Here is a 1153433-nt window from a genome sequence, read left to right on the forward strand (position 1 = left end):
AGTTGCACTGCAGGCAGTCCACCCACGAACCAAAAGTTTGCAGGCAGACAACCCATATCCTCATCTTCTACTTATGTGAGCCATTTGGAAAATGTTGTCCATTCCTTGAGATAGCCATCATTTGCAGTCTGTATTACCACTACTGGTACTGACAGGAGTGCTTGTGCTTTGCACCCAATCATTCCTTCGACCCATTCTATTGTAATAAATACCTGCTCATACATTATTAACTGTGGTCTCTCCCAGTATCCTGATACCCCAGGTGTCTTTTTCTGTATGACATTTGGGCATTGTAAGACTTTTTGATCTACTGTTTTAGTGTCTCCTTTATTTGGGCTGTTCAATATGTATTGTATCATCTTATTTTTAATCTTTGGGTCATCCACCATAGCCTTTGTTTTTATGTAACTATCCTCCCTCATAGGGAAATGTCTTCTGTGAGATGCATCGTAAAGTGGCCCATCTTCCTTCAAATTTCCCCCTAGGTGTGCAGAGAGTGCTATGTGAGTTAGGCAATGTGTATCATGTAGAGGCATGTCTGTGACCACAAATGTTCTGGCAGCACTCATGGAATAGGGAATAAGGGAGTACACATAGGAGGTCTCATCAGATGTCCCTCTCCCCAACCCGGGTCACGTGCTGATAGCACATATTATTTGCAACCTGGGCAGAATTAGTTATGTAAGCATTTATATGCTGGAAATCATCTACAGCATTTCTTTTCAGCTGTTCATCTTCTTTCAAGTGTTGTGTTATTGCTTTATCTAACATACGAATGGGAGTCACATTCTTATATATTGGCTTGGGTACATTATAGAGGACCAATTCTTGCAATGCCAAAAGGATAAAGAAATGGAGGCAGCAGAGCGTGAAAAATGTTGCTACAAGCATTACTGCTAATGTGTACACATGTGGCAAAGGACTACGTGCGTTAGGTGGCCTGTGGGCCAAAAGTGTATATAAATGTAAACAGGCCCATTGTTCTCTTTTTCACTGGAGCTTTCAGGTTGTTTTGAAAATGTTCGTTTCTACAAGAAAAACTGTACAAGTATGGCCCGAAGAAGTCTTTCAAAAATAAGCCTAGTCTTTGGCTCCACCAAGAAGGTGGCAAGCGTTACGTTGCTAGTTCTCAAAGCACAATAACTATCTACTATGTAAGAGAATATTGCAAATAGTATCACCTTTAATGGCAACATTGAATGACAGTATTTTTTTGTTACTTGCGAAAGCGCTTATCTTTTTATTTATGCAGGTAAAATCCTTGAGGGAAAAGGTTGACTTGATTCTGTTCATTTACGGATTACAGACAGTTTGTCTGTTTTTCTTGTGGCTGATCGGGTCTACATCTGCGTCACCTCTTCTTCACTTTCAGATTCAGGGAGTTGCAGCAGGGATGTCTCACCTCTGTAGGTCTTGACATCACAGAGGTGGAGCCAGGCTTGTCTTCCTTGTACGTGAACAGCAGTGGGTGAGGCCTCTTCAACAAGGTGTGGGCCTTCGAAGCGCAGTTTGTGCCAGCGCCTCATGAACTGTTCAATTAACACTTCTTCAACTGGATACAGGACAGGGGGTATAAAGCAAAGTCACGGGATACATTTGTTTCATGTCTTCCTCATTCTTCTTTGACCTTTCCTGCTGATCTTGCAGCTGTTGAGACATAAAAGCAACATTCGTCATCATAGCAGCTAAGTATTAATGGATTTCAGAAGCAAGCACATCAGCAGTATTATGGTGTCAGTTCACTATCAAGTGGGAGGAGCAAGAGATACATGCATACAGCGTCCCATCGCCAGCTTGGGAGGTGTCAGGCGATGGTCTAAGCAAGACTGGTTGCATAATGCAAATAGGGCTAAGTGTAGGCAATAGTGCTGTCCTTTTTTCAGGGTCATTTTAGTTTAGCAATTTGCTCTTTGAGAATGCTGTTGAGGCACACACAATCCTTTTTGCCTGCAGGTGATAAGTGGAGGAGGATTTATGCTTAATACCCAGTAGGAGTGTGACATGTTCAAAGATTTAATTAACAAAATGTGGTCCATTGCCAGACCGAAGGACTTCGCCCATCTCGGAAGACCTCAGGTACGAGGAAGTTTGCAGCACATGTGGCATCAGGATGTGTTCATGGACCGGCCTTGATCAATCGCGAGAAAGGATATAGGACTACTAGCATTTATCTGTAGCTGTTACAAACTTGAAGCATATCCACATAGTCAATATGCAAATGCTGCAAGGGTCAATTAGACTGGGTATTGCTCCTCTAACTGTTCACAGTGTTTGCCCTGCGATAAACCTCTGGCAATTTATAATGAAAGCAGTAACTTGTGCCGTTAATTTGGGCACAAATCATTCTTCCGATATCAGGGCTTCAAGGCTCTCTCCTGTTTGCGTTGGGTAGTGAAGTTGCTCAAATGCTACTTTAAGTAATCCAAGGGGCATACCTGGTTTGACAGTGCTGTCCTGCCACTACAGTGCATCTGTGGGGGACAATAAGCAGACCCTATGTTTCCACAAATCCTGCTCTTCTGGTGGCGTGCATCTCTGCAATTCAGTGTTCTGTGCTATGGGCAAGAAATTAACGCCTTCTTTCATGACCATGCTACGTGCTTGTGTGTATTTATTAGGCGCTGTGTCGAATTGAGATATTTCAGGAAGATGCACCTCTTTTTTGCGTCTGTCTTGGTGGCTTTGTTGCCACAGGAGATTAAATCTGCACTTTTAGTGTGGGCTACGCACTTCACCACGGCAATGACCAATGGGAGCTGTAGTGCATCTCTGAGTCTATCTAATAGTGCTGCATATTGCACTGGCATGTCGCATGTGCGCAGGAAGCCCTGCCTCTTCCAGTGTGACAGTCCTGCATGTACTGTTGACGTCACATACACTGTTAGTTCCTCATCCTCAGGTATTTCAAGTGCCACAATAAACACTACTAATTCTGCTTCTTGCGCTGAAAAATATGAAGGCAATCTTGCACTCACCACTGTCTCAAAGTTACCATCCTGTTTTACCTTTAACACTGCAGTCCCAGTGTGTCTGTCTATTTAATTCTGTTCGATCATCGAGGAACTGCCACTAAAGAGTACTTTCCCCCGCCTAAGGCATTTTCTCTTACATGGGGTATATCGTCATAATACTCACTATATTTGGTTCAATTGTGCACTTGATCCCCTTTCTCCACTGATTCTGCTATGAATGTTGCTGGGTTCACTACTCTGCATCTGACAATATTAATTGCTGGGTTTGAGATGATCGCCTCGTACCCAGATGCTCTCTGTGTGGTCAATGTGCTTTTGGGCTTCTCAAGAATGGTGAACAGGGCATGCGCCACATATAACATTAGCCTGCTACCAGTGATTGTTCACAGGGATAGTGGCCTCTCATCACTGGATCTAGATTTCCACTCTAATATGCTAGAGGTTTGTGCCCTAGGGTAGTCTTCTCTGTGAGCACTGCTGTCATTATTACTCCATTTGAATGAGAGAATAGGAACAAATCTGAGCTGTAATCAGGAGTCCTTATAACAGGTACTGTGCTTATTGCTTTTTTAATTCACAGAATGCTGCCCAAGGCTTTGTCACTGTTATCCTTCTGAGCTTCCATAAGTCCTTTTAAGAGGGGTCTGACGTATGTTCTGTAATCAAAGACTCATGCCCTGGAGTAGTTGCAAAGTCCCATAAATTGTTGCTTCTCCCCCACTGTCTTTGGTTGAGGTCTTTTCATGATTGCTTCTGCTCTTTCAGGGGTAACTTTTCTTCATTCTCGAGATATCAACTGCCCTATGTACAAGACCTATTCCTGGTAACATTGTAATTTTTCCTTGTCTACTTTGTACTCTTTTTCTGCCAAGACTGTCATCAATGGTATTGAGTCTTTTCTGTATTCTTCTGTCTCGCTGCATATTAGAATGTCATCTACATACTGGCTCCGTACCCTGTCAAGGTGTACATTCCCTAGGTCCATCTGGAGGACCCGATTGAATATTGAAGGAGACTCAGAGTATCCTTGTGGCACATGAGTGTTTTTCCACTTTTGATGTCTGTATGAGAATGAAGTCAGGCCTTGTTACGTCTCATAAAGGGGAATTGAAAAAAAAAAGCTTTTTTAGATTGGGCACTGTAAAATATTTGGCTTTGGATGGAATATAGCACACATTATCATGGCTGGATTCAGGCCCAATGGATATTCTGCTTCAACAATATTGCTTTTTTTCACTGGGTGCACTGGGTACACCGCTGTGTTACATGGAGATTCTGATGGCAGTTATATTCCCTGTTGCACTAAAGTGGATATAATATCATGAATGCCCTCATCTGCTTCCTTTGACATCGGATATTGCCTTACTCATGGCAAAATTGCTCCTGGCTTCAATTTGATTTTAACTGCACCTACTCCTTTCAGTAAACCAATGTCATATGGACTGCTTGTCCTGTGTGCTTGATGCCTGTGCCAAATCTTCTCGATAAAATGTCATTTTTACATCAAATAGTGATGCAAGTCTACAGTTTCATTCGAGTCTTCTATGTTTTGATTTATGTCAGACACTTTACTGTGCACCTCAAGGTGCGTTAAATAAGAAACTATGTGACATCACTGTTGCCTATAACCATTCACTGAGATACTCCACCTTGCGACCTGTATGTGTTTTACGTTATATATACCCCCTTAAGTAAGAGGGGATGATATGTTAAACAAAAACACTAATTTGCTGCATTTGATGTTTTGTTTTATTTGTCTTATACTATACTACTATGGGAATATTGAATACAAAGATTAACACCTATGCAGCAATGGGATGCAATATTCATGTTTAGAAAGTAAAAGATACTAAATTATATTGGAAGAAGAAGATTTCCAAAGTCCATGTCCATTAAGTAATGAATACAGAGCGACAAGCATTCCCGACCATAGCAGCTGGGTGAAAAGTTAGTGGGCTATCGATCAAACCGTGAATATTACACATCTGTTTTTATAGGTACAGACGCTTGACTCACTGTTATTGAAAAAATGAAATCCGATGGTAAGTGCTCCTCAAGTTATTTATGTTACTGAGGTGTACTAAATTAATGGACAACAGCAGTAATTGTAGCTGTTTTTGCACTGTCCTGTAGGTGATTCTACACTGTAGGACTTAAGAATTGATTTCTACTCTCTATTGTCAAGAGCATATGATGAAAAGAAAGAAAATATTCTTTGAGAACTATTTCTATGTTAAGATATTCTAGTACTCTGAAGAAGTTCTGTTATCTGAATACATGAAGAAGAATGAAACGTGTTGGGTTATTGCTCACTGCATTGTTTATCAGTAATACCAATCTAACATCCATGTTTATATGAGCCACATGTCAGTTACTCTGGTATCATAAGACCTTCTAAGGATAGTATGATTTAGAACTGTTACGTGCTGCCTTTTTCAATTTTGACATTTAAGGCAGTTCGTTATTACTAGCCTGAGTTCTCTGCTTTTAGGGTTTTTATATGCATGTACTTATTGATATTGTTTAAAACTAGCCACTTTAACTGTAAGCACATGTGACTTTGGATTAATAAATTAGTTTTTATTGATTTTATGATAACAAATATTAATAAAATCCCCTTCCTTAATCTGTTGTGCTCAGTGGGTTTAATACCTAATGTACTCATTCATTAGGCTCACAGTTGTGTTATTAATTTGATACCAGTTGAACAAAATCTATATTTTGTTTACCAATACAGTACAGAGTTGTAGGGGTCACTATTGTATGTTGTTGTCTTTTTTTATCAGTGCCATCCTCTGTGGCACTTCCCTGCTCTCAATTTCCACCTAAAACGTGAGGTTTATGAAGTACACCACCTCATCATCTGAATCATCATCTCTAAACAGTTCCTAATTTGTCAAATCCATCAGTCTGTGTCCTTCGTCAAGCGCTATCACTGCGTGCCATATTTTTCCTTTGTCATCAGTCCTGTGAATGACTGCCCTCTCTTCTCTCACTAAGACTGCTTCTAATTCTAGTGGAAACATGTGCCCTTCTTCCTCATCCATATGTATTTCTGGTCTAAACAAACATTCTGCAGCTAGTTGCAAAATATTACCCCTTATCCCAGGAAACCATGCTAACAAAAGCTGTACCCCATAATGAAATACCCTGGGATCCACTGGCACACCTCGCTATGCTCTTTGGCCAACAAATGCTGATATGAATTCTTGTGCGTTTACATAGTGAATCCATAGAGTGGAGCACACTATCCACTGGTCAGTGAAATATATGGTCATGTTGAGTCTGCTCATCAAATGCCTTCACATTATATGAACTGGCATCTTGCTGGAGTACAATAGTGGCATGGAAAGAAATGCTCCACTACAGTGATAGGTAAGTCGTCAGTGAACAGAACCAAACCCGTGGCACCAGTAAAAGCCTGGGCATGCATGGCAGTGCCTGGAATTGGGTATTTCCCCACCCTAACATAGAGCCTGGTCACCTCCATATCTAGAAGGAAGGATAATGTCTTGTCACCTATTGTCACTCCAACCCGTGGTTCCTCTTGTGGGTCTGGTGTAACGGATAGTATTGAACACATCAAGTCAGTCTGTGGGGTGTCCTATTGTGGGTACAGGTTCATGCCTGTCCCAGTGAAAGGATCTCTCCCACTATGGTCACACTCCCTGTTCTGGGTGTAGGCGTCTGTAATCCTGCACCTGTGTTCCGTGTTGCCAGAGTATTCAGTTGTACTAGTGCTTGTGGTTGTATCTGTGTTTGCTGCATCTGCATGTGGCTTGCTGTGCTTGCATTGGTGCCTATTGTACAGGCTACATCTGTGCTGCTTATGTCTGATACTGTGTGTGATCTTGGGCATAATATTCAGGTGGCTCTGTACTGTTTGGTGTGGGTATGAATCTGCAACATAATTGCCAGGATTCAAGAGGGGTATGCTATCTCCCCTCTTGAATCCTGCTAATTCTGTTGCATCCTTTCCTGCTTCGTCATACTCGAGAGATGTGCCCCATTTTTTAACATGTCCAATACTGTTGAGATTGTCTTCTGAATCTAGGCTGTCCCCCATTGAACCCTCCTTCTTGTGGTGCTTGAAATCCAACCTCTCTTCCCCTGAGGGTACTCCCTCTTCCCCATTGCCAGTAATTATAACTCCCCTTCCTGCAAAATTCCCTCCAGCAAATGGCTGTGCTTGCTGTGTGTCTTGTGCGACCACTCCCTCTCCACTCGTCAAAACAGCTCCTTCCACCGAAAACTTCTATAACTTTATCTGAACTAACTTTGCTTCCTTCAATTTCTTTCCTCAAGTTTCTCTCTGGCCGCCTTCTGCAATAATCGACAATGATGAACTATAGTCAATTGGATCTCTGACCATGGTTTTGCTCCCATTCCCACTAATTTTGGCAACTTTCTCAGCACCGGCTCGGGTAACCCCTGACACAATATGTGACAAATGATGGCTATTATCTTATCCCACAGTTCCCTCTTCTCAAGATGCCACCTCTCTTAAATCTCTTGAATATAAGCAACTGGGTCTTCATCATCATGCATTTTGTGTGTCATGTTCACACTCATGTCTGAAGAATTGGGATATTGCACTCTAAGTGCTCTCCACACACTGCAGTTGTTAAATGCTGCTCCATCATGAGTTGTGTTCTGAGCTGTCACCCTGGACTACCCTGCTCACTTCCAAATGTTGTCAGGTCTCTCCTCAATGGTGGCCGCAAGAAAGCATTTTACGTCACCCACTGCTAACGTTATCCTGCAGTCATTCTTTCTAACTCATAAATCCACTTGCATGCTCCTGATGTCAAAGTTGGCAATTTACACCTCCAAGTATCCTTAAGCATTTGCAGCCATTGTTATATATAGCGGACGTCCTCCCCCTTTTTCTAACAATGTGAATTGCATAAAATCTGCCCCACATTCAAATCCAGCTACGCTCTTCATTTTTATGATGGTGTCGGTCATACTTGCTTTTTTTGCCCTGGTAGTGTTCTCAACCTGTCTACATATGGGATTATTTCTTCCACACTATGTGATCTTCCTTTTGGATGTTTGGGGTATGGTATAGGTTATGGCCTTTTCCCTTCTAGTTCTTCCAGGTCAGACCATGCTATCTCTTTCCCTGGCCTGTAGAGAGGACTTGGGTTGTCTCTTCCCCTTCCTTATTTTCACTTTCTTGACTCTCCTCATCTGAAAACTTTGTGTCCCCACTTTCATCACTTCCTTCGTCTTCTCTATCTTCAAAATCTAATTTCCTCAATAGGAGTGTTCTATCCAGCCCGCTGGTTTCTTCCTCCAATACACTTCCTTTCCCCTTTGTGGAGATCCTGCTACACTGTGAGAACCACTATCTCTCCTGCTCTTGTACAAATTACCAATCCTCATTTTGCATGGCTTTCCCTTGCTCTTCATCTGGAAGGGTACCATTTTTGATTATGTTCTCCATTTCCTTAGTGTGTCTCTCTAATCTCCTCTCTTTTTCTTTGCTCCTGTTCCTGCTGTCTCTCTTCCTCTTGGAGCATGCACCCTCGAAGGATCTCATCAATTTCTTTTTGTAACTTTTCTCTGTTCAATGTCATCTCTCTTTCTATTTCCTTGTCTCTTTTTCCCTCAATTTTCCTTTGTCTTTCTTTTTCTTCTCTTAGTTTCCTTATTCTCTGTTTTTCTTATTCTCTCGGTTTTTCCATTTTTCCTCTAGTTCCTTTCTTTTCCTCTCCTTCCATCTATCTACTTCACATTTCCTTTCCCATTCCTCCTCTTCCTCAATTAATCTGGCCCATTATTGCTCCTCATGCTTCCTTTTCTGTATTGCATTTTCTTCTTTTCTTTCCTCTTCCTCTTCTTTTTCTTGCCTCTCTTTACTGTCCCTCTCTGTCTTTAACATCGTCCATATTTCTTCTGTACTCTTTGGATCTCTTCCATAGTCTCTGTTAGCTTCGCCGACAGCTTGCAGCGCTTGTTATATTCATTGCACATGGACACTGGCTTTTGTTTATTTAATTTGGCTTCATTTATAGCGTCTTCACAGATGTAAGTGGGGGACCAATATACGGGTTAGTGTATCATGCTGCTTTTTTCAGTTCTTTCAATGGGTAGAATCCCTCCCCTGCGTCTGGCGGATGATGCTCTGGGGAGGAGGACCTGAGGACGCTGTGCCTTCCCCTTCATGCTGATTAAGCATCTACTCCCTCACGGGTTTGTCCTCAATCTTGTCCCCACAAATCTTCCATAACACTAAAATGTCAAATTATTCTCCCTTTGTATATGGCATTTAAATATATATATATATATATATTCAGTAAAAAACTTTGTTAAAGGGACGTTATGGTTAAGTTGCGCTACTAAAAACCTATGAAATTCAGTAAAAAAACGTTGTTAAAGGGAATTAAAAAATGTTACCCATATATGTAACACACTAACCATTCATGTAAATACAATATGTTTTAAAATGGAATATACCAAAAGAAGATAAAGTGGCTTCCACCATAATTACCTCACAGACGCTCCACAACCAACAGCAAGACCAGACGTATACACTACTGATTACATATCTCTCCAGACATAGTAAGTGCACTTCCTTTTACTATATTTATAAACTTTCTATATTAGAAAAAAAAAACATATTACTTTTTTCTTTTCTCACAGAAATGTGTACTACTCTCGACTGGCTAGAGGAGCATTTCCCACGAGAGGAAATGTTAGAAAATAGTCCACCTAATGGTACACACTTTACTATATAAACCAATTAATAAATATTATTCTGTATACATTTAACATATACATTTTTTTTATTACAGACCATACAAAAATTCCAAGCATCTCACAACAACAATCAGATGATATCACTCTACAGCAGATTAATCAAAAAATGGACAACCTTATGCAAAATTTTATGGATTTGAAAAACTTATTATGTGAAACCCCCAACAGCACACCATTGTCCAACCTGCACTTGTCCCCCCTCACCCTATCCCACGCAGTTAACCCCAAACCCTGTCTATGGACCAAAGCGTTTTGATGAGCTTTCCTTCCCTTCTTCACCTGATCCCAGTTATCTAGAAATCCCTAATTCTCCTGTTTTTGTTTCCGTTTCTGCCCCACCTTCCCAGTCATAATTGTATATATATATGAAATAAAGTTACTTTTCTTATATTGTGTTCTAATTACTTTCAGTTCCTTGTGATGAAACCAATTGAGGTGCCCACGGACACCGCGGTTGTTCGGAAATGTTCGTAAAGAAACGAAAATGTGACTGTCCTGAGGACACTACATCTGTCCGTAATGTTCTCATGCAAGTTGAAAATGTTCTAAGAACACTCGTAGTGTCCTGAAATGTTCGTAAATAAACGAAAATGGAGGTGTCCTTAAGAACACTATGCCTATTCATAGTGTTCGATAGCAAACAGAAACTGTTCTAAGAACACTCGTGGTGTCCTGAATTGTTCGTAAATAAACGAAAATGGAGGTGTGCTTGAAACGCTATGTCTGTCCGTATTGTTAGCAAATAAATTAAACTGTGCTAAGAACAAACGACTCTCCGTAACTGTTCGTTTTACATGTGACGCACTTTTAATTAGTTCAGGACCCGAACACTGTCCGCAGAACATCAAAACGTATGCGCAAAACAATGTCCGTACATTGGGTGTCCTGCGGACGACCACTACCTTAGCGAACATGCTCACAAAACAATCATGTGACCGCGCCCAAGCTCATCTCGTGCTCTAAATGCGGACACTGTTCGTGTCCCCGACCAGTTTAAAAGTACATTTCCAAGTAATCCACAATATTTCTCATTAAAAAAATCACCATACCACAAATCCCACATACTAATCCTAACTTTCCACATAGTTTTTGTGACTTTTTGAACCTTTTTTGATATTCAATCTGTCTTGCGGACGGCGCGCATGTCCGCGACCCGCGCAAAAGCACCCGATATAAGACCATGCCCTAGAGCGCATTCTCATTGTGCTTCTGACTATTCCACAGAGCACACTGTATTTTGCTGCATACTTTGCAGATTTTGAGATTTCCATCTCCAAGCCTATGACATCCATGGCTCGACTATTACCACATGGTGCTACATCTGCCTCAGCACCACCCCCACCCCCTCCACCACCACCATTTCCGCAAGGGCCTGAAGAGGGGAACAGGAGTGAGAATACAGAGGAGGAAGAAGAGGATGACGAGAATGAGTTAGAGGAAATCCCTACTACCCGCCCTCGGCGTGAATCTTGGGTGTGGCGATTGTTTACCGTTCATGGAAATGGTCCTAAGTCTCATGCGAACCGTGTCACCTGTAATGAGTGCAAAATGGTACTCAGTCGCGGGAAGCATGGTTCGTATAGCTTTGGGACCACTACCATGAAGCGACACCTGCGCTCATTCCACACTGGGGCCATTTGCAAGGTTGTACCTTGCGAGAAGTGTAGTAGGTTGATTGCCTCTACTTCATCCTCCGTTCCTGATCCTGTCACCACAAGGAACACCTCTGTGGGACAGCGTCTTCCTCAAGCTGCCTCACAGGCCATACAGAATTCCGATGACCCTTACCTTTCGAGGGTCACAGTTTTATGTGTGTACTGTGACACAGTACTCTGCAGGGGGGAGCGACTTCGGAGTGCTTTTGAGACGATTGTCTCAGAGCACCAGAAGACCTGCTCACTACCCAAATAAAATCCACTCTACATCTTCCTCTCTCAGCTTGCCCTTTCTTATCCCTGTGGTTGGTGTCCCCCTCCCTTTACCCTCCTTTCCCTCCTCTCCTAGTGTGTCGTGTATAAAAAAGAACAAAAAAAATACAAAATAACAAAAATCAAAAAAAAAAATAAGGCTCTTTTCAGAGCCACCTTTCACAGTTAAAAAAATAGAAGTGAAGATACATAAAGCATAGCCATTTCCATTTCGTGAAAGTCTGCGTACGGTCCACGAACAGAAAAACAATTGCATTGCTACCCTATTGAAACCAATGCATTTTTCTCTAACAGGAAGTGGTGGCTCTGAAAAGAGCCTTTGGGAGGTGTTTGAATGTAAAACATTTTAACTACGTAAAACGTACTTCAAAACGAATGCTGTATTTGTAAAAAAAGGTCGCAATGCATTTTGTACATTTCTCAGAAAAATCTGATTGCCAGCATAAGTAAGATGGACTCCATCTTTGCGAAAATGTATGTACTACGAAACAAAATATTTTCATTGTTAAAAGAGTACATGCCAAAATCTCATGAGAAAGAACGAAGCCACACTTGTCTTTGCGCAATCCGTGAAAAAATTATTTTAGAGTTTGGAAATATGTCCATTATCTTCTGAAGTCCTTCTTTCATTGCAAATTGCAAAGAAATTCCAGACACATGTCCTAAACTGTTCACTCCACAATGAATTACAATTATGTCTGGATGTTCCTCTATCTTCAAAGTTGCACAGAGAGGTAGCAAGTCCAACCACTTCATTCCACGCACTCCATGCCAGTGCACTTCCACATGTGGGAATCCAAGATCTATAGATACTCCACAGCTTTCTGCATGCACCTTCAACCAATGAATCCATGAGTCTCCCAAAATCCATACAATCTGTGTTTTGAAACACTCAGCCATAGCTATCTGTTCTTCTCTCTGCAAAAACAATATCTGAGAAAACCTCTCCTAGCACAACACACTCACTAAACTTTACTGACCAATCCCTTGCTTCATCCAATCTCATTTCTATACCTCCCCTCCCCAAATTCCCAGGATGTAATACGCGGTGTCCTAGAACTACCGCCATGTCCGCGAACGTATCGTAACATGTACAGCCCTTCTACCATTTCGATTTCAATCTCTGTGCCATTCCCTCATTGGATGTAGCTAAGCAATCACATGACCATCCACCAATCAAATCCAATAACTCTACATGTAACTGCATCATCATAGAGCAGCACTACAAATGTACAGTGTATCTCTCGGAGTACAAGTCTCATACCATTGACAACCACGATCTACGAGAAATACTATACAAATCTCCAATATTTCTACTTGCAGCTTGGTCCATATCCATATACATGAACAGAAAGTACAAGTATGCATATTTTCTACACAGTACATGAACACATTTTCTAACCGACTTTTACCTTCTATAATCTGAAAAATGAATGGACGGTCATTGTTTCATTGTCCTAAAATGACCTGTCACTTACAAACCTTTATATCGTTTAATTTCTTCATACACACACACACATGCAAATACTATTAAACTAACATTTTCGAAATAAATATATACACAACATATAATCACACAAAATAACATACACACTCTATGATCAAATCTCAAACAATATTTGTACAAAGACATAATTGGTTTTAATTTTTTTCGTTTATATAAGTACTTACATACATTTATATAGGACAAGCAGACTATGACATTCACTCACTGTTACGTGCAAAAACAGGCTATGACAATGACTCACTATTACGTGGAAAAGCTTAGTTACAAGAATAGTGGTATACGTTGGTAGATTATGAATTCCACAAACCATAGTAAAGATATTTTCTTTCCTACTCTTAGTCATAATATAGTTTTAATGGTTTTCAGGAAGAGGCTGAGCATTTCAATTTAAAAAAATCTATGTCTAAAATGAAAACAGTGCTATATAGCAACCAAATTACAAATTTCTTTCTTTTACAATTGCAGTGAAGCCCATTCTCCTGAATAGAAGCAGCCGATTTTGATTTACAAAGAACTAAGAAGCAAACTACTCCTTTTTGAAAAAAAAGTAAGTAGATTGTTATCATAATATTTGGTTTATAACTCACACGCACTGTACGGTGCATTCATGGTATTTCTGTGCCAAAAAATTGAGATTCTGCACCATTCTGACCAAAAATCCCCCCCCCCGTCTTAAACAGTGATCTCCTGTCAGAATGGCCCTCAAATTCCTATTTTTCGGCACACAATTTACCCAACTCAGCCGCTAGAATGTAGATGTTGTAGAACAAACAACTGTTTTAATTGTATAGCTTTACCTATATTATTTATTCTTCTCCACACCACCGGCTTACTTTTTTCTGTCATCTGAACCCCAGTTTAGTAAACACATTAATTGAAGAATACCCATCCCTGGTAGTTCAACTTCCCAATTCACAATCACACACCATTACATACATCTTTATCATCTTACTCAAACAATCATGCACACAACACACATGCATTGCAGAAAACCCCAACCCATACCTTCTGTATTTTTTTCAACAGACGCTACAGAATGCCCACCAAAAAGCAACTCCGTAGAAAGGGACGCAGAAGTAGAGCAAATGAAAAGAAAAGTCTCCAACATAAACACCCATCTATAGCAGAATTTGTAAAGAAATGTTGAAACTCAACAGCTAATACAGTCATGTTGTGAAACAGAAGAAGTTACTAGTGCAAAATCTTTGCCTCCTCTATCACAAAGTAAAACGACCCAAAAAACTATTAACAGAAAATCAACCATCACTACAAATAAAACGTCTTCTATAAATCTTGATATAGTACAAAGTAAGCATACCAAGAAAAGTATATTAGCCAAAATGTTCCGTCACAAAGTCCTTCAAAATCTGATAAAAACAGGAGAGAAACCAAGTTCAACACTTCAAACCTATCGTAGGAAAGTAATCTTAGAAGTGTTGATAGACAGTGCAATTCTTCTCAAAAGAAACTTATTTATTGTTGTGTTAAACAGAATTAAACCACTAACAAAACTAATAACTAAACTTCAAAAAAGACTTCTCAATAAACGTAATGTGAACAGAAATAACTTCTTAAATATCTGTGGAGGTGAATGGAGTCACACTACAAGCACAGAACCATACTTTAATGAAGAAGCGTACAAACAAAAGCAAACAAATACAATTGCCATACATAGCAGTGGTCGAGGTTATGAAAAAGTTAATAATACCATAATGGAACAAGAAGTACTCCTTACAAAAATATGCCCTGAAAACTTAGATTAACCCCTCCATTCGACTGAATCAGAACATCTAATTTACACATGGCCATGCACGTCAATGTGTAACATTCCCAAAAAAATGTTCCAATCTTTACGCCTATTCCTCAATCACTATGTGAAAATCAAAGAAAAAATCAAAATTAAAATACTGCAAAGTATGGATGCTTGTCCAGTACGTAAGCACACTGGACTGCAAGGACATTCGTTGGCCTGCATATCAGGAGCTACTTGCAAAACAACCTTCCATGATATCAAAAGGATATCAACACATCATGCAAGTATAAGAAATCTAGTTTATAAACTGTACTATGCAAAAAGTCCTGCTTTAGCACTAGCCAATTTAAATAAAATTCTTCTACATGGTACACCAAAAGACCTACTAGAAGAAATCGAGTATATACAGAAAAAATATTTTGGATATGAAAGCCACTTACAAGATGAAATAGCTGTCAACCAACTTCATAACAAATCTGCACATGGCAACCTTTCACTACACACATACAAAAAAGGAATACTAAAATTTCAAAGCACTTCAGCTGAAGTACCAAACCACGTGTGTGTATGTTGCCGCAGAACGTGTTATAAAAGTAACACAAAAACTATAGACCTTTCATACAAAATAGAAGACAATGAAGATTGTAATAGTTTGAATTAGCTCTCTACCTTATAGCAGAAAACAAATACGAAATAACTGACCCCATAATACTTTGCAGTTACTGCACTACCAAACTTGACAACAACCAAACTCCTTCACGTGCTATCTCAAATAACTTGGAATTACATCCACTAACAAAACTCCTTCAACAACTTAATTTATATGAGAGCATCATAATTCAAACAGTTCATCCATTTCAAGCAATAATACGCCTTCAACCAAAAACTGCAAAATTACCTCCCTCTGAATTAGTGAAAGGTATTTGTGGAAAAGTAGTGTATTTGCCATTAGATCTAAAAGAAAATGTGCACACTCTAGGAGTGCAACGTCCAATGCAACAATCTTTAATCATCTTGGTAAATGGAGTACCTACAAAAGACAAAAAAGTTTGGCAACAACTGGTAGATTTACATAAAGTTAGAGAAGCCCTGCAATATCTCAAAGAGAATAATGATTATTACAAAGAAATTAATATCGAAGAAAACTTGAAAGATACAACTGAAATAATTCAAGAGACACAAGAAACTGGTCAATTTGAGCTCCTAGATCCTGCTACAATAGCAAACACTTAAGACCATTATACAATTCACCCATTGCACTCTAATGACACCATAGAAGATGCACTGGAAACGTACCAAATGCGTCAAACAAAAGGATCACCAATCAGCATATGGGAAAAGAGTATAGAAGCACGTGCTTTTCCCTCTACTCTTTCCTACTGGCAAAGGAGGAAGATACGATGATAGACCTGTTCAAATATCAGCATCAGAATATCGTTCATTACGAATGTATTCTGAAGATCCCAGATTTCGACAAAATGTGGAATACATATTCCACCTACTCTTTGAAAGTGAACTAGCAACTTTATGTTACGGAGTTGCACACATATTAAAATCAGGATCACACTTTCAAAATATGACAGCCACACAATTATTACAAAAAGTTCAACAAATAGATGAGGTTTTACAGACAAATTTTACAAATCTATTAGCAAATATGCGAGGTACTAAAGAGTACTGGTTTCGACGCCATGGAGATGTACGTTGTATGATCAGAAACCTTGGCCCACCCACTTGGTTTGTTACATTAAGTTGTGCAGAATATGCATGGGAAGATTTACATGCTTTCCTACGCATATCAAACGAAAACAAAACAAACATAGATATACTAACACCTGGAGAACTTTGTTCTCAGGATCCTGTTAATGTTTCTAGATATTTTCACCATCGCTTCATTGCTATGCTACATTTTATTTGTAATAAAACTGTTCCTCCCCTTGGAGAAGTGCAACACTTCTGGAGAAAAGAATACCAAGCCAAAGGAGCGCCACATGTCCACATGCTTTTATGGATTAAAGATGCTCCTAAATTTGGTCAAGACAGTGATGCCACTGTTTTACAGTTGATTGAAAAATATGTCACTTGTGAAATTCCATCAGAATCCACAAATAGTGATCTTCATGCAAAAATTTACAATTCCAAAGACACAAATGTGGCAAATATTGTCGTTGCAAATACAAAAACAAAGTGAAATACTACACCAAATGCCAATTTGGTTTCCCTAGACCAGTTAAAAATACAGGTCAAGTGAACAACCTCATGTCTTCAGTTAGACATAGTGTTAAAGGTAAGTCACCTAAAAATACATATTGCATAAAAAGAAAAGAAGAAGAAAAATATATCAATGATTACAATGCAATCATTGCCCACTTGTGGAATGCAAACATAGATGTGCAGTACATTGCAGACAATTCTACTGCAGTTGCACGATATGTCACAGCATACTTAACCAAATCAGAAAAGACAGAGCTCCAAGACCTCAGGAATGACCTGTCATCAGATAAAACAGTGTCTCAGAAATTATACAGCTTGGGCATAAAAATGCTGTCCCATAGAGAATGTGGATCCTATAAAGCAGCTGATCGATTAACTGGTACTGCATTGTATGGTAAATCTGCAAATATAGTATGGCTAAGTCTTGGTCCAGCTAAATCTAGATAAAGAGTTCTAAAATCATACGAAGATATAGAAACAATAGCCAAACATGATCCCAACAGCCAAGACATTTTAAAAAACAATTTATTGGACACATACTACCCAAACAGGAGTACCACTTTGGAAACCATGTGTCTATACCACATAGCCCAAAACTACACATACAAAAATAATATAAAACCTGATGAGCAAAACCGTAAATACAAAGTGACAAACTGTGATGGCAGCTTAGTAAAACTCACCAAACCAAATTTAATTAATCATATCAAATTGTCATTAAAGACTCCTCAACATAAAGAAATATATTACATGTCCCTGCTACAACTCTTCAAACCATGGAGAAAAAAAGAAGAAATACTAGATACCTATGACTCATATGAAGACGCTTTCAAAGCCAATGAAAGCAGTATAACTGATGTAAACTTTGCACAGTACAAAACAATGTTGCACAATGAACAGCAACACGAAGAGGAACTCCAGGCCCAACTAGATAAGGACACTCCTGACAGTAGTCAACCATCTGTCACAGGAAGCCAAGAACCACTGGGAGAACCACTAATAACAAATGAGGCAGAATTAGCTATGATAGAAATAGAAAACACCATGTGTCACTATGAAGATAAAGAAGACTTAACTACACTACAATCAAAACTAAACAAAGAGCAAAGTAGCATTTTTCAAGAAATAACAAAAGAAATTGCACATGGTGTGTAACATGAAAACAAAGAATGCACCTGCCAAAATTACAAACCTATAATATTGTATGTCAGTGGTGAAAACATTCCTAATCAAAATCATCAGTAAGTTCCTTCAATAATTGACAAACAACAAACTGTCAGCTGTTGTCACTGCCCCCACAGGTTTAGCTGTCTACAACATAGGTGGTGTCGGTTTAGCTGTCTACAACATAGGTGGTGTCACTTTACACCGATTACTACTCCTGCCAGTAGAACACCAAAACAAGTTAGATTATTACAAACTTTCTGCAGAAGCTGCAATGGAAGTATGCAGAGTATTGAAACAAATGAAAATGCTACTAATAGATGAAGTGAGCCTGGTGTCCAACCTAATGTTGGCTTTGATTCACCTCAGATTACAAGAAGTACTCAAAACAAACTATGAAGAGCTATGTGCAGGAAAACACATCATTGTTTTCGGAGATCTTCTTCAATTGACACCTGTAAAAGGTGAGCCTATTTTTAAAACATTAGGACACAAACTCTGCCGTAAAACTGTTGGCAGCATTGGAAATGTCAACCTTTGGCAACATTTCCAATACAGAGAATTAACAGAAAACATGCGCCAATCTGCAGATCTCACTTATGCCAACATCTTAAAAAGTATCAGAGTTGGTATACTTTCTAGAGAAGCAGAAGCAATATTGAAAACCCGGCACATTCATGCACTTTATGGTGATAATGCATGTGCTACAGATGTTATGGAACAATTAGCCCACAAAAATGTCAATTGTATGGCCTTAATGCCAACTCTTGCAAGCTGTTTCAAATTCAATGAAATAATGTTAAGCAAAGAAATGCAACCAATTATGGAAATTAGCACCACAGACAAACTAGATGTACATGGAATGACACTACCCATGTGTGACCTAGCCACAGCAAGACTAAATAGTTTAGAAAAATCATTCTCAAACACAGCAGGCTTGGAAAAGATATTACAATTATCCTTAAATTGCAGAGTAATGCTTAAACGTAACCTTGATGTGGACCAAGGACTAGTTAATGGAGCACTGGGTACAGCTGTTGGCTTTCAAACATACCCACGTGACAACAAAATTCAGTTTGTCAATATTCTCTTTGACAAACTTTCAGAAGTAAAAAGAATAGGACGCTCAACAGCTCGATTCCTTCTCTTCAAAGACATGTATGTACACAGAGAACAATTTTCTCTAACTCTTACATACGCAGTCACCATTCATAAATCACAAGGTCTTACTCTAGACAAAGCAATGATAGACATTGTTAACACAGTCTTTAACGAAGGCATGAGCTACGTAGCACTGTCACGCCTACGTACAATTGACGGTCTATTTCTAATAAACTTTGATGCAAGTAAAGTAAACGCTGATATTCCTTGCATTTTAGAATACAATAGACTTTGTTCACTATACACCCCCCATCTACAAACATATCCTGTTCCACAAAAAGGAACATTTTCTAAAAGAAAACTAAATCAAACAGAAATGCAACAGGATGTCACTGCAAATCCTCCAAAGAGACTAAAAGAAACTAAAACTTCATCAAGTACCACAAGCAAAAAAGAATCAATTAGGGAAAGTAAACCAGGTACTTCTTTAAAGAAGGAAGACAAACTCCAAAAAAAGCAGTTAGATACAGAACTACCTGGACCATTTAAATTCTCAAATATAGTTGGTGTAAGTTGCTACGCAAATGTAGCAATGAATATTCTATTTCAATTACCACCAATTGTTGACAACATTTACTTACACAGTACAGACCCATTGTGTTTGCAAATGTTAGTACTTCACAGAAATGCAGCAAACAATCCTGACAACACGTATAGTGTTTTTGGAATAAAACGACAATTGGACTACTGTGCTGGAATGGTGAAATTCACTATAAACTCACAGGAAGTTCCACAAGAATTTCTAATGTACTTACTATTAGTACTGGAAAACAAAAACATACCTATAAATGAAATCTTCCAGATTTCATACATGTGGAAACATACATGCACTCTCTGCAACAATGTGACACAAGAACAAATCCCCAATGAGCGCTTTGTCTATGTATCAATACCTAATTGTGAATCCGTTCCATTTCAGCAACTTGTACAAAATGCAAACCACGGTAGATTATGTTCTACCTGCAATTCGGATAATCGCTCCACGTTACTAATACAAACACATAATAAATACGTAATGCTAATGCTTCTACGTTACAATGCAGATGGTACGAAAAACAACTGCAAGCTGACTGGATTCACACATGGTCAAATTTCACTTGGTAAGAAAACCTTCACAACAATAGGTATAATCTACCACGCAGGAGCCACAACCAACTCAGGGCACTACACTGCATATATAAAAAAAAATGTGGATGGTTTGAATGTAATGATAGTACCGTTACTCTAAAGCAGAGATTACCAGCTAATCTTACAAACGCGTATTTAATGTTCTTAAAACCAAAATTTGATAACTGAACTGTACTTAAACCTTAAGTACACTTGTAGTAAAAAAATATAAACTGTCACAATATTTCAAAACCTATCTAACTGCCCAAAGATTCTACAAAAATTAATCAGATAAATTAATACCACTCAAATAGAGCAAAAAAAAGACAGTTAGAATACGCCAATTGGTATCTAACTGTCCCAAAATTTACAAATATGCAAACAGATAAATCAATACCACGAAATTATATCAAAACATAAACAGTTAGAATACGCATACTGGTATCTAACTGGGCCAAAATTTTACAATATCCAAACAAATACCTAATATCTTACTGCTCACAAAAACTGGAACAATCCAATGCATAAATCATAAGGCAGAAAGAACAAGTAAACGCGGAAAACAAACAAATAAATAAACTGTAGCATAACAGAAAAAGGTTTTTTTTTTAATCCAACATGGATTTTTTTTCTCCCACAGACCCAATGATTTTAGCAACAAACACAGAAACTTTGCACATTGCACAGTACTCTGGTTTGTAATCTACTAAATATTAGGGTCAATAAAAAGAAGAAAATGTTGATTGTACAATATAATAAGTCATTATAAAATACTAATACTAACATGCTATTTTCTTTTATTACAGAAATGAACAAGAAAAACATGGACTCCCGTTACTAAACCAAATAGTACGTATAACAAGATAAATACAACCATTGCAGCATATCACACCCATACAAGCTTATAACATTGTTCCTTATAAATTAGTTTTTGACCTAAAGTTAAAAGCCACTATGGGTGTGATATGCTGGGGTGGTTGTGGCCAGGGCATACACTCTTGGGTGCATGGCCAAATGGCCATGCACCCAACATTCTATACCCTGGCCACAACCACCCCAGCATATCACACTCATAGATGCAAACATTGCAACCATTGTTATGTCCGCGGACAGGGGGAAGGTCCTAGGACACATTCAACTTGCCAGAGGACAATACAAACAGCGTCCTCAGGACACCCCCATTTTCTTTATGTACGAACATTTGTGGACACCGCGATTGTTCTTAAAACATTTTCACCTTGCCAACGAACAATACAGACAACGTCTCCAGGACACCCCCTGAAAACATTCCAAGACCCCACGAGTGTTCTTAGAACACTTTCAAGTTGACACCAAATCCATTCTGTTTATTTACGAACATTCCAGAACAGCAGTGTTGTCCGCAGACAAAGCGAACACAACAAAAGCGTCTAGCACATAAATAAAATACAACTTTGAACCTATCTCATACTCCCACATCGTCCCAAAGACTTCTACACACCAACACACTCTACTAAATACACATTTTGAACAAACTTTCACCGCGCTGTCCGCGGACGTCCGCAAATGCAAGATGGCGGGCGCGACAGAAAATCTGACGCGCATTCACGCACCGCGCCGCCCAATCAGCGAACACGTCGCATGTCCGCGGACATGACGCAAGCCGCTGGGCCAATCGGGGTGCTGTCCACGGAGCGAACAGGGAAGTCCGTCTGCGAAGCGAACACAGATATCACTAATTTTTTTGCCTTACATTTTGGTCATTTTTTAAAAAACTACTGGACGGATTTACACCAAATCTGCAAAAGCACGCTTTCGGGACCAGGCTGCCGCTCCTGGTGCAAATTTGGTGTAAATACATCCAGCGGTTTGGGCTGTAGCCGTGCGCAAAGTTTTTTCCCATTCAGTCTATGGGAAAAAAAAAGGTTTTGGGACCCCCCTATAACTTTTCCCCCCCTGGACGAATCCTCACCAAACTTTGCAAAGAAATTCAGAGTGGGCCATATACTTTTTTTTGGCAAAGTTTGGTGAGGATTCGTCCAGGGGGAGCGAAGTTATAAGCCGCCCAAAAAGTGCTCTTCCTATGGAAACACCAACTTAACCATAACTACATGGCCGCTACTGAGGCCATGTAATATATAAATTGTCATATTTCTGCGGAAAAAAAACATAAAAACATAATATTCAACATTTCTCACGAACAATATTAAAACATACAAAATGACATAATAACATTTCTTAAGTCTCACAATGTATAAGCTTTGCATGAAATTAAGATAAGATATAAAAACGTTTTTAAAATATTCTTTTGAAAAAAGTGCTTTACAGTTATCAAACTAAGTGTTAATGGCAACATACGCTGTACAATTTAACCACTGAGCTCCCTCCTGATCAGTTCCTCTATTTTACTTGCCTCTACTCCATCAGAGATCAGGTTTGCATACCCCCACCAGATCCGCTACTGCTCAGAGTTATGATAGCATACTAACCTACTATTCTTAGATAAACCAGGGTCGTCTGGCATTGGTAAAAAAGTATTAAACAATGCCAACTGGAAAACATCACAATCTACAAGACGGCTCTGTTCTTAACCCTAGACCCCTTTCAAATTTTCCTGTAGTAAGATAAATTTTGTCCCTTAAGTGCCAAACACTGTAAATATACTGAGAGGTGGCATAGACCACATGCGGACGGGATGTAGATTGACAGAGCTCCAATACCTCTATGGTTTTCCTAAGACCCTCTGATAGGAACAGTGGATGTAAGTAAGTGCGCCTGAGTCTAGGAGTCACAAAACAAATGAAAATATACTTTTGTTTCCTTTGAGTCAGCACAAAATGGACAGACGTCGCTTACAGTCAGTTTCCACCTCTTCATGACAGGTGCCAGAGGTAGAGTTCACAACCTAAACCTTAAGTACAAGCTCCTCTCACAGAGGGTACAGATTTGGTAGAGACAAAAATCAAAGCCAACTGACTGTTTATGAGCAAGGTACTAGGGTCCCAGCTGGAGGACATTCGCTTCTCCGACTAAGTCGCTTCTTGTTTGAGCTTTTAACATATATTTTGCTTCAGTGCGCACTTTGTTATTAATTCGTTCGGTACTTCCCACAATGTTACTCCTAGGAAGTTAGTGAATCCTTCACATGAGGCACTCATTTGAGGCCTTTCCCACCTTCCAGGCACATAAAATGAATCAACCCTTCCCTCTGTGTTTTAGACCCTGTGCTTGCCGTAACCTAAGGGGTGTAAATATGTTGTCACGTGTTGCAGCACTGATTTCGAATGAGTCCCCTCTTGGGGCCAAGGCATAAACATTTTATCTGCTGTGCCCTAAACCCACTGGGTATTATATTTACATATCTTTTTATCTAGGCAGCGACTTACATAAATGCATAAGGGGAGTGTCTCCCATGATGGCACATCACACTGTTGACTGCCGATACTTACCGGACCTTAATAATCCTTTAAACTGCCTACCTCTTCTATTCCTCCTTCACAATCCCTTGTCAACTTCCTTCTATTTCTGACACTTTCTACGTCTCCTCCCAACCTTCTCAGCTACAACAACTATTCGGGCAAGCACCAAAAACGCTGCCCACACTCAGGATCATGCCCTCTGGGTCCAAACCACAGTTCCACATGCTCTACGATATAGACCAATAACCACAAAGCTTCGAATTTCACCATTCAAACTACTTCTCACCTTCGCAATGGCTCCAGCAATCACTATCCATGTGGGTGTATCCTCAAGATAACACAACAAAACTCCAATCCTACGGCCGTCTTCCTGTCCTCTTGGACAAGGTATCCTTTTATCGCTTAATGTGTGACACACTCTTCCTTGGCCTTGTTGCTGGAAATCTCTTTATTTTTAATAACTTAATACCTTGTCGTGAGATTTACTGCGTCTCTTTCCATAACCTTGTGTGAGGGGTCAGAAATGTGAGGCAGGCATATTTGTGAAGGTTTTTCAAAATATGCCATTTCATTAACTCAAAAGGTTGGATAAACACCTCACTATCGCTATCCTGATGAGGATTTTGAGCCTATCAAAATATACTAAAGGAATCACTCTAACAAAAGGCTTCTGTCTCTCACACCTGTACATATAACAACTTAAACAATGCAATATATGGCCATTCAAATATACCAGAAATAACAGTTATGCTCAAAACCTGATCATTGTTTCTCCTTATAACCTGGGTGAGGTCGCCATTCCCAGATTCAAACAGGATCTCAATCAACAGTTCCAAAAGGATAAAGAAATCCCGTCTTACAGCAAAGTTCCAATACAATTCTTTTTCAATTTGAACTCAACCAACAGTTCATAAAATATTCCATAAGCTTTCACCTTTCCACTTGTGACAAAGAGTACAAAGCAACTTCTTCTCATAAACCAAGAATACTTCCATAATTTGTTAGGATTAACAAAATATTTCTTTGTCAGGATGGTTCTGCAACAGTCCACAAAATACGTTGGGCCTGATTCACAGAATGTTTTCCTATGCGACTGCACCATTATAAAGCGCTTCTGTGAATCGGGCCCTTTATTGGTTCTGCCACTTCTTCTTTAATACTTTCAACGTCACCACAGTAATTCAGTGATTTCCCCCGGTCCACTAACCTGCCAAGGTTTACCACTACAAGGTGTCTTTGTCCTGGCGTAGTCTCCTTCCAGGACTAATGAAACTATTAACTACTACAAGTACTTCTGTGGTAAAGGTTTCCTTCAAACAGTTTAGCATTTTTTTTTGCTTTTCTACAACAATTTTGTTACTTCTTCTGGGAAGACAAGAAACACATTGGTGCTGTTTGGTACACTCTCGGAATTGGGACACACAATTCAAGTTATGCTCTTCTCCTGGATATCTTCTGTCAGAAGGGCAGCTTTCCCGCCACTCTTGTTTCCCCACTACTGTGTTGATCAAATGTTGATAATGGTTTCCTCTTACTCTTACGCCTCTTTGGCAATGTGGGTTTAAGCCAGTTCTTCTTATTGCTTCTTTTACACTCTGGCAATGGGGTTTACAAACACTCTGGGGGTTATTCCGAGTTTGGAGGCAGCCATGGTACTATTAGCTATTATCACCATGGCTGCCTCCAAACTTGTGTCCGGGTCCGGTCTCACTGAATGGGGACTTACCGGGACATTCCGACCTATGCGGACCCAGTAAGTCCCCATTTCGAAAACCATTCCCCATTTCCATTTGAGCCCTCATCGGGCTCAATGGGAATGGGGAAGGAGTTAATAATGGGCCAGCAAATTGCGGACCCGTTATTAGCTCCATGGTCCCTTAACGGGTCCCGCTAACGGTGGCTAGTAAAACCAGCCGGCCCTAGTGGTACCCGCTAAGGGACCTCGGAATGTGGCAGTAGGGGGGGTAACGGCACCGGCATCCTTACCGGTGCCGTTAATCCCCTACCGCCATACTCGGAATGACCCACCTCTCTCAGCTTGCCCTTTCTTATCCCTGTGGTTGGTGTCCCCCTCCCTTTACCCTCCTTTCCCTCCTCTCCTAGTGTGTCGTGTATAAAAAAGAACAAAAAAAATACAAAATAACAAAAATCAAAAAAAAAAATAAGGCTCTTTTCAGAGCCACCTTTCACAGTTAAAAAAATAGAAGTGAAGATACATAAAGCATAGCCATTTCCATTTCGTGAAAGTCTGCGTACGGTCCACGAACAGAAAAACAATTGCATTGCTACCCTATTGAAACCAATGCATTTTTCTCTAACAGGAAGTGGTGGCTCTGAAAAGAGCCTTTGGGAGGTGTTTGAATGTAAAACATTTTAACTACGTAAGACGTACTTCAAAACGAATGCTGTATTTGTAAAAAAAGGTCGCAATGCATTTTGTACATTTCTCAGAAAAATCTGATTGCCAGCATAAGTAAGATGGACTCCATCTTTGCGAAAATGTATGTACTACGAAACAAAATATTTTCATTGTTAAAAGAGTACATGCCAAAATCTCATGAGAAAGAACGAAGCCACACTTGTCTCTGCGCAATCCGTGAAAAAATTATTTTAGAGTTTGGAAATATGTCCATTATCTTCTGAAGTCCTTCTTTCATTGCAAATTGCAAAGAAATTCCAGACACATGTCCTAAACTGTTCACTCCACAATGAATTACAATTATGTCTGGATGTTCCTCTATCTTCAAAGTTGCACAGAGAGGTAGCAAGTCCAACCACTTCATTCCACGCACTCCATGCCAGTGCACTTCCACATGTGGGAATCCAAGATCTATAGATACTCCACAGCTTTCTGCATGCACCTTCAACCAATGAATCCATGAGTCTCCCAAAATCCATACAATCTGTGTTTTGAAACACTCAGCCATAGCTATCTGTTCTTCTCTCTGCAAAAACAATATCTGAGAAAACCTCTCCTAGCACAACACACTCACTAAACTTTACTGACCAATCCCTTGCTTCATCCAATCTCATTTCCATACCTCCCCTCCCCAAATTCCCAGGATGTAATACGCGGTGTCCTAGAACTACCGCCATGTCCGCGAACGTATCGTAACATGTACAGCCCTTCTACCATTTCGATTTCAATCTCTGTGCCATTCCCTCATTGGATGTAGCTAAGCAATCACATGACCATCCACCAATCAAATCCAATAACTCTACATGTAACTGCATCATCATAGAGCAACACTACAAATGTACAGTGTATCTCTCGGAGTACAAGTCTCATACCATTGACAACCACGATCTACGAGAAAAACTATACAAATCTCCAATATTTCTACTTGCAGCTTGGTCCATATCCATATACATGAACAGAAAGTACAAGTATGCATATTTTCTACACAGTACATGAACACATTTTCTAACTGACTTTTACCTTCTATAATCTGAAAAATGAATGGACGGTCATTGTTTCATTGTCCTAAAATGACCTGTCACTTACAAACCTTTATATCGTTTAATTTCTTCATACACACACACACATGCAAATACTATTAAACTAACATTTTCGTAATAAATATATACACGACATATAATCACACAAAATAACATACACACTCTATGATCAAATCTCAAACAATATTTGTACAAAGACATAATTGGTTTTAATTTTTTTCGTTTATATAAGTACTTACATACATTTATATAGGACAAGCAGACTATGACATTCACTCACTGTTACGTGCAAAAACAGGCTATGACAATGACTCACTATTACGTGGAAAAGCTTAGTTACAAGAATAGTGGTATACATTGGTAGATTATGAATTCCACAAACCATAGTAAAGATATTTTCTTTCCTACTCTTAGTCATAATATAGTTTTAATGGTTTTCAGGAAGAGGCTGAGCATTTCAATTTAAAAAAATCTATGTCTAAAATGAAAACAGTGGTATATAGCAACCAAATTACAAATTTCTTTCTTTTACAATTGCAGTGAAGCCCATTCTCCTGAATAGAAGCAGCCGATTTTGATTTACAAAGAACTAAGAAGCAAACTACTCCTTTTTGAAAAAAAAGTAAGTAGATTGTTACCATAATATTTGGTTTATAACTCACACGCACTGTACGGTGCATTCATGGTATTTCTGTGCCTAAAAATAGAGATTCTGCACCATTCTGACCAAAAATCCCCCCCGTCTTAAACAGTGATCTCCTGTCAGAATGGCCCTCAAATTCCTATTTTTCGGCACACAAATTACCCAACTCAGCCGCTAGAATGCAGATGTTGTAGAACAAACAACTGTTTTAATTGTATAGCTTTACCTATATTATTTATTCTTCTCCACACCACCGGCTTACTTTTTTCTGTCATCTGAACCCCAGTTTAGTAAACACATTAATTGAAGAATACCCATCCCTGGTAGTTCAACTTCCCAATTCACAATCACACACCATTACATACATCTTTATCATCTTACTCAAACAATCATGCACACAACACACATGCATTGCAGAAAACCCCAACCCATACCTTCTGTATTTTTTTCAACAGACGCTACAGAATGCCCACCAAAAAGCAACTCCGTAGAAAGGGACGCAGAAGTAGAGCAAATGAAAAGAAAAGTCTCCAACATAAACACCCATCTATAGCAGAATTTGTAAAAAAATGTTGAAACTCAACAGCTAATACAGTCATGTTGTGAAACAGAAGAAGTTTCTAGTGCGAAATCTTTGCCTCCTCTATCACAAAGTAAAACGACCCAAAAAACTATTATCAGAAAATCAACCATCACTACAAATAAAACGTCTTCTATAAATCTTGAGATAGTACAAAGTAAGCATACCAAGAAAAGTATATTAGCCAAAATGTTCCGTCACAAAGTCCTTCAAAATCTGATAAAAACAGGAGAGAAACCAAGTTCAACACTTCAAACCTATCGTAGGAAAGTAATCTTAGAAGTGTTGATAGACAGTGCCATTCTTCTCAAAAGAAACTTATTTATTGTTGTGTTAAACAGAATTAAACCACTAACAAAACTAATAACTAAACTTCAAAAAAGACTTCTCAATAAACGAAATGTGAACAGAAATAACTTCTTAAATATCTGTGGAGGTGAATGGAGTCACACTACAAGCACAGAACCATACTTTAATGAAGAAGCGTACAAACAAAAGCAAACAAATACAATTGCCATACATAGCAGTGGTCGAGGTTATGAAAAAGTTAATAATACCATAATGGAACAAGAAGTACTCCTTACAAAAATATGCCCTGAAAACTTAGATTTACCCCTCCATTCGACTGAATCAGAACATCTAATTTACACATGGCCATGCACGTCAATGTGTAACATTCCCAAAAAAATGTTCCAATCTTTACGCCTATTCCTCAATCACTATGTGAAAATCAAAGAAAAAATCAAAATTAAAATACTGCAAAGTATGGATGCTTGTCCAGTACGTAAGCACACTGGACTGCAAGGACATTCGTTGGCCTGCATATCAGGAGCTACTTGCAAAACAACCTTCCATGATATCAAAAGGATATCAACACATCATGCAAGTATAAGAAATCTAGTTTATAAACTGTATTATGCAAAAAGTCCTGCTTTAGCACTAGCCAATTTAAATAAAATTCTTCTACATGGTACACCAAAAGACCTACTAGAAGAAATCGAGTATATACAGAAAAAATATTTTGGATATGAAAGCCACTTACAAGATGAAATAGCTGTCAACCAACTTCATAACAAATCTGCACATGGCAACCTTTCACTACACACATACAAAAAAGGAATACTAAAATTTCAAAGCACTTCAGCTGAAGTACCAAACCACGTGTGTGTATGTTGCCGCAGAACGTGTTATAAAAGTAACACAAAAACTATAGACCTTTCATACAAAATAGAAGACAATGAAGATTGTAATAGTTTGAATTAGCTCTCTACCTTATAGCAGAAAACAAATACGAAATAACTGACCCCATAATACTTTGCAGTTACTGCACTACCAAACTTGACAACAACCAAACTCCTTCACGTGCTATCTCAAATAACTTGGAATTACAGCCACTAACAAAACTCCTTCAACAACTTAATTTATATGAGAGCATCATAATTCAAACAGTTCATCCATTTCAAGCAATAATACGCCTTCAACCAAAAACTGCAAAATTACCTCCCTCTGAATTAGTGAAAGGTATTTGTGGAAAAGTAGTGTATTTGCCATTAGATCTAAAAGAAAATGTGCACACTCTAGGAGTGCAACGTCCAATGCAACAATCTTTAATCATCTTGGTAAATGGAGTACCTACAAAAGACAAAAAAGTTTGGCAACAACTGGTAGATTTACATAAAGTTAGAGAAGCCCTGCAATATCTCAAAGAGAATAATGATTATTACAAAGAAATTAATATCGAAGAAAACTTGAAAGATACAACTGAAATAATTCAAGAGACACAAGAAACTGGTCAATTTGAGCTCCTAGATCCTGCTACAATAGCAAACACTTAAGACCATTATACAATTCACCCATTGCACTCTAATGACACCATAGAAGATGCACTGGAAACGTACCAAATGCGTCAAACAAAAGGATCACCAATCAGCATATGGGAAAAGAGTATAGAAGCACGTGCTTTTCCCTCTACTCTTTCCTACTGGCAAAGGAGGAAGATACGATGATAGACCTGTTCAAATATCAGCATCAGAATATCGTTCATTACGAATGTATTCTGAAGATCCCAGATTTCGACAAAATGTGGAATACATATTCCACCTACTCTTTGAAAGTGAACTAGCAACTTTATGTTACGGAGTTGCACACATATTAAAATCAGGATCACACTTTCAAAATATGACAGCCACACAATTATTACAAAAAGTTCAACAAATAGATGAGGTTTTACAGACAAATTTTACAAATCTATTAGCAAATATGCGAGGTACTAAAGAGTACTGGTTTCGACGCCATGGAGATGTACGTTGTATGATCAGAAACCTTGGCCCACCCACTTGGTTTGTTACATTAAGTTGTGCAGAATATGCATGGGAAGATTTACATGCTTTCCTACGCATATCAAACGAAAACAAAACAAACATAGATATACTAACACCTGGAGAACTTTGTTCTCAGGATCCTGTTAATGTTTCTAGATATTTTCACCATCGCTTCATTGCTATGCTACATTTTATTTGTAATAAAACTGTTCCTCCCCTTGGAGAAGTGCAACACTTCTTCTGGAGAAAAGAATACCAAGCCAGAGGAGCGCCACATGTCCACATGCTTTTATGGATAAAAGATGCTCCTAAATTTGGTCAAGACAGTGATGCCACTGTTTTACAGTTGATTGAAAAATATGTCACTTGTGAAATTCCATCAGAATCCACAAATAGTGATCTTCATGCAAAAATCTTACAATTCCAAAGACACAAATGTGGAAAATATTGTCGTCGCAAATACAAAAACAAAGGGAAATACTACACCAAATGCCGATTTGGTTTCCCTAGACCAGTTAAAAATACAGGTCAAGTGAACAACCTCATGTCTTCAGTTAGACATAGTGTTAAAGGTAAGTCACCTAAAAATACATATTGCATAAAAAGAAAAGAAGAAGAAAAATATATCAATGATTACAATGCAATCATTGCCCACTTGTGGAATGCAAACATAGATGTGCAGTACATTGCAGACAATTCTACTGCAGTTGCACGATATGTCACAGCATACTTAACCAAATCAGAAAAGACAGAGCTCCGAGACCTCAGGAATGACCTGTCATCAGATAAAACAGTGTCTCAGAATGACTCAGTAGAACAAATGAGGCAGAATTAGCTATGATAGAAATAGAAAACACCATGTGTCACTATGAAGATAAAGAAGACTTAACTACACTACAATCAAAACTAAACAAAGAGCAACGTAGCATTTTTCAAGAAATAACAAAAGAAATTGCACATGGTGTGTAACATGAAAACAAAGAATGCACCTGCCAAAATTACAAACCTATACTATTGTATGTCAGTGGTGAAAACATTCCTAATCAAAATCATCAGTAAGTTCCTTCAACAATTGACAAACAACAAACTGTCAGCTGTTGTCACTGCCCCCACAGGTTTAGCTGTCTACAACATAGGTGGTGTCACTTTACACCGATTACTACTCCTGCCAGTAGAACACCAAAACAAGTTAGATTATTACAAACTTTCTGCAGAAGCTGCAATGGAAGTATGCAGAGTATTGAAACAAATGAAAATGCTACTAATAGATGAAGTGAGCCTGGTGTCCAACCTAATGTTGGCTTTGATTCACCTCAGATTACAAGAAGTACTCAAAACAAACTATGAAGAGCTATTTGCAGGAAAACACATCATTGTTTTCGGAGATCTTCTTCAATTGACACCTGTAAAAGGTGAGCCTATTTTTAAAACATTAGGACACAAACTCTGCCGTAAAACTGTTGGCAGCATTGGAAATGTCAACCTTTGGCAACATTTCCAATACAGAGAATTAACAGAAAACATGCGCCAATCTGCAGATCTCACTTATGCCAACATCTTAAAAAGTATCAGAGTTGGTATACTTTCTAGAGAAGCAGAAGCAATATTGAAAACCCGGCACATTCATGCACTTTATGGTGATAATGCATGTGCTACAGATGTTATGGAACAATTAGCCCACAAAAATGTCAATTGTATGGCCTTAATGCCAACTCTTGCAAGCTGTTTCAAATTCAATGAAATAATGTTAAGCAAATAAATGCAACCAATTATGGAAATTAGCGCCACAGACAAACTAGATGTACATGGAATGACACTACCCATGTGTGACCAAGCCACAGCAAGACTAAATAGTTTAGAAAAATCATTCTCAAACACAGCAGGCTTGGAAAAGATATTACAATTATCCTTAAATTGCAGAGTAATGCTTAAACGTAACCTTGATGTGGACCAAGGACTAGTTAATGGAGCACTGGGTACAGTTGTTGGCTTTCAAACATACCCACGTGACAACAAAATTCAGTTTGTCAATATTCTCTTTGACAAACTTTCAGAAGTAAAAAGAATAGGACGCTCAACAGCTCGATTCCTTCTCTTCAAAGACATGTATGTACACAGAGAACAATTTTCTCTAACTCTTGCATACGCAGTCACCATTCATAAATCACAAGGTCTTACTCTAGACAAAGCAATGATAGACATTGTTAACACAGTCTTTAACGAAGGCATGAGCTACGTAGCACTGTCACGCCTACGTACAATTGACGGTCTATTTCTAATAAACTTTGATGCAAGTAAAGTAAACGCTGATATTCCTTGCATTTTAGAATACAATAGACTTTGTTCACTATACACCCCCCATCTACAAACATATCCTGTTCCACAAAAAGGAACATTTTCTAAAAGAAAACTAAATCAAACAGAAATGCAACAGGATGTCACTGCAAATCCTCCAAAGAGACTAAAAGAAACTAAAACTTCATCAAGTACCACAAGCAAAAAAGAATCAATTAGGGAAAGTAAACCAGGTACTTCTTTAAAGAAGGAAGACAAACTCCAAAAAAAGCAGTTAGATACAGAACTACCTGGACCATTTAAATTCTCAAATATAGTTGGTGTAAGTTGCTACGCAAATGTAGCAATGAATATTCTATTTCAATTACCACCAATTGTTGACAACATTTACTTACACAGTACAGACCCATTGTGTTTGCAAATGTTAGTACTTCACAGAAATGCAGCAAACAATCCTGACAACACGTATAGTGTTTTTGGAATAAAACGACAATTGGACTACTGTGCTGGAATGGTGAAATTCACTATAAACTCACAGGAAGTTCCACAAGAATTTCTAATGTACTTACTATTAGTACTGGAAAACAAAAACATACCTATAAATGAAATCTTCCAGATTTCATACATGTGGAAACATACATGCACTCTCTGCAACAATGTGACACAAGAACAAATCCCCAATGAGCGCTTTGTCTATATATCAATACCTAATTGTGAATCTGTTCCATTTCAGCAACTTGTACAAAATGCAAACCACGGTAGATTATGTTCTACCTGCAATTCGGATAATCGCTCCACGTTACTAATACAAACACATAATAAATACGTAATACTAATGCTTCTACGTTACAATGCAGATGGTACGAAACAACTGCAAGCTGACTGGATTCACACATGGTCAAATTTCACTTGGTAAGAAAACCTTCACAACAATAGGTATGATCTACCACGCAGGAGCCACAACCAACTCAGGGCACTACACTGCATATATAAAAAAAAATGTGGATGGTTTGAATGTAATGATAGTACCGTTACTCTAAAGCAGAGATTACCAGCTAATCTTACAAACGCGTATTTAATGTTCTTAAAACCAAAATTTGATAACTGAACTGTACTTAAACCTTAAGTACACTTGTAGTAAAAAAATATAAACTGTCACAATATTTCAAAACCTATCTAACTGCCCAAAGATTCTACAAAAACTAATCAGATAAATTAATACCACTCAAATAGAGCAAAAAAAAGACAGTTAGAATACACCAATTGGTATCTAACTGTCCCAAAATTTACAAATATGCAAACAGATAAATCAATACCACGAAATTATATCAAAACATAAACAGTTAGAATACGCCTACTGGTATCTAACTGGGCCAAAATTTTACAATATCCAAACAAATACCTAATATCTTACTGCTCACAAAAACTGGAACAATCCAATGCATAAATCATTAGGCAGAAAGAACAAGTAAACGCGGAAAACAAACAAATAAATAAACTGTAGCATAACAGAAAAAGGTTTTTTTTTTAATCCAACATGGATTTTTTTTCTCCCACAGACCCAATGATTTTAGCAACAAACACAGAAACTTTGCACATTGCACAGTACTCTGGTTTGTAATCTACTAAATATTAGGGTCAATAAAAAGAAGAAAATGTTGATTGTACAATATAATAAGTCATTATAAAATACTAATACTAACATGCTATTTTCTTTTATTACAGAAAAGAACAAGAAAAACATGGACTCCCGTTACTAAACCAAATAGTACGTATAACAAGATAAATACAACCATTGCAGCATATCACACCCATACAAGCTTATAACATTGTTCCTTATAAATTAGTTTTTGACCTAAAGTTAAAAGCCACTATGGGTGTGATATGCTGGCCATGCACCCAACATTCTATACCCTGGCCACAACCACCCCAGCATATCACACTCATAGATGCAAACATTGCAACCATTGTTATGTCCGCGGACAGGGGGAAGGTCCTAGGACACATTCAACTTGCCAGAGGACAATACAAACAGCGTCCTCAGGACACCCCCATTTTCTTTATGTACGAACATTTGTGGACACCGCGATTGTTCTTAAAACATTTTCACCTTGCCAACGAACAATACAGACAACGTCTCCAGGACACCCCCTGAAAACATTCCAAGACCCCACGAGTGTTCTTAGAACACTTTCAAGTTGACACCAAATCCATTCTGTTTATTTACTAACATTCCAGAACAGCAGTGTTGTCCGCAGACAAATCGAACACAACAAAAGTGTCTAGCACATAAATAAAATACAACTTTGAACCTATCTCATACTCCCACATCTTCCCAAAGACTTCTACACACCAACACACTCTACTAAATACACATTTTGAACAAACTTTCACCGCGCTGTCCGCGGACGTCCGCAAATGCAAGATGGCGGGCGCGATAGAAAATCTGACGCGCATTCACGCACCGCACCGCCCAATCAGCGAACACGTCGCATGTCCGCGGACATGACGCAAGCCGCTGGGCCAATCGGGGTGCTGTCCGCGGAGCGAACAGGGAAGTCTGTCCGCGAAGCGAACACAGATATCACTAATTTTTTTGCCTTACATTTTGGTCATTTTTTAAAAAACTACTGGACGGATTTACACCAAATCTGCAAAAGCACGCTTTCGGGACCAGGCTGCCACTCCTGGTGCAAATTTGGTGTAAATACATCCAGCGGTTTGGGCTGTAGCCGTGCGCAAAGTTTCTTCCCATTCAGTCTATGGGGAAAAAAAAGGTTTTGGGACCCCCCCTATAACTTTTCCCCCCCTGGACGAATCCTCACCAAACTTTGCAAAGAAATTCAGAGTGGGCCATATACTTTTTTTTGCAAAGTTTGGTGAGGATTCGTCCAGGGGGAGCGAAGTTATAAGCCGCCCAAAAAGTGCTCTTCCTATGGAAACACCAACTTAACCATAACAACATGGCCGCTCCCGCGGCCATGTAATATATAAATTGTCATATTTCTGCGGAAAAAAAACATAAAAACATAATATTCAACATTTCTCATGAACAATATTAAAACATACAAAATGACATAATAACATTTCTTAAGTCTCACAATGTATAAGCTTTGCATGAAATTAAGATAAGATATAAAAACGTTTTAAAAAAATTCTTTTGAAAAAAGTGCTTTACAGTTATCAAACTAAGTGTTAATGGCAACATACGCTGTACAATTTAACCACTGAGCTCCCTCCTGATCAGTTCCTCTATTTTACTTGCCTCTACTCCATCAGAGATCAGGTTTGCATACCCCCACCAGATCCGCTACTGCTCAGAGTTATGATAGCATACTAACCTACTATTCTTAGATAAACCAGGGTCGTCTGGCATTGGTAAAAAAGTATTAAACAATGCCAACTGGAAAACATCACAATCTACAAGACGGCTCTGTTCTTAACCCTAGACCCCTTTCAAATTTTCCTGTAGTAAGATGAATTTTGTCCCTTAAGTGCCAAACACTGTAAATATACTGAGAGGTGGCATAGACCACATGCGGACGGGATGTAGATTGACAGAGCTCCAATACCTCTATGGTTTTCCTAAGACCCTCTGATAGGAACAGTGGATGTAAGTAAGTGCGCCTGAGTCTAGGAGTCACAAAACAAATGAAAATGTACTTTTGTTTCCTTTGAGTCAGCACAAAATGGACAGACGTCGCTTACAGTCAGTTTCCACCTCTTCATGACAGGTGCCAGAGGTAGAGTTCACAACCTAAACCTTAAGTACAAGCTCCTCTCACAGAGGGTACAGATTTGGTAGAGACAAAACTCAAAGCCAACTGACTGTTTATGAGCAAGGTACTAGGGTCCCAGCTGGAGGACATTCGCTTCTCCGACTAAGTCGCTTCTTGTTTGAGCTTTTAACATATATTTTGCTTCAGTGCGCACTTTGTTATTAATTCGTTCGGTACTTCCCACAATGTTACTCCTAGGAAGTTAGTGAATCCTTCACATGAGGCACTCATTTGAGGCCTTTCCCACCTTCCAGGCACATAAAATGAATCAACCCTTCCCTCTGTGTTTTAGACCCTGTGCTTGCCGTAACCTAAGGGGTGTAAATATGTTGTCACGTGTTGCAGCACTGATTTCGAATGAGTCCCCTCTTGGGGCCAAGGCATAAACATTTTATCTGCTGTGCCCTAAACCCACTGGGTATTATATTTACATATCTTTTTATCTAGGCAGCGACTTACATAAATGCATAAGGGGAGTGTCTCCCATGATGGCACATCACACTGTTGACTGCCGATACTTACCGGACCTTAATAATCCTTTAAACTGCCTACCTCTTCTATTCCTCCTTCACAATCTCTTGTCAACTTCCTTCTATTTCTGACACTTTCTACGTCTCCTCCCAACCTTCTCAGCTACAACAACTATTCGGGCAAGCACCAAAAACGCTGCCCACACTCAGGATCATGCCCTCTGGGTCCAAACCACAGTTCCACATGCTCTACGATATAGACCAATAACCACAAAGCTTCGAATTTCACCATTCAAACTACTTCTCACCTTCGCAATGGCTCCAGCAATCACTATCCATGTGGGTGTATCCTCAAGATAACACAACAAAACTCCAATCCTACGGCCGTCTTCCTGTCCTCTTGGACAAGGTATCCTTTTATCTCTTAATGTGTGACACACTCTTCCTTGGCCTTGTTGCTGGAAATCTCTTTATTTTTAATAACTTAATACCTTGTTGTGAGATTTACTGCGTCTCTTTCCATAACCTTGTGTGAGGGGTCAGAAATGTGAGGCAGGCATATTTGTGAAGGTTTTTCAAAATATGCCATTTCATTAACTCAAAAGGTTGGATAAACACCTCACTATCGCTATCCTGATGAGGATTTTGAGCCTATCAAAATATACTAAAGGAATCACTCTAACAAAAGGCTTCTGTCTCTCACACCTGTACATACAACAACTTAACAATGCAATATATGGCCATTCAAATATACCAGAAATAACAGATATGTTCAAAACCTGATCATTGTTTCTCCTTATAACCTGGGTGAGGTCGCCATTTCCAGATTCAAACAGGATCTCAATCAACAGTTCCAAAAGGATAAAGAAATCCCGTCTTACAGCAAAGTTCCAATACAATTCTTTTTCAATTTGAACTCAACCAACAGTTCATAAAATATTCCATAAGCTTTCACCTTTCCACTTGTGACAAAGAGTACAAAGCAACTTCTTCTCATAAACCAAGAATACTTCCATAATTTGTTAGGATTAACAAAATATTTCTTTGTCAGGATGGTTCTGCAACAGTCCACAAAATACGTTGGGCCTGATTCACAGAATGTTTTCCTATGCGACTGCACCATTATAAAGCGCTTCTGTGAATCGGGCCCTTTATTGGTTCTGCCACTTCTTCTTTAATACTTTCAACGTCACCACAGTAATTCAGTGATTTCCCCCGGTCCACTAACCTGCCAAGGTTTACCACTACAAGGTGTCTTTGTCCTGGCGTAGTCTCCTTCCAGGACTAATGAAACTATTAACTACTACAAGTACTTCTGTGGTAAAGGTTTCCTTCAAACAGTTTAGCATTTTTTTTTGCTTTTCTACAACAATTTTGTTACTTCTTCTGGGAAGACAAGAAACCCATTGGTGCTGTTTGGTACACTCTCGGAATTGGGACACACAATTCAAGTTATGCTCTTCTCCTGGATATCTTCTGTCAGAAGGGCAGCTTTCCCGCCACTCTTGTTTCCCCACTACTGTGTTGATCAAATGTTGATAATGGTTTCCTCTTACTCTTACGCCTCTTTGGCAATGTGGGTTTAAGCCAGTTCTTCTTATTGCTTCTTTTACACTCTGGCAATGGGGTTTACAAACACTCTGGGGGTTATTCCGAGTTTGGAGGCAGCCATGGTACTATTAGCTATTATCATCATGGCTGCCTCCAAACTTGTGTCCGGGTCCAGTCTCACTGAATGGGGACTTACCGGGACATTCCGACCTATGCGGACCCAGTAAGTCCCCATTTCGAAAACCATTCCCCATTTCCATTTGAGCCCTCATCGGGCTCAATGGGAATGGGGAAGGAGTTAATAATGGGCCAGCAAATTGCGGACCCGTTATTAGCTCCATGGTCCCTTAACGGGTCCCGCTAACGGTGGCTGGTAAAACCAGCCGGCCCTAGTGGTACCCGCTAAGGGACCTCGGAATGTGGCAGTAGGGGGGGTATTGGCACCGGCATCCTTACCGGTGCCGTTAATCCCCTACCGCCATACTCGGAATGACCCACCTCTCTCAGCTTGCCCTTTCTTATCCCTGTGGTTGGTGTCCCCCTCCCTTTACCCTCCTTTCCCTCCTCTCCTAGTGTGTCGTGTATAAAAAAGAACAAAAAAAATACAAAATAACAAAAATCAAAAAAAAAAATAAGGCTCTTTTCAGAGCCACCTTTCACAGTTAAAAACATAGAAGTGAAGATACATAAAGCATAGCCATTTCCATTTCGTGAAAGTCTGCGTACGGTCCACGAACAGAAAAACAATTGCATTGCTACCCTATTGAAAACAATGCATTTTTCTCTAACAGGAAGTGGTGGCTCTGAAAAGAGCCTTTGGGAGGTGTTTGAATGTAAAACATTTTAACTACGTAAGACGTACTTCAAAACGAATGCTGTATTTGTAAAAAAAGGTCGCAATGCATTTTGTACATTTCTCAGAAAAATCTGATTGCCAGCATAAGTAAGATGGACTCCATCTTTGCGAAAATGTATGTACTACGAAACAAAATATTTTCATTGTTAAAATAGTACATGCCAAAATCTCATGAGAAAGAACGAAGCCACACTTGTCTCTGCGCAATCCGTGAAAAAATTATTTTAGAGTTTGGAAATATGTCCATTATCTTCTGAAGTCCTTCTTTCATTGCAAATTGCAAAGAAATTCCAGACACATGTCCTAAACTGTTCACTCCACAATGAATTACAATTATGTCTGGATGTTCCTCTATCTTCAAAGTTGCACAGAGAGGTAGCAAGTCCAACCACTTCATTCCACGCACTCCATGCCAGTGCACTTCCACATGTGGGAATCCAAGATCTATAGATACTCCACAGCTTTCTGCATGCACCTACAACCAATGAATCCATGAGTCTCCCAAAATCCATACAATCTGTGTTTTGAAACACTCAGCCATAGCTATCTGTTCTTCTCTCTGCAAAAACAATATCTGAGAAAACCTCTCCTAGCACAACACACTCACTAAACTTTACTGACCAATCCTTTGCTTCATCCAATCTCATTTCCATACCTCCCCTCCCCAAATTCCCAGGATGTAATACGCGGTGTCCTAGAACTACCGCCATGTCCGCGAACGTATCGTAACATGTACAGCCCTTCTACCATTTCGATTTCAATCTCTGTGCCATTCCCTCATTGGATGTAGCTAAGCAATCACATGACCATCCACCAATCAAATCCAATAACTCTACATGTAACTGCATCATCATAGAGCAGCACTACAAATGTACAGTGTATCTCTCGGAGTACAAGTCTCATACCATTGACAACCACGATCTACGAGAAATACTACACAAATCTCCAATATTTCTACTTGCAGCTTGGTCCATATCCATATACATGAACAGAAAGTACAAGTATGCATATTTTCTACACAGTACATGAACACATTTTCTAACCGACTTTTACCTTCTATAATCTGAAAAATGAATGGACGGTCATTGTTTCATTGTCCTAAAATGACCTGTCACTTACAAACCTTTATATCGTTTAATTTCTTCATACACACACACACATGCAAATACTATTAAACTAACATTTTCGAAATAAATATATACACGACATATAATCACACAAAATAACATACACACTCTATGATCAAATCTCAAACAATATTTGTACAAACACATAATTGGTTTTAATTTTTTTCGTTTATATAAGTACTTACATACATTTATATAGGACAAGCAGACTATGACATTCACTCACTGTTACGTGCAAAAACAGGCTATGACAATGACTCACTATTACGTGGAAAAGCTTAGTTACAAGAATAGTGGTATACGTTGGTAGATTATGAATTCCACAAACCATAGTAAAGATATTTTCTTTCCTACTCTTAGTCATAATATAGTTTTAATGGTTTTCAGGAAGAGGCTGAGCATTTCAATTTTAAAAAATCTATGTCTAAAATGAAAACAGTGCTATATAGCAACCAAATTACAAATTGCTTTCTTTTACAATTGCAGTGAAGCCCATTCTCCTGAATAGAAGCAGCCGATTTTGATTTACAAAGAACTAAGAAGCAAACTACTCCTTTTTGAAAAAAAAGTAAGTAGATTGTTACCATAATATTTGGTTTATAACTCACACACACTGTACGGTGCATTCATGGTATTTCTGTGCCTAAAAATAGAGATTCTGCACCATTCTGACCAAAAATCCCCCCGTCTTAAACAGTGATCTCCTGTCAGAATGGCCCTCAAATTCCTATTTTACGGCACACAAATTACCCAACTCAGCCGCTAGAATGTAGATGTTGTAGAACAAACAACAGTTTTAATTGTATAGCTTTACCTATATTATTTATTCTTCTCCACACCACCGGCTTACTTTTTTCTGTCATCTGAACCCCAGTTTAGTAAACACATTAATTGAAGAATACCCATCCCTGGTAGTTCAACTTCCCAATTCACAATCACACACCATTACATACATCTTTATCATCTTACTCAAACAATCATGCACACAACACACATGCATTGCAGAAAACCCCAACCCATACCTTCTGTATTTTTTTCAACAGACGCTACAGAATGCCCACCAAAAAGCAACTCCGTAGAAAGGGACGCAGAAGTAGAGCAAATGAAAAGAAAAGTCTCCAACATAAACACCCATCTATAGCAGAATTTGTAAAAAAATGTTGAAACTCAACAGCTAATACAGTCATGTTGTGAAACAGAAGAAGTTTCTAGTGCAAAATCTTTGCCTCCTCTATCACAAAGTAAAACGACCCAAAAAACTATTAACAGAAAATCAACCATCACTACAAATAAAACGTCTTCTATAAATCTTGATATAGTACAAAGTAAGCATACCAAGAAAAGTATATTAGCCAAAATGTTCCGTCACAAAGTCCTTCAAAATCTGATAAAAACAGGAGAGAAACCAAGTTCAACACTTCAAACCTATCGTAGGAAAGTAATCTTAGAAGTGTTGATAGACAGTGCAATTCTTCTCAAAAGAAACTTATTTATTGTTGTGTTAAACAGAATTAAACCACTAACAAAACTAATAACTAAACTTCAAAAAAGACTTCTCAATAAACGAAATGTGAACAGAAATAACTTCTTAAATATCTGTGGAGGTGAATGGAGTCACACTACAAGCACAGAACCATACTTTAATGAAGAAGCGTACAAACAAAAGCAAACAAATACAATTGCCATACATAGCAGTGGTCGAGGTTATGAAAAAGTTAATAATACCATAATGGAACAAGAAGTACTCCTTACAAAAATATGCCCTGAAAACTTAGATTTACCCCTCCATTCGACTGAATCAGAACATCTAATTTACACATGGCCATGCACGTCAATGTGTAACATTCCCAAAAAAATGTTCCAATCTTTACGCCTATTCCTCAATCACTATGTGAAAATCAAAGAAAAAATCAAAATTAAAATACTGCAAAGTATGGATGCTTGTCCAGTACGTAAGCACACTGGACTGCAAGGACATTCGTTGGCCTGCATATCAGGAGCTACTTGCAAAACAACCTTCCATGATATCAAAAGGATATCAACACATCATGCAAGTATAAGAAATCTAGTTTATAAACTGTATTATGCAAAAAGTCCTGCTTTAGCACTAGCCAATTTAAATAAAATTCTTCTACATGGTACACCAAAAGACCTACTAGAAGAAATCGAGTATATACAGAAAAAATATTTTGGATATGAAAGCCACTTACAAGATGAAATAGCTGTCAACCAACTTCATAACAAATCTGCACATGGCAACCTTTCACTACACACATACAAAAAAGGAATACTAAAATTTCAAAGCACTTCAGCTGAAGTACCAAACCACGTGTGTGTATGTTGCCGCAGAACGTGTTATAAAAGTAACAGAAAAACTATAGACCTTTCATACAAAATAGAAGACAATGAAGATTGTAATAGTTTGAATTAGCTCTCTACCTTATAGCAGAAAACAAATACGAAATAACTGACCCCATAATACTTTGCAGTTACTGCACTACCAAACTTGACAACAACCAAACTCCTTCACGTGCTATCTCAAATAACTTGGAATTACAGCCACTAACAAAACTCCTTCAACAACTTAATTTATATGAGAGCATCATAATTCAAACAGTTCATCCATTTCAAGCAATAATACGCCTTCAACCAAAAACTGCAAAATTACCTCCCTCTGAATTAGTGAAAGGTATTTGTGGAAAAGTAGTGTATTTGCCATTAGATCTAAAAGAAAATGTGCACACTCTAGGAGTGCAACGTCCAATGCAACAATCTTTAATCATCTTGGTAAATGGAGTACCTACAAAAGACAAAAAAGTTTGGCAACAACTGGTAGATTTACATAAAGTTAGAGAAGCCCTGCAATATCTCAAAGAGAATAATGATTATTACAAAGAAATTAATATCGAAGAAAACTTGAAAGATACAACTGAAATAATTCAAGAGACACAAGAAACTGGTCAATTTGAGCTCCTAGATCCTGCTACAATAGCAAACACTTAAGACCATTATACAATTCACCCATTGCACTCTAATGACACCATAGAAGATGCACTGGAAACGTACCAAATGCGTCAAACAAAAGGATCACCAATCAGCATATGGGAAAAGAGTATAGAAGCACGTGCTTTTCCCTCTACTCTTTCCTACTGGCAAAGGAGGAAGATACGATGATAGACCTGTTCAAATATCAGCATCAGAATATCGTTCATTACGAATGTATTCTGAAGATCCCAGATTTCGACAAAATGTGGAATACATATTCCACCTACTCTTTGAAAGTGAACTAGCAACTTTATGTTACGGAGTTGCACACATATTAAAATCAGGATCACACTTTCAAAATATGACAGCCACACAATTATTACAAAAAGTTCAACAAATAGATGAGGTTTTACAGACAAATTTTACAAATCTATTAGCAAATATGCGAGGTACTAAAGAGTACTGGTTTCGACGCCATGGAGATGTACGTTGTATGATCAGAAACCTTGGCCCACCCACTTGGTTTGTTACATTAAGTTGTGCAGAATATGCATGGGAAGATTTACATGCTTTCCTACGCATATCAAACGAAAACAAAACAAACATAGATATACTAACACCTGGAGAACTTTGTTCTCAGGATCCTGTTAATGTTTCTAGATATTTTCACCATCGCTTCATTGCTATGCTACATTTTATTTGTAATAAAACTGTTCCTCCCCTTGGAGAAGTGCAACACTTCTTCTGGAGAAAAGAATACCAAGCCAGAGGAGCGCCACATGTCCACATGCTTTTATGGATAAAAGATGCTCCTAAATTTGGTCAAGACAGTGATGCCACTGTTTTACAGTTGATTGAAAAATATGTCACTTGTGAAATTCCATCAGAATCCACAAATAGTGATCTTCATGCAAAAATCTTACAATTCCAAAGACACAAATGTGGAAAATATTGTCGTCGCAAATACAAAAACAAAGGGAAATACTACACCAAATGCCGATTTGGTTTCCCTAGACCAGTTAAAAATACAGGTCAAGTGAACAACCTCATGTCTTCAGTTAGACATAGTGTTAAAGGTAAGTCACCTAAAAATACATATTGCATAAAAAGAAAAGAAGAAGAAAAATATATCAATGATTACAATGCAATCATTGCCCACTTGTGGAATGCAAACATAGATGTGCAGTACATTGCAGACAATTCTACTGCAGTTGCACGATATGTCACAGCATACTTAACCAAATCAGAAAAGACAGAGCTCCGAGACCTCAGGAATGACCTGTCATCAGATAAAACAGTGTCTCAGAATGACTCAGTAGAACAAATGAGGCAGAATTAGCTATGATAGAAATAGAAAACACCATGTGTCACTATGAAGATAAAGAAGACTTAACTACACTACAATCAAAACTAAACCAAGAGCAACGTAGCATTTTTCAAGAAATAACAAAAGAAATTGCACATGGTGTGTAACATGAAAACAAAGAATGCACCTGCCAAAATTACAAACCTATACTATTGTATGTCAGTGGTGAAAACATTCCTAATCAAAATCATCAGTAAGTTCCTTCAACAATTGACAAACAACAAACTGTCAGCTGTTGTCACTGCCCCCACAGGTTTAGCTGTCTACAACATAGGTGGTGTCACTTTACACCGATTACTACTCCTGCCAGTAGAACACCAAAACAAGTTAGATTATTACAAACTTTCTGCAGAAGCTGCAATGGAAGTATGCAGAGTATTGAAACAAATGAAAATGCTACTAATAGATGAAGTGAGCCTGGTGTCCAACCTAATGTTGGCTTTGATTCACCTCAGATTACAAGAAGTACTCAAAACAAACTATGAAGAGCTATTTGCAGGAAAACACATCATTGTTTTCGGAGATCTTCTTCAATTGACACCTGTAAAAGGTGAGCCTATTTTTAAAACATTAGGACACAAACTCTGCCGTAAAACTGTTGGCAGCATTGGAAATGTCAACCTTTGGCAACATTTCCAATACAGAGAATTAACAGAAAACATGCGCCAATCTGCGGATCTCACTTATGCCAACATCTTAAAAAGTATCAGAGTTGGTATACTTTCTAGAGAAGCAGAAGCAATATTGAAAACCCGGCACATTCATGCACTTTATGGTGATAATGCATGTGCTACAGATGTTATGGAACAATTAGCCCACAAAAATGTCAATTGTATGGCCTTAATGCCAACTCTTGCAAGCTGTTTCAAATTCAATGAAATAATGTTAAGCAAATAAATGCAACCAATTATGGAAATTAGCGCCACAGACAAACTAGATGTACATGGAATGACACTACCCATGTGTGACCAAGCCACAGCAAGACTAAATAGTTTAGAAAAATCATTCTCAAACACAGCAGGCTTGGAAAAGATATTACAATTATCCTTAAATTGCAGAGTAATGCTTAAACGTAACCTTGATGTGGACCAAGGACTAGTTAATGGAGCACTGGGTACAGTTGTTGGCTTTCAAACATACCCACGTGACAACAAAATTCAGTTTGTCAATATTCTCTTTGACAAACTTTCAGAAGTAAAAAGAATAGGACGCTCAACAGCTCGATTCCTTCTCTTCAAAGACATGTATGTACACAGAGAACAATTTTCTCTAACTCTTGCATACGCAGTCACCATTCATAAATCACAAGGTCTTACTCTAGACAAAGCAATGATAGACATTGTTAACACAGTCTTTAACGAAGGCATGAGCTACGTAGCACTGTCACGCCTACGTACAATTGACGGTCTATTTCTAATAAACTTTGATGCAAGTAAAGTAAACGCTGATATTCCTTGCATTTTAGAATACAATAGACTTTGTTCACTATACACCCCCCATCTACAAACATATCCTGTTCCACAAAAAGGAACATTTTCTAAAAGAAAACTAAATCAAACAGAAATGCAACAGGATGTCACTGCAAATCCTCCAAAGAGACTAAAAGAAACTAAAACTTCATCAAGTACCACAAGCAAAAAAGAATCAATTAGGGAAAGTAAACCAGGTACTTCTTTAAAGAAGGAAGACAAACTCCAAAAAAAGCAGTTAGATACAGAACTACCTGGACCATTTAAATTCTCAAATATAGTTGGTGTAAGTTGCTACGCAAATGTAGCAATGAATATTCTATTTCAATTACCACCAATTGTTGACAACATTTACTTACACAGTACAGACCCATTGTGTTTGCAAATGTTAGTACTTCACAGAAATGCAGCAAACAATCCTGACAACACGTATAGTGTTTTTGGAATAAAACGACAATTGGACTACTGTGCTGGAATGGTGAAATTCACTATAAACTCACAGGAAGTTCCACAAGAATTTCTAATGTACTTACTATTAGTACTGGAAAACAAAAACATACCTATAAATGAAATCTTCCAGATTTCATACATGTGGAAACATACATGCACTCTCTGCAACAATGTGACACAAGAACAAATCCCCAATGAGCGCTTTGTCTATATATCAATACCTAATTGTGAATCTGTTCCATTTCAGCAACTTGTACAAAATGCAAACCACGGTAGATTATGTTCTACCTGCAATTCGGATAATCGCTCCACGTTACTAATACAAACACATAATAAATACGTAATACTAATGCTTCTACGTTACAATGCAGATGGTACGAAACAACTGCAAGCTGACTGGATTCACACATGGTCAAATTTCACTTGGTAAGAAAACCTTCACAACAATAGGTATGATCTACCACGCAGGAGCCACAACCAACTCAGGGCACTACACTGCATATATAAAAAAAAATGTGGATGGTTTGAATGTAATGATAGTACCGTTACTCTAAAGCAGAGATTACCAGCTAATCTTACAAACGCGTATTTAATGTTCTTAAAACCAAAATTTGATAACTGAACTGTACTTAAACCTTAAGTACACTTGTAGTAAAAAAATATAAACTGTCACAATATTTCAAAACCTATCTAACTGCCCAAAGATTCTACAAAAACTAATCAGATAAATTAATACCACTCAAATAGAGCAAAAAAAAGACAGTTAGAATACACCAATTGGTATCTAACTGTCCCAAAATTTACAAATATGCAAACAGATAAATCAATACCACGAAATTATATCAAAACATAAACAGTTAGAATACGCCTACTGGTATCTAACTGGGCCAAAATTTTACAATATCCAAACAAATACCTAATATCTTACTGCTCACAAAAACTGGAACAATCCAATGCATAAATCATTAGGCAGAAAGAACAAGTAAACGCGGAAAACAAACAAATAAATAAACTGTAGCATAACAGAAAAAGGTTTTTTTTTTAATCCAACATGGATTTTTTTTCTCCCACAGACCCAATGATTTTAGCAACAAACACAGAAACTTTGCACATTGCACAGTACTCTGGTTTGTAATCTACTAAATATTAGGGTCAATAAAAAGAAGAAAATGTTGATTGTACAATATAATAAGTCATTATAAAATACTAATACTAACATGCTATTTTCTTTTATTACAGAAAAGAACAAGAAAAACATGGACTCCCGTTACTAAACCAAATAGTACGTATAACAAGATAAATACAACCATTGCAGCATATCACACCCATACAAGCTTATAACATTGTTCCTTATAAATTAGTTTTTGACCTAAAGTTAAAAGCCACTATGGGTGTGATATGCTGGCCATGCACCCAACATTCTATACCCTGGCCACAACCACCCCAGCATATCACACTCATAGATGCAAACATTGCAACCATTGTTATGTCCGCGGACAGGGGGAAGGTCCTAGGACACATTCAACTTGCCAGAGGACAATACAAACAGCGTCCTCAGGACACCCCCATTTTCTTTATGTACGAACATTTGTGGACACCGCGATTGTTCTTAAAACATTTTCACCTTGCCAACGAACAATACAGACAACGTCTCCAGGACACCCCCTGAAAACATTCCAAGACCCCACGAGTGTTCTTAGAACACTTTCAAGTTGACACCAAATCCATTCTGTTTATTTACTAACATTCCAGAACAGCAGTGTTGTCCGCAGACAAATCGAACACAACAAAAGTGTCTAGCACATAAATAAAATACAACTTTGAACCTATCTCATACTCCCACATCTTCCCAAAGACTTCTACACACCAACACACTCTACTAAATACACATTTTGAACAAACTTTCACCGCGCTGTCCGCGGACGTCCGCAAATGCAAGATGGCGGGCGCGATAGAAAATCTGACGCGCATTCACGCACCGCACCGCCCAATCAGCGAACACGTCGCATGTCCGCGGACATGACGCAAGCCGCTGGGCCAATCGGGGTGCTGTCCGCGGAGCGAACAGGGAAGTCTGTCCGCGAAGCGAACACAGATATCACTAATTTTTTTGCCTTACATTTTGGTCATTTTTTAAAAAACTACTGGACGGATTTACACCAAATCTGCAAAAGCACGCTTTCGGGACCAGGCTGCCACTCCTGGTGCAAATTTGGTGTAAATACATCCAGCGGTTTGGGCTGTAGCCGTGCGCAAAGTTTCTTCCCATTCAGTCTATGGGGAAAAAAAAGGTTTTGGGACCCCCCCTATAACTTTTCCCCCCCTGGACGAATCCTCACCAAACTTTGCAAAGAAATTCAGAGTGGGCCATATACTTTTTTTTGCAAAGTTTGGTGAGGATTCGTCCAGGGGGAGCGAAGTTATAAGCCGCCCAAAAAGTGCTCTTCCTATGGAAACACCAACTTAACCATAACAACATGGCCGCTCCCGCGGCCATGTAATATATAAATTGTCATATTTCTGCGGAAAAAAAACATAAAAACATAATATTCAACATTTCTCATGAACAATATTAAAACATACAAAATGACATAATAACATTTCTTAAGTCTCACAATGTATAAGCTTTGCATGAAATTAAGATAAGATATAAAAACGTTTTAAAAAAATTCTTTTGAAAAAAGTGCTTTACAGTTATCAAACTAAGTGTTAATGGCAACATACGCTGTACAATTTAACCACTGAGCTCCCTCCTGATCAGTTCCTCTATTTTACTTGCCTCTACTCCATCAGAGATCAGGTTTGCATACCCCCACCAGATCCGCTACTGCTCAGAGTTATGATAGCATACTAACCTACTATTCTTAGATAAACCAGGGTCGTCTGGCATTGGTAAAAAAGTATTAAACAATGCCAACTGGAAAACATCACAATCTACAAGACGGCTCTGTTCTTAACCCTAGACCCCTTTCAAATTTTCCTGTAGTAAGATGAATTTTGTCCCTTAAGTGCCAAACACTGTAAATATACTGAGAGGTGGCATAGACCACATGCGGACGGGATGTAGATTGACAGAGCTCCAATACCTCTATGGTTTTCCTAAGACCCTCTGATAGGAACAGTGGATGTAAGTAAGTGCGCCTGAGTCTAGGAGTCACAAAACAAATGAAAATGTACTTTTGTTTCCTTTGAGTCAGCACAAAATGGACAGACGTCGCTTACAGTCAGTTTCCACCTCTTCATGACAGGTGCCAGAGGTAGAGTTCACAACCTAAACCTTAAGTACAAGCTCCTCTCACAGAGGGTACAGATTTGGTAGAGACAAAACTCAAAGCCAACTGACTGTTTATGAGCAAGGTACTAGGGTCCCAGCTGGAGGACATTCGCTTCTCCGACTAAGTCGCTTCTTGTTTGAGCTTTTAACATATATTTTGCTTCAGTGCGCACTTTGTTATTAATTCGTTCGGTACTTCCCACAATGTTACTCCTAGGAAGTTAGTGAATCCTTCACATGAGGCACTCATTTGAGGCCTTTCCCACCTTCCAGGCACATAAAATGAATCAACCCTTCCCTCTGTGTTTTAGACCCTGTGCTTGCCGTAACCTAAGGGGTGTAAATATGTTGTCACGTGTTGCAGCACTGATTTCGAATGAGTCCCCTCTTGGGGCCAAGGCATAAACATTTTATCTGCTGTGCCCTAAACCCACTGGGTATTATATTTACATATCTTTTTATCTAGGCAGCGACTTACATAAATGCATAAGGGGAGTGTCTCCCATGATGGCACATCACACTGTTGACTGCCGATACTTACCGGACCTTAATAATCCTTTAAACTGCCTACCTCTTCTATTCCTCCTTCACAATCTCTTGTCAACTTCCTTCTATTTCTGACACTTTCTACGTCTCCTCCCAACCTTCTCAGCTACAACAACTATTCGGGCAAGCACCAAAAACGCTGCCCACACTCAGGATCATGCCCTCTGGGTCCAAACCACAGTTCCACATGCTCTACGATATAGACCAATAACCACAAAGCTTCGAATTTCACCATTCAAACTACTTCTCACCTTCGCAATGGCTCCAGCAATCACTATCCATGTGGGTGTATCCTCAAGATAACACAACAAAACTCCAATCCTACGGCCGTCTTCCTGTCCTCTTGGACAAGGTATCCTTTTATCTCTTAATGTGTGACACACTCTTCCTTGGCCTTGTTGCTGGAAATCTCTTTATTTTTAATAACTTAATACCTTGTTGTGAGATTTACTGCGTCTCTTTCCATAACCTTGTGTGAGGGGTCAGAAATGTGAGGCAGGCATATTTGTGAAGGTTTTTCAAAATATGCCATTTCATTAACTCAAAAGGTTGGATAAACACCTCACTATCGCTATCCTGATGAGGATTTTGAGCCTATCAAAATATACTAAAGGAATCACTCTAACAAAAGGCTTCTGTCTCTCACACCTGTACATACAACAACTTAACAATGCAATATATGGCCATTCAAATATACCAGAAATAACAGATATGCTCAAAACCTGATCATTGTTTCTCCTTATAACCTGGGTGAGGTCGCCATTTCCAGATTCAAACAGGATCTCAATCAACAGTTCCAAAAGGATAAAGAAATCCCGTCTTACAGCAAAGTTCCAATACAATTCTTTTTCAATTTGAACTCAACCAACAGTTCATAAAATATTCCATAAGCTTTCACCTTTCCACTTGTGACAAAGAGTACAAAGCAACTTCTTCTCATAAACCAAGAATACTTCCATAATTTGTTAGGATTAACAAAATATTTCTTTGTCAGGATGGTTCTGCAACAGTCCACAAAATACGTTGGGCCTGATTCACAGAATGTTTTCCTATGCGACTGCACCATTATAAAGCGCTTCTGTGAATCGGGCCCTTTATTGGTTCTGCCACTTCTTCTTTAATACTTTCAACGTCACCACAGTAATTCAGTGATTTCCCCCGGTCCACTAACCTGCCAAGGTTTACCACTACAAGGTGTCTTTGTCCTGGCGTAGTCTCCTTCCAGGACTAATGAAACTATTAACTACTACAAGTACTTCTGTGGTAAAGGTTTCCTTCAAACAGTTTAGCATTTTTTTTTGCTTTTCTACAACAATTTTGTTACTTCTTCTGGGAAGACAAGAAACCCATTGGTGCTGTTTGGTACACTCTCGGAATTGGGACACACAATTCAAGTTATGCTCTTCTCCTGGATATCTTCTGTCAGAAGGGCAGCTTTCCCGCCACTCTTGTTTCCCCACTACTGTGTTGATCAAATGTTGATAATGGTTTCCTCTTACTCTTACGCCTCTTTGGCAATGTGGGTTTAAGCCAGTTCTTCTTATTGCTTCTTTTACACTCTGGCAATGGGGTTTACAAACACTCTGGGGGTTATTCCGAGTTTGGAGGCAGCCATGGTACTATTAGCTATTATCATCATGGCTGCCTCCAAACTTGTGTCCGGGTCCAGTCTCACTGAATGGGGACTTACCGGGACATTCCGACCTATGCGGACCCAGTAAGTCCCCATTTCGAAAACCATTCCCCATTTCCATTTGAGCCCTCATCGGGCTCAATGGGAATGGGGAAGGAGTTAATAATGGGCCAGCAAATTGCGGACCCGTTATTAGCTCCATGGTCCCTTAACGGGTCCCGCTAACGGTGGCTGGTAAAACCAGCCGGCCCTAGTGGTACCCGCTAAGGGACCTCGGAATGTGGCAGTAGGGGGGGTATTGGCACCGGCATCCTTACCGGTGCCGTTAATCCCCTACCGCCATACTCGGAATGACCCACCTCTCTCAGCTTGCCCTTTCTTATCCCTGTGGTTGGTGTCCCCCTCCCTTTACCCTCCTTTCCCTCCTCTCCTAGTGTGTCGTGTATAAAAAAGAACAAAAAAAATACAAAATAACAAAAATCAAAAAAAAAAATAAGGCTCTTTTCAGAGCCACCTTTCACAGTTAAAAACATAGAAGTGAAGATACATAAAGCATAGCCATTTCCATTTCGTGAAAGTCTGCGTACGGTCCACGAACAGAAAAACAATTGCATTGCTACCCTATTGAAAACAATGCATTTTTCTCTAACAGGAAGTGGTGGCTCTGAAAAGAGCCTTTGGGAGGTGTTTGAATGTAAAACATTTTAACTACGTAAGACGTACTTCAAAACGAATGCTGTATTTGTAAAAAAAGGTCGCAATGCATTTTGTACATTTCTCAGAAAAATCTGATTGCCAGCATAAGTAAGATGGACTCCATCTTTGCGAAAATGTATGTACTACGAAACAAAATATTTTCATTGTTAAAATAGTACATGCCAAAATCTCATGAGAAAGAACGAAGCCACACTTGTCTCTGCGCAATCCGTGAAAAAATTATTTTAGAGTTTGGAAATATGTCCATTATCTTCTGAAGTCCTTCTTTCATTGCAAATTGCAAAGAAATTCCAGACACATGTCCTAAACTGTTCACTCCACAATGAATTACAATTATGTCTGGATGTTCCTCTATCTTCAAAGTTGCACAGAGAGGTAGCAAGTCCAACCACTTCATTCCACGCACTCCATGCCAGTGCACTTCCACATGTGGGAATCCAAGATCTATAGATACTCCACAGCTTTCTGCATGCACCTACAACCAATGAATCCATGAGTCTCCCAAAATCCATACAATCTGTGTTTTGAAACACTCAGCCATAGCTATCTGTTCTTCTCTCTGCAAAAACAATATCTGAGAAAACCTCTCCTAGCACAACACACTCACTAAACTTTACTGACCAATCCTTTGCTTCATCCAATCTCATTTCCATACCTCCCCTCCCCAAATTCCCAGGATGTAATACGCGGTGTCCTAGAACTACCGCCATGTCCGCGAACGTATCGTAACATGTACAGCCCTTCTACCATTTCGATTTCAATCTCTGTGCCATTCCCTCATTGGATGTAGCTAAGCAATCACATGACCATCCACCAATCAAATCCAATAACTCTACATGTAACTGCATCATCATAGAGCAGCACTACAAATGTACAGTGTATCTCTCGGAGTACAAGTCTCATACCATTGACAACCACGATCTACGAGAAATACTACACAAATCTCCAATATTTCTACTTGCAGCTTGGTCCATATCCATATACATGAACAGAAAGTACAAGTATGCATATTTTCTACACAGTACATGAACACATTTTCTAACCGACTTTTACCTTCTATAATCTGAAAAATGAATGGACGGTCATTGTTTCATTGTCCTAAAATGACCTGTCACTTACAAACCTTTATATCGTTTAATTTCTTCATACACACACACACATGCAAATACTATTAAACTAACATTTTCGAAATAAATATATACACGACATATAATCACACAAAATAACATACACACTCTATGATCAAATCTCAAACAATATTTGTACAAACACATAATTGGTTTTAATTTTTTTCGTTTATATAAGTACTTACATACATTTATATAGGACAAGCAGACTATGACATTCACTCACTGTTACGTGCAAAAACAGGCTATGACAATGACTCACTATTACGTGGAAAAGCTTAGTTACAAGAATAGTGGTATACGTTGGTAGATTATGAATTCCACAAACCATAGTAAAGATATTTTCTTTCCTACTCTTAGTCATAATATAGTTTTAATGGTTTTCAGGAAGAGGCTGAGCATTTCAATTTTAAAAAATCTATGTCTAAAATGAAAACAGTGCTATATAGCAACCAAATTACAAATTGCTTTCTTTTACAATTGCAGTGAAGCCCATTCTCCTGAATAGAAGCAGCCGATTTTGATTTACAAAGAACTAAGAAGCAAACTACTCCTTTTTGAAAAAAAAGTAAGTAGATTGTTACCATAATATTTGGTTTATAACTCACACACACTGTACGGTGCATTCATGGTATTTCTGTGCCTAAAAATAGAGATTCTGCACCATTCTGACCAAAAATCCCCCCGTCTTAAACAGTGATCTCCTGTCAGAATGGCCCTCAAATTCCTATTTTACGGCACACAAATTACCCAACTCAGCCGCTAGAATGTAGATGTTGTAGAACAAACAACAGTTTTAATTGTATAGCTTTACCTATATTATTTATTCTTCTCCACACCACCGGCTTACTTTTTTCTGTCATCTGAACCCCAGTTTAGTAAACACATTAATTGAAGAATACCCATCCCTGGTAGTTCAACTTCCCAATTCACAATCACACACCATTACATACATCTTTATCATCTTACTCAAACAATCATGCACACAACACACATGCATTGCAGAAAACCCCAACCCATACCTTCTGTATTTTTTTCAACAGACGCTACAGAATGCCCACCAAAAAGCAACTCCGTAGAAAGGGACGCAGAAGTAGAGCAAATGAAAAGAAAAGTCTCCAACATAAACACCCATCTATAGCAGAATTTGTAAAAAAATGTTGAAACTCAACAGCTAATACAGTCATGTTGTGAAACAGAAGAAGTTTCTAGTGCAAAATCTTTGCCTCCTCTATCACAAAGTAAAACGACCCAAAAAACTATTAACAGAAAATCAACCATCACTACAAATAAAACGTCTTCTATAAATCTTGATATAGTACAAAGTAAGCATACCAAGAAAAGTATATTAGCCAAAATGTTCCGTCACAAAGTCCTTCAAAATCTGATAAAAACAGGAGAGAAACCAAGTTCAACACTTCAAACCTATCGTAGGAAAGTAATCTTAGAAGTGTTGATAGACAGTGCAATTCTTCTCAAAAGAAACTTATTTATTGTTGTGTTAGACAGAATTAAACCACTAACAAAACTAATAACTAAACTTCAAAAAAGACTTCTCAATAAACGAAATGTGAACAGAAATAACTTCTTAAATATCTGTGGAGGTGAATGGAGTCACACTACAAGCACAGAACCATACTTTAATGAAGAAGCGTACAAACAAAAGCAAACAAATACAATTGCCATACATAGCAGTGGTCGAGGTTATGAAAAAGTTAATAATACCATAATGGAACAAGAAGTACTCCTTACAAAAATATGCCCTGAAAACTTAGATTTACCCCTCCATTCGACTGAATCAGAACATCTAATTTACACATGGCCATGCACGTCAATGTGTAACATTCCCAAAAAAATGTTCCAATCTTTACGCCTATTCCTCAATCACTATGTGAAAATCAAAGAAAAAATCAAAATTAAAATACTGCAAAGTATGGATGCTTGTCCAGTACGTAAGCACACTGGACTGCAAGGACATTCGTTGGCCTGCATATCAGGAGCTACTTGCAAAACAACCTTCCATGATATCAAAAGGATATCAACACATCATGCAAGTATAAGAAATCTAGTTTATAAACTGTATTATGCAAAAAGTCCTGCTTTAGCACTAGCCAATTTAAATAAAATTCTTCTACATGGTACACCAAAAGACCTACTAGAAGAAATCGAGTATATACAGAAAAAATATTTTGGATATGAAAGCCACTTACAAGATGAAATAGCTGTCAACCAACTTCATAACAAATCTGCACATGGCAACCTTTCACTACACACATACAAAAAAGGAATACTAAAATTTCAAAGCACTTCAGCTGAAGTACCAAACCACGTGTGTGTATGTTGCCGCAGAACGTGTTATAAAAGTAACAGAAAAACTATAGACCTTTCATACAAAATAGAAGACAATGAAGATTGTAATAGTTTGAATTAGCTCTCTACCTTATAGCAGAAAACAAATACGAAATAACTGACCCCATAATACTTTGCAGTTACTGCACTACCAAACTTGACAACAACCAAACTCCTTCACGTGCTATCTCAAATAACTTGGAATTACAGCCACTAACAAAACTCCTTCAACAACTTAATTTATATGAGAGCATCATAATTCAAACAGTTCATCCATTTCAAGCAATAATACGCCTTCAACCAAAAACTGCAAAATTACCTCCCTCTGAATTAGTGAAAGGTATTTGTGGAAAAGTAGTGTATTTGCCATTAGATCTAAAAGAAAATGTGCACACTCTAGGAGTGCAACGTCCAATGCAACAATCTTTAATCATCTTGGTAAATGGAGTACCTACAAAAGACAAAAAAGTTTGGCAACAACTGGTAGATTTACATAAAGTTAGAGAAGCCCTGCAATATCTCAAAGAGAATAATGATTATTACAAAGAAATTAATATCGAAGAAAACTTGAAAGATACAACTGAAATAATTCAAGAGACACAAGAAACTGGTCAATTTGAGCTCCTAGATCCTGCTACAATAGCAAACACTTAAGACCATTATACAATTCACCCATTGCACTCTAATGACACCATAGAAGATGCACTGGAAACGTACCAAATGCGTCAAACAAAAGGATCACCAATCAGCATATGGGAAAAGAGTATAGAAGCACGTGCTTTTCCCTCTACTCTTTCCTACTGGCAAAGGAGGAAGATACGATGATAGACCTGTTCAAATATCAGCATCAGAATATCGTTCATTACGAATGTATTCTGAAGATCCCAGATTTCGACAAAATGTGGAATACATATTCCACCTACTCTTTGAAAGTGAACTAGCAACTTTATGTTACGGAGTTGCACACATATTAAAATCAGGATCACACTTTCAAAATATGACAGCCACACAATTATTACAAAAAGTTCAACAAATAGATGAGGTTTTACAGACAAATTTTACAAATCTATTAGCAAATATGCGAGGTACTAAAGAGTACTGGTTTCGACGCCATGGAGATGTACGTTGTATGATCAGAAACCTTGGCCCACCCACTTGGTTTGTTACATTAAGTTGTGCAGAATATGCATGGGAAGATTTACATGCTTTCCTACGCATATCAAACGAAAACAAAACAAACATAGATATACTAACACCTGGAGAACTTTGTTCTCAGGATCCTGTTAATGTTTCTAGATATTTTCACCATCGCTTCATTGCTATGCTACATTTTATTTGTAATAAAACTGTTCCTCCCCTTGGAGAAGTGCAACACTTCTTCTGGAGAAAAGAATACCAAGCCAGAGGAGCGCCACATGTCCACATGCTTTTATGGATAAAAGATGCTCCTAAATTTGGTCAAGACAGTGATGCCACTGTTTTACAGTTGATTGAAAAATATGTCACTTGTGAAATTCCATCAGAATCCACAAATAGTGATCTTCATGCAAAAATCTTACAATTCCAAAGACACAAATGTGGAAAATATTGTCGTCGCAAATACAAAAACAAAGGGAAATACTACACCAAATGCCGATTTGGTTTCCCTAGACCAGTTAAAAATACAGGTCAAGTGAACAACCTCATGTCTTCAGTTAGACATAGTGTTAAAGGTAAGTCACCTAAAAATACATATTGCATAAAAAGAAAAGAAGAAGAAAAATATATCAATGATTACAATGCAATCATTGCCCACTTGTGGAATGCAAACATAGATGTGCAGTACATTGCAGACAATTCTACTGCAGTTGCACGATATGTCACAGCATACTTAACCAAATCAGAAAAGACAGAGCTCCGAGACCTCAGGAATGACCTGTCATCAGATAAAACAGTGTCTCAGAATGACTCAGTAGAACAAATGAGGCAGAATTAGCTATGATAGAAATAGAAAACACCATGTGTCACTATGAAGATAAAGAAGACTTAACTACACTACAATCAAAACTAAACCAAGAGCAACGTAGCATTTTTCAAGAAATAACAAAAGAAATTGCACATGGTGTGTAACATGAAAACAAAGAATGCACCTGCCAAAATTACAAACCTATACTATTGTATGTCAGTGGTGAAAACATTCCTAATCAAAATCATCAGTAAGTTCCTTCAACAATTGACAAACAACAAACTGTCAGCTGTTGTCACTGCCCCCACAGGTTTAGCTGTCTACAACATAGGTGGTGTCACTTTACACCGATTACTACTCCTGCCAGTAGAACACCAAAACAAGTTAGATTATTACAAACTTTCTGCAGAAGCTGCAATGGAAGTATGCAGAGTATTGAAACAAATGAAAATGCTACTAATAGATGAAGTGAGCCTGGTGTCCAACCTAATGTTGGCTTTGATTCACCTCAGATTACAAGAAGTACTCAAAACAAACTATGAAGAGCTATTTGCAGGAAAACACATCATTGTTTTCGGAGATCTTCTTCAATTGACACCTGTAAAAGGTGAGCCTATTTTTAAAACATTAGGACACAAACTCTGCCGTAAAACTGTTGGCAGCATTGGAAATGTCAACCTTTGGCAACATTTCCAATACAGAGAATTAACAGAAAACATGCGCCAATCTGCGGATCTCACTTATGCCAACATCTTAAAAAGTATCAGAGTTGGTATACTTTCTAGAGAAGCAGAAGCAATATTGAAAACCCGGCACATTCATGCACTTTATGGTGATAATGCATGTGCTACAGATGTTATGGAACAATTAGCCCACAAAAATGTCAATTGTATAGCCTTAATGCCAACTCTTGCAAGCTGTTTCAAATTCAATGAAATAATGTTAAGCAAATAAATGCAACCAATTATGGAAATTAGCGCCACAGACAAACTAGATGTACATGGAATGACACTACCCATGTGTGACCAAGCCACAGCAAGACTAAATAGTTTAGAAAAATCATTCTCAAACACAGCAGGCTTGGAAAAGATATTACAATTATCCTTAAATTGCAGAGTAATGCTTAAACGTAACCTTGATGTGGACCAAGGACTAGTTAATGGAGCACTGGGTACAGTTGTTGGCTTTCAAACATACCCACGTGACAACAAAATTCAGTTTGTCAATATTCTCTTTGACAAACTTTCAGAAGTAAAAAGAATAGGACGCTCAACAGCTCGATTCCTTCTCTTCAAAGACATGTATGTACACAGAGAACAATTTTCTCTAACTCTTGCATACGCAGTCACCATTCATAAATCACAAGGTCTTACTCTAGACAAAGCAATGATAGACATTGTTAACACAGTCTTTAACGAAGGCATGAGCTACGTAGCACTGTCACGCCTACGTACAATTGACGGTCTATTTCTAATAAACTTTGATGCAAGTAAAGTAAACGCTGATATTCCTTGCATTTTAGAATACAATAGACTTTGTTCACTATACACCCCCCATCTACAAACATATCCTGTTCCACAAAAAGGAACATTTTCTAAAAGAAAACTAAATCAAACAGAAATGCAACAGGATGTCACTGCAAATCCTCCAAAGAGACTAAAAGAAACTAAAACTTCATCAAGTACCACAAGCAAAAAAGAATCAATTAGGGAAAGTAAACCAGGTACTTCTTTAAAGAAGGAAGACAAACTCCAAAAAAAGCAGTTAGATACAGAACTACCTGGACCATTTAAATTCTCAAATATAGTTGGTGTAAGTTGCTACGCAAATGTAGCAATGAATATTCTATTTCAATTACCACCAATTGTTGACAACATTTACTTACACAGTACAGACCCATTGTGTTTGCAAATGTTAGTACTTCACAGAAATGCAGCAAACAATCCTGACAACACGTATAGTGTTTTTGGAATAAAACGACAATTGGACTACTGTGCTGGAATGGTGAAATTCACTATAAACTCACAGGAAGTTCCACAAGAATTTCTAATGTACTTACTATTAGTACTGGAAAACAAAAACATACCTATAAATGAAATCTTCCAGATTTCATACATGTGGAAACATACATGCACTCTCTGCAACAATGTGACACAAGAACAAATCCCCAATGAGCGCTTTGTCTATATATCAATACCTAATTGTGAATCTGTTCCATTTCAGCAACTTGTACAAAATGCAAACCACGGTAGATTATGTTCTACCTGCAATTCGGATAATCGCTCCACGTTACTAATACAAACACATAATAAATACGTAATACTAATGCTTCTACGTTACAATGCAGATGGTACGAAACAACTGCAAGCTGACTGGATTCACACATGGTCAAATTTCACTTGGTAAGAAAACCTTCACAACAATAGGTATGATCTACCACGCAGGAGCCACAACCAACTCAGGGCACTACACTGCATATATAAAAAAAAATGTGGATGGTTTGAATGTAATGATAGTACCGTTACTCTAAAGCAGAGATTACCAGCTAATCTTACAAACGCGTATTTAATGTTCTTAAAACCAAAATTTGATAACTGAACTGTACTTAAACCTTAAGTACACTTGTAGTAAAAAAATATAAACTGTCACAATATTTCAAAACCTATCTAACTGCCCAAAGATTCTACAAAAACTAATCAGATAAATTAATACCACTCAAATAGAGCAAAAAAAAGACAGTTAGAATACACCAATTGGTATCTAACTGTCCCAAAATTTACAAATATGCAAACAGATAAATCAATACCACGAAATTATATCAAAACATAAACAGTTAGAATACGCCTACTGGTATCTAACTGGGCCAAAATTTTACAATATCCAAACAAATACCTAATATCTTACTGCTCACAAAAACTGGAACAATCCAATGCATAAATCATTAGGCAGAAAGAACAAGTAAACGCGGAAAACAAACAAATAAATAAACTGTAGCATAACAGAAAAAGGTTTTTTTTTTAATCCAACATGGATTTTTTTTCTCCCACAGACCCAATGATTTTAGCAACAAACACAGAAACTTTGCACATTGCACAGTACTCTGGTTTGTAATCTACTAAATATTAGGGTCAATAAAAAGAAGAAAATGTTGATTGTACAATATAATAAGTCATTATAAAATACTAATACTAACATGCTATTTTCTTTTATTACAGAAAAGAACAAGAAAAACATGGACTCCCGTTACTAAACCAAATAGTACGTATAACAAGATAAATACAACCATTGCAGCATATCACACCCATACAAGCTCATAAGATTGTTCCTTATAAATTAGTTTTTGACCTAAAGTTAAAAGCCACTATGGGTGTGATATGCTGGCCATGCACCCAACATTCTATACCCTGGCCACAACCACCCCAGCATATCACACTCATAGATGCAAACATTGCAACCATTGTTATGTCCGCGGACAGGGGGAAGGTCCTAGGACACATTCAACTTGCCAGAGGACAATACAAACAGCGTCCTCAGGACACCCCCATTTTCTTTATGTACGAACATTTGTGGACACCGCGATTGTTCTTAAAACATTTTCACCTTGCCAACGAACAATACAGACAACGTCTCCAGGACACCCCCTGAAAACATTCCAAGACCCCACGAGTGTTCTTAGAACACTTTCAAGTTGACACCAAATCCATTCTGTTTATTTACGAACATTCCAGAACAGCAGTGTTGTCCGCAGACAAATCGAACACAACAAAAGTGTCTAGCACATAAATAAAATACAACTTTGAACCTATCTCATACTCCCACATCTTCCCAAAGACTTCTACACACCAACACACTCTACTAAATACACATTTTGAACAAACTTTCACCGCGCTGTCCGCGGACGTCCGCAAATGCAAGATGGCGGGCGCGACAGAAAATCTGACGCGCATTCACGCACCGCACCGCCCAATCAGCGAACACGTCGCATGTCCGCGGACATGACGCAAGCCGCTGGGCCAATCGGGGTGCTGTCCGCGGAGCGAACAGGGAAGTCTGTCCGCGAAGCGAACACAGATATCACTAATTTTTTTGCCTTACATTTTGGTCATTTTTTAAAAAACTACTGGACGGATTTACACCAAATCTGCAAAAGCACGCTTTCGGGACCAGGCTGCCACTCCTGGTGCAAATTTGGTGTAAATACATCCAGCGGTTTGGGCTGTAGCCGTGCGCAAAGTTTCTTCCCATTCAGTCTATGGGGAAAAAAAAGGTTTTGGGACCCCCCCTATAACTTTTCCCCCCCTGGACGAATCCTCACCAAACTTTGCAAAGAAATTCAGAGTGGGCCATATACTTTTTTTTGCAAAGTTTGGTGAGGATTCGTCCAGGGGGAGCGAAGTTATAAGCCGCCCAAAAAGTGCTCTTCCTATGGAAACACCAACTTAACCATAACAACATGGCCGCTCCCGCGGCCATGTAATATATAAATTGTCATATTTCTGCGGAAAAAAAACATAAAAACATAATATTCAACATTTCTCATGAACAATATTAAAACATACAAAATGACATAATAACATTTCTTAAGTCTCACAATGTATAAGCTTTGCATGAAATTAAGATAAGATATAAAAACGTTTTAAAAAAATTCTTTTGAAAAAAGTGCTTTACAGTTATCAAACTAAGTGTTAATGGCAACATACGCTGTACAATTTAACCACTGAGCTCCCTCCTGATCAGTTCCTCTATTTTACTTGCCTCTACTCCATCAGAGATCAGGTTTGCATACCCCCACCAGATCCGCTACTGCTCAGAGTTATGATAGCATACTAACCTACTATTCTTAGATAAACCAGGGTCGTCTGGCATTGGTAAAAAAGTATTAAACAATGCCAACTGGAAAACATCACAATCTACAAGACGGCTCTGTTCTTAACCCTAGACCCCTTTCAAATTTTCCTGTAGTAAGATGAATTTTGTCCCTTAAGTGCCAAACACTGTAAATATACTGAGAGGTGGCATAGACCACATGCGGACGGGATGTAGATTGACAGAGCTCCAATACCTCTATGGTTTTCCTAAGACCCTCTGATAGGAACAGTGGATGTAAGTAAGTGCGCCTGAGTCTAGGAGTCACAAAACAAATGAAAATGTACTTTTGTTTCCTTTGAGTCAGCACAAAATGGACAGACGTCGCTTACAGTCAGTTTCCACCTCTTCATGACAGGTGCCAGAGGTAGAGTTCACAACCTAAACCTTAAGTACAAGCTCCTCTCACAGAGGGTACAGATTTGGTAGAGACAAAACTCAAAGCCAACTGACTGTTTATGAGCAAGGTACTAGGGTCCCAGCTGGAGGACATTCGCTTCTCCGACTAAGTCGCTTCTTGTTTGAGCTTTTAACATATATTTTGCTTCAGTGCGCACTTTGTTATTAATTCGTTCGGTACTTCCCACAATGTTACTCCTAGGAAGTTAGTGAATCCTTCACATGAGGCACTCATTTGAGGCCTTTCCCACCTTCCAGGCACATAAAATGAATCAACCCTTCCCTCTGTGTTTTAGACCCTGTGCTTGCCGTAACCTAAGGGGTGTAAATATGTTGTCACGTGTTGCAGCACTGATTTCGAATGAGTCCCCTCTTGGGGCCAAGGCATAAACATTTTATCTGCTGTGCCCTAAACCCACTGGGTATTATATTTACATATCTTTTTATCTAGGCAGCGACTTACATAAATGCATAAGGGGAGTGTCTCCCATGATGGCACATCACACTGTTGACTGCCGATACTTACCGGACCTTAATAATCCTTTAAACTGCCTACCTCTTCTATTCCTCCTTCACAATCTCTTGTCAACTTCCTTCTATTTCTGACACTTTCTACGTCTCCTCCCAACCTTCTCAGCTACAACAACTATTCGGGCAAGCACCAAAAACGCTGCCCACACTCAGGATCATGCCCTCTGGGTCCAAACCACAGTTCCACATGCTCTACGATATAGACCAATAACCACAAAGCTTCGAATTTCACCATTCAAACTACTTCTCACCTTCGCAATGGCTCCAGCAATCACTATCCATGTGGGTGTATCCTCAAGATAACACAACAAAACTCCAATCCTACGGCCGTCTTCCTGTCCTCTTGGACAAGGTATCCTTTTATCTCTTAATGTGTGACACACTCTTCCTTGGCCTTGTTGCTGGAAATCTCTTTATTTTTAATAACTTAATACCTTGTTGTGAGATTTACTGCGTCTCTTTCCATAACCTTGTGTGAGGGGTCAGAAATGTGAGGCAGGCATATTTGTGAAGGTTTTTCAAAATATGCCATTTCATTAACTCAAAAGGTTGGATAAACACCTCACTATCGCTATCCTGATGAGGATTTTGAGCCTATCAAAATATACTAAAGGAATCACTCTAACAAAAGGCTTCTGTCTCTCACACCTGTACATACAACAACTTAACAATGCAATATATGGCCATTCAAATATACCAGAAATAACAGATATGCTCAAAACCTGATCATTGTTTCTCCTTATAACCTGGGTGAGGTCGCCATTTCCAGATTCAAACAGGATCTCAATCAACAGTTCCAAAAGGATAAAGAAATCCCGTCTTACAGCAAAGTTCCAATACAATTCTTTTTCAATTTGAACTCAACCAACAGTTCATAAAATATTCCATAAGCTTTCACCTTTCCACTTGTGACAAAGAGTACAAAGCAACTTCTTCTCATAAACCAAGAATACTTCCATAATTTGTTAGGATTAACAAAATATTTCTTTGTCAGGATGGTTCTGCAACAGTCCACAAAATACGTTGGGCCTGATTCACAGAATGTTTTCCTATGCGACTGCACCATTATAAAGCGCTTCTGTGAATCGGGCCCTTTATTGGTTCTGCCACTTCTTCTTTAATACTTTCAACGTCACCACAGTAATTCAGTGATTTCCCCCGGTCCACTAACCTGCCAAGGTTTACCACTACAAGGTGTCTTTGTCCTGGCGTAGTCTCCTTCCAGGACTAATGAAACTATTAACTACTACAAGTACTTCTGTGGTAAAGGTTTCCTTCAAACAGTTTAGCATTTTTTTTTGCTTTTCTACAACAATTTTGTTACTTCTTCTGGGAAGACAAGAAACCCATTGGTGCTGTTTGGTACACTCTCGGAATTGGGACACACAATTCAAGTTATGCTCTTCTCCTGGATATCTTCTGTCAGAAGGGCAGCTTTCCCGCCACTCTTGTTTCCCCACTACTGTGTTGATCAAATGTTGATAATGGTTTCCTCTTACTCTTACGCCTCTTTGGCAATGTGGGTTTAAGCCAGTTCTTCTTATTGCTTCTTTTACACTCTGGCAATGGGGTTTACAAACACTCTGGGGGTTATTCCGAGTTTGGAGGCAGCCATGGTACTATTAGCTATTATCATCATGGCTGCCTCCAAACTTGTGTCCGGGTCCGGTCTCACTGAATGGGGACTTACCGGGACATTCCGACCTATGCGGACCCAGTAAGTCCCCATTTCGAAAACCATTCCCCATTTCCATTTGAGCCCTCATCGGGCTCAATGGGAATGGGGAAGGAGTTAATAATGGGCCAGCAAATTGCGGACCCGTTATTAGCTCCATGGTCCCTTAACGGGTCCCGCTAACGGTGGCTGGTAAAACCAGCCGGCCCTAGTGGTACCCGCTAAGGGACCTCGGAATGTGGCAGTAGGGGGGGTATTGGCACCGGCATCCTTACCGGTGCCGTTAATCCCCTACCGCCATACTCGGAATGACCCACCTCTCTCAGCTTGCCCTTTCTTATCCCTGTGGTTGGTGTCCCCCTCCCTTTACCCTCCTTTCCCTCCTCTCCTAGTGTGTCGTGTATAAAAAAGAACAAAAAAAATACAAAATAACAAAAATCAAAAAAAAAAATAAGGCTCTTTTCAGAGCCACCTTTCACAGTTAAAAACATAGAAGTGAAGATACATAAAGCATAGCCATTTCCATTTCGTGAAAGTCTGCGTACGGTCCACGAACAGAAAAACAATTGCATTGCTACCCTATTGAAAACAATGCATTTTTCTCTAACAGGAAGTGGTGGCTCTGAAAAGAGCCTTTGGGAGGTGTTTGAATGTAAAACATTTTAACTACGTAAGACGTACTTCAAAACGAATGCTGTATTTGTAAAAAAAGGTCGCAATGCATTTTGTACATTTCTCAGAAAAATCTGATTGCCAGCATAAGTAAGATGGACTCCATCTTTGCGAAAATGTATGTACTACGAAACAAAATATTTTCATTGTTAAAATAGTACATGCCAAAATCTCATGAGAAAGAACGAAGCCACACTTGTCTCTGCGCAATCCGTGAAAAAATTATTTTAGAGTTTGGAAATATGTCCATTATCTTCTGAAGTCCTTCTTTCATTGCAAATTGCAAAGAAATTCCAGACACATGTCCTAAACTGTTCACTCCACAATGAATTACAATTATGTCTGGATGTTCCTCTATCTTCAAAGTTGCACAGAGAGGTAGCAAATCCAACCACTTCATTCCACGCACTCCATGCCAGTGCACTTCCACATGTGGGAATCCAAGATCTATAGATACTCCACAGCTTTCTGCATGCACCTACAACCAATGAATCCATGAGTCTCCCAAAATCCATACAATCTGTGTTTTGAAACACTCAGCCATAGCTATCTGTTCTTCTCTCTGCAAAAACAATATCTGAGAAAACCTCTCCTAGCACAACACACTCACTAAACTTTACTGACCAATCCTTTGCTTCATCCAATCTCATTTCCATACCTCCCCTCCCCAAATTCCCAGGATGTAATACGCGGTGTCCTAGAACTACCGCCATGTCCGCGAACGTATCGTAACATGTACAGCCCTTCTACCATTTCGATTTCAATCTCTGTGCCATTCCCTCATTGGATGTAGCTAAGCAATCACATGACCATCCACCAATCAAATCCAATAACTCTACATGTAACTGCATCATCATAGAGCAGCACTACAAATGTACAGTGTATCTCTCGGAGTACAAGTCTCATACCATTGACAACCACGATCTACGAGAAATACTACACAAATCTCCAATATTTCTACTTGCAGCTTGGTCCATATCCATATACATGAACAGAAAGTACAAGTATGCATATTTTCTACACAGTACATGAACACATTTTCTAACCGACTTTTACCTTCTATAATCTGAAAAATGAATGGACGGTCATTGTTTCATTGTCCTAAAATGACCTGTCACTTACAAACCTTTATATCGTTTAATTTCTTCATACACACACACACATGCAAATACTATTAAACTAACATTTTCGAAATAAATATATACACGACATATAATCACACAAAATAACATACACACTCTATGATCAAATCTCAAACAATATTTGTACAAACACATAATTGGTTTTAATTTTTTTCGTTTATATAAGTACTTACATACATTTATATAGGACAAGCAGACTATGACATTCACTCACTGTTACGTGCAAAAACAGGCTATGACAATGACTCACTATTACGTGGAAAAGCTTAGTTACAAGAATAGTGGTATACGTTGGTAGATTATGAATTCCACAAACCATAGTAAAGATATTTTCTTTCCTACTCTTAGTCATAATATAGTTTTAATGGTTTTCAGGAAGAGGCTGAGCATTTCAATTTTAAAAAATCTATGTCTAAAATGAAAACAGTGCTATATAGCAACCAAATTACAAATTGCTTTCTTTTACAATTGCAGTGAAGCCCATTCTCCTGAATAGAAGCAGCCGATTTTGATTTACAAAGAACTAAGAAGCAAACTACTCCTTTTTGAAAAAAAAGTAAGTAGATTGTTACCATAATATTTGGTTTATAACTCACACGCACTGTACGGTGCATTCATGGTATTTCTGTGCCTAAAAATAGAGATTCTGCACCATTCTGACCAAAAATCCCCCCCGTCTTAAACAGTGATCTCCTGTCAGAATGGCCCTCAAATTCCTATTTTACGGCACACAAATTACCCAACTCAGCCGCTAGAATGTAGATGTTGTAGAACAAACAACAGTTTTAATTGTATAGCTTTACCTATATTATTTATTCTTCTCCACACCACCGGCTTACTTTTTTCTGTCATCTGAACCCCAGTTTAGTAAACACATTAATTGAAGAATACCCATCCCTGGTAGTTCAACTTCCCAATTCACAATCACACACCATTACATACATCTTTATCATCTTACTCAAACAATCATGCACACAACACACATGCATTGCAGAAAACCCCAACCCATACCTTCTGTATTTTTTTCAACAGACGCTACAGAATGCCCACCAAAAAGCAACTCCGTAGAAAGGGACGCAGAAGTAGAGCAAATGAAAAGAAAAGTCTCCAACATAAACACCCATCTATAGCAGAATTTGTAAAAAAATGTTGAAACTCAACAGCTAATACAGTCATGTTGTGAAACAGAAGAAGTTTCTAGTGCAAAATCTTTGCCTCCTCTATCACAAAGTAAAACGACCCAAAAAACTATTAACAGAAAATCAACCATCACTACAAATAAAACGTCTTCTATAAATCTTGATATAGTACAAAGTAAGCATACCAAGAAAAGTATATTAGCCAAAATGTTCCGTCACAAAGTCCTTCAAAATCTGATAAAAACAGGAGAGAAACCAAGTTCAACACTTCAAACCTATCGTAGGAAAGTAATCTTAGAAGTGTTGATAGACAGTGCAATTCTTCTCAAAAGAAACTTATTTATTGTTGTGTTAAACAGAATTAAACCACTAACAAAACTAATAACTAAACTTCAAAAAAGACTTCTCAATAAACGAAATGTGAACAGAAATAACTTCTTAAATATCTGTGGAGGTGAATGGAGTCACACTACAAGCACAGAACCATACTTTAATGAAGAAGCGTACAAACAAAAGCAAACAAATACAATTGCCATACATAGCAGTGGTCGAGGTTATGAAAAAGTTAATAATACCATAATGGAACAAGAAGTACTCCTTACAAAAATATGCCCTGAAAACTTAGATTTACCCCTCCATTCGAGTGAATCAGAACATCTAATTTACACATGGCCATGCACGTCAATGTGTAACATTCCCAAAAAAATGTTCCAATCTTTACGCCTATTCCTCAATCACTATGTGAAAATCAAAGAAAAAATCAAAATTAAAATACTGCAAAGTATGGATGCTTGTCCAGTACGTAAGCACACTGGACTGCAAGGACATTCGTTGGCCTGCATATCAGGAGCTACTTGCAAAACAACCTTCCATGATATCAAAAGGATATCAACACATCATGCAAGTATAAGAAATCTAGTTTATAAACTGTATTATGCAAAAAGTCCTGCTTTAGCACTAGCCAATTTAAATAAAATTCTTCTACATGGTACACCAAAAGACCTACTAGAAGAAATCGAGTATATACAGAAAAAATATTTTGGATATGAAAGCCACTTACAAGATGAAATAGCTGTCAACCAACTTCATAACAAATCTGCACATGGCAACCTTTCACTACACACATACAAAAAAGAAATACTAAAATTTCAAAGCACTTCAGCTGAAGTACCAAACCACGTGTGTGTATGTTGCCGCAGAACGTGTTATAAAAGTAACAGAAAAACTATAGACCTTTCATACAAAATAGAAGACAATGAAGATTGTAATAGTTTGAATTAGCTCTCTACCTTATAGCAGAAAACAAATACGAAATAACTGACCCCATAATACTTTAAAGTTACTGCACTACCAAACTTGACAACAACCAAACTCCTTCACGTGCTATCTCAAATAACTTGGAATTACATCCACTAACAAAACTCCTTCAACAACTTAATTTATATGAGAGCATCATAATTCAAACAGTTCATCCATTTCAAGCAATAATACGCCTTCAACCAAAAACTGCAAAATTACCTCCCTCTGAATTAGTGAAAGGTATTTGTGGAAAAGCAGTGTATTTGCCATTAGATCTAAAAGAAAATGTGCACACTCTAGGAGTGCAACGTCCAATGCAACAATCTTTAATCATCTTGGTAAATGGAGTACCTACAAAAGACAAAAAAGTTTGGCAACAACTGGTAGATTTACATAAAGTTAGAGAAGCCCTGCAATATCTCAAAGAGAATAATGATTATTACAAAGAAATTAATATCGAAGAAAACTTGAAAGATACAACTGAAATAATTCAAGAGACACAAGAAACTGGTCAATTTGAGCTCCTAGATCCTGCTACAATAGCAAACACTTTAGACCATTATACAATTCACCCATTGCACTCTAATGACACCATAGAAGATGCACTGGAAACGTACCAAATGCGTCAAACAAAAGGATCACCAATCAGCATATGGGAAAAGAGTATAGAAGCACGTGCTTTTCCCTCTACTCTTTCCTACTGGCAAAGGAGGAAGATACGATGATAGACCTGTTCAAATATCAGCATCAGAATATCGTTCATTAAGGAATGTATTCTGAAGATCCCAGATTTCGACAAAATGTGGAATACATATTCCACCTACTCTTTGAAAGTGAACTAGCAACTTTATGTTACGGAGTTGCACACATATTAAAATCAGGATCACACTTTCAAAATATGACAGCCACACAATTATTACAAAAAGTTCAACAAATAGATGAGGTTTTACAGACAAATTTTACAAATCTATTAGCAAATATGCGAGGTACTAAAGAGTACTGGTTTCGACGCCATGGAGATGTACGTTGTATGATCAGAAACCTTGGCCCACCCACTTGGTTTGTTACATTAAGTTGTGCAGAATATGCATGGGAAGATTTACATGCTTTCCTACGCATATCAAACGAAAACAAAACAAACATAGATATACTAACACCTGGAGAACTTTGTTCTCAGGATCCTGTTAATGTTTCTAGATATTTTCACCATCGCTTCATTGCTATGCTACATTTTATTTGTAATAAAACTGTTCCTCCCCTTGGAGAAGTGCAACACTTCTTCTGGAGAAAAGAATATCAAGCCAGAGGAGCGCCACATGTCCACATGCTTTTATGGATTAAAGATGCTCCTAAATTTGGTCAAGACAGTGATGCCACTGTTTTACAGTTGATTGAAAAATATGTCACTTGTGAAATTCCATCAGAATCCACAAATAGTGATCTTCATGCAAAAATCTTACAATTCCAAAGACACAAATGTGGCAAATATTGTCGTCGCAAATACAAAAACAAAGGGAAATACTACACCAAATGCCGATTTGGTTTCCCTAGACCAGTTAAAAATACAGGTCAAGTGAACAACCTCATGTCTTCAGTTAGACATAGTGTTAAAGGTAAGTCACCTAAAAATACATATTGCATAAAAAGAAAAGAAGAAGAAAAATATATCAATGATTACAATGCAATCATTGCCCACTTGTGGAATGCAAACATAGATGTGCAGTACATTGCAGACAATTCTACTGCAGTTGCACGATATGTCACAGCATACTTAACCAAATCAGAAAAGACAGAGCTCCAAGACCTCAGGAATGACCTGTCATCAGATAAAACAGTGTCTCAGAAATTATACAACTTGGGCATAAAAATGCTGTCCCATAGAGAATGTGGATCCTATAAAGCAGCTGATCGATTAACTGGTACTGCATTGTATGGTAAATCTGCAAATATAGTATGGCTAAGTCTTGGTCCAGCTAAATCTAGAAAAAGGGTTCTAAAATCATACGAAGATATAGAAACAATAGCCAAACATAATCCCAACAGCCAAGACATTTTAAAAAACAATTTATTGGACACATACTACCCAAACAGGAGTACCACTTTGGAAACCATGTGTCTATACCACATAGCCCAAAACTACACATACAAAAATAATATAAAACCTGATGAGCAAAACCGTAAATACAAAGTGACAAACTGTGATGGCAGCTTAGTAAAACTCACCAAACCAAATTTAATTAATCATATCAAATTGTCATTAAAGACTCCTCAACATAAAGAAATATATTACATGTCCCTGCTACAACTCTTCAAACCATGGAGAAAAAAAGAAGAAATACTAGATACCTATGACTCATATGAAGACGCTTTCAAAGCCAATGAAAGCAGTATAACTGATGTAAACTTTGCACAGTACAAAACAATGTTGCACAATGAACAGCAACACGAAGAGGAACTCCAGGCCCAACTAGATAAGGACACTCCTGACAGTAGTCAACCTTCTGTCACAGGAAGCCAAGAACCACTGGGAGAACCACTAATAACAAATGAGGCAGAATTAGCTATGATAGAAATAGAAAACACCATGTGTCACTATGAAGATAAAGAAGACTTAACTACACTACAATCAAAACTAAACAAAGAGCAACGTAGCATTTTTCAAGAAATAACAAAAGAAATTGCACATGGTGTGTAACATGAAAACAAAGAATGCACCTGCCAAAATTACAAACCTATACTATTGTATGTCAGTGGTGAAAACATTCCTAATCAAAATCATCAGTAAGTTCCTTCAACAATTGACAAACAACAAACTGTCAGCTGTTGTCACTGCCCCCACAGGTTTAGCTGTCTACAACATAGGTGGTGTCGGTTTAGCTGTCTACAACATAGGTGGTGTCACTTTACACCGATTACTACTCCTGGCAGTAGAACACCAAAACAAGTTAGATTATTACAAACTTTCTGCAGAAGCTGCAATGGAAGTATGCAGAGTATTGAAACAAATGAAAATGCTACTAATAGATGAAGTGAGCCTGGTGTCCAACCTAATGTTGGCTTTGATTCACCTCAGATTACAAGAAGTACTCAAAACAAACTATGAAGAGCTATTTGCAGGAAAACACATCATTGTTTTCGGAGATCTTCTTCAATTGACACCTGTAAAAGGTGAGCCTATTTTTAAAACATTAGGACACAAACTCTGCCGTAAAACTGTTGGCAGCATTGGAAATGTCAACCTTTGGCAACATTTCCAATACAGAGAATTAACAGAAAACATGCGCCAATCTGCAGATCTCACTTATGCCAACATCTTAAAAAGTATCAGAGTTGGTATACTTTCTAGAGAAGCAGAAGCAATATTGAAAACCCGGCACATTCATGCACTTTATGGTGATAATGCATGTGCTACAGATGTTATGGAACAATTAGCCCACAAAAATGTCAATTGTATGGCCTTAATGCCAACTCTTGCAAGCTGTTTCAAATTCAATGAAATAATGTTAAGCAAAGAAATGCAACCAATTATGGAAATTAGCGCCACAGACAAACTAGATGTACATGGAATGACACTACCCATGTGTGACCAAGCCACAGCAAGACTAAATAGTTTAGAAAAATCATTCTCAAACACAGCAGGCTTGGAAAAGATATTACAATTATCCTTAAATTGCAGAGTAATGCTTAAACGTAACCTTGATGTGGACCAAGGACTAGTTAATGGAGCACTGGGTACAGTTGTTGGCTTTCAAACATACCCACGTGACAACAAAATTCAGTTTGTCAATATTCTCTTTGACAAACTTTCAGAAGTAAAAAGAATAGGACGCTCAACAGCTCGATTCCTTCCCTTCAAAGACATGTATGTACACAGAGAACAATTTTCTCTAACTCTTGCATACGCAGTCACCATTCATAAATCACAAGGTCTTACTCTAGACAAAGCAATGATAGACATTGTTAACACAGTCTTTAACGAAGGCATGAGCTACGTAGCACTGTCACGCCTACGTACAATTGACGGTCTATTTCTAATAAACTTTGATGCAAGTAAAGTAAACGCTGATATTCCTTGCATTTTAGAATACAATAGACTTTGTTCACTATACACCCCCCCATCTACAAACATATCCTGTTCCACAAAAAGGAACATTTTCTAAAAGAAAACTAAATCAAACAGAAATGCAACAGGATGTCACTGCAAATCCTCCAAAGAGACTAAAAGAAATTGAAACTTCATAAAGTACCACAAGCAAAAAAGAATCAATTAGGGAAAGTAAACCAGGTACTTCTTTAAAGAAGGAAGACAAACTCCAAAAAAAGCAGTTAGATACAGAACTACCTGGACCATTTAAATTCTCAAATATAGTTGGTGTAAGTTGCTACGCAAATGTAGCAATGAATATTCTATTTCAATTACCACCAATTGTTGACAACATTTACTTACACAGTACAGACCCATTGTGTTTGCAAATGTTAATACTTCACAGAAATGCAGCAAACAATCCTGACAACACGTATAGTGTTTTTGGAATAAAACGACAATTGGACTACTGTGCTGGAATGGTGAAATTCACTATAAACTCACAGGAAGTTCCACAAGAATTTCTAATGTATTTACTATTAGTACTGGAAAACAAAAACATACCTATAAATGAAATCTTCCAGATTTCATACATGTGGAAACATACATGCACTCTCTGCAACAATGTGGCACAAGAACAAATCCCCAATGAGCGCTTTGTCTATATATCAATACCTAATTGTGAATCCGTTCCATTTCAGCAACTTGTACAAAATGCAAACCACGGTAGATTATGTTCTACCTGCAATTCGGATAATCGCTCCACGTTACTAATACAAACACATAATAAATACGTAATACTAATGCTTCTACGTTACAATGCAGATGGTACGAAACAACTGCAAGCTGACTGGATTCACACATGGTCAAATTTCACTTGGTAAGAAAACCTTCACAACAATAGGTATGATCTACCACGCAGGAGCCACAACCAACTCAGGGCACTACACTGCATATATAAAAAAAAATGTGGATGGTTTGAATGTAATGATAGTACCGTTACTCTAAAGCAGAGATTACCAGCTAATCTTACAAACGCGTATTTAATGTTCTTAAAACCAAAATTTGATAACTGAACTGTACTTAAACCTTAAGTACACTTGTAGTAAAAAAATATAAACTGTCACAATATTTCAAAACCTATATAACTGCCCAAAGATTCTACAAAAACTAATCAGATAAATTAATACCACTCAAATAGAGCAAAAAGAAAGACAGTTAGAATACGCCAATTGGTATCTAACTGTCCCAAAATTTACAAATATGCAAACAGATAAATCAATACCACGAAATTATATCAAAACATAAACAGTTAGAATACGCCTACTGGTATCTAACTGGGACAAAATTTTACAATATCCAAACAAATACCTAATATCTTACTGCTCACAAAAACTGGAACAATCCAATGCATAAATCATTAGGCAGAAAGAACAAGTAAACGCGGAAAACAAACAAATAAATAAACTGTAGCATAACAGAAAAAGGTTTTTTTTTTAATCCAACATGGATTTTCTTTCTCCCACAGACCCAATGATTTTAGCAACAAACACAGAAACTTTGCACATTGCACAGTACTCTGGTTTGTAATCTACTAAATATTAGGGTCAATAAAAAGAAGAAAATGTTGATTGTACAATATAATAAGTCATTATAAAATACTAATACTAACATGCTATTTTCTTTTATTACAGAAATGAACAAGAAAAACATGGACTCCCGTTACTAAACCAAATAGTACGTATAACAAGATAAATACAACCATTGCAGCATATCACACCCATACAAGCTTATAACATTGTTCCTTATAAATTAGTTTTTGACCTAAAGTTAAAAGCCACTATGGGTGTGATATGCTGGCCATGCACCCAACATTCTATACCCTGGCCACAACCACCCCAGCATATCACACTCATAGATGCAAACATTGCAACCATTGTTATGTCCGCGGACAGGGGGAAGGTCCTAGGACACATTCAACTTGCCAGAGGACAATACAAACAGCGTCCTCAGGACACCCCCATTTTCTTTATGTACGAACATTTGTGGACACCGCGATTGTTCTTAAAACATTTTCACCTTGCCAACGAACAATACAGACAACGTCTCCAGGACACCCCCTGAAAACATTCCAAGACCCCACGAGTGTTCTTAGAACACTTTCAAGTTGACACCAAATCCATTCTGTTTATTTACGAACATTCCAGAACAGCAGTGTTGTCCGCAGACAAATCGAACACAACAAAAGCGTCTAGCACATAAATAAAATACAACTTTGAACCTATCTCATACTCCCACATCTTCCCAAAGACTTCTACACACCAACACACTCTACTAAATACACATTTTGAACAAACTTTCACCGCGCTGTCCGCGGACGTCCGCAAATGCAAGATGGCGGGCGCGACAGAAAATCTGACGCGCATTCACGCACCGCACCGCCCAATCAGCGAACACGTCGCATGTCCGCGGACATGACGCAAGCCGCTGGGCCAATCGGGGTGCTGTCCGCGGAGCGAACAGGGAAGTCTGTCCGCGAAGCGAACACAGATATCACTAATTTTTTTGCCTTACATTTTGGTCATTTTTTAAAAAACTACTGGACGGATTTACACCAAATCTGCAAAAGCACGCTTTCGGGACCAGGCTGCCACTCCTGGTGCAAATTTGGTGTAAATACATCCAGCGGTTTGGGCTGTAGCCGTGCGCAAAGTTTCTTCCCATTCAGTCTATGGGGAAAAAAAAGGTTTTGGGACCCCCCCTATAACTTTTCCCCCCCTGGACGAATCCTCACCAAACTTTGCAAAGAAATTCAGAGTGGGCCATATACTTTTTTTTGCAAAGTTTGGTGAGGATTCGTCCAGGGGGAGCGAAGTTATAAGCCGCCCAAAAAGTGCTCTTCCTATGGAAACACCAACTTAACCATAACAACATGGCCGCTCCCGCGGCCATGTAATATATAAATTGTCATATTTCTGCGGAAAAAAAACATAAAAACATAATATTCAACATTTCTCATGAACAATATTAAAACATACAAAATGACATAATAACATTTCTTAAGTCTCACAATGTATAAGCTTTGCATGAAATTAAGATAAGATATAAAAACGTTTTAAAAAAATTCTTTTGAAAAAAGTGCTTTACAGTTATCAAACTAAGTGTTAATGGCAACATACGCTGTAAAATTTAACCACTGAGCTCCCTCCTGATCAGTTCCTCTATTTTACTTGCCTCTACTCCATCAGAGATCAGGTTTGCATACCCCCACCAGATCCGCTACTGCTCAGAGTTATGATAGCATACTAACCTACTATTCTTAGATAAACCAGGGTCGTCTGGCATTGGTAAAAAAGTATTAAACAATGCCAACTGGAAAACATCACAATCTACAAGACGGCTCTGTTCTTAACCCTAGACCCCTTTCAAATTTTCCTGTACTAAGATGAATTTTGTCCCTTAAGTGCCAAACACTGTAAATATACTGAGAGGTGGCATAGACCACATGCGGACGGGATGTAGATTGACAGAGCTCCAATACCTCTATGGTTTTCCTAAGACCCTCTGATAGGAACAGTGGATGTAAGTAAGTGCGCCTGAGTCTAGGAGTCACAAAACAAATGAAAATGTACTTTTGTTTCCTTTGAGTCAGCACAAAATGGACAGACGTCGCTTACAGTCAGTTTCCACCTCTTCATGACAGGTGCCAGAGGTAGAGTTCACAACCTAAACCTTAAGTACAAGCTCCTCTCACCGAGGGTACAGATTTGGTAGAGACAAAACTCAAAGCCAACTGACTGTTTATGAGCAAGGTACTAGGGTCCCAGCTGGAGGACATTCGCTTCTCCGACTAAGTCGCTTCTTGTTTGAGCTTTTAACATATATTTTGCTTCAGTGCGCACTTTGTTATTAATTCGTTCGGTACTTCCCACAATGTTACTCCTAGGAAGTTAGTGAATCCTTCACATGAGGCACTCATTTGAGGCCTTTCCCACCTTCCAGGCACATAAAATGAATCAACCCTTCCCTCTGTGTTTTAGACCATGTGCTTGCCGTAACCTAAGGGGTGTAAATATGTTGTCACGTGTTGCAGCATTGATTTCGAATGAGTCCCCTCTTGGGGCCAAGGCATAAACATTTTATCTGCTGTGCCCTAAACCCACTGGGTATTATATTTACATATCTTTTTATCTAGGCAGCGACTTACATAAATGCATAAGGGGAGTGTCTCCCATGATGGCACATCACACTGTTGACTGCCGATACTTACCGGACCTTAATAATCCTTTAAACTGCCTACCTCTTCTATTCCTCCTTCACAATCTCTTGTCAACTTCCTTCTATTTCTGACACTTTCTACGTCTCCTCCCAACCTTCTCAGCTACAACAACTATTCGGGCAAGCACCAAAAACGCTGCCCACACTCAGGATCATGCCCTCTGGGTCCAAACCACAGTTCCACATGCTCTACGATATAGACCAATATCCACAAAGCTTCGAATGTCACCATTCAAACTACTTCTCACCTTCGCAATGGCTCCAGCAATCACTATCCATGTGGGTGTATCCTCAAGATAACACAACAAAACTCCAATCCTACGGCCGTCTTCCTGTCCTCTTGGACAAGGTATCCTTTTATCTCTTAATGTGTGACACACTCTTCCTTGGCCTTGTTGCTGGAAATCTCTTTATTTTTAATAACTTAATACCTTGTCGTGAGATTTACTGCGTCTCTTTCCATAACCTTGTGTGAGGGGTCAGAAATGTGAGGCAGGCATATTTGTGAAGGTTTTTCAAAATATGCCATTTCATTAACTCAAAAGGTTGGATAAACACCTCACTATCGCTATCCTGATGAGGATTTTGAGCCTATCAAAATATACTAAAGGAATCACTCTAACAAAAGGCTTCTGTCTCTCACACCTGTACATACAACAACTTAACAATGCAATATATGGCCATTCAAATATACCAGAAATAACAGTTATGCTCAAAACCTGATCATTGTTTCTCCTTATAACCTGGGTGAGGTCGCCATTCCCAGATTCAAACAGGATCTCAATCAACAGTTCCAAAAGGATAAAGAAATCCCGTCTTACAGCAAAGTTCCAATACAATTCTTTTTCAATTTGAACTCAACCAACAGTTCATAAAATATTCCATAAGCTTTCACCTTTCCACTTGTGAAAAGAGTACAAAGCAACTTCTTCTCATAAACCAAGAATACTTCCATAATTTGTTAGGATTACCAAAATTTTTCTTTGTCAGGATGATTCTGCAACAGTCCACAAAATACGTTGGGCCTGATTCACAGAATGTTTTCCTATGCGACTGCACCATTATAAAGCGCTTCTGTGAATCGGGCCCTTTATTGGTTCTGCCACTTCTTCTTTAATACTTTCAACGTCACCACAGTAATTCAGTGATTTCCCCCGGTCCACTAACCTGCCAAGGTTTACCACTACAAGGTGTCTTTGTCCTGGCGTAGTCTCCTTCCAGGACTAATGAAACTATTAACTACTACAAGTACTTCTGTGGTAAAGGTTTCCTTCAAACAGTTTAGCAATTTTGTTTTCTTTTCTACAACAATTTTGTTACTTCTTCTGGGAAGACAAGAAACACATTGGTGCTGTTTGGTACACTCTCGGAATTGGGACACACAATTCAAGTTATGCTCTTCTCCTGGATATCTTCTGTCAGAAGGGCAGCTTTCCCGCCACTCTTGTTTCCCCACTACTGTGTTGATCAAATGTTGATAATGGTTTCCTCTTACTCTTACGCTTCTTTGGCAATGTGGGTTTAAGTCAGTTCTTCTTATTGCTTCTTTTACACTCCGGCAATGGGGTTTACAAACACTCTGGGGGTTATTCCGAATTTGGAGGCAGCCATGGTACTATTAGCTATTATCACCATGGCTGCCTCCAAACTTGTGTCCGGGTCCAGTCTCACTGAATGGGGACTTACCGGGACATTCCGACCTATGCGGACCCAGTAAGTCCCCATTTCGAAAACCATTCCCCATTTCCATTTGAGCCCTCATCGGGCTCAATGGGAATGGGGAAGGAGGTAATAATGGGCCAGCAAATTGCAGACCCGTTATTAGCTCCATGGTCCCTTAACGGGTCCCGCTAACGGTGGCTGGTAAAACCAGCCAGCCCTAGTGGTACCCGCTAAGGGACCTCGGAATGTGGCAGTAGGGGGGGTAACGGCACCGGCATCCTTACCGGTGCCGTTAATCCCATACCGCCATACTCGGAATGACCCACTTTAATTCTTAATTGCCCTCTCTTGGCTTTGTTAATGTTGGTTCTCTCTCACTTGCCTTGATATTACTCTCTTTTGGCTTTGGCAATAATTGTTTGTATTGAGTTCTGGTAATGGCCTTTCTCAATGCTGTCAATTATTGTGACCCACACAAATACAATGACACCTTTCTTGTCTCTTTTTCAAGTTCTTATTCTGCCACCTTCTCCTCAGCTTGGTTTTCAACAAATTATAACTCTGTTTTACATCAGTTTGGTATTCAAAGTTCTGCCATTTCACTTTCTTTATATCTGTTCTGTATTTAATGTACCAAGGCTTGGACAGCAGGCGATCGCAGAGCAGTCCTTTGTCACAATACTCTAGTGAACTCACCTGGTCTGCCATGCGCGTCCGTTCTCTCTGCTGCCTTTAGGTCTTCTGCTGCTCTGCGCGTCCTGGCAACCTGATTTACTCAGTTCCCTGTGACCTGCACCAGTCGGAGAAATGAGCATTCCTCGCTGTAAAGGCTCTATAGTGCCCGACTGTCACTGGAGCCTGACTTACTAAGGGGAAAGCTTTCAATCTTCATGCTTCAACCCACGCGGCCTTCACAGCTACGGTCTTCAGGGTGAAGGCTTCCAAATACTACACTTTCCGCTGAGTGACCTGTGCAATCAAGGTCTCTGAAGGAAGAGACCCTATAAGAACCAGCACCCATTTGGCAGACGATGGTGAGCCCGGCATCTCCTTTCTCATCCAGCTTCTACTTCTACTGCAACATGGAGCCACAGCAAACACTCCACCTCCTACTATTGCTTTCTATGGCCTGAACCTGAGGGTGCCTTTTATGCCTCCCTTTCTCTATCAGGTCTGGTTCATTAACCCAATTAGGCTGCAACTTGCAGTCTCGTGCCTCTGCAATCCTCTTCTTCTTCGCAGTACTTTGAGATTTGTGAGACTTCAAGTCCACTATGTTCAAGTCATCTTTTTTTTATGGCAATATTACCAAATACATTTCTATTCTTTATTATATTTCCTTGTAAAGGAGCAGATGGATGCTTCTTCTCTAGTCCCCACTCCTTCACAACTGTCTTATTGGCGTAGAAGACTGAGCTACAATTGGGACCCCATGCACGATTTTATGCAAAATGTCCATACCACGTTGATTGTATGAGAGAGAATATGCACTCAGACAGCCATTCAGAAGATACCCTCATGTTGAGACAGTGGAAGGAAGTTACCAAGAAGGATGCTGCCAAAGTACCCGAATGTGGCTAGAGGAATTATGGATGAACACGAAGTAAAAGTCTGACGACAACAATGTCATTAAGATGTATAAACCTATGTTGAAACAATATGAAACTACTTAAGACTGATGAAGTAACTAAAGCACGACGAGAAACATGTACCTAAAAAGGGTTCTACGTTATTTAATCGCGGGACTTTTCATCGCAGGGTTTTTTACCGCGAATTTTGTTTTGGAAAAAAACCCATAGAATTTTTTTTTTTTTTGGGTGGGTTACCCCCCCCCAAACCTCCCGTTCTCTTAATTTATTTTTTTATTCCCTTACACACATTTTTTTAATTTTTACGTGTTAAAGAATACACCCAGCTACCTCAAAATACGAGCCTAGGATTGCAAATTGAATATTTCATGAAGAAGCTGTTTTCCTGTGACGAATAACGGAGTATGTTGGCCTGAAGTCAAGGAGGCTATTTCAAGAGATGGGTGCAAGGCACAAAGTGAGTTGAATGAACAGACCGTGTGCAGCAGATATATTTCTGCTAAAATTAGGAGAGACAAGGACATTTGCATATGCCAAGTGTTGGACAAATACGAAGGCAAAAGCCTATGTGAGGTGGAGTGAGCAACTCTCTAAAGGCTAGAAGGCATAATGACACCCTGTTTAATAAAATCAAATAGCAGTAATTGAGAGGCTGAAATGGACAAAATCCTGGTCTCCTAAGATGTGATAAAGAACTAAAAACAAAGGCTATTCATTAGAGCTTGAGTTAAGATAGTGGTGTACTCACACTCCCTCGAATGTCCCAGAGCAGTGAGCAGACTACGAGGTCAACTGCAAACGATGGACCTTGGCTAAGGATCAGGATAATGAAATGCAATGGAATAATCGGGACAACAAAGAATAACTTGACGCAGCTTGAACATCTAGGTTTCATTCCGTTTATGTGCTGCCATGGAGCCGAAAGTCCAAGGTTGGATGGGGTTGCCAACCAATGAAAAGAACTACGATACACTTTCATATACAATGTTGCAGGTATTAAAACGCTGCCATATTCTCTGCTATAATCAAGATGTGACGTACATAGAAGTAATTTAGGGCGTGTCCTACAGACAAGGGGCAGCCAATGAGATATTAACCTGTATATAATTCTATAAGTAGATATGTTCTCCTAATCCAATCCCTCCTGGCAATAGGTTTTATGAAATGCAGCGTAGGATGATGTCATAAAGGACATATGTGAAAGTATATAAACTCTCTACAAGAAAAATGATGTGTGAACATTGATCATCTACTTTGATAGCTGTCATATCGCCCTGCTTTCTTTCTTTGAGATTAAAGCAGTGTTTTACCATCTTCCTTTGGTCGGTCCGGTTATTTGGTCTGTGATATTTACTGATAATTCCATCTAGCACATAGAAGATACCTTAAGGTGTTAGAGCACACCCTAAAGGAGTATTATAAGGATTTAATAAAAGTTTATGCTTTACAGGGGAATTGAAATCTTCAGAATCCAGATGGTTAATATTTAGAGATGTATATTTAATGTTCCTCAGAGGGTCATAGGAGCTTTCACCTCTATAAATGTAAGTGAATTTGAAAGGGGTTTTCTTACTCCCAATACATGACTGGCTTTTATATTCTTCACCAACATTAAGATAGTTAGCTTTGGGAGATAAAAGCTCTTTCTGACAGAAATGCCATTACATATTCCGGTATCACTGATATCACTGATATTATTTTCTTTGAGGAAGACAAATACTGCGTCTCATCCAATGAAGTCCTCCTTTTCCCCTGGGGCCCTTCTCCTCCCATGTGATCCTCCTGGGTAATACTACCGCTAGGGCCAGGATCAGAAAAGCAGCTGCTTTACCTTGGCCACCTTGGAGGAGACTTTAGGTAGGGTCTTGGTGTGGACCCTGCAGGATTCATCAGACTTGTTACAAGTATCCTCTCATAAATAAAATACTTTATCACCTCACAATTCTCCAATATATTCAGATCAATCCCTCTTTCGTTTGCCGATTCAATACTCTATACTTACATCCGTGGATTGACTGAGGCTTCAGTATCAATCCTCCCTCAATCGGAGACTCGCCCTTGAACTGCGGGGTGCCTGTGGGCACGGGCAGGATTTTCTCCTAGGGGGCTACTGTCGACCGTCTGTTCACGCTGGATTCACCGTTCTCCACAGGTCACCATGCAGCCTTCAGGCCAGCAGCTGGGGGCAAAGACAATCTGAGGGTCCGGACTTAACCATCGGAACCTCTACCATATGTAAACCGACACCGCAAAGTCCCAGTGCTAGCAGAACAGACAGGCCAGGAAGTCCTGCGCCAATGAGGGAAATTGCCAAGGTAAATGGCCAAGGCCTGTTTTATTAACAATCCACATAAAACAGGGACAGCAGTAAGCACCCAGGTCTCCAAAGCTCTCATTCGTCTCAAGCATAACAGGTTAAACACAAAAAATACGTCATCATTGACATCTCATTACAATCTTGGTTACAAAACCCTACAGTAAACGGGGATTGGTTACAGGAATTGTCTACATATAGTGTATATACGAGTTAGCATTTTCATTGGACACAACTATCTCATGTCCCCACCTTGGACCACCCTTAAATTGATAATGGTAAAAAAGACATCATCCTAGCAACAAATAATTGGCTAATGGAACAAGGCAGCATCATTTGAGAGTTTTGATTGGCATTGGCTTTACCAACCTTCAGCATTTGGCAGGTCATCAGCACATGAGCAAAAATGGTGGTAGGGGGAGCAACATCAAGGGACTGCATCTTCCAGTTGAATAAGAAACCATCCCTGATTTCCTAGGCCAGATGCCAGGATATCTAGCATTGAACGTGGCCTTGTCTGGCACCATTTGCTCTGGGCATCTATGGAGAGTCGAGGCAGGTGTCTATCTGTCTGGTGCTTGATGAATGGACACTGTTCTCCAATCATAGGTCACATGTGGGGGGACCACGTTAGGATTTTAGATCATATTATTGCAGGTGTCTTTTCACTCTCTGGCCACTGGAGACTTGTTCGAGCTACTCTTCTTTCAGTATTAAGCTTCTAAAGAATCGACACTTGGCATTGAAGGCTGTTTATTCATTTGCTTAATCTAAAAATAATATGCCTAACGCTTGGGAATTATTATCTTCTGTTCTCTTTGGAGCGATCCAAACCTCTCTTTTCGCAGTAACATTGGAGGGGGCTGTGCAGCCACTGTCTGGTCTGCACGGATCTGTATTGTCAGCAAATTCAGCAAATCGAATCTCCTCTTGTTTCTATGATATGGCGGTGGAGGAGGGGCCTACGCTATGAACAATGCATCCATCTGACTCTCGACATTTACACGAACAATCAAGCTGACGGCCCTGTGCTTCACTGTCTGCCAGTGAGCAATTCCTTTCTTCAAGATCAGCTTGAACATTGGGAGTAGTCATCATATCAAACTAAGGACACTTACCTACAGAGCCATGGTAGAACAAAACAGGAAACTCCTGTCCGGCCATGGTCTGTAGGTCAGCCAGGTAGAGTAGACATAGCCCAATTTGGCAGCAATAGAGAGAGAGAGGAAACATTTAGAGCGAGGGAATGTGGGGCGGTAAAAGGACGCACAGAAGGGGACAGTAAAATTGAAGTATAGGGATGCAGCAGGAGAAGAGAAGGTGTGTGGAAACAGGCAGAAACCTGTTGGAAAGAAGAAGAAGAAGAAAGAGAGAGAGAGATGGAGAGAAAAAAGATCAGATGTACTTGTCTGTTGCAGGTTCAGCTGGTTGAGGCGAACGCTTAACTAACTCCCTGTTTGCATCGATCAGTTGAAACTGCAACAGCAAAGTCAGCGGCAGCTGGCAGTCACTTACCTTGTCATGGCTGTGGCATCTCACGTCTCTGTGTTAGGTGCAGGCAGGCACTCCGACTCTGGTGGAGCAGCCCGCAGGTGAGTTGAGACCAGTCCAAAATGGCACACCATGCACCCTTTTATCAGGGCTGGCTGCCTGGACTTGCAACTTCCTCTCATGACCCCTCGTGAAGTTTGAGCCTCGTGAGCAGTTGGGAGAAGAAGTTGCTGTGACTGGCACTTCCTGCCACGAAACTGTGGTTGGCACTGCTGTGACTGACAGAAGTGCCAGCCACAGCATCTCGCCAACTGCTTACTCTTGCGGTCCTCATGGGATGAAGTAACAGTTTGTGTGATGCTGTGGCTGGCACTTCTGTCAGCTTGCGGGGATGTTTCCTTACGGTGGTGGGATAAAGTCCTGTCCCTGCTGTAGCAGGATGATGTCCCGTTGTGTGTGTTGGAACTGGGAAACCCCGGCTGAGCCACAATTTCTGGAGACTGCTGGGTCTTGGCCCCTGCCAGCCCCGGCCATCCGCTACATGTGTGGCAGTGACCATGAACCCAATCTTATACGCGTCATTTTGAAGCCCCTCTTCTTCTGAGTGCGCCTGAATAGGAGCGAGGAGCTCGTTTTCCGGCAAAGAACACTACGGCCAGTGGCATTCCATTGAATGGACAGCAATTGGTTGTCATTTGTAAAAACATATGCTGTCTCTACTCAGTCTTATTTATTCATGGCATTAGTCTGAGATTCTGTATCAGCACCACAATGCCCACGGACTGTTTGTGTGCTATATGATATGATGTGGCATTTATAATGTGCCTATACACAAGAGTTTCAAGGCGCGACGAGGCAAGGGAGGGGGAACAGAGGGAAGACATTCAGCGATCCTTCTAAGCCAGGTGACATTCAGATCGTGAAAGTGCATGGGAAGGGGAAAGTGCAAGGGGGAGGGGAAAGTGCAGTACATGGGGATAATAGAATAACAATAAGTAAAGTACGGCCAGCTGGCGGCAAGTGCAAGGGTAAATTCATTTCTTAAATTCTATGGACATAGGCGCTAAAGCCAGTTAATAACTGGAAATTAAAAAATAACCGAGGATTTGAAAAGCTTCTAACCCAATCATATTGACAAGGTTCCATCTGGACGTACTTCCTAGCAGTTTGTCCCTGTAAAGGCTCCCACGGGAGATTTTGTCCATATTGCCAGGGCGTGGCTGAAACAGTTGGTCATTTCATATTTTATTGCCTCTCTCCATTCATCGCCAAAAGAAAAAATTCATGAGAGACCGCAGCTTTAGAAATATGGCACAAGACAGACGGAGGAGGCACTGAGTTTTTTTAAACGCTCGCAATATCAAAGAAACGAGCCTTGCATTAGCTAACTTTCTTCGTACCGCATTTTTAATTTCAGAAAATGTTTTTAATTAAACGCTGGTGAGACTGTTTTTTTTGTTTGTTTTTCACCTCCCCGTAAAGTGTATTCGGTCGCCGTGGAGCGTGTACAAAAGGATTGCTGCGCAGGTCAAAGGGAACTGTGCAGTACGTATGATTGTAATCTTATATTTAACCGATTCATTCAGTTGTTTTTATATTTATTTATAGTAATGCATTGTTTTTAGAATGCAATTATTTTTCTAGTTGCTTCCATTTAATTTTCAATGGCAGGGGTGAAATGGACTGTACTTTTAGCATGTTTTTATTGCTATTTGCACTTTGATGTCTTTTCTTTTTACAAATAAAGTTATTATAATTATAATTATTTGTGCCCCCGTGCAGATTGTGCTTTGCCCACTGGGCACAGGTGCAACATGCAGGCTTTTTCAGGGCCGCGGCCTGTGGCTACCACGACTTGAATAGATTGGCCGCTCTTGCTCCAGCTGTTGTCCACGCTGAGATAAACGCACTGCCTCAAAAGCAGACAGTTGGACGCTATTTTTTAGACTGAAAATTATTAGCCGCCTTATTTTTCTTTACTCACATAATGTACTAATATCAAATGTACACAGTGTACTAATGTTGCCAGCCGGAAGTCGAGTGTGTCAAGTTTCTCTGGGCTGCTTTACCACTGCTGGAAACAAGACTATCAAAAGAGTTCACTGTGGGCACACCTGCATTTACCCAAATGTATCATCTGCTCCTGAATGGACAAAGCCCCAATTCTCGCTGAACTCAAGTCAGTTTCCCTGTTGAATTTCACAGTGGATCGCACTCAACTGTGTATAATTGCATCACCGCGACCTCCCTGAAAGATCGCTACGAAGCTCATAAGGGTAAAGCACGTTTATCACCACAGAGCTGCCTGAAAAGTACATGAAAATCGAGAATTTCATGGCGATATGTACCCTCTTTCCTCTGAAATAATCTGTTTCTGATTGCGGGCTGTCAAAATCATTACGACCATTTTGTGAAGGTATACAGGTGTGGACTGGTAGCTTCTGGCCTGCGCGCAGGCATAATGTTATAGCCTGTAGTGCAGTGGTCGAAGCCCACAATGCTACGCCCCCAACTTCCAGAACAACTAAACTCAATACCAACCTCTCCCCCAGCTACAGATTCTAAAGTATATGAGGTATTCAGTGAACTACTTTTACGCAACATATGTTTCAATTATGTTTCTGTTCCATAGAGACCTCCAACCCCAGGATATCTCCCGCCACACACCAAACCTGGTTAAATGATTTCACAAGGATAATATTGCCTCAATCCCAGCTTTTCCATTTCTCCGAAATATGTTTCCTTGTGTTACAGTTTATTTTACAGCAGGCTCCATCCCTTCCGTTCTTTAGTTTTACATTAATGTAAAGAGGCGCGGAAGCTAGATCGGGAGAAGCATTGGCTTAAGTTGGAATAGATGAACTGCTCAAAATGGATGATTAACATCCTTAAAATCCTCAATGTGAATAATGGAGGTCAAGTGAAGTTAGATGACTCTGGTACCTTATCATTGTGGTACCTTGTCATCGCGAGTACCTATTAATAGGGGGGCCAAACAGGGATGTGGGTTGCCCCCCCAGTTGTTCAACATGTATCTGCCATACTTTCCCCTCTGCTTTCATGCTGAGACTGGACGCTGCCCGAATGTTGGGAAGGGTGACCATACCATGCCTCCTCTATGTGGATGATTTGGTGATGCTGAACCATACGATTAGAGGAGCTAAGGCCATGTTTGAGGAGCTAGTTGAGTATGTAGAAAAGAATGCTCATAAACATGGATAAAACTAAGATAATGGTGGTAGTGGGCTAGAAAGGGCAGCCGACCTAGGTTCAAAACTAGTTTGGGAGTACTGGAATATGTTGAAACGTACCCTTATTTGGGCCTATATGTTAGTGCTTCTAGGAATTACACTCATATGATAGTGGCAAAAACCAGGAAGGCTCGCATACAGACACTAATGATAGAGAAATTCACAGAACGCACTGCAGGATATTCTATGGAGGGTATAATTGCCCTTTATAAGCAAAGGCTTTGTCCCGCGATTCTTTATGGTATGGATGCTATTGTTATGTATGATTTGGAGTCACTGGACAGGTTAGAAGGTCGCTTCTGGAAACGTATACTGAAACTGGCGACCTTGACACCATCCAATACCTGTGTCTGGAATTGGGTTTGATGTCATTGAAGGGTCAGCTACTAGAGAGGAGAGGGGGATTGTTTCTAAAAGCTGTATCCCACCCAAAATGTCAGCTTCTAGAAGCAACTGGTAGAGACTGTCAGAATAATTCACATATGACTGTGTGTGAATTCACTGGACTGAACGACAGAGTATTTAGAAAAATTGGCTTGCACCATAAAAAATATATCTATGCCACTCTAAAGGCTTCCTTTGGACAGTGCATAAGAAGATGTGATTGGAAAAGTAACTATGTACATTTGGCAGTATTACGATCTTAGTTATGTCTCCCATTCAACCCATCGATATCTGAGAGCCCAATCATATCAATATCAATGCCCAACCCCGTCGGTGCATCATTTTATAATCGGGTTGTGAACTAATCAGCTGCCTTTGTTAATATCCAAAGTGACTTTATTAAAAATTCCCCAAAAAGATTGGATTTGCAGAATCTGCAAAATGGAGGAAAATCTTGAAACCCCAAGACACGTATTTACTGAATGCACTGTGTTAAAATCACTCCATCAGCGAACCCTTGGGAGTGCCTGTATACAACGCAATCAATACATTCGAATTTTGGTTGGTTTGCCTCAATGCGGAGACGGTGAGCTTTCAGATCGACCTATGTTGGCTACGGTGCTCTATTTTGAGGCTCCTAGTGGATGAGCCCCTGGGAAGAGAAAGCAGGCAGATCTGAGGACCTGTGAACCAATTGTATTTTATGAACTATAAAGGTGGGTTTTTATATTGGTTTTACCTGTTTTTTATATGTGGGATGTCTGATTGATTGAGGTTTAATCGAAATTTTAAAAGTATGTTAATTGATATGGAATCTGTAATGTTTGGAGATATGAATATGTGGAACATTTAATTGTTTTATTATGGTTTTAATGTATGTATGATTATGTATGCAAATCATTTTTTCATTTTGTGAAGGTTCTTTTAGAACCAAAAACCAAAAAACAATAGTACATCAGTGTTGGTGCAGAGTCTTTGGAGGAAGCGAGGTGTGCAGTGCTTTTGTGTTTCTTCGGATCCGTTTGTGGAACCCTTTCCACCATTTCAACCTTGTCAGGAGGAGGAGTGAGACTCTTAAGCAGCTCGACCCCGCAGAGTGGCGCAGAGTCAGAGGCTCTGGTGTCTGGCGTCTGGCCTCCCAGTGAACTTTCCGGGAACTTGGGATTGTTCGTTCTCTCTTTTTTTTGGCCAAGCCGCCCAAAGCCGTACCCTGCCATGGACGTGGAACAGCAATTGAACACATTTTCCTCGCCTGCAGCAGTCTTCTCAGCAACCCTCACAACCGCTGACCCGGTCTCATTTGAAAAGACGGGCGATCTAGGAGCTGTTCTGCCCATGCAGCCGAAGCAGAGAGCAGAGCGATTCGCACATCAAGTAAGCAACTCTGTCAGCTGTGTGGTGAGCTTGCTAATGGGCATGATGCCCGATACAATTGTGTTAATGACACAGACAGTAGGGGATATTCTACTGGCAAGGCGATTGTAACACCCGTAAAGAAGTGCCTAATAGCTTGATCCAAACATTGAAGTATAGTCTGGACTGCAAATGGACTAAGCGAGTTGCTCCCCCTCACAGTAGGAGCTTCTCTCGCTCCTTCATCCCTGTCAAATTCACTTTTGCAACCAGCGATTGCATCGCTCTGGGTGCTGGCTTGGCATGCTAAACAAAGCAGGACGAACCTGCAACGTGATCATGATGTGACATTATGTTTGGCATTTAATAATATTGACAAAGCCCCAGTGCAAGTCGCCACCTGCTCCTCAACTAACTGTCAATGTGTAGTGAAAGTCTGTAGAAATGATGACGAATCCACTACTCCGTCGACTTCATTATTGAATCCAACTAGGGACTTCACAGAGGTCTTTGATCCCACTGTTGTGAACAAGGTTTTTCACATTAATGAAAATGAGAGTGAAGCTGATTCTAACATTTCAACATCAAAAGGGGAGACGCCAGTCCTTGGTAGTGTCTGGTAAACTAATCCTAGACTTAATGCAATTGAACAAAGACTTGAACAAAACAAATGGCAAGAAACCTAGAAGAAACAAATGCCTCGAAGCTGGAAGCAGTTTGGTAGGAACCACGGCTCCTTTGCCACATGACATGGATATTGAGTCAACTGAGCACAAAAGAGCGCACAAATGAAGACGTCTAGACACAAGCTCTTCCCCCACACTAATTTGCTCTCAAAAGCGATATAGCCAATGTAATAGTTGTGTGGAACCTACTATAATTAACCATCAAAAATCTCCCTCCTAATTTCAAAGAGCTACTGGGGTCAAATTAAAAAAGCTTGCAAATGTGGCTGAGGTGACTGGAACCAGTGAAACATCCTCTGATGAGTCCACAATGGACTCTTCTTTCATTGAGCGTCCTTTTCCTAACATTAGATGCACTGGATACAAATGTAGGATGTCCAAACTTGATTAAAAAACAACTGCATTGGAAATAGCTAAGCTAATTACACAAGATCTACAGCCCATACTTATGTCAAGTGTGACTATTGCGGTGGCTCCGTACCTCAAAATGTACGAACATCTGAACGAAAGTACTAAAGACTTATCTATGCTGACCGCTCTAATGAATTTGAAATTGGTAAATGTGGAATGTGAACTGAATTCGAACAAAACAAAATTCCTGAATGATCTTAAACAAATTGATTGCAATTTAAAAAACCTAATGGAACTTGGTCAAAACAACAATGAAGATAAAAAAAATGATTCGTTCAAGTGGCTCGTGAAGCAATGGGACAACTCAAACACCATCAGAATGTGCATATCGCTCCCCAATCAGAGCATCAGTAATTGTGATAACATAACTCAAACTTTGCGTGACCCTGAAGAAAATAGAGATGGGATCAATTAGAGAATCGTAAAGGAACCGTTCCTTCGAGCACCATCAATTTGAGCGTCTGCAATTGAGATAGTACATCTCAAACCTCGAGTGATCCAGAAAGAGACATGGATGGTAAAAATCCAAGGCTTTTGCAAGATGCCCTCCCTCGAGTAATAAGTGAAAGCCGTCAAAAAGAGCCAGACACACTTGAGAATTCTGAGTCAACAGAGTGTGGAGATAACTTGAACCAACCTATCTTTGTGGAGGAAAATCAATCCTTACCCTCCACATTGGCTAATGGTGAAGGACTAATCGGAAATCCTGACTGTGTGACATCTAATGATACCCTTGCAAACAATCCTAAAGAAGGTGTTTCCTCCATCTTTACATCAAAGTCTAATGCTCAGAAATGTCCTTCAAGTAATCATCTTCACATCAAAAAATCAAATGAAGAAGAGAAACAGATTAACAAAAAAAACTTGCGCACATTTTTGAGACATTTTAAAACTGTAAATCTCACAGTTAATGCTAAGGGCCTGTGTAAGTCAATGAGGGAGCCAAAGGAGGATAAAGCAACAGACATCCCTGCTGAGAAGATTATCAGTATAGATTTATCCACCAAGGGACGAGGCTGCATCAGTCGATCTAACAAATCTTTCCACCTATGGAGATGAGGAGGAATTTGAATCTGAGAGTCCTCAAACTGCAAATAACGTGCACCACGACAGTGGAGAGATCATAGAGGTGGATCGAGAGACAGACTGTGGTCCTAAGACAGTGTCTCAAGTTCCTTTAGTCGTGTGTGCCATCTCATACTTCCTAGAGAACCCGTAAAGGCAAAATCTTTGAACACCTTTTCTTACCATGGACGGAAAACGTCAAAGAATCACGGGTCAGGTGACATACAATCGTCCACAGTATGTGAAAACAGTTGCTCAAGAACAGTCTCCGCTCATGCTAGAAATTAAAAAGTTGACCAATCCATCAAGCTCTGCTGAAGGGAACAAAAATGTGAAGCTGGCATCAAAAAATCCAGGGACCATTCAGTTAAAAAAAATAGTTCCATTGAAAGAAAAACAACTGCCGAATAATACAAATTTGGATGGCTCTCAAAAACGGATGTCGAAATATCATTTAGTAGTGGAGAGGATTTTACCTATCCAAGATGTGTTAATCTTGAAAAGAAACAATGTCTTGCGTTTGATAGATCACGTACCTTCCCTAAGAACAATCGAATCTGCGGATATTAAGACTGTTGAATTCCTAGAGGAACATCGCTATGATAAAATATGTTTACATCCTGACTCAAGGCTTATTTGTGATTTACTATTAGGTGCCGCTTCTATTCTACAGCCCTATGGCTTTGATATTTATGAGACTAGAGTTGACTCTCTTCAGCAACAAAGACCATAGTGGCAAGAATGATAAAAACCCAGAGTCTAGACACTCAGCGAAAGAAAAGTATTCGATGCAACAAGTTCTAGAAACTGATGGCTGGTTATGTGAAAATGAATACATCCCTGGCCTCTCCCAACTAGATAACCACCTTTTAGAAGCGCAGGTGGGTGAACGATTAAACATTCCAGTGGAGCACAAATCTCAACACCCACCACTGGTTAGCAACACCATCAATCAAGAGATCAATGGAAAGCAACTTAAAAAATCAAATTGGGACTGGCTAGCCACAATCCCAGAATCTGAAGTGAAAACCTTGGGCTAGGCACATGGAATACCAGAAGCCATTCACACTTATTTAATACTGATTCTGAATGGTCAAAGCCTCTTCAAATCATGTGCCTCCAAGAAATGTGGGTTGAGACCTGCCCCATGACAGACGAGTTTGAAGTCGCTGTGAACCCAGCAATCAAAAAAACCAAAGGACGTCCTGTAGCTGGACTGTTAACGCATATTCAAAAACGCTCGGGATTTGAAATTTGTGAAACTAAAAACATCTCTCCATACATACAAGTAACAGTGATAGAATCTACAAAAAAACCTTTACTGGCAGCACAAAGCTGCAGGTACCATTAGCTTTGTAGATAAGGTGATGGAAATCATCGATGAAATCATGGTAGATGGACCGAGTGTCAACATCTGTTTGTGTGGTGATTTAAATATGAATTGTATAAAAGATGAAGAGCCGAGATTCACAAACGAACAGCACCTTGCAAAACTATGGAATGATGAGATGGAAGTGAGAGACATGGTAATGAATCACTCTGGGGGACATACCACCTCATCCAACGTGGAAGAGACATCTTTTCTGTTCAGTGCTTGACTACATCTATCTATAGGGAAACTTGCCGAGTAACATTGTGTCACTGCAAGTTCAACAAATGTCGGAGAGTGACCACAACTTAATAAAGGTCCTAATTGAGGCCCCGACAAGAATAAAAACTCAACAATGAAAATATTCGGTGGCGGTTGACTCAAGTAGAGGAAGACTCCGACTCAAATCTGATAATGTCAACACCTTAACTGAAGGTTATCATAATAACATGAATGACAACAGTGTGGAACATGTTCATCTGCTGGAACAGTTTGAGGAGCATTCTCACTGCCTACGTAAGCCTGCGTTTAAGCACAAGCACGTCTACGACATTCATATTGCCAGAAGGAAGCGAGAAATGCGTAGAGAGCTGAGACAAATTAGTACTTTAAGCAGTACATCCTACTCGGCAGAAAGGAAAAAAATCAGGCAAAAATGTAAAACTGGTTAATTGCACCGAACGTGCTATTGAACAACAAGATGCAGAACATATGGTAAGGTGCCTGTCCAATCAAATCTGAGCTGAATTTTGGAAGACCATTAATCAAGATAGAAACATGCAAAAGGCTTTACAAACAAATATGGTCACTGAGAAACAATGCATAACTCACTTTGGCAAGCTGTACAAAAAAAGAAGTGAAATGAAAGAACCATCCCTGCTAAGTCATAGATCATTGGCTGATTGAATTTGAAAAAGATGACATCTTAGATACCATCAAAAAGATTAGCTCATCGAAAAATCCGGAGGCCTGAGCAGAGTACTTTTTTCTTTGGTTCACAAAGATAGCCTTCGACCGCTCAACACCGGCCTCGTGGATAGTTGTGCCTATTTTCAAGAAAGGCAGCAGAGCGTACCCGATGGATTATTGTCCAATTTCATTACTTGATGTTTTAGATAAAATCTATGCAATCCAGTTGCAACATCATCTTACCACATGGATAACAAGAAGCCAACATTTTGATCTTGGTTAGTCGGGCTTTGTTCGTGGTGTGGGATGTGGCTTAAACCTATTCCTTATTAACTGCTTTAAAATGGAAGCAATAAGAAAAGCAATGAAATGTATATCGCATTCATAGACCTATCACATGCGCTTGACAGTGTTGATCGTGAAATACTCTGGTCTAAACTTGTGAAATGGAACAGTCTGCCTAGTCTGCTTCTGGCAATAAGAGATTTACATCTCAACACCGAAATTCAGGTCTGACTAGATGGCACCGGAAACCTATCCGCACCCGTAGAGGAGGTCCCAAATATGGCCTGCACTCCAGCCACCCATGTTGAGATGCCAGAAGCATACTCGCCAAGATATGTGACGTATAAGGAGCAAATGAACCAATAGAGAGCCACGGTGAGGCTCTGTCCAATACCCATCAGAAGGACATGCATACCTATTGAAGCACCGATCACCAGACAACCATGGGCTGCAAGGCACCCATTGAGACAGCCATACCAGCAGCTGATACAAAACGAAGATTACTTACAAACAGTCCCCGAAGAGGGACACAGAGCCTTAATGGAAGGAAAATGGTGACGACATAAGAGCCCAAACAGACGTGACGTATATAAAACAATGAGCAAAAGATGATTCACAAGGACAAAATGTAAAGAATAATGATGTGATAGGCGTATAAGAAGATACAACGTTGCAGCACAAGGAACGTAACCAGGATCAAAGTGTGCAACTGACTGAATGCATGTAAATAGGCTCGGAACGCAAGAAGCTAAGTAACCGGTACTGCTTGCAATGCTTAGTAGAAGAACAGAGCGGCATGCGCCAAGTATATATCTACCTCAATGAAGCACGCTATACAAGTGCGACTCCATTTTGTGAAGCAGAATTAAGCCCATATTGCAAAGGACTAACAAGTCCAAGATTCATATTCCAGCCAAAGCCAAAGGAAAGCGCGGAATCGAAACTCAGTAAGAAGTTGCTCATTACTGGGAATTCGAGGTTAACCTAAGGAAGGGAGGAGAGCAGCAACCTCGGAGAATCAAAACTCCAGAACATACCAGCCAGCCAGTGAAGGTCGCGATAAGGAGGCCCCAGGCAGGTGGTGAGGCTATGGAAGAATTAAATACATGAAAAGAGGGAAAATGAAGCAGATTCACGGTGAACAGACACGTGACCAGCCAAGGGCAAAGAGGTACCAATGTCTGATGTCACCCAAAACCAGAGGATGCCATAACTTTTCCTGATAAGAACTACAGTTTCGAGGCCATCCTCAGCCAACTAATTGACACATAGCCCTAGAGGTACTGATTGATGGAAGGGAGTCAGGGTGAATCTTGGGGCACTCTGCATCTGGGTGTCCATTCTGCAGGCTGCTAATTAAAGTGGAGATTTATGCCTAGGGGTGTAACCCACCCAATCACAATGGACCAAATAATCTAGGGTCCTTTAGCTTGAAGAACCAATAAGACGTCGTAGTTGTAGTGACGTCTATCACAAGTGATGTAGTGAGATGGGCGTAGACACCCACCCGATAAGAGTTATCCAATCCGCATGCTCTGTTACCATATAAAGATATAGCACCTATACTTAAGTTACCTTTCCGACCAATAGCATTGCATGACAAACATATGAGTTTTGCACGTCAAATGATGATGAGTTTTGCCCATAAAAGTTGCTGTCTGAATTAAGAATTTGGGAGTTGAAGCGAGACAGGCGATCGCGACTCTGTTGATTACCATTTGTTTCCCTGTTTTTTGTACTTGTCATTAAACAGACTTCCCTTTGCCAAACTATTGAGTTGTCCTTATTGAAGTGTGTCAGAGTAAGTGAATCCTGCACCCTAACCTCCTCAAAGTGCAGCTATCTTGTTTTACAGATACTAGAGGGTGAGCTCTGACCTATGGGCCTGTCAGAGGACACTCCACCCTCCTGTACACTTGGTAGCGTGAGGATGGTTCGACCATCAACTATTGATTAATTAATACTAAGACACCCATAGACCGACAGCACGAAGTAACTCTAGGCCGTCAGCAATATCACAAATCCTTCGCCATTTGGCTGAGTAGACTGAGAAGCTTCCCGTGGACAATAATAGAAGTAAGTCCATCAAATCTGCAGTACGTCTGAAGGAACCTGCCTTTCCGAGCATAACCCTTCTCATTCCCACGGGCAGCGGAATGGACGAAAAGACTGCAAGAGGTGGGAAAAAGGAGGGGCGGTGATCCCGAAGTTCCAGAGAGGAAAAGATGCGAGCGGTGAGTGAAACAATAAACTCATTACTTTGGCAAATGTCTTGTAGGCATTATAACAAGTAAGGGAAAGGTAACGGAGGGTGGCAGAGAAAAATAAAAATAGTCAGAAGTAGAGAAGACGGTATATATATAAGGGGTAAATGACTCGAGTATGAATTGATAAAAAGTGGTTACCGGGATAGACACCCGAGATAAAAAGTAGAGGTTATCGGGAGGACACCCGAGAGGTAAAAAGTAGAGGATACCGGGAGGACACCCGAGAGGAAAAAGTAGAGCATACCGGGAGGGCACTCGAGAAAAAAGTAAAGAGGATTCACCTTGTTCCTGCACTTTAATAAATATAGCAGTCATAAGAAACGTGAACTCGGAGCCCACATAATGGGGGACGATTAGACTACGGTGACGATTAAAGACGGCACTAAAGGGGTTCGTTTAAACCCCATGTTGGGGTATTGATTAGAAGGCAGGTATATGTGTGTCCAGCTGGTGTCCGTCTAGTCTGTCAAATGTCTGTAATGCGTGCCCTGTTACATGTCAATATGTGAAGAACTGTATCATTGATTGTTTGAAATAAAGTTTGGGCTTTATGCAATTCCGTATCTAAGAGGGAATCGGTGATCCCGAAGTTCCAGAGAGGAAAAGATGCGAGCGGTGAGTGAAACAATAAACTCATTACTTTGGCAAATGTCTTGTAGGCATTATAACAAGTAAGGGAAAGGTAACGGAGGGTGGCAGAGAAAAATAAAAATAGTCAGAAGTAGAGAAGACGGTATATATATAAGGGGTAAATGACTCGAGTATGAATTGATAAAAAGTGGTTACCGGGATAGACACCCGAGATAAAAAGTAGAGGTTATCGGGAGGACACCCGAGAGGTAAAAAGTAGAGGATACCGGGAGGACACCCGAGAGGAAAAAGTAGAGCATACCGGGAGGGCACTCGAGAAAAAAGTAAAGAGGATTCACCTTGTTCCTGCACTTTAATAAATATAGCAGTCATAAGAAACGTGAACTCGGAGCCCACATAATGGGGGACGATTAGACTACGGTGACGATTAAAGACGGCACTAAAGGGGTTCGTTTAAACCCCATGTTGGGGTATTGATTAGAAGGCAGGTATATGTGTGTCCAGCTGGTGTCCGTCTAGTCTGTCAAATGTCTGTAATGCGTGCCCTGTTACATGTCAATATGTGAAGAACTGTATCATTGATTGTTTGAAATAAAGTTTGGGCTTTATGCAATTCCGTATCTAAGAGGGAATCGCCAATGAAGTGATGGTCTTGAGTAAACTGATGATATAGAATTTTGGCGAGAAAGAGTGGATTGGAGCTTGCGTATTTGGTGCTCGCTCATACTGTTGGACGCGTGAAAAAAAAAAAGCATAAAATATTGTTGGTAACGAAAGTTGAGAATCGAGGAGGTTACCCTACTTGCCCATTTGTGCAATCAATTGCCCAAACACGCACCATTAAGAAGTATAGTGCAGAGTGGGTTAAGGGTGCCGCCCACAAAATGTTTATGCCGTGGCCACAGAACGGGTCTTTATCTAAAGCTGTTACAACATATGACGACTTATCTACAAGCCACATAAACAGGCAAGAAACTAGAGAAATGTCTTTCTGTTCTAGAACTGTTGAAAATGTTCTAACAGCCAAAGGAGGAAGAGCCTCCTGCAGACTGGATACTAAATGTATGCACAGAGGGGGGTGAGATGCCTACCGCGCCACCAGCCCTGCCTGAGCCAGAGATTGAGGGGAGTAAGTCGGAGGGACTCTACCCGTTAAGAGAGCTTAAGGCAGCTACGGGGTACAGTAACCCCGCATATGAATCACCTACGTACAGTAGTGACGAAATCAAGGAGAAGGAGCAAATTAATCTTACCTCGCAGTCCCGAGGGACCAGGAGAGATGCCATGATGAAAAGAGGGATCAGGCACAGACAAGTGCACCCCTTAATAAAGATAGAGAGGGAATGGGATGGAAAGGAAATAAAGATAAAGCTGATGAGATTGCATTCGCAAAAGACGAATGGATGGGAGGACAGATATTGTTGAAACTTGATGGTAAAGGAAGTGATGATATGAGGCCAAGAGAGAAGTCTGATGAGGCATAGAGAAGGGAAAAAGAGGAGGAAAAGGAAATAAGGGACGAGAGAATAAGAAAGAGAGATAGGCTGAGGCGAGAACAGCTTTATCGCGAGGAGCAAGAAAAACGGCTCGATCGCAAACAGTAGGCAGCCCATGACCAGTACAGACAGAATCAGCAAAGGTTGGAAGAAGAGCAAAGAGTACATGAAAAGAGAGTAAAGAGACGGGAAGATGAGGAAGTTAGAAGGGCAAAGGAGCGGAGAAATGAAAGAAGGGAAGACTAGAGAAGAAGCGAGGAAGTGCAAGTAAGTCGATGATATAGAACGCAAGCGTAGACAGAGAGCACACGATCTCGAATATCTGGAGCGGGACGTTAAGAAACCCGGTCCTGTTGTAGAATGGGAAGACTTTGAAGAATTCTTCCCTGCCAACGAGTCAGTGTCAGGCACGGATGGGGTTAATATCAAAGATGACTTCGATACCAGGAGCATCGGAGAAACGATCGATAAGATATATGATGAGATGGGGTTAGAATGAACATCTCAAGGGGGAAGGGAAGACGAGCGCTTGGAATGCACTCAACTATGTGACACTGAGGATGTCACTCGAAGTAGTGGGAGCAGGGGACTTACCCTGGACAGACTAGAAATTAGTAAGAATGAACAAGATGCAAGGAGTTGCGTGAACTGGGAATAATCAGCGTCCGACTCCGGTGAGGAGATGGAGGAGGAGACACACGAAGAAGGGAGATGACGCGAGAAGCGGCTCCCAAGGGACCAAGGGGTATGGTGGTCAGACGCCAGAGAGTCCGCACCTAGTGCATCAGAGTCTGCCGCGCAGCCTGACAGACATGAGGGAACACCCCGCGGTCAGAGGGGGGTGCCAACACCTACCTATGTAGACAGATTGAGGACATTGCCAGGTAGACGCCAATGCGGGAATGTTACCCCAGTGATAGACAGGAGAGCTATGGGGAAAGAGAAGGAAGACTGCGCATTTGAATTTCCGCTGCTAGAAAAGGGGGGCGCAAGACCACAATATATTCCATGGCCACACATGGATCGAGAGAACCTGAAAAACAAGCTTCCAATGCTGATCTCAGGAGCCGGGAAGTGGATACACGAATTAGAAAAAATTACAGGGGTGTCACATTAGCTATAGGGGACATTAAGGGTCTCCTGATTGCCATACTTGGTGAGAGAGCCAACGATGTGTGGAAGCGGGCTGGGTACCCTGGGGTAACTATAATTAACACTACCCATGACGGAGCACCATTCATTAATTGTAGACAAGCAGTGTGGAAAGCGCTACGAGTGCTGTTCCCAGACACTTCTGATATGGGAGCTATGACTAGAAAAATGAAAGAGTCAGAGGATCCGTTGATTTATATCCAGAATTTTCAAGACGCGTGGGTGCTGGAAACGCACAAATCTTGGTCAAAATCTATCCCTGTATTCTACCATATATTGTGACAAGGGTTGCCTGAACCAGTGCAGAAACAGCTCAAGAAATTGGTAGGAGTAGAAGCTAAACCATGGGCCGAAATACAGTTGACAATTGCACACTACTGTAGATTGTTGCAAGAAAAGAATTTTAAAAAAGAGGCAACTCGTAAGGGTGAGGAAGCAGAGCTGGTGCAAAAGAAGTTATCAAAGTATGCTCTCGAAGGAGCTATGCTGACCAGCCCAGCTGAATGAAGCATACAACAGACGACTAACCTGCCGCAGAACAACAGGGTAACGCAGGATTTTATCCAAGGGGAAGGGGATTCAGAGGAAGAGGATGGCAGAATAATCAGGGAGGGTTTCAAGATAATGCGGGAGGTTTTCAGAATAATCAAGGGGGGCTTCAAAACATACAGATGGGCAGTCCAGATATGCCAAATGGACAGATGGCCCGACCACTGCCAGTGTCATGATGCATACCCCCGGGCATCCAGACCACGTCCATCAGCCCCGGGAGCAGGCATCATGTTGCCTTGAGAAAACCCAGCAACCCCTGTTAGGGGCTGTCTGGGTTCAATCCTGGTGCCTATGGCGCCAGGCTCATTTGGGACATCAGTCCTGGTGCCATAGGCACCAGGCTCATAGGTGCACACTTACCTGATGCAGACCATGCTGCAAGAAGATCCAAACCCATGTGAGGCCTAGAAGGGACTACTTTACCTTAGGGACTATTTTGTTACTCGGGTGTGGTCGGGGAGGAATACCTACCTGGGACTACTTTGGAGGCTATTTAAACCACGCCCAAAGAGCAGCACATGCTTCGCGTTATTCTGCATCCAGCAGCGTAACGTTCACCGTGCCAGCAGCAGCATCCAGCCTTCTGCCACACCCACCTCGAACCTGGAAAGAAGGAAAGAAGCAAAGGTTAGAAGCAGAGTATTACCTGATTTCTTACCTGATTCCGGATTCATCGCATCTTCAAACCAGAGGAAAGACTTTGTTTTAAACATGTCGCATCGCAGCAGCAGCGCTGCGCCATACTCACCGTTCCACGCAGCATTTCTTTGATCCGGCGCTGTCTCCATCTTTACATCGTCGAATCCCGGCACCTAAGGGGGACAAGAAACAACAAGGTGAGCAGAGAGAACAGACAGAGACAATCTCTTTAGCCGCCATATGCTTACCTGATTTTACCGCCGGAGGTATTATTCATCAGCACGCCACATCTTCTTATGCTGCACCTGTAAGAAAAGGAGAAAGCAGCAAATTTAACCCTTGGCATTATTTACCGGACAGTGTTGGGTAACATAGACTTTTACCGGAGCGCTGTCAGCAGTTAATCTTCTTATTGGCTCAAAGTTGCAAGATAAAAGAGGAATTGGGGAGGAGTGAATTCCAGACATTTTGAAGTCTTACGAACTATATACTTACGGCTCTTCACTAGGACCTTTTGGAGTCAGGATTCGTCTACAACTCTTCCAATATCTTCAGGCCATTGAAGTAACTGGTCATCAACGCGCCCCTGCGTGCTTCGCAGGATGGAGGGCTCATCCTTCAAGAATATAAGGTGAGATTGCTGAGAGGGCACAGAGGTGATTAGTGGGAAGGACAGTGGGGGAGCTATCACTTGAATCAACAAGTGGCTAAATCCATCTCTCCACTTGTAGGAGAATATTTCTACGGGTCAAGCAGACAAGATTAGGAGGGCAGATCCAATCAGTCATCGCTGCACTACGCATCACGTGGGTGGAGGCCGCAGCAGTCCGGATCCGACCGACGCCACTGTGGGAGCCAGGTGAGCGTAACAGCCAGTGTGTTGGCTGTGTGGAATAACAGGACATGTGGCACGTGTGTGCAGAAGGCAAGGCGCGTGGCAAAATGGACAAGGAATGGGAAAAGGCATGGTGAACCAGCCTGCCTTCCCGCAACAGGGTGGTGCGAGATTCACACAGTGCAGCAGCAAGCATCGACCATGTAGCAAGGTGCGCAGGAAGGGGTTCAACCCTCGAACATGGGAACTTGCCACAGGGGCAATCCCAACAGGCACCGCCGCAAATATCACAGGGAACAAACTCTGGAGGGGGAGTCAACCCTGGAAATGGAGGAAATCCACAAGTATACAGTGGACCGAACTTATACATGAAATAGGACAGCTCGCTGGGAACCCTGATGTGTTCTATCTTATCAGTGACACAGACCCTAACAGGGAACCTAGGGTAAATGTCGTCATAGGGGGGAAAGAATATTCCTTCTTAGTTGACACCAGTGCTACATGCTCGTGCATACGAGAAGGCACGTTTTCCTTGTCCGGCCAGGCCATAGATACTCATAGATTTACAGGAGCTCACAGCAGAGTTGCCTTTACGGACAATCTCCCAGTCTATGTGGGGGATTACGAAATGAATGTACGCCTGTTATATTCATGCCAGACCCCAGTAAACATTTTGGGTCGAGATTTAATGACAAAGTTGAATATGACTGTATCATTCACAGAGGAGGGCATAGTATGCTCCACTCCAGGAATGCATTATTCTAATGTGTGTGACATGATCAGAGCATACTCACAATGCATAGCCATGAGAGCTATACCATTAGAACCGGAAGTCTTCGCATATGGCGTGCGTGTGCTTATGGGGGGATTGCCTGGCCTCACAGATAGAACTATGGGAACCCCTGATGAGTTTCTATTCAGACCAAGAATAACTATGTATGAAGAAGAGGGACAAGTATTTCCCTTATCGTTGCATATTGCAGCAGTACGAGGGAAGGTAGTAATGATCAAAGAGTTCGACGATGAAGGCAGTCAATGGTGTGCAATTATCGCCATTGAAGTAGGGTACAGAGTGACTGACATCACCGATGATGATCTGTTCGAAGAACACCCTGACTTAGAAGAGACCAGGGTGGAAGTAAGTCTCATATTCTGGGTCAAAATGATCAAACGAGAAGTGCCTCAGAGAATGATGTTGGCACTGATCCGCCCTGCATACTTTGACGACGATATGGTCTAGGTGCCTGTTTCAGTATGGACTACAGGACCCTATGACGTAGGCCTCCTGAAAGGGGCAGGAGAAGTGAAAATTAAACCGAAACCAGGAACAATTTCACCAAGAGTGCGACAATATCCCATGTCCAGAGAAGCAGATGAAGGGATCGCAAAGACAATTTTCGCTATGATGGAACAGGGCATCTTAGTGATGTCAGAATCACCCTGTAATACGGTGATATATCCCGTCAAGAAATCAAAGGGAGGGTCTTGGCGTTTAATCCAAGATTTAAGAGCATTAAACGATATTGTTGAAGTCGAGTTCCCTCTAGTCCCTAATCCATCTACAATCCTATGCAACATACCCACTGAGGCAAAATATTTCACTGTGATTGATTTGAAAAATGCTTTTTTCTCAATCCCCCTGCACCATGACTCACCAGATCTGACGTCCTTCACGTTCAGACAAATGCGCCTAAAAGGTATGAGGTTGCCGCAGGGGTACTGTGAGTCCCCATCCATTTTCAACAGAGTCTTGCAAATGGACCTAGGCAATATTACAGTAGACAGTGTTGTTTTGCAGTACGTGGATGACATTCTGATCGGCAGCACCACTGAAGAACAATGCAGTCATGATTCTATCAAGCTACTGACTATATTGGCTGAGAAAGGATATAAGATTGACAAAGAAAAGTTACAATACGGTCAACAAGAGGTGCTGTACATAGGCCAGCTAATCTCCTCCTTTAGGGAAAAAAGGTCACCCCAGAAAGGGCTGAAGCTATCATGAACACGGCTAAGCCGCTCACGATAAAACAAATGCAGAGCTTCTTAGGCCTGTGCAATTATGTTAGAGCATGGGTCTTCGATTATAGCTCATATAGCAAGCCCTTGCTCCAGGCCTTGAAGGCACAAGCGACAAAAGAAACAATTGAATGGACTGAAACGATGGAAGAGGGGTTCACAGAACTCAAGAAAGCAATGTGCGTGGCTCCAGTTCTCGGAATTCCCAATTATGCAGAGGAATTCTACCTGTTCTCGCACACGAATGGCAGCGTTATGACGGCAGTGCACGCTCAAAAAACCTCATTGGGGTACAAGCCCCAGGCATATTACATTGGGAATCTCGACCCAGTAATAAGAGGCCAGTTCCCATGCGAACAAAGGTTAGCTGCCGCAGCATTTGCCATAGAGAAGGCAACAACCATTGTAATGGGATGCTCCATGACATTATTTATACGTCAAGCACTCATCATTTGCCATATCAGAAAAACCAAAAGACACATTGACATCTCAAAGGGCATCTGCCTATGAAGTGATTATATCTAATCCATTGATCAAAATAGATCAATGTAAAACAGTAAACCCAGCTATGTTCATAGCTGAGCCAGTCACTGAAGGAGAGCCGATATGTGACTGTGCAAACTATGAAGAATTCTATGATGAAATCAACAGGCTAAAAGAAAATGCCCTGACGGGAGGGGAGTTCGTTTTCATTGATGGCTCTTCAAGAATCGACCAAGAAGACAGACAAAGATATACGGGCGTTGCCGTAATAAAACACATAGCAAATGGAGAATTTCAAGTACTTGTTAGTGCACGAATACCATCTCATTATTCAGCACAGGCTGCAGAGTTATTGGTGTTGATACTCGCCATTGAGAATCATGCAGACCAGGAAGTAACGGTATACAGTGACTCAGCCTATGTGACGTCCACAGTGCACGCTGGAATAGCGTGCTGGAAGAGGAGGGGCTACCTCCGAGCAGACGGCACGCCAGTGCAGCACACAGCCTTATTGGACAGACTGATCAAGGCACTACATCTCCCAGTCGGCATAGCGGTCGTGAAATGCGCCGCCCATACTCACGGGACAGATTTCGTGTCACGTGGAAATCACGCAGCAGACACGGAAGCCAAGCGTATGGCATCCAAAAATTAGACCATCATGGAAGTAGAAGTGGCACGCACCCATAAACATATGACGATAGCTCAGGCCACACCAGAAGCCTATAGTAATATGGGGCAAACCCAATTGATGGAGCTACGAGGGGTGGCACCACAGGACGAAAAGAACCTGTGGAAGCATAGAGGGTGTTCTTTAAACACCTCAGATTGATTGTGGAGGCAAGACAGCACTGGTAAACCAGTAATGCCTGTAGCCCTACTAAGGATAGCATTGGGGCAATTGCATTACTCCTTCCATATGACAAAAGAAAATCTAGCTGCGATGCTCGCAGAAGACTGGTTCATACCGAAATTAGCAGAGCAAGTTGCATTCTTTATAGTGAACTGCATAATCTGCCAGCAGTTCACAGCTGGGCACACATTAAAACTAGTGAGAGGAGTCAAACCCCAGACAAATGGGCCATTTTATCACTTGCACGTCTATTATGTCGAGGTGATTCAAGTATGTAATGGGTACAGGTACTTGATTGTAGTGGTGTGTCCATTCTCTAGATGGATAGAAGCAGGTCCCTGTACACACCCAGACTCAACCTGTGCTGCCAAATTCCTGGTGAGGGAAGTGTTCCCTAGATGGGGGGTGTGTGAGGTGATGTCAGATAATGGGGCTCATTTTGTAAATGCAATTTTTGAACAGATTAGCTTGTTGCTTGGTATAAAGCACAAGTTCTCATCGGCGTATCATCCAGAGGGAAATGGTATATCTGAGAGGCTCAACGGCTTGGTAAAGGAAAGGATAGCCAAGTTGAAGCTTACTCTAAAGAAGGGATGGCTGCACTGTCAACCACTGGCATTGTATGCTCTTCGGAACCAACCAGGCTCCAACCATCATCTTACGCCGCACGAGAAAGTCACGGGAAGGAGAATGCAGACCCCCTTGGCCCTAGAGATAGAGCTAGATGTGATGCCCAGTCCACCCGAGAGGTCCTGGGAACCGAGTTGTCAGAATATCTGAACTGCATGACATCAAGCCTCGCTGTCATTTCAGACCAACTACAGCGACGACGAAAAGGGTACAGCACAAGACCAGACCCAGAGGGAGATGCTGAAGCAGACACAGTTCAAGGTCTACGTGCGCCACTCATCTTCCCTGGTGACACAGTACTGGTGAGAAATCGCACAAAGAAAAGGTGGGACGAGCCAAGATTCAACGGCCCGTTCATCGTAGAGGACTGCACTCCCTCAGCCGTGAAACTGCAAGGCAGGAGAGCTTGGATCTTCCTAAATGACATTAAACCTTATATTGGTGTGATGCCTTTAGCTGCACCCCACCGCGAAGAACCTACAGACAACAGGGAAGAACCTCAGCATGTGCAGATGAGAGCTATGACGAGGAAGGACGCATGAGCAGGAGAACCAAGACAAAAAACCCGGATGCAAGTTGTGGCTTAAAACTGGACAGTTCCTCCAAGCAAAGGACGATAAAGGACATAACAAACACTCTGTGCACTCTAGTTGCAGGGTGAAGAAGAGAATCGCACATCTAAGCCACAACACACTGATAATATGAACTTTTGAATCAGGCCATATCCCAGCATTATTGGTAAACGAGACTTTGGCAGACTAAGAGCAAACGTTAAGAACATCACACAGTCACCTGAATCAACCAACACCCAGACTTTGTTTTGCAGAACTTATAACATCCCCCAAAAGGAATATTACAAGAGATGTGCTGTCCTTTTTTCAGTTAGTACTAGAGACATATCCATCGCTTGTAGGGAGAGCTACCAGTATCAGACTGTGTCCGAAATCCTGCCAAGAAAATAATCTGGCAACTACTGACTGTCATCGCGGAAGCCTTTATTGTACTGCCCGAGTACAGTGATGAGGACACAGATGCTTCCACCACAAGTGATCATTGATGAACTGACATACACGCTTTTCTTTCGCATCATAGATGAGGGCCCAGGACTCATCGGGAGAACCACAGATACACTGATGTACATCAGAGATCCAAGAAACAATGAATATCTGAACCAACTGTGGATCAAGCTAAACTACGTGGTCGCAATCCACAGCAGGAAAGTGCAGAGACTGTTCATGTCAAAGGAAAGGCCTGTAATCCAGAAACCAGCCAAGTAGGACAAATGTTCCTGTCACCCTAGGACAGCAGGCTGGCACATAATGTCCTGTTTCGTCTAGTCACTGACTATCGAGAAATGGTGGGAAGGCCTGCAGAGGTTGACGTCATCACCTTCCTCAGAGATCCAGCTAACACGGCACACATGGGAACACTCCTCCATGGTATCATGCTGCAGGTGGAGCTGTCCAACGTTCAGCGACAGTACCTGAGGAGATTCCAGTGAAACATACCGCCGTGGGACAGATCAAGGAGACAGAGGCACAGTTCTTCATCTGACCACCGTGGGACAGATCGAGAAGTAGCTAACTACAAAAAGACATTAAGAATCAAGAGGAACCCACATGAAGACAACAATGAACTGAACGATTACCTGGACAGCACAGCACATCTAGGAAATAACATTTGGTACCAACACATGAAAGAGGTCGGAAGAAGAAAAGCTGAAGGAGAATGCTACGTCTGCGCACTCCTACCGTACAGCATGGGAAAATCCAAGATCTTTGTGGCTGTAGAATTTGATGCCCCAACAGCACACTGTTTGTCACATGTAGCAATGTGCAACACCAGAGGACAATTCATGGGGAGAGATGCCTCACTGATATGGGCAACACAGATAGCATAACCTGATGAAGATGACTATATCCAAGACATCAAGACAAGAAACAGAGCTCACACCAGGAATCACGTGATTAGGTATTCAAAGCCAGAAGCACCAGGAGCAGGTACAAGGTGGGAGATAAACCCGAGACTGAACATCCAAGGAAAAACTCCAGAAGAAGCCCAAATTTGGAAGAATAGAGGCCAGATGCAGATTTGGGGAACAGTGCTTTCTCCAAACGAATGGGAAGAAGGAGTTGTAATCTGCCGAGCGTGGATGGTCCTTGGAGCCTGCATGGAAGCAATAGAGAACTCTGAGAGATTATGCAAACCTCTATGGCTGAAGTTGGTAAAGGTGCTGACATGGGTCGAAGACAGAGGAGGACCCTTGCAGATAGTACCGCTGGAAAGCCCGAAACTGTGCTTCAGAAACAATGGCACAAGGAAGATGGGAGAGAATCAAAACTGCGGACAAATCTTTGAAGCTCTGGGAATGACGCAAGGGACTGCAGTAATCATGGACCATTACTGGCCGTGTGGATCCAAGACATATATAAGACTACCGAAAAAATTGGGGCGGCTTATGCACACTAGTGAACATCCACGTTCCTGCACTAGTGATCCTGAAAAATGACCCGAGTATTGACAGTTTCCCGAAAGCAGATGCTTATCTAAGGAAGAGGAGATCTGTGGAATTGGTATCCCGGATGAAGAGAGAAAATTACTTTTCTGCCAAATCAGAAGAAGCATTCTATGAAATACCATATGAACACAGGCTGTTTAGCCTCACCTCATCAGTATTCACAACACTGCTCTTGCCCCACATCCAATTTGGAGTAAATACGAAATGGTTGCAGATAACCAGGTGGGAATTATTGCAGACCATCAACACCACCATAAAAGGATTCAACACAATCAAAGAAGAATTAAGAGCAATCCGATTGATGACCCTCCAGAACAGATATGTACTCGACATGATCACTGCGATGGATGGAGGTGTTTTCATGAAAATCGGAGAATCATGTTTCACATGTATACCTTCACATGATGAAGAAAATGAAACCTTAACAGAAGCCATACGTATGCTGACAAACTGCAGAATCAGATGGTCAATGAAACTGACGAAGTTGATGATGACAGCTGGTTCGGAACACTGTTTTTATGGGTCCCACAATGAATGGCAGACATATTCAAAATTCTGGGAGCCCTGCTAGTAATTATACTACTAGGATTTTGTGTTATCAAGATAATCGTAACACAATGCCAGAAAACTGCGAAGAAAGCCATTGGGATGAAAATTATGGTCGATGTTGACCCAGGATGGAAACCCAGAGACCTAACTGATGAAGAAATAATAAACTCTGTGAAGGCCAGCGAATTTGCGCCAGAAGGAACAAAGTTTGCATTCCCCAGAAAACGAAGAAGGTATGAAGGGAAATGGATTTTACTGCAGCCCAAATGGGCAATGCCAGCTAATGTCCTGGAGCAAAGACGAACACGTTAAAACAGAAGTCTGAAAGGAGTGATAAAAATATGGACTCCAAAGATGTACACGTTCACACCAACATATACAAACCCAGAAGACGAAAAATTGGATATAGAAGAACCAAGCAAGAATAATCTAAAGGAAGAAGAAAAGGTGGTCGATAAACCGACCAGAGGGGTGTGTATAGAGGAGGCCCCAAATATGGCCTGCACTCCAGCCACCCATGTTGAGATGCCAGAAGCATACTCTCCAAGATATGTGACGTATAAGGAGCAAATGAATCAACAGAGGGCGACAGTGGGGCTCTGTCCAATACCCATCAGAAGGACATGCATACCTATTGAAGCACCTATCACCAGACAACCGTGGGCTGCAAGGTACCCATTGAGGCAGCCATACCAGCAGCTCATACGAAACGAAGATTACTTACAAACGGTCCCCGAAGAGGTACACAGAGCCTTAATGGAAGGCAAATGGTGATGACATAAGAGCCCAAACAGATGTGACATATATAAAACAACAAGCAAAAGATGATACACAAGGACGAAAATGTAAAGAATAATGATGTGATAGACGTATAAGAAGATACAGCATTGCAGCACAAGGAACGTAACCAGGATCGAAGTGTGCAACTGACTTGAATGCATGTAAATAGGTTCGGAACGCAAGAAGCTAAGTAACCGGTACTGCTTGCAGTGCTTAGTAGAAGAATAGAGCGGCATGCGCCAAGTATATATCTACCTCAATGAAGCACGCTATACAAGTGAGACTCCATTTTGTGAAGGAGAATTAAGCCCATATTGCAAAGGACTAACAAGGCCAAGATTCATATTCCAGCCAAAGCCAAAGGAAAGCATGGAATCTGTTAAGCGGCTTCACTTCAACACGACAGCTAAGTCAATGCCTAGTCTGGGATGCTGAGGGAAACCCTTATTGATAAATTTCTAGGTCCAGTTCATGTACTCTGGATGACAACCCTTATATAACACCCCTCTCTTAGAATCCCCCTGACCCCACTGAGCCAAGAAGTAGGTCGGTTTTGCAAATTTAAAAGGTTTATTTGAGAAATATAACAATATATATCTATCACACTTTTATAATAAATTAATATTGGATATCACACTTAAAATATGACAGTGATCAACAATGGATAATGTTCTACTGGTAAACTGATTTGGTTACTTAGAAGTAGTATAGAGGATTAGGTAGCTGAAATGCTTTATGGTTTCAAGGAAATGCAAGGTGGAATAAATGCAGTCCGGAAAATAAACTGATATGGTTTCACAAGAGATATGTTCACTTTTCCCCTGGTGGCAATTCATCCCCCCCCCCCCCCATATACAATGCAAGGAGATGGAAGTAGCACACACAGTCTTCAGGAATACAATCAAATACAATACGGAATTCAGTTCCCCCCCCCCCCAGCAAGCTTAGACAACAGGTATGCTTTTTAAAACACAGGCAAGAGTGCTTTGTAATGTGGTGGCAAGGAAGTGAAAAATGATAAAATTGCTTTTAATTCCCAGGTTCAGGGTGAGTGGTAGACACTTTAAATCGGTTCAGGTCAGCCCTAACAATGGTTCAGGGATGGTTATTAGGTTGCAAACGAATTTTAGCAGTTCAGGCAAAAGCGGCTATCTTTTTACAGATGACGAAATCAGGCCAAATCGCAAATCGCGGTAAATTTTGCGAGTGCGTAAATCTCGATTGCGGTAAACATATTAAGTCGGTTCTAGGCTTGTTGGAAAGCTTAGATTCTAAGCTTTCAGAGGAAAGTTAAATCCCGTCCCTAGGACAAACGGTTCCAGCGATACGGATGATTTAATAAAGGTAGATTTTCAGATTTAAAGTAAAACTCAAAATGACAGGTGACAGTTTGCAGCTTTAGAATGACAGATGACAGCTCGCAGCTTCAGAATGACAGATGACAGGATTACTAGGAGGCAGTTCTACTTAGGTTAAAATAGTTTGGATTAGATTATTTTAACTAAGAGATTGGGTTCTGCACAGTTCTGGCGGATACTCACTCCTAATTTTGAAATGAATGGGCCTCGTCACGGATCTGGTCAACACATCCATCGGCCGTTCTCTCTGCTCAGCGGGTCAATCAGGCACCGGTTCTGCTCACAGCGATCCAGATCTCTGGTTCTGCTCACAGCGGTCTGGATCTGGTCTGCGGTTCCGGCAAAAGTTCTTGGCAAAGAATTCAAACAGCTCGCCCGGCTGTTGAATAGTTTGGTTAGGTTTGCTGGATTCTGAAGGCCTGCTGAGAATACTTTTGCTTGCAGTTGGCCTTCTTGGTTCAAAGTGCTGTAGTCTCTGTTTAGCTTGGAAGTCTAAGTGTTGGATTGAATGTCTCTACCTGTCCCAGCAGTCTCTTTTTATGTGTTTTAAAAAGTGGGTGGAGAGGCTAGCATCACTAAGCCTACCCCTCTCTTGATTTGATAGGTCAATCGATTCTTTTGTCCCTGATTTGGGAAGGGATAGCGTGTCAGAGTGATGTCATTTTTATGACCTGCAGAAATGACACTGCCCTGGTCAATGTGCACACAAATCTATTCCTGATCCAAATACATATTTCCCAGGTACACAGTTGTTTGACATCACATACACACATCATATATTACTAAAGATAGTCCCTGTCCCGACTCTGGCGTTTCTAGGAGCTTGCATTCAAAAATGGCAACTTATTTTCGATTTTAGTGGGTTTTGCAACATTGGTTTTTCATCAAAAATTATACAAAGGTACATTTCCCTTCCACATATATCCCAGTAACTTTCCATGTCTCTAGCTTAAATACAGTGTCTAAAATATTCATAATTAGCAGGGTTTTGCCCCAGAACATGGTACAAATCGGAGTTTGGACTCAAATTGTGAGGGCATTTTCCATACTAAGACTCTCAAAGTTGTACATTCCTGTCATTTGGTTACAATAAGTTATCACAGTTTCTATAAAATATATATTTGTTGCAATTCAACTCCCCAAAGTGTTTGGGTCCGCTTCCAGAAGTCTGGGTGGGTCAGTGATCACATGTCTCTCTTTGCTGGCAGAGGGCTGTTGACAGGAAACACTCAAAATTAACAAACCCTATTCAACTGAAAGGGGCTATTGTCTCTCTCCTCCAGGCTGAAGGGGAAACCCCCTCCCTCTCACTCAGAAGGGCCATGTGATATCCTGCCTCCTGTTGTGAGTCTCTGGGGAGTTAAGAGTTCTCAGCCTCTTGGCCTCTGGGAACAGCAGGTGGCTAAGATTTTCAATTAACCAACACGCTTTGAAGTCCCTGCCACTCTTGCAACTCCTAAATACAGTTTCCCTGTCAGAGTTTAGACCGCTAGCGCCGCTTTGGGGAATTTGTCGGTACTGCATCCATTTTTGAGTTGTCTTGAATTTGACAGGAGATTTTTGCTATTTTTTTGATAGGCATCCTTACATTAGAGTGATGATGTGGAACCCCACACTGGATTCTGGCGTGAATGTCGGCGGCGACAGCTCATCCCCACATCCACCCAGTCTATTGATTTAGTTTGTTCTGGGATGGAATAATGGGCGGCGACAGCTCATCCCCACATCTACCCAGTCTAAGGATTCAACATGGGTCAAAACCCTTGACAAAACAACCCGCCCGACTGCGCTTTGATTCGAGTCGAGGGGAAGTCGGGTGCCAAGGATGTGTTGAGCCCTGTGCTGGTATGTCCGCATTATGTTCTTCCAATTCTGTAGATGGCACAGTTCAGCATCTTTTCCTCCACCCAGTTGGATCGATCGGTTCTCCTCGCCGGTCCTGATGGGAATATTGGGCGGTAGCCCGGGCCCCTCGGGTCTCTGCTCCCGGTCCCCGGTCGTCCTCCTTGGCCAGTCTCCATGGTTTCCTCTCTCCTAGGATGATAAAGCAAAAGCGGCAATACACATTCCTAGACATTTTTCCACCACTATTAATGGTGTGGCGAACATGTACATTTTATAAATCAGAAGATATGAACATATACATTTTCTTTTTTAAATTAGGAGACAAGAACACACATATATATATATATATATATATATATATACAAGAATCACAGAATTTTATCTGCTATATGTGGAATATTTTAGGGTTGGAACTGAATTAATCTGGAGCGGTCCCCTCTTGTATTGCAGAGGACTCCTCCAGTTGCTGCAGAGTGTGCCTGGGATGGCAACACTTTAGCTGATTTATATGTACCCACTTGTCTTTCCCTTCCGCCAGACTACCTTTGGGGATGCGGATCTTATACGCTACCGGGGAGATCTTGTCTATAATTTCAAACGGTCCCTTCCATGTAGGCAAACATTTTTGCTGTTTGGCCTGGTTCCTTTGGAAATTGTATAGATAGACCCGGTCCCCCACAGTATATTCCTTCCTGGTGGTCTTCAGGTCGTAGTGGGTTTTCATGCTATCAGCTGATCTTTTTAGATTCCGCTGAGCATAGGCAAAAGCGTGTTGGAGGTGTTTCCTTAAATGCCTCCACATACTCATGAGTTGTGGAGGCATTTATCAGTGTCTGCTCTTGGGTCCTGTAGAGCAAATGCTGAGGAAGCACCATCTTGCGTCCGGACATCAACTCAAATGGTGACATTTTAGTTGCAGATGAAGGGGTAGATCTGATGGCCATTAGGACCAGAGGTAATCGGATATCCCAACTTGGCCCAGAATCTGCCACAAACCTTTTTAATATGCTCACAATGGTTCGGTTGTATCTCTCCACTGCTCCAGAAGAAGCTGGCCTGTAAGCAATATGTAGGTTCCTTTTGACCCCCAGTATCTCCCACATCTTTGTCATTACTTCACTGGTGAAGTGGCTACCCCTGTCTGACTCAATCCTTTGAGGTAGACCAAAACGGGAAAAGATGTGGTTAATCATCAGGGCAGCTGCTGTTTCTGCCTTGCAGTTTGGGGCTGGGAGACATTCCACCCACTTGGTAAACAATCATGTAACGGTCAACATGTACTTGTTTCCTCTAGACGAGCGGATTACAGGGCCTAGAAAGTCGATTTGCAAATCTGACCATGGCAGTGTCATCCCCCTCTTTTGGAGAGGCGCACGGTGTGTGAGGGATGATGGCTGAAATTGTGCACACACAAGACACCCCTTCAAGTATTGGTCGAGGTCTTGCCCCATGTGTGGCCAGTATGCAACCTCTCTTAAGATTTCCAGTGTTGTGTGAAACCCCCTATGACCGGCGGTGGCCGCATCATGGGCGTGACTTAACATCAGGGTTCGGAATGAGATAGGAACCACCCACTGATCATGGCCAGCTTGGGATTTCCTTACCAACAAACCATCTTGGATTCGGAACATTTTTGGACATTTCATCAACACTCTAAGGTCCTCCTTCCCAATGTAATCGGTATCCGTCAGGGGAAAGTTCTCAGGGTCCTCAATGTGTTGGTAAAACTTACCAATTATTGGATCCCCCTTCTGAGCTGTTATCAAATCAGCATCAGGGGTCTCCTTACTCCATTGTGCAGTTGAAAGATCTTTGTGAGCATTTGTCTGGGACCTAGTGATAGCAGTGACCTGGATTTCCCCCAATAGGGACTCTATTTCTATTAGCTCCCCTTGGATGGCCCCGGTTTTGGCCAGCTGATCAGCTAAATCATTTCCAGTTTTGTCTGGTCCCTCTACTTTGGAATGACCCTTGATCTTTTTCCAGTAGATGGTCATCCCATTCGATGTGACCAGATCATCAATATTTTGGATTAGCTCCCCATGTTTCAGGGGTTTGTTATTAGCACATAACATGCCTCTGGTTTTCCAATTTACCAGGTGCTCCACGAACCCGTTCCGTACATAATCCGAATCTGTGATTATGACCAGTTTGTGGAGTTGATGCTGGACAGCAGTGAGGATGGCCTGATGCACAGCCATCAATTCTGCCACCTGACTACTTCGGGGACCAATTTTGTATCCAGCTGAGGGTTCTGGAAACTCCTTCACCCATGCATTCCCTACACCGGCCACCAGTTCTTTCTCCCCGTTGTTGTCAACATGGTAAGAGCATCCATCCACATAGACAGTGGGCATTCCCTCACACTTGTCTTCTTCAAAGACTTTGTGTGGGGAATTGAGGTATGCCTCCATGTTGTCCTTGATTTTTAGACTTTTGTCATTGAGACAGTTTTTTTTGGCACAATCATGCAAGTCAGCCAGACCTTGCGCGAGAGAACTCTTCTTGTTTTGGCCATATCTGACCTCCACAGGAAAGCCTTGCATTGACAGAATCCAGGAAGTAATTCTGGAATTACTCACATTTCCGGCCCGGATTCTGTCACTTTGGAGGTATTGCAGAGGCTGGTGTGGAGTCTCCACTATGATGTGTTCCCCCTGGATAAACGGGCGGTAATTCTTCAATGCTCACACCGTTGCCAGGAGTGCCTTCTCACAATCGTTGAATTTTTCCTCCACAGAGGATAAAGTTTTGCTCGCATAGGAGATTACTTTATTGACCTTGTCATGCTTTTGGTACAATACTGCCCTCAAGCACGTATTAGAGAACCCTGTCTCCAGGAAGAACTCCTTGTTTCTGACAGGGTAAGCTAGGCACGGCGCTTGTGAGAGGCTTTTCTTGAGTTGTCTTACTGCCTCGGATAGTTCCGGACCCCATTCCCACTTGACCCCCCCTTCATGAAATGAATCAGGGGTCTGGTGATCTCTGCGCAGCCCTCAATGAAATTTCTGCTCTAATTAGTCAGTCTAAGGAGGCTCCTTAGTTTCCGCAGAGTTGTGGGATCCTTCAGTTTCTGGAGTGCTTCCACTTTCTTTTCTTGGGGACAGAGACCCTGAGGAGTAATCTCATGCCCCAAGAAATTAACACGGGTTCTACACCACTGTGCTTTCTGAAAGGAAAGTTTTGCTCCGGCGGCCCTCAACTGTGTCAGAACATAACGGATCTCTGCTATGTGTTCCTCCACAGATGAACCTTTGATGAGGACATCATCTACATAAACCAGGTTACCCCTCGCACCCAGGTCGGGTATGGCCTTATGTAGGAAAATGTTGAATTCATTGCCGGAGTTGAGGTATTCGAAGGGAGTCCGGGTCCATGTGTACTGCTGGCCCCCAAAGGTAAAAGCCAGTTTGTATTGGTCCTCCCTACTGACAGGCACGGTCCAGTATCCATTGGTCAGGTCTATTGCTGTGAATACCTGTGACCCCTGAATCTGGGCCAGTCCTTGGTCAATGTAGGGCAGAGGCCATTGGGAAGTATGGACCCGTTTGTTGAGCTCCCTAAAGTCGGCGCAGAGTCTCCACTGGCCGTTTGGCTTCAATATTCCCAGCACCGGATTATTGAAAGTGCTGTGGACTGGACGGATTATTCCCCGGGACTCAAGGTTCTTAATTATTTCAGTAAGGGACTCCATGGATGCGAGAGGCAAGAGATATTGCTTCACAAACACTGGAGTCATGCGAGGGTCCGTGGGAATTGTTGTGGTGTGGATGTCAGTGCGACCACAGTCATATGAGTCTACCGCAAAGAGATCTTGGAAATCCAAGAAAACTTGTTTCAACTTTTGCTTCTGTTCCAGAGTCACACAGGCATCAGCTAGGTTGACTTTCTCTTCCACCATCTGCCTGAAGCCGATAAAGACTTCTGGTTTGGCTATCTCAGCGGCCTCCTCCAGCTGGGTGGAGAAGTCCCTGGTCAGAGTGCTGATTTGGACTGGAGGCTTCAGGTGGGAAAGGCAGCCCTCATGGACCTGGAAAATCTCCTCATCCTTCCTGAAGTCACAAGTCACATCTTCCTTACCATAAGGGCAAGAAGTGTACACCAGGAAGTTCCCCCCATGCCGGGTGAAGATCCTGTCTGGTGTTGTATTGTCATCGCTGTCACTGTCAAAACAGTCCTTGGGGATCGGTCCTAACAGTTCATTCCCTAAATCAATGGAAAAATGTCGGTCATCAACCGCCATTCCGATAATGGTGCCTGCGGCTAGAGTAATACTCTTTAAGTCGATGTTATCCACCTCTATTGGAATGGTGTCATGTTCTAGGTTGACTAATGGTGTTGGGTTTACCCATAACCCTTGCTGTTGGAGAGAAGCATTTAGATGAATATAAGCATCAGGGTTTTTCAATTGTTGTCCTCTTTTAACTTTCACTTCCAGGGAGAATTGTCGGGTCCTTTCTGGGATGGTGACTTCCTCTTTAATCTGAATTTCAACTGCATAAGGTAGCAATTGAGCTGACCTAAATGCTTTTTCTGGATCATCAAAGCCCATGGGATTATCCGCTAATCGGGACCAAGCTTTGAAGTTTATTAGGTCCAAACTAATGGCGAAGCAATTGAGAATGTCATTGCCTAAATAAAAGGCGGCAGTGACGTCTCGCACGACCCAACAATTATGGACTATGCTCTTGTTGCCAATGGAGATTTTGAGCATACACCTACTTGGCAGGAGATGTTTGGAATTGGGTGCTTCCAGGTCCATTTCCCATTTGTCTATCAGTTTGAATGTGGGAATGGTTGGATCTTTTGGGAGTTGGCGGAACATGGCTTCGCTGATGAAGCTCTTACCGTTGTTTACACACACTCGAGCGGGAACAGAGTCCTTCCCATCATTTAACTGAACAGGGATGAACAACTGCTCTCCAATTTGCTGAATATCAGCCAGACTCTGAGCTGATTTCACATCTTTCTGGACTATAGGAGTGGGAGTGTCTGATTGTGGATTGGTAAAGAATTTCAGAGTGTTTCTTCCAGTGTGGAATACCACCTTAAACTCGAAGGAAGGTTGATTTTCAGAAATAGAGAGGACACCCCATCACCAGTCTGTTGTCCTACTGCTATTACTGTCACGTCTGGAATTTGGTTGTTCTGGAAGTGAAATTCTACTTGGTCAGATTTTTGTTCAACCATGTAGCAGGTGCCATTTAAACTAACATGGTTGACACTCTGTTTTAATTTTATTGGTTGGCTAGTGTTGGTCCAGAGGACCTTGTTTACGCAATCTATTAGGGGTGACAACCTTCTCAGGAGGTCATTCCCTAGTAAACAAGGGGTGCCCTCTGGAGTCACTACTAAGACTTGTGTTTCAACTTGTGTCGCCCAATTTTGATGTCCAAATCTGCAGTCCCCTCGACAGGAATTTCCTTCCCGTCAAAGTTCTGCAGTTGTCCAGGAAGAGAGGTGAGAGGAATACGGTAATTCTCCCCCCTTCCTGCATTCAGTTCATCAAAGGCCCTTCTGGACAGAAGGGTAGCTTGAGATCCAGTGTCCGCCAGCGCCAAAATTGTACCCTGCCCCTGTACTTGTACCGGGGCATAATATCTTCCCTCCTTCTCCTCAAGGGGGCACAGATAATGCACATTTTTGGACAACTGGTGGGCTAATTTTCTGGTTTTGGACATGGCGAGAGAAGAGATTTGGGCAGAATTCTGTGGAGAGTCTTGGGAATCTGAAAGAAAAAGTTGGCAACTGGAGATCAGAGCCATTGTGGGTTCCCCTGGTTCCAGTTCTGGGCCGCCCCCCCCTTTTTGGAGGCAGTCACCAGGATGGGTTTGAACCATGGTATTTTGGTATTGTCGGTTCTGGGATGAGATGATGGGCGGCGGTAGCTCAGTCTCCACATCTCCCCAGTCTGAATTGGCATCCCTTGGGACCCATTTTTCCTTGGGAGGAGTTCCCCCATCTCTGAAGGAGAAGATCCTTTTCCCAGGATCTTCTGAGGATCCCTCTCCCTCAAATTGGAAGACCTGTACCTCCTCCACAAAGTGGGTCTGTTTGGGTCCTTTGTTTCTCCTAACCCCCCTCTGCTCCTTGGGAGGCAGGCTTTCAGGGGCAGGAGATTTTGTTTCCGGTTCCTGGTTTTCCAGGGGCTGTTTACAAGTTGGGAAGGAAGGTTCCTCCAAGGCTTTACACCCCCCTTCCCCATGTGCTTCCTCCCTGGGAACCGGTGGGTCATCGGGGTGCTGCCCCCGTCATTGTTCTGGAGCACCAGGTCCAGAGTTTGGGGCATTCTGCGGTGGCATGCTCATCTGAGGGTTCTGTTGAGCCCTCAGTATGTGACCCAGATCTCGTGCCATATTTTGGACCTGGCGCTCAAGTTGTGAAACCCGCTCAGGCTGATACGGGGCTCTATTTTCTCCCCTGGGCTGATCCCGTGAAGGGTAGCTATCCCTTCTCTGGTAATACCCCGGATTGGGAAGATTTGGGTACCCCTCCACCCTTGGCCTCCCCTCTCCCGGATTAGGTTTTCTGGGCTCAGGGAATTGGGGAAAAAAGGATGGATGATTTTGGGACTGGAAATTGGGTGGATACCTGGGGAAAAAGTTCTGCCCAGTGTTTGGGGAATTTCTGCCCTCCTGTGGGAAGTTGGGAGGGAAGTTCCCTGGGTCAGGTGCTTGGCTGGATCCCCCCCTTTGGGCTGGAGGAGTCCACACATAACCCAGGATTGGTCGGTTTCCCTTGTAGCGGGGACTTACATAATCAGGGGAGCGAGGGACCCCATTTGTGGGACTACCTCCCCGACTCCCTGACTGTGACTGGACCGAGGGCCTTCTGGGCTGTGAATTATTTGGTGCAGGCAGGTTTTTAGGCCCCCCCATCTCCAAATCTAAAACAGGGGTGACCTTTACCTCTGCCACCTTGGCAACAGCAGGGGTGCTGTTGGTTTTGGGGTTTTTCTGCGCATTATTTTTATTTTCTATGGGCTTCTGCACCTCATAGATCCGGGTAGCCTGTTCAATGACCCAGTCTAAAGATCTTTTCTCATGAAAATCTCTCATGAGCTGGGTCATTATGTATTTGGGTAAGGCATGGAAAAACGTATTGATAAATTCTCTGCTATCCGTGCGCACCCTTCTGGTGGTCTGCGCAAAAGCACGCTTTAATTCTTGCACAAACTCTTGTGGGGCCTGATCCTCACCACATTGCAAATTGTAGGCTGCCTTGCGAGCCTCTTGAGGATTTCTATGAACAGAAAAATGTTTCAAGATGGCCGCCCTATATGCGGACCATCTTGAATGGTTTTGGTCCTCCAGCCCTGCAACGAAACTGGAGTATTCTGGGGAGAATTTCCATTTGACGTACTGGATGCAGCTACTGCTGTCCTTCAAATGGAAAGTCTCCATCATTTGCTCATAGAGCTCCAAGTGTTCCCAAACAGAATACTTGGCGTTCTTATGATAAGGCGTGATGACACTCCTTATTGCCTTTATTTGTTTCAATGGGTCCTTAAGCAAGGCCCTTTTTGCCTTATTGGCCTTTTTGGTTCGGGTAACCCTGGTCCATTCATCCTCTGACTCAGAAGCACTGCTCCCAGAGGTGCCCGTCTGATCTTCCAGGTTTTCCCGGATTCTGCGAGCCTGGGAATGGCTGGCAGAATGTGGGGACCTGGTCTCCTGTGTCCTGTAATGCTCAGAGGAGTCTTCAGATCCCTCCTTGCTGCCAGGATATGATGGGTACCCCCCCCACTGACCTAACTGGGCAGAGGTTTTCAGGATGCCCTTGATGGGCCTACTCTCCTGGGGTTCCCCACTAAATTGCACTGTGCTTGTGTGCCCATACCCGGATGCCCGCCCATCCATTCCTGGGAGGTACTGGCCTATGAGCCCCATACTTCTAGCTGGATAGTAATCTGCCATCCCCGTGGCCCTGGGCTCATGTGCACGAGGGGACATGGGGTGGCAGAGTCCAGGGACTCGGAGAGATGAAGGCCTCTGGTACTAGGGCTCCTGAGGTTATGCTCAGGAGTTTCTCTTTCCCAGCGAACCTCATCTCTATCCGCCCCTGTTCCCTGTTGCAATGCAAGAGCCTGCACTTTCAGTTCCTCAGTTAAGGCCTTAATAGACTCTATCAACCTCTCCTGCATCGCTACCTGTTGCTGGAGCCTATCATTGTGCTGGCAGAGAGCCTCATTCTCTCTCTGTGCCTCCTGATTGGTCCTGGAATACTGGGCCAGTCTTTGCTGCAGGAGGGTTACCTCCTGAGCTGTGTCCCTATTGGCCTGCTCCTTTCTTGCCAGAGCATCCATCCTCTGGTGTGCTCTAACAAGTTCTGGTGTTCTTTTTGGAGGTCACCCAGTCCCTGGAGGGCCAGGTGATTTTCTTCCATTTTCCTTTTTAAGTGGCAGACTTCCTGGCCTAAGGTATCCCTTTCCTGACTAAGAGCCTGCATCTTTGCCGCCATGTCGTCCCTTTGCCTTTGGAAGGCACCAGCTTTCTGGCACTCCTGGTTAAACTCTGCCTGGGTATCCATGTCTTTCAAAATCAGTTTATTGCTCTCTGCCTTCTCCCTATCTAGGTGGCTTTGCAGGTTGACTACCTGCTCAGCACATGCCCTATTGAAGTCTAACTGTTGCTCCAGCTTTTTCTGGCTCTGCAGGAGGGAGTCCAAACCTTCTTGGTACTCCTTCTGCAAGGCCAGAAATCTGGTATCCTGGTCAGCCTTTTCCTGTTGCAGTACATCCATATCCTCCTTTATTTTAGTGATGTACTGTCTGCTGTCCTTTTCGGACTCCTGGTTCCTGGGCAGCCTCTGCTCAGAAGAGTCCAAATCAGATTGGGCCTTCTCTAACGCCATCTGTTGCCTACTTGCCAGATCTTGGCCTTCAGCACATTTGTCCTGCATGGCTCCCATATATAGGTACAAATATGCCGCTATCCTGGCAATCTTATTATGTTCATCTTTGGCTTTAGGGGCCATATATAGTTCACTCAGGGCCACATGTAGGGGACCCTAATCTCTCCATTTATCTGACCCTGTTTCAGTGACCTGTTGCGCGATTGCCTGCAACCAGTCCGTTTGGTCGTGATGAGTCCACTCACCTCTCACAAATAGCTTATGTAAGAAGTGCTCTCTGGCTATTTTGATGACTACCAGTGTCGTCATTCTGGAATTTGAGTTCCTTCCTGACTTACAGAAGTTTGTATTTTATTTTTGCGAAACAGACCGTTTCCTTAGAGCGTTCCTTTGAGGAGTGCTTTACAGCGTAACACAGCGTGGTGATCCGACCGGATGTATGTCTCCTGTCAGTTAGCACACTGTATTAATCTGCACAAGTGATAGATCTAACCCAGATCTAACCTAGGATCCCGGATGAGCCCCCACTTTGTTAAGCGGCTTCACTTCAACACGACAATGCCTAGTCTGGGGTGCTGAGGGAAACCCTTATTGATATATTTTTAGGTCCAGTTCATGTACTGTGGATGACAACCCTTATATAACACCCCTCTCTTAGAATCCCCCTGTTCCCACTGAGCCAAGAAGTAGGTCGGTTTTGCAAATTTAAAAGGTTTATTTGAGAAATATAACAATATATATCTATCACACTTTTATAATAAATTAATATTGGATATCACACTTAAAATATGACAGTGATCAACAATGGATAATGTTCTACTGGTAAACTGATTTGGTTACTTAGAAGTAGTATAGAGGATGAGGTAGCTGAAATGCTTTATGGTTTCAAGGAAATGCAAGGTGGAATAAATGCAGTACGGAAAATAAACTGATATGGTTTCACAAGAGATAATATGTTCACTTTTCCCCTGGTGGCAATTCACCCCCCCCGCCCCTATATGCAATGCAAGGAGATGGAAGTAGCACACAGTCTTCAGGAATACAATCAAATACAATACGGAATTCAGTTCCCCCCCCAGCAAGCTTAGACAACAGGTATGCTTTTTAAAACACAGGCAAGCGTGCTTTGTAATGTGGTGGGCAAGGAAGTGAAAAATGCTAAAATTGCTTTTAATTCCCTATAGGAGGTTCAGGGTGAGTGGTAGACACTTTAAATCGGTTCAGGTCCGCCCTAACAATGGTTCAGGGATGGTTATTAGGTTGCAAACGAATTTTAGCAGTTCAGGCAAAAGCGGCTATCTTTTTACAGATGACAAAATCAGGCCAAATCGCAAATCGCGGTAAATTTTGCGAGTGGGTAAATCTCGATTGCGGTAAACATATTAAGTCGGTTCTAGGCTTGTTGGAAAGCTTAGATTCTTAGCTTTCAGAGGAAAGTTCAATCTCGTCCCTAGGACAAACGGTTCCAGAGATACGGACGATTTAATAAAGGTAGATTTTCGGATTTAAAGTAAAACTCAAAATGACAGGTGACAGTTTGCAGCTTTAGAATGACAGATGACAGCTCGCAGCTTCAGAATGACAGATGACAGGATTACTAGGAGGCAGTTCTACTTAGGTTAAAATAGTTTGGATTAGATTATTTTAACTAAGAGATTGGGTTCTGCACAGTTCTGGCGGATACTCACTCCTAATTTTGAAATGAATGGGCCTCGTCACGGATCTGGTCAACATGTCCAGCGGCGGTTCTCTCTGCTCGGCGGGTCAATCAGGCACCGGTTCTGCTCACAGCGATCCAGATCTCTGGTTCTGCTCACAGCGGTCTGGATCTGGTCTGCGGTTCCGGCAAAAGTTCTTGGCAAAGAATTCAAACAGCTCGCCCGGCTGTTGAATAGTTTGGTTAGGTTTGCTGGATTCTGAAGGCCTGCCGAGAATACTTTTGCTTGCAGTGGGCCTTCTTGGTTCAAAGTTCTGTAGTCTCTGTTTAGCTTGGAAGTCTAAGTGTTGGATCTCTGGATGTAAAGTCGTCGGTCAGCACGCTCCACAGCAAATGGAATTGAATGTTTCTACCTGTCCCAGCAGTCTCTTTTTATGTGTTTTAAAAAGTGCGTGGAGAGGCTAGCATCACTAAGCCTGCCCCTCTCTTGATTTGATAGGTCAATAGATTCTTTGGTCCCTGATTTGGGAAGGGATAGTGTCATTTTTATGACCTGCAGAAATGACACTCCCCTTGTCAATGTGCACACAAATCTATTCCTGATCCAAATACATATTTCCCAGGTACACAGTTGTTTGACATCACATACACACATCATATATTACTAAAGATAGTCCCTGTCCCGACTCTGGCGTTTCTAGGAGCTTGCATTAAAAAATGGTAACTTATTTTCGATTTTAGTGGGTTTTGCAACATTGGTTTTTCATCAAAAATTATACAAAGGTACATTTCCCTTCCACATATATCCCAATAATTTTCCATGTCTCTAGCTTAAATACAGTGTCTACAATATTTTGCCCCAGAACATGGTACAAATCGGAGTTTGGACTCAAATCGTGAGGACATTTTCCATACTAAGACTCTCAAAGTTGTACATTCCTGTCATTTGGTTACAATAAGTTATCACTGTTTCTATAAAATATGTATTTGTTGCAATTCAACTCCCCAAAGTGTTTGGGTCTGCCTCCAGAAGTCTGGGTGGGTCAGTGATCACATGTCTCTCTTTGCTGGCAGAGGGCTGTTGACAGGAAACACTCAAAATTAACGTACCCCATTCAACTGAAAGGGGCTATTGTCTCTCTCCTCCAGGCTGAAGGGGAAACCCCCTCCCTCTCACTCAGAAGGGCCATGTGATAGCCTGCCTCCTGTTGTGAGTCTCTGGGGTGTTAAGAGTTCTCAGCCTCTTGGCCTCTGGGAACAGCAGGTGGCTAAGATTTTCAATTAACCAACAAGCTTTGAAGTCCCTGCCACTCTTGCAACTCCTAAATACAGTTTCCCTGTCAGAGTTTAGACTGCTAGCGCCGCCTTGGGGAATTTGTCGGTACTGCATCCATTTTTGAGTTGTCTTGAATTTGACAGGAGATTTTTGCTATTATTTTGATAGGCATCCTTACATTAGAGTGGTGATGTGGAACCCCCCACAAGAATGTTGTATCTTTGGAGTGGTCTTGTGCCAACTGCGCAGTTCTCCTGGATTCTGGCGTGAATGTGGGCGGCGACAGCTCATCCCCACATCCACCCAGTCTATTGATTTAGTTTGTTCTGGGATAGAATAATGGGCGGCGACAGCTCATCCCCACATCTACCCAGTCTAAGGATTCAACATGGGTCAAAACCCTTGACAAATCGAAACTCAGTAAGAAGTAGCTCATGCCTGGGAATTCAAGGTCAAACTAAGGAAGGGAGGAGAGCAGCAACCTCGGAGAATCAAAACTTCAGAGCATGCCAGCCAGCCAGTGAAGGTCGAGATAAGGAGGCCCCAGGCAGGTGGCGAGGTTATGGAAGAATTAAATACACGAAAAGAGGGAAAATTAAGCAGATTCACTGTGAAAAGACACAGGACTAGCCAAGGGCAAAGAGGTACCAATGTCTGATGTCACCCAAAACCCGAGGATGCCATAACTTTTCCTGATCAGAACTACATTTTCGAGGCCACCCTCAGCCAACTAATTGACACATAGCCCTAGAGGTACTGATTGATGGAAGGGAGGCAGGGTGAATCTTGGGGCACTCTGCATCTGGGTGTCCATTCTGCATGCTGCTAATTAAAATGGAGATTTATGCCTAGGGGTGTAACCCACCCAATCACAATGGACAAAATAATCTAGGGTCCTATAGCTTGTAGAACCAATAAGACGTTGTAGTTGTAGTGACGTCTATCATGAGTGATGTAGTGGGATGGGCATAGACGCCCACCTGTTAAGAGTTATCCAATCCGCATGCTCTGTTACCATATACAGATATAGCACCTATACTTAAGTTACCTTTATAACCAATAGAATTGCATGACAAACATATGAGTTTTGCACGACAAATGATGACGAGTTTTGCCAATAAAAGTTGTTGTCTGAATGAAGAATTTGGGAGTTGAAGTGAGACAGGCAAAAGCTACTCTGTTGATTACCATTTGTTTCCCCGTTTTTTGTACTTGTCATTAAACGGACTTCCCTTTGCCAAACTATTGAGTTGTCCTTATTGAAGTGTGTCGGAGTAAGTGAATCCTGCACCCTAACCTCCTCAAGGTGCAGCTATCTTGTTTTACAGGTACTAGAGGGTGAGCTCTGACCTATGGGCCCATCAGAGGACGCTCTGCCCTCCTGTATGCACCCATTAAAACCTTGCGAGGGGTTAAACAGGGTTGCCCTTTAGCATCAGTGATATTTAATCTATTTCTATCTGATATTGGAGAAATCTTTTAAAGTTTGACATCTTTCCCACCTAAAATACACGGTTCTCATGTGAATTGGCTATTATTCGCAGATGACCTTTTTCTGGCGGATGTGACACCAATAGGCCTGCAGCATAAATTAACCGCACCCTTTCTACCCCTTAAAACCCTCCACAACATAAGGCCCTTATTTGGCACCCTGATTCCCCACCATTATGCATTATATAAATGGTTAATACTGTAATTATTTTATGGAGTAACACTATAGGTTATACATATAAATTAGTGAGATATTTCCTACAGACAGTTAAGGAAAATAAGGCACAGTGATGAGAAATGATTTGCTCAAGGTCACTTATGTGAAGTGTCAAAGGCGGGCATTTGAGCCCTGGCTTCCTGGTTACACAGTTTCCAATTTAAACAGCAGGAGAGACTTCATCTTCTCCTATTCCATCTTCAGTATTAAAACCAAGAAAACACATTCTGCAGGGCTAAACTATTACCCTATTCAATACATATGGGTTTAAAAGCACTAAAGTCAAATGATAAAGCAACCTGCCAAAATAGACTTAAATGAAACAAATGTTCATAAGGCAAGTATGCATCACTTTGTCAGAAAAAAGTAAGGGATCAAGCCAGTCCCACAATCAGGATGTAGTGGCATTCAAGGCAGGCACAGATCTGAGCAACAGTTGCTCAATCTACAGACCTACATCACAAATATAATTTAATTCCTAAAATAATATTATTATAAAACGTAATCCTGCTTTATGATTATTAACATTATCAAACTGGCAATTACTTCTAGGAGAATACAGGTTGAGCATCATATCCAGATAAACAATTTAAACATACCTCATATCAGGTTAGAACTACTAGTTCCTTGCCAAAATGTTAAATAGCAAATGTTTCATGAAATTCGTATTTTCTCTTTACAAGCCGGATTCTTGGGCTCAGCACTTCCCAAAGAAGGCACACCTTCCTTTTACTAATTGAAAGATAACTAAACATCATTATAAAATGTTAGTCTGGCTTATGTAAGAGTATTCTTCCTTAAAAACCGAACTAATTATTGTTACCGGCAATTACAATAGTGAGGACCCAATAAAATGAAATGTAATATGGCAATCACCCCTGCATCAGGGGGTGGACATGGCTAGCGATGGCGCGCCAGACTGCAAATGGTTTATTTATTTTTTTCTGCAACACCGATTTCTCCCACCCCCTAAAAAAATGGCCACCCCCATGGTGTGACTAAGTTCGGGTCTGGCAGGTAAATTGGGTGGGACAGAGGGGTTGGGGAAGGTGTATGTTGGGGAGAATGGGGAGGCAACAGGGAGACCCTCCCCACAATCAAGATGGCACCACCTGCGGAAGGGCCTCTGGTGGCTGGTAAGAGCGGGCGGTATATAGTGTATTGCCGCCCACTCTTCCAGCCACCTGATTGGCCGAGTGCCCTTCCTCGAGTGCGAATAACATTTCAGGGGCGGAGTTATCACAGAAATGTGTTCAATTTCTGGTTTTCCCCATCATTTTACAATAGAAAGGAGAATCAAATAAAATGAAAATCCAGTGAACAGAATTTGTGATTGAAAATTGTAGACCCATTCCAGATACTCTTCGTGCAGCATGATTCATCAGAAATGTCTGCAAAGTTTTCAAACAGTAGCTCATAGTTCAGTAAAACAGTCTGTTTCCATTGTAGGCCATTGACGAGTGATAGGACAGTGACCAGTGTGTCATTAAATAATAACAGACCCGGAAGAGGGTGGATAGCGGGAAATGTACAAAAATAACAAACACAAAATGCTGAATGCGCGTTTTGTGCGCATTAGGCATGGACGAAAATTCCGAATTCGATGATGCCGACATGGGGATCTGGGGTTGCAGGGGAGTCCCCAGCTTCCCTTGATCAGCATTATGGTATTAAGGGGTTGCGGGTGGGGGGGGGCTGCTTCCATTACATGGAAAGCAGGGACAATTGACGGTTGTCATGCAGTCTGCATTTTCCGGATACAAACATTTCTGCTCTGCTTACAATTTCAACGTAGATCCGGATAGAGGCTTTGCCATCCAATTGGAACTTCAGCACTAGTCTTCTGACAAAGTAAATGGCATTGGTCCTGGCTCCGAGCGTTTCTCCCCATCTGTACCATGGTTCCTGGCAATGGTAGTGGGTATGCAAAATAGATTCAATAAAAACTGGGCATTTGTGTACTGCATGTATGTGTTAAAATGCAAAGCAAACTGTAGCTCCAATTATGCCTCGTGTCGTCTTTCCATGTCATGCCGTTGTCCACATCTTCTTGGACACCCCCTTCCTGATTCTTTGAACCAATGTGTCCTTCGAGCCATTGCCTACTCTGTCTCCCATAACCTCTTTACTACAATGCAGAAGTATCACATGTTCCTGGGCTGTACTCCTGCCTCATGACACGAATCCAAGTGATTTGCCCGCGGCTGAAAGTACAGCGGGCAAATCGTTCGCATGAGAAAGGTGCGAACTACCAAAAGTTTGTGCCTTTCTCATGCGAACACACATACATTCTCACACCCACACACAACACACCCACAACACACCCCCCACCCACACCCTCAGCACACGCCCACCCACACCGCCAACATAAACAAACCCCACTTACCTTCATCTTCACGCTGGTTCCCTGCAGCACCAGTTCCCGTTCACTTCCGTGATCGGGAACTGGCGCAGCAGGGTCTTTTTTATTTTCTTTAACGGAAGGCTGCAGGGGTGTCCCCTGCAACCCCCGCTCACTATACCAACTTTTGGTGTTCGAACCTTTGGTGGTAGCATTTTTAGAACAAATGGTCATTGCGACCATTTGTTTTCGGGAAAATCGTCCTAAACCCATGACACTGTGCTTCAGCCCCTCGTCAGTCTCCAACAAGTCTTAGCTGATCTGCAGAAGTAGACCTGGAATTCTGAGACAACAGAATGGGAATATGGTATATTCTAGCGTCATTCTCACTCTCTCCCTCTCCTTCGCCCTGATCCACAGTCCATGAGTCCTGGGCAAGCTCTTTCTCACAAGCCCATATAGTCAAGTGACAACTAGGAAGTCGGGCTATAGTTACAACCACAGCGGTGTTCATGCTGGATAATATTTGTATGCAAAGTGAAGTTGTGCCCTATGTATAGCAACCAAAACAACGCTAAATGTTCTGCATGCAATTAAATGCAACACTCTAGAATACACATCCCAATAACAATCACATTCCATTATGAAAAACATGTTGTTAATGCTGATCAGGTTTAAAGAATGAAAACAAGAAATATAAAACTAATGTCAGTAATTCATGAACAAAGAGAAAGCCTATTATTAAAAAGAATTGGAAATAATCCTAATAACAGTCATGTTTCATTTTAAGAAATGCAGATGAAATTAGGAAAATGAAGAGAAAAATTATAAATCCAATGTAAACAGTTTATTCCCAGGGAGAAAGCATATCATTAGAGATATTTAGAAATCTAACAGTACAAAGACTTTGCAACATCTAAATACAGTAACAGGCACAAAATTCATGTAACACAGGGTCCCAGTTGAATATGCAGATTTTCAAAGTAAATTATAAACACAATATTCTTGTAACGTAGAGTCTTAATTAGATAAGCAAGTTTCGAAGGTAGTTATGAAGAAATGAAAGGGATGTACTGATTCCGAAAACAAACACAGTATTGGTTATAGGTTCAATGATCCTCAATTCATTATTCAGCTCTGACCAGGCCTGCACTTGTCACTAGGGCTGGCAGGGGCATAACTATCATTGGGGCAACCCATGAGCCTGCACCAGGGCTCGCCCCAGAGCTCAGGAGGCTGCCTAGTACAAATCACCCAGCAAATGCTCATGGCACTGCAGGGTTATTTGGCAACATTTCTCAGCAGCATCCTGTGCTTGTGGCAGCCCATTCGGCCAAAAATAAACTGTGAATAAATCCCACAAGGTGCGTCTTTATTTTACGATATTGGACATTTGTATGGTGCCTGTACACATGTATTTCCAGGTGCCACAAGATAATTTTGGGGTGGGGGCGGCGGGAGATAAGAAAGAAAATAACAATAACGGTTATATTGGCCTTGTGACAATTCTACCATGCAAGTGCAAGACAAAGGTGATAAGTGCGGGGAGGGCGAAAGGGAGAAGTGCAGGAGAGGGAAGGAGGGCGAGCAAGTGCTGGGGGGGCCAAGACAGCAAGTGCCAGGGGAAAAAGAGTGGGAAGGGAGGATAAGTGCGATGGACAGGGGGACCAGGTTGGGCTAGTCCGGGAAGGGTGCCAAAGTGCAAGTGCAAGTGCGGTTAAGGGATGCTGGGAGGACTGGTAGGGGTGGTGGTCTGGCCCCTGTATGACTCGGTATCTGTCACAATTTTGAATTAAAAAAAATGAGTGGACAAATGACCACATTTGTTTGACAGAAAAAGCGAAAATTACTTTTTGCTTTTTCTACTTTTCGTTTTTTAATAATGCAGTGGAGACCCCCCTGCACCTCCACACCTCTTACCCCCTACACTAACTTATACCCTTATAACAATTATAATTATACCCCACCTATCATTTACTATATATATATACATATATATATACAAAAATACCTACAATTTTCAGTCAAAAAAATGTGGTAGTTTCGCCTTGTTTTTTTTGTATTAGTCTTTTTCTACAGATTCCATATGACTCAACCAGGACCAGGCCCCAGTCGCAGCGGCAAGGGGATGTTAGCACGGGAGGTGGAGAGGAAAAGAAGAGCAGAAAAGGAAGGTCTTGAGAAGTTTCCGGAACTTCAGAAGAGCCAGCTCATGTCTGAGGGGGGAAGTGATGCTGTTTTAGAGGGAGGACCCTGCTGAGGAAAGGGATCTACCTCCCACTCTCTGCTTGGGCAAACGTTTGATCATAAGAGAGTTTGAGCCAAAGGCCCAAAGAACTCCTACTAGGAAGGTATGTAGAGAGGGAACGCTGGATGTAGAGAGGTCCCAGGCCCCAGACAGCCTTGTGGATGAAGCAAAGGGTCTTGAATTTGATCCTGATGACTTTAGGGCAGGAGAGATAGAGATGCGGTCCCTGGGCTTCAGGCCAAGGATACGTCTTGCAGTCCTATTCTGGATTAGTTGAAGGAGGAAAAGGGAGGGAAGGGGTAGAATGAGGAAGAGGCTGTTGCAGTAGTCCAGCATAGAAGGAACCAGGGCTCCGGATACATTGAGCTTCTGGGGGAAGATGAGAAAAGGTAGACTGCTTCTGAGGAGGTGGTGTTGAAAGTTGGACTTCTTGGCAAGGTCTGCGATGTGTAGAGAGAAAGAGAGAGGAGTCAAAGATAACACCAAGGTTTTTTGTCTCGCTTTTTACTTTGGCCAAACAAACCAAATGTTACCTTCTAACAACTCCCCTTCCCCTACTTAACTGTTTGCTCACTGCCGCCGCTTTTCCTGCACCACTGCAGCGTCAGATCTGTCCCTCTAACACGGTCGGATCTGATGCTGCAGAGTCCCTTTTTCTTCTTTTGCTTTTTTTGGGTTCCCTCATTCCATTGGCAAGGAAGCGGGGGACACCCCTGCACTCCACAAACCCCAAACATACCAAACATGTGGAGCAGGGGACACCCCTGCATCCCCCCTCCACATGTTCAGTAGTTTAAAAATCGATCAATTGGTACTTTCTGAAATCGGTCAAATGTACCATTCGATCGACTTTTATCGATCAGATTCTGTAAATTCCAATACTGGAGGAGCAGGGGGGCACCTGTTTAAAGGAAACTTTCATAGAGAGGTCACTCTAGAGATCTTGTCAGGTGCAATGGGAGAGAAGGAGGAGAGTGTGGGGGGGGCAAGAGGGAGGCCAAGGGAGTCATGAGAAGGGGATGGAGTGGGAGCAGATGACAGAGAGGACAAAATATCCCATGTTTTGGAGGAGAAATGTGCAGCCAGTGCAGTGCAGAGGGGCTGGGAGGGAGGAGGAGAGGATGAGACTGCAGTAGGATTGGCAAGTTCCTTACAGATTTTAAAGAGCTCAGCCGTGTTATTGGTGGCTTCAGAGATGCAGACTTGGACAAGAGCCTTCTTCTTCTGTAAGGAACTTGCCAATCCTACTGCAGTCTCATCCTCTCCTCCTCCCTCCCAGTCCCTCTGCACTGCACTGGCTGCCCACTTCTCCTCTAAATCACTGGATATGGTGCGATGGTATTGTCTTTGGAGTAGGCAACAGGCCAGTTCTCAGAGGATGAGCTGGATGCCTGCCACTTCTACTCTGCAGCCTTGCACTTGTGCATCAGAGCTGCCAAGTCGCAATCATACCAAGAGATGGATTTGGAGGCAAGTTTCATGTGGATCCTCATGATGTTCAAGGTGTTAGAGATCGAGAGATGGAGGGTAGCAAGAACAGAGTCGGAAGTAGAGTCAAGGGGGGTGGGTGAAAGCAAGCAAATGCAGCAACTGACACACACTTCATTGGTCGAATGACGGAGGAGCAGGCTGGCAGTGTGGATGAAGGCATCATCGGGGAACAAGGGAGGTCAAGTTGGGAAGAGAGGAGAGAGTGGTCAGACCAGGAGAGAGGGGTATTGAGAGGGTTGGAGAGTGGGATGTCTGTTGAGATGAGAGCATCCAAGGTGTGTCCGGCAGAGTGTGTTGGGACAGAGGGAAGGATAGTGAGGGAAAGAGGGTTGCAGGGGTTGCAAAAGAGAACAGTAGCCACACCTGGAGGGTCAAGATGGATGTGAAAGTCCCCAAGGAAGATAGGTTTGGGGGGGGGAGCAGGCAGGAAGAGTGAATTTCAGGTCTGTGCATTCTGAAAGGAAAAGGGAAGTTGATCCGGGGGACCTGTAGATAGTAGTAAGAGTAATAGAAAAGGTAGGAGAGACAGAAAGCTTGCAGACTAGGCTTTCAAAGGATGAGTAGGGATGATGGAGGTAGACACCCACTCAGGGAAGATCAGAGCCACTCCCCCACCAGGGATTGGACTGAGTCTTGTAGCCCTCGGGGAGAAGAGTGCCAAAGCAGTTGCGGAGCCGGCCTTGAACCATGTCTCAGTGGGATGTCAAGGGCAAGGTCTTCAAGGAGGAGACAGATGTCAGAGGCATGTTTGACAGCGGAGAGAGAGTTGAGGTTAGCTAAGTGAAGCTGGTTCCCCCTTAAATGTTTTTCAAGGGGGGGTGCAGGGGTGCTACCACTGGAGAGAGAGGGAGGATGGGAGAAGGAGGGGTAGAGAGAGAGAGAGAGAGAGAGAGAAAGAGAGAAAGAGAGAAAGAGAAAAAGAGAAAAAAAGAAATGGAAGACGCCTGTCAAGAAGGAGAATGTTGGGCTGGCAGCCCTGGGCCATGATTGTGCCATTGTGATAGATATTAATGGTGCATTTGGAAGATGCAAAGTGAGCCAAGAACACTTCCCATCTGGTGCCACCAGTACTGGTAGAGGAAGAGAAAGGAGAGAGGACAGAAACCCTGTGGGGAGTCCATAGGTCAGGGGAAGGAACAGCATAGAGAATGTCAGTGATAGTCTGGAGGAATAATTGACGTAGGTGTCTGCAATGTGCAGACCGGTGTTGGAATTTAGGTGTGACTTTTTAAATTGCTTCTTACTAGACTTCGTGATAGAGGACTTCATGTAGAATTTAAGTTTATTATTTTTGCTACATTTGTTCTTAATTGAGAGCCTGAGACTGAGTTGGACCCCAGTTGTGCTCCTAGAGAATAGATTATCAGGTCAGGTCATTCAGATTTTTCAGACTTTAATTTCACTTTCAAAGAGTGTCACCAGCACGATAGCAAGTATAGGTTGCTTGGTTACCAAACCTTCCATCAGTTTGTTAAAGTATTATTACATTTTCAAAAATGCCCTTTTTTTTAGCTTAACTTTTACTCTCCAGTCCTGCCTGCACACGCTCTGATTTGATCCTTGCCGATGGGTACATGCTGCAATGATAAAAAGAAAGCCAGCTGCACTTCACACTGGTTTACAGTTGTTCAATTCATTCTGCCAGTTCTCAGCTGGTACTTTTAAGTACTTATTTTTAGAAATCGTTTCCTTTCCAGTTTCAAAAAAGAACTCCATTTTTACCTTCACATAAATTAGAATCAGTGGATTCTAAGCATGCATCTTTTTTTCGTTTTGCACTGTTTTTATTTCTTCATAATTGTGGAGTGCAGCAGAGTGTGTTGCTGTGTGTGTATCACTGCTCTGGAGTCTTTTTTTCTGGCCATCACTGGAGGCTGTCCTTATTGGTCAAAACACCAGCACCCAACCAGAGCGTGGCAGAGTGCGGTAGAGTGTGTTGCCCTGTGTGGACCACTGCTGTGGAGTCTTTTTTTTCTGGCTATCACTGGAGGCTGTCCTTATTGCTCAAAACACCAGCACCCAGGCGGAGCGTGGCAGAGTGCGGCAGAGTGTGTTGCCGTGTGTGGACCACTGCTTTGGTGTCTTTTCTTTCTGGCTATCACTGAAGGCTGTCCTTTTGCTCAAAACACCAGCACCCCAGTGGGGCGTGGCAGAGTGTGGCAGACTGTGTTGTCGTGTTCCTGTGCCTCCCACGCTGAACCTGGTAGCGGTGTAGGCAGAAATCTGCTGCTGAGGGGGGTGTTAGTGAGGGTGAATAACGTTCAAAGAGTTTCCATCTGAATTTACGGGCATTCATCGGGAAGTCTGTGATTTACAGCACATGTCAGCGCTACTACCTTGACTAATGGGAATAAGCCGGAAAAGTAACGGTAAGGAGGAAACCCACTAACAGTCCATATCAAATTGTGTGAGTGGCAACTGTAGGAGTATCCCTTTGAGCCACTCAACTCCAAACTCTTCGTTTGTGCAACTTGCACTTTAAACTAAATAACTAATTCAAATCACAATAAGGAGGAAACTCCCTGACAGTCCTTACAACATTGTGCGAGTGGTGACTGCAGGGTATCCCTTTGAGCCACTCAATTTTAACTATTAAGGCGTACAACCTGCACTTTTAAACTAAATAATTAAGTCAACCTACTGGTGGGAGAGTACCGGAAAGTTCCCGATGAGCATTTGACCTTTTCCTCCTACTAACGTTCTGGGCAAACTATTGGTTGCATCTGTGACGCCTAATTAAAGTGAACATTGCACCTGTATTCCAGGATGAGTGAAAATAAGTCACACCATCTTCCTTAGTATAAGGCAACCCCGTGCAAGGCACCAAAGCCGACATTTGGTGGAAGCAAGCAAAAAAACTATAAACCAAATGTCTAAATCCTCTGACACTCTCTCCTTTCCTTCCAAGATGGATGAACTGATTTGGAAAGATGCAAATTTATGGAAGAAGGACTCACTTCTAGGCACTGAATGTGAAAATGTATCTAAATCCATGAAAGCTAAGAAACCTCCCAAAAGGCAGAAAGCAGCCTTGAGTACTGCTGTCAAATGCAACATTTCTAAGACACTAGCTATCAAGGATTGCCAACTCCCTGATGTTTCAATAACAAATGACTTAAATGACCTGACTGAAGCTGAAAGGTTAGAAGGCGCTGGCGCGGTAGTCGTGGCAGGTACTCCTATTGACTGCACTAAATCCAAAAATACGGCTAAATCCAAGCAATGCATAGAGCCCAATAACTGCCCACATGATCATGCGATGGAATTTGACATGAAAAAAATAATTTCTATGAAGAAAGAAAACATTCTTCAAAGTGAATGCTCGACCTCGTCTTCAATTCGAGATGGAATCAAAGGACTTAATGAATGTGGCCTAAGCATAAATCTCTTGTGCCCAACCAACAACGTAATTATGCCTCTTAAACATACTAACTGTCCCTAAAAAGGAGTGATGTCACTTATGAACAGATATCTTCAAACCTTCCCAAGAAATGCTTGTAACTCAAGGAGAACCTTAATCAGTTCATAGATCCAAATAAACCTGGAAAGGTCAAAGAATGACAACCTCTCCAAATTGATTTTTTAAAAGAAATGGTACTTTCTCCAATGACTCTGTATTGCAGGAACCGAAGTCTTCAAATTTGGAAGGTCACTCGGGTTCGATATTCTTTGCTGCAGTTAACCATGGAGAGGCAGTACTCTAAAATGTCATCACTGCAACATGACATCTTCTCTCCAAAAAAGCTGAGAGATCCCATGAATCCTCTTAACTCAACAAGCTTTCAGGCACATTGTAGCCTTTCATCAACAATCTCTTAGGCATTAGCTCAGTTTATGACTCTGCACGACATCCTGAATGAAATCATTAATGAGCAAGCCACACTGCTGGCTATGATTCACACTAACCTCATATATAGAAAATCCTTTATACCCTCACTGCAAACAAGGGTAGACAATGAGGCAGCAACACGGATCTATCTACAATAGAGCTGCAGGACTCGCTGGAACAAGAGTGTCTGGACAACAAGAATATTCGAGCCTCTCTGCTGGAGTTGTGTCAAAGCAAGAAAATCAAAATCGGCATGGAATCAGCACTAAGGGAAAAAAGACACAACCACAAAGCTATAATGAAAGCACCATCATTGGAAATGCTTCCTGAAAAATTGGTGCAGCTTACGTTCGGGGGCGAGAATCATAATAAAGAAATAAAAGGAAAACATTCTGAAATCCTAGTCCAGCTCCCCGCAAGTGGTAAAACCTATACTGATCAATCTGAGACCCCTATGCTAGAGACAAGGATTAGGCATAATATCAAGGTTTCTGATAGGCCAATCCTCCCCAAAATATTAAAAGCAGAAGAAATGACAAGGGCCATGGAGATTGACGCACAAACTGCGTGACCAACCAAAGACATAACATCATTGGCGTCGAGCCCTTTCACGATTTTCCAAAAAAGGAAAAAAGACACATTGGAATTAGGGGCGAAAAGGAATATCTGCAACTGAAAAAAACAAAAAAACATAAAGATGCCCCTAAACTGAAATCCAATGAGCGTAATAAATGCCAAGAACTAACTGCTGTTAAATAGAGTAATGGAAACATCAACATAGGTTAAATATCACCGACCTGTCCTGCTGCCCAATCATGTAGATAATGGAATTCCCCTGATACACTCCTCTCTCTTCCTTTGCTAGAAGTGGCCAGAAGGAGAGAAGTGTTACAGGGAAACCCTCTGGGGGAGAAAACCCTGTCAGGTCCGGAGTGTTCTTCAATCCCTAATGTTGTGAAGAGCTTGAGCGTGATCCCAATGTGTTCCAGGAATACGGGCTCTAGTAAGAGAGTAATGAGATAAGGAGATGGTTAAATAAATGAGAAAGAAGTAGTAATCGGTTAGAGTAGAAAGAAGGAAAAACGTTGGAATAGCCTCCACATGTCTAGCCTGGTGATACTGTGGTTATATTCTTGTAAGTAAGGTTCTGGGCTTAGGGAGCTGAAGCAAAAAATGAAATGTGATCAGAAACAGAATAAGAACAGAATGGCCTTTGGAAACTTCCAGGAGTTATTCTGGAGACAATCAATAACCTTATGTCGTGGCTTGCTCTACTGGAGTAGGAATATGGGTGTTCCACATCAGCAAGAAAGCCTGCTACCCGCTGCACACTGTTGCGGAACTAAAGGAGATCAGGTAAGTTAGTATGTGGAATAGGTATCCTAGCTGGATACCGTAATGAGATTATGCCCACATACCGATCAGGAATCGCCCCGTTATAGATGCGGGAAGGATCAGAGCCGCGAGGAGGAAAGCGGATCGATGTGGGAGGGTGAGAGAGAGCCGACGCAGCTCAGAAGGGATTGTGAGTCGCGCACTCCCGGGCTTCTTGGGAAGCGTTCTGAGTCATGTCAATAGAAGGAGCAGGATTCTGAAAAGAGGTAGGAAACAATTATACATCGGAAAGGAAGGTTTGAGATAGAGATTTGGAAACTTCCAATGACCAGTCAAACATTCAAGGGCTGTTAAATCTGTCTACCTATATGGTAGTGAATTGAACAGAGGAAATCCAATCTCCTGAATCAGAGAGGATGCCCAAATTGACTATGGACAAAGATAACTGGGAGATTATCATGGATGACCTGGATCTGTGTATGCCTCCCTTTCTCACAGAGACAAATAAGGGTTCAGAACCGATCTATTGACCCGACGGACATAATTGAAGTCCTCGAATGTTGGAATCCCAACGATCCAAATAAGAGAGAAACATTTGTACGGCTACCATCAGGGGCCCGAAATCCTCAAGTACATCACTCTACAAAACAATCTGCGTAGTTCCAGATAGAAGATTTGATTTACCCTCTCTCCTTCTTGAACTGTTCCTTTCAGAAAAACATGGTTTAATCTTAAACCGCTCTAACATCCTCCTAACATCCTCTAACATCCTCAAGTTGCTCCATCACATACCTAAACTCAGATTCCTTTCGACAGAGGACATCAAGATCATCAAATTTGTATTTGAAATTTGTGGGGACAGTGTGATTTTACATTTAGCCTCTAACATAATAAAAAACACTCTGATGGAGGCAGCTAATTCTTTGTTACCTTTGGGATTTGATCTCTCAGAACTCTTGAATAACGATACTTGAAATCCATTAAAAATCTTGACAAATAACCCTGACAAATTCCAGGATGAGACTTCTCTGGATCGATGGCAAAACCATAAACGATGTACTCTCCTGAGAGGGCCACTATCTAGTGCCACAGTCTCTGGGAACATCTTGAGGAATATGGCGAAAAGTAAATCCACCTGAGAAATTGGAGAGAAGAATATTCTTCACAGAGCCCTTCACCTATAATTTTTGAAAGACATGATGTGGATAGCTTGGAGGATAGCTCAACGGCAACAGGCTCACCTTGGAAGCAAGACAACATGAAGTAACATGGGTTTGATCCCCGGGTCCGCACTTAGAAACCTTTGGGTATTAAGCACATTTTAAATAACCTATCATATCAAGGGCAATATAACCAGTTGGATGCATGCAATTAGCCTTTATCACTGCCCCGGAAGGCTGATCACTCAAAGGTTAATACTTCCCTTAAAATTACCTTTAGTTCCAGTAACCAACAGCCTTGGTCAGTGACTGATCAATCACTTATAAACCAGAAATTGTATCCAGCTAATACTGCTCCAACAACAAACTTCTACAAACCTGCTCAGCAGAAATAACAAATAAAGGGTAGAAATGACGCCAAGTGGAGGATTGGCTCCTGGAACACCAGGGCATACCAACATCTGTTTGACAAAATTGACATTTTCTTGGGAGAATTTGATATATTGTGCCTTCCTGGTCGAATGGAGTAGCATCAAGAGTCCTGGACTATATATTTGTATCTAGAAATATTCTGAGAAAGGTCAAATCATTAAGAATAATACCTAAAAAGAATAGCAATCATCAGTTGATAAAAATGTCATGGTATTAAGTGTCAAAATAAGACACCAGGGTATGGCCAGTAAAATTAAATGCTTTACAAGTCGGCAACTGTCTCCGTATGGAGCTGATGGAAATAAATAGGTTGATGAGCGGATATATCAAGAAGGTTCAAACTAATGCAAAAGATGTACATTATATCCCTCTCCTACGAGAATTCATGGTGAAACCCAGCAAGATCTTAAAGTCCAGCGGGCCCCCTAGCCATACATACTATAAGCAGATCATGATAGAAAAAAACTACAAAAGGATCTCTGTATATTAAAGAAATCCAATAACAATGCAAACTGTGAGTTAATTAGGAAAAGAAAAGAAAAATACAAAAATTGGCTTTAGGCACACAAGGCTGCTTTGATAGAAGCTGAAACGATGCTTCAAGCAATGAGGTAAAAAGATTCTAGATCCCTTTGGAACCTAATTAACAACCATGCTATCTTCCAAGGCGCAGCTTTGACCAACATGGTGACAGAAGTCGCATGGGTTACATTTCATGAAAACCTTTATGCTAAACTTGGAAGGGGGATCTGACTTCATATAAATCAAAAACTCTTGGGCATTTAAATTTGATCATCTCAACATAGGATTGATAAGGAAAGCCAATTCAACTAGGGCTACAGGACCTGATGGCCTGACCAATGATATGATAAAGAAGTACCTGGAAATCTGAAGTCAATTCATGGTCAATCTATGTATTCGAATAATGAATCGAAGGGTAGTCCCTGATTCTTGGAGAAATGCCATTATAGTTCCTATATTTAAAAGAGGCGATAGAACCAATCTAGCAAATTATCGCCTGATAGCACTTCTAGATGTATTAGGGAAACTATTTGCAGCCTTGCTTTTAACCCATCTCCAAATCTGGGGTAATGCTACTAAACGATTCGACCCTTGACAAACGGGCTTTGTCAAAGGTGTAGGAACTGAACTTAACCTACTACTACTCAACGCTTTGAAAGATAGAGTCTTCAAAATCGAAACCAATTTGTCCTTTATAGACCTAAAAAAGGCATTTGATAGCATAAACAGAAAGCTTCTATGGGCAAAGCTAAAAGCTGGAACATGCCCGCTAGATTTATTATCGGCAATGAAATCTTTATACGCAGATACTACCATTCAAAGAAGACTCACTTCCCAGTGCCTTCTGATTACGAATATATTCACATTTAAGGGCCTGAAGCAAGCTGTCCGCTGGCTGACCGTTTGCAACTTATTTTTGTCGGACCTGGTGCCCCATATGAATTCTACTAGATCACTCCCCCCAACAATGGGCGAACAAAAATTAGCATGGATGCTTTGTGTGGATTATCTGACCAGACTCCCATAGGCCTCCAACGTAGTTTGACTGCTCTAAATGAGTATATGAATAAAAACTGTCTGGAGATAAATGGTGCCAAAATGGATGTTCGGGTTTGGAAATCAATTTAAGGGATCAAAATCTAACCCATATAAATGGTACTTAGGAAGCCAGAGGTTGATCGAGGAGTCTTTGATATGATACCCATGGGCCCACATAAATTGTAGTGTGAACGATGCTTTCCGCTGCTGAGAACTGCACAGGAAAATGAAGAGTCTTGCAATGCAAGGATCCCTGATTCAAAAATAATACGGGAAATGTTCAGTCTTCCCGGTATTAAACTTTTTCAAATAAAAGATGATCCCTATAACAACTTATGCTGCAGAGGCTTTTCTTTTCACTCATTGGATGATTTGGTCTGCCTTGGATAGTATCTTTTGGAGAAGGATTTTGCGTTTACCATCTGGCTTCCCAATAGGCTTGATAAGATATGAACTGGTCCTAACTTCATTGTATACAAGAACTGCATGGAAAACCTTGGTTCTTTATAAAAAATGTTCAATCTCCCCTCCGGCCACTCCATATCTGATTGTATCTAACGGAATGAATGGAAGAAGCTCTCAGCTGTTAAATACCTGGAAGGAACAATGTATGATTCTCTTAAACAGTTTGGGAGTCGGCAAAGAAACCTTATTAGAGAATCCAAACTATGTGAAAAAGAAACTGTGGGAACATGATTGGACCCAGACAGTGGAAAGAAAAAAGTAACATTGACTGTATGCAGATCCTGGAATAGCTCTCAAAGCGCTGACCATCATACCTAAATACCTTCTAAAGTTTCTGTGTCAAAAGATGATCAATCGCTTTGAGATGCCGCCTAAACATATATCATACAAAACACATCATATTGACCTACAAGAAGGGTGATGGAAACCACTTCTGCAGGTTCTGTCAGAATTTTGACGTGGTAGAGACCTTAAAACATATTACATTGTATTGCCTGAGCTTAATTAATAAGCAAACCTCCTACATATGCTAATTCATTGACAGATACCCTTCCTATCAATCAGATGATTGGTGGAGATTGTTTTTGGCGGGCAAAAATGCACAGATCACATTCACCCTGATGAAATCCTTGGGGCAATGTTATAAACTAACTAAATCTGGACATATTAGAAAAGTGGCAAGCATTTGAAGGATTCTATGATGAAATGCTTGTAATTGTGAGGAATTGTAATGAGTTTCAGAGAATATGAATGTTTTTAGTAGATGTGAATTTTCTTTTGGAGTACGTGGAGGCCTTCTTATTTTGTTTGCACTGTATATGAAGACAGAGGTTTGTAATAAACCAATTGTCTATAAAAACGAAATAAAGAAATAATTGAATTCTCACAAATATGTGGCTGCCTCTCAGCCTCCTATGATGGAGGCTTTCAATGAAAGCTATTTGTTTGATACACATCAGGCTTCTTTGCCACTTACTGAACCCAATGCCTGCAGCAGGTTTTCAGGTTTCTCACTGTGAGCAAGAGTTACTGTAAGCTATGTTGCATTTTAAATGTGTGTTTAAAACGTTTTCATCTACATGTCTTTACTCAGAAAAAGTCCATTATGCATAGCATATAACAACATTATTAATGTCTAAGATGAAACCTCATATTCATCAAAGAAAATGTAAACATTTTTGCAGAGTGGTGAAACTTAGTCAGATAGACATTAAAATGCCTGATGATTAATACACTTCCCTCAGATGCGGCGAGCTTTGAGAAGATAATGTTCAGAAGCAAATTGCATTTTCTATATGGCTGCAGATTTACAAAGACTGTGTGCCTTTTTAACAGACCTAACTTTGAACTCTTCTAACAAGGCGTAAAACCCTGTTTTCTCAACATATCATTATTATTAAGAAAAAAAAAGTGTAATACTCTCTTGATGGCACCGGGTTTATAGCCCCACATCGTAGGTGGAAGTGAGACCAAAGAAATATCGAGGCTTAGTACCATCAATATGAAATGCGCCAATCACTAGTTCAGAAATACATGTATTATTTATTTCTGTACAAAATAGGTATCTGGCTCCCAACACCTTGCAGTGTGTACCAGCAGAAACCGTGAGGGGAGATAGTGCTGGGCATTACAAAGCATGCCTCTTTTATACACAATCCCGGTTACATCGTCCATCCCTTCTCCAAGTTAACAATTTACTACGGTTCATACCCAAACCAAGAAAACACATTCTGCAGGGCTAAACTATTACCCTATTCAATACATATGGGTTTAAAAGCACTAAAGTCAAATGATAAAGCAACCTGCCAAAATAGACTTAAATGAAACAAATGTTCATAAGGCAAGTATGCATCACTTTGTCAGAAAAAAGTAAGGGATCAAGCCAGTCCCACAATCAAGATGTAGTGGCATTCAAGGCAGGCACAGATCTGAGCAACAGTTGCTCAATCTACAGACCTACATCGCAAATATAATTTAATTCCTAAAATAATATTATTATAAAACGTAATCCTGCTTTATGATTATTAACATTATCAAACTGGCAATTACTTCTAGGAGAATACAGGTTGAGCATCATATCCAGATAAACAATTTAAACATACCTCATATCAGGTTAGAACTACTAGTTCCTTGCCAAAATGTTAAATAGCAAATGTTTCATGAAATTCGTATTTTCTCTTTACAAGCTGGATTCTTGGGCTCAGCACTTCCCAAAGAAGGCACACCTTCCTTTTACTAATTGAAAGATAACTAAACATCATTATAAAATGTTAGTCTGGCTTATGTAAGAGTATTCTTCCTTAAAAACCGAACTAATTATTGTTACCGGCAATTACAATAGTGAGGACCCAATAAAATGAAATGTAATATGGCAATCACCCCTGCGTCAGGGGGTGGACATGGCTAGCGATGGCGTGCCAGACTGCAAATGGTTTATTTATTTTTTTCTGCAACACCGATTTCTCCGACCCCCTAAAAAAAGGGCCACCCCCATGGTGGGACTAAGTTCGGGTCTGGCAGGTAAATTGGGTGGGACAGAGGGGTTGGGGAAGGTGTATGTTGGGGAGAATGGGGAGGCAACAGGAAGACCCTCCCCACTATCAAGATGGCACCACCTGCGGAAGGGCCTCTGGTGGCTGGTAAGAGCGGGCGGTATATAGTGTATTGCTGCCCACTCTTCCAGCCACCTGATTGGCCGAGTGCCCTTCCTCGAGTGCGAATAGCATTTCAGGGGCGGAGTTATCACAGAAATGTGTTCAATTTCTGGTTTTCCCCATCATTTTACAATAGAAAGGAGAGTCAAATAAAATGAAAATCCAGTGAACAGAATTTGTGATTGAAAATTGTAGACCCATTCCAGATACTCTTTGTGCAGCATGATTCATCAGAAATGTCTGCGAAGTTTTCAAACAGTAGCTCATAGTTCTGTAAAACAGTCTGTTCCCATTGTAGGCCATTGACGAGTGATAGGACAGTGACCAGTGTGTCATTAAATAATAACAGACCCAGAAGAGGGTGGATAGCGGGAAATGTACAAAAATAACAAACACAAAATGCTGAATGCGCGTTTTGTGCACATTAGGCATGGACGAAAATTCCGAATTCGATAATGCCGACATGGGGATCTGGGGTTGCAGGGGAGTCCCCAGCTGCCCTTGATCAGCATTATGGTATTCAGGGGTTGCGGGGGGGGGGGGCTGCTTCCATTACATGGAAAGCAGGGACAATTGACGGTTGTCATGCAGTCTGCATTTTCCCGATACAAACATTTCTGCTCTGCTTACAATTTCAACGTAGATCCGGATAGAGGCTTTGCCATCCAATTGGAACTTCAGCACTAGTCTTCTGACAAAGTAAATGGCGTTGGTCCTGGCTCCGAGCGTTTCTCCCCATCTGTACCATGTTTCCTGGCAATGGTAGTGGGTATGCAAAATAGATTCAATAAAAACTGGGCATTTGTGTACTGCATGTATGTGTTAAAATGCAAAGCAAACTGTAGCTCCAATTATGCCTCGTGTCGTCTTTCCATGTCATGCCGTTGTCCACATCTTCTTGGACACCCCCTTCCTGATTCTTTGAACCAATGTGTCCTTCGAGCCATTGCCTACTCTGTCTCCCATAACCTCTTTACTACACTGCAGAAGTATCACATGTTCCTGGGCTGTACTCCTGCCTCATGACACAAATCCAAGTGATTTGCCCGCGGCTGAAAGTACAGCGGGCAAATCGTTCGCATGAGAAAGGTGCGAACTACCAAAAGTTTGTGCCTTTCTCATGCGAACACACATACATTCTCACACCCACACACAACACACCCACAACACACCCCCCACCCACACCCTCAGCACACGCCCACCCACACCGCCAACATAAACAAACCCCACTTACCTTCATCTTCACGCTGGTTCCCTGCAGCACCAGTTCCCGTTCACTTCCGTGATCGGGAACTGGCGCAGCAGGGTCTTTTTTATTTTCTTTAACGGAAGGCTGCGGGGGTGTCCCCTGCAACCCCCGCTCACTATACCAACTTTTGGTGTTCGAACCTTTGGTGGTAGCATTTTTAGAACAAATGGTCATTGCGACCATTTGTTTTCGGGAAAATCGTCCTAAACCCATGACACTGTGCTTCAGCCCCTCTTCAGTCTCCAACAAGTCTTAGCTGATCTGCAGAAGTAGACCTGTAATTCTGAGACAACAGAATGGGAATATGGTATATTCTAGCGTCATTCTCACTCTCTCCCTCTCCTTCGCCCTTATCCACAGTCCATGAGTCCTGGGCAAGCTCTTTCTCACAAGCCCATATAGTCAAGTGACAACTAGGAAGTCGGGCTATAGTTACAACCACAGCGGTGTTCATGCTGGATAATATTTGTATGCAAAGTGAAGTTGTGCCCTATGTATAGCAACCAAAACAACGCTAAATTTTCTGCATGCAATTAAATGCAACACTCTAGAATACACATCCCAATAACAATCACATTCCATTATGAAAAACATGTTGTTAATGCTGATCAAGTTTAAAGAATGAAAACAAGAAATATAAAACTAATGTCAGTAATTCATGAACAAAGAGAAAGCCTATTATTAAAAAGAATTGGAAATAATCCTAATAACAGTCATGTTTCATTTTAAGAAATGCAGATGAAATTAGGAAAATGAAGAGAAAAATTATAAATCCCATGTAAACAGTTTATTCCCAGGGAGAAAGCATATCATTAGAGATATTTAGAAATCTAACAGTACAAAGACTTTGCAACATCTAAATACAGTAACAGGCACAAAATTCATGTAACACAGGGTCCCAGTTGAATATGCAGATTTTCAAAGTAAATTATAAACACAATATTCTTGTAACGTAGAGTCTTAATTAGATAAGCAAGTTTCGAAGGTAGTTATGAAGAAATGAAAGGGATGTACTGATTCCGAAAACAAACACAGTATTGGTTAATGATCCTCAATTCATTATTCAGCTCTGACCAGGCCTGCACTTGTCACTAGGGCTGGCAGGGGCATAACTATCATTGGGGCAACCCATGAGCCTGCACCAGGGCTCGCCCCAGAGCTCAGGAGGCTGCCTAGTACAAATCACCCAGCAAATGCTCATGGCACTGCAGGGTTATTTGGCAACATTTCTCAGCAGCATCCTGTGCTTGTGGCAGCCCATTCGGCCAAAAATAAACTGTGAATAAATCCCACAAGGTGCGTCTTTATTTTACGATATTGGACATTTGTATGGTGCCTGTACACATGTATTTCCAGGTGCCACAAGATAATTTTGGGGTGGGGGCGGCGGGAGATAAGAAAGAAAATAACAATAACGGTTATATTGGCCTTGTGACAATTCTACCATGCAAGTGCAAGACAAAGGTGATAAGTGCGGGGAGGGCGAAAGGGAGAAGTGCAGGAGAGGGAAGGAGGGCGAGCAAGTGCTGGGGGGGCCAAGACAGCAAGTGCCAGGGGAAAAAGAGTGGGAAGGGAGGATAAGTGCGATGGACAGGGGGACCAGGTTGGGCTAGTCCGGGAAGGGTGCCAAAGTGCAAGTGCAAGTGCGGTTAAGGGATGCTGGGAGGACTGGTAGGGGTGGTGGTCTGGCCCCTGTATGACTCGGTATCTGTCACAATTTTGAATTAAAAAAAATGAGTGGACAAATGACCACATTTGTTTGACAGAAAAAGCGAAAATTACTTTTTGCTTTTTCTACTTTTCGTTTTTTAATAATGCAGTGGAGACCCCCCTGCACCTCCACACCTCTTACCCCCTACACTAACTTATACCCTTATAACAATTATAATTATACCCCACCTATCATTTACTATATATATATACATATATATATACAAAAATACCTACAATTTTCAGTCAAAAAAATGTGGTAGTTTCGCCTTGTTTTTTTTGTATTAGTCTTTTTCTACAGATTCCATATGACTCAACCAGGACCAGGCCCCAGTCGCAGCGGCAAGGGGATGTTAGCACGGGAGGTGGAGAGGAAAAGAAGAGCAGAAAAGGAAGGTCTTGAGAAGTTTCCGGAACTTCAGAAGAGCCAGCTCATGTCTGAGGGGGGAAGTGATGCTGTTTTAGAGGGAGGACCCTGCTGAGGAAAGGGATCTACCTCCCACTCTCTGCTTGGACAAACGTTTGATCATAAGAGAGTTTGAGCCAAAGGCCCAAAGAACTCCTACTAGGAAGGTATGTAGAGAGGGAACGCTGGATGTAGAGAGGTCCCAGGCCCCAGACAGCCTTGTGGATGAAGCAAAGGGTCTTGAATTTGATCCTGATGACTTTAGGGCACGAGAGATAGAGATGCGGTCCCTGGGCTTCAGGCCAAGGATACGTCTTGCAGTCCTATTCTGGATTAGTTGAAGGAGGAAAAGGGAGGGAAGGGGTAGAATGAGGAAGAGGCTGTTGCAGTAGTCCAGCATAGAAGGAACCAGGGCTCCGGATACATTGAGCTTCTGGGGGAAGATGAGAAAAGGTAGACTGCTTCTGAGGAGGTGGTGTTGAAAGTTGGACTTCTTGGCAAGGTCTGCGATGTGTAGAGAGAAAGAGAGAGGAGTCAAAGATAACACCAAGGTTTTTTGTCTCGCTTTTTACTTTGGCCAAACAAACCAAATGTTACCTTCCAACAACTCCCCTTCCCCTACTTAACTGTTTGCTCACTGCCGCCGCTTTTCCTGCACCACTGCAGCGTCAGATCTGTCCCTCTAACACGGTCGGATCTGATGCTGCAGAGTCCCTTTTTCTTCTTTTGCTTTTTTTGGGTTCCCTCATTCCATTGGCAAGGAAGCGGGGGACACCCCTGCACTCCACAAACCCCAAAAATACCAGACATGTGGAGCAGGGGACACCCCTGCATCCCCCCTCCACATGTTCAGTAGTTTAAAAATCGATCAATTGGTACTTTCTGAAATCGGTCAAATGTACCATTCGATCGACTTTTATCGATCAGATTCTGTAAATTCCAATACTGGAGGAGCAGGGGGGCACCTGTTTAAAGGAAACTTTCATAGAGCGGTCACTCTAGAGATCTTGTCAGGTGCAATGGGAGAGAAGGAGGAGAGTGTGGGGGGCAAGAGGGAGGCCAAGGGAGTCATGAGAAGGGGATGGAGTGGAAGCAGATGACAGAGAGGACAGAATTTCCTGTGTTTTGGAGGAGAAATGTGCAGCCAGTGCAGTGCAGAGGGGCTGGGAGGGAGGTGGAGAGGATGAGACTGCAGTAGGATTGGCAAGTTCCTTACAGATTTTAAAGAGCTCAGCCGTGTTATTGGTGGCTTCAGAGATGCAGACTTGGACAAGAGCCCTCTTCTCTGTAAGGAACTTGCCAATCCTACTGCAGTCTCATCCTCTCCTCCTCCCTCCCAGCCCCTCTGCACTGCACTGGCTGCCCACTTCTCCTCTAAATCACTGGATATGGTGCGATGGTATTGTCTTTGGAGTAGGCAACAGGCCAGTTCTCAGAGGATGAGCTGGATGCCTGCCACTTCTACTCTGCAGCCTTGCACTTGTGCATCAGAGCTGCCAAGTCGCAATCATACCAAGAGATGGATTTGGAGGCAAGTTTCATGTGGATCCTCATGATGTTCAAGGTGTTAGAGATCGAGAGATGGAGGTTAGCAAGAACAGAGTCGGAAGTAGAGTCAAAGGGGGTGGGTGAAAGCAAGCAAATGCAGCAACTGACACACACTTCATTGGTTGAAGGTGAAGGCATCATCGGGGAACAAGGGAGGTCAAGTTGGGAAGAGAGGAGAGGGTGGTCAGACCAGGAGAGAGGGGTATTGAGAGGGTTGGAGAGTGGGATGTCTGTTGAGATGAGAGCATCCAAGGTGTGTCCGGCAGAGTGAGTTGGGACAGAGGGAAGGATAGTGAGGGAAAGAGGGTTGCAGAGGTTGCAAAAGAGTACAGTAGCCACACCTGGAGGGTCAAGATGGATGTGAAAGTCCCCAAGGAAGATAGGTTTGGGGGGGAGCAGGCAGGAAGAGTGGATTTCAGGTCTGTGCATTCTGAAAGGAAAAGGGAAGTTGATCCGGGGGACCTGTACATAGTAGTAAGAGTAATAGAAGAGGTAGGAGAGACAGATAGCTTGCAGACTAGGCTTTCAAAGGATGAGTAGGGATGATGGAGGCAGACACCCACTCAGGGAAGATCAGAGCCACTCCCCCACCAGGGATTGGACTGAGTCTTGTAGCCCTCGGGGAGAAGAGTGCCAAAGCAGTTGCGGAGCCGGCCTTGAACCATGTCTCAGTGGGATGTCAAGGGCAAGGTCTTCAAGGAGGAGACAGATGTCAGAGGCATGTTTGACAGCGGAGCGAGAGTTGAGGTTAGCTAAGTGAAGCTGGTTCCCCCTTAAATGTTTTTCAAGGGGGGGTGCAGGGGTGCTACCACTGGAGAGAGAGGGAGGATGGAAGAAGGAGGGGTAGAGAGAGAGAGAGAGAGGGAGAGAGAGAGAGAGAGAAAGAGAGAAAGAGAGAAAGAGAAAAAAAGAAATGGAAGACGCCTGTCAAGAAGGAGAATGTTGGGCTGGCAGCCCTGGGCCATGATTGTGCCATTGTGATAGATATTAATGGTGCATTTGGAAGATGCAAATGGAGCCAAGACCACTTCCCATCTGGTGCCACCAGTACTGGTAGAGGAAGAGAAAGGAGAGAGGACAGAAACCCTGTGGGGAGTCCATAGGTCAGGGGAAGGAACAGCATAGAGAATGTCAGTGATAGTCTGGAGGAATAATTGACGTAGGTGTCTGCAATGTGCAGACCGGTGTTGGAATTTAGGTGTGACTTTTTAAATTGCTTCTTACTAGACTTCGTGATAGAGGACTTCATGTAGAATTTTAAGTTTATTATTTTTGCTACATTTTTCTTAATTGAGAGCCTGAGACTGAGTTGGACCCCAGTTGTGCTCCTAGAGAATAGATTATCAGGTCAGGTCATTCAGATTTTTCAGACTTTAATTTCACTTTCAAAGAGTGTCACCAGCACGATAGCAAGTATAGGTTGCTTGGTTACCAAACTTTCCATCAGTTTGTTAAAGTATTATTACATTTTCAAAAATGCCCTTTTTTTTAGCTTAACTTTTACTCTCCAGTCCTGCCTGCACACGCTCTGATTTGATCCTTGCCGATGGGTACATGCTGCAATGATAAAAAGAAAGCCAGCTGCACTTCACACTGGTTTACAGTTGTTCAATTCATCCTGCCAGTTCTCAGCTGGTACTTTTAAGTACTTATTTTTAGAAATCATTTCCTTTCCAGTTTCAAAAAAGAACTCCATTTTTACCTTCACATACATTAGAATCAGTGGATTCTAAGCGTGCATCTTTTTTTCGTTTTGCACTGTTTTTATTTCTTCATAATTGTGGAGTGCAGCAGAGTGTGTTGCTGTGTGTGGATCACTGCTCTGGAGTCTTTTTTTCTGGCCATCACTGGAGGCTGTCCTTATTGCTCAAAACACCAGCACCCAACCAGACCGTGGCAGAGTGCGGTAGAGTGTGTTGCCGTGTGTGGACCACTGCTGTGGAGTCTTTTTTTTCTGGCTATCACTGGAGGCTGTCCTTATTGCTCAAAACACCAGCACCCAGGCGGAGAGTGGCAGAGTGCGGCAGAGTGTGTTGCCGTGTGTGGACCACTGCTTTGGTGTCTTTTCTTTCTGGCTATCACTGAAGGCTGTCCTTTTGCTCAAAACACCAGCACCCCAGTGGGGCGTGGCAGAGTGTGGCAGACTGTGTTGTCGTGTTCCTGTGCCTCCCACGCTGAACCTGGTAGCGGTTTAGGCAGAAATCTGCTGCTGAGGGGGGGTGTTAGTGAGGGTGAATAACGTTCAAAGAGTTTCCATCTGAATTTACGGGCATTCATCGGGAAGTCTGTGATTGACAGCACATGTCAGCGCTACTACCTTGACTAATGGGAATAAGCCGGAAAAGTAACGGTAAGGAGGAAACCCACTAACAGTCCATATCAAATTGTGTGAGTGGCAACTGCAGGAGTATCCCTTTGAGCCACTCAACTCCAAACTCTTCGTTTGTGCAACTTGCACTTTAAACTAAATAACTAATTCAAATCACAATAAGGAGGAAACTCCCTGACAGTCCTTACAACATTGTGCGAGTGGTGACTGCAGGGTATCCCTTTGAGCCACTCAATTTTAACTATTAAGGCGTACAACCTGCACTTTTAAACTAAATAATTAAGTCAACCTACTGGTGGGAGAGCACCGGAAAGTTCCCGATGAGCATTTGACCTTTTCCTCCTACTAACGTTCTGGGCAAACTATTGGTTGCATCTGTGACGCCTAATTAAAGTGAACATTGCACCTGTATTCCAGGATGAGTGAAAATAAGTCACACCATCTTCCTTAGTATAAGGCAACCCCGTGCAAGGCACCAAAGCCGACATTTGGTGGAAGCAAGCAAAAAAACTATAAACCAAATGTCTAAATCCTCTGACACTCTCTCCTTTCCTTCCAAGATGGATGAACTGATTTGGAAAGATGCAAATTTATGGAAGAAGGACTCACTTCTAGGCACTGAATGTGAAAATGTATCTAAATCCATGAAAGCTAAGAAAACTCCCAAAAGGCAGAAAGCAGCCTTGAGTACTGCTGTCAAATGCAACATTTCTAAGACACTAGCTATCAAGGATTGCCAACTCCCTGATGTTTCAATAACAAATGACTTAAATGACCTGACTGAAGCTGAAAGGTTAGAAGGCGCTGGCGCGGTAGTCGTGGCAGGTACTCCTATTGACTGCACTAAATCCAAAAATACGGCTAAATCCAAGCAATGCATAGAGCCCAATAACTGCCCACATGATCATGCGATGGAATTTGACATGAAAAAAATAATTTCTATGAAGAAAGAAAACATTCTTCAAAGTGAATGCTCGACCTCGTCTCCAATTCGAGATGGAATCAAAGGACTTAATGAATGTGGCCTAAGCATAAATCTCTTGTGCCCAACCAACAACGTAATTATGCCTCTTAAACATACTAACTGTCCCTAAAAAGGAGTGATGTCACTTATGAACAGATATCTTCAAACCTTCCCAAGAAATGCTTGTAACTCAAGGAGAACCTTAATCAGTTCATAGATCCAAATAAACCTGGAAAGGTCAAAGAATGACAACCTCTCCAAATTGATTTTTTAAAAGAAATGGTACTTTCTCCAATGACTCTGTATTGCAGGAACCGAAGTCTTCAAATTTGGAAGGTCACTCGGGTTCGATATTCTTTGCTGCAGTTAACCATGGAGAGGCAGTACTCTAAAATGTCATCACTGCAACATGACATCTTCTCTCCAAAAAAGCTGAGAGATCCCATGAATCCTCTTAACTCAACAAGCTTTCAGGCACATTGTAGCCTTTCATCAACAATCTCTTAGGCATTAGCTCAGTTTATGACTCTGCACGACATCCTGAATGAAATCATTAATGAGCAAGCCACACTGCTGGCTATGATTCACACTAACCTCATATATAGAAAATCCTTTATACCCTCACTGCAAACAAGGGTAGACAATGAGGCAGCAACACGGATCTATCTACAATAGAGCTGCAGGACTCGCTGGAACAAGAGTGTCTGGACAACAAGAATATTCGAGCCTCTCTGCTGGAGTTGTGTCAAAGCAAGAAAATCAAAATCGGCATGGAATCAGCACTAAGGGAAAAAAGACACAACCACAAAGCTATAATGAAAGCACCATCATTGGAAATGCTTCCTGAAAAATTGGTGCAGCTTACGTTCGGGGGCGAGAATCATAATAAAGAAATAAAAGGAAAACATTCTGAAATCCTAGTCCAGCTCCCCGCAAGTGGTAAGACCTATACTGATCAATCTGAGACCCCTATGCTAGAGACAAGGATTAGGCATAATATCAAGGTTTCTGATAGGCCAATCCTCCCCAAAATATTAAAAGCAGAAGAAATGACAAGGGCCATGGAGATTGACGCACAAACTGCGTGACCAACCAAAGACATAACATCATTGGCGTCGAGCCCTTTCACGATTTTCCAAAAAAGGAAAAAAGACACATTGGAATTAGGGACGAAAAGGAATATCTGCAACTGAAAAAAACAAAAAAACATAAAGATGCCCCTAAACTGAAATCCAATGAGCGTAATAAATGCCAAGAACTAACTGCTGTTAAATAGAGTAATGGAAACATCAACATAGGTTAAATATCACCGACCTGTCCTGCTGCCCAATCATGTAGATAATGGAATTCCCCTGATACACTCCTCTCTCTTCCTTTGCTAGAAGTGGCCAGAAGGAGAGAAGTGTTACAGGGAAACCCTCTGGGGGAGAAAACCCTGTCAGGTCCGGAGTGTTCTTCAATCCCTAATGTTGTGAAGAGCTTGAGCGTGATCCCAATGTGTTCCAGGAATACGGGCTCTAGTAAGAGAGTAATGAGATAAGGAGATGGTTAAATAAATGAGAAAGAAGTAGTAATCGGTTAGAGTAGAAAGAAGGAAAAACGTTGGAATACCCTCCACATGTCTAGCCTGGTGATACTGTGGTTATATTCTTGTAAGTAAGGTTCTGGGCTTAGGGAGCTGAAGCAAAAAATGAAATGTGATCAGAAACAGAATAAGAACAGAATGGCCTTTGGAAACTTCCAGGAGTTATTCTGGAGACAATCAATAACCTTATGTCGTGGCTTGCTCTACTGGAGTAGGAATATGGGTGTTCCACATCAGCAAGAAAGCCTGCTACCCGCTGCACACTGTTGCGGAACTAAAGGAGATCAGGTAAGTTAGTATGTGGAATAGGTATCCTAGCTGGATACCGTAATGAGATTATGCCCACATACCGATCAGGAATCGCCCCGTTATAGATGCGGGAAGGATCAGAGCCGCGAGGAGGAAAGCGGATCGATGTGGGAGGGTGAGAGAGAGCCGACGCAGCTCAGAAGGGATTGTGAGTCGCGCACTCCCGGGCTTCTTGGGAAGCGTTCTGAGTCATGTCAATAGAAGGAGCAGGATTCTGAAAAGAGGTAGGAAACAATTATACATCGGAAAGGAAGGTTTGAGATAGAGATTTGGAAACTTCCAATGACCAGTCAAACATTCAAGGGCTGTTAAATCTGTCTACCTATATGGTAGTGAATTGAACAGAGGAAATCCAATCTCCTGAATCAGAGAGGATGCCCAAATTGACTATGGACAAAGATAACTGGGAGATTATCATGGATGACCTGGATCTGTGTATGCCTCCCTTTCTCACAGAGACAAATAAGGGTTCAGAACCGATCTATTGACCCGACGGACATAATTGAAGTCCTCGAATGTTGGAATCCCAACGATCCAAATAAGAGAGAAACATTTGTACGGCTACCATCAGGGGCCCGAAATCCTCAAGTACATCACTCTACAAAACAATCTCCGTAGTTCCAGATAGAAGATTTGATTTACCCTCTCTCCTTCTTGAACTGTTCCTTTCAGAAAAACATGGTTTAATCTTAAACCGCTCTAACATCCTCCTAACATCCTCTAACATCCTCAAGTTGCTCCATCACATACCTAAACTCAGATTCCTTTCGACAGAGGACACCAAGATCATCAAATTTGTATTTGAACTTTGTGGGGACAGTGTGATTTTACATTTAGCCTCTAACATAATAAAAAACACTCTGATGGAGGCAGCTAATTCTTTGTTACCTTTGGGATTTGATCTCTCAGAACTCTTGAATAACGATACTTGAAATCCATTAAAAATCTTGACAAATAACCCTGACAAATTCCAGGATGAGACTTCTTTGGATCGATGGCAAAACCATAAACGATGTACTCTCCTGAGAGGGCCACTATCTAGTGCCACAGTCTCTGGGAACATCTTGAGGAATATGGCGAAAAGTAAATCCACCTGAGAAATTGGAGAGAAGAATATTCTTCACAGAGCCCTTCACCTATAATTTTTGAAAGACATGATGTGGATAGCTGGGAGGATAGCTCAACGGCAACAGGCTCACCTTGGAAGCAAGACAACATGAAGTAACATGGGTTTGATCCCCGGGTCCGCACTTAGAAACCTTTGGGTATTAAGCACATTTTAAATAACCTATCATATCAAGGGCAATATAACCAGTTGGATGCATGCAATTAGCCTTTATCACTGCCCCGGAAGGCTGATCACTCAAAGGTTAATACTTCCCTTAAAATTACCTTTAGTTCCAGTAACCAACAGCCTTGGTCAGTGACTGATGAATCACTTATAAACCAGAAATTGTATCCAGCTAATACTGCTCCAACAACAAACTTCTACAAACCTGCTCAGCAGAAATAACAAATAAAGGGTAGAAATGACGCCAAGTGGAGGATTGGCTCCTGGAACACCAGGGCATACCAACATCTGTTTGACAAAATTGACATTTTCTTGGGAGAATTTGATATATTGTGCCTTCCTGGTCGAATGGAGTAGCATCAAGAGTCCTGGACTATATATTTGTATCTAGAAATATTCTGAGAAAGGTCAAATCATTAAGAATAATACCTAAAAAGAATAGCAATCATCAGTTGATAAAAATGTCATGGTATTAAGTGTCAAAATAAGACACCATGGTATGGCCAGTAAAATTAAATGCTTTACAAGCCGGCAACTGTATCCGTATGGAGCTGATGGAAATAAATAGGTTGATGAGCGGATATATCAAGAAGGTTCAAACTAATGCAAAAGATGTACATTATATCCCTCTCCTACGAGAATTCATGGTGAAACCCAGCAAGATCTTAAAGTCCAGCGGGCCCCCTAGCCATACATACTATAAGCAGATCATGATAGAAAAAAACTACAAAAGGATCTCTGTATATTAAAGAAATCCAATAACAATGCAAACTGTGAGTTAATTAGGAAAAGAAAAGAAAAATACAAAAATTGGCTTTAGGCACACAAGGCTGCTTTGATAGAAGCTGAAACGATGCTTCAAGCAATGGGGTAAAAAGATTCTAGATCCCTTTGGAACCTAATTAACAACCATGCTATCTCCCAAGGCGCAGCTTTGACCAACATGGTGACAGAAGTCGCATGGGTTACATTTCATGGAAACCTTTATGCTAAACTTGGAAGGGGGAATGACTCTGACTTCATATGAATCAAAAACTCTTGGGCATTTAAATTTGATCATCTCAACATAGGATTGATAAGGAAAGCCAATTCAACTAGGGCTACAGGACCTGATGGCCTGACCAATGATATGATAAAGAAGTACCTGGAAATCTGAAGTCCATTCATGGTCAATCTATGTATTCGAATAATGAATCGAAGGGTAGTCCCTGATTCTTGGAGAAATGCCATTATAGTTCCTATATTTAAAAGAGGCGATAGAACCAATCTAGCAAATTATCGCCTGATAGCACTTCTAGATGTATTAGGGAAACTATTTGCAGCCTTGCTTTTAACCCATCTCCAAATCTGGGGTAATGCTACTAAACGATTCGACCCTTGACAAACGGGCTTTGTCAAAGGTGTAGGAACTGAACTTAACCTACTACTACTCAACGCTTTGAAAGATAGAGTCTTCAAAATCGAAACCAATTTGTCCTTTATAGACCTAAAAAAGGCATTTGATAGCATAAACAGAAAGCTTCTATGGGCAAAGCTAAAAGCTGGAACATGCCCGCTAGATTTATTATCGGCAATGAAATCTTTATACGCAGATACTACCATTCAAAGAAGACTCACTTCCCAGTGCCTTCTGATTACGAATATATTCACATTTAAGGGCCTGAAGCAAGCTGTCCGCTGGCTGACCATTTGCAACTTATTTTTGTCGGACCTGGTGCCCCATATGAATTCTACTAGATCACTCCCCCCAACAATGGGCGAACAAAAATTAGCATGGATGCTTTGTGTGGATTATCTGACCAGACTCCCATAGGCCTCCAACGTAGTTTGACTGCTCTAAATGAGTATATGAATAAAAACTGTCTGGAGATAAATGGTGCCAAAATGGATGTTCGGGTTTGGAAATCAATTTAAGGGATCAAAATCTAACCCATATAAATGGTACTTAGGAAGCCAGAGGTTGATCGAGGAGTCTTTGATATGATACCCATGGGCCCACATAAATTGTAGTGTGAACGATGCTTTCCGCTGCTGAGAACTGCACAGGAAAATGAAGAGTCTTGCAATGCAAGGATCCCTGATTCAAAAATAATACGGGAAATGTTCAGTCTTCCCGGTATTAAACTTTTTCAAATAAAAGATGATCCCTATAACAACTTATGCTGCAGAGGCTTTTCTTTTCACTCATTGGATGATTTGGTCTGCCTTGGATAGTATCTTTTGGAGAAGGATTTTGCGTTTACCTTCTGGCTTCCCAATAGGCTTGATAAGATATGAACTGGTCCTAACTTCATTGTATACAAGAACTGCATGGAAAACCTTGGTTCTTTATAAAAAATGTTCAATCTCCCCTCCGGCCACTCCATATCTGATTGTATCTAACGGAATGAATGGAAGAAGCTCTCAGCTGTTAAATACCTGGAAGGAACAATGTATGATTCTCTTAAACAGTTTGGGAGTCGGCAAAGAAACCTTATTAGAGAATCCAAACTATGTGAAAAAGAAACTGTGGGAATATGATTGGACCCAGACAGTGGAAAGAAAAAAGTAACATTGACTGTATGCAGATCCTGGAATAGCTCTCAAAGCGCTGACCATCATACCTAAATACCTTCTAAAGTTTCTGTGTCAAAAGATGATCAATCGCTTTGAGATGCCGCCTAAACATATATCATACAAAACACATCATATTGACCTACAAGAAGGGTGATGGAAACCACTTCTGCAGGTTCTGTCAGAATTTTGACGTGGTAGAGACCTTAAAACATATTGCATTGTATTGCCTGAGCTTAATTAATAAGCAAACCTCCTACATATGCTAATTCATTGACAGATACCCTTCCTATCAATAAGATGATTGGTGGAGATTGTTTTTGGCGGGCAAAAATGCACAGATCACATTCACCCTGATGAAATCCTTGGGGCAATGTTATAAACTAACTAAATCTGGACATATTAGAAAAGTGGCAAGCATTTGAAGGATTCTATGATGAAATGTTTGTAATTGTGAGGAATTGTAATGAGTTTCAGAGAATATGAATGTTTTTAGTAGATGTGAATTTTCTTTTGGAGTACGTGGAGGCCTTCTTATTTTGTTTGCACTGTATATGAAGACAGAGGTTTGTAATAAACCAATTGTCTATAAAAACGAAATAAAGAAATAATTGAATTCTCACAAATATGTGGCTGCCTCTCAGCCTCCTATGATGGAGGCTTTCAATGAAAGCTATTTGTTTGATACACATCAGGCTTCTTTGCCACTTACTGAACCCAATGCCTGCAGCAGGTTTTCAGGTTTCTCACTGTGAGCAAGAGTTACTGTAAGCTATGTTGCATTTTAAATGTGTGTTTAAAACGTTTTCATCTACATGTCTTTACTCAGAAAAAGTCCATTATGCATAGCATATAACAACATTATTAATGTCTAAGATGAAACCTCATATTCATCAAAGAAAATGTTAACATTTTTGCAGAGTGGTGAAACTTAGTCAGATAGACATTAAAATGCCTGATGATTAATACACTTCCCTCAGATGCGGCGAGCTTTGAGAAGATAATGTTCAGAAGCAAATTGCATTTTCTATATGGCTGCAGATTTACAAAGACTGTGTGCCTTTTTAACAGACCTAACTTTGAACTCTTCTAACAAGGCGTAAAACCCTGTTTTCTCAACATATCATTATTATTAAGAAAAAAAAAGTGTAATACTCTCTTGATGGCACCGGGTTTATAGCCCCACATCGTAGGTGGAAGTGAGACCAAAGAAATATCGAGGCTTAGTACCATCAATATGAAATGCGCCAATCACTAGTTCAGAAATACATGTATTATTTATTTCTGTACAAAATAGGTATCTGGCTCCCAACACCTTGCAGTGTGTACCAGCAGAAACCGTGAGGGGAGATAGTGCTGGGCATTACAAAGCATGCCTCTTTTATACACAATCCCGGTTACATCGTCCATCCCTTCTCCAAGTTAACAATTTACTACGGTTCATACCCAAACCAAGAAAACACATTCTGCAGGGCTAAACTATTACCCTATTCAATACATATGGGTTTAAAAGCACTAAAGTCAAATGATAAAGCAACCTGCCAAAATAGACTTAAATGAAACAAATGTTCATAAGGCAAGTATGCATCACTTTGTCAGAAAAAAGTAAGGGATCAAGCCAGTCCCACAATCAAGATGTAGTGGCATTCAAGGCAGGCACAGATCTGAGCAACAGTTGCTCAATCTACAGACCTACATCGCAAATATAATTTAATTCCTAAAATAATATTATTATAAAACGTAATCCTGCTTTATGATTATTAACATTATCAAACTGGCAATTACTTCTAGGAGAATACAGGTTGAGCATCATATCCAGATAAACAATTTAAACATACCTCATATCAGGTTAGAACTACTAGTTCCTTGCCAAAATGTTAAATAGCAAATGTTTCATGAAATTCGTATTTTCTCTTTACAAGCTGGATTCTTGGGCTCAGCACTTCCCAAAGAAGGCACACCTTCCTTTTACTAATTGAAAGATAACTAAACATCATTATAAAATGTTAGTCTGGCTTATGTAAGAGTATTCTTCCTTAAAAACCGAACTAATTATTGTTACCGGCAATTACAATAGTGAGGACCCAATAAAATGAAATGTAATATGGCAATCACCCCTGCGTCAGGGGGTGGACATGGCTAGCGATGGCGTGCCAGACTGCAAATGGTTTATTTATTTTTTTCTGCAACACCGATTTCTCCGACCCCCTAAAAAAATGGCCACCCCCATGGTGGGACTAAGTTCGGGTCTGGCAGGTAAATTGGGTGGGACAGAGGGGTTGGGGAAGGTGTATGTTGGGGAGAATGGGGAGGCAACAGGAAGACCCTCCCCACTATCAAGATGGCACCACCTGCGGAAGGGCCTCTGGTGGCTGGTAAGAGCGGGCGGTATATAGTGTATTGCTGCCCACTCTTCCAGCCACCTGATTGGCCGAGTGCCCTTCCTCGAGTGCGAATAGCATTTCAGGGGCGGAGTTATCACAGAAATGTGTTCAATTTCTGGTTTTCCCCATCATTTTACAATAGAAAGGAGAGTCAAATAAAATGAAAATCCAGTGAACAGAATTTGTGATTGAAAATTGTAGACCCTTTCCAGATACTCTTTGTGCAGCATGATTCATCAGAAATGTCTGCGAAGTTTTCAAACAGTAGCTCATAGTTCTGTAAAACAGTCTGTTCCCATTGTAGGCCATTGACGAGTGATAGGACAGTGACCAGTGTGTCATTAAATAATAACAGACCCAGAAGAGGGTGGATAGCGGGAAATGTACAAAAATAACAAACACAAAATGCTGAATGCGCGTTTTGTGCACATTAGGCATGGACGAAAATTCCGAATTCGATAATGCCGACATGGGGATCTGGGGTTGCAGGGGAGTCCCCAGCTGCCCTTGATCAGCATTATGGTATTCAGGGGTTGCGGGGGGGGGGGGGGCTGCTTCCATTACATGGAAAGCAGGGACAATTGACGGTTGTCATGCAGTCTGCATTTTCCCGATACAAACATTTCTGCTCTGCTTACAATTTCAACGTAGATCCGGATAGAGGCTTTGCCATCCAATTGGAACTTCAGCACTAGTCTTCTGACAAAGTAAATGGCGTTGGTCCTGGCTCCGAGCGTTTCTCCCCATCTGTACCATGTTTCCTGGCAATGGTAGTGGGTATGCAAAATAGATTCAATAAAAACTGGGCATTTGTGTACTGCATGTATGTGTTAAAATGCAAAGCAAACTGTAGCTCCAATTATGCCTCGTGTCGTCTTTCCATGTCATGCCGTTGTCCACATCTTCTTGGACACCCCCTTCCTGATTCTTTGAACCAATGTGTCCTTCGAGCCATTGCCTACTCTGTCTCCCATAACCTCTTTACTACACTGCAGAAGTATCACATGTTCCTGGGCTGTACTCCTGCCTCATGACACGAATCCAAGTGATTTGCCCGCGGCTGAAAGTACAGCGGGCAAATCGTTCGCATGAGAAAGGTGCGAACTACCAAAAGTTTGTGCCTTTCTCATGCGAACACACATACATTCTCACACCCACACACAACACACCCACAACACACCCCCCACCCACACCCTCAGCACACGCCCACCCACACCGCCAACATAAACAAACCCCACTTACCTTCATCTTCACGCTGGTTCCCTGCAGCACCAGTTCCCGTTCACTTCCGTGATCGGGAACTGGCGCAGCAGGGTCTTTTTTATTTTCTTTAACGGAAGGCTGCGGGGGTGTCCCCTGCAACCCCCGCTCACTATACCAACTTTTGGTGTTCGAACCTTTGGTGGTAGCATTTTTAGAACAAATGGTCATTGCGACCATTTGTTTTCGGGAAAATCGTCCTAAACCCATGACACTGTGCTTCAGCCCCTCTTCAGTCTCCAACAAGTCTTAGCTGATCTGCAGAAGTAGACCTGTAATTCTGAGACAACAGAATGGGAATATGGTATATTCTAGCGTCATTCTCACTCTCTCCCTCTCCTTCGCCCTTATCCACAGTCCATGAGTCCTGGGCAAGCTCTTTCTCACAAGCCCATATAGTCAAGTGACAACTAGGATGTCGGGCTATAGTTACAACCACAGCGGTGTTCATGCTGGATAATATTTGTATGCAAAGTGAAGTTGTGCCCTATGTATAGCAACCAAAACAACGCTAAATGTTCTGCATGCAATTAAATGCAACACTCTAGAATACACATCCCAATAACAATCACATTCCATTATGAAAAACATGTTGTTAATGCTGATCAAGTTTAAAGAATGAAAACAAGAAATATAAAACTAATGTCAGTAATTCATGAACAAAGAGAAAGCCTATTATTAAAAAGAATTGGAAATAATCCTAATAACAGTCATGTTTCATTTTAAGAAATGCAGATGAAATTAGGAAAATGAAGAGAAAAATTATAAATCCCATGTAAACAGTTTATTCCCAGGGAGAAAGCATATCATTAGAGATATTTAGAAATCTAACAGTACAAAGACTTTGCAACATCTAAATACAGTAACAGGCACAAAATTCATGTAACACAGGGTCCCAGTTGAATATGCAGATTTTCAAAGTAAATTATAAACACAATATTCTTGTAACGTAGAGTCTTAATTAGATACGCAAGTTTCGAAGGTAGTTATGAAGAAATGAAAGGGATGTACTGATTCCGAAAACAAACACAGTATTGGTTATAGGTTCAATGATCCTCAATTCATTATTCAGCTCTGACCAGGCCTGCACTTGTCACTAGGGCTGGCAGGGGCATAACTATCATTGGGGCAACCCATGAGCCTGCACCAGGGCTCGCCCCAGAGCTCAGGAGGCTGCCTAGTACAAATCACCCAGCAAATGCTCATGGCACTGCAGGGTTATTTGTCAATATTTCTCAGCAGCATCCTGTGCTTGTGGCAGCCCATTCGGCCAAAAATAAACTGTGAATAAATCCCACAAGGTGCGTCTTTATTTTACGATATTGGACATTTGTATGGTGCCTATACACATGTATTTCCAGGTGCCACAAGATAATTTTGGGGTGGGGGCGGCGGGAGATAAGAAAGAAAATAACAATAACGGTTATATTGGCCTTGTGACAATTCTACCATGCAAGTGCAAGACAAAGGTGATAAGTGCGGGGAGGGCGAAAGGGAGAAGTGCAGGAGAGGGAAGGAGGGCGAGCAAGTGCTGGGGGGGCCAAGACAGCAAGTGCCAGGGGAAAAAGAGTGGGAAGGGAGGATAAGTGCGATGGACAGGGGGACCAGGTTGGGCTAGTCCGGGAAGGGTGCCAAAGTGCAAGTGCAAGTGCGGTTAAGGGATGCTGGGAGGACTGGTAGGGGTGGTGGTCTGGCCCCTGTATGACTCGGTATCTGTCACAATTTTGAATAAAAAAAGATGAGTGGACAAATGACCACATTTGTTTGGCAGAAAAAGCGAAAATTACTTTTTGCTTTTTCTACTTTTCGTTTTTTAATAATGCAGTGGAGACCCCCCTGTACCTCCACACCTCTTACCCCCTACACTAACTTATACCCTTATAACACCCCCCACCTATCATTTACTATATATATATATATATATATATATATATACAAAAATACCTACAATTTTCAGTCAAAAAAATGTGGTAGTTTCGCCTTGTTTTTTTTGTATTAGTCTTTTTCTACAGATTCCATATGACTCAACCAGGACCAGGCCCCAGTCGCAGCGGCAAGGGGATGTTAGCACGGGAGGTGGAGAGGAAAAGAAGAGCAGAAAAGGAAGGTCTTGAGAAGTTTCCGGAACTTCAGAAGAGCCGGCTCATGTCTGAGGGGGGAAGTGAGGCTGTTTTAGAGGGAGGACCCTGCTGAGGAAAGGGATCTACCTCCCACTCTCTGCTTGGACAAACGTTTGATCATAAGAGAGTTTCAGCAAAAGGCCCAAAGAACTCCTACTAGGAAGGTATGTAGAGAGGGAACGCTGGATGTAGAGAGGTCCCAGGCCCCAGACAGCCTTGTGGATGAAGCAAAGGGTCTTGAATTTGATCCTGATGACTTTAGGGCAGGAGAGATAGAGATGCGGTCCCTGGGCTTCAGGCCAAGGATACGTCTTGCAGTCCTATTCTGGATTAGTTGAAGGAGGAAAAGGGAGGGAAGGGGTAGAATGAGGAAGAGGCTGTTGCAGTATTCCAGCATAGAAGGAACCAGGGCTCCGGATACATTGAGCTTCTGGGGGAAGATGAGAAAAGGTAGACTGCTTCTGAGGAGGTGGTGTTGAAAGTTGGACTTCGTGGCAAGGTCTGCGATGTGTAGAGAGAGAGAGAGAGGAGTCAAAGATAACACCAAGGTTTTTTGTCTCGCTTTTTACTTTGGCCAAACAAACCAAATGTTACCTTCCAACAACTCCCCTTTCCCTACTTACTTGCTCACTGCCGCCGCTTTTCCTGCACCACTGCAGCGTCAGATCTGTCCCTCGAACACGGTCGGATCTGATGCTGCAGAGTCCCTTTTTCTTCTTTTGCTTTTTTTGGGTTCCCTCATTCCATTGGCAAGGAAGCGGGGGACACCCCTGCACTCCACAAACCCCAATAATACCAAACATGTGGAGCAGGGGACACCCCTGCATCCCCCTCCACATGTTCAGTAGTTTAAAAATCGATCAATTGGTACTTTCTGAAATCGGTCAAATGTACCATTCGATCGACTTTTATCGATCAGATTCTGTAAATTCCAATACTGGAGGAGCAGGGGGGCACCTGTTTAAAGGAAACTTTCATAGAGCGGTCACTCTAGAGATCTTGTCAGGTGCAATGGGAGAGAAGGAGGAGAGTGTGGGGGGGCAAGAGGGAGGCCAAGGGAGTCATGAGAAGGGGATGGAGTGGGAGCAGATGACAGAGAGGACAGAATATCCCGTGTTTTGGAGGAGAAATGTGCAGCCAGTGCAGTGCAGAGGGGCTGGGAGGGAGGAGGAGAGGATGAGACTGCAGTAGGAATGGCAAGTTCCTTACAGATTTTAAAGAGCTCAGCCGTGTTATTGGTGGCTTCAGAGATGCAGACTTGGACAAGAGCCCTCTTCTTCTGTAAGGAACTCCCCCACCAGGGATTGGACTGAGTCTTGTAGCCCTCGGGGAGAAGAGTGCCAAAGCAGTTGCGGAGCCGGCCTTGAACCATGTCTCAGTGGGATGTCAAGGGCAAGGTCTTCAAGGAGGAGACAGATGTCAGAGGCATGTTTGACAGCGGAGTGAGAGTTGAGGTTAGCTAAGTGAAGCTGGTTCCCCCTTAAATGTTTTTCAAGGGGGGTGCAGGGGTGCTACCACTGGAGAGAGACGGAGGATGGGAGAAGGAGGGGTAGAGAGAGAGAGAGAGAGAGAGAGAGAAAGAGAGAAAGAGAGAAAGAGAGAAAGAGAAAAAAAGAAATGGAATACGCCTGTCAAGAGCCCTGGGCCATGATTGTGCCATTGTGATAGATATTAATGGTGCATTTGGAAGATGCAAAGTGAGCCAAGAACACTTCCCATCTGGTGCCACCAGTACTGGTAGAGGAAGAGAAAGGAGAGAGGACAGAAACCCTGTGGGGAGTCCATAGGTCAGGGGAAGGAACAGCATAGAGAATGTCAGTGATAGTCTGGAGGAATAATTGACGTAGGTGTCTGCAATGTGCAGACCGGTGTTGGAATTTAGGTGTGACTTTTTAAATTGCTTCTTACTAGACTTCGTGATAGAGGACTTCATGTAGAATTTTAAGTTTATTATTTTTGCTACATTTGTTCTTAATTGAGAGCCTGAGACTGAGTTGGACCCCAGTTGTGCTCCTAGAGAATAGATTATCAGGTCAGGTCATTCAGATTTTTCAGACTTTAATTTCACTTTCAAAGAGTGTCACCAGCACGATAGCAAGTATAGGTTGCTTGGTTACCAAACTTTCCATCAGTTTGTTAAAGTATTATTACATTTTCAAAAATGCCCTTTTTTTTTAGCTTAACTTTTACTCTCCAGTCCTGCCTGCACACGCTCTGATTTGATCCTTGCCGATGGGTATATGCTGCAATGATAAAAAGAAAGCCAGCTGCACTTCACACTGGTTTACAGTTGTTCAATTCATTCTGCCAGTTCTCAGCTGGTACTTTTAAGTACTTATTTTTAGAAATCGTTTCCTTTCCAGTTTAAAAAAAGACCTCCATTTTTACCTTCACATACATTAGAATCAGTGGATTCTAAGCGTGCATCTTTTTTTCGTTTTGCACTGTTTTTATTTCTTCATAATTGTGGAGTGCAGCAGAGTGTGTTGCTGTGTGTGGATCACTGCTCTGGAGTCTTTTTTTCTGGCCATCACTGGAGGCTGTCCTTATTGCTCAAAACACCAGCACCCAACCAGAGCGTGGCAGAGTGCGGTAGAGTGTGTTGCCGTGTGTGGACCACTGCTGTGGAGTCTTTTTTTTCTGGCTATCACTGGAGGCTGTCCTTATTGCTCAAAACACCAGCACCCAGGCGGAGCGTGGCAGAGTGCGGCAGAGTGTGTTGCCGTGTGTGGACCACTGCTTTGGTGTCTTTTCTTTCTGGCTATCACTGAAGGCTGTCCTTTTGCTCAAAACACCAGCACCCCAGTGGGGCGTGGCAGAGTGTGGCAGACTGTGTTGTCGTGTTCCTGTGCCTCCCACGCTGAACCTGGTAGCGGTGTAGGCAGAAATCTGCTGCTGAGGGGGGGTGTTAGTGAGGGTGAATAACGTTCAAAGAGTTTCCATCTGAATTTACGGGCATTCATCGGGACGTCTGTGATTGACAGCACATGTCAGCGCTACTACCTTGACTAATGGGAATAAGCCGGAAAAGTAACGGTAAGGAGGAAACCCACTAACAGTCCATATCAAATTGTGTGAGTGGCAACTGCAGGAGTATCCCTTTGAGCCACTCAACTCCAAACTCTTCGTTTGTGCAACTTGCACTTTAAACTAAATAACTAATTCAAATCACAAGAAGGAGGAAACTCCCTGACAGTCCTTACAACATTGTGCGAGTGGTGACTGCAGGGTATCCCTTTGAGCCACTCAATTTTAACTATTAAGGCGTACAACCTGCACTTTTAAACTAAATAATTAAGTCAACCTACTGGTGGGAGAGCACCGGCAGGTTCCCGATGAGCATTTGACCTTTTCCTCCTACTAACGTTCTGGGCAAACTATTGGTTGCATCTGTGACGCCTAGTTAAAGTGAACATTGCACCTGTATTCCAGGCTGAGTGAAAATAAGTCACACCATCTTCCTTAGTATAAGGCAACCCTGTGCAAGGCACCAAACCCGACATTTGGTGGAAGCAAGCAAAAAAACTATAAACCAAATGTCTAAATCCTCTGATATTCTCTCCTTTCCTTCCAAGATGGATGAACTGATTTGGAAAGATGCAAATTTATGGAAGAAGGACTCACTTCTAGGCACTGAATGTGAAAATGTATCTAAATCCATGAAAGCGAAGAAACCTCCCAAAAGGCAGAAAGCAGCTTTGAGTACTGCTGTCAAATGCAACATTTCTAAGACACTAACTATCAAGGATTGCCAACTCCCTGATGTTTCAATAACAAATGACTTAAATGACCTGACTGAAGCTGAAAGGTTAGAAGGCGCTGGCGCGGTAGTCGTGGCAGTTACGCCTATTGACTGCACTAAATCCAAAAATATGGCTAAATCTAAACAATGCATAGAGCCCAATAACTGCCCACATGATCATGCGATGGAATTTGACATGAAAAAAATAATTTCTATGAAGAAAGAAAACATTCTTCAAAGTGAATGCTCGACCTCGTCTCCAATTCGAGATGGAATCAAAGGACTTAATGAATGTGGCCTAAGCATAAATCTCTTGTGCCCAACCAACAACGTAATTATGCCTCTTAAACATACTAACTGTCCCTAAAAAGGAGTGATGTCACTTATGAACAGATATCTTCAAACCTTCCCAAGAAATGCTTGTAACTCAAGGAGAACCTTAATCAGTCCATAGGTCCAAATAAACCTGGAAAGGTCAAAGAATGACAACCTCTCCAAATTGATTTTTTAAAAGAAATGGTACTTTCTCCAATGACTCTGTATTGCAGGAACGGAAGTCTTCAAATTTGAAAGGTCACTCGGGTTCGATATTCTTTGCTGCAGTTAACCATGGAGAGGCAGTACTCTAAAATGTCATCACTGCAACATGACATCTTCTCTCCAAAAAAGCTGAGCGATCCCATGAATCCTCTTAACTCAACAAGCTTTCAGGCACATTGTAGCCTTTCATCAACAATCTCTTAGGCATTAGCTCAGTTTATGACTCTGCACGACATCCTGAATGAAATCATTAATGAGCAAGCCACACTGCTGGCTATGATTCACCCTAACCTCATATATAGAAAATCCTTTATACCCTCACTGCAAACAAGGGTAGATAATAATAATTCTTGAATGTGATATAGTAAGAAAATAAATTCAAACTTTACACATATATCAAAATCAAAAAGTTATACATATAAAAATCATACCTAAAAGTAAAAACTCATAAGATCATCAAGCATTAGTCACTAAAATAGCATCTAAAGCAAAATACACAATCTAAGTTCGAAGAAACTAACTAACTTCCTTCTTTACTGATATTTACAACTACTTTCACTAATTAGCCAATGAGCCTACGCCACTTTATGCTAATTGGTAATGGGGTAAGCTAAAATTCCCAATCCAGGTTCTATCTGTTGCCAGACGTTATAAAGGGCTATGAATAGGTGCATATTGGATGTATTTGTACAATACAGCCAAAATGAAAATTTAGGTATAGTACAAGGATCATGCACGAATTCAGCCAAGAACTTAACAATAATCATCTTAAGTGCAGTGCATTGAGTTAAAACGTGTCTGGCAGTTTCAGGGTACAAGGGAGATTTACACATGCGACAGGTTCGCTCTGCAGTCGGAATGTTTTCCCTAGCTCCTGTGATCGACAGGGTAGGTAGTTGACCTAGACGGAATAGGATAATGAATCGGCGGAGTCTTCTGGTGGGACAGAGAAAAAGGTAGTCCTGCGGTTTCATGAACTTGAATGTTCTATGGTTCACAAAACGATAAGATTTAAGAGTATCCAGATGGGCGAAATTCTCCAGCCAATCCCATAGGTCCACCTTTTTCCCTAGGGCATTTAACATTTCCTTGGTCACCGTAGACCCTTTGTGGATCCAGCCAATTTCATTAAGGAATTTTCCCATGACTTTGTGCAGAGATGAGGAAGTAAATTTTTTACTAAATTCCTGCTGTAAGACTGCCAAGAGAGGATTGACCGATCCACTTGTCATTTTCAGGTAGAACCCAGTTCTTCTTTTCAATACCATGGCCTTCAATGATGGCAGGCCCAATTCTAATCTTATCAGGGCCATCGGCACCCCCGGGGGAAGCCCCAAAATGCGTCGCCAAAACTTTCCCTCTAGCACTTGGAGCCATGCCAGGTTCATCGTCAACAGAGATTCTAGTCCATAGATGACCATTGGTGCAAAGACTTGCATGTAAAGATGACGTGTTCCCCACAGAGTAAAACCCCCTTGTTTGCTAGTGAAAGATGCAATAAGTGAGATCACTTGGAGGGCCCTGGTGGTACGGCCCTGTTTACATAGTTCATAATCACCTAGGGGCTCTATTTCCACACCTAGGTAGCGATAGGACGGAACGTACATAATTATATGTTCGAGTACTGTTAGATTCACACGGGTCACCCTTTTCCTGGTGAAACGCAGGACATTAGTTTTCTCTAGGTTAATGGTCAGGCCATTGGTCTTTGCATATTCCCAGAGGGCATGGGCAGAACGCCTGAGGCCACCGATGGTGTTATCAAGGACTACTAGGTCGTCTGCATACGCCAAGACCGCACATAACATATCCCCTATTTTTGGAGGACAGTTGTTAACCTCCGCTAGAGTCGCCGGGATGTCGTGTACATACAGGTTATAGATGAGAGGCGCTGTAACGCAGCCCTGCTTTACCCCTCTATTTTGTAGTATATTTTGAGTCGATTGGCCCTCCTGATTAAGACGAAGGCGCACTGAGGTATCACAGTGCAAAAGTCTGAGGTAATACAGCAAACCCGGGGGGCACCCCAATGCTTCAAGCTTGTTCCAAAGCCTTGCTCTTGGGATCGAGTCAAATGCGGCCTTAAAGTCAATAAATAGTGCATAAAGAGGGGGCTGATCCCTACTAAGTGCCCTCGTACGCAGTACGTCCATTACAAGGAGATTATGCATTGTTGAGAAGTCCCGCCTAAAACCGCACTGGAATGGACTGAGGATTTGCTTATCATTCACCCATTTTTGCATTTCACTTAGCAGAAGTGAGGCGAAGAGTTTCCCAGTGACGTCCAACATGGATAGGAGTCTGTAATTATTTGGATCTGTGCGATTGCCTTTTTTAAACACCGGGATCAAAATAGCAGTTTGCCAAGTTCGAGGAATGTCCCCCGATGCAAAGACCTTATTGAAAAGTATGGAGAGTAACTCTGCCCAGAAGGGCGGGTTGCTTTTTATCACCACATTGGCTAGCCCATTGGGGCCCGGGGCTCTAGACGACTTAAGGATAGCAATTTTGTTGAGAATAGCCCCCGGGGAAATATCAAAAGGTTGTAAAATAGGGGGCTTCCCCATGGTACAGCTTGTAGATCCATCCTCTTCCATATTGCGATTTAGGAGGAATAGTTCCCAGATTTTCTCATTGATAGGATTGCCAATAGTACTTTTGCCCTTGGTTCTATTCTCATTTAAGAGTCCCCAAATGCTACGCGAGTTTTTAGAGCAGATAGTTTTGACAAGTAGCTGGTAACAATTGTTCTTCTCAGTTCTCCTGATGCTCTTCACCTCTGCTCTATAACGACTTTTAATCGTTCTTAATTTCTCAAGATATAAAGCTCCTGTGAAATTCTGGTATTTTAGGCTGCGTATCCCTTTTCTAAGTCCTCTCTTGGCATCCCGGATTTGCCCGTTATATCGAGGGGGGACGGTTCCGTCTTTTATGAGATATCCCTTTTTGATAGCTGCATGGTGACCTGAGAATCCCAATATCCACTCTTCTATTTCATTGGCAGTCATAGCCAGAAAATCATTACCGCCCTCTACTGTATCCAATTTAAGAGCTTCTGCGGCAGCTCTGACATTCTTCTCCGACCAAACTATTCTAGTTCCTGGGCTATTAGATTAGTTGAAATATTTCCAATGTTCAACTTCGGAGTGTCAGGTAATAAGGTCAGGAGTGAGCATATAACTGCCGCATGATCACTCCAGCTGTTAGGCTTGACCCACAGGTCCTCCACTCTAGTTCGCATCAAGGGGCACATGAATATATAGTCCAATGTGCTCTGAGACGATCCATTGGACCAGGTATGTTTCCCCGGCCTATCACCCAGAGTTCGGCCGTTGATCATTTCCAAGTCCCATGATTCAAACAGTTGCAGCCACCCCAGCCCTTCCTTCTCTCTCTTTTTATGTGTCATCGTACAACTGGTACTGAGGCCCGGATTGGAGGAAATAGAGGTTTCGTCGGTCATGTGACAGTTAAAATCTCCGACAACCACAGCTGCAGTATTACTAGATCCCAATGACCAGGAAGATAATAAATTCTGTAAAGCCTCTTGGAGAGAATCTCTTGCAATTGCTCCGGGGGGGTTATATAGGTTAATAAGAAGAAACTTAGTATTTCCCTGATCTTGGGGGTAAGCAACTTCTACTGCCAGTAGTAGGTCCTCAGCTCCACATTGAATTTTACGCGACATCAGGGAATTATCGATCCCCGTAAGAAGGCCGCCAAATGGGCGTCCTTTGGGTCCACGTCGTGCCGGAGACTGGTGTACAACATAGCCATCCATAAAAAGAGGATCCAACGCCCAAGTCTCTTGTAGACAGAAACAATTCTGCTGGAGTAGAAGATCAGCCGAACCCTCCTCTCTCAGAAGATGGGAGGAGCCTCTGCAATTCCAGGATAATAATGATAAGCTTCAATGCTTCTGTATCAACTGGGGAAGGGACTCCAGTAGGGATTTGATTGCCTGTTGCACTTCATACAATAGGGGATTCTCCCCTAAAACTGACTTGTTTACAATTTCCAAGTCCGGTGTAATCTCTGGGGACTCGGGGATTGTTGAAAGGTCAATTTCTTGCAAATCCACATCAATGGCGATATCCACTGCTCTCAGCTCTTCTTTATGGTCTCTAAGTAATTGCGCTGTATTCAGAAACACACAGTGTAACGCAGATACATTCGGGTTTGGCCCCGATAGTGGCTCAAGAAACAGAAAGTCATCTGATTTTAGCACTCGGAGTTGCGGGATATGGTAGAGCCTGGTCAATAGCTCTGAGCGTGCCAGCCAGGAATGGTTATCCCTAGTATATAGGTTTTTTATGAGACAGATGCGGTTGGTATGATTTTCCTGTGCATCCCTCGTTCTCTCTGGTAATAGCGGCACCGAAATGTCACACAATGGGTGTCCCTCATATACAGGCTCTGCCGGGATAAGCAGGCTTAATTCCCCCTCTGATTCCGAAACCTCCCCCTTATTGGAATCCAGGTCCACCTCGCTTTCCTTTTCTTTAGGCATCAGCCATCCGGTAAGAGGGCCTTTTTTTCCTGCCGCCCGGGCTGCTGCTCTCATCATCCTTTTCCGGGCTTTTTTTGAGCGGGTTTCTATAGCAGGGCCACTTCCTATAGAGGACGGTAGGGGGCCCGTTTTTGGAGGTATGTTTTTAAGAGCCTTTTTCGCACGTCTCCTTTGCTTCCGTGTGCAGGGGCTCCACGGCCTGAGATTCAACTCAAGGTCTACTTCCTCGTTGGGAGCCTCTAGAATCGAGATGTAAGTCTCCCGTACCTCTTGGGCCCCGCTCTCCTCCCTCTCGGCTGCCTTTTCTTCCATCTCTTTGGCAATTCGGAGTGCATCTGATAAGTTTTCTTCCGTCTCCTCTTGCAGTGTGTTCTTCATATCCAGTGCTAGTGCAATGGCACTGGAATTTGCCAGGATGCGCCCTGTCATCTGAAGCAATATTTTTAGAGCAAATTGTAGAGCTCCGACAGATGTTTGTAATTCTGCCAATTGAGTGGAGCTAGCTACTGATCCCGTGCCCTCGTTTGTCTCCTGATCCGGCTCATCCTCCATCGAAACCATTACCAGATTTGGAGATGCAGAGAGACGATCGCGGTATCCTGCCGCAATATGCTCCTCAACTACATCATTCAGGCTGATATCTTTCTGAATCGGTAAACCACTTACAGTGGGTTGTAAGGTATCCGGCTGCATTCCTCTCTTTATTGACAGGCACAGGTCCAGAAGGGAATTGTTATCGATGTCCTCATAGTTGGAAGAAATGATGGACTGGCAATCCCTGGGTGCTTGTACTGACCCTTCTGGCCCTTCATCGATTATGGTAGAGTTAGTCTCGGGAGGAGGGTTCGCCGGAAAAAACTTGGTAATGGCACCTTGTACTACGGGGAGAACGTGTTTGGCGTTTTTCCTACGTTTAATCCCCTTTCTGTTGGACTCCTTTTGCTCTTTCGCAGCAGGCGGCTTGTTGTTCCTCAGGTTGTATATAGAGTGCGGGGCTCTCTTCCCCCGCTGCATCTCTACACTACTGCTGCCTTACTAAGCTCGGTAGGGTTCAAGGGCTCCTACAAATCACTTAACCAACTCCGTAGGGTCCACAATCTGTGCGCAGACAAAGTACCCCGGGCCACACAGACACAGAAAGTCAGCAGGCACCCTGGGCAAGTCAGACACTGGAGTTCATCCCAGGCCAACCTTGGCGAAACCCTAGGGCACAGCCGAAGCCCACTGCCCCCTTGGCCCCTCCACTTACTTGTCCACAGTCGAGGAGCCGCCTTGGAGCTGCCGTCCTAGCCCCTCCGGCTGCTCTGGTGCACACGGAGGCGATCCCAGCACAGACACGCACGCCACAGGTATAATAAATAATGGGGGGAAGCACAGCTTTCCTTGTACTGCTGTCTCGCCTTCCCAAGGCACCTCCGTGTCACACCAGGGGGGGGCTCCGTTATCTGGTTTACTCCAAACAGCGCCTCGCCCTGCGCGGGCACTGCTGCCGCTAGCGTCGCTAGCTCCACTCGCCTCTAGCTATCGGGTCCCGTGCTAGAGGAAAGGACCTGCCGGCGCTTGCTGATCACGTACCGACGGCGCGTACCGTGTCAAGCCGCACCTCACACTCGTCACGTCTCTCCTGAGGCTGCTTCCGACACCAATTACAATTTCCAGTGAAAACAATGAGACAATGAGGCAGCAACAAGGATCTATCTACAATAGAGCTGCAGGACTCGCTGGAACAAGAGTGTCTGGACAACAAGAATATTCGAGCCTCTCTGCTGGAGTTGTGTCAAAGCAAGAAAATCAAAATCGGCATGGAATCAGCACTAAGGGAAAAAAGACACAACCACAAAGCTATAATGAAAGCACCATCATTGGAAATGCTTCCTGAAAAATTGGTGCAGCTTATGTTCGGGGGCGAGAATCATAATAAAGAAATAAAAGGAAAACATTCTGAAATCCTAGTCCAGCTCCCCGCAAGTGGTAGGACCTATACTGATCAATCTGAGACCCCTATGCTAGAGACAAGGATCAGGCATAATATCAAGGTTTCTGATAGGCCAATCCTCCCCAAAATATTAAAAGCAGAAGAAATGACAAGGGCCATGGAGATTGACGCACAAACTGCGTGACCAACCAAAGACATAACATCATTGGCGTCGAGCCCTTTCACGATTTTCCAAAAAAGGAAAAAAGACACATTGGAATTAGGGACGAAAAGGAATATCTGTAACTGAAAAAAACAAAAAAACATAAAGATGCCCCTAAACTGAAATCCAATGAGCGTAATAAATGCCAAGTACTAACTGCTGTTAAATAGAGTAATGGAAACATCAACATAGGTTAAATATCACCGACCTGTCCTGCTGCCCAATCATGTAGATAATGGAATTCCCCTGATACACTCCTCTCTCTTCCTTTGCTAGAAGTGGCCAGAAGGAGAGAAGTGTTACAGGGAAACCCTCTGGGGGAGAAAACCCTGTCAGGTCCGGAGTGTTCTTCAATCCCTAATGTTGTGAAGAGCTTGAGCGTGATCCCAATGTGTTCCAGGAATACGGGCTCTAGTAAGAGAGTAATGAGATAAGGAGATGGTTAAATAAATGAGAAAGAAGTAGTAATCGGTTAGAGTAGAAAGAAGGAAAAACGTTGGAATACCCTCCACATGTCTAGCCTGGTGATACTGTGGTTATATTCTTGTAAGTAAGGTTCTGGGCTTAGGGAGCTGAAGCAAAAAATGAAATGTGATCAGAAACAGAATAAGAACAGAATGGCCTTTGGAAACTTCCAGGAGTTATTCTGGAGACAATCAATAACCTTATGTCGTGGCTTGCTCTACTGGAGTAGGAATATGGGTGTTCCACATCAGCAAGAAAGCCTGCTACCCGCTGCACACTGTTGCGGAACTAAAGGAGATCAGGTAAGTTAGTATGTGGAATAGGTATCCTAGCTGGATACCGTAATGAGATTATGCCCACATACCGATCAGGAATCGCCCCGTTATAGATGCGGGAAGGATCAGAGCCGCGAGGAGGAAAGCGGATCGATGTGGGAGGGTGAGAGAGAGCCGACGCAGCTCAGAAGGGATTGTGAGTCGCGCACTCCCGGGCTTCTTGGGAAGCGTTCTGAGTCATGTCAATAGAAGGAGCAGGATTCTGAAAAGAGGTAGGAAACAATTATACATCGGAAAGGAAGGTTTGAGATAGAGGTTTGGAAACTTCCAATGACCAGTCAAACATTCAAGGGCTGTTAAATCTGTCTACCTATATGGTAGTGAATTGAACAGAGGAAATCCAATCTCCTGAATCAGAGAGGATGCCCAAATTGACTATGGACAAAGATAACTGGGAGATTATCATGGCTGACCTGGATCTGTGTATGCCTCCCTTTCTCACAGAGACAAATAAGGGTTCAGAACCGATCTATTGACCCGATGGACATAATTGAAGTCCTCGAATGTTGGAATCCCAACGATCCAAATAAGAGAGAAACATTTGTACGGCTACCATCAGGGGCCCGAAATCCTCAAGTACATCACTCTACAAAACAATCTGCGTAGTTCCAGATAGAAGATTTTATTTACCCTCTCTCCTTCTTGAACTGTTCCTTTCAGAAAAACATGGTTTAATCTTAAACCGCTCTAACGTCCTCCTAACATCTTCTAACATCCTCAAGTTGCTCCATCACATACCTAAACTCAGATTCCTTTCGACAGAGGACATCAAGATCATCAAATTTGTATTTGAACTTTGTGGGGACAGTGTGATTTTACATTTAGCCTCTAACATAATAAAAATCACTCTGATGGAGGCAGCTAATTCTTTGTTACCTTTGGGATTTGATCTCTCAGAACTCTTGAATAACGATACTTGAAATCCATTAAAAATCTTGACAAATAACCCTGACAAATTCCAGGATGAGACTTCTCTGGATCGATGGCAAAACCATAAACGATGTACTCTCCTGAGAGGGCCACTATCTAGTGCCACAGTCTCTGGGAACATCTTGAGGAATATGGCGAAAAGTAAATCCACCTGAGAAATTGGAGAGAAGAATATTCTTCACAGAGCCCTTCACCTATAATTTTTGAAAGACATGATGTGGATAGCTGGGAGGATAGCTCAACGGCAACAGGCTCACCTTGGAAGCAAGACAACATGAAGTAACATGGGTTTGATCCCCGGGTCCGCACTTAGAAACCTTTGGGTATTAAGCACATTTTAAATAACCTATCATATCAAGGGCAATATAACCAGTTGGATGCATGCAATCAGCCTTTATCACTGCCCCGGAAGGCTGATCACTCAAAGGTTAATACTTCCCTTAAAATTACCTTTAGTTCCAGTAACCAACAGCCTTGGTCAGTGACTGATGAATCACTTATAAACCAGAAATTGTATCCAGCTATTACTGCTCCAACAACAAACTTCTACAAACCTGCTCAGCAGAAATAACAAATAAAGGGTAGAAATGACGCCAAGTGGAGGATTGGCTCCTGGAACACCAGGGCATACCAACATCTGTTTGACAAAATTGACATTTTCTTGGGAGAATTTGATATATTGTGCCTTCCTGGTCGAATGGAGTAACATCAAGAGTCCTGGACTATATATTTGTATCTAGAAATATTCTGAGAAAGGTCAAATCATTAAGAATAATACCTAAAAAGAATAGCAATCATCAGTTGATAAAAATGTCATGGTATTAAGTGTCAAAATAAGACACCAGGGTATGGCCAGTAAAATTAAATGCTTTACAAGCCAGCAACTGTCTCCGTATGGAGCTGATGGAAATAAATAGGTTGATGAGCGGATATATCAAGAAGGTTCAAACTAATGCAAAAGATGTACATTATATCCCTCTCCTACGAGAATTCATGGTGAAACCCAGCAAGATCTTAAAGTCAAGCGGGCCCCCTAGCCATACATACTATAAGCAGATCATGATAGAAAAAAACTACAAAAGGATCTCTGTATATTAAAGAAATCCAATAACAATGCAAACTGTGAGTTAATTAGGAAAAGAAAAGAAAAATACAAAAATTGGCTTTAGGCACACAAGGCTGCTTTGATACAAGCTGAAACGATGCTTCAAGCAATGGGGTAAAAAGATTCTAGATCCCTTTGGAACCTAATTAACAACCATGCTATCTTCCAAGGCGCAGCTTTGACCAACATGGTGACAGAAGTCGCATGGGTTACATTTCATGGAAACCTTTATGCTAAACTTGGAAGGGGGAATGACTCCGACTTCATATAAATCAAAAACTCTTAGGCATTTAAATTTGATCATCTCAACATAGGATTGATAAGGAAAGCCAATTCAACTAGGGCTACAGGACCTGATGGCCTGACCAATGATATGATAAAGAAGTACCTGGAAATCTGAAGTCCATTCATGGTCAATCTATGTATTCAGATAATGAATCGAGGGGAAGTCCCTGATTCTTGGAGAAATGCCATTATAGTTCCTATATTTAAAAGAGGCGATAGAACCAATCTAGCAAATTATCGCCTGATAGCACTTCTAGATGTATTGGGGAAACTATTTGCAGCCTTGCTTTTAACCCATCTCCAAATCTGCGGTAATGCTACTAAACGATTCGACCCTTGACAAACGGGCTTTGTCAAAGGTGTAGGAACTGAACTTAACCTACTACTACTCAACGCTTTGAAAGATAGAGTCTTGAAAACCGAAACCAATTTGTCCTTTATAGACCTAAAAAAGGCATTTGATAGCATAAACAGAAATCTTCTATCGGCAAAGCTAAAAGCTAGAACATGCCCGCTAGATTTATTATCGGCAATGAAATCTTTATACGCAGATACTACCATTCAAAGAAGACTCACTTCCGAGTGCCTTCTGATTAAGAATATATTCACATTTAAGGGCCTGAAGCAAGCTGTCCGCTGGCTGACCGTTTGCAACTTATTTTTGTCGGACCTGGTGCCCCATATGAATTCTACTAGATCACTCCCCCCAACAATGGGTGAACAAAAATTAGCATGGATGCTTTGTGTGGATTATCTGACCAGACTCCCATAGGCCTCCAACGTAGTTTGACTGCTCTAAATGAGTATATGAATAAAAACTGTCTGGAGATAAATGGTGCCAAAATGGATGTTCGGGTTTGGAAATCAATTTAAGGGATCAAAATCTAACCCATATAAATGGTACTTAGGAAGCCAGAGGTTGATCGAGGAGTCTTTGATATGATACCCAGGGGCCCACATAAATTGTAGTGTGAACGATGCTTTCCGCTGCTGAGAACTGCAAAGGAAAATGAAGAGTCTTGCAATTCAAGGATCCCTGATTCAAAAATAATACGGGAAATGTTCAGTCTTCCCTGTATTAAACTTTTTCAAATAAAAGATGATCCCTATAACAACTTATGCTGCAGAGGCTTTTCTTTTCACTCATTGGATGATTTGCTCTGCCTTGGATAGTGTCTTTTGGAGAAGGATTTTGCGTTTACCTTCTGGCTTCCCAATAGGCTTGATAAGATATGAACTGGTCCTAACTTCATTGTATACAAGAACTGCATGGAAAACCTTGGTTCTTTATAAAAAATGTTCAATCTCCCCTCCAGCCACTCCATATCTGATTGTATCTAACGGAATGAATGGAAGAAGCTCTCAGCTGTTAAATACCTGGAAGGAACAATGTATGATTCTCTTAAACAGTTTGGGAGTCGGTAAAGAAACCTTATTAGAGAATCCAAACTATGTGAAAAAGAAACTGTGGGAACATAATTGGACCCAGACAGTGCAAAGAAAAAAGTAACATTGACTGTATGCAGATCCTGGAATAGCTCTCAAAGCGCTGACCATCATACCTAAATACATTCTAAAGTTTCTGTGTCAAAAGATGATCAATCGCTTTGAGATGCCGCCTAAACATATATCATACAAAACAAATCATATTGACCTACAAGAAGGGTGATGGAAACCACTTCTGCAGGTTCTGTCAGAATTTTGAAGTGGTAGAGACCTTAAAACATATCACATTGTATTGCCTGAGCTTAATTAATAAGCAAACCTCCTACATAGGCTAATTCATTGACAGATACCCTTCCTATCAATCAGATGATTGGTGGAGATTGTTTTTGGCGGGCAAAAATGCACAGATAACATTCACCCTGATGAAATCCTTGGGGAAATGTTATAAACTAACTAAATCTGGACATATTAGAAAAGTAGCAAGCATTTGAAGGATTCTATGATGAAATGCTTGTAATTGTGAGGAATTGTAATGAGTTTCAGAGAATATGAATGTTTTTAGTAGATGTGAATTTTCTTTTGGAGTACGTGGAGGCCTTCTTATTTCGTTTGCACTGTATATGAAGACAGAGGTTTGTAATAAACCAATTGTCTATAAATACTAAATAAAGAAATAATTGAATTCTCACAAATATGTGGCTGCCTCTCAGCCTCCTATGATGGAGGCTTTCAATGAAAGCTATTTGTTTGATACACACCAGGCTTCTTTGCCACTTACTGAACCCAATGCCTGCAGCAGGTTTTCAGGTTTCTCACTGTGAGCAAGAGTTACTGTAAGCTATGTTGCATTTTAAATGTGTGTTTAAAACGTTTTCATCTACATGTCTTTACTCAGAAAAAGTCCATTATGCATAGCATATAACAACATTATTAATGTCTAAGATGAAACCTCATATTCATCAAAGAAAATGTAAAAATTTTTGCAGAGTGGTGAAACTTAGTCAGATAGACATTAAAATGCCTGATGATTAATACACTTCCCTCAGATGCGGCGAGCTTTGAGAAGATAATGTTCACAAGCAAATTGCATTTTCTATATGGCTGCAGATTTACAAAGACTGTGTGCCTTTTTAACAGACCTAACTTTGAACTCTTCTAACAAGGCGTAAAACCCTGTTTTCTCAACATATCATTATTATTAAGAAAAAAAAAGTGTAATACTCTCTTGATGGCACCGGGTTTATAGCCCCACATCGTAGGTGGAAGTGAGACCAAAGAAATATCGAGGCTTAGTACCATCAAAATGAAATGCGCCAATCACTAGTTCAGAAATACATGTATTATTTATTTCTGTACAAATAGCTATCTGGCTCCCAACACCTTGCAGTGTGTACCAGCAGAAACCGTGAGGGGAGATAGTGCTGGGCATTACAAAGCATGCCTCTTTTATACACAATCCCGGTTACATCGTCCATCCCTTCTCCAAGTTAACAATTTACTACGGTTCATACCCAGTTCACATGACAAATACAGCAATGTTGTCTTCAAACACTTGAGGTGTTTTTCTATACACAAAATAGAATGGTAACATTGGTTCTCCAACTTAAAGTAAGTCCAGTTTCAAGAAACGGACACAATGGGTTTCTGCAAAGGTTCACGGTTTTAGTTGTTCAGCATTCAGTTCCACTGTTTGAACAAGGATGAAGCTATTGTTGCAGACAATATCTAAATTGCAGTTCAGTTCAGCTCCAAGGTTTCTTAGTGCAGGACAAACATTCTGCTTCAGCAGCCTCAACATGTTGACACAGTGCAAAGTTCATCTTTCCCTGCTGCAGCCGAAAACACAGTTTAACATGAGACAGAAACAGTAGTTAAACAAAATGGCGGATGATTCTAAAATGGTGGCATAGTGAGCCTCATTCAGGTTCATTCGAACGTGGTTTCAGTGCAATGCGAATGTGCTTAGGCCAATGTTCATTATCAGGCACTATTATGTGAAATATGGTTTCAAACCCTCCTTTTGGCCTAAGCCAAGAGCATAACTCAAACATTTTCACTATACAAAGACCATGTATCATTATCAAAGCAACCTGATTCACTGGTTTCAGAGATATAAATCGCCATTAACTCCTTGATGGTAATATCCTGCATTACTAAGACATTGGTAGCTTTTTCAGGCATATGTATCTTAGGACCTAGTATACCTATGGCTTGTGCACAACATCCTCCTATCATAGAACAAATGATAGGCAGGCATTGTATACAACAACAGCCGAACAGAAAAATGCCAAGGATTACCATTAAAACTGCAAAGTCCCAGAACCATGTGCTAATATTACAGTTTCCCTCTGGGACACGTACTTCAGTACTTAAGGTATGTAGATTCTGAATTGCCTTAAATATGGTGGGAGAGGAATTGGGTACAAAAACACAGCATACAGATCCCACCATTTTGCATAATCCACCATGCACAGCTAAAATGATGTCTAGCACCATCCTATTTTGGAGAGCCACTAATCTAATTGCCTTATGTTCTAACATCATGTTATACAAAATGTCAGTGGTCTTAGTGGTGGTTTTCTCCAGTACTCTTTCCAATATCTTCAGAATTCATTATCTGTCCCCAGAATGGCACAAAGGATTTGGCAACATCACTCCAGACTTGTGAAGGAGTATCACCATTCTCATCTCGCCTGGGATGAGCTTTAGATACATCAGCAGTGGTGTCGACATATACTCCTGGCAGCAATATACCCAAATAAGAAGTACCCTCCCAATCTCTGGGTAACCACGGATAGGCCTCATTGCCGTAAACAAATTAAACAGGGTCTCCTACATACAAAGGTCTATCCTCACTGGTTAGAATTACAATTTTAGTACAACTCTCGAATGTACCCATTGGTTGAGAACCTTCTTTGTATGCAGAATGGAATGGAATTGGGACTATGATTGATAGTATAGGAAGGAGGCATGGCATCCCTATTGCCTACGGGAGCCATCTTGAAGGAAATCAATGATTACACATGTCTAGAGAGTCTGACAGAATGCCTAATACAATCAACATTTAGCCTGCTTCTATTTGCAAACAAAGAACATCATAAATGTATTAAAACTCACTTTTAAAATTCATTAAGATTAGTCCCATCAAAATTCCCGGTGACACTATCATTCCAACAGCCAAAGAATAATGCCCTAAGCAAAGCATAGCAAGCAGTAGTTAAAGGGAGTGGATGAACATACCAGCCCAGTCCCTTTTCCGCATGTTGTGGCAAATGCAAACACACCCAGCAATTTGTTTTGTTTAGAATGGCATGGGTTGCATTCATAATCATTAAAAGACTGCTATTATGATAACTCCCTCTGTGTTGGAGGCCTCGAGGAGGAAGAGTGTGCAGATGCACATAAGGTGGAGATACAGTGGAGGTACTTGCAGCCGGTAACAAGACATCAAGCGGATGCACATTTTCTAGATACCAGAACCCAAATGTCAATCTAATCATAAAAATTGCTGCTATTGTAACCAGTAACCATTTGGTTCTCAAAGACCATGACCTTTGACTAGCAGATTCATCATCAAACAAGTGACCAACATCCTTTTTAGTACAAGTGGCTTTTACAATGGGCATTGTTTCTCAGTGTCTGTTAAGAAGCCTCACTGTTAGGCTTTTTTTTTTTCATCCGGTGGTGGCTCAATGTCCATTGAAGTTAACTTTGCCTGTCCCCGCCTCTTATTTGTATTCACCAGAGGATAGCGAGGGACTGGCTCAACGGTGGTTTCTTCTGAGCACAGCCTATGCTGCACTTTAAGTTCGATTCCGTGGTTTCAGATCGTACCTTGAGACTCCAGTTATGGTGTGATCCGTGAACAAAGTGTCGTCATTTCCTGAAGACAATGAGGAAGCAGAAGCAAGATCGCTCAATGGGGAAGAAGAATTTGAAGAAGAACTTGAAGAAGCAACAATCTCCCCAGGCTCCACGGGTTCAGCAAGGACTTTCGTAGACAAATCAGCAGTCTGCCCAGGCCCCACGGGCTCAGGAAGGATTTCCGTGACACCCTTGGTGTCGATTAGAGCAGGCTTGTTGTTAGCATCAAGATCAGCAATCCCCTTCTCCTCTCCTTTGTCATAGTTCAGAGGAAAAGGACTCCTCTTCACATGCGTCGCGTGGATCGAATGCTTCTTTCCTGCCACTTGTACGGTGGTCTGCGTGGCCAAAAGAACTTGGTGCAGTCCCTTCCAGCGAGGTGCAAGACAGGAGCCCCTCTCAAAGTTCTTGAGTAGGATCCACTGGCCAGGTCGGAGTCAATGACCTGGGCCCTCGTATTTTACTGGGAGGGCTTCTCGCACCTGTTGATGAATCAAATACAAGTTTTGAATTAACTGGTCACAGTAGTCAAAAAGAAGCAGGTGTTCGACATTTTTCAACAATTTGGTTTTTGGTATATTCGATATATTGGCTGGCCTCCCCATGATGATTTTGTAAGGGGAGAGCCCCGTCTTTGATTGTGCGGTCGTCCGCATTGATAATAAAGCTATTGTTAAGGCGTTAGGCCATTTCAAATTACTATGCGCGCAAACTTTTGCTATCTTGTTCAATATACCGTTATGGGTTTCTACAAGTCCGGCACCCAGAGTGTGCCTGGCCAAATGGAACCGTTTATCGATCTGTAATCCTGCGTATACTTGCAGGATGACAGCAGCGATAAAATGTGGACCATTATCAGACCAAATGACTCTCGGCAAGACCAACCTAGGAAAATATTCCTTAAGAATGGCTTTCGCCGTTGACATTGCTGTGGCATCTTTTAGAGGAAAAGCTTCAACCCATTTACTGATGGCGCAGATGACTACTAAAACATACCTATAGTTCTGACAGCGCTCCATCTCAATAAAATCGAAGTGTATAACCTCAAAAGGCATGGCATGGAGGGGGGACCAAAACTACCCTTTGGTGTTGGTGTTCCTTTTCCAATATAATGCTGCAAGCATATCATGCAACTTTTGACACATCTATCAGCAGTCTTCTGAATATTAGTATTGTACCAGACAAGATCTAAGTTTGCAAATCTTTTTGACACATATATGCGTTGGACCATGAGCCACTGTCATCATAGCAGTAACATAGGCATTGGGTAGCATCCATCTTTGCTTTTCATTATCCACCCAACAACCCTCCTCATCCAAACCTGCTGAACCCTCAGCCCACTGTTTAATTTCATCTGGAGTAGCATCAGCCTGAATTTCTTTTATCCAACCAATTCCTTCATCTATCATACAGGTATCAGTGACCCCTTTTGTTGGATCTAACACGTACATCTTTGAATGTAAATTAGTGGCTGTCTGTTTAGCTATACTGTCAGCAAAAGCGTTTCCTTTTCCTACATCATCCGTCACCTTCTGGTGGGTGGCACACTTCGTTATTGCTAACTGTGTAGGAAGCGCAAGTGCTGAAAGTAACCACACTATTAATGTGCCATGTTGAATCTTTGTTCCATGCAAGGTCAAGAAACCTCTCTCAGCCCATAGTCGACCAAAGTTGTGAACTACCCTGAAGGCATATTGGCTGTCTGTGAATATATTTACACTGAGCTCTTCAGATATTTCACAAGCTCTAGTTAACGCAATAATCTCAGCGTCCTGCGCAGAATTATGCGGAATTCGTTTGGTTTCCACAATAGTGATTAATGTGGTGATTGTGTAAGCACCAGTGGATGTACCATCCGGGAGTTTAAAGCAGGAGCCATCACAAAACAGCTCCCCTTGTGGATTCTTTAGAGGTGTATCACTTAAATCAATTCTGCCCTTAGTTTCTTGTTCAGTGATATAGAGGCAGTCATGTGATATCTTGTCACTACAATCAGTTTCTTGCAGAAGTGGCAAAAGTTGGTCGGATTTAATGAGCAACTTTTTTAATTTGTATACGTGGAGCAAATATAATCAGCTCATACCTTGTTAGTCGTGCTGATGTAAGATGCTGCGTCTGCGTTCTGTTTAATAGAACTTCTACGGAGTGGGGTACCATCGTGGTTAAAGAGTGACCTAAAACCATACCCTCACTTTGTTTTACAGATTCAGTGGGAGCAGCTACAGCTCTCAAACATCTTGGCAAAGCGCATGCAACAGGATCTAATGCGGAGGAAAAATAACCACATGGTCTATTCTTGCACCCATGTTCCTGCGTTAAAACAACCAAAGCGCATCCATCACATTCATGTACATACAACACAAAGATCTTTTCATAATTTGGCGTGCCCAAAACTGGTGCCGAGCACAACACAGCCTTGAGAACATCAAAAGCATTCTAGCAATCCATGTTCCACGGTAAAGGCAAAGAAATGCCCTTCTTTGTCAGTGCCAACATAGGTTTTTATCATTACTGAAAAATGTGGGATCACTGTCTATAGTATGAAGCCATCCCTATTAAAGCTCTGACCTCTTTCTGTGTTTTTGGGACAAACATGCTAGAGATGCTTTGTATCCGTTCAGGTGTCGGTCTTCTTCCCTCCTTCGACAGGAGATAGCCTAAATAGGCGACCTTCTGTTGACAATACTGAAACTTTTTTAATCAAGCCTGATGCCCATGTTCTGCTAAATGAATAAGCAGAAACACAGTGCCCTCCTTGCAAGCAGCTTCAGAATCTGCAGCTAGAAGCAAATTGTCTACATACTGCAACAATGTGCAAGTAGAAGGTAACTCAAGCGTATCAAGTTGTTCTTTCTATGCTGTACTATAGATGCTTGGACTCTCAGTGTACCCTTGTGCCACACTAGTGAATGTAAACTGGCGTCCCTAGGGTGAACGCAAACAAATATCTGCTTTCAACGTGTACAGGAATACTGAAAAAAACATTTTTCAAATCCACAACACTAAAATGTGTAGCTGTGGCTGGAATCATTGTCAATATTGTAGTAACATCAGGTACAACTGGAAACTGTGGAGCAACAACCTTATTAATGGCACGCAAATCAATAATGAACTGAAAAGGAATCGCATTATCCCCTTTTTTTATAAACTGGTAGAATCAGACCATTACACACGATCCCTGCAATTTTCTCAATCAGACCAATATGTACAAAATCAGAAATAATACTCTTCAAAGCCTGTTCACCTTCAACCGAAATCTTATACTGCGGAATATGTGGCAATATAACACCTGGTTTCAACACAATTTTCACTGGTTCAATTTGTAAAATGCCAACGTCATTGTCATTAACTGCCCATAGACATGTCGGAACCTTATTCAATTCAGGCGGTAAAGATCTAGACAAAAATTGTGGAACTGAAGTTCAAATTAGTTAAATGCACTCCATCCAGAGAACAGTAAATGACAGCATTCATGACAGCATTAAATTCTTTTAATAAATTTAATCCCAACACATTTTCCCCACAATTTGTCATCAAAAGAAATGGACATGAATCAGCGAACGGCCCCAGTGAAATCAGTACTGAGAGACCGGACTAACCACTGGTGTACCAGAGAACCCTACAGAAATGTTGCTCTGCCCTGACAGTGGAATATCTGGAACCTGTGAATGATCAATCAAACACTTTTGTGCTCCTTTATCTATCAAAAATAGATGCTCCCTTTTCCCCACCTTCATTTCAACGCAGGGCCCTTTCTGAACGACGGGAATAGGTACCGGTTCCAGACTCTGCTTAGGGCTGTGCTAGCGGAACAATATATCATCAAATGCAAGCTCCTCAAAAAAATTGACAGTCGAAGGATTATCTGTGGATTCTGTGCAAACTGACTTCTACCAGGAACCCCCACCCCCAGACGGCCTGGATAGTCTACCCATGGCACCATATGTACTATTCGATCTCTGCTGAAGGATTAGGCATTGTGCTCGCCAATGGACTTCCTGTCTACAATATGCACATTGGTTCATGTGTACAGGACCCAGTTGTGCATTACTCTGTGTTGTAAATTGACCTCTAAACTGTGCATTCCCACCTCTGGCTCCTCTAGCAATCTGCTGCAACAATACTCTAGTTTTCAAGTCTCCCTTCTTCTTTTCCACTCTCTCCCTCTCTGTAGTAACTCTATTTTCATAGTACTGAGCCATATGTTATACTTCAGATTGTGATTTTGTTTGCCAAGCGCTTTCAGAAGTCATAATCTGTGATTGGATTTCAGGCAACAATCCACACACAAACTGGTTTACAAATAGACTTTTTCCTGACTCTGTACTCAAGTCTTGACCTCTAAAATATGAAAATACTTGTTCAAATCTATTAAAATATTCAGTTGCACCCTCTGACTTCAATTGTATGGAAGCCGTAAGTTTATCCCGTATGATTCTTTTCTCAGGAACCAGAGTTTTCAATTTAGCTACTATTCTGTCTGGCAACCTCAGTAGCACTTGTGGCGGTTTCTCATCAGCCTTCCTTTCCCCATCTATTCGTACTAAGTTATCCCATGTATCACCCCTCCCAGCCTGATCATCTACAATTCTAATCTGCTTCCATAAATCAGCAGGAAGGATCACAGCAAACAGCAAATCTATATCACCCAGTGTGAAAACTGACAAATGCAAAACAGATTTCATTTCTTTATAACATTCTGGTGGATTCTTCCTAATATCTGGAATTGGTTGTCTAATGGTATTCACTTCCTGTCTAGAAAATGGGACATGAACAAACTGAGACATAATATGCTTTAATAGTAGTAGCAGGTGTTCCTGCTGCAGCATCAGCTGGAATTTCTACTTTCGGAACAAATGTGGGGGGAACTCCCTCATTGGCAATTGAAAAATAGACAAATCTTAATGTTTATTAAGCAACAAAGCTAAATTGAGTGACAAAGTAGTTAAAGCAGTATCGGGCGAAAATGCTTTCCAATAAATGACCATCAAATCTGAGGGACAAGAAACATTTCTTTTCATAAACTCATTTTGTAGATACTCTACCATCACCTGTAACACTTTCCTTTGCATTGCCGGAGCATACTGACTAAACGTGTCATGCACTTCAATGGGAGAAATTGAAACATCCGAAATCCATCTAAGAGAGTCTCTTGTGCAGATGCACATTCCTTCACTAATTGGTTTCAATGGAAGAAGAAATCATTTCTGCACATATGAGGCTTCCCATCCATTACCATCCAATTCATCTTTCTGTAACAAATCTAGCTCCCTTTTAAACTCAAATACCTTCTCAACATGCTCATGTACTTTCTCCACAGTGTCCCTTGAGCCGGCTAGGACATTCAAATCCCTCAACCCCTGTGGGACATTCATGTCCGTCAAATCACTCCATATATCAGCTAAATGAGTTCCCATTTGTTCTAATACTTTCTTGGACAGAAATTGCAACTAAAACAGCTGATTTGTCGCCCTCCTCTATATATTTTTTAGCCCATGTATGCAATTCTCTTTTTTTAGCTTTAGATACTGTACCACAAGTCACTATTCTTGAATCCGCTCCCATCCCTTCAACTACTATAAGTGGAGGAGAACCACTTGGTAAGGAAAGTTCAGACAAATCTTGCTCAATAGGGAGCGGAGACACTACCGCTGGCGGTGGAGACGGAATTAAGGGGACAGCAACTGTCGGTAAGCATGGAGGTGCATGAGGAGGAGCAACAACATGAAGAGGAACAACAACAGGAAGAGGAGGAACTACAACAGGAGGAGGCACATAAGGAGGAGGTTCCGTTGCAACAGTTCTAAGTTAATTCAACAATTTGTTAATTAGTTCATGTGATGTATACAAATCCTGAGACCGATATATCTTCTGCACATTAAGTGAGAAAGCCCTATCCATACTTCTGATAGATTCTGACTGTTTCTGCTGATCATGCAATAATGCTTTTTCAGTATTCGTCATGTGTCTACGTGCATGCTTTTCTTTACTTTTAAGTTGCTGCATAGCTTCCTTTCTCCATTCTTTAATTGCATCAAATGCTGCAGGCCTAGCCTTTTTCTTCAACAATATCGATTCTAAATACTCTAGGCGGGCAATTTCAAAACTGCCATAAACTGGCCACTGAAGTTCAGAAACATGTCTATTTTGTCTGTGCCAAAAATCATTAAATACGATAACTCCTAGGCCATACTGTCATGATCTCTGCTTCCAAAAGGTCAGGGTTTTCCCAACTCCCTTGGAAGCAGATCCATAACCCAGGTTCCGAGTGCCAACCAGTCCCAATTGGGACCTTTTGGACCCAGTCCTGGCGCCAGTGGCACCAGGCTCATAAATATGCCCAGTCCCAGCGCTGGAAGCGCTGGGCTCATAATGCTTGGGTGGACTTACCTGCAGCAGACCATGCTGCTTACTTGCCTGCCAGTTGAGCCTCTGATCCTCTTCTGCTTGGAACTACTTTTCCTGTTGGGTGGGGCAGGAGCCACTCCCTAGGTTCAGAACACTGGAACTCTTCTGGAAAGCAGGAACTCTTTTCTTACCTAGGCGTGGCTGTGGAAGGAGACACCTAAGCACTACAGGAGGCTATTTAAACCACACCCGATGGATGAATCTTGCTTTGCGTTATTCTGCATCCTCTGCAGCAGAACGCTCATCGTGTCTTCTGCATCTGATCCTGGGCCTAAGGAAAAAGGCTTACCATCCTGAATCCAGTCTTCAGCAACACCTATAAAGACAAGAAAGAACAGGTTAGCATTACGGTCTTCAGTGACAGCGCTTCACTTACCTGGTCCATCGGCTGTCATCAACGCCTCGCGCTGCATTCCGGCATCTGAAAGACAAAGGCTTACCTACTCTTCGTGCGCTCCGGAGGTCTTCGCACTGCATTCCGGCATCTGAAAGACAAAAGCTTACCAACTCTTCACACGCTCCGGAGGCCTTCGGCGCTGCATCCCGCATCTGAAAGACAAAACAAGGTGCGTTTAAAGACATTGGGGAACTTTAATACTCACGTGCCATTACTCCTTTCCACATCTTACCCAGTGGGTATTCCGGCACCCTGCAGCCGCCCCGAACTTGTACCTGCAAAATAAAAAGACAGTTAGAGCGCATCGTGAAGCAGGCAACAAGCGCTTACTTATGTGCTTCCAGGCGCTTCTATTCATCACACGGGCTCCATCTTCAACTCACTTCAGCCCGTCATCCGCCATCGCCGGAACCCTGCAAAACAAGAGACATCATTACTAAAGACTTTTAAAGACATTAGAATTACTCGAAACTTACCGTTCGTGCAGTAAACGACGGACAGCAGTCCTCTGAAGTCAAGAGGCCTGCTCCCCTTATCCAGTGAAGAAACTGGTTACAGCACCCTGCCCCGAGGCAGATGGAGAGCACGGCGTTCACTTACCTAAGGTGAGAGCGTTAACCTTTCGGGTTCTACAGGAGAAGACAAAGGGAAGAAGAGAGAGACATTCAATAACCCAGTTCATTAATCCCATATTTTCTATCTGCAGACATCTTACCCTTCGAGTCAGACATACAGTGCACAGAGGTCCAGCCCAAAGAACCAGCCGTGTGTTACACATCACCTTTGAAGATACGGTATACGCCCAGTCAAGACCGGCGCCTCTACGGGAATCAGGTGAGCGTTACAGAACGCAAAGCCTACCGCAAAACTCCCGTCCAGGCGCTATGGAAACCTCGGATACCGACCAGCTAGCCCAGTTACTTGGGGAACTAAGGGCAGAAGTGCATGCAGCCCGTCAGGAAACGAACGCTCTAAGAATGGAACTGATTATTTCCAAGGAGCGAACAGATGATCTCGCTAGACAATTGCTACAGTCACAAGCCGGACAGACCCCGTTACCCGCATCTGGGGGAAATCTTCCTTCTACATCCTCTATGAATCCAGTGCAGATCAACCTACCTGGGAATGTACCTCTGGCTCCGCCCGAACGATTTTCTGGTGACCCAAAGAGGTTTGCAGTATTTATCAATCAGTGCCGGTTGCATTTCTTATGCCGGCCAGCAGCCTTTCCAACTGATCAAGCTAAAGTAGCTTTCGTGCTTTCGTACCTTAGTGGCAATGCGGCAGACTGGTCGATCCCTCTAGTAAATCAAGATGATCCGGTCCTCCATGATTTTCAAGCTTTTCAGCTCAGTATGGAAAAACTGTTCGCAAGACATTCACAGGGGCAGGCCTTGGACAATGAGCTTCTTTCGTTGAGACAAGGTAATCAAGACCTTTTGGCTTATATTGCGTCTTTCAACAGACTGATAGTGGAAACTCAATGGCCTGAGGACAAAAGGATTACGCTGTTTTATAGAGGTCTACGTGGAGAGCTCAAAGATGTGTTAGCCCAAGTAGTGAATCCCCCACAAGATTGTTCGGACTATATAGACTTAGTCGTTCAAATAGATCACAGACTGCAGAACAGGAAGGCCGATCGTTCCAAGTTTGATGCTCGAGTATTTTCCAAACCGCCAACTCCTTCCAAAGGAGTAGACTCCGGGGAACCCATGCAAATAGGGGGCCTGAAAGGTCCTCTAACACAAAAGGAGCGGGAAAGGAGAAAACAGTTGCAATTATGTCTCTATTGCGGAAACTCAGGGCACTTTCTTCGAGACTGTCCGGTGAAACCTGCCAAGAAGGCAGTAGGAGCTGCAGTTACCAAAGTTACAAACTCTGAGCAGGGAAACGACCTCGCCCGACAAGAATAGAGGTCCTCTTGCCGAGCGTGAAAACCAGTTCCGTGACCTCGCATTTCGTGATACCTATGGTCCTCATTAGCCCTGATAATCCGGATCGATTACATGCAATTGAAGCGTACGTCGACAGCGGTGCCATCGGCAATTATGTGGATCATGAAATGGTTTTGAGGATGAATCTAACTCTTTGTCCCAAGGCTGTAAAGGACGTCATTACTACGGTGGATGGAACGGAGTTAGCCTCCGGACCAGTAACGCATACCACTCAAGAAGTGACGCTAGTAAGTCAAGATGGACACCATGAGAAGATCGTGTTCGATGTGATCAAGGCTCCTCAGTTTCAGATTATTCTAGGAATACCTTGGTTAGAGAAACACAATCCTCTGATCGATTGGCAAGCAAGAACGGTCCAGTTTCCAGAATGTGTCTCTACTTGTCACCCTCCACCTGGTGTTGCACTGGCAGCAATTTCTTCAGAGACTCCCCAGTTACCTCCCGAATACCTAGAATACCAAGATGTTTTCCGGAAGGATCAGGCTAACTCTCTACCTCCTCATAGGTCTTATGACTGCCAGATAGACCTGATACCTGGATCTACTCCTCCTTGTAGTAGAATTTATGCCCTCACCGAGCCTGAGAACCTTCACCTTCGACAATACCTGGATCAATACCTGGCAAATGGGTTTATTCGTCCTTCCAAGTCCCCTGCTTCTTCAGCTTTGTTCTTCGTTCCAAAAAAGGAAGGAGACCTTAGAACTTGCATAGATTATCGCTCCCTGAACCAGATCACCGTCAAGAATAGATATCCGTTACCTTTGATCCCTGAACTCCTGGACCAAGTCAGAAAAGCATGCATATATACAAAGCTGGATCTTAGAGGAGCCTACCACTTGGTACGAGTAAAAGAGGGCGATGAATGGAAGACGGCCTTCCGCACCAAATATGGGCTATTTGAATATCAGGTCATGCCCTTCGGACTTTGCAATGCCCCGGCCGCCTTTCAATATTTTATGAACGATGTCCTCAGAGAGCTCATAGATGTGTGTGTTGTTGTTTACATTGACGACATCCTCGTTTATTCTTCATCGGAATCTGAACATCGGAAACACGTGAAAATGGTCCTCGAAAGATTGCGTCAACACAAACTTTTCGCTAAGTTGGAAAAATGTGTTTTCAACGTGACTGAAGTTGAATTCTTGGGATTCATATTATCACCTAGCGGAGTGCGTATGGATTCAAAGAAGGTCGATGCAGTTCTCAAAAGGCCATCACCATCCTCCGTAAAAGGTGTGCAAAGCATGTTAGGCTTCGCTAACTTTTACCGCAGGTTTATCCCCGAATTTTTTCGAATAGTCCAGCCCATCACTGCCTTGTTAAAGAAAAACAAACGTTTTGAATGGTCTACCGAGGCGGAACAAGCTTTCCAGGATTTGAAGACTAAATGTATCTCTGCACCAATCTTAAAACACCCTCGCCCCGAACTCCCCTACATCGTGGAAACTGATGCTTCAAGCCTTGCCATGGGGGCAGTTCTATCACAAAACGACCCGGTAACCAATCAGTTGCATCCCGTGGCATTTTGGACCCGCAAATTCTCGCCTCCTGAAATCAATTACACGATTACTGACAAGGAACTTCTGGCTATCAAGTCTGCCTTTAAGGCTTGGCGGCATTATCTGCTGGGGGCCCGACACACCGTTACTGTGATTACGGATCACCGAAACCTGCAATATTTGAAAACCGCGAAAGCCCAATCCTCTAGACAACTCCATTGGGCATTATTCTTTGCCGAGTTTTACTTCATAATTACCTATCGACCTGGTACAAAAAACGGTAAAGCTGATGCCCTTTCTCGGATGGGAGTGGAAGAACACTTGATCAACCCTAAACCTGTACCAATCATTCCCGAACAAAGAATTCTGGGTGTAATCGCCACACAATCCATAGAGGAAGTTAAGGATAAAGCCAGGCAACTTGTAACTCCAGCAGACATACAGAATTGGCATCTGCAGGGAAAGGACTTTGCAGTAAAGGACAACTTATTGTATTTCCAAGAACGATTATACCTGCCCAGCACAGATTTACAGAAAAAAGTAATCTCTTGTTATCACGATTCTTTAATGGAAGGACATACCGGTATGGCCAAGACCTCAGAAAAGATCAAGCGCTACTTCTGGTGGCCGTCTTGGAAAAAAGATATCAGAGACTTTATAATGTCCTGTGGAGTATGCGCCCAAAACAAGAGTCAAAAGGAAAGACCAGCAGGCCTCTTACGCCCTATTGACATCCCACCTCGCCCTTGGCATACGCTTTCTATGGACTTCATCACCGATCTACCTCCATGCTCCGGATACAATACGATTCTAGTAATCGTGGACTTATTCTCCGAGATGGCGCATTTCATTCCGCTCAAAGGCTTGCCAACAGCAGCAACTCTGGCCGGAGAATTTCTCGAAAACATCGTCCGACTGCACGGTTTTCCTTCGGTTCTAATTTCGGATCGAGGTAGTCAATTTATTTCTCATTTTTGGCGAAGTTGCTGTCGGTCGGCTCAAATTGATGTGAGACTATCGACCAGTCACCACCCTCAGACCGACGGACAAACCGAGAAGACCAATCAAACTCTGGAACAGTATTTACGCTGCATGCTGCAACAAACTGAAGAAACTTGGAAAGACATCCTTTGGATAGCCGAATATGCCTACAATAACTCTGTCCATTCGGGAACTGGGAAAACCCCGTTTTTTCTTTTATACGGCAGTCACCCTCGAACCTCGGAGTTGGATCCCCTCCAAGATCTTGAAACACCAGCAGTAGACTACCTGCATTCTACAATCACCCAAGCCTTTAAGGAAGCTGTTTCTCACCTTCAAAGTGCTAAAGAACAATACAAGAAAGGAGCAGATCAACATCGGAAGGAAGCCCCTCAATATCAAGTAGGGGATCAAGTCTGGTTATCCACCAAATATCTACCTCTAAAAGGGCCACGCACATTCAACCCAAGATACCTTGGTCCCTATTCCATCACTACCATAGTAAACCCAGTAGCGGTCAAGTTGGACTTGCCCCCGCACATGAAGATACATCCGGTCTTCCACGTCTCTCTATTAAAACCCGTGCAACCTCAAACCCGACTAACTAAATCTCCAAAACCCATCCTAGTTGATGGAGAACTCGAGTTTGAAGTCAAAAGCATTCTGGACTCCAAGATCTCCAAATCTAAACTATTTTACCTAATTGACTGGAAAGGCTACAGCCCCCAAGAGAGATCCTGGGAACCTGCTGAATATGTCCACGCTCCTCGCCTAATCAAAAGATTTCACCGAACATTTCCTGACAAGCCAAAACCCCCGGAGAAGCCCGGTTTGGGAGGGGCCTTGAGGGGGGGTACTGTCATGATCTCTGCTTCCAAAAGGTCAGGGTTTTCCCAACTCCCTTGGAAGCAGATCCATAACCCAGGTTCCGAGTGCCAACCAGTCCCAATTGGGACCTTTTGGACCCAGTCCTGGCACCAGTGGCACCAGGCTCATAAATATGCCCAGTCCCAGCGCTGGAAGCGCCGGGCTCATAATGCTTGGGTGGACTTACCTGCAGCAGACCATGCTGCTTACTTGCCTGCCAGTTGAGCCTCTGATCCTCTTCTGTTTGGAACTACTTTTCCTGTTGGGTGGGGCAGGAGCCACTCCCTAGGTTCAGAACACTGGAACTCTTCTGGAAAGCAGGAACTCTTTTCTTACCTAGGCGTGGCTGTGGAAGGAGACACCTAAGCACTACAGGAGGCTATTTAAACCACACCCGATGGATGAATCTTGCTTTGCGTTATTCTGCATCCTCTGCAGCAGAACGCTCATCGTGTCTTCTGCATCTGATCCTGGGCCTAAGGAAAAAGGCTTACCATCCTGAATCCAGTCTTCAGCAACACCTATAAAGACAAGAAAGAACAGGTTAGCATTACGGTCTTCAGTGACAGCGCTTCACTTACCTGGTCCATCGGCTGTCATCAACGCCTCGCGCTGCATTCCGGCATCTGAAAGACAAAGGCTTACCTACTCTTCGTGTGCTCCGGAGGTCTTCGCACTGCATTCCGGCATCTGAAAGACAAAAGCTTACCAACTCTTCGCACGCTCCGGAGGCCTTCGGCGCTGCATCCCGCATCTGAAAGACAAAACAAGGTGCGTTTAAAGACATTGGGGAACTTTAATACTCCCGTGCCATTACTCCTTTCCACATCTAACCCAGTGGGTATTCCGGCACCCTGCAGCCGCTCCGAACTTGTACCTGCAAAATAAAAAGACAGTTAGAGCGCATCGTGAAGCAGGCAACAAGCGCTTACTTACGTGCTTCCAGGCGCTTCTATTCATCACACGGGCTCCATCTTCAACTCACTTCAGCCCGTCATCCGCCATCGCCGGAACCCTGCAAAACAAGAGACATCATTACTAAAGACTTTTAAAGACATTAGATTTACTCGAAACTTACCGTTCGTGCAGTAAACGACGGACAGCAGTCCTCTGAAGTCAAGAGGCCTGCTCCCCTTATCCAGTGAAGAAACTGGTTACAGCACCCTGCCCCGAGGCAGATGGAGAGCATGGCGTTCACTTACCTAAGGTGAGAGCGTTAACCTTTCGGGTTCTACAGGAGAAGACAAAGGGAAGAAGAGAGAGACATTCAATAACCCAGTTCATTAATCCCATATTTTCTATCTGCAGACATCTTACCCTTCGAGTCAGACATACAGTGCACAGAGGTCCAGCCCAAAGAACCAGCCGTGTGTTACACATCACCTTTGAAGATACGGTATACGCCCAGTCAAGACCGGCGCCTCTACGGGAATCAGGTGAGCGTTACAGAACTTACAGTACATTAAACAAGCCAGTGACCCAACGGGTGGCGCCAGTTGGCCTTGTCCCAAAAATTGTCTATCTCTGTGGAATATTACCCTGAAACAGGATGACAATTTCCCAGGCATGTCAGATTACTGGTGTTACCTGGTGTTGTTTGTATTCGCAATTACAAAACTGAAACCAATATCAGGACTCTTAGAAATCGGGGCACGACTCACCTGATTGCAAAGATACTAAGGGTCCGATCGGATTTCAAAGGATTGTCGTGGCCGGCGAGTTCGGCAAAGAGCCGACCCTCATCAAGATGTCCTCCTGAACCGCTTGCTCACCGTCCAGGGATCGAATAGTGCAATCTGCTGAGGAGTCGTGTCTCCCTTTGCAGGGGCCCCTTCAATCTCTGATCCCAGTCTGGTAGCCGCGTCTCTTTTTCAGCGATGTGACATCAATCTTGAGGGTCCCTATTTGGGTGCCATCTGAAAGACCAAAGAAAAATCGAGGCTTCGTATCACCAAAATTAAATACGCCAATCATGAGTTCAGAGATACCTGTATTTATTTCTGTACAGATAGCTATCTGGCTACCAACACCTCGCATTGTGTACCAACAGACACTGTGAGGGGAGAGAGTGCTGGACATTACAAAGCATGCATCGTTCATACACAATCCCGGTTACATCGTCCAGCCCTTCTCCAAGTTAACAATTTACTAGGGTTCATACACATTTCACATGACAAATACAGCAATGTTGTCTTCAAACACTTGAGATGTTTTTCCATATACAAAATAGAATGGTAACGTTGGTTTTCCAGCTTAAAGTAAGTCCAGTTTCAAGAAACAAACACAATGGGTTTCTGCAAAGGCACACAGTTTTAGTTGTTCAGCATTCAGGCCCACTGTTTGAACAAGGATGAAGCTATTGGTGCAGACATCTAAATTGCAGTTCAGTTCAGCTCAAACGTTTCGTTGTGCGGGACAAACATTCTGCTTCAGCAGCCTCAACATGTTGACACAGTGCAAAGTTCACCTTTCCCTGCTGCAGCCGAAAACACAGTTTGACATGAGACAGAAACAGGAGTTAAACAAAATGGCGAATGATTCTAAAATTGCGGTGTAGTCAGCCTCATTCAGGTTCATTCGAATGCAGTTTTCAGTGCGATGCCAATGTGCTTAGGGCAATGTTCATTATCAGGCGCATTATTTGAAATATGGTTTTACAGAAGATGCCAACTTAAATGAGCTGTGTTTTTCACTCCATTAATCAAATTCAGCATTGAAGCATAAGGGAAATAGTGCAAGCACAAATGATGACATCAATCCAATTTAGAGACATGTATTTGTGTGCAACAAACGAGAGCAGCATATACGTGTTTACACCTAAAAAGTCTTTCGCAAGGCCTTATGCAATTTCTTCAAAATACTTGGTGTAACATTTTCTCAATTTTGGAAAGCTTTTATATATTAAAAATGACCTTTTATCCTTTAATTAAATCCTTACTCGCATGATAAAATGTTCCATTATCAGACTTAATCCACAGCTGTAATCAAATTGCTTACATTGCTACTGGGCTCCCTTGTCACGAGAGGGCTGATTCATGACGACTTAATTAAGTTCATGTGTAAGGTGTTTGCTCATCGAAACCTGTGTTTCGGGTGCATCAGATAACGTAGGTAATGAATGTTGGATATGATGTCAAGTGGCATCTGTAATATTCCACTGCCCCTTGTCCTAGTGACTGACATGAATGCAATTACTAGTCAAAGCGTTTGGAGGTGGGTCAGAGACACGTGGTCAGTGCCGGCAGGATAGAGGGAGGAGTTGCCATTGCTTCTACTGCGGTGGAGGCCATCCTTGTTACACCCCTGAGGGATGGAGATGTGTAGTGTTGGAAGAGGAGGAGGTGTTACACATCCCAGAAGCGGGTCCAGTATCTCGAACACATATCAGTCATCAACAGTGAAAATGAACTTCCTGGCTGACAGCAGTGTGTGGTGTTGAGTGGCGAGAGAAAGGTACGTTTTCTTTCTTTTGCAAACAAGAAACAAAAAAACATTAGCATCCGTGTAAGTATCTACAAGGGGGCTAATGGCAATATGCTCCTCAGTGGCGGGCCCACCTTGTAGGTAAAGGCCCACCACCCTCAATCAACTCTGAACTTTCTTTAATCGTGACTGATGGTCAGCCCCAGTGCACACCTGGTGCCTGCTAGTGACCTGGCAATATGAAGCATCAGGCGGTTTGCATCGAGTAGACCATTGAAGAAGGGTCTGGATTGGGGTAATACTGAACCCGTTGAGCACCATCCCAAAAATCCTACAATCATGGCTGCTGACAGGATTGGAAGGAAGTCCATGGCATTGGAGCTGTCCAAGTTGCATCTATTTATTTATTCAGATTTGTAAAGCGCGCAGCAGCCCAGGGGCATCGTGGCGCTTAGGAAGTAGACAATAGAATGCAAAGTTCTTTACCATTCAGCCATTCAGTATTAAGCGCGTTGTAAATAATTAATTATAATTATAATGCTTCTCCTCACTGCAATACTGCCATGAGGAAAGGAACCAGAAGGGAACATTGCACGCAGCATGCCAAAGGTGACTCCTAACTGGACACCAGATTTTCGCAGAGGTTTGAAACCTCATATAGATGCTCTCCGACTGACTAATTAAGTCTGACATTTTGGACTCATTAATCACAACAGTGGCCCTCCATAGAGACAACAAGGGGTCCATACTACGCCTATGTTACAGAATTTGACAAGAGCTAAAAACATGTTGTAAGCCTTGAGAACGACTGGGGGTCGAAACACATGTCAGCTAATCTCAACCAATGAGAAAACACAACCAATAAATACCTTATATTGGAATATTAATGCGATTTTATTTATATATTTAATTTAAGAGAAGCGCCTAACCCAGAAAGCATACAAATTCTAAAGGAGCCTCAAGAAGTGCTATCCTTTCAAAACTATAAGCCCAGGCATCAATACTTTGCAAGACTTTTTTTTTACAGAACCTATGCCCAAGGATAAAAATATACCAAGAACTATGTTCGCTAAACAACAACAGCCTGTCACTTGAACATATAAGGGAGACCATCCATGTATAAAAACAGATCTTTGTTCTCTGACGTATAAGAAAGACTATTTTTGCAGAATTGCAGATTAAATCAAAGAGAGCCCATGGGAATATCACTGTAAAATAAAAGATATATTTGCAGCACTAGCGGCATGATTATTCTTGCAGACATAGCGCCCCGCAGCATCGACATTAATAGAGTATGCTGCTCTTACAAAATCCTGAAAGTAAAGAAGTAGGCTAAGGCAACACTGTAGAGATACTATACTGAAATTGATGTGGGCCCTAATTCACAAAACTTTTTTTGAAATGGGATTTTCATATTGAAAAAACACTTTGTGAATCAGGTCCATAGTATCCTAACCAAAGCGAACATGAGCGTGCATGCACACACATGCACACAACCACCCACCGACCACAGAGTAGTAGAAATAGACATCAGACCCACATATGTGGGAGAAGGAGGAGCCGCAGCGCTGCAGGGCTCCTGTTCCCTGAAACAGAACAAGTGTTCAGATACTGCAATTCTCTTGTTATCTTGTGTTGTCTTATACCGCGCACCGTTACCACCACTGGAGCAGTCTCCAGGTGCTCAGAATGAGAGGATAGGTTCAGAACCAGGAGAAACTGGCATCTGTGTGTGTTGGCTCGGTGTGGGGGTTGATTGCATGCACTGGCTTGTTGTATCCATATGGGTGAGGCCCAATGCCTGGGTTGTTTGTTGTATGGGAGTATTTGTTGCATAGAGAAAGGATACATATAAGTGCCAGAACTGACAGCAAGTGTGAAAGAGCCAAGAAAAACGCCCACTCAATTGCCCTCACACACACAAATTGAGTGCCCAAAAGGCCGTTCTTGCCATGATCGGTTGTACTAATATTGGAAAGCAGACTACAAATAAATGACTCCACAAGTCATGGTAATCCAGAGATATCAAAACTTGTGAAACTTAAGGTTATTTTAAGTGTTTGACTTTAACTTCAGGTCACTGCAGGCAAGAATCTCCGCTTTTCTCTAGTAACAGATGAATGTAGCATGCCCAGAGCTCTGCGTCACTTGGCGCCAACCCGCTTCAAGCATGCATGCTTCACAGCTCATGCATTTTTTATACAACACATTCCTTTTGAGAGCATATCGCAGATCCCAAAGGCTGGAGTCATCGCTGAGCAGCGAGATGCCCCTTTCAACTGAAATCAATTGATGCGGCAGGTTCTTTTTTTAGCCTTAGATAAAGCAATGGAGTTTGCAGGAGGGAAAGCACCAACGTATTGTCCACTAGTCATTTCAAAGCATGACCACAAATGGCTGTACCTTTTGCAGAAGAAGCTTCGACTTGCCTTGCTTTGTACACAACATTTTCAACACACTGTAAGATTCTATTTTAAACAAGCACCATTCAGCAAGTTTTAATTCTTGCCCTTTGAGGCTGATCTGTCTTTGTAAAATGAAGCATTCAACTGTATTGAAGTGGTAGACTTGCTCCCTGTCATGGGCTAGTGCGTGCCCAGTGAGTTAGCCGCTCTATGGTTAGCATTCCACTGGTAGTCAATTCTCTTAGAAGGTCTGTGCATTGGGAACTGAGCTGGTGCATAGCCATACCTACCCTGAGATCTGCATACAATTCTGTGCATGGAAAGGAAGCATTGTCTCCCGTCTGCCCATGGACCCCAGTAGAGTGATGCCACGGTTGTTCGGCCCCTGACCACCGGCTGGCTTCCACTCTGGACCAGAGTGACACATGGAGTGATCATTCACCTGCACACGGGCAAGGTGTGGTCCTGATGTGCGCAGTGAAAAACACTGATGATGGAGCATAACATCCAAATACTAAGGCTGTCTGAATCAGCATACATGGTTCAAAGTAGCAAAGATTTTATTGCAAGGGTGAGTGTTGTGAGCAATAAAATGAGCACCGGGCCCAGTGTGCATTATGTACTTAGTGATTCAAACTTACAACTCTTTTCTCATAGACATATTTATCAAATATAAAGGTCTGTTGTCAATCTTATATTTCCAAAATGCTCTTTGATTTTATGCAGAGCAGGCTGGAATCCTCACTGGTGTTTGTTCCCTTCTCTTTTTTTGTCAAATAGGGATATTTTAAAAGAAAGAGTGCAATAGGACTGTACCATTCGGCCCACTTTGGAATACAACCTTCTCTCAAAAGGTAACGTATACGGATATTATAAGTTTTGATAATGTGTTTTGCTAAGGAAGACAAGTTTAACATTCTTTTTATGACTAAAATATATAATGAAAGTGATAATAACAAAAGTATATTGTACAATTTTAAAAAGAGACAGTTTACAATGTCCATGAAAGAAAGAGAATCACTTTAAAATCTATTTGCTGCATGAAGAGTAGTCATGGAATTCTGTCATTTAACAAAATACCATTAAATCTGGGATTCGTAGACACACAAAAGTACTCACTTTTGGTGATGTGCACCATTTAATAGAAAACACCAGTAAATATGTTGTCACCTGTCACCATGGGACAGGTACTTTTCTCTTAAGTCGAGTATGTAAACTAAGGAATTTGTCCTGCAGGTCTAGTGGGATTTTTAAGACATTACAAGGCCTGATTACGTCCCAGGACTAAGGGCTTTTCTTTTTAAATCAGCTCAGTCCCCTCCCATTACAACGTGAGGTAGCCCCACCAACAGACAATGCCGATGCATGTTGCATTCTCTGGCTCATAGCTGAACTGGTATGACTTTCAAGATGGGGAATATTTGGCAGTTATCCCGGCAGGAATCTGACATCAGTGAAAATTAAAATAAAGGCTGGAGAGGCTGACTGAAGAAGTGGGTCTTGAGTACAATATGACTAAGGGGTAAGGGTTCAGAAACACACTGATGGCGCGGGGTAACAAGGAGTAGATTTTGTTATGCACCGAGAGGGTGAGGGTTTCCACATATCCCCAACGACCCCCTCATTTGTGCTCAAAGAAGGTGAGGGCTTCCTCAGACCCCCAACTCCTCCCTAATAATTTGTGTCATGGAGTGTGAGGGTTTTCACAGAACCAGGAGGCATAGCCACATTGTTCATGCTCTAGACGGCTGATTGCTTCTTTAAGACCCACAAGGCATCCTCTAATTCTTTGTGTTCATGGAGCGTGAGGGTTTCCACAGACCCTCATATTTGTATGCAAGGAGGGTAAGGGTTCCCACAGATCACCCATAGCATCCTTTCATTGCCTTTCGGTTATCTGGGTGAGTAGTCTGGATGCTTCTTAAACCCCCTGCCCTTATCTATTTATTAATGCTGTGCATTTGGACCAATCTGTGATAGTGTGGGTCCATGTGCCCTCTTTCCAGGTTTAATGTTAGACAAAGGGATGCCCCGCGGGACCTTATTGTTTAGTTCAATATTTGACATATTAACAGTTAAATCACCCGTGGTCCCATGTGTCACTGTGCCCCACCACTAGGTGCTACACAGGTGCCATCAATGAATGTGTGACAGTCTTATTGAGGTACCCGGTGATGGCCAATGCCTGTCAGATTTTGTGTCATGCCCCTTAGTACCGTAAACCACCATGCGGGGCAGCGGGTGTTCCGTATTATACTTGGAAGTCCGCCCCAGCTGGTTTTCCCTGTGAGGAACCCAGGTGAGCGCTGATTCTGGAGTATACTTCTGATGCTGTACATTAACTTAAAAGCTCTGATTATTTTTTGACTGCAACCTATTTTACAGTTGTGGAATATTTTCTTGAAATTATGACCTGAATTCCCATTTTAATAAAAAGAAAGGACTAGTGAGACACAGACGAAGTCTGTCTGTCATCCCGCTGGGGAGCTTGCAAACATTTGCTGTATTTCACCCTTACTCTGTGTTATGAATGATTATTGGCCCTGGGTTTCAGGAGGCCAGTTAGTGTGTTCCTGCAGCCTCTAAGCACGTGGTAGTTGCAGGCATATTTTCACAGGCTATTTACATCCATAAAAAATTACCATGGGTTTATGGCCGTGCATGCATCCTCTCTGAAGAGTCATGTGACTTATGACGTGCCCTCTCCTGATTGGGGGCAGGTTAGCAACATGGCTTTCCCGCATTTCCTGAGGGGCTAAACGGTAGTAAATAAATGGGTTACAAAAAGAAAAATCAAGCACTACAGTTACCAGCATTCTCACTGTGACACGAGGCTTCAAGAAGACGCCCAGGCATCGGATAGGACGGGTGACGGGAAAATAGGTTTAGTAGCATGAAGATATGGGGACAATGTCAGAACCATGTAAGGACCACTGGAAGGGTTGAATGTCTTCACAAGACACATCTGATGCTTATAATAATAATTAGAATATAATAATGATTTATATAATAAATATTAATAATTTATAATAAATAGGTTATTTATAACACGCTTTATACCCAGAGGTTTCTAAGCGCGGACCCGGGGATCGAACCTGTGTTGCTCCACGTCATCGTAATTCCAAGGCGAGCGGGTTGCTCCTGAGCTATCCTCCCATGAGACATTGACTAGAAGTCTGAGTTTAAAATAGCGGTTGACAAGTGCTGCAACAGCAGCCTCAGGAATGAGCAGGAATCTGTGCCACATTTCATGGGGTTGATTGGCCTCCCTAGGAACAGGGATGGTTCAAGAACGTATAAATACATTGAGCGCCGCAGGTCCTGCTTGGCAAACAGAGGTTACTCACTAAAGAAGAAACTACCTCGGTCAAACTATAAAAGTAATATTGAGATGCGGCCCTCCAGCAAGTATGACTTAGCTGCCCCCGATTCCTCCCCAGCTGCTAAAATGCGCACCATACTGTGACACTGTCTTATGCTGCATGTCTTCTGCAACGGTACTAGCACAGTGATACCTCCGGGTCGCGGGCGCGGCAAACAAATGCATAAACAAACAAGTACATTATCACACATGTATTAATTACTTTGTGCTCACTTCTACTTTATTTTAGAAAAAAGTTCTATAGACAGTCATAAAATCACACCCCACCATCTATGTGCCATAGTTATACAAACACAGCACACCTTGAACAAACATGCTATATCCCATAGGCCAATACTTATGGTCTCAAGGGGAGAGGGGGATAGTGGGGGGTCTACATTTTATCAGAATGAGAAAAAAAATGTACAGAGAGAAAAAAAGACATGCACGTCACACAAACACTACGGGCCTGATTCACAGATGCATTTTACAATGCCGCAATCCCATAGGAAAGCTCGCTGTGAATCAGGCCCGAAAGCTACATTTCTTAATCTTGGCACAATAATGAAGAAATCATACAAGGCCCACAATATTGCAAGAATAGGAACTTCTTAGAAAATTCATACAATTATACTGACATTCTGATCATCATTAATCACACAAGGGAAAACCTAAAGAGGCATCACTTTTTTGGGGAAGTGAAGAGATGGATATATGATTCAGAACACCACCATTTTTCACGAATACCGCAGGATCACCTTCGGAAATTAAAAACACATTTTAGGACTTTGCCTGATACCTTACAATTAGTCTTTGTACACTTTCGAAGAACAATAAGATAAGGCCACAGTCATTCGCTAGTTTTCTCATTCTTAGATCCTCACCAATGCTGAAATAAAACAGTCCTTTACCATTGGGTTGAAGGCATCCCATAGCTGCTTTCTTCCATAATGTTATTCTAGAAGACAGCTCTGGTTTCATCTTTTATCCCAACAAGTACAGCTGAAAGGCTCATCGCACAGGTTGCGAACCTCCAAATACGAGCCTACTGTTTCTTTTGCATGATGGCCAGCATAGCCCTCGCCTGTGCATGATCAGCAAAGGCGACACAACCAACAGCGGATCTCTGGCTGCTCCGAGATAATGTGGCACTTAGGAATATAGGATCCAATCTAGAGCACGGGTCTGCAAACTGCGGCTCTCCAGATGTGTTGCACTCCTGTGATCCCCCAACATTGACTATGCTGGATAATGGGTTTTCTAGTGCAACCGATCTGGATAGTGAAAAGTTGCAGACCCCAGCTCTAGAGTATTTTCGATACGCGTGGGAGAAGAATAGAAGTTCCTTCACCCTTGGATTTTCTCTTCAAGACTGCCTTACTCCCCTTCTTCCTAGGCATCAGTTTGGGTTGTTTCTGTGGAATTGGACTTTAAATTCAGACTTCAGGCTGACATTAATCTTAGTGTCACAGAACTCAGCAAACACTGAGAAGTTATTCTTGTGGCTCCAACCATTTCCCCAAAGACTTTGAAAATATTTTTTCCTAGACATTGCCACAGACTTTTACAGCCCAGTCCATTTATTTTCTCCCAATGGCTTCTATGTACAAAGAATTTTCAGAGACGGCCTGTGTTTCTTGAAATTTGCCAATAGCTAGGATTTCCATGAACTCTTGGTAAGACCTCCAAAACAAAAATACTTTGTTTCACTTTTGGAAGTCGGCGGAAGAGTTCAGTTCTATGGATACTTTACTTTAATACCTTGAAGTCTCTGACCTGACAACTGGGTTTAATCTCCTGTTGTTCATTTCTACTAATAATGAACAATATTCTGTTTGTGATAATGGTTCAGGTTATCCAGAAAGAAAATACACTCTACAATATTTGTATTGTGCTAGTCTTTTATACACCAACAGCATCAAAGAAAATATCAGATTTACCGACAAAATAAGAATTTGAAGCTCACGTTACAAATTTCTTGCAAAAGAGCGCAATGAGCGATGTAGAAGAGACAGTGTCAGCTCGGATTTCAGGAGCGGTTTGGTAACAGGGGCTTGATCAGGAGTACCACGGTGTCACAGGAAACTCCAAACAGAATCCAGAAAGGACAGGGAGTCCATGGAAAGGAGTTCAGGAAAGACAGAAGAAGGGAAAATACAGGGTACAAGGCAAAGAATATCAGAGGAACAAGAATACATACGTCGGGCTTCGTCAGGGAAGCATTGTGATGCAATGGAGACCAGCTCCCAGCGGTGATATGTAGTGGCACCCACCATCTTGAATGACGCTATGCCTCCGTGACGTCCTGGGGAACTGCTAGACCGCTAACGCCACCTGTGCAAAACAGTATAGTGGTTTGAAAGTAAGCAACGATTTTGCGATCCAACAATTACAAATGTACTTTAATAAGTGTAATGCATTATCTGGGACCTGCACTCAATTATTTAAATATCAACAGTTTGGTCATCTTCATATCCCTTAATGCCAGATTCCTCCAACTTGTACGTGCTGTAGTATTTGGTGTCACTATTATTACACCACAGTTGATACCCAGTTTACCAACTTTGGGAGGATGAATGGCTCATATAGCCGCACTTGATTAATACACCCACTACACACTCATTGCCTTACTTCCAAGGCAAGCATGTTGCACTTGAGCTATCCTCTTAGCCAGTTTAGCAAACAAGCTAAGTAAATACCTGGATTTGTGGATTGGCTGGAGAAAGCCATGCAGCTATGCATTGATGTTCATACATTGATCTAGCTCTTTGTCCCAAAAAGGTTTATACCAGTTGCCTTTATTTGGTCTCTCTTTAACTATGCAGTTCACTAGGCCCCTTCTTCAAATTTGGATCTCATTTTCAGAAATGAACAGGTGTGAAAACAGCTATTGATTAATGCTGATTGTGCTTTCTTTTTCCTCTTTCTGCCCTCTAAAATGATTCCTCTGCATGTTTTGGGTGCCTATGAGGTATTTTATCTCAAGAACACTAGTAATAGTATGATGCAAGGGCAAGGTAATTTTCTGCTTTCTTTTATGACCACCATGAATGCAAAAGTGAGTACTCATTAACACCAAGATATATTCAAATAACCAGCAAATGCCCCTGAGAGAAAAAGCTTTTCTTGAACGAGTTTCACCATCTTGTGCCAAAGCTAGCTATTGTAAATGAGGCATACCTATGATGTGCTTAGAATGAGCAAGTAGGGTCACACCCACATAAGACAAGCTAGGAGAACAAAGGATTATTATTAGTAACATGGAATAGTAAATGTTCCGCCTTGACTCTAACTGCCCAATTCACACAAACCTGCACTGCACTGCACTGGAGGAAATGAAGAGAAGCCGATGGCATCTCTGATTTGCACCTGCTGCCTGAATTCTCTAAGACTTAAACTAGAGAAAACCTGGAAATGCCTGCGCTGTCTCTAAGACAACCATGAGCACATAATTTGGCATTTATAGCACATAATATTTACATCTTTGTGAAACATCTTTTCATGAAAGCATCTTAAAGAAACTGCAGCAGGGCTTGCAAAATCAGTTGCATAGATGAAGAGATTGTATGAAACATGAGGACCAATTGCATGGTCCACACCCTTTGTGGCGAGTACAGGGATGTTGGAAGCTTTAATTTTGTATTTACTGCAAAAAATGTTCTTTGCTGTAAAAGCAAATAAATGTTTCATTGTGTGTGGTGTGATGAATCAGTGATGATTCCCCCCCAAAACCTGGCCTGGATCCTTCTCATGTAGCCAGGGAAAGGCAGACACTTTCTGATCCTGTCCCTGGAGTTGGTGTTCTGCTGGAGGATCACACGAGGGGGAGCAGGTCAGGAGGAATGGGAAACCCCCTTGTTTAACTTCTCCCGAGGCCCCAACCTTCTAATGGCTTATTGCAAAACAGAACAAGTTAGAAAAACTAACTTTTTCATCAGGGACTTTAAGTCCCATAATTCCTGAAGAACTGGGACGAAGAAGATGGCTAAAAGGGAACAAAACTGTAGAAGTAGTCAGCTTGTTAGTGGAAATTACTCACACCTTTGGTAGATTGGGGGGCTTAAAAGGTCCCCTCAGGTGCAGGCCATTGGTGAGAAGGGAGAGAGGTGTGAGCAGTCGGAGCAGCAGAAGCAGTACCTGGAGGAGGGAGAAGACGCCGGGACCACTGTTGAGCAGAGAACAGTAGCCGGTCCTGAGAGGGCCTTTTCGTCCAGAAGGCTTGATTGCAGAGGTTGTGCAGTGAGAAGCATGAAAGAGAGAAGCTTACCCTCTGAAGACCTGTTTTGCAGAGACTGCACAGTGGGAAGTGAAAGTGTGGATAGGTTTTTTCCCCACAGGGCAGTCTCCGGTGGCCGGCGAGCACCAGAGAGCCTCCAGAGCTAATTAAGCTCCTTCTACAAGTGGTGCGTGCGGTGGTGAACCAAATGCAGCAGATTGCCTGGTTGCGAGGAGCCACTGAAGCAGAGTACCTGTGAGCAACGAGGGAATCGAATGTGCACGCCTACCCAGTGAGTTCACCAGCTGATAGTGATTCCCGAGTGCTCAGAGACCACTCGCGTGCTCGATAAGGCATTCTCAGAGTAAAAAACACATGTGTGAGTGAAAGTAATACTAAAGGCAATTTTGAATACCGAACTATTAGAAACCAGCAAAACTGTATTTTTTCAAAGCCAAATGAGTGTGTCTTGGTGCAATACTATTAGAGACTAATGCTGACAACCCTTGCCCAAGCCTAAAGAAAGCCAAAGCAAGGCAATTGAAAACCAACTTATATTGCCAAAGGCAGGTGGGGGTTAATGAGAGTTACGAAGGTTGTAAAGCTTATTGCCCATATTTTAATTTGAAGAAGCATACAACAAGAGCTGCTTTAAAACCACATTGCCAAAGCCAAGGAAGAAGCAGGATAAAACCGTATCCTTGTCAGTATTTGGTTGATAACACAATGTGGAAACAAGAGTGGCAAGAAGGCTGTCCTTCTGGAAAAGGTTGTTCAGAGGGAGAGGAACATAACTTGCAGAGGTTTCGAAAAGTGCAAAAGAGTACCAAAGTACGAAAGATCACTAATATGAATCTTGCTTTCCCTGAAGAGTTGCCTTAAGTCTGATTTTGTAAAGTAATGAACACTGCAAAGCTGCTGTAACCACAGAGGCACTTGTTATTTGTGAATTACTGGTCGGGCAGGGGAGTACACCCGATCAGCAAACCTTTGAAGTAGTAAGTCTGGCATGGAAGTAAACCAAGTGTGATTGAATCTGTAGGCCTGGCATTAGTGTAAACCTGGTAGAGGTTGATGAAGTGCTGTGAAGTGGTGCTAAAAAATCATTGACAAATTTTCATTGCTGAAGCAAGAACTGTATACAACTGCTGCAGAAGAGTTATTTATCTCCAGAAATAATACGTTGTTGCAAAGCATCATGAAGAAGCCAATTTATATTGCTATTGATGAACTGAGGAAATATTCTTTGTTTATGTGATTGAGATCGTTTTGAATCTTACTATTGTGAGAGGAAGAGAAAGAAGCTTTTTGTTGAACCACTGGTGTGTTGAACATTCTTTTGTCAAGTTGGAGTCACAAAGAACTGTGCTGGAACTTTGTTACAAACCAGGATTTTCTTGTTTCTTTTGGGGAACTGTGGAGCAGAATCCTGCTTGAATCTGGGGAAGGGGAATTCTCTCAGATTGTAAGGAGAGACTGTTGTCATATTAAGAATGTAACTATCATAACTGTGTTGCCTTTGGGCTGCCATGCATTGCCTTAAGGAAGTAGTGTATGTATAAGTGTGAGAGACAGATATCCTTTGTTGGAGTGATTCGTTTAGTTTAGTTTAGTTTAGGTAGGGAAATCCTCGCCAGGGTAGGGATAGTGAGGCGTTTATCCAAACTTTTAATTGAATAAAATGGCATCTTTTGAAAAATCACAACGGTGTCTGCCCCACATTTCTGACCCCTCACAGTGGCTGCCTTTAGTTGGCAGAATTGCGCCAAATATGAAATTTGTTAATGGTGAAATACACCATTGAGCAAATGAAATGTAATTCTTTGTAAAACATGTGTTATGGGGCTAGGGTATTTTTTGTGGGAAAGTAGGTAAAGTAAGTCACCAGATCTGTAGGCTAGTGTTATTTTTAAGAATTTGCATTGCCTGTGCAGGCATCTCCAGCTCTGCTCCGGTTTTAGGCTCAGTAAATGTGGTGCACCGTAGCAGGTGCACATCTGTGCTGCTCACACTGGCACTTCTTTATTTGCCTGAGTACAAACCTTTGGGACTCAAGACCGGCTTTACCATGTGTGGTGATATGCAGATATAAAAAAGTACATTTTTCATGTTGATTATTGTGGTACCATGTATCACGTATCTGTCCATTGTTTTGATTTTTCATTAAAAAATACAATTCTAAAAATAACTTTAAAACATGTGATCACTTCTTTTTAAACCATTTTGAAAAGGCCAGCTGATCCTACATCATAGCAATTGAAAAGCATGACCCCCTACTGATCACTTGTGTGTCAGTGTTATCACAGCACTTGGAATGTTCACTTAGCATCGTCACTGGAATACCTGTGGGCTACACAAACCAGTCCAAGGCTTCCAGCAGTGCCACAGGTTACAGCTTTCCAGAATCCACACATGGGCTGTCCAGTGCGTTATGACGTGTAAACCTTATTAACACCCCATAGGGACACCCGCACACTCCCAGCCAATCAAAGAGCTCGGAATGCAGGCTTTACTTCATAGTAATTCCAACGTTCCGAGCTCCCTGAGCATCATGAGGCTTTACGTTGCTTGGGCCCGTAACTCACCCCAGGGCATTACCTAACCCGTTAATGCCCGCCTCCCATCAGGGTGCTTTACTAAATTAAATGTCTTTACTGTGCTCCGGCTTTTAACTCAGTCTTCAGGGCAGAAAGTTCCTAGTAGGGCCCTCGGACTGGGTCTATACAGCATGACTCGTCTTCTCAATTTACTGAATACACAGTAAAAAATGTGTATATTTCAGGAGAGTTAAATCACATAAAAGTACATTAAAGAAACAATAAAGCATCATAGAGCATTCATTTACTTAATTCTATCGTTTAACCTCCTCTATTTCTTCTCTTATTTCATTTCTTTTTGATAGTAACTTCTGTACATCTGAACGCCTATAATCCATATGATTTTTACAGACAGGGTTTGTCACAGTGACATGTCTTTTCACAAGTGTATATTTCCCAGAAATGTTGTAATGCGCATATTCAAAAATTGGCAACTCCAAATCAGTGAAGTGTTATAAAAGAAGATGCAAAAGCGGGAAGGGGGTTTAGAAAGGAGGGACACAAATCCAGGATGGGGGGTACCCACTGTTAAAAAAAAAAAAAGGGAAAATCTTTGTGCACCGCGAGAAAGTTCACTGAAGTATAACAGGCTGCAAACGTATGTGATCCCTCCGCCATTCTGTGTTGAAAACATCACTAACTTAAGCTATGTAATGTGCATGGATTATTGATCCAGCCCACACCATCTCTCCCGGTTCTTCAGTAATATCTGATTTCATTCCTCGATGTATTGGTCCACATTTCCGTCTCCTTTAGTCCAGTTGCTGGGATTTCGAGCTGCAACGTGTTGCTTGCACAGAGATCTCCAAGTCTGCACCAGGCGTCCAGGACCCCGAGCTATTGTGCCAGCAGAAGAAATGATTCTGACATTTCAATTTGCAATCAAAATGCTCAATCATTTTCTTGATTAAGGATTTAAGAAGGCTTTTGGGCATGAAGCAGGCAGGATTTTCAGCTTTAAGGACAAAGTACATTTAAGGCCTCATTGGCCAACACTGACTTTCTCCCAACACTAATTGCATTTCTGATGTTAGCATGTTAACACAATATGTGGCCAATGAAACATAACCCACGTGCTCGGAAAGTCGTATTTGGAAAAAACCATGATTTTGAAAAGTGCTAATTAACATTTACCAGATGGTGGCATGCACACTAGTTTGCTTGAGGGGACATCTAAGAAGGTTCATTTGCTTATTCTGGTATTTATGCACTTGAGGCCTTCATTCATGTCCAAATTAATTTTCTGCAGACCTTTCTTTTATCGGAAAATTGTGCATAATCCATTTTATTTTGCTTAATGGACCAGCGTTTGTACAATATATTAATAAAGTTCCATTGTGATTGATGCAGCAAAGTCATATTAGCGGGTTTTATTTCCGGCAAGTATGGGGAAATCACACTTACATCTTCTCTGAGAGAGAGAGAGAGAGAGAGAGAGAGAGAGAGAGAGAGAGAGAGAGAGAGAGAGAGAGAGAGAGAGAGAGAGAGAGAGAGAGAGAGAGAGAGAGAGAGAGAGAGAGAGAGAGAGAGAGAGAGAGAGAGAGAGAGAGAGAGAGAGAGAGAGAGAGAGAGAGAGAGAGAGAGAGAGAGAGAGAGAGAGAGAGAGAGAGAGAGACACTAGCTACCTGCTTCCAAGGGTGACGTACTATGTGTGCCACTACAGGATAGATTAGATTTTGTGCCTGGAATCTTCGCGAGGATTTACGTAGCATCCCGTTGATTTCCTCTCTGGTGAATCGGGATAGTGGTAACCTCCTCAAGCCATGGTGGGAGATTCCTTACGGAGAGTCAAGTAGGACCCCCATGGCACACAGTCTGGTTTCATGCTCGGGCAAGCTAGAGAACCAAATGGAGGAGTGGTTGTAACCATGACACAGACGGGTGCTTCCTGGTTGCCAGTTGGGACCGGCAAGGCAAGGAACAACAGTATGCAATAGCCAAAAAGAACAATAGTCACATGAGCACCATGAACATTGCAAGGGAACCAGTCACCAGATTCAGGGATCAGGTGTTAGTAAGGAAGCGTCATCCAAAATGGTAGATGAGCTTGTGGTTCGAGAAGTTCCCCTCACTCGGCAAAACGGGCAGGTGATCATGGTTGAAGACGCCAATGACTAAAAGAACATCCCTGGTAGGGGGCCCCACATAAGAAGTGCCAGTGACTGAGAGTGGGCAGGAGTTTGTGGAGGCATGCAGGAAGAGCCTGGGAGAGCATGATGTTGAAAAAGGAATATAAAAGCATGGGAAGACCCAACAGATGAAGCTGCACCGGGAACCGTGGTGGACATCTCATTCACCGCAGATACGAGGAATTATCGAAATTCAAAACAAACTTAAAAACCTCATTGCCATTTAATTCAAGTTGATCTCTATGACTCTATGACCTGAGTCTCTAAGACAACATGGAACAAACCTCCACTTCGCTTTGCACACCTCTGCTGCAAGTAGTTCCTCCATTTTTTTTTAATAATGGTAAGTGTTGAGTCCACACAGAGTGGAACATCTGCCTGCGGATCTCCTGGAAGCTTGATTCCTATGTTGTGTAGCGGCAGAGATGCTTTGATCATTGTGTAATGTAGGCCTCTTTGTGTGTGTCACTTATTTCTTTCCTTCATATCACAATCACCAACCATTTTCATAGCCTTTCCCACACCAATAAGCCATCAACACCCTATTCTGATTCTTTGACAAATTATGCTATTGATATGCAAATGTATACACATAACTACTATTCTGTGATCTCTTCTCATGAGTGAGGGCCCAGGTGAGGGCTGCATTGGCTTGGTCCGGTGTCCACTTGCGCATAAGTCATATATTTTATATATAGTGCTCAAGTGTGGGTCCCTGAAGCATATCAGCAAAAGGTGTGGTTATTACCCAAGTCTATCCACCTCAGATGGCTGTATCCACCCAGTGGAATTCGAACCCGTGACTATTCTTTGCCCACTGATAACTAAAGTGAGAACTCAACTCGCCAGGCTACTTACGGACTGTATGCACTCACCTTCCACGCAGTCTTATGGCATGGGTCATTTCCAGGCAATCCAAACCGATCGACCTCTTCATGAAGCTTTCATAGTGTCATGTTGGACGTTCATGGCGAACGTCCACCAGTGGCAAAAGCACAACAATTATTTTCTGACCTTGTTTTGGTTTTTATCCTTAGCTCTACTTTTCACAAGTTACTACTGTTTTGGATTACATCCCTGTTGTGAGTTTTAACACATAGATCTTTCATTCTTCACGCAATGCACTGACGCTTGGCATTTTTGACACTTGGAGAACACATTGTCCTGTTTCCCAAAGAGCTTGCATTTATTCTTCATGACATCCTTGCCAAAGTTGTCAGGTTCAGCATCAGTCATCCTCTTTTCTCTCTCTGGCAAGCTCAGAGGTGGCAGAGTCTCTGAGGTAGCTCTTGCTTGTCTCTGGTACAGTGGCCCGTCTACCTGGATCTACAGTTTAGTGCTTCTCTCACAGGAGGTTGTCTGAGGTCTGGCCATCCAGTGTTCTGTCTACTAGCCCCTCTCATCAGCTGTCTCTGGTACAGTGGCCCGTCTACCTGGATCCACAGTTTAGTGCTTCTCTCACAGGAGGTTGTCTGAGGTCTGGTCATCCAGTGTTCTGTCTACAAGGCCCTCTCATCAGCTGTCTCTCTGAGGCCATAGGTTCAGTCAGACAGACAAGTCATAGGCTGTGGTCCGCTTTCTGCATCTGCTGCCACTTTCACCCCACACCGTCAATTCCACTGAAAGTTGCCGTACGGTTATATTTGCCAGCCGCTATCACTAGTGATTTACTATGATTGTGAGCTATCACCAGTAATTCACTATGATTGTGAATATTTGCTTAAGCTCTTTTAGAGACCCTTTTCCTTTGTGCAATTGGTGCTGCACCACATGATTTGTTTTACTTGCGTTAGAATTGTACAGTACACAATAAGATTGTGCCTATGGCCCTTTATGGGGGGGCTACAGCATAATAGAAGAGTGACAGCTGGAAGGCTTTGAATGAATCGTAACCTCTGGCATTGCCTCGGGCACCCGTCATTAATAAACAATCGGAAGGTTTGACTTCTTTATAATGCAGTTTTCAACTTAAACGTAATTGATGAACACGCAAGAGCTGCCATAACAATAGTATCTATTACTCAAATCACATTGCGCAAACCTTTGAACGTTACTTAAAGGGATACAAGGAAAAGGTTCCATGATTTATTTAATTATTTATTTATTTGCTTTGACCAAAATCTGTTTTTTCAAATCTTTCTAATAAACGTACAACACAGAATGCACTTACAATTTACAAATCATGATTAAAACATACAAATGCACATATAGTACATTCAAAGAGAAATAAAATAAAATCATCTGAGAAGAGAACAGTCAGCATTCATAAAACCACTTTTTTTTCCATATGTGTGACTAAAATTACCAATATCTTCCAGCATCCTCAATAGTTCTGTAGTTAAAAAGGTTTCCCTTCCAGTAGTTAACCTTTCCCACACATGATCTGGAGAAGAAAAAACACTCCTTACTAAAAAACGGCACAAATATTTTGTTTGAATATCAATAAAGACAGAACATTCAACCAATATACACCATAGTGTTTGCACAATATCCGCTTTTTTACAGAACCTACATAGAGTTTGGTCATAATTATAATCAGAAGATCAAACTGAAAAAACCTCCCCAGCTTGAAACAAGTTTAGGCAAAATAGGAGAAATTGTTCTGGGAAATAACACCACCAATGCTTTATCGCCAATTGAGAATGTGGAATGTAGCTGAAAGCTTTTCGTCTTATCCACTGTTTCGAATCAGTAAATTTAATTCAACCACATTTTCACCCATTATGGTTTAAAGTTGAGATCCTGCCTATTTCTTCCACTTTTAGACAAACTGATTTCAACGTTTTGGTCGATGCAGTTCATGAAATTAGAAGACTTACTGGTTGAGACATTAAGCAAATCCTCTTATACAGAGCCAGACATGGGAGTAATTATTTTAGCATAGAGTGTTGGTAACTGCCAGTAGAACCAGGGTTGATGTGATAGCAAGCCCAGCTTAAAACGTCGCGATGACATAGGGACAGATAGAGGAAGATTTAGTGTCCACTTCCAAATTTTACCCAAAATATCTTATAACAAACTGGTTCTATTTCAGAGCCATACGGAATCAATGGTACCACTTTTGCTATGTAAAATTTTTATCAAAGGCTTTATTGAGAACTTGCAATACTTGTTGTATATCTTCCATAGACCTGAGAGTCAACTTTTTTCAAGATTACCTACTATAAGGGAAACATTAGGTTGCGCATGCATCAAGAAACCAAGATATGTATCTTCACTTATTGGGGGGATTTGGATATTGTCAATTGTCCATTTAAAACTACCCCCTCATGTACAAGATTTAGCAAGATGGATCACACTTGATTTTTTTGGTTGAAAATCAATTCATTATAATTATCATATTCCCCTAAGGTGGTCAACAAGCAAGGCGATATCATAAGCGTATGTCATCCAACTGATGCCTTGACCTCCAAGTTTAGGATTGATCAAAGCTGCCTTTTTTAACACAGCATCTAAATCGGCCAAGTACACATTAAAATGACAGGGTGCCAATATGCATCCTTGTCTTAAACCTCTAATTGTTCTTATTGCATCAGTCAAATGTCCCTCCACATCCATATTAACTTGCATTCTGGTGTCCTCATGTATATACTCCAATATAGCCTGCAATTGAGGTGAAATTCCCCAGCGCCTTAACCTTTGCCACACTTTTTCAGGATTAACAGTATCGAAGAGCTTGGAGAAGTCCACCATCGAGACATATAGAGAGGAGCCTCTAGTGACACACACTTATCCCTCAGAATTGTCACGATAAGCCAATTTTGACTAGTGCCTAAGCCTTTCTGGAAGCCTATTTGGACTTTCTGCAAGATCCTTTTTATCAACTATCCAGTCCTCCAATGTTTCCAAGACCAAGGAGGCAAAGATCTTACTATTGGTAAGTAAAGGGTGATCAAGCTGTAATTCGCTGGATCCGACCAATCACCCTTTTTGAATATAGGAATAATAGACTATTTCCATGATTCAGGCATAGCACAAGACCGCAAAATTTTCAGAAAAAAAGCAATGTAAGCAGAACAGCCCACAATTCCTTATTAGTTTTCAAGATCATGTTAGTCAATCCATTTGGTTCAGCCGCCTTTGAATTAGAAGCGTTTGCTATTGTGCGTTCAACATCAACGGTTTCAAAGAAAATATCCCACAAAGAGAAGATGTTTTTATACTATCAACAGTACTATGCATTGTTTCCCAATGAGCCCGCCAGCTGTACTCACTCACTGCACTACACTGCAGTTGGCTTTGCTTGCAATTGGCCTAATTAATTAATAACCAACAAGTATGAGAATTCTTCGATATCTGTGCATTTAACATCCTTTCACCATCAGCCTGTGCCAAGCCAAACTTATGAAGACGTAACCAATTTATTTACTCCTGCGTCAATTGTCTTTTCCTAAACTGATAGGTCTCACTATCAACTACACCCAACCTTTGTTGGTGCAGCTGTTGCCTATATATCTTTTTCTTGACCCGAATTGTTCTGTCAACCTGATGGATATGTGAGGAATTGCTCTGGCATGGCCCCTTCGGTTCCTCCCGCTCCCATAAGAATTTCTTAAAACTCCTGGGTAGTGCAGACCAATTCCAACTCATCAATGGAACTTTCTTGTACATACTTTTTCACTTCCTTCATTAATGTGCTTCCACCTTTCTCAAATGTCCTAATACGATTACCAGCATTAGTGACATGGAGATTTGTACTTACATCTGTTGAGACAGATTGAGTTCCCAAATTCATATTAACTATCATCTTATGATCACTCAATTTCGTTTATTTTATCTCAAAGGAAGAACAAAAAAATCAAACACAGAACTTGTTAATAACACATAATCAATTGTGAATCATTTCATGCCACTATTCCATGCTGCTTGAGGCTGTAGATCTCCTGATATGTTTCTGTTTATCAAGATTAACATCCCACCCTAAGGTCCATTTACTACCATTAATATTACTACTTTTATTTTTAGAACAAGCTTTTTGGAGACAATAAGAATTAAAATCTGCAGATACAATCACATTTGCATCGTGCGTGGACAGCCAAACTCCCAAGATTTCCGTTAGTTATTCAATGATATCATCGGTCATCGACGTCCAATACAGATTTATTTTGAGTATTTTCATACTTTTACTCTGTGAACTAACCACCATTTCCACAGCCAATATTCCTGGTATATTCTACGAGATAATAACCATATTTCTAATTCTTGAATTCTTAGTAGCAACTAATAAGCCCCAGATGGCCTGCCTCATTATGTTTTGTGGTCATTTGCTATTAACCCTCCTCCTTCCTTTCACCTGTAATAAACTGGACATACTTCATTCATTTGTATTAATGGCGTCATGATTGTATTAATCAGAAATGCTAATTGCACTAATTTCGTTTTTGTCCATTTTTGAAAATGTTTCCTTCCTAAAATGGATAGCCCCCAACGTCCATGGCTACCTGAGTCTCCCCATGCCCCTTTCTTTCCTTTTGCACACCCCTCACGTTCTCTGTTTTGCAGTGGGCAGCAGACAGTTCAGAATCAATATTTGCACAGACCAAAAAGTGCAAAATGTGGCTCTTGCTCTTGTCAATACCAAAAGGTGATGGCTGGAAGGTTTTGAACCAATCATAAACACTGGCACAGCTCTTGGCAACCCTCCAGACTATCGTATTTCAGCCTGCCAGCCCATTACAAAGGAGGAAAGACCATATGTAAATCAGGCTTTGTCTCACCCCAAAAGGGACAGTCCAGACGGAACTGCTAGGTCACATCCCTTCTGCACAAGACCACAACTATCCGGAGGCATGTTTTGGCCTTGTTAGGCGTCATCAGTGAGGAGTAGCTTGGGTCTCTAGGCCCTTGTCAGTCAGCTCAGATTGCCTTTCTCTGCTGATCATTCTGTTTCATGCCATTTCATCAGTGGTAATTCGATGCAAATGTCAGTGCAAAATTGCTCGTCAGCTGGGCAAAAGTGCTCATCATCCAATAGCATGCGACTGTGCACTTGGCAATCTCGGCGTTGATGTTCTTACCAATGCCACCTCCTCCACTTAGCTTTTTTCCTTTGCTCCTACCCCTTACAGGCTCCTCATCTCCCCTCTGAGCCTCGGTACACAGTTTCCTCTGTGCAGCTAGATTCACCTCTTAGGCTCTCCTCAGGGACGTCTTGTCCATAGTGGGCTACGGGGCACCTCCCCTCACATTCAGAGGCCCAGGGGCAGTGAGTGGAATGGGCATCAGATCAACTGTGCATGTCCAAGAACCTTGAAGCCTTCACTGCTTCCAGGAGCTGAAGGGACATTATAGGAGATGCCCTGAAGTGGCATTTGAAGCCGGACAGTGGCTGCAAGTAATAAAAAAAATGTATGCGCATGTGCGCATGCAGAGGTTTGTGTCTATACATGTTTGTGTCAATAAGATAAGAGTGTATGTTGTCTGGGTGTGCATGTATATGAGAGAGTGTATGTTTGGGTGTGTGAATGAATGAAAGTATTTTGTGTGGGTGCACTTGTGAATGAGAGAGTGTATCATTATAATTGTTCTTTTATAACGCGCTTAATACCAGAGATTAGTTTCTAAGCAGGGGATCGGGATTCGCACATGTGTTGCGCTGCCTTATGTTGCTTCCAAGACAAACGCATTGCACCTGAGCTATCCCACTCACTGTTGTATAGGTGCATATGTGTACAAGTGTTATTTACTTTATGAATGTGTGTGCTTATTTGTGTGCCAGTAAAGGAGCAAGACTCTGATTAGAGGAGTTGCCTACATTGGTGCAGCAACAATGTTTACCAGAATCAATGGAGAACCCAATATGATGAGTGTTCTTATGTGGCCATACTGGCCTACATCAGTGCAGCCTGTCTGGAAATGTTTTCTTACAGTGGCAATGGCATTTCTTAACTGGCACTGACGATAAAACCAACATGATGAGTTTTCTTACATGCCCTCCCTTGCCTAATTGGGAGAGTCAGTTTGGACTGATTTTTTCATTTGTTACAGTGGAATATAATGTTTTACAGGCATCAAGGGAAAAGGCAAACATGATGAGTGTTCTTATGTGAAACAAAAACAATTGGGGGTTCACAGTAATTAAAACAAACTATAAATAATTTCCAAAGACATCAATTAATTTAAATACTTCAGGTGTGAATGGGATGTACTAATCAGGCTATAATTGGTACTATTATCCAAATCGAAATAAAAAGTTCCCCTTTCAAAAAAGGAGTATCCCAGACGCACTCCACTCGGGTATATTGCCCTTCCGATTATTAAGCATCCAAAAATTGGGTAATCACATGCATTATTGTGTTACAACAAAAGTAAGTATCAAAACAGTTTTAGTCAAGTTCTTAATGTCATTATAAACAAAGAGTTTTTTTATGAAAAAAAAATTATGATGATAATATACAGAGCATAGATTCACAGGGTTACACCAATCATCAGAGTATTATAGCGAGCATAGATTCGCAGGGTTACACCAATCATCAGAGTACTATATCGAGCATAGATTCACAGGGTTACGCCAATCATCAGAGTATTATAGCGAGCATAGATTCACAGGGTTACACCAATCATCAGAGTACTATATCGAGCATAGATTCACAGGGTTACGCCAATCATCAGAGTATTATAGCGAGCATAGATTCGCAGGGTTACACCAATCATCAGAGTACTATATCGAGCATAGATTCACAGGGTTACGCCAATCATCAGAGTATTATAGCGAGCATAGATTCGCAGGGTTACGCCAATCATCAGAGTACTATATCGAGCATAGATTCACAGGGTTACGCCAATCATCAGAGTATTATAGCGAGCATAGATTCGCAGGGTTACACCAATCATCAGAGTACTATATCGAGCATAGATTCACAGGGTTACACCAATCATCAGAGTACTATATCGAGCATAGATTCACAGGGTTACACCAATCATCAGAGTATTATATCGAGCATAGATTCACACGGTTACGCCAATCAGCAGAGTATTATACTGAGCATAAATTCACAGGGTTTCACCAATCAGAGGTTTTGAATGTCAAAAATCCATATAATACATGAAAGATACTTGCTTCAAAATTATCAAAAACCTCATATAATCCTCATAACAGTTCGTCAGCAAAAGAAAATGAATTGCATGAATACTTCCAATAATTAATTTTGCATGGTATGGATAAAAGATACAAGCCAAGAATTCAGTTTCTCGACAAAAAGTGGTATTCCCATTCAAAACAGTGTCCAGATCTTGTTCCACAATATTTGGGGACTCTTTGTGCGTTTAAGGACATGAGCCCCATCTTAAGGAGAGGCTGGACTGCCTTCCCAACAAACAATACACAAAGAATAGTTAATTAACCTATAAAAACACCATATTTTCAAAGGTACCTCCATTGTCCTTAGATACATTCAATGCCAGTGCCACTAATCTGTTGGAATCCTTCATGAAAAGCTAATTCTCTATATGAATATGCACACACTCTTCTCATTTCCGGATACTATTTTCCTGCAAAATACAAACCTAAAATAATTAACCTGCTGGTCATTCTTCTTTCACCATAATGTATCCACATGATGCCACCATTCTTACCTCCACAAGAGGAATGCCAATAATATCACTGATTCATGCTCTCAATCCCTTCTTCTGAATCTCCCAAGTCACCAATGTAACTATCCAATAAAGATAAAGATCCATCCGTTTCCACAATAATAACAAAACGAAACTCATCAAGACCCTTAAAAAACCTCCAAGAAGCAAACCATGCCAAAGGAATTCATCAGTAAACCAAAATCCATCGCTCCAAAAACATAGTTTGCTAATCTCCAGACCCAAACAACTCACTGGCCATCCGTGCCTTACCTCCTTCCTAGTGCCGAATCGATCCTGAATGGTAAGCGTCCAAACCTCACCATACCATTATAACTGTGTTTATACATCTTAACATGGCTGCCAAACGTACAGTGGAACGTATTGATGTCACACATGTGACGTCACAGGGGTCAGGAAACAAAACGTAATTCCTATTAGCTCGTGACGATCACTGGGTCTAAAGCCCTATACAGTACTGGGATATTAACTCACAATACCACAACTGATAAGGGTATTAAGACATAGTCCACATCCATCCTAGTTAGTGGAAATACCCGTTCATTAAGATCACACTGCATTAATTCACACAAAGAAAGTACAACATCTTCCTAAGTAACAGTCACAACTCTGGTGCATGTCTGTTATTACCTGATTTTCATGTAGATCCCTGCAATCAGATCACATGTCACAACCACGTAAACGCTCACTATGCCGACTTGTGATAGTGACTAAGCACCAACAGTAAACTACTTGGTCTGCATTACTCCGAATTCTCCAATCATACTGCTACCACTAACGATAGTCATTTTAGGATGCTTTCATGTTTAGGCCCCACCATTAACAAGACCGATTTCTAATAAAACACATTATACACTGTCCTAAGATACAAAATCTTCTTAATTAACAGCCTAATCATCGGTACACAGCTGCAACTTCAACATCCTCCCACCTTTGTGACACTAAATGGTAGAGACATTCAGTTTTGTGTCTACTCCGAACCACTATTTCCAACTTGCCAGTGCTGTGACATGCCCAATCAGTCTAGCGGCAAAGCCTATTTAAGAACCCAAGTATGGAGTTAAGTCACATTCCACATTCATGCCTCTAGGGGCCAATGTGTCAAATTTCCTGATCCAAAAGATCTCTTTCTTCAAGAGCAATGTCAGCAAGTCACCGCCTCTTGGTGGCAACTTCACCTGTTCCAGAATGATAAACCTCATCTGAGCAACAGTATGTCTCGCCTCTAGGAAATGTTTAGCCACTGGGGACCTCTCACTCTTCGTCCTCACATTCGGCTTATGCTCGGTCCATCAGACCTTTACCTTTCTCATAACCATACCCATCTAAAACAAGCAACAAGGACAGCGAATGCCGTAAACCACTTCCTTAGAGTCACACTCGTATGTTGCAAAGTAATTTGTGTTCCAGTGTATGGATGATTCAATGTGTTGGCCCTAGAATATTATTGCAATGTTGGAAATGACCAGATGGTTGAATACCTTTCCAATTGTGTATCCTATTACCTTTGTCCTTAATCTCTGCCTTTACTAAGGGGTTTCTTAATGAGTCACTCTTTTTTATAGACGAAAATGATTAGATATTGGAAAAGTCTATCAAGAACAGGGTCCAATCTAAGACTGCCAATTTTCGAGGAAAATCTGTTCAATCGTCTTACTCTGTAGTGAATGGGTTGTAACATACACCAAACCTGGTTCCCGATGTTTCTCTTTAGCGTCCAATAAATCATCTCTACTCATCTGTTGCACTGTCTGATAAGAGGCATCCAGTACATCAATTGGATATTTACATGTTAAGAATTTCTCCTTTAAAACCTGACTTTTCTGTCTTAACTCATCTTCTGTTGAAATAATTATCCTGTAACACATAAACAGACTGAAAGGTATACACTATAAAGTCTTCTTTGGGTGAAAGCTATTAGCAAGCATTAGGCTATTCCTACCAGTCAATTTAGAGTGAGTGGTTGTTTCTAATGCATTACTAGTTTTATAAATTTCAACATCAAGAAATGGAATTCTCTCCTTGGTTACACAGGTCATAAATTAAATCATTGGATATAATGAACTCATGTAGTAAATAAAACCACACAATTCACTCCAGTTCATCTCGTGGAAGCAGGAGAGGGCAGGAGCCCTCCCCATCCCACAGCTGCAGGAGCAGTCTGCTGGAACCCCCCGCCTCCCACCTCCCACCTCCCACACGATGACCACACTGCACAGAATACAGCATCCGAGGCATCCGGATACTAAAGGTACCCCTTGACCCTGGCCGTACATGCAGCCTGCTTCTGCTGCATCTATTCTTGTTTCCCGCATTCCATCTTGAAATAATTTGAATTGGTTCGGCATCGACGCCTGACCACAAAATGGCCGGCGCAATGCGGCGTCAAAACGAGGCTGAACCTCGTTGTTAGGCTACAGGAAGCTTCTTTATCCAATCGGCGCCACCTGACAGGTGGAAGCCGGCCTGCGGAGGAAGGCCGTGGATAAAGGCTTCTGTTTGCCGCTGTGTCGACATCACTCCAGTTCATCTCGTGGAAGCAGGAGAGGGCAGGAGCCCTCCTCATCCCACAGCTGCAGGAGCAGTCTGCTGGAACCCCCCGCCTCCCACCTCCCACACGACAACCACACTGCACAGAATACAGCATCCAAGGCATCTGGATACTAACGGTACCCCTTGACCCTGGCCGTACCTGCAGCCTGCTTCTGCTGCATCTATTCTTGTTTCCCGCATTCCATCTTGAAATAATTTGAATTGGTTCGGCATCGTTGCCTGACCACAAAATGGCCGGCACAATGCGGCGTCAAAACGAGGCTGAACCTCGTTGCTAGGCTACAGGAAGCTTCTTTATCCAATCGGCGCCACCGACAGGCGGAAGCCGGCCTGGGGAGGAAGGCCGTGGATAAAGGCTTCTGTTTGCCGCTGTGTCGACCTCACTCCAGTTCATCTCGTGGAAGCAGGAGAGGGCAGGAGCCCTCCTCATCCCACAGCTGCAGGAGCAGTCTGCTGGAACCCCCCGCCTCCCGCCTCCCATCTCCTACACGACAACCACACTGCACAGAATACAGCATCCGAGGCATCTGGATACTAAAGCTACCCCTTGACCCTGGCCGTACCTGCAGCTTGCTTCTGCAGCATCTATTCTTGTTTCCCACATTCCATCTTGAAATAATTTGAATTGGTTCGGCATTGTCGCATGACCACAAAATGGCCGGCGCAATGCGGCGTCAAAACGAGGCTGAACCTCGTTGCTAGGCTACAGGAAGCTTCTTTATCCAATCGGCGCCACCGACAGGCGGAAGCCGGCCTGCGGAGGAAGGCCGTGGATAAAGGCTTCTGTTTGCCGCTGAGAGTGGCGGCCCCCTAACCAATTTGGGTAAGCTTAATCGCCTTCATTATCACGGCTGCAACGTTTGTTAAATCCTTCCCTACGTTTGTGCTCCACATCCACAATTTACTGTATGTGGGCCAGCAGCGTCCGTAGGAGCAGGAGCTCCTTTCCCCTTGCTACCGGAGCAGCCCACCACCAACTTCCTGCAGTCCCGCATCCCGTTACCCACAGTTAGGCAGGAGATCTTTTACCGCTACCGAGGGTAACTCTTTCACTCCTGATGCTAAGACACTTGTGTTGCCCGCATTGCTGAATGCATGACTCCCCTCTGCCGCACACCTAATCATTCTACTGCCGTTTTGTGTGTACAAAGAGTACACAACTACAAGATGGCCGCCGCCTGATTGCACCTCGGACTTGATGATCAGCGCTGCCCTATTTGGTCCACCCAGCCAGCCTATCTACCCCACCTACCTTAGGGGACCTGCAGGCGGGAGCCGGACCCACGCCTGTTAGCCTAACTCTCTGGTAAGGAGTACCTGCTCATACCACATGCAGCTCCAGCACCACTTCCCCATCCTTGTAGACTCATTATTACACAATGAATGATGCTCACCCTGCCTAAACATCAGACTCACATATACGCTGCACCATCTGCATAATTGCCCGCCTTGAGTGCCCCATGCTACCAGTGCATAGCGACTCAGTAGTCCATTGTTTTATGCTATAAATGTTTAGGCACTCGCCCATCTTTAGGTGAACCCCCACTGTTGAAATTGCACCTGCCTGTTTGCACATTGCATTTTTTGCCTACCAGTGCTTCGACTCAGTATGCTAGTATCCTCAATGTTTAGAGTGTTTTTGTAAACTTTCACCAAAATCAATTTTAGCTGCCATGACATTTTAGACTCAGCACGCTAGTATCCTCAATGTTTAGAGTGTTTTTGTAAACTTGCACCAAAATCGATTTTAGCTGCCATGACATTTTAGACTTAGCATGCTAGTCTCCTCAATGTTTAGAGTGTTTTTGTAAACCTGCACCAAAATCGAATTTAGCTGCCATGACATTTCAGACCAAAATCGAATTTAGCTACCATGACATTTTAGACTTAGCATGCTAGTATCCTCAATATTTAGTGTGTTTCTGCTAGCTCATCAACTACCAATTGTTGTGCCTGACTTGATATTGCCCTATACTAACTGGCACCAGACTACTATTTCTGCTGCCACAGTAGCCGCCAGACCCTACCTGATGCTAGTCGCTGTACCCTCCCACTATCACTGTAGCCAGAACAGCCCTACCATATAATAGCCGCACCACACTACTGTTGATTATCCCTAATCAAAATCGTACAATGTACCTAGGCAAGAGCCAAACAGCCACCCCCTGTACCTCCTCATACCTTTAGTACGAAGCACCTCCCAGCAACCAAGCTAAAGCAACCAACCCACTAGGCCCGAATCCCTTCAGGTTCACAAAATACCTATCCCAGAAAGAGTTATAGCCTCACTTAAACCATCAAACTGCGAAGGCGACAACTGCCCTCCCCAAATAATCAAGAATGCGGCCAGGGACCTAGCCCCTTTTATAACCAAACTGATCAACGCATCCTTCTACTCCAAAACCATACCAAGTAACCTCAAAGAATCTTGGGTCCTGCCTCGCCTCAAGAAGCAAACCCTAGACCCTGCTATTCCCACCAATTACAGGCCCATCACCACGGTGCCGTTCCTGTTAAAGATAATAGACAGAGTAGCGTACCTGCAAATTCAGCAATATCTTGAAACTCACAAACTACTAGGCGCTCGTCAATCGGGCTTCAGACCACAGCACAGTACTGAGACAGCCCTAATCGATCTTAAAACCCAGATCAACGAGATTAACGACAAAGGGAACACCGCCATGCTATTCCTCCTCGACCTGTCGGCAGCGTTCGACCTGGTGGATCACGGAGTCCTGTGCGAACACCTGGCCTCAGCTGCCCACTTCTCAAAAGAGGCCATAGCCTGGATCCAATCATTTTTGGACAATCGAACTATGAGGGTCTTCTCCACTCTAGCCTCAGCAGACCCCATCAAAATAACATGCGGGGTACCCCAGGGCTCCTGCATCTCTCCCACCCTCTACAACATCTTTACCAAGCCCCTATTTGACAAGTTGGACAGACTGGGTGTCTCTTACACAAATTATGCAGATGACACCCAGATCCTCATACCCCTTTCGGGCAACTTCGACTCAGATACGGCCCTGGTAAACAAAATATATCTCATCATTCAGGCATGGATGGCCACACACGGCTTATGCCTGAATGATGAGAAAACCGAAATCCTGCTCCTCGGATCCAACACCAATATAAAAAAATTCAGCCCCAAATATAAGGCCTTCAACATTGATGGCAACACCATCACAGTGGCCAAAACAGTGAAAACCTTAGGCTTTCACCTAGATACAACCATGTCACTAAAAAAACAAGTCAACTCACTAGCACCCTCTACTGCCTACACATGCAAGCTAATCAGGGCAAGCAGAGCCTTCCTCACCCAAGCTAGCTGCATCATCATCGCCAATGCCCTAATACTATCCAGACTCAACTATTGTAATGCCATGTACCTAGGAGCCAACAAATGCATAATCAACAAACTACAGACATTACAAAACAACGCACTCAGAACAGCCCTTAACCTACCATCCAAGGAACACATCTCCAACAAAAGGAGAGAAAGCAAATGGCTCAAAATCTCCGACCGCATCTCTCTCAAAACAGCATCACTCATTTTCAAATGTTTAAACAAAGCAGCCCCCCCCCCTATCTCGCAGCCAGTATAGCTGAAAAAACCTCCACCCGCCCCACCAGATCGATTAACTCCCACTGCCTGCAGGTACCCGAATTCAGACAAAAGAAAACCGGTGGCAGTAGTTTCCCTGTCTTGGCAGCCAAACACTGGAATGCCCTCCCACTCAACAGTAGGACAACACTGGAATGCCCTCCCACTCAACATTAGGACAGACCAATCCTACTACTGCTTCAGGAGAAACACCCTCACCTGGTTACGGTCCAATGATCCCCATGACTAAGCCCTCCCACATGCCTATGCCCTCAATCAAACCTGACCGCCTCTATGCACAGCATCAAATATGTAAATATGTAAGCAATTTATTTTCTATATGTATATATGTACAGTCCACACAATGTAATGTTATGCCTCTTATTCATGTATGCCTTATCTTGTAACCAAGTTTTTATGTAATCTTACCTTCCTGTTCTCTGTCTGCGCCCTGTTACCTCTGGGTTTTGTGCGCCATACTAAATAAATAAACAAACAAACAAACAAACAATTGTTATTTTGTCCCATAACAAATTCCAAATATATCATCAATATATCTAAGGTACTCTTTCAAGTGACATCTCCATTTTCCTTTCTCCAGAGCATTACCTGTCTCAAAGTACAACATTAATGTATTGGCGTAAAGTGGGGCCATTGCTGACTCCATTCATGTCCTCAATGTCTGTATAAGAAACTGCTCACCAAAACAGATGAAATTGTTCATGAGTACAACTTTCAACACGCTCAATACAAACAACTTATTGGCCTGACATTCATCACTCTTCAACAGAGGCCACTCCATGGCTTCCAGACCCCATCTGTGTGGGATGTTGGTATAAAGACTAACCACGTCCATCCTGAACAATAAGTCTTCATTTCAATTATCACCAGACAGGGGGGAGGCAGCCACTCAGGTGGCTAGGAACGCAGGCTTGAACGCTGGTGTAAGCCTGTGATCTAAGCCGCCTGAAGGCCAGCTCACCCTGCCGCCATCTCCCCACCCAGTCCCCTTTTTTCATTTTGAATCCCCCCTATCCCCCAAACTTACCTTATTGCAGCTGCAGCGGCACTTGCTGCTGCAGCCGCACCTTCCTCTCTGCTCACAACGGCTGCCATGGAAAGGGAAGAGGGGCTCCGTATGGAGCCCGTCTTCCCTTTCCATGGCGGCAATGTTGGTAAAGGTTTTTCCGTCCTACAACGGGATGCATGCAGCGTCCTGTTGTAGGAAGGTAAAACCTTTTTGTTTAGCACCCCGGGTTTGCCGCTTTCGTAACCCGGGTGCTAATGGCCTTAACACCCGATCCAGCCCGCTGGATCAGGTGTTAATGACACATTAAGTTCAACCTCTTTCACTCTACTCAAATCTTCTCAAAAAATGACTGCCACTGACGGTAAAATCAACATGATGAGTTTTCTTAAATGTCCATACTGGCCTAATTGGTGCAGACAGTTTGGACTGCTTTCTTTTACTGTGGAACATGATGAGTATTCTTATGAGACCATACTGACCTACATTGATGCAGCCAGCCAACATGTTTTAAACATGTCCAGACTGGCCGCACCAAAGTAATTCAGTATGGCCCCGGGAGAAAACTTTCTTACTGAGGCATGGGGCCTCATTACGACCCAGGCGGTAAGTTACCGCCTGGGTCGTACCTTTACCACCATGGCGTAAACTAAGTTTACGCCATGGTGGTTGGCAGACTTACCGCCCCATTCCGAGGTCGGCGGGGCGGTCCCAATCCCCATTTACCCTTCCCCATTCCCATTTTTGCCCCATAGGGCATAATGGGAGTGGGGAAGGCGTTAATTACGCCACCGTAAATTACGGTGGCGTAATTAACAACATGGTCCCTTAGCGCCATGGATTTTAACACCTGCAGGTGTTAAATCCGCCATGGCGCTAAGGGACCTCGGAATCAGGCGGTAAGGGTCGGCGCTGTTTACGCTGCCGTAAACCCCTTACCGCCTGAGTCGTAATGAGGCCCATGGTCTTTTGTCCTAGCATCAAGGGTACATCTCCCAGCACGGCCCAGATCCGGTAGCTCACAGGGCCAATGCTCGCTTTGAGTTTGACAGATAGGGGACGCCTGATAGTTTATCGTTGGATTCTTACTGTAGTATACCTACATTGCATTATCTATGAGCATTTCTGTTTCCTTCTGGGTCCCTCTAAATTGGCGTAGAATAAACCACAACGCAAGATTACATTCTTATCTTATTCGATGCACATAATGTTTCGATTCCTTATGGATGATGCTCTAAAAAGCTAAACCGATTTTGATAGTATGCACTAGAGGGAGCTGTTGGGCTTAATACGTGCTGTTACTCTAGAATGCACGGCTCCCTGAGCCTATTTATAGTGATATAAATATACGAAGGTTAGGTAGTTCCTGCCTTTGGAAATCGCAGTTTTATAACTCAGGTGCGTGTGCCACTACCCTAAACTCCCCAGTCTGAACGTAAGAATCTAATTAGTACTTTACCTCGGTTGGGCGTGAACGTTTTGCACCTTGGTGCCCTGGCTCCTTAGTCATATAACGGTGGATGAAAATACGCGCAGCAAAATGTCAACGCACAGACTCTAGGCTACGCAGGCCGCCACGTGACTAAGCGCGGTGCATTATTGCCAGCAGGTCAGCAGGCTCGCAGTGCACATTCCCATGAATCACATCACGGAGAGCATAATCACTGGTTAGGCCCAATCTGCTGATTGGCCACTCTTTGTTAAGGTTGTACAGCTTGCAAGTGTTCGGTTGATGAAGCGCAGGTGATACAGCGACCTTTAAAGTTGGGTTTTAGAATTTAGTCGTGCTTTATCCATAGCTCTCAACCATTTGTGTCGCAAAGGCGGGTGAAAACACCCGATTTTATTTTTGGCGGGTGAGAGGCCCATTGAAACGAATGGGCGTGCAGGAGGCTTGGCGGGTGAGTCAGCTGTTTACAAGGCGGGTGATACCCGCCAAAAGCGTGTGAGTGGAGAGCTATGTTTATCTGGATGGTGACAGGATAACTCTTACAGCTCCACCCGTTTTTTGGTGGCTGGGGGTTGTTGGCTATTACATGCCACTGAAAAGCACCACCCATAATCCCAAACTATTGCATTAGAGTACAGCTAGGGGAAAATGGCATATGATGAGGGGTACAAAGCTTGTAGGTGTTGTTTGGTTATTTACCCACCCATTGACGTCCCTTGGTCATGCTCAGGGGAGCCGACTTATGAATTTCCCGGGGGGGGGGGGGGGGGGGGGTGCCCAAGTATAGGAAGTGACATCACCAGCAATTATATGACCGCATTTGCACGTAGTCACCAACTTGGTGTGAGGGAGTGGGGGGGCGCAGAACAGTGGAAACATTGGCTAGCATGTACTGCATATACTAAAGTCAAGTAAGAAGAAGGAGGTTTAAGCCTTCCAGTTGCATACCAGTAGGCCAGCACTGCCCCTACTCCACCCCTTTATAATCATCCAGGTTGTAGTGTCAAAAGGCAGAGCAACACAACTAGGATGGGAGAAGGAAATGCCATCCCATCCTGCGAGTGTGCCAAACCTCAGAGCAAAGACTGTGCGTGTGCCTCCTACCTTGGAGCACAATCTCACTAATTTGGTGCAAATCTTGCAAGTGGGTGCATGGGAATCCCATGCGTGTGTGTGGGCTGCAGACCCCGGATCACATGCTCACTTCTTCAGTGTGCAACTCTGGCCAAGGCTCTTTGGGAAAGCATTCAGGATGGGTCTCACCTTTAAACGGTGTGATATATTGAGTGGGCACCTCACTCCTTGGAGCATAGTATACCCGTTGCTGATAATCTCACAAGTGAACGTACGGTTTCACTCTTGGTCATCTCAGTGACTCCATGTATATTAATGGAGTCAGTCTGCCATCTGGGAAGACAATTATATTTCTGTTAAAATACTCTGAATTCTCACTCCAATTTTCTCGATCTATAGATCCATACCATATTCATTCATTATGCGTGCAGGGGTGATAACTTGTGTCTGAGAGAGCTCTTTCTTTCATTCAGGAGAGATAAAGGGGTAACAACCACTTGTATGTGGGATCAGGCTCATTTTGCCCCATGGCCCGTCACTCCAGAATGAGTGAGCAGGTTTTAAGACCCTGCTGATTCTGCTATCCTACAGGCTCAAGCCTTCTATCCCTTGCCCCTTCACGGCTTCCAACATTCTGAGCGGCAGCTTATGTACAGCAGGCAGCTCGGGACATGCCTGTTGCCAATTGAATGTAGCCAGATCTACTATTTAGACACGGGGAGAGTGCCATGAACCCACATTGGTGGTGAAGAAGCACTCAATATACAGAACATAATGGTATAGTGTTGCAGTCCTGCTGAGAAATGACAATTTGGTCTGTTTAAATGTAAAGCAGAGCGGCTGAGAAACACACGCACTGTGCCATTAAAAATAAAGCAGCTGTGGTGGGTGGAAGTGCTGCTTCAGTGGCATCAAGAATATGCAATTCCCTGTGGGGTAATGTTGGTCATTTCCTATTGAAGTAAAGCAGCCCTATTGAGAAGTGCCATTAAAAGTGAAGCTGTCCAGTGGGCTGGATCAGTGCTGCCCCATAAAAGGTGTAGAAGCCTCTGTGAGAAGTGGCAGTACTGTCGCAATGGTGAGAAGTGTAGTATTTTCACATTAACTATGCTTAAGCACTTTGGGTTATTGAATGGTGCTGCTATATTCTGAGTAATACCATCCCTTTAAATATATTGGCTCTTGTATAACCACAACAGTGTTGAGTTATTCTGATGATGATGAAGATGATGTTAGACTTGCTCAATAGTTCTGGTTCTGTATCATTAAATGTACTTCAGATCTTCAGAGTCTCGGGAGGATAGCGCAGGGGCACCGTGCTCGCCTTGAAAGCAAGATGACACGGAGCAACACAGGTTCGATCCCTCAGTCTGCGCAACACAGGTTCGATCCCTCAGACCACGCAACACAGGTTCGATCCCTCAGTCCGCGCTTAGCAACCTATGGGTATTACGTGCATTTTAAATAACCAATAAAAATAAATAAATCTGGTGAAAAGTGCTGGGGCCTTGTCAATAAGAGTGCAGCGGCTCAACTGAGAAGTGCTGATGTTGTGCCGTCGTAGCCCCACTAACATGAACTAGCATTGCCTCAACAATAGCATAGCATTACAATTATAGAAGCCCTGCTTAGCAAGCCAACTGAGGAGTTCCACCATTGCCTCATTTCAAATATGGCAGTTCTAGTAGAAAAGAGATTACACAGTCCTGCTGAGAAGTGCTGTTACCCTTAGGCCCTGCAAGCACTGTCCCATTGAATGCTACTACACTGAACAAGGTGAACAGTATGGCAAGGTCCATACTGGGTTCTATGTGATAATTATGCATTTTGAAGAACAAATACAAAAAAGATCGATATATGTGGTCTTCAAAAGGCCGAATTATCACATTCTACTGCCCTCCCAGCCCGCTAACCCCCCAAGAAGGTGATCCCACCTCACCCCCACACTCCCACCCTCTCCCACCCTGTTGCCTTCCTTAGAAATCAGGGGAGTTACCTCCCTCAACGCCTCCATTCCCTGCCCATAGCATAGCATTCACCCACACCACGTACAGACTCAGAGACATGCAAACAGTCTCATTTGCCCTCTTCCTGCCACCTCCCTTCGCAGATGCAATGCAAGAGGGGTGCGCAGGTGTACAAATACATCCAACCCAAAAAGAATTTTAGAAATTGAGGGACAGGCTTGCTTTGCATCTGTGCCTCCATTTCTAAAAAAAATCGTTTTGGGTTGGGTGTACCTCTACATCTGTGCACCCCTCTTTCCAAGAGGGGTGCACAGATGTACAAATACATCCAACCCAAAAAGAATTTTAGAAATTGAGGGACAGACGTCGTTTTGGGTTTGGGTTGGGTGTACCTCTACATCAGTTTACCCGGGTGCACAGATGTAGAGGTACACCCAAACCAAAAGGATTTTTAGAAATTGAGGGACGGATGCAAAGCAAGAGCCTCTTGCTATGCATCTGTCCCTCAATTCTAAACATAGTTTTTTTTACCCGGCTTTTACCCGGGCCACCAAAGAGAGACACAGTATGGATGTAACAAAGGGCCATCCATACTGCGTCTCTTCTTTCCGGCCCGGTGGGGGGGGCTCAGTCCCGACTTCATTCTGCCGGCGGGTGCCCAGGCCCCAGAGCACCCGCGTACTCGGCGCCCCTGGTCATGCTAATCCCTTTCGCCATTCCCATCCTCTTCCTGCCCCTCCCCGCACGAAACACATCTTCGTGGCATCTCTTTGAGCTAGCTTTATCAAGCCTTACCATTGAACGTTGTGCTCAAAGTGCCCGCCAGTGTTTTCTCAAAGCAGTCTTCTGCGAGTTAATTACTTAATTGGAGTTGTAAACCCGCTGATGTAATGTAAATGTCTTAACCAGGTCTGCCTTCAGCCACTCGATTTATAAGCACTCTGCATTTCCTTCACTGAAGTCCTGTTAAAAACTAGCATTGGCAAAGCCAACAGGTTTGGCTTGTGTATAAGTGTTAGGCATTTGTTATTATATGCTCAGGAACTTGCATAATTTTGCAGCTGCTACCGCTGATGGCCAGTTAAAAGCACTACGGCAGTGCCTGGCAAATGCCATTGCCATGCCTTCACAAAATCCCAAACTGTTGGCATATCAGAATGAGCTTTGCCAATGCTATTGTTGATATATTTTTCTTTTCCTGTTGAAGTGTGTGGTAAGTGCTGTGGGCATGGGCCTGTACCGGAAACAGCACCAACATCACTGTTTCTACTTCTGAAACCGCCTCGCACCCAAACACCCGGGCACTCAATACACGTATGGGGCACTTGGACACAAACAGTAACTATTGCTACTGCCCTGCTGCATTTCAAAATGCAGGATGGTAACCATGGCAACCGCTGGGCGAACACGCTGGATCTATGCTTGATTGACGAAGATGAATTTGAAGAACTCAACTTCACAAAACAGTCTCGTTTTCTCTTCCTTTTCCTCCATTGTTTTCCCCTACCTGCTTCTCTTGCTTCGGCCCCCTCCGTTTGTTTTTGTTTTTCATTTTTATTAACAAATTGCATTTTCTTGCACATGTGATTTAAAAATTAAATCCGTTATTTTTTGGGTGAAATCTGCATAATCGCAAACCAATTCTTAAAAAATGACCAGCACATTTCAGTGGACCGGCAAAATTCACCGCAATGCACAAGTTGACCAAAATGCAAATTTCAGTGGACCAGCAAATTTCAGTCTACTGGTGTAAAGTTTGGGTACAGGTTAGAGATCAGAAATATTTAGCACATATCGTACCAAATAGGCCCCCATCGTGTGTCATTTACCCTAATTAATTTCTAATGTGTAAAATGTTCCAAGTCACTGGACAAGCAAGTGCTCCATTCCACCTACCCTTCAAAATTGCAATATGTTTTCCCTGTTAACCTACACAAATATTTAAAGGCCCAGTAGAACATTTTGAGTCCAACAGAGTATGCCGCAGACACGGTGTCGCTGTGTGTCCTGAGAAATAGCATGAGTTTTGAATAATGTGGCAGAACGTAGAATTGTTATCACTGAGCCATTGGCAGCAAGCAACCCAGAAAACCTAATTCCATCGAAATGACTATTCTACTGCACCTTCCCCTTTCTAGCCCCCAGACTCCTGTTCAGCAATACCTACTCTGGACTGGATGGCTCTAATATCTCAGAATGTTTAATTGCATGCCACTCTCTACTCAGTGGCTGCTGCTTTACTGCTTTACATGTATACAATCACCTCTCAGCCCCCTCCCCCCACCTCTCTCACTGATTACCAACCTCTTCTCTCCCTGTCAGTCTCTTTTCTCATCAGGGCTTTCTGCTCTCTGTGAACTTTCATCGCTGCCTTTCTCTTTCTACCTAATATTTCCAGTTTTATTGTTGGCAGTTCTTGTTCCACTGCTTTTCCTTCTCTAAAAACCCTCCTATTGTAGATGTTTTAGCATCCCACCCTTCCAAATCTGGGACTAAGTTGTAACAAGCCTCTTCTCTTGCCCTGCCCCCTTTTATTCAGGTTCCTCTGTAAGCTACATTATGACACGTGCATTCGTGTTCAATTTCCACCAACTATGGCCCTCATTACGACAGAGGCGTTGGACCATGGTGCTAATAGCACCATGGTCCATGCCGGTAACTTACCAACCCCGCCCTGGCGGAATGGGGAATTACCGCCCCATTCCGAAGTTGGCAGGGCGGTAATTCCCCATGCCGCCATGGCCCTTCCCCATTCCCATTTTTGCCCCATAGGGCTCAATGGGACTGGGGAAGGCGCTAATTACGGCACCGTAAATTACGGTGCCGTAATTAGCTCCTAGGTCCCTTTGCGGGTTGGTTTTTTAACGCCTGCTAAAAGCAGGCATTAAAGTGCCACCCGCAAAGGGACCTCGTAATCGGGCGTTAAGGGTATAACGGCGCCGCCACCTTTTACGGCGCCGTTAACCCCTTAACGCCTGGGTTGTAATGAGGGCCTATGTATTGCGGAATCTAGAAAGTGAGGACATGGGTTGTTATCTGGCTGATATTTCAATTAATCTTTATATAAATGACTTGTTTGAAGCTGAGCAAGTCATTCTGAAGTATTCCTTTTTTAAAACTGTGCTGAAATTACTACTGCTCTGCAGGAGTACAGGGAGGAGTAATGTCAAAAGTGCCTACTCAGCGCCACACAACTACTAAACCAGTAGTGATCTGAATCATAAAGGTGAAACCGGCTGTAGAAGAGCAGGTAGGCACATCATCCCTAGCTCCCACCCCATCACCTCGATCATATTGGAACAGCAGGAGAAAAGCCATATGTGGGACACCAGGTATTGTCCCAATACCCCATTGAGTGTTTGAGAGATGATATGCACTCAGACAACCGTATCGAATGTGCCCCCGCACTGAAAGGGTGGAAGGATGTCTTCACATACCATTGGACATCGAAGAGCTATAAGTGAAATCTGACGAGAGCAGAGTGCCGTCATGAGAGAAAGATATATATATATATATATATATACGAAGACTCCTGAAATGATATGAAAACACATAAAGGATAAAAGATGTAATTGGAGAGATAGGAGAAACATGTAATCGAATACGAAGAAATCATATGCACCAAAGAAATAAGGGAGGACAGATGAAGTGAGTGTATGTACGCAGAAACGCAAGGTAGCTGAGACACATAGAAGCGTGCTGCAGAAGAAAACATAACGTGTCTAAGGTGGCCATGATGGAAAGATGGACCTCATACTCTTGTTGATACCAATCAAGCTTCCTCAGAGACAGACCAGGACTGCAGAGTCATGAGATGCTGGGAAAACAGCTTTGTGTGAGGAATAAAAAGGAGTCTGTTGGCTTGGGATCAAGGATACCACCTCAAGGAATAATTGCAAGGCAGAAAGAGAGTCAAGAGGATAAGCCATGTACGTATGGCATATTTCTCTTAGATTAAGCAAAGAAGAAAACATCTGCAAGCAAGTATTGGACAGTCAAAGATGCGATATGCCTATGCAAGGTGGAGTGAGCAAGTCTCCAGAGGTCAAGAGGAGTAATGACACCCAGCTTAATTAAATCAAATAACAGTAAATATAAGGTTGAAATGGACACAATCATGGTCTCCTCAGACATGATTCAGAAGTCGAAAACAAGGGAATGAGTGAGCAGGTTTTAAGACCCTGCTGATTCTGCTATCCTACAGGCTCAAGCCTTCTATCCCTTGCCCCTTCACGGCTTCCAACATTCTGAGCGGCAGCTTATGTACAGCAGGCAGCTCGGGACATGCCTGTTGCCAATTGAATGTAGCCAGATCTACTATTTAGACACGGGGAGAGTGCCATGAACCCACATTGGTGGTGAAGAAGCACTCAATATACAGAACATAATGGTATAGTGTTGCAGTCCTGCTGAGAAATGACAATTTGGTCTGTTTAAATGTAAAGCAGAGCGGCTGAGAAACACACGCACTGTGCCATTAAAAATAAAGCAGCTGTGGTGGGTGGAAGTGCTGCTTCAGTGGCATCAAGAATATGCAATTCCCTGTGGGGTAATGTTGGTCATTTCCTATTGAAGTAAAGCAGCCCTATTGAGAAGTGCCATTAAAAGTGAAGCTGTCCAGTGGGCTGGATCAGTGCTGCCCCATAAAAGGTGTAGAAGCCTCTGTGAGAAGTGGCAGTACTGTCGCAATGGTGAGAAGTGTAGTATTTTCACATTAACTATGCTTAAGCACTTTGGGTTATTGAATGGTGCTGCTATATTCTGAGTAATACCATCCCTTTAAATATATTGGCTCTTGTATAACCACAACAGTGTTGAGTTATTCTGATGATGATGAAGATGATGTTAGACTTGCTCAATAGTTCTGGTTCTGTATCATTAAATGTACTTCAGATCTTCAGAGTCTCGGGAGGATAGCGCAGGGGCACCGTGCTCGCCTTGAAAGCAAGATGACACGGAGCAACACAGGTTCGATCCCTCAGTCTGCGCAACACAGGTTCGATCCCTCAGTCCACGCAACACAGGTTCGATCCCTCAGTCCGCGCTTAGCAACCTATGGGTATTACGTGCATTTTAAATAACCAATAAAAATAAAAATAAATAAATCTGGTGAAAAGTGCTGGGGCCTTGTCAATAAGAGTGCAGCGGCTCAACTGAGAAGTGCTGATGTTGTGCCGTCGTAGCCCCACTAACATGAACTAGCATTGCCTCAACAATAGCATAGCATTACAATTATAGAAGCCCTGCTTAGCAAGCCAACTGAGGAGTTCCACCATTGCCTCATTTCAAATATGGCAGTTCTAGTAGAAAAGAGATTACACAGTCCTGCTGAGAAGTGCTGTTACTGTCTCTTCAAATGTATAGAAGCCCATTATCTCTGCACCCTTAGGCCCTGCAAGCACTGTCCCATTGAATGCTACTACACTGAACAAGGTGAACAGTATGGCAAGGTCCATACTGGGTTCTATGTGATAATTATGCATTTTGAAGAACAAATACAAAAAAGATCGATATATGTGGTCTTCAAAAGGCCGAATTATCACATTCTACTGCCCTCCCAGCCCGCTAACCCCCCAAGAAGGTGATCCCACCTCACCCCCACACTCCCACCCTCTCCCACCCTGTTGCCTTCCTTAGAAATCAGGGGAGTTACCTCCCTCAACGCCTCCATTCCCTGCCCATAGCATAGCATTCACCCACACCACGTACAGACTCAGAGACATGCAAACAGTCTCATTTGCCCTCTTCCTGCCACCTCCCTTCGCAGATGCAATGCAAGAGGGGTGCGCAGGTGTACAAATACATCCAACCCAAAAAGAATTTTAGAAATTGAGGGACAGGCTTGCTTTGCATCTGTGCCTCCATTTCTAAAAAAAATCGTTTTGGGTTGGGTGTACCTCTACATCTGTGCACCCCTCTTTCCAAGAGGGGTGCACAGATGTACAAATACATCCAACCCAAAAAGAATTTTAGAAATTGAGGGACAGACGTCGTTTTGGGTTTGGGTTGGGTGTACCTCTACATCAGTTTACCCGGGTGCACAGATGTAGAGGTACACCCAAACCAAAAGGATTTTTAGAAATTGAGGGACGGATGCAAAGCAAGAGCCTCTTGCTATGCATCTGTCCCTCAATTCTAAACATAGTTTTTTTTACCCGGCTTTTACCCGGGCCACCAAAGAGAGACACAGTATGGATGTAACAAAGGGCCATCCATACTGCGTCTCTTCTTTCCGGCCCGGTGGGGGGGGCTCAGTCCCGACTTCATTCTGCCGGCGGGTGCCCAGGCCCCAGAGCACCCGCGTACTCGGCGCCCCTGGTCATGCTAATCCCTTTCGCCATTCCCATCCTCTTCCTGCCCCTCCCCGCACGAAACACATCTTCGTGGCATCTCTTTGAGCTAGCTTTATCAAGCCTTACCATTGAACGTTGTGCTCAAAGTGCCCGCCAGTGTTTTCTCAAAGCAGTCTTCTGCGAGTTAATTACTTAATTGGAGTTGTAAACCCGCTGCTGATGTAATGTAAATGTCTTAACCAGGTCTGCCTTCAGCCACTCGATTTATAAGCACTCTGCATTTCCTTCACTGAAGTCCTGTTAAAAACTAGCATTGGCAAAGCCAACAGGTTTGGCTTGTGTATAAGTGTTAGGCATTTGTTATTATATGCTCAGGAACTTGCATAATTTTGCAGCTGCTACCGCTGATGGCCAGTTAAAAGCACTACGGCAGTGCCTGGCAAATGCCATTGCCATGCCTTCACAAAATCCCAAACTGTTGGCATATCAGAATGAGCTTTGCCAATGCTATTGTTGATATATTTTTCTTTTCCTGTTGAAGTGTGTGGTAAGTGCTGTGGGCATGGGCCTGTACCGGAAACAGCACCAACATCACTGTTTCTACTTCTGAAACCGCCTCGCACCCAAACACCCGGACACTCAATACACGTATGGGGCACTTGGACACAAACAGTAACTATTGCTACTGCCCTGCTGCATTTCAAAATGCAGGATGGTAACCATGGCAACCGCTGGGCGAACACGCTGGATCTATGCTTGATTGACGAAGATGAATTTGAAGAACTCAACTTCACAAAACAGTCTCGTTTTCTCTTACTTTTCCTCCATTGTTTTCCCCTACCTGCTTCTCTTGCTTCGGCCCCCTCCGTTTGTTTTTGTTTTTCATTTTTATTAACAAATTGCATTTTCTTGCACATGTGATTTAAAAATTAAATCCGTTATTTTTTGGGTGAAATCTGCATAATCGCAAACCAATTCTTAAAAAATGACCAGCACATTTCAGTGGACCGGCAAAATTCACCGCAATGCACAAGTTGACCAAAATGCAAATTTCAGTGGACCAGCAAATTTCAGTCTACTGGTGTAAAGTTTGGGTACAGGTTAGAGATCAGAAATATTTAGCACATATCGTACCAAATAGGCCCCCATCGTGTGTCATTTACCCTAATTAATTTCTAATGTGTAAAATGTTCCAAGTCACTGGACAAGCAAGTGCTCCATTCCACCTACCCTTCAAAATTGCAATATGTTTTCCCTGTTAACCTACACAAATATTTAAAGGCCCAGTAGAACATTTTGAGTCCAACAGAGTATGCCGCAGACACGGTGTCGCTGTGTGTCCTGAGAAATAGCATGAGTTTTGAATAATGTGGCAGAACGTAGAATTGTTATCACTGAGCCATTGGCAGCAAGCAACCCAGAAAACCTAATTCCATCGAAATGACTATTCTACTGCACCTTCCCCTTTCTAGCCCCCAGACTCCTGTTCAGCAATACCTACTCTGGACTGGATGGCTCTAATATCTCAGAATGTTTAATTGCATGCCACTCTCTACTCAGTGGCTGCTGCTTTACTGCTTTACATGTATACAATCACCTCTCAGCCCCCTCCCCCCACCTCTCTCACTGATTACCAACCTCTTCTCTCCCTGTCAGTCTCTTTTCTCATCAGGGCTTTCTGCTCTCTGTGAACTTTCATCGCTGCCTTTCTCTTTCTACCTAATATTTCCAGTTTTATTGTTGGCAGTTCTTGTTCCACTGCTTTTCCTTCTCTAAAAACCCTCCTATTGTAGATGTTTTAGCATCCCACCCTTCCAAATCTGGGACTAAGTTGTAACAAGCCTCTTCTCTTGCCCTGCCCCCTTTTATTCAGGTTCCTCTGTAAGCTACATTATGACACGTGCATTCGTGTTCAATTTCCACCAACTATGGCCCTCATTACGACAGAGGCGTTGGACCATGGTGCTAATAGCACCATGGTCCATGCCGGTAACTTACCGACCCCGCCATGGCGGAATGGGGAATTACCGCCCCATTCCGAAGTTGGCAGGGCGGTAATTCCCCATGCCGCCATGGCCCTTCCCCATTCCCATTTTTGCCCCATAGGGCTCAATGGGAGTGGGGAAGGCGCTAATTACGGCACCGTAAATTACGGTGCCGTAATTAGCTCCTAGGTCCCTTTGCGGGTTGGTTTTTTAACGCCTGCTAAAAGCAGGCATTAAAGTGCCACCCGCAAAGGGACCTCGTAATCGGGCGTTAAGGGTATAACGGTGCCGCCACCTTTTACGGCGCCGTTAACCCCTTAACGCCTGGGTTGTAATGAGGGCCTATGTATTGCGGAATCTAGAAAGTGAGGACATGGGTTGTTATCTGGCTGATATTTCAATTAATCTTTATATAAATGACTTGTTTGAAGCTGAGCAAGTCATTCTGAAGTATTCCTTTTTTAAAACTGTGCTGAAATTACTACTGCTCTGCAGGAGTACAGGGAGGAGTAATGTCAAAAGTGCCTACTCAGCGCCACACAACTACTAAACCAGTAGTGATCTGAATCATAAAGGTGAAACCGGCTGTAGAAGAGCAGGTAGGCACATCATCCCTAGCTCCCACCCCATCACCTCGATCATATTGGAACAGCAGGAGAAAAGCCATATGTGGGACACCAGGTATTGTCCCAATACCCCATTGAGTGTTTGAGAGATGATATGCACTCAGACAACCGTATCGAATGTGCCCCCGCACTGAAAGGGTGGAAGGATGTCTTCACATACCATTGGACATCGAAGAGCTATAAGTGAAATCTGACGAGAGCAGAGTGCCGTCATGAGAGAAAGATATATATATATATATATATATATATACGAAGACTCCTGAAATGATATGAAAACACATAAAGGATAAAAGATGTAATTGGAGAGATAGGAGAAACATGTAATCGAATACGAAGAAATCATATGCACCAAAGAAATAAGGGAGGACAGATGAAGTGAGTGTATGTACGCAGAAACGCAAGGTAGCTGAGACACATAGAAGCGTGCTGCAGAAGAAAACATAACGTGTCTAAGGTGGCCATGATGGAAAGATGGACCTCATACTCTTGTTGATACCAATCAAGCTTCCTCAGAGACAGACCAGGACTGCAGAGTCATGAGATGCTGGGAAAACAGCTTTGTGTGAGGAATAAAAAGGAGTCTGTTGGCTTGGGATCAAGGATACCACCTCAAGGAATAATTGCAAGGCAGAAAGAGAGTCAAGAGGATAAGCCATGTACGTATGGCATATTTCTCTTAGATTAAGCAAAGAAGAAAACATCTGCAAGCAAGTATTGGACAGTCAAAGATGCGATATGCCTATGCAAGGTGGAGTGAGCAAGTCTCCAGAGGTCAAGAGGAGTAATGACACCCAGCTTAATTAAATCAAATAACAGTAAATATAAGGTTGAAATGGACACAATCATGGTCTCCTCAGACATGATTCAGAAGTCGAAAACAAGGGAATGAGTGAGCAGGTTTTAAGACCCTGCTGATTCTGCTATCCTACAGGCTCAAGCCTTCTATCCCTTGCCCCTTCACGGCTTCCAACATTCTGAGCGGCAGCTTATGTACAGCAGGCAGCTCGGGACATGCCTGTTGCCAATTGAATGTAGCCAGATCTACTATTTAGACACGGGGAGAGTGCCATGAACCCACATTGGTGGTGAAGAAGCACTCAATATACAGAACATAATGGTATAGTGTTGCAGTCCTGCTGAGAAATGACAATTTGGTCTGTTTAAATGTAAAGCAGAGCGGCTGAGAAACACACGCACTGTGCCATTAAAAATAAAGCAGCTGTGGTGGGTGGAAGTGCTGCTTCAGTGGCATCAAGAATATGCAATTCCCTGTGGGGTAATGTTGGTCATTTCCTATTGAAGTAAAGCAGCCCTATTGAGAAGTGCCATTAAAAGTGAAGCTGTCCAGTGGGCTGGATCAGTGCTGCCCCATAAAAGGTGTAGAAGCCTCTGTGAGAAGTGGCAGTACTGTCGCAATGGTGAGAAGTGTAGTATTTTCACATTAACTATGCTTAAGCACTTTGGGTTATTGAATGGTGCTGCTATATTCTGAGTAATACCATCCCTTTAAATATATTGGCTCTTGTATAACCACAACAGTGTTGAGTTATTCTGATGATGATGAAGATGATGTTAGACTTGCTCAATAGTTCTGGTTCTGTATCATTAAATGTACTTCAGATCTTCAGAGTCTCGGGAGGATAGCGCAGGGGCACCGTGCTCGCCTTGAAAGCAAGATGACACGGAGCAACACAGGTTCGATCCCTCAGTCTGCGCAACACAGGTTCGATCCCTCAGTCCACGCAACACAGGTTCGATCCCTCAGTCCGCGCTTAGCAACCTATGGGTATTACGTGCATTTTAAATAACCAATAAAAATAAAAATAAATAAATCTGGTGAAAAGTGCTGGGGCCTTGTCAATAAGAGTGCAGCGGCTCAACTGAGAAGTGCTGATGTTGTGCCGTCGTAGCCCCACTAACATGAACTAGCATTGCCTCAACAATAGCATAGCATTACAATTATAGAAGCCCTGCTTAGCAAGCCAACTGAGGAGTTCCACCATTGCCTCATTTCAAATATGGCAGTTCTAGTAGAAAAGAGATTACACAGTCCTGCTGAGAAGTGCTGTTACTGTCTCTTCAAATGTATAGAAGCCCATTATCTCTGCACCCTTAGGCCCTGCAAGCACTGTCCCATTGAATGCTACTACACTGAACAAGGTGAACAGTATGGCAAGGTCCATACTGGGTTCTATGTGATAATTATGCATTTTGAAGAACAAATACAAAAAAGATCGATATATGTGGTCTTCAAAAGGCCGAATTATCACATTCTACTGCCCTCCCAGCCCGCTAACCCCCCAAGAAGGTGATCCCACCTCACCCCCACACTCCCACCCTCTCCCACCCTGTTGCCTTCCTTAGAAATCAGGGGAGTTACCTCCCTCAACGCCTCCATTCCCTGCCCATAGCATAGCATTCACCCACACCACGTACAGACTCAGAGACATGCAAACAGTCTCATTTGCCCTCTTCCTGCCACCTCCCTTCGCAGATGCAATGCAAGAGGGGTGCGCAGGTGTACAAATACATCCAACCCAAAAAGAATTTTAGAAATTGAGGGACAGGCTTGCTTTGCATCTGTGCCTCCATTTCTAAAAAAAATCGTTTTGGGTTGGGTGTACCTCTACATCTGTGCACCCCTCTTTCCAAGAGGGGTGCACAGATGTACAAATACATCCAACCCAAAAAGAATTTTAGAAATTGAGGGACAGACGTCGTTTTGGGTTTGGGTTGGGTGTACCTCTACATCAGTTTACCCGGGTGCACAGATGTAGAGGTACACCCAAACCAAAAGGATTTTTAGAAATTGAGGGACGGATGCAAAGCAAGAGCCTCTTGCTATGCATCTGTCCCTCAATTCTAAACATAGTTTTTTTTACCCGGCTTTTACCCGGGCCACCAAAGAGAGACACAGTATGGATGTAACAAAGGGCCATCCATACTGCGTCTCTTCTTTCCGGCCCGGTGGGGGGGGCTCAGTCCCGACTTCATTCTGCCGGCGGGTGCCCAGGCCCCAGAGCACCCGCGTACTCGGCGCCCCTGGTCATGCTAATCCCTTTCGCCATTCCCATCCTCTTCCTGCCCCTCCCCGCACGAAACACATCTTCGTGGCATCTCTTTGAGCTAGCTTTATCAAGCCTTACCATTGAACGTTGTGCTCAAAGTGCCCGCCAGTGTTTTCTCAAAGCAGTCTTCTGCGAGTTAATTACTTAATTGGAGTTGTAAACCCGCTGCTGATGTAATGTAAATGTCTTAACCAGGTCTGCCTTCAGCCACTCGATTTATAAGCACTCTGCATTTCCTTCACTGAAGTCCTGTTAAAAACTAGCATTGGCAAAGCCAACAGGTTTGGCTTGTGTATAAGTGTTAGGCATTTGTTATTATATGCTCAGGAACTTGCATAATTTTGCAGCTGCTACCGCTGATGGCCAGTTAAAAGCACTACGGCAGTGCCTGGCAAATGCCATTGCCATGCCTTCACAAAATCCCAAACTGTTGGCATATCAGAATGAGCTTTGCCAATGCTATTGTTGATATATTTTTCTTTTCCTGTTGAAGTGTGTGGTAAGTGCTGTGGGCATGGGCCTGTACCGGAAACAGCACCAACATCACTGTTTCTACTTCTGAAACCGCCTCGCACCCAAACACCCGGACACTCAATACACGTATGGGGCACTTGGACACAAACAGTAACTATTGCTACTGCCCTGCTGCATTTCAAAATGCAGGATGGTAACCATGGCAACCGCTGGGCGAACACGCTGGATCTATGCTTGATTGACGAAGATGAATTTGAAGAACTCAACTTCACAAAACAGTCTCGTTTTCTCTTACTTTTCCTCCATTGTTTTCCCCTACCTGCTTCTCTTGCTTCGGCCCCCTCCGTTTGTTTTTGTTTTTCATTTTTATTAACAAATTGCATTTTCTTGCACATGTGATTTAAAAATTAAATCCGTTATTTTTTGGGTGAAATCTGCATAATCGCAAACCAATTCTTAAAAAATGACCAGCACATTTCAGTGGACCGGCAAAATTCACCGCAATGCACAAGTTGACCAAAATGCAAATTTCAGTGGACCAGCAAATTTCAGTCTACTGGTGTAAAGTTTGGGTACAGGTTAGAGATCAGAAATATTTAGCACATATCGTACCAAATAGGCCCCCATCGTGTGTCATTTACCCTAATTAATTTCTAATGTGTAAAATGTTCCAAGTCACTGGACAAGCAAGTGCTCCATTCCACCTACCCTTCAAAATTGCAATATGTTTTCCCTGTTAACCTACACAAATATTTAAAGGCCCAGTAGAACATTTTGAGTCCAACAGAGTATGCCGCAGACACGGTGTCGCTGTGTGTCCTGAGAAATAGCATGAGTTTTGAATAATGTGGCAGAACGTAGAATTGTTATCACTGAGCCATTGGCAGCAAGCAACCCAGAAAACCTAATTCCATCGAAATGACTATTCTACTGCACCTTCCCCTTTCTAGCCCCCAGACTCCTGTTCAGCAATACCTACTCTGGACTGGATGGCTCTAATATCTCAGAATGTTTAATTGCATGCCACTCTCTACTCAGTGGCTGCTGCTTTACTGCTTTACATGTATACAATCACCTCTCAGCCCCCTCCCCCCACCTCTCTCACTGATTACCAACCTCTTCTCTCCCTGTCAGTCTCTTTTCTCATCAGGGCTTTCTGCTCTCTGTGAACTTTCATCGCTGCCTTTCTCTTTCTACCTAATATTTCCAGTTTTATTGTTGGCAGTTCTTGTTCCACTGCTTTTCCTTCTCTAAAAACCCTCCTATTGTAGATGTTTTAGCATCCCACCCTTCCAAATCTGGGACTAAGTTGTAACAAGCCTCTTCTCTTGCCCTGCCCCCTTTTATTCAGGTTCCTCTGTAAGCTACATTATGACACGTGCATTCGTGTTCAATTTCCACCAACTATGGCCCTCATTACGACAGAGGCGTTGGACCATGGTGCTAATAGCACCATGGTCCATGCCGGTAACTTACCGACCCCGCCATGGCGGAATGGGGAATTACCGCCCCATTCCGAAGTTGGCAGGGCGGTAATTCCCCATGCCGCCATGGCCCTTCCCCATTCCCATTTTTGCCCCATAGGGCTCAATGGGAGTGGGGAAGGCGCTAATTACGGCACCGTAAATTACGGTGCCGTAATTAGCTCCTAGGTCCCTTTGCGGGTTGGTTTTTTAACGCCTGCTAAAAGCAGGCATTAAAGTGCCACCCGCAAAGGGACCTCGTAATCGGGCGTTAAGGGTATAACGGTGCCGCCACCTTTTACGGCGCCGTTAACCCCTTAACGCCTGGGTTGTAATGAGGGCCTATGTATTGCGGAATCTAGAAAGTGAGGACATGGGTTGTTATCTGGCTGATATTTCAATTAATCTTTATATAAATGACTTGTTTGAAGCTGAGCAAGTCATTCTGAAGTATTCCTTTTTTAAAACTGTGCTGAAATTACTACTGCTCTGCAGGAGTACAGGGAGGAGTAATGTCAAAAGTGCCTACTCAGCGCCACACAACTACTAAACCAGTAGTGATCTGAATCATAAAGGTGAAACCGGCTGTAGAAGAGCAGGTAGGCACATCATCCCTAGCTCCCACCCCATCACCTCGATCATATTGGAACAGCAGGAGAAAAGCCATATGTGGGACACCAGGTATTGTCCCAATACCCCATTGAGTGTTTGAGAGATGATATGCACTCAGACAACCGTATCGAATGTGCCCCCGCACTGAAAGGGTGGAAGGATGTCTTCACATACCATTGGACATCGAAGAGCTATAAGTGAAATCTGACGAGAGCAGAGTGCCGTCATGAGAGAAAGATATATATATATATATATATATATACGAAGACTCCTGAAATGATATGAAAACACATAAAGGATAAAAGATGTAATTGGAGAGATAGGAGAAACATGTAATCGAATACGAAGAAATCATATGCACCAAAGAAATAAGGGAGGACAGATGAAGTGAGTGTATGTACGCAGAAACGCAAGGTAGCTGAGACACATAGAAGCGTGCTGCAGAAGAAAACATAACGTGTCTAAGGTGGCCATGATGGAAAGATGGACCTCATACTCTTGTTGATACCAATCAAGCTTCCTCAGAGACAGACCAGGACTGCAGAGTCATGAGATGCTGGGAAAACAGCTTTGTGTGAGGAATAAAAAGGAGTCTGTTGGCTTGGGATCAAGGATACCACCTCAAGGAATAATTGCAAGGCAGAAAGAGAGTCAAGAGGATAAGCCATGTACGTATGGCATATTTCTCTTAGATTAAGCAAAGAAGAAAACATCTGCAAGCAAGTATTGGACAGTCAAAGATGCGATATGCCTATGCAAGGTGGAGTGAGCAAGTCTCCAGAGGTCAAGAGGAGTAATGACACCCAGCTTAATTAAATCAAATAACAGTAAATATAAGGTTGAAATGGACACAATCATGGTCTCCTCAGACATGATTCAGTAGTCGAAAACAAGGGCTATTCATTAAGCTCTAGACGGAGATAATGGTGTACCAACACTCCCCTGAAAGTCCCAGAACAGAAAACAGGCTACAAGGTCAACCATAAAGAAGAAGCCTTGGGTTAGGGCCTGACCTATAAGACATGATGGACCAATTGGGCAAGTGGGTAGTGGTCTGATGTTGCTCTCTGCACCTGAGTTTTGTTTTTCTTACCTGTTGCTAACAAGCCGAAAGCCCAATGTTGGGAGAGGATGCCAACCAATCAGAGGATCTATGTAGCATGTTATACAGTGTTGCAGAGGCCACTCACTTCTGTTATTCTTCTATAGTCTGTATTGTATGTATTTAGAGGTGGTTCAAGGCGTGCCTATTAGGTAAGGGTCATCCAGTGATATTACTAATACTTATATGATATATAGGCATATATGTTCCTTTAACCAATCCCTAGCTTCAAAAGGTTTTACAATTTGCTACGTAGGATAACATCATAGCTGACGTACATTGAGGTATAAACCTTTGTGTAATCAAGATTCAAGGGGGAGTTCATGGACTACATTTTGTTGTTCGCCATATTGCCCTACTTTATTCGAGCTGACAATAAAGTAGTACGTTGCCATATTTTTTGTGTCTGTCAGGTTATTTGGGTCTAAGATAATTATTGGTAATTCCATCTAGCACATGAGACACTTCATGGTGCTAGAGCACATTTGGCAGCCATGGATGCCATGGTTCTGGTCCAGTCAACCTGTGCCCAGATCTGGACTCTCAGACAATCATCGAATTTCATCATTAGCCGGAAGATCGTGGAGCTTCCTGTGCAGAGCGGCACGCAATACACATTTGTGAAAAGAAGTGGTCCACAGGTGCCCCTTTTAAGAAATTCCTGTCCGGTCCCCGCAGGTGCCCAACAGACTGAAGGAAAACTGGTTGATTGGGGACGAGTCGATGCTGAGGCACTCGAGCTGAGCCATGGATTTAAGTAAAGCATCAAAAGTGGGGAAATGTAGGGGTAAGGACTGTATTGGAAATGTATGTTTACAAGTAACAGGAGTTTTGGGGATTAGAAAGAATAGAAATAGATACATTGATTCCTGGTTCCAAGAGGGGCAGAAGCATACGCACAAAAACTCCAAGTGGGGGCCTTATTTAAGGATTCCTAAGGCAAGGCCAAAAAGAAGAGTGCGTATCAAACTCCAAAATGGGGTAAAAAGTGAGATAAGATATATTTACCAGAGATAGTAAAGGAAGGCGTACACAAAAAAATTAAAAGTGCACAGGTGTGGAGTTATACTTTTTTTTTTTTGCTGACAATGTTGATTAAATTTTACATAATTCAACAAATACAACACACAGAGCAACAGGCTCAACTACAATAACCACTCTCCCCTCTATAACTACCCCCTATACCTTGCCCCACCCACCTCCCCCTAGCCTGCACGTCAGTCTTTAATCAATCACTATTGTTGCATCACCCTCCTCCCTCTGTTCCGTGTTGCCCTTGTTTTCCATACAACAGCGTTACAGTTAGCGCTATCCATCTCTGTAAGCCTATCCCAGATTCCTTTGCTTGCGCTCTGAGTGCCTTCTGCCATACCCCTTTTTCCACTGTGCACCACTTCTCCAAATCTCTCGACCATCTGCCTGTGCATGGTGCTTTCATGTCTTTCCATCCCATAGCTATGCTACGCTTGGTCGTAATCTATATCAAATCCCTCAATTTATTCAGCGGCTTGTCTTTCATATTCTTTTTATATCGTCCCAGCATGCAGGCTTCTGGAGTTTCGGTATCTACACCTATACCGCCTTTAGCTATTTTAGTTGACACTTTCTCCCAGAAATCTCGTATGACTGGTCATCCCCAAAACAGGTGTGTGAGCCCCGCCTCCACTTCTTTACATTTCGGGCATACTTGTTTCTCAGCCCCCCTAAATATGGAGACCACAGCCGGGGTAAGGTATGCCATGTGCACAATATATAGCTGTATGAGCTGCAGTCTGGCATTTCTGGAGACCGTCTTGTGGTATCGCATAATCCCCCCCATTCCCTCTCCTCCAATTCCTTCTACCATTTACTTTTGCAATGCAGCACACCTTGTGCAGTACAAGCCAGCAGGACTTCCTCAATTCTGGACACCTCATGTCCACCTTCTGCCGCTGTAGGTAGTATCTCAACATCCTCATTCACATTCTGCCCCTCCGTGGCGTGAGGCCATCTTTCTCTACACAGTAGTCTCATGACCGTGATGTGGAGCAAGAACTGCCACGCCTGCATCCCAGACTCGTCCCGCAGTTCCTCAAAGGTTTTCCACCTCCCCTCCTCCCTCAAATCACCAACCATAGCGACCCCCTGTCTCCCATCTTGCCTATGTTCTGGAGGAGGGGAATTCGCTGACGGGCCCATTGGCCAGCACTCACCCTCTAGAACTTGTAAGACAAGATAGCTGCACCATGTGAGGACAGGGGGTGCAGGATTCACTTACTCCGACATGACTCAATAACGAGGACTCAATAGGTTTGCAAAGGGAAGTCTGTTTAATGACAAGTACATCAAACAGGGAAACAAACAGGAATCAGCTGTAGTGCGATCACCTGTCTCACTCCGACTTCCTTGAACTTCAGTCGGACAGCACTACTTATAGGCAAAAATCGTCATTACTGACGTCTTATTTCTATAAAAAATCATCATGCAATATAATCGGTTAGGAAAGGTAACTTAAGTATAGGTGTTATATCTGTATATGATAATAGGGCATGAGGATTGGATAACTCTTATTGGGTGGGCGTCTACGCCCATCCCTCTACATCACGTGTGATAGACGTCACTACAACTACGACATCCTATTGGTTACAATATCTATAGGACTCCAGATAACTTGGTCCATTGTGATTGGGCAGGTTACACCCCTAGACATAAATTTCCACTTTTAATTAGCAGCATGCAGAATGGACACCCCTGTGCCTGGTGTCCCAAGTTTCACCCTGCCTCCCTTCCATCAATCAGTGTTTTAGGGCGACGTGTCAATTAGTTGGCTAAGGATGGCCTCGAAACTGTAGTCTCTTATCGGGAAAAGTTATGGCATCCTCGGGTCCTGGATGACATCAGGCGATGGTACTTCTTCGCGCCTGGCTGGTCACGTGTTAGTTCACCATGAATCTGCTTAAGTTTCCAGCTTTTAGTGCATTTAATTCAGTGTCGGCCTAGCCACCTGCATGGGCCCCCCTTATCTTGACGTTCATGAGGCAGGCTTGTATGCTCTGAAGTTGGATTCTTGTGGGCTGACACTCTCCTCCCTTTCTCTGGTTGACCTCGATTTCCTAGGCATGAGCCGCTCTTTTTTGAGTTTCGATTCCGCTCCTTTTCTTGCCTTTAGCTGGATTTCAAAACTTGGCCTGTAAGGCCTCTGGCCACCTGGATACCTTTCTGCTTTTACAAAATGGAGTCGCACTTGTATAATGTGTCTTATTGAGGTAGATATATGGTTGGCGCTTGCCACTCTATCTTCTACTAAGAATTGCAAGCAGTATCGATTTCTTAGCATCTTGCGTTTCAAGCCTATTTACACAAGTTTAACAGGACGGTTGCTTCCATCTTGTCTCGTAACACTGTTTCCTCACGTTGTAACATTGTCTCCTCTCTGTGCCTATTCCATTCAATTTCGTAGTTACTCGCACTGGTGTGTTATCTCCGATAGCTGCGCTTGTTCATTCTCGGATCTATTCAGGCCCTTGTGTCATTTCCACTGGCCTTCCATTAAGGCTTTTGGGGTCTATTCGTGGAGCGTGTGTAGGTACTCCTCATTTCGTATCTGTGGCTGGTATGGCTGTCTGATAGGGTACCGTGCTGCCCACGGTTGTCTGGTTATGGGTGCTTCAACCGGTATGGATCTTCTGATTTATACTGGGCAGAGTCCCAGTGCAGCTCTTTGTAGGTTCATTTGCTCCTCATACGTCACATACCTTGGCGAGTACGCTCCCTGTACCTCGAAATGAGGGGAAGGGGTGCAGGCCATGTCTGGGACCTCCTCTTCACTCCCCCCTCTGGCCGGTTCATCGACCACTTCTGCAATCTCCTTTGCATTCATTTCTTTTGCTTCTTCAGTGTCATGCTCATCGTCCTCTGCGTTGGTACATGATGGTCTGAATGTGTGAGCCTTTGGAGTCCATATTTTTATCACTCCCTTCAAACTCCCAGCTGTCTTCACATGTTCATCTTTGTTCCATGTCATTAGCTGACATTGTCCATTTGGGCTGCAGTAGATCCATTTTCCTTCATACCTTCTTCGTTTCTTGGGGAATGTGAACTTTGTTCCCTCTGGCGCAAGTTTGCTGGCTTTCACAAAGTCTCTTATTTCTTCATCAGTCAGGACTCTGGGCTTCCATCCTGGTTCAACATCAATCATTATTTGCATCCCTATGGCTTTCTTTGCAGTTTTCTGGCACTGTGTAATGATTATCTTGGTAACACAGAATCCTAGCAATACCATTGCTAGTAGAGCTCCCAGAAACTTGAATATATCTGCCATCCATTGTGGGACCCACGAGAATAGGTCTCCAAACCAGCTGTCATCGTCTACTTCATCACTTTCATCGATCAACCCTATGTTAGGGTTCCATTTTCTTCATCGTGCGATGGTACAAATGTGCAACATGATTCTCCGATTTTTGCACAAACACCTCCATCCATTGCAGTGATCATGTCAAGCACATATCTGTTTAGGAGGGCCATCAGTCTGATTGCTCTCAGCTCTTCTTTGCTCACGTTGAATCCTTTTATAGTGGTATTGATGGTCTGCAACAACTCCCATCTGGTTATCTGCAACCATTTAGCATTCACTGGATGTGGGGCAGGAGTAGTGTTGTGAATACTGTTGAAGTGAGCCTGAACAGCCTGTGTTTGTATGGGATTGCATGGAATGCCTCTTCTGATTTGGGAGAAAAGTAATTTTCCCTCTTCATCCTGGATACCAGTTCCACAGATCTTCTTCTTCTGAGATGAGCATCTGCTTTCGGGAAACTGTCCAACTTTAGGTCATTCTTAGGGATCACTAGTGCGGGAACGTGGACGTTCACTAGTGTGCATATGCCTCCCCAGTTTTTCGGCAGCCTTATGTATGCCTTGGATCCACACGCCCAGTAATGGTCCATAATAACTGCGGTTCCTTGTGTCATTCCCAGAGTTTCAAAGATTCGTCCGCAGTTTTGGTTCTCTCCCATTTCCTTGTGCGATTGTTTCTGAAGCATAGTCTTGGGCTCTCCAGTGGTACTATCTGTAGGGGTCCCCCTCTATCTTCGGCCCATGTTAGCAACTTTACTAGCTTTGGCCACAGAGGTTTGCATAACCTCTGCGAATTCTCTATTGCTTTCTTGCAGGCTCCAAGGACCATACACGCTCGGCAGATTACTACTCCGTCTTCCCATCCATCTGGGGAGACCACTGACCCCCAGATCTGCAGTTGGCCTCTTTTCTTCCGGATTTGAGCCTCCTCTCCAGTTTTTCCTTGAACGTTCAGTCTTGGGTTTATTTCCCATCTTATCCCTGCTCCTTTGACGCCAGGGTTCTCATACCTGATCACATGATTTCTGGTGTACGCTCGGTTTCTTGTTTTAATGTCCTGGACGTAGCCATCTTCATCCGGGTAATCCTTTTCGTTAGCCCATATCAACGAGGCGTCTCTTCCCATAAATTGTCCTCTGGTGTTGCACATTGCTACATGTGACATACAGTGTGCTGTAGGGACATCGATTTCTACAGCCACGAAGATCTTGGATTTTACCATGCTGTATGGTAGGAGTGCACAGACGAAGCATTCTCCTTCTGACTGCCTTCGTCCTACTTCCTTCATGTGCTGGTACCATATGTTGTTTCCGAGATGGGCAGTGCTGTCGAGGTAATCATTAAGTTCATTGTTATCTTCATGAGGGCTTCTCTTGATTCTCAGCGTTCTTCTGTAGTTTGCTATGACTACGTCTCTGAATGCATCTGTGCTACTTTTCCACTTCGGGTATCTCGATGGAGCAGGCTGCCTCAACTGCATCGCTGTGGTAGGAGGAGGATTTGTGCTTCCTTTCCTTCCCTTTTGTAGTCTGCCATAAACGTCCCGTAACCACCATTTGTTCACCAACCTCCCCACTCGTGGCTGTGTTGCAGGCCTAAGGCTTGTTCCTTGCGTTGGAGAAGGTGTGCTTGCTGTTATAGTTTCTAGAGTTCTGTTTTTCAGCTCCTCGTGTAGTTTCTTTACTTGGACTATGAATGGGAACAAATACTCTATTAGCATGTGTGTCTTCTCAGTGAGTTCTTTCGTGGCCACTTCTGTTCTTTTGAGGGATTTTGCTATTTCCTCTGTCTTTGATAATTCACTTGGATTTTCTTGGTTATCTCCACTATTCTCTGCAATTGAATGTTCGGCAGGCAGTCTTTCCTTCTCTGCTGCCTTCGTTGGAGGTCTTGTAGCCATTGACACTTGCCCTTGTCTGTGTGCATCCTGTGTGTGGGTGCGTGCAGTGGTCAGTGCAACGTTTTCATTCATTCCGTGCTGACCCTGTCTCCAGCTTTTTTTCTCATTCATTACCTCAAGTGTATACGTATCACTGCTAATTACATTTGCTTCATCATTAGCTTTTCTTGGAACTGGAATCACTATGTAGGGTCTGGGTGGTTTTGTGGGATTCATATGTTCATTATCTGGTAGGTGCACTGAAATTGGGGCATTCCTGCACCCGTGGAGAGAGCAGTTCTGATAGTCAATGACAGAAAGACAATGATGATCACAAAGCATATACACATGATAGATTTGTAAGACATCTGGCAGCATTTTCTCCCAGGGAAGCGGGGCCACCCTTCTGTTGGGGGTAAAACCAAGTTACTGTTCTGGGCCCCCATTTCGAATGAGTTCATAGTCAGTTATTTATTCCTTCTTTTGCTCTGGTCTCGTATTTCGAGAGTTTGTTACTATTAGTGGGACGAGTGCTTCTCCAAATGTCCCCCCTCACGTGATTGACGACGGTAGTCTCTGGGTCCTCAGTACAGTTCCTGTGCTAGACTAAGGAAAAGGGTTAAGCTAGCAGTTCTGATACATCACATTTATTTATGCGTATCTGAAGTAGGTGAGGTCCCAGTGGATGCCTCGAATTTGCCTTGGTCCTGAGGACATGCTTGTGACAGTTCATTGCGAAAGAAGAAACTGAAAGGACTGCTACAAATTACCCAAAAATGGAATGCTGAAAAAATAAAAATAAAAATAAAAGTGAACGTGTGGCAAAAATAGGAAAAAATGAGCTAATCGTACAAAAATAAAGTTGTAAAAATAGGAACAAAAATAAAACAAAAATGAACATATGGAAAAATAGAAAACGAGTCAAAATCGCAAAAATAGGATGTTGTACAAACAGGAACAAAAATAAAAGCAGAAGTCAATATATAAAAAAATAGAAAAAGTGAGAAGGATGCAGGAAAGGAAAAATAAGATGGCGAAGTTCTTGTGTCTGCTCCTTTCGTTCGGTCTCTCGGCGACAAGTTGAAGAACAGTGTCTCTTTTCTCTATCTGAACTAATGACGACAAAGTTCTATTTTGGATTTTCTCCTTCTAAGGCTCTCCTCAGCAGTGGATGTCCATAATTGCTTCTTAGTTGCGCTATGATAGTCCTCAGGAGCCTGTTTAATTGCATGTTTTTTGCTGGATCTCTGAGGAATGTGGGTATGTCAACATTGCTGGGTCTACCCACTAGTTCTGGAATGTTTTCAATGAGGTGGAAGAAAACACGGTATGCACATTGGCTGTCTTCTAGTGTTAATGACATTTGCTCTGATTTTGTAGCTTCTATATCACAGGCCTTTCTTGCAGCGTGAACAGTCTTTGCCTCCTCGATCTGTCCCTCGGCGAAAGGTCTCACTGGAATCTCCTTAGGAATTCTCGCTGGAAGTTGGACAGTTCCACTTAGAGCATTATGCTATGGAGAAGTGTGCCCATGTGTGGGGCGTTGGCCGGATCTCTAAGGAAAGTGATGATGTCAACATCTGCAGGCCTTCCTACCATTTCAGGATAGTCTGTGACTAGTCTGAGCATGACATTGTGGGCCAGTTGGGTATCTGTGGGAGTCAGGGACATCTGCCTTGTTTGTTGGGTCCTGATCACAATCCTTTCTTTTGACGTGAACAGATTTTACACTTTCCTGCTGCGTGGATTGCAACCACTTAATTTAATTTCTACCACACTTGGTTTAGGAATTCGTTGTTTCTTGGTTCTCTGATGAATGTTAGGGTATCCGTGGTTCTCCCTACAAGTCCTGGGCATTCCTCTATGATGCGGAAAAAATAGGGTATATGTAAGTTGATCAATGATCACTTGTGGTGGAAGCATCTGTACCCTTATCACCGTACTCTGATAGTACATTGAAGGCTTCCGTGATGACAGTCAGTAGTTGCCAGATTATTTTCTTGACGGCCGGATCTTGGATAAAGTCTGTGACACTGGCTCCTCTCCCTATGAATGATGGGTATGATAGCACCACAAGTTGAAAATAGGTTAGCACATCCCACTTGAGACTTGTGCCGGAAGGTACCATAAGTTCTATGAACAAAGTCCCGAACACTGATTGCTTCAGGATACTGTGTTACGCTCTCAGGCAATGTCTTATTTGCAGTCTATCAGAGTCTTTATTCTTTGTACTAATTGAGTATGTCGTGCTTTCGAATGCTCATTTTATCAATGTTGGTGTGGCTTAGGATGTGCTTCTCTTTACCCTGCAACTGGGATGTACAGAGTGTTCGTTAAGTCTTTATTTCCCCTTGCTTGGGGAACCTGTCCCATTCTATGCCACACTTTGCATCCAGGTTCTTTGTCTTGGTTTTCTGCTCATGCGTCCTTCTTCTTCACCATGGATCTTGTTGCATGTGCTGATGATCTTCCCCGTTGTCTATTTGCAGTCGTTGTCCGTGGTCTCTTTGCAGTCAGATGCAGCAGGAGGGCTTTCCCCTATGAAGGGCTTAATGTCATTTATGAAGATCCATGCCCTTCTGCCCTGGAGCTTGACGGCGGAGGGGGTGCAGTGCTCTACAGTGAACGGGCCATTAAAACTTGGCTCGTCCCACCTTTTCCTGGTAAAGTTCTTCACCAAAACGCTGTCACCAGGGAGGACGAGGGCGCATGTACACCTTGCTCGGTGTCTGCTTCAGCACTTCCTGCTGTGTTTTGTGCTGCGCCACCCCCTCTTCTCCGTCGCTGCAGTTGGTCTGAAATGACAGAGGCACTGGATGTCAAACAGTTTAGGTACCTTTGCATCTCTGTTCCCAGAACCTCCCTAGTCGGCTGGGCATCACAACTAGCTCTATCTCTGGTGTTAAGAGGGGTCCTCATCCTTCTGCCTGTAACTATCTCGTGCGGCGTGAGGTGATGGTCGGAGCCTTGTTGGTTCCGAAGTGCGTACAATGTCAATGGTAGACAGTGCAGCCATCCCTTCTTTAATGTGAGCTTCAACTTGGCTATGCTCTCCTTAAGCAAGCCGTTGATCTGTTCACATATCCCATTCCCCTCTGGATGATACGCTGACGAGAACTTGTGCTTTATACCAAGCAATTAACTAATCTGTTCGAACACTTTATTTACTAAGTGGGCCCCATTATCTGATCTCATTACCTCACACACTCCCCATCTAGGGAACACTTCCCTCACCAGGAACTTAGCAGCACAGGCAGTGTTGGGGTGTGTACAGGGACCTGATTCTATCCGTCTAGAAAATGGACACACCCCCACAATTAAATACCTGTACCCATTGCACACTTGAATCATGTCGACGTAGTTGATATGTAAGTGCTGGAATGGTCCGTTTGGTCTGGGAATGATTCCTCTCACTACTTTCAATGTGTGCCCAGCAGTGAATTGCTGGCAGATAATGCAGTTCATCATGGAAAATGCAACATGCTCTGCCAAATTCGGTGCAAACCAGTTTTCTGCGAGCGTTGCAGCAAGATTTTCTTTTGTCAAGTGGATGGGGTAGTGCAGTTGTTCTAATGCTACCTTTAGGAGAGCGACAGGCATTACTGGTTTACCAGTACTGTCTTGCCTCCACAACCCGTCAGAGGGGTTTAAGGAACACCCTTGACGCTTCCATAAATTCTTCTCCTCCTGTGGTGCCTCCAACTGGAGCTCAATTAGCTGAGTCTGCCCCATATTACTATAGGCTTCCGGTGTGGCTCGCGCTACCATCATTCGCTCATGGGTACATGCCATCTCCACGTCCATGATTGTTTCATTCTTGGATGCCATGCACTTGGCTTCCATGTCTGCTTCATGATTTCCACGAGACACGAAATCTGTCCTCTGGGTATGAGCGGCACATTTAATGACCGCTATGCCCACTGGGAGCTGTAGTGCTTTTATCAGCCTGTCCAATAAGGCTGCATGTTGCACTGGCGTGTCGTCTGCTCGGAGGTAGCCCCTCCTTTTCCAGAGCGCTAAGCCTGCCTGCACTGTGGACGTCACATAGGCGGAGTCACTGTACACCGTTACTTCCTGGGCTGCATGATTCTCAATGGCGTGTATCAATGCCAATAGTTCTGCAGCCTGTGCCGAATAATGGGATGGTATTCGTGCACTAACGAGTACTTTAAACTCTCCATGCGCTAGGTGCTTCACCACGGCCACACCTATATACCTTTCTCCATCTTCTTGGTCAATTATCGAAGACCCGTCAATAAAGACGATCTCTCCACCTGCCAGGGCATTTTCTTTTACCCTTGGGTATTTCATCATAGAATTCCTCATAGTTCGCACAGTCGTGTATGGGTTTTCCCTCTGTGACTGGCTCAGCTATTAACGTAGCAGGGTTTACAGTTTTACATTGCACTATTTTGATCGATGGATTAGAGATAATCACCTCATAGGCGGATGCTCTTTGAGATGCCAATGTGCCCTTTGGCCTCTCTAATATGGCGAGCAGCGAGTACTCAACATGCAATGTCATGGAGCACCCCATCACAATGGATGACGCCTTCTCGATGGCGAATGCGGCAGCAGCTAGATTTTGTTTGCATGGGAAGTGGCCCTTCAGGACCGGGTCCAGACTCCCGCTGTTATATGCTAGGGGCTTGTACCCCAGCAAGGTTCGCTGCACAAGCACTGCTGTCATACAATTGCCATCGGCATGTGAGAACAAGTAGAATTCCTCTGCGTAATTAGGAATCCCGAGAACTGGAGCCTTACAAATTGCCCCCTTTCTCCATTGCCTCATTCCATTCAATTCCTTCTTTTGTTGCCTGGGCATTTTTAAGGGGCTGTAGCAAGGGCTTGGTATACAAACTACAGTCAAAGACCCATGCTCTGACATAATTGCACAGGCCTAGGAAGCTTTGCATTTGTTTTATCGTGCGCGGCTTGGCCGTGTTCATGATAGCTTCAGCCCTTTCTGGGGTTACCTTCTTCCCCTCATGTGAGATCAGTTGCCCTATGTACAGCACCCCCTGTTGACAGTACTGCAACTTATCCTTGTCTACTTTGTATCCCTTCTCAGCCAGTATAGTCAATAGCTGGACAGAATCGTGCCTGCATTGCTCTTCAGTGGTGCTGCAGATCAGAATGTCATCTACATACTGCAAAACAACACTGTCCACCGCAATATTGCTTAGGTCCATCTGCAGGACTCTGTTGAAAATGGATGGAGACTCATAGTACCCCTGTGGCAACCTCTTACTTTTCAGGCACATTTGTCTGAAAGTAAATGACGTCAGGTCTTGAGAGTCACGGAGCAACAGGATTGAGACGAACACATTTTTCAAATCAATCACCGTGAAATATTTTACCTCAGTGGGTTTGTTGCACAGAATTGTGGATGGATTAGGGACTAGAGGAAATTCGGCTTCAACTATATCATTTAATGCTCGTAAATCTTGGATTAAACGCCAAGACCCTCCCTTTGATTTTTTGACAGGGTAAATCACTGTGTTGCAAGGTGATTCTGAAGTCACTAGGATGCCCTGCTCCATCATGGCGGAGATTGTCTTCGCTATTCCTTAATCTGCCTCTCAGAACATGGGATATGGTCGCGCTCGTGGTAAAATTGCTCCTGGTTTCAGTTTGATTTTCACTTCACCCGCCCCTTTCAGGAGACCTACATCATAGGGCCCTGTAGTCCATACTGCGGCAGGCACTTGGGCCATGTCGTCCTCAAAGTATTTCGGGCGTACCAGTGCCAACATCATTCTCTGTGGCACTTCCCGTTTGATCATTTTGACCCAAAATATGTGACTCACCTCCACTCTTGTCTCTTCTAGGTCAGGGTGTTCTTCTAACAGATCGTCATCGGGGACGTCAGTCACTCGATACCCTTCTTCAATGGCAATAATCGCACACCATTGTCTGCCTCCATCGTCATACCCTTCAACCAGTACCACTTTTCCTCGCACTACGGCAGATTGTATCATTAAGGGAAATACTTGTCCCTCCTCTTCGTGCATGGGTATTCTTGGTCTGAATAGAAACTCATCAGTGTTTCTCATAGTTTTGTCTGCGAGGCCTGGCAATCCCGCCATGAGCACCCGCACGCCATATTCAAAGACTTCTGGTTCTAACGGTATAGCTTTCATAGCTATACGTCCTGTGTATGCTCTGATCATTTCGTACACGTTTGAATAATGCATTCCTGGGGTGGAGCATACTATATCATTCTCGGTAAACGAGATGGTCATGTTTAATTTAGTCATCAGGTCCCAACCCAGAATATTTACTGGGGTCTGGCGTGAATATAATAGAGGTACATTCATTTTGCGCTCTTCCACTGAGACTGGGAGTGCATCTGTAAAGGGAACTCTACTATGAGCTCCAGTGAAACTCTGGGTATCTACGGCCTCACCGGACAAGGAAAATGTGCCTTCTTGTATGCACAAACGCGTTGCACCCGTGTCAACTAGCAAGGAATATTCTTTACCCCCTATGGTGACATTCACCCTAGGTTCCCTATTAGGGTCTTGTGTCACTGATAATATAGAACACATCAGAGTCTCCCGTGAGCTGTCCTATTTTATATATAGGTTCGGTCCACTGTACACTTGTGGGTTTCCCCCATTTCCAGGGTTAATTACCCCATCGGGATTATTGCCCTGAGTCATCTGCGGCGGTGCCTGCTGGGGTAGTCCCTGTGGCAAGTTCCCCATGTTCGGTGGTTGAACCACTTGCTGTGCACCTTGCTGCAAGCCTGCCGCCTGCTGCTGCACAGTGTAATTCTGTGCACCGCCCTTTTGCGGGATGGCAGGTTGATTTGCCATGCCTGCTCCCATCCCTTGGTTATTTTGCCACATGCAATGACTTCTGCACATGCGCGCCACGTGTCCAGTCATTCCACACAGCCAACATACTGGCAGTGGTCAGACCATCTGGCGTAGCTGGATTGCCCATCTGTGTGTTCTGGAAGCCACCTTGAACATTTTGAAAACCTCCTTGGTTACCTCGAAACCCTCACTGATTATTTTGCCAACCTCTTCCTCCAAAACCTCTTCCTCTTGGGTAAAATCCTGTGTTACCCTGATTATTCTGTGATGAGTTAGTCACGTGTTGTGCACTTGCTGTGCTGGGCTGGTGAGCATGGCTCCCTCGAGAGCAAACTTCGAGAGTTTCCTTTGCACTAGCTTCGCCTCCTCTCCCTTACGAGTTGCCTCCTTTTTCCAATTCTTTTCTTGCAACAATCTACAATAGTGTGCAATTGTCAACTGTATTTTGGCCCATGGGTTAGCTTTGATTCCTACCAATTTCTTGAGCTGTTTTTGCACCGGTTCTGGTAACCCTTGGCACAATATATGGTAGAATACAGGGATGGATTTTGTCCAAGATTCATGAGTTTCGAGCACCCACGCATCCTGAAAATTCTGGATATAAAGCAACAGATCCTCTGACTCTTTCATTTTTCGAGTCATTATAGCTCCCATATCAGACGTGTCTGGATATAGCATATGCAGCGCTTTCCACACTGCTGCTCTACAGTTATTAAATGGCGCTCCGTCATGGGAGGTTTCAGTTATGGTTACCCTAGGGAAGCCCGCCCTTTTCCACACGTCGTCTGCTCTTTCACTAGGTATAGCAATTAGGAGCCCCTTAATGTCCCCTATGGCTAGGGTGACACCCCCCGCCATTTTCTCTAATTCATATATCCACTTTCCGGCTCCCGAGGTCAGCATTGGAAGATTATTTTTAAGGTTCTCCCGGTCCATGTGTGGCCATGGAATATATTGCGGTCTTGTTCCCCCCTTTTCTAGCAATGGGAATTGGAAAGCACAGTCCACCTTCTCCTTCCCCATACCTCTCTGGTCTTTTGCCGGGGTGGCGTTCCTGCCTTGCCGTCTACCTGGCAATGCCCTTAACCTGTCCACATAGGCAGGTGCTATCGCCTGCCTCTGACTGTGGGGTGTTTCTTCATGTCGGCTGGACCGTCCAGCGGACTTCAGTGTCCTGCTTGTGGACCCGCTAGCATCTGACCATCGTACCTTTCGGTCCCTTGGGAGCTGTTTTTTGCACCGTCTCCCTTCGTCATATGCCACTTCCTCCGTTTCCCCACCGGAGTCAGACTCTGAATACTCCCAGTTTACGCAACTTCTTGCATCTTCTTCGTTCTGCCCAATCTCTAGCCTGTCTAGGGACAGTCCCCTGCTCCCACTACTTCGGGTGACCTCCTCTGTGTCATATAGCTGAGTGCTCTCTAAGCGCTCATTCTCCCTTCCCCCTTGGGAAATTAGTTCCAGCCCCATTTCATCATAGATTTTATCAATCGTTTCCTCAATGCTTCACGTGTCGAAGTTATCTTCATTATTTGTCCCGCTTGTACCTGGTACCACATCGCTTGCAGGAAAGAATTCTTCTATGTCTTCCCATTCTACAACAGGATTGGGTTTTTTAACTTCCCGTTGCAAATATTCTAAATCTCGTGCCCTCTGTCTGCACTTACGTTCTGCTTCCTCATCTATTTTTTGTTGCTTCTTCGCTTCTTCTCTAGCCTTATCTACTTCCCTCATCCGTTCATTTCTACGTTCTTTTGCCCTTCTACTTTCCTCGTCTTCCCGCTTCTTTACTTTCCTTTCTTGCACTCTCCTTTCTTCCTCTAACTTTAGCATGTTCTGCCTGTACCTTTCGTAGGCTGCGTATTGTGTGCGACTGAGCGGTATTCCTTGGTCTTCGCGATATAGTTCTCGCCTCAACCTATCCTTCTTTCTTACCCTCTCATCTCTCATGTCCTTTTCTTTCTCTTTTTCCTTTCTCTGCGCCCCATCGGACCGTTCACTCGGCCTTACGTCATCATTTCCTTTTCCATCTAATTTCAATAGTATCTGTCCTCCCATCCATTCGTCCTTTGCGAATGTTAACTCATCATCCCCTTTCTGCTTTTTTCCCTCTCTCTCTTTCTCGAGAGATGTTCTATTCTGTGCCTGATCCTTTCCTCATCGCTGCGTCTCTCCTTGTCCCTCAGGACTACGGAGGCAAGATTACTTTCCTGTTCCTTTTCTTTGATGTCGTCACTACTGTATGTAGGCGACTCATATGCCGGGTTGCTGTATCCCATGGCTGCCTTAAGTTCTCTTAACGGATAAATACCCTCCCTTCAATTACTGGCTCAGGCGGGGAAGGTGGCGCGTAGACGTCTCACCCCTCTCTATACATACATTTAATATCCAATCTGCGGGTGGTTCTTCCACCTTCGTTTCTTCAAACATTTTCCACAATTCAAGAACAGCAAGACGTTTCTCTAGCTTCTTGCCTGAATATGTGGCGTGTAGGAAGGTGGTCATGTGCTGTAAAACAGCCTTAGAAAGCCACCCCTTCTGGGGCCACGGCATAAACATCTTATTAGCGGTACCCTTAACCCAATCCTGGCTATTGTTTCTTCAGTTTTATTGCATGCTTGGGCAGTTGCTTGCATAAATACGCAAGCGGGGTAACTTCCTCCATTCCTTCTTACGTCACCACAGCGATTATACAATTCCATGACCCTTCAATAGTATGAGCGAGCACCAAATACGCAAGCTCCAATCCAATCTTTTCCCGTCAAATTTTATACCAGCAATTTACTCAAAACTCATCAATTCAGTGGCCATTCCCTCTTAGTTACGAAATCGCGTAAAGCCAAAATGCATTTCAATCAACTCATCAATACAGTAATTTCACATTTAACATACACAGGACTTATATGACAGACGCTTGACAGACTAGACGGACGCCAGCTTGTCACACATATACCTGCCTTCGAATCAATAACCCACCAAGGGATGTGAACGAACCCCTTTGTGCCCCCCGGGTATTCCTTACGTTTTATTCTTCTCTGGTGCCTCCCCGGTATTCCTTACGTTTTATTTCAGGTGCCCCCTTGCTATTCCTTACGTTTTATTTCAGGTGCCCCCCTGATATTATTTACATTTTATTTCTTATTTTCTTATGCTCGAGTCATTACCCCCTATATATATATATATATATATATATATATATATATATATATATATATATATATATATATATATATATATATACAGTCTTATCTACTTCTAACTATTTTATTGTTTCTCCTCCACCCTCCGTTACCTTTCCCTGACTTACTCTAATGCCTACACGACATTTGCCAAAGTAACGAGTCTGTTGTTTTACTCACCGATCGCATCTTTTTCCTCTCTGGAGTTTCAGGTTCACCACCCCTTACTCTTCCTGCTTTTAAGATTTTCGTCCGATCGGCTGCCGGTGGGAATGAGAAGGGTTATGCTTGGATAGGCGGGTTCCTTCAGACCCACTGCAGATTTTTGAATTATTACTCTATCATTGTCCACGGGGAGCTTCTCATTCTACTCAGCCGAAATGGCGAAAGGACTTGTGATTATACCGAAGGCCTGGAGTTACTTTTTTGCCGTCGGTTTAAAGGTGTCTTATAACTATCAATCGATAATCAATAATCAAAACCATCTTCACGCTACCAAGTGTTCTGGAGGAGAGGAATTCGCTGACGGGCCCATTGGCCAGCACTCACCCTCTAGAACTTGTAAGACAAGATAGCTGCACCATGTGAGGACAGGGGGTGCAGGATTCACTTACTCCGACACGACTCAATAACAAGGACTCAATAGGTTGGCAAAGGGAAGTCTTTTGCAATGCAGCACACCCCGTGCAGTACAACCCAGCAGGACTTCATCAATTCTGGATACCTCATGCCCACCTTCTGCCGCTGTAGGTAGCATCTCAACATTCTCATTCACATTCTGCCCCTCTGTGGCGTGAGGCCATCTTTCTCTACACAGTAGTCTCATGACCGTGATGTGGAGCAAGAACTGCCCCGCCTGCATCCCAGACTCGTCCCGCAGTTCCTCAAAGGTTTTCCACCTCCCCTCCTCCCTCAAATCACCAACCATAGCGACCCCCTATCTCCCATCTTGCCTATGTTCTGGAGGAGGGGAATTCGCTGACGGGCCCATTGGCCAGCACTCACCCTCTAGAACTTGTAAGACAAGATAGCTGCACCATGTGAGGACAGGGGGGTGCAGGATTCACTTACTCCGACACAACTCAATAACGAGGACTCAATAGGTTGGCAAAGGGAAGTCTCTTTAATGACAAGTACATCAAACAGGCAAACAAACAGGAATCAGCTGTAGTGTGATCATCTGTCTCACTCTGACTTCCTCGAACTTCAGTCGGACAGCACTTCTTCTAGGCAAAAATCATGATTACGGACGTCTACTTTCTATGAAAAATAATCATGCAATATAATTGGCTAGAAAAGGTAACTTAAGAATAAGTGTTATATCTGTATATGATAATAGGGCATGAGGATTGGATAACTCTTATCGGGTGGGCGTCTACGCCCATCCCTCTACATCACGTGTGCTAGACGTCACTACAACTACGATGTCCTATTGGTTACAATATCTGTAGGGCTCCAGATAACTTGGTCCATTGTGATTGGGCAGGTTACGCCCCTAGACATAAATTTCCACTTTTAATTAGCAGCATGCAGAATGGACACCCCTGTGCCTGGTGTCCCAAGTTTCACCCTGCCTCCCTTCCATCAATCAGTGTTTTAGGGCGACGTGTCAATTAGTTGGCTAAGGATGGCCTTGAAACTGTAGTCTCTTATCGGGAAAAGTTATGGCATCCTCGGGTCCTGGATGACATCAGGCGATGGTACTTCTTCACGCCTGGCTGGTCACGTGTTAGTTCACCATGAATCTGCTTCAGTTTACAGCTTTTAGTGCATTTAATTCTTTGTCGGCCTAGCCACCTGCATGGGCCCCCCTTATCTTGACCTTCATGAGGCAGGCTGGTATGCTCTGAAGTTGGAATCTTATGGGCTGACGCTCTCCTCCCCTTCTCTCGTTGACCTCGATTTTCTAGGCATGAGCCGCTCTTTGTTGAGTTTCGATTCCGCTCCTTTTCTTGCCTTTTGCTGGGTTTCGAAACAAACTTGACCTGTGAAGCCTCTGGGCCGCCTGGGTACCTTTCTGCTTTTACAAAATGGAGTCGCACTTGTATAATGTGTCTTATTGAGGTAGATAATATGGTTGACGCTTGCCACTCTATCTTCTACTAAGCATTGCAAGCAGTATCGATTTCTCAGCATCTTGCGTTTCAAGCCTATTTACACACGTTTAACAGGACGGTTGCTTCCATCTTGTCTCGTAACACTGTTTCCTTACGTTGTAACATTGTCTCTCCTCTGTGCCTATTCCATTCAATTTCGTAGTTACTCGCACTGGCGTGTTATCTCCGATAGCTGCTCTTGTTCATTCTCGGATCTGTTCAGGCCCTTGTGTCATTTCCACTGGCCTTCCATTAAGGATTTTGGGGTCTCTTCGTGGACCGTGGTAGGTACTCCTCATTTCGTATCTGCGTGCTGCCCAGGGTTGTCTGGTTATGGGTGCTTCAACCGGTATGGATCTTCTGATGTATACTGGGCAGAGTACCAGTGCAGCTCTTTGTAGATTCATTTGCTCTTTATACGTCACATACCTTGGCGAGTACGCTCCCGGTACCTCGAAATGAGGGGAAGGGGTGCAGGCCATGTCTGGGACCTCCTCTACACCTCTATCATAGTTCGGTCACTCTCCATGTTCCCAACCACTGCCACTATCCGTATGTGCGGGGAGAGCAAGTCAGTTATTCCCATCACCCTACAGGCTCTGTGCCAAATCCGCATTCCCAGTTTCACCAGGTAGCAGCCTGACGTCCGTCCCCCCGCAGGGGTCCATTGGAGGTCTCTCAGGTAGTGTCCCTTTAATGTGGGCTGCAGTTGAGCTGTCTCTATTGTAGGTTCATCAGCCATCCATTTCACCACATGTCTCAGTTGGCACGCTAGGAAATAAAGCTCGAAAGTTCGGCACTCGCAGCCCTCCCTGAGCATACACCCTCTGTAATGTGTCCAAAGCTACCCTAAGGTGTCCTTCCTGCCATAAGGACCCTCTGCATAGCTTCCCTCACTCCCTGAAGAAGCGCCTCTGTATATCATATGGGATGTTGCCAAAGCAGTGCATACGTGGCGGCAGTGCCACCATTTTTAACATCACCGACAAGGGCAGCTTGCTCCAGAATCCCATTGAAGCCAATAGGCTTGCCTTGGCACGCGACGTGTTGTATTTGTGCTCCTGGGAGGGTCTCGGTGGATGTTGATACCCAGATATCTAAATGTAGTTCTGCACCAGGGCAGGGAGAGAGCCGGCAGCTTTTTTTTCCTCCAAGAGAGCAGTGGCTGCTATTGGGAACAGGCACAATTTCTTCTTGTTTACTTTGATACCCGTGAGCTTGCTAGAGTTATCCAGCACCTCCAATATATATGGCAAGTTCGCCTCAGGGTCCCGTACATATAGCAACATGTCGTCCGCATACATTGATACCACGTGTCTACTCCCATCTATATCAATGCCTACATCCCCAGATTCCTTCCTCAAATGTGTTGCCATGGGACTCCGCAGCCAGTATGTATAACATCGGGGACAGCGGACACCCCTGTCTAGTGCCCCTGTACAGCTGCCAAGCTGCAGAGTACCTCTTGCCTGTCCTGGCCATCGGTTCCGTGTATACAAGCCGCACCCACCTCATATACTGCGGGCCAATAGCCATTTTTTCCATGGTGGCATACAACCAGTCCCAATGCACTGAGTCGAATGCCTTCACAGCATCTAAAGAGGCCACCGCTCCATGCATAGGCCTCTCTGCCTTGCTGTAGATAACGTGATGGAGTCACCTCAGGTACTCTGATATACTCCTACCTGGCACATACCCCATCTCATCCGGGTGGATCAGCGCATGTATCACCTTCCGGAGTCTGCTCGCCAGGACTGTCGTTAAGATTTTGCTATCCCGATTCAGTAAGGACAGTGGCCTATAGGATCCGCAGTCCGTGCCATCTTTGCCTGGTTTGAGTAGAGGCACTATCAGGGCTTCTCTCATACTTACGGGCAGTATCTTGGCCTCAAATGATTTGTTGTACACCTTAGCCAGGTGCTGCACCAAAATGTTGCATATGCTTTGTAAAACTCACCTCTGAGTCCATCCGCCCTCAGTGCCTTTCTTGCCAGCAGGGATCTGATAATGGCCGCTACCTCCTCTGGTGTTATGGGGGCCTCCAGTGACTCTGCCTGGGAGTCCTCTAGCCTTGGTAAATCAATCTGGTCTAGCACATCTTGTATTTCTTCGTCTGTACAACCCTGGTGTGCCGCATATAATGCTTTATAGTAGTCCGAAAACACCTTGTTTATCCCATCCTGCGTGCCTACTTCCTCCCCCATCTTGTTTCTGACTGTGCAGATAGGAGACCTGACAGTCTCACGCCTACACAACCACGCCAGCAACTTACCTGGTTTATCTCCTTGCGCATGGCTGCTCTACATGTATTTAGCATAATTACACTTCCCCAGCCTTTACCATTGTGAAAGGCCCTTTGTCATAGAGCGATCATCTCTTCCAGCTGATGCTGTCCCACTAGGGCCTCCCCCTCCTGGTCCTTCAATTTCCTCTCAGTCGCCTCCATTTCCCTCAACAGTACCTTTTGAACCCCCCCCTATTTCGGCTATCATAACTCCCCTGATTACCACTTTGTATGCTTCCCAAACCGAGCTCACTTTGTCAACGCTCCCCTCGTTCACTTCTATGTATTCAGTGTTTTTTTTTCTGAACGTGTTCGGTAAATATGGAATCTTGCAGCGCCTCACTCCTCAGCCTCCACGTGGGGAATGGTGGTCACAAGCAGTGAGTGGTCCGAGAGTATTCTATCTAGGTACTCCGTCTCTGAGAAATCGGGTCCGTTCTCCCCACCTGTGAACATATTATCTATTCTGGTGTACACCTTATGTGGCGCCGAGTAATGGGAGTACCCTCTCATTTCTCCATGCTCTGCTCTCCAGAACTCCCGCAGATTAAAGTGTTCTACTATTGATTTCAGTACCTTGACCCGGGGGATGGCCTCTTATGCCTGGAATCTGACCTGTCAAGTGCTGGGTCCAGCGTACAATTAAAGTCCCCACCCCAAATCAAGGTGCCACATCTGTACAGCCCCAATCTCGCATGTAGCGATCTAAAGAACACTGTGGTGTCATGATTAGGGGAATATGTATTCACCACACAAACCTCTTGGTTTTCAAATATCCCATTCACCATCCTCCCCTCATTGTCAGATTTCACCGCCAGTACTTTAAATGGTATGTCCCGAGCTATCCAAATAAGGACCCCTCTCGCATACGTTGAGTATGAAGAGCCCACCAGCACCCCTCCCCATGCCCTCTCCAGGTTCTTCTGCTTCTGTCTATCCAGGTGTGTCTCTTGCAATAACACTATTCCCACCTTATGGCGCCGGATATACATTCTCACTCTCTTACGCTTCACATAGTAATTCAGCCCCCTTACATTCCAGGTCATGATCCTTATCGTGTTAGCCATTATTGCATGTATTGGAAAGTATATGAGGCCAACGGCCTATGGTTGGCTTGGGGAGGAGTTCAATGCAATTTACTATCATTCGTGACAGGCCCCCCATTACCCCTCCCACCCCTTACCTCCCCCCTGTACCCAACCACCACCCCAACAACTATTACTAACTGAACTAGTCCCGCTATGCCTTGCATGCTGGGATAATCCTGTTCTCGCTCCATTCCACTCCGTCGTATGACAAGTTTCATGGTACTAAGGGCGGACCTTAATAACTCAGTCCTTAACTACTCTAAGGGGGTGGTGTTGGGTTCACGTTGGCGTCCCCGCAACCAGACCTCCTCAATACCTTAACATTCCTGCACCATTAATATATCAGTATTGGTTATAGCGTTCTATTTGCACATTTTGCGATAGTTCAAAGGTCTGTATCACTGCACTGGGTTATCTGCTTATACTTGAGACCCGCTTTCCGCAATCTGGTCTTCGTGGTGATAAAATCGGCCCTCCTCTTCTGGACTTGAAATGTATAGTCAGGGTACACAGCAACCTTAGCTGAGTCCCTTTGAACCCTCCCTCCGGCTCTGGAGAAGGCTAGTATCTTTTCTCGGTCTCTGTAGTTAAGCACTTTGGCTATAATTGGCCTGGGTGGCGCACCCGCGGGTGGTCTCCTAGCAATGGAGCAGTGCGCCCTTTCAATCGTAAATCCCTGAGAGAGTTCTCCCGCCCCAATTTCCTGCAGCAGTAAGTTCTCCACATACGGGCCCTCCCTTCTGCCTCCTCTGCTCTGTCTTCCAGCAACTTTACTCTTTGCATCAGAACATCCACGTCTTTCGTTGTCTGTGCTCGTATTTCAGTGTTTTCTTTCACATGCTCTTCCAGCTTGCTCATGCGTTCAGTAATTGTGCGAACATCCTGGCTCAACAGTGCCAGATCAATTGCCACCGCGTCAATCTTGCCCTCCAATTTGGTCTGCAGTACCCCAATCGCACCCAATATCTGCTGATTGCTGAGTTCTGGGTTGGCCTGGGATGTAGGGTGCTAGTTGACCCATCTGCTACATACTGCATCTGAAGTGTCTGACTCGTCGTAAATGTCCCTAGTGTCGACTGTTCATTCTTCATCTTTGCGCCTTTAGATGACATTTTGCCACTGGTCACCTGGGGTTTTTCCCCACTCCAGGCGCCGTAGAGGTTTGGTTATTCTCACCCAGTTGGTTGCAACTACCGCTTAGCTGCCACCACATGGGCGCCCAGCTCGACAGCGGCAGCACTATGTTGTCTTGGGCAGGTCCCACAGTGTTGCTTTCCTTCCCTGAGACCCCTGCAGGCGTCCCCCCTATCCCTTTATTGCTAGGGCTCCAGATGCATCCCACCACTGGTCTTGGGCAGTGCCGTAGTGCGCCTTTGTCATGAGCCCGCAGCAGGCCTCAATCCAGAAGGCCTCACACCACCATCCCAGGTGGATCAGTACTGCCTAGCATCCACTGCGTGTGATGCAGCACGCCGTCTGTTCCCAATTTGGGTGCCTTTCGTCACCACTCTGTGGTATCCTCTGTGTTTTCTGGGCAGTGCTCTGTGTATCAGGCCACAGCTCCAAAGTGCACCAAGAGTGATCCAGGGGCCCCTTACAATTCCAAGGAGTGGCACGGGAGGCAAGCCCTCATTATTAGTGAGTCTAGTGCACCCACAACAGTGCCCCCTATCCCCCCTCGCTCCTTACCTCTGCTGCCGCCGGTATGTCTTCCCTACGGCCTCCCGTGCACCGCAGCACGCAATCTCACCCTACTACTTGGGCTCCCTTCAGTTTACTCCTCCTGCGGCCACACACCCTCTTACCCGACTGGCCTGTTGCAAGAGTTGGTCCCGCCATGGGTGGGGGATGGAGGGTGCCCTCACGCCATTCCCTGGTGCCACTAGGAGTGGGGGACGCATTCCATCTCAACAAGCACCTCCTCTCCGCACCGTAAGCACACAGCAGCTGTTGTGCAACTCAGCAAGCAAGCTCTGCTTGTTTCTCTGTTAAGACACCCTTCCAGGGCTGGCGCCTCCACGTATGTCAGTCCGTCTCCCCTTAGGGGGGGGGACGATGCCTGTGTAGCGCTGCTCGTCCCGTCCGTCCCAGTGCCCAGCGACCAGGATGCCTCAAGCGGCGTAAGGTCCCCCCCACCTCCACATGTACATTGCTGTGGGGGCTGGAAGTCACCCACAAGCCTTGTCAGGTTTGCCGCACGCAGACCGCCTCCCAGTGCCAGCGTCCGGCTTCCAGGGCACTGTCCCTCTGGGTCTCGCGACTTCCCACTTTGCTCCGTTCCGTCTAGGAGAGCCTCCACTCCTTCTTTCCCGCAGTCCTCCATCACCTTTGTGTAGCAGTGGCTATTCGGGTCCCACGCCCGTATCAAGGGCGCTGTGTTTGTTACCCTTGCGGTGCACCTCCCACCTCGCTACATTGTCACAGAACGTTTTCCTTTGTTCTTCTGTCCGCCATTTTGCCGTACAGCGAGGGTCGAGCTCTGCAAGATTACAAATGCTCAAGGTATGTTCGGCATCTGGTGAAACACTCCTTGCTGCTGCTTATTCAGTGGTCATGATATTCATACACCTCTGGATACGTTTGTAGGCATGCATAGCGAATTTAGATTACAATTTTTCTCCGAATCGGTAAAGGATCTGCAGGAGTGTTCAGGAGACCTGTGCTATCCCACAGCCATGTAGCTACGCCCCCATGGGGTTATACATATGTCAGTATAACACTTTTATTGTGTCTAGATTAAGAGATATAAAACGATAGTAAAAATGAAGGTGATCTACAGATTTTTAAATCAAGAGATTGATGTCAATCAGGAGAATAAGAATCAAAGGAGAATAAATAAATGAATAAGAGATTCTTAAAGTGTCAATGATAAAACAACAAGGCAGCAAGAATTGATAAAAAGCATAAACGAAGGAATACAAAGAACACCATTGCAAAGATTTTTCAAATTGGTTAAAAGACGTGTTTTTTTGGTAAGGTGCAGCGATTGATGGTGCTTATTCAAATTTATCAATGTGGTATACTTGATATAGTCAATAAATGAATAAAAGATCTGGTAAGTATTGGCAGTCAAAATCAACTTGTCATCATGGGGGACACTCACCTTTTACACCTATGTAGGACACTGCCAAGCTATACACCCAAGATAAGGCAGTATCACGTGGGTGAGGGTCACGACTAATAAAACACTGATGCCATGGCCCCAAGATGGTTCACTGTCAAAAACAAATTGTGACATATGACAACATACTTGCATGTTACATATAAGGGGATGAAGTTATAGAAAAGGTTGGCCGTTTTAGAGTTATGGAAGATGTATCAGAGTGAGAAAGAAGAACTGGCCAAGAAGGAGTGGATGCTTAGTCAGCATAAAGGGGAGGATATAACATCTTCGGCTTTTTACCATTCTGAAAACAAGAGCGCAAATACTGAGAATCAGGGATTTCATCCTTTAAATAAATTGAAAGCAGCAGCGGGGTATGTTAATCCGACATACGAGCCTCCCTGATTATAACAGGGAGGACAATATGGAAGAGAGCAAAAGTAGAGGATGGAAATATATGTCAACACGCGAGAAAGTAAACAGCGTGATGAGAGAAAGGACAGACAGACATATAGAGATAGAGGAAGAAGCAAAGAGACAAAGAAAACTGAAGGACAAGACGGAGGGAGTGGCGCTAGTAAAGAATGAATAGATGGGAGGACAGATATTACTCACACTAGATGACAAGGGCATTGATGGGGTTAGAGAAAGAGAAGAGCGGGAAGAGAAAGAAAGCGAACAAGGAAAAGCATACAAGGAAGAGAAGGAAAAAGAGGGGAAGCAAAAGGACGTACAAAGAAAGTACCGAGCAAAGAAAGAAAAGGAGAGACTAGAATAGAAGAAATGAGAGGAGATAAAAACACAGATTGAAAGTACGTAGATTACAAAGAAGGCAAGAGGAAGAGGAGATGAGCGGGATGAGCAAAAGGGAAGAAGAGATAAACAAAAGTAGGGGTCTAAGAGATGATTAAATAGATCATCTATTCAATAGAAGCATGGTGCCTATCGAAGCACGAGAACAATCTGAGGACCAGAGAGGTTCACAACAGCCCAGTGGAGAGTTGCAAGGGATACCGAGAATACAAACATGGGCTGACGAGCAGGAAGCAGAGAAAATAGGGAAAAGGTTTGGGGATTTATATAGGAAAATAAGGGATAAAGATGGGTGTAAAACCAAAGAGAATTTTGAAGGATCTTTATTGAGGGAAACAGGAGGTAGGTCAGATGACGTACTAACAGACAAACATAGAATGCTGTCTTTAAGTAGACTAGATCTTGATGATGTAGAAAGGGACGAAAGCCATACAAGCTGTGGCATAATGATGTCAGACGATGAAAGGGCACAAAACGAGAAAGAGAAAGTGCAAAGAGAGGGCGCATGCTGTTTTTCAAAAGAATCAAGTGTTAGAAAAAGGGGAAAAATTGTAAGACTTAGAGGACCCTAAAGAAAAAACACCAGAGCCGACACCATATACTGAGCGACCATAAGCACGATCATGCAGTACATGGGATATATCCCTGCCTTATGTAGGCAGATTAAGGTCACTGCCAGGACAGAGACAAATGGGCAAGACTAGCCCCTCCTGGAAAACAAGAAGTGTAGCTGGGTATGCTTATGGATCAGCATTTTCACAATTCCCATTATTAGAGAAAGGAGGAGGAAGACCACAATATATACTGTGGCCACAAATGGATAAGGATAATTTGAAGTGTAAATTACCTAGTTTGACTTCAGGTGCAGGAAAATGGATTTATGAGTTAGAGAAAATGACATCAGGAATGACGTTAGCAATAGGTGACAATAAAGACCCGCTAGCAGCCATTCTAGAGGAGAGGCTAACGACATTTGGGAACGAGCAGGATTTGCGTGTGTGACTGCACAAAACGCGACACACGATGGAGCGCCATTTAATAATTGCAGAGCAGGTGTGTGGCAGGCGCTCAGGGTCCAATATCCTGATACATCAGACATGGGTGCGATTATGACTAGGAAAATAGGTGTGGATGAAGACATTGGTGTCTTTATTCAAGATATTCAAGAGCGATGGCGTCTCGAGACGAGTGAACCATGGGATAAAACGGTGTCATTATTTTACCACATTTTATGCCATGGATTGCCGGAGCCAGTGCAGTGGCAGGTGAAGAAACAGGTAGGGATTGAAGCAAAGCCATGGGCAGAAATACAATTGACTATTATGCATCATTGCCATAGAGGGAGCGGTATTGACGAGTAGTGAAGGTGTGACGACACAAGAGATGTGACCAGTGACCAAAGTAATGCAGTGTACCCTATGGATCAGAGTGGGTACAATTTGTGGCCAAGAGGGAGCGGCAACAGACCTAGGGGAGGACAAGGTGGATTTCAAAACCCTCAGGGAAGAGGAGGATTTAATGTCAGACAGCTCCAACTGTGTTGCAATTGTGAGAGGATGGGACAGATAGCCAGAACATGTAGAAGTTGAGGGGGCATGCAGCAAAACTGGCTAACTCCAAGAGGGGGGATGCGCTATGTTCTACAATATAATACAGAACCATAGGTGTATTATGCTCAAGATCACACGCAGAATCAGACACGTGCGCGGCAAACCCAACAAGCTCCATAACAAATGCAATCGCCACACAGGCAATAGCAGCAAGTGTCTAGGAAAACACAACATATACAAACACCGCAATGGTAGACACAACATGCCATGGTACCACAATGGAAAATGAATGCTGGAGTCCCACAAGCACTGACACCTAGAATAGGTAGTGTGACCTTGGTAGGAGGCAGTCCTTTCACACGTACAGGGATGAATTTATAGCCACAATAGGACAGCCCATAGAACGACCTGATGTGTTCAGTACTATCAGTGACACCGGATCCCCAAGGTTCAAGGTAACGGTAAGAGGCAAGACATTTTATTTCTAGTAGGCACTGGAGGATTTCATTCCTGTATCCATGAGGGAAAATACGCAATGTCAGGCATTGCAATGAATGCGCAGGGACTCTCTGGGGTGATGAGCTTAGTTCCTTTTACAGCCGAATTACCAATCTTTATGGGAGAACACAACGTGCCTATGCCACTATTATATTCTCATAGATAACTAGAGGGGAGCCCCTATATGGAAGAACTGAGGGCTGGAAGTTTAAAGATATGAAACACAGAGTGTATGGCCACTTATTAGTTTAACATACAATCATTAGTGTATGAAATGATTCTCAGAAGCAATGGCTGGAATGAGTCAGCCTTACAAACCCTTCAAAGGCCTGGTTCTAGGTTCATAGTGTTGTTCAGGTAATAATATTCTCTACAACAGACTTTTGCAAACCAACCTTCTATAATAGGCCAAATCAGTTTTGTTCCTGCTTAGAAATACTGATACATTGATTTGCTGCTTTTTTCATTTTAGGCAGTTTCTCACTTAATGCTATTTTACCAATTTTTCACAGTTTTTCAATTGTTTTTCCTTTTGTGTTAGTGCATTCAAGACAAAACAATAAAATAAAACAATGGTGTGTAATATAATGTGTGAACAACATACATTTTTAGAACGACAGTGCTTATGAACGCTACTTGAAATAAATCAGATAATTTAACATACTAAACATAGAGCAACAATTCAACATCATTATTGAGTCTATGTGGGTATCCTAATCTATGACCTAGCATAGGTTTGGCTGCAGACAAGAAGTGCCTAATCCTGGGTCTACATCAGGTTTTTTTTCCCTCTGTGTTGTATGGACTGTACGGGTAGGTGATTGTTGGGTCCATGGATGTTTCAGCTGTAAATGGGGACGACTTCTTCTGGGTCTTGGATCGTGTCTCTCTAAGGAAAGAGCACACATTTGTACCCAGTGTGGTGAAACTTAAAAGGCAAACGTAAGTGTTCGCTATTGAAGGATAGGCAAATAGATAAATACATAAAATTGAGGAAAGCATTGTTTCCTACTAGGGCTCTGCTGACCTTGTGAGTCCTCCCCTGGGGTTAGTGGGCAATTCTGTTTGGTATTGTGGGCTGTCAAGGAGCCATTGTTGCTGTGCGTGGGGGTGTCACTGCTGGGTCGATACACAAGCAGTCCTGATAGGTGTGTGGAAAGCTTGGTCCTGGGATGCTCTCTGTGGGGAAAGAGGGGAAACTTATGTAGTAAAGTGGAGCCTGAGTGCCTGTAATCTGTGAATTTACAAATGGTCGCTAAGGGCTGGTGAGAGCTCCCTGCGGTATAGGCTGTATCAGGGTTACTGTTAGTGACCGTGTTCTTGGATGCTTGTGTAGCACGCTAGAGGTGATCCTGTGCCTATGCCACTATTATATTCTGTGCAGACACCAGTTAACATATTAGGGTGTGACTTGATGGCAAACCTTAATATGCTGATATCTTTTACTGCCGAAGGAATAGTGTGCTCCAATCCAGGGATACATTATATGAATATGAAAGAGTTTATATTAGCCTTTACAGGCCAGAAGGCATTACGAGGAGTTTCTTTGGACCCAGATGTTTTTTTTTGTATGGTGTGACTGTTTTAATTATCGTGGTTACCCAGGTTGGTAGGTAAAATGTGGAGAATATGTGAAGAGTTTTTGTATAGACCAGAAATCCCAATAAATGATGAAAAAGCACAAGTTATCCCCTTAGAATTAGAAGCAGCAGTGGTCAGAAAAGAAAGGGTGGTTGTCCATCGTACAGATGTTGATGAAATAGGATGGAGAGCAGTAATAGCCCTCAGTGAAGGATATAGGTTGACAGACTTGACAGATGAGGAGCTTTTTAGGGATGATTATTCAGATGATGAATTAATATTTTTCATATGTTTCACTTATTGGATTAAAGTATAGAACAGAGAAATATCGCAGAGAATGGCAATGGTAAAAAAGAAACTGTCATTTTTCCACGAAGATTTAGAAAGAGTGCCAAATATTTGATGGACTAAGAGTCTATATGGCGTGCATTTATTGAAAGAAGCAGGAGCAGTTAAAATAAAGCTTGAACCGGGAGAAATTCTGCCACAAGCAAAGTTATATCCCATGTCCATAGAAATGGGTGAGGGTATTTTTGAGATCAGATTTCTGATGATGTGCCCATAAGTGTGCCAGACACTCCAAAAGATATACGCGTAATTGTATATTTCAATGAGTGCACCAAGATTTGAAACTTAAATACAGTTGGACATTTTATTGTTCCTAAATACCGATTGTTTAAATGCTCATATGTGACACATGTTTCGGGCTTACTTGGGCCTTTTTCAAAACTGGGCTATATCTTTCAACCAAATCACATAACATTAATGTGTTACATCATCCTGATTGTTGGACCATATCGGTACCATTAATACATAAGGCCCTGATTCATGGAATTATTTGCGTGTAAAACAGGGATTTGCGTGCCATTCTGCCGCAAATTCCTGCTTGACGAATTGGGATTTGTGGGCAGAATGGCACGCAGATCCCTGTTTCAGATGCAAATAATTCCATGAATCAGGGCCTAAAGGTCGGATTATAAATTGACAAAACTATAAAAGATAATAGAGATTATAATGTCAATTGAACAATGAGGAATTAAGGGGGTAATTCATAGAATTCAGCACAGAAGTAGCGCACGCTGCCAGCACAGAGAGGGTGCGTGCGCCAGCTGTGTGCGCCAAACAGCATTCTGGCGCACCACATATTCATGGATTTCCCAAGCCATTTGCAGCTGTGGCGCAGCGAACAACCAGCAGCGTCAGTTACGCCCCCAAGAACGCCCCTTGCACAAGAAAAAGCCATAGAAATCCCCAATATGGTGCAAAGGGCCGAGCTAACCCTGGACCAGCTTACAGGACCCCTACACTGTAATCGCGTGAAAAGCTACACGTACCCCACTCGCAGCAGCCAAACCGCGTGAAAATCTTCTCGCGCACCCCCTTCAATACGCATACCCACTCGCGGCATCCAAAACGTGCGAAAATGTCCCCACACAACCCCTTCAATACACGTACCCTGCTTGCGGCAGCCAAAACGCGTAAAAATCTACTCGCGCACCTCCTTGAATACGCGTACCCCACCTGCGCCAGGCAAATTGCATGGGAAAAGTCCCCCCTGTGGTGTGGGCTGCCTGTGGGTCATGGTCAGGGGTGATGGGCTGCCTGCGGGACATGGTCAGGGGTGTAGGGTGGTCCCCTGTGGTGTGGGCTGGCTGTGGGTCATGGTCAGGGTGGATGGGCTGCCTGCGGGGCATGGTCAGGTGTTGTAGGGGTGTCCCCTGTGGTGTGGGCTGCCTGCAGCCATGATCAGGGTGGATGGGCTGGCTGCGGGGCATGGTCAGGGGTGTAGGGTGGTCCCCTGTGGCCTGGGCTGCCTGCCGGGCATGGTCAGGGTGGATAGGCTGCCCGCGGGGCATGGTCAGGGCTGTAGGGTGGTCACCTGTGGTGTGGGATGCCTGCAGGGCATGGTCAGGGTGTATGGGCTGCCTGCAGGGTATGGTCAGGGATTGTAGGGGTGTCCCCTGTGGTGTGGGCTGCCTGCGGGTCATGGTCAGGGTGGATGGACTGCCTGCACCCCTGAGCATGACCCGCAGGCAGCCCATCACCCCTGACCATGACCCGCAGGCAGGCCTCATGGCACCATGCACTTGTGAGCCCCAACTCATGTACCCCCACCACCAGTGATGGGCACCTGCCAGCAGGCCCCGACTCATGTCCCCCCACCAGTGATGGGCACCTGCCAGCAGGCCCTGACTCATGTCCCCCCACCAGTGATGGGCACCTGCCAGCAGGCCCGACTCATGCCCCCCCACCTCACAACACAGGGCCATGTTACAAATGCCAACCCAAATCCCACCCTACGCCGCACCACCCCAGTTCAAACACAGAACCATCCATTGTACCCACTCCTCAGTAAAAGGCCCATGCCATGACATTCCCAAAAGCACATGAATGCACCCAAAAACATGTCCAACAGAGCCACACAGCAGTGACACATGACTGAGCCAATGCCAACTGACACATGCACAAAACTAATGAGAGTATTCCACACCAATATTGAACATTATGGAAATGAATTGAAATAAATGCAAAATGACCAAATGAAAATAAAACATGAAAATGAGAAAGTAATGAAAGTTCAAAGAAAAAATAATGCAAACTGCAAGAAAAATGTAAATCCAAAGAAATTAAAACTGAAAAGTGGTCCATGTCCAAAGTCCAATAAACGAAATCCAAAATGAAAACCATAAAAAACCATTCCTTCATGGGATTTAAAAAAAAAATAAAGTATGTGCATGACCAGAACTATTTACACTGAAAGTCTAAAGGGTCCATGATCCCAAAACAAAATGAACCCTACAAAAAACCCTATGTAGTACAGAACTATATACAAAAAGTGGAGCAAAGTCCGTGGACTCCAAATCATTAAAAAAACACGAAATGAAACCTAACCCTAAATAACTATATACAAAGGCGGCGGGCTAGTCCGACAGCTCACTTCTTGATGTTCCGGGCTAGGGCATCATCAAACTCCACGTCGATGTCCCGGAGGTGGGCCTGTTCCGTGGCCTCGAGGGCTCACAGGGATCTTGCCATAGACTCCTCCAACTCCCTGCAAGTTTCCACGAGGCACTCATCCCGCCTCAAAGCCCGGTGCATGGAGTTCTCCTCCCTGACCATCGTGAGCCGTGCCCTCTCCGCCTGCCCCTGCTCTGCATCGATTTGCTGACCCAACTGCTGCCACACGGAAGACACTCCCAGTCCTGGGTCCTCCTGCCCGTCGGCTGATGCCTGCCCCCCGGGATGTTGTTGGCCCCGAGTGATGACGCCTCCCACGCCGAGCCTGCTGCTACCTCAATGCCAAATTCCTCTGCCACCACGACGGCCTCCGGGATGATGGTATTCCCCGGCGCTGTCATGCATGTGCCCTGCTCGATGATGCCTGCACATCCACCTTTTGCTGGGGTCCAGTTGGTGGTGTGTCCACCCCTGTTGGACCTCCGACTCCTGACTGTGGCAGGGATGTGTTCTCCACCAGCCTGGCCGTGGGCTCAGGGGCAGCTCCACAGGCGGCCCAGGTGATACATGGGCGGAAAGACAGCTCACAGGACGACTGGCGCATAGGGAGTGCAGTTGAGGAGGGGGTGGCAAGAGCGTCCAGCACATAGAGGAACCCTGTGCCGGTGACCGGTCCTAGCAAGTCGAGGCGGCCACACAGGTATGCGAAATGATGTGCAATGTCCTGCATGTCATCCCGAATACCACGTGTGCACAAGGCGACACCGGCTAGGACAGGCTGAACACGGTCACGGATTGCCACGTCCGCAGGGAGAGGAAGGCCAGTTGTTGTAGACGGATCCCCTCTCTGCCAACTGGTCTGGACTTAGGCATCCCTGCTTGTGCAGGATGATGCAGTCACAGGATCAGGGACAGGATTACACACAGGCACCTCCACGGCGTCCTGTGCTGCCTCCTGCCCCTGGACTGCACCACTTGCACCAGTGGAACCACCCCCTCCAGGCCCCGTGCGTGGGGCTGATAAAGCCTCCTCCTCCTCAACCACACCCCCCACCAACCTGTATGACTCCATGCCGTCTTCCTCAGTACACCACTGTGGGGGCTCAGCTGCCCCTTCTGCTGCCGAGGAGTCCACCTCCAACCTTGGCCTCTTGGACCTCCCCTCAGCAGCTGCGACCATGGACGTGGTACCAGACTCCTCACTCCTGGAAGATATTATAACCTGGGAGGGGAGCTGGGCCCTGCGTCTCTGGCTGGAGGTGGCAACCCTGCCACTGGGCTCCACAGCACCGGCTCCGCCCTCTTCATCAGTCGACGCTGCCGACAGGGAGAGACAGAACACAGGCATCAGGGCACCGTACAATGGTCTGCTACACACATAACAGTTGCACATGAGGGTCAGTGTCAGACATCACAGATGGCATCCCACTCCCCAACACTCATGTCATTTGAACCCACACACATACACAAATAAACTGGGATCGTGCTACAGGCATCTTCATCCATTCACATGAACGTGCATGTACATCCCAAGGGTGACAAGAAGTTGCAAGCATCATGGGGCATGACAATCACATGCACACATACCACCACACAGATATGCCTTTGGCCATCTCCGCCTCCTGTCACAGTGCAATGGTCACCAACTGTCTTACACCAGCCAATCGGGCACCCTGATGTCACTTGCATCCATGGCGTCTCACAGTCACACACATACTAAACAGACACACGCACATGCACATCATGCAAGTAGATGAAGGTGGGAAGGGCATCCGTGTGTCACACAACAAACATGGCATAGTACACACCCAGACATGCAAACAAGCGTGCATCAACACATGCAGTTGTGCATCATGCATCGGAATATATACATCACAGATGTGCACCACACATGACTTGGCACATGACTCTGCCTCTCTACTGGGGCTTGCCAGTGATCCCAGATGGAGTTTGCCCCAACATGGTAACCCCTGAGGCAGGTGTGGGTGGGCAACTGGGTCCTCGGGCTGGGCTGTGGAGCGATGGAGCACCAGTCGGGAGTCTTCTGTTCCAGCAGGAGTGGTCACAGCAACTGGACCCCTGCAGATGGCTGATGTGCAGGCACCAAATAGCAGGGCACGTGGGCTGCAGGCAGGCAGGCAGGCAGCAGCAGATGGCTAGTGAGAGGCTGCTCGGGGCTCTGAGGGGCAGGAAAATGGTCTTCTGCGTGTTGTCGCGTCGCCAGCTTGATGCAGAGTGATTCGCCACGTGAAAAATCAGCACGTGTGCGTGTAATTTGAGGAAAGGCCCTTAGCACATAAGCGCTGAGTGACGTGGCACGCGTAGGCGTTGCTATGCGCATGGGTTAAAGGTCCACGTAGGACGCCATTTTCATGTACAGGCTTTTTTTGGAGAGCGAGCATGTGATTCTTGTACTTCTTGGGGGTTGACAAGCGATTACTTCATAACGGTTGCAGTGCATACTCCTTGTTTACTGCGGCAGAGTTCACTTCTTCTTTGTGGGTGTTGCCAACGCGCACAGGCGCATGTTTTTTCTGTTCATTTTCCAGGCAGACAGTAAGTCGTGCACGTATTTTTCCACTGTGGTTGCCCCCGTCTGTCGCGTACCCATTCAGAGGACATTGTAGCCTGTGTGTACCGCGCTGTTTGTGTTTCTGGGTGCCACAGCATACTGCGGGTCCTTAATTCCATTTACGTGGGCTACCGAGGGGTCACGTGCACATTTGTTTTTGTTTTTGGGGTGCCTGAGTGATGCGTGACCCGTCATTTTTCCCCAGGGGTCACAGACAGCCTTGCAGGAGCACAGAGGTACCTATTCCATCTAGTACCCTGCCCCCTTCAGCCCAATTGCCCAGGTCAATTGTTTTCTGCAGCTCCCATTCGCACAAGTACATCAGTGCCATGGTTGGGAGGCAACCAAGTGGTAAGGGAGGCAAAGGTGGCCGACCTCCAAGAGGTGTCCGTGGTGGGGGACGTGGCCAGGATGAGGAGGGTGGCCAAGGTGGCAGCGGTGGGCAACTTGGGCAGGGTGGCCCAAGAGGGCAGTGTGTCCAGGACCAATCAGGGACGCGTATGCCCCCCCCGCCCAGTGGGTCAGGGAGATGCAGCTGACACCATCCCAGTTCAGGCCCTGCTAGCCTGGCCCGGATTGGTCACCGAACAGACACGGGATGACTCACAGGCCGACTTCCGTGTCACGAATTCCAAGCCACGTGTGGTGGTGAAAGTTGCTGTCACCAGGCCGTGTGGATCTGGGGCAGCAATGTCATCTGCTGACCCGAGTAGCCAGAGTGAGGAGGCTGCAGTCACCCAGCCGGGACAGTGTTGGTCCCGGCCCCTCACACCAAGGCAGTTGTGCCGCTTGGTCCTGGCAACAGCACCCAGCAGCCAATGCCTGCAGTGAGACCTTTGGTCATCGTGCCATTGCCTGCTTCCAGTGGCCAGTCCACCTGTGCTTCAGCCACTACAGACCGGAGCAGCGTAAGCCACTCAGGGTCCGCACCACCTCTTAAGAGGAAGAAGTGTGCTCTTGCGGAACAGGCTGGGACCCCAGACACGGCTCGCCCCTCCGGCACGTCAAGGAAGCGGAGTTTCAATAATGTGGAACTAGATGCACTTGTGGGATATGTGTCGGAACATGGCTTTGACATGCTGGTGACGGCAGGGTGCAAGACTATGCCTGCTCAGCGTAGGGCCCACTGGCAGTGCATCGCAGACCACATTAGTTCCTTGGGATTTGTGAAGCGCATAGCCCAAAGCGTTGGAATTACCTCAAATGCCGAGCAAAAAACAAGCTGGCTTCTAATTATGTCTCTACTCTGGTGACAGGCAGTGGGTTACCACGAGAGGAGGATGAACTCACAGAACATGAGGCAATCGCTGGCGGGTTCATCTCAGAGGATCAGATTCAAGGTGTGGAAGACCTACCAGATCTTGAGACAATGTCCGGTGAGTGCCCATGTGTGCGTGTCCAGACTATGTGTATGTTGCTTGGGTGATGTGTTCTGATCGAGTGCCAGGTCAGGCTGTGTAGTCCTAACTGCCATATGTGACCCATGTAGTGCCTCCAAGCCATCCCCTGCCCTTGGGTTTGGGGTTCACTGTATCCCTACTGACCACTGCAAACACTTTGCACATGATGACTACACTTGCCCTTAAGCTGCCATCATGCCGCAACATTGTTATTACCGTTTTCTCTCTTTATTCGCCTGATTCATGGAATCATTTGCATGAAAAACGTAGATTTGTGTGCCTTTCTGCCTGAAAATCACCATACTTCAGACAGGGATTTTTGGCCAGAAAGGCACACAAATGTGCGCTTTTCACGCAAATTATTCCATCAATCAGGCTGATTGACTGCTGCGCACCTACACATGTACTGCACCCACTCACTTCTGAGCCCTGTTTGAACCTTCAACATGACAATTCACTTGTGTCATGTCCAAGTGACCTACCATTTATGTATCCATGTGCCTCCCATCACTGTATTTGAACACACTGGTGTTGTTGTAGCGTGTGACATATGTGTGTTTTGTCCCACTATTTTGCAAGTTCTGTTTGATGATATGTGTTTTACATGGATGGGGGACAGTAGTGATTAACTCCCATCTGGGGGACCTTGTCGGTTCTGCCATGGCTATGCTATGTGCCATCTGTGTGCTGGCATGTGTCATGTTTGTGGATGGTCGATGCCACTCACAGGCTTATGTGTGATGCAGGTGCTATGCACCATGCAGCACATGTTTTGCTTTTCCATTTTGGAGTCATCGGTGTCTGCTTTCAGGGTCCCCTTCCACTTCAATGCCACTGGATGCATGGCTGAGTTTGTGTCATGTGTGGCATGTCCAATTAATGTATTGGATGCGTACATTGTGATGCCTATGTGTGTCGGCTATGCTGTTCATGCGTGTCTTCATGCCTTCTCCTTTCATTTTGTGCAGGTGATGAGGCACTAGATGCTGTGGAGGAGGAGGAGATGGCGCAGGGGCAGGAGTACTCAGAGCCCCAACCAAGCACCAGTGGAGGATGTGGGGTGGTGGTGCAGGAAAATCCATTAGTCCTACAGACCATCCTGTCCACGGGTGTCTCTGGGTACACCTCCAAGGATCTCTATGGCTCAGGTGCTGACTCAGACATTGACACAAATGTCCCTCGCAGGTGAGTGTTTCTGGCAGGGATGCTGTTCTGTCCAACACACCTGCACTGGGGGTAGACCCCTCAATGGCCTATTTAGTGTTGGAATGTCCTCCTTTGGTGGTTACGGATGCAGGGTCACACTCCACACTATTTGCTCCTGTTCCGGGGGCAGCAGATCAAAGGAGGAATGAGGTCCTGCAGCCTCAGGCAGCGCCAGCACAGCAAGCTGCACATCACCTTGAGGTGTTGTGTCCGGAAAAGCGGTGGCCGTGCGCCACCAGGCAATACTCTGTGGGAGAACTCCATGTATGCAATTGCACACCAGGGGGCATCATGTGAGATGTTGGCTTAGGCCGTGGATAGGGTGGCCACTTCCATTCTCCCCCCGAAAAGGCAGGTGGAGCTCCAGCAGCAGGCAACGCAGTCCACCTGCCGCTCACACAGGCAGGACATTTTGGCCGCCAACAGGGACCGACGGGCTGAAGTGGGGGCTCTGCGCACAGCCATATCTGCAGAGGCACAGACCCGCAGGGATGCCCTGAGGTAAGATAACACCTCCCTCAGAGCTACTCTGGGTGCACTTGAGGTGTCCCGGAGTAGACGGTCAGAACAGCAGCTGGGGCAGCTAACACGCACAATCTCAGCTGAGCTCCAGGCAACCCGTGAGGAGATCCGTGCAACACTTGAGGCCTTGCAGGCAGAACTCTGTGCTACTTGTGACGTGCTGCATGGGTACCTCTGGACCATCATCCTGCAGAACCAAACCTTTCAAACCCGCATGGTTGCTGCCATGGAGGAGTGCGTGGTCTGCCTCCCATACCACGCATACCTTCTCATGTAGCACCAGAGGGTGATGACAGCGACAGCAGTTCTCCCACTATCGGGTAGCCGTGCAGGCCATGAGCCCATGGAGGGATTTATTTTTTTTCTCAACATCCACGCATGTGGGCGTTGGGGTGCAGCCTGCACCTCCTCCCTCCTGGGTGGTCTCCCCCCCGGTCACTCATGGCCATTTATTTTTATTTTTGTTTTTTCTTTTTTAATTTTAATTTTTCCTCTTTTTTTGTCTATTGTCCATTCATGTTACAGTGTGTTGCTTTGTGTGGCTCCAGTAGGCATCCACTGTGTGTTACAGCTGGGCCCATACAGGCTTGTCTTGTGTTTGTGTTTGAGGCTTGGGGTCCAGACACATATGCCACTCCTGCTTCCCCTTTCCATGGGCTCACAAGGGTGGCACCGTGTGACAGTAACTTACACAGAGGCATTGGGATTCTATCAGTTGTATGGCCTGTCTGTAGTCCAAACTGTGTATACACCCCTAGTGGGGATTAGTGATGGTTTCTCCACTGCATGGTTGATTTGTATATTGTATTTGATATTGCTCATTATGCATATTTACATGTAGCTTCTTCATGTGTTACCTTGCCTGTCTCCATTGCAGGTGCAGTTCATGCTGTATGCAGTACTCTGGCACATTTACCTGCCAGCAACACACTGAAGATGGGAGGGGTCAATGTGCGGCCTTTGTCAGATTGTCACACTTGGACTATTGTGATTGGTCACTGTCAGACGTTGCCACTTTTGGGCCCTGTATTCATGTTTTGTCATGCTGGTAAATATATGTTCATGTGTGCAGTTTCTTTTTTACACGTGAGAGGGAATTGTCTGTGGCCTGTTTCCATTTGTGACGGTGCACTTTGTGACAGTTGTGTCATGTGTTGTGCATTTATTTGGTTGCTTTCACATTGCATGCCATGCCATGGTGTCTCGGGCGGGTGACATGGGGTTTGGGAGGGTTTGGGTGACATACCAGTATTTGGGTGTGCTGTTTTGCAAGGGGGTAGTCCTTTTTGCAGCATGAATGTGTGCCTTTTACTGACACAGTGTTGGCTCTCTTTAAGTAGCTAGGGATACACACAATGTAGCTCTTCCAGGGAAACAATCTCAGGGTGGTAGGGTTGTGACAGTTGTCTGTCCCTTTGTCATCATCGATTGTCACCTGGTATGTGCCAGGCCTGTGTGCACTCTGCAGGGGTGGGATTTTGCGGGAAAAATGTTGCCACAAGCTGGGTACAGGCTGCCTCACCACGTGCCCTTTCTCCTCCCATGCACAGCACCCATGCATGTGGTTGGGGATGTGGGAGCACCACCATGTTCACCGGCATACCCCACCGGGTTGCAACGTTGTGCAGGACACATGCTGCAACAATGATCCTGTACATTAGTAGGGGCGCATATAGCAGCTGGCCACCAGAGCGGTCAAGGGAGTGGAAACATGGCTTCATAACTCTGAATGTGCACTCCACTATGCCCCGGGTTGCAATATGGGCTGCATTGTATCTTACCTCGGGTGGTGTGGTGGGGTTCCGTATTGGCGTCATCATGTAGGTGCTCAGAGGGTAGGCACTGTCCCTGGGGAGGTGATAATGGTTGTGATTAGTTGGGTTTTGCCATTTCTCTGTGTGTGTGACATGCATGAATGTGCACAGGCATTTGTACTCACCAATGAGCCATGTGTCGCCATGCCTCCCAGCTTCCAGGTCTCGGTTTAGGGGTGACATTCTGAATATGGAACTATCATGGGTTGCCCCTGGATAGTTTGCGTAGACAGAAGTGATTATTCCCTTGGCATCACATACCACCTACACGTTGATGGAATGCCAGTGCTTGCGGTTGCGATAGATGTGCTCAGTGGCCCTAGGAGGACGTAGAGCCACATGGGTGCAATCAATGGCACTGAGCACTTTGGGGAAGTGTGCCACCCTGTAAAAGTCCTGGACCACGGCCTGCCTTTCTGCGGGTGTTCTGGGCATGTATATGTGCCTGCGGACTGATGGGCATGCAGTCATGATTGCCAACACCTGGTGTAGGCAGCGTGACTGCGTGGGTTGTGAGACACCCCCAACTATGGCACTTGTCTGCTGAAATGACCCAGTGGCCAAGAAATGCAGTACATTGAGCACCTTTTCCAAGGGGCTCAGTGCTTGGGAGCACAGGGTGGGTGATGTGAGGTCATCCTCCCACTCAGTGACCAGGTCTAGGATGATATGGGATGGAAACCTGTACCTGCCATAGACCTGGTCATCAGGCATCCCAAAAAGCTGCTCCTGGGAAAAACAATGTGGGGCCTGGCTATCCTTCTCCTCCTGCGGTGTCCCACGACCACTGCTGCGAGGAACGGTACATTCATCGTAGTGGTATGAGCTCGTTTGTTGTTTGCGCGCACTTTTATGCTGCGCGGGGGCGCTTACGCCAGCTTTCGCCTGGCATACATGTTTCCGGCTTATCGCGTCTTTTGTGGCGCGCGGGTTTCCCTTGATCGATTCCATGAATATGTGTTGTTAGCGCGCGTGTGGGCGTTGCGAGGATTTGGCAGCGGTACCTCCCCCGTAACGCCCACATTTTCATGTGTTCCCCATTCCGTGTGTTGCGCCCCCTTTTTATGTCTGTGCACTGGGCTCTACTTCTCTCTCTCCCTAACTATCCTCCCTATGCCAACCCTATGTTATCTGTGTATAATGTGATGCTCTTATTCATTTATATTTCCTTTTATGAAACAATGTTCTATTTAATTTAATTTGTCACTGCTCAATTGACATTAAGACCTCGATTATCGGTTATCATTTGTCTATTTATGATCTAACATTTATCCTTTAATCGTGCTGATACAGTCCAACAATCATGATGATGTAACACATTGCTTTTATGTGATTTGGTTGATAGATATAGCCCAGTTTGAAAAAGGCCCAAGTAAGGCCATACCATGTGTCGCATATGGGCATTTAGACAATGGGCATTTAGGAACAACAAATTGTCCACTCGTATTTAAGTTTCAAATCGGGGCATATTCATTGAAATGTACAATTACACGTATAACTTTTGGAGTGTGGGAGCACTTTTGGGGCACATCATCACAAACTTTATCACTTCTAAGGGTTGGGTATAACTTAAGATACCCATAAGGAGCAACAGGCAACTTGAATATTCTTCAGATTTCGAGGCTCACAGTGACATATCATACCAAAGTCTTTTTTGATTACTATATTTGAGACTATTTCTGCTTTAATGAAGCTGGGAATATTGGTGCCATCTGAGTCCCCATGTAACACGCCGGTGTACCCAGTGAAGAAATAAACTGGGGCAGACATGGAGATTTATTTAGGATCTCCATCCCCTAAACAATATTGTTGAAGCAGTTTCCTTTAGTTCCAAATCCCATTACAAATTCTGCAACATCCCATCTAATGCCAAATATTTTACAGTCATAGATTTAAAAAAACAAGTTTTTCTCAATTCCCCTTCAAGAGAACTCACAAGATTTTACTTAATTTGCATATCGAAATATCAACCCTAGACATACTCGTTTACCTCAGGGGTACTGTGATTCACCCACAATCTTTAACAGGGTCCTCCATATGGACCCAGGTTATGTACACCTTGAGAGTGCAATAGTTCAGTTCATAGATTACATATTACTGTGCAGTGAGACAGAGGAAAGATGCACAGAAGACTCAGTTGAACTCATAACCATACAAAGTAGAAAAATAAAAGTTACAATATTGTCAGGAAGAGGTCCTGTGTATAGGACATTTAATCTCCCAAGAAGGGAGACAATTGACACCTGAAAGAGCAGAAGCAATGATGAAGACTTCAGAAACTAAAGGGAAATTGAACAATTTTTGGGCCTATGTAACTACTGCAGGGCCTCGGTTTTCAATTACAGCACATATATTCGCCCACTTTTAAAAGGACTTAAAGAAGCACGGGTAGACAAAAGTAATATAACATGGACAGATGAAATGACTGAAGGATTTGAAGAATTAAAAATGGCAATCAGTATAGCTCCTTTCTTAGGAATTTCAGATCATCATGAACAATTGTACTTCTTTTCCCATTCAAATTGAGAAGTCATGAGAGCAGTCCTCGCACAGAAAACGACATGAGGACATGGACACAAACCATTGGCTTACTATAGTGGGACTTTAGATCCAGTAGTAAAGGGCATTACCCTTGCAAACAAGGGCTAGCTGCTGCTGCATTTGCTATTGAAAAAGCTTCAAGTATTTCAATGGGGTGTTCAGTGACATTATTTGTCGAGTATGCATTATTTGCTGTTTTAGAGAAATCTAAAAGTACATTGACTACACAAAGAGCATCAGGATACAAGGTAATATTTAAAATCGTGTGATTAAAATTGTTAGATGTAGAACAGTGAACCCAGCAACATTCATAACAGAACCAGTGGGAAAAGATGACTATTTACATGCTTTTAGAGGGGGGGGGATTATTTTAATTGACGGTTCTTCACAAATTGATCAAACGACTTGCAAAAGGCATACTGGATCAGCAGTAGTAAAGCTGAACTGTGAGGGTGAATTTGAAGTAGTAACGAGTGTGAGATTGCCTTTGCATTGTTCAGCACAGGCTTCAGAATTAGTGGTGCTTATCGCAGCACTTCAAAGATATGAGGATGATGAAGTAACAGTGTACTCTGACTCCACCTATGTGACGTCCACTGTACATGCAGGTATATCACACTGGAAAAGGAAGGGCTTCCTCCGCACAGACGGCACATCAGTGCAACAAGCATCCCTGTTTGATAAGCTTATTGAGGCACTACGACTCCCATTGGCTATTACAGTCATGAAATGCACAGCCCACACTAAAAGAACAGACATGATTTCTCGCTGTAACAAAGCTGCAGATCTAGAAGCCAAAAAGGCAGCATATTTCCCAAACATTTCTGATTTTGAAGTAAAAAGTGTTAAACAGTTGCCAGGGTGGTATGATGGTAAAGGAAGGTTTTAACATGTTCTCTATTGTTCAGTTAATTGAGTTAAAAGGTCAAGCTTCACAAGAAGAGCAAGATTTTTGGAGAACGCAAGGGTGTTCTTTATGAGCCAATATGGAGGCAAGATAGCACTAGAAAGACAGTTATGCCTCTATCATTATTGAGGGTAGCGCTGGAGCAGCTCCGATACCCCACGCATAGGACTCGAGAGAGTCTTGCTGCTACAATTGCAGAAGATTGGTTTTCACCAAATGTATTAGAACATGAGGCACAGTTTATTGTAAATTGCATCATGTGCCAGAAATTCACAGCAGTACACACTTTGTGGATAATGAGAGGAGCAACCCCTAGACCCAATGGCCTGTTTCAGCATCTACATATAGATTATGAGGATATGTTGCAGACGTGCAATGGCTATAGGTACATGCTGGTTGTGGTATGTCCCTTTCCAGAAGGATTGAGGCAGGTCCATGCACACATCCCAATGTCACATGCACTGTCAAGTTCCTCGTGCATGAGGTGTTTTGAAGATGGGGTGTGTATGACGTCCTGAGGTCTGACAATGGACCACATTTTGTAAATGAACTATTTGAGCAGGTTACTCTTTTATTCGATATAAAACACACATTCTCTTCTGCCTATCACCCAGAGGCAAATGGAATTTTTGAATGTTTAAATGGACTCCTTAAAGAGAAGATCTCAAAATTCAAAGATCACTTTAAAAAGGGGTGGTTACTTTGCCTACCCCTTGCACTGCAAAATCAGCCTGGCTCAGATCACCACCTAACTCCTCCTGAGTTGGTGACTGGATGTCATAGAAGAATACCTCTTGTTCCTCCAATTTAGAAACTGATGCGCACAGCGTAGCGAAGACATTAGGTGATGAGATGCATGATTATTTGGCAACTATGACTGTTAGTGTCTCTTTTATTTCTCAACAGATCAAGAACCGAAGGGAGGGGTCAAAGAGGATTGAAGAAGACAGCCGACCAATTGATCCTGACAATCTATTGAAGCAACCTGTACAAGGTGGAAGAAGTTACTTCCACAACTGTCAAGCTACAAGGAAGATATGATATGATATTTATAACGCGCCTATACAAAAGTGGTTCAAGGCGCGACGAGGCAAGGGGGGGACAAGGGAGGACAGACAACGATCCTACTAGGCCAGGTGTCATTCAGATCGCGCAAGTGCATGGGATTGGGGAAAGGAAAAATGCACTGGGGAAGGGAGAGGGGAAATTGCAGTACATGGGAAAGTGGAATAAATAAGATTAAAAAAAGACAAATAGACAGCCAGTTAGTGGCACGTGCAAGGAAGTGCAGACATAAGGGCTGGTAGGGGGACTGAAGGGATACAGAAAAACGGTCCCCAACTGCAGGGGTAGCCAGGGAGACAGTGCAGGTGGGCAATTGATGGGGCCAGGGCCAGAGATCAGAAGAGAGTGGCCAGGTAACCAGTGCAATTTCAGTCAGGAATGCCGCAAGGGAGGGGAGGAAAGAAAGTAGAAGCAAAGAGGAAGGTTTTGAGGTGTTTCCGGAACCAGAGATGGTTCTCCGCTGTGCAGGTGCAGCCAGATGAGTCTGGCTGCACCTGCACAACATCAAACTGTACGAAGGAGAGACCTCGACCTCGACCCCTCCTGCATCTGCTGCCAGTGAAGCAAGAGAAGAAGTTCAGCGAATGCAGACCAGATTGGTTACCAAAAGCAAGGATAAAGAATTTATGCAATGCAAAAACACTTTGAAATAAAAATGTACATTTCTTAAATCTAAATAAGGAATGAATCATATTGCAGCTATTCTCAAACTATTTTAGATGGTACAAGAGACAATGGGCCTTATTATAAGTTTGCCGGTCAGAAAACTACGGTACTGGTAAGCATGCCGGTACCGTAGTTTCCGGACCGGCAAACTACGAGATGTGCTCACGGGTGCCTTTCTGCCCACCAGGTCGGACCTGCGGGGCAGAAAGGCACCCGCGGGCACAGCATGCCAGATGCACCGGCACCATTATAAACAGTGCCGGTGCATCTGACCGCCCCATTCCCATTGAGCCCTATGAAGGAAGATGGGCAACCCTACGATGGCGATCAAGGAGAACATTTCCATATGAAGATGCTAATGAGAAAACACAAAAGATGGAAAAAGATATAGGATGAATGAGCAAAAAGCTTATAAACTCATCCCTAACTGGAGAATGAGTAAAGGTTGTTGAAATGAAGAAGATGGTATGTTCAGACATAGGGGAAAAATCAGGAGTACAAGGATGCTTGGAGAGACCTCAGCTATTGGTGAGTTGCCACCAGTACAGGGTGGGAAGAAGGAATGCTATCCTACACTACACACATATTGAATAAGGAACCAGTAAGCATAATGAAAATAGTTAATGCCATGTGCCTAAAGTCATGGGCCAACTATTCTAAGCTACTAACATGAGTTGACAATGAAGCAGGACTAGTGTCCATAATACCAATAAAAATGCCACAGCATGCTTCAGGAACATAGGCCTTGTTCTGGTTGGAAAAATAAAGGATGTAAACAGATACTCGAAGGACCGTGAATTAATGGAGGGACTGCCGTGCTGATGGATCGATATTGGGCCTGTGGATCCAGAGCTTATATGCAGCTGCCTAAAAATTGGGGAGGAATATGCTCTATTGCAGTCACACACAGTCCTGCATTAGTAATTCCCCAAAGCGACCTTCATATTGAAGAGTTTCCACAAATGAATGAATACCAGAGAAAGAAGAGGTCGCTCATCCTCTGTCGGCTGAAGAGGGGGCGGATTATTTCTCATCAAAGTCAATAGCAGCCCATGATGATATTCCAGCTGAGCACAGACTATTCAGCTGACGGCAATGATAGTTACATCTATATTTATGCCAGGACTCCAGACTGCAGTGAATGCCAGGTGGCTGCAGATCACCAGATGGGAGCTGCTACAATAGATTAACGTGACAATAAAAGGATGTAATGCTATCAAGGAAGAACTGAGATCCATCAGGCTTATGACCCTCCAGAACAGTTATATCCTGAAATTACAGCAATGGAAGGCGGCGTAAGTGCCAAGATCAGGCCTTCTTGCTCTGCCTTCATACCGTCCCATGATGGAGAAAATGGAACCCTGATAGAAGCAATATCTATGTTGACAACCCTACACGTGAAGATGGAGGATGAAGTTAATGAGCCAGAAGATGACTGGTTTTCGTTTCTGTTTTCATGGATTCCAAATTGGCTAGTGAATGCCTTCAAGTTCCTTAGAGCAGTACCAGTGTTGGTATTGCAAGGATTCTGTCTTATAAGTATCATTATAGGACAATGCAAGAGGACTGCAAAGAAAGATATTGGGATTAAGATAATGATCAATGTGTATGGGGACCATACACCACAGATGGAGGACGCCACCCATCGGAACATAAAGAAGAGTTTGCTGGCACACCCAGTGATGAAGTTTTATTACCCAAAGGATTATAAGAACTATATTGGACGTTGGGTATTCTGTCAGCCAACTGGATAATGCAGTCATATGACCTGGAGTGTGGATGATCATAGAAGGAATGCAGGTGGCCTGAAGGTGGCGACAAAAGTATGGATACCAAAGAAACCAAAATATAAAGAGAAGATGAAGAAGATTTCAGAAGAGGTGATCGAGGACTCGACCAGAGTGGAGAATGTAGAAGAGCAGGTAGACACGTCATCCCTAGCTCCTGAGAAAAGCACTATGTGGGACCCCAGGTATTACCCCAATACCGCATCGAGTGTATGGAAGATGATATGCACTCAGACAACTGTATCCAATATGCCCCCACACTGAAAAGGTGGAAGGATGTCTGCAGACACTATTTGACATTGAAGAGCTATAAGTGAAATCTGATGAGAGCAGAGTGACGTCATGAGGGAAAGATACGAAGACACACTGAAATGATATCAAAATATTTAAAAGATAAAAGCTGTAATTGGAAAGATGAGAGAAACATGTAATCGAATATGAAGAATTCATATGCACCAAAGAAATAAGTGAGGAGAGATAAAGTGAGTGTATTCAGGCGGAAACGCAAGGTACCTGAGACACATAGAAGCTTGCTGCAGAAGAAAACATAACATGGCTAAGGCGCCCATGATGGAAAGATGGATGTCGAACTTGTGTTGAAACCAATCAAGCTACCTCAGTCACAGACCACGGCTGCATAATCGGGAGACACTGGAAAACAGCTTTATGTGAGGAATAAAGAGGAGTCTATGGGCCTGGGATCAAGGATGCCCCATCAAGGAATAATTGCAAGGCACAAAGGGAGTTAAGAGGATGGGCCATGTACGTAAGACATATTTCTCTTAGATTAAGCAAAGAAGAAAACATCTGCAAGCGCCAAGTAAAGACAGTCACAGATGCAAAAATCCTATGCAAGTTGGAGTGAGCAAGTCTCCAGAGGTCAAGAGGAGTAATGACACCCAGCTGAATCAAATCAAATAGCAGTAAATAAAAGGTAAAAATTGACAAAATCGTGGTCTCCTCGCACGTCATTCAGAAGAAGAAAACAAGAGCTATTCATTATGCTCCAGACAGAGATAGTGGTGTAAATACACTCTCTTGAAGAAGGCTTGCCTAGGGGCCTGATCGATGAGAGTTGATGGACTAATTGGGCAAGTGGGTAGTAGTCTGATGCTCTCTGTATCTGAGTTTCGTTTTGCTTACGTGCTGCTAACAGCCAAAAGTCCAAGGTTGGGAGAGAATGCCAACCAATCAGAGGGTCTATTTAGCAAGATGCTATACAATGATGCACAGGCCAACCCGCTGCTGTTATTCTGCTATAATCTGTATCATACATATTTAGAGGTGGTTCAAGGCGTGCCTATTAGATAAGAGGCACCCAGTGATGTTACTGATATGATATATAGGCATACATGTTGCCTTAAACATCCCTCCCTTCAATAGGTTTTACAATTTGCCACATAGGATGACGTCGTAGCTGAAGTACATGTGGTATAAAACCTTTGTGCAATCAAAACTGAAGGGTGAGTGAGTGGACTGCAGTTAGTTGTTAGTCATATTGCCCTAATTTATTCGTGTGGACAATGAAGTAATACTTTGCCATATTCTTTGAGTCTTTTCGGTAATTTGGGTCTGAGATCATTATTGGTAATTCCATTTAGCACATGAGACGCTTCAAGGTGCTAGAGCATGAGGTACAGCCCGAAACATTTACCTTCTTCACTGTTTAGGGAAGCAGAGGCCGAGGACAAGCAGTATTCTTCAGAAGCAGTGTGAGCTGGCAGAGAAGCACTTCAAATATCAATAACACAGGATACCAAAATACAAGAATCTCCAACCAACTTTCTATAAAAAATAGGATCTTTAATTAAAGTAACACGAATTTACACAAGTGATAAAGACACCACTGGCCCACCCTTATAAGGGACAACACAGAGAAAGCAGACTTTAAAATAAAAGGGCATTCTGGGTTTGTAAACACAGGTGCTCAGGAAAAAGATCTCAGCAGCAAAAGGTCAATGTTTTTGGATTATGCTTTTAAAAAGATCAAGGAGGTTGCTTAAATGTTGATTGGGTCCTTTAAGGCAGAGTGGGGGGACAGAGCCATTTCAAATACCTTTAATTCTTGACTTTTGGGGCACAACAGCATCAAGCAAGGCTTTTGGGTATCAAAATGGGAGTGTGGGTGCTTTCGGCATTGCGCCGGTTTTGAGTCCGGAGTGCATAGACCGGTTCCAACAATGTGGTGCTATTCGGCAGCAGGAATGGCTTGCGAGTTGAAGATGCTAGGTACAGCAGGTGGTGTCAGGTCGGCACTGCAAGCATCAGCAGCCTTGGGTGTGGAGATGTGGGGACTTGGCTTCAGCGGTGAGCAGACTCTAATGCTCAACACAGCATCCCGTCTCGAGCGGATAGCTCATGGGCAACCTACTTGCCTTGGAAGCAAGACGACATGGAGCAACACAGGTTTGATTCCTGGGTTGAGGCTTAGAAACCTCTGGGTATTAAGCATGTTATAAATAACCTATCACAAGATTCATAAGATTCATCCCAGTAGTGTAGTGATGATGGTTTAGAACTCAAAGAAGCTGGTAACCAGGAAGGGGGAGTCATGTCAGGGATGCAAGAAGACTCCACAGGTCTCAGATTCAGAGACAGCAGAGGTTCTGCACTGAACAAAACTCAAATTTCTGGATGAAGTTGAGCGTCCAAGTCCAAGAAGACTCTGAAAGTTCCCTTGCAGCAGCTTGGATAGTGTGGAAAGTGTCCAAACCAGTGTCAATGCAGTTTTGAGATGCAGGGAGAACTAGTGGTCACTTCCTATGCTCTTTTGGCCCTGGGAGATTCAGTTCAGGGTCTCGGGAGCAAAGTAATTCCTTTCTTCTGCCCTTCCCAATCAAAAAGCTGTGTAGAGAACACTTGCATGGTTCTGTCACCTCTAGTAAGCATTGTCCTGTGTATCAGTGTCTCGGTTGCAGTAGGCCTTGTAGGATCATCTGGCCATCCCAAATAGGCCCTTGAGATGACTAGAGAGCCAATAGTTCCTTTTTCTTGGAGCTCCTCATCTTCATCTCTCTGGCAGAGGAGTTTGAAGTAGACTATACTCCTAATCAGATTCGAATGAATTCTTCAAGTCCAAAGAAGAATCAACTAAGGGAATGGTTTTCCCCATTATATAGGCAGAAGGCCACAGCAGATTGATTAAGTGCAAACCTGATGTTAAGGGTCCAATCCAGGCTGCTGTAAGAAATGTCCTTTGCCTTCTTGTGTTCTATGCAGGACTTAAGGAAGGGGGCAGGGAGTTTGGGAGCCGTAACAAAATCCATCCCTGGCTGCTTACATTAAATGGACTCCAGTAATCATCACCCTTGTGTGAGGTTACAATTGTAATGACAGGACCATGTTTGAAGCACCAGTTCCCAGAGGACCTCCCAGGGAGTTTACCTGTTCCCTGAAGGAGGTGACAACCCTTCTGACGGGTATCAAAGAGAGGCTTTCTGGGTGGGACCCAACATGGTTGTTGTGAGTTTACTCAGGCCAGACATTTGGATACACACCAGGCCCTGCCATTAATGAGTTACTGTCCAACAAACAGACAATAATGACATCAAATGTGTGTGGCTGTATAATTGTGTAATCTCAGTAGCTACCATATAAAAACCAGACATCAGTTATAGTTATCTTTACCCATTGCCAACAGAAGTAAACAATTAAGATATTTTGAAACAGAGGTTCAATCAATCAAACAGCTGCCTCTGTCTAGTGAAAGTTTGGGTTCCAGGAGCTGCGTTCAGAAATGTACTGGTGACCTTTCAACTTGTCCTGTTGCCTCTGAAGAGCAGTTGGTGGGGATGGCAGTAGACTGTCACAGTCGCAGCAAGGTGCATGTTTGCAGTATACCTTTTGGAATAAAGCATTATGAAAGTGGGGGCTGCCTGGAAGAGCTCACTTGCAGAAACTGAATTATAAGTGGCATTTCATTGCTAAAAATAAAAAAAGGCTCAGGCTCTCTCACCTTCAAAGATGGCATTTCATCTCAGGGAGAGCATACACATTTTTTCCTGGTGTGTCTCCAGAACCTGATGTGTTTTCGCCAATAGTGGAAGCCAGAAGTGCTTTGAAGTGACATTCTTGGCTCTCTTTTTGTAAAGTAATCTAGGAGGTAATTAAAGTGGTTTGGCTTGGAGCAGTGGCTGTACAGCAATAGGGCATACACACATTATAGCAGTTGTGAATATGTTTCTTTAATTATTTTTTAATTACAGCCTAATATCGCAGACGAGACTTTCTTTAAACAATGCTTGGAGCTTTACTCTATGTGGGAGCAGAGCGCATTGTGTGCTCTGCTGCTGGCCAGGCATGCTCCTATGATGATGGATATAGCGAGGGCGTGCAATCTGTCCGCGTCCCTACACATTTCTCAAAAGCCCCCTCCAACTAAAGCCCCCTCCCACTAATATGTTATAGAAATATAAACCCTTCACTTCCCGGAGACCAAACAATAACATATTGTAAACTGGTAAGAGGAAATATGTATGGTTTATAGTGAAAGGTTCGAATACAAAAGGATCGAACGCAATATTTGCAAATCAAAAGGATCTAAAAAAAATAATCGAATGAATGTTTTTTTTTTGTTTGTTTTTGGGGGGTTCCCCCCCACCCCAAACCCCTGTTATTTGGCGAAAAACTAGTATTTTTTCCTATACGAAGGCAAAAAAAAATACATTTAAAAAAAGGCATTCAGATTTTTTTTTTCGGTCCTTTTGTTTCGAAACTATTGCAGTTTGAAACAATGTATTTGACCCTTTGACTGGACACCACTTGGGAGAAGTGGTCGGAAACACATTACACTGTAGATATCATTTGCAATTTTACAAGTTGGATAGAATGTGCATGCAGTGGCTATGGCAGGAAAGCGGAAGGTGGGTGAGGGACAGGCGACTGCTGAGCACCTTGCACACGAGCCATGTGCAGTGACGCTTTCATAATTGCTTCCTTAAATGTCAGAGCCTTTTTAAAGAGCATTGGCTTTGCAAAACCAATTGGGCTGTGACAGAAAATTATGCAATTTTGAATATGGTTAAAGTACTTAAATAAATCACGTGCGCTTAGCCTTAAAATCCATCTATAAGGGTTTGTTAGACAACAATAAATAAGATGCAGGCCCCCCTTTTATGCACCATTGTTTGTATAAACTATTTGTCATCGCAGGGCTCAATGACTTTGGTTAATGTCAATGTTTTCCATCTCTTCTGAAGCACATTGGACCATCCATCTTCACTGCAAGCCCTATCTGTTGCTCAGGAAATGGGTGCCCACGTCCTCAAAGTTCCCGCTTTCACGGTGGGTGTTACAGTTCAGCTGTTATTAAAAGACTGCAGTTATTAAGCCATTAAAATAGCAGCTGAAGGATCATATCTGCAAATTCTCGCCAGTACCACCAGCATAATAGCTCAGCGGGATAAGTGCCCACCTCACATCTCTGTGTGCAACATGCTGTCACAGGTTTGGTTCTTGCAGGTCTTGCCGTCTGACAGTGGTCCTGGTGGAAAAAAACATGTTGGTCCACCATCAACCAACATCCGGCTCCTCGCACACTCAGTGCACCCCCTCACTTGTGTTTGTGCAAATTCTGCCTCACGTCGCCGATTCCGTATCAAATTTGCGTGGGAAATAGGGGACTTGTGGGCCAAATGCACAGTACTTTTTTGGGACGTGCCTGGAGATTGTACAGGCCTGGAACGTCCGTGTTAGCCGCTGAGCATCTTGCGCGAGACACCATGCAATGCGTGGGCGTGGCTTGCACAGAGGCCTGGGAAGGGGCAGAATTCAGAAAATGGGGAAGAATATGCAGGAAAAGTGGGCGTTACGCGGGTCAGCTCACAATCCGTCCCTAAAGTGGGCGTTACGCGGGTCAGCTCACAATCCGTCCCTCACACGCCCTTGCATGCCCACATTTGCACCAAATGACACGTATTCATGGAAACACCCACACACTCGGCATAGGAATGGCCACACAAATCCCTTGATCACTACGCCACTCGAAGCCACGAGTAAGTACACTTGCGCATAGGAGTCGCAGCGCGGAGGTGGGTTTGCATGTCGGATTTAGGGGTGCGTGTACGCAACCAGGGTTCTGATCTAACTTAGGGGCTTGTGTAAGTAGTGTAGCGAGGTGCAGGGACGGTTTATGGGGGTTCGCACACAGTTTTTCTGAGCTTAGACCGAGTTACGATTTTTCATACGCATGTTGTCGGGGCGCTGGCAACAGTTATGGGGAATCCTGCGCAAGGTCCCCGTATCCAGGCGGACTTGCGGGGGACCCCACGCACTGTTTGAAGGGTGCATGTATTCACACCCAGAGGAGCGCGTAAAGTTAGCTATTCTGGCTGTTGATGATTTGCGTGTGGGCGTGTCGGCTGCGTTCTGGGCGCGACTTGCAAATACGGTTATTTTGTGCAGTAATTTCCATGAATTCTGCACTCAGGCTCGTGCAGTGTCCTTCTCGTCACGGGGCCCTTGCTGGATTGCTGCACACATTTCCATGAATCGGGTTTAGGGTTTACCTGATCGAGCATACTGTTACTGACATTTTCACCCAGAATTCCGCTTTGTAGTTATGTTTTGTCTGATAGGGCCGTGGCCATTGCTGGATTACAAACCTAGACATCGATTAAATACTTCTGATCGAAATTAATCACTCCCCCTCAGGGTGCCCACGCCACCTTTTCTGGATGGTCTTGGGTGCCCTTAGCCTCCCGTGGCCAGGCCATGGGTTTCCCTGCTATCCATCTTCCCAAACTGGAGATTTGTGTGTGCCTGCCCCCATTTCCCTGGTCATGTTGTGGGCGTCCTACTCCCAACCCCTTTTTAATCCTTCTCTCCCTATGCCTGCTTTGATTTTATATAATACATCACCAACGACTTCCCTTTGGTTACTGTTCCTTTATAACCCCACTACTTCTTCCAAGTTTAAGGTACCCAGAAATGTGACTGCTACCACAGTACTGAGGTGAGCTTGCAGTGCTTGGAGGCCATTGATTAATGATTATTCTAGTGAAAGTAGGGATGCCTTGAAGCTGGTAAGGGAGCACTATTTTCGAGCCAAGGTTTGGCGAGATTGGAGGCTGTAGGCCGGGGACTGTCAGAGGGAAGAAGGTGATGCAAGAAGTCCAGGAATGTGGGGCCAGCACTGATATAGTGGTGCATAGGGGATGCTATGGGATACTGAGTGGGGTGGGTTTGAGTGCGAGGGTCTTAAAGGGACATTACTGGGGAAGTCAAGACACAGAAACTGGCAGGCGAGGATTCAATAGAATTTGCTGGTTGCTTTGTAATTTAGCCTCAACTCCCAGCCCATGAAATTAATAGAATTTCACAACTTTTCGCTGAAAAGATTTGCAAATAATAATTTCCCCTGAAATTCAATGTAAGTCTCTCTTCTTTTTTTCTTTTTTCTTTTTTTTTTTATCATTCGCTCTGATCCTGGTTTATCCAGAATGTAATGCATTACAATGACTGAGCTTGAAAAAAGATGACTAAACTCCTTGGACTCCCGCACCCTAAGGATTCGCCACAGTTGGTCAGCAATATGCACAGCTGTCTTTTTAACCCCAGATGTCCATGAAACGGATACATATCTCAAACCATCAGGTAAAAAGCGTTGCACAATTACCCGGCTTCCTTGACCTTGAGGTGTTTGCAAAAATTAGGATTTGATCTCAAAATCTGCATAAAATTGTTGGGAGCGGATCAGATGTGCATGATGCATGTGACATGATGTGCCCGTATACAAGTGTTTCTAGGGGCGACAAGCCAAGGAGGGGGAAACAAAAGGGAGGACAAAACAGCGATCTTACTACGACTTGTGTCATTCAGATCACGCAAGAGCAGGGAAGGGTGGAGGGGAGAAGTGCACATGGTAAGGGGAGGATGGAGAAGTGCGGGACAAAGGAGAAAAAACAAGAGTGCAGCGAAAAGTGGCAAGTGCGTGTACTCATAAGTGCAGCCAATGGGTGGCAAATAAGTGTAGGAGAGGGGACTGTAGGGTTACAGATAAAGACCACAAGTGCAGGGGAGCCAAGAGGCAGTGCAGGATTGCAGCTGGACAGGCAGAGACCTGGGCCAGAGTTCAGTGGGTGACCAGTGCATGGAAGAGGCAGGTGTTAAGCAAGGGAGAGGAAGAGAGAAGGCAGAAGCAAAGAGAAAGGTCTTGAGTTGCTTCCGGAACCGGAGATGGTTCTGCTCGAGTTTCAGAGAGGCAAGGAGGCCCCAGCCAAATGAAAGAGATCTACCCCCAACTCTTTGCTTAGATAAGGGACTGACCCTCAGAGAGTTGGAGGTGGAAGAGTGGAGTGCTCGAAAAGGCAGATATTTAGGAAGAGAGAGTTGGAGGTACAGTGGTCCCAGGCCCCAGAAAGCCTTGTGGACAATGCAGAGATTATTGAACTTGATCCTTGCTGCCACTGGGAGCCAGTGAAGGGATTTCAGAGCAGGAGAGATACTAGTCCTGGGCGTGAGGCCAAGGACAAGTCTCACACTCCTGCTCTGAATGAGTTGTAGAGGACGGAGAGTAGAGGCAGGAACATTTAGAAAGAGTCTGTTGCAGTAGTCCAGCCTAGAGAGAACCAGAGCTCTGGAGATAGTGAGCTTCTGGGGGAAGTGAGGAAGGGAAGAATATCTCTGAGGCTGTGCAGCTGGTAGTTTGACTTCTTAGAGAAGTCGGAGATGTGAGGAGAGAAGGAGAGTGTGGAGTTGAATATGACTACAAGGGAGGAGAAGGAAGAGGGCCCAGGGTTGGTAGCCAGAGAGTGAGAGGAAAGGAGGGAGCTGGCGTTCTGATGAGGAGAATCTCAGTCTTACTGGCATTGAAGTAGAGATCATTGGCGACACATCACTTCTGAATTGCAGAGAGAAAGTCAGGAATGAGAGAAGGAGTAGAGGTGGCTGAGGAGAGCCTGAAGGAGAGCTGAGGATCATCTGCATAACACTGAAGTTGGAAGAGAGGGCGGCTATGCAGTTGGCAAGAGGTGCCAGGTATTGGTTGAAGAGCCAGGGAGAAAGATTAGACCCCTGGGGAGCGAGGGTGTCAATGTGGTCCTTGATGGTTTTAGAAGAACAGGGAAGGACCTGTTTTTATGAGATTTTCATAGATCGGACTTGTCTAGAAATGTCATCAGGGGTGAACAAAGGAAAGGAAGAGAAGGGAGGAGGAGAGGCGGCCACAGGAGAGCCAGGAAAGGAGGAGGAGGATGGAAAGGCGGAAAGGGCCGACAGAATGTCCTGGGTTTTAGTGATGAAATCAGAAGCCAGGGTCGTGCAGAGGGCCTGGGAGGGGACAGGAGCAGTAGAGACTGCAGCAGGATTGGCCAGCCCCTTGCATATTTTATAGAGTTTGGATGAGTTGTTAGATGCCGCATAGATGCAGGCTTGGATGTGCGCTCTCTTCTTAGCAAGGACAGAGAGTCTATATTGCCTTTGGAGAAGCCGCCAGGCCAGTTTGTCAGTGGGTGTACCTGTTGCCCTCCACTTCCTCTCAGCCACCCTACACTTACGTTTAAGGGTGACGAGATCTGAGTCGTACCAAGAGTTGCGGTTGGATTTGGGCTTCAGGCGGATCCTCATGACAGGGGCAAGTACATCAAGCGTGTCAGAGATAGAGCAGTGAAGGTTAGAAAGTGCTGTGTCAGGGTATGGGCCAGCCAAAGGTACAGAAGGAGGAGAGAAAGTGGTGGCAAAAACCTCAACTGACACACGCTTCTTGGGTTGGATGACCGAGAAGGAGATATGATATGATATGATAGGTTTTTTATAACGCGCTTAATACCCAGAGGTTTCTATGCGCGGACTCCAGGATCGAACCTCTGTTGATCTGTGTGGTCTTGCTTCCAAGGCGAGCATGTTGCCCCTGTGCTATCCTCCGGAGACCTTTTTAGATACGTGATATGATAAATAGGAATGATAGAGGCAGGGATCCACTCCGGGAAGATCAAGGCTACACCCCTACCAGGACGGTTGGTTCTGGGCGGGGAAAGGACCCTATAGCCATCAGGGAGGATAATGTCAAAACTCATGACAGATTTGGCCATGAACCACGTCTCGGTCAGACCGAGAACTTCCAGGTCGAGTTCTTCAAGGAGATGGCAGGTATCAGAGGAGTGTTTGACAGAGGATAGAACCTGCTCTCTTTGAAATTATGGGCCCCTAGACAGAAGTCTCCCCGATTCTGATTTAAACCACCAAAATATTTTGCAAATAGCAAAATGACAGCCCCGCCTGCAAAGTATTAGCCCCACCCGAAGTTCAGTGGCTCTTCTGGAATGGAATTCACTCACCAGCAGGGAATGAATGCTGCTAGTGCACTGTTTTACAAAGATCAGATATGCATAAAAAGAGATGTTTTATTAAGGGGCTTAATAATAATGGTAATAACTGAAATCTGCATAGTTATGTATTGGATTTCCAAACTGAGACAGTCTCTTTTCCTGATGAAAGCTGTTATTTATAAAAGCAAAAGTGTGAATTATTGACTTTTTGGCATCTATTTTTCTAAAGCCTTGTGGTGACACTCTCCTTTGTACAAATGGACTTCTTGCATTTATTTACATTCTGGAAGAATTAATAGTATTGTTTGTTAATTCCATGGAATTAATCATTAATACTAATGGCGATAAAGGCATGTTGAGCCTGCATGTGGGAGGATCTATTTGGCAGTGTTTTGATCCCCAGTAAAGTGATAAAGTAGTGTATGAGGTTGGGAAAATAATGTTTGTTGCATGCTGGTGGCTCTTAAGCATGTTGTTATATTGAATGTGCTGCTTGTGTATTAGCATGAAGGTTTTATGCATTGTGGTTAGGTAAAATGTGCCTTTTTTATTTTTGTATTGTTTTGTACTATTTATTTTATTAAATTGATATTCCCAAATTACGTGTGTTCTTTTTATAATCACTTGTCCGCACTTTGTATATAGTTATTGTTTGTATAATTGATTTCTTCATAGTTAGGACTGTGTACATTGGCTTTGTGTACCTTAGTTCTTTACTTTGTATGCTATCCATTTGAACATTTATACATGTACTAACTGCCTTGAGACCAGAATACAATGGAGAGAAAAAAGTTCAATCTAAAATCACCCATCCCTCTATTTTTGATGACCTGCTGTAATGTGTAATCATCTGGGCTACATTAGCAAAAAAACATTCTTTAAATGATGACCATTTATACAGCTCATTTTCACTTTGTATGTAAACCTGAAAACCCAGAGGGATACCAAATCGTTTTATATTGCATGTCACTCACTGCAGGGGTGAACGAGGAACTAAAGGAGGCCCTGGAAATAATATTGGAAGTGGCCACATATTTCACATTTGCAGCAAGCCCAATGAGAACATTTGGAAATAAAATAGGTTGGCCCACAAAAGAGGCCCAGGGTGCAAAGGCCTACCAGGAAATCCCCAGAGGTCCCTATACGCCAGTCCACCCCAGACACACTGCCATTGGTAGTGAGGAGTATGGAGGCCATTAATAAACCTGATGATCCTTGCTTTTACTTCTTCACCATTTGGGGACCGAATCTCCAGACTTGCTGATGGGGCTATGGACTTGTTGTTAGCAAATAATAATAAACTGAAAATAACAACTTTTACTAACAATAATTTTAATATTGCCTTTTGTGCTGAGGACTATTTATTAAGACTCAACAGCTTGTTTTGCTATTTGAAGGATCAATGACTTGGAGCACTGCACATATTCAAATCTACAGCAACCTCACAATACACAGAGCTGCATCCTACCAGTCATGGGGTTTGATCAGAGCTACTTTATGCAACCATTTCTGCCTCTAGTCAAGACCAAGAGCGAGCCTCATACTAGTTATTGGAAGTGACAAAGTGCATGCCAATGAGGGAGTAATTAACAAGAATGACCTGAGTGTGAGGCTTCTTGTGTTGACATTGCTATGCAACCCTCCTGTGTTGGCGACCCGTGCCATTGCTCAACTTTCCTATTATTAATGGCGGCCCAGATTCCTGACACAAATATCTCATGCCTTCATTCTTCTAAGGGCCATACGCGTATAGCTATAACATTTGTTTTTATTTTTTATTGAGTATTTATAAACCACCTGTACAGCAAATATTATTTCAAGGTGCCAAAAGACAAGAAGGGGGACAGAGAAGAAAAATAACAATAATGGTCCTACCAGGCCTTGTGTCATTCGGATGGTGCAAGTGCAGTAACACAAAGTGCAGGGAGCATGGGGAGTGCAGCGAGGTGCTGGTCTGGAGGAAGGGATAATGCTAGGGTGGTAAGGGAAGTACAGGCAGTGAGGAGACATACAATCACAAGGGGGTTGAGGGGAGGGGGAGACATGCCCCTGGGGCTAGGCTAGTGCTAAGGGGTGGCCAGTTGGGCAAGTGAAAGGGGATGCATGGAGTGCAGGGAGTGAGGTCCACATACTAAGTGTGTGGACAGGCGTGGAACAGACTCTGTAGGGATGCACACCCTGCCAGGCTAGTCAGGAGAAGGGGACCCAGAAGGGAAACTACAGGGTTAGGGGAGGGGTGTCAGACAGACTGGGGTGCTGGGGTAGACTGGACGAGGTGGGGCTGGTGCTCTGTAGGACTTAGAAGGAACCAGACAGCCAGTCAATATTGCACAGGGGGGCATTAGCAGGGGAGGGGGAGAGGGAAGGTAGAAGAGAAAAGGAGTGTAGGAGTAGCTGTAAGAGCTCTGAATTATAGCAATTAGACTCTACATTTCTGCTTCATCATTTAAGCATGCACATGTTAGTGTGGGATTGAACTGCAATAGGGGCTCAGGTGGTGAAACTCATTTCTGGACTTGAGGGTGTGAGTCTCAGTCAGAATTAAATTAATGCCAATGCACAGAGCACATGCTTAAAATTGCAATTGCATGTTACTTCAGGATGATATTTCAATAGACTGAGCTGAATTAAACCTAATACTATTACAAATTAGCATACTATCCCAACCCCAGTAACGTGTAATTGAATCCCTTAATAACATTTAGTGCAAATTAGTCTATACGGAAATAGCCTGAAGGCCGATTTGGAAAATGCATGATGCTCTTTAAAATGGGATATTAAACATGCAAGCTGAATTTGCGCTGGGTGATAACAAATGTGAAGGTCCGTTTCATTGAAAACAGGTCATTGTATGAAGCAGGAAGCAAGGAGAGATGCATCTTTTCCTCTCCAGCAATGAAATCACGTGCCATTTTCAGTGGAATGATCTGCTCAAGGGGAGGTATTTCCCTTGAGTGACAGGGAGATCTAATAAAAAGGGCTTTGAATGAGGGAGTAGGTCAGACATCTTTGGGCACCGGGAGACGAGGTGAAGGAGGCTGACCAGGCAGACCGAGGTCAGTGCTGGAGGCCATCAGATGCTGGAGCAGTTCTTATCTGAGCGATCCTGGGTGAGACAGGCGGAAAGACTGATGAAGATTTCCATGCCAAACTGAATTAGAAACATTGCCAACATTCTAGGTAGATAAGAGTTAAGTGAGAAGCTTCTGTGTTGAATGGGATCAGTTAGTCAAGGCTAAGTAGAACATTTCATATCAGGCGCTGTTTTTTATATGCATGTAATCCTGCATTTATGCTGAATACCATTGCTGTGATTTTTTTCTTTTTCTCAAAGTGTATTTCTCTTGCCAAGTTCCACGTTACCAAGGGCAGTTAGTAAGCCTGGGCACAGCTAATCACATAAAGTTACTGAAATATATTCACACTGTGAATCACAAAGTGGGCATAGCTGCTATTCTGTCTAAATTGCATATTTATATTTCACGATAAAAATAACACATTTCAAAGCAACTTGTAGTTTTAGTGCATTTTTGCTGCAGTCAGTCATTTTATTCGATCTGCACAAAGAGACGGGTGCGCAATAAGAAATAGCTCAAAGTGAAGTGACTGCTGTGAACTGTTAGCTAGAGAGTCTGAATGAATATGCAATATTTCAGTTTCCTGCTGTATAAGTGTTGAAACGCAGCCAAAAGGGTGTATTGTACATAAGATACCACAAGGAAGCATGAATCATTCATCCAGAGTGTACCAAGTCCAGTATTTTGTTTGTTGTTAGTGACCCTGGTAAAAACAATTATCAGGCAATAGTCTCAAAATTAGTCTCACTACTATAAGTAATAGGTATAATCCCAAAACATATCCAACATATTTGGTACGTTGGCCGGAAAACTTTAAAACAGTTACTGGGTGTGGCCTTACATTCTAAAGCATAACCATATTATGCAATCATTAATTGAATTAGCGCTGCGATGTAGTGCAGTACTGTGTGCTCATTTGACTGATGCAATTGTGTCACCATAGGTAAAATGAAAGGCATTTGAAATTGTTTTTTAAGGAGGAAGCATTCTGCAGGTGTCCCTTCTGAGGCTATTCCAAGCTCCAGAATGCAAGGAGGAGAAAAACTGTATCAGAGTACGCGCAAAGTTCTGGTTTTTGCTACATAGGTTCATAAGGATGCAAGGGAATGACAGTGAAGTTATTAGCAAGTTACAATGCAGTTTGGACATTGAATGTGATCAGGTTCAGCGGTTAAAAGCAGAATTAACACAGAGGGAACTAGACACAGAATTACAAGCTAAATGCATCAATATGCTACTCAATTGACTCAGAGAGAGAAACAATTCAATGAGAGTGAGCAAGAATTGACCCACTTAAAAGTTATTTTAGATGAAATAAGACAAAACAAAGATGTTGCTATTTTGGAAATACAAACCCTTAGAGAAGATAACATGGAGAAAGACAGAGAATTCCATGCAATGGAACAGGGGATATGCAAATTACTGGAAGAAAATGACAAACAGGACAAAGCGCTTAATCAGTGTCAGGCACAAATTAGTGAATTGCAAGCAATAATCTGTAAGGTCAGGGATGACAAATCTGATCTCTGTATGGAGGCAGAACAGCTTCATGGACAATGCAAGTACAGCAAATAATTAGTGTCAAATCTCAGGAACGATGACACGGTACTACATTCAATGGAACTGAACTCAGTCACAGCTCTGGCCAAGGAAACAATGTACCAACAACTGTTCCTGTGGCCAGACCTGGTTACAATCCAATGTAGGGTCTGAATCACAGGCAAATATTCACAATCATTCCAGACCACAAGAGAACAGAAATGAGCAACAGAATGACACACACCAGAATGCATTGTGTAGTCCTATCAAAATTATGAAATCTATCAAGACTTTGATTAAACCATTCAAAGAGGGAGACGGTTGTTGAACGGAAGACCATTTGGAAACCATTCACAACATATTTAAAGTCCCCCAGATGCCTAGGGAACAATGTAGACATTATTTTCACCTAACCCTAGATTCAGCAACCACTAATGTTATTCGTGGTCTCAATGAACAGGAAAATGTGTCATGGGTGGACTTTAAGAAAGAGGTTAGACATCAGTTCTCACCATATCAGTCTATACAGGATGCCAAAAAAGCAGCTTATAGTATGACGGTGAAGCCTGATGTGTCCCCTCATCAATACCTACAAAATTTGAAAAGAGCATTTTCACACTTTGATGTGGCCTTTAACCCTAACTCTATAGAATTTAAGACTGCATACTTTTATGCACTCCAAAAATAAATTGTATCCCAGTTAATTCATGAATTTGCTAGGGAAAAACCCAAACTATATGAAGTGATATTTGGTCAGAGAGAGGAAGACCTAAGAGGAAGGAGACAAAACCAAAGTCTACAGATTTTACCTCCAAAATCACTGGCGCTGGTTCTTTAAAGATGCCACTTGAATCAGCCCAGACTCAGGCAGGAAACAACATAACACCTAGCCAAAGGAGCATACCTCCACAGAAGACATCACCCCAAACTCCTATGTCCCAATCCATTGATCCCCGCAATAGGGAGTCTTACATTAGTCCTAGATATTTGGGATTTTTCCACGACATGTCAGGCCTAAATAACAACTAGCTACATTAGAGCCATGGTGTCCTCGTTTTTAAGGACCTGTGTGGATGAGGACTGGGAAAGCAAACTAACAGAATATCCCACAAAACAGCTTCCTACCATCACACCCTGAGGTTGTTTCAGATATCCACCTGACTGTCACAAACAGATATACCATATTAATTGGACTGAAGGTACATGGGTTTCAAAAAATACATATTTTAATCTTTATAAAACACAATCATTGCATACACACCCTTAAAAAAAGGCACAGAAATTATCTGAAGATAAATCAGTCATCTTCTGCACGAAATGTGCCTAAAAAAGAACTCAATTCATCCAGGTCTAATCAGATGACAAAATAATCAATATTGCCAACCAACGAAAACAGGTCAATCAATCACTTGATCAGTTATCTTTGCCAGTGTCCTTTCAGACGAAAATTGTTACAGTTGTATGAAACATTGTGTCAACACCCAAAATGTGTTTCTAGAACCAGTTTGTAATTAACAAAATGCAATTGAATTAATCCTATTCGAATATCCCATTGGTTCTGTCTTAAGGACACTCCTTGTTTTCATCACGTTGTGACATTTGACGTGTTGGTCAAAGGATGGTCACTCAGCATTCTCCGCCTCCTGTGTCACAGGAATTCAGAGGTAACACAAATAGAAATCAATCACCTGAGAGGTACCAGAATAGGCCTAATCAGGGTGAGTTTAATTGCTACTGAACCAGGTCACAAAGAGAAGAATTCAGAGGCATGGACAGGTTACAATGCTTAGAGGCCCAAGTTAAAATGTTGTCTGAACAGATAGTAAAATTATGTGCAGTTCAAAAGCGACAGACAAAGTGAAGGCGCAGAATGTCATAGGAGTGATCTTGTGCGTTCTGACAATAAGTGACTAGTTAATAATCTCTGCACTGATGAAAACACAGATGACTGTGAATCACCTTTGAATAACAGTTCTGTATTGCTTACTGATTTAGAAATAAGAAAACAAATTAAAGAAAGTGAGACAGGGAATTTCCACACACACAAAACAGGAGTGTGGTTCAATTTAGAGTTGAACCAGACTATTGAGGTGTGTGACAATGAAGAACAAAAGGGGGAAGTGAACAAGAAAAATCCAAATAACAGAGAAATAGATTTATAAAGAGCATCCAATGTGAAAATAAAACATAAGGTGAAGAGGTAGGATTTACAGATAGATTATCCTCATTTGATAGTCAGAATACTGTTGATACCCATACAGAGGAAACAATAGCCCAAAAGGTGGGTGCATGTCAGTCACCTGAGGAGTATTTTGAACCACAGGTATTCCAGTGGACAGAAATGACAGCCTCCATGCAAAACTTAAGTGTCATGCGCCAGAAGTTCACAGGCTGCCACATGACACTTGTGAAAATATCCAGTGAAAAGGTTGCAATGTAGAGGATCGAGATAATGAGAAAAGTACAATAAGAAATTGGGGTGTGAACACTAGTGGTCTCAAGTCAGAGGGGCAGTCAGTGGCTACACTCCAAATGGGTTTTGAGCCCAGGCGAATAGACAAATAAATTCAAAATGAAGTGGGTAAAAAGGAAGGAAAGATGTCATTTTATATGCCCATTTGCTTTGCGAAGAGTAAATAAGAGATAAGGAAAGTAAGTCCTGAAATCAGCAAAAATTCACACTTTTTATGTGTCCTAGAAGAGGTTGAAGATAGGTACTATGTTCTTATTACTATTGAAGAAAAATGTAATGCATTTGCAATGATTGATACAGGTGCCCAAGCAACAATAATGTCAAAGGAACTAGTGAAAAGCATAATTGAAGGAAGATCTCCACCAAATCATATAAGGTTAGGCAAAATGAAGTCCCTGTGCACAATTTAAATGGGGAAGAAATATCTATCAAAAGTGTCCCAGAGGTTGACGTAAAGATAGGGAAGCAACGGATGAGACAGGAAATTTTTATCACATCCATCAATGAAATACCTTTTCTCATAGGGAAGAATTGCCTGAAGAGGTTGTTGCCCCTCATTGATGGGGAAAATGAAGTATTGTGGTCCTCAGCAAAAAAGACATGGAGACCTAAGAAAATAATATCACAAAGCAACACTGTAAAAGAATGCCACACCGTTGCTAAATTAGACAGTGCAAAGGAAGTATATCTTTAGAATGGCTCTGTGCCCAGCATCACTGTCATTCTCATGGGTCAGGATGAAATGCGAGGAGAAAAATAGAAGCAGTCTTTGGAGATTTATTTGGACCGCAAGAAAAAATGGCAAACAGTAATTGATGAAAACACATTGCATTTTTATCTAAATGAAGAAAAACGCAAACCAAATGTCACTCCAGGGATAAATAAAGAAAAGCGCATTTCAACCATCTCAGAAATACGCATGGGAGATGGGCAGCCATGGATTTCTATCCATGTGAATGAGCATCCTGAAATGATTGAAGTCACTTTAGCATGTGAGCATAAAAGGAGTGTTATTAATGAAAAGGTACTCCAGCAAATAATTGATGGGGAAGAGATCCTAAAGTTCAGAATAAAAAATCAACACATTTTTTGGCCTAGATGACCCCAAGTTGGGACAAAGAATTGTAGGAAGATGCATGTTAAAGATTACAATTGGTCCTAGGAGTATCCATCACAATGTGTGGATCTTGAGTGGGACAAAAAATACATTTTATTTGGGAAATGGTATCGTGCACAGGATGTGTATGGTATTAGACTTTCTAAATCATAAGGTTTGATCCAAGTTGGGTGGAGCCGCACCTGAATTTGACAAAAGACAAGCTTACCATTACGTCCAGCTGACACCATATGCAGTTGAACTGCAACTCAAATCCAGATTGATGGAACGGATGGACAGGGGTCTTGCATCTATGCTCATGCTCTTGGATCGTTCTGCTGCCTTTGGCCTGGTAGACCATACCATTCTGGTCGACAGGTTGAAGGCAGTAGCCAATTTCTCACCCATGGCTACACAATGGGTTGCTTCATTCTTGAAGAATCGTGTTAGCAGAGTTTTCTCAGGAGAGGCAGAGGCTCCCCTGTCCCTATCGCATTCAGTGTACCCCAGGGTGCTAGTGTGTCCCCTTGTTTATATAATGTGTTCATGGTCCCCTTTTTTGCTTTACTTGAGCAAGAGGGGATCATGTTCATGAATTATGCCGATGATGCCCAATGCATCGTCCCCATGGTGGGCACCCACTCAGTTGATGAGGGAGAACTGAATCGTGTCTATGCAATTATTGAGAGCTGGATGTTGAGCAACAATCTTGCTCTGAACAAGAATAAGACATACTTTCTGCTTGTAGCCTTGCTCACCTTAGCACACAAGCTGGCCTTGGCCTATAATAGGTTTCTTCTTGGCGAGACTACCCTCTCTCCCCGTAAAAAAGTCAAAACTTTGGGGGTAGTATTAGACCAACAATTATCCATGAAGGCTCAAGTAATCAATCTTGTTTCTGGTGCAGCTTTTTATATAAAACTCCTTACCCCGCTCAGGCCTTTCACTAGTCAAGCCAATGCTGAAACAATTGCCCGTGCAATTGTAGGAGCGAAAATTGACTATTGTTGTAGCTTATTGGCTGACCTTAATAAATCAGACATGAATAGACTCTAAGTCATTCAGAATGGGGCTGTGCGAGTTGTCTCGGGGCTCCGGCGGTAGGATCACGTCTCAGCTGCAAGAAGGGGCCTGCATTGGCTACCAGTGGCAGTGCGAATACAATATCGGCTTATGGTGATTACCTATAAGTGCGTCAATGGCACTATGCTTGATTATTTAAGGCAATTCATTTCAGAAAGAACGCAAAGTCGCTCTCTGAGATCAAATAATCATAAAGTTCTGAGCATTCCTAGAAGTCGGACCAAAAAGGTAGAAAAAGGAGCTTTCTATCAATTAGCCCCCAAGGCCTGGAACAACCTTCCTCTTGATCTCAGAGACCAACCTGACATGGAATCTTTCAAGAAGAAATAGAAAACCCTGTTGTTTCTCTGATTGGTGGTCTAACCCCCTCTTCCTCACTGGCTTTCTTCCTGTATGAGTTTATGTTCTGTCTCGCGCCTTTATGCCTATGGGTTCATGACTGCGCTATATACATTTTGTAAACTAAACTAAAACTAGGTGAAAAGGGATGTTACCATTACTGCATTTACCAGACAAGTTACAGTAGCGTTAAAATACAGAAAAGGACGATGCATTTGTATGCCTAAAGGAATCCATGAGGCAACATGGGTTAGAATGCGAATATACACTACTGATCGAAATTGGGAATGAACCCATTCAAATCCTGGTGGACAAGAAAGGATGTCAAGACATTCATTTGGAAGAGAATTCAGCAATAGGAATGGAAATACAGAATTCTCACTACACTGCTGTTAGGGAGAATTCTCATAAATGGCTAATTTCCCTTACATACCAACAGGGTAATTCATAGAATTTCGCAGAAAAGTGTCGCAAGCGGCTGGCGCAGAGTGTCCGCGTGCGATTGTCTGCGCCAGGCACGTGCGCTAAAACCGATTTCCGCGCACAGCGTATTCATGGATTTTAGGCTCCCAAACCAGCCGTGGCGCAGAGTATCGCAGCGACCCTGCAGCAGCGCCAGTAACGCCCCCAAGAACGCCCTCGCGCAAGGAAAAGCCATCAAAATCGCTAAATCATCGCAAAGGGCTGCGCTAACCCTGGACCAGTTTACAGGGCTGCCAAACAAGGAACGCAAAGCGGGTAACTTGCATATCAGGGGTACGCGTGAAGTTATACACGCGATTAGCCAGGGTGCCAGGGTACGTGTATTTCAGGGGTGCGCGGGAAGTTCAACACGCGATAGTCCAGGGAACGTGTATTACAGGGGTACGCGGGAAGTTCAACACGCGATAGTCCAGGGAACGTGAATTACAGGGGTACGCGGGAAGTTCAACACGCGATTGTCCAGGGAACGTGTATTACAGGGGTACGCGGGAAGTTCAACACGCGATTGTCCAGGGAACGTGTATTACAGGGGTACGCGGGAAGTCTTACATGCGATTAGCCAGGGCACGTGTAATACAGGGGTACGCGGGAATTATCACACGCGATTTGGCAGGGTACGTGAATTACAGGGGTGCGTGGGAATTATCACACGCCAATTTGCTGGGTACGTGTATTACAGGGGTGCGTGGGAATTATCACACGCGATTAGGCTGGCTGGGTCCTCACAGGTGTTCCCTGTACACCCTCCACGGCCCCTGCAGGCAGCCCACAAAACAGGGGACTACCCTGCACACCTGCTCATGTCCCCCTGCACCCCCACCCCCCAGCCACCAGGGGCACCCACCACCAGGCCCCCACCCATGTCTCCTACCACCCCCACCCCCCAGCAGTGCAGGGGCAGCCTCCACCAGGCCCCCACTCATGCCCGACTCATGTCTCCCACCACCCCCACCCCCCAGCACTGTGGGGCACCTGCCAGCAGGCCCCAACCCATGTCACCCACCACCCCCACCCCCCAGCAGTGCAGGGGCATCCTCCACCAGGCCCACACTCATGTCCCCTATCACCCCCACCCCCCCCCGCCACCAGGGGCACCCTCCACCAGGCCCCTACTCATGTCTCCCAGCGTGCTACGTGTATTTCAGGGGTGCGCGGGAAGTCCCACTCGCGAATAGCCTGGGCGCGTGTATTTCAGGGGTGCGCGGGAAGTTCCACTCGCGAATAGCCTGGGCGCGTGTATTTCAGGGGTGCGCGGGAAGTTCCACACGCGAATAGCCTGGGCGCATGCATTTCAGGGGTGCGCGGGAAGTTTTACACGCGACTTCAGCAGGCTACGTGTATTTCAGGGGTGCGCGGGAAGTCCCACTCGCGAATAGCCTGGGCACGTGTATTTCAGGGGTGCGCGGGAAGTTCCACTCGCGAATAGGCTGGGCGCGTGTATTTCAGGGGTGCGCGGGAAGTTCCACACGCGAATAGCCTGGGCGCATGCATTTCAGGGGTGCGCGGGAAGTTTTACACGCGACTTCAGCAGGGTACGTGTATTTCAGGGGTGCGCGGGAATTCTCACACGCGATTTGGCTTGGTACGTGTATTACAGGGGTGCGTGGGAAGTTACACACGCGATTAGGCTGGGTGGGTCCTCACAGGTGTTCCCTGTACACCCTCCACGGCCCCTGCAGGCAGCCCACAAAACAGGGGACTACCCTGCACACCTGCTCATGTCACCCACCAGCCCCACCCCCCACCATCCAGGGGCACCCTCCACCAGGCCCCCACCCATGTCTCCCACCACCCCCACCCCCCCAGTCACCAGGGGCAGCCTCCACCAGGCCCCCACTCATGTCTCCCACCACCCCCACCCCCCCAGTCACCAGGGGCAGCCTCCACCAGGCACCCACTCATGTCCCCTATCACCCCCACCCCCCCAGTCACCAGGGGCAGCCCCCACCAGGCCCCCACTCATGTCCCCTATCACCCCCACCCCCCCAGTCACCAGGGGCAGCCCCCACCAGGCCCCCACTCATGTCCCCTATCACCCCCACCCCCCCAGTCACCAGGGGCACCCTCCACCACGCCCCCACTCATGTCTCCCACCACCCCCACCCCCCCAGTCACCAGGGGCAGCCTCCACCAGGCCCCCACTCATGTCCCCTATCACCCCCCCACCCAGTCACCAGGGGCAGCCTCCACCAGGCCCCCACCCATGTCTCCCACCACCCCCACCCCCCAGCAGTGCAGGGGCAGCCCCCACCAGGCCCCCACTCATGTCCCCTATCACCCCCACCCCCCCAGTCACCAGGGGCACCCTCCACCAGGCCCCGACTCATGTCTCCCACCACCCCCATCCCCCCGTCACCAGGGGCAGCCTCCACCAGGCCCCACTCATGTCTCCCACCACCCCCACCCCCCAGTCACTAGGGGCAGCCCCCACCAGGCCCCCACTCATGTCCCCTACCACCCCCACCCCCCAGTCACCAGGGGCAGCCCCCACCAGGCCCCCACTCATGTCCCCTATCACCCCCACCCCCCCAGTCACCAGGGGCACCCTCCACCAGGCTCCCACTCATGTCTCCCACCACCCCCACCCCCCCAGTCACCAGGGGCAGCCTCAACCAGGCCCCCACTCATGTCCCCTATCACCCCCACCCCCCCAGTCACCAGGGGCAGCCTCCACCAGGCCCCCACCCATGTCTCCCACCACCCCCACCCCCCCAGCAGTGCAGGGGCAGCCCCCACCAGGCCCCCACTCATGTCCCCTATCACCCCCACCCCCCCAGTCACCAGGGGCACCTTCCACCAGGCCCCCACTCATGTCTCCCACCACCCCCACTCCCCCAGTCACCAGGGGCAGCCTCCACCAGGCCCCCACTCATGTCTCCCACCACCCCCACCCCCCCAGTCACCAGGGGCAGCCCCCACCAGGCCCCCACTCATGTCCCCTATCACCCCCACCCCCCAGTCACCAGGGGCAGCCCCCACCAGGCCCCCACTCATGTCCCCTATCACCCCCACCCCCCCAGTCACCAGGGGCAGCCCCCACCAGGCCCCCACTCATGTCCCCTATCACCCCCACCCCCCCAGTCACCAGGGGCAGCCCCCACCAGGCCCCCACTCATGTCCCCTATCACCCATACCCCCCAGTCACCAGGGGCAGCCCCCACCAGGCCCCCACTCATGTCCCCTATCACCCCCACCCCCCCAGTCACCAGGGGCACCCTCCACCAGGCCCCCACTCATGTCTCCCACCACCCCCACCCCCCAGCAGTGCAGGGGCAGCCTCCACCAGGCCCCCACCCATGTCTCCCACCACCCCCACCCCCCAGCAGTGCAGGGGCAGCCTCCACCAGGCCCCCACTCATGTCTCCCACCACCCCCACCCCCCCAGTCACCAGGGGCAGCCCCCACCAGGCCCCCACTCATGTCCCCTATCACCCCCACCCCCCAGTCACCAGGGGCAGCCCCCACCAGGCCCCCACTCATGTCCCCTATCACCCCCACCCCCCCAGTCACCAGGGGCAGCCCCCACCAGGCCCCCACTCATGTCCCCTATCACCCCCACCCCCCCAGTCACCAGGGGCAGCCCCCACCAGGCCCCCACTCATGTCCCCTATCACCCATACCCCCCAGTCACCAGGGGCAGCCCCCACCAGGCCCCCACTCATGTCCCCTATCACCCCCACCCCCCCAGTCACCAGGGGCACCCTCCACCAGGCCCCCACTCATGTCTCCCACCACCCCCACCCCCCAGCAGTGCAGGGGCAGCCTCCACCAGGCCCCCACCCATGTCTCCCACCACCCCCACCCCCCAGCAGTGCAGGGGTAGCCTCCACCAGGCCCCCACCCATGTCTCCCACCACCTCCACCCCCCAGCAGTGCAGGGGCAGCAGGCAGTCAGGCAGCAGCAGGTGGGAGCGTGCTCGGGTTCTGGGGGGCAGTAGTTCGGCCTTCCGGGCAGGAGCGTGGTATTCCGTGTGTGTACGCGTGGCCAGCTTGGTACGGAGTGATTTTGCACGTGAAAATCCTGCACGTCAGCGTGAAAACTGAGGAAAGGCCCAAAGCGCGTAAGCGTGTCTGTGACGTGACCCGCACAGGTGTTTCCCACACAGCACGTGATGACAGAGCACACGTGGAAAGACTGCACATCAGAGTGTAATCGCGTGTGATTGGTGGAAATGGCCCTACACGCAGAAGTGACAAAGCGCGTGATTGGTGGAAATGGCCCTACACGCAGAAGTGACAAAGCGTGTAATTGGTGGAAATGGCCCTACACGCAGAAGTGACAAAGCATGTAATAGGTGGAAATGGCCCTAGCGCGTACACGCCGCGTAAGTGACGCTGGACGTGTGGGCCTGTATAAAAGGTACGTGTAGAACACGTTGTCCTTGTACGTGCTTTTCGTGGAGAGTGAGTGGGTGAATTCTGTACTTCTTGTCGTTTCACACGCGATTTACTTCACGGCGTTTCAAGTTCGTATTCCCTGTTACCTCTGACAGCTTTTTCTCTTTTTTCTCTTTTACTGGTTTACCTGGGCCTGTTCCCTCAAACAGTGTTCCCTTCTACTGTTGTCCTGTCTCCTCAGACAGCGTACAAATCTTCTTTTGGCGGGGGTGTTGCCAACCAAACGTGCTCCTTTTACACGCTCGTTTACCAGGCAGACGGTGAGTCACGCACGTATCTAACATCTGTGCTTGCCCCGTGTGTAGCCTACCCCTTCAGAGGTCATTCTAGGCTGCGTGTGACACGCATACGTTCATTCTTGTGTTACTGGGTGCCACAGCGTAGTGCAGGTTTTTCTTTCTGCACACGTGGTCTAGGAGGGGTTGCGTGCACGTCATCTCCCTTTTTTGGGCCTCCTGTGCGTTGCGTGACCCGTCATCTTTCCCCAGGGGTTACATTCAGCCTTGCTAGAGCACTAGGGTACAATTACCATCTGGTACCCAACCCCTTTGACCCCCAATTGCCCAGGACAATAGTCTACATCCACTCCCATACGCACATTAACATCAGTGCCATGGCTGGGAGGCGAGGATTCCGTAAGGATGGCAAAGGTGGAAGAGCCACAAGTGGTGGCCGTGGTGGATCCGGTAGGGGACGTGGTCGTAACTTGCAGGGTGAGCCTGTCCCCCCATGTGTGGAGGACCAGTCACGGGCACCCATAATCCCCCTCCTCCCCCCCTCCCATTGAGGCTGATGTGGCTGATACCATCCGTGCTCAGCCCTTGTTGGACCAGCCCATTGTGGCACCAGACCTGGCTGACTCCATGGCTGACTTCCAGGTCAGCAGGGCTACGACACATGCGCTGGTGCACGTAGATGCCATCATGCCACGTGGATCTGGGGCAGCAAGGTCATCTGCTGCACCAAGGAGGAAGGGCGGAGAGGCTGCAGGGGCAGCTGCGGCTCCATCCACCCCAGCCCTCACACACCCAGCCAGGACAGTGTCGGTCCTAGTCCATGCTGCTGACATTCCCCCTGACACCATCACACTAGAGCCAATGCCTGCACCAACTCCCATGCTGAGTGTGCAATCCCACACTCCTGATACAGAGTCCACCAGGGCTCCTGCCCCTATGTCCAGAGCGGCGCAGGACACTCAGGATCACCACCACCTTCCAAGCGGAAGAGGAAGAGTGCTCGTCCGGCACAGGCTGATGCCCCAGACACGGCTACACAGTCCGGCCCGTCCAGGAAGCCCAGCTTCACGGATGATGAACTGAATGCACTTGTCGAGTATGTGTCCGGACATGACAACGAGATGGTCATTGTTGCAGGATCCAAGACCACACCTGCACAACGCCAGGCACACTGGCAGACCGTTGCGGACATCGTAAGTGCCCTTGGAATCGTGAGGCGAACAGCCAATGATTGCTATAAGCGCTGGAATGACCTAAAGCGCAGGGCAAAGAGTAAGCTGGCCTCAAGTCATGCCGCAACTCTAGTGACTGGAGGTGGGTCTCCAGTAGTAGACATGGAACTCACTCCACATGAGTCAGTCGCTGGGACCTACGTCACGGAGGAACAGATCCAAGGCGTGGGAGATCTGGCTGATTACGAGGCATTGTCCGGTGAGTGCACATGCATGTGTGTGTCATCCATGTGCATGGTGTGTGTGTGAGGGCTTCTGTTTGTGTGCCAGGTGAGAGTGTGTGCGCCTGAGTCGTATGGGTCAGCCATGTGCTTCATGCAATCCTTCCTGCGCAGCTGCATTTGGCCATAGCAGTATCCCTTCTGCCAACAGTAGACATCTAGCCCAACTGCACGCCAGTTGCCCTTGAAGTGTCACCTTGCCACAACATATTTGCTTATTTTTCACTGTTCATTCAGTCAGTTTGTTTGCATTCCACCACTTTCACTAGGCATGTCGCTGTCCACTAGTCACATGTCTGACATGGGTATGGTAAAGTGGAGTGACTTTGTTACATGGATATCATTTGTACACACATGTCCCTGTGCAATTGGACCATTTCAGACTGGCAGCTCCAGGTGAAAAATCTGACCTGTTAGAATTAGAAAAGCAATTACATGCGGGAACTGGACTGAATGAATAGGTGCTGCCCTCCTCTCCATCTTCACTCAATAGCAATGGTACATGCCATCTGTGTGATGGCATGTGTGTTTCACCTGGCAATCATAGGCCAATATGTGATGCCACTGCCAGGCAGCATGCAGAAAATGTGTCCATCTTCCATCTTGGTGTCATCAGTGTGTGCCATTTGCCTGCACTTCATACGCAGTGAGGGTGCATGCATGGGAGGGTTTTAGTCATGTGGGACTAGTGTCAATCAAGTACTGGTTCTCTTGCTTCTCAGCCCTCATTGTGTGCCATGGTGCTAATGCCTGTTTCCATTTCTTTGTTTTCATGTCTTTGCAGCGGAAGACGCACCTGATACTGCTGGGGTTGTGGAGATGGTGCAGACCCAGGAGGGGTCCGAGGGCCGACCAACCACCAGTGAGGGACGTGGTGTGGTGGTGGGGGAGAACCCACAAGTGCTGCAGGTCGTGCTCTCAAGGGGTGTCTCTGGCTGTACCTCCCCCGAGCTGTACTCAGGTGTTGATTCGGATGAGACCTACGTGCCGTCGCAGGTGAGTGTTCCAGGGAGGGATTCTGTTCTGTCTCACCCACCTGCACCAGGGTCAGAACCCTCCATGGGGATGTCAGTGTTGGCAGCTACGCCTTCGGTGGTTACGGATGCAGGGTCACACTCCGCGACATCTGATCCTGTTCCTGGGCCAGCAGATCAGAGGGGGAATGCAGTCCTGCAGCCTCAGGCAGTGCCGGCACAGCAAGGCGCAGTTCGCCTTGCCCCAGACAGGTGTGGTGCCCGCCGACGTGGTGGCCGTACGCCACCCGGCAATACCGCATGGGAGCAATCCATTTACGGTATGGCAACCCAACAGGCTGCATCATCCGAGATGATGGCTCAGGCCATGGATAGGGTGGCCACTTCCATTGTCCCCCCAGAAAGGCTGATGGAGCGACTAGAGCAGGCAACCGACTCCATCTGCCAGTCACACAGGGAGGACATGTTGGGGTCCAACAGGGACAGGCGGGCGGCACTGGCGACTCTGCAGGAGGCCATCTCCATTGAGTCCCAGGGCCACAGGGAAGCCCTGAGGCAGGAGCTCCTTCACCTCAGGACGACTCTTGTTGAGCTTGAGGCTTCAACACACCAAAGGACAGAACAGCAGCTGGAGCGTCTCACCCGTACGCTCTCAGCTGAGATGCAGGCAACGAGGGCGGAGGTCCGGGCATCCCGTGAGTTGTTGCATGGGGACCTCCGCACACTCATCCTCCAGAACCAGACCTACCACACCCGCATGCTTGCAGCCATGGAGGAGCAGACTAGGGCCTTGTGTGGGCTGCCTCCCATAGTGCAACCATCTCCGGATGCAGCTGCACAGGGTGATAATAGCGACAGCAGTGATACTCCCACAATAGGGTAGCCGTGTGGGCCATGAGCCCATGGAGGTGTTTTATCTTCCCAGGATCCACGCAGGTGGGTTCTGGTGTGCATCCTGTCCTCGGACCTCCTGGGTGGCCTCCCCAACCCCCCCGGGCCCATCAATGGCCATTTTTGATTGTTTCTTATTTTTATTTTTATTTTGATTTCTTTTATTCCCAATTTTTTTGGGACGATCTGTTGGCTTCCGTGGTTCCTGTGGGCATACGCTGCATTGTGGCTGGGCACATGCAGGCTTGTAATGTATTTGGTTCAGATGCTTGGGTTTGAGTCACACACACCCCTCCTGCTTCCCGTTTCCATGGGCTTGCAAAGGGTGTGCCCAAGTGACAGTGAATTACACAGTGACGTTGGACTCCCATGAGCTGTGTGGGCAGTCTGTAGTCAATACTGTGTATACATTCCTAGTGCATATTGCTGTTGTGTTGTACACTGCATGTTGCATTGATGTGTAACTCTTCTTCTGTGTCTACCTCCCAATTTGCAGGTCCCTTCCTCATGTCCACACAAGGACCTCTAGTCTGGAGATGGGGTCCATGTTGGCAGCAGTGCACCTACAACTCTACATGGCGCCAACACTGCACAGTTGGTAGTGGTGGGAGTGCAGGCATTTCCAGGTGGTGAGACTACTAATATGTAACATTTGTGATGTCATGTTAATGGTAGTACGTGCTCAAGTATGTTGTTGGTCCGGCATTGCTGTGAGCATTTCAGGTGTTGCAGGTTTCTAATAGGGACACTGTACATAGTGAGACTGATGTCATGTTGTGGGGATTACTTTGTTTACCTGCAATTAGCATGACATGGCACGGTGTGTCGTGTGGCGGTGCTGGGGTTGGGTTGGCTGACATGGCACTGTCCTCTTGTTGCATTTTGCAAGTGGGTATTCATTTTAGCTGCTTCAATGTGTAACTTCACAAAACTGCATTGGTGGTGTCTGTGTGGGTAGGGATGCACACATTGTGACACTTCCAGGTGAACAATCTCAGGCTGATATGGTATTCACGGTTCATTCTCCAGACATTCAGGATCAGTGTCAGGTTGAGTCATCATTGATTGTCAGATGGAATGTGCCAGGGCAGTGTGCACTCCACAGGGGTGTGATTTCTATGTGAAGTAATTAGCCACTAGCTGTGTACGGGCTGCCTCCCCCCGTGCCCTTTCCCCTCCCATGCGCAGCGGCTGTGCATGTGGTTGGGGATGTGGGGCCACCACCATGTCCACGGCCAGGCCCCGGCGTGTTGCAACGTTGTGCAGGACACATGCTGCCACTATGATCCTGCACACTACTGGGGGAGCGTATAACAGCTGCCCGCCAGAACGGTCAAGGGAGCGAAAGCGTTACTTTAGCACTCCGAATGTGCGCTCCACTATGCCCCTGGTTGTAATGTGGGCTGTATTATATCTTACCTGGGGTGGCGTGGTGGGGTTCCGAATTGGCGTCATCATGTGGGGGCTGAGAGGGTAGGCACTGTCCCCTGTGGAGGTGGTGATTGGTATCATTGGTGGGGTTGTGACCTTGCTCAGTATCCAACATGCATGCATGTGCAGTGGCATACATACTCACCAAGCAGCCATGTATCGCCATGCCGCCCAGCTTCTAGTTTCCGGCTTAGGGTGGACATTCGGTAAATGAAGCTGTCGTGGGTGGAGCCGGGATAGTTGGCATATACTGAGGTGATGATTCCCTTGGCATTACATGCTACCTGCACGTTGATGGAATGCCAGTGCTTGCGGTTCCTATAGATGTGCTCAGATGCCCTGGGGGGACGTAGAGCCACATGGGTGCAGTCGATGGCACCTAGCACTTTGGGGAATCGTGCCACAGCGTAAAAATCCAGGGCGGCAGCATGCCTTTCTGCAGGTGTTCTGGGCAGGTATATGTGCCTGCGGACTGATGAGCGTGCAGTGATGATGTTCAAGACCTGGTGTAGGCAGCGTGACTGGGTGGCCTGTGACACCCCACCCACTATGGCACTTGTCCGCTGAAATGATCCAGTGGCTAAGAAGTGCAGTACATTGAGGACCTTCTCCAGGGGGCTGAGTGCTTGGGAGCACAGGGTGGGTGATGTGAGGTCATCCTCCCACTCACTCACCAGGTCCAGTATAATGTGTGGTGGAAACCTGTACCTCCCATACACCTGGTCATCAGGCATCCCGAAAAGGCTGGTTCTGGGTGTGAATATTCTGGCCCTGACTATCCTCCTCCTCCTCCTTTGGTAGCCCACTGCCACTGCTGCTAGGAACGGTATGTTCATCCTGGCGTCTGAGCTTGTTATTGTTAAAGTCCGCAAATGTATGCTTTGCGCGTGTTCTAGGCGAGCGTGTGACCCGCGCACCCCAGGAATCCAGTTCCCAGTCGAATAGCGTGTGGAAATTCACACGCACCACGGGATACAGGTTCGCTGACGTACTTGTGTGTGTAAGTGCCCGCGCACCCATTAAATACACGTACATAGGCCAATCGCGTGTACGCGCACTTTTGTCCAATTACACGCGATGACACTCTGACGTGCAGTATTTCCACGTGTGCCCCGTCATCACGTGCTGAGTGGGGAACACCCGTGCGGGTCACGTCACATACGCGCTTACGCGCTGAGGGACTCTGGTCCAATAGAATCGCGTATGCGTGCTGACGCGCTTACGCGCTAAGGGCCTTTCCTCGGATTTCACGCTGACGTGCAGGATTTTCACGTGCCAAATCACTCCGTATCAAGTTGGCCACGCGAAAACACACGGAAGACCACGCTCCTGCCCAGAAGGCCGAGTTACTGCCCCCCAGTGCCCCGAGCAGCCTCCCACTTGCCATCTGCTGCTGCCTGCCTGCCTGCCTGCCTGCTGCCACCGTGCCCTGCCATTTGGTGCCTGCACATCAGCCATCTGCAGAGGTCCAGTTGCTGTGTCCACACCTGCTGGAACTGAAGACTCCCGACTGGGATTACATCGCTCAACAGCCCAGCCCAGGACCCAGTTGCCCACCCACACCTGCCTCTGTGGTTGCCATGTCGGGCACTTCCACATCTGACACCAGTGGCAACCACAGGCCAGAGGGGCAGAGGGGCACCAGCTTCACTGCCACCGAAGTTGGTGTCCTGGTGGAGCATGTCCTGGGGCAGTATGATGCCCTCTTTGGATCGTCCCGCGCCAGCAAGGAAGGACGGCAGAGGATCTGGGCCGACTGTGTGGTTGCCATCAACGCGGAGGGGGTGGCAACCCGCGACGTCCTGAAGATCAAGAAGCGCTGGGAGGACTTAAGGTCCAGGACCCTTGTGAAGGCCTGGCGCCTCGTGGAGGGGGGCCGGGGCCGCATGAGTTCCATCCAGATGAGGGTCCTGGAACGCGTACGCCCAGCGCTCCACGCCCAGATCCTTGAGAGGGAGGCCCGTCTGGAGTTGAGCGGTAAGTGTCCAAGCATTACTGTGTGAGACAGGGCATGTTGCGGTGTGCTGGTTCTATGATACTTGCCTGTATGTGTGCCATAGGCCATGTATGTGTGCAGGGACATCATGGTAATGCATGTGCGACCAGTGATGTGTGACCCACATGGTTGTTGCATGCGTTCAAATGCTGCATGGGGAGCCCTATGCAGATTTTGAACATGAGAGCATGCCAGTCTCTGTACCTGGACATGGGTGGGGGTGAGGGATGGGTGCTGATGCCAGGTACATATATGGTAGCCATGTCTGTGTGCCTGACCTGCGTGTCTGTGACTTGTGCATGCCATGGATGCATGAGACATGTGTGTGACAATGCACAGATTCAGTGAAGCAGCCAAATTACCCTTGTATCCGCTGTGTTTGGTGTGTTTGGGGCCAGATGGATGTGACTGAGGTGAAGTGTGTGCATGCGATAGGCATGAGCCATGATGCATGTGAGTTACATATCATTGAATGTTTCAAGAGTCCATTGGACATGCATGTAAATGTCCATGGCATGCACCATGCCTGTTACTGTGTGTGTTTTGCCTGGACTGACCCATGTGTTGTGGAGGGACATGATGGAAGTGTACTTTGACAGTGGTGCTCATCTGCTATTGCTTCCTGTCTAGGGGACCATTGTACAGTGCCCTGATGCTTGTGTTCTTTGTCTCCCTCTACGCAGCGGCTAGTGAAGAAGAGGGCGGAGACGGCGCTGTGGAGCAAGGCAGCGGGGATGCCCCCACGGCTGCAGCGGAAGGGGTGGGTGAGCCCCCACAGGGGCCTGCTACGGTGGGAGACGGTGAGGAGCCATCCAGGTTGGTGGTTTGCACAGAGGAGGAGGAGGCCGCCACTGGGGCACACATGGGGCCTGGTGGGGGCATCCCTGCTGGTGCAAATGGTGCAGTCCAGGGCCAGGGGCAGGAGGCAGCACAGGTCACCGTGGAGGGGCCTGTGCATGTCGCTGTCCCTGACCCTGTGAGTGCACCACCATGCACCAGCAGGGATGCCCCGTTCCAGGCCCGTCCGCAGGTAGAGGGGATGTCCATGTCACCTGACTCCCCTCCACCTGCGGACGTGGGAACCCCTGGCCGTGCGGAGAAGGTCCTGATTGGGGTCGCGATGCGCACGGCTGTGATTCGTGATGCCGTGCGTGCTTCCCGGGAGGAGCACGCACGTCATCACGAAGTGCACCGTGCCGACGTGGCCCAATTGGGATCGGCCATGTTCGGGGGTTTCCTGCATGTGTTGGCCAATGTGGCGGCCCTCTCCTCCTCTGTGCAGGCTATCCACCAGTCGTTCTCCTTGCCGTCTTCCAGCCCAGATGCCACCAGGGCCCCCTGTGGAGCTGCCCCGACCAATGCAGCCAGCTCGGTGGGGATCCTATCCCTGCCACAGTTGGGAGTCGGAGGTCCAGCAGGGGTGGACAACACAGCAACTGGACCCCAGCAGGTGGAAGATGTGACAGCATCATCAGGCAGGGCACGTGCACGACGGCGTCGGTGGTTTCCATCAGCCTGGATGCCGTCGTGCTGGCAGAGGCAGTGGCGTCGGAGGCAGCAGCAGGCTCGACGTGGGAGGCATCATGGCTCGGGGCCTTCAAGATCAGAGGGGCAGGCATCGGCCGGAGGGCAGGGCAACCCTGGGATGGTGGTGTCTTCCGTGTGGGAGCAGTTGGTCCAGCGGATAGGTGCGGAGCGGCAGCGGGCGGAAGAGGAGCGGCTCACCATGGTCAGGGCGGAGTTCTCCATGCGTCGGGCGTTGAGGCGGGCTGAGTGCCTCGAGGAAGCTCGCAGGGAGTTTGAGCTGGACATGGGGTTATCCCTGCGAGACCTCGGGGCCAGGACAGAGTCCCGCCTCCAGGACATCGACATGGAGTTCGATGATGCCCTGGCCAGCAACATCACCGAGTGAGCCGCAGGACTTGCCCGCTGCCTTTGTATATAGTTATTTAGTTATTTAGTGTTAGGTTTCCTTTATTAATTTTTTTTTTTTGGACCGCTCGGACAATGGCCACTTTTTTGTATATATTATTTTCATTAGGTAGTAGTAGGTTTCATTTATGGTGTTGGGCTCATGGACCCTGGAATTTTCGTGTATATAGTTTGCTTTTTGAAGAAATTTTTTTTTTATTAATTATTGTGTTCACCATGAGGAAATGGTTTTTCATTATTTTACTTCCACATGATTTTGCTTTGGACAACATTTGTTTTTGGATTACTTTGTTTATTTTATTTTTACATTTGTTCTCGGACATGGACCATTTATTTTGTTATCGCCATTGTTGTATGTTTGATTTTTTTACTTATTTTTCATCTTTAATACATGTTCTTTTTAACTTTCACTTGTGGTATTTTCTCATTGGTTTCATACATGTCATGATATGGGTTTTGACATTGACTTGCACCCATTGTGTATGTGTGTGTGACGGACATGTGTTCATTTACAGACTTGCCATTGGGGTTGTATCATGTAATTGCATTCACTATGTGGGTGGATGCAATCCTTGCCTGGGTGTTTGTGCTGGGTATGCTGCCCATTACTGCCATAATTGAGTATCGTCAGGACCTGGGGGCAGGGGGACATGTGTGGGTGCCTGGTGGATGCTGCCCCTGCACTGCTGGGGTGTGGGGGTGGTGGGAGACATGAGTGGGGCCTGGTGGAGGGTGCCCCTGCACTGCTGGGGTGTGGGGGTGGTGGGAGACATGAGTGGGGGCCTGGTGGAGGGTGACCCTGGTGGCTGTGGGGTGGGGGTGGTGGGTGACATGAGTGGGGGCCTGGTGGAGGGTGCCCCTGGTGGCTGGGGTGTGAGGGTGGTGGGTGACATGAGTGGGGGCCTGGTGGAGGCTGCCCCTGCACTGCTGGGGTGTGGGGGTGGTGGGAGACATGAGTGGGGGCCTGGTGGAGGGTGCCCCTGCACTGCTGGGGTGTGGGGGTGGTGGGAGACATGAGTGGGGGCCTGGTGGAGGGTGCCCCTGCACTGCTGGGGGGTGGGGGTGGTGGGAGACATGAGTGGGGGCCTGGTGGAGGGTGCCCCTGGTGGCTGGGGGGTGGGGGTGGTGGGAGACATGAGTGGGGGCCTGGTGGAGGGTGCCCCTGCACTGCTGGGGTGTGGGGGTGGTGGGAGACATGAGTGGGGCCCTGGTGGAGGGTGCCCCTGGTGGCTGGGGGGTGGGGGTGGTGGGTGACATGAGTGGGGGCCTGGTGGAGGGTGCCCCTGCACTGCTGGGGTGTGGGGGTGGTGGGAGACATGAGTGGGGGCCTGGTGGAGGGTGCCCCTGCACTGCTGGGGTGTGGGGGTGGTGGGAGACATGAGTGGGGGCCTGGTGGAGGGTGCCCCTGGTGGCTGGGGGGTGGGGGTGGTGGGAGACATGAGTGGGGGCCTGGTGGAGGGTGCCCCTAAACTGCTGGGGTGTGGGGGTGGTGGGAGACATGAGTGGGGGCCTGGTGGAGGGTGCCCCTGGTGGCTGGGGGGTGAGGGGGGGTGGGTGACATGAGTGGGGGCCTGGTGGAGGCTGCCCCTGCACTGCTGGGGTGTGGGGGTGGTGGGAGACATGAGTGGGGGCCTGGTGGAGGGTGACCCTGCACTGCTGGGGTGTGGGGGTGGTGGGAGACATGAGTGGGGGCCTGGTGGAGGCTGCCCCTGCACTGCTGGGGTGTGGGGGTGGTGGGAGACATGAGTGGGGGCCTGGTGGAGGGTGCCCCTGGTCGCTGGGGGGTGGGGGTGGTGGGTGACATGAGTGGGGGCATGGTGGTGGCTGCCCCTGCACTGCTGGGGTGTGGGGGTGGTGGGAGACATGAGTGGGGGCCTGGTGGAGGGTGCCCCTGCACTGCTGGGGTGTGGGGGTGGTGGGAGACATGAGTGGGGCCCTGGTGGAGGGTGCCCCTGGTGGCTGGGGGGTGGGGGTGGTGGGTGACATGAGTGGGGACCTGGTGGAGGCTGCCCCTGCACTGCTGGGGTGAGGGGGTGGTGGGAGACATGAGTGGGGGCCTGGTGGAGGGTGCCCCTGCACTGCTGGGGTGTGGGGGTGGTGGGAGACATGAGTGGGGGCCTGGTGGAGGGTGCCCCTGCACTGCTGGGGTGTGGGGGTGGTGGGAGACATGAGTGGGGCCTGGTGGAGGGTGCCCCTGCACTGCTGGGGTGTGGGGGTGGTGGTAGACATGAGTGGGGGCCTGGTGGAGGGTGCCCCTGCACTGCTGGGGTGTGGGGGTGGTGGGAGACATGAGTGGGGGCCTGGTGGAGGGTGCCCCTGCACTGCTGGGGTGTGGGGGTGGTGGGAGACATGAGTGGGGCCTGGTGGAGGGTGCCCCTGCACTGCTGGGGTGTGGGGGTGGTGGTAGACATGAGTGGGGGCCTGGTGGAGGGTGCCCCTGCACTGCTGGGGTGTGGGGGTGGTGGGAGACATGAGTGGGGGCCTGGTGGAGGGTGCCCCTGCACTGCTGGGGTGTGGGGGTGGTGGGAGACATGAGTGGGGGCCTGGTGGAGGGTGACCCTGGTGGCTGGGGGGTGGGGGTGGTGGGTGACATGAGTGGGGGCCTGTGGAGGGTGCCCCTGGTGGCTGGGGGTCGGGGGTGATAGGGGACATGGGTGGGGGCCTGGTGGAGGGTGACCCTGGTGGCTGGGGGGTGGGGGTGGTGGGAGACATGAGTTGGACATGGGTGGGGGCCTACTGGCAGGTGCCCCACAGTGCTGGGGGGTGGGGGTGGTGGGGGACATGAGTTGGACATGGGTGGGGGCCTGCTGGCAGGTTCCCCACAGTGCTGGGGGGTGGGGGTGCAAGGGGACATGTGTTGGTGTTCATTAGTTCAAGGAGACATGTGCCTTTGCTGGGGGCATGCCCATGTTGGGTGGGCTGCCTGCGGGACATGACCAGGGATGCAGGGTAGTCCCCTGTGGGGTGGGCTGCCTGCAGGCGCCGTGGAGGGTGTACAGGGTACACCTGGGAGGACCCACACTGTCAAATCACATGTGGGACTCCCCGGCACCCCTGAAATACACGTACCGTGCAGAAATCGCGTGTAAAACTTCCAGCGCACCCCTGAAATACACGCGCCCAGGCTATTCGCGTGTAAAACTTCCCGCGCACCCCTGAAATACACGCGCCCAGGCTATTCGCGTGTGGAACTTCCCGCGCACCCCTGTAATACACGTAGCCCGCTCCCCCAGGCCCGATCGCGTGAGGAACTTCACGCGAACCCCTGTAATACACGTAGCCCGCTCCCCCAGGCCCGATCGCGTGAGGAACTTCACGCGAACCCCTGAAATACACGTAGCCCGCTCCCCCAGGCCCGATCGCGTGAGGAACTTCACGCGAACCCCTGTAATACACATAGCCCGCTCCCCCAGGCCCAATCGCGTGTGAAACTTCACGCGAACCCCTGAAATACACGTAGCACGCTCCCCCAGGCCCGATCGCGTGAGGAACTTCACGCGAACCCCTGTAATACACGTAGCCCGCTCCCCCAGGCCCGATCGCGTGAGGAACTTCACGCGAACCCCTGTAATACACGTAGCCCGCTCCCCCAGGCCCGATCGCGTGAATAACTTCACGCGAACCCCTGTGATGCACGTACCCTGCAAATCGCGTGTGACACTTCCCGCGCACCCCGGTATACATGCACACGTATTTTTTGTCAGCGGGTGTCCGTGTTTGTGGGTACCCCTTTGCACGTCATTTTTCCTGGAGGGCCACAGTATGGGACATTCATCATGGCAGTATATAGGTGCTATTTGTTGGCGCACCTTTTGGCGCACATTTCTTACAGCCGCAGAGACGCTACCGCCTCCTTTCTTGTGGCGGTCGTGTTTGTGCCTGTGCGCTGGTTTGAGCGTGCGCTTTTTTCCCCTATTCTATTCCATGAATACGTGTTGTAGGCGAGCGTGTGGGCGTTCCGCGCACTTGTGCCCTGTACTTCCCCCGTGACGCCCTCGTTTTGGCAAGTTGTTCCCCATTCCGAGTGTTACGCCCGTGTTCCGCCTACTTTTGTTGCGTGCGCCGCACTATGTGCGAATTTCGCTGTGGCCTGTGCGATTTTCGCTGTGACCTGGCGCACGCTGTTAGATAGCCTGTGCGCCAACGTGCGCCAACGTGCGCCGCGCACTTTTTTATCGCACATCCGCTGGTTTTCTTGCGCACGGCCTTCCATGAATCGACGTGCGCTGCTTTTCGTGCGATTTTCGCACTTGCACTGCGATTTTCGCTATTCCACTGCGATTCGCACGTTTTTGCCCACTTGCGCCGCGCTAACTATTCCATGAATCGGCCTGCAAGTCCCTCAGCAGCTTTGCTAGATTTCTAGGGTTTATTTTTTTTTCACCTGGTAAGAGTGTGAGCCTTTTTCCCACTCTTACATGTGCTTTGCTGTGTGTGTTTTTACCATTTGTGGGATCTTGGGCTCTGGAGCCTCACCTACTCCATGAGCATCAGTTTTGTGTGTGTTACACAGCAACTTCAGTGCAGTGACACAGGGTTGTCTTTTAGACTTCCCACTGACTCAATTTTTCTGGGACTGACTACTGTCTCCCAGAAACATGGAAAGTTGCCATTAACTTTACGTAGTCTCTGCAAATCACAGACACAGTACACCCCATCTTACATGGAGTACTGGAAAGGGTACATTCTTATCCCTTGTTGTCTGTTTCTCTTGGAGCACTGTTTCGCGCCCTTTTCATCAAGACTTGGCTGGTGGCAGTGGTAACTACGCTATTTTTTATACCGCGGTTATCTTAAATAACCATGGTATTGTTTTAGGCTATTTTTAGTAGCCTCGAACAAAAACCCACTTGACCAAATATATTTTATTTCTGCTCCGGCTGGGTTTATTCGCCATTTCTTGTTGTAAAAGTCTTTCTCATGTTTTACTCTGTGCGCCAAACCAAGTTTGGTCCCTTTGTTCACCTCCTTTCGCAGGCTTCTGCACAGAAGCCCTCCTTTAGGAGCCTGAAAGTCTGGGTAGGCAGGATCTGAGTGAGGGGTCATATGACCGCTGCCATGGGTTCCTTTGGTAACCCAAGTTGCACTCCTGTTTGATTGGCTGGGTGACTGTCCTTGCCAGGACAGCCACCCTGCTGTGTGATTTACAGCCAGGCTGTGTGAATGGGGAAAACTGCATAAAAAACAGGTCTCTGGGACTGGAAATGCAGAGTCGCCATTGGAATAAAAGAACCGATGAGGAGCTGATGGAAGAAGACCCCTACCATGACTGAACCGCCCGGTGAAGCCCTGCTGCAGGTCCGAATCCTCAAACTCCAATGACAGAGAAGATCCTCCAGGAATCTTCTTCCCTTGAGCTGGTGGGACCAACCAGTTCACTCAAACTTCAAGCCAGGACCCCTCCTCTGGTCGAATTTGCTGTACAGAATTACAGTGGGCTGGATAGCCAGGAAAGTCAGACCCTGCTTGGGTTTTAAGGAGCGCACCTTTTATTTGTTGCTTTGCTCTGCTGCTGGTTTCTTCCCTGGGTGCTGCAGGACCCTCCAGTCTTCCTACTTCGTGTCAGTTCCACAGTCACTTCAGGAAACGTGAGCCTGCTGGAACTACCAGGAACGTCCGCCTCAGCTACAGCTTCCTCTCCGTTTTAAGGTACTGTGCACACCCGGTTGTTCATTTCGTTCAGCTGCTGGGAAAGTGTGTGAAATCTTTCTCCAATCTGAGGGCTTCTCCTTCTCTTCTCTTTGAACTAACTTTTCTGCCAACCAACCTCGTCCGGAACCCGTGGCGTGAAATTTACTGCGAACTACCCTGAACCGTGTGATCTTGGGAAAATACTTTTGACCTATTGACTTTGGCCTTAAGCCTTTTTACCCTGATTCTATCACTGTAGATCCTCTTGCTCAATTGCCCCCAGTACTTAACTGTTGGTGTGGTTCAATTTCTGCCTAACTTTGTCTTTCCCTCCCTTTTGAATTTGCCATTTTGCTCCCACTTCATTTTGTGAGATTAACTTGTCTGGAACTTATTGGGAGTGGTGTGGTGTATTAAGAGTGTGATTTTTAAACTGCTTTACTTTAGTGAAATGTTATATAACTGATGTGTAAATACATGTATATTCTTTTACTCAGAAACCTTGAGTCAGTGTTTGTTTGAATCATAGTAATTGCTGTCCTTTGTGTAACTATTGATACTGCTCACTTGCTCTTGAGATAAGTCAGGCTGCTCAGCCATCGCTACCACTTTACTGTGTAGTATAGGTTTGTACCAAAGGTGAATTTGTACTGTCACTTGTAGTCTTATTTGTGTGTGGTGTTCCCAAAGGGTACTGCATATAATTCTGCCTAACAACTGCCGATTTCAGTAACGTAGTGATTGGGAACATTCCTGAAAGCTATGTGACTGCACAGCGTGAGTTGCCAGAATACTTGGATTCTAAGCCTAAGGGAATCTTTAAAGTTCAGTCTGTGTACCTTTATGAGTCAAGTGAAATAGTGTGCTGTCATCAAGTTAATTGTATTCTGTTTGAATTAAGTGAATCTAAAAGAGAAAAGCATCATATTGAAATGGAGGTCAATATTACAAAATATTTAAGTGTAGCGACCCTCCAAAGACCCTCCTGCCACATCAATAGAGGAAAGTACAGAGGTTCCTCCTTTTGGAGGACTTCCCAGAGTTTTCTAAAATGGTTGAGGAGCAAATTGAAGCTGCAGTTGCTTTCACAAGTGAAAAAGATAAAGGCCAATTGAGAAACATATTTATGGAATTCAAACAGGTTTTTGCCAAAGTTGCATATGATTGTGGGTTAACTGATATAAACGTTGTCACACTACCAGAAGGACATGGTAGGGAGCCAGTATTTGTGCAACAATATAGGTAACCCCTGGCATGTTTGGAATCACTAGCTGAAATAATAAAACAGTTAGAATATAGAGGAATCATTAGGCCTATTCATAGTACATCAAATACCCCTTTATTAGGTATGCTAAAACCTAATGGCCAATGGCGCTTGTGTGCAGATCTATGGGAATTAAACAAAAAGGTACCTATTTCAATGTGGCCCCTTCCATTTATTGACCAGGGCTTTGCACAGGTTCACAGGTCAAAGCTGTTTACCACATTAGACCTTACAGCTGGATACTGGTGTGTGCCACTAGCTGAAAATATTCAACATTTGTTTGTGTTTTCTATTGAAATGTTACAGTATGCGTGGTCCCGGACACCTTTTGGGTATGTCAATAGTGGGAGTAAGTTTAGGATATTCCTGAGCAAGGCACTCCCGAATGTAGCTGAAAGGGGAACAAAAGTTTAAGTGAATGATGTGCTAATCAGAAATGAAGATCTGAAAAGCCACTTCAATGAGATTAGACATGTGCTCAGTCAGCTACAGAAAGCTGGGGCAAAACTATCTTTACAGAAAGCAAAGCGGTGTAAAGAAAGGGTAAACTTCCTAGGTCATGAAATCACAGGGCATGGATTAACCGACAAAAGATAAAGGTGGAGGTGATTCATAAACTAAAAGACCCCACTAATTTGAAAAGTTTAAAGAGCTTGTTAAGTATGACAAGTTACAACAGGACATTTATTGAGAATTATGCAGAGATTACACAACCTTTAATGAGATTAGTGAAGCAGGGTGTAACCTGGAAATGGGTAAAAAATAAAATGAGGCAGTAGCCAGGCTAAAAGAGTGTATAATGAAGGCACCATGTTTAGCACATCCAATAAAAAACAGGATTTCCTTGTAGAAATAGGATTCACTGATCAATGCATGTCAGCAGTGTTATATCAAAACATGATGTGAATAACAAAACTATTGCATATGATAGCAAAGCATTGTCACAGGTAGAGACCATATTTAGTGACTTTCGAAAAAGCGCTTTTGACCTTGTCTGGGAGTTAGAACATTTCTTCCTCATAATTCAAGGGGAGCGGGTGATTGTTGAAACAAATCACCAACCTTGGCAATTTTTGCAAAGAGGATCAGATTTGGGAATTTGGCCCATTCGAGAATTACTTCCTGGACATTAGCACTTCTGGGATTTCCTGTAGAAGTGGAATATGGACAAAATAAAAAGTGCCCAGTTGCTCAAGGTCTAGCAGAGGTGCATGATTGTGCAGCTTTATGTGCACCTTATGACACAGAGCTAGAAACAAGTTTGAATGAATTTGAGCAATCCCCACACAAAGCATTCAACAAAGAAACATGTAAGGATTTACCAACTGTGCATGTAGATGGATGCGCATAGCATGTAGAAAATGATCCAGAAAAAGAGCTAGTAGCAGGAATAGGAAACATATGGTTTAAATGTGACAACATTCCAAGAGTAAGCATGAGGATGCGTCTCAGAAGTAGTCAAGTGGCAGAATTGGCTGCTATTTATAAGGCAATATCTACAGCGGTAGAAAATAAACACAAATAAATAGTTCTAGTAACTGATTCTGATTATGCGTGAAATAGCTTTGTATAGTATTTACCTGCCTGTAAGGTGAAAGGCATGATAACCTATAACAAGAAGCCACTTAAACATAGCAAGATGATTTAAGCCATAGACAAGTTTGATGAGGCAGATCGATTAGCCAAAATTGGAGCTGTAATTGGGGAGTTATTTCCTATTGAACACCTGCTTGGTGAAATACAGGTAGATGCGATTACACGCTCCAAGACTCCAAAAGCAGTTGAGCATCCTGTGGCACAATGGAGTTTTTATACTCCAGATCAGGACCTCATCAAAGCGCGAAAGGAATACCTTTTATTAGGCTTATTTTATAACCATTTGCTAGACACAAAATACAATCCTCTGACTGAAGAGGATTGCAAAGGGAAAGAGGAATTGAGAGTGTTATTAAAAAACAAAAAGAAATTTAGATTAGAGGATGCACTAATGATTAGAGAATCAGTGACAGATCAAATATAAAGGGTAGTGCCTTTGTCATTTCGGGGATTGATGTTACATCATGCCCTCAATACCATAACTGCAGGACACAGAGGTTCACAAAAAAACGTTGGACATTTTAAAAGATTAAGCTTATTGGACACACCTGTCCCAAGATGTTGAGCTATACACAAGAGGGTGTTTAGTGTGTGCACAGCTTCAACCTGCATTACCTGCTCATTGAGCACCATTGATGAAAAGGGGCTTGACACTCCCATGGTCTGCTTTACAAATCGACTATGTGGGCCCGTAAGAAGATCCGCAAGGGGAAACATGTGAATATTGACAGTAACTTGTCTAATGTCCAAATAACTGGGGTGCATTCCAGCTCCAGACTGCAGTGCGCAAACGGCGGCCACTTTACTTGTAAATCATATTTTTTCAAGATTTGGTTTACCTCAAAGAACAGTCAGACCTTGGAAGTCATTTCACTAGTGCATTTATGACAAAAATATGGCAAATCCTGGGTGTGAAGAGAACGCTACACATTTCTTACCGGCCCTCTTCTTCAGGGGGAGTGAAACAGTGTAACAGATCAATGGTTGATATGTTGAAAAAGTTTGTAGCTGAAGCAGGTTGTAGTTGGAATTTGAGGATTCCATTGGTACTGATGGCTATCAGGTCGACGCCCTCTAAATAAACTAATCTCAGCCCCCATGATATATTGACAGGAAGGAAAATGGTTCTGCCACAGCACTTGTTTTACAGAATAAATGAACAGGTGCTTGTAAATGCATCCACAATTTATGAATATGTGGAAGAATTGAAAAAGCACTTGCAACATGCATTTGCATTTGTGCAGCAAAATTTTGAAAAGGCTTCTTGATGGTGCAAAGACATATTATGATAGAAAGGCATCAGTGGGAGAATATGAATTAGGAGACCAGGTTTATAAATGTAAATTCTGGAAGGGTAAACATACAAACTCAAAATTTCTTGCAGCATGGCAAGGACCATATAGAATTGTAGATAAGATTTCACCTGAAATTAAACCCTTTCACCCGAAACATGAAGTGAAAAGATTAGAGCGAGTTGAAACTAACAGGGAATTAAGAAAATATCATTAGAATTTCCATAGGAAGTGATTAGGCGAAAATAGTTAGTGGGAAAATGTCTTGGCTACATGGCATGTTATTTCTATAATTTGTATTTGGGTGCATAACTATTGATACTTAAGGTGTTTTTTCTTTTTACTCTAGTGTAGAGGAGACCCCAGACGTGGCCTGCACTCTTTCCCCTCGCTTCGAGGTGCCAGTAAAGTACTCGCAAAGTTATAGGACGTATGAGGAGCAGCTAAACCAACAAAGGGTTGCAATGGCCCTATGCCCTGTGTACATTAGAAGATCAATACCTGTTGAAATGCCCATAACCAGGCAACCCTGGGCAGCACGGTACCCAATCAGACAACCATACCAGCCGTTGATACGGAACGAGGAGGAATGCCTACACACGGTCCATGAAGAGACTCCAAAAGCCATAATGGAAGGCCAGTGGAGATGAAACAAGGACCAGAGCAGCTCCAAGAACGAACTGAAGGAGTACTGAAAGCATGCATGCCAGTACTGACAACTGGGAGGATAATTGTAAAGGACAAAGGGGAGAGACACTGTGAAAAACGTCTGAGAATGGTGCCATGAGACAAGATGGAAGCAACCGCCTTATTGAACATGTATAAATAAGCTTGAAATGCGAGATGCTAAGTAATCGATTCTGCTTGCAACGCTTAGTAGAAGTTAGAGCGGGAAGCGCCAACTATATACATCTACCTCAATACAACACAATGTACACGTGCGACTCCATTTTGTATAAACAGAAGTAATTCCAGGCAGCCAAGGCCTGACTGGCCAAGTTTCATATCCAGGCCCAAGCTGAAGAAAGGAGCGGGATCGAAACTTAACAAAGGATGGCTCATGCCGAGGAAATCGAGGTCAACAAGAGAAGGGGAGGCTCCAACTTCAGAGCATGCCAGCCCGCCCGTGAAGGTCAAGATAAGAGAGGTCCATGCAGGTGGCTAAGCGCATACAGAATTAAATGCACAAAAGGTTGGAAACTGAAGCAGATTCACAGTGGACCAACACGTGACCAGTCAGGCGCGAAGATGTACCACCGTCTGATGTCATCCAGAACCAGAGGGTGCCATAACTTTTCCTGATAAGAGACTACAGATCCGAGGCCATACCCAGCCAACTAATTGACACATAGCCCTAAACCACTGATTGATGGAAGGGAGGCAGGGGGAATCTTGGGACACTAGGCACCTGGGTGTCTATTCTACATGCTGCTAATTAAAATGGAGATTTATGTTTAGGGGTGTAACTTGCCCAATCACAAGGGACCATGTAATCTAGGGTCTTATAGACATTTTAACCAATGAGAATTTGTACTTGTAGTGACGTCAATCATGTGTGGTGTAGAGGGAAGGGCGTAGACGCCCACCCGATAAGAATTATCCAATCCACTTGCATTATTTCCATATACAGTTATAGCACCTATACTTAAGTTACCTTTCCCAACCAATTGTATTGCATGATGATTTTTGGAGAATTAGATGTCAATAATGACGGATTTTGCCCATAAAAGAGGCTGTTGGACTAATGTTCGAGGATGTCGGGGTGAGGCAGGTGTTCGTGATGCTGCTGAGTTCCATAAGCTGATGTATGTATCATTAAACGGACTTCCCTTTGCCAATTTACTGAGTCCTGATTATTGATCCTTGCCGGAGTATGTGAATCCTGCACTCTGTCCTCGCATGGTGCAGCTATCTTGTATTACTCATTTTCAGGGGTGAGTGCTGACCAATGGGCCCGTCAGTAATTACCTCTCCTCTTCAACACTTGGTAGCAGAGGATGGTTACGGCCATTGATTATTGATAATCGATTAATATAGTTATAAGACACCTTTAAACCGACGGCACAAAGTAACTCTGGGCCTTCGGTTACATCACGAGTCCTTTCGCCATTCCGGCTGAGTAGGCTGAGAAGCTCCCCGTGGACAATGATAGTGTAATCATTCCCAAAAAATATGCAGTGGGTCTGAAGGAACCTGCCTTTCCAAGCATAACCCTTCTCATTCCCACGGGCAGCAGATCGGACGAAAAATCTTAAAAGCAGGAAGAGGAAGGGGCGGTGATCCTGAAGTTCCAGAGAGGAAAAGAGTCGATTGGTGAGTGAAACAATGAAACTTGTTATCCTGGCAAAGGTCTTATAGGCCTTAGAGTAATAAGGGAAAGGTAACAGTGGGTGCCGGAGAAAAAAAATAATACAGCTAGAAGCAGAAAAGACTGTACAAATATATAGGGGGTAAAGACCTAGGCACTTGATAACAAAACTGTAAAGAATACCAGGGGGGCACCCGAGAGAAAAACGGTAAGGGATACCGGGAGGCCACCCGAGACTAAAAACTGTAAGGAATACCGGGAGGGCACCCAAGACTAAAAACTGTAAGGAATACCGGGGGGGCACCCGAGAGAAAAACTGTAAAATGTTCCATGTTCCTGCGCTTTAAAGCGTGGTCAGAAGGAACTTGAACCCAGAGCCCACAGAGAGGGAGACGCAAGGCTACGATGACGTTTAAAGACGTCATAAAGGGGTAGTTCAAATCCCATGTCGGGGTATTAATTAGAAGGCAGGTATATGTATGACCAGCTGGTGTCTGTCTAGTCTGTCAAGCGTCTGTCATATATGTCCTGTGTATGCAGAATGTGGAATTATTGTGATATTAAATGATGGCAATGCATTTTGGTTTTCGCGATTCTGTAAATGAGAGGGAATCGCCACTGAATTGATGTGGTTCGAGTAAAACTGTTGGTGTAAAAAGTTTGCGGAAAAGTTGGATTGGAGCTTGCGTATGTGGTGCTCGCTCATAATAGTGTAAAGTTGAAACACTGTGTGATCATTGTTGGTGACAAAATTAAGAATGGAAGAAGTTACCCCACTTGCACATTTGTGCAAGCAATTGCCAAAACATACAGCCAGGAGTGGGTTAAGGGCACCGCAAATAAAATGTTTATGCCGTGGCCCCAGAATGGGTCATTGTCTAAGGCTGTCTTACAAGAAGCTTGAGAAACGCCTTGCTGTTCTCGAGCTATGGAAAATGTTTGAACAAGTGAAGGAAGAAGAGCCCCCCGCAGATTGGATATTAAACGTATGTACAGAGGTGGGTGTTAAGATGGATTTCTGAACTCTGTCCTGGAGGGGCAGAGGTTCAGAAGGCCAGCCTAGTTTCTTGGAACAGGGTAACCTGTGGACAAGCCAGACCAATCAGGGTAGGTCAAGACTAGGTTTCAAGAGGGGTGAGGGTGACTGAAAGTCCGCAATGAGCACACAAAGCAAGGACACATACAAATTACTCCAAGCAGGTGTTATATTAAAAATATATACACATTTATTACAAGGCCTTTGTAACATTGACCGTAGCGAGAAATCACAATAAAACTCAAGTAAACCAACACATACCGAACCAATACAATATATATACAAATACAAACGAGTCTAACAAGTTAGATGCACGAAATGTGTAGACCACCTAGATGGGGAAGAAAACAGGCAGTGCGAATAAGAATTAGACCCAGTCCGCCTTCAGAGGCACCTAACTAAAAGGAAGTCCAAGCCCTACGAAGAGTGGAGCCTTGTGCTCAAAAACCCCTGCACACGCTGGTGCCATTGGGCAAAAAGGGGAGTCTCTTCGAGGGAATCAGGCAGTTTAGTTTGGTGAACAAATGAAGATGAACAGAGCTCCGCGACTCAAGCGCAGCTTCCACTGTGGGCAGAAGCAGAGCGCGAGTATGGAAAGGCGTGCTGTTAGACACAGCGGGGAAAAGTTATGGGCTCCTGCAGGAGGGCAACGAGTTCCTAGCGATGCTACTCACTGGTCACCGATGCAAGCAGACCCAGGCTTCTCCGCGTCAGTTTCAGTGCTGGCAGGTTCAGATAGGAGCAGGGGACGTCTCGTCATCGTGTAGATTCCGCAGCAGCAGAAGTTGAGTTGAGGACGTCCCAAACGCAGTGAACCCGCACAGTTGGTTACCACAGCAGGGCAACGGAGCGGCCGTGTGTATTTTAGCCAAATGTACATTACTCACTTCAGACCTGGGAATGCCAAGTGTACGAATCGTGTGAGAGTGACAAGGACTCGTGATACAACACAACCTGATGGCGGTTACAGAGCAAGACTCCTGGGTAGGCTGGTCAGTCTGCTGGATGGCCCAGAGACACTTCAGAAGGCTTACGTGCAGGAGATGGTGAAGATGCCGAGAATAGTTTTTCCCACTATTCCAAGGGTCGAAGTACCAGGACAGGCCTTCTCGTTCGATTCGGGGTAAAAAAGGTTTCACAAGGCAACAGCAGTGCAGAGGAGCAGTCCTTCAGCGGGTCACCAGCAATTCCTTGGTTCAGCCTCGTGGTTGCGGGATACTTGGCTCCTGTATTCCTTTGTTCATGAGAACTCAGGAGATCGACATGGTAGTGGCGTTTCCAGCCCCCTCTTATCCACGGTTCCCTTCGTGCCAAAACGGAGGGGACCCAATGGGAGATCCGCTCATAAAACACTCACACCATATGTGGACCTAGCACGGACCACGGGGGTCCCAGGCATTCACACCACCCTAGACTCTCTGGCGCCCAGGATGTGTATTGGGACCAGACATCCCAGCCCCCATCCTGGAAGCACACACAAGGCCTGTAGAAGCCCGCGAAAGCATCTGTGTTTCGCGGGAAAGTACATGCCCAAATAAGGAAAGCCCCGGTTGGCTCGACCTGGGGGAGGTGAAGGGGGCAAGACGGTCAGCGGATAGGACAAAGAGCCTCGTGGTCTAGTGATTTTGGGAGCCAGGCCACCATTTTGGGCTAAGAGCGAGAAACGCGCTTAAAACGCCAAAAGGAGCTCAAAAACACAAGAAAAGATCGCTCCCACCAATCCCGTCTGTGATTCACTTGCACCATTCATTTACAATCCAAAGAGAGTATCTAGGGCCTGTAGAAGACTAGAGACCCAAGAGAGCAGTAACTTAGCTTACAGTGCCCTCTTGTGCCATGTTGCGCGAAAGCTGCAACATGATAAAGAAACTACGGAAAAAAATGTTTCCCGGTACTGACTGTCTTAAGGGCATGTCAGTTTCCCTGTAAGAATGGAGCGAAAGGCCAGAGGAGTGCGGCAGAAGGCTGCACTTCTCTGGCAAAGTCTAGATCATGGTGAAAACAACAGCAAAAAGTTTAGGGGTTGCCACATGGAAGGAAAATTACCCACAATTAAGAAATCTTTCCTAACACTGGGTGAGACACCTACCGCGCCACCTGATCCGCCAGAACCAGTTACTGAAGAAAGTAAGTCAGAGGGTCTGTACCCACTAAGAGAACTGAAGGCAGCCACAGGGTATAGCAACCCTGCATATGAGTCACCTGCGTGTAGCAGTGACGAGACAAAAGAGAAGGAACAGGATATTGACTTGGCCTCCACGATCCCGTGGGACAAAGAGAGGCGAGATGAAGAAAGAAAGGGCCAGGCACAAACGAGTGCACCTCTCGATAGAGAGAGAGAGGGAAAGAAGCGGAAAGGAACCAATGAGGTAACATTTGCAAAGGACGAATGGATGGGAGGGCAGATACTATTGAAATTAGATGGAAAAGGAAGTGATGATGCAAGGCCGAGTGAACGGTCTGTTGAGGCGCAAAGTAAGGAAAAGAAGAAAGAAATGGCTATGAGAGACGAGAGGGCAAGAAAAAAGGATAGCTTGAGGTGAGACCAAACATATCGCGATGAGCAAGGAATACCTCTCAGTCGCACACAATGCGCTGCCTATGAAAAGTACAGGCAGAACATGCTAAAGTTAGAGGAAGAGAAGAGAATGCACGAAAGAAAGGTAAAAAAGCGAGAAGATGAGGAAGATAGAAGGGCAAAGGAATGTAGACATAAACGAATAAGGGAAGTAGACAAGGCTAGAGAGGAAGCGAAAAAGCAAAGAGAAATGGATGAGGAAGAAGAGCGTAAACACAGGCAAAGGGTGCGAGATTTAGAATATTTGCAACGGGAAGTGGAAAAACCCAATCCTGTAGTAGGCTCGGAAGACAAAGACATAGAGGAATTCTTTCCTGCAAACGATGTGGTACCAGGTACAAGTGGGACAGGTATTGATGATGACTTCGACACCAGAAGCATCGGGGAAGTGATTGATAAAATATATGATGAGATGGGCCTGGAACAAATCTCCCAAGAGGGAAGGGAAGATGAGCGCTTGGAGAGCACCCAGCTATATGACACTGAGGATGTCACCCAAAGTAGTGGGAGTAGGGGACATTCCCTAGATAGACTCGAAGTCGAGCAGAACAAAGATGATACAAGAAGCTGTGTGAACTGGGAGTATTCAGAGTCAGGCTCCGAAGGGGAAATGGAAGAAACAGTGTATGACGAAGGGAGACGGTGCGAAAAGCAGCATCCAGGGAACCGAGAGGTACGATGGTCAGATGCTAACAGGTCCACAAGTAGGACACCGAAGTCCGCTGGACAGTCCAGCCGACATAAAGAGACACCCCACGGTAAGAGGGGGGCGTCAGTCCCTGCCTATGCGGACAGGCTAAGAGCATTACCAGGCAGGCGGCAAGGCGGAAACGCCACCCTGGCAAAAGACGAGAAAGATAGAGAGGACTGCGCATTCCAATTCCCGCTATTAGAGAAAGGGGGAGCAAGACCACAGTATATTCCTTGGCTGCACATGGACTGGTAGAATCTTAAAAATAAACTTCCCATGCTGACATCGGGGCCTGGGAAGTGGATACATGAGTTAGATAAAATGACAGGGGGTGTCACTCAAGCCATAGGGGACATTAAGGGACTCCTAATTGCCATACTTTGCGAAAGAGCAGATGATGTGTGGAAAAGGGCAGGTTACCCTGGGGTGACCATAACTAATACCACTCATGACGGAGCACCATTTAATAACTGTAGGGCAGCAGTGTGGAAAGCGCTGCGTATATTATATCCGGACACATCAGATATGGGAGCTATATTGACTCGTAAAATGAAAGAGTCAGAGGATCCATTGCTTTATATCCGAAATTTTCAGGATGCGTGGGTACTCGAAACGCATGAATCTTAGACGAAATCTATCCCTGTATTCTACCATATATTGTGCCAAGGGTTACCAGAACCCGTGCAAAAACAGCTAAAATAATTGGTAGGAGTAGAAGCTAAACCATGGGTCGAAATCCAGTTGACGATTGCACATTATTGTAGATTGTTGCAAGAAAAGAATCGGAAGAAAGAGGCAACACGTAAGGGAGAGGAGGCGAAGCTAGTGCAAAGGAAGCTCTCAAAATACGCTCTCGAGGGAGCCATGTTGACAAGCCCAGTCGATTTGAGTGCGCAATGTGCCACTAACCCGCCGCAAAACAATCAGGGTAATGTGGGATATTATCCGAGAGGAAGGGGATTTGGAGGAAGAGGATGGCAGGGTAATCAGGGAGGCTTTAGAGGTAACAAAGGAGGTTTTCAAAATGTTTAAGGTGGTATCCAGAGCACACCAATGGGCAGTCCAGCTATGCCAGATGGACAGATGGCCTGACCACCACCAGTGTGCTGGCTGTGTGGAGTGACAGGACATGTGGCACGCATGTGCAGAAGACAAGGCATGTGGCAGAACAGTCAAGGGATGGGGGCAGGCACGGTGAATCAACCTTCTACCCTACAACAGGGCAATGCCCAAAACTATACCGTGCAACAGCAGGCAGCTGGCTTGCAGCAAGGTGCACAGCAAGTGGTCCAACCACTGAACATGGGGAATGTACCACAGGGACAAGCCCAGCAGACACTGACGCAAGTGGCACAGAGCACTAACACTAGTGGGGGAAACCCACAGGTATACAGTGGACCGAACCTATACATGAAATAGGACGGCTCACAGGGATCTCTGATGTGTTCTATCCTATCAGTGACAACAGACCATAACAGGGAACCTAGGGTAAATGTCACCATAGGGTGGGAAGAATATTCCATTTTAGTTGACACGGGTGCAACACGCTCGTGCATACGAGAAGGCAAGTTCTCCTTGTCTGGTAAGGCAATAGACACCCAGAGTTTTACTGCAGCTCATAGCAGAGTTCCCTTTACTGATGCACTCCCAGTCTCAGTGGGAGAGTGCGACATGAATGTACGTTTATTGTATTCGCGTCAGTCCCCGGTGAATATCATGGGTCGGAATTTGATGACGAAGTTAAATATGACCATCTCGTTCACTGAGGGTGGCATAGTGTGCTTCACCCCAGGAATGCATTATTGAAACTTATGTGAAATGATCAGAGCATACTCTGGACGTGCAGCCATGAGAGCTGTACTGTTGGAACCAGACGTTTTCGCATATGGAGTACGAGTGCTAATGGCAGAATTGCCAGGCCTCGCAGACAAGACTATGAGAACCCCTGATGAGTTTCTATTCAGGCCAAGAATACCCACGCACAAAGAGGAGGGACAGGTGTTTCCCTTAATGACACAATCCGCCGTGGTGCGAGGAAAGGTAGTATTGGTTGAAGGATGTGACAACGAGGGTAGACCTTGGTGTGGGATTGTTGCCATCGAAGAAGTGTATCGAGTGACTGATGTCACCGATGACGATCTGTTCGAAGAACACTCTGACCTAGAAGAGACACGGGTGCAAGTGAGTCTCATATTTTGGGTCAAAATGATCAGGTGAGAGGTACCACAGAGGATGATGTTAGCGTTAGTACGCCCAGAGTACTTTGATAACGACATGGCCCTAGTGCCGGCCAAAGTATGGACTACAGGGCCCTATGAGGTAGGTCTCCTGAAGGGAGCCGGCAAAGTAAAAATTAAATTGAAACCAGGAGGAATTCTGCCACGGGCATGACAATATCCCATGTCCAGAGAAGCAGATGAAGGGATTGCAAAGACAATCTCTGCCATGATGGAGCAGGGCATTCTAGTGACATTCTAGTGACATTGGAATCACCCTGCAACATGGTGATTTATCCTGTCAAGAAATCAAAGGGAGGGTCCTGGCATTAAATTCAGGATTTACAAGCCCTAAAAGACATAGTCGAAGCCGAGTTCCCTTTAGTCCCGAATCCATCCACAATTTCTGCAACATACCCACTGAGGCAAAATGCATTCTTTTCGATTCCATTGCACTGTGACTCACAAGACCTGACGTCATTTACTTTCAGACAAATGCGCCTGAATAATTACCAGGCTGCCACAGGGGTATTGCGAGTCTCCATCTATTTTCAACAGATGGAAATAGCATTTTAGGTCCTGCAAATGGACCTAAGCAATATTGCGGTGGACAGTTTGTTTTACAGTATATAGATGACATTCTAATCTGCAGCATCACTGAAGAGCAATGCCGACATGACTCAGTCCAGCTATTAACTATACTGGCTGAGAAGGGATACAAAGTGGACAAGGACAAGTCGCAGTACTGCCAACGGGAGGTGTTGTACATAGGGCAACTGATCTCACATGAGGGGAAAAAAGGTAACCCCAGAAAGGGCCGAGGTTATCTTGAACACAGCCAAGCAGCGCACAATAAAACAAATGCAAAGTTTCTTAGGCCTGTGCAACTATGTCAGAGCATGGTTCTTCGACTACAGCTCATATACCAAGCCCTTGTTGCAGGCCCTAAAAAAGGCCCAGGCGACGAGGGAAGAAATTGAATGGAATGAAGATATGGAGAAGGGGTTTACCGAACTCAAGGGGGCAATTTGTAAGGCCCCAGTTCTCGGGATTTCTAATTATGCTGAGGAATTCTATTTGTTTTCTCATACTGATGGCAACTTTATGACGGCAGTGCTCGCGCAGCGAACCCTCATTGGGATATAAACCCCTAGCATATTACAGCGGGAGTTTGGACCCGGTAATGAAGGGCCACTTCCCATGCGAACAAAACCTAGCTGCTGCCGCGTTCGCCATTGAGAAGGCGTCATCCATTGTGATGGGGTGCTCCATGACATTACATGTTGAGCACTCGCTATTTGCCATGCTGGAAAAGCCAAAGGGCACGCTGACTTCTCAGAGAGCATCAGCCTACGAGGTGATTATCTCTAATCCATCGATCAAAATAGTGCGATGCAAAACTGTGAACCCAGCCATGTTTATAGCTGAGCCAGTCACAGAGGGAGAACCTGTGCATGACTGTGCAAACTATGAGGAATTATATGATGAAATCCCCAGGGTAAAGGAAAATGCCCTGGCAGGTGGAGAGATCATCTTTATTGACGGGTCTTCTAGAATCGACCAAGAAGACGGACAAAGATATACAGGCGTGGCTGTGATCAAACACATAGTGAGTGGAGAGTTCCGAGTACTTGTCAGTGCACGAATACCATTCCATTATTCGGCACATGCTGCAGAGCTAGTGGCGCTGATACTCGCCATTGAGAACCATGCTGACCAGGAAGTAACAATATACAGTGACTCTGCCTATGTGACGTGAACAGTGCACGCAGGATTAGCGCGCTGGAAAAGGAGGGGTTACCTCCGAGCAGACAGCACGCCAGTGCAACACGCAGCCTTATTGGAAAGGCTGATAAAAGCACTACAGGTCCCAGTGGGCATAGCAGTCGTGAAATGCACCGCTCATACCAAAGGGACAGATTTTGTGTCACATGGAAATCACGAAGCAGACACGGAAGCCAAACGTATGGCATCCAAAACTGAAACAATCATGGATGTGGAGGTGGCAAGTACCCATGAAAGAATAATGGTAACACGAGCCACACCAGAAGCTTATAGCAATATGGGGCAGTCACAGTTAATGGAGCTCCAGGGGGAGGCACCTCATGACCAGAAAAATCCTCAGACGGATTGTGGAGGCAAGACAGCACTGGTAAACCAATAATGCCTGTCGCCCTCCTAAAAATAGCTCTAGAACAGCTCCATTACCCAATGCATATGACTAAGGAAAATCTTGCCGCAACACTTGCCGAAGACTGGTTTACACCGACTTTAGCAGAGCATGTTGCATTCTTTATGGTAAACTGTATTATCTGCCAGCAATTTACTTCTGGGCACACATTGAAAGTAGTGAGAGGAGTCATCCCCAGACCGAATGGACCTTTCTAGCACCTGCATATTGATTATGTCGATATGATCCAGGTGTGTAATGGGTACAGGTATTTACTTGTGTTGGTGTGTCCCTTCTCCAGGTGGGTAGAAGCAGGTCCCTGTACACACCCCAATGCTGCCTGTGCTGCTAAATTCCTGGTGAGGGAGGTCTTCCCTAGATGGGGGGTGTGTGAGGTTATGAGATCAGACAATGGGCCTCATTTCGTGAACACAGTGTTCGAACAGATTAGCTTGTTGCTTGGTATAAAGCACAAGTTCTCGTCGGCGTATCACCCAGAGGGAAATGGGATATGTGAACGAATCAACGGCTTGCTTAAGGAAAGGATTGCCAAGTTGAAACTCACATTAAGAAAGGGATGGATGCACTGCCTACCACTGGCATTGTATGCGCTTCGGAACCAACCAGGCTCCGACCATCATCTTACGCCGCACAAAATAGTCACTGGGAGAAGAATGAGGACCCCTCTTACCCCCGAGACAGAGCTAGATGTGATGCCCAGTCAACTATGGAGGTTCTGGGAGATGAGATGAAAGCATACCTAGACTGTCTCATAGCCAGCACCTCTATCATTTCAGGCCAGCTGGCACGACGGCGGAAAGGGGACAGCACAGCACAAACCACAACAGACAATGCTGATGCAGGCGCAGCTCTCAGCCTTGGCGCACCCCTTGTCTTCCCGGGGGACAGAGTTCTAGTGAAGAACTTTATGAGAAAGAAATGGGACAAACCAAGGTTTAACGGCCCCTTCATCGTAGAGGACTGCACCCCGTCTGCTGTCAAGCTCGGGGGCCGAAGAGCCTGGATTTTCATGAACGACATCAAGCTATTCATAGGAGAGGGCACTCCTGCTGCACCCAGCGATGAAGAACCTACTGATAAGGAGGGAGAACCTCAGCATGTGCAGACAAGATCTATGGGAAGGAAGAAGGACGCATGAGTGTTACTCACCAGCCGGCGAGTGGTTCGGGCAAGCGACCAGGAAGGTTGTACTGGATGTTGCTTGAAGAGCTCGAGATGGAGCCTCCACCTGAGCCTCCTCTCTGTTGAGGAATAAGCTCTTTTTGATGATATGACTCTCAGCTGCACTAAATTACAGACTGAGAGACCGATCACCCTAAAGAGCGGGGAGAACACACCGCCGTGGACCCAGATAAAAGGAAAAGACAATTGGTAAATATTTGGGAAGAGCAAAGATCATCACAAGAAAAAAGCCTCTCAAAAGCAGAAAGTACCTGGGTCACCCACTCCCCTTGTAATCGAAAAAAAGGAACAGAAATGGAATTTCCCCTGTAAGTACAGAAAAGAAATTAACTTCTATTTTGAGGATTCAGATAGGAATTAATTAAGAAAGTTAAGGAAGTCTTACCAGAACGGGAATTTGAAATAACCTAAACAATCCAGGTTAGAACAAAGGAGGTACAAAACAATAAACAGGAAGTTTAGTAGGGATACTATACCCAGGCGGCATGAGGGGCGCACTAGACACGGGTAGGTGCACACTTCTCAGCAAGGCGTCCCTGTGTGCACTTTCAGAAATGAGTCTTTGTGTATACTCAGCAAAGCGTCCTTGCGTACACTTGAGGGAGCAAATCCAAAACAGCGGGATGGAGTCGGAATCCACAAAAGAACACTGGAATTGAAGAAGGAAACAGTACCCAGTACTTGAGTCAGCTGGGAAGGTGAGGAAAACCAGTTGAAGGCGGTGGTAGGTAAATCAGGACAGAAGGAAGGCAATCCAGTAAACAGGCAGTGAGATCTGGTACACAGGCGGGCTAAGGACGTTACAGAATCAGGAAGTAAGCAAACCGTAGAGCAGGCAAAGGTCCGGTACACAGGAAGTCAGAAGAATTGATTGGGAAGGCACAGAAGACGAAACTTCGGATGCCGGGTGCAACTTTAATCAGAAGCAGCGTCCTTCCCGCTGCAGTGCCTAATATACCCAGGAGGCGGAGCGCCGTAAGCCTGTCAGAGCTCACGTTCCTAATAGTCGGAACTACATGCAAACGGTAGGTTTCCTGGGCGTTGTAGGCAAATGCTGGGTTGTCGATACCTTTGATGTTGTTGAGCCCAATCTCCAGGGTAACCGCTACCGAGAGAAGTAAGGGGCTGAGAAACATCGGATACTGTGGCGAAGCTTCACGACTTTGGTAGGTACCTTGAAATTGGTCTGTTTCACCTGGCGTGATGAGGAGACGCGCGATTTCACCTGGCGTGATGAGGAGGCGCGCGGGTCATTCAGACCCCGATGTGTGACAATGAGCAGACAAGTAACGAGAACGTTAGGAAAGTGAGACTCGTAAAACAAGACATTTCCTCGAACCAAGTGAAACGTGTCAAAAGAACAATTACACAAACAAGTCAGTATAGCCAACAAAAGAACTATTGTGAAAACTGTCCTTGCGACTGAACTTTTTTGTATACACTAAAAGAGACAATAGTAAGCGAGCAAACACTCTGTGCAGCCAAAGGTGCAGGGTAAAGGAAGAAAATCACGTACTCATATCAGCAAAAGTGTTAATCTCATGAACATTTAAAACCGCACGAAGCATTCATAAGCCTAAGTCTCTGGTAAGCAACAGAACCGGACATTCCTGAGAACTGAAACTGTTATCCTGAAGGACCCAGCATAAAGACTTTGTTCACAATCACATGGTTCCTCCCAGCAGAAGCCTCAAGTGGGATGTGCTCACCTATTTTCAACTAGTTGTATTGTCCTACCCGTCACTTATAGGCAGAGATGCCAGCGTTACTGAATTCATTCAAGACCCTGCAAACAAGAAGGTAATCTGACAACTATTGACTGTCATCGCAGAGGTCTTCGCGGAGCTGCCCGAGCGCAGTGACTCAAAGACCAATGCTCCCGCCTCAAGTAATCATTGACGAGATCACATATACTTTGTTCTTCCGCATCATCGAAGAATGTCCAGGACTTATCGGGAGAACTACAGATACATTGACATCCATTAGAGATCTAAAAAACAATTACTTCCTCAACCAAGTGTGGTACAAGCTGAACCACGTGGTTGCAACTCATGCAGCAGGAAAGTACAAAACTTGTTCGCATCAAAAGAAGGGACTGTGATTAGGACCCAGCAAACGAGGCAAATGTCCCTATCTCCTGAGGATACACGGCTGGCACACAACGTTTTATTTCGATTAGTCACAGACTATCCGGAAATGGTGGTGAGACCTGCAGATGTTGACGTCATGACCTTTCTTAAGAATCCGGCCAATGCCCCACACATGGGCGCACTCCTCCAATGCATCATGCTCCAGGTGGAGCTGTCCAATATACAGCGAGAATTCCTGAGTAGATTTCAGTGAGACTAGCCGAGGAGGGACAGATCAAAGAGGAAAAAAAAAAGAAAAAAACCACTGAAAGCACACTGCGAGAGAAGGCCTGTGACTCTAGAGCCAAATAACCAGACAAATGTCATTAACACCGGAAGACAGTTGGTATGCTTTTCGTGTTTTCTTTCATCTCATTGAAAACTTTCCAGAACTAGTGGGCAGACCGCGCAACATTGATGTGCCCACTTTTCTTAATGATCCAGCAAAGAATGCCCAACTAAACAGGCTCCTAAGAGCTATTGCATCACAATTAAGAAGCAATTATGGACATCCGATGCTGAGGCGATCCTTAGAAAGGAGAGATTCAAGATAAAACCCTTTAGAGTCCCTAGCCGGGGGCAGAGCAAGGAAACAAAGACACAGTTCTTCACGCTTCCAACATAGAATGAATAGAAAGGGGATAACTACATCTTGAACTTCTTTTCCTATTTTTCTTATTTTTCCCTATTTTATGCATTATCATTCCGCAGTGGAGTAAATGGGGAAGAGAGAGACTGTTCCTCAACTCGACCAAGTGAAAGGAACAGCGACATGAACTTCACTGCCGTGCTTACCTTTTTCAAACTTTTTCTTATTTTTTCCTACCTCCTCATATGTTCACTTTTATTTTTGTTTTTATTTTTTCAATGGTTTATCTATGCGTGATGTGTAACAAATCCATTTTTATGGTGTCACTGCGAACAAATTCCTGCATGTCCTCAGGGCCAAGACGAATTGGGAAGCTGCCCTGGGAATGCGTTGTATACACAAATGCAGGAAGAATGTGATGTGCTAAAAACGGTAGTCTAACCTTTTTCCATAGTCTAGCAAAGGATCTGTACTCCATAACTAGAGACTCGTCACTCGCAAGAGGGGGGACATTGAACTGCACCTGTCACTTTAGTGTTTGCTGAACTTTTTAAGTAATGAAATCAAGATAAGAAAAGAAATAAACTATTGACTATAGACTTGTTCGAGATGGGGGCCCAAAACAATAATTTAGTTGTGCCACCAGTGGATGGGCACCCCCGCTTTCCTGGAAGGAGGTGCTGCAAACTGTCCTTCAAGGCAATCATATGTATATGTATAGTGATTATTGTAGTATTTTTGTCGTTAATCAGAACTGCATTTTTTTATTGGTGCACGAAGCATCCCAATGTCCGTGCATCCACCAGGTAATGAGCGTCTGGGCCCCACAAAGGCACCCAGACCTTATATTGTCATCCCTGTGCCAAGAAAAATTGATGATAAATCAAATGATTTACAGTTGAATTTAACTAGCAGTGATATGGATGCACCTGAAATTATGAATGACGAGAAAAGCTGGAGACAGGGTCAGCACGGAATGAATCTTAGCATAGCACTGTCCACAGCACGCACCCACACACTGAGTGCACACAAGCAAGGGCAAGTGTCAATGGCTGTGAGACCCCAGGCCGAACTGACAGAAAACAAAGAGATACCTGTGAAACGAACAGCTGCAGAGAACAGAGAACCAAGCGAGCAACAAGACAGAGATGGCATGACAAAATCCCTCAAGAGGACAGAGGAGGCCACAAAAGAACTCATGGGGAAGACACATGCGGTAGTCAAGTATGTGTGTCTGCTCATACTAAGAGCAAAGAAACTACATGAGGAGCTGAGCAAGAAAACTGCACCAACTGTGATAACGAGCACACCTGCTCCAACACCAGAAATAACGACCAAGCTTACGACTCCACCACATGTTGGAAGGATGATGAGCCACATGTGGAAGGAGGTCTACGAAAGAATGCACGAGGGAAGAAGAAGAAAGACAAGAACTCCCCATAGTACTGCAGGGCAGGAAATGAAACCTGCCCCTCCAAAGATAATACACGAGAGCCTGCCGGAACGGAAGAGAAGTACAGATGCATTCAGAGACATAGTGATAGCTAACTACAGAAAAACACTAAGTATCAAGAGAGGTTCATATGAAACCGATAATGAGCTAAACGATTACTTGGACAGCACAGCCCATCTCGGAAACAACATATGGTTCCAGCACATGAAGGAAGTATGACATGGGCAGTCAGAAGGAGAATGCTTCGTCTGTACGTTACTGCCATACAGCATGGGAACATCCAAGATCTTCATGGCTGTAGAAGTAGATGTCCCCACAGCACACTGTATGTCACACGTAGCTATGTGCAACACCAGAGGACAATTCATGGGAAGAGATGCCTCATTGATATGGACCAACGAAAAGGACTACCCTGATGAAGACGGGTTTGTCCAGGACATCAAAACAAGAAACCGGGCGCACACCAAGAATCACGTTATTAGATATGAAAACCCTGACGTCAAAGGATCAGGAATAAGGTTGGAAATAAACTCAAAACTGAACGTCCAAGGAAAAACAGCAGAAGAAGCTCAAAGATGGAGGAACCGGGGACAAATGCAGATCTGGGGATCAGTAGTTTCCCCTAACGGATGGGAGGAAGGAGTCGTAATCTGCCGAGCTTGGATGGTCCTTTGAGCCTGCAAGGAAGCAATAGAAAACTCACAGAGGTTATGTGAACCTCTATGGCCGAAGTTGGTGAAGCTGTTAACATGGGTCGAAGACAGGGGAGGGCCCCTGCAAATAGTACTGTTGGAGAACCCGCAACTGTGCTTCAGAAGTAACGGCACAAGGAAAATGGGGGAGAATCAAAACTGTGGACGTATATATGAGGCACCAGGAATGGCACAAGGAACCGCAGTCCTGATGGACCTCTATTGGGTGTGTGGATCCAATCATACATAAGACTGCCAAAAAATTGGGGGGGCATATGTACATTGGTCAATGTCCATGTTCTGGCACTGGTGATTCCAAAATATGATCTGAATCTGGACAGCTTCCCTAAAGCAGATGCTCATCTGAGAAGGAGGAGATCCGCAGAGCTGATATCCAGAATGAAGAGAGAAAACTACTTTTCTGCCAAATCAGAAGAAGCATTATATGCGATTCCATACGAACACAGGCTGTTCAGCCTCACTTCAACAGTATTCATCACAATGCTCCTGCCACACATCCAAATTGGAGTGAATGCTAAATGGTTGCAGTTAACCAGATGGGAGTTACTGCAGACCATCAACACCACAATAAAAGGATTCAATGCAATCAAAGAAGAGCTGAGAGTGGTTAGACTGATGACCCTCTAGAACAGATATGTGCTTGACATGATCACAGCAATGGATGGAGATGTTTGTGCAAAAATCGGAGAATCATGTTGCACATTTACACCATTGCATGATGAGGAAAATGGAACCCTCACAGAGGCCATAAGCATGTTGACAACTTTAAAAAACCAGATGACTGATGAAACGGACGAAGTGGATGATGACAGTTGGTTTGGGAACCTATTCTCATGGGTCCCGCAAGGGATGGTCGATATATTCAAGTTTCTGGGAGCCTTGCTAGCAATGGTGCTGCTAGGATTCTGTGTTATTAAGATAATCATCACACAGTGCCAGAAAACTGCAAAGAAGGCCATCGGGATGAAAACTATGGTCGATGTTGAACCAGGCTGGAAGCCCAGAGACCTGACAGAATCTTGTGTAAACCCAGGAGACGATGAGCAAGAAGCTGAGGAATCAAAGAAACTGAATACAAAGGAGGAAGCAGGAGTGGTTGATGAACCGACCAGAGGGGGGAGTGTAGAGGAGACCCCAGATGTGGCCTGCACCCTTGCCTCTCGCTTCGAGGTGCCAGTAAAGTACTCGCCAAGGTATGTGACGTACGAGGAGCAGCTGAACCAACAAAGGGTTGCAATGGGCCTCTGCCCTGTGTACATTAGAAGATCAATACCTGTTGAAATGCCCATAACCAGGCAACCCTGGGCAGCACGGTACCCAATCAGACAACCATACCAGCCGTTGGTACGGAACGAGGAGGAATGCCTACACACGGTCCATGAAGAGACTCCAAAAGCCATAATGGAAGGCCAGTGGAGATGAAACAAGGACCAGAGCAGCTCCAAGAACAAACTGAAGGAGTACTGAAGGCATGCATGCCAGTACTGACAACTGCGAGGATAATTGTAAAGGACAAAGGGGAGAGACACTGTGAAAAACGTATGAGAATGGTGCCATGAGACAAGATGGAAGCAACCGCCTTATTGAACATGTATAAATAAGCTTGAAATGCAAGATGCTAAGTAATCGATTCTGCTTGCAATGCTTAGTAGAAGTTAGAGCGGCAAGCGCCGACTGTATACATCTACCTCAATACAGCACAATGTACACGTGCAACTCCATTTTGTATAAACAGAAGTAATCCCAGGCGGCCAATGCCTGACTGTCCAAGTTTCATATCCAGGCCCAAGCTGAGGAAAGGAGCGTGATCGAAACTTAACAAATGATGGCTCATGCCGGGGAAATCGAGGTCCACCAGAGAAGGGGAGGTGAGCATGAGCTCACGAGGCTCCAACTTCAGAGCATGCCAGCCCACCCGTGAAGGTCAAGATAAGAGAGGCCCATGCAGGTAGCTAAGTGCATACAGAATTAAATTCACAAAAGGTTGGACACTGAAGCAGATTCGCGGTGGACCAACACGTGACCAGACAGGCGCGAAGATGTACCACCGCCTGATGTCATCCAGAACCAGAGGGTGCCATAACTTTTCCTGATAAGAGACTACAGATCCGAGGCCATACCCAGCCAACTAATTGACACATAGCCCTGAACCACTGATTGATGGAAGGGAGGCAGGGTGAATCTTGGGACACTAGGCACCTTGGTGTCTATTCTGCATGCTGCTAATTAAAATGGAGATTTATGTTTAGGGGTGTAACTTGCCCAATCACAAGGGACCATGTAATCTAGGGTCCTATAGACATTGTAACCAATGGGACGTCGTACTTGTAGTGACGTCAATCACGTGTGGTGTAGAGGGAAGGCCGTAGACGCCCACCCGATAAGAATTATCCAATCCACTTAATTATTTCCATATACAGTAATAGCACCTATACTTAAGTTACCTTTCCCAACCAATTGCATTGCATGATGATTTTTGTAGAATTAGACAGCAATGATGCCGGATTTTGCCCATAAAAGAGGCTGTTGGACTACTGTTCGAGGAAGTCGGGGTGAGGCAGGTGTTCATGATGCTGCTGATTTCCATAAGCTGATGTATGTATCATTAAACGGACTTCCCTTTGCCAATTTACTGAGTCCTGATTATTGATCCTTGCTGGAGTATGTGAATCCTGCATTCGGTCCTCGCATGTTGCAGCTATCTTGTATTACTCATTTTCGAGGGTGAGTGCTGACCAATGGGCCCGTCAGTAATTACCTCTCCTCGTCAACATTAGAAAAATAATTGTTTTTGTCGCAAGTGCTGGATTCTTGGAGCGCCGGATCCCTGGAGGATACTACTGGATTTGAGAGCCCTGGAAAGCCCTCTCGACCGAAGAAGAGTGTAAAGATGGTGACCCCAAAAGATGTGGAGATGATGACCCTGAAAGAGGTTCCATGAAGTCCTGGACTGGAGGAGTTCCACCAAGGACGGGTTCCTGTGTGATTTTTTTTTAATCACAAACTTTTACTTACAAAGTCTATTTCTATTAGACTATTTGTACTATTTTTATTACAGAGTTTTTTTTATTACAGGCTCTTTTTACAAAGACTATTTTTTATCACAGATATGTTTATTACAAATTGATTGTTATCACAAACTGATTTTGTTTTTCTTTTTACTAGTTTTTGTATTTGACTGAAGCCAATGACACAGTTGTGTTGAATGCATGTTTTCTGAAAATAATAATGATTTGATTTGAAATAAACATTTTTTCAATTGTTTTCCTTAAAGATATTGTTTTTTTTGTTGTTTGAATCAGGACCCATAATGTGTTGCTCAAAGCTGGAAATGTATACATAATGTTTCTCGTATATAGATTTTTATCATTTACATGTTATTTATTCTCGACTGATAAGAGGATATTCAGTTGGGATAAGCACATGTGTTTTATACCATCTGGATTTGTTTTTCCTGCAGTGATTTCGGGTTGTATCCCAACAGTAAAAAAGGAAGGAGTGTAGGAGCTCTGAATTTTAGTGATGAGACTCTAGACTCAGCTTCATAATTTTAGCATGCACATGTTAGCGTGGGTTTGAACTGCAATAGGGACTCAGGGATGAAACTCATTTGTGTACTCGAGGGTGTGAGTCTCAGGCAGAATTCAATAAATGCCAATGCACATAGCACATGTTTAAAATTGCATGTTACTTCAGGATGATATTTCAATTGACAGGGCTGCATTTGACAGGGCTGCGTTCAACCTAATACTAATATAAATTAACATACTAACCCAACCCCAGTAACATGTAACTGAATCCCTTAATAACATTTAGTGCAAATTAGTCTATGTGGAAATACCCTGAAGGCAGATTTGGAAAATGCATGATGCTCTTTAAAATGGGAAATTAAACGTGCAAGCTGAATTTGCGCTGGGTGATACAAAATGTGAAGGTCCGTTTCACTGAAAACAGGCCATTGTATGAAGCAGGAAGCAAGGAGAGATGTATCTTTTCCTCTCCAGCAATGAACTCACATGCCATTTTCCATGGAATGACCTGCTCATGGGGAGGTATTTCCCTTGAGTGACAGGGAGATCTAATAAAAAGAGATTTGAATGAGAGAGTAGGTCAGAAATCTTTGGGCACTGGGATACGAGTCAACGGAGGCTGACCAGGCAGACGGAGGTCAGTGCTGGAGGCCATCTGATACTGGAAGAAATATCTTAAAGTGAAGTAACTGCTGTGGCCTGTTTAGCTAGAGAGTCTGAATGAATGGGCGGTATTTCAATTGCCTGCTTTCCAAGTGTTGAAACTCAGCCAAAAGGGCGTATTGTGGTATTGTACATAAAATACCATGAGGAAGCATGAATCATTCATCCAGAGTGTACCAAGTCCAGTATTTTGTTTGTTGTTAGTGACCTTGGTAAAAACAATTAGGCAACATTCTAAAATTAATCTCACCACTATAAACAATACCCCAACAAGCTACCACAATATACTACCATTATAAAAATACCACCCAATATGACCATCAGAAAGAAAATACCACGAAGTAATAGGTATAATCCCAAAAAATATCCAACAGGAGGTTCTTAAGAAGCTTCCGGAACTTAACGAGATCTGGCTCAAGCCTGAGAGAGGCAGGGAGCCCATTCCAGAGGGCGGCTCCTACCGAAGAGAGAGATCTACCACCCACTTTCTGCTTGAAGAAGCATTTGATCTGCAGAGAGTTTGGGCTAGAAGACCAAAGGGCTATAAGAGGGAGGTGTTTATGGAGAGAGAGCTTGATGTAGTGGGGTCCTAGAAGGCTTTGTGGAGGATGCAGAGGGTCTTGTATTTGATCCTGGCAGCCACCAGCAGCTAGTGGAGAGAATTTAGGGTTGGAGAGATGCAGTCCCTGTGCTTTTGGCCAAGGATAAGTCTTGCAGTCCAATTCTGGATTAGTTGAAAGGGGCGAAGGGAGGATAAAGGCAGGTTGAGATAGAGGATGTTGCAGTAGTCCATCCTAGAGAGGGTCAGAGCTCTGGGGGAAGGTGAGTAAAGGGAGAATGCCTCTGAGGAGGTGCAGCTGAAAGTGGGCCTTCTTGGCAAGGTCCACCATGTGAGAAGAGCAGGAGACAGAGGAGTCGAAGATGATGCCAAATTTTTTAGCCTCACAAGAGTGTGAGGGAAGGGGATCCATGGAGGTCAGCCAGAGAGTAGGAGGGAAGAAAGGGAGCAGGGGTCCCAATGAGAATGATCTCTGTCTAACTGGCTTTAAGGCAGAGATCGTTAGCAGCACACTTTACCTGAATATCAGTCAGACAGTCAAGAATGAGGGAGGAAGAAGATGAGGCAGTGGAGGAAAGCTTCAAGGAGAGCTGCATGTCATCTGCATAACACTGGAATTGAAGAGAGAAGGTGGAGTTCAAGTGAGCCAGAGAGGCAATGTGGATGTTGAAGAGTCAAAGCAAGAGGATAGAGCCCTGGGGGATGCTACAGGTGGAGAGTGTGGCGGAGGAGAGAAAAGGGTCCAGTTGAACGTGGGGAGGTCCGTCAGAGAGGAAGGAGTTCAACCAATCCAGTGCAAGGTCTGTGATGCCAGGGGTATCACAGAGCCGATTTATAAGGGTGGCATGATTGACCTTATCAAAGGCAGAGGGAAGATCAAGATGGATGAAGATGGAAGGAGAATTAGAGTTGAAATTTGAGAGCAAGTCTTCACGGGTGTTCATGAGAGCAGTTGCCATGCCTCTGGCTGCTCTGAAACCAGACTGGTGATCGTGGAGACAACCAACAGATTCACTGTGGCAGATCAGTTGGGAGATGACCAGACACTCCAAAGTTTGCCCAGGAAGGGGGTAATGGAGGTAGGGCGGTAGTTGACCAGGCAGGAAGGATCAACAGAAGGCTTTTTGAGGCGAGGGTGCACAAGGGAGTCATTGAGGGGTAGTGGGAAGCAGCCAGTGGCAAAGGAGTGATTGCCGAAATCAGCCAGGGCAGGAGCAAGGGAGGCAATGTTATCTTTGATAGTTCTGGAGAAGCAGGGGATTACCTGTTTGGAGGAAACTTTCATAGAGAGGACTTGTTTAGAGAACTCATCCGGTGCTATGGGTGAAAAGGAGGAGAGTAGGTGTGAAGGGAACAGGGGGGTTAGGGGAGGCCTGCAGGAGGGTAATAGAGGAGGGGGGAGTAGAGGAGAGTGAGGACAAGATGTCCTGAGTTTTGGTTGGGAAGTCAGAGGCCAGTGCAGTGCAGAAGGCCAGTGATGACAGAGGAGAAGTGGAGATTGCAGTGGGATTGGCGAGTTCCTTGCAGATTTTGAACAGTTCACACGTGTTGTTGGTGGCCTCAGAGATGTGGGCTTGGATATGGGCCCTCTTTTCCGAGCAGATGGAGAGTTTGTATTACCTTTGGAGCAGGCACCAGGCCAGTCCGTCAGTGGATGTGCTTGAAGCCTGCCACTCTTGTTCAGCAACTCTGCACTTGCGTTTCAGAGCGGCTGGATCAGAGTAATTCCAGTTGTTATGCTTGGAGGCAGGCTTCATGCAGATCCTCATGACAGGCGCTAGGATGTCCAGGGTGTTGGAGATGGAGAGGTGAAGGTTAGTAAGGGCTGTTGGTGTGAGAGTCAGTGGCTGGAATGAGAGGGTCAATGAAAATGGCAGCAAAAGCAGCAAATGACACTCGCTTCATCAGTTGAATGGCAGAGAAGGAGACTGGCAGTGCTAGCAGAGGCTTAGCTGGGGGATCCAAGAGATCCAAGTGAGAGGACAGGAGAGCATGGTCAGACCAGGAGAGAGGCATGGTCAGAAGGTTAGAGATGGGGATGTCAGCTGAGATGAGAGCATCCAAGGTGTGTCCAGCTGAGTGTGTTGGAACAGAGGGAGGAATGGTAAGGGTAAGAGAGTCATAGATGCCTCAGATGAATCCATTGGCCACATCAGGAGAGACAAGGTGCATATTAAAGTCTCTGAGGAGGGGAATCTTGGAGGTAGAGGCCAGGATAGAAGAGATAAAGTCAATCCACTCTGGCAGGAAGACGGAAACTGGAACAGGGGTCCTGTAGTTGGTGACAAGAATCAGCAAGAGGATAGGAGAGACACCCAGCTTGCAGATGAGGCATATGAAGGAAGAGTAGGATTGAGTGGGTATGACAGTAGCAGGGACCCATTCAAAGAAGATCAGGGCCACTCCACCACCAGACTGGTTAGGCCTGGACTTAGAGAGGATCTTGTAGCCAAACCAGTGACAGAACAGGCAGTGAACCATGTCTCAGTGAGCGCCAGGATGACAAGGTCAAAGTCTTCAAGAAGGTGACAGATGTCAGAGGAGTGTTTAACAGCAGAGCGAGAGTTGATGGTAGCTAAGTGAAGCTGGTTGCCACCTTTGAATGTCTTTCGAGGAGGGGCATAAGGATGTGGTACACCGTTCGCTAGTGACAAAGGGGCCGTGAGCTAACAGAAGGAGGAGTGGCAAGGGAAGAGTGGAAGTTGATGAGAGATGAAAGATGCCTATCGAGAAGGAGGAGGTTGGGATGAGAGCCCTCAGCCAACTAAACATTAGTTTATTCTTACAGATATTATTACAGTACTTCGAAGTGGGAAAACTAGCATCACATATGATATACAACATAATATTTTTAAACCCAAATTTTGAGCAGTATAAAATATGGCTGTTCTATTCTAGCCATGACATCATGGCAACTCTGATTTTATTGCTATTGCTAGCTTATTGTATTACCATTAGAACATGTCTATTTTATCATTTTATTTAAACTTGTATACAGATCTGACCCTATCCTTGGAGCACCCTACAAAGCCCAAAAGGGCAGAGATGTAAAAGAAGTTGCAATATTTTCATAGCATCGTAGAGAGATTAGGATGGGGAGGTGGTCTTGCTGGTTAGGTGTGCGGAGAGAGGTACGCTTTGAGGATTTTTTGGAAGGTGATGATGGATGGTGCGGCACAGATGTTGGATGGGAGTGTCTTAGAAGCTCTTGGTGGCTATTGGGTGAAGGCTTGTTTTTGTATGCAGTTTTTCATCCACAGTGGAATGTGAAGAAGATTCTGGTTGGCTTGTCTGATGTTCGTGCAGGTGATGAGTTTCAGTTTGTTATGAAGGTAGATTGGGGTTTTGAGGTGGATGGTCTTGTATAAGCGGCAGTCCTTTCAAAGTCATTCTCTGGGGTATTGATAGCCAGTGGAGCTGGGAGAGAGCTGGAGCACTGTGTGATTGTTCGTGTAGTTGGAGAATGAGTCATGCTGCTGTGTTCTGTATGGCTTGCAGGGAAGTGAGAGTGTTGTTGTGGAGTCCAGTGAGGATTGTGTTTCTGTATGCCAGCTTCGAGAGCACAAGTGCGTGGAGTGTGGTATGGAAGTCATCAAGGGGAAGGATGAATTGTATCATGCGTAGGAAGTGTACCTGTATATTGCATGGCTTAGAGGTGGTGGATGTGTTGTGTTTGGAGGATAGATGGAGTTGATGTTGTAGCTTAGGGACTTGATTGGTGTGGTTAGTAATGTGTGGGTTGTGGGGTAGGACAGAAGAAGGAGACCGACCAGGGCTTGTCATTTCAATAGATGTTTATTTAAAATCATAATAAAATGCCAGACGTTCCCTTTTCTAAGCGTTTTGCTACCTAACACAACTAAACTAGGGTGCTTGTTATCCATTCTTAAATCCAAAGTAAAAGTCTGTCCTCTGTCCAAAGCTAAACTGCACTGACTCTACCATTTAGCCAAAAAACGAAAGACCAAGAGAATGACTCCCTTCTCCTGGGATTGCTTTCCAGAAAGTAATTTTTAGTATTGGATCTTCAAATAGCCCTTAGCTATTTCTTGTACTAGTTAATTCAGTTCCCTTAGGGAACTTCTCCATGCCCCTTTCTTAATGTCTCCTTGGTTCCTCAAGTTCCTTTCTGTAGGTGCTCTGGCACCTGAATATACTTTTACTCTGTTCCTTTCAAGGATAGTTGACAGTTTTTCTGTTGCTGACACCAGTTTCACCAGTTGTACACCTTCTCTTTTATCTCTTATTATGATCTGCTGTCTTCTTGTCCATTCACTGGGATCTGTGGGAAGTCCCCAGTGACTAGTCTCCTTACTTTTATGATTCTTCTATTCACTGGGACGAGTAGGCTGAGTGTTAGAAGGGTGTAGAGGTGCACTCAATTTTAATAGGTATTTTTACAATTGATCACAGGCTGAAGTCAATAAGTAAATTAACTTCCAGGTGCTCCTTGTTAAATCCGTGTTACCAGATATAATCAATGAAAAAAATGATATCAAAATAGTTAATGAGGGATTTTCCTCTTAATAACGTTAATCGCATTCCAAAATACACAGATCTAGATATCCAGCGCACGGAGACCAGTTACCAGGAAGAGCACTCGTAGGAAGTCAAAGATGTTATGTCCCTAATATTAGCAATCAAAAAAATTGAGACAATGTTGACACCTAAATATAGAAGTTATGCTATCTGCTCGACAAGTCACTGACTCGAGTGCTCAATTTATTAAATGCAGGTATCCAGCCTATAAAATGATCAAACCATTAGACCAACGTCTCCTACATGAATCAGAATAATAGTACAGAGTAAAAATACGACCAACGACATCAAGGATAATTGTGTGATCACAAGCTACATTAACAGGTATGTCACAGAATATAATGAGATGACAATTAATGCAACTCAATTGCCAATTATTCAAGTTCTATCAATTATTGCTAAGACACTCTAAATTAATATTCTTTAAGCAAATCCAACGGTATGTCCAGTGACCTGGACGACTTATTAAAGACAACTGGTATCCTCCAAATTACTTGTGTTTGACTCACATAACAGACGCTAGGTGAGTGAACACCCATTAATGAATGCAGTTATAAAAGGAGATTATTTGAATGTAGGTTGCCTCCTAGTGGGACACAGTTCAATTTAAGCGACTTGTTCCACTGGAGACCACACTCTATGTGATACTCAACCCCGTAGTAATTGAGCGCTTCTATTCACAGAGATCGTAAATGATAACAATCAGAAGATTGAAGAGCAATGTCAATAGACAGGCTCACCTACAGGTTAGTGCAGAAATACTGATCAGTCCTTTCCAAAAATGCAAACAAATCCAACTTGGCTTATTTCACTAAAATATTATTTATCTCTCTTAAATTTACAGAACCAAACTTTTCCAGATATCTATACCTGAATAAGAGCTAATGAGCCCGGAATGCGTAGTAGCAGGTAGGTGGACATTTAGTCCTCAAACACTAGTTGAATTTCTATCAAGATATCAGGATGTCTATTGCTTAATATATTTATACTTTTGAAAATTCAAATGTATTGCTAAGAGAATCCTTTGTTTTTGAATCTTGCAATCAGATTTATTCATTAATGGTTTACAGAGTAATGCTATGAATTGCTATGTATTTTGAAAAATGCTTCCAGTATCAATTTGAATTTTTTTTAGTATTGTGTGATCTATGTATTCATACAAAAACTTTCTATGGAAAATGAATTCATGTTTGTGAATATTTAAAAACTACTTGTCAGTTGTAACGTGTGCCCTTGTTTGTACGTCATGGTCTTACGAGCAGGCTGAGTCATTGAATGCTTCTCTCTCTTCTCAATATTTTGCCATTCACTTGGACAAGTTGGCTGACTCCAATTGTTATATTTGTTTCTCTTACTATAGCGAATATGATTGTACCACTATTTATGTGTGGCTCGCTTCCCGGGTCTTCCGCTCTCCCCGTTACATGAAATGCAATGGGGCTGCGTCACTGAGTCGGCACTCACCTTCCTAGTTTCTCCATGGTTCGTCGGGATGGCTCTCATGCTCACTCCTTCGCTTTCTACTGACGCGCTTCAGTGTTGTTCTCTCTTTGTGGTCTTGGCATCAGAAGGGTTTTCGACTCTTTCTCCTTTCCAGCCACCACTTTTCTGTGGCAATTCTCTCCTGGGACCTCCATCAGGCAGGTAGGCTATCCCGGTTACTTGCGGTAGCTTGGGCACTTCCCAGCCACGCTTTCCTTCGGCCTCACCTGGATGCCCCTCCTGGAACTGTTATTTAACTTGCAGACTTCCTGTGTGAACAGTGCAACTCTGGCATTTCCTTCTTCCAGTTGTTTGCCTGCGTGGAACACAGCATTTTCTCTTGGTTCCCAGCTCCCCTTCTCCAGCTGGTTCAAAACTCCTGGATCTCTCTAGCTCGTTCTTTCGCTCCTCCCATTTTTAAGCTGATGCTCTCGGGCTTCCCCAGTTTCTCAGGCTAGTCCTTTCTTTGTGTTGGAGATGTACTCGTTATACCTCCTTTGGGTTTCTTCGTCCCAGTAGCTAACAGGTACTTATTCTTTATCACACTTGGACTTGTACTCGTCTCAGTGTTAGGCAAGTATTTACCTTCTGCAAATATATCACAAAAACAGATGTAGGAGGATTCTGGTTTTCTGTCATCTGGTATGTTTTATTAGAGTTCTGAGTGAGATGAAAAGGGAGTTCCTCAGAACAGGAGTCTTGTCCCCAGGAAGGAGTCTCTCCCTGTGAGTTCCCACTTGCTGCCACCCCTTGGGGAAATGTTGCATAGTGGGCTCATCACCCTAGTCTCATAAGGAAAGGTTCCCCCGTAGGGAGAAGTGACTGAATCCTGCGATTCATCACAGTTGTGAGTGATGAGTCTTATGATCCAGGGGTGCGGTATGGTTTGTGCCTGGGGGGACACAGATGAGGAGGTATTCTGTTTTGGATGGGTTGAGTTTGACTCGGTGGGCACTCAGGTTGTGATGATGGAGAGACAGTGTCTGAAAGTGTGGACTTGTGATTGGGCCGAGATTTGGAAGTATTTCTTTGAGACATCTTCATATTGGTGAAAGAGGATGTTGTGGCAGTAAAATTCTATGGCGATCTGAGTAAGTATTGTAAGTTTCAGGTCCAGTGTCTGGTGTGTTCCTTAATAACTGAAAATACAATTAGGGGGAAATCGGGTATAACTAGGATTTGCGGGGGGCAAACCTGACATGTCTGAATCAAAAACAGAAAGAAGCTCCCACGCTGGTAGTAGGTTTTAAGCACACAACTGGCTGGATACTATTGGGAATCTCACACTTTTGAGAACAGTTCAAGCAGAGGCAAGTGGAAGTTCTATGAGAATACAACCTGACTTAACCAATAATCCTGTTAAAATTAATAGATTTTAATAAAAATTGTAATTGCATAAAAACAAATACATGAAAACTAACATCTAAAAACTGACAAAAGTGACAGGTGCTTCAAAAAGTGCTAAGTGCTAGTCATTGAATAACTGACAATGTGCAAAGTTTGCAAATGATCTGTATCTCTTCTCTGAGATACTATAGTGACATCAAGTGTGCATGTAAACATATAAACAATTTCAGGTACTTGTAACCTTAACTCTTTGTAAAACAGCAAACCACACAATATGTAGAATCAAAGACCATCATTATATAATGACTCTGATTTAGATGCATGAGTCAACATATACCTAAAGTGCATATGTTATGATTAGTACTTGTCAAGATACTTCTCAGTAGTATCTGTGAATACCCTACATGTTTCGTTTCTTTAGCCCTTCAAAATAGTAATAGGAACTTCTTCAGGGGAGCGTTAATAAAACATGCCAACCTCCCTACAGATCAGATCAGGTCAAGGCAATTTCCATCATCTTGAATTTAGGGGGTGATGCCATTGCCTGGCATACCGTAGTACTCAGCACAGACAACACTATACATTTGCATTATGCCACTTTTAGTATGGCCTTCAAGTTTGAGCACTGTTAGATCACTCAAGCCAGGGAAGAGGAAGTGCTGACACTAAAGTGGGGTATTATTATTTGGCACCTCCATCAGAGAGTAGACAGTGAAATCAGAGAATTATCACAGAGGTTCGCTGCTCCAAAGAGTTGCAACAAACAGTCTTTCAATATGGTCAAGATGAAGAATTGTAGGATGCTTTAGTCCAGGTTTACCCACAACTGGTGACCCTCAAGGTTAGGATCAACGTTACTCTGGTTTTGGGCAAGAGTATCCAGGGTTGGGAATCCAGCCAAATATGGACAGCAGGTCCACTAGGGTTCGTACCTAGTCATGTAGGAAACTACACGCCCACCAAGATGAGAGCCCCAGATCGATGACAGCCAGAAACCATGGAGATATACATAGTCCATGGACCCCTTACATCAGATGATTGCTCTGGTGAAGACAAGATAATGTATTCATGTACTGAAGCGACAAAGAACACATTGTATGTTCTTGCTGTGTCTTCCGATAGGGAAATGGGGATGCTCAGAAATGAAGGGAAGTCTCTTCTGAGCATAGATAACTCCTCCTGAAGTTCACGGGAAACAAATCTGGATGGGAAGGGGCCTGTTCTCGCTCATGTGTATCAATCCACACAATTATTCGGAACTGACCAACCACTCTGCGTCACCGCTGTAGTTGATTCCATGGCCTTGGGAAATTATCTGGAAATTCATTATCTACAATGCTCCATTCCTATACTCCTAAAAAGCAGAACCAAAACTATTCATTATGTGGATGGTGCCACCATAGATTTATGGATGTGAATCTAGGAACATCAGCAATCCATTAATTTTTATTTGATTCTTGGATCCCCCAACTCCCAGTGATTTTTGGAATGGCCTGGCTCGCTCGACATAAAACTGTCATCGATTGCGTGTTGCACACAGTCCATCTGCTCCATGAATACTGCCAACAAGTATGTTGAATGGAAGCCTATCAGAGTTCCCAGCCATTGGATCAGTTGCATAACATGGGATTGCCACTGAGGATCAGATCCCAGGAGACTACCAGGATTTCACTGCTGTATTATCACCAATGGAGCTTAACACACTCCTGCCACATTGCCCAAATGATTCTCCCCTCAACCTCATTCCAGAGAAGCGGATTCTGTGCGCACTGATTTATTCTCTCACAATACAGAAGGAACCAATCCTGAAAGAATACATATTCTGTCCTCTACTTTCCCTGCTAGTGCACCAATCTTCTTAGTGAAGGAGAAACCTGTGGATCTCTGCCTGTACCTAGAGTAGCAAGAATTAAATCTCATCACAATAAAGAACTTGTATCTACTGCCATTGATTCAAGATCTCATAATGCAAGTCTGAAATTCCAATTGGTTCACCAAGTCCGGCTACGGGGCGCTTATAAACTAGCACGCATAAGAGCAGGGGTCGAGTGGAAATCCGCTTTTAAAACCAAATTTGGCCACGTTAAATATACTGTCATGCTCTTTGTTCTGGCAACACTGCGGCAAGCTTCGAGCAATTCATAATGGATGTATTTCGGGCATCTGTGGACTGTATATGGCGGTATATCGGAATGATATCCTTTTGTACTCACACGCCATTCATGATCATGCACAACACGTATGGGAGGTCCTACAAGGATTGTGAATGAATTCTCTATACGCTAAACGTGGAAACTGACTGTCAGATCTATTAGTGTAAGTTGTGTGTGTGAAGACTGTCATGAGACAATGACCTGGGATAGAGCCTTGCATGTATTCATTTGTTCATCTTTGAGTTTTATATAGTGCAATTGCAAGGGGCAAAGGAAACACTCAGCTACTAACACCGAAAAAAGGCCAACAGAACATACTGTTGAAAACTATTTCAAAGAAGTGGAACGTATTGGAAATGGGTATTTGTGAATGGACAATAAGCGGAGAAAACCCTCATAAATTGAAGTGCGGGTGAATTGTTCCTTTAAGATCTAAACACAACACCTGACTAGGATTGCATGGTTTGGCTTACGTTGGGTACATGCGTGTGATATAGCAGGGAACCCTTGCGAGCATTCTTGCTACCTTCTACTCACTTGGTATCTATTCAGTGGTGACTTGTGGAATGTTGAACTGGAGGAGTGCAAATGTATGTGACTAATATACGGGAATAACAGAGTTCAACGAGGGAGCCTAAACCAAAAAAGGGGTGTTTGAAGTGGTTTTCCTCCAGAGAAAATGTTTAAAATAATGGGTTAAAGTTGTGCATTTTCCAGCACTTTCTGTGAAAAATTGCATAAAAGGACACACACTTTGCAATCAATTTTGTATGGTAGCACATGGAAAACCCAACAGGTGCAAGTCACCAACAGTGCACAGGACAATTTACCAATTAATATCATTATGCATTTGCCCATAACATATGCCAGTATATAAAATATATTCATGCTGGCTGTACCCATACATGTTAATGCATACTGCACCAATATTTGCCATTATTACCATATAAGGACCTACAGCCAGTCAAAAATGGCATGCCACAGAAAGATAGTATATCAAGACTGGTTATAACAAGATAGGCCAGTCTAATATGCAATCACAGCTATGTTTGCTTTTCCCTTGATACACATTAACTGTGCATCAAGGGTAAAGCAAACATGATAAGTGTTCTTACCTGGCTAGACTGGCCTACATTGAATGTAGACCTAGGTCAACACTTGTCACGTTTGCTTTATCCTTGCACAATAACTGTGCATCAAGGGTAAAGCAACCATAAGTGTTATTACTTGGTTAAACTGGCCTACAGTGGATGTAGGTCGATCTAGTCAGGTAATAACACTTATCATATTTGCTTTAACATTCATGCACAGAAACTGTGCATGAAGGGTAAAGCAAAGATAAGTGTTATCACATGGCTTGACTGGCCTACATTCAATGTAAGACAGTCTAGCCACGTAATAACATGTGTCATGTTTGCTTTATCCTTGATGCATGGTACTGTGCTTCAAGGGTAAAGTAAAAAGGAATGCCATGCCCCCACCCCTAGATTTTCTAAATGTAGGGGTGGGAGATGACACACACACACACACACACACACACTCTCTCTCTCTCTCGCTCTCTCTCTCTCTCTCTCTCTCTCTCTCTCTTTCTCTCTCCTCTCTCTCTCTCTCTCTGTTTCTCTCTCTCTCTCTCTCTCTCTCTCTCACACTTTCACCTGGGCATTCCTTGCATGCACGCATTCATAAAAGCAAACACCTACATACATACAAATCATACATTCAGAAAAGACTGGAAGTGTATTTTTCCTTCAATAGCATTAGGAATCTATTTCCTTTAACGAAATGGCAGATTTCTCTACAGCCCTTATGGTGCAGTTAAGTGCCAGCTGCCTCGATATTAATCTGGAACTCTTTTGAAACATTGAGCACGCGTCCACAATGTGCTGGAGAAACCGGAGCAGTTGGGGGACCTTTCCGGATTCAACTACTTCTATGCACGATTGGCCATGAGTACCAACAAGGACAACCAGTCCTGAAGAAAACATTCCCTAAACGGGAGAGGTGTTGAAACTAGGAGGAATGGGAATTCAGTTACACCCTTCGGAGAGCTCCTTCAGAATCCGAGTGGGTCCCGCAGCTGTCTCACCTAGTAGCCTTTTAGATTGTTTTTATGTGTGACACTTATGTATAGGTGCTCTGACTGTGGGTGATTTAGTAATATTGACCTACACCTTAGAGTGGCAGAGGTATTTGTTCCCCCATTTACTTTTTCTTTCCATACATTCTTCCCGTGAGGATATTTTGGTGGATATCAGCAATCCATTACAATCAATAGCACATTGCACATTGCACATAAAGAGGTTTTGTTTATATGTATGTATATTGTGATGTTTTTCAAATTATGCTTTTATTTTGTGAATAATGTGTTGTCAATATAATTACAAGCCAGCTATGGCGGCTCCTAAAAAAGAAAAATAATGCTTGAATAGATAGTTATCCTGTATTCAAATGACATCCTCATTCTGATTTTGTACAATACATACATACACATTACATTAAAAAAACACTTACCCTACCTGCATGCACCCTCAACATGTGCCACCACAGAAAGAACCATATGGCCCTCCCGTCCACTGCGCAACGTAAACACGCTGATTAACTGTTGAGGAATCCTTTCCTGTCAGATTGTTTTCAGATGGAGGGTCTTCACAGCTCCGCAATGTAAACACTCTTACTGACAGGCGATAATGATAATGATGTGTTTATTTATGTAACCCCTTAATCCAAAGCGCTTTACAGAGCACATATTTGCATACAGTATCACCCAACCGAAAATGCCACTCAAGGGAAGGGGCAGCCGGGCACTCAGGCGAGGGTGTGGCACCCCCAACCCACAGTGGCAGAGAGCCACTGTATCTACTTCCAGTACATAAGTCTCCCTTGACTTGTTACAATTTTGAGACTTGGGATAGACCCAGAGGGTGCCCTTCAAAGTTCGGTATGTTTGCTACCTCCAACTTAATACAAACTTCCCTACAGTACCTTGGTCCTTTGTACAAAAGCAAGGACTACGGAATCCAACCAGACTCCGCCATTCCCTTGCTCAGACTGGGTGAATTTTTCAGGTGCAAGGAAAGGATGTCCCAATTTCCAGTTTCCAAAGCCCAAGTCTCTTCTCCATTCTCAAGGCAACCCAGGCCTTCCCTCGTGAATTTGGCAAATCCTGCTGACCATGTGCCACCACTTAGGTCTATCAGTGAAATTGACCAGATTCCAAAGCGTATGTTATCAATGCATTTTTGTCCCAGGGCAATGCTTCCCTGGTGCAAACAGGGCATACTATTACCATTAGGGCAAACACTGCTTGACTGCAAAAATGAAGTGAAAGAATATGTATTTTCACTAGGGCAATTTTTGTCCTTGCGTTAATACCATGCAAAATTGACGGGTTCGAAGTTTTATGAGAACCCCTATAATACTGCTGAGAGTGACTTGCAAAACATCTCATACCTTTAAACAATGAGGAGTGTCAGAGCCTGGCCTTTTGGGCAGACAAGGTTTTGGAATCATTTTATGCGCTCGTCAATGTTGCACAGCACAACCCTTCCTGTGGTTCACAGTGGACTGCATGTCCAGAGACGGTGAAGGGGTTCAGCTGCTGCATGAAGGCAGGGCAAGGGGGAGTGGCATGCAGAGGAAGCTAGTGAAAGATGCAGGTTGTATGGAGTGATGGGGACAGAGAGAACAGATGCAGAGGGAAGGGGAGTGGGCCAGTTGAAGCTGCGTCTGAGTTTGTGGGGGCACATTTTAAAATGTTTGGGAAAATCCATCTGAGGTAGCTGTGAGGTGCATAGATTATAATGGAGATATGTGCATAACGTCAACTACTTCCAGCTTCCTTCAGTGGCAAAATCCTTGGTAATGCAATAGAGGGAAGGCATTAGCATAATTGACCTAAAACATTTGACCGAAAACATTTGATCGAATTTATTTGACCTTTTATTCGGTCAAATTTAATTACATTTATATATGGGGGTGGGTAAGGGTATAGATTAGGTTGCGGGGAAGTGGGAGAGGAGGTTGCGGGGGTCTCCCCCCGTATTTTTGACTGAAAAAAAGTTCAAATACATTTGATCAAATGTGATTAGGTCAAATTTTGTAGGTCAAATAGACCCAGACTAGAGGGAAGTGGTGAGTAGCTGCAGATTATCACGTGACAGGTTTATTGGCCTTTGCGCAGCAGAATGAAAAAGCAGCAAGCAGTGTGCTGAAGCCCTACTAACTAATGATCAGTCAGCCAGTTGCTAATGTAGTTGAAACCCGGAGTAGAAAGGCAAGAAGGTGACAAGCAACAGCATTTTGCTGGCTACTGCAAGGCTGTGGTGGGTGGCCTGAGGCTGCCAGCAAAAGTGCAGCCTCTAACGAGTGCACTGTACAACACTCATTTCATTTACTGATGAAATAAGTTATCTTGCTTTATGATAAGCCTGCCAACATTGGGACAGCAGCTCTGGGCCCACTGAGGCTTGAGGCACATTTCAAATGTAAAGGTTTAAAGGCCCTTGGCCATCCCTGGAAGTGGAGATTGGGTTGGATGAGAAGTGAAGAGAAAGAGGGAAAGTGATGTATCGTGTCTCCTGCAGGATCTACCCTGGGCCAGTAACAGCAAGGGGCAGGACCCAGGCTGACCCAGGTATGTATAAATGGAACACGTTTTCTTGTCTTAGTTACAGGTTCAGATCAGAAAGTAGGAGAGATAAGATCATTAGCTTCTACCCTGGTTCCCTGCCCAGCTCCAAGTCCGCAACCGTCAGTTGTGGAACTTCCAGGTGCCCCCAACACTCCAAGCTCCACTAGATCATTCTGCAAGGCCCCTGCACTCACACAGACATCCTTAATCACATATCGGATACTACACATCCTCCCCCTTTAACAAGCACAAAAGCGCAACAATCTCACAACCATGCCTCATCCTCCTCCCCTAAAGAAAACATGAAAAAGGAATGAAAAATCTAGAAAAGAGACATACGAAACAAAGATCACAAAAATACAAAACGCAACCATGATACCGTGGTTGCGTTTTGTATTTTTGTGATCTTTGCGTCGTATGTCTCTTTTCTAGATTTTTCATTCCTTTTCATTCCATGATACCGTGGTTGCGTTTTGTATTTTTGTGATCTTTGTGTCGTATGTCTCTTTTCTAGATTTTTCATTCCTTTTCATTCCACGATACTGTGGTTGCATTTTGTATTTTTGTGATCTTTGTGTCGTATGTCTCTTTTCTAGATTTTTCATTCCTTTTTCATGTTTTCTCTAGGGGAGGAGGATGAGGCATGGTTGTTGGGATATTTGTTAGAGTGCATGGGATCATTGTTGGCATGTTTAGGACTATCTGTTTTGGCCATTGTGTACGTTTTCTAGATTTGTGGCTACACTATTTTGGCAGGTGAGTTAGCCTCGGTCGGGGTGTTGGGTTTGTGCTCAAGTGTGGCAGACTTGAGGCCAGGAGTAGCAGGCCTGGCGGAAGGTGTTTTAGTTTGGTGGGTTTTGGTTTGTAGTTTTGGTTTTTGTTTGTCCATTGTGGCAAGGTTGTGCTTGGTGGTAGCAGCACGGAGACCCTGGTGTGGCAGGCCAGGGTAGAAGGAGTAGTAGAAATGTTGTGGTTGTTAATCATAGCATGGTTGTGTGTTTGTGCATTTTCTTTTGATTGTAAATGGGGGGGGGATGTGTTGTATACTGCATATGTATGAATGAGGTCTGAGTCAGTGTAAGAGCTGTCTTGGAATGCTAGGGGAGCTTGGATTGTGGGGGGGCCTGAGGATTGAGGACTTGGAGCTGGGCAGGGAACCAGGGAAGAAGCTAATGATGATCTCTCTCTGCTATATGCAATACTGAACCTGTAACCAAGAGAATAAAGCGTGTTTCCTTTTTCTACATACCTGAGTCAGCGTGGTTCCGGCTCCTTGTTATTACTGGCTCAGGGTAGTTCCTGCAGGAGGCAGAATACTTCAGAAAGTCCAAGATTTAGAACGAGAGAGTGAAAGAGGGGAGCAAGTGGGAAAAGAGAGATTGAGAGGGGTAGAGAGAGAAGGCAGTGAAAGAGTGAGACATATGGGAAAGAGAAGAGACAAAGAGTGAGGGGCCAACAGAGAAGACAGGGCTAGGCAGTTAAAGAAGTTGAACAAAAAAGCGAAAGGTACAAAGACAGACAAAGGTGGAGAAAGCCGAAAATGAGAGCGATGAGGGCGAGTTAATGAAAGAAGGAGAGAGGAGAGGGAGATAGTCAATGAGACAGGAGGTGGGCAAGAGAGAGAGAGTGAAAGAGAAAATGGAGCTAAAGAAGGAGAGGAAACTGGAGTTAAATGTTCAGTTAGACAAGAGGAAAGAAATTGACAGGGTGTGACAGATTTCCATCTGCTAAAGGGAATCTCACAGATGTTTCACAATTATCGGAGGTGTAGTAATGGCTTCTGCCCTGAACGTTAGATCTGCCAAACAGTCTCACTTTCAGACAAAACACAGTGCTTTACAAACTAGTGTAGGTGTGTTTGTAACCAAATGGGCCTGCTGGTCATTGGGTGCATCATTGAATGTACCAACATCCACATATAAGGCACCAACCGGAAATGCCTGCTGCTGGGAATGAGTAATTGTTTGTTTATTTTTTGTTTATTTTACTTCTAAAGCGGTTGCACCTAAGCGTTGTACATAGACCAATGACTTGGTGCAATCAAAGTTATGTTGACCAGTTAAACAACTGAACAGAATAAAAAGGAAACAAGATGAACAATGAGCCATGATATGATAAGATATAAAAGACGAAATGTAAAGGTGAACCAGAGGTACAGTAGACTTGAAAGTCTAGCAAAGAAGGCAATTGCAAGACAACGCCTCATTATGAGCCTGGCCGTTCGGAAATATATAGCAGCGTACCAGCACCCTTTCTGGACCGCCAGACTACATGTTTGCCTGCAGGGGCCGTTGCTCCCGGCAGGTCTGACCTGCTAAGGGCACCGGCCTCTGCAGGCATGGTTTTCCCAGAAACACAGACACTGTTAGAACCGGTGCTGGTGCTTCCTTGTCCCCATTCCCACGGGGGCTTAAACTTTCTGCTACCTGACATCCCGGGCCGCCAGGACTTGTACTGTCCCGGTCGCACCGGGATATCAGGCAGCGGAACGGTGTTGCGAGTTCGGCGCATCCTGCCAGTAGCACCGGCGGGTTACCGCTGAACATGTAATGGGGCTCAATATTAGAATAAAATCAAAAACAAAAACTAAAAAGGAGGATAACAGAGGAGACTTCTGAGTTGAGGACAGGGAGTTTGGTAGGTACGTGGAAGCCTCTTTACACTTTTCAGAGTCTCCCGCTGGTGTTGAGAAAATCAAGCAAACCCATCCATTTAACACCCTTCCCTTGCTTGGTGGGTGAAACCTTGATTGGGGAGACCTTTCCTACATGGTCTCCAACAAACACTCGCAGGACGCAGCTATCCCAGGTAAGAGCACTAACATTTCTGCCTTTGCGTTCAGAAGAAACAAAAAATTGCGATCTTGGTTTAACTCAGAGACCACAACGTAGCTATGTCTGGTAGCCCCAGCAACATCTTCCTCATGGAGGCAGCAGGCGACGCAGGAAATGGTACCCTCCTTACGTGCAAGGATCAGCCTCTGTTTCCAGCCTTCTTTTTGGGTGAGGTTGAGTCCACCATGTGAACTGCCCAGAGCCAGCCATTTTCTAGACTCTGATATACACGCGCACTTCAGTCTTTGAGAAGTCAACCGGAGGGCGGACAGTAATGGATCGAGAGACTCAAACTCTGCCAAGACATGGCTGAAGGCATCTGAGATCAACGCAAACGAGGTCATGAAAAATCCAAAAATGGAGGCAGTGCATCTGGCTCAAGTGTCTATCTTATCACACCGTGCGTGGCTACCTTGGAGCATGGTGGGACGCGGTGGCGCACAGTGAGTAGTTAATGTGAGAAAGACCCAGGATCTCTTGGGCTATTACTGACAGGCATGACAGCAGTAATTGGCATGCCAGAAGTATGTATAGCTGCAATGGGGCTTCACTTTTATAATGTTTCAACTGGTTTGTTCACTTAAAAGTGCAAACTGGAATTTGGTTGCAAAATCTCATACCAAACTGGTAGAAGACTACAATTTGGAGGGACCATTCATGGCGACCTTAAGAAAATGCCATTCTAGATGGCATGCATTTAATTCAAGTTATTCTAATTTTCAGATTGGATTTTTTTGTAATAAAGATGGAAATACCTTTGAAAACCAACAGCAGTTTTAAATATATATACTTGTAGGAGCCCAGAAGTCTGATGACAGGTTAATATCTAATATAAACCATATCTGGTTTTGACCTGGTGACTGTTGGAATTCCAAACGGTGAAATGGCCCGGGCCGGGCATTTCTAGTGAAAGCAGCTCAGAAATGGAACAGCATACCGACGCAGCTAAGACAAGAAAAGAACGACTCAACGTTTAGGAAAGCCCTGAAAACAAACTTGTTTAGGTGAAGGAAGCCTACCTAGAGGTTACGTACCATGATTTAGGTAGAAAATGATGTCCTGTCTTTTATGTAAGTCCGAGGCGATTTGTGTGCGCCCTGATGCCTGTGGGCTTTCGCCGCAAGATAAATAAATAAATAAATGTATATAGCCAGAAGCCAGTGATGCAATTTATCACTTGGGTACTTGAGACCTTCCTGGTCCAATGGTTGTGTGAATTCACTGCATCGGACTGAGTTTCACCTAAAACAAGCCATGTGCGTTCAACCCCAACAGCAGCCTTTGTCTTCCCTGGAAAAGGGTTGTCAACTTCCGGAAAGGCAGGACTACCGCAGGGGGCAGGGAGAGGTCTATGCGTCAGAAAGCAGCCAAGGGAAGTCACACCAGTGTATTAATTGAGAAAGACTTTTGATGTAGGCAGAAAGAGGAATGGGTGGAGTCAGAGCAGCTCAGGAATGTATTGCAGTCCAGACAGAGGACCCACCATCTTGAATTTTCCTAGGGCTCCCAACATTCATGTCCCTCTCCCAATTACCTGCAGACAAAGAACTCTGGATATGACATCACCAGGGAAGAAGATTCTGAAAGAGCAGTCAGAATTGAGCCCCTTAGAGGACGCAAGAAGTGAACCAATCTGCTGTGGGCTTTTAGCTGCTCTATAAGTGGGGAGACCCTCTCATCAGTGGATTCACCTTTGGAGGATGCTTGAAGAAGGATTCATTGGAATCTAATCGGGAGTACAGTCTACTCCAACGTCCTCTTCCAGAGCGGGGAAGTCGATGAGCTCCAAGGAAGAGGACATCTCTTCTCCCTAATCATCTCAACAGTGTATTAGGGATGACCTTCTAGCTAGAAAAGGCCTACTGCTACTAAGACACTGGCACCCAGGACCCTGCTCACTGGAGGTGATAGAACCCTGCAAGTGCGTTCTACAGACCTTCCTCGTTGGGAAAGGGAGAAGAAAGGATTCACTTTGCCTCTGAGACCAGACCCTGAAATAGGTCTCACAGCACCCAAAGAGCCGAGCAAGCGACGGCTGTCTCTCCTGAATCTCTGAGCCGCATTGACACCGGTTTCAGCTCCATCACTGCCATCCAAGCTGCTGCAAGGGAACGGCTGGACTCAATATCGATTTCGATGCACGACAGACTCTGCGTCTTTGATTTTTGCTCAATGCTGAAGCTCCGCTGTTTCTGCAACGCCAAGTCTTTTAGAGTCCCCAACTCAACATTGCATGCCTGGTTACCATTCTCGTGGAGTTCGAAGCAGTTGCCACTGCACTACCCCGACAACGTTTTGAGCCCCCTCACTGCCGAAGGCCAGACTTCTCTTCTCCACACCAGCGGCCGCCGAGTTTTCCAGCAATGCCGACTCGACATTGCCGGTCATCCTTAGCGTCTTTAAACCGACAATCATTTGCCACTGCCGAACAGCACCATATCCTTGGAACCCCTTGCTGCCACTCTCTAACCCGGCCAGCACCGAAATCACCAGTTCAACGCCAGAAAGCCTGACTCAACGCTGTTGATCGTTAAAGGGCACTACCGATGCCTCTTCTTTTTAAAGACATATTCATTTAACTGGAATATTTGATGCTGAAAGGATTGCCTGTCTGCACCGGTCTTCAAACTCAGAGTGGCCCTTTATTCCAAAGTCTGCTTTCGCTGTGATTTCCCCTACAGGGGTGCCTTCATTTGTTTGTTTATTAGTTGTGTGGATTTTTAATTTAAATAAAGTTTCGTATTTTTACAGAACCTTGATTAGACATTTAATTTACTTTGCTGCCATAGTACTAAGTTGGTTGTGAACCTTCCGTGCTAGCTTACATCCCTTCGAAAAAGAGTGCAGTGTGCCCTCAGGCTGCGCCACCCAAAAATGTGATGAGGCATTGGAGTAACTTTGCTGAAAATGTTGGGGGGGACATGACATCTGAAGAAAAGGTGCCCCTGCCAAATGAATGGGGACAAAATGGTGTGCCATGAAAGTTGGGGGGGACACACCCCCCCACGCCCTCTAAATTAGGCCCATGGAAGGAGGTACGCCATTTCCGTTGTGTCTTGTTTCACCTTCGTGAGTGGGCTCTTGGTTCAGTAGTATTGAGGGGCTGAGTAGGTGCTTTAGTCACTACTCATCCTGTACTCCTGCAGAGCCACAGTCATTTCGTCACACAGGGACACAGATATGAGGCATACAATAGCGAGGAGGGGGGTGGAAAGCGAATGGGCATAGCACGGTACGGGGGCAGCGTAAGGAAAGAACGGGGGATAGGTGGGAGAGAAAGAGGTATTGAAACTAGCAGAGAGGGAGACGGTGACGGTGACGGTTTGCCTGTTAGAGAGGGAGCGTATGTCTAGTCTGCTCGAAAGAGAAGGGGAGGGGGGTGTTGTGGGGAGGAGGGCGGGCAGCTGATAGGGGAGGTTGGAGGGGGCGGGGCTCGGCAAAGAGCAGCATTTCACTTTTAGCACTCGTCCTCGCCCCGCACGATATGGACTTGCATTTCTTGGCCAGAGGAGCAGCCTGTGTCCCGCCTTCTCCGGATTGTCTCAAGCTGCACGGGCGGCTGGGCAGAGGTGCTGGAAGAGAGCCCCGCCTGCCGTTGCCGGCTGCTCGCCTGCCTGCACGCGGGAGCTCCGCCTGAGCCACCTCTCGCTGGGAGCGGGGATCCCCCCCAGCCTGTGCACCCCCGTCACTGGCGCGCTCGCGGGGGATACGCGCCTCCAGCTGCCCTTGCACAGTAGCCTTGGAGCAGAAGCACCCTCACGCAGACCGCTGGCTTCGTTTTATTTATAAGACGGACAGTGCTCCATCTCAGAGCTTTTTCCATTGAACAGCAATAGAGAGACCTCTGGATATTTCATATCAGACAATGGGAATTCGGTTCATGTATTGCTGCTTTCTTATTGCTTCATGGATCCATGGTAAGCCTTCCTTCCTTCCTTCCTTCCTTCCTTCCTTCCTTCCTTCCTTCCTTCCTTCCTTCCTTCCTTCCTTCCTTCCTTCCTTCCTTCCTTCCTTCCTTCCTTCCTTCCTTCCTTCCTTTCTTTTTGCCACCATTCCTTCCTTCCTTCCTCACCTTCCTTCCTTCCTTCCTTCCTTCCTTCCTTCCTCCCTTTAGCTCCTTCCTTCCTTTCTTTTTGCCACCCTTTAGCTCTTCCTTCCTTCCTTCCTTCCTTCCTTTAGCTCCTTCCTTCCTTCCACCCTTCCTTCCTTCCTTCCTTCCTTCCTTCCTTTCTTTTTGCCACCCTTCCTTCCTTTCTTTCTTTTTGCCACCCTTTAGTTCCTTCCTTCCTTCCTTCCTTTCTTTTTGCCACCCTTTAGCTCCTTCCTTCCTTCCTTCCTTCCTTCCTTCCTTCCTTCCTTCCTTCCTTCCTTCCTTCCTTCCTTCCTTCCTTCCTTCCTTCCTTCCTTCCTTCCTTCCTTCCTTCCTTCCTTCCTTCCTTCCTTCCTTCCTTCCTTGTCTCACTCCCTTCTTTCCCTGTACCATCACTATTTTCCTATTGACCTTTACTTTACTGTAGCTTTTCACAGTTCGACATAAACAAATTAGGCCACAAGAAGTACAAACTAACAGAAATCCACGTGACCCCCGAGTGGAGCTGTCAAAGTGAAATGAGCTTTTCTGAGGGCAGTGCCAACCCGCCCACGTGAAGCAGCCCCGCTTTGGCCCTCCTGGATTTCCTATCCTTAGCCCGCTGCTGATCATCCTTTTCTTTATTTCTGCTCTTCAAGTGTCCCTGCAAGGCGAGTACCAGAGGAGGCTGTACAAGGAACTGCTGAAGAACTACAACCCCCTGGAGAGACCCGTGGCCAATGACTCCCATCCTCTCACAGTGACCTTTGGCCTCAGCCTGATGCAGATCATGGACGTGGTAAAAACAACCTTTCTTTCCAACACTTGGGTGCGGAGGTGGGGGATGGGGGTGGAAAGTCATTTCTCCAATTGAGTAGTTCATTTAATCCACATGCTGAAAGTGTGAGTAGCATCGAGTTGAAGAATCCTTGGAATCAGATTAAGATCAGTTGTTCAGTTGTTCAGAGTTTCTGCCTAGAATGTTTCCTGGGTTATTGTGGGCTCTCGTTGTGGCTGGTGACCATACTTTTAACCCCTAGTCTTGGAGCAACCCAGCCACTTAAAAAAAAGCTTTTGAAAAGAAATTGTTGAACACTGTTATTTATTTTTGGAAACTGTTCAAATTCAGTATCAGACAATTATATATTCAATGTCGGACTGGGGCTCAAAGTTGTCTTGAGCACCAATGAAAAAGAGGCCCACAGTCGCAAATGGCAATTAATTCCTTTTGTAACAGACCTTTTGAGAAGTGCCCAAGGAGGAATTTAGTTGATAAAATGTGATGCAAGTTGTGCATTTTAAAGAATATTTATTCAGTAGCACTGGTCAAAACTACTAGCCACATAGTGAAGTAACTTATCACCCTGGCCCACACTAGCCCTTTGCGTTTTTGGTTCGGGCATTGCCCTATTGGTCTATAGGCCAGCCCTAGCCTGTATAAAGGGCCCGATTCATGGATTTTTTTTTTTTGCACGGTTCAAAGTGACTTTGCACTGCTGAAAAGTGACTTTGCATGGCCGACACAAACCCTGATTCATGGAACCCCGTGCAAAGTGTATTTTTGCAATGCAAAGACAGTCCAAAGTCATGTTGTACTGACTTTGCCCTGCAAAAATATACTTTGCACAGGGTTTCATAAATCAGCTTTTGTGTCCTCAGTGCAAAGTGACTTTTCAGCAGTGCAGAGTCACTTTGTACAGTGCAAAAAATTCCATGGATCCGGCCCATAGTGTTTAACTCAAGTTCTCTGTTACAAGTCCCTCAACATTCAGGGGACCGTCGCCAACCCCTGACCCACACTGTGGCCTGAAAGCCATACGGCCATTTAAAAACTCCAGCGATAAAAAACAACAAGGTTATTTTCTGTGATTCCACTTTTTAAACTCCATAAAGTCGAAAGATGTTACTGTGCATTTGCCAAAGGGGCCTGTGTGTGTACTCTCGAAAGTTCACGTTCATAAGCGATTAGCTGTTCTTTTGGATAATGAAACCTATTTGATACAGCCTATGTCATATAGAAGTATTTTTTTGTTGATACAGCTGCACACAATATTTAAAACCCGATATGACATTCCTTTCATAGCTTCTAGTTTAGCAGTCTGCCTTGGTCGGCATAAACTGTATGTTGTTGTCCAACGCTTTTGCAGTCCCACATCATGGACATGTAAAATCGGCGCATTCTTGAATTCAGTGGCCTGGCTTTATAGACCCTGGGGTCGTGTAAACCCGAGGAAATGATTGGAGACGGCTACTTAAAACCTCAGTGCTTCCTTTGTATTGATTGGCGCGTTTGATTAGTGCCTGGAGCCCAGTAAAGTGTGTGGGCAATGATTGACTGTTCCCCAGGTGGCTTTGATGAGCTAGGATTTGGGGGGGGGGGTGGTTTCTTCATTCAGAGGAGTCCTTGATCTAGCAAAAGGCTGTGATATGGGACTGCCACTTTATTTGTTTATTTTATTTTATTGTTTTTTTATAACGCGCCTAATACCATACCTCCGACCTGATCTGCACAGGTGAGTGGAGGCGGACAGGATCGGATGGACTTGTCCACCAAGGACCCACTCTCTACAGCAGGTGGTAGGGGTGGGGATCAGCGCCTTAACTCATCAGATCACAGGGACACCGACCGCAGGCCCGCAAGAGCACGCCTTAAGCCTGCTGCGAGGCGCTCCCCACCTCCGCTATTGTCCCATCTTTCACGGCAATGGACTTGCTATAGTTGTGCATTGCATGGGGGATGTGGCAGATCACCGAACACATGAACACGCTTTAGCACTGCTGGGTTCCTACCATACAAGCCAGAGGTGTAGACAGGCTAGGGCACTCAGCAGCGATGTGTGGGCATTTACAGATGTGAATGTCACTGCAGTAAGCCCAACTACATTAGCTTCAGGCCCCACGTGTTAGACAATCCCTCTCAGGATCACTCAGAGTAATTCCAGACGGGCAACTTGCTGGGTGCGGTGTAAACTCATTATTACACCTAGTCAACAATCTATGTTTTGATTGGTCTAATACATGAATGTATGGCGTTTTCTGTAGCTTAAACCTAGTGGGAAGTCATGAAACACTCTGCATCGGCAATCATTTCCACTTTGAATTCTCTGTCCGGGTACCTTTATTTATTTATTTATTGCATTTATGTAAAGCCCAGACCCTGAGGCGTCTCAGCGTTTGTACACACCCTGGGGGAGGGAAGAGGACCAGACGGAGATAAAGAACGAATATACAGTGCATCACGGTGATGATGAAGCAGAATCGGTCATGGTCGGGGCTTCTGACCGGTTGCGCCTGATCGTTCTTTCTGCATCTAGCACCTTGATGTCTTCTCAAGGCGAGTGTGGGCTCTATGAGTACTTGTTGCCATACCATACTGATTGCATGGAGAGTCTGGCGGCATGTTTAGGCTTCTTGTTTGCCGGATCCCAGGGCAATGGCAATTCTTCATTCCCATCCTGAAGTGCGCAGGTGAGGAGGCCCACCTGGTGTGTGTTCTGATGTTGTTCCAAACCTTTCTCCCATCCAACCATTCACCAGCGCTTACCTTTCACCTTAAATCAGTCTCTGCTGTTCTAAGCCCTTCCTTCTGCTGAAAGGCAACCCGAATATTTTACACTCTGAGTGCCTATTGTGTTGATTTCATGTGACATAGGTGCCTCTATTGTGCGCACTTTAGGAACTGGTCCATTTTAAGGCGTGACAATTCTGCCTATTATTCACTGTTCACCTGGTCGCTCACTTCATGCAGAGACGTGGCCCCTCTCAATGTCAGAACAAGGAGGTTTCTTGGGCGTTAATATAGGAGTTCAGTACTTCCACGGTTTTCATCTGGGAAAAGTTTCCAGAATCTTTGGACAGACCCTGATCAGCGCCAGCCTGTGGGTTTCTTGGAGCTATAGTGGGTGGTTTTGTTATAGATCAGGTGGTGGCAGAGGTGTGTGGATATGGCAGGTGGGCATAGAGAAGGGAATTGTAGAGTGCTGAAATGTGTGTGTTCAACAGGGAGCACGCAGACCCACATCATGGGCACAGTGGTGTCTCATTTTTGGTTTTGGCTATTAGGTGGAACTGTTAGCCTATAAGCCAAACCTATTGGCATGGGACTTGAAGATAGGATAGGAATAATAGGATGTGAGGAAAGAGACACAGCCTGTGGGTGTTGTTTGCCATTTTACCCACCCATTGACTGCCCCTGCCCCTGCTAGTCTCTATTGCCAATCTCTCCCCACCCAAAATGCAACCCCCTGGGATTTCTATGAGGTAGCTCTGTGCTTTTACTGGGAGGACACTGGTATTGCTAAACAGTCTCACAAACTGTAATGGCTCAAATACTGCTATAAACCAGCTCCAGTGTAATAAAAATGTCATAAGAATGTAAGCTTTTAGCAATTTGATTAATGGGGAATATGTGCATCCTCACATCTGCTCTCTGAACAGAATTTCTGTAAAAAATAAGCATTGGAAAGAACAACAGTATTGGCTCTTAAAAAGCAATAGATAGGTATCTGCCAGTCACAGCTATAATATTCCCAAGTAGTGAAGCATTTGTCGCTATTGCCAACTTATGGGCAGATAGGACCTGAAAACGCCTACACAAAAGCAAAATTGTTGGCTTTGCCAGTGCTGCTTTTTTGGGATGTCTACTATAACTTTAAATACAGTACAGTCATGTGGATCAGCAGAGTCAATTGCTACCTTCTACCTGTTTAACAAAGAAACCGCTACCCCTGAGCGCTACTCCTGAGCAGAGGGGGGGAAACAGTGACTTGGCTCCTAGTCTAGACAACGTGCAATAATACATTCATGATTTCACATAAACACTTGCAACAATGTATTGAGCCATTGCTGTATTATCTGGAAACTTGCCTCAAGGAGTCAGACAGATAGTGATTCTAGACTTGAGGTGTGTGCATTGATTTAGGTAATTCTGCTTTGTAGAGCAATCACGTGGCACTTGGAGCACCTGGCAATTGTCTCAAAATGTAGACCGTAAACCCCAAGCAAGGTTATTTATTTCTAATAATGTTTGGAGGCAGTCAGGCTGATCTGAAACCTTTCTCTCAAACATGAGGTTTGTGTGTGAGGAGGCTTGAGGGGAAGCAAGCAAGTGAAGTTTCTCCCTGAGACATTTTGTAAAATAATAGGTGCATTTTACAGCCCTTTCTGGGGAAAAAAATTGATCTAAAGCCACACTTTACAATCAATTGTTTATGGTAGCATATAAAACAAATGTGTATGGTAGCACATACAAAAAAACACTAGATGCAAGTTACCAATAGTGCAGAATACAGTTTTTAATGCATTTTCATTATGCCTTTGCCCACAATATATGGTGCACCAATATATACCAGTATTACCATATAGGGGCAACCAGCCAGAAAAAAATGGCATGCCCCAGGAAGATAGTATATTGTCAGGTGTCTTGACCCACGTTTGAATCATTATGCTACAACATTTGGTGCCGTGGGCTTAGAAAATCCAAGATGGCCGAAAAGCCCACATTTGCGCCAGAATCCAGGAAAACCGCGCAGTTCTTGCGCACACCAAAATGGTTGTCTGACCTGCCACCCACCAGTACGAGCGTGAGGGCCAGTAGCGCCATGACTGAAACGTGGTGCCAAAGGAAAAACAGCAGTGCCTGTTAGCTCAAAAAGCGCTTTGAAATCACATTTGTTTCTCTGAAATGCAAGCTCAAAATGCCTATTTCAAACATTGCAAGATATTCAAAAATCTTACTGAACACCAGCAGACGTCTGGTAGAATGAAGTCTTGTGTGAATACCAAATCCGGAAAGAGGAAGAGCCTAAAATAATGTTCATAACAAAACTGGCTGAGCTGTGGATGTCAGCATCTTAAGTGAATTGGACTTAAAGCCACTAAAATCGAAATGTTTAAAATAAATGAGTGATTTACTTTGGAGTGTCACATAGGTTGCAACTGTTTAAATGTCATAGTTTTGAACTTAGAATCAGCATTCTAGCTGCATGTGTCAAAATTGTAAGTTTGATTTGATTGAAGAAAAACTGGAACAAAAGTGACATTTGGTTGAAGCCTGGCTTAAAGAGATTGAATTCTGCCCGGCAACTACCCCCGACAGCAGTTGAAACTTGCCCAGCAACTGCATTCACAGGCCTGGCTGCCTTCTGCTGTTCCCACCAAAAGGAGATCACACCTCTTTGATTGAATTAGGGGAGGAATACCTGGGACTGCAGGAAACAGAACAATGAACTTTCCTTGGCTCAGGCAAATGCTAAATCAGGGGGTCGTAAATGACTTCCTCTTGGAAGAAACTGGTAGGAGCCCTGCCCCTGTGAGCCAGCTGAGCTTGGAGGCGGGGACAGACAGAAATTCCCCCATGTGCTTTGGGACCTAAACCACACCCATCTGGGCCAGAGCATAATTTTAGAAAGATGGATAATTTATAGAACATAATCGTCAAAATTATATCAATAATATCATTATTCCTGTGATTTTTCTGTGCACATTTTAAGAGGTGTTAGGACTCTGTGGTATGTTCTGGGGGGTAGTAGCAGAAAATAAGGTATTACTCCAAATGTCTGTATGTTAAAAATATGACACTTCATCATCTGATGCCCATATTCCTTGCGCACATTTGTGTAAATTCTGGAAAGGTTTAGAGGTTGTGTTCTGGATGAAAAGGGCAGAATCCTGTCAGAAGTGGACACGACATCTTACAAAGACAGGGATCGGATGGTTTGGCGCTACAGAAAATATGTTAACTGGACATAGATAAATATGCATTTAAGTCAAAAAGTGATTTGTGTGCAAATTGACAAGGGGAGTGTTCTTTCTGCATGCCAAAAAAAGGTTGCTGGATGACTCACAACTCTGTTCCCCAGTCAGGCGACAAAGAATTTGCTAGCCTATCAGGATCCTCAGAGGGTTGGGCATAGAAAGTCAGCCTTCCCACCTACTTTCAAAAGACATAAAAAGAGCCACTGAGACCCAGGTAGAGACATTCACTTTCCACTTCAAACTGATTTCCTGCGAAGCGCTTTGCCAGAAGACTCCAGAACCAGAACTTAGAATCCAGACTTCAAATCCAGAAGACTCCAGAACCAGAATTTAGAATCCAGACTTCAGAACTTGTAGCAGAGAGGCCTAGTCCACAAGCTGAATCCTTCAGAGGCCTCAGAATCCAGCAACCTAACCAAACTATTCAACAGCCGGGCGAGCTGTTTGATTCTGGCCTAGAACCCTGTGCCAGAACCCAGAAAGCAGAGCTGTATCCAGACCGCCGTGCAGTGCCGATAGAAGACCAGACCCAGACCAGACCGCTGTGCAGTGCCAGAACTTTTGCCAAAACCAGAGACCCAGACCAGATCTCTGTGAGCAGAACCGGTACCAGAGACCGTCCGTGGTGAGTGAAGCCTAAACATGACCAGATCTTGACGGCCTATTTCAAAATTAGGAGTGAGTATCCAGCCAGAGCTGTGCAAACCAATCTCTTAGTTTAAAATAATCTAATTCAAACCATTTCCACCTATTTAAAACTGCATCATAGAAATTGTGTGTCCATTCTGTGATTTCAAACCTGTGAAAGTGTCCTTTGTCATTCTGAGCTTTATTTCATTTCTGAAATCTACCTCCACAAAATCGTCCTTAACTTTTGAACCGCGTGTGCTAGGAACAAGACTTAACTTTCATTTTAAAGCTAAGATCCTCAGCTTTCCAACAAGCCCTAAACTACTAATCACGCTCGACGCACTCGGAAAAAGTGCAGCGAATTGCAATTTGAATCAAATTTCTCCACCTGTCAAAAATCGCTGTTTTTTGCTTGCAACTGCAGAAATCCGTTTTCAACCTGATAATCCCTCATGAATCACTTATAGTGTTGACCTGAACCAATCTTAAGTAGCTATCACCTACCTTGAATCTCCTATAGGGAATTAAAATCATTTTTAGCATATTTTCACTTCATTGTAAATCACATTAAAAGTATTTTGGCATGTTTTAAAAAGCATACCGGTTGCTCCAAGCTTGCTAGGGGGGAACTGAATTGGTATTGAATTTGATTGTATTCCTGAAAACAAGCTTGCTAGGGGGGAACTGAATTGGTATTGCATTTGATTGTATTCCTGAAAATTGTGTGCTCTTCTTCCATCTCTTTATATTGCATAGGGGGGGGAGTGAATTGTCAAAAGAAAAAGTGATCATATTATCTCTTGTTGAAACCATATCAGTTTATTTCTGTGCTGTATTCTTTTCCATCATTGCATTCCCTTGAAATCGTACACGTATTCTGAGCTACCTTATCCTTTCTATACCAACTCCTAAGTAATTGAGAATTGTGCTACTGTGAGATTATCCATTGTTGATCACTGTCATATTCATAAGTGTGCTATCAAATATTAATTTATTCATAAAAGTGTGATATATATTGTTTAATTTTTCAAATAAATATTTTAATTTGCAAAACAAACCTACTTCTTGGCTCAGTGAGGTCAGGGGGATTCAAAGAGAGGGGCGTTATACAAGGGTTTATCATCCAGATCTATGAACTTGTCATAAAAATATATAAATAAGGGCTTAAGGGCTTGGGCATCCCAGACTCGGCATTGACTTAGTTGGAGTGCTGAATTGAGGTCACTTAACAATATCCACATTGGCTATGCTGAGATAGGCTAGTGTACCAATTAATAACACTTCTTGTGTTTGCTTTACCCTTGATTTATATTTACTGTGCATGAAGGGTAAAGTAAACATGGTAAGTGTTAATATTACCTGGCTAGACTGGTCTACAATGGATGCAAGCCAATGACAACATTTGTTGCACAGTTACTTGATGCAAAGTAACTGTTTGTGCATCAAAGGTAAAGCAAAGACAAGTGTTATTATGTGGATAGACTAGCCTAAAATCAATGAAGGCCAGTCAGCCAAGTCATATTTGTTTTACCCTTGATGCACAGTAACTATGCATGATGGGTAAAGAAGAGATAACTGTTATGCGCAAATGTTGTGCAACGTGAACTATCTGACTGACAGGAGAGGCCTTCTCTTCTGTCAGGCAGGGTGTCTACGCTGCTGGTGTAATAATGAGAGCCAGCCCGGGCCAGTCTTCTGATGTCTCCCATTATTCACCCATTGGCTCAGCAAAACAAATATTTTAAAAAGCGTGCCCTTTCTAAGAGGCAGACAGCACAGTCCTGATGCAAATAAAGCACACAGAGGACTGTGCTGCCTGTCATTCACGAGAGGTGGAGGGCTGCCACTCATGGTAGCGGGCCGCCATCGGCTGGGCTGATTCATTATTTGCTTGTTATGCTATGTCATAGCATGCTTTTGCTATGTGACTTTGCTATGCTACCCTATGCTTTCTTTGCTACGCTCTGCCATACTTTTCTCTGTTAGGGTTTTCTGCACCATGTCATATGTAAGCTGCAGGAGCCTGTTGTGAAATGTTGCTCTGTTAGGATCTATCTGTCTCGTTCCCAAATTCAGTTTTGCCAGAAAGGATACATTGATTTGTACTTTTGATGTATATCTTTAAGGCCAGTACCGCGCCCTACATACACCCCTGTTTGGGTTGTCACCTCCTGCCTCACTGCATATAAACCTAGCCTTGTGTGATTTCTTTTTTTTTTAATTCTTCCTTCCCAATTGCGACCTTGCAAATCTGAATTTTTAGCTTTTATGGGAAATTTGCTAATTTTTCATTTTTATATTTGATAAATTCCTGCATTTTTTTTTTTGGCATGATTCTGGTTTTGTTACACTAACTGAATATGCTAAGTTTTGTCATGTAATTTCACATAAATGTCAAGCACTTCAAAGCAGCCATAAAATGGCAGGGAACACTCAAGAAAACATGCAAATAAATAAATAATACACATTAGCAGCAGCCAGTTCTGGAAAAGTGTCATAATGCCCAACGTAGACACTGTACATATTAGCTGATAATCAGAATCTACACCTCTCTTCGACCTAGACCCCATGCTGGCCTCTATTTACAGGACAACTGTACTGTTTATAGTGGGTTGGGAAGGGTAGACAAGGCTGGATTATGCAAATTACCTGCAAGAAAAGTCCAGCCTCAGCCCACGAGGAATCCTGCTTCCCACACAACTATACCCATCACCTTGAAGTTCCTAGCAGGCGTCAAGAACTCAGAGGAAACCCAGTCCAGGGCGTTGTTCTCAGAGGAGTCACAGTTTAAAGCACAAACTCATTTAAAAGTGCCTGTAGTTCCTCTAAGCTTTCTTGTATGTAGAAACTCCTGTATGTGGCCTTTTGAGCAAGTAGAAAGTTGTGTGCTCTCCTGTTTCAATATGCATGGTGTCAGTACACCCAGGCCCAGCTAAAGATGTGTGCAGGGCCCATTTCAACATGATGATTGGGGGCCCCCTTACTTAGATCGGAAAGCAGTCTGAGGCATCCGTGGGGGGGCATACATTATAATGGAGATAAAGGTAAGGTTAATAGCCACCAATTATTACTAGACAGCTAGCTAGCAGGGAGCTGAAACACTGAATGCCCGCTGAATAGCAATAAATCCTTCTTTGTATGCAAGTGGCTGACTTGGAGGAACCAGGTTTGAAAGGCAATGAGGTACTAACACTTCTGTTTGCCCCAATGGAAGTGACGGCCAGACAGGCTCCAACAAAATAAGCTTGTGAGATGAGCGCTGCAAAGTACACATTGTAAGCCCCACAACGTAAGTAATATTCAAATGAAAATGTTGCTGTATTATTAGACTGCTGTCTGGCAATATGGGGGCAGTTGCTGGGTGGCCCCCTGAAGTTAGTGGCCCCTTTTATTGAAAAGGTTGAAAGGCCCTGATGCCGTCCCTGAGTACATCCAGGCTCACAATGACACCCTTGTGTTGTGCAAAGCTTAAAAGCCTCAGTCAAAGGCATAATAACATCATCATTTCACACAAAGGTTTGCCAGAGACTGTCACTACATGCGGAAGGACAGAGAACTGGTGCTTCGCTCCCTACCTACCATTTTGTCATACATCAACAACCGTCTTTGATACAGTCTAACGCTGGGTACATTTTCTCATTATAGGTGGTTACCTATCGCTATACCTCGATAGCCTTCTCCCAAGTAAGGACCAAACTATGTCAGTGTTCTAAAATAAAGTCTAGCATGGCATGACATGGGACACACTCTTAAGAGTAACCTTTTTCACATCAATGTGCCAGGCGTTTTCAATTTTACTGAACTAGTTTGACCTCTCCTTTCCCTTACCTTCTGCTACCAACAGCATTCTTCTTCATCCAAAGTCGGTACGTGACTAGACGACACTTGTTTGTGACATGGATGTCCCGGAATTCACCGTCTGGAGTTTGACCAGGGGTGCCACATATAGAAGTGCCCGGGCACATAAGCCACCTAACTTCCAGGATTGCCTGGGGACACTGTCAGGCCCATCACGAACCCCTGTGCACTAACTTACAGTTCTCTAAACCTGAATAGGAAATACAAGCCATGTGTCACAATACTCAAGGGCACAGTCTCTTCCTCTCTTTTGCAGAACTGTGCTGCTCCCCATAACAGGTCGGACGTGCCCCCTTCTTACCACACAACTTTCTTCCCCGGTTCCATGCCCATTCCCTTTGTGTGTTGCATCTATTTCCTGCGTCCGCATCCTCTTATTTTCCCCATATTCTTTTATTTTTTTTCCCTCCTGCAGACTGAAGTCTGGGTATACCTGTGGAGGCACAGCTCGCCACTACACGGACAAACTTAGGTGCTTTGTAACTACTATGTGGGTGATTTGGCACAGTGCAAAAGCCTATTAGCAGAACATAACATAGTTACAACTAGCACCATCCCTAGTCGGCGTAGTCAGAGCTGAGGGATCATAGGAGTCACAGTCCTAAACATCTGGAGAGCTGTGCATTGCAAACCTCTGGCTTACAGATGTGTACCCCATTACATTTTCAGTAGTTGGTCAGATCTCCTCAGCTAACTTTCCATGTGACATAAGTAACCATGCCTGGCTCGAATGCAGACAGGGCTTCCAGCCGGAAATGCGTGAAATTACAGAGTTGAAAAGTCCGACCACCAAAAGTCTGTTTTATTTTTTGTTTTTTCTCTCACTTTTTTCGTATTTATATATGTGGGGGCAGACCCCCCACAACCCCCTCACCTTACACCTATACATTTTTATTAACTTTACCCCCCAACATATACATATTCAAATAAATGGGGGTAGACTTTTGGTGATAGGACTTTTCTACTTAGGCAATTTCATCCTAACTCTTCCAGCCACCTGGCACGCCAATGAAGAAACACCCTTCCACCACAACTACACTGCCTCCTGCATGTCACATCTTCATGCATTGGCCCCTTTCTGCACTTTGCCACTGTGACCGTCTCACGTGCCTTCTGCTTCATCCCTGCGTCTAATAGCAAAATGCAGATAGGAAGTAGAATGCAGTGACATCATCCTTTCAGTTTCATCCAACAGCAATGTATTCCTGCCCATTAAACGTTTGACTCATTAATCCTATCTCCATTTTAACTCGTCCAGTTTCAATAAGGGTGGGCTGAGGGACTCTCAGGGCCTGACTAATGGAAGTGTTTTATAATGGTGCAGTCCCATAGGACAACGTTCCATGAATCAGGAGGAAACCGGTATTGCCACGTATTCACGTTATCAAGAGATGATGGCGGATGTTGATGTGGAGTCAATGGAGAACGTGAAGTCTGAAGCCGACACGAAGGTCATCCCTGCCATTAGCCTAGCTCTGGGAAATTAACAAAATCAAAGAGAGACAACATGGGCCTCATTAGGACTCCGGCGCTAAACCATGGTGCTATTAGCACCATGGTCCATGCCGGAGTCCGCCATGGCAGAATGGGGAATTACCACCCCATTCCAAGGTTGGTGGGGCGGTAATTCCCCATGCCGCCATGGCCCTTCCCCATTCCCATTTTTGCCCCATAGGGCTCAATGGGAATGGAGAAGGCGCTAATTACGGCACCGTAAATTACGGTGCCGTAATTAGCTCCTAGGTCCCTTTGTGGGTTGGTTTTTAAACGCCTGCTAAAAGCAGGCGTTAAAATGGTAATCAGGGGTTAAGGGTTAACGGCGCCGACGGCGCCGTTAAACCCTTATTGCCTGGGTTGTAATGAGGCCCATTTTCTTCTGCCAATTTGGTGCGGCCTTCAATATTCCAAAATCTCACGATTTCGTTTTTTTTTTACCCATGATCCCCCCACTCATACTGTCAATCCCACCCACCTGCCCTCTCTTGTGTGGCAATGTCTAATAAATAGGGGGGGTTTCACCCTCTTAAACTCCCCCATCACCCACTCGGCTAGTCCCATTCCCCCCGCATGCAGTCCTCTTTCATCCCTCCACCCCAAACACATACACATGCAAGCACACACGCTTACTCGCCCCCCATTCACCCAAACATTTCCCAGCAACACATATTTACAACGCACAGACACACACACTATTTCACTTCCATCTTCCGTTCCTGCCCTCTCGTTCCTGCCTGACCCTGCGCGCTCTCGTGTGCAGCCAGGGGAGTGACAGGTCGCTTTAGAAAGACCGCTCCTTTTATTTTCGCTAAAGTGGAAAAGGGATTTTTCCTTCATACCGTGAAATGGGCGACGGCCAAACTCTTCTAACGAGTACGATTCCGGCCCGCCCGCATGAATCTCCCATAGTCGACACCTTTACAAATATACGGTTCTCTCGAAAGAACATCCCGTGTCCATCAAACAAGAAACAAAGCCACTTTCCAGGCCATTGGAGGTGTCATCCTTTGCTTCCCATGAATCCGAACTACGTGTAACATCAGCCGTCTGTAGACTTGATAAGTGTTGCCACCAGAATGTGGATTTTTCCATCATGTTCACCACTTGCTAAAAATAAGAAGGCAGTCACGACAAGCTAGCGCGTTGAAACTGAATGCTCTGCTATATGTCTGTGTCAATACATTTAACTGCTAATACTTCAATCCCACCTTTACAATTTATAGAAAAAGAGCTGAAATCCAATTTCTTTACCCCATACGTGTCAAAGATGTTGTGCACCGATAATACTGGCATGTAATGAAAAAATAGGCCCTTGTAGGTAGGATAGCTCAGCGGGTTGAGGGCTCGTTTCTGCGTTCTATGTGTGATCTTCAGGTCGCAGGTTCCAATCCCGGCAAGGCCAACTCAGCCTTTCATCCTTCTGACGTCGATACAGGAGTACTAACTTGGGTTGGGGTGGTTAACGTATGTAAATATGTTCTATGTACAGTGCTGAGGTGTAAGTGCTACATGAAATAATAACAAATCTTCATCATCTTGTAAAGGACACGGTAGAAGGTGGGAAGAGGGAGTGGGGGGAAAAGGGGCTGCCAAGTTGTAAATCTTATGTTATTTTACTGGGATTTATACCATGCACCACTGCCATTTGCATGGCCTGTAGGTGCTGTGCCGGTCTAGCTCCATTTTTTTCAAATACCCTAATATACAATCTGTGCTGGTTATTGTCCCAAGACAGCATCTTTGGATTTTAGGCTGCTTTTGATATCACACCTGGGAACTCATTTCAGAAATGTCTCTTCGGTGGTAGTGCCATTTTCCACACTGTTAGCTCAGGGGCAGACATTGCCATAGTCATTTATGTATTAGGGGGCTAAAACAGGGGACATATTAGCCTCCTGTTTATATAACCTTCATGTTTCATATATGACAAATGAGATTTGTAAAGCTTGCATTTTTCTTCCTAAATTGGGGTTGCATCAGATAGCATGGCAAGCCCATGCAGGGGATTGTATAACAATTGCTCAAACACCCATTGGAGTGAAACGGTCTCTCTGTGTTGTGGGGAAGCATTCAAATTACAATAGTTTGGAAAACATTTTTTTTAGATTATTTATTTATTTATTGTGTGAATTAGTTGAAACAAACCTTACTCACAAGCAAACAATCAAAATACCGGATAAAAACATATCTGAGACAAGTTAATTTCATACAATGTTAAAAGTAATTTCAATAAATACATTACAGTAATTATCAGCCTATCAGTTGTATTATTTAATAAATTCCACCACAAGTCTAATTTGGAAATCAATACTTTGAAATGTATAATAATAAGATTCACAAATGTTATGTTAAAGGTACTTATATAGCGCACCTTCACCAACAGAATTGGTCCCCAGGTGCTCTGGCGGATCTGTAAACAGGAAGGATGGGTATGGTTAGTCTGGAGGAGGAGAGCAGGAGAATGGGAGAAGTGATGTGCTGTTGGCAGCTCCAGCTCGGTATACACTGAGTGCTGGGCTTTAGTGCTAGTATCAGATTGGGCGAGATGTCGAGTGCTGTAGGTGATGTTTATGTGTTGTTGATGCCGTGTGGTAAAGTGTGTGCGGATTGCTGGGAGAGAGATGCTTGTGTGGCTTTGTGTGGTTTAAGTGTGCAGAAGATTGAGGGTTGGGTTAGTGGGTTCTGTATCCTGATTCGGGTACTTCTGATTCCGTTAGAGTTGTATCTCTGTGAGTTGGGTTGATGCTGGTTCGTCGTGGGCCGGCTCGCTTTGTTGGTGCTGCGCTGACCCCGCTGTTTCATAGTGAGTATTGTTTGGATTGATAGGTGTGTCTGAACTTTTTGTTCGGTTGTGCGACTGGGTTGGTAATATCTATTCTCCTGTTATCTAGTGAAATGAAAAAAAAAGATTTTAGGTAGAAAACGTATAACCAAGAATTCCAGGAAATTACTTGTTTGAGATTTAAGATCATCAACAGGAAATGGGATGACAAGTTTTATAGGAGATGAAAACATAAAATAACTCCTAGGGTTATAAAGTTAAAGCATGGGACCAATAGTTTGGGGGTACCTCCTTAAAACCATTGATATGGGTTGATAACTATAACATTGGGCCTCATTGCAACTGTGCTGGTCCGGAAACAACGGTGCCGATAAGCTTACCGGCACCGTTGTTTCCGGACTGGCACAGTACAAGTCTGCCTGCCGGAGCCGCTGTGCCCGACAGGTCTGACCCTGCCGGTCACAGCGGCCACGGTAGGCAGACCGTCACGGAAGCAATGGCACTGTTATTAATGGTGCCGGTGCTTCTGTGGTCCCCACTGTCATGGGAATGCGGCACAACGTTTTACCGGCGCCTGACTTCCCGGACCGGCGGGGTAGGAATCACCTGATGTTACCAGCTAGCCAGGCGTTGGTAAACTTTACCTGCACGGTTACCGCCAGACTTGTAATGAGGCCCATTGTCTTATTGATTCTGCATGGAATCAAATGTTACTGTGTAAATACATGGAAATGTTTGTCATCATCAGAAGGTTCTATTGGGTGGAATTTTCCTTCATTGCCATAAGTGGGCCTGTGTGTGCTCTTGGAGTGGAATTGGGCTTCACCCCTTTTGATCACCATAGCCACGCTTAGACAAACGTCTTTCCTTACATAGAATAAGGAGGTGAGCAACACCTTGCAGCTTTTTAACATTAACAAAGAAGCAAGAGTCAGTGATAAAGTGCTGTTTTGGGAAAAATTAATTTACTCTCTACTTTGGAAATAATAAGTTCTCAGAAGTGTATTTTACAAAGGAGTCAAGTTGGCGGGTTTTGATATCGATTGATGGAAGCAATTAGACACTTGTGCATAACAAGCCCTAGTACCGGGCACTTGAGACTCCACTGTTGTCAGGTTTCTTCACACTTTTTTTAAGATTAACGACTGACACATTTTGGACAAAGATGCTTTTAGGATCACATATTTCTTTAATTATCACAGTAGTTAACTTTATTAGAAAGCTAATGATTTTATTGCAGGTGTTATAAATAATAACTTTATGTCATGTATTACTGCTTACATTATGTATTTTATGGGTATTGTCAAAGGTTTCATTTTTTGATCAGAAGAGCAGCCATCACATTGCATGTCTACATCAGCTCAACAGATTTACAAATCTAATTTTTCCTCTTGAAATCTTTTTCATGCCTTCTTTTATAACCCTCAACACCCACCCCTGTATCCCCTCCGACCCCACGCACTTCCCTTATAACAAACCATACATAAAGATCGACAGCATACCTAAATCTGCATTGTAGTCGTGCCTACACAGGGAGTTAAAGCCTGTATTATATGCCTATCTAGTCCGTCGTCCCATTTCTCGTGAGCCATCATCTGGGCTTTTTTGAAGTTTTTAATTAAATGAATGACTGTAAACAAACCTCAGGAAAAAGGGGAGTGCTAATCCATGCACATTTTCCTATGCTCATAGCATGACAAATGCGTAGACCTGTGTACTCTGGGTGGACACAGCCTACAGGCACAGTCCGCCCTGTCATATTTAGTTGGGATATGACAGCAGGAGTACACACATGATGCATTTACAGAAGCGATAGGACCAACCCTTCACCCTGCCATGGCCAGCCTGATTAACTAACAAAGGCTCCATGCATCCGCCTTGCTCTTTTGTTGGGCTCTGCAGCTGATGGCAGTGATTCATAGACCAACTAGATGGTAATTCAAACAAGCCCACGTTTGGGCTGGCTGCAGAGGTTAACAAAGTAGACGGGAAATACCAACAACCTTTCATATGCAAATTTGTCAACCTGAAGCCAGCTCCAGCCCTCAGTATCGATGGCAGGGAACTGTCATGTCTGGGACTGCATGTTTACAGTAGTTCACCCCACAGGGGACCCCCTTCAAAAGGTATGAGAATGTGGTTTGCAAGCGCCAGAGAGTCTGGTCCCACTGCAGCTTTGATGGAGATCTGCTGCTTTAATCAGGAACCACAGAGAACTCCATTAACCCTTTGATCCACAACAGACAGGAAGATGCAACTTAGTATCACATATTTTCACCTGATTACCTTTCCTGTTGCAAATCACTGTGGTTATGACCACACACATACAGGAGATTGTTGGTAGGAACCCCAGGATTGGTTTATTAACTTGGGCTTAGCCTACACCAATCACTGTGGCCGCCATATAGCTTTAAAAAAACGCATGAGACCCTCTTTTGGCAGATCATATGAAGACTTTGCAAGGAGTAGCAAGAAGAACTCCGCATTGGACCCTGGCTCAAGGTACAATCTGCCTTAGATCTTCCGCAAGTGAAGGAAGGCCAAGACCTCCAAAGAGGGATGCAAGACCCCTCCCCTAAACATCTTCCAGGCAATATAGGGAGATACTGAATCCAGAGGATCCTCTAGTTCCTGACCCCTGCCGCCATTCGTCCAGCTTTGCTCGCCAAACTGTTTTGCCACCTGATACCGGCAGCAGAATCCCATCTTGAACTGTGTCACAGAAGCCTGCAAAGCGATCCACAACCTTTCAGAGATAAGCCTTTTGTTCCGTCTACGTTACCCAAATTGGACAAGAAGGTTTATAATTTGCTTCTGTCTCAAATCTTTTCGGATCACTTTGGGTGTACTAGAGGCGTGGGGATGATTGATGGTTTAGAAACCGATATTCATCCATGAACCTTAAGCCCTGCTATGAAGCCCTGCGTACCTGTTGCCTGGATAAACCCCGTCTCAAACTCTGTCCGTTCCCTCCCAAGATTGTTCCCCCATCTAGGATTTCTAACCTTTCCAGTGTCATGAATCTGCCCTCCTCCCATATCTGTCCCGCTCTACTGACACCCACCTTGTACCTTGATTGAAACTGAAGTGGTTCCACTATATAGTTTATCACCAGGGGAGCCCATAAACAACGAAGGGGCGAGGGCCATGTTGTCAGCCATTGGGTGCCTTCCTTTAAAGGTTTGTTTTTTAAATCTAGCACAATAATGTATATATCTCCAGTTTCACTTCCCCCTGCCCCACTTAACACAGTGTACCATTTAGACCTTAAAGATAGCAATGTGTGGGGGAGTTGAACATCTGATATATACCTTTCTGAGCAAAACTACGAATCAGGTACAGACAGGCACGTATAACGTCATTTCTGCAGGAGGGGCTATGTAAGCTGTAATGCTGTGATGTTTTGCAAATGCTTCATTTTATCATCTGCGAACAGGCAATTACCGGGCTATTCCGGCGCAACAGTTCTACCATCATGTTCTGCTCGCGGGTGCTGGTACGACCACCAGGTCAGACCAGGTGGCTGCAAGGGCAGCCGCGAGCAGGACTCCTAGTATGGATATATTGTAGCAACGGTGCCGGTAGCGATACCGGCGCTGTTGTTGCTTTACCGCCATATTTGTAATGAGGCCCTATGTAATCCCTCGCTTCACCAGGGTGATGTGAGTTCTAGACAATGGGGATAGATTGAGGCTTCTCTGGAAAGTGCAAGAGCACACAATGTCTGCATGGAAAAGCACTTTATTGCACAATAGAAACAGTTTTTTTGAGGAAGTGTCAAGGACACAAGCAAAGCTACACAGACGCTATGAATCTACAATCTAGCAACTCTCAGACAAACCATCGGCAAATGCACTGGGTGGATGAGGGGGGAATTCCTAATTGGAGAGGACCCCAAGCTCTGGAAGTCTGTAAACTAATATTTTCAAAAACAGTATGATCAGCAGATGTTTGAAAAGCTCTTAAAGCCAGTTTTTGGGAAAATAGCATTCAAAAGTTGTCTTAGACTCAGGGATAAGGAAACCCAATAATCCCTCATAAGAGACACAACCCGCATCCTGGCCAGACTGAAGCTGCCCTGAACTTTTCCTTCCTCTCTACCACCAAATGCCCCCTCACATAAGAACTCCGAACCACCACCCTTCTTCTGCCGCGACCACTGGCAGTCTGTTCTTCCCTGAGGGATGCACACTGTTCATGATATTCCAACTCATTATGCTTCCTTCTGCAACCTACGTTCATCCACCAACCCTATGCTTAAATCAGGGAGTATATTATATCTTATTACTGTCTCACGTATAGCACATATCCGCCGTTGGAGTGGCCTTATGGCGCTTTGGGCGGACTGGAATGGGTATGTACCATATGCGTGGCTCTGTACATAACTGCACTGCAAAGTGGCTTCAAGGCCACACGATCGGCGCTATGATATGATAGGTTATTTATAACGCGCTTAATACCCAGAGGTTTCTAAGCGCGGACCCAGGGATCGAACCTGTGTTGTTCTGTGTTGCCTTGCTTCCAAGGTGAGCACGTTGCCACTGAGCTATCCTCCCGTGACGCCATATGAGCGACTCAAACGGTATTTTACAAACATTGTAAGCACCCCTGGAAAAGTATACAAAAGAATACACGTGTTTTCAAGGACAAGTCTTCTTGCGGATTTCAGTGACCTGTTGCACTGCCTCACCTGTTTCTCTAATAACTGCTAAGGTCAAGTATGCTCATGCTGAATAATAATTTATTTATTTATTTGGCATTTGAAAAAGTGATATAGCAAATCATTGTAAGCCCCGCCCATCAGACCCCGAGGACACCTTGGAATCCTATTATATGTGTATGCGAGTGTTTGTGATTATGTTATGTGTTTGTACCCCTATTAGGGCCAGCGCCCTTACGTCCTGGGGCCCCTCAGCGCTTTACAAATAAATAAAATAAAATAGTGCACTTCAGAAAAATGCGTGTATCCAAAGGAGGCACTTATAGAAAGAATACTGTGCCCAATAGGACGCTTTAATTGGGACTATGAGCAGACCTTTCTGCCGGAGTCTTTGCAAGAGCACACTGTGACTTCTCTATGGACCCCTGCAGGCACAGCTTGACACACATAGCACTTTCAGTGCCAAGAACGAGTACGCTCGTCCTTTTTGCATAGACTTGCATAATAGCCTGGCACTTAAAGGAAGTCTGTTACAGGTAGACACGCAAGACAATGCAATGCTCTATCCAAACCAGCTGTATTCAAACCAATGAACATAGCACATTTCTAAGCAGTTATTGTTACAGAATTGAAACTGGCGGTGTTTTCAGTCGGAGAAAGATCAACGTCTGAGTCGAGCCTTGTACGGAGACGGTTAATGCACGCGCTTCTCTGGAGGAGCGTGCCCCCTGTCACACTTTATGAGCAAGTCCTGGGCGCAAAGAGTGTAACAGAGCCTGTAACAGAAATCAAATCAATTGTCTTATGTCGATAACAGAATCAATTTCCACGAATTACAAATCACATAAGGCTGCAAATCAACATTCCTTTCAATGACGCGTTGCTCCTTTTTTAAATGATTGGTTCATAGAGGTGTCGCTCACCACGTGTGTGAAACAGTTGGTGTGGAAAGTAACTGTGAAACTGGCATATTTGTTCTGGCATTTCTGGAGGAATACATATGCACCAGTAGCAGGACCAGTGGCACATTGTATGTTATTATCTACATTTCTGACACATTAAAGAGATTTAAAATAGCAATTTTTGCGTGCAAAAAAAGATTTCTGAGAGGTCACTGGGTTACCAATTGTACCCCCCAGAAACATTTGATTTCCAGGCAATATAACATCCCATCAAACAGTTCTGAATTAAACAGTTCCTTGCATACATTTACTTTAAGTTAACGACTAGTGGTATATATATATTTTTTATTTGGTTTATTCAACCTTTTTACCATTCGTCACTTTACGGTGCACATCCATAAAAACACATAGGCCCTCATTACAACTCTGGCAGTAGCTGTGCCATTAAAAACGGCACGGCTGCCGCTGGAGTTGAATTTTTTCCTGCACCCGTGACTGGACAAGAACCAGGTCATGCCGAGTTAGGCGGACCCGGTACTTGCCCATTTTCGGGTCCCGGAATCAAGGGCCTCCCCATCCCCATTCTGCCCCTTAGGGCTGAATGGGGATGGGGACGTCGGATGCACCGGCACATTCAGAGTTGTGCCGGTGCATCCGACGTGCTCTGCTCGCGGGTGCCGTTACCTCCGCCAGGAAAAACCTGGCGGGTGAACCGTTTCCCGCGAGCAGAGCTATAGTATGGCGGTCCGGGAAGTACGGTACCGGCATGCTGACCGGTAACGTACTTCCCAGACCGCCATGCTCATAATGAGGGCCATAATATATTGTATAAAAACCTATAAGAACACAGTTCTTTACTAAATATTAAAATACCTATATCACAGCTAATATTTCACTGTTCTGTGTCTACAATGCAATTCATCAGTCATCAAAGAGCTCCACTAAAACCAATCCCACCCAGATCCCACAAATCTGGATCAGCACCAATCCCAACCAATCCCACCCAGTTACCACCAATCCGAACCCTCTACACATCAATAGAAATTGCAATCCTCCAAAATGCGCACAACTTTTTTTCCAAAATATCGTAAAAAAGACAATACAGGGAACGTGGTTACCCGCCATAATCATTGACCAGAGGGCCTGCCCATTATTGGTACACCCCAAGCCTGCTGCCATGAGGGCCCTAAGCCTAAGCACGTCTAGAGCTTCACAGCCAATTAGCAAAAATTTGGTGGACTCGAGTTGGTTGTTGCCACACAGTCCACACAATCGTAAAGACCGTGTAATATCATTCCAGGCACCCCTCATTTCCCAAGTCTTTACTGAGTTTGTTTTAAGTTTGAGGTTCTCCCAAACCAAGGGGTTACCCAAGAACTGTTCGATATATTTCGGAACGTGCTCCCGGTTTATAACATACTCAACAAATAGGCAGCTGTTGGAGTTAGTAGCAAGATCCACTATGCACTGCTCATCATAACAAGAGTGTGCACTTCCTCTCATAACAGCCCTATAGTGCAAAAGCGTCCATCCAACTCAGGGGGTCATCCAGGGCCAAAGCCAACCATCGAGCAGCAACGGCACTGCCAAGAAGCAAACGTGGGCTACTTTATTTGGTCCCTGGGAGTATTGTTGGTTCTAGTGTGGTCCCGCCTGGTCTGAAAGCAAGTAGTTTAATTGAACACAGATGAACTTACCAATGGCCGACTCTTAAAATAGGTAAGATCCAGTCCTACAGTTCAGGGGTCTGCGCCCTTTGTCTGTTTTGGACTACAACTACCATTAGCCCTACCCAGCATAGTCAATAGTGAGGGATCATTGGAGCCATAGTCCAAAACATTTGGGGGCGTGCATGTTGTAGGCCCCTGTTTTAGCTGAATGCCTGATTCCTTATTCAGGAAAGCTGAGTTTTCAAGGCAAAGGCAGGTGTGGCACTAGATGCCAGCCAATCACAGGGTGTGTTATGTCATTGCCCTTTATACATGGCAAGGCAGCTGCCAGAATGATTACTTCCTATCAATAAGTATATAACACACTCCCAGTACAGCCCATCAATTAATGGGAGAACAGAGGGGGCTTGAGTGTGTTCCTGAATATTAGCACAGAGGTCGTGTTTTCCTCTGCTTAGGTACCAGCCCTGAAAGCGCCCCCGGCAGTCAAACCTGTTGCTGTAGATTCGAGGTTCAGGTACAGGCGAAAAAAGCAAGAGCAAATTGGTCGAGAAGGATTGTGTTACTGTATTTGCAAATCTTATTGTGTGAGAAAACAGGCCGGGGTTCTCCGCGCAAAAACCTGACATCTACTCACTCTTGACTGAACTGGGAGCCAATGAAAGGAGGTCAGTGAACCTCCACTATCTGATAGGGTAACAAGACGTATGAGCTGCCAATCAGAGGCTGCAATGCTTTGGATGCCACTGTGGACTGCACTGGCCAGGCTTCTGCATGAGCGGATGTGTGAATATCACACGCAAAAAGCTAGGGCACCGCTCATTAAGCAATGGCTGTTCCACATTTTATTTTTATTTATTTATTTATTTATTTTTAGTTTTTCTACTGTGTATATTAGTTCAAAAGAAAACTTTTACACAACATGCATAAAATATATTAAAAAAATAGCAAAAACTACGTCAATACAATCAATATAATTTGAATATTAAAATGATGAACTAGGCCTCACACATTAAAACATTCACCTAAAATCCAAGAAGCTAGGGCACTGCTCATTAGGTAATGTGGCTGTTCCACATTGTGCCGGTGCACTGTCTCCGCGGAGCAGGTGCTATGCACAGAAGTTTGCGATGCTGCGGTCAATGGCAATCTCATCCATCCTACTGGGACCTAGGAACTCGGAGGATTCACTCCAGTTCACTAATTAGCTTCTGTGGTAATCAATGCCTGCTTCAAAGGGGCGTTGGTGCATAGTGACATTGCGGTGCACTGCTTTTTGGTGTGTGGAGCAAAGTGTCGCCACATCTGGAGAGGAGGGATTTTCCATTGACCATTTTGCTGGTTAGTTTTATGTTCTGCGTCCCTGTGCTGGTGACGCTATCAGAATGTAAATGCCTTCGTACATTGCAGGGCGTTCTGTGTTTTTAGACTGGAGGCCTTGGCAGAGAAAATACCTGGAGAATGCAGCCTTTAATTTCAAGAGGGCCTTGGGGCACGCATCGACCAGGGCTGGTCTGGAATCCTCAAAACCGCCGCCCTTTTTAACAGGGACTTCCTAAACTCAACAGCGTTCGTTTGCTAATCCAATTAGCACACATAGAACTATATATCTCTTTGCATCGAAAGGACGGATTTGTGGGGATAGTCATGAGACTGTGGTATGGCTTCACATGACCGGGGCTCACCCCTGGCAGTCTCAAAAATGTCCCTTCGGTGTGCAGTCTTTATAACGAATGAATAAATAACCAGTGTTTTCAATATTTTCATTATTTTAATTAAATGCACTATCCAACACTTTCCCCAAATATTATAGGACTGGAGTTAGTATATACAATTACTCCAGTCCTAAAATATATTGGGGAGGGTGTTTGGTGCATTTAAGTAAAATAATGAAAATATCGAAAACACTGTTGTTATTTTTTCATTCGTTATATAAACACATGGAACTGTCCCTTCAGTCACAGCTCTAACAAGGCTCCCCGAAATGAGCTTCCAAAAATAAGTTCCCCCAACTTAATTTACCAGTGCACTAAAGTAAATGAAAAGATAATGAGTGACGTGTCTGGTCTGAGTCTGTGGGTGGAGGGGCTCACGGGCACGCGTGGGGGCACCCAGAGACCCCCAACAGTGGCGACGAAGGTGGGATAAGGCCAGTGGCATATGCCAGCAAAGCCCTCTCCGAGACCGAACAGAGATACTCGCAGATCGAACGCGAGGCCCTGGCTGTCTTGTGGGGCTGTCGGAATTTTCGGCTTTATGTGCTGGGGAGACCCGTGACAGTGGTAACGGACCACAAGCCGCTGCTTCCGATCATGGCCGGATCATCTTCAAAACCACCTGCCAGAATCGAGAGGTGGATGTTGGCCCTTCTGGAGTATAGCGTCACCCTGATCTACCGGCCGGGTACCAACAATGCGGCTGACTACCTGTCCAGGCACCCAGTGGGCGGTGGAGGACCCGCACAAGACTCGTGTGCTGAGGAAGCCGATGACCACGTCAGGATGGTGGTAGAGGGTGCCACCCCCAACGCAATGCCGCTACCCGAACTGGAGAGTGCTGCGGCCAACAACGAGTGTTTCTGCATCTTGAGGAGCTCGATGCGGTCGGGGTCCTGGAAGTCCGTGCTGGAGTTGGTGGCAGGGCGCACTCAAGAAGCTAAAGTGACCCTCAAGCAACTCTGGAAGGTAAAGGACGAACTGTCCTTCACGGAGTCGGGCCTGCTGCTGCGGGGCGATCGCCTGGTGGTGCCGGGCTCCAAGATCCATGAAGTCATCAACCTGGCACACCAGGGACACCAAGGGGCCGCCAAGACGAAGGCGAGACTGAGGCTGAAGGTGTGGTTTCCCGAGCTAGAAAAAAAAGTGGACGACTTCGTAGCGGCCTGTGTGTGGTGCCAGGCGGCCTCCCCAGTCCAGCGGGAGCCTGAAATCGAAGTAATGCCACGAGGGACCCGGCCGTGGGAGGTCGTACATGCGGATTTCGGATCCACGGCCGTAGGCACTCACTTCCTGGCCATTGTGGATGAGTACTCCCGATACCCTGAGGTGGAATTCGTCGAGTCGGTGGCATTTGAGCACGTGGTGGGCGCTGTGGAGAAAATCTTTGCCACCCATGGGTTTCCCGTGACTCTGTGCTCGGATAATGGGTCCCCATTCCAGAGCGCTAGGTTCTCGGAGTTTCTGGAGAGCTGTGGAGTGGCGCACCGGAAGGTGTCCCCGCTGTGGCCCCGCGCGAACGGGGACGCGGAGAGGCTGATGAGGACATTGAACAAAACATTCCGGATAGCCCAGGGACAGGGCCAGCCCCTCCAGCGGGCGCTATACCAGTTCTTGAGAGTGTACCGCACCACCCCACACGCCTCAACGGGGGTGGCCCCGGCTGAAGTCCTGTTCCGAAGGTGCCCCCGAGGTCTCCTCCCGGAGGTACATGAAAAGGAACCCGGCGTAATAGATGACCAACGGGTGGAAGCGGAGCGACAGGCAAGGACACATCAAGAGAACATACGGCGGGGTCTTCGTCCGCAGCGGCTGGAACCGGGCGACGAAGTGCTGATCAGGAATCGGCATCCCCATGGAAAACTCTCGCTCCCATATGAACCGGAGCCGCTGGACGTGGTGGCAGTAAAGGGGTCGATGGTAACGGCCTCGGACGGGAAGTCGGCTGTCACTCGGAATGTGAGCTTCTTTAAGAAACTGGGGGACTCTCGAGCTGAGCTCCCGCCTGACCCGGATGAGACTGTCCTCCCGGATGAAGATACCCCCCGGGGGGAACTCGTGGGGTCGCCAGAACGAGGCACTGGAGCAGCTGGGACTCCTGCGGCTGAGGTAGGCGGGAGGTACCCCCAGAGGGCTGGGCGAGGGAGACCTGCCTATCTCGGAGACTATGTGCTGGGGCCGATTGACTGTGTTCCGGAGTAAGGGGAATCGGGACGCTGACATTAAAGGGGCATGGGCTCTGAGTTTGTAATTGTTATGTTGTGTGCAGTGTAATTTTTGGAAGTGTCTATTGTTGTTGTTCCTCCCGGAAAAAGGAGGAGTGTGGCGTTGCCCCGTGAGGGAGACGCGCACACGGCGACGTGACGTTGCACGTCGCCGCGTGCGTCTTAAATAAACGGGGCGTTCCCGGCCGCGGGAGAGCGACCGGGGAGCCCGAAGCACACAGACGTGTCTGGTCTGAGTCTGTGGGTGGAGGGGCTCACGGGCACGCGTGGGGGCACCCAGAGACCCCCAACAACTACCAGCCTTGTTTTGAATCACATCATCAGTGACACACATTTGGAATTAGATTACGTGTTTTCTAAAAGTGAAGGGAAGTGGAGTTTATTATACAGAATACATTATTAGATTTTTTGCAACATATATTGAAGTCTTGCCATTAGAATGAGCTGATAAAATTAATAGACAAGACTCATGAATTTCGTCCGCACTGACCTGGTCAGATTTTGATTTTATATTTGCCTATCTTTATTTTAGCTCACTCTTTGACTGCACATGAATTACATTTAACACACCTTTACTGACTTTCATTTCAGTTGCAAGAAATCCACCTCAGCTGTTAGGCCACTCCTCCAGTTACATGGACCACACGTGTTTTAAATGTTCTCTGCCCACAAATATTGTTTCACACAGGTTAGAACCGCACCCTCCCCACCCCCCTGATTTCTTTCAATGCATTGACCTTGGTCTTTCTAATTATAATGTACAATTTAGGGACAGCCTGAAATTCAGAGAAATAATTTGCTAATCCATGGTAGAAAGGGCAAATGTGTGGCTCTTCCAATGAACCTTTGTGCTAATACATTTTATCCTAAGCTGGACCCATTGAGGCATTGCACGTAATATAAAGAGTGGTGTATATGAACCCCCTTATGTCCACCATAGTGGGGTTCATGCAGCCTGTGAGTGTCGTCGTTCTGCTTTTGTGTGTTTACAAGAAAAAACAGGACTGTTTTGATGGATAAGGTTGTTTTTTTGTGCATCTGGTTACAATATTTTAGTGATTTATATAGCACTTAATGCCAATGTTAACCAGATTCTAAGCACTGCATTAATCAATGTCACCATTATTACTTGCTTGTGGTGGTCAATTCATCGTCCTTGGGTTAGGTGGTGAGATGGGATGGGAAGGTTGAGTCTGCACAACTGTGGTATTGAACCACTGGTGTGGAAGGGGCACCCACAGCCCCCATGGTGTGGGGGCCCCCAGATTAGGTCTGGGGGGGCGGCCCTGCGCTCACCCATCAGGGCAAAGGCTGGGCCAGGGTTTGCAGCGTGAGAAGGAGGCGTGCAGCGGGGTTTTGTAGCTGACCATGACATGTGGCACGTGTCACATGCCACGTTCAGCTCCAACCCGTTCTCCTTCTGCTTCCTCGCAGCTCATATACAGGAAACATGAAGATCTCCCAGCTTACTGGTTCCTGTCTGTGAGCAGCACAGATGAGCTGAGGGTGGCCTGGAGTGACGGACAGAAGCTGGAAAGACAGGTAAGAAGGCTTTTTGTATCTGATATGTATTTTACTTGTGTGAAGTTCGTGTCACATGTGTGTATGTGCTATGGGTCAGTGCGTGGTGGGTGAATGAGAAGAAAGGTGATAGTGTGTGTATGCCTGAATGTTCTGGGTGGGTTTGTGTGTTTTTGTACAGAATGCAGTGAGGGTGGATGTAAGAGAAGGTGTATGAGTGAGTTACTGGTGGGTGAATGAACATGAATGTGACCCTGTGATTTTGATTATTCCGGTCGAGTCAGTGAGTTTGTGTGTGCCTGTGTGGAGAATGCGGTCAGAGTGGACGCGGGAGAAGGCGTATGAGTGAGTGACCGGTGAGTGACTGGTGGGTGAATGAGTAGGAATGTGATGGTGTGTGTTTGAATGTTCTCGGTGAGTGAGTGTCTGTGTAGAGAATGGAGTGTGAGTGGATGCGAGAGAAGGTTTATGAGTGAGTGGCTGGTGGGTGAATGAGTGGGAATGTGATGGTGTGTGTTTGTTCTGGGTGGGTGCGTTCCTGTGTGGAGAATGCAGTGTGAGTGGTTTTGAGAGAAGGTGTATGAGTGAGTGACTGGTGGTTGAATGAGTAGGAATGTGATAGTGTGTGTTTTAATGTTCTGGGTGGCTTCGTGCCTGTGTGGATAATGCTGTGTGGGTGGATGTGAGAGAAGGTGTATGAGTTAGTGACATGTGGGTGAATGAGTACGAATGTGATAGTGTGTTTGAATGTTCTGGATGAGTATGTGCCTAGGCAGAGAATGCAGTGTGAGTGGATGCGAGAGAAGGTGCATGGGTCAGTGAGTGGTGGGTGAATGAGTAGGACTGTGATGGTGTGTGTTCGAATGTTCTGGGTGGGTGGGTGTGTTCCTGTGTGGAGAATGCACTGCAAGTGGATGTGTGAGGTTTGTGGGTGGGTGAGTGAGTATGAATGTGAGTTTGTGTGTGTGTGTGTGTATGTACGTGTGTGTGTGAATGTTCTGGGTGGGTGCCAGTGTAAGGGTATGTAAGAGAAGGTATATGGATGAGTGACTGGTGGGTGAGTGGGTATGAATGTGATTTTGTTTGTGAATGTTCTTGTTTGGTTGCGGGTGGGTGCATGCCTGTGTGGTAAAGGCAGTGTGAAAGAATGTGAGAGGAGATGTATGGATGAGTGATCGGTGGGTGAAAGGAGATTTGCGCACGTGTGTGTGTGTGTGTGTAGGGCCCTGGGAGACTGGGATCACTAGAGCATTTTAGTCACAACCTTTATTGACTATGAATGTTTTACAGGTATTTTCCGGCAAAGCCAAGTTCATGTGCGTCATTGCCTGGCTAGACTCACATTTTGGTGTAGTCTGTCTAGCCATTGCTTACTGTGGCATGACATTTAATACTCAACATCTTTGCTAAAGCAAGCATGATAAGTAGACTTACCTTGCTAGACTGCTGTTTTGGTGTAGCGGCCTGTATATTTCTTACCATAGCATAACCTTTTATTAACTGAGCATCTATGATGAAGCATGTGTTCTAATGAGGCTATACTATATTGGAACATGTCACTTTTAATGGCCAAACCCACTGGAATATGTTCTTAGATAGGAGTACGGGCATATATTGGCAGAGCCAGATTTGTGACTATTGCCAGTTACAATGCTATAAAAAACATCTCAAAGCGAACATGAATATGTTCTTACATGGGAATACTAGCATATGTTGGTGGAGCCAGCATGGAAATGTCTGGGCTTAGCCAGCAAGAAAATGTTTTTATATTGGCATACATTGCAGTGACCAGCATGACAATGCATTGGGAAATGTGCCTCTGCACTTTTGGTGACTTGCATCGATTCTACGGAACTACAGCCTACAAAAACCAAGTGCAAGCGGTCTGGCCTTTTACCCACATTTTCACAGAGAGTGTGCTGTGTAATGCATCATTTTAACCCATTATTCAAACATTTTCTCTGGGGAGCGGGAAGAATCCCCCCGACCCACCCCAAACTCTTTTTGGTTAGTTTTGTCTCCCTGGCTACGCTGGTGGCAAATATTTTCACCCTCCAGTAAAGCAGCTCAGCACTGGTAGCTGGTATATATGGGGTTCAGCGCCGCCCCCTTCTTTCTACACTAAGTGGAACATTAAAGCTTTGATTAAAAAGCAAATAATTACTCCTTTCACTTGGAGTAGTGCATGTCTTTGCAGCGGCATAATCATCATGGTCATTGCGTGTTGGGAAGTGGCGTGCTCTTTGCTTTGTTGAAGAGGTGAAGAGGGGGCTCAGCATGGCTCACAGGGGGGGTCCCACATTTTGTGCTATGCCCCTGTATTGAACCCATGCTGCACAGCATTCTGTTGTCTCCAAAGCACGTGCATTTTCACTGGAGCTGTCCTCCATTGGCAATGCAGGTGTGTTCATGGACGTTCCACTCAAAAGCGCATGGATGCAACATTCACTAAGACATTACAAAGAGGCCTACAGACATTCCAATCAAAAGACATATTGTTGTCCCCAAAATATGTCTTTTGATGCTCCCTGTTCCAAGAGACGAGTTAGTGACAGCAACTAAGCCAACTTTTCGTTGAAGGCAATACTCCAAGTAAGGCCTGATGCTCATCAAGAACCCTTACAGCCAGATCCACACACCCTCCTCTCGCCACCCTCCCGGAGACGGGCTGATCTGCTCGCCACTGTTTCCTCTCCTGGGTGCTCGTAGATCCCTTGCTGCCAAATTGCCCACCGTCCCCTCCCCTGTGGTTAGCTCCCCACTACCTTGTCTCTCCCCTCCCCTCGCCATGTTGGTCCTCCCATGATTGCAAAGCGCTCCATTGCTTCCTGAAGCCAGGTCTGCACTCAATAAATAGTGATTATCATAATAAAAGAACCCCAGCTATGGAACATGCTGCCTGTAAATAGCCGTGCCAAGACATCACCCCCTTTTTCAGAATAAAATTCAGATCACCTTTTCCAAATGCTCACAAAACGAAGTTGTACTTTCCCAAAAGTGCCTTGAGGCGGTTCACTTTTCAGAAGCTGAACAAAACCCCAGAATGTCAGCCGTGTGCCATCATGTCGGGTGCAGAGATTCCTTCGCCCCCCGTTTTCCCTCCCCTATTTCTGATCATTTTTCCTATATTACTCTGCAGATTAACATTTTATTCAGAAAATGACCCATTAACACAGTTAATAAATCAAAACCACAATTAATAACAAGGACATCCCATAATAACTTATCCTAAAAAAAATGCACATTGCCTTCTAACATCTTCTTTACTCTAATTATTCTAGGTTTACAATACAATAACATTTGCATATGCACTTCATGCCAGAATCATCCTGCTTCCAACCACTGTAATACTACGTGTAATAATGACCTAATTTAATGGTACTCATTTTGTCCACCTCAGAAGGATGAAAGGCAGAGTGGACCCCACCGAGATGCAATACTGTGTCCAGCAGGCTGTATAAAGGTGGCACACAGTGCTTTCTCCTTCCTCGCCGCCAGACATTTGCTGGCAGTGTTTTCTTTTGGGGTGCTCCCACTTGTTTCCTCATTACTGGAAGTGCTGGAATTAAAATCCAACTCACATAATTTAAGATCGAATAACACCAGCCAACTAAACATTCCAGGCTGTCGCAAGTAAAAAAAAGGGCCCCTTCTATGTGGAATACAATTCCTTTGAACCTTAGAGAGAAAATCGCAACACCCGTGTTTAGGAAGAAACTAAAGACATTCCTGTTTAGTTAGGTCTTTCTCTTCAAATCTGCCTAGGCCCCTCTGGTGATAGCGGACTTTCTGCCCTGCTTTCTTCGTCTTGTCTGGATGTATTGTTCTGTCTTTGTTCTTTGTTGGCACCCATAAGCCTCTGGGTCAGTGGTGCGCGATACAAATTAATAAATTAAAGTACTCCAATATAGCTGGCTGAGGTTTTAAGTCGCAGTTAGGAACGCATCTTTGTCTGCGATACATTACTAAGCAGGTGGGGTAGTTGTTGGATAGTCTAGAACAGGGGTGTTGCTAGGTCTGGAAAAGATCTGGGGCTATGCTAGTGCCCAGACTATCGGGACTCGGGGCTGGCTAGCCTTTTGGTTGTAGCCCCTGAACTTCTATCCAGGGCTACAACCAAAAGACCCAGAGCTATAGCCCCCTTAGCCCCCCCAGGCAAAGCTTCTGGTCTAGAATAAATAGTAAGTGCTTGAGCGATATCTGTGCTCCAAGAGAAGCAATCCTGAAAGAGCACTTGCGCTGAATGCATGGGTCAGAAGTAGGTAGTGCAGTACCCGACTGCCAGCAGAATCCCACCCATCTGAAATACGGGGCACCTCATCTAAGGTGGGAACAGCAGATTCACATCTGCCGCTGCATCCTTCTGCCGCAACCTCTCAGACGGAGGTCCTGTGGTTAGCCTCGGCCCAGAGGCGTATCCGGGAGTGTGGGTGGGGGATATAGCCCCGGGCCTTTTGGTTTTAGCCCTGGATAAAAGCTCAGGGGCTACAAGCAAAAGGCTGGCTAGCCCCGAGAACCGACAGTCCCGACATTAGCGTAGCCCCGGATCTTTTCCAGACCTAGCAACACCCCTGAGCCTTGCAATGACCGCACAGTGCACGGGCTGCCACTCACTCTGTGCCTTTCATATTCTTGTGTAAAGAAATCATTACCTTGCTTTCTGCAGCTAATTTTGCAGTGGCAATTTTAAAATAAGGTAAGGGACCAAGGAGGAGGGGGTGGGGGACTCATAAAGTCCAGCCTTACGGGCCGGATTCTCAGGGTGTCAGGCTGCGACCACTTTCTCTAAATTAGGCAGACTGCCTCCTAGATACATAATGTGACTGGGCCTTCTTACCACGTAGCTTCTGGCACTTGCAAAGGTGGCTGTTTGCCTGTGTGGGAGTCCGTTATTTGGCATTGCGTGTGAGCAGGAGAGCGTGTGCGGTGAGTTTTCGTTGGGTGTTGGCTTACAGCCGGCCCGTGTGCCGGAAATAGCAATGTGCGTGGTGTGTCGCCATGTTGTCATTGGGCATAGGTGTCCTGAGTGCTGGTTAGTCTAGGCAGCCAGGTGATGTGTTGCCAGACGATGGTAGGTATCACAAGATGTCATTGTTGCATGAGTACTTGATTTGTGTGATGATATGATTGTTTATTTATAACGCGTTTAACCCAGAGGTTTCTCAGCGTGGACCCGGGGATCGATCCTGTATTGTCGTCTTGCTTCCAAGGTGAGCACATTGCTCCTGAGCTATCCTCCCGAGACGAATGCATGTTGCATGAAGACAAGATGGCAGGTAATAGGTGCTGGTGGAGAGTGGTGTGGTTATCTTTTAGGATGAAAGGATGATAGATGTTAGTCATGGGCTAATGTTGCATACTTTGCGTAACAAGACATGGTTCTGTAACATTGTTAACATTTCTCGAACCAACAGTCTTCAGCCACTTCAGATGCCCTGAAAACACAGAAATCAGTTTGGCGGCTAAGTATGACGGTACAACGGTGTTACATCGGCAGGTTTTTTTCAGAGAGTTTTTTGCCGAAAATGTTCAACTGAAAACACTTCTCGAAAAATATGGGGCAGGAGGGTGGGCAAGGGGATATATGTGGTAGGGGGTTGTGGGGAATAGGGACTAGATAATAGAGAAGGGTGGCTTGGGGGGAACGCCCCCCCCAAATAAAAAAATAAAAAATCACGAAAGAAAACTTCACAATCTTAGAACGTAGAACCAAGTATGACACGGCAGACAACAGCAGCCCACAACATGTGGCATTTATGAAGCGCAATGTCTGCTATTTACACGCCACTTCCCATTAATGCGTGTCAGGCGATGGTGGCAGATGGCCATCTGCAGGCTACTAGTTTGCTTCCTACAGGAGATTTGCGAGATGCTCAAGGAACAGCAAGCAGGGTCGGATTGGCCCCTCGGCCTTTCGGCCCGTAGCCGGGCCGAAATCATCCCTAGGGAGTGGTGGCCGGTTTCTGGCCATGCCTGTGCCGGCTTGGAAGAAAAAAAAATTGAAAAAAATAAATAAATGTTTTTCAATTTTTTTTTTTTTTTTCAAAAAGTCTTTCATCCTTCCAAGGCCAATAAATGAGTGCCAACACAGGTTGGGTGATATTGTATGCATATTTGTTCAATAAAAAAGAGCTAAGTGTAACTGTTAAACAATAACATATTATCATTTGGCCTTGGGCGTCTGCTTGGTTTCACAGTAATTTAGGGGTGAAAGGTCGTGCTTCATCGCTTCCTGGGATGTCACTTTGCGGTGGGGTCAAATGACATCACTCCCGGGATGTCATCAGAGGTCAAGGGTCGTGAGGCGAGGGGTGGGACACTTTTTTTTGGGTGACCAGGCATATTTCTTGTCCCAGTCCGATACTGCCAGCAAGCTGTCCTGCAGTCTCTAAAAACATCTCAAACTGAACCGAGCCAAGCGCTGAAACAGACCTGAACTACCCTCCAAAAGGGTTGCAATGCTGCCGACGATGGTAAGTATTAAAAAGCGCAGGTGGCAGAGGGATGTCGCGTAACAATGATGTCATCTTGGGAAAGTGATCTTTTCCAGAAAGTTCTTGACAGTGGTATTTTACCGTCGATTTTCTGCAGGTGGCCTCATCTGTGCCAGCAGCACAAACCTCAGAGCAACTCAAAATGCCAAAAAGCAAGTGTGCAGCTGCGACCATTGTTAGTCAGTTTACACAGGGTGGTATTTACCACCAGCAGTAATTCCATACCACCAAAGGTAATGCAGAACATCAATACCAGTCATAAGGCTGGGAAGATAGCCCAGGGACAATGAGCTCATATTGGGAACAAGACCCCACCGTGCAATATGCACCTGTTCCCCCGTCTGGCACGTCAAAGCTGGCGGAGTCTGGCATTAAGTACGATATAAATCACCAATAAATAAATAAATAAGTAAAATGAGAGCAGTGCTCTGCCGATTGCTGCACTGCTTCTGGGGCGAGGCCCCTAAATAATTGCCAACCAACACTGAAAATTACCTACTGCCCCTGATCCACAAGGAGAAGAGGTGCTGCGTTGCAGTGCATGCATTTGGGTAATACAAGCAGGTGGCCGACGAGTGAGAATCTCAGTGGACACTGCAGAAAGGCTTGACATCTGCTAGTGCCAGGAGGTATGCTGCGTTGGTCTACCCCATATAAGATTAAGTTCACAGAGGCATGGAGTCCAAATACTCTGCTCATTCATTCTTCCGCGTATTAATTCCCTCTTGAGGGCACAGGCAGCCTCAATCTGGACTTCCAGTTAATAGGCTATGCTTAAAAAGGGAGAACAGGACATAAGGAAGTCTGTTTTACGTCTGCTATCCTAATCTATCCTAATCGGGCTGTCTGGACAATCCAAAGCTGTTCCTAACACATTTACTACAGTAGACATAAAAATATGACTGGGTGAATGAACATATACTCTGAATGCTAAGTCTGCCCACACATCATTGATAGCTGGTCAGATAGCAAGTGAGCTAAGCGCTCACCCCTGATTTCTGTGCGCAGCCTGCGGTGGCACGTTTGAATACTGGTGAAGCCAACTCAGCCTTTCATCCTTCTAAGGTCGATAAATTGAGTACCCCCGTCTCGTGGGATAATAATGTACCTCAGTGCTCTGAGACCTATGGGTGTGCAGCGCTATATAAGAAATAAATTATTATAGTTTCTCAGTGCACATTTTCTGAATAATCATGTGACATTTAATGGTTCCATAATGGATCTCAGCCCTCTGCTCATCTAAGAAGAAGCAGCCAGGCATTATATGAGAGGCTACAAGGATGCTTCTAATTGTCCCGGTCCCGGTGATCAGGCCCACTTCCCTATTTAATTCCTGATCTCTAAACATTTATCTTTCTTTGTCACCGCTTGGCTATTGGCAGGAAGCGGCATAATAAGGTGGAACAGATAACACCCTGAACCTAATCAGAACTGACTCCACCGACACCGGCCTCTGTTCCAGTGATTAAATGGGTCTTAGATCAATCATGCAAAAGGCACTCACTGGAAGAAATTAACTTCTTCCCGATCTACAGCCAACCTATAGGATTTCAGAAAGGTTTCTTGTAGATTTGTTGGTGTTTGCACTACCGCATATAAATGACTTCATAGATTTTCTGTCTCATTTGGCCATTAGTCGGCCATTTTGTTTTCTTTCACGCCATTTACTAGATTTCACATTCTGCCAACAAAACCAAGGAGCTACAAGACTAAAGGGTAACAAATCCCTTTGTTAAAATGAAACAGTAACACGTGTTAGCAACGATACCAGATGCAAACACTTGACATAGAGAGACTGAATACAAAGATTTTTGAGTAATTCATTTCAAAGGCCTCCATTTCTTAAGCCCTCTAGGGTCCCACCAAAAGAAATATAGGACTAAACAGTGAACACTGGTCACTACATGCTTCTTATATAATCGTTTAGGTCTCCCTAGGGCCCATGCTAAGAATGTCTGCCTGCCGACTAGTGTCGGGAGGATAGCTCAGCGGCAACGTGCTCGCCTTGTAAGCAAGACGACGCGAGCAACACAGGTTAGATCCCCGGGTCTGTGCTTAGAAACCTCTGGGTATTAAGCGTGTTATAAATAACCCATCATATCATATCATAACCCTCTTTGTTGTTCACATACAGGCACGGGGAATGCTGTGCTTGTCGTCATTTGGGAGAAAACACCTTTTGAAAGGGAACAAGACTATATCTCTGCTTGCCAACCATTATGTCTATGTAACTATGTATTTCTCTGATAAGTGGTATTTCTATCTTCCTGGAGGCCGTTTTAAGACTTTTTACCCACCCTTATATCTGTGCAACTATGTATCTCTGCAACAATCTGACCGCCTTTCTTTCTGTCTTCCTTGAGGCCTCTTTTCCTTCCATTATGTCTGTGTAACTATGCATCTCTCTAACAATCTGCCCAACTTTCTTTCTGCCTTCTTGGAAGCCTTTTTAACCACCATTATTTATCTATATAACAATCTGACCGCCTTTCTTTCTGTCTTCCTTGAGGCCTCTTTTCCTTCCATTATGTCTGTGTAACTATGCATCTCTCTAACAATCTGCCCAACTTTCTTTCTGCCTTCTTGGAAGCCTTTTTAACCACCATTATTTATCTATATAACAATCTGACTGCCCTTCTTTCTTTCTTCTTGGAGACCTTTTTACCTACCAATATGTCTGTGTAACTGTGTATCTCTCTAACAATCTGACCGCCCTTCTTTCTTTCTTCTTGGAGACCTTTTTACCTACCAATATGTCTGTGTAAATGTGTATCTCTCTGACACTCTGAACGCCTTTCTTTCTGTCTTTCGTGTAGGCCTTTTTACCCACCATTATGTATCTCTCTACCAATCTGACTGCCTTTTTTCTGTCTTTCTGGAGGCCTTTTTACCTATCATTATGTCGATGTAACTATGTATCTCTTTATCTCTCTGACCTTTTTTCTTTCTGTTTGTCTGGATGCCTTTTTACATACCATTATGTTTGTTTAACTAACTCTGTATCTCTCTAACAATCTGACTACCTTTCTTTTCGGTCTTCGTGGATGGAGGCTTTTTACCTACCATCATGTCTTTGTAGCTATGTATCTCTCTACCTCTATGTTTTCCATCTATCTCACAATCTGACTGCCTGTCTCTCTATCTAACATGTCTACTGTCTGATCGTCTCTTTCTGTTAAATCCACTGTTGTTCACCCCAATCGCCGATTGTAGCATGCCACGTTTTGCACACATTAGTTTTCCACGTTAATGATACAATGGAGTTCTCAAAAGAAGAGTTTTTCAAATGCTGGTGCAGCAGCTCAGTGGGTTAGCGCACCTTCAGTTGTGATCTCTGTAACCAGACAGTAATAGGTGCTGACCCATAGAGGTTGAAACCAGCCTTTCATCCTTCTTGCCTCAATTAGATGGATATACTGCAGTTGGCTAATAACGATATCTCAAAGGTACGGAACTGAGTGTCAGTGGCCCCTAAGCACTGTATTGTAACACTTCACTGTCTACGTTGCAGATTGAAGGTTTTGACACCTTCAGCACACAGATGGCAAAAGCTAACATTTGTTTCCTGCTATGTTAATAAGATTTCTAGTTTGCTTGCAGGCAAGTGGCCTCTTGCTTCTGGGATGAGCCAAGCCCTTGTGTGGTTCTTTCGGAATGAGTAGCCATTACATAAAAAGCCACAACTTGTAGTGTCTTCTAAAGCTGCAGTGATTTCCAATTCATGTGATTGGAAGGGGAATGGGATTCCACTACCATGGCCTTTGGGCCGAAAAGGAACGTCTCCATTCTGGGCTTTTCTGAAGTGGGGTGACACTAGTTATTAGGCTTAAATCCACACCTTGACTGGCCATAACAGATGATAATGACATGCACCCCGTATTAACACGCCCGAGCAAAGAGAAGGCCTTTAACTAGGGTTACAGGCTATTACCACACGAGTATTGGCATTGCCACCTTTGCATAATGTTTTGGTGCTGATGGCTTTTTAAACATTTTTTTAAATTTATTCTTGTTTCAATTGAAATGTAAACCATTTTTACAAGAGTTTTTCCTGTGTGTCCTTCCGTTGAGTACAAAGTCTGTCCGAAATCCAAGCTCCACGTCTTAAATACTCAGACGTTGAGTACAAAGTCTGTCCGAAATCCAAGCTCCACAACCCCAGACACCGACTCACGTGTCTGGGGTTGCTGTTGGTACTCTTGTTCAGAGGAGAATTGCCTAGCATTTCGGTGCTGGACTGCCCCAGGGCAGGACAAAGACTGATATGTTTGGGATATTTCTTCTCTGTGAAAGATAGTGAGCTAAAGACTCTGGGTAAGGCTCTTGTAACCAGGACTCATGTCTGGCAGAGAGTCTCCCAGGACCCCCCTTGTTATTTGCATATCTCAAGTAACTTTGGGTCTCACCCTAAATTACTAGGGGAATCCAGACGTGGACCCCTTGCTCACTATTCTTAGAGAGGCACAGCTACACCCTACTGATGAGGTTCAACCAGACCGAAACACGTGTCTGGGGTTGCTGTTGGTACTCTTGTTCAGAGGAGAATTGCCTAGCATTTCGGTGCTGGACTGCCCCAGGGCAGGACAAAGACTGATATGTTTGGGATATTTCTTCTCTGTGAAAGATAGTGAGCTAAAGACTCTGGGTAAGGCTCTTGTAACCAGGACTCATGTCTGGCAGAGAGTCTCCCAGGACCCCCCTTGTTATTTGCATATCTCAAGTAACTTTGGGTCTCACCCTAAGTTACTAGGGGAATCCAGACGTGGACCCCTTGCTCACTATTCTTAGAGAGGCACAGCTACACCCTACTGATGAGGTTCAACCAGACCGAAACACGTGTCTGGGGTTGCTGTTGGTACTCTTGTTCAGAGGAGAATTGCCTAGCATTTCGGTGCTGGACTGCCCCAGGGCAGGACAAAGACTGATATGTTTGGGATATTTCTTCTCTGTGAAAGATAGTGAGCTAAAGACTCTGGGTAAGGCTCTTGTAACCAGGACTCATGTCTGGCAGAGAGTCTCCCAGGACCCCCCTTGTTATTTGCATACCTCATGTAACTTTGGGTCTCACCCTAAGTTACTAGGGGAATCCAGACGTGGACCCCTTGCTCACTATTCTTAGAGAGGCACAGCTACACCCTACTGATGAGGTTCAACCAGACCGAAACACGTGTCTGGGGTTGCTGTTGGTACTCTTGTTCAGAGGAGAATTGCCTAGCATTTCGGTGCTGGACTGCCCCAGGGCAGGACAAAGACTGATATGTTTGGGATATTTCTTCTCTGTGAAAGATAGTGAGCTAAAGACTCTGGGTAAGGCTCTTGTAACCAGGACTCATGTCTGGCAGAGAGTCTCCCAGGACCCCCCTTGTTATTTGCATATCTCAAGTAACTTTGGGTCTCACCCTAAGTTACTAGGGGAATCCAGACGTGGACCCCTTGCTCACTATTCTTAGAGAGGCACAGCTACACCCTACTGATGAGGTTCAACCAGACCGAAACACGTGTCTGGGGTTGCTGTTGGTACTCTTGTTCAGAGGAGAATTGCCTAGCATTTCGGTGCTGGACTGCCCCAGGGCAGGACAAAGACTGATATGTTTGGGATATTTCTTCTCTGTGAAAGATAGTGAGCTAAAGACTCTGGGTAAGGCTCTTGTAACCAGGACTCATGTCTGGCAGAGAGTCTCCCAGGACCCCCCTTGTTATTTGCATATCTCAAGTAACTTTGGGTCTCACCGTAAGTTACTAGGGGAATCCAGACGTGGACCCCTTGCTCACTATTCTTAGAGAGGCCCAGCTACACCCTACTGATGAGGTTCAACCAGACCGAAACACGTGTCTGGGGTTGCTGTTGGTACTCTTGTTCAGAGGAGAATTGCCTAGCATTTCGGTGCTGGACTGCCCCAGGGCAGGACAAAGACTGATATGTTTGGGATATTTCTTCTCTGTGAAAGATAGTGAGCTAAAGACTCTGGGTAAGGCTCTTGTAACCAGGACTCATGTCTGGCAGAGAGTCTCCCAGGACCCCCCTTGTTATTTGCATATCTCAAGTAACTTTGGGTCTCACCCTAAGTTACTAGGGGAATCCAGACGTGGACCCCTTGCTCACTATTCTTAGAGAGGCACAGCTACACCCTACTGATGAGGTTCAACCAGACCGAAACACGTGTCTGGGGTTGCTGTTGGTACTCTTGTTCAGAGGAGAATTGCCTAGCATTTCGGTGCTGGACTGCCCCAGGGCAGGACAAAGACTGATATGTTTGGGATATTTCTTCTCTGTGAAAGATAGTGAGCTAAAGACTCTGGGTAAGGCTCTTGTAACCAGGACTCATGTCTGGCAGAGAGTCTCCCAGGACCCCCCTTGTTATTTGCATATCTCAAGTAACTTTGGGTCTCACCCTAAGTTACTAGGGGAATCCAGACGTGGACCCCTTGCTCACTATTCTTAGAGAGGCACAGCTACACCCTACTGATGAGGTTCAACCAGACCGAAACACGTGTCTGGGGTTGCTGTTGGTACTCTTGTTCAGAGGAGAATTGCCTAGCATTTCGGTGCTGGACTGCCCCAGGGCAGGACAAAGACTGATATGTTTGGGATATTTCTTCTCTGTGAAAGATAGTGAGCTAAAGACTCTGGGTAAGGCTCTTGTAACCAGGACTCATGTCTGGCAGAGAGTCTCCCAGGACCCCCCTTGTTATTTGCATATCTCAAGTAACTTTGGGTCTCACCCTAAGTTACTAGGGGAATCCAGACGTGGACCCCTTGCTCACTATTCTTAGAGAGGCACAGCTACACCCTACTGATGAGGTTCAACCAGACCGAAACACGTGTCTGGGGTTGCTGTTGGTACTCTTGTTCAGAGGAGAATTGCCTAGCATTTCGGTGCTGGACTGCCCCAGGGCAGGACAAAGACTGATATGTTTGGGATATTTCTTCTCTGTGAAAGATAGTGAGCTAAAGACTCTGGGTAAGGCTCTTGTAACCAGGACTCATGTCTGGCAGAGAGTCTCCCAGGACCCCCCTTGTTATTTGCATATCTCAAGTAACTTTGGGTCTCACCCTAAGTTACTAGGGGAATCCAGACGTGGACCCCTTGCTCACTATTCTTAGAGAGGCACAGCTACACCCTACTGATGAGGTTCAACCAGACCGAAACACGTGTCTGGGGTTGCTGTTGGTACTCTTGTTCAGAGGAGAATTGCCTAGCATTTCGGTGCTGGACTGCCCCAGGGCAGGACAAAGACTGATATGTTTGGGATATTTCTTCTCTGTGAAAGATAGTGAGCTAAAGACTCTGGGTAAGGCTCTTGTAACCAGGACTCATGTCTGGCAGAGAGTCTCCCAGGACCCCCCTTGTTATTTGCATATCTCAAGTAACTTTGGGTCTCACCCTAAGTTACTAGGGGAATCCAGACGTGGACCCCTTGCTCACTATTCTTAGAGAGGCACAGCTACACCCTACTGATGAGGTTCAACCAGACCGAAACACGTGTCTGGGGTTGCTGTTGGTACTCTTGTTCAGAGGAGAATTGCCTAGCATTTCGGTGCTGGACTGCCCCAGGGCAGGACAAAGACTGATATGTTTGGGATATTTCTTCTCTGTGAAAGATAGTGAGCTAAAGACTCTGGGTAAGGCTCTTGTAACCAGGACTCATGTCTGGCAGAGAGTCTCCCAGGACCCCCCTTGTTATTTGCATATCTCAAGTAACTTTGGGTCTCACCCTAAGTTACTAGGGGAATCCAGACGTGGACCCCTTGCTCACTATTCTTAGAGAGGCACAGCTACACCCTACTGATGAGGTTCAACCAGACCGAAACACGTGTCTGGGGTTGCTGTTGGTACTCTTGTTCAGAGGAGAATTGCCTAGCATTTCGGTGCTGGACTGCCCCAGGGCAGGACAAAGACTGATATGTTTGGGATATTTCTTCTCTGTGAAAGATAGTGAGCTAAAGACTCTGGGTAAGGCTCTTGTAACCAGGACTCATGTCTGGCAGAGAGTCTCCCAGTACCCCCCTTGTTATTTGCATATCTCAAGTAACTTTGGGTCTCACCCTAAGTTACTAGGGGAATCCAGACGTGGACCCCTTGCTCACTATTCTTAGAGAGGCACAGCTACACCCTACTGATGAGGTTCAACCAGACCGAAACACGTGTCTGGGGTTGCTGTTGGTACTCTTGTTCAGAGGAGAATTGCCTAGCATTTCGGTGCTGGACTGCCCCAGGGCAGGACAAAGACTGATATGTTTGGGATATTTCTTCTCTGTGAAAGATAGTGAGCTAAAGACTCTGGGTAAGGCTCTTGTAACCAGGACTCATGTCTGGCAGAGAGTCTCCCAGGACCCCCCTTGTTATTTGCATATCTCAAGTAACTTTGGGTCTCACCCTAAGTTACTAGGGGAATCCAGACGTGGACCCCTTGCTCACTATTCTTAGAGAGGCACAGCTACACCCTACTGATGAGGTTCAACCAGACCGAAACACGTGTCTGGGGTTGCTGTTGGTACTCTTGTTCAGAGGAGAATTGCCTAGCATTTCGGTGCTGGACTGCCCCAGGGCAGGACAAAGACTGATATGTTTGGGATATTTCTTCTCTGTGAAAGATAGTGAGCTAAAGACTCTGGGAAAGGCTCTTGTAACCAGGACTCATGTCTGGCAGAGAGTCTCCTAGGACCCCTCTTGTTATTTAAATACTCCTGGTGCCTGGAGTTCCATTATGCTCCAGGGAGAATGGGTGGTTATTTGTCTCCTTGGACGTTAGGCGTTTCAATATTGCCTCGAGTGAGCAGTCCGGATTCTTTGAAAAAAGCCCACTGCCGCAATAACCAAAGAGGTTTTATCCCTGCTCATCAGCCGGCTCCCCCACTCATCTTCATCATAGAATTGCACGTTTTTGAATAAGAGGCCCAGGTGACGTGAGCGTGCGGCGGTCAGCCCCCGACAGTTCAGAATGAGATGTTTAGTAGTTTCTTTCATGTCCTTCTGTGTGCAGAAACGGCAGGCTGCTGTGTCGCTCAGTTTTCATCTTGCTAAAGTTTCATTAGTATGCTTGATGTTAAAGCAAATTCTCATAAAATGTTCTCGAAGCTTCCTATCGGGGCTTTTTGCCAGGTAGGTGCGAGTTTCGTTGACCTTTCTTAAGTTTTAATTTTATCTCCATCGATGACTTGAGTTGGCTCGTTTCTTCCAGCGTTTGGATCCAGTCATTTTCCAGGATCCGTTTTTTTACCTTTTCTGGATTGTAAATGAATTCTGCTTCCGTGTATTGTCCTTCCAACTTTGGCCACAGTTTAACTGGAATGTAAAGCATTGCTTCCATTCCAAATGTGAAGCTAGGAGTTACTTTCGATTTATAGAAAGTCAGGAGCAGGGATATTGTGAAGCGTCCGTATTTCCTATTGATGGCAATGGATTGGGTTGTTAGGAGACGTGTCTTTGCCATCCGACTAACTTGCATCGGAGCTTCGTTGCTGCTTTTATTCAGGGTTACTCCCAAGTATTTGAAGTCTTCCACAAGCTCTACAGGCTGGTTGGCGATCAACCACGTAAAGATCTTCTTTTTGGTCTTGTGGTTTTCCAGGATCATGATCTTTGTTTTTTCTCTGTTCATCTGTAGGTGTGTGGTTCATGAGTATAATATCGCATGCAAACAGCAGACGCAATATCTTTTAGTCGCAGAGTGTCGGGGGGGGGAAGGATCTGACTCTGTTCTCAAACTCCCCGTAATCAGCGATATAGGCATTATACAATGCCGGGGCCAGTGGGCAGCCTTGTTTGACTCCCCGGCCTGTTGTAATCCGTGTGGAAAGCAGGCCAGTTTGATTGAGCCATACGCACATGGAAGTACCTGTGTATAGAGCCTTGATGGGGTTCAGGATTTGAGGCGGGCAAGCCTGATGTTCAAGTTTTTCTCAAAGCACTGCTCGGTTGATCTGGTCAAATGCTTGAACCAGATCGATGGATGCAATGTAAATTTTCGGACGACCTTCCAGGACCTTAGCTTTGAGTATGCTCAAGGCGAGAATGTTAGCTGTCATGCCCAGGTTTTTTACAAAGCCAGCTTGGAGCGGGTCCGTCGTTTTCGAGATTTTGGTCCAGCGTTGAAAGTTGTCCAATAACAGGGATCCAAATAGTTACCCTATTGAATCGAGAAGGGCAATGGGGCGATAGTGATTCGGGTTGTCCCTAGCCCCTTTTTTAAAAATTAGGACCACGATTGCCTGTTTCCATGAGGGGGGGGGGATTGTTGTCGTCTCCACACATTTTTTGAATACTTCCATAAAGGAAAGGCTCCAAGGAGCTATATGTTGTTTTATTTCAAAATTGGTTATTCCATCTGGGCCAGCAGCCCGCGAGTTGTTGAGTTTTCTTATTTTCGTTAGGATCGTGTCCTGATCCGCTGAAATGTCCCATCTGATGGTTGTCCGGGGTCGAGCTTTTGCTTCTACTGCGTGGGCTGTACAAGCTTTCAAAGTGATTTATCCAGGCTGAGTCGCTCACTGAGTTCATCTAGAGCCATTTAGAGCTGTCAGTGCTGTCCTTAATTAGGGACCAAAAGTCTCTTGAGTTCTTGCTGCAGATCGCGCATAGCATTTGCTCCACATCGCCCTGATATCGTAGATGTTTGGTGTTTCGCAGCCACATTCTGTAACTGTTCGTAGCAAGCTTGGCTTCTTCCCATAAGGAGGCGCTTTGTGACTTTTTTGCTATGCGTCGCAGTTTCCTTATGGCTTTCCTTTTCTCCACTACTTGTGCATTGTACACTTGAGCGGTCGGTTTAGTATGCGTGAAAGTCTTTCTCTTTTGCAGGATTAGTGCTTTCAGAAATGAAGAATAGTCTGCAGTGGTAGCGAGAGTTGTGTTATTTGCTCTCGTTGGGCCAGTGTAGTTCTTTTTGAGTAGAGTGATGGCTTTATCTGACAGTCTTACCCTGTTACCGCAGTTTTTTATATCCAGTGCGGCACTCGAATAACTCACTGGAGGTTTCTCACAGAGCCAGACTGCGATCAAGATGTATGGTCGCTGTGCTTAGTGCGGACCACTTCGAAGGAGTCTAGTGGCGTCAGGAGTCTTTGAGAGATGTGTATGTAGTCGATGGTTGCTGCTTGACCATTTCTTTCCCATGACAGTATCTGCGGGGCGGTCACCGCTACTGCATGCTCAAGATTGTGTAAATCTCTCGAGTCCATGAGCTTGGTCCATAAATGGGCGCGCCCGGTGGAATAATTCAAGCGCATAGACAAGTCCACGTTAAGGTCACCCATGATGATGATATGAGTGGGCTTCTGACTAGCCATGGTATTGTCAATCAGAGCTTCAATGTGGTCCAGAAGATTGACAGTCTTCACTCTGGCTGGATTCCAGTAAACGTTAAGTAGTAAGATCTCCCTCGGCAAGATGGGTTTGTCTGGGGAGTGAACTCTGGACCATTCAATAGTCGTGGCCAGGATGAATTCTGTCGCCATTAACACTTGTTTTAGTAGCAGTCCGCTACCCATTTTTATTGCAGTTATTAGCCTGGATCTGAGCTTGCCCTTGTGGCCTTGTAATGCAGGAGAGTGGGCTAGCTTGAGCCACGTTTCTTGAAGGCAGAACACAGAAAAATCTGCCAAGACGACATCAGATTTTCCAATTAAATGGGAAAAGCCCCTTGTGTTCCACGAGCCCATTTTCAACTTTGTGGTCAAGACATTCACCCTATCCCTGGGCTCCTGGGGACGGACCGTTGTTCTTTCGACTAATGGCTAAGTTCTTCTCTTTAAGGCCCAAAGGGGTGCTGGCCGTTCATTGCCAGCTTCCATTGGCCTTGGAGATCCAGACTTGTCTCTTCTGTCTCTGGACATTACCTCGTGGTTTCTCCTGTCTTCAAAGAGGGCTGTTTGCCGTCGAGAGCGCGGTCCCTTTGGGATTCTTTCTTTTTCCGCCGTCGTGGGACGGGAAGCATATCTTTGATTTTCCTTGTATGGTCTGTTGGTGCTTTCTTCCTCATGTGCTGATGGGTCCTAGATGCCATGATTTATCTTTGGAACTCTGGGGGCCGCGCTCGAAGGTTGATGGAGATGTTGCGAGGAGGTCTTGCGATGAGGAGTTGCCCTTAAGGGATTACCTTGAGGTTTATTCCTGGATCTTGTTTCTGTTTTATAAGGCGACTTTTGACTGAGTGACGCGCCCTGTAAGGGATGAGACATCCTGAAAGGTGAAGTGTCTTGCGCGGCGCTTAGATCAAACCCCAGCCTGGTTAATTTATCCTTGCCGTTCCACAACCTATCCTGAGTGGCGCACGAGGAGATGTGTAAAAAGGAGCTATCTTTCCTCCCATTGGGGTTTGGTTCAAGTATATTTATATCCTCGATAAGGTAGCTTTGAAGTGAGTTCACTCGTTGGAATAATTTAGATAGCGCCCTATGGTTCAGAGTCCAGTTATCTTTCCCCTCGCAAGATTTTTGTAGTGTAAAGGTTCTCGTGGATCTGTGCTTTTGGATCAAAGGTTTGCGAAGGAGTGACGGAGAGCGTGGGGATGGTCTTCTCGCTCTTCCTGTGCACACGTTTTGTAGTGAATTGTGGCGAGAGGAGGGGACCACCCTTTTCTCCACCTGCTGGTGGTTTGGTCTTCATGCGCTTGCTCTCGTGTCTCTCGCCTAGTGCCCATGTCATAGGACTCATATCGTATTGAAGGATTTTGGTGAGGCAGGCTATGAAGAGAGAAGCGTCTCCCACGTCGTGGGGTTGCCTTGCCTTGCATCTGATGGTCTAGTGCTCTGTTTATGCGATGGAGTTTCCGGATCTTGCTACTAGACTTGGGTCTAGGCGAGGGAGTGTCGACTATTATAATTTTCATTTTAGGTTCATCAACGAGCCTTTGCTCTTGTGATTCGGATCTCTTCCTTTTTTGCTGAATGATGTCCAAGAGATCAGACACTGAGTCTTCAACGGTGTAAAGGCTCATGTTCATTAAGTCTACTGCAATTGCAGAGCTGTCATCTTCAGTTGGATTACTTCCTGAAGGCCATTGCTGCTCCTTATCTGGGCTTGTTTGTCGAGTGTGCCTTGGTGCTTGTTTCGCGGGGGCTTGCGCCTTGCCGTCTGTGGTATTGGTTTTGTTTCCCAGGGTCACTCAATTGTATTGTATCCGACCTTGGGAGTTGGTTTTCCCTCCCTTCTCCTGGGGGGCCCTTTTAATGTTCTGGTAGTGGGTCCCCCTTTGGGTAAATATTCCACACGCCTGATTGTTCATAGCCGTTGTGCTGATTCTGAATTGCTGAGTGGAAAGAGTGGTTATGGTATTAGGCATATTTCACAATACTCAGCCGTTGGTTTTGACAGTTTGATTCCTCAACAGCTTTTTGTTCGGTGCTGGCTCTTCATGCCTTGGCTGGTGTTCTTTGGTCTTGACAATGAGTCCTGTGTCTTTAGCGGTGAGGTCCACCTTAACACTGTGAGGCACTTCGTTGATGGTTTGAGAGCCAGCATTGGTGTGGGTAGGTGGTGTCGAAGCCACCGTCTGTGTTTCTTTCGACGATTCTGTGCGTGAGTCTCCTGTCCATGTGCTCTGGCTCCTGCGGTGGTCGTGTGAGCTTGTCTGGGTCTTTTTGCATTGGGTGTTCTAGGTCAGTGTGGTTATCCTGTGGTTTGGCTTGGACATAGCCCTCCAGGTAAGCGAGCTTCGTATGCATGTAGGCTATTAGCGTATTTTGATCTTTTAGAGAGTCATTCAGAGATTCATAGAGTTTCCCAAACGGTACCAGGGCAATGGTTCTAGTGTCGACGGCAGATTACCAAAGTGCCATTTTACAGAACCAGAATTCAGCGTGAGTGGAAGAGTGGGTTGTGACAAGTCTAAAGGAGGGGAAAACCCCCTCAAAGGCATCTGGATACTTGTCCGGTGGATGGCTGTGTCTTCCACTATGGCCAGGAGTTCAGCATCTGAGAGGTCATGTTGGCGGAGGCCTTCCCGCAGTTTTTTTTTTTCCAAAAAATTCTCCTAACGTTGACATTGATGTTGAGGAGTTGGAAGGTTGGGAGCGTTTCAGAGTCTTAGGCCCTCTCTTCTAAGGGACCTTTTGGTGTGCTGTTCGTTTGGAAGTCATTTTATGGGTGTTTACACGCACCATTTTCACAATAGATTTTTTTTGTATTTTCTACTTCTCCCTCCCTGTGATTGGTGTTCTGATGACTGGGGGGAGTCGCTTCCACAGTGCTTTCACTCGCCTGCTCGAGGAGAGAGGGGCAATCTCCCACGTGGGAGGGGCTGCCACTCTCGGCCAGCTGCAGGGAAATAGACGCCACCACGGCTGAGGCCTGGGTGAAGGGGGCCTCGGCAGGGCTGAGACTGCGTACCTCGTTGCTCTGGCGAGTCACAGGTAAGTGGGCAGTGCGTAACTGCTCCAACTCTATTATCTCCCCCAAGGGGGGCGCCAAGTCTCCTTCATCCTTATGTGTGTGGATTAGGGCTTTGATATGGGTGGAGGCTTTGTTAACAGCAGGGGTGGACTGGGAACTAAAAGAGGCCCTGGAAATAATTACTGAGGACTAAAAGAGGCCCTGGAAATAATTACTGAGGACCAAAAGAGGCCCTGGAAATAATTTTCAAAGTGGCCCCATATGACACATTTTCAGCAAGCTCAATGCTTTTCCTATGGGAACATTTGGAAATACCACACAAAAGAGGCCCAGGGTGCAGAGGCCCACCGGGAAATCTCCAGAGTTCCCCATAGGCCAGTCCACCCCTGGTTAACGGCTGAAGCAGGGTGAGGATTATGACCCATGTGTTAGTTCAAATGATCGTTAATATGTTCGTTCAAATGTGAGGCGGGTGCGGCGGGCTCCAGCACTGCAGGCGGCTCATCCTCGGTGGGTGCCATTTCCTCTTTGGACGACAGCTCGCCTTGTGAAGCCTCGCGCCCCCCTACAGCAGACGCCTCCACCCATTGCGCCTGTCCCAGTGCTATCCCCTGTTCAGGCGAGGGGCCATGCGCAGCTGTTTGCAAGAAGCTTGCGGGGGCATCAGGCTCCGCCGTGTCTAAGCCTGGTGCTGACACAGATGGGTTTGCTGAAGGGTGTGCGGGTGAACTGCAGGATGAAGATTCAATGGGAGGAAACTGAAAAGGCGTAATCAGGGGAGATGGTAAAGATGAAGGCCACAGTGTTGTGGGTGATGTTTGAAAATCTCTGTGGCTTACCCGATCTAGTACCCCAGGGTAGGGAGCTTCCATGGAGCGCTTAGGTGTAGATGCCAGTATAGAATGCTCATGAGAGCGGGCCTTGGTGCTTCGCAGTAGCCTTCCAGCGCCGCCATCCCCAGCACTTGCTATTCGCCCTGCCGTCGCTGCCATAGACTGCAGAGACTGCTCTGACTCTGCAGTGGCTCTGCGGCCACTCCGCGGCCTTGAAGGGCTTTAAAGTCCTCCTCCTTAGTAGAAACAAAGGAAGTACTCTGGAAATACTCTGGCACTGTAGAGTGGACCAGAAGGAGTGTTCACTGCAGAGACTGCTCTGACTCTGCGACGGCTCTGCAGCATTGAAGGGGTTTTAAAGTCCTCCCCCTTATTAGAAACAAAGGAAGTACTCTGGAAATACTCTGGCACTGTAGAATGGAGATGAAGGAGTGTTCACTGCAAAGACGCTCTGACTCTGCGATAACATTTTTTTTAAGCAGCTTGCCATAAAACTTAGAGACATTTCTTTTGTTATAAAAATACAATCAATGCTAGGTGAACCCAGCGTATCGTATGGCGATCTGGCATGCAAGCTCTCTCTCTCTCTCTCTCTCTCTCTCTCTCTCTCTCTCTCTCTCTCTCTCTTTCTCTCTGTCTGTCTCCCCCTCTCTCTCTCTCTCTTCTCTCTCTCTCCCTCTCTCTCTCTCTTGCCTTCTCTCTCTCTCTCTCTGTCTCTCACTCTCGCTCTCCTTCTCTCTCTGTCTGTCTCTCTTTCTCTCCTTATCTCTCTCTGTCTCTCTCTCCCTCTCCTCTCACTCTCTCTCCTTCTCTCTCTCTCTGTCTCTTTCACTCTTTCTCTCCCCTCTCTATCCTTCTCTTTCTATCTCTGTCTCTTTCTCTATCTCTCTCTCTCTCTCTCTCTCTCTCTTTCTCTCCCATCTCCCTCCTTCTCTTTCTCTCTCTCTCTCTTTCTCTCTTCTCTCTCTCTCTCCCTCTCTCTCTCTCCTTCTCTCTCTCTCTTTCCTTCTCTCTCCCTCTCTCTGCCTCTGACTCTCCTCTCTCTCTGTCTGTCTCTCTCTTTCTCTCCTTATCTCTCTCTGTCTTTCTCTCCCTCCATCTCTCTCTCTCTCTCTCTCTCTCTCTCTCTCTCTCTCTCTTTTTCTCTCTCTCCCTCTCTCTCCCTCTCCTCTCTCTCTCTCCTTCTCTCTCTCTCTCTGTCTCTTTCACTCTGTCTTTCTCTCCCCTCTCTCTCCTTCTCTTTCTATCTGTCTCTTTCTCTCTCTCAGTCTCTCTCTCTCTTTCTCTCTCATCTCTCTCCTTCTCTTTCTCTCTCGCTCTCTCTCTCATTCTATCTGTTTCTTTCTCTCTCTCTCTTTCTCTCTATCTGTCTCTTTTCTCTCTGTCTCTTTCTCTCTACCTCTTTCTCTCTCTCTCTCTGTCTCTTTCTCTCTCCTCTCTCTCCTTCTCTTTCGCTCTCTCTCTCACACTCCCTCTCTCTCTCTCTCATAGGTCACTGCCTCATAGTTAAGGTGAACACTGTGTATTTAGACTTTCCCCAAAATTCTGGTACAAATACTTTTTTGATTCGCTGGATGGATTTTGAGGAAATGTTTCAAAAACAAATTTAGTCCCAGCCCCTCTGCCCCACAAACTTGAAAGTTTGGGAACAAATGTGTTAAAACTTTTAAAAGTTATTCAGAAAATAAAAAAACGCTGTTTTCAGCCTACGTCTATTCATTTTTCCATGATGAAAAATTGCATTGATTGAACACCCATGGAACGAAAACTGCTGAAACCATGCTTGCAAATCTCAATTCCTGCTCTCCTGCTGTTTTCATTCTCCTTGATGTCTCCTCCGCCTTTGACACAGTCAGCCACTCCATCCTCATAAAACGACTCTGTGACACCCTCGGCATCACTGACCGGGCACTGTACTGGCTGACCTCTTTCCTCAGTATCACCCTTCCCAGCTGCAATTGGGTCCTTTCTCCTCCTCCACCACCCTCTGTGCCTGTGGTGTCCCCCAGGGCTCTGTCCTATCGCCTTGGCTCTTCAATATCTATCTTGCCACTCTTGCTCATCTGATCTCCTCCTTCTTTCCTCATTTCCAGTGTTATGCCGATGACACACAACTTTCCTTTAAACTTCCCTCTACTTCCTCCTCTTCCTCCTCTCTCATCCCCGACTGTCCGCCATTCAGACATGGTGTTCAGCGAACAATCTCTGTCTCAGTGCCAGTACGACAGAGATCCTCCTCATCAGGATACCTGTGCCCCCCTTTCCTCTAACCATCTGTTTCCTCCCACCCTCTGGCCACCCTTTTTGGGACCTCTACACCCATCATCTTGTGAGGCCAAAAACCCCTGGCTCATCTTCAACTCCACTCTCTCTCCTTCACCCCTCACATCATGGATCTTACCAAAAAATCCCACTTCCAGCTTCACCTCCACAGAGGCATTCTTCCTTTTCTCACCTCAATGTCTCAAGAGCTCTGGTCCTTTCCAACCTGGATTACTGCAACAACCTTTTTCTCAATCACCCTCTGTCCTCTCTTCATCACGTCCAGCTAATCCAGAATAAGGCTGCAAGACTTATCCTTGGCCTCAATCCAGTGACCGTATCTCTCCAGCCCTTAAATCTCTCCACTGGCTCCCGGTGGCTGCAAGGCTCAGATTCAAGACCCTCTGCATCATCCACAAGGCCTTCTGGGGGCGGGGCCCACACTATCTCCAAGTTTCCCTCCCTGCTCGACCCCTACGCTCCTCTATTTCCAACTCTCTGTCAAACATTTCTCTAAGCAGAGAGTGGGGGGCAGATCTCCCTCCACGGCTGGTGCCTCCCTTTGGGACAGCCTCCCTGTCCCTCTTAGATTTGAGCCAGACCCCTTAAATTCCAGAAAGTTGATTGTGTTTGTGATTTGGATATACAGGTGAGAGAGTAGCAGATATGGTACACTATCATTCAGTGAGGAGGAAGGCACCTGTATTGCCTGCCAGGGTTCTATACATATGCACAGATTGACATTGTGTAGGGCAAGGGTGTGCATGAGTAACAGTTGTCCACCTGTGCTAGAGTGTTGATCTGGGAGTGTTTAAGTCGATTAATGAGTGATATGATTAGAGTTGAGGAAGCACATACAAATCTGAAGTGTTACTATTCAATGAGTGGATTAGGTCCTCTGTTTGATCAGCCTTGGGTGTCAGCGTTCACAATTTGGGTGAATCGCAAGGTGTCCACAGCAGTCATCAATTTCTTGGGTTCCTTGTTTATTTTTGCATCCAGAGAGAAATTGAATTAATCTATGTGGTAAAGTTTTGTTAAGAGGTGTAACAGAACATTGACATATTGGAGCTCTATTTAAGGATGCCGTGGAGTCGCCTAATCTGACGCATTGATGCATAAAGCTAAAACATGGAGTTGGTGGAGGAGCATTGGGCGGGTAGAAGTTCAAAGGATGTGTAAGCAACACTTAGGATTTTCACACAAAGTATGGCATTTGAGTGGGCTATTGCTCGTATTTTGAGTTCTCTCCATTTGTATGTGAGCTTATGGTTAGGTGGGAGAAGTTCATCAAGGATGAGGGCAGAGTTCACAATGAGCCATGACTGCCCCAAACTCAGGGCAGAGCAGCCTTGTTCTTTCAGGAGGTTATATATAGCTGGGGTATTCTTCATTGCTCAGTGCGCATTGATCAGGCAGCCTTTATGGAGGGTTGTAGTTAGTAAATTCCTCTTTAGCATCAATGCACACTGGCTTAAGTTCATGTACAATCTAAAATAATGATTAAAATAATACCAACCGGAAACGTAAAAAAATCCAATAAAAAAATGTATCCCCACGTACGAATCACCCTTGATCTTCGTAACCATGCCGTGTACAAATATTTAGCAACATAATAAGACAAATGTAACTCTCCAGTATTTATACAGAGGTCCACTGCATCTGCAGCCCTCCGGGTGCCCTTCGGTCTAAAGGCAGGTTTTAGGTACATGGATCTTAGTTCAAAATAGGCAGGGCAAGACAGCATGAAATGAAGAACCGATTTTAAGAGGGCCCCACATACCAGCCATTGAACACTATTTCGTTTGCTCCAGTTCTTTTTAAAAGCCGATATTCGCAAGGTACCTGTTCTCAAATCATACAAAAGTGACCAAGCTTAGTTTGGTGATGTAACGTCCAGATATTGTTCCTAGCCGAAATCTTGCTTGATCTGGAGGATAGCACAGGCGCAACGCACTGGTCTTGGAAGCAAGACCATGCAGAGCAACAGAGGTTTGAATCCTAGATCCGCAGTTAGAAACCGAACTTAGGTATTAGGTGCGTTATAAAAAACAATTAAAATAAATAAAAAATCCTCAGATACTGTTGGCCACAAGATAGCCTGGAGCAAGCAGCCTCCATTGACCTTCTATATCCCAGTATACCAGCCAATGTAACAAGTTCCATGGAGCCAACCTCCATGGCAGATGGCTGGTCCCACAAGACACTAAGACTCAATCTGTTGCATCAAAATTTAACGTTACCATGGAATTTGTCGACTACCTTCTAGTGCCATGAAATGTATCAGTAGTTCTTTAAACCTGAATAAGCTTGGTACCATTCTAAGGCACACCCAGAACAAGAGCAGATTTAGGGGGATCAATTGTTCAATGGGAAAGAAATCCCAATCGAGATGTAATATGGTGTTGGGCGCACTGGTTGGCCAAAGCAAGAACAACATCAAAAATGTATTTTCAGCCATACCCAGTGCAACTATTTTTGAAAACCCCCAGATCTCTGCTCCATACAAGGAAGCCGCGACAGCCTGCAGCTTATATAGATGGAAGCCCAGAGTCAGCTCCCCCACCCCCATGGGACTGTGAACATTGCTTAAACCCCTGCTATATTTGATCAAGGTTGCAGTAGCTTTCATTACTTGTTCAGACCAAGAGCCATTCTCAGCAAAGCACAAACCCAAGTAAACATATGCAGTTACCTGCTCAAAATGTACATCTTCTGCTTTGATGTCAACAGTGATATGTATTGCCAATCTGTGTCTAAAGACAAGTGATTTATTTTTTATTTTGAGTCTTCTCCAGGCAGTGTTCTCTGCATTTCTTTATAATATGGCCAGGGTTTGCTTTTTGCCCATCAGGGTTCTTAATAGTGACACCATGTCGTCCGTAAAAAACAACGCCGGATAGTGCACAGAACCTACCCTGGGCAACCCAGTGCTGTTGGCCACCAACTCCTGTACTAGCCTATTTATATAAAGGCAAAAGAGGAGTGGGACCAACACACAACCCTGTCTTAGCACACGCTGGACCTCAAATTTCTCGGTACACTCGCCGCTCAGCCCCCATTGCACAGAAGCCCTGGTTTTAGAATATAATGCTTGTGATTGTTGAATATATGGCTGCTGAACTCTGATGAGAGTGCTGGAGCAGAGTCTCATACCTTTTATCCATGACTTCTTTTGGGTGTTGGGGCCTTTGAGATGGTAGATAGGAATGTGAGTGACTCGTGACTCGTGTCCTTGCATATCTGTTTGTCTACAAGTCTTTTAGTCCATTAGTTGTTGTCTTTTGTTTTGGTGAACATTGTGGTGGCTCTCATGGCTGGTGCCAGGTGCAGCTATCAACAAAGCACAAATGACCGCAAGTGTGATCTTTCTACAAGTATTTATTTGTATGGTCAGTATCATTTGCAAGAAAACGATCTACTAGGCTTTGAGATGTACTACAAATCAAACTCATGTTACTCCTCTCAATGTTCTGATGTTGATACATAGCGAACTAGGGAACTTAATTAAGCAACAGGCTACGAGTAGTGGAGGAATTACTAGTTCAGGTAATGCCCCGAGGCCCATAGGCACAGGCCTGAGCAAAGCGAGGGTCTTAACGAAGGCCCCAGGACATTACCTGAAGTGGTAATTCCCCCCTGTGAGGCGCCTATTGCTATTAGTCCCCCTGCCCATAAAACGGGTTACTAGGAGCATTTTTCTTCTGTTCCGACACGCTCGGCGTATCGGAGCAGAAAAAAAAATATGTCAACAAAATGCCCACCGGGGAAGGGAAAACAAAGTCCGTTTTCCCTTTCCATGGCAGCAATTGAAAATTAAAGTGAAAAAGTAAACAGACAAAATGGCCATCATGGAAAGGGAGCAGGGACTACAAGTAGTACCCCTCTCTTTCCTTGGCGGCCATTCAAAAATAAGGAAAAATGTAAACAAATAACATGCCCACCATGTAAAGGAAGAAGGGACTACATGTAGTCCCTTCTTCCTTTCCATGATGGCCTGTCACGGATCGGGAGCAGACGAGCTGGGGACAGACGTGTTCCCAGCGCGTCTGCTCCCGAAAAGGACAAAAAAGAAGGTAAGTGGAGTTGGGAGGGCGGGGAGGGGATTATTTGGATGAGGGGGCGGGAACAACACTTACCTTGATCCCCGGCGGGGGAAGATGGCAGCATCCAGCTGTGTGGTGGATCAGAGCGGGGATTATGCCATTCCGAGTCTCCTCATTGGCTGAGTGGCTGCCACACCACCCCCGCTGGGGAAAAAAGGGAAGGAACGTTGTGGGGGTGAGGGATTCCAGGATGCTGAACAACCAGGCGAGGGCAAATGAGCTTGCTTGTAACAAGCTCATTGACCCTCACTGGGTACTAATAAGGCATGGAAAATACCAAGTCTCCCAGGGATCCGGAACAATGCTAGCTTTTCTATCAATCACAATATAGTGCCCACCCTCCTTCTTGTTATTCACGACTCATAACATACAGGCACCAAGCTAGTGGGGTTAGTAAAGAAAAGGAGATAAGTGGGAGGAGGCTTACGGGAAGTGAGGGACAGATAGGCTGCAGAGGCATGAGGAGTGGAGATTCAGGTTGGAGGTCTAGAGCTATACAGGTGGCAAAACAGTGGGAAGGGGTAAGACTGTGGATGGGTTTAAAGATGAGGAGCAGGAATTTGAATAGAGAAAATGTTTTCATTGCAAACCATCAAGCATGAAATGTCTGTGGATAGTCAGGAGTAGGTTGAAAAATGTTTGAGTCTCAAATTTGCACATTTTGTTGAGTGGAACTAAAGAGTAGAGTGAAAGACCAAGGAGTAGGCATGCCCAGTAGTCAAGTTTGCTGAGCACCAGAGTACAGTATAGAATATGATTAGAATGATGGGTGAGGTGCTTGCAATGTTTTCTGATTTTAAAGAGGTTGAGCCTGGCTGTGTTGAAGTTGCTGTGATGACCTGGAAGTGAGTTTGGTCACTAAGAGAGAGATCTCCAACTTTGCGAGTTATGGGTGAGGGGTTGAGGATCTCTGGAGGAAAGGAGATAAGAGAAGTGAAAGTAGTTTTGGCATTGGAGGCAGGGAGGAAGATGATTCCTATTTTAGTAAAAAGCATGATGTGGTGCAGAGCCATTCAGTGGTAAATGGTGGTCAGGCAGCTGTTTATTCAATCAAAGATTGCAGGGTTCAAGGAGTGAAAAGAGAAGATGATCTGGGTGTCGTCAGTGAAGAAGAGATAGTTAAATACGAAGGAAAAAATGAGTTTATCCAGCGAGGCGGTGCAAAGGGTTAAGAGGAGCAGGCCAAGTACTAATTCGTAAGGAACACCTACCTAGAGGGAACTGCGAGTGGTGGTGTTAGACTTTCACGAGATAGAGAAAGAACGTTTGGCGAGATAGGAAGATATCCAGTCAAGTACGGTATGGGGAAGCCCAGGAAGGAAAGCGTTTGAGGAAGGGTGGGGTAATCAACAGTGTTAAAGTTGCTGAAATGCCTAGTAGAATGTGGATGGAGGGGAGGCAAGTGTGGTGGGTATTGGTTAAGAAGATGGAGTTTTAAGTGAGAGCAGACCATGTGGATGTTTTGACCCCAGATTCAGTTTGGAAGGGGCCACCGGGGGCGTATACTTTAGAGATAGTGAACTATGCAATTGAAGCCTGCCCATTGAGGATTTTTGAGTAGTCGCATAGGAGACAGGCAGGTCACAGACTGAAGGAATTTTGGGGTCTGCAGTAGGTTTTTAAATAGAGGTATAATTGTGGGAGTTTTGTAGCAGGCCAGGAAGATGCCAATAGATAAAGAGGGGTTGAATAGGACCGAGATGTGGGCAGAGGTGACAAGTGCAAGTTCCTTGATAGTTTCATGTGAAAAGTGATCAACTGATGTGCAAGATGGGTTGAGCGAGCGGAGGATGGATAGAAGTTCTGTAGGCGAGATGGGGGAAAGTGGGATAGTGGTGAGAGTGTAGGGGGTTTGGGAGGTGAAGCATAGAAGGAAGAGGAATGGAGTGATGGACAAGAGGACAATGTGTCACATATTCTGCTGATTTTAGAGAAGAAGCAGGCAAAATAATGAGCATAATGAGAGGAGGATATAGAGCTGTACCTGGAGGAAGCATGGGCTGGAGTGTCATGGATAGTTTTTGCGGGTTGATCCCAGTGAGACGCGGGTTGATCCCAGTGAGGAAATCAGGGCACTGTAGTTGGAGAATCTAGCTATGTTAGGAACCATAGTAAGGGCAAGAAGAACGTCTTTGAGGGCTGACCAGAGAGAAGGGATTTTACACCAGTTTTGTAGGTAGTAATGCGTGGCTTTCCTCGGCAGTTGGATGACTCAGGAGATCCTTGGTTGTCGTCCGAGAGGGGTGAAGAAGTGGGCATCATATTGATCATTAAAAGTGGTGGATGGTGCAGAGTTCAATAAGATGAAAGACAGTTCTATGTAGCGAGTCAGTGGAGGAGAGAGCGATTGGAGCAAGAGCTTTACGTAGCCTCCGGGGGACCACGGAGTTGGGCTTAATTTACGTTTGGTGGTCGATGAGGGAGGGAAGGGCGAGTGTAAATGGAGGTGAAACAAATGATGAAGTGAACGCATGAGTGGTGAGAGGAGTAGGGTTTAATTGTGGAGACCAGTGAGGATGATAGAAAAATGAGATACAGGGAGTTGGATTAGTTATGGGCGTGAAGGTTTTGGAGGCTGCCCAGTGAATTGCCAGATAAAGTCTAGTCAAGTTGGAGCTGAAGGGCATTGTCATATTGCAGGTAATGCTACGAACTGACCCTTATTGCAGGGATCCAATTGCTCCCCCATCAGTCTCTGATATAAAGTTACTAGCATGCTTCTTTACTTCTCATTCTCAGGGATATAGCTCCCAGCATGCTTCTTTACTTCTCACTCTCAGGGATATAGCTCCCATCATGCTTCTTTACTTCTCACTCTCAGGGATATAGCCCCCAGCATGCTTCTTTACTTCTCATTCTCAGGGATATAGCCCCCAGCATGCTTCTTTACTTCTCATTCTCAGGGATATAGCCCCCAGCATGCTTCTTTACTTCCCATTCTCAGGGATATAGCTCCCAGCATGCTCCTTTATGCTTCTTGCGTTTGCCAGTCTCAGGAAAGTGATGATGGTGTGTTATTTATATAGCGTTTTTGCCAAAGCACAGGGATATAGCTCCCAGCATGCTTCTTTACTTCTCATTCTCAGGGATATAGCTCCCAGCACGCTTCTTTACTTCTCCTTCTCAGGGATATAGCTCCCAGCATGCTTCTTTACTTCTCACTCTCAGGGATATAGCCCCCAGCATGCGTCGTTACTTCTCATTCTCAGTGATATAGCCCCCAGCATGCTTCTTTACTTCTCATTCTCAGGGATATAGCCCCATCATGCTTCTTTACTTCTCACTCTCAGGGATATTGCCCCCAGCATGCTTCTTTACTTCTCATTCTCAGGGATATAGCCCCCAGCATGCTTCTTTACTTCTCATTCTCAGGGATATAGCCCCCAGCATGCTTCTTTACTTCTCATTCTCAGGGATATAGCCCCCAGCATGCTTCTTTACTTCTCACTCTCAGGGATATAGCTCCCAGCATGCTTCTTTATGCTTCTTGCGTTTGCCAGTCTCAGGAAAGTGATGCTGGTGTGTTATTTATATAGCGTTTTCGCCAAAGCACTTTAGATAGAGCATCTTATAGCACACAGCATGCCTCTATTCTTCTCAGTCTCAGAGATATAACGTCCAGCAAAGTTGCTTTCTCCCTTGTTTCCGGTCTCCGTCTTGTAGCCAGCATGCCTCTTGGCTTCACAGTCTCGAAGGGAAGTAGGTCCCAGCAGACTTCTTTACTCTGCATCCAGGGATATATTAGCCCAGCTCACACTGCATCGAGAGATATAGTTCCAAGCGGGCTCTGCATCCAGAGATTAGTTTCCAGCTCACTCTATCTACTCTGCCTCCAGAGCAGTGGAGCAACGCCATTGGGCAAATCAGGCTTTAGACCGACCCCTCTCTAAATGTTGGGCTATGTTGACTTGACCTTGTTGACCTGAGCAGTGGCAGGAGAGGACAGGACACAGATAATAAATAGTGCCAGTGGCTGCAGTTACTAATGCTAAACGTTTGTTAGCACCTGCATTTCTATGCACACATTTTTAGGCAATTGAAATCCCGATGGGGGGTTACTACTTGCATGTCAGATGAATGTTTGCAAAAGGCGGGGGCAGGAGACTGCTGATTCTCATAGTAGTCCTTAAGTGTGCAGTCTAACATTGAGGCTGCACGAGGATAGTCTATTTAGAATGTGTTAGGAAGATGCCCCCACACAAGTAAGCTTGTCCCTCCCCCGTAGTATCTGATGTTAGTGCCTCTTCCAAAATTTAAAGGGATAGCCCCCCCACGAAATTTTAGTCTACATGCATCCCTGATCCGGAGATATAGTGCCAAGCTCAACCTCTGCACGTCTCCCACAGTATCATCAGGGATGTGACTCCTAGCTTATTTTGCACCTGACTTTGAATCTCCAGGAATACAATGTTCATTTCTTTTTATTTTTTATTTGTTTATTTTATTTTATTGGTATATAGTTTGCAACAAACCTTTACCAAATACAATTCAACTCATGAAGATAAGCAGAATATAAAAGCCAAAAACAAAAGGACAAAGCATTAAAAAAAAAGAAGAGGAAAAAAAGAAGGAACCGCCACATGATAAATTGACGTCACAACATTTCATAATCTTTTTAAAAATTAGTACATGATCCATTTGTTTAGCCTTTAAATTGCTTTGTCTCTGGTAAAATATCTGTTATGAAATTTACTAGACCAAAAATTAATTTTAAATCATTTCCACAGTAGAAACGCTCCCACCTCTCTACAACATCAATCCATGTGGTGTTTGATATTATCTGTCCCAGATGTTTTGTTATTTGTGTTTTCACAGCCTCACAGCTCAGGAGAAGATGTTTCAACGTTTCTATGTGTATGCCGCAAAATCTGCATATTGAATAAAAAATTATTTCCTGTTTTGTTGCATGAGAACTTAATTTCCGTACGCTGATTTCGCACAGCGCCTTCATGAATTGACATCTAGCGGATTCTCTTCAGGAAGGTGGCATCAATATTGTCCTGTATCTTACTCTGTTTCTCTAGGGATATGATATGATGATATGATGGGTTATTTATAACGCGCCTGTACACAAGTGTTTCTAGGCGTGACAAGACAAGACAAGGTAGGGAGACATAGGGAGGACGAAACAACGATCTTACTAGGCCGTGTGTCATTCAGATCGTGCAAGTGCAGTGATATAGCACCCCGCCCACAAAGGCTTCTTGCACCCTGGTTTCAAGGATATAGTGGCCATCTCACTATGCAGGTCTCAGTGCCTTGGAGCGATAGTAACTTGCGCGGTGACTTCAGGGATAAAGCAAGCCCTTATTATGCGCCTGCCAACAGTGTCGTGAACTATATAGCCTTGTGAACGGTTGAATCTAGAGCCTACAGAATGGCACGCGGAGGCCCACACTGATTGCCTCTCTCGCCAACTCTCCTCAATTGGTACATGCAAACATTGGCCAGATTATTGCATGGGCAAAGAATTTGGTTATATGCCTATGCCACTGATGTACATCCGGCTTATATACCAACAGTTTCTTACGTAGAAAAGTTGTGTTCTTTATATAAACTGACCTGTGGGCTAGGCATGCCCATTGAGAGACTACTGACTATTTCATTAGAAACCAACGCAGCAGCCTCATGGCTGGCATTGTGGATGCTCTCCGTGGTGGTTTAGGCAGTGCCAAGGATTCTCTGCAGACATGCAGTGGAATATGGTGGCAGACAAAGATACGCTGTATAACAGTAATCGGTTGCAGAGGGTAACATAGCATTGACTAATGTAGTTTGATGGCAACAGGAGAACAAAGGGAGAAGCCATTTTAGTGTTTCTAGAGGAAAATGGCAATGTCGGTGTGTTTTTATTTAGGGCCAGTACATTTGCTTGAAGGTCAAAGCCAAAATCCAGGTTGCTAACCCGCAACATTGGCTGTGGGCAGGGGGCACATTTTTATGGCCATAATGTACGGTTCCAAGTAACAGGAGTTGGAGCAAGAGCTCGGATCTTTGATGTAGACCTTACGTCTGCTACTATTCGTCCTATTTTTTACCTTTGTAATGCACCTGATGAACCCTTCTCAAGTCTTATTCTGATTACCGTCTATGCGACGCAGTACTAGGCCCATTAAACCAATATACAACTTCTGGTGAGGGTAATGGGAAGGCAGGAGTCCTCCATTGGCGCAGGACTGCTGCGGCTCATCCTAGGTGAGTGTTTCTGTTCCCACTGGAGGATTTGAGTAGGAATGAGACACATGCATGGATTTCAAATAGTCTAGCTGTTTTTTATTTAACTGTTAGCACTCTTTATAATCGTTTCTATCATCCCTGATAGAGCCCTTGTTTTTTCATAGATTGCCTGAGGAACACACCACTGCCCTCTGGCAGGGTGGTGTATGTATCTGTCTGTTTTTGAGCTGAGCAGCCTCTCGTGACATGCTAGATACTGACAGGCCGATTCATGGAATTAATGTGCGCAGAATATCTCAGTGCAAGCGTGAAAATCGCAGCGCAAGCGTGCCAAAGCCGCGCACATCGATTCATGGAAGTCAGTGCGCGTGTAAATCCTGGGATGTGTGCTAAAATCGTGGGTGGCGCACGTGGGCGCACATGTCATCAAACGGCGTGCTCTACGTGCACAGAGAAAGCGCACATAGCGCAACGCACACAACAAAAGTGGGCGTAACACGGGGCGTAACACGCGGAATGGGGAACAACATGTGAAAATATGGGTGTTATGGGGGAAGTACAGGAGGTAAATGCTCGCAACGCCCACACGCGCGCCTACAACACGTATTCATGGAATCGAACAGGGGAAACGCGTGCGCCAAAAAAGACGCGCTAATCCGGAAACATGTTCGCCAGCAGGAAGCAGGCGCACGAGGCCCCGCGCAGCATAAAAGTGCACGCAAACAACAAACAAGCTCAAACGCTATGATGAATATACCGTTCCTCGCAGCAGTGGTCATGGGACACCACAGGAGGAGGAGGATAGCCAGGCCCCGAATTTTTACACCCAGGACCAGCCTTTCTGGGATGCCTGATGACCAGGTGTATGGGAGGTACAGGTTTGCACCACACATAATACTCGACCTGGTGAGTGAGTGGGAGGATGACCTCACATCACCCACCCTGTGCTCCCAAGCACTGTGCCCCTTGGAAAAGGTGCTCAATGTACTGCACTTCTTGGCCACTGGTTCATTTCAGCGGACAAGTGCCATAGTGGGGGGGTGTCACGCAGTCACACTGCCTACACCAGGTGTTGGCCATCATGAATGCACGCTCCTCAGTCCGCAGGCACGTATACATGCCCAGAACACTTGCAGAAAGGCAGGCTGCCGTCCTGAACTTTTACGGGGTGGCACACTTCCCCAAAGTGCTAGGTGCCATTGATTGCACCCATGTGGCTCTACGTCCACCCAGGGCAACTGAGCACATCTATAGAAACCGCAAGCACTGGCATTCCATCAACATGCAGGTAGTATGTGATGCCAAGGGAATCATCACCTCAGTATATGTCAACTATCCAGGGTCTACCATTGATAGTTTCATTTTCAGAATGTCACCCCTAAACCGGGGCCTAGAAGCTGGGCGGCATGGCGATACATGGCTGCTGGGTGAGTATAAATGCCTCTGCACATGCATGCATGTCAGATACTGAGTAATGTCACAACCCCACTAATGATACCCATCATCACCTCCCCAGGGGACAGTGCCTACCCTCTGAGCACCCACATGATGACGCCAATTTGGAACCCCACCACACCACCTGAGGTAAGATACAGCAAAGCCCATATTGCAACCCGGGGCATAGTGGAGTGAACATTCGGAGTACTCAAGTCAAACTTTCGCTCCCTTGACCGCTCTGGTGGGCAGCTGCTATACGCGCCCCCAGTAGTGTGCAGGATCATAGTGGCAGCATGTGTACTGCACAACATTGCAACCCGCCGGGGCCTGCCGGTGGACATGGTGGTGCCCGCACATCCCCAACCACATGCACGGCCACTGCGCATGGGAGGTGAAAGGGCACGTGGTGAGGCAGCCCGTACACAGCTCGTGGCTAATTACTTCACCTAAAATCCTACCCCTGTGGAGTGCACACAGCCCTGGCACATACCAGCTGACAATCAATGATGATGACATAAGGGACAGTCAACTGTCACAACCATACCAGCCTGAGATTGGTCACCTGGAAGTGTTACATTTTGTGCATCCCTACCTACTTAAATACAACCAATGCCGTGTGACAAAAAGACACACATTCATGCTGCATGAATGGCTACCCCCTTTAAAAATACAACATGAAAATAGTGCCATGTCACCCAACCCCTCCCCATCTCAGCTACCCAACACACCATGGCATGTTATGCAATGTGAACGCAATAAAATGAATGCACAACACATGACACAAGTGTCACAAAGTGCACTGTTCCAAATGTAAACAGGCCACAGACAATATGCTGCCAGTAATCAATAAGAAACAGCACACATGAACAAATACTTACCAGCAACACAGAACAGCAACACAGGATGAAACAGTGTTAAAATACGACAGTACAAAATCAAAATAGTGCAAGTCTCACAACCTGACTAAGCCAGCACATTGACCCCTTCCAACTGCAGAGTGTTGCTGTCAGGCAAATGTTTCAGTGTACTGCATACAACATGAACTGCATCTGCAAAGGAGACGGCCTTGTGAAGACATGAAGAAGGTACATGTGAATAAGGAGAAAGACATTGATGTACAAGCACATATCAATACACCATGCAGTGTTCAATCCAACAACAATCCCCACTAGGGATGTACACACAGTTTTGACTACAGACTGCCCACACAGCTCATGGGAGCCCAATGTCACTGTGTAAGTTACTGTCACTTGGTCACACCCTTTGCAAGCCCATGGAAAGGGGAAGCAGGAGGGGTGTGTGTGTCAGGAACCCAAGCATCTAACCCAAAGACAGGACAAGCCTGCATGTGGCCAGCTGGAATACACAGTGGATGCCCACAGGAGCCACACAAGGCAACACACTGTAAAAAGAAAATTAAAAAAAAATATCAAAAATGCCCTTGTGTGGACCGGGGTGGGAGGCCACCCAGGGGGTTCAAGGACAGGGTGCACCCCAACACCCACATGCGCAGATGTTGCGAGAAAAAAAAAATACCTCCATGGGCTCATGGCCTGCACAGCTACGCTATTGTGGGAGAACTGCTGTTGCTCTCTTCACCCTCTGCTGCTACATCAGGAGGTGGGCGTGCTATGGGAAGCAGCACACGCAAAGCCCTGGTATGGTCCTCCATGGCAGCAAGCATGCGGGCGTGGAAGTTTTCGTTCTGGAGGATGATGGTGTGGAGATCCCCATGCAGCACCTCACGGGTAGCCCGCATTTCTACCTGCATGGCCTCGCGTGATGCCCGATCTCCACACGGGTTGCCTGGAGCTCTGCTGAGAGTGAACGTGTGAGCTTCTCCAGCTGCTGTTCTGACCTACAATTTCGGGAAGCCTCAAGTTCACCAAGTGTCTCCCTAAGGAAATGGAGTTCTAACCTCAGGGCTTCCCTGTGGCCCTGTGACTCTACAGATATGGCTTCGCGCAGAGTCTCCAGTGCCACCCGTCGGTCCGTGTTGGATGCCAACATGTCATCCCTGTGTCATTGGCAAATGGAGTTTGTTGCCTGCTGTAGTAGCTCCATCTGCCTTTCAGGGGGGAGAATGGAAGTGGCCACCCTATCCATTGCCTGAGCCATCATTTCAACCGATGCTCCCTCTTGTGCTGCTATACTGTACAAGGAGTTTTCCCCAACACAGGTAAGTACACTTGCACACCAATTTGAATGTAATTTAGTTAGGTTTAAACAGAATGGTAATCTTTAGTAAATGATTCGAGGTGCGGGGGAGAAAGACACAGCCTTGGTACCTAGGCTGGTTATATACAAAAAACAAAGATGAAATCCAATGTGGATAGCCACGTCTCCTGCACACTTTCTAGACGGCCAAGATAGGCCTTTTGAACATTTTTTGTAAATTTTTTAAAATACAATATTGATAACTTTCAATCAATTCTGTAGAAAATGTCCATAAATGATTCAGTTGAAACTTTCTGTTTTATAAAAAACAATTTTTGCTTTTTATTTGTCTTTTGTTGAGCCCAACGCGTTTTGAGTATAAAAAACTCTTCATCAGGGGTGGCATTTTTCAACAAATTAAAGTCTACAAAAGAAAATACATATATACTTCAATTAGTTTGAACTTAAAGCAGTTTTTACACAATTTTGAAAAACATCATATCAAACTTTTAGATCAATTTTAACAAATAAATTGTTTACAAGGCAGTCAGCCTAGTCTATAGGGCAACATCCCATTTTTCAGTACTCATTTTAAATCCATCTCCCATAGGGCTACAAGCTATAGGATTTCCTCAAAAACCAACAATTAAGGTTGATATGCAAATGACCTAAGTCTAATATGGGTGTATAGTTTCTTATTAAATTTCGAATGTGGGGTAATGTGCCTTTTGTATCCATAGTTGTGGTACACAGAATAAGAGAACGTGGTATAATATTTTAAGCAACTGTGAGTATACGGAGGAAGTGATGAGAGAAACAGGCTAGGAGAGGTGGGTCAAATAGTAGCATTCGGAATGTGAAAAAATGGGCAACCATCTTACCCAGGAACATATATTAGGCTCATGGAATGATCCAAGATTAGCAGAGCTGATCCAGGTGTCAAGCGGACACTATGTAGTGCATCTCACGGAAAGAAGACTTTGGTGAAGCCTTGATGGATATGGATATCTAAATGTGATAATGGTATAACCAAGCGGTTATTAAATTAGCTCAGCGGAATAATAAGTGCAAACGAGAGGGTCCAGCCTCTAACTCAAAAGGAACTTACAAGTTCAGTATCCATCTGCGTCCAGGAGTAGTCCGAGTACGATCGGGAACCGCACCAGAGTTATGTATTCACTCGGCGTCCCTGTTTATACACTGAAAAGAGGCTGTGAGGTCATCGCGCGCAAGTGTGTGCAACGTCACGAAAAGCGTGACGTCACCCGCGCACACGCGCCAAGACCTAAACAAACCAAGTAAATACGTTTTAGGGGACCGGGTTGGATTTGAGCCATAAAAGAATAATGAGTGATAAGGATGGTCATGAAGTTGAACAGTATTTGTAAAGACTAGGTGATGTAAATCACGATCAGAAGGTATGTAAAAAAGCAAGAGTTAGGCACATAACGAACAATTAAAAACAATGTTATTAGTCCCATAGATTATTGGGTGTGCTTTCTGGTGTTCGTCTAAATGGCAAAAAAATGTGTCTGGCAAGGGAATTATCAGAATGCAGACAGTTTAGATAAATCTAGATAATGTCATTTACATTTCAATTTGAAAACAGAATATGTACACAAATCTCGAGATGCCAACAGTATAGATATCCTATTTATACAGACTAGTGCATGTAGGAATAATTTATGTTTAGAAAATGGGGTAGCATATAATACACAATATCAGTCACAAATTTCACAATATTAGTCCCAAATTACAATTGTTGTGAGTTTACATGACATGAGTAAACTGTACATTTATATTTTATACAAAAACCGGGTACAGGTGATCCCTTGTCTAGACAAACAGGTGCTAAAAGTGAATAATGTTTTAAGGAGTGTCAGGCCAAATCTTGAATTTTGATATTTGAGCTCCTATCATGGAATGAGATTTTTGGGCTCAAAATATCCCCTACAGTATTGGCAGGTGGCGCAACCGCGTCGGAGGGCACCACACCTGTTTGGGGCAAGGCAATCTGCACCTTGCTGTGCTGGCACTACCTGAGGCTGCAGGACTGCATTCCCCCCAGATCTGCTGGCCCAGGAACAGGATCAGATGCTGTGGAGTGTGACCTTGCATCCGTAACCGCCAAAGGCGGAGTTACCAACACTGACATCCCCATAGAGGGGTCTACCCCCGGTGCAGGTGGGTTGGACAGGACAGCATCCCTCCCAGTAACACTCACCTGCAACGCCACATATGTCTCACTGTCCGATTCAGCACCTGAATCTTACAGGTCTGAGGAGGTGCACCTGGAGACACCCGTGGACAGTATGGTCTGCAGGAGGATTGGGTTTTCACCCATCACCACCACCCCACGTCCACCACTGGTGCCCGGTTGTGGCTGAGATTGCTCCTGGGTCTGCACATCTCCTCAACCTCAACAGCATCAAGTGCGTCATCACCTGCAAAAACATGAAAGACAACAAATGGAAACAGTCATGCGCACCATAGCACACACATAGGCCTGACAAGCCAGAGATCCAGTACATGAATAACACATGTCCCACATGACTATAACCCTGCCATGCATGCACTGTCAATGAGTTTGAAGGGGAGGCAAAAAGCAGACAGTGAGGACTCCAAGATGGAAAAGCAACACGTTTGCTGCATGCTGGATAGCACTGGCATCACACATTAGCCTGTGAGTGCCATGCCCAATACACATACATGACACATGCCAGCACACAGATGGCACGTAGCATAGCCATGGTACATTTGACAAGTACAACCATATTTTAGTGAATGAGTATAGTCACCCATCCATGTGAGATGGACATGATGAGATGAAAAAATGCAAAATAGTGTGACAAAATATGCATGTGCCACACACAGCAACACATCCAGTGTACAATCATACACTGATGGCAGGCAGATGGACACATCAATGGTTGGTCACTTCAACATGACAGGAAACAATAGTCATGTTCCACATTCAAACAGGCACCAAAAATTAATGTGAGCAGGCCCTTACTCAATCAGCCTGAATGGACAAATCATTCCCATTACAAGGTAATAAATGTGGGCCCTTGTGGGGTGTAATCTATGACAGATGCATGTCACATATGTGGCATTAGGGCAGAAAAATGGGTTGCAAAAATGGGAGGATTAAACAATAAGACTGAATGAACACTGAAAATTCAGAACAATGTTGTTGCAAGATGACAGTTCAAGGGCAACTGCAGTAATGTGGTGCTAATTGGCTACTGTGGTCAGAAGGGATACTGTCATACCCAAATCCAAGGCCGGTGAATGGTTTGGAGGAAGCACATGGGTGACCCATACCACTCAGGAGTACACACCCTCACCTGGCACTCAATCAGAACACATCACCCAAGCAACATACACATGGATTACACACACATGCATGGGCACTCACCGGATAATGCTTCGTAATCTGGTAGGTCTCCCACGCCTTGGATCTGTACCTCTGTGACAAAGGTTCCAGGAACAGACTCATGTTCCGTGAGTTGGTCATCCTCTGGCGGAGACCCACCGCCAGTCACCAGAGTAGAGGCATGATTGGAAGCCAGCTTGTTCTTTGCTCTGCGTTTCAGGTCATTCCACCGCTTGTAGCAATCATCAGCTGTGCGCCTCACAAATCCAAGGGCACTAATGTGGTCCGCGATGGTCTGCCAGTGGGCCCTACGTTGAGCAGGCGTAGTCTTGCAGCCTGCAGTCACCACCATTACTCGGCTATGTGCCAACACATAGGCCACAAGTGCATCAAGTTCGGCGTCATTGAAGCTAGGCTTCCTTGACGTGCCGGAGTGTGTAGCCGTGTCTGGGGTCTCAGCCTGTAGTGCAAGAGCACCCTTCTTCTTCTTCTTCTTCTTGTAAGGTGGTGCGGATCCTGTGTGGCTTATGCCGCTTTGGTCAGTAGGGGCAGAAGTGCAGGTGAACTGGGCACTTGAAGTTTGTTAATGCACAATGACCAAAGGTCTTGGTGCAGGCATTGGCTGCAGGGTGATGTTGGCAGGGCCAATGTCGATGTGATGGACCTGGACCGACACTGTCCCGGCTGGGAGACTCGGAGCTGGGGTGGATTGAGCTGCAGCTGCCCCTGCAGCCTTCTCACTCTGGCTACTTGGGGCAGCAGATGACATTGCTGCCCCAGATCCACGTGGCCTGATGACAGCAACTTTCACCGCCACACGTGGCTTAGACTTGGTGACCTGGAAGTCAGCCTGGGAGTCATCCTGTGCCTGTTCAGTTGACAAAATGGGCCGGTCCAACAAGGGCTGAGCTGGGATGGTGTCAGCTACAATTCCCACAACCATGGGGGGGGGGTATAGGTGGCACGGATTGGTCCTCCACACACTGGGCTCTAGGGACACCCTGCAAATCCTGGCCACGTCCCCTACTGCGCCCACCACACCCACATCTTTGAGCTCGGCCACCTTTGCCTCCCTTACTGCTTGGTCGCCTCCCGACCATGGCGCTGATGTTGTTGTGCGTATGGGAGTTGCAATAAACGATTGTCCTGGGCAATTGGGGTGAAAGGGGTAGGATACTAGATGGAATTCATACCCTAGTACTCTAGCAAGGCTGTCTATGACCGCTGGGGGAAGATGACGGATCACGCAATGCACAGGCACCCCAAATACAAAAGTACATGTGCACACAACCCCTGGTAGACCAAGTGCGTCGGAAAATGAACACGCACTACGCTGTGGCACCCAGAAACACAAAAATAAGCGTACGCGTGTTACACGCAGCCTACAATGACCTCTGAAGGGGTGTGCGACACACGGGGCAACCACAGTTGGAAAATACGTGCGCGACTCACCGTCTGCCTTGAAAAAGAATGTGAAAGATGCGCGTGTGCGCGTTGGCAACACCCCCGCCAAAAGAAGAAAAGAACGCAGTCTGAGGAAACAGGGAGTACGAACTGGAAACGTTGTGAAGTAATCGCGTTTGAACCGACAAGAAGTACAAGAATCACCCGCTCGCTCTCCACAAAAAGCACGTACAAGAAAATAGCGTCATACTCGTACCTTTTAAGCCAGCCCAAACGTGCAACGTCACTTACGCACTAAGGCCCTTTCCTCCAATAGCACAGTGATGTGCAGTTTTCTCACGTGCTGTTTCACCATGCACCCATGTTGTGGGGAACGCCCGCGCGCGTAACGTCACTTACGCGCTAAGGGCCTTTCCTCGAATTACACGCTGACGTGCACTTTTTTCACGTGCCAAATCACTCCGTATCAAGCTGGCCACGCGAAAACACACGGAAGATCACACTCCTGCCCAAAAGGCCATTTTCCGGCCCCCAAGAGCTCTGAGCATGCTCCCACCAGCCATCTGCTGCTGCCTGCCTGCTTCCCATGTGCCCTGCTATTTGGTGCCTGCACGTCAGCCATCTGCAGGGGTCCAGTTGCTGTGTCCACCCCTGCTGGAACAGAAGACTCCCGACTGGGATACCATCGTTCCACAGCCCAGCCCCAGGACCCAGTTGCCCACCTGCGCCTGCCTCAGGGGTCGCCTTGTCGGGGCAAACACCATCTGAGACCACTGGTGACCCCCAGCCAGAGAGGCAGAGGGCCACCAGCTTCAGTGAGAAGGAAGTTGGTGTCCTGGTGGAGCTTGTCCTGGGGCATTATGATGCCCTCTTCGGAACATCACGCGCCAACAAGGAAGGACGGGAGAGGATCTGGGAGGACGTAGTGGTTGCCAGCAACGCGGAGGGTGTTTAGTTTAGTTTAGTTTATTTATTTGTACCGCGTGCCGAACCCTGGGGTAACTGGGCGCCGGAGACTTAGAGACAGTTACAACATGGCAAAAATATACAATACAGACTGTGATAAAACAATAATAGGTGTAGCAGACCGGGTTACAAGGTGGTCAACAGAGACATGCGGAGAGGAAGTACATTAAGCAGCGTTTTTGTTGGAAAGCCATGTTTTTGTTTTGTCTCTGAAAGTCCAAAATGAGGGTTCTGCTCTATGGTTTGGTGGCATAGCGTTCCATAGTTTGGCAGCTAGGACCGGGAAGCTGGCGCCACCTGCTTTTTTTAGGGAGAATTTGGGAACGGAAAGGCAATGTGAGTATGGCGTTCTAGTTGGTCTAGTTGAGGTGTGATTGTGGAACTTGTCTGCCAGGTATTTGGGTGCGTCATTGGAGCAGCATTTATGGACGGTGACGAGGGATCTGAGAGTGATTCTGTCTCGTACCGGGAGCCAGTGAGCATCTTGTTTGATGATGGAGATGTGGGCGTTTCATGGGATACTGAGGGCGGCTCTGATGGCATTATTTTGAAGCACCTGTAGTTTGTTCAGGTTGCGTTCTGATGAGCCGAGAAAGAGGGTATTGCAGTAGTCAATTTTTGAGAGCACTAACGCTCTGGCTAGTGTAATGCAGCTGGAAGGTGATAGGAAAGGTTTGCAGGCGTTGATGAGCTTATTGGTGTAAGCTGTGGATGAGGCTGTGGCGTTCACCTGTCTTTTGAGCGAGAGAGTAGAGTCTAGATAAACCCCAAGGGTTTTAATTTCTTTGGCTATTGTGATTAGGTTACCGTCTATGTTGATGGACGCGTAACGGGGGTCTAGTTTGTTTAGCCGTGGTTGGGAGCCGACAAGAAGGAGCTCAGTTTTCTCGTCGTTGAGGCATAGACCGTGCTCTGCCATCCAGGCTTGGATTTCCAAATAAAGGTTGTTGATTCTGGTGGAGTCCTCATGGTAGCTCCTTGATAGGGTGATGAGAACCTGGGTATCATCAGCATAGTTTGTGTATGTGACACCCAGGTTATCTAGGCGGTCAAACAATAGCTTAGTGAAGATATTGTATAGGGTCGGCGAGACGCACGAGCCTTGAGGAACGCCGCAGGTGATGGGGACAGGGAATGCTGATGCCCCTGGGGAGAAGACCCGGGTGGTTCGGTTGGATAGGAAGGACTGGATCCAGGCAGTCGCCTGGTTAGAGAAGGCCGCTGAGGTCATCAGATGTTCCGTGAGGATCTGATGGCCGACGAGGTCAAAGGCAGCTGATAGATCTAGCAGTAGGAGAATGGCTAGATTACCCTTGTCCTTTGCCTCGTCCATCTGGATTTTTAGGTCCAGTAGGGCTGACTCTGTTCCATGCCTTGGCCTGAAGCCGAATTGTCTGAGACCCAGGAGGTTGTTGTCTTCCAGGTGCTTCTGTATTTGCAGGTAGGCCACTCTGTCTAAGATCTTTTGGATGTAGGGAACGGTGGTGATTGGCCTGTAATTAGTTGGGTTATTGGGGTCTAGATTAGGTTTTTTTAGAAGTGGCATGACCCAGGCCTCCTTGAGGCTGCTAGGCACTGAGCTTGATTTGAAGGATGCGTTGATGAGGGCTGTTATGAAGGGGGCCAGAATGTTGGCACCTTCTTGGATGATGGGAGCTGGGCATGAGTCCCCTTGGCATCTAGAGGGCTTGAGGCCCTTAATGATGCTTTCTACTTCTTTAGTGGAAACTGGTGAGAAGGAGAAGGGGGGGCAGGTGGGTGTTTTGGGGGTGGTTGACGGTGGATGGTTTGTTTTTTTGGCTAGGCTGAGCTTTTTCTGTTCGATTTTGGATTGTAACATGGTGATTTTGTCTGCTAGGGCTTTTTGAATCCTCTCACACCAATCTGCATCTTTCACGCAGGTTTCAGCCAGTGTAGGGGGGGATTCGAGTTCCCTGAGGATATTGAAAAGCTCTTTTGTTTTGGATTTGGCGCTCTCAATTATGTTATCATATGTCTCTTTTTTGGCCTTGAGGATAGCAGTTTTGTAGGTGGTGGCTGCTATCGAGAGTTGAGTTTTGTTGGAGAGGTTGGGCGTTTTTCTCCAGGTGGCTTCTGCGGCTCGTTTGGAGTTTCGGAGGATTTTTAGCTCTGGTGTAAACCATTTGTTCATGTGGGCTGCCGGTTTGGCTTTGGTGGGTTTGAGTGGAGCGATGGTGTCTACTGCTGATTCTATCGTTTTGTTGTAGAGGTCAGCAAGTTTCTCCGCATCTAGGTTGGCGTAGTTTGTAGGGGTACAGATATTGTCTATAAGTGGGTGGAGGTTTTGTAAGGTAATGTTGCGGTTATTTCTGGTGAGGGTTTGGGGGATAGTAGGGGTTGGAGTGTTTGGTTGTGATTTCCCTTGGATGGAGAAGGAGACGGCGTGGTGGTCAGACCATGCAGTTTGCTCGTTTTTTTGTGATGGCCGTAGAGCAGTTGAGATCCGCTAGCCAGTCCAAGGTCCTGCCTTTGTTGTGGGTAGGGTCTGTGATTCTGAGCTTGAACCCTAGTTGGGAGATGGTGCTTTCCAGGGGGAGCGCATTGGTATCGTTTGGGTCGCCGAGACCGAGGTTGAGGTCACCAAGTAGGATAATTTGAGATCCTGTTTTGGTGTTGGTGGTCAAGAGGTCAGATATCTCTTCCTCAAATGTGGTGATGGGGCCTGGGGATCTGTAAAGGAGGTGTAATAGTATGGTTTGTGTAGCAGAGAATTGAAGCTTGGCTGACAGAAGTTCTGCAGATCGGAAGCTGGGCGGAGGGGTTAATCTAAGTCCAAGGGATGTTTTAGCGATGAAGGCTACTCCTCCTCCTTTACCTATGTCCCGGTCTTTCCTTAGTATTGAATAACCTTCTGGGATGGCGAGGGATAGGGCTGGGCCTGCTGCTTGATGCAACCAGGTTTCCGTGATAGCGAGGAAGTGTAGGTTGTTGACAGAGATGAAGTCTGCGATATCTAGCGCATGGGCGACCAGGGAGCGGGCATTGACGAGGGCGCCCTTGATTAGTGGCTGTTCAGATGTGCTCAAGGGGGCTGTTTGGGTGATGTTCAAAATTTGAGCGGTGTTCGCTTGAATGTGTGGGATGAGAGGAGTGTCTTTTGGCGAGTGTCTTGGGGGTTATGAACCTAAAGCCGAGTCTCAGGTTTCTGTCTATCAATGTGCATGGGTTCCAAGGAGTGTGCGGAGCAGCAAATCGACGGATCCATTCTATGGGACTGAGGGCATCAGGCTGGTCAATATGTTGGGCCTCCAAAAAACCCATAGTCGAGGTGTATGAGGGATGTTGGGTTGGGAGTGATTGCGGACGGGGTTTGTTGCGGGTGGTGTTGTTGTGGTGGAGCAAGGCGAGTGTAGCCGTTAAGGTGAGAGTGGCTAAGTAGAGGTTTGCCATGGGTGGTCAGAGTAAGACCAGGATGTAGTTGGGTGAGGTTGACTAGATGGTAATAGAGTAGTTTGAGGTGAAGCGGGAGCCGACTGGGTCGGGATAGGCAGGAAGGCAAGTAGTCAAGATCAGAATAGGTACAATGGGCAGGCACAGTGGTCAATAGACCAGGCACATAGGCTAGCAGATAGGCACATTCACAGTGGTCAACAGACTAAGGCACAGTGGCAACCCGCAACATCAAGCACATCCGGAAGCGCTCGGAGGACTTCGGGTCCAGGACCCTCAACAAGGCTCGGCGCCTTGTGAAGGCAGAGGATGCAGAGGGGTGCCGGGTCAGCATGAGCAGCATCTAGATGAGGGTCCTGGAATGCATAGGCCCAGCGCTCCATGCCCGGATCCTTCAGAGGCAGATCCGTCTGGAGTTTAGCGGTAAGTGGCCAAGCATTGCTGTGTGAGACAGGCATGTTGCAGTGTACTGGTAGTCTGATACTTGCCTGTATGTGTGACATAGGCCATGTATGGATGTGTGTGTGAAGGGACATCATGGTCATGCATGTGAGACCAGTAATGTGTGAACCACATGGATGGTGCATGTGTTCCAATGCAACATGGGGAGCTGTATGCGGAATGCACACATGAATGCATGCCAGTCTGTTCTTGGACATGGAGGGTGGTGATTGATGGGTACTGCTCTCATGTATATGTATGGTGCACATGTGTGTGTGTCTGAGAAGTGTGTGTGTGACTTTGAAACGCCATGGATGCATGACACATGTCCGTGACGATGTGTAGATTCACTCATGCAATGCAGTCACTGTTGTATCCACTGTGTCTGTGGTGTACGAGCCATGATGCATGACCCTCCGGTGATGTGTGTGCATGGGATCAGTATGAGCCATGATGCATGTGAGTTTTAAGGCAACATTTTGGTTAACAGAGGCCCTTGTACATGGATGCTGATGTTGATTGCATGTGCCGTGCCTGTTTCCGTATGTGTGTTGCGTGCATTCACCCATGTGTTGTGGAGGGACAGGATGGAAGTAACGTTTGACAGTGCCACTCATGTATTACTGCTTCCTGTCTATGGGACTATTGTACAGTACCCTGATGCTTGTGTTCTATGTCTCCGTCTACCCAGCATCGAGTGAAGAAGAGGGCAGAGACGGCGCTGTGGAGCTAAGCGGCGGGGATGCCTCCACCGGGCAGTGACGCAAGGCCCAGCCACCCTCCCAGGAATTGCCATCATTCGGGAGAGAGGGGACTGGTGCCGCGTCTGCCACTACGGCTGTAGTGGAAGGGCTGGGTGAGCCCCCACAGGGGCTTGCAATGGCAGAAGATGGTGCAGAGACATCCAGGTTGGTGGTCTCCACAGAGGAGGAAGAGCCCACTACTGAGCCGCACATCGGGCCTGGTGGGAGTAGTATCACTCGTGCGGGTGGTGCAGTCCAGGGCCAGGAGGCAGCACAGGTCGCCACAGAGGGGACTGTGCATGTCGCTGTCCCTGACCCTGTGACTGCACCACCATGCACCAGCAGGGATGCCCCGTCCCAGGCCCATCCGCAGTTAGGGGGGAGGCCCACGTCATCTGTCTCTCCACTACCTGCGGACGAGGAGTCCCATGACCGTATGGGCTCCGTCCTGATTGGTGTCGCGTTGCGCACACGCGTCATTCGTGATGATGTGCGTGCTTCCTAGGCAGAGCACACATGCCATCAGGAAGAGCAGCATCGTGACGTGGCACAGTTGGGAGGGGCCCTGGTTGGTGGGTTCCTACATGTGTCATGCACTCTGGCGGACCTCTCCTCCTCTGTGGAGACTATGCGCCAGTCGTTCTCCCTGCCGTCTTCCGGCCAGATTCCACCAGGGCCCCCTGTGGACCTGGCCCGACCAACACAGCCAGCTTGGTGGAGATCCCATCCCTGCCACAGTTGGGAGTCAGCGGTCCAGCAGGGGTGGACACCCCAACAACTGGAGACCAGCAGATGGAGGATGTGCAGGCATCATCGGACAGGGCACATGGACAGCAGCAGCAGGCTCTAGGTGGGAGCAATGATGGCTCGGTGCCGTCAACATCAGAGGGGCAGGCATCGGCCAGAGGGCAGGAGGACCCTGGAATGGGTGCGTCTTCTGTGTGGCTGTGGTTGGGACAGCGTATAGATGCGGAGCGGCGGCGGGCGGAAGAGTCACGGCTCACAATGGTCCGGGTGGAGAACTCCATGCGGAGGGCACTGAGGCGGGCCGAGTGCCTCGAGACTATTCGCAGGGAGTTGGAGTCCAACATGGCATCGTCCCTGCGAACCCTCGGGCCATGGAAGAGGACCGCCTCCATGACATTGAGCAGGAGTTCGATGATGCCCTGGCCCGGGACATCGGAAAGTGAGCCGTCGGACTAGCCTGCCGCAATTGTAAATAGTTTTTAGTGTTAGGTTTAAATTTAATTTTCATTTCTTTTGGGGTGATTGGACTATGTCCCACACTTTTATATATAGTTATTTCTTAGGTAGTTTCTTAGATAGGTTTCAGTTCTTTTGTTGGGCTCATGGACCCTTTGAAAATTGCTTGTACATAGTTGGACATTGGATTTATGTGTACATTTTCTTTGGATTTCACCATGGAGCAATGGAATTTGATTTTATGTTTCCTTTGGATTTGTATTGGTGGACAGAGAATTTGGACCATTTTTCTTTAGGATTTATTTGGATTGGATCTACATTTCATTTTTCATATTTTTGGACATGCATTTCATTTCATGTTTGTATTATTTTTTTTGCTTTCATTTCATTACATTGATTTTGTTAATAATACATTTTGATATTTTAATTCCATGTGTGGGATTCGCTCATTGGGTTCATGCATGTCAAAATGTGGTTTTATACAATCTATGGCAAACAGTGTGTGTGTGTGACGGACATGTGTTTATGTACATGGTTGACTTTTGATTTGTGTCCTGACATAGGCATGTCAGTGTGGGGTGGATTGGTGAAATCATTGCATGTCAAGACTGGGGTGGCGTGCTGTGGTATTTTGGGGCACATGAGGCCCATGATTGTGCAGCTTCCTTTCGTGTTGCAGGGGGACATGAGTCGGGGCCTGCTGGCAGGTGCCCCTCACTGCTGGGTGGATGGGGGTGCTGGGGGACATGAGTCGGGGCCTGCTGGAAGGTGCCCCTCACTGCTGGGTGGATGAGGGTGCTGGGGGACATGAGTCGGGGCCTGCTGGCAGGTGCCTCTCAATGCTGGGTGGATGGGGGTGCTGGGGGACATGAGTCAGTGCTCACTTGTGCATGGTGACATGTGGGCTGGCTGGGGGGCTTCGCCAGGGTGGATGGCTGCCTGTGGGGCATGGCAAGGGGTGCAGTGTGTACCCCTGTGTTGGGGTCTGCCTGCAGGCCCTGGGGAGGGGGGAGAGGGCACACCTGGGAGGACACACACTGCCAATTTGTTGGGGCACCCCCGAAATACACGTACCCCGCTCGCACAGGGCCAATCGCATGTAAAACTTCCTGCACACCCCCGAATTACATGTACCCCGCGCGCACAGGGCCAATCGCGTGTGAAACTTCCCGCGCACCCCCGAAATACACGTACCCCTGCTCGCACAGGGCCAATCACATGTGAAACTTCCCGCACACCCCTGAAATACACGTACCCCGGTCGCACAGGGCCAATCGTGTGTGAAACTTCCCGCACACCCCTGAAATACACGTACCCCACTCGCACAGAGCCAATCGCGTGTGAAACTTCCCGTGTACCCCCGAAATACACGTACCCCTGCTCGCACAGGGCCAATCACATGTGAAACTTCCCGCACACCCCCGAAAATTCACGTACCCCGGTCGCACAGGGCCAATCGCGTGTGAAACTTCCCGCACACCCCTGAAATACACGTACCCCACTCGCACAGGGCCAATCGCGTGTGAAACTTCCCGCACACCCCTGAAATACACGTACCCCACTCGCACAGGGCCAATCGTGTGTGAAACTTCCTGCGCACCCCTGAAATACACGTACCTTGCTCGCACAGGGCCAATCGCGTGTAAAACTTACCGCGCACCCCCGAAATACACGTACCCCGCTAGGGCCAATCGCGTGTAACACTTCCCATGCAGCGGGGTACGTGTATTCGGAGGGGTGCGTGGAGATTTTTACAGACGTTTTCGTGGTTGGGGGGCTGTATGCTGGTCCACTGGCCTGTGCGCCATTTATGGGATTTGTGTGCTGTTCATGCCGCACGGGGAGGGGTTGGGGGCGTAACTGGCGCTGCTGTAGGGTCGCTGTGCTACTCTGAGCCACGGCTGGTTATGGATGTTAAAATCCATGAATACGCTGTGCACGGAAATGGATTTTGGCACGCGCGGCTGGCACAGACTGCCACACGCACACACTGTGCGCCAGCCGCGTGTGCCACTTATGCGCTGATTTCTATGAATTACCCCCTGAATCGCATCTGGGCCAAGGTGTTTTGGGCAGCATGCGGAACTACACCCATTTTTCCTGAGGTTACACTTTCCGGCACTACCTTGAGGTACACTGGCCTCAGTTGAGGAAGCAGATTCGAGAGGTGCTTCTGGATGAGGCCCCTCGAAGTGGACCTTGAGGTGCCTCCAAGTGGAGGTTCCTTGAGCGCCCTGACCACACCAGGTTTTCTGAATAAGGACCTAATTAGCTGTCACTTAGATATCCTGTATGGAAAAACGTTACGTGCGGCTATCCAGAAAACATGGAGTGGATTTGCCTCTCTCGTACTGGGATTGGAGACCACTGTCTAGCTGTTGACTTCTATTGAATGTGGTAAGTGATGGGATCTGGGGGTGTGTAAGAAAGCCGACTCTCAGAAGAAAAGGGCAGATATGCCTGAAAAGCAGAGATTGAGACAAACGAGGCCCCTCTCCACAGCCCATTTCACTGCACACACTGAAATGCACACACTGAAATGTGACTTCGGAGCTTTATGGCCGTTGGACTCTTTACCTGAGGGTGTCGTCTTTTGTATATGGTTTAAATGAGCGTTTATAGTTTTGGCTGTTAGGTGGCACTTCAGCGCCACCTCTGAGCTGATACTATTACATTAGAGTGCAGCTTGGAAGGAATGGCATTGGAGGATGGGAGGATTGGATTTTGTAGGTGTTGTTTGGTTATTTAACCACCCATTGACTGCTCATAGCAATACTAATCGCATGGCCACTCCCACCCAGTTCCTGCTCTTCCCCTTACAAAACACTTCCCCATGGGAACTCTTTGATCTCACTTTAATCAAGCTTAGCATACATCTTTGTGCTTGAATTGCCTGCCACTCTTTTTTCAAAGCAATTTTCTGAGAGGTAATTACTTAATTGGGGTTGTAAACCCGCTGCTGATGTAATGTAAATGTCTTAACCAGGTCTGCCTTCAGCCACTCGCTGTATAAGCACTCTGTATGTCCTTCACTGAAGTCCTGTTAAAAACAAACATTGGTAAAGCCAACAGTTTTGACTTGTGTATAACTATTAAGCATTTGCCATGTGCTGCTATTATATGCCCAGGTGCTCGCACCATTTTACACCAGCTACCATCAATGGCCACTTAATGCCACTACAGCAGTGCCTAGCAAGTGCATTTCCCATGCCTACACAAAAGCCCAAACTTTTGGCATAGCCAATGCTTGTTGTATAGTGCACCAAGTGTCACAGACGTAGACGCACGGATCGAACTGTGCATGTAGACCGCAGATCTCTGGGGAGAATGGAGATAAATAAAGGAATTGTATTTACTTATTTATTTAGTTTGTGTGTGCTACACACCCTTTACAGTAGAGAAGTTGTGAACAACCAGCTGCACTCCAGATATTTTGGCCTACAAATCCCATCAGTCCTAGCCAGCATTTTCAATAATGAGTGAGCATGGAAGTCGTAGGCCAAAACATCTGCAGGGTGGCACTTGCCTATAACAGCATTAAAGTGCTTTTTGGTGGTGGAGGTGGCTTTGAGGGTTGGGGAAGTTGGCGTGTGGGTAAAAGTAAGCTGCATACTGGTGAAGTCTACCAGTACCTTGTGTTTCTGTAAGACTCCATGCCCCCACTGCCGGGATAGGAAGTTGCTGCATTGAAAGTTTGATAGTGTGTGGCAGACCGGCCTCCCAGAGGAATTTGTTAAAAAGTGCCTGGATGTGATGATGTCCAGGCGCTAGAGATACACCAATGTTCATGCTGCAAACAAAGCATGCAAATCTAAGTAAGAAATGCAGGCTTGAATAGAGGCATTTTCAACAAGTTGTTGGCTTTTAGACGGGGAATGCGCTATCTGGTTCCTTTGTAAGTGTTCTTTTATTTTTCTTCAAAGAAACATCATGAAATCAATGTTCATGTTCATTTTACAACACACCTCTCTGTTCACAGCTGACGTGGTCGATAAAATCACTTTGCAAAACTCAACTCAAAAACCATGTCAGTGGCCGGCTCTTAAAGATAAAATCTTGCGGCAAAACACACCACTTTCCCTACCCCCACAATTCCTGCATTCCTGGGGCCTTTTGTATTAGGTTCTTAGGCATTGCCTTACGGTGCTGAACGCAGGCTCTCGGCCGCCTTGAGTACGAGATCACCGGATTTCTTAGTTTGTTCTTCATTAAAAGAGGTTGGAAGTCATTTGTTAAGCTCTCATTTTTAAAACACCAAAGAGTAGGGAAAGTCCGACGGGCCTTCCATTTCCTTTCGGAGGGCACTTCAAGTAAGATCAGTTTCCATATTGTTCCATTTCTGAAACAATTTGAGGCTGTGATGCAATATCTTGGGCAAATGCTGCCCCTCAGTGATGAGGCCCAATGAGGCCGAATTATGTCTGGGGATGCTCTCGTCAAAAGGTATGTGACTTAGCTGTTCGGGATGGACTGCCCCTTTGGGGGTAGGACCAAGCCTGATTTGCATATGGTCCTTCCCCTTCTGTAATGCTTTGGCAGGCGAAGACCTATGGTCTGCAGGGTGGCCCAGAGCTATGCCAGAGGTTAAGATTAATGTTTATCGTGCAGCCATCACCTCTTTTTGTTTGCTTTAACACCCCTACTGGGAAGTAATCCCAGATATGGGTCCCATGCTTGCTGGGCCTAGAGTCGCAAGCTACACCTCACTGATGAAGCCCAACGAGGCTGAAACATGCTTGGGGATGCTTGTGGATTTGTACAGAAGGTATGTGATTTAGCTGTTCGGGATGGACTGCCCTGTTTGCGCTAGGACCAAGCCTGGTTTGCATATGGTCTTTCCTCTTCTGTAATGGATTGGCAGGCGAAGAACGATGGTCCGAAGGGTTTCCCCGAGCAATGGCAGAGGTTAAGATTAATTCTAAACCTTCCAGCCATCACCTCTTTGTTTTCGCTTTATGAGCACTATGGATGTCCTTCACTGAAGTCCGGTTAAAAACAAGCATGGGCAAAGCCAACCATTTTGGCTTGTGTATAAGTATTAGGTTTGCCAGGCAATGCTATTAAATTCCCAGGTACTCACACCATTTTGCAGCTGCTACCATCAATAACCAGTTAATACCACTATGACACGGACTGGCAAATGCCCTTTTCAGTTTTGGGTCGATTTTACTGTAAAACAAATGGTTGTAATGATCAAAAGGTCTAAAAATGCTACCACCAAAGGTTCGAACACCAAAAGTTCGTACCTTTGGTGGTTGCATTGCAGGTAAGTATAATAATTAAAAAAAAGATGGCAGGGGCTGCGGGGGTGCCCCCCCAAAACACCCTGCTCACTATACTGTGTGGTATAGTGAGTGGGGTGTTACCAGGGACACCCCAGCAGCACACCTGTTAAAAAAAAAAAAATAAAATAAATAAATAAAAACGGGGGCAGCGGGGGTGTCCCCCGCAACACCCCGCTCACTATACTACCCAGAGGTTTCTAAGCGCGGACCCGGGGATCGAACCTGTGTTGCTTCAATAAACTCTGGCAGTTAATTATACATAGGAACCACCATGGACAGACAAGAGAGATGCCCTAGACCAGGGGTCTGCAATCTTTGGCTCGTCAGATGTTTAGGACAACAACTCCCATGATCCCTCATCATTGACTTTGCTGGGATGGGCCAATGGGAGCTGTAGTCCAGAAAATCTGACGAACCAAAGGTTTGCAGACTTTTGCCCTAAACCAAACTCTCCCTGGAGTAGGTCCACAAGGCAATCACAGGATTTATGTTCCCACCCTAAAGTGTATGGGAAGAGGGTTCCAAAGCGTGGAGCCATGGCAGTAGTGAGCACTCACTGCAAACCATTTATACAAGAAACAGTTTGCTTGGTTTAAGTCCTGATTCAAACCGATTTCATCATGGGGCGCTAGAATAATGTTGAAGGAATTGCGATATCGAAAGTTGAATGTCAACATTTATTGAACGTTCAAAAGATCCAAACTAAGCGTTGAGTGGCTTGAGCAGATAAGGATATTTTTGCGGTCGTCCCTTCTGAAACTATTTTGTAACTTTTTTGGTTTTTACTTCATTTCTTTTATTTTCATTTTGTTTTAATTTGGGGTTTCATTGATGTCTGTTGTATATGATTCTGATATTAGGTCTTAGTTTGGGGCCTAACTAATTTAAATCTGATTCCACAAATATGTGCCTATGATTTAAATTGTTCAAATATGGTTGGACCACAAATACAGTGAAACCTGTACGCAACGACTCACTTGATGTTCCGATCGAGTCAGCTCCATGGGGGATTAGCTGATTCAATCAGAATCAACCCGTGATTTTGAAGATTCAAATCCTAATTCCCATGGATATGATGTGATAGGTTATTTATAACGCGCTTAATACCCAGAGGTTTCTAAGCGCGAACCCAGGGATCGAACCTGTGTTGCTCCATGTCGCCTTGCTTCCAAGGCGAGCATGTTGCCCCTGAGATATCCCCCAGAGCATTTTAAGGCTGGCCTGGCCTAGTTTATTCCTCACATGGGGAATAGCTAGCAGGTTCAGTCAATGCTTTGGCTGGATCATGCTGGATTTTTTATTTCTCCTCCCGTGACCAATGGGGCATGGTCACAAAGATGAAATTGTGTGAGTAGTGGTTCTGCAGTTCTGCATGGCTTCCTCTAAAAGGTTAGCAGTAGGTGGGGTCCCTTCGTTGCTCGGTCTGCATAGTGCCCTTGCTCAGTAAATTATCAGTAGCCCGTGGGCCTGCAGTGCAATGCCTGCTTCCATCATTGGCTCTGCAATTTATTTATTTATGTATTTATTGTGCATTTGTAAGACAAATATACAGCACGTAAATTGTGTTTCAAAGCGCCCACAGGGCAACAGGAAGGGGACATGGGAATGAAATGCAAATATAACAATGAAAGATAGAGGCGGTCCTACTAGGCCTTGTAAGCATTCAGGATGTGCAAGTGTAGAGAGAGCGAAGGGATGAGGAGGGAGTTAAGTGCAAAGAGTGCCACGGGTGAAGTGCTAGGGGGTAAGCAGCTGTTAAGTGGTCCAAAGACCTACCCTTACTCATGAAACCCGTTCCACCCGGAGGATAATAAACCATCAAGGCCCTTCCTTCCGGTATCGGTTGGTTGGAGGTTCATCACTGAAGAGTTACACGCATATTGTCGATACAGCAGTGGGCAAATGTCCACTGATTCAGAATGTTTCTCATCTAGAAATTGAGGTCCTTTGCATGCACCCTGTGCCGCCGTCGGCCAATGCTTCTTATTTGAGAAGTTTGTTTTGGACATTCTCCATCCAAATATCTTCGATGTATCCAGGATGACTAGTATCCAGATGTAATCAGGCTATTCTCTTTGCCTGGGAGCACACCCTGGCATGGTCTCCAGCATTCTATAATGATTGGAAAATAAGAACAATAACCATTTACTCATCTAGAGCTTCCACCAAAGTGCCTTACTTAAAAAAAAAAGAAATGTATATGCAATTATTATTAACCAACTGAAGCTGGAACTCAGAGACCTCAGAGGGATGGAAGACTAAGCTGGCATTGCTGGGAATTGAACCTACGGCTTGCGACCCGCGGAGCACACACAGATGTCATCAGTAAGATCGCCTGGACTTTTGCCAGAATGTAACTATTTTCTCTTTCACAGCATGAAGATACACAGCGTGTAAAATGCTGGGCTTCATGCTTAGAGCTTGGCAGCCATGTTGGGCTAGGCGTGCAGTGAATGATGCTCCTCCATAGTAGAGACCGTAGGGTCTGAGGGTCCAGCCATTTCTGGGAGTCCATGAGCCTACATGCAGAAAGTCATTTCCAACAGGTTGGGCATCATCTCTGCTATCATGTGACAGAATACCCACTCATAATGTGAATGAGCTGCCAGTCAGGCACACATGTCACATGGTCAGAAATGTAGCTGGCCTGTTAAAAATGAATATACTTTTTTGCTATGGCTTTATATACAGGGGTTAGAAAAAGATGTTGTCACTGGTTGTCCGCCATTTTTTTTAACGAGTGAGAGAGTCAGGGGGAGGTAGAACGTGCCTGCTTTATTAGGCAGCGGGCGGCCCAGTCAAAAATAAACTGCATGTAGGAATATCACCGCCATTTTAGTTTGTTACATACTGTTGTGATGTGAAACATGGCTGGCCCACCTTAAGGAGAGAACCACCTTAAGGGCAGGAGAGAAAGCCACGGACACAGGGAAGGAGGGGAGGAAGTGGAGGGGCTAACTGGAAAGGGAATCAAGGATGGTTCACTGGTTCCATGGCTCCATGTGTCTTTGTGTATAGTGTGCGGAGTCCAGGGGAGTGAGACCCAGTCGAGGAATGGTACACCAGACATAACACATACATAAGAGAAAATGCAGACAGTTTGCTCATAGTGGTTCACGACTGACATATCTATGAGTGTTTCTGTTCACTGTGTTTCGTTAGGTTTCCCTCTGTGTCCATTCGATGAAAGTCCTCCATGTGAGCCGTGGTTCCGAAATGCAAGAGTTCACCCTCTTAGTTTCCCGTATTCTTGAGAGGACGCACACTAAGCAGTGAGATTTGAAAGCATAGCTGTGCATCACAGAGCACTTACTGTAAAGTCAGTGACCCTGGCTTTTTAGAGTACCTGTGAGACAGACACGTGACAACTAGATTGGCCTGGTAGCCCTCTACACAGGGAACAGGTAGCTTTGCATCCTCTATTTTGGACAGTCAGGGACACCGTCGTCGGCCTTTCAACTTCTTCAGTTGAAAGGGGTCTCTATCCTCAGGTAGGCCCCACCAACTTCCACCATGTTGCCAGTCAGCAGTCTTATAACACAGCACCATATTACTTTTGTTCTGAGGCTTAAAATGTGCGCTTTACAGCACTCTTTTTACAAGCTGTGTTTGCTTGAGCACTTCCGCTGCCACGTCCCTCAGAGTTTACAGAAGTGTTATCATCTCTTTGCCTTTTAACACAGGTTCCCCCACATCAGCCACTTGCAGCCAAAGTAGCATTTATAGCTTTTCAGTGGGCATTTCATTTTTCCGCTCCCTAATGGCTGGCCGTCTTGTGCGGCGGCTATTATGTATGCACCCTACGGGTGCCTCAGACTGATTTCTGTTCTAAGCAAGGGGTCCCCCAACCATCATGTTGAAATAGGCCCCCACACATGATATGATATGATATGATATGATAAGGCATTTGTAACGCGCCTATACACAAGTGTTTCAAGGCGCGACGAGGCAGGGGGGGGAACAAGGGGAGACAGACAACGATCTTACTAGGCCAGGTGTCATTCAGATCGCGCAAGTGCAAGGGTAGAGGGGAACGGAAAAGTGCATGGGGGAAAGGGAGAGGGGAAAGTGCAGTACAGGGTTATTAGCATACAGCATACAGGATAAATAACAAGGGCCAGCTGGTGGCAAGTGCGAGGTAAGTGCAGACAAGTGCTGGGAAGGGGGGCTGTATGGATACAGACACAGTCCCGTAGTGCAGGGGTTGCCGTGGAGGCAGTGCAGGGGAGAGTGGCTGGGCCGAGAACGGTGAATGGCCCAGTTGCAGATTCAGTGCAGTTTCAGTAATATTAGCAGGGGAGAGGGGGAGAGAAAGCGGAGGCAAAGAGGAAGGTTTTGAGGTGCTTCCGGAACCGGAGGTGGTTCTCCTCAAGTTTCAGGGAGGTAGGAAGGCTGTTCCAGAGGGAGGCCCCTGCAGTGGAAAGAGATCTGCCCCCAACTCGTTGTTTGGAGAAGCGGCTGACCCTGAGGGAGTTGGAGGCGGATGAGCGAAGAGCTCGAGAAGGAAGATATTTAGGAAGAGAGAGTTGAAGGTATTTTGGCCCAAGGCCCCAGACGGCCTTGTGGACAATGCAGAGGGTTTTGAACTTGATCCTCGCAGTCACTGGGAGCCAGTGTAGTGATTTCAATCCTGGAGAGATACGGTCCCTGGGCTTGAGGCCAAGGACAAGTCTTGCAGTCCTGTTCTGGATGAGTTGCAAAGGGCGGAGAGTAGAGGCGGGCAGATTAAGATAGAGGCTGTTACAGTAGTCCAGCTTAGAGAGAACCAGGGCTCTAGAGACAGTGAGCTTCTGGGGGAAGGAGAGGAAAGGAAGGATACCTCTGAGGAGGTGTAGCTGGTAGTGTGACTTCTTAGATACGTCGGATATGTGAGCAGAGAAGGAGAGTGTGGAGTCGAAGATGACCCCAAGGTTTTTTGCCTTGCATGTAGGAGCAGGAAGAGGGCCCAGAGAGGCCGGCCAGAGAGCAGCAGGGAAGGAGGGAGTGGGAGTGCCGATGAGTAGAATCTCAGTCTTACTGGCATTAAGGCAGAGGTCGTTGGCGGCACACCATTCCTGGATAGCAGAAAGACAGTCAGAGATGAGGGAAGGAGAAGAGGAGGCCGAGGGTAGCCTGACCTGTGTGAGGTCCTTTTGTTTTTGTCTGGTGGTAAATTGGAGGGGATGCACGCTTTACATAGTGTTACATAAAATGCGCCTTGAAACACTTGTGTATAGGCGAGTTATAAATGCCATATCATATCATAACATTTATATTGGTTTTCCACAAATGTATTTTTGCAGAGGTCATTTAAATTAGTCGCACACAAAATTCCAATCACTGCCAACTACGCCACAATTGATCGAGGATCTGCCGAGGGCAACACTGAGGACCCAGGTACTGGCCCGGACCCTGTACTAGATTGAACCTTTCTTTCCATCACTCTTAATGACAGAAAGGAGATGAAAGGGAAGAAAGACTTAAGAGGAAAGGATATTGAACCAAAGTCAGATGGAATGAAGAGGGAAATAAAGGAAACAATGATGCAAAGAATTGAATAGAAATGAAGAAGGAAATAAAGAAAAGACTGCTTCTTTCTCGGGTGCAGCGCTAAGTCTGTGGTCCAGGCTCGATCTAAGTAACAAGCCATACTGTTTAGAAACAAATAGACCCTTCCGCCCGCCTTATGCGAACACTGCTGTAAACAGGCACATAATTCTGTACGAGCAAACGTTTTGTAAGATGTGTAATGGTGCTAATATATTGGCCGAGTGTGTGCTAATTAACCCTGTTGTCTGTGCAGATTCCTAAGTTGGCTTTTAGAAAGCGTGTTTATTTTAATTCTCAGTTGCCTGCAGTGTTGCTGCCTCTGATGTTCTAAGAAGATTAAACACCATACGCATAAACTCAGTTACTTTAATTGTGTATCCCGCCCTCATTTTTCAGGTGTTAATGTTAGCAAACGGATTCATTAGTTTCAAGAGTAATATGCTGTATTCATGCACGGGAAAGCTCTGCTGATATTTTCTATTTCAGCCTGTTTATCTCCCATCCCCTCAACACGTTTCCCTCTACAGCCGTGCCGCTGAATTGTGTTCAGATACTCTGGCGAGTGTTTTGCAAAGTGTGGGCCTCTACCCACTGCACCACTACGCATATATGTTTTCATGATGCCCTTGGGCGACCGTGCGCGTTAGAAATGTTGATAACATAACAATGTACCAATAATTGATTCTCAGAGGAATGTCTCCGGTAGGTCATGTGGAAGGAGAGTTTGTTCAAATGAAATGAGCATGTAGGAGAGCTCTGTTAGACTATTGCATGGCTGCACATCAATTCTTATGAACATGATTGGCTTTGATTTGCCAGAAAACTCAGTGAGTTACGCACTTGCGACCGTGTTCTGTGTGTGTGACCAGCAAGTCGCAATGATGAAACTCTGGCAGGGCTGACTTAGCTTTTCAGCTTAAAATAAGTGGCTTGTCTTTGGGAAGTAGCAACATCGGATATTTAAAGACAGCACTGCACTATACAAAAACAGTCATTGTGCAACTAATATGTTTGGTCTTGAGTAGTGCATGTGCTTGTTAGTTGGGTGGCAAAGGGGAGGGGAGGACGGCAGAGATTTGACGTGGACAAAAAGAATAACAGGGGAAAGTGTACAGGGGGTGTTAGAAGATATGCCTGCATAGTAAATTGTTGTTCGTCATCTGGGTGATAGAATTAAATGCCTCCATTTAATTCCCATTCCCATTGAGCCCTATAGGGCTCAATGGGAATGGGGATGTACCGGTTCCGGCACTCGCAAAAGGACAATTACCAGGTCTGGAGGTGCCGGAATACCCTCGTAATTACCCATTCGTGGGTGCCGGACCCGGTTACGAGTTTGTAGGTAGCCTTGCCCGTTTTACCTCCAACCTCTTAATGAGGCCCAATGATTTGGTTTACAAAAGTGCTCATCCATTGACCCTTCCGTCATGCGTCTCTCTTGATGCTTGGCCAGTGGAGATTCATGAGCTTATCTAGTTGTTGGCCAGTTTCCCCTATATAATGCAGTCCCCTCCGGCATTTGTGTTTTCTCATTCAAATTTTTATTCATCAAAAGAAGGAAAAGAACAAAAGCCGGTCAAACATACCAGACATCCTTGTCTGCAAATTCCAAAACGTAAGCCAGCAAAATTGAACCTGTTACAGCCTGCGACAAAATAAGCTGAAGGAAAAGAAAAAGAGAAAGAATGGAAAGAAAAATCCAAGAACAGAAAAAGGAGAATGAAAAAAATATAATCAGAATAGCACATATTCTTGAGCACTGGGGATTAACAGACGAAAAACATTATTGGTGGGCGACTCCTAAATATCATAATAACGTAAAAGACGCCAGATCATGTGGCTTATAATACAGTCTGGGATTGTCGCTCTGGGTTATAAACTGAATAAAAATTTCACATTCCTCAAGAAATGTTGACATTTCGCCTTTAAGGGTGGCCTCTATCTTGCTCATAGCCACAAGAAACCATAATTTAACCCACCATTCCCGTACGTCAGGCGTGGTAGGAGGACCTCAAGTTGCGTGCCAGCACTACCCTGGCAGCGACCAGGAAATGCGTAGTAATCTATCTGATTTTGCTGTCAGCTTGTAGTGCCCCGCCAGGTCTTCGTCCACCAACAGTGACACTAAAGCTTCCATCACAAGCTCTATCACACTAATCTTGTTAATCTGTGCTAACATTTCTTTCCAGTAGGATTGGATCAGCTCACAAGACCACCATTCATGAAAGATTGTCTCTGGGGCCTGTGCACACCACCAGCATCGGTCCGAAATAGCAGGGTCCATCGCATGGAGTCATACAGGGGTGAGATACCACCGGAATAGCAATTTATAACTACTGTCCTTTAGCGGCACACACCTGGACGACTGACCAGCCCTAGTCCAAACATTATACCATGCATGGTCCCCTATAGGGACATTCAAATCCTCCTCTCGCTTCAACATATGAGCATGCAGAAGTTTTAAACGACAGGCATTAAGAACCTGATAAAGCGAAGAAACCTTACCCTGTGGGTGAAATGATCGCAGTACTGTGCAGTGTGACCTGATATTGATGCACTGTGTTCGTGGCGTGCAAGCACAATTTCAAATGTAATAACATAGCATAGCACAGTTTTCTATTGTTTTGTTTATTATAAGGAATTCAGTTGTTTTTGTTTTCATACTGGGCAGACACACAGGCACTCATTACGAGGTGGGCGGTAAGGGTTAACGGGCACCGGTAAGGAGACCGGTGCCGGTAAACCCTTACCGCCCTATTCCGAGGTCCCTTAGCGGGAGCGCTAAGGGACCGGGTAGCTAATAAGGGGCCCGCTATTAGCGGGCCCCTTATTAGCTCCATCCCCATTCCCATTGAGCCCTATGGGGGCTCGAATGGGAATGGGGAATGGTTCTTGCAATGGGGATTTATCGGGTCCTCCAAGGATGGAATGACCCGGTAAGTCCCTATTTCGAGAACCCGGACCCGGAATGCGGTAAGGGGGTAGCCATGGTGATAACAGCACCATGGCTACCTCCTACCTCATAATGAGGCCCACAGAGCCAAATCTCAAAGTGTGTTTCAGGACGTGGTGCGGTCTTACGCACACCTGTGTGGGATCAAATAATTCACCAAGAAAAAAAAAAACACTTTTAGGTGTATTTAGGATACTAACCGGGTTAGTAAGTGTTTGCCGTTAACAGAAAACCAAGTGTAATTTCAAATACCACCTGTTTTAATGCCCACCAAATTATATGGCATGTGCAATTCCCGTGAATTCGGCATACGGTACATAACACATGATTATTACTTGGAAATCCTCGACGAATTTCCTCATTTTTTTTTTTACTACCAATCAAAAAGAAGAGATAAAAATCGCACAACAGACCCGGAAGTAAACCTCAAATTAGTGTCCTTCATGTGAAGGCCTGCACGAGCACATGTCTTCAAGATAAGTTGCAAAACGTTGCTGGGAGATCGCCAAAGGCGGTGAAAAGGTGGAGAGGAATGCTGTCTTTACCTCGAATAAGTTAACGAATGTCCTGATAATTATTAAATCTGTTAACAATAACAGAAAAATCTAAACTAATGGGCGGGTTTGCGGGGGCAGGAGGGGGAGGGGGTGTGTCAGGGAAGTCGAGTGGAAAAAACCTAGGGTTAAGGAGGGGGGAAAGCGGGCGGGTTTTGAATCACGCAGTCAGATTCAGCTCAGATGGCCATCATGTTTTGTTCACCCCCCCGCCCCCCTTCTTTGCATTGCATTATTGTACGTACTGCAGACATAGTATACACTACTGTACACAATCCATGCCCAGCCTCCACACAGTGACACAAATGTATTTTTAAAAAAATAAAAAAATACACGCTGAAGATTTTCTGAAATGCAGTACCAAGGGCGGCTTTTCACAAAGTACACCTCGGTCACCAACCTACTAGTGGCATTGCCATAATCAGATGGCATCCCAATATTTCTGCATGGGGCACCCTTAACTATCACAAAAGGGCTTAAGCAAGAAATCCTAGGAATGATTTAACAATATTGTGGCACGTGGTCTTTTTTTGTAACTCATCAGGCAGGTCAAGTTGTTGAAAAGTAAGGTCACATCATAACAGCCTTTAAAGAACAGGCTTTTGACTGGACTTTAGGACTTCAAATCCCTATATCTTTCTTACAGCAAAGTGAATTACTCCCTGAGGATTCACTTCGATTCAATTTCTTTGTGGAGAAGTCATTTAGATAGGTATGTTTGGGGGTAAGGGGAAAAAAGGGGGTGCGAAGGATAGGGGTTGGTGGGAGGTTGGTACGGAGGAAACCCCATAGTAAAAAAATAAACAAAAAAATACAAGGTGATTGCATCGAAGTTAAATTACCACAAAATCATCCACTTCGATGAAACAACGTGCATCCATCGATTCCTAAGAAAAGCCATTATACATGTATTTATTTATGCATTTTATTGCTGCCTTATATATAGTCAACAGATCGGACAAGTGCTTCAAGGTGCCAAAGTCATTTGGTCGTTGCCAGGATGTAAAAGCATGTACAGACCATTGACATGTAATTAGAGCTAGTAAACAAATACTTTTAAGATGCAAGAGAGTACGTTTCAGAATTGCTAAGGTAACCTCATTACGAGGTGGCCGATAGTCCGCCAGTAGCACCGGTAACCTCGGCTTACCGTTTCTGCTGCCCTATATCCTGGTAATACCGGGATATTACGGGCGGTGGCGGTACGGTAAATTCCCATTCCCGTGGACTGGGAACATTGACGCACCGGCACCATTGTTAACGGTGCTTGTGCTTCAGTGATTTATCTGCCAGTAGGTTCCTGAACTACCGGCAGGTCAGGCCTGCGGGTAGTTCATGGCCCCTACCGGCAGACTCAGAGTGAGCCGGTCCAGAAAAGGTGCTGGTAGCGTTGTTAGCGGCACCTTTTTTCCAGACCGGATCACTCGTAATGAGGGCCATAGAGGAGGGAGGGGGTGTAGGTGGGCAGGGAGAAGAGCGATGAAGGGAGGGTAGGATTGGAATAAAAGTAAGTGCAGCTAACTGAAGTGTTATGGGGTCTGAAAGTGCATATCAGGTAAGTGCTATTGTGGTAAAATACAGATGGAAGGCTGGGAAGAAGGGGTGGCAGGGGAAATGTTAACCAAGGTGAAGGATAGAGATTGGGGAGCGGGTGTCTGAAGTGTTTAAGTGCTTATATAGTTGAAAAAGCAGATTTACACATGAAGGAGGGAGTTGAGTCATACGGGTGAAGTGTTAGGTGTATGAAGTTTAAAGCAGGTGGTGTGTCAGGTTGGTGATTGTAGGTTGGCAGTGTAGAATCTTTGGGTAGTTTATTGAAGGTGCTGAATTTATGTTCTTGTGAGATGTGGTTTGGTAGTTCAATAGGATGGGGGCAATGGTTTCGGGAGGATAGCTCAGTGGCAACGTGCTCGCCTTGGAAGCTAGATGACACAGAGCAACACAGGTTCGATCCCCGGGTCTTTGCTTAGAAACCTCTGAGTGCCGAAGGAAGTGCGTAGAAGTTAGGGGGATTCAAGGGTGACTGACAATCCAGAGAAGAGCCACACCAGTGTGGGGGTTTCCAAGTAGGGACCGCAAGAGCCAAATTCATTCCATGTTTCCAGGATATCAATGCACGTGATAACAGTGAAACTAAATGGGAGCATATTTACACAGGGTTTACCCTAAAACCCTGGTATGGTTGGTGGCCTCAGACTCCGGAACTTTCACCATCAGTGACACAGAACAGGTATGTCTTCTGTGCGCCGGTGAATGTTAGATGATACAGTTGCAGGTGTAGTAGAGGTGGAAGCTTATTCCTGAGGGAGGAGCATTGGTAGTGAATGGACTGCCCTCAAACCCCATCTATTGCATTCTGGCTGGCAGGTGGCCATCAGGTTCTGGGAGTCTGCACTAGGGTGGTTTGTCTCAAGGCCTTGGAAAACCTTTGGTTTCTCTAGGGCAACCTCAAGTTGATTCGTTCATTTGTGGGCAATCGATACAGAATCTTCATGAAGCAGAAATGGGATAGGGTGGTTTTATCGAAGTTCACGCAGGTGACGTGGTTCCATACCTATTGTGCAATGTGCAATGGCTTAGCAGGGTGCCCATAATAGATGCCATTATATCAAGATGGAGGTCAAATTCAGATCGACCTTGAAAGGGGAGTGGATTTTGCTCCACGGGTGTGAGGCCCTCATTTTTGTATGGTTTAGGCAGAAGCTGTTGGAATAGTCAAGAGGCCCTCAGTGACCCGTTGACAATCCACACCCTTCTTCTGCATCATCAAGTGTATGTGATTGCCAATAGCGACTCGTTGGGTGGTGGCAATGTATAATGGAGGCAAAGAATTGCTTACATTTACAGTGAACCGAGACCATGTTATTTTCCATGCCTCTATTAGGTCCATCTATTAAAGTCATGCCTCAGGTCCAGTAGCAGAGGCAGCTTTTGGTGCCAGAGGAGGCGGGTGATAGAGTGGCAGTGGGAGGCTGGAGGGAGCACTGGTCACAAGGGGAAGCCGGTGGGGGGGGAGATGGCCTCCCCTGCCCCCCACGATCCCCTCGCTCTGCCACTGCTCCGCTCTACTAAGCCAAACATTGGTCTCTCCCTTGGTCAAGCTGAAAGTGCTGTATACATATACACGTATTCACGCTCCACCTCCTCTGCACAGTTGCTCACAGACACATTTCTGATACTTAATGTAGCCCCCTTCAGAATTCCTTTCTTGTGAAAGATAGCCTGAGCCCCAGATAGTCTCTTTTTCCTCAATGGGCTTGCATAGATCAGAAAATTCAAGGAATGCAGAAACAAGCCTATTGGAATATATATTGTTTCAGATTCATGAAGATGATTTCACTTGAGAGGGTTAAGAACTTGCCGCAGGTACCTACGGATAAACTTCAGTTAGTGTAATGAGAACATTCAGCTCGTTAATAGTAACTCATGTTATATCCAGTCCTATGAAATAGCTAGAACATTATTACTATGCTGTCCTTACCGCAGAATGTAGAAAGGAGACCATTCTCATAACCCAGATACACATACGAGCATCACAGACATGTAAATAATATATATGGAAAGTCAGAAAACCATCCGAAAACCATACAGAATGCCGCACAGAATGCTCACGTTTATTTATTTATTTATGGGATATTTATAATGCGCCTATACAGCAAATGGTGTTTCAAGGCACCACAAGACAAAAGAGGGAGGTGAGGGGGGTATGGATGAAGAATAACATTTAAAAAAGGTCCTATTAGGGCTTGTGTCATTCAGATTGTGCAAGTGCAGTAACAAGAAGTGCCGAGGGGGGGGGAGTGCCGGTCAAAGCGGGATGGGATAGCGATATTTTCAGAGTTGTAATGAATACCATAGTGCAGGGGTCTGAACCTTTGGCTCTCCAGATGTTTTGGACTTCAATTCCCATGTTGCCATGCCATTGACTATGCAGGCTTGGGATAGTGGGAGTTGTAGTCCAAAACATCTGGAGAGCTAAAGGTTGCGGACCCCTGCCATAGCTGGTATGCCAGAGTTCTACATATTGCAGTGATGGTTCCACTGCGGAGGTTTGTTTTTTCTTTGCTCCACCTGGATTAAGCTAATTAGTCATGGAGGGATTAATTAATCAGGAATATAAAATGCTCCTAAAAAGTTCATATATAACACCCTTCTGCTCGCTATTACAAATATTCTGTTGTACCTTAAAAGAAAAGGGAGTACTCTGTTATGCGTAGAATGGCTGATTAATATGTGGTGCGTCGTGCTTTTACCTTCCCGTTATCCTGGTTCTAGGTGGAAACTGGCTGGAATACATCTTGGGAATATCAGTCACTTGGTCATGGTTGAGTGTGAATGGCGAATGCACCTGTTCACATTTTTGTATCACTGGCCCATTGTTTCGGTTGTATTGATTGTATCAAGTTCCGCTGAGTGCTGTTTTATGTTAGGACATAAAGGGCCTTCCTTATTCGAGGAATTTTTAGCGCAGTGCAAAGTTACTTTTTTTGCACCGCAAAAATACATTTTGCACCGCTCTGTGAATCAGGATGTTTGCTGGCAGTGCAAAGTCACTTTGCACTGCACTTATAATTCAATGAATCCGGCCCAAAGTGTGTTAATGAAATTATCATTAGTCTCTTTTTTTCTGATAAGTAACTCATTTGATCTGTTTTTAAGGATGAACAATTTTAATGAAAATGTTTTTATTGCATTGTTGATATGATTGCATGTCTAGGATAATGAATAGTTACCAGGTCATTTGTAAGAAAGTGAAGTTTTGAGCTGTAAATCACCCTTCCTTAGCTGAAATGCTTGGCTTACAGGCCAAAGCTGAAGACCTGTGATGGTTTCACTTTACGCTGTAATCAAAGAAACACTGTCTAACATTAGCCATGAGAACACTGATCCCCTGTTGGACAGCATCATTAATGCTGCTGTAGTGCGAGGATCTGAGAGTTCTGGATCCACCCACTAATTCTTCATGGGCCCCACAGAGAATAACCTACAGAGGGGGTTACAGGGGTGTCCACAAACATCAGCTTGACATGTTCAAAACTATTTATCAAAGCCCCAAATGCATATGTCCTGCCATACAGAAGGCGCCATGGACATGTCCACAGGAACAGGTCAGCCGTACATGTGTAGTTAACATATTCCAGGAGCATCTTCATATGCCCAGGTTCAGTTCTACATGTTCTCTACAGTCAACATATGCAAGGAATGCCTTCATATGCCAAAGCCTGGGTACAACTTCATTGGTCCAAGTTCAACCTCACATTCCCATGTCTGTAATAGCAGCCCAAGCTCAGCCTTTATAGTCCTCAATGTTATTGTCATTTATCCGTATACTGCCACCTGCTGTCAAATCTCCAGCTACAGCCTCACGGCTACTGCCTCACATGCCTGCAGGCTACTTTATTTACAAAGAACAGTACATATGGACAGGATCAAATTCACATACACATTGTAACCTCACATGCACAGGTACACTTTCATTTGGCCATGCAGTGACTGATATTCCATACCTCGTGGGATTGATCGCTTCATTGAAATATGCAGTATAAGGTATTGAAACCTTAAGAACGTTGTATCTCAGAATTGCTCAACGCACATTTTTTTACTGAATTTGTCGGCAAGGAAACAGAAGTAGAACCAGAATATCTTATGCACATGGATTGAGGGATAACCAATACAGCATTGGATCTATGCACATTTGTTATGGAAGATAGAGGATCAGAGATAATCTATTAGATCTGAATAAAGTGTGAAGACAATCGGACAATTAACAGGCAGATTGGGCTGAAATTGGATGAGTTTACTGCATTTACTTGCAACAGGGATACAGACCGATGGGAGAATTTGCCTTGAGGACGACTGATGGGTCGAAACACGGGTCGGCTGTGATCGATACCTTATTAAAATTGGTTGTACATAGATGGCATTTGGAGAAATTCAGTTGTGTACATTGAAGGACATGAATGACTATTGTCAGAGCGCTGTTTGTCAGCATCACATTTTATGAAGTCTGTAAACTGATTAGGAAGGTTAGGGCTTCTTCCCGATGCTGCTGCATAGGACACATTTATAGATTTAGGAGTGCAGCGCACTCCATCCAGGTTACACCCCATCCTTGCCCTTAATATTACATAACTAGCTTCATATGTTCGGTTTCCACATTGCTATACGGACAAAGAACAGTTTGTCCAGGTTCAACTTCACATGCACACTATAACCTCACATGCACAGCAATATATGGTTCACTTACACTCAATGATCAGTCCACATATTGTGCCTGCCATTTGGACATAGTTTGGGTCAAAGCGTTTTTCATTGCACTGCCGTTGATTGTAATAACTCATTTTTCAGAACTCCTATTTAACTCCCAGATTAAAAATACATTACACTGAAGCAAATGGCGATGTGACCCAGATATTCTGATATTGTCTGATCTGAGGTCCTCACTCCATTCTTCTCCCATACCTGCATGGCTAATTATGCAGGCACTGTTCACATGTACCCCATAGTGCTGGCTTTGGTGAAGGTCAATGTACTCTTTTCCAAATCCATGCTTGCCGTTTTCACACTCATTTTTATATGTACGAGATAGCTACAAGATGTGGTCCTTGAATAACTTTCTACTGCTCCCTAACCTTTATCACTGTTGATGGAATTATACAATGATGTCACACCCGTTGTAGTCAACCATATGACCTCACTCTGTGTCCTCTGCATTATATATACGTGGTACATTTGACATTTAACAGAAGATGTATTGCATGGAGGCAAAATGATGAAGTCACACATTAAGAGATGTGTTTCCGTGATGATTCAATTGAACTGATACTAGGCCTTCCTGGAATATTGTATTTACCTTTAATGTTTATTTTAGGCACAAAGTAGTTGGTAACGATCACTGGACATGTTCCATATAAGTAGCTAACTTCCTCTTGGCATAGTTAATCTTGATTATACTAAAGCTGTGGTTTGTCATACGCCATTTCTTCTACGTGGTTAATGGGATCTGATTCTAGATTCCAATGACATTCTTTATGATTAAGATGTTTGTATGGTTTTTGGCAAAAGAGTTTTTTAATCTTGACACCTTCATCTAATTGTTTAGCTATTTTGCGTCCTTTACCTCGGATAGTTTGTAATGCTTTTTGTTGTTAGCTAGGGATGTTTAAGCATTTTATCATGCACCAATTATTATTTTTGAATGATTTAATCTTTTATGTTAAAAACGGGGACTGGTCTCTAAGCACAGGATCGGGACTAGAACCTTTGTTGCTTTGCATTGTCTTGCTTCCAGGACAAACGTTGACCCTGAGCTATCCTTCCGGTCAACACGACAACCCGTTTTCAAATATTTTAAAGACATTTATGGGGTCCCTCAGTTTACCTGGCATTTCTATTTTTTCTTTATACCTCTCTACTGTCCTATATCTGCATTGACAACCCAACAGCATGACCTACCCAAGTTAATGTCCTCTTAACTGAGGATGTGAATATACTTCATGTCCTTGTTTCGTCACAGCCTGACGTGTGCTCCTCAGTGATCTGTATCATCCCAGGTCCCCTTTGTAAGGATTCTGCAAACATTCTCGTTTTCATAAATTTTCTCAGAAACCCACATGAGTTTACCTTGACATTCACAGATCATCCTAGGCCTAATTTCAATACAAAGACTGCATACTTGATCGTGCATTGCTTTCAAAGATTAGAGAGACTTGTGATTCTTCTACGTGTTCGCTGTCCTTTTGCTCTTTGCACATATTTCATTTCTGAGCATGTGGTCACTCTGTCCCATGATCCATCCTTACTCCCATTTCCTCTCTTTCCCCTGTTCATGGACTGCATGCAGCAGAACCTCTTTTTCTTCTGCCTCCTCTTTGTTGATTAGATGATTGAGGCATTATGGGAACCTTGAAATGAAATGTTATATTATCATATATGGCATTTTTATAGTGTCTACTGTCATTGATGTGGCCTCAAAACGCTGTGGGGTGAGTGCCCTTGGAAGACCAAAGTCTGAGGTATAAGAATTGAAGGAGGATTTTGGAATGCGTGTGTGCATTTTAGCCAGCATGAGGTAGGGAGGGCGTCTAAGTCCCTGTTAGCGACCCATGGAGATTTGGCTAGTAGACAGGTGATGTGATAGACTGTCAAGAGGGTAGGCGCGACAAGGAGACTGATTATATGCCCACATGGACCACATTTCTTCATGGGACTGAGCTGCATTCTAATGGCAGAGGTGATGTGCTTTACGAAGTCAAGTAGCAAAAGGACTGAGGACGTATAACAGATAGTCTTGACAAAGCACTTCCTTTGCTCAGTTTAGACATGTAATTGGCAAATAAACACACATTTGTTAAAATAACCTGAGGCTGGTGATATATATGTTTCTTTCCTTTTCAATAAAAAACTCATCTGTCAAGCTGCAAACCTGAAGCAAGGCAGAACCCAAGGATTTAGTTTTCTATATCTAAAGGTTTTCTGGTATCTGGTTCACCTCATATTTCTCTACCACCTCTGTAATCTTGGTAGCATTGTCCCAGGCAATGTCTGTGTCATTTCAATGAAATAAATGACTTTGTGGTAATTTACTTTGTGAAAACAACAGAAGACCGTCCCTGACTGGCTTATGGTCCAAAATAGGGCTCACAGGCCTCTTACATTGCACCCAACCTATGCAAACTACATTGGCTTCCACTCCAAGCCAGGATACTGTTCATGACTACATGTATCATCTACAAAACAGTCACGAGTAGCACACCAGCATACCTGGTGGCTAAGCACCACATATCTGGTGGCGCACGCTCCTCGCGCAGCAAATCGACCAACTGACTTGAATCACAATTCGCCCACAAAGAGAGGACCCGCCCACAATCCTTCTCTTGTCATGCACCCACACACTTGTGTTAGCTCAGAATTCCCCCACAATTCTCCAGTTTTGCAAATCTCTCAAAACATGGCTTTTTCAACAACACCTGACCAAGGACTAATTCCAATCGATGTTCATGCCGACACACATGCCGGCACACAGATATTGTACTTGACTGCTATTGCACTGCTATGCAGAACAGTACTGCACTACTATTAAGATGGCAGCCCAAATGCTGGCTACCCACACTCTGTACAACGTTTTGCTGCTCTCAAACTAGGTTGGCGCTTTAAACAATACCATAAAAAATACAAAATAAAAATATTGCCAATTAATTCATAAACACAATAATTAGAGGAGGAAACCAATAAAAGATTAAAGTCAATACAATATTAAGAACTGCACACTGGCGATTTCACCCATGCAAATTAGAAGACAGTAACACATTTTCTGTAGGAAAGACAAGTAGCAAAATGCCACTTTGTACCTGAGTACTGTAGACAAAAATGCTAATTTGTAATGTGTATAAATGGTTCCACCTAATGCACAAGTTAGACAGATTTATAAAGCATTTCAAGCGAAACAAAATTGCCACTATAAGTACCAACTTCCAGCGACACATTATTTGACACCACGGACACCAGCGTCCCTTGCAGCACTTAAGGAAGCTGCAAACACATTAAATTAAATAAATAAAAGTGAACACCCCAAACCATCTTGTCTGTCTTGTCTTCACCTGTCCTCAATAGAGCGGCTCTGCCAATGAAGGAAGGCGCACTGAGGGTCATCTGCTTCCTAACCGCTGAAATCTTGGCAAGGATAAAACCAGGGAAACTCATGGTACTCCCTTTCCCCCAGAAATAGGGGCCACTCTAATGGTGCCTGAGAAGACGCCAGGAAGGGGACTCTCCTTATCAGAGTGCACCAAAGCAGGAAAATAACAGAGAGGCGATACTCTCCAATGCATTCTCTTGCAGAATGAAGGACTTCAATGCAAAGCTACCAGGACACAGGGACCAAAGTGGGCAAGTCTCGGGAGGATAGCTCAGCGGCAACGTGCGTGCCTTGGAAACAAGACGACACAGAGCAACACAGGTTCGATCCCCGGTCCGCGCTTAGAAACCTCTCGGTATTAAGCACGTCATAAATAACCAATCATCTCATATCAAGTTGGGGGATCTGCTGTGCTAATGAGACAGCCCTCCCACTATGCACAGGAGCAAAGCGAGACCTCTGTGTTCAGCCCACTGCCTAGCATAATCCATATGGCACTAATTAAGAAATATAAATATCAATACGGAAATATACCAAAATGTCACCTCCAGAACTCCAACCCGCTTTACACCACATATATATGTGGGAGGGTGTATAGGATATAATACAAGTATGGGGGGGGGGGTTCAGGGGGTCTCCCCCTGCATATGTATGTGGTGTAAAGGGGGTTGACAAATAAAATCAGCATTTTCGGCTGTCGGACTTCTGGGGGTCGCAGTAATGACATAGATCTATCAGTACTACGCAGTAATAATGCAGGACTTGCATTGCACTTGTGCGTTCTGAATACTCACAGTGCGTAGTAGGTTTGTCTTCCCCTCCCCATTGTCTCTTCTTATTTTGTTGTATTTAGTTAGTTAACATTGTTGTAATTCCATTGTCTATCATCCCCTGTCCCCTCCCTGTTGCCCCGTGGGTGCTTGGAAACAGTAGTTGCTTCCTGTATAAGCGCCTAACAAGTGAACAATAAATAAATAAATAAATAAACAAACAAATACTATAAATGCCCTTCGCCCCCCAATAGGATCCTAACATATGTTTCGATGCCTACTTCCGTTTGTAAATGCTGCATTCAGACCTAGTAAAGCCCACCGATGATCATTGTGCGGCGGGAACCCACTGCCTGTGGCATGCACAACAGAAGAGGTGTGCTTCCCAGGATTCATTCCGGTCTCAGACTGGCCTATAGGGCAATAGGGCAATGCCTGAACCAAAAACACAAAATGCTAGTGTGGGCCAGCTTTTTGGGTCAAATTGGGCCTCTTTTTTGGCCAATGTGGGCCAGTTTGATGAGTTCATTAACGATGCAGCTAGTAGTTTTGACCATTGTTGCTGAGTAAATATTCTTTAAATTGCACAATTTGCATCACACGTTATCAAACAACCCCCCCTTGGTTACTATTCAACAGTCTGACACAAAAGGACTGAATTTCTTTTTGCAGTTGTGTGCCACGTTCTCATTGGTGCCCGTGACAATTTGATGACCCAGTCCAACCCTCATTCATGCCGCAAAGTGGAGTGCTATTGTGACTGCTACCACATTTACTAGGCACATTGGTTGCCTTGAATAAGAATTACAGCGTGGACGCTGAGCGTGCACCGAAGTGTTCAGTTCAAATGATCGCACAATGCACTCGCCACTTAGGAACGCGGTGGGTGCTTAACATGCACTGCATTGTTTAAGAGTATTTGCCCATTAAAATTGGAATGGGAAGCTGCTGTGAGCATTTCATTCACTGTGGCTACTGCCATAGTGTAACTGCTTCTTAGATGACTTATTGAAGGCATATTAACTCTTTCCACTGTAGCATGTTGCGGACCGAAAATATGGACAGTAAACAAACCAGGAAATGATATGGACAAGAGGCTGGACTTTAAAATGCTTTCATAAGTGAAAAGCATTGGTAATGCCAACAGTTTGAACCTTTGTGTAGGCATGCCGTATTAGCATTACTATACCATTGATGGTAGCACGTTCAAAATGATGCAAGTACCTGGGAATCTAATAGCAGTGTCTGGGAAATGCCTAAAACATGTACACAAGCCAAGACTGTTGCCTTTACCAGTGGAGGACATGACACGTTTAGTGCTTATAAATCGAGTGCCTGAAGGCAGATCTGGTTAAGATATTTTCATTATATCAGTAGCTGTTTCACAACTCAAATCCAGTCATTAACTCTCATAAGACTGCTTTGAAAAAAACACTGGCAAGCACTTCGAGTGCAGGGCTTCATGGTAAGGCTTCATTAAAGTGTTATGGCAGGGTGGCAAATTCAAGCCCTTCGGCAGACCAGGTAGGCCAGGAAACACTAAACCCAAATACACAGAAGAGCCAAAGTAAAGGACAAAGGCCTGTTTTTCTATTAATTATAAAACAGGGTCAGCCATAAGTAACAGATTCTCAGAGCTCTCAGCTTCTTCAATGCAGGTAACAAGTTTTTAAACACCAAATGCGTCATCATTATCATGGTATGATGAACTTAGTCACAAAAACCTCTGATGGTAAGGGATTGATTAGAAGGACTGTCTACGTATATGATATACAGGGGTTAGTACCCTTATTGGCCAGACCATATCTGGTAGCTCCACCCGGAACTTCCTCTAAATTGATAATATTGTCTACATGTCATTTCTCTACCTTTGGATTGGCTGGCACCTTAATTATGAGATATCATGAATTGAGGCTAGGGATTGGTTGCTTGAACCTCACCAACCTTGATTATTTGGTGGTTCATCAACACATGAGTAACTGTGCTGGTAGTGGGAGAGGCATCAAAGTTCGCTTTCCCAATTAAAACTTACCATCTCTAACTCTCTAGGCCATGAGCCAGGGCCTCTAGCTTTGAACTTAACCATGTCCTGTATCGTAGTTCTGAGAACTTTGAAGGAGTTGCTGCAGGTGCATTCCTGTATCTAGCATTAATGAATAGGCACTGTTTTCAACTCTAGGTCACGCGTACCGAGACCACATAATGCGCTACTCTGCTCGTCTTTTACTGGGATTTTACTTTATTTGGACGTGCATGTCCTTACCCTTTCTGTCTTCTGGAGACTTGGTTGAGCTACTTTTCTTCAATATTGTGTCTTACTTAATGAGCTCCTGGGTTTTAATGAGTTGGTTCGTCCCTCGACTTAATCTACGAGAAATGTGTTTTACCCCTGGGCATTATCTTCTTTTGTTCTCCTCTGTGCCGGCTCAAGGCTCCCCTTCCTACTGAAACCTTGGCGGGAGTTGGGCAGCTTGCTTCTGTGTTGCTTGGCCCTGTGATTTCAACTAATTTCATCAGGCCTGTTCACCTTGCAGGCCTTGTGCCTTTTCTAATGCCTTCCACTTATTCAACTGTGATGGCATCGCCCATCTTGTTTTACATGGCCACTCATACTTGTCTCTATTTTGCATTAAGCAGGCTTTATGTGTATTTCTTGTTTGTCTTGTGTTTCAGCGTATCTAGAGTGTATGTTTTCTTTTTTTTCAAATTAAACTTTGTCATTTTCCTATAAACAATGCACATTATGTCAAATATCTATGTCAAGTCAATATGATTCATATAACGATGGCTCCCAACAAACTCTCCCCTTTACCACAGACATCCTCCCCATACCTCCCTCCCAGCTCGTGCTGTCACTACCACCTGACTCCATAAAGCCTCCTCTGGGTATTAGTTTGCCCAAATCATTCCACTTTCCAGTCCATTACCTCTTCAGTGTCTTGTGTCATCAACCACCACACCTCCTACACATTTGTAACCCCCACCCTTCTTACCGTCCCCTCAACCCAGCCATCTTCCTCCAACTCAGCTCTTCAATGTCAAATATCTTCGCCTGAATTCCCCCCATTCCATCACAGCCCCTGTCCCTCTACATGTATGGCTGCTGTAATCCTCTCTATCACATATATATTTTTCCCAACATTTATCCATTCCTTCTTCCCCCGGGAGCAACAACCTCTTCCAATAGATCGCCAAGCATGCCCTCCTCGCCAATAATAGAAAGTGTGGTAGTCGTAGGAGCCTGTAATATTCTCCTTCACTGCCCTCCAGTCCAAATAGTACCAATAATGGTGTCTTTGTCTGAGGGACACCCTCCAATTCCTTAATCCATCCCAGCACCCCATCCCATTATACGTGGACCCTCTTGCAGCTCCACTACATGTGCCAATAGTCAGCCCGCTCCCCACATTTGTGCCGCAGAGAGGACTTGCTTCTGGGAACATCTTGCAGAGATATACTGGGTCATATTGCTACCTACAGAGTAGTTTAATTGTGTGCAGTTTATATTGGCAGGCAATGGAACCCCTGTATGCTCTGCGACAGATCTGGCCACATAAGTAATCATGCACTTCCATCCCCAAGCTACCCTGCCATTTTCTACAAAACTTCTCTGAACTACTCCTGCTCACTTCCAACAGCCCCAGATAAAAAGATGAAATTAAGCCTCTCATTTCTCCTTTCGTGTCCAGGACCTTCTCCGGGGAGGGCTCCCTTTGTATCATATCCTTCCAGGATTCCGCCTAATCAACCGTTTTAGTTGAAGGTACGAGAAAATTGAGTTTCCCTGTTCCCAGCGCTCCTTCTAGCTTTGCCAACGAGATAAAGCGGCCAGCCCTCCACAGTTGGCCAATCCTTGTTAGCCCCACCTCAAAGCAAGTTTGGGACCTGTCAAGGTTTGGGATCTCATCCCTCACCACGGTGCCCATAGGTGGTTCATCGGTGAAGGCCACATCCTCACACCCCACATCTCCGGGCCCTGGTTCCAAATGTTCCAGATGACCCCCAGGATAGGATGTTCCATAATCCTTCAAAGGATGCGGTCCCTCTGCACCCATATCTATCCCCCCACTGTTCCTTGACTAAGATAAAAGTTATCCAACTCCACCTATTGGGGGTTCCACCATTCCCTCCGATGTGGAACAAGGACCCTGAGCTGTGCCCATTTGTAGCAAAGGTGAATGTCCGGGCAACTTAACCCCCTGCCTGCCCCTCTCTATCCTTTGGGAGAACCAATATTTCCTGCCACTGGAACTGCAGGAGCCAATCCATAACATCTCTAAAGAATTAGTCCAGGATGTGAATCGGGAGCATCTGGAATAAATATAGCATTCTGGGAAGAAAGTTCATCTTTGTGTTGTTCACTCGTCCGAGACAGGAGATCATCAGTTTGCCCCATCTTTCCAGGTCGTCGAGTAACCTTGCTAACAGAGTGGAGAAATTTGCCTCATACAGACCCCCCCCCATTTCCCTTGTGACATTTATCCCCAGGTACTGCAGCTTATCTGCCTCAATCTTCATCCCCAGTGCGGCCACAGTCTGCCTATCGTCATCTCCCTCTGGGTCTAATGGAAAGAGGATAGACTTTCTCTTCTTGATTTTAAAGCCCGCAAACACCCCATATTGCTCCACTATTTCCACTGCCGCTGGGACAGAGGACGCTGGGTTACTAAGGTGCAATAAAATATCATCAGGTATATACCCAACTTGTTTTCAACTCCTCCCACGATAACACCTTCCATGTGGAGGTCATTCCACAACCTCTGAGCCAGGGGCTCCAAGGACAGAACAAAAAAGCAGCAGTGAGAGGGGACACCCCTGTCTGGTGCCCCAACCCAGTCCAAACCACCTTGAAAAATTCCCATTTGCAACCACATGGTTCGGAATATAATGCCATACTTCCTCGCAACAACCTTTTCCCTATCCCAAACTTAGAAAGGACTGCCCTCAGGAACTCCCAGTCGACATCGACTGATAAGAGCATGGGGTTACCTCCCCCGCCTCTGGCCCCTATGATCAAGTGCAAGGTTTTACGCATTTTGTCTACCCCTTTTCGACCCCTAATGAAACCCACTTGGTCTGCGTGCACCAGCCGTGGCATATGGGCGTCTAATCCTGTCGCCAACACCCATGTAAATAGCTTTGCATTCAAGTTAAGAAGCGAAATCGGACAATATGAGCTACACAGCCGAGGATCCCTACCCTCTTTAGGTATCACTGGGATAAGCTCCTGTACAAAGGATCTCTGGTCCATCCAGTTTCCAATATGCTATTGAACAGTTTAACTCGATGTGGGACAAAGGTGCCCGCAAATGTCTTGTAAAACACTGCAGTGTACTTGTCTTCCCCATGTGCCTTACCCAAGTGCAATTTCCGTATGGCCTGCATAATCTCATCCCCTCTGATGAGGTTGTCTATTTGTATTTGTTTATTTGCATAGCGCCTCCAGCCCTGAGGCAACTGAGAGCTGTTCTTACAATTTATACATTTGATACATTATAAATATTTTACAATAGACAGATATTTATATACAGTAACATGAAGATAAACAAAACCGTAATAGGAGTGGAGTAACATTGCTAGGATTATAGGATGGGTCAGTTGTGTCCTGTAACCAGGTTTTTAGCTTGTTATGGAAGACCATGAAGGATGGTTCAGCTCTAATATAGATAGGAAGTGTGTTCCATTTTTTGGCAGCCATGACTGGGAAGCTGACCCCGCCAGCCCGTTGTTGGTTATAGCGAGGTATGTTGATGCATTGTGATTGGGCAGATCTGCTGGGACGTATTGATGCGTGGCGTACAAAGGTGTCACAGAGGTAGAGTGGTGCCTGATTATAAAGGCACTTGTGTGTTAGTGAGAGTGATTTGAGATTGATCCTTTGCTTAATATTCAGCCATATTAAATTCTGTCTGGCTGTTGTGATATGCTGTCTTATTGCAAGCTGATCTAACTGCATTATTTTGGAGAACTTGCATTTTATTGATGTTCTGTGCTGATGTACCTAAGAAGAGAGCATTACAATAGTCAAGCTTAGATAATACTAGTACTCTTGCTACTGTGATACAGTTTGTGGTGGAAAGGTATGGGTGGCAGGCTGTGATAAGTTTGCAGGTGTATGATGTTGTAGATGCTAGGGCGTTAGTTTGTCTCGTAAGAGATAAAGTGGAGTCAATATAAATACAGAGAGTTTTTACATTGTCTGCTACTTCAATAATATTACCATCGATATTGAAAGCTTTGAAGGAGGTTCCTAGTTTGTTACGTTTGGCTGTGGAACCTAGTAAAGGCAGTTCGGTTTTATCATCGTTTAGAAATAAACCGTGGTTCGCCATCCAAGTTTGTATGGTACTATATATGTCATTCCATTTTTTGCTATCTATAGCATAGTCACCTGTGATAGGAATGAGTATCTGGGTGTCATCCGCATAGTTAGAACATGTGGCACCCAGATGATCAATTATATCAAACAAAGGCTTGGTGAAAACGTTATAGAGCTTGGGTGACACACAAGATCCCTGTGGGATGACACACAAGATCCCTGTGGGACACCACAGGAGACAGATGGGGGGGGGGGCTGATGCGTTTGGTGCAAAGACCCTCATGGATCGGTTCGAGAGGAAGTATTTAATCCATGAATTTGCTTGGTCGGAGAAGTGTGCAGCCATTGACAGATGTTTGCAGAGGATTTCGTGGTTCACTAAATCAAATGCCACAGACAAGTCAAGTAGCAAAAGGATGGAGGATTTTCCGTTGTCTTTTAGTGTCTAGATTTGTGTCTTTAAATCAGTGAGTGCAGTTTCAGTCCTGTGTCTCGGTCTGAAACCTGACTGTCTTAGTCCTAGACGGTTATTGGTTTCCAGATACTGCTGGATCTGAATGTATGTGGCGCGATCTAGTATTTTCAGCAGGAACGGTACTGTAGTAATAGGTCTATAATTAGACGGATTGTTAAGGTCCAAAGTGGGTTTCTTCAGAAGAGGGACTACCCAGGCATCTTTCAAGTTCGTGGGAACAGACTGGTTTCAAATGAAGCATTAATGAACGCAGTGATAAAAGGGGCAAGTGTAGTGGCAGCCTCCTTTATGAGCGTAGCCGGGCAGAAGTCTCCCTTGCAGTTGGACAGTTTGAGTTTAGTTATTATATTCTCTACTTCTTTGGTGGATAAAGGTTTGAAGCTAAATTGTGGGAGATCAAAGCTAGAGGTGGATGACGTGTCTTGTGGAGTGGCATTGTCAATAAGATTTTTCTTAATGGATATTTTGTTAAGCAGTAGCGTGATTTTGTCTTGTAAGACATTCTGAATATTAGAGCACCATATGGTGTCCTTAGTACAGGAGTCTGGTATGGTTGTAGGTGATTCCAACTCTTTTAGTATATTGAACAGTTCCTTAGTACTGGAGTTAGCCTTAGTTATTCGGTCATTATAGTTATCTTTTTGCCTGGACAATGGCTATTTTATAGTTATATGATGCTGCAATGAATAGGTCTTTATTTTGTTTTGAAGGGGACTTTTTCCAGGTGGTTTCAGCTGAGTGTTTCTCTTCCCTTAGAGTTTTAAATTGTGGTGTATACCATTTGTTGATATGGGTACAAGGTTTTGACTTCTGTAGTTTGAGTGGAACTATTTTATTAATAGTGTTAAAGATGATGTCATTGTAGAGATTCACTAGATCCGATGGGTCACATGACGTAGTAGTGGGGTGCATAAAAGGACATAATAGTGGTAGCAGGTTTTCTAATGTGAGATTACGTTTACATCTTGTCATAGATGCTTGAGCTTGGCTATGTGTAAATTGTGGTGTAGCTATTTCTATGGTGAAGGTGATTAGGTGGTGGTCTGTCCATGTGAGTGGTGTATTAGCCAGCACCTTGATATTACAATTAAGATCTGCTAACCAATCAAGCATACAGCCTTTGTTGTGGGTTGGGCTGGTGATAGGATGTGTAAACCCTAAATCAGAAATGGTGTCCTTAAGGGTAGATGCTTTAGCATCTTTAGGGTCATCACGACTAAGGATAAAGTCACCTAACATTATGATCTGTGACTTACATTTAGTATTGGACAAAAGTAGGTGTGAGATGTCCTCTTCAAAGGTAGTAGTATTCCCAGGAGGTTGGTAGATCAAATGCATGGTAATGGTGGATGTGGCAGATGTAGCTAGTTTAACTGTGAGCAATTCAGTCGATGGTAGGTGCTGATTATTAGTCATTCTTAACTCTAATACAGTTTTGTAGATACATGCAACTTCTCCTCCTTTAGCTGACCGAACGTAAGATGGAGTAGTTATCTGGGACGGCTAAAGATAGTGAGGGACCTGAGGATAAGTTCGCCCAGGTTTCAGTGGTAGCGATGATATAGAAGTCATTGAAGGATACAATGTCCAGTATGTCTAGCGCGTGTGCCAGAATTGATCTAGCATTGATTAGCCCTACTTTTATAGTGTTAGTGGTGTTGCTGAGTGAGGCTAGTTGTGTTTTGATACAGTTGTCAATTTTTGTAGATTCAGAGGTGCCTATGTTTTTACTTCTGGTAATTGTGTTATTGATGTTGGTTTTTCGTATGTATTGTTGGGGAAGCCTGGAGCAAAGTCTAAGGTTTCTCAATGTAATGGGGCATGGTAGTGTTGTCTAGTTTCTTAGTGGCTGACTGGGTGTTATATGTCCGAAGGCAGGGTTAACAGAAGTGCAGTGGGGGGGTCAAGTTTTCTAGAAAAGGGCGCAATCTTAACTGTTGAGGTTGAATTATCTTTTAGAGGAAATAAAGGCGGGAGCCTGGAAGGAGCATGATGATGCGTGTTGATGCAAGGTTTGAGGAATGTAGGTGGTTGTATGTCATTTGGTAATGGTAAGTTTGTTGTCATTACTAGGTTTATAGTAATCTTGCGCAAGTGGGGGTCCCAGACAAGGTCAGATAAAGTTGGCATATTCAATACTATAAGGAGCCTAAGAATAACAGTAACTGTGAGATCCTCCTTAACTTAGTATCTAACTGTACTAGTAGCACAATGGTCTAATTTCAGATATCAATGAAGCAATTGTAGCCCAATTATCTATCTCGCACTATATTTCTATGCAGTCACTGTGATACATTAGGCACGTTTAGATGCAGCGCTATGAGTTAATAAAACTATAGCCGCTACTGGTACAAAAAGCAAATTATCAAATGATGGCAGATATGGCAGCAGTTATTAAGCAACGGGTTAAGCAAAGTGAGCTAGTTTGCAAATCCATACAGGTATTGTGTTGCAATGAGTTAAAAGCAGCTCTAGGAAGTGATGAAGGCCAAATTGGCTATTTCATACAGTTTTCAAATTGCACATATCTAGATCAAAAAGGCAAAGCATGGATTTATGACTCATTGGTTCTACATACCAATGTAACAGTTGATATGCAGTAAGCTAGTTTGATTGCAGCGCAGGAAGGGAGTAAAGGCTAGTTCATCTGATTCTTGCAGATGACGCTTTGTTATAAAGCTGTTTCCTATAGTAACCGCAAAGTGGCACATATTGCACGGTAAGCTGAATCGTGTATTTGTCACAAATATGTTAGGCAGTCATGCATATTGCACTAAGGCAAGCTAAATGACGATACGGTGCAAGCAGCGAAAATAGGTTTTTACAACGGTAATATTACAGTGCATTAGATCGTTATACTGTTCATAGAGTTTGTTAAAGTCGTTTATATGCAGGCCGATTGTTGTCTAGCTGCAGATTAATCAGGTCATATATGGTTAAAGGAAGTTGTGTATACTGCATTTCCAACAGATAGGATACAACAAACCAAGGATTATATGGTATGTCAAAAGGGTCAGTGGTTCACTCAAGTACAGAGAGCGGATGATGCACACGGCCATGCTACTCGTGTAATCTAGTAGATCAAGGAGTGCCGATCAATTAGCCGGGTGCTTAGAAGATGTGTGCGAGTTACAATGAATAGGAGTAGTGAAGCAAATTTAGATAAAAATCAGAATAACGTCACTTACAGTTACGTCTCGCCTCCATTCGCGGACAGGCGCAGACAGGTGGCACCCTTAATGAGCGCCCTTAGTGGAGTGCCAGCTCACACCTTCCGGTGACCTGGCATCACGGAAGTAGAGCACAGAGCCAATGGGCTAACGAGCTGTTGCTAGGCAACATGTCAATAAATGACCTTACCTCCTCCTGAGTCAGTGCCAGTCGGAACACCTCCTCCAAATAAGGTGTCATCCTGTCTCCAGGGGGCTGGTTCCTTCCTTTGTACAGCCCCTCATAAATGTTGGCGAGACCCTCGACTATTTCCCCAGGTGAAGTTATTCGGGTCCCCTCTGGCTCCTCCAAATCTGATAACCAGCTTTCCACCCTTTGGCCACGTAGGCATGCTGCCAGGAGGGCATCCTCATTGTCCCCTTTTTCATAGTACTTTTGCTCTGGAAACTGGAGCTTCCAAACTACCCTGCCTTCCTCTAATAAGCAGAGTTCCTCTCTCTTTCCCCGCACTTCCTCTACCCACTCCCTGCCCCCCTTTTCTGTTGCTCGTATTCTTTCCTTCAATATCCCAATCTCCCCATGCAGCCGATTTTCCAACACGGTCTGCTTCCTCTTTTTTGCATGCCTCCTCCCTGATCAGAAGACCCCTCCATGTCGCCTTGCCTGTGACTTAAACTGTTGCCTGTTCCACCTCTCTTGTATTGTTCAGGAGAAAATACTCCTCCATCGCTTCTTCAAACTCCTTCCTAAAGACTGTGTCCTTCCATAGGGATTTATTACACCTCCATGTTCATTTCCTGGCCCCAGTTCAAACCAAGACAGATCTAGAGACACAATAACATGATCCGACCAGGCAAACGGGTGGATTTCAGAGCCCGATGTCACCTCATTAAGCTCTCTCGGCATACACAAATAAGCTATCCAAGTATATGTCCCATGGGGCATGGAGTAGAACGTAAATCCCCTTTGCTGGGGGTGAAATAAGCAGCATGTGTCCCACAAACAATATGAGTCCAGACAACCCTGTAGTCTACCCCTCAACATACGTGGGCCCTGTCGTAGCCATTTCCATTGGCCTCCTATCCCACTGCATATCAGCCCACATGTTAAAGTGCCCCCCCACTACCAGGTGTCCAGTCCCCTCCTTCAGAATTCTCGCTATCATGGGTTTGAGAAAACATAGCTGACCCTGATTGGTAGCATGCAATGCCATCAAAGTAAAACTGACCCCTTGTATGAGACCCGACAATAACACCGCCCTTCCCTCTGGATACCTCCATACCCTTTCCACTTTCATTTTCTATTGCTTGTGTATTAGTATACCAACACCCCCCTTTCTTGAAACCCCAAACTCAAATATTTCTGTCCCACAAGGCTGCAGGGAATTCTCCTCTCCTCCCCCTTGGAGAACCGCGTCTCCTGGAGAAAGAGGACATCAATCCCAGATCTCTGAAATTCTCTGGCCACTACGGACCTCTTGGTCGGTGGATTAACTCCCTTAACATTCAATGTGCAGACCTGCAAGCAATCACTCCTCTCCCCCTTATTCAGGTCTACCATCTCCCCACCTTTAACACATCTCTCTGGACAGAGCACCTAAAGTGCAGAGTAATTTCAGTGTGGATCGTGACAGCACATAATAGATTTACCTCCTCTTAGTCCTCCCACTCTCTCCAACAATAACCCTTCAATCCCCACCCCCTTGCGACACCCGGTTTCTGCCAGTTACCATCATGGGATGAACCCCGCATCACCAATAGGACCCGAACCCCGGGCCGACAACTAAAATACCACAAGAACCATGAGCCCCTGTTTCACTCATGAAACTTCAACATTTTAACTTTTTAACTCCCCGCCAAGATTCCCCACCGGACCCCTCCGGTTTAAACACCTTGCTTCAGAACGAAATTCAATAACTAAGCCCCTCTGCAGGCTCCAATTGAGGGACCATCTCGTGCCCTTTAGCAGTGCTCCAAGCCTTTGTCACCCTCCTCCTCCAAAGTACCTCAGGTAATTTTCCCCTTACACCATTGACCATCGCAAAAGAACAAATTCTGGAACAGGTGGGCCCCCAGAAGTGTCTCCTGCTGGCGGAGTGTTACATTTCCTTAATTTCCTTGAGCCCGGCACCCTGTGTCTCTTAGGCCGTTGTAAGTGCCATCTCCTGTCCTTAGGCCCCTTTGACCCTCCTTCTGATGCAGACACAGCTTCCCCCATCAGCTCCCTGGTGACCCTGTGTATATTGTCCTCCATGACCAGTTTGAAGTCGTATTAGTCCACCTGGAAAGAGATGGAAAAAAGGGAATCCCCATCGGTATCGTATCACCTTCTCGTTCACCCATTTTGTGAGAGGTGCACATAAACGTTTGCCAGTGTGAGTGAGGACAGGTCTTGAAAGATTGCAACTTTTGCGTTACCCAGCATCACCTTGCCTTTCACATTCGCCCTTTACAGTATTTTCTGTGTATTGGGGTAGTTATGGAAGCGAGCCAACACAGATCTCAGATCTCGGACCTCTGCCTGCTCCACCTGCTCTGTGCACCCTATGGATTTTGGGCTCGCCGATGGTCTCTTCTCCAAACAATACTTTTGTCATTTCATGGATGAACCTGCTGAGGTCTCTTCCCATTTCACCCTCCTTCTCGGGTACCCTAAAGAATCGCAGTTTGTTCCTCCTTTCTCAATTCTTAAAATCATCTATTTTAAGTGTAATTTCCCTCTCCGTCCTCTCAAGTTCTGCCATTCTCATATCTATCTGAGTCTCTAATGTTTCAAGGGAGGACTGATGGTTTTCCACTGCTTGCAACCTCTCATCTATTGCATCAAACCGGACGGTAATCTTGTCCACTTTACCACCAATGTCTGCTCTCATTTTTCAGATCTCCTCTAGTAATGAGGCAATGTCCCTCTTTGTGCACATGGTGTCCTCCCCCTCCTGCATCTTCCTTTCCTTGGTAGTGTTCTGTTCCCGTCGGTATTCAAACCGTTCTAGTTTCCCTCTCCAATCCATAGGGGACCTGGATCCCTCGATTCAGGGCAGGGGGTCTCCTTCTCCCCCCAGTCACAACTGCACTCTCAGTAATGGCCTTTTTAAGCTTCTCTGAAGAACTTATCCTCATTGCTTGTGGCCCCCAACAGTCCACTTGTGTGCTCTAGGCAGCCCGCCCCACTCCTCTCAAAGAATGGCACCTGGGGTCTGCCTGCAGGTCTCTGCTTCTTAGATGCTTCAACCGTTCCGGTAGGTGGACACATGCCCCTGGCTGTGGCATGGGGAAACACACCTTCTTGTGCTAGGGCTACCCGGATTCTGCTGCCGTTCAGGGGCCCTTCCAACGTCCAATGTCTGCACTCCTCTTTTTGCTCCTACCTTCCAATCCAGCCCGTGCCAAGTGGCCACACTTGTCCCACGTGGGGGACAAACCTCAGTGGGACCCTTTGGTCTGGGCAAGCACGTGTGCTCAAAGGGGGCAGTCAGGACTCCTTTGGCCTTCCCTGAGGCTTGTAAGTCCCTCCTCTATGGGTACTTCAGGTGAGGTGGCCACACGCCCTGGTCCAATCCAGGGGGCCAAAGCCCTCCTCACTGCTCCAGACTCAAGACCTGCACCTCCAACTAGTCTCTCAGGGGCGCTCCTCCCCAGATTTCCAGGAGGGGGGGTTGCCTTGACCAACCTCGACTTGGAATCCAACTTCACACCTGGTGGGCAACTTCCCCTGCTCCTCTCTCACCTCGAAGGCCCAGATTGGGGGGGGGTCTGCATCCGGCCGTGTTCCACCGGGGCTCTATTACTGGCTCCTCCACACCTCCTGTCACCGTGTGTTGTTCCAGCACCTCACCGGCCGAGGCGGGTCAGTGGGGTCCGAGCCCCTAGATGCAGGTCCTCATTGCCCCCAATACCAGTCTCCTCAGAGCCGTCTTATCAATGAGGGCTGTCAGGGTGGGGGCCCTATGCTGTCACTGTCACCTTCGAGCTCCCTGCGCCATGTCACCCTCTTACTATAGCCCTTGGACTCACTCTAGTTCCTCAATTTACTGGGCCCACGGTGAGAGCAGCTGTGGAGCGCTGTGTCAGGGAAACCACTTTTGCTTTCCCACTGTGTTTGCAGCCCGCCGTATCTCCGTAATCTGGAACCAATCTGCTTGGTTTTTGGAGCTCATGAACAGGGAGGTCCAAGATTCTATCTGCCTGGGGGCCGGGGAGGGGGTTCTAAGTGGGGGCTCATGCCACTTTTCAGCGTGTCGGGCCGGGAGTGAAACGCTCAGGCTGCTACCATGAGCACGCCTCCTGCTGGCTTCCGAGTATATGTTTTCTAACCTATTTGTTGCAAACATATTCTTCATGGCTAACTGCCGTTTGACCTATTGTCTGTGTACCTTTGTGGAGGATGGGTAGCTGCTTTGTGTCTAATGCGTATACGTGTGTCAGTTCCAACAGTGATGTCATTTGTTTTGGCACCCTGGTCACAACAGGTTCAGTTCTTCTTGATTCTGCATGTTCACTTCCTCTTTTCGATTACTTCAGGACAAGGCCAGTAGGGTTGTCTGAGCGAATACCGTCTTTTACTTCCATGATATGGCAGCAGAGAGGGCAAAGGTTCCATGAATGGTGCTCTCACCTCGTTCCTTTAGATATAAAGGCGGGGGCGGGGCGATGCTATAGGTGACGTATTCATCTGTCTCCTGTCAGAAGCAAGGTGAGAGAGTTCCCATGTTTAGAAGGTGTTTTGAGCAGGGAGGGGCAGGAACTGGGTGGCAACCGCCACAGGGATTAACATGGCCATGGGCAGTCAATGGGTGGGCAAATAACCAAACAACACATACAATATTTGTGTCCCTCCTCATATGGCATTTCTCTCTATCTATACTCTAACACAATCGCTTTGGCTTGTAGGTGGCAATAAAGCGCCACCAAATAGCCCAAACTAAAAATGGGAAAGTTTACATCGGTTATATGTGCTGTTACCAAAGGTAAAATCAGAGTGGTAAATTTCAGAGTAGTCAAAATACCGAAAAAATACTGAATTGTGTTTTTATTTTTTTATTTGGGCGGTCCCTCCCAAAATCCCCAATTGTTGTATCCTTTTAACCCCATCTCAACCTCATCCCCACCCATTTTAACCCCTTACACCACTAACATATATATATTTAATTCAAGCGTTCAGTATTTCTTTCAGTATTTTGGCTTTCGGTAAAACGTACCACTCTGATTTATTTTCGGTAAAATGACTGGGTACCTTTTACGTCTACTGTGCTGAAAGGATCGAATCCTACCACGCTAGAGACCAGCCTGTACAAGATGCACGAGATGAGGACTCCGTGAGGACTTGGAACAAAGGGTCCCACATCTTCCATCACTGTTGCCGCTTCGCTCTGTGCGGATAGTCCCAAAAGTCCTCAATACAAGCTTGTCGCAGAGTTCAAATAACACTTATACTAATATCTGGAGCACCTGTACACTCAACAACCTCTGACCTTTTATGCAACACTCCTGAAAATGTGTATACCTTTGCTACTTTTTTTAATACCAGAAACTTCAAAAACTTACTCGATTCAGGCTTAGGAATAACAAAAAAGTCCTCATTACTTAAGAAATACTGTTGCCCCTCAACTAAGACGACAGCTCTGTCAATTGATTACGGCGGTGGCCATCCAATAACATATGGCGGTCAATGGTATGGCATTACCGCCAGTGGAAATGTCTAACCACTGTAAAAATGTATCAGGACAACACATATTTTCCTGAATTTACTATATTTTCCTGTAGGAAATTGAAGGAATTTTGTAAATGGAATATCGCTTTTTTTGGTTTAATTGGGATGAGTTCAGTTGGTAAAGTAGCGGAAAAGTAAATTCCAGCAGGATTTAAAACTTAATGGCGGCAGTGAAATATTCCTCCAGATTGAACCGATTTATCGAACCGCGAGCTTTCGGAGAAGATGGCGCGGGAGCTCTCATTGTTGCATTTCATAGTCCTATTTAGAACCTAGAGGAGCCCTCTCACAGACAGACTTTCTTCTCCCTTTCACCCGTCCGCACACATCCCCCGGACACAGTCTCTCTCAGCTAATAGTCACCAATTCTACTTAAAAAGTCAGACCACCATTTTATTCTCATCCTGGAGTCATGCATCATAACATAATTTAACTTGTACCCCCAAAACTGGATTCCTAGAGGGCAATCATTGTTCGGAGATGCCGAATGTTATGAGAGGCCAATAGATTCAGTTAGGGTCAAGTGAAAAGTGAAATAACCCCCCAAACGACTAAATCTCTGGTCGCAACATAAACTTTTACACACACTTAAGGTCTCATTATGAATATGATGAGGTACATAATAGTGTGTGATAACTCTTAATAACTCCATTATGACCACAAATAGACCATACAATCCCAACTCATAATTTGGTGGTATTTGGTACTGTCTACACCATACTCACAACTTTGCCAAAACAAGCAACATTATACATTCCAGATGGAACTGCGAACTGTATTTTCTGGTTACTCGAGAGACTTGTAATACAGATTATTAGGCCTTGGCAGGAGATCTGCAGGGGTGCAGTGTTAGGACAGTCACGCTGAGGGTCGTCCCTGCTAGAGCATACCCGGACAGCGGGGAGTCGCAGGAACCCACATCCACAGATGACAAGACAAAACACTGTGCTGGGAAGCTGGGCTGCCACAACGGAGCAGCCCCATGGAGGCTAAGCACATAGGATAGACACTGGGTACTACTGGCGACCCCTACCTCAACACTCGGTGACAGTGGCTGTCAGGAACACCTATTTTGGAGGTAAACAGGCTGCACTTAATTACAGAAAATTCTCACAGGTCCTGTCGAAACCCATGAATCTTATACGTCAACTATAATCGGTTACGATGACCTGCCGACCCGCTAGCTACCGGTTTGGATTACTAGCTGTCTGAGCTGTCCCAGAGTTAATTGTAGAATTCAATGTCAGCCAGACAGTCCACCACCCAAGACTGAGCTACATTTCCACCCAATGGTCAACCCGAGGGGCCACACCCACCATCCACGACGGCTTGGCCTATTGGACGCGAGTGGACCCCTCAGCCCACAAACCGTGTAGCAAAATTCTAGTTCATCTTAGTTCAACATTTGGGGCATGGTCAACATTTTCATAATCCATTGTGTAGGTTCCCATCAACAGCGCCACAGAGCTGATTGGGCTACTGCCCGACCTCCCTCCCCTCCCCTAGTGCTAGGGTATAGGCACCCATGAATACCTCCAAGCAAATCGTGAATGAAAACATGAACCCCTTCTTCTAAGAGATGGACACCATCCCTGTGGAAAATGTCATGGGAGGAGAGTCTTAGTTATCCATTCCTAAAGCTGTGTAGCCTAGGACTGCCCATGAACTTTGCCCATTCCTTTTTCAGCTTCTTTACTGACACGTTCATAGATGCGGGGTGCACCCCCTTCTCCCAATCTTGCCTCAGGATCATCTCAGATCACACTAAGACCATGTCCCCAAAGTGATGCGGCAAGAACGGAAACATGTCCAACATAAATTCCCTAACATGCTGCCTGCCCCTCAGTGACATGGCATTGCCTCCTATATGTATCACTAAAACCTCTGCGTACAGAGCATCCAACAAAACTTTACGAAGCTGTTGCAGCCGCAGGTCCCAAATGAATGGCCACATGCCCATGCTACTTTTGGTATGGGCCGCACTCCTGCAAGAAAAATGCAGGGTTAGCACAAAGCTTCCTTAATGCTGCACCTTTTGCCTTAACCCTGGCCTGACATAGCATTGGAAACATTCAAACCTATCCGCTGAAGCGCTTCTGGGGGTAATCCCACACATGCCGCTTTGGTGGCAGCCCCAATGTGAAAGGAGTGGGAAAGGAGTGGGAAGAGAAACCCGCGGTAGGCAGACCCAACACCTGGCATGCATTCTGCATTACCCTTGTAAATTGGAATTGGGTTAAGGGGTCCCCCTTGTAAGAACTAGCAAGTTCTGATGACCCGCCCCCGGTCTCCTATTCAAATATCACCCTAAAAGATCCCCAGGACATCACGCCTGGTCAAGGGGCTGCAAACAGTGTGACCCACATCCCCGGGCTAGTACGTCTTAGACTTAGGAACATACAACTTCACATGCTAAGGCAACAGATGTGTGTGAGCCCATTTCATCCCCCTTGACTGATCTGCTCTAGAAGATGCAACCAGTTCACTTAATTTAAATGCACTAAAAAATGCTAGACTGTCCGCAGCTGAAAACAGTACTGCCTCATACGTCGACTCACAAACTCCCCCGGAGAACCCCCGAAAGACTCTGTAGGAGGGCTAGAGTAATCAGCTTGCGTGAATCCGGGGGAACCGGGGCCAAATTAGCTCATCCTTAAAATGCTTTCTTTACCGTGAAATGGGCTGAAAAGTAACCCCCTCCACCCCCCTGTAATTTGGAGAAAAAGGAACTAGCTGACACCTGTTTCTTTGCAAAAGCCAAAGAATGGCCCTCGTCCCTCAATGCCTGTAGACAGGATTTTATGTATTTATTGAACACTTGTGTGGCGCCTATACAGCAGAAAGTGTTTCTAGGTGCCACATTATACCAGTTGCCCATCTCCCCCAACTGGTGATCAATGCAAAAACCAGAATAAGCCCAAACCGCTGCTTCATGTGCCTTCTTCATAGACTTGGTAACCTCCCGCAGAATATTTAGTATACCTTGGAAGTAACAGGTATAATGTCTTTGTATCTGTAAAGACCCACCCTGGTTCATTACCTACGGTTTTACGTTTTATTTGTGTTTCTTTAACTACAATTAATGAAGCAATTGTTCAGATCTCATATCATGTTATTGCAAATTGGTATGGTAACTAATTGAATTATGTTTCCAATCTATTTTTGCTTTGTTTCTATTTGAATATGTTTGCAAAATAAGTGGGCATGTGTTGTTCATATAAAACTATTAAATGTTATGGTTGATTAAATTCATTCCATTCTTTGTCTTTGACATTTAGTTGAACTAAGTAGCCTAAAAGTCAATTTCATCACCTTATGTGTATTTATTTCTCGTTTAATTATGAGCTTACAAACTTGTTGATACTTAGTATGTCAAATGAAGTTTATCTCTGCAGTAAATAAGGAATGCAGGAATCTTTTGATGTAAATAAATGTGGTAGGACGCCCTTCCTCTTGTTCTCATGTGCCTTCTTCGTCTTCCCATATTGCAAACAGTACATTATCAGCCTCTTCAACAAACAGAGGACCATCTTGTACTTTGCCTATGAATGGCCTCGACCCCAGACATACTGTAAAAACAAAGAGACAATGCTACTTGCCAAAAGCGTGTCACCCCATATCCGAACCACCACTAGTATCAGGAATAAATCCAAGAATGTGACATTTTGGGTTAAATCAGACTCAAACAATTCCATCGGCCAAAACCGCATGCACCACTGAGACCCAAACACTGCCCCAAAAGCCACTGAGCCTGCTGCATCCGTGAACAAGGCCGGTTTGCCGCTCGTGGTAGGCAGCATGGGCCACATAACCTTTACATTGAAACTGCAACCACAACCTCATGTCGTCCTTCACGCCCATAGTCAATCTAGTATGGTGGTGTTGCTCCAGCAACCCAGCCATCGCCCTAGCTATGCTGTAGAAAAATAGTCGGCCCTGGGAATTACTCTAAGTGCAAAGTTCAGCTGACCCACCAGCATCTACAGTTGTCGCAGGGTCACTTTCTTAGCACCTAAGCACGTCTCCAGAAAAATTCAAAAACAATACCACTTTGTCCCTAGGGAGCCTAAATTCTCCTGCCAGAGTCCAATTCTATTCCCCGAAAAGTCAAACATGTAGCGGGCCCAGCTGTCTTCTCTGCTGTAAGAGGAACCCCAATAGATGCTGCCATCCCAATGAATGCCTGCAGTGTAATTTTGCAAGATGCCATTACGGGGCTGGCCAAAAACAGTATATAGTTCAAATAGTGAAGGACCCCCTCAGGTGCTGCTATATCTACCAGTGACCTCTCCAGAAACCTGTTGAACTTCTCCTTCTCATAGTAAGCACTCAACTTAGCTGCCAATTTCTGGAAATTAATAGGGGACTTGGTCTTGGTAAAAAACTGTTGTGGTGTTCCCTCTGATGCCTGTACTCTGCCCCCTTTACTTCTTTTGCTCCCTGTCCTTTTGCTTCTGGAAACATTTGAGTTTGTTGTGGGAGGACCCCACACAAAAGGAGCAGATGTGCTTAAATCTACAGATAGCACCTTTTGCACAGGCCTTCTTGTTGAACTGCCAGCAGGCAGTCTTTGGGTCAAAAGGACTTCCTGTGGGGCAAAAGGATTTGGGATCTGTTGTTCGAAAAGGAATTAAAAGCTCTGACATGAGCCCCAGCTGGGGTCATCTCTCAAATTCAGAAGATCCTTCCCTATCACCCTCCTCACCTTTTCTTCGGAAGAATTCTCTGTAGTTTCACTGTTCTTCCTTCTCCTCCTTGATTCAGATTTGTTTGCTTTATTTTCCTATTTATCAAAGAGATAAGGGCGAGCTCCTCCAGAGGCCACTTTGCCTAGATGTGAAACAAGCCAGGCAGTGGAGACTCCGAGGAGCCAACCCCTAACAGGGAAAAAGCCTTACGGCAGAAGAAACCCTTGGATTCTGTTGGAGCTGTGAGTTTCTTAATGTGGATGAACTCCGGATGGAAGAAGTACACAGCTTCTCTTGATAGTAGCGGGTGTGCATTGGCTGGAGGTTTGCAGATCCAGTGAGCCTGTCTGGGTACCCTTGATCCAGTATAGTGTAAGGATGTTTCCAACCAGCAGGAGTGAGTAGCCCAATAAAAGCCCCCAAAGGAGCACACACACAAATAGGCAATCATGTGAGAATGGCCAAGAAATGAGTACGGAGAAATGTTCCAGCAGCAGAGGACAACACAAGAACTCAGCGGGCCTCCCGGTGGACGGGAGAGCACAATAGCAGATAGTGAAGGGAGTCGGAAAGGAAGGAAAACAGCATACCGCAAAGTACACAAGGAGGGAAAGAATACCAACCGCCGAGGCGGAACGGAGAAGAGTGGATGGCGTCTCTGTGGAAGACAGAATGTAGGGTGGCATACAGGAAAGCACAGCGGGAGACAAAGAAACAGCTAGAGAGTGAAACTACGAGCGTCTAACCTGAAGATCGGGTTTCAACGCTCAGACCAGCGGGTTGGAGAGCGGTTTATAGTGGCGGTGGCCATCTTGGAAATAAGTTAGACTGCTGGATTGAGCCGCGGGATGTAACATTGCAGAACAATCAATGGTGTCGCCAGCGTCTCCACGAACTCCACGGGTGGTGCATGACAGTATGACCCCTCCTCATCGGGGGTCCCACCAGCTTACCTGGGTGTAGTCTATGGAACCTATGTATAAATCGGGGGTTCCCAAGTTCTTTCCCCTGTGGAGTACCCTTTCCAATGCACAAGGTACTGTAATGTTCCTCTCCTGTATCGGGAATCAACAAGTCTTGATACTTGCTATTCCTCGGGTGCACTGTCTCTGTGAATCCCTTGTCCATTTACCTTACGTGAATAAGGGTCAGGTGTATACTCCTTGAGGAAGGAGGTATGGATTACTGGGTTTATTCTCCTTAGTCTGTGTGGTAGCTTCAGTCGAAATGCCACTGGGATTACCTTGGACTCGATGGAGAAAGGACCGATGAAGCAAGGGGAGAACTTGCCAGCGTGACCGCATCTAGGGAGGAACTTCGTAGACTACCAGACTTTAGTTCCTTTATCTCAAAGGGGGTTTTGTCTTCTGCTCTTGTCAGTCCATGTCTTGTAGTTCTTCTTACTTTTCTCCAGATTCTGAAGTGCCTCCTTGTGTGTGCCCCTTAGGGATTCTATAAGCTGGTCGACTGAGGGTATTTTGGAAGGTGGCAGTTCAGTGTCAGGTGTGTGTATGAGATCATATCTGTATGTACAGAAGAAGGGACTCATGTCATGTCAATGGCTGTATGTCTTGTGTTATTATAAGCAAATTCTGCCATGGGAAGAAAGTCAGCCCAGTTGTCTTGTTCCTGTTTGCAAAAGCATTTTAGGTACTGCCCAAGTGTGGCATCAAGTCTCTACATCTGCCCATTACTTTGGGGATGGTATCCCAATGTTAGTGCTCGATGAATGCCCAGTTGTTTACAAAGGCTGGACCAAAGAACTGAGATGAATTGTGTGCAACGGTTCGACACAATGGTGAAAGGGAGTCTGTGTAACCTAACGGTGTACCGCAAGAATACGATTGCGGTCTCTGGAGCTGAAGGAAGACCCCTCAGGGGGGAGAAGAGGGCCAGCTTGGTAAGTGAATCAATGGTCACTATAATGGCTAGGTTTACAATAAAATTGGTTGACAGATGTTGCCAAGGTCCCGACAGGGAAGTATCTTGTTGGAGGAGACCTATCGGCCTGGTGGTGGAGTATTTGTTCCGGGCACATGTTGGGCATGTGGCAACATAGGCTTTTACACTCTTACGAACAGAGGGCCACCAACATCTTTGTGAAACCAGTTCCAGGGTGGCGCTTGGCTCTTGTGTCCTGCAGTGGGCAAGTCATGATGCCATGACATGGCTAGGGTTTGTAGCTCATTAATAGGGAAGAACAAGGCTCTGTTATAGAAACAGAGATCCTCCCTTCTGATCAAGTGGTGTCTGGGAAAATGAGGGACTTCAGATTTCACAGAAGCTTGCTTGACTCCGTGCAGGAAAGTATTGACCCCTCCTAGGAATCTCTTTCCTGCTGGGAGCTTTTTGTGACCTTGGTACTGTCCAGGATCAACTCCTACACTGCGGGACAGGGCATCTGCCAGAACATTCTCCCAGCCTGGATGTACGTGATGCTAAAATCGACTTGGGAAAAACAATACGCTCCATCGAGCGTGTCGGGAGATCTGGCACTCCATCTGTTGGACGATACGGAGGTTGCTATGATACGTCTGTACCAGAAAAGGGAAAGCCCCTCCTTGGAGGAGATGGGGTCATTCTTCGCAGGCCTGTCGAATGGATAGAAGCTCCTTTTCAAGGACTGAATAGTTCCTCTCACTTGGCGTAAGTGTCTGTGAGTAGTAAGCTACCGGGTGTTCTATACCGTCTTTACCTTCCTATAGGAGTACGGCTCCCAATGCGCCTCCTGAGGCATCAGCTTCACCCACAAAGGGAAGTGTCTGGTCTGGTTGGATGAGGATGTGTGCAGAAACGAAGGTCTTCTTTAGTCTCTGGAATGCAGCGTTAGCCTCAGTTCCTCATTCAAACCAGACTCCTTTCTTGAGGAGAGCAGTAATGGGCAGTACTATCTCTGGGAAATTGGGTATAAACATCCGCTAGAAATTAGCCAGGCCTAGGAACTTCTGGATGTCCTTGATGGTCTTTGGTTCCAGCCACTGTAGGATGGCCTTGGTCTTGCTAGGGTCCATCTGCACACCTTCTTTGGAAAGGATAAAGCCTAGGTATGATACGGTAGATACCTTGAAGGTACATTTCTCCGGCTTGGCTAGTAACTGATTTTGTCTCAGTCGATTCAATACCTCAGATACAAGCCTCCGGTGTTCTGCCAGGTTTGAAAAATATACCTGGATATCATTAGGGTAGACTACCACTGATGAGAACAGAAGGTCGGAAAATACCCTGTCCATGAACCTCTGGAACACTGCTGGGGCGTTTACTAGGCCGAATGGCATTACTTGGTACTCGTAATGCCCCAACTGTGTCCGCAAAGGCCGTCTTCCATTCATCCCCAGACTTAATTCTCAGAAGGTGATAAGGTCCCGGAGGTCTAGCTTCATGAAGACACTGGCACCTTGGACACCTTTGAGGACATCCTTAATAAGGGGCATGGGATGCCTCTCCCTGATGGTGAGACTGTTAAGTCCATGGTAGTCAATACAGGGTCTAAGTTTGTGGGTTCCTGTCTTAGGGATGAAGAATGGAGATGCACCTGCCGAAGACTTAGATTCCCTTATCAGGCCCTTATGGAGATTGCACTGTAAGTACTCCTTCAGGGCTCTTCATTCAGGTAAGGACAAGGGAAACCTCCTACTGAAGGACACAGTGGCATCTGGAAGCAGTGGCATCTGGAAGTGTTACGCTCACCTGGTATCCACAGGGACGCCACCCAGCTGGGTTACTCGCTGGTATGCTTCTCAGCTTTGCCCTGATGTGGTCTGCGGGGAAGGTTCTGCCTGAAAATACAGGAGGACTGTGTTCAAGACTGACCGACTGGGGTAAGTATCCTCCCTCCAACCCTGTATGATTTCAGTCCCTCTGGTGCCCTCTCCTCACCTTGTGGTAAAATTAGGCGTGCTCTCCATCCTGCCTTCTTTGCAGGGACGTGCTGGCTTTCATGGGCGAGTGCGGTCCAGTTACTTCACTGACACTGGCCCGTTTGATATTGTTCAGGTAGGTCTTATTGCTGTTCTTTAGTTTTGTTGCTGTCCTGCATGCCTTTCTTTGTTTAAATTGTCTCTTTTTCTCCCTTAGGTATGCAGAGTTTCAGCGCAGTGAACTGGCTTGGTTGAGCCCCGCTGGTAAATAATGGCGCATTAAGAGCGCTATGATGCGGTAAGTAAGCGCAATGCGCAGCGCTGCAAAGTCTTGTCTTTGCTAAGCTGTGTTTTCCTTCCTTGTAGGTCGCGGTGTTCTTCAGCAGGAGTGGAATGTCCGGAGTGGTGCCAGCCGAGAGGCGACCAGCCAGGTAAGCCTTTTGAGCAGTTCGTAATTTGTAAATGTCTCTACTGCTTTCTTTAATGTTGCCTCTATCTTCCTCTTTCAGGTCGTTCTGTCCGGGAGGCGTGCAGATTCGAGGAAGCTGTTCTCAGTAGCTGTGAGTGTTTAAAGATGAAGACTGCAGGTAAGATGCTGCTGCTAATGATGTTCCTTTTGTCTCCTTGCAGGTTCTGCTTCCCCGAGGTTTGAGGGAATAGCTGGACACGGTGAGCGTCACATTTCAAGCTGCAAAGTAACGCGAAGCGTGTTGTCTTGCTCGGGTGTGGTTTAAATAGCCCCAACAAAATAGTCCAGGTAAAGTAGTACCTAGGCTACCACACCCAAAACACTAGACCGCATAGCTTGGTTCTTAGGAACCAAGCTATGTGGATGCCTCCATGTTGGCTGACAATACAATAAAGTAGTTCCCGAGCACATTGTTTTTCATGGTGTATGAGCCTGGTGCCATAGGGGCAAGGACTGGCCCCAGGGGGGATTTTGAAGAGGATGCCAGGCTCTAGAGGCCTGAGTCCTGACTCCACCTGGCCAATGGGTTTACCAGAGGGGGTTTTTGGCGAGGGTCGTGGCAGCACTTCTGCCTAAGGCCCCTCCCAAGGTGTTCCTTCTGTCTGGCCCAGGTTTGGTTTGGAAGTTTTGATGAAATTTCCTGATTTGACGTGGTGCATGGATATTCTCACTGGGCTCCCAGGATCTATCTTGTGGTCCAAATCCTTTCCAATCGATGAGATAATATAGCTTGGTCCTAGAGTATTTAGAGTCCAAGATATCTTTGACTTCGAATTCTGGTTCTCCATCAACAAGTATGGGCTTAGGTGGTGTCCCAAACAGTGTGCCGGGTTGCATTGGTTTCAGGAGGGACACATGGAATACCGGGTGGATGTGTAGATTAGGTGGTAAATCCAGTTTCACGGCTGCTGGGTTGATAATTGCCTTAATGGTATAGGATCCTAAGGATCTGGGATGAAAGGTCTGGGTTCCCTTGATGGGTAAGAATTTAGCGGCTAACCAAACTTTGTCTCCTACTTGATAATCAGGGACCTTTTTCCGGTGTTGGTCGGCGAATCTCTTTTGTTTTTCTTTGGCATGAATAAGGTGTTCCTTTGCCCTTTTGAAAGCCTGAGTAATGGTTGTGTGTAGAGTCTTTACCACTGGCATTTCCAAGCTGGCTGGAAAGTCTAGTTCGGAGGTACGTGGATGTCTGCCATAAAGGGTATAGAAGGGCGTTTGTCCCGTGCTTGAATGCATATTCGGCTATCCATAGTAGGTCTTTCCAATTCCTTTGTTCGTGGTGCAGCATGTACCGTAAATATTGCTCGAGTGTCTGATTGGTTCTCTCCGTTTGGCCGTACGTTTGGGGATGGTGACTGGTAGATAGCCGAACGTCGATCTGCACCATTGCACAACATTTTTTCCAGAAGTTTGAAACAAACTGGCTGCCTCGGTCAGAGACCAGAACGGAAGGGAAGCCAGGTAGCTTAACCACGCCCTCCAGGAACACTTTTGCTAAAGTGGCTGCGTCTGGGAGACCTTGGAGAGGAATAAAATGGGCCATCTTCGAGAATAAGTCCACAACTACAAGGATGGTGTTGAACCCTTGGCTTGGAGGTAGATCAGTGATGAAGTCAAGGGAAAGAGTGTGCCATGGAACTGGAGGAATGTCGAATGGTTGTAGGAGACCAGATGGTTTTTGTTTCTGTGATTTATTTTGTGCGCAGACACCGCAGGACTGAATATACTGAATGATGTCCTTACGCCAGGTAGGCCACCAAAAGTTCTCTTTCACCTTAGCTAGGGTTTTGACGATCCCAGGATGCCCTTCGATCAGTGAATCGTGATAGTTTGAAATAATATGCTGTTGTAATTCCTTCTTGGGTACATATAGGCGATCCCTAAAAAAGGGTAGTGGCCCTTGATGGTATATTGTTCTCCTTGAGTTTGCCGTACGAGGTAGGCATCAGGATTCATTGTCCATTGGATTTCTTTTCGTAGTTCAGCTTGTGTTAAGGCTGTTGTGATACCCAAGAGTTTGTGTTCAGGTATACTAGGTACTGGGTCTGGAGTTGTATATACTATTTCATCTATGCCCATGCGAGATAAGGCATCCGCCTTTCCGTTTCTGACTCCTGATCGAAATGTGATTACATAAACAAATTTGGCGAAGAGAAGGGCCCACCGTAATTGCCGCGAGGACTGGGCCTTGGCTGTTTTGAGATATTGCAGGTTTCGGTGGTCTGTGATGAATGTAATGGTGTGTCTGGCCCCCAGAAGATAGTGCTTCCAGGCTTAAAAGGAGTTCCTTGTCCGTGATGGCATAATTAATCTCTAGAGGTGAGAACTTTTTTGACCAGAAGGCCACAGGATGTAGCTGGCCGGTTTCCGGGTCTCTTTGAAAGGACAGCCCCCATTGCGAGACTGGACGCATCAGTTTCAACGACATAAGTGGGGTCTGGACTAGGATGTGGCAGGATTGAAGTGGAGGTAAACCTTTGTTTAAGTTCCTGAAAGGCTTCTTCTGCTTCTTCGGTCCAAGCAAACTTTTTATTGTTTTTTAGTAATAGTACTGTGATTGGGTGCACAACCTGAGAGAAGTCTGGGATGAACTGGCGGTAGAAGTTCGCAAAGCCCAGCATGCTTTGTACCTCTTTCAGAGACGTCGGTGAAGGCCATTTCAGAATGGCATCTATCTTGTGCACATCCATTCTGATGCCTCCTGGAGTAAGGATAAAACCAAGAAATTCTACTTCGGTGACGTGAAAAAAGCATTTTTCAAGCTTTGCAAACAAGCGATGTTGACAGAGCTTGGTGAGGACTGAACAAACATGCCTGACATGATCTTGTTCCGAGGCTGAGTGTACTAAGATGTCGTCTATATACACTAAGGCGCACACATCAATTAACTCCCTTAAGACGTCATTCATGAAATACTAGAATGCCTCAGGAGCGTTGCATAACCCGAAGGGCATGACTTGATATTCAAACAAGCTGTACTTAGTACGGAAGGCGGTTTTACATTAATCTCCTTTTCTGACTCGGACCAGGTGGTACGCTCCTCGAAGGTCCAATTTGGTATAAATCTGGGCATCTTTAACTTGGTCTAGCATCTCAGGGATAAGTGGCAAGGGGTAACGGTTCTTCACGGTGATCTGGTTTAATGCGCGGTAGTCAGTACAGGTTCTCAAGTCTCCTTCCTTTTTCGGTACGAAGAACAAAGGACTGGCTGAAGGGGACTTCGCAGGATGGATAAATCTGTTTGCAAGGTACTGGTCTAAATAGGATTTCAAATGAAGGTTTTCTGGTTCTGTGAGAGCGTAGATCCTGCCGCAAGGGATTTGTGCACCAGGAACAAGGTCGTTCTGACAGTCATAGGGCCTCTGCGGCGGCAATGTATTGGGTTGGTCTTTTCGGAAAACATCCTGGAAATCATGGTATTTACTTGGCAAGGTATTAGTTGCTCCCAGGGTTGATACTGTCGCTGCGGGAGTCATGGGGATACAGACGTCGGGTTTCTCCTCTTGCTAATAGCAGGCAGGGGAGCAGTCACCGGGGAAGGTTAATTTTCGTGCCCACCAGTCTATCAAGGGGTTGTGAGCAACCAACCATGGCATCCCTAGTATTAGCCTTAACTGAGTTGCCTTGATGAGATCGAATGAAATAGAGTCCCGATGTCCGTCCTGGCACAGCAAGGTTACCCTGGCTATGCACTGGGTTACTGGTCCGGAAGCGATTTCTGTCCCATCCACGGTGGTTACCTTGTGCATAGTTGGCTTAGAACACAAAGGAAGCCCCATCTCTGCTGCCAGTTCTTGATCAATATAGTTTCCAACTGCTCCGCTATCGATGTATGCTTCAATGGCATACATTCTTGACGACTGTTGGTGGTTAATTAAGATCACTGGTTTTGCAAAGTGCGAGGTCAGCAACTCTTCCTTCTCACTCGACAAACTGACCTCTACGTTTGTCGAGCTTCGTAGTTGTCCGATTCCTTAGCTTCATCCTTCTCTGTGGCCCCGACTGTTCTGCTTGGGGCTTTTACTGGACAGTCCTTCAGGAAATGTCCTGGTTTCCCAAATACAAACAAAGCTGTTGTTGTCTTCTTTTGTCCCGCTCTTGTTTTGTTAATGGAGGCTGCATCCATCCAATCTGCTTGGGTCTACAGCATTTTCAGGTACACAGGGTGTGTTTTCCCTTGGTCGAACATACAGGATCCGAGGGTCCGTCTTAGACTGGTCTCCCTTTCGGTCCTGCAACCGGTGGTCTAGCTGCATGACTAGATTTATGAATTCTGCACAGTCTCTGGGTGGATCAACCACCTGGGCTAAGACGTCCTTTAATTCGCCTCGTAAGCCTCAATGGAATAACGTGATTTTTTTGTTTTCTGGCCACCTAGCTTCGGCAACCAGTCTGTTGAAGGTAGCAATGTACGTAAGCAAGTCCTGATTCCCCTGTCGGAGGGACAAGAGTTCATTGTCTACTGCTTGTTCCTGGGTATGGCGAGCAAAATGTTTTTCCATTTCTGTCTGGAACCCCGCAAAGTCATGTAATAGAGGATCGTCATGGGTTACCAACAGCACCGACCAATCTGCTGCACTACCCCTCAGGTATGATAAGACAAAAGCTACCCGAGCTTGGTCGTTTGGAAATGCTCCAGGCCTACAAAGAAAATGAAGGTGGCACTGATTGATGAATGCCGCATACTTCCCTGGGTCGCCTGAGAACCTTTCTGGTGGTGCCAGAGGCACTGTTCCAGGTAACGTGATCTGTACCGCAGTGGGTGGTATGGCGGGGTTTTGCATCGTTGGATTGCTTCCAGGTAGATGCGCCTGTCCTGCCTGTGATTGCAAGTATTGCCTGCTAATCTTTTCAGTGCGTTCCTTGGTCACTATTGGGTCTCTCCGGAGGGCATTAGTCTGTTGTCGGGCAGAATGAAACTCAGCACAAAGCTCTCCTAGTAATTGGGCCAATTGGTCCATTTCTAATGTCTCCATGGCACCCAGGTGGATTTGTTATGGTAGGCTTCGCGTTCTGTTATGCTCACCTGGTATCCACAGGGATGCCACCCAGCCGGGATACTCGCTGGTATGCTTCTCAGCTTTGCCCTGATGTGGTCTGCGGGGAAGGTTCTGCCTGAAAATGCAGGAGGACATGACACACCCCAGCCGCAACAACAGGGACATGCTAATCTTGCGAGGGTCGATTATCCATATTACTTAATTTAGAAAGAATGGGTTACTTGTTACTTGCAACAACTGTGACTCATGTGTTTGGTCATCGGACAGCCACTGAACTACAAATTGCAACTGGCTAGCCACAAAATATACTTCGAAATTGGGCACTTTTATACCTCCTTGTTCATGCGGGTTCTGGAGCTTCCTCAATGCTATCCTGCAACATGAGTTATGCCACAGAAAGCTCCTACATATACTGTGTAGTTTTTCAAAGAACTACTTTGGTATTGCAAACGGGAAATATTGTGCCTTTACAGGAATATTACATAAGATTGTTGCCGGATTAGGGACTAGAGGGAATTCGGCCTCTACTATCTGGTTAATCGGCCTCATATCTTGAATTAAACACCATGACCCCTCCTTGGTATCGGTATTTTCACTGGTACCGCACGTGTCTCACACTCTGGTTCCCAGCATATAGGCAAGATGGGTGAGGTGATTGAGGTGGGGGTACTTAGCTCCTTCTCTACAATGTTATTCTGTACATCTTCATGTGTCTGATGTTCCAAGATTGCATGCTGTCGTGGGCTCTATGCATATCTTCTGCTCAGGTTCAGTTAGGATCAGCAGGAGCACCTCAGGATCACTTCTTATTGCATGGCCCTGTAGGGGGCAGTTGTTAAAAGACCCTGAGCCATTGGGTAACGGGATTGACATCCCACAGACCAATCAACTTAAAGCAAAAACCCTGGGAGGGCCTTTAAATGAGAAGCACTGCCAACTTGAGAGCGTCCTAGGCTATTCCTTCCCTAGGCACCCACGCGTGAAAACGACAGATAGACTTGGCCACGATGGATGAGGAAACCCAGACTTTATGTGCCCTACGACAGAAACCCACAGCTAAGGACCCACCAAAGAAAAGAAGAAAAACGGAGAGAGACAAACCCACGTACCTATATGTAGCTGTTGGAATGAAGCAACTTCCTAATAATCACCAAAAACTTGTATTGGGTTTATTTACACCAGCACCGTAACATGCCTTGCTACAAGTTTAGGGTTGCAGTATATTTTTGGCAGTAATTCTGTTACCATCACTTTTTTTGACAGTAATGAAATTGCAACTTATTTTATTGATTGGGGGTGAAGTGGAGGCAAATCCTCCACTTCACCTCCAAAAAGTTGTTAGATTTACCAGAATTACCACAGTGGCAGAATGACCACTAATGATAAGTCCACACACATTCTCACGGAGCCCTGTGAACTCTAGAAATGGGAATCTACACCTTCATACTACCACTCATAATCTGGAGTTTACGGTAAGGGAGTCTGGTGTAGATTCCAAGGAAAACACACAGAATTACCCTCATACTCATAATGAAGCCCATTGTCCAAACATCACTTACGCAAAAAATAAGGTGCATTATTATTTTTATAAAATAAAAAATGAAACTGGTAATTGATTTTTCACTAGATAAATAAACTACTACTAGTACTATTGCCATGTATACAAAAGAGGTGTCATTTAATCCAGGAATAGAGAACACATTTAGAGAAATAAGCAGACCAATGCAGATTCTGCTTTGCAGCTCCAGGACAGCCTCACGGTTCAATATCTTTATACTGAAGGAAAAATTGTGTAGAGAATGCACTTTTTTCTTTTTTTAGGGGATTTTTTGGGGGTGGGGAGGGTGCACGCCCCTGTTTCCCACCCCTAAACACCCACCTCCACATTCTTTTTAACCCTTTAGCCCACTCCTAAATGCACTCTCTATAACATTTTTCGTTATAAAATATTCAATATATGTTCATTCTTTATAACCTATTCGATATAAAGACTGCATACCAGCCTCACACCTTCTTGCTTATTAGGATGTGATAATGGGGGGGGGGGGCTGTGCACAGGTAGACACAGCAATGGCGCCAGACGGATGCATTATATTTTTCCCTCGCGGCGACAGTGAGTCGACAAGCCTCCCGGAATCGCTGGTAGTAACAAAGCCTTGAGGTGATGTGGTGAAAGCTTGCTACCAAATGAATAGCAGGTATTTCCTAGGAAACAGGGGATGGCACTGAAAGAGAAGCACAACCGGGGCTGGGGTAATTGCAGGTCAGGCTGCCATTCTCCCGGAAGTTCTCAGCATGGGGAGGGAGAAGACTGACACAATATTAGGAGTTGCTGTACAAGAGGAAGGGATGCGTAAACGCTCTGCAATATTCCAAGCAAGAGATTTCAAAATCAACACACACGAGGCGCTCATAAAAATGCCAGGATGTGGACTGCAGAAATAAGTTATCTTAGGCTCAGGAGGCTATGCCTTTAATTTGATATGATATGATACAATATGGCATTTATAACGCGCCTATATATATGTGATTCAAGGCGCGACGAGGCAAGGGAGGGGAGCAGAGGGAAGACAGAGACAACTATCCTACTAGGCCAGGTGACATGTGCAAGTGCACGGGAGGCGGGGAGGGGAAAAGTGCGAGGGTAAATGCAGTACATAGGATAGACAGTAATAAATAAACCAATAAATCAGAACAATAGATAAGAAGTGCGGCCAGCTGGTGGCAGGTGCAAACGTAAGTGCAAACATCAGGTGTCGAGTGCTGGTAGGGGGCTGTAGGGATACAGAGTGCAATATACACTATTACCCTAACATGCCTTATCAGGCAGGTGGTGCACCCCTATAAGGGCAGATATGCAATAAAAGAGACACAACTAAGTGATACAGGGAGGCACGGTCTGATATGGCTTCATGCTCGGTGCAGGTGAAGTGCTTGAATACTGAATTGCCCTCCTCCATCGAAAGTCATATCCGATTCATCACACAAGCACAGCAGCTGGAGGTGCACTATATTGAGAAATACAGGCAATGACGCTACAATGCAGCCTTGGTAAATGTTGGTCCTATCAGCCCTATTAATTGAATACCAGTGTGCAAAGGATCGAAGCCCACTTGTTCACATTTTGTAACTCGAGCTTTTGGGATATTGTTTGTTCTGTTCCCCCACTACGCATTCAATGTATGCAGGGGGCAGCCAGCGAACCCAGCAGCCCATAATACCGAACTACTGGAGTGGGGTACACCCCTGCAACCCCTGCTCCCCTTGCTTGCTATTGTGTGTTTCGGTCATTTTTACCATGCCGAATGAGCACCAAAAGCTTTTTAATTCGACCATTTTGGCTGAAACGGTGTGCAAATGCCTTAAAGTGTAAGGGGACGGGGAATTTAGGGAAAACCGACCTACTTTTCATTGTCATCAAATAGGCAGACTCCTTGTGGGATACAGAGAAGGTTAGTGCAGCATGTGGCTGCCACTTTACCTAGTTGGGAAGCACCTTTACACCCTCATACCATGACTGACATTGACTTTTCAGCCGCATTAAACGCTTCCAGCCAATTATGCCCACAAGGGCCCTCGCCAGCTCCAACTTTGGGGCCACTCAAGGGCCCTAAACGACTGCCAGTAACGATGGAAGCGCTGTGTGACCCACCTGGTAATGGCACTTCCACCTCACGCATGCTGGCTGTGTGCATGACGCGCCAACTCCTAGAGCCTACACAAATGCGGAACATTAACTCATCTTCCCAGCAGTCCAATGTACTACTCACATACCATGCTTATTGTTGGTGACGGAGGGTGTCTCGTTTCATACCGACCTCATTAAAGTCTAACTCAACTCCCCCCTACACTCCCTCCTGGAGTGTGGTTGATGTTAGCATTAGTGTGTAGTTCAAACAAAAATTGCAAAAACCCCTGAGGGTTGGAAATAAACTAGGATGTAGTTTTGCATTTTGGGTGGGTGATCATTATTATTCTTATGTAGTCGGTGCTGCACCAATCTGTATTCCCTTTAGAGGTAAAAAAAACAAGCTTTGTCCAAACCCCATATGGGATGAAACACAGAGGCGGGACTCTCATGGGTCTTCCTAGTGCAGACTAGCTGCCTCCAGTGAACGGCATAATCCGCCATAACCTTAGGAAGTGAGTGCAGTGGTGGAAGTGAGCGGGAACGGTCGGGAGCGGTGTTCCACAACTTTTATTTTTTTTACAGTTAACAGCTCCACTACTTTTTGCAGCCATTTTCACCATTCCAGGACTGTTCTTTTATGAAGTTAAAGCACACTTCTCCACTTTACCACCGGAGCAGCTGAACTGAAATCTATTTCAACTCAATTGGCTGTCAACCAGCATGAATGCAACCCGTGAAAAATGCATTGGTCGTTCCTCTTTTCCTTATACTCTGTTCCCCTCTGGTGTCACAGTTGCACTACTTGTTTGGAACACTGTCACTGAGCGAGTGCCAATATTGCCTGAAACAAATGGGCTTCCAATACAGCAGCTTTATAATGAGGGCACGCCAGATGGTTCTACGTGATATTCCTGGATTTTAGAAGTTAAAAAAGACTGATATTTTATCAGCCGATTTTGTGTGGCCTTTAAAACACTGAAATATGAAATATACTAACAACATGTAAAATATACTCACCTCACACTCGTGTGAAACAGGAGCATGACAGTTTGATTTAAAAAAAACACTCAGAGCGGTTACGAGAGGGCTTTCTAAATCGTCGTTGCTTTCCTCGTTTTTATGAAAACGGTTTCTTCACTCCACACCCGTCGTAGAGCAGTCATCACCCAATAATTCTCTGCAAGGCTTGATCGTGCTATGGTAACTCTTCATCCTAATGCTCCATTGGTATCCCACTCTCGTCAACCCTTTGTGTGTTGAGACCCTTTGTTCTCCTTGAGTGGACTATAAGCGACACGTCCTCAGCACTCTGACCTATTATTTTGGAGATTGTGATCTTGCAACACATTCAATCTGCCTCTTCTCTGTGGTTCATGCACGGGCTGTGCTCGTGACGCATCCTCTGCCATCACCATTCCCGGCTAACTCACACATTGAAAGTGGCAGCTGTGTTCTTCAAAGCAGTCTCTGTCTATATGCTTAAGAATCTTCACTGAGATGACTGTTGTCGTATTATTTATTTATTTATTTATTTACTTATTTGTTTTTCTTATAACGCGCAGCTCGCACTCAGGCCGCTGTGCCGGTACTCTTACCCGAAGTCGTCCACACCATATTGCTCTATCTAGTGGTCTTATTTACACAGATTGGCTCTTGTGCATTCGCCCCGGCTTCATCAATATAAGTCACTGCTCTAAAGGCCTAAGGGGTGCTCTTTCCATTATTTAACTCTTTGATACCCCCACCCTCCCGGATAGGGTCCAGAGTCAGACAAAAGAAAGAGGTATGCTGTTGATCCCGGGGCCTTGGCAGCAGGGGTGGAGTGGGAACCAAAAGAGGCCCTGGAAATAACTTTCAAAGTGGCCTCATGTGACACAATTTCAGCAATTCCAACCCTTTTCCTATGCGAAAATTTGCAAATACCACACAAAAGAGGCCCAGGGAAATGCCTACTGGGAAAACTCCACAGTTCCCTATAGACCAGTCCACCCCTGCGTGGCAGGTTTTGTGAAGGTCTCACTGCACTCCCCCAAATTTGAATGTATGGTGCCATGTGGCAAAACGATCAAACTTTTTTGGGCTTATAAATAAATCTTAAGAGCCCATGTTTCTGTGGCAGTCATAGAATCATTTGACATTTACGTTTCTGGATTCCCAATTTGAAAAGTTACTGTGGGAAGTCCATATGTATTTGCCGCCTCTAAGTTCCAGCTTCTTGAAATCCGTGCACTGACATTGAAACAAAGCACCAGCAATCGTATTCTAGCAGCCTTGAACAAATTTAGCAGAAAATTTAAATTCGTCCATGGCAGGCAACACGGGGCCCTCCAGATTGGTTTAGCTAAGAACTCCCATGATCCCTCTTCATTCACTATGTTGACTAGGGCTGGTGGGAGTTGTTGGCCAAAACATCTGGAGGGACCCGGGTTGCCCACCACTGGGGCTAAGTGTTCCAGACTTTCAGAATGAGTGGGCACATTTCTGCCTCCATAGTCCTAATCTGGGCTGTGGAGAACATTCAAAACAGAAAGAAATGTGTTTGATGCCCAGCATGTCACGTCCCATGTCCACTACGACCAGGAAATAGATGTTCTTTATCAACTCAGTGTTGATGGAGCTCTTGGGTAGCGCAATCAGGCACCATTAAGAGCTGAAGACATGCCTGCGTCTTGATTGGTTGTTTAATGGTTGGGTTATTGATGTCTGAGGAGAAGGCTATGTGCCTGGTGATCAGGCCATATCACCCGCGGGTCCAGCATGAGTTGCAGATGCAAGATGTGGATATTCTTTGTCATCTCACTTTGACTTCTATCCTGGCCGTTTCCATTGCACACCATTGATGTTTCATAGTGCTCCATTCCTATATTCTCCATAAAGCACTTGAAACACTTGTGTATGGGTGCGTTATTATAAATAAAATATCATATCATATCATATCATAGCAATCCAGCACTTAGCTAATCACTAGCACCCACCCAAAGGACACCACAGGTACAATTCATCCTTTCAAATCAATTTCTCTAACTCTCAGAGGTTTGTGAGTACCGATACTGATTACATAAACATATTTGGCGAAGAAAAGGGCCCACCGTAATTGGCGCGAGGACTGGGCCTTGGCTGTTTTGAGATATTGCAGGTTTCGGTGGTCTGTGATGAATGTAATGGTGTGTCTGGCCCTCAGAAGATAGTGCTTCCAGGCTTAAAAGGCGGATTTGATAGCGAGGAGTTCCTTGTCCGTGATGGCATAATTCATCTCTGGAGGTGAGAACTTTTTTGACCAGAAGGCCACAGGATGTAGCTGGCCGGTTTCCGGGTCTCTTTGAAAGGACAGCCCCCATTGCGAGACTGGACGCATCAGTTTCAACGACATAAGTGAGGTCTGGACTAGGATGTGGCAGGATTGAAGCGGAGGTAAACCTTTGTTTAAGTTCCTGAAAGGCTTCTTCTGCTTCTTCGGTCCAAGCAAACTTTTTATTGTTTTTTAGTAATAGTACTGTGATTGGGTGCACAACCTGAGAGCAGTCTGGGATGAACTGGCGGTAGAAGTTCGCAAAGCCCAGCATGCTTTGTACCTCTTTCAGAGACGTCGGTGAAGGCCATTTCAGAATGGCATCTATCTTGTGCACATCCATTCTGATGCCTCCTGGAGTAAGGATAAAACCAAGAAATTCTACTTCGGTGACGTGAAAAAAGCATTTTTCAAGCTTTGCAAACAAGCGATGTTGACAGAGCTTGGTGAGGACTGAACAAACATGCCTGACATGATCTTGTTCCGAGGCTGAGTGTACTAAGATGTCGTCTATATACACTAAGGCACACACATCAATTAACTCCCTTAAGACGTCATTCATGAAATACTAGAATCTCGCAGGAGCGTTGCATAACCCGAAGGGCATGACTTGATATTCAAACAAGCTGTACTTAGTACGGAAGGCGGTTTTACATTAATCTCCTTTTCTGACTCGGACCAGGTGGTACGCTCCTCGAAGGTCCAATTTGGTATAAATCTGGGCATCTTTAACTTGGTCTAGCATCTCAGGGATAAGTGGCAAGGGGTAACGGTTCTTCACGGTGATCTGGTTTAATGCGCGGTAGTCAGTACAGGTTCTCAAGTCTCCTTCCTTTTTCGGTACGAAGAACAAAGGACTGGCTGAAGGGGACTTCGCAGGATGGATAAATCTGTTTGCAAGGTACTGGTCTAAATAGGATTTCAAATGAAGGTTTTCTGGTTCTGTGAGAGTGTAGATCCTGCCGCAAGGGATTTGTGCACCAGGAACAAGGTCGTTCTGACAGTCATAGGGCCTCTGCGGCGGCAATGTATTGGGTTGGTCTTTTCGGAAAACATCCTGGAAATCATGGTATTTACTTGGCAAGGTATTAGTTGCTCCCAGGGTTGATACTGTCGCTGCGGGAGTCATGGGGATACAGACGTCGGGTTTCTCCTCTTGCTAATAGCAGGCAGGGGAGCAGTCACCGGGGAAGGTTAATTTTCGTGCCCACCAGTCTATCAAAGGGTTGTGAGCAACCAACCATGGCATCCCTAATATTAGCCTGAACTGAGGTGCCTTGATGAGATCGAATGAAATAGAGTCCCGATGTCTGTCCTGGCACAGCAAGGTTATCCTGGCTACGCACTGGGTTACTGGTCCGGAAGCGATTTCTGTCCCATCCACGGTGGTTACCTTGTGCATAGTTGGCTTAGAACACAAAGGAAGCCCCATCTCTGCTGCCAGTTCTTGATCAATATAATTTCCAACTGCTCCGCTATCGATGTATGCTTCAATGGCATGCATTCTTGATGACTGTTGGTGGTTAATTAAGATCACTGGTATTGCAAAGTGCAAGGTCAGCAACTCTTCCTTCTCACTCGACAAACTGACCTCTACCTTTGTCGAGCTTCGTAGTTTTCCGATTTCTTAGCTTCATCCTTCTCTGTGGCCCCGACTGTTCTGCTTGGGGGTTTTACTGGACAGTCCTTCAGGAAATGTCCTGGTTTCCCAAATACAAACAAAGCTGTTGTTGTCTTCTTTTGTTCCGCTCTTGTTTTGTTAATGGAGGCTGCATCCATCCAATCTGCGTGGGTCTACAGAATTTTCAGGTACACATGGTGTGTTTTCCCTTGGTCGAACATACACGATCCGAGGGTCCGTCCTAAACTGGTCTCCCTTTCGGTCCTGCAACCGGTGGTCTAGCTGCACAACTAGATTTATGAATTCTGCACAGTCTCTGGGTGGATCAACCACCTTGGCTAAGACGTCCTTTAATTCGCCTCGTAAGCCTCAATGGAATAACGTGGTTCTTTTGTTTTCTGGCCACCTAGCTTCGGCAACCAGTCTGTTGAAGGTAGCAATGTACGTTAACAAGTCCTGATTCCCCTGTCGGAGGGACAAGAGTTCATTGTCTACTGCTTGTTCCTGGGTATGGCGAGCAAAATGTTTTTCCATTTCTGTCTGGAACCCCGCAAAGTCATGTAATAGAGGATCATCATGGGTTACCAACAGCACCGACCAATCTGCTGCACTACCCCTCAGGTATGATAAGACAAAAGCTACCCGAGCTTGGTCGTTTGGAAATGCTCCAGGCCTACAAAGAAAATGAAGGTGGCACTGATTGATGAATGCCGCATACTTCCCTGGGTCGCCTGAGAACCTTTCTGGTGGTGCCAGGGGCACTGTTCCAGGTAACGTGATCTGTACCGCAGTGGGTGGTATGGCGGGGTTTTGCATCGTTGGATTGCTTCCAGGTAGATGCGCCTGTCCTGCCTGTGATTGCAAGTATTGCCTGCTAATCTTTTCAGTGCGTTCCTTGGTCACTGTTGGGTCTCTCCGGAGGGCATTAGTCTGTTGTCGGGCAGAATGAAACTCAGCACAAAGCTCTCTTAGTAATTGGGCCAATTGGTCCATTTCTAATGTCTCCATGGCACCCAGGTGGATTTGTTATGGTAGGCTTCGCGTTCTGTTATGCTCACCTGGTATCCACAGGGATGCCACCCAGCCGGGATACTCGCTGGTATGCTTCTCAGCTTTGCCCTGATGTGGTCTGCGGGGAAGGTTCTGCCTGAAAATGCAGGAGGACATGACACACCCCAGCCGCAACAACAGGGACATGCTAATCTTGCGAGGGTCGATTATCCATATTACTTAATTTAGAAAGAATGGGTTACTTGTTACTTGCAACAACTGTGACTCATGTGTTTGGTCATCGGACAGCCACTGAACTACAAATTGCAACTGGCTAGCCACAAAATATACTTCAAAATTGGGCACTTTTATACCTCCTTGTTCATGCGGGTTCTGGAGCTTCCTCAATGCTATCCTGCAACATGAGTTATGCCACAGAAAGCTCCTACATATACTGTGTAGTTTTTCAAAGAACTACTTTGGTATTGCAAACGGGAAATATTGTGCCTTTACAGGAATATTACATAAGATTGTTGCCGGATTAGGGACTAGAGGGAATTCGGCCTCTACTATCTGGTTAATCGGCCTCATATCTTGAATTAAACACCATGACCCCTCCTTGGTATCGGTATTTTCACTGGTACCGCACGTGTCTCACACTCTGGTTCCCAGCATATAGGCAAGATGGGTGAGGTGATTGAGGTGGGGGTACTTAGCTCCTTCTCTACAATGTTATTCTGTACATCTTCATGTGTCTGATGTTCCAAGATTGCATGCTGTCGTGGGCTCTATGCATATCTTCTGCTTAGGTTCAGTTAGGATCAGCAGGAGCACCTCAGGATCACTTCTTATTGCATGGCCCTGTAGGGGGCAGTTGTTAAAAGACCCTGAGCCATTGGGTAACGGGAATGACATCCCACAGACCAATCAACTTAAAGCAAAAACCCTGGGAGGGCCTTTAAATGAGAAGCACTGCCAACTTGAGAGCGTCCTAGGCTATTCCTTCCCTAGGCACCCACGCGTGAAAACGACAGATAGACTTGGCCACGATGGATGAGGAAACCCAGACTTTATGTGCCCTACGACAGAAACCCACAGCAAAGGACCCACCAAAGAAAAGAAGAAAGACGGAGAGAGACAAACCCACGTACCTATATGTAGCTGTTGGAATGAAGCAACTTCCTAATAATCACCAAAAACTTGTATTGGGTTTATTTACACCAGCACCGTAACATGCCTTGCTACAAGTTTAGGGTTGCAGTATATTTTTGGCAGTAATTCTGTTACCATCACTTTTTTTGACAGTAATGAAATTGCAACTTATTTTATTGATTGGGGGTGAAGTGGAGGCAAATCCTCCACTTCACCTCCAAAAAGTTGTTAGATTTACCAGAATTACCACAGTGGCAGAATGACCACTAATGATAAGTCCACACACATTCTCACGGAGCCCTGTGAACTCTAGAAATGGGAATCTACACCTTCATACTACCACTCATAATCTGGAGTTTACGGTAAGGGAGTCTGGTGTAGATTCCAAGGAAAACACACAGAATTACCCTCATACTCATAATGAAGCCCATTGTCCAAACATCACTTACGCAAAAAATAAGGTGCATTATTATTTTTATAAAATAAAAAATGAAACTGGTAATTGATTTTTCACTAGATAAATAAACTACTACTAGTACTATTGCCATGTATACAAAAGAGGTGTCATTTAATCCAGGAATAGAGAACACATTTAGAGAAATAAGCAGACCAATGCAGATTCTGCTTTGCAGCTCCAGGACAGCCTCACGGTTCAATATCTTTATACTGAAGGAAAAATTGTGTAGAGAATGCACTTTTTTCTTTTTTTAGGGGATTTTTTGGGGGTGGGGAGGGTGCACGCCCCTGTTTCCCACCCCTAAACACCCACCTCCACATTCTTTTTAACCCTTTAGCCCACTCCTAAATGCACTCTCTATAACATTTTTCGTTATAAAATATTCAATATATGTTCATTCTTTATAACCTATTCGATATAAAGACTGCATACCAGCCTCACACCTTCTTGCTTATTAGGATGTGATAATGGGGGGGGGGGCTGTGCACAGGTAGACACAGCAATGGCGCCAGACGGATGCATTATATTTTTCCCTCGCGGCGACAGTGAGTCGACAAGCCTCCCGGAATCGCTGGTAGTAACAAAGCCTTGAGGTGATGTGGTGAAAGCTTGCTACCAAATGAATAGCAGGTATTTCCTAGGAAACAGGGGATGGCACTGAAAGAGAAGTACAACCGGGGCTGGGGTAATTGCAGGTCAGGCTGCCATTCTCCCGGAAGTTCTCAGCATGGGGAGGGAGAAGACTGACACAATATTAGGAGTTGCTGTACAAGAGGAAGGGATGCGTAAACGCTCTGCAATATTCCAAGCAAGAGATTTCAAAATCAACACACACGAGGCGCTCATAAAAATGCCAGGATGTGGACTGCAGAAATAAGTTATCTTAGGCTCAGGAGGCTATGCCTTTAATTTGATATGATATGATACAATATGGCATTTATAACGCGCCTATATATATGTGATTCAAGGCGCGACGAGGCAAGGGAGGGGAGGAGAGGGAAGACAGAGACAACGATCTTACTAGGCCAGGTGACATGTGCAAGTGCACGGGAGGCGGGGAGGGGAAAAGTGCGAGGGTAAATGCAGTACATAGGATAGACAGTAATAAATAAAACAAAAAATCAGAACAATAAATAAGAAGTGCGGCCAGCTGGTGGCAGGTGCAAACGTAAGTGCAAACATCAGGTGTCGAGTGCTGGTAGGGGGCTGTAGGGATACAGAGTGCAATATACACTATTACCCTAACATGCCTTATCAGGCAGTTGGTGCACCCCTATAAGGGCAGATATGCAATAAAAGAGACACAACTAAGTGATACAGGGAGGCACGGTCTGATATGGCTTCATGCTCGGTGCAGGTGAAGTGTTTGAATACTGAATTGCCCTCCTCCATCGAAAGTCATATCCGATTCATCACACAAGCACAGCAGCTGGAGGTGCACTATATTGAGAAATACAGGCAATGACGCTACAATGCAGCCTTGGTAAATGTTGGTCCTATCAGCCCTATTAATTGAATACCAATGTGCAAAGGATCGAAGCCCACTTGTTCACATTTTGTAACTCGAGCTTTTGGGATATTGTTTGTTCTGTTCCCCCACTACTCATTTAATGTATGCAGGGGGCACCCAGCGAACCCAGCAGCCCATAATACCGAACTACTGTAGTGGGGTACACCCCTGCAACCCCTGCTCCCCTTGCTTGCTATTGTGTGTTTCGGTCATTTTTACCATGCCGAATGAGCACCAAAAGCTTTTTAATTCGACCATTTTGGCTGAAACGGTGTGCAAATGCCTTAAAGTGTAAGGGGACGGGGAATTTAGGGAAAACCGACCTACTTTTCATTGTCATCAAATAGGCAGACTCCTTGTGGGATACAGAGAAGGTTAGTGCAGCATGTGGCTGCCACTTTACCTAGTTGGGAAGCACCTTTACACCCTCATACCATGACTGACATTGACTTTTCAGCCGCATTAAACGCTTCCACCCAATTATGCCCACAAGGGCCCTCGCCAGCTCCAACTTTGGGGCCACTCAAGGGCCCTAAACGACTGCCAGTAACGATGGAAGCGCTGTGTGACCCACCTGGTAATGGCACTTCCACCTCACGCATGCTGGCTGTGTGCATGACGCGCCAACTCCTAGAGCCTACACAAATGCGGAACATTAACTCATCTTCCCAGCAGTCCAATGTACTACTCACATACCATGCTTATTGTTGGTGACGGAGGGTGTCTCGTTTCATACCGACCTCATTAAAATCTAACTCAACTCCCCCCTCCACTCCCTCCTGGAGTGTGGTTGATGTTAGCATTAGTGTGTAGTTCAAACAAAAATTGCAGATACCCCTGAGGGTTGGAAATAAACTAGGATGTAGTTTTGCATTTTGGGTGGGTGATCATTCTTCTTCTTATGTAGCCGGTGCTGCACCAATCTGTAAACAAGCTTTGTCCAAACCCCATAGGGGATGAAACACAGAGGCGGGACTTTCATGGGTCTTCTTAGTGCAGACTAGCTGCCTCCAGTGAACGGCATAATCCGCCATAACCTTAGGAAGTGAGTGCAGTGGTGGAAGTGAGCGGGAACGGTCGGGAGCCGTGTTCCACAACTTTAATTTTTTTTACTGTTAACAGCTCCACTACTTTTTGCAGCCATTTTCACCATTACAGGACTGTTCTTTTATGAAGTTAAAGCACACTTCTCCACTTTACCACCGGAGCAGCTGGACTGAAATCTATTTCAACTCAATTGGCTGTCAACCAGCATGACTGCAACCCGTGAAAAATGCATTGAACGTTCCTCTTTTCCTTCCTACTCTGTTCCCCTCTGGAGTCACAGTTGCACTACTTGTTTGGAACACTGTCACTGAGCGAGTGCCAATATTGCCTGAAACAAATGGGCTTCCAATACAGCAGCTTTATAATGAGGGCACGCCAGATGGTTCTACGTGATATTCCTGCATTTTAGAAGTTAAAAAAGACTGATATTTTTTCAGCCGATTTTGTGTGGCCTTTAAAACACTGAAATATGAAATATACTAACAACATGTAAAATATACTCACCTCACCCATACACCTTCCCTCGTCTGGCCACGCCTGTCAGCCCCTGCCACACTCGTGTGAAACAGGGGCATCACAGTTTGATTTAAAAAAAACACTCAGAGCGGTTACGAGAGGGCTTTCTAAATCGTCGTTGCTTTTCTCGTTTTTATAAAAACGGTTTCTTCACTCCACACCCGTCGTAGAGCAGTCATCACCCAATAATTCTCCGCAAGGCTTGATCGTGCTATGGTAACTCTTCATCCTAATGCTCCACTGCTCTCTGGGGATTGGTATCCCACTCTCGTCAACCCTTTGTGTGTTGAGACCCTTTGTTCTCCTTGAGTGGACTATAAGCGACACGTCGTCAGCACTCTGACCTATTATTTTGGAGATTGTGAACTTGCAACACATTCAATCTGCCTCTTCTCTGTGGTTCATGCACGGGCTGTGCTCGTGACGCATCCTCTGCCATCACCATTCCCGGCTAACACACACATTGAAAGTGGCAGCTGTGTTCTTCAAAGCAGTCTCTGTCTATATGCTTAAGAATCTTCACTGAGATGACTGTTGTCGTATTATTTATTTATTTACTTATTTACTTATTTGTTTTTCTTGTAACGCGCGGCTCGCACTCAGGCCGCTGTGCCGGTACTCTTACCCGAAGTCGTCCACACCATATTGCTCTATCTAGTGGTCTTATTTACACAGATTGGCTCTTGTGCATTCGCCCCGGCTTCATCAATATAAGTCACTGCTCTAAAGGCCTAAGGGGTGCTCTTTCCATTCTTTAACTCTTTGATACCCCCACCCTCCCGGATAGGGTCCAGAGTCAGACAAAAGAAAGAGGTATGCTGTTGATCCCGGGGTCTTGGCAGCTGGGGGTGGAGTGGGAACCAAAAGAGGCCCTGGAAATAATTTTCAAAGTGGCTTCATGTGACACAATTTCAGCAATTACAACCCTTTTCCTATGCGAAAATTTGCAAATACCACACAAAAGAGGCCCAGGAAAATGCCTACTGGGAAAACTCCACAGTTCCCTATAGACCAGTCCACCCCTGCGTGGCAGGTTTTGTGAAGGTCTCACTGCACTCCCCCAAATTTGAATGTATGGTGCCATGTGGCAAAACGATCAAACTTTTTTGGGCTTATAAATAAATCTTAAGAGCCCATGTTTCTGTGGCAGTCATAGAATCATTTGACATTTACGTTTCTGGATTCCCAATTTGAAAAGTTACTGTGGGAAGTCCATATGTATTTGCCGCCTCTAAGTTCCAGCTTCTTGAAATCCGTGCACTGACATTGAAACAAAGCACCAGCAATCTTATTCTAGCAGCCTTGAACAAATTTAGCAGAACATTTAAATTCGTCCATGGCAGGCAACACGGGGCCCTCCAGATTTGTTTAGCTAAGACCTCCCATGATCCCTCTTCATTCACTATGTTGACTAGGGCTGGTGGGAGTTGTAGGCCAAAACATCTGGAGGGACCCGGGTTGCCCACCACTGGGGCTAAGTGTTCCAGACTTTCAGAATGAGTGGGCACATTTCTGCCTCCATAGTCCTAATCTGGGCTGTGGAGAACATTCAAAACAGAAAGAAATGTGTTTGATGCCCAGCATGTCATGTCCCATGGCCACTACGACCAGGAAATAGATGTTCTTTATCAACTCGGTGTTGATGGAGCTCTTGGGTAGCGCAATCAGGCACCATTAAGAGCTGAAGACATGCCTGCGTCTTGATTGGTTGTTTAATGGTTGGGTTATTGATGTCTGAGGAGAAGGCTATGTGCCTGGTGACCAGGCCATATCACCCGCGGGTCCAGCATGAGATGCAGATGCAAGATGTGGATATTCTTTATCATCTCACTTTGACTTCTATCCTGGCCGTTTCCATTGCACACCATTGATGTTTCATAGTGCTCCATTCCTATATTCTCCATAAAGCACTTGAAACACGTGTGTATGGGTGCGTTATTATAAATAAAATATCATATCATATCATAGCAATCCAGCACTTAGCTAATCACTAGCACCCACCCAAAGGACACCACAGGTGCAATTCATCCTTTCAAATCAATTTCTCTAACTCTCAGAGGTTTGTGAGTACCGATACTGAGTAGCTTGATTGGAGTTGGGACACGAGATAGGGTTACTGCTAGACTGTCCCCCTAATCCTGAATAATGTGTTCTTCATTGTTCTGTTTTGTAATGTATGTCTGTGTATGTGTGTGTGTTTGCGTGATTGTATGCAGTGCATGCTGTGTGTTTGCACCTGCAAGAGTTGGGTGAGCCTGCAGCTGTGTGTGTTTGTGTATGTATGTTAGTGTCAGAGTGTGTATGTGTGTCTCACTGAGTATGTGGGTGTCTGGGTATGAGTCTGAGCGCGAATACAATGCATGTATGTGTAAATAATGGGCTTGTTTGGAGGGGGGCAGTAGCAATGCTGAGTTGCAGGTTCAGCCACATTGCAAGTGCACATGTTTTACAATGACCATTATAGCTGGCATAAATCGATTGTGGCCTAAGCCTCATGCAAGTGATTTACAGTAGCCATTATTAATAGACTGATTCTCCCAAACGAATACACCATGTGTAATTGTACTGTCTGATACCTGACCTCCTATTTTTCCTTCCCCATTGTACTCATCTTGTCTGCTACCCCAATGTAACTAGCGCCTATGTACCCGAGGATTCAGTGTGCTGCCACAAATGCATACATACATATTTACATTGTGGATACACCCTAATGCACTGAGTTACAGTGACCACTATTACTGGCACAGATAGATTTTGGCTGCAGCCTCATGCAGGTTATTTATACTGATACATTTTATTAAAATAGATAGATTGTAGGTCAGCCTCATGCAAGTGATTTACAGGGATGTGTATTGGCATAGGCAGATTGATGCTTGCTGCAGGCTCATGCTACGGTTTACAGTGATCATTATTACAGACATAGATAGAGTGGGAAGATGACTTCTAAGTACACTGAGTGAGGCTATCCGGAACAGATAATAGAAGCGGCTAGAGACAGAGCCAATCTCACTACCCGGAAAGACCTCCTAAAACCTAAGCCCAAAAAGCAAGAAATCCCTTTTCTCTATACACTTAAGTACTCTAGCCAGAGCCATCAAATCACCAGACTGTTTAAGAGGAACTGGAGGCTAATCAAATTGGACCCCCCACTACAGAAATGATTTCCTCATCAGAACTTTAGGGACCAATTGGTGAAAGCAGAAAGAGTTATCAGGACAAAGCAGACTACACTGAAAACAAGAAAATATTCACCTTTGTCTACTTGCACTGTAGCAATTGCAATAACATAATGAAATGTAGTTATGTTAGACATCCCCACAATGGGGCCAAAATTAAATTAAGGCACTTTGCGACTTGTGACACCATGTCAGTCATCTATGGATTAAGCTGTCCCTCTGGGATATTTTTTGTGGGACAGACAGTGAGGAAAATAAAAGACTGTTGTAATGAACATAAAAGTGACATCAGGACCAAGAATGCCCACTCACTCGTGGTCAGATATTTTTCAGAAAGAGACACACATTGGCACAACTCAGATTTATTGTACTTGAAATTGTACACAAATCATTGAGAGGAGGTGATCATTCTAAGAGACTTGAACAAAGTGAGCTTTTCTGGATCGACAAGCTTGATAGTCTCTACCCGAATGGAATGAACAAAGATTTTTATCTTGGTGCTTTTCTGTAATATTCACCAGAGTGAGAACTAAAATCCCTGCATGGGGGGCCACTCCAGTCGGAGTTCCTCTGACTTTTAGACTCATGGTTCTAAATGGGGTGAATTTTGCTCTAACTATAGCTTCACTGGAGAGTCAATCACTCAAGGTGGCGGACATGTAGTATCGCGCAATGGCGTTGTGGCTAACAGACTAATTTCTATATAGCAAATGAGGGAGAGACGAGTCGTGTTATCCGCAAATCTGACAGATGCCAAAAGGCTGGTGAGTGAGATGCTTGTGAGTTTCAGCACGGTCCCTGGAGAAATTGTCTAGATGTTGTAGCAGTAATTAGTGGAATAGTGAGTAATTAGGTGCCCGTCTGGGATTTCTTCTTTTTTTCTTCTCATTACCTGGCTATCTATAACTATTGTCAACATTGAACACAATCATGTTGGCTGGAGGACATGCAGAATCGCGCACCAGCAAATGCTGACATAAATGACAGAAACCCTAAATAAAGAGGGTTGTGTCATGATCTCTGCTTCCAAAAGATCAGGACTTGCCCGACTCCCTTGGAAGCAGACCCATAACCCCGGTTCCGAGTGCCAGCCAGTCCCAATTGGGACCTTTTGGACCCTGTCCTGGCGCCAGTGGCACCAGGCTCATAAAGATGCCCAGTCCCAGCGCTGGAAGCGCCGGGCTCATAATGCTTGGGTGGACTTACCTGCAGCAGACCATGCTGCTTACTTACCTGCCAGTTGAACCCCTGATCCTCTTCTGTTTGGGACTACTTTTCCTGTTGGGTGGGGCAGGAGCCACTCCCTAGGTTCAGAACACTGGAACTCTTCTGGAAAGCAGGAACTCTTTTCTTACCTAGGCGTGGCTGTGGAAGGAGACACCTAAGCACTACAGGAGGCTATTTAAACCACACCCGATGGATGAATCTTGCTTTGCGTTATTCTGCATTCTCTGCAGCAGAACGCTCATCGTGTCTTCTGCTTCTGATCCTGGGCCTAAGGGAACAAAGGCTTACCATCCTGGAATCCAGTCTTCAGCAGCACCTGTAAAGACAAAGAAAGAACAGGTTAGCCCTACGGTCTTCAGTGGCAGCGCATCTCTTACCTGGTCCATCGGCTGTCACCAACGCCTCGCGCTGCATTCCGGCATCTGAAAGACAAAGGCTTACCTACTCTTCGCATGCTCCGGAGGTCTTCGCACTGCATTCCGGCATCTGAAAGACAAAAGCTTACCAGCTCTTCGCACGCTCCGGAGGCCTTCGGCGCTGCATCCCGCATCTGAAAGACAAAAGAAGGTGCGTTTAAAGACATTGGGCAACTTTATTACTCACGTGCCATTACTCCTTCCCACGCCAAATCCAGTGGGTATTCCAGCACCCTTCAGCTTCTCTAAAGCTCCGAACTTGTACCTGCAAGATAAAAGGGACAGTTAGTGCGCATCGTGAAGCAGGCTACAAGCGCTTACTTACGTGCTTCCAGGCGCTTCTATTCCTCACGCGGGTTCGATCCGCAACTCTCATCAGCCCGCCATCCGCCATCCGCCATCGCCGGAACCCTGCAAAACAAGAGATATCATTACAAAAGACTTTTAAGACATTTGAAGTGCCCAGAACTTACCGTTCGTGCAGTTAACGACGGACAGCAGTCCTCTGAGGTCAAGAGGCCTGCACCCTTATCCAGTGAAGAAACTGGTTACGGCACCCTGCCCCGAGGCAGATGGAGAGCTCGGCGTTCACTTACCTAAGGTGAGGGTGTTAACCTTTGGGGTTCTACAGGAGAAGAGAAAGGGAAGAGGAGAGAGGCACCCAATAACCCCAGTTCATTAATCCCATATTTTCTATCTGCAGACATCTTACTCTTTGAGTCAGACATACAGTGCACAGAGGTCCAGCCCAAAGAGCCAACCGTGTGTTACACATCACCTTTGAAGATACGGCATTCACCCAGTCAAGACCGGCGCCTCTGCGGGAATCAGGTGAGCGTTACAGAACGCAAAGCCTATCGCAAAACTCCCACCCAGGCGCTATGGAAACCTCGGATACCGACCAGCTAGCCCAGTTACTTGGGGAACTAAGAGCAGAAGTGCATGCAGCCCGTCAGGAAACGAATGCTCTGAGAAGGGAACTGATTATTTCCAAGGAGCGAACAGACGATCTCGCTAGACAATTGCTACAGTCACAAACCGGACAAACTCCGTTACCCGCATCAGGGGCAAATCTTCCTTCAACATCCTCTACGAACCCAGTGCAGATCAACCTACCTGGAATGTACCTCTGCCTCCGCCCGAACGATTTTCTGGTGGCCCAAAGAGGTTTGCAGTATTTATTAATCAGTGCCGGTTGCACTTCTTATGCCGGCCAGCAGCCTTTCCAACTGATCAAGCTAAGATAGCTTTCGTGCTTTCGTACCTGAGTGGCAATGCGGCAGACTGGTCGATCCCTCTAGTTAATCAAGATGATCCAGTTCTCCATGATTTTCAAGCTTTTCAGATCAGTATGGAAAAACTGTTTGCAAGACATTCACAGGGGCAGGCCTTGGACAATGAGCTCCTTTCATTGCGACAGGGTAATCAAGACCTTTTGGCTTATATTGCATCTTTCAACAGACTAATAGTGGAAACTCAATGGCCTGAGGACAAAAGGATTACGCTGTTTTATAGAGGTCTACGTGGAGAGCTCAAAGACGTTTTAGCCCAAGTAGTGAATCCCCCACAAGACTGTTCGGACTATATTGACTTAGTCGTTCAAATTGACCACAGACTGCAGAACAGGAAGGCCGATCGTTCCAAGTTTGATGCGCGAGTATTTTCCAAACCACCAACTCCTACCAAAGGAGTAGACTTCGGGGGACCCATGCAAATAGGGGGCCTGAAAGGACCACTAACACAAAAGGAGCGGGAAAGGAGAAAACAGCTGCAATTATGCCTCTATTGCGGAAACTCGGGGCACTTTCTTTGAGACTGTCCGGTGAAACCAGCCAAGAAGGCAGAAGGAGCTGCAGTTACCAGGGTCACAAACTCTGAGCAGGGAAACGACCTCGCCCGACAAGAATAGAGGTCCTCTTGCCGAGCGTTAAAACCAGTTCCGTGACCTCGCATTTCGTGATACCTATGGTCCTCATTAGCCCTGAACATCCGGATCGATTACATGCGATTGAAGCTTACGTCGACAGCGGTGCCATCGGAAATTATGTGGATCATGGAATGGTTTTGAGGATGAATCTGACTCTTTGTCCAAAGGCTGTAAAGGACGTCATTACTACGGTGGATGGTACGGAGATAGCCTCCGGACCAGTAACGCATACCACCCAAGAAGTGACGCTAGTAAGTCAAGATGGACACCATGAGAAGATCGTGTTCGATGTGATCAAGGCCCCTCAGTTCCAGATTATTCTAGGAATTACTTGGTTAGAGAAGCACAATCCTCAGATCGATTGGCGAGCAAGAACGGTTCAGTTTCCAGAATGTGTCTCTACTTGTCACCCTCGACCTGGTGTTGCACTGGCAGCAATTTCCTCGGAGGCTCCTCAGTTACCTCCTGAATACCTAGAATTCCAAGATGTTTTCCGGAAGGATCAGGCTAACTCTCTACCTCCTCATAGGTCTTATGACTGCCAGATAGACCTGATACCTGGATATACTCCTCCTTGTAGTAGAATTTATGCCCTCACCGAGCCTGAGAATCTTCACCTCCGACAATACCTGGATCAATACCTAGCGAATGGGTTTATTTGTCCTTCCAAGTCCCCTGCTTCCTCAGCTTTGTTCTTCGTTCCAAAAAAAGAAGGGGACCTTAGAACTTGTATAGATTATAGCGCCCTGAACCAGATCAGCGTTAAGAATAGATATCCGTTACCTTTGATCCCTGAACTCCTGGACCAAGTCAGAAAAGCATGCATATATACAAAGCTGGATCTTAGAGGAGCCTACCACTTGGTACGAGTAAAAGAGGGCGATGAATGGAAGACGGCCTTCCGCACCAAGTATGGGCTATTTGAATATCAGGTCATGCCCTTCGGACTTTGCAATGCCCCGGCCGCCTTTCAATATTTTATGAACGATGTCCTCAGAGAGCTCATAGATGTGTGTGTTGTTGTTTACATTGACGACATCCTCGTTTATTCTTCATCGGAAACTGAACATCGGAAACACGTGAAAATGGTCCTCGAGAGATTGCGTCAACACAAACTTTTCGCTAAATTGGAAAAATGTGTTTTCAACGTGACTGAAGTTGAATTCTTGGGATTTATATTAACACCTAGCGGAGTGCGTATGGATTCAAAGAAGGTCGATGCAATTCTCAAATGGCCATCGCCATCCTCCGTAAAAGGTGTTCAAAGCATGTTAGGCTTCGCTAACTTTTACCGCAGGTTTATCCCCTAATTCTCTCGAATAGTCCAGCCCATCACCGCCTTGTTAAAGAAAAACAAACGTTTTGAATGGTCTATCGAGGCGGAACAAGCTTTCCAGAATTTGAAGACTAGATTTATCTCTGCACCGATCTTAAAACATCCTCGCCCAGAACTCCCCTACATCGTTGAAACTGATGCTTCGAGCCTTGCCATGGGGGCAGTTCTATCACAAAAGGACCCAGTAACCAATCAGTTGCATCCCGTGGCATTTTGGTCCCGCAAATTCTCGCCTCCTGAAATCAATTACACTATTACTGATAAGGAACTTCTAGCTATCAAGTCCGCCTTTAAGGCTTGGCGGCATTATCTTCTGGGGGCCGGACACACCGTTACTGTGATTACAGATCACCGAAACCTGCAATATTTGAAAACCGCAAAAGCTCAATCCTCTAGGCAACTCCGTTGGGCACTATTCTTTGCCGAGTTTGACTTCATAATTACCTATCGACCTGGTACAAAAAACGGTAAAGCTGATGCCCTTTCTCGGATGGGAGTGGAAGAACATTTGATCAATCCTAAACCTGTACCTATCATTCCCGAACAAAGAATTCTAGGTGTAATCGCCACACAATCCATAGAGGAAGTTAAGGATAAAGCCAGGCTACTGGTAACTCCAGCAGACATACAGAATTGGCATCTGCAGGGAAAGGACTTTACGGTGAAGGACAACCTATTATATTTCCAAGAACGGTTATATCTGCCCAGCACAGATTTACAGAAAAAGGTAATCTCTTGTTATCACGATTCTTTAATGGAAGGACATCCCGGTATGACCAAGACCTCGGAAAAGATCAAGCGCTACTTCTGGTGGCCGTCTTGGAAAAAAGATATCAGAGACTTTATAATGTCCTGTGGAGTATGCGCCCAAAACAAGAGTCAAAAGGAAAAACCAGCCGGCCTCTTACGCCCTATTGACATCCCGCCTCGCCCTTGGCATACGCTTTCTATGGACTTCATCACCGATCTACCTCCATGCTCCGGATACAATACGATCTTAGTAATCGTGGACCTATTCTCCAAGATGGCGCATTTCATTCCACTCAAAGGCTTACCAACAGCAGCAACTCTGGCCCGAGAATTTCTCGAAAACATCGTCCGACTGCACGGTTTTCCTTCAGTTCTAATTTCGGATCGAGGTAGTCAATTTATTTCTCATTTTTGGCGAAGTTGCTGTCGGTCGGCTCAAATTGATGTGAGACTTTCGACCAGCCACCACCCTCAAACCGACGGACAAACCGAGAGGACCAATCAAACTCTGGAACAGTATTTGCGCTGCATGCTACAACAAACCGAAAAAACTTGGAAAGATATCCTTTGGATAGCCGAATATGCCTACAATAACTCTGTCCACTCGGGAACTGGGAACACCCCGTTTTTTCTTTTATACGGTAGTCACCCTCGAACCTCGGAGTTGGATCCACTCCAAGATCTTGGAACACCAGCAGTAGACCACCTGCATTCTACAATCACCCAAGCCTTTAAGGAAGCCGTTTCTCACCTTCAGAGGGCTAAAGAACAATACAAGAAAGGAGCAGACCAACATCGGAAGGAAGCCCCCCAATATCAAGTAGGAGATCAAGTCTGGTTATCCACCAAATATCTACCTCTAAAAGGACCACGCACATTCAACCCAAGATACCTTGGTCCCTATTCCATCACTACCATAGTAAATCCAGTAGCGGTCAAGTTGGACTTGCCCCCTCACATGAAGATACATCCGGTCTTCCACGTCTCTCTATTAAAACCCGTGCAACCTCAAACCAGACTAACTACATCTCCAAAACCTATTCTAGTTGATGGAGAACTCGAGTTTGAAGTCAAAAGCATCCTGGATTCCAAGATCTCCAAATCTAAACTATTTTACCTGATTGACTGTAAAGGCTACGGTCCCCAAGAAAGATCCTGGGAACCTGCAGAATATGTCCACGCGCCTCGTCTAATCAAAAGATTTCATTGAACATTTCCTAACAAGCCCAAACCCCCGGAGAAGCCCGGTTTGGGAGGGGCCTTGAGGGGGGGTGCTGTCATGATATCTGCTTCCAAAAGATCAGGACTTGCCCGACTCCCTTGGAAGCAGACCCATAACCCCGGTTCCGAGTGCCAGCCAGTCCCAATTGGGACCTTTTGGACCCTGTCCTGGCGCCAGTGGCACCAGGCTCATAAAGATGCCCAGTCCCAGCGCTGGAAGCGCCGGGCTCATAATGCTTGGGTGGACTTACCTGCAGCAGACCATGCTGCTTACTTATCTGCCAGTTGAACCCCTGATCCTCTTCTGTTTGGGACTACTTTTCCTGTTGGGTGGGGCAGGAGCCACTCCCTAGGTTCAGAACACTGGAACTCTTCTGGAAAGCAGGAACTCTTTTCTTACCTAGGCGTGGCTGTGGAAGGAGACACCTAAGCACTACAGGAGGCTATTTAAACCACACCCGATGGATGAATCTTGCTTTGCGTTATTCTGCATTCTCTGCAGCAGAACGCTCATCGTGTCTTCTGCTTCTGATCCTGGGCCTAAGGGAACAAAGGCTTACCATCCTGGAATCCAGTCTTCAGCAGCACCTGTAAAGACAAAGAAAGAACAGGTTAGCACTACGGTCTTCAGTGGCAGCGCATCTCTTACCTGGTCCATCGGCTGTCACCAACGCCTCGCGCTGCATTCCGGCATCTGAAAGACAAAGGCTTACCTACTCTTTGCATGCTCCGGAGGTCTTCGCACTGCATTCTGGCATCTGAAAGACAAAAGCTTACCAGCTCTTCGCACGCTCCGGAGGCCTTCGGCGCTGCATCCCGCATCTGAAAGACAAAAGAAGGTGCGTTTAAAGACATTGGGCAACTTTATTACTCACGTGCCATTACTCCTTCCCACGCCGAATCCAGTGGGTATTCCAGCACCCTTCAGCTTCTCTAAAGCTCCGAACTTGTACCTGCAAGATAAAAGGGACAGTTAGTGCGCATCGTGAAGCAGGCTACAAGCGCTTACTTACGTGCTTCCAGGCGCTTCTATTCCTCACGCGGGTTCGATCCGCAACTCTCATCAGCCCGCCATCCGCCATCGCCGGAACCCTGCAAAACAAGAGATATCATTACAAAAGACTTTTAAGACATTTGAAGTGCCCAGAACTTACCGTTCGTGCAGTTAACGACGGACAGCAGTCCTCTGAGGTCAAGAGGCCTGCACCCTTATCCAGTGAAGAAACTGGTTACGGCACCCTGCCCCGAGGAAGATGGAGAGCTCGGCGTTCACTTACCTAAGGTGAGGGCGTTAACCTTTGGGGTTCTACAGGAGAAGAGAAAGGGAAGAGGAGAGAGGCACCCAATAACCCCAGTTCATTAATGCCATATTTTCTATCTGCAGACATCTTACTCTTCGAGTCAGACATACAGTGCACAGAGGTCTAGCCCAAAGAGCCAACCGTGTGTTACACATCACCTTTGAAGATACGGCATTCACCCAGTCAAGACCGGCGCCTCTGCGGGAATCAGGTGAGCGTTACAGGTTGCTAATGTATGAGAGTGTAGGTAAGAAGATTGTACAATACATTTTATAAACAATTTGTGATACCGTAGCACGGGTGCATTTTAAGAGTGAAATTGACGTGACTCCTTGGCTTACAGATAAATCGGAGTAAACTTTGTTGCCCTAAATATTCGTGAGTGTGAGTTACAATCTTACTAATTAAGTTAAAACACACAAATGTACATTTACAGTTTGATTGAGTGATGCTAATTGGCCTCGTTTTTATGTTCCATATTTGGGGAATAACAAAAGAAATCAGATCATTGGAATAGGTAATTATGTATTTTGGTTACTTTTTGGAATGATGTGACACACCACAATACTGATCATTGATTCAAATGAGCTTTTTTAAGAGACTAACAGGTCCTTTACTTTTCGTTTTTTCTCTTTTTGCCTACTATACATAAAATGGTACATATCTATGTTGATGCCTTATAATTGTTGCACATAATAATCGTAACATGATTTGGATTTCACCATCCCTTGATACACTTTGTGATGTGCTTACCCTATTGGGTTTGTCAATTGTGTTTTTGATTAATTTCTATATTGATGAATACATCATTTTTGTTGTATATAAATTGTGTGTAAATCATCCTCAGAAAAAGAGACATTCTCGAAACGCGTGTCAGGCTGATCCTGTTCTACTATTAAACATGCATAAGTAACTATGCATTCTAAAAACCCACTGTTTGGTGCAGTGTGATTTTATAAACTTTGTATGATACAATCCATCATATGTTATGCTGATTGATTAAATAACTTGAAGTTGGATTTAGAAAATTCATGTTGTAATACTTCTGTGTGAACCTTTGTGGGAAAATGTACCTTCATATAAACTGTAAGAGTGGTTTGTTTTGACAAACTCATCGGGTGTGGACAGTGGACACCGATTTCTCGTGTTCTTTATAACTGCAGCCCAGTGTCCGGGCTTCCACACACTCCCCTGCACCTCATCACAATCCGAAATTGGTTGATTACATTTCATGTTGTGCCTTTCGGGGCCCAGCATTTATCTTCCATAGATAGATTGTGGTCACAGCCTCATGTAACTGATTTTTAGTGATTAATATTACTGTCATAATTGGGAGTGGCCCGTGCCTTATTAAAATGTTGTGAAATGCTCACGTGTGCTGCTGGTGACATGGCATTTACTGGATATTTTTATGTGTAAACCTAGAGAACCCTTTGTAAATTTCATGGTTTTTTATTCTGTTTCTTCTCAAAAATTTTGCTATGAAACACAACATTTTAACATGTCATCTAAAAACTTGAAAAATGTTCTGTAGGGTTGATCCCCCAAACATGCCTTAATTATTTTGGGCGAACTCGCTACCCTCAATGACTTGCGGTACATTGGGTAGATATATGGGTCTCTCCACTGAAAATATTCACCATCCATGAATGATTCTGAAAGATTCATAACTCTTCCCCCGTGGAAGCAAAAGCTGCCCCTCCCACTGCACAATCTCTACGAGACGAGTGAAATCTATGCTTGAAAATACAGTGTTGGGGGGGCTCACTGTATTAGGTTGCCTTGTACTCTCTGCCTGTGGCTATATTGGATCGGAGGACCTGTGCCCGAATTGATGGAGACTGAAAGGTCTCATTTTGGACCCTTTTGGCATCTAACAAGCTGGGGTGGCCTGTATAGGAGACTGCACCCTAATGTGAAGCATCCATGTAGCTTAGCCCACCCGACTCTCAGAGTTGTGGGCCCGTTTCTGGGGCAAATCCCAAGATCTTGGCGGCTTCCTTGCCACCTTTGCCTCATTTGGCCATCCTGCAACAGTAGGTCCTTCTCTGCCTCTTCTTTCACCTGCATACATCCTGGCACACTGCCAGGAACCGAACGCCGCCTACAAAATATATATTAGGGGAGAGAGAGCACATTAGCACGCATGCATCACGCCCAGCCGCTCGAGCTGGTCGTTTCGCGGTAAGCCTGTGCGATTGACCGACAATTGAGGATTTAGACCAGGGCTGTCCATCACTCCAATGTCAGTTCCTCCTGTCCCAGATGGAATTAGTGCTCCTTATTAGGGCAGTGAATGATATTGTGAATCCCCAAGCAATCGACATTCTGATTGGTCGACTTTTATGCTTCATTTGAATAGATAAACCTTTATGCAAGTGGATACTCCTATTCACGATATTGTAATATCAGTCAGGCCTGCGGTTGCAATATACTACTTACTTAGTGTGTAGTTAATGTATTATGGCTGCTTTCTTAGCTTACTCATGAAAATGTTGATTTGCAAGTTTCCAATGATGTATTGCAAGTGGGGATACCCTACACCCCAAGTCAGGGAAGAATTCATGTTAAACAAAGAGGACAAGAGCAGGGCTTTCTTGTTAAGGCTTGGCTACCCTGCTCTCAACACAGAGGCAATTCAACGCCACGATGCCACCGGGCTGTTTGTGTGCTTTATAAATGTAAAAAATAAATAAATAAATAGAGACGCTCCCACGCTGCTCTCCAATGGGCTCAACTGTTAGAAGGACAAACAGGTGAATGGAGGAGAGGCACTTGGTTATGCTTCCGGAGCAGGGAAGATATTGATCGCAGAAAAACAGAGCCGCCCTGCTGCAAAATGTGTCCCAATGGAGAAGGGTGCCAGCCCAAATCCCCCTGGTGCTACGTCTCCACAATCTTCAGCCCAAGCGGGCCCTCCTGTGCTTCAGGAGACTCAGAAGCCAGGTCCACACCCAATACATACCCTGATATTAACAGACACTCTGCAAAGCCTCCGGAATAGCCCACACCCCCTATCCATATGCACTCTCCCAATGAGCACATCTCGTTTGTGGTCTACAGGTATTTCACTGTTGGGGTGAGTGTTGTGAGAAATTAGCAGAATGCTCACTTTGCACTATTTGCGCAAAAGAATGGCATGCTTGGGTCACTTTCCCAGACATATTTAATATGTAACATGTTGCGGTTATTCCTATGTTTCTAAAATGATCGTTGCTTTTATGCAAATAGCCAAGACTCCCCCCCCCCTCCTGCCAGTGCATTCCAGCTGCACTGTATTTGGTTCCTGGAGGAGATTGGGTGCTGCTTGCCCTGGGCTGGGCTAAGCCCCGCCCACATCACTCTGGTCACTTCCCCCTATGAATAAAGGGGGGAAGGGGTTCCCAGGTTAACTGTTTACCTTTTCCGGTACTGTTCAGTAACTCATATTTTTATAGTATTTTCACTGAATATGCATAAAGGAGTGGGGGGGGAAGAGAGGGCATCCTTTTCGGAATATTATAAATGAACAACTTCAACATATATATGCTAAGCCACACTGAATTGGTTGCAACTGTGGAGAATACACTAGCCATGCAAATCCAGCTGAGGAGGAGGGCAGAGGCATTTATTTATTTATTTATTTGTGATTTATAAGGCACCATTTATGAACACAATCGCTTTGTTGCAGCAGAAGGACCTCTGCTTTGGATACTCATCTCTATTGGCCAATGGAATAATTTTTGCGCTTTGTATTACGGTTGCAATAAGGTACTCCAGTAGGGCCCTTGAAACCCAGCCCAGACCTTATGGTTATGAGTCCTTGGCTTCGCCTGAGGTAGTGATTTTTCCTTGCAGAGTTTTGGGGGGACTACACATCCTCTGATTGCGTCATTGAGATTGCCATAGTGGTGGCCCCTCTGAGATATGTTTCAGCAATCTGAATGTACCTGTCCGTCATATTGTAGGACAGAGGGTCTGTCAAGCAAAGAGGAGAGAGAGATTCACTACAAAAGGACATTATCCTCTCGAGACAATCTGATTGTCTCTGGAGGATAGCCCAGGGGCAACGTGCTCGCCTTGGAAGCAAGACGACAAGGAGCAACACGGGATCGGTCCCAGGGTCCGTGCTTAGAAACCTCTGGGTATTAAGCACGTTATAACCTATCATATCATACCACTGAAAGCACGTACACGAGTTCTGATCGTGACATAAGTGATCGCCATCGTTACCTCAAACACTGGTGAGAACTTATGATTACCATAAGCAGTGGTCGAAGTGAGCTGGAACGGTTGGGAGCGGTGTTCCACTATTTTTTTTTTTTTTTTTTACTGTTAATAGCTCCACTACCTTTTGCGACCATTTTCACCATTCCAGAATTGCTCTTTGTGAAGTTAAAGCACATTTCTCCATTTTACCACCGGATATCAGTTGCAGCTAAAGTGAAATCTGTTTCTACTGAATTGGCTGTCAGCCAGCATGACTGCAACCCGTAAAAAATGTGTTGCACGTTGCCCCCTTCCTTCCTACTCTGTCCCCCGCCAGAGTCATAGTTCCACTACTATTTTAGTCGACCTCCATTACTCAGACCAAAAGGATTCACAAAGAAATCAAATGTAACTTCCTGCTGTTGGAAGTAATGTGCAGGGTACAATCGATATAGGAAATGGGACCTCTTGGGCCGATTATTGGTGGGCTAAGATTGTGTAACTACTATCCGGAGAACTTAACAAAATGTTTGTAAAACCTATTTGCTTACACACACAAAAATATTTTCACCATGGAGCCATTCTTTCACCAACGTCCAAGCTCGGACTGGCCTAGAATCTATGTGATCACCGCGCCGCCCATAATGTCGACTATTACATTTGCTGACTCGCATTATGGCACGGCGCAGTGATCACGTAGAGATCACTGTGTCCTGCATCGCCATAACTGCTTCCGCAACCTACCCACTTAACTTTTTAGCAGCACACCGTGAAGTGTGCCGCTGTTGCTTCTCCGACCCTGCAGCGTCAGTTCTCGCCCACTAACGTTGGTCTAAACTGGAGATGTGGGGACCTTTTTCTAACTTTTTTTATTGTTCCCCAATGCCATCTAATGGAAGTGGGCGACTCCACCACAACCCCAACCCCCACTACACTGACAAAGGCGAGCAGGGGGACACTCCCAAAAGCCCTGCTCCCATTAATCAGTGTAGTGGGGGTCGATATTTTATTACCGTGCAAAGGTGCAGTAATGAAGAGGTCGCAATTTCAAGATGACATTTTAGTATTATTCCCTGGCCTTTAGGGCAATAGAGCAATGCCCGAAGCAAAAACACAAAATTCTAGTGTGGGCCACTTTTTTTGGGATACTTCACAATGTGGCTAGTAGTTTTGACCAGTGTTACTGAATTTCTTTAAAATGTAAAATCTGTATCTCATTTGATCAAAAACCTCCCTCTCGGGTACTGCTCAATCAGTCTGGCAAAGAAGGAATTAATTGCCATTTGCAACCATGGGCCACTTTTTCATTGGTGCCAGAGACAATTTTATGCCCCTGTCCGAACCTGCCAATGTCCCAGAAATGTGTATTTGCTTCTCGTGCAACACCTACACCTAGAATTGCATGGTGTAGTTTAAGTCTGTTCAAAAAGCTTTCAAGGATAACTATGAATTCTTGTTTCTGTTCACTCCCCATAGGAGAGTGAACAGAAACAAGAATTCATATTCCATAGGAGAGTGAACAGAAACAAGAATGCATAGTTATCCTTGAAAGCTTTTGGAACAGACTTAAACTACACCATGCAATTCTAGATGTAGGTGTTGCATGAGAAGCAAATACTCTCCTTTTTTGACCGTCTTCTCTTTCTATTACCTGCCCCCTGCTCCTCTTGTGCTGGCTCTCCCTCCTAACCTCTAAACGTTGCAGTTCTCTTCACTTCTGTCTGCTCCAACTCTTGCTAGCTTTCCCACTTCACTTAAATCTCATCTTCTCATGCCCCCACCTTAAAATGTAGCCTCATTTTCTTTTGCTACCCTCTGTATTTTGTTACCCTTTTTTGTTAACCTGCACACCGCTCTGGGGGAATACATGCAAAGCTATACTTTTGTGAGTATGCACTTATTTCTCATTGACATGCCTACAACACCAAGACACAACCCACCACACCACCTCCGAACACCCACTTTTGCCTGCTGAGGTGTCGCTAGGAAGGGGCTCTGGGGGCTATAGGCCCGGGTCTTTTGATTGTAGCCCCGGATAGAAGCTCTAGGGCTAAAACAAAAAGGCTAGCTAGCCCCGACAGCCCCGACATCAGCGTAGCCCGGGAACTGATTTGCCTTCCACTAAACATATATTATACCTGCCCCACAGGTTATCTTTTATTTTGAATCCCAAGTAATATTGGTTTGGGCCTGTGGCATACATTACCAAGGCATGCCCCCAACCCACATTTTGCACGTAGAGTGATAAGAAAAGGTGAACTTACCCGGGGAAGGCATTCTGCACGACACTGCAGAACACTGCGGACCCATACAGTATTCACCCCAAGTCAACAGGGACGTCATTTCACTAAAATGCCAGGGGTATTGGAAGTAACATCACATGACCCTTGACATCTGATGACATCACAGGAAGTGATTCCATTTGACCCCACCCCGAACTGACATCATGGGAAGCATTAGAACGCAACTTTTCACCCCTTCAATGAGTCTTGCAATTATTGCATAGAATTCCAGAAATACAAATTATTTGTTATTCCTATTCTTTCTTATTTAGGGTCACTGCTCAAAGTGTTACACTTGTGGAACCCCCTCTTTTTTGTGAGAGACCTCAACAAAAATCCCAGCCACTCCAGAAACAAAGAGCTACATGGCACTGACACAGCCCAGGAGCCTCAAAGTATTAAAAAAAAAGATTTTTTTTAGGGGTTGCAGGGGAGACCACATGGGTACTAAGGGAAACCTCAGGGGTCGCTTGTGCGACCCCTGGCGATCCCCACATGACGTCCCAGCAAACAATACATCCCTGTCTATACAAAATAGTTGTCTTACTCTTTCATTTCTTCAGTGCAAAGCTGTGCTGACGATATCTCAAAATAGTTGAGTTTCTATCTCAAGATAGTTGAGTTCCTATAACACCATTTTGCTTATCAGATCATGGTTCACTGAACTGTAAGAGGAGGTTTTGCGAACACCCAATACTTCCCACAAAATATATTATAAAATTAATATGACTGCATACATTACCCAGAGTGCACTAGAATACCTTGTTGTTGTTTTTATTATTATTATTAGTAGTCGTAGTAGTATTGTTATTATGATTTTTATACTAATATTTGGAAAAGATGCCGATGGTATAATATATTATGTTATGGTATCTTGTAAGGATAAATACTAGGCACTGGCACACTTTCTAGGAGCTACGGCAGATTGAAAAGAGGGGGTGGCAGGTTATGGGGAGAGAGAGAGGTAAAGTGCAAGTTATTGGTGTGTTCTGGTGTTGCATGCAGACCAGAAATTCCCCGAACTCTGCATGCGCGTCTGTTTCTAGGTGTTCTGCATGGAGGCCACGGAGGCACGTGTGTCCCGGGGGTAGCCCCATTTGCCTGTGGTCCTATGGTGCATTTCCTGGGACTGTGATATGGAAGTTGGTTGAAGAGGTGCAATGCTCTATTGCTTGATGTCTGTTGGGCAGGCTGCTCAATTGCTGGGTGCGAGTGGCCTAGTTGGTGTATGCCTTGTGTGTCGGGGCATAGAATTTTGGGCTATGAGTGCAGGGAGAGCATTATAGAGACCTCAGTGGGCCTTTAGAGTATCCATCTGGTGTGGGTGGCTGTGCCGATGTTCTCATAGTATTGCCACAGAGGTGAAGGAATGATACATATATATATGATATGATAAGTCATTTATAATGCGCCTGTACACAAGGGTTTCTAGGCGCGAGGAGGCGAGGCATTGGATGTGTGAGGAAGCATGCTGACAGTGAAGGAAAGGGGGCGGAGTTGGGTGTAGGATTTGCATAGGAACAGCAATGCAATCTCACATTTCTGGTATCCTCGCATGTTAATGGTGAGGATAGGTCCTTAGGCCCCTTGCAATGGGCTGGTGTTCCCAGTAGTGGAGGGTGTCATATGTCTGGCACTGAAGCCATATTGAAGAAATGCACATAAAAAAAAACATACAAGAGCAGGCATCAGTGTGTACTATGTCAACAGTGGTGTATAATCACAGCAGGGGGGAAATCGCCATAGAGGCAGCTAGGAGCAGATCTACACAGGGAGGCCTGAGAGCAAAAGCACAAGGAGGCAAAATAACACTGGGACACGTAGCAGCCATCGAAATGGGGCACAGTTACAGGTGACACATGACTGCAGGCTGAGCAGAATCGCAATGGATCCCCTGAGAGCAGAATCGCAATGGATCACCTGAGAGCAGAATTGCAATGGATCATCTGAGAGCAGAATTGCAATGGATCCCCTGAGAGCAGAATCACAATGGATCACCTGAGAGCAGAATCACAATGGATCACCTGAGAGCAGAATTGCAATGGATCATCTAAGAGCAGAATCACAATGGATCTCCTGAGAGCAGTATTGCAATGGATCATCTAAGAGCAGAATCGCAATGGATCACCTGAGAGCAGAATCACAATGGATCACCTGAGAGCAGAATCACAATGGATCACCTGAGAGCAGAATTTCAATGGATCATCTAAGAGCAGCATCACAATGGATCTCCTGAGAGCAGTATTGCAATGGATCATCTAAGAGCAGAATCACAATGGATCACCTGAGAGCAGAGTCGCAATGGATCACCTGAGAGCAGAGTCGCAATGGATCACCTGAGAGCAGTCTGGTATATGGTAGGAAGTAGAATGGTGGCCAGGCTGTTGAGGGACACAAACAAAGATGAGACATGTAGCAAGACCTAGCATGACAGCGCGAGACAAGAAGAACATTAAAGCTCAAGCAAGGCATGAAAAGCCCTAGGAAGGCGTTCTCCTGGCTTATTCAGATTGCTCTCGTTTCACGTTCTCACTTTGCCACTGTGACCCCTGCTTTCTTGCTCTCCCTCTTCCTCTCAGGGCAATTGTACACCGTGCGCAACACGGGTCGCAGAATGTTCAGATAAAAGGAGGAGGCTGCTCGGTGAGCCACACATAACCCTGAGGAAAGAGTTACAGGCTGTGGGAAGCAGGAACGTGTTGGCTCAGAGAAAGAGCTGCAGAGACATGAAAACCACAGGTACTAATCTCACCTTCCTTATGTTAGTTGGAGAAAAGCCACCTCACTTTAATGTGCTCCAGTGCTGTGTTCAGGGGGGGCCTGCTGGAACTTTGGCCCATCAGGGAGTTGGCCGGGTGTTCATCTGGTGATCAGGGCAGGGTCCCCAGTCTAGGCACTTGCCTCCAAGTAGTCTACCCAGTGTCTCCATCAGGCCTAAAGCCCCTTTCACACAACACACAGAGTCACAGGCCATCAATGAATGACCTCCATGCCCTCAGACACCCACTCAATTGATGTTGCACTGGCTCCATACATTCTTTTTGGGAATGACGCTGAAACCCTTCAGGACGTTCTTCATTGGGAGGTTGCTACGCTGAGAAGCAGGATTGTTAAAAAGTGGAGTGTGGGTTCCACTAATTGCATCATGAAGCAGGATGCATTGGCATGTGAGAGGAAGCATGCTGACAGTGAAAGAAAGGGGGCAGAGTTGGGTGCAGGTTTTGCATAGGAAAATCACTGCAATCTCACATGTCTGGTATCTTTGGATCCTTACTAGATTGTGATCTCTGGCAAAGCTGATGGAAAAAGAGTGTTAGCACCCGGGGCGGGAGAGGCAACCAATTAGGTTGCTCAGATCGCAGGCTGAAACTGTTAATCTCAGCCAGCGTTCCAAGCAGCCTGCTGGCTGCTTCCCCCGCCCTGCCCTGCATTGCCATCTTGCCCCCCACTCTCCCTTCCGCACTTACCTTTTGTTTCAGGGGCGGTGGCAGGGTTGTAGCCACGCTCTCTACAGGCCACCACATAAATGGAAGAGGGGCGGCTCATTAACGAGCCCCACCTTTCATCTGTGTGACAGCCATTTTAGGACAGTATTTTGATGGAATAAACGGGACAACACGCAGCGTCCCGTTCATTCAAACAAAACACACCGCTCTCAGCACCCTGGGTTACCAGATTGGCAACTAGGGTGCTCTTTAACACCTGGTCTGGCGTGCCAGATCGGCTGTTAACGCTATATTATGTGATGGAGAATGAGTCGTGTTGGATGCCTGAGGGGCTTGAGATGGTGCCAGGGTAATCCTGGTAGATATGTACGCTTAAAATACCTTTGAATAAGGTAACGGGATAAGTGCCCTCTTTTTTGTTTTCGGGGGGCCTGTCTCATGAGGGATAAGTCTTTTAGAGTTTAAGGCGAAAAAGACGTAGGCTACACCTCCCTTAGACACTGGTCAATATTGAATGTAGTGCACCTAGAAATGCAAATATAACAAATAGTCTGTTGGTCAGGTACTTGTTTCAAACTCAGAAAAACATACATTTATTAGAAATCAATCAAGTAAAAAGAAATAAGTAAGAAATAAGTAACTTTGTTTATGATGTCTTCAACTCATACAATTATTTCAGGGTTGGTTCATACATCAATTGTGTGAGGTTGGTAACATTTGACTACAGTGCATTGTTTTACTCCAGTACACTTTTGAAAGTCGACACAGCTCGTGTTTCCAGCATGGAGTGGTCTATTGACTCAGTTACAGAGACTGGGCCTCATTCTGACCCTGGCGGTAAGGGGTTAACAGCACCGGTAAGGATACCGGTGCTGTTAACCCCTTACCGCCGCATTCCGAGGTCTCTTAGCGGGTCCAACTAAGGCCGGCTGGTTTTACCAGCCGCCCTTAGCGGGAGCCGCGAAGGGACCAGGGAGCTAATAACGGGCCCGCTATTTATGGGCCCGCTATTAGCTCCTTCCCCATTCCCATTGAGCCCTATGGGGGCTCAAATGGGAATGGGGAATGGCATTCAGAATGGGGACTTACCGGGTCTGCCTAGGTCGGAATTTCCCAGTAAGTCCCCATTCCGACTACCCGGACACGGGTTTGGAGGAAGCCATGGCGCTAATAGCACCATGGCTACCTCCCAACTCGTAATGAGGCCCACTGTGTGTGTTTTCTATCTGCCATGCTTTCTTCAGAACTGGTGAAAAATGAAAAACGCTGTTAGGGTCAGCCGGTGGTTTCAAGACGGTGACCTTCACTGGTGATAGTTCTATTAAAATCAAGATAAAAATATAGTGAAATAATCTTCATACACACCATCCCTTCCCAACCCCAATTGTGAGCTGCAGTAGCCTAGTTAGGTTAAGAGGGATCAGTGCACAGTCGCAGCATAGTCTTCAGGCCCAATATGGAGAGAATGTTCTTGAAAACACACACGAATTTGCTCCAATATTTGAGCCGTGGGCAAGAGAAACTGGTCGAGTAGGGAAGAAGACAGGTGTTCAAATACCACCTCTCCTCTCACTGTCTGGATGGACACAGAGGGCCTCACTACACGGTAGGCGGTGAACCATGGCGCTATTAGCGCCATGGTTCATGCCAGTAAAATACCGGCACTGCCTTGGTGGAAAGGGGAATTACCGCCCCATTCCAAGGTTGGCAGGGCGGTAATTCCCCCTTCCACCAATGCCCTTCCCCAATCCCATTTTTGCCCCATAGGGCTCTATGGGAATGGGGAAGGCGCTAATTACGGTACCGCAAATTGCGGTACCGTAATTAGCTCCACTGGTCCCTTTGCGGGTTGGTTTTTAACGCCTGCAAAAAGCAGGCGTTAAATTCCCCAACCCGCAAAGGGACCTCGTAGTAAGGCGGTAAGGATTTACCGGTACCGGTAAAATACCGGTACCGGTAAACCCTTACCGCCTACCGTGTAATGAGGCCCAGAATGTGTTATGCATCGCTCTTACTACACGAGATAAAACTCATATTTCTAAAAAAAAAAAAAAAAAAATCTGTTGGACAATGTAAACTGCCAATGCATCCAGTTAAATATTTAACTTAGGGAGTATTAAGATTTGTATAACATTGATGCAGCCTATAGTAGTTAAAAAGGCATGTTGGCGAATTCTCAGTTATATCTTTATATCAACAAAGAAACAAAATTAAGTTGGCATGTAGTTTGCAGTTTTACTATTGTTGTTAGGGATTATAATAATATTAATCATTTGTAACACTCCTGTCGCTGAAAGGTGATGCTGACATTTTAGGGAGATTAACATTATCATAGCATGATCTGCCTCCTTTGATTAAAGAGACCCATCACTGCCAGTTATACAGCAACACCTTTTAATCCAAAATTGGCATGTCTCAGATTCAGCAATCTAATGATTCTTCATAATTTTCTCCTTCTGATATCATTATCATTATTACTATCATTAGTGGTAGTAGCTGTCGATATCATTATTACTATCATTAGTGGTAGTAGCTGCCGTGTTATCAGGAGCGATTTGCAGCTCCCGCTCTTTAGACAGTTGATCTTGACATTTGATCTAATCCTTTCTTCTCTCCCAGAGACTTCTAGGGCATCGCTGATTAGTTAATCTGCAAAAGAGCAGCACTCAGTACAGGACTCGATGTAGAGCGACAAAACCTCAGTTTGAGGGGAAAGGTTTTCAGGGTGAAGTCTACACATGTGCACACGATTTCCTCCAGCAAAGCCCTACCGCCATTAACTACAGTGCTTGCATTCACACAATATAATATAATTCGTCCTATCGTTCAGCCTCATTGATTTCAGTCCAGGCTCTCCCTGATCCCTGCTGCCATGTTCCTGCCTTTGCGGTCACTGCAGTAGAGCTGCCAGCATTCCCATGGGTGGGAATTGACAGCACTGACCATACCTGAAGGAAGGCGAGAAAAGCGTGTGAGGGCATACAAATTCTAGCACAAAGGTTATGTGGAGTTTAAAATGCTAGACATCAAATGGAAAAAGTACACCCAGTCACTTGATCTGGCAAAAGTCAAAGTACACTCCTCATGCCCTGACAGGGGAAATGGGAGCGAGTGAGTCTAGACCAGTGGTATTCAAGCTTTTTTATGCAGAGCCCCACTTTCAGTAAACATGGTGTTGCTTAGCCCCCCTTGTGTAAATGTATTACAGTTGGGCACCCCTAGATGCCATTTCTGCTCATATTTTCTATTAAAAGCAGTCACTGTACTCTCTTTTGGAAGAGCCACACACCTCCCCTGGACATCCTTTGGTCCCCCCCAAGGGGAGCCAGCCACACAGTTTGAAGACACAGTTTGATGAATAATCCTCAAGCTCCCATAGACTGGCAGAGGGCAGGAACATCTCATTACTTCCTGGACCTTTGGAGGTCTGGTGGTCTTGGCTAGACTGATCAATGATCCTCAAGCTCCCATAGACTGGCAGAGGGCAGGGACCTCTCATGACTTCCTGGACCTTTGGAGGTCTGGTGGTCTTGGCTAGACTGATCAATGATCCTCAAGCTCCCATAGACTGGAGAGGGCAGGGACCTCTCATGACTTCCTGGACCTTTGGAGGTCTGGTGGTCTTGGCTAGACTGATCAATGATCCTCACTCAAGTTCCCACAGACTAGCAGAGAGCTGGGACCTCTCATTACTTCCTGGTCCTTTGGAGGTCTAGCGGTCTTGGCTAGACTGATCAATGATCCTCAAGCTCCCACAGACTGGCAGAGGGCAGGGACCTCTCATTTCTTCCTGGACCTTTGGAGGTCTAGTGGTCTTGGCTAGATCTAATAAAATATGTTGTACAGTATGTTACGTCAACACAACGAAAACCTCATGTTCCAACGTTTGCAAAAAATAGTTCTGTGACATGGCCCAAAAAAAGTAATTGGCACTTCATTGCAAGCCAAACAATGTGCAATCGCTAAGCACCACATCTGGGTTGGTTCAGAGCTAGTTAGAGAGTATTTGAAGGTGCAGCACAGCAGAGCAGCACAGGTAGGCTTGGGGGTTCTGGGACCATGTACACCCCATTCCACAATGACGGAAGAAGTGGAAGTACCAGACGGGTGCGTAGGGCGGAACATCACGTTAAAAAGCAAAAAGGAAGATGTACATTAAAAACAGGACTTCATGACGTCATTTCTGGCAAAGATGTATTTGAGAACAAAACATATTAATACTAAACGTCCAACAATTTATAACATGTCCTAGCATCCTAAAATGACGCCTAGTGGCATTACTTCACATGGCCTAGCATATCAACCACGGACAGCATTTCAATGCTACGCAGAGCATTGTACTGATAATATAGGGCGCCACTACTACATAGCATAAACGTGGCCTAGTGTGGCATACCAAAGTACAAATAAGGTGACCCAGCATAGGAACACGGCAAAGGTACATAGTCCCAAACAGGATGTTCAAGAAGGAAAGCAACAGTGAGGGGACCAGGGGTAAACTCAGGGTGACATGGAGACACATGTTCCTTCCAACATGCTAACACACAGCATCAAAGCCCACCACGCCGCCACACACGCACTCGCATGCTCACTCCAGGCTCTTCCCTTCTGATGTCTGGTTGTTCCTCTGCAATTTTGACTACAATAAATAAATAATTAATCAGCACGAATGTGGCTGCAAATAAACCGCTGCAATATACAGTTATGTGCGTGTGGCATATTGTTCTCTTGCCTGAGAAGAGACCAAATCAGCAATGTTAAGGTGTTCACTATGTGTGCATACCCTACATGGCACTAAATGACACATCTCACCTGTTGGGCACATTACCCCCGTGCAACCACAGCACTGCGCCGTTTGCCTGGCTCCTACAGAGCACCACTTTTGAACTGAATCTAGTAGCAATCAATCAGCGCTGGTAAGGCAGGTCCTCGTCAGTGGGGTAGCTTTGCTGAAAATGTTGGGGGGACATGATATCTAAAGGAAAGGGGCCCCTGTCAATAGACAGGGACAAAATGGTGTGCCTTAAAATGTGGGGGCGGAGGGACAAACACCCTTATCCCCCACCCCTAAAATTACACCCTTGGTGACTCCCTATCATACTAAAACAGCCCATGATGCCAACCTTTCAGGACCACATCGAGACCAAACAACCGATGCCAAAGACACCCATTAGGATTATGTTGGTAATGGTAAAAACATGTGACATTTTAAATACCACTTCCTTTTTAAAGGCCACCTAATTATGAGTTTGTATCACATAGAATGTTTACCTCATGTGGTACATAGAAAGTGGGTCATTACGAGTTGGGCGGTATTCTGGCGGTAAATCCGCCGGAATACCACCCAACGCAATTAACTTTACTGCCACTTGGTCCGGCGGTATTACTGAAAGATTACAAGTGGCAGTGGCGGTGTAAATCCCCATTTTATTTTAGTCCATAGGACTCAATGGGACATTTCGAGCGGAATTACTGCTGCGAAAATTCAGCCTGGAAATGGGTGGAAAGTCAGCAGATTTACCTCCAGCTCAGAGCTGGAAGTAAATCCTGCAACATTCCGGTGCGGTATTGCAGGAGTAACGGTATTACTGCCGCATTTTTACTGCACTGCCCAACTCGTAATGAGGCCCTATTGAATGAGGAATTAGGCTATATATACTCCATGCAGGATATTCTATGTAGTGCTTGCAGTAAATAGCCCATGCAGTCCCAATTCACAATGAGTTGTTGTTTTAAAAACATGTGGGATTGAAAGAGCTGCATGTTTTTACCAATATGCAGGCAACTCATAATGAAATTGTTCAATTAGTTTCATCAGGCTTCCTTTCCTCGTTTGCGCTCTTTTGTAAGTTCGCTCCTGTGGGCACTTATTTCTCCTTTTATCCAATTCCCAGGATGAATATTTTCCACATCGAGGGAGTACACTCTGTGGAAGCACTGACACCTTGTATTGGAGGGTGGACATGTCAGTTCATAAACACATGAAGCCCCCATTCCACAGACATGACCTAATTCTTAAATACAGTAATATCACTCAGTAATAAAGCATGCTCTCCAGCACTGGGCGGTCCTCAGACTATCTCCTCAAACATGAGTGTTAATCTCAGGCCAGTGGAGCGCCCACTGCAAGGCTCATACACTGCTGGACATGTGATTTCCTGTGTTTTCTCGCCTCCCTGGAGGGTATTTCCTATCTCCTTGCAGGCCTCTGGAAGGATTTTCCCCTCCCCTCCGCCAGAAGACTTGCAAGCACTATAGGCAGCTAAAGTTGAAAAAAGAACAAAAATTGCTCTGTCAATATTTTTTACCTGCTTAACCTTAAAACACGCATTTTTTTTATACTTCAAAGAAAATCTGTGCTCGAATCTGCCAACTAAAACTAACTCCTTACTGCAGTGGTTTTCAATCATTGTTGGCCTGCCCCCCTTCCCCCCCTGTGAGCAAAATGTGGGCAGACTGGGCCCCCCAAAAATGCCAAATGGACAGTAAGTCCAAATGGCTACAAACTATCATGCGCCGTCACCGCAACCTGCTCCCAGTATAGTGCCTGGGCTCCCCCACCTGCTTCCATCACAGTCTCTGGGCTCCCTCATCCCACTGCTAATCCAGTCCCTGGGCTTTCCCCACCCTGCTCCCAACACTATGCCATGGTTCCCCCATCATGCTCCATCCACAGTCCCTTTGCTTGCCCCTACCTACCCCCGCCCTCTCCGAGCACAGCCCCAGGGCCAGTGGAGGGGCATCATTATTTCTTCCAGATATGCCACAGCAAACTAGCACAGTGAGGGAGCCTGAGCCAATCAAGGGTGTTCGGGGGGGCAGGGTCTCACCCCAGGAGTTTTTTTTTAAATATTGGGTTGAATGTTGCATTTTAGAGCATACTTTTGAAAAACATTGGGGAAAAAGCCAAATATTGTGCAATTGGCGCTGGGGATCCAGGGGACAGTCATGGTATTTTTTTAACTGGACATCTATAATCGATGTCCAGTAAAAAAATATCATCCCTGTTCCCCTGGGCTCGATAGCGCCTCAGAAGGAGAGCTGATTTAGGCAGGTGGGTAGGGGGATTGTGCAACACAGGTATTTTAAAAATGCCTTTGTTGTACACCCCTGCCCCACTCGCCAAAATCAGCTCCACCGAGCAACACAACACACACATTCACAGAGCAAGCACTCTATCATTGAAATGAGCACTCACCATCATACACTCACTCATAACACAAGCATACACATATCCATACACATAAATGAATAAAAAATAAATGAACATAAACTTACATTCTGCCCCGGTCTTGAGGTTTCCTACGCAGTGCTCCAGCTCCTGCATCATGATTAGGAATCGGGAAGCAAAAGCTTCCTGGTTCCTGCACATGCATGCAGGGGCCTGAGTGTGGGTGCTAAAACGCACTGCTCCAGCCTGCTCTGTCTTTATGTGCGAGGAGGCTCAGGAGCTCCTCCTCGCACATACAGACATGCGGTTCCCCTGCCAGTATTTCCAATGAGCAAGGCTGGCAAAGCAAGGCACCCCAAACCTTGTATGGCTCATTGAGCATGTGCGGCTGGGGAACTGACCTGTTAAAGGGAAACATTATTTCCCTTTGACAGTTCAGCAAGGCCAGGAGCATTCCCTCTGTGGGAAAAAGTAGCTGAGAGAGCGCTCAGTGTTTCACTGGGCTGGCTTTTCGGCTCCTCCATAATGGGTGAATGGGCCACTGGGTCGATGCCCCCTCACCCATTATGGACGAGCTGCTGCTCAATGCTCTCCCCAGCCCAGCTTTTTCTTTACTCCCTAAAATATGTGTATATATATATATATATATATATATATATATATATATATATATATATATATATATATATATATATATATATATATATATATAATTTTTTTTTTTTTACTTTTCAGAATGGGGGCTTGTGGCTGCACCCCATAGTTTTAAGACCTCTGCCTTACTGGGATGCTTTTCACGAACCCCACCTCATAATATCACCCAGAGCGTGAGAAACATCTGGGGAGCAGAATTCAGATAGCAAACACTGAATAATAAAAAGCGAAGTTCAAAGCGTTCCTCCCTTGTAATGCAGCAAGCATTTTTTTAAAAACATATTTTTATTAAATTGTCATCAAGATATCCCTCCCCTCCCCACCCAGTGAGTATCAACATTAGTATTACAATAGGCCCAAACCCCCTTCCTGTGCCCTCCCTCCATTCCTCCCCCCACTTCCTCCCCCCATCCCATTAACCATTCACCAATGCTTGGCATCCATGTTTTTAGGCCATTGTTTCCGTTTCTTCATCATCATTCACATCTCTTCCTCTACCGCCTCCATTATGTTTCTCTAGAAAGGTTGACGACTCCTAACCTGGGGCCATCGTGCGCTCCTGTAATAGGCTGGCTAGGTTCTCCATGTCATATATTTCGTGTGCCTTTCCCATCCATTCCCTGTATGATGGTAGCTGAGCCCTTTCTCGGTGAATGGTGAGGCAGGCTCAGGAGGCAGTGATACAATTGCGGCAAAAATGTTGCATGTACATAAAATTGTTGCAAAAATGCTGTGGTTTGACCCGTTAAAGGTGTACCCCATTACAACATTTAGGGGAGCGGGGGTTCCAGGGGTGTACCCTGCATCCTTTACATGGATTGCGGCGGCAAAACCACTGCCTTTTTGCAGCGATATTTTGTGTCCACTGCCATTTTTGCTGTGATTTTAACACATGGAACCGCAGGCTCTTTCCTCGACATATGTATTACTCCTGCTAAGCTATCCTCTTCTCTTTCCATACCAAATAGTACTAATAGTGGTGTTACGGGACTCTCCACCACGTCTATGTCCCTTATCCAGCCCAGCACCTCTTTCCAGTAGTCTTAAGCTCGCGAGTAACTCCCCCACATGTGACAGTCTGATCCCAATTCCCTACGAACCTTCCAACACTACGGGTGCACCCCAACATACATCTTCGCCAGTGTCTGTGGGGTGTTTTGACACCTATGAATTAACCTGTATTTGTGCATTTTATGCTGCATAGAGAAGGAGGTCTTCCACGCCTTGCGGCTGATCTGTGCCCAGGTTCTATCGGTCGATTCTATGTCCAAGTCCCCTTCCATCTATGTTTGACTGTGGCCTGTCCTGTAGTGTCCATCCCCAGCAGTGCTTTCTACATGTTAGAGAGCAACCCCTTTGAATCCATGTGTGTGTCCAACACTGTCTGAAAACCTGTCAGAGGCTGTCCACGTTTTCCCTCCCATCTTGTGTGTGTCAATACCCCCTTTAGCTAGGGAAACATGAACAGGGATAAGGGGTGCAGGCCTAGGGCAGTTTGAAGCTGCACAATGTTAACTTATTTCCCCTCTTTCCACAGTTGGATAGCACTGGATAGCATTCCCCCACTGTCCCTGGTTTCAACACTTCATTTTCCAATGCCACCATTACCTTTTCTTGCTATTCCTAAGATGGTCCAGCCTCACTCACAATTGCGCTGCTTCAAAATAGTTTTCCAAGTGTGGAAGGCCTGCTCCTCCACTCTCCTTGCTGCAAATGAAAGTGCCATCAGCTATTGTGTCTTTTTTCCCTAGCCATAAAAACCTCAACATGGTCTGGGAAGCACATTCAATGTCATAGTGCTCAGGCTCCCTCCCCAACAAAGGACAAGCCTTCCCCATCTCCCCACAGAGCGGGATAGTTGGTGTCATACAGGTCTGCCAAATGTTTTGCTAGATCTACCCCCACATAGCGAATCTTTGCCATGCTTGTTTTTATCTGCATCTACGACAGCACTTCTAAGCTCTCCATTTCACCATCCTAGAAGCAGAGCTCCCTACTTGTTCACATTTATTTTAAATCCTGAAAGTTTCCCATAGCACTCAAGTAGCCCAATCAGTTTCGGCACTGATTCTGTCGGGCTCAGAAGGTAGGCCAGTATATCGTCCGCAAAGAGGGATAGGTTGCATTCCTTGTTTCCCAACAGAAATCCCTGAATATCCCAATCACCCCTTATTGCTACCGCTCAGGGCTTACTTGACAGAGGGGAAAGCAATGGCTAGAGCGGGAAACCATGCCTCGCCCCCCTCCCCAAAGGGAACTTATCAGATGATACTCCATTCACCCAAACTACTGCTTTAGGTGCATGGTATGATATAGAGCCTCAATACCCTTCATCCCCTGTGGGCCAAATCCCGCTCTCCTCATGGTGGCAAACATACATTCCCGTCCCACTCTGTCAAATATCTTTTCAGCGTCTAGGGATTGAAGGCTTCGGTCCTCCTATCCCTCCTTCTGGGATGCCATCAGGTCGAGGGTTTTCCTTATGTTGTCCGCCCCTTGCCTATTGCGAATAAATCACACTTGGTGGGTATGGATCAATTTGGCAAGAAAGCAGCTCAATCTCTTTGCATTCACTGTCATGAACAATTTAGCATCACAGTTCAACAGGGATACAGGTCACTCCTTCCTTCCCTTCACACTTTAAGAAGCACTAAGACTCTAGCCTCTAGGAGCGACTCTGGTGCTGACCCAACGCCTAGAATTGAATTGAACAATTTCATCAGGAAAGGCACCAAGGCCTCCCATACCTCTTGTAAAAGGTGGCCGTGAAGCCATCACTCCCAGGGGCCTTGCCAGGTTTCATTGAGGCTATTGCACCACCTTTAATCTCTGCTATGGTAACTGGCCATTCCAGCATTCCTCGATCCATTAGACTCAGAGCCAGCAGTGCATTATTTTTTTTTTGAAAACCTGAATATCTCCGCCAGAGCAGCTCTCATCAGCACTATATAAATCTCGGTAAAACCTGCCAAATCTGTGAGCCACGTCTAACACAGACGTCGGGACCTTTCCATGCTCATGTTTGATCTTAGTAACTCTGCTCTCCTTCTGTTGACCCCTCAGCCACCTAGCAAGCATTGCATCTGCCTTGTCCCCCTTCTCATAAAATGCTTGCTTACCAGATCTAAGCTTGGCTGATATATTATCTGAACGCAAACTTTTCAAAGCTTTCCTCTTGTGTAACATTTCTTGTATCTCTTAATCCCCTACCACCCTCCGTTGCCCGAATCTCCACCTTTCGTTTACCTTCCACTATGGCCCGCTCCCTCTTTTTGCCACCCCTTCATCCATAATCAGTCCTCTAAGGCTGGCTTTCCCTTCTTCCCACACTACAATCAGCCGGACTTCCCCTGTGTCATTCGTCTGGAAGTAGCGAGTAATATTCTCTCTCATCTTTTCATCAAAGACTTTGATTTTAAATAATGTGTCATTGCAGACCTAATTTGTCTCTCTTCTGACCCTGTCCTCGAGTGCCACTGTGGCTGTCACCAAGTCATGATGCTGACCACCCACTGTTTGTGTAGTTACCCCCTGGAACAGGTATTCTTGACCCTATTCCATGAAGATGTGGTCTATTCGGGGGTAGGTTCTATGGGGTTCAAGAAGACTGTGTATTCCCTCTTATTAAATGGAAGGTGTTCCCTCACTACTAGATTTGGTGTGCTTCTAACCGTCCCGTTGAGCTTTTTGCAATTCCCCTTCCCCAATGAACATCTATCTAGGGCTTAGTCCATGATCATATTAAAATCCCTTCTACAGATCCACACCCCTTCTTTCACATACAACAGTTATCTAAGGGTGTCCATACAGGACTCTAGCTCTGCCGTATTGGCGATAAGCATTGGTTTCCTATTGTACATTTTACTGTCACCCAGCGACCACCCAGTCTCTCTTTACCCAACCACCAATCCTAGTTTAAAAAATATATAATATATCCACCCGTCTTTTTGTCTCATCCAGATGCCCAGATGGGCTTTTTAGCCCTCTCCCCTTGATGTCAAACTCCTCTCCCATCTTATATTATGTTTCTTGCACAAAGAGCACATCCAAACGTTACTGACAAAACCTGCGTGACAACATTGTTCGCTGCCCTGGAGAGTTTACGTCTTTAACATTCAACGTGCCAACACTCATTCTGTCATCCATTTTCCCAACTTCCAGCTTCCCTGGTCATGAGGATAACAGGGATATCTAAAAATAGCCATATCTGTACCACATACAAAACATGTAGTCAAGCATTAACCTTGCCCAACATGAAACCCAACCACCCGTTTTCCCTAGCTCCCACCTCTTCTACTCCATTCCCTCCTTCCCCCGTTCACCCCGCCCCCACCTTCCAACAAATCTAAATGCTCTGACCCCCAATCAGGGCCACTCAGGTATCGCTCACCAGCCTCTAGTCCCTTCCCACCTTAGTAGCGTCTCCTCATAGCCGTTCATTCTACTGCTTCATAGGTGCCCCACAATCCTACCCCGGCCTTAATTTCCGGATTCAACAACCCTCATCTCGGAAGGATAGCTTAGGGGCAACACGCTCATCTTGGAAACAAGATGACTCAGAGCAACACAAGCTCGATCCCTGGGTCTGCGTTTTAGAAACCTCTGGGTATTAAGCGTTTTTATAAATAACCAATTATTATAATGATCTCGTTGTGTTTATCTAGTGGTAGACGTCATTGCAGCACCCCTGGTTTTATCAACCCCTTTCCCCCCCACTTTCCATTGTTCATGTCTTCGGTGATGGGGTATTAACCCTCCTGAATGTCCTGCTTGCATTTCTTTTCCAGGACCGCTCAGCCCTTTTGGCCCCTGTGGTCTGCAGACACCAGGTGCGGGCGTCTGACTATAGTCTGACGCTTGTTCTTCGTTGGCAAGGTGGGCCAAAGCTCCTTCCGCCTTTTCCCTTGATGTAGTGTGAAGTTCCTCATTCTCCACCTTGAAAGATGGAGAGAACAGGAACCCCCATCTGTACTTCACCTGATGATCCCACAGCCATGTCATGAGGGACCTGCACTCCCTTCGCTTCCGCAGGGTGAAGAAGTCCTGATAAATGTTCACTCATGATCCCTCAAAATCCAGGTCTGTCCACGTCCTCGCTTTGTTCAATATGTCCATTCTGTCCTTATAATAGTGACCCTTCACTAATATTGACCTGGGACCACCAGGTGTATCCCACCGCCCGGTTTATCCTGTTGAAGCTGATGCCACGCACTTCCGTCTCAATCCCCACAAATAAAGTCTGCATGATCGCTTTAACCTCCAAGCTTTTTAGGGGCTCTCTCATTCCCCCTCACAGACTCCAAGAATCCGAATCACACTTCCATAACATCATCCGACAGCTGGTTGTTCTCCACGGTTTCCACTTTTTCTTCTATCGTCTCCACCGTCCCTTTCAGTTCTTTTAATCACAAGGTGATGTTATTCCGCATGGACTTTATTACCTGTATGATTGTATTAATACCAGCTTTTGTCGCCGAAGCATCCTCCGCTGCTTGCATCTTCTGTGCCATTGACATCTGCTCAATATCCCCTTCTGGTGCCGATTCCCTCCTGATAGTTTGCTGCTTCGCCAGGGCACTGGGCTGTATCATTTGGTGGGGACCTCCTGCGCCTTACCCCACTCCCCTGCCCCTTACCCCACTCCTGGTCTCTTCACTCTGTTCTACGTATGCCCTGGGCCTGGGGCCACGCCTTCCCTCACCCCAGCATGATGTGGTTGTTAGGTCTTTCCAAGGACTATGCCTTCCACAGTCTCAGGCTTCACGTACAATGGGAGCCAACGTGTCTCCTGAGTCTGAGAGACTCAGTCCACAAGTTGGTCTCTCCCCAGCACACTTTGGCTCATCCCCCAAACCTCCACTAACTGTGCTGTCGGGGGCGGGGGTTCCCTGCTATTCCTCTCCCAGAGGGCCACTCCAAGCCACCGTCCGAGCGGTGTATGCCTTTCCCATGGCTGCCTCCACCTGCTGCACGCCCCCCTCCTTCACACCACCTTGCATTGCATGGCCTACGCCGTGACTGCCTTCTTCTCCACACTTCTCAGGATTCTAACTGCTTGGCCCAGACATCCCTGTGCCGTCCTCAGATGTCTCCGTCCCTTCGCTTTTTCTCCTTGCAATAGTTAACAAGGCTTTCCTTCTCTCCCCACCAGATTCTTACTGCGTCTTCCCATGGCGCATTCATGGTGGACCTCGTTGTCCCCGGTCGAATCCTCGTGACCATGTCCGGTCAAATGTTCGAATCAAAATGGTCGAATGACAAAAGAGTCGAGTCAAAACGACCGAAAACAAAAGGGTCGATTTTTTTTTTTAAATGTATATTTTTTTTTGCTTTAGTATAGGTAAAAAACTGTGTTTTAACAGTTAAAACAGGGGTTTGGGTGGTGGATCCCCCAAAAAATAAAAAAATAAATATTCAACCCTTTATTTCGGTCATTTTGACTCGATCCCTTTTGTCATTCGATCATTTTGATTCGAACATTTGACCTATAACCCTTGTGACCACTTCCTATTTTCATGACATACCATAGGCCATACACCACCAGCACAAGTTCAGCTGTCTCCACTGTGAGAGTGGTAACTCAGGACTGATCCCCTCACTTCCCGGTGTCCTTGACACAATGGGGTTTCCTTGTCATGGTTGTTATTTGCGTTGAATCACAGCTGTTTTCCCATATTTTTGGACTAGAGGAATGAGCACGAACCTCAGTCAGCCATTTTGCATACGCCCCCAGTAATCTCTGCAGAGGGCATTTTTACAGTGTTTCAACCAGACTTAATGTACGTCTTGTAGAAACCTACTGTTGTTAGAGAAGAATACACCGAAAGTCATTCAAAAGCAATTGCTAGTTTCAAACATGCAGCACGCACGTCACAGACACTTCTCCACACACTTTCTATTCAGGGTTCTCGATCACCATTGAAAACCGAGCTTGAAATTGACCAAATTCCTTGAAAAATACCACCAGCCTCTTTTTCTACCTTGTTGGTTTTCTTGTCTGAGTTAACCAAAGTTGTCACACAGTTCCAGGCCCAGCTCCCGGAATTTTCCTCTGGGTGGGCCAGGTTTGTGATCGGGGGGCTGAAATTCCACTGGGTGTGTGTCTAGGAGAACCCTAAAAAGTGCTGGGGTTGATCCAGATTTCCCAAACCTGTGATCCAGCTTAAAAGTATACATTTGCACCCCTCTATAGAAAACAGTACGGAGCCAAAGAGAAGCAAGGAAAATAGTGTTGCAACATTAATCTACCTATATGCCCTTGCCATCTGCTCTCCCCTTTAAATTATATCTGATCCTCCTTCACATTTCACCCCCAGTGACCTTCCACCAGCTCTCCTAACCACCATTCCATTTACCTCCACTCCCACCAGACCCCAGAAACTCTTTCTCGGCCTGGCTGGAGAAAATCAGATATCTCCTCCTCTGAGACAGCTGAGCAGTGAGGTCCCCAGTCTTTGTACCTTCTCAGATGGTGTCCGGCAAACAATGCCTTCCTGAACGTTATGGCTACTCGTCGCAGGCCCCGGAGGAGGTGCTTATGGTCCTTTCATCTTGTTGTGAAAGGTAGGACCTCTCTCCGTGCAAAATACTGAACCCAGGAATACGAGATTTTGGTTCTTACAAAATTACATTTTAAACACAACGTTTTATTTTTGGTTGCATTTTTGCAATGCATTTTAATTGAGTTGAGGGTGCGAGAGATTGCTAGCTTGTAGGAGAGAGTGCTAGCGCTTAGCTTAAAGAGGCACATCAGGATCCAGGCTGTGTTTGTTGAGGGGTTTCCGGCATCCTGGTATCACTCAAGTTGAGGCGTGACAGGGAGGAGAGTGCCTTGCTCCCCTGCCATACCCCTGTACATCATTGCCTGGTACATACTGGTTATAATATGCGGTAGCCAGTCTTTCCATCTAAAAAATTTCAATCAAATTAAAGTCCAACAAAATGTATTAATTGAAATGCATTTCCATCGAAATGCACTTCCATTGAATGAATTTCGATGGATTTCGTTGGATTTCCAACTCAAACATAGCTTTACAATAAATGTATGTTTGGGTTGGAAATTCAATGGGTTGAGGAAAGGGTTAATGTTTGAAAGTGGTGGGATAGGGGTGGGGAACCTGTGGGGGATAAGAGGGGTTTGGGGGAGACCCCCAATAAACAATCAATACCTCAAGTTACACAGAGCTGTCCAGTGCTGAAATACATCAAAGATTTCAGCACTGGACAAGGGTTACATTTTGTAAATGGGGGTTCGAGGGGGGTTAGCGGGTAGGACCTCTGGGGGTTGATGGGGGGGGCTTGGGGAGACCCTCCAATAGACAATAAATACCCCAAGTTGCAGGAAGCAGTTTCATCGAATTTCCATGAACAAAAATGTAAAGTGTTTATATAACAAAACCCTATTCGATGCAAGGGTTACGATGCATAAACACCTTGCACTTTATGTATGGGAATTCGATGTAACATTTTTCGTTGGAATAAATTGATGGTACTTACCTTCGATGGTAAATCTTCGATGGAAAGACTATTAACCAAATATGCATTTGTCCATATTGACACTTTGTTTGATCTGTTCACTTTGATTTTTTATTGAATCACACAATTTTGTTCAAGGATTGTTGGTGGTAGTAAATGTGTGGCACTTAGATGGGTTGTTGGGGTAGGAAATGTGTTTACTACTAAATAACCGTACTAAAAAACTCACCATTCTGCATAATCACACTCAAACGCTGAAGTAAACACAACCGTACCTCTACCGCATCATAAACCGCACACAGTTTACAACACCAAACATAAAACAAAACTATACACAATCATACCTCAACACCTCTAACGGCTACCAACCGAATAATGCACCAACGGTCAGTGACCAGTTTCTCTGAACTAAAACTGCCAACAGAACATCAAAGCTCTCTTGGTCCTCTCCCTCTCAATCCCACTAACAAACACCCAAACCCTCACTCCATTGCAGATACACCAGAGCACCAAGAGACCACGCAAGTGGCAACAGTGCCTGGTACAAGATACATTAACAATAAATGTGACCTGATATTTTCAATACAAGGTGTGTGGGTGTGTGTGTGTTTTCTTGGCAGGTCCTAAAGCCTGTGCTGCCCATTTATCAAACCATGAGTGAGTCGTTTTGGAATAGCTTATATTGCGAACTGAATCACTTCTAGGGGCACCTCCTTTTAGCAGGTAAGGTATAGTAAAATTAAAAGAGTTGACCATGAACACACATGTGTTGAAATTTGGTTTTGAATATCTAAAATAACATCATTTTATACAGATTACTTAAACAATTCACAAGTCACATGATAAATAAACTTGACAATGTATTCATCATTGTAGAAACGTGTTGCTGAAAAGAGTAAAGGGGGTATTTTGTTTTGAATCCTAAATTGTACAGATTTGCAAAAGAGCTATTCATTCATTTGAATTGTTTCCACCAAGTAGTGGAAAAGTAAAGAGTAAAACACAGGCAAAAATCACCTTTGATTTTCACTTTTCCACTACAAGTCTGGAAAAGTGTAAATCATTTCCAAAATTAATGATTGGGGGAGCCATCCACAATGGATTCCTTTGGAATCTGCCCATTTTTATCAGGTGTAAATGCCAGGTGGAAACCATAGGAATCCATTGGCTTTCCGCCAACATAAAAATATGTGCTTGTGGAAAACCAAACGATTTGGCAGGGGGACCTTGTTAAGTCTGATCTGCTTTCAAACTTCACATGCAAAATCATACAAAATGCTGTAGCTCATAAGAAGTGGCACTAAATGAATTCAGTGCCACTTCTTCCACTCCGCTTGACCCCCTATGATTGTAACTTTATTTTCCCATCCTGAGTGGAAGCCTGCAAGCTCCAGCATAGAAATGGTTGCGGGGGAACCCATGCAGTATTACCAGGGTGTATGACTTTGCAGCCGGAGATCACCCGAATATTGTGTGGCTGGATGTGCTTGCTTTGTGTTGGGGTGTTTTATGGGCGTTCTGGCCGTAATTTATAGCTTAGGGTTACTTTGCGGTCTAAATTCCGTGAATATGCAGAGCGTGCATTGGAAACTTTGCACGTAGAGATGCGCAATGTCATTCTCAGCACGGGGACTTGTGGGATCAATGCTCACTTTTCTATGAATTGGGCCCTTGGTGTATTGTGTTTGCATGCAAACTCCGTTAAGCTACTCAAACAGTATGAGGTTATCAAGTCAGTACTAGAAGAATAGAATCGTTAAACATTCTGGCACAGTGGACTATGCTTCCACACAGACAAAGATACATTCTATTTAGGTCGGAGCCCCACTGGCAAGTATGCATGAGAAGATCCGAATCTGGTCCATACATGTCATCATAGCCTTATCATTTTCAGGTAGGATCTTTTTGGATAAGCTCAGTGAGATGCAGCTTGATTTCCTAGGAGTAGAAAGCAAGTACCCACAACTGGGCATATACAAGTTCACTTAGGCAGAAAACCTAAAACCAACATGCATTGACAAAGCCAACAGCTTGGGCTTTCGATTAAGCACGGATAGTTATTTGACAGGCACTGCCATAAGGCTAATACCTGGCCATAAAATGGGAACACATGGAAAACAGTGCAAATACTTGGGCATATGATGGCATTGCCTGGCAAATGTCTGTCTAATACCTATACCAAAGCATAAAACAATTGACTTTCTGATTGATTGGTTTAAGGCAGGACAGCAGTGCAAGGAACGGGGGCATTGACAAAGATATTGCTTATAACATCAACTGGCTGAAGACACAAATAAAGAGATTTTTATTACACCAGGAGCTCATTTACAAGGGTAATTAAGTAACCACTCAAAAGAATGCTTAGATATAACACTGGCAGGCCCTTTACAGCAACAGGTTTGGTGTTATTTTGTGATCGAGCGCACTCAAAGAGTTCCAGAAAGGTTACTTTTTGGTGGCAAGAGGAAGGTAGTTGGGGTAATGCCACAGGCATTAACATAGCCATGGCTAGTCATCGGGTCCCATGTTTATTGTGGGTTTTAAATAACCAAACACACCCATAGGATGTGTGTTTATTTTCACATTTTATATCCATCCTAACTGTGTCCCACTGCATGAGTTCTGGTTGCACCTAATAGTCAAATGTCTCTGAATTAATTATAACCACCTGCTTTGCACTGGCCAGCCTGCCATACCAGTGTTGCAAATCAGTCTTGACCCTGTGACTAATGTGAGAAGCCCTTCCTAAACTGCCATACCACAAGGACTAAAAATGCATGTGGTTGCTTGTGTTCCAATGCAGAGGGAATATGACCTAGCAATTGAGATTGAACTACAACCTTTGGTGGCAGCAACAGTAGTCATTTGCTAATAGCTTGTCCCATTCTGTAATGGACATCCTACAGAATTACAGCATGGAATGTTGCACAGAGCAACGTTAGTGAAAATGTCTAATTCAAAGCCTTGCATCTATTGCTTTTTGATTTTACTACACTCTCCCCTCCAGAATTACCTTTTTGTTACTACTAACCTTACCCTTTCAATTATAATCAAGTAGTTAATGCAGCACAATATATACTTTGAATGTAATTTGTAATGGCCCCTGGTCAGTTGATGCACCTTCTGCAGAAATCTGTGTTCAAGCAACATTACCTGTCATGTATTGTTTTATATAGGTAACCATTTTATTTAGCATGACATGAAAAAGCCGCTATATATTCCCACAAAACATAAACATACTTTACAGAAACCAAAATTGTGATTTTGGGTTTGAGGAAATAGTTGTAGGCAGCCTGTTTCAATAAGTGTGTTACCTCACCTAGACGTGTGAATGCCCCCCCACCCTCTCTTCCTGGTCATTTGTGCTTTGATGGCTGTGGGGGATAGACCATTGTCTGGCCAGGCCTCCTGCAGTTCAGCCTCTCAGAATGATGTCTCTGAGGTTGCTGCTGCACGTTTGGAGTGAAATCCACCCACTCACACCCCCTCTCCCTCAGGTCCACATGGTCTCCTTTCTAGGGGGGGGCAGGGTGTAGCCTTGGGGGGGCCTGGCCCCTTAGCTCCCCTGCTGGAGCCGGACCTGGTGGTTCCCACCCAAGCAATAAAGTAGGACAAGGAGGAGGGTTGGTGGGATTTCTTAACTGCAGGATAATTTCCACCCAGCTTCCAAGGCGGGTACTGGTGTGAAATGAGTGTACGGGTAGGCAGAGGCTGTGTGGTCGGTCCCCCTGTTCAACAATGGTGAATAGCGTCCTGCCCTGGAATGATAACATACTTTTTAATTATCCATAGCAAAGGCAGGCAGTGGGGATTATTTGCGTGGGGACACCCCACGTGTACATGCGGTGTGCTCTTCCAGCAGGGATTTCTCTCCCACAGATACCTTTGCTGGAGGAACTGTAATATGTGTCTGTAAAACATGTGGGACACAGCGCTATAAAGTACCCAGATTGACATGACTGAGACTCTTCACTAATGCTAGGTTTCCCATCAGAGCTAGATTCCTGTACTCTTAGTTCTAATAATTTGATATTAATATAGCATTATTTTCCAAAGCGCTTTACATAGCACATATTTACATACATTATTCATCATTATTACCCAATCGAAATTTGCACTCACTTTATCGACCTCGGAAGGATGAAAAGCTCCCGGGATTTAAATTTGCGAACTGCAGCTCAAACACAGACCACAGCAACAAGCGCTTAACCTACTGAGCTATCTCACCGACCGATTTGCTGAAGCGAAACGCTGTATCTACTCCCAACCTCAATTTCCATAAAAGCGATGTTGTCCATCGTGCAATTAAGTTGAATGATTTGTAGCATGCAGTGGTGGAAATGGAAAAAATGTGGTGGGGGATCCCACAACACAAGGCCCGGGGTCGGGGAGGAGTTTGGGGGGCGAACCCGAGGGGGGCGTGGTCATACAGGGGCCGGGGCTCGTAGTGGACAACCAGCAATGCTGGAATTCCTTAAAAAAAAAAAAAATAGCGCCCGCGACGGCAGCATTGCCTTTTACCTCGGCTTTGGCACTGTTGTGTAATGCACAATGCTCACTACATGTACAACTGAAAGGAATCAGTTGTACATGTAGCGATCATTGTGCATTACACAACAGTGCCAAAGCCGCGGTAAAAGGCAATGCTGCCTTCGCGGGTGCTTTTTTTTTGTTTTTTTTTTTGTTCATGGGCTTGGGCGGCTGACTCTGGCCGGATCCCGAGATCCGGCTCCATATCTGGTGCAGGATCTCAGATCCGCCGAGAGCCGGCCCAATGACCAGCACTGGTAGCATGTGTACATTGGCCACACTTTTTCAACATACTGCAGGCGACGCCCTCCTTCAGGCATAATCATGGGACAATGTGAGCGTGCGCTTAGCCTACATCAATTCCGTGAGAAGCCCTGCACGCCTAATGACCGCCAATGACAAATAGGCCACTCCCTCATTTGGGCAAAACTGTGAGCGTACTACTCTGGGCTGAATGGCTGGCATAGCGTTCAAGTACCTCGAACAAATCTTTAGACGCTAGCGACCACACATCTACGTAATAAGAAAGGTCTTCAGATTGGGTCTGAGGCTGGTGATGGAGGTAGCGCTTCGGAGATTCAGAGGAAGGCGATTCTAGGCGCAGCAAATGAAGATGAACAAGAAATTACATAATTGATTCCTAAACCTAATTGGAAGGTCCTAATCATAGCGTGGGCAGCATATTAACAATGATATCTTTTTTGTGTTGAAATTGACGTTTGTTTAAAGGATAGTAACTGTTTAATGTACTACTTTCCTCTCTCATTAAAGGCTTAAAGGATAGTTCCGGGACTTTTTTTTTATTGTCCCTACGGTTCGGCCATGTGTTTTTAAGCATAAATCGGTCGATCGTAGAAAACTTTCCTATGGACCTTACCCGACTTTTCGTCCATTAACGCACTCGAAATCAGCCGCCATTTTGTGATAATCCTATCATTTCCCCCCATCGACCTGGCTCACCTGCGTTTGTGGCACTAAATCACTTCCCCCGCCCCTGAGCCTGACATCAGCAGACGCGTACCGCCCATTTCCCAACGCCAAAGCACGTTTCGTGTCAACAATCGCTGCGCCTCAGCTAATGAAGTGTCGCCATGGAAATGGCAGGACGCCTCTTTCCTCAATAAGTATAAACACACCGTTTCACAACACACAGCAGCAGATTTTCGATTCCATTACTCTCTCTGTGTTACTTTGAGTATTCTGTGACTCGTTTCTGTGCTCTGGTCAGCTACCTTCGCCGCTTCTAGGCCTTGTGAACACCTGTACCATCTCTGTAAATTATTTTACTTTCTTTACCACACAATGGCTACAATAATGCCATATATGTACGAGCCCGAGTACACTGAGGAGGAACTACTGGAAAGGCAAGCACGCGAAAACGATGGGGATTCGGACGGCAGTTGGGAGGACCAGTCAACGGATGAAGAGCCTGGACCATGTCGCATGGACGGCGTCTCCACCTGGTGCACGTGCAATCGGTGCAAGCTAATGCCAACTGAGGAGGAGAACTGCTGCTGCCGTGAAAATTCCGGGTGCTTGGCCTACATTTCGGAAGGCGAGCCAAGTCCGCAATGCATCACCGAGCTGCCAGAGTTCAGGGAAGCCTGCCTCTCACGGACCGTGTTGAGGATGATGATGGTGCTTATGCACGAACTTCGCGGCACTGTTCGTCCGCGTAATCCGAGTAACGAGTAAGTATACTCTGGTTGTGATGTCAGTGATGCCACTACTATTTCATGGTCGTCTCCCACATATAAAATTACATCTACATATCATTCGAACGCATGTAAATTGGTTCCATATTGTGCATTTTCTAGATAGAATTTTTTTCAAAGCAGAATGACATTTTTTACCTGAATCGACATTGATAAGAAAGTTTTGTCATTTTAATACAGTTTGCATCTTTCTTTTTCACAGGTGGTACAGGCTGGTGGCCTATCGTTGCTTCACTTGGTGGCTTCACGGGAGGCTCGGACACCGCGTTCGGAGAGTAATACCTGCCTGTGCGGTACTTGCCATTAGACAACATTTCCCCAGCGACAGTGGACAATACCGCGGATTTTCCCTGGATGTGCTGCAACCGGAACTTTACAATGTGTAATGTTTATTATTTATGTTCAATTGAAATTAAGATCTAAAATAAAACCCAACATATATTTTAACAATGTTTTTTTTGATTTTTTAAATGAATCTAGTGTGTCTCCATTGAATAGTCTTCCTGTGCCTTGTCTTGTCACACCACATGTCTGCACCACAACTGCACCCATATATTCTCCTGGGAGGGTGAGGTATTTATAAACTCACCCCCCTGCCTTCCATGTACTAGATCCTGCAGCCTGCCTCTTACATGCAGTTAGATGGCCTCTCCTTGGTGAGGCCCTGCGGCAAACGAGTCTTGTCTGCACGACCACCGCCCCAATCCACCCCCCCGCCCTATCAAAGGCAGTTCGCACCGGGGTACTTGCGCTGGCAAGTGGAGCTGTCAGGGAGCGATAAAGGCCAAGAGGTGCCAAAGACCATGTACACTTCAAAGTGGTCTATAGAGCATGGGTTTTTGTTCCCATGTCTACCTCCAGACCCCTTGTCTCCTGCCAAGCATCCCCCCTCACGCTGGACGCCCCCCTGCAATCCATATAAGTGTGTCTCCATTCACGATTCTTCCTGTGTCTTGTCTGCACGACCACCGCCCCAATCCACCCCCCACCCTATCAAAGGCAGTTCGCACCGGGGTACTTGCGCTGGCAAGTGGAGCTGTCAGGGAGCGATAAAGGCCAAGAGGTGCCAAAGACCATGTACACTTCAAAGTGGTCTATAGAGCATGGGTTTTTGTTCCCATGTCTACCTCCAGACCCCGTGTCTCCTGCCAAGCATCCCCCCTCACACTGGACGCCCCCCTGCAGTCCACATAAGTGTGTCTCCATTCACGAGTCTTCCTGTGTCTTGTCTGCACGACCACCGCCCCAATCCACCCCCCGCCCTATCAAAGGCAGTTCGCACCGGGGTACTTGCGCTGGCAAGTGGAGCTGTCAGGGAGCGATAAAGGCCAAGAGGTGCCAAAGACCATGTACACTTCAAAGTGGTCTATAGAGCATGGGTTGTTGTTCCCATGTCTACCTCCAGACCCCGTGTCTCCTGCCAAGCATCCCCCCTCACGCTGGACGCCCCCCTGCAAACCGCATAATGCCACGACATATACACGTCATTCATTCACAAACACACCCCTGTTTCGAATTGTTTATAACCCACTTCATATTTCTAATGAGAACTTCTTTGAGCTTTGCTAGTCAACCCGTGAAGGTGCTGGTTATCTGCTCTTCGTCTCTGTGAACTTCCGTGACCACTTCGAGCAAACTCGTCAGTTTGCAACCTGTGAACTGCTCCCTGTTCTACGACAAGAAACTACTCTGATCCCTGCATTTAACTGTTTGTTCGTCAAGGTAAGGCCATGTACCATAATCATTTTGCGTCCAATTTTTTAATTTATATCTATTTGCTAGTAGTCATCAAATTGCATCCATGTTTTCTTTTCGTTCAAGACAGTACATGCAAGGAACTAGTCACATGTTCTGAGTTTAGTCAAATTATTTTTCTATTTTTTTAAAGTTATTCAAATACTTATCCGCATGTGAATAACGTGTATAGTTCCAAGAACCAAAACGAACCTTGCATTGAACCTTTTATGTGTCATTTAATTTTTTAACACATTGGTATTCATAGAGAATTGTTGAACTTTACTTTTCAGAACTTTCCACAATGCCTGCCTGTTCCATTGGCGGTTGCCCTTCGAAGACCCATAAAAAATCTGAAGGTACTATAATGCATGTTTTCCCTAAGACAATAGATCAGATAAGAGAATGGGTCCGATATTGCGGATATCCACCGTCTGAGCTTGAAAGTAGAGTCCTAGAAGTCTTTGCTGACAAGAGGGGTGATCGATACCGCATCTGCAGCAGGCACTTTAGCTCAGACATGTACTCCACATCATTGCTAATAAAGAAGAACACACCGCGAGCGAAGCGAAAATTGCTCTCAACCGCTATTCCCACTCTATTCGTCCACATCCCTCCACTGGTGAGTCAAGTTTACGGATTTAGCTCTCGGCCTTGCGGTAGTGTGTAGCATTAGCTAACAATAATTTCCCCATTTATGTATCCACTCAATATGAAGGCGGAAGATTCTCCATCCGTGTCGTTATTGCAGTCATCAGCCACTTCAAGCGCCTATCGGGTAATCTTACTTAGCTATTCTGCCACTGACTTGTTTTAGGCATGTAAATCAATAGTTTTAATTTATCGTGTAATTATTTTACCTAATGGTACACCCTAGTACTCGTCCTCCAGTCTTTGTTTTCAGTTATAATTATTGTTATCCAAAATAATGCAAGTACTGTCTTTCAGGGAGATGCTGAGGAGTCCAACGCATTGACGACAACCGTTGATGTCACTCAGATGCTCGAGGTAGGTTTCCGGACAGTTCCATCGATGGAGATCATCAGATCTTGCATTCTTGTAGCGTGATTGTTACACACAATGTTTCTTTCGTTTTAAGCCATTGATATGTCCTTCTGTCGTCGCCCTCCTATGTGTCTTCTTTTTTCAATATTGTGTTCATTACTAATGAAAGTCCTATGTTTCAGGGAGTCGATGGAGCATTAGTCCAAGAAGAAGGGGGAGCATGCAGTTACGGGTCGGCGCAACAGCTTGCAGAAGTGTGCACCGCAGTTACAGCGTCCCTTGATGTTCTTATGCATTTCGAGGTATGGATACTGACAGTTCGATCAAGCGAGATCATATGACGTGATTACATCCGCTATACTTCCTTCTTTATTAACGCAAGTACTATGTTTCAGGGAGATGACGGAGCTTCTTCTACAAGAACATCACCCCTAGTAGTTGATGCAGATCTCTGGGTGGTGACACTTCCAACGATCGAGAAAATCAAATCATATTTAGATATCCATTATTTATTTTAGACAACTGATCATTTGTGCAGATCTATTTAGATGAGCCGTTGACGCCTGCACAAAGTTTATGTTCTTTTTAACAAAATAGAAAACCATACTAATGCAATTACTGTGTTTCAGGGAGTTGCTGAAGCGTCATCTTCAATAATATCATCAATGGAAGTCTATGCGGAGCCTGAGGTATGGATCTTGACAGTTCCATCTAACTAGATCAACAATGCGTGAATAATTGTCGTTTGAATGTTCTACACAATGCGTTCATTCGTGTTTTGCTATTGAGATGTACGTGGGTATTGGTCCCCAAGTACATTTTGTGTTTTCAATATTATTATACATACTAATGAAAGTTCTATGTTTCAGGGAGTCGATGGAGCGTCAGTGCGTGATGGATGTGCTTATCATGAAAATATAGTCGTTGCAGCGCAAGAGGAAGTGGAGACATGCACACACGAGTCGGAGCAACAGCGTCCAGATGTTGAAGTTCGAGGCAAGAAAGTTTCAAAGAAAAGAAAGCAAAAGAAGGTTAGTGTCCTGGTCACTATATTATGTTGTTTTTCACTGTTAATAGTTCAATACTGTAAGTTGTGTTTAAACTGAACATCCCTTTTCCAATCTGTCCTCTAGTTGCGAGTGGGTGTACGAACTATATCTACACAGACAGTGAAGCGAACGAGAGATGTTGCTTGTCAAACCTTTTGGCAGGGACTTGAGACTGGAGATGCATCGTGCCAATGGGAAGAATATGAAGTGATTGACAACGGAGCTATACCACCACCAGCCATTGATAGTGAATGTCCTCCTGGTAGTTCGGATGCAGTCGGAGATCAATTCACAGAATCCACACCCGCAAAAACTAAGACCGCGAGAAAGTTGAAGAAATTGTTTTATTCACCCATCGCCGGAGAAGAAACAGATGTCGCAATGGAAGAGAATGAAGTGGATGACAATGAAACACCATCAATATCACTGAACATAGCGGAAGACGATATCAGAGATTCTACCTTTCATGTGAGTGACATGTCCTCAACGTTACAGGCCGAACCAGCTGGGATGCAGAGTGACAGTATAAGGAAAGAGGCCAAATTCATTGTATTCGATAGTTGTTTGATTGATATTATTATTAGGATGAAATGTGGGCATTCGGTTGGTGGGGAAGTATGTGGGGAGCCATTGATTAATGTGACTCGTGCAATTCGAGGCACTAACCTTAAATTACATGCCACCTGTACAAAATATCATCCTTTCTCATGGTCTGCACAACCCATGCTGGGGCAACTGCCAGCAGGCAATCTACTTTGTGCAGCGGCCGCACTTTTTAGTGGTTCAAGTTTTAAAAAGTTAGAGTATTTCTTTCAGTTTGTGGGAATCCATTTCATTGCGAAAACTCAGTTCTACAAATACCAAACCGATTATCTATTTCCAGCCATTAGCGAAGCTTGGAGAATGGAAAAAATGTCTATTGAAAGTACATTCGCGGGCAAACGGTTCAGGCTAGCCGGTGATGGACAGTGCGACAGCCCAGGATTTTCAGCCAAGTACTGCACCTACCACTTTCAGGACATGGAAAGTAAGAAAATTGTGAGTTCGGTGGTCGTGCAGGTGTCACAAAGTACATCCTCAGTGGCCATGGAGAAAGTTGGCTTTGTAGCATCATTGCAAGAACTACAATCGCGGGGAATGGTGATCGACCTGATAGCCACGGACAGACACGTTTCAATTGCCAAGACAATGAGAGAAGAGTACAAAAATATAAATCACCAATTTGACGTATGGCATCTTGCAAAAACAATCAATAAAAAAATGTCGGCTGCAGGTAAAAAAAAAGATATGCAAGGTATTTCACAGTGGTCCAAGTCAATCAGCAACCATCTTTGGTGGAGCTCAAAAACATGCGGAGGGTCGTTGGAAATTCTACTGGAAAAATGGCGGTCAGTAATGCTACACTGTAGCAACGTTCACCGCTGGACCACAAACCAACATTTCCACAATTGTGAACATGGCCATTTGTCCACAGAGGAGGCATGGAAGAAGAAGTGGTTGATTCCTTCATCACCCACTCACAAAGCCATTGAAAAGATTGTATTTGATAAAACTATAACAAGAGATTTGAGGGGACTCACGGAATTCTGCCACACAGGAGATTTGGAGGTGTTCCACAATATGTGCCTAAAGTACAGGCAAAACGATTGCATTTTGGCATGGAGGGCATGATAAATCGGACTCTTCTAGCGGTCTTGGCACATAACCATAATGTTGGCCGTCAACAAAGTAGGACGACCGGAACTTTAGGGACGCTTCGCTACAATAAGGCCTTCACTAAAAGAAGTAAACAATGGGTGATCAAACCAGTGTTTGAGGATATGCAATATGAATTTATTGAGAGACTTATTGTTGATGTCCTAGATAGGCACATACATGGAGTTGTGAACGAACCTGTGCAGGGGACAACTGCATTGCCACCCAACATTGCCTCTGTTCCATGTCCACCTAAAGCAGAGCTCATTGAGAAATACACATCACGGTTTAAATGATTGTAATTTGATTGTCTGTTCTCTCGAGTCTCCTCATGTTGCAGGCCCATTGAATATGTGTATCTATGTAATGTGTAAATAAAAGTGATTGCTCAGTGTACATGCAATGTGTCTCTCCACCCTTGCCCCTCCCTTCACCGTGCAGTTGTGCGAACGACCCGGGTGTCACCTGTGACTTTGCTCTGGAGTCTCCTCATGTCACAGGCCCATTGAATATGTGTAGCTATGTATTGTGTAAATAAAAGTGATTGCTCAGTGTACATTCAATGTGTCTATCCAACCTTGTTCATTTGCGCATTAAATTAAACCAAACAGTAATATAAATCATTTTTCAAAAAATATAGAATGTCTCCGTATTTATGTTTCTCTGGGGCTGCAAATGCACGCAGACAAAATGCAAAGATGGAGTGTAAATTTCAAGTCCTGTGAGATGGCCTTACACTGAATGTAGCTAACTAGGAATGTGTGCTCGTTCAAAGTGAAGGTCAGCTGCTTTGATTTTTTGCTCGGGTGCCGGAATGGCCCACGACTCAGTATAAGGTTCTATTGTTATTTGACCTTGACAGGCCGGGACCATCCCGAAAGACTTCTTTTTGGGGGTGTGGTGCAATAACGTAAGAAACGATAATGAATATAATTTCAGAAACGAAAGCCATTTAATGTTCGTTCATTAGAAGAAATAACGTCAGCATAGAAGGAGTGGTATTTCGGGGCTGCCCTACGCACAGACACAATGGAAAATGCAAATATAATGTAAGTAACTCTTTAGATGAGTTTATACCGCAATTTAATTACTATACAGTAGCTTTAAAGACGGGTTAAGTTGTACTTGTTCGTTCTATGTGGCATATTGTTTTGTACCGCGCACTATCTTGAGGAGAACCATCTCCTTTTACGGAAGCACCTCAAAACCTTCCTCTTTGCTTCTGCTTTCTCTCTCCCTCTCCCCTGCTACAACTGGTCCACTGTCTGCGACCTCGGTCCTGGGCCCTTCCACTCTCCACCTGCACTGCCTCCCTGTCAACCCCTGCACTGGGGGACTGTCTCAGTATCCTACAGCCCCCCCTTCCCAGCACTTGTTCTGCACTTACCTTGCACTCGCCACCAGCTGGCCCTATGTATTTATTATTTTATGCTACTTACCTTGTACTCCACTTTCCCCCTCCCCTTCCCCTTGCACTTTTACCTTCCCCCTACCCCTGCACTTGCGCGATCTGAATGACACCTGGCCTAGTAGGATCGTTGTCTGTCTTCTCCTTGTTCCCCCCCCCTCCCTGCCTCGCCACGCCTTGAAACACTTGTGTATAGGCGCGTTGCAAATGCCATATTATATCATATCAGTGACGAAGTGGTCCACTGGCGCTCAGGCGGCTCTGAAAAAGGCGGAGGAGAGGGGGTGGGTTACTGGAAATGACGTATAATACCCAGTTGCACTGTCCTAGCTATGAAATAATTTCCCGATCTAATATATAAAATGAATAATTTTAATAAAGATCTGATGGTGAGAAAAATTTCATTTTTTATGTTTTTAAAACAGGTACATCCTTCATTATTGTATGTGTCACGAGTACCAGACACCGGCGGATGGCTTTTACAACCGCCAGTTGCTTCTCCGCGTGAACAACGTTACCACCCTGACCATTTTATGGGACGATCGCCAAGTACAAGTATGCCCTTACGTGGTACTAACGGCTAGATGCAACATACATACCGTTGTGGTGGCCTAGTGCCTCGTTGTTGGAACAGCCATGCGATTATCAGTGCGACCGAAGAGCTTATTTTATCGTAAACCAACACCCTGTGTACTGCACACGAACATCGCTTGCCTCAAGACTAACTATTTTGGATCGAGAGCAAAGAAAAATGCAAATCGCTGAATATTCTCTAAACATTTGATGTCAAATAAATGTACTTTACCAAATTTACAATCTTGCGGTTTGATTTAAAAGTACAGTTTCATATTCCGAATTGTGGCGCGATGTGTTGTGAGCTGATCTGTGTTGGTTTCCGGGTTCTGTGTGGAGTCGGGTAGAAGACGCCTGGCGCGTTTGCCTACGCAGTACAGTCACGTCACGGATAGAGGCGGGGAATATGAATGTTTTGATAAAGTCTGTTTCAGGGGCGGGGGATATGATTTAGTGCCGCAAACGCAGGTGAGCCAGGTCGATGGGGGAAATGATAGGATTATCACAAAATGGCAGCTGATTTCGAGTGCGTTAATGGACGAAAAGTCGGGTAAGGTCCATAGGAAAGTTTTCTACGATCTACCGATTTATGCTTAAAAACACATGGCCGAACCGTAGGGACAATAAAAAAAAAGTCCCGGAACTATCCTTTAATTATTTATTTATGTTTAAAGTTCAGTAAACGGCTGGCAAGTTTGTGTGCAGCTGCTCAACACTACCATGGAATGAACAAGGTGTAGACCACCCAACCGTGACCCCCAATGTGCGCGCTCCATGTGACAAAGAGAGGGGGCGCTTTAGCAGGAAGCTGTCTCACAGTCTGTTCACAGGCAAGGCGCAGAGGTCTGCAGGGAAGCGGAGATAGGGAGGGATGGTCCTTGAAGCTGCTCTAAATGTGTGGCAGGGCACCTGTCCCAGCCATTGTAGTGGTGCTGCAGACCCTGCAAGGAGGTGTGACCCTGTCGCCTTGGTCCTGCGGAACCGACTGTAACATGGCACAGTGATTGTGATGCCCGAGGCGACGAATTGGCAAGCCTAGTGGCACTTTGCATCTTTCAACCCAAGAATGAAAACAATTCGACAAAAGCCAATCTTTCTGCAATCAAAGAGTTCACGAAAAAACAGCATTGAGAAAGCATTATGAAGGGATGTTTTAATAGTTTGAAAGAGAGAGAGAGAGAGAGAGACCTAAAATTTACACCATACACGATCTTTCTTTTACTTACATTTATGTGATGGGTTATGTGCGCCTTGAGGCCTGTGGGCGATTAGGCGCATTAATAAGAATTACAATGAATAAATAAAATAACAATGATATTAATCAGTGGATGAAGGAATATGTAAAGACTAATGAACTTGCTTGTATGCACACAAACACATTCACAATTTGAAAATGACATGTAAGTAGCGTCTCGGCAGTGCCTAAGCCCCCAGCAGTCATTAGGTGATGCTAAGGGCTTGGGAGAGGCATACGCGCTAGGAACTAAAACACATGTTCCATTGATAGGAGGGTCACATTGTCAGTGCCAGGTGTAAAGAATCCACAGAAAAGGCATCTGCTGCCAATGAGGTCCTCATGAAAGAGGCTGGGAACAGTCCACAGAGCTTGGCAGGACCGCATCGACCACCGCAGCGCCACAGTCGTTATAGGGTTGCATGAATGACGCTTTACATAGGAACACGAGCAACGCTTTCCTCTGTCATGTTTATTAACCTTGGCCCGGATAGCACAGCCTGCTGGGCAGAGTATACAGGGTTGGGTGGGAAAGCCAGTGTTGCTGAACCTGCAGCAGTGCACCCTGAAGCTATATTCCTGTGAGTGCCACACAGCCGGACCTTCCCAACATCTCTGTTGAGTTCCCGAGTCTGCCTCAGCAATGCCATGCCTTGCCACCCACGGGAAGGAACGTGTGCTCCACGTTAATCCACCCAGAAAGCCACTTAGGCAGGAAGTCATTCAAAAAAGTCCTACCACATTCCTTTACTTTTTTCTAATCCAAGCTTTACCAGCTCTAGAAAGGAACATTTAATTAAATTGTTGTCTGCTTCTCAGTCACTTTCCCTACTTCTAATATTAGCCATTTACTTTGAGTTTCGATGCATTTCAGTTGGATGTAATCAGCAGCAACTAGCCACCAAAAGAAAAAAAACACTTTCTGATCTGAAAGCCAGATAAAATATCTGTCCATTCTGTCTCATTCTTCTTATCCCACTGCTAATAGAGCAGATCGATGGCAAGGAGAGACAACTGCGACATATGCGAATACTACAGATTGCCTGTCAGATAGCACAGCGAGTAGAGCGCTCGCTTTGACATCCGTGCAGAGCCTGCTGATGCAGGTTCGAATCCCAGCAGAGACAAACTCAGCCTTTCATCCTTCTGAGGTCGATAAATGAGCACCACACAACATCGGTAATAGGTAGCGTTCAGATACCTGAGGGTTCCTAGCGCTATATAAATGCTAAATTATTATTATTACACATCATTGGGCTTCAGCCAATTAACATCTTCAAATGGACAAGGGGACTCAGCACATCAAACAGAAGGAGTTGAGAAAAGTGGGGATTGGGAGTGTGTATACTGGGTGCAAAGTTTGGGCGATGCCTTCGAGTGGGGATTCTGGAGAGTGTATACTGGGTGCAGAGTTTGGGTGATGCCTTCGAGTGGGGATTCTGGAGTGTGGATTTCAAAAAACGCGATGGGATGGATGCGCAGAAGACTGCCTCTCTCTCACACACACACCACACATTACACACAAGACACATTTTAAAATTATGTTCACTCCCAATAAAACGGTAAAGTCTATAACGTTGGGAATGTCCAAATTTACGTTGCCACAGTCTAGTGAAATATTGCCCAAACATAAACTAAGTCCAACACACTATAAATCAAACCTTTACTCACACTACACCCCTACTTCGCAGCGAGCGGTATAAATATTAGGTAGGTTACATGCATGCTGTAGTTAAAGAGAGTCTTGGGAAGTAGTGGTGTAATGTGATTTAAGGTTTCGTTTGTGGTGGGATCGGTTAGATTATATTTGGTAAATTCAAGTGCCTTTAATTCAAGATCTTTTTTTCTCAAATCCTGTGCTGATGGTTGAAATGAATAGTGTTACAGTGTTTTGTTAAGGTGGCATATATCAACCATTTAAAGATGTGGTTTAATTGTTCTTGCTCCAGGCAACTACAGATGCCTATCAGATGCCTATCCTCTCTCCCTAGACTGGGTTTAAGCTAATGCTTGGCAGCTGGGAAGCATAATCGGTTACCCCTGGGGATCGGCAGGTGGGCGAGGGGGTAAAGAATTCCGATTTGTGAAATCGACTTCTCCGATTTCTTTGTCGGGCTTGGCAAAATGATCTTATCTCAGGCTGGTCCACCATCTTAGTTTCTGTTTTCCCAGCAGCACGTCAGGTTCGGGTGGCAGAGTTAGCAGGGCTTTCCCTCTGCTGCGCATTCGCTCGGACGTCTGGATGACAATTGTTTTCATTGTTTTTTTATAACAGGCTTAATACCTGAGATTGGTTTCTAAGCGCGAGACCGGGATTTGAACCTGTGTTGCTATGCGTTGTATTGCTTCCAAGGCAAAAGCATTATCCCTGATCTATCCTCCTGGCCCTACAGTAGGCTGGGTCAGCATGAAAAAGACCCCCAGATTTTGGGAGCACGTTTCTTAGGGCCCCTCTTAAAGGGGCGTAAAGTGCTAATGTGATATCGCCCTGCCGGCCCTTCCCAGTGATGTGCCCCATCCCCATAACAACCAGAACCAGTGGAGTAACTTTGCTGAAAATGTTGGGGGGACATGACATTTGAAGAAAAGGTGCCCCAGCCAAATGAATGGGGACAAAATGGTGTGCCATGAAAGTTGGGGGGGGGCAAACACCCCTGCCCCCCTAAAATTCGCCCATGACCGGAACCCCACATCATGTAGCTGTCGGTGAGACTCGACCCTATGAATAGTCCCCATACTGACAGCTAAGGTTGCTAGACAGGTGACATTGTCACAGAACACGTCCATGTTCACTATTATCTGCATGTGATGTAGCAATCCACGCATGATGAATTGCTCTAGAGACCACCACCTCCGTTGACCACTTGAGTGGCCTTTGAAAGGGCCTCCCAATATACATGTTAGAAAAAAGTTCTCACCTTTTTCCCCTTGGGATGAATGTCCCTGTCCTAAATTGCTATGGGAAACACTCAGGGCGCTACACTCGGGGACTTTTTGTGGTGAGGCAACCAAATGGTTATATTAAAATTTCCATGAGCAATTTTTGATATCTGGATACATATTCCCTAACTTCCCTTGTTATTATAATCATTTAATTAATTAATGTATATACAGTGAGGAACAATGGTCTTTTGATCACAAAATATTGTACATTAGGTAAGAAATCAGATTTGCGGCGAAGCAGTGAGCGTCTTACAATGTGGTGAGTTTAAGTGCCATTCTGACCAAGTTGTGGAGGGAGTAAATGGAACAGTCACCGGGACGATACATGGATGGACATACATAGATTAAGGACAACCAACTTTAGACATTTTTAAGTGAGGGTAGGCGGTATGGACACCTGTCACGGATGTGACAAAGTGTTAGAGTGGGGCCAGAGAAAGCGAGGAACAGAGGCAGGTTAGAGGTGAGGATATTTTTTTAACTAGAAGGCAGATGAGAGGTAGGATAAGGGGGTAAGGCGGTAGGCTTTTAGTTTGATTTTGAACAAATCAGTGTGGACAGTTTCTCGGATGTCCGGGAAAGAAAATTCCATGCAAGTAGAGCAAGAGGAGGGATAGAGCGGAAGCGAGAGGAAGCACAGGAAGGATGAGGCATCACAGGGGTAGTCGAGGAGGCAGAGTGTAGATTACGAGACAGCTTGTAGAGTTGTGTAGACGAGGATGGATATGATTGTGCCTTGCCATGGATAGATTCATGAACCAGGAGAAGACATTTAAATCTGGCCCTGTTTTGCATCGTTAGTGATCGAGCCTGGTGACGGTGCGAGGAAGTAGGTTTAAAGTGAGGGAGCTCAAAGAGAGTTCTGGTAGCAAAGCTAACTAACTTGTCGAGGTGACAGAAAGCATAGCTGGGGAGACCAAAGGGGATGCTAGCACAGTAGTCCAGTTTAGGGAAGACAAGAGTGGTGAAGAGATGATTGGCATTGTTCAAAGGAAGGAGGTGCCTGATGTTTCTAATATTTTATGGGTTGAGACAAGCTGCGTTTCAGTTTTGGATATGAAAGTAGAAAAGGTGTGAGAAGGGTCATAGATGACACAGAGGTTTATAGCTGAAGAAGAGTAGGGGAGAGTGTCAAGGGGAACTGGATAGGCAGAGGAAGAGATAAGAGAGAGCTTTTTGCAGGGAAGGAGAGCACCTCTGTGAAAAGATGCTACAAGAACGGGAAGATTAGTACCCCAAGATCAGAGGTGTTGAGAGTAAAGTAAGGAGGACCCAGCCAGAGCCTTGTTGAGCACCAACAGTTAGAGGAGTGAGTTGAGAGGTGTTGTTGCTCCAGGAGACAAAGGGCCTAATTCACAAAGCATTTTCCAATGGGGTTTTGCCATTATAAAACGCTTCTGTGAATTAGCCCCAGAGAATCGTCGAGGTGTCGGGTAGGATCCAATCCAGCCAAAGGCTGGATTGCGAATCCCAAGAAGAAAGAGAGTATTAAGGAGATTAGGGTGATCGAAACTGCCAAAGACAGCTGACAGGTCAAGAAGCATTAGGATAGAGAATAGATTCAATGATAGTTTCACTGATAAATAGACATGTATGAATATTCAAGAATATAATTATAAAGCCGCATTGTTAAATATCTTAATGGTTTATTCAGAGAAGTCAAATATTTTTCCCGAAATCAGCTATGCGTTGGATCAGTGCCTTCTGAAGAGGCCACCCTTAATCAGCTACTAGTGGCTGGATATTTCTGCCATGCATTTTCCAATTCTGGGAGGAAAGTAGATGGCTCAGCAGTCATTATGTATGTATGTATGTCATTTCAGGTCTGTCCTGAAGTGTAGAATGGAGAGGATCAGACATATCTGCATTGGTAACATGTTCCATAAAGAAACGGCATTGCAGGGAAAGGGCTGTTTCCTACTTTATTCCCTCTTACAGTTCTATGTTTTCAGTCTGGTGATGTTGTGACTTCTGCTATTGCATTGCCTTCAGAGATGGTGAGATTCTCGGCTAAGCAGAGGTCTGTTTTACTGCTTTGTAGGTGATGTAGGGTGTCCCGACAGGATCCATACATGAAGGGGCAGCCAGTGCAGCTCCTCGAGGATAGGGGTGATGTGGTCATACATTCTTATTCATGAGAAGTGACACGCTGGATGGCCTTCATAGGGGCCAGTGTAGCATCTGGGACTACTACGAGTCGGGCATTCCCACTGTCCAGGTGAGAGATGACCAGGGCTTGGACAACTGATCTGAAACATGGGTTGGGGATGAAAGGCTTGACGTTGCAGAGGAGCACTGGCTGTTCCGGGTATTCTTTAATCTGATTTGTAAGAATCCCAAACAGGGAAAAGGTGTTGAAAGAAAAAACCTTGGGTGACTTTCATGGAAAAAAGAAAGGGCCATTAGTCAGGCGGGGGGCTTCTAAGACTGCTGCTGGAGGTGACATTTCCAAAACACCGCAGCCATGAAAGTATTTGGCTATTTTCTGAGGGGATTGGACTAGAAATTGCCCAAAAAAGGGCGAACCTACTAAAGGTAAATCGGTCACAATTTACACACAATGGACTATCTGGGGTAGGGTTGGGCATCCATTGTTGATTTTGGTAATTGTCACATTTCAAGCATTCATGGCTTTCTCGTGCATTTACTGAACAGTTTTGCTCATCTTGGAGAGCTCGCTGAATTATTAAAATATGAATGCTGTAGAGGATTTGCAAAGCTGCCCTCCATCCTTTCATGCAGAAGTGATTCTGACAGCTTGTATTTCTCATAAATTGAGCAATCATGCCAGCATTTGATAAACAATCAGTCTGATGGCATTATCACCCTTCAGCCAGTGTTATGACAACTTCAATGTGCTTCTCTGCAGAGCCAGGCACGCTGCAAGCAGACAGATAGGTCGTGCTTTAGTCTCCAACCCACTGGAACGATTTGTTCTTAGGATTCTGGTTTTGCGCTATCAGATGTGAAAGAATGGGCACTGATATTTGTATGCAGTCGTATTTAATTCCAGTGCAAATGTTTTCTGCAAGTGAATGACAGTGGGAGCTCATAGGGTAAAGGAAACCCACCCTGCTGCATTTTGCCCCTGTTATCATCAAAGTGCCACAATGTCCACCGTGCACACTACAGAGGCATAGTAACAGATGGCAAACCGCGTTGCGGCTTGTTTACAATGCCCAAGATGTGTATTACAGAAAGACTTTAAAAATGCTATTATTTTGTCTGTGTAAGAATGTTGTATTCATTAAAAAAAGAAAAAAGAATAGTGGTTTAGTGTACTGGAACATCGTGTTCCTTCTCTACATGTATCTGCAGTGCAGTAAGCTAATTGGCGACTTAGCAATCTATGGCTCTCCAGATATTTTGGACTTTGACTCCCATGATCCCTCATCATTGACTATGATGGCTAGGGCTGATGGACGTTGTAGTGAAAAACATGTGGTGAGGCAAAGGTCTCAGACTCCTGTTAGAAGCTACCAGTGTTCAGTTGCACCCAGCATTGAGTGATGTGTCTAAGTTGGGACATTTGGACTTGAACTCAGACTGCAGATTACAAGGTCTGCATGTGCATCCATGAACCGTTTGGATGACGGGATTTCAATAACACCTACAAGTAATGAAAGCATCATTTCTCCATGGATAAATAGGGAACTGGGGTATAGAATGTGAAAAAGAAGCCAGTGCCTTATCCATAAAGCTTTGTCTATGCACACGGAGGGGTGATTGGTTGGTGCTTACTTTTTGAGTGGAGCAGAAAGAGTAGCTGTATGAAGGGCTGCTGCTCTGGTCTCTTCGATCAATTCATTAAGTCTTTCTTCTATTTCCTTTAGCTTTCGTGTGAACTGCTCTTACCCTTAACAAGATTTAACGGAATACATTTGACTGTTAGTGGAAAGTTTAGCTGAATCTTCAGTATGCCGAACATTTGAATAGGAAGATGTCTTAATTTAATTTCAAGTGGTCTTATACCACACTTCTGCCATATAGGCAGCCTTTTGGCTCATGGTTCTGGAAGGGAGGGCAAAGGAGAGTAGAGGCACATGAGAAACCTGTGGTGTTAATGTCTGCAAGCCGGTGCTACCTCATTCCTTTGAGCCGGCATGTCTCTGGGTCAGATGTCTGATATTTAGGAATATGACTCCCTTGATCCCTCACCATTGACTATGCTGGCTAGGGATGATGGTATTTGTAGACTACAACATTTAGAGAGCCAAAGGTTGCAGACCTCGGCTCTAGGTGGTGTATGGCGGTAACACTTGATTGGTTACCTACCAGTGCTGTTCTATTGGAGGAGCTTCAGGTATGGAAGATAGTGGTGCATGCGTTGTAGGGTGTAGAGGCATCATGGAGCATCCAGAGAGAACTCCCTGTGGCTTTGTAGTGGGTATTGTGATGGTGTTGGTTCTAACAGGCATAAGGTTGCAATGTGCATGGGGATTCATGAATGTAATTAACAGGAGGGAGAGAGGCCAACACATTCCTCTAATCCAGGGACACTGGGTCAAGAATACCTTCTTTCACCTGACCTGTCAAAAAGTCTCAGACCTATGGGTAAGGTCCTACGCAAACTCACAAGGCTACTGGGCCACACTATTCCCAAATATGCCACAATGCTGATAATACATATTAGTGGGGAGTACAAAGGGAATAGGTGGGAGGAACCATTTATCTTTATTGCTGCAATGGTGGTTAAAAGGGACTTAGCAGTGAAATGGGGATCCCATGAGATGGCCATGTGTGGGATCTGGACGATAGGCATGGGGTACTGCTGTAGCATGGAAGAGATAACTTTTAGGAGTAGGGGGATTAACTCAGGAATACCAGAAGATCTGGGGAAAATGGCAATGGGCTGATAGGTCGGGTGGAGTTTAAACACCACTCAAAAGGGGAATATATTGGTCTGAAGTTTGGAAAGGGGGCCTTGGAGAAGGAATGCCACGATTTGGTTAGCAAGGTGGTGCTTTGTGGACTTGGAGTGTGCATTGTGGCAACGCTATGTTGTTTTATTATTCAAAAATCAATAAAATAGTTTATTAAAATTTTTTTTTTAAAGAACACCCAACTAAGGCTTGGGGAAGCTGGTAGAATTGCAGAGGTTCCCCAAACAATGAAAAAACTCAAACGTCCATGTTGAACAGTAATTCCTCAGCCCTTCCCTCTTTTGATCAATGCTCAACCTTTCTTGGGCATGGTCAAAGGAGTCCAGTCCAGCCTTTGGGTTCTTAAATTCCGCACACTTCTTTCCTGGACATTGGATTCTTCTAGTACGGATGCCGTATGTCCTAGTTGTCAGACCTAGGCTCCTTCTTCTGGATCTTGTACTGCTGTGCTCTTCGCCAGACACTGGGGTTTCCAGCTTCCTGGGTCTGGGCTTTCAGAGCCTTGATCAACCAGGTAAAGATGCATTCTAGCATTTGCTTTCATGACTGGGCTTCTGCTTGCTTGATCCGCTTGTCCAGACAAGCTTCCTTTCTTGCCCTTTCTTGGCGTTCTTTCCTCCTTCGCACCTCTGGCGGTCTTTCATCTCTCCATTCTAACTGAACGCAGGCCCGTTCTCTCCCACCACAATCCACTTTTCCTATTCCTTTTCCTGTGCCTGGCCTCCGCTTCTACCTTCTCCTGTGTCCCAACTTTTGTATAAGGCATCCTTCCTTCCTTGTCCCCCCCTGCCTTCTTCTCTCTTTGCGGTCTTCACCGCTTATCCTCTTTCTGTCTCTGGTTGTGCTTTGTTAATCTGTATCTTCTTCCTCTGTTCTTATTACTGTCACCCCCTTCAGCGCCTCTTCTCCTCTTGGTCTTATCTTCTTCCCCACCTCCCCCTGCCATTTCACCTCTTTTCCTCTAGATCAGAGGTCTGCAGCTTGCGACTCTTCAGATGTTTTGAACTATGACTCCCTGAGTCCTGATCATTGACTTGTCTGGCTGTGGCTGCTGGAAGTTGCAGTCCTAAACATCTGGAGAGCCAAAGGTTGGAGACCATTGCTCTAGATCTTTCCTCTTCTACCACACCTCATTTCTGTACCTTAACATTGCTTGTATTACCTCCCTTCCTCCTTGCCACTTCAATGCGCAATGTTCTTCTTTGTTCCTCCTGCTTCTGTCCTCATTTCTGCTTTGTAATACACTATCACGCTCCTGTATAGTTCAACTCCTAACTCCCACATTTATCAAATGCTCCTAGTCCTTTTCATATGGAAGTGTCCCCCCTCTAGTTTTCCCTAATTGATTAAGGACAAGGGCATCTGGGACCTCTGCTTTTGAGAGGTATTTTGTATTCTCCTCCCCACACAGGCTTGGGTCTGCGTCCCAGTGCTTTAGTAAGGCTGGCCGCCCCCTTTATTTCCACCAATCACTGCTATGGTGAAGCGTCATGGATGTACGTTAAAAAACGTATCCCAAAATATCAAATTAAAAAAACACGGAGCCCACTTGCCTGTATTTTGTAATTTGATCTTTTGGGATTTTGCTCGTCTGTCCCCCGCACTGCCTTTAATGTATGCAGAGGACACTCCCGCAACCCCCGCAGCCCATAATACTGAACTGAGGGAGCGGGGACACCCCCGCAACCCCTCCTCCCCTGTTTGGTACAATGGGCAAAAAGATCAAGTCTACTATGCATACTAACCGTGCATCCGGCATTTTAGATTCGATATTTTCGTTCATTACCAAGAGTCACCTGTCCTGGGACGACGCCCCGCTGTGCCGCCATTGAAATGGGCAGAACCGTTCACGTGGAAATCCAGCTCTGGCGTCTTTTTGGTTTTCAGCTCTCGCTCATGGATGGCAGAGGCTTGAGCTGCACAGGGCGCTGGCTCCACTCTGCGGCAGTGTCATTATACCACCAGTTATGTTTTGGCGGCATAAGTAGACTGGGAATCAGAAGTGGGCCTGGATATGATTTTCAAAGTGGCCCTATATTTGCACCATGCGAGCAAGCCCAAGCCCTCAGACTATCACTTGGCGTTCTCCCAACATTTTGAAGTGGATGCGGCAGAGAGACGGAACGAAGCGGGCAGAGTGCATGGAAAGCAGACTAAGAGAATCAAAAAGCAGGATACCCAGACATGAGACCCATGGTGCAGAGGAGTGCCAGTAAATATCCAGTATTCCTTGTGGGCCAATCCACCACTGATTGGCTGTCTGGAAGGGGTTATCCTTTTGTTTGTGTTCTGCATCGAGTTCCTCTTCCACTAGGGGGTTTATATAATAAGTGGTCCCCTCTCTGTTCCAGGACCACTAGGAATCTGGACATTAAGAAGAGCTTTATTCACGGGTTGAAATAGGGGTTCTGCTGACACATGATTGGACAACAAGACTTTCGTAGGCTAAGACCCGGAACTCAGGGGCTGAGGCAGTATTACACAAAAGGCTGGGTTAAATCATAAAGCTAGGCTCGGTGATGTTATTGTAACCGTATAAACCAACAAGGGGGGGCATTATCAAGGGACAATGGCCCACCCCAAGTTTATAATGGTGAATTAAAACCGATAATGACCTCTCCAGAGGTCTATACGGCAATTAGAATCATCAGTGGTAATAGAAATGTATGTTTTGGGTTCGTGGTGGTGAAGTAAAAAACATTATTTTAATAGTAGGACAAAGTAAACATTCAAAATTATGTGTGGATTGTAACTTGCTTGAACTGGCAGAGTTTTAGCGTGACCACACATTAGTTGTAATGCTAAACTGAATGGTTTGTCTATACCAAAATGAAATAATGGTTTTATGTTTTAACTTTCACTGCAGTTCTAAATTGGATGTTGCCTGTCACTTTGAAGGTGTAGTAAAAAAAAGATCCCATACGGGGACCTTAGTGGGAAATTGCACTGCAGAAGAAGCGCGTTCTTTTGTTTCCCGCCCTGGTTCTGAAGTCGGAATGTTTGGAAGGCAATCAATATCTGAAGTTATCGGCTGTTTTACAAGAATTCCGATTGGCTGAGAGGAGCTCCGTAATGATCTTTGAATTACAGTGTTATCATATGGGACAAGCATCTTGTGATGTTTGACCATTGATGCTATTTTTTAAGACTGATGATAACGGGGGCTTCAAACACTCAATACCCAGGGGTTCAACCCCCCAGGGCGTTGAGGCTTATAGCACCTGGGGGAAAGGGGAGGGTTGTACGGGTTCGGCCTCTCCTGAAAAAACCTAGGGCCAGTGGCCATAGTCCCATCAAAGAAAAGCTGTGACAAAACGGCTGCGATGGGGGATGCTGGCACGGAGAACCGCAGCCTGCAATGGCATGGGCAGGTCAGAACGGTAATCATGTTACTGCATGTTTCCCTTCGTTACAACATGTGATGAGGATAGAGACAAAGTCATGTCTATTTGCGGTTTCCAGGAACTACCCGCTTCCGACAGGGTCATCCAAATGTATTGTTGATGGTCTGGTAGTATTTTTAGTGGTGTCAGGTTGTAACATTGGTGCAGGCTGGATATGGCCCTGAAGAAGGACCTTTTAGGTCCAAAATGCTTAGGATTGGCATCTGCCTGCATTTTTAAATACATTCAGACACCAATTTAACCAGCCGATTGATTGTCGAAATATAATGTTCAAATATTGTTGCCAATAAGATTGTATTGCAACAGGTACAGCCTGTATTATTTATTTATTTTTACATTTGTAAAGCGCCTAAACCCTGAGGCATCAGGGCGCTGTTGCAAACCAGTTACATGATACAAAAAGCTTTAATAGAGGACTGTCGCACCACTCCTGAGACACCAGCGCACTAAAGGTACAGATTGGAGCGGTAGTCATTGGATGTGTCCTAGAAGGTCCGCTAGGCAAATTGCCTAGTTTTCAGGGCCTTGCGGAAGGCCCAATAGGAGTCTTCTACTCTTAGTTCTGGCGGGAGGGCGTTCCATTGGTTTGCGGCCACCGATGGGAAGCTCGCTCCACCTCCTTTGGTTCTTTTCAGTTTTGGGAGGACCAGTTTTAAGTATTCTGGCAGTTTTGCCATAGGGTGTGCAACCCTCACCAGAGGCAGGGTGCCCAGGTCTTTCTGATAGTATAAATGGAGTATCTGTCGCGGGAATCTCTTCGAGGGACTAGCAGCCCAAAATCTGTTTCGAGTGGTCTATTATTTTGATGCAAATAACATTAGGAATTAGCGGTGCCCATTCACATCCTATATAATCAGTGGGCAAGAGGCTTCCCATCCACCTGCTGTAGCCCCCTAAGTAAGAGGCGGGCGGCTGGACAGGGCCACTTGGACACAGCAGAGGAAGGTGAGGCGGGGCGGAGGCCGAATGGACGCTTTGCTTGGCCCAGCCAGGCAGTAATGGCGATGTCTGAGCACATGCGGGCTAAAAATGCTTGGAATCTCCCAGGAGCCCATCACAACTATCTGGAAAGAGCGATCATTTCTGGAACAAAATGGGGCAAGACCCCTAATAATAGTTTATTCGACAAATAACATCGACAAATAATAATCCAGGTTATGGAACGGTCAGCGGAGAAGCGGAATAACTGGGAAAAAGAGGGAAGTAAATGACTGTATTAAACTGGAAAGAGAACAGTGGGTTAGATAAAGAGTGGGTTTGGGGGGAGGTCCCCATTTTTTTTAAAGTAAACATTTTGTCAAAAAACAACAATATAGGAACTTGTGTTATTCTTACTTCCTACCACCTCTTGTATTAAATCAAAGTTGTGGGTAGCCGGTTGCTATCAGAAGAAATGAGTTTCGCTGTATTTAAGTCCAACCTTTTAGGTCGTTATTTGCAATTAATGTACACTCTACTTGTGTCTGATGTAATCTGGAATGCAGTAGGTGGGTGGGAAGAGCCACGCATGTCACTTGACGCAGGCTCTCCATCTCCTGGATGTCAGGTGTTTTCTAAAATCAATGCTTGTAATTGGCTAATTTTGTCCTACTAACGCACGTGCTTTTTCTGTATTGAAAGCTTCCTGTGCTGTTACCCGAGAAGCCAGCGTGCTTTGCGATCTGATCTGAAAGGGGGGTGCAGTTCACCTATCCACATAATGCGCCTTAGAGTCTTGAAACCCTTTCCAGACAAGGGAGAGTAGACCATTGAAAGACACCCCCATCCACGTGTAAATGGGAGAGCTCTCGGAGTATATGGGCTACCATATACTCAGAGAGAGAGAGAGAGAGAGAGAGAGAGAGAGAGAGAGAGAGAGAGAGAGAGAGAGAGAGAGAGAGAGAGAGAGAGAGAGAGAGAGAGAGAGAGAGAGAGAGAGAGAGAGAGAGAGAGAGAGAGAGAGAGAGAGAGAGAGAGAGAGAGAGAGAGAGAGAGAGAGAGAGAGAGAGAGAGAGAGAGAGAGAGAGAGAGAGAGAGAGAGAGAGAGAGAGAGAGAGATTCACTTCATCACCATGGCAACCATTTGCTCTTGCGTCCTAGACTGTGCAGGAGCCTAACGTGCGCCGTCTGATAGCTGTGCGTAGGCCTATCTTTGAATGAAACACCAGGCAGCTGGAATGGGCCATGGACATTACATGTAAATAATTGAGCGGTGTAGAACCAAGCGAACTTAGTTTTTCCAGATCCAGAATGAGGCTGTTTTTCGCTGGTGGATCCCCAGAAAGGCAGGATTGGGCGGGTAAAACGCACTGCGTCCATTTTAGGCATCCTGAAATGTATGTTCTTTATCCCGCTCCCATACCACTGCCTGTGTTTACCCCTCACAGTATTTTATATATTTGATAGAAGTTTTGGACGTCTGTAGAGCACCAGGCCCCTGAAATAACTTATTCCAGGTAAAATAAAATGGGATAGACGGTGTTGTGTGTCACATGGTAAGGGGGGGGGGGGTGTTGTGTGTCACATGTTATTAGTTAGATGGATTGAAAAATAAAGAATGTTGATGTGGGGCTCTAGAATGTTGGGGGATGTTTTTAGTCGGTATGGTGATGAATAAAGCATAGAAAAGACATTCCACATTTTTGGCTAATTCTTAATCTAATAATGTAAACGATACATAACAGACGGTGGGGAGGCGAGCTCAGAAAAGAAGCATTGGCAATGCCAAGAATTTGGGCGTTTGCATAGGCAGTTGTCAGGCACAGCCCAGTGGTATTAACTGGCCATTGATCGTAGCAGGGGCAAAATGGTGAGAGCACCTGGGCATCTAATAGTAGTGATTGACAAATGCTTAATGCTTATACACAAGCCAAAACTGTTGGCTTTGTCAATGCTTGTTTCAAACAGGAGTTTAGTAAAGGACACGCATAGGGCTTATAAATGGAGTGGTTGAAAGCCAACGTGATTAAGACATTTTTCTTACACCAGTAGCAGTTTTACAGCTCCAATTAGGCTATTAACTCTCAGGTTACTGCTTTGAAAAAACACTGGCAGGCACTTTGTGTGCAAAAGTTTGATGGTAAACCTTAAATGACGCGAGCTGAAAGAGTTCCCATGAGGAGCTGTTTTGGGCGGGTAGGGGCAGGAACTGGGTGGGAACGGCTATAGGGATTAGCATGGCCATGGGCAGTCATTGGGTGGGCTACTCGTATGCCATTCCTCCCTTTCTGTACCATTGCTCCCTATTTATACTATAATGTAATAGTTTCTGCTTTTAGGTGGCACACGCACCTCCTAATAGCCGAAACTAAACAAATGTATGTCGTGGAATGCGGACAGACGAAGGCTGGGGTACACGGCTTACAGCGGTCACAGGTAGGTGACGGTCTAACCATTCTTGCTGGCCCTATTGCGGAACGTCCTTGAAGCTGTGGAGTTCCTTGTGCTTTCTGCTTGGATCCCATTTGTGCTCAGGAGACTTTGGAGGATTGAAATGTTCCTCAGGGCGTCCTTACAAGATCTATAAACTTGTAGAGAAGAATAAGGTGCTTGCAGGGGCCAGTTCCAGGCTGCAGGGGGCAGTGTACTCTTGTCCCTGGAATTGCAGTGGATCTTTAGGTGCACTTCAGCACAAGGGCAGGTTATTCCAAAGCCTGGGCCCTTTTAATGATAACATTGAGGAGCGGATTCTCATTTTCTTGCCTTTATTCAATTGTCGTTGTTTAGACGATGATGACCTCAGGGTTCTAGGTAAGGCTTAGTGCCTGAAAGTGTTGGTAAGATCATTCTGACCCATTTTTCATTATGCTTTCTGTGGAAGGTAAAATGGCTGCCAAGCCCACATTTGCTGACCTACAGTTTCGCTGAATGCATTTTTGCTGATTTTATTCCTACTTTTTTTTACCGGAAAATGCAGATGGTAAGGTGGGGCAAGGTATATATGGGGGTGAGGTTGGGGTAATAAGGAAGGGAGTGGGGGTCTCCACCTGCATTTTGCAGTTAAAAAAAGTTGAAAAGTCAGTAAAAATAATTTAGTAAAACCGTAGGCCGACAACAAATATTCTGCCATTCTTCATAGAACCAAAGTTGCTTTGTGTTCACAGACCCCTTTTCTGTGAGGTCAAAGTGCACTGAAGAAATTCAATGTCATGTAGTTTGCATTGCCAGTGTTGCCCTACCACAGATGTGAAGAATAATCTATGTAGCCATCTGCACACTATCCTGGGAAAACATCTTCTGGAAAACGTCCTTCTCAGTGACATATTTCTGAATAACATAATTCCAAAAAACTGGAAAATGGTTAAAGGTTTTAAAACAATAGAGTTGAGTGGAGAATCTGGAGGAAAGCACCCATGAATGACAACGAAGGGAAAAAAGGACTTTGAACAAAACGTCCAATCAGAAGATGTTTTGCAGTGGACATTTTTCAGAAACACCTGTTGATCTGGAACGCTTGCCTCCTAATAGGCAAGAAGCATAATTTAACACAAAATCCCCAGTCATTGCTATTGAATCTCATTTGTATACAGTGGTCAAAGTGGGCGAGAGCGGTCGGGATTGATGCTCCTCTATTTCTTTAAACAATTTTGACCGTTCCTATACTTTTATTTTAAAAAGAAACCATTCCGGAACGGTTTCGTTTAAAATAAAGGTGTAGGAACACGTTGAAACTTGCACTTTCAGTGCACTGCACTGGATGTTCCCTTAAACATCAGGCGCATGTGTTTTGGGTTTGTATTGTGCATGGGAGGGGGTTCATCAATGGGGTTTGTGGGGAGCGGTGCAGGCCAGTAGGGCAAATAGTTCCACTACTTATTTTCGTACACTTCGACCACTGATTGTATAACCAAATTGTGTTGAGCCCGATGAGGGCGCCATTTCATGTGGAGGAATTTCTTTCTGAGAGGCTGCAGAGGAGTGGTTCTTTTTCCATGATAATCACTTTAAAGCACCTTTTTGTTTTTGTTTCTTGGATGCCCTACTATCTTGTAGCCGCTGATACCTTTTTTATTTTTCAGAGGGAAAAGTGGTGATGTTCGATTTAGTGCATTTAAATATTTAACCCCTTAAGTGCCAAGGACGAGTATGCTTGTCCTTTTTGCATAGACCTGCCTAATAGCCTGGCAGTACCTGCCGACCACACTGGACGAGAACTGCTACTGCATTTTATGAGATTTTCTTCACACTGTGAGTCTGCGGGTGTATGGTTAAGTTCCTTAATCATCTGCAGGCGAAGTAATAAAATATGCTTCTCTTCTCAACAGTCAAGAGTGGCTATGAAACGAATGTAAATTCATCTTGAATTATTGAAAGGTCTACACTTTCATATGAGCTAAACTCCCGTTTATTTCATGGAGTTGGCGCCTGATTTGCTGAATCTGTGGTTTCTGCTCTGCCCGCGTTCCTGACCCAATTATAGTTTGTTGGCTTCATCTGAAATCTGGTTTGAAACCAGACTCTTTGAGAAACCAGCCATGACATACCATCCTTCACAGCTAATAAGGACATTTGTTTTATTTCTGCGACTAAAATTCAGACGGCCTTCAGTAAATACTGATTACGGTCTGCAGACTGCATGGCTGCATCACAATGCACAAAAGAGCGCTGCATGGCGACCAACGCGCAGTGCGTTGCGCTGCACCCCTGCCGGTTGGAGATTGGAAATGAGGGGGGCCTGGAAAAGTAGGAAAGTGGTGGGAGAGGGGCAGGGAAAGAGCTGTGCGCGGTCCATGCAGCAGGAATAACGGTTTGCAGGTCAGAAAATGTGCAGGGGGAGGGGTAAAGAGAAAAAGTAACCTTGCGAGAGGGCAGCCTTTACCAAGCAGCCCTCACCAAAGTCATGCAACAATGAAACACACTGCACCTAGTCTCTCCCAACACCACTTGGCGGCTGCTAGCCAAAAAACACACCTTCACTAAGTGAATGGTGTTACCGAACTGCACATCACTGCTCGCTTGCTCTTTACCCCGCTCAGTCCTACTAACTTATCAGCCTTCCTGCTTGCTTTACAGATCCGCAATAGCGTTAAGAGAATAGGTGGCAATAGTGCGCGGTACAAGAACCTTTAACTAGGGACGTCATTTCACCAAAATGCCAGAAGTGACATTGCCCAACCCTTGACCTCTGATGACATCACAGGAAGTGGTGTCATTTGATCCAACCCCGAAGTGACATCACGGGAAGTGATGGAACATGACCTTTCACCCCTTGACAAAACAGGAAGGGGCATCACATAGCATTGGTCTTGAATACACTGCGAAAAATATTGTTACAATATCACTAAAATGTGATATACATTTCATACAAGAATGGATCACCATATGTATTGCTAATATCAGCGTTTATAGGCCCATATTACCAAATTACTGTGAATGCAAGCAGTAATCCAAGGCCAAATGATAATGATGTGTTTTTATAAAGATAGTACACTTAACCGCTTTATATAGAAAAAATATACAATCAAAATCACTCAACCTATGTTGGTTCTCACTTATCAACCTCAGAAGGATGAAAGGCTGAGTTGAGGGGTTTAAGAACAGACTAAACAGTGAGTCACCCCCTGAAGTGTGCCTGAAATAAACCTATGAGTCTAGCAATTTATTATATAGAATTCCAGAAAGACAAATTATTGATTATTCCTATTCTTTCTTATTTAGAGTCACTGCTCAAAGTGTTACACTTGTGGAACTCTGTTTTTTTAAAGAGGCCTGATCAAGAAAGCCAGCCACTCCAGAAACACAGAGCCACATGGCACTGTCCACAAACCAGGAACTTCAATCTAAAATAAATATATACATATATATTATTTTTAGGGGTTGCAAGTGAGACCCCAGGGGTAGCAAGGGAGACCTCAGGGATCCCCAAATGATGTCCCTGCCTTTAACCTAACCTAACCTAACCTAACCTAACATAACATAACATAACATACGCAAGAATGAGTCATAGATCCATAACTACAGCGACCAGGGTCATCACGCAAGAATGACCGATGGATGGATGGATTTTATAATGGATTTTATAATGGAACAAGCAGGGACAGGTTTTTATAGCATTTAGGAGGCATTACGGTTGAGTGGGTTTTCTGTGTGAAATACAGCTGTCGGTATTTGCCATCTTGAAAGACCAAAGAAATATTGAGGCTTCGTACCACAAAATGAAATGCGCCAATCAAGGGTCGAAAGATACAAGTATCTTTATTTCTGTACAGAATTCAAAGTAAAAAAGATAGCTATATGGCTCCCAACACCTTGCAGTGTGTATCAGCAGACACAGTGAGGAGTGAGAGTGCTGGACATGTTAATGCAGGCTGTTTTATACATTTTTCCAATCATTGTCCAGCCCCTCTCCAAACTAATAAATTACATGCTAGGGTTCATGCCCAGTTCATATGACAAATATGACAATATTATTTAACAGATTTAACAAGTTTGCCTGTGCATGAAGATACAATGATAGTATTGAGTCTCCGGCTTATAGTAAGCCTAGTTTCAAGAAAGAACACAATATATTACAACCAAAGCACACGGTTTGAGTTTTCTCTACATTGTTCCATTGTTTACATGAGGATGAGGCTTGTGAGCGCAGACAACACTTGGATTGCTGTTCAAACGAGTCACAAGGTTTCTCTGCATAGAACAAACAATCTGCTCTGGGTCAGCCTAAATGCCACAACTCAAAGGTCGTTCTGCTCAGCTGTAGTTGAAAACACAGTCCACCATTTTAGGACACAAAGCAAGAGTTAAACATCAAAATGGCCTATGAGTCTTAAAATGGCGGTGAAGTTGATTAGAAATTGGAGCATTTCATACACTGTTTTCTGTGCAACGCGAATGGGCTTAGGCCAATATTCATAACAAGGCATTATTATATGAATACAGTTTAACAATCTCACACAGAATCATTTCACAAAGTCTGTACATTTCAGAGTTTAACACTGGTGGAGGTGGAACCTACAAGCTTTGGGTCCCTCCTCATATGCTACTTCTCTCTATCTGTACTCTTAGGCAATAATTTCAGCTCATAGGTGGTGGTCCAACCAAAAAAAAGATCACATCTGGACTAGGATGTGTCAGTAGCCCAAATCACACCAACGCTTGGTACATGCACCCAAAAAAGAGCAACGGCCAATTCCAATAATTTAGTGTCGGGTCTGAGCCTTGTATTGGAACAGTGTAACAAGTCTTGACAATACCTGTGCTCTAGACTGAGCTAAGAACTGGATTGGAGTATGCGGCAAGAGCAGGCAGAGGTCTGCTGTGTGAAGAGCGCAGCAAAGAGGAGACACATCTACTGCAGTAATACTCTTATGTCTTATTGGCAATGGGGATGCAAGATAACGGAAAAAAGGCTGAGCCGAAGTCAAGACACAAAGTTGGAAATGAGAGTATTGACAGATGCCACCAGAACAGAGGAATACATAATGAAGAGAGCAAAGTCAAACCATTAAAAGAAAATAACTAGAATAATGTTTGTTTTCTGTGAGTGCAAACTACCCTTCATACTTGTTGATAAGGCTTAAAGTGGGCTAGGGCTTACTGGGATGGATCCCCGGCAGTCTCCAACATGCGTTTGAAATGTCAACTGTTTGGACTTTTGTGTAGGTATGGAAAAGTGCCATACTGGCCATCGATGATAGCAGTTGCAACATGATAGACATATCTGGGCATATAATAGCAGTGCCTGGAAAATGCCTAATACTTATACACAAGTCAAAACTGTTGGCGTTGCCAATGCTTGTTTTTAACAGGACTTCAGTGAAGGACACGCAGAGTGCTTATAAATTGAGTGGCTGAAGGCATCTTAGTGAATACATTTATATTACATCAGTATGGAGTTTCCAACTCCAATGAAGTCATTAACCCTCAGAAGACTGCTTTGAAAAAACAGTGACAGGCCCTTTGAGTGCAAAGTTTGATGGTAAGGCTAGATTAACGTGAGCTCAAAGAGTTCCCATGAGGTTGTGTTTTGGGAGGGGAGGGGCAGGAACTGGGTGGGCATGGCCATAGGGATTGGAGTGTCCAAGGGAAGTCCATAGGTGGGCAAATAACCAAACAACACCTTCAGGTTTTGTGTCCCTCCTCATATGCCATTTCTCCCTATCTGTACTCTAATGCAATATTTTAGGCTGATAGGTGCCACTGGCACGTAAGACTCCAAACTAAAAATGACCCTGGAGGCGTGGTGCAGTCCAGTCTCACAAAAAGCACAAGCCAGGATTTTTCCTGAGCACTGGATCAAGTAGCATAATTTTTTTAGCATACACTAGACTGACAGGATGTATCTAGAGCAAACATTATTAAGAATAATTCCTTCAAGTAGGATATGTCCAAAATAGTATATATGACCCATGATTTGGCAACATTTCAATGTTAGAGTGTCATTAAGAATTAAATGAGCAGCACACCCAGTGTGTATTTTGTGTTTAGAAGGGTATCAGGCTTGAATTACTGCCACATACCTAGTTCTGGAATATGTATCATGTTTGGTCATTCTAAAGTTCCCAAAATGCTCTTTGATTTTATGCTAAGTAGTCACAAGCCTACGTTTGTGCTATGTGTGCCACTCCCCTTTCACATATGTGAAGATGTATGGGGGATCATGGGGGCCCATTTCAATATTCTGGTTGGGCTGCTCTCTTGCCCAACCATTCCCCCCAAGACTGTCTGAGGCAGCTGTACAATGCATATATTATAATGATATTGAAACTCCTATGGGTGATTGGCCCCATCTTCAACTTTATTATTCCCCAAGCACATTCTCAGCCCTACAATAAAGAGCTGAAAGCCGGGTACAACATGTAAGTGATAGGTGAACATCTTTTCAAGAGGACTGTATTTGACCAACAACAGCATGTTTAAAGTGACAGCCTTTCGTTTTGGAAGACTGGTGCCCCCCCTAGGGACTATGTGCATACTATCAGGCTCAATGTTCAGCTTCATACTGTGGAAAAATCCTGGAAAAAGCAATGCACGGAGGGGATTAATAGCGGCAGATTATCACATGATGGGTGTTTAGGCCACTGCAGGGCGGAGTAAAGAATGGCATCAACAGGGGAGCTGAAAACCTAAATGACGACTTAAAAAAAGTTTTAAGCACATTGGGCCTGCACCATTTATTTGCAAAATGAAAGTGATTTAGTCACTGAATTGTTTATATACTAAGTGAGAATGCAATTTATTTATCGACAACAATTTATTTAGAAACAAAACCAGAGAAAGCTTTATTGGAGTATGTGGATAAGACCACCTGTAACTATTTTGATTGATCCAAAATAAAAGTTTGTAGGACCTCATGATGTATTGTTTGCAGAAGAAGGCAGTTTCCTAAGCCACCTGCTCCACCTTTAGGCCCTTCCCAGGAAACTGTGACCACTCCCGTTCCCTAAGCAGCTTATTGATTTTGCAACCGCCTTAAAGCCGTTCCTCTAGAGATATCACAAAACCATTTTGAACCAATGGTCTTTTGCAAAGGCCAACAGCTGCTTTCCACCTCCAGGATGGGTAATCCAGTGAAATCCATACAAGAAAGACATCCAAGCCGCTCACTGAGACTCACAGGAGACCTGGAAAATCAGGAACTCTAAATCAGGGACCGGTGAAAGAGGACACATGATAAGCAAAGACATAAGAACTAGAGGATCCAGCAGGCTTAGACATCAAAGGTAGTCATAAAACTAGTGCTAGGTAGTTTTAAATCTGTACTCGCACCCGGGGAAAGGCACTCAGCCAATCATGTGACTGGAACATCAGGCTAGAACACACTGTGTACTGCCTCCCGTTTACTGCCACCCAAGCCCCTTCCCCGGGGGGCACCATCTTGATTGTGGGGAGGCATCAGGGACTTTCCCTCTTGCCTTCTCACCTCTCCACCCATCAAAACAAAACATACCCATTCCTATGGTGACGGCCATCTTGTTTTTATTCTTTTCATGGGTGATTGGGCTCAGGCAAAGTGCACGCAGGCCATCTCCTGTAAAAAAAACATATTTCAACCATTCCGACCCCGGATGAACCCCTGTGTGTGAATGGCTATCACCCCATTGTCGTGGGATGGACATGGCTGGTAACAGCCCACAGCCCTTGCTGAGAGACATGGCATGGTGGTGGACAGTGGATCAGTGGTCACTGATGGTCCATAAGTCTGAAGCCTGCATTGAGAGTAGTATAAAACGGTCATCAGAGGTAGAGGGGATACAGAGAAGATGACCCTGCAGAAGGAAGGCTTCCCAAAATAGAGCACTTTTAAGGTCATTATTAAGGTTGTGGGGGAATGACCTAAAAAGAAAAAAAATAATAAACCGTATTTTATATTTGACCGAATTTATGCTGTACGAAAATCCTGTACAAAGATTCGGTGAAACATGACCGTTATAGTGAGCAAGGGGAACAGGGGTTGTGGGGGTGTCCCCCTCTCCCTTTTCTCACTATAATGGGAAAGTGGGTTGCAGAGTTTGCAGGGTTTGCGGGGGTGTCCCCTGCATAGGGGAGTGCTTTTTTTAAAAAACTATTTTTAAAACTTTAAAGGACCCTGCGGCTCTGGTTCCCATGCAAATAAGTGAAGGGAAACGGTGTCCCAGGGAGTCAGAGGCCCACAACGGGGTGTGCTGCTAAAAGGTAAGTCGGAGGGAGTGTAGTGTATTTGTAGGGTATGCTTGGGGAGGCATTTGTCCCGGGAGGATAGCACAGCGGCAGCGTGCGCGTCTTGGAAGCAAGACGACACAAAGCTACAACAGGTTCGATCCCCGGGTCCGCGCTTAGAAACCTCTGAGTGTTTAAGCGCGTTATAAATACGTAACTAAGACAAAGAAAAAAAAAAACACAATTGCACAACTAAGAAAAACTAACAATTCCTGTAACAGCGCCTCGATGCCTGCGGGCTGTGTGAGCGCTTTATAAATGTAAATAAATTAAAAAAATTAAATTTACTTTGGACGTTCAAGGTAGCTACAGTGTTTTCGGCTGTGAACATTCCGTTATGGGCAAATAGCCCAAAGCCGGTTGTGGGATGGGTGTGGATATTTGTACTAGATCTAAGGTATGTCGGATGTAAGGACTATGGGCCTGATTTACAGAAGGGATTTACAGTGGCGCAAACCCATAGGAAAACACTCTGTGAATCATGATCTATGTGCTTTGATGACTTCAAGCCACAGTGGCAACTGCTGCTTTTTGGGAGGTTTGTGTGATTTTTAAAGGTCTATTTCAGATAAAAACAGTGGATAAGATATTTAAATAGGATTCAAACTCGCTCATTAATTAGTGTTTCTAAAAATGAAGCTATGTCGGCACAGTTGTTTTTGAAATTTAAATTGTAAAGAGGGCATTTTCCTGGCTGAGGCCTGATGCTGTTGATGGAATGTGTGTGTCTGGTAATTACCACAGTGCCATTTCTAGAATGCCAGGTACCGCTTCCGTATTGAGATGGTGCTTGGGGATCTTTGGGTTTGTGTTACAGGGGTAATTATGGCTCTTAAATATCGATACATCAGCTGAGACCGCTTGCAAGTGATTCCCAAAATTCCAAAGTCATTGAGGGTGCTGAGGGGGGCAGAATAATATGTTACGTTATGTTATTGTGATCGATACCACACACGCCTGGCAATTTGCATGGTCTCCAGGCGCCATGTTGGATCTGAAAGAGAAGAGATAGGGAGGTGTGAGTAAGGTTGCTGGGGAGAGAGCAGAAGTGCAAGGCAGCTTTGCTCTTGTGTTGATGCATGCACACTGTGTGGGTATTTTTCTAGGTGTCACAGAGTCATTTGTGTCTAGAGGTGAGTCTTGTGTGCTGTGATGCATGAGTTGATGGTATGAAGTCTTTATAATGCTTATATATCGAATCTTTTATAATGAAAAATATAACGAAAATGTATGTGGGGTGGGTTAAAGGGTTCATTCTTGTGGGGAAACGGTTGGGGTGGGTTTTTAGCGGTGGGAAACAGGGGTTTTGTTATAAGTGCATTCTTCCTAAACTGAGTCATTATAAAGACATGTAACCAAGTTGACTGCAGTTCTCTTGCAGTTCTCTTGTTTGATGCCTCTTGGGAGGGTTATTCAGTTGCCGTGTTGGCAAGTGGCACAGTTGGCATACACGTAGCATGTTTGAGCATAGGAGTCGCAAAGGTTGGTGTGGTGAGATTAGTGGAAGGCCTGGTGGGCAGCCTGGAGCATCCATCCAGTGTGGACATGACGACGTCTCGGTAGTGGTGGTCTTCTCGTAAGGCAGTTGTGGGACGGCGTCCCGAGACACCCAGAAATGGGCTGGTCTTTCTGGAAGTGGACAGTAAGCAGTGGCTTCATTTGGATGTGAGTGAGAGACCACGGGAAGGAGTGGACAATAGAGGGAGAATGTATTGCAGCATGTAAACAAGTGGACATGTCAATAAATGTGATGTGCTATATTAAGTTACTGGCGTCTATAGAGCGCATGGCTGCCCGCTGCATGGCCTCCAGGCACTCTGATGGATTTGAGAGAGAGGGGATGGGTTAGGTTAGTTGGGAGGAAGGAAAAATGCAAGACAGCTTTGCTGCTGTGTCGAAGCGGCAGTTTGGAAGTGCCTGGGTACTGCATGCGGGTAATACACAGCAGAGTGGCTCCTGCACTGTGGTGACGACTGTAAGACTTTGCCACCTGTCCGCGCCACTAACATGGCAGAACCCCATCAGATTTCATGCGGTTCGTACTCATTTACGTTGTCATGACAATTGCCAGGTCAAGCATCAGAATAGGGTCCTCGGGAGGAAGTCTCTTATAATGTAGGTTGAAGTGGGGAAAAAGAGAATGGGAAGAACAGATTATAACACAGGCTCAAGCCTGTTGGAAAAGGCGTCACAATGTCATGCAATGTATTCACAGTATATAATATTGGTTTTATTCATGAAAAACCCCAAGAGGGTTTTATTTATTTATTTATTAATTTATTTTTATAAACCACGCCTTATGCCTGGAGGCCTCAGAGCGCGCATAAGGAGAACACTACCAGAAGCTTTGATTTTCTAAGGAGGCTGGGTTCCAGGGCCTGCGTCTTTTGCCAGCCTATTTAAGCTGTGATTGATGAGCCCAGATTGTGTTTCTAGGCACCCTGTTGCCGAAACTGTCGAGTGTGAAGACTGCACAATTTAAAACATCTGGAAATGGTATGCGTCGTGCTAGGTTCTGCAATTACCGGTAATAGCCGGGATGCTGTGACAGAAAGCCAGGGGAAAGGGTCGCACGTGCCGTTCATCAGAGGCACCTTCTGAAGCGCGCGCTCTGTCCGCTGATGCGCGCTTCACGTGAATTTATATACAGGTTCCGGAGAGCGTCTGGAGACCATGGAAATGGCAGCAGTGTGCGCTATGAATCAACTTAATGTGACATCATTGCGTAGAGCAGAGAAGTAAACGCTGGCGAGGAAACAATTCACCAAACCACCCAATATTGTGTTTCACTGCTTGCATTAAAAAATGGATTAAAAAGCAAATGATGAATAATGCGATGGAAACACTCATTGCAAAAGTGCAATCATTGGAGCTAAAATTGACGAGTTGACCATCATTTGTTGCAAAAACATTGCTTTTGGAGCAATGTTTTCAATAAATTCGCAAATAAGTAGAACACACACACACCCCCTACAGAATACTTGACCACTCTAGTCAGCTGATCAGCTGACATCTGTATCTTCTCTTCAGACAATAGGCCTCATTATAAGTGTGTCTGTCCGGAAACAACGGTGCTGGTAAGATTACCAGCACACTACAACTCGGGCGGGTGCCATCATGCGCGGCAAGTCAGACCTCCCCGGCGGAATGGCACCTGCCTGCAGAGTTTTCACAGAAGCACCGACACCATTATTAACGGTGCTGGTGCTTCCATGGTGCCCACTCCCATAGGACTTTCAATTTACCAGCGCCTGACTTTCCGGTCTGCCAGGGCTGTGATCCCCCAGTGTTACCTTGAAGTCTGGCGCTGGTAAATCATTACGGGTCTGGTGGCAACCCGCTGGTATCACCGGCACAGTTTCTGCCGGATCCATAACGAGGTCCAATATCTTACAAGCTCTCGGGCTTCACATTGACTATCACGGCACTCCTGCTCAACTCACAACATCTGGTCCTATATCATGGTCGATTCTTGAAGTAGCATTATTTCGCTTACAAATGGGTTTCTCTTAGAAACTGCCTTCATCACCTGGACCTCATTTTTGTTGTTGTTGCAGAATATGGATTTGCATATTCTCGGGCTTATTCTCTCACTGTACCTGTGACCTTATTTAATATCCACTGTTCTGTGGCACTTCCTGCTCAATGTCTTACACTTGTAAGTGCTGCAATACCAGGTGATGTTATCATCCTTTTTGCTGATAGTCAATGTATCCACCGTGTAAAGATGAAGGGCTGAGCTGCTCTTTTGGGGGTAAGAGCTTGCAAAGTGCAGGCTGGTCACATGGCGGAAACAAGCCCCTTGCTCGTGAGCTATCCACATGGAGACAAGCCCCGCATCTTTTTGGAAGTGACTTTCAGGACTGTTTCTAGTTCACCTTCTTAGGTCTGGAAATGTGATCTCCAGAAGTGATGGTACAGCGCCAATGATATGGGCTGTGAGAACACAACCTCTTTTTTTCTGACAGACTTGTGAAAAAGATGGGCACAATGGGGAAAGAAAACTCATGACAAATAACCTTCAAAGCCTCGAAGATTAACAAAACGGTCCTTGTGCTCGGGGACTACATTCTCAGGACCGTAATCTGAAAGCGCAAGTGCATAAAGAAACTTGTCAAAGGCTATCCAAAATCATAGAACGGTGAGAAAATAAACTGTGTGACAAAGGTATACACTGATTCTCAGCTGTAAAGGTGTCCTGTAAAGATATGCATTCAGCCAGCTTTTTATCTTTATTATTTTGTCCATAACATAACAAAGCAAAGGAAAAGCCCAATTCCCACCAATATCAAGCATTACAACCAGGGGTGTTGCTAGGTCTGGAAAAGACCCGGGGCTAGACTGATGTCAGAACTGTCGGGACTGGGGGCTAGCTAACCTTTTGCTCGTAGCTCCTGGGATTCTATCCGGGGCTACAACCAAAAGATCAGGGGCTATAGCCCCCTTAGCCCCCCCCTAGCAACGCCTCTGATTACAACCACAAGGAAGCACGAGCACAGCTGCTGTAGTAATTGACATTTGGTGACATGATCATATCACATCCACAGTTAGCCACAAGTTTAAACAGTTTACCCCCTCAATGAACACCCCTCCCTGCTCTATCCACTTCAAAACAAATCCCAAAGACACATACCAACAGTGATTCTCCACAGACACCCCTTGCAAGCGGCAGTGAAAACATGTTGTGTTATGCTACTCCACCTCACCATCAGAGTCTCCTACTTGTTAAATCAGATAGGACCTTAATGGTGCCAAATAGTCCCTTGGTCTGCTCCTATTAGTCAGCTTTGATGCATGATATGTTTCACGTCTCTCAGAGTTATTCAATCAGTTCAGCCATTCTTGAACGCTAGGAGCTCTTTCTTTCCCCAGGCCTTTATGAACAGCGCCCGAGCCACAATGGCGGTCATACACAACCGCTTTCTCTCAGCCTTGGATCTGGTGTCAAACAACGATAATAGTAACCATGTTTCTGGGGAATCTGGTGGGTGGTCAGAGACCAGTTGTTCCATGATCTCCCTGATCCTTTCCCAAAAGGGGCATATGTGCATGCAATCCCACACCACATGCATGAAATCTGCAGTGCCCCCGGAACATCTATTACACTCGGCTGACCTGTCGGGGTAATACCTCTGCAACTGGACTGGAGTGTAATAGATCTGATGCCGAAACTTAAGGTGGTTCAATCAGACCTACCATTCAATGAGAATCTGTGGGACTGCATACATTTCTGATCCATTGCGATTCCGATAATTCCCTCCCCAGTGATATCTCAAACCTGTCTCTAAATGTAGTCTTCTGATCCGCCTTCTGTGATTTAATCGGCTTGTACAACAGGGATACCAGTTTAGGATAGCTGGGATGGTCAATAACAAATTGGACCAGAGGGGACACTGGCGGTGCCTCCAGATAGCTTGGCCACATTGCACATAGTGCCTCCCTCAATCTAAAGTATAACAGCATGGTCACAGTGTTCCAATCGGCCCTTTCTTTTAGTAGGTCCCATGAAATGAATCTCCCATCCTGTAGCATATCCCCCATTGTGTGCACACCCAACTTTTCAAAGTGGAGCCTAAAGAGCCAAAAGAACTTTTAATGCGTAATGTCCATGCTGTGTATACCGTAAATTTCAAAATCAGGAGCAAACAACTCTTTCATACTCCACAATAGCATCGCCCAATCCCACTTTCTGTGTGTGGTGTCAACGGGTTATACCTCCCCTCTCCCAAGCACTCTCCTCCTCCTCCCATATAGCGCCCCTCCTCAGGTTGTCTGGCTAGGTTACTGCTTTTTCCATTTTAGCATGTGGAAAGTCCAATGAGGGGTGCCGCCACCACCAAAATGTATATTGTATTCGCGCTGCTAAGTATTTGGCATATAAGTCAGGATACTCCAGGCCCCCTTTGTCAAATGGTTGGGTTAGGGTGTAATAGGAAATCCTGGCCTGTCTACCAGCCCAAATTAGTCTTACCATCATACTCTTTAACCATGTCCAAAAAGGCTGCTGGGGAAACCATTGGAACATTATTAAAAATATACAGCAAATTAGGGACCACTACCATCTTAGCGAGGGAGATCCGAACCGCCTGCGACAATGAGAGGACCATCCATGCCTCTACAGTATGCTCCAACTATTCCAACACTTTCAAGTAGTTAGCAACCTATAGAGAGGATGGGGTAGTAGTCACCATTATACTCAAGTATCGGATGCCTTGAGGGAACCACTTGAAGCCTTCCCCAATGTCTACACATCGAACCGACGACGTCAAGGCAACACCTCTGATTTAAACCAATTTATTCTTAACCCGGATAGTTTGCCAAAGTAGCAGACCCTTATGTAACAGTGGTCGTAAGCTGTGTTTGGTATTTTTGACTTATAAGAGCATGTCATCGGCATGAAGAGAAATGGTTGAGACATGAGAATAGATTTTAACCCCTCAGTGAGCATGATATTCTCTTATGTAGCAGGAAAATGGCTCGATCACCAAGGCAAATAGTATGGGAGAGAGAGGGCACCCCTGCCCAGTGCCCATAGTGGGCTAAATATGGTCTGAAACCACCTGCTTGCTTAGATCTCAGCCCTAGGTGCTGTATAAAGGAGTCTGACCCATTGATGATAAACCAGCCACAGCCCCAATCGCTGTAGAACTTGAAACCGAAAGGGCCATTCGACGGAGTCAAAAGCTCTCTTGGCATCGAGCGGTGCGACCTCAGCATCGATATTGTGCATCAGGGTGAACAGGCGCCATCAATTGTTCTGGGTAGACTGCCCAGGAATAAATCCTGCCTGGTCTGGGAGGACCAGGGCCGGCATATGTGGCAGCAATCTATCCAGCAACAATTTAGCAATAATTTTATTACAAGTATTTATTAAGGATACAGGCCTGTCTGAGGTGCACTGCTGGGGGTCTTTGTTGGCCTTCAACAAGACCGTCACCAGGGAAGTTTTAATAGATCTGGGCAACACCCCTGAAGCCAAAGAAGACTCACACATACTGTGCAGATGTGGCACTAGGAGCTATACATCTCTGCAGTAATGCCGTCTAGCCCAGGGGCCTTGCCTTTAGGGGAGACATTATCACCCAGCATAGTTCTTCCTCAGATGGATGCTCATTCAGAACGCCAGCTTGCTTGGGGTCCATCCATCCCAGGGCCACCTTATCAAGGAATTGCCCAATCTCGTCACAAGCCACTTGGGTTTGGGAGGAATATAGGCGATCACAGTAATCGTGAAAGACAGATTTGATCCCTTTTACGGTCTCTAACAAGCATCCCCCCATGGAGTCCACAGTTTCCTAGATGGACCCCTGATGTGGTTCATGCTTTACTGCCCAGGCCAGGTTTGACTGGGCCTGTTAACCTCCCCATAAATGATGACTGTCACCGGATTGCCCAGAAATCTCTCTGCTCTACCGGCCAGCAATGCATACTCCCCCTATTTGTCCTGCAGTGAATTCCTGACATCAGCGTCATCGCACAACAACTGTTGTTGTTCCTGTCCCTTGATCTCCCCCTCAAGTGATGTCATAGACCTGCAGAGAGATTTCAGAACCCAACCCTCCTTGAAATACAACAACCCCTAATACAGACTTTGAATGCTTCCCAAGTTACTCTTGTGTCTGGCACGAGTCCACATTCGCTTGGAAAAAGGTCTGTATATCTTGCTCGATTTCATACCTAAATACAACATGCCATGCACCCCCTAAATTGGCCCCCAAAAACTCAATGAACTTGCGCTGGCCTAGGAAAGGAGATCGCCAGAGTGAGTGGTCAGACAATGTCCCGGGGAGGATCTTGGTTGCAGTCAAAGACCTGGCTATATCCACCGGCACCATAACATTGTCTATTCTAGATCCACTATTATCTACTCCAGAATAGAATAAGTATTCTCTAGCTGTGGGGTTGGGAAACAACCAGACGTCAATCAGACTGAGGTATTCTGCAATGTTCCCCCTTGTCGCCACGGCCTTCAGGAGGGCATGTTGAGCTGTGTTTGACCAATCTAGGACCAACAACAAGGCAATATTACAATCTCCAGCCCAGACAATCATAGCATGGTAATTTATGGATATAATGTGCACATTTTTGGAAAATATCTGCAGAGTCAACATTCGGGGCATAAATATCAATGAGGAGAATTTGCATCCCTTAACATTGACCCGCCATGAGAAGAAACCACCCCTCTGTATCAGCAATCTGTTCATGCAGGAGAAAGTCCAATGACCTGTGAATGTACTTTGCAACACCCCTAGAATGTGCCAAATATGGGGAGCCATATCTTTGAACGCTTCATCCCTGGGCACCCGGGAGCTTGTCATCCTTACTCAAATGGGTCTCATGAAGGCACAAAATATTCACCTGAAGTTTTTTTTGTCTGATTTACAGTCAACCTGAACTTCTTACCGTTCGTCAACCCACGTATATTCCAAGTCATCGGAGTAATTCGCTCACCTGTGAGGACCTGAAATGTACTACATAAAGTTATATAAGCCCAACACCCGCCCCTCAGTGCCCTGGGATGAGACTGGCTGGGCTTAGTGTCCTCCACCCCAAATTAATCAAACCTGCCTGCAGTTGCTGCAAAATTGGGAAGCCGCTGCCAGCTGCTATAGCTCCAAGTGACAGACAACCCGCAACAGTATATTCACTTTCCTGTGATGGCTGATCACATTAGGTGCTACACGACCCATAGCGGGCACCCTTCAAACATACAATAAATGAGAGCAATATCACAGAACAGTCACATTAATAGCATGTCAGTATTCAGCAGGGTGATCGACGCAGGGACCCCCTCGGATCTGGCAATCCAGTAGCAAATCTTTCCGCCACTTCGGGGGTCATGAAAAACAGAATCTTGCCATTGTGGACCAGCTGTAGTTTTCCGGCAACAACATTGCATAGCGGATCTCTTTCTTCCTCATGATATTCTTAATCAACTCGAAGTTCTTTCTTTGTTCCTGGGCCTGTGGGCTAAAGTCGGGGAAAACACAAATCGTTGCAAAGCCAAACCTCAAATCTCCTTTCTCTCTAGCAGCCTTAAGGAACACATCTGGGTCTCTATAAATGAACATTATGGTGATAATGGCCTACTCAGGGGCATCTGGCGGCGGATTAGCAGTCAGAGAGCAGTGTGCTCTTTCAACTAGGAACATGTTGGAGATAAGAACAATGTCTAGAGTGTCCAGAAGCAGTTTGTTTTATGTTGCCTACGCTGTTGACTCAGGCACACCCAATGTATGCAAATTATTCATACTCAACCGCCCCTCAAGGTCATCGTTCTTTGCGGCGACTCTCTTCACCGTCTGCTGGAGGAGTGCCATTTCTTTTTGCAATTCCGCTTCTTTGTCTTCCGTGTCACCAATGTTCTGCTCTGCGGCAGACATGTGACCACAGAGCTTTTCAGTCTGCACCTCCAAGATGCCGACCATACATGTAATGGCATCAATCTTTGCACCCAGTTTGTCAGAACTGTCCTTCAAGGCCAGTAGGGCGTGATTTAGGGCATTAACATCAGTTTGAGAGTGGCCCAGGGAAGCATCCATCTTCAGCATGGGTTGATCAACCTTTCTATCCAGTGCGAGTGGCCAAGATTTACACCGACATTGTGAACAGGCTATATTCCAGCCTGTCTGTGGATTACCCACCAGGATTCTACATTGGGGCCTCCCCCATCGTCTTTAGAGAAGCATGTTGGCAACTTGCAATAAAAAAGTGTTCTGAAACAGACTATAAGATTCCTTGAGTATGACTAAAAGGGGAATAGTTTGCAAAAAGCGAAAAGAGAATTCCTCGGGTGTTCAGCGCGTACATAGTTGGTCTCACACCACATTCTCCCCCTTTGTGAACTGTTCACCTTTGACTGCTTATTAGGGTTAACTATACTGAGCACTGCCTCCGGATGTCTTGTAAAGCTCACCTAAGCACCACTCAGGAATTCAGGAATCCCCAAATGCCCAGCTCAAATGACTGGTGTACTGTGACCAAGCTCAACAAGTAGACAAGCAATTTGCTACTGGATCTCACTGAGATGTCCGTTTGGCAGCACTCCAGTGGCATGGTCTCATAGGGGAGGGCCGGGTTGCAGCAACTTCCAATCAACCAACCTCAAGGAACCACGCCACCTGTGCTCCCCACTACTCCTCACATCACCATCAGCACTGGAGTGCGAGCAAAGCACCCCCAGCAGGCCAGAGGTCGCCGATCCCGGCACTTGCTATTGTATCCATGCACAGGTTTCATGCAGAGTGCCTTCCCAAAGCTGGCATAAGCGCAGACAAAACACCAATAATTTTACAGATGCGGGGGGAGAACACGTCTGCAAGCCATGCCTCTGGTGTTCCCAATCCACAGGAGGCACTACATAAGTGCTCCCTCGGCGGCGTCCAAGTTCACAACCCTAATTGCCAGGCCCCAGATCCAGCAGGCAATCAATAATGTCCCCCACAGCCCAAGCTGCGTTGTCAGATGTTTCCTGGTGGATCAAAGCCCCACCACGGCAGACCGCTTAGTGGGCCATCTCCATGGGGACTCTGCTATCACGGTACACAGGGCTGCTTGCACGGTCCTTTGCATCAACACGGATGCTGCCCCACCTTCGCCACCATCAGTGGGCTTCTCGTCTGGAGGTGCAGCCGGTATCTTCCTGCAACTCATGGGCGGTTCACCAACCTATCACTGGAATGTTGTTGCTCTTCTCGGACCAGTGGCATGCCACTCAGCCCTTCTCCACTGAAGCCGCTGTGGTCCACAGCTCGGGAGCTGTCCTTGCCACGCGACTCCCCAGCATTGCCCTGCTCTTCGGCCCCTGTCACTGCATTTGGTCCCACAAGGGACTGGACCAGGCACACCTCTAATCTCACTCACAGCATTCATACATTTTGACGCCAAGAGGGAGCTGAAAGGCTGCCCCTGCCATGACCCGGCTTACGTTGTAGCACTGCTCATTGAGGGTCCTGCAGGACAAGTGGTAGATCATCAGGTGCCTCTTTGTTTTATGGTTTCAAAGCTGCAGCTTTATTACAACCATACATGCCAGAAAGCAGGATATTTTAACAGGATTTTTCAGTAGTCTGTCGGAGCTGTTTCAGGCCACGCCCATTTTACAACCATGCCCCCTTCATTCAGCCATCTTTACAGAAGCTGCTCAGTGCTAAGAAGGCAAATGGCATCCCTTCTGGGTGCAGACAAAAGAGTACCAGACACAGAGAAACAGACCTTGCGGTCCAAGAAAACCTAGTCATAACCCACACAGATCAATCATTAACACCAGAAACCACATGAATATTGCAAAAAGGTTTAAGCTATGTACCATCTACTTACAATTCAAGTTTTGATATGTTTATAGAGGTAGACACATTCTTGAGAAAGGTGACATTGAAACGACACATTGAAACTACAATTTCAAAACTTAAATGGAAGAGGATACAGATTTCCCATAAAGAACAGAATCTTTCCATAAAGAAAGATCTTTCCCATAAAGAACATTGTGGGCAAGTAAATACATTTCAACTGTCCAACCAATCACATTGCTAATTTTTTAAAAAATAGCATATCACGATTTAAAAAATCAAGCTGTTACAAAATCCAAACATTTCTAAAAAAGAGATAGAATTTATTAATGTACTAAGTACCAACAAGGATTTGACGATAAAACCTGTGGAAAAGGGTGGGGCAATCGTCATAATGAATACTTAAACATATGAGATAGAGTGTAAGCGTCAACTTCAGGACCACCAAACTTATAAATCGATGTCAGAAGACCCGACACAAAGAATTCAGAAGGTAGTGTGAATTATACTGGAAGAGGCTGAAAAAAACTGTTACATCAGCGAAGCCACACACCAAGCACTTCACAAAAGTGATCCAACTAGTCTGTTTTTTTTATTTCATTCCAAAAATCTATAAGGAACCAGATAATCCACCAGGCCACCCCATCATGGCACAGAATGATTCCGGTTTTGAAGAAATGTATATATGCATTGATCACACACTGTGCCATTGGTACTGGACAATTGACTTCATGTAATGGACACAACACATTTCATCACATTACTAGCACATATAACTGAACCATTTGATGAATGTTGGCTGGTTACACTTGATGTAGCCAGCCTCTACACCAATATTCCACTTGAGGAAGGAATGGAGGCGGTGGCCGTGGCTTTACAAAGATGGTAAGTAACGGATGTAAATCATTGGTTTCTTTGGTGAACAATAGTTTTTTTAAGTTTAGTAAACAAGGTTTTCATCAAGTGTAAGATATCTCCATGGGGGCCAGATTTGCACCAGCATATGCACGTGTTTTTGTGCAGCAATTTGAAGACACAAGAATTTTGAATGGACAGGAGTTGGTATATTTTGGCTAAGGTACATAGATGTCTTTTGTCTATGGGAGGGAACATCGAAAGATCATTCTGATTTTTCGACTAACATCAACTCAATACGTGACACAATGAAATTCCCTTCAACACAGTCTCAACACATGGTTCATATTTTGGACACCAATGTCACACCACAGGAGGATCACACCATCAGCTTTACTGTTTTCCACAAGTGCACTGATTGTAACTCTTTGTTACACTGGAAGTCTGATCACCTGAGACGGCTGTTACAGAATCTACCAAACTCCCAATTTTTGAGATTGCGGAGGATCAGTATGAAGACTTTGAAAAAGAAGCTAACATGTGTAAATTGTGCAGCAAGGATATCCTGACCAAATTAATAAATCAAAGGCACGACTCAAACGTCATACAGAACTATAGACATACAGGCAACATCAAGGAGAAACATTGACTAGACTCATCAAATCACTTACATGTGGACCAAATACATCTAAGGTTATTACATTGTTGAAGAAACATCGGCCTATTTTAAGAACAGATCTAGCCTTCAGTACTATTTGTAAAGAGTTTACGTTAATAGGATACAAGCAACAACAGGAATTAAGAGATAAACTAATACGAGCAGACATTGGGAGCAAACTGTCTCATCAAACTTATCAACAGATACATTGCAATAATGTAATTCACGGGAACAATTGTCATCATCCTCAAACTGTTGAAAAGGTCACTTTGAGACAATTTGCAACTTGTATAACTAAGTACACTGTATGTGCCATACAATATCTCTGCGTTATGATGTATGTAGGTGGAATGACAAGGATTACCAAGGAGAGGATTGGTGAACAGAAAGGGGACATCAGGAGTTGCAACATGAAATCACCAGTTGCAAGACATTTTGAGAGATAGGACACCAAGTGACCCAATTGAAATTTCAAATCATTGAAAAGAAATCCCCACATCCGAGAGGAGGTAGTCATGAAAAGAGACTTTTACAACTTGAAACCTTCTGGATTTTCAAATTACAGACAATGTACCCATTGGGGATGAATGAGGAATGGTCAATAGGAGCATTTTACTGAATATCGTGGGTAGTTTACCCTGCACACTTGACAATGCTGTGAGAATTTGTGCGACAAAGGATATGGGTGGGACACGCATCATTTTGTATTTCACAGTTGTATTTGTTCACTAGCATATTATGTTCAAACATGAGGGGTGGAATACATTCTTTTATTAATTTTTCACAAGTCTGTATTTATTCTTTATTTCTTATTTTTATTTGTATCACTTTTATTGTTTCGTTTGTCATTTATCGAGTGGTCGGTTAATGTTTGATGATATCGTATTTTTCTCACTGTTTTTTTGTCTATTTCTTTTTTACCACAGACATGTTACTAATGGTTTTGTATGTGGGGATTTATCAGTTGTTGCTATCAGCTTTACAGGTATTATATTATTGTGTATATGTATTTAGTTGTGGTATGCTGTGCTGTCCTGGGAAAAGCCAGGTTTTATTTGAGTGGATGTCTGAAGAAGCACGTATCGCTTTAGCATTGATCACTGGGTTTACAACATGAGAAAATGGCTGCACATTAGAGGGACTGTGGGGCAGGTTTTGGAGGACGTTGTTTATGTCTAGCACACAAATAAACAGACTTTGGGATGCTGGGAATCGTGTGGGAAAATGGGAACCTGGTACATGGAGAACGTAGCAGGAACTTTTGTGAGCTTTTACAGTATTGTTTCTCAGCGTGCTTTCATTTATTTTCATAAACACTGGGGTGCACAGTAAACAGCAGCACAGGAACAATTTCATTTAAATGTGTGGAATCTCAGATAAAGTGGGAATGGCACTGTAGATGGAACATGGAAGTCGTCTTTCAGTGGGCTTTCATTTATTTATTTTCTCACACACAGGGGTCGCTGTAATCAGCAGTACGCAAACAATTGTATTTAAACACACGTAATATTGGATAACGTGAGAATGGCGCTGTAGGTGGCATGCGGGTGAACAAGACTTATGGGGTGACATTTAGCACTCTGTATCAAGTGGTGCACCTTGTGGCTTTTGGTACACATGCAGACGTATTTCCAATCATTTTTCACCCATTCTGTGAGTCACTGTACCTTCTATGGGGTATTTTATTTATTTATTTATTTATTTATTTGTTTATTTATTTAATAATATAAATACAGCCATGCAGTGGCTTTGCATATGACATATAAAAGCGCAATTAAATTATATTAAAATTGATCATGTCCTGCTCTTTAGGATATCGCCATGTACATTCATTTAAAAAATGCCTTCTGATAGTTTTCTTAACACATCGTGCACAATAAATAAAATGTGATCACATGGTATATGAGATTTAAGTCATTACCCTGCAACAGCCTATTTCACATCGCATTTATGTCATCACAATCTATCATGTTGTTATACGCTTTCGTGTGCATCATCCTCAAATAATTTAAGCAATTGCAGTGGCACATAATGTGTTCTGCAGATTCAATTACAAAATCACCACATAGTCTGCACCATGGATCTGCTCGTGTTATGCCCAGTTTAGCGCCCCTAATCTCTAGAATTTCTGAGACATTAAACTTAAAGAGAAGATACTGTCTTACTGTGGCACTATTAGGATAGGCCTCAATTTATTTCAGAACCATTTTTCGCTCTAACCAGTTTTGAATAAAGACACCACTACTAACGTTTGTTTACAAACGAACAAAATCATTTCCCTTTCCCAGGTAGCGTATCTTTTTCTTTATCCATCTTTTTAGGATGGTTGGACTGTGTCTTATTTGTGTTTGTTCAAATCCTTTTGACCATTTATTATGTTAAGCACACATTTTTCCAAGCACGCCAAAACGTTTGTGCTTGCTTATATTTTTGTAAGTCTGAAATACATCAACCATTATAGTGCCATTTTCCCAATTTTCTCAGATTCTCATCGCTCATGGTTAACTTGTACTTCGCTATGTCCGATAATTGCACCATGTCAACTTCTACTAGTAGAAATTCTATTGAGAGAGTTTTAGGCATTCTAAATAAGATACGCAGGATTTCTGCCTCAAGCTTATTCAGTGCCACTATGAGTTTTGGGACCCAAACCTCAACTCCATATAACATGCAAGGTATAATCTTAGTTGTATATAACAACAGAATGGTCTTGACAGAACAACCACCTTGGCATGGGTCATTTTCATGCACTTTGTCTTGATTTCCTCCCATTGAGTCATCCACCTTAGTTTGTTGTCAATATAGACACTCAGATATTTATAGCAGTCTACTATTTCTACATCATTTTTATCATTGTTCCAGCTCATTCAATTTGTTTTTTTTTAACTTTACCCATTAATGCCACTATTTTGGTCTTATCAATATTGATACGCAGATCGTTTTCTCTCGCATATTTGCCCAACATATCAAGTTTTGACTGTAAACCCGTCGGAGTATAGTCCAACAGCAGCAAATCGCCTGCATTACCAAACCAATCAAATGTCAGTGTACCTATCTTAACTGGACACGTTTCTATACTGTTTATTTATTTAACATTTATAAAGCGCTCACACAGCCCACAGGCATCGAGGCGCTGTTACAGGAATTGTTTGTTTTTCTTAGTTGCTTAATTGTCTTTTTTTGTCTTAGTTACGTATTTATAACATGCTTAAACACCCAGAGGTTTCTAAGCGCAGACCCGGGGATCGAAACTGTTGTTGCTTCGTGTCGTCTTGCTTCCAAGACGCGCACGCTGCCGCTGAGCTATCCTCCAGGTGATGCAAAGGGGTGCCCATCACGGAGTGAGTTGAGTGAGGCACAAGTTGTGGCAAAGCCAAATAACCATTAGCCAAAGATACAGGAGCACAAGGAACTACAGGTTAAGAGAGAAAACCTGGGATGGCAAAAAACTTAAAGAATAGTCACTGCCAGATCTGCCAGTTATAGGTTAAAGAGGGTTCATGCCAAAATGCATCCCTGCTTGACACCTCTCCATCCAATGTAACTCTGACATGGTATCAGTGTATAATAACCTAATCATAGACCACAGTCCATTAGGAATACTCCATGAAACACATTTGTTCTGCAGCCTATTCCTCATGACTGCGTCAAAGGCAGCACTGAAGTCTACGAAGGCCTCATAGACTGGGAGTTGTCGCCTTTCCCAGGCGCATTCTATGAAGGCAACCGAGATCAAGAGATTACGAAGAGTTGTTGATTTAGCACGAAATCCAGTCTAATTGGGGGGAAGGATCTGGGTGTCTGAGATCCCTGTTTCAGTTCTTTCAGAAACACTTTAGCAAAGATATTCACTGGGGTGTCAAACATGGCTAGCATGCGATAATTTGCTGGATCCTGCCAGCTACTCTTTTTGTGATTGGGTAGTATCGTAATTTCTTTCCAGGTTACAGGAACCTGACCAGATTTTCCAATGTATGAAAAGAGAATATATATGGGTATTCACCCATAGTCCCGGGGCAGCCTAATTAGACCATTACAAGTTCCATCTGGTCCAACAGCCCGCGATGACGGGAGTCCTGCAATCATCTTGGTTATGTCACTCACTGTGGATTTACATCGGCATCTTTCATCATAATATTCATATCTTTCATCCCCCCGGTCATTTACACTGAGAGTAAAGCTTATGAGTCTTCCACCTTTCTTCCACCTTTCTTCACATACACTGTGTTTAAAATATTACAGTGCATTTATTTTAATTCAGGACCCGTGAGTGGCTAGTACTCTTTCTGTGTTAGCGAGGGTGTTGCTTTGCCTCGCTCTCACTCTCGCCCGGCATTATATGTGCCGGTGCGAGCGCCCGCGCAGCGGACGGGTGCAGTGCGCGCGCTTAAGGCAAACCCGTCTGTGCCTGTCCGTGTTAAGGATGGGCATTATGGGCTTGTACACTACTCTCGCCATAAACATTTGGCATTGGCACCATCAGTTACTGAGTCTGTTGAATTTGGCCTGTCAACAGGCCTACAATTGCCGCTAGCCCAGCCTCTTAAGACACAAGACTTGACACTGCTGCTTCTTAATACGCGCTCATTCGCAGCCCATGCGACCGATGTTCACCACCGTTTATCAGACACTCGACCTGATTTGTTATTTTTAACGGAGACCTGGCTGCAGGCATGCTCGGCACCCTCTCTGGTGTAGGCTATTCGGACAGATTTTAAAGCTATTCATTTGGACCGGCCTCCCCCTCAGAAAGGTGGTGGGGTTGCATTGATTTTCAAAACTGCTATTGAAATTACTCAGGTAGAGGTCTCACATTCCTTGGCTATAGAAGCTCTATTGCTTCGATGTGTGTTGTCCCCTCACTTTATATGCCGTTTTCTACTCAGCTATCGCCCACCTGGATCATACTCCGGGCTTCTTGAACCCCTATTGGACATTATAGTCGATTTTCAATCTAGACTCTCCCATCTTATAGTATTGGGAGATCTCAATTTGAAATTCAATGATCCACGGGCTCCAGCACTTGATCTTTTTTTTATGCTATGGCCGATATGGGTCTTGTACAACTGGTCTTAGGACCAACTCATAAATTGGGGAATACCCTCGATTTGGTTTGCTAATGAAACTCTATTAACTACTTCTTTACCTCAACCAGTAATTTGGTCTGATCATTACCTGGTGACTTGCTTGCTTAAAGTCTACTCGGGCATCACAAAAGCCTGTCCCTCCTAAAAGGTGGCTGCGCTGTTGGCGCTCAGTTGGCCCTCAGGACCTTGGCTTATTAGTCAAAGGTAAATGTAATGCAGCTTCTGTTGTTACTCTATCAGTACTTTATCAATCACTGTTTGAAGCAGCAGATGAGGTGGCTCCTATACATCTAGTCCAGCCCCGGAGGCTCCTTTCTGAGCCCTAGTTCTCAGAACACCTCAAATTGGCTCGCCTTGGTCTTAGACAGGCTGAGCGTAAGTGGAGAATAGCCTACGGTGATGGCATGATACCTCAATATAAACACTGCGCTGCAGCTTATTTCGCAGCAGTTGCTGATGGCAAGAAAATCTACTTTGCTCAGAAAATTGAGTCATCGCTAGGACAGTTTAAGGACATTTTCGCTGTAGTGAACTCTTTCTTCCTCAGCCGAATTGGTGCCATCTGTTAGCCCTTCTCAAGAACTATGTGACTCATTGTCACGGTTTTTCATTACTAAAATTGAATCTATTTGGGCCAATATGACACTGGCTACAATGCCTGCCTCTGTGATGGAACCTCCTGTTGTGAGCAGGTCGAGTTGCTCTGAAGTATGGTCTTCCTTTCCCCTATTTACTAAGTCGGAGAAATACAAGGCTATCAAACACATTAAATCAGGGGCTCCGTCTGATGAAGACCCCCTTGCTGTGATGAAGCAGATCTCCTGCGAGCTATTGAATGAGATCACTGTGGCAGTTAATGCGTCTTGCCAGATAGGGTTCATACCCCCTGAGCCTAAGGTCGTGACTGTGAACCCCCTCCTAAAAAACCCTTCCCTGGATCCTACTCCAACTTCTAGTTATCGTCCTATCCCGCTTCTACCTTTCCTAATGAAGCTTCTGGAATCTCTCATTTCCCCACTGCTATCTTCTTTTATGGAATCCACTCCACACTTTGACCCCGCCCAGTGGGGTTTTAGACCTGGTAGGGGGACAGAGAGCATGCTGGTATTGGTCCAGGATGATATGGCTAGGCTGGTTGATGCAGGTGGGGTTGATGCCCTGATATTATTAGCTCTATCGGCAGCATTTGACACCGTAGACCACCCCACACTGCTAGCCCCCCTGGTCCAGACGGGCATCTCAAGGCACCTGGTTTACTTCTTTCCTGGCCGATAGAACTCAGATTGTCACTCTCCCCTTTTCTTTCGGGTTCTTCAGCTCTGGGCTGCGGGGTCCCACAGGGACTCCCATTCTCTTTAACATCTACATTTGGCCTCTTGTGTGTCTTATCCACTCTTCCGGCATTGGGTGCTATTCATATGCTGATGACACTCAGATCCTTATCTGTTTAGATCAGGATCAGGCTGTGTTGTCGTCATGCTTGCATTTGTACCTGTCTGTGGGAAGCTGGATGAACCACAGTTGGCTGAAACTTAATGGAGACAAGACGGAGGTCCTGGTGGTGGGTTCCCCCATGATCCTTCTCTTTGAGTTTCTTATTTTTGGCTGTCTTCCTTTGGCCCCATTCCAGTACCAGTGGTTAAGGTAAAGAACTTGGGCATAGTCATCTCTGCTACCCTCTCTATGGAGGCACAGATTTCGTCAGTTTGCCAAGCAGGCCATTTCCAGCTAAAAGTACTAAGAAAGGTGTTGCCTCTGGTACCTCTGAATCTGTAGCCACCTGTTGTGGCAGCCCTAGTCCTTAGCCATCTGGACTATTGCAATTCACTGTACCTGGCTCAACCTACGGGCCTAGTCCAGCAGCTCCAGTGTTTGCAAAATCTAGCTGCTCGTGTTGCCACAGGCTCCCCTTATGGGGCTCACATCACACCAGTTCTGTGCTCTTTGCATTGGCTGCCGGTCTGTCAGCGCATTAGGATCAAGGCTTTATGCCTGGTACACTGTGCTATGCACAATTTAGGGGCCGAATATCTCAGTGCCAAATTCTGTTGCTACTGTCCCTCTCAGTCATTACGATCAGCTTCGGCTGGCCTGCTATGTGCCCCTTCCTTTCGCCATGCCTGCATTGGAGGCCGGCATTCTCGGTGGTGGCAGCCCAGCTGTGCAATGATCCCCCCTGCACATTGAAAAATTCGCCCAACCACCTGACTTTCAGAAAGTCCTTAAAAATGTTCCTTGTCTAGATTCTCTGCTAGATGGCACAGGGACGTTGACCTCTTTTCTATAGCGCCATGATACCTTCGGGTGACTGTGCGCTCTATAAAAACACATAACATAACTGTTAATTGGCAGATTTTTCTTTTTGAACCCATTCACAGCAGACCATATGCCTCGATTATTATTAGTTCTCGCCAGCTTAGCTAAGCACATCCATATCTCATTTTTGCTTTTAGCCCTGAAGGTGCATAGCCACCTACGATGAATTTCTCTTTACGTTTTTAATACATGTGGGTAAATCCTTATCCATCATTAATTTCCTTCCCTTTTTGATGTTTTCAGTAATATCCAGTCTCATCTTTTTTGGGCTTGTCTGATTTGATGATCTTAGAGGTACTCACTACTAGTTTCTTGGCTCCACCTTTCATTGGTGCTCCTATAGCTTCTTTGTTTTGTATTTACATCTTTGATTAGGTTGATTGTCTTGACAAAGCCCAGTATTAATGATGCTGCATGGGTTTCATTTCCCACACCCCAACTCTCCACAAAGGGAGAGCAGATTCAGTAATTGTCCTAGCCATCTCCAAATTAACTGGATTCCGCCTAATTCGATTAGCTCCACTGTTGAAGTATATGTCTCCTTTTAGTTCTATCTTACTACTACATTTCTTTTTTGCTATTAGAACACACACCGGCGGATGATCATTTTCTTCACGGGTGACTATGGCCATATCTAGTACCATTGCCAAGCCTCTTTATTGACAAATATGTAGTCCAAAGAGGAACAGCTATTTCCACGTATACAGGTAGAGGTATACAGCTATTTCCACGTATACAGGTTGTTTCAGGTGCGTAACGTATACGTTATGCACCTGAAACAACGTTGCCCAGCCTTTCCCTTGTTTATTGGATTCAGAGTGGTGATATGGCCCTGAGTCAGTCGCTTCATCTTGCCACTCTTTGTTTAGACCTAGTCTTGCATTGAAATCACCCATAACCATTACGGGAACTCCACTTCTACACTCCTCTAGGATTCGTTTTACTGAGGCTATATTTTCTTTGTTGGCGATTGCTTTGGGGGGATCATAGATGTTCATTGCAGCAGATCACTATTTATCATGACCGCTTGGACCATGGTCATCAACCATTGAGTTTCAGTTAGTGTCCAAGGGTGGTGTACAGGTACCAGTAGGACACTCTTAGGTCTACCAATAGGCCCCTTACCTGCCTTGATCTACTGAGCGCTACGACCATCAATGTCACAGGTCTCAATCATCCAGTTCTCCTGAAGTGCCACGTTGCAAAACAGGTTCATGTGTGCCAGAAGACCATCATCGGCTGACAGGCGGGCACTCCCCCTGGTGTTCCATGAACATATCGCATGACTGTCATCGATGAGTTTTGGAGAAATTAGCCTTGAAGGCCATCAGCTACCATTGCAAGCAGCCCTCGTGGTCATACGCTTACCCTTGATCACTTTTCCTCACATCTTCTTTACCTTCTGTGTTTATTACCCTTTTCTCACCTCGTACGTCACTGGCAACACATCCCTTCTGTTCTAGTCTCGGCCTCATTTCTCCCCTCCTCCCATTGTCTCTATTAGAGATGTTCTCGTATTTGACTCTCTTGATCTGCACTTTTGAACAGATGTCGCCCAGTTTTAAAGAGTTCATTCCCATGTTGAAGAATGTATTCTATTGTGGACTTAGATATGCACCACATTTTAGAAGTCACAATGATTGCAGTGATTCTAGCTGATCCACTATTACAATATCATCATTTTGTATTACTCGAAGCGGGACGATTGCATGCAGTCTATTTAGTATCACCCCATGGTTGAGTGGCTGGCGGATGATGATCCATTCCAACCAGCCCCTGCATCTGCAAGGCATTAATCATTTGGCTATGAGGTATTTTGGATTCTTCACAAAAGGAGGCGAGGAAATGCACATCATGCAGGTCATGCATGACACACATTGACCTAGTTTTGGGAGAAGTTTATATGTCACCATATATTTGCTGGTGCGTTAAGGTCATACACCGCTTTTTCTATTAACAGCATGTAGGTAAGATCACCCATTGCAGAAAGTAATCATTGTTTTTGAACTTCACACATTGAAACGTGAATGCCGCTGGAGTTAGCGGAGTGAGATTTGTGTTGATTGGTGTATTTCTGTTTTGTCTGTCGCCACCTGAGGATGATCCTTATGGATCGAAACATGTGCATGTAGTGGCAGTGACGTGGCAAACAATTGAAAAACAAACCTGGTTTATGTTCTAATGAACAAAAGAAGAAATGTTGGATTTGAATGAAGTTTGTAATTCAAAATTCCACACTGAACATTATACATAAAAGCATTTGTGGAAAATCAAGAGGATGACTTTTTTTTTTTTAGCAACCTGTATGTGTTGGAACTAAGTGCGAAACAATGTTCCATTGAGCAGCAGGTGGGTCTGCTGGCCTCGTGTACATCCCTGCTGGGTTTATCATGTGTCTTTCATGACATTTCGCTGCATGGTCAGTACTACCAGGAGAACCAACTGCAAAGTATGTCACACAAACGATAGTAGGACACCTATATCTATACCCACAGATCTCTAAATGTTCCTATGAAATGTATAGACCAACCAATTCTACGGAGTTAACAAACAGTGCCATAAACGCAAGCTGGCAAGACCCATAGCCTAAACCACACTCACACAGGTAATCTTGTGCTGGAACGCCCGATCCATTGTTCAGTTTTACTCTTGACGTGTTGGGTATTTTTAACAATTACACAAACAGCACTGATGTAAACAGTATGCACCACTTCATTTGTTACAAAACGGTTCCTGCATTGTGCAACTAGGAGGAATGCTGTTGCTTCCCAAACATGAAAGTGAAAGTCAGGGTCACCCTTATCCGTTACTCCACTGCGAAAATGCACAGTCACAGATTCCAAGAACCTTCTCCGACTCTCTTTACAGAGGTGTCTATGCCAAGGCAGAGTTTACAAACTTCACTTGCGAGTTGGCCATATTTGAATGGCATTCCAACCCAAGGGATCTAAAGTACATTGGCTGCAGCAGATAACTTGCCTTTTTTTCCATTTCCCCTCCTGCTAACACCAGAGCTGTAACCATGAGAAGGGGGTTGAGTTCGTTGTATTAATATTTTTAGAAGATGTACTAGTATCATTTGCATATATTTCATATGTAAATGTTACCATTTGGCAAGACCGGATGTAGAAATGTAGTTATGTTGCATTCATATTATAGGCCAGTCTAGGTGCTTCTCATAGAGTGACAGCAGGCAATTTGTAAGAGAAAACATATATTACATTGAAACCAAAATTCCTTGTGCCAACCTTCTTTCACTTGTGTCCAGTTGGCAGACAGCTTATGTTCTTATCACGTCCTCTAAAATATTGTTTTCAGACCTAACCGAAAGGAGACAATTCACTGCAACAATTACATCTAGTGCCCTCAACTGAAGAACACATTGCCTTCTCCAAATTTTGGGCAGCAGAGTTCTGAAAACACTTTCAACTAACATAACATAGAAGATGACAGGCTTGAATTAATAGAGAGGAAGCAATAGCTTTCTAATCCCTGAAGCCTAAAAAACGTCCTTATAATGTTACAGTGCCAAAATGGGGAACAAAATGGGGGTAATGGGGCATAGTTTGGACAATGCAGACAAAGTTTGTTGAAGGGGCGGAATCTGTTGAAGGCGCAGGGTCTGGCAGAGGTGGAGTAAAGTTGAGGGGGGCATGCACTTATTTGGGCTTAGGGCAGCAGGAAGCCTAAATACGCCACTGCCTGTATAAATACAGGAGACAGGTGATGGCCACTGGAGGTGGTGGCAGGGGACCGGTCTGAGGAGACCCGGAGGCAATGTTTGGAAGACGTGTGAGCTGACAGTGCAGCATCCATCGATCACTATTTCCCCTGAGTCTATGGGAAAAGGGGGAAGATGAATTTGCAAACCTGCTTATGCTTAACCTTTGCATATGCATGTTTGCGCTGGAATCCCATTTGCATTTAGGTCTTGCAAATGAGATGGGCTGCATGCTCGTGCCACTTTATCAGAGGCATCGAACTCCATTTCTCCGAGGCCAGAAAAATATCAGGTTTTTCAGGACATCTCTCATTCATTTTCATTAGTTAAACGTCCATGCATTTAAAATGTTTGCATGTTTGCATGTAAATATATCTCATGATAATTAATAAGGGACATCCTGAAAACCCTGGGTGTTTGCAGAGGACTGGAGTTTGACACACCTGCCTTATATGGTCACCTAGAAGCTGGTGACTTGCAATAACCTTATAAAATACATTTGCCGTATTTAATACCACATGTGAAGAAAGCTCTTTTAGTGAGGATAGAGTGATAATCTGGCGTCGGTGTGTTTTGGATTGCAAATGGGTTGATTGCGTGCACTTGCTTTTTGTATCCATAAGGGTGAAGCCCAATGCCTGGGTTGTGTGCTGTATGTTAATGTCTTTTATGTTGGGTGTGTGCTTGTGTGTTTTATGTATCGATTGGCTGGTATTTAAGGTTGTGCGTACTAGCATGTTGTATCCGTAAGGGTAATGTCCAGTGCCTGAGATTGTTTGTTGTATGCATGTGTTGATTATGCTGGGTGTGTGTTTGTGTGTAGTTTGGCTAGCCCATATGGCATGCATAGTACTTAGGCGGTGTATTGGAGGGGAGCAGTAACCAGGTGGTTAGTACATTGAGTGCCCTCAAAATTCCTAGGCACTTAGCATTCTCTTCCCCTATCGTCCTCTAAAAATCTCTCAGCCATATTGAAGGGACTGGGGAAAACCTACCTTTTCCACTAATAGTCAGACTTTCAGACAGAAGCCGTTGAGCTTCAGTTAAATGTTGTGCTCTCTTCCTCTCTATCATTTCCCTATTCGTCTCCGCCTCTCCTGGGTGGTTGCCCCTGTTACTACTTCCTCCTATCCCAAGAGTTGGTAGCTACTTCCTCCTATCACAAGCGTTGGTAGCAGTTGCTTATGCGTGTAGCACTGTACAAAATGTCAACTAGACCAATAAGCATAGTGCCTGTACAAAGCATTTTTCAATGGGATTGCGCCATTGTAAAATCATTTGTAAATTAGGCCCACAGACAGATCTCTGTTGCGCCATTTTGTTTCTTTTTACATGTTAATTCTGACCCGCTAGTTTCTTTCTCTCGCTTGGTTTCTGTAATTCCATCATATTTGTTTTATTTTTCCACTTTTTTATAACTTTGCCTCTTTGCCTTTTTGTAGTTACCCTCTGTAATTTACTCTATTTTTTTTACTCTTGGTTCTGCGGACTGCCATTTGCTGAGCAGTCTAAAGATTAAATTCCTTTTCCTCTATTTTGCATTCATGCTTTTATTCCCTTTTAAGTTTTTGTCAATTTTTCTCGTTTGAGACGTTTTGTTTCTGCCTCTTTGTTTCTATTTTTTCTGGAATATTTGTTCCACTTTTCCTGTTCTTTATTTTTCTGTAGTCTTAATGTTGCCTTCTTTTTTCATTCCCTTATATTCCTCTATCAATTCTCAAGCCTGTGTAAGGATTAAGATTATTTACAATGTACTCACAATAAATGAAGGAAATTATTTTGCGTGATCCTCTATGCGCATTGGTTCTGTCAAGAGGCGCGACACATATTCTTTCATTTTATAATTCCTGCATAATGTTCATGTGGGCCTAGTCACCGCAAGCCACCTGCTGTGGCTTGGCCAGATACGGGAGGATGAAGAGTAGACGTTCACATTTCATCCTCGGAAGCACAGGGTTGCCCTGGTCTGGGCAGCTGCTGGGTTTCCTGAGGCTTATACTTCAGGACAGCCACATTTTTAAGTTTATTTATTATCTTCTGTATGCAATGGAATTTTACACAGTACCGCCTTGTGGGCAGACCCAATTCACAGCATCACAAGGAGAGGGAGAGCATAGCTTCTGGGATCTCGAATGCTTCTTCCGTGGCAGGACGGATGCAACACACATCTCTTCAGTTGTACTGGAAGAAGTGTTAAGATTCTGGCCCACTGTGCCATTTCAGAATCCTGATGACATGTTTCCTGATGGCTTCATTCGTTGTATATTCCTTTGTGTCACAGATAAAGGAAAGGGCGCCAGGTGAAGGCCTCTTGGAAAGCTTATAGGAACTGCAAGGTGTGCGTGCAATTTTGGATGACCTTCCAGGATCTGTTTATCCATCTCAGTTTATCCCACTTCCACACATATTGACCATTCAAGTTGACTTCCTATGGTAGACAGTTCCTCTGTTGACAGCTCTCAGGTTTCCAGCCAGATTTTAGGGTATCATTATTTTAGAGACACATGTTGGTCCAACCAACCAGTATGCCCTCTTGCTGGGGCACACACTCTTGATTGCCTCCCTTTGTATCATTGAGAGCCGCTCTGGCGACTGCAAGGTGCGAGTCATGTGCTATTGCTTTTCCATACCCAGCACCATTCATAGCACCCTACTGACATATTTATAATTGTTTCATAAGATTGTTTTTTATCAGGCCTGCATAGATTAGTTCCATGTGATAGAAGCACTGCCCTTTATCACCGCCCCAACTTCTCCCCCTTAACCTTTCTAGTAGTGGCAGGTGTTTGTACAGCATTTCTAGTGGGAATTGGGCTCCTTTTCTAGTGTTTACTGGAGAGATGATGAACAGGTCTGTGTCAAAGACAATACCCAAGTTCCTTGCTTTGTTTGCTGGTGCAGAGAGTGCCCTAGGGAGCCTTGGCACTAGAATGGGAAGCCGGTTTAATTTGGTGACCCGAGGTTTGTATGATCTGGACCTTTTCTGCCCAGAATTGGAATGGGAGGATTAAGGATTCTCTAAGAGTAGTTAGTGGTTTCATGCCACCATTTAGACCTCAGAGACGTTTCTGCGCTTTGAGGGACTCTGCATGATAAAGTAGTTGGATCGTGTGGGCTAGGAGGGCGGTGCTGCTTATGATGTGTCCTGAAGGCCATTCCAGAGTTTTAGAGAGTTGCCCTCTCCAGGCCAAGGACAGATGAGCAGATTGTGGTTGGTGGATTCAAGAGCTCTGTTGAGGATGAAGCGGCTGATCGTGTAATGGAGGCAGAGACGGGGGCGGCCAGTATTGCACATAAAGCGGAAACTTATAACAACATAAACCCTGTCGGTTTATTTCATTGCAATTGTGGATGAAAGCAAAGTCTGACCCGACAAAGAAAATATTAGTTGAAAAGTTTTTGAAATATTGAGTGTCAATTTCCTGGGGAACCTGGCGCCACATCATAGCATATTGAAGCGATGGCAGCAAACAGAGACATGTTTGTACTATTCCCCCATCATTGTGTTGTCTGTTATTGGTGCTCAAAAAGACACTCAGAGAAAGGCGCCACGTGCCCATTTATTGTTAAGCTCTTATGTCCATTGGTTAGCACGTGTTTCGGCCTTGAGGCCTTTTTCTCAACCGGACATACACTTGTTCGTTATATGAAATGCAAAATCACCAACATTAGTACATCTCTCACTTGCAATGCAGAAAATTACATTTTCAAACGTCAGTTTCGGGTTATTCCTCGTTACACATAGTCACGCAGTTCAGTTCCCCTTGCGGCCGCGATCCCTGTAAGAATCCTACAGGGATCGGGGCTGCAAGGGGAACTGAACTCTGAGACTATGTGTAACGGGGAATAACCCGAAACTGACATTTGAAAATGTAATTGTGTCTTTTTGATTGATAGTTTTTTGGAGCATGGGGAATACTCATTGACACTAGAAATGCGACTAAGTGTTTAAACCTAGTTGGTTCACCGAATACTGCCCTGTCGCAGAATTTCCCTCCCTGGATACCCCACACGTTTTCTATACATGCTTGTCTATTATTGGAGCTGCAGCTTTATTGACATCAAGTGACCACATGCAGTTGTTGTTTTGCCAAAATGATGGATTGTTTTTAAATTATATGGGATCACCTACAAATTCCCTCCAGTGAAACAGTGAACGGAGGATAGCACAGGGGCAACTGCTGGTATTGGAAGCTAGACCACACAGAGCAACAGAGATTCTAATCCCGGATCCACGCTTAGAAACTGAACTCGGGTATGGTATTAGGTGCTTTATAATTAAACAAATAAAATTAATGTGATGAGAGGTTGTGGCAAGGATCATCAATATTAGCATGGTTCATAGAAATCACACCACCTAAGAAAACTACCTGGCGCAACGAATGCAATGATGCTGCAAACTGCCAGGCATCATTACCTTTGCCGAGAGCATGCAGAGGCAACCACAAGTGTGCATGCTGCATTTTTTAAAACCCTCTTCCACAGGAATAAAACCTATATAACAAGCAAGTTTTTCCAGATGCTTAAGGACAGGATTTTATGATGGTTCAATTTTATGCAAGTATTAGGGGTGGTTAAGTGCTTTGTTAGTTAAAAAATCATCAGCGTGCGCTGATATGATTATTTATAACGCGCTTAATACCCAGAGGTTTCTAAGCACGGACCTGGGGATCGAACCTGTGTTGCTCCGTGTCGTCTTCTTTCCAAGGTGAGCACATTGCCCCTGAGCTATCCTCCCGGGACATAAGAGCTCAAGCCACAACAGACCTCGCCCTGCATTTTTTCCAGTATGCATATTTTCGGTGATTCTGAGAAATACGTGGATTCCAGAGCAAGGACATTTATTTTCAGTACATGGTCACATAATCATGCTATATGGAGATGTTGCTATGTGTTGTGCTCAATGGCTGCTACTGCCGCACCTAAGGGCAATTGAGTTTACTAGGGATTTTTCCAGCCGTGCGTTACAAGCACCCTTCAATCACTCAGACAGTCCTATCAGCAATATCCAGATATCAGCTTTGGGTGATATTTATTCATAGATGCCCGTGTATTAAACTATTTACACCCACTTTTCAAAAATAGAGACATCATCATTTCTGGAGTCTTGTACATTAAGAGTTTGGAATGGAAAGAAATTGATCAAGTCAAAAATCACTCAGAAGGCGGCATCAGGGTTTTCCATTTCAAATAGAATATTATCCATTCGAATGCAATTTGGCTAGTTACTAATCCTCCATGTGCTAGTGAATCGGTGTAAGAAAGTACATTATTTCTTTCATTCTGACGGCACATAGGTATTCTGTGTAGGAGTCTATATGCAAGAAACTGTAAAAAGTCTAGCTCCTGCTGATCGACGTGATGATTGTTTCAGAAACATGTCTTGTGAGGTTGGGTCAATCATGTGTAACCAATCAACCAATCAACCCTTCGAGTGTGTCCTCCTTCTAATAAACAATCTTTGGGCAATCTGATTGGAGCAAAACCTGAATCTCACGAATTTCAGCAGGTTCGAGCACGCCAAACTTTGCAAATGTATTTTCTAAGAGTGCAACATTTGAGAAGGGGGTTGACTGTCGGGTGAAGCAATTAGAGATGGATGAGAGTGTGGCTAGTGTTCAGATAAGTGTAGTAAAGGGAATTCCTTTCAAGTATAGTTTTATCATTCAAATGAGAGTTAAGTTGCATAAAGAAATGTGTCATTTGTGAAGCCCTTCATTTCCATTGGTATGGCCTTCAGGTACTTGAGAGGTCTGGCTTTCTGAGGCGATGATGGCCGGCATTCCTTTTGATGAACTATAGATCACATGACCAGGGCGGATAACATTTACAGAGCATGGCTAAACTACTTAGCGTGATTTGAAAGGTAAACCAAGTGCTTGGTTGAGATGCTACAACTGCATGGTTGAGATGTTATATATAGTTGTCTATATTCTTATCGTAATTGAGGCCGTGCGCAGTTCCATTAATAAGTAGTCCAATTAGTAGCAGGACTACGTGGCGCTGCTCAAGTCTTTCCCAAGGCAACTGATTACAGCTGTGGGCTCTGCATAAGGACCACAGGTTATTCCTGTTGGACTTGGCATTGTTCCTGCAAGAGTGCTTGGAAGTTCTAGGCTAGTAAGTTGGGGTTCATTAAAATGAAAGTAGGGCAGTAGATCTTAAACGTGGGATTGGGGCAGAGGAAAGCACAGATTCCGAGTAGGACACTTGATTTTTCTGACAGTAGCACAAATCAGCTTGATTTTTTTTTTTCTTCAGAGAACAGAAATGCACACCGAGGAAAGCTTGATTTGTTTTCATCAGAGAAATGTAATTCGCACAGAGCAATTCTTGGTTTTTCCCAATAGAACAGAAAATCACAGAGAGGGCGTCAGAGAAGATCATCACGTACAGGAACACGTGACTTTTTTCCTGTGGGGATAAATAATCACAGAGAGGGCGTCAGAGAAGATCATCACGTACAGGAACACGTGACTTTTTTCCTGTGGGGATAAATAATCACAGAGAGGGCGTCAGAGAAGATCATCACGTACAGGAACACGTGACTTTTTTCCTGTGGGGATAAATAATCAGAGAGAGGGCGTCAGAGAAGATCATCACGTACAGGAACACGTGACTTTTTTCCTGTGGGGATAAATAATCAGAGAGAGGCCCTTTATTTTTCCTGAAAAAACAGAACTTGTCAGTTAGGGATGCTTGATTTTTTTCCTGAGAGAAGAAAACACCATAGACCGATGCTTTATATTCATATAAAGAACAGAAAGTCACCGTGAACAGTACACAATTGGTTTGTGAGAGAACATTTAATCAGACAGTAGCTCTGTTCTGAGTGCGACCACATGCTTTTGTTCGTGAAGGCACAGAACATTTTTGACTGGGTTTAGAAAGACAATCATTACTTTTTCCGCCATGGGAGCAGACAAGCAGTGCCACAAATCACTCAAAGTTAATGTTGGTCCTGAACTCCAACTTCAGATTTTAGCAGATGTTCAAGCCACAGACACCTGTGGGGGACCTGCGAGCCTGCATAAAACGCCCTTGAAATGTTTTAGAGACCCGTGGGCATCTTAAACTAGGGTCAGGGCTTTTAGTGGATCAGGTCTAGCTGGGGCTCAGAAAATTGTGTTTGAGATGGGGCCTTGCCGGGGCCCATGAAGTGCGCTGCTAACCCCAGCCCACCAGGCTGGTAGTAGGTGAGTTTTGTTTTGTAAAGTCTGAAGCTCTTGTGTGTAAGTGAGAGCTTCAGGCTTTTGAAAAAAAGCCTTGGTTTGTCATTGTCACTTTACGGCCCCCCCGCAAACCTGCAACATTGTGGAATCGACATTGTGGCTTGGCCCTCAAACTTTACTACAGCCTGGCCTGTCTTAAACATGGCCGCCAGGCTTACTGTGGGCGTCTGAGGCACTTGCCTTCAAGGAGACGTGGTATTGGCTGAGGCCTGCAAACTTTTGTGGTAGGCTGGGGAGCCGGCAGGTGAACGCTGGCCCCCCTCTAAGTTCCTCCTCATAGGGTCTGAGAGAAACCCTGTCTGGGCCTGTCCGGGCATTGGTAAGGCCAGGTCCTGTCTGCCCCATCGCACCTACCATTGGGCTTGCCTGTCCGTAAGCGGGTAAACGCTGTTGTATTTCTACCTGCTCATGTTCCCTGGAGCTCGCTTTTCCTTACACCCTCCTGGTCAGGTAGGTGCTACCAGACCCTTCACCCTCCACTCAGTGGTTGTCCTTGCCACAGTTCCTGTACCTTTTCTGACTTCTGACCGCCCGCCCGCTGCAATCGTCCACACTGCCTTGAGCCTCCGACTTCCCGGACTGATCCTTGTGACTCCTGGCAGGCGGGTGCCCCCATCCTTCCCTCCCTATCCTCACCAAGGCATTTCCACCGGCGCATTGCACAGCCCTGAGTGTAATTTCTCCATGTCTCATTGACTCACTGAAGTGCACCCCGGGGCTTCTTCATATCTCCCGAACATTGCAGTGACATGCACTAAATTTTCCTTTATGTCTTGCTACTACCGGGACTGTCTAATGTTCAGCTGCCCGTGCCACACTCTGTCTTCTCCTCCCTCCTAATTTTAATCTATTTTGTGAAGGCCGCGACGAAGACGTTGTTACTACCTGCTACTGCATGCTATGCCCGACTCTTGGAATGTTTTACTGCTAGCCATTGGGCGTGTTGTTCGCCAGGCTCCACCCTACTCTTGAAGCATCATGATCTGACTATATTTTTGTTCGCTATAGTCTTCACCCACCCCTCTATCACTTCTAATCTTGGTCCCTGACCCCGCCTGATTTCTCCTTTCAATATTCACCTGTATAGCATTGCTGACTTCACCTGATTGATGTACTGTGGTTGCTTGCTTTAGAATCAAATCGAATCTGGCTGCATTCTAGCTGTTGCTTTTAAAAGAGAATCTGGATGTGTATTAACTTGCGCTTTCGCTGCCTCTGCTGCTTGGCTGGAAAGTTATATCTAGATATGTGTATCTGCCTTAACTCACATATTGCTCACTGTCCGCTGCCTGCTAGTGCCTTAATCAGTACCCCCACTTTAGGTGTGCTTTTAAATCTGTGCACCCTCCATTTTGTGCTGTTTTAGGGCTTTTTGGGAAATTCGAATTAAGGTGTGCTTTTAAATCTGTGAATCCACCATTTTGTGCTGTTTTAGTGCTCTTTGGGAAATTCGAATTAAGGTGTGCTTTTAAATCTGTAAACCCGCTATTTTGTGCTGTTTTAGTGCTTTTTGGGAAATTCGAATTAAGGTGTGCTTTTAAATCTGTGAACCCCCCATTTGTGGTGTTTTAGTGCTTTTTGGGAAATTCAAATTAAGGTGTGCTTTTAAATCTGTGCATCCTCCATTTGGTGCTGTTTGTGTGTTTCTTAGGAAATTCAAATGTATCTGTGCTTTCAAATCTGTGCACTAATTGTCTTTTATTGCACACCTCTTCCTTCTGTGCCTACCAGGTTGCGAGGCAACTTTGTGAGTTCCCGTGCACTGTGCAGCTCCCCTTTCTATCTCTCTCTGCCACCACGCCCATGGCACTCTCTATCTCTCCCATCTATTCTAGCTGCTGTTCTATCACCTATCCTACCTCTCTCACAAAGTCGGGAAGAAAAAAAGCTTAAAAAATGCTCTCCTGTACTCTAATCCAGGCCTACCTATTGCTGACACCAAGGTCAATGCCACTTCCAGGCAGACTATTACAGCGGCCTCTTCTCTGTCCCCTCTCCTGAGTTATGGCCCCCCCCCATCGGGTCACCACTCGTTCTCCTTTCTCCTCCTCGCCCACTAATGGTGGCACCAGGTGGGAAGTTCTCCTTGAATACTCCTCATTCTCTAGGTGTATCGTTAATGTCTATCACAATGGCACTATCATGATCCAAGGCTCTCAGCCTACTCTTCTCCTTCTCGACTAGCACCTGCCTTCTCGCATAAACTTCCTCCTGTTTCCTTCTTTCTCTCCTCTCACTTCACCACCACTGATGGGAGTCCCATGCCCCTGTACACCTCCTAGGGAAACCTTCAAAGGTGGCAACCAGCTTCACTTAGCTACGCTGAATGCTCGCTCTGCTGTCAAACAGTCCTCTGACATCTGTCTTCTTCTTTGAAGACTTTGACCTAGATGCCCTTTGTATTACTGAGACGTGGTTCAATGCCGGCTCTGTCACTGCTCTTGACACTCTCCTTCCTGAGGGCTACAAAATCCTCTCTAAACCCAGACCCAACAGCCCTGCAGGTGGAGTGGCCCTGATCTTCCCTGAGTGGGCCTCTGCCTCCATCATACCTACTCAATCTTACTTAAAATCAAGCTTTTGAATGCCTTGTCTGCAAACTTCGGGTCTCACCTTCTCTCTCTCTCACCCATGTCACTATCTACAGGCCCCCTGGCCCTATCTCTCCCTTCCTCTCTGAATTGGCCAACCTCGCCTCCTGCCTCTCAACCTCTTCTTCCAAACTCCTCCTCCTTGGTGACTTCAACATCCACCTCGACTCCCTTGAATCATCCACCTCTCATTTCCGTGTCCTCTGTGACCCCCTCTCTCTCTCTCTATTCTCCCTTCCAATCTGACCCACTCTGCAGGTCACATCCTGGACGCCATCATTTCTAGTGACATTTCTATCTCTAATCCTGTCACCGCCTCCTCTCTTGGTCTGACCACTCTCTCCTCCCGCCTGCATCCTCTTGGCCCTCTAACTGAGCCACCCCCAGCACTGCCAGGCTACTTTGCCATCATCTGGCCTATGAAGAGAGTGTCAGTTGCAGCTTTCGCCCTCCGACCCCACCTCTGACTCTTCCTCTGACTCTGTCCTTGCTAACTTGCGCCTCTCTATTTCTAACACACTTGACATCCTTGCCCCTGTCATGAGGATCCATCTAAAACCTGCCTCCAAGAACAACCGCTGGTATGACTCTGATCTAGCATCTCTGAAATGCAAGCTGAACGCAAGTGGCAGATCTTGGGTTTACCCTCTGACAAACTGGCATGCTGCCTGCTCCAAAGGCAATGGGCCTCATTCCGACCCTGGCGTTAACCAAGGCGCTATTAGCGCCTTGGTTGACGCCGTTATCTTTCCGACTCCGCCATGGTGAATGGCGGAATTACCGCCCCATTCCAAGGTTGGCGGGGTCGGTAATTCCCCATTCACCATGGGACCTTTCCCATTCCCTTTTTTGCCTCATAGGGCTCAATGGGAAAAGGGAAGGCGCTAATTACGGCACCGTAAATTACAGTGCCGTAATTAGCTCCTAGGTCCCTTTGCGGGTTGGTTTTTTAACGCCTGCAAAAAGCAGGCGTTAAGTACCAACCCGCAAAGGGAACTCGGAATAGGGCGGTAAGGGTTTAACGGAACCGGTCTCGTTACCGGTGACCGTTAACCCTTACCGCCCGACTCGGAATGAGGCCCAATATCACTTTTCTATCCACTCCAAGAAGTGGCCCACATCCAAGTCTGCATCTGCGGAGCCAATAACAACATGGCCAAACTTTTCAGAATCTGCAAGGAACACGCCAATCCAGCTGCAGTCTCCACCTCTCTCCTCACTTCCCAGGCTCTCTGCACCGCCTTTGCCTCCCATTTCCCATAAAAAACTCAGGACATCTTGTCCTTGCTCTCGTCCACTCCTGCAACTGCCCCCCTGCGTCCCTTGGCTCCTCTGCTTCCACCCCCTCACTCTCCTCCCTCCTGCTGATAGCAATGGACGAGGTCTCCAAAGTGGTCCGCTCTATGAAGGTCTCCTCCAAACAGGTGCTCCCCTGCTCCTCCAGAACCATTAAGTACAACATCTCCTTCCTTTGCCCCGGCTCTTGCGACCCTGCAACCACTCCTTCACCACTGGCTCTTTCCCTCTATCCCTCTGACCCTCCACTCTGATCTTGTTGGTTGCCTTTATGACCATCAATCTGGATTCCGGGCATCAAGAGACACGTAAACCGCTCTCCAGAACACCTGTGAAACCATGCTTGCAAATCTCATCTCCAGCTGTCCCACTGTTCTCATTGTCATTGACCCCTCCTCTGCCTTTGACACAGTCAACCATTCCATCCTCATTAAACAATTCTGTGACACCCTCGGCATCACTGACTGGGCACTGGATTGACTGACCTCTTTTCTCACTAACCGCCCTTCCCAGTTGTAATTAGGCCCTTTCTCTCAGACCATCTCACTCTCTCCCTGTGGCATCCCCAGGGCTCGATCCTATCACCATTGGCTCTTCAATATTTATCTTGCCCCTCTTGCTCACCTGATTTCTTCCTTCTTTCAATTCCAGTCTTACGCTGATGACACTCAATTTTCCTTCAAACTTCCCTCTACTAGCCGGTAAGATAGCTCAGCAGGTTGAGCACTTGCTGTTGTGATCTATGTGTGATCTGCAGGTCGCAGGATTCAATCCTGACACGGCTAACTCAGACTTTCATCCTTCCGAGGTTCATAAATGAGTACCAACTTCAGTTGGGATGATAAATGTATATAAATATGTTCTCTGCATAGTGCTTTGACTTAAGGCGCTATATAAATGACAAATCATTATCATTATCATTACCTCCTCTTCCTCCTCTCTCATGCCTGACAGTCTGTCCGTGATGTGCTGATAAGGATCTCTGCCTTAATGTCAGTACAACGAAGATCCTTCTGATAGGAACATTGTGCCCTCTTTTCCTCCTACCCTCTGGCCACCTTCTTTAGGCCCACTACCCCCAACATCCTGTGAGGCCAAAAACCTTGGGTCATCTTTGATTCCACTCTCCTTCATCCCCCACATCATGGATCTTACTAAGAAGTCCCACTTCCAGATCCACCTCCTCAGAGGCATTCTTCCTTTCATCGCCTACCCCCAAAAGCTCAATGTCTCCAGAGCTCCGGCCCTCTCCAGGCTGGACTACTGCAACAGCCTCTTTCTCAATCTCCCTCTTTCCTGTTTACGCCCCTCCAGCTAATCCAGAATAGAGCTGCAAGACTTATCCTTGGCCTCAAGCCCAGCACCCGTATCGCTCCAGCCCTAAAATCTCTCCACTGGATCCCGGTGGCTGCAAGGATCAATTCAAGACCCTCTGCATAATCCACAAAGCCTTTTGTGGCCTCGGACCACACTATCTCCAACTTTCCCTGTCTAAATATTCCCCTGCTAGAGCCCTACGCTCCTCTAATTCCAACTCTTTGACTGTCAAACGCTTCTCCAAGTAGAGAGAGGGGGGCAGGTCTCTCACCTCAGCTGGTGCCTCCCTTCGGAACAGCCTCCCTGCCCCTCAGACTTGAGCGGACCTCCTCAAGTTCCAAAAACTGCTCAAAACCCTGCTGTTCTCTACCTCTTTCCTTTCCCTGCTAATTACCCCACTACCGCTGTGACTGATGACCTGATCCTCATGAATCTCACAGGATTCCAGGCCCTTCTTCCCAGTCGATACCAGCAGCCCCCTGTCCCCAATGCACTGCCTGTGGGCCCCTGCTTAGTGGCTCTGCATCCCACCCTTGGGAGTGGCCTGCACTAGCACTTAGCCTGAGGTTCTCCTCCTAGGCTCCCCTTAGCACTTCCCTCTCGGGTCCCTCACCAGCACTTGCCTACTCCTCCATCCTTCTTTTCCCTCCCTATCTCCTGCACTTCTCCCCACTGCACTTGCATGCCCGAATGCCATCATGCCCAGTGGGACCATGACTGTATTTTTCTGTTTTTGCCATTGTTATTTTTCCCGTTCCCTTCCATTTATCCTTGTGATGCTATGAAACACAATTCAGTTGTATAATCGCCTAACAAATGCTCATGCTCCATAAAATAAAAATAGTAATAAATTGTGTCACCAACCTCCCTGCATCTCTAATGAAAGGGGTGTCTGGCGGGGGGGTCGGTGACACAATCAAAAGGCAAGGCTTTTTTTGTAGCGCCGGAAGCTTGTCGCGTGCCAGCGAGTACTTCAGGCTTTACAAAAACAAAAATTTTAGCTTTTCATTGCGTCGACGACCCCCTGCCTGGCACCCCTTCCATTAGAAATGCAGGGATCATCATCCTCAGTGAAAGGGTAATGATCCCTGCATCTCCAGTGAAAGGGGTGCCTGGCAGGGGTAAGCAAAGAACGTGAAGGTGCCAAAAACAGCATACATATTTTTGTTATTTGTATATTAATTCTCTGAGCCTCGTACAGAGTGCTGTACTATATAACTGCTCAGACCCTTTGTTAAACGATGTACCAGTAAGTGCTAATATGTAGTTGAAATCAACATTTTCTCACTTGTTGGAAATAGAACTTTTTGAAAAAATCTTGCAAATTTAAGCAACGCGACACAGACTTTGTGTGAGGAAGGTATTTTACTATAAACCTTGACATTCATTTTTGATTAATACTAGCACTTATATCTGCACTTACTTTGCGCTTGCCACCAGTGGCCGTTTTTATTTATCTTATTTATTCAATTACCCCATGTACTGCATTTTCCCCTCTCCCTTCCCCCATGCACTTTTCCCTTTCCCCCTCCCCTGCACTTGCGCCATCTGAATGACACCTGGCCTAGTAGGATTGCTGTTCAGTCCTCCTCTTTGGTCCCTCTCCCTTGCCTCGTCGCGCCTTGAAACACTTGTGTATAGGCGCGTTATAAATGCCATGTCATTTCATCATATCATATATTAAAACTGAAATTGTGTTCACAAACTTAAATAAGAATTTAAAATTGAGGTGTGGAGTTAGTTGAGAACAGAATGCAGTTACCATTTCCCCATCTGACTTCCAATTCAACAAAGCAAACAAACGGTAATGTTCTCTACAGTTTTCAGTTACACTAACTGCTTACTTACATAAATCATATATACATCTTATACACAAAATGTTTCCCTAGTCCTGATGCTCAAAAAACAGTAAGAGAAGTACCACATGGCATGGGGTCAGCGCCGCAATTAAAAGGCAGGGAAACACTTACCTGACCTGAATGGTGCCTGTTCGGCCACAGCCCCTGCCGGGGCTCTTACGAGGGCGTGGCCTAACAGGCAGCCAGTGTTCAAACCAGGCGGGACTGGTTGGGACCGATGCTCCTCTTCTTTTTAAACCTTTTTTTTTTTTTTTACTGTTCCTATACTTTTATTGTCAAAAGAAACTGTTCTGGAATGGTTTAGCTTTAAAATAAAAGCGTAGGAAGAAGTTGAAACTTGCACCTCAATACACTGAACTCAGCATTCCCTTAAACAGCAGGTGTTTGTTTGGGGGCTATATTCTGTCTGGGAGGGGCGTGGTGGTGGAGTTTGTGGGGAACAGGGGCAGGCCAGCAAGAAACACACTTCCACTACTTCTTTTCGTACAGCTCGACTAATGCTTAAAGCACTGACTAGTGGGGTCCATGCACGCCTACTAATAAAGATAATGTTCAAAAGCATGGACTCTGCATAATGTGAGCGCAAATCTTGAACGTGACCCATTCAATCAGTTATTTGTGGAGCTTATGTACTAGGCTTGCATTGAGACACTGCAAAGTTCTTCTCAGTAGTTTTGCATCCTGCTGCCTGGTTTCACGCTTGGCTGTGCTGCACTTTCGTTGCCACATCCAATATCAGCTTTCTGTCCGTCACAAGCTGGTGAGATAGCTCAGTGAACTATGCAGTAACTACTGAGAGATGAAGGTAACCTGCAGATCACAGGTTTGCTCCTGGAAGGCATGCACCATATTTCATGTCAACCAAAGAGTTTACAGTAAAACATCTCCAGTCCATGTGACAGAGGAGAATTCACTCGAGCGTAAACAATGTATTTATTTATTTATTTAGTTTATTTGTAACGCGCGGGCATGGAAGCGCGAGGACAAGACATACACCATAAAAACAAGAACAGAGATGTAGCCAAGTGAGAGAATCAAGGAGAATGTGGTGGTCTGGAGGATGAGGACGGGGTTTGGGTGGAGAGATGTTGTGTTACTGGTAGGGGCACATTTTTCAAGGCGGTTCCAATGCAGCTCGAAGTACCATGCCTTATGCATTGGAGGTGTTTACATAGAACTACTCACCTTCAAATAAAGAAATATATTGTTTGATAATATTGACCTTTATTACCAAATAATAGAACTGTGGTAACAAAGACAATATAGAAACACGTGGCATTTTGAATGTAATGACATTTAATACCATCACTTTGCTTCTAGAAACCTGAGGTCCTTTCACTGATGGAAAGTTAATGATTTGATTTCATTCTGCAGCGCCTGAATCGTGTCATCTGCTGCCCTCCTGGGCCTGGTGTGAGGGGCTGTTCATTGTTAAGCGACTTGGTGCTGTGTTTAAATTGTTTAATTTTGCCCGCCCGTGTCTCCTGCATCCCGATCTCCCTTCCGGCCTTTGACCCACCTTACCGCCCGCCTACCCACCCGCCCAACCCCCTGATTGGCCCTCCCTCCCTTATCTCTGTTCCTCCCTGGGCAGCCCCTGCCCGGCAGCCCCACCGCTAAGGGCCCCTAAGTCAAAGGGCGGCTCCCACGGTTGCGGCTCCTGTGTGTCTGCAGGTGTCCAGAGGGGACGCCAGTTGCCAGTCCCCCAGGCCATTCCCACCAGCCTCACTGCCTACCCCCCTGACAGACACTTAGACACGTCTGTGCTGTAATACACCCCCCGTGGTTCTATAATACACACTTTTCTGTATTTAAAAAAAAAATGTGTGCTGTGTAAACTAGGACCCCCCCTTCAGGATTCTCAAACTTAGGTGCCTTTCCTCATGCTGCTGTAATGCACACTTTTCTGTATTTAAAAATGTTGCGCTATGTCAACTAGGCCTTTTTTCTTCCCTTCCGGATTCTCAAACTAAGGTGCCTCTCCTCAGGCTGCTGTAATCCGCACTTTTCTGTATTTAAAAAATTTGCGCTGTGTAAACTAGGCCTTTTTTTCCCCCTTTAGGATTTTCAAACTTAGGTGCCTCTGCTCAGGCTGCTGTAATACGCACTGTTCTGTATTTAAAAATGTTGCGCTGTGTAAACTAGGCCTTTTTTCCCCTTTCAGTATTCTCAGACTTAGGTGCCTCTCCTCAGGCTACTGTAATACGCACTTTTCTGTATTTAAAAATGTTGTGCTGTGTAAACTAGGCCTTTTCCCCCCTTCAGGATTCTCAAACTTGGGTGCATCTCCACAGGTTCTAATGTTGAGCATTCTTGCCCTGTAACCCTGAGAGTCTGTCCTGTTGCACAACCCATCTGTCGCTAGCTATCTTGTCTACCTACTCTCGCTAGTGTCACCCCCTCTCCCACCTACTCTATGGTGCTCTCTGTCTCGCCTATCTTTTCGAACTGCTTCTCTATCGTCTATCCTGCTCTCCTCACTAAATCCGGTAGGAAGAAGTTTAAAAAGGACATCCTGGTCTCCAACCCAGGCCTCCCTATCGCTGACACCTACACCAGTGCCTCCTCCAAGGAAACTCTCACCGACATCCTCTTTGTCGTGCCTTCACCTGGCTTATGGACCCTTCATATGGACTCTTTGCTCTCTCCTTTCTCCTCTTCTCCCATTAATGGTGGCACCCGTTGGGACGTCCTCTTGGCCTCCTTCCACTCCTCTAAGGTCATCATTAATGTATACTCTTATTTATTTATTTATTTATTTAAATTTATATAGCGCGCAAGTAACCCATGGGCATTGAGGCGCTGTTACTTGCAGGAGCTTAGTTACAGGCAAAGAGGCATTCATCAGTACATTATGTATTCAACAGGCATAGAGCTGCTGTTTTGGTTGGTACAGTTGGTCATTAAAAACAGTTTATGCACTGGAACATAGGAGATGTATTCAACTGGTGCGAGGAATCTTATGTGAATAAGATGGTTTTTATGGATTTGCGGAAGGTGCAAAGGGAGGCCTCACCTCGGATTATAGGAGGTAGGGCGTTCCAGTGAGTGGGTGCGAGATATGGGAAGCTGGAACCGCAGCTCTGGCTTTTTTTACTAATGGCACAGAAAGCATGTTAGTATATGGTGATCTGGTTGGCCTCGTAGAAGAGACAGGGTGGATCCTTTGGGAGAGGTAGTCGGGGGCAGTAAGGTGCAAGCACTTGTGCGTCAGTGTCAGCGTTTTGAAGATGATCCTTTCTTTTATTGGGAGCCAGTGTGCTCGTTTTCTGGCTTCCGAGATGTGTTCTCTTTTGGCAATGCCTTGGGCTGCCCTGAGAGCGCTATTCTGCATGATTTGTAGCCTCTCTAGGTTTTTGTTGGATGTACCTAGGAAGAGTACATTACAATAGTCAAGCCTAGATCCAGTGATGGCTCTGGCTATGTTAGTGCAGTTCTCTTTGAAGAGAAAGGGCCTGACTGCGTTGATTAGTTTGCATGATATGCAGCTGCAGAGGCTATAGCGTTGACTTGTTTATCCATGGATAGGTTGGAATCGAAGTAGACGCCAAGTAATTTGACTGATTCTGAGACAGGTATTTTGATGGAGTCTATGGTGAAATGACTGAACTGGGAGTCTAGATTTTTCAGCGTGTCGGGTGAGCCTACCAGGAGGAGTTCAGTCTTGTCTGAGTTGAGGCATAGTCCATTGTCTGCCATCCAGGCTTGGATGGTGTTGTAGAGGTTGTTGAGGGTCATGGAGTCAGTGTCGAAGTCTACTCTAATGGGACTGTCTTGGTCCAAGGCCCTCAGCCTAACCTTCACCTCTTTGATAGACGCTTTCCGCGCCTCATAAACTTCCTTTTTACTCCTGCTATCCCCCTGCCCCTTTCCGTGGCTACCTGGCCTTCCCTCTCCCTCTCTGCCCCCTCTCGGGCTCCTTCTACACCTCCGCAGGGTGTACCTCTGATCTGTACCCCTCCCGGAAGTCCTTCAAAGATGGCAACCTTCTCCACTTTTCCACTCTTAACTCTCACTCTGCTGTCAAACATTCCTCTGATATCTCCCGCCTTCTTGAAGAACTTGACCTCGATGCCCTTGGTCTCACCGAGACATGGTTCATGGCCAGCTCTGCCACCAGCTTTGACACGCTCCTACCTGACGGCTTCAAGATCCTCTCTGTGCCCAGGTCCAACAGATCTGGTGAGGGTGTTGCCCCTATCTTCCCTGAGTGGATTCCTGCCTCTGTCACCCCTACGCAGTCCTACTCCTCTTTTGAATGCCTCGTCTGCCGGCTCTCTCTCTCCCCAAGCCATTCCCTTACTGTGGCTACTATCTATCGGCCACTTGGTCAGATTCCTTCCTTCCTCTCTCATTGGGCTGATCTCTCCTCACTCCTGGCCTCAACCACTCAACTCCTCCTTCTTGGAGACTTCAACATCCACCTGGATGTCTTCTGTCCTCCCTCTGGACTCTTTCGTGACCTCTGCAACTCTCTTTCACTCACCATTCTCCCTTCTGGCCCGACTCATTCTGCAGGGCACACTCTCGATGTTCTGATCTCCTCTGACCTTGCCCTCTCTGTCCCTATCTCAACTCCTCTCTCCTGGTGTGATCACTTTCTCCTATCTTCCCATCTCACCCTCTCTACCCCCCAGGCCAAGCGACCTCCATCACTGCCAACCACCTTCTCTGTCATCCGACCTATAAAGCGCGTGTCAGTTGAGGCTTTCGCCACAACCTTCTCACCCCCTCTTCTGCCTTTGGCTGACTCTCACCCTGACAGAGCCCTCTCCTTGCTCCACTCTTCCATATCTGATACTCTTGATATGCTTGCCCCTTTCATGAGAATTCGCCTGAAGCCCAAAGCCAAGTGTAACTCCTGGCATGACTCAGATCTCGTCACCTTAAAACGCAAGTGCAGGGTGGCCGAGAGAAAATGGCATGCTTCATGTTCATCCTCTGACAAACTGGCCTGCCGCCTGCTGCAAAGGCAATACCGACTCTCTGTCCTCACCAAGAAGAGAGCTCATATCCAAGCCCACATCTCTGCAGCATCTAACAACTCGGCTGAACTCTTTAAAATCTGCAAGGAACTAGCCAATCCTGCCGCAGTCTCTACCTCTCCTGTACCTTCCCAGGCCCTCTGCACGGCCCTGGCTTCTTACCTCATTTCAAAAACTCAGGACATCCTGTCCTCACTCTCCTCCTGTCGCCTCCCTCCTTCCATTCCCTGCTCTTCCTCTGACCCTTCTGGAGCCGCCCCCCTCCCTCATTCTCTGCCTTTCCCTTTTTCTCTGCTGACAATGTTTCTAGACAAGTCTGATCTATGAAAGTCTCATTGAAACAGGTTCACCCCTGTTCCTCCAAAACTATCAAGGACCACATGGACTCCCTGGCTCCTGCCCTGGCTGATTTCTGCAATCACTCCTTCGGCACTGAAGTCTTCCCATTCCCCTTGAAGCACTCCCTTGTGCACCCCCTTCTTAAGAAACCCTCTACCAACCCCTCAAGGCCGGTTAACTATCGCCCGATCTCCATCACTCCCTTCCTGGGCAAGCTCCTGGAGAAACTGGCCATCTCCCAGCTCAATCTCCACACTGAATCTGTTGGTTGTCTTCATGACCATCAGTCTGGATTCAGAGCTGCCAAAGCATGGAAACTGCTCGCCGAAACATCTGTGAAGACCTGCTCTCCAACCTTGACTCCAATACACCGTATGTCCTCAGCTTGCTTGATCTCTCTTCTGCCTTCGATACTGTCAGCCATGCCATCCTGCTCAACCGTCTCCGTGATAACATGGGTATCACTGGTCAGGCTCTGGCGTGGCTGACCTCTTTCCTCTCCGACCGACCCTCCCAACCGACCCTCCCAGGTCCAACTTGGGTCCTTCCTCTCTGATATCTTTTTATCTTTTTATCTACCTGTGGTGTCCCCCAGGGATCTAATCTCTCTCCCTGGCTGTTCAACCAATATCTGGCACTCCTAGCCCACCGCATCGCCGCTCTCTGCCCCAATTTTCAGTGCTATGCGGACGATACCCAGCTCATTTTCAGGCTACCCTCGGCCTCCTCCTCCTCCTCTCCTTCCCTCATCTCTGACATGTCTGTCTGCTATCCAGAAGCGTTGTGCTGCCAATGACCTCTGCCTTAATGCCAGTAAGACTGAGATTTTACTCATGGGCACACCCACTCCCTCCTTCCCTGCAGCTCTTTGGCCGGCCTCTCTTGGCCCTTCTCCTGTTGCCACCTGCATGGCTAAAAACCTCAGGGTCATCTTCGACTCCACACTCTACTTCTCTCCTCACATCTCTGATGTCGCTAAGAAGTCACACTACCAGCTACACCTCCTCAGAGGTACTCTTCCTTTCTTCTCCTTCCCCCAGAAGCTCACTGTCTCCAGAGCCCTGGTTCTCTCTAGACTGGACTATTGTAAAAGCCTCTGCCTAAATCTGCCTGCCTCTACTCTCTGCCCTCTGCAACTTATCCAGTACAGGACTGCAAGACTTGTCCTTCGCCTCAAGCCCAGTGATCGTATCTCTCCAGGACTGAAGTCTCTGCATTGGCTCCCAGTGGCTGCAAGGATTAATTTCAAAACCCTCTGCATTGTCCACAAGGCCTTCTGGGGCCTGGGGCCGCAATACCTTCACCTCTCACTTCCCAAATATCTTCCTTCTAGAGCTCTTCGCTCATCTGCCTCCAACTCCCTCAGGGTCAATCGCTTCTCCAAGCAACGAGTTGGTGGTAGATCTCTCTCTTCGGCAGGGGCCTCCCACTGGAACAGCCTTCCTGCCTCCCTGTAACTTGAGGAGAACCATCTCCGGTTCCGGAAGCACTTCAAAACCTACCTCTTTGCTTCTTCTTTCTCTCCTGCTCTCCCCTGCTGAATTCCTGGTTGATACTGCACTGGTTACCTGGCTACCCTTTTTGATCTCTGGCCCAGGTCCCACCAAATGCACACCTGCATTGCCTCCCTGGTAACCACCCCACCTGGTGACTGTTGTTCTGTGTCCCTTCAGTCCCACTACCAGCACTTATGTCTGCTCTTACTTGCACTTGCCACCATCTGTGCCGTTCAATTATCTTATTTATTCTACTATCTCATCTACTGCACTTTCCCCCTCTCCTTCCCCCACACACTTTTCCCTTTCCCCCTTCCCATACACTTGCACGATCTGAATGACACCTGGCCTAGTAAAATAGCTGTCTGTCTTCCCTCTGTTCCCCCTCCCTTGCCTCGTCGCGCCTCGAAACTCTTGTGTATAGGTGCTTATAAATGCCATATCATATCATTCTGAAGGCAGCATTGGGACTGACAAAAAACACAGGGGGGTGCCTACCAACCAAGTATGCAGGGTTCATCCCGACAAGCGGTATGTTTGCACAAAAAAGGACAAACTAACTCTTATACACTAGTTAAACTTGCAACATCTTTCACACCTATCCAACTAGGGACAAAGAGGTCACCTTTTCAACAAGGCTCTACAAAAAGAGCCACAAGGATAGCATGAAAGTCTATCTAATACTGCCTGGACGAAGCTAAAACTAGTTTTCGCTGGTGTGTCGCTTATCTAACAGCTGACAGGAAAAGAAAAGTAATGACAAATCCGTCCTTTTTTCAGCTATGCAAGGAAAGGGAAATGGACCTCTCCTCCTCATCCATCAATCTCACTCATACATATCTATACACATTTTTACTGCACCACTGGATTCTGAGTTTGGAGGAAAAGTGGAGGATTTACATCCAGCAAAATGCTTGAGATATAACCTCTATTTTTCCAACAGAAATGGGCAGATTTTCCACAGTGGAATTACCGCTTGAGCCCCAAGGTCTTCAAAAATGGGGATCTACACCACACTGCCACCACTTCTAATCCCGTGATAAATCCACAGGACCAAATGGCATTAAGGTAATCAAGTTTGGCAGTATTTTGGTGCATTTACCACCAAAGTACCACAAAACTTGGAATGAGGCCCAATGAAGTGTAGCAGTCCAGAGTTTTACCCTAAGGATGCATACTTTAAAATGTTCAAACATGCTTTTAATGTGATTTGTAATACTTCGAATCCAGCCTGCTGATGTCTCTCACAAAGTCCAGCTGATGGAGCCACACAATCAAGGAAAATCAAACAGTGCTCAGATTGTTTTTTTTAACCTTTTGATTTTGATTGTGTTAAATGATGTAACATTTTAAGAACATTTTGTATTCATCCAGCCTAATTTGTAATAGATCAGTTAATCATGTGCTTGCTTTTTAAAAGTATTGGGCAGAAAACAGAACTAGACAGCACAAACACAATTGTGCCCAGTGCTTAGTGTAAATGCAACCTTGGATAGACTTTGCAAGTATTTATATGTTTCCCCAGAAGGTAACTAATGCCCCCTGAAGGTAACTACTGCCCCCTGAAGGTAACTTATGCATTCTAATATCCTGTGAAACATTTTGGTATAATTGCAATATTTTCAGGACATGCTGGGAAGCTCAGGGTAAACCATGAATGTTATGGGAGGTTGTGTGGAGAGATTAGGAATGGGGAAAGAGGAATGCTTTGAGGCTTTATTGGAAAGTGATGATGGAAGGTGATGGATGGGTGTGGTCTGGTGTGTGTGCGGGTGATGGGTTCCAGTTTGTTGCGATGGTAGGATGGAGTTTTGAGGTATGTGGCTTTGTATATGATGCAGAGCCCTTTGAAAGCAAATCTCTAGTGTAACAGAGTCAGTGGAGCTATGAAAGAGCTGGATGATGTTTGAGTGTTTGGGAATGGGTAGGATGAGTCTTGCCGGGATCGAGGGGGTTGTTGGGGAGACCAGTCAGGACAGCATTTCTGTAGTACTGCTTGGATAGAGCAAGTGCTTGGACTGTATTGCCGAAGTCATTGGAGGAAGGGTGTGTCTTACCTTGCAAAGGAGGTGTACTTTTATTTTGCATGTTTTAATGATGGTGTAATGCGATGTCTGAAAAATAGGTGGGGGTTAATGTCGAAGTCGAGGGATTTGACAGATGTGGACCGCGATATGCGTGGATTGTCTGTAGCAAGTTCCTGGATCCAGGGGTGAGGTTGGGTGTGTGACTGCAGGCGTCAGGTGAGGAGGTATTCTGTTTTGTATTAATTGAGTTTGACAAAGAGGTTGGCTATCCTGGTGGTGATGACTGAGATGTAGCTTTTGACAGTGTGAGTTTGTGAGTTTGTAGGAGACTTGGAAGTATATTTGTGTGTCATCTGCCTTTTGATGAAAATGGACACTGTTGCTGTTAAGCATCTGTCGAAGGGATTCAACCTTTAGGATGAAGAGCAGGGGAGGTGGGGAGGATCCTTGTGTGACCATATACATGACTGGCATGGGGTTGACTCGATAGGGGAGGCATGGAAACAAAGTGTGTCCTGTCAGTGAGGAAGGCGAGTAACGAGTTGAGAACAGGTCATGTGGAGATTATGAGGAGGATGGTCTGGTTGATGGTGTCGAAGTCTGCAGAGAGGTCCAGGAGTACGAGGAGTGGTGTGTGCCCTTTGTGGGGGTCATCCAGGATGTGAAGTGTACTGGTCTTTGTGCTGCGGCTGGGTGTAGAGCTTTGTTGGAAGGGGTTGAGGAGTTTGTTTGTGGTGATGTGTTGTGGGAGTTGTCCTGCGACAAAGCTCTCCATAATTCTGGTGAGGTATGGCAGGATTGTAACAGGAAAGTAATTTTCAGGGACTGTGGTGCTGAGTGATGGTTTTTTGTCTAATGTGTATTCTCGAGTTGAAGTAGTCCTTGAGGGAGGTGCATACTGAGTTGGATGGATAGGTAGGGGTGGATGCTCTTTTGGAGAGGGACCTGATGATGCTGAAAAGTGTCTGTGCACAATGGCGGTGGATTGGAGTTCTTGAGGTAGTGTGTGGCTTAAATGCATTTTGAATTTGGAGTGCCAGTGTTTGAGGAGTGTCCTGGTGAAGTGTTATAATTTCTTTTGCCTGGCTCTTTCAAGGTGTTTGTATTTCTGTTTGATGGGATGAAAGAATTGTTGAACTTTGTATTTTGTGGGGGACTACTTTGGGGTTATAATTGTTGCATATGGAGGAGTGTGTGGGGGGTGAGGAAGGAGTGATATGAGTGTTGCCAGGTCAATTTCTTTAATCTGCTTTGATTTGTCTGGCTAGGGTGGGAGGATGTTGTGTGACAGAGTGAGTGTGAAGGGAATTGCAAAGTGGTCAGACCACTATACAAAGATGCGTTTTTTGGATTAAATGAGAAGGTCATGGAAGTTGTCAGCTATGTGAATGGGGTAGGTGGTGTGTTGGACGTGGTCATGGAGGGGTGAGTGGAGTTAGAATACTGTTCAGTATGGGGTTGCTGTCTGGTTGGATAAGTTCACTTAGGCAGCTGTTGTGTAAGGAGAGCTGTAGTTGTTAATGGTACAGTCAGATCATTCAGTGTGGATGTTGGGATTTTGCATTGGGGCAGTAAATGACGTGGATGAATCTGGGGTGTGGGCGTAATGCAGGGGAACAACTGAGTGTGGAGGGCTTCAAAGAATGGACATGGTGCATGTGATGCTGCTATCTTTGTAAATGATGGCAATGCCACCACCTGCTTTGTTTGGGTACTCATTCTGGTGGGTGGGATAGTGTGTGGGGAGTATGTTCAGAATGGTAGGTGTCTGGTGGGATTTCAGCCATGTCTCTTTCAGAAAGAGCATGTTGGGGATGTGTGAGGTGGGGAGATCCTTGAGTTTGTAAGTTTATGACTGCTGTGCACAGTGGCAGTTGAGGAGAATGCATGTATATGTGAAAAGTCGTCTATTGGCACTGTGGGAGGGTGTTTGAGTTCAATGTTTTTTATGTGCACTTTAGTTGCATCATGTTTGTGGCACCCAGTGGCAAACAGGGGCTAATAGTGGGCAAAGAATGATATATAACAAAAGATATTTACTCCAAACCTAATCTCTCTGTCCTTTGCTCTGGACACTCAAATGAAGTTTGTTATATTCCCAAGTTCACCCGGGAGTACTTCACTAGGAAACAGATAAAATGAGGAATTACAATGCAGTCCTCTTTTCACTCAATGGAGCACAAGCAGACACAGAAGGTGGAAGTAAGGAGATGTATAGAGGGGGTGGACGATTCAAAGCATGAAAAGTGGGGGGTAGAGGTTGTGTAGGCTAAAGTCTTAACCCTACCTGCAGAGGAAAGAAAGAGACAATAAAGTAAGTCAATTGTGCAAATGCTCTTGGGGTCCTAGCATCAAAATGGAGTATGTAGGCGACAGTTGGAGGTTCACATCCTAGCCCTATCTGCATAGCGACGAGAAACAAAATGAATTCAGTCAGTTAAAAGAGCTACTTGTGGATGTGCATTTGGTCCAAGCATCAAATTTAATGCTCTGGGGTGGGGGTTACAATCATAACCCTACCTGCAGAGGGAAGAGGGATAAAAAGAAGATAATTTGTCGGACATAACAGAGGTGTGTCTGCAAACATTCAAAATGTCAAAGATGCACACTGTCCAGTTGTTGAAGGGTGCTGTGAATGATCTAGCAACATCGTCACCGATTCTCTGGGGGGAAGCTTCTCCTACATGGCTGGGGAAAGGCAGAAGCTACCTGACACTGACCATGGTGGTGGCTGTCTGTGGGAGGACCATGAAGGGGAAACCAAACTCCAAGGAAGGCAAGAGAATGCCAGACTTAAACCGCCCTTAAGTAGTAACTCCTAATATTACCCAAGGATTTATGCCACACTTCTGCATGGCTTATTGTAATGTGGATACTGAATTCCCAGGCTTTTCTAGAAAACAACACTACGCACCTCTCCACCCCTTTTCTAGTACTGAGAGGAGGAAGAGGGATGGAGTAATGAGGATGACCAAACACAGCAAAACAATTCCATGTTCTTTTCTTGCAACCTCAAAGATAGTCAATATTGGTAGCACACAGCATGGCATTACAATGCCATTTCCTTCACCTACATTTTGATTTTGCAAGTCTCCAAAGTGTTTAAAACTCTCCTACATTTACAACAGTTGCTTTTAAGGAGATTCACACACGAGTTGCCTTCCTGAAACCCCAGATCCCTGTTCCCATTTCCACCAAAGTAACATCACTAGCTGGAAAGAATTCTGTGAAAACTTTCCATTAATATTCCACCTTCCCGGGAACAGAGCAAAGCGACAGCTGACACCAGTTGGCCTACGGCTGAGATATTCCCCTTTCCCGGCAACAGAGAAAAGCGACAGCTGACATCAGTGGGCCTACGGCTGAGATACTCCCCCTTCCCGGTAACAAAGCAAAGCGACAGCTGACACCAGTGGGCCTATGGCTGAGATACTCCCCCTTCCCGGTAACAAAGCAGAGCGACAGCTGACACCAGTGGGCCTACGGCTGAGATATTCCCCCTTCCCGGTAACATAGCAAAGTGACAGCTGCCACCAGTGTTCCTATGCTGAGATATTCCCCCTTCCCGGTAACAGAGCAAAGCGACAGCTGCCATCAGTGAGCCTATGCTGAGATATTCCCCCTTCCCGGTAACAGAGCAAAGCGACAGCTGACACCAGTCGGCATACGGCTGAGATATTCCCCCTTCCCCGTAACAGAGCAAAGCGACAGCTGACACCAGTGGGCCTATGCTGAGATATTCCCTCTTCCTGGTAACAGAGCAAAGCGACAGCTTTCACCAATGGACCTACTGCTGAGATATTCCCTCTTCCCGGTAACAGAGCAAAGCGACAGCTGACACCAGTGTTCCTATGCTGAGATATTCCACCTTCCCGGTAACAGAGCAAAGCGACAGCTGACACCAGTGTGCCTGCGGCTGAGATATTCCCCCTTCCCGGTAACAGAGCAAAGCGACAGCTGACACCAGTGGGCCTATGCTGAGATATTCCCCCTTCCCGGTAACAGAGCAAAGCGACAGCTGACATCAGTGAGCCTATGCTGAGATATTCCCCCTTCCCGGTAACAGAGCAAAACGACAGCTGACACCAGTCGGCATACGGCTGAGATATTCCCCCTTCCCTGTAACAGAGCAAAGCGACAGCTGACACCAGTGGGCCTATGCTGAGATATTCCCCCTTCCCAGTAACAGAGCAAAGCGACAGCTGACACCAGTGGGCCTACGGCTGAGATATTCCCTCTTCCTGGTAACAGAGCAAAGCAACAGCTTTCACCAATGGACCTACGGCTGAGATATTCCCTCTTCCCGGTAACAGAGCAAAGCGACAGCTGACACCAGTGGACCTACGGCTGAGATATTCACTCTTCCCGGTAACAGAGCAAAGCGACAGCTGACACCAGTGTTCCTATGCTGAGATATTCCACCTTCCCGGTAACAGAGCAAAGCGACAGCTGACACTAGTGTGCCTACGGCTGAGATATTCCCCCTTCCCGGTAACAACGCAAAGCGACAGCTGACACCAGTGGGCCTATGCTGAAATATTCCCCCTTCCCGGTAACAGAGCAAAGCGACAGCTGACATCAGTGAGCCTATGCTGAGATATTCCCCCTTCCCGGTAACAGAGCAAAGCGACAGCTGACACCAGTCGGCATACGGCTGAGATATTCCTCCTTCCCTGTAACAGAGCAAAGCGACAGCTGACACCAGTGGGCCTATGCTGAGATATTCCCCCTTCCCGGTAACAGAGCAAAGCGACAGCTGCCATCAGTGAGCCTATGCTGAGATATTCCCCCTTCCCGGTAACAGAGCAAAGCGACAGCTGACACCAGTCGGCATACGGCTGAGATATTCCCCCTTCCCCGTAACAGAGCAAAGCGACAGCTGACACCAGTGGGCCTATGCTGAGATATTCCCCCTTCCCGGTAACAGAGCAAAGCGACAGCTGCCATCAGTGAGCCTATGCTGAGATATTCCCCCTTCCCGGTAACAGAGCAAAGCGACAGCTGACACCAGTCGGCATACGGCTGAGATATTCCCCCTTCCCCGTAACAGAGCAAAGCGACAGCTGACACCAGTGGGCCTATGCTGAGATATTCCCTCTTCCTGGTAACAGAGCAAAGCGACAGCTTTCACCAATGGACCTACTGCTGAGATATTCCCTCTTCCCGGTAACAGAGCAAAGCGACAGCTGACACCAGTGTTCCTATGCTGAGATATTCCACCTTCCCGGTAACAGAGCAAAGCGACAGCTGAAACTAGTGTACCTACGGCTGAGCTGGAATCACTACTGGATAGTATCTGGTCCTTTTTCAAGTCCTTCAGGAGGGATTTCCTTTTTCCTACAGAAAGGATCCCTGGACCCCCCATCCCCCAAACCCGAACTACCACAACCCCTTTGCCACAGCCCCCCTCCCCCGACCCCCTACGATGGCTACCAAGAAGGAAATGCTTTTCTATATCATTGTAAAGGATACTGAACCCCAAAAGTTGAAACATTCCAGATCGCTTCGGAGCACAAAGAGAAGTTCAATTTGGGGGTGGTTGAACCCCACTGCACTATGTTAAGGTGGCGTCTTCCTTTCTATCTTAGACCAAATGAATGAATAATACCAATTATGTGTACGAATTAATGTGTTGGCTTTAAGCCACTTCTCTTTGATTTCCATTGTAATGTCCTTTTGTGAATAGAATGATTACAAACCGTGTGTAATCAAAACACTGATCAAGAATTGTCAGCTCGCCTCTAATCAAGTTTTTCTTTTTCATTTAGGATGAAAAGAATCAAGTATTGACAACCAATGTCTGGCTACAAATGGTAAATCATTTTGAACAATATCTTGCAATGTAAATATGAAATATAAGGCTATTTTGTATCACAACTGGTCAGCCCTGATTAGTTTAATACACCTTATATGGTGGACTTTTCATGTTTAAAAGAACAATCTCTATTATTTCGGGACACTTGTTCTGTGAATGCTATGCATTTCTTGCTGTTGTTTTTATTTATACCATTGATCAACCTTTTTAGAAGTGCTCCCAAATGTGGTTTATAAAGGTACCGAGACAACTGAGATCATTCATCATGTGTTATGTTAGAAGCCGGGATTAGAACTCATGTCTACTAAAGTTACAGTGGACTGCATCTCTTCGATGTCAAACTATGAATGTAAAAACAGCAAAAGCACAACAAGTTGGCTAGGACCCCATCTTGGTTTTTAATATACCTTTTTAAAACGAGTTGGCCCTAGACAATGGGAGCTGTAATGCCCCATGATTGATGCATGAAGGGACTCATGCAGAGGAACATGTGTGATGCGGGGATTGCTGCTGTTAAATTGACAAGTTTCACAATGTTGTGTGTAATATTCTTAATCGACACATCGTAACACACATATACATGTTTTACTTCTTTCTTTTATTTTTTCAATTGTGTGCATATTTGTGCCAAAAAAAATAAGTTACATTTTGTATCAGCTCGACTATAAATCGAAGTATAAAATACTTTCATAATTTCATATGCGCATGCAAAAATAGTTTCCCTTTCATACATACATAAAATCTGCTGGACAGGAGATGTGTTATCATCTACACAAGCATTAGAAACAGCTCACATTTTAAAATAATACTCTACCTGTATGCTCCTAATCTACAGAGACAATGCTACAACACGGTAGCGTGCAGCAGAGGGGTGCCAGCGGCAGCCATTTTCATCATTCAAGCATTAGTTTGGCCATGATCTAAGGGACGGTGGGTTGGGTGACAAAATGGCGCTTCAAATCATCTGAAGCTGTGAAAATCCTTGAACCCGCTATGGACGTCTTTTTTTTGTTAAATGCAAATGTATTGATTTTGTTGATAGTCATAGGGCAAAGCAGAACCCAAGGGCCCGATTCATGGAATTATTTTGCACGGTTCAAAGCAACTAAAGCCCTGATTCAGGGAACTGTGCAAAGTGTATTTTTGAAGTGCAAAGTGTATTTTTGCAGTGCAAAGTCGGCGCAAAATCATTTTGTGCTGCAAAAATGGCTTTGTACTTACTTTGCGCTGCAAAAATATACATTGCACAGTTTCATGAATCAGGGCTTTAGTCGCTTTGCACCGTGCAAATAATTCCATAAATCAGGGTTTGTGTTGGCAGTGCAAAGTCACTTTTCAGCAGTGTGAAATCACTTTGAACCGTGCAAATAATTGCATGAATTAGGGTTTGTGTGGGCAGTGTAAAGTCACTTTCCAGCAGTGCAAAGTCACTTTGAACCGTGCAAATAATTCCATGAATCGGGCCCCTAGTTTGTCCTGACCCGTAAATCACCTGCTAGACATTGTCACTGGAACTTGTGCCATGATGTCTCTTGGCCATTGCCGGCTGCGTTAAACTGAAGGCCCTGCATATCTGGCCGTCTTACATCAAACCTGGGGCTTGTTTACTTTTCCTTAATTCTCTGAAAAAGACTCTGCAACGTTTCCTTTCGTTTATCCACATTTCCAGTACTGTAATAAACACACCATTCATCGGTGGGGGATTTCGGCCTTTCTGGCAACTTTGTAAAAATATTTATTTTTGTATTTATATACAGGGAGGAACAATGCTATTTTGATGAAAAAAGAATGTGCACTACATTTAAAAAAAAAAATCAGATTTGACAGGAAGCAGTGAGCATTTTACAATGGGGTGAGTTTGAGGGACATTCTGACCAGGTTTTGTAGGGGAGTAAATGGAACAGTCACCGAGGACAATAAATAAGTGGACATACATAGATTAAGGACAACCAAGATTGGACATTTTTAAGTGCAGGCAGGCGGTAGCAACCAGTGAAATACATGCTCTTTGTCCTGATTGCCATATGTTGCTTTGCCCGCCTCCCAGTAATCATTGCTTCTCACCTACTTCTGTGAGCCAGTGCTTGGGTGAAGTCACACAAAGCAAATGGCAGAACTGATCAGAGTAGTAAAAGGGAAGGCAATACAGGTCTATAGGGGAAATAGAAGGCCTACCTTTACTTAATTTTTAAGCAAGAGCAAGGGATAGAGAGAGGTCAGTCAGGATTGGCACTTTATATGCAACTCCAACTGGAAAGTGCAGGCCGATACAAGCACTGAAAGCAATTTTAAATGTGAACCTTTTATTTTCGAAATTTGACATTACAAATTGTTAAAATTATTAGCAGAATTACCCTTTCCAGTTAACTTTACGTTCTATTATCAACACAATACAACAGCATATAATAATTTCTTGACCCCGTGCACCCTATGACAGCTTACTCTCTCAACTGACCTGGACTACTGTCCCCAAGGCCGTTCAACCTACCAGCGCTTTGAGGTCATACCAATGATATATAGAGCGCTATATAAATGCCAAATATCATAACATAACATAACTTGATATGCGGCCATACTAGGAATGAGCTGAGGCTGGACCCAGGAGTGTAGCTGATATGCAGACTATCAGGCAGTGAGTTGCATGGGCTAAGGGTGGGTGACCCTTAACCTGCTTCACTTGAATGCCACTTCGAACCTTCGAGCGAAAGGTTCAAATCAGCCAAAGCCATTCGAGCAGCCATAGAGATGGCTCACGAGTCTACTCGAGACGAGTTGCTAAATGTCCAATTCGTCTGGAATCGGTTTGACCCAATTCGAGCCATAAGTCACTGTGCTCAAATAGTTTTTAAAAAATCTTTAAAGTCCATGTGGATTTTAAGAAAGGATGGGACAGGTTTCTCAAAACAGGTTGGCGCAGGTTATGAGATGTGATTGCCCATCTTGCCACTTGCGCCAAATTAAGCGTGTGCCATATTCCCAAAGGGCTTCTCGATGTGAACGTCATAGATGTACACAAGAAGATGCCCCTTTTTTCATCCCTTTGTGTATTCCTGCGCATTTCAAAGCGCATCCCAAATCCAGAAATGTATTGGCCATTGAAATGCGCAGAAAATAGTCGCATTCTCCTGCGCCTGTTTGGAATCAGTGCAAGTGGATGAGCAGTGCATGGCAGGGCCATGGCCAACGCTGTCACGCATTTGCTTGCAAATGGAGCAGCTGCTGTCCCACTTGCATTTCTGTCCCTCAAACAGGAATAGCAATCTTTTTTTTTTCTTTTTACAATTTCACACAAGTACAGTCGCTTTAAGAGCGCCCTCCTGACACTAATGTATGCAATGCGGCTGACTAGCACAACATTTGCGCTGCAACACCGCCCCCTAAAATGTGCATGTCACGTTTGTGGATAAAGTGATCTGCAAATTAATAAATGCAAATTAAAAAAGCGAATCCTCTGCATTTGCATTGACATTTATGCCCCATTGGATCATTTCCTTAACTGCCAGAAACTCTGAATTCTGGGATACTTCTGACGTATCCTAGAATTCGATATTACCAAAGAGTTGCATTCTAGAAAAGTTGAACTATCAAATACTTGTATGTTTACGAGTGGCTGGAGTTCTGGTTTGTAAATGTCAAACCATTTCGAGCCATTGCTCTTAATAGTTTGAATCTTTGAAGCCTAGAGAGACCTCCATTGTTTACATAGGCTGCAATTGTCCTATCTCTAGTATGGCCCTTTGACCTCCTCCCTCCTTCTATTGCTGGACTCCATGTTTCCAGCAATAGGATGCACTGTACGTGTTTGTGCTGCTCTGATGACATCTTTGTGCTTAAATAATTTGCATGTGATTTTATTATCTCTTTGAGAACATTGTGTATTGTGTTTTAAATGACTGATAACAGGTTCTATTTTTTCCATCCTAAATGGGATTGTAACAATGGCATACCCTTCTGTGATAATATTCATTTGACAAAAAGGAAGAAGTCTGTTATGGATTACAGGATGTACTGAATTGGTAATTGCGCTTACTTGACATTTCATAAGCATCGGAGATTGTTCCGTGTTTCAGGCTTTGAGATGCTGAAGGAGGCACTGAGTCATACGTAGCATCAGAGCGAGCACCGTTTCTGAGTCAGTGACTGAGCTCCTGCCTCTTTGTGGCTCGTCCGTTCCCTCAGCTGTGTGCCCTAACATTACAAGCCTCCTATTCGTCTAACTCTTGATAGGCCAACTCTGGAGGTCCATTGTGACCAAGTGACTACTGGTCTGCATGAGTACAGGGATGAGCAGTGGGTACTCAGTGCTACACCTGTACTAAATGAGCAGTGATCGCAATCATAAAGGTAAAACCGGCACAGCGGACAGGTATAATCCTTTGCCACTTGTGGTAGTGTAAGCCCAAGACAGGCTACACTCTTCAGGAAGGGTGAGCTAGGACCGAAGCAATCCAGACACTATTAAGGTGATACCGGTATCTAGTGTTTATAATGAAAAATAAATAACAAGAAACATTCGTATGTATGGGGGGAGGGTTACGGGATTGAAAGGAGTGGAGGTAGTAGGGGGAGGGTGAAAGGCAGTAGAAATGGGGGGCTAGGAGGGACACCCCAATAAAATAAAAAAATAGACTTTTTTTGTTATTTAGGTGTCATTTTTAGAGTATGTTGTTATTTTGGGTGTCATTGTAAAGACATGGAACCAATGATACCATAATAAACGAATGTACAACCGGGGTTCTAGAAAAGTAGGATATTTAAAGTAACAAAAATGCACAACTAATTGAAAACACTTGCCCCATCACTGTAATGGAAACTCTGAGAAGCAGACGTTTCAAATGAAGATCACTCTGGCTTGATAGGCAGGGGCGGTCATGCATACCATTTCACCACAAATGCCAAAGGTCAAGGATCTATATTAAAAGGTAGAGAGGTAGGGCTTAAAATTCACAAGGGTCCTTTAAGGCAGGCCAAGGAGACAGGACCTCTTCAAGTACCTTATGTTCTTGTCCTTGGTTCTCAATGGCATCGAACCAGACGTTTAAGTGTTGAACCGGGAGTTAAGGTGCTTTTGGTGCTGAGCTGGGCTCGAGTTGGTAACAGCAGGAACCGGTACCAACAATGTGGTGCTGTTCTGCAGCAGTGACATCTTGTGGGTCGAAGACATTGGGAACGGCAGAGGTTTTCAGGTTGACAGCACAAGAAGACTCTCTAGGCGCCAAGACAGAGAAGTGGAGACTTGCCCTTGGCAGCCAACAGTCTCAGCTGGCCCAAACCAAGATTGTGGTAGTGCAGTAACTTTGGCGTGGAGCTGAAAGAAGCTGGAGACCAAGCAGCAGTGTCTAGTTGTGGATGCTAGAAGACTCAGATGGTCTCAGATGTGGAGTTGGCAGAGCGTCAGCATCATGCAAAACTGGGAGATGATGTGGCAGATGAGTGCTGAGGTCAAGGGTGACTCTGGTAGTTTCTTTGCAACAGTGTCGATGTCATTGAAGGTGCCCAGACTAGTGTCAGAGGTTTAGAGATTCAGAGAGAGCCAGAGGTCTCTTCCATGGTTCATTTGTTGCTAGGATACCCCGTACCGGGCTTTTTGGCAAGGTGAGTCATTTCTTGTTTCCTTCATAACCAGGAAGTCTGTAAGAGGCACTTCCAGTGGTTCTGTCACTCCCAGTGGCATGATCCTGTGTACCACGTTTCAGTGGCCTTTTTCGGCCAGCAGATTCACCCCAAATATGCCCTTGGCATGATTATGAAGAAGAGTCTGCTTCTTCCTTCAAGCTCCCTGGCCTCCCCTCTCTGGAAGACTGTACCCAAAAAGAGTTCCAGTGAATCCTTTGTTGAGCAGTGCCCAAAGATGAATACCCTAAGGGAATGGTCTCCATCCCTTCTGTAGGCAAAACGCTTCATTGATTTGTTTCAGAGCAAGCCTGTTGTCAAGAGACCAATTCAGGCTGTTGTCTCTGATGAACCTTGTTTGCTGATGTCATACCCAGAGAGCCTTGTCTGCAGGAAGTGGGAAGAAGGACACAAAGTTTGTCAGCCCTGTCAGAATCCAAGAATGTGAGACTTCTCTGTGGACTAAGTCTCTTTACTGGGCTACACTAAGTCTGGCCCTTCCTCTGCCTTCATCAACAGTTCACCAGTAATCAACACCCTGCCGTGAGATGGCAATTGTCACTCCAGGATTGTCTTTGAAGCAGTGGCTCCCAGAGTACCTCCCTGTGAGGGTTCCTGTACCTACATGGGAAGTGTTGTCCCTTCTCAAGGGGATCAAAGAGAAGCTTGTGGGGCTAGGTCCCACTTAGTTGTTGTGGGTACACCTAGGCCAGACTGCTAATGCACACCCAACCCTGACATGATTATGTCACTACTCACCAAGCTGCATCAACATGATATCTAATGCTTGCGGTAGTCCAATTGTGTAATCTCAGTGGCCGCCATGTCATCACCAGACCAGGCTTATATTTAGTTTTTAACAACTGCCACCAGGTGCTTGAGGTATGCCATTTTAAGAATTTGATCCAGAGGTGCTGATGGTTAGAAAACCTCCTCTGGCTGTTGAAACTTTGCGTATTAGCAGCTGTTTGTTTGTTTGTTTGTTTGTTTGTTTATTTGGTAATGCGCTCCGAGCCCGTGGGCATCTGGGCGCAGCAGTACAAGAGGACTCGAAACTTAGTTACAATGCCTGACACAGGAAAAACAATGGTTGCTTACAGTAGGTGATACAATGCATATAAAATATCAAGTTTAAGCGCAAAAGAGCAACATTTTAACTGGTTGTGCCGTTTCCACTAGGGTGAGGGTCGTTGCATGTCGTTGTGCAGCCATTTGAGAGCGTAGGATCTGAATCTTGTGTAGGGTAAAGGGCATCTAAGGTCGGGTGGGAGTGTGTTCCATGATTGTGCAGCTCTATCTAGCTGTATCCAGTAACTGCACATGTGGCCTCTGAACCTGCTCTGCTGCCATTGGAGGGCAGTTGCTGTTTATGTCAGCAAATGGTCTCATGAAAGGTACATGTGTGCACTATGTTTTTGGCAGGTGGGTCATATTGGCAGGCCTCCCTTTCAGAATCAGAATTATCCACATCATTTTAGTATTTAAAAACATAAAGAGGCCGATTCATGGAATTAATGTGCGCTGAAATTTTCAGCGCAAGCGTGCGAAAGCGTGCGAATCGCAGTGCCAGTGCGAAAATCGCAGCGAAACCCGTGCACAGCGATTCATGGAAGTCCGTGCGCGTGGAAATCCCAGGATCTGTGCCAAAATTCTGAGTGGCGCACGCTGGCGCACACGTCTCCAAACAGCATGCGCTAAGCACACAGCGAAATCGCAAATAGCACGGCGCACACAACAAAAGTAGGAGGAACAGGGGGCGTGACACGCAGAATGGGGAACAACTCGTGAAAATGTGGGCATTACGGCAGAAGTACAGGAGGCAAGTGCACGGAACACCCACACGCACGTTCAAAACACGTATTCATGGAATCGAACGGGGCTAAGGCGTGCGCCAAAAAAGACGCGCAGGAAGCAGGCGTACGTGGACCCGCACAGCATAAAAGTGCGTGCAAACAACAAACAAGCATAGAGCCCGATGAATATACCGTTCCTAGCAGCAGTGGTCGTGGGATACCGCAGAAGGAGGAGGAGGATAGTCAGGCCCAGAATTTTAACACCCAGAACCAGTCTTTTTGGGATGCCTGATGACCAGGTGTATGGGAGGTACAGGTTTCCACCTCACATAATACTCAACCTGGTCAGTGAGTGGGAGGATGACCTCACATCACCCACCCTGTGCTCCCAAGCACTCAGCCCCCTGCATAAGGCCCTAAATGTACTGCACTTCTTGGCCACTGGATCATTTCAACGGACAACTGCTATAGTGGGGAGGGGTGTCACAGGCCACGCAGCCACGCTGCCTACACCAGGTCTTGGCCATCATGACTGCATGCCCATCAGTCCGCAGGCACATATACCTGCCCAGAACACCTGCAGAAAGGCAGGCTGTCGTCCAGGATTTTTACGGGGTGGCACACTTCCCCAAAGTGCTAGGTGCCATTGACTGCACCCATGTGGCTCAACGTCCCCCCAGTGCATCAGAGCACATCTATAGAAACCGTAAGCACTGGCATTCCATCAACGTGCAGGTAGTATGTGATGCCATGGGAATCATCACCTCAGTATATGCCAACTATCCAGGGTCCACCCACGACAGTTTTATTTACAGAATGTCAACCCTAAACTGGGACCTAGAAGCTGGGCGGCATGGCGATACATGGCTGCTCGGTGAGTATAAATGCCACAACACATGCATGCATGTCAGATACTGAGCAATGTCACAACCCCACTAATGATACCCATCCCCACCTCCCCAGGGGACAGTGCCTACCCTCTGAGCAGCCACATGATGACGCCAATTCGGAACCCCACCACGCCACCCGAGGTAAGATACAACACAGCCCACGTTGCAACCCGGGGCATAGTGGAGCGCACATTCGGAGTGCTGAAGTCACGCTTTCGCTCCCTTGTGTCAGCATGTGTCCTGCACAACGTTGCAACACGCCGGGGCCTGCCCGTGGACATGGTGGTGCCCCCACATCCCCAACCACATGCACGCCCGCTGCGCATGGGAGGGGAAAGGGCACGGGGTGAGGCAGCCCGTACGCAGCTGGTGGCGAATTACTTCACCTAAAATCACAACCCTGTGGAGTGCACACAGCCCTGGTACATTCCAGCTGACAATCAATGATGATGACATAAGGGACAGTCAACTGTCACAACCATACCAGCCTGAGATTGGTCACCTGGAAGTGTTACATTGTGTGCATCCCTACCTACACAAATACCACCAATGCTGTGTCATCAAAGGACATACTGCTAGGCTGCAAACATCATTACCCCCTTGCAAAATACAATATGACAACAGTGCCATGTCACCCAACCCCTCCCCATAACCGCCACCCAACACACCATGGCATTTCATGCTATGTGAGAGCAAACAAAGCAATCCCCAAAACATGACACAAGTGTCAAAGCACAGTGTCCTTAATGGAAACTGCCCACACACAATATGCTCCCAGTAATGTAGAACTACCAACACACATGACCAAATACTTACCAACAATACAATGCAGCTACACAACCTCAAACATAGCATAAACATGACACTACTAAGTTAAAGTAGTGGTAGTCTTACAACCTGATCATGCCAGCACATTGCCACTTCCAACTGTACAGTGCTGCTTCCACGCAAATGTCCAAGTGCACTGCTTACAACATGAACTCCATCTCCAAAGTAGACGGCCTTGTGAAGACATGAGGAATCAACCTGCAAATTGGGCAAAAGACATGGATGCACAAGCACATAACAATACACCATGCAGTGTACAATTCAACAACAATATCCACTAGGAGTGTATACACAGTATTGACTACAGACTGCCCACAGCAGCTCATGGGAGTCCTACGTCACCGTGTAAGTCAATGTCACTTGGGCACACCCTTTGCAAGCCCATGGAAACGGGAAGCAGGAGGGGTGTGTGTCTCACGAACCCAAGCATCTAACCCAAACTCAGGACAAGCCTGCATGTGCCCAGCCGGAATACAGTGGATGCCCACGGGAGCCACACAAGGCAACACACTGCAAAAAAACAAAAAAATAAATGGCCATGTGAGGGCCGGGGGGGGGAGGCCACCCAGGAGGTCCGAGGGCAGGGTGCGCACCAACACCCACCTGTGTGGATGTTGGGGAAAAAAAACACCTCCATGGGCTCATGGCCTGCACAGCTATGCCAATGTGGGAGAACTGCTGCTGTCGCTCTCATCACCCTCTATTGCTGCCACAGGAGGTGTTGCTGCCACAGGAGTTGGTGGTGCTATGGGAGGCAGCCTATGCAAAGCGCTGGTATGGTCCTCCATGGCAGCAAGCATGCGGGTGTGGAAGGTCTCGTTCTGGAAGACTATAGTGCAGAGATCCCCATGCAGCACCTAACGTGATGCCCGGATCTCCTCCCGAGTTGCCTGCATTTCAGCTGAGAGCGAACGTGTGAGCCGCTCTAGCTGCTGTTCTGTCCTCAAGTTAGTGGAAGCCTCAAGGTCAACAAGAGTCTCCCTGAGGTGATGGAGTTCTAACCTCAGGGCTTCCCTGTGGCCCTGGGACTCTATTGATATCGATTGGCATAGAGTCTCCAGTGCCGCCCGTCTGTCCCTGTTGGACGCCAACATGTCCTCCCTGTATGATTGGCAAATGGAGTCTGTTGCCTGTTGTAGTAGCTCCATCTGCCTTTCAGCATGGACAATGGAAGTGGCCACCCTATCCATTGCTTGAGCCATCATCTCAACTGATGCTGCCTGTTGGGTTGCCATACCGTAAATGGATTGTTCCCATGTGGTATTGCCTGGTGTCGTACGGCCACTGGGTCGGCGGGCACCACACCTGTTTGGGAAAGGCAATCTGCGCCTTGCTGTGCCGGCACTGCCTGAGACTGCAGGACTGCATTCCCCCTCTGATCTGCTGGCCCAGGAACAGGATCAGATGTTGTGGAGTGTGACCCTGCATCCGTAACCGCCAAAGGCGGACTTACCAACACTGACATCCCCATAGAGGGTTCTACCCCTGGTACAGGTGGGTTGGACAGAACAGAATCCCTGCCAAGAACACTTACCTGCGACGCCACATAGGTCTCATCATCCGAATCAGCACCTGATTACAGGTCTGGGGAGGTGCATCCAGAGGCACCCCTCGACAGAATGTTCTGCAGCAAGATTGGGTTCTCACCCACCACCACACCATGTCCCCCACTGGTGCCCGGTCATGCCTGAGATTCCTCCTGGGTCTGCACCATCTCTTCAACCTCAACAGCATCAAGTGCGTCATCCCCTGCAAAAACATGAAAGACAAAAAATGGAAACAGACATTAGCACCATAGCACACAAATAGGCCTGACAAGCTACAGAACCAGTACATGATTTACACATGTCCCACATGACTATAACCCTCCCATGCATGCACTGACACTGAGTTTGAAGGGGAGGCAAAAGGCAGACACTGATGACACCAACATGGAAGAGCAACACATTTGCAGCATGCTGGGTAGCACTGCCATCACACATTGGCCTGTGAGTGGCATGTCCAATACACATACATGACACATGCCATCACACATATGGCATGTACCATAGCCATGGTACATTCCACAAGTACATACATATGTCAATGAATGAATACTGTCAGCCATCCATGTGAGATGGACATGATGAGATGAAAAATGCTACATAGTGTGACAAAAAAGGCATATGCCACACACTGCAACACATCCAGTGTACAAAAATACAGTGATTGCAGGCCAATGTACACATCAATGGTTTGTCACTTCAACATGACAGGAAACAACTATCATGTTCCACATTCAAACAGGCCCCAAACATTCCTGTGATCAGGCCAATACTCAATTAGCCTGAATGGTCAAATCATTCATCTAACAAGGTAACATATGTGGTCCAATGTGGGGTTCATCAATGACAGAAGCATGTCACAAATGTGACAATAGGGCTGAGGAATGCGTAGCAAAAGTGGGAGAATTGAAACAATCAGCCTGAACGAACACTGAAAAATACAAACAATGTTGTTGCAAGATGCCACTTCACGGGCAACTGCCGTAATGTTGAGCCAAATTACTGATGTGGGCAGAAGGGATACTGTCACACCCAAATCCAAGGCCACTGAATGTTTTGGATGAAGCACATGGGTGACCCATACCACTCAGGCACAGACACCCTCACCTGGCACTCAATCAGAACCCGTCACCCAAACAACATACACATGCATTACACACACATGCATGGGCACTCACCGGACAATGCATCATACTCAGATAGTCCTCCCACACCTTGGATCTGTTCCTCTGTGACGAAGGCCCCAGCAACAGACTCATGTTCAGTGAGTTTGTTGTCCTCTTGTGGAGACCCACCGCCAGTCACCAGAGTAGCGGCATGATTTGAGGCCAGCTTGTTCTTTGTTCTGCGTTTCAGGTCATTCCACCGCTTGTAGCAATCATTAGCAGAGCGCCTCACAAATCCAAGGGCACTTATGCAGTCGGCGATGGTCTGCCAGTGTGCCTTACGTTGACCAGGTGTGGTCTTGCACCCTGCAGTCACCAGCATTTCGTGGCTATGTGCCGACACATAGCCCACAAGTGCATCAAGTTCCGGATCATTGAAGCAAGGCTTCCTTGAGGTACCGGAGTGTGCACCGTGTCTGGGGTCTCAGCCTGTCGTGCCAGAGCACCCTTCTTCCTCTTCTTTAAAGGTGGAGCAGAGCCAGAGTGTCTTACGCTGCTTTGGTCAGTAGGGGCAGAATCACCGGTGGACTGGGTAGTAGGAGTGTGGGTATGCACAATGACCATAGGTCTTGATGCAGGCATTGGTTGCAGGGTAATGTTGGCAGGGGGAACGTCAGTTTGATGGACTGGGACTGACACTGTCCTGGCTGGGAGAGTCAGAGCTGGGGCGGATGGAGCTGCAGCTGCCCCTGCAGTCTCCCCACCCTGCATACACGTGTGACATTTGTGATGATGTGCGTGATTCCCAGGGGGAGCACGCACGTCATCACAAAGAGAAGTGTGCCAACGTGGCCCAGTTGGGAGTATCCATGGTCGTGGGTTTTGTACATGTGTCGGCCACTCTGGCGGCCCTCTCCTCCTCTGTGGAGTCTATGCACCAGTCGTTCTCCATGCCGTCTTCTGGCCCAGATGCCACCATGGCCCCCTGTGGACCTGCCCTGACCAACGCAGCCAGCTCGGTGGGGATCCCAGCCCTACCACAGTCGGGAGTCGGAGGTCCAGCAGGGGTGGATACCACAGCAACTGGACCCCAGCAGATGGAGGATGTGCTGTCATCATCGGGCAGGGAACGTGCATGATGGCGTCAGTGGATTCCATCAGCCTGGATGCCGTCGTGCTGGCTGAGGTAGTTGCATCGGAGGCAGCGGCAGGTTCAACGTGGGAGGCATCATGGCTCAGGGCCATCTACATCAGAGGGGCAGGAGGACCCTGGAATGGGAGTGTCTTCCGTGTGGCAGTGGTTGGGCCAGCGGATAGGTGCGGAGCGGCGGCGGGCGGAGGAGGCATGGTTCACAATGGTCAGGGCGGAGAACTCCATGCGCAGGGCGCTGAGGCGGGCGAGTGCCTGGAGGGAATTCGCAGGGAGTTGGAGGTGGACATGGCGTTACCCCTGCAAGACCTCGGGCCAGTGAACAGGCCCACTTCCAAGACATTGAACAGGAGTTCGATGATGCCCTGGGCCATGACATCAACAAATGAGCCGTTGGACTTGCCCGCCGCCATTGTATATAGTTCATTAGTGTTAAGTTTCATTTCTTTTTTCTTTCATTTGGGGCGCATGGACTATACCCCACATTTTTGTATATAGTTAGTAATTAGGTAGGTTTCATTGTAGGTTTCATTTATGTCGTTGGGCTCATGGACCCGGGATTTGCTATTTGTACATAGTTTTACAGTGGATTTTTCTCCTTCATCTTTTTTTTTTTTTCACCATGGAGCAATGGATATTACGCTTTTCTTTCCCTTTGGATTTGCTTTGTTGGACGGTGACTTTGGACACATTTTCATTTGGATTAATTTGGATTCTCATTTTATTTATTTATCCTTTTTTGGGACATGCTGAATTTTGATTATAATTGGCATTATTGTGTGTTTTGATTTAATTCCCTTCATTTTGACTTGAATACATTTTTGTTTCTTACTTCAATGTGTGGTCTTCTCTGATTGGTTTCATGCATGTCACAATGGTATACATGCATTTCGTCGCCTGTATTTACATCGTGGGACTTTTCATCGCCGACCCTTTCATCGCCAAATGTTTTTTTTAAAACATTTTTTTAGGGGGGGTGTTTGTGCAGGTTGGGGTATGTTTATTTAAGTAAGGGGGTTTAGGGGGCCTAGCCCCCCCATAAAATAAAATTTTTTAAAAAAAATAATTTTGGCGATGAAAGGGTGGCGATGAAAAGTCCCACGATGTAAAATCAGACAGCGAAATCACGTAGAACCGTCACAATGTGGGTTTTCTCAGTCATGTGTTGCCATTGTGTGGGTCTGACAGACTTGTACTCATGCGCATACTGCTTATTTGTGATCTATCATGTAATGGGGATTTCAATTTGGAGTGGATGTAAAGCTTGGTTGGGTGTTTGGACTGGGGTGGCGTGGGATGGGATTTGGGTGGCCATAAGAGCTGGGGGACATGTGTCAGGGCCTGCTGGCAGGTGCCCCTCACTGGTGGGGGTGGGGGTCCTTGGGGACATGTGTCGGGGTTTGCTGGCAGTTGTATGTCAATGCTGGGGGGTTGGGGGGCTGGGGGACATGAGTGGGGGCCTGCTGGCAGGTGCCCCTCACTGCTGGGGGGTGGGGGTGCAGGGGGACATGAGTGGGGGCCTGCTGGCAGGTGCCCCTCACTGCTGGGGGATGGGGGTGCAGGGGGACTTCAGTGGGGGCCTGCTGGCAGGTACCTGTCAATGCTGGGGTGTGGGGGGCTGGGAGACATGTGTCGGGGCCCGCTGGCAGGTGCCTGTCAATGCTGGGGGGGCTGGGGGACATGAGTGGGGGCATGCTGGCAGGTGCCCCTCACTGCTGGGGGGTGGGGGTGCTGGGAGACATGAGTTGGTGATCATATTGCAACGTGACATGTGGCTTGGCTGGGGGGCATGCCCATGGTGGATGGGCTGCTTGCTGGACATGACCAGGGGTGCAGGGTAGTCCCCTGTGGTGTGGGCTGCCTGCAGGGGCTGTGGAGGGGGTAGAGGGGACACCTGGGAGGACCCACACTGCCAATTCACGTGTAGGACTCCCCGCGCACCCCTGAAATACGCGTTCCACTCTGACAGCAAAATCGTGTGTGAAACTTCATGCGCAGCCCAGTAATACACGTACCCTGCTCCAATTGCGTGTGAAACTTCCTGCGCACCCCCGAAATACACGTACCCAGGCCAATCGTGTGTAAAACTTCCCGCGCACCCCTGAAATACACATACCCAGGCCAATCAAGTGTAAAACTTCCTGCGCACCCCTGAAATACACGTACCCAGGCCAATCGCATGTGAAACTTACCACGCACCCCTGAAATACACGTACCCAGGCCAATCGCACGTGAAACTTACCGCGCACCCCTGAAATACACGTACCCAGGCCAATCGCATGTGAAACTTCCTGCGCACCCCTGAAATACACGTACCCAGGCCAATCGTGTGTGAAACTTCCCACGCACCACCATAATACACGTACCCCACTCGCACAGGCCCTTTCGCGTGTGAAAGTTCCCGTGAACCCTGTAATACACGTACCCTGCTGAAATCGCGTGTGAGACTTCCCGCGAACCCCATAATACATGTACCCTGCTGAAATCGCGTGTGAGACTTCACGCAAACCCCAGGAATATTGGCCCTGTGCGAGCGAGGTACGTGTATTACGGGGTTCGCGGGAAGTCTCACACGTGAAGGGCCCTGTGCGAGCAGGGTACGTGTATTACGGGGTTTGCGGGAAGTCTCACACACAATTTCAGCAGGGTACGTGTAATACTGGGGTTTGTGGGAAGTCTCACACGTGATTTCAGCAGGGTACGTACATTATGGGGTTCGCGGGAAGTCTCACACGCGAAAGGGCCCTGTGCGAGCGGGGTACATGTTTTACGGGATTCGCGGGAAGTCTCACATGCGATTTCAGCAGGGTACGTGTATAACTGGGGTTCACGGGAAGTCTCACACGCGATATCAGCAGGGTACATGTATAACTGGGGTTCGCTGGAAGTCTCACATGCCATTTCAGCAGGGTACGTGTATTATGGGGTTCGTGGGAAGTCTCACACGCAATTTCAGCAGGGTATGTGTATTTCAGGATGCAGGGGAGTCCTACACGTGATTTTGCAGTGTGGGTCCTCCCAGGTGTTCCCTCTACACCCTCCACGGACCCTGCAGGCAGCCCACACCACAGGGGACTACCCTGCACCCCTGGTCATGTCCCGCAGGCAGCCCATCCACCATGGGCATGCCCCCCAGCCAAGCCACATGTCACCTTGCACTACTGATCATCAACGCATGACCCCCTGCACCCCCACCCCCCCAGCTTTGCAGGGCACCTGCCAGCAGGCCCCCACTCATGTCCCCCTGCACTCCCTCCCCCCAGCAGTCATGGGCACCTGCCAGCAGGCCCCCACTCATGTCCCCCTGCACCCCCACCCCCCAGCAGTCAGGGGGACCATCAGGGGCACCTGCCAGCAGGCCCCCACTCATGTCCCACTCATGTCCCCTTGCACCCCCAGCCCCCCAGCGGTGCAGGGCACCTGCCAGCAGGCCCCCACTCATGTCCCACTCATGTCCCACTCATGTCCCCCTGCACCTCCACCCCCCAGCAGTGAAATGCTTATCTCATGACACAAACCAAAAGTCAAAACTATGTACATCAACACATGTCCGTCACACACATACACTGGTTGGCATTGCTTGTGTAAACCCACATTTTCACATGCATCAAGCCAATGAGCGAATGTCCATAATGCAAAACAAAACAAAAAAAAGGATACATGATGAAAATATATATAATCCATTGTCCAAGGATGTAAAGGGTCCATGATCCCAACCAAACTAATGAAACCTACCTACCTAAAAATATGACTATATACAAATTTGGGTGGCATTGTCCATTGACCACAAATAAAAGGAAAACATAAATGAAACCTAACTGTAAAAACTATTTACAAGGGCAGCGGGCTAGTCCGATGGCTTACTTATGGATGTCCCGGGCCAGGGCATCATAGAACTCCTGCTCAATGTCCTGGAGGCGGTCCTCTTCCATGGCCCTGAGGGTTCGCAGGGACGATGACATGTTCTCCTCCAACTCCCTGGGAATTGCCTCGAGGCACTCGGCCCGCCTCAGGGCCCTCCGCATGGAGTTCTCCGCCCTGACCATCGTGAGCCGTGCCTCTTCTGCCCGCTACCGCTCCACATCTATAACATGGCCTAACTGCTGCCACATGGAAGACACTTCCAGTCCTGGGTCCTCCTGCCCTCTGGCCGATGCCTGCCCCTCCGATGTTGATGGCCCAGAGCCATCATTGCTCCCACCTAGAGCCTGCTCTTGTTGCTGCTGTCCATGTGCTGTGTCTGATGGTGCCTGCACATCCTCCATCAGCTGGTCTCCAGTTGTGGTGTCCACCCCTGCTGGGCCAACGACTCCCGACTGTGGCAGGGATGTGAGCTCCACCAAGCTGGCTGTGTTGGTCGGGCCAGGTCCACAGTGGGCCCGGTGGAATCTGGGCCGGAAGACAGTGTGGAGAACGACTGGCGTATAGTCTCCACAGAGGAGGAGAGGTCCGCCAGAGTGCGCAACACATGTAGGGACCCACCAACCAGGTCGGAGCCCATACATTCGTGGGACCCCTCATCTGCAGGTAGTGGAGAGGCAGATGACATGGCACTCTCCCCTACCTGCAGACGGGCATGGGACGGGGCCTCCTTGCTGGTGCATGGTGGTGCAGTCACAGGGTCAGGGACAGCGACATGCACAGGCCCCTCCGCGGTGACCTGTGCTGCCTCCTGACCCTGGCCCTGGTCTGCACCACTTCCACCAGTGGTACTACCCCCTCCAGGCCCCATGTGCGGCTCAGTAGCGGGCTCCTCCTCCTCTGTAGAGACCAGCAACCTGGATGTCTCCACACCGTCTTCCGCCATTGGAAGCCCCTGTGGGGGCTCACCCGGCTCTTCTGCCACAGCCGTTGTGGCAGACGCAGCACCAGCCCCCTCAGTCCCGGATGATGGTAATTCCTGGGAGGGTGGCTGGGCCTTGCGTCGCCGCCCAGTGGAGGCATCCCCGCTGCTTGCCTCCACAGCGCCGTCTCCGCCCTCTTCTTCATTTGACGCAGCATAGAGGGAGACATAGAACACAAGCATTAGGGTACAGTACAAAATGCCCTAGACAGGAAGCAATAACACATGAGTGGCACTGTCAAATGTCACTTCCATCCTGTCATTCCACAACCCATGGGTCAATGCACACCACACACATGCAGAAACAGTCCCAGCGACTGCAATCAACATCAACATCCATGTAGAAGGGCCCCTGTAAACTAAGATGTTGCCTTCAAAGTCACATGCAGCCATGGAGTTTCAAAGTCACACACACACACACTTCTCTGGCACACACACACACGTGCACAATACAAGTACATGACATCAGCACCCATTCCTCACCCCCCCCTTCATGTCCAGGAACAGAGACAGCCATGCTTTCATGTGTGCATTCCGCATAGAGCTCCCCATGTTGCATTAAAACACATGCACCAACCATGTGGTTCACACATAACTGGTCTCACATGCATGACCATGATGTCCATGCACACACATATCCATACATGGCCTATGTCACACATACAGGCACGCATCAGACTAGCAGCACACTGCAACATGCCCTGCCCCACACAGAAATGCTTGGCCACTTACTGCTCAACTCCGGACGGGTCTGCCGCTGAAGGATCTGGGCATGGAGTGCTGGGCCGACACGTTCCAGGACCCTCATCTGGATGTTACTCATGCGTGCCCGGCCCCCCTCCGTGATGCGCCGAGCCTTGTGGAGGGTCCTGGACCTGAAGTCGTCCCAGCGCTTCTTGACGTGCTTGATGTTGCGGGTTACCACCCCCTCCACTTGATGGCAAGCACTACGTCGTCCCAGATCCTCTCCCGTCCTTCCTTGTTGGCGCGTGATGTTCCGAAGAGGGCATCATAATGCCTCAGGACATGCTCCACCAGGACACCAACTTCAGTGGCAGTGAAGCTGGTGGCCCTCTGCCTGGGGGTTGCCAGTGGTGCCAGATGGAGATGTGCCCGACATGGTAACCCCAGAGGCAGGAGTGGGTGGGCAACTGGGTCCTGGGGCTGGGCTGTGGAACGATGGTATCCCAGATGGGAGTCTTCTGTTCCAGCAGGGGTGGACACAGCAACTGGACTCCTGCAGATGGCTGATGTGCAGGCACCATATAGAAGGGCACGTGGGCAGCAGACAGTCAGGCAGCAGCAGATGGCAGGTGGGAGCGTGCTTGGGGCTCTGGGGGGCAGGAAAATAGCCTTCAGGCCAGGAGCGTGGTCTTCCATGTGTGTATGCGTGGCCAGCTTGATACGGAGTGATATGGCACGTGAAAAATGTGCACGTCAGCATGTAATTCGAGGAAAGGCCCTTAGAGCATAAGCGGGTCAGCACACCTACGCGATTTCATTGGACCAAACGCCCTTTGCGCGTAAGCGCGTCTGTGACATGTCGCGCACGGGCGTTGCCCTTTCACGTGTCAAACGTCACACGAACCCCAGGAATACACATACCCCACTCACACAGGGACCTTTCGCGTGTAAAACTTCACACGAACCCCAGGAATACACGTACCCCACTCGCACAGGGCCCTTTCATGTGTAAAACTTCCAGCGAACCCCATAATACACATACCCCGCTCGCACAGGGCCCTTTCGCGTGTCAAACTTCCCGTGAACCCCAGTTAAACACGTACCCTGCTGAAATGGCATGTGAGACTTCACGCGAACCCCATAATACACGTACCCTGCTGAAATCGCGTGTGAGACTTCCCGCGAACCCCGTACATGTACCCCGCACGCACAGGGCCTTTTCGCGTGTCAAACTTCACGCGAACCCCAGGAATACACGTACCGCACTCGCACAGGGCCCTTTCGCGTGTCAAACTTCCCGCAAACCCCAGTTATACACGTACCCTGCTGAAATGGCGTGTGAGACGTCCCGCAAACCCCATAATACACGTACCCCGCTCGCACAGGGCCCTTTCATGTGTCAAACTTCACGCGAACCCCAGGAATACACGTACCCCACTCGCACAGGCCCTTTCGCGTGTGAAACTTCAGGCGCACCCCAGTAATCCACGTTCCCCGCTTGGCGTTTGCTGTTTGGCAGCCCTGTAAACTGGTCCAGGGATAGCGCGGCCCTTTGCACTGAATTGGGGATTTTGATGGCTTTTCCTTGCGCGAGGGCGTTCTTGGGGGCGTAACTGGCGCTGCTGCAGGGTTGCTGCACCACTCTGCGCCACGGCTGGTTTTGGAGGCTAAAATCAATTAATATGCTGTGCGCGGAAATCGATTTTATCGCACGTGGCTGGCGCAGACATTCGCATGCGCACACTGCGCCAGCCGCGTGCACCAGTTTTGTGCAAAATTCTATGAATTACCCTGAAAATATTCAGGCAATCCTGTACTTCTGTTATGGACAGAAGAGCTGGACCACCAAATGTGTGTATGCAGCCCTAGAGATAAGGGGTGTATCAACCACTTTTACTCCCTAGAAATAGGCAAATGCTCCCAGAAAATCAAAATAGGGAGTAAAAGTACTCTCAACAAAAAATAGAAAACAGTCATATAGAATCTCGTGCCCCTGCTTTCACCCAAAGCTCCATGGATGTGTGTGGACCAGCAGTGAAAGCAGTGCCACAGGAAGAAACTAGTATTACTACTGCCTGATTGGAAGACACAAACATGTATCTTGTAATGTGTATAAATAACTAGGTGCCAGTAAATAATAACTACAAAAACAGTACCATGTTCCAGTTAAAATATATATTTTACTCGCTTTTTAAAATACTCCCATTGGGAATTGGCCTTACATTTTTACTCTCTAAAAAATCGTTTTACTCCTAACTTTAAAAAAATAGGGAGTAAAATAATCCCACTTCAAAATATTATCTGGAGCACCTTGTGTATGTGTTAATTTTATTGGAGACAAATGATCAAATGTTGTTGTCCTCTTGCTAAAATAGTACCAGGTTGTGTGTTAGCTGCATATGGGTGGTATCTCACCTGGTTTCCTCTCCGGCGGGGTGGCTGTCTTTCCTAGGGTTCATCTTCTTCAGACAATGTTTTTGTGTTTCCTGCAGTCTCTTATACTCACCAACCCCGGACCTTCTTTGTTCTCATTGGTTCTTTTCCATCTTTCTGGATTGTTATGGGCTAGCTGTACTTTGGGCTCCTCCTTTGGCTGGGTAAGGTTTTCTAGTGAAGCCTCACCCCAAAGTGAGAGCGCTTTCCTTCTCTCTCTGCTTGGCCGGTACCAGGTCCCGGGTCCCCGCTAAGTTCATTATGCTGATCCTCAATGAGCTGTTCAGGAGCTGTTTCTCTGCTAGGCTAGGTCTACTTGGATCGGTATCACTACATTAATATCCCCAACAAAAATTTCGCCGTAGATATGGCTGTTTGGTTCGCCATAGGTGATATTTTTGTTGGGGATATTATGTGGGAGCGAGGGCTGCAGGGGTCTCCCCCGCACATTAAAAAAATATGCGAGGTTGCGTGGGTGTCCCCCGCAGGGTCCATGTGTGAATTTCGCTGCAAATATATGGCAATATTTTTGCATCGCGACATTTTCGCTGCAGAATTAAGACATGGAACCCTTGGATCACCTGGTTCGTTTTGCATGTTCACCTCCAAAGGAGTGGTGCCTCACTCTCTTCTGTAGGTTTGTGCAGCCACTATCCATTTCATCTCGGTCATCCGCTTGGGCACGTCCTCAGTTTGTTAAGCCCTCCTGAGTTCAGAAATTTGACACGCTCACAGATTGCTCCGTGGCATGACGCTCCACCCTGTGCTGTCCCATCTGCTGAGTAGTCGTGGTGACGGCCTCAAGTCTCATTTGACCCTGCCACCATAAGCTGTTCCCTATTCTGCCGCTCGGAGTGCTGGTGCGGTGTAACCCCTATCGCACCTTTCTCCTTACCTTTCATGGGGTGCTTAACTGTCATTGGATTCAGGGCTTTTTCCCTACCCAGACAGTATTCTTTCACATTATTGTCCTGAATGTGGCCATTGCAGGGCATGATCTCTAAAAGTAGCCTGCTGCAAATGTGTTCCAGTGGAAAGGTCGTGTGGTGCTGGTTCCATGATCTTTTTAGCATCTGCTGGCTTCACCGATCCACTGGCATTGGCCACTGAGCTAACCCATTCAGCGGGACTGTGCCTTTCAACCTAATGACCAGGTAATCAGAGTGCTGGAGTAACAATTGCTTTAGTTACTATTATGGTGCTCCTTCTGCCTCCACCGGCTCAAAGATGCTCAACCTCACGCATTGCAGTGTTTCCCAGATGCCGTAGCATCTGAAATACACGCCAGGAGTCCTATGTGTCTCCTGCCACTCTCCTCTATCTACCAATGACCATAACCCAAATGAGTGCCCTAGCGGCGTATCATTGCTTCACGATTGAGCACGCCTGAAGTGCTCCAACGATCTATTGCCGCATCGCGATGAAGCGTGGCCATCCCATGGAATGGAATGATTCATTGGAAGCCGCAAAAGGTCTCGGGAGGATAGCTCAGGGGCAACCTGCTCTCCTTGGAAGCAAGACGACACAGAGCAACACAGGTTCGATCTCCGGGTCCACGCTTAGAAACCTCTGGGTATTAAGCGCGCTATAAATAACCTATCATATTATATCAAACACCAGTTTCAGATTGGCTTCACATTATGGTCTCTTTCTCTTGATAACTGGTCTTTGATGCTCACCCCCTATTGGGATTTGATTTTTCTTTTTCTTGCACTGTCTTTCTTCTGTCAAAGCTCTATACGTAAATGCGCTATATAAGCATCGCACATAAACAAATAATACATATGAGCTGCACTGCTGAAAAAGTGCATTTCCACTGTTGTTGGAGCCGCTGGAATCTGCATGGCGTTTATCACCATAGCGGGACAGTATAACTAGACCGAAGGGTCAAACACCGATTGAGCTCCTGGGTCACATTTGTGTTTTACCTGACGTTTCCTAGTCCCCATTGATTTCACTCCAGAGATCTGAGTCGTTTGTGACCATTATTATCCCTTGGTAAAGCCAGCACTTATTAAACCTTTTTACTGGTGAGGCTCTATTGAAATCGCCCTGACAGTAGAGAGAGCATTAACAAGGCAACGTGACTTTACACTTGTAAGGGTTAAAGAAAAGCACCTTATGTCACTCAACCGAATTGCTGCTCTTTGCTGGGGCTGTGATTTGTTATAGCAGCTTAAGCTCTAACCGCGGTCTCCCATGAAAGTGACCTTTTTTCACCACAGTGGAAAGAGGCATTGCTAAAAGGCCACCAAAAGTCACCAGGGAGCACGTCGATGGTGGCATAACACAAAATGCCCCCATGCAAAAAGTGTTGAAGGTCCCTGTGGTTCTCAAACCCACACACAGACCTAACACATACCCCCTTCCAGTACCGGGGGAGTGCAGAGGTGACATCTACACCCTTGCAAATCGAGCTGATGCTACCAAGCTTGGGTGAATAGTGTTGCTAGGTCTGGAAAAGATCTGGGGCTATGCTAATGTTGGGACTCGGGGCTAGGTAGCATTTTGGTTGTAGCCGCTGAGATTCTCTCCGGGGCTACAACCAAAAGACCTGGGGCTATAGCGCCCTAGGCCCCCGCCCCCCAGCAACACCTCTGGGTGAACTGAATGTTCTGTTCTCATTAAAGTCAAACATCTTAGAAGTGGTGGAACTGTTATGTTCTCTGATCCACTGCAATGCCATAAATCGGGTCCGCAGTTCTCCATGCTAGGAGCCAGTTACCTCAAAGTATATAATGTCTGAAGAGCGGCTTATGGCATTCTTTCAAAATATGCACAACTACTTAAAAGTATAACTTTATATTTTCCTTTTTTTCATGTACTCCTTTATGTCAGAGGCTAATCCTTGGGGTGTTACTTATGTGGCTGGGAAAAGTCTGTGGAATTCAAATACAGTGAAAGGGTTATATGGGTGGGTTGTTTTTCACACTATATGGTTTGATAAGAGCCCTCAGCACTTGCTCACTTTTTAATATCTTTTGGAGCATTCTAGTAGGGAAGACCCCACTTTCATCTGCTTGGCTGTTCTTAGACCACACCTGAACCTATTCGGTAAATCTCTTACATCACACTTTGCTCTATTGAGGAACTCTCTTACAACCGACTTTGATCAATTTGGCAAATGCCTTAGACTTATCTTTGATCGCTTTGGCAGCTCTCCTTTCCCAACTTTGATCTTTTGTCAACTCTATTAAAGCCCACTTTGATCTATTTGGCAACTCTCTTATAATCCACTTTGTTCTATTTGGCAAATCTCTTAGACCGCATTTTGATCTATTTAGAAACTCTCTTAGTCACCACTTCGATCTATTCGGCAACTCTGTTAAAGCCCACGTTGATCAATGTGCAACTCTCTTAAAGCCCACTTTGATCTATTTGCAAGTCTGTTCAAGCCACTTTGATCTGTTTGGCAAATCTCTTAGACCATTATTTAATCTATTTATTAACTCTCTTAGATACCACTATGATCTATTTGGCAACTCTGTTAAAGGGCACTTTTACCACTTTGAAAGTCTATTAAAGCCACTTTGATCTATTTGGCAACTCTCCTACAACACACTTTGATCCATTTGGCAACTCTGTTAAAGCCCACTTTGATCAATTTGCAAGTCTGTTTAAGCCACTTTGATCTGTTTGGCAAATCTCATAGACCATTATTTGATCTTTTTAGAAACTCTCTTAGACACCACGTTGATCCATCTGGCAACTCTGTTAAAGCCTCTTTGATCTATTGGGTTTCTCTTGCACTCCAGTATATCCACCAAAAGGCTGACATACTAACACCACCATTTCCAACACAAGGCAGGCTAGTCCCAACTGCCTAAACATGGGGCTTTTTTCCTACATACTCTTTAGGAGGGATTCATTTCTTCCACCTAAAGTATTAGAGGCAAAATACATCCAAGTACTGGTGCTGAAAACCAAGGTGCTATTAATTTAGGGTGCTTGTTTATATGAAATAAAGGGTTAGGGTGAAAAACCCTTGGGCAGTAGTACACATTGACACGCCTAATATGACTGCTCTGGGAGACTTAACACCGATTGAAATCAACTCAAATCATACAAACACTAAAGGGACCCTAATCAGGGAACATCACCCCAACCCCTCGTGGCTATTCCGTGTCCTTTGTGTGGAATTTAGAAATAAAATACACAGCTGGAGTTACAGTGAAGGATGAACGATATTTGCAATCAATGGAACTGCAATAGGAAACCTTCCGACTCCGTACAGGCACGTCTGAGTGGAACTAAGAAAAGCAAACCTGAGAACTATTTTCGTTCCTCCCGATAACTAATATTTATCCATATTCCAATCTCAAATCAAGCACCAGGTGGCAATTTCACAAACACAGAATATGTACGAAAAGTACTTGCGTCCCCACAAAAAACACAAATAGCTCTGTGTACATACCACACACACATAGATTTCTCTCTTGAGCAAAATCTGCACACACGGACAAACACTTGGGGAAACAGGTGCGCCCGAAGGAGGGGTGACACTGATTAGGCTCTATTTGCACTGCAGTGTGAAGAGAAGGAATGGGCGAAACTGGGTCTGGCTCAGGGGAGCTTGGGGCTTCTCAAAACAGGTCAAATTATTTGTTAGTGTTTTACCAGGTCGTGACATGCGCTGGGACTAGGCCATACGCAGCTTGAGGGAAAGTGCCATTTTGACGTCCCGGTCTCTTACAATGGGGCAAGATTTGATCTTTGCTTGGCCATTTTAACACCCCCCACCAGAAGACTCTACTGCTGGCAGCTCGCTTTGCCTCTTCTCATGGTACATATACAGATTTTTAAAGGAAATGGGGTATTCGATTGTAAATCTCTCTAAAAAAAAACACCAAACGAAATGACCGTTTCCGCCACTTGGTCCTACGGTAAATCCAGGGGATCAAGTGGTGGTAACAGTAATTCCGTTTAGCAGTATTTTGGCATATTTACCACAGGATTACAAGTGATGTTAGGGCGGTGTAAGTCCCCATTTATGGAGTGCATACGACTCTATGGGGAATTCCGCAGAATTACCACCGGCTGTAATTCTTATGATTTTGCTGATTTTTGGTTGTAAGGTGGTGGATTTTACTCCAGATGGAGGAAAATCTTCCACCTCACCACCAAAGTAGTAGTACGCAGTGCCTTAATGCTGCGGTAACATAATTGCCACCACATTACTGCAGTTTTTTCCCAGCACTGCCATACTTGAAATGACATGGTTAGGAGATACTTTTCAATTTAATTCAATGGTCAAGTGGCACAGCGAGTAGAGCGCTCGCTTTGACATCCGTGCAGAGCCTGCTAACCCAGGTTCGAATCCTGGCGGGGCCAAACTCAGCCTTTCATCCTTCCGAGGTCGATAAATGAGCACCACACACCGTGGGTAATAATAAGCAGCGCTCAGATACCTGAGGGTTCGTAGCGCTATATAAATGCCAAATTATTATTTTTATTATTATTATAGTTCCACAAAGATAAAAGCTTTCCAGCTGCTGCAGACCTGAACACTATATATGCAGGATACACAGTTTAGTTGACACTTGGAGACACATCTCTGAGCATATATTATAAAGGACAATCATGAACCCCAAAGGGTCCTGAAGTGGTGCATGACATGCAAAACATGTGGCGACTCCTTACATCTGTACATGAGTAGGTTACCATAGTGCATTCATTGTTAACATGGAATATTGCGAAGTTAAAATCATCCACTCGTGTATAACACAGATTAGTTCCCGGCAGGGGTGGGTGTGGGAGTGAGGCAGCCTCTCAGCTAATGAAAAGGCTCGGAGCGGGGGAATTACCAGCAGAGGTGGCCATCTTCCCCAGCCTAGGAACGAGGTAAGTGTGGTCCCTCCATCCACATAATTCCCTCCCCGCCCCCCATCCTCACGGATCATCTTAAAGTCCATTTCGGGAGCGGATGCACTGGGAACACTTCTGTCCCCAGTACATCCGCTCCCGAACTGCGACAGGCCATCATGAAAAGGAAGACAAGTTCCTTCCCTCCTTTCCATGGCGGCCATTTTTCTTGTTTACTTTTTTAATGTGTGCCATGGAAAGAGAGAAGGGACTATGTGGAGTACCTTCTCCCATTTCCGTGGTGGCCATTTTCTTGTTTACTTTTTCGAATGGCCGCCATGGAAAGGGAAAACAGACCTTGTTTTCCCTTCCCTGAAGGCTATTTTTTTAACATTTCTTTTTTTGGTTCCGACACGCCAGAGCGTTTCAGAAGAGAAACAAAAATGCTTTCAGTACCCTGATGTTAAGGGCTGGGTACTAATAACAATATGCCCCTCACATGGGGGGGCATTACCACTTGAGGAAATGCCCCAGGGCCTTGGTTAAGGCCCTTGTTTCACTCTGTCCTGAAGTGGTAATACCCCCTCCCCCCCTGATTGGGGCTTATTGCTTAAAGGATAGTTCCGGGACTTTTTTTTTATTGTCCCTACGGTTCGGCCATGTGTTTTTAAGCATAACTCGGTAGATCGTAGAAAACTTTCCTATGGACCTTACCTGACTTTTCGTCCATTAACGCACTCGAAATCAGCCGCCATTTTATGATAATCCTATCATTTCCCCCCATCGACCTGGCTCACCTGCTTTTGCGGCACTAAATCAAATCCCCCGCCCCTGAGCCTGACATCAGCAGACGCGTACCGCCCATTTCCCAACGCCAAAGCACGTTTCGTGTCAACAATCGCTGCGCCTCAGCTAATGAAGTGTCGCCATGGAAATGGCAGGACGCCTCTTTCCTCAATAAGTATAAACACACCGTTTCACAACACACAGCAGCAGATTTTTGATTCCATTCCTCTCTCTGTGTTACTTTGAATATTCTGTGACTCGTTTCTGTGCTCTGGTCAGCTACCTTCGCCGCTTCTAGGCCTTGTGAACACCTGTACCATCTCTGTAAATTATTTTACTTTCTTTACCACACAATGGCTACAATAATGCCGTATATGTACGAGCCCGAGTACACCGAGGAAGAACTACTGGAAAGGCAAGCACGCGAAAACGATGGGGATTCGGACGGCAGTTGGGAGGACCAGTCAACGGATGAAGAGCCTGGACCATGCCGCATGGACGGCGTCTCCACCTGGTGCACGTGCAATCGGTGCGAGCTAATGCCAACTGAGGAGGAGAACTGCTGCTGCCATGAAAATTCCGGGTGCTTGGCCTACATTTCGGAAGGCGAGCCAAGTCCGCAATGCATCACCGAGCTGCCAGAGTTCAGGGAAGCCTGCCTCTCACGGACCGTGTTGAGGATGATGATGGTGCTAATGCACGAACTTCGCGGCACTGTACGTCCGCGTAATCCGAGTAACGAGTAAGTATACTCTGGTTTTGATGTCAGTGATGCCACTACTATGTCATGGTCGTCTCCCACATATAAAATTACATCTACATATCATTCGAATGCATGTAAACTGGTTCCATATTGTGCATTTTCTAGATAGAATTTTTTTCAAAACAGAATGACATTTTTTACCTGAATCGACATTGATAAGAAAGTTTTGTCATTTTAATACAGTTTGCATCTTTCATTTTCACAGGTGGTACAGGCTGGTGGCCTATCGTTGCTTCACTTGGTGGCTTCACGGGAGGCTCGGACACCGCGTTCGGAGAGTAATACCTGCCTGTGCGGTACTTGCCATTAGACAACATTTCCCCAGCGACAGTGGACAATACCGCGGATTTTTCCTGGATGTGCTGCAACCGGAACTTTACAATGTGTAATGTTTATTATTTATGTTCAATTGAAATTAAGATCTAAAATAAAACCCAACATATATTTTAACAATGCTTGTTTGGATTTTTTAAATGAATCTAGTGTGTCTCCATTGAATAGTCTTCCTGTGCCTTGTCTTGTCACACCACATGTCTCCGGCCAGCATCCTGCAGCCTTCCTCTTACATGCAGTTAGATGGCCTCTCCTTGGTGAGGCCCTGCGGCAAACGAGTCTTGTCTGCACGACCACCGCCCCAATCCACCCCCCCGCCCTATCAAAGGCAGTTCGCACCGGGGTACTTGCGCTGGCAAGTGGAGCTGTCAGGGAGCGATAAAGGCCAAGAGGTGCCGAAGACCATGTACACTTCAAAGTGGTCTATAGAGCATGGGTTGTTGTTCCCATGTCTACCTCCAGACCCCGTGTCTCCTGCCAAGCATCCCCCCTCACGCTGGACGGCCCCCTGCAATCCACATAAGTGTGTCTCCATTCACGAGTCTTCCTGTGTCTTGTCTGCACGACCACCGCCCCAATCCACCCCCCCGCCCTATCAAAGGCAGTTCGCACCGGGGTACTTGCGCTGGCAAGTGGAGCTGTCAGGGAGCGATAAAGGCCAAGAGGTGCCGAAGACCATGTGCACTTCAAAGTGGTCTATAGAGCATGGGTTGTTGTTCCCATGTCTACCTCCAGACCCCGTGTCTCCTGCCAAGAATCCCCCCTCACGCTGGACGGCCCCCTGCAATCCACATAAGTGTGTCTCCATTCACGAGTCTTCCTGTGTCTTGTCTGCACGACCACCGCCCCAATCCACCCCCCCGCCCTATCAAAGGCAGTTCGCACCGGGGTACTTGCGCTGGCAAGTGGAGCTGTCAGGGAGCGATAAAGGCCAAGAGGTGCCGAAGACCATGTGCACTTCAAAGTGGTCTATAGAGCATGGGTTGTTGTTCCCATGTCTACCTCCAGACCCCGTGTCTCCTGCCAAGCATCCCCCCTCACGCTGGACGGCCCCCTGCAAACCACATAAGTGTGTCTCCATTCACGAGTCTTCCTGTGTCTTGTCTGCACGACCACCGCCCCAATCCACCCCCCCGCCCTATCAAAGGCAGTTCGCACCGGGGTACTTGCACTGGCAAGTGGAGCTGTCAGGGAGCGACAAAGGCCAAGAGGTGCCAAAGACCATGTGCACTTCAAAGTGGTCTATAGAGCATGGGTTGTTGTTCCCATGTCTACCTCCAGACCCCGTGTCTCCTGCCAAGCACCCCCCCTCACGCTGGACGGCCCCCTGCAAACCGCATAATGCCACGACATATACACGTCATTCATTCACAAACACACCCCTGTTTCGAATTCTTTATAACCCACTTCATATTTCTAATGAGAACTACTTTGCGCTTTGCTAGTCAACCCGTGAAGGTGCTGGTTATCTGCTCTTCGTCTCTGTGAACTTCCGTGACCACTTCGAGGAAACTCGTCATTTTGCAATCTGTGAACTGCTCCCTGTTCTACGACAAGAAACTACTCTGATCCCTGCATCTAACTGTTTGTTCGTCAAGGTAAGGCCATGTACCATAATCATTTTGCGTGCAATTTCTTTTCGTTCAAGACAGTACATGCAAGTAACTAGTCACATGTTCTGAGTTTAGTCAAATTATTTTTCTATTTTTTTAAAGTTATTCAAATACTTATCCGCATGTGAATAACGTGTATAGTTCCAAGAACCAAAACGAACCTTGCATTGAACCTTTTATGTGTCATTTAATTTTTTAACACATTGGTATTCATAGAGAATTGTTGATCTTTACTTTTCAGAACTTTCCACAATGCCTGCCTGTTCCATTGGCGGTTGCCCTTCGAAGACCCATAATAAATCTGAAGGTATTATAATGCATGTTTTCCCTAAGACAATAGATCAGATAAGAGAATGGGTCCGATATTGCGGATATCCACCGTCTGAGCTTGAAAGTAGAGTCCTAGAAGTCTTTGCGGACAAGAGGGGTGATCGATACCGCATCTGCAGCAGGCACTTTAGCTCAGACATGTACTCCACATCATTGCTAATAAAGAAGAACACACCGCGAGCGAGGCGAAAATTGCTCTCAACCGCTATTCCCACTCTATTCGTCCACATCCCTCCACTGGTGAGTCAAGTTTATGTATTTATCTCTTGGCCTTGCGGTAGTGTGTAGCATTAGCTAACAATAATTTCCCCATTTATGTATCCACTCAATATGAAGGCGGAAGATTCTCCATCCGTGTCGTTATTGCAGTCATCAGCCACTTCAAGCGCCTATCGGGTAATCTTACTTGGCTATTCTGCCACTGACTTGTTTTAGGCATGTAAATCAATAGTTTTAATTTATCGTGTAATTATTTTACCTAATGGTACACCCTTGTACTCGTCCTCTAGTCTTTGTTTTCAGTTATAATTATTGTTATCCAAAATAATGCAAGTACTGTCTTTCAGGGAGATGCTGAGGAGTCCAACGTATTGACGACTACCGTTGATGTCACTCAGATGCTCGAGGTACGTTTCAGGACAGTTCCATCGATGGAGATCATCAGATCTTGCATTCTTGTAGCGTGATTGTTACACACAATGTTTCTTTCGTTTTTAGCCATTGATATGTCCTTCTGTCGTCGCCCTCCTATGTGTCTTCTTTTTTCAATATTGTGTTCATTACTAATGAAAGTCCTATGTTTCAGGGAGTCGATGGAGCATTAGTCCAAGAAGAATATGGGGGAGCGTGCAGTTACGGGTCGGCGCAACAGCTTGCAGAAGTGTGCACCGCAGTTACATCGTCCCTTGATGTTCTTATGCATTTCGAGGTATGGATACTGACAGTTCGATCAAGCGAAATCATATGACGTCATTACATCCGCTATACTTCCTTCTTTATTAACGCAAGTACTATGTTTCAGGGAGATGACGGAGCTTCTTCTACAAGAACATCACCCCTAGTAGTTGATGCAGATCTCTGGGTGGTGACACTTCCAACGATCGAGCAAATCGAATCATATTTACATATCCATTATTTATTTTAGACAACTGATCGTTTGTGCAGGTCTATTTAGATGAGCCGTTCACGCCTGCACAAAGTTTCTGTTCTTTTTATCAAAATAGAAAACCATACTAATGCAATTACTGTGTTTCAGGGAGTCACTGAAGCGTCATCTTCAATAATATCATCAATGGAAGTTTATGAGGAGCCCGAGGTATGGATCTTGACCGTTCCATCTAACTAGATCAACAATGCGTGAATAATTGTCGTTTGCTATTGACATGTACGTGGGTATTGGTCCCCAAGTACATTTTGTGTTTTCGATATTATTATACATACTAATGAAAGTTCTATGTTTCAGGGAGTCGATGGAGCGTCAGTGCGTGATGGATGTGCTTATCATGAAAATATAGTCGTTGCAGCGCGAGAGGAAGTGGAGACATGCACACACGAGTCGGAGCAACAGCGTCCTGATGTTGAAGTTCGAGGCAAGAAAGTTTCAAAGAAAAGAAAGCAAAAGAAGGTTAGTGTCCTGGTCACTATATTATGTTGTTTTTCACTGTTAATAGTTCAATACTGTAAGTTGTGTTTAAACTGAACATCCCTTTTCCAATCTGTCCTCTAGTTGCGAGTGGTTGTACGAACTAGATCTACACAGACAGTGAAGCGAACGAGAGATGTTGCTTGTCAAACCTTTTGGCAGGGACTTGAGACTGGAGATGCATCGTGCCAATGGGAAGAATATGAAGTGATTGACAACGGAGCTATACCACCACCAGCCATTGATAGTGAATGTCCTCCTGGTAGTTCGGATGCAGTCGGAGATCAATTCACAGAATCCACACCCGCGAAAACTAAGACCGCGAGAAAGTTGAAGAAATTGTTTTATTCACCCATCGCCGGAGAAGGAACGGATGTTGCAATGGAAGAGAATGAAGTGGACGACAATGAAACACCATCAATATCACTGAACATAGCGGAAGACGATATCAGAGATTCTACCTTTCATGTGAGTGACATGTCCTCAACGTTACAGGCCGAACCAGCTGGGATGCAGAGTGACAGTATAAGGAAAGAGGCCAAATTCATTGTATTCGATAGTTGTTTGATTGATATTATTATTCGGATGAAATGTGGGCATTCGGTTGGTGGGGAAGTATGTGGGGAGTCATTGATTAATGTGACTCGTGCAATTCGAGGCACTAACCTTAAAATACATGCCACCTGTACAAAATATCATCCTTTCTCATGGTCTGCACAACCTATGCTGGGACAACTGCCAGCAGGCAATCTACTTTGTGCAGCGGCTGCACTTTTTAGTGGTTCAAGTTTTAAAAAATTAGAGTCTTTCTTTCAGTTTGTGGGAATCCATTTCATTGCGAAAACTCAGTTCTACAAATACCAAACCGATTATCTATTTCCAGCCATTAGCGAAGCTTGGAGAATGGAAAAAATGTCTATTGATAGTACATTCGCGGGCAAACGGTTCAGGCTAGCCGGTGATGGACAGTGCGACAGCCCAGGATTTTCAGCCAAGTACTGCACCTACCACTTTCAGGACATGGAAAGTAAGAAAATTGTGAGTTCGGTGGTCGTGCAGGTGTCACAAAGTACATCCTCAGTGGCCATGGAGAAAGTTGGCTTTGTAGCATCATTGCAAGAACTACAATCGCGGGGAATGGTGATCGACCTGATAGCCACGGACAGACACGTTTCAATTGCCAAGACAATGAGAGAACAGTACAAAAATATAAATCACCAATTTGACGTTTGGCATCTTGCAAAAACAATCAATAAAAAATTGTCGGCTGCAGGTAAAAAAAAAGAAACGCAAGGTATTTCACAGTGGTCCAAGTCAATCAGCAACCATCTTTGGTGGAGCTCAAAAACATGTGGAGGGTCGTTGGAAATCCTACTGGAAAAATGGCGGTCAGTAATGCCACACTGTACAAACGTTCACCGATGGAACACGAACCAACATTTCCACAGTTGTGAACATGGCCATTTGTCCACAGAGGAGGCACGGAAGAAGAAGTGGTTGATTCCTTCATCACCCACTCACAAAGCCATTGAAAAGATTGTATTTGATAAAACTATAACAAAAGCTTTGAGGGGACTCACGGAATTCTGCCACACAGGAGATTTGGAGGTGTTCCACAATATGTGCCTAAAGTACAGGCCAAAACGATTGCATTTTGGCATGGAGGGCATGATAAATCGGACTCTTCTAGCGGTCTTGACACATAACCATAATGTTGGCCGTCAACAAAGTAGGACGACCGGAACTTTAGGGACGCTTCGCTACAATAAGGCCTTCACTAAAAGAAGTAAACAATGGGTGATCAAACCAGTGTTTGAGGATATGCAATATGAGTTTATTGAAAGACTTATTGTTGACATCCTAGATAGGCACATAAATGGAGTTGTGAACGAACCTGTGCAGGGGACAACTGCATTGCCACCCAACATTGCCTGTGTTCCATGTCCACCTAAAGAAGAGCTCATTGAGAAATACACATCACGGTTTAAATGATTGTAATTTGATTGTCTGTTCTCTCGAGTCTCCTCATGTCGCAGGCCCATTGAATATGTGTAGCTATGTATTGTGTAAATAAAAGTGATTGCTCAGTGTACATGCAATGTGTCTCTCCACCGTTGCCCCTCCCTTCACTGTGCAGTTGTGCGAACCACCCGGGTGTCACCTGTGACTTTGCTCTGGAGTCTCCTCATGTCGCAGGCCCATTGAATATGTGTAGCTATGTATTGTGTAAATAAAAGTGATTGCTCAGTGTACATGCAATGTGTCTCTCCACCGTTGCCCCTCCCTTCACTGTGCAGTTGTGCGAACCACCCGGGTGTCACCTGTGACTTTGCTCTGGAGTCTCCTCATGTCGCAGGCCCATTGAATATGTGTAGCTATGTATTGTGTAAATAAAAGTGATTGCTCAGTGTACATGCAATGTGTCTCTCCACCGTTGCCCCTCCCTTCACTGTGCAGTTGTGCGAACCACCCGGGTGTCACCTGTGACTTTGCTCTGGAGTATCCTCATGTCGCAGGCCCATTGAATATGTGTAGCTATGTATTGTGTAAATAAAAGTGATTGCTCAGTGTACATGCAATGTGTCTCTCCACCGTTGCCCCTCCCTTCACTGTGCAGTTGTGCGAACCACCCGGGTGTCACCTGTGACTTTGCTCTGGAGTCTCCTCATGTCGCAGGCCCATTGAATATGTGTAGCTATGTATTGTGTAAATAAAAGTGATTGCTCAGTGTACATGCAATGTGTCTTTCCAACCTTGTTCATTTGCGCATTAAATTAAACCAAACAGTAATATAAATCATTTTTCAAAAAATATAGAATGTCTCCGTATTTATGGTTCTGTTGGGCTGCAAAGCACGCAGACAAAATGCAAAGATGGAGTGTAAATTTCAAGTCCTGTGAGATGGCCTTAAACTGAATGTAGCTAACTAGGAATGTGTGCTCGTTCAAAGTGAAGGTCAGCTGCTTTGATTTTTTCTCGGGTGCCAGAATGGCCCACGACTCAGTATAAGGTTCTATTGTTATTTGACCTTGACAGGCCGGGACCACGTAAGAAACGATAATGAATATAATTTCAGAAACGAAAGCCATTTCATGTTCGTTCATTAGAAGAAATAACGTCGGCATAGAAGGAGTGGTATTTCGGGGCTGCCCTACGCACAAACACAATGGAAAATGCAAATATAATGTAAGTAACTCTTTAGATGAGTTTATACCGCAATTTAATTACTATACAGTAGCTTACCGCGCACTAGAACCGTCTCCTTTTACGGAAGCACCTCAAAACCTACCTCTTTGCTTCTGCTTTCTCTCCCCCTCTCCCCTGCTACAACTGGTCCACTGTCTGCGATCTCGGTCCTGGGCCCTTCCACTCTCCACCTGCACTCCCTGTCAACCCCTGCACTGGGGGACTGTCTCAGTATCCTACAGCCCCCCCTTGACGTATAAAACCCAGTTGCACTGTCCTAGCTATGAAATAATTTCCCGACCTAATATATAAAATGAATAATTTTAATAAAGATCTGATGGTGAGACTAATTTCATTTTTTATGTTTTTCAAACAGGTACTTCATCCATTACTGTCTGTGTCACGAGTACCAGACACCGGCGGATGGGTTCTATAATCGCCAATTGCTTATCCGCGTGAACAACGTTAGCACCCTGACCATTTTGTGGGACGATCGCCAAGTACAAGTATGCCCTTACGCGGTACTAACGGCTAGATGCAACATACAGACCGTTGTGGTGGCCTAGTGCCTCGTTGTTGGAACAGCCATGCGATTATCAGTGCGACCGAAGAGCTTATTTTATCGTAAACCAACACCCTGTGTTCTGGACACGAACATCGCTTGCCTCAAGACGAACTATTTTGGATCGAGAGCAAAGAAAAATGCAAATCGCTAAATATTCTCTAAACATTGGATGTCAAATAAATGTACTTTGCCAAATGTACAATCTTGCAGTTTGCTTTTAAACCACAGTTTCATATTCCGAATTGTGGCGCTGTATTGTGAGATGATCTAAGACCCTGTGTACAGCAAAGGAACATCGCGTGCCTCAAAACGAACTTTTTGGAACGTGAGCAAATAAAAATGAAAATCGCTGAATATTCTCTAAACATTTGATGTCAAATAAATGTACTTTACCAAATTTACAATCTTGCGGTTTGATTTAAAAGTACAGTTTCATATTCCGAATTGTGGCGCGCTGTGTTGTGAGCTAATCTGTGTTGATTTCCGGGTTCTGTGTAGAGTCGCGTAGCAGACGCCTGGGCGCGTTTGCCTACGCAGCACAGTCACGTCACGGATAGAGGCGGGGAATATGAATGTTTTGATAAAGTCTGTTTCAGGGGCGGGGGATTTGATTTAGTGCCGCAAAAGCAGGTGAGCCAGGTCGATGGGGGGAAATGATAGGATTATCATAAAATGGCGGCTGATTTCGAGTGCGTTAATGGACGAAAAGTCGGGTAAGGTCCATAGGAAAGTTTTCTACGATCTACCGAGTTATGCTTAAAAACACATGGCCGAACCGTAGGGACAATAAAAAAAAAGTCCCGGAACTATCCTTTAAATAATATCCACTTAATTAACATGGGATACTGTCAAGTTAAAATCATCCACTGATAATGAGAGAGAGTAGTCAGAGGCCAGGGGCTCAACAAAACCTAAATTGCGGGGGGGGGGGGGGGGGGGGTGGCCAACTGTTGATGGGGAGGGGCCACTTTAGAAAATGAATGTGTTCTACTCCAAGGGTTGTCTAGCATGGGCAGTATCAAATGGTAGCAGCCCAGCATTACACATAGCAGCACAATTACACCCTCGCTCATTTAAAAATCCCATTTGCCATACACTCTCTCATTTACATGTACACCCAGCCCCCATACATCATACTAATTCACACACGCTCACTCAGACATACACACTGCGTGCACACATGCCTACATACATACACAATGAGCTAGTATGCACTGCAAGTTTCAGAAAAGGCTTTCCTCACGTCTCTGCCACACAAGAAGCAAGTGTGCACATCAGCCCCTTCCCCTCAGATGTGAAAGGGCAGATCATGTGCGCACGCATCCGTGGGGAGGGGGCTGGTGTGTGCAATTGATTTTTGTTAGGCAGGGAGGTGCGGCAAGCCTTTCTTGAAACCAGCAGCTTTAAAGTTTTGCTGCGTTTGTGCAAATACATATTTCTGCAGAAACATAGAAAAACTTTAAAGTCGCCTGTTTCAGGAAAGGCTTCTTTACCTTCTCTGACTAACAGAAAAGTATGGCGTTGCGCCATTAAGGATCGGGCTTCAGCCCCTCCCCTCGGCTCACATTTCGGTGTGGGAGCTGGGGGGGTAGGGGGGTGAAGGCCGATTAGCTCAATGGCGTTGAGCGCTTGACAGAGACTAATGTGATTTTAATTAACAGGGAATAATGTGAAATTGAGTAAATCAATGTTTGTTTGTTATAGTAATGGTGCTGCTTCTGTGGTGGAGTGATTGCTCGGCATTCCAGCATGAGCAGACTCCCTGCCTCTGGGACTTTTTCCTGGTACTATCTGCTGATGTGCCTTTTTGTGTGTTTCACATTGACTTATTTAACGTGCACCATGTGTTATTTGTACATGGCAACCAGTCACATTATTGTGACTACTCAAAGAAGCCCATCCTGGCACCAGCGCATCTAGCTTTGGCTTCCTTTTAAAGCAGGAGCCAGATTTTTTTCTGACTGAGCAAAAGCACTTGCTCCAGTTTTGCTGCTTATGTAATATGGAGAATACGGGTTTTCACGCAGTCCGTGTTACCTTAAGATTTTTGCACTGGAGCAAAATTGAAGCCATTTGATTCTTGTACTTTGTCGTTGTATTTAAACAATAAGCGCCCATTTCACAGGCTGTACCGGGTGGTTGTATTTAAGCAATTGGCGCCCATTTCACAGGCTGTACCGGGTGGTTATATTTAAGAAATCGGTGCACATTTCACAGGCTGTACAGGGTGGTTGTGTTTAAGCAATAAGCGCCCATTTCACTGGCTGTACCAGGTGGTTGTATTTAAGCAATAAGCGCCCATTTCACAGGCTGTACAGGGTGGTTGTATTTAAGCAATAAGCGCCCATTTCACAGGCTGTACCGGGTGGTTGTATTTAAGCAATAAGCGCCCATTTCACAGGCTGTACCAGGTGGTTGTATTTAAGAAATAATCGCCCATTTCACAGGCTGTACCAGGTGGTTGTATTTAAGCAATAAGCGCCCATTTCACAGGCTGTACAGGGTGGTTGTATTTAAGCAATAAGCGCCCATTTCACAGGCTGTACCGGGTGGTTGTATTTAAGCAATAAGCGCCCATTTCACAGGCTGTACCAGGTGGTTGTATTTAAGCAATAATCGCCCATTTCACAGGCTGTACCAGGTGGTTGTATTTAAGCAATAAGCGCCCATTTCACAGGCTGTACAGGGTGGTTGTATTTAAGCAATAAGCGCCCATTTCACAGGCTGCACCGGGTGGTTCTATTTAAGCAATCCAAACCCATTTCACAGGCTGTCCTGGGTGGTTGTATTTAAGCAATAAGCACCCATTTCAAAGGCTGTACCGGGTGGTACTGGGTGGTTGTATTTAAGCAATAAGTGCCCATTTCACAGGCTGTACCGGGTGGTTGTATTTAAGCAATAAGCGCCCATTTCACAGGCTGTACCGGGTGGTTGCATTTAAGCAATCCGCACCCATTTCACAGGCTGTACCGGGTGGATGTATTTAAGCAATATGCACCCATTTCACAGGCTGTACTGGGATTGTTGTAGTTAAGCAATAAGCGCCCATTTCACAGGCTGTACCGGGTGATAAAGGCCTGCGGCTTGGGTTAATAGGCCCGAGCGTAGCAAGGGCATTTAATGAGGACCCCCGGATCTTACCACCCAGTACAGCCGGTGGAACGGTTGCTTATTGCTTCATTAGCACTCCGAGGCAGACCTGTGGGGTGTTAACAGCAATGTATTTGTGTAAATCAACAGGTCTTGGCGAGATCACAACCCGTTGTTTCACACAAATACTTCCTCACCAAGCACGGCTGCCAAAGAAGTGGGGATTCCATTTTCCATAGTAGCCATAAGTGGGAGGTGAGTTGCAGCGCTGTGCGGCGGTACCAGTTTAGGTGAGTGGGGGATGGGGCAAGAAGCAGGCGAGGGGGAGAGCAGGGAAGAGGCAGGCAGTGGGAGGGAGGATGGCCAGTAGACATGTCCACTGCTTGCGTTGCTCAGTACTCATGCCTATATTGGTGAGCTGCAGCCTGGGGTTTGAGCAATCTGATTGGTGAACGCACCAAGCCAACGGTGCTAATAAATAATCTTAAAAATATTCTGCAAAACAAATCCCATCTTTCTTGTTGGGGAAGTGAAACAATTTCTTTTGGTTCCTACTTCTATCAGCAGTAATTGTTTTTTGTTTCAGTAGTTTCTGTGCTCAATGTTTTTGCCTTGGTGAAACATGTTATGCAATAGGACCTCGCTACATTTGGAGCGAGACCTATTTGCTGTGCTCCCTATCACACGGGCAGAAAAAAATGGGCAAAACCATTTCACTGCATTGGAAGAATCTGGACATAGGATGGAATGGGGCAAAATATGTTATACGATAGCAGAAAACCTGCGGCTAGGGGCAAACGTTAGATCATCTGGCCCTTTAGTTTGCAAAGCAGCCGCTTTATATATAGGAAACTTTTCAAAGCCGAATCCCTGTTTCGGTTCCAACCTCTTCATTTTATGGCACTCAGTAATTGCCCCGTGATTGAAAGCCCAATTGATATGCTTGCCGTTGCGTGAACCTCGCGAGAGCAGGAGGGCCATTAACTCTCTTTTTTTGTGTGTGCCAGTATTGGACAGATTACTATTTGCAATGGAACGTTTCCGAATACCCCGGAGTGAAGAATGTCCGCTTTCCAGATGGGCAGATATGGAAACCAGATATCCTGCTGTACAACAGGTATGTGCCCTCTTCTAACACGCAGCTGTGCCTGAGAACTAATTGATATCCTGGCATGGGCGATGAGTGGGTTTAACCCCTTAAGTGCCAAGGGCGAGGTAGCTCGTCCTTGGGATTACCTCCCTGTTGCCAAGGACGAGATACCCACTTAAGGGGTTAATGAAACAGAAAACGTTTGAAGGAATTGAAAGGCGAAATACCAAAATCACCAAAAAAGGCCTTGGCACTGGGGGGGAAAACCCATGGCAGATTCGTTTTAATGCAGAGGAATCCACAAACACATGTGCATATGGATTTTGATTTTACAGATACTAAAATGATTTTAAACATGCAAAGTCCTGCAATTGGCACAGGGTGTGTGTAGATGTTCTTAGCAACGGTTCTACGCCAAGGACTGCCACTTCGTTGTGGACATTTACCCATGGACACAGAAAACTATACATCCCTAAAGAACGCCATATACCTGCCTCCCACCTATAGTAGAGCCCAAGAGGAGTGCCCTCCGCCAGCAGCGTGCATGTAGACCACTGCTGGCAGGACAGGGCTGGCCCAGCCCCCTGACCTACTTGATGATTTCAGATGGAGAATGCTGATCAATTTCCATCACTGCTGATTGCTGACACGTGGAAGGAAATCTCAGAAGCATTGCAATGTGTATGGGGCAGCTGCTAAATGTATACTTTTAAATAAACTTTATGTGTACAATGTAGCCTGCGCAGAAATAGCGTTCGACGCCCTATACAGCATACACTATATATATAACACATGATCAATGCACTCTTTGTGTATTTAATGTAGCCTGTAAAGAGTGTCAGTCTCAGGCTATATTGTGTATATAGAGTATGACTAACTATATTGTATATATAAAGTGAATATATCATATTCACTTTACATAAACAATGAAGACTGTACTGAGAATCGTATGTCAATTATTGTATGACACCCTAAACCATTATATTTCAGTTCACAACCACACATCTTTTTGACATATTCTTTTAGCGATATTTTTTGTTGCTGTTGACCTAGTTCCAAGGGGCACCAGAGTGCTTTAAAGAGAGCATTTTATTGTAGCAAGAGCACATCACATATGGAACAGTAGGGTGTGTGGTGCCCGGGTGAGACTGGATAACAGATACCAGCATAATGTGGGCAACATATATTATGAACAGACGTAGACACCCCATATCTATTTGGTTTCCTCAACAGATTTTTAGTTGTTTTTTTCCAGTATTTGAGCCCTTCAGGTGACTTTTCCAAGAGTATCAATTAATGGTGACTCCAGGCTCACAGATGTTTAAATCTTTAATTTTGGGGAAATGAATTTATTGACAATGTTGTTGAGGAAGAGACACTCTGACACGGTCTTTGTTGGTTTTCTGCTGAGCGTTTGGTTTTCTGTTGAGCATGTCAGCTCTTAAGAAGTATGCTAGAAAATAGATAGTTGACATGCTACCCACCACTGCCGTAGTGACTTGAACTTCTCTATGACAGAGTGCATATGTGTGCGTAAAATAATGGGGTGTTGGCTTACTTATCACATCCCATCCGCTGATGGAAGACTGCTGTAAATGCCCTTACGTTATTGGTTTGAGTGTCCTAAAATGCAACATTACCATCCAGGGTAACATAACATGTTTTTTAAATGCATTCATAGCCACTGGGCTGCATGGACATGCCCCTGAGCTTAGACACCTCTCCCTCTCACTGATTGTGGGAGGCTCATGTGTGGCGGCCATCCAGGCACATCTACAGAATTGCTGAAATCAAGATGAAGACCTCGCCCCATTTACACAGAATCTGAGCAGGCTTTGCAGAACTTCATTCGTTTGTGGCAGGCTAGAGTCTGAAGGATTTTGTCTTTTTCAATTATTTGTTTTAACATTTTGGACCTCTGGCCCATGAGGCAACAGCCAAGCCAGCCTTGGGGGGGGGAGTTGTCCCTTTGCCCCTCTTGCCAGTCAGCTCGTGAATGGGAGATATGTTTTTACACTCTTTGGATAATATTAAATGTGAATAGCTGTTGTGTTTGTGGTCATTAATCATGCTCAGTTTATTGTGGTGTGTCTCACTTAGACAAATACAAACCCTGGAGAGATTACCAAGTTAATATGTTCTCTGTATTCTGGTAACATAAAATATGGGTAGGTTTTCATAGGGGACGTGTTCAGTAAAGGGGCTAGCGTAAGATCTCTGCAAAGTCTTTGATTATGGTGTACTCTACCGATTGGTGGCAGGCACCAAGGCCAGGTTCTTTGGAAAACAGTATGGTTGCACCTTGCAGAAAAGGGTTTCTTGGCAAGAAACTTCTAAAAATGGCATCATTGTTTGCTTCGTTATGAGCTTTCCGGTTGCTTTTGTTGCACTGGGGTGCCGTTCTCCGAAGATAAACGGGCGCATGCATAAGCAAGAGTGTCTCAAAGGGTACGACGCTCATTCATCACCAGGTTTTTTCACTGAGGTTTTTGCCGCTTGTATTTGGCCAAAAGAACTCATCGGACAATATTGGGGGTGGGCAAAGGCATATAACGGGTAGGGGTGTGTGGGGAATAGGTAGTAAAAACTGGGAAGGCAATTAGAGGCGACCCCGCAAATAAAAATAATTTAAAAAGCAATTGTTTTTTCGGCCAAATACCGGCAGCAAAAAACTCAGCAAAAAAACCCTTTTGATGGAATGATATAGAACCGTCTCAAAGTTGGAGGGAAATAAAGAAACCATGTCAAATTGACCCTTATTTCGGAAATCGTGTTGGGACTGCATATCCCAGAATCACTCACCTTCTTTTGAGCTCTTAGTGGATTTGTGTATTGCACCAGGAGACCTAACTGGTGGCCCAGCCCCTTCTCTTACATAAAATAAATGGACGAACAGTTGAACCGTGGGCTTTTAGTTGGAACCATACCCTCATTTTCATGGCAGTGTTCCCCACAATAATGAGGGATTCCCTTTTGCGCCTGGGGTTTCTCCATTAGAGTGTGGCTCCGAATGTGCGCTATGAGAGTGCATGCCTGTGCAGCATATGCTTACTTTTCTCTTGTTTTACACACACAGGTAGGGGGACCAGACGTCCCGGTTTTCTAGAGACAGTCCGGGGAAATTACCCTCCGTACCGGGGTCCAGGGCGTTTTTTGATTTTATCAACCCTGTCCCGGGTTTCCAAGGGTGGGGGGCTACAGTCCCGTTTTTTGCCAGGACCCGATTTTGAAATCCCAAAATCGGTCCCAGAGCACTCTTCCGCCCCCATTTCCTCCCCCTTCCCCTCCCAGGCGCTCTGCTCCAATCAGAGAAGTGTGCCTGTGAGCACATCCCCTCCCCGCCCCCTGCAGCAGGCCAGCGACATAGAAGTAGTACTAACGTTTTGTTTGTATTTACTTTAGTCCTACTTCTATTTCTATGACCTGTCCTGTATCTGGTCACCCTAACACAGGACCTGTTTGCTCATAGCTCCACCATACGTATTCATTCACCTTATAATGGCCTGGACTCCTTATTGCCATCCATAGTGATTGAAACGGGGATGCACATTAGTCTCACCACTCACTGTGCAGCATGGGTTTATCTGAAACCTTCAAAAAGAGAAAGAGTGCTAAATCCTCGCACCCAAAAGCTTGGAGGAATAAAAAAAAAATCAAAATACACCTCACCCCTCATTTCCTTCCACAGGCTGGGCTTCCTCAGGGAGTGGGGTTTCGAAAAAGAGAGGATAAGCCCAGAGGTGCAGACTCCCGCAGTCCATACGGCATCAGGGGACTGTTTTTGAGGGTTTATGCATCAAGACTTTTCAACATAGAATAATAGAGTATTACGCAAAATGTTCTATTGCATGCATTGTCTTCATTGAACTAAATACACACACCTGAATTCGACGTCATACACTACATCAAATTTGCTCTAAATCCTTCCAACACGGATGGATACATGCAGCAAGCATCTGGCCAAACAACGTAAATTAGAAAGATCCTGAAAGAAAAGGGTCATGGAGAACATAATAAATTAATAGACTTTTCGCAACAAGAACGATGAGGGGGTATGAACCACTCCTGCTGCGGATTCACCAGAGAGATACATGGGGGGCGGCAACCTTCACGGAATATACTGGGAAGCGGCTGCTGGATAAATGATACGTCTATTTGCAATTTTTCCTAATTAAACAAATCGCATATGATTCTTGGACGTATGATAGATGGCTTTGGTCCATGGAGATGTTTTTCCAAACGTTAGACAGGTGCCGTAGACAGCACTCATGCCAAGCCATTGTCAAAAGCAGGCGTTGAGCTAGCAGCGGGTCAAGAGGCGGAAGGATACGGAAGTGAAAAGCCCTTTTGTGTGAGAAGTCCTCAGAGAAAAGCACGTGTGGAGAGAGGCTCTGATCCATGGAGATGTTTTTTTCCCAAACGTTAGACAGGTGCCGTAGACAGCACTCATGCCAGGCCATTGTCAAAAGCAGGGGTTGACCTAGCAGAGGGTCAAGAGGCACAAGGATACGGAAGTGAAACGTCCTTTTGTGAGAAGTCCTCAGAGAAAAGCACGCGAGGTGGCTTTACACTGCGTGAATCCAATCCTGTCTCTGCAGGATATATTGAACATTACAATGAGCTCCTAAATTAAGAGCAGTTCTTTTCGTAATAGTGTCTCCTTGCATTGTTCATTTGAAGGGGCTATTTGCTCGTTCTTTGGTGAGACACGCATAATTGCTTTATAACATCCTACAAAGAATACAATTCTCTCGTCTCTTTCCGCCAACCAAGTTCCGCGAGATTAAAATGTCAAAGATTTACTTTGTCCACGGAATAAAGAGAAACATATTGCAGCGTCATTCAGTACCCTTAAATTAAGGCTTTTCTTTGTTTAGTTTCATAACAGCAGTGCAAGTGACCTTGCTATTTGTTGTCCTGCTGTACGCATATGGTCCGTCAAGGTCTCGTTCACGTATTCAGTGAACAGACAGCACTTAAGAGATGCAGCGCAAGGCCTTCTGTTCTAGAGCATATGGTAATCTCCTTTCTTTCACACTTCTATGTTTGGCATGAGCCATCACGGTCTCTTGCTTTTGCATTCTTTGAATAGCCAATGATGTTGGCTAGTTGTTTCAGGGCAGAAAAGATAAGTAGAATTGACTATGAAATTCTTCAATTTTAATGACTCGAAAAAAATTTCCCTACAACAGGTTAGCACAAGCTTCCTATCGTTCATAAAATGTAGGCTGAAGGATCTTGGAGTCTTCCAAATTCTTGTCTCAGGAGGATTTTTGGCTTACTGCACAAAAACCCAGACTAATTTAAAAGTGGAAAAGGTCGCTTTAATGTGACAGGCCAAAGCTTACAATTAAACGCTTACCTGGCTGCATGGCCTTACAAACTAAAGAAATATTTTAAACAACCAATTAAATAATTAAACATTTTCCATTTTTTCCCACCAATTAAATAATTAAATAAAGCCATTTCCTCCCTAACTATCCCTTGGACCCTACCGTCTCCTTACCCCTTTTCCAGGCGTCCCGCTTTCTCCCCGAGGCCATGCCCCTCCAGGCTCAATACCTGTTTCCCCGTGGTGGCCCGCTTGTGCAAACAGCCCCACCCCATCCTTTCCTGTGTCATTCCCCCATTGTTCTTCCCTCCCCCCACATCAAAAGGGGCCATGTCCCCGGAGCCCAGAACCACTTCAATACCCTTCACACTCCCCTCTACACCAATCTCCCCCTTCCTATGACCTGCAGCCAGACTGACCTGCCACATCAGCAACAGAAATTTACATCACAACTTCACTAATGCCCCGACCTGTCACACGAAACTACCAACCCAAGCCTCCTTAACAGACCAAAAAACCCCATAAAAACTTGACCTGGCCCGTAAAAAAAACCCCTGCAGAAACCCCAAGTACCCTGGTCCCCCCCTTTTATAAACCAGACCCCCGCCTTAACCAAAAAGAAGGGGTGGGAGGGCGGGACAATCATCAAGTCCAACCGTCGCCTGCCTCCCGAACCTTCCCTGCCCTTAAATACCCTAAGGAGGCGCTCTGTCCCCCACGGCCACTCGCTGGCCGTGTGCAGCGCCAAAAACTTCCCCGGGGGAAACACTTCACGTTCCCCCCGGGATCCCCCTTTTGGCTTACTGCACAAAAACCCAGACACATTTAAAAGTGGAAAAGGTCGCTTTAATGTGACAGGCCAAAGCTTACAATTAAACGCTTACCTGGCTCCTTGGCCTTACAAACTAAAGAAATATTTTAAACAACCAATTAAATAATTAAACATTTTCCATTTTTCCCCACCAATTAAATAATTAAATAAAGCCATTTCCTCTCTAACTATCCCTTGAACCCTACCCCTTCCTTACCCCTTTTCCAGGCGTCCCGCTTTCTCCCCGGGGCCATGCCCCTCCAGGCTCAATACCTGTTCCCCCGTGGTGGCCCGCTTGTGCAAACAGCGCCACCCCATCCTTTCCCGTGTCATTCCCCCATTGTGCTTCCCTCCCCCCACATCAAAAGGGGCCATGCCCCCGGCACCAGAAAAACCCTCCCCCGAGGTGTTCTTTCTGCCCCACCCCCCCACCATTTTTCCTACCTCCAACTCCTCAACCAATCTCCCAACCAAGAGCTCCAGTCCGTCAGATAATGATTGTTCCCCAAACCGGAAAGTTTACCCATCCTCTCTAAAACTCATCAATCCTTTCTAAACCATCTCCTTACGGTCCAAAACCTATACTGACACCGATATACAACATTCTACCATCTCTCTCTTTAAACCCTTCCTTGCCCGCTCTATCAGACCCTCATTTTTCGCTCCCCTCCCAACTCTCTGTGGCAAACACTTAGTCCCCCCCTACAGTTGCTTGAGGCCACACTTGTCAGACCCCTAACAAAAACCCTTTTTATTTTCCTAAGAAGGGCCACACCCATATCCCTTACCAGATCAATTTCCCACCAAGACTAATCCCCCCCAACTGGAGGCCTATAGTTTTCCCCCAACCCCGCCAACATAGGAAGCGACTGATCCCAGCCTAGCCCCCCAAACCCGGACCATCTTACCACAACATCTTATAGTTGCACCCCAGCTGCCTGACAACAACCCTTTTCTCAGCTTCTTACCCCGCCCACTTAACCTTAGAATGTCCCAAAACCAGATTTTTGACATCTGACCGTACCTCCTGGCCGCATCTGAAAAAGAAATTACAAAATCACTTACAAATCAACAACATCCTAATGAATGCAACACTCCTGCTACCTACTGAAAAATTGTTATAACGACATTCCGTCTGACCAGGTCCCTGCCATACCCTTTGTATCTCCCTTACTCCCAGCGTCCCAACCCATTCACCTACTCCTCTGAATAGCCCAGCCTGCTACCTTTAGCTGCTGCACCCCTCCTAAAAGAATGAGTTACCAACCTCCTAACCTTTCCCGCACCACTAGTAACACCTTCCTCAGTACCCTATGCTTTCTGGCCATCTCCTTAACCCTCTCCAGAAACCCCCAAGGTCCTCTCCTACCTGTCCCCATATAGTTCGCCCCCTTTCACCTAACCTTTCCAAAATACACCTGAACCCCCTTAGCCCCCCCCTTTTTCCCCTGAACTATTACCCTCTTGCTCACCCTTGCCCCCCCACCTTCCATCACCTTATTCATTTGGCCCTGCGTTGCCCCCTCTGCACCGGGGGCCCACGTGCACCCCCGTCCATGCAGGCCCTTTACTTTCTTACTCCCCTCGCCACTGCACCCGGGGCCAACCTGCACCCCCGTCCCTGCAGTCCCTTCCATATAACTAATCTTAAAGCACCTTGCGACCATTACCCCTGTTTCCCACCTGCACCAGGGGCCCTAGTGCACCCCCGTCCATGCAGGCCCCTTTTCTGCCTTACTCCTCTCCACCGCTGCACCAGGGGCCAAACCTGCGCCCCCATCCATGCAGACCATTCCACATAAATTCCTCTTCCAGCACCTTGCTTCGTTGCTTCACTTTTTTCCCCCAGCTGCACCAGGGGCCCTAGTGCATCCCCGTCCATGCAGCCCCATCTCATCACTTCCCCCTGCTGCACCAGATGCGCTCCCGCACCTCCGTCCATGCAGCACGAAGCTTACTCACCTTGTCGTGCGGCAAGCATAGGGGCTTCGCCACCGTCAACCATGCCCTCCAAACGACGGCCACCACCCCTTAACCATTTCCACAATTACACCCCCCCGCGGCCCTCCCCTACCTTCGATTCTTCTTCTTCACCCCTCTCCTACACCCTTTAAGCCGCCCCCAAACTCTCCTACCCCCTTTAAGCCGCCCCCAAAACCTTCATCAAACCTTGTGCCCCCCCTCCTTATCCGATAAACTGAGCCCGACCTACCAGCACACCCCAATTCACCTGGCATGCGGTCCTTCCCCCCCACCTCCTTGCCCCGCTCCTCGCCCTGACCCACTGTCCCCTGCCTGAAAACAATCCGTAACCGGATGCCGACCAGCACACCTGCTGCACTCGTGTTTAAATTTGCACATCCACCTCGTGCATCCTCCTTTATTGAACGACCAACATGCTGTCGAGGGCTGTCCTCTGCCTCCTCCCCCCGCCCCCTCATGGGCGGGGCGACCAAGAAAGGGCCGGAAAGGCACAGGCAGCCCACTTGCTGTGTGCAATGTCGGAGCAGGCCTCGTTGGAGCCATCCATTGCAGCCAAAGATCCATGTCTATCTCCCCCCATACCGCCTGACTGTCCTCCGCCATTCTCGCTCTGAATTCCTCATCATACCTTACCCAGGCAAAACCCCCAAAACTCGTGAAAGCCTTCCTAATGAGGTCCATGTACTTAAGCAGGGCCAGGCAGCGCTCCGGGAATTTTTCACAATAAACACTGGCATAAATGATAAATGCCGACGTCCAATTCTCAATAGTCACGGGACCCTTGGACGCGAAGCCAGTTCCCTCTCTTCCTCCTTAGACCCCTCCTTCGCTCGCACTTCCCTATGGAGCAATTTAAAAACATCTACAAATTCCCCCGCCTGAATCTTCTCCCTGGTCGCTGCCATCAAGTGCGCCCCCAACGGTTTTGTTAACCCCATGTATGGCAATTTTTTTCCCTTGCCTTTCACTTCAACCTCCTTTCCTTTTTCAGCTTGCACCTCGAGCACCAATGGCTCCACCATCTTGTCTGTTTGGACCTCCACTGAGCAAGCACTCTTCTCAACCCCCACGGCTCCAATGGCCTGCACACCAACTTCTTTCCCTACCCCTTGCCAACCAGCCCCTTCTTTTCCCATCACCCCCCTTTCGACCCCTCTCTGCCATGCAGATGACCATTCCCTTTCCCGCTCACCTCTTTCCACGCCTGCCGTCCGCGGTCTGGCGTCCACCCCAATGCTCCTCATCTCTCTTAGAGGGCTCCTGCTGCGGGGACAAAGCATGTCAGCAGACTCACCCAGCCAATAGTTCCCCCGACCTCTTGCCCCCCGACCACCCTGCACCTGCTTTCCCAGATCCCACCTCAAACTTCTTCTCTCCTCCCCCCTTTCCCTTACCGCCCTATAACCTTCTACCTCCCATTGCCCCACATAATCCTCCAACCCCACTTCATCGCCCCTTAAATACCATTGCGGCTGCGAGCTCATGCCCGAGTTCAGTTGCTCTTCCTCTTGCGAGCCCGGGGCGTACGCCCCGCCACTCCTTTGACATCTTCTCGGCGGGGCCGTGGAAACCCCTGCCTGGTCCTCTTCTCTCGGGCGAGGCGTTCCGTCCTCCACCCAGGAATCCTCATCGCTAGGCGGCGTGCTGCACCCTCTAGGCTCTCCTTCCGGTGACTGAGGAGGGGCCATTCTAAAACCCTCTACCTCCATCTGACCAGCGGGGGCTGCGCCACGCCCTCTGCCCACACTCCTCCTACCCGGGGGGGCCGTTCCGCGCCCCACTCTAACCTCCTCAATTGATGGGGACCTCACCCGCCTTTTCCCACCTGCACTCTTCTGCAGGTATTTACCCCCTCCTCCCCTCTGCCCTGTCCCCCCCTTCTGCCCCTCCTCGCTGGCTCTACTCTGGTTCCTTTGAGCCACCTCCTTTTGAGCACACCCACCTTCCCTAGGGCTATCCTTCACTTCCTCCCTCAATGGCTGCCCCCCCCCGAAATCATTTCTCCCCCGGACGCCCTCCTGTCTATCTCCCTTCTCAACTTCCTGCCCCTGGATTCCCACACTTCCCCCCCCCCCGCCGCGGGGGTGCAAGCCACCACTGCCGCGAGAGTACCATCTGCCGCTGCTCTACGCTGCGGCCTACCACCACTTATCTCCTCCTCCCCCGTGACCTCTCCACCAATGACCTCCCCCACTGCCCCCCCCAACTGGGCCCTAGATGCCCTACTAATTATTTCCAAGGCCTCCCTCAGAGCCTTAGCATCCACCAGACCCTTCTTGCTGGCTCCCTGGCCCACCATACTGCACTACTAATCTGGTCGTGCACTACAATATATGTAACCCCTTGAAAATTTTCCTAGCAAAACCTAAACTCCCGGCCAAAACTACCCGTGGACCTATACCCCAAATGAACAGCTAACCTGTAACCTAGTAAATCAGCACTTCCCCACATCAAAACGCTAATATGACATCCCCAATAAACTGCTCCAAATTATTAATAATTAATGGAAAATTTCTCTTATTTTTTTTTTGTTTTTGTTTTTTTATTTCCCTATAATTAACCCCCAAAACTACAGGCCATGCCCCTGCAACCCCCTAACCCCTTGACCTGGCAATAATGTGCCACCAGCCACAGAAAGCCCCCCCAAAACCAGAGGCCCAACTAACAGGGGACGAGATGCGCCCTTGTCACACTGCCCCCTGGTGGCGTGTAAGCCCAACCGCCCCTAAAAACAACAAAAGGACATGGCCCCTTTAAAGGGAGCACACTGCCTCCTCCGACGCGCGACGGCCACCGCGCGCAGCCTTCCTCCCACACAGGCGAAACCACACGGGCCCGGGAGCTCCCCTCTCACACAAACCTGTGTGCGGGATGGCCCAGAAACCCGCCCTCACTCCCCCCAGCCCGCGTTCCCTTGCACCCTACCTAAACCACCCCCACTCCCTGCAGCACCGGCCGCGAATGCCGCGTCACAATGCCGTGACTTGAAGAAAAAACCCCTACGCCGGCACACGGACCACGGGAACCAGAGCCTGAAAAGTAAGTGGGGGTACCTTATCTACGGTATCCCTGGCTATAACAACTCTGAAATTAAAAGAATTTTTTAAAATTTTTTAATATATAACTAACTATGACTAACCTCCCCCAACTTTTAAAACCCTGTCCCTCTCACCTACGCTAACCTGCCGCACCGAAGGCCCAGCTACTCAGGGAAGGCTCGGGAGCAGGCGACAGGACTGACAATCATCAAGTCCAACCGTCGCCTGCCTCCCGAACCTTCCCTGCCCTTAAATACCCTAAGGAGGCGCTCTGTCCCTCACGGCCTCTCGCTGGCCGTGTGCAGCGCCAAAAACTTCCCCGGGGGGAAACACTTTGCGTTCCCCCTGGGGCCCCCCTTCTCCGGGGCAACATGCTCGCCTTGGAAGCAAGACGACACAGAGCAGCACAGGTTCGATCCCCAAGTCCGCACTTAGAAACCTCTGGGTATTAAGCGTATTATAAATTACCTATCATAATATATGCACAAACAATCAGGAGTGGGTAAACTGAACTGTCTTCAATTTAATTAAAACCAACATGGGCTCTAGCCGCCGAACGTCTTCTGAGAAGGTCAGGCTCTGATTTTAATAAAGTTATTTAAACCTAATAAGCAAGAGAAAAAACTAGGCCTAGACCTCATTCCAATATATTATTTGTGGGTTTTATTCATAGTGAAAATAGATGTTTCCGGTGTTTGTTTGTTTTTTATAGATCAAGGGCCTAATTCATGGAAAGTTTAGCACGGTGCACAAACACGCTGAACTAGACCTAATTTACAGAGCGGCGCAACGTGTATTTTTGTGGAACAAAGTCACTTTGCACTGCAAAAGTACTCTTTGCAATGCGCTAAATGGGCCTAATTAGGCCCATCTAGCGCGGTGCAAAGAGTACTTTATTACCTTTATTCAAATGAGCGCCTGACCTTCTCCGAAGACGTTCGCAGGGTAGAGCCCAAGTTACTTTTAATTAAATTGAAGACAGTTCACCCATTCCTGATTTTATTTGCCTAGAGTTCGGTAGACTCAAAGACAGTTTGCACTGCGCTTAACGTTCCATGAATTAGGCCCTTAATTGTTATTTGAGTTAAGGAGAGAGAGCTTGAAAAAACACATTCATGAGTGATGTACATTTACAGCTGAGTACCAAATATACACAACGAAAACAGTGATTTATTGTTTATTCTTCAGTGACCCACATCGTCAATCAGGCCCAATGTTTCTTCTCATTTCTGAAATTTTACATTTGGAGAAGATCAGGCCGTTGAGTTGTTTGCTAACCAAACAATTACAAACACGTCAGAGTTTATGATGGTGGCGAGGAGAGTCCACAACCGAGGTCCGCTCTTTGCAAACCTGACTTCAAGATGGCTGCCAAACCTTTCCTGAATCCTCTTTAATCACTATGACATGCCCACCCACGTCAAAGAGTAAGCTGCTCTACTGCCAGGAATGTGGATGGCCACGTCCTGGCTGACGTCACTCATTTTCAAACTGCTGCAGTACCACACAAAGTCAGGCAGCGGCTTGAAAGTATTTAAAAGCTATTTCATCCATCTGCTCTCATTATTTGAGGGTACTCAGGGAAGTTTCCCCTAACCTTAATGAGAAGGTAAACATGGTCCTTGCCTCTAGGGGTGGGTGAATTCCTGTGAATTTTTGCCACGAAAATACCCCAGGAATCTAGAGGAAATTCACCCGCATCAGCACATTTTAGCCTTCTTGCTGTGTGGAATATTCACAATTTTGCAGTCATTTTTCTGTAATTTCACCTGCAAAATTGTGAATATTTCATAGCAGAAACATGAATACTTGGGATTTTGTGACCCTTGGTTTTGGCCTGAGAAATCCTTTTTCTTCATGAAACTGGCAAAGGGTAATTTAGCCGAAATATGTCGATTTCGTTTTTGCCCACCTTTTCTTACCAGCATCATTGGCACATGAGTAAAACAGAGGGTGACCGGTTTCCCTGGGAATGGCTCGGAATTGGGTGCCCTGTCCCACACCCTGCAAGATTTTTCATTTGGTAAAATTCTGTCCCTGCTTCAGAGAGAGGGTTGCTAGCGATGAGCACGATCCACCAATCGCGCGCAGGAGAAATATGTTCCAAACCGCATTTTACGAAGCACCATTTCAGTGTGTTCGTTATTTACTAAATAATTGTTATAACTGGTGATTTCAATGTTACACGTAAAGCGCATTCGTGAGTGGGTTCGAACCAACAACCTCAACAGGCGTTGCACTAACTGATCATGCCACAGAGACTGATTGTGTAGCAGCTTCACCAACAGGCCTGGAATATCAGTTAGAGCAAAACGCTCCTTTGAGCATTTCCTATGTGGTCGCTGGCATTATTCAAAATGTACGCATCTTTTAAACCTTAAAAAACGGTAATATAATATTTCCCAAAGAGTAAAATCCTCATGGTTGCAGTTCTTGTCCAGGATGAAGGCCTGGAATAGGAGCCCCCTCTTTTCCCTGTCCCGTTTTCCCCAACTGTTTAGTGTAGTTAGTTCTGGCACCCACTGTCAAAGGTTAGTCCTACTTTTATGTCATTGACCCGTCCCAGTATTTTATTTAGAACATCTGGTCACCCTAGCATGATATGACAATGTAGTATGTAATGGAATTCCGAAGTACCTCTGACCTAACTTCGGGTCATTCAGAATTCATCTTGTTTTAGAAGTGAGCACGATTGACCATATAACTCCACGGTCCACAATGTCTCGACAGATCAAGTGTGAGGTATTGTGCCTGGATCATTAGAGTCTCTAGGGAACATCCCCCACTTCCATTAAAGACAAACTAATCCCTAACTTCCATCCAGTCACCCCCAATCTTCTGCTCCACATCTCCTCAACGTTCCATGGCGCGAGATTACGTATGCTCTGCCCGCCTCCTTCCTTGTCTAATGCCCAATTCCCTCATTCAAGGTATGTCAAAAATCCCAACTTTCTGAAAATTGATAACAACATTTTATTTCCTAACTAAAAGCTTTTCCTGTTTATTTTGCTATTTCACTAGTTACTTGTAGGGATGATTTCCACAATTCAAAAAACTCCAAACAATTCTCGTGCAGATTCTGAAGAGCAGAATCAACAGCACTGTATTATACTTAACAAACTTAAAAACAAATTTCATAAATGCACATTGGGAGTGAGGGAACACAAAGCAATTTACCTCCAGGTGCTTGCAAGAGAAACAAAATAGTTTTAGGTGCTACCAATTTTGGCAAATAAATGATTCAAAGCACAGGAAGTTACAGTGATTTGCCCAATGTTAGAAAATATTTCATATTGTAGGTAATTTTCCTTCCATGTGGCAACCCCCAAACTTTTTGCTGTTGTTTTACACCCTGATCTAGACTTTGCCAGAGAATTGCAGCCTTCTGCCGCACTCCTCTGGGCTTTCGCTCCATTCTTACAGGGAAACTGACATGCCCTTAAGACAGTCAGTACCGGGAAACGTTGTTTTCCGTAGTTCTTTTCTCATGTTGCAGCTTTCGCGCAACATGGCACAAGAGTGCACCGTAACTTACATTACCGCGCTCTTGGGTCTCTAGTCATTCTACAGGCCATAGTAACTCTCGATGGATTTATAACGAACTGTGCAAGTATGTCACGGACGGGACTGGTGGCAGCGATCATTTCTTTGTGCTTTGAACTCCCCTTTTCCCTGTTAACCGCGCTTCTCGCGTTTGGCCAAAATGGGTGGCCTGGCTTCCAAAATGGCCATGCCACGAGGTTCTTTGTGCTGTCCGTTGACCGTCTTCCCCCTTCACCTTCCCCAGGTCAAGCTGACCCTTGGCCATCCTTATTTGGGCATGTACTTTCCTGCGAAACACAGATGCTTTCGCGGGCTTCTGCATGCTTTGTGTGTGCCTCCAGGATGTGGGGTGGGATGTCTGGTCCCAATACACATCCTGGGTGCCAGAGAGTCTAGTGTGTCTTGAATGCCTGGGACCACCGTGGTCCGTGGTAGGTCCACGTATGGTGTGAATGTTTTGTGAGCAGATCTCCCATTGGGTCCTCTCTGTTTTGGCGTGAAGGGAACTCTGGATAAGAGGAGGCTGGAAACACCACTAGCATGCCGATCTCCTGAGTTCTCACGAACGACGGATACAGGAGCCAAGTATCCTGCAACTAAGAGGCTGAACTGAGGAATCGCTGGTGACCCAGTGAAGGACTAATCCTCTGCACTGCTGTCGCCCTGTGAAACCATTCTGCCTCTGATCGAACGAGAAGGCCTGTACTGGGACTTCGACCCTTTGGAATAGTGGGAACAACTATTCTCGGCATCTTCATAATCTCCTGCACGTAAGCCTTCGGAAGCGTCTCTGGGCCATCCAGTGGACTGACCAGCCTACACAGGAGCCTTGCTCTGTCACTGCCGTCAGGTTGCTGCTGTATTACGAGTCCTTGACACTCTCACACGATTCGTAGACTTGGCATTCCCAGGTCTTAAGTGAGAAGTGTACATTGGGCTGAAATACACACATCCGCTTCGTTGCCCTGCTGTGGTAACAATCTGTGTGGGTTCACTGCGTTTGGGACCTCCTCAACTCTAACTTCTGCTGCCGCGGAATCTACACGATGGCGAGACATCCCCTGCTCGTATCTGAACCTGCCAGCACTGAAACTGACGCGGAGAAGGCTGGGTCTGCCTGCGTCGGGGGCCGGTGAGTAGCAACGCTAGGAAGCAGTTTCCCTCCTGCAGTAGCCTGTAGCTTTTCCTCGCTGTGTTAAACGGCACGCCTTTTTCGCACTTGCGCTCTGCTTCTGCCCGCAAATGGAGGCCGCGCTTGAGTAGCGGAGATCTGTTCGCCCTCCTTTGTTCCCCGCTCTGAACTGCCTGATTTCCTTGAAGAGACTCCCCTTGGCCCATTGGCACCCGTGTGTGCAGGTACTATTGAGCACAATGCTCCACTCTTCCTTCTAGTTAGGTGGCCTTTGAGGCGAACTGGGTCTAACGATTACTTGCACTGCCTGTTTTCCTCCCCATCTAGGTGGTCTGCATATTTCGTGCTTCTAAGTCTTTAGACCCTTCGGTAATTGTATATATATTGTATTTATTCGTGATGTGTTGGTTTACTTGAGTTTTACCGTGATTCTTTACTATGGTCAATGTTACAGAGGCCTTGTAATAAATGTGTCTATATTTTTAATATAACACCTGCTTGGAGTAATTTGTAAGTGTCCTTGTTTTGTGTGCTCATTGCAGGCTTTCAGTCACCCTCACCCCTCTTGAGACCTAGTCTTGACCGCTGCCATCGCTACCCTGATTGGTTTGGCTTGGCCAGAGGTTACCATGTTCCAAGAAACTAGGCTGGCCTTCTGAACCTCTGCCAATCCAGGACAGATTTCAGAAATCCATCTTAACACCCAAAGCACCCATTTTGAGTAAGTGGGGGAAGCCATGATTTGAGATCAGGATGTTTGGTTCTAAAGTAAGTGCCTTGGCTAATTTCACCACAAGTTCTTCTCTCAAATGTTATGTTTTTCTTAATTGCCATTTCCGAGTAAACAAATGTCACTCGTGTAGCCTTGTAGTGCTGTCAACTTCTCTGGGTGCATTACGGATGCAGCGTGCTTGCTCTTTTGGAAGGGTGTGTAGATACAGTGTGACCTATGACTGTTATGCTGAAGGTTGTGTTTCAGGGACATAGATTTGCTATTATTGTAGCGTTATGTAGTTCGGAAGAAGGCCTATTGATCATTAAAAAACTGGCCGAATAGTTTTTCTCGAAATGCTTTGTGCAAATTTGCCCCAAAAATGTAGATTATAAGTTGTGGTTATGAAATATTGATGGAGGAGTAGCGTAGGGGAAGTGCAGTGTATGGGGGGCACCCCCTGCTTTCTAAATTGAGCAAAAAAGTCTAGATAAAAAGGTTTGACCAAAAGAAAACCATCAATAGACACATCCTGCAATTTTTGCTTCAGCTCATGGCCCTCAGAGTACTGCAAGACGGGGTGTGAGGCACGGGATAGAAACCTATGTTTCTCGAGAAACAGGCACTGGCTTGGTGCTGCTCGGCAATTATTGGCATTATCAATTGTTTTGTTTTGAATGCTAGGAAAACCTGCCAAAAATTAATAGGGTAACTGTGTTGGTCTGGTGTGTTTGCAGGTAGTCTTTCCTATGTGTTTTTACTTGCACCAAGGCTCAGCGCACAGTGTATACCGAACTGAAGCCGCCAACAGCACACCACTTCTCCCACTCTCCTCCCCCCCTCCACCGGACTAACCCTTTCCACCCTCCTTCTTGTTTACAGGTCCGCCACAGCGCTTGGGGACCAATTCCATTGTTGACATTGCGCTATATAAGGAACTTTAATATAGCATAACATGGCACTGTGGACCTGCTTTGTGCATATGCAAGCCTGTGATATGAATGACAACAAAGTGGAGTAGCACCTGCTCTTTCTTGGAGAAAAGGTACCAGGTTGGGGAAGAAGTAGGCCTTTAAGAATTTCTGGAATACAAGGTTCTCCTGGATGAGAATTTGATTGGACAGGCAATGGCACAGTTTTGCCCCTTTGCACTTACGCGGAGGCACCATCCAGGGTTGGTAGCGAGGACCAAGTCGTCGTTTGTGTCTCCGTTGTTTGCAGAAACCTATGGCCTAATCACAGGAGTAAGTGCTGAGCAATGCATAGGGCTTTCAAAGTGATGCACCTTTAGGAGTTTGCCACTGCTGTGGAGATGCAATCCCATGGGGTTGAGTTGTCGAAGTAGTCTGGAAAGTGCCTTGTACGCCCTTTGGAGTTTGCCGAGTATGTGCTCTGTGGGGTCTAAGTTGATGATGTTGGTGTAGTCAATGCGGGTTCACGGTGCTATGGACATAGCGTGGGTAACTCAAGAAAGTACAAATGACGCCAAACCTTCAAGAGGTGAATGCTTCATTTGACTGCTAATCTCTGTTTCTAGGATGATATTGTTGTGTTCTTTATGGCTTGAGCTGGCAACCAAGCGCCACTAACTATGGATACTTGGTTGAAGGAGGGATCTTTTTCTGAAGGCAGTATCTATGTATCACCAGCATGGACCTTACGCTGAATCACTCTCATCTGGTGAGCTTGTTGGAGACCGAATGATTTGTGCTATGTATATTGATAATTATTTGTATACCACTGGCTTAAATGTACAAGAGAAAGAGGGATGGTTGGATCGGATGTAGGAAATCCTGAGCTAAGTCCGGAACAGGAGTGATACAGTGAAGCATTGCTGAACCCCCACCAGTTGGAGAGAGAGACAGTGAGAGAGAGATCATTTGTAAATAGATTAGGAAGAAGGAGGAGATTTAAGGAATGCCTGTTCTTTTAACCTAATCTGTGAGTCACAGTAGCTAAAGACCAGAAAATGTACTATGTTGAATTGTGTCAGGGAGGTCCACAAGGGTTAGAGAAGCTTCACCTCCACTATTGGTCTTGAGTTTTAGGTTGTCCAAAGGTGTCAATGAGAATAAAGCCAGTCGGAGTGTTGTTGAGAAGTTAGTTCAGTGATTCCCTGTAACTGCAGGTGAACAGTCCTCTCTCTATATATGTGTTTGGCAAGGCCGTTGCACTCCGCTTGAGCAGATTTGCAAAGTGAATGAGTGAGAGGGAGGTCGAAGGAGCTGAAGGGCCAGTGAGAGTGTCTGGGTGGTAGAGGACCCGGATGAACGTCTGCTTGCAAGGTGCTTCATGGTTATGTTAATTTATACCATTCATCGCTACTACCCAAGGGCAGTCTCCAGGCGCTCCTGTGGCTCTGCAAGAGAAGATAGCTGGGTATGTTACTGAGGGTAGGATGATACGATAGGTTCAGAACCAGGAGGAACTGGCGTCTGTGAGCGTTGTCTTGCGTGTTGGAGTTGGTACGGGAGACCCTGTGTGCTGTGACCATATGGGTAGAACTCAGTGCCTTGGATGTGTTCTAGTGTTTGTGTTGGTTGTGTGTGTTGTGTGATATTAGGGTGGGGTTTGTGGTTGTGCGTACTGGTTGCATTCATAAAGGGTCCAGAGTTGTGGATGGCTTTTAGGTGTATGAGTATATTGCCTTGGTGTGCAATTTTGTGGTGTTGATGGATTTATGGACTTTATGTAAGGGGGATCCCCTAGTCTTGTTTCCAAAGTCTAAGGGTTGGTAGGGTGCGAAAATTAGATTCATTCTCAGTGTTTATGTGTAGAGTGGCTAGCCCCTAGTCATGTATAGTGGCATTGGCTACGTTGGAGGAGCAGAAACATGGGTTAGTAAGGGGAAAGGCGTAAATGGGTTAGTAAGTCGTTCAGTTTGACGATGCCTATGGCCTTAGTCTTTGGTTGCTGCTCAATGGTATCTACCATCATTCCTGGTTGTGTTGCGCTGGCCAATCGCACCTCTTTTTTCTGGCCCGGAGGCTGACTTCTCCTGCGGGTTTGTTGGCTGAAGGTTGGTTGTACCTAGTGTGTTGCTTGTTACTCATCCAGTTAGTCGTGACAGTTGGGTGTGGACCTGTTGTGAAGTCTGCTGCTGAATGGGTACACAGTTGGTGATATAATAATTGAGGAAGTGGTGCTCGACTGGGAGGCCCTAGTTTTGTGGGTGTGCCAGTTAGTATGATGTTTAGGTTGATGCTTCACCTGTATGATTTTGCCTTGGTGTATAATTGTGTGTGGGTGTTATCCCTCAATCTGACTGTTGATTGGGCGGCTTTCTCTTCAATGATCACTCTAGTTGCTGGAAATGGCTGGGTAGGGGGTTCTGGCGGTGCAGTTTTCTGGTACTCTTTGATTTTTGCCATTGTTGTCTATGACCGCGTTCCTAAGTGTGTCTTTTGATCTGCAATGTTTTTGCTGTTGATGTCCCCTTGTGCTTGTTATTGTCTGTTGAATTACCAGGTTTTGAGTCGCTTCCTGAAGGTGGTGTGGTCTTCTCTGTTTCTAAATTCTTGGGGCATGGTGTTCCAAAGGTTAGCAATCAGGTGTGAGAATGCTGTACCCCCGAATTTCCTTTTCTTCTGGAAGTATTTTTCCAAATGATTTTGTGACCTTCACAGTAAAAGGTACTTGGACCTGGAAGCAACACTCTTCGACAGCGCCATGTGTCGGTATGCAATGCAGAACTATGGGTCACCAGGAGCTACAATGGTTCGTCAGTGGTATTGTGGTGCAAATGCGTAACCTCTGCCCCGTGGAGGAAAGTCCACACTCGCAAGTGGCAGAAAATGGAGCAAACAAGGGTTTTAACAGGAATAGGCAGAGGAGTGGTGCCAGAAGTATGTTCAATGGAGTGCATCCTCATGTAGTGTGTACAGACCACCTGGAATACTGTCTCAAACAGCCTTTCATCCAGGATAGTGTAGTGGTTCAACACAGAAGAAGAAAGGCAATGACATGGTGGCGGATTCAGAGAAAGCCAATTTAATTTTTCAAGTAGAGCGGTATAGACACACTGCACAGATGGGAATAAAAGACATGGAACATCCATAGTTGAGAGCATAGCTAACATTCTTCACAATGTCCATTAGGGATTTGAGAACCACACAAACATACTCTCAGGATAAAAAACTGAAATATATTTGTGGTATTTCTAGATTGACAGAAATTGATCTTTGAATAGTCTTGGTCTGTTGAAATTGCCATGTAGAAGGTTCTACACCTCAACAACAGATTATGGTTTTATGGTTTTTCAGAAGACTGAGGGAGCCTCATTTCTAATTAGAGTTACTTGAGTAATAGGAGAAATGGCATTCAGTGTCAATGTAACCCATGAACAGAAACATCTGCAAAGGCAACAGAGGTCAAACTTGCAGTCAGTAATTAGGTCCAATATGTCTGTTGCATGCCTCTTTAGGTTCCCTACATATAAACATCTAGTGGTCCCCCCAACTTCTCCTGACCATGCAGCCACATTGTTATTGCCTCTCATTTGGCTGACAGTTGTGGGGGACCTATGTCTGGTGACATGACGATGGTGAGGCGACTTATCTCTGTCCCAATCGTCCTTACCCTGTTGTACCAGATAAGGGGATGGGAGCTGTGCTCACTAAAAAGAAGATCGAATGGACTTTACGCATATACCCTCTAAATATCTAATTCCTTACCAGGGATCATGGCAGGGCGGGATCCTTACTGATGAATGACACTGGATCTTATTGTGCAGGGAAGAACCTCTGCAATCAGAGCCATCAAGATATCTCACCAAGTTATTTGCTTGCTGCAGAGGACTGTGTTAAGACTGCAGAACATAGGTTTGAGACCCGGCAGGGCCAACTCAGTCCTTCATGCTTTCTAGGTTGATAAATTGAGTACCATTACATCTGGTAAAAGTGACACCTGTTATGACTTCGCTTAGAGGCTGGAGGAGACCGGCAAGGAGCACATTACATGACCTATGTTATCACAATGCACAACCCATATGATACCAACATGCCCAAAGTCTTAGCATTGAATGGAAACAGAGCTTGTGACACAGCCCACCAGAACACCATTCCGTAACCAGTTGACTCACAGTACTTGCTTCGCTGGCATGACATTTCCTTGTCTTTAAATTATGTCTCTGTGCCCATCTCGCCTACTTGACTTTCAGAAATGATGGGAGTTCGCCTTTTCTATCTGCCCACTCACCCTTCAATCCCATTGGTGCCTGTGTGCTTTGGAACTATAGGGCTGCTGGAACGCTGAAGCCATGCCGCATTTAGTCCAGCTTCAAAATTGCACTCTTTTAAAGAAGACTTTAGAAACTAGATCACAACATTCAAGCTGTAGGATTCTTTCAACTCAGAATGTCGCCCATCACAATCCATATGCCCTCGTCTGGCAATTATATGCTAATAGCACTATGACCCGCCACAAACACAGTGGCAAGTAGAATGAAGCAGATTTTTATTGCTAAGTGGATTGCCTAGCCTGGCGCATGCCTCACCACTTCCCTTGGGTAAGCTTGCAAGGTAGGGGTGCCCATTTATCAAATTTTATCTTGAAAACTTTTACAGGGAATGCATTTTTTTGCGGGGTTCCCCTCTCCAAACCCCCGTTTTCCCCCCATAAAAAACCATCCCAACCGTTTCTGAAAAATATTTAACCCTTTACCCCAACCTAAATACATTCACTATAAAGGATTCCAAGATAAAAGTTTAGATATATGGCCGTTCAATGTATAGGATTCAATATAAACACTGTATACCCAGAAACTGCAGAACTACCAGGCAGTCTCCTGACTCCTCTTACTTTTCCCACCACCCAATTGAAGTACAGACATTTCATATCTCAGCACTCCATCAGCCCAAGGGGAACTTGTTCGAGAGATCTCTGCTTCACCGCACAAGGGATCAATGCTTCAGTTACAACCTGTTGGGTATTTTCATAACACCAGAAGATGATTAGCCAGAAGCCAAAGAAGAGAATCCTTCTCTCGGGAGGATAGCTCAGGCGTAAAGTGCTTGTCCTGGAAGCAAGAGGACGTGGAGCAACACGGGTTGGATCCCGGGTCCGTGCTTGGAAACCTCTGGGTATTAAATGCGTTATTAATAACCAATTACAATCACCACAACCCTATGCAAAATGCCACAGTCCCACGTCTCTCAAGAGCCACTGCAAGCACACAAACCCCTGCCCACATGACAACATCCATGACAAGGCAGCCCTTCTGATGGTAGCTGCCTGTAACATTAGGGCCTCAGGGACACCCTTTGAGGAAATCCAGTGGCCAGTCTAGCAGGAGACACAAGAAGTAACCCGCATTTGGTTTAAGAGAGGTGGAATCTGCCCGTAGCAGACCAAACCTCCAGCCTGGAGACACATGTTCATTTTAAGTGAACAAAGAGGAAATATTGTAACAACTAGTGGCTTTGTTACTTTGTTTACTCCAGCAACGCTGCAAAGGAAAATGAATAGAACCCGTTGTGGCGTCCCTGCAAATACAATGGGCCTCATTACGACTTTGGAGGCAGCCAGGGCATGGCTGCCTCCAAAACCGTGTCCGGGTTCCCTGAATGGGGAATTACCAGGCCATTCTGAGTTTGGAGGGCCCGGTAATTCCTCCTTCAGGGAACCCGGACCCAGACCTTCCCCATTCCCATTTGAGCCCCCATAGGGCTCAATGGAATGGGTGCGGGAGCTAACAACGGCCCGATTACGACCGGCCCGTTGTTAGCTCCCTGGTCCCCTCGCGGGACCCACTCTGGACATCTGGTAAAACCAGACGTCCACATCGGGTCCATCAAGGGAACCTCGTAATATTGCGGAATGCATTTAACGGTGCCGGTCCAATTAGCAGCGCTGTTAAACGCATTCCGCAATTGTTGTAATGAGGCCCTATGTATCTTTTCAATTGTCAGAGGACAAAAAAAAGAAAACAAACACGCATTTCACATGCACAAGTAAAATGTGAGGGGATTTGAAATGTGGTTACCTCAAAAAAAAAAAATAAAGTGTACACCAAATACATGTATGTTTTTCTTTTTCGCAAATTACCAGAAGGTTTCTGTAATCACGGGTTGAGCTCTCAGAGGAAGCATCAGTGGTGGGTGATGAGAAACCATATACAGACCAATCCAGAATAAAATCCAAAATGGCAGATGGGCCTTATATTACCTTGAACCAGTCCCCTGAAAGATCACCTGACTCGAATCACATGGGCCATCACCGGGCGGTACCCCCACACCACACAGGTGAAAGCCATCACCCTAGGGCATTCCAAAGGGGAGGAGCAGCTGCCCTTTAAACCCCAGCCAGCCAGTCAGGGATTGTCAGTCCTGGGTAGAGCATAACGACAATCCAATAAATAAACATGAATCTATTAAGGAGCATTTTGTGTTCATTTGGCTTCATGAGAACAGTTACTAATAGTGCTGGCAAGTCTCTCAGGCGGTGAAGCAGAATGAGCAGCAGAATATTTTGATTCTGCTCCACCTGCAAACATTAATTGGACCACCCCTTCTCATGACCACTGAGGTACAGCCGCCCTGAAGATCCCTTTCATGTGACCGAGGTCCTGTATAATCAACTGTTCACGTCTTGTGTTGCCTGAACTTCAACACTTTAATCCTCCTGATGCTTCTGCCACATTGTACATTTGTCTTCTCGATGTATCCATTATGTACTTCTGTTTTTATGCTCCCAATCTGTTAGCGTATTGTTTTTTTTAATAGCGCGCCTAATACCATACCTGAGATCGGTTTCTAAGCGCGGATCCGGTTTGCGAACCTCTGTTGCTCTGCGCGTGGTCTTGCTTCCAAGACCAGAGCATTGCCCCTGTTCTATCCTCCATTCACTGGCTGTTTATGTACCTCACAGTGTCTTTGCCCGGTTTATGGTAATTTCATCTACAACCATTGCATCTAATGCCATTCCATCGAAATCTTTCCATCTCAAGAATTTCCATCAAATGCATTATTTCTTTTCTTTTTTTTTTGTTTTTGGGGGGGGGGGTCCCCCGCAAACGCCTGTTTTTTACCCTTTAAAATGCACCCGAACAAAAAGTAACCCTTTACCCCCAAAAACATGCATTAGATGGAAAGTTTTTAGATGGAAACATTTCGATGGAATGGGTTTAGATGAATTGACTAAATAACTCTTTCCCCTTATCATAGTTGGTAAACACAGTATACTTTAATCTCTACCATATTACCCCTGATTCCCTTTCATGTATGCTCTCATTATCCTGTTAATGTGTCCTCTTGGTGTCTCCATCATTTGTTCTCACTGCATTCTGGATTGCTTCTCCATCCTGTGCAGTTTTTAGGATTGGCCCTGTTCTCCTATAATAGTTGATGAATTGTGCGTTGATGCTAATTGGACTGACAATAAAATCCATACATCTGAAATCACTATTAGAGTTCCTATAAGGTCATCTTTGAGTACACAGTTCATTTTTTTGTCTCGCTATTTGCTTTGGATCTGTTGTTAGGTGTCGTACTGTCCAACATGTACATGGATGGAAAAGTACATGCTGAACAGCTTTCTGCTGTTTTGTCTTTGTATCAGTATTAATGGCCCAAATTTGAAATGCTTAGCAGTGAATTGTCACTCAGGGGGTGACTTCTTAAACATTGGCATTGCAAGGCTGTAGGGTCTGAGATTTCCATCCTAATAGCGAGGCCACTTCCATTAAAAACACATTATTGTGAACATAATCCTGGAATAAGAATGGTGTTCCGGAGGAATGGTGATTGTTCCTATCCCTGTTACCATGCCAGTTACTGTAAAGAAATTAAAAGCATTTCAGTACGGGGAGCTGGGGGAATGTGCGAAACACGTGCGACAGGTGATAATTAGATAAAAAATAACATAACAATCAAATAACAACTAGTCCTGAAACTATCAAAGAGCCTAGTAAATTGATTTAGCTTAATGAATATTGTAATTGTAATGGGTTATTTATAACACGCTTAATACCCAGAGGTTTCTAAGCGCGGACCCGGGGATCGAGCCTGTGCATCATCTTGCTTCCAAGACAAGCGTGTTGCCCCTGAGCTATCCTCCGAGACTAATACGGCCCTCCATAATATTGTTGGCTCAAGTAAAAACAAGAGAACATTTGGTTTTTGGGGGAACTGAGGCTGGACCATTACAATGTCAGCTCATCATGGAGAGCAGTCCTATTTTTAATTATGGGTTCCACTCAGCTCGTCAATAGCTCGCATGGCATCAAACTATATAATCAGCTATTTTGCCATCAGCAGAAGCAGATACAGCCATCTTAAAATTCATTAATATTTAATGGCGTCTTTCTAAAAATGAAAAAGGTGTGTGCCGCAAAGGCCCCAGACACCATGTGGCATGTTGGGTTCACAAGAATTAAGCATTGCCGAACAATTCCTTTGCACATTATGAACTATCTGCATTATATTTCTGCATACCATTTTTTGAGTGTATTTATTTGCTTATCTCGCTTGGAGAGTAGATATGAAAATATAAAATATCCAAAGTGGATATATATATAATGAGGATGGCCATTTCTATTTATTTTGCAAAAGGAGCAAGTGTAGTTTATCATAGGATTGAGAAGTTAAAGGAACCCGCTTTATCGAACAGCGAGGACGGACTATGGCAGCCATGCCACCTCCAATCTTCCCGCACTTAGCAGGTACTCAGCAGGCATTCCAACGTTAAAAAAAAGCTGATAGGGCCCTATTGGGATGTATTAGTCCTCCAATAACCGGCCCTCACCGCCCCTTTATGCAAGAATATTCATTGTATTTTGCAATGGCCAAGACTCCTAAAATCAATAAAAGCAATGCTTGTGCACTCACCGGATAATAGAAAATATAGCAGGCGAGTGCCTCGGCTATTTTTCAAACTCTTGATTTCATTATTTTTCTTTATTTTCACTCTGCTTGTGCCACTGGGCTGAGGAGGGAGGGTGTTTAACAACTTTCAGGTCTCTGACCTATGGAATTAGCTTCAAATCCAAAAGAGCTCAAAGCAAATGAAAATGAACGGGAGCTAAAGTGGAGAAGCTGTTACATCAATGAAACTGCAGTAGACTGGCAATAGACATTTATGCAATCACACATTTTTATTTTATGTTTGAAATTCCTAGTTTTGGATTGAATTTGACACATATAAATCGTGCCTTTGACCAAGGGAACTGCCAGGGTCAGCTTGGACTTGGATTCCGCAGTATATATGTGATAATGTACCATCGCTGCACATTATCAGGATAGTGCCGTCACTGATGAGTTCCACAACCATATACAGACACAAGTCTGCAGTGTGGGCGAATTTATAAGTCCAGGATCCTGCAATCTTATGCACAATACTCATTTCATGTGCAATTGCGGGTAACTTATTCCTTATAAAAGATGGGTGTCACATTCTTCCACTATAACCCCCTCTTGCTATTTTCCTTTATCCCCATTTTCATTTTGCACTTTTGTCTTTCTTTTCTTTAACTCTGTTTTCTCTAGTTCCAGACACTTGCCTTTTTGCTGATATAGTTTAACCTTCATCTCTAGCCACACACATGTTATCTTTCTATCCTGCAGCTTTCTTTTTTCATTTAATCAAGCTCATTTTCTGTATCGTCTTGTTTCTGTTATCCTGCATACCTGTTTTTTCTGCTTTTCATACCCTTTACGCACTTGCCTTGTTTCTGATAACTGGCCTTTTCATCCTTCTCCCAACTCTTCTATTATCAAGTCCTGTTTTTGTCCATTGTCCCTCTCTTCCGGTTTTTCATTTCCGGCTTGAATTTTTGTTCGTGCCTGTTAGTGCTCCATCGCATTAAACAGAATCTCCACCTGTGGAAATAAAGAACTTTGAAGCCGAGCATATCTCACTAATAAGCGTTGAGAGATGACAGGTGCCAGCCTTGTGCTATGCCAGGGGTCTGCAGCCTGCTGCTCTCCAGATGTTTTGGACTACAATGCCCTTGATCTCCCACCATTGAATATGCTGTATAGGGCTGATGGGTATTGTAGTCCTAAACATATGGAGAGCCAAGGGCTGCAGGCCCCTTTGCTGTACATAGTCCATTGTGTCATCCCTAACCAGCTGCAATAGGTGATCCCAATCAGAGCCATTGTGTCATCCCTAGGCAGGTGTAATAAGTGATTAGAACTGGCCAGTCAGTGATTTTCCTTTAGTGAGTGAGATTTGATGTAATAATAATAATAATAAATAATAATAATAATAATCAGCAAGCATTTATAGGGGGATTGGCGTCTAATCTGTATTATTTATTTATTTAATGCATTCCAGTATAGTACTTTACACATAATATCAAAAGTATAAAAAAAATCAAAAGATGTGTATCATAGCGCTATGAAATCCTCATCTATGAAATCTAATCAGTACATATGTGCCTTAATCCCAGGGAGATAAATGAGACGAGAAATGTAATTACGCAGGATTTAAATGCCTTCGTCTTATGTTCCCTTTGGGGAATGCACACTGTGCTTTGTGACTGCATCGCCTTCATTCTTCGGAATCTCACTGCACCTCGGAAAAGTAATTAATAGAATAGCCAGGTGGCGGCTGCATGCCATTTGATGCATGTCTCAGCATTGTATGGTGGCGTTCCTTTTTATTTTATGCATTGCATCTGTGGGTTTGAGGACATGGCAGTCCTTAAACATAGGTGCAGGAGGATATGTGTACGTATCAGTCAGGCAGCATTACTGAGCACGCGGCCTGTACATCATGCAAGTGATGAGCTCCCACCCAAATGAAGAGGTTGGCGAGGGCACACAAGAAGGTTCTGCAGCAGTACCTTCTTTTGAGCTGTTCCAAGGTAAATGCCTTGGGATCTGAGCAGGCAGCAGCATTGCCTTCGCCCCCTGGCTCGTCAGTGTACCCACTACTTGAGGAAGTCCACCTTTTTGGGACAGAAGCAATTTCTTTAGACACTGCCCATCCCAAAGGCCACATCTACATTTCCTAGCCCCTTCTGACCATGCCCTCACTGATTACACAAGGGCGGCCCTTCTTATCCAACTCTGGCTGAAGATATCAATCCTGAGAAGCAGACAATTGACATGGCAGGAGGAATGGGAGTGAGGCAGCTTACCTTTCACTAATCCCCTGTTACACCCCTCCCACCCCCTCCTCAAAACCCTTACTGCTCGAGGACCTAACCATTGGCAGATTCTAAGCAGCCATGTCTATATATTATACAAAATCCCAATTCAAGAATGCCTATATATTGAATTATATAGAAGGATGTTATCTCTTCAGGAGGAGCCCCCTTTTAGAATAACTGTCCCCAACCCAGACTTCAAGGAAGCACCCACTGGAAGTTGTTATATGAAGGATGCTCTCTTTAGTGGTCCCAGGAATCTCCAATACTTCAAATAGCCCTTCCCTGGACTGCTCCACCTGGAACAATCACTGACTCATTATAATGGTGGCTAATCATTACGGACGCTGATAATAGCTTCTTTCCCTTGACGTCTTCTACATATGGAATAAATGATGCTTTTGATAAAAAGGAAGATCATAGCCAATAAGTATAGCCTGGGCCACAACATACATTTGTGCTAAGACCTGGCCTGGAGTCTGAGGACCAGGACAACGATAAGGAAGAACTAGGTCTCCATTAAAAGGGAAATCCAAACCTATCTTTGTCAAGAATTCAGTCCCTGGACTTCAAACCAACACGTTGTGCCTGGTAGTCAACAGGCATTGACGCTTTGGCCTATGGCGGCCTGTGCCTACCTGCTGTTGCACAACCATGCCACTTTGCCAAGGTGTGCCTCTTATTTCCTTGGTGGTATAAAAGTAAAACACACTTTGCAATGGGGGGGCCAACATGTTTTTGTCTTGTATTCAGCCTTATGCCTGGTGCTGCGCAGTGCAGTGCAAACAATAGAGAGAGCAAGGTATGGCTTTCATGTATGCTGCATGTTGAGGCATTATTTATTTTACCATTTATAAAGCTCACTAAGCCCAAAGGCATCAGGGTACTGTTCTAATCCTTGGACACACTTGCCATGCAGCATACCTTATTACCATAGAACTCCCAGACTTCTTCAAAGAGTGGAGCCGTACATTGGCCCCACATTTCTGCTGTATTGAGGCAGGCTGCGTGTTGTGCATGTTGTACAAAATATGCTTAAACAAGCAGCATACTTTGTTATATATGTTTGAGTTTTTCCCTGGTTCAAGCAACAGCACCAATAGAGCAAAACAACCATAAAAATCCTGACGATCCGTACCAAACTTTCTCAACTGTTAAATTGGCACTCAGCAACCCGAGGAGCAGTCCCACCGGATGCACAATGATGCTACCAAGGATACACCTAGTAGAACACAGTTGTTCTGTCATATTTACTGTGTCTTTTTAAAAAACACATCTACACATGTAAAAGCAATTTTCACGGTTTATAACATGGCACACTCCAGCCAGGGACTCCTTCCCAGACAATGTGATGCACAATAAAACGCTTCTTATCTTTAATATACTACGGATTCTTTCTGAGGAGGCCACCTACCCGTCTTGCACCCAACCTTCACAAACACCCCACGTCACAATGAACTAGGAACCAGGCCGGTGTGTATCAATAAGATATTTATTAATTTATGCTTTAATGAAAAAGGAAAATCAAACAATTTTACAACAGCCACCAATGTTGTGGCAACACAAATGCAATGATTCCTACAGAGCAATTGGTTCAGAATTCCTATCACAGTCCACACAGATCTTTAATGGCAAAACAGGAAAAAACCATTTTTTAATGAAGTGATAGCGCCAATGTTAAGCATCCCCCCTGCAACACTCTCCCCCAAACATCAGCTACTTAATTCCTTTGAATGGAAGGCACTGGCAAGGTGTAAGGATAGAAAGAGAAAAATCAGATTTGGAATAAAGCCCACCTTCCCAAGATGGGAAGCCAGAAAAGAAAGTGAAAACCTGTTTTTGGAGCAAAATGGCAGAATCGGATTTGGATTATTTCTCACATGGCTACTCACAGAATGAAAGGAAATTTGTGTTGCTACACTTGAGGAGATAGGGAATCTTAGAGACTACTAATCAGCACAGCAGGGTAATGTGGAAACAAGGTAGGAAAATCGATTTTGGGAGAAAGCAAATGCAAAAGAAAAATACAAATGGCAAATGGAAATTCGTTTTACACAGGATTTGCAATGACAGGCACCTGAGGTAAGGGGTTTAGCTTTCAAAATCGGAAATCGGGTTTCAAGGACAAGGACAGAAGCACATACAGGTAGGATTCTAAGCAAAAGGGGTTGCTCTCAATGGGGCTACGGTTTGGGTTTTTAACAGGACAGATGCAAATTAGGAGTTTGTGGGGTAATGCACACAGCACACGCGACATTTGGTTTTCAGTCACACAGAGACTAATTCTGTTGAGACAATACTTTAATGACTAGAATAATTAATAAAAACACTCGACAAGATTTTTGATTTCGAATGGCAACAATTTTGAATGTGAATTTCACTGGGGGGATTAATTGATTTACTTCAAAATAATGCTAAGGATTTATACAGACAACTGAGAGATTTATCAAAAGAATACGCTAACATACACAGGCTAATACAGATTCTTCTATGGAACGGTGAATGAATTATGCTGGCAATTTGGGACTTTCAATGGGATTTCAATGGGATTTTCAATGGGGTTACCTGCTACTTACTAAGTAAGCCTTGCTTTGGGATTCTGGAAAGCCAGCTGGACCTCAGGACACTCTGGACAGCTAGGAGAAGGGGTCTGGTCTTTGCACTCTTCAAGATGGTAAGGTTCAGCTTTCCCTCCATTCCCTTTCTCCTGTCTACCTGGATTCTTGTGTTTGTGTGTGTCTCTAACCTAGTACAGTCCCCCTTTATATAGCCCAAATGACATCATTCACTTTACAATTTAGGGGGATTCCTCTAGAGTTACTCCTACCCTGGGATAGGACAGTTCACCATTCCTTTCTCCGCCCCCTGGCCTTATTGGTTAGAGGGGAGAGAGCATCTTCTGTCTGTTTGTCATTTATTATAGTTCTTTGTTCCCTAGTCCACTTTTTAGCAAAACTGAGTTATGTATCATAATTTCAAACTTATACTAGCCATCGCCATAAGAAATAGATATTTGGTTTCAGTGGGTCATAGGGAATTAGGCAAGCTGATCGCCCACTCGGTGCGAGGTAGCATGGCCCTTTGGCACATTGTTGTCATTTTCATGAAATGCTTAACAGTTATAACTCTGCAAATGATTAAGCAGGTCCATAATCTAATTTTCCATCTTTCCACCAATTTTCATATTCGTCCCATTTTTAAATCAGCCAGCAACAAGTCTTTTACTGGCCATTTCAGTCCACAAAGTCCTAGCAACATGCACTTAGTGTCTGAAGAACCCCCTGGAAATTGCATGGAAAATGGCATAAAATGAAATTACTTCTGATTTTGAGTATTGGGGAAAATGTCTAAAATGAATCAATCTTTTAATGTCCATTTGGAGGATCTGTCACATATGGGTGGGTGGTGCTTCATCTCCCACAGCCAACTGTCTCCCCCGGCTCAGCTTGCAACAAATTACTTTTATTACACCCTTTGAAGTTTGTCAGTTTGTCGTTGGTAGTGGCTGCAGAAGGAATTCACACTTCTTGGTCAAGCTCTAGCCACACTTGCTTTCTTTGTCCTCCCTGCTAGTACTGACTTCCAGTCTGGCAGAGCAGGGAATTCTAACGCCCTCAGCCACATCACATGTCATTAATGAATAGTTCACTGATAGGTGCGACTTCCAGTGGGAGACAAGGCTTTCAATTGAGAAGTTTCCTGCCTGATCCAAACTGGTTTGTTCTGTGTTGTGGGCCCCTTCAAAGGTGATGGGAGTCTTCTGGGGGAAAACATAATGTACCTGGCTTTAGTCAGTCTCCCCCACACATGGATTTCCCTGAAGCGGTGCTGTCTTTTCTCTGTGGCTTTTAAGTCATTTTTCTTTTGCCATGTGGAACGTGCTGCGGTTCACATGAAAGGGAAAGCAAAGCTGTTTCTAGTGGAGTGTTGCATTTCTTGCCCCTCATGTGAATTAAAAGTCAAACAAGGCCAATTTTTTGATGTAGAGCATAACTTCTTATCATTTTGATGAAATCAGAGCAACGCAGAGCCGTTTTTGGTGAACTATTTAACTTTTTGGTCATTCAAATGGAAGAAAATCTAAATCAGAGCCGTTCTTCAATGCAGTGCATAACTTATTGTTATTTAGATGAAAGAGAAGCAAACACAGGGCTGTGTTTGGTGAAATGTTCAAATGCTTGCAACACATGTGCCAGAGAAAGCAAAGCACAGCTGTTTTCGGTGGCAATGTTTAATGCAGCTTTTCAGGTGACAAGGATTTCTATTTAGGGCCTGTAAATGTAGGCCAAACAATGTAGGCATGATAAAATACTCCATAGGGCCCCAACAGGGATCCCCTCCATGTTTTCCAGATGACTAACACAAGTGCCGCCTCCTCCAACTGTTCAATGGGGCTTTCTACACCTGATGAAAAACGAATGTCACGTTCTAGTACTACATAAGGTCCAATACCTGAGATGTCTGACCATGACTCCCAGAACGCAAAGGTGGATGCCCACTGTATTTGCATTGGAAATAACTCCAACTCAAGATGGGCACCCACCCTGGATTAAATGAATAGTTGCCCATGTATCCCCTGACTGATCAGAAGAATGCACACCAGGAAGCAGCGGTGGTGACTACCCTGGCACCCCTGACATGTGTCCTCTAGCAAGACTCATTAAAAGACTCTGCAAATTCAACCACATCACCTAGACCCTCATGAAACTGAACTGACTCCCGCTGCAAGCCTGCATCATCTTCAAGTCTTGTTGCTTCATCTACAAGACTGTAACCCTGAAGTCTACAAGCTACCTCACTGAGAAAGTCAGAATCTCCAGAGGCCTACGATCCACCCGAAATAAGGAAATGTGCAGCCTTGAACTGCGACGGTGCAGGAAGGAAAGAACCAGAAGACTGGCCTTCTCTGTCTCTGCTCCAAGACTCTGGAACCTCCTCCCTGTCACCATCAGACATGCTCCATCACTTTTAAAGTTCAGGAAAGAGTTCAAGACCTACCCTCTTCAAGGAATGACCCCTCACTAAACACCAAGGCCCACACACCTTGTAGTCCGCACCCTGCCTGAGTCTCTGTGATCTGCTCCCCACTGTGTCCTCCCCTGGTCGCTTGTGCCAATTGCCCATCTTAACCCTACCCTGTTAGCACACTGCTCCCTTTTACTCTGATTCTCTCACTGTGTTCTTCCCCTATGATTGTAAAATGCTCTGTTGCTTCCTGGAGATAGGTCCACGCTCAGTAAATATCCTAATAACAATAATAAAAAGCAAAGGATGAGTAATGCCATGCATAAGCAGATAATAGCACTACATTACATGAATTTTGGGTTGCCCAAGCCACTGCATGACACACACCCACTCCTGTAAACCTCTTAGTCTTCCTTTTAGGGTCTCCGTTTCAGACAAGCAATGATTGATGGTGGAGAGTTAGAGCCATTCTTGGAGATTGAGATGTTGAACAATCAGAAAAGAACATCCTAGCTGAGGCTAAAGAGGATTAGGAAGAACTGCATCAATGCCCACTAGGGAGGACAAGCAACATGATCAAAGTCTTCTTCTGAACCTTCAGTAGCACCTGATAAAGATGTGGTAAGGGGGCAGCTTGCCCACTACATAGTCTATTGAGCGAGAAACCAGCACATCCATAATACAGATAATTCTTCCTGGAACCAGAGGCCAGCAGCACAAAAGGGGAATGTTCTTATGATGCAAGTACATGCAGCTATGCAAGGCCTCATGTTGCACTAGTGGGGGTGGTTGGCAATGGTGAACTGAAGGTGGAAAGATCCACCTGAAGAGGGAGTCCCGAGACCAACCCTCTGCGCCCTCAAGTTTGTCAGGACGAAGAGCTAGAAACGTTTGCCGCCATTCATCTTATGTTGGATGAATCCCGAGTGCACCAATGATCGACAAGTACACTGAAAGATATCCTCTCAGCCAGCCATTCAGACCGAATACAATACAAGTCTTCCTGAGTGTGGGAGAAGAGCCAGTGACCGTGAACAGGGAAACCTATATGGACAGATTCGACTGAGCACCAAGAAGCCAAGGTACTGACGTCATTAGAGAAACCACGACATAGCAGCATTAGACATGAAACACATGTGCTGTCTGCACTGCACCACTTAAAAACACACTTGTATACATGAAGAACATGAGCACACAGTTCTATAGCTAGAGGACAGATACATATACATACTGTCAATGCTTTAATTATTTTATCATTAGTCAAATGCAGTAACACAGAACCGCAAGGCACAAGAGATCCTTAAAAGCTTGTTGATGCCTGAAGCTAATAGTCGTGTAGACATATAGGAGTATATATGGAACCTGATGGAACCGTGTATAGCTAACCCATAGGGAATGTAGACCAACATGGATAGTGTAGAAATCCCTTATAAGGTCTAGGAAAATTACAGCAGGCTTCAAGCCACTGAGCAGGAGACGAGCAGAGGTGACTAAGGCTGCACAGAGAGCAAGACACGTGAGACAGGCCCACAGGCAAGGTCAGAGATATGAAGACACATTCCAATTCCCAGATGACAAAGGGGACAGTCATCCAGGGTGAGAAAGAGGAGCCAACCAGATGCAGATCGCAACAAGTGTTGCTACCGTAAGGAGAATATTCTTATACAGCAAGGTGGTGTACACAAGTTAAAATACTGACATATAGTTGTTCACATCACCTTGAGAAGGTGCAAAGCGAGCTGAGAACTTGTTTGAGTCCCAGGCCTGGTGGCAGCAGCTCTGACCAATCACAGTTCAGTATTCCAGGGGTGGATAGTAGGGGGCAAGAACCAATGATGAGCCCACTACTCTGCAACAATGTTATAGATAGGATGGGATAGGCCAGCCAACTGCCATGTAAGGACCAGTAGAATAACACCTATAGGGTTCACTGTAGGTGGTAGTGACTCTGTGACCAATCACCCACAGTGATAGGTTTTTAGGGGAAGGGCCCGAGTGATGACATAATGATGCTAGAAAAGCAGCCTGCGTGCTGTGGATCCTCGAGCTGTACCTGACTCTTGCTGTGTTCGTGTACTGATCCCTGTTGATTTTACTTGCAATAAACCACAGTTTATACTTGCCGTCTGACTGAGTCCTCCGTTTTTTCTGGGGAGGGTGTTAGGCCCTCTGAGTCCACGGATCCCCAGCATCGCTCTGGCATACCTGGGAGTCCCTCCTAACACACCTGAACATGCTGCTGACTTTTGAGATATGCTGTTGGGCTTCGGCTACAAGCACTCCTCAACCAATTATGTTTAAGCACCAATTTACTGGCTGCAGGAACCCTTCCAATAGCCCACTGGTCCTTTGCAGTTACAGGTTTTAGTTGGGCTGGAGTTGCCTGCAGACTCCGTGGTTCCATGTGTTAATATCGCTGCAAAGATTTCACCATAAAAGAATGCCGCCATATTTCTGCAGCGATATTAACCCATTAAATCTGTGGGGGACACCCCCGCAACCCCCATATTATTTTAAAGGGAGCGTGGGACATCCCAGCAACCCCCACTCGCATTTACCCCAAAAATGATCTCCACTTATAATATCCCCTATGGTCGTTCCCAATTCAACTGCCCTGTTGATGTCGGCAGTATTACGATTGTGCCACCTAACAAGACGTGCCTCTCTGGGTGGCCTGTCTCCCTACGAAGAAATATACCACTTGTATCTAAACATGCTAGCATATGTCATAATAATTTGAATTTGATGGGAAAATGTTCTCTCACATAGACCTCAAGTTGTTGAACACGCTTTTATTGAGCCTAAAACTTTGGGCTCACAGCCACTTTTGAGATTTCCTCAAAATACTCCTTTTCCAGAATGCCTTTAAGAATTGACTGTATGACTCTGGCCTCAGGTGCACCGCCTCCCTTCACCTCACGCCCCACGTTGTCTGGCGACAAAGGTCTGCTTTCACCGCAGGGTCTGCTCAAAGACTTTCTTTCCCCAGCCCTCCTGTTCTCTCTGGTCTCACCTGAGCAGGTGGCCAGCGATGACCCAACCCCTGATCAGCCGCCTCTACTTAGTCACATCATGCCGAGGAGTGCATCACAGCAGGTCACCAGCTTTTACCTTCATTTTGAGAACCTTTAAGAAAACCCTAAAAAATGCTGCTATTTAAATAACTCCCCTTCTCTCCCCGGACTAGTCCTCCCCTTCCTGTCCCGTCTTTGATGTATTTGTCTCATGTGTATATGTTTCCCGCCCCGATGCCCGCAGGCTTTCAGCGCAGTACGAATAAATAAATAAATATATAATTGAAGACTGAATAACTTGCTAAATAGTAACGCCGGCAATGCAGCTAGCGCAACACCTCCCGGGATCACAGCTGCCCCCTCCATTTGGTGCTCTGCAAAAGAACACGCTTCTGCCAGCAGCGGATCATAAAAAAATGTAATAATCCATAATAATTAAAAGGAGTGCTGGGTAAATAAGGGCAACATATTTTACAAATGGCTTCAATTGGCGCATGTTTCTCAAAGTTTCATACATCATGGCTAAAGCCTGCATCCTCTCGCTGGTGATAGCAACATGCTGTTCTGAAGAGCAGCGCATCACAGCACGTCACCAGCCTTGACCTTGATTTCATTATCCACTGATGTAATCAAATCACAGCACTTATCCGTCTTCCCGAATCCTCAATTTGTCTGTCCGTCGCGGTTGCGAGGCACTCATTTGCGGGTCCAGTTTAATGGTATCTTGCAGTGTGCCGGTACTGTGGTTTATGCAGTCTTGTTATTTTGTTTGTTACTTACATTTTGAGTCATGCAGTCGCTTGCTAGAGTGGGAGGAACATGGGCTCGTCTCTAAAAGGGATTCACTGTTGCTGGATGACTCGTCGGGAGAACATCAGTTCACTGTGTACCATCATGTTGACTAATCATTCATGGTTCTTATGTATTTCAATATTCGGGGGCGCATTTCATTCATACTCATAATATATCCATGATGAGGATAATCATTCAATGCTAATAATAATACCAGCAAATAATACATTTACCCTGTAACTGTAACATGCTCCCTGTAACCAAGAGCCAAGTATTCCTATGTAACTAAGACAATCTCGTGCAACAGCGCCTCGATGCCCGTGGGCTGATAGTGCGCTTTGTAAATCCAAATAAATAAATAAATAAATAAATAATAAGTATTGTTATCATTGTTGAGACTGCTTGGCTAAAAATTGTTGCTTAGGAGTACACCAATATTTTTCTTGGGGACTCATTTTTGAGCTGACTGATTTTCCATCAGATGGAGCAGGACCGGGTACCACCTGCACGGTCCAGGATCCTTACAAGGGATGGTTGTCATTCACAGCATTATGCTGCGATATGTACGGAAACCTGGGCGTCCCCCGGTTTCCTTACATCGGACCGTAGAGAGCGAATTTGCAGATCTGCGTGTGTGTATGCGTGATAATAGTGGTGACCATTAAAGAATATGGCGGCTGCTTTACAGTCGATGCCTACAGACTCCTCCTGCTCTTTTCAAATGCAAAGCCGTTGCGCAGAATATGCGGGCGACCCTGCTTCACCGCTGCCACATAAAAATTGTGATGAGGGCAGAAACATGGCACGACTCCCTGCATGGAGTGATCTTCCCACCTTTCACCCCGCTCCATGCATGCAATCCGTTCCAAAGCATGAGGAAAGGTATGTGCACAGCGTGTCTATGCAGCTGCATGGTTGCCTACATCCATGTCATTTGACAAACATGAGCAAAAGGGTCAAATCTTTCGAAAGTATGACCTTGTACGCGAATGCCAGACCTAGTGGAAGAAGCAGCCAGCAACGCCTGCTCAAGGGCTGGTGCACCACATCTTAAGATAGATTTAGGGTTTAAGGGATGCTAGGCGTAAAGACCCCTCATATGGAAACTAAGGCACAATCACCATATGCTAGTAACACGACAGACACAAGGTTTGTTTTTCCAAACAAGTCTGGTTTATTTCAAAGTATTCTCAGTCGCCGACTGGGGTCTTAACGTCTCGCAACATGTGTACCCAGACCTCGTGAGACGCAAGAGAGCGAGCAAAGCTCAAACAGCAATATTTATACATGACATGCAATCTTTTAGAAGGCAATGCAAACCGCCCATAATGTATCTTTTAGGCTAGGGTTCGATGATTGACAATCATGACAATTATGACATGTAATGACAAGTCCTTATTCGGTCTAAATATACTTATTCTAGCAACAGTAGCAGAGGCAGTTCTTTGTTATGGAGAACATAGAGCTTTTAGTACAGCAAAGATATCATGTTCGTAGGAGAGAGACATTCTTTAGCACACTATCTGTGCGTTTCTATTCATGTACCAATGGTCAGACAGTTCTGAGGCAGAAAATACCATTCTCAGTGAGGGAGTACCGCTTGAAAGAATATAATTCATGCTTTAACTGTCTATTGCTACAGAGTGTGTGAGACAGGCCGGCACCTGGGCCTCTGATTAGATGCAGTTTCTGCTCGCCTCCAAGGATGTAGTGAGGGAGGAAAACAATGTATTTCTGTACCATCTGACATTCCTGTCTGTGTTGGTCTTTCAGCATTCAGCCTGTGGCCTCGCGCCGTGCATGAGCTTGGAGTATAGAATACATTTTGCAAAATCGATTTTACAGAAAAAAAAGAAAAAGCAAATGGCGGATATTTCACAAAATGGATGCCCTCTGGTCATTCTCAATACGTTGATGATTCCGTGCTAGCGATGTATGGTGCATGATGGAATTGATTTCTGGCCAACATAATATACATACTATACATACTATAGGGTCATTTCTGGACTGACAAACACTCCTTTTGGCCGTAAGCCAAGAGCATCATCCATACATTGCATCTTCATCTGACCATGTGTCTACACATACAACTATAATCATCATCAGAAATATTAATCGCCATTAATTCTTTGATTGTTTCATTTTCGTGTTGTGCATCTTTATTTACTACATGCAGAGGTTTCAGTTCTATGGCGTGAGCACATTCATTTGCAACTTGGGAGCAGAGGATTGGCAGGCATTGTATGCAACAACAACAGAACATGAGGATTCCAAGTATCGTGATCAAAATTTCAATTAGTTTCCATTCCCATGATCGCAATAATTCCCCAAACCATAAACCTATATTCAGATTCCAGCTGCCTGTGGGGACATGAATATCAGAACTTAGGAAATGCAATTTCTTCATTGCTTCAAATATTGTGGGGGAAGAGTTACTTCCAAATACGCAGCACGCTGACTCCACGATTTTGCACACACCTCCACGGTCAGCCAAAATTATATCAAGGACCATTCTATTCTGAAGTGTCATTAACCTAACTGCTTTCTCTTCTAGTGTCATATTACAGAGTATATCTGGAGTTTCATTTATTGTTTTTTCTAACACCCTAGAAAGTTTTCCTTTATTCCATGAATGTATTGCTTGTCCCCAAAATGGTATAAATGATTTTGCTATATCGCTTGCAATCAGTCCTGCAGTACCATCTCACTGAGGCCTTGATCTGGATAGCTTTGATATTTCAGATGTTTTGGAGAGAAATACACCAGGGAAAAGTATACCCAAATAACATGTCCCTTCCCAATCCCTAGGTAAACATGGATAGGCCTGGTTTCCACATATACAATTAACAGAACCTCCTATATATAATAGTTCCCATTCCTTTTTTAGTACTGCAGTATTCATGCATCTAGTAAATGTTCCCACGGGATAGGAGCCCTTTTTCCACAAGCAAAATGGGACAGAACGTGGACTGTAATTGATAGTATAGGAGTGAGAGGCACAACATCCTTATTCCCTACTGGAGCCATGTTAAAAGTAATTACCGACTTGTGAGGCCCAAAAAGTCTACTTGTTTCGTTGTTACGGTGTTTGTTTTACCTGTGCCTCTAAATATGGAACAACCCACTAGTTCCAATACCACTCTTTCAAACTCATATATGTTTGTTCCATCCAACTGACCAGTGTCACTGTCATCCCATTTCTCGTAAAATAGCTCTCTTAATGATGCATAACATGCAGTATTAAGCGGCAAAGGTTGTAGATACCAAGCCATTCCTCTTCCACCGTGCCGGGGTAAATGAGAGCACACCCAACAGTTGAACCCGTTCAACATAGCATGTGCCATATTCATAATCAATAACAGTGTATTATTATCCTAACCTTTTCTATGTTTCCCTTCTTGTTAGGGGAGAGTGTAAGAGAGCACATGTACTGGGCTGCTGGTAGTAGGAGCATTGGTAGTAGGCAAAAGAGAATTCAAAGGATGTACAGTTTCCAGATACCAGAACATGACGACCAGTGTAATCAGAATGCAAAGAGGTATCATAATTAATAGCATATTTTTCCCAAACCAGGATTTTCTAGGAACAGGCTTAGTCTCTATTTCTATAATATCATCAGCGTAGGTGCAGGCGGGAGTAAGTGTATACATTGTCTATATCGCTTATCTCAGGAAAAGATTTCAATGTCCGTCGCGGAAAAGTTCTCCACAGCAACACACGTAAACAGCAAAGCGTCCAAGAAACAGCAAAGCGTTCAGGTCAGTTCAGGCTAGCCTGCTTAATAAATGACAGCAAGCCGGTGTAATTTCACACAGAGCTCCAAAGAGGCAGGAGCAAGCATCAATTGTGTTGGTACCATAGGCCCCCCCGATTGTCCGCACGGGCTTGCACTGGTCCTTCACTTTTCAAAGGTAGCACCGGGAAACCGCGTTTCAGAGTTTTCAATTTGATGCAGATTGATTCAGCTCATACGCTTCATTTCCCTAGGACTCCGTTTCCCATTTCATCCATGTTGGGAACAGAGGAAAAACAAACATGAAGATCACTTTCAATTTTGAGAATGTATATTGTACCTTATTGCTCCAGGTACTGTGTGATCGATGAACAATGCACTCTCCTTTCCAGATGCAGGATAAGTGCCAGGTTGCGATGCAGTGAGTGATGATGCAGCAGCAGTCGGACAATGCTGAAGCACCTTTGACCTTTCTGTCTTTGTTGCAATCTCCCCAGGCCCTTTCTCAGGCTTAGGGAGTACTTCTGGCAGCATACTGGCAATCGTATCTTTGTGGTCAAGTGCAGCTGTATTTCTTTCGATGTCAGGGTCAGGCAGCTCTTTCAAAGGAAATGGAATTCATTTTGTGTGTGCGTTCCGTGGATCCATGATTTGCGGCCCTCCACTCAGACTGCAGTCTGTGTAGCCAGGAGCACCTGGTAGGGCCCCTTCCAGCGCGATGTGAGTGAAGATTTTCTCTCAAAGTTTTTAGTCAGTATCCAGTCGCCAGGCTGCAGACAATTTCCTGGGCCGGTATATCTGACAGGAAGAGTCTCCTGCACCTGCTGATGGATAAAACGCAAGTTTTGAGTTAACTCTTCACAGTAATTAATAAACAAAGGATAGTCTCTATCCCTAATACGTTTTGTCTGTGGAGCATTCCAAACATTTGCTGGTCTCCCCATGATAATTTCATAGGGGGAGAGTCCAGTCCTTGCCTGTACAGAGGTTCAAATACACAACAGAGCCAGTGGCAATGCGTCTGGCCATTTTAAATTACTCCCCTCACAAATTTTGCTAATTTTATTCTTCTACCGTTCTGGAATTCCACCAAGCCGGCACTCATCGGGTGTCTGGCCGAATGGAATCTCTTGTCAATTTGGAGACCTGCACACATTTGCAATACCACGGCTGCAATAAAATGCGGGCCGTTATCTGACCATATGACACGGGGTAGACCAAAATGGGAAAAGTACTCTTTTAGCATAACTTTAGCTTCGGACATAGCTGTACAATCTTTCATGGGATAGGCCTCTACCCATTTGCTAAATGCGCAGACCACCACAAGGACATAATGGTAGTTTTGGCATCTTTCCATTTCTATGAAATCTAAATGGATGACTTCAAATCGCATAGAGGGCTGGCCAAAACCTCCTGTTGGTGTTGTTGTTCCCTTTCCAATGTTATGTTGTAAACAAGTCATACAGTTTTGGACCCAGTTGTTCTGATATTGGGATTCTGCCATACTGTATCTTAATGCTGAATCATTTCTCTAGCACATATGTGTGTAGGACTGTGGGCCATTGTGACCATTGCCAGTACATAGGCATTTGGCAACATCCATCTTTTGTTCTTTTTGTCCACCCAACAACCTTCAAAGTCTAATTCTGCTGGACCCTCAGACCATGCTTTTATTTCCTCTGCAGTAGCTTCGGCTTGAATTTCCTTAACTGTGGCAATCCCATTTTCTTTCATGCAGAGTACCTCTTTCATTGTTTGAACAAACATTTTTGTGTTTAGATCAGTGGGAGTTTGTTTTGTAATTTTGTCTGCAAATGCTTTTCCCTTTCCAATGTTACATGTTACTTTTTTATGCGCTTTGCATTTCATTATTGCTAATCGTTTGGGAAACGCCAGTGCAGACAGCAGTGTCACTATCAAAGTGCCATGTTGGATTTTAGTTCCATGTGATGTCAGGGAACCCCTTTCAGCCCATAATTGACCAAAATTGTGTACCACCCCAAATGCATACTGACTGTCAGTATATATATTTACATTGAGGTTTGCAGAAATTTCACATGCTCTAGTTAACGCTATTATTTCTGTGGCTTGTGCTGAGTTGTATGGGATTCTTTTGCTTTCTACAATGCTTTTCAGTGTAGTGATGGCATATGCAGCAGTTGATGTACCATCAGGTAATTTAAAACAAGAAACGTCACAGAACAGTTCTCCATCAGGCTCTTTCTGTGCGATATCAGTTAAATCAACTCTTCCTTTTGTCTCCTGCTCAGTAACCATTATACAATCATGGAGGAATTATTTCTCACCCCCATTCTCATTGGGAGGAGGCATTAACTCGGCTAGATTTATAGTGCAACAACTCGGAATTTGAATATGCGGAGCAAAAAGGATAATTTCATACCTAGTTAATCTGGCTAATGTAAGGTGTTGCATCTGTGTTCTATTTAAAAGAACGTCCACTGCATGGGGCACCATGACGGTTAAAGTGTGACCTAAAACCATACCCTCGGTTTGTTCTACTGATGCAGCAGCTGCAGCAACAGCTCGCAAGCAGCACGGCAAAGCACATGCAACAGGATCCAACGTGGAAGAGAAGTAGCCGCATGGTCTATTTCTCCCTCCTTGTTCCTGAGTCAAAACAGCCAAAGAACATCCATCACTCTCATGCACAAATAACTTAAAACATTTGTCATAATTTGATGTGCCCAAAACTGGAGCTGAACATAATGCAGCTTTGAGCAGGTCAAATGCTTTTTGACATTTCATGTTCCATGGCAAAGATAAGGTAACTTCTTTCCTTGTCAATGCCACTATTGGTTTCACAATCAACGAAAAATTGGCAATCCACTGCCTACAATACGAAGCCATGCCAATTGAAGCCCTGACTTCTTTTTGCGTATTTGGAGTAGGCATACCAGAGATACTTTCAATGCTTTCTGGTGTCAATCTTCTTCCCTCCTTTGAAAGGAGGTAGCCTAAATAGGATACTTCCTTTCGACAATACTGGAATTTTTTTAGCGAAGCCTTGTGTCCATGCATTGCCAAATGTGTCAATAGTGTAACTATACTTTCTTTACAAATTTCTTCCGTGTCTGCTGCTATTAACAAATAATCTATGTCTTGTAGCAAAACACAACCTGCTGGTAGTTCTAGCATATCTAGTTGTTCGTTTAATGCTCGACTGTAAATGCTTGGACTTTCAGTGTATCCCTGCGGGATCCGTGTGAATGTAAATGAACAACCTCATAGGGTAAAAGCAAATAAGTATCTGCTATCTTGATGTACTGGAATACTGAAAAATGCATTTTTCAAATCTACAACACTGAAATACGATGCAGACGCTGGGATCATTGTCAAAATTGCAGTCACATCAGGGACTAATGGGAATTGCGGATCAACAACTTTATTCACTCTGCTCAAATCAATTATGAAACGGTACGGTATATCATTATCTCCTTTCTTGTAAACCGGAAGAATCAGACCATTGCAAGTGCTACCAGAAATTTCTTTAATTACGTTTCTTTTAATTAAATCCAACATTATGCATTTCATGCTTTCTTCCCCTCAGCTGAAATTTTATATTGTGGAATACGTGGCAAAGTGATTCCTTCTTTTAAAATACCTTTCACTGGCTCTACTTTTAAACAACCAACATCATTATTGCTAACCCCCCATATACAAGCCGGTACTTTACTCATTTCAGTCGGTAATGGTTTGGATAACAATTGTGACACAGGGGACTTTTGTGGCAATATTGTCAAATACACTCCATCAGGAGAACAATAAATAACTGCATTCAATTTCTTAAGCAGATTTAATCCCAACAAATGTTTGCCGCTATTTTTCGTCAAAAGAAATGGGTAAGACTTGGTAAATGGACTTAGTGTTATAGGGACTGATTGTGACACTGTACTAATTACTGGTGTATCTGAGAACCCTACTGAGACATTGGGCCTCATTCTGAGTTGGGCGGTAAGGGTTAACGGTCACCGGTAAGGAGACCGGTGCCGTTAAACCCTTACCGGCCAATTCCGAGGTCCCTTAGCGGGACCTGCAAAGGACGTGTGGTCTGACCACACGTTCTTTACGGTACCCATTAAGGGACATTGGAGATAATAACGGGCCCGTAATTTGCAGGTCCGTTATTAGCGCCTTCCCCTTTCCCATTGAGCCCTATGGGGTCGGAATGTGCCAGTAAGTCCCCATTCCACCAGACTGGACCCAGACCTGGACCCGGACCCGGACCCGGTTTTGGAGAAAACTCAGAATGAGGCCCATTGTCATGCCCTGACAGTGGTATATCTGGAACCTGCTGATTGTCAATCGAGCATTTCTGTGCACCTGTGTCCACTAGAAAAATGTGCTCCCTATTCCCAAACTTCATTTCTACGTAGGGCCCTTTCTGGTCTACGGGAATTGATACTGGTTCCAACCCCTGCCCTGGGCGGTCCTAGTAAAACAACACATCATCAGATGTATAGTCGCCAGTGTAATATGCATTGGCCTGATTATCAAAAACGTCCCATCATTCGTGCTGTTTCCCTGCTGTTGATTCTGATTCTGATTCTGATTCTGATTACCCTGGTTATTCTGAAATTGTGGCGCTCTTTGGTTTCTATTCTGTCCTTGTGTTCCTGGCCGGCTTCTATTCTGTCTTCTCGGGAGAGTCCAATTTCTATTCTGTATCTGAGGGCACTGTGCTCGCCAATGGCCGTCTTGTCTACAATAGGCACATTGATTAATCCCTATTGGACCACCTTGCATGTTGGGAAATTGGCTCTAAATTGGGCGTTCCCACAACCTCTATTATTGTTCGCTACTTGCTGCATTAATACTCTTGTTTTCAAATTCCCTTTGTCTCTTATTTCTTTATCCTTCTCTGCATTTACTCTGTTCTCATAATACTGGGCCATGTGTAATACTTCACTTTGTGTTTTTGCCCGCCATGCACTTTCAGATGTCATTATTAGATTTTGAATTTTCGGTAAGAACCCTCGCACAAACTTATCGACGAACAATCTTTTCCCGGGTTCAGTACTCAAATCTTCACCACTAAAATCTTCAAATACTTCTTCAAATCTATTAAAGTAATCAGTAACTCCTTCTTTGCCCAGTTAATTTATCCCCAACTATTCTGTTTTTGGGTACCAAAGTTTTCAATTTCTGTACTATTTGCATGGGTAACGCCAACATGACTGGCAGCGGTTTTTCTCCAGCCTTTCTCTCACCATCAATTCTAGTCAAATTCTCCCAAATGTCACCTAACATTGTTGCATCATTTATATTTCTAAGCTGTTTCCACATATCTACAGGAAGAATCACGGGGAAAAACAAATCAATGTCACGCAATGTAAAAACATAGGCATTCAAAACAGATTCAATTTCTTTATAGAATCCTGACGGATTCTTCCTAATATCAGGGATCGTCTGCTTGATATTTTTTACCTCTTTTCTAGAAAAATGGGACATGTACAAACTGTACGATATAATGGGCTTCTATCGTTCGTGCTGCAACCATTCCAGTGGCAGCAATTTCTACTTCTGGGACAAACGTGGGAGGCACTTCCCTCATGGGTAGTTGCAAACTCGGTGTTTCTACATTTGCTCATTTACTAAGCAAGCTAAATCAAGAGAAAAAGCTGTCACCCCAGTTTCAGGTGAAAATGCTCTTTTGTAAATTGTCATTAAATCAGCGGGACAACATGTAATTTTCTTCATACATTCATCTTGCAAATACTCAACTATGACTTGTAATACCTTTCTCTGCATTTCTGGTGTATACTGACTGAACGTATCATGCACTTCAATTGGGGAAATGGCGGCATCTGAAATCCATCTAAGTGCATCTCGCGTACAAATCCTCATCTCTTCACTAACATGTTTCAACAGTGGACAAAATCGCTGGACATATGACATATGCTGTTTATCTTTCTTCCTTATTCCTCTAAGCAATTGATCTAGCTCGTACTTAAACTCAAACATTCGGCCTACATGTTCTCGACGCATTTTCCTGCAAACAAGAAAGAACAACCAAATCACACAACCCTTGCGGTGGCAATGTGTCAGTAAAATCACTCAATTTTTTCACAAGATAATTCCCCATGCATTCCAACAATACCTTTCTGTTCACCAAGGCCTCTATAATCAGATATGGAACTTTGCACGGCTGCTTCATCGCCACCTTCAATATACGTTTCTGGCCAAGTTCTCAGCTCTTCTTTCCTATCATTGCTAACCGTGCTACGAGTCAATCTACCGCTTCCTTGCGCAGGCCCCATCTCTGTAGAACTCCCCATAATGGTGGCTAACTCATGCTCAGAAGGCGTTGGAGGAAATTGTGTCACAGGGTGAGGAGAGGAGGCTGATGGAACTAGGGAATGGGAGGTACATATGGAGGAGGTGCTACTGGGTCAGTGCTACTTTGAGATTCATTTCTTTGCTCATTCAAGATTTTGTTTATTAACTCATCTGATTATGCAAATCTGATTGGAGGGATGTATGCAAATCTTGTTGTGGATATATTTTCTGTACACCTAATTAGAAAGCTCTGTCCAGTCTCCTAAGGTCCTCTGTCTGGTGATGCTGATCAAGCTCTAACGCTTTTTCTGCATTCGTTTTATGTCTACGGGCATGTTACTCTCTACTTCTCAAACAGAGATTAGCTTCCTTTCTCCAATCTCTTGTGACGTCAAACACCTCTGGTCGGGCCTTCTTACGTAGCAATACTGATTCTAGGTGTTCTATACGTTCTAATTCAAAGCTCCCATTAGTAGGCCACTGTAAGTCTTCTGCATGTCTGGTTTGCCTATGCCAAATCGCATTGAACATTATTGCCCCTATACCATACTTCACATACATTTCAAATGCCTGCGACCCCACCGGTTGTGCGACCTGGCCAGTCTCCAAAGATTGTCTACCGTAGTGGAAAAATCCCACTAGACAGGAAGACAATTTCCCAGGCATAATTAATCCTTACCCTTCTCTTACCCTGGGCGTTTGATCTTGCAAGAGCAACACTCAATCAATATCAGGACGTTTTAAGAATCGTGGCACGACTCACCTGATCAATCAATTTGTCACACAGGACGCAATTCGTCCGTATACAGATGCAACCAAGAATCGTCGTGACTGCGTGTCTGGATCAATCTGCCTCGTTTCAGGACCCTCGCCTCAATGCTCTCTGGGCACTGCGCGTCGACCAGGGATCGGCTGTGTACAGATCTGCAAAGGAGTCTCTCATCACATCTACAGGGGCGCCCCAAACAACTTTCGATCCCGGCTCGACGGCCTCGTCCTCGACTCGTTTTTGCTTTCTTCAAACTGAACGTATACGATGGAGAAAAAGGGGGAGGGTCCCTATTCGGGCGCCATATTTGTTAGGCCGTAAAGACCCCTCATATGGAAACTAAGGCACAATCACCATTTGCTAGTGACACGACAGACAAGAGGTTCGTTTTTCCAAAGAAGTCTGGTTTATTTCAAAGTATTCTCAGTCGGCCGACTGGGGTCTTAACATCTCGCAACGTGTGTACCCAGACCTCGTGAGACGCAAGAGAGCGAGCAACACTCAAGCCGCAATATTTATACATGACATGCAATCTTTTAGAAGGCAAAACAAACGGCCCAATATGTATCTTTTAGGCTAGGGTTTGATGATTGACAATCATGACAATTATGATTTGTTCTGACAAGTCCTTATTCAGTCTAAATATACTTATTCTAGTAACAGTAGCAGAGACATTTCTTTTTATGGAGAACATAGAGCTCTTAGTACAGCAAGGATATCATGTTCATAGTAGAGAGACATTCTTTAGCACACTACCTGTGCGTTTCTATTGATGTACCAATGGTCAGACAGTTCTGAGGCAGAAAATACCATTCTCTGCGAGAGAGTACCGCTAGAAAGAATATAATTCATGCTTTAACTGCCTATTACTACAGAGTTTGTGAGACAGGCCAGCACCTGGGCTGCTGATTAGATGCAGTTTCTGCTTGCCTCCAAGGACGTAGTGAGGGAGGAAAACAATGTATTTCTGTATCGTCTGACATTCCTGTCTGTGTTGGTCTTTCAGCATTCAGGCTGTGGCCTCACGTCGTGCATAAGCTTGAAGTATAGAATACATTTTGCAAAGCGGTTTTACAGAAAAAAAAGAAAAAGTAAATGGCGTATATTTCACAAAATGGACACCCTCTGGTTATTCTCAATACGTTGACGTGTTCTCGAGGAGAGGAATTCGCTGACGGGCCCATTGGTCAGCACTCACCCTCTAGAACTTGTAAGACAAGATAGCTGCACCATGTGAGGACAGGGGGTGCAGGATTCACTTACTCCAACACGACTCAATAACGAGGACTCAGTAGTTTGGCAAAGGGAAGTTCGTTTAATGATACATACATCAAACAGGGAAACAAATGGGAATCAGCTGTAGTGCGATCACCTGTCTCGCTCCGACTTCCTCCAACTTCAGTTGAACAGTAATTCTTATAGGCAATGTTCGTCATCATTGACGTCTGACTCTACAAAACTCGACATGCAATATAATTGGTTAGGAAAGGTAAGTATAGGTGCTATATCTGTATATGATAATAGGGCATGCGGATTAGATAACGCTTATCTGGTGGGCGTCTACGCCCATCCCACTACATCACACGTGATTGACGTCATCATAAGTACGACGTCTCATTGGTTCTACTATCTATAGGACTCCAGATAACTTGATTCATTGTGATTGGTCAGGTTACACCCTAGACATAAATCCCCATTTTAATTAGCAGCATGCAGAATGGACACGTGGGTGATCACATCTCTGTTCACCATGGATCTGCTTCAGTTTCCAGCTTTTATTGTATTTAATTCTGCTTCGGCCCTGCCACCTGCCTGGGCCTCTCTTATCTTAACCTTCACGGGCGAGCTGGTATGCTCTGAAGTTTGGTTCTTGCAAGTTGAAGCTCTCCTCCGTTCTCTGGGTGACACTAATTTCACTGGCACGAGCCGTTCTCTGTTGAGTTTCGATTCCGCTCTTTCTCTCTGTTCAGGCTGAGTTGTGAAACCTGGCCTGCCAGGCCTCTGGCAGCCTGGGCCCATTTCTGCTTTACAAAATGGAGTTGCACTCGTATAACGTGCCTTATTGAGGTAGATATATGGTTGGCGCTTGTCGCTCTATTTTCTACTAAGCATTTGCAAGCAGTATCGGTTTCTCAGCATCTTGCGTTCCAAGCCTATTTACACACGTTTGATAGGACGGTCGTTCTCATCATGTCTAGTAACACGTTTCCTTGTTGTCAGTATCGTCTCCTTCCTGTGCTCATTATATCGAGACGTATGAACAGCTTGTTCTGACGTCTCATTTTCAATAGTTGACTCTGCGTACTCACGAGCTAGGTTGGGCCATGGTAATTTCCATTGGCCCTCCATTAAGGCTCTTGGGGTTTCTTCGTGGACTGTATGTAGGTTCTCCACCTTTCATATCATGGGCTGATATGGCTGCCTGAGAGGGTACCGTGCTTCCCAGGGTTGTCTGGTTATGGGCGCTTCGACAGGTATGGATCTTCTAATGTACACTGGGCAGAGTCCCATTGCAACTCTCTGTTGGTTCATTTGCTCTTCATACGTACTTCCTGGTAGCTCGAAATGAGGGGCAGGGTTGCAGGTCATGTCTAGAACCTCCTTTACACTCCCCCTCTCTGGTTGGTTCATTGACCACTTCTGCTTCATTTTTCATCTCTATATCCTTTGATTCTTCAGTGTTTTGTTCCTTGTCTTCCGGGTTGGTACATGATGGCGTATACATGTGTGTCTTTGGAGTCCATATTTTTACCACACCTTTCAAACTCCCTGCTGTTTTGACATGTTCATCTTTGTTCCAGGTCGTTAGCTGGCATTGTCCGTTTGGACTGCAATAGATCAATTTTCCTTCATACCTTCTTCGTTTCTTCGGGTATGTGAACTTTGTTCCGTCTGGCGCAAATTTGCTGGCCTTGACAAAGTCTCTTATTTCTTCATCAGTCAAGTTTCTAGGCTTCCATCCTGGTTCAACGTTGACCATTATTTTCATCCCTATGGCTTTCTTCGCAGTTTTCTGGCACTGTGTAATGATTAGCTTGATAACGCAGAATCCTAGCAATCCCATTGCTAGGAGAGCTCCCAGAAACTTGAATATGTCTGCCATCCATTGTGGGACCCACGAGAATAGGTCTCCAAAACAGCTGTCATTGTCCACTTCATCACTTTCATCGATCATCTGTTTTTTCAGGCTTGTCAACATGCTTATGGCCTCTGTTTGGGTTCCGTTTTCTTCATCGTATGATGGTACAAATGTGCAACGTGATTCTCCGATTTTTGCGTAAACACCTCCATCCATCACTGTGATCATGTCAAGCACATATCTGTTTTGGAGGGTCATCAGTCTTATTGCTCTCAGCTCTTCTTTGATTGTGTTGAATCCTTTTATAGTGGTATTGGTGGTCTGTAATAACTCCCATCTGGTTATCTGAAACCATTTAGTATTTACTCTAATTTGGATATGGGGCAAGAGTAGTGTTGTGAATACTGTTGAGGTGAGGCTGAACAGCCTGTGTTCATATGGGATTGCATGGAATGCCTCTTCCGATTTGGGGGAAAAGTAATTTTCGCTCTTCATCCTGGATACCAGTTCCATAGATCTCCTCCTTCTTAGATGAGCATCTGCTTTCGGGAAACTGTCCAACTTCAGGTAATTCTTAGGGATCACTAGCACGGGAACGTGGACGTTCACTAGTGTGCATATGCCTCCCCAGTTCTTCAGCAACCTTATGTATGCCTTGGATCCACACGCATAGTAATGGTCCATAATAACTGTGGTTCCTTTTGTCATTCCTGGAGCTTCAAAGATTCGTCTGCCGTTTTGATTCTCTCCCATCTTCCTTGTGCCATTGTTTCTGAAACATAGTTTCGGGCTCTCCAGTGGTAATATTTGCAGGGGTCCTCCTCTATCTTCGACCCACGTTAGCAGTTTTACCAACCTTGGCCACAGAGGTTTGCATAACCTCTGCAAGTTCTCTATTGCTTCTTTGCAGGCTCCAAGGACCATCCACGCTCGGCAGATTAATACTCCGTCCTCCCATCCATCTGGGGAGACCACTGGCCCCCAGATCTGCATTTGGCCTCTGTTATTCCAGATTTGAGCCTCTTCTGCAGTCTTTCCTTGAACGTTCAGTCTCGGGTTAACTTCCCATCTTATCCCTGATCCTTTGATGCCAGGGTTCTCGTACCTGATCACATGATTTCTGGTGTGCGCCCTGTTTCTTGTTTTAATGTCTTGGACGTAGCCCTCTTCATCCGGGTAATCCTTTTCGTTGGCCCATATCAATGAGGCGTCTCTTCCCATAAATTGTCCTCTGGTGTTGCACATTGCTATGTGTGACATACAGTGTGCTGTGGGGACGTCAATTTCTACTGCAACGAAGATCTTGGATTTTCCCATGCTGTATGGTAGTAGAGCACAGACAAAGCATTCTCCTTCTGACACACTTCGTCCTACTTCCTTCATGTGCTGGTACCATATGTTGTTTCCAAGATGGGCTGTGCTGTCCAGGTAGTCGTTAAGTTCATTGTTATCTTCGTGAGGGCTTCTCTTGATTCTCAGCGTTCTTCTGTAGTTTCTATGACTATGGGCCTCATTACACGGATGGCGGTAGGGATTTAACGTTACCGGTAATGTATTACCGGTAACGTTAAATCCCCATGTGGATCACGACCCGGCACACCGCTATTAGCGGCACCGCTAATTACGGTGCCACTAATAGCGGCCAGTCCGCGTGCGCACGACCCTCCATCCCGTTAATTACGCCATGCCGCTATTAGCACAGCATCACAAGGCCAGTGCACATGCTAATAGCGGCATGGTAAATCCCCCCAAACCCCTTACCGCCATGGTGCAAATACCGGCATCGCGGACCACCCGTTAAGTGAAATGAGCAGTGTTCCCACCTGCCACAGGTGCACCAAATCAGCACAGGTGAAGGCAATGGAGACTGTGGCAGCTCATAAGGAGCACACCACACCCCTTCCCACACCCCTCCCCACACCAAGATGGTTCCAATACTGGCAGCATTACATGGCCTGGAGGACCTCATTGCAGCGCAGCTGCTACAACAACAGGCAGCACAAAGGAGACGCAGGAGGAGGAGGAGGGCAAGACAGGCACAGCAGGCACCACAACGCCACCTAATCATACCACAGAGGCACCCACCAATACCCAGGATCAGAGCCAGTCCATTCAACCTGACCCCTGAGCAGATACACACCCTGTACCGTCTGGACAGGGCTACCATCACCAGCATCGTGGACATGATCCACGACGACATTGTGAGCCTCATAGACATCAGAACTGCCATCCCCCCGCTACTGAAGGTGGTGAGTGTGCTCCACTTCCTGGCCACAGGCACCTATCAGCATACAGTGGGACAGATGCATGGCATCTCACAACCAGTATTCTCACGCACGCTGAACCAGGTACTCGATGCACTCCTGAAGCATGCACCTGAACACATATCCATGCCACAGACTGCCCAGGAGATTGCAAACACAAAAGTTGGCTTCTATTCACTGGCAGGCATTCCAAGTTGCATCGGGGCCATCGACTGTACCCATGTGGAATTGGTGGTCCCACATCACAATGAAGTAGTGTACCGAAACAGGAAGCAATTCCACTCTATCAATGTCCAAATGGTATGTGACGCCAACAAGATAATCACACATTGCTGTGCCAGATTCCCAGGATCAACACATGATTCCATGGTTCTGCGGAACTCAACTATCCCACGCTACATGGAGCGACACACCGGACAACGTTCGTGGCTACTTGGTGAGTAGCAGGGCAAGCACATGGGTGCTTTGATTTGGGGGCGGGGGGAGATACATACTCCAACTGGGTGTGAATGGGGGGAATGGGGGGGGGAGAGATACATGCTCCAATTGGGTGTGAATGAGGGGAATGGGGGGGGGAGAGATAGATACTCCAACTGGGTGTTGACTGGCGTCCGTAGGGGAAATGGACATACAGATGTACGCCAATGTTCTTCAGGGAAGGCCACGATGTACTTGAGAGGAACCCACATGCAATTCGAAGGTGCAGAACATTGAGAACAATGCAGGTTGCAAAATATCACACATCTATCCACATTGCACATCATGCCACGCCACATATTACACAAACCTGCAACATGGTGTCAAGACCGTAATACAGAATCAGTGCAGCACAACATCAATCCAGCAACGCTCCCTTGAATGCATGCAAAGGGATCACCCCTAGACATAGCACTGAACCACACACCTATGGCACCACTGAAGTGATGCTTCACAGCATGGCAACATCGGTGTCAGGATGTCAGTACACTAGCAGTGTGTTACCTAATTTGTATGGGCCAGGGACACCTAAGACCTGGCCTCACCCATGACATGTCAATTACTGTTGGAGGCATGAATGTGGCATTTCTACTTGCAGGGTCGACCTCCCCCTTGCACGTTGCTGTCACACAGACCATCTGCATGAATGCTGTCAATTTAGTACCTGAATAACAATGATATGTCAATTTGTGTGATGTGAACAGGCCGATTTTGAGGTGAACAGTAACAGGACCCCGTTCATTCCCCCATACAGGTGATGCGGGCTATCCCCTGAAGCCCTGGCTCCTCACACCTGTACGGAACCCACAGAACAGGCACGAGGAGGAATACAATCGTGCACATACCCGTACCCGCATCGTGATCGAGCAGACTTTTGGACTATTGAAGGCACGTTTCAGGTGCATTAGCAGGTCTGGTGGTGCTCTCCTGTATGGACATGAGAAGGTGTCCAAGATCACCATGGCATGTGTCATGCTGCACAATATGTGTATCAGACGGAATGTGCCACTGCCCCCTGACGTAGAAATAGAGGTACCTGATGAGGATGATGATGGTGATGAGGACGGAGGTGAAGGGGATGCAGGTGTTGCAAGAGGGGATGGGCAGGAGGGACGTGCTGTGAGACGGCATCAGATCCACCAAATATTCTGAGAAACATGTTTCCGTACTGTCACATGGATATGTGGGGTAATGCACTGGTGTATGTTTTGAAGCACGCAATGGACCCTGTTGCCAATAAAGTACACACACACAATGAAGATGTCCAAGCCTGTGTTTTGTTCAGAAACCAGTGTATTGAGTGACATGAAGGTGTAGTAGTGCAAGCCCAAAAACATCCCACCACCCCCCCCAACAGACCCATAACACCCTCCCCCCCCAACAGACCCATAACACCCTCCCCCCCCAACAGACCCATAACACCCTTCCCCCCCCCAACAGACCCATAACACCCTTCCCCCCCCAACAGACCCATAACACCCTTCCCACCACCCCCCACAACAGTCCCTCATGTCTCTGCCATTTCTGCCATGGCCAATGCACACCGGGGTATCCCCATTAGCCCCCTAATTGCAATAGTCCTTGGAAGGGTCTTGAGGGTTGCCAGACGTGCGCCTGGTGGTTCTCATCGAGCGCCTGAGGGGGCTTGTTTGAGTCGACCCGGAAGTCGAGGATGGGGCAGACTGGCCTTGTGGGTGAAAGTGGCGGTCCATTGTGTCTGCCATGCAGACAAGCACCTCCCTAAAACTTGCAATTTCATTGAAGATCCTGTCTGTGTTGGCGTCCATGCGCTCAGTGTAGTGCCTCGCCGTCTGGACTATCTTCTCCGTGAGATTTGCTGCCTCAGCGACATGCTGCCCAACCAGCACGGTCAGCTCCTGTTGGCGCTGCAGGATGGCGGTGAATTGCTGATCAGTGCCGGGTGACCGTGCATTGGATGCTGTGCCCACAGATGGCTCCAATGCAACTGGTGATGGTAGCATGGGTGACATTATAGCAGGGTTGGTGTCCTCGTAAGTCCCATCAGAACCAGGGGTCTGGGATGCCATGGGCTCTGGGCTTCCTGGGGGGCTTGGGGTGTGCATCTCCATTTGCTGTAGTAGGGTGTCCTCTGGATCGGACTGGGGGCCAGTGGCGGCTGCCTCACCAGCAGAGCTTGCCGCAGCTGATGGTGGGCCCTGGGTGTCTGGCATTGTTGCCAGTGGGTTTGCCTCCGGTGGTGGGCCCACAGTTGGTGGTGCAGCTTCTGCTGCCCTGGCAGTGGCACTGTGACGTAGGCTGCCACTCTTCAGGTGTGGCCTTCCACCCTTGCCCCTCGATGTTGCAGGGGTTTCCTCCGGCTCATGTGCCCTTGGCCTCTTTGATGTAGGTGGTGCCTTTGATGCATCAGCAGCATCCTCCCCATCTGTATGTGAGCCTGTCAGGGACGAAAAGGGGGATGGCATTGGTTGCGTTTCAATATACTCAATGTAAATCACAGGGTTCATGCAGTTGTGGACATTGGGACTTAGCTGTTATGGATGCAGGTGATGTGCCAGTTCAGTGCCTCATCCATGCATGTTTGAGTTTGGGACTTGTCTCTGCTGATGTGTGCATGTGTGTGTGTGTTTGGGTCTGACACTGACATGGTGATGGATGGGTGCATGTGTGGATGTGTGTCCATGCATGAGTGGGGTCTGGGCTCACATATGGGGGTGACTGTGCATTCACACCGCATCCTCTCATGTGTACACTCACCTGCATCAGAAGTGGTAGCCACGCCGACCTCCATGCTGCCCACTCCCTCAATACTCTCGGTGGCTATCATGTTGGCGCATGTCTCCTCCCATTCCTTCAGGTGTATTGGGGAGCCATCTCCGCCAGCAGTGGCAATGCGGTGGTTCTCCGCCAGGATGCCCCTCACCCGCAGCCTGAGGTCGTCCCACCTCTTCCTGCATTCACGCACAGTGCGCGTGCTGGTGCCCACGGCACTGACTTTGACCGCCACCTCCTCCCAGATGGCTTTCTTCTTGAGCAAGGTGGCACGGCGCATATCATTTGCAAAGACGACCTCTGCATGCTCTGCAAGGGTCTGCGTCAACATGATCAGTTCCTCGTTGGTGTACTTTTCCTTCCGCTGCCTGTCACATGTTTTCTTCAGGGCCTTGGGCATGATACAGGTGTCACGGTCGATTTCACACAGCTCACTACTCCAATATGGTCCAGGGGGCAGAGGATGGCAATGGATTGTGTTTTTAAAGATGGCCGCCGTGCTCTTTCCCGTTCCGGTGCGATGACGCTATTTCCGCTTCCGCTATTTAACGGTCGATGCTAATAGCGGTCACCGCTAATAGCGGTCATCGCTAATAGCGGTCACCGCTAATAGCGGTCATCGCTAATAGCGGTGACCGCAAATAGCATGTACAGTGAGGGCGGAGGTGCTATCAGCACTTTGGGCGGGCACGGTAAGGTGCTTTTGCGCCATGGCGGTAGGGTCATTTACCGGCATGGGCCTATGCGCGTGTCCGCTTACTCGTAATGGTGCGCTATTGGCGGTCTCCTGTGAGGGCGGACACGCTAATAGCGCCATGCCGGTAAATCCCGTTTTTTAGCACCTACCGTGTAATGAGGCCCTATGTCTCTAAATGCGTCTGTGCTGCTTTTCTTCTCTGGGTATCTCGGTGGAGCTGGCTGTCTCGACAGCAGGGCTGTGGTAGGAGAAGGGTTTGCTTCTTCTTTCCTTCCTCTTTGTATGTTGTCATAGACTTCCCTTACCCGCCATTGGCTTCCAGCTCTTCAATGCGTGGCTGTGTTGTAGGTCTGGTGCTTGTTGCCATAGTTTCTATAGTTCTGCCTTTCAGTTCCTCGTGCAGTTTCTTTGCTCTGGCTATGGATGGGAACAAGTAGTCTATTAGCATTTGTGTCTTCCCTGTGAATTCTTTTGTGGCCACTTCTGTTCTTTTGAGGGATCTTGCTATTCCCTCCTTCTTTGGCATTTAACTTGGCATTTCTTGGTCACTTCCACTATTCTCTGGACTTGGATATTCGGTAGGCAGTTCCTCCTTCTCTGCTGCCTTCGTTGGAGGTCTTGTAACCATTGACACTTGCCCTTGATTATGTGTATTCTGTGTGTGGGTGTGTGCCGTGGTCAATGCTACATTATCATTCATTCTGTGCTGACCCTGTCTCCAGCTTTTTCTCTCATTCATCACCTTATGTGTATACGTATCGCTGCTAATTACATTCAAAATTAAGTCATTTGCTTCATCATTAGCTTTTCTTGGAACTGGAATCACTATATAGAGTCTGGGTGCTTTTGTAGGCCCCTGACGTTCGTTATCCAGTGGGTGTACTGATAGGAGGACACTTTGTGCACCAATAAAGAAAGCAGTTCTGATTATTAATAATAGAAAAACAATTATGATCACTGTACATATGCACACAATTGTTCTGAGTGAAAGTTTGCAGCATTTTCTTCCAAGAAAGAGGGGGGCCGTTCTGCTGGGGGTAAAACTATGTTACTGCTCTGGGCCCCCATGTCGATCGAGTCCATAATCAATTATTTATTCTTTTCTTGCTTCGATCTCACAGTTCAAAAGTTTGTTATAACTAAAGTGTCAAGTGCTTTTCAAGTGTCCCCCCTCTTGTGGGTGATGACGGTAGTCTCTGGGTGTGCAGCACAGTTTCGTTTGCTAGGATATGGAAAAAGGTTAGGCTAGCAACTTTGATACATCACATTCATCTAAGCCTATCAATAATAGGTGAGGTCCCAATGTACGCCTCAAATTTGCTTTGGGCCTGAGGACATGCTGGAACCTGTTCACTGTGAAAGAATGAGAAAGATGGTACTACTAAAAAATACACAAAAATAAAATGCTTTAAAAACAAAAACAAAGTAAAAATAAAAGTGAGCCTATGAAAAAATAGGAAAAAATTAGAAAAATGAAGAAAAAGGAATATAGGATGGTGAAGTTCTTGTGTCCTCTCCTTTTGCTCGGTTTCTCGGCGGCAAGTTGAAGAACAGTGTCTTTCTCCTTGATCTGCTCCACGGTGGACAGAGACAAAAAGGATAATCAAAATAGGAAGAACAATAAAAATAGCCTAGGGACAAGATGTCATAATTCTTGTTTTCTACTCTTCTCGATTTGTCCTCGGCGGAAGAATGAAGAACTGTGTCTTTGTCTCCTTGATCTGTCCCCGGCAGAAAGTATCACTGGAATCTCCTTAGGAATTCTCGCTGGAAGTTGGACAGCTCCACTTGGAGCATTATTCCATGGAGAAGTGTGCCCATGTGTGGGGCGTTGGCTGGATCTCTAAGGAAGGTGATGACGTCAACATCTGCAGGTCTTCCTACCATTTCTGGATAATCTGTGACTAATCTAAGCAGGACATTATGTGCCAGCCGGGTGTCCTCGGGTGATAGGGACATTTGCCCTGTTTGGTTGTGTCCTGATCACAAGCTTTTCTTTTGATTCGCACAGTCTTTGCCCCTTCCTGATGCAGGGATCCCTACCAAATAATTTAACTTAGTCCACAGCTGGTTTAGTTAAGCTAGGTTTCTTGGATCTCTGATATAAGTGTGTGTATCAGTAGTTCTCCCAACTAGTCCTGGGCATTTCTCGATTATTTGGAAGAACAAATTAAAAGTAAGTTCATCAATGTCTATTGGCGGTGGAAGCATTTGTGTCCCTCTCACTATGCTCGGGTAACTCTGCAAAGACCTCTGCGATGATGGTTAGAAGTTGCCTGATTACCTTTTCGTTGGCTGGATCTTGATAAAGTCTGTGACACTGGCTCCTCTCCCTATGAGTGACGGGTATGATAACACCACAAGTTGAAAATAGGTTAGCACATCCCACTTGAGATTTCTGCTGGAATGTACCATGAATTCTGTGATCAAAGTCCCAATACTGATTGCTTCCTGGTACTGAGTTACACTCTCAGGCAAAGCTTTATTTCCTGCTTATCCGAGCCATTGGGCTTTTTTCAACGCTTTGTGTGGTTTTGACCGTTCATATATGTAGCGTTACTGCTACTTTGAATGTGTTTCTCTTTACCCTGAAACTGGGATTACAGAGTGTTCGTTATGTCCTTATCCCTTTAGTGCTTAAAGGAAATGTTCAGTGTAAGGCCAAGATTTTCATGAAGATCTCTCATCTTTTCTTTTCTGCTCATGCATCCTTTTTCCTCACCATGGATCTTGTCTGCACGTGCTGAGGTTCTTCGCCGTTGTCTTTAGATTATTTGCAGTTAGATGTAGCTGGAGGGCTTTCCCCTATGTAGGGTTTAATGTTATTTAGGAAGATCCATGCCCTTCTGTCCTGGAGCTTGACGGCAGAGGGGGTGCAGTCCTCTACAATGAATGGGCCATTAAATCTCGTCTCGTCCCACCTTTTCCTGGTAAAGTTCTTTACCAAAACGCTGTCACCAGGGAAGATGAGGGGCGCATGTACACCTTGTTCGTTGGCTGCTTCAGCACTTCCTGCTGTGTTTTGTGCTGCGCTACCCCCTTTTCGCCGTTGCTGCATTTGGCCTGAAATGACAGAGGCACTGGATGTCAAACAGTTCAGGTACTTTTGCATCTCTGTTCCCAGAATCTCCGTAGTCGACTGGGAATCACAACTAGCTCTATCTCTGGGGATTAGAGGGGTGCTCATCCTTCTGCCTGTAACTATCTCGTGTGGCGTGAGGTGATGGTCGGAGCCTGGTTGGTTCCGAAGTGCATATAATTCCAGTGGTAGGCAGTGCAACCATCCTTTCCTTAATGTGAGCTTCAACTTGGCTATCCTCTCCTTAAGTAAGCCATTGATCCGTTCACATATCCCATTCCCCTCAGGATGATATGCCGACGAGAACTTGTGCTTTATAACAAGCAATGAACTAATATGATTGAACACTGAATTTACAAAGTGGGCCCCATTATCTGATCTCATTACCTTGCACACCCCCCATCTAGGGAACACTTCCCTCACCAGGAATTTAGCAGCACAGGCAGCGTCGGGGTGTGTACAGGGACCTGCTTCTATCCATCTAGAGAAGGGACACACCACCACAATTTACCTGTACCCATTGCACACTTGAATCATGTCGACGTAGTCGATATGTAAGTGTTGGAATGGTCCATTTGGTCTGGGAATGATTCCTCTCACTACTTTTAATGTGTGCCCAGCGGTGAATTGCTGGCAGATAATACAGTTCACCATGAAAAATGCAACATGCTCCACTAAATTCGGCGTGTACCAGTGTTCTGCGAGCGCTGCAGCAAGATTTTCTTTTGTCATGTGGATGGGGTAGTGCAGGTGTTCTAATGCTACCTTTAGGAGGGCAACAGGCATTACTGGTTTACCAGTGCTGTCTTTCCTCCACAGCCCGTCAGAGGGGTTTAAAGAACACCCTCAATGCTTCCATAAATTCTTCTCTTCCTGTGGTGCCTCCCTCTGGAGCTCCATTAGCTGAGTCTGCCCCATATTGCTATAGGCTTCCAGTGTGGCTCGCGCTACCATCATTCGCTCATGGGTAAGTGCCACCTCCACGTCCATGATTATTTCAGTTTTGGATGCCATGCGCTTGTCTTCTGTGTCCGCTTCATGATTTCCGCATGACACAAAATCCTTCCCCTTGGTATGAGCGGCGCATTTCACGACCGCTATGCCTACTGGGAGCTGTAGTGCTTTTATCAGCCTGTCCAATAAGGCTGCATGTTGCACTGGTGTACCGTCTGCTCGGAGGTAGCCCCTCCTTTTCCAGTGCGCTAAGCCTGCGTGCACTCTGGATGTCACATAGGCAGAGTCACTGTACACCGTTACTTCCTGGTCTGCATGATTCTCAATGGCGAGTATCAGTGCCAATAGTTCTGCAGTCTGTGCCGAATAATGAGATGGTATTCGTGCACTAACGAGTACTTTAAACTCTCCATTCGCTAGGTGCTTTAGCACTGCAACGCCTATATACCTTTGTCCGTCTTCTTGGTCAATTCTTGAAGACCAGTCAATAAAGAGAATCTCTCCACCTGCCAGGGCATTTTCCTTTACCCTGGGGATTTCATCATAGAATTCCTCATAGTTCACACAGTCGTGTACATGTTCTCCCTCTGAGACTGGCTCTGCTATGAACGTAGATGGATTCACAGTTTTACATTGCACTATTTTGATCGATTGGTTGGAGATAATAACCTCATAGGTGGATGCTCTTTGAGATGTCAGTGTGCCCTTTGGTTTCTCTAGTATGGCAAACAGTGAGTGCTCAACATACAATGTCATGGAGCATCCCATCACAATGGACGATGCCTTTTCGATAGCGAATGCGGCAGCAGCTAGGTTTTGTTCGCATGGGAAGTGGCCCTTCATGACTGGGTCCAGATTCCCGCTGTAATATTCTAGGGGTCTGTACCCCAGTGAGGTTCACTGCTCGAGCACTGCCATCATAAAATTACCATCGGAATGTGAGAACAGGTAGAATTCCTCGCCATAATTAGGTATCCTAAGGACTGGGGCCTTACAAATTGTCCCCTTGAGCTCTGTGAACCCCTTTCCATTGCCTCAGTCCATTCGATATCTTCCCTTGTCGTCTGGGCCTTTTTTAGGGCCTGAAGCAAGGGCTTGGTGTATGAGCTGTAGTCAAAGACCCATGCTCTGATATAATTGCACAGGCCTAAAAAGCTTTGCATCTGTTTTATTGTGTACGGCATAGCCGTGTTTATGATGGCTTCAGCCCTTTCTGGGATTACCTTTTTCCCATCATGGGAGATCAGTTGGCCTATGTATAATACTTCTGGCTGACAGTACTGCAACGTCTCCTTATCAACCTTCTATCCCTTCTCAGCCAGTATAGACAATAGCTGCAAAGAGTCGTGCCTGCATTGCTCTTCAGTGGTGCTGCAGATCAGAATGTCATCTACATACTGCAAGACAACACTGCCCACCACAATGTTGCTTAGGTCTATTTGCAGGACTCTGTTAAAGATTGATGGGGATTCCCAGTACCCGTGTGGCAACCTCATGCTTTTCAGACACATTTGTCTGAAAGTAAATGATGTCAGATCTTGTGAGTCACGGTCCAATGGAATCGAGAAAAACACATTTTCAAATCGATCACCGTGAAGTATTTTGCCTCAGTGAGTATGTTACACAATATTGTAGAGGGGTTCGGGACTAGAGGGAACTCAGCTTCGACAATATCGTTTAATGCCCTTAAATCTTGAATTAAACGCCATGTCCCTCCTTTTGATTTTTTGACAGGGTAAATCACAGTGTTGCAAGGTGATTCTGACGTTACTAGGATGCCTTGCTCCATCATGGCAGAGATTGTCTTCGCGATTCCTTCACCTGCCTCTATGGATATGGGATATTGTCACGGTCGTGGTAAAATTGCTCCTGGTTTCAGTTTGATTTTTACTTCACCCGCCCCTTTCACAAGATCTACATCTACATCATAGGGCCCTGTAGTCCATACTGCGGCAGGCAATTGGGCCATGTCGTCATCAAAGTATTCTGGGCGTACCAGTGCCAACATCATTCTCTGTGGCACTTCCTGCTTGATCATTTAGACCCAAAATATGAGGCTCACCTCCACCCTTGTCTCTTCTAGGTCCCGGTGTTCTTCGAATATATCGTCATCGGTGACGTTAGTCACTCGATACCCTTCTTCAATGGCAATAATCGCACACCATTGTCTGCCTTCATCGTCATACCCTTCGACCAATACCACTTTTCCTCGCAATGTGGCAGATTGTATCATTAAGGGAAATACTTGTCCCTCCTCTTTGTGCATGAGTATTCTTGGTCTGAATAGAAACTCATCAGGGGTTCTCATAGTTTTTGTCGCGAGGCCTGGCAATCCCGCCATGAGCACCCGCACTCCATATGCGAAAACTTCTGGTTCTAACAGTGTAGCCCTCATTGCTACATGTTCTGAGTATGCTCTGATCATTTCGCACATGCTTGAATAATGCATTCCTAGGGTGGAGCACACTATACCATTCTCGGTAAACGAGATGGTCATGTTTAATTTAGTCATCAGGTCCCGACCCAGAATATTTCCTGGGGTCTGGCGTGAATATAATAGGGGTACATTCATTTCGCGCTCTCCCACTGAGACTGAGAGTGCGTCTGTAAAGGGAACTCTGCTATGAGCTCCAGTGAGGCCTCGCCGGACAGGGAAAACCTCCCTTCACGTATGCATGAGCGCGTTGCACCCATGTCAACTAAGAAGGAATGTTCTTCCCCCCCATGGTGACATTCACCCTTGGTTCCCTGTTAGGGTCTGGTGTCACTGATAGGATAGAACACGTCAGAGTCTCCCGTGAGCTGTCCTATTTTATATATAAGTTCGGTCCACTGTACACTTGTGGGTTTCCCCCATTTCCAGGGTTAATTCCCCCTCTGAGATTATTGCCCTGAGCTATCTGTGGCGGTGCCTGTTGGGGTTGTCCCTGTGGCAGATTCCCCATGTTCGGTGGCTGAACCGTTTGCTGTGCACCTTGCTGTGCACCTGGCACCTGCGGTTGTACTGCATAATTTTGTGCACCGCCCTGTGGCGGGGCGGCAGGTTGATTCACCATGCCTGTCCCCATCCCTTGGCTGTTTTGCCACATGCCTTGGCTTCTGCACATGCGCGCCTCGTGTCCTGTCACTCCACACAGCCAACACTCTGGCGGTGGTCGGGCCATTTGTCCATCCGGCATAGCTGGACCGCCCATTTGTGTGTTCTGGAAACCACCTTGAACATTCTGAAAACCTCCTTGTTTACCTCGAAACCCTCCCTGATTACTCTGCCATCCTCTATTTCCAAAACCTCTTCCCCTCGGGGAAAATCCTGTGTTACCCTGATTATTCTGCAATGTGTTAGTCGCTTGCTGTACGCTTGGTTCTGCCGGTCTGGTGAGCATTGCTCCCTCGAGAGCATACTTTGAGAGCTTCCTTTGCACAAGCTTTGCCTCCTCTCCCTTACGCGTTGCCTCCTTTTTCCGATTCTTTTCCTGTAGCAATCTACAATAGTGCGCGATTGTCAATTGTAATTTGGCCCACGGTTTAGCTTCTATTCCTACCAATTTCTTGAGCTGTTTTTGCACCAGTTATGGTAACCCTTGGCACAATATATGGTAGAATACAGGGATAGATTTCGTCCAAGACTCATGCGTTTCGAGTACCCACGGGTCTTGAAAATTTTGGCTATAAATTAACAGATCCTCAGATTCCTTCATTTTTAGTGTCATTATAGCTCCCATATCAGAAGTGTCTGGATATAGTGTACACAGCGCTTTCCACACTGCCGCCCTACAGTTATTAAATGGCGCTCCATCATGGGAGGTGTTAGTTAGGGTTACCCTAGTGTAGCCTGCCCATTTCCATACATCATCGGCTCTTTCATCAAGTATGGCGATTAGGCGACCCTTAATGTCCCCTATGGCTAGGGTCTCACCCCCTGTCATTTTCTCTAACTCATGTATCCACTTTCCAGCTCCCGATGTCAGCATTGGAAGCTTATTTTTAAGATTTTCTCGGTCCATGTGTGGCCATGGAATATATTGTGGTCTTGCTCCCCCCTTTTCTAGTAACGGGAATTGGAATGCACGGTCCACTTTCTTTCCCCATAGTTCTCTGGTCTATCGCCGGGGTTACGTTCCCGCCTTGCCGTCTACCTGGCAATGCCCTTAACCTGTCTGCATAGGCAGGCGCTGATGCCCCCCTCTGACCGTGGGGTGTTTCTTCATGTCGGCTGGATTGTCCAGCGGACTTCGGTGCCCTACTTGTGGACCCTCTAGCATCCGACCATCGTACCTCTCGATCACTTGGGAGACGTTTTTTGCACCGTCTCCCTTCGTCATGTGCCATTTCCTCCGTTTCCTCACCGGAGTCAGAGCCTGAATACTCTCAGTTTACACAACTTCTTGCATCTTCTTCGTTCTGCCCAATCTCTAGCCTGTCTAGGGACAGTCCCCTGCCCCCACTAATTCGGGTGACATCCTCAGTGTCATATAGCTGAGTGCTCTCTAAGCGCTCATCCTCCCTTCCCCCTTGGGAAATTAGTCCCAGCCCCAACTCATCATAGATTTTATCAATCGTTTCCCTGATGCTTCTGATGTCGAAGTCATCTTCAATATTTGTCCCGCTTGTAACTGGTACTGCATCGCTTGCAGGAAAGAATTCTTCTATGTCTTCCCATTCTACAACAGGATTGGTTTTTTTAATTTCCCGTTGTAAATATTCTAAATCTCGTGCCCTCTGTCTGTACTTCCGTTCTGCTTCCTCATCTATTTCCTTTCGCTTCTTTGCTTCTTCTCTAGCTTTATCTACTTCCCTCATCCGTTCATTTCTACGTTCCTTTGCCCTTCTACTTTCCTCGTCTTCTCGCTTCTTTACCTTTCTTTCATGCACTCTCCTTTCTTTCTCCAGTTTTAGCATGTTCTGCCTGTACTTCTCATAGGCTGCGCATTGTGTGCGACTGAGCAGTATTCCTTGCTTTTCGCGATACAGTTGTTCTCACCTTAACCTAACCTTCTTTCTTACCCTCTCGTCTCTTATTTCCTTTGCTTTCTCCTTTTCCTTTCTCAGCAGCTCATCAGACCATTCCCTCGGTCTTATGTTATTACTCCCTTTACCATCAAGTTTTAGCAATATCTGACCTCCCATCCACTCGTCCTTTGCGAATGCTAACTCACTACTTCCTTTCTGCTTCTTTCCCTCTCTCTCGAGAGAGATGCCCTACTCTGTGCCTGATCCTTTTCTTCATCTCTGCATCGCTCCTTGTCCCTCAGGACTACGGAGGCAAGATTAATTTCCTGCTCTTTTTCTTTGATGTCGTCACCACTGCATGCAGGCGACTCATATGCCGGGTTGCTGTACCCTGTGGCTGTCTTAAGTTCTCTTAGCGGGTAAAGACCCTCTGACTTACTCCCTTCGATCACTAGTTCAGGTGGGGCAGGTGGCGCGGTAGGCATCTCACCCCCCTTTGTACATACATTTAATATCCAATCTGCAGGTGGTTCTTCCACCTTCGTTTCTTCAAACATTTTCCACAGTTCCAGCACAGCAAGACGATTCCCTAGCGTTTTTCCGGTATATGTGGCATGTAGGAAGGTGGTCATGTGCTGTAAAACAGCCTTAGAGAGTGACCCATTCTGGGGCCACGGCATAAACATCTTATTTGCGGTGCCCTTAACCCACTCCTGGCTATATTTCTTCAGCTTTGTTGCATGCTTGGGCAGTAGCTTGCATAAATGCGCATGTAGGGTAACTTCCTCCATTCTTAATTTCGTCACCAACAATAATTATACAATTCTTTCACTCTTTCAACCGTATGAGTGAGCACCAAATACACAAGCTCCAATCCAATCTTTTTCCCGCAAAATTTTATACCAGCAATTTACTCAAAACTCAGCAATTCAGTGGCGATTTCCTCTTAGTTACAGAATCGCGTAAAGCAAAATGCATTTCAAACAACTGTCTATACAATTATTTTACATTTGACATACAACAGAACTCATATGACAGACGTTTGACAGACTAGACAGACACCAGCTGGTCATACGTATACCTGCCTTCTAATTAATACCCCGTCATGGGATTTGAACAAATCCCCTTAATTACGTCTTTAAATGTCATTGTAGCCTAAATCGTCCCCCCACTGTGGGCTCTGGGTTCACGTTCCTTCTGACCACTCTTTAAAGTGCAGGAACAAGGCAAATCCTCTTACTTTTTCTCTCGGGGTGTCCTCCCGGTATCCTTACGTTTTCTTACGGGTGCCCCCCGGTAATCTTTACGTTTTCTCTCGGGTGCCCCCCCAGTATTCTCTACGTTTTCTCTTATGCTCGAGTCATTAACTGTTACGCTCACCCGGTTCCCACGGGGGCGTCGACCGGAACTGGGCCGCTGTTGTTTCCACCAGCGTGACGTGTAGCGCCGAGATGACTGACTGGACTGGCCCACTCAGCCTAGTTCGTCTGGCTCGCAGGAATATTCTTCTGATGGTTTGGAAGGATGAGCTCTCCATCCTGCGTCGACCGCAGGGGCGCGTTGATGACCAGTTACTTCACTGGCGTGGAGGAATTGGTGAGTTCCAGTATTGACTCTAAAATCCAATTGTTCATAAGAGTTCAAATGTCTGATCTTCACTCTGTCCGATTCCTTGCAGGTTGCCGATTAATCCACTCGAAGATTTCCAAATGGCAATTGGTAAGATTCAGGTAAGTCTATTGTGGTTTTCCCCTTAGGGGCCAGGGTACGGCGATGAAGCAGAGTTGACTGCGCCGACCCGAGATGAGGTGAGACCCCCGTGGTAAATCAGGTAAGTTTTGTGGGGGGTAACTTGTATTGTCTTTGCTTTCTCCCCTTAGGGGCCGGGGTACGGCGATGAAGCAGAGTTGACTGCGCCGTCCCGAGATGAGGTGAGTACCCCCCGTGGTAAATCAGGTAAGTCCTTGGGGGTAGCTTGTATAGCCTTAGAGAGTCCCCTTGCTCACCTTGCTGTCTTTGTCTCCTTAGGTGTCGGAGGGCGGCCGCGAGATGGAGAGAGCGTGATGGAATGCTGAAGTACCGCCAAGCAGGTGAGTTCAGCACGGTGCCGTAAGAATGCGAAGCGATGCTTCAAAGACTTCTGTCTTTCAGCTCCGTGACAAGATGGATCAGGATTCAGGTAAGGATTAAAGTTAAAACTCCTGTTCTAACCTTTATCCTTCTTTTCTTCTTGTTTCAGGAGTCCCAGGACTGAAGCGGGCGTGGCTGAAGACTGGAGCTGCTGAAAACACGGTGAGCGTTACGCTGCAGCAAGCAGAATAACGCGAAGCACGTGTGGCCATCTGGGCGTGGTTTAAATAGCCTTGGAAGAAGTTCCAGGTAAGTATTCTTCCACAGCCCCACCCAAGTAACAAAATAGTCCCTTCAGTAAAATAGTCCCTCCTAAGCCTCATTTGGCTTGAGTCTTCATGCAGCATGGTCTGTCTCAGGTGAGTATGCAGCATGGTCTGCTTCAGGTAAGTTATCAATAATGAGCCTGGCGCCCATGGCGCCAGGACTGACTTTATCTTTATGAGCCTGGCGCCATAGGCGCCAGGACTGCACCCAAACAGCCCCTAACTGGGGCTTTTGGGCATGCTCCTAGTGGCATGATGCCTGTTTCCGGGGCTGCTGGACCTGGTCTGGTCTTCCGGGGGCAGGCATCATGACAGCACTCCCCCTCAAGGCCCCTCCTAAAGTCGTTCTCCCCCTTGGCCGTGGTTTGTCTGTGGAAATTCCCGATGGAACCTCTTCTCTAAACGAGGTGCATGCACGTGGTCACTAGGTTCCCAAGACCTTTCCTGCGGACCATAACCTTTCCAGTCAATTAGGTAAAAGAGTTTTGATCTCACTCTTTTTGAGTCCAAAATATTCTTGACTTCGAACTCGGGCTCTCCGTCTATGAGGCTAGGTTCAGGTGGAGTGGTTAGCCTAGTTCCTGGTTGCACTTGCTTCAAAAGAGACACGTGGAAGACGGGATGGATTTGCATATGAGCAGGTAGGTCCAACTTGACGGCCACTGGGTTAATAATTGCCTTGACAGAAAAAGGTCCCAAATACCTGGGGTTAAAGGTCCGAGTCCCCTTGAGTGGTAAGTGCTTAGTGGCTAACCATACTTGGTCCCCTATTTGGTATTGAGGAGCTTCACTTCTGTGCTGATCCGCATCCTTTTTGTATTTTTCCTTAGCCTTTTGCAAATGGATGGTTGCTTCTTTAAAGGCTTGTGTAATAACAGCGTGGAGATGGTCCACTGCGGGCATCTCTAAATGCTGGGGTGAGTCCAAATCCGAGGTTCGAGGATGGTGCCCATAAATGGTAAAAAAAGGACTTTGTCCAGTTCCTGAGTGTACGGAATTATTGTACGCATACTCTGCGATCCACAGAATGTCTTTCCAATTCCCCTCAGAGTGATGTAGCATACAACGGAGGTACTGTTCAAGAGTCTGGTTGGCCCTCTCCGTTTGACCGTCGGTCTGATGGTGGTGACTGGTCGAAAGCCTAACATCAATTTGTGCCAGTTGGCAGCATTTCCTCCAAAAATGTGAAATTAATTGACTGCCCCGATCTGAAATTAACACTGAAGGAAAGCCGTGCAGGCGGACAACATTTTCAAGGAATTCCTTGGCCAGGATTGAAGCTGAAGGTATCCCTTTTAAAGGAATGAAGTGGGCCATTTTAGAAAAAAGATCTACAATAACTAGAATGGTATTGTAACCTTGGTACGGGGGTAAATCCGTGATAAAGTCTAATGACAAGGTATGCCAAGGGGTAGGTGGTATGTCTAATGGTTGCAATAATCCAGCAGGTTTTTTCTTTTGCCCTTTATTTTGTGCGCAAATGCCTCAAGACATGACAAATGACTTGACATCCTTTCGCCAGGTGGGCCACCAAAATTGCTTCCTAATTTTAGCTTCGGTTTTTGCAATACCCGGATGCCCTTCTATTAAGGTGTCATGGTAATGGAAAATGACAAGTTCCTGTAGTTCTTTTTGCGGTAAAAATAGCCGGCCTTGGTAATAAGGTAAATCATCGATGACAGAGTACTCTGGACCTTTCTTTGCCCAGTCCTGTAGGGCAACGGAATCAAAGAGTTGGTGGATCTTGTTTTGAATGTCCTCCAGTGTCTGTATGGATGTCAGGCCAAGGATTCTCTGTTCCGGAATTATGGGTACGGGTTCTAAAGTTATTTCTACTTCTCCCATTCCAATCCGGGACAAGGCGTCTGCTTTACCATTCTTACAACCTGGTCGATAGGTTATTACAAAATCAAACTCGGCGAAGAACAATGCCCAACGGAGTTGGCGCGAAGATTGGGCTTTGGCTGTATTTAGGTATTGTAGGTTGCGGTGATCGGTGATGACCGTGATGGTATGCCTGGCACCCAGTAGATAGTGCCGCCAAGCCTTGAAGGCAGACTTGATGGCAAGCAGCTCCTTGTCGGTTATGGCATAGTTTAATTCGGGGGCTGAAAATTTTCTTGACCAAAACGCCACTTGGTGAAGCTGGTTAGTTTCGGGATCTTTTTGGGAAAGGACTGCTCCCGTGGCTGTACTGGATGCATCTGTTTCCACTATGTAGGGAAGCTCGGGGCGTGGGTGTCTTAATATGGGAGCAGATGTGAATTTAGCTTTTAACTCTTGGAAGGCGTTCTCGGCTTCCTCTGTCCACACAAAGCGTTTGTTTTTTCACAATAGCGTTGTAATGGGATGTACAATGTGCGAGAAGTCCGGGATAAACCTGCGGTAGAAATTGGCAAAGCCAAGCATGCTTTGAACTCCTTTGATTGAACTTGGCGAAGGCCAATTAAGAATGGCATCCACTTTTCGTGTATACATCCGGATTCCTCTCGGGGTCAGAATAAATTCAAGGAATTCCACTTCCGTAGTGTGGAAGATGCACTGTTCCAGTTTAGCATATAATTTATGCTGGCGTAACTTCTCTAGGACTGCTCGGACGTGTTTTACATGCTCAGATTCTAATAAAGAGTATACTAAGATGTCGTCGATGTAAACGACCACACAAACGTCGATAAGCTCTCGGAGGACATCGTTCATGAAGAACTGGAAGGCTGCTGGTGCATTGCATAGTCCGAAGGGCATCACCTGGTACTCAAATAGTCCGTACTTGGTGCGAAAAGCAGTCTTCCATTCGTCACCCTCTTTGACACGTACCAGATGATATGCCCCCCGAAGGTCTAGTTTCGTGTATATACAAGCGTCCTTCACCTGGTCTAGTAGTTCTGAGATCAAAGGCATTGGGTATCGAATCTTGATGGTTATCTGATTCAGTGCGCGGTAGTCTATACATGTCCTAAGGTCACCTTCATTTTTCGGTACGAAGAACAAAGCTGATGCAGGGGACTTGGACGGGCGAATGAAGCCATTAGCACGGTACTGGTCTAGGTACTGGCGCAAATGGAGATTTTCGGGTTCCGTAAGGGCATAGATTCTGCTGCAAGGTGATTGTGCTCCAGGTACAAGATCTATTTGCCAATCATACGATCTGTGAGGTGGTAAGGTGTTTGCCTGTTCCTTTTGGAAGACATCCTGAAAGTCTTGGTATTCAACAGGTAATTGTATGGCTACTGGAATTACTGGGGCCAGGACTGAGTTTTGAGTTTTCCTTGGGTAGCAGGTGTGAGCACATTCTGGGAAGGTTAGTCTCTTCTCTCGCCAATCAATACAGGGATTATGTTTTTCCAACCAAGGTATCCCCAGTATCAGCTGAAACTGTGGGGCCTTGATTAAGTCAAACACCATAGCCTCTCGGTGCCCATCTTGACTCAGCAATGTCATCTCTGCAGTGGAATGAGTTACGGGTCCAGAGGCAATTTCCGTTCCATCTACAGTGGTGACAACATCGGCCGTGGTCTTGTGGGTCAGAGATAGATTCATCCTGGTAGCCAATTCCCAGTCCAAGTAATTTCCTATGGCTCCACTGTCTACGTACGCCTTTACCGCGTGCATGCGTGATGGCTGCTCTGGATCTACAAGGACCATGGGTATGGTGAAATGCAAGGTCAGAGTGTCCTTCTTTAAGCTCGGCAAGCGGACCTCTACGCTTGCTGGGCGTGGTCGTTTCCCGAGTCAGATTTCACATGGTTTTCGTCTGCTGCTCCGATACCTTTCTTGGGTGGTTTTACAGAGCAGTTCCGAAGAAAATGACCAGTAGTTCCGCAATATAAACATAATTGCAGTTGCTGTCTTCTATCTCTTTCCTTCTGGGTTAAGGGTCCTTTAACCCCCCCCGATTTGCATAGGTTCTGAGACATCTACTCCCTTGGAGCTTACGTGGGTTTTAACCAACACCCTGTTCTCAAACTTGGTTCGGTCAGCCTTCCTGGTTTGAAGTCTTTGATCGAGCTGGACCACTAGATCTATATATTCAGCACAGTCTTGAGGCGGGTTCACGATTTGGGCCAAAACATCTTTGAGTTCTCCCCGAAGTCCTCGATGGAATAATTTGATTCGCTTGGCTTCAGGCCATTCGGTTTCCACTACTAATCTATTGAAAGTTGCAATGTAAGATAAAAGATCCTGGTTACCTTGCCGTAGGGATAAAAGTTTGTTGTCCAAAGCATGTCCTCGGGAGTGTCGGGCGAATAGTCTTTCCATGCTTGTTCGGAAACCCTGGAAATCTCGAAGAATCGGGTCATCCTGGTTAATAGTGGAATGGACCAATCCACCGCACTGCCGCTGAGATATGACAGTACAAAGGCTACCTTTGCCTGATCGTTTGGGAAAGCTCCAGGCCTACATAAAAAGTGCAAGCGGCATTGATTCATGAATGTTGCAAACCCTTTTGGGTCTCCGGCAAAGCGTTCAGGCGGAGCCAAAGGAACAGCTCCAGGTAAATTTATCTGCACCGGGTTACTCGATGGTACAGGAGCTGGACTTGCCCCAAGTCCTGGTAGAGGTGTTTGTCCAGCCTGGCTCTGTAATAGTTGTCTGACCAACTCATCAGTTTGTTCTTTTGACACTATCAGTTCCCTCCTGAGGGCATTGGTTTCTTGGTGGGCGGAATGCACTTCGGCCCTTAATTCCCCTAATAATTGGGCCAACTCATCAGTTTCCGAGGTCTCCATGACGCCCAGGTGGGTATTTGTGGGTAGGCTTCGTGATCTGTTACGCTCACCTGGTTCCCACGGGGGCGTCGACCGGAACTGGGCCGCTGTTGTTTCCACCAGCGTGACGTGTAGCGCCGAGATGACTGACTGGACTGGCCCGCTCAGCCTACTTCGTCTGGCTCGCAGGAATATTCTTCTGATGGTTTGGAAGGATGAGCTCTCCATCCTGCGTCGACCGCAGGGGCGCGTTGATGACCAGTTACTTCACTGGCGTAGAGGAATTGGTGAGTTCCAATATTGACTCTAAAGTCCATTTGTTCATAAGAGTTCAAATGTCTGATCTTCACTCTGCCCGATTCCTTGCAGGTTGCCGATTAATCCACTCGAAGATTTCCAAATGGCAATTGGTAAGATTCAGGTAAGTCTATTGTGGTTTTCCCCTTAGGGGCCGGGGTACGGCGATGAAGCAGAGTTGACTGCGCCGACCCGAGATGAGGTGAGTACCCCCTGTGGTAAATCAGGTAAGCCCTTGGGGGTAGCTTGTATAGTCTTAGAGAGTCCCCTTGCTCACCTTGCTGTCTTTGTCTCCTTAGGTGTCGGAGGGTGGCCGCGAGATGGAGAGAGCGTGATGGAATGCTGAAGTACCGCCAAGCAGGTGAGTTCAGCGCGGCACCGTAGGAATGCGAAGCAATGCTTCAAAGACTTCTGTCTTTCAGCTCCGTGGCGAGATGGATCAGGATTCAGGTAAGGATTAAAGTTAAAACTCCTGTTCTAACCTTTATCCTTCTTTTCTTCTTGTTTCAGGAGTCCCAGGACTGAAGCGGGCGTGGCTGAAGACTGGAGCTGCTGAAAACACGGTGAGCGTTACGCTGCAGCAAGCAGAATAGCGCGAAGCACATGTGGCTGTCCGGGCGTGGTTTAAATAGCCTTGGAAGAAGTTCCAGGTAAGTATTCTTCCACAGCCCCACCCAAGTAACAAAATAGTCCCTTCAGTAAAATAGTCCCTCCTAAGCCTCATTTGGCTTGAGTCTTCATGCAGCATGGTCTGTCTCAGGTGAGTATGCAGCATGGTCTGCTTCAGGTAAGTTATCAATAATGAGCCTGGCGCCCATGGCGCCAGGACTGATGTTATCTTTATGAGCCTGGCGCACCTAAACAGCCCCTAACTGGGGCTTTTGGGCATGCTCCAAGTGGCATGTTGCCTGTTTCCGGGGCTGCTGGGCCTGGTCTGGTCTTCTAGGGACAAGCATCATGCCATTAACCCCCTACATATATACAGTCTTCTTCTACCTCTTACTACTTTATTTTATCTCTGCCCCCCTCGTTACCTTTTTCCTTACTGGCTCTAATGCCTACACAACATTTGCCAAAGTAACAAGTTTTATTGCTTCACTCACCGATCGCATAGTTTTCTCTCTGGGACTTCGGGATCACCGCTCCTTGCTCTTCCTGCTTTTAAGGTTTTCGTCTGATCCGCTGCCAGTGGGAATGAGAAGGGTTATGCTTGGAAAGGCGGGTTCCTTCAGACCCACTGCAGATTTTTTTTAAATTTTACTCTATCATTGTCCACGGGAAGCTTCTCAGTCTACTCAGCCGGAATGGCGAAAGGACTCGTGATCTTACCAAAGGCCTAGAATTACTTTGTGCCTTTGGTCTAAGGGTGTCTTACACCATAATAATTGATTATCTATAATCGATGGCCGGAACCATCCTCTGCTACCAAGTGTTCTCAAGGATAGGAATTTGCTGACGGGCCCATTGGTCAGCACTCACCCTCTAAAACCTCTAAGACAAGATAGCTTCACCATGTGAGGACAGGGGGTGCAGGATTCACTTACTCCGACACGACTCAATAACGAGGACTCAGTAGTTTGGCAAAGGGAAGTCCGTTTAATGATACATAGATCAAACAGGGAAATAAATGGGAATCAGCTGTAGTGCGATCACCTGTATCGCTCCGACTTCCTCAAACTTAAGTTGAACAGTAATTCTTACAGGCAATGTTCGTCATCATTGACGTCTAACTCTACAAAACTCGACATGCAATATAATTGGTCAGGAAAGGTAACTTAAGTATAGGTGCTATATCTGTATATGATAATACGGCATGCAGATTGGATAACTCTTATCTGGTGGGCGTCTACGCCCATCCCACTACACCACACGCGATTGACGTCATCATAAGTACGACGTCTCATTGGTTCTACCATCTAAAGTACTCCAGATAACTTGGTTCATTGTGATTGGTCAGGTTACACCCTAGACATAAATCCCCATTTTAATTAGCAGCATGCAGAATGGACACCTAATGGCCTGGTGTACCAAGTTTCACCCTGCCTCCCTTTCATCAATCAATGTTTTAGGGCTATGTGTCAATTAGTTGGCTGGGTTTGGCCTTGGAACTGTAGCCTCTTATTGGGAAAAGTTATGGCATCCTGGGTTCTGGATGACATCAGGCGATGGTACCTCTTTGCGCCTGGCTGATCATGTGTCTGTTCACCATGGATCTGCTTCAGTTTCCAGCTTTTATTGTATTTAATTCTGCTTCGGCCCTGCCACCTGCCTGGGCCTCTCTTGACCTTCATGGGCAAGCTGGTATGCTCTGAAGTTTGGTTCTTGGGAGTTGACGCTCTCCTCCCTTCTCTGGGTGACCTCGATTTCCCCGGCACAAGCCGTTCTCTGTTGAGTTTCGATTCCGCTCTTTCTCTCTGTTGAGGCTGAGTTGTGAAACCTGGCCTGCCAGGCCTCTGGCAGCCTGGGCCCATTTCTGCTTTACAAAATGGAGTCACACTCATATAGCGTGCCTTATTGAGGTATATATATGGTTGGCGCTTGCCGCTCTATTTTCTACTAAGCATTTGCAAGAAGTATCGGTTTCTTAGCATCTTGCGTTCCAAGCCTATTTACACACGTTTGATAGGACGGTCGTTCTCATCATGTCTAGTAACACGTTTCTTTGTTGTCAGTATCGTCTCCTTCCTGTGCTCATTATATTGAGTTGCATAACAGCTTGCTCTGACATCTCATTTTCAATAGTTGACTCTGCTTACTCACGAGCTTGGTCGGGCCATGGTAATTTCCATTGGCCCTCCATTAAGGCTCTTGGGGTTTCTTCATGGACTGTATGTAGGTTCTCCTCCTTTCGTATCATGGGCTGAAATGGCTGTCTGATAGGGTACCGTGCTGCCCAGGGTTTTCTGGTTATGGGCGCTTCGACAGGTACCGATCTTTTAATGTACACTGGGCAGAGTCCCAGTGCAACTCTCTGTTGGTTCATTTGCTCTTCATACGTCACGTACCTTGGCAAGTACCTTCCTGGTAGCTCGTAATGAGGGGCAGGGTTGTAGGTCATGTCTGGAACCTCCTTTACAGACAATTCCGTGCTAGCGATGTACATGATGCGATTGGTTTCTGGCCAACATAATATACGTACTATACATACTATAGGGTCGTTTCTGGACTAACAGGGAGGCAACTGAAGCCCTATGGGTAGAAGGGGGGTGATCCAGTGGAACCAGCAATTACCGAAATTAGCTTCTGCAGCATGTAGGTGTGCCAGTCCACACTTAAGACAGATTCCTTGAGTACGTCTGGACAACATCAAGGAATCAATTCACAAACCTTTCTCCAGGAGTAAGTCTGTCTCCCAGCTGAACATATAAGTAACAAGCAAATCTGTAAGTTATGACTGATTCATAACAACAACAAAACACTATACTTGATTCCTGAAAGAATTTATTACTGGAGGTCTCATTTTTTTGGTTTACGTTAGCAACGTTTATTAACTTGCAACCGGACAAGCAAAACCTGGAGTTGCCATGAGCATGTTGAGGGAGTTATTGGTGAACTGCAGGTGTATTCACAAAATTTAAAAATTGTCTGGAATCATTAGCAAACACCCTACAACTGGGGCCCCATTACCGAAACATTTCCTCGGCACCTGTGCAGTGTTGCAAGGTCGAGAGAAAGCAGTGTCCTAGTGTAAATATACATTGTTATAATCAATTTTTACACCAGTATAATGTGTGCCCCAGGAATAATACCATTCCCTATTTGCACTGGGAAAACATTCCCTGGTGCACAAATGCATTGAACAAAACACAGTTTAGATTCATTTACTGTTCTCCGGAGCTCGCATGGAGTGGTTTCAAAGGTGCATGAAAATTAAGGTGAACATCCATAAAGGAGAAAAGGCCACAGGGCCTGCCATGATTTACAAAGCCAAGTCCAAGTTGATGGGAAATGTGGCTGTCTCATATTTAGCCAAAACAGACACCAAATATAAAGAAAACAATCTGTAGTGTATGCTATTGGGATGGTGTAGGCTCCTGATGGGAATCAACAGTTGGGCATGATCAATTTTTTGAACCCTCTAACCATTGGTAGACATAGAAAAAACAATGTGTAGTGCAGGGGTGTTGCTAGGTCTGGAAAAGATCAGGGACTACGCTAATGTCTGGACTGGCGGGACTTGAGGCTAGCTATAGCCTTTTGGTTGTAGCCCCTGAGCTTCTATCTAGGGCTACAACCAAAAGACCCGGGATTATAGCCCCCTCAGCCACCCCCTAGCAACGCCTCTGGTATGCTATTGGGATGGTGTGGGCTCCTGATGGGCCTCCGAATCACAAAACGGCATTGTGGTGGGATTCAGGATCACCATGGGGCCCAAATATTTGACATTTGCGCAGCAGGGGGTCACCGAGAATAACTGGTGATTGTCTGGGAAGATCAGCATAGACTAGTATTTTCATTGATGTTTCAGCCCTTTTGCATTTTAGACTACTCATGGGTGACAAGGGAAAATGTGTATATATGTGATTATTTCGATTAAGAAAATTTCAAATGCGAAAATTACGAATTAGAAATGTTTGCAAAGGAAATAATCACGCACATTACCACCACCCGCCATCCCGCTCCCTCCACCTCCCTAACCCTTAAAACAGCCATACGTACCTCCAGCGCCCAACTTCCCTGTACTCCTTCACTGCTACGCAGACCCTGCAACGTGTCTTCCACCTCCCCATTGAGAAGCGGAACTTCTGCTGCAGGGTCCTTTTCTTTTCTTTTTCTGAACTTTGTCCCCCATTTTCCTTTGTACAGAAGCGCTATCTATAATGTCGAACAAGGAGTGCAGGGGACAACCCCATAACCCCCACTCCCCTTGATTTGATCGTCATTATGGGTTTTTGTTATTTTTTGCACTGCTGAATTCGGCATTTTTGTGCATGCGGTTTTTATTTTCTTATTTTTTCTGCTGAGTCCGGAAAATGTGAAGAAACCCCCAATGCTTGGATTGTTTTTCAGATATCAAGTGTTGAAAATATTAACTTTCCTATAACTCTTGGGCATCTTTCCTTCATGTTTGAGGCATGTGCGCATAACTACATGTCTGAGCTGGCATTTGTTACTCGCCTGCATTTCCACATAATCCTCTGTCTCTTGCCCCTTCCAGCTGCTCTTGGGAGTATGTATTGGCTACTGATTTTACTAAATGTGCATCTTCCCAGCCGGTGCCTTTTTTATAGGTCATCCCCATTCTATTCTTTATCTGATTTAGTGAAATAAATGACTACAATATATATTGGTGTCCTGTTTTTAGCTACGCGTTCTGGTACATCATTTCTCTTGAAAATAAGTAGGGCAACCTATTTCTTTCCTACTTCTAACAAGTTTGATATGATCTGGGAACGGTTGATTCCGGCTTCGATTTGCTTTATGGCGTTGTTAATCTCAATAGAGGCTGATATATAATATTATGAATCCAAAGCTCGTATCTAGTAGCACATCATTTGCTCTATTACGTGTTCCTTTCAAGGTCCAGGTAGTGTTTTTGTCGATGTTCGCATTCTGAAGTTGACAGTGTGCGCATTAGACTGAAATATGGAGAAAGAATGGACAGCGGGTGCATTGAAAGAAAGAGAAAACAGACTGCAGCCTAGCTCACTCCCCATTGATATCCTGCAGAGATGCACGGCCCGCAATGTAGTTTGCTGTTATCAGCCACATATCCATGCAGTACATGTAACGTCTTAGAACACATCTTTTGTCTCTTAATAAAAACGTTTCAACAAGACTGCATGTGCCATAAAGCAGACGATCTCCAACAGTATAGAGATCACAACAACACTGCATGTTACCAGATTCATTCAGCCATACTCGGCACTAAGTTCACCGCCACCCACGAAAATAGAAACGGAGCCCAGATGCAGGGCCATCTTAACAGTTTCAGGGACCCGGGGCACAGACAGCCTTGAGGCCCCCCTCCGAAACCCATGTCCTACTGCCACCCCCTCCAAACCCATGTCACCCCCCACTGAAGCCCATGCCTCCCCCGAATGTGAAAAATGAAGGGATTAAATATCTCGAGTCCAATTCAACAGCTACTCCTCTAAGTGTAGCATCTAGACACTTAGTCAAACACAGGACTGGCAAAAAGCAACCGAACACAGGGAACGATTTGCAAAGAGTGCTTTAATGAGATTGCCATTGAAAACACGTTTGTAAATCAGGCCCTGAGGCTATGAATGTAGTCCCTAGAAACAGAATAAAGTATGAACACGCCCACAAATCAGCACCTTGGTGATGGCATGCACATAAACAGAGCCCTCAGAAAATAGCAAGTACAGCGCCGGAACATGGAGTGAAATAGCATAAACGAGTCACCTTGGAGTAGTGCACGCTTCAGAGAGTAAATGGTAGTTTCGTCATGGCCTGCAAACCAAAGTGAGCTGCTGAAATACACACCTTGCATAAATGCAAAAGACTGGAGGAGAAACAAGCACACACCACACAGAGCAGCCAGTGCACAAACATAGTGCATAGAAACTAAGGCAACAATGCGAATGAGCTCACACCATGACACCAAATAAAGGGCCTAGGCAGGTAAAAAATAAGTACTTGTAGAAGAGCATGGGCACTGGGTATGAACAGTGCTTAGAAAAAAATGCAAACTCTGTTCATGCCTGTCTGGCAGTGCCTCCTCCTGTCCACCTCACCTGGGCAGCACTGGGCCGCAGAGGTCTGGGGCTGGATTTGTACCTGGGCGCCCATGGCCAGCACAAGGGCCAGCCTCTCTGATTGGGCGCTACCCTGATGTGATTCCCCTGGGCAGCCCTGAAGGGATTAGTGTGAGGAAGTGGGGAGGCTCCTCCGGAATGAAGAAATCACCCCATGGATGGGCTGGAGATAGGCCAGGTGGCCTGGGCGGGCGGGAATCCTGCAAGTTCATACTCACTTCACACCAGAAGTGTGGGGGGTCCGAGGCAGCCCTGGCAGGGTTGGCTGTGGCCCACAGGTGGGCAGGAGTGGGCTAGGGAAGCAGCTGACAACCCTGAAACAGCAGAGCCGAGGAATCAAAGAGAGACAAATAAACGACAGCAACAGTGCAAATTATAGACCGTTTCTGCCCTCCAACCCTATACGAGGAACCATCAGCGTGTTTTGAAATCGTTCTGGGAAACGTGCACCCTGTATGTAAAATGGAGGTCAAAATTACAACGTGCGTTTCAGAATATTTAATACATAGTCAAGAAGAGCCAGCCAACCCCCAGCCCCAAAGTGAAGAATGACAGAGTTAATTAAAGTCACCAATTTCAACTGCCCCACCTCAGATGTCACTGCTTTCAGCTGGTCAAGAGATGCCACCCCTTACACTTTCCCACCATCTCGGAGATGGTGGCTTTCGCCTGCTGCGTCACCCCTTTCTCTTGCTCGTGAGATGTCCCCCATTTCACTTGCTATTTCAGAGATGGTGGCTCTCACCTGCACCACCTCAGATATATCTCCCACTCAAGCCCACAGCATCTTAGATAGGTCACCACTTTCACCTGCCTCATCTCGGAGATGTCTGCACTTTCACCTTCCCCATCTGACATGAGCACACTATATATAATATGCAGAGCTTCAAACACCTGTTAACCGCAAGTCCCTCCTAGATCGCTCTCCGATTTCCAGTCTCTTACCCCCACTCTCGTTCCTCTTCCTTACCAATCTCTCTCATCCCCTCTATTCTCTGTCAAAATCTCCTTTCTCTTTTTACTGTGGTCCTCAGTACTCTTTCCGTCTCCCTCGTCTGTCTCTGTCATCTGTAATCACTTCCCACCCAGGCAACTCGCTTCCTTGATTTGTCACTGCCTCGCTCCACTCTTTTTACCCCTGTTCCACCATCGTCATCCAGCCACACTTTCTTCATTCCTTCTCTGCATCTAGCCTACAGATTTCCCTGCCTGCATAGACTGCCCCGTGCCAGGCACCCAGGGCAGCGTCTACGGCCAGTGTGTACAGTACACCGACTGTGCTGTCTGTGCCCTGGCCCTGCTATGGGGCGCCCTCAAAATTAAGAATTAACATGATTTACACCTTCGTAAACACACATTGCTACTTACCTGGCAGCAGAGCTCCGTGTTGAGGACTTCTCCTCAGGGAGACAGGGAGTGGGTGGGGGACAGGGTAGCCGGTTAGGTTAGGCTAGGCTAGGCAGGGATGATTGAAACCTTGGGAGGCTTCATCGAGAACAAAGAGCAGCACATGGGGCCTTGTGCCGAGCTGGACTGTTGCACTGCAGAAGAGTCTTGAAGAATACACACTCACAAGTTAGAATGTAACTAAATGCCATTGGCTCAGGAAGCTGCTACATGCATGGCAACAGGCTTCTGATTCATCATTGGTTGGGGCAGAGGCAGAGCCAGGACAACACGAGGCTCATCAATCACAATTGTTTTTTCTGGTCAACAAATTTGTTTCAGCCAGACACACTGGCACGAGAGTGATCACGTGGCTGTAAAAGCCCTGTAAAATCTGTAATTGAAATGCTGGGGTGGGGAAGGGCACTGGCAGAGCACAGAGCAGCAGAAATATCAGAGACTTATACTTGCTCAATTATGTTGTTGAACTTTAAGAAAGTCCTCGGAGTGGAGCCCTCTCTCAACAGCACATCATTTCACGTGCCCAGCCCAGCCAGTCCAACCAACCAATATATTAACACGAGGGGGCCCCCTCCAAGGAACCCAGGATGGGGGCCCGGGGCACGTGCCCCGTTTGCCCTCCCATAAAGACGTCTCTGCCCAGATGTCTGAGCTACTACATGTCCGGCTTCCACTTTAAACATATGCTAAAAGGAGCAGCACATCCTGCAGGCTACACCCTCAATGCAAACCTCGGCAAAGAGCCCCAGATAACCTGCTCCCCCAATTCAGGTCCTATTGAGCGGCCATCTATTGATACCTTTTACTATCAACACATATATGTACAGCTTCCAGATACACAAAGAACATCCAACAACCACCAAGAGAAGCTGTAAATCACTCAATATTGACGAACTCAGGAATCTACTCGACGAGATTAAGGCAATCCCCCATGATATGATAGGTTATTTATAATGCGCTTAATACCCAGAGGTTTCTAAGCACGGACCCGGGGATTGAACCTGTGGTGCTCTGTGTCGTCTTGCTTCCAAGGCGAGCACGTTGCCCCTAAGCTGTCCTCCTGAGACTAATGAGTCGGATCTGCAGTAACCGGTAGACAACTTAGTGACACTACAGAAGTGGATAAATGAGGCACTGGCCAAAGATCCTCACACCACTAAAAGGCATCAACCTCTCAGAAGGAAAGACAGCAGCAAGAAGGTTCACACCCCATCTAAGAACTGTAAAAAGGAAATAAAATACTGGAAAAAATCATGGAGGAAACACGATAACCAATAAGACGAGGGTGCCTATCAAAGTCAAATCCCCAACTACCAAGCACACATCTTTAAGCAATAAAACCTTACTAACCTAAGCCTGCCTGCAAGGCCCTTCACCCAGAGAAAGAACTCTCCCAAGTCCTCATCGTGATGAGAAACCAAGCATCTTAAAGGAAAGCGCCAACCCCCAACTCAAAAACGGTGAAAAGATGTCATCCAACCACCTCAGAAATACATATCAAATATACAGCAGACAATCAAAACAGCAGTAAGGACAGTAAAGCACCAATCAAATTCCTAGATTAAACAACCACCCCTTAAACCCTCTGTTGAACAGATTTAAACCACTGTCTGAACCAGACCTAAAATAAACGGTGAAACTGAACGACAAATCTGGCTCTCCAATGAATCTCTGCCCCCGGGCTAACTATAGAGTGATTCTCACCAAAGAAATACTGGCACTCTATTTTCTCAGACTATCGAGCAGCTCACACGATACAGGAATTGTACCAGAAGTATTAAAACTGCCTGTGTGAAACCGCTGCTTTTAGTTGTCTCTTTGATCGAGCCAACACTTGTTTCGCACAGCAATGCTTCCTCAAGGCTCTTCGAGGCCTAAACTGTGTTCTAGAATGAATCTGCACGAAGTCTGTTGTGTGTCAATGTATAGGGGAATATATAGGAAATTGAAAGCATCTTACTCTTCGTTACATTGTTCTTGTGCTTGTGGTTTACAGGACGTTGTGAAAGGTTTACATTTGGGCAAATGTACTCTTTCATTTACTATTGTGTCCATTTCCTCATATTTACGTTTTTTAGTGTGTTGCATTTAATGACCCCCTCAGGCTATAGAAACAAAATCGTTGTGATGGGGACAGAGATTGGGGAACACAGCACGGCTACATTAACTTTCAAGTAACATCATTTTTTTGTAATGCGTTTTTATACATTTATGTATACTTCTCATAAAAGTCTACATTCTTTAGCCGGTGCAGTAGGTATAATCTTCTCACATTGCAATGATGTCCCATGCCACTTTCGAGTCCTTGTCGTCTCTGATGGGAACACTGCGGAACAGATGGAAAACCTTTCATTTAAATAATGCACCATTAAAAATCACATCAACAAAAAAAGTACGCTTGGAATTTCTGACTCATTTTAACTGGGGCTGCCTGACTTTTAAAGGCAGCTGCATACTTGGCAGGGAAAGTGCTATTAGCAGCGGGAAGTAGCGCCACCCACAGAAAAGATCTCAGGCGGAGGGATATCACGCTCTGCCCCCAGACTATCATCTAATATATGCACACATTGTTGGCCGCAGCTCCTCCCCTATGGAACTCTTTCCAATGTATCGCCGCATGCGCACTGCGTTGTCGGAATTTTGCACTGTTGAACATGTATTTGATTAATATCGCATTACCTAACGGAATTGTTTCTGATTTACTCCTTGTTCGGCTTCAGAAGTATTATCATGCTGCAAATGTGTACATGTTTGTATGTATCATTGTCTTTTCATGACCTTTGATTTTTATGTTATTTTACACTGTTTTCACTTCAGTGCCCTGTTGCCTCCTGGCAAAATGACACTTTAAAAGAACCCTTATACAGATAATAAAATAACGAATGCAGCATCAATAAACATGCATTCAACAAATGTTCTATACATTTTTTACTTTGATATTAAAATGTAGGCGCATTTGGAAAAACGGTATTTTAAGACTCCCTGGTGGGGGGTTGCGTGTTAATGCACTTCTGAGAGCCCCTAAGCCAATTAAAACAGGTTACCTATGGCATCATAAATTGTGTTAAATCCCAGCAGCTGTCCTCCTAGTAGGTTCCTACTGCTGGTTTGCAAAAAAAATGAATAAACATGAATCCCTATTCCTGCACTGAGTAAGTGGGTGTCTTTATTTAATCAATTCATTAATCTTTATAAGGGCTCGATACCACAGACCAATCTCTAAGTGCAGGACCAGGATTCGAACCTGTGTTGCTCTGCATTGTCTTGATTACAACATAAACGTGTTGCCCCTTAGCTACCCTTCTGGTCCAACGGACGGGACCAAGAACGCATTTTGTATATTTCCTGATTGTGGTCATATATTTATGTCCTAGTATATCTACAATTGATTTTCTTCACTCCCCAGAACTAAGCTCCCCCTATTTGGACAGGCATATTTTCACTTCCAGAAAACATTCTTACTCTGCTGCTCCCCGCCTGCTTGATTGTGACCCCATAACCCCGCTTTCCCTTCCTCCTGTCTCCCCTTGGCTTGCTCAGTTTCCTCCAGCAGAATAAGGTCTGAATACCCTGGCAGGGGCACAGTACACCACTCCACGGACACGCCGAGGTGCCCTGAAACTGCAACGGTGGTGATTTGGTGCAATATAAAAACCAACAGACATAATAGAACAAAATCTGAGGGAAAATAGATGCCAATTCTGCCAAGAAGTTGCACAGGTTTTCTGAATGTGCAAAATGATCTTTTGTCCAAGCGGTGAAGAAAAGGTCCTTTTCCATTGGCTTTCCAAAAGTTTGCACAACCGTATATAGAAGGCTTTGCACTTAGGGAGTGTTTGCTTGTTCTTTGTGTTGCAAAAGAGATATTGTACAGTGTTTGACATTTTCCAGAAGTTATCTTTACTTATAATGTGCAGTGTGCCATTTAAGAGTAGGGGCCTGATTGATGGAATTCTTTGCGTGTAAAACGAGGATTTGCGTGCCATTCTGCACGCAAATCCCTGTTTGACGAAGGGGGATTTGCAGGCACAATGGCACGCAAATCCCTGTTTACACACACATAATTCCATGAATCAGGGCCTAGATGTTTTAAAACGCTCTGACACTTAAGTCCTTTTGGTGGGTATGTGTGTAACCACCTCTGCATTGTTCTTCATAATGAAGAAGGGGTAATCGTTGAGAAAGTCAATCCTTTTCTGTAGTTGGGCAAGAAACCACGTGGAGCTGATGGTCTGCTACAGGTTCTTTAGGACATTGGTGGGCAGCCTGCATCTTTCCAAATGTTTCAGCCTACCCACCCCGTCAGCCCTAGCTAGCATACTCAATGGTGTGGGATCATGGGAGTTGTAGGCCAAAGCATCTACCGCACCACAGGTTGCGGACCATTGCTTTCGGTTGCAAATGTGATTGTCTAGACAAAGTGCAGCTGATTGGGATAAGCAGACTGAAAACCCCTTCATTAAGCCAACAATCGTAAAGATGTCTCTGCCCATCACACATGAGCATATTAGGTGGGAGTCAACCCCATAGAGAGACACAAGCTGCAAATGGTCCTGCATTGTCTCCAAGTTGCCACAAATACATTGTAAAAAAAGAGAGCCAAGATTACACCCGGACATAAAGTTAGACATACAAATGGCTAGCGAACTGCGGGAGAAATCTGATCCAGTCTTCAATTCACCTTTATAGGGGTCTTCACCTGACAAGGGACTCCCCTCAACCTTTAATGCTATATCTGACCATGAATTCCTGTGAATCCAAAAACACTACAAAAACTAAAACAAGGAGCTATAAAATATTGGAGCTATTGGAATCAGAGCAGCACTTATATTTTTCAACCTGATGAGCCATTATAATAACGGTGGTGAAACACGTGTAGAGGAAATAACTGCTTAAGGAAGAAGGAAATATATACCTGTACAGCTGTGCACTGCTCAGAAGAGCGCATCATCAGTCAAACCAAAGCACCTTTTTTGAATTGGATCTATTACTATTTGAAGCATCTCTGTTCGAATCTATAACTATACACCCATGTGGATCAATTTGGGAACTGGCGCAAAGTGCTGACTCCACTCTTTAACAAAACTAATCTTTGAACATTGGCCAGGCACAATTGTAGGGGTCAACTAGCGACAGCTTTGAAACATTCATTATTTTGGGGTTTTCGCCACAGGTTTGAATAATGTCCGCAACACTTAGTTAACATACAAATGCCCAGGGTGAGTATATTTCATTAATTAATACAAATCAAAAACTTTGAGCAACTGAATAAGATCGTCATTTCTTCCCTTGAAAATATATATTTTTGTTTTATTGTTTCTGATGTGTTTCAGTTACAAATAAACTTTGCACACCAACATGTTTCTTCCAAAATTACATGACATTTCCCTTAGCTAACAACATATTTGAGGGAACATAAATTCTAGTTGATGACTAACAATGATAAGAACAATTACACTTAGGCTTTTAGCCTTTCCGTAATCGTATTCTATAAGGTATAGCAGGTATTTGCTAGCAAAAGTGATCGGTCTCTCTCTCTCTATATATATATATATATATATATATATATATATATATATATATATATATATATATATATATATATATATATATATATATATATGTGAATAATGTGATAGATATCTGCCAAGCAGGTTTAGGTGACAAGGCACACAGTGAGGGCATTGAGTGAGAAGATGACGTGTGGTTTTCGATTTCATTTGTGAGGCACATCCTCTGCAGGTTTTTTCTTTTAAAATGCTCATACGAGAACCAGTATCATCAATAACCTTAAAAGGTTGAACAGTGATAACATTACGAATCTGCAAAGTTTTTCAGAAGGACATAGGGCCTCATTACAAGTTTGGTGGTATTCTGGTGGTAAATCTGCTGGAATACCACCAAATGGAATTACTGTTACTTCCACTTGGTCCGGTAGAATTGCAGCCAGATTGCAAGTGGTGGTATGACAGTGTTAGTCCCGCATTGGTGATTTTGGCAGAATTACCACTGGCAGTAATTCCGCTGGTGGTAATTCCACCAATTTTAACAATTTTTGCCAGTAAGGCGGCAGAATTACCTCCAGCATTTTGCTGGATGTTTTTCAGGGATGTCATTTCACCAAAATGCCAGGGGTAGCGGAAGTGACACCACACGACCCTTGACCCCTGATGACATCACAGGAAGTGATGTCATTTGACCCCACCCCAAAGTGATATCACAGGAAGCGATGGAACACGACCTTTCACCTGTTGATGTACATTTCATACAAGATTGCCATATGTAGCGTTAAGATCAGTGTGTATAGGCCCATATTACCAAATTACTGTGAATGCAAGCAGACGTCCATGACCAAATGATAATGATGTGTTATTATATAGCACTTACGCTTAAGCACTTTACATAGAAGAAATATACACCCAATATCACCCAACATGTGTTGGTACCCATTTATCGTCCTCAGAAGGATGAAAGGCTGAGTTGAGGCGTTTAAGAACAGACTAAATCAGTGACTCACCCCTGAAGTGTGCCCGAAATAAACCTTTAATGAGTCTAGCAATTATTGTATAGAATTCCAGAAAGACACATTTTTTGGCATTCCTATTCTTTCTTATTTAGGGTCAGTGCTGAAAGTGTTAGACTTGTTCTTATTTTTCTTCTTTTTTTACGGGGCCTGAACAAGAAAGCCAGCCACTCCAGAATTAAAGAGCCACATGGTGCTGGCCACAGCCCAGGAGCTTGCATTACAAAACAAAAAACAAAAAAAACAAAAAAAAAATGTTTTTCTTTTTTTAGAGGTTGCAAGGGAGACCACAGAGTTTGCACTTGCGACCTCTGCCGACCCCCAAATGACGTCCCTGAGGTTTTTCCTCTGCCTCAGCACCGACGTTGTAGAACGGCAGTACAGTAATGCAGCAGTAATGCAGTGATAACTGAGTTACCACTTCATTACTGCTGTTTTTTTTCCCACACCGCTGGTATAATGAGTCTGCTAATAATAATTAAGCTGACAATTTCATGTTAATGAGCTTGCATACTTTTGTAATGGTTTTCAGCCTCTAAGTATATGCATCTGTTTGTGGGTTGCGATACACCCAACATGATATGCAAGTTGGTTGGCTGGTTGGGGCTTGCTACATTCGGCTCCTTCACGCTTGAGAAGTTTACAGCCAGGTGGGTGGGGCGGGGGGTGAGAGGAGAGAGACTTTTCTGTTGTTGCATGCTACTTCAATGAGATTAATGGGCAAGGATGTGTGGTGGGGTGCAGAGACTTGCTTCTACAGCCTTTTGTCTCCTGATAACACATGTGGGTGGGCGGGGAAGGGGTTCTTACATCTCCTCCCCCTCTTAAAAGGTACATGGGTGGGGCATAGGCTGAGTTGTGCTTCAATGCATCCTCTCTCACTGAATTATCTACGTGGCTGGAGGCACGTCATTTCACCAATATGCCAGGGGTAGCATGCGTGACATCACATGACCCTCAAATTATGATGACATCACAGGAAATGATGTCACTTGACTACACCCCAAAGTGACATCACAGGAAGTGATGGAACACATCCTTTCACCCCTTGACAAAACAAGATGTGGCATCACATAGCATTGTTCCTAAGTACACTACGAAAAATATGGTTACAATATCACTATAATGTGACATATGTTACATACATGAATGGTCCACCATATGTATCGTGAATATCAGTGCGTGTAGGTGCATATTGCCAAATCACTGTAAATGCAAGCAGACATCCAAGGCTAAATGATAATGATGTGTTATTATATAGCACTTCTGCTTAAGCGCTTTATATCGAACAAATATACATCAGTGACTCACCCCCTGAAGTGTGCTTGAAATAAACCTTTAATGAGTCTAACAATTATCATATAGAATTCGAGAAAAACAAATTATTTGTTATTCATATTCTTTCTTATTTAGGGTCAGTGCTGAAAGTGTTACACTTGTGGAACCCCCTCTTTTTTTAAAAGGCCAGAACAAGAAAGAAAGCTACTCCAGAAACAAGTAGCCAAAGGGCGCTGGCAACAGCCCAGGAACTTACATCTCCTGGGCTTTTTGTTAGGGGTATCAAGGGAGACCACAGGGGTAGCAAGGGAGAACTCAGTGGTTGCACTTATGACCCCTGGCAACCCCAAAGGACGTCCTTGGGTGGCTGGGATTTGCTCCAGACTCCTTCTGTCTACAAAGAGGTGTAAAGGTATGGGCCGGTTGTCTGTCTTGTAGGTGTCTTCTGTCCCTGATAAATTAAGCAAAGAGGACACGTGGCAGGGGCCTGGTTCAAGAGCATCCTGGCCTGAAAAGGAGTGGACATGGCAGGTGGCATACTACGGGCCCCCAAACCCTATGTATAAGTGACAAAGGCCTTCAGCAGTGGGCTCCTGCAGCTGATGAGGTATGTGGTCATGGATAGTTGTTGCAGTGGTCTGTAGTAGCCTGAAAAGTCACAATGCAGGGGCCAAATGCAACTTTAGTAGCAACACAAGGGCCCTCATTACAAGGTTGCTGGTAGGCCGCCAGTAGTGCCGGTGGCGTACCAGCACCCTCGGCTTACCATTTCTGCCCCCCCCCCATATCCTGTTAATACCGGGATATTACAGTCAGCGGCGGAACGGTAAGTTCCCATTCCCATGAGTCCCATAGGACTTGATGGAAGTGGGAACAATGAAGCGTCGGCACCGTTAGTAATGGTGTCGGTGCTTCAGTGAATAATCTTCCGGTAGGGGCCTGAGCTACCGGCAGGTCAGGCCTGCCAGTAGTTCACTGCCCCCACCGGCAGACTCTATGCAGGATCGGAAAAGGTGCTGGCAACCATTTTTACAGCACTTTTTATTTGGGACCGTCAAACTCCTAATGGGGGCTAAAGACTGGCTGGAAGACCTCTATGCAAATAGAAGATCCAGACTGGCCTCATGCAGTTGCTGCCCTAAGCGCATTCCAAGTCAAGGAGGTGCCGCCCCATGACCTGAGGAACTGGCAGCTCCACTTAGCCTGCTCCGACACATGGAGATGGCTGACCACGTGGTGAAGTCTTCATATTATTGTGGCCTGGTGAAACCCAGACATGCTGCTGTGCCCCCGTGGATGAGTGCTCCTCAAAATACAAAGACCACAGTTTACTCTACTTGGTCTGCTCGGTGCGGGAGACAAGACATCCCGGTTTTGCAGGGAGAGTCCCGGAATTGGGCCCTCTGACCCCCATCCCGAATGTTTTTTACATTTTAAAACCTCATCCTGGTTTTGGGCAAAAGGCTGGTGACAACAATTATAAACTTAATTAATATCATAACACTTTCAGAATTTTGATGTTGAAGGATGGACTCGAACCCCCAACCTTTCAGGTACAAGCCACACCACTAACTGATTGTGTCGCGGAGACTCCCTTTCACAATTTCCCATGCTACAACAAACAGTCCTTCACCTCCAGACTCTCTGTCATCTCCTCACATGAATACATGGTGCAATAGCTGTGAAGTATGTTATGAGAATAATGCAATTCATTGCAATCTTCTTGACCATACAAGGGAGCGAGAGCGAACACCAAGTTTCTTTATAAGGTCACAGAACTCCAAGGTGGCTTGCAAACAGTGATATACGTGCAATCTGCTAGCGCATAATTGTCCCTTCAAAAGGAACAATGCAGCAACCCATGCACCATCTGGCAACCCAGCCAAAGCATGCACAATCTGGCCACCCAGTCAAAGGATGCACAATATGACCACCCAGCCAAAGCATACACCATCTGGAAACCCAGCCAAATCATGCACCATCTGGACACCCAGTCAAAGCATGCACCATCTGGACACCCAGTCAAAGCATGCACCATCTGGCAACCTGGTCAAAGCATGGACAATCTGGCTACCCAGCCAAAGCATGCACCATCTGGCAACCCAGACAAAGCATGCACCATCTGGCCACCCAGCCAAAGCATGCACCATATGGCCACCCAGACAAAGCATGCACCATCTGGCCACCCAGCCAAAGCATGCACCATCTGGACACCCAGCCAAATCATGCACCATCTGGACACCCAGCCAAAGCATGCACCATCTGGCAACCCAGACAAAGCATGCACCATCTTGCCACCCAGTCAAAACATGCACCATCTGGCCACCCAGCCAAAGCATGCACCATCTGGCAACCCAGGCAAAGCATGCACCATCTGGACACCCAGCCAAATCATGCACCATCTGGACACCCAGCCAAAGCATGCACCATCTGGCAACCCAGACAAAGCATGCACCATCTGGCAACCCAGACAAAGCATGCACCATCTGGACACCCATTCAGCAGTGATTGGGAATAGTTCTCCTCCAAGAACATTTTTTTTAATTGATTAGAACAATGCAGTTTACAGAACGATTTTCAAATAAAATATGCTAAAACGCCATGGGATTGACAGTTAGTTCTGAAGGGAAGCACAGATTCCAATACTGCACAGTACACATCAGTATGTCTGTCTGCTTAAAACATACATATTTCTTATGTATGTGCTCATCGGAAAATGAAGTACCCATTAGAAGATCTGAGTGCAGAGTGCATACTCTTTTGAGCCACAGCATTTAAGCACTGAAGCACTGCCTGTTACAGTGCAGCACTAACACATTGTGAAAACTGCAAACCACAAATCGCATGCCAGAAGGAACTAAACCAGTGATGAATATTGCAAAAGGATATGAATTTTGCAATTTTACATTCCCCAGCAGGGAATTTTGAGTATTGTTCTTGTGCTGGTTATTACAATATACATCAGATTAGCCAGAAAATAAAATATGACAATCGAAATTTCAAGTATAGGCAAGCGTCCTGCCACCACATGCCAGGTTCCCTGCAAAGCGTTGCTCAAATAATCACGGATTCTGCTATTAACAGGAGTCTCCATTGGCCAGGATGTGTGGGTGCTGCTCGAATAGACCGAGGCACTCCCGAGCACTAGGTGTTCAGCTCAGTGTGAGAATTCCCGTGTCAATTTCCTTGTCGTCATGTATATTTCAAACTGTTCCGGTTAATCTTACATGGCCATGCAGGTTTTAATAGTGCAATTTTCTTTTAGTTTTTTTTACCAGGAAAACACATTGGGCCTCATTACGACCCTCTGCTACCAGCGCCGTTGTTGCCTTACCACCTCATTACGAGTTCTGCTCGCGGGGCCGCCCTGTACGCCTGGTCAGACCAGATATGCAGAGCGGCACTCGCTAGTAGAACAGGATGCTAACAATGGTCCCGTGATTACCGGGACCATTGTTAGCCTCCTCCCCATTCCCATTGAGCCCTATGTTGGGCTCAATGGGAATGGGGTTGTATCGGGTCCAGTTCTCGCAAATGGGAATTACCGGGACCGCAAAGGTCGGAATGGCCTCTAATTCCCATCTTTCTGGACCCGAACCCGAGTTTGGGGGTAGCCATGCCACTAAAAACGGCATGGCTACCTCCAAACTCGTAATGAGGCCCATTGACCTGGCAGATTCTAGTTCTCCCCCAAAAAGTGCTATGCCAATTTTTACTCTGATCATAGAAGAAGATGTCGAGGATATTTTCATATTGCCCACAGAAAGTGACCATGCCATGTTCACATTGCCCTTACAAATATGTCACATTATATTATTTATTTATTAGAGGGTTGACACAATGTATTAAAACAGTAAAACGTTTATCAAATGAATACAAACAAAACATTACCTCGAAAGCAATCGCACTTCATCTGCCGTAATTCAGATTGTCATTATTAAATTGTACAAACTGTTCGTACATGTTAATTATTTCATATAGATGTTCTCTCCCAAGATATTGTCGATTTCAATCAAAACTTTTATCAAGGATATAGTGAGTGAGGTCGTTTTCCCCTCCACTATTCGAGCCCAAAACTGCTAATTTGTGCAGAAGACAACATTTTCACGAATTTGTCAAATGCTAAACTCTGCATATTTACTCTAGCATGATGTCAGCCTATGTTTCCACATAAGCTGCTCTTTCGATCTTGCAAAATCGTAAAAATGTGTCGATAAACAGGTAATCAATCTAATTATGTATGACGGTAGACGTGTACGAGTCACACCTATCCGGGCAAACTCACAGTATCATTTAAACCCTGAGATCTGGTTATGATCTGCGGACTATTCAGCAATTTTAATCTCGTTGTAAGTACTCGTGGGGTATTCCACTAAACGTGTTTTGTTAGACATAATGTTGGAAAGGATATCCTCCCATTCCAGTACAGATGTATTCAGCATGTGATCACGCCTTTTGGTCAAAACCTTATTACGGTCAACGAATAAGGAGACTTGAGAGTGGTCGAGTAATTTACGATAGATCCTAAACTTGGCAATCGATACGTAGGATCTCTATAATAGTAAACCCAATTCATGTCTCAATACCACAAAGGGCACGGCAGCAGGAAACCTCGGAAGGCTTTCCCAGAACCCTGTTCAACTGGATCCACTCTACTGGTACCAGTTCCACTCCATACAGAATTAATGGTATGACTTTGCCCGCATAAAGAGGATCTAGTTTTGTTTTATTCGAGCTATGATGTTACCTTTCCTTATTGTACTGAAGATCGGAAAGCCCAAATATTTAAGTTTGGTTGTCAAAGTAATATGGTTGCCCTCTATGTGCCATTTATAGACGGGCCTTGCTCTGGTAGAAGTAGTTACCAGGATTGCAGATTTCCCAGTATTAAGTTTGAGCTTATTTTATGTCAAATATTGTCACAGTTCGACAGTGCTATGTCGGTCTATCCCCTTTTCAACGCACTGCCTTGCTAGTGTTACTGGCCACATTATCCTAAGAAATGAACATGTCAGTGTTACATTTACCTCTTAAAAGGTCAATCTCACTTTTACATTGTCTACCAGAATTCTTCACACAATTGTTACATTGCCATAATTAGTTCATTTTCTATATATTTCGCGAAGAATATTAAAGTGCTAGTTTTACAAGCCAGTTTGCACAGTGAAATATAAACATTTGCCAGTTGTGCATGTGATCATGCCAGTTTCCACACTTTCCCAAGCAATGACCAGGCCAGCTTCTCATTGCCTCCAAAAAATGTCATGCCAGTTTCAAAGCACCATTCTAATGATCTGCCCTCTCAGCACCCTTCAATCATGATACACCTTAACAGTCCAATTTCACTTTCTGTTGGTTCTATGTTCATTCATCAACAGTGTTTTTTTCGATGGGTTTCGAAACCTTTCTTATGCGGGTGTTCTCCCCCAACTCCATCCCCTATTAATGTTAAACTATTCTCGAACCTCCCCACCCCTTATACACCCTTTCCCAGAACCCACTATATTTTTCGATGTTTTTCGAAAAGAAAAGGTCAGCAAAGAAGCCATTAAAAAACACTGTTGATGAATGAATGTCGGACCCTTCATGTTGCCTCATGAAAATGGCCCTATGTTGTTTCCGATTGCCCCTAAACTCGTTTATATGACCCCTGAAAAACTGCCCCATGCCCCTATCACTTTGCCTTCTTCTACATGATGCCCAGAAGATTTTTGGGCCCAGCTTTGCAACATTGCAACTAAAAGCGTTACTAGAACCATTCCTTGCAAAGATGGAGAGCTGATGTTGAGATTCAAACCTGTGGTTTGCGGTTTGCACGCAGTGCTCTCGAGGAGATGCATTCATGCACCACATGTTTCACTTCACATGTAGATTGCCGAAGCTCTGTTTGTTTTCACCTGTGTTTAATTATTTCTCATTAGTGGTAATGGCTGCAAATTGCAGATTAACAGGTGAATTCCTCACTTTGATTCTGCAGCACTGCAAAGAGTGAGTTCTCAAAGGATGTAAGCAACAGATCTGATGTGGGTCGCAATGGGTATGCCACACGTTTTTATTGATAGATTGGCACACTCTGCAGTGGACTAGGCCGGTTTACAACATTTAGCTCAGTGATAAGGATTGAGGGAACGAATCATGGAATTTCTTGCACGGTTCAAAGTGACTTTGCACTACTGAAAAGTGACTTTGCACAGTGGACATAAATCTGATTCATGGAATTGTGAAAAGTGTACTTTGTATGGTTCAGAGGTCGAAGTGGGCGGGAACGGTCGGGGGCGGTGCTCCTATGCTTTTTCCTTTTCAGATTCACTGTTCCTATACTTATATTTTAAAAAGAAACCGTTCCGGAAAGGTTTAGTTTTAAAATAAAAGTGTAGGAAGACGTTGAAGCTTGCACTTCAGTGCACTGCACTGAACATTCCCTTAAGTAATAGGTGTGTCTGTTTGGGGGTTTGGACTGTGTGTGGGAGGAGGCGCAGCGATGGGGTTTGTGGAGAGTGGGGCAGACTGGCAGGGGACATGGCTCCACTACTTCTTTTCGTACACTTCGACCACTGGCACGGGGTTCCATGAATCAGGGTTTATGTCGGCAGTCCAAAGTCACTTTTCAGCAGTGCAAAGTCACTTTGAACCGTTCAAAGAAAGTCCATGAATCGTGTGCATAGTCATTAGTAGAGCTCTCGCCTCTTCTTGAATGAAAACAGCATTAACTACTATACATTTTGAAAGAATGTATTAATTGCTTAAGAATTATCTTTTCGATTGTAATTGCATTTGTGAGTTTCATCATATATCTCTTTTGTTATACTGGCAAGGCCTTTAACACCACAGCATACCACAAGACCTTTGTTTACCATTTAGAGGTGTCACGAAGAGTAAATGACACAAACACGTCCTGACAGCTGTCATTCCCTTTTCAAATTGTTTTTTATTTAACAGGTTGTATCGGAAAGTTATACCAAAACAAATAATTGAAATAACCTTCATCGAGATTGCTTTTCCTTGGAACCTGGCAGATTTAATCTCGCTTCCATCCCTTTCCCAGTGTGTTCTCTGAACTTTTGATCTTGCTCTTGCTTTCAACGTCTCTGATGTCAGGACAGTGGTGATGGTTCCCAACACTGGAACCAATTTCTTGATAATGAGTTGTTTTCATTCCCCAGTGGTAGTGTTCCTTTTGGCAACATGTTTCCAGTAGGCAGGGGCAGTTCAGCTCTTCCACAGTCGGTTGGCTTAGGGGACTGGCCACATACCTGGCTTTGGGTCCAGGCACTGGACCACACCAACCCACACCTCTCTCTCTCTCTCTCTCCTACTCGATTGCTCATTCACAATGGGCTCTACTTTAGACCCTTAACTCTTCATCCTTCTCCAAAATTCTGTCTGTGCCTGCTCGAGTCAGCCACGCGCTTGTTTCTTCATCCAATACAGGAGTACTTCTTCTGGACACAGGGAGCAGCACCCCCTCACTCTCTAGTTTAGTGGGTCCCAACTAGACCCTTGCTCAAACCTCCTCCAGTTTCTTGATAATCCCTAGAGTGGTCTGTCTTTCCTTATTTTTACGCGCCATTCCCCTTGGTTCAGTTAGTTATTTCCCCTCTCTTTCCTACCTACTTGTACCATTGTCTTAAGATATTTCACCAGGCCCCAATGTCAATTCTCAGTTCCTCCCTCTCCTTCTGACTTAGAGATGGCCTCCTCTCATCCTCCACTTTCTATGACCTCCTCCTTTAGTCTGCTGATGTTCCCCAATCTGCCTCCCTCCTTTCTCTAATACCTCCTCCTCCTTCACAATTTTGATGGTCCTCCAATCACCCCCCACTCCTTCCTCTAACACATCCTTCTTTGCATTGCTGGTGTGCTTCAATCCAGCTTCCCACCTTTCTCTACCACAACCTCAATCTCCTACCTCACCTCCCTTTTCTCCATCTCACCTCTCTTCTTCCTTATGTATTTTTAATTTATTGTTTAAAGCGGTGACCTAGCTCAAGAGCAGCGTAGCACTATACAGAGTGTGTGTAGCCAGCATTTGGGATGGCATATTTTAACAGTAGCACAGTACTGTGAGGTCTGTGCATCTGTATGTGTGTCCATTACAATCCGTCGCCGGTCAAGTGTTGTTGAAAGAGCCATGTTTTGAGAGATTTGTGAAATTGGAAATTGTGGAGGCATTCTGAGCTGATACTCGGATTGAATTCCAGAGGTTGGGTGCATGACAAGGAAGGATTCTAAGCGGTTCCTCTCTTTGCGGATGAGTTGTGATTCAAGACGGTTGGTCAATTTGCAGATATGTGGAGCTTATACACCAAGTAAGCTGGTGTGATACATGCAGTCTTGAACAGTATCCTGGTTTGGAGTGTAAGCCAATGTAGTTTGCCTAGGATGGGGTAATTAGGTTACATTTCTGTGCTCCCGTAATAAGACGTGCTGCAGCGAGGTGGACTGCTTTTAGGGAGCCAAGTCAGCAGCTGGGAGCCCTGTCAGGAGACCATTTCCCCCATCGATGTGTGAGACCAGAAGGGCCTGCATTATGTTCCGGAAGTCCTGCAGCGGGATGAAGGGTTTGATTTTTCGAAGGGTAGAGATTCTGAGCCAGGCTATTTGGGCCTTCTTGGTGGTAGCCATTGATTTTAGCTAATAGAAAATAAAAGAATGACATTATAACGAATCAAAAAACAGCAAATAAATACCAAATTGTTTGAAAAAACATATATGGGGGTTAAATCTGGTGGAGAGGGGGTTGGGTGGGGTTTTAAATGTCAGGAAATGGAGGGGCTTGGAGTGGGGATCCCCCAAAAAAAGGAAATATTCAATAGTTTTGTTGTTTTTGTTTCAGTTAACATTTCTTTCTCTTGTTAAGATCACCTAGATCCCTTCTTGACTTAGTGTTTCTGAATGGAGAGATTGCTTTCAATAGAGAAGCATAACAATTTTGCTGAGCCTGAGAGTTGTCAATCAAACCCTTCTCATCGCATTTTGGATAAGTTGTTTTTTTAGCACGCAGACTGATGAGTCCGAATTCAGTCTTGGATGGGTTTAGTTTGAGGTAGGCAGTCGACATCCAGGACTGGATGTTGGCTAGGTAATCGCAGAGATGAATGATGTCCTGCTTGGTATTTACTCTCAAATACAATTGCGTATCGTCTGCGTATTGGTGGATGGCTATTTTGAGATCTTTGAAGAGAGTGCCCAGACGCTACATCTAAAGGTTAAAAAGGATTGGTGAGAGGATGGAGCCTTGGGGGACTCTGCAGAAGACCTGGATTCAGTTAGAATGCAAAGAGTTCATCTGGCCAGCTTGTTGTCTGTCTGAGAGGTAAGAGGTAAACCAATCCGGGACAGTGCCAGAGAATCCCATCTTGTCAGCGAGCAGGGAGAGAAGTATGTGGTGGTCGACAGTGTTGAATGCAGCAGAGAGGTCAAGGTGGAGGAGGCATGAGGCGCTCTTATCCATGATTTAGAGAGCATCATCCACCACCTGGATGGCAGCTGTCTCAATGCCATACTTTGGCTGGATCCCTGACTGATAGTCATTTAGGAGGTAGAGTTGTTCGATTCTGGAGAGAAGTTGTGTAGCAACTACTTTTCCCGAGATATTGTGGATAAATGGGAGCTTTGTTATGGGCCTGTAGTTGCCCAGGTCATCTGGATCTAGGGATGTTTTTTTCAAAAGAGTTCATATGAGACCAGTCTTAAGGGTTTTCGGGAATTATCCTTCTGTGAGGGAAGCATTGATGATCCTGAGGAGCGCATTGAGCTGAGCCCGTCAATTGTTTACTGATGGAGGCGGTGGAATTATATCATAAAAGTAAGAAGTAGGTCTGAGGGAGGCAATCATTTTTAGGATATCCGGGGAAAAAGAGGAGTGAATTTGATCCAGAGAGGCAGTGTGCATGCCAGGATGCAGGGGATGCTAATGCTGTGAGAGGTCGATTCGATGATCTCTTGGATTTTGTCTATTTTTTCAATAAAAAGTGTTAATTCTATTGCATTTTTCCTGAGTTGCTGGTACCTCGGGTGAGGGTGTGGTATAATCCTTTACTACTTCAAAGAGGGCTTTGCCTCTGTTAGAGGCTGCCACAATGGTGGTGGAGTAGTAAACAGCTGTGGACTCAGTATTCAGAATCCTATGGTGTTCGTGCAGAGATTTGAGGTTGGGGAGGTCTCCCAAGTTATGGATTTTGCGCCAACATTTCTCTAGGGCTCTAATTGAGAATTTGTTGGAGGATAGCTCGGGGGTGTACCATGGGGCAGCTGGTTTGGTCTTAGCCTGTCTGGATTTTAGTGTGGCATGAGTGTCCACCAATTTAATCGCATAGTTGCTGAATTATTCCAGGAGTCCGGAGGCATTCCCTGTGGTGGGAAAGTCTCAAAGTTTGATTCAGGCTCATTGACCAGGAAGGTATTGAATGAGTGCCATTGAGGGAGGGGCCATTTAGCCTGACCTTTGTGAGCTGTAGTTAAGTGGGTGACTGATAATGGTATGGTGGTGTGGTCAGACCAGTCAAGTGGGATAGAGTCTGCACAGATGATGCAGCTGGATGAAGTCTAAGGTGTTGCCTTAGTTGTGCATGGGAGAGAGCACAATTTGCTTAAGGTCCATGGAAGCAGTCCGTGCCAAAAGCCTACTTCGAGTGTCGCTGGCAACCTGACTCAGGAGCGTTAAAATCACTGAGAAAGACAGTATTTGAATGTGCTAATTTGGCAGAGGAGGGTAAGTTGGAGATGTCTGCAATGAAAGAGTCACTCCTGTGAGGTGTTCTGTATATGAGGTATAAAGTGATGGATTCCTTGTGCGATAGAGGGATCCAGCAGGTGAGTGATTCAAATGAGATTGTTCTTGGAGAGTTGATGATGGAGCATGGCCAATCGCTCATGTGGATTATTTCCACTCTGCCTCCTGCCCTTCCTGACCGGTAGACATGTTGGATACAGTAGCCTTGGGGTAGGAGGACATTGAAGACATGCGCGGAGGATGGGGTAAACCATGTTTCAGTGATGAACAGGGAATCAAGATTGTTGTAGGAGATGAGGTCAGTGATATCTGCAGCATGAGAGACTGCTGAGTGAGCATTGATCAATATGTGAGGCCATTTGTATGTAGTCTATGAGTGTTGGATGGGGCAAGGGCAATATTGATGAGGTTCGCTAGGGTAGCTTTTATGGGCTGCCAACAGAACCTGGCCATTCAAACCCTAGTGAGAGTGGGGATGGGCTGTGGAGGGAGGAGACACATGGTGATGTCTTTTGGTGAGTAGCAGTAGTAGCGATTAGTTTGTAGGTGAAATGCATGATAGCTGGTCAGGCGCTTGGTCCTATCAGGCCAGAATTGGCACAAATAGGTCAAGGCCTTGTCTTTGCACATCCTTTGTTCAGAATGCTGGCAATGAGGATGCCTAAGGAGGACTGATTAAATAGGTGGTAGTCAGAGCAACTGAGTGACAGGGCCTGATCATGTGACCTGCAGCCTAGTCAATGGTGTCTGCCTCGAGCTGACCTACTGTCCTTAAGTAGAGACTTGAATGGTGCGAAAACTGACAAGCAGCCCATTCAATGCTGTCTGCCTGGAGATGGCCACAATCTATAGCTAGAGGCTTGGAATGTGCAAAATCTAGAGGTGGGCGGAGCAACTGAGTGGCAGGGACTGGTCACATGACCAGAAGCCTACTCAATTTTGTCTCTCCAGCCTTCCCTCTGTCTATAAAATCTGCTTCCCAACTCACCACTCTCCCTCTCCTTCATGATCTCAAACAACCACATCAATGATATCCCCTGATGAGCTTTTATGTAGTTCCATTCTCCCTTTCCCTGTATACGATTTTGATTTTGAATTGTGCTATTTTTTTGAGGTATTTGTAATTGAGATGCATGACTTTTCTGTGTCCTGATGAACTAGGCTGCATAGAGACAGTCCAGCATTTTTGATTCAATCTGATTCCGGCACATTCATAGATACTCTGAATGTATGTCAAGCCGGTCCGAGTACAATGTTGCATGGATAGGTTTCTGTCTTTTGTGTGTAATCGGTTTATCCCCATTGAAATATACTCTTGGCACAGAACAAAGCAGACTATCTACCCCTGCGATAGCTTGAAGACTGTGGGAATTGGGAAATTGGCACTATTTGTTAGCATCTCTTGGACATTTCTTAAAGGGCCAGGAGTTCTTGACTTTGTGTGGCAAGCCCTTGCCTTCTGCATTAGTTGTGGTAAGTATAGCCACGTATCCTCGCCATACCAATCCATGGCCCAGCATCACATGGGTAAGTACTGACCCCCAGCTCCCTTTTCTACGCTACCACTCACCTCTGGGTAGGTGTAGAACTCTATCGCAATGCAACATTAGGACACTTGAAACTGAAGGATTATGTGGTTCAGCATCGCAAATTGGCGGATGGAATAACTATAGTGAGTAGTGAAATATTTGTGAATGGCCTATTTGGGTTTGTACAGGAAGTAGACTGTTTCCAAGTGCGCTTTCAACCGATAATGGAACTTTCAAGAAGAAAGGAGGTCTGCCAAAGATCACACACATCATCAAAAAGGGAGGCAAGGGTTTTAGACCTGACCTTACACCCTCCCCCAGAAATTAAAGAAATTAGCACAGACATTCAAAAGGATATATGAGATGTGTACAGGGTAACATTTTGAAGAGCCTGTGGAAGTCTAATGATGAGCTTGATAGAACACAACTCAAAGAAAGCGTGTATGAGGAACTGGTGCTAATGGAGATAGGACAAATGTACACAGCAGGCAGCGGTTACAGCAATCACGTTCCAAACCTCTTTGAAAGCAGTCAAGGAAACAAACTGCACAGCATGTCTGTGGTGTAGAAAAATAAGTTCCAAATCATGATAGATGTCCAGGCTCTCCTGCCAGCCTGCTGCCAGACCACCCTTAGGTCTGTAGCCCAACCTCTCCTCAGTCATATATACCCAAACATTCCCTCAACCAAATGTCTAACATCTAAGCTTATATGATACAGAAGCCAAATGTTCCATGAGTGAATTCCACAAGCAATACCACCATCTGAGAGGTCTAGGATTATTGGCATACATATCATTGAAAAAGATGTCTGATACCATTACTCAAGAATCTGAAATGTAGGCAGTGTTGCATAATCTATTTTTATATCATACTGGCAGATGATGCCAAGGCATGTTGGTCATTTGAACGCTTCCTGCCTTCTGCTTTGCATATTAAGCCCACTAAACTTGCAGAATCATGTCACTTTAGGATTTTAGTGCTAATGGCCCTCATTCCGAGTTAGGACTACACCATGGAGTAAATAGCTCCATGGTTGGCAACCATGGAGCTATTTACTCCATGGAATACCGGCATGGTGAATGGAGTAATTTCCGGTCCATTCCAAGGTTGGATGGACCGGTAATTCCCCATTCACCATAGCCCTTCCCCATCCCCATTTCTGCCCCCATAGGGCTCAATGGGAATGGGGAAGGAGGTAATTTACTCCAAGGTCACTTTGCGGGTCCCTAAGAGCAGGAGGTAAAGAGGGACCCGCAAAGGGAACTCGGAATACGGAGGTAAGGGATTACCGCCATCGGTGCCCTTACAGGCTCCGGTAATCCCTTACCTCCAACCTCGGAATGACCCCCAATGTCTTTGGATATGGTTTTGTTCTCTCTGCCAGGAGGATTTGTTTTAGATAAATAAATAAATACATTGGATTTTTGTTTACAATAGGTTGTACCATGCAAATGACAAGGAGGAGTCATAGTGAGGTATTATTATTTAATGGTTTCATATGAATACACATCTTTAGTCTAAGGCAGGCTCCATAGATGCAGATGGGTTCCTGTTCTTTATGCTTGAGTCTAGCAGTGCACTAAATAATCAGATTTCCATCCTTTTCTGCTGTTTAACTAATGAGTGTGAATTATATGAAAATGCAGTTTCCGAGAAAGAGATTTGAAAAGGTAAACATGCCTTGATGTTTTTATGGGATGCTTTAATTGTGCTTGTGATGCTGAATTTTACACTGTGTGCTGGCTATAGCAACAGGTGGTGTCATGTCACAACTCACCTACATTGTATTATGTATTTATTTTGCATTTGGAGTGCCTAATGTGTAAAGCAATTAATTATCAGCCATAGTTTTCTGCAGTCAGCAATCCCTGAAAATAAATATACTTTTGTGCAAGGAAGAGACATCTGGGCAGCCGGCTGGGAGTAAATGCATTTAATCACTGCTTCTTACAGCTGAAAAGGGAATTGTTTCAACTTTTTACTACATACACAATGGGTTTTTTTACAGTGGCAACAGATTATTCAATAATATTATGCTAATATGAACCTTATATTTCAATAGGCTCTGATTGGCCATTTTACTGAAAGGTCAAACATCACTTGATTTCCATTGGACATAAACACTTCCTGAACACATGACGTTTATGCTAATTAACATTACTAGCTAGTTTCCCAATTTCTAAATCATCTGACATATGTCGTAACCTTTAAACTGGACAAAAACAAGTTCAGCAAATTACAAATTTGCTTTCCAGACTTCTAGCACATTCTGTCCAAGATCATCTTCTTTTCTGCTTCTGACTGTATGCCAGTTTCACTTCATGAGTCACACCGTTGAAAACCACATATTCTGCTATTAAATGCTGCCAAATTGTCTACACCTGTCTTCAGCTGCTCTCAGTTAACCTTTGATGGGGCTCAACCATTTATGTGGGTTTTTTCCAACCCTGTGTTTCTGTGATTCTAAACACTTGTAAACTCCTATCAGACCTAAGGCCTTTATTCATTTGCAAGGCAAACTGTAGAGTCCATTTTAGGATAATGGACGTCGGCTCTGGTCACATTTGTTTTGTCAGGGCATATATTTGAGCACTACCAGTTTTCTTATGGCTAATATCTATTGAGTGTGAGCAACATCCTCCAAATCTACACACAGGGTGGCCTAATGTCTGTGTTATTCTATAATACATATATTTTTACCCTGTAACTGATGTCATAGGTGAAATGATATCACTTCTGTAATCCATGGTCCACACCATGTTTGTCCTCACTGTTTCTGTTTAGGGCATGAACAATACAGTGGTCTGAGTGCACAATGTTTCTCATATTAGCACTGTTGGACAAGGGGGCTGGACACCGACCCTGAATGGCATAGTCACCTGTCTACTACCAGAGAGCAGGTGAGAGACTGCTCCTCTACAAATGCAATAAGAAAATTGCTTTATAGCACAATGGATAAGAACTAAATGGTCAGCCAATGTGGGCTGGTAGTAAATAGATAAAAGTTTGATAAGCGATTGAGAACAGGTTAGTGTTTCGGTGTCTTTGGAACATCACCATATTGTTTTCGGCACAATGATTGGTAGTTAATGCATTCCAAAGCTATGGGCTGTAACCTTGATAATGCTAGCACTAGAGTGGATGTTCTTGAAGGCTGTGTCTTGCAGATGGCTGGTAGCAGATGAACAAAGCTTCCTAGTTTAGTTGATTTCATTGATCAGGTTTTGCAGATATGGAGGGCCATTTCTGTGGTGGATCCTGTAGATGATACATTTGGAACTTGTTGCAACAGGAAACCGGTGGATTTGCTTTAATGTAGAGGTGCATTATCCTATGGGTGTAGGTTTTGGATGAGCTTGGTGGTCTTATTGTAAATTATTTGAGATTTATTTAAGGAGTATTGACAGAGGCCAATGTACGTTCAATAGGCGTAATCCAGTCTGGAAAAAAATTGCTCTTATTATGGATGCTTGCTGCTGAGTTGGTAAATAATGGCTGCTGTTTTAGCAAGTCGGAGATGATAGGTGAAGTGCTTGGTTACCACTAATTTGGTTGGACTGCAAACGCTTAGTGTCAGTGATGGCTCTGAGCTTTCTGGCTGTAGTGGTGGGAAGGTGAGAGAATCCCAGCTTCTCTGGCCAGAGGAATGGGAGTGTGCAGGGGTTCTTTGGCCCCAGCATGAATAGTTCTGATTTGTCGCCATACCATTCAAGAGCTGAATGGCTATCAAACACTGAATCCCATTGGGTTGTGCCATCTGTATATCCTTGGAAATTGAAGCTATAATATCTGGCCAAGACTGCCAAAGGGCATATGTAGCTACTGAGGGAAGGGGAGAAGATAAGAGGGTGTCTCCTTGCAGAATAACACAATCTAGGGTATGGCTGGGAGAAAGGAAGGTACCAAGTTTAACCTATTGAGATGTTTTGTCTAAAAAAGATTAGATAAATTAACGGCACAGACAGAAGTTGTTGACCAACCTTCGAGGGGCTCAATATGAATATGACTGTCGACTGTATGTAATGCTTTACAGAAATTGTGTAGGACAACCATGGCTGCTTTTGAGGCCTTACAATGAATGCGATTATGTTCCCTGATGTCTAGGGGTGAAGATTATTTTCCGTGGTCAGGCCTGAAGCTCAATTGGTGTGAATCAAAGGAGTATTTTTACCCAATCTTAGCAGATCGGAAAGAGGGTAATATTTCTCTGACCATTCAGACCGAAGGGAGGTTATCCTTAGCACTGGCATGGTTGTGGCATGTTTGAAGATAGAGGGGAACTGCCCTTCATGAAAAGAACTGCTTGACATACCTTCAAATAAAGCATCTCAGATGAGTAAACTTCCTCATGATGTAGCAAATTATCATAATGGATTGAGGATACGCTCCTCAATTTTGCCCTAAACACTAGCATTTTCCCAGAAGCTATTGCGTTCAAAATATTATACACGAGCACTCTCACCATTTTTATTTAAAAAGCCCAAACACAATAGAATGCGTGTACGGCCCAATCTGCATAAGACTACAACTACAATTAAACCAGCAGATAAGGGTTGCGGGATAGCATACCAGGAGGACATCCAGACACAATTAATTAACAGGGACATTTACTGACCCTATAAAAAGGGATGCTACACCTGAAATTAAAAATAAAATTATACAAATAGTACAAAGAGGGGAGGACAATGGTTCGCTCAGCAAACAATAATCTGAGTCCATTGTTCCAGCTATTCAGATCGTGCTACAAATGCATGCAGACCTCTTGGACACCTAATATTTTCGAGGTTAGTCTTAGGGCCTGATTTATGGATTTTTCTAGCACGGTGCAAAGTGACTTTGGACTGCCAACAAACACCCTGATTCACAGAGTGGTACAAAGTGTACTTATGGCAGTGCAAAGTGACTTTGCACTGGAAAAGTACTCTTTGCACCATGAATTAGGTTCATTTAGCATGGTGCAGAGGGCACTTTTGCAGCATAAAGTCACTTTGCACTGCCAAAAATACACTTTGCACTGCTCTGTGAATCAGGGTGTTGGTTGGCAGTGCAAAGTCACTTTCACCCCGCTAAAAGTTCCATGAATCAGGCCCTTTGTTTTTTAACCCCTGTCTAGTTCCTGTATTCAGCTGCGTTTTGAAATAAACAGAATACTTTATTGAGGATAGAATGCATATTGTCATTCTTCTGAAATATATCCCTCTAAAACACATTGGATGGCCCAGTCTTTGCACAAATATTTCACAGCCCAATGGCTGTGGTCTAATAAACCTTTCAAATGTGAAAAAGATTCCTAGTGAATTTTTAAGAGATATTTTGTTCTCTCATTGCACTACAGACTCACACTGAGGTAAGCCTTTTTTTCACCCTGTCGTCCATTATCTCCCAGTTTCTTGTTAATGGGTGAATGCAGTGAGAAAACAAATGCAAATGGCTGGACTGGGGAAATGTGGCAGAGCCTCTATGTTTTATGTTAAGTTATGTTATGTTAATGGTACTTATATAGCATACCATCACCAACGGAATAGGTCCCTAGGAACTCTAGCGGATCTGTAAACAGGAAGGGAGCGGGTAGGGTTAGTTGGGAGGAGGGGAGTAGGAGAGTGGGAGAGGTGGTGTGCTGTTGGCAGCATCAGCTCGGTATACACAGAGTGCTGGGCTTTGGTGCAAGTATCAGATTGGTAGGTGCTGTCTATGTGTTGATGCGGTGTGGTAAAGTGCGTGTGGATTGCTGGGAGAGAAAGGGTTTTGGGAGTTTTATGTCGGTTGAGTAAGCAGAGTTTGGTTAGTGGAGTCTGTATACTGGTTCAGGTGCTTCTGTTTCCGTTTGAGCTGTATACCTGGGGGTGGGGTTATTGCTAGTTCCTTATGGGCCATCTCGCTGTGGCGGTGCTGCGCGTGTCCAGCTGTGTCATAGTGAGTCTTGTATGGGGTGGTGGGTGTGTCTGAACCATTTCTTCGGGTGTGGAACTGGGTTGGTACTATCAATTCTCTTGTTATCTATTGTGACACTGGTCAGTTGAAGCTTTGAATGATTCAGGGTCGGAATGCTGTTGATGAGGCGTCCTAATGCGTCCGTCTTGGTTAGCCTGTGCATTCCGTCATTAGTTTCCTCCTCTCATGACTATCTTTCTGTTAGTTCTTTGGTTTTCGTGGGCTGACATCCTTAGTGTTATTGTTTAGTTGGTGTGTGATGGTGCATTGTGCTTCCTGCTGATGTATCTTGATGAGCAATTGTGTAAAGTGGGTGCTTATTCTGTTTCTCACCCTCTGGATTGGGCTAATGGTACGGGGTTTCCTGTTCCCTAGTTGTCTGCTGTGTCTGCTTTATGGGCCGGACTCTCAAAAAGTGGTGCAAATGAAAGGAGTGCAGAGAATGCGCTCGTTTCATGTGCGCGGTGTGGTGTCACGTGTCTGGACGGACAGAGTCACGTGACACAGTGCACGAGGGATAGAAATAAAGGTATCACCGGAACTGGTGGGGTAACGCCAGTCCGGGTTTAAGCAACCAAGAGAGTGGTCGCGTCTTGTATACTGCGCCGCCCCCGCGCACCGCGTATCAGCGCGAGCATCAGCCCGAGGCCTACCTCTGCCTCGTACATCCGCCCGTGCCCCAGCGGATGAAGACATCACACTGGCGACGAGGCGGTAAGTGGTTCGCGAGCCCCGAGATCAAAGGGAGCTATCGCATCCACGGACCCGCGCCCTAGAAAAACCACGAGGCCGGTAAGCGCTGACGCCGACCCCACCCGTTTTCATCAGAATCCACCCGCATCAGCTGCGAGCGAAAGCAACGTTTCGAGCTCCGACAGCTGAAACAAGCCATCAGCAGCACCCACGCCACATGTGAGGTGCAAAGAGCCCACGCATCACACGCGGCCCGCCCGGCCATTATACGCGGCCCGCCCTGCCGACAACGCCGCACGTGGGACCACGCGCCTTTGCAAACACAAGGCCCAACAGCAACAGCACGGCGAACAGCAACACAGCGCTGCAACACTGCGCAGCATAACATGTCGGACCCGACATCTAGCCCAACAGGGGCCGGCACTTGGTCTTCGTCAAGGAGGAGCATCACCGACGAGCGTACTGACCCCACGCTAACTACCTTCATGCCGCCATTCGACCCTTTCACCAATGGAGCGGCCATCAGGTGGGAAATATGGCTACAGCAGTTTGAGATGCACCTAGATGCCAGAGACATCACTATACCCAAAAAGATGCGCACCTTTCTCCTACTCAATATAGGATCTGCCGCCCTGCGCCTATTCAACGCCATGCCAAACCGCGGAAGCGACGCCAACTACGCCGCAGCAAAAGCCGCACTCAACAACATGTTCAAACCAGACCTCAACCCGGACTACGAGCGTTTCCATTTCTGCATGGTGAGACAACGAGAAAAAGAAACAGTGGACAAATTTCACGCTCGCCTTCGCGAAATGGCTGTAGGCTGTGAATTCCCAGACGAAGAGTTCGCCATCCGCCTCCTAATCATCAATGGAATTTCCTCCGAAAAACTGAGGAGAGCGATACTCTCGGAGAAAAATGTACGGCTATCCCGCATCCTCGAGATGGCGCGACTCCGCGAACAAACAGAGGACCAGGTAGCAGTGATGGAAGCAGCCATCCAGAAACTACCGCTGGACGACCCTGGACCTGCGGAAGACGTGGCAGCCATCTCCCGACAACAAGACACTCGCCCAAAACAGAACCGGAGACCTCACTCATCACAGGGACGAAATCAAACCTGCAAATGGTGTGGAGGCCCATGGCACAAAGGCGAATCCTGCCCGGCGTGGGGATCCACGTGCAGGAAATGTAACCGTTTGAATCACTATGCCGCAGTCTGCCTGAACCCGCCGGGCAAGAGTGACAAGGACCCAGACCCACGGCCTACACAGGAACCGCGAAGGAGATTCGCGCCCAGAGGATCCCGCCAACAAACACGAAAAGGAAAAGCCAGAGCAGTCGATGAATCGCAAAAATCACCAGCCACGAGTGACAGCGACCAAAGCGACAGCGACTCCTCTCCTGAAAGGCAAGGCAAAGAGAGGAAGAAGAAAGGGAAGAAGCGAGTACACCGAGTACATCTAATATCAGCGGTCGACCCACGAAAGTCACGACGGAAGAAGAGACCATCATGCACAGTCCTCTCCAACGGAGACCCACTGAAAGTAATCATTGACACGGGCGCTACAGTAAACGTCATGCCCGTGACAGAGTTCAACAGACTCAACCCCAGACCAGAACTCCGCAAGAAGATAGTCAGGCTATACGCCTATGGATCCAAGAAACCCCTGCCAGTACAAGGGTCGTTTAAGTCGGACTTTGCTCAAAATAACGCCAACTGCCGTGCCCGAATATACGTAGTAGATGCTGGGTGCGAGACCCTCCTGAGCTGCAAAACAGCCGAAAAGTTAAAGCTGATACACTTCGCATTCAGTGCGCAACACGACGAAATACACAACCTCTTAGGACGGCACAAGAAGCTGTTCCAGGGCATCGGACGCCTCAAAGGGAGAACCGTCAAGCTCCACATAGACCCCACTATCGAGCCCAAGGCAGTACGACATAGACGAATTCCATTTCATCTGAGAGATGCTGTAGAAAAGGAACTACTCAAGCTCGAAAATGCAGGGATCATCGAGAGGACGTCAGGACCAACCCCATGGGTTTCACCGATGGTAGTAGCCCAAAAACCGAAACAACCAGGCGCGGTAAGAATATGCATCGATATGAGGCTCCCGACATAGCCATCGGCCGCGAACGCCACGTCACTCCCACCATCGACGAACTCATCGTAGACCTCACGGGAGCGACGATCTTCAGCAAGCTCGACCTCCGGTCTGGCTATCACCAGCTGAAACTATCCAAAGAATCCAGATACATTACAACATTTTCGTCCCACCTTGGCCTGATGAGGTACAAGAGACTCAATTTTGGGATATCGTCTGCTGCGGAAGTGTTCCAGCACGAAATCCGCAAAGTCATCACAGGGCTCGAAGGGACCACCAACATCAGCGACGATATCCTAGTATACGCATCGAACAAGGACGAACACCATCGACGATTAGCTGCAGTTCTAAAGAGGCTCGAAGATGCAGGCCTGACCCTCAACGCAGAAGAATGCGAATTCAACAAAAAGGAACTATGTTTCTTCGGATACATATTCAGTGCAGCAGGTGTATCCCCTGACCCGTCCAAGGTAGAGGACATAAAAGAATTTGAACCACCACAATCCGCCTCGGAAGTGAGAAGTTTCATGGGGATGGCCACCTACTGTTCACCCTTCATTCCTGACCTCGCAAGCATTGCGAGCCCACTCAGGGAACTAACCAAGAAAGACCAAAAATGGGAGTAGACGGAGACACACCAACAGGCGTTCCAACTAATAAAAGACACCCTGTCCGCTTCCACCACCATGGCGTTTTTCAACATAGATCGACAGATCGAGCTTCTCGTCGACGCCAGCCCGGTTGGCCTAGGAGCAGTGCTGACCCAAACAGATAAAGATGGCAGAATATTCCCAATCGCATTTGCCAGTAGAGCCCTCACGAAACCCGAACTGAACTACGCGCACATCGAAAAAGAGGCCCTGGCAATCCTGTGGGGGTGTTGCCATTTCAAAGTATACTTACTAGGAAAACAAGCAAAGGTCTTCTCCGACCATAAGCCCCTAATCCCGATATTCCGGGGCTCTGCCCCACATCCTCCTGCCCGCATAGAGAAGTGGATGCTGCAACTGCAACCTTATAACATCGAGGTAGAATACCGCCCAAGATCAGACAACCCGGCAGACTACCTGTCCCGCCATCCGCGGCCGGCCACAGACAAAGAGCAACACCATGCAACAGAAACAGACGAGCACGTCTGTCATGTAATAGCGTGTGCCCGACCGCGAGCCCTGACACTGCAGGAAGTAGTGCAAGAAACAGAAGAAGACACCGTCCTGCAACACACGACCGCTGCCATCCAATCAGGAAATTGGAAAAACTACCTCATGTCAATGACTCACCGAACAGCCACAGCCCAAGCCAAACTCAGGGCCCTGTTCGGTATTAGACATGAACTCTCAGTAGCCCCAGAAGGAGTGGTATTGAAGGGACACCGAATCATACTACCAGAATCCCTAGAAGATAGAGCGCTCAAGCTAGCCCGCAGTGGACATCAAGGGATCGTCAAGTCAACAGCTTACCTAAAATCCAGAATGTGGATGCCAAACATGCACCAGAGGATAACCGAGCTCGTAGAGTCTTGCGCAGCCTGCCAAGCATCACGGAGACCAGCAAACCCAGAACCAATCAGCAACGCCCCACAAAGCCGAAAACGGTGGGACGCCGTTAGCATGGACCATTGCACCATCGCAGGGGAAGGATACCTGCTAGTAGTAATTGATGAATTTAGCAGATACCCCGAAGTAGAACATGTAGCTTCGACCAACGCCGAGACCACCATCCTCACACTGGAGAAAATGTTCGCCACACATGGGATCCCGAGGAAAATAAAAAGTGACAACGGGCCATCATTCACCAGTCAAGAACTGCGTGAGTTTTTCAAAGAAGTAAACGTCAAGCATCAACGCATTACCCCAAGATGGCCTCAGGCAAATGGTGACGCTGAACGTTTCATGGGGTCACTGAACAAAGTCATCAGGATTGCCAAAGAACAAGGACACCGCTGGTTGAAGACTGTATATCGGTTTCTGAGAACACACCGGCAAACCCCACACTCAGCCACTGGAGTCAGCCCAGCCGCCCTCATGTTTGGAGTGCCTATACAGGCGGAACTACCGGTGCACCCCAACTGGACAACGCCAGATCCAGACATCCTCGAGATGGATGCAAAGCGAGAAAGACACAATGAACGAGAAAGCATCGCCAGACGAGCCTACCACAGAGAACTAAATCCAGGTGATACAGTCCCCGTCAGGAACCGGGCACCGCCAAAGAAAATGTCCCTTAACTTCGAAGTTCGCCCATGGACTGTCAAGACCACCAACCATAGCATGATCACAGCAACCCGAGGAGAAGAAACCGTAACCAGGAACATCTCCCACTTCAGGAAGGTGCCCCAAGAAATGTGGGAAGAGTACCCGTCACCCCAGAGAGGAGAAGTAACACGCACACCCCAAAGACTCACACCACAGCGGAGCGCAGAGGCACCGCAAGAAGAAGAGATAGAAGCGGAGGTTGTCACCGAAGAGCCACCCCGGGAAAGAAACACCCGATACAATCTGAGAGAAAAACCCAAGCCGTCATCCCGCCTCCAGGGATACGTGGTGGATAGAATACGCCGTAAAAGACTGAAGCAGAGACACCTACCTGTTCAGAAGTAAGACTGAGTATAAGTGCTGTTGTTAGCCACAGTTAATTGTGTTGTTGTTAGCCGTAGTGAAATTTGCCTCCAAGTTGGGGAGGAATGTGGTGTCACGTGTCTGGACGGACAGAGTCATGTGACACAGTGCACGAGGGATAGAAATAAAGGTATCACCGGACCTGGCGGGGTAACGCCAGTCCGGGTTTAAGCAACCAAGAGAGTGGTCGCGTCTTGTATACTGCGCCGCCCCCGCGCACCGCGTATCAGCGCGAGCATCAGCCCGAGGCCTGCCTCTGCCTCGTACATCCGCCCGTGCCCCAGCGGATGAAGACATCACACGCGGCATTCAGAAATGCTCAGGTCTCCTTATTAGGACTTGAGCATTTATTTCAGCAGGGTCTGGACCGTTGTGCAAAGATGCGCTGTTCGGGCCCCTTGCATACTGTGTGACAGGATGCTAGCAACCAGGAAAGTTGCAGGGAGTGCATTTCTCTGAGGTGGGCTGTTAAAGGGGCTGTCTCGGGGAAATGCCAGTGGGAACAAATCCCTGTTTGTGGTGATTAAAATGCAAGCGTGTCAGCCGCAGGTAATAAGGGGGCTTTCATACTAAAAAATAAGAAAGTCATGACACCTATTTCAAAAGGCAGAGGGGTCCAGTTATTTGCACTAAGGTGGTAAAAAGGGAATCTGAATGAGTGCCTCTTAGGTGGGTCCGTTCAGATGCCCCTTGTGAATCGAATCTCCTCACTTGTGCACATTTTATTCTCTTGAGAATCTGCACTATTACCTTGCAGTACTGTCCTGCTGCCTTTTTCTGTTGACAGATGCGTGTTTTTTGTCAATAGACTGCGCCTTAATCAGGGCTCAAGTCGACGATACGCAACGTCACACACTTTTTTCAGAGGGCACCTTGATATGCTAATTTCTGGTGACACCACATTCAACTGGTATGTTAATGAGTCCCAACACTTTTTTGCAGTATTCCGCAGGAATGACCTTACGAGAAGGGGAACAAATGGGAAGACTACATTATTGCCAAGCAGAAAAAGCACGACTCCCCAGGGGGATCCTCACCACCTGACGATATTGCATCTTTTCATATCATAATTCCAAAGGCTGCCCACATGTTCGACCTCCAAGTATCCATGGAGAAGAAATCTGTCCTTTATGAACACAGGGACTGAAGGCATTTCCTTGTTTTACAGCCAGTTTCCTAACATTAATGTTGGGCATAGCCTTCCCTGGTTTCTCACCCCACCACTATGCAATGACCATTGTCCTAGCTCCCCATGCCCGTACTGCAAAATCAATTACCACTCCCTCCTCCCACTGTCCTTCTACCCCACACACACCCACATAGACACACACACACACCCAAACACACACTCACTGCAAGCCTGGGCTCAAGTCAAGGGTACACGCGGGTGGACGAACTCCCCCCCCCTTTTTTCAGAGGTCTCCTTGATATGATCATTTCTAGTGACACCACATTCAATTGGTATGTTAACGAGTCACGCAACTTTTCCTTTTAGGACTTGACCCATGACTTTAATGTATTTTATTATTTCAAGCATGCTGCCTCTTCGCTGGTTTGTGTACATATGTGGGCTGTTGAACGAGAGACCACTTACAGCAGGTCTGTTAATTAATGTGGAAGTTGGGCCTGATGAATAAAATCCCCATATATTGAATTATCATTGAATGAAGAGGGGACACATAACAAGAGCGCAACATTATTATTTTTCTAACCTATCGAGGTCTCATTTAAAGACATCAAGAATCCGCCTATCACTAGTTTTGACATGCGTTTTATTTCCTAATGTTCAATCCACGTGATTTAAATTGAGTTAAGTGCAATCTGTGGAATTCTGATGTCAACACGACAGTCACAGATTCAAATACCAACAAGATTGACTCAGCCATTCATTCTTCCAAGGCCGAGGAAGGGACTAACAACACATAACCTGGCACAACAGCACATGGGAATTCGCACCGACCCGAAAACCGCACTAAAGCTCAGCAAACGGTGTAAACCAAACTGAAGATACCAATAGGATATCACATCTCTCACTTTCATATTCCTACTAAACCCTACTACTTCCCCTCACCCATACTCCCTCTTTTTTTCACACCCTCTTTTTCAGATCCAACAGAGCGCCTAGGGACCACTGCGGTGGTGACGGTGAGCGGTACAAATACCTTTAACATTAACATGACTACACTATAATACGTGAGTGCCTGCAATATCTTTGTAAAGCCCTGTGCATAATATTGAACTGTGAGAAGAAAATGACATCAATGCTCTTATGGAGCTCTTGCGTTTCCCGTGGCCCCCCGAATGAAGGCCATCCAGTCCTGTTTTTGCTTCGCTTTTTTGGAATTGTAGTTTTCCTAAATTTCAAATGGGAAAGAAAAAATTACAAGTACCAGAATCCAAAGGGAATAAATATAAACGGGACTGGATGGCCTTCTCATGCAAAGCCCCAGGAAATTTCAAAGTTCTGCTCATATTATACCCCATTTGATTCATAATGTCACAAGGGGCAAAGTGTTGGCCTAGGTGTTGAGGAGAGGTTCCTTGAAGAGGTGGGTCATGAGTACTTTTCTGAATTGTAGGAGCGTGGGGGCAAGCCTGATGCTGATGAGGAGGAGGTTCTATGGTCTTGGGGCGTAGGCAGAGAAGGCTTGTTTCCTGGTCCTTTCCTTTTTTGCAGCAGCGGATTTTAGGTCTGCATGTGTCCTAGCTTCTGGTGGTGTGCTGTCCCCCTGAGATGCTGAGTTTCTCTGCGAGGTAGATGAATGACTTGAGGATGACTGCTTTATAGATGATGAAGCAAGACTTGAAGGTGATTCATGCATGCAGTGGGAGCTAGTGAAGGTCGATGAGGGCGTATCTGTGTAGACCCCTGGAGAGGCGTGTGGCTGCATGTAGGAAACTTTACAGGCGCACAAGGCGGGACGACTGGAGGCTTTCGAGGATGGCATTGCCCTCTTCATGTGAGATAGAATCAGTTCTTGAACAGTGGATCTAACGCTGTCCAGAGGGAGGAAGGGCTTGACTTTCCACAGGAGGCAGAGCTGATACCAAGCTGCTTGAGATTTCATAGCTATATGCGTCTTGAAGGAGAGGTGTTTGTTGATGTGGAGTACAAGGGACTTGGCGCATGAGGTGAGCTCAGGTGCCAAGCCATCATAGTTCTTGGTTGATAGCCAGATCTGTATGTCTGGGTGTTCAGTGTTGTTGGTGATGAAAGGAACTCATGGTGGCAACAGTAAAGAAAGACACAAGTGATAACAGTTCAAGGGTGTTTATTAAACTGTGTAAATGGGTGATAAAAACACCTAATCTGAACCTAAATCTAAGATGGCAGCAAGCTACGACCATCAAATAATAATAAGGCCGTCCTAGTGGCATCTTGTCAAATAAAAAGAGTCTATACTAAAAAACCTATTGCCAATCCTTATCGCTAAATTACAAAATAGTGTGGCATAATGTTCATCAGAAAAAAAAGAAGTGTTCTCAAAATGATAAGTCAGGATGGTATGGCTGGGATCTCACTTCCCCATGTTTTTAGCACACAACAAGGCGGGACGCCTGAGCACAGCACACTCCTGGGCCTCGCCAGCACGAGGTTACAGTTAGTTTCCAAAATATCATGGCCTTCTGTGGCCAGGTCTCTTTCACACAAAGGGCCTCATTACGAATCAGGCGTTAAGGGGTTAACGGCGCCGTAAACGGCGCCGACCCTTAACGCCTGATTCCGAGGTCCCTTTGCGCCATGGTGAGTTTAACGCCTACTTTTTGCAGGCGTTAAAATCCATGGGGCTAAGGGACCATGGTGCAAATTACGCCACCGTAATTTACGGTGGCGTAATTAGCACCTTCCCCACTCCCATTATGCCCTATGGGGCAAAAATGGGAATGGGGAAGGGTAAAATGGGAAATGGGGATTTACCACCCCACTCACCTTGGAATGGGGCGGTAAATCCGCCATCCACCATGGTGTAAACGTAGTTTACACCATGGTGGTAAGGGTACGACCCAGGTGGTAACTTACCGCCTGGGTCGTAATGAGGCCCAAAGTCTCTTGCCTCAGAGGACCTGATGGATCACAACCAACAAAAACAAAAGTTCCTTTAATAAATCTTCATGGGGCGATGACTCTACACCTTAGGATGCCCCTCTGCCGGGCTTCGATCCCTCATATAACGTGGGCCTCCCTCCGTCGGGTTCACGACAGCCTTTCATTCACAATGTAACATTGCAGACTCTCAATGTGTTTTTAAACAACCATTCACTGTGGACAACCCTCAGCTGGGTTCACTCTTTATTTTATTTATTTGCATTTGTTAAGCGCACTTGCAGCCCATGGGCATCGAGGCACTGTTACAAGAATATGTAATACATTTTGATTAAGGTTAACAGATGTCTATTAGTTACAGAGGGCAAAGATAGTGTGCGATACAGAGGAAAGCAGGGTAACGGGCAGAAGCAAATAAACAGTGGTTAGGTGTACAGCTTGCATGAAGAGAGTAGGTCTTTATCGACACAATGTTCATAGGTGTATTACTGTTCACCCCAATTCGCAGGTGCACCTCAGCCGGGTTCATATTTGCCAAACACACGGTTTACTTTGCTCTCTCACAATGTGGGATTCACTTCCCTTTGCTCTCCTTCTTGTCAACGTGTCAGAGACTTTTGATTGTACAAGGGGTTTGACTCGACCCTTGTATGACCCCTCTGACTCCTCATGCCAGCCTCTCCTAGGGCCTCCTGGTACTTGTAGTTTTAACAAATAGGACCAGCCAGAGTCCTTCGAAAGAGCGCCCAGGTGGCGCCTGACCACTCTACAGCTGGTCCTTCAATGGACTTTCTTTTAAGCTTTCACACTCAAGTTCTTTGTACAAAAGTTCACACAATGTTGCTGTTTGCAAACCTTGGGCTCAACACAGTCCGGTTTTCTATCAGCTCTCTCTCCCACTCACCGGCCTTGCTGAACCCGTTGGCGTTTCTTCCCTCTGGAGTTTAGGACAGTAACACGGTAGCAAGTGCATCTCCTCGCCTTGGTTATCAGTGCGGGAGGGCTCCAGGCACCATTGACATCTGATACACCACACGCCAGCTGGACTCCCCTGTCCTATGATTTCTCTTTAGGATGCTTTGTAGGTCTGAGCTGAATAGGGCAAGGGCAATTCCCTTCTCGTCATCCTTTCAGGTCTCGCTGCCTTTCTCCTCCGTTTGAACTGCTGGTCTGGAATAGCTGCTTCCTCGTGCATTTGGCCTTGCTCATATTGTGCTTTCGTGCTCCGCCTTTTATCCCTGTGGGGCAGAGGAAGGGCTGTCAGGTGTCTGTAATTATTGTCAATTACCTGACTTTGCCTGACCCTTGTATTGGGACATGTCAGGTAAATGGATCTGGTGTTAGTCTGTTGTCTTTCATGGTGTAAGAAAGTGTTTGTGTCGGAAAAGTGGGGGTAGAGCTTCTACATATCCTATGAGGCAGGATGGGGAACAGGTTTTAATGGGAAGAGAGAACCACGTCTCAACCTTCGGTTTCCCACTTCCACTCCCCAAAGACCCCCCCACCCAGGTGATCCTCCCCCACTGGTCCACCGCCAGGAATTGGATCCAATAGGGATGGCTGTGTCCTGGCCACCTGGGTGACAGATCTCTGGGGACAAGCGGGTGAGACACATTAAGTTTTCTCACAGTGAGGAGTAGGAATTCGATCTTGGGGGGGTTGAGCTTCATGTATTCATAGGACATCCAAGACTGGATCAGCAAGTGGCAGATTTTGAGCCTATGAATGTCCTTGATGGAGTCGATCTTGAGGTATAACTGTGTGTCGTCGGCATATTGGTGGATGTTGTGTATGGCTAGGAGGACTCCCAGCAGCTCCATTTATAGATTCCATCTGAACAAACTGCTGGCGGTTTGCAAGGTAGGACTTGAACCAGCGTAGGACAGGTTGCTGATCCCCATGCGCAGATGTAGGGTGTCCATAAGCGCTGTGTGGACTACTGTGTTGAAAGTGGCCAAAAGGTAGAGAAGGCCCAGGAGGCATGGGTGGCCATCGTCAAGGATGTTGAGGGCATTGTCAACCACCTTTATGGTTGCTGTCTCTGTGCTGCATCTGGATCTGATCCCAGATTTGTAGGTTTGGAGGAGATTGTTGGTGTGGATGTTTTTCTGTAGTTGTGCAGCTACCGCTTTCTCAATGATCTTACCTAGGAAGGGACGATGGGTGATGAGGTAATAGTTACCTAGATTTTCAGGATCCAGAGTGGGTTTCTTTAGTAGACAGAGAATGTGTCCTGTTTTTAAGGTTGATGGGAAGGTGCCTTGAGTTAGGAAGCTGTTGATGATCTCCAAGTAGGAGAGCTTCTGCGGGGAGAGTCTTGAGGATGGATGCTGGGAGGATGTCATCTGTATACGATATGGCTTTCAGGGTGCCCAGGGTTTCTACCAGGTCTTCTGTCACAAGTATTTTGAATGTGTTCCAGGGTGTGGAGATTTCGCAAGAAGGGACGTGAGGTGGGTCTATGGATGCAGAACTGCTGTCTTTGTGCTGGAAAATCGTGCTGATTTTGTCGATGAAGGTGTTGATGGGGTGGATTTTTTCGTTGGAGTGTGGAATGGCTGGGGCAGGTAGCGGGTTGATGCAGTGCTTGACCGCTTTGAAGAGGGCTCTGCTTTTGTTGTCTGCTTCTGCTATGGTGTTCTGATAGTAGGAGCCCTTGGCTGTGTTGATTAGTTTTCGGTGGGTTGCTCAGATTTCCTTGAGGAGTGCCAGGTTGGATGCGGTCCTAGAGTGCTGCCAGGTTTTCTCTTGTTTCCTGATGACTCTTTTGCTGAGGTTGAGTTCTTGCGTGTACCAGGGTTCTGACGGTTTCAGTTTGCAGGTGCATTGTTTCAGAGACGCCTGCCGGTCGATGGAGCCTGAGAGTGTGGTGTTGAGTGCTTCCAGTAGAGAGTCACAGTTGGGTTGGGGGTGTTCGGTCCATGTAAGGCGGAGGTTAACAAGATATTCCATGAGGGCTTCCACTGGAAAGTTCTTGAAGGGCCTGAAGGTTTGTCTGATGAGTTTCTGCTGGGAGTGCTCAAGTGGGATGGATTTCAGGCTGTTGAAAGGTACAGCTAGGTAGTCAAACAAGTCAAGCAGGAGAGGAGAGCTGTAGTGGAGGTAAGTTAGTGAGGTGATGATTAGGTCGAGGATGTTACCTATCTCGTGTGTTGGGGCTTTTGTGTGTTGTGTGAGGCTGAGGGTGTTGAGAAGGCCGAGGAGAGCTTCCTTCATCGGCTTGGTGGCCTTGTTGCCTGGGAGGTTGAAGTCTCCTAGGAAGATGCTGTTGGTGTGTGTGAGGGACATGTTGGTCACCAGGTCAGTGAAGTCTCAGATGAAGGCAGTGTTGGGTTTGGGTGGTCTGCAGATGAGATAGAAGGTGACTATGTCCATCGAGGAGGGCAGGAAATGGCAGGAGAGGACTTCAAAGGAGCCAATATTGCCGACTTTAAGTCTGGTGCGGGACCATGTGGTCTTGTGGATGACTGCGAGGCCTCCACCTGTCTTGTTCAGCCGGTCTCTGTGTTGGATGCTGTAGCCATCGGGGACAAAGATGTCTAGGTTGTGGGTGGACGTGGGTGTCAGCCAGGTCTCGGTGATGAAGATGGCGTCAAGAACGTGTGTAGTGATGCGGTCAGCGATGTCTGCTGCATGCTTGATAGCTGAACGAACGTTGGCGAGCAACAACTTTCATGTTGTGGACAGTGAGGGGGAAATGATGGGCTTGGAGCTAATGTGGGTGAGGTTGCTGCATTGCATAGTCCATGCCTTAGAGAAGGGGAGATGTTGGCGTTGCCTGGTGATGGTGGGGATGGAGGGAGAAAACACATGTCGGCGCGTGCTTACCTGTTGTCTGAGCAGGGGTTCAGGCTCTGGGTCCTCCTGGTCCGAACAGGTCTAAATAGGAATAGCCCTTTTCTTCATCTTCCCTTTGCTTCGGACACCCGCATCAGAGGCACCCTTGATCTAAGAGTTAAGAGCAGAAAGGAAAAGGCATGGCTAAGAAGCTGGGTTGAGCTTTGGCCACATGACCTAGATCCACTTGCACCTGTTCACCAACTGCAAAGGAAAAGAGACTGGAGGGCTGCTTAAGTAGGGAAAAAAGGCGGTAAAACAGGAAAGCACCAACAGTTTAAAGTGACTGACAGGTGGGCGGGGCTTAGGCAAAAGTTGAGTTTGAGATGGGAGTGGGAGGCACTTTGAAGTTTTGCCAGCAACCGTCTCATGTGTGAAGGGGCGAAAGGGTCAGGTGTCCAAATGTCATCTAGCCAGTAATGTCTGGATGGTCCCAACAGGTAACTATGCAACATTTGGTGCAAATTGGCACAACAGTATGGAATTAAGGAACAAACTAATAGATTTTCTGTTTTATATATACATAGATAAAGAACTTCCTAATCTTATGTAATAAGGATATTGCCTCATTTCTCTATTTGATCACAGACCTCTTTGGTGATTTTCATTTTCCTTATGTCATAAATGGGGGGATGGGGTATGTTGTCCTATTTAAAAATGTCTGGAGTTTATAGTCTTATTAAAAGTGAGTTATGGCATCAAATTCTGTTACCACATTCTGCTTGAATTTGAGAGGCGGGCAAGAGTTGTTTACTTGCCCATTGTGAGATTCTGATTGAAGCCGGGTGGTGGGGGGGAGGTGTAAGGGGCTTAGAGAAATGCCAAGCTGAAAGAAAAAAGCAGGAACATTTAAGAAAAGAGTAATGGAACAATAGCAGATAGAGAAAGAGAGTCAAAAACGGGGGTTAAGTTAAAGGTATTTGAAAAAGAAAAAAATGAATCAGAAGAGAAAAGAAGGGGACATTTCAATCAACTCCAAATGCAGAAAACCCAGACGTGACAAAAGAAAGAGGACAAGGTAATACAAGGGAACAAGATTTAATAGCGAATAAAAGCAGAACATGAAGAAGATGAGAAACGTAAAATGAAAACCTGGGTTTGAGGTGGGAGTCCAGAGACGATATGAAGGCACTTGTCCTCAGGATCCTTCCACTGTTTGGTCCCTGAACTTCTTAGCGACTTGCAATATGCTTTTAAAGGAAACTTAGCGGTACTGTATCACATGTATTTGATGATGGGTGTTACTACTGCACGGAAGTAGCCTGATTTAATATTGTAGACGTGGAATTCCCTTTTGCCTCCTTTCAGGAAGAATTTTTAAAATGTTGATGGATCGTAAATAATGTATCTGAACAAATTCTTCGCTTTACACCCTAAAAAAAAAAAACACTCAGCCATTCAAAGGGGCGCAAGTACGTGTGGGTTGGCCTATTCTTCCTCTGAAAACGAATGATCCATTTCACACTTACAGGTTCTTGACAATCATTGTGTCCCCCTTGGGAAATTTCATATGCGTTGTTATTGCACAGTAGTGACTCCCCCCCCACCCCAACCCCCGAACGTGCATCTGAATCCAATTCTCTCTTTTCAGTGCTGACGAGCGATTCGATGCTTCTTTTCACACCAACGTTTTGGTGAACGCCGCTGGAAACTGCGAATATCTGCCTCCAGGTAGGTCTGTCGAATTAACCCTTTCGCTGGCATGATGTAGTGACTAAGCTTCCCCTGGACCCTGACATCAATCATTTCCTATGAAAATTGGGCATATATCCTAAACAATGATATCTTTGAGTTGCTAGGTACAGATGGAACTTTGCAATAAACAGGAAATGCATTCAAGGACTTGGAGGGGGCCTGGATTAGTAACCGAGTTACTGCCTTTCAACCCTGGCCAAAAAATGTATGTGTGATTATGGACAAATCACTTATGTTACCTTAACCTTTATACATTTAAATTCCACACTGGGCTCCACGGGTCACAAGCTCAACACATATACTGGCTGTATAGGCCCTCTTTCAGACCTCTAGAGGCACAAGCCTGATTTGTTGATGACTGTGCTACCAGTGATCGTGTAAAGGGACACTGGCCTGAGATACCGAGCTTGAACTGGACTGCACATACAATGGCCGACATCTAACCAACCCCTCCTGCCTTCCTGAGAGCATACTAACAGGGTGGGCTGTTTTTTCATTTCTTTTCCCTCCTCTCCACTTTGACCTATTTCACGCAGTGCACCATTTAGGCCTTGAAGATTGCAATGTGCGTGGGAGTTGAACATCCACATGCCTTTCTGAGCAAAACTACAAATCAGGTACAAGCAGGCACAGATAACAGTGTGTTTCAGGGGGGGCTATGTAAGGTGTAATGCTGTGATGTCTTCCAAATGCTTCATTTCATCTCTGCCTGAGGAAGTGGAGACATTCCAAGAAAGCTCGCAAATATGCAAAATAAATGGCTTTCTTAGCCTAATTAAGGTATTGACTCATTGTTTTCTTGTGGATTAACATTCTGTTCAACCCTTGGCTAACAGGATACAAACAAACTGAACTATATATATCAAGTCACAAGCACACCCCACTTCTTACCCATCACACAGTTCTGTGTACAGTAGTGCTGGGCAAACTTGTTCGGGGATAAACTGAAACACTCTTTTTGGATGGCTCAGTGTCCTGCAGGCTTTTCAAACTTTTCCAGAGATTTGCCCTGAAAAGTTAGAATTCACGCAGGGAAAAGGGTATGCAGTAATAAATTGCGGCAAAAATGTCACCTTTACAAAATATCACAGCAAAAATGTGTTTTGTCCAGGTAAAGGTGTACCCCAATATACCATTTGAGAGTAACGGGGGTTGCGGGTGTGTCCCCCGCTCCCCTTAAATGGTATAATGGGTCTGCGGGTTGCAGGGGTGTCCACCGCATCCTTTACATGGATTGTGGTGGCAAAACCACAGCCTTTTTGCCACGTTTTTCTGTGTAAGCGGCCATTTTTGCCACGATTTTAACACATGGAACCGGGAAAAGAACATTAGCACCTTGTGTCTATCAAGGCAGGAGGAAATGGAGCTGGGTGAAGGTATAGATAAGCTCAAGTCACACAGTAGGCAACATTGCAGTGTAAGAATACGAGATGGAGGTGAGGCAGGCACCAGCTATGGGAGACAGCAGTTTGTGGCAGGGTAGGACTTTGAGGCACAGGACAGAGAAACCAATGGGAGCGTGGGGAAAGTTTGTTTGTTTATTATTTATAATGCGCGTCATACCCGGGGGTAACAGGGCGCAGCATATACAATAATATGCGAATTATCTACACAGAATTATACAGGATACATGCATGTAATGTAAAAATTAAATACAATGAGGCATATTTTCAAAAATGATATACAGAAGACCGAGGCAGGAATAGAGATTAAAGTGGCTAGTTACAGGCTGGCGTAGTCATATCAGTAGACCTCCCTGCTTAGGTTAGGAATGCTGGTTGACAGATTTTAGCCATATAGTAGTGTTGGCTCCCTCATGAAGATAAAATAGAAGAAGAAGGAGAGACAGTATGGGGCACCCCATCATTCAGCACAAGTGACCGACCGAACATGCTCAAATTAAATAGTAGAATGAGAAAAATATACTCTGAATGGGACAAAAGCATTTTACCTTTTAATGCACATTCCAAAATAGTGGAACAGACAGTAATGTAAATATACTTAAGCATTAAGAACCGATCAGGTGGGCCAGATGGGGTGTTATCGGCCCGGGGCCCAAGTTAAAGGTCCAGGTATAGCAAGGGAGTTTGATGAGGGTCCCAAGGCTGATAACACTCGATCTGGCACACTGGAGAGGGTCTTAACGATAATAGCATCCCGAGTTGCCAATCCGTAAACCCGCAGTGCTGAGAGCATTGGGCCTCATTAGAAGTTTGCCAGTCCGGTAATAATGGTGAAGGTAAGCTACCGGCACCATTACTACCGGACTGGTAAACTACGAGTTCTCTGGGCGGGTGCCTTCCCGGCGGTCGGACCACCACCCATGCGCAGACACTGACGTTAGCACCGGCACATTTCTGCATGGTGCCAGTGCTAACGTCATCCCCATTCCCATTGAGCCCAATGGGGCTCACATGGGAATGGGGATGAATTAATTCTGGCACCCGCAAATGGACAAATACTGGGTCCGGTTGGGCCGTAATGACCTGTTAATTTCCCATTTGCGGGTGCAGGAAAAAATTGCAAATTTGGTGGCAGCATGCCGGTTTTACCGGCAAGGCTACTGACAAACCTGTAATGAGGCCCATTGTATTTTGATTCAATGGGTCTCATTATAAGTATGGCGGTAAGGCAACAAAGGTGCTGGTAGCACTACCAGCACCGTTGCTACTGTACCGCCATACTACGAGTTCTGCTTGCGGGTTCCCTTGCATCCACCAGGTCTGACCTGGTGGCTGTACCGGCACCTGCAAGCAGAACATGACCGTAGCACCGGTACCGTTAGCGGTACCGGTGCTACCACCCTCCCCATTGAGCCCTATGGGGCTCAAATGGGAATGAGGAATCATTTTTTCCAGCGCCCAGAAAAGGGAAATTACCGGGTCCGACAAGGTCGTAATGACCTGGTAATTGCCCTTTTCTGGGCGCCTGAAAAAAATTAATGCTGGAGGAAGCTGTGCCTGTACTACAGGCACGGCTACTGCCAGCCTCGTAATGAGGCCCAATGAGCGGAATGCCTCACAGTGTCCCGTTCATTGAATCAAAATTCTTCACTAAGATGGCTGCCATTGATCTGGATAAAAGGGCTCCATATGGAGGCCCTCTTCCATTCCCATGGCGGCCACAAGGACTGGGAGTGCAAGCAGCAGCAGCGCCGGAGGTACGCCATTGCCGCAATCAGGTAAATGAGGATGGGGGAAATGGAAAATTAGGGGAGGGACGGTGGGGGCAAGATGGCGGGTGGGGGGAAGCAGCCATCAGGTTCTCCAGAACGCATGCTTACTTTCAGCCCAGGTTCTGAGCAACCTGATTGGTGGATGCCCCCATCCTGGGTGGTAATAGAAATGTAAATGCAGTTTCCATGTAGAAATCTTAGTAGACATATTGCAAATGTAAGTTCCTGCCAAACTTTATCAAAGTCCTAATACCATCAGTAAAGGCTGGAGAGTACCAGTAATATCATGTGGCATTTGGTAAGCCCTCAATTGCCATTGGAATGGACACAAAGTGCTAAGGAGAAGGAGATTGTCCATTCCCAAGGACCATGTTCCGTATTTCAAGCAGTACTTTAGCTAGTAGAGGCATTTGCATTTGCAAGGAACACTATATAAGTTTAACATCTGCACAATGGTTAAAGACTGTGTGCTAATTGGAGATAAACTGTGTGCTCGCCCATAGTCTGGTTATAGTGATAAAGTGCGTGAGGTGTTGCAACAACACATAGCTCAGCCATTCGTAAAGTGATAAAGCATGTTCAAGTGTTCCGTTTGATGTCCTCTGATATTGGACCCAAATATCCAAGTGCAACTGCTTGCAGTTGAGGGCTCGGCATAGTGAGAAACATTGAATACGTTGCGCGTTGGCTTAGCTGCGAAAAGATTGTCCTGGAATGAACCTTTTGCATCTTCTGGTCATCTAGGCATCTTCAAGAGTACCTGCTACATAGACGTGCGCTGGTTTCCATTTGATATCCAGAAGTGCAAGATGAAGTTTGGATCCTGGACCTATGACGGCTGGTCGCTAGACTTGAAGATGCAGGATGCTGACATATCTGGGTATATCGCCAATGGAGAGTGGGATCTCGTGGGTAAGGTCACCGCATTGAGACAGTGCTGTTCCTCAGGCTGCGCTTATATCTCCAACTAACAGCTCATATATTTCATACCTTTACCTGCTTTCACCAATGTTACTAACACAAGACGGAGAGGTCTGAAAATGTCTGACCATGGGCCTCATTACACGGATGGCGGTAAGGATTTACCGGTACCGGTAAAATACCGGTACCGGTAAATCCTTACCGCCTTACTACGAGGTCCCTTTGCGGGTTGGGGGATTTAACGCCTGCTTTTTGCAGGCGTTAAAAACCAACCCGCAAAGGGACCCAGGGAGCTAATTACGGTACCGCAATTTGCGGTACCGTAATTAGCGCCTTCCCCATTCCCATAAAGCCCTATGGGGCAAAAATGGGAATGGGGAAGGGCAATGGTGGAAGGGGGAATTACCGCCCCGCCAACTTTGGAATAGCGGTATTTTACTAATAGCACCTTGGTCCATTTTTGCTAATAGCACCTTGGTCCATGTGCTAATACCGCCATCCGTGTAATGAGGCCCCATGTCTGGCAACACCCATTGTGAGGGAAGCACATCATATTCATTGTAAAACTAAAAGTAGCTTCACATTTCAATAACTTGTTTTTCTTCAAATTCTTGAATGCAACAATGCTTGAGTCAATTTCAAAGGTTCTAAGATTATAGTGACATTTACAATTTTACTCATGCTTCTTGGCAAGGAAAATCTGTAGTGCAATCTATTAATTCATATGAAAATTTAAATGTTCTGCTTCTTTTGTGAAAAAGAATTATTAGTACATTCATAATAACCTTACAATCAATCAATGTTTACTTTATTGTAGGCAACGTGATCACAACAGTTTGAAACACACACATACATGGTATGGTCTAGTATTACTTAAGTGCAAAATGTATCACCGCAATAAGAAGGCATTTAGGCCCTCAAACAAGTGGCCAACACTCACACTCACTCTCTCTCTCTCTCTCTCTCTCTCTCTCTCTCTCTCTCTCTCTCTCTCTCTCTCTCTCTCTCTCTCTCTCTCTCTCTCTCTCTTTCTCTTCCTGTCTCCACATAATCTGTGATTTTTAAGAGAACAATTTAAAGGCAATCTCCATTTTAAAATGAATGCTTTTCGTCTCCCTGTCCAGCCTGTTAGGCTGCATATACTTCCATAACCCCATGTTTTCATAAGTAATATACCATGCACCACCGTGTAATTTTGCCTGAACAGCAATATAGGCTTTGTATAGAGTTAGGGCAAACCCCCTCAAATAATGTAATAATGATGCCTTTTAGGGTTACAAGACCCCTGTCATGTACTGCCATGTGGGTGACGCAGAGGACTTAGGATTTGGCCCATTGCTGAACTTGGTCAAGTGCAAGATGTTCTGGGCATAGCAGATACCCCAAGGAAGGGAAAGGTGCCCAATGGGGAACAGGGTTTTCTGCCCCCCAATGGATGGAGGTTTCCTATTGCAAAGGAATAATAGGCGCAACAAAGATGAGGTTCACTATTAGGCTTCATCAAAGGGCCACATATAGAAACAAAGTTTAGTGAAATACCTTACCATATTGGACCGAAGCAGCTCAAAGGTTATATGGCCCCCAAACAGGAACTTAAAAAAAAACGGAAGTAACATGAGAATAGGAAGAGATGGCCGCCGCACCTATATCTCTCTAGGTCCATCTGCAGGTTGGCAATGACAAGAGCTTGTTCAGAAGTGTGCACGCCACCCAGAGACACTGGGCCTCATTAGGAGGTTGGAGGTAGCCATGCTTCATAAGGGCATGGCTTCTCCCAAACTCGGGTCTGGCTCTGGGTCCCAAAAAAGGGAATTACCGGGCCATTCTGACCTTGGGGGCCCAGTATTTCCCTTTCGCAGGACCCAGAGCAGGTACATCTCCATTCCCATTTGAGCCCCCATAGGGCTCAATGGGAATTGTTGAGGATGGTAGCAGCGGTACCGTTCATAACGGTACCGTTGCTACCATCCTGTTTTGCTCGCGGGTGCCGCTCTGCATGACTGGTCTGACCAGGCATGCAGAGCAGCCCCCTCGTGCAGAATTCGTAATGTGGCGGTAGAGTGATAACGGCGAAGGCAGCAATACCGGCGCTGTTATCACTCTATTGCCACTGTCATAATGAGGTCCACTGTCTGTGATTCTTAGCCCCAGTTTTAAAGACCTCACCATCCACCCATTGGCTGAGGCAAACTTTCAAATTGATTGGATAATTGGTTTCCTAGTTCGAGCTAGGGAAAGGAAGTATTTGAAGAGTTTGAAGTTATTTTGGATTTCTTTAACTCTGTCTTCAGTGCAGCAGCTGTGTTTGTCAACAGCTCTGTACTTCCCTTGCATCCTGGATGATCCCTTCCAAGGTAAATCGTTGGGAAGGTTTTATGTTTTCTAAATTATTTCTCCAGAGGCAGGAACACCTCTAGTAAAGTGTTCTACCTTTAAAAACATAGTTTTCCTTAGATTTCGTAGATGCAGAGCTGATGGGAAAGTGTTCCCTTTACAAGCATTGCTGCTGAGAGGGTGAGGTGGCTGCAATGAGTTAGGTTTTCTTCTTCAAGGGTCTACACACAGTGTCTAAGGGCTGTCTCTGAATGTGCTAGTGTTTCCCCATAGCATATCTTCTTCCGAATCCCTGGTAGACCTTTCAGAATCCACTCTTGTTTCTCTGGAACCTGGTAATTGCCTAACATGTGTTCTCTATGGACGTTTAGGAAAACATCAGGGGTGGTCCACCTAACATCCAGGGTCTGATTTAGAGAGTCTCTCCATTAGGGCCATTTGGGAGAACACATTCCCCCTCTGTTGTCCATTAATTCTTATCCTTTCAAGAAGATAACACGTAGGCTGTTTTACTGGCTGAGTTGGCGTGTCTCTTAAGGTCCTGTCAGACTTACTCTCAGGCAGAAAGTGAACAAGATATGAGGTTGGCCCTGTGACCTTGTCACACTACTTTGACTCACACTATGAACATCTGCAGAACTACCTTCTTCTATGTCAATACATATAGACTGGAGAGTGTAGTCTTTCTTTCACAGGAAAATGCCTGACAGGAAATTCTTGACCCTGCTGAGATTTTAATATTTGGGTAAATGCTTCACCGACCTTGAGGGTCCAGGCCAGCTAGGCTCAATAGGGTCCTCAACCACCCTCTGAGGTTTGTGAGGCGATTGAGAGTCTACATTGACATGCAGTTATTCACAGTTAAATATCTAGAAGCTTCTCCCATGGTTTATTTTTAGATAGTGTTTTGTCATCGGCACCTGACCTTTACAACCTGGTAAATACACCTTCTCTATAAGGTGCTATTGACTTATTGTCTGACTATTCCCCATGAGACACCAGAAATTCTGATGAATAAACATTTCTCAGACTGTTTTTAAGTTGATATATTTGAACTTGGCTAGCATCATTAACAGGTAAACATATGGCCAGTTAGCGCATTGACATCAGTGCAGAGCCTGCGAACGCAGGTTCGAATCCCGGCAGCGCCAAACTCAGCGTTTCATCCTTCCGAGGTCGATAAATGAGCACCACACACCGTGGGTAATAATAAGCAGCGCTCAGATACCTGAGGGTTCGTAGCGCTATATAAATGCCAAATTATTATTATTATTATTATTGATGCCGGTTTCCAGAACACACAACAATCGTTAGTAGTTTACATTATTTATTTTTTATCATATGAACTTATGCCAACTGAGAGATGGCAGAGGACTCAGAAGAAACAAACACAGATACACACACACTGTCACATGTACTCTCACACACCCTTAAGCCCTCTTTCTAACACTTATTTTCATATTCTAACTCTAAGGGGGTCATTACGAGTTTGGAGGTAGCCATGGCGCTATTAGCGCCATGGCTGCCTCAAAACCCGGGTCCGGTCTCACTGAATGGGGACTTACCGAGACATTCCGACCTATGCGGACCCGGTAAGTCCCCATTCAGTAAACCATTCCCCATTCCCATTTGAGCCCTAGTAGGGCTCAAATGGGAATGGGGAAGGTGCTAATAACGGGCTCTCAAATTGCGGGCCCGTTATTAGCTCCAAGGTCCCTTAACGGGTCCCGCAAAGAATGGCTGGCCAGACCAGCCATTCCTGCTGGGACCCGCTAAGGGACCTCGGAATTGGGCGGTAAGGGTTTACCGGAACCAGCATCCTTACCGGTGCCCGTAAACCCTTACCGCCCAACTCGGAATGACCCCCCCCCAAGTATCACATTTACTCCTAGACACCCTTTCACTTTCACACTCCCACTCAGGATTTGGTATGTCAAGCTATGATAAGTGAGGCCATGACATAGTAGAGCATAACATGACATTACCAGTAAACTTGGCATTTCATTTAAAGTAAGATCCAAGTGTGAAATAACCAGTCAGCTCTTTGTTTGACTTTCCGAACAAGCTTAATATGTTCAGTGAGCACTCATTTGGACATTCCCAGGAAGCTCTCAGTTTGTTGTTCCCAGTAAGCTCTCAGTTTACATTCCAGGTAAGCATTCCCTTACCGGTAAGCTTGACATTGTCAGGAAGCTTGAAATTTGATGTTCCCAATAATCTCTCATTCTGTCATTCCCAGTAAGCTCGCAGTTTGCAGAATTCCAGTATACTAAACTGAAAATGTGTAAATGAGCCCCCATTATAGCCTAGAGAAATACAATATATTGAACTGAAAATACAAAACACACTGAGCTACCAGTATAATGCATTCGCGGTCCAGAGGCCGCAAGGGAGAAGCGTGTTGCACAAAAGAGCAGGCGAGAGGGGGATGGGTGGGAGGACGGTGGAGTTCAGGGGGGTACGTTATACCGTGCAGCGGGAACAATTGGTGCGTGGGGAAATCCCCAAAAGTGGCATTGGTGAGTGGCAGGTGTGAGGGGCAAAGAATGTCCTTGCAAGGGGCGTCCTGGGCAGCCTGTAACTAGCGCCTCTTTGCAACATCATGCTTGGGCTATTGGCTTTCAGAGATAGATCCATGGGATGATGCTCCGGGCCATTTCACAGAGATATGGCTTTGTATTACAGGCATGGCTACCTCCAAACTTGTAATGAGGCCCATTGTATTGTATTGTATTTGATCTTTCCACTGCTCCTTTCATGGGGGACCATGCAGTTATGCGCGACCACATAGAACAACTAGTAGGAATAACAGGACAGGCTCTGTCCTGGAATAACACCTGATAGCCAGAAAGAGGACAGTTTCGTTATAGAGAAGATTTAAGATCTGAGAGATGGATATAACCTGTGGGCTACCCCAGTACCCCACTCTCTCCTCTTGTTTAATCTGCACACATTTTCCCCAGACCAGGTGATTGCTGACTTATGCCTCTTACGGCATCTGTATGCTGATAGCAGCCATGCCGATCTACATCCTAGATCACCCTGAGAATGCAGGTGGTGGTCTTGTGGCAAATACGGTCTCTGTAAAGTGTAAGCCTGGATGCTCTGCCCCAGTGGGAGTGAGGTAGAAATGTTGCGGTTTGGCACTGCCTGATTCATTAAATGACTGATTACCTGCCCAAGGACTTGGTCCATCTTCGATGAAATCGGACAGAAATATGCTATGATGTTCAATAATTGCCTTCCATTCAAACCTCAAATTAAATCATTGATCCAGACATCCAATTTCCCCCTCAGCCAGTAATGGGAGTTGGATGAAACTTACCCAGGTGGTGGTGATTACTCTTTGAGATGCCCATAATGCAGCTCGCTAGGCATTTGGCAGTCTATCCACAAACATCACATGGTTCAGAGTAGGGCCATTGGCATGGTAGGTTGGCTGATATGTATACAGGTGTAGTGGCTAGTACTCGGTTCAATACATATTTGACAATGTATTTATGCTAATTACCTGCCTCTGGTTGACTCCTACAAAGTGTTGTCTTAAAGGTGTAGGATAAAAGAACTTTTCTGGGCTACTGAACTATGGAACACACTTTGGCCCTCATTATGAGTGTACAGGTCGGGAATAATTACGGTAAAACGGCTGGTAATACCGATCTGGGCCACTCTGACGTTGCCGTTAGGGGCAGTGAACTATTGGCAGGCCTGACTTGCCGGGAGTTCAGGCCACTACTGCCAAAGAATTGCTCCTATCACTGGCACCACTAATACCGGTGCCACTGATGGGGGCAAATCCATTCCATGGAGTCCAATTAGATTCCAGGGAATACGTACTTGCCGCAGTTGCCAGCACCCGTAATGTCCCAGTCACACCAGGATATCGGGTGCCGATAATGGTAAGGAGAGTATGCCGGTAAACTGCCGGTCGCACTGGCGAGTTACTGACAGACTCGTAATAAGGGCCATTTGTGTTTGTAGCATTATGGAATCAGATTTCCACCATGCTCTTTCAATTGGAGACCGTGATGTACTGTTTTTCAATGGACAAGTAAAGTTAGGATTACATGCATGCATGTGGCGGGAAGGATGCTCTCAATGAGCCATATGCATCTTCTGTATCTCATTTGGTAGGTTCTACCATTTGCCATATTGTACCAGCTACTCAAATGGCTAAAAACCAGTGGAGCACTGCTTACAAAAGTCTGAGTTGGGATTCCACTGGACCACAAAGATGAAGTCCCTCATTTGGAGTGTGGCTGTGTTAGCAATGGTAATTCCCCCAAATTATAGTTGCCAGTAGTGGTAACCGCAGAATAGCCATCTGATTATGAGTCAAGGTTAGTCCCCATTCTGACGACCCATATTGCTTATTGGGGGCATGGAGGAATTCCTTCTGAAGGTAATTGCATTTGCGGTAATTCCTCCATTTTTGCAAGTAATGCCTCCCTCCTGGAGGTATTACCTCCATAATAGTTTGAAATTCATAATAAGGAGTATGGAAAAAGAAATTATTTCTTTCCATTACCACTAGTTTTTTCAGTTACCTCCAAACTCGTAATGAGGCTTTTCATATTCGTCTGAGAAATAGACACTGGTCCTTATAGTTTTGTAGTGGTAACGTATAACCTATACGGGGACGACGGATCAGACTAATCAGGTGACCAGGAACTGTGTAATATGTCAGTGACTGCCCACATTCTCTTGGTCACTCGATTGCCCATCCTAGATGGGCGCCATTTCTTGCAGTTGATGTTACCCAGGCTCTTTCCCCATTCTCCTCACCCATGTGCCTCCCACCCCGCAAAGAATCCTGCACACCTCCACACTCCACACTCCCCATCCCAACACACTTACTTGGCTGGCCTTGAATCCTCGTCTCCTGGCTGCCCACACTGCCTCGCCGTCAATGCCAAGGAAATAGAAAAGGGCCTTACTCCCATTTGCATTCACATTATGGCAACCGTCTTTTTTCCACTGGAAATTGGGAACACTCAATACACGCAGAGCCCATTTCCCATGGAAAAAAAATACCTCATAACTATTTGCTACCAGGAAGGAGCCCTTGGGTCCGAATAGCGATCACCCCTGCGTTCGGGGACCTGCAGGACTGCTAAGGATCCTGGGCCCTTGCCTAGGGTTGCTCGGCTGTTTCGGTCCCTCACGCTGTGTTGTATGTGCACGCATTGCTTTTTATTCCCAGCAACCTCTGCTTTTACTCTGTTGTTTTATTGAAGTTGCTGTTATTCTTTTTATCATCATTACTGCAATTGTCCACCTCTTCTTTTTATTGTCCACATAGGGGTAACTGGATTGAGAAGTGAGTCGTTTTATGAGTGCTGCAAAGAGCCTTACCCCGATGTGACCTTCACTGTGATCATGCGGCGTCGGACCCTCTACTATGGCCTCAACCTACTCATTCCATGTGTGCTCATATCCGCGCTAGCCCTTCTGGTCTTCCTGCTCCCGGCCGACTCGGGAGAGAAAATCTCCCTTGGTAAGTACCCCTTTGTCGGAGGCCAGAGTAAGAGGCGTCTTTGACTCAGCTCGACACGGCATGGTTGAATCTTTTCAATGTTCCCCTCCATTATCCTACAACAGTTGTATTATGAAATGGAACATGTTGGTGTTGTCGTGGGCTACAGTGAGTAACCTGACATTTTATCAGAATGCTGCACATTATGTACAGCAATTAAAGGCAACACATTGCTAATTGCGAATTGGCACCGACTGTTATTTCGCCGAGAAGTACAGATATTCAATGCCTGCATTTGGATATTTGCCTTTCCCACATGTATATAGTTGCTTTCTTTGTTTCCGTTTAAATAACAAATTGTGTGCAGGGTTTTTGGTTCGCGTGAGCCTATTCAGCGTAATGACAGGTGTGGATGTGTGTCATTGCGGGGGTACAGACTTTTGGAAAATCGCAAGCGATGTATGCTGATTCCTTCTCAAACATGGGTGATTGTAGAGAACCAATTTCACGCTGCATCCTAATGAGGGGCATAGCAGGACTACCTCAGGCGTCATAGCATGAAACCTCCAGGAGAGACAGGTCTGCTCCCGCACGTGCTATAAGCAAGCTTTGCCCTCCGATCATGGATGATGGCAGCCATTTATACCTCGGCTTTCTGTAAGCGGGTTCGTTGATTTGATTTGATGAGTTTCCGTAATCAGGGCCTCCCTGTAGTGTTCAGCGGTTCGATTTCTTCTTGAAGGTTCCTGTTGGCCGCCTCTTCTTGTGAAGTCATATAGTTTATGTTGCAGTGGTTGTATCAGATTCCCGTCGGCAAGGGCCTTCCTGTGGTGCCCTGTTATTATATCTTCCCTTGTGAGGTCCTGTGATGCTACGACTTCAAGTGAGTTTCCAGCAGATTTGCTGTCGTGTTTGTATTGGGTTCACAGTTGTAAATGCCTCCCTGTGATTCCCTAGGTTTGCTCTTCCCTTGTAGGAACTTGTGGTTTGTGATGGTATCTGTGGGTTTTCCCGTGGATTTGTAGTTGTATTTGTATTGGGTTCACAGTTGCAAAAGCCTCCCTGTGGTTCCCTGGGTTTGATCTTCCATAGTGGGTACCTGTGGTCGTGTAGTTGTACGAGGTTGACGTTTTCTTTTTGTATTTGGTTCATTTGGTGATCTTCTGTGGTGAGTATTTTCTTGCGGGCTCCCGTGTGGCTGTCTGCCCTTGTGGGGTCCCTTGGTTGTGTGCTGTAGTGTTCAATTCACCGAATCGGTAGCCTCCCCATGGTGATTTCCTGTGGGCTCTTCTCTGGTTGATTTTTCCTTGCAGGTTTTACAATTATATATTTTTGAAAAAAAATGTTTTGGCCGCTTGTATCCGTTTTACAGAATCAATGCTTTCCTGCGGGGACCTTCATCTTCCTATGATTGATTCGTCCCTTATGGGGGTTCCATGTATCCCTCACAATGGAAATGGCTGTTGGAGAAGGCCAGGAGCATGTGGGGAACGGAGAAGCCACCTGCTATGTAAAACAACTCCTGGATGTGGTATATGGGGATCCCCAAAAGTGTCCACCCCCGTCTTCTATATAAAGGGAGCTACATGGCAAGGGCAGGCTAGGAAGCAGGTATCACAACACCCTGGAAGCCATAGAGGGATAGGAATTGATAGAGCAACAGGTCGCATTGAAGTATGTGGAGTGCCAAATTCTTGAATTGCACACCCATAAGGTTCCAAGCCATAGAACAACTATAGGAAGCGCCCTTCAGGACCCCTAGTTCGAATTTAGAGCCCCCATTAGTTCTATTGACCTACATGGAAACAAGACTCAGGGGACTTGAAAGTTGACACAGGATTAGAGTAGGGGGTTAGAGGAGAAGAGGACTCTTAAGATCCAAACCACCTTCACTGTGAACAGGAGGGAGAGACCCATGGTAACGTCATGAATAGGGGTGACTGAAAGGTTCTCATGTGAAACGAAAACATGCAGAATCCGCACTGGATTAAGATTCAGTCTGTTCTGCGAAATTAGCATTGCAATTCTGCTGCTACTGAAATCTTGCCCAGCGTTGAGCAGTTTTGCGCAGAGCATGGTGTTTCATTCCCATGTTAGTTTCATGTAGAGTGACGAGAAACTTCGCATGAGTCCTTTTTGTTTGTTCAGTGCAGCGGCATGAGAAACTTTGTGCAGGTTTTCCCAAACCGTGCTGGTTTGGCAAACTTTGTGTGGGTCTTTTTTCAATCCATTGTAGGTTTGCAACCCAAGAAACCTTTTGGGGGTGTTTTTTTGATCCGTAATAGTTTTGTGCAGCAGCATGAGAAACTTCATGTGGGTCTTTTCCGATCCATGGTAGTTTCATGCAGTAGCATGAGAAATGTTGCATAGACTTATTTTAGAGCTGTTCTAGTTTCGCGTTGCACCATGAGAAAATTCACAAGTTTCTTCAAACAGTGCTAGGTTTGCGCAGCGGCACAAGAAGGTTTGTGTAGCTTTTTGCTTGATTCGTGGTACGCTCGCACAGCGGCAAGGGGCACTTTGTGCCATTCTTTTTGATTTATGTTCTGTTCACACAGGAGCACGAGAAACTTCACACAGCCTTTTGTTTGATTCGTACTAGGTTTGAGCGGCGATCTGTGATTGGTTTGTGCAGCGGCATGAAAATCTTTGCACAGCTTGTTTCGGTTTGCACGACAGCATGAGAAACTTTGCACTACTCTTTCCGTTATGCATGAGTGGTGGAACGGTAGATTCCAGCAAAACAGATCGAAAACGTACAGATTTTGCTTCTGCGGCTGGTAGAACAAATTTCCCAATTTCGCCCAGCCCTAATCGGGAACCGTCTGCAGTAAGCATTTGAGGGAATTCCTTAAACAGGTGGAAAAGAATGGAGGGATGCCCCTCCCTTCTGTTTAGCAAGTGTAGGTGATAAAAGGGGCAGGACCTCTACCAAAACCCCTGTCTCACTTAACCCCTCAGATTCCTAATCATATCCGAAACCAGTGGAGTAACTTGGCTGAAAATGTTGGGGGGACATGGCATCTGAAGAAAAGGTGCCCAGCCAAATGAATGGGGACAAAATGGTGTGCCATGAAAGTTGTGGGGGGGGACAAACACCCCTGATCCGCCCCTAAAACATCACCCATGTCCGAAACCCTGGGCCATTACCAGAGCACTTCACACAGTTGAGGGAAACAACACCTCTGCAGGTTATGCAAGGCCAAGGGGGAAATAGGTCCCAAGGGAGATGCAGGGGACCCCAGAGGAACAGCGCACAGGGGTCCTGAAAGGGGGTTATGCTCAGCCTGACGTTTAAAGGGGCCTGCCCCTGTTGAAAATACTGCCAAACAAAAGCAGATCCCACCTGAAGCCCATAAATTGAACAGTCTTATTATTTATTCCCAAGAGAGATCACGGTCTTCCCTGAAAATCGGGACAAAGCAACCCACAAAATCTTGACCTGAAGATTCGGAGAAGTCACACACGTGATGAGGGGGGGGATCATTTGGAAACATTCAATCCCAAACCCAGGGGCAAATAGCAAAATGGACTCACTGTACATGCCCAAAGGATTGCTTATCTTGACGTCATTGAAACAGAGAGTGTACGCTCTGGTTGCAATGTAGGTGCAGAGCTGAGAGCTGTGAATAATAATCTATATAGCAATTGGCCTTGCACAAGCGCTTCGACAACCCACGCATGAGCTTTCTGCTAACTGTTGAGCTTTACAGGCCGATTCATGTAATTCCTCTCAAAAGTGTCGCACGCGGCTGGCACACAGCGTGCCCGTGCGAATGTCTGCGCCAGCCGCGTGCGATAAAATCAATTTCCGCGCACAGCGTATTCATGGATTCTCACCTCCAAAAGCAGACGTGGCACAGAGTGGCGCAGCGACCCTGCAGCACCGCCAGTTACGCCCCCAAGAACGCCCTCGCGCAAGGAAAAGCCACCAAGATCGCAAAACCATCGCAAAGGGCTGCGCCAACCCTGCACCAGTTTACCGGAATGGCAAACAGCAAACGCAAAGCGGGGAACGCGCATTACGGGTGTCGGGAACACGCGTGCGCGAGAAGTTTCACACGCGATCTGGCCTGGGGGAGCGTGTGCGTGTATTTCAGGGGTGCGCGAGAATTATTACACGCGAATGGCCTGGGTGCGTGTATTTCAGGGGTGCGCGAGAAGTTCCACACGCGAATGGCCTGGACGCGTGTATTACAGGGGTGCGCGAGAAGTTACACACGCGAATGGACTGGGCACATGTATTTCAGGGGTGCGCGAGAAGTTCTACACGCGAATGGCCTGGGTGCGTGTATTACAGGGGTGCGCGAGAAGTTCCACATGCGATTGGCCTGGGCGTGTGTATTTCAGGGGTGCGCGAGAAGTTCCACACGCGATTGGCCTGGGCGCGTGTATTTCAGAGGTGCGTGAGAAGTTTCATACGCGATTGGCCTGGGCGCATGTATTTCCGAGGTGCGCGAGAAGTTCCACACGTGATCTGGCCTGGGGGAGCGTGTGCGTGTATTCCAGAGGTGCACGAGAAGTTCCACTCGCGATTGGCCTGGGCGCGTGGATTTCAGACGTGCGCGGGAAGTTCCACACGCGATTGGCCTGGGCGCGTGTATTTCCGAGGTGCGCGAGAAGTTCCACACGCGATTGGCCTGGCCGCGTGTATTTCAGAGGTGCGCGAGAAGTTCCACATGCGATCTGGCCTGGGGGAGCGTGTGCGTGTATTCCAGAGGTGCGCAAGAAGTTCCACCCGCGATTGGCTGGGCGCGTGTATTTCAGAGGTGCGCGAGAAGTTCCACACGCGATTTCAGCAGGGTACGTGTATTTCAGGGGTGTGCGAGTATTTTCACACGCAATTTCAGCAGGGTACGTGTATTTCAGGGGTGCGCGAGAATTTTCACATGCGATTTCAGCAGGGCACGTGTATTTCAGGGGTGCGCAAGAATTTTCACACGCGATTTCAGCAGGGTACGTGTATTTCAGGGGTGCCGGGGAGTCCTACATGTGATTTGGCAGTGTGGGTCCTCCCAGGTGTCCCCTTGCACCCCCACACTCCAGCATTGTGGGGCACCTGCCAGCAGGCCCCCACTCATGCCCCACTCATGTCCCCCTGCACCCCCACCCCCCAGCATTGCGGGGCACCTGCCAGCAAGCCCCCACTCATGTCCCACTCATGTCCCCCTGCACCCCCACCCCCCAGCATTGCGGGGCACCTGCCAGCAGGCCCCCACTCATGTCCCACTCATGTCCCCCTGCACCCCCACCCCCCAGCATTGTGGGGCACCTGCCAGCAGACCCCCACTCATGTCCACTCATGTCCCCCTGCACCCTCACCCCCCAGCATTGCGGGGCACCTGCCAGCAGGCCCCCACACATGTCCCCCAGCCAACATGTCATCACAATCTAGATCACTGGCCCTTATGGTCAGCCTCCAAATGCAAAACACCCACTCGAGTATTGCATCCACCCACTTAGAAATGGCAATGACATGATAGAACCCCAAAAGCAAGTTTTGAAATGAACACATGGCCCTCACATACACCCAATGGGTGTCAGTGAATCTCAAAACCCATATCATGATATGCATGATACCAATGAGATGATACTACACATTGAAGTTTGATGAAAAAAAATGTATTAAAAACAGCATAAATGGAATTAAAAATAAACAAATGACAATGGGAATCAAAAACCAAAAGCAGCATGTCCGTAAAATAATGAAAAACGACAAATCATAATCCAAAGGAAAGGTGTCCAAAGTCACAGTTCAAGAAAGTAAATCCAAGGTAAAAACAAAACCGAAAACCATTGCTCCATGTGTAAAAAAAATATAAAAATCCAACAGTCAACTATATACAGATAAACAAACCAGGGTCCATGATCCCAACTGAAGAAATGAAACCTGCATAAAAATATTACCTAATAAAATAAAACTATATACAAAAATGTGGCCCATTGTCCAAAAGGTCCAAAATAAATAAAAAAAGCAAAGGAAACCTAACACTAACTACATAACTATTTACAAGGGCAGCGGGCTAGTCCGACGGCTCACTGGTTGTTGTCATGGGCCAGGGCATCATCAAACTCCTGTTCAATGGCTTGGAGGCGGGCATGTTCCCTGGCCCCGAGGTCCCGCAGGGATAATGCAGTGTCCAGCTCCAACTCCCTGCGAAGACCCTCGAGGCACTCAGCCCGCCTCAGCGCCCTCCGCATGGAGTTCTCCGCCCTGACCATTGTGAGCCGTTCCTCCTCTGCCCGCTGCCGCTCCGCACCTATCTGCTGGCCCAACCGCTCCCACACGGAAGCCACTCCCATTCCAGGGTTCTCCTGCCCTCCGGCCGATGCCTGCACCCCTGATGTTGATGGCCCCGAGCCATGATGCCTCCCACGTCGAGCCTGCCGCTGCCTCCGACGCAACTGCCTGTGCCAGCACGACGGCATCCAGGCTGATGGAAACCACCGACGCTGTCGTGCACGTGCCCTGCCTGATGATTCCGTCACATCCTCCATCTGCTGGGGTCCAGTTGCTGGTGTGTCCACCCCTGCTGGACCTCCGACTCCCGACTGTGGCAGGGATGGGATCCCCACCGAGGTGGCTGCATTGGTCGGGGCAGGTCCACAGGGGGCCCTGGTGGCATCTGGGCCGGAAGACGGCATGGAGTACGACTGGCGCATAGCCTCCACAGAGGAGGAGAGGGTCGCCAGAGTGCCCGACACATGTATGAGACCCCCGACCATGACCGCTCCCAACTGGGCCACGTTGGCACAGTGCTCTTTGTGATGACATGCATGCTCCCCCCGGGAAGCACGCACCTCATCACGAATGACAGCCGTGCGCAACGCGACACCAATTAGGACCTTCTCCATACGGCCAGGGGCCCCCTCGTTCGCAGGTGGAGGGGAGTCAGATGACATGGACATCCCCCCTACCTGTGGACGGGCCTGGGATGGGGCATCCCTGCTGGTGCATGGTGGTACAGTCACAGTGTCAGGGACAGTGACATGCACAGGCACCTCCATGGCGACCTGTGCTGCCTCCTGCCCCTGCCCCTGGACTGCACACTTGCACCAGCAGGGATGCCCCCACCATGCCCCATGTGCGGCTCAGTAGCGGCCTCCTCATCCTCAGTGGAAACCACCAACCTGGATGGCTCTACACCATCTTCCGCCGTTGCAAGCCCCTGTGGGGGCTCACCCACCCCTTCCACTGCAGCCGTGGGGGCATCCCCGCCGCTTAGCTCCACAGCGCCGTCTCAGCCCTCTTCTTCACTTTGCGCTGTGTAGAGGGAGACATAGAACGCAAGCATCAGGGTACTGTACAATGGTCCCTAGACAGGAAGCAATAGCAGATGAGTGGCACTGTTAAAGATCACTTCCATCATGTCCCTCTACAACACATGGGTCAGTGCAGGCAAAACACATGCAGTAACAGGCATGGCACATGCTATGGACATAAGCAAACATCTCCAAGGGACTCTTTAAGCATACAATGTTGTTTTTGGACTCACATGCATCATGGGTCATGCCTATCACATGCACACACTTCAACGTACTTTCATCCATCTGGACTCGTACACCCCAGACACAGTGGATGCAAGGATAACTAGGCTGCATCAGTGAATCTGAACATTGTCACAGACATGTGTCATGCATCCATGGCATCCACAAGTCACAGACACGCAGGTCAGAAACACAGACATGGACACCATACATGTACATGGCATCAGCACCCATCCCTCACCCACACCCATGTCCAGGAACAGAGACTGGCATGCTCTCATGTGCCCATTCCGCATAGGGCTCCCCATGTTACATTTAAACACATACACCAACCGTGTGCTTCACACATTACTGGTCTCACATGCATGACCATGATGTCCCTACACACACATGCGTACATGGTCTATGCCACACATACTGGCAAGTATCATACAACCAGCACGCTGCAACATGCCCTGTCTCACACAGCAATGCTTGGCCACTTACCGCTCGACTCCAGACGGGTCTGCCTCTCTAGGATCTGGGCATGAGCGCTGGGCGTACGCGTTCCAGGACCCTCAGCTGGATGGTACTCATGCTGCCCCGGCCCCCCTCCACGAGGCGCCGGGCCTTTATGAGGGTCCTGGACCTGAAGTCCTCCCAGCGCTTCTTGACTTGCTTGATGTTGCGGGTTGCCACCCCCTCCGCGTTGATGGCAACCACAAAGTCGTCCCAGATCCTGTCCCGTCCTTCCTTGTCGGCGCGTGGTGATCCGAAGAGGGCATCATAATGCCCCAGGACAAGCTCCACCAGGACACCAACTTCCTTCTGTCTGAAGCTGTTGGCCCTCTGCCCCTCTGGCTGGGGGTCGCCAGTGGTCTCGGATGGTGTTTGCCCCGACATGGCGACCCCCGAGGCAGGCGTGGGTGGGCAACTGGGTCCTGGGGCTGGGCTGTGGAGCGATGGTATCCCAGTTGGGAGTGTTCTGTTCCAGCAGGGGTGGACACAGCAACTGGAACCCTGCAGATGGCTGATGAGCAGGCACCAAATGGCAGGGCACGGTGGCAGCAGGCAGGCAGGCAGCAGCAAATGGTTCGTGGGAGGCTGCTCGGGGCTCTGGGGGCAGTAATTCAGCCTTTTGGGCAGGAGCGTGGTCTTCCGTGTGCTTACGTGTGGCCAGCTTGATACGGAGTGATTTGGCACGTGAAAATTCTGCACGTCAGCGTGTGAATCGAGGAAAGGCCCTTAGCGCGTATGCGCGTCAGCACGCATACATGATTCCATTGGACCAAAGGCCCTTAGCGTGTATGCGTGTCTGTGACGTATCGCGCACGGGCGTTGCTTTTCGTGGGGTGTGGTGCGTGTGTTTTGCAGGCGTTGGGGTTCACACGCTATTACTTCACAGCGGGTGGGTGTTGGCTACGCGTTCTTCTACACGCAAGGCACACGGTGAGTGGTACCCTGTTCCCCCAGGCCCGATCACGTGTAAAACCACCCGCGAGCCCCTGAAATACACGCGCCCAGGCCAATCGTGTGTGAAACTTCTCGTGCACCTCTGAAATACACGCGCCCAGGCCAATCGCGTGTGAAACTTCTCACGCACCCCTGAAATACACGCGCCCAGGCCAATCGCGTGTGGAACTTCTCGCGCACCCCTGAAATACACGCACCCAGGCCAATCGCGTGTGAGAAACTTCTCGCACACCTCTGAAATACATGCACACGCTACCCCAGGCCCGATCGGGTGTGAAACTTCTCGCGCACCTCTGAAATACACGCACACGCTCCCCCAGGCCCGATCGGGTGTGAAACTTCTCGTGCACCTCTGAAATACACGCACACGCTCCCCCAGGCCAGATCGCGTGTGAAACTTCTCGCGCACCTCTGAAATACACGCACACGCTCCCCCAGGCCTGATCGCATGTGAAACTTCTCGCGCACCTCTGAAATACACGCACACGCTCCCCCAGGCCCGATCGCGTGTGAAACTTCTCGTGCACCTCGTAAATACACACACACGCTCCCCCAGGCCCGATCGTGTGTGGAACTTCTCGTGCTTGTAGAACTTTGGCGCACATTTTTTTCCTGCGCAGGGACGCTACCGCCTGCTTTCGTGTGGCGGACATGTATGGGCCTGTGCGCGTCTTTGGCCGTGCACTGTTTTTCCCTATTCGATTCCATGAATATGTGTTGTAGGCGAGCGTGTGGGCGTTCTGCGCACTTGCCTCCTGTACTTCCCCCGTGAAGCCCACATTTTCACGAGTTGTTCCCCATTCTGCGTGTAACGGCCCGTGTTACGCCTACTTTTGTTATGTGCGCCGCGCTATGTGCGAATTCGCTGTGGCCTTATCGCACGGCGTTCGATGACCTGTGCGCCAGCGTGCGCCAGCGTGTGCCGCGCACTTTTTCAGCGCACATCCCACATTTTGCGCGTGCACAGACTTCCATGAATAGATGTGCGATGTTTTCTGTGCGATAATCGCACTTGCACTGCGATTTTCGGTATTTCTCTGCGAATCGCACGTTTTCGCACGCCTGCGCCGTTTTTTCGGCGCACATCAATTCCATGAATCGGCCTGTTAATCTAGTCTATGCAAAGCATTCTCGTCCTTGGCACTTAAGGGGTTAAATGACACGGTTCCTTAAGTATACTTATGCATATGCAAATGTGCTGTAGACAGTCTCGCGGTGCACTGACTGCAACTGTACCCTTACACCACCACTTAAGGTATGGAATCCCCTATCTGAACTAATAGTTGTGTTTTTTTTATTTCAGGTATAACTGTGCTGCTGTCTCTCACTGTCTTCATGCTGCTAGTGGCAGAAATTATGCCAGCAACTTCTGATTCGGTGCCATTGATAGGTGAGATCAACGTGCCTTCTATTGATAATATCTACTCGGTTTTGAAAGTGATCTGGCAAAATGGTACAGACCAATTGTGTGCGTGCTTCGATATTCACTTAAAATCAACGGATTACTGTAGAAAGGGCTTGTTTTGCTAAAGCATGAAATATTCCTGGAGGGAATTCTGCAAGAAGGCCCGAAGCGCCAAGCTTCAAGATATGTCCATGACCTCAGATTAGAGTTTCCTAGGAAGCTTGTCTATGACGTGCTTAAAAGTGTGAATGCTTTTCTTGTTGGTAAGCCTTGCACATGGCTTTTACATCTTCCATTAATGTCACGCCCCATTTTCATCGGTTTGTATGGTTTGGAGGAGAGGCAGAATGCAACGTGCAGTTCCGCCGCCTACCTTGCTCTCCGCCATACAAGTGCCACAGCATTTGCACTGGCATGCATTTTCTTGCCGGCACAAATGCTTGGAATCTCTATGGAGCCTGGCGGCTTTATGTATCAGCATAAAGCAAGCAGAGTCCATAGGGATCCATTGTAGATGTCACCTCCCATGCAAGTTTACAAGTAAACACTATGGTAGGCTGCGTTTAATTCATTCGCACAGCAGAGTTCAAAAGTGCAGGGGGAAAAGGGGTACACTGCCTTTTGCACTGCACATTTGCACACCGCTACGATAATTACTAACATTTGGTGGAGACGAAGCCGCTTATGTATATGTCTACACGTAACGGATCCCGCCAACAAATTATGATCTCTTTAAAATCTGCTCCATTGTGTGGCTGTAGGCACATCATAAGCGGGTCTTGCATTTCATTTCAAAACGTAGCCTTGTGCCAATGTATCGAGTCAATGTTCACAATAATTGTTTGCTAGAGCATAGCAGGCCTCCTAAATAACAGATTTGATGCTTGCCCCTCAACCTCACTGGACTTAGCCGCCCCTTTCAGAATTTGCATCTATTCCATTAAAGCACTACACCGTCATGCAGAGGTCTTCAATTCTCGTTCTCAGGGGACTCATCCATGCCAGATTTTCTGGCTAACCGAAGACTATCTAAATTACATGCATTTTCCACCTCTGTTCTCAAATGCCTTTGTGCGGATAACCTTGTTTTCTGGATGTCAGCACGAATGCATTGCCTCCTGAGGGACAGACTTAAAGACCCCCTGCCCTAACGTCTTCAAATATCAATTCAGCATTATTTGAATTCATTGTGTATTTTGTTTGGGAGTCCAGTGCTTGACACTTTTTGAATTTGTAGGTGTGCATTTACCCTTGTTCCTTTATCTGCAGCCCAGTATTTTGCCAGCACGATGATCATCGTTGGCCTGTCAGTGGTTGTCACAGTCATCGTCCTGCAATATCACCACCATGACCCGGACGGAGGCAAAATGCCGAACTGGGTATGCTTTGGTTTTCATTTTGGATGCCTGGAATGTTAAATGTAGCACATTATAGAATATGTGAGACTCTCTACCAGGTGATCATGAAAAGAACACGAGGCTCCTCCGAGGCAGGCAACCAAAAAGAGACAGTGTGATTTAATAAATATGCTTTTCTGGTTAATTAACTTATTCAAGACCCTTTTCTTCAAGCATGGGCTCCTCCCTAACACCTAAGTCCACACACTCTCCACTCACCATCCAACCTGAGACTGGGCGAACTGCTTCTCCCATGTTTTCCCCCATGATTACTTGTAGACCCCTTGCTGACAAATTGCCCCCCCCCCCACGTGCTAGCACCTGCTCCATTGTATCTCGGCTTCCCTCACTGTGTTCTTTAGCCTTATGACCTGCAATGAGCCCTGCTGATTCCCGAAGCTAGGTCTCTGCTCAGTAAATGCCATAATAATGATAATAATAGGAATAATAATAATACGAGTCATTTTCATGTATTAGAAGCTTTGAAAATGTTGTCAAGAGTAAGTTAATCCATAAATTTTAACTATTTAAAAGATGATGTAATTAACACTCCAAACTATTTGTTGGCAATTTATTTCTGGACTGCTGGAGAACAAGTATCTGTGTCTCATCTATTAAGCATTTTTTTGTAGTAATATTTGCTGAAAAAATAACTTTAAATAACCTTATTTTTAAAATGTTTTAATTAAAAAAATATATATATCTTTTTTTTGGGTGGGGTTCCCCCCAGCCTCCCCTTTCCCTATTCTCTTACCCTTCACCCAACCCAAACCCAGGTAGGTCTGAAGGCTTCTAGGAGTTTGCAAACTCTCGTAAAGGCCCAACATCGTTCCCCCAAAAGGAACGTAGGCCCAGTGAGACAGCAAGTTCAAACTGAGGTTTATTACAGCCAAAACCAACAGGGATCAGTACAAGGATAGAAGAAATCCAAAGACATCTCAACGTCTCCTGGCACGCAGGCCAGTTTTGTATCCTGATTGCATCATAGTGATATCACAACCTGGGCCCTACACCAGAAAACCTATGGGCCTACTGGATTGGTCGTCAGGAGCCTAATAACCTATGTAATCCCTTGTATGAGTTATTCCACTGGCCCTCAAATTACTATCTCTAAACAATGTAGCAGAGTGAGGGTCTTACCATTGGTTCTTGCCCATTGCTACCACCCCTAGGAGAATGAACTCTGATTTGCTAGAGCTGCCCTCTCTAGGCCTGGGATCCACAATGGTTCTCAGCTCTTGGTGTACCTTCTCAAGGTAATAAGAACGACTATTTGTCTGCATTGTAACTTGCGTGCACAGCCTTAGACTATAAGAGTGCTAGTTCATCCCGTGCAACACTTGTCTCATGTTGTAACATCTTTGTTGCAAGCTACTCTCTGGCGCTGTGAGATTGACCCTCTTTCCCAGCTCTGGTTTCGGTTCATCATCTGAGTCGCCCAAGTTACGTGTTCAGAGACCAAGATTTTGAGCTTCTGCAGCTCTGAATTATGAAGCATTATTCACATTTATTGCAGCTGGTGTTACTGTCATTCTGGGAATGGAATGTCGTTCGTATCTGGTGGCCCTGGCAGCGGATCCTGTCTCACACATTTGCTCTTGTCTTGTATGAGTTCGTCTCAGCACAGCTCTTGTTGAGAGGCATGTGGCCCGCTGTCATTTTCCTAAACCATTCCTACAGTGTCCATGCTATTCTATACTTTTCATATAGTGACACTTGGCTCTGTCAGGCCCCATAGCTGCTCCTGCTGTTCCATAAGGTTAATTGCACATAAGCATCTGCAAGCTGTACTTAGGATCTCTTGCTTCTTCCGGTTTCTGGGTTGCTGCATTAAGCTAATGACAAAATAATAAAAGCAATGACGGTATGTATATGTATCTGTCCTTATAGAACTGTACGCTTGTGTTCTTCTTGTACTCAAGTGTGTGTTCATGTCCCGATGTGTTGATGGCACATGTGCTTCCTGTCTAACGCTGCTATGTCGTGGTGTCTCTAACGACATCAGTAACGTGGCTTCTTGGCACTTTAGTCGATATTGTCAATTGAGTTCTCTTTGGTTGCAGTCTGAGGCTCATCGTCCACTCTGGGGAAGATTTTTACCGCACCTGGTCTGTAGGGCGGGCTGAGTGGGTACCTCTAGACATACTTATCGATCGGTGGAGCACTGAGAATTGGTCCGAAATAGTATGGGAGTTGATGGTATCTCCTGCTCTTCTTCTGCGTCATGTACCTTATAGGAGGGGGAAGAAGGGGGCAAATTTGCCCATCCCTCTTCAGTCACCCCTCTGGTTGACTTGTTGACCAAATCCTTATATGACCCTCTTTTTCCTCTGGGCTGCCATTTCTTCGTTATTGTTCTTAGGGGCCCATAATATTTTGCGTGGTCATCAAATAATCAGTGCATGTAACACGATACTCCCTTGGGGTTGCACCAAACCCACTTCGCCTCATAGAACTTTGGATCATGGGGATCTTCCAGCTTTATTATCCCTGCTGGAAATAGTTCACACTGCACAATCTACGTTCTTAACTTGTCTCTCTCTGTAACAATCTCATCCCTTGTTTCTCCTATGTTTACATCCATCGGGATCTTCATTCCAATAGCCTCTTCTGCTGTTTTCTTGCACCTTGCCATGCGTATCTTGATCCCACATACTGATGTTGCTCCCAGCACGAGCGCTCCAGCTATCACCTTCAGTCCATCTGATAGCCATGATGGCATCCATGACCACATACATGCTAGCCAGCTCTGGTCCTTCCCTGTTCCTCGTGCTTCATCCTCCATCCTCGCATGCATCTGTGCCGACTGTGTAACTGCATAACTGCATCTGAGAGAGTTCTGTTATCTTTGTCGTTAGCTGGTATGAATGTGCAACATGAACTCCATATCTTTGCACAAACTTCTCCTTCCATGGCCGTGAGGAGATCCAGAACATACCTATTCTGGAGCGCCACCAACCTCATAACTCTGAGCTCTTCTTTTATGGCATTGAATCCATTCACTCTAGAGTTAATCATTACCATGAGCTCCCAAACGAGTGATCTGTAACGATTTGGCATTTGTATGCACCTGTATTCCTGGTATTATTGATGCAAATAACATTTGTGTTCTGCTAAACAGCCTGTGTTCTGCTGGGATCTCATCCATTGCTGCTTCTGATGCCTCTGAGAAGTAATTCCCCTCTCTTTTCACTCTGCTCAATCTGGTCTGCTTCTCCGTCTTCTCTATCTGGGCTGTTGGTGCTATCTTGACCAACCTCTTCCTCCGTCTGTTGTTATCCATCTTCGGGAACTCATCGACCCTCTCATCCTTTTTGGGTAACACCAACAAAGGCATTTTGATGCGTACCAAGGAGCATACTCCTCCCCACTCAGGTGGCAGCTTCTCACATGCCTTTGATCCACGTGCCCAGTAGTGGTCTACTAGCACTGCCGTTCCTGCTCTCATTGCTGCAAGGTGCTCAATCGTCTTGCATCCCACGTTCTCACCAACTTCAACATCGCCATTGTTCTGATAGCACAAGGCTGGCATCTTCAGGCGAATTATTGGCATCAGTCCAGCTTCATTCTCCACCCATGTCAGCAAATTTGCACTCGTATCCCATTCATTCAGGCACTTGTCATTTATTCCTGCACCCTGTTTACTGCCAACTGTGCTAACGTCAGTGCCTTGCTTCCCACCATTCCATCTTGCCAACCATCATAAGTGTACACTCGTCCATACACTAATATCTGTGGCCTTTCTCAGCATCCAGGCTCTCCTCCTATTTCCTTCACTCTTGTCCAGGGACATGGCAATCCCTTCAGTGTGATAGTCTTTGTCTCTCCCTTCTTGGGTCCATCAGTTATGTATTGCAAACCTTCACCTAGCTGCCAGTAATTGTTCATCATGTCTAATGTCTTTAAGTAATTATCCTCGCATGGCAAAGTCCCTTTCGACATCCATCTCAATGTTGCTGTCTTCCCTTGGAATCTTTCTTGCGTCTGCACCATCGCGAGATACATCGACACTGTGCTCTTGCTCTGGGTATTTCAGTTGCTATGAATGTTCTGGAAACACTCATGGCATAGGGGATTAAAGTGAAGGCATAACCGCTCTCCCCAGTGGTTTCCCTACCTACTTTGGTCATATGTTTATACCAAATGTTGTTAGATACTCGTGCTGTGTCGGTGAGATACATGTCAACTTCCTTTAATGTCTGGGTCAACACTGTGTTTACCTCTCCTTACCTTATCAGCAGTGTCTTCTCGTCCACCTGACATGGTCGTCCCTCCTGCCTGGGTTGGGGAAATGTTAGTAAGAGGGTACAGCGGTAGTGCTAACAGTAACGTACAATTGCCAAAATACAAATCCCATCAAGCCACTTGGAATTAATAGACACGCCATGATAATAATGTTCTTTGTATCTTTCATACCCACTTACGCTGCTTGATCCTTGCAGCCTGGTGATAAAGTTACCTGCCTGAAATTCGCAAAGAAAGGTGTTACTTTGTTAGTATTTGTCAGTACCCTTAAGCTCCATGAACTAAATAGTCCGTAATGGCAAAGGCAAAGACCTCCACTCAAACCTTTCTTACTGAGGGGTCTCTCAATGTGGCCAACACTGGGATTTCACTGTGTTCAATTTGTGGGTATGTTTGGGCCAAATATTCTACAAAGACAAGATAATATACTGCAGGAGATTGTGCTCTGAACCTTCTGAGCTTCCTTAGATAGTGCACACACTGATTAGAAAAACGTTTGGGGTGATGGATGTGAGGTAACATCTGGATACCAACCTATACAATCCTTACAACATTTGCATGCATCAACCTGCGTGTGCCAAAGAAAAAATAACAAACAGACAGTGTTTCATTCATCAATCTGTACAAGTGTTTCAGTTTCTACTGCTTGGGATTGTCGAAACATGGGGTGACCTTGTCTCTCTAGCTCAATGAGGTCCGCTCGCACTTGTAGTTCATCAAGGTCCTGAAACTTGGACCTGTCAGTCACAGAAACTCTGTTGCCAGGTGAGGCCACTGCTTTGTAGGGCTTGACGTGTTGAAGATGATTCCAGACAGACTTTCCTACTAATTTAAGAGATCTGTCTGTGGCCTCTTCTATAACATGAGGTTCTGTAAATCTAGGCGCATTCCAATGCCTGACAAAATTTCATAGGAGGACAATGTCTACCACTTTCACTAAATGTTTTAGTTCATTGTCTTGTGCTGTGTCATCGCAGTCAATCTCTTTGTTGTCTTCTGCCCCCCGGATCCTCTGTATCTGGTGAGAGCTAAAAGAAGCACTAGAAACCAGAGAAGGGATGTATTCATACATTTCCTGTCCTACGGCATCTGTACTGTTCTCATAATCTTTCAATGCTCTTGTGGGAGTAGTCAGGGGAAGGTTCATGTGCTGTCCTGACCCCACCTCGTGGGGCGTTAAATGGTGGCCGGACCCTGGCTTATTACACAATTCAAGCAAGGCCAATGGTAAACAATGGAGCTGGTTTTTCTTGGTGCTCTTCTGAGTTTTGGCTATGCACTGCTTCAGGAGTCCATCCAGGTGTTCACACAGCCTATTTGCTTGCGGGTGCTTCTCACAGGGGAATTTGTGCTTGATGCCTAGCAAGGTTGTGTTGTGGTAAAACAGTTCATTGGCGAAGTGAGGGCCGTTGTCAGACTGCAGGACCTCATACACGCCCCATTTCGGGAAAACTTCCATGACCAGGAATTTAGCTGCTCTAAGGGCATTGCCGTGGGAGCCTTTATCCATCTAGAGAATGGGCAGACAACCACTATCATGTAAAAGAAACCTTGACAAACTTGGACCATGTCCACATAGTCCACGTAGAGATGCAGAAATGGGCCTACAGGTCTTGGTATGGCTCCTCTCACAACTCTCAAAGTATGTCCTGCTGTAAACTGTTAACATGTCAAGCAATTGCTTATAAAATCAGCTGCATGTTCATTCAAATTTCGGCAAAACCACATTTCTCCAATGCGTGTAGCAATGATCTCCTTCCCTGTGTATGTTGGATAATGTAATTGTACCAATGCTGTTTTCAGTAATGCCAGTGGCATGAATACTTTCCCTGTGTTGCTCTGTTGCCATAGAACATCTGTTGGAGACATAGAGCATCCTCTCTTTATCCATAGCTCCTTCTCCTCCTGGGGTGCAGCTCTCTGTAGTTCCATAATCTGTGTCTCTGGTAGTACATTGTAAGCTTCCTTCATCACCATGTTCCTCACTCCTCCCTGAGCCTTTGGTCTCTCCTCCAGTACCCACAGTTGCCCAAAATATGGTGCACCCTTTGCTTCATAATCTGCTGCTTCATTTCCTTTTGAGATAGGGTCTTCCCCTTTTGTGTGGGACTGGCACTTCACTAGTGCTACCTGTTTTGGATATGCAATCACCTCGATCAATTTTCCCAATAAAAGCGCATGCTGCACTGGGGTCCCGCCTGCTCTCCTGAACCCCCTCCTGAGCCATTGCGCCAGTACTGAGTGTACTGTTGATGTAACGTAAGTTGAATCAGAATAAATTGTCACATACTTCTCTATGTTGTTTTCCAGTGCTAATATAAAAGCCACTAGTTCTGCTGCCTGTGCTGAATAATGGGATGGTAGCCATGCACTCACAACCACCTTGCTTGTCCCATCCTCTTGCAGTCTCACCACTGCAGTCCCAGTATACCTAATCCCATCAGTTTGATCAATTGTCAATGAACTGTCAATGTACAGCACATCTCCCCATTCAAGTGCGCCTTCCTCCACTTTGCATGTCTCACTGAACATCTCTATGTTCTTCGAACGGTCATGGGCATAGTCTCCTGCCTTGAGAACGTCAGCCAAGAATAGTGCTGGGTTTACAGTCTTGCATCTTACTTCAGTCTTACATTCGATAGTATTAGTTCATACCTTGATGCTCTCTGTGTGGTCAATGTGCTCTTTGGCTTATACAGTATAACTAAGAGGGCATGCTCCATGTAAAGAGTGGTGGTGCAGCCCATGGTCACTGCTGATGACCTTTCCACTGTGAAGGCTGCAGCTGCCAATGATTGTTCGCATGGATAATGTCCTCTCATCACTGGGTCAAGTTGTCCACTGTAATAAGCAATTAGCTCATGGCCCATGCTTGTCTTCTGAGTCAGCACCACCTTCGTCACTACACCCTCAGTGTGTGAAAACAAAACAAACTTCTTATAGTCTGGGGTCCCTAGCACTGGAGCAGTGCTTATGACTTCCTTCAGTTCTTCAAAAGCCTCAGTCATGTCTGTGGTCCATGTCAGTGTCTTTGTTCCCCTTTGTGCTTCTTTCAGAGCCCCTAGTAGTGGTGTATGTGCTGTAGTCAAAGACCCATGCTCTGCAATAATTGCACAACCCCAAGAACTGTTGCTTTTCCCTTACTGTCGTGGGCCAGGGTGTTTTGTGTATTGTCTCTGCTCTCTTTGGGGCAAAGTGTCAGCCATCCTTAGATATCATCTGTCCAATGAAGAGCACCTCCTTCTGACAGTACTGTAGTTTAGCCTTGTCCTCCTTGTACCCTTTGTCAGCTAACACTGTCAGCATGTACATTGAGTACCTGATCACTCGGTTAAAGATAGATGGTGACTCGCAGTACCCTTGTGGTAAACGAGTATGCTTCCACTTCTGGCTTTGGTAGATAAAGCTAGTTAAATGTTGAGTCCGGGTGTAATGTCACTGAAAATAAGGTATTCTTTAAATCAATGGTCGTGAATTAGGTGGCTTCCAACTGGAATGCCGCACAAAATTGTCACTGGGTTTGCTGCTACAGGATATTCTGCTTCTGCAATGTGGTTAAGAGGTCTTAATCCTTAATAAAATGCCATGACCCCCCGTTGGTAATATGAATATTCTCATATATTCCCTCATCTGCTTCCTTGGTTAGGGCATACTGTTATACTCTTGGCGAAATCCCTCCTGGTTTTAGTTTAATCTTCACCCCTCCTATGCTCTTTATGCACTCTATGTCATAAGGACTTGTGGTCTATAAACTGTCCGGTACCTTGGCCATTTCCTCCTCACAAAATGAGGGCAGTGCCTCCAGCACCATTGCCATTCTCTATTCTCTATGGCACCTCTCTGTAATGGAACTGTGACCAAAATGTTACACTAATTTCAACCACCATCTCAAATTCCAGTGTCTCCTCTCCAAATAGTTCATCATCTATCACTGTTGTCAATCTGCACCCTTCTGCAACTGCAATTATTGCTCTCCATGCTCTCCCAGTGTCATCCACTGTGTGTACTGAAATCCAATCCTCCTTTGCCAACTCTGCCTCTATTTCTATGGAGACTTTTGTTCCTTTTGGCTCATCTAAGGGTATCTGTGACCTGAACAGCTATTCGTTTGGTACTCGCCACACCTTCCCTTAAATGCCTGGCATCCATGCAAAGACAATGTCAGTCCCATATTGAAACCTCTCTGGGTCCACTGTCATCCCACTCTGTACCGTGCATCCACAATATGATTGGATGATCTGTTTTAAATTTGCCATGTGTATACCTGGTGTTGAACACATTATGCCTTTGTCTGTGAATGAGATAGTCCTGTTTAGTTTGCTCATGATGTCTCATCCCAATATGTTTACAGGTGTCTGTCAAGAGTAAAGTAGAGGTAGTGATAAGTCGTGATCTGCTACAGAGAGTGAGATGTTATCAGTAAAAAGAACCACTTTTTGAGTCCCAGAGAACCCTTGAGTGTTCATGGCATCACCTGACAACGCAAATGTTACTTCCCTAATGTATGACCCAGTCTCCACAGTGTCAAAAATAGAGAAAAATGTGTTGTCACCTATCGAGGTTCCTCTGCAGGGTTGGGTGTGATCGACAGGATGGGACACATCAGGTTCTTCTGTGGGCTGTCCTGTTGAGGGTTCATAAATAACCTGTTCCCTATAAAGGGGTTGTTGCCCACCCTGGTAATTCCTCCCAGTCATGGAATTGATACTGTCACCACTGTGTCGATGTGTGCTGGTGTGTCATCATCCTGTATTTGTGCTAGCTGTTGGATGTTCCCTCTGATCTGTGGCGTTTGTAGGTACTGTGGTATTGGTGCTGCCATCTGTGGTACCTTGCGTCTGGGCCTGTGGCTGTGTTGATGCATGTGCTTGTGTTTGTGCTTGTGGTATCTGCTGATATGTGCCTTGCATCTGCCCTTGTGGCTGTTGATAATGCTGCTTGCCCTGCCCTCCCCAATTCTGTTGTGTCCCTCTAAATCAACAGGCTTGTGAAATATGTCCTAGCTGGCCGCAAGTCCCTGTGTTCTGCTGCATCTGTTGTCTGTATCCCCGAAATCCTCCTGGAAACCGCCCTTGGCAGTGATGCATCTGTGGCTCGAAGCCACACTTCCTCCCCTTACTCAGAATCCCTGCTGTGGGCTGCCCCACCCTATGTACCCTCTTCCCGTGGGCGGTGGAAACTGTTGTGGTTGTTGATACTGCTGCTGTGCCTGTCAGTGGGGCTGGTTATAACTGCCCCTTCCATCGCATACTTTGATAGCTTCTGCTGCACTAGTTTGGCCTCATCTTCCTTTCTTTCTTCTGCCTTTTGCTTAACCTTCTCCTGTCACAATCTACAATGGTGCACTATTGTGAGTTGTATTTCTGCTCATCCCTCTGCTTCCATCCCTACCAATTTCTTCAAACTCTTCTGTACTGGCTGTGGTAGTCCATGGACTAAAATATGAATGTACTGCACATGATCTTCATCTTCCCTCATTTTGCGTGATGTAATCGCCCCTATTTCTGACATGTCTGCATATTATGTTGATAATGCTTGCCATACTGCTGCCCTGCAGTTTACAAATGGTGCCCCGTCGTGCTCTGTGTTCTATATCGTCACCCCTGGGAACTCTGCCCTCTACCACATGTCATTGGCTGCGTCACCTAGTATCGATACTAATAGTCCCTTTATATCACCCACTGCTAATCTGTGACCAGCTGTCAGCTTCTCCATCTCATAAATAAATGTTCCCGCTCCCGCGCTCAAGGATGGTAGCCTACACTTCAGATTCTCCTTGTCTGTGTGCTCCCATTGGCACATACCGAGGTCGCGCACCTCCTCGCTTTAATAAAGGAATCTGTGAATATGCTGCCCTCACTTCCGGTGTCCTTTGATGCAGTTTAATTTGTCGAGGCCCTTTCTCACCCTCAATGTCTGTGCACATCTCTGCTGTTTGCATTGTGGGTACTCTCTTGTTATCGTCATAAACTCTAGACAATCATCCTCGTGAACAAGCTATTGCGGTCTCCCCCTCCTACATCCTGGGAGATCCCTTAGTCTATTAACATGTGTTGTGTGTGGTGCATATGTTTGTCTGCTGTGCCTGCTCTTCTGAATCAGCCCCCATTCTCCTTATCTGTGGGTCCTAAATTCCCAAGATGCCCACTTGTCTGTCTCTGTGGACTGTGACCGTTGCTGCTCCCCCCTATCGTCCCGACTGTGTTTATCATCATTGTCGGATCCTGTGTCCATGTTACTACACAAATCATCGACAAAACAGTCTCCTCGATATCAAGTCTGTGTTAGGTTTCATACTAAGATTGATGTCTACTAAATCATACTTGCTGGCTCTGGCCCAGACCCCGAGGCCTGCTCCACTCCCTCCTTTCATGCTCATACCTCGTGAATTTGTGCAATCTGGCTCAGCCCGTTCGTCCTCCTCCCATTTGTTCCTGTCCCTATCCGATGCAACCTTTGTCTTCAACGTCCTTATTGCTTGCTCATCCACCTCCCTGCGCGCTCGTTCTCTTGCCAATCTGGCCAACTGTGATTTGCTCTGTTCCCTCTCTGCTAACTTGTGTTTTTCTTGCTCTGCTATTGCTTTCCATCCCCCTGCCTTCTCCAGCTCTCTCCCTCTGCTCCCTCATCTCCCTTTCTGCTCTCTTCCTTTCCTTTAGATCCCTTTCTATCCCTTCTTCCCATTCACTTTCCAGGTGTTCTTTCTCTTGTTCCCTTTTCATTCCCTGTCTTCTTGCTGCAGTTTCTCCTCTCTCCTTCCCTTGCGCTCTAAGCTCACTTCCCTGTCCTTCTCCCTCCTAAACTCCTCTCCCATTAGTTCTGCCGAGTCTGTCGTGTTGCTGTCCCTCTTCAGGCTTTCTATTGCCTTGGTCGCCCCTACTGCCTCCACATTTGTCTTCCTTTGAAGCTTTAAGGGAATAGTGCGCTCAGAAATATTATTGTCCCGATGGTTCGGGCATGTGTTTTTAAGCATACGTTTATCAATCGCAAAAACATTTCCAATGCACCTTACCATAGTTTTCCTCTTTTGTACACATGCACAATCAGGCAGCAACGCGGCCATCTTGTGATAATCTTATCAGTTTCCGCATCGCCCAGGGTGCACTGCCCTGGCGGCACAAATTCATATCCCCGCCCCTGTGCCTGACATCACCAAACCTAGTGATATTTTCTGCATTTCTCCGTGACTTTACTGGGCAGCGTGGCCAAACGTGCCCAGTCATCACCTACGTGACGTGATGCAGAACCCGGAAATCAACACACACCGTCTCACAACACAGCACATCACAATTCGGAACATAAAACTGTACTTTAAAAGGAAACAGCAAGACTGTACAATTTGTACAGTACTTTTATTTCACAATAAACAATCCAAGAACATCCGGCTATTGCCATGTTCAAACAAATTGGAATTTTTTTTCTTTGCTCTCGATCCGCAAATGTTTATCGTGAGACTCGCGGTGTTCCTTTTGGGTACACAAGGTGTTCATTTTGGGTAAAAGAAGCGCTTTGGTCGCACAGTGAATTGCAGGTCTTTTGCATCAACTTGGAGCTAGACCACCAAAAAAGATGTTATGTTGCTCCTAATGACTGGTACCACGTAAGGGCATATCGGCCCTTGGCAATCGTCCCAAAAAAGAGTCAAATATATCCAGTTATTGACATATATCTGCAGCTGCCGGTTGAAGAAACCATCAGTTGGTATCTGGAATCGATGACAATCGCAGAATGGCAGGATGTACCTGGTTGGAAAACATAATATAAATGTGTCTCAGTAGCCGATCTGTATTACAATTTATCATTTTACTTATTAATTCGGCATCGAGTTAAAACTAACGATTAGCACAGACGTGAAACAATGTGAACAAAGCTAAAACAACGTGGAAAGTACTATACAATTTGCTTCTTAGGATAGTGCAATGGAGTATTTTCAGCTCTAAACGGGATAGGGAAGCTGACACTACAATTCAAGGTGCACATAGATGGCATTTTAATGAAATATTAGCATTGAACCTGGGGGAACTGAGTGGTGGTCTACATGCATCTTGATGCTGGACTGCTCATGTGCCCAGTAGAAAGACCAGTACACACAAATGTTGTACTTGCGTTTCATTGCAATATGCGACACAGAACAAACAAGTACAATGTAACCCAGCAATAATGTTCAGCTAACGATAAATTGATGCTCGTTCGGGTATAAAATCGTCTAAAGTCAAAGTTACATAATATTCTGCATTTCCATTCTCTTAGCATAACTCAGACCGTAACGCAGACTCCGTTCTCATCAACAATTTTTCCTTAACTGAACTTACATGTTCCTTAGTCCAGTTTTGGAATGGAGAACCTTATCATATCTTACATTATTACACCTCTCCTTTGATTCAATTCCTTTTGTAATGGTCTCTTTCTCGCAAGGTCAAAAACAATTGAACCTTATACTGTCTGTGTGATGTGTGGGCTTCCTCAGCTCGCAAGCAAAATTTCAAAGCTGGTGACCTTCACTCAGAATGAAGATACATTCTTAGTTTGCAACATCTTGGATCACCGCATCCATGAAAACTGGAATTGTGATGCACGGCACAGGAGGAAAAATGTGGGGGCTATCCTTGCCCGATGATCGTGGTGCTGCTGAGTGGTAGGGGAAACTTTGCAATGACAGAATGCGCCCTACTACAAAATTGGAGTCAAGGGTACACAAAAAGGAGTCAAAGTGTGTCTAGCAATAGCCCCACCTCTGCTTATGTCACGGCCTCTTTCCCTTATGTAGCCTAGGTCTCATCCCTTTTGTGGGACGAGCAGTTATTCAGCTATTTGGGCAACTGTATGGTAATGCAACTTCCGAATCGCAAAGTTTCTTTCACACTATTACCCATCTGGCCCTCCCACGATCAGTGAAGGTCCCACAGTAGCTCGACGAAGTTGTGAACTGTGAAAGCACAGCGTTGCATTGTAAGGCAATTCTAAAAACTGCACTAGTTGAAAAAAATAATTAAGAAAGAGGATACATTTTAACAGACAAATTGGATGCTTTATTTGGACACTTCATAAAAACATTGTTAATCAAAAAAACAGATGGTAATCATTTGTACCTGGATTTGAACTGTTCCACGAGCTCTGCTTTAGGTGGACAGGGCACATTGGCAATGTTTTGTGGCAATGTATGTGTACTCGGAACAAAATCGCACGCAATTCCATGATTATGCATCTTCAAAACATTAATAATAAGATCTTTCACAAAATCAAATTCCATTTCCTCATATACTGACTTGACCACCCATTTTTTGCTTCTTTTTGTAAAGGCCATAGTGTAGCGAAGCATCCCAAGGTTTCCCGCAGTCCCCGATTGTTCACAGCCTACATTCTCGTTATTCGCTAATACCGCTAGTAATGTCATATATTTCATCCCTTGAATGCCGAAATGCAATCTCTTTGGCCTGTACTTTAGGCACATATTGTGGAACACCTCCAAATCTCCCATGTGACAGAATGCTGTGAGTCCCTTCAGATCTCTTGATAGAGTTTTATCAAACGCAATCTTCTCAAGGGCTTTGTGTGGAGGCAAAGATGGAATCAACCACTTCTTCCTCCGTTCCTGCTCCGGCGACAAAGGGCCATGTTCACATTGGTGGAAATGTTGGTTTTCTGTCGAAGGGTGAACGTTGGATAGGTGGTGCATCAGTGACCTCCATTTGTCTAGTAGAATTTCCACAGACCCATCACAAGTTTTGGAGCTCTACCAAAGATGATTGCTGAAAGACTGGGATCACTGTGAAATACTTTTGAAACCTTTTTTTTCCCTGCAGCTAGTATTTTTTTTATTGATGTATTTGGCAACGTTCCATACATCAAAGTGATTGCGAATATTTGGAAACTGCTCTCTCATTATCTTGGTTATTGAAATATGTCTATCCGTGGCTATGAGGTCGATTTGCATTGCCCTCGATTGTAGATCTTCCAATGATTTCTGTCCATCGCCAGCTAGCCTGAACCCAGTTCAATTTTCCAAGCTTCACTAATGGCAGGGAATAGATATTGGGCCTCATTACGACCCTGGCGGTAATCGCCCGTCATTACCGCCATGGCGTAATGAGCGTTTACGCCATGGGACGATGGCGTAAAGAGCGCCACATCACGACCCATCGCGCACGAGCATTACGCCATGGCGGTAATGCAATTAACGCCATGGCGGAAAAGGCCCCTACCGTCATCGCTAAGCGAGCAAGGTGCCCTTCCGCCAGCGTAAGTAGCAGCCACCGTAATTTACGACCACCGTAATTTACGGCCACCGTAATTAGCGGCGGCCGTAAAAGGCCAAACCGGAAATAGCGTCATCGCGCCGGAACGGGAAGCAGCCCGTCGGCCATCTTTAAAAACACAATCCATCGCCATCCTACAAAACAACACCAGACCCAACCCTGACACCTGTCCCAACCAAACACCCACCCATCCAAGTACCCGAAAATGCCAAAATCTGTGAAAAAGGCATGTGACCGCCAGCGCCAGGAGCGATTCAGCCGGGAGGAAATCTGCATGCTAGCGGAGACCCTGCAGGACAACGCAGGTGTTGTATTCTCCCCTGAAATGACCAGGACAGCAATCGGGAAGAAGAAGGCCATCTGGGCCCTGGTGGCTGAGCGCGTCAGCGCGGTGGGGACCGTACCCCGCACCCCACAGCAGTGCCGGAAGCGCTGGGATGACCTGCGCATACGGGTCAGAGCCGTCATCTCGGCAAACCGCAACCTTGCCCAGGGAACCGGTGGAGGGTCGGAATCCCCCCTGAAACTCCAACCGTGGGAGGAGATCTGTGCTACCACCATCGGCATGGAATCCATCGAAGGCGTTGGAGGGATGGAAAGGGGAGCCCCGACATCAGGCGATGAAGGTAGGTGCCTCATACAAGACATGCCATAGTCACAGCAGTCCAATCATGTGTAGCACAAGGTTGCCCTAGAGTGTAAATGCAACACAAATCAATACTGCCCATAGCCACATGCGAGCACCACCCTGCATACACTGCTGGCACCCGCATACCTGCATCCACATACCACACCAAAAGGAGACAACCTGCATGGCACTGCCTGAAATCTGCCTCATCCACTGGCCAAAATAATGTCAACCATTGTCATTCAGAAGTCCGTAGACCCATCAATAACGCACTCCCACCTTTGCTCCACCACAGGCACAGAATCACACCCAGAGGACCAGGACACCCCTGCGCCGAAGAGAGCGAAGTCCAACGACAACCTCCCTGCACCCTCAACCTCAGCTGCAGTGAGGCAGACCCCACGACAAGCAGGTCCCACTGCAGGCATACCGGAGGTCCCACCGGCAAGCACCCCTGTTGGCAGCAGGCCAGCAGCAGCTGCTCCACCTCCACCGACATTGCCTGCCACAGAAGGCAGGGGGTCAGCGGCCAGCAGCAACATCGGGGAGACAGCTGCAACAGCTGCATGTTCTGACTCGGACATGGAGCAGGAGGTCAGAAGCCCCACTGACCAACTACATTCCCCCTGTTTCTCAGACGCCAGCCCCCATGAGGGCGACACACAGGGGCACACTGAGGCAGAGGAGTGGCCTTCCACCCCATGCCCTGTCCACACTCCACAGGAGGGGACCAGCCCCTCCATCACTCCACCTGCACTGGCCATGGGCCAGCACGGCCAGCCGTCCCTCGAGGACATCACTCAGCGGCAGCATCAACTGTCCGCAATGCTGGATGAGCATGCCATGGAATGTGTGGGGGCTAGGTTCAGCATTGAACAGGCCACGGAGACACTAAGGGCGGAAGTGGCGCGGAGCACTGCCACCCTGAGGGATGCCATGCAGGCCATGTCCAGGGACATCTGTGCCGAACTTGCGGGCTTGCGTCGTGCGGTCACTGACCTCACCCACACACGACAGGAGCTGCATGCACATGGGCAGCCAGGGACATCCTCCACTGCCAGTTCTGCGCAGAGCAGCCCCGTGCGCCGTTCTGGACGCAACCTGCGCTCCACAGCCAGGGGTGCCCCGGGTGCCGGGAGAGGGGGCTTGTGACGGCCTGTGGACACGGCCACAGGCATCTGTTGACAGCTACATGGGGTGTGTTGGGGTGTGCAGGGGGGAGGTGGGAGGTGGGAGGGGGTGTGTTGGGGTGTGCAGGGGGGAGGTGGGAGGTGGGAGGGGGTGTGTTGGGGTGTGCAGGGGGGAGGTGGGAGGTGGGAGGGGGTGTGTTGGGGTGTGCAGGGGGGAGGTGGGAGGTGGGAGGGGGTGTGTTGGGGTGTGCAGGGGGGAGGTGGGAGGGGGTGTGACACGACAGTTCATAGTTCCAATACACTTTTTTCTTTCAAAAAAAGAAATGTGTGGACATTTTCATTGCGTATGTGTGCTTTATTGGTGTACAGTCCACAGTGTGCATGTCCCAGAGACACACAGTGCACCAAGTGCAGTCTCCATGCGATAAACACCAGCCGTGTGTGCTAGAAGCAGTGGTCGATGATACTTTGGCGCATGGCACGCCCCTCCTGTGCATCGCCTCCTCCATGTGGTGGCGCCCCATCTGCACCCTCCTCATCCTCATCGTCAGGTGGTTGCAGTTCTGCGTCAGGGGGCAGGGGCACATTCCGTCTGACGCACATATTGTGCAGCATGACACATGCCATGACGATCTTTGCCACCTTCTCATGGCCATACAGGAGTGCCCCACCAGACCTGCTGAGGCTTCGGAACCGTGCCTTCAGGAGGCCGAATGTCTGCTCTATGACCACACGAGTACGTGTATGTGCACGGTTGAAGTCCTCCTCGTGCTGGTTCTGCGGGTTCCGGACTGGCGTGAGGAGCCACCTCTTCAGGGGATAGGCTGCATCACCTGTATGTAGGCGAGAATGTATGTGTCAGTCATGTTGTCTGATCAGGAACATGATGTTCCACCATGGCTGGCATGGAACTGTTACCTTGGCTCACTTCTACATGCACTAATTGATTCACACTATGCAACCAGTATATGCTCATTGCTGCCATGGCCTGTTTTGCATGCCATCACCCTATGTATGCAGAGGGGTTTTGTGCATTGTGAGTGCCCTTCCTCTGTATCCGTTCTCTGTGTTACTCACAGCCAGGTGGAGTATGCATCTCCCCCCCCCTTTCTGCCAGGTGGAGTATGCATCTTCCCCCCCCCCTTTCTGCCAGGTGGAGTATGCATCTCCCCCCCCCCTTTCTGCCAGGTGGAGTATGCATCTTCCCCCCCCCTTTCTGCCAGGTGGAGTATGCATCTTCCCCCCCCCCTTTCTGCCAGGTGGAGTATGCATCTTCCCCCCCCCCTTTCTGCCAGGTGGAGTATGCATCTTCCCCCCCCCCTTTCTGCCAGGTGGAGTATGCACTGGTACGTCATTCCCATGCCCACTTCCATGACATTGCACTCACCGAGTAGCCAGGATCTTGGGCCTGCATGTCGCTCCATGTAGCGTGGTATTGTGGAGTTCCTCAGGACCATTGAATCATGGGTTGATCCGGGGAATCGGGCACAACAATGTGTGATGATCTTGTTGGAGTCACAGACCATTTGCACGTTGATAGAGTGGAACTGTTTCCGGTTGCGGTACGGTACCTCCATGGCACGTGGAACCACCAATTCCACATGGGTGCAGTCGATGGCACCAATGCAACCGGGTATGCTGGCTAGTGCATGGAAACCCACTTTGGTGTTTGCAATCTCCTGGGCAGTCCGTGGTAATGAGATGTGGTCGTCTGTGTGCTTGAGGAGGGCATCGAGCACTTGGATGAGTGTTCGTGAGAATAATGGTTGTGAAATGCCATGCAGGTGCCCCACTGTGTGCTGGTAGGTGCCTGTGGCAAGGAAGTGGAGTACAGCCACTACCTTCAGTAGGGGGGGGATGGCGGTTGGACTTTCTATCATGCTGACGATGTCGTCGTGTGTCATGTCTACGATGGCGGTGATGGTGTCCCGGTCCAAACGGTACAGGGTGTGGATCTGCTCAGCAGTGAGGTTGTTTGGATTGGCTCTGATGCGTGGGATTGGGGGCTGCCTGCGTGGTGGCACTGGCTGTGCTGGTGGGGCTTGCTGGGCCTGCCTTGCCCTCCTTCTCCTCCTGCGTCTCCTCTGTGCTGCCTGTTGTTGTTGTTGTTGCTGTTGTAGTAGCACATGCATTGCTATCAGGTCCTCCAGCCCCAACATTGCTAGTCGTATTGCCATCATTGTGGAGTGTGACTGGGTGTGGGTAGGGGTGGGGTGTGCTCTTTTTGTACTCCCCTGAGTCTGTATTGCCTTCACCTGTGCTGTTTCTGTGCACCTGTGGCAGCTGCATTCACTTGAATTGGCCCTTTACGGTTGGTTCGCGATGGCGTTATTTGCACCATGGCGGTAAGGTACTTAGCGGCCTCGGTGATGGCGTTAGGTGCATGTCCGCTTGGGTCGGCATTTGCGTACCTTTCCGCCATGGCGCTAAGTACGGTGTGGCCGGTCGCGTGCGCGCACCCTTAGCGCAGTTAGCGGCAGCGTTAACTACGATGCCGCTATTGGCATCGTAGTTTACGGTCAGGAGTCATGATCGGACCTGGCGGAAAACGATGGCGGTAACCATTTACCGCCATCGTTTTTCACTTACCGCCAGGGTCGTAATGAGGCCCATTGACATGGATATTTGTAGTACTGCATTTTAGAAATGAAATGGAGTACCACAAATTGACAGAAACTGGACAACTTAATGAAACTAGAGCCACTGAAAAGTAAAGCTGCTGCACACAGTAGATTTCCAGCTGGCAGTTTCCCCAGTATTGATTCAGCGGACTATGAACATTTTTCATGGAACATTTCACAGGTGGCATGTATTTTGAGGTTACTGCCTTGTGATACATGAGTCACATTCACCAATGGCTTCCCACATATTTCCCCTCTCACTGAATGTTCACATTTCAGCATCTTTATAATCTCCATCAAGCTGCTGTCGAATACTATGTATTTAGCCTCCTATATTAGACTGTCATCCGGCATTAATGTTGTTTCTGACTGAACTGTGGTTGACATATCAGCCAAACTGGACATACTGTAGTCGAGCTCTTTGTCTAGTTCCTCGGTCAATTGTATTGATGCTTCAGTCACTGTAATTTCAGCGTCTGTTGCTTGAACCTGAATCGGAGAAAACATCAATGTCGACTGGTTTTTGGGTGGCCCTTTTTTGGCGGGTATGGATTGTGTCAAGTGGTCTGCGACTAATTCAAAAGCATCTTCAATACATTCAGTTTCATCTTCATCTGGTGGAGCAGACGCATTGTAGCAATGGTCCAAAAACACTTTGCTGGCTTCGCTGGTCACATTAAATTCATTTTTTGGCCTTTGGGCAAATGCAACTCGGGTCAGAACATGCCGCACCTCATTAAATAGTTGCTCCACGGTGAAATCAGTTTGGTAAGCAGCATCGCTCATTTGTGTCACTGTCTGTGTCTGCATAGTCTGTACACCATCGGGCAACTAGAAGACAGGTTGGAAAAAGATGTTCAATGTAAATCCAACATACAGTATTGGACAGTTTACATTAAAAACATATTTTGAAGATCCAGCACAAAACACTGGTTAAAAATTGAAATTGTTTACAAATTACTTATTTTTCTTGCTTTTCTTTGAAACCTTCTTTACTGTAACGTCAGCAACAGCAAGCTGGTCCACCGACTCGGATCCACATGCCTCCTATTCTATATCTGGATCTTGTATACTTCTCTAGAAAAGAGTATCCATTTAAAATAAGTCATTTGTTAAGTCATTTGTATTCGAAATCAAATTATTCCTTTGCACACATGGCTTACACAGATAAACCCATACATCGTGTATGTCATTTAGTCAAAATATACATTTGGGATTTCATCTGCTTGATGGCTGGTTTACTCGATCACAGTTGACTGCCCGAAGCACACTCTTTGAAATGTTGCACTCAAGCAATTTGCAAAATAATACTAATACTGTCACTGTCTAATAGTATCAGATCTAAGACCGACTTTCTATCATTCGAGGGAAATGTCAGTATGCATACCTCTGGCTCTGGATCTACAACAAGGTATGATATAATTGTAGTCGAAGCTTCAGCATCTCCCTGAAACACAGTACTTGTATTAGTATGGTTGAAAAAATGTGAATTTTAACACACACAATGTGACAGACAATGGTACATATCTATAAAAAAACACGAATGAAAAATTGTGTAAACGAACAACACGATATGTAAATATGATGAGATTATCTAATTCGATGGAACTGTCAGTACGCATACATCTGGCTCTGGATCAACTACAAGGGATGATGTAATTGTAGTCCAAGCTTCAGCATCTCCCTCGAAAACAGTACTTGTATTAGTATGGATGAAAGAAGTGAAAGTGAACACACACATTGTGCCGCAGACATAGGTACATATCAATAGCAATCCACGAATGAAACATTGTGTAAAAGAATGTGACAGTACGTAAATATGATCAGATTCGCTCAAATGGTTCGAAATATTGCAAGCAAGTAATTTGCAAAAACGACTTGTTTCTAATATTGTCACTGTCTAATAGTATCACATCTAGGACCGACTTTCTTTCATTCGAGGGAACTGTCAGTACGCATACCTCTGGCTCTGGATCTACAACAAGGGATGATGTAATTGTAGTTGAAGCTTCAGCATCTCCCTGAAACACAGTATTAGTATTAGTATGGATGAAACAATTGAAATTGAACACACACGTGACGCAGACATTGGTACATATCAATAGCAATCCATGAATGAAACATTGTGTAAACGAATGACACAGTACTTAAATATGATCAGATTATCTCAAATTCCATGCATAAAACAGTTCCGGAACTGAATAGCTAAGTAAGACTACCTGATACGCGTTCGAAGTGGTTGTTGACTCCAGGCAAGACATGGATGCTGAATCTTGCTCCTTCATATTCAGTGCACAGTCATGGAGTTATTAAGGGAAAATATTATTTGATTTAGAAATGCTAATCTTAATAATTGGCATGTAAGTAGACAGATTACAAAAACATTATGCTTATTTCAAAGGACACTATAGCATAGCTATCTGTGCCCATAAATCAATTTTCTATGAGGCTTCTAAAACCAAGGACAGATGTTTAGCAAAATGGTCTTTATTTAAAAAGCAATACAATCTTACTAATATGAAAAGTATTATAAGGGACAAAAACACCTAAAACACCAATCCATCCATTTAGTTACCTGTTCATGACCCCAGGGTTACAGCTAAATCCGGAACCGTGACATGGCGGCATGTGAACGAATAGAGTCGGTATTGCAATTGGGAGCAATTTTCGAGTCGTTCTGAGTTGATTCTTCTTTGTGTACATGGATGGGTTGTACATATTCTGGGTAAATTGCAGGCTGCAGATGCGGAATCGATCACCCCTCTTGTCCTCCAAGACATCTTTGACTCTACTTTCAAGCTCTTCCAGCGCATATCCGCAATTTCTGACCCATTCTCTTATTCGATTTACAGTCTTTGGGAATACATGCATTGTAGTGCCTTCGGATTGCTCATGGGTCTTAGAAGGGCAACAGAAAATTGCACATGCAGGCATTGTAAATTCTGCAAAAAAAAAGATCAACATTATTCGAAAATTACTTTTCATAAAAACGTGAGAAAGAAGGATAGTACCATACATTCTTCTATGCAAGGTATGTTTTGGTCACCACAGCAAAACCAGTGTAGCGTGGGCGGCTGTATTATAGGATAACTTTCATAAACAATCCTTTGATGTGACAAAAATCAGATCATGTTACTCGTCCCTTGAATGTACTATCGTGCATCAAAAGGAAACATGCTTATAATATTGACACGCCCGCTAAGGATGCAATTCGATGCCAATTGACACTCATGACAATTGATGTATCGATTACATAACAAATTAAACTCAAGTCAATGGCAACGAGACGAATGAACATAACACTACTGGGTACATTCGCTCGAAATAGATAGAAATTAAGAGATCAAGGAGATATCATTAGGAGACATGCCCTTACCTTGACGAACGAACAGATTCAGCAAGCAGGGTGGTTAGTGGCAGGAGAACAGGGAGATGTTCACAGGTTGCATGACGACGAGTAGAGTCGCAGTGGTCACAGAAGTTCTCAGGTAGCACGACGACGATCAGATTTGCAGTGGTCACAGAAGTTCTCAGGTAGCATGACGACAAGCAGATTCGCAGTGGTCACTGAGGTTCTCAGGTAGCATGACAACAAGCAGATTCACAGTGGTCACTGAGGTTCTCAAGTAGCACGTTCACAAGTTGACTTGCAGTGCTCAAAGATGCTGTCATGATAAATATCAAGTGGTTTATAAAGAATTAGAAAAGAGGCTGTGTATGTGAATGAATGACATGTAGATGTCGTGGTTTTATGTGGATTGCAGGGCGCGGCCTGCTTAGGGGGACCCTGCCTGGAGACACGGGTTCTGTATAGGCCATGTGTAGAATGGCCCCTGTGCGGAAGATACCTTTGAAGTGTACATGTTGTTTGGCACCTTGGCCGTTCCTGCCCCTGCCAGCCCCCTTTAGCAGCGCACATCCACTGGTGCCAACTGCCTTTGATAATGGAGGGGGGATGGATCGGCCTGAGGCGTGCAGACAAGGGCCGGAACACTGCTGAATGGAGACACACTTATGCGGATTGCAAGGGCGTGGCCTGCTTCAGGGGATGCTGCCTGGAGACACGGGGTCTGTATAGGACATGTGTAGAATGGCCCCTATGCGGAAGATACCTTTGAAGTGTACATGTTGTTTGGCACTGTGGCCGTTCCCGCCCCTGCCAGCCCCCTTTGGCAGTGCACATCCACTGGTGCAAACTGCCTTTGATAATGGAGGGGGGCGTGGATGGGCCTGAGGTGTGCAGACAAGGGCTGGAACATTGCTGAATGGAGACACACTTATGTGGATTGCAGGGGCACGGCCTGCTTCAGGGGATCCTGCCTGGAGACACAGGGTCTGTATAGGACATGTGTAGAATGGCCCCTGTACAGAAGATACCTTTGAAGTGTACATGTTGTTCGGTACCTTGGCTGTTCCCGCCCCTTCCAGCCCCCTTTGGCAGCGCACATCCACTGGTGCCAACTGCCTTTGATAATGGAGATGGATGGGCCTGAGGCATGCAGACAAGGGCCGGACCACTGCTGAATGGAGACACACTTATGTGGATTGCAGGGGCGCGGCCTGCTTCAGGGGATCCTGCATGGAGATACAGGGTTTCTATAGGCCGTGTGTAGAATGGCCCCTGTGGGGAAGATACCTTTTGAAGTGTACAAGTTGTTTGGCACCTTGGCCGTTCCCGCCCCTGCCAGCCCCCTTTGGCAGCGCACATCCACTGCTGCCAACTGCCTTTGATAATGGAGGGGGGATGGATGGGCCTGAGGCGCGCAGACAAGGGCCGGACCACTGCTGAATGAAGACACACTTGATTCACTGAAAAACTGAAACAACCATTGATAAAAATTCTGTAGTGCTTTATTTTGTTTCTTAATTTTATGCCACAAATGTACTACACATTGTAAAGTTCAGCTTGCAGCACATTGAGGGAAAATCCCCTGTATTGACCGCTGTTACTGGGGAATGTGTCTCTAATGGCACCAACGGCACATGCGGGTATTACTCCTCAAACGCAGTGTCCAAGCCTCCCATGAAGCCACCATGTGTATGAACAATAGGCCACCAGCCTGTAACACCTGTTTGTTTGTTTATGTTTGTTTATTTTATTTTATACCTGTGAAAGAGAAAGATACAAACTATTTTTAAATGATCAATATAAGTGTATTATACCTTATTTGCCAATGACAATTCTTGTATCCAATGGCATTGTTGCCAGTGCAAATGCTACCTAGACACTGTACAATATTGAACGACTATTATACGAATATTACTAGAAAATTGCAAGACTAAATTGGTTTGACAATGATATATTGAAGTTACGGAAATATAGGAGACAACCATCAAATAGTAGTGGCCTAAGTGACATCACAACCAGAGTATACTTACTCATTACTTGGATTCCGAGGGCGAACTGTTGCGCGAAGTTCGTGCATAAGCACCATCAAAATCCTCAACACGGAACGTGTGAGGCAGGCTGCCCTGAAGTCAGGCAGCTCGGTAACACATTGCGGCCGTGGCTCGCCTTGCGATATGTAGGACAAGCATCCAGAGTTTTCTCGGCAGCTGCAGTTCTCCTCCTCGGTTGGCATTAGTGCACACCAATTGCAGGTGCACCAGGTGGAAACCCCATCCATGCGACTAGGACCAGGCTCTTCATCTGTTGAATTGTCCTCCTAACTGTGGTCTGAAGCCCCATCGTTTCTGCATCTTTCTCTTTCGAGTAATTCCTCGTACTGGTAGGGCTGTATTGTTGCCATTGTGGGGGAAACAAACGAAAATAATTTATAGTAATGGTGCTGGTATCTGTTTGCATGGGCTACAAGCAACGAAGGTAGCTGACCAGAGCACAGAAACGAGGCACAGAATACTCAAAAAATACAGTCAGAGGAATGGAAAAGAAAATCTGATGTTGTCTGTTATGAAGCGATCTGTTTATACTTATTGAGGAAAGAGGCGTCCTGCCATTTCTATGGCGACACGTCATTAGCTGAGGCGCAGAGAATGTTGACACAAGACGTGCTTTGGCATTGTGAAATGGGCGGTACGGGTCTAGTGATGTCAGTCTCAGGGGTGGGGGATGTAATTTAGGGCCACCAGGGCAGTCCACCCTGGACGATGCAGCAACTGATAAGATTATCACAAGGTTGCTGCACCCCCGGTTGCCTGATTTTGCATGTGTACAAAAGAGGAAAACTAAGGTAAGGTGCATTGGAAATGTTTGTGTGATCGATCAACGTATGCTTAAAAACATATGCCCGAACCCTCGGGACAATAATATTTCTGAGCGCACTATTCCTTTAAGAGTACCTGCGCTGCTATCCATTCGGTTGTGCTTATACCCTCAAACTCCTCCTTCGTGCACTGCTGCACCTCACTGCTCGCCCCAGCATCATTTTCCGGCTGTCCTGTGCCCTTCCGCTTATCCTCTTTAGTGTATGGTGGTGGCTTATGTGTCAGATTGGAATATCCCTCTGCTGCCCTTAATTCCCTTATTGGATACATCCCCTGTTCATCATCTGCGTCATCAGATATTAAACTTGGAGGGGCAGGGGGCGGTGTGAAGGGATGGGTCCCTTAGTCCTTCACCTCCTGTTGGCTTAGCAGCCACTGACGCCTTGCGATGTCCCCTTCACCCTCCTGAAACATGCACCACAATTTGAATATGGCCATGCGTTTTGTCAATTTCTTCCAATTGTAAGCACCCTGTTTGTGTGTCAATAGCGATTGCTGCATGTCTTTGGAGAAACTTCCACAAGGTGGCCATGGTTTTGTTAATTTACCTTCTGTACTTTTGGACCGCTCTATGCTTTATTTGAAAATGTTCTCCTTATGAGGCAGAGGTGTCTTATGCAAATGCTGAAGGGGAGTAATCCCTTTCAATGCCTCTTGACTGACCTCATGTCGAGTTTTTCGATAATCCGTTGTTCAGGGATAAAAGTCACAATGCAATGATAATACGTTCCAATTTCTACGAGCCTCTCTGGCTCTACAACTTATCACACATGCTCCGCGCACCACCCCTCCTTCACAATCGCTACCTTCTCAGGCACACAACCACAATCCTGCGCATGTGCCTTCCGTGCACTACCACTGGTTCATCTCGTGTGCCAATCCCAAGTTCTCAATACTAACTCCACATAGCCTCAAACTCTCTGTGTCCTATGTGCAAACCTAAGGGTGATGTCACCAAGCTATCAACTCAATATAGTTAAATCAAATATCGCATGCACACAATAACAGCCCGTAACTCCCAAACTCACACAAAAAACCCACAGCTGTCTTCCTCCTCTCTAGGCAGAGCATACCAATATTCTCTTGTGGTCCAACTGCACCCGTTGCATCGCCTAACGTGTGAAACACCTCTCTGCCGGAGACTTAACCAGTCAACTCACCTTCTGCAATCTAGGCAGGCTCCCTTGGTAACCCTCACGGGAATACCATCATCTATGACCCGAGAAAAAATGCCCAGCCCACAGGAATACCTTACTTACATAACTTTTGTCATCCAAGCCTTTAAGTCAATAGTCTAGGTTATTCACCAGACCCTTTTACCTCGAAGATTGAATGTGCCCTAAACATAGAAAAGAGACTTCTACCTCTGCTGCTTTCCCTACTCACTACAATACTACAAAACAATACTATAACACTACAAAACAATACTTCACCAATACTCGACAATACTCGACAATCCTCCATAACCTCCCTCACACCCACTGTTGCTGTCGGACTGGATCAATACTTATGTTCTGTGCTGTGCTGGCACTGCTCGGCTGCCAGCTCCCCGTCAAGGCACTCGCCTCCCCGTCCTGGTTTGCCTGGACAGCTCGCCGATCTCGGCAGGATGATTTCCAAACGGCTCCTGACAATCTTTAAACGGGTACGTGTTCTCCCATCTATCTCGAAATATGCGAGTGTCCCGCCGCCTCTTAGGTTCGGCAGTGAAGGAGTACACTTGGTGCCGGGCTGGTGCAGCCAACCTTTCCCTGGCTACCAACTTGTTGGGTACAAACTCCCAGGTAGGTCCAAGGGCTACCAGGAGTTTGCAAACTCTTGGAAGGCCCAACCCCTTCCCTTACCCCAAAAGGAACGTAGGCCCAGTCAGACAGCAAGTTCAACCTGCGGTTTATTACAGTCAAAACCAACAGGGATCAGTAAACGGATAAAAGAAATCCAAAGACATCTAAACGTCTCCTGGCTCGCAGGCCAGTTTTGTATCCTGATTGCGTCATAGTGACATCACAACCTGGGCCCTACTCCAGAAAGGAGCCTAATAACCTATATAATCCCTTATGTGAGTTATTCCACTGGCCCTCACATGTTAGGTGGCTGGCCTGGTCCATCCCCAAATTACTATCTCTAAACAATGTTGCAGTGTGAGGGTCTAACCATTGGTTCTTGCCTGTTGCTACCCACCCTTAGGAGACAGAAATGTGATTGGCTAGAGTTGCCCTCCCCAGGCCTGGGATCTGCAATGGTTCTCATTGGTGTACCTTCTCAAGGTAATAAGAACAACTATTTGTCTGCATTGTAACTTGTGTGCACCACCTTAGACGATGAGAGTGCTAGATCATATCATGCAACACTTGTCTCACGTTGTAACATCTTTGTTGCAAGCTTCTGTCTGGCGGCGTGAGATCGATTCTCTTTCCCAGCTCTGGTTTCGGTTCATTATCTGAGTCAGCCAGGTCACGTGTTCAGAGAGCATGATTTGGAGCTTCTGCAGCTCTGAATTATGAGGAATTATTCGCATTTATTTCATCTGGAGTTACTGCCGTTGAGGGAATGTAATGACGTCCGTATCTGGTGGCCTTGGCAGCGGGTCCTGTCTCACACGTTTGCTCTTATCCTGTCTGAATTCGCCTCAGCTCAGCTCTTGCTGAGAGGCATGTGGCCTGCTTTAATTTTCCTAAACCATTATGTGGCTCCTACAGTGTCCATGCTATTCTACACTTTCCATATGTTAGTCACACTTGGCTCTGTCAGGTCCCATAGGTGCTACTGCAGTTCCATAAGGTTAATTTCACATAAGCATCTACAAGCTGTACTTAGGATCTCTTGCTTCTTGAGGTTTCTGCGCTGCTGCATAAGCTAATGACAAAATAATAAAAACAATGACAGTATGTATATGTATCTGTCCTCTAACCTATAGAACTGTACGCTCATGTTCTTTGTGTATTAGAGTGTGTGTTCATGTCCCAATGTGCAGATGGCACTTGTGATTCCTGTCTAACGCTGCTATGTTGTGGTGTCTCTGACAACATCAGTAACATGGCTTCTTGTCGCTTTAGTCGATACTGTCAATTGAGGTATCTTTGGTTTCAGTCTTATGCTCCTCGTCCACTCTGGGGAAGATTTTTACGGCACCTGGTCTGTAGCACTGGCTGAGTGGGCACCTCTCAACATACTTATTGATCATTGCAGTACTAGGAATTGGTCCGAAATAGTATGAGCATTCACAGTATCTCCTGCTTTTCTTCTGCATCACGTACCTTATCAGAGGCAGAGGAGGGGTGAATTTGCCCATCCCTCTTCAAAGAATTTAGAGTAGAATTAGCATCCATTTCAGACTATGTATTTTGCTTTTCGCAAGTTGCAGTTATAACATGTTTTTTTCTGTCGTTGTCTCTGTTCGATCATCACAAGACATTCCATCTCAGTGTCCTCGGTCACTTGACAACATCCTTGTGCCTAAAAGCTTCTATACAGCGTAGAAATGTTTGACCATAGCACATAAAATGGCCCTTGATTTCATTGTGCCACAATTATTTCTTTGTTGCAATGTGTCTATCTTTCCTACTTCCATCTTCCTATCTTCTATCTCCCTCTCTACCTGTGGTGTTCCCCAGGGGTCTAACCTGGTAACTCTCGCCTACTACATTTCCATTTTCTGCTCATTTTCTGCTCAAATTTCCAGTGCTATGCTGATGACACCCAACTCATTTTCAAGCTTCCTTCAGCCACCTCCTCTCCTTCCCTCATCTCCGACTGCCTAATCGCCATTCAAAATTGGTGTGCCGCCAATGATCTTTGTTTAAATGCTAACAAGACTGAGATCCTCCTCATTGGTACACCCTCTCCATCCTTTCCCTTCACTCTCTGGCTGGCCTCAGGGTCATCTTTGACTCCACAATTTCCTTCTCCGCACACATCTCTGTTGTCTATAAAAGTCAAACTTCTTACTGCACCTCCTTAGAGATACTCTTCCTTTCTTCTCCTTCCCTCAGAAGCTCACTGTCTCCCAAGCTCTGATTCTCTCTAGGTTGGACCACTGTAACAGCCTCTTCCTAAATCTACCTGCCTCCACTCTCCGCCCTTTACAACTAATCCAGAACAGGACTGCAAGACTTGTCCTTGGCCTCAAGCCCTGGGATTGTATCTCTCCCGCTCTGAAATGCCTTCATTGGCTCCCAGTGGATGCTGGATTACATTGAAAACCCTTTGCATTGTCCACAAGGCTTTCTGGGGCCTGAGCCCAAAATACCTCCAACTATCCCTCTGTAAATACCTCCCCTCTCGAGCCCTTCGCTCCTCTACCTCCAACTCCCTCAGGGTCAGTCATTTTTCAAAGAAAGGAGCTGGGGGTAGATCTGTCTTCGGCTGGGGCCTCACTTTGGAACTGCCTCCCTGAAGCTTGAGGAGAACCATCTACGGTTCTGGTAGCTCATCAAGACCTCTTCCTCTTCATTTCTGCCTTTGCCCCGCTTCTCCCCTGCTGATCTGCTTTGTCTCTTGTCACTGTGCACCTTGCCACCCTCTGTACTTCGGGCCCAGGTACTTGCTCACCCTGCCACCCTCCTCCTGCACTGTCTCCGGGCCACCTCTTGCACTGGGGCCTGTATCTGTACCCATACAGTGCCCCACCCACTCTTCTGCACTTATCTGATGCACCCTATCTGACTAACCTAGCACTTTGCCACTTACAGGCTGCACAATCACTATTTTTTCACCTCATTTATTTATTTATTTACTTATTATTTATTTTATTCTCTCCTATGCTTTGCACTTTCCAATTTCTCCCCCCTTCCATGCACTTCCCCCTTTTCCCTTCACCATGCACTTGCGCTTTCTCAATGTCGCTAGGCCTAGTAAGATCCTTGTTTTTGTTTCTCCCCTGCTCCCTTCCCTTTGCCTGGTCATGCTCTGAAACACCTGTGTACGAGCGCGATATAAATAAAATATATCACATCATGGCATGCTGTTCAGGATCTTTGTTTGCATGTATGAGGTAACGAGTGCCCAGAGTACAGTATGCAATGTGAGTGTGCTGTTTTCCCTGCGCTACTCTATATTCTTTCCTACACAGTTATGAACCCTTCCAATGATTTGTATTTTGCCAACCTCTGAAGCCTGAAAAGTAGATCCATGCAGATTTATTGGCCATGAGGCCAACTTTGCAAAAGACCTGCAGATGAACTGGCATGCTTTTAAATCTCCGTTACCAGTTTAAGGGTATCCACTACAAAGTGTAGTTTGCGTTCTGACTTTGAGAACATTTAGACATGTAATTGCTCATTTTACCAAAGCCGGTAAGATAGTTAAAGCCGGTAAGGTGGCTCAGTGTGTTGAGCGTTTGCTGCTGCGATGTGTGTTTGATCTGCAGGTTCGAACCCCGGCAAGGACGACTCAGCCTTTCATCCTTCTGAAGTTGGTAAATGAGTATCAACACAGGTTGGGAGATATTGTATGCATATTTCTTTTATATAAAGTGCTTAAGCGTAAGTGCTATATAATAACACATCATTATCATTAAGCCTTGGACGTCTGCTTGCATTCACAGTAATTTGGTAATATGTGCCTATACACACTGATATTAGTGATACATATGGTGATCCATTCTTTAAGGAAATGTATATCACATTATAATGATATTGTAACCATATTTTTTGTAGTTTACTTAGGAACAATGCTATGTGATGACATTTCTTGTTTTGTTAAGTGTTGAAAGGTTGTGTTCCATTGCTTTGTGCGATGTCACTTTGGGGTGGGGTCACATGACATCACCTCCTGTAATGTCATCTGAGGTCAAGGGTCGTGTGATGTCACTTCCGCTACCCCTGGCATTTTGGTGAAATTACATCCCTGGTTAGGGGGCCTTGCTCCAGGATCCCCTAAGGTAAATACAGAGTTTACAGCATTTTGAGCCCCTGTTTGTTCCCTGTTTGGCTGGGGAGCTTGCCCCCATATGCCTGCCGCGCAGGTATTATTTATTTATTTAAATGTATAAAGTGCACAGCAGCCCTCGGGCATCGTGGCGCTGTTACAAGAATATTTGCTTAGTTTCATTTTAGACAAATTTAACAAGACAACGTTACAAGAGTTTAACAGCGGAAGTACAGCAGAAATGTTCTGTGGTTACAGAGGAACAGCATTGAGGTATCGCTAGTTAAATAACTTGATTTTTAGAGCTTTTCTGAATGCAATGAGAGAGTTTTCCTTTCTGAGTTTGGATGGCATTGAACTGCTGTGTCCTCCTCCCTCTGCCGGTTCTCTTTCTCAGGTGAGGTGCTGCAGGAGGGTTGCTCTCCCTAGATCAGTTCCAGATCTCTGGTATTGTGTGTGGCGCTAGAAAGTTGCTGGAAGGAAGCATGTTGATTCCGAAATTGGCAAGCATCTTGATTTGGGGGCATGGTGAGAGATAAAGGGGTACTGCGACAATACAGCCTGGCATAAGGGCAGGAGCAGGGATCGGCAGGGACTGGCTCTGGGGTTCTCCCTGGTTGGCCTCCCCAGCTCAGAGGGATTCCCATCCCCTCCTGATAAGATATGTACTACAATTCTCAAAGTTGTGTGTGCTTTCCATCCCTCTCAATCTATAATGGCTTCTTTTGTACTTGAAAAACACTTTCTAGAATTCAGTGTTCACACTTCCCTTTTCTCACAGTCTTTATTAGACACTTTGTTACTATTACTACATTTTCCACAATTCCGGGTTTGCACTTGCATTCCCGCATAGTCTTCATTTGCTGCTTTGGTATTTAAACTACATTTACCAGAATTCAGTGTCTTAAATGTCCTTCTCCTTAAGTATTTATGGACCAGTTTGGTTGTTCAGACAAATTACCAGAATTGAGTGTCTACATTTTACTTCTGTCACCGTGTTTGTTGGACACATTGGTGTTTTGGCTACAATGTCCAGAATTCAGTGTGCAAGCTTCTCTTACACTGTGTACAGCTTCTGAGCGTTGCCTCCTTCAGTCTCAATTAACCACATTGGTACTCAGAATACAGTTCCTTGAATTTAGTGACAAAAAATATGTTAATGCTTGCTAATGCTTTGGAAAATTAAGCAGACCTACCACTGAACCACTTAAAACCTTATCTCTTGGAAGGCTTAGGGAAGGGAGATAACTGCATTCCTTTGTTGTCCAACATACAGGCAAACATGTTTCAAAAAGGTAGCAGGCGCCCTTCTCCAGAAAGAACATGGCATGATAACCTGTTCTGTGTTTTTTCCCACTTTGAGAGTTCGCAGCCATCGTTTTTTGCTCACTGTACCTTTCACAGATGGGGAATATCCATTTGCATATCAGTCTTTGTCCCACCCACTTGAGCAGTCCAGCACCGAAATGCTATGGCAATTCCCTTTTGAACAAGAGTACCAACAGCAACCCCATACACGTGGTTCAGCCTTGTTGGGTGAGCTGGGAGTCCACGTCTGGGTTCCCCCAGGTAGCTCAGGATGACCAACCTCAAAATCCTTGCAAACATTTTTCAGAAAGGTAGCAGGCACCCCTCTCCAGACATCTGTGTTTTTTCCCCACTTTGAGAGTTTGCAGCCATCACTTTTTGCTCACTGTACCTTTCACTGATGGGAACAATCTATTTCCTTATCAGTCTTTGTCCTGCCCACATGGGCAGTCCAGCACCAAAATGCTATGGCTGTGCATGCCTGTTGAGCATTAAGAAGTAATTTCTACTCTTTCAGAATTCTGGAACACAGCGCCAAGAAAGCTACACAGAATGTTACCTAAAATAGAGCTAAGCCGTATTTGATCTGGACATAAAATATCCCTATTTGGCGCTTCTAAAGGAAGCTAGTTTTAGCAACATGCATTTAATCAAAACCAATGCCCCAATTATGAATCAACAGTCCCTTCATGTGGACTTTGTTCTTTCTTTCGAACCAAAGCTTCAGCCAGTTGGACCCTGCATGTCCTTATATTTGATATGTAAATCACCCTCTGTTGGGAGCCACATGATTCTGAAACCAAAATGCCCTTCATTGTAACCCACTAACTACTCCAAGCAAATGCAATGAACAAAAGAGACCCAGTGACTGGAAACATTTTGCCTTGGCACTCATCTCTGCCAGGGTATAATTAGTGATTATTATTATTATTATTTTTATTATTATTATTATTATTATTGTATTTATTGAGCGCGGACCTAGCTTCGAGAAGCAACGCAAAGCTCTACAGAGGTATACAACAATGCAGATACATAACGGAGCGCTTTACAGAGGTATACAACAGTACAAATGCATAACAGAGTGCTTTTTCAGAGGTTTGAACTGCACATATCTACAGCGGGGGGTAGGATACAGAGGGGCACAGAGGAGGAGTACAGCTGTACCAGGTGGCCGGGATGAGAGGGGCGAGTGGCGTCTAGCGTGTCAGGTGGCGCGAGGGGCGACATGATGGCCTAGGTGTTGAGGAGTGGAGACTCCTTAAAAAGGTGGGTCTTGAGTTCTTTTCCGAATTGCAGGAGCGTAGGGGCGAATATGATGCTAATGGTGAGAAGGTTCCATAGTCTAGGGAGGGTAGGCAGAGATGGCTTGTTTTCTGATCTTTTCCTTTTTGCAGCAGTAGATTTCAAATCTGCATGTGTTTTGACTCCTGGTGGTGCACTGTCTGCCGGAGATGCTGAGTTTCTCCACGAGGTAGCTGGGGGACTTGTGGGCGACTGCCATAGGTGATGCAGCAAGCCTTGAAGTGGGACCCAGTGAAGGTCGATAAGGGGCGGGCTGATGTGGCTGTGTCAACATAGACCCTTGATGAGGCACACGGCCACATGTAGGACACTTCTCAGGGGCACAAGGGAGGATGACAGGAGATCTTCAAGGATTGCATTTCCCCCATCCCGATGGGATTGGAGCAGTGCTTGAACGGTGGATCTAAAGCTGTCTGAAGGGAGGAGGGGCTTGACTTTCTACAGGAAGGAGATCTGATGCCAAGTTCTGAGTTTTCTTAGCTATGTGTGTTTGAAGGAGAGGTGTTTGTAGGTGTGGAACCCGAGAGACTTGGCACAGGAGGTGAGCTTGCATGTGAAGCCCTCAGAGTACATGGTTGATAACCAGGTCTGTATGTCTGGGTATTCGTTGTTGTTGGTGAGGAGTAGGAATTTGGTCTTGGGGGGGTTGAGCTTCAAGTATGCACTGGACATCCAAGACTGGATCAGCGAAAGGAAGGTTTTGAGCCTATGGATGCCCTTGATGGAGTCGATCTTGAGGTATAGCTGTGTGTCATCGGCGTATTGGTGGATGTGGATGTTTTGTGTGGCTAGTAGGGCTCCCAGATGCTGCATGTATAGATTGAAGATCAATGGGGTGAGGATGTAACCCTGCGGGACTGCAGAGGACATAGCTAGCATTGGTGATCTAGAGGAGTCCATCTGAGCAAACTGCTGCGGTTGGCAAGGTAGAACTTGAAGCAGCAGAGGGCAAGGTCGCTGATCCCCATGTGCCGATGTAGGGTGTCCATAAGTGCATGGTGATCTACTGTGTCTAAAGCGGCCGAGAGGTCGAGTAGAACCAAGAAGCAGGTGTGGTACTTGTCAAGGAGGTTGAGGGCATTGTCGACCACCTGTATGGTTGCTGTCTCCACGCTGCATCTGGGTCTGAACCTGGATTGGTAGGTTTGAAGGAGATTGTTGGTGTTGATGTGTTGTGGCAGTTTTGCAGCTACTGCTTTTTCGGTCTTACCTATGTGATGGGGCAATAGTTAACTAAGTTGTTGGGATCCAGAGTGGGTTTGTTTAGTGGAGGGAGAATTTGTCCTCTTTTTAGGGTTGATGGAAAGGTGCCTTTAGTTAGGGAGCTGTTGATTTTGTCCAATAAGGTAAGGAGTGCTTCTGCGGTGAGGGTCTTGAGGATGGATGCTGGGAGGATGTCGTCTGTATACAATGTGGTTTTGAGTGCAGCCAGGGTTTCTACAAGGTCCTCCATCAAGAGTGTCTTGAATGTTGTCCAGGGTGTGGAGATTTCAAACAGAGGGATGTGAGGTGGGTCTCTGTATGCAGAGCTGGTGTCGATGTGCTGGTGAATTTTGCTGATTTTGTCGATGAAGAAGGTGTTGATGTCAGTGAATTTTCGATGGAGTGTGTTTTGGCTTGGTCCGGTAGCAGGTTTACTCAGTGTGTGACTTCTTTGAAGAGGGATCCGCTTTTGTTGTCAACTTCTGCTATGGTGTTCTGATAGTAGGAGGCCTCGACTGTGTTGATTAGTTGTCGGCAGGTTGCTCATAGTTCCCTGAGGATTTCCAGGTCGGCTGCAGTCCTGCAGCGGTGCCAGGTTTCCTCTTGTTTCCTGATGAGTGTTTTGCTTAGGTTGAGTTCTTGCGTGTACCAGAGTGTTGACCAGTTCGGTTTGCAGGTGTGTTGTTTCAGAGGTGCGCGTCGGTTGATGGAGGCTGAGAGGGTGGCATTGAGTGCTTCCAGTAGAGAGTCACAGTTCGGTTGGGGTGTTCGGTCCATGTAAGGGGGAGGTTGGCAAGGTCTTCTGTGAGGGCTTCCGACAGGAAGTTCTTGAAGGACCTGAAGAATTGTCTGCTGGGTTTCTGCTGGGAGTGCTTGACTAGGGTGGTCTGCTGGATGTTGAAAGGCACAGCTAGGTGGTCAGGCCAGTCAAGCAGGAGAGGAGAGTTGTAGTGTAGGAAAGACAGTGCAGTGATTATTAGGTCGAGGATGTTACCTTGGTCGTGTGTTGGGTCTTTCGTGTGTTGTGTGAGGCTGAGGCTGTCAAGAAGGCGGAAGAGAGCTTCCTTCATCTGTTTGGTGGCCTTGTGGCCTGGGAGGTTGAAGTCACCTAGAAAGATGTTGTTGGTGTGTTTTAGGGACATGGTGGTGACCAGGTCGGTGAAGTCTCTGATAAAGGCAGTGTTGGGTTTGGGTGGTGATCTGTAGATGAGATGGAAGGTCACTGTGTCCGTCAGGGAGAGCCGCAAGTGCAGGAGAGGACTTCGAAGGAGCCAATGTTGTTGATGTCAAATCTGGTGCAGGGCCACAAGGTCTTGTGGATGACTGTGAGGCCTCTGCCTGTCTTGTTAGGCGGTCACTGTGTTGGATGATGTAGCTGTCAGGGACTAAAACATCCAGGATGTGGGTGGAGCTGGGTATCAGCCAAGTCGCTGTGATGAAGATTGGTTCAAGGTTGTGTGTAGTGATGAGGTCGGCAATGTCTGCTGCATGGGTGATAGCTGAGTGGATGTTGGCGAGCATCAACATCTGTGTTGTGGATGGTGAGAGGGCACTGATGAGCTTGGGGCTGATGTGAGTGAGGTTGCTGCATTGCAGAATCAATGCCTTAGAGGAGGGATGATGTCTTTGGTGTTCCCTGCTGATGGTATGGATGGCTTATGGGGACAGAGGGAAAAAACACATGTTGGTGCATGTTTATCTGTTTAATGAGCAGGGGTTCGGACCTGGGTCCTCCTGGTTCGATCAGATCCAAACAGGAATTGCCTTTTTCTTCATCTGCCCTTCACCTCGGACGCCTGGGTGAGAGACGCCCTTGATCTAAGAGTTAAGAGCAGAAAGGAAGTGGCAGGGCTAAGAATGTGGGTTGGGTTTATGCCACGTCACCTAGATCCACTTGCACGAGCTCATCAACTTCAAAGGAAAAGAGGCTGGAGGGCTGCTTAATTATAGAAAACATGCAGCAAATCAGGAAAGCACCAAGGTTTAAAGTGATTGTCAGGTGGCCAGGGCTTAAGCCATGTGACCTTGATCCGCTGGCACCTGCTCACCAACTGCAAAGTAAAAGAGGCTGAAGGGCTGATTAAGCAAGCTAAAAGAGCAGCAAAACAGGAAGGCACCAACAGTTTAATGTGTTTGACAGGTGGGTTGGGCTTAGGCCACGTGACCTAGATCCACTTGCACATGCTCACCAACTGCAAAGGAAAAGAGGATGGGGGAGCTGCTTAAGTAGGGATAAAGTGCAGGGGAAACAGGAAGGCACCAACAGTTTAAAGTGATTGACAGGTGGGTGGGGCTTAGGCCACGTGACCTAGATCCACTTGCACATGCTCACCAACTGCAGAGGAAAAGAGGCTGGAGGGCTGCTTATGATGGTGATGACATGATTCATGCTAGGGTTAAAATGTGATTGTCTTGTAAACGATGTTCATTCATTTATCGAGGAATAATGGGCAAATGAACAAATGAATCTGATCCATAGAAAATTGAATGGTTGTAGCCACTGAGCAGCTGATCATGAAAGGAAGGTTCTTACTGGAGGGAATCAGTGTAAGGTTGTCCGCTTGAAGGGTCAGAGGTTGAAGTACTGCGAACAAAGATTATTGTCCCCGGCGAACCAATCAAAATCAGTTTAATATGTGCTGATTAAAAGTAACCTCAAACAAAGATTATTACCACCATAGTATTGACATCAATGCCTTATTTGTTTTCCTACGAGCTTTTACGTTCTAACCCCACCTCAATCTTCTAAAATTAGGACAAGTAATCCATTGATGTATTATTGTGCCTTCAGCTGTTATTTCCCTGACGAGGTAAATGGATTTGCTTATCACGGTGCACAATTGAAAAATTGGGGGGAATACAGTACAGCACCTTACAGTTGAAAGCAGGTTAATTAGCTCTTAGAGAAATGAATGAATTCATGAATGAATGTTTGGAAAAGTACTGTACTTTTTAGCTCATGTGATTGCTCAGAATGTGACCCATATATTATGCTATTGACCAGTATTTGGACCATTCAGACAAAGCCTCCGCTGTCAGTGGCTCAATAGCTGCGCACACAAGACCCCTCACCACCGCCTCACACATTGCCACTGGCAGCTGTCAGGTCTGAATGAGAGGGAAATCTGTGAGTGATGCATGAGAGGAGTATTCTCTTTGAGACTGGAGACCAGTGCCTTCAAGCTTTTAAGGAGTGTACAAGGCGTGGAGTGCATTTTCATTAATGACCACTCTAGCAGTCTGCAATTCTTAATTATTCCTGTATTCCCTTAGTCTCACATTGGAAGTGGATAGCCATTCAAACGTAGGCCTTCATATGCTAAAACAATAAATCTTGCTTATCACTCCTGTTATGTTAAAATGTCTCTGGTATGAGCTATGATACTGTTGGGATGTAATATAAATAGTATTACTAATGCTTCAGTGAAGGTTTGCTTATATTCTGTGCTTCATTTTGCTCTTCACTAAGATGCAAATATTCTTTTCTGCCTTCTCTTTCTAGACCAGAAATATCTTACTGAATTGGTGCGCATGGTTTCTGAGAATGAAGCGACCCGGAGAGCACAAAGTACGCTCAGCCTGCCAGCATAGCAAGCGTCGTTTTAGTATGTCAAGTGTGGAGCTGAACACTGTGAGCGGGCAGCAGTCCAACAACGGAAACATGCTGTACCTTGGTTACAAAGGTCTGGATGCCGTTCACTGTGCACCTGCCACTGACTCCGGAGTGGTGTGCGGAAAGCTGACCTGCTCTCCCTCCGAAGAGGACCCCCTTCTTCAGAACATGCACCACTCAGAGGGGGATCCAGATTTAGCCAAGATTCTGGAAGAAGTCCGGTACATTGCCAACAGATTCCGAGGCCAAGACGAGGAGGAAATTATCTGCAACGAATGGAAATTTGCGGCCTCTGTTGTGGACCGGTTGTGCTTAGTGGCTTTTTCTGTCTTTACGATCATCTGTACAATTTCGATTTTAATGTCGGCACCAAATTTTGTAGTAGCTGTGTCTAAAGATTTTGCTTGACTGAAAGGGAATTAGACTAAACAGCGTTCAAAGATTGCAAAGAAGGAATCCAACAGCAAAATGGATCATGGATCAATGGCCCTTCACCGCGTCAATTCACAATAGGAATACAGTCCTTGTGTGGAATTGCTCATAGAGACAGAAACTCTAGGACGGGTGATTTGCAGGAGCCCAGATGTTAAAACAAGAGCAACACAAGCAAAGACCCTTCCCTTCCACAAGAGATATGAACACACAAAGGGAATTGACGAAACACCACATCATTTAACCAGAGTCGGGTGGAAGTTCAGGGTGGCAGACAAGCCCCAATGCACATTTCACTTTAAAATTGAATTTAATAGTAAAGCAAGCATCATATATTATTTCTTAGCTTTCGACCCCAACAATGCATCTCTTAGTTAATTGTAGTTTACTTAATATTTGTTGTTTTGGGTGACCTTTCTGCATTTTATTTTGTATGTTTTGACCTGATCCTTGCCCCAACTACCAGTCTGTGTTTTCTTCTGTACACTTTATGATTTTTCACTTTTTAAAGGAAATTCTGCAGGCATTTTATAGAACTACGGAGCAGTGCAAAAAGCTGTGATTTAAAATGAGGTGAACGATAAAAATAATGCCAAGGTTCAGCAGAGAATTCAATAATTCAAGCATTCAACCTATCTTTTTTTAGAGACTCTGGTGTGCATTGTGCTATGTATTGCAAACACAATGCGCATCATTACAAATGTGCCGGTCCAGTAACAACGGTGCCGGTAAGCATACCGCCATCGTAGTTACCGGACCGGCACAGTACGACTCTGCGGGTGGGTGGTCAGATCTGGTGGGCGGAACGGCACGCACCCACAGAGTTTCACGGAACCACTGACATCATTACTAACCATTTACCGGCGCCTGAATTCCTGGAACGCTGGGGTTGTAATCCCTGTTGTTACCGACAAGCCAGGCGCCGATAAATATTGCAAGTCCGGCGGCAATCCGCCTGTAGCACCGGCAGGGTTACGGCCGGACTTGTACTGAGGCCCACTGATCCTACCAAAAGAATGTGCATTTCTCAAGAGGTTTGTCAATAACGTTACACAGATTTGACTTAGAAAATGGCTGGTGATGTTGTATTAGTTTCACAGGCACCCGTGGATTTGAAGTAAAGGGGTGATTTGCTTTATTGCCTCAGTCCTAATTCCCCCCTCATTCCAAATGCAAGAATTGCCTCTCTTGTGCTGCTAATCTCGGTACCACGTTCATTTACCGAGTCATTTTTTCGAATTATTTTTTTGCCCAAAACATTTTTCTCGAAAAGACTCATCAAAAAATATAGGGGGTTGTGGGGAAGGGTATATATAGGGTGTGGGGGTAGTGAATGGTGTTAGGGGGGGGTTGGTGGGGAACAACTCCAAAAAGGAAGAAACAATTTTTCGATGAGTTTTTTGTTGTTCATTGAAAAACCCATAAAAAATGACAGTCGATTAATAAACATTGAACCGCTAATCTCAAGCTGCGTTCAATGGGCCAAATTTCACACTGCAGGTACTAGTGTAGGGAAATGTAAATCATGCAGTCATATTAGAGGGTACAGAACACGTCTGGGCAATGTATGTATTACACAGGCTGTCTTTGTTTTGAAAGTAGTGAAGATGAGGGAAAGGAAAAACAAGGCTAAATGAATGCCGCGCTACACTTTCTTACTTCGAGCTTAATGAGATGTACAAGGCTTTGTATCAAATATTAAAAAGTAAGTGAACACTTGAAAAGTTCCTTTGGACGTAAGTGTATCCACTACAGCTGATCTCATTTTTTTTAATGACATTTTAAATATTCACTATTTTGAATAGCTGAATATAGTAATACGCTGTACAAAAATAGCTCAATATAGTTATACGCTGTACATGAATAGCTCAATATAGTGATACGCTCTACATAGAAATCCCAGGAACAGTAACCCTGCAGTTCACTTAATGCTCATGTAGGGTTCTTCGCCATTTCTTTTTTACATACGGAGTCTGGACAGAATAAGTGTGTTTTGTAATCCAGAAGACTGAATATTTTTTACATAGATCGTATATGTGGTAGCCTTTGGATTAAAACATTTAAAAATCCTTCTTCTCTTTAGTACAGAAACAAATTGAATTTCCCAGGAAGGTCTTTATGGGGATCTTCATCAGATGCTTTTCCATTGTAGGTTTTTAGCAGTGCCACCCTCTGTACCCCCACATACATCTGCTCATGTGTCCTCTGTAAGTATAGTAGCTAGCGACGGAATAAATGATCAATATTTGTCGCTGAGGAGGCTGTAGATGTCTCAAATGCTGCCTTCTGACCATGGCGCAAAGAACGGCTCAGGAGCGCATGCTCTTTGCGCTGCAGAGTTTGAGATAACTCTAGCCACAAGCATGGTGGTTTTTATATGAGGCCATTTTTTATATACCACGCGTATGAACTATATTCCAAGTGTACTTACATGTAGAAATTGCATGTTTTTTTATACCTGCAGAATTTGTAGCTATTTTTGATTATTCTTCGTGTAATTGATGTTATTATTTGTACTGTTTGTAATGTAACCACAGCTCAGCTGTGTTAACTGACTATAGGGAACACTCTGTGTACAGGAGAGAATGCAAGAACTTTTCCCCGAACTTGTGAGCTAAAGCCATTGCAGAATAAAACTAGAATTCATCACAGAAATGTAAAATGGATTGAGCCGGTTGAGGAGCCTGTGAAATGGACCGAGAGTCAAGACGCACATGGACATTTCTGCTCCATCTTTGGAATGTCCGTGTCATCAGAGTGGTATTAGCATAATTGACCTAGAAACATTTGACCTAAAACATTTGATCGAATTATTTTGACATTTTTTCCAGTCAAATGTAATTAAATATATATATGGGGTGGTAAGGGAATTGAATAGCTTGAGGGGAAGTGGGGGAGAGGGTTATGATATGATATGATATTTTATTTGTATCGCGCTCGTACACAAGTGTTTCAGAGCGCGACAAGGCAAGGGAGGGGAACAGTTTGGAGCAAAACAACGATCTTACTAGGCCCAGTGACATTTAGAATGAGCAAGTGCATGGGAGAGGAAAAAAGGAAAAGTGCATGGAAGGGGGAGAGTGGAAAGTGCGGAGCAGTGGCGAAACAGATCAATAATAATAAATAAAAATAAATAGATAATAGAGGCAATAACAGAGGTAGTGCAACCAGCAAGTGGCAAGTGCTCTGTTAATGGCAGCAGACTGGGTGAGTCTGATAAGTGCAGAAAAAGAAGGAAAAAGGGAGGTGTGGGGGACGTGTGGCTACAGAGACAGTCCCCAGTGCAAGGGGTGGCAGGGAGGGAGTGCAGAAGGGTGGCAGGGTGAGCGGGTACCTGGGTCCAGGGGACAGAGGGTGGCCAGGTGCACGGTGCTAAGAGAGAGCAGATCAACAGGGGAGAGGGGGAGCGAAGGCAGAGGCAAAGAGGAAGGTGTTGAGGTGCTTCCGGAACCAGAGATGGTTCTCCTCAATTTTTACAGTGACAGGGATGCTGTTCCAGAGGGAGGCCCGAGTCGAAGAGAGAGATCTACCCCCAGTTCCCCCACATTTTGGACGGAAAAAAGGCCAAATCAATTCGATCAAATGTGATTAGGTCAAATGTTTTAGCTCTAATAGAATCACACCTTCAGAGTGGAGCGGACAAGGTACTTCTTAGCCTAGAAGTGGCAACTGAAAACCCCTTGCTGCATGCAAAAGAAAAGCTGCCACCATCATTGCAAATTAGGATGACTTGATCAAGATACTAAAGGCAAGAATAAAAAGAGAGGGTGATAACTACCAAAAAGATCTGCATCCACCAAAATCAAGGCATAGTTGGGATCCCCAAGTCACCACACCAAGAAGCAATAGGAGAATGGCCTGGTTCATATATACATATATATAGGTTTCTAGATTCATAGATCAGCCAGTTGTGATAGCAACTCCAATGTGTGTGTTCGGTTGCCTAGGCCTCATCTTGCACTAGGTGGTTCACAGAGATCTGTTCATCCAAACTTGAAATTCAAGAGGAGTTTGAAATTCATGGCAGTGCTTGAAACAAACAGAGTGATTGGATGATCTGATTTATTTTGGCACTTGACACAGAGATGAAGCATATACACTTGATTGAAATCTCTGGGTGAGAAAAAGACATAGGAGAGGGATTCAGAAGATAATACAATGTATTTACTGAGACATTTTCTTTGCCGCTAGCAAATAGGTCACTTCAGGGCATAAGTAATAAAAGAGGGGCAGAAGGGGTGAAGGATGGTGAGTAAAAGAGGATGGGGTTCAGGGTTGAGAGTTCATTCATAGCTGGATCAATGCCACTTTCCTGAGCTTAACACACAGTCAAGAACTGTGAATTGTCAGCATGAGTCTACTGCAGTGTGGTCCAGCTAGCCATCAATAACTAGGTTACATGTCTTTATAACAAAATATTTTATATTGAATGAACATATTTAGAATATTTTATATTGAAAACTTTTATAGTGAATGCACTTTTTTTTGTTTTTTTGGGGAGACCCCCCACCAAAACCCCTGTCTCCCACCCTGACCGTTTCCCAAAAATATGGAGCCCTTTACCGCCCCCCTAAATGCATTCACTAAAAGTGTTTTCAATATAAAATATTCGATATAAGTTCATTCTATATAAAAGATTTGCTATAAACACTGTATACCAATAACTCTAGGAATACTGTCTGGTATTATTGGCTTTCTAAATCTTAGATGCCCTTTCATTTTATTGGTCTGTAAAGTGGGACTTTGGATGGATAATACCATAGATATGATAAATCTAGTGATTGATTCAAGACATTTATTAGGCACGCTTTTACAGAATGAACGATAGCAAAGTGCCGGACGGCCATCTAGATGAACCAATAAAGAAACAGGATCACCCACCACCCACCTGCCGGGGATGAGTCGAGAATATGGGATTTCAACCGTTTTTCTAAAGCTTTCTAACTAGGCAAGTTGTCTAAAAGATTTGGGAAGGTTATCCCAAAAAAAAGCTCTTGGTAATTAGACCCCCTTCCTCCAAAAGCGACACAACTAATCCAGGCAACTGGCCAGAGATTAACATACGTGGAACTCAAGGTTCTTGGTGGTTGATGGTTAAGGAGGGGGACTGATCTAACACACATTTGAAGACTAGACACCCAATTGTAAAGCCAATTCAGACCTCTGGTGGGAGGCAGTGTAATGACTGTCTCGGTGCAAATATATGATCCTTTTTACGAACCCCAGGGATCAGGCCTACTTCACCGTTCTGGCCTACTTGCAGTCATTGCCAAGTGTTGTTGGCAGCCCGGCCAACAAATCGGTGCAGTTGTCCAACTGTAAGTTGGTAAATGCACCCACTCCTAAGGCACACTCATCTTGCATGTTCCATAACGGTTTCATGTGTTAATATCCCTGCAAAAATATCGGCATACAAAAATATCGCCATATTTTTGCCGCGATATTAAGGCATGGAACCTGCAGGGGACACCCCTGTAACCCCTGTATTATTTTAAAAGGAACGGGGGACACCCCCACAACCTCTGCTCCCAAAAACCCTTAATATTATCCCCACTAAAAATATCGCCTAGGGCCGTTCCCAACGACCATATATTTTTCGTGGGGATAATATTACCTGACACCTCCATAACTTACTACTGTTTCCAGGATTGCATAGGCCCTTTTAATTAAATACATTGTTATCATGGCTGGGCAGTACTTAAAGCCAGGTGGAAATAATATGATATGATATTATATGTCATTTATAATGCGCATATACACAAGCGTTTCAAGGTACGAGAAGACAAGGTAGGGAGGACAGGGGGGAGGACAAGAGACAAGACAAACGATTTTACTAGGCCTTGTGTCATTCAGATTGTGCAAGTGTGACAGCGTGAAGTGCAGGGGGAAGGGAGAGGGGGAAGTGCAAGGGAGAAGTAAGTGGGAAGTGCAATCAGGGCAGCAAATCGGTCTGTGTAAGTGCAGCCAGGGTAGAGCGCGACTCTGGGTAAGTGCAAGGAGGAAGGGGACTGTAGAGGGTACAGTTACAGCCACTAAGTGGGCGATTAGGAAATGTGGTTGAGTTATTCGCTATCATCAAAAAGGAAGTAGAGTTAGAAGGGCAAGCCAATGTATAAAAAAGCATCTGCTTCAGTACAGAGAACCACCTTTGCTTTGCAAACAGTCTTACCACCAGTCGGGAGGTGATCATTCCAATTTAGCCAATGTGTTTTTTTGCTTATGGTGCTCAAAGTTCTAGCACATCCTTACAAGAGGCAGGTCACAGCTAGGCATAGAGAAGTCAGATTGCTCAGTTGTTCAGTCAGGCTTTTAAAGTCACAGATGCTATCGGGTGTCCCAGATTGTGTGTGGTTTCAGATGGGTAGGCAAAGCCATTTCTATATTACTCCACTTATTGGGTCAGACATGACCAAGCAGAAGGACACAAACATAATGAGAACGATATAGCCACTGCATCAATCAACTTAAACACAGACTTTATAGGAACTGTATTTTTATGTGTTCTTTTTTTTAGTTATATAAATATTCAGGTATTTTTAGATTGATATTTCTATTTTATTTTATTGTTCATTTATAATGCACTTAATACCAGTGAATGGTTTCTGAGCACAGGATCGGGATTCGAACCTGTGTTGGGCCACGCTGCCTTGCTTCCAAGACGAATGCGTTGCCCTTCCGCTATCCTTCCTCAAAAGAGCAAAAGACTGACATTTCCAGAATATGTGATAACAGAAGGAAGTTGGTTATAACAAATTGGTGAAGAAACGTTTCTTCAAGTCTCTTTTAAGTTAGTATGTCACTAATTCTTCTGATGGCTGTTCAAATGTAAGGGTCCAGCATTCCACCAAGGAGCTGCCATTTTAATTGTATTATTCCCATATTTATTTATTTATTTATTTATTTTATTTAGGTTTTACTAGAACTTTTCAGAACTGAGAAGTCTTGGTGCACTCTACCCATGAATCCTGCTTTCACTGTTGGAAGATAGTTGGAGAAGAAGGAGTCTCATATGGCCCAACAAATGAACCTAGAACTCAGCCCATTATCTGACCTGGAGTCACCACTGGCTCTTAAAACAAGAGTCAGGGTCATGATGCCTTTCTTTCGCTGCCCAGATAGATTAGAGGTCCTGTAATGAAGGATTCAGAGATGCATCATAAAGGACATTGATTGAAATATAGCTTATTGTTCTACTGTGTATATCCTTGAACAGTTGTCTAGGGATCTGATTGGAACAGATACTTCAGTGCTCTAATTTATTGATGTAGAGAGACTGAGACATGGAAAGACTACAACATGTGCTTGTCAGTTCAATGTAAGCGGATCATCTCCGAAGATCCAGTGACCTTATTTAGTGGTTATGGAGAAAATGAAAATATGCTTGGATAAAGTACAACCCTAACTTGGAGGAGCACGATCCAGCTAGCCCACTTCCCCTTATTCTGACAAAGTTGTGCATTGCCAGGTGTTTTCTCTAGCTAGAAGATGAGAACCAGGGCATCTCTATATCTCAGTGCAGGTTTTCCCATGATCATAATATTGAAACTGGCTAAGGATTATGGTTTTAGAGACCATGCCTGTTCCAATTTCCTTTAATCTGGGCATGGAAGATGTAATGTTTTTGCTGCTATTGTTTGCTTATTTATTTGGGAACAGTTGGTTGGCTGTAACAGTTCATGGTTAATCTTGTTGCAACAAGTATGTTTGTATCTTTTGACTGGCAAGCTTCTACCTTTCTAGGAATCAGAGCTAAATCCAGAAAGAGCTCCACACTGCAGAACATCCCTCCACACCATCTTATGTGGATGCCTTATTTACAGTGTGATGGTGTATTCACAGGTTGACACATTTTTTGTGGCCTACTACGGACAAAAACCAAAGTACAGGAATTAATTACTTTAATGAAACAGATGTTTTTGTTTTCAATCTTGCTCTTTCAACCCATCCAAAGTTCTCGGATGAAAATCATATTAATTATTGTTACAAATTCCTGTTATAGTAAAGTTCTTTCCCCTCCATTCACTTGTGCCGTCATTGTATATCACGTTTCTCATTTGATAATACCCACTTTCTATGGACTTTAATCATTAATAACCCAGTTCCATATCTATCCGCAAATTATTTACAAAAATGTTCCCCCTACAAACTGCGACATTCTCACACTCTTTCATTGTCAGCCGACTGCTAATTTATGTGCTGATCCTGTAGTCTAGATTTTTCCTAGCCTGCACTTTCCACCTCATCCTATTCTAAGTTTCTAAATGATCTTGATTTCCAGCCTTTTTTGTGCTGTTTATAACCCCCTGCCAAACTCATGGCTCTCCCACCTCCTTCAAATTGTAATATTGTGTGGGAAGATTCTGCAAGGATACCTTGAACATTGAGAAAGAAGCCCATATTAAACTTGTAAATGGGCCATGACCCACACTTTAAGACATCATAGACAAGGAGGTGTGAATGTATGAGTTTCATGCAATATCAGCCTCTTCACTTTCTAATGTAGAAGCCGTGTGTCTGGGCAAAACAAGTAGGCTGGCCATGGTTATTTCCAAATCTTGCTTCACTACTAATGTGATTAATGGAAATATCCTGGCCCTGGGTCATCTATTACCAAAGGAATCCTTTCCTTCAAGTACTGAAATTTGACTTATTTATTGTATTTGTCATTTATTGTATTCAAATCTACTGTATCTGTGTATTACTTTTTACTGTGAGACACATTTTATGGTTGTAGAAAAATAAATTATGATACCAGTTAAACCTTTGGCTTATGATTGTGTTCTTTCCTGTCCTTCGTGATTTTCCTCTAACTTGTGTCCTAGCCTCTCTTCACTGATAATTCCTTATGAACATTCCTGCTCCCATTATTTACCTAATGTACGTCACGGATTCATTATTGTCACATCAACATTGAATCGACGTAGACATCAGTGCACCAAAGGAGAGAACGTACACACATGAACAGGAAATCTTGGCTTTTACCTTTGCATACAAATATTGGCTGTATACCCTCTCAGCTTTCATTTCCTCCCATCAGCTCTTCTCACTATCTACTCTAGGCCTCTTCTCTATGCCTCGCACCTGCACTCTTCTTCTCACCCGTTCCTTCCCACTTCTCTCTCTCACCCTCTCTTTTCCCATCTTCTGCCCTCAATTCATACTCCTTCCCTTCCTCACCGCATCCCCCCAATCACCTCTTCTCCACATCCGGGCCTCAGATCTAGTCCACCCCTTCCACCCGTCACCCTTTTGTAATAGTCTTTTCAAGATGTTGATTTTTTAAAGTACTTCTAGGTGTCCAAAAAGATATCTTCCATATTTCAAAACATATATGCTAAAATTACATATTTTATTTCCAACAACTATTGTTTATTATTATTTCCTTCCAGGTTGAACATATGAAAAGGAAAACACATCAGAATCTCCTCTCAAGAACACTCACAAATTATAAAAATGTTTTTTTTCTTTCTTATGTCATTCACACATAAGATGTGTGGGTACCTTCTATGGAAAACCTTCTACTGATACCAATCATGTAGCAATGGTCATAGGGGGTGACTACAGTTTCTCCGGTCTGGAAATATAGCCGGTAATTCCTGCACCAGCAATTTTATTGGACTGGCAACACACAGGGTTGACAGTGGGAGCACTGATTTACCTCCAGCCCTGAACTGCCAGTAAATAAAGCCCCTACCAGCAAATAAATGCCACATTTACCTCCATGGAGTCCTATGGGACTCCATGAAATGGGGATTTACCAGCATTTCTGACACCTGGAATATACCGGGATATCAGGTGGCAGAGACGGTAGGGTCAGTTTGCCGGTATCCCGCTAGAATTACCAGCAAGATACCATCAAACTTAGAGTGACCCCCACAGTCTTAATCATGTTTAGAGTTTTTATAACTTCCACACAACTACTGGTACATTGTAAACTTTAAGGATTGTCCAAAAGAAATCTATTATTCAACCCTTCCATGGGAATGATTTGTCACAGTTCTATTTGGATAAGGCCTGCCTGAGCTCTTCAAGACATGATAATCTGTTGTGTGAATAGTGAACCTGAAAATGTAAATCCCAATTACTAGACATAATTTTGAGAAATAGAACCAGGCTCACTGTTGTGTCTTGGGCGTTCTCCTGGGAATGCATGTGTGCATGAGCTGTGAGGTAATGTATGGAATGTGGAACCTGGGGCACTTCGGGGTTCCATGAGTGTCATTTGAGGACTGCAGAATGGGAGCCTTAACTAGAAAGATGGATTTACCCAACTCTCCTGCCTTGTCTTTCTAAACTATATCTGCAACAATAAAGCAACTTCCATTTTCTACATACCTGGTTCCAGCCTGGTTCCTGTGTGGTTGATGAATTACCTGGGGTCCAGGTATATCACTCACCTAACAAAAGCATTGGCGGATACAAAAACCAAACATGCAGTGATCTATTACAACTAAAATGGAATAACTCTGCACCGGATTATGCTGGGATTAGATTTTCCAATCAAGGTCAACCCATCAGGAAAACCATTATGAAATATTGGAGCATATTCAAACAGCTAGATTGTTTCACATTGCATTAACTATGACCTGCAGATGATGAGGACATATGCTAAACAGGGGCATACCATGAATTGAATTGATTGTTTATTTGTATAGCGTCTATACACAATGGGCCTCATTACATGTTATGCGGTAAACTATGGTGCTATTAGCACCATGGTTGCCGCCGGTACCATACCGGTAGGTACCACCATGGAGAAAAGAGGAATTACCACCCCATTCCAAGGTTGGCGGGGCGGTAATTCCCCCTTTCTCCTTGGCCCTTCACCATTCCCATTTTTGCCCCATAGGGCTCAATGGGAATGGGGAAGGAGCTAATTACGGTACCGCAAATTGCGGTACCGTAATTAGCACCAAGGTCCATTTGCAGGTCCCAACTTTAACAGCTGGTCTACACCAGCCGTTAAAGTCGGGTCCCGCTAAGGGACCTCGTAGTAAGGCAGTAAGGGTTTAGCGGTACCGGTGCCTACCGTATAATGAGGCCCAATGTGTTTCAAAGCGCTTCAAAGAGGGAGGGAACATGGGAAAATACAGTTACATTCAAACAAGTCCTTGAAACAAATTAGAATGTGAAAAATAGAACTATCATAATAAGCCTGGCGACATTTCTGATAGTGCAAGTGGAAAAACAAATAGGAGGAGAAAGGGAAGGGAAGGAGGAGACAAACCAGCAGTAACGTTACTATGCCTGAGGACAATTGTTGTAGTGCATGAATTACAGGAGATGGAGGAGGGGGAGTGGAGAGAGTGAGGAGGATAGAAAACAAACCGGAGACTAAACCTAGAAGGTCGGCTGACTATTCAGAATAGTCTAAGGGTGGGAGGAGAGGACAAGGAGGAAGAGGGGGGGCAGACAAGCTGCTAACAGAGGTCGCGGGACAACTGATAGGAGTAAGTGCTATGAGAAAGGAAAGTGGCTGCAAGACAGGAGGAGGGGGTAATGAAAGATGAGGGGAGAGTGGCTGTAAACCGGGCGGCTACGATTACTGGGGTAATGCCGGACTTAGACAGGAGATGGGAGAGGGGGAGGGGAAAAAGGTGGAGGGGGCTGCAAAAGACAGGCAGCTACAATTACTATGCCTGACGGAGGGGAAGGATAAGGGGAATAAGGGGGTGTTAGGAAGTAGCAGAGAGACCTGTAAGGGTGCAGTGGGGGAGGGCAGAAACCTTGCAGACCCCCAGCAAAACTGTTTGCAGTGCATTTTTGTGGAGAGCAGCTGCTGATGATGGGGGACGTGTGCTTAATTGGCCATTTCATGGGTACTTGCAAATGTCCAGATCCTGTTATTTTTTACAACCAAAAATACAGGCAGGGGGATGCTTCCACACAAATGCTGTTCTGTTACTATCTTTGAGGACTTGGAGGATATGTTTCAGTTAAATGGCAGGTTCCTTTTTCCTGGGGGTGGGGCTAGATGCTAAAATGGTTGTCGGGTCTTCTGAAGACTCCGGTGTTGAAGAAGAAGGCTCACCTAGTCTGTATGATGAACTGATCGTGTGGATGACTCATGTCTTGCTTTGTGGAAAAATCACTGTTAGTTGCCCTCAATAGAAGGCTATCTGATTGCCCTGGTCACGCCGCACACAGGGCACGGGTCAAGAGCACTACTGTAGACTAGATCATTTTCAAGGTAGATTTGCCAACATTGAAGTTATTTTTTTTATTTTTTATTACTTGGTTTAATTGAAAATCTATTTTTAGAAGAAAGCATTATTTTAATACGTAAGATCCTTGTCCATCCAATGGTTCACGATAATCTAGACCAGTGTTCTTGCTCCAGGGGCAAAAAAGAGAAAAAAATGTTTCTCGAATTTGAGGAAGCCTCCCATGATTAGTTCACTACAAGCTTGTCCAGTCCAAGCTTTGAGAAGAATCCCACCACTGCTATCATCCAGGCAGGTTTCACTCCACTCATTAGCCTAGCCCACCATTCATCCTCGCTGGCGTAGAGGTCCTTGAGTAGATGGCCAAGGTAAAGCATCCGGATCTCTTCTGTCCCCTTGCAGGCTAATTACAGATGTTTTGTTGTCTCCACTAGATCTGTATGGTTGCAGAACCGACACGTATTTGTACTCGCTTTGTTTCTTATTGCTAGAATCTCGTTTGTGTATAGCAGATTAAGGCGATTCCTCAAGAATATTTGTCACACTTTTCTGCCTGGGAATTTTGTCAAATAGGGTTTGGTTTGATTTACTTTTCCTATATTGTATGGCAGCTCTCTAGTAAGTTTACAAGCTGCTTGTTACGCTCACCTGGCATCCACAGCGACGCCACCAAACCGGGTTACTCGCTGGTATGCTTCTCAGCTTTGCCCTAATGTGGTCTGCGGTGAAGGTTGCCTGAAAATACAGGAGGACTGTGTTCAAGACTGACCTACTGGGGTAAGTATCCTCCCTCCACCCCTGTATGATTTCAGTCCCTCTGGCGAACTCTCCTCACCCTGTGGTAGAATTAGGCGTGCTCTCCGTCCTGCGTTCTTTGCAGGGGTGTGAAAACAAAATCAAAATATCGAGGCTGAGTACTCCAAAAGGAAATACACCAAATACGGGTTACAAAGGAACACACAAAGTACTTTATTTTATACTGAATCCAGTTACAAAAACAGAGCAAAATCAGATAGCTATCAGCCCTCAGTACAACACAACGAACTCCAGCGTGGTTCAGTGTGTTCAGTGAGAGACGTTGTACATTAGAATGCATTCGCTTTTTATACACTTGGTGGGCACGATGCCCAGCCCCACTTCGGGTTAATATTCCACTTAATACATCACCGATCTAGGGTTCGTGCCAAGTCTCGAACAACCGCATATAACTGGTTTGCCTTTAATACATGTATCAACAAGCCTATGCAATAACTGTGTATTCTAGATTTTCCATGCAGGCCTTCTCAAACATTAATATAATGTAGTTAAACAGATGTTCTACGTTCAGTATTTGAATACATTATTTCAACATATGCTCGTAGATTAGTTTCATTGCATGAGTAATCCTTTTACACACAGGTCAACGAAGGACAAGGTCTCAGTTCACAACCTCAACAAGTGGCCTGCAGGCAAGTTACATATTAGCTATGTACAGAGGTCAAGACGGCCAGGTTGTATTCTGGAATAACATCGTCCACCATTTTGACTCACAGGGTGACTTTTACAAAGCGAATCCTAAAATGGCGGATTGACCTAAAATGGCGGCTTAAATTGTTATAAGGTTAGGACCTTGTCACACGGATTCTTTTGCAAGCAACTTTCGAGCAGCTTGGCGTAGGCCAATATTAATATATTTATTGCAATAGGAGGCACGATATAATTTCACTGTTGACAGGGGCGCGTTGTCTTTCATGGGCGAGTGCGGTCCAGTTACTTCACTGACGCCGGCCTGTTTGATATTGTTCAGCTAGGTATTATTGCTGTTCTTTAGTTTTGTTGCTATCCTGCATGCCTTTCTTTGTTTAAAATGTCTCTTTTTTCTCCCTTAGGTATGCAGAGCTTCAGCGCGGTGAACTGGCTTGGTTGAGCCCCGCTGGTAAATGATGGCGCATTAAGAGCGCTATGATGCGGTAAGTAAACGCTATGCGCAGCGCTGCAAAGTCTTGCCTTTGCTAACCTGTTTTTTCCTTCCTTGTAGGTTGCGGTGTTCTTCAACGTGAGTGGAATGCCCAGAGTGGTGCCAGCCGAGAGGCGACCAGCCAGGTAAGCCTTTTGAGCAGTTCGTAATTTGTAAATGTCTCTACTGCTTTCTTTAATGTTGCCTCTATCTTCCTCTTTCACATCGTTCTGTCGAGGAGGCGTGCAGATTCGAGGAAGCTGTTCTCAGTAGCGGCGAGTATTTAAGGATGAAGACTGCAGGTAAGATGCTGCTGCTAATGATGTTCCTTTTGTCTCCTTGCAGGTTCTGCTTCTCCGAGGTTCAAGGGAATAGCTGGACACGGTGAGCGTCACGTTGCAAGATGCAAAGTAACGCGAAGCGTGTTGTCTTGCTCGGGTGTGGTTTAAATAGTCCCAACAAAATAGTCCAGGTAAAGTAGTCCCTAGGCTACCACACCCAAAACACTAGGCCGCATAGCTTGGTTCTTAGGAACCAAGCTATGTGGATGCCTCCATGTTGGCTGACAATACAATAAAGTAGTTCCCAAGCACATTGTTTTTCATGGTGTATGAGCCTGGCGCCATAGGCGGCAGGACTGGCCCCATGAGGGCTTTTGAAGAGGATGCCAGGCTCTAGAGGCCCGAGTCCTGACTCCACCTGGCCAATGGGTTTGCCAGAGGGGGTTTTGTCGAGGGCCGTGACAGCACTCCCCCCTAAGGCCCCTCCCATGGTGTTCCTTCTGTCTGGCCCAGGTTTGGTTGGGAAGTTCCGATGGAATTTCCTGATTAGACGTGGTGCGTGGATAGTCTCACTGGGCTCCCAGGATCTATCTTGTGGTCCAAATCCTTTCCAATTGAGGAGAAAATATAGCTTTGTCCTAGAGTATTTAGAGTCCAAGATATCTTTGACTTCGAATTCTGGTTCTCCGTCAACAAGTATGGGCTTAGGTGGTGTCCCAATCCGTGTGCCGGGTTGCATTGGTTTCAGGAAGGACACACGGAATACCGGATGGATGAGTAGATTAGGTGGTAATCCAGTTTCACGGCTGCTGGGTTGATAATTGCCTTAATGGTATAGGGTCCTAAGAATTTGGGATGAAAGGTCTGGGTTCCCTTGATGGGTACGAATTTAGCAGCTAACCAAACTTTGTCTCCTACTTGATAATCAGGGGCCTTTTTCCGGTGTTGGTCGGCAAATCTCTTTTGTTTTTCTTTGGCGTGAATAAGGTGTTCCTTTGCCCATTTGAAAGCCTGACTAATGGTTGTGTGTAGAGTCTTTACCGCTGGCATTTCCAAGCTGGCTGGAAGGTCTCGTTCAGAGGTACGTGGATGTCTACCATAAAGGGTATAGAAGGGCGTTTGTCCCGTGCTTTAATACAAAGAATTGTTATATGCATATTCGGCCAATATGCATTCTTTCTATATTGGAAAGACTATAGTAGGTCTTTCCAATTCCTTTGTTCGTGGTGCAGCATGCACCGTAAATATTGCTCGAGTGTCTGATTGGTTCTCTCGGTTTGGCCGTCCGTTTGGGAATGGTGACTGGTAGATAGCCGAACGTCGATCTGCGCCATTGCACCACATTTTTTCCAGAAGTTTGAAACAGACTTGCTGCCCCGATCAGAGACCCGAAGGGAAGCCATGTAGCTTAACCACGCCCTCCAGGAACACTTTTGATAAATGGGCTGCATCTGGGAGGCCTTTGAGAGGAATAAAATTGGCCATCTTCAAGAATAAGTCCACAGCTACAAGGATGGTGTTGAACCCTTGGCTTGGAGGTAGATCAGTGATGAAGTCAAGGGAAAGAGTGTGCCATGGAACTGGAGGTTGTAGGGGACCAGATGGTTTTTGTTTCTGTGATTTATTTTGTGCGCAGACACCGCAGGACTGAATATACTGAATGTTGTCCTTATGCCAGGTAGGCCACCAAAAGTTCTCTTTCACCTTAGCTAGGGTTTTGGCGATCCCAGTATTCCCTTCGATCAGTGATTCATGATAGTTTGAAATAATATGCTGTTGTAATTCCTTCTTGGGTACATATAGGCGATCCCTAAAAAAGGGTAGATGGTCCTTGATGGTATACTCTTCTCCTTGAGTTTGCCATGCGAGGTAGGCATCAGGATTCATTGTCCGTTGGATTTCTTTTCGTAGTTCTGTTTGTGTTAAGGCTGTTGTGATACCCAAGAGTTTATCTTCAGGTATAATAGGTACTGGGTCTGGAGTTGTATGTACTATTTCATCTATGCCCATGCGAGATAAGGCATCCACCTTTCTGTTTCTGACTCCTGGTCGAAATGTGATTACATAATCATATGCAGCGAAGAAAAGGCCCACCGTAATTGGCGTGAGGACTTGGCCTTGGCTGTTCTGAGATATTCCAGGTTTTCGGTGGTCTGTGATGACTGTAATGGTGTGTCTGGCCCCCAGAAGGTAGTGCCTCCAGGGTTTAAAAGCAGATTTGATAGCCAGGAGTTCCTTGTTCATGATGGCATAATTAATCTCTGGAGGTGAGAACCTTTTTCGATCAGAAGGCCACAGGATGTAGCTGGCCAGTTTCCGGGTCTCTCTATGAAAGGACAGCCCCCATTGCGAGACTGGATGCATCAGTTTCAACGACATAAGGGAGGTCTGGATGAGGATGTCGCAGGATTGGAGCGGAGGTAAACCTTTGTTTAAGTTCCTGAAAGGCTTCTTCTCCTTCTTCAGTCCAAGCAAACTTTTTATTGTTTTTTTTCGTAATAGTACTGTGATTGGGTGCACAACCTGAGAGAAATCTGGGATGAACCGGCGGTAGAAGTTCACAAAGCCCAGTATGCTTTGTACCCCTTTCAGAGACGTCATTGAAGGCCATTTCAGAATGGCATCTACCTTGTGCACGTCCATTCTGATGCCTCCTGGAGTAAGGATAAAACCAAGAAATTCTACTTCGGTGACGTGAGAAAAGCACTATTCAAGCTTTGCAAACAAGCGATGTTGACTGAGCTTGGTGAGGGCAGAACGAACGTGCCTCACATGATCTTGTTCCGAGGCTGAGTATATTACGATGTCGTCTATGTATACTAAGGTGCCCACATCATTTAACTCCCTTAAGATGTCATTCATGAAATACTGGAATGCCGCAGAAGCGTTGCATAACCCGAAGGGCATGACTTGATATTCAAACAAGCCGTACTTAGTACGGAAGGCGGTTTTCCATTCATCTCCTTTTCTGACTTGGACCAGGTGGTACGCTCCTCGAAGGTCCAATTTGGTATAAATCTGGGCATCTTTACCTTGGTCTAGCATCTCAGGGATAAGTGGCAAATGGTAGCGGTTCTTCACAGTGATCTGGTTCAATGCGCGGTAGTCAATACATGTTCTCAAGTCTCCTTCCTTTTTCGGTACGAAGAACAAAGGACTGGCTGCGGGGGACTTCAAAGGACGGATACATCCGTTTGCAAGTTACTGGTCTAAATAGGATTTCAAATGAAGGTTTTGTGGTTCTGTGAGAGCGTAGATCCTGCTGCAAGGGATTTGTGTACCAGGAACAAAGTCGATCTGACAATCATAGGGCCTGTGCGGCGGCAATGTATTGGCTTGGTCCTTTCGGAAAACATCCTGGAAATTATGATATTCACTTGGCAAGGTATTAGTTGCTCCCAGGGTTGATACTGTCGCTCAGGGAGTCATGGGGATACAGACGTCGGGTTTCGCCTCTTGGTAATAGCAGGCAGGGGAGCAGTGACCGGGGAAGGTTAATTTTCATGCCCGTCAGTCTATCAAAGGGTTGTGAGCAACCAATCATGGCATCCCTAGTATTAGCCTGAACTGAGGTGCCTTGATGAGATCGAATGAAATAGACTCCCGATGTCCATCCTGGCACAGCAAGGTTACCCTGGCTGTGCACTGGGTTACTGGTCCAGAAGCGATTTCTGTCCCATCCACGGTGGTTGCCTTGTCCATAGTTGGCTTAAAACACAAAGGAAGCCCCATCTCTGTTGCCAGTTCTTGATCAATATAATTTCCAACTGCTCCGCTATCGATGTATGCTTCAATGGCATGCATTCTTGACGATTGTTGGTGGTTAATTAAGATCACTGGTATTGCAAAGTGCAAGGTCAGCAACTCTTTGTTCTCACTCGACAAACCGACCCCTACATTTGTTGAGCTTGGTAGTTTTCCGATTCCTTAGCTTCATTCTTCTCTGTGGCCCGACTGTTCTTCTTGGGGGTTTTACTGGACAGTCCTTCAGGAAATGTCCTGGTTTCCCACAATACAAACAAAGCTGTTGTTGTCTTCTTTTGTCCCGCTCTTGTTTTGTTAATGGAGGCCGTATCCCTCCAATCAGCATGATTTCTACAACATTTTCAGGTATACAGGGTGTGTTTTCCCTTTGTCGAACATACACGGTTCGAGGGTCCGTCTTAGACTGGTCTGCCTTTCGGTCCTGCAACCGGTGGTCTAGCTGCACGACCAGATTTATGAATTCTGCACAGTCTCTGGGTGGATCAACCACCTGGGCTAAGACGTCCTTTAATTCGCCTCGTAAGACTCGATGGAATAACGTGGTTCTTTTGTTTTCTGGCCACCTAGCTTCGGCAACCAGTCTGTTGAACTGTTGAAGGTAGCATTGTATATTAACAAGTCCTGATTCCCCTGTCGGAGGGACAAGAGTTCATTGTCTACTGCTTGTTCCTGGGAATGGCGAGCAAAAAGTTTTTCCATTTCTCTCTGGAACCCCCCAAAGTCATATAATAGAGGATCGTCATGAGTTACCAATGCAACGTGACCCTCACCCAGTCCAGCCATTCCCTCAAACCTCAGAGAAGCAGAACCTGCAAGCAGACAAAAGGAACCTCATTAGCAGCAGGATCTTACCTGCAGACTTCATCTTTAAACACTCGCAACTACTGAGAACAGCTTCCTCGAATCTGCACGCCCCCTGGACAGAACGATCTGAAAGAGGAAGATAGAGGCAACTTGCAGGTTCTGCTTCTCCGCGGTTCGAGGGAATAGCTGGACACGGTGAGCGTCACGTTGCAAGCTGCAAAGCAACGCGAAGCGTGTTGTCTTGCTCGGGTGTGGTTTAAATGGCCCCAACAAAATAATCCAGGTAAAGTAGTCCCTAGGCTACCACACCCAAAACACTAGACTGCATAGCTTGGTTCTTAGAAACCAAGCTATGTGGATGCCTCCATGTTGGCTGACAATACAATAAAGTAGTTCCCAAGCACATTGTTTTTCATGGTGTATGAGCCTGGCGCCACAGGTGCCAGGACTGGCTCCAGGAGGGCTTTTGAAGAGGATGCGAGGCTCTAGAGGCTCGAGTCCTGACTCCACCTGGCCAATGGGTTTGCCAGAGGGGGTTTTGGGTGAGGGTCGTGACACTGCTGCTTCTTCCAGTGTTTGGATGCATTGTATTCCAGTAACTGCTTTTTTACCTTGGATGGATTTAGCTTCAGCTCCTCTTCGGAGCTACCCAGTGTTTCAAGAAGGTGTGTGTTATTTGTCACCCATTTAGTGAGCATCCTGCTGTTTCCTCCGCCTATTTTATTTTTTATAGTTTCCAAAATCAACAGTGGTGAAGGTAGAATGACCTTTCTATATAGCATTAGGCCATTGACGGCAACCATCGCGCTCGTGGACATTAAGCTCAGTTCCCTGTGGATGAGTACTATGGGTACTGATTGCGGCAGGCTCAATACATTCCGCCAAAACTCGTCCTCTAGTTTTTGCCAAAAAACTTCCGGGATGGTGGGCATGATTTCGACTCCATATATTAGGCCCGGGACCACCTTTGCCTTGTAGAAATTCAAGAGTGGAGTCAACGAAAAGTAGCCGTACTTCCTATCAATTGCTTTTGTTTCAGCTATTGATGATCTGAATTTTACCTGAAGATGTTCTTGCATTGGAATTCCAGAGGGACTATTGCTCAAGATGATACCCAGGTATCTAAAACTCTTCACCTTTTTCAAAGATGCACCTTCAAGACTCCATTTCAATTGTTGTTATTTTTTTGTTGTTTTCTCGAAAGACATTATTTTAGTTTTCTCTTTGTTCAATTCAAGTTGGTTTTCCCTTATGGAAGCGAGCAAGTTGTTTAGTTGCCTATGTAAACCAATGGACATTTGGTCCATTAGAATAATGCCGCCTGCGTAAAGTAGTATTGATAATGTTGAGTTGCCCAATGTGGGTGGAAAGGTTCTTACTCAATGATTTTATAATCTGCGATGTAAGCATTGTACAGAGCTGGCGCCAAGGGGCAGCCATGTTTGGCTCCTCACCCTGTTGATGGATTTAGATAACAGTCCCGCCCTGGTCAATCTTACACGCATTGTGGTATTGGAATAGAGTGCTTTTATCAGGTCTAATTTTGACCCAGGGCAATTGAGGGTTTTTCGAGCTTTGACCATAAGATGTCACGGTTGACCTGGTCAAATACCTGGACCAGGTTAACGAACGCCAAGAAGATGCGAGGTTTGCCCTCCATGACCCTAGTCTTCAGTGAGCTCAGGAGCAAAATATTGGCAGTAGTCCGCCTTTGACGAATCCCGCTTGTAGTTTGTCAGAACAAGCACCCTGATTAGACCATTCCTGGAACTTGTCCAAGGCGAACGAGCTGAAGATTTTGCCGATTGTATCCAAAAGTGCGATAGGCTGACAATGGAGTGGATTGTCTTTTGGCTCCTTTTTTAGAAATGTGTACCACAAGTGCCTTCTTCCAAGAAGGTGGAATTTCTTTCCTTTGTACACAATTCTGGAAGACTTCACTTAAAAATTTTGTCCATGCCTCTGGATGTTTTTTTAGGTCAAAGTTTGTTATCCCAACAGGACCAGGTGTGCGTGAGGAGTTCCGTTTCTTGATTTTTGCTAATATCGACTTGGTATCAAATGGAATCTTCCAGGCCATAGATGGTTGATATTGCTGGCTTTGAGGATTGATCACTGGCTTTTTGTATAACTCTGTAAAGTGGGTTACCGGAGTCGGCAGCAGAGTCGAACGCAGTCTTTGGCAGTCCCTCCTTGCAGCCCCTGTGTGCAGTCTATCTATAGTATCTATCTGTGTGCGAGCGGTTCCATATATGAACAGCGTCCCGCCGCGGAGTCGACAGCAGAGTCGAACGCAGTCTTTGGCAGCCTATGGCTGTGGCAGGTCAGGCCACGGGGAAGAACAAGGACGCCTTCTAAGAAGTGCCCGCTCACAGAACATGGAAAAAGTCCCCTTGGAGCTGGTATCTGTAAGGAGGGGAGAGCTTCATCCTGTCGGGCCACCAGGTAAGAGAGGACGTCCAATTCCTCCTGAAACCATGGTGAATCCTGCCCCAGCTCAAATCCTCCCAGGTCCTCCGAACCCCAGCAACCAAACTGAAAAACCACTAAGATCCCCTGAACTTCGCCTAACACATCGAAAAGAGAAAACCAACCTTACCCCTGAACTATTACCCTCACGGGCACCCCTCCATTCCAAGAACGCACAGCCCACCCAGCAACCCCAGAGCTTAATGCAGGTAGAGGGTAAAGGGGGGGGCAGAAGGCTCAGCAGAGAAACTCTGTGCTTTAACAGACTCCACACAGTCACTTACAGAGCAGTCACAGAACGCCTGTAAAGAGCCCATTGTGGCTCTCAAGCTGTTTAGAGCAGACAATAAGGATTAGGCTAACGAGGGTGAAACAGAGGAGCTCAGTGCAGTGAAAGAAACACCACACCAACTAAACCTTGAGAGTAACAACTCAGCCACGGGGGGATTCCTCCAACGATGCTCACCCTGATCGACATCCACCTGACCATTGAGAAGGATGACTTGGTGACTCCACCTTTCTATGAGAGCGAACAGCCTGATGTCGACCAGGAGGACGCTCCAAACCTACCTGGAAACAAAAGGATAAATTTGGCTTCAGACGCGTTTGAAGTACCGTCAATTATTCCTCCACCCTCGGTCAAAGCACTGGCCTGACATGCGAGAGCAGAGAGATCCTCTAATTCGACATGGCCCACTCCTGAAGGCAAAGCCAACGTACCATCGAGCAACGCTGAACACAATGAGAGAAAGTGTATATCTAACCAGAGAAAAAGCAAGTAAGAACAGGAGGGTATCAACCCATAAAATAACAATTACGCACAACGCCTAAACTCCAGAGGAAAACAGTGCGGATAATGCCAAGAACAAAAGGCCCGAACAGGAAAACCACATCGGCCCAATCACGGCATCTGCCATTACCCCTGAACGTATTGTAGGATTTCTTCTTCAATCAAAAACAGCAGCAACTGGACAGGCAGCAGCAGAACTTTCAGATGCTGAGATCTTGGCCGAAGTGGAAGACGTAGCGGAGCTCATCATGCCTTTGCCTAAATCCCAGGAATTAGCAAGAATGGTATCCGGGGTTCTACCATCGCTGCAAATCAGGCTAAGCATAATTCTACCCAATTAAGATGGCATTTTGGTAACCTGGTTACTAATGGACAGAAAACTTCTTTGTCCAATGTAGATGCCCCAAGAACAGGATCGACTCCCTTGAACACCTCTGCAGCGACCTCAGGGACGGTGAGCACAATGCCTGATCCCTCAGATGCGACTCCAAATGGAGATAATAATTCTGATCGGAGGCCTCCTCCAAGACAACAGCTTACTCAAGTCGCTCAAGGGACTAATCTCCATCAGCTCATTGGAGGCTCACCCATTAATATTGAACCAGCGCCTCTCACAGATGGATCACCACACCATCTTCGGAATTCGCATAAGGAATCGGCATTGGCAACTCAAAGGCCTTTCAATAATCCAGAGAGCACAATAATGCATGGTAAGCCTTACAAAACTCCACCTCACAAAAGACGTCTGAGTAGATTTCTATTCCCATGCCAAAAGACTCACCATTGAAAAAGCCTGACCTCCTATCGATAATGTCGATAGTAACCATTGAACTGGCGCTGTTTAGTAAGCTTTACAAAGCGCTAAACGACACCCTAAGGGACCACACCACCATGATGGCCCTTATGCATATGAAACTCTGTTACCTAGAAGGTTTTGTTATGGCCAAGAAAAACCATGCATGAAATCGCAATCTGTGGAAGCTTCGTTATGGCCAACACTGCACCAGACGACCACCTGTACAGCCGCGGAATAGCTAGCTGGTTTTCAAACTCTGTCAGCACTCAGACTCCCGCCATCGAATCCAGCAATGTACCACCATTTACTAAACAAGTGGACCGGACTCGGGACACTGTGGTGAACTCCAGTAGGGCCTCCTATAGATCAGCACCGTTTGCGTGATCCAAACCAACCTCCAAAATCAGTTGAGAAGCAGACATTACCTTGCCATGTTAGACAAGTTCTCATTGAGTAAAACAAAGAAAACGGCTCTATCTCTTCAATCACTATGGACACGATCCAAACAGCCAGCATTGAGATTCAAGATCCAACCCAACCGGATCGAGTAGGGGCAGGTTGAATTTTTATGCAAAAGGCCAATGCGTCACAGGAAGAGATGATAAAAAAAAGTACCCAAGTGAACGTCTCAGTCAAACCAATCCGAAATCTCAACCCATGTCAAGGATAAGGGGGAAGTGGTTTTAAAAATCTCGAGAAAAATGTCCCCTGACCCGTCTCCACAAAAATAAGGGAATCCAAAACCTAAAATCAGAGTGAAAAGAAAGGAACTGCCTGACCCGGATGATGACATGCAGTCATAGCAGGCAATCGACTTGATGGACCTGAGTCTGTATACAATCGAAGACTCTGAATCAGAACTGATCCAGCCAGTTCAGCAAAAAAAGAAAAGCAGAAGATCTTCGCCTGGAGGACTCATCCTTTGAGCATATAAAAATAAAATCACAATCATAGACCTGCCTTCTCCCAAATTCCTAACCATGGATGAAAAACAGAAACTGATTCACAAAGAGAAAGAGATTTCCAACCAAAACTAGCATTCCAGTAACAAACGTTCAAGACCAAGATCTGATAACCATAATGCCACTTGAAAACAAGAATGGAAGTGTACGATTGACTGTGCGCAGTCGCCTTCTCTCAATAGGAAACCACACGCATCTCCTCAATACAATGTTCGCAATAAATGTCTCGACCAAAATGACACATGCACTAGAGGACGATTAAGACATCACAAGGATAATAAAAAAAAACTGTTTGTTCTCCCTTAATGTCCAGACAAAGAATTACGAGTACGAACCAAACGTCAAGAACAGACAATCCCTCTTCAACTCGCACCTTTAAGTTGGAAAGAATCACAGAGCGCAACGACAATCTGATCCTGAACCGGAGAACCATATCAAAACTATTTGATGAAATTAGAAACCTGAGACGCTTGTCCACGAGTGACATAAACATCGTTGAACCTAATCCAAACGGTCGAAATGATAGCTCTTTCCTCCACATCGACTCCAAAAGGTCAAATGCATTCTATTGGATGCAACTGCGAACCTCCTGTCCCTGGGATACAATCTCAGTGAAACAAACTCCGATGGAAGGTTGAGAAAACCCCAAGTAATTATCAGGTGATAGAAGAGTGGAACGCTGTTGTGATTCTCTTTGGTGTTTAATCTACCCCTTGGCTGAATTAAAGAGCATAGTAAAAATATCATGTTCAAATATGCTGAAGCAGACAATCAGTGATGTCAGCAATGGTGGTCTCTTAATCAGTCTAAGATATTGTACATCTCAGTAATGACACCGGCTAAGAATGAGATGTATTTGTCTTCAAGTAAAAAAGTTCCAGATCAGAACATTATTATAGCCATGGAATAATTTTCTTGTAAAGTGAAAGGATTTTTTCTGCCCCTGTAAATTGTGGGTTTCTCGAATATAACCAGGGTGTTTATGATATGATTTGATGAGTCATTTATAACGCACCAGTACTCAAGTGTTTATAGGCGCGACAAGACAAGGAAGGGGAAGACAAAAAGGAACAAAACAAACGATTTTACTATGCCTTGTGTCATTCAGATCGTGCAAGGGGAAGGGAGAGAAGTTCCAGGGGGAGGGAAACAGAGTGTACTAGAAAAGCTCAAGTAAGTGCGGCTGGGGTGGCCGGTTCTAAGTAAGTGCAAGGAGGCAGGGGACTGTAGGGTTGCATATGCAGTCCCTGGTGCATGGTAAGACTGGAGGCAGTGCTTTGGGCTACTGGTCCCAATTAGGTTCAGGGGGAGGCCGGTAACCTGTTAGCATGGCAGACAGGAACATCAGCAGGGGAGAGAGAGAGAGAGAGAGAAAGCAGAAGCAAAAATTGAGTTTTTTGCTCACATTTGAGAGAAGCAGGGAGGCAATTCCAGAGGGAGGCACCAACCAAGGAGAGAGATCTACCCCCCACTCTTAGCCTGGAGGGGTGTCTGACCCTCAGAGAGTTGCAGGTGGTTGAGCGGAGGGCTTGACAAGGAAAGTGCTTAGGAAGAGTGAGTTGGATGTAGTGTGGTTCCCACACCAGAAAGCCTTGTGGACAATGCAGAGGGTCTTGAACGTGATACTTCCAGCCACTGGGAGCCAGTGGAGAGATTTCAGGGTTAGAGAGATATGATCATTGGGGTTGAGGCCAAGGAAAGGTCTTGCAGTCCTATTCTAGATTTGTTGCAGGGGTCGAAGAGTAGAGGCAGGAAGATTTAGAAAGAGGCTGTTGCAGTAGTCCAGCCTGGAGAGAACCCGAGCTCTGGATACAGTGAGCTTCAGGGGGAAAGTGAGAAAAGGAAGAATACCTCTGAGGAGGTACAGCTGGTAGTGGGACTTCTTAGAGATGCTTGTGATGTGAGGAGAGAAGAAGAGGGTGGGTTTGAAGATGAGACCAAGTTTTTTTGCCTTGCACAAACGTGCAGGTACAGGGTTCAAGGAGGGCAGCCAGAGTGAAAGAGGGAAAGCGGGAGCAGGGTTCCCAATGAGAAGGATCTCAGACTTACATTTTTTGATGCCTCAAGTCATTGGGCACTGGTTTGCAAGTTGCGGCCGTTCAGAAGCTTTGGCCTATAACGCCCTACATCCCTAGCCAGTATAGTCAACGGTAAGGGACCATGGAAGTTATAGACTAAAATATCATAGAGTCACTGGTTGCCCACCACTCTGGTAGGGCAAATTAGTTATTCTGGACTGCTCAATCAAAGAAAGCTCATCTATGGTATCACTTATTCTGGTCATGAAAAACTATAAGGATGTGGTGGCAACTAGAAAAAGGGTCGACCCAACTTGCGCATGGCAGAAGATGCAGGAGAAGATGGGAAAAGGAGATAGACTAACTATTTTCGATAGGAGCTACAACAGGAACTCATCAGGAAGGGGCATGAGTGATGTCAATCCTAACATTCGTTCAGGCAAGTGGATATCCAACTTTGTGTAGTTTAGAATCCACATGGTATTCCTCAAAAGGGTGCTTGTGGTAAAAATGTCAGTCTTGAGTAATAAGAATACGTGCAAATAACAATTTCTGACGTTAGGCATACAGCACTGAAAACAAATAATGCATCAAGCTCTGATGGGATTCAATTGACCTTTTCAGATATAATAGTGAATAATAATGTTTGGCTACCATTCATTGTGAATGTCTGTAAATCAGCCATTTGATCTGACACCTGCTGGTCTGCAGATGTGATCCCTGTTTTTAAAAGGGGTGATCGACTTGAAACTGCGTGCTACTACCCTATCTCATTTTCAAATAAATTAGCTGAAATCAGGGACATAATTTCACTTGGTTAAGTGAACAAACCTTATAATATGATCTCCAGTTTGGATTCAGGGTAAGACATAACACTATTGAACAACACCTGACTCTATATTTCTAACATAATAAGCTTCTTGTAGACCAAAACGGCCACATTCTCTCTAAATTACTGATGTACGGTCTTCCTTTGATAGCATTTATTGGCATAAGTTATACGAGATCTCACCAGATGTATGTATGTAGGTATGGGATTTAAAAACTGCAAACCTAGCCGGGAAGCAACCCAGCACTCCACCAAAGGGACAAATCCAGGGGGTACAAGTGGGGTGCAGGGATATCAGGAGAGGGGGATCTCCAGAGGAAAACAACAGGTTGAGTGGATTGATCAGAGATTGGAAAGATGTTATTTTAAGAGTATTGTCTTCAGAATGCGCCTGAGGTGTTGGATGGAGAGATCCAGTCTTATCTGCATGATAACGTGTTCCCGAGACAGGGGGCCTTGCAGGAATAGGACTTTTTCCTTTTTTCCCCTCCGACAGTTCTTAGTTTCCAACCTGGCAATATTGTGGCTTCTTGTGCTGTTTCTGGCATCTGGCGATGGTGAGTTTCTCAGCCAAGTTGAGGGATATGATATCATATGATAGGTTATTTATAACGCGCTTAATACCCAGAGGTTTCAAAGTGCGCACCTGGGGATCAAACCTGTGTTGCTCCATGTCATCTTGCTTCCATGGCGAGCACGTTGCTCCTGAGCTATCCTCCCGAGGTGTTCTGGTTGTGAATGCCTTGTAGGTAATGCAGGCAATCTTGAACTCGATGCATGCTTAAAACCCTAAAGAGTAGCCAGTGCAGCTCCTCGGGGATGGGACTAATGTGGTCAAGTTTTCCTAGCCACGCAATGCAGTGAGCATGCTGGATGGTTTTTAGAGGGGCCAAGGGGTGCTTTAGTATTCCAGCGAGCAGGGCACTCCCACAGTACAGCTAGGAGGTGACCAAAGCTTGGACAACTGTTCTAAACGTGAGCCAATGATGAAAGGTCTGCTTGGTTGGCTTGGAAATGAGGTGAAGGAAAACGGCAAGGATCACTATGTTGATGGTGTGGGTAACATTGTTGCCCTGATTGGTTGGAAACCAGATTGGGATAGTGATGTCCATGTACTGAAAAAGTCGCTCTTTAATAAAAATAGAAACATAGGATTGGTGATCTAACAATGAGCACTTAATGAATTTCAAGAATTGCAGAGATAAAGGGTGTGTAATTCATACATACAAAATGCCTCAGTTCTACTTAACATTGTGCCCGTCTCCTGCTGTTTGTAGATTCTTAATATGATGAAGATGCTTCTGACCAAACCACCGCTGACAAATGCACTCAGGACACATGGCGGTTCCACCCTACCGGAAAACAGGTGTATTTCAATGGCTCTTGTTTAATTATTCATTGGAGTGTGGGAATAATGATTGGATTATCTTAGAGCGTGTGTGTGTGTGTGTGTGTAGTTTCAATTCTCAAGGGGGATAATTGTCTGATTGTGGAGTAGTTTGTTGTTTGTTTTTCATTTTTGCTACTAAGTTGCACTATGGCATCTCCAATGGGAGCTAAGGCTACTGGAATATGTATATGGGATGTGGCTATGTGCCACGTGATGAATGAGGGAAACACTTTTTTCTGTTCTCTTTCTATTGGCGTAATGTCAAGTGACAGTGGTACAGTGTTTTCTACTACTACTCACCAGACAACAGTACATGGGCAACAGGAAAAGAAGGACCTACCACCCTTAGTGGCATCGGGGCATTGAGGCAACGTAGTCTGAGTAGCCACACCACCAGTAGAGGCACACTGTCTCGTTGCTGGCACGCCTCTTTTACGTTTCCTGCTGCCAGAGTTAGGGTAAATAGGGACATTGGGCCTCATTACGACCCAGGCGGTAATCTGCCGCCATTACCGCCATGGCGTAATGAGCGTTAACGCCGTGGGCCAATGGCGTAAAGAGCGCCACATTACGACCCATAGCGCACGAGCATTACGCCATGGCGGTAATACAATTAACGCCATGGTGGAAAAGGCCCCTACCGGCATCATAAGTCGAGCAAGGTGCACTTCCGCCACCGTAAGTAGCGGCCACCGTAACTAGCGGCCACCGTAATTAGCGGTGGCCGCAATTAGCGGTCACCGTAAAAAGCAGAACCGGAAATAGCGTCATCGCGGCGGAACGGGAAACAGCACGTCGGCCATCTTTAAAAACACAATCCATTGCCATCCTACCGAACAACACCAGATCCAACCCAGACACCTGTCCCAACCAATCACCCACCCATCCAACTACCCAAAAATGCCTAAAGTTGTTAAGAAGGCATGTGACCGCCAGCGCCAGGAAAGATTTAGCCGGGAGGAACTCTGCATGCTTGCGGAGACCCTGCAAGACAACGCAGCTGTCGTTTTCTCCCCGGAAATGACCAGGACAGCAATAGCGAAAAAGAAGGCCATCTGGGCCCTGGTGGCCGAGCGCGTCAGCGCGGTGGGGACCGTACCCGGCACCCCACAGCAGTGCAGGTAGCGCTAGGATGACCTTTGCATACGGGTCAGAGCCGTCATCTCTGCGAACCGCAACCTTGCCCTGGGTACCGGTGGAGGTTCGGAATCCCCACTAAAACTCCAACCGTGGGAGGAGATTTGTGCAACCACGATTGGCATGGAAGGCATTGAAGGCGTCGGAGGGATGGAAAGGGGAGCTCCGACATCAGGCGATGAAGGTAGGTGCCTCAAACAATACATGCCATAGTCACTGCAGTCCATTCATGTGTAGCACAAGGTTGCCCTAGAGTGTAAATGCAACACATTAGCTCCACACTGCCCATAGCCACATGCGAGCACCACCCTGTATACACTGCTGGCACCCACATACCTGCATCCACATTCGACACAAAAAGGAGACAACCTGCATGGCCCTGCCTGAAATCTGCCTCATCTACTGACCAGAATCATGTCAATCATTGTCATTCCAAAGTCCGCAGACCCATCAATAACGCCCTCCCTCCTTTGCCCCACCACAGGCACAGATTCACACCCCGAGGACCAGGACACCCCTGCGACGAAGAGAGCCAAGAAGGCCAATAATACCATCCCCGCACCCTCAACCTCAGCTGCAGTGAGGCAGACCCCACAACAAGCAGAATCCACTGCAAGCAAACCGGACGGGCCACCGGCAAGCACCCCTGTAGGCAGCAGGCCAGCAGCAGCAGCTCCACCTGTACCAACATTGCCTGCCACAGAAAGCACCGGGTCTGCGGCCAGCAGCAACATGGGAGAAACAGCTGCAATTGCTGCATGTTCAGACTCTGACATTGAGGAGCACGAAGTCAGAAGCCCCACTGACCTACTACATTCCCCCCTGTTTGTCAGACGCCAGCCCCCATGAGGATCACACACAGGGGCACACAGAGGTAGAGGAGTGGCCTTCTACCCCATGCCCAGTCCTCAGTCCACAGGAGGGGAGCAGCCCCTCCATCACACCACCAGCACTGGGCATGGCCCAGCAGGGGCAGCAGTCCCTCGAGGAAATCATAGAACGGCAGCAACAACTGTCCACGATGCTGACTGAGCATGCCGCGGAATGTGTGGGGGCTAGGGCAACCATTGAACAGGCCACGGAGACCCTAAGGGCCGAAGTAGCGCAGAGCACTGCCACCCTGAGGGATGCCATGCAGGCCATGTCCAGGGACATCTGTGGTGAACTTGCCGGCTTGCGTCGTGCGCTCACTGAGCTCACCCACACCCTACAGGACGTGCATGCACGGGGGCAGGCAGGGACATCCTTTGCTGCCAGTTCTGCACAGAGCAGCCCCGTCCGACGTTCCGGACGTAACCTGCGCTCCACAGCCAGGGGTGCCCCGGGGGCCGGGAGAGGGGGCTTTTAACAGCCTGTGGCCACTGTCACAGGCATCTGTTGACACCTACATGGGGTGTGTTGGGGTGTGCAGGGGGGAGGGGGTGTGTTGGGGTGTGCAGGGGGGAGGGGGTGTGTTGGGGTGTGCAGGTGGGAGGGGGGAGGGGGTGTGTTGGGGTGTGCAGGGGGGAGGGAGGATGGGGGAGTGGTTGTGTCACAACGTTTTATGATTGAAATACACTTTTTGCTTTCCCGAAATGAAATGTGTGGACATTTTCATTGCATATGTGTGCTTTATTGGTGTACAGTCCACAGTGTGCATGTCCCAGAGACACACAGTGCCCCAAGTGCAGTCTCCATGTGATACACACCAGCCGTGTGTGCTAGAAGCAGTGGTCGATGATACTTTGGCGCGTTGCACGCCCCTCCTGTGCATCGCCTCCTCCATGGGGTGCCGCCCCATCTGCACCCTCCTCATCCTCGTCAGGTGGTTGCAGTTCTGCGTCAGGGGGCAGGGGCACATTCCGTCTGACGCACATATTGTGTAGCATGACACATGCCATGACGATCTTTGCCACCTTCTCATGGCGGTACAGGAGTGCCCCACCAGACCTGCTGAGGCTTCAGAACCGTGCCTTCAATAGGCCAAATGTCTGCTCTATGACCACACGAGTACGTGTATGTGCACGGTTGAAGTCCTCCTCGTGCTGGTTCTGCGGGTTCCGGACTGCTGTAAGGAGCCACCTCTTCAGGGGATAGCCTGCATCACCTGTATGTAGGCGAGAATGTATGTGTCAGTCATGTCGTCTGATCAAGAACATGATGTGCCACCATGGCTTGCATCCAACTGTTACTTTGGCTCACTTCTACATGCACTAATTGATTCACGCAATGCAACCAGTATATACTCATGGCTCCCATGGCCTGTTTTGCATGCCATCACCCAATGTATGCAGAGGGGTTGTGTGCCTTGTGAGTGCCCATCCACTGTGTCCGTTCATGCCGTTTGGTTAGTTGGCCTGGCACATGTCCTGTGATGGCAATGCGCACATCATTGCAACATTGCTGTGGGCCTCATCATGACCCCAGTGAGCAATGCTGATGTAGACAGGGACATTGTGGGGGCCCTGCTGTCTGTGTAATGGTGTGTTGATGTTTCTGTCCGTCATGTGCCTCCTTCGTGGGCAGTTATGGGGGACAGGCCTATCGGTTGATGGTGTTTGGTGACGTGCATGTAGGTGCTTTTCATTGTTGACAATGTGGTCTGATTTGGTAGAATGCACTTGCAGATGGTTGTGTCATGGTTGGGACACAACCTCATTCACATGGTAGGGCTGCATGCATTGGCTATTGGCTTTACTGGTGTTAGGTGGAGTATGGGTTGCTTCAGGGTATCCTCTGTCTCCGTTCTCTCTGCTACTCACAGCCAGGTGGAGTATGCATCATTCCCCCCCCTTTCAGCCAGGTGGGTATGCATCATCCCCCCCCCTTTCAGCCAGGTGGAGTATGCATCATTCCCCCCCCCTTTCAGCCAGGCGGAGTATGCATCATTCCCCCCCCTTTCAGCCAGGTGGAGTATGCATCATTCCCCCCCAGCCCCTCAGCCAGGTGGAGTATGCATCGGTACGTCATTCACCTGCCCACTTCCGTGACATTGGACTCACCGAGTAGCCAGGATCTTGGGCCTGCATGTCGCTCCATGTAGTGTGGTATTGTGGAGTTCCTCAGGACCATGGAATCATGGGTTGATCCGGGGAATCGGGCACAACAACGTGTGATGATCTTGTTGGAGTCACAGACCATTTGCACGTTGATTGAGTGGAACTGTTTCCGGTTGCGGTACGGTACCTCCATGGCACGTGGAACCACCAATTCCACATGGGTGCAGTTGATGGCACCGATGCAACCGGGTATGCCGGCTAGTGCATGGAAACCCACTTTGGTGTTTGCAATCTCCTGGGCAGTCCGTGGTAATGAGATGTGTTTGTCTGTGTGCTTGAGGAGGGCATCGAGCACTTGGATGAGTGTTCGTGAGAATAATGGTTGTGAAATGCCATGCAAGTGCCCCACTGTGTGCTGGTAGGTGCCTGTGGCCAGGAAGTGTAGTACAGACACTACCTTCAGAAGGGGTGGGATGGCGGTTGGAGTTTCTATCATGCTGACGATGTCGTTGTGTGTTATGTCTACGATGGCGGTGATGGTGTCACGGTCCAAACGGTACAGGGTGTGGATCTGCTCAGCAGTGAGGTTGAATGGATTGGCTCTGATGCGTGGGATTGGGGGCTGCCTGCGTGGTGGCACTGGCTGTGCTGATGGGGCTTGCTGGGCCTGCCTTGCCCTCCTTCTCCTCCTGCGTCTCCTCTGTGCTGCCTGTTGTTGTTGTTGCTGTTGTAGCACTTGCATTGCTATCAGGTCCTCCAGCCCCAACTTTGCTAGTCGTATTGGTATCATTGTGGAGTGTGACTGGGTGTGGGAAGGGTGGGGTGTGCTCTTTTTGTACTTCCTGAGTCTGTATTGCCTTCACCTGTGCTGTTTCTGTGCACCTGTGGCAGCTGCATTCACTTTACATGGCCCTTTACGGTTGGTTCGCGATGGCGTAATTAGCACCATGGCGGTAAGGTACTTAACGGGCTGGGTGATGGCGTTAGGTGCATGTCCGCTTGGGTCGGCATTCGCGTACCTTTCCGCCATGGCGCTAAGTACGGTGTGGGAGGTCGCGTGCGCGCGCCCTTGGCGCAGTTAGCGGCAGCGTTAACTACGATGCCGCTAATGGCATCGTAGTTAACGGTCACGGGTCATGATCGGACCTGGCGGAAAACGATGGCGGTAACCATTTACCGCCATCGTTTTTCACTTAGCGCCAGGGTCGTAATGAGGCCCATTGATTAATAGTTATGACGATGTTAAAATGAATTGCTGTATAAATTAGTTGATGTTTTAATGTATAAAGGTTTAATATGAACCATATATATTATTTATACTCTCTGGGCAGAGGCACACTGTCGAAATATGCACTGGTCATAAGATGCATGCTGGTGATCCTCTGGGAAGAGACACACTGTGGAAATGTGCACTGCTGAGAAGATGCATGCTGGTGATTCACTGGGCAGAGACAGTGTGAAAATATGCATCAGTAAGAAGATGCCTGCAGGTGATCCCCTGGGCAAAGAGACACTGTGGCAATTTGCACTGGTGAGAAGATGCATGGCGGTGATCCACTGGGCAGAGACGCACTGTGGCAATGGGCACTGATGAGAAGATTCACGCTGGTTTGGGCAGAGACACACTGTGGACATGTGCACTGGTGAGAATATGCATGTTGGTGATCCACTGGGCGTAGACACACTGTGGAAATGTGCACTGGTGAGGATATGCATGATGGTGATACACTGGGCAGAGAGACACTGTGGACATGTGCACTGGTGAGAAGATGCATGCTGGTGATCCTCTGGGCAGAGACATAGTGTGAAAATATGCATCAGTAACAAGATGCCTTCAGGGGCTCCCCTTGGCAGCGAGACACTGTGGAAATGTGCACTGGTGAGAAGATGCATGGTGGTGATCCACTGGGCAGAGACACACTGTGGCAATGGACACCGATGAGAAGATGCACGCTGGTTTGGGTAGAGACACACTGAAAATGTGCACTGGTGATAAGATGCATGCTGGTGACACTCTGGGCAGGGACACACTGTGGAAATGTGCACTGGTGAGAAGATGCATGCTGGTGACCGTCTGGCCAAAGAAATACTGCGGAAATGTGCACTGGTGAGAATATGCATTCTGGTGATCCACTGGGCGAAGACAGACTGTGGAAATGTGCCCCGCTGAGAAACTGCATGCGGTGGTTCCCTTGGCAGAGGCACACTGTGGGAATGTGCACTGGTGAGGTCTTGTATGCTGGTGATACTCTGGGCAGACACCCACTGTTGAAATGTGCACTGGTGAGAAGATGCATGCTGGTGATACTCCGGGCAGAGACACACTGTGGAAAAGTGCACTGGTGAGAAGATAAATGCTTGAGATCCTCTGGGCAGGGACTCACTGTGGAAAAGTGCACTGTGAGAGAAGAGAACCACACATTGTGAAAATAGGAGCCAGTGGTGTACCAATCGCTTGAGTCCTAAAGGATCCTTATTACCTCCTTGGAAGTCTTCCCCCGCAGTGATTGAGGGTAGGATTCCCAATGGAACCTCCACTACAATGAGAAAAGACAAAACATTACTTCCCTAATGGTTAATTACCTAAAGCAATGCCTATTTTTCTCTAAATATCCTGCATATTTTGCTTGCATAAGCTATTTCGGTCCTCGTTCTGCCATGAATGGATATCTCAGATAACTCTGCATATGCACACACCACCCTAACACACCTCCTCAAATCTCCTCTATATACACACTTCAGCATGCTCACGCGGTGCACTACTTAGATCCTCACACCCGTCTTCCAGCCACACCCATGGAGCATACATGACCCCGTGTAACCGACTGGGGTCAATATTGGAGAGGAGTGGTTAGCGTTCCCTTGGTCAGGGACCACTTGCTTCGAGATGATTCTGTGGATCAGTGGTCGTCGTCTTGGGTTCTTCCTGATGCTGCAGGCTCCAGACACCTGTTCTTCTCTTTGGTGCTTTGATCCGTAGGTGATGCCAGAGTTGGCCATCAGGGTGAAAGTAGTGAGGAAATGCCATGCCACGCAGACATGCGTCTAGCAAACATGAGTCTAGGGATATTGCACTCCCTGCACCACATATTGACGCCACTCGCGATGAACATGTTGTGGGCCCAGTTCAAGCACTGTCGCAAGCGGAGCGCTAGGTTGGTATCCAGAAATCAGGACAACAATCACTGGCAGGATGTTAGGCGAAAAGGGAGGCGGACGAGCAAAAGAAGGACTTTCAAGGGGAGTACGAGATGTTTTCCACAAGGGAGAAAACAAGAACCAAATACGGAAAGGGGGAGCCCAGGACAAGAGTGGAAGGCAGGCAAGGAAGGGAAACACCACGGAGGGTGGATCCCCACCACAAGGTGGAACGAGAAAGCAGGACTGGACACACCAGGAAAAAGAAAGACCTACCAAAAGGCATGCTTTAGACAGGCAGAAGAAGAGTTGTGAACGGCATCAGGAGAAGTTGAGGTGTGCAGTTGTCTCCAGGAGGTGGGGCTAAATAGACCATCCAGTTTGTGTATTGTACGTCCGTTGATCATGGACACAACAGTGAATACTGTACCTGTGAGGAAAAGATGCATGGGACCGGGGGCCTGTGCAGGACTCCCAACAGAGTGGTGTCCACATAGGGCATGCCATGTTTGCTGTAGGAACGTCTTCGATTGATCATGGCATCCAATTACCTCAATGGCCAGGGTCAGTGGAAGTACAGTCATTTCTGTTCATGCAGCTGATTGCTCACTTCCTGCCTGGCTGTGACGCCCTGGTGGTGGATAAACATCCCACGTATCTTCCTACCATGTTGCTTTGACCACTAGACATGGAGAGACCTGAATAGAGAGAACCAAATCCAACCCAACGTTCCTATCTGGGAAACTCCAGGGGAGATTTGGAAGGTAATTGAGATATGTGACAACATCTCTTACTAACCCTTCTAGGAAGTAAGTGGAGGGGTAGATGGGATAGCCGGGGGATGGAGATACCATCTCCCACATGTCGGGCCCGGAATGGTGTTGCGAGGGTCCCCCATTTTTCCACAAGCGGGTGCCAGAAGCTCACCAAATGTGCCATAGGATGACTACTATCACTTTAAGGAGAGATATTCAGAACATTACTAGGCCAGACAGAGGTCCTCAGTCCTTTTAATGAATGCCACATTCACTGTAGCGAGCCTGAGTATTCGTGATTGTGCCTGGAACAAAGATCAGGAGCTCATCAGGGTATGGCAGGAAGAAGGGGGGCAGTGGACTGGGCTTTCACAGGCTTGACCTGCGTGGTGTGGCAGAACCGTGCCGGGAAAAAAGAAACTCCTGAACTTGTTAACCAATGTGCCAACATCATATCACATTCAAGAGCAAACAATCATGCATAGGTGCACACATTCAAGATGCCTTGGGAGGATAGCTCACGTGCAACGTGCTCGCCTTGGAAGTAAGACGACACGGAGCACCACAGGTTCGATCCTTGGGTCAACGCTTAGAAACCTCTGGGTATTAAGCGTGTTATAAATATCATATCCTATCATATCATATGCCTAGCCAATGGTTATTAAACCCGGGAGAAAGAGTGGGTGTAGATGGGTGTTCATGTGCGTTTGGAGACAGAGAAAAAGTGGTTTTGGAGGTGGTTGATAGAGGGGTGGCTGGTGGTGTCAGGAGGAGCTGTTGAGGAGGTGATATTAGGAGGTGGTGTAAAGAGGAGCTGAGGAGGAGGTAGTATCAGGAGGACTGAGGTGGACGTGGTAATGGAAGCTAAAGAGGAGTTGGAAGCAGGAGGAGCTGAGAGGAGTGCTATTAGGAGGTGGTGCCAATAACTGCTGAGGAGTGGGTCGTTTCAGGAGGAGCTGAGGAGGAGGTGGTATTAGGAGGTGGTGTCAGGAGTAACTGAGGAGGATATGGTATTAGGAGGTGGTGTGAGAAGGCACTGAGGAGGAGGGCATGTCAGGAGGACTGAGCAACAGGTGTCAGGAGGAGCCAAAGAGAAATAGGCACCAGAAAGAGGTGAGGAGTCGGTTGCACTAGGTGGTGGTTTCAGGAGGAGTTGATGAGGTGGTGTCAGGAGGAGCTGATGAGGAGGTGGTGTCAGGAGTTGAAGATTAGGTGGGGAAGGGGAAGCAGAGGAGGAGGTGGTGAAGAGAGAAGCTGAGGAGGAGGAGATGGTAAAAGGAGGAGCTGAAGAAAGGATTTGTGAAAGGTTCAGAGAAAGTAATACGAAAGAACAGACAGGGACCCGTGCATCCCACACTTAAAGGCTGCATGAAGGAGGTGCGAGGAAGAACAAGCCCATGGCAAAGCATTTAGGAAGTGTGACAGGACAAGTAGCAATGGGGACAGAGAGTGCCTAGGTAAGTGATCATTAGGCACCAGCAGAGTCCAGGAATACGTAGAAGAACACAGGACTGGGTTGGCAGGCAGTACAACCAGTGACCCTGGATGGAGAGGGAAATGGTCAGGACCCTAGCAAACAGGCCAAGTACCTCCAAGCTGGTGTCATGATATCCAGATCCAAGTCGCAGGAGCGACGTTAAACCAACCACCCCCACTATGGTTGCGGAGCCCGCAAGTCGAAGCTTAAACAGGTTTCCTAGACCAGAGCAGGGAATGAGGGTTAGGGTCTCGATGGTTGGATGGGTAGGGGGAAGTTAGGTAAACCGGATTGAGGGTAAGGTAGAGGTTATGGACAGGACAGGGGGAGTATAGGATAGATTGATTGTTGCACGCTTTTGTTCAGGTGTCCTCAGCCCTTACTAGCTGTTCTTTACATAAGCACCAATTTGCACATAAGCTCACCCTTCAACTATCTAGCTCTTGTCAGCAGACCAGTAGACAGGTACACAGTTTTAAGGCAATTCAATTTGCATGCAAACTTAGCTCTGGTCTTTAGAGTCCTGTCCTTGAAGGGCAGTCGAATCCTTTGGCACGTCTGTGAAGTTTTCTCACCACTGGTCCAAGCTAAAAGAAATAACAAGCTTTATAATATGCCCTCTGAGTTGCCAGCATTCACACCATGCCACACTCACACAAATACAGTGTTGCCTTCTCAAGGCGTGGATTGCGCAGGGTAAATGTGCCAAGAACGACGAATGTACACCAGGGTGTACAACAAGTAGCAAGCTGTCTTCCTGCAGACCCCTGCAAGCGTAAATGTAACTTTCACTGGGTTCTCACCAGCAGTCTTTCCTCAGACCCTCGTAAACGCGTGTGCGTTGAAAACTTGGCAAGATGTCACTCGTGTTTTCGCCTCCTGGGCCCTTCTCGGTCTCCAAGAGGTGGAAACACCCCTATAACAGTGCGGGCCCCTGTACGTGTAAAATCCCCCAATATATGCTGCCCGCGCACTATGGCACTGACGTTATGGCCACTTATCTTTATTCAGAGGTGCAGGGGCTATGGATGGGCAAATGATGGCCCCCTGCACTTTCCCCTCGATCCCCTTAGATTCAGGCATGGACAAGTACTTATCTTGTAAAGGCTAGGGGTCGGGCTGCTGCTCGGGTGGGGCTGGGCCCCTCGTGTGTAGTTCTGCTGGAGCTCCGATGCGCACGTCCTCTCGCCGTGGAGTCTCAAGCGTAAGCCTCGTGCCTGGGGCTCTGCGCATGCGTATTGGGGTGCCACGCCCGTCCTGGCTCCTGATTGGTCCGGGCCGGCCCAAAACATGCTGGGATTTGTAGGCACTCGGCGCCGCCTGCTGGGCAATGTAGTTTTTAGCGCTTTTTTTCGTGCACATGGGGCAAAGCAGCCTTTTATACAGTTGCAGCTTCCCAAACAGTATCTGTGCAGCTGATCCAGCCACAATAGTCCCCACAACACCCCTATGAGTGGCCTGTTTGCGTCTTTGCCTGCCTTTATCCCTGACAGCTGGCCTCCATTGAGTGCGGAATCCAAGCAGCTAGTGACACTTAATTGTTGGTCTGTCATCTGTCTGAAACTGTGGACCAGGTTGCTGCATTGATACAAACCCCTGCAAAGCTCAAAGGCCAAGTGCAACCGCCAACTGGCAGCCCAGTCATAAGAAGCCGGCTTCACCACAAATACCAAGCGATGAAAACCAAAAGAGCAAGACCCAAGCCTTCCCATCGTTTATCACAATCTAGCTCAGTGGGTTCATACTGCTCTTTAGATACATGCGCGTCATCCTAAATTTATGGGTTTAAACCCTCAGCAGTGCTGATTCTAGCCTTCAGACTTGGAAGCGATACATTGTACAGCTTTGCATTGCGTATTGTAGCTCCTGGTATTTAAAGGCTGTGTATTGATGATTGGGTTGTATATTAATTGACCTTTTCACAATTGACCTCGGCAGAAATGACCTCTGGAGAAATGACCTAATTTAGAAGGTTAATTAGGACATATATGCAGGGGAAACCCCCCGCAACGCACCACCCATCCAAATCCCCCTGCAACCCCCACCCAACCCCCTTATATTATTTATAATCCACAACCAACCCAATACATATATAAAATAACTAAAATAATACAAAGGTCAATTGTGCAGAAGGTCAATTCGGACCACTATAATTAGGTCAAATGTTCAAAAGGTCAATTGTAAAAGGTCAATTTGGGTAATACTGATGATTGCACTATCCAATGCTATATAAAAACAAACCTTAAGAAAAGGCTGGCTGCACCTCTGGGGGTTGCAGATTTAATTTCAAGCTCCAACTTTGAGATAGTCATCTTTTGTGCACATTGAGGATTCACGCTGCAGTAACCTTTTAATGCAAGGGGGTAACTGAGGCATAGGAAGGGAGTTTGGAATGAAATTATATATGTGGATGATTCTGAGAAGAGCCTAGCACTGTCGTGTCGTAGGAAGAGAGTCCTGCCGTCACAGCGGCACACCAAAAGAACACTTGCAGGGTATGAAGGGCTGACAACGCAGCAGGCAGTCAACTGAGTTGGAAACGTGCAAATTGAAGCCCATGCTCGCTTAAGTATCTTCACTTTGGCTCTTCTGATATTTTGGACTACAGCTCCCATCAGCCCTAGCAAGCAAAGTCAATGATAAGGTATCATCAGGTCTTCCTAGGGAGCCTCTCTGGGGCAAGGGACCAGAAACCTACACATTTCTTTTGTTGCAATGATGCTTGTTCTGTTTACTGCAGATGTCTGAACTGTGACCTTTTCTGGAACCGAGGCACGCTGCTGTACCACAAAGCTCTCAGGACCATCCCGAAGGCTTGCTAGCGCTTTATAAAGCAGAAAACCAAACAAATATGTTCTGGAAAAGGAATGGCATACCTTAATAAAGAATGGCACGAGGGTCATGCAAGATTTTCAATTGTGATAATGATATCTTATTTCTCTTTTTTCCTAAGTGATAATTTATCATCCAACCCAGAATAATTTCTCTTGGAAGCACACCTGTTGGTTAGTGCCATGCATTCTATTTAAAACAATGTGTTTCTCTATCTGCCCAGACTTCCTATCACTTGGCTTCGGTGGCAGTCCAACATTTTTTTTCAAATGTTCGTTTTTGACCTTTGTTTGTGAAAAAGAGAAAACCCCTTTACCATCTTTTTTATTTGTATTTTTCTTCACCATTTTTTTATCTAGTTTTTGTTTCTATAACACTAATGATATTTTAAAGCTTTGCCTTCACACTGATGCAAAGATATGTTGGTAGCCTTGTAGTGATTTAAAGACATGTCACCCTTTCGGTATTATTATTAGGATATTTATTGTGCGGGGACCTAGCTCTGGGAAGCCACAGGGTGCTTTACAATCATAGGGGGAAGAACAAGGTGAGGGAAGCAGAGAAATAAAGGAGAGGGCAGTTAACAACAGGGCAGGGGGGCGGGCAGTTTGTCAGCAATTCATTTACAAGCAACCAAAAGTAGGGATCAGGTCTCAGGTAGGTTGGGGCACGGAGGGTGTGTGGACCTAGGGGTTAAGGAGGAGCCATTCCTTGAAGAGGAACGGAAGCTGCACGGAAGAACCGTGAGCAAGCGTTCCGCTCAGGGGTGTTTCTAGGTCTGGAAAAGATCTGAGGCTACGCTAATGTCGGGACTGATAGTACTGGGAGCTAGCTAGCCTTTTGGTTGTAGACCCTGAGCTTCTATCCGGGGCTACAACCAAAAGACCCAGGGCTATATCCCCCTCAATCTTCCTCTAGCACCGCCTCTGGTGCCGCTAATGGTACAGAACATGCAGTAAAGTTTCCGTCATTCAAAAGGGCGTCCCTTTACGCCGGCCCTCCGTTCACGGCTGAACAGTCCTTGCTCGTTCTGTCGAGTCAGGCGCTCCAGTCAATGCTGATTCAGAGCAGAGGAGATTTGCACCCTCATCTCCCCGGCAACGTTTATTCCGCTCCTGCTACTCAAGTAATTACTTGAATCACACACACAGAAATTACATTCAAAGAAAAATGTTTTGCCCGCATAGAAAACTACATTAATCTACACAGGCTATTCTGGGCAATAAACCAATCGCTTAATTGAGCCAGAGAATGATAAATGCTGGAGAATGTCAGTGGTTACTGCTGAATTACACTCAATTGCAGAGTACTGGAAGGGCATTGATTTCCCATCATTGTCAGCATTACGCTGTGGAAGATATTTGCTCATTTGCTTTTTGCATCCTTGCGTATTCAGTCGGTGCACTAGCACTTCACAAAGGTCCGGGGGTGCACAGCCCCCAACACACTACCCCAATAAGGTTCTATTCAAGTGCCTTTAGGGCATTTAAGGAGTTAATAACAATGCCTATTCACATTACACATGCACACACACACGTACATGGACGCGTAAACACACACCTGTTCGCCCAAGCCCACATGCACACACACTCAAACACACACACATTCTCATTTGTGCTTTGGTAGACTTTCCCAGAAAGATAAAATCAAAAACATGGGTGTTTGAAACAAGTGCAAGTCTTGAAATCGTCTTTCTCTATCATAACTTGATAAGACATTGGGACTGATTAGAGGTCTGGTGGTATCCTGCCGGTAAATCGGCAGGATACCACCACATGGTATTACCGCTACCAGCACTTGGTCTGCCTGAATTACCGGCAGATTCCAAGAGCCGTTAAGTAATGATTCCCCGTTCCATGGATTCCTGGGACTCCATGGTAGGATTGCCGGTATTACCGGCACTGGTAATTAACGGCAGCACTAGGCTGCAGGTAAATCTGACCAACCCGCACCAAACTGGTAGTTTGCTAGTGCCGTAACATGCCAGTAAATCGTATTACTGGGACGTTAACACCTCACCTGCAAACATGTAATGAGGCCCATTGTCCCTTTTCCCTCTGGGTCTCAGATGGCACTGTAAAAATAGCACTGATTCAGGGCTATGTATGGTTGTTCATTTTCCCGTACCACAGTAATCAAGTAATGCAGGCACAGTTAACACCTTCACAACCTTCCTGATCCCTCTGGTGTCGAGTGGGTGATCTCTTTCGTACACCACATCCAGTTGAGCCAGTTGTTTTATTGCAAGAGCCAACCTCCTAGGGCCATCACTCTGCAGGCAGATATGCTCCCATTCACACATTTCCCACATCTTTGAGATGCATCCATGTTTGATTTCAGATTCGCCCGATTAGTTTCTGAGGTCACCTTGAAATCTGGACAGTCTTCCTTTGTCCACCAAATGAGCCTCTGATGTTCTGAAGGTCACGCGTCTGTTCTCAAGTCATAGAGTCTCATCTTCCTCCGTGGGCGCCTCAGGAACTAATGTTTTTTGAATTATGATGCATTTTGGTTGATGGCCCAGGCTCTGTTTTTGCCAAGATCATTGCCCCCTCATGTAGGATTTCTTTTTACATTTGAAGCCACTGTAATCTATTCAGGATTCCTCTTTTGAGTTGGGCTTCTAGGCTCTCCTCTGCTGGCATGAGCGCCAAAGGGCATTTTCTAGTCCAGCTGTGTGATGGGTTTCAGTAACCTCACATTGCAGCACAGAGTGTTTGATTTAGGGATACTAGTCATCTCACTGTTCAGCACCATCTTCTTAAAAGCGCCCATGAACCATCCACCATCGCATTGGCTTTGTGCCATGGAAAAGTGCTTGTCAGATACGTCTCAACATATACTTGACACGGGTCACCAAATCATGTTTGTTGAAGGGGCGGGGGAGGGGCGGTCATTGTTAGTCTTTGAAATCTTTGGTATTCCCTGTGATGAAAATCCTTTGGTTGGAAATCGGATGCCAGCCCCAGCGACCATGAAAGAAGTCTACATTACAATGGAGAATCTTAAGTACTCACCCATCAGCACATGTAGGTCTCTGCAAGACTTCAGGAAACCAACAATCCAGCAGCCATAACCTGTAAGACCCCGTCAGGTAGTCCTGACAGGTACAAGGTTTCTTCTTATCATCTGATTTGCTTGTGGGGATGTGGCATGGCTATCACACTACCTTCTCTGTTATGCAATCCAATATCAGTAATCAAAGTGTTCCAGAGATCTGTTCTTTTGTTACTACAATTCCTCTTTGTCCTTCCTGTGATGTGTTTATTATTTGTTAGCGCAAATGTTTACTATTGCCTTTCAAGATTTTTGTAATAATATTCCTTCATTTCTTTAAGGCAATTGTTCCTTTTTATTTGTAAAGGGCTTTTTCTTCTTCATTATGCCCATCTGTGGCACAATTCTTTGCTTCTCTTGGTTGCCCCCTCAATGCTGATCCATCAATTTCAAGATATCCCAAAGCTCTATTTTATACTTTGTGTAATCTCTGATTTCAAATAATGTGAGTGGGACTAAATGTGTTCCTTGTGTTTTGAAGTAACTATATTCTTCTGCAATTGAAGGGAGCAACATCCTAGTTTTTGGCCAATGTCCAGATTTGAGGTCCAGCTGGATGCATTTTACCCCAGTTTGTGTTCTATTTTGAAGTCATGTTAAAGAATTTTCAGCCCATAATTTTCAAGCAGGATGTGAAACCATTGCAAGAGCCATTATATTTTCAAAACTGGACTGTTGCGGCTCGTTGCTTATTGGTATAAATAAAGCTGAACTGAATAAACTCCAAGTAGTTCAGAATAGTTCAATAAGACCTCTCATGGGTTTAAGAAAATATGTCCATGTTTCTGAGGTAAGAAGGAAGAGGCACGGGCTACCCATTGAGCAAAGGGTTAAGTTCAGGCTTCTAACCATCACGTTCAGGGCCTTATCCGGTGCTGTGCCTCCCTATGTAATTAATAGGTTAAAAATTAAGCAAGTAAAACATTCACTTCGTTCAAACAGAGACTGGAACCTTCAGGTACCTAAAACATCCTTGGAACTTGTGATAAAGGGTGCGTTCTGGTCAAGTGCCCCTATTACATGGCACGCCCTGCCACCCAGCATAAGAAACTGTGGACCAATCAGAGAATTTAAAAATAAACTCAAGACTCATCTTTTCAGAAAATCAAGTATTATCTCTGTGTTTGTTTCGGATAAGCCTGTTCTCACGACCTGCGCCGGTATGCCTCTGGGCCCAACTTGGTTGTGCTTAATAAATAATAATAATAATAATATTAATAATACTCTGTGAAGTTTTAGACTATGGCTAGTGTCACAAAGTGAACATGTATCAAAGACAAGTCGCACTAAAAACGTTCTCTGGACAGGCCTTTAGTTGTTAGATTTTCTTTGATGGATAATTTGGATTAATCTTTAGAAAATAAGTACATATTCAAAAATAAAGTCCATCTTTGCCAGACCACTGGGTTTTCAAGATTCCTTTAAACTCCCCTTGTGCATTTCTCCCTCTGGTGATTTGCTGAGTGATTTGGTACTTTGATGATTTTCTGGGTTTAGCAGAAACTGACAATTATCTCTTAAGGGGACATAATATCATTTGATAACTGTGCATTATTGATGTGCTAACAAAACTGATTGAAACTTGCAATGGTGTGATAGTTCATACATAAAAACAATGGGTAACTAAAAAGCATTCATTTATCAAAATGTTAAGCGCTTACTACTTGGATCTAACTTGTAAATTCCACTCTAAATTTATTAATATGAGTTGTCAAGATGGATACCGGGATTAGAGAGTAGACACACCAGGGTTCTCGATTCAATTGATTTATATGGAATAAATTCATCTGCCAGTCTTGCTATACCTTTTAATCCTTAAATTCTCTAACCATCTCCTTAACTCTAATTCCATCTTTAGCATCTTCACCTTCAACCTCCTGTTGCTGTGTCTCTTCCACCTTGAAATCTCTAACCACTCACTTATTAACAACAACTCCTTTTTTGACTTTACCTCCTTCCACTTCCTGATCATGTCTAACAAAATTCTTCTTGGCTCTGTCTCCATGCTTGACTTGACCTCCTCCGGACTCCACCTTAGCTTTGCCACTTTCCTTCTGCTTCTCACCAAGCACCTCCAACAACCTCCTCACTGCCTTCTTAATCTTGCCAGGTACCTCGAACAACATTCACACCCTCCACAATTCATCCATCTCCTTCAACAACCACCTAGCCTCTGTCACTTCACCAACCTGCTCCGAAAACTCTGCAGTTTAATTTTAATAAACTCCTCCAAGAATTCTTGTTTAACCTCCTCCAACAACTCCCTTTTGATCTCTTCCAACAAATCTCCAAGAACATTCACTTTACTTTCCCTCTGGGGTACAGTACCCTGCTCACTCAGGAACATAGTGCACTGCTCACTAAACTTCTTCAGCCACACTAATATGTCACCAACTCCCTTCCACACTCTGTTCCTCCTTGCTCCACTCCTTGCCTGGTCTTCTTTCCAGTCTTCCAAGCTCTCACCAACTGCTTCGGGTTGAGTGTCTTTTTGTAGGGGTTTTGCTCTTCTCCTGGGTGTTTTTCCTGGGCTGATTGTTCATGCCTTCAATTTATGCTGAACGTTAAGATGTGACTGGCTAAGGGTGCTTCCTTTCTGTGACCCCCTCGCCCACCCGTGATAGTGCCTAATGAAATATTTCTCATTTAAAAGTCAGCCAAGGGCTCCTATTTAGTACATTGTTTTTTCATTTGCTTAAGTATCACTATGGGTCAAAACTTCCTCCATTGGCTGAGAATAAGGGGGCAAGAGAGTGCGCGGTATTGGATGAGGAAATAAGCAGGGTCTCACTCCCACAACTTGAAGGTGCCAAGTCGTCAGAAGCCCATTGCTCGTCTGTGCCTCACTCGGCTTTCTTGACACATTCTTCAATAGAGCAGGAGCAGCATACACACAGAAACAAGACCACGGCTCATGAAAATGTCACCTTCCCAATTTTCAAACCAAGCACTCCCTTGAAGTCCTCCAGACATGAGCACCTGCCCTCCCCCATATCTATGGAAGCACAGCTCTTCTCCTTGTCGTAATCCTACAAGAAATGTGATGGCGATCCCCATATTGAGGAAATTCTTTGTGCCCCCCACTTTGTTCACTCTTCTGTTGAGTGACCATTGGCTAAAATATGGAAACAGTGGGAATCTCTGCTTTCTATAGAAAGTATGGTGTTTTGTGGCTGCGGCTTGCAGCCAAGCCATCCTTGACTTCCACTCTGCAAGAACCATCTGACTCTCATATTGCTCCGCATCTGCTCCCCAAGGGGTCCAAACACTGTTCCCAATCCCAGAAGAGTCCTACTTCTTCGACCAAACATGCATCAATTCAATCAGCATGATGAGGGATTACAAAACAGACCAGAGACGGGAGAGTTACTTCTCTTCTACAAGTGCAGCAACCGCTTATCGGCAAGCTCTCTACCTGCTGTATCTCAGTGCCTTGCACTGAGCCCTGCATCTCACGGAACCTGCCCTCTGCAGACACAGCTGCTTGTGGCAGGGGTGTTGCTAGGTCTGGAAAAGATCAGGGGCTAAGCTAATGTCGGGACTGGTGGGATTCTGGGCTAGCTATAGCCTTTTAGTTGTAGTCGCTGAGCTTCTATCTGGGGCTACAACCAAAAGACCTGGGTCTAAAGCCCCCTCAGCCCCGTACCCACTAGCAACGCCTCTGCAGGGATATGTGACAGTAGTGGAGAATATGTCCTAACTCTGCCAGCCCCTGCCAAAGATCTATTGCAAAGTAAAAGACTGAGAACAAGAGTAACTCAGCATCAGTTACATGTCTTTATAAACAAATAATTCTATAACAAATGCACATATAATGGAAATTAGATAACGACAAAACAACAAATGCCTTTTTTTGGGGATCCGCCTAAACCCCTGTTTCCCACCCCCAAAACCCAGCACAACGGTTTCCCCGCAAGATTTAACCCTTTACTCCACTCCACATACATTCTCATTATGTCTTTTCGTTATAAAATTTTCTTTATATATTCATTCAATATAACATTTTTGTTATAAAGACTGTATACCCTCAGCAACCCTTGTGTCCAACTTTCTCTTCCTGCGTGGTGCATGTGAACTGGCCATTGGCCTCAAAAGAACACCCAGCGGGTAGGGGTCAACTTCAGAACACACCAATATTTGGCAACACTCAGTGCTTGATCACATAAGTTACACAACTCACCGTGGTACTTAGCACATACTTGTTCAATGAATCAGCCCAATTCTGGATGACCTAAAGTTTTTGCCCAAACAGAAGTTTTGAGATTGCTGTTTTTGCACTTATAGTACTCGTATTTTGCTCATATTGGAACAGGTCTTAGAGTAGCAGCATTACAGACCGAGTTCAGGGCCTTTTGTGTCTTCCCATCTTCATCTATCATTTATTTATTTATTTATTTATTTATTGCATTTGATTATACGCCCAAACCCGGGGTGTGTCACGGCGTAGGTTACAAAGTTCTTAGCAAACTTTCTGGTTACAATATAACAAGGTTAGAAGATGAGCTTCTATTCACAGTTGCTCATTTTTTCCTCCTGCTTGTCCATTTCCCAAAGTCTTCATCTCCCTCCCTCTCCTCCACTTTCTTTCTTTGCTCCTCTTCCAGGCTTTCTTCAAGACTGAAAGAGAGGAGGCGATAGGCTGAACTGAAGGGAAGGGAAAGGCATCCACATTCTCTGGGTCAGGGGCTCTGGTGATTGGGTGCTTTTGTGTATCCTATATAAAATGACCTCTGCAAAAATTAAATCCTTGCAAAAAAAGAGCATTGAAATGTACATGTTGTGTGACACGGGTGTTATGTGAATCAGCTACCAAAAGAATGCCACCATCGAAAATGTTGACGTGATCCCATTGCAATCAATGACGTCATACTGCATGGAGTGGGGGTATGCTTCTAATGCGCACTGAGCCATCATTATTGTTTCAAATATTAGGGCACAATGTGACAGCTACATCTCTTTTAAAGACCTTCTGTTAAGTAAGTCAGCCTTTCGAAATATACAAACATTAAAGCACACACCTACTCCCGAAAGGAGCGCCCTTTTCTATATGCGTGCATGTCGTCTTTCTGTGTTCAGCAAGCGGCTTGCACAAAAGGTCTCGCCTTTACCCCACGCAGCGAAAACAGCTGGAGGACTTATTGGACCCACGTGTGAGAATGAGGCACTAGGTCGAAAGTTTAAGAGTGCTCAACCGAAGAGGAATAACTGAGGGGCGCTGGGGGCGCCCGGGGACCATCTCTGGACCGTGATGAGGGAAGGATGGTCCAGCTGAGGCCTGACTGACGCCGGGAGCTACCCCGAGCTGAGCCCCCGGATAAAGGCAAGTCTTGCAGCATCGACTCCAATGAACAGATCAAGGCTGTTACCGATTCCCTCTCTTATCATGAACATAAAAGACATTGGCCCTCATTACGACCCTGGCGGAGATCGTGGTGCAATATGCACCATGGAGCACCACGGAAAGCTGCCGATACCGCCATGGGGGTTGGCGGATTTACCGCCCCATTCCGACCTTGGCGGGGCGGTAAATCCCCAATCCCCATTTTACCCTTCCCCATTCCCATTTTTGCCCCATAGGGTATAATGGGAGTGGGGAAGGAGTTAATTACGCCACCGTAAATTACGGTGGCGTAATTAACTACAAGGTCCCGTAGCGCCATGGATTTTTCCGCCCGGAAAAACCGGGCGTAAAACTCACCATGGCGCTACGGGATCTCGTAGTAGGGCGGACGGGTCCGCCGCGAATACCGCTGGCGTAGACCCACTCCGCCAGGGTCGTAATGAGGGCCATTGTTTGCTTCAAACGCAGAAGAAATATTCACGCTCCTTACTCGGTAACCTTCCCGTTTAGAGAGCAGTATTGGCAGCCATATTCCCTTGTTTACTGCATTTCCTTAATGCAGGTGGCTGTCGTTCACAGAGGGGCTCCAGAAGGCGTGAAGCTCTTTAAAAAGGGATTACGTTGACGACTTTTAATGAACAATAAAAGCAGTTATAGCTTGTCGGAGGGCCCGCAACAGTATTTTACTCAGTGGAGGGCCCAGCATAAAAATGTTTTTAATACCACTGCCTTAGCGCCTGATTCATGGAATTATATGCAAGGTAAATAAGATTTTTTGGTGCCAAACTGCGTGCAAAATCCTGTTTTAGGTTCAAGGAATCGTCTGCGCTGTCTTTTTTTCATACTTTGTGGGACTTCGTGCATGCTAGCACGTCTCTGCGAGTGGCCGAGTGCCTTGCGCGAGACACCACGAAGAGCATGGGCGAGGCTTGTGCTGAGGGCAGGGAAGGGAGTGGAACTCGTAAAATGAGGAAGAACAAGGGTAAATGTGGGCGTTCTGAAGAACAGCATGCAGCAGGGGAGTTGCTAGGTCTGGAAAAGACCCGGGGCTAAGCTGATGTCAGAACTGTTGGGACTGGGGGCTAGCTAGTCTTTTGGCTGTAGCTCCTGAGATTCCATCTGGGGCTACAACCAAAAGATCAGGGGCTATAGCCCCCTTAGCCCCCCCCTAGCAATGCCCCTGGCACGCAGGCAGTCCATCGCATGCCCACTATTGCGCGGAATGATACATATGCATGGATCCGACCGCACAACCTCTCAGAAAGGAATTGACCATGCAAAGCTCTCATTCTATCCGCCATCACGAAGGCAGGCATACAAACACTTGCGCATAGGATTCACAGCGCAGAGGTCAGATCAGGTGTTTCAATCGTCAAGAGAAGAAGGACCGTTAAATGCAACAGGACACCACCCAGCCTTACCAGAGCCTTTGCAGGCCTTAGCTTTACATGCTAAGAAGGCAGAGGAACCCAACTTGTACAAGGCAATCGGAGCAGGAATCACAGGAGAAGGGGGAGCAAACTCACATGAAAAGTAGCTCTAGAATTCAAAATGGCAGCATAGTTTAATGTAAGCTTGGGCCATCTCCTATCCAAACCACTAAAGCCCCGGGGCATCCGCAATCAGGGGACAGCCCAGACCCTACTACCAAGGTGCAAGCCATAACCCCAAGAGCCACAAAAGGGAAGGAGACAACACGCTTTAAAAGCCAGCCAAGGAGCCAGTCAGTGTGAAGCCCTGGGAGAAGTAGCAAAAGGAGAACAGCGGATCCTGGAAGTCTCCTATCCTGGAGACCCCATGTCAGGAGAGTGAGACGGTCGAGACCCAGAAGGAGGTGGTACTGGTGTGTGGCAAGGAGGCAGAAACATGGTGTAGAATCTCGAGGAGGATATACGTTTAGAGAAAGAGCTTGTTTGAGAGTGTAAACAGAGGGCTATCACGTTGGAGAGGAGAGTGAGGGGTACTATTCAAAAGGAAGAGGAGGCAAGAAAACTAATTTGGAAGGGGACAGTGGAGGAGAGTGATGTGATGGAGGAAAAAGGGAAGGGGGATATTGTTAGGGAGTGGGAGCAGAGATTTACTATCTGATAAAAGGATGAGAGATTAACGTCATTTTCGAAAGTAGAGAGGAGAAGGAGACCGAAATGGGGATCTATCTTTAGGGGCAAGCAGAGAATCAAGGTATAGGAGGAGAGGTTTGGTTGGGAGATCACACAGGAGAAGACTTGGAGGCGAGAGAGAGTTAGAGTGTGGTTGAAGTAGGAAGAAAGGGATACCATTTGGAGAGAGTAAAGTGGACTAGACAGCTAGAGAGGGGGACGCAGCCAGACCATTTTAGGCTTGGGAGCAAACACCAGACCACCCACGTAGGCAGCAAGGAAAGAGAGGCGCTGGAAGACCACTTTGGTGCAGGGGACAGTACAGAGGTGGGTATAGGAGCGAGGCAGAATGGCTACATCGGACAGGAAAGTTAGACCAGGTGTTGTCAGAGCAAAAAATGCGTACAAAGATGACACTGACAGGAGCAGGGGGTGAACAGTCAGAGTGGGGCCATGCTTCTCTGCCAAGTCCCACCAGGGCAGACCCACCAGGATATACACATCCTGGACCATGTCTGGCAGGAAGTCACTGTCAGCCCAACAGGATTGTTCCCTAAAGACTGCTGCCCAAAGAGGCAGAACGCAGGAAGACCCTGAGAAATATGTTTGCCTCACAGCAGTGGGTCTGTGTCTAGAGGAAATATGAGAAGTGTGCCACGGGTTGTAGGACCAGATGACCCCTATCAGTCTGACACTTGGAGCAGTGCTGACATCCTGTTTGAGAAGATTACCACCTGATTTACTCCTTTTTGTCTTTTGTTGGGACTTGGAGGAACTTGTGGAAAACCTTTCTTTGCACCTGTCACTTGGTTTGGAGTGATTGGTTTTGATATTTGGAACTTGCTCTGACGGAACATTTCTCTGATGGACATCCTTGGGAGTGAGAAAGGGTAACCGTGTTCCGTTGACCCATTTTTGAGAGGTTCTGGCCCTTCCCTAACATTGCACCATAACTCTTTGAGACGCCATCATCATGATGCCTTGTTTATTGGGTTTTGCCACAATCACTCAACAGGTTACTAAGTAGAAACAAACCCCTCTACATCTGGGGAATGTCCACCCATGGGGTAGCCAAAGTATTACAACATGGGTTGGGTGCGCCCGGAGCATTAAAACCCTGATCCTATTTCTTAACTGTAATAGGGCCTCAAGAAGGACTCTACTGTCCCTGTGCACGGCGCTATCCCTAGGTCACGCTGATGCGCCACCTATCTATAAGGGATAGTCGGAGAAGAAATACCCAAAGCTAAACTGAGCTAAACAAAAATTGCTTATTGATAGAATCAATATCAGAATTGCTAAAAAGGTCCAGTCAGGCAGGGATATTTAGAAATGTTATTCTCCCCCTTCCTGAGTGTACCGCACATTTTATTCAAATAAGCCGGTTGGACCATGCTATCCACGCACAGCGTCCCGATTGGCTTGCCATATCTAATGCCGTATCCAGTTTACTGATCAATTACAGCGTTAGATTAGGCAAGCCAATTGGGAAGCAGTGCCTAGATAGCGGTATATTGCAAGGATTGTTACAAAGGTTCTCTCTGCCATAAAGCGCACCTGCAGATTGAAGGACTTTATATAAGCACAGAACTCAGAGATTCATTTTAACCCCTTAACTGCCATGGCATTATGCAAGTTTATTTAAAAAAAAAAATGAATTGTTTTTTCACATTTAAACCTTTAACATATAAGACCACTTCCAATTCCGCAATTTTACATCATATCCAATCCCAGGGTTTTCAGGTGGTATTAATGGCAGTTCTCTATACTCCCTTGACTGTTGCAAGTCTTACCCACCTCCGTTCCTGGATTGGATTTAAGTCATTAAGCACAAATGCGACAAGTCTTAAGGCATCAATAATACAACCAATTTTATCCGCCATCAAGAGCGTTTCCCAGATCTCAGTAGTCTCATTGTGATCACAGAATTGCTGATTGACCCCTATATACCTTTCCCTTACCTCCCCAAGCCTGGGGCAGACAAGGAGAATATGGTAGATGACTTCCGCTGAGTCTAGTTCTTTGCAGTATATGCAGATAGCATCATCTTGCATTATTTGTTTTCTTTGTAGCTGCACCTCTTTGGATGGCAGTTTGTTCAACCTACACCGTACTAGAAGATCTCTAAAGTATGGCGAAGGACATTTTTGAAAGTAGGATGGTATTCCATTCAATGCCTTCTGTTCCCATATAACATTAACACACTGGGGGTCATTCCAAGTACGGCGGTAGGGTGTTAATGGCACTGGTAAGGATGCCGGTGCCATTAACCTCCTACCGCCGCATTCCGAGGTCCCTTAGCGGATCCCCATTCCCATTGAGCCCTATGCAGGCTCAAATGGGAATGGGGAATGGTTTTCGAAATGGGGACTTACCGGATCTGTATAGGTCGGAATGTCCGGTAAGTCCCCATTCCAACACCACGGACCCGGACACGGGTTTGGAGGCAGCCATGGTGCTATTTGCACCATGGCTGCCTCCAAACTCGTAATGACCCCCACTGTTTGTTGTCCCTTTTTAACTCTAGGGTTAGATCCCAGTCCCTCTCTTTTAGCCTTTCCTTGGCCTTGTCTGGTTCAGATTTTAGTATTTCCAAGTCAATATTATTTAGCTTCAAGTAGTTTTCACATTCTGATTTCCATTTCTTAAGATTTTTATCCGGTTGTGTATCTGAATCTCCCAAGATCTCAAAAGGTGCTGAGAAAGGATCTAAAATGCATTTCCGATACAGGGAGCTCGTCTTCCACATAACTACTGATTGAAGCAGTAGTTCATATGCAAGCCTATGCAAAATGGACGAGTATACTCGTCCGTGGCACTTATCCTCGTGATGCACTTTTGGGAGGATGTTATTCTTTATAACACACAAGCAAAGAATTGTAAATGGATTATCCAAAGCAGCAATGTTGTGGGAATGAATTACATTGGCAAGCTTTGGGTGAATCAGCAAATTGCAGTTTGGCGAGCATATGGGACCTGGTATGAGAGGGGCCTCGGAGTAGAGCTGGGTCTTGTAGCAGGGATGGAAGTTGAAGAAAGATTGTGCATCATAGCGGAAAAAAGGCACACGGATGGGCCTTGGGGTGGAGGTGGGCCTTGAGCAGAGATGAACTGAAGCGAGGGAATGGGCCTTTGAAGGAAAGGGCCCAGATGAGGTGTAGAAATGGACCTTGGGCAGATGCAGGCACAGGCCTCAGAATGACGTTTTGTGAGGCTGACATTTGCTTGGAGGGAGGAAAAACAGTGCCTATTGTGTGAAAACTGATGATGTCAAAACTGATGATGTCAGAACTAGCCCGTTTAAATCAGCTAGTTCAGACTATAAGTTACTGACTCTAAGGATATTATGAAATCTACAGTCACTGTGTGTTATTTTGCAATCCCAGCCCTTTGATAGCGTGTAGTACCACAACACATTTTTTTGCGTCACAAGAATTGTATGTTATTGTGTATTTTGTGCAGCAATGGTTTTCAGCTTTCGGTTCGGCTCTCCTAGTGAAACCTCAAATCAAACGAAAACAGGAATTCTTCTTCATCATTGTGCACCTTTTAAGGTCAAAGCATTAGCTCTTCTTTGAATAGAAGCAGCTTTAAAATATATTTGTACGTCCAGGAAATGAACTTCAATTAGCAGAAAAAGTCTTGTGAATTCCCAAAAGAGTGAAGAAAACCATTATTTTATCAAAACAGGCTTCCTTATGATAATGGGTCAATCAGGGGGATATCCAGCATTGCAAGAGTGGGGGTACGAGCCACGAAAAACGTCCTGCTACTTTCCCCCCAAATGCAGTGCATGCAATTCCATAGGGTCTCCTTTGCGCCCCCAAACCGCCCACCCCAGCCCCAATGTACATCTTTGGTAACATTAGTGGCAGATGGCATTTTAACACCTAACAAAATAAATAAAATGACAGGGTCATTACAGATGCAGAAAACCCGTCTATTAGAGCTCTGTCTACCCGCTCTGGGCCAAAATACATGCAAACCTCCTCATTTGCATATGGATTGCACCAACAAAAAAGGGCATCAGTCTTTGATAATTGGAGCCGCCATGGAAGTGACATTAGAATAAATCGCCATAAGTAAGCTACGTTGAAAATACCTTTGTTGTACAACATACATAAATTGCACTATTATTATAAATGGAGCAACTCTATAGTCATTATAATGTAGGATACATTAACATGAGCTATGAATTGAATCAGAATCTCTTAGAGAGGTGCAGATAAGACACAGTGTGATTGAATGATTTATCCAGGATCACACACTTTGGTTAAATGATGAAACCGGGATGTGGACATTTTAAGCAACTGAGCACATCTTCCCAGGTTTAGTTGGTATAGATATTTATTAAGGTTTTGCTTTGAATTTCATGTGCTTAAATAATACTTTATTTATAGCGATGCCTTGGAAGCAAACCACATTACATAATAAGCTAGCCTTTCATGGTAAACTTACTATACGCTATATAAATTGTGATAGAAATATGTTCAGCAAAAGGGGTTTGGCTTTAGTTGTATTCTCCCCATCCTGCATGCAAAGTGACAATAGCATCATGCAGATTACTGTGAGCCTAACAAATTTCATAAAGCATGCAACATTATACACCCTTCTCACTTCAGATCACTGCCTCCCATTCACATTTCTAAGGGGACAAACATCCCAGTTAATTGTCCCCCCTCTCTCCAATCAGCGTCTGATGGCCCCCACTGTAATGCTCTGTTGACACAGAGCAACATGAGAGCCCCTTTGCTGCCCGGAGCTCTTTGGGACATTGTCCTGGCAGAGGGACACCTCTCCCGTTCAGAAAGGGTAAAGTATCCTGCTACCAGGACAATGAGCGTGCTGAGCAGGAATGGCTCTACATACAGTGTCCTGCCAGCAGGACATCTTTCCCGTTGAGCATTGAGGTGCCAAATGATAGCGATATCTCACTGACAGATGTCATGGTCTGGCTCTTATAAGAGCCTTGGGTGGGGGCAGCTTTGCCTCCCCTAAACCCCCCTCCAACTAAGTACGCCACTGGGATCAATTTTGCGTACTGCTGCTTTTTAAGCCCGATAAGACGAAAAGGGCGGTCTCTAGACACTTTGTACCAGTTCCGGAACGTTTTTGAAAGTTTTGTACTTACTAAGTTAAAAAATACATTTGCACCAGTTGACCAGTGCAAAGAAGGCATTTAGTTCCCAGTGGTCAATGCTTATGCCACTAAGGATTTGTTTGCCACTGGTGCCCAATTGCCAGAAACCAGAGTAATTTGTGCAATCTGGCTCCATTTCATTGTTTGAAATGTCAATCAAATTATGGGCTTTCGACAGTAAATCAAATTTTTCGGTGGTATGAATGAAATAGCTAATCGACAGCCAGCATAATATGTTTGCTTGTGCATGTTCTGAGCCAGCTCAGGTTTCTGATCAGTAAAGGAAATGAAGTGCAAAAACAAATAAGTCACTGGGCCTCATACCCAGTCTGGCGGTAACCCTGCCGCCGGACTGTGAATAATTTACTGGCACCTGAACTCCCAGTGACACCGGCTCATTACGAGTCCGACGGCCGGGAAGTCAGGCGCTGGTAGATTGGTTAATCCCTATTCCCATAGAGTCATGGACTCTATGGGAGTGGGAACACAGGAGCAACGGCACTGTTAGCAACGGTGTCAGTGCTCCTGTGAAGCGTCGTCCTACCGGTGGCCGCAGCGCCCCGTAGGGTATGACCTGTCAGGCATCGCGGCCAATGCAGGCAGACTCTAAGTTTGCCGATCCAGAAACAAGGGTACCAGTGAGCTTACCGGCACCCTTGTTTCCAGACCAGCAAACTCCTAATGAGCCCACCGTTTCTTCTAAGTCAGGTAAAATTGCACATGTGTCATCAACCTTTCTGGGATTCATTTTCGTTGCTTCCTCACTTGGGGATTCCATCTTTGGAAGCCAGAATGCTTCATATCAGTGCTTTAAGGACCGGTCACATCCATCTCTCCACCGGCACTTCTGATCCAATCCCTATCCGCCTTCCACGTTAAGCTCACACTTTGTTACGATACCCAATCACAGCACACTAACTCGAAATGCTTATAATTGAAACATTTCGAGGTGGTTGCAGGAGGAGCCACCAGATGTGTTTTAGCCATTTGATGCACTAACCCCCTATATGATCTGTTTATAGTCTACCTCACTAACCAATCCTGATTCACGTTAGGTTTGTTATGGTGTATCTTCATTTTGTGACGCCACACATCATCAAAACTGAGCAACAGGCTCAAGATGGGTGCGCGAGTGTTCGAGATTGCTGCATTATTCATATCTCAATCCCTGTTGTTGATTTTTGAATAAACACTGTAAAACGTTCTCATGTGGCTGAATCTTCCATTTTTGGTACAGGGGATTTCCTAGGCCCAGTTCCTCTAGTGTGTAATAGGGGAGATTGATAATAATTTGCCTGCCTGTAATTCAGGAATATGGGTATTCCCCTCTCAGGAGGTTAAGTCTCCCACCCCTGTCTAGGAAGGAGTGCAACCTGAGCAGCGGGGAGACTTGTGGACATACTACAGCTACCCAGGTTTCTCAATCTATACACCCTTTTGTGGTACACCCAGCAAGGGTGGAGCCAATTGATTCTTGCAGTAGTATAGAAGGTTGCCTCTGGGCTCGATCATTAAACTTGGAACCGGCTGGCCCATTTTAGGGGTACAAGGATAATTGGTCTCCTTTTGCACATTAAGGTCACTCGGGACTGGGGCTCAGCTCATTAGCTCGCCCTTGGGAACATCATTAAATTACACCACACGTGGGGCATTAACATGGCGTAAAAACTATTGCTCATCCTTGGGAATTACCATCAAACTTGCCGTCAGTGGGTGAACCTTTATACATAAGGTCAAGTGGACTCTCATCTAAGGATATCTATCCTCGTCATTTATTAGAGAAGGAAAAAGACAGGTGTACTGCTAGTAAGTCTGGTGTACCACAAACTGTCTGAGGGCCCAAGGCCCTAATACAGTTCAGGTGGGGCCACCTTCATCTGAGATAATGGGCCCCTATAAGGAGCTAGTGGAGTGCATAGGTTCTCCTCGAGAGTGGGCTGTCCTTGATAGGGCCTTCCTTTTGGCTGTTTTGGTGAAGTGAGTTCTTTAAGCGCTTTATCAACCAAAGATTTTGGAAGCCTGGAATTTATCAATGAGCACTACACAGATGTGGTGGTTTTGTGTTTTAAATTAAACATTGCATACAACCTTGTCTAGAAAGAGCATATACCATTAAAATATTTGGGATTCAAAATGTTCCCATATAGCTCCCCGGATAAGTTGAGCTATGACACTTTCCTACATTGTGACAAACAATGGAATAACACCAGAGCTGTTTACCTGACGTGTCCCAACATAGGGGTGAGGCAAAGTCAGGCAAAGTCAGGCAATTGACAACAACTGCACACACCTGACAGCCCTTTCTCTTCACCACAGGGATAAAAGACAAAGCACAAGAGCACACTACGAGCAAGGTTGAACGACAAGGAAGCAGCTCTACCGGCCTGGCAGTTCAAGTGGAGGAGAAAGGCGGTGCGAACTGAAAGGACAACGAGGAGGGAATTGCCCTTGGCCTTCTCAACTCAGACCCACTTTGCCTCTGAAAAGGGAATCACAAGAACAGGAAGTACAGCTGGCGTATAGTGTGGCAGGTGTACAGCAATTTCAGCACAGCCGGTGAGTCGGAAAAAAATGATAATAAACTGAACTGTGCTGGGCACAAGGTTGCAAGTGGCAACCTTGCATGAACAAAGAACTTTTATATATGAAACTTTCAAGAAAGCCCAGTTAAGGTCCAGGTGCAGAGGGGTCCGGCACCACGTGGGCGCTCATTCGAAAGACTCTGACTGGGACCTGTTTTGAAACCACAAAAACCAAGAGGCCCAGGGGAAGGCCGGCGTGAGGTGTCAAAGAGGTCATACGAGGGTCAAGCAAAGCCCCTCGTACAATCGAAAGTCTTTGACAGATGGAGGAAAGCAAAGTTCATTGGGGAAAGCCAAGTGAATTGTGTGAACAAGAACTGTGGCAGCCTGACTAGGGCTGAGACCCGGACTTAGGAAACAGGAAGAACCTAAGGGATCTAAAGAGACTGTCTTGTGAACAGTGGCAAGTGTGAACCCGACAGATGGATGCCGAGAGAAAGCCAGTTGAAGGGAACCCCTGCTTTCTGATAAGATTGTGAATATTGTGAAATAAGGCAAGTGTGAACCCAATGGAGGGATGCCGAAAGAAAGCTAGGAAAAGGGATCCTCCCCGCTTTCTGATGAGATCAGTGGCATAAAACAAAGTGTGGGGGCCCCCTGCGAGCCATGCTGAGCGGGCCCCCCAACTCAGCAACAAATCACAGGTCGCGGAACACTCTGGACCAGCCTAGATTCTCACGCTTGCACAATACGCACAAATGTGCTGTTGAAGGAGTATGCCACACGCTGCACTAGGAGAAAGATATAAATATGAGTTTTAATGCAATATACAGCACACTTTCTGAGAAAAATTACCTAAAAAGCCAGAGTGTTTGCAACGGTTTTGTAGGGTAACACCAATCCAATACGTGCAAGTCACCAACAGTGCACAGGAACATGAATGCTTTGCTATTAAAATGCCATGCCACAATGAAAACATGTCCAACTGGCTGCACAATGTAGACCAGTGTAGATACATAATATTACAGTAAAGATGGCAGGCACATTTAGACATACCTAGGCTGGTTGCAACAAAATGCCAGTCGAAGTAATAACACTCATCAAGAAGAGAACACACATTCAAGCCCATGTCTCTGTGGCCTCTAACAACATGGCCAAATTCTTTAAAATCTGCAAGTAACTGGTCAATCCTGTTGCAGTCTTTACCTCTCCTGTTCCTTCCCAGACCCTCCTTATGGCTATGTTCTCTCACTTCTCTGCTAAAACTCAGGACATCCTGTCCCCCATCTCCTGTTCCTCTCCTTCTTCCTCTCCCTCTTCCTCTATTGGCCCCCCTTTGGCCAGCTCTACTTCTCTTCCCCCTTTATCCTCTTTCCCTCTGACAATACCTGATGAGGTTTATAGACAAGTCTGATCTATGAAAGTGATGTCCAAACAGGTGTTTCCCTGCTCCTCTAGAACCATCAAGGACCATTTTGACACCCTTGCTCCAGCCTTGGCCGATTTCTGTAATCACTCTTTCACAACTGGAACGTTCCACTTTCCCCCGTAAGCACTCCCTTGTGCACCCACTCCTCAAGAAGCCGCCTGCCTTTCATGCCTGCCTCACAAAATATCATCCAATGTCCATCACCCCCTTTCCTTGGCAAACTGTTGGAAAAAACTAGCCACCTTCCAGCTTACTCTCCACACTGAATCTGTTGGTCGTCTCCATGACCATCAGTCTGGGTTCAGAGCTACCAGAGGCACAGAAACTGTTCTCCTGAACTGTTCTCCTGCACACCTGTGAAGATCTGCTCTCTAACCTTGATTAAAGCATTCCTTCTGTCCTCATCCTCCTTAATATTTCCTCTGATTTTGACACAGTCACCCACCCAATCCTGATCAATCGTCTCCATGAGAACCTGGGCATCACAGATCAGACCTTGAGTGGCTGACCTCCTTCCTCTTGGACTGCCCCTCCCAGGTGCAACTTGGTCCCTTTCTGTCCGCCACATCTCCTATACCTGTGGCGTTCCCCAGGGCTCCATCCTCTCACCCTGGTTTTTTAACCTCTTCTTGGCCCCTTTGGCCCACCTGATCTCTACATTCTCCTCTTATGCAGATGACACTCAGCTTTCCTTCAGGCTCCCCTCACACTCCTCTCCTCTCTCTCTCATTCCTGATTGTCTATCCGCGATTCAGGATTGGTGCGCATCCACCGATCTCTCCCTTAATGCCAGTAAGATGGACATCTTTCTCATTGGGACCCCTGCCCCTGCTTTCCCTCTCGCACTCTGGCCGTCCACCTTGGGCCCTCTGCCTTTGCCTTCCTGCTTGGCAAAAATCTTTGTTGTCATCTTTGACTCCACTCTCTCTTTCTCTCCTCACATCTAGGACATTGCCAAGAAGTCCCACTACCGGCTGCTCCTCCTCAAAGGGACTCTTCCCTTTCTCACCTTCCCCCAGAAGCTCACTGTCTCCAGAGCCCTGGTTTTCTCTAGGCTGGACTACTGCAATAGACTCTTTCTCAACCTGTCTTCCTCTACTCTATGCCCTCTGCAATTAATCCAGAACAGGACTGCGAGACTTATCCTTGGCCTCAAGCACAGGGATCATATCTCTCCAGCCTTGAAATCTCTCTACTGGCTCCCGGTTGCTGCAAGGATCAAGTTCAAGACCCTTTGCATTGTCCACAAAGCTTTCTGGGCCCACACTACATCCAATGCTCTCTTCCAAAATACCTTCCTTGTCAAGCCCTTCGCTCAGCTACCTCCAACTCTCTAAGGGTTAGACGCTTCCCCAGGTAGAGAGAGTGTGGGGGGGCGGTAGATCTCTCTCCTATGCAGGTGTCTCCCTCTGGAAAGGCCTCCCTGCCCCTCTCAAACTTGAGCCGGACCACCTGAAGATCCGGAAGCAGCTAAAAACGTTCCTCTTCTCCTCTGCTTTCTCTCTCTCCCTCCCCTGATGGCCTACCTGACCTACCTGTCTGCTGTACCAACTGGTTGCTGGGCTACCATTGCTGCCCTGTTTTTCCCTCCCGTCTCCCTTGCACTTCCCCCTCCTTTCCCCTTGCACTTCTCGTTCTCGCACCTGAACGAATGACGCAAGGCCTAGTAAGATCATTTGTCTTGTCCCCATCAATCTTCCCACCTGTGTCTTGTTGCGCCTAGAAACACTTGTGTACAGGTGCGTTATAAATGACTTATATCATTTTATCACAGATGTCCAGACAAAATATACAATGCCCCAGTAAGAAACGACTAATCTGGCAGGACCCAAATGCAAGTCTAGCCAGGTAATTACACTTAGCAGGACTGCATCATCAGAAATGTCCAGTTATAAATATTTAAAAAAAAGTCATACCAAACTGAGGAATGACTAGACTGGCTGCACCAAAATGCCTCTCTAGCCACTAATATCACATACCATGCATGCTTAGCACGGAGATGGACAACCATTATGATTTGTCACACAATCCTGCCCTCCCCACAAACATTCCCTCGCCCTCCCACCCCAACTTCCAAAATCAGCTTCTTGGCCCAGAATTACCTCTGCGTCCCTCTTCTTTGTCCCAGAGTTTACGTATGAGGCTGCTTGACTCATAGGTAAGTACTGGGATGAGGAAGAGTGGGACTAGGCTTAATGAAGAGTACAGGTAGCTAGGTCAGGCATTATCTCCATGTACCTCTACCTCATCCCAGTACTTGTGTATGAGGCATAATGCCTCATACAAAATACTTGGACGAGGACGAATAGGGCTAGGAGTAATGAAGATTACCAATAAGTAATCAAGGCATTAAACATAAGTAGTGGTGCAACACCATTGAGTTGACTGGGATTCAGCACCACCCCATACCCCCGGAAATGTTGGGCTGTGTTGACTTAACCTGGTTGACCTTCAGAGCAGTTGCCGGACAGAACATGACAACAATGTTAAACAGCACCAAGGTTTTGCTGTTAACAAGAGACCATCAATTACTAACATAAAGCATTTCACTGTTAGTACCTGCATTTAAATCACAATTTTTTAGGCAATTGAAATCGTGATGTGGGTTTAGTACTTGCATGCCAGGGGAGTGATTGGAAGGGTAGAGACGGAACAGGAGACCGACTCAATTCTCGCACCAGTCCATAAGTGGGAGTTTTCACCCTAATAGGAGAGAAACTGCTTGTAAAATTGAAGCTGCACTAGAATAGTCTAATTAGAATGCATAAAGAAAATAGATGCCCCCACACAAATAAGTTTGACCCTCCCCCACCGCCTGTGAAGTTAGCGCCATTCGCAACATTTGAAGGGATAGCCCACCCGAAATGTAGGTTTTGTTGCACCTCTGAACACAAGCACACACACATTCACCATATAAACACATGCACACGCAGCCATCCATACATTTAGTGTGCTCTCTTTCACCATACAGGCACATCCAGACAGCCATCCACACATTTAAGGGTGCACCCTTTCACCATACACTCACACACGCACCCGTCATGGGGCTGCAGGGTGGCCTATTACTTCAAAAAGAAATTGTTTCTTTTTGAAGTCATTTTAACTTCATGAAGAAATTATTTCCGTTAAGGACGGAACCATAACGGAAATAATTTCTTTATGAATGCAGAGTGACTTCAAAAAGATACTGGGCCTCATTAGAAGTTTGGCGGTAAAACCGTCAGTCTACCGCCAAGCTTCTGAAAATTTCCGGCACCCGCAAATGGGCAATTACAGGGTCATTACGGCCCTGCTGGACCCTGTAATTTCCCGTTCGCGGGCACCAGAACGGCATGCTCCCCATTCCCATTTGACCCCAATATATAAACGGTGCCGGTGCATTTGACATGCTGTGCTTGCGGGTGCTGCTCTGCCCGCCAGGTCAGACCTGGCAGGCAGAAATGCACCCACAAGCACAACTCGTAGTTTGCCGGTCCGGGAACTACAGTACCGGCAAGCTTATCGGTACCGTAGTTCCCGGACCGGCAAACTTATAATGAGGCCCACTGTTTCTTTTTGAAGTCATAGGGCTTCCCCACCCCATGACATGGAGGCCTTCACCCTAGGGTCTTCCATTGCATAGGGTTGGGTATCCCTCGTACTTACTTACTGTTACAGAAATAATTTCTTTATGAATGCAAAGTGAAATCAAAAAGAAAAAGAATATTTATTTTGTTGAAAAAAAAATATATTTTTTTTTCTCGAAGTGGGGCCACCTCCCAGAACATGTGCTGGTGGGGCCCCCAGCACAGTGTGGGCTGTAGGGGCCCTTGTTACGCCAGTGGATGAGATGAGTAAATCATTAACTGTCTTAGAAAATCATTAACTGTGTTAAAGAGGGCTATGTGAACGCGACCGAGGGATGCCAAGGGAAAAGCTAAAAGAAGTGAAATCCTGCATAGTGAAAAGGCAAAGGTTGAGGGATGCCTGCAAATTGGGGTGTAGTATGATACACCAGAGAACATTGTGTTGATAATGAGAGTGAAAGGCCCTAGTGAACTAGACGGAGTGAGGCCTGCATTGCAAGAAGGATCTGAGACCGCGGAGGGAGATCCAAGGGGCGAAGAGCAATCACCCAATGTGCAAGAGCAGTGAAGGAACTTTTGTTTGTTTGTTTTGGCACTTGAGGCAAGAGACTTTGTGTAAAAGAGACTTAGCCACAGAAGGCCCTGATACTTGGAAACAAACTGTGATCATCGTGCTGGCGAGGCCCAGGAGTGTGCCGTGCTCAGGAGTCCCACCTTGTCCCGCGCTTAAAGCGTGAGGAAGGGAGACCCCAGCCATACCATCCTGACTTATCATTTTGTGAACACTTCTTTCTTTTCTGGTGAACATTAGCCCACACTATTTTGTAAACTTAGCGGTAAGGATTGGCAAAAGAGGTTTTTTTTTTAATATATGCCCATTTTTATTTGACAAGACGCCACTAGGACTGCCTTATTATTATTTGATGGTCGTAGCTTGCTCCCATCTTAGATTTAGGTTTAGATTAGGTGTTTTTCTCACCCATTCATGCAGTTTAATAAACACCCTTGAACTGTGATCACTTGTGCCTGACTTTACTGTTGCCAGCATGAGTTCCTTACAGTACCTATTGAAGAAAGCTTCTGCTTGTAAATATGTACTGGCACACAGGTGTTTTGAATTTAAGTTGTTTTCTTGATTTTGTGACCACGATTATTAGTGAATAGTTGAGCAGTGTGGTGAATGGAAGTATTTTATTTGCACAGGATTTTAACTCTGCTTGCCCTATGTTTTACAGAAAGGATGCTGACCAAGTTTGTGTACCCAATAAAAAGGGGAGGAGGCCACAAAAAAGGTCCAGAATGGTCTGCAGTGGGCACACTCTCTGGTGGTTCTTGGACTGTTTATGTTAAATGGTGTTTTTAAGGGAGAGGTGCCTAGCCGTCCGACGTGGACAATTGGTGGTAGTGCCTCAAAGCTCGATTATATCTATGTTAATACCATGCTTTTTAGTGTGTGTGTGTTTTTTTGGCATTGTTTTTACTGATTGGAGTGACCGTAACATGTTGTTTTCTGTGTTTAATATGGCAATATATTGGGGAAAATATCGAGTGATGAGTGAATTGACCTTGAACACATCCGGGAATAAGATAGTATGTAAACCGGAGTTGGTGACTAAATTTAAAGCGAGTCAGAAGGTTTGCATCTGGGAAATCACATGGCAAAGGAAATTGCACACCTTTAGTGTGGACAATTTTGGGGCACTTATCAACCAACTAACACAGCCCTTCATATGGAGGAAAGGTCCAGCTAAGCAAAACAGATGGAAACTCAAACTTTACAATCACACTTTTGACCTGTCTGTAGCTGAGGGGAAACACATCATGAGAGCGAATATTCTGTTGGCCTGCAGGGTCCTGCATGACCTAGCCTTGACATCTGCAATTTTAAAGATCAGACAGCAGTTTAAAAACTTAACGGGAATAACAACGAATGTCAAATTAATTCAGTCTCAGAACTGGACTGGGTTTTCCATGTTTGCAATGTAAAATGATGTCATAACTGATACACATTGAGCTATACAGCCTTTGTATAATAAAATTATTGTTGAGAGTGAGTGAGCTGCAATCTGTTTGTTCGCCAGGTTTCCCTTCTTTATTTAGCTGATAATAAAGCAGTATTTTGCCATATTCATTGTGTCGGTCTGGTGATTTGGGTATGAGATTATTATTGGTAATTCCATCTGACACTTGGAACGCTCCAGGTGCTACTACAAATTTCGGTAGCAGTGCGGATGGTTCTGATCCAGTCGCCCCGGCCCAGATCCGTAATCCCGGACTATCGACAGGTTCGACCATTAGCCAGAATATCGCAGAGGTTCCTGCGTAGGGCGGAGTAACTACACACGTGTGGCAGCGAGTCAGTTGGCAGGGACCCCTTTGACGAAATTCCTGTCCCGTTCCAACAGGCGCCCCGTGGACAGAAGGCGAAGTATCGATTGGGGAAGGGTTGATACTGAGGGACTCGAGCTGAGCATCGGATGTAAGTAGATCATCCTAAGTGCCAAATAACAAGGTGGGGCTGTATTGTAAATAAATATATATATATATATATATATATATATATATATATATAAATATATATATATATATATATATATATATATATATGTATATATATATATTACATAAGTTGGTGTTTCCATAGGAAGAGCACTTTTTGGGCATCTTATAACTTCGCTCTCCCTGGACAAATCCTCACCAAACTTTGCAAAAAAAAGTATTTGGGTCACTCTGAATCTTTTTGCAAAGTTTGGTGAGGATTCGTCCAGGGGGAGCAAAGTTATAGGGGGAGTCCCAAAACTTTTTTCCCCATAGACATAATGAGAAAAAACTTTGCTCACGCCTACAACCCAAACCGCTGGACAGATTTACACCAAATTTGTGACAGGAGTGGCGGCTTGGTCCCGAAAGCGTGCTTTGCTTTATTTGGTGTAATTCCGTCCAGTAGTTTTAAAAAAAATTACAAAAATGGAAGTGAAAAAAATTAGTGATATCTGTGTTCGCTTTGCAGACACACTTCCCTGTTTGCTCCGCGGACAGGACGGTGATTGGGCAAGCAGCTTGCGTGATGTCCGCGGACATCTGACGTGCTTTCTCATTGGATGCGGTGAAAGCGTGCAGTGCGTCTGGCTTCAGAGACACCCTCCATCTTTGTTCCTCGCCGCCTGCACAGTAAGTCTTGTGTCTGTATCCTGTTCCTCCCACCCCCGCTCATGCCCCGTGTGTCCTTCTTGTCCCCCCATCCCCACTCATGCTCCGTGTCTCCCCTGTTCCTCCAGCCCCCAGCTCACGCCATCGGCACACGGTGGCCAGCGGAGGGCCGAGGAGCGGGATCTGCCGCCTGCGCACGAATGCCGTGTGTCTCTCTCCCTCCTCCCCACCCCCCCGCTCATGCCCCGTGTGTCTCTCTCCCCCTACCCCCCGCTCATGCCCCGTGTGTCTCTCTCCCCTTCCCCCCACCCCCCGCTCATGCCCTGTGTGTCTCTCTCCCTCCCCCCACCCCCGCTCATGCCCCGTGTGTCTCTCTCCCTCTCCCCACCCCCGCTCATGCCCCGTGTGCCTCTCTCCCTCCCCCACCCCCTGCTCATGCCCCGTGTGTCTCTCTCCCCTTCCCCCACCCCCTGCTCATGCCCCGTGTGTCTCTCTCCCTCCCCCCCACCCCCGCTCACGCCCCGTGTGTCTCTCTCCCTCCCCCCCACCCCAGCTCATGCCCCATGTGTCTCTCCCCCTCCCACCCACCCCCCGCTCATGGCCCGTGTCTCTCTCCCCTTCCCCTCACCCCCCGCTCATGCCCTGTGTGTCTCTCTCCCTCCCCCCCACCCCCGCTCATGCCCCGTGTGTCTCTCTCCCCTTCCCCCCACCCCCCGGTCATGCCCCGTGTGTCTCTCCCACTCCCCCCACCCCCGCTCATGCCCTGTGTGTCTCTCCCCCTCCCGCCACCCCCGCTCATGCCCCGTGTGTCTCTCCCCCTCCCGCCCACCCCCCGCTCATGCCCCGTGTGTCGCTCCCCCTCTCGCCCACCTCCTGCTCATGCCCCGTGTGTCTCTCTCCCTCCCCCCCACCCCCGCTCATGCCCCGTGTGTCTCTCCCCCTCCCGTCCACCCCCGCTCATGCCCCGTGTGTCTCTCTCCCTCCCCCCACCCCCGCTCATGCCCCGTGTATCTCTCTCCCTCCCCCCCACCCCCGCTCATGCCCCGTGTGTCTCTCCCCCTCCCGTCCACCCCCGCTCATGCCCCGTGTGTCTCTCTCCCTCCCCCCACCCCCGCTCATGCCCCGTGTGTCTCTCTCCCTCCCCCCACCCCCGCTCATGCGCCGTGTGTCTCTCTCTCCCCCACACCCGCTCATGCCCTGTGTGTCTCTCCCCCTCCCGCCCAGCCCCCGCTCATGCCCCGTGTGCCTCTCCCCCTGCCGCCCACCCCCGCTCATGCGCCGTGTGTCTCTCCCCCTCATGCCCACCCCCGGCTCATGCCCCGTGTGTCTCTCCCCCTCCCGCCCACCCCCTGCTCATGCCCCGTGTGTCTCTCTCCCCTTCCCCCCACCCCCCGCTCATGCCCCGTGTCTCTCTCTCCCTCTCCCCCACCCCCGCTCATGCCCCATGTGTCTCTCTCCCTCCCCCCACCCCCGCTCATGCCCCGTGTGTCTCTCCCCCTCCCGCCCACCCCCCGCTCATGCCCCGTGTGTCTCTCCACCTCTCGCCCACCCCCTGCTCATGCCCGTGTGTCTCTCCCCCTCCCGCCAACCCCCCGCTCATGCCCCATGTGTCTCTCCCCCTCCCGCCCACCCCCCGCTCATGCCCCGTGTGTCTCTCTCCCTCCCCCCCACCCCCGCTCATGCCCCGTGTCTCTCTCCCTCCCCTCCACCCCAGCTCATGCCCCGTGTCTCTCTCCCCTTCCCCCAACACCCCGCTCATGCCTTGTGTGTCTCTCCCCCCCCGCTCATGCCCCATGTGTCTCTCCCCCTCCCACCCACCCCCGGCTCATGCCCCGTGTGTCTCTCCCCCTCCCGCCGACCCCCCGCTCATGCCCCGTGTGTCTCTCTCCCCTTCCCCCCACCCCCCGGTCATGCCCCGTGTGTCTCTCCCACTCCCCCCACCCCCGCTCATGCCCTGTGTGTCTCTCCCCCTCCCGCCACCCCCGCTCATGCCCCGTGTGTCTCTCCCCCTCCCGCCCACCCCCGCTCATGCCCCGTGTGTCGCTCCCCCTCTCGCCCACCTCCTGCTCATGCCCCGTGTGTCTCTCTCCCTCCCCCCCACCCCCGCTCATGCCCCGTGTGTCTCTCACCCTCCCGTCCACCCCCGCTCATGCCCCGTGTGTCTCTCTCCCTCCCCCCACCCCCGCTCATGCCCCGTGTGTCTCTCTCCCTCCCCCCACCCCCGCTCATGCGCCGTGTGTCTCTCTCTCCCCCACACCCGCTCATGCCCTGTGTGTCTCTCCCCCTCCCGCCCAGCCCCCGCTCATGCCCCGTGTGCCTCTCCCCCTGCCGCCCACCCCCGCTCATGCGCCGTGTGTCTCTCCCCCTCATGCCCACCCCCGGCTCATGCCCTGTGTGTCTCTCCCCCTCCCGCCCACCCCCTGCTCATGCCTCGTGTGTCTCTCTCCCCTTCCCCCCACCCCCCGCTCATGCCCCGTGTCTCTCTCTCCCTCTCCCCCACCCCCGCTCATGCCCCATGTGTCTCTCTCCCTCCCCCCACCCCCGCTCATGCCCCGTGTGTCTCTCCCCCTCCCGCCCACCCCCCGCTCATGCCCCGTGTGTCTCTCCACCTCTCGCCCACCCCCCGCTCATGCCCGTGTGTCTCTCCCCCTCCCGCCAACCCCCCGCTCATGCCCCATGTGTCTCTCCCCCTCCCGCCCACCCCCCGCTCATGCCCCGTGTGTCTCTCTCCCTCCCTCCCACCCCCGCTCATGCCCCGTGTCTCTCTCCCTCCCCTCCACCCCAGCTCATGCCCCGTGTCTCTCTCCCCTTCCCCCAACACCCCGCTCATGCCTTGTGTGTCTCTCCCCCCCCGCTCATGCCCCATGTGTCTCTCCCCCTCCCGCCCACCCCCGGCTCATGCCCCGTGTGTCTCTCCCCCTCCCGCCGACCCCCCGCTCATGCCCCGTGTGTCTCTCCCCCTACCCCCACCCCCCGCTCATGCCCCGTGTGTCTCTCTCCCTCCCCCGCCCCGTCCATGCCCCGTGTGTCTCTCTCCCTCCACCCACCACCGCTCATGCCCCGTGTGTCTCTCTCCCCTTCCCCCACCCCCTGCTCATGCCCCGTGTGTCTCTCTCCCTCCCCCCACCCCAGCTCATGCCCCATGTGTCTCTCCCCCTCCCACCCACCCCCCGCTCATGGCCCGTGTCTCTCTCCCCTTCCCCTCACCCCCCGCTCATGCCCTGTGTGTCTCTCTCCCTCCCCCCCACCCCCGCTCATGCCCCGTGTGTCTCTCTCCCCCCCACCCCCGCTCATGCCCCGTGTGTCTCTCTCCCTCCCCCCCACCCCCGCTCATGCCCGGTGTGTCTCTCTCCCTCCCCCCACCCCCGCTCATGCCCCGTGTGTCTCTCCCCCTCCTGCCCACCCCCCGCTCATGCCCCGTGTGTCTCTCTCCCCTTCCCCCCACCCCCCGGTCATGCCCCGTGTGTCTCTCCCACTCCCCCCACCCCCGCTCATGCCCTGTGTGTCTCTCCCCCTCCCGCCACCCCCGCTCATGCCCCGTGTGTCTCTCCCCCTCCCGCCCACCCCCCGCTCATGCCCCGTGTGTCGCTCCCCCTCTCGCCCACCTCCTGCTCATGCCCCGTGTGTCTCTCTCCCTCCCCCCCACCCCCGCTCATGCCCCGTGTGTCTCTCCCCCTCCCGTCCACCCCCGCTCATGCCCCGTGTGTCTCTCTCCCTCCCCCCACCCCCGCGCATGCCCCGTGTGTCGATCCCTCCCCCCACCCCCGCTCATGCGCCGTGTGTCTCTCTCCCTCCCCCACACCCGCTCATGCCCTGTGTGTCTCTCCCCCTCCCGCCCACTCCCCGCTCATGCCCCGTGTGCCTCTCCCCCTGCCGCCCATCCCCGCTCATGCCCCGTGTGTCTCTCCCCCTCATGCCCACCCCCGGCTCATGCCCCGTGTGTCTCTCCCCCTCCCGCCCACCCCCTGCTCATGCCCCGTGTGTCTCTCTCCCCATCCCCCCACCCCCCGCTCATGCCCCGTGTCTCTCTCTCCCTCCCCCCCACCCCCGCTCATGCCCCATGTGTCTCTCTCCCTCCCCCCACCCCCGCTCATGCCCCGTGTGTCTCTCCCCCTCCCGCCCACCCCCCGCTCATGCCCCGTGTGTCTCTCCACCTCTCGCCCACCCCCCGCTCATGCCCGTGTGTCTCTCCCCCTCCCGCCAACCCCCCGCTCATGCCCCATGTGTCTCTCCCCCTCCTGCCCACCCCCCGCTCATGCCCCGTGTGTCTCTCTCCCTCCCCCCACCCCCGCTCATGCCCCGTGTCTCTCTCCCTCCCCTCCACCCCAGCTCATGCCCTGTGTCTCTCTCCCCTTCCCCCACACCCCGCTCATGCCTTGTGTGTCTCTCCCCCCCCGCTCATGCCCCATGTGTCTCTCCCCCTCCCGCCCACCCCCGGCTCATGCCCCGTGTGTCTCTCCCCCTCCCGCCGACCCCCCGCTCATGCCCCGTGTGTCTCTCCCCCTACCCCCACCCCCCGCTCATGCCCCGTGTGTCTCTCTCCCTCCCCCGCCCCCGTCCATGCCCCGTGTGTCTCTCTCCCTCCACCCACCACCGCTCATGCCCCGTGTGTCTCTCTCCCCTTCCCCCACCCCCCGCTCATGCCCCGTGTCTGTCTTCTGTTTCCCCCGCTCATGCCCCGTGTCTGTCTCCTGTTCTTCCCACCCCCCGCTCATGCCCCGTATCTGTCTCCTGTTCCCCTCATGTGCCGTGTCTGTCTCCTGTTGCCCCCCACGCCCCCGCTCATGCCCCGTGTCTGTGTCCTGTTCCCCCCACCCGCTCACGCCCCGTGTCTATCTCCTGTTGCCCCCCACCCCCCTGCTCATGCCCCGTGTCTATCTCCGGTTCCCCCACCCGCTCATGCCCCGTGTCTGTCTCCTGTTCCCCCCACCCGCTCACGCCCCGTGTCTCTCTCTTGTTGCCCCCCACCCCCCCTCGCTCATGCCCCGTGTCTGTCTCCTGTTCTCCCCACCCCCCGCTCATGCCCCGTGTCTGTCTCCTGTTCCTCCCACCCCCCGCTCATGCCCTGTGTCTGTCTCCTGTTGCCCCCCACCCCCCTGCTCATGCCCCGTGTCTGTTCTCCCCACCCCCGCTCATTTCCTGTGTCTGTTGTCCCCCCCACCCCTGCTCATGCCTCGTGTCTGTCTCCTGTTCCCCCCACCCTTCGCTCATGCCCCGTGTCTGTCTCCTGTTCCCCCCACCCCCTGCTCATGCTCCGTGTCTCTCCTGTTGCCCCCACCCCCGCTCATGCCCCGTGTCTCTCTCCTGTTGCCCCCCACCCCCGCTCATGCCCTGTGTCTGTCTCCTGTTCTCCCCACCCCCGCTCATGCTCCGTGTCTGTCTCCTGTTCCCCCCACCCCCTGCTCATGCGCCGTGTCTGTCTCCTGTTGCCCCCACCCCCCGCTCATGCCCCGTGTCTGTCTCCTGTTGCCCCCCACCCCCTGCTCATGCCCCGTGTCTGTCTCCTGTTGCCCCCCACCCCCCGCTCATGCCCCGTGTCTGTCTCTGTTGTTCCCCCCACCCCCCGCTCATGCCTCATTCCCCGTGTCTGTCTCCTGTTTCCCCCACCCCCCGCTCATGCCCCGTGTCTCTCTCCTGTTGCCCCCCACCCCCCGCTCATGCCCCGTGTCTGTCTCCTCTACCCCCCAATCCCCCGCTCATGCTATGTGTCTGTCTCCTGTACCCCCCACACCCCGCTCATGCCCCGTGTCTGTCTCCTGTTCCCCCCACCCGCTCATGCCCCGTGTCTCTCTCCTGTTGCCCCCCGCTCATTCTCTGTGTCTGTCTCCTGTTCCCCCACCCGCTCATGCCCCGTGTCTCTCTTCTGTTGCCCCCACCTCCCGCTCATGCCCCGTGTCTGTCTCCTGTACCCCCCACGCCCCCGCTCATGCCCGTGTCTCCCTCCTGTTGCCCCCCACCCCCTACTCATGCCCGTCTCCTGTACCCACCCACCCCACCGCTCATGTCCAGTGTCTGTCTCCTCTTCTCCCCACACCCCGCTCATGCCCTGTGTCTGTCTCCTGTTGGCCCCACCCCCCGCTCATGCCCCGTGTCTGTCTCCTGTTGCCCCCCACCCCCCGCTCATGTCCCGTGTCTCCCTCGTGTTCCCCCCACCCCCTGCTCATGCCCCGTGTTACCCCCCACCTCCCCGCTCATGCCCCGTGTCTCCCTCGTGTTCCCCCCACCCCCTGCTCATGCCCCTTGTCTCTCTCCTTTCCCCCCAACCCCGCTCATGTCCTGTGTGTGCCCTGTACCCCCCCGCTCATGCCCCGTGTCTCCCTTGTGTTCCTCCCCACCCCCCGCTCATACCCCGTGTCTCCCTCATGTTCCTCCCCACCCGCTGCTCATGCCCCGTGTCTCTCTCGTGTTCCCCCCACCACCGCTCATGCCCTGTGTTTCCTTCCTTTTCCCCCCACCCCCTGCTCATGCCCCGTTTGTACCCTGTTCCCTCTCACCCCCCGCTCATGCCCATGTGTCTCCCCTGTTCCCCCCCACGCCCCGCTCATGCCCTATTGTGTTCTTTATACACCCCGCCTTCCCTTTCCATGGTGGCCATCTTGGTAAAAGATTTTCCTTCCTACACCGGGACGCGTCCCGGTGTAGGAAGGAAAATCTTTTTGGTTTTTTTACCACTCGGCGTTCCCACTTTGAGGACATAAGATGTTAGTGGTCTTCATCTATTGAAAAGGATGTTATGGTGATGTTGCACTAATAAAAACCTTTAAATTTTAGTTAAAAAAAATGTTACAGGGACGTTATGGTTAAGTTGTACTAATAAAAACCTATGAAATTCAATGAAAAACCTTTGTTAAAGGGACGTTATGGTTAAGTTGCACTACTAAAAACCTATGAAATTCAATGAAAAAACTTTGTTAAAAGGACGTTATGGTTAAGTTGCGCTACTAAAAACCTATGAAATTCAGTGAAAAAACTTTGTCAAAGGGACGTTATGGTTCCAAGAAAAACCAAAAAACCCTTGAAATTCGCCAGTTATGGTAAGCTAAGCAACCATAACTCGCGCCACCACCATGCACTGCTAAGACTAACACCCAGGACATCATTGATGACATCATTGATGGTGGTGGCGCGAGTTATGGTTTTTAGTAGCGCAACTTAACCATAACGTCCCTTTAACAAAGTTTTTTCATTGAATATATATATATATATATATATATATATATATATATCGAGATAGAGAGACAGAGAGAGAGTAACAGGATTTTTTGGGTAAAAAAGAGAGAGATATCTTGTTTCCTGGTCCCAAGAGGGACTGAAAAATACGCACTAAACTCCAAATGGGGGATTCTTTAAGGATTGCTGAGGCAAGGCCAAGATGAAGAGTGTGCATCAAATGCCAAAATGGGATAAATAGTGAGATGAGATACATTTACTAGAGATGGTAAAGGCGTTCGCAAAAAATGTAAAGTGCACATGTGTGTGGTGTTATAAATATGTCAGCGTAAAACTTTTATTATGTTTAGAAGAAGAGATATAAATGTGATAGTAATAATCTAGGTGATCATCAAATTTTAAAATCAAGAGATTGATGTCAATCAGAGAAGGTCTCAGAATCTGTAGGTTTGTCACTCACACTTTCCTTCCCACTAGCCCACTCCTCACCTGATGATTCTGTGTGGGTCTTTACGGATTCATCTGATGAGCTTTCCGGCTTTTCCCTCCAGGCTGTCTTTGTCTTTGTCTTGACGATCTTATTCTTCTGTTTGACGAAATAGGAGCAAGCTCCCCCGGAGGCCACTTTGCCTATAAGCAATTAGCCCGGCAGCGGGGACTCCGGGGAGCCCACCCCAAACCAGGGAAAAGCCTTGCTGAAAAACCCTGGAAGATTGTGTAGCTGTAGTTGGCAGGAAGTTGTTGGCGTGTATCTGTACTTCAATAACCAGCATGCACTGGTAAGTGTTCTTTGTGAATAGGAAAGAACAGTCCAGTGCGGAACAGCACAAACAGTACAGTACTCCAAAGAACTTAGACAACGAAGTGTTCCCAGCAGAAAGCGTCCGATGGCAGATGAGACGCTGAAGCAGGTGTGAGTATTAGAAGGCAGCGCAGAGCGCGGATAACAGCGGAAGCAGAAAACAAACAGGTAAGCGGAATAAACGGGAGGAGGAAACCGCGAACAGCGGTAACGGAAAGACACGGGCAGACAAACAGGGAAGGAAGGCACAAGAAACACAGAGAAACAACTGGAGGCAGAGCACAAGCAAGGTGTACTCACGTAGGCAGCAAGAAAGTTGCAACGCACAGGTGTTCTCCAGTTTCCGGTACTTGTAGGCAGTACAACAGAAAGACTAGACCGCACCTTGCAGTGACTCGGAGTCTAGTCCTTCTTCCATAGCGCCCATCTGCTCCATACTTTCCATGGGCGATATATGACAGTATGACCCCTTCTCAGCGGTCCTCCTCCCGGTTTACCCGGGTGTAGCCAATGAAACCTTCGGATGAGTTGGGCTGCAGAGATGTGACTGACCGGTTCCCATGAACTTTCTGACCTTGGGTATCCTTTCCATAATACTAGATACTGGAAGGTGCCTTTCTTGTATCTTGAATCCAATAATCTGGATACTTCATACTCCTTCGATGTTTCAATGGGTAGGTTACCGGTTCCTCTCTTCCTTCTTTTTCGAGGATCTTCCACATATTCCTTCAGTAAAGAGGTGTGAAACACTGGATGTATCCTTTGGAGCTTTGCAGGAAGAGCCAATCGAAAGGCAACTGGATTGATCTTGGCAGTAATCTTGAAAGGTCCGATAAAACGGGGAGAAAACTTTCCTTGATGTACCCATCTGGGCAAAAACTTGGTGGATACCCATACCTTGGTACCAATGTCCCATTGTGGATTGGGTCTTCGCTTAAGATCAGCCCACTTCTTGTTCTCTAGACGGGAGGTTTCAAGATTAGACTTGGTTCTTTTGTGAAGAGTCTGAAGGGTGTTCAAAAGATGGTCCACAGAGGGAATGTTAGTAGACACCGGACCAAACAGAGGAATGTGTCTGGGATGAAAACCGTAGGTACAGAAAAAGGGACTCATGCCTGTCGAGGAATGTCTTGTATTATTATAAGAGAATTCTGCCATAGGAAGTAGGTGAAACCAATCGTTTTGCTCCTGATTACAGAAGCACCTAATGTATTGTTCCAATGTTGCATTAAGACGTTCAGTTTGCCCATTGCTCTCAGGGTGGAATCCTGTTGACAGTGATCTTTTTATACCCAAGGTCTTGCACAAGGCAGTCCAAAACTTCGAGGTGAATTGTGAGCCTCTATCCGAGACTATGGATTGCGGAAGACCATGTAACCTAACCACGTCTTTCAGAAACACCTCCGCAGTGATACTTGCTGTCGGTAGACCTTTCAATGGTGAAAAATGCGCTAGTTTACTGAATGAATCCACAGTGACCATTATGGCCGTATGTCCATTGGAAACTGGAAGGTCTACAATAAAGTCTGTGGAAATGTGTTGCCACGGCCCATCTGGTAGAACGTCCTGTTGAAGTAAGCCTAATGGCTTACAGTAAGCATATTTGGTCTGAGCACATATGGGACACGTAGCCACATATTCTTTGATGTCTTTTTTCATTGTAGGCCACCAAAACTGTCTAGACACCAGTTCCATGGTGGCAAGTTGACCTTTGTGTCCTGCTGATGGGATGTCGTGACACCAAGCCATGGCCTGTTCTTGTAGATCCTGAGTGGGTAAGAATAAAGCATCTTTCATAAATGTCAGATTTCCTCTTTGGGTCATTCCATAGTCACCTATCTTTCTGTTATTCTTTTGGGCTTTCTGTACTTGTTGAAGGAACGTATTAACCATATTGATGAACCTTTTCCCTGCTAGAAGAATTTCTGGACCTTGATATCCTCCACAGTCACTCCCTTGACTGCGGGAAAGGGCATCTGCTAATGAGTTATCCTTTCCTGGTAAATAGGTGATTACAAAATCAAATTGAGAAAAAAAATAAGCCCATCTGGCATGTCTGGAATTTCGGCATTCCATTTTCTGTAACACCTTTAAATTCTGGTGATCTGTACGAACTTGGAAAGGACAAACAGCTCCTTGTAATAAGTGCCTCCACTCCACGCAGGCCTGTCTTATGGCCAGATGTTCTCTTTCCAGCACTGAGTAATTTCGTTCACTGGGACTAAGGGTTCTGGAATAATAAGCTATAGGGTGTTCCAACCCATCTTCTTTCTTTTGTAACAAAGCAGCTCCAATCGCTCCTCCTGAAGCATCGGTCTCCACAATAAATGGTAAGGATTGATCCGGTTGTCTCAGGATAGGCACTGTCACAAATGCTTCCTTAAGCCTTTGGAATGCCTGATCCGTCTTCTGGTCCCAGAGAAACTTGACTCCTTTTTTAAGGAGATTTGTAATAGGAAGGATGATGTCTGAAAAGTTTGGTATAAACTTGCGATAAAAGTTTGCAAGTCCCAAAAACCTTTGTATATCCTTAACTGAATTGGGTGTGGACCACTGTGTTATAGCCTGAGTTTTGGCTGGATCCATCTGTACTCGATCTTCGGAGAGGATGAATCCTAAGTAGGGTACCGTAGTAACTTCAAAAACACATTTTTTAGGTTTGGCCAATAGACTATTGTGTCTTAACCTGTGGAGAACTTCTTTGACGTGTTGACGATGTTCAGTCAGAGTGTTTGAGAATATGAGAATGTCGTCCAAATAAACCACAACTGAGGAATACAACATATCTGCGAATATCTTGTCCAGGAAGCGTTGAAACTGGGACGGTGCATTTACCAAACCAAAGGGCATAACCCTGTACTCGTAGTGTCCCAGGGGAGTCCTGAAAGCTGTCTTCTATTCGTCCCCTTCACGAATACGAAGTAGGTGATAAGCTCCTCGAAGATCTAATTTGGTAAAGAGGTGTGCCCCTTGGACTGCCTCAATAATGTCTTTCATTAAGGGCATAGGATACCTGTCTCGTATAGTCAGACTGTTCAAACCCCGGTAATCTATGCAGGGTCTTAGTTCCGTGGTTCCTTTTTTCGAGATAAAAAAAAGAGATGCCCCTGCTGACGATGAGGATTCCCGTATGAGGCCATTTTGTAGGTTGGTTGACAAGTATTCCCTCAATGCCTCCTTTTCAGGTAGAGATAAAGGGAACATCCTTCCAAAGGGTACTTCAGCCTCCGGAATTAGTTCGATCTTGCAGTCTTCTTTCCGATGAGGAGGAAGATTCCTCGGTTGGGTGTCTAAGAACACGTCCTCATATTCCAGGTACTGGATGGGAATTGTATTGACACTGAGGACGGTATTTTGTATTGTTGGAAGCACACAGGACAAAGCGGGTTCATTAGTCAAACACTGTTGAGAGCAATACGTGGATCTGAACTCTACTGTGTTAAGTTGCCAGTCAATTGCCGGGTTGTGTTTTCTGAGCCATGGTATGCCTAATATGACTGGAAAATGAGCCGCTCGAATGAGATCGAAAGATAGGTACTCAGAATGATTTGACACTCTGACCCGTAATTCCTGTGTTTCCTGACAAATGGGTCCGGATGTCAAAGGTGTGCCAACCACGCCTTCTACTGGAATCGGTTTGATCTTAGGGCGTCGAGGCAGGTGGTGTTCATTAGCCCACTTATCATCTACAAAGTTGCCCGCAGCTCCACAGTCCAGCATAGCTAAACATTCAATGGGTTTGGTAGAGTGCCAGTCTAACGTAATCTTAACCACCATCAGTGTGTTATTGCTGATCAAAGCTGGCTGAGCATTAGCACAGGGATGCATAGATGTCTCCCCTTCCTTATCCCTGTTCAAGGTTGGGGTCTTTCGTTTCCCTGCTTTCTGGGAGGGACTTCTGGGCAATTTCGCAACAAATGTGTGTTGGACCCACAATACATGCAAAGTCCAAGATCCTTGCGTCTCTTCCATTCGTTGGCTGTAAGTGGTCCTCTAGCAGTTCCTATCTGCATTGGTTCTTGTGTTGAACCCTTTCAGGAACTGAGGGTAGGCTAGTGAAAGGTACTAAAGACCGGGGCTGCTTCTTCTCCGCTTTCCTTTCCGACATGCGGAATTCTATCTGTAATACCAATGACACGAGTTCCTGAAATGAAGCAGGTCTGGCTACTCTGGCCAGTTCGTCCTTTATGTCTTCATGCAGACCCGATGGAAAATTGCCTGCTGTGCCGTTTCTGGCCAACCTGCTTCACTTGCCACCTTCTGAAAACAGGTAACATATGTCTGTATGTCTGAGTTTCCTTGACGTATGTCTAACAGGTTTTCAAAGGTGGAGAATAAGACTTCAGGTCTCTCGAATCTTTCTTTGAAACGTGTTACAAAGGCACCATAGTTATTTAACGCTGGGTCTGAGTTTGTCACTAGTGGGGTGGCCCAGGCTAGGGCATTACCAGCTAAGTTCGAAATTATAAAACCCACTCTTGTTCGATCCAACTCGTATGTCTTGGGCCGAAAAGTATAGTGTATTGTGCAGGCATCCAGAAACTCCTTTAATATCCTGGGGTTTCCCTCAAATTTACCGCAAGGTAGGGATAAAGGAGGTAGTTCTCCTCTGGAATCATCTCTCTGTTGCCTCAATGCGGCATTATCAGTTTTTAGGGTTTGTACTTCAACCCTCAGAGCTTGTATGGCGTTAACCATCCCCTGGTACTGTTCAAGACTAGCCATCTTCTCTTGGCGTTGCAATCTCTCAGAATCTGTAGGTTTGTCACTCACACTTTCCTTCCCACTAGCCCACTCCTCACCTGATGATTCTGTGTGGGCCTTTACGGATTCATCTGATGAGCTTTCCGGCTTTTCCCTCCAGGCTGTCTTTGTCTTTGTCTTGACGATCTTATTCTTCTGTTTGACGAAATAGGAGCGAGCTCCCCCGGAGGCCACTTTGCCTATAAGCAATTAGCCCGGCAGCGGGGACTCCGGGGAGCCCACCCCAAACCAGGGAAAAGCCTTGCCGAAAAACCCTGGAAGATTGTGTAGCTGTAGTTGGCAGGAAGTTGTTGGCGTGTATCCGTACTTCAATAACCAGCATGCACTGGTAAGTGTTCTTTGTGAATAGGAAATAACAGTCCAGTGCGGAACAGCACAAACAGTACAGTACTCCAAAGAATTTAGACAATGAAGTGTTCCCAGCAGAAAGCGTCCGATGGCAGATGAGATGCTCAAGCAGGTGTGAGTATTAGAAGGCAGCGCAGAGCGCGGATAACAGCGGAAGCAGAAAACAAACAGGTAAGCGGAATAAACGGGAGGAGGAAACCGCGAACAGCGGTAACGGAAAGACACGGGCAGACGAACAGGGAAGGAAGGCACAGGAAACACAGAGAAACAACTGGAGGCAGAGCACAAGCGAGGTGTACTCACGTAGGCAGCAAGAAAGTTGCAACGCACAGGTGTTCTCCATTTTCCGGTACTTGTAGGCAGTACAACAGAAAGACTAGACCGCACCTTGCAGTGACTCGGAGTCTAGTCCTTCTTCCATAGCGCCCATCTACTCCATACTTTCCATGGGCGATATATGACAGAAGGATACAAATTAAAGGAAAATAATAAGTAAAGAAGAGATTCTTAGAGTGTCGCTAATAAACAGCAGGACAGCAAGAATTGATAGAAATTGTAAACGAAGGAATAAAGAGAACGTTATCATATAGATTTTTAAAATTGGTTAACAAACAGTTTTTTCTGGTAATGGGTGGCGATTGATGGTGCTTGCCTGAATCGATTATTGTTTATATTTGATTAAATAAGTAAAAGGATAAACGGTCTGATAAGTATTGACAGTCAAAAATGACTTATCATGGGGGGGCACTCCCCTTCTACATCTATGCATGACATTACCAAGGGACACATCTAAGATTAGAAAGTACCACGCAGAGTGGGTAAAAGGCATGACTAATAAAACACTCATGCTGTTGCCTCAAAAAGGCTCATTATCAAAATCAATATTTTGACTCATGACAACATACTTGCATGCTACACATAAAGGGAAGAAGCTACAGAAAATATTAGTTGTTTTAGACTTATGGAAGATGTATCAGAGTGAGAGAGAAGATTCACCTGCAAAGGAGTGGATGCTTAATCAGCGTAAAGGGGAGGATGTAATGCATCTGGCTCCTCTTTCCCCTTCTGAAAACAAAAGCACAGACACTAAGAAACAGGGATTTTACCCTTTAAAAGAATTAAAAGCAGTGGCACGGTACGTTAATCTGACATATGAGCCCCTGCTTATAACAGTGAGGTTAACATGGAACAGAGCAAAAATAGAGAAGCAGTAAAGAGAAAAAGAGAAGTCAAGGGCAACACCAAGAAAGTGACAATAGTACAGAATGAACGGATGGGAGGACAGATATTACTTAAGTTAGATGACAAGGGCATCGATGGGGTTAGAGCAAGAGAAGAAACAGAAGAACAGGAAGAGAATGAAAAAGAATGAGAGAATGCATACAAGGAAGAGAAGGAAAAAGAGAGGAAGAGGAAGTGAAAGGAAAAATGAAGAAGGTATTAGGAACAAAAGAAAGATAATGTGAGATTAGAGGAGAAGAAACAAGATGAGATATAAACACAGAGATTGAAAGAAAACAGGTTACTAAGAAGGCAAGAGGAAGAAGAGAAAATGGAGTTGAGAAGAAGGGAAGAAGAAATTAATAGAGTAGGGGACAAAGGAATGTTGAAATAGATTATTTATTAAATAGATGCATAGTGCGCAAGAACGATGGGAAGTAGAGAGAGGGTCACAACAGCCCTGCAAGTGATGTCGAGGAGCATGAGGCAGAAGACATAGGGAAAAGGATTGAGGATTTAGATAGGCAAATGAGAGATAGAGATGGTTACAAAACCAAAGGGAATACTGAAGGATTTCCATCAAAGGAAGCAGGGGGTATATCAGATGATGTAATGACTGACGAACATAAAATACTATCTTTAGATATGCTAAATCTTGATGACATGGAGAGGGACAATAGTCATATAAAATGAGGTATAATGATGTCAGACAAAGAACGGGAGGAAAGTGAAAGAGAGCGCTAGGAGACGGCGCCTCCAGTTTTTCAAAAGATTTAACCGTAGAAAGAGTGGTAAAGTGGTCAGACTTAGAAAGACACCAAATGAGAGATAGAGATGGTTACAAAACCAAAGGGAATACTGAAGGATTTCCATCAAAGGAAGCAGGGGGTATATCAGATGATGTAATGACGGACAAACATAAAACACTATCTTTAGATATGCTAAATCTTGATGACATGGAGAGGGACAATAGTCATATAAGATGGGGTATAATGATGTCAGACAAAAAAGGGAGGAAAGTGAAAGAGCGCCAGGAGATGGCGCATGCGGTTTTTCAAAAGATTTAAAAGTAGAACGAGTGGTAAAGGGGTCAGACTTAGAAAGACACCAAAGAAAAAGCACCAGAACCAACACTGTATAATGAGCGACCATAAGCACGTTTGAGCAGTGCAGGGGACATATCCCTGCCTTATGTAAGCAAATTAAGGTCACTACCAGGACGAAGATGAACAGGTGAATCTAGACCCACCTGGAAGACAAGAACTGTAGGTGGGTGTGATTGTGTACCAGGATTTACATAATTTCCATTATTAGAGAAAGGGGCGGATAACCACAATATATACCATGGGCCATAAATTGATTAAGATAATTTGAAATGTAAATTACCTGGTTTGACTGCAGGTGCAGGGTAGTGGATTTATGAGTTAGTGAGAATGATGTTGGGAATGACATTAGCAATTGGAGACATAAAAGGCTTTCTAGCAGTCATTCTAGGGAAGAGGGCCAACGACATTTGGAGATGAGCAGGGTATGCGAGTGTGACAGCACAAAACACGACACACGATGGAGTACCATTTAATAATTGCAGAGCAGACACATAGAGGGCGCTCAGAGTACAACGTCCCTACACATCAGACATGAGTGCGATTATGACAAGGAAAATTAGTATTAAGATCCTGTTGTCTTTATTCGAGCCATTCAAGAACGTTGGTGTATTGAGACGAGAGAACCATGGGATTAAACAGTGGCATTACATGTAAGGGACTGCCCAAGCCAGCGCAGTGGCAGATGAAGAAACAGGTAGGGATGGAGGCGAGGCCATGGTCAGAGATAAAATTGACCATTGTACATCATTGTTGATTTTTACAAGAGAAAAATAAGAAAAAAGCTGAGGGTAGAGAGCAGGAGGAAGCAAAGTTCTGAAAAAAAGTCACAATTAGCCATAGAGGGAGCAGTATTGACAAGTGGTGAAGGCATGACAACACAAGCTACGGCTAGCACAGTCAAGCAATGTAGTGTATCCTACAGATCAAGGGGTATACAATGTCTGGCCATGGGGTAGAAGGGAGGATGAGGCGGATTCCAAAACACTCAGGGAGCAGGAGAATTTATTGACAGACAGCCACAGCAATGCTGGAATTGTGGAAAAAGGGGACACATAGCCAGGAACATGCAGAGGTAGAGGGGGCATACAGCAAAACTGGCAAACTCCAAGAGGGGGATGGGCTATGTTCCACATTATAATACAAACCCACAATGTCCAAGATCACATGCAGAATCGGAAACATGCACCACAAATACTTCAAACACAGCAAGCTCCATTGCAATCACAAATGTAACAAGGGCAACAACAGCAAGTGCCTCTGCAAACACACCAACTTCAGACTCAGCAAGCCCAGATACAACAGGCCATGGTCCCACAATAGAACACAAATGTTGGAGTCCCACAAGCACCCACACCTAGAATAGGGAGTGTGACCGTGGTAGCAAGGAATCCTTTCACGGGTACAGGGATGAATTTATATCCACAATAGGAAAGACCACAGAGCATTCTGATGTGTTCAGTACTATCATTGAAACCAGACTCCCAAGAGGAACCAAGGGACAAGGTACGAATGGAGGCACGCCATTTTCGTTTCTTGTACACACTGGAGCAACATGTTTCTGTGTTCAAGTGGTAAAGTACCCAATGTCTGGCATTGTCATGAAAGCGCAGGGATTCTTTAGGGCTATGAGCTTAGTTAATTTTACGGATGATTTACCAATCTCTATAGGAGAACATGATGTGTCTATGCCATTATTGTATTCTTGGCAGAGACCAGCTAATGTATTAGGACGTGATTTAATGACAAATATGATGATATCTTTTACTGATGAAGAAATAGTGTGTTCTACCCCAGGGATACATTATATGAATGTAAGAGAGTTTATATTAGCATTTGCAGGCCAAAAGGCATTATGAGGTGTTCCTTTAGACTCAGAAATATTCTTGTATGGAGTGACTGTTTTATTAACATGGTAACCTAGGTTGGTAGTTAAAATATTGAGAATACCTGAAGAGTTTTTGTTTAGACCAGAACTACTTATGGATGATAAAGAAGGACAGGTTATCCCCCTAGAACTAGAAACAGCTGTGGTATGAGAGGAATGATGGTTGTTCATGGGACAGACGATGAGGGAAGAGGATGGAGAGCACTGCTAGCCCTTGGTAAAGTATGTAAATCGACAGACTTGACAAAGTACTTTCAGGGATGATTATTCAGACAATGAGTTAGTATTTTTCATAAGTTTCACTTATTGGAATAAAGTAGAGAATAGAGAGATATCACAGAGCATGGCATTGGTAAAATATTAACAGTCATTTTTTCAGGAAGATTTAGAGAAGGTGCCAAGCATACTATGGACCAGCAGTCCATATGATGTGGGCCTATTCACTGGAGCAGGAGCAGTTAAAATCAAGCTTAAACCTGGAGAAATGTTGCCACGAACAAAGCAATACTCCATGCCCAGAGAAGCGGATGACGGTATATTTGAAACCATTTCCACTTTAGTACAACAGGGAATATATCTGCCATCAGAGTCCCTATGCAACACAGCTGTGTATCCAGTGAAGAAATCAACAGGAGGGTAATGGAGATTTATTCAGGTCCCTTAAATAATATAGTCAAAGCAGAATTTCCTTTGGTTCAATCCCAGCTATGATATTGTGCAATATTCCGGCACAGCCAAATATTTTACAGTAATAGATTTAAAGAACACCTTTTTCTCAATGTTTCTTCATGAGGACTCAAAGGATTTGACCTCATTTTCGTAGAGAAACCAGCACCGGAGTCCCCTCGATCTTTAACAGGGTCCTTCAGATGGACCTAGGTAACGTACAACTTGAGAGTGCCATAATTCAGTACATACATGACATATAAGTGTGCAGTGAGACAGAAGAAAAATGCGGACAGAAAAGACTCAGTTCAGTTAATGACAATTCTCGCAGAGAAAGGATATAAAGTAGACAAAGAAAAGCTACAATATTGTCAGAAAGAGATCGTGTACATAGGACAGTTAATCTCTCAAGAAGGGAGAAAAGTAACAGCTGAGAGAGCAGAAACAATCATGAATACCTCAGAAACTAAAATAGTGGGGGAAATGCAACAATTCTTAGGCCTATGGAACTATTGTAGGGGCTGGGTTTTCGAATTACAGTACATATATTTGACCACTTTTAGAAGGACTTAAGGAAGCACAGGTAGGAAAAATTAAGATAACATGGACAGATGAAATGAATGAAGGATTTGAGGAATTAAAGAAGCCGATCAGTACAGCCCCGTGTTAGGAATTCCAGATTGTAATTAAGAGTTTTATCTATTTTCATATTGAAATAGAGAAGTAATATCAGCAGTCCTCACACAAAAAACGACATTAGGACATGGACTTAAACCATTAGCCTATTTGTGGAATTTTAGATCCAGTAACGAAAGGACATTATCCTTGCAAACAGGCGCTAGTTGCTGCTGCTTTCACTATTGAAAAAGCTGCAAATATTACAATGGGGTGTTCACTGACATTATTTGTTGAACCTTTGTTATTTGCCATTCTAGAGAAACCCAAAAGTACCTTGACTACACAAAGAGCATCAGGATATGCAGTGATCATTTTGAACCCAACCATCAAAATTGTTAGGTGTACAATAGTGAATCCAGCAACATTTATAGCAGTACCAGTTGGGAAGGAGGACTATGTACATGACTGCACAATGTATACTGAGTTATATTATGAAATTCCCCATGGCAGAGAAAATGCTATCGGAGGGAGGGGTATAGTTCTCTGTTCATTGATGGATCTGTGAAAATTGACCAAACGACAGGAAGAAGACATATGGGACCAGCAGTAGTGAAGCTGAACCCTGATGGTGAATTTGAAGTGCAAGACTGCCTTCACATTGTTCAGCACAGGCTGCAGAATTAGTGGCGCTTATTGCCACACACCAGAGATACGAAGATGAGGAAGTGACAGTGTATGCTGTACTATGTGACATCAACCGCAGGATTGTCACACTGGAAAAGGAGGAGTTTCCTCCATGCAGACGGCACACCAGTGCAACATGCATCCTTACTGGATAAGCTTATTGAGGCATTGAGACTTCCATTGGCTATCTCCATGGTGAAATGCGCAGCCCATACTAAGAGGACAGGCATGATTTCTTGCATTAATAAAGCCGCAGATGAAGAAGCCAAAAGGGCTGCATATTTCCCAAATATTTCTGATTTTCAAGAAAAAAGTGTTCAACAAATGACAGGACAATGTATGATGGTGAACAAAGGTTTCAATATGTTGTCCATTGTTCAGCTAATTGAGTTACAAGGTTGCACACCACAAGAAGAGCAAGATTTAGGGAGAAAACAGGGTATTCTTTATACCCCACTGAGCATATATGGAGAATGAATAGCACTGGAAATCCAGTTATGCCTTTGGCATTATTGAAGATGGCACTGGAGCAGCTTCACTATCCAGTGCACACAACTCGAGAGAGTCTTGCTGCCATAATTGCAGAAGATTGGTTTTCAGCAAATGTATTAGACCATTTGGCACAGTTTATTGTAAACTGCATTGTGTGCCAGAAAATTACAGCAGGGCACACTTTGTGAATAGTGTGAGGAGCAGTCCCTAGACCCAATGGCCAATTCCAGCATCTACATATAGATTATGTGGATATGTTGCAGACATGCAATAGTTATACACACATGCTAATGGTAGTATTTCCCTTTTTCAGATGGATTGAGGTAGGTCCATGTACACAACCCGATGCCACATGTGCTGCCAAGTTTCTCGTACGTGAGGTATTTTCTAAATGGGGTGTGTGCGAAGTCCTGTGGTCTGACAATGGGCCAGATTTTGTAAATGAACTATTTGAACAGGTTACTCTTTTGTTAGGCGTAAAGCATACCTTTTCTTCTGCCTATCACCCATAGGTGAATGGTATCTGTGGGCATTTAAATTGACTCCTTTAAGAGAGGATAGCTAAGAATGAAATCACTTTAATGAAGGGGTGGTTACATTGCTTACCCCTTGCATTATTCGCACTGTGAAACTAGCCTGGCTCAGATCACCATCTGACTTCTCATGAGTTGGTGACTGCACGCTGTATGAGAATACCTCTTGCTCCTCCTACTAAGGTAGAAACTGATGCCCACAGTGTAGCAAACACATTAGGTGATGAGATGCATGAATATTTAACAAATATGACTGCTAGTGTTTCTTATATTTCTCAACAGATCAAAAACCGGAGGAGGGGTCCAAGAAGATTGAAGACAGCAGTCAAACAGTCTGCTTTGAAGGGCCGTACCTAGTATAGGAGGTCACTCCCAGAGCTGCAAGCTACAGAGAAGAAGAACCTGGCTTCATCTGCATGATGAAAAGCTGTACAAAGGAGAAACCTTGACCCCTCCTACATCCACTGACAGTGAAGCAAGAGAAGAAGCTCCATGGAAGATGACAAGATCGGCTGCCAATAGCCAAAACAAATATTCATCGAAATAAGGACACTGAATTTCTTAAGGATTTTTCAAGGGAATGGAGAAGAAGTACGAATAACATATGAAACACGTTCCATAACTATGTTAGATAGGAGAAAGAGAGAATGTATTGATGTAGCGGATCTAAAGAAAAATAGCACATTGCACCTTTTTATGCTAACAATAGTAATAATGATACACACTTTCTTGTATGCTATTTTTACTTACATATTGAAGTCTTATTCAGCTCTAGTAAGATGGCACATTGACATTGTTACATTTCCCGGCAATCCTAAAAACAGGCTTATTATTTTCAGGATCATCATTGCGATCATTTTGCAGTTTTTGATATAAAAGTGCGATTCACAAAAGTAACAAAATTATATATTGAATTAAAAGAATGGGAATGTTCCAAAATATAAGACGATTATTGCCAACAGGAAAATCGATACATTTCTTTGGAATACTAATAGTAACCTCATTTTGCACAATGATTTGTCTTTTCTTCCTTGTTATTATGGCATTTTGCACATAATGATTAAAAAGGCAGATTCAGTGGTTGACAATGAAACATCTCTTATCATCCTTAACAAAAGCAAAAGTAGTATTTTCCCTGATTTTGCTAAATAAATAGTTCCACTTAAAAGAGATGCTGGTGAAGACCATGAATATATAAATACATATCTTGACAATTCAGCCCACTTAAAGAATAACATGCAACACATGAAGGAGGTGGGGAGGAGAACATCAGATGAAAGCGGCTACATGTGTTCTCTCTTCCCTTATGCCATGAGCACAGCCAGAACATTAATTGCAAGAGAAATACCTGTGAAAGAAGCAAGATATCTTAGTCACTTAGAAACATGCACAGCAAGCGGACAATTTGAAGGAAAATGGGCAGCCCTAAGATGGAGGTCAAAAAAGACATTTCCATATGAAGATGGATATATAAAAACATAACAAATGGAAAAGGAACCACGTTGGATGAGTAGGGTGCTCATGTATTCCCTCAGTAGAATGACTGGAGACCAGATAAGGATTGTTGAGCAAAGAGACTAGGATATTCAGATGCGTGGGAAACACCAGCATTGCCAGGATGCTGGGAACGGCCTCAGATGTTAGTAAATGAATGAGTAGCAATCAGCACAGGATGGGAAGATGGAATGCTGGTCTGTAGTGCACAATCATTGATGACAGTACCAGTTCAGATAGTGCAAATAGTGAATGAGGAATGCTTGAAACCATGGGCCACGTATGCAAAACTATTAACATGGGTCAAAAATGAAGCAGGACCTATATCTATATTACGATGAAGAATGTCACACTGTGCTTCAGAAATATAGGATCGACTAAAGTGGGAGAAAACGAGGAATGTAAGCAGATAATTGATGTTCCAGGAATGAGTGGAGAAACTGCCGTGCTGATGGACCACTATTGGGCTTGTGGATCCAGAGCTTACATGCAGCTGCCTAAGACTAGGGGAAGAGTATCTTCTATTGTGGTCATACATGTTCCTGCATTGGTGATCCCCCAAATTGATCTCCATATTGAAGAGTTTCTAAAGATGGATGTACAGCAGAGTAGGAAGAGGTCACTTAACCTCGTTCGGCTGAAGAGAGAGAACCATTTCTCAGCAAAATCAATAGAAGCTTATGATAGCATTCCAGCTGAGCATACATTGTTCAGTAAGACAGGAGTAATATTCACAGCTATATTCATGGCAGGAATCCAGATTGCAGTGAATACCAAATGGTTGCAGATAACCAGGTGGGAACTGTTACACTGTTACAAACAATAAATATGACAATAATAGGATTTAATGCATTTCAAGATGAATTGAGGGCCATCAGACTCATGACCCTCCAGAACAGGTATGTGCTGGACTTGATTACAGAATTGGAAGGCGGCGCGTGCTCCAAATCGGGCCTTTCTGTTGCACATACAAACCTACCCATGATGGAGAAAATGGAACCCTGACAGTGGCACTAGCTATGCTGTCAACCCTACATACAAGGATGGAAGAAGAAGTTGACTAGACAGAGGAAGATGATTGGTTTTCGTCCCTGTTTTTATGGATTCCGACCTGGTTGGCAAATGCCTTCAAACTACTTGGAACAATACCAGTGTTTGTATTACTAGGATTTTGTCTTGTAAGTATCATTATAGGACAATGCAAGAAGACAGCAAGGAATGCTATTGGGATGAAGATAATGATTGATGTGAACAGTGACCATACACCACATACTGAAGCCACCATCTGAGAGAACATAAAGAAGAGTTCCCTGGCTCACCTACGGATGAGGTTTTATTACCCAAAGGATCATATAAACTATGTAGGACATTGGGTATTCTGTCAACCAACTGGAGAGTATTGTCACATGACCTGGAGTGTGGATGAGCATATAAAAAATGCAGGCGACATCATTGGAGCGACAAAAATATGGATCCTGAAGAAACCAAAGTATGGAGAAAAGATGAAGAAGATTGAGGAAGAGAAGGTGGTTGAGGACTTGACCAGAGGGGGGAATTGTCATGATGCCTACCTCCAAGGAGCCAGGTCCGACCCAGCGGCCCCAGAGGCAGGCATCATTTCCCCCAGGGGAGTGCCAGCGGGCCCAAGCTGGGGCCCTTTGGATGCAGTCCTGGCGCCTTAGGCGCCAGGCTCATGTTGGACCTCTGTCCTGGCGCCTTAGGCGCCAGGCTCATAAAGCTATACATGTGTGCAAGTGTTTTCATGTGCACTTACCTGATGCAGACCATGCTGCCACATCCAGGCCCTCTTGAGGCCTGAATGGAACTACTTTACCTGTGGGACTACTTTCCACCCGGGTGTGGTCGGGGAAGGATACATACCTGATCGGAGGAAGGATACACACTTGGGACTTCTTCCAAAGCTATTTAAACCACACCCGATCAGCAACTCACGCTTCGCGTTGTTCTGCTCCTCGCAGCTGGACGCTCACCGTGTCAGCTCCTGCTTCTGGACTTCAGCCACACCTGTCAGCATCCTGGGTCACCTGAAAAGGGAGACAAGAGACCTTACCAGCTAAATCTGCACCACGGAGACATCACCGATGATCCTGAAAGGGAAGACATTATTTTTAAAAGCATTTTGTTACGATCGCTGCAGCGCTGCATTTCACTCACCTTTCCTGGGTTCCTCCATCTTCAGCAACGATCATCCGGATACACAGCCACTTCCCAGAGCCTAGAGAAAAAGACAAGAATAAGAGGTGAGAGAAGGAAGGGAATAAGACTTACCTCATTTCATGTCGGGTCTTTGCGCTTCCAGGCATTTTCCGGACCCCGGCCCCTATGGGGAAAAAAGACAAAGACATTGAATGAGCGTATGCAAAGTCAGTTCTCGAGCGCTCATCCAGAACTAACCTGCCATTTACTGGAACTGGAACTGCACGTTTCACTTCGGGTCGGTGCCATATCTCCGGCATTCCGAACCCCGGCCCCTAAGAGGAGAAAAGGACATAAACATTAGCACTTGCTGCAAAAAGACAATGAACATTATTATTAAGCTTGGACTTTTGAACTTGCAACAGAACTTTTACAGAGCCTTACCTGAATAGTCAAGCTTACCTGAACTCCCATCAATCCTCAATCCAGTGAAGTAACTGGGTTTCAACGCGCCCCTGCATCAGAAGCAGGATGGAGAGCTCATCCTTCCTGACCCTAAGGTGAGACTTCACGGGGAATCGTGGAAGGGTATCGTGGAGGGTTGGAAGAGAGTGGGAGGCTTGATCATAACTCAGTCAGTAGGTAATACTCCCTTTTCACGCACAGGGGAATATTCCTGCGAGCCGGAGAAGCCAGAGTTGAGGGCCCTTCCTGTCCATCTTCAGAGTCCTGCGCTTCACCATTTAAGAAGCATCAGCACTCGAAGCCAGACCTGCGCCTCCGTGGGAATCAGGTGAGCGTTACAGAACGCATAACCTACCCACAATTTCCCACCCGGGCGCTATGGAGACTTCCGAGACTGACCAGCTGGCCCAGCTTTTGGGGAAATTACGGGCAGAGGTGCACTCAGCCCGCCAGGAGACTAACGCTCTCAAAAGAGAACTGATCTTATCCAAGGAAAGAACAGATGACCTAGCCAAAAGGTTATTACAGGCCCAGGCAGGGCACACTCCTTTACCTAATTCCGGAGACATTTCCACATCAATGGGTTTGAGTAACCCGGTACAAATTAATCTACCTGGACACATGCCTTTGGCCCCGCCTGAACGTTTTGCGGGGGATCCCAAGAAATATGCCGTCTTTATGAACCAATGTCGTTTACACTTTCTATGCAGACCTGGAGCCTTCCCTAAGGACCAGACCAAGGTAGCCTTTATACTATCTTACCTCAGTGGCAGTGCTGCCGATTGGTCTATTCCATTGGTAAATCAGGATGATCCCATTCTCCAGAATTTTCAGGGCTTCCAGGCCAGCATGGAAAGATTGTTCGCTCGACACTCTCAAGGACAGGCCCTTGATAACGAACTGCTATCCTTACGACAAGGTAATCAGGATCTTCTGTCCTACATAGCCACCATTAACAGACTGGTTGTGGAAACTGGATGGCCAGAAAGCAAAAGGATCACATTGTTTCATCGAGGCCTGCGCGGAGAGCTTAAGGATGTTCTAGCTCAGATAGTAAACCCACCCCAGGTCTGCACAGACTACATTGACTTGGTGGTTCAACTTGATCACAGACTTCAAAATAGAAAAGCAGATCGGTTCAAGCATGAAAACCGAGCACCGATCAAAACCCACGCTAACTCCAAGAGTACCGACGTATCTGAACCTATGCAAATCGGTGGTGTTAAGGGACCATTAACGCAGAAAGAACGAGAGAGAAGGCGGCAAATGCAACTTTGTCTGTATTGCGGGACTTCCGGTCACTTTCTTCGAAATTGTCCAGTTAAACCGCTTAAGAAGGTGGTTGGAGCTACTGATAACGAATTAGTGACACCTGATTCGGGAAACGACCTAGCCCGGCAAGCGTAAGGGTCCGCTTGCCGAGCGTGAAAACTAACTCTTTGACCTCACATTTTGTCATGCCAATGGTGCTCGTGGACCCAAAACAGCCTCAGCAGTTGCATGCTATAAAAGCATACATCGACAGTGGAGCTATTGGAAATTACATAGATTGTGAATTGGCTTCCAGGATTAAGCTTCCTCTCCGCCCGAAAGTAACCCAAGATGTCATTACTACAGTAGATGGAACCGAAATAGCCTCAGGGCCTGTAACGCATTCCACTGTTGAAGTGACACTGGTGGGTCAGGATGGACATCAGGAAGCAATCGTGTTTGATGTGATCAAGGCCCCACAATTTCAAGTAATTCTTGGAATTCCTTGGTTAGAAACACATAATCCCAGAATTGACTGGCGAGCAAAGAAGATAAGTTTTCCTGATTGTGAACCAACTTGTTATCCAAGAAATCCAGCTATGGGTCTAGCCTCAGCAACTTCCACCCCTGTACAGCTACCGTCAGAATACCAAGAATTCCAAGACGTTTTTCAGAAAGAACAGGCTAACACGTTACCTCCCCATCGGTCTTATGATTGCCAAATCGATCTGGTACCCAATGCTCAACTACCTTGTAGTAGGATTTATGCTCTTACGGAACCTGAGAACCTGCATTTGCGTCAGTATTTAGATCAGTACCTAGCCAATGGTTTTATTCGCCCGTCCAAGTCTCCTGTCTCTTCAGCTCTGTTCTTCGTGCCGAAAAAAGAAGGCGACCTTAGAACGTGTATAGACTATCGCGCCCTAAATCAAATAACGATTAAGAATCGTTATCCTCTGCCCTTGATCCCTGAGCTTATCGACCAGGTGAAAGACGCTTGTGTGTACACCAAGTTAGATCTCCGAGGAGCTTATCACCTGGTGCGCATAAAAGAAGGCGACGAATGGAAGACTGCATTCCGCACCAAGTTTGGGCTCTTCGAATATCAGGTGATGCCCTTCGGTTTGTGCAATGCACCTGCCGCCTTTCAGTACTTTATGAATGATGTTCTTCGGGAACTTATCGATGTCTGTGTCATTGTTTACATTGATGACATCCTGGTGTACTCTTCTTCAGAATCTGAGCACAGAAAACATGTTAGGGCAGTTCTTGAGAAACTGCGCCAGCACAGATTATTTGAAAAACTCAAAAAATGCGTTTTTTCATACCACAGAAGTTGAGTTTCTCGGATTCATCCTGACACCTCAAGGAGTCCGAATGGACTCGCGAAAGGTGGACGCCATCCTCAAATGGCCATCTCCAAGCTCGGTGGAGGGAGTTCAGAGCATGCTCGGCTTTGCCAATTTCTATCGAAGATTCAACCCGGAATTTTCCCGAACAGTCCAACCCATCACCGCTCTCCTAAAGAAAAACAAACGCTTCGAATGGACTCTTGAGGCCGAACAAGCCTTCCAGGACCTGAAAACCAAATTCACCTCTGCACCTGTATTGAAGCACCCGCACCCAGATCTCCCGTACATAGTGGAAACCGATGCATCCAGTTCGCCATGGGAGCTGTCCTGTCGCAAAGAGACCCAAAAACTAACCAACTACACCCAGTGGTCTTTTGGTCCAGAAAATGTTCTCCTCCTGAAATCAACTACGCAATCACCGATAAAGAGTTACTGGCCATCAAATCTGCTTTCAAGGCTTGGCGTCACTACCTTCTCGGGGCAAGACACACCATCACCGTAATTACGGACCACAGAAACATACAGTATTTAAAAACGGCCAAAGCTCAATCTTCACGACAACTCCGATGGGCTCTATTCTTTGCGGAATTTGATTTTGTAATTACCTATCGCCCTGGCTGCAAGAATGGAAAAGCGGACGTCTTATCCCGGATTGGCATGAATTCGAGCTTAGAACCTGTGCCCATCATACCTGAGCAAAGAATCTTAGGCTTAACTTCATTGCAAACTATTGAGGACATCCAAACGCAAGTAAAACAACTTCTAGACTCTTCAACCTTACTGGAATGGAGTCAAAAGGGTCCTCATTACACCGTTAAGGATGACTTACCCTACTTCCAGGAGCGGTTGTTTCTGCCAAGTAAAGAATTGCAAGAACTTGTTATTGCCCATCATCATGAATCTTTAATGGAAGGACACCCTGGTATCGCTAAAACGGAGGAAAAAATCAAACGCCACTTCTGGTGGCCTTCTTGGAGAAAAGACATAAAGTCTTTTGTACTGTCTTGTGGAATTTGCGCTCAAAACAAGGCTCAAAAGAAAAGGCCAGCCGGCCTACTTCAACCCTTGGATATTCCACCGGCGCCATGGCACACCCTGTCAATGGACTTTATAACAGATCTGCCTCCTTGTGCTGGTTACAACACAATCCTTGTAATTGTGGACCTATTCTCCAAAATGGCCCACTTTATCCCTTTAAAGGGTTTGCCTTCAGCTTCCACCTTGGCCAAGGAATTCGTGGAGAATATAGTTCGCATACATGGTTTCCCTTCCATATTAGTCTCGGATCGTGGAAGTCAATTTATCTCACATTTTTGGAAGAAGTGTTGCCAACTAGCACAAATAGATGTGCGGTTATCCACCAGCCACCACCCCCAGACCGACGGACAAACCGAGAGAACCAATCAGACTCTCGAGCAATATCTTCGGTGCATGTTACACCAATCCGAGTTAAATTGGAAAGACATCCTTTGGATCGCAGAATATGCATACAACAATTCAGTGCATTCTGGAACCGGACAAACCCCCTTTTATACTTTGTATGGTCACCATCCTCGGACCTCTGACCTAGATCCACCTCTGACCCTGGAAATGCCCGCAGTAAATCATCTGCATTCCACAATAACCCGAGCCTTCAAAGAAGCTGAAACTCATTTACAGCAAGCCAAGAAAAAGTATAAAGAAAACGCTGATTTGCACCGAAGGAAAACTCCTCCTTACCAAGTAGGAGACCAGGTATGGCTAGCAACAAAACATTTACCGCTCAAGGGCCCGCGAACCTTCAATCCCAGATTCATAGGACCTTATCCCATCAAAGCTATAATCAACCCAGTGGCCTTTAAACTGGATCTACCGTCCAACATGCGTATTCATCCAGTTTTTCATGCATCACTTTTGAAGCCAGTACAACCAGGAACCCGATTGTCCAAGCATCCAGATCCAGTTCAAGTTGAAGGGGAATTAGAATTCGAAGTTAAAGACATTTTAGACTCCAAGGTGGTAAAGTCGAAACTCTTCTATCTTGTTGACTGGAAGGGATATGGACCTCAAGAGAGATCGTGGGAGCCTAGTAAGCATGTCCACGCACCTCGATTAGTACAAAGGTTTCACCGGAGATTTCCGAACAAGCCCAAACCCCCGGAGGGAAGAACCTTGGGAGGGGCCTTGAGGGGGGGGTACTGTCATGATGCCTACCTCCAAGGAGCCAGGCCCGACCCAGCGACCCCAGAGGCAGGCATCATTTCCCCCAGGGGAGTGCCAGCGGGCCCAAGCTGGGGCCCTTTGGACGCAGTCCTGGCGCCTTAGGCGCCAGGCTCATGTTGGACCTCTGTCCTGGCGCCTTAGGCGCCAGGCTCATAAAGCTATACATGTGTGCAAGTGTTTTCATGTGCACTTACCTGATGCAGACCATGCTGCCACATCCAGGCCCTCTTGAGGCCTGAATGGAACTACTTTACCTGTGGGACTACTTTCCACCCGGGTGTGGTCGGGGAAGGATACATACCTGATCGGAGGAAGGATACACACTTGGGACTTCTTCCAAAGCTATTTAAACCACACCCGATCAGCAACTCACGCTTCGCGTTGTTCTGCTCCTCGCAGCTGGACGCTCACCGTGTCAGCTCCTGCTTCTGGACTTCAGCCACGCCTGTCAGCATCCTGGGTCACCTGCAAAGGGAGACAAGAGACCTTACCAGCTAAATCTGCACCACGGAGACATCACCGACGATCCTGAAAGGGAAGATATTATTTTTAAAAGCATTTCGTTACGATCGCTGCAGCGCTGCATTTCACTCACCTTTCCTGGGTTCCTCCATCTTCAGCAGCGATCATCCGGATACACAGCCACTTCCCAGAGCCTAGAGAAAAAGACAAAAATAAGAGGTGAGAGAAGGAAGGGAATAAGACTTACCTCATTTCATTTCGGGTCTTGCCGCTTCCAGGCCTTTTCCGGACCCCGGCCCCTATGGGGAAAAAAGACAAAGACATTGAATGAGCGTATGCAAAGTCAGTTCCCGAGCGCTCATCCAGAACTAACCTGCCATTTACTGGAACTGGAACTGCACGTTTCACTTCGGGTCGGTGCCATATCTCCGGCAATCCCGAACCACGGCCCCTAAGGGGAAAAAAGGACATAAACATTAGCGCTTGCTGCAAAAAGACAAGGAACATTATTATTAAGCTTGGACTTTTGAACTTGCAACAGAACTTTTACAGAGCCTTACCTGAATAGTCAAGCTTACCTGAACTCCCATCAATCCTAAATCCAGTGAAGTAACTGGGTTTCAACGCGCCCCTGCATCAGAAGCAGGATGGAGAGCTCATCCTTCCTGACCCTAAGGTGAGACTTCACGGGGAATCGTGGAAGGGTATCGTGGAGGGTTGGAAGAGAGTGGGAGGCTTGATCATAACTCAGTCAGTAGGTAATACTCCCTTTTCACGCGCAGGGGAATATTCCTGCGAGACGGAGAAGCCAGAGTTGAGGGCCCTTCCTGTCCATCTTCAGAGTCCTGCGCTTCACCATTGAAGAAGCATCAGCACTCGAAGCCAGACCTGCGCCTCCGTGGGAATCAGGTGAGCGTTACAGGAATTTAGAGGGACAGATGTAGACATCATCTCTATTGCATGCTCCCTCACCTTCTGTCATACAGGAATCGCAGCAAGAGAGCACTGTGTGTGACACCAGGTATTGTCCTAAACTGCATCGAAGATACGAGAGACATTATGCACTCAGACAACGGTATCGAATGTACCCTCGCACTGAAATGGTGGAAGGATGTCTGTATACACCATTGGACATCAAAAGGCTGTAAATGAAATCAGACGAGGGCAGAGTGACGTCATGAAGAAAAGATACAAAGACGCACTGAAACGATATCCAAATACTCTAAGACTAAAGATGTAACTGAAATAACAAAAGAAACATGTAGATGAATATGAAGAAATAATGTGCACCAAAGAGATATGTGAGAAGAGATGAAGTGAATGTATATACACAGAAACGTAAGGTAAATGAGAAAAAGAGAAGCTTGCTGCAGAAGAAAATACAATGCGATTAAAGCAGCAATGATTAAAAGATGCACGTCAGACTCATGTAAAGAATGACCAAACTACCTCAGAGACAGACCAGGGCTGCAGAGCTGAAAGGCACTGGAATAAAACAGCTTTGTGTGAGGAACAAAGAATATCTATTGGCCTGGAATCAGGGATGCCACATCTAGAAATAAATGCAAGGCACAAAGGGAGTCAAGGGGATAAGCTGCATATGCATGACATATTTCTCTTAGATTAAGCAAAGAAGAAAACATATGTAAGTGCCAAGTATTGGACAATCAAGGATACAAAAACCATATGTGAGGCAGAGCAACCGAGTCTCCAGAGGCCAAGATGAGTAATGGCACCCAGCATAATTGAATTAAATAGCACTAAATAAAAGGTTGAAATGGACTGAATCGTGATCTCCTCACACGTGATTCAGAATTTGGAAACCAGGACTATTCATTAAGCTTCAGACGAAGGTAGTGGTGTAGCTAGACTCCCTTAAACGTCCCAGAGAAGAGAAAGGTTTACAAGGTCAACTACAAAGAAGAAGCCTTGATTTAGGACCTGACCGATGGGAGATAGTAGAGTAATTGGGCGAGTGGGTAGAAGTCTGACGTTGCTCTATGCCCCTGAGTTTCGTTTTGCTTACATGCTGTTAATGAGCCGAAAGTCCAAGATTGGGAGAGTATGCCAACCAACATGTGGGTCTATGTAGCAGTCTACTATACAATGTTGCAGAAGCCAATCCGCTGCTTTTATTCTGCTATTAAGCTATATTATATTTATTTAGAGGTAGTTGAAGGAGCATCCAATAATGACAATAACAATGATATGAACTATAGGTATATATGTTGCCTGAACCAATTCCTCCCATCAATAGGTTTTTAGTCTGTCACATAGGATGACATCATAGCTGACACACATTGAGGTATAAAGCCTTTGCATAATCACATTTTGTCGAGAGTGAGTGAGCTGCAATCTGTTTGTTCTCCAGGTTTCCCTTCTTTATTGATAATGAAGTTGTTTTATTGTTGATGTCTGCCACGTAATTTGGGTCTCAGATTATCATTGGTCATTCCATCTAGCACTTGGAACACTCCAGGTGCTACTGCACACAGGCATTCAAATGATATGCTGAAGTGAACTTGTTGGTTATTTATCATTCCAAAACGATAATTATTCAAATCTGGAATCCTGTAGGTACATTTCCTTTGCTTGGAAGTTGGGTCAAGACAAATTTGAGGTTGTAGAGAGTATAATATACTTGGGGTACCCCGTGCTTGCTTATCCAAACAAACAATCCATAAAGGAATATCTTTTTAGTAAGTCAGGGGTTTTCTCCATCCAGATGCGTAAAACCAAGTCCAAATACTGCAAGTTTTCCATTACCTCACTTTTCAAATATTATGAGGGAAAAGTAATTGCAAAACTGAAGTATTGTTTGGAAGCTCTGCCAATATGTGTTACTGATTTTTTGGACCAGTTGGAATGATCAATTGGCATAAGGTCCTATATATACCCAATGCTGTTCCTATTGCCGAAATTCACTTGGATGGAGGTTGATTTTAATAGGGGTTCAAGTCAAGTGCAAGCTTATCCAGCTTTACTGTAGGTTTTTGAATCCAAAGGGGCATTATTTGCATGAGGGCTTGGGAACGTTGGTTACTTCAGGTCAGAATTTTGCAGTGAACAGCTTTGTTCATTGCTGCCAGGAAATATTGTTGGCCTCTAAAATTTCAATTGAAGACCCAAGTCCGGTCAAAAAACAATTGTACAGGAGCGATTGGTGTCACATAACAGACACATTTCATAGTTACAAGTCTGTCCATCAGCTAGCAAGGGAACATAAAACCAGGGAGTCCTTCCCTCTTATCTACAGTTGTGCCTAAGCTTTGCCACCATGCAAGAATTCATGCGGTTTAGGTGGAACTTGTATTCGACTAAAGCAATATTGTCTCACAAGGAAAATGTTTGCAGATATTGCAGAAATACTATTGAGACTGTGATGCACATGATAATTTGGGATATGTGATGTTTAATTTTTTTTTTAATACTTTTATACCAAAAACTTTTTTAACAAATCTGAAATACCAAAAAACGATTTGTTTTATATTTGGGGCTCCCCCATATCTCCCTTTTCCCTATGTCTATAAACCCACACAACTCTCTCTCCACCCATTTTACACCCTGACCCCACCCCATATATGTTTTTTTAATCTTTTCTTGGTTTTTGTCTCAGTATTTCGGATTCGTTAAAACATTTTTCAATGAAAAAACATTTCAAAAACATCACTGGATACCTATAAATTATTGTCCTGAATTGCAAAAGTCTTGTAGCTAATTTTCCAGATGCATTTGGGATCATTTATCCTCCATTTCGGACCCTGAACACATTTGGTGGAAGTGTTTGGCAAGGGAAACACCAACTATGGCTATGGCGTTTATTGGCGTTCTTAACAGCTTAAACATGGGGGGAATGTCCCTAGACCCTTCTAGCTGTGATGTTGTTAGTAAGTTTGTTTGTCCAACTCTTCTGGATGCTCTTTCTTTTTTCTTTTTCCACTGTAAGCAATGAATAATTTAATTATTGTATAAATGTATTTTAATTTGGTTTAAGAATTGTATTTTCCTTTTATCTTTGTATAAAATTGTTAAGGTTGAACATGTTTTAACCAATATACAATACAAAAAAGAAAAGTATCTCCCTCCAGAGCACCCTCAGTCCCCTGCTTCCCTTATTCATTCCAGCTGCTCTGCTACCCCCATATCTTTATTTGAACCCCCCAGGTGCCTACCCTATGTAAGGTGCTCTGTTGCTTCCCAGCTAGCTTGCACTTTATAAATGCTCTGCATACATACAATGATACCACATGCAATGCTGGTTGCGTGGGCTGTTATTGCCTGACCCCTTAATTGCTGAGTTTTAAAAGGATGAGCATACTCGTCCTTAGCACTTAAGGGCGTAAGGACGTGCTCCTGATGAAATGCAATCTAAGCGTCTTCAGTGGAAGTCCTATAGATTATTGAGGCTTTCCACAGTGATGTGGCCCTAAGGTTGCTGCTCTCAATGAAAGCTCAATGGATGGAACTGATTCAGTCAACTCTTCTTAACCATTAGGAGTTCATCTGGGTTCTATTCCATTCCAATTGTTTTGACTAACGTGCATCATTACAGAAGGTGATGAGAGACATATAAATCAACCACGTCCTCCATCTGTCAGGCATGCAAGCTAAACTGGATGTAGAGAGAACCGCAAGACAGACCTTTGCAAACCCTATGAATAAATGGTAGGGGGCAATATTCCTGAGGTCATGCGTGGCGGATTTGCAGAGAGTGCGAAGGCTGTCGCCCGACCCTCTCAACGATTGTAGTGAAAGATAAGATGAGGGGTTGCCTGATTGGATAAAGAAAAAAACAAGGACATGGAAAATGGCCTTAATGATATTATCCAGGAGCAACTGCCAGATACCAAGATAGAGGCCTGCATCCTCTTACCAAGCCAGTTAGACTTCTGTACATTGTCACTTGTCCGAGGGAATACCAATTACTAGGGGTGTACCGAAATCAGCTTCAAGTAAGTGTTCAGCCGAATTCCCGCTGAAATTAGCTATTCAGCATTCGGCCGAACACTTAATTAATTAACACTCGAAGCCGAATAGGTTCCCCTTTGTCTGCATGCCTGAAATCATTCAGGTCGTTTCACTCCAGTTTCCCATTACCAAGCGGCATGCAAACAGCACTCCCTCCTTAAATCCTTTCCCAAACTACATGACAATGTGTGCATGTTGGGGGGTCTGCTTCTCCGCACCACTCCAAGAGCTGCCCATAATCTTCCCACACAATGCAGTCATTTACAATGCAAGACTGGCCAAGCCAAGCTCAGGCTCATCTTGACACTGCTTGGAACTTAATGCCAAATGCAGATATAAAGCACCGCAGGTCACTCTTAACACAGTGACTGGCAAAGGGACACACTGCGGGTGCCTCTCCCTCAGAATGCACGTCCCAGAACTCAAAGTTCAAAACACCAGGCTAGGACGGGGCTTTCTCCGGAAAGGAATGGATACTGTTGGCATGTATGAGTGCATTAAGCAGATCTCTCAAGATTCACATGTAATGCGTGGGAACGCCATACAGTCGTGTTTCTGTTTGGAATTCTGGGACTAGTAGTGTTGCTAAATGTCAAATGTTAAAAGAGAAAAACTGCAAGGCTTAGAAACCGGATGAAAAAAAATAGGACTGAATGGCCTTATCATGCACTGCCATGGGAAATTTGAGACCTCTGTTTTAAATAGCCAATCACCATTTGTCTGTTTTATTAAATGCAATGATAACTGGATGGTGGAAGATTTCTCGCGGTGACCTTTGCTTAGCCCACTCACTGCTAGAGTGAACGGATCTGTGTGTGGCTTCTGTTCATACTGGCGTATGCAGCGCTGGAGCAGTGCAGTGAATCTGCAGCCTGACGACTTGGACATTTTTTCTCGGGATGTGCTTCGTTTAAACGTATCCTGTTAAATCGTGTCATGTATTCACTGTTACTGGATTCAGGAGCTGTGGCAAGACCCGGGCCGTAGCTAAGTAGGGGGCGATTCTCCTGGGGACTGTCATGATGTACCGCAAGCCAGTCAAAGGTTCTCGCCATGACTTTGTCAGTCAAGGCTGGGACTGCACATTTTATTCCCACAATGCTTAATATCAAGCCGCATGCCCGTTCACACAGAGATACACGCAGGTGACTTTCTCATGATAACGGTGCCTAGAGAACATGGCAGCGTTTCGCAAAAATGGATTTCTCCAATTGTGTGTGCACAGGTCAAACGCATAGGGGAAACACCTCTCCATTATGTGCTTGGCCTGAATCATAAAGGTTTTACTTTTGTAATGGCAGATACAAAATGTGTCTTGGGAAGATCTGATATAGCACACCGCAGGTCATAACACTTGGTGCAAATGTGTGCCTCTCCTTCTGCTCCCTCGCTACGCAGCCTCAGGGAAAGATGAATGCTGCTGTCATGGTGCGTGCTCTGAAACCCCTGGAGCTGTTGGGCCCACCCCAGTCCCTGTCACCGAGAAGGACTTGACAGGCCCCAAGGAAGTGCCCCAGAGCCTCATGGACTCAGTCCTGGCACCGTTGGCGCCAGGCTCATGAAATGGGCTGAACTTATGGAACTACTTAATCTGCCTAGTGAGGCTGAGCCTTCTGTATATCCAGGGTGTGGCAGAGGGACTACTTTTCCTGAGAGACAGGGTGTGGTAAAGGGACTACTTTACCTGGAACTACTTGCAAGGCTATTTAAGCCACACCCTGTAGGCAGAACACGCTTTGCGTTATTCTGCACTCCTGCAGCTTAGTGCTCACCGTGTCTGCTCTGTCCTCGAGTTTCTGCAGCCGCGCCCGTCTGAGATTTCCATCCATCGGTGCCTGGAAGAAGAAAAGGAGAAGAACAGGTGTTACTACAGCGACAAAGGCCTTACCTGCAATTCCGTCCATCGATTCTGTCTCCAGCTGGTCTTCCGACCGTCGCCCCGTTTGGAAAAGGACTTCTGCGCAGGCATCCAATACTCACCCGGGATTCTGCATTCCTCCGCGTTACTTCGGAGCGGTTCTTCTATTCTTCATCTTGGGGCCGCGCCGCGCCTGCAAAAAGGGAACAGAAAATGGCAGGTTAGTTGCGCACAATACAAAAACGAACAATTGTTCAGCTGTCCAGGCCCACTCATCCGCACTCATACTCACCTGGAGACAACCAGTTCAGCATTCTAGGAGAGTCAATTCTTCTTCTAACCTTCCGTACGAGAGCGCATCTGCAAGAAAGACAAAACATGTTTAAACCTTGGAACAATAAGACTTGAGCATCTATACCAAGCTGTCATTGGGATAGAGACTTACCTGATTAATCCAAGCATTCCAGAAACACAGCAGAGGCACTCAGGAACAGTGAAGTAACTGTGCCCAGAGAAAGACTGAGCCTACTGCGCCCCTGCTGAAGGTCAAGCAGGATAGAGAGCCTACCTCAGCAAACTCAAAGGTGAGCAGGAGAGGAGTCAGGCATCAGGAGGTTGTAGGAAATGGGACCAACCCAACCCACTCATTAGCTACGATCTTGTTTCAACATTGCAGGCTAACGCCTCCTGGGGAGATAACAGGGGAGAGGACACCATCATACCATCAAAACTACGCCAGTACAGATATCGGTCATACGACTACGTGCTACGCCCCCGTGGAGACCAGGTGAGCGTGACAGAACGTGAAGCCTTCTACAAATTCTCTACCTGGGCATCATGGAAACCTCAGAGACAGACCAACTAGCCCAGCTTTTGGGGGAACTCAGGGCCGAGGTACATGCGGCGCGGCAGGAGACCAGTGCTTTAAGTAGGGAATTGATCGTGGCTAAACATCGTACCGATGAGCTTGCTAAACAATTGCTTCAATCCCAGGCGGGGCAAACACCGTTACCTGGATTGGGGTCAATGGTTCCGACTACACCCAGCAATACAGTTCAAGTGGTCCTTCCAGGAGCCGTACCTTTGGCACCTCCAGAACGCTTTGCAGGAGACCCAAAAAGGTATGCGGCTTTCATGAACCAGTGCGACTACATTTCCTATGTAGGACAGGGGCCTTTCCAAACGACCAATCAAGGGTAGCCTTTATATTGTTTTATCTCAGTGGCAGTGCTGCAGACTGGTCGGTACCTCTAGTCAATCGGGACAATCCCATCCTGCGAGACTTCCAGAGGTTTCAAATGAACATGGAGAAGTTGTTTGCCCGCCACTCTCAGGGTCAGGCATTGCATAATAAACTCTTGTCCCTGCGCCAAGACAATCAAGATCTGTTGACGTACATCGCATCCTTTAATAAACTGATAGTAGAAACTGATTGGCCTGACAGCAAAAGAACAACTCTGTTTTACCGGGGCTTAAGAGGGGAGTTGAAGGATGTGATCAACCCTCCTAGTGATTGTGCGGAATACATAGATCTGGTGGTTCAGCTTGATCATAGACTACAGAACCGTAAGGCAGATCGAGCTAGAATGGATACTCGGGTTTTTGTACGCCAAAAGGAGAAAGCATCCAAGACTTCCGATTTGACCGAACCCATGCAGATTGGAGGAGTGCGAGGGCCATTAACCAAGGCTGAAAGAGATAGAAGAAGAAAACAACAGCTATGTTTGTATTGCGGCTCAGCGGGCCACTTCCTTCAAGACTGCCCTGTAAAACCACCCAAGAAGGCAGTCGGAGTTGCCGGCAAAGTGGAAGCAGAGTCAGAGTCGGAAAACTTCCTCACCTGACAAGCGTAAAGGTCCGCTTGTCGCGCGAAAAGGAGGACTCTCAGACCTCGCACCTCGTCTTGCCAATGATCCTCATAAATCACCAACAGCTGTCTCAAATGCATGCAGTCAGAGCATACATCGATAGCGGAGCCATTGGAAATTATATGGATCACGATTTGGCTACAAGGATGAATCTTCCTCTGTGCGAAAAGGCAACTACAGATTAAGTCACCACTGTCGATGGAACTGAGATCGCTTCGGGTCCAGTGACGCACTCAACAACAGAAATGACACTTTTGTGCCAAGACGGACATCAGGAAGACATTGTGTTCGATTTAATCAAGGCTCCACAATTTCAAATAATTCTGGGAATGCCATGGCTAGAATCACACAATCCTTGCATCAACTGGCGTGCTAAGAGGCTGACCTTCTCAGTCGAATGTGCTCGTACTTGTTACCAAACAGAGGAACCTTTGGTTAAGGAAGTCGCAATTATCATGAATCTGACTAATCTGCTACCTCCAGAATACCAAGACTATCAGGATGTTTTCCAGAAGGACCAAGCGAATACTCTTCCTCCCCATAGATCGTACGATTGTCAGATCGACCTTATACCTGGCGCACAGATTCCATGTGGCAGAATCTACGCACTTACGGAACCTGAAACTCTGCATTTAAAAAAGTATCTGGACCAATACCTGGCTAACGGCTTTATCCGCCCATCCAAGTCCCGAGCAGCCTCGCCATTGTCGTTCGTGCCGAAAACAAAAGGAGGAGACCTTAGGACTTGCATCGATTACCATGCATTAAACCAAGTCACAGTTAAAAACCGTTACCCCTTGCCACTAATTCCTGAACTTTTGGACCAAGTTCAAGATGCCAAATCTATACCAAGCTAGATCTTAGAGGGGCATATCATCTGGTACGAATAAAAAAAGGGGACGAATGGAAGACCGCCTTCCACACCAAATACGGATTATTCGAATACCAAGTGATGCCCTTTGCCCTTTGCAAGGCCCCAGCAGCGTTCCAGTATTTCACGAATGACGTCCTGCGTGAATTGATTGATGCGTGTGTCGTAGTATACATAGACGACATTCTGGTATATTCATCATCTGAACAGGAACATGTGAAACACGTCCGTGCAGTTTTGGACAAACTTCGACAACACAGATTGTTCGCAAAACTGGAAAAATGCTTCTTCCATGTTACGAAGGTCGAATTCCTTGGGTTTGTCCTAACCCCACATGGTGTACGCATGGATTCACGGAAGGTTGACGCCATTCTCAATTGGCCTTCTCCAACCTCGATTAAAGGAGTTCAGAGTATGCTCGGATTTGTGAACTTCTATCGCTGCTTCATTCCGGGCTTCTCGCAGCTAGTACATCCCATTACCTCTCTTCTGCGAAAGAACAAACATTTTCAATGACCAGAGGAAGCTGAGAAAGCCTTTCAGGACTTAAAGGAAAAATTCATCTCAGCCCCGATCCTGAAACACCCACGTCCAGACCTACCGTACGTGGTTGAGACCGATGCTTCCAGTTCGGCAATGGGAGCGGTCCTCTCACAAAAAGATCCTGAAACGGGTCAACTCTATCCAGTGGCCTTCTGGTCACGGAAATTCACGGCACCAGAATTGAATTATGCAATTACGGACAAGGAACTTCTGGCCATCAAGGCGGCCCTCAAGGCTTGGCGGCATTACCTTCTGGGAGCAAGACATACAATTACAGTAATCACTGACCACCGCAATCTACAGTACTTGAAGGTGGCAAAGGCCCAATCATCCCACCACCTCCGATGGGCATTATTTTTTGCTGAATTTGACTTCGTGATTACTTACCGACCTGGTTGTCAAAATGGCAAGGCAGACGCTCTATCTCACATTGGGGTAGAAGAGGAATCCACCAACCCAGACCCAGTGCCCATCATTCCCGGTGAAAAGATCTTAGGAGTGACAATGTCTCTAACCTTAGATAACATCTACAAAGAAATCACACATCTCATGGATACAGACACTCTGAGAGACTGGTCTACCAAAAGTGTTCATCATTCTGTCTCAAACAACTTACCATATTTTCAGGGACGTCTCTACCTACCCAGCAAAGAACTTCAGGAGAGGGTCATCTCGAATTACCATGAATCACTGGTTGAAGGTCATCCTGGGATAGCTAAGACCGAAGCCAAGATCAAGCGATGCTATTGGTGGCCAACATGGTGTAAAGACATCAAACAATTTGTATTATCCTGTGGAATTTGCACACAAAACAAGGCCTTGAAGAAAAGATCACCTGGTCAACTGCAAACACTGGATATTCCGCCTACGCCTTGGCATACGTTGTCTCTTGATTTTATAACTGACCTTCCTCCTTGTAACGGGTTCAACACAATTTTGGTGGTGGTGGACTTGTTTTTGAAGATGGCTCATTTCATTCCACTGAAGGGGTTACCCTCAGCTTCAATCTTGGCTAAAGAATTCTTGGAGCAGATAGTCCGAATACATGGATTCCCTTCCATCCTAATTTCGGATCGTGGCAGTCAATTTATCTCACAATTTTTGAAAAAGTTTTGCGAATTAGCGCAAATCGATGTAAGACTTTCCACAAGCCACCATCCCCAGACTGATGGTCAGACTGAGAGGACCAACCAGACTCTAGAACAATACCTCAGATGTATGTTACATCAAACTGAAAGCAGTTGGAAAGACATTTTATGGATAACCGAGTACGCCTACAACAATTCCCTGCACTCCAGCATCGGACAGACTCCCTTCTATACCATTTACGGGTTGCATCCACAAACCTCCAATCTAGACTCGCCTCAACCTTTGGAAATGCCAGCAGTAAGAAATTTGCACACTACTATTACTCAAGCTTTCAAACAAGCAACGGATCAGCTGAAACAAGCCAAGGAAAGATACAAGAAGTCAGCAGACATCCATAGGAGTGAAGCTCCAAAGTATCAAGTCAGAGATGAAGTGTGGCTGGCATCGAAGCACATACCAATGAAAGGAACCCGAACCTTCAACCCAAGATACATAGGTCCATACACCATTAAGGCCATCATCAATCTGGTAGCTGTGAAGTTGAATTTACCTTCGCACATAAAAATTCATCCCGTGTTTCATGTCTCACTTCTGAAACCAGTGCAACCAGGAACCCGAGTACTAAAACCACCAAAAACAATCATGGTTGACAGGGATCCCGAATTTGAAGTCAAGGATATCCTGGACTCGAAAATCGTCAAATCAAAGCTGTTTTATCTAATAGACTGGAAAGGATATGGACCACATTAAAGATCATGGGAACCTAGTGAACACATTCATGCACCACGGTTGTTGAAAAGGTTTCATCAGAGTCACCCAAAGAAACCAGGACCAAGGGGAGATCCCGCCATTAGGGGGGCGTTGGGGGGGAGTGCTGTCATGGTGCGTGCTCCGAAACCCCTGGAGCTGTTGGGCCCACCCCAGTCCCTGTCACCCAGAAGGACTTGTCAGGCCCCAAGGAAGTGCCCCAGATCCTCATGGACTCAGTCCTGGCGCCTCATGAAATGGGCTGAACTTATGGAACTACTTAATCTGCCTAGTGAGGCTGAGCCTTCTGTATATCCAGGGTGTGGCAGACGGACTACTTTTCCTGAGAGACAGGGTGTGGTAAAGTGACTACTTTACCTGGAACTTCTTGCAAGGCTTTTTAAGCCACACCCTGCAGGCAGAACATGCTTCATGTTATTCTGCACTCCTGCAGTGTAACGCTCACTGTGTCTGCTCTGTCCTCGAGTTTCTGCAGCCACGCCCGTCCGAGATTTCCATTCATCGTGCCTGGAAGAAGAAAAGGAGAAGAACAGGTGTTACTACAGCGACAAAGGCCTTACCTGCAATTCCGTCCATCGGTTCTGTCTCCAGCTGGTCTTCCGACCGCCGCCCCCATTGGAAAAGGACTTCTGCGCAGGCATCCAATACTCACCTGGGATTCTGCATTCCTCCGGGTTACTTCGGAGCGGTTCTTCCATTCTTCATCTTGGGGCCGCACCTGCAAAAAAGGAACAGAAAACAGCAGGTTAGTCACGCACAATACAAAAACGAACAATTGTTCAGCCATCTAGCGCCACTCATCCGCGCTCATACTCACCTAGAGACAACCAGTTCAGCATTCTAGGAGAGTCAATTCTTCTTCTAACCTTCCGTACGAGACCGGATCTGCAAGAAAGACAAAACACTTTTAAACCTTGGAACAATAAGACTTGAGCATCTATACCAAGCTGTCATTGGTCCTGATTAATCCAAGCATTCCCGAAACACAGCAACAGGCACTCAGGAACAGTGAAGTAACTGTGCCCAGAGAAAGACTGAGCCTACTGCGCCCCTGCTGAAGATCAAGCAGGACGGAGAGCCTACTGCACCAAACTCAAAGGTGAGCAGGAGAGGAGTCGGGCATCAGGAGGTTGCAGGAAGTGGGACCAACCCAACCCACTCATTAGCTAACATCTTGTTTCAATATTGCAGGTTAACGCCTCCTGGGGAGATAACAGAGGAGAGGACACCATAATACCATCAAAACTACGCGAGTTCAGATATCGGTCATACGACTACGTGCTACGCCCCGTGGAGACCAGGTGAGCGTGACAGCTGCCACAGGTCTGAAAAGACACTTGGCAGCACTGACCTAGTCAAAATAGAAATGCTCATGCTCTGCATGAGCGTTTCCACATTTTTGTTACCTTTGCATCTAGTGAAAAGAGGTTGAACTGCTCTGGCAAAGTTTGTCTTGCCTGTACTGTGCACTGAGGCACAGGGGCTAGCCCAGGAAACTTGCAGGTCGTGCTTCAGAAGACTTGCTACGGACACTGAATGCAGAAACAGCCAAAGCCTCACATACTGTTCAGCAACTGCTTATATGCCAATTTGTGGTTTTTGGTTGTATTAGGCACTTGTGTAAGTGTAACAAACATTTCCATTATCCAGTTCATTAGATTGGTCAGGTTTTGTTGCAGAGCTTTGCATTCTGGGACTTGTAGTCGTACACACACAACTAGCTTTTGAAGGTGAATGTTTAAATAAATAAAGAACCATTGATGCACATAATGCTATTTGAGAACCAATGTATGCTTCACAGTGATTGGAAAGGTAGGGAGGACACGAGACAGCTAATTCCCACAGCAGTCCTTAAGTGTGTGGTTTCAAACATGAAGAGTTAACTGTTTGTAACATTGAAGCTTCACCAGAATAGTCTTAATAGCATGCGTAAAGAAGTTAGATGCACCCACACAAGTGAGTTTGCCCTGAAGTTAGCACCTCTCCCAACATTTGAAGGGTTAGTTCCCATCCAACCGATGGGGGCAAATCTGTTTTTATTATCTTTTAACAAGGTTTTAATAAACTTAGTGCGATCTATATGCCCATTTAATAAACATGAATACTCATGCAATAGAATGTCTTCTGGTTTTAGTTAATGAAATGTTGTTTATTATTAGAATTAGTATACCAAATTAGCAGAATCTTCTTTTTAACTACTTTCTTTTTTTCATTGCTTTGTACCATGAACTTTCGTATGTTTTTATTGTCTGTACCACTATGTTCACTTTATTCAGATGGAAAGTCGCTTTTTGAATGCTTGTAACCTTGTAACCTGTGTAACGAATTGCTTCAAATCATGCGCCCAGATGCCCCAGGGCAAGGTGCGCACTACAAATAAACAAATACAAATGCAGAACATATTTGTTTAAAAAAACAACTATTCGGCTCACTATTCGGGTCCGAACGAATAGCTGGACCAACTATCCAGTATTCGGCCGAATAGTAATTTCACTATTCGGTACACCCCTACCAATTACCAACACCAAAATAAGCCTTAAGGGTTTTATTTAACAAAAGAAAAACGTAAGACTATTGCATGGAAATTGGTTCAGGGTGGCGGATACAAAAATTCTTGGGAGACGTAGTCCCCTTGCACTCAGGATTATAATCGGAGGATAGCAAACAAAAAGGTATTCTGGAAGATACAGACAGGAAGGTTTCCTCATAAGGTCGATCTAGCATTAAGTCTTGATCAATTCTATTGGGGACTACATGGCCTTGCTGCCTCTGTTGGGATTTTGGGCTTCCTCTCTTTTGCCAAGTGTCCCAAAAGTCCTTCTATTTGTTATTTATTCCCCTCTTGCCAGGTCCTGGGGCCTCTGTAGCTCTGTTGTTTTACTCAGGGATATATTGCCCTGCTCAGTCTCTCTCTCTTCACTAGAACACACCCCTCTTCTTGATTCCAAGGACTTTCCTCTTCTGTTACATATCCCCTCTTATAGGGTCAAAGTCACTCTCTCTCTTACTACTTCTCACCCCTCCATTCTCTTGGGTCAGAAGTATATTTGATCTGGTCTCAAGAGGCTCTCCTCCCCTCACTTGGGTGCACACCTCTTCTGGGAACCAATAGTTCACCTCTTTCTCACAAGAGTACACCCCTCTTCTGGAGTTCAGGGGGTTCCTCTCCCCCTCATTGGAACACACCCCTTTTCTGGAGTTTAAAGGGCTCTTCTCGCCCACACTGCTGCATGCCCCTCTTCTGGAGTTCAGGGGGTTCTTCTCCCCTTCATTGGAACACACCGCTTTTCTGGCATTTAAAGGGCTCTTCTTGCCCACACTGGAGCACACCCCTCTTCTTGGCTTCAGGGTGGCTCTTTGCTCCCTCACTGGAGCACACCCCTCGTCTAGGCTCAAGGGTCTCCCCTGCTCTGATGCTCTCCTACATCCTCAGCCAACTCCTGTCCTCAGCTCCCAGCCCAAAATAATGTTTTATCCTCAGATATCAAGCCCCTGCCATCCTCTCATTGGCTGAGGCAAACGTTTATATTGGTTAGGTGATTAGCCTCCCACTAGAAGCTAGACAAAGGATGTCTTTAAAAGGCTTGACACCATCTTAGATTTGTTTCAGTTGGTTTCAATCTGGTGTTCTCTGCTACTCTGCTCTTGCCTTGCCTCCAGGATGTCCCCCTGTAGAGAAGTTTATTGTGGGGGTTTCTCATGGTTAAAAGTCCATCCCAAGGGATAGGAGAACCGCTAGTAAATTCCCATTTGGCCAAAGTTATTTTCTTTTTAGGAAAAGAGAAGTGTTTCTCCTGCTAAATTTTTCAGATGCAGTGAAGGGAGAACAATCTTCTCCTTCACAAGTGCTGCTGCCTGGCATGGAGGGGGACGTGCTGGTTGGCATAAGTTAAGTGTTTCCGTTCGATGATCTGCACCTGTTGACTAAGGGGTCTCTCTGGATGTGCTAGTGTTTTCCCATAACATATGGTTCCCTGAATCCCTGAACGGCCCTCCGGAATCTGCTCCGGGTTTTGGATCTCTATATCTGATGCGTTTTGGGAGATGCAGTCCTGAATACCCTGTTTCTTTGGAACCTTGTAGTTTTTAACTAGTTGCTCTCTGAGAGTTTTTTGGAATGCTTCAGGTCTTGGTCCTGTCCATCTAACTCTCAGGAGGACCAGCGACTGGATGCAGTGTTGGCACTGTGCGTTTGCCACAACATACACAGGGTAATTCATAGAATCCAGCGCACAAGTAGCGCACGCGGCTGGCGCACAGCGTGCGCCTGCGATAGTCTGCGCCAGGCACGTGCGCTAAAACTGATTTCCGCGCACAGCGTATTCATGGATTTCATGCTCCCAAACCAGCCGTGGCGCAGAGAATCGCAGCGAGCCTGCAGCAGCGCCAGTAACGCCCCCAAGAACGCCCTCGCGCAAGGAAAAGCCATCAAAATCGCTAAATCATCGCTAAGGGCTGCGCTAACCCTGGACCACTTCACAGGGCAGGCAAACAAGGAAAGCAAAGCGGGCAATCTTCAAATCAGGAGTACGCGGGAAGTTCTACACGCGACTAGGCAGGGAACGTGAATTACAGGGGTACGCGGGAATTATCACACGCGAACAGCCAGGGAACGCGTATTACAGGGGTACGCGTGAAGTAGAACACGCGATAGGCCAGGGAACGTGTATTACAGGGGTACGCGTGAAGTAGAACACGCGATAGGCCAGGGAACGTGTATTACAGGGGTACGCGGGAATTATCACACGCGAACAGCCAGGGTGCGTGTATTACAGGGGTAGCGGGAAGTTCAACACGCGATTGGCCAGGGTACGTGTATTACAGGGGTACGCGTGAAGTAGAACACGCGATAGGCCAGGGAACGTGTATTACAGGGGTACGCGGGAATTATCACACGCGAACAGCCAGGGTGCGTGTATTACAGGGGTAGCGGGAAGTTCAACACGCGATTGGCCAGGGAACGTGTATTACAGGGGTACGCGTGAAGTAGAACACGCGATAGGCCAGGGAACGTGTATCACAGGGGTACGCGGGAATTATCACACGCGAACAGCCAGGGTGCGTGTATTACAGGGGTAGCGGGAAGTTCAACACGCGATTGGCCAGGGTACGTGTATTACAGGGGTGCGTGGGAATTATCACACGCGAATAGGCTGGGTGGGCCCTCACAGGTGTACCCTGTACACCCTCCACGGCCCCTGCAGGCAGCCCACAAAACAGGGGACTACCCTGCACACCTAATCATGTCCCCCTGCACCCCCATCCACCAGGGGCACCCTCCACCAGGCCCCCACCCATGTCTCCCACCACCCCCACCCCCCAGCAGTGCAGGGGCACCTGCCAGCAGGCCCCCACCCATGTCTCCCACCACCCCCACCCCCCATCCACCAGGGGCACCCTCCACCAGGCCCCCACCCATGTCTCCCACCACCCCCACCCACCAGCACTGTGGGGCACGTGGCCAGCAGGCAGTCAGGCAGCAGCAGATGGCAGGTGGGAGCGTGCTCAGGGCTCTGGGGGACTGTAATTTGGCCTCCTGGCCAGGAGCGTGGTCTTTCGTGTTTGAACGCATGGACAGCCTGATAGGGAGTGATTTTGCACGTGAAAACCCCACACTCAGCGAATCGCGCGAAAACCCGTCACCAGCATATGTGCGTCTATAGTTACCTGCACGTGCAGTGTCAAAGCGTGTGATTGGTGAAAATGGATCTACACGCAGGAGTGACAAAGCGTGTGATTGGTGAAAATGGATCTACACGCAGGAGTGACAAAGCGTGTGATTGGTGAAAAGTGAGCTACACGCAGGAGTGTCAAAGCGTGTGATTGGTGAAAAAGGATCCACACGCAGAAGTGACAAAGCGTGTGATTGGTGAACGTGGGCCAAGCACGTACACGCCGTAAGTGACGCTGTACGTGTGGGCCTGTATATAAGGTAGTGTAGAACACCATTTCCTTGTACGTGCTTTTCGTGGAGAGCGAGTGGGTGAATTCTGTACTTCTTGTCGTTTCACACGCGATTTACTTCACGGCGTTTCCAGTTCGTACTCCCTGTTACCTCTGACAGCTTTTTCTCTTTTTCCTCTTGTACTGGTTTACCTGGGCCTGTTCCCTCAAACAGTGTCCCCTTCTACTGTTGTCCTGTCTCCTCAGACAGCGTACACATCTTCTTTTGGCGGGGGTGTTGCCAACCAAACGCGCTCATTTTTCACGCTCTTTTACCTGGCAGACGGTGAGTCACGCACGTATCTAACTTCTGTGCTTGCCCCGTGTGTAGCCTACCCCTTCAGAGGTCATTCTAGGCTGCGTGTGACACGCATACGTTCATTGTGTTACTGGATGCCACAGCGTAGTGCAGGGTTTTCCATCAGCACACGTGGTCTAGGAGGGGTATTGTGCACGTTCCTTAACTTTTCTGGGGTGCCTGTGCGTTGCGTGACCCGTCATCTTTCCCCAGGGGTGTCATATAGCCTTGCCACTGCACTAGGGTACGAATACCATCTGGTACCCAACCCCTTTGACACCCAATTGCCCAGGACAATTGTGCACACCGACTCCCATACGCACAATAACATCAGTGCCATGGTTGGGAGGCGTGCAAGCCGTAAGGGTGGCAAAGGTGGCCGAGCCACACGTGGTGGCCGTGGAGGATCCACTAGGGGACGTGGTTGTGACTTGCAGGGTGCCCCTGTCCCCCCCAGTCTGGAGGACCAGTCAGGGACACCCATGCCCCCCCCCCAGTTGAGGGTCATGTGGCTGATACCAACCCTGATCAGCCCTTGTCGGACCAGCCCATTGTGGCACCAGACCTGTCCGAGGGTGATCCCATCGCTGACATCCAGGTCAGCAGGTCCACTGCACGTGCACCGGTGCACATTGGTGTCATCAGGGCACGCGCATCTATGCCAGATAGGTCATCTGCTGGCCCCCGTAGCCAGGGTGTGGCTCCATCCACCCCACCTCTCATACACCCTGCCAAGACTGTGTCGGTCCTAGTTCATGCACCTCAGATCAGGCCTGACCCCATCCCACTACCCCCAATGCCTGCACCTACTCCCATGCTGAGTGTGCAATCCCACACACCCAGTACTGAGTCCACCACGGCTCCTGCCCCTAGTGTCCACAGCGGCGTAGGACACTCTGGATCCCCACCCCCTTCCAAGCGCAAGAGGAAGAGTGCACGTCCGGCACAGGCTGATGCCCCAGGCACGGCTGCACAGTCCGGCCCATCAAGGAAGCCAAGCTTCACAGACGCCGAACTGAATGCACTTGTTCAGTATGTGTCAGATCATGATAGGGAAATGGTCATCGTTGCAGGGTCCAAGACCACACATGCCAGACGCCAGGCACAATGGCAGACCATTGCTGACAGAATAAGTGCCCTTGGAGTAGTGAGGCGCACAGCTAGTGATTGCCAGAAGCGCTGGAATGACCTTAAGCGCAGGGCAAAGGATAAGCTGGCCTCAAGTCATGCCGCAACCTTGGTGACTGGAGGTGGGTCCCCAGCACAGGAAATAGAACTCACACCACACGAGTCCGTAGCTGGATCCTACGTCACCGAGGGACAACTCCAAGGTGTGGGAGATCTCCCTGATTACGAGGCATCATCCGGTGAGTGCACATGCATGTGTGTATTATCCATGTGCATGGTGTGTGTGTGAAGCATTCATGTTGGGTGCCTGTCAAGGGGGTGTGTGGCAGAGTTGATAGTGGCACCCATGTGCCTCATCCAGTATGTTCAGTGCAACACCATCTGCCCACAGCACTATCCCAACTGGCAACAGTGCACATATGGCCCTACACCATGGAAGTTGCCCTTGAATTGTCATTTTGTCACTACATTGTTGCTCATACTCCCCTGTCTATTCATCTGATGTCTTACATACCATTCCTATACTTTCCCCCAGCCAATCAAGTTTCATCTTCACATGCCTGACATGCAATGATACCACATGCTAATGCGTCCTCTGTATATAAATGCCAACCAACATGCTGTCATACTGTGGATGTTGCCTTGACATCCACCTCCTACCTGTGTGCTTTGGTACCGTCTGGTTTCGAGCCCCATTCCCTCACACTCCATGCTGCTCTTCATGGTCTATCTTCCCTGACTTCTACAGTTCAGACCATCGTGCCCTACTCACGACACCTGCTTGCTAACAGTCAAATGAGGGCACCCTGCCCTCCAATGCGACCCACCCTATTGCTGACAAGTGCATCTGAGCCTACTCAAAGCCAACTCTCACTGACATCTGCTCATACATGCCTTTGCCTGTCCCATAGACCCTTCACATGGTCCCTGTCCTCTCTCCTTGCTCCTCTTCCACCATCAATGGTGGGACCCGTTGGGGTGTACTCCTGGCCTCCTTCCAATCCTCAGAGGCCACAATTGATGTGCATGGTAATGGGAGCATCTCAGTCCAAGGCCCTTAGGCCAACCTCATTCTCCTTGAGAAATGCTACCCACATCTCATCAACTTCCTTTCCTCTCCTGCTGTCCCCCCTCCTCTCTCCTCATCAATCCTGCACTGCCTCCCTGCACCCTTCCATGATCCTTCTCCGCCTCCCACTCCAACTCCTACACATGCTGCACCTCTGATCTCTAGCACTCCCCGTAAGTCCTCCAAGGCTGTCAACCTCCTCCACAATTACACTCCTTTCACTGCGGCTGCATCAGGCATTCCTCCGATATCTGTCACTTACATGAGGTTATGCACCTTGACATCCTTGGTCTCATGGAAACATGTCTGACGGCCAGCTCTGTCTGCATCCTTCACACACTCCTACCTGATGTTCAGGAGACCCTCTCCTTGGCCCGCCACTACTGTGCAGGGGGGGTGTGCCCTTGGCTTCCCTGAGGGTATTCCTGCCACTGTCACTCCTACTTAGACCTACTCCACTCTGGAATGGCTTGTGTGACGTCTCTCTCTACCACACCTTGACATTCACAAACTGTGCGTACTGTGTCTGGGAAAACTGGTCAAATGTACTACTTCCTTTCTGAGTGTCCTCACCTCTCCTCCTCACTCATGTCCCCAGACACAGAAATCCTCTTCCTTGGTGCTGTACGCATCCACCTGCATGCTTGTTGACCCCCCCACATGACCTTTCTGTGACCTCAGCAACTCCCTCTCACCCTCTAGACTCCCGTCTGTCCCTACTCATTCTGCAGGGCACACTCTTGATGCTCTGATCTCATCTGACTTTCCCCTCTCCGTCCATCTCTGCACTCCTCTCTCCTGGAGTGATCACATTCTCCTCTCCTCCCAGCTCACCCTCACCACCCCACAGGCAAAGCCACCCTCACCACTGTCACACACCTTCTTGGTATTCCAACCCATGAAGTGTGTGTCAGTCGAGGCTCATGCTGCCAAAATCTCCCCCCCATCCAGCTCCCCCTTAGGCTCACTCCCATCCTGACAGGGCCCACTCCATGCTCCACTCTATGTCAGGTACACTGGATGTCTTTGCCACGGTCATGACCACCTGTCTGAAGCCCCATGCCAATGCAGAGTCCTGGCATGACTCGGATCTTGTGAACCCAGACCACAGGTGCCGGGTGGCAGAGAGGGAATGTCCTGCATCATGCTCATCCTCTGGCAAACTGGCCTGCCACATGCTCCAAAGGCAATAACGCCTCACCCTTTTCACCAAGATGAGATCCCCAATCCAAGGGCACATATCTGCGGCATGTGACAACTCTGCAGGACACATAGAAATCTGCAAGGACCTTGCCGAGCCAGATGCAGTGTGTACCTCCCCTGTCCCCTCCGAGCCCACAGCACTGCATGATTGTCTCTGTACCCCTATAGGCCACCCCCCCAGCACTTGTCTGCGCCTAACACCATCTGCCCTTGACGTTAAGTCCTACTTACCTTGTACAGCACTTCCAGCCGCCACTTCCCCTTGCACTTCATTGTGCCACCCACCCCTGCACTTGCGTGACATGAATGACACCAGCACCAGTAGGATTGTTGACTGGCATCCCCTACTGCCCCACCACCCCTCAGTGCTCCGCTGTACCTTCATACATTTCTGGACCGGTGCTTCACGAATGCTATATGATTCCTTTACAGGTGATGGGGAGGTGGAATCTCATTGTTTACTGCATTTTGTTGATGTAGACAAGGCACTGTGCATCGTGGCCAATTTGGACTAGCAGATCCATGTACAACATGTTAACTTATTGATGTGATGATGCAATGTCAGGACCAGAGTGGTTGAAATCCAAAAAAGGTGCCCTCCTCTCCCTCTTCACTTGGTGGCTATGTCACATGCCATGTGTGTGATGGCATGTGCCTTTGACATGGCAATCACCGGCCAATGTGTGATGGCAGTGCTAGGCAGCATGGTGAGCAGGCGTTGCTCTCCAATCTGTACATTGTATGCCCTGAGCCTCCCCTACAGACCCAGTGATGGTGAATGCATAGGAGGTCTCCCAGTCATGTGGGACATGTGTCGTAGAACTACTGCCTCTGTTGTTCATCAGCCCTTGTTGCATGCCATGGTGCTAATGCCTGTTTCCATTTTTCTCTTTCATGTCTTTGCAGGGGACGAAGCACTTGTTGATGCTGGGGATGTGGTGGTTGAGCCGTCCCAGGAGGGCAACCCGGGCCGACCTTCCACAAGTGAGGGACGTGGTGTGTTTGTGGGTGAAAACCCACAAGTGCTGCAGGTCGTGCTGTCGAGGGGTGTCTCTGGGGGTTCCTCCCCCGAGCAGTATTCAGGTGTAGACTCGGAGGATGACACCTATGTGCAGTCGCAGGTGAGTGTTCTTGGGAGAGAATCTCCTCTGTCCGACCCACCTGCAGCCGGGCCATTGCCCTCAATGGGGATGTCAGTGTCGGCAGCTCAGCCTCCGGTGGTTACGGATCCAGGGCCACACCACACAATCTCTGATCCTGTTCCTGGGGCTGCAGATCAGAGAGGGAATGCAGTCCTGCAGCCTGAGGCCTTGCCGGCACAGCAAGGCGCAGTCCGCCTTGCCCCAGGCAGGTGTGGTGCCCGTCAACGTGGTGGCCGTATGCCACCTGGCAATACCGCTTGGGAGCAATCCATCTACGGTATGGCCAACCAACAGGCAGCATCATCCGAGATGATTGCACAGGCCATGGATAGGGTGGCCACTTCCATTGTCCCCCCCAGAAAGGCTGATGGAGCGACTGGAGCAGGCTACAGAGTCCATCTGCCAGGCACACAGGGAGGATATGTTGGCGTCCAACAAGGACAGGCGGGCGGCACTGGCGACTCTGCGGGAATCACTTTCCATGGAGTCCCAGCGCCACAGGGAAGGCCTGAGGGAAGAATTCCATCACCTCAGGTCGACCCTGTTAGAGCTTGAGGCTTCATCCCATAGAAGGACAGAGGAGCAGCTGGAGCGTCTGACATGGACGCTCTCGGCCGAGATGCAGGCAACTCGTGCGGAGGTCAGGTCATCCCGGAAGTTACTGCATGGGGACCTCCGCATGATTATAACCCAGAACCAGAACTACCAGACCCGCCTGCTTGCAGCCATGGAGGAGCAAACTCGTGCTTTGCGTGGGCTGCCTCCCATTGTCACACCATCTTCTGAGGCAGCTCCCCCACCTCCTGAGTCAGCTGCATCTCCCACAACAGAGTAGCCGTGTGGGCCACGAGCCTATGGGGTGTTTTAGTTTCCCATGATCCACACAGGTGGATTGTGGCGTGCATCCTGTCCTCGGACCTCATAGGTGCCCCCCCCCCCCCCGCCGGCCCTTTCATGGCCATTTTTTCTCAATTATTTTTTTTCTTTTCCAAGAGTGTTGCCTTGTGTGGGTACCTGGGCATACACTGTATTGTGGCTGGGCACATGCAGGCTTGTCCTGAGTTTGGTTTCGATGCTTGGGTACCAGACATCCACACCCCTCCTGCTTCCGTTTCCATGGGCTTGCAAAGGGTGTGCCCAAGTGACAGCAAATTACACGGTGACATTGGACTCCCATGAGCTGTTGGCCAGTCCATAGTCAATACTGTGTAGACATTCATAGTGTACATTGTTGTTGCACCTAACTATGCATGATGGTTTGATATGTGCCTCTACTTACATATGTTGCTCATGTTTTGCAGGTATTTCACACAGTTCTTCACACGGGCATACTCTCTGGAGTCAGACTACATGTCGGTAGATGTGCACTGACACTTTTGCGTGGCGCCATCACTGTACATCTGGACGGTGAGGACATACCAGCAGAATCAGGTAATGAGACTACCATTGATTACATGCATTGTGTCTTGTTTGGGTGGGCTTCAGGGTGGGTTGGTGTGTAATTTGATTGAAATTACTCTTACACAGGTGTGTAGTAGTGCCTCCAGCGCGGTTAGCTGTTCAAGTGCGGCTATGTTCCATTTGGGGCACTGCTATTTGTGACACCGGTGTCATGTTGTGATGGCCAGTTTGTTTGCTCTCACATACCATGACATGGTGTCCTCAGTGGCGGGACTGCGAAGGGAATGGGTGACATGGCAATGTTGTCATGTAGTGAATCGCCTGTGGCAATGCATATTTGATTGATGGAGTTGTGTCTTTTCGTTGTGATGCATTGCTGGTGTATGTGTAGGTAGGGGTGCACACATAGTGACACTTCCATGTTAACAATCTCAGGCTGATGTGTATCTGACAGTTTATTGTCAAGTAATTTTGTGACATTGTCAGGTAGTGTCATCATTGATTGTCAGATGGTATGTGCCAGAGCAGTGTGCACTAGCCAGCACTGTGATTCCTAGGTGAAGAAGTTGGCCACCAGTTGCGTACGGGCTGCCACCCCCCGTGCCCTTTCCCCTCCCATGCGCAGCGGGCGTGCATGTGGTTGTGGATGTGGGGGCACCACCATGTCCACGGGCAGGCCCCGGCGTGTTGCAACGTTGTGCAGGACACATGCTGCCACTATGATCCTGCACACTATTCGGGGAGCATATAACAGCTGCCCGCCAGAACGGTCAAGGGAGCGAAAGCGTGACTTCAGCACTCCGAATGTGCGCTCCACTATGCCCCGTGTTGCAATGTGGGCTGTGTTGTACCTTACCTCGGGTGGCGTGGTGGGGTTCCGGATTGGGGTCATCATGTGGGGGCTGATAGGGTAGGCACTGTCCCCTGCGGAGGTGGTGATGGGTATCATTAGTGGTGTTGTGTCATGACCCAGTATCTGACATGCATGCATGTGCAGTGGCATTCATGCTCACCAAGCAGCCATGTATCTCCATGCTGGCCAGCCTCTAGGTCCCGGCATAGGGTAGACATTCTGTAGATGAAGCTGTCGTGGGTGGACCCGGGATAGTTGGCATATACTGATGTGATTATTCCCTTGGCATTGCATACAACTTGCACGTTGATGGAATGCCAGTGCTTGCGGTTTCTATAGATGTGCTCTGTTGCCCTGGGTGGACGTAGAGCCACATGTGTGCAGTCAATTGCACCAAGCACTTTGGGGAATTGAGCCACACCATAGAATTCCTGGATGCACGTCCGCCTTTCTGCATGAGTCCTGGGGAGATATATGTGCCTGCGGACTGATGGCCGTGCAGTGATGATGTTCAAGACCTGGTGTAGGCAGCGTGACTGCGTGGCCTGTGACACACCACCCACTATGGCACTTGTCCGCTGAAAGGATCCAGTGGCCAAGAAGTGCAGTACATTCAGGACCTTCTGCAGGGGGCTGAGTGCTTGGGAGCACAGGGTGGGTGATGTGAGGTCATCCTCCCACTCACTGACCAGGTCCAGTATGATGTGTGCTGGAAACCTGTACCTCCCATACACCTGGTCATCAGGCATCCCGAATAGGCTGGTTCTGGGTGTGAATATTCTGGCCCTGACTCTCCTCCTCCTCCTCCTTTGGTAGCCCACTGCCACTGCTGCTAGGAACGGTATGTTCATCCTGGCATCTGGCTTGTTTATTGAAAAGTGCGCAAATTAATGCCTTGCGCGTGTTCTAGGCGAGCGTGTGACCCTCGCAACCCTGGAATCTAGTTCCCACTCCAATAGCGTGTGGAAATTCCCACGCAGCAGGCATACAGGTGCGCTGACGTACTTGCGTGTGTAAGTGGCCGCGCACCCCTGAAATACACGTACATAGGCCAATGGCGTGTACGCGCACTTTTGGCCAATTACACGCGATGAAATACACGTACATAGGCCAATGGCGTGGACGCGCACTTTTGGCCAATTACACGCGATGACACTCTGACGTGCAGTATTTCCACGTGTGCTCCGTCATCACGTGCTGAGTGGGGAACGCCCGTGCGGATCACGTCAGACGCGCTTACGCGGTGAGGGACTCTGGTCCAATAGAATCGCGTATGCGTGCTGACGCACTTACGCGCTAAGGGCCTTTCCTCGGATTTCACGCTGACGTGCAGGAATTTCACGTGCCAAATCACTCCGTATCAAGCTGGCCACCCGAAAACACACGGAACACCACGCTCCTGCCCAGAAGGCCGAGTTACTGCCCCCCCAGTGCCCTGAGCAGCCTCCCACGTGCTATCTGCTGCTGCCTGTCTGCCTGCCTGCCTGCTGCCACCGTGCCCTGCCATTTGGTGCCTGCACATCAGCCATCTGCAGGGGTCCAGTTGCTGTGTCCACCCCTGCTGGAACTGAAGACTCCCAACTGGGATTACATCGCTCCACAGCCCAGCCCCAGGACCCAGTTGCCCACCCACACCTGCCTCTGGGGTTGCCATGTCGGGCACTTCCACATCTGGCACCAGTGGCAACCCCAGGCCAGAGGGGCAGAGGGGCACCAGCTTCACTGCCACCGAAGTTGGTGTCCTGGTGGAGCATGTCCTGGGGCAGTATGATGCCCTCTTTGGATCGTCCCGCGCCAGCAAGGAAGGACGGGAGAGGATCTGGGCCGACTGTGTGGTTGCCATCAACGCGGAGGGGGTGGCAACCCGCAACGTCCAGAAGATCAAGAAGCGCTGGGAGGACTTGAGGTCCAGGACCCTTGTGAAGGCCCGGCGCCTCGTGGAGGGGGGCCGGGGCCGCATTAGTTCCATCCAGAAGAGGGTCCTGGAACGCGTACGCCCAGCGCTCCACGCCCAGATCCTTGAGAGGGTGGCCCGTCTGGAGTTGAGCGGTAAGTGTGCAAGCATTACTGTGTGAGACAGGGCATGTTGCGGTGTGCTGGTTCTATGATACTTGCCTGTATGTGTGCCATGGGCCATGTATGCATGTATGTGTGCAGGGACATCATGGTAATGCATGTGCGACCAGTGATGTGTGACCCACATGGTTGTTGCATGTGTTGAAATGCGGCATGGGGAGCCCTATGCAGATTTAGGACATGAGAGCATGCCAGTCTCTGTACCTGGACATGGATGGGGGTGAAGGATGGGTGCTGATGCCAGGTACATATATGGTAGCCATGTCTGTGTGCCTGACCTGCGTGTCTGTGACTTGTGCATGCCATGGATGCATGACACATGTGTGTGACAATGCACAGATTCAGTGACGCACCCAACTTACCCTTGTTTCGCCTGTGTTCGTTGTGTTTGGGGCCAGATAGATGTGACTGAGGTGAAGTGTGTGCATGTGATATGCATGAGCCATGATGCATGTGAGTTACATATCATTGAATGTTTCAAGAGTCAATTGGACATGCATGGAAATGTGCATGGCATGCACCATGCCTGTTACTGTGTGTGTTTTGCCTGGACTGACCCATGTGTTGTGGAGGGACATGATGGAAGTGTACTTTGACAGGGGTGCTCATCTGCTATTGCTTCCTGTCTAGGGGACCATTGTACAGTAGCCTGATGCTTGTGTCCTTTGTCTCCCTCTACGCAGCGGCTAGTGAAGAAGAGGGCGGAGACGGCGCTGTGGAGCAAGGCGGCGGGGATGCCCCCACGGCTGCAGCGGAAGGGGTGGGTGAGCCCCCACAGGGGCCTGCTACGGCGGGAGACGGTGAGGAGCCATCCAGGTTGGTGGTTTGCACAGAGGAGGAGGAGGCCGACACTGGTGCACACATGGGGCCTGGTGGGAGCATCCCTGCTGGTGCAAGTGGTGCAGTCCAGGGCCAGGGGCAGGAGGCAGCACAGGTCACCGTGGAGGTGCCTGTGCATGTCGCTGTCCCTGACCCTCTGAGTGCACCACCATGCACCAGCAGGGATGCCCTGTCCCAGGCCCGTCCGCAGGTAGAGGGGATGTCCATGTCAACTGACTCCCCTCCACCTGCGGCCGTGGGAACCCCTGGCCGCGTGGAGCAGGTCCTGATTGGGGTCGCGATGCGCACGGCTGTGATTCGTGATGACGTGCGTGCTTCCCGGGAGGAGCACGCACGTCATCACGAAGTGCACCGTGCCGACGTGGCCCAATTGGGATCGGCCATGTTCGGGGGGTTCCTGCATGTGTTGGCCAATCTGACGGCCCTCTCCTCCTCTGTGCAGGCTATCCACCGGTCGTTCTCCTTGCCGTCTTCCGGCCCAGATGCCACCATGGCCCCCTGTGGACCTGCCCCGACCAATGCAGCCAGCTTGGTGGGGATCCCATCCCTGCCACAGTTGGGAGTCGGAGGTCCAGCAGGGGTGGACAACACAGCAAGTGGACCCCAGCAGATGGAAGATGTGCCGGCATCATCGGGCAGGGCACGTGCACGACGGCGTCGGTGGTTACCATCAGCCTGGATGCCGTCGTGCTGGCAGAGGCAGTGGCGTCGGAGGCAGCAGCGGGCTCGACGTGGGAGGCATCATGGCTCAGGGCCATCAAGATCAGAGGGGCAGGCATCGGCCGGAGGGCAGGGCAACCCTGGCATGGCGGTGTGTTCCGTGTGGGAGGAGTTTGGCCAGCGGATAGGTGCGGAGCGGCAGCGGGCAGAAGAGGAGCGGCTCGCCATGGCCAGGGCGGAGATCTCCATGCGTCGGGCATTGAGGCGGGCTGAGTGCCTCGAGGAGGCTCGCAGGGATTTTGGTGAGCACATGGGGTTGTCCCTGCGAGACCTCGGGGCCAGGACTGAGTCCCGCCTCCAGGACATTGACATGGAGTTCGAGGATGCCCTGGCCAGCATCACCAAGTGAGCCGCAGGACTAGCCCGCTGCCTTTGTATATAGTTTTTTAGTTAGCTAGTGCTAGGTTTCCTTTATTTATTTTTATTATTTTGGACCGCTCGGACAATGGCCACTTTTTTGTACATATTTTTTTAATTAGTTAGTATTAGGTTTCATTTGTGGTGTTGGGCTCATGGACCCTGGAACATTCCTGTATATATTGTTATTTTTTGGGAGATACATTTTTTTATTTTCTTATTGTTTACACCATGACGTAATGGTTTTTCTTTGATTTCCTACTACATGGTTTTGCTTTGGACAAATTCTATTGATTTTTTAATCCTTTGTTTTTTGGTTTATCATTTTTGTTCTCGGACATGGACCTTTTATTTACTTTGCCACATAGTTGTATGTTTTATTAGTTTACTTATTTTTTGTTTTTAATACATTTTTATATTATCTTACACTTGTGTCATTTTCTCTTTGGTTTCTTACATGTCATGATATGGGTTTTGACATTCACTTGCACCCATTGTGTATGTGTGTGTGACGGACATGTGTTCTTTTGCATACTTGCCTTTGGGGTTGTGTCATGTGATTGCATTCACTATGTGGGTGCATGCAATCCTTGCCTGGGTGTTTGTGCTGGGTATGCTGTCCATTACTGCCATGATTGTGTATCGTCAGGACCTGGGGCCAGGGGGACATGGGTGGGGGCCTGGTGGAGGGTGCCCCTGGGGGGTGGGGGGTGGGGGTGGTGGGAGACATGGGTGGGGGCCTGCTGGCAGGTTCCCCACAGTGCTGGGGGTGGGGGTGGTGGGAGACATGGGTGGGGGCCTGGTGGAGGGTGTCCCTGGTGGATGGAGGGTGGGGGTGGTGGGAGACATGGGTGGGGGCCTGGTGGAGGGTGCCCCTGGTGCATGGGGGGTGGGGGTGGTGGGAGACATGGGTGGGGGCCTGGTGGAGGGTGTCCCTGGTGGATGGGGGGTGGGGGTGGTGGGAGACATGGGTGGGGGCCTGCTGGCAGGTTCCCCACAGTGCTGGGGGTGGGGGTGGTGGGAGACATGGGTGGGGGCCTGGTGGAGGGTGTCCCTGGTGGATGGGGGGTGGGGGTGGTGGGAGACATGGGTGGGGGCCTGGTGGAGGGTGCCCCTGGTGGATGGGGGGTGGGGGTGGTGGGAGACATGGGTGGGGGCCTGGTGGAGGGTGCCCCTGGTGGATGGGGGGTGGGGGTGGTGGGAGACATGGGTGGGGGCCTGGTGGAGGGTGTCCCTGGTGGATGGGGGGTGGGGGTGGTGGGAGACATGGGTTGGACATGGGTGGGGGCCTGCTGGCAGGTTCCCCACAGTGCTGGGGGTGGGGGGGGGGGGAGACATGGGTGGGGGCCTGGTGGAGGGTGTCCCTGGTGGATGGGGGGTGGGGGTGGTGGGAGACATGGGTGGGGGCCTGGTGGAGGGTGTCCCTGGTGGATGGGGGGTGGGGGTGGTGGGAGACATGGGTTGGACATGGGTGGGGGCCTGCTGGCAGGTTCCCCACAGTGCTGGGGGTGGGGGGGGTGGGAGACATGGGTGGGGGCCTGGTGGAGGGTGCCCCTGGGGGGTGGGGGGTGGGGGTGGTGGGAGACATGGGTGGGGGCCTGCTGGCAGGTTCCCCACAGTGCTGGGGGTGGGGGGGGGGGTGGGAGACATGGGTGGGGGCCTGGTGGAGGGTGCCCCTGGGGGGTGGGGGGTGGGGGTGGTGGGAGACATGGGTGGGGGCCTGCTGGCAGGTTCCCCACAGTGCTGGGGGTGGGGGGGTGGGAGACATGGGTGGGGGCCTGGTGGAGTGTGTCCCTGGTGGATGGGGGGTGGGGGTGGTGGGAGACATGGGTGGGGGCCTGGTGGAGGGTGCCCCTGGTGGGTGGGGGGTGGGGGTGGTGGGAGACATGGGTGGGGGCCTGCTGGCAGGTTCCCCACAGTGCTGGGGGTGGGGGTGGTGGGAGACATGGGTGGGGGCCTGGTGGAGGGTGTCCCTGGTGGATGGGGGGTGGGGGTGGTGGGAGACATGGGTGGGGGCCTGGTGGAGGGTGCCCCTGGTGGATGGGGGGTGGGGGTGGTGGGAGACATGGGTGGGGGCCTGGTGGAGGGTGCCCCTGGTGGATGGGGGGTGGGGGTGGTGGGAGACATGGGTGGGGGCCTGGTGGAGGGTGTCCCTGGTGGATGGGGGGTGGGGGTGGTGGGAGACATGGGTTGGACATGGGTGGGGGCCTGCTGGCAGGTTCCCCACAGTGCTGGGGGTGGGGGTGGTGGGAGACATGGGTGGGGGCCTGGTGGAGGGTGTCCCTGGTGGATGGGGGGTGGGGGTGGTGGGAGACATGGGTGGGGGCCTGGTGGAGGGTGCCCCTGGTGGATGGGGGTTGGGGGTGGTGGGAGACATGGGTTGGACATGGGTGGGGGCCTGCTGGCAGGTTCCCCACAGTGCTGGGGGTGGGGGGGGTGGGAGACATGGGTGGGGGCCTGGTGGAGGGTGTCCCTGGTGGATGGGGGGTGGGGGTGGTGGGAGACATGGGTGGGGGCCTGGTGGAGGGTGTCCCTGGTGGATGGGGGGTGGGGGTGGTGGGAGACATGGGTGGGGGCCTGGTGGAGGGTGTCCCTGGTGGATGGGGGGTGGGGGTGGTGGGAGACATGGGTTGGACATGGGTGGGGGCCTGCTGGCAGGTTCCCCACAGTGCTGGGGGTGGGGGTGGTGGGAGACATGGGTGGGGGCCTGGTGGAGGGTGTCCCTGGTGGATGGGGGGTGGGGGTGGTGGGAGACATGGGTGGGGGCCTGGTGGAGGGTGTCCCTGGTGGATGGGGGGTGGGGGTGGTGGGAGACATGGGTTGGACATGGGTGGGGGCCTGCTGGCAGGTTCCCCACAGTGCTGGGGGTGGGGGGGTGGGAGACATGGGTGGGGGCCTGGTGGAGGGTGTCCCTGGTGGATGGGGGGTGGGGGTGGTGGGAGACATGGGTGGGGGCCTGGTGGAGGGTGTCCCTGGTGGATGGGGGGTGGGGGTGGTGGGAGACATGGGTGGGGGCCTGGTGGAGGGTGTCCCTGGTGAATGGGGGGTGGGGGTGGTGGGAGACATGGGTTGGACATGGGTGGGGGCCTGCTGGCAGGTTCCCCACAGTGCTGGGGGTGGGGGTGGTGGGAGACATGGGTGGGGGCCTGGTGGAGGGTGTCCCTGGTGGATGGGGGGTGGGGGTGGTGGGAGACATGGGTGGGGGCCTGGTGGAGGGTGTCCCTGGTGGATGGGGGGTGGGGGTGGTGGGAGACATGGGTTGGACATGGGTGGGGGCCTGCTGGCAGGTTCCCCACAGTGCTGGGGGTGGGGGGGTGGGAGACATGGGTGGGGGCCTGGTGGAGGGTGTCCCTGGTGGATGGGGGGTGGGGGTGGTGGGAGACATGGGTGGGGGCCTGGTGGAGGGTGTCCCTGGTGGATGGGGGGTGGGGGTGGTGGGAGACATGGGTTGGACATGGGTGGGGGCCTGCTGGCAGGTTCCCCACAGTGCTGGGGGTGGGGGGGGTGGGAGACATGGGTGGGGGCCTGGTGGAGGGTGCCCCTGGGGGGTGGGGGGTGGGGGTGGTGGGAGACATGGGTGGGGGCCTGCTGGCAGGTTCCCCACAGTGCTGGGGGTGGGGGGGTGGGAGACATGGGTGGGGGCCTGGTGGAGGGTGTCCCTGGTGGATGGGGGGTGGAGGTGGTGGGAGACATGAGCAGGTGTGCAGGGTAGTTCCCTGTGGTGTGTGCTGCCTGCAGGGGCCGTGGAGGGTGTACAGGTAATGCCTGGGAGCACACAGCCAATTCGCGTGTGGAACTTCCCGCGCACCCCTGAAATCCACGTACCCGGCCATATCGCGTGTGGAACTTCCCGCGCACCCATGAAATCCACGTACCCTGACTATTCGCGTGTGGAACTTCCCGCGCCCCCCTGAAATCCACGTACCCGGCCATATCGCGTGTGGAACTTCCCGCGCACCCATGAAATCCACGTACCCTGACTATTCGCGTGTGGAACTTCCCGCGCACCCCTGAAATCCACGTACCCGGCCATATCGCGTGTGGAACTTCCCGCGCACCCCTGAAATCCACGTACCCGGCCATATCGCGTGTGCAACTTCCCGCGCACCCCTGCAATCCACGTACCCTGACTAATCGCGTGTGGAACTTCCCGCGCACCCCTGAAATCCACGTACCCGGCCATATCGCGTGTGGAACTTCCCGCGCACCCCTGCAATCCACGTACCCTGACTAATCGCGTGTGGAACTTCCCGCGCCCCCCTCATATCGCGTGTGCAACTTACCCCCTTCCCGCGCCCCCCCCATATCGCGTGTGCAACTTCCCGCGCACCCCTGCAATCCACGTACCCTGACTAATCGCGTGTGGAACTTCCCGCGCACCCCTGAAATCCACGTACCCGGCCATATCGCGTGTGCAACTTCCCGCGCACCCCTGCAATCCACGTACCCTGACTAATCGCATGTGGAACTTCCCGCGCCCCCCTGAAATCCACGTACCCGGCCATATCGCGTGTGCAACTTCCCGCGCACCCCTGCAATCCACGTACCCTGACTAATCGCGTGTGGAACTTCCCGCGCCCCCCTGAAATCCACGTACCCGGCCATATCGCGTGTGCAACTTCCCGCGCACCCCTGCAATCCACGTACCCTGACTAATCGCGTGTGGAACTTCCCGCGCCCCCCTGAAATCCACGTACCCGGCCATATCGCGTGTGCAACTTCCCGCGCACCCCTGCAATCCACGTACCCTGACTAATCGCGTGTGGAACTTCCCGCGCCCCCCTGAAATCCACGTACCCGGCCATATCGCGTGTGCAACTTCCCGCGCACCCCTGCAATCCACGTACCCTGACTAATCGCGTGTGGAACTTCCCGCGCACCCCTGAAATCCACGTACCCGGCCATATCGCGTGTGCAACTTCCCGCGCACCCCTGCAATCCACGTACCCTGACTAATCGCGTGCGGAACTTCCCGCGCACCCCTGAAATCCACGTACCCGGCCATATCGCGTGTGCAACTTCCCGCGCACCCCTGCAATCCACGTACCCTGACTAATCGCGTGTGGAACTTTCCGCGCACCCCTGAAATCCACGTACCCGGCCATATCGCGTGTGCAACTTCCCGCGCACCCCTGCAATCCACGTACCCTGACTAATCGCGTGTGGAACTTCCCGCGCACCCCTGAAATCCACGTACCCGGCCATATCGCGTGTGCAACTTCCCGCGCACCCCGGTATACACGCACACGTTTATTTTTTCTCTCAGCGCGTGTCTGTGTTTGTGGGTACCCCTTTGTACGTCATTTGTCCTGGAAGGCCACAGTATTGGACATTGATCATGTCTGTATATAGGTGCTATTTGTTGGCGCACCTTTTAGCGCACATTTCTTGCAGGCGCAGAGACGCTACCGCCTGCTTTCTTGTGGCGGTGGTGTTTGTGCCTGTTTGTGCCTGTGCGCTGCTTTGAGCGTGCGCTTTTGTGCCCTATTCTATTCCATGAATATGTGTTGTATGCGAGCGTGTGGGCGTTCCGCGCACTTGCCTCCTAAACTTTCCCCGTGCCGCCCACATTCTTCCCCATTCCGAGTGTTGTGCCCCATTTTATTCCCCATTCCGAGTGTCCCGCCCTGTGTTCCGCCTACTTTAGAGCTGTGCGCTGCGCTCGGAGTGATAGCGCAGTGGCCGTGGCGCACGACGTTGGTTGACCTGTGCGCCGGCCTGCGCCGCGCGCTTTTTCAGCGCACGTCCTCTGCTTTTCTTGCGCACGGACTTCCATGAATCGACGTGCGCTGGTTTCCCTGCGCTTTTCGCTAATTTTCGGCGCAGCGCACGTATTGGCCCCTCTGCGCCGGGATTTTCGGCGCACATTTATTCCATGAATCGGCCTGTCAATGTATATTTATTCCATTAAATCAGCGAATGGTAACATCAGGTGGGGTAACTTTCTTCGATGATCTAGTATGTGTCTTCAATTCTGTTGTAAAAGCAAGACTTTCAGACTCCATGTTTATTTGTCCACTAGATGGCGTACATTTTGTTGACTGGTTGTAACTTATTTTACTGCAGAAAATAAGTAAGAGATGTTAGTATACTGCCAGTATTTCTTCTTTACGTATAATGTGTTACATTTATTTTTATTTATTTATTCGAAATTTGTAAGGTGCCTATACGCGACTGTTTCCAGGCGCCATAAAACAAAAAAGGGAGTGGGGGGGAGACGGGGGCTCCAGGGGCTCAGCAAGTGCAAGGGGGAGCGCAAGGTGAGCAAGTCCCAGGGGGAAACCAAGGCTAAGGGTAAGCTAGTGCAAGGACAGGGTCGACCAGATTCAGACTAGTTAGGGAAGAGTGCCTGAGGGCATGTGCTGGTTAGGGTGCTGGGAGGACTGTTCGAGGAGGGCGTGGTCCCCATAAGACTCATAAGGGGCCAGGCACCAGTCGCAGTGGTAGGGGGACATTAGCACGGGAGCGGGGAGCGAAGGAGGAGAAAAGGAAAGACTTGAAAAGCTTCCAGAACTTAAGAAGATACGGCTCAAGTTTGAGAGGGGCAGGAAGGCCGTTCCAGAGGGTCTGCGATTGTGTGGTAGAACTTTATAGTCTCTTAATTTACTAAACTCACGCTATGTAGCTTAAGTAATGTGTAATCCTAGCTCTTGCCTGAAATTGACTTTACTTACATAAAGTTCTAGATATTAGTAAATCAAATATATGCTTCCATGCCACATATGCATTTGCCCAAACAAAGATGAGGAAAATGTTGAATGCTAAAATATAGTGCACGTAAATGTAGTTAAATGTCTGCTCCGCCTTATCGAATGATTTACACAGAATCCGTGATATGCGGACGCACCTTTAGGATTTAATTAAATTCTTTTTTTTGCATGCACTTTTTTAAATATGCTATTCATTTTTACATTAAGATTATCTTTCAGTATATTTAGACGATTGTCATTCTGCTCTGTGCAATTATTAGTATTGTTGAAGTGACATGTCCAATATTTTGTAGAGTTTCGTGTATTTCCCTTTATATATATAAAATTAACTTTACTGGTGTATACATTGCTTTATTTTTCAAAAGAATTTTATGGACATTTCATTCAGAAATAAACATTGATGAGTATTTTTACCCTGGGGACACTTTTGATGGCATTGCCCCTGGGTTCGCCCTCTGTGTTGAAACGTATCGACTACCAACATGTCCTCAATGCTTACAGAGAGTTTTATTGCAGTTGCTTGTTATATGCAGGCTTGTAATACTGGCAGTTAAATATAACAAATAATAGTCATGCAGGTTAAATGAAACGGTGAGGCGTTGCTGGTAGCTGTGAACTCTGTAATCCCTAGGCGCGAACTGGCACACAGGCAGCGCTCCGCCTACAACAACACGTGGGTGACAGCCCACAACACAACAACAGAAAGGGGACAGGGATAGCTCTTCTCAAACATTAACAATGAAAAGAGGACATTACAATGCTTAAAATAGTACACTGCATAGCTCCCAACTCACACGCTTTTGGCGGGTGTCACCCGCATTGTAAACAGCTAACTCACCCGCCAAGCCTCCAGTACGCCCATTCGTTTTAATGGGCCTCTCACCCGCCAAAAATAAAATCGGGTGTTTTCACTCGCCTTTGTGACACAAATGGTTGAGAGCTATGAGTACAGATCCAGTGGCTAAAAGATGAGCCAAACCTCTCACTTCAAACTTTGAAAGCCTTGCGCTCCCTAATCTGCACCCTGGCCTTCCACGTCCGGTACAGGCTAGCGTTTATAGCTTTTAAGTCCTTGCAAGGTGTGGGTCCTTCTATCTATATCAATTTCCACCTCGGCGTGTTTGGGACCAAATCTACAGTCTCATCCGATGCACGGGCGGCACAGCACTTGCAAACTCAAAACCACAGTGGGTTCCGCATTGAACAGTCCTAGGCTGCTTTTGCCGGATGCTGAAAGGCTGCCCACTGTGCCCAGTCTCAAATGTGACTCCAGATATATAGAACTCACTGCCAACCCTACTTAGAAGCACATGGCGTTTTGCACAGTTGCATCATGGTCACATTTCACTTTGCCTCGATGACTGTCTGTCCCCTAATGATATAATTGCAAAATACAATTATGCTCTTTTTTTCTAGGGGGTTGCCTTTGCTACAAACAAAATAATTAGGCTTCATTCTGCAAAATAAAGTGATCAGAAAGCTTGTATAAATGCTCAAAAAATAAATCCTATTTTTATTGACACTTGCCAGGGTTTGTTTAAATATCATTGTGCGTGCAGGAGATTTGCACGTGGAGCGATTCTTCCCTGCTAGGCTGTCCGATTGTGCAGAGCTTGTCAACTCCCACAGCAAATGCCCTTTTGAAGTAAATGTGCTCAACTTTAATTTATACATTAGGCGCTAAGTGCTTTACATCCCTGGGGGAAATACATATTAACGCTCGCAACTATGCATCGAATCATGCATTTACCTAATCTGCATGCCTGAGTGCTTCCGAGTGAAAAACATTCAAACATTTCACTTGACTTTGCACATGCTAATTACACAGCATAACCAGTGTGCACTGTAGTAAGCATGATCATTTTTTTTAAACAACTTCCCATATGCCTCGACATATGAAAATTGCTCTTTGGCTCATCAAGTTTCTCAAAGTATGAGGAGTCAGCATGGTATATTTAAGGTCATAGATGTAGTCAGCTCTTTAGCTGATTTCTTGACGTAGGCAGGGTTGGTTTCGTGTTCAGCTTCTAGGTTATCATTTAATGTATATTCATACACTTTATTTATTGCTGATTACTATAGTTATCACCTCCTCATCTGGGGCATGCAGGGTCTGTAGTGGCCCATCAGCCTGAGCCAAGGTAGGCTCTAGCAAAGTGAGGGCCCCGACAAGGGCTCGGGACGTTACCAGCCCTGTATACACCAAGACCCTTGGTAATAGCTATTCGCGCCTCGGGGCTCAGTCCGGGGAGAAAGTCGTTTTTTTTTGATTGGCTGGTAGATGGGACTGTGCATATTGCATGAGCCCAATCTCCCATAAAAAAAGGAAAAACAAAGATGGCTGTTGCCCTGGTGAAGGGGTCTGGTGGCCAAAAACAAATATGTAGCACCCGATGAAGTGGCGCAGTTAGCTGGTGAAACATGGGCATACATTGACAGTTTCCGTCCGCGTTTCCAGCCACCTGATTGGCTGAGCACCCTTCCGTGGGTACAAATTAGGAATTAGCAATGAATATATCATCATATAGTTCTAAACCTTAACATACAGCTTTTTTGTTCCTTATTTCTTAGTCAGTGGAGGCTTACAGGAAGATCATGGCTTCAACTCCTCCAAGAAGTACAGCCGGTCCTTTTGTAACCGCAATGATGGGAGCAATTTGTTCAAAAGAGGCCTGGCCGAATCTCTCCAAAGCCATCTTCAAATCATATCGGGCTCAGCCGATGGGTTCAGATGGATCTCGCCAGAAATCTGGAATCCCGTACCATGCGCGGAGTTGGCCGAAATCGTCAAGCTTTTGTTGAGACTGGGAAACTCTTGCAGGCATATGGTAGAGCTTTTAGATGTAAAGTTGTTTTGGGTACTTATATAGTGAACCAAAAGCTTCCATTTCTTTTGTGGGTTGAGTTCGGCTGAAGGAAGGCAAGGCAGTGCTGGCTGGTAGGATTGGCACATAGCCACATCCTAGGCTACCCCATTTTAATAGTTGCATTTGCCACTCCGGTCATACTAGTTTGACCGGAGTGGCAAGCTAGTTAATGTTAGTTAATGGCAATAGTATGTTTCATGATGAAAAGGTACGTACGTCAAAGTGGCGAAAGACAAATCATTTTGTTCCGTTCATTTAGCATGATGTCATCTGGATCAGAGCCGCTGCATCATTTCCTGCGTTCTGAGTTTGGTCACATATCATATGCTGTCATGTCACCAGGTTGACGCTAATGTGATTTTATTTCTAGCTATGAAATCATTATGCTAAATGCTCACCTTAACCCTGGAAAAACCTGCCCACTTTTTGGCAACCAAATGTTGGCAATCATGAAGAGATGATTCAGCTAAAAACATGAATTCTGTGAAAACAATGGGGGCCATTTTGTAAAAAAGTGATAACTGCATGTCGGGGAAAAGCAACATTAGCACTTGCGTGTCCTTGGGTGCCCTGCATGGACTTTTCAACTTTTAAAAAACAGAGTCAAAGGTTTGCTTTTATCCTCCGCCATGTAAAAAATGTAAATCATGTCTGCAAAATGTGCTTTGCTGATACCATTTGCAATGAATTCCTATAAATCTGACTGCTTTTGTCAAGTGGTAACAACAGGCGGATTACATGGAATGCTATTCCTTTCATGCCTAAATTAAAATAGCATGCAGGCATAGAAGTGTTCGCCTTTTGAAGGTGGAGAAGGAATGCGAGGTGAAAATATTAATTCTGTTTCGTGCCTACACTTGACCTCCAATTGGCTAAAATGCCCTGGGGTGTAATTGTAAGGTTTACGTGGTTAACACCTGGCTACTATCTTACGTGTCTACTCCGGGACATGTGCATTTAGGCCCAATATGTGCAGGTGGAAATTGCTCCACTATAGGAGTTTTTTGGCAGGCTTGCACAGGTGCAAATAACTTCTGGTCCCTCATTAGACCAATCACAGTCCATGCGCAAACAGTGGGTGTCATCTACACGAATTACGCAGATGACACCCAGATTCTCATCACGCTGACAGGCTGCTACGAAGATGACTCTAAGATAATTAACAAAATCTATTTAGAAATCCAGGCATAGATGGCTGCCCACAGCCTCTGCCTCAATGACGAAAAGACAGAACTTGTGATTGTCGGCACACAGGCACGTCTAAACAAACTCGACCCTCGGTACTTTTCCTTCATTATTGATGGGAATCAGATCAAAGTTGCCAAGGAAATCAAAACCTTGGGAGTTTATCTCGATTCTACTTTGTCCCTAAAGAAATAAGTTATCACCATTGCATTATATACAGCATACACCAACAAACTGATCAATGCCTGTAAATCATACTTGTCCCCGATCAGCTGCACTATGCTAGCCAAAGCCCTAGTGCTCTCAAAGATCGATTATTGCAACGCGCTATTCCTAGGATCTTGCGAACAGAACCTTAACAGGCCACAGGTCCTACAAAACAATGCCTTGATATCAGCACTAAACATTCCAAGGTCCAGCCACATCTCAAACCTCAGACGGAATGCCCATTGGCTCCCCGTGCGCGATAGAATAAGACTACGCACTCTAGCTATCACCCACAAATTCCTTTCAAATTCCGCCCCAAAATATTTGTCAGACAAATTCTCCAAACATCAATCAGCCCGACCTACCAGATCTTCCCAATCACACTGCTTCACACTACCTAGGTTCAACCTAAAAACAGCTGATGGAGCTAGATTCCCAGTTCAAGCTGCCAAATGCTGGAACTCCCAGCCCACCACCATCAGAATGGAACCCTCCTTCTGCTCTTTCAGAACTAGAGTAAAGAGTTGGCTCACTGATAAGCCTGTCCATCTAAAGCCCTAGTATGCACTCCGACCACAGCTGCCTTCAACTTATCTCTAGCCTTACCTTGTATTACATAGATACATGTGCCTTATCGTTCTGTCATTCAGTTGCTACCTATGCTCTAATCTGTATTTATTGGATATTAGATCTACCTGTAACCTCTCGTCGACTCACATGTTGCTATCTTATGTTTGCCTGTAACGTTCTTAAGTCTTGTCAAGTGCCCAGTTACCTGAGGGTTAGGTGCACAATACAAATAATAAACACATGCACAAATACAAAATACAAAATTGACTGTTTGCCCTCCTGGGCTGCATTTTGATAACACAGAAGTAACACTGAACGTGAGCCGGCATTTATTTCATCATATTTAATGATGTGATTTCACTACCTGCAATTTCATCATGGACTAGGGTCACATGATGTCACTTGCTGGGATGCCGTGGGGGAGGCTTTGCAGGTATATAATGTCAGTTGTGCTACACTTAGGGCCCGATTCACTGAATATTTGACCAGTTCAACGTGAATTTGCACTGCTGAAAAGTGACTTTGCGCTGCTGTCACAAACCCTGATTCATGGCAAAAATACACTTTGCACAGTTCCATGAATCAGGGTTCGTGTCAGCAGTGCAAAGTCACCTTTCAGCAGTGCAAATTCACCTTGAACCGGGAAAATGTTTCATGAATCGGGCCCTTGGCCTTTTGCTGAATTAACTTTATATGCCGATGACCTTGTGATAGTTTATCACACCATAACTGGAATGAAAGACATATTGGAGGAGTTGGGTCATTTCTCCACCGAACATGGAATGACAGATAACTTAGAAAAGACAAAGTCTATGCTTATGACATTGAAGAAAGTGAATAGGCCTGTCATGAAAACCATTTGGGGAACAATTGAATACACCTACTCTTACAAATATCTTGGGGTGGAGATGAATTGCAAACTTGGTTATTTGCCTTTAATTGATGGCAGGATATTACAATGCTGGTTATACATTGAAGGGAATCATGCTTCTGTACACGCAGTGGTTTATCCCGTTAGTGTCCGATGGATTGGAAGCCCTCACCCTTGAAAATTTGTCTTGGCTGGACAAGGTTGAGGGCTTCTTTTGTCGGTTATTATTGAGTCTCCCGTCTCCCGCCTACATGCCCAATGCAATATATAAGAGCTGAGTTTGGCTTGACGTCTCTTAAAACTATGATACAATATCAAAGAGCCCTTTTACCACTGAAGGCACTGAGTCATCCCATTGGCCAATTGCTAAGAATTATTGGGAAAGATGTGATCGACTTCATAACAAGTAAAACAGTAGTTAAGACATACGATGTTTTGTGTATGAATACCTATCCTGAGTTAAACTGGTGTTTGAGACATTCAACACGTGGAAGATACAAGGCCATCAAAAAGGTGCTTAAGTATAAAGCCCGGATAAGAGACTCAGAATAATTTCATCTATTTGAGCGGTCTTCGTAACTGCACACACCTGGAGGGCATTGTTCATAAGTACTTATGCCCGCAGATGTATCTAGTTCGATAAGGAAGATAATATGCCGAGGCATACAACAAAGGCCAGGACACTGCGCCTTTATTCATTCAACTGTCTTTTAATCTCATCTGTAAACCAAAATGCCTTTCTGAACACGTGTTTCGGCCCCTATCAGCCTTTTTCAAATTAGGGCTAATCTTTTTAAAACTTTAAAGGTTTAGAATTGCAATCCAGTATTATTGCATACATATTCAAAAAGATTAAAAAATATCAATACAAAAAAAAAAAAAAAAAAAAACGAAGTGCAAATACATCAATGGTAAAATAATATAGAACAAACACTATCATTTGTATAATTTAAATGAAATGTTGACCAGGGAGGGGTGGAGAAGGGAGACATACAAACAAAACCGTAGGCAGAGAGAAAAGAGAGAGAGAAAAAGGCAATCCATTAGTCAAGAATGTTCCTTCCTTGATATATGCATGAAGGATAAATTACAAATCGATGTCACAACTTACCCACACCGGGGGTCTATTGATTTCTTATTCTGAACAAATATATTGGGTCTGATCCCATTGTTATCTAGAAAGTTTCCAAAATAAAAATATAAAGCTGTCTTATTATTTGAGAATTCCCCTGCATAGGGTGCTGCACTCTAGTTTCAGTGTGTGGTTACACTTCATTATTTAAACTCATTATTTACTATGATTCAAGAGCTTAGATAGGCGTATAATTTCTATGTGTAAAACATGCTATGAGCATAATTATGAGGTTATAATTCCTCCTCATGGAGTGCTTAGTATCCTGTTTTATTTTAAGCACTGAGATTTTTCAAATTCCATTCAATAAATCGCTAAAATGCTTAAACCATATTTTCTTTCCCCCATTACAGACGTGAAATCGTATTAAATCGTAGTGGCGACTCGCGCTAAAGCAGGCACTTAATTACTGTATTTCCAATATGCTATGAGCATGGTAATGAGGTTATAGTTCCTCTTCACCACAGGTTTTATTTCCCAGTCATATTTTGAGAACTATTTTTCTAAATCTATTTAGTCGATCGCTAATACGCATGGGCGATATTTGCTTTCCCCACATTAAACATTAAGTTGTAATTCCATATGTCGTGCGGGTGAATTTATACACCTGCTATCTCATAGTAATGTAATATAATGCTGGATTCATGCAAAACTGTTGTAGGGCGTTCTGTTCAATATCACACTCACGGCTTCATTTCTCTATACTTGTTATACCACATCTAACAGAGTGCAAGCCCCGGACTTCTCTACAATATTGAATTTACCAAAACTAGAATTCAATACTTCTACATTCTCGTTACTCTTTTAAACATTCCTCTTACTTAAACTCATGCGCATCCGTGAGTTAACCGATGCACAACACGCCACTTACTTGAGAAATCAGCTCGTCTCTCGCATCGGCTTGTCTAATCTGCCCGCGCGCCATTTTGGGACTATTTGATATGTTCCCATGGTTACCCGACGCCGTGTACGCCGCGTTGTTCTGTCACTAAGCAACAGGCGCGCGGCTCCCTTAATCCGCACAAATTACTTAACCGTGTTTCTTCGTGCTATTACAGCCCACTGTTAGGCTATATTCACAAGTAATCAATCGGCGTAGCCTAGCAGCCCGCTGTTAGGCTATGTTCACAAATAATCAATCACCTGCAAGTATTCTTCTGAATTGTTGTTAACATTGCAAAAATGCAAATTCTCAAGTGATCATTGCTTAGATGTGTTTGAAAATATATGGGCTGTAACGATAAATGCTTAACTAAACTGTAAATGCTATAGTTACTACCTGTCAATGAGTAAACAGGAAGGTTCCCATAGTTACCTAATGCCAGTGCGTCATGTGCCGCATCACTCAGTTGATTGACAACCTGCTCTCAGTTCCCTTGTTCACCACACAATGAATTTCCAAATATTAGATACACCCACTAGTGAGCTATATCCACGATTATTGAATGTCATGAATGTCATCTATAAGTTATTGATACCCTTTTTATGAGGTGCTTAATATAATCACCTGATTTAGTTTAGAGTCTTCATGCGATACATGTTGGGGCGAGCAAATTTCAACTTAGCTAAGGGTGCTCAAGTTCTTACCTGTCGATTCAAGGGCAAAAAAGGAGTAATGCTGTAGATATTACAGTGTTCGTACTATATCTAAATATTCTCACGTTCATTGTGAAGATAGTTCAATTATCAACCAAAACACATATATATGGGCTGTTACCTGTTGTCACCATCTTAATTAGACCCAAAGACAAAAATAAAAACAAAACCCAATCGGTAAGGTTGGGTATATTGTAGCTCCTTATAGGAATGACACCATTTCAGTATCCAGGTTCAAACCAAATATCGTTGAATTGAAAAAACAAATAGTTTTTGCTTCTGCTTGGCGTAATGCTCGAACTCTATCCCCCCTCTTTTATTCATAGTAATGTGTTTTAGGCCAAAAAATCGTATATCCGCCTTATCATCCAACTGATGATTTTGTTGCCAATGGACGGCAGAGGTAGGGTGGGATCTTGACTCCCGATTTTAGCCAAATGTTCCCGAATTCTTATTCTTAGCTCTCTTTTAGTACTCCCTATATACAATTTTTTACAGGTACATATAATTGCATAAACAACACATTTTGTTCTACAATTAATTACATGTTTAATTACAATACTTTGCCATTGTGGCCCTCCAAGTTCTTGATTTTATCTCCCGCAAACTTGCACATTGTGCAGAAACCACACTTTCTGAAACCTGGTTCGGTTGGAGGAAGCCAGGTAGTTACATTCTTCTTTGGTGTATCAGGTAGCATAGATGGACAGATAATGTTTTTCAAAGTGTTAGCTTTCTTGAAGATAATATTCGGACTGTCCTCAATAAATTTATGCAAATGTTCATCTAATTGTAATAGGTACCAGTGTTTTTGTAAAGTTTTTCTAATCATTTGATGATCTTGATTATATTTGCTTACAAACATCAGTTTCGTCTGTTTATCCTCTGCAGGTTTTTTTGGAATGAATGTGTCCTCTTGTTGTAAGTTCTTAGTTTTCACATACGCTTTTTGTAGGCACTTTTTCGGATATCCTCTTTGTTTGAATCTACTTCTCAGAAGTTTGCATTCTTGTTTGAACTTTAGCTCATCTTACAATTACGTCTTGCACGTATATATTCACTAAAGGGGATGTTGTGAATAGTTGTACGTTGGTGACAACTAAGTGCATGCAACACCGAGTTGACTTCCCTTGTCTTGCGAAAGGTTCTTGTTTCCAGATGGTCCTCTTTGACATGAATGTTTAAGTCCAAAAAATTAATGGATTCTGTATCCGATTCCCCTGTGAATTCGATCTCAAATTGATTGCAATTCAATCTTTCAGTAAATGCTTGCAATGTAGTTACTGACCCTTCCCAAATGAGAAAATTATCGTCAATGTAGCGGGTCCAAAGTTTTACTTGATCCTTAAATGCTGGGTCTTGATATACCGTGTGCTCTTCCAACATCCCCATGAAAATGTTAGCCAGTGGGGGTGCATACTTGGTCCCCATTGCCACTCCTTTTCATTGTTGAAATAGACAGTCATTAAATGTGAATAAATTTGAGTCCAAAGTGATCTGTAACATTTGCTTTACCATTTCTTTTTGGCCATAGTATGATGCCGAATTATTTCTGAAAGTATAATCAATGGAAGCTAATGCCCATTTGTGTTGTATCGAAGTGTACAATGCTTTCACATCAAGGTCGCCAATAAGTAAGATTTCTGCCAGATAATTGGTTGAAGTATCTGTATCAAATTAGAAGAATCCCGTAGGTAAGATCGAACTTTGATGGCTCGTGGTTTCAAGATTTCATCCAGATATTCCGATAAGTTCTCTGTGACCCACCCAATACCACTAAGTATTGGGCGTCCTTCTGGTATATTCATATAACTCTTATGAATTTTAGGTAGAAAGTACATTGTAGGCGTCACAGGATTGTGTGTAATAAAGTAACGGCGCTCCTCATTAGTAATGAGGCCCTTTCTATGCCAACTTATTATTGCTTCTTCAATTTGTTGTAAAATTGTTTGTCGATCTGATATATTTAGCTCTGTATAACAGCCAGGTGATGAAAGGTGGTTCATAGCCATTCTTAGGTAATCATCTCTATCCATAATCACTATGTTTCCACCTTTATTCGCCTCTTTGATAACAATTGTAGTGTCCTCGGATAATGTTTTAAGGGCTTGTCTTTCTCCCTTTGTGAGGTTATCAGTGTGCTGTCTTTGGCAGATGTTCTTCTTGTGTACCGATAACTCATGAAAGTCATTTGTAACCACTTTATAGAAAGTATCAATCACACTATCTGGCGACAACTGTGGATTAAACTTTGATTTTGTTCTCAATTCCTTAATAGTTAGTAAATCTGGTTTTATTCTTAGTTCATGTAGTAGGTTATGCATCTCAAAATGTTCGTCTTCAGTTATAGATCTTAGGATGAAAGTATACTCTATGTCCTGTATCGTGAATTTACTCGTGGGTGTGCCTTGAAACACTTCAAACACTTGTGTATAGGCGCGTTACAAATGCCATATCATATCATATCATAATTCTCTTGGTACATGGTTCCCAGGTGCTTTTGTCGCAAAGAATTTTTTCAGTCTTAGTTTACGTATAAATTTAAACAGATCAATATGATTGTCTATATCATTTAACTTCTGTGTTGTTGCAAAGGACAATCCTTTGTTGAGTAATCTCCTCTCATCTGCTGTGATTGGTCTTGTTGAGAGGTTAAGTACTAGGTCTTTGCTTATTTGTTTTTTTTTAATTCTCTCGAGGTTGCTCTTGTTAGTCTTTTGTTTTCTGCTGTGATCTCTTGTCCGCTGCCGCCTGCATCCCCCCCAGCATCTAGTTAGATGTCCGCGTCCCATGGTTCGTAGATGGCGGCTACTAATGCGGCTTAATTTACTGCCGGTTAGAGCAACATATGGATCCCAATGAAAACTAACGGTTAACCAACGTATGTGTCATATATGTGAAATTGACAAAAACTTGGAGACTGTGAGACACATTTTAACTGGGTGTCCCAAAATGGAACTAGTGTATAGATAGGTACAGTGGCTGTTACCATCATTTTGAATCTGTATCCACAGTCCATTTTTGCAATCTATGTTTAAATACTCCTTCTGAACTCTGATTATTGCTCTTTATAATGTTTGGCAGGTAGCGATGATATTGCTTAAACCAATTGTCACCATAAGAGGAATACCAGGGGATTACGTCAGTATGTTGGTATTCTTTAAATCGGCTTATTATGAGAATTGTCTTCATGTAATGTGATTCACTGTTAACAATGAATTAATAGGATGGTTGACCGAAGTAACATGTGTTGATGAATTAGAACGTGGCTGATCAAATGACCGAAGTAATTTTAGGATGTTTTATGATGTTTATGTAAAGATATTTAAACAGTTGTAGAAGTTCTTTTGAACTAAAAACAACAATAAATAAATAAATAAATAAATACTTCATATACGACATCAGCCAGCAGTCACCAAACATGTCCTGTCAAAGATGAACATATTCCATATTCTTCAAGGTTTTTAATCGAAATAAAAATAGAACATTTTTGTACATTTAAATACCTCACAATCAGCCCCTATACCAAATCTTACTTTGTTGTTTTGCATATTACAGAAAGCTTCGGTTGAGGTGGGCAACGTACATACACCGTGAACAGGATTCGATAATAAGTCGACAATTTTTGGGGGGGGTCTGAAACTATGTCACATGCAACTCATGGGATATACATCCGGTTGAAGAAGCACACGTTACTTCAGGACACATAGAACTGTTGGTGCCTACAGGTGTGGTTAAAAAAAAATATATGATTGGATTTTTCCTGTTTATTTATTTTAATTTATTGTGCACTCAGTTTATTACAAACTTTAGACACATAAAATAAATAATGTGTTCCTGTTTATACAACAGTATACTTTGCTAGGCCAGTTCTGAATGGGGATCGGTCCGGACCCTGTTACAGGACAGCTGAGGGGGCTTATTTGAAGGGAGTCCCACTAAGAACAAATACAGGAGAGGGTTTTCCAAGAATGCTTTCACCGTGAGGAGGAGTTACAAAGAATTCCACATACCTATACATATCATTGAAAGAGAAATGAAAGATAGAAACAAGAACTTTCAATTGCGCAACAGTATTGTTGGGCACTTTTGAAGGCCAGGAACAAGAAACATGTCATGTTGAGCACAAGGGCGGATTGATCTGTGCCCTATGTTGTGAAGGACGAGATATATACCCAATATGGGGATTCTAGCCAATGTATTGCTGTATGTTTGTATTGATTTAGTGTATGCACGGAATCGCCTAGTCAAAGTATACATGTATTTTTATCTGGTTTACGAAATGTATAATATCTATTTTTGTACTTGATTGTTAAGGTTGAACATGTATTAACCAATACACAATACACATTTTTTTATTAAGAAATGTATTGGTATTTGTCTGTTGAATCACATGGTGGATGGGTCATGCACCTCCAATGCCGGTTAAGTGATTTTTGTATTTTGTTTATATTTTGATGTATTTTGCCGTATTTGTGTACATTTTTAAGTAACATTAAAACTATGACATATTTAAAAAATCCCTCTATTGCTTCGGACCAATAGTGACACTCAAACCTAATATGCTGGTAGTTCAATTGTGTGAGTCCAGGGGGAGGTTTGAGTTTGTAGAGCCTCTTGTGGTCGTGTTCACCGGGGATTCTCCTCCTTTTTTTTTACTTTACTACGTACACACCTGGCATTTTGCTGACATGCATTGACTCACATGCAGTGCAGATTAGCTTATTCACATATCACAGGGTCTTAAAACCCATAAAGCAGCTGGCCAATTACATACAGTAAACATTGGTATACGAGATAAGGTGTGACACATGAATTACAATCGTGTTTCTTTAATTAAAAGGTTTCCCCGCTCTTAAGTGACCTGCCAGGGATGTCTGGTTGTGACACTGTGTCGCGTGGCTGTGACAGAGTCACACACAGACCGTGCTTCAATTTCTAACTTATGACAGGGTTAGGGGTTGAGGGAATCACTACTGGAACTCGGAAAAATTAATCAGAAACAATGAGGAATATCTCCATGAAGCAGAGTCAAGAATGGACCAAAACATATCGGGATTTTCCTGGTGCTCCCACATCTCAGGGTGGTGAGGTCTTGAAAATAGAAAGTCTTAAATCTATTCTTATAAGTATCTGTCCCTCCAGCGATCACAATCTAAGGAGATGCCACAACTGTTCAAGCCAACTTTTATTACATCCTTTAGCCTTCTGAAAAAACCTAAGTTAAAACAGTGGAATGATATACACATTTGGCCAATACAAATGTTCATAAACCTAGTCTTTCCAAATATGACAATACTCTATCAAAACATGCATTCATCATGTCTCCTTTACAGTACACTCCTGGGGTTCATGTAGCTGTCCTTTGTCAAGACTCCATTTTTGTCCACGGTCTTGAGGCAACTTCCACAGCATGTGGCCCCTCTTTGGATTCGCTGAGTATTCTTCATGACTTCTGATTCCATAGCAGTTTTCACAGAGGTCTTACCATGACCTTGAGTTCTCAAGGTTTCTCTCCAAGATGTCAACACAACCTCTGGTTCCCAACAGAACATATTTGTGAGGAATCACCACAGCCTCTGATTCTCAGGATTGCCTCTCTGAGGTCTCACCATGGCTTTGGGTTCTCCAGTGTTCTCTCTGAGATCTCACCACTACCTTAGGTTCCCAACAGAACTTCTTTTTTCTCATTCACCACGACCTCCACTTTAGGTCCCTCTTAGGCCTCTCGTAGGTTTCTTAGTATGCACTATTCGGGTCTCTAATAGACCTGAGCAGTCTGACTTCTTAATATTTCTTCTTCAGTAGGAACAAGTATGTCTCCCCTCTCATTCAGTTTCCATTACAGGCAGCCGATATTGCAACTCTCCTGCCAGGGGTACTTCTTCTCTGTCTCTTCTTACTATCCTGGCCACCTTCCTGTTTCTGTAAGAGGTTCTGCTGCATAGTGCACACCAGTAACAATACGGTGCTCCAGGCGGTATCTTCTTCTTGTATCAAGGGGGTGGTAAAAAGCACCTTTGCTTTCTGCAGGTTTGTGACAAAAACTGGAACTTCCTGCCTCCTCTTTATGGGTGAGTTAAGGCTAGCTGTCAGCCAATGGGAGAAATTAGACTGGCCTGTCTCGTGATTGGTTAGTTCTACAGGCAGGGAAGGAGAAGAAAAGGTTTCATGACATGGGCTAGTCATCTTGGATTTGCAGTTAGTGTTTGGATGGATGCTTTGGGACAGGTTGCTTGTCTTCACCCTCACAATTCTTGGAGTTTTTCTGGTGATCCCTAAGGTTTTAATGATGGTTCTATTGGATTGTTGGGCTTCATGGTCTGTCTCCTTGGAGGTTTTAATTTTCGAGCTTCTAGCTGCCTGAAAATAAATCTCTCTGCCTTCTGAAAACATAGTTTATTTTTCTGTGGGTTGGGGTAAAAATCATTCTTCGTGAAGAAGCCTAGAGAAGGGTCTCCTCTTAAGTCTATATGTTTGAGGGAAGGAGTGTGGAGACCTCCTTGCTGAGTAGTCTGTTAGGAATTGTGTGGTTGGCTGCCCACACTGTGAAATTTCCTTGGGGGAAGTGGTGTTCTAAAATATCTAGAAGAACCCTGGGAAGATGTTTGTTAAGTGTCTTACCAGCTTCCCACAATCCATGTGAATTGTCTCTGTCCCGCTGCCTATTTCCGATACTGTTCGATGATTCCAGTCCATGTTATATACTAGGCAAAATTATGCCTTTTGGTGGTGACAGTAACCAGAGATTTGGAAGTGAGTGGGGTGGGGTGAGATTGTGTATCGAGATTTTTGGGGAAACCTATAATCTATGAAAATTCCAGATCAGGTTTAGGGATTGTGAGAATGTTGTATGCTGCGAGTTGTAATGCAGAGTGATATGTGAGGCCTGGGATATGAGGAGGCCAAGCTAGCTCTCAGTGCAGAAATGGTACTCTTCTGGCCTCCAGAGCTTCTTGCTAAGTTTTCCCCTTTCCAATCCAGTCTGGATGTATTAAATTCCAGTTCGGGTTTAGCACCTGATAATGTGATGCGTTCTGGGAGGTGTGGTTTTCAAACTTCCTTCCCTATCTAAATGTTGTGATCAACTTGGAAAAAAGTCGAGACTGATTGCTTAGGGCCTGCAGGGAATGGGAATGGATTCTGTGAATCCCCCCCTTGTACTGCCTTCCAGGGTGCACATCACAGAGCGGGTGGGGAACCCTGGTCCCTGGAGTAGCACCAACTTGTATCAGTGAATTCATCCCATTGATTTAATCGTATTCATCATGCATGCATGTCAAAAAAACAATTGTATTGATTTGCTTTTATTATTACTATAAATATGCTGTTTTTGTGTGGGTAGTGTGAATCCCAAATTAATAACTATTCATCCCTGAATAAAGTAAATAGAAATTCTGGAACAGTCGGATAGTACGAGCTCAGCATGATACACCTTTACTAATTTAAGCATACCATAGAATACTTTCAAGACAACGATAATAGCTGAATGTTTCTCTTAGACTTAAATCACAAGAGAGCACTTGTATAGGAATGTTAATATTTATGTTGCATATCTTCATACAAGATGCATGTTTTGATGTAATGTTTTGGACTAACTGAAAATACTATGCAGAGATAATTTAAGCATACCATAGAATACTTTCAAGACAACGATAATAGCTGAATGTTTCTCTTAGACTTAAATCACAAGAGAGCACTTGTATAGGAATGTTAATATTTATGTTGCATATCTTCATACAAGATGCATGTTTTGATATAATGTTTTGGACTAACTGAAAATACTATGCAGAGATAATTTAAGCATACCATAGAATACTTTCAAGACAACGATAATAGCTGAATGTTTCTCTTAGACTTAAATCACAAGAGAGCACTTGTATAGGAATGTTAATATTTATGTTGCATATCTTCATACAAGATGCATGTTTTGATGTAATGTTTTGGACTAACTGAAAATACTATGCAGAGATAATTTAAGCATACCATAGAATACTTTCAAGACAACGATAATAGCTGAATGTTTCTCTTAGACTTAAATCACAAGAGAGCACTTGTATAGGAATGTTAATATTTATGTTGCATATCTTCATACAAGATGCATGTTTTGATATAATGTTTTGGACTAACTGAAAATACTATGCAGAGATAATTTAAGCATACCATAGAATACTTTCAAGATAACGATAATAGCTGAATGTTTCTCTTCGACTTAAATCACAAAAGAGCACTTGTATAGGAATGTTAATATTTATGTTGCATATCTTCATATAAGATGCATGTTTTGATGTAATGTTTTGGACTAACTAAAAATACTATGCAGAGATAATTTAAGCATACCATAGAATACTTTCAAGATAACGATAATAGCTGAATGTTTCTCTTCGACTTAAATCACAAGAGAGCACTTGTATAGGAATGTTAATATCTATGTTGCATATCTTCATACAAGATGCATGTTTTGATGTAATGTTTTGGACTAACTAAAAATACTATGCAGAGATAATTTAAGCATGCCATAGAATACTTTCAAGACAACGATAATAGCTGAATGTTTCTCTTCGACTTAAATCACAAGAGAGCACTTGTGTAGGAATGTTAATATTTATGTTGCATATCTTCATACAAGATGCATGTTTTGATGTAATGTTTTGGACTAACTGAAAATACTATGCAGGGATGGAATCAGTGGCGTCTCTTCCATAATGGATGAAGGGACAGTGACACACGGGAAAACCTCACCCATTATGGTGGAGGCAACAAACCATTGTTTCCCATTGACAGTTTTTCTACGCCAGCGTGCATGTCCAATGGACCATGCAAGGCCTGGGTGTTTTGCTTTCCCAGCTTGCATGGCTCAGTGGGGAAGAAGAGTGGGGAACTGCATGTTTGCATGTGTGAGGGGGTCTCCTGCGCAATCCTGTAGATACAAACGGAGTGTATACTGTCAATGGAGCGCTGTGGCTCCTGCAATCATGTGAAGGAACCAGAAAGCACTGTTTGCTTCCTGGTTCATTTTCATGCTGAGCGGGAGCCGCAGCACTTTTAGGGACGCGCTGCGGTGAGAAGCATCAGGGCAGGGGCTGAAGGTAAGAATCAATTCAAAGTTTATGTTTGTGTATGTATGCGTGTATCCTTGTGTAATGAGGGAGTGGATGGGAATTAGCGGGTGCATAGTGAAAGGATGTGAATGTGCGAGTGAATGTTGTGTGAATGTGTATGCATGTGTGCTTATGCTGGGCCGGGAAGCTGATTTTGGCAGGCGTGTGGTTGGGCGGGTTGTGGGGGTTTGGGGCAACAACTGCATTGTTTACTGCATCATGTGCATATATTATTATGGGGGTGCAAGTAGTACCCACCCGATCAGTGGTCACAACTGACAATTGATCGAGTTAGTGTGGAGGTTAAAAGGTAGTGGGGTGAGCACATACGATTGTTGCACTCCCTTATTCACCTTTGACTGCTTTGGACAGCTCTGCATTTAATATGTATGTGACACCGGCCACTGTATTAGTGACGAGTTCAATAAGTGTTGCCGAAAAAGGCTTGGTATGCCCATTCCTTGTAGCGTCCTGTCATGATGCCTACCTCTAAGGAGCCAGGCCGGGCCCAGCAACCCCAGAGGCAGACATCATTTTCCCCAGGGAAGTCTCAGCGGGCCCAAGTCGGGGCCCTTTGGACTCAGTCCTGGCGCCTTAGGCGCCAGGCTCATAGCGGACCCCAGTCCTGGCGCCTTAGGCGCCAGGCTCATAGAAGAGGATATGTGTTTAAGTGCTTGGGTGCACACTTACCTGATGCAGACCTTGCTGCTTCACCCAGGCCCTCTTGAGGCCTGAATGGGACTACTTAACCTGTAGGACTACTTCACCACCCGGGTGTGGTCGGGGAAGGATACATACCTGATTGGTGGAAGGATACATACCAGGAACTTCTTCCAGGGCGATTTAAACCCCACCCGAACAGCCACACATGCTTCGCGTTGTTCTGCACCTAGCAGCTGGACGCTCACCGTGTCAGCTCCTGCATCCTGACTTCAGCCACGCCTGCCAGCACCCTGGAACACCTGCAAGGGGAGAAAGGAAGAGAATAGGAGAAGAAAAGCCCTTACCTGCTAAATCTGCATTCCAGAGTCATTTCTCCAACGGCCCTGAAAAGGAAGAAATCATTTTAAAGGCATTTCGTTTCGATCGCTGCAGCGCTGCATTTTACTCACCTTTGCAAGGCGCTTCCATCTTCAGCAGCGATCTTCCGGATTCAGCTACGCCCCGGCGCCTAGAGGAAAAAAGACAAGAACAAAGGTGAGAGGGAGAAAAGGAATAAGGAAAGCTCAGTTTCCTTTTAAGTCTTACCTGTTGGATTATTCCCACTGCATTTCGGGTCCTGCCGCTTCCTGGCATCTCCGGATCCCGGCCCCTATGGGGAAAAAAGACAAAGACATTGAATGAGCGAATGCAAAGACATTACCTGAGCGCTCATCCAGAACTGTTTCACTTCGGGTCGGCGCCATATCTCCGGCACTCCGAACTCCGGCCCGTAAGGGGAAAAAGACATAAGCATTAGCGCTTGCTGCAATTAGACAACGAACATTATTATTAAGCTTGAACTTTTGAACAGAACTTTTACAGCGCCTTACCTGAACAGTCAAGCTTACCTGAACTCCCATCAATCCTCAATCCAGTGAAGTAACTGGGTTTCAACGCGCCCCTGCATCAGAAGCAGGATGGAGAGCTCATCCTTCCAAACCCTAAGGTGAGGCTTCACGGGGAATCGTGGAGGAGGTATCGTGGAGGGTTGGAAGGGAGTGGGAGGCTTGAGCATTGTTCCACAGTTGGTAATACTCCCTTTTCACGCACAGGAGGGTATCCAACGAGCCAGGGAAGCCAGAATAGAGGGGCCCTTCCTCTCCATCTTCAGAGTTCTGCGCCTTCGACGCCGCGCCTCCGTGGGAACCAGGTGAGCGTTACAGAACGTGAAGCCTTACCACAATTTCCCACCTGGGCGCTATGGAGACTTCCGAGACAGATCAGCTGGCCCATCTTTTAGGGGAATTACGGGCAGAAGTGCACTCAGCCCGCCAGGAGACTAATGCTCTCAGAAGGGAACTAATCCTATCCAAGGAAAGAACTGATGATCTGGCCAAAAGGTTATTGCAGGGCCAGGCAGAGCACACTCCTTTACCTATTTCCGGAGATATTTCTACAACAATGGGTTCGAATAACCCGGTACAAATCAATCTACCTGGACACATGCCTTTGGCCCCGCCGGAACGTTTTGCGGGGGATCCCAAGAAATATGCCGTTTTTATGAACCAATGCCGTTTACACTTTTTATGCAGGCCCGGGGCCTTCCCCAACGACCAGACCAAAGAAGCCTTTGTACTATCTTACCTCAGTGGCTGTGCTGCCGATTGGTCTATTCCATTGGTAAATCAGGATGATCCCATTCTCCGGGATTTCCAGGGCTTCCAGGCCAGCATGGAAAGATTGTTCGCTCGACACTCGCAGGGACAGGCCCTTGACAACGAACTGCTATCCTTACGACAAGGTAATCAGGATCTTTTGTCCTATATCGCCACCTTTAATAGACTAGTTGTGGAAACCGGATGGCCTGAAAATAAAAGGATCACATTGTTTCATCGAGGCCTGCGCGGAGAGCTTAAAGATGTTATAGCTCAGATAGTAGATCCACCCCAGGCCTGCGCAGACTACATAGACTTAGTGGTTCAACTTGATCACAGACTTCAAAATAGAAAAGCAGATCGGCTCAAGTATGAAACCAGAGTACCTATCAAGACCCACGTTAACTCCAAGAGTACTGACGTTTCCGAACCTATGCAAATTGCCAGTGTTAAAGGACCATTAACGCAGAAGGAACGAGAGAGAAGGCGACAAATGCAACTTTGTCTGTATTGCGGAACTTCTGGTCACTTTCTTCAAAGTTGTCCAGTTAAACCACCCAAGAAGGTGGTTGGAGCCACTGATAACGAGTTATTGACACCTGGTTCGGGAAACGACCTAGCCCGACAAGCGTAGGGGTCCGCTTGCCGAGCTTGAAAACAAACTCTTTGACCTCGCATTTTGTCATGCCAATGGTGCTTGTGAACCCAAAACAGCCTCAGCAGTTGCATGCTATAAAAGCATACATAGACAGTGGAGCTATTGGAAATTACATAGACCGTGAATTGGCTTCCAGGATTAAGCTTCCTCTCCGCCCGAAAGTAGCCCAAGATGTAATTACTACAGTTGATGGAACCGAAATAGCCTCAGGGCCTGTAACGCATTCCACAGTTGAAATCACTCTGGTGGGTCAGGACGGACACCGGTAAGCAATCGTGTTTGATGTGATCAAGGCCCCACAATTTCAAGTACTTCTTGGAATCCCTTGGTTAGAAACACATAATCCGAGAATAGACTGGCGAGCAAAGAAGATAACTTTTCCTGATTGTGAACCAACCTGTTACCCAAGGAATCCAGCTATGGGTCTAGCCTCTGTAACTTCCACCCCAGTACAGCTAACATCTGAATACCAAGAATTCCAAGACGTTTTTCAGAAAGAGCAGGCTAACACCTTACCTCCCCATCGATCTTACGATTGCCAAATCGACTTGGTACCCAATGCACAACTACCTTGTAGTAGGATTTATGCTCTTACTGAACCTGAGAACCTGCATTTGCGCCAGTATTTGGATCAATACCTGGCCAATGGTTTCATTCGCCCATCAAAGTCACCAGTCTCTTCCGCTTTGTTCTTCGTACCTAAAAAGGAAGGAGACCTTAGGGCCTGTATTGACTACCGCGCCCTAAATCAGATAACAATTAAGAATCGTTACCCTTTGCCCCTGATACCTGAGCTTATCGACCAAGTAAAAGATGCTCGTGTGTACACCAAGCTAGATCTCCGAGGAGCTTACCACCTGGTACGTATATAAGAGGGCGACGAGTGGAAGACTGCATTCCACACCAAATTTGGGCTCTTCGAATATCAAGTGATGCCCTTCGGTTTGTGCAACGCACCTGCCGCCTTTCAGTACTTCATGAATGATGTTCTTCGGGAACTTATCGATGTTTGTGTCATCGTTTATATTGACAACATCCTGGTGTATTCCTCCTCAGAATCTGATCACAGAAACCATGTTAGGGCAGTTCTTGAGAAATTGCGCCAGCACAAATTATTTGCCAAGCTCGAAAAATGCGTTTTTCATACCACAGAAGTGGAGTTTCTCGGATTCATCCTGACACCTCAAGGAATCCGAATGGACTCGCGGAAAGTGGACGCCATTCTCAAATGGCCATCTCCTAGCTCTGTGAAGGGAGTGCAAAGCATGCTTGGCTTTGCCAATTTCTATCGAAGGTTCATCCCGGAATTTCCTCGAACTGTTCAACCCATCACAGCTCTCCTAAAGAAAAACAAACGCTTTGAATGGACTCTTGAGGCTGAACAAGCCTTTCAGGACCTGAAAACCAAATTCACCTCTGCACCTGTATTGAAGCACCCGCGCCCAGATCTCCCTTACATCGTGGAAACCGATGCATCCAGTTCGGCCATGGGAGCTGTCCTGTCGCAAAGAGACCCAGAAACTAACCAACTACAACCTGTAGCCTTTTGGACCAGAAAATTCTCTCCACCTGAACTCAATTACGCAATTACCGACAAAGAACTACTGGCTATTAAATCAGCTTTCAAGGCTTGGCGTCACTATCTTCTCGGTGCAAGACACACCATCACCGTAATTACGGACCACAGAAATTTGCAGTATTTAAAGACGGCCAAAGCTCAATCTTCGCGACAACTCCGATGGGCTTTATTCTTTGCGGAATTTGATTTTGTAATTACCTATCGCCCTGGCTGCAAGAATGGTAAGGCAGATGCCTTATCCCGGATAGGCATGGAAGAACCCAATTCGAGTTTAGAACCTGTGCCAATCATACCGGAACAAAGAATTCTGGGCTTGACTTCATTGCAAACCATTGAGGACATCCAAGCTCAAGTAAAACAGCTTTTTGACTCTTCTGCCTTACGGGAATGGAGTCAAAAGGGTCCTCACTACACCGTTAAGGATGATTTACCCTACTTCCAAGAGCGGTTATTTCTGCCAAGTAAAGAATTGCAGGAACTTGTCATTACCCGTCATCATGAATCATTAATGGAAGGACACCCCGGTATCGCGAAAACAGAAGAAAAGATCAAACGCCACTTCTGGTGGCCTTCTTGGAGAAAAGACATAAAGTCATTTGTGTTGTCTTGCGGAATCTGTGCCCAAAATAAGAGTCAAAAGAAAAGGCCAGCCGGCCTACTTCAACCTTTGGACATTCCACCAGCACCTTGGCACACCTTGTCAATGGACTTTATAACTGACCTGCCTCCTTGTGGTGGTTACAACACGATTCTCGTAATAGTGGATCTATTCTCCAAAATGGCCCATTTTATCCCTTTAAAAGGATTGCCGTCAGCTTCCACCTTGGCCAAGGAATTTATGGAAAATATAGTGCGGTTACATGGTTTCCCTTCCATATTAGTCTCAGACCGTGGAAGTCAATTTATCTCCCACTTTTGGAAGAAATGTTGCCAACTAGCACAAATAGACGTGCGGTTATCCACCAGCCACCACCCCCAGACCGACGGACAAACCGAGAGAACCAATCAGACCCTCGAGCAATATCTGCGGTGCATGTTACACCAATCCGAGTTGAATTGGAAGGACATCCTTTGGATTGCAGAATATGCATACAACAATTCAGTGCATTCTGGAACCGTACAGACTCCTTTTTATACCCTGTATGGTCACCATCCTCGGACCTCTGACCTAGATCCACCTCTGACCCTGGAGATGCCTGCAGTAAATCACCTACATTCCACAATAACCCAAGCCTTCAAAGAAGCTACAACCCACTTACAGCAAGCCAAGAAAAAGTATAAAGAAAACGCTGATTTGCACCGAAGTAAAACTCCTCCTTACCAAGTAGGAGATCAGGTATGGCTAGCAACTAAACATCTACCCCTCAAGGGTCAGCGAACTTTTAATCCCAGATTCATTGGGCCTTACCCCATCAAAGCTATTATCAACCCAGTGGCCTTTAAACTCGATTTACCATCCAACATGCGGATTCATCCCGTTTTTCACGCATCTCTTCTAAAACCAGTACAACCTGGAACCAGACTGTCTGAGCCCCCAGGCCCTGTCCAAATTGATGGGGAGTTAGAATTCGAAGTGAAAGACATTTTAGATTCCAAGATAGTTAAATCAAAACTCTCCTATCTTGTTGATTGGAAAGGATATGGACCTCAGGAAAGATCTTGGGAACCCAGTAACTATGTTCACGCACCACGATTAATTCAAAGATTCCATCGAAGATTCCTGCACAAACCAAACCCCCGGAGGAAAAGACCTTGGGAGGGGCCTTGAGGGGGGGTACTGTCATGATGCCTACCTCTAAGGAGCCAGGCCGGGCCCAGCAACCCCAGAGGCAGACATCATTTTCCCCAGGGAAGTCTCAGCGGGCCCAAGTCGGGGCCCTTTGGACTCAGTCCTGGCGCCTTAGGCGCCAGGCTCATAGCGGACCCCAGTCCTGGCGCCTTAGGCGCCAGGCTCATAGAAGAGGATATGTGTTTAAGTGCTTGGATGCACACCTACCTGATGCAGACCTTGCTGCTTCACCCAGGCCCTCTTGAGGCCTGAATGGGACTACTTAACCTGTAGGACTACTTCACCACCCGGGTGTGGTCGGGGAAGGATACATACCTGATTGGTGGAAGGATACATACCAGGAACTTCTTCCAAGGCTATTTAAACCCCACCCGAACAGCCACACATGCTTCGCGTTGTTCTGCACCTAGCAGCTGGACGCTTACCGTGTCAGCTCCTGCATCCTGACTTCAGCCACGCCTGCCAGCACCCTGGAACACCTGCAAGGGGAGAAAGGAAGAGAATAGGAGAAGAAAAGCCCTTACCTGCTAAATCTGCATTCCGGAGTCATTTCTCCAACGGCCCTGACAAGGAAGACATCATTTTAAAGGCATTTCGTTTCGATCGCTGCAGCGCTGCATTTTACTCACCTTTGCAAGGCGCTTCCATCTTCAGCAGCGATCTTCCGGATTCAGCTACGCCCCGGCGCCTAGAGGAAAAAAGACAAGAACAAAGGTGAGAGGGAGAAAAGGAATAAGGAAAGCTCAGTTTCCTTTTAAGTCTTACCTGTTGGATTATTCCCACTGCATTTCGGGTCCTGCCGCTTCCTGGCATCTCCGGACCCCTGCCCCTATGGGGAAAAAAGACAAAGACATTGAATGAGCGAATGCAAAGACATTACCTGAGCGCTCATCCAGAACTGTTTCACTTCGGGTCGGCGCCATATCTCCGGCACTCCGAACCCCGGCCCCTAAGGGGAAAAAGACATAAGCATTAGCGCTTGCTGCAATTAGACAACGAACATTATTATTAAGCTTGAACTTTTGAACAGAACTTTTACAGCGCCTTACCTGAACAGTCAAGCTTATCTGAACTCCCATCAATCCTCAATCCAGTGAAGTAACTGGGTTTCAACGCGCCCCTGCATCAGAAGCAGGATGGAGAGCTCATCCTTCCAAACCCTAAGGTGAGGCTTCACGGGGAATCGTGGAGGAGGTATCGTGGAGGGTTGGAAGGGAGTGGGAGGCTTGAGCATTGTTCCACAGTTGGTAATACTCCCTTTTCACGCACAGGAGGGTATCCAACGAGCCAGGGAAGCCAGAATAGAGGGGCCCTTCCTGTCCATCTTCAGAGTTCTGCGCCTTCGACGCCGCGCCTCCGTGGGAACCAGGTGAGCGTTACACGTCCTCAACTGTGTTCTTCTCTTAAAATGATCAAACATGGATGTAAGATCGATGAAGGCTCGAAAAAATAGAGTGCCTTTCTCCTGTACATATTTTTGAAACAGGTTAAGAATTAGTCCCTGATGGTGAGTCCGACGGTCTGTTCAAAAACCTTGCCAAGTGTCTCAGATGTTATTTAAAGATATCCAAGCCAATCTTTTTTCAGATGGAATCTTCCCAAGCTGCTTTGCACTGCAATCTAACAATGAAATGGGGTGGTATGATGGAGATGATGCAATGCCTTTCTTGCATTAAGGCACTATGCTAGTGAGCATGTGGGCATCCCCACAGTTAACATGGCATTAAATACTGATGTCAATAATGGTGCACTGAAATCCGGCATTCATGGATTTGAACATGTGTGACTATCAGCTACAGAGAAATGTTCTACCAAGGGGCTCAGAGTCACATTTGATGCACAACGAGAGTGAAGCACAAGTTGGCTACGATGTGACTCTGAACCCCAAGGTTCTGTGGGGTGAAAAATAACCCCTGAATGCCAGAAATAAAGAGGCCAGAGTGATTTGTAAATGCCCATTGAAGTCTAAGGCCACCACAGAAATGGTGATGTCAGAGATGAGGCCTATTGAACCAAAAACAGGCCTAAATCACTAAGGAAAGGAAGTGGGCTTGAATCACAAAAGTGCAAAGATATGCTCAATGCATTTCAGCAAGGAAAAGAAAGACATGGGCCCTCATTACGACCCTGGCGCAAAGCGAAAAACGATGGCGGTAAACGATTACCGCCATCGTCTTCCGCTCGGGCCGATTACGACCCGTGACCGTAAACTACGATGTCACTAGCGGCATCGTAGCTAACGCTGCCGCTGACTGCGCCAAGGGCGCGCGCACGCGAACATCCACACCGTACTTAGCGCCATGGCGGAAAGGTGCGGGAATGCCGACCCAAGCGGACATGCCCCTAACGCCATCACCCAGGCCGTTAAGTACCTTACCGCCATGGTGCAAATTACGCCATCGCGAACCAACCGTAAAGGGCCATGTAAAGTGAATGCAGCTGCCACAGGTGCACAGAAACAGCACAGGTGAAGGCAATACAGACACAGGAAGTACAAAAAGAGCACACCCCACCCCTTCCCACACCCAGTCACACTCCACAATGATACCAATAGGACTAGCAATGTTGGGGCTGGAGGACCTGATAGCAATGTGAGTGCTACAACAGCAACTACAACAACTACAACAACAACAACAGGCTGCACAGAGGAGACGCAGGAGGAGAAGGAGGGCAAGGCAGGCCCAGCAAGCCCCACCAGCACAGCCAGTGCCACCACGCAGGCAGCCCCCAATCCCACGCATCAGACCCAGCCCATTCAACCTCACCGCTGAGCAGATCCACACCCTGTACCGACTGGACCGGGACACCATCACCACCATTGTGGACATGATACACAACGACATCGTCAGCATGATTGATACACCCACCGCCACCCCCCCCCTACTGAAGGTAGTGTCCGTGCTCCACTTCCTGGCCACAGGCACCTACCAGCACACAGTGGGGCACTTGCATGGCATATCACAACCATTATTCTCGCGTACACTGATGCAAGTGCTCGATGCCCTCCTCAAGCACACAGATGACCACATCTCATTACCACGGTCTGCCCAGGAGATTGCCAACACCAAAGTGGGTTTCCATGCACTGGCCGGCATACCTGGTTGCATTGGTGCCATTGACTGCACCCATGTTGAATTGGTGGTCCCACATGCCATGGAGGTACCGTACCGCAACCGTAAACATTTCCACTCAATCAACGTGCAAATGGTCTGTGACTCCAACAGGATCATCACACATTGTTGTGCCAGATTCCCCGGATCAACCCATGATTCTATGATCCTTCGGAACTCAACAATACCACGCTACATGGAGCGACATGCAGGCCCAAGATCCTACCTACTCGGTGAGTCTAATGACATGAGCATGGAAATGCAAAGTGGGTGTTGAATGACGTACCAATGCATATTACATCTGGCAGATACAGGGGGGTGGGTGCAACTAGCAGTAGCCAGATCATTCCCTGTGGCTGCACTGACGTCAACAGAGAAGTGTACACATCATGCCTGACCTAATCATCCCAACATGTGAATGAAAGTGCATCCCAAGAACGACACAACCATTTACAAGTGCATTGTGCAAATTGTGGCCGCATTGACCCTAAAGAATAACACCAACATGCACGTCACCATGCACCAACTACTGAAAGGCCTGTCCCCCACAACTGCGCACAAAGGAGGCACATGACAGACAGGGACATCAATGCACCACTACAAGACCCACAAACTGTCCCCATTGACACCAGTAATGCTCACTGGGGTCATAATGAGCCAGACATCGATGTTGCTATCATGTGAGCTTCAAGCTCACAGGACACGTGCAAGGTCACATGAATGACGGCCTGAACGGACACAGTGGATGGCCACTCACAAGGCAATCGTCCCCCCTGCATTGTGTTTCAGCACGCAAAACAGTACATGAGAGCCATGAACACATACTGGTTGCACAGTGTAAATCCATAACCACAACTCCAATTGGTGCACAGTAACAGTGAGAATCAAGGCATGGTTGTGCGTCATGTTCACATATCAATCTCGTTCCTGACACATTCTTTTCTCACATTTTACAGGTGATGCGGGCTATCCCCTGAAGAGGTGACTCCTCACACCAGTCCGGAACCCATCGAACCAGCATGAGGAGGACTACAACCATAACCATGCACGTACCCGTGTGGTGATAGAGCATGCTTTTGGCCTACTGAAGGCACGTTTCCGCTGCCTCAGCAGGTCTGGCGGGGCACTCCTGTACCGCCATGAGAAGGTTGCAAAGATCGTCATGGCATGTGTCATGCTACACAATATGTGCATCAGACGAAACGTGCCTCTGCCCCCTGACGCAGAACCACAACCACCTGATGATGGGGATGATGATGATGTGGATGGGGCAGCACCTCAGGGAGGCAGCGATGCACAGGAGGGCCATATTATGCGTCAGAATGTCATTGACCGATACTTCTAGCACACACAGCGAGTGTGTGACATATGGATGGCACTTGGGGCACTGTGTGTGTCTGGTATGTCAACACTGTGGACTGTAACAATAAAGCACACATACGCAATGAGCAATGTCCACACTTTTAGTTTGTGAGAAAAGAAAAAGTGTATTGTACTACTGAATAGGTATAACAGTACCCCTCCCCCTCCCCCCTGAACACTCCAACACACCCAATACCCCCCTCCCACTCCCCCTGAACACCCTGCAAACATGTGACAGTGCCCGTGGTGAAGTGAGTATAGTTCAGCACACTATTGACTGCCCCCTCTCCCGGAACCTGGGGCCCCCCTGGCTGTGCTCCTCAGGGTCCTGGATGACCTGCGGACGGGAGAGGCTTGTGCTGAACTTGCAGCCGAGGATGTACCGGGCTGCTCAGTACGGCATGTGTCCAGGATTGTCTGGATGAGCTGGCTCATCATCTGCCGCCCTGCAGCAAGTTCGGTGCAAATGTCCCTGCTGGCAGTTTGGATGGCAGCCCTGATGCCATCAGCACTCCTCTCCATGGCTGCACTGGTACTTACACATTCTGCTACATGCTGCGTGAGGAGTGTGCCCAGTGCTTCCTGCCTGTTGGCAATCTGCTCCAGCGACAGCTGGAATTCTGGCCCAATGGGGGGTGCCAATGGGGGACCAATGGGACTACTCCCATCTTCCACAACTCCCACTGGGCTTGGAGTTGCTGGCCATGAATTAGCTGGCGATGGGCCCAGGGTGTCATCTCCATGATGGCTGATTGGGGATAGGTGTGGTGAGTGCAGTTGTGTGTTGTGGTGAAGTCCGGTGTCATCCTCCACATCACTGTCGGAGCAGGCAGCGATGGCTGCAGTCTCCCCAACAGTACTGCTCCCTGCTGACGCATTGCCCTCAGTGGGCAACAGTGGGTGTGTTTGGGCTGCAGGTGCTGTCACGACCCCTTCCTCGGGGGACTTTGCTGCCCTGGGCTCTTCAGCCTGGCGTGGATTCTGCCTGGGTCCAGCAGAGGTGGATGCATGGTTCCCCTCTCCCACTCTCCTGGCCTTCTTGGCTGGGGTGCTGGTGCTGTCGTCCCTGCCAGTGTCCGATTGCGAGCCTGTGGTGGAGCAGAGGAGGGTGACTGTTATTGATGGTTCTGCGGACATTGAGCAGGCATTGTGAAGAGTGAAATGGATAGATGGTGGAGTTAGTAGCCCGTGACATACAGGTTGCCTCCCTTTAGGTTCGGTTTTGCATGCAGGTGTGTGTCTGCCTACTGTACAGTGTACATGCTGCATGTGCGCAGGGTGTGGCTCATCTGCTGATGTGTTGCGTCTGCCACATTGTGAATGTCACGTGCAAGTTTATCAGGGTGTCTTGCAGGGCTGGATATGAGGCACCTACCTGTGTCTCCAGATCTCGGGGCCCCTCTCTCCATCTCGCCGACACCTTCGATGCACTCAATGCCAATCAGAGAGGCACATGTCTCCTCCCACGGCTGCATCTTCAGTGGGGAGTCTGCTCCCCCGCCAGTTCCCAGGGCCAGGTTACGGTTGGCAGACATAATGCCCCGGACCCTGATCCGCAGGTCGTCCCATCTCTTGCGGCACTGTTTGGAGGTGCGTGGGGTGGTTCCAACAGCACTGACACGTTGTGCCACAAGTTCCCACACCTCCTTTTTGCGGCCTATGGCTGTTCGGGTCATCTCATTGGAGAAGACAACATCAGCCTTCTCCTGGAGCGTGTCTGCAAGCATTTGCAGTTCCTCTCGACTGAAGCGCTCCTGCCGCTGCCTGTCACATGCCTTCTTGAGAACTTTAGGCATGGTTGGCTGTGGAAATGGGTGGGTTATGGGAATGTCAGGGTTTGAGGGTTGGTTGTGGTGTGGTTGGGTAGGATGGCAATGGATTGTGTTTTTTGAGATGGCCGCTGTGCTGTTTCCCGTTCCGCCGCGATTACGCTATTTCCCGTTCCGCCTATTTGCGGTCACCGCTAATTACGGTGACCGCTGACTACGGTCGGCGCAATGATGGGTGGCGGTAGGTCACCCTGCGCTGTTAACGAGGGCGGTAAGGGCTGTTTACGGCATGGCGTAGTTTACGTTACCGCCATGGCGTAATGCTCGTGCGCGATGGGTCGTAATGTGGCGCTCTTATCGCCATCGGACCATGGCGTTAACGCTCATTACGCCATGGCGGTAATTTCAATCACTTACCGCCTGAGTCGTAATGAGGCCCATGGTGATGTGACAATGGTGCTTTACTCAATCCATGGAGAGCTGCCCTTTTACTTAAAGAGACAGCAGTGCATATATTATCTTCAATGTAATACCAGATTGTGTTCCAGTCATCTAAATTGAAACTAAGCTTCTTGCCTTTTCAAGAAAAAGAATAATTTCCTTTTTACTTCCCCTCATTCAAATCACAGTATGCAGAGAAAAGTGCTCACTGGACTTTCAGAGTTGAACACGGTTTTCTCATATAACTGCCCTACAAATATGGACAATCCAGCAGTGATGCTCCTGTATTTTGAAACTGTGAAATTAAAGACACATATTACATGTGGATAAGGCCCAGGTGCCTTATAAGTCATATAAAATGAATTGTGTGTGAGTTTAAAAGCCATTTGCTTGCAGGGTACATGAGCCGGTCATTTCTCCAAAAATGAAACTTTACCTCCAAGACCTTCCCCCTGTTGCTGTAACACTCACCTGGTATCCACAGGGACGTCACTCAGCCTGTTCTGACCTCTTACGACCTCGAACCCTTCCCTGGAGTCTACTCGACTGGAGACTGGGCCTGAAACACAGGATTGGTAGAGTTTAACTCTGTCTCTGTGTGCTTGAACCCATTCTTCCCCGGAGTCCAACCCTTCACTTTGATCCACAGTTCACCTTGTTTTCTTGGAAAGTGTGCTCTCCGTCCTGCTTTCAGCGCAGGGGCGCGTTGATTGATGCAGGCTCATTGCTGCCTAGTTACTTCACTGGCAAGAGTCCGACAGGTAAGTATAATTAGTCTTTTGAACAGTTCTCTAACTTCGTTCCTTTCCTTCCTTAGATGATGGCCGGCATCCGGGGATGGTGACGTGCTGCTGAGATGAGTAGCGCTGAAGGTGTGTGAGAGCGTGATGCGCGATGCAACCCTTTCGTATTTGTATTGAACTGAGTTCTTTTTCTGTGTCTTTTAGGTGCCGCAACATTTTCAGCGTGGATGCCGGTTATGAAGAAGAAATGCGGTGAGTAAGCGCGGTATGCAGCACCTCTAGATATTTCCACGCTAACCTGGAGTGTCTTTTCCCTCTTGCAGATGGATGAGACGTTCCAGAGACACAGTTCCCCCAGAGCGGCTGGGATTCAGGTAAGCGTTTGAAGCTCGTACAGTCTTTAAAAATAAGCGAAGATTTGCTGAATGCTTAATAATGCCTTTTTTTCTGTTCTTTTCCCTTTTCCTTAGGAAGCGGCGTGTCGGGATGGGAATGACACCGCCGAAGATGCCCGCAGAACAGAAGAAGCGATGAATGTTGGGCAGAAGAACTGAAAGGTAAGGCTGTTCCTAACAGTGTTCTTGTTCTTGCAGGAGCTGAGCGTAGAAGAAAGATGCAGGCCTACTGGAGACCGATCCAAACACGGTGAGTGTCACGCTGCAGGTGCAGAAAACACAAAGCATGTGTCTCAGCCTGGGCATGGCTTAAATAGTCTCTGGGTATCCTAGGTGTCTCTGGGCTGAACCACACCCAAAAGACTAGACTGCACATGCAGTTTCTGGGAATCGAAATATGTGGGGGCATCCATCTTGTCCCCAATCAATGCACTACAAGTCCAATCCCCAATGTTACCCTATGGGAGTGAGTGAGTCTGGTGCCACAAGCACCAAGTCTGACTCCAAGTGGGTCTTTGGAGGGATGGAGAGGCCCTTGAGGGCCGTGTAGGTGATAGTGCCCTGGCTCCAGCCTGACATCTTGGAGGGCTGGGGACATGAGGGGCAGGAATCATGACAGTTGCCCTGAAGAAAGGGACCTGGTTGTCAACCATCAATCAAAGCCATTGCTTAAAAAATATAGAAATAAATACACTGCTTAGATTTAAACCACGGTTAAGAAAGATAAGGCCATTCCTGTTCTTTCAGCAGAAGTGACCTTGAGGTCATAATTGCCATAACATGACCCTTATAGTTGCTATCAGGTCCCTCACAGGCCTTGAAGGGGGAGGCAGACATAAATATGAGCCACCCTCTGCCTGGTCACATGCCTCAGGTCAAATGCAACTTAAGGGAACAAAGGAAAAGGCTGCAGTTGAATCAAAAGGAAAATGCATAGTATTGCATAAATGGGGCAGCGTATATGCCACAACAGTCATTCCAGACTTTTATTAAAGGTGACAATAACCCCCTTTGAACCATGCAAAAACAATTTTTGTGTGATAAACATAACTAAAGTTATAAATGAAAATTTGATTTGGGCCTTCCCTTGATTCTGAGAGATTTGAAAGTTGGTCTGAGGGTGAAGGAAATAATTAACATGAAAACTATGAAGTGGTATATTTTTCACTGTTACGGCTCCTGAGTAAATGAAGAAACCTTGTATTTCTGCATCGGAAGTGTGTGTTGACTTTAGATTTGCATCATCCGATTTGCCTTAAAATGTAGTTCGTAAAAATATATTCATACATGTAAAGATTTGAAAAATTAGGGTACTTGCCATGTTGATAGATTTTTGGAGTTTGGAACATGCCAAGCCCACTTGTCAAATTGGTATGACGAAGCTTTATCCACAGCTGTCCCAAATCACTGCCCCCATCTCCTTGTCCTATTAGCACACAGGTGGGAGGTCGGTAGAGAAAACCAACCAATCCCTTTTGCGGGAATCATGACAAGTTTGGATGTCAATTGCCCTATAAATAGATCAGTTTCAATTAGAACTGTGCTTTTTTGCTTATTCTGGGAGGCAACCTGCTGCTGAACTCTTGTGAGAAACATCCCTGCAGAGAGGCCCAAATCTTGCATTGAAGACAGGAACCAGGAGACATAGAAGCTGACTGGGACCCCTTGAAGTATTTAGAGGGGACTATCCTTGACTGACACCCTTGCTGTCCCGGAGGATCCCTGCTGTTCCCTGATGTCTATTACAATGCCTCTCCTGTAAGTAAAACTATCCCCAAAGCCATAGATTGTGTGCGCCGTACATTGTTCAAGCATAGTTTTAGTTACTTCCCCGTAGCAAAACATCCTGCTTGTCTGTGTAGATCCTTAGCATATTTCATCAAACTAAATAAATTAATTCCCCATAGAAATTACGCGATTTGTTTTGTTGGCATTCAAAACCAACAAGCTCTTCCCAGTGTGTTTTGAGCCGGTATAGACATAAAGATTTGCCAAAAGAATAAATCCAAAAACCCTGTTTCCACATGAGTGTGCAGGGTGAAAAACGAAATTCCCCATTGATCCCCTTCATTTTAAATCAGAGTTGTGAAGCCTGGTATTGACTTTGCAGGGTGCAAAAGGAAAAAATGTTCCCATTGTGCTCTGACACAAAACCACAAAGCCCTGCCTGTTCTTTTTAGGGGTGGCAAAACACATTTTCCCATTGCTTTTCTTTCCCTCATATTGCATCTGTAACCAGATTCCCAAAACGATTTTCCCATTGTGTTCCCACTCTCTGCCACTGGCCTTCAATTCATAGGAGTCCAATCTCATTGATGTTTGGAGGTAGGGGTTGCTGGGAGAAAAGTATTATAATCAAATCAGTAAACACTGTGTGTCTTGAATTGTTTGTTTTCTGTATTGGTGGGTGATTTAAAAAGAAACTGTTACTGCATATCTCAGTATTATCTCTGTGTTGGTGCCTTTAAGGAAGTAATTTTTGTTCTTGTGTTGCCACAGCACTGGTGGCTGATGTAGTCTGTTTGTCAAATTTGGTTTAAATAAATTGATAAATACATATTCTCACTACACGCCGGCCCGGTTCATAGTCTATTGTGGCACCTGGTATTTGTTGGGGTTGGGTGCGAGACGGGTTGGAGGCCTTACCAAAGTGAACCTTAACACAATCATAGTGATTAATTGTGTGCCACATTCATTGGGGGAAGAAGGAACTCCCTGAGTTGAGTGTGACCGCGTAATAAACTGCAACAGTTCAGAGGCTCAAGCTATGTTACAACTGGAAGGCTGGTCTACCTAGGCTTTTCAGCCTCTTTTAGGGTATTCAATGGCTCAGCCTGTCATCTCTTTTTGTGTGTACAGGACATGAGAACATGAGGGTTTCAGGAGACTAGGCTTGGTCTTCTCACCCAATATACATGCCGAGGCTCTTGCTCTCCATGTGGATCCATTGAGAGGGGGCGTGAGACGGGCAGCCCTGTGTAGCAATGGTGGAGATAAAAACCTGTTGTTCTGGTGTCTATTATTTTGCTACTTCTCTGGAGGTGAGTTAACACTGATTTGTGAAGTCACACAGTTCGTCTTCCTCTTGTCTGTCCTGGTAGGAATATCGCTATCTCTCCCAGAAGGACCCGGCCCCAGTTACACGTGGGGCACATTCCAGGAGTGGCTGGTAGAGATCTGGGGTTTCCTCTGTGTACATCCTCTATCAGTTGCATCAAGGATCAGGGTGCTCCTACTGGCCGCCAGGTCTTCTGAGCCCGTCATTAGGACTACTGAACAGGGGGCCTAATCTCAACGGATGTAGTCTTTTGAAGCCATATAAATGGGAGACTCCAAGCCTGCAGGCCCTGGGCCAGAGTCAGTGAGAACAGGTTTGAATTTGTGGCACGTCCAGCAAGGAGACATCCGCTGTGTGTCTGGAGGGATTCAGGCCTAAGTCGGGCACAGCCAGATTGTTCTGAAGATCACATTCCATTGAGCACCTCAATGAAATGGAAATGGAAAACAGACTGAGCCAAAAGTCTTGCTGTTTCTTCCATGGGTATTCCCTAGGCTGACTCTGCATCAATACTGCTGTAGCAATAATAGTGACTGCATTATCTTTCAAACAAATAATACACTCCTCTTGAGCGGTATGGACTATTGTAGTGCCAGCACTGTTGGGATTCAATGTTTCCCCGTAATTCGTTCCCTGTTATTAGTAACAATAGATGTATCAACACTAATGCTATGTGATGCATGGGTAGATTGAATTCCCTTTTTGGTTTTGCTATTAGTGAGTTGTGAACACCATACCCCCATATTGATAACTGTAAACACATCTTCCATAGGATAAATTGTATATCGCAGTAGACCGATATATTGTAGTATGTGTTCTCGCCACAGGGATAGCTGCCATTGTCTCACCACTTCCTATCCTTATGCTGAAACTTGCCAAAAAGGTTGCCAAACCATATAGTGCATTCTTTTGATGCTCTTTCGGGTCTGGTCCTCCAATGGATCTAGCCGGCCCAAACCCGACTATGATCCCACTTGGTTGTTAACATTTCTGTTTACGACCAGAGATCCTTGAATCAATCTACTGCATGCATCTTCAAAAATGATTGACAATGTACTAGTTACTGGTGATTGCAATCTTCTTTAAAATCTTTATTATAAAGTTTAAAAACGATTAAACACCCGAGTCAAAATCATCTCTGACGTTTAATTTACCACTTCCAAAGAGCAATGTAGTAATAGCCTCATGTGTTTATATAGCAGGTCATGCTTTATCCCCAGGCTTAGTTGTGATTATTACTTAGTTTAATGGTGCTCAGTTTACGCATTTCAAAAATCCAAGTCCGCCGTGCTAGATTACATTGTGGGTCCTGCAGGCTGAATTCAGATGCTCAAGGTGAGCACTTAACTTGGAGGGCTATCATGCCAGCGTGTAGAGTTCAGGTAGAGCTCTATCCACAGGCGAGGACAGCTCACACTTACTAGTTAAAGCGCTAACAGTTACTAGTTAATTATGGGAAATTAAAGACTGCTACCTTCTCCGTGAGTGCAAAGCTCAGGTTAATTTGGTTCATGAGAACACAATTCTCAGATTTGAAAAGAGATATCCTACTCTGAAAGTGACATATTCAAATTGCTTAGAACATTTTATATCTTGCTCCCCCTTTTATTGAAACCTTGTCTTGTATTTTCTCTTTTAGTTCCTCAATAAAGAACCAATTTCTCTAGATATCTACGCCCAAACAATGTCTTTCCCTTGTGTGATGACTGCACAAAGGTTGTGGCGCTTGGGCTCTCGGATCCCTATTTCATGTTTGGTCAGGCTTATTGCACAAGCACAAGTGGTCCCGAAACTCATATTCACACAGAGGATGAATGGTTTTCCATACTTCACTGAGTGTGCGTCATTCCTAAGAAGTATGGATGGCAGCCAATGGGAAGACTAGAATGCCAACCTTGTCAAATCAAACAATTAATTCTGTAAGCACAGCAATCACCGGAAATAATCAAACACAGCATGTCATTACCTTCCATGCACACCCTTCAATAGGTGCGCATTGTGAGTTGGACAGTGCCGTCACACTCCGTTGTTTAACCTGCAGCTACTTAAATGGGAGATAAAAGCCCGCCTTCTGCCCATCCATCGCTGGCTGCACACTGCACATAGAAGGTTTGGAAAACCAGGACTTCTAGCATTTGCTTTTGGACATGGACATCTTTAGTAAAACCTCATCTAATGAATAACACACATAAAGTATAGTTTAGATGTTTTTTTTTACTACGGTCTAACTAATTAGATGCAGTATTATTTAAATTTCTACTCCAGCAATTATTTTCCTATCGAAAGCAAAATGTGATATTCTAAACCATACTAAACTATGTAATATAAACAATTAAATGTTTGCCTTACATGAACCACAATTGTGTATATGTCAGAAAAACCCAGATATTTATTTCAGTCGGTAGACTATTTATTTGTAGATCATTTTCCTGAACTAAACATTCAAACCATTCACCCAACATATTTCTTAATATGTCTTTTGAAAAATACATTATGGGTAACGTGAGATACGCTCCAATAATATCATGTTCGTGTTTGGTGACCTTTACAAACCACACGGCCTTTACCCCTGTGCATGTTTATGCTAATCAAACCGCTAGACTGCTTTATTTTCCCATAATGCATGAAGGGGAATAACCTATCCCATGTATAAAAAAAAACATATACTCTATCCTAGATAGCTCAACGTATACATATTTGCTTCCAAGCCGTTGCATCTGTCTATTTACATATTTATGCATTTACACCAGTGAATTTGCGGTTCCATGTGTTAATATCCCCGCAAAAATATCGCAATACAAAAATATCGCCATATATTTGCGGCGATATTGAGCCATGGACCCTGCGGGGCGGATACCCACGCAACCCCCGTATTATTTTTAAATGTAAGGGGGACACCCCCACAACACCCGCTCCCACAAATTATCCCCCAAAAAAATATTGCCTATGGCGAGACAGACGATCATATGTACTGCAATATTTTTGGTGGGGATAATATGTAGAGATACCGAATTTGCATGATTTTAAAACAATGGGGAAAGCCTGCATACCTTCTACCCTTTTTATTTTTCTATACCCACTCCCCTTTTTTACATCTAATTTGCCGTATCCCTGAAAAACAAGCAAAACTAATACTTTAATTGGTTATTTATAACGTGCTTAATACCCAGAAGTTTCTAAGCCTGACCTGGGGATCGAACCTGCGTTGCTCTGAGTCATCTTGCTTCCAAGGTGGCTTGCTTCCAAAGGAGCATGTTGCCCCTGAGCTATCCTCCCGAGACACACAAATGCAACTATAGCAATGCAAATGTCACAAAGCATAGTTTTAAGGATGCAGGAGGTCACACATGTCTCCCTAACAACACTGGTTAGATTTTCGCTGCAAGCTAATATTGCAGACTGACTGCTCGGTGCTCAGGTGGCTCTTGGTTTCGAACTAGAATCCAGCATAGCAGCTATTGTGCCCGCAATCCTGTATTCGCCATCGAACCACCAGCCTCAGGCAGTAAATGTCCATCAAAGCAGCTGAAGAACTTTTCCTTCTGGCTGGGGTGAAGTCCTAAAAAAAAGTGGGGGGACTCATTAACATACCGATTGAATGTGGTGTCACCAAAAATTAACATATCAAGGTGCCCTCTCAAAAAAGTGGGGGTACTTCTGAAAAAAGTGGGGGGACTTCGCCCACCAACTTGTGCTCTCAGCTTGAGCCCTGCTTTCTGGGGATTCTTCCCTTTTCTTTTTTTCTTTTATGAATATTTTAATTGGGCTTGTCAAATGATGACATAAGAGTAACTCACAAACTTCTAACAGTGTTCTTACTATGAGCACGTGCTCTCGTTCAATATCTCAGACACACCTACCATCTTGCATGTAGAGACATATCACACTGTTGTTAGAAGGAAATCTACAGGTAATAATCAATCAATAGTTTATTAAATTCGGATTTCTCCATTAAGATTAAGTACAACCTTAATTTTTCATGAAATAAACAGAATAACAATTCCTAACGCAACTTATCACCAAATTCTAAAACATTGTATAAACTCTACACCAAACCAAGCATTTAATAACTTTATTTCTGCCTAAAAAGCAGTACAAAACCTAACATGTAATATACCCTGCAATGGCGTATTAGCGCAACACTAACATATTCGTACAAGTTAAACATAAAATCTGCATTAGGTAATAACTACTCAGTGTGTTTCCTTGTTGTATTGCATTTTGTATCTTCACCGCTATGAAATATTGTTGGCTTTGTTCTGATTGAGGCAGAAAGCAATGTTTCTATGGGACTCATTGTGAGTTTTCCAGTCCGGAATAAATGCCGGAAAAAATGCAGGAAAAAATGCCAGTTATTCCGGCACCAGCATTTCTTCTGGACCGGGGAAACACAAGTTTGCTGGTGGGGCAGTGAACTACTGGCAGGCCTGACCTGCTGGGAGTTCTGGCTCCTACAAGCAAATAATTAGCGGAATCACCGTACCCGTAGTACCGGTGCCAATGATTCCGACAATTCCATTGGACTCCATGGAATGGGAATTTACCAGTGCCTCCGCTGCCCATAATAACCCAGGAATACGGGGATATCGGACTGAGGAAATAGTGAGGCAGTTTTGCCTGTATCCTGCCAGAGTTACTGGCGTGATACCTGGGAACCTGCAATGAGGGTGTGTGTGTTCTTCCGCATCCACCCCATTCACTACGATTTCTCTAATGGAGCGCGGGAACCCCAAGATGAAACTCTGACCTGGGGTTTAAACACTGGGTTTCCCCTGATGACTATCCATGGGAATTAGTACTCGGGAACCCAACGATAGGCTTAATCCCTTTGGTCAGGTCCGGAATTGTCTGCACCTGCTCAGATGCCAGTATGGGCTATAGGGATCTATTGTAATGGTGGCCACCACATTTTTTCCTGGTGGCCACATGTGACCGCCTTGTACAGTAAAGTTTTGCAGGGATTCAGTGCATGAAGTGGTGTCACGTGCATCAATGCATGGTCTGTCTGGATGCCCACGCCTGACACTGGTGGTCATCTTCAAGGCCCGTGGACTGGGAAAATTGGTGGTAAAAGTGCAACGTTTGAGAGCAGAGCGGAGTTAAAACGTCTGTTAGCTCTTTCGTATCCAGCTGCCAAATCCATCTGGTTTTCCACCTGCCTATACTTTCATGCTTGTGGAAAACCAATAGATTATTTTGGAATCTGTCTGACTTGTCTTCCTGGTAAAAGCCGGCATATTCCATAGAAATCCATAGCTAGAACCTCTTGGAACCATTAATCGAGTTTTACACTTCACTTTTCCTCTACGTTGTAAAAATTGCATGGAGTGGACCTTTGCGAAGAAGTACAAATAGACGTGGCCCCCTGCTTGTTAAAATGAGACCCAATCAAATGGGAGCAGCACAACCTACACAAGTGGCCATGTTTCTCTGCCGCTTCTCTGCGGCGAACAGAATGAACAATTGTGTTGTTTAAGAAGCTAATGATTTGCGAAGAGCAATAGTTGGACACCAGTGCCTAAGTCTTAGCTGAAGGGTGCCATCCAGTGCTTTCAAATTGGGCAGTGAGGTATTTTCTGATCTCAGTTTCTGTTAACCTATTGGAAGAAAATTATGTGATTACAGCAAAATTCTGACAACGTAATTACATTCAAGAAAGAGTACCCCCGAATTACCAGCTAGACTACATGGATTGTAAGTTTTCTGACAAAACAATTTTGTTTGCTTTTTCCCTACCATGTTAACAAATGAAGGTTGTCATTTCACATGCATTTTTATTTCACAAGAACAGCCTCAGGATCTCGTTTTGTAGGCAACGAGAGTAGCTGGCTTTCTGTGGGCCCTCCATTTTTATCAAATTCAAAGCACTGCTTTGTTACCTGGTTGGACTTGCTCTTTTGTCTCTTGCAGATATGCACTACACCCTCCAATCAGATGAGCTCTCTAGCACTCGTAGCTCTCTGAAGGAACAATGACGCAATATAATTCCACAATTTCAAGCCTTAAACTATGACAGGAATACCCATCTACCCACTATAAACCCGGGACCTGGAAAATTGGTCCATTAGAACATATAACCAAACTTCAGAAATGGGCTGCCTCTGTTCCACTTCAAGGGAATACGCTCTGAATTAGGTGAGGAATCTGGCAAGGTAAGCTCCCGCAAGTGACATCGAGGTGCTGCCGCCTGTCATCAATACTCTAACCACACACCAGATCAGGAACACTCTAACCTCTGCTGAATATAACAGTGCTAGTCAGACACACCACTAGCATCATGGCCCGATCTGTTGCTTGACCTTTGGGCTCACTGAGCACCAGTCTACTTACTTAGGGTGTACTTGTATGTCTGATAGAACAGAACTAAAGTAAATGCACACTGAGAAGGTGTCATCCTATAAGCAATCTGCAGACCCAACAGGACATCGGGATGACCATAGTAGCTGTTGCTGGTCCTTGGGTCCACTGAACACCAGTCATTGAATCTAGTTAGTATTCGTAAGTCCGATAGAACACAATTGGATCTAACTGCACAACGAGAAGGTATCATCATATTGAGAATGGCAGACTCAACGAGACACAGGGACGACCATAGACCTGCAATTGGCTTAACACATTAAAGATTAGAAATAGGGTTAACTCAACACAGATGACACCACAGAGCAGGGAAAGACATCCTCAAGCCTGTTAACCAGAACAAACTGCACTTAAAAAAGACGTTTTCCCAGAGAACCAAGGATCCAAACCTCTAGAATAGATACGGTCAGCTCAGAGGGCACTGGATGATAATCAGGAATAGGGGGTCTCCCACCATTCCACACATATACTGATATGCTCACTGTCTCCTCTACACCAATAAACAATCGAATGCTCATGAACACCTCAACAGTCTTTAGAACGCAGCTATACCCCACAAAAACATCGGCCTAGCTGCACAGACATAGGGCCTCATTACACGGTAGGCGGAGGACCAAGATGCTATTAGCACCTTGGTCCATGCCGGTAAAATACCAGCACCGCCTTGGAGGAAAGGGTAATTACCGCCCTATTCCAAGGTTGGCGGGGCGGTAATTCCCCCTTCCCCCATTGCCCTTCCCCATTCCCATTTTTTTCCCCATAGTGCATAATGGGAATGAGGAAGGCGCTAATTACGGTGCCGCAAATTGCGGTACCATAATTAGCACCCTGGTCCCTTTGCGGGTTGGTTTTCAACACATGCTAAACAGCAGGCGTTAAAGTACCAACCCGCAAAGGGACCTCGTAGTAAGGCGGTAAGGGTTTACCGGTACCGGTGCCCTTACCGGTACCGGTAAACCCTTACCGCCGTCCGTGTAATGAGGCCCACAATCTCATACACAAGCTCCACCAGAATGCAGACTCCACAGTCAACGGCCTTGCTGCACACATTCTACTGATCCAGCACAACCACCACACCTGGCATCAGAATGCAGCTACACATTGCGTAAACCATACTGGAAGCACACATACTGAGTGCACCCAAGCATTATTATATTCTACCCTACTCTCTCCACTGACCTGGACTACCGTCCAGAGGGTGTTCAACCCACAGCGGTTTTAGATCATACCAATGATATATAAGGTGCTATACAAATGCACAATAACATAACATAACCTGGGTGAAAGCGGGATAGATTATTCTTCTTTAGAAACACGGATTGAACTGAAAATTGTTAAGAAGGTAATAGGTGTCTGCAGAATTTAAAATGATAGGCTGTAAATGGCTTGTTTACATTTTGAAAACTTATTTCACATTCTGTTTGTCAACCTTTGTTATGCTGCTGTCAATGAACAAAGAATATCAGACACAAGGACTATGCAATTGGGTTTGATTGTTAATTCAAAAGTATAATAAAATGCAGAATGTGGCCCATTGCCACCGTTTTGTGGAGGCCAATTGTTAAAAAAATGCGTGCTCACCAGAAACTAATCAGGGGTCTGCAACCTGCGACTCTCCAGCAAAATCAGCAGCTAACCAAGACAGCCTCTTTACAAGTTTGGCGGTGTGGTAATGCAGCAGTAATGCAGTGGTAACTCTGTTACCACTCTATTACTGCCATTTGTTTACCACCCGGCTGAACTACAGGTTTGAAGGTAAGGCAGAGGAAACACCTCCAGCAGACTACTGGAAGTCATTCCTCTGTCTTACTATCCAAAACAGCCAAATCGCCAGTATTACCAACCGTGGTAATACTGTCAGAATCCCCATGGAGTCCTATGGACTCCAATTGATGGGGACTAACACCACTTGGTATCTGGTGGTAATACCCCTGGTGGTAATATCTCCAGACCAAGTGGTGATAACGGTAATACAGTTTGGTGGTATGACCACCGAGATATCACAGAACTCATAATGAGGCTGTTAGTGTGCTGTCATTCGTCAGATATGGGGATCTCCCCTCAGGAAAGAACAGATAGGGCCTCATTAAAACAGTGGCAGAATGGGTTAACGGGTGCCGCAAAAGGATGCAGACCCGTTAACACCATTCCGCCACATTACGAGGTCCCCTCGCGGGACCCGCTCTGCACGTTGGTCTTACCAGACGTGCAGAGCGGGTCCTGCGAGGGGAAGAGGGAGCTGACAACGGGCCGGTCGTAATCGGCCCGTTGTTAGCTCCCTCCCCCATTCCCATTCAGCCCTATGGTGGCTGAAATGGGAATGGGGAAGGTCCAGGCCCTGGTTACTGGGCCATCCGAACTCGGAATGGCCCGGTAATTCCCCATTCTGGGAACCCGGACCCAATTTTGGCAGTAGCGGCATGGCTACCGCCAAAATCGTAATGAGGCCCATAGTGTCACTTGCACCCCTATAGAAGTGGAAAGAGCACACATGGTTACTTCCAGCCTGCACCCATCAACACTATAGGATTTGCATCTGTCCCACCCCAATTCCACTTACAGCCCCCTTCTCTTACAAGTTCCTGTGCAGCGAGGCCACCAAAGGGCGGAGGGGTGCTCTGGAAGACCACTTTACAGTACATCGCCCAAGGTGGCAGCAAATGGGTTCTGGGGTATTTGATGGCTATGCCTTGCAAATGCCGAATCTAAACATGTTAGCAGTGCCAATGCTTGTTAATAACAAGTGGTGATTCTTTTATCAACCTTAGCAGGATAAAAGGTGGAGCCAAACCTGCCGGGATCCAAACATGCATGTTGCACAAGGATCCTAGTTTAAATATAATGGGCCTCATTACGAGGTCGGCGGTAAGGGGTTAACGGCAATGGTAAGGGTGCTGCTGCCGTTAACCCCTCACCGCCCTAGAAATCACTGTGAAAATGAAAAAGGGCCAGAGCCACACAATCACAAAGACAGATATCAACTTTAAGGCAGTAGGGCGCTTACTTGGATTGTCGATGAATGTGGGCAAGATATGAAACGGGTGGGGCAGGGATTAAAATAATTGTAGTGCCACTGATCAGGAAGTAGGTCTGCAGCTTTGCTCTCCTTAAAATTCAGAGCAGGTTCTGAATATTTTTTCATCTGTTTCCAGTTCAGTGAAGGTAGAAATGCAGTTATGGCAGCCATTATGAGGCACTTTGAAAATGATTCTAGTCCAGGTTGAAATTGGACTTTCAAAAACCCCGGCCTCCATGTCTGTATGCATAGGAAGGGCAAAGGGATCCATCATTATGCGAGGGAGTGGGAAATCATGGCCGCCGCTTGAGGGGTCTCAGATGCAAAATGTCCTGATTCTTCTAGCTGGTGACACAGATGGCAGAAAGTGCGAAGTGACTATATTTTAGGGCTAGTGGCTGCCATAATAGAGTCGGCTGCCACTGGCTTTAATTATTCAGCCAATGCTCCAGGTGGCAAGGAAGACTCGGCCCCAGTGTTCTCTGTGGCAACCTGTGCTCTGGTCTTTGCCAACTGGGGACGAAGGGAGCATTTGATACTTAAGGTTGTAGGGGTCAATTCTAACTGTAGATACAGGATTTTAAAATTATTTATTTATTGATTTCATGTATAACCATTAACAATTCATAAAACCATTAAGAGGTCAACAGTAGATCTTTAGCATGGTCTCCATTGGTTTGTCTGACAGTAATTACTTCGAAACCACGTTGAATTATATAGGGGATTGTGGGTTAAGGGGTTAAAAGGGGTGTGAGGGGTTTGGGGTAGGGCTACTAGTGTTGGGGAAGTGGGAGTTTGGGGGGCACCCACATTTTTTAAAGAAAAATGTGAAGCGATTTTTCAAAGTAATTACTTCGAAGTAATTACTGTTGGCAAAATGGCATGGAACCATCAGTATGAATTAGCATGGGCAAGGCATCCAGATAAGACAATAAGAGGTCATTAGTGATTGTTCAGATATCAACAATTCATTGATGAAGTGAAACCCAAATTAAGTTTATGGAACTTTACAGGTGAAACAATGAGATCATTAGGAAGTCTCTTGGAAACCGTCCGGTGTTTAACAATATGATCCTCCATCTTCAGTCCTTCTCCCCTTCTCAGGACTCATAGTAGAATCCACAGTCCTTGGTAGAGCTTAGTAGAGCGGTGCTCTGTAACAAGGGCCCTGCCTGACTCTTTATCGTGCATGCAGAGTGATACAGGTGGAGAGGGTATGTCCCTGAGACAGTGGATGAAGGGCATGTGTGTGGAATGGGGAGGGTCTCTGAGTCACTATCCTGCAGTACCGGCTGCCTTGGCAGGAACCATCACATTGCATCATGGGGTTTGGTTCCTCGCTATTACAACAGTCCACCAGGAGGGATTAGCACTGACATTCCTGCTCTCTCTTACATAGCATATAGCAGTTGTTTGCCTGGCGAGTCATCCAAAACCCTAGCTGGACTCAAACCCTCAGCTTAGGAATTGATACTTTCTTCTTCAAGAGGAAAGGGTTTCATTCTCTGGAAAGCACCAGAAAAGGTTTTAATACATTTCCAAGTGGGCTACATGTATCAGGAAATACTACTGAGCGCACAGATCAGGTATGTAGAAGTTCTGCGGATAATACATTACTATTGTGGAATGAAATATATGAAATTAAACTCATCCATGTTGCCCACAGAAGTCCAAGCTATGCAGTTATTGTCTTCTTGGCCCCTGCTAAGCCTGTTGCAAATACAGTGTTGCTGTTTCCCCCATGTGGGAGGAAGCTTTTTTATGGAAAATTGATCCCATGGCGCAATAAGGGACTCCCTGACTCCTGACTCAAATGCGGGTGAGTCCTGTGAGGAACTCAAAGCACTGATACAACGTAGACACTTGGTATGGGTCCACCAATAATAGACAGTGTTGGTGATTCAAGTTAGATAAATGCCTGAAGGGGTTAAGGGAAACTCTACAGTTCAAAAGTGAATGGGATCAACTAAATGTTAATATTACAATTATTAGAAACATGATCAAAAGGATATAGGTGTAGTTACTTTATATCTTCAAACGTAGAAATGATGATCAAATTTAGAAGTTAAATAAAACCTCATTGAAGCATCCATCGTACAAACAAAGATACTATTATACCTTCCAAAAGGGACTGTTAGTTGTGTGCAACTCCATGAAACAAGCTTGATTCTTGAAGGCGGTAGAACGGAGCTCTATAATGTATTTCTCACTGACTGCAAGGTCTTCTGTATAAGCCAACCTTTCCAAAATTGCTGGAATTTATTTAGAATGTGCTGACAATAAAGTACATGACGTGATGCCCTCTTCATATCCGTACTGCAAGCACAGATTATGGGAATAATGCCGGTCGCAGATAAGTGAAGAAAGATAATGATGAATTTGTAATAAAAAATCGAATAAAGATAATTTAATATTTCTTGCTAACAGTCTAATGTGTATCGATCTAATTAGTGAAAAGCTATAAGAAAACAATTTAACAATTTAATACTAATGAACAATCCCGCAAATATCATATATATATAGAATAATATTTCTATCAATCAAATGTGAACCAATGTATAGTTACAAAACAAAAAACAATCACAACCGATAAAGCAAAATATTGAACCAAATTATATCTATATTAAAAACCAAAAATGATCCTTTGTCCGTAAACAACGTTATAGACCTCTAGTATAATTTAGTCAGATACATTAGTAATCATGAAGAGAAAGAAAACAAGTACAATTGAATGATTAATGAATATAAATATATATAAGTCCTCATTCAAAGGGTACATTGTATCAAGACAATCAATCTAGTATAATTCCTGCTGTAATCGTATTTTAACATTACCTCCACCCCTTGGTGGTTGATGTACTACTTCGAGAATTATAACTCAATTATGTAATGCTGTGTTTTTTTCAATCAAATGTGACTTCAGTTTTCCAGTATGAATGTTTGATTTATGTTCTTTCCATCGTTCCAAAGCACTGTAAGATATTTGCTCTACATAATATTGGCCACAAGGACAAAATAGGTTGTAATTATCATTCAGTGTATTTCAAGTTGCATAATGGTATACTTTGAGTTTACGGCCTAATCGTGATGTCTGATATATTCCCCTTTACTGATATTATTGCAGTTACTGAAGTTTGAACATGGAAATGTACAATTTTTTAGAACTTTGCAGTACGGTCTGTTTATTGGAAGGAAATCTTTCAGCATTGACCAATTGGTGATGGAGATTTCGGCCCCACTTATATGACATCACAGGTGGTTATGGAAATAATTGTTGTAACTCTGGGTCAAGTTGGATTATTTTCCAGTTCTTCTTTGTTTTTCGCAATATGATGGCTCTGACTGGAATAGTTCAAAACAAATAAGAAAGGGATAGATTATGTCCTGGGTTTGCTTCAAAAAAAATATTTTTGTCTTCCCATGCTAGATCCCTGCTCCCTTTTTCTAGACTTATCTCACTGTGTTTTTCCCCACTATGGTTGTATAGCAGTCTATTGCTTCCTGAAGCTAGGTCTGTGCCCAATGAATAAAATAATAATAATTATAAGAACAACAATTGGTTGGAAGTTCATAATAATCAGATCTAATGGTGTCATGTGGGTAGCCTCTAGAATAAAAACGATTGAAAATTGTTATACATTCTTTGTCAAAGGTAGTTGAGTCTGAAATAATTCTCCTCAGTCATAAGAATTGGCTGTAAGGTAACCTATATTATATATGTCATGGATGAAAACTACAATAATGTAACGCATTGCTCACATGAGTGAGCTTACGATAGGTATTAGTCAATTTGGTGCCCTGTGTAAATCTTTTGTCTGTATCAAAAACATTTAAGGCAGGAGTGCCGATTTCCAATGTACATTTTATTCCAGGTTGTACTTCAACGATGTGTCTGGAGTTTGGGCAGGCTCAGAACTAGAACTAACACACTTGTCAAAGATATCATTGATACAGCGTTTCCATAAAAACAATTAAGTCTTATGATTCAATCTAATGTTGTTTCGAAGTGGTGCATGATTATGTTGGCATTGATTGGGGCCATAACTAACCCCATCGATGTGCCATATACTTGTAAGTAATATCTATCTTGAAAACGAAAATAGCTATTTGTCATGCCCAGACCATGGAAACTCTCAAATACATGGAAGATATTACATCGTACAGCAAGATCCACGATTCCTAGGAGGTGCACTAGTTCCAGTGAGACCGGTCTAGTCTTCACTCAAGATGGCCGTCGTCAAGTGGGTAATGTGACTATAATACCGGCACATGATAGACGCTCTGTGCATTGTATCCATCTCTTCGGGTCTGCTGTGTTGTTTCCCATCACTCCTAGCCTGTTGCTTGCTTCCACTGAGCTTTTCACAGCCGAGTGGTTTATTCTTCTAGCCTCTCTGCATGTACATTGAACGTGTACTCTACTCACTTTCTTCCATTCCTTTTTTCTCTTTCTTCACACGGTTTTCCACCATCACCTTACCACTACATCTCTGTCCAGTAAACTCTATCATCTTGCTCCGGCGAGGCTTTGCTGTTCTTCCTTCTGGCTTCGGTGCTCTTTTGCCTATGTAATTTCTGACTTTTCTTTCCTGTGTGCCCTTGCACGAATTCCCAATCCTCATGGTTTCACTCTATGTGTCTCGTATTCTTACCAGTCTTTGCTATCAGTTCTGCTACCGGCTGCTGCTAGTTTTATCCCTTCTGTCGGTCTGTTGTTCTTCATCAGCAGCCCTTCCTTGCACTTCTGGCTCCCACTGCTGCACCAACTACTCCTGTGTAGGACAGTATCTGCCTCCACTACCCTTTGTGCTGGATCCATTTCCAAGGGGAATCCTTCTTATCCTCAAGACGTGGAGTTACCTAAAGGAGAATACCTACTTTCACTGTCATCCATCCAAGACACGTTCTGAAAAAGGCATCAGCTACTTTCCAAGAGTTCCACGCAGGGTTTTTTGGTGCCCCAAAGGCTTTTTCCCTGCAACAAGGGCTGGCTCCCTGGAGTTCCCTTTGGCTAGGTATCCCTTCTGGTCAAGGTGGCCTCTGGGGAAGCCAGATCCTGCCTGCTGATCGAAAGGTGTAGAGGAGGTCCCGGATATGGCCTGCACCCCATCCCCTCAGCTTGAGGAACCAGGAGCATACTCGCCAAGGTATGTGACATATGAGGAGCAAATGAATCAACAAAGAGCTGCACTGGAACTCTGCCCAGTATACATCAGAAGATCCATACCTGTTGAAGCGCCCATAACCAGACAACCTTGGGCAGCACAGTACCCCATCAGACAGCCCTACCAGCTGCTGATACGAAACGAAGAGTACCTACAGACGGTCCATGAAGAGACGCAAAGAGCCCTAATGGAAGGCCTGAACAGACTTGTGAATGAACAAAAGTGGCTATCAAAGATAAGCACGCCAGTGCGAGTAACTAGGAAAATGAATGCAATGGACACAGAGAAGAGACAATGTTAAAACGTGAGGAGACGTTGCTACAAGACAAGATGGAAGCAACCAACCTCTTAAACATGTGTAAATAGGCTTGAAGCGCAAGAGGCTAAAGAAACAATACTGCTTGTAATGCTTAGTAGAAGATTAGAGCGGCAAGCGCCAACTATATATCTACCGCAATAAGACACATTCTACAAGTGCGACTCCATTTTGTAAAAGCAGAAATGTACCTAGATTGCCAGAGGCCTGACAGACCAAGTTTCGTAACCCAGCCAGAGGCAAGAGAAGGGGCGGAATCGAAACTCAACAAAGAGCGGCTCATGCCTAGGAAATCGAGGTCATCCAGAGGAAGGGAGGAGAGCGTCAGCTAACAAGACTCAAACTTCAGAGCATACCAGTCTGCCCCATGAAGGTCAAGATAAGGGGGGGCCATGCAGGTGGTGAGGCTGAAACAGAATTAAATGCACTGAAAGCTGGAAACTGAAGTAGATTCATGGTGAACTAACACGTGACCAGCCAGGCGTGAAGAAGTACCACCGCCTGATGTCATCCAGGACCCAAGGATGCCATCACTTTTCCCGATAAGAGGCTATAGTTTTGAGGCCATACCCAGCCAACTAATTGACACATAGCCCTAAAATACTGATTGATGGAATGAAGGCAGGGTGAAACTTGGGACACCAGGCTAATGGGTGTCCATTCGGCATGCCGCTAATTAAAATGGGGATTTATGTCTAAGGGTGTAACCTGCCCAATCACAATAGACCAAGTTATTTGGAGTCCTATAGATAGTAGAACCAATAGGATGACGTACTTGTAGTGACGTCATTCACGTGTGATGTAGTGGGATGGGCGTAGATGCCCACCCGATAAGAATTATCCAATCTGCATGCTCTATTATCATATACAGATATAGCACCTATACTTAAGTTACCCTTCCTAACCAATTATATTGCATGTCGAGTTTTGCAGAGTTAGGCTCTCATTACGACCCTGGCGGAATACGAAAAACGATGGTGGAAATGTAATACCGCCATCGAATACCGCCCGTTGCGATTATGACCCGTCACCGTAAAGTACGATGCCATTAGCGACACCGTAGTGAACGCCAACGCTAACTGCACCAAGTATGCGCACGCGCGCCTTGCAAAACCGTAATTTCCGCCATGGCGCAACGGTACGCGAATGCTGACCCTAGCGGACATTTACTTAACGCCATCAAGCATGGCGGAAAGTACCATTCCGCCATGGTGAGAATTACGGCATCGCGAACCAACCGTAAATGGCCCTACTGAGTGCCTGTACTCCACTCCCTGGCCACATTGCACAACTCCTCGTAGGCGCAATGTAGTCACACCATGCAACCAGTGAAATGTACAAGTCACCCATGCATGCCAACGAACAAATGCATGCAGGGGCTCCAAGTGCCCTGTGAGTGGCCATCCACATTTGGCATGACACCATTGCCGTACTGATGCAGCACAGGCATTTGAAGGTGCAAGTACACCAAAATGAACTGAAAATCCCATGAGACAAAACAACAACAGTCCCCCATCGCTTGCCACCAGTGTAAATCAACATTCAAAGCAGTATCCTGAGGGAGACTGCACCAGCCCTGTACACTTGCCAGTAGTCAAACCAACCATCAGCATAAGCACGTACCACACAAGTTGGCAGAGCGACTGAGCAGCCAGGCTCATCCCAAGAGGGGCCAATGGGAGCTGTAGGGCACAGATGGCACGAATACAGAAGCAATTCCAATGGATCTGACCTCAGTCTCCCTCCAAGAAACGCACACAAACACAGGCACCTGTGACCAGCCATTTTCTGATAATCCCATCATTCCACCAATCCACCTGGCTGACCGGCATCTGTTGCACAAAAGCTAATCCCCCGCTGCTGAGCATGACAACATAAAAACAGTCATAATGGCAGCCCCCATCCCTGACCTAACTGGGCTCCGTAGGCAAACGCGGCCAGTACAGTACCACACAACTCTACTCAGAAGCCGGAACCCAATGCAGATCACCTCACAATTCATCGCGCCACAAATCGGAATATGCCACATTACTAGCAAAGAATAACGCTACACGGTTAATATCTGAATATAAATTTAATGCACATCAAAATCACCAAGCCCATACAGCTATTTGTCCATAAACTCCCAAATGATTATCATTACTGTGGGCTGCATCCGCAATAAATGACCAGCTTCCCCTTGTGTGACGCCCTGTACCTTCATGGTACACAGGGGCTACATCAACGTTCAAAAAGGCAACATGGAAGCGCCTAGAACCGCAGGGCCGTCCCATGAAGTAGGCACTAGTCCAGCTGGAAGGTAGGTATGTTGCTCCTAGCCACTAGTACTGCGTAAGGGCATGTGGCCCATTGGCGATCGTCCCATAAGATCGTAATGGTGCTCCACTGATTAACTCGAAGCTGCAGGTGTCGACTGTAGAAGTCATCTGCAGGAGTGGCGTACAGATGGCAGCGGCAGAAGGGGAGGAGATACCTGTCACCCAAATGAAAAAAAATAATAGTATGGGCATCCGAACTTCATATGTATTACTCACTTCATTCAACACACTAAATCTACAACCATATGCATGCTAGCCCACTCAAAAGGATCAATTTCACCCAAAAATCACTTGCGAATCATAACGATATAAATCGAGGTGAATACACTATTACAAACGAGTGTCTGTGTGCATGCGTCTGTCAAAACAGAATCCATTAGATGGGATTAGTAACGTGCATAGACACAAGTGTTTGAAGGCGCGTCGAGACAGGGAGGGTTCAACAAGGGCAGACAGACGATGGTCCCACTATGGCAGCTTTGCATCACATAGCGCAGGGGAAGGGGATAGATTCCAAAAAGCCATGTACATGGCAGACTCTCAATTAAATCATCTGTCCATGCATCCATTCATCATTCCCTCATCCCGGTATGAAAACGCCTGAATATTTACTCACATAACATTTGAAATTTCCATTGAGTCTGAGCGTAATGCAGTCTGCAAAATCCACTGTGCTCCTGCCCGGATTTCCAGTGTAGTGAAGTAACATGTATATGGGAACGTCCTGCCTTATCGTCCACTACGCTATTGCGCATCCCATTCAATTCATATCAATCATTGCATTCTCGTCATGGGCCCTGTCCCAAGGACATTCAACAATAGAACGTTATATTTCCAGTCAGACCTGTGGGCGTCTCCACGCCGCTAGTTGAAAACCAAAAGCGCTGTCCTTCGAATTCCTCATTCGCAACATCACGTCGAAAAGGCATCTGTGAACGCTTGAATTCACAAATACATCTATGTAGTGCGGCTGTGTGTGAAAATGGTAACTGGCTTCAATCACTAATGGGACTCCCCGCCCGTCGGTGAACGTCGGTACAGTGCTGCATGAGGGTCCACCGTTGATCGAGTACTACATTCCACTGACCCTTCACAAGTTTGCTCGCGACTGCAAATATAGTATGTGAAACAATGGGACCATAGCAGAATTAACATATAAACCAATATTTCACTGCCATCGGGATTAAATACATGATTGTAATTGCAATATGCCATGCGTCAAATTGCAGCGTTGTGTGCGGGACGTGCTCGCACAAAAGGCATTGCAGCTGGCACAGGTGGAATGAATCACCACAGGTGGAGGCTATACAGCCTGAAAACACATAAATTGCACACCCAACCCCCTTCCACAACCACACCCACTCCAGAATGCTACCGACAGGACTAGCGATGTTGGGCCTGGGGGACCTGATTGCACTGCAAGTACTCCAACTTCAAGAAGAAGACGAACACCAACTACTACAACAACCGGCCGCACAGAGGAGACGCAGGAGGAGGAGGAGGAGGAGGAGGGCAAGGCAGGGCCAGCAAGCCCCACCAGCACAGCCACTACCACCACGCAGGCAGCTCGCAATCCCACGCCTCCGAGCTAATCCGTTCAACCTCACTGCTGAGCAGATCCACACCCTCTACCGTTTGGACCGGGACACCATAACCGCCATTGTCAACATGACACACGCTGACCTTGTCAGCATGATAGATAGCCCAACCGCCATCCCACCCCTACTGAAGGTGGTGTCTGTACTCCACTTCCTGGCCACAGGCACCTACCAGCACACAGTCGGACAGTTGCATGGCATTTCACAGCCACTATTTTCACGGACACTATTCCAAGTGCTTGATGCCCTCCTGAAGCACTCAGACGACTACATCACTTTACCACGCTCGGAGCAGGAGATTACAAACACAAAAATGGGATTCCATGCACTTGGCGGCATACCGGGTTGCATTGGTGCCATCGACTGCACCCATGTGGAATTGGTTGTCCCACATGCCATGGAGGTCCAGTACCGCAACCGGAAACAATATCATTCTATCAATGTACAGATGGTGTGTGACTCCAACAGGATCTTTACACATTGTTGTGCCCGATTTCCAGGATCAACCCATGATTCCATGGTCTTGCGGAACTCTACAATACCACGCTACATGGAGCGACACGCAGGGCACCGATCCTGGCTACTCGGTGAGTCTCATTTAATGCATGAGAATGTGGGGTAGGTGATGCGTGAATGACCTGGCAGGAAGGGGGGGGGGATGCGTACGTAGCAATGACATTCCACAAACATCCTTTGTTGTCCACATACAGGTGATGCCGGGTATCCACTGAAGAGATGGCTCCTTACACCAATCCGGAACCCACAGAACCAGCATGAGGAGGACTACAACCATGCCCACTCACGTACCCGTGTAGTCATAGAACAGGCATTCGGCCTACTGAAGGCTCGTTTCCGATGCCTCAGCAGGTCTGGCGGGGCACTCCTGTACCGCCATGAGAAGGTTGCAAAGATGGTCATGGCATGTGTCATGCTACACAACATGTGCATACGTAGGAATGTGGCCATGCCCCCCGACGCAGAACTGCAAGCACCTGAAGATGGTCATGATGAGGGTGGGGATGTGGCAGCACCTCAAGGAGTCCGCGAGGCACAGGAGGCCCGTGAAATTCGTCAGAATATCATAGATGCATGCTTCTAGCACTCACGCCTGGTGGCTGTTGCATGGACACGGGACTTGTGGCACTGTGTGTGTCTGTAACATGCACAACGTGGACTGTACGCAAAGAAAGGCCTCGTACACAAAGATCAATGTCCACACATCTTATTTGATGAATATGAAGAAATGTATAGCAAATGTGAAATGATATTACACACCCAATCGACCCGCCACCCAAAAAAGCCCAACACACCCCCTCCACCCTCCTACCTCCCCCCCGAACACCAGTGTCCAAAGTTGCTCATTGTCAGTGGGCAGACGCTATCGCAAGCCCCCTCTACGGGTATCAGGGGCACCCCTGCCTGTGGAGCGCCGGTTCCTCCCAGATCTACGTTGGGGGCTGCCCTGGACGGAACTTGCAATGGATGATGTCTCTGCCTGCTCACGTCCATGCATGTCCCTAAGGGTTTGTGAGAGCTCAGTGAGCACACGGCGCACAGCGGCAAGTTCACCACATACGTCTTTGGACGTCGCATGCAGTTCCCCCCTCAGGCTCTCGGTGCTTCTCTCCATTTGTCCCCTCAGGCTCTCGGTGCTTCTCTCCATTTGTCCCCTCAGGCTCTCGGTGCTTCTCTCCATTTGTCCCCTCAGGCTCTCGGTACTTCGCTCCATTTCTGCCCTAAGTGTCTCGGTACTTCGCTCCATTTCTGCCCTAAGTGTCTCAGTAGATGTTTCAATGGCTGCCTTAGAACCCCCACATTCAGCAGCATGCTCCTTGAGGAGCGTGGCCAGTTGCTGCTGTTGCACAATCATCTGCTCGAGGGACTGTTGCCTCTGCTGGGCCATGCCCATTTGCGGTGGTGTCACAGAGGGGCTGGGCACCTCATGTTGCCTTGCCACAGGCCTTGTGGGGGTTTGCCAGTCGTCGTCTTGTGGGTACCCCTGCGTGGTTTCCTCATGGTGTACGGGATGATACAAACAGGGGGATTGAGACAGGTCATGGATGGGTCCTACATCGACAGCACCGTTTTCTGTGTCGGAGCATGCTGGCATGAAAGCAGTGTCACCTATGGTGCTGCTGCCACCAGAAGCAGTGCCTTCTGTGGCATCCATTGGGGGGACCTGTGGTGCTGCTGTTGTGGACATGCTGGCTGCTGGGGTGCCTGTTGGAGTCCCCTCCAGTGTGCTGCCACTTGATTTGTGCTGCTGCCGTGTCTTGATCCGTGCAGCTGAGGTGAGGGTCTTTGGCCGTTGGTCTTGGCCCTCTTTGCAGGTGTGCTGGTAGGGGTGTCCTGAAGCTCGTCGTTTGAATCGGACCCTGTGGTGGAGTAAAGGAGGGCGAGCGTTATTTATGGGTCTGTGGAAATTGGAATGGCAATGTATCACATGCATTGGGGTGGTACCTGAGGGTGATTTGGGTCAGGGCCTTGGAGGTGGTCTCATTTTTGTGTGGATTGGGGATGCAGTTATATTGCAGTCTGCAGTTAGGGTGTGCATGCTGCACATGTAGAGGGTGTTTTTAGGATTTTTACTTATTTATGTATTTAATCTGACTTTTAAAGGGCGCTGTCATGGCAATGTATGTGGACGTTCTCCTGGACATGTGTTTCTATTGCACTATGGGGACACATGGTACTTCACATGATTGGTCATTGTGGATTTAGCATTGTTTTATTTGGGCCACCTACCTGATTCTTCGGATGTCTGCACTCCTTTCTCCATCCCTCCGACTCGCTCTATGCTCTCCATTCCAATGGTGGAGGCACAGATTTCTTCCCAGGGGGTCAACTTGATGGGTGATTCCGATCCTCCCCCGGTAGCTGTGGCAATGTTCCGGTTGGCAGAAAGTATGCTCCGGACGCGTATCCGTAGGTCGTCCCATCGCTTTCTGCATTGCTGTGGGTTGCGGGGTGCGGTCCCCACCGCACTTACCCGCTGTGCCACCAGGGCCCATATGGCCTTCTTGTTCGCAAGTGCCGTCCTCGTCATTTGCGTCGAGAAGACGACGGCAGCATTCTCCTGGAGGGTCTCTGTGAGCACGGTGAGTTCCTCATGGGAGAAGTGGACCTGCCGCTTGCGATCGCACGCTTTTTTAGCAACTTTTCCCATGTTTATTTTTTTAACTGGGGTGGCTAACGGGTTGGGATGTGTCTCAGGGTCGGATTTTTAATGGTTGTGTTGGGATTCTGATTTTATAGGTGTACGGCGTGCTGTTTCCCGTTCCGGCCCCATGTTTTTACTTCCGTTTCCGTATATTTACGGTGACCGTAATTTGCGCTGGCCGCTCATTACGGTGACCGCTAAGATGGGTGGCGGAATTGCACCTAGGGCGGCGTACGACGGCGGTAAGGGGCGTTTTGGGGTCATTTCCGCCGTCGCGGACTTTGCACTTCCGCCATGGCGTAATGCTCGTGCCCGATGGGTCGGAATTAGCCGCACTTTACTCCATCGTGCAATGGCGGAAACGCTATTTACGCTATGGCGGTTATGTCAGTTACTTTCCGCCAGGGTCGTAATGAGGGCCTTAGACGTCAATGATGACGAATATTGCCTATAAGAATTGCTGTTCAACTGAAGTTCGAGGAAGTCGGAGCGAGACAGGTGATCGCAATGCTGCTGATTTCCTTTTATTTCTCTGTTTGATGTACTTGTCATTAAACGGACTTCCCTTTGCCAACCTACTGAGTCCTCATTATTGAGTCGTGTTGGAGTAAGTGAATCCTGCACCCCCAGTCCTCACATGGTGAAGCTATCTTGTCTTACAAGTACTAGAGGGTGCACACTGATCTATGGGTCTGTCAGTGTAACCACGCTCCTCTGTACAAAGGAGAAAAAAACAAAGACAAGGAAGCCCAAGGACAGTAAGAAGATTCAACAGAGGGTGGCATCCGAAAACCCTGAACAGCTCTTCAGAAGAAAGAGGTGAGGAGGGGTCTTGGGAGGGTACGCCTGAATCTGTTTGTTGCGACCATTAGGACACTATTGAATAGAATGTTCTCAGTTAATTCCAATGCCAACACTTTGTGTGTTGAAAATATTTCCTTTTCCAATGCTTCCAATCCCTCATTGTGTGCAATAGAGGTCTATACACTTTGAACATCTAAAGAAAAAAGACAATTCTCTGGAAAATCCTTCAGGTGATTCAAATGTCTAAAATAATATGTGGTATCTTTCAAATAAGCAGACATTTTGTTGACTATTGATCAAGGTATTTCACATGGGGGTCAAATATACTCTCTATACCACGTACAATTGCTCTAAATGGTGGCTTAGTAGGATGTGTATGTATTTTTGTAAGAGGATACAGTAACAGTATGATGGGACATTGCTGTATACGAAACACTTTAGTTCTGGTTGTGATACGCTCATGTTCCTCAGTGTTATCTAAGTCATTGTGTATCAGTTGTTTAACTTCATGAGTTGGGTCTGTGTCCAATTCCATGTCAGTGGTATCATCTTTAAGTACAAACTATTACGGCTCCAACGTTGTCAGCCAGTTTAATAGTGAAAGATGGATCATCTGCCAAGTTCTTGTTAAGTTGCATTTGTTTTCCTTTGATGTTGCTACCTTTATTTTTCTTTCAATTAACATTTCAAAATTCACCTATTACTTTAGATTCAAACATACTAATCGCTACATTATTAATCTGGAGCTAAATGTACTTTTAGGGCTCATCACTAGATAATCAAAGCTATCTGAGATATCATCATGTAAGTCTAATTTTATGAATTCATCTGTTAAGTTTAATTCTGTAGTGGGGGCGTCTGCCCCCCACAACCAACTAAACCACCAAGGTGACAGACGCCACTCAATGAAGCAGCCCTACAGACCATAACCAATGACATCACCAAAGTAATCATGAAGAGGCGACATGGCTGAACACACACACACACATAGATGCGTTAGTCATGAAGCACATACATCCCTGCACGAAGCTACACAGACACCTGGGCCAAACTGCTATTAGACACCAAGAACATGCTTACAATTGCTAAGATAGAGTTTACATACATCCTATCTTTCTTTTGCAGAACTGCCAATCACACAAGAATACATATAACTGCTTGCTTGATGCAGAATGCAACTAACATGATTGACCATATAAATCAAGATGGAAGCCACAGCTGTATTGAAATGAATGGAATTCACTGAAGAGGCTCAAGAACACAGAGAGAGGCCTGACACACTGATTCACTGAGAAACGCAGACCAGGCTGACAGTGCAGCCATTGTGAATATTCTGGCCAAGGACACAGAGGGAGAAAAAGTTGCATATCAACAAAAGGGATAGGATACATGCATGGATAAAAGTTGAAAATCCTCATAAATGTGAGCAGGAAAATTAAATTTGTGGTCCCTGCACACGTGATCCACCTGGCCCGGGAATACAAAGCCCATTCATTCGAGCCAGACAGAGGCTGTTGTTCCTACCAAACTGAAGACACGATACCAGTAATACAACATAAAGTTGGAAGCTAAAATGTCCTTTCTTGCCGCCAGGGAAGTCAGAGGGTGGTAACCTTATTGGGACAAGGTGACACCCTGGGGTTTTTCTCCCCACACCCCCCCATTGCGCTCATGTGCTAGTAACTTTTTAAGGCATCAAGGCTGAGAAAACACACACTGACCAATCACTATTCACCTTCGACGCTAAGCTCACTGGTTCTTGCATATCCAATCAGAGCATACTAAACGGCATATCTTAAGTTGCAACATCTTGTAAGTGGTCCCAGGCGGAGCTACCTAATTAGATCATCCATCCCATATAGAATACATATCTATCCATACTGTTCACCCCATCCCATCTCATCTGAAGTTTTAGAAATGTATCTTTTGTTTGTGATGTCACTTATTTAATAAAACTCAATGACAAGCCTATAATGAGTTGAGAGCATTGGAAATCTTGAGACGTCCATGCTCATCCCTGCTTTTTCTGAAACGTTATTATTAAAGCAGTAATTGTGTCACATTCCTTGACTCCTCCTTTACTTGGGCATGGGGATTTCCCCTGAGCTAGACCTCTGGCTTTTACTTTGCTTCCATTTATTCTTCAAAAAGTGTTGTGTTATAAGTCGGTGTGAATGAAAAAATATGTTTAATTGTTTGACAGTTAGATATTTACTTGAACATTTTCTTACGAGGGAATCACATTTTTGTCTTTGGGTCGCAGATTGCTTTTTACTTTGTAATGTTTTTTCTGATCTAAAACAGAAGAAGATATGGTGGGTACTGTTGATATAGGATATGTCGGGAAAGTGCCTATAACTCCATCAGTTATTACCATAGAACCTTCTGAAGTAACTTGGGTTTCTATTTCTCCTCCACTGCTTGAGGCATCATTGCTGTTTTCACTATTATCTGGTTGTGACTTTTTAGGTGCACATTTATCAGTCTTAATGGATTCATTATGATGGTAATAGTCCTGCCAGGTGATAGGTTATTCAGTGGGCTACTGTTTTCTTCCCCAGGATTGGTTAATTACTGCATTGGTTCTATTAGCTCCGATGTGGAACTGAGAGGTTTTTAAGGCATCCGTGGTGCATGGAGCCATGGTGGAAGTCCTTTGATCAGTGCCCATGACTCTGCGGCATGCCACATTCTCCCTGTTTCATGAAGTTTGTCCTTTCAGTCCATGGACCACTTTGCTCGCACGTTAGATTTCTGGGAACTGAAGTCCTGTAGTTCATTGACAGTTTGATTGCCCTGAGAAGAAAGTTACAGCATCTCCCTCATATGACTAGTCTGTATACATGATCCTGTGTTCTTGGTGTGTGATGAGCACACATCTTCCCATCGGATGGGCTGCCGGGCCTTATAATTCAACATAGTGGTGGCAGATTAATGCAGTAACATGGACTTAATTTGAGCACCATTTCTGCGAGAGGGGGACAAGGCTCCAAGTATGCTCTCTCCAATCACCCTCTGGGCCCACATGAGGTAGCAGCCTGGAAAATGGGAGTGTGGGGAGTTCCTCCAACTCACATTTGGAGGAGCCCAGTTTACACCGGGCAGTATGGAGAGCTTGATAGAGGGTGAGTGTGACCAGCCAAGTGACAAATGTTCAATATGTTGACTGGTCTTAGGCCAGCTCCCTGTCAGCACACCTGATGATAGCCACATGGCCCAGCCTCTCCTAAGCCTGCTGCCCACTTCACAAGTGTAGATAATGAAGGGGAGGCCTGCTCAAGGGCAGATGTTACTGCCATAAAGGGCACCAAGATACTCATTAAAGGTGTGTGGCTGACTGGAGCAAGAGACTCAGTTGGAGAAGGCTGGAGAGTGGAGAGCACTGGAAGAAGAGGAGACCGGAGGATCAGAGGCAGCTGGAGAGTTGGTGGCAATGGAGAGCAGAATGAGGCGGTAACATCAAAAGTAGTGATTAATCAGAAGGAGGTGGTGGTAGTAAGTGTAGGCCATGGCCTAAAAGGGCCTGAATAGTAAGGGCTACATGCTTGTCCCCTAAGGGATGAAATCTAGAAATGCACAGACACCCAGGTTGAATAAAATATACTTTATTTAATGTTTGTGTGAGTGCTTTATTTTCGGAAATTCCATCCATCCGACCATGGGGAATGTTGAGACAAAGGACAGGAAAGAACAAAGGCTTGGGAAGCATGCGTGGAGCTGCCCAGGCTGGAGATGGATCACCCAGTCTGGGTTGCATTAGGTGGTGGCCCGATTCAGACAGCCCGGCCTGGCCCCCAGTGGCCTGCCTCATGGCCAACAAGACATGACCTTTCAAAATTTCCTCCCAGGCTGCGTAAGCCATGCAGCCTGGGAGGTTAAGAGCAGAAGCCCGGAGGGCGGAGTGGTGAAGATGAAGTGCCAGGCTGCTTTGCAAGCAGTCTGGGTGAAGAGTGGGTTGCTGAAAGTCCTGGGATGTGTAAAGGAGGTTTATCTCTTAGCCATAACTGCTCTCAGTCAGCCATCCCCGGCAATAAATACACACCGTGCAAGAAAGAGACATAAAGACAGCCGGGTGGGAGCATCAGCTTAATCATCTTACAAGCTGACAAAATAATATCTGACTACATTTCTGCTTCCATCATGGCTTTATAGATTTTAAAATATTCCATCAGTTCTATTCTAATATGAATCTTGCAATGCTATTGGTCACATTGCTACAACAAAGTGTATTGACCTGTCTTATTGGATATAAACACTTCCTGAAACACATGATCATTTCCTGTCACAATTACCTAATTTATGCTAATCAGTATGACTTTGCTATTTTCCAAATTTCACTAAACCACGCAATATATTTCACAAACTTAAAACTGGAAAAAGCAGGTTTTGAAAATTATATGATATGATGTGGCATTTATAACGCTCCTGTACACAAGTGTTTCTATGAGTGACAAGACAAGGAGGAGGAAATAAAGGGAGGACAAAATAACTATCTTACTAGGCCTTGTGTCATTCAGATCATGCAATACAGGGAAGAGGCAAGGGGAGAAGTGCCAGGGGAAAGGGAGAAGTGCAGTTAACTCACAAGTGCAGCCAGCGGGTGGCTCATAAGTGCAGAGAGAAGGGACTGAAGTGCTGCAGATACAGACCCTACAGTGCTGGGGAGCCTAGAGGCAGTGCGGGGGCAACTGGACATGCAGCAGCTTGAGCCCGAGTTCAGGGGGTGACCAGGTGACCAGTGGGCGGAGCAGTCAGGTGCATCCACAGGGGAGAGTAAGAGAGAAAGCGGAAGTGAAAAGGAAGGTCTTGAGTTGCTTCCGACACTGGAGGTGGCTCAAGTTTGAGAGAGGCAGGGAGGCTGTTCCAGAGGCAGGCCCCAGCCTAGGAGATAGATTTGCCCCTAACTCTCTGCTTGGAGAAGCATCTGACCCTCAGAGAGTTGGAGGTGGATGAGCGGAGATATAGAGAGGGAAGATGTTTTGGAAGAGAAAGTTGGAGGTAGAGTGGTACCAGGCCCCAGAATTCCTTGTGGGCAATGCAGAGGGTCTTGAACGCATTTACTTCAGACTTTTTAGCCTACTGTGTCCAAGACATAGATTAGCTTCAGTATTTTTATTAGTCATCTCACCTGGCTTATCTTTTCTCTGATTTTATGCCAGCTTCATTTTGTAAGCAACACTGTTAAAAATAATATATACTGATATTTAAACTGCTGAATCACTGCATTTTAGCTTCTGCCCAATCACACCCTTTCTGAGTTTGCACACAGCACTATATTTTCTATTTGCTCAACACTTCTAAATTTCCAGGAGATTTAAGGCCTGCCGTTTATTTGAAATACATGATGTAGCATTTATTTTGAAACAAATGGATCCTTTCTCCTTTGCTATGGGCCTTAATATGACATAGCTTTCTAATGTATATTGAGTATGGCTGATATTTCTTATGTCAGAGAGCTATGTTCTATATTTTGTATGTTGGGTGCAATGTAAGCATTCTTTTATTTTTTATGTTGTCCTAAATAAATGTGTGCATTGTGACCTATTTTCTAAAGTAACTGCAGCCTGGCTGCCTCAATGAACAATGCTTCTGAATGACATTTTCAGCTGTCTATCACCAGAGAGAGGGACAATCTACTCCTGATCGGTTGCATCGTTGTGGCTGTCCTGGTGAAAAGAAGCACTAGGCTGCAATAAGGAAGCAGCCCGGGCGAAGCTCCAGCCGTCTGCCCCTGCGTCTCTGCAATGCTTTGCAGAGTAGCTGAGCCAGAAGAAGAGCAGGCCACGGGCAGACAGCAGTGGTCAACGGTGGCATCCCCATGCCAATGGCATGCCACCTGAAGTCAATATTGTGCTGCAGGGGTGCAGTGCTTACACGGGCAGCCTCCAGGCCAATGGGGCTACCCAGAAGGTTTCAAAGGTGGCTGTGGGTGCAGCAGTGAGTGTGGGTGGGTGCCCCAGCCTATGGGGCCAACCCTGAAAATTGAAAAAGGGTGCAGGTGCAACAGTGACTGCAGGCAGACCCCCCCAAGAACACAGGGGCCACACAGAGACACCTTTAGCAGTGTCTGCCATGCAATGAGTGTGGGTGACCCCACCTGGTGGGTGGGGCCACCAAGAAGAAAGAAGAAGTGGGACCAGGCTCATATACTAGCAGGGAATGGCCCCCATACACTTCACCTGACCACCATGGACAGCAGCACAGGTACTGTTACGCTCACCTGGTCTCCACAGGGGCGCCGAACGGGACTGGCAGATCTGATGTTAAATGGTTTCACATGTCTCCTCTGTATCCATGCCATCACGAAGGTGCGCCTAAATAGTTAAATGAAACGTTACCCAACTGCTAGGCGGAAGACCCACACCCGCCTCCCGTGGTCTTCTGAAACCCCCTCTGCTATGTCTCACCTTTGTTTTAAGAATGGCAGGCTCTCCGTCCTGCAACAGTATGCAGGGGTGCGTAGAGTTCTAGGATCCAGTTACTTCACTGATCCTGTCGAGTCCCAGACAACGTTGATTCAATGGGTAAGTCTTTACCATCTATATGGTTCACCAAAGAGTTCAAATTGCCCAAGTTTCACTTCGTTGTCTTTCCCTTGTAGGTTTCCCTTTGATGCAAAGTATGTAGAATGCAGAGTTGTTTTCCAAGAAAGGGTAAGTTCACACCAACGTTCTGTGATAAGTCTTTATATGCGATATTGCTCTTCTGTGCGACTGACCTGCTGCTCTTGTATTGCAGGTGCTGTACCTCGGACCGCGTGGTGAAGACTAGCGGAATCGCTAGTAGGAGCGGCCTTCAGGTGAGTATGACGCTGCAATGAGTTGACTATTCAACGTGGCTTTTCCCCAATATGCGCTAACCTGATGTTTCTTCTTGCATCCGACAGGTGCGGTGACTCCGGAGCGGCGGGCAAAAGATGGAAGCGGTCGAGAGATGGAGGTTCATTTTTTCGCCGGAAAGAGCAGCTCTCAGGTAGGTATGAACGATGCGCTGGATAGCGATGTGGAATCCTTGACCAGCGCGGATAACCTGATGTCTTTTCCTTCCTTTGCAGGTTGCTTGAGAAGAAACTGGACTGGCGTTGTAGCAGACTGGCCAGAAGGTAAAAGACACAGTGAGCGTTACACTGCAGGAGTGCAGAATAATGTGAAGCGTGTTCTGTACTAAAGGCGTGGTTTATATAGCCTTCAGAAAGTAGTCCCCAGGTAAACTAGTCTCAGCAACCACACCCAAGCAAATAGTTCCCTAGGCAAGTAGTCCCTTCAACCTGCCTCAGATTGGTCCACACGTGCTTCACTTAGTTTGAAACTTGCCATGTTGGTGATGGCAGCATGAGCCTGGTGCCAACGGCGCCAGGATCAAGTCCAGGAGGCCCCTGAGAGAGTCTTTGGGGCCTTAAAGGCCCTCATGGAAGTCGAAGTCCTGGGCAGGTTGGTCTGCACCTGATGTGTGGAGGTATGGACCGTGACAGTTACTGTGAAGGGGATAACTGACTGCAACAGTCATCCTCAATGTGACAGAATGTATTATATGTGTTTGCATGTATTATGCCATTGTTTGTATGTATGTATGCATGCCAGTCGCTTCCTTCCTGCTCTCCCAAACAACACACAGGGCCTCATTACGAGTTTGGAGGTAGCATTGGAGCAATTAGCTCCATGGCTGCCACCAAACCGGGCACCATTACCGGGTTCCTGCAATGAGGAATAACTGGGTCATTCTGACATAGGAGGACCCGGTAATTCCTCCTTGCAGGAACCATTCCCCATTCCCATTTGAGCCCCCATAGGGCTCAATGGGAATGGGGATGGAGGTAACAATGGGCACATTACAAGTGTCCCGTTGTTACCTCCCTCTTCCCCTCGTGGGACCCGGAAAAGACGTCTGATCCAGGTCCCGGGTCCCACAAAGGGTACCTCGTAATCCGCCCTGATGGAATAAAGGGGGTGGTCCTGTACCGGCCCCCTTCATTCCGTCAGCACCAGGGTCATAATGAGGCCCGCAGCTCTTCTGCCCACATAATGACCAGGGTCATAATGAGGCAGAGGAGCAAGGCTACCAGCAACAGACTCCCAGCCTGTGCACACACAATCAGCTTTGCGCACAATCAGCTGTACTGATCCTTTTTTCAGCCGGGAACAAAGCCTGCAGCCTACATCAACGTGCTGCAAAACCAATGGGGATGTCTATCAACATCTGACTACGCCCGTTGTGGCAATTGTGCATGTTCTATGATTGGGACATTTAAAAATGTCTGCCCTCTTCCTCAGCACCAGAGTGCCTCCAATGGTTGCCGTGGTGCTGTGGATGTATGCACCGTGGTTGGCCTGGCCATGCTTTTTCTTGGCCAATAGGAAGCCGGCTGTCGAGGAAGCCAGCCTCTGTCTCAAAGGCCCGTATCTAAGGCCCTGTCTGTGACTGTCTGGGCCAAGGTGGACTAGGAGGGCCCCCAACTTTTTTGCCCCCTCTTCAAACTATGAATCAGCCTCCTGATGTACAGCCAGCTCACCCACGAACTTGGGCCCTTGCACCTCTACGCTCTCTGCAGATCTGTGAGTGATGGCTGAACTATTTGTTTGCCTCCTCCACTAACAACATTGCACCAAAACTGTGCCTATCTCACTCTTCCTTCTCTGTCCCACCTAATCTACTTCTTCTATCACTGCAACATTTTTGCATTCCGTTTTGCAGTGCATTTTGTGTCCCCTTTTTAAAATTTGAATCTAGGTGTCTGTTTTTTAACATCTTTGCACCCCATTTTCCATTGCATTTTGTGTCCCTTTTTTGAAATTCGAATCTAGGTGTGTATTTTTTAACATCTTTGCACCCCATTTTGCATTGCATTTTGTGTCCCTTTTTTAAAATTCAAATCTAGGTGTGTGTGTTTTTTTAACATCTTTGCACCCCATTTCGCATTGCATTTTGTGTCCCTTTTTTGAAATTCAAATCTAGGTGTGTGTTTTTTAACATCTTTTCACCCCATTTTGCATTGCTTTTTGTGTCCCTTTTTTAAATTCAAATCTAGGCGAGTCTTTGCACCACATTCTGCATTGCATTTTGCACCCCATTTCGTGTCCCTTTTTCAGTTCAATGAGAGTCAGGTTGATGTGATCAAATGTGCAGATTCCTTTGATATGTAATGCTGTAGCATGCAGGACATATCTCAGAGGTGCCATGGTGGTCTCCAAAAGGTATTTTTGGAGGGTTCTGCTACCATCCAGGTCGGAGAGGACCAAAGCTTGAACAACAGATCTGAATTTGTTTGCTGGGATGAAGGGCACAATTTTCTGAAGAAGGTAAAGTTGATACCGAGCCATTTGTGTCTTGCTTGCTATGTGCTCCTTGAAGGAGAGATGTCTGCCGATGTAGAACCCAAGAGACTCAGGTGGTCAGATAAGGTGTGAAGCCCTCCAGGTTTATAGGGCAGGGCCAGGTCTGGATGTCAGGGTGTCCGGTTGTTGGTCAGCGGTAGGAATTCGGTCTTGGAGGAGTTGAGCTTTACGTAAGCACTGGACATTCCAGACATGATGATGTGTACTCCATCAGAGAATATACTGTTCAAACACCAGTCTGCAAATAAAAGTCTGTCTTGTGCGCAAGGGACAGGGTTGCACAGCTCACACAGACCATTAGGCAACATGAGCCCTGATGTGAAACAGCATATGAACAAACCATAAACAGGCAGGCAATTGGGGGGGGAACTGGTCCCTGACCCTCCTCCCCCACACCACCACTACAAATGCATAGCTCATCTACCACACAATTATAGAGTATGGACTTTTACAGACCTAACCACCAGAAAAAACTGCTGACAGCACCAGTTTGGAATCTCATAGAAGCTCAATCATCAACTCAACCATCAAACCCAGGTGGGCAGGAGAAGGGAAAATACCTATTGGTAAGTGATATGTATATGTTAGTTAAGGTGAACAGTCTAAAGCCAAACTGTATTCCTTGAGCGATGTTCCCATGGGAACAGATTTGAGGGAGGGAGCTATGTGTTTTGGTTCATCATGCAATTGCAGTGGTCAAGTGGCGGGAGTGGTTGGGAGCAGCGCTGCTCTACTTCTTAAAAAAGTTTTACTTTCCTATACTTTGATTTTAAAAAGAAACCGTTCTGGAATGGTTTAGTTTTAAAATAAAGGCGCAGGAAGAAGTTGAAACTTGCAGTGCACTGAACATTCCCTTAAACAGCAAGTGTGTTTGTTTGGGGGTTTGGAACGCGCCAGTCCAGCGGGGCACATAGTCCCACTGCTTCTTCTCATACACTTCGACCACTGTGCAATTGTAGAACAGGAGGAAGCAATGACTACTCCTGTGGCGTCACTGTAGTATAATACAGAAGTGTATGTACATCAGTGTGACTTTGATATTCTACTGTTATCTCCTGCAATACAAAGTGTGGAAAAATATGCGCTTAAGCGTCTATGGGCCTCATTACAACGTAGGCGGCCGCGGAATGAACGGTGCCGGTAAGGGACCGGCACCGTTCATTCCGGGCCACAACATTCCGAGGTCTGCAGCGGGTCCCGCAAGCAGACCAGGATGCTAACAACGGGCACGTCATTTACAGGCCCGTTCTTAGCATCCTCCCCATTGAGCCCTATGGGGGCTCAAATGGGAATGGGGATGTACTGTGTCCGGGTCCTGCGAAAGGGAATTACCGGGCCCTCCAAGGTTGGAATGGCCCGGTAAGTCCCCTTTTGCAGGACCTGGACCCGGTAACCGGTTTGGGGGTAGACATGCCGCTAAAAACAGCATGGCTACCTCCAAACTCGTACTGAGGCCCTATGTCTTTCACTCAATGGATTTGCGTCACTATGCACTTACGTTGATGCATTGGCTATGGTGCATTTGCATTGTGTTTTAATTGGGCCAAACCCTCTTTTTTAAATCTAACCCTCCACCTTTTCCACTGTGTGCATTATATCTTTTTTCACAACTGTTTTGCTTGATCCCTCAACAATTAGCAAAACAAATATACATCTTTCTTACATGTTTTTTTTTTCACATGCAGCAATCCCCCCATTTTCCTGCCCCCCTTTCCTTTGATATGCCCCTTTTTTTAAACTTGTATTTTTCTGATTTCCTTCAAAACATGCATAACCAAGGCAAATGCAATGATGCAAAAGCATCATCAAAGTAAAGACATTCTACAGTTTCTAATTATTCAATGAAGGTTTGTTGTGGTTGTTCGCTGGTCCCATGCCTCAATAATGCCACTTTTTTTTGGCAGTGTCAGAATTACTGCCATTTTTAGCGCTCTGTCAAATCCAGAGTTTGGGTTCGAAGTGGAGGATTCACCTCCAGCAGGTTGTAGGTAAATCCTTCACTTTAACTACAAAAATCACCTATGTAGTGCTATGGACTCCAGAAATGGGGACTAACATCAGCCTACCTACTTGTGATCTAAAGGACCAAGCAGAAGTTACAGTAACAGATGTTGGCAGTAATTTCGCAGAATTACCACTGAATTACTGCCAAACTTAGAATGAGGCCCGTACTCACCTCCACCATTCTGACATTAAGGGCCCTCTCGAGCAATCATGGATGAGCTGGACTGTAGCAACGATGTCTCAGTATATGTTTGTGGGGTCAGTGATGAGTACAATCCTGGAAAGAGACTGCATTCCAGGAGCCAGATAACACTCATTGTGCACTGGTGCAAGTGCAAATTTGTATGGTATTAGCAGCACTACGGCAAAGTATGCCCCTGGCCAAAAACCCTTTCTTTCAATGCATTTTTGCACTTTTATTCTTTCAATGCATTTTTGCACCTGCGCAAAAAAGGTGGCCCTTTCGCTAATATTTAATGGTATTATCACTAGGACAAATTTTGCTCCAGGGCAAAAATCCTTTTAAAGTATATGTTTTTGTGCAATAACATTGTTTCCCCCTAGTGCTAATAACATGCAAATTTGCACTTGCCATGGTGCAAAGGTATTCTAATATAGCTCCAAAGTTTTTTGCACCAGGGCAAACCAATACCATGTCAAATTCCCCTTGCCATGGTGCAAATGATTTGTAATATGGCCCCAATGTTTTTCTGCACAAGGGCATACTGCAAATACCCTGCAAAACTGCACTGGCCCCAGAAGTGCTTGCACAGGACAGGGGTTGCAAGCCACATTGTCAGTAAATATTTAACGAAGGAGAATTCCAGCGGGATATCGGGGGACTACCATACCGTCTCCGCCGCCAGGTTTTACCAGGATGTTACTGGTGGCGGAGACAACGGGAAATCCCCATTCCCAGGGAGTCCCATAGGACTCCGTTGGATGGGGAGGCCATGATCACAGGCACAGATAATACCGGTGCCGGTGATTGCACCAAATGTCTGCCGGCAGGGGCCTGAGCTACCGGTAGTTCAGGCCGGCTGGTTGATCACAGCCCCTAATGACAGACTTGTAGTTTGCCGGTCCGGAAAGGTCCAGTATACGTTATTGCCGGCACCTAATGTCATGACCACCAAACATGTAATGATCCCCAGACTCTCCCTTGAATGGTTGTGTCTGTTTCCGAGCATTATAAGCCAATCACACAAAGGCTGCAGAATTCACTTTCATAACACACCACCATGTGCTCCACATTGTGCACAGCACTTTGATCCTGCATAGTTCATTGGGCACAGAGCAAAGGTATAACCATGTTGCACTGCTCTCCGATGTCATTGTGAGTTCGTAGATCAGTTTTTTTGTACACTGTGAAACTCCAAGGTGAACGCTAGTGTGGACCAGTCTCCTCTTATGAATAAAGTCTCAAAGTCAGCAACGCAAGTAAAACATTCGGCTTTAATAAGCCTTCAAGATGAGGCAACGAAAGGCAAGAATTATTAACGCTGCTTTTATTGCCAATTAACAGCCAGGGCTGTGTTTTGTCGATTGTTATGTGACATGAACATAACGTTCGAACGCCAGCGGATTACTGAGCGGAATACTGCTGCAATTTGCCCCATGGAATTCTGAAAGATGAAACGTTGAATAGTCTCAGCATTGGTTCAGTACTTCACAAGCAAGCACATTATCCCAAAACATGGGACGTTTGTACTGTGCTTGTAAGTATCCGGAAATGAAATCATTTAAGTAAATGGCTCTGGTTTCTTGCAAATGAGCCCGGATTCTTCATTTTAATGAGTTAATCCGTTCAATTAACTCTTCAAAGATTCCAATCCCAGGTCCCCAATGACACATTACACAGGTCAAAGTCCCCATCATTATTTCAAAGCTTCCTAAAGTACATGATTCTGAAGATTGTGATAACATCATTTAAATACCGATTTTTTTAAGGAATGATTTTATTCGTTTTGTTATCTGAAACTATATTGTTTTGATACATTTTTATTGTGTGTTTTAAACAAAGATGTTGATGAATTGTTACTTAACTTGTTTTATGTTAAATTGAATATTTAATTGATTTTAGAAAAAGTTTTTTTTTAAATATATAATATGGTTAAATAATAACCTTTGGGCAACAGGGCCAATACACAGGATACTTTGAGGTGACATCGGGAGTACGCCAAGGTTATTTTGTAGCCCCTGTGTTGTTTGCCCTCTATATGAATGGCCTACATAAGGCATTGGTTAAAACAATGGGCCTCATTACGACCCAGGCGGTAAGGGTTTTACGGCGGTGTAAACAGCGCCGACCCTTACCGCCTGAGTACGAGGTCCCTTAGCGCCATGGCGGACTTAACACCTGCTTTTAGCAGGTGTTAAAATCCATGGCGCTAAGGGACCATGGAGTTAATTACGCCACCGTAATTTACGGTGGCGTAATTAATGCCTTCCCCACTCCCATTATGCCCTATGGGGCAAAAATGGGAATGGGGAAGGGTAAATGGGGATTGGGGACTTACCGCCCCGCCAAGGTCGGAATGGGGCGGTAAGTCCGCCAACCACCATGGCGTAAACATAGTTTACGCCATGGTGGTAAAGTCACGGGCCAGGCGGTAATTTACCGCCTGGGTCGTAATGAGGCCCAATGTCTGACTTTCTTAAGATGGGTGCATTGTGCCTCCCTGTTCTGGCATACGCAGATGACATGGTTTTGATTGCCTGCACCCCAATCGCTCTGCAACCTTTAATAGATACCTACACTGCTTTTATGTCTGACTTAAAATGATCTGTAAATACTTAACAGTCAGTAGTGATGGCATGTTCTAACAGGGGAAGATAAAAATGCAAACATTTTTGAAGAATGGTGAAATCATCCCGCAGGTAGAAAAACGTGACTACTTGGGCAACACTTTTAGCGAAAATTGGCAGGGGACTATACATATAGAGAAACAGTGCTAAAGAATGAAGCAGGCCATGGGGAGGGGGCTTGTCTTTATGAACATGTGTCAAGGACAGCCAATCAAACTTAATTTGAAAGTTTACAGAGCACAGATCAAGGCTTCAACAAACTATGGTGCGGCTTTATGGAGTAATGAAAAAACTTCACCATTAGAAGTTATACAGTTTTTCTTAAAAAAACATTTGGGTCTCCCCAGTTCGGCACCAACTTATGCTGTACATACTGAACTGGGTACCGCACACATAGGTGATGACTGGCATATGGCCCCACCTTTGCACTGGTTGGTGCTTTGGTCAAATCCAAGAGCTGAGCTGAAGCACATGATCAACAAAACCTTGTTGCAGAGCTCCTCTTGGCGCCAAATCCCCTGGCTGAATTTAATTTCCCAGTGCCTACTTCAATTGAATACCCTAAGTTTGCAGTGCCCCTCTGCTCTTTTAACTCCAACAATAGCTAATAAATATAAGCAGATTTGTTTCCCATAGTTGTGGCGAACAGGAAAACAATTGGGCTTATGCTTGAACCCAATAGGAATCACTTGTTGATTTCTTGCCCCTGTGGCATTCAACCTTACCTGTTACATGGCAACAGAACAATAGACCATTGGGCATTGATCAGGGCAAGACTTAACTTATTATGGCTTAGAACTATCACTAAGAACTGGTAGAGTACTGAGCAGTGCACAGCTTGTCCGGGGTGCAACGCTTCAGAAGAAGATATGTTGCATTTTGTTTTATTTTGTCTCTATATCATGATATTAGAAAGAACACTATCACCCCGTTGCTTAAGGTTGCACATTTTGCAAAAGCCCATCCTGCTCTGATTTGTTTATTACGTGCAGAAACAACTCTAGTTGCTTGGGGCTGCCTGGAGTGTTTGAGAAAAGCCTGGTATGGAAGGAAGAAGATGCTTGAGGGAAAGTTTTCACTTGTATTTTTAATCTGGATTGCCTTTTTTTACTGTTTTTAAACCTATATGTATTCTAATTTTACATAGATTGTTGATTCTTACTGATGTATTGATGTAATGCTGTTTCTTTTTTATTTTTTGGTTTATGGACTTTATCAGAATAAACTTTTTTGATGATGATGAATAACCTTTAACAAATCAATATTTAAACATTTCATATACATTTTAAACATTTCATTTACATTTTCAAAATAGACATAATATAAACCTTTACAATAAATGGCTAAAGACCTAAAAAACAACATTAAAAGATCACATTATTAATCACATTTAATCCTAGAAAACCTTTAGAATATCAGAACCAAATAAAACCAAGCGACATCTATACCTTTAAATCTCATTTCAATTTCAGTGAATTTAAAAAGCTTGTGACTGCCAAAACCAATGAGTGGTCTGGCTAGCAAGGCAAAATTGCCAAAGAGAATCTTGTGACTCCAAAGCCAATGATGATGAAAGGCGCCTAAAATGTATTTTGCGCTTGCCTTGGTGTTTAGGGCAAACAAATAATAAATGCCCCAGACTCTCAGCTGAATTAATCAATTTACGGCAGAGGCCCAAATCCTTTGATACATATTAATAACAAATCAGCACCTCTCTGGTTAAAACCAAGTTCCATCCGAATCTAATAAACACATGTCTAATAAACCAAAGAGGATAGATCGTAAGATAAGGAGCAAATATTTCAGCTGGTTCAAAGGTGTTTTAATGAGTCATAAGAATGGAAGGCGTTGATCGTATAAGCCCAATCTTCTCTATAAAGGATTTGTTTAACCTTTGTCGGATTGTCAGCAAGATCTCTAGCTGAAGCCCCAAATCACCAAGCAGTTGAATGCAGAAGTCTGAATAGGCACACACACACATTTCTCACCTCTCCTCTTAAGGATCAGGCTTAACTCAGTGAACAAGGATAAGCCACTCATTGGAAATGACATTTTACAATAGAAAGATAAGTATTTCCAATGAGCTCGGCTTTCAGGTGAAAAGAGGCATAGCTCATATCTAACTGCAGCCAAGGGAGTGCTGCTCGAAACCTGCAAGACTTTCCTCCCCACCAGCCCCTCAATGATAGGCAAAAAATCAAGAACCTACAATGGTAACATTTCTATGTCATACAACATTTTTGGCACGATTTTCCCCTCGTAGAATTTCACACAAGGTAAAAGGGACATTCTACCATGCTTAACATTAACCCGAAGAAGTTGATTACAAAGCGCCGCCCCCGAGACATCAGCCAGTTTTTAACAAGTACTTTGTGCTGTTTAACAAAAATGGGGAATCCCAAACATACAAAACTTTCGACCTTCTCAAGAGAATCTTGTCCAATTCGCCAGGTGAATATTTTAGCTTTTTTCTTATTAGTACAATGTACACCTTCAGTTTTATTGGCATTCATCTTGAGATTATGAACCTCAGCAAAGTTGGAAAAGGCGTCCAGTAGGCGCTGAAGACCAATCGGTGCAAAATCAAAGAATACAAAATCATCGCCCTTATCGAGCAGAATCGGTTTCCTAGGTGAAGCCAATGCTGCTGGAGTTAGATATTCACCAATGTCACACAGAAAGAGATTGAACAGGATGGGTGCGAGTACGCAACCCTGCCTGATGCCTCTACATGTCGAAATGCTGTGAGACAATGTACCATTTTGGTCAAGCAATACCTCAATATTAGAATCGGTATGGAGGCTGATAATAAGCCGAAGTAAACCCTAAGGGATGCCCCATCTTTGCAGCTTTGCCCACAATAGACCCCAATCAACTGCATCAAATGCAGCTGAAAGGTCAATTATGGCCACACAGTTTGATTAATATTTCTTCTGCCATACTTGGCTTATGGTGGCATTCAATAGAAACCCCTTTCAATGAAGTGCAATTGTGTTTACGAAAGCCTGTCTGCCATTGTAGAATTCTGCCAGTTGTTTTTTTGCCCTGATTCAAGATGATGTAAAAGCAAAGCGGAAAATACTTTGCTATCAGCACCCAGAATCGCTACAGGGCGATAGTTCAATGGATCGGAACCAGAACCTTTTTTGAAGATTGGTAATATGTAGGCAGTATACCAGGTTTTAGGAAAAGTGCAAGTGGCCACAATATTTTTAAATACAGTGGCAAAAATGGATGCCCATGTGTGCAAACCCCCTTTAAACATTGGGGGTCATTAAGACCCTGGCGTTAAGGGTTTAACGGCGCCGTAAAAAGTGTCGGCGCCGTTAAACCCTTAACGCCTGATTACGAGGACCCTTTGCGGGACCTGACCTTAACTGCTGGTTTTACCAGCTGTTAAAGTAGGGTGCCGCGAAGGGACCTCGGTGCTAATTACGGTACCGCAATTTGCGGTACCGTAATTAGCGCCTTCCCCATTCCCATTATGCCCTATGGGTCATTCCACCATGGCAGACTCGTTACAACACCGGCACCAACCATGGTGCTAATAGCGCCATGGTTTAGCGCCGGGGTTGTAATGAGGGCCAATATGTTCAAGAGATTTTTGGGGGCGGGGTCCCATGAGCAGCTAATATTCGAGATAACTTCAAAGAATAAATCCCTATCAACAGGCAAACTCCAACTAATGGCCGCAGAGGAAGTCAATGTGAATACATTCTCATCCACATCTACACATTTGGTAAACACTTTGCCAAAATGGCAAACCCACTGATTTTCCGAGACAGATGAAATTCTATGTTCCGTTTGGCTACATTCCGTATTGTTCATCAAGTACCAGAAGGATTAGGCATATTTGTTTCTGAATACCTGTAGCACACTCTCAGCATCATTTTGGTTGTAATTACCCCTCACCCAATTTCTGTAGATTATTTCAATAATCGTAATATTGTTCCACCAGAAAGGCGTGATACTGCCAGTCCATTGATGAAGCAATTAAGCAGGCCAAAGCTGTCTCATTTAACTTTTGGACTGAGCCGGGATTCCAGCTAGCTCGATTACCATCTGATTAACTCTTATAGGAAGGGAAACTGAAGCAGATGAGTGGTGATAGGCTAGCTTAAACTGAAACACAGTTGCCAGGTAGCAATGATCACTAAACTCGTTTGGTGTAATAAACACATGAGTGCACCTGCCAAACAGCCCATTGCTTAGAAAGATATAACCAAGTGTTGATCAAAAGGACCATTGGTCGAAGTGTAATGACTTGGAACATCTCCAGCAATCGAGCCATTCAGCATCATGCAACCAAGCCTTTCCATATTTTTTTAACCAGGAATGCCCATATTGCTTTTTACCTTGGGCTATTTGAGGGAGATCAGTCACGGACTGAATGGACAGGCAAGATGCATTTAGGTCACATTATAAAATCACCTGCCCCTTGCATTCTTGTCCAACCAGTCACTAACACAAACCATGATGGACTCAGTAAACATCTCAAGATGGCCCAAGCCTGCATGCCAGTAGATATAAAGTAACAATATATCAAAAAATGGAACACGCATCAACCGAACATGAGTTGCTAAAATGCCTTACATTTATTGAATTAAATTAACAATACACAAATACCTGGATGTACAACCACAGGGATGGCCTAGGACTCCCTTTTTGGCAGGCTGAAAACTGATCATATAACCATCAATCGCCGGACATTGAAGCAGCCATGTTTCTTGAAGAGAAATAATGTGATGATTTGTCAATAGTTTTCCCACTGTAGGATGAGTCAACAAGATGGAATGACCCCTAGAGTTCCAGGATAAAAGGGTGAGAGGAAAACTCGTATGCTGACTTTTAGGGGAAATGTGAAGTTGGCAGGTTCTTTTCAGTTCTCAAGGCCCCCGAAAACCAGGACCAGTCCTTATGCTGTTCTTTGGCAATCAAAGCAACTCCTGAACAACCGAATTTGTCTTGATTGATCATTTTCCCTGCGAAGGGAGCCTACAATCTCCCCAGGCGAGGGATCATTCTTCCCCCCATCATTCAACCCATCTCTGCCATGCCTCAAATCGGTGCACAAAGTAATATCGAAGCCCAGTGATCTAATTACATGCAAATGCTTCATCAATAAGTCAAATATTATCTTTGAATTCAAGAATATCATGACTCGATCTGTTCTATAGTGGTCTATAAAGTCAACACGTGCGATATTGCCAGTAACTATTTCATGAAGGGGGGGGGGGGGGGAATTGAACGAAACAATTTTAAGATGTCAGCTCAATTGAGATTGACATTCCTATTCTTAGACAAAACACTTTTTCGAAAAGGACTTGAAGGCCCAGGGGACTGCTATGGTGCATTGACGAGGGGGCACTTCGAGCAACTAACCTTTTCCAAGAAGGTAGTGCATTAATGGTTGGGGGTAAAAGAGATTCCCCCAATTGCTTGCCACCTTTAGAGCTCAGAAGTACACTGCACACTATGTTATAAACCGTAAATCGTACTCACGACGTGGCGTGTGGTCGTTTCCCAACAGAAATCTCCCAGATCAGAGCAAGACATGAATTGTACACATGCCTGAATGATAGAGTGGTGCACATGATGTTATCCATATATAAAAGCATGTCTGGTTAAATATCTGTGCTGGGCTGCTAAATCTCATTGGTTTCCTTTACCTGTGCCACTGGACAAGGTGATTAGCATCTGGGATAATACGCACATTTGTATAGCCTGATTCCTGTCTCCCAACCATCACTGGTGAGACTGATGAACATGATCGCGAACAGTGTACGGAAAAGCATAAGGGACAACTGCGGGTGTTGAGTGGGGGACTTGTCAGCTAGAATACAGCCCAAAGTGACTTTTCCAAGTCCACTAACCATGAGCCCCATGCTTCTTGGAACCATGCATCAGATGCTTTGGTCTGGGCTGCAGACAATATCCCTGAGAAACCAAAGTCTCTCAATGTAAGTGGAAGAGGCAAGGGGGGTTCCCTTACAGTCAGTGGCCAATATCCTCCCTCCACCCCATCTACTAACTGGCAGCAGACATGACCCCTCAACTGTTAGACATTGAATGTGGGCAGCAGAAGCTACAGATATCTGGCATGGTAGGACTGATGACATAGCACAGGATGCCATACACACTTCAGCTCAGAGTGCATACAGGTAGGACACATAAAGATGCATCCTTGCTGGAGCAGACGTGGATACAATATTTATTTATTTGTGTGCTTCAGTTAAAATAAAACTTTTCACAGATTTTATTCATTTTTTTGTGTTAAATGAAAGAGTAGCATTACAAAAAAGGTTTTAAAAATAAAATAAAAACAACTTGCTAAAATATCATACTTCAATTTTCCTATATGTATATAGGACCACTAAATAGACAAAACGTCCAAGATCACATGCTACTAAAGTGCAAACCTTATTTAGATAAAAGGACCACTTCTCATTATTAATTTTCCTATATATAGGACCACTTAACAAACAACACACCTAAGATAAAACAATACGAAATTGCAAATGTGGTTACATAAAAGGGCCAAACCATAATCCAACATTTTACATTTTCAACAATTAAAATACACTTAACTAGAAGGAAAAAAAAGGAAAATTAAAAAGAACAAATCCCTACAAGTGTAAAAAAAAGCAATGAACGAACTCGTGGCAAAGTCCGATGGCATGACACATTCAGTCCTGATCAATAAGACAGTGTGTCCGGGTCACTGTGCTCTCTAACGACATCCGCTCAAGGTCGCAATTGGAAGGGCCAGGGGATACCTTAGACAAATGATCAAGTATCCTGCCAATGGAGATGTCTCTCAGCATCTCGGCCTCACTCACACCCACTGGCACCTCTCCCAGCTAGAAAGACTCACCGAGGGGAGGTGGGCATCTGCTGTAGATCTTCATGCAGAATGTCTGTGGCCAACAACACATGCCACCCTATATAAAAACGTGAGGGTGATGCAGGGAAGATGTAAGGCTCTGTGGCTCCCGAAGTGTGAGCTTGCCATGGGCTATCACCCTCCCTCACCACCCTCCCTCACCACCGCCCTGTGTTCATGTGTGTGCATGTGTAAAACCTACTACCCTGCTTCTTGAAGGTGTGACAGGAGCTTCTACAAGAGGGACTGAGCCGTGTAAGTGACCAGGCCACAATCAGTGGGTGTGGCGGTGGACCAAGCCGTGTAAGTGACCAGGCCACCATCAGAGGTTGTGGTGGTGGACCAAGCCGTGTAAGTGACCAGGCCACCATCAGTGGGTGTGGCGGTGGACCAAGCAGTGTAAGTGACCAGGCCACCATCAGTGGGTGTGGCGGTGGACCAAGCCGTGTAAGTGACTAGGCCACCATCAGTGGTTGTGGCGGTGGACCAAGCCGTGTAAGTGACCAGGCCACCATCAGTGTGTGTGGCGGTGGACCAAGCTGTGTAATTGACCAGGCCACCATCAGTGGGTGTGGCGGTGGACCAAGCCGTGTAAGTGACCAGGCCACCATCAGTGGGTGTGGCGGTGGACCAAGCACATATATTGAAGCACATATATTGTTTGAATTATTTTTGACTGGTCCATCTGAAACACCTCTCGGTAGCTCTTTTGATTGTTTCGGGATTCCTGCTCTCTGCGCCATATTTATTGTTGACACCGCTCCTTTCAACAAGGAATCAAAAGGCGTGTTACTCAATTACGCTTCTATAATGACTGCACAATTGGTTCTCGAAAAAAACAACAAACGCTTAAAGGGGCTCAATATGTGCATACGGGAAATCCAAACACAGCGCATCTTCAGCTAACATAAAGAAGATCCTCATTGCCTGCCCGGCCCCAAACCTGGGAACCAAGGTCACCTCTTGCAACTCTGCAGCAATAGTCCTCCTCATTGATGAAATCCTCACTGGTAGTGTGATAACATTTTATCTTTTCCAGATAAGGACCTGCAGGGCTATTCTCCACTGCATCCCCGACAATGACACCAAGCACTGGCAATGCCAACAGTTTGGGCTTTTGTATTGGCATCGGAAAGGCACTTCCCATGCACTGCCGTAATGGTATTAACTGGCCATTGATGGTAGCAGATGCAAAATGGTGTGGGTTCCTGTGCATATAGGAGCAGTGTCTGGCAAATGCCCAACACTTATACACAAGCTTTGCCAATGCTGGTTTTTAACAGCACTTCAGTGAAGGACACTCATGGTGCTTATGAATTGAGTGGCTGAAGGCAGATCTGGTTAAGACATTTGTATTGCACCACTAGCGGGTTTGCAACCTCAAATAAATCATTAACTCTCAGAAGTCTGCTTTGAAAAAACACTGGCAGGCACATTGAAGTTTGATAATAAGGCTTGAATAAAGCAAGTTCGAAGAGATCGCATGAAGCAGTGGTTTGGGCTTTGAGGGGCAGGAACTGGGTGGCCATAGGGATTAGCATGGCCATCAGCAGTTAATAGGTGGGCAAATAACCAAACAGCACCTCGAAGCTTTGTGTCCCACGTCATATGCCATTTCCCCCTGTGTGTACTTCGATGCAATAGTGTCGGCTTGTAATAGCCCATACTAAAAATCTAGCAGTAGTTGCTTACCTGAGGTATTTTCCCCAAAGGTGAATGTTCTGAGTGCCCAGAAGCAGTTCGATGAGTACACTTTGCGCTACATACAACGCCACAATAAATTGACCCTTCCTTGTTCCATTAATTCTCCCCGTCCTTGATGGCCTTGTGGCTCCTGCCACCCTACAGTATTGCACCAGAACGTCACGGTTGCAGTCATATTGAACATATGGGGCCTCATTTCGAGTCCGGCGGTAACCCTGCCGGTGCTACCGGCGTGTTGCAGCCTGACTCGGAATAATTTGCTGGCACCTGACTTCCTGGTAACACCGGGGGATTCCAACCCCGGCGGTCCAGGAAGTCAGGTGCCGGCAAATTGTAAGTCCCCATTCCCATAGAATCCTCTAGGACTCTATGGGAATGGGGACCACAGAAGCACCGGCATGGTTGCTAACAGTGCCAGTGTTTCCGCGACAGTCTGCCTATCATGACCACTGTGTCCGGCAGGGTCAGACCTGTCGGGCACAGTGGCTCCGGCAGACAGACTTGTACTTTGTCAGTCCGGAAACAACCGTGGCGGTAAGCTTACTGGCACTGTTGTTTCCAGACTGGTTATAATGAGGCCCATTGTTTGGATTTGGTGGCCTGTTCCATCCACAGTCTATACTTGGGGGTCAGTGCAGTGTGGAAGCCTCGCCCCTCTTCCCCTGCACTATTCTTCAGCTGTTCTTCTTTTCTTAATGAAGCAGATCTCCAGCTGATGCACACGCAAGCATCCAGAGACATCATCTAAGCTCTTGTCTGCGAGCGCATTGTTTGGGCCACCCTTTCATATGACATCCCGTTGCCAATTAGGTGGCACTGTTAAAAATAGGAAGTATTTATAATGCCACATCTTTGCCGTTACCACCGGCTGGTTCATTGTCTAAAATCACAACAGAAAAATCTTTAAGGTGAATTTCATGTTGGATGAAAATCTTGCAAAGATTTTCTGACACACCAGTAACACCCGAGTAATGTTCTACCAAGCACCCGGGCATGAGTATTATATTATTGTAAAACCCAGTTCTTTTTCTTAAAACCTATGTCTGACTTGATCCAATTCACTGCCTCTCATATGGACAACCTGACATTGATGAAATCTGGCCAACAAAGCTCTGGGCTAAAATCAATAGCTGGCACAGCTGCCAGGCCCATCTCTTATACATATACCTTTTGTGTGAGGACAGGTAGAGCATTTCCAATTAGCTGGCACAGTTAATCACTGCATGAGGCTGAACCTTTCAGCTGCCCGGGCAGCTGATAAACTGCAGGAGGCCAGCGAGAGCTGTACACCCACCTCAGCATGCATGGAAATCAAGCCGCTTACAATTCTTCGACAGTGACTCAATTTCCAGAAATGTATTTTCAATGAAAAAAAATAACAAAGGACAGTACTAAAAGCATGGCGTGCATAAATAACCTCATATATGATTTTTGTTTTTTTGTAGAGCAAAGCAAAACGAGTTCTTCTTTTCATAGAAGGAGCGCAGAGGCTCTTGTAACGTTTGTTTTGAGAGCTGAATAATTTGAAAAGAGATAAGCAGAGGAGCAGGAGAACAGCGTTTTCTGATACAGTAAGATGAAAAATATAAAAGAAATGGAAGACTAACTAACAATATGGCCCTTAATTTAGGTAGCGTGTCATGCAGGTGGATGGGAACAGAATAACTCCGTACACCAATAATTAGACCGACTCAGGAAGAAGGCAAAGTCTTTTTACTGTTTTAATATCAATTATCTGAAACAAGGTGTTACAACGGACATCAACGGACGTCGCACCGCGTTCTCTCAAAGCATTTCATAAAAAATAGTAGTTATACAGTAAAAACGTGTCATACGTGACGTCATACTACGTGGCAAATAAGAAAAACCTACTGGGGGATTGTGGCTGGCTCAAGGGGAACAGCTGAGTATACTTTCTATAGGTACTGGGATTGGGATTGGGTCTCTACAGTCAGGTGGACAACTCATGCCCACCCCTAGTGCAAGTCATCTCCATCAGTTATTAGAAAAACGGTACTCTATCGGCTTTCAAACTATAAGGCTCTTCGTTATATGGCCCTCTACAATTGGTTGACACACTTGTGCACTTCTGGAACATTCGGTTCAATTAGCAGCATGTGCACTCAGACCCAGATGTCAGGGGGTTGACTTGACTGTAGCTCTCCACTCAGCCCAACATCTCCCACCACCCATGCCTTCTGCCATGCAGACTGTCTTTGAATTTGCCGTGCAATTAATTCTTGTCTCGGGGAACATAAGGGAGTACGGGCACACTCTTATCAAAGTTCCAGACTACGTGCCCAACTCTATTCTCCTCCTCAGCTCACGTGACAGGAGAAAACAATTCAGCCCATTTTATAGCATTTAATTGTGTTGAATTAATAAACTTGGCACTCATGGTGTTCTTTCCTTGCACCTAAATGGGGGATAATTCAACTTCTCACGTTCACTGTTCTTTGAGGATAGATCCGTTCTTGACTGCTTTCAGTCTCAACACCAGGCCAGACAGCCCTTCTCGCCTCTTCCATGCTCCCAGCTAATTCTTTGCTGCAACAAAGCCTTCAGCCCTTCTCTTCATGGTCTGAACTCACAACAATTGTGACACAAATGTCCAGCTTCTACATCAGCTTCTATATAATGGCGGCTCCACCTGCAGTCTATTCACTAAGTATAGCCAGCATCTATGATCACTTATTCTACTTGCATTGCTGCATCTGTACATGTATTAAATGGTTACAATTTCTACAGTGCTTTTCACACGTGTAATCTTTATTTGCCACATGAAAGTTTGCTCAAGTCTTTACTTCGTCATCAGTTCCTATAATGTCCATAAATTTTCTTCGTCAGCCAGTCTTTTCTGTGCATCACGCACATTTCTTGAGAGGTCACCAACTCCTCCTTCTCTTTTTTTCATATTCCTTCAGGGATCTCCTCCAAGAGATTATCATCTCTTGGGGAATACATCTGATAGGGTTTTCTCAATGGGTACCTTTTCTCAAAGACTCAACGCAGAATAGTCACAACTGATGGTGTCAAAAATGGCACTATTTCAGGTTTCCAGTATACAGGCAGTAGGGGGGCGGGACTTCCTGCAGAGGCAGTTGGCTGCTCCTCTACATAACAATTAATTAGGCTTTTCTACCATGTACAAAAGACAGAAGATGTGTAAACTCAAAAAATATTACCTGCACAGCCTGCACTTAGACTAAGAATTTTTAGGAACAGATGGGGGTATTTCTAGACTGAGTCTGACATCAAACCAATTCCACATCCTGATGCAGGCCCGATAATAATTTGAATGAGAACCCTAGGGAAAGAGGTATCACAGCAGAGAGGCCGAAACACGTGTCGACATCCACATGACTAGAGCATATTTTTGATCTAGCATTATACGTTTTTTCCAGAAAGGACTCCTGAATATCTGGGTCCTTTTCCTTGTAAGTAGAATGCGTCTGTATGGCAAAACCTATGAAAATGGTTGAGTAGCTTCAAACAAAATGGTGTACCCGACATGAAAGTCACCCTGTACTAACTCCTATGCACATATGTTTTAGAGTGTTTGTTAGGAATTGAGAGATAGTAGGTATGAATACGGTTTTGATAAAAAAAACGTTTTAAGAACAATGAGAGAATACAAAGAAAAATATATATATTTTTGGAGAGAAAAAACTGGTGATTAATGCTGAATATTTGCTAAGCATATAGTCAGGTAGTGGTATTTCACAATTTGTGTGAAAGTGTAAGGGAGAGGTAACCAGTTTCAACTTCATATGGCTTTGTATTTTGTGCCAAGACACTGAAATGCAGATGTACCACAGGGGCCTCTTGCTACCTCCTCGCTGCATGCCCATTTGCAATGCAATTTGTAAACAATATTGCGATCAAAATATAGCAAACATAAGGATTTTTCAATTGAAGACATCTGCAACCACCTGACCAAATAGACTCAGACTAGTAACTTCCTGTTCATTTGCAAAAAGGTTGAGAACCATTCTTCTGAGAGTGAGCATTGCCAAATAAACAGATTTCTGGGATGAGGCCCACTTTCTACAGTCTTGTCATAATTTGGTCTCCCTCCTGAAAATTGGGTGCATGCTTTGGGGTCCAGTCCCCTTTGGACTTTCCTTCTGATCCTTATGACACAGTACTGTGATGGTTTGGGAGCTCTAAAACCACATTTTCCACTTCACTTCCCTTCCAGATCCATTTTGGGTTCTTAGCAGTCAGTATGCTTGTTTACTGAAATGATTATGCTTCCCAAAATGCCTTGCACACTGCTACATCTCCATCCTTGCAGGACACGGTTGGGTGAAGGATAAGGAACACATGTGGCTGCAAGTGCTAGCAAACCATCTGAGGCATAACCTCGTTAGCCAGATTTATAAGTCTCAGTTGACTTCAGTTCAGCACTGCTCTTTGTTGCAGTGTTAATAATTGGGGGTGGTCCCCTGTTCCAGAGTTAATAATTGAGGTTGGTCCCCTGTTCCTGGGTTTTGTTCTAAGTTTCAAGTACCTAGCCCTTATTTCTTGTTCCTGAATTCTTAAATTTCGGATTTAGCGTGCGTATTAATATTTTCTGCTTCCTGGATTGCCTTTCTATCTTCCTATGTTTTGCATTGAACACTTTCCAGTTCTTTCTCGTTTATGTGCTGGCCATTTTTTCTGTCTTCTATAGTAATTTCACCTTGCGGTGTTCAGCAGTGTAAACACTGTGTGAATGTGTATTTTTAATCCATTTCCTTAGCTTCTATGGGTGGGAGTGGAGGGAATGGAAGGGTTAGGCTTGTGATTGCATTTCCCTGCTACTATTTTTTGACTCTGTGTTGGAGAATTTCTGGATTCCGTTGCACGTGTCCCTTTGTTCCTCCCTATTGATTTGTAGGTGTGCTGTTCTGTTTTGTACGCACCTGTGTGAATGCCAATGTTTTCCTCTCTATCCTGTAAGCACTATCCATACTTGTGCCTTGTCAAATGTCATATGTATTAGGTTAGCCTCCCTTTGCTATTATAGCCTTTCTGGGTCCCTCTTTGATCAGCAGGATTTGTGGCCTTCGCTGGCACTCCGGGTGATGTTGCTTGTCCTCATTAGTATTGTCTTTGAGTTGGCGTATATAAATGCCATTGAGGGTGTCAGTTCACAAACTATGTCATTGCTTGCCCTAAATGTGGGCTAGTGCTTACAGCATCTGTAATGGAAATTATTTGAGGAGCTTTTTCCCCCTTTCCAGGAAATTCATATCTAGGTGTTATGCTCTGCTGCAATTTAGGCTTTCCTCTATAGCCTTGGCACTTGATTCTAAATTGCATTGCTATTGTGTTGAATCTGCTTCATGCTTCTCCCTCACCTGCTCTCAGGCTTCCCTTGCTCCCCCCTCCCTTCCCTCCTACTCCGATCTTGTCTGCCACATCCCTGGTGACTTCTCTGGATGGCCCCTCTCTGTGAGAGTCTCATTCAACAGGTTTTCCCCTGCTCCTCATGGGCAACATTGCCTCTGTTGCTCTAGCCTTGGCGGACTCTGTGATTACTCCTTGTGCTCCTTCCCTCGTCTCCTCTAGCACTCACTTGTGCACCCTGTGAGAAACCTGAAGGTGTCTCACCCGCTAGTCCCCGAGGATCTGTCATCCAGGGGGCCGGGACACAGCCATCGCTATTGGATCCAGTTCCTGGGGGTGGACCAGTGGGGGAGGATCACCTGGATGGGGGGTTTTCAGGGAGTGGAAGTGGGACACCGAAGGGTGAGACACAGTATCCCCTTCCCTATAATACCTTTTCCCCATTCTGCCCAGTGGGATACTTAGAAACTCTACCCCCCTTTTCCAACACAAACACTTTCTCACAGAGTGAACAACAACGGACTAATACCCGAGCCGTTTACCTGACATGTTCCTAAACAAAGGTCAGGCAGAATCAGGCAATTACTGACAACTACACACACCTGATGACCTTTTCCCTTCCCCATAGGGATAAAAGGCTTAGCACAAGAGCACACTCTGAGCAAGGCCGAATGTATGAGGAAGCAGCCATTCGAGGACAGCAGTTCAAACAGAGGAGAAGAAGAAAGGTGGTGAGACCTGAAAGGATGTCAAGGGGGGAGTTGCCCATGTCCTTTTCAACCTAGACCCACAATGCTCCGATGAAATATATGTAGGATCTGGAATCAAAGCTGGCCGGTGGTGCGACGGATGTCAGCGGTACATGGCACCCTCCTGCACTGATTGCCAGGGTGGGGAGATGAGGTGGCCATCGAGGTACTGTCCTTAACTCCAGCGGGAAAAGGAACCGCCAATGAGTTCAACACAGCCGTTGAGTCGGAAGAAGCTGATAGTCAACTGGCTGGTGTTAGATTCAAGGTTACAAGTAGCAACAGTAACAAGATAAAAGCGACACAGGTTTTTTTATGAACAAACTTTGTACCGGATTCAGAGTGGTCCAGCACCACGTGGGCACTCATTCGAAGGTCTCTGGCTGGTGCCCCTCTCCTGAACATAGAGACTGTGTTGAACATTACGAGTATAGGAAACTACAACTACCAAGAGGCCATAGGGAGGCCGGTAAAAGGTGTTAAGGCGGTTATACAAGGGTCAAGTCAAATCCCTTGTACACCCGAAAGTCCTCAACACATTGTGGACCTTTTATTATTATAAAACTGGTGTTTGCACCCGGCTGAGGGGAATGCTGTGCGATCTATGATGGTATAAAGCCTGCGCTTGTCGTAGGCTAACAGAGTGACCCAGCAAGATGAGATCACCCTTTGGAAGTCTTTGTTTGAAGTGGCAATCACTCTAGTTGGTCTGAGCCCGACTGAGGGAGGCTGACGATTGAGAGAAGGATCGGAGCCCGGTGGAGGGGGATCCAAAGGTGACAGGTATTCACCCAACGTAAAGATTACCAGAAGTAACTTTTGTTTTGTTGTTTTGGCATGTCAGACCCTGCATGAGAAGAGACTTAAGCACAGAAGGCCCTGATACTGGAAAATAAATTATAACCATGTGCTGGAGAAGCCCAGGAGTGTGCTGTGCTCCAGAGTCCCGCTTTGTCCCATGCTAAAAACGTGGGAAAGGGAGACCACAGCCATAAAATCCTGACTTATCATTTTGTGATCACTTCTTTCTTTTCTTGTGAACATTATCCCACACTCTTTTGTAGCATAGCGGTAAGGATTGGCAATACGGTTTTTAGTATAGGCCCTTTTTATTTGACTAGACTTCACTAGGACTATATTATTATTATTTGATGGTCGTATCTTGCTCCCATCTTAGAGCAAGGTTTAGCTTAGGTGTTTATTTCACCCATTTTAAAGTTTAATAAACACCCTTGAACTGTAATCACTTGTGTCTGTCTTACTTTGATACCATGCCTTCCTTAGAACCCTCTCCTCAATACTGCAAGTGAACCTGTTCATTTGCCATTTATGTTCCCTTCTCCTCTCTCTCGCCTTAGCATTACCCTTCCTCCCCTTCCTGCTCTTCTCCCCTCCATCACCCCTCATTTCTGTTGCCACACTTGCATGTTCGGAATTGTCTCACGACCTAGTACGAACATTTTGTTTGTCTTGTTCTCTGCTTATTCCATCCTACGTTTCCCCTCCTCCCCCTCCACCCCTTCTTTTCTGTTAATGCACCACCACACTCCGAATTGTCTCACGACCTAGTAGGAACAATATTGCTTGTTTTCTTTCCTGTCCCTTCCCCTACCTTCACCACCCCATCTCCATTCCCATCCCTGCATTCTTGGTACGGCACTTGCACGTTCTCAATGTTTCAAGAACTAGTAGGAAAGTTATTGTTTGTTTTCTCAATGAACCTCCCCCGTCCCTTGTCTTGATGTGTCTTGAAAAACCATTTGGCTGTCTAGGCGAATTATATATACCTAATACATAAATAAATAAATAATCATAAGGCGCTTCTAAATGCTTACCAAAAATTCCTTTTCATATAATTGTATCATGTTCTACTTCAATATCCTGGGTGTTGCTGTGCATGCATGCTGTTTGATACATATTTGCTCAATGTGTGATATTCTGCACATTTCTCTTCCCATATGCTATGATCTGTGTTTCCTGATGACATGTCTACGGGCCTCATTACGACTCAGGCGGTAAGGGTTTTACGGCGGCGTAAACAGCGCCGACCCTTACCGCCTGATTCCGAGGTCCCTTAGCGCCATGGAGGTTTTAACACCTGGTGTTAAAATCCATGGCGCTAAGGGACCTTGATGTTAATAACGCCACCGTAATTTACGGTGGCGTAATTAACGCCTTCCCCACTCCCATTATGCCCTATGGGGCAAAATGGGAATGGGGAAGGGAAAATGGGAAAATGGGGATTTACCGCCCCGCCAAGGTTGGAATGGGGCGGTAAATCCGCCAACCACCATGGCGTAAACGTAGTTTACGCCATCATGGTAAAGTCACGGCCCAGGCGGTAACTTGGCCCTCTGCAAAGCCCTGGCTTCTCATTTCGCCTCTAAAGCTCTGGACATCCTGTCCACTCTCTCTTCCTCTACCCAGGGATGTCATTTCACCAAAATGCCAGGGGTAGCGGAAGTTACATCACATGACCTTTGACCTCTGATAACATCACAGGAAGTGATGTCATTTGACCCCACCCCGAAGTGACATAATGGGAAGCAATGAAACACAACCTTTCACCCCTTAACAAAATAGAAAGTGGCATCACATAGCATTGTTCCTAAGTACAGTATGAAAAATATGGCTACGATATCACTATAATGCGGCATACATTTCATACAAGAATGGATCACCATATGTATTGTTAATATCAGTGTGTATAGGCCCATGTTACCACATTACTCTGAATACAAGCAGACGCCCAAGGCCAAATGATAATTATGCGTTATTATATAGCACTTACGCTTAAGCGCTTTATATAGAACAAATATACATAGAATATCAACCAACCTTGGTTGGCACTCATTTATCACCCTCAGAAGGGAAGGGGTAAAGGCTGAGTTTAAGTGTTTAAGAACTGACTAAATCAGTGACTCACCCCTGAAGTGTGCCTGAAATAAACCTTTAATGAGTCTAGCAATTATCGTATAGAATTCCAGAAAGACAAATTATTTGTTATTCCTATTTAGGGTCAGTGCTCCAAGTGTTACACTTGTGGAACCCCCTCTTTTTTCAACAAGAAAGCCAGCCACTCCAGAAACAAAAAGCCACATAGTGCTGGCCACAGCCCTGGAGCTTACACTAAAACAAAAAAATAAAACAAAAAAAACTTTTCTTTTAGGGGTAGCAAGGGAGACCACAGAGGTAGCAAGGGAGACCTCCAAATGACATCCCTGCCTCTACCTCTTCTTCCTCCTCCTCTACCACCCCTGGCCCTCTTCAGCCGTTTCTCCTCCTCCTTTCCCCTGTTCACCCCTGACGATATTTCTAGACAAGTCCGATCTATGAAAGTCTTGTCAAAGCAGGTTCTCCCCTGCTCATCTTGAACCATCAAGGACCATATTGACATCCTTGCTCCAGCCTTGGCCAATTTCTGCAATCACTTTTTTTGCCACTGGAACCTTCCCCTCCCCCCTTAAGCACTCCCTTGTGCACCCCCTCCTTAAGAAGCCCTCTGCCGATCCTTCCTCTCCGGCTAACTATCCCCCAATCTCCATCACTCTTTTCCTGGGCAAACTCTTGGAAAAGCTGGCCATCTCTCAGCTTAATCTGCCTACTGAATCTGTTGGTTGTCTCCATGACCACCAGTCTGACTTCCGAGCTGCCAGAAGCATGGCAACTGCTCTCCTGAACACCTCTGAAGACTTGCTCTCTAATCTTGACTCTAACCTTCCTTCTGTCTTCATTTTCCTCGATGTATCATCAGCTTTCGACACAATCAACCATGCCATCCTGCTCAATCGCCTCTGTGACAACCTGGGTATCACTGGTCAGGCCCTGGCCCGTTGACCTCCTTTCTCACTGAACGACCCTCCGAGGTCCAACTTGCGTCTTTCCTCTCTTCTATCTCTCTCTACTTGTGGTGTTACCCAGAGAGCTAACCTTTCTCCCTGGTTTTTCAACTACTGCCTGGCACCTCTTGCCCAGCGCATCGCTACATTCAGCTCTAACTTTCAGTGTTATGCGGATGACACCCAGCTCTCCTTCAGGCTCCCCTCAGCCACCTCTCCTCCTTCTCTCATACCTGACTGTCTGGCCGCAATTCAGGAGTGGTGTGCCTCCAATGATATCTGCCTTAATGCCAGTAAGACTGAGATCCTCCTTATTGGGACACCTGCTACCTCCTTTCGTCTCCCTCTCTGGCCACCCACCCTGGGCCCTCTTCCTGCTCCTTCCTGTGAGGCTGAGAATCTTAGTGTCATCTTCGACTCCACCCTCTCCTTCTCTCATCACAACTCCGACATCTCTAAGAAGTCTCACTATTAGCTGCCCCCCCTCAAAGGTATTCTGCCTTTTCTCACTTTCCCCCAGAAGCTCACTGTCTTCAGAGCCCTGCTCCTCTCTAGGCTGGACTATTGCAACAGCCTCTTTCTAAATCTGCCTGTCTCTACTCTTCAACCTTTACAAATTATCCAGAACAGGACTGCAACACTTGTTTTTGGCCTCAAGCCCAGGGATCATAACTCTCCAGCTCTGAAATCTCCCCACTGGCTCCCTGTGTCTGCAAGGATCAAGTTCAAGACCCTTTTCATCGTTCACAAGACTTTCTGGTGCCTGAGACCGCACTACCTCCAGCTTTCTCTTCCCAAACACCTTCCTTCTCGAGCCCTCTGCTCATCCACCTCCATCTCTCTGAGGGTCAGATGCTTCTCCAATCAGAGAGTGGGTGGTAGATGTTTTTGTTCGGTTGGGCTCTCCCTCTGGAACAGCCTCCTTGCCTCTCTCAAACTTGAACAGAACAGAACCACCTCTGGTTCCGGAGGCAACTCAAGAACTTCCTTTTCGTGTCCGCTTTCTCTCTTCCTCTCCCTTGCTTTGTCATTGACTGCACCGCACACTGGTCACATGGCCACCCACTGAAACTTAGGCCCAGGCTCTTTCATGTCCAGTTGCCTTCACACTGCCTCCCGGCTCTCCCAGCACTTAAGGGTCTGTATCTGCAACCCTACAGTCCCTGTTCACTCTGCACTTATGAGCCACCCTCCGGCAGCATTGATTGAGTTACCTGCACTTATCCCTTTCCTCCTCCCCGCACTTGCGTGATCTTAATGACACAAGGCTTAGTTAGTAAGTTCGTTGTTTTGTCCTCCTTCTGTCCCCCCTCCTGGTCTTGTCGTGCCTAGAAACACTTGTGTACAGGCGTGTTATAAATGACTTATCACATCATATTGTATCATAATATCTAGCTGTAGCCAACTGTGCTAAACCAGAGGAGAAATATCCAACTGCTTATCACCCTGTTCCCTCCTACAAGGACACTTCAACCCCAAAATAACAAGCAATTCATCTCTGAACAAGATTACCAAGAGTAACCCCTGACAAGTGTTTCTCCCTAGTTGGGCCTTATCAGGGAGAATCAGCTGGTGTATAGTGCACCTCTCAACCTATAGTCTGAAAAAGGCTGGCCCAGAATGTTTTTCTATACTTTGTTAATATGAAATACAGCGTTGATGGACAATGTATGCTTATTTTATTAGCACAAGATCCTTAACATTTGGACAGTGCTCTTTCTACCTCAGTACACTCTGGTCTGGAATTAATATGAAGTCTGGGCAAAATTATACGCATAAGCAGATGCAAATTTAAGGGAAATCTCATTAGGTCTGGTTGAGTAAGAAAGCCATGTGTGGGTGCCTTTGCAAATTGCACCCATCGGAGGGTCCATGAAGAGTCCCATAGGTACCCAGAGCTGTTTGTGCATGCCAAGCTTTGCACATGAAAATGCACCTCATTCATGAAAAAGGGCAAATGGCTAGGTGCAAGAGTCTTCAAGTTCAACTTAGCAAAGGGAAGTAAAATGTGAAAGCAACCTCATAGTGGTGTCAAGCTGCCAGGGGTGTGAATCACTTTCAGGGAAAAACGTTCCAGCACATTTTGACTTAGGCATGGTTGTAAGGTTCTATTCACCCTCACTTCCTTCGAGCCTGCTTCTAACCTTGAGAACTCCACCAGAGGATGATTTGAGGCATGTTTTCCACCACGATGCTTCGTTTCTGCTGCAGGGACTGCAGCCATCATTTAAATGTAGGTAAGCTCCACTTGGAGTTCGTTACAACCATTTTTCTGCAGCTTCCATTCATTGGCATTACATCATCCAACATGGGTGCCTGAAGATTCCTCACCCTCCACTACCTACTGCAGCCCGATGCTGCTTTGTGATTGGCCTTCCTCCCATCTAAATGGCCAATCCGATGCGGACAGGTGAATTCTGGCCCTCTCGCCAAGGCCCACTTCTTAAGGCCCCTGTCTGCTCCCTATTCACCCTCACTTCCTTTGAGCCTGCACTGGACCTTGAGAACTCCAGCATGGGATGATCTGAGACGCGTTTTCCATTACAATGCTTTGTTTCTGCTGCGAGGACTGCAGCCATCGTTTAAATGTAGGTAGGCTCCACTTCGAGTTCACTACCTGAGGGGAGTTGATTTTCTTGCAAATTATGCAGCGCGCACTCTATGGCACCCTTGGTCTCAGTCTCGTGTTTCATCCATTTTACCTTCCAAAATGGTGTGAAGTTTCTGCAGCAACGTTCCAGTCTTGCAGAGCAGATCAAGAGTTCCTAGGGTTTCCTCCCACATTACGAGGGACGGCATATCAGGCTTCTCTAGCAAAGTTCGGGCACGTTGCTACTCTTTCACTTCAATACTCCGTAAGCTCGCTCCTAGCCTTTTTGTATTACTCTAAAGAAAATTCTTTGCTTTCTAACCTCGTTTCCTTGCTCTCCTCCTGTTAGGGAAATCAAATAACACACACCCCGATATTCGGCTCTTCCTGAGTAACGCATTTGCTTTCAGGAAAGAGGGAGACAGTTTATCCTTCGGTACGCGTGATTCCTTTAACTTCAGATCTGCAGCATTACTCCTTTCGTGCATAACTTACCTCTGCGTATATTCGCCCCTTATTCAGTGTTTGCAGCAACGGCCAATGCCATCTTCCGTCTACGACCGGCATTTACAAACCTTAACTGTTTTGTTATACGATCCTACTCGCCAGGTAAACATACGCGCGTAGCAGCTTTCCATTTTGCATCTTCAAACAAACCCTCTAGCAGCCTTTTCAGATTAGTAGGATTCATCTCTTTCTCCTTTATTTATAGCCTCGACAGATTGCAACACCGTATAGGAGAGATTAGACACTTCATGCTTTCCCACCTACTTTAAGGGTATTAGATTACTTCTTTTTATTTAGTCCACATCACGCCCATAACCACTAATAGCTACTACTTCTATATTCTTATAACCTCTTTTTCTACACCCTTTGTGCTAGAATTGCCATTTCCTTCGAACACCGCTGGAACCACACTCAGCTCAGCAAGACAGAAAGAACAAACACCATCCAGGAGCTGACAGGGTTTTCTTGCCCAGAGGGTTTTCCTGGAGTTCTCATTCCACCCTGGCCATTGTAGCCTTAGGAAGGGAAAGGGTTCACCAGAGGGCTTTTCATTAACAATGAAGTTGCTGTTCCTGAACATGTCGGTGGATTTATGCTTCTTTTGTGATTCTAATGATCAGACTTAATTCAGTGCAACCAAACATTTTAGTTTATTACACATTAGTTTTTGTGAGTCATGTGCATTTGCAACCATGTTTCTGCCACTTCCAGTCATTGGCATTACATTGTCCAACATAGCTGCCTAAAGATTCCTCACCCTCCACTATCTACTGCAGCCTGATGCTGCTTTGTGACTGCCCTCCTCCCATCTAAATGGCCAATCCGATGCCGGCAGACGAATGCTGGCCCCCCTGCCAAGGCCCACTTCCTAAGGCCCATGTCTTCTCCCTGTCTGCTGCCTGGATGCTCTTGGACATAATGCTGCATTTAGCTATCACCCCTGCTGTATCTTGGTGCCTGTATGCCTGATCCTTGTATTTAGCTGTCCCCTGCTGTATTCTAGTGCCTGTATGCCTGAATCTTGTATTTAGCTGTCGCCCCCTGCTGTATGTTATTGCATGTATGCCTGAATCTTTTATTTAGCTGTCCCCCCTCTCAAGGGATTCCACAGTTGCAATGTCTCCTCTTCTTCAACAAACCTGCCCTTCCCGAAGTCTGAATCCGATTGACACTTTATGGAGGTACCATCACTGCTTTGTTGCGGTTGCCAGACATTTCGTCGAAAAAAATTGGTCGACCAGACAAATGGTTGAACCAATTTGGTCGAAAACCAAATGGTCGAAATTTTTTTTTTTTTTATTTTAACCCTTTTTTTTTTGGGGGGGGGGGGTCCCCCTCCCAACCCCCTTTTTTTCTCTAAAAACCCCTTTTTTAACTAAACGAAAACCCGAAAAATAAATATATAAATAAAAAAAAAATTCGACCATTTGGTTTTCGACCAAATTGCGTCGACCAAATTGCAGTCGACCAGTTTTTTTTCGACGAGTTGACTGGACACCCTTTGTTGCTAATGCTTTGGATTGCCATTTTTGACTAATATTGGTTCACCCATCTTGAATCTCGTTGTTCTCATGCTGGACTTTTTGAATCATTACGTAATCATGGTGGCCCTGAATCATGGTGTGTCCATCAACGTCTTTGAATCTTGGCAGGCACATCTTGGTCTCTTGCAACATAAGGTGTCCAGTATTGCCATTTGCTTTTTAGGCAGTGCTCATTCCATCTGTTGTTTGCTCCTTAATACTGTATTTTGCTGGCGTTGCTTCTTTTCACCTCACTCACTGTTTCTTAGTCTTCTCCTCCTCTCCCTTGCTTGTTCCTTCTCTCCTCTCGCCCTCCCCTCATCACATTCAATGCTCTTGCACTATCAGAAATGTCATCAGGCCTAGTATGATAGTCGTTGTCTGTTCCTCTCCTTCCTTCCCCACCCTCCCTCTCCCCTCCCTTTGTCAATGCCCCTGCCTTGAACTATCAGAAATGTTGTCAGGTCTAGTACGATAGTCCATCTGTTCCTCTCCTTCCCCCCTCCCTCCCTTCCCTCACCTATTGTCAATCCCCTTGCACTATCAGAAATGTTGTCAGGCCTAGTACGATAGTCGTTGTCTGTTCCTCTCATTCCTCCCCTCTCCCTACCTTACCTCACCTATTGTTAATTGCCTTGCACTATCAGATATGTCATCAGGCCTAGTACGATAGTCACTGTCTGTTCCTCTCCCTCCGCTCTCCTTCCCTCAACTATTGTCATTCCCCGGGCATTATCAAAAATGTCGTCAGGCTTAGTATGAGAGTCGCTGTCTGTTCCTCTCCTTCCACCCCCCCACACCCTCCCTTTGCTCAGCTTTTGCCAATGCTCTTGCACTATCAGAAATGTCGTCAGGCCTAATACGATAGTTATGGTCTGTTTCATCCCCCCCCCACCCCCACTCCCTCCCGTCCTTCAGTCATTGTCAAAGCTCTTGCACTATCTGAAATTTCGTCAGGCCTAGTACAATAATAGTTAATTACCAATTCTTAACGTCTCAAGGCCTTGTAAGAATGTTATTGTATTTTCCCTTGTTCCCTGCCCCGCCTTGAAGCGCTTTGAAACACATGTTTATAGGCGCTATACAAATAAACTATCAATCAATCCAACAGGGGCAAACTGCTACAGGAGTGAAGACATGTAGGCACTCCAATGGCAGTGCTAGGCCCTTGGCTGCAAAGGGGAGGTTAATTCTATTTCCATATCTTCCAAGCAGAGTAGCTACACGATGAGTAAGACCCACCCGCGCTTCACCAACCAAATAGTCAGGAGTAACTGCCACAGATGGATCGCACAGGTGAGAATACATCCCCACAGTGACATCACAGCAACGCATGACATCACTTAGCTCAGCACACGCACTAAAACAGGGAAGGGGGAAGGGAAGACAGGATGCCACAAGAAACAAGTCTGCTGTTTTTTGGCTTGAAGCAGGTTACTTCATTTGCGTGGGTAGAAGTGGCTCTCATATAAATTGGCCAGCCATTGCCACACCTCCAGACACACCCACTTTGTTTTGTACAGTTGTGTTACTAAAGGTGCACCCGCCTGCCTCCGCGACAGCACAGCATGACACACGTGACCTTCTGGGCTGTTCGGTGAACCAGGTGCAATTTGTGACAGCTGTGATGTGCACATTTTTCCATCCACAGGTGCAGTTGTGGCCGCCACAATGCTATGTGCATCCGGCCCATTGTCACTGTGTGGGAAATTGCTGGCAGTAGTGGCAGCAGAGTGGGTAATGAGAATCAGGTCTTGTGGGAAATACGTGTTCTGCTGTGAATGATATCAGTGACAGCACAAAGGGTCAGAAAACCAGGAATTGGGGGAAAACATTGGCGACTGAAAGGGAGGCCACTGGAGGCAGCAATCGCCGCAGGGGTGGCAGTGGAGAGCAAGTATTTGTGTAAAAAGACTGCCAGCTTCTCAGAGTTCGGGTCTTTCTACATTTTTGAAGTCGATGGCCAGCAGAAACAGAAAGCTTCTTCAGTGCTCATAGCATGTTCATAGCATGCTGTGCGCATGATAGATTTTGTTTTGGAAGAGGAGTATGCTATATTGCTAGCACTCGTTTTCTTTGCATACACAGACAGAAAGTAGAACCAATGAACGTGTCGGTGGGAGGGTCGGTCTGGGGCATTCATTTTCTCTGGCACTAATGAAAAAGAAGCCCACAGTTGCAAATGGTAATTTGTTCCTTTTGTGACTGACTGTTCAAATAGTACCCAAGGGGAGGGTGGGTGGGGGGGTTTTTATTTGATAAAATCTAATGAAAATTGTGCTATTTAAAGAATATATATTCTGCAACAATGGTCAAAACTACTAGCCACATAGTAAAGTAACTCGTCAAACTGGCCCACATTGGCCAAAATAGTGGCCCACTTTGACCAAAAAACTGGCACACACTAGCATTTTTCATTTTTGGTTCCGGCATTGCCTTATTGCTCTTTAGGCCAGTCTGAGCCTGGTTGGTGGCTGGGCAGAGGGCCAGGGCAAGTCTAAGCAGTGGTCCAAGACACTATCAGCAGAGGCAACATTTTGTGCCTGAAAACATCAAATATGGCCTACTTTCAAGGGAGAAAGGCTCGTCCTGCTCTCCACGATACAGTGCGCCCCAACACCTCAGGCACTCAGACACACATAATATAGAGGAGACCAAATGTGGAGAGAAATGGGCTGTGATGCAAAACACACCAGTGCATGGGAGGGCTGCTTACTACTATACCCTCCCCACGCCCCAGACCTGACTCGTTCCTATATACAAACGGAATGGCTAAATCCATTCTCCGCCGTAAAACAACACGTATAAAGCACACATGATAACAAACAGGTCCGTTTTGGAGTTAAAGGGGGAAGGAGTATAGCCTGCAGTTTCGAAATAAATGCACTGTCATATTTGCGAGGCAGCCTCTGGCTTTGGGGAATTGATCCAGCAGTGTCGTCAGCTGTGTAATTCTCAGGAGGGACTCCTGAACTGGCCCAGGCAGCCTGAGGAATCACACATTCCACAGCTCAGCTCAGCGCTGCAACCTCGCTAGGCACGGGTGTTCAGCAGTAGGCCTGTCTGTAGGCTAGTCTATCTATCTATCTATCGGAGTTCTTGTATTGCGCCACTAACCCAGAGGCCCCAGGGTGCAGTCTCATTGCAGATGCGCCTCAAAGAAACCAAAAGAAAATGCAGTATCAGAGTTGGTAACACCACAATGTTGCTTTGCTTGATGCAGCATCACACCGTACATGAGCCTTGAACGACTACACCCGGGGTGTATTCAATGTACCTGTGACATCATGCATGGGATCTTTAAGGCAGCTCTGCTAGCAATTTGAGGAAACTAAGCAAAGTGCTGTCATAGCTCATTATAGAGGAAGTCAATTTAACATAAGATATGTTTTAAGGACATAAAGAGTTGAAGACAAAGGGCTTTACTCTCAATGGTATAACCTAAGCAAGACGCAGATGTTGCTTCAGACATTTCATGGCCAAGCATCGTCAAGTTGCTATGCCAACACCATAGGCTGCTCCAAAACTCCCCTTTCTCCTTTCTCTTTTACTGTACCAATGTTTTGGGCATTAGGTCGTGCTAGCGCCACCAAATGCGTCAAAACCAAAAAATGACTGAAAGAAACCTTGTGTTAACAAGGTCTCCAAGCGCACATCCAAACCTTTCAGTACACTTTTCCCACGACTACACCACACAGTGGTGATGAATATCATTTCATAGAGTTTGCAGCAGAGACTTGTAGAGGAGCAGCCAAATGCTTCTGCAGGAAGTCCCGCCCCCCTACTACCTGTATGCTGGAAGCCTGAAATAGTGCCATGTTTGACACCACCAGTTGTGACTATTCAGCATCGAGTTTTAGAGAAAAGGTATCCACTAAGAAAACTCTTTCAGATGTATCCCAGAAAAGATGATAATCTCTTGGAGGACATCCCCGAAGGAATATGAAAGAGAGAAAGAGAAGTTGGTGACATCACAAGAAATCAGTGTGATGCACTGAGAAGACTGGCTGACGAAGAGACTGTATGGACCTTATAGAAACTGATGATGAAGTAAAGAATCGAGTAAACTTCCATGTGCATGACGAAGATAGCATATGAAAAGCACTGAAGAAAATACAAGCCGTTTAATAATTGTACAGATGCAACAACGCAAGTAGGCTAAGTGACCATAGAAGCTGGCTATATGTAGTAAATAAACTCTAGGCAAAGCCGCCATTATATAGAAGCTGGATATCGGTGTCACAATTTTAGTAAGCTCAGACCATGAAGAGAAGGGCTGAAGACTGTGTTGCAGCAAATAATTAGCTGGGAGCATGGAAGAAGTGAGATGGGCTGCCTGGCCTGGTGTCAAGACTGAAGGCAGTCAAGAACTGTTTATCTATCCTCAAAGAACAGTGAATGTGAGAAACTGAATTATGTTATGTTATGTTAATTGGAATTTATATAGCACCTTATATATCATTGGTATTATCCCTCATTAAGGTGCAAAGAAAGACCACTATGAATGTCAAGTTTACTAATTCAAGACAATTAAATGCTATAAAATGGGCTGAATTGCCATCTCATGTCACGTGAGCTGAGGATGGAAATAGAGTGGGCACGCAGTCCAGAACATTAATAAGCATGTGCCCGTACTCCCTTTTATTCCTAGAGATGAGAATACATTGCAAGGCCAAGTTCAAAGACAGTCTGCATGGCAGAAAGCATGGATGATGAGAGGTGATGGGCTGAATGGGGGGGAGGTATAGTTCAGTCTACCACCTGGCATCTGGTTCTGAGCACCCATGCTGCTAAGTGAATCAAAAGTTCCGGAAGGGCACAAGCGTGCCAACCAATTGTAGAGGGCCATATAACAAAGGGCCTTATAGGTTGAGAGCCAATGGAGTACTGTGTATCTAATAGCTGATGAAGATGACTTGCACTAGGGGTGGGCATGAGTTTTCCACCGGACTGCAGAGACCCAACCACAACCCGGCCCCTCATAGAAAGTATACTTAGATGTTCCCCTTGAGACAACCACAATCCCCCGTAGGTTTTTCTTATTTGCCACGTAGTATGATGTCACCTAGGACACATTTTTAGTATATGAATGTGTTTTTATGTGAATTTCGTCCGTGAGGTCCATTGGAACTCCCGGTTTTAGATAATTGATATTAAAACAGTAAAAAGACTTTGCCTTCTTCCTGAGTCTGTCTTATCATTGGAGTACAGTGTTATTCTGTTTCCCATCCACCTGCATGACACACTACCTAAATTAAGGCCCCATGGTCAGACTGAATGCATTACCAAACCTTTAGATCACTGCAGCAGCCTCCTCTTCTGTCACACCCACCCAGGACCTTTGCTCAGCCCTGGCTTCGCACTTCTCCGCAAAAATCCAAGACATCCTTTCCTCTTTCACCTCCACACCACAATATACACTAACACCCTTGTAGCCTCCTTTGGCCCCTCCACTACTTCTCCTCTTTTCTTTTACTCCCATCACACCTGATGAAGTCGCCAGCCAAGTCCGGTCTATGAAGGTCTCGCCTGAACTGGTGGACCCCTGCCCCTCCAAAACCAGTAAGGACAACATTGACTCTCTCGCTCCAACCTTGGCTGATCTCTGCAATCTCTCTTTTGCCACTGGAGTTTTCCCAACTTCTCTTAAGCACTCCCCTGTGCACCGTCTGCTTAAAAAACCCTCTGCTGACCCTTCCATTCTGGCAAACTACCACCCCATCTCTATCAGCCCTTTCCTGGGAAAACTACTGGAGAAGCTGTCTATCACTCAGATCACCCTCCACACTGAATCTGCTGGCTGCCTCCACGACCATCAGTCTGGCTTTAGAACGTCCAAAGGCACGGAAAGTGCTCTTCTGATCACCCATGAATACCTGCTCTCAAATCATGACACTAACAATCCCTCTGTCCTAATTCTTCTTGTCCTCTCCTCTGCCTTTGACATGGTAAACCACAACATCGTGATTGCACATCTCCGTGACTCCCTCGGAATCACGGGTCAAGCTCTGGCATGGTTAACCTCCTTCCTGTCTGATTGCCCATCCCAGGTGGTACATGGGCCCTTTCCCTCCGCTTTCACTCTTTCAACCTGCGGTGTCCCCAGGGCTCTAACCGTTCCCCCTGGTTCTTCAATGTCTATATAGCTGCTCTGGCACGTGAGATTGCCAGTTTCACCTCTAATTTCCAGTGTTATGAGGATGACATGCAACTCTCCTTCAGGCTACCCTCAGCCACCTCCTCTACCTCACTCATATCAGACTGTCTGTCCGAAATTCAGTCATGGTGTGCTGCAAACGACCTCTGTCTCAATGCCAGTAAAACTGAGATTTTTCACATTGGGTCTGCTGCTCCAGCTTTCCCACTCTCACTCTGGCCAGACTCTGTTGGCCTTGCACCCACACCCACATGCGAGGCGAAAAACCTTGGGGTCATTTTCGACTCCACTCTCTCCTTCTCCACTCACATTTCGGACATCTCTAAAAAGTCCAACTACCAGCTGCACCTCCTCGGAGGTACCCTCCCTTTTCTCACCTTCCCCTAGAGGCTCACTGTCTCCAGAGCTTTGGTTCTCCCAAGGCTGGACTACTGCAACAGCCTCTTTCTCAACCTCCCTGCCTCTGTTCTGAGTCCTCTGCAACTCATCCAGAACAGAACAGCAAGACTTATCCTTGGCCTCAAGCCCAGGGACCGCCTCTCTCCGGCGCTGAAATCCCTCCACTGGCTCCCTGTGGCTGCAAGGATCAAATTCAAGACCCTCTGCATTGTCCAGAAGGCTTCCTGGGGCCTGGGACCCACCTATCTTCACCGATGCCTTCCTGAATACTGTCTCTCCCGAGCCCTCCGCTCATCTACCCCGAACCCTCTGCGATTGAGCCGGTTCTTTAAGCAGAGATTTGGAGGGAGATCTTTATCCTCAACAGGGGCCACCCTCTGGAATAGCCTCTCTGCTGCCCTTCGTCTTGAGCCTGATCTCCTTAAGTTCCAGAAACTCCTTAAGACATTCCTCTTCTCCTCTTCCTTCTGTCTCTCTCTACCCTGCTAACCTCTCCCTCCTCTCTAACCCTCTCTCCCTCCTCTTTCACACAGCATGCCGACTGACTGCCGTGATTACCTCAGATTCTTACAGGTCCCTGGCACCCTCGCCAGTCCTCCAGCACTTGCCTCAGGGCCTGCACTTGCCTCATGCTACTGCACTCGGTCAAGTACCCATTGAGAATGGCATCTCTCAGTTTCTGACCAATTGGGCGCATCCTCATATCCCCCCCTCTTTGCACTTGTCTTCCTCCTCCTCCCCTCTCCTGTACCGTCTGTGCACTTACACGATCTGAATGTACAATGACTTGCAAATCGTCATGCCTTTCCTCCCTGTCTCCCCTCCCGCATGGTGGCACCTCTGTGCTCTTGGAAAAACATCAGAGTCATTGTCAGACCTATTTGTTGTTATCTACACTGTTAATTGTTCTGTGTGCACTTACTGTGCCAGGCAGGCTGGTTATCCTTCAGAAACTCAAGGGCTCTGAATGACTGTTGTTTTTCTCCCTTGTTCCCTCCCTCCTTGAGCGCCTTGAAACACTTGCCTTGTGTATAGGAGCTTTACAAATAAACATTACCATTACCACTATAAATAATACAACCCTACATAATACATTTACTTATTTATTGGTACATTGTATAACGCCATCTGGGGACACAGCAACTTCGAGCACTTAATGAATGCCAACAAAGGTTGACGAAATGTGTATTGTAGTTTACAATGCACCGTAAATCCTGCACCAGAAACTAAATTCAGAGTTAATGGTTCATAAAATGAACAGCTGGAGTTGACAGACACTATAGGCCGGATTTCTTTTACCCTAATTTTCCTTTCCTGGTGTGCATGCCCAGTCGCCATTCAAACGATTTATTTTAAGCAGCCTGTCAATGTGTCACCCTGAAATGAAGCCAAGATAGCCAAATACTTATCACGCTCCAACGGAGGGCTAAAGTACCTCAAAATAAACGATGCGTGTCAATATTATTATGTGCGCCCGGCCTCACAGGAACCTCGCTTAATGCACACAGGTTTTCATATTCCAGAATGCTTTATGCTGCTAGAGGGGCTTCCTTTCTGGGGGTCGGCCCTTGTCATCAAGGGTGCTCTGCGGATCAGACTAAGCAGTGTGTTTACAGCATTTACTCCAGGGCTTAGAAAGTGCAACATGTTTGGCTGGACAAGTACAATCCTCGCATAATTGAATTCTATTTTAAATTAGGAGTAACCAGTACGCTGAAACACTATATATATATATATATATATATATATATATATATATATATGTATATATATATATATATATATATATATATATATATATATATATATTTACATGGCCACAGTAGTGGCCATGTAGTTATGGTTAAGTTGCTGTTTCCATAGGAAGAGCACTTTTTTGGGCGGCTTATAGCTTTGCTCTCCCTGGACGAATCCTCACCAAACTTTGCAAAAAAAGTATATGGCTCACTCTGAATTTTTTTGGTGAGGATTCGTCCGGGGGGGGGGGGGCAAAGTTATAAGGGGGGTCCCAAAACTTTTTTTTTCCCATAGACTGAATGGGGAAAAAACTTTGCTCACACCTACAGCCCAAATCTCTGGACGGATTTTCACCAAATTTGGACCAGGAGTAGCGTCTTGGTCCCGAAAGCGTGCTTTTGCAAATTTGGTGAAAATCTGTCCAGTAGTTTTTTTAAAAATGACCAAAAAGTAGGTCACAAAAAATTAGTGATATCTGTGTTCGGTCCGCGGACACACTTCCCTGTTCACTCCGTGGACAGTGTCCTGATTGGCCAACCAGCCTGCGTCATGTCCGCGGACATGCAACGTGTTCACTGATTGGACGGCGCAGAGTGTGGAGCGCGTCAGATTTTCGGTAGCGCCCGCCATCTTGGATTCGTGGACGTCCGCGGACTGCGCGGTGAAACTTGTATTTAGTAGCATGTGTTGGTGTGTAAGAGTGTTTGGGGAGGGTGGGAGAGTATGAGAGGGGTTAAATGTTGTATTTATTTATGTGGTAGACCTTCTTGTTGTGTTCGATTTGTCTGTGGACAAAACAGCTGTTCTGAAATGTTCTAAATAAACTAAATGGGGGTGTTCTGAGGACGCAATATGTGTCTGTGTTGTTCGCAAGCAAGCTGAAACTTCTAAGAACACTCGCGGTGTCCTGAAATGTCAGTAAATAAACAAGATGGGGGTGTCCTGAGGACGCTGTCCGTATTGTTCGCTGGCAAGTTGAAAGTGTTCCAAGAACACTTGCGTTGTTCTGAAATGTTCGTAAATAAATAAAATGGGGGGGTGTCCTGAGAACGCAGTGTCCTGAAATGTACGTAAATAAATAAAATGGGGGTGCTGAGAATGGTATGCCTGTCCGTTTTGTTTGCAGGCAAGTTGAAACTGTTCCAAGAATATATCATGTGTTCTGGGATGTTCGTCAATAAACAAAATGGGGCTGTTCTGAGGACGGTGGATGTTCGTCAATAAACAAAATGGGGGTGTCCTGAGGACGGTATGCCTGTCCGTTTTGTTCGCTGGCTAGTTGAAACTGTGCTAAGGATATATTATGTGTTCTGGGATGTTCGTCAATAAACAAAATGGGGGTGTCCTGAGGACGCTGGATGTTCGGTAATAAACAAAATGGGGGTGTCCTGAGGACGCAACATGTGTCTTTGTTGTTCGCAAGCAAGCTGAAACTGTTCTAAGTACACTTGCGGTGTCCTGAAATGTCTGTAAATAAACAAAATGGGTGTGTCCTGAGGACGCTGTCCATATTGTTCGCTGCAAAGTTGAAAGTGTTCTAAGAACACTCGCAGTGTCCTGAAATGTTGTTAAATAAATAAAATGGGGGTGTCCTGAGAACGCGCTGTCCTGAAATGTTCGTAAATACATTAAATGGGGGTGTCCTGAGAACGGTATGCCTGTCCGTTTTGTTCGCAGGTAAATTGAAACTGTTCTAAGAATATATCATGTGTTCTGGGACGTTCGTCAATAAACAAAATGGGGGTGTCCTGAGGACGCTGTCCGTATTGTTCGCTGGCAAGTTGAAAGTGTTCTAAGAACACTCGCGGTGTTCTGAAATGTTCATAAATAAACAAAATGAGGGTGTCCTGAGGACGCTGTCCGTATTGTTTGCTGGCAAGTTGAAAGTGTTCTAAGAACACTCATCATGTCAGCGGACATTGAAAGTTCCCATAAGGCATAGTTAAAATGTTTGACTCTATGGGTGTGATATGCTGCGGTGGTTGTGGCCAGGGCATGGAGTCTTGGGTTCATGGCCAAGACTCTATGCCCTGGCCACAACCACCGCAGCATATCACACTCTTAGTGGCTTATAAGTTTGGGATCCAAGAACAAATTTATAAGGAACAAAGTTAAAAGCCACTATAGGTGTGATATGTTGCGATGGTTGTACTTATAATATACTTACTGTTTGGTTAAGTAACTGGAGTACATGTATTTCTTGTTCATTTCTGTGACAAAAGAAAAGCTCATGTTAGTATTGGTATTTTGTAACGATTTATAACATTGAATAATCAACATTTTTATTTTTTATCCTCATATTTAGTAGATTACAAACCAGTGTACTGTGCAATTTGCTCAGTTTCTGTGTTTGGTGCTAAAATCATTGGCTCTGTGGAAGAAAAAAAAATCCATGTTGGATTAAAAAAAAACTTTTTTTGTTATGTAACAATCTATTTGTTGGTTTGTTTTCAGTTGTTTGCATATTTTAAAATTTTGGAGCAATTAGATACCAGTTGGTGTATTCTAACTGTTTAATTTTTGATGTAATTTAGTGGTATTTATTTATCTGTTTGGATATTGTAAAATGTTGGAGCAGTTAGATATCAGTTGGCGTATTCTAACTGTCTAATTTTTGATGTAATTTAGTGGTATTGATTTATCTGTTTGGATATTGTACAATTTTGGGACAGTTAGATACCAGTTGGCGTATTCTAACTGTCTATTTTTTTTATATAATCTAGTGCTATTCATTTATCTGATTAGTTGTTGTAGAATCTTCGGGCCGTTAGATACCTGTTGGAATATTCTAACAGTTTATATTTTTTACTACAAGTTTAGTTAAGGTTAAAGTACAGTTTAGTTAATACATTTTGGTTTTAAGAACATTAAATAAGTGTTTGAAAGATTTGCTGGTAATCTCTGATTTAGAGTAATGGTACTATCATTAAATTCAAACCATCCACATTTCTTTTTTATATATGCAGTGTAGTGACCTGAATTGGTTGTGGCTCCTGTGTGGTAGATTATACCTATTGTTGTGAAGGTTTTCTTACCAAGTGATACTTGACCATGTGTGAATCCAGTCAGCTTGCAGTTGTTTTTGGTAGCATCTGCATTGTAACATAGAAGCATTAGTATTATGTATTTACTATGTGTTTGTATTAGTAAGGTGGAGCGATTATCCGAATTGCAGGTAGAACATAATCTACCATGGTTTGCATTTTGTACAAGTTGCTGAAATGGAATGGATTCATAATTAGGTATTGATATATATACAAAGCTTTCATTGGGGATTTGTTCTTATGTCATATTGTTGCAGAGAGTGCATGTATGTTTCCAAATGTATGAAATCTGGAAGATTTCATTTATAGGTATGCTTTTGTTTTCCAGTACTTGTAGTAAGTACATTAGAAATTCTTGTGGATCTTCCTGTGAGTTTATCGTGAATTTCACCATTCCAGCACAGTAGTCCAATTGTTGTCTTATTCTATAAACACTAGGCGTGTTGTCAGGATTGTTTGTTGCGTTTCTATGAAGTACTAACATTTGCAAACCCGATTGGTCTGTACTGTGTAAGCAAATGTTGTCAACAATTGGTGGTAATTGAAATAGAATATTCATTGCTACATTTGCGTAGCAACTTACACCAACTATATTTGAGAGTTTAAATGGACCAGGTAGTTCTGTATCTGAGTGATTTTTTTAAAGTTTGTCTTCCTTCTTTGATGAAGTACCTGGTTTACTTTCCCTAATTGGTTCTTTTATGCTTGTGGTACTTGATGAAGTTTTAGTTTCTTTTTCTCTCTTTGGAGGATTTTCAGTGACATCCTGTTGCATTTCTGTTTGATTTAGTTTTCTTTTACAACGTTTTACTTTTTGTGGAACAGAATATGTGTTTAGATGGGGGGTGTATAGTGAACGAAGTCCATTGTATTATAAAATGCAAGGAATATCAGCGTTTACTTTACTTGCATCAAAGTTGATTAGAAATAGACCGTCAAGTGTACGTAAGCATGATAATGCTACTTAGCTCATGCCTTCTTTAAAGACTGTGTTACCAATGTCTATCATTGCTTTGTCTAGGGTAAGACCTTGTGATTTATGAATGGTGACTGTGTATGCAAGAGTTAGAGAAAATTGTTCTATGCGTACATACATGTCTTTGAAGAGAAGGAATCAAGCTGTTGAGCGTCCTATCCTTTTTACTTCTGAAAGTTTGTCAAAGAGAATATTGACAAACTGAATTTTGTTGTCATGTGGGTATGTTTGAAAGCCAACAACTGTACCCAGTGCTCCATTAACTAGTCCTTGGTCCACGTCAAGGTTACGTGTAAGCATTACTCTGCAATTTAAGGATAATTTTAATATCTTTTCCAGCCCAGCTGTGTTGGAGATTGAATTTTCTAAACTGTTTAGTCTTGTTGTGGCTTGCTCACACATGGGTAGTATCATACCATGTACATCTAGTTTGTCTGTGGCGCTAATTTCCATTATTGGTTGCATTTCTTTATTTAACATTATTTCAGTGAATTTAAGGCCATACAATTGACATTTGTTTGGGCTAATTGTTCCATAACATCTGTAGCACATGCATTATCACCATAAAGTGCATGAATGTGTCGGGTTTTCAATATTGCTTGTGCTTCTTTAGATAGTATACCAACTCTAATACTTTTTAAGATGTTGGCATAAGTGAGATCTGCAGATTGCCGCATTTTTTCTGTTAATTCTCTGTATTAGAAATGTTGCCAAAGGTTGACATTTCCAATGCTGCCAACAGTTTCATGGCAGAGTTTGTGTCCTAATGTTTTAAAAATAGGCTTACCTTTCACTGGTGTCAATTGAAGAAGATCTCCGAAAACAATAATGTCTTTTCCTGCAAAGAGCTCTTCGTAGTTTGTTTTGAGTACTTCTTGTAATCTGAGGTGAATCAAAAGCAACATTAGGTTGGACACCATGCTCACTTCATCTATTAGTAGCATTTTCATTTGTTTTAATACACTGTGTAGTTCCATTGCAGCTTCTGTAGAAAGTTTATAATAGTCTAATTTGTTTTGGTGTTCTACTGGCAGGAGTAGTAATCGGTGTAAAGTGACACAGCCTATGTTGTAGGCAGCTAAACCTGTGAGGGCAGTGACAACAGCTGACAGTTTGTTGTTTGTAAATTGTTGAAGGAACTTACTGATGATTTTGATTAGGAATGTTTTGCCAGAACCAGCTTCACCACTGACGTAGAGTAGTATAGGTTTGTAATTTTTGCAGGTGCATTCTTTGTTTTCATGTTGTACACCATGTGCAATTTCTTTTGATACTTCTTGAAAAATGCTACGTTGCTCATTGTTTAGTTTTGATTGTATGATATGATATGATATGGTATTTGTAACGCGCCTATACACAAGTGTTTCAAGGCGCGACGAGGCAGGGAGGGAGGGAAACAAGGGGAAAACAGACAAACGATCCTACTATGCCAGGTGTCATTCAGATCGCGCAAGTGCAGAGGTAAGGGGAAAAGGAGGAAGTGCAGGGGGGAGGAGGTGGGGGGGGAAGTGCAGTACAAGGTAAGTAGCGTAAAAAAAATAAATAAAATAAAATAAAATAATAATAAATAATAAATAGAAAGGGCCAGCTGGTGGCAAGTGCGAGGTAAGTGCAGAGCAAGTGCTGGGAAAGGGGCTGTAGGGATACAGTGACAGTCCCACAGTGCAGGGGGAGCCGGGGAGGCAGTGCAGGTGGAGAGTGGCTGGGCCCTGGACCGAGGTTGCTGAGAGTGGCCCAGATGCAGGTTTGAGCTGAGTTCAGTGGGGAGTTAAGCAGGATTAGCAGGGGAGAGGGAGAGAGAAGGCAGAAGCGAAGAGGAAGGTTTTGAGGTGCTTCCGGAACCGGAGATGGTTCTCCTCAAGTTTCAGGGAGGCAGGAAGGCTGTTCCAGAGGGAGGCCCCTGCTGCGGAGAGAGATCTACCCCCAGCTCGTTGCTTCGAGAAACGGCTGACCATGAGGGAGTTGGAGACGGATGAGCGAAGGGCTCCTGAAGGAAGATATTTAGGAAGAGAGAGTTGGAGGTATTTTGGTCCCAGGCCCCAGAAGGCCTTGTGGACAATGCAGAGGGTTTTGAACTTGATCCTCGCGGTAGTATAGTTAAGTCTTCTTTATCTTCATACTGACACATGCTGTTTTCTATTACTGTCATAGCTAATTCTGCATCATTTGTTATTAGAGGTTCTCCCAGTGGTTCTTGACTTCCTGTTACAGAAGGTTGACTACTGTCAGGAGTGTCCTTATCTAGTTGGGCCTGGAGTTCTTCTTCGTGTTGCTGTTCATTGTGCAACATTGTTTTGTACTGTGTAAAGTTTACATCAGTTATAGTGCTTTCATTTGCTTTGAAAGCGTCTTCATATGAGTCATAGTTATCTAGTATTTCTTCTCCTTTTCTCCATGGTTTAAAGAGTTGTAGCAGGGAAATGTAATATAGTTCTTTATGTTGAGGAGTCTTTAATGACAATTTTGATATGATTAATTAAATTTAGTTTGGTGAGTTTACTAAGCTGCCTTCATAGTTTGTCACTCTGTATTTACATTTTTTTCCATCGGGTTTTATATTATTTTTGTATGTGAAGTTTTGGGCTATGTGGTATAGACACATGGTTTCCAAAGTATTACTTCTGTTTGGGTAGTATGTGTCCAATAAATTGTTTTTTAAAATGTCTTGGCTGTTGGGATCATGTTTGGCTAATGTTTCTATATCTTCATATAATTTTAGAACTCTTTTTCTAGATTTAGCAGGCCCAAGACTTAGCCATTCTATATTTTCAGATTTACCATACAATGCAGTACCAGTTAAACGATCTCCTGCTTCATAGGATCCACATTCTCTATGGGAGAGCATTTTTATGCCCAAGCTGAATAATTTTTGAGACACTGTTTTGTCTGATGACAAGTCATTCCAGAGGTCTTGGAGCTCTGGATTCTGCTTTGGTTAAGTATGCTGTAACATTTCGTGCAACTGCAGTGGAATTCTCTGCAATGTACTGCACATATATGTTTGCATTCCATAAGTGGGAAATGATTGCATTGTAATCATTGATATATTTTTATTCTTCTGTTCTTTTATGTCATTTGTATTGTTGGTTGATTTACCTTTAACACTATGTCTAACTGAAGACATGAGGTTGTTCACTTGACCTGTATATGTAACCTGGTCTAGGGAAACCAAAGCGGCATTTGGTGTAGTATTTCCCTTTGTTTTTGTATTTGCGATGACAATATTTGCCACATTTGTGTCTTTGAAATTGTAAAATTTGTGCATGAAGGTCACTATTTGTGGCTTCTGATGGAATTTCACAAGTGACATATTTTTCAATAAACTGTAAAACAGTGCCATTACTGTCTTGACCAAATTTAGGAGCATCTTTAATCCATAAAAGCATGTGGATGTGTGGTGCTCCTCTGGCTTGGTATTCTTTTCTCCAAAAGACGTTTTGCACTTCTCCAGGGGAGGAATAGTTTTATTACAAATAAAGTGTGGCATAGCAATGAAGCGATGGTGAAAATATCTTGAAACATTAACAGGATCCAGAGAACAAAGTTCTCCAGGTTTTAGTATATCTATGTTTGTTTTGTTTTTGTTTGATATGCGTAGGAAATCATGTAAATCTTCCTATGCATATTCTGCACAACTTAATGTAACAAACCAAGTGGGTGGTCCTAGGTTTCTGATCATACAACGTACATCTCCATAATGTCAAAACCAGTACTCTTTAGTACCACGCATATTTGCTAATAGATTTGTAATATTTGATTGTAAAACCTCATCTTTTTGTTGCACTTTTTGTAATAATTGTGTATCTGACATATTTTGAAAGTGGGATCCTGATTTTAATGTGTGTGCAACTCCGTAACATAAAGTTGCTAGTTCACTTTCAAAGAGTAGGTGGAATATATATTTTATGTATGTCTAAATCTGGGATCTTCAGAATACATCCGTAATGAGCGGTATTCTGATGCTGATATTTGAATAGGTCTATCATCGTACCTTCCTCCTTTGCCAGTAGGAAAGAGTAGAGGAAAAGCATGTGCTTCAATACTTGTTCCCCATATGCTGATTGGTGATCCTTTTGTTTGACGCATTTGGTACGTTTCTAGTGTATCTTCTATGGTGTCATTAGAGTGCAATGGATTAATTGTATAATGGTCTAAAGTATGTGATATCGTAGCAGGATCTAGGAGCTCAAATTGACCAGCTTCTTGTGTCTCTTGAATTATTTCAGTTGTATCCTTCAATTTTTCTTCAATATTATTTTCTTTGTAGTATTCATTTTTCTCTTTTAAATATTGCAAGGCTTGTCTAACTTTATGTAAATCTACCAGCTGTTGCCATATTTTTTTTGTCTTTTGTAGGTTCTCCATTTACTAAGATAATTAAAGATTGCTCCATTGGACATTGCACTCCTAGAGTGTGCACATTTTCTTTTAGATCTAATGGTAAATACACTACTTTTCCACGAATACCTTTCACTAATTCAGAGGGAGGTAATTTTGCTATTTTTGGTTGAAGGCGTATTATTGCTTGAAATGGGTGCACTGTTTGAATTATGATGCTCTCATAAAAATTAAGTTGTTGTAGGGATTTTGGTAGTGGATAGAATTCCAAATTATTTGTGATAGCACGTGAAGGAGTTTGTTTGTTGTCAAATTTTGTAGTGCAGTAATTGCAAAGTATTAAGGGGTCAGTTATTTCGTATTTGCTTTCTGCTATAAGGTAGAGAGCTAATTCAAACCATTTAGAAACTTCATTGTCTTCTATTTTGTATGATGGGTCTATAGTTTTTGTGTTATTTTTATAAAAGGTTCTGAGGCAACATACAAACACATGGTTTGGTACTTCAGCTGATGTATTTTAAATTTGAGTATTTCTTTTTTGTATGTGTATAGTAAAAGGTTGCCATGCAGAGAATTGTTGGTAATTTGCTTTAAAGCTATTTCATTCTGTAAGTGGCTTTCACTTCCAAAATATTTTTTCTGCATATAGTCGATTCCTTCAGGTAGGTATTTTGCTGTACCAGTAGAACAATGTTATTTAAATTGGCGAGTGCTAAAGCAGGACTTTTAGCATAATACAGTGTATAGAGTAGATTTCTTATAGTTGAATGATGTGTTGATATCCTTTTGATATCATGGAAGGTGGTTTTGCAAGTAGGTCCTGTAATTCAAGCCAATGAATGTCCTTGTAGTCCTGTGTACTTTGCACACTGGACAGGTAGCCATATTTTGCAGTAGTTTAATTTTGATTTTGTCTTTGCCTTTCACATATTGATTGAGGAATTGGCGTAAATACTTGAAAAATGTTTTGGGAGCGTTACACATTGACGTGCATGGCCGTTTGAATACTAGACGTTCTGATTCAGTTGAATGGAGAGGTAATTCTAAGTTTCAGGGCATATTTTTGTAAGCAGTATTTCTTGTTCCATTATGGTATTATTATCTTTTTCATAACCTCGACCACTCCTATGTATGGCAATTGTATTCGTTTGCTTTTGTTTGTATGCTTCTTCATTAAAGTATAGTTCTGTGCTTGTAGTGTGACTCCATTCACCTCCGCAGGTATTTAAGAAGTTCTTTCTGTTGACATTTCATTTATTGAGAAGTCTTTTTTGTAATTTAGTCATTAGTTTTGTTAGTGGTTTCATTTTGTATAACACTAAAATAAATAACTTTCTTTCGAGAAGAATTGCACTGTCTATCAACGCTTCTAAGATTAATTTCCTACGATATGTTTTAAGGGTTGAGCCTGGTTTCTCTCCTGTTTTTATAAGATTTTGAAGGACTCTGTGAAGGAACATTTTGGCTAAAATACTTTTTTTGGTATGCTTACTTTGCACTATATCAAGATTTATAGAAGCAGTTTTATCTGTAGTGATAGCTGATTTTTTGTTAATCTTGTTCTGGTTCGTTTTACATTTTGATAGAGGAGGCAAAGTTTCTGTACTTGAAACTTCTTTTGTTTCACTAAATGACTGTATTAGCTGTTTTGTTTGAACTTTTTTTTACAAATTCTGCTAGAGATGGATGCTTATGTTGGACACTTTTATTTTCATTTGCTCTACTTCTGTGTTGCTTTCTATGGACTTAATTTTTGGTAGGCATTCTTTAGGGTCTGTTGAAAAAAATAAAGAAGGTATGGGTTGGGGTGTTCCGCAATGTATGTGTGCTGTGTGCATGAGTGTTTGAGTAAGATGATGAAGATGTATGTAATGGTGTGTGATTGTGCATTGGGCAACTACAACTAGTTGGGATGGGTATTCTTGAATTTATGTGCTACTAAACTGGGGTTCAGATGACAGAAAAAAGGTAAGCTAATGGTGTGGAGAAGTACAAATAGTAAATCTAATGCTATACAATTCAAACAGTTGTTTGTTCTATAATATCAAAATTCTAGCATCTGAGTTGGGTCATTTGTGTGTGGAAAATAGGAATTTGTGGGCCATTCTGGCTGTTAATCGCTGTTTAAGAAATGGGGATTTTTGGACTGAATGGTGCACAATCTCTATTTTTAGGCACAGAAATAGCATGAATTAACCGTACAGTGTGTTTGAGTAATAATACACATATTATGGTGGTATTCAACTTACTTTTTTTCTAAAATGAGCAGGTTTCTTCTTAGGTGTTCTTTGTACTTCAAATTTGGCTGCTTGTTTTCAGGAGAATGGTCTTCACTGCAATTGTAAAAGAAACAAATTAGTAAATTTGTTTGTATATTGCGCTGTTTTTAATTTAGACATTGATTTTTTTAATTGACATCCTCAGCGCCTTCCTCAAAACCATGAAAACGATCTTATTCACATAAAATACATCACACCAGTTGAATACATATCATATGTTCTTAATGAATAAACTGTATTGTAATGACTAAACGTAGCAAACAAAATATCTTTACTATGCCTTGTGGACTTCATAATGTACAACTAAATACCACTATTCCTGTAACTAAGCTCTTGCAAGTAACAGTGCCTCAATGTCATGGGCTGTTTGCGCTATATAAATATAAGTAAGTAAATAAATAAAAAAATATAAAATAAATGTTTATGTTATTGTACAAGTATTGTTGTTTGAGATTTGAACATAGTGTGTGCATGCAATTTTGTTGACTTTATGCACTCTATATATTTTATTTAAAATATGTTATTTCACCATGCTTTGAATATGTGTGTGTATAAAGAAATTAAATAGTATAAAGGTTTGTAAGTGACAGTTGATTTTAGGAAATTGAAAAAAAGACAGTGAGTTAATTTTATAGATTATACAAGCTAAAAGTCAGTTAATCTGTTTATATGAAACTAGAAGAATTGTACATGTACTTTACAGAAAATATGCATACCTGTAGTTTCTGTTCATGCATATGGATATGCATGGAGCTGCAAGTAGAAATCTTGGAGACTTGTACAATATTTCTTGTAAAAGGTGCTTTCCAGTGAAATTACACTTGTACTCAGAGAGATTAACAGTACATTTGCAGTGCTGATCTATGATCATGCATTTAAATGTAGTGGTCTTGTATGTGATTGGTGGATGGTCATGTGACTTCTTAGCTACATCCAATGAGGGAATGGCACAGAGAGTGAAGTGGAAATGGTAGAAGGGCTGTCCATGTTACGATATGTCCGCAGACATGGCGGTAGTCCGTGGACATCAGGTGTTGCATCCGGGGATTTTGAGTTGGGGAGCCATGCAAATGAGAATGAGCAGAGTACGGGATTGGTCAGCAAAGGTTAGTGGGTGTGTTGTGCCAGGAGAGAGTTTCTCAGATACTCTTTTTGTTGAGAGAAGAACAGATAGCTATGGCTGTGTGTTTCAGAAAACAGATTGTTTGGATTTTGGGACACTTGTGAATACATTGGTTTAAGGTGCATGCAGAACACTGTGGAGTAGCTGTAGATCTTGGATTCCCACATGGCATGGAGTACGTGGAATGAAGTGGTTGGACTTGCTACCTCTCTGTGCTACTTTGGAGACAGAGAAACATCCAGATATAATTATAATTCATTGTGGAGGGAACGGTTTAGGACACGTGTCTGGAATTTCTTTGCAATTTGCAATGAAAGAAGGACTTGGGAAGGTCATGGACATGTTTCCAAATTCTCAAGTAATTTTTTCACGGTTTGCGCAGAGACAAATGTGGCTTTGTTCTTCTTCATTTGGTCCACAAATGGAGAAAGCAAGGCACAATGTCAATAAGGCTGTTTGTGCCTTTCTAAGAGATTTTGGCATGTCCTCTTTTCACAATGAAAATATTATGTTTCGTAGTACATACATTTTTGGCAGAGTTGGAGTCCATCTTACTTATGCAGGCAATCAGATTTTTCTGAGAAATGTACAAAATGCATTGCAACCTTTTTTAGAATTACAGCATCCATTTTGTAGTAGGTGCACACAACTGTGACCCTCAAAAGGTAAGGGTCATCAGCATTGTGTATGGCCTGTGAGGCAGCTAGAGTAATACGCTGTCCCACAGGAGTGTTCCTTGTGGTGACAGGATTAGAAACAGAGGATGAAGTAGAGGAAGTCAACCTGCTACGCTCCTCGCAAGGTAGAACCTTGCGAACGGCCCCAGTGTGGAATGACTTTAGGTGTCGCTTCATGGTAGTGATCCCAAGGCTGTACGAACCAGGCCTCCCACAACTAAGTACCATGTTGCACTCGTTGCAGGTGACTTGGTTCGCACACGCCTTAGGACCATTCCCAGGAATGATAAATGACCACCACACCCAAGATTCACGCCGAGTGTGGGCAGTAGGGAGTTCAACTACCTCATCCTCGTCATCCTCTTCTTCCTTCTCTGCATCCTCACTCCTGTTCCCCTCTTCAGGCCCTTGGGGAGCTGGTGGTGGTGCAGGGGTTGGGGGTGGTGCTGAGGCAGATGCAGCACCAGGTGGCAGCAGTGGAGCCATGGATGCCATCAGGTTCTCGATGGAAATCTGCAGTTGGCAGTAAAATTTGCTATTATCTGTAGTATAGCCAGAAACACGGCTTAAGAATAAGCTCTAGGGCGTGGTCTTTTATAGGGGTGCTTGTACGCGGTTCGTGGACATGCGTGCTGTCCGCGGACAGATCGAACACAAAAAAATGTTCAAAAAGTTTCAAAAAGTATGTAGAAACTCAGGATTAGTATGTGGGACTTGTGCTATGGTGAGTTTTTATTGAAACATATTGTGGATTACTTGAAAATGTACTTTTAAATTGTTCAGGGACACGAACAGTGTCCGCAATCAGAACACACGATCAGCGTGGGTGTGGTCACATGATCGCTTCGCGAACATGTCCGTGAAGGAAGCGGCTGTCCGCAGGACACCAAATGCACTGACAGTGTTTTGCGCATGCGCGTTGGTGTTCTACGGACACTGTTCGGGTCCTGAAGTAATTAAAGTGCGTCACACGTCAAACGAACAGTTACGGACAGGCGTTTGTTCTTAAAACAGTTTGAACCTGCCTACGAACAGTATGGAGAGGTATACTGTTCTAAGGACACCCACATTTCTTTTATTAATGAACATTTCAGGACACCACCTGTGTTCATAGAACAGTTTCAACTTGCTTGCGAACAATACGAACAGACATTGCGTCCTCATGACACCCCCATTTTGTTTATTTACGAACATTTCAGGACACCACCTGTGTTCTTAGAACAGTTTCAACTTGGTTGCGAACAATATGGACAGGCATAGCGTCCTCAGGACACCCCCATTTTGTTTATTTACGAACATTTCAGGTCACTGCGTGTGTTCTTAGAACAGTTTCAACTTGCATGCAAACATTACAGAGAGGCATAGTGTTCTAAGGACAGCCCTATTTCGTTTATTTACAAACATTATAGGACACATAATATGTTCTTAGAACAGTTTCAACTTGCCTGCGAACATTACGGATAAGCAAAGCGTCCTCAGGACACTTCCATTTTGTTTCTTTACGAACATTTTACGACACAGTTTGTGTTTTTAGAACAATTTCAACTTGCTTATGAACAATACGGACAGCATCCTCAGGACACCCCAATTTCGTCCATTGACGAACATTTCAGGAGACAGCTTGTGTTCTTAGAACAGTTTCAACTTGCCTGTGAACAATACGGACAGGCATAGCGTCCTCAGGACACCCCCATTTTGTTTATTTACGAACATTTCAGGACACTGCGTGTGTTCTTAGAACAGTTTCAACTTACTAACGAACAATACTGACAGGTATAGTGTCCTCAGGACACTCACATTTTGTTTATTTATGAACATCCCAGGACACATAATATGTTCTAAGAACACTTTCATCTTGCCAACGAACAATACGGACAGCGTCGTCAGGATATCCACATTTCGTCCATTGACAAACATTTCAGGAGACAGCTTGTGTTCTTAGAACAGTTTCAACTTGCCTGTGAATACGGACAGGCATAGCGTCCTCAGGTCACCCCCATTTTTTTTACTTACGAACATTTCAGGACACCGCGTGTGTTCTTAGAACAGTTTCAACTTGCTAGCGAACAATACGGACAGGTATAGTGTCTTCGGGACACTCCCATTTTGTTTATTTACGAACATCGCAGGACACATAATATGTTCTAAGAACACTTTCATCTTGCCAGCGAACAATACGGACAGCGTCATCAGGACACCCACATTTCGTCCATTGACGAACATTTCAGGAGACAGCTTGTGCTCTTAGAACAGTTTCAACTTGCCTGTGAACAATACGGACAGGCATAGCGTCCTCAGGATACCCCCATTTTGTTTATTTACGAACATTTCAGGACACCGCGTGTGTTCTTAGAACAGTTTCAACTTGCTAGCGAACAATACGGACAGGTATAGTGTCTTCAGGACACTCCCATTTTGTTTATTTATGAACATCCCAGGACACATAATATGTTCTAAGAACACTTTCATCTTGCCAGCGAACAATATGGACAGCGTCATCAGGACACCCACATTTCGTCCATTGACGAACATTTCAGGAGACAGCTTGTGTTCTTAGAACAGTTTCAACTTGCCTGTGAACAATACGGACAGGCATAGCGTCTTCAGGACATCCCCATTCTGTTTATTTACGAACATTTCAGGACACCACGTGTGTTCTTAGAAGTTTCAACTTACTAACGAACAATACGGACAGGTATAGTGTCCTCAGGACACTCACATTTTGTTTATTTACGAACATCCCAGGACACATAATATGTTCTAAGAGCACTTTCATCTTGCCAGCGAACAATACGGACAGCGTCATCAGGACACCCACATTTCGTCCATTGACGAACATTTCAGGACCGCGTGTGTTCTTAGAACAGTTTCATCTTGCTAGCGAACAGTACGGAAAGGTATAGTGTTCTTCGGACACCTACATTTTCATTTCTTCACGGACATTCCGGACACCCGCGCTGTCCTATGACACCTAAATTGCTTTTTAAAAAAACAACAAGAAATTAATTAGAACACAATATAAACATTTTACTTTATTTTACATGTATAATAAATTTATGAAAGAGAAGGTGAGGCAGAAACTGAAACAAAAACAGGAGAATTAGGGGTTTCAACAGGATTTATAAGAGGTGAAGGGATGGAAGTTTCATCAAAACGTTTTTGTTCATGGAGAGGGTTTAGGGATATTTGACTGGGATATGGTGAAGGGGGACAGGTACATGTGGGACAATGGTACGTAGTTTTTTGTTTAAAATGGTCCTCCACAAAGTTTTTTAAATTATTAAAGTTTGCCAACAGTAGGCCCATTTTTTCTTCTTTGTTGTGAAGAGTCTTATCCACTACAGCTTTTTCTGTAGTACTTTCAATTTTGGTATGCTCTGTACCAAAAAAATATATATGTTAAATGTTTATAAAATAATAATAATTAATTGGTTTATATTGTAAAGTGTCTACCATTAGATTCGCTATCTTCTGACATTTCCTCATGTGGGAAAGGCTCCTCTAGCCACTCCAGAGTACTAGACATTTCTGTGATAAAAAAAAACATAATATCAATGTTTTTTGTATCTAATACAGAAAGTTTACAAATATATGAGCAAAATGTAAACTTACTATTTCAGGTAATGTGTGTTCTGAGTGGTCTGTAGATCTGCTGTTGTTCTTGGTTGTGGAGTTTCTGTGAGGTAATTATGTCGGAAGACTATCTTTCTTCTTTTGTTATATTCCATTTTAGTAAATATTATACTTAAATGAATGGCTAGTGTGTTACATCTATGGGTTACACTTCTTATGTATTATTACATATAATGTGCATGTGTGCTGGTTTGTGAATTTGCGAAATGTTCATATGTAATGATATAACAATTAAACATACCCCCCCAGAGTTTTTGGTAAGTGGTGCTGTTGTCCGAACATGTCCGCGGACATTAAAAGAGTTCACGGACATCAAATTCAGTAGAGGGGGTTCAGTATGTTCCATATTACATACATGTACATAAAGTCAGAATTATTATTGTTAGGTTGCGCTACTAAAAACCTATGAAATTCAGTGAAAAACTTTGTTAAAGGGACGTTATGGTTAAGTTGCTCTACTAAAAACCTATGAAATTCAGAGAAAAAACGTTGTTAAAGGGACGTTATGGTTAAGTTGTGCTACTAAAAACCTATGAAATTCAGTGAAAAAACTTTGTTAAAGGGACGTTATGGTTAAGTTGCGCTACCAAAAACCTATGAAATTCAGTGAAAAAACTTTGTTAAAGGGACGTTATGGTTCCAAGTAAAACCGAAAAACCCCTGAAATTCGCCAGTTATGGTAAGCTAAGCAACCATAACTCGCGCCACCACCATGCACTGCTAAGACTAACACCCACGACATCAAAGATGACATCACAAATGTCAAATCAAGCACCCGTGACCAAAGGGCACAGAACCCTATATCATCCCCGCCTTTGCATTGCCCTTTCCTTTGCTAAACCCTGCCTGGCGAGAGGATTGCGCACCAAGAGCCAAAGTTGTGGTGGGAAAGATAACAGGCAGGGCTAACTTTGTGACATCCAACCCCACCACTAAAACAAACAAGGTGATAGAAGCCCATAGGTGTGTGTGTGGGGGTACTATTTCTGCTCAAGGTCCCTAGACTAGACTCTGACCAACATGAAACCGGAGAAGCCCCTGTGAACAAATGCACTCATTGGTTACGCGATGTTCAGGGTTGTATATTTGTAACCAGGGATGACATCCAAAACTGTACTAGGTCACAATGTCAGGGGGAAACTGCTTTTGATTCCAAACAAATTGAACTGAGGGAGTCGAGAGTGGCTTACGGTATATTGGGAATCGACATGAGATGCCAACCCCCTCTGAACCGTTCCATAGAAATTCTAGCCCACCTCCTGAACAATGTTGATCCATTCTCTGAAATGAGGCCACAAGATGTGCTATCTGGTGCAAATCCAATCCTTGGAGGAAAAGAATACTGGGCAATTCCTACAGGCCGAATTATCCACTCGATATGTACAATTGTTGAGTTTGATGCTTATCGTAGTTCTTGTTGAACAAGCTTTTCTTGGGAGTTGAGCTTGTTGGAACTCTGCTGGGCTCTAGGGTTACTGCAATCGATTTACTTATAAAGAGGGTTGTAGTGCATAATTAAATAAATGTATATTCGCTAAAGAAAAACGTTGTTAAAGGGACTTTTTGGTTAAGTTGCACTACTAAAAAACCTATGAAATTCAATGGAAAAACGTTGCTACAGGGACATTATGGTTACAGGTAAAACCTAAAAACCCCAGACATTTGCCAGTTATGGTAAGATATGCAACCATAACTCATGCTACCACTGTGCACTGAAAGGACTAACACCCATGATATCAAAGATGGCACCACAAATGTCATTGACTACTGTGCACAGGGAAGGTACTTGGAAGTGCATTGCAACGGTCGTTACAGGAGCATTACAATGAGTGCCACCTATATAGGTGATGGCCACCCAATGATTCAGTCTCCATGCACGCTCCCTATAGTAGCTAGGCAGGTGCTGCCCCTTCTGTACCAGACCTTTCCTGGCGTTCCTTCTGTGGCATGTGTGAGAACACGATAATAAATAAAGATGCAGTGGGGAATGAAAAAAGGTAAACAAAGAAGGCACCTTTCACAGATGAACAATGGAATTGCCAATGCACGCATGCAGGGTGGGAGACGTGGCATTGCGGAGAACACTCTAGTGCAGTCGGTTGGAAAGGAGTGCGCTGTACAAAGAGGTTTCTTTACGTGTTGCATAGCGTTTTGAAGACAGTCACAGCGCAACACTTACTACAAGAACATATCACTACTTGTAAGAAAGGCAACAAGGCAATTTAGATGGGGTGTGCAGAAATCGAGATAGCTGGCACAGTAAGATGAATGTTGTAGGTAGGGAAAAGTATTTGTGCTGTCATGTGCAAAGTATGCCATTGGCACATGACAAAGAAATGCACAAATACATTTCTTTTAAATAAACCGCGCTGTCTCCATTGATGGAGCGAATAGAAAATGACGCTGCCACATCAGTAGCTGCATACTGCGATCGAAAGTTATGCAAGAGATCGGAAAGAAACGCATGAACTGGGCAAGTGCCTCCTTCATCGCAAATGGCACTGAAACTCATGTAACATGCTGTGCAATGTTCCCTGCACAATGAACAACAATAATGTAGTCATGATTGCGTATCACACAAACAAACCAAAATCAGGCACTTCATTGTACCTAGTCATAGAACTACACATGTTCGTCATAGATTGGTAAAAGAGTAGCGAGTGCACAGTGTTTTGCATTCACTTTCACTGAATGTATGTCGGCATACCCTAAAATCTGCACGCTGTGTCTCGTAAAACACACACCCATAACAGCACCCTCTGCATTTCTGTGAACAAATACACTGTGTAGCTCTGTCACTCCATACATACCACACCCACAAACTTGATTGCCCTCTGCAGGCCCATTTCTATGGGCGTGAGCCGCAAAAGGGGCATGTGTACCACATGCCACCCTGCAACTATCGCGATATTTCCAGACTTTTCGTGTTGCACGTCCGCGGGAGTGGGGGAATAACTTTGTACCAGGGGAGCGTACGTGGTTGGTTGTGGTGGCTCTTAAAAGAAGATTTGGTTTTTTTGTGTTTTTTTATTTAAATTTTATTTTTAAAGGTGCTTCCCTATAAACACTTTCTTTGCGGTTTTCATACATGAATGTGTGTTTGAACTGCAGCTCACATTCTTACAGTATGGTCTTCAGTGCAGTCTGCACGAACATTTCATTGCCACTAGCCGACAAAGACATGCCATTTCCCTTAAAAAGGTGTATGTATCAGGAACCAATGTTCTCATTCTCACAGGAGAACATCCTAGCAGCACTCAAGAAGTCACACATGCTTCTGTTGATGAGACCCCTTCCGACCTCTGGCTGGCGACATGAAGCATTGGAATAATGCCACGCGATTCTCGGCAGTATACGTGAGAAAAGCACCTTGGCAGTAGGAACAATGGACTGCACTGCTTTCATCAAAATCTTCACTTGACTGAACACATGGCATGGAACCCAAAAAGAAGCCTCCAAAGTGCACAATCACAACATGTACAGTTGCCGAAGAGGCCACGCGTCAACATTCTAGAAGCAGTCCGCTGACACTGCACGATTCCATAACACTCCACAAAACGTCCACTCCCTCCAAACCTAAATTGCTAGATAAATCTTCTTGGAGGGCATTCTCGCACAGATCTTCCACAAAGTAATCACACACAATGAAAACTGTGTGCCTTGCCATATTTGCTAGCAGCAGTACACAAAGTTCTAGAAAAGGGAATGCCTCCCTTTCCTGTGACGCAGACCCAGAGCATGTGATTGGCCAAAGTCAATAGTCCCATTTCCATTGGCCAACATCGTGAGAAGGGCAAAATGTGGTACGTACCTTTCCCCAATCACCGCGAGGGGGGTGCCCAGGTGAAGCAGTAGGACTCCTTCTCCCTATTGGTGCACTTTTCAGTAATGTACACCCTGACCACCCCATTGGCCAAAGGGCACAGTCTCATTTCTATTGGCCAGCATGCTCACAAAAGCAGAATGGGGCATGTGCCTTTCTCCAAGTACCGCCAGGACTGTGCCCCAGTAAAGCCGGAGGACTTCTTCTTCCTATTGGCGTGCTTTCCTCTGACGTACAGCATGAGCACCACGTGATAGGGCAATCGCTACAGTCCCATTTCCATAGGCCAGCATGGTGAGGAGCGTGGAATGTGGCACGTGCGGGTCCCCAAGTATGTCGAGGGCCGGTCCCCATTGCAGCAGGAGTCCCTCTTCCTATTGCTGCACATCCTTAGCAACTAATTGGACAATCCCCACAGTTCCATTTTCATGGCCGCCACCCGCAAAATCCCTGCATGTGACTTTCATGCTGCGTGCAGGCGTGCAGGAATAACTTGCAACCGGGGCAGGAGGAGTTTGTAGTAAGGGGCGACTCTCAACAAAAACACCTTTTTTGACTGTTTTCAGTAGCTTTTGTGTTTTGTTCTATGCACATTAGTTCAGTAAACTCTTCACTGCATCCTGTAGATGAGCAACCGAAACTGCTTTGCCAATGGAGGACCAAAAAATGCCATTTTCCTTGAAACACTCTGCATGTGCACAAGTAATAACGTCAGTGTTGCAGAAGAACATTCCATGAGCGGACAATAAAGTGTACATGCTTTTGTTGATGATACACCCTCCTTCGTCTGTCTCGGAACAACATCCATGAGCAGTAGGTCATACTCTTCGCGGTATTGTAGATGAGAGAAGCAACTTGACAGTGGGAAAAAGCGTCTTCACGACACCCAGCAACCTCCTCAGTCTACGGGACAAATGTAAGCCAGGCAGGTAACCCATATGCATGCCGCCGTAATAAATTATGGTAACATCTACTACTGGAAACGTGGTGAGGTCTTTGCAAAGAGCATGCATATCAATGAAATGGCACTCATGCAAAGCGTTCCACAACGCATCCACTACTTCCAAACCAAAATTGCCGTCAAATTTTCTTTGCAGAGAACAGTTGTACACATCTATTACAAAGGGAGCTCCTACAGGCAAAACCATGCGTTTCGCCATGTCAGCCAACTTCAGTACGCAGAGTATAATGTGTAACCGTTTCACCTCCCCTTCCTGTTAACCACACCCACACTACCTGATTGGCTAATCCCAACAGTGCCATGGCAATTGGGCAAGGTGGTGTAAAGGGCAGATTTTGCCACAGCGCCTCCCAAAGTAGCGTGTGAGGTGCATCCTTGTAAAACTGGAACAGTCCTTCTTCCCTTTGCACTATCTTCTCTGCAGCTCTACTTCATTAGGTTACTGGTAAATAGGCATACAGTCATCCTCCAATTGCAATAAAGCCGCCATAATCGAACACTTTCACTACTGTGCAACACTTGAAATGTACCGTTACACGTTCACAGTACAAATGAGCCATTCCAAAGCATGCCCACTGCAAAGTTCAATGAAAGTCTGCCCGATTTCTCCATCCGCATACATTCACATGTCAACCCAGGATGTGGCACGTGCCATACTGAAAGTACAGCGTAATGCACTACCTTTTCGTGATAGTGAAGGTGGGCGGGAGTGGTAAACAATATGAAACTAGGCAGGGGACAGGGGATTCAGTCTTACAGCGTATATGTATGAAGGTTTTTTTATTGGTTTACATGCGTACCAGCAAATTCTTTTTGTATTTTCTCTTTGTATGCATTTCTGTTTGCCTGTCTGCACATTTTTACAACATTCTGGTAAATGCTTCTTGCACAGTGTGAAGAAAACGGCATTGCCAATAGCGCTCAAATAAATGCCATTTCTACGGAACCACTGCATATTTTGCGACCTCATGATCTCATAGTGGGTGGAGAACATGCCAGCAGACTGCATAAACTGATGCATAAATCTGTTTATAACGCACCTTCCGAACGCTGGCTGGGGACAAATTACACCATCATGGACCCACACTGCTCTTGGTGTTATGCATGAGAAAACCACCTTGGCGGTAGGGAAAATATGCATCACTGCGGTCAGCAACTTCATCAGTAGACGGATTAATCATCCACATGACATGTAACCCAAATGTGCACTTCCATAGTGCACCACGACAAAGTCCACATTCGTGACAGACGCCACATATATGCGAAGGCGAACCATCCCGCCGAAACTGCAGTCACTCTGACAGGCCCAGAAAGCGTCCACTCCTTCCAACGGAAATGACCAGCAAGGCCTCTTTGCATGCAACACCTGTGCAGATGGCGCACAAAGATATCAACGATGATAAGCACGGTGCGTCTCTCCATGTCGACCACTCTCACAACACAGTATTGTGATGAAATGCTAACACCCCTTCTTATGAACCACACCCTAAACTCCTAATTGTCTATTTCCCACAATTTCATTTCCATTTCCACACTGTTCATAATGGGAGGATGTGCATGGGTGCTTTCCCATCTACACTGAGGGCCACGGCCCGATACAGCTGTGACAATACTTCTTCCCTTTGCACGGTCACTTTTTGCAGCACTCCCCAAATTGGGTGCTGTCACATTTGAAAACATGCATGCAGCAATCGCATACAAAACCTCTTCATTGCACACTATCTTTTCTATACACCACTCCTTTTTAACTGTGAAACACTCTCAGTACACGTTCCATTTGTTTGCAAAGGCCCTCCACCAGACATTTCTGCTACATTGCAGCATTCACAAACATCCTAACATGCCCCCAGATTGCAACCCTTTCCACACCCACCGCAACACTACACATCCAAGCAAGCGACCATGGGGGCACCTAACATTATGCACAAACATTACATAGGTAGCGCCAGTTCTACCTATCTTCCACAAACCATAAAACACTCATTCATGAAAACGTGTCACACTTAGCAGAAGCCACAACTATAGCACAGCCTTCACCGCCCCTACGTACTACCATTCACATGCTATTGTGTCACTGCCAACCTATGCGCACCGCGTTCACAACATTGGACCTACTTCTATACATGTGCACAAAGTACAGTAACCAACCACATATAAGCTGCCCTTCAACCATATCCACTTCCATACTCACATTACGTATGCACTGCATCCTGTGGCCACACTACCCAACTTCTCTCTGCACCATCTCCTGCCGCACACCAAATACTGTGGCATGTTCCAACTATCACCACAACCATAGAATGCACAATTCACGCTCTGCAACTCATTTGTCCTGCTGTAGCACATCGACAATGTGCTCCACACACATTTCCCAAAGATCACCACCTTGTGCCGCATACACTGCCAAACCTGCATTGCTCCAGTGGGCCTGCTCCTTGCACACATTCCCCCCACTGTAATTGAACAATACATGTCAGCATATCGCCAACTACCACTATGGACATATGCACCACTGGCACCAGCACTCCTAACCAACTTCGACACCGCAATCGACGTACACATCATTACGTATAACTGTTAACATAATGTATAAACATTACACTGTCTCCAGCACCCCTACGTCCTTTCATTCACATACTATTCTCTTACCCACTTCCACTCAGAAAGGATTGTTTCACTGGCAACGTAAGCACAACATGTTTAGAACATTGCCCATACTGCAAGCATTGTGCACACAGCACACTAGCCAAGCACATATAAGCTACCCTTCAACCATAACCTGTAACATACTGACAGTATACAAGCATTGCACCCAGTGCACACACAGGGCGACTTTTCTCTGCAGCAACTCCAACCACAGAGCACCGCCATGGATGGATGCAGTTACAATTTGCAACAGTTACCATAATGTACAAACAAGATACTCTCTCCTGCATCCCTGTGCACTTTCAATCACATACTACGGGCGTACCCACTACCATTCACAAAGTATTGCGCCACTGCCAACCTACCCACAATCTATTTGCAACAGTGGCCTATAATGGCTGAAATGGGCTCCACACCCATACCTTACATGTCAACACCCTCTAACTCATGCACATTGAAAAATGCATTACTGGCGTGAGTGTCCTCAAAGCCTAGGCTCTTGAATGCATGGCCTACGGCCTACGGCCTTCAGCCATGCAGAAGCCCGCGAAAAGACAGTGAACAAAGGAACCAAACCTGGTTTGGCATGCAGAGACGAACACGAGAAATACTTTTCCAAAAAGAAATGGTGACTAAACCCAGCCGGGAACAATATTAAAATCAATACGGTCAAGCGGGTTTAAGTTCGAGGCTACCAAGATAGCCTTAAACAATACCATGGTTATATAAGATAACTGCGGTAGGAAAAATAGGGTAGTTACCACTGCCACCAGCCAAGCCTTAATGGAAAGGGAGCAAAACAGTGCGCCTAGAGAAACAGACAAAAAGGGATAAGGATTAACCCTTTCCAATACTTCATGGAAGCTGGGGTGTACTGGGTCTGTGGTTTAAAGAGACTACATAAAGTTAATGGTAACTTTACATGTTTCTGGGAGACAGTACTCAGTCGCAGAAAAATTGAGTCAGTGAGAAGTCTAAAAGACAACCCTGTGTCACTGCACGGAAGGTGCTGTCTAACACACACTAAAAAGATGATGCCTATGGAGTAGGTGAGGCTCCATAGCCGAAGATCACACAAAAAGGTAAAACACACACAGCAAAACACATGTGAGAGTGGGATAAAAAGGCTCATACTCTTACCAAGTGAAAGAATTAATCCTAGAAATCCAGCAAAGCTGCCGAGGGACTTAGTAGGTAAGGGAAATTAGCTATTTATGAGAATTCTCCCTAACACTCGCAACCCCTCCCTCTCCTCCCCCCCAGACTAAGGGACAGGAGGATTTAATCCACTTCAGTATGAATCTCTACCTCTAGTCAGTCAAAAACATCCTAAAGAGACCGTCAGCATTTTGGTGGTGACATCCTGCTCTGTGCTCAATGGTGAAATGAAACCCTTGCAGGCAGATTGACCATCTTAGAAGTTTTGGGTTCTCCCCTTTCATTTGCATTAACCATCTCAAGGGTTGGTGGTTTGTCTGAATCACAAAGGTAGATCCATACAAGTATGGTCTAAACCTTTTCAGAGACCACACAATGGCAAAACATTCACGCTCTATGGTTGCCCACCTTGTTTCTGGTTCCTTCAGTTTCCTACTGATGAAGCAAATGGGATGCACCCTACCTTTCTCATCCAGTTGACTAAGGACTGCACCTATACCTATATTGGAGGCATCTGTCCGCACAATGAAGGGTTGGTGATAATCAAGAGCTCTTAGGACTGGAGCTTGACAAAGGGATTTCTTCAGGCTTTCAAAAGCTTGAGTACACTCCTCATTCCATCTAAACTTTTTAGGAGATTTTGGAGAGGAGATCACATTCAAGGGAGAAGCTATGGTCCCATAGTTCTCTATGAAATTCCTGTAGTACCCAGTGAGACTTAGGAAAGCTCTCACTTGGGTTTGAGTAGTAGGGGTGGCCCAGTTTTGCACAGCTTGTACTTTGCTGGGCAATGGCCTTATTTCCCCTACTCCTACCTCATGTCCAAGGTCGACCACTTTGCTCTGACCAATTTGACATTTACTTGCCTTTATGGTCAGATGGGCCTGCTCAAGAGCCTGCAAAACATATCCGAGGTGATGAACATGTTCTTTCCATGTAGGGCTGAACACTGCAATGTCATCCAAGTATGCCATGCCGATATCCTACATCCACTTCAGAACTTGTTTGACCATCCTTTGGAATGTAGCAGGTGCTTTCTTTAATCCAACGGGATAACCTTAAACTGGTAGAGGCCTGCTGGGGTGGAGAATGCAGTTTTCTCCTCGGGATGGCCTGTCAGGGCTATTTGCCAATTACCTGAAGTTAGGTCAAATGTACTGAAGTACTTGGCTGAAGCAAGTCTTTCCACCAGCTCATCTGTCCCTGGCAAAGGATGGGCATCAGTCTTAGTGACTGCAGTTAGAGCTCTATAGTCCACACAGAATCTCAACTCCTTAGATCCTGCGTTTGGTACTAGAACAACTGAACTAGACCATGGACTGATAGAGGGCTCTATAACCCCGAGATCAAGCATCTTGTTGACCTCTCCTTTGATGTGGGATTTCACATGTTCTGACATTCTGTAACCTCTGATTTCCACAGGTAAACAGTCACCAGTGAGAATATCATGCTGTCCCCAATGAGTCAAGCCCGGTGAAAGTGAAAACAGGGAGGCAAACTGATTCAACAGAACCTTGCACTCCTCCTGTTCTGTCTACCCGGTATGTCAGGCACATTTGAGCTTCATTGTTACAGTGCATCATCTAGATATACAATAAACTGTGTATTGGTTTATCCACATAGTCCATAATTTAGCTGGAGGAGCTAGTAATCAACATTCAAATTCCTTATTAGGTGGTTCATACAATATATACCATGAATCTTTTTATTTTTCCAACACTTTTATCATTTTCTAACAGTGATTAGCTTTCATGTGTTTCGACCCCTTCTGCTGCAGGTCTTCCTCGGGGCCAACAAATCTCCTTTCTATCACGTTATAGCAGACCTTTTATGAAAGGATAGTCCAAATATGGAGGGCAATCTTCCCTAATTGTCTGTGTCCACAATTAGGACAATTCCCACTGACTGTTTAATTCCAACGCCCTTCCAATTCACGAGTCTCTCATACGTGTGCACCATCTAGCTATAGCCGTTTGTGACTAGCAGCTTGGTAGGTCACTCATTCACACACCTTCATTGTGCAAGGGTAGCTCCCACATTCAATATGACAACCACACCCATGAAGTCATATGGTCTTCTTGGCCCAATGCCACTTTACAGAAGCATTATTCTGCTGCAGGCAAGGGGAGGTGCACATTAGAATAATGGCTGTATTGGATACTAATATATAAAACGACCACATTATTACCAACTCACTAATCGCCCTGGAGTCCAGCTTTCTGCCATGCAATGTGTGCTGTTGCGGCTTCCATGATCAGGTGTAGGTTGGGGCCCATTAAAACCCTATTCATTACTCATCAGTAATGTGCACACAATGGTAAAGCGATTTTTAAACTTTAAAATATTTAGCTGCTCTTTGAAAGTCTGATGGCATGCCCCCCCCCCGCTACTGAGCAAACCAATGTAGTGTAACACTTGTTTTAGTTAGCTTGGCTTCTGGTACAGTATAAGGCACAATCATTCTGTGCAAGGCACTAATGTAGGGTTCCCCCTTTGTGGATAGGACTTGCCCTTCTGTCTATGTTGAGAAATTTGAAGGCCTCCTGATTGCATGTACTACACTGCTTTACTTTGGTAGATGTCTTTCCGAACTCGTCCCATTTTATCAAACATTAGAAGCCCAACACCCATATCTCCACTATTCCAACTTATGCTTTTTCAGTAAAGGGAATCTGACAGGGTGCACTCTGGCCAGAGGGTATGCAGTAATACAATTGCTGCAAAAATGTCACCTTTACAGAAAATCATGGAAAAAATGCTGTGGTTTGACCCACTAAAGGTGTACCCCATTATACCATTTAAGGAGAGCAGGCGTTGCGGGGGTGTCCCCCGCTCCCCTTAAATGGTATAATTCGTCTGGGGGGTTGAGTGGGTGACCCTCGCATCCTCTACATGCATTGCGGAGGCAAAACCACAGCCTTTTTTGCCGCAATTGTTTGTGTAAACGGCCATTCGTGCCACGATTTTAACACATGGAACCGGGCAGAGCACTTCTGTAGGGGCATGGCCTTTCTCTTTACCCTTGCAGTGATTTCAGCCTGAGAAGTGAGGCCCTTATTCTGCCACTGTTCATCAAATGCTTTTAATGAAACACCCATCAGCCGTATCCAGGATATTCAGTAGAGAGGGATGACGGGAGTTTGTAGTCCAAAATATCTTGAAAGTTGCAGGTTATAAACCCTGCCTGGCACAAATTATCTTTCTATGCATATCCCAGATAACGGTTACATTATATTGTACTCCTGATGTTTAGTACTGTTTAGCAAAATCAACTGCTATGAACCTTTTTCATTTTTCCATAGGCCTGCCTTCCTTCCTGCAGATATTGATTACAAAAGAATTAATAAATAAATAAAGAATGGGATAAAAAAACAAATGAGTCAGCATTCATCGTGGTCTGCTGTTAGGGGAGTTTTGGGGGTGTCAGGGAGAGTTCTTGTGTTGTGGCATGCAGTGGATGCAAAGGATATTTTCCTGACTAAAGTGGGCAGGGGGAGACAGAAGTGAGTGGGCACACAACATTAGAAGAAACGTTGCTTAAATATTTACAACAATGTGTCTATGTTGCCCTTCATCAGCTAGTGGGAGCTCCTGTGAAGAATGCATGCACAAAGGACAGTATTTGTGATTCTCAGATAAGGATGCAGAGATGCCATGTTGTCCACACCCCCAAAGGGGCCTTTTCCAAGCACCATTCTTGCCACTGTAAGTGCCAAGGGTGAGGTCTATCGTCCTTGGGATTACCTCCCTGTTGCAAAGGACGAGATACCTCGTCCTTGGCACTTAAGGGGTTAATGAAATAGAAAACGTTAGAAGGCATTGAATGGCGAAATACCAATATCACCAAAAAGGCCTTGGCACTGGGGGTCGGGGGGAAACCCATGTCAGTTAAGGTGTTTGTAAAGTATGCAGACCACCTCCACAGGTGTTTGAGAATGTTAAGAACCACCTACTCATCATTGATGTATGCCTACTGATCCCCAAGAAGTTGTCAACATGCACATTGATTGCTAGGAAATACTCCATATTGCAGAGTGATTGATATTGATCAACATTATTGGGAAGTAACACAACGAATGCCATCTAATGGTCCACATGTCAAATAGTGAAACAACTTCCCCCTTTAAACAAAGGAAAATGTGATTCATCCATTAAGCATAGCAATACATACATAAACAAACTAAAAAGATGTCTTGAAAAAGGACAACTATTAGTGAACAGAATGCCTGGGAAGCAAAAGTGCTGTTTTATTAAATAGCCATTTTTCAGATGAAAGGACACAGCCATGAACTATACAATGCATTTAGATAACAAATATTGACCTCTTGAGTGTTGATTAGATCCAAGATAGCCCAATTGAGTACCTTGGTGCAGCTTTAAGCAATGCAAATGGACCAAGAAAACCCTCATTCTGTGACCAGGAAGAAGCAGAATTATTATCAAGTAACCTTTTGGAAAGTTTGGACTAATATATGTTACTCTCACCTGTCAAGAAACCTGCCAAATATAACTGAAAATATTGTAATACCATGTTTTAATACAGTTTATGAGAAGATATATTCTGGTTCTGTTATTGATCTTTTCAGGATTGTGGGAACGCTCCAATTTATATGCGCTATTTTCCACTCTTAAATATTGAAATGGAAAAGGTTGGCAGCGAGTGATAACATTCCCTCAAACTTCCCACAAAGTTTGTAACTAGTAAGCAGAGAGATTATTGTTCGGGAAGATATCTTGCGCTCAAACCACAAAAAAATATTCTGTAGCATTTCTTGTTACAAGTCCAATGTCACTCAATATTAGTGAAAGCAACAATCGGTATCACTCCAAAAGATCCCTTTCTGTGAAGATTCACAAAAAATATATATTTAATTTCTCAAATTATGAACAGCAGACACGTGTTTCGACCACTGGTCGTTTTCAAGGCCCATACATAGTTCTCTATCCCTTCTCAGATTGAGTTTGGGTGTTGCAAATATGTCACTCGTAATGTCTATCCTCTGAGTCACTGAACACTGTTGTGTCCACTCCTGTAAGGATATATCCAGATAATATAGATCTTGAAATAGGTATGAGATGTACTGATTAAACCAGTGACTTGATACATTTCCTTCGCTCTATCCAAATATATATATTTTGGATATAGTGAAAGGTGGAACCAGTTCGAGCACTGCTTAGAGACTGAGACGAAAGGGATTGAGCCTAATATAAAACCAGATGATGGTTGGCATTTGGAGCCTGAATCTCAAATATATCAAGGTTCAATTAGCACATCTCATACTTATTTCAAGATCTGTATCTGTAATTAACATGCAGTGGTTCAAATAGAAACCTATTAGTTTGGCAGCTGTGGGCTTTTAGGAGAGGGTACTTCAACTGTGAAATAAATAATACACATGTTTCCATATACTGAGGTACAATTTGTTTATTTCTGCTTTAAATGGAATCCGAATTTCCCATAGATTAATGCCATGGAGCGCAGTATTTTGCCCATGTTGACTGTACCGCTGCCAGCCCCTTTTCCCGGAGGACTTCTAAACTCAGCTGCAGGAGGCGGCGAGGGGCAGAAGCGGATTGATTGTCTCCCCGCAAGCCTCTTTATCACCACCAGGTGAAGTAAAGGGGCTACCACTGGAATTAATGGTTTCTTGGTGAGCCCAGAAGACATGGATAAACACAGGTCTAAACATAGCTTCCCAGAACGCGAGCTGACTTGCATTTTCGAGGAGCTAATAAACAACATTTCAATAAATGTGATCGAGGTGATTTGTTTGTTGAGTTCTCGGGTGCATGAATCATGCTTAGCTCAAAAATAGTTCCAAACTTGTTGCCACATCTCCGCATTAGCTGTACACCTTACCTGGTCAGAATGGGTTTGCATGCGTAGTCAGAAGAGCAGACATCTCATGCACCCTCGGTCCCTGTCTTTTGACATCAGTGGGGACAAACCAAGAAGAAAAATACATTTAACTTGCCGAAAAAGTGAACTCACACGCCCTTCCCCCCACACTAGAAGATACAAGGGGATGAAGTGCCACTGAGTCTGAACAGGCCAGACCACATTCTCCTAGATGAAAAGAGTCACCCTTTACTCATGTTTTTAAAAATCCTCTTTCAACCTCTTTCTCTTTCTCTTACTTAATCTCTCTCTTTCTCTCTCTCGCTCTCTCTTTCTCTCTCTCTCTCTCTCTCTCTCTCTCAATCTCTCTCCATATAAGCCTCTCTCTCTCTCTTGGTCTCTCTCTCTCAATCTCACTCTCTCTCAACCTCTCTCTCTCTCTCTCTCTCTCTCTCAATCTCTCTCTATCTAAACCTCTTTCTCTCTCGCTCTCTCTCTTGCACTCTCTCAATCTCACTCTCTCTCAACCACCCTCTCTCTCTTGCTCTCTCTCTCAATCTCACTCTCTCAACCTCTCCCTCCCTCTCTCTCTCTCTCTCTCTCTCTCTCTCTCTCTCTCTCTCTCTATCTAAACCTCTATCTCTCTCTTGGTCTCTCTCTCTCTCAATCTCACTCTCTCTCAACCTCTCTCTCTCTCTCTCTCTCTCTCTCTCTTGCACTCTCTCAATCTCACTCTCTCTCAACCCCTCTCTCTCTCTTGCTCTCTCTCTCAATCTCACTCTCTCAACCTCTCTCTCTCGGTCTCTCTCTCTCTCTCAATCTCTCTCTCTCAATCTCACTCTCAACCTCTCTCGCTCTCTCCCTCTCTCTCCCTCTCTCTTTCTCTCAATCTCTCTCTCAATCTCTCTCTCAATCGCGCCCTCTCGGCAACTATCCATCTTTGATCAAGTGTGTTTGGTCTTCAATAGCAATCACCCCTGCGTCGGGGCCGGGGGGTGGGAGAGTTTGGGGGGTCATACATGAAATTTAATAGCCCACCAGCTCGAAGATAGGTGGGCCTCTCCGAGGGTTAAGGGCCATTTATGGCCATGTACACACCCCCGACAAGGGGTGATAGCTATTCACGCCCCAAAGTCCAAATAGTTTGTTTTATATCACTGGAGATGGGCTCCTTGCATATTGTGCTTTGACCCATGCTGGTAAATGTTGTTTTAATTGGCAGTTTAAACATAAAGAGAACCGAATCCGAGGAATGCTTTTCCTGGCCCATGCTGCTAATATTGCCTGAATTAACAGCATGCAAATAAAGATAACTGAAATATAATATGTACATATATACAGTGTGTCTAGTGTCTGCTGGTAGATGTAGTAATGCTAATTGCTGGCTTAATCATAGAAACAAAATCTGCAACAGAGGAACCTTAGCCATGAAGTCTGCTGGTAGATGCAGTCCTAACTGCCAGCTTATACATCCAACTGAACACATACCACATAAACTCCACCTGAGGAATATTATTCATGTTCCATTCTCGTAGATGTGATCCTAATCATAAGATCAAGTCAAAAAGAAGTGAAACAAGTCGTCCATGTGGCATGCTGGAAGATGTGGCTCAAGTGGCCGGCTTAAGTCTAAGAGAACTGAAACTATTTATTCATGTGGCATTATAATTATAATTTTTCTTTTATAACACGCTCAATACCAGCAAGTTGTTTCTCAGCGTGGGATCGGGATGCGAACCTGTGGTGCGCTGAGCTGTGTTGTCTTGTTTCTAAGACAAAAGCATTGCCCTTGAGCTAGCCTTCCTCACCATGCACGAAGATATGGTTCAAGTAGTATCATTCATGGGGCATGCTGGTCGATGCGGTTCAAGTAGTCATCTCAGGTTAAAGGGAAGCGAAACAAATCATTTGTGTGGCATGCTGGTCGATGTGGTTCACCTTAGTAGTCATCTAAGGTACAAGAGAATTAAAACAAATCATTAATGCGGCATGCTGGTCGATGTGGTTCAAGTAGTCATCTCAGGTTCAAGAGAAGTGAAACAAATCATTCATGCGGCATGCTGGTCGAGGTGGTTCAAGTAGTCACCTCAGGTTCAAGAGATGTGAAACAAATCATTCATGCGGCATGCTGGTCGATGTGGTTCAAGTAGTCATCTCAGGTTAAAGGGAAGTGAAACAAATCATTTGTGTGGCATGCTGGTCGATGTGGTTCAAGTAGTCACCTCAGGTTCAAGAGAAGTGAAAGAAATCATTCATGCGGCATGCTGGTCGATGTGGTTCAAGTAGTCATCTCAGGTTAAAGGGAAGTTAAACAAATCATTTGTGTGGCATGCTGGTCGATGTGGTTCACCTTAGTAGTCATCTAAGGTACAAGAGAAGTAAAACAAATCATTCATGCGGCATGCTGGTGGAGGTGGTTCAAGTAGTCATCTCAGGTTAAAGGGAAGTAAAACAAATCATTCATGCGGCATGCTGGTGGAGGTGGTTCAAGTAGTCATCTCAGGTTAAAGGGAAGTTAAACAAATCATTCATGCGGCATGCTGGTCGATGTGGCTCAAGTAGTCACCTCAGGTTCAAGAGAAGTGAAACAAATCATTCATGTGGCATGCTGGTCGAGGTGGTTCAAGTAGCCACCTCAGGTTCAAGAGAAGTGAAACAAATCATTCATGCGGCATGCTGGTCGAGGAGGTTCAAGTAGCCAGCTCAGGTTCAAGAGAAGTGAAACAAATCATTCATGTGGCATGCTGGTCGATGTGGCTCAAGTAGCCAGCTCAGGTTCAAGAGAAGAGAAACAAATCATTCATGCGGCATGCTGGTCGATGTGGCTCAAGTAGCCAGCTCAGGTTCAAGAGAAGAGAAACAAATCATTCATGCGGCATGCTGGTCGATGTGGCTCAAGTAGCCAGCTCAGGTTCAAGAGAAGAGAAACAAATCATTCATGCGGCATGCTGGTCGAGGTGGTTCAAGTAGCCACCTCAGGTTCAAGAGAAGTGAAACAAATCATTAATGCAGCATGCTGGTCGATGTGGCTCAAGTAGTCATCTCAGGTTAAAGGGAAGTGAAACAAATCATTCATGCGGCATGCTGGTCGATGTGGTTCAAGTAGCCACCTCAGGTTCAAGAGCAATTTGCATATGTGTGACTTCTTTTATATTATTTGTGACTCTTTATTGCAAACTCTGAAACACGTTTATCTCCAAGTACTTTTATACATTTCTGAAATGTGCCTCTTTTTATACAGTGTGTATCTAAGGGAAGAAGATGCTTAGTGAGTTGAGTGCCTGCTGCGAGCAACTGGTCATCCCATAGCCTGTCACAGGTTTATATCCCAGCTGGCCCAACACATGCTTTCAGTTCAGTTTAGTTCAGTTCAGTCAGTAAAACATTATTCGACATAAAAGTCACATAACATAACACAACAAAACAGATACAAAATGAGCATTACAAAAATCTAAAATGATCACTATAGTAGAACATCTACAATACAAACATCAATCTAAGATTACAGTTACAAAATGTTTAATAACAAATACAAAGTCAACCTTAAACCAAAATCCAAAATTACAGGATTTCTGTCACGCAGAATTGCTCATCGGAATACATATTTATGCAATAGAACTGATCCTCGATGCCTCAGGTGCAGTTTTAAGCAATTGAGACCTTCAAAGCAATGCTTCATGAATATATTTTATGACACAATTGACAACATTTAAATCACTTGATGATTTACAGAAGCTCATAGCTTGCACAAGGCTGAGCCCATAATAAAGTTTTAAAACCGGTTTCAAATTCTTGGCTCTTAAGTCTTTATAACCCGCATATAAAAAAAATGAGGTGGGTAAGTGTCTCCTCCCCAGAGCCAAACACTTGACAAAGGCAGGTTACACACATGTTCCAGTTGTAAGTAAACTTAGCCACACCCAATGTGCCAAGCCTAAATTTTCAATAAAATGTGTGTGCATAGAGGGGATTGACTGCATCCAAGTATAGGTCATGGTCCCGGGAGGATAGCTCATAAGCATCATGCTGACCTTGGAAGTAAGACTACATTGAGCAAAACACTTTGATCCCCGGGTCAGTGCTTACAAACCTCTGGGTATTAAGCGTGTTATAAATAACCTATCATCATAGCTAAAATCTAGCTTAAATTCGAGATACTCCAGCTCTGTCGATCACTGAGA

At 45.5% G+C, this 1153433-nt stretch overlaps 1 protein-coding gene and 1 long non-coding RNA gene across 2 annotated transcripts; one reads left to right on the forward strand and one right to left on the reverse strand.

Moving 5' to 3' along the window:
• Positions 1-1158: 1158 nt before the first annotated feature.
• LOC138504845 (uncharacterized) lies at positions 1159-231969 on the reverse strand. The gene is made up of 4 exons (XR_011280007.1): positions 231883-231969; positions 229826-229875; positions 207906-208039; positions 1159-1647 (listed from the first exon to the last, which is right to left on the reverse strand). It is a non-coding gene; the product is annotated as an uncharacterized lncRNA (long non-coding RNA).
• Positions 231970-382913: 150944 nt separating this feature from the next.
• CHRNA7 (cholinergic receptor nicotinic alpha 7 subunit) lies at positions 382914-884825 on the forward strand. The gene is made up of 10 exons (XM_069624754.1): positions 382914-383391; positions 384203-384342; positions 657929-657973; positions 697977-698086; positions 820941-821020; positions 824964-825131; positions 832777-832971; positions 843194-843280; positions 844565-844674; positions 882981-884825. The coding sequence occupies exons 1-10, from the start codon at positions 383340-383342 to the stop codon at positions 883497-883499; spliced, it is 1506 nt and encodes a 501-aa protein (XP_069480855.1). The 5' UTR covers positions 382914-383339; the 3' UTR covers positions 883500-884825.
• Positions 884826-1153433: the final 268608 nt, after the last annotated feature.

Source organism: Ambystoma mexicanum, chromosome 11 (assembly GCF_040938575.1).
Source record: "Ambystoma mexicanum isolate Mex_15411 chromosome 11, UKY_AmexF1_1, whole genome shotgun sequence".
In the NCBI taxonomy this organism is placed as follows: Eukaryota; Metazoa; Chordata; class Amphibia; order Caudata; family Ambystomatidae; genus Ambystoma; species Ambystoma mexicanum.

Excerpts from the sequence above, each read along its gene's own strand:
- CHRNA7 (XM_069624754.1), top strand. The coding sequence starts at position 383,340 with ATGGGAATTCGGTTCATGTATTGCTGCTTTCTTATTGCTTCATGGATC. Across the intron at positions 657,974-697,976 it reads CCAATGTCTGGCTACAAATG|TATTGGACAGATTACTATTT; the intron begins GTAAATCATTTT and ends TGTGTGTGCCAG. Across the intron at positions 821,021-824,963 it reads CTGCGAATATCTGCCTCCAG|GCATCTTCAAGAGTACCTGC; the intron begins GTAGGTCTGTCG and ends CTGGTCATCTAG.